At 39.4% G+C, this 1,153,433-nt stretch overlaps 9 protein-coding genes, 2 long non-coding RNA genes and 1 pseudogene across 30 annotated transcripts in view; 5 read left to right on the top strand and 7 right to left on the bottom strand.

Moving 5' to 3' along the window:
* Positions 1–11,234: 11,234 nt before the first annotated feature.
* Positions 11,235–420,535, bottom strand: DOCK4 (dedicator of cytokinesis 4). Of its 7 annotated transcripts, XM_041727818.1 has the most exons (53): positions 343,573–343,721; positions 331,992–332,056; positions 235,118–235,201; positions 232,849–232,889; positions 230,803–230,858; positions 226,212–226,308; positions 220,991–221,139; positions 215,731–215,815; positions 208,525–208,676; positions 191,555–191,636; positions 190,967–191,027; positions 186,864–186,996; positions 182,782–182,870; positions 166,384–166,509; positions 157,186–157,310; positions 156,209–156,371; positions 150,485–150,591; positions 139,793–139,949; positions 134,754–134,851; positions 134,562–134,645; positions 134,296–134,396; positions 132,122–132,203; positions 130,703–130,873; positions 126,330–126,522; positions 115,900–116,027; positions 113,467–113,601; positions 103,144–103,242; positions 92,098–92,192; positions 79,404–79,479; positions 77,529–77,629; positions 77,043–77,101; positions 71,919–72,067; positions 70,091–70,176; positions 65,097–65,192; positions 64,161–64,221; positions 59,854–59,947; positions 51,304–51,452; positions 49,495–49,581; positions 47,613–47,717; positions 42,025–42,166; positions 40,490–40,656; positions 37,543–37,629; positions 30,541–30,717; positions 29,524–29,607; positions 26,174–26,293; positions 25,720–25,841; positions 25,262–25,382; positions 23,930–24,011; positions 23,672–23,781; positions 21,931–22,003; positions 20,021–20,134; positions 16,964–17,025; positions 11,235–13,819 (listed from the first exon to the last, which is right to left on the bottom strand). In XM_041727818.1, the coding sequence occupies exons 6-53, from the start codon at positions 226,296–226,298 to the stop codon at positions 13,376–13,378; spliced, it is 5,670 nt and encodes a 1,889-aa protein (XP_041583752.1). In that variant the 5' UTR covers positions 226,299–226,308; positions 230,803–230,858; positions 232,849–232,889; positions 235,118–235,201; positions 331,992–332,056; positions 343,573–343,721; the 3' UTR covers positions 11,235–13,375. The 7 variants fall into 7 exon arrangements, with proteins under 7 accessions (XP_041583752.1, XP_041583749.1, XP_041583748.1 ...); XM_041727815.1 differs by lacking the exons at positions 331,992–332,056; positions 343,573–343,721 and adding an exon at positions 420,140–420,535 and having other exon boundaries at positions 25,316–25,382; XM_041727814.1 differs by lacking the exons at positions 331,992–332,056; positions 343,573–343,721 and adding an exon at positions 420,140–420,535 and having other exon boundaries at positions 11,235–13,816.
* Positions 420,536–420,688: 153 nt separating this feature from the next.
* On the top strand, positions 420,689–525,914 carry ZNF277 (zinc finger protein 277). Of its 2 annotated transcripts, none has more exons than XM_041727820.1 (12): positions 420,689–420,875; positions 476,856–477,057; positions 482,544–482,632; positions 482,909–482,991; positions 501,398–501,489; positions 504,622–504,732; positions 506,770–506,902; positions 514,475–514,542; positions 516,151–516,247; positions 518,235–518,277; positions 519,514–519,688; positions 521,221–525,914. In XM_041727820.1, the coding sequence occupies exons 1-12, from the start codon at positions 420,704–420,706 to the stop codon at positions 521,405–521,407; spliced, it is 1,452 nt and encodes a 483-aa protein (XP_041583754.1). In that variant the 5' UTR covers positions 420,689–420,703; the 3' UTR covers positions 521,408–525,914. The 2 variants fall into 2 exon arrangements, with proteins under 2 accessions (XP_041583754.1, XP_041583755.1); XM_041727821.1 differs by having other exon boundaries at positions 420,758–420,875; positions 476,860–477,057.
* Positions 525,915–543,561: 17,647 nt separating this feature from the next.
* Positions 543,562–571,849, bottom strand: LOC121474580 (catenin alpha-1-like). Its single transcript, XM_041727512.1, has 2 exons — positions 570,726–571,849; positions 543,562–543,762 (listed from the first exon to the last, which is right to left on the bottom strand). The coding sequence occupies exons 1-2, from the start codon at positions 571,785–571,787 to the stop codon at positions 543,562–543,564; spliced, it is 1,263 nt and encodes a 420-aa protein (XP_041583446.1). The 5' UTR covers positions 571,788–571,849.
* A 42,170-nt stretch (positions 571,850–614,019) lies between these two features.
* IFRD1 (interferon related developmental regulator 1) lies at positions 614,020–637,762 on the top strand. Its single transcript, XM_041728022.1, has 12 exons — positions 614,020–614,576; positions 619,271–619,375; positions 619,517–619,601; positions 620,282–620,406; positions 622,199–622,356; positions 625,852–625,902; positions 626,012–626,190; positions 626,276–626,384; positions 629,569–629,703; positions 633,966–634,094; positions 634,633–634,728; positions 637,047–637,762. The coding sequence occupies exons 1-12, from the start codon at positions 614,486–614,488 to the stop codon at positions 637,134–637,136; spliced, it is 1,353 nt and encodes a 450-aa protein (XP_041583956.1). The 5' UTR covers positions 614,020–614,485; the 3' UTR covers positions 637,137–637,762.
* Positions 637,763–641,182: 3,420 nt separating this feature from the next.
* LSMEM1 (leucine rich single-pass membrane protein 1) lies at positions 641,183–653,416 on the top strand. 7 transcript variants are annotated; one of them, XM_041728206.1, is made up of 5 exons: positions 641,183–642,209; positions 646,614–646,810; positions 648,504–648,629; positions 651,050–651,166; positions 651,916–653,416. In XM_041728206.1, exons 2-5 carry the CDS (start codon positions 646,695–646,697, stop codon positions 652,070–652,072), a joined length of 516 nt encoding a protein of 171 aa, XP_041584140.1. In that variant the 5' UTR covers positions 641,183–642,209; positions 646,614–646,694; the 3' UTR covers positions 652,073–653,416. The 7 variants fall into 7 exon arrangements, 5 of the variants coding, with proteins under 5 accessions (XP_041584140.1, XP_041584141.1, XP_041584137.1 ...); XR_005983610.1 differs by lacking the exon at positions 641,183–642,209 and adding an exon at positions 646,359–646,518 and having other exon boundaries at positions 646,614–646,745; XR_005983611.1 differs by lacking the exon at positions 641,183–642,209 and adding an exon at positions 646,359–646,518 and having other exon boundaries at positions 646,614–646,745; positions 652,816–652,941.
* Positions 642,120–642,912, bottom strand: LOC121475070. Its single transcript, XR_005983613.1, has 3 exons — positions 642,658–642,912; positions 642,407–642,510; positions 642,120–642,346 (listed from the first exon to the last, which is right to left on the bottom strand). It is a non-coding gene; the product is annotated as an uncharacterized LOC121475070 (long non-coding RNA).
* Positions 653,417–872,485: 219,069 nt separating the features above from the next.
* Positions 872,486–903,106, bottom strand: TMEM168 (transmembrane protein 168). Of its 2 annotated transcripts, none has more exons than XM_041727656.1 (5): positions 902,894–903,106; positions 897,030–898,283; positions 883,388–883,530; positions 881,047–881,321; positions 872,486–875,719 (listed from the first exon to the last, which is right to left on the bottom strand). In XM_041727656.1, exons 2-5 carry the CDS (start codon positions 898,155–898,157, stop codon positions 875,172–875,174), a joined length of 2,094 nt encoding a protein of 697 aa, XP_041583590.1. In that variant the 5' UTR covers positions 898,158–898,283; positions 902,894–903,106; the 3' UTR covers positions 872,486–875,171. The 2 variants fall into 2 exon arrangements, with proteins under 2 accessions (XP_041583590.1, XP_041583589.1); XM_041727655.1 differs by lacking the exon at positions 902,894–903,106 and adding an exon at positions 900,012–901,925.
* A 22,350-nt stretch (positions 903,107–925,456) lies between these two features.
* On the bottom strand, positions 925,457–1,013,293 carry BMT2 (base methyltransferase of 25S rRNA 2 homolog). Its single transcript, XM_041727783.1, has 5 exons — positions 1,012,606–1,013,293; positions 997,219–997,360; positions 980,427–980,597; positions 943,440–943,554; positions 925,457–928,671 (listed from the first exon to the last, which is right to left on the bottom strand). Exons 1-5 carry the CDS (start codon positions 1,013,273–1,013,275, stop codon positions 928,042–928,044), a joined length of 1,728 nt encoding a protein of 575 aa, XP_041583717.1. The 5' UTR covers positions 1,013,276–1,013,293; the 3' UTR covers positions 925,457–928,041.
* Positions 1,013,294–1,019,291: 5,998 nt separating this feature from the next.
* Positions 1,019,292–1,020,581, top strand: LOC121474704 (annotated as a pseudogene).
* Positions 1,020,582–1,053,511: 32,930 nt separating this feature from the next.
* LOC121474705 lies at positions 1,053,512–1,056,781 on the top strand. The gene is made up of 3 exons (XR_005983483.1): positions 1,053,512–1,053,565; positions 1,056,375–1,056,569; positions 1,056,652–1,056,781. It is a non-coding gene; the product is annotated as an uncharacterized LOC121474705 (long non-coding RNA).
* A 2,052-nt stretch (positions 1,056,782–1,058,833) lies between these two features.
* On the bottom strand, positions 1,058,834–1,130,517 carry GPR85 (G protein-coupled receptor 85). Of its 6 annotated transcripts, XR_005983403.1 has the most exons (8): positions 1,130,231–1,130,517; positions 1,129,084–1,129,693; positions 1,128,731–1,128,852; positions 1,126,095–1,127,578; positions 1,123,312–1,123,459; positions 1,077,193–1,077,363; positions 1,062,500–1,062,558; positions 1,058,834–1,058,879 (listed from the first exon to the last, which is right to left on the bottom strand). XR_005983403.1 is itself a non-coding variant. In XM_041727308.1 (4 exons), exon 4 carries the CDS (start codon positions 1,127,406–1,127,408, stop codon positions 1,126,296–1,126,298), a length of 1,113 nt encoding a protein of 370 aa, XP_041583242.1. In that variant the 5' UTR covers positions 1,127,409–1,127,578; positions 1,128,731–1,128,852; positions 1,129,084–1,129,693; positions 1,130,231–1,130,517; the 3' UTR covers positions 1,124,951–1,126,295. The 6 variants fall into 6 exon arrangements, 2 of the variants coding, with proteins under 2 accessions (XP_041583242.1, XP_041583243.1); XR_005983404.1 differs by lacking the exons at positions 1,058,834–1,058,879; positions 1,062,500–1,062,558; positions 1,077,193–1,077,363 and having other exon boundaries at positions 1,123,101–1,123,459; XR_005983405.1 differs by lacking the exons at positions 1,058,834–1,058,879; positions 1,062,500–1,062,558; positions 1,077,193–1,077,363; positions 1,123,312–1,123,459 and having other exon boundaries at positions 1,124,951–1,126,377; positions 1,127,489–1,127,578.
* A 21,549-nt stretch (positions 1,130,518–1,152,066) lies between these two features.
* SMIM30 (small integral membrane protein 30) overlaps positions 1,152,067–1,153,433 on the bottom strand; it is a 1,943-nt gene continuing 576 nt past the window's right edge. Inside the window, exon 3 of the mRNA XM_041727346.1 lies at positions 1,152,067–1,152,964. Coding sequence (XP_041583280.1) covers positions 1,152,736–1,152,915 — 180 coding nt within the window. The 5' untranslated portion in view covers positions 1,152,916–1,152,964 and the 3' untranslated portion in view covers positions 1,152,067–1,152,735. The remainder of the gene's footprint in view (positions 1,152,965–1,153,433) is intronic.

Below are 1,153,433 nucleotides of genomic sequence, written 5' to 3' on the forward strand. Positions count from 1 at the left end.
AGTTCTTACCGTGTCTTATTATTTATTTATCTGTTTGGCTATTGATTTATTTATAGAAATAATCATAGAAAAATAAAAAATATACATAAACAAACCCCCTCCAGAAAAACCAAATGTATAATCCCCCAGATTTAATCAATTCTAGCCTTTTGGCATATATCCTAGCATTTCTAAGTTTATATAGGAGGGTGTAATTATTTGATAACGAGTTTATGCTATATGTGCTATTTTACATCATAAAAATTTTGTTAGCAGTGATGTGAATATCTTTCTATGTTAATAAATAGGCCATGCATCAAACCTTTTAAAAGCTGTTGAGAGTTACAATGTATGGATATTTTAATTCATTCCCTGCTGTTAGCCATTCAGAATATTTTAAATTTTTCATTATTATAATCGATGTTGAAATGATTATGCATAAGTGTGCACATTTCTACTAGGGATAGTTTCTTGGAATAAGTATTTATTTTTCTTAAGATTTTATTTATTTTAGAGGGCGAGAGATTGTGCACGAGTCGGGGGAGGGGCAGAGGGAGAAGCAGACTCCCTGCTGGGCAGAGAGCCTGACACAGGGCTTGCTCCCAGGACCCTGAGATCACACCCTGAGCCCAAGGCAGATGCTCAACCAGCTGAGCCACCCAGGTGCCCTGTTACTCTCATGAATAAATAAATAAAATCTTAAAAAAAAAAACGTATTTATTTGACAGAGCAGGGGGAGGGGGACAGATGGAGAGAATCTTTCAAGCAGACTCCCCACTGAGCGAGGAGCCAATGAGGGGCTCCATCCCACAACCCATGAGGTCGTGACCTGAGCTGAAACCAAGTCGGATGCATAACTGACTGAGCCATCCAGGCGCCCCTGGAATAAGTTTTTAGAAGTATAGTTTCTGGGTCAAGAGGGGTGTTGATAGATCCTCTGCCCAATAGCAGAATCACCCTATGTTTAAATGCTTGTCCATTTCTCTTCCTTCCCATTAATCTGGAGCCTCCTTCAAGGTGGAAACATTGTCTTGTTAGTTTTTATGTCCCCAGGAGCACACTTGGAGTATTACCCCCTCATATCATAGTCAAGCATGTCAGAGATTCATGCCATTCAGCTGATTGCCCTTTTCTAAAAATAAGAAAACCCAAGACAGGGCTTCAGGATCATTAGCTCCAGATTAACTTAGTTTCAGCATCTTAAAGAAAATCAAGCTAACAGCATGACAAGCACAGTGTTTGAACCTATATGTTGAATGGGATATATAGCATATGAAGTCAGCATTTATGGGCTGTGCCGCTAATTTCATAATGAATCACTTATTCATGTCCACAATGGCTTTTCTTGTGATATTATTCACCAATTAATATATCATTCCTGGAAAACAGGGACAATTATTTTCTTTGTATGCTTATAAATTTGTGTTCTAAGTAGGCCCCAATTAAGTGTTTTTTAATCACCCAAATACATCTAGTCTTTTTTTTTTTTTGAAGATTTTATTTATTTATTCATGATAGACAGAGAGAGGCAGAGACACAGACAGAAGGAGAAGGAGGCTCCCAGCAAGGAGCCTGATGTGGGACTCGATCCTGGATCCTGGGATCGTGCCCTGAGTCAAAGGCAGATGCTCAACCGCTAAGCCACCCAGGCGTCCCTAAAAATATCTAGTCTCGATGATAAAACTACTAGGGGAAAGGGAAGGGACTTGTTCTACTAATGTTTTCAGCCCCTGACAAAGGGCCAGATAAGAAAAAATTAACCACCTCCGCATACTGCTTAGATACAGTTGAAGGTGGCTGTCTCTGCCCCATGTCACGTGTCACTCACGGGTGACAGTGAGCAGATCATCTTGGCTGAGGCAGCCAGTGGGCATTGCTAACAGTCAAGTCTGAAGCTAAAGACCATTTCAGCCTCTCAAGTAAATGTACTTTTGCTGTTGCCACCCAGGCCCCACCCTCCAACCCATCTCTTCCTTTCAGCCCTGTGTGTCTAATATTTTCTGTATCTAACTGGAGCAAATTGTCTGAATAACATACACCTTCTACCAGCTTAAAGAACGTAGGAATATTCTTTAATAACAGGAATATGGGAGAAAAGAAAAGGAGTCCCTGGGAGCAGTCACCCACTTAGCAGCTCGCTCTGGTAGTTTTGACTTGAATCCTATGGCAACTAAGCACTCAAGGTTCAAAATGTACCCCAGGCCTTTAGCCTAAAAAGTTTGAAATCACAGCTCAGCATGGTGGAGGGAGAGAGGAAGAAGAGTAAAACAGGTCAAAACTTACTAAATTATAAAAAATGATTATTAAGTAACTACATTCTTCTAACTGGTCCAGGCCAAGGTGAGAACTGAGCCTCTCATTCCTGTGGGACGGTTTGACTCTTGCATAGCAAAGTCTCAAAACTACTGTCTGTAATTGTGCCCTCTCATCTCCTCAGGACTCCTGGGTGGCCCCGGGCCCTACACCGTCACCCACACCATGCACCAGCTGGAGGTGGGGCTTCTCCTCTGCTTCTCAGCCTCCCAGGTTTAATGAAATGGGAGAAAGCGGGGCTGGGCTGCTGCCTTTTAATGGTGCAAGTTAAAGATACTGGGGATGACCCTGGCATCCAGGTTCACTAACTGTACAAAAACACAGAACACAGCAACACCCTAGAAGGATAAAGTGCCCCCTAAATTCGGACAGTAAGCCAACACAGATAGCTACATCCTCTTATTCTTGTTTCTCTTTTTGTGAAAAATGTGTGTAAACTTGCTAATTGGGAAATTCGGGCATTTGGGAAACTCAGTCTGTGCCTGCATGTTTCCCACTTTTCCCCAGCACATGCCTCAAAGCACTGTCTCTCTCTTTCTCTTTTTTAAAAAATATTTATTTACTTAGAGAGTGAGCGAGTGAGCATAAGCAGTGGGAGTGAGAGAGGGAGAAACAGGCTCCGGCCAAGATCCCAGGACCCTGAGATCATGACCTGAGCCAAAGGCAGTTAGTTGCTTAACTGACTGAGCCACCCAGGCGCCCCATCAAAGCTCCGTCTTGCTGTTTCCAGTCTGTTGTTCTGGGTCTCCTGCTCCTCTCCCCAAGCCCTTGGCCTCCTCTCCTAACACTCATCCTTTTCTTTCTCTGATTCTTCCTCCTGCCCCCCTCCCCCTTTGACCCCATGGAGCTGTGTGACTCCGTCGTGAGCCAACCCCTTTTTCTTACCTCTTGGCTCTGTTTCTCCAAACTCTGTTATGTTACATCCCCACAGGTCCTAATTATAGTCCATTCCCAGCATCCCCAGAGCTACTAAGGGAGGAAGCTGACTATGCCTTGGGGTGGAAGGATGTCCCCCCCTCTCCACCCCCATTCAGCTCTGAGAAGATGAGCAAAGTTCACCAGATCCATGCCTGAGGCTGCTCCTGCTTCTCCTCCCCGAAAATTTTCTCACTTCTAGAAAATAACTCTGAGTTGGTTGTTCCTTGGCCCTCTTATCTTTTTTGGTAAATTATGAGTAATTATTTTAAAAGTTGAAACATTAAAAATAAACACAAATCGTCATCCATAACTTCACTACTGAAAACAACTTTTATCAGTTTGGTGTGTTGCTTGAAAGTATGTGCTTTAAAAAAAGGTTCTGCTGGTGAGAATGTAAATTGGGGCAGCCACTGGAAAACAGTATGGAGCCTCCTCAAAAAAAAGGAAAAATAGGAATGCCATACAATCTGGTAATTCCATTACTGGGTATCTACTCAAAAATAGTAATTATGAAAAAAAAAAAAAATAGTAATTATGAAAAGATATATGCACCCCTGTGTTCACTGCTGCATTATTTATAACAGCCAAGATATGGAAGTAACCTAGATGTCCACCAAAGATGAATGGTTAAGAAGATGTGCTAGCTACACACCATGTACCATTAGCCATAAAAAGGAATGTGCTCTCACCATTTGTGACCATATGGATTGACTCAGAGGATATTCTATGTGAAATAAGTCAGACAGAGACACATGCCATCTGGTTTTACTTACATATGGGCTCTAAAAAAGCAAAAAAGAAACAAAATCCATAACTACGTAGAATAAATTGATGGTTGCCAGAGGAGAGGAGTGTGGGGCGGATGGGCAAGCAGGAGTGAAGGGGAAAGGAAGATATGGGCGTCTAGTTATGGAATGGATAAGTTGTGAAGATCAAAGGGACAGCATAGGGAATATAATCAACAGTATTGTGTTATATGGGAACGTGGTGGCTGAACTTGTGGTGACCACAGCACAACATATGCAGATACGGAGCCACTGTGTTGTATACCTGAAACGAAGGTAACATTGTCAACTGTTTCAATGTATTTTTAACTATATTTCAATTTAAGAAAAAAAAATCCTGTAATCATAGTGTGCATATAAAGTCTTTTTGCATTTCATGCACTATTAGGGTTTCCTCTTTATTACCAGACTTCAAAAATATTTTAAAAGGTAGTGTGTACCATTCCGTTGATTAGCTGTGTTCTATTTTATGTGACCATCTCTATACCAATATTTCTATGTCTTGATATTTTTGCCTGTTGCTTCTCCATATATGCATGTCCCATTTTGAAATATTTTTTTAGTATAGATTTCCAGTAATGAAGTTAAGGCTCAAAGGACACGACCATTTTTTAGACTCTTGATCCATATTAACAAATTGTATTTGAAAAGGTTATCCTAATTTAGTGCCACCAGCTGTATCAATGGATACAGCTTTTACCGATTCTTCTCAGAATTGAGCGCTATCATTTTATACATATAGCTAATTTCATCAGCAACAAATGTTACTTTATTTTTTTTTCTTGGATTAGTGTTTTTTTTAATTTCCCATGTTTGTTTACCCCTCATCTTTTATAAATTACCTATTTGCCTGTTACCATATTTTCTCCCTTCCTTTCTGATCTCTGTGCCTTTTTTTTTTTTTTTTAAGATTTTATTTATTTACCCATGAGAGATATATATAGAGAGGCAGAGACATAGGCAGAGGGAGAAGCAGGCTTCCTGTGGAGAGCCCAATGCAGGACTTGATCCCAGGACCCTGGGATCATGACCTGAGCCAAAGGCTGGCGCTCAACCACTGAGCCACCCAGGTGCCCTGATTCTCATGCCTCTTAACAGTGTCTTTGTTATTATTTTTAAAAATCTGCATGTATGAATTCTTTATAAAGATATTAACATTGTCAGACTTAGTGCAAATGGTTTTTTGTCTGTTCTTTTGTCTTAGCTGTATTTTTCTTTGACTTACTTGTTTTGAAATTTAACACTGTGAAGTCGGTCAACTTTTTGTATATCCTTGGGCTTAGAAAGTTGCCTTACCAAAAGGAATAAAAAAAATGAGAAAGAAAATGAAAGTTATCCTGCTGTCTGGGTTGGTATTCAGTTATCTCTATTCTGGGGTTTCAGACTCAGGCACTTTTTAGATCGCTGTGATAAATGGGGTCAAAGGTCACCACCAGATTCCCTCTCACTTCCTCAGGGTAAGGAAGGGTTTCTGATAAGGAAGAGTTCAGAGGAGGGAGGGAAGTAGTATGGGATCAGCTCCTGGATGGGGATCTTGATGCTGATGAGGAGACCATCTCTTCCTCTGGGTTGGGAATGAGGATTTGTGTAGGTTGTGGGTGTTGAGGCAAGAATTTGAACATGAGTAGAGGGACAATGAGTGTCACAGGAGATCCTCCTCCACCAAATTTCTTGGCTTAGGCCTGAAGCCTACATAACACTCACTGTGTATCTGCTGGTTTTTCCCCCGTGGAGGGAACTAACCTGGGACTCCTGGCTATTGCTGGCAAGCACGTTACACCCAGACCTATGTGTGCTTCTACCAGAATGAGAAGTCACGTACCTGACACAAAAGGAACCTGTAAACCGGTAAACCTTGCAGTGTCCTTTAGGAATCCTGTCTCAAAATTGTTGCTGTGAGGTGCCTGGTGCTGCTACTAAAGAACAAAGAGGATCTTGTGCTTTAAACCTGCTGCAAATGACTTGAGTGTGAAGTGAGCTTGTGTTCCTGCCAATCACTTCCACTCCTGGAGGACTTTCACCTGGGCCCAGAGACCCCCTCCCCTTCACTTCCGGCGACCTGCATCCCTATTCCTTTAGGTAGACACCTGGTGGTAAACCCCAGGCAGGCTTCTCAAAGAGTTTTAGCTCCTAATCAGCAATGTCATAGAAGAGAAGAAAAAAATAAGTCGGGGAACATGAAACCAGCATGATGGTATCTGAATGTTGTAGAATTCATTTTTTTTCAGTCTCTTAAAAATGTCTCACAGTCATATATGCATATAGTTCTACAAAGCCACTGTGAAAGGCGTCCCCGACAGTATTTCTGTCCCTAGCCATTTTTAATTCCCCAGAGACCAATATTTCCATTTTAAAAGTTATTTCTCAATGTTTGCCCTGATATCTCTAAGTAAAAAAGTATCTTAAGTTGCTATCTTTTGACGGTCTTTAAATTTTAAGCATTTTCTATTATGGGGATCAAGGGCAGGCTGCCTAAACTATGCTACCTGGCCTGTTGATTACCTTAAATAAAACTTATTTATAGACAGTCTGTGTGAGAAGGACAGTCAGACCCTCCTCTGTCCCCCGGAAAGCTGCAAATAAATCTCCTCTGTGAAAGGTCAAGAGACCTCCTTATCACCAAAGATAGCAAATTTAGAGCCAAGAAGGCGGTTTAAACAACCCTTGTTACTTTTTATTAATTTACTCCCCTAGTCCAAGTTCTGTTTAGAATTCCTTACCAACTGAAGCTCCCAAAGTTAAGTTTTCTTGGTCCTGAGGTCAATTCCTCACAGATTTGTCTCTTGGTCTAAAAGATGTAAAAGCTGCCTGCATTGGTTATTTCTTTTGGTCTCAGTTGCACAAATCCATGTAATAAAACTTCGGTTTATTTTCTCCTGTTAGTCTATCACATGTAAATTTAATTCTTAGCCCAGCTAGAAGAACCCTGGACCAAGGAAAAGTTCTTCCTGTCTTTCACTTGACATAGCTGGATAAACTTCCACTGGATATTGGCTCTGATGATTTCGTAGCTTTGAGATCGTGGGATATAGGATACAAAACCAGCAGAAAGTAAGATGACTTTTTTTTTTTTTTTTTTTTTTTAAGATTTTAGGTATATATTCATGAGAGACACACACACAGGCAGAGGGAGAAGCAGGCTCCCCACGGTGAACCCGATGTGGGACTCGATCCCAGGACCCCGGGACCACCCTGAACCGAAGGCAGACACTCAACCACTGAGCCAGCCAGGCACCCCGAAGGTAAGACTTCTTAAGTCAGCCTCCCCAGATCCCTGTCTTATAGGGTCAGATGGAGCAAGAGAGGTGAGATTTTTGTTCCTTCTAAATTTAGTAGATTAAGTACCAGAACTAATTCCTGGGGCTTAAGGACTCTTGGTAAAAATATGGTACTCTGGGGTTACTGATCCATTTCCTCCCAGAGATGGCCTTTGTTTCTCCTTGCCTGTCTTTTTGCCATTTGTCACTACAAAACAAAGCAAAATGAAACCCACCCTTGGGCAGAATGCAGGCATGGATCCTATAAGCTGACTGTTCAGACTGGCTTCCCAGATAGGGGAATTCAATGATTGTCAAACCACTGTGTACTTAGACAAGCTTTGTTGTGGGTTATTGTGCATGACGTCAAGGCTATTGCTATGGGACACGTTGAAAGCTAAAGCTACAGAGCTGGTGGGCATGGGGGACTGGGTGGGGGCACTTAGAAGTTGTTAGAGCACTCACCGCCTAACCCAGAGGCCCTCATGTTAGGATAAGTTGGTCACGGAATGGGTTATTTTGACACCAGGTCACCCGGAAACCTCAAAAAGTTCTGTGCAATGAAATACACTACAAAACATACCATCTCCAACCCTGTGGCACACCCCTTCTAGGTATTAGCGTGTTTCCAAGAGATCCAAGGCTGAGCTAAAACTGTTAATGTGCACAGTAAGAAAAATTGGATGAGATTTTTTCCTTTTGTCTTGTTCTGTCAAAGAGCTTGACTTTGGGACCAGTAAGGATACTCCACGTGGTCTTGACCATTCGGAGGGCGCACTTCCCTGGATGCACCTTGGGGGCCACATGGAATGGGGATCGGAGACAAGTAGTAATAAGCAGCACTCTTTGTCCAGCCCCGCCAGCCCTCAGGAATCTGTTAACCAAGGTCCTTTGTGGGCTAGGAGCTACTATCTCAACCTTTGTTGCTTGTTAGGACTGGCACGTCCCATTCCAGTAGAGCCTGCCTGGACGGGTCTCCCATTTGTGGAAGTCTGGTGATACCATATATTCTTATCACTTGTGCAACCACGGCCTTTACTCTCTCATACCACTTTTGGGAATAAACTTTTGGATAATAGAGAAAATGATTTTTTAATTCTTAGCCCAGCTAGAACAGAATCTTGGACTCAAGAAAATTTCTTCCTCTCCTTCACCACTGACATCCCTTTATAGAAGATGAGAATTTATTCTCCACACATACAATTCCTTCCTTACCCTCATCTTTCCAGTCTAATTACAATTTGGGATTAGATCAATATGTTTTACTTTTCTGTGGCTATGTAAATATTATATATAGCTGACCCCCACAGTGTACTATAATTACATTTACTTTTATACAATTTTTTTTTATTCTCTGGAGTTGACTTCATTTTTTTTTTTTTTTTTTCTACTTGAATAGCTTGCTAGAAACCCATCCCCTCCACCCCCTGACCCCTCCACTCCTCCACCCACATACAAAGTAAGAACTTATTCTTTGGTAACTTAGTTCAAACACAACAGACTTTTTATCAGCCTCATCTTCGTGGAGACAGTTGACTCAGCAGAATGTGGCATTTACCAGAGCTGTTCAGGTCGCCGTCCTCGCTTCCAGGTTTTTGAGTCCTTCACGGATTGTGAATGACAGGGGTAAACTCTGGATAAGTGAGGTTGTATTTGTGTTCAGAATGCTAAGGCTTTTCTAGTAAGGATCTTCCTAGCAATTTCTCCTCTGGGATAAAGTATTTTCAGTAGGTGCCATGTGAATATTAGCATTAGCTTGTTTCTTTTCTGTCTTCTTATCACTCCTTTTCATTTCCTTTGTAAAGACATCAATTTCCTTAGCACAAGATTCTGTAAAAGACTTATGAACATTTTCTCAAATTTTGGGTAAGGCAGCAATGTTTTCTTCCCACATAGCACAAAATACTGCATCAATATCCAATCACGGAAAGATATTGCTGGTGGCATTAAAATTGGTACAACACTTTTGGGAACAAATTTGCCAATACGCAAAAGAACTATAAAAATCCTCATTCCTCTGCCTCTGCAATTTCAGTGTACTTTGTAAGGAAATAACAATCCAAAACCTGGACAAAGCTGTATGTAAGAAGAGTCAAAGTGGTGGTGTTTGTAGGAGCCGGAGGTTAGAAACAATATAATGTCAATTAACAAGGGAATGGCTCAATGAATTATGGAATATATTACTTTGCCTTTACTTATGTTATATGCAAATACTATAAAATAATTTGTCTAGGTTTACTGTGACTATAACTATATAAAATGTATACATTGAGAACTGAAACTATCTCATACAGCTGTAGTCTACATGACTATGACTCCATATTCCAATGTTCATTAGCATCAAGCTTATGAGGACTCTCTTGGTGGGGCAAATAACTTTATTGTTCATAACAGGAACTTTTCAACCGATTCTATCAAATCAGCAACAGAAAGCATCAACTGACAGTTCCTATCCTAGCACTTTCTGAACCCCTAAACCCAAAATTCTCACCTTGTTATTTCCATCAAACCTGAACAATCCTATCATGATGTTTACCCAATCTTCAACAATGCCTGCTCACTGAAAGTCCCACCTTAAACAAAACTCCAAAATTCCAGTAAAATCTGATCTTGCCCTTCCCTCCCTGAAACCCAAAGAAAGCTCGACTGAGGTGTGTTGCTCTCCCCACTGGCAATGAGTCGGCCCTATATTAACTGGTTATGTTGGCGATTCTTGGGGAACCACACTCAACAATGTAGAAAAACTATGCAATAAATATATGTAGAAAAAATTAAAGGAATGTGTAAAAAGTAATAATAGGGGATTGGAATTTGGTCAATTTTTCAAGGCTTTTGTTATAGTATTCTTATGTAATGAGGGCAAGGCTTATTTCAATCAATAACTAAGAATTCATTTGGTACAGCCACGTTTTAATATGTAAAGATCAAATAAAGGCAAAGCTGTGCAACTTGTTATTCTCTTTGTTGTGTTTTGTGGAACAATCAATAACCATCCAGAGAGAAGACTACTTAGGTAGGAAGCAGAGCTATTCATATTGTAATTATGCTTGTAGAATCGAAATACTTACGGGCTCTGTTGTAATGAAAATGATCCAAAAATGCTCTAAAATCACTTAGTTAATGTTGAGAAACAATCAGGAGGACATGACTATGGCCTTTAAATGGGTTTTGGTATTTAATGGGATGGAGGCTTTAGACAATGGCTTGCTTAGCACTGAGTCACATAAATGTTGTAAACCTAACACAGAATAGATGCATCTCACAACATTAAACGCCAGGTTCTATTAACAGAAATCTTATAGTCGATGGGTTTTGCAGTGTTTGTCAAATAGGTTTTCCATCCTTTTATGAAAATCAGGAAGAAAAGCTGGCCCGTGGATAGAATTTGTCACAGCTGGCACCAGCAGCTATTCCTTTGCATGATTGGCAGTTACCTGTCTTGTGTCAAGTTTTCCAATGTAAACAAACCTGGATGGTTTTAGCTTTCTTTTGAGAGAAAGAGACAGAGTGAGCACAGAAGCAGCAACGGGGCAGGGAGTGTGTGTAGGGGGTGGGTGAGAAGGGGCTGAGGAAGGAGAGAGAATCCGTAGCAGGCTCCAGGCCCAGCACAGGCCAGCACGAGCCGGCAGGGAGCTAGATCTCAGAATGCTGAGCTGATGACCTGAGCTGAAACCAAGAGTTGGCACCCCATGCCTTGACTTTTGAAAATGGCTCTGGTTAGGTTAATTAACAGTCTCCCACCCAGCTAAATCTTGCTTCTCTACTGGTAGTGACCAATACCATTACTTTTTCAACTTTCTTTTCCTCTAAAGCATAAATAAGCTTTGTAGGCGGAAGAAGTACATCAACCAAGGCAAGACAACAACAAAACAGGATCTATCAACGAAGGAGTCTGATAATTTCGCTACGATATGACCAAGAGATACACACAGCTTTTGTTTTGGGCGAAGACACACTGAAAAGAGGAATAAAGACAGTTGTATTAAGATTAATCAGGTAATTTTATTAAATATTTACCATTCAGCAGCAACCAACATGAACATCTGAGCTAAGAGTCTTTTGAAATGTTCTGCTATATAGCTGCTTCAGAAATACACGCACGTGATAAATTGAACTGTTCATTGCCAAAAAACTTCTTTAAAAAATGGCTTCAAGAGCAGATAACACTGATTTATACAGTGCCCAAGCACTAGTCAACGATCTATTAAATTACAAAGGAAAAGGAAATCAAAGAAGCTTTGTTACCTTATGCATGTCAACTTATTTAAGTGGAAGGCTTTACTGCTTAAAGCAACAGGAATATGGAGCTTCCTATGTATGTGTGTGTGTAGATAGTTTTAAGAATGTGATTACAAACACAAAGTGTTATCATCAAAAGCAAAAGCTAGTTCCAGAAATTTCTGACTGCAAAACTTGCAAGATACAAAGCTAAAATTCGTATGTTCCTTTTCTCCATTATGAATACTTTCACTAAACATAAATATTTTAACATATATTAATCTTTCTGACATTCAAAATTGTAAAGTCAATAATGGCAGAATTATTGTTAAAAGCACGTATGTACAAATATTCTTTTCCATACATAAAGTATTTGGCATAATTATAACAATCATACTGCATCCACAACTGTTTGCTTTTATTTTTACTTTTTTTTTTACACATAATGGTATCTCTTATTAAAATTAACCAGTTATGTACAAAAATACTTGAACATTTATTATAGAAAACCTCTATAACCAGCCTCAACAGCATATACCTGCTGAATGGTTTCATTAAGAGAATATAAAAAAGTGGTCACTGCCTTCCAGGTAAGCTATCAACAAAAACAAACACGGTTAAACTAAAATGAGCTTCCCAACAAAAGAGGGAAAATATTTAACAGTATGATTTAAAATACAGTCATATTTATCGTCAATTGAGTGTTATAAACAGTCAGTAAAAGAAAAAGACATAGATACAAAATCCATTACTACATACAAGGTGCTTTTTTCACACTCCTGCAACTGGGGCCTTAGCATCCCTACCCAGCTCTGAGACGCTGTGCAGCAATACCCAAGCCAGAGGGGTCTGCGGCCATCTCCCCCTTCAACAAGAAGCGGGATCCGCTACGAAGGCAAGCTCCGCTCGGAGCCTGGGGAGTTGTGAAGACTTTTCCACTCGGTGCAGGACTGAAAGTTAATGCCCTTGCCTTCTGAAAGTCCTTTTGCCATTTAATCATGCTAATCTATTTTCTCCAAGGTTTTTTTCTTCATTTACGCTATTGATTTAATACTGTCCTGTATCGATTCCTGAATTCTCGTTAATGGGACACATTAATTTGTGCCTATTTAACACGTGAACATCTGCTCTTCTTCAATGACAAAGGCTGGGGAGGAAACTATCAAGTACGGAAGCACAAGATTCAAGTAAACATTTCTCCCGGGCTCCTCTGCTTAATCGAGCCGACTGCAACTCCCGACAGTCAACTGTACCTCGAGAAGAACTACAGTAGATGCCCTGGTGTCCGGGCCCTAAGGGATCCACCAAGCAATTCACAGAGCAGAGGCTTAAGAAAGCAGACAAGGGGTCGAATGTCAAAAGCAACCTCGAAGAGTTAGTTTTTGTTTCGAGAACAAAATCACCTGCAGGCCTCCTCCTTGCAACTGCTTAAGTGCATGGCCTAGCGAAGGCCGCCTGAACTGGGAACTCGGGGTGGGCACCCATGAGCCCACGAGAAGCCTCCCATTAGCAGGGCCACCGCGTTAGGCTGTGCCCGGCCTTTGCTTTCGCAGGGGACCAAGTGCAAGGTCACAAGGACACGACAACTGCACGCGCCCTGTGGTTCGGCGACGGCCTACTGGTGTGGACGTGCAACTGGATTATAAAAAGAAAAAAAAGTGTGTGTGTGTGTGTTGGGGGGGGGGTGAACATAAAAAGATCCAAGAGAAGTCTTTAACGCTCTTTACCACTTTCAGAGGGGAGACACCTAAGGAAAGTCAGCCCCAGGCCACGACCACCCGGCGTTTGAGATCAGTGACTTTTTTCTAATATTGTGCAACGTGTTAATAAGCAGGTTTTAATTCCGCCGGCTGAAGGAGCAAGGGGGAGGGTCCGGGGCGCCCGCCCGCAGCGCCCCCCCGCGGCTCACAGCTGGGACACCTTGCGGGGCAGCGGCCGCGGCCGGGGGCCGGGCTCGGTCCTGCGCGGCCCGTTCTCGGGGGGCCCGGGCCGCGGCGCCGGCGGCTTGGGGGGCAGCGCGGGCGGCTCGACCGTGGCCGCCACCGCCACCGCCACCGGGATGGACAGGCTGTGCGGCAGCGGCCCGGGCCGCCGCAGGGTCCGCTCGTACACGCTGTAGGGCGGCGGCGTCCGGCTCTCCCGGCGGCCCTGCTCCTCCGGGCCCGGCCCCGCCGCCTGCGCCGGCCCCTCGGGCGCCTGGTTCTCGAAGCCCGAGGTCTCCGACGTGCTGCACCGGCTCAGGGAGGAGATGCCGCTGCTGTAGCTGCCCGACAGCACCGGGGAGTGGGAGGTCAGGCCCGGGGACTGGTACTCCACCGGGGAGGGCGTGAACCCCTGCCCGGAGCCCTGCTGCGGGGAAGAGACGGGGTGGTGAGGGCGGGCGGGGTGGGAAGCCGCCCCCCCAGCCCCCTCCCCGGCCCCGACGGCGCCAGAGCTCCAGGGAGGCCCTCTGATGGGGTCCTCGGAGGAAGGAATGTGGGTGCAGAGGCGCCGCAGGTGCGCTGAGGGGGCGGCCGTCTGCAGGCCAAGGAGGGGGCCCCCCCGCGCCAAACCAGGGGGCAGCCACCCTGACTTTGGCCCCCGCAGCCTCCGGGGCCTGGAGGAGATGCGGCTCTGCTGTTCCGGGCCTGGCTAGGGCGGCCTGCGGCCAACACCCACACTCGGGTGAGACCGCGGCATCCCCAGCACGAAGCACTTGCCGCGCATTGTCCACCTCCCTGCCCACTTTCCTCCTCCCCATCCTCCGGGCAGAAAGAGGCTAAAAGTAAGCAGATGGAGAACTCAGAGATAATAGAATTAGTCCCAGGACTCGAAAGACATGGAACCGGCCAACACCAGAAAGCGCTGGCAGTGCCATTCTCCCCTTTCTGGCTCAGCAAGGGGGGGGGACTGGAGCCTGGAGCAGGGCGGGGGGGCTGGGTGGCAGAGGCACCAGAGGCCCGCCTTCCAGGTCTTTTGCTCCCCAGACCCCCGAGCTGAAGCAGCGGCACACCGGTAGCTCTCAGGCTCTGCTCTGAAATAGGACTTGTTTCATCCAGAGTGGTTTCTCAAGACCTGACTCAGTTGCTATTTTTTCTTTTTAAAGAGGAAGATTTCTCCTAAACCTCAGATTTTTGGCATTGGATAAATAACTATTAGTTTTAGCAACAATGGCTTGCTTTCTCGTAATGGAGATAATCTTTCGAAACTGAGCAGGAGCTTTTCCTTGGCGATGGGGCATGAATTCTTCAGGATACCATAGTCATCACGTGGGGTTCTACAAGCTTCCTTGGCTCATTTATGGTAGCTGTCCACCCCGCTGGCATCTGAATCTGCTACTTCCCTAACTGGTGTCCTATGGAAATGGGGGCCTAGGTGATCCTCTCTGAAAGGACGAATTTATACCAGGGAAATGCATAGTACTCAAGTCCTCCTTGACTGCATTCAAAGCGTAGGAGCACGTTAAAGTCTTACAATAAAGAAAATGAAAGGACTTTGCAGCCCAGGGTTGTCTAAACGTATCTGACCACAGACCAGTTTTTTTGTTTATCACATAATGGTACGTGATAAACGTTTATCAAAAACTAATGTTCTAAGCCAACTGCACCTTGGTCTCTCTTTTTAAACAAAATAATGCTGGGAGACACAAAGTCATTTAGCAGGAAGCTTAAAATTAAGTGTTGCCAATGAAGAGATCCAAATTCAATGCTGGTCACTGTTGATAGACGGCAAGCTTAAAATAAGGCAGGTAAGCTCTCCACCCCCCCCCCCCCAACAGGATGGACTCCATCATTTAATTGCTGAAAAAACTAAGTCAAGGCAACCAACTGCATTCTAGGCATAGCGAAACTCATAACCTGGTAGCAGTGTGCCCTCTAATGTAACGCAGGAGTCACAACAGAAACACTCCATTCATTTTCTCTCCAAACCCCATTTGTAAAGCTATGGCCGTGAGCTACACCTGGCCGGGAGACCAGCAGCAGCTCTGTGGAGAGAAAGTAGATGCTACCTTGCTAAACAGGACTGCTGGGTCACCACTTGAGTATTTTCATCCTTCAGTTCTTTTTTACAGAATCAATCTCTAAGACTTACCGTCTTATCACTACTCTGCAAAATCAAGTTGGAAAATGCAGATGTTAATTGCATAGCAATACGTGGGAGCTCCTCGCGGGTAAGGCTAAATGTAAGATGTGGAAACATCATGATGCTTCCTCTCCCATCACATCAACGTGATGGTCCGTGGCTTCCAGAGTGAAGGCAGTCACGTGCACTTTATGATTAACAGCTGCATTGCAGAATGACAAAAAAACCCCAGCAAATAATTTGCTCTCTCCAGCAAATTTCTGCATCAGAAATGTTGGCAATGCAAATGAAATCACACTTCTTTGCAATTTTCTCCATTTGGGGGCTTTTGTTTTCCAGATTCTCAGTTTCTATCAGCAACTATCCTTAGCAACACAGATGCACTGGATCACGACCTGCCCCTATGTGTTTTTAGAAGCTAATTTGCCTTTTTCTTTCACATTAGCTAGAAATACCTCCCTAATAAAAAGGACACAGAGCATGTACATCCTCAGTCACTCAGATCCAAAATCATTCTTTTAACACTCACTTCAACTTCATATTTGCCTCTGGTGCAGCAGCTCTGAACACCAATGTCTATTGGTATTGACAATCCTTGCAGCCAGTCTGATTCAATTTGGATAGAGACTAAATATTATTCTTTACCTTCATGAGGGATTTTGTATGTTTAGAGATGTTAAATAGCCTACATTTATATATCAATTTAAACATCTCACCTTTAAAGCTCTTCTTCAGTTTGTTTCCTAGAAATTTTTTATTCATTTTACTATCTTGTTTTTCACTGTCAAGTATATAACTCTAATGTAAATGAAAACCTTGGTATGAAATATTAAAGGAGAACAAGTTGGTTTTGACTTTGCCACAATGGGTGAGGCTGACAGAAGCAAAAAGAAACAGGGGACCATTTACTAGGCTTGATTACTGAGTTTTTCAATTCTTTTTCTTTTTCTTCTTTTTCTCTTTTTCTTTTCCTTTCCTTTCCTTTCCTTCTTCTCTTTCCTTTTTCTCCTTCCCTTCCCTTCCCTTCCCCTCCTTTCCCTCCCTCCCTCCCTTCCTCCCTCCCTTCCTTCCTTCCTTCCATGTCCCTGAAGCCAGTAAGACCAGACTGAAACATCCTAGGAAATACAGTGTATTTCCTAGGAAATATGTTTCCTAATTTAGTGTATACACAGACTCTAGCCTGTATATTCTCGTTTCCACCATTTGGGGAATGAGGCTAATAACCTGAACACAAATGACTCCATTTGTGGAGGCGGCCTCCTGAAAGGAAAGCCTAGTTTCTTCTTACCAATCTTCCTCCGTCCCTTCCCTAGATGTCCCTTGCCTGGTCTGTGCCTATGAAAGCAGCTCAGTGGTGTGCCAGGGATGAGTCTTAAGGAAAGAAGGAAGGTGGGGCCAGTGTCTGGCCTGAGTCTAAATATGAGACTATACCTTCAACGGAGACCTTCCAGCAGGTGAGGGGGACACAGATGTCGTATGTCTTGCTGGTGAAGCTGTGAACAGAGAGAGAGAAGTCCTTTCAATTGAGAAAACCCAGGAGGTTGACTCTCTGCAAATGCCCTTGTGTACAAACCCATACAGATGGTCCAGTGCCTAAAGCCCTCCTAGGCAAGGAAAGGTAAGGGAGAAACTAAATGACGCCCATCCAAAGCAGATTCCTCACTAAGGATGGCAGCTCCAAGACATGGGCCAATTAGCGAAAAGTCACCAGCACATACCTGATGCTATAAGCAGGGACAGGGGCTCCAACTGGGCCAATGTCCCATTTCTCAGTCCCGGTGCTTTTCCACTGCCTGACCCATTTCCAAAGGTGCTTTCATGTGTGAGGTGCCAGGGAGCAGTCTTTGGAAAAGAGCTGCTGACTGGTCTGAGCAGTAATGGGGAGACCCACACCACTGAGGCAGTCTAGCAGGGGTCTGTGAGAATAAATCTACACCCGCCTCCCCTTTCACAACCTAATCCTCCTGGAATAAAAATCCCTTGGTCAGGCCCAAACAAGAAGCAAGAAGTTTTCCATTTCTCCCCTGCAAGCTTATACTCAGGTCTTCCCTCTGTCCTGGCCGTGGGGTTGGGGTGGCGGTGGCAGCAGCAGCACTCAGTGGATTTCATCATCATGGCAAAGAAATGCTCTCTTTCTGTTTTTCTCTCTAGGTTTTCAAGCCTTGCACCTGGGATGCAGCAGGCGACGGCCCTGCTCTACGTGCTGGTAGGTCAGGCCCTGCCCCCTGAAACACAAGCACGTGCGTGGAAAGCTGCCGTGACACAGTCCACGCAGCCCGTGTGAGCCCCATTTCCCAATTCCACCTGCACAGGTTTCACTGAGTTCAGGCTTTGCTGCTCTAGCACGAGCTGCCATGCTCCCTGCTGCCCAAGTGAGGTTTGCGACTCTTAGGAAAACTAGAGCGAAGCTGAAGGAAATACAGACAGACAGACCTCCCAACAGTGACCACGAATGACGACATGAGGACAGACCAGGAGAGCAATCAGTGCAGAAGGGAGGGCAGCCCTGCCGGGTTAAACTGGGAGATGTAGGGTCACCTGCGTGCTCCCGGCACTAGAGCCCAGGGAGAGGGGCCCTTGACTGCTGTGGGGGGTATGCAGCCTCTGCCTTGAGCCCGAGGGGATGCCATCAGCACATGCCACCCTCAGACACCAGGGTCAGCTCTAGCCTGCCAGGTGGGCGTGTTGCTTACAGAAGAAAATCCCGTATGGGTGGAGAAACAGATCCTGACTGGGAACCGCAGTCCTGCCACGGCTATGTGTGGTGAAGTCAAGGTCCTCCTCCTCCTGACTCTGGCATTCCGCGACCCCACCGCGGTGGGCCCTTGTAGCCACAGCATGTCCACAGTGATGTTTCTCTAGAAAGGCATTCTCCCCCAGACACCTAATGGTCCCATCATTATTCTGGCCTCTAAGTCTGAATGGGCCTAGGATCTTAGCTACCATCAATAACACTGTTCCTCTGAAAATGCTTTTTGAGTTTCCAACATTAGTGATACGACCAGTTTAAACTGCAGACTCCTTGAACATATGTACAGCGTGAATAGATACAAATTACTTGGTTGATGAATCTTATTAACCATCTCGGGTGATGAATCTTATTCACCATCTTGGGTCACGGTGGCATTCTAGTGTGGATTATTGAGTAAGCCTAGTTATTTCTTGTTCTGTTGAAAAACCTCATGTGCTCTTCAAAACCTACTGGTGACTTTTAGCTTTGGCAAGTACCAAACACACTGGATAGCACATGGTTTGTTTTAAAAAGACAGAGAAAGTCAGTAAAAAATGAAAAAGATGAGATGCTAAAATATAGCGAATGAAGTATGAACGATCAACCCAGGAACATCTGTGAAGGACATGTCATATTTCCTCTTGCTTTAGGCCAGTTCTATTTGTAAAGCTTCAAAACTACTCTAGATGTGTGCAAATGTTGAAAAGACTCTCCTTATCACCAGGATAGGCAGAGTCAGCAGAGTAAGTTAAGGACTGTACCATGTCAAGGTTACCAAGGTCACCAAGCAAATGGCTTATTCGGTTGGAAAGCCCTGTTATTGCTATAAGCTCATCAAGAAAGTTTCTTCAGAATTTTCACTGGTTCCCAAAATCTAGAAAGGTTTGGTAAAATACCAATTCTACGGCCTTACCCCAGAAATGGTGAACTTCTGATTCAGTAGGTCTGACATTAGGCCTAAAAATTTGCTTCTTAAACCACCACCTGAGGGGATGAAGTACCCTGAATCAACCCCTTGAGAAATCTCACCTTTTTTTCTTTTTCTTAAAGATGTATTTAGTTTAGAAAGAGAGCGAGCATGCAAATGAGTGCGTGAGCAAGGGGTGGGGGAGGAGCACAGGGAGAGGGAAAGATCTTAAGCCGACTCCATGCTGAGCCCTATGTGATGGGGGGCTCGATCCCACGACCCTGAGATCATGATCTGAGCTGAAATGAAAAGTCAGATGCTTAACTGAGCCACCCAGGCACCCTGCGAAATTTCACTCACTCTTGAATACAGACCCCTCTATGCAAGGGACATCAATGGATGGGAGGTTGGATGCTCCCCACAAGCCTATCAGAGTTAGAGTTAATCAGTTCCTATGTTGGGGCAGTGTGAAACCCTGGCATCAGTCCTGAGTAAGAGTGAAGTGGCTGAGTTAGCAGAAATTGATAAGAATGAGGCAGTTCAAGCAAAGGATCCAGAAAAATACTAATGGCTTGGTGAGGTTAGGGGACCTCCTCAAATTCTGAGGATGAGGCCTAGCAGCAGAACATTCTACAAAATCGGTCTTTGGGGTTTGTAAGGAACGGAGCATGGTGTGACTTAGTGTAGTTAGAAGTTCAGGGAAGAGGGAAAACATTGTAAGTGGAGTGGGAGACTAAGGTTTTTACCTCAGAACCAAATGCCTACCTTTCTCTGAGGAATTCACGACAAGCTGGGGTAGTCATAAAAGTTATTTTATAAAAGTGATTGTTCAAATGCTTCAAATACCCACCAGTTTGTGTGGGTCTTGGAGGGACAGGGGGAGAGAGAATTTTCCCACTATCCGACATGTTCTTGGCTTCTTTCCCACTGTCCAGGCTCCAGCTGCTAGGAGTGGGATTCACAGCTGGAAGGGAATAACACAGCTAAAAACACACGGTCCACTTTGCCTTTTGAACACCTGAGATCTTAGAAGAAAGTCAAAATTATCCAGAATGAAAAAAAAACCCAACTGGATTAAAGAAAAAAGCAAAAACAAAAACAACCCAGGAAACCTCCTAAATACTAAATCTTTATTTAATTTTCTACCTCACAGTTATAACTGACATTTAACTGGACAATGTCATGTCTGTTTATTTCCCCTCAAGCAGTCAAACAGAACTACCACTCTTGACACCAGGCCGCGGGATCTTGTTGAGAATCACAAAGGCTGGATAACAGATGGAGGATGGAGTCACTAAAGTATTTTAAAACTTGGTTTTTAGTGGAAACTTCTGGACAACTGGTGCCCAACAAGGGGGAAGATTCTAGATTCTGCTGTTACACCCTACAAGAAAACAGTTTGGAACAGGCTAAATATTTCAACTACCTGGCAGGATTGCCCCGCCACACCACCCTGTTGACGAACTCTTTGGGAAAAGGACCCTCGTTCCTGAAATCAATGGATTACACTGATCTATGTCCTAAGAAAAATGATTTGGGATAGGGACAGTATCATTCCTTTTTTTGTAATTTGTCTGTTCCACGCTTCAGTAAGATGCAGAAATATGGAACAACCCTTGTTGGGAGCAAGGGCAAGACACACCAGATTATAAATAGCTGCTAGGAAATCAAGTTTACAGAAAAGCAAGTCTTAAGATTTCCAGTGGCTTGCTCCCTGTACAGACACTGCCATCTGATGGACACAGCTAGGATTTCAGCATTTTACTCTAAATTACCACATGGATTTAATGGATAGTGGAATCACCGGTCTTAAAATAATTTTCTCAGTCGTTTTAAATCGCCTTTGCGGTTTTCGTAGGTAGAAGGGCTGAGAAAAACACCAAGTTCTCCAGGCAAAGATTCATATTTGACTTGTTAACATGAAAGCAAAATTTGTGTCTTAAAGTCATTTTGGCCACCGTCTCACTAACTTCAGTCTCCCAAGGAAAAGTTTTAATGTCAATCTCTCTGTGGACTCAAATGACAATACAGTTTAGCTCTTAACGAGGACAATTAAAGTGCACTTTACGGGAACGTTTCATTAGTCACTCGATTCGTTGGCTTCCGAGACTGGCTGGGCTTTTTGAGGCCTGACCCTGAGGGAGGCGAATGGGGGACCTGCTGCGAGCCCCCACCTGCACCGTGGAGCAAGTCGCGCTGAGCCCGCTCTCCATCTTCTGCTGTGTTGCACAGACTGCTGCTAATTGGCTATTAAGGGCTATGCACGTGTTTGTCATGTTTTGTGCGACCTTGAGGCAGGGCACACTCCATTATGCACTGGATTGCAATTCTTAAATAGTACCTGAGTCACCACAAACAACAGATGAACTAGCAGAATGAGCTTCGTAAGGGAAACAAAGGGTGGGACCAGAGAATCCATCTGGGCAGGTGCTATTTTCACTGTGCTGAACAAGGAGCCTCACTGGCAGCTTTGCTGCGGGGACCACAGGAATCGCCTTGGTGACCTGACACCAAAAGCCAGCTCGCAGAGGAGTTCCTAATTTGCCTAGATTCTGCTGTTACACCCTACAAGAAAACAGTTTGGAAAGACTGTATCACGAGTGACCACCTTTCACGAATCCCCAAAAGGGCAAATGAGTCCCGATCATTACAGACTGGAGATCTGCCTTCCACACAGACACACGGTAGACTGGAGAGGATGAAGACAAAACAAAGCCGCACACCTCTCGGGACCGATGGAGGGGCTGGCTTTATACCCACCTTTCTCAGGTGCAGAAAGATTTGGGTCGCTGCGAGGCAAGGCTCCTTCTGCAATATGATTAAACAGCAGCCTCTGGAAAGCACAAGAGTCTATTTTCATGATGCAACATGCTGTCACAGTGAGACCTTCTAGAGAATGAGATGACTGTCTCATTACTGAAACTTTTTGCTCAAAATAATTTTTATATGGCATATGATGAGCCTAGGAACCAAGAATTCAATCATATTTAAGGGAAAAAAGGGGGAGAAGAGTCTCAAGTTTAAGAAGCTTGTATTAGACTTTAGGTGTAAATGGTAAATAGGTTTTCATAATAAGATGGACGGAAAACTGGTGAGTAGCAGTTAAGCTATGGTGCTCTTTATAAACAGGAATGTGAGACTGGCCGCAGGAAACGTAAATAAAAATTGAGAAATATTAGCTCAAGAAATCTCTAGTGGATGGGCACGTTTTCGATCCTAGGTTAAAAACATGAAATGGATAATATGCTACAATTTTTAACCCACGAAAATGCCGATTTTACGTGCTTCTACCTGACACATTAGAGGGAAAAGTGCAAGTCCTTAAAAGTAGAGGCACCATAGCAATGTGTATTACTGAGGTTTTGGCAACTACACACTGCTTCACATTTTACCAAAAGTGGACAAGGCGGAGGCTAATCAAGGAAGGTTTTCAGGGTCCCCCGCGCTGGCACCGCGCTCCTGGAGCAGACGGGAACAAAGGGTGAGATTCGCTTGCAACAGCAAGTGACAAAGGGAAGGAAAACTGGTGAGCTGGTTCGGCCAAACGCACTCAGAGAGAGTTTCTGCGAGACATCAGTGCTGTGCAGAGGAGGTATCCTGGGGCTTTCGGGAAGATTACACAATCAGCAAAGATAAACCAATCAAGCCACATCCCACTCGCTCTCATCCATTTCCAGATGCAGCTACCGACTTCTGCCAGGATGGTGTAGAAAAACAGAACAATTAGCCGGAACATACATAAGTATTGTTGTCCGCTCCTAAGTTATTCCCAGATCATCGGTAAACCTCAGGGCTACCCAAGAATCTTCGCCTCTGAGACCCCCCTTCAGAGCCCTCGAAGTGCGTAGGGGGGCAAAGCCCTGTCCTCACCTGGCGTGAGAGAGGCCACGTCAAAATCAAGTGGGAGCAGGAGCTGAGGGCCACGCTCCTTTGCTCTTGGGGGGGCGGGGTGCAGGGAAAGCCCAAGCACCCAACCGCTCTTCCCTCGGTGCATTGAAGAACGGCAGGGGTGACCAGGATTGTCCTTGCTCTCCTGGGTACCCCAGAAAAGAACCAACTGAGGCTCTCTCAGACTAGGGGGAGGCCAAGAGGAGAGGCTGCTGGACAAGTCCTGTTTCTGCTCAAGGGTCTTTTGCTAACATCGAGAGTCGCTCAAAATTTTTGCTACACACGCATGCAAACACACCCAGACACTCCAACGCATCCACCTAATTACCCCTTGTGATGGTTACATCAGGTCAAGGAGGGCAAAATCACTTCCCATTTTCCGCTCAGCTTTACTGCTCAGGCAACCACCCGTGTATCTGTATCGGAAACATGGCTCCAACAGAAATTGCGAACAACAGGCATGGGACAGAGAGGTTGGCTCTTCACTCAGCTTGCCTTGTCGTCTAACAGCCCATCTGGTTGCCTCTGGCAGGCACAGGGCTTCTCTGCAGAGGTATGTAAGCCATTCCAGACACTGGCTTGTTTCCTAGTATCTCCATCCCATAAGGACTACCTGAGAAGGTTCCACAGGTGTCGGATAGATGGCACTGCATGGCCTCTCTCGCGGGGACAGGCAAGAGTTTTCTCTGGAATGTTTGTGTTTGTCAGACAACAAAGGGGAAGCTGAGAAGAGAAGGAAAGGAAGGGTCAGCAGGGGGTGGTGCTGGACCTGCCTGCAGGGCTTGTGTGCTGTGGCAGCTGGCCAGGGATGAGGAACCTGAAGCCACAGCTCCGGGGGCGCCCCGGGTCAACCCCACAGCCCGGCACTGACCTCTGGCACTCGATGGGGCAGAGCTTGTCACGTTAGGCGAAGCGGAGTGAGTCGAACTCAAGCTTGAGGTAGATGGACTTGGCTGCAAATACATGGGAGCTGTTATCACCCACTGCTTAGAGGCCCCAGACAACACTGACATATTGAAAACAGCATCGCTGCTCTTTTCTTTGAAAAAGGCCAAAAAACCCAAACAGAACAGAACGAAACAAAAACGAAAAGAAAAAGGCCATTTAGAAATCTAGAAAAATCTCAGGGACCCCTGGGTGGCTCAGCGGTTGAGCATCTGCCTTCGACCCAGGGCGTGGTCCCGGGGTCCCGGGATCGAGTCCCACATTGGGCTCCCTGCAAGGAGCCTGCTTCTCCCTCTGTCTCTGCCTCTCTCTCTCTGTGTGTCTCATGAATAAATAAATAAATAAAATCTTAAAAAAAAAAAACCCTCAGACTGATAAGGAAGACTGTCTGGATTAATCAAGAATCCAAGATTTAAAAAACAAACAAAATACTCTAGGGAAAGAAAATACTCTGAGATTTTTGACTCCTGCCAAAGGATCGCACTCGCGTTAGTTTCGTGGACGTCCTGGGACTTAGGCCCAGGAGCAGTGCCCCCCCTGACTAAAGTACACTCGGGAGGGCCCCGGCCTGGGGCCCCGAAACAGCCGATGCTTCTCAAAGGTGGAACATGCACCTGCTCGTTTTCTCCAAAAATGTGCTCAAGGCATGAGTTTGGCAACATGTATTATGCCCCCTTTTCTAAGGGTAGTGGTGAGGGAAGTTTCAGCTTATTCTTACTAAATTATTATAAATGCTGTAGCAGCGGTGTCTAAGTAAAATTTTATGTTGCAGGAGTTACATGGACTCCTGTCCTTAAAAACTGCTTTTTTTTCCCTTCAATCAAAATCTTTTGATCAGGGAAAATTTCTGACTCGTAAGTAGGTAGAGGAATCTTAGAACGACCTCTCCACCTAGTACCGTGAAGCAAAAAGGCCACTTAGCAACGCTACGAGGCGGCTAGTGGGTGGGGACAGGCTCCACGCATCCTGAACCCAAGGAGCCAGTCCCAGGTGGGTTTCACAGCTAACCCTGCACGGCTGGCCCGGGTTTTCCCACTCTCGCTCACATCTCCTTGGAGTGGATGGGGCGGTTTGGGGAGACACGTCTCTGGAGACTGTGCGGGGACCCACAAGGCCATGAGAGCATTTAAAGGTGAGTCCTTAACTTAGCTCTTGCCCGCAGATCTGCCCGTTAGCACGGCAGAGTGAACAGAAACTCTCAGGATGGAGACAGAAAAGGAATACACACGAGCAGACGATTAAGAAGCCAGTCAAGTACCTGCATGTTAAAGACTTCATCAGAGCTTTCTGATTGCCCTGTAATATTGCTTACTTCAGCAGACGCTTGTGAGGACAGTGAGGAAGAGGAGTATCGGTTCACAGCTGGGTAACTTAATGGGCTGTTTTGGGGGGGAAAAGGAAAGGTCATTCACTCAGTCTCTGAATTGCACTCTATCCCCTGCTGGTGCGGTAGAGAACCGAAGGGGGAAAATATACACACACACGCACATCCCCTTTTGTTGTCTCCCGTTTGCCTCAACATAATCCAGAGTTGGAGTCTGTTTGTTTCTCAGCTGTTCTGTTTTACCAGTGGCAGATGTCTGCAGCTGCCTCGCGGGTTAATTATTTCATTAAGAAATCGCGTGTTTGACAAATTGTGCCATAAAGAATGAGAGAATCAGCCGAGATCATCTTGTGGGGCTGCCAAATTGTCAGATAATTCAGAATATGACTTACCTGCGTCTAGGAATTACCCTGGGGCCATCTGGGCTCAGAGAAGCAGGTGCAGAGTTTCTACACACGCGGGGGCTTCCGTTGGGAAAATGGACTGGGCTGGCTTGTATGCAGGCGGAGAACTCCTGGAGAGGGAGAAAAGGAAATGTTCTGTGGGCAAAACAAGTCGTGAGGTATTTGAGCCTACTGCTGTGCAGTCTTTACGTCGGGTTACAAAGGTGAGTTTCGGCATCCGTAAGTTTTCTCACCCTTTTCTGTTTTCATAAAAGTTGAAGGGGGCAGATAGAAGATGACGCAACTTCCATACTGGAGGACTCCCTGGTGGAATGGTGCAGTTTGGTAGGAAAACCAAAAGATGTCACTATTGGATGCTTCATGGTCCCTCTAACAAAGAGCAACCAGCATCGGGCAGCGGGCAGCAGGCAGACTGCCTCCTATGGATGCTTGGTGGACGTACCTGTATCCCTAAACTTGACTTCATCACAAAGAACTGGTCGACCAGCTTTTTGTGGAGGGGTCTCATATCTTGAGGCACAAACTTCTCGTGCACGGCCAGACCAAACTCCAAAATCTGTGCCTGGATAATAAGACAAGGAAAAAAAAAAACCCACATCAGTGAGTAACTCCAAGTGCCTGCAAAGGGGTCAAGCAGTGTACCATGCATTTGGCACATGTCCTCGTTTATCCTCTCAATCCCACAAGTAAGGAGTGGTCCTTCATTTACAGATGAGGACACAGAGGATCAGAAAGATCCCGCAGGTACTAAAAGACAAATGGGGATTCCAACTAAGGTCTGATTTTCCTACTGCCCTAAGCTTCCTTCCCATGTATTTTAGATCTGTGATAACAACCCTTGTAAGCAGTTACGTGGCGTTGGTCCCTTTCTGCACTTTCCAGGATTGGGCAGGAGCTGCTCTCTGTTAGTGGGTCAGGTGCTTCTCCCCAAGGGATCTCTTTTCTGGATGGCACCTCCTTTTCCATGATACTCTCTTTCTCTTCCATCAGATTCTGCTCTGCCCATCTATCCTCCCCTGGGTTTCTAAAATTTGTTGAGGAGGACATGGAGGTAAGATAGGAACAGGAGGGATGCCTAAGTGGCTCAGTGATTTAAATAAATTTTTTTTAAGATTTATTTATTTATTCAAAGAGAGAGAGAGAGAGAGAAAGGCAGAGACACAGGCAGAGGGAGAAGCAGGCTCCATGCAGGAAGCCCAACGCGGGACTCGATCCCGGGTCTCCAGGATCACACCCCAGGCTGCAGGAGGCGCCAAACCACTGCGCCACTGGGGCTACCCTGGCTCAGTGATTTAGCACCTCCCTTCGGCCCAGGGCATGGTCCTGGAGACCCAGGATCGAGTCCCACATTGAGCTCCCTGCATGGAGCCTGCTTCTCCCTCTGCCTGTGTCTCTGCCTCTCTCTCTGTGTCTCTCATGAATAGATAAATAAATTTTTAAAAATCTTAAAAATAGGAACAGGAATTCTGTAATAGTTGCTATGCTTTTTTGCTTTTTGTTTTTGTTAAAACTATTATTCTGATTCACTATTAAAATGCAATAAGGAGAAGCTCCCTTCTTTAAAAAAAAAAAAAAAAAAAAGAGCGAGAAAAGATTTCCTGCATTGAGGATCCAAAGGAGATGAACACAAACATTCAAGTTTCTTTTGTTCTTCAACTACTAATAGTGCTTAATTCCTTTGAGTATTAGCTGTCTTTTACATTTTAAAAAATGCCCCATCCTAAAGTGGTTAAAAGAACGAATTTCATGGACTGTGAGGAAAGCCCATCACAGCATCACCACAGTGGTTTTTCTCTTTACATTTTATGAAGATTCAAGATTGAAAGCTCAAGTCAAACAGGACTGAGCCTGGTGGGTTAGAGCATCCAGCACCCTCTGTACAGGGATGGGAGGGGCAGAAGCAGGACTAGACTGAAAAGAAGCCAAGACACAGAGAAGTCACACCGGGGAGCCCTGGGCCTCAGCTTTGTATGTGTATTTTGGATGTGGGCCATCCAAGACCAGGTGGTCTTGGGCCGGGGAGCATTCTGCAGCTGAGGCTAAAGGACCTGCGAGCCCAAGGTGTCTGTCGACGGCCACCACTCCCATCAGCTGGGACAACAAATCCTTTCTGGAAGAGCCACTGGGGCATCTCCGAGTCTCCTAGAAGTTTACCTGAACCAGCTCACAGAGGTCCAGAGGAGGATGGTGCCCTCGCTAGCCTAATCCCCAGTCCCCTACTACCACAGTAGTAAAGATGGCACGACCGGCCCAAGGTCACATGGCAGACGCTTGACTGCTTGACCTATGACAGAGATCTAAAGGTTCCTTGTGTCAAGGCTCTTGCCACAAGACCCTGTGAACATAACCAGGCAAGATATGGAGGAAACAAAGGTTTCCAATTTTATTTTTCTTGAGAGCCTCCTTGGCCCTTTTGATTTTAATTCTGGGGAAAGACTTCAGTCAGACACCAAGTCAGAGTCCTGCAGTGAGGCAAACCACTCGCAAGAGACTGTGCATGGGTTAAATACATGTGATTTTGAATATCAACAAAGGCCATAATCATTCCATAGAACTGAATAACCTAAGTTGCTCACTTCTAGTATCTATATCGCCCCCAGGGCCACATCGAGAACTTAACTTATTCTCTATTTCCTTGCAGGTCAACTTAAAGTAACTCTTTTCTCTTTTCCAGAAGCTGCATAACTGACCCTCTTCCAGCCATGGTCCCTGTCCATGGCCACTTCTTTCTCCCAAGTATTAAGTTCTGTGGGTTAAGCCTGCAGAGCATAAAATATGGATGAAAATCAGGTGCAGCCTCATCACTTTCTAACCCCAAAGGGCATGCCTTATTTGTTGATTAATTTGGTATTATCAAGTAGAAAGAGATGCCTTGGTCATATTTTATCATATGTATTCTATTTTTTATGGATCTAAAATGTCTTTATTTCCTATTCAACCCCAGCCTCTTAACCTCACATCTCCTACTTCAGAGGTTTTCAAACCATTTTCAGGCCAGGAGCTATCTGCAGGAACACAGCAGGCAAGAGATTACTCTAGTTCTTTGTACTTGCTGTAACTAAATAAATAAACCATGCTTCTCTGGAGAAGAAAATGATGAGCTTGTATCCAGTTTTGTCCATATCATATGAGCTATAGGCTTTTAGTCTTTGTTTTAAAGCAAAGTCTATTGATTGCCCCCTCACTGGAACATTTAAGTTAGAATCTCATTCCTTCACTTGTTCATTTATCTATTCATTTATTTTGAGCTGGCTTGATTTGAGCCCCAATTTTTTTTTTTTTTTTATGATAGTCACAGAGAGAGAGAGAGAGAGGCAGAGACACAGGCAGAGGGAGAAGCAGGCTCCAGGTACCAGGAGCCTGACGTGGGACTCGATCCCGGGTTTCCAGGATCGCGCCCTGGGCCAAAGGCAGGCGCTAAACTGCTGCGCCACCCAGGGATACCCGAGCCCAAAATTTTGAGGGAAAAGTTGGCATCAAGCCTACAGCAAGTCTTTAGGGAGACAAACTTCAAGCATTGTTCCAAGAGACTACGTGACGCGGTCTGTTGTAAGGGGCTTAGTTTACTCATAGTTTACTCATTGTTTACTCACAGTTTACTTATTGCTGATTCAAAGTGGAAAGTAAAAATAAAAATTAGCAAGCTGGAATACATTACAGATGAATCCCTAACCCCTGACTGATGGCTTCTCTTAGAACACAGACGTAGAAAGCCAAGTAGATGGTCTCTGGGTAACCATGCATAGCTAGGCAGGAAAGAGAGAAGGTGATTGGCTTCTGCCCCCACCTTACCTGCTCAAGCATCAGCTCTCTTAACCGTGCAATTTTCTCTCCATCTTCAGGGTGACTTAAGATATATTCTTTGACAAAAAATGCCTAGAGAGAGAGAAGGGATAGTCAGTTTACTTCAGGGAAGTTAAAAAGAAAGTACGAGCCACAAACCTGCTACTAAAGACCCAGTATCTTTAAAGAAGCATCAGTGTAAACCACATTTGTGGTGGCAGAAGGAATTACTCCTACTATGGACAGCTGGTCAGAAAGGGCCTATAAGGAAAGGATTGTTTAAGGGAGAGCAGAAATTATGTAAATAAGTGTCTTTGATATAGCAAGCAAGTAGCAAATCCAAATCAATAAGCTTTATATCATAAAATAAAGTGCTTGAAGAGTCAGTATGACTAAAACCGTGGCCTCACCTTCCAAGCTGTTGTGCTTTTCTGTTTAAAACCACAAGGGCAGATGAAAACTTAAAGAATCTTCTAAACAAGATCAGATTTTTCTATGCCCGGGAACCTCTTTGGTCAGGGAACTGGTTTTAGGTAGACATTTATTCAACAATCTTGATAACCTTTATTCACCCAAGAACACACACACACACACACACACACACACACACACACACACTTTTGTCCTCAAAATATCACATATAGGAAAATGGAGTAAGTGTGCATCACAAATGACTGCTCTACTTAACAAAGAACTCTGTATCAGTGGGAGCCCTATATTAGCATGTGGCAATTTGTACATATTTTGAAAAAAGACTTCTGAACCCCTAAGAAATCACACTTAAAAACTTTAAGATTTTATTTATTAGAGAGAGAGAAAGAGAGAGAGATAAGCAAAAGAGAGCACAAGCAGGGGGAAGAGGCAGTGGGAGAGGGAGAAGCAGGCTCCCCGCTGAGCAGGGAGCCCCACAGAGGGCTTGATTCCAGGACCCTGGGATCATGACCTGAGCAGAAGGCAGACACAACTCACTGGGCCACCCAGCTGCCCCCATTTAAAAACTTTCAAACAACAACACTGAATCCTCACCTCTTGATACCTGGAAACCCCACCATTCACCGCAGCATCTATAACTCCATTCAGGCACATGGTCAAGGGATTGATATTCTGCATCTGTCTTGTCTGACACTGACTAATCAGAGTCTTCAGCTGCTGATTTTTATTTTCCAATACTTCAATTGCATTCTCCAGAGGACTCATTTCTACCTGAGAAGCAAATGAGAATAAACCACATTTTGGATTTTGTGACATTCAAGAAGAAAATAGATTGTCCATGTTCTGAATGATCTGTGCTCCCCCGTGGCCCCCATCAATATCTCTACCGGGGGGGCCATACAGTAGAATAGACAACGATGTGGAAGACAAATGAACTGTGCATTCAGAGTCCTGGAAAGTGAAGGTGATTATACCGACTGGTTGAAATGAGGTTTGGGTAATCAGCAATCATCAATTATATATTAGTACTGCAACAAGCCATGTAATCCTTAAAAGAAAACTTGATCTCATGTCTATTTAAACTCATTTTTCTTTTCTTTCTTTTTTTTTTTTTTCATTTTTCTTTTCTTATGAAGGGTTAAGTATTCAGGGGCCCTGCATGTTATTATCACCTTTTTAGTTGCTTACTTAATGAAGAGCACCACAGGAGATACAAAGATGCATTTACAAATTCTCTGATGTCAAGGAGCTTTCAGCCCAGTTGGGAAGATGGGACATATGCCCATATGGACCCCATATGCATATATATCAGCACCATAAGGTGGCACAGGATGGTACTCAGTTGGGAGTTACAGAAAATAAGATAATCATATATGCTGCAGGATCTATTTGTTGAAGGAGAGCCAAACAGAATTATAATGACTTAAAAATTCTAGGTTATATGGACGACCTGACTGTGAAAATGATGAAAGTGTTCTTCAGATGTTAAACATTGTGGCCATTATTGTCATTGACATTCTTTTTGAAGTGAAGGTCTGCCAAGCTCTTAGCCGTAAAATAATTCAAGCTTACAATAAGCACATTTAAATATTGGTTTTTTCAGTTAAGGAAACAAATTAGGTTTTTAAAGGTCACTTACATCATCTTAAAACAACACTGAAAAGTACTAGAATAATTTGACTATGTCAAAATTAAGATTATACATTCTTCAAGAGACACTATAAAGAGAAGGAAAGATAAGCCAGAAAGGAGAAGATATTAATAACATATAATGCCATCAAAGAGCCTTTGTCCAGAATATATAAAGAACTCTTACAAACCAATAAGAAAAAAGCAAGTGACCCAATAAAAATTGGGCTAAAGACTTCTATAGGCACTTTACAAAGGAAGAAATCCAAATGGCCGATAAATATATGAAACGGTGTTGAACCTCACTTGATCAACAATGTGAAAAACAATACCACAGTAATACACTACTAAGCACCCACCAAATGGCAAAAATAAATAGGACAAGAGCAAACAAGGATGAGAAAGTACATGCTAGGCTCTCTCGATTTCGGCTGTTGGAAGTTCAAATTGTTTCAATCACTTTGTAAAACAATCTGGCATTATCCACTAAAGTTAAAGAGCTCTTTATTATACATTACGGTCCTACATGCAGTTCTCTGCAGGCATATATCTGAGAAAAAAGCGGAGTAGGAGATGTGTGTACATGTATGTGAAGAAACATACAAAAATGGTCATAAGTGTCTCAAAAATCTCTATGTTCCCTGATACAAGAATGCATGAACACACTGTGGTATGTTCACATAATGGGATAGGACACAGCAATGCAAAGGTCAGTCACAGGTAATACCATGGACTAACGTCACAAATAGTACTGAGTAACAGAACCAAATTATAATAGAATATACACACTATGACACTGTTAGATACAGTTCAAAATCAGGCAAAAGGAAACTGACTTGTTTTGGGGAAACAAACTTAGATGATCAACCAAGCAAGGGAATGGATACCACTTAAGTGAGGATAGCACTGACCTGTAAGGGAAAGGAAAGGGAGCGAGTTGCAACTGGAAAGAGTACATGGGAAGCTTCTGGGGTGCTCCTGGCAATGTTCTGTTTCTTGACTGAGTGCTGGTTAGTGGGTATTTATGACACTATTTATGACAATAAACCTTTGTCTTATAATCACAAAAGCTAAACTATAAAGGAAAAGTCTGAGGACTCTGATGGATGGAAAGTTAAAAAGTAAGACGTCTTAGGAAGTACAACAGTGGTTGCTAGGGGCCAGCGAGGGGGAAAAGAGGAAATGTTCAAAGGATTCAGAGTTTTAGTTTTGGGAGATGAAACTGGTCTGTTGCATAACAATGCCCACATAGTTAACACTGTTGTACCGTACACTTAAAAATAGTTAAGATGGAAAATTTTATATGTGTTTTGGCTGATGGAGAAAAAAAATCATGCTCATCTCTATAGATTCAAATACTGTTAATATGAATACTTTAAATAAAATACTTTAAATAAAATGCAACACAGACCAAAGATAAATAATAACTTCAGGAAATGTTTCCACAAATATTCCTAATAATTGATATTTCTCAAATACTGAAGAAAATCAGACATAGGATATAACCAGTGCATTCACAAAATAAAGAGAAACAAGTAAATAATATGAAAACGTATCATCTCCTCCAGTATCCAACAAATGCCAAAAAAAAAAAAAAAAAAAAAATCAACCCTAGTATGATCACTTTTGATCTGTTATTTGGAAAGATTTAAATAACACAACCTTGTTGTGCCCAGGGTTGGAGAGGATGCTGGGAAACTGGGTATTCCCAAGAACAGTTATTCCCGCCAGACAAGATATAAGTTGATAATATGCTGTTGTTGGTCCGTGAATCAAAGGTTAAACTATGGACTCTTTGATAGATCGTTTCACCCCCAAGGAAATTTTCCTAGGGAGATGGTCAAAGAAGTGTGCAAAGAATATTGTGTAAAAAATGTTCATCAAGGGATTGTTTTCTGCTAGCCCCCAGACTGTGATCTTTAAATACCGTTTACCACTACAAAGCAGCAGGAGTCATTGGAGAAATGGTTGCTTTAAGGTCTGGGGCAGAGCATGTATAACTGAGCATGGAGTACCTAAGTCATCCCAGTAAGCCAGGAAGGCAGCTGGGAGGAAGGCATTAAAGCAGCTGGCCTGTGACCCTTCACTCTCTTTAATGGAGGCATATCCTTGGGGAATAGAAAAGGCGGCAGGTGAGAGGGTCTTATCCCTTTGTCAATTGAACCTTCAAGTAAATAGATTAAGACTAATTACTAGGAGGAAGAGATGGTATCTGTGTCCTCAGCTAAAGAATTGCTTATACTAATAAAACCTAGAACTCTGCCTGAAGACATGATTTCCTACAGAATGTCCCAGGAAAGTTTTATAACTCTCTGCCGCATAAATGGAATATTTCACAATTTAAATGTGCCCCCTGCGTCAGAAATCCTGTGAGCCTCACTTAAAGACTCTATTTCAAATTATTACTGATGTGGGGAAGAAGGATCTAGAAGATAAGGCTTGAGGTCTCAGATGTCTCCGTGCTTCATCTGAGCCTCCTGATTGCCTTGAAGTTATTAAGCAAGCTTGCTGCTGATTCCCACATCTGATTTGACAATCCAGGCCTGTGTGTCAGCTCAGTAACGACTACTGGGTACTATCAGAGACTCAGAAGTCGATCTGAAGAGGCTCCCAAGGGCAAAATGGAACAACCTGAAAATTAATATCAGCAATAACTGCAACGGATTTAAAAAACTAAGCATGCTTAAATCCATGAATTACCAATGATATGAAAAACAAAACCAACCAAACAAGAACTTCTGTGGTCACTTTTATAGGCTGTTATCCTTCCCCTGCTGTACCTCAGGGTACTCGTATAGTTGATGAGAGAACGCTTCTCACTGCAGAAGTGTTCCAATGAATAAACAAAGAAGGAATGATAAGATACCACCGTTTTGTGACACCCAGTAGCTGGGGGCCATGATCATCAGTGGCTGCCAACTCGGCAACAAAAGAGAGACAACCAGAAGCATGTAACATCCCCTATGAAGTACTCTTGCAAAAGAAATAAAAATGAAAAATTCAAAATAACAGTATCTTATCAAACTCCTAAATCTAACTGCCAATTTACAAAAAAATATAGGGACAAAGAAACCCATTAAATTATCCCACTGGTTCAGTCTGCATATTGCAAGGAAAAAAAGCAATTCAAGGAGAACCTATAGATCAAAAGAGACTTTAGGAGACATTTCAACTAGCTGCAATGTATGGCCCTTATTTGGATCTGAACTGAAACAACAAACGACTATATGTTGGCAAATTGAATTTAAATGAAATATTAAAACATAATAAATAAAAAATAAGACTAAATAAATAAAATCTTTAAAAAAATAAAAAAGACAACAAATGACCAAAAAAAGACCCAAACAAAACTCATAAAATAAACAGACCCTTGGTGAAGTGTGAACACTGACTTGATATTTTATGTGAAGGAATTACTGTTAATTTTTTTTAGATGAGATGATGCATGATATTGTGGTGATATTTTTTTGTTAATATACATACTGGATTATTTATAGATGAAATGATAGGATGCCTGAGATTTACTTTACAATAACCCAGTATAAAACAGGTGCTGGTAAAACAATTATTGGCCTTTTGGATGGCTGTTTAAGTAAAATGATGGGCAAATCAGGTTCAATATATATTTTCTTTATTTTTGTATGATACAACTTAAATTTAAAAGGGACACTGGGTGCTCTGCACAGAGGTGATTGCAGGGGATTAAGGGAGAAGCACATGACCACTTAGGTAGGACACTACTGCAGAAACCAGACGCTAGATGGTGCTATTAGTGGGGGCTGGCGAAGAGTGGCCAATTTCCAAGAAAACAGTAGTTCAAAGGCATTGTTATCTTCAAAAAAATAGGATAATATATTCTGGGGTTATGACTTAGTGAGTAAAGGCCCACAGTCTCCTGTAACACCTCTGGTGCCAGATGTTTCACATTTCAGAAAATTTCAAATTTTAGAAATGTGATATATAGCTCGAAGCATATTACATAATCCTCAAGAAAGGCCTGGGAAGACTCTCTTTAACCAAACGCATTAATATTTCTGCAGTAAAACAGGAATATTTGTACTAAGTGAAATATAGATCATGAGTGGTCTTACGTCAGGTCAGGTTAGGCTTATTGCCAAACTGAGTTTTGGAGATGAGCTTATGAAAACATCTTTTGGTTTTGAGAATCTTTTAGGTTTTGACATTGTACATAAGGAATTTCAATTCAGGTTGGGGTACATGTATTTAGTACCTACTACATGCCCCTGATCTCGAGGACCTTATATGCCATGAACTGAAGCGGTAAACCAGCAACTTTAATAGAAGGTGGGGACATTCCAGGCAGTAGGAACAAGAGAAAGACATAAGGTTGTTATGAGTGGGCTGTGTTCAGAGAACAAAGTAGCCCAATTTAATTTGTTCTGTTTGACAGAATAAGATTATATATATTCTAATAAAGTAGGCAGCTGACGTTTGAAAGGTTGTGTTTTGTAACGCTTCTTTAATCATTATCAGCATGGTACTTTTTATGCCTATTTGTACGTGTGTGTGTGTGTGTGTGTGTGTGTGTGTGTGTGAGGGGGAGGGGGTTATATTTCAAAGGTTAGGACTATTGGTAAGGCCTCAGAGAATTTAACAGTCTGGGTAGTAAGTAGATGAAAAGGCTCTCTGAATCGTTAATGCAGGGCTAGATGACTAAGAACATTCTGTGGGTTGGGGCAATGCCATTCAGCAGGAAGCATAATAAGACCTTCTGACGCTGTTGAGCAGCCTCTCTTCCATGGAAGGCACCAGGGTATACTATGTGGGCAACCAGCTCTGGGCACCCTTGACTCACACCCTACAAGAAGACGAGTACACTGAGGCAGTCTACTGAACTGAGTTCCATTTGTTTCGGAAGCCACGTGGATTTTTCAGCACTGTGAAGGGAAGATGCCCCTAAATCCTGAGCTTCATCGACCATGATAAGCTGAGTGGTTTCAGTGCTTAGTGAAGTTTCAGGTTGGATAAGCCATTCTTGGAAGAGGATTTGGGCAGGAGCTACTTACTTACTCCCTGACAGAGTAGGCTTGTCATCTAAATAAGAAAGGGGTTAAATGATATTTTCACAATTGTCAGGTTTTCTATCAGCTAGAGGGCTACGGCAATCAAAGGGCTGGCTTCTTGTAGGATGTCCCAAGGGAGGGAGAAGGGCTGCGGCTTGGGTGCAGGGCTGCCATGAGGTGCTGCGAGCCTGAAGAGTGGCAGAGGCACCAGGGCAAGGTCTCACCCCGATATAGCTGCTGTTGGCTCCAGAACTGGGGCCCAGAGCTGGAGCATGTTTTACAGCCTGAAGGGTTCTGGGGTGCTGGTTTCCAGGTTCTAGAATGCCACCTGCTGGTCTCTAGCTGGTGTTCACCCGGGACTGCTCAGTGAGGCTAAGGCTAACCCTTCTACTGCCAACAGGAAGACAGGGTGCTGGGGCTCTGCGCCAGCCCCCCTGCAGCCCCTAAGGACACTGAGCCCCTAAGGACATGGATAGAATTGGCTTTTGAGTCAGGAAAATCTGGGCTCGAATCTATCCTTTTTTATTGTCTTGATGTGAGACCTCTGGCAAAGGCTTTTAACTTCCTGTTGAAACTTGCAAAAATAGGGGTAGGGATACATACCTCATAGTTTTGGTAGAATGAGTCAATAAGACAAGGTAGAGAACCTCTTCCCTCTGGCCTACAGGCATTCGAATTCCGGATCTTTTACTCAAGGATCCGAGTTGTTCCCATGCTGTAGTCAGTCCTTTTTGAGGAATGCCTCTCGCTGGCTGGACTGGGAGTACAGTAACGCTCCCCTTCAAGCCTTGGTCACACAGGGGTCAATACCATTAACATTCACTAACTTACTCTGTGCGCTTCCGGGGACTTGGAGTCAACAGCAGAAGCAATGAATCTATGGCGTGACTCCCGGTGAGCAACTGTGATGGGAAAGTACCTGAGAATAAGCTCTGATCCTTACCACTTCACGCTTTTCCACTTCAAACCAGCGGGAAATTCCAGGTAAACTCTGCACCAAGTACAGCGATGTTCTCTCCACCCAGAGACTCTACGGAATACAAAACAAATTAAGTCCCCAAGTGTCCCTTCTCTGTAGTTACTGAGCTATGACTAATGTGTGCCATTCAATTTGGTCAGGTTTGCTTATTTCTGTAGGCTTCTCTCTAGCATGTGGGCCATCCCTTGGCACTCGTGAAGCCATCACAGTAAGACACCACCGAGGCCGGGTTAATAGTTCCAATCTATGTTGTCAGACACTTTTTCCTGCGTGGACTACATGATCTACTTCAGACAGCAAGCTTGAGATATAACAAGAGGCCACTACGTTATTTCCTTTGCCTGTTCTTTCAAATTCCAATGTAAACCCCCACCACTCTTTAAGGTCTTGCCATTTTTTATCTAGAAAGGGTAAGAGTATCAGCCAGTCAACACAGGATCAGAATAACAACATCCTCACGGAGGAAAGGTCCATGAGGAATCATGTAGCTCCATCTTTCTCTTGTAAAGAGGAAGAAGCTAAGCATCAAGGAGGCAGTGCTGGGGGGTGACCTGCTCGGGGGTATGTTCTAGTTTCCTGTAGAAGCGGCACAGACCCTATCTCCTAGAACTTCTGATGTCCTCACTGGGCCACATTTTTTCATGCCCATTTCAAAGGCCATCATCCAAGAGGATCTGTATTTAAGGAGCTGAGGCTTCCCCTGGCCAGGAAGGGCATCCCCGTGACACGTGAAGCCACAGCTGCCTTGATGGGAGCCGCTGCAGGTGACAGATTTCTCTTTTGTCAACCACGTTTCTGTGTGCATGCCTCCTTTTTCTTACTTCAACAAAGTACATTCTCAAGAGGATGATAAATTTGACAAACTCCCTGAAACAGTGCCACTTATTCCAGAACAACAGAAAATGGAAGGATTTCTTCATGTTGGCCAAGATAGACTGAGACAAATAGGGCAGGGTCCCTGGGACGGTGGCCGGGAGGTCGGCGGGGAAGGGAAGGCTCAGGGCCAAGAGGAAGGAATGTTCAAGGTGCGAGGAGAGAGCAGGAGGCTGCAGGCACACGGCCGGTGGGGGGAGGACGGTGCTGCTCAGAGGAGGTGACGCGTGAGCGGGCTGCTGACGAGCGAGTAGGAGTTTGCCAGGCGGAGGGCGGGGAGGGAGGCAGTGGGAAGCAGCCCAGCACAGGCTCCATAGCAGGAGACGGGGGAGAGAAGTTCAATGTCGTGGGAGCCCACCAGGAGGGCAGGCGAGTGGGCTGTGGCACTGATGAGGCTTCTGGAAGGGCAGCTCGGAGCCAGATGCCAAGCGCTGCATGCACAGGCATGAGGAGCCAGATTTCTTATCATTTTTCTAGGGGGCCTGCCATCCCACTGACAATACTTAAAGTGATGGCCACGAGGAACTGCGGTGCAGAGAAGGTACTAGAAGGTGTGGGTGGTCGTGTTGGGTCTCCGGGTCGTTAGGATGTGACTTTGAGCAAGTCGACTGCCTGACTCCGGGGGGTCTCTCAGACCTGGCATTCAGTGAAAACACCTGCAGCCAAAACTACATCACAAACTAACGATCGCTAATTGGTTTTGTGGGACACACAGAAAAATGTAAGTATCCAAAAGGACTAGAAAATGATCGTGGGTTTTCTCAGTGACATCCCAGGACCGTCTCTTCCAACAGGTTCTTTGCCTTGATACGTAACCCGTCAGCCTCCTGGCACAGAGGACCGCTCGGTGTGAGGCCCATCGTGACACTGCGGCCCAACCTCACCTTCCCGTCGCGGTCACCGGGCCGGGCCCGATCCCGGAGCCAGTGCTGTGGGCACTGGGAACGGACACTTGGGCGGAGGCCACGAGGCAACTTAACATCACGCCGGCAATGCTAATCGTGTTAGGAGAACGTTTCCCAGCTTAAGTAGAGACTCTGTGATGAAAGAAGCTAAGCCAACTGGCCCACAGTAACGGGTTTGTTTTGTGTTCTGACTACCTGGGGCTCTATCTGGTCTCACTGTTATCAAGAAAAGAAGAGATTATAATGTCTCTGTGGCACCCCCCACCCAGGGGGGCTGTGACAGCCCGAGAGACAGCAAGGCGTATTGCAGCTGGTGGGAACAGACAGCTCACAGCTCAGGCAAGGGGTCTATGGGGCGCCTTCACTCTGTGTCTTCTCAGAAGTCCTAGTGACACCCTATCCTGACTAGAAAAAGCAGAGGATCACACGGAAATCTTCCACCGTACCAGCGGTCTACCTGGCTGTTCCCCGTCTCAGAAGCTCCTCTTCCCTGTCGGTCAGGCATTCGTTACTCACCGCTGACTACTGTCTCTGAGAATGAACACCCTGAGGTCCCCTCCACTCGTTCAGCATGAAGGAATGACAGGGCTGGGCTCAACCATGACATCTTTGAGATGGTCTGAGGACCACCAGCATTGTCACAAAGAAGCTGATCCCAGGCCTTCCTCTCAGACCTACTGAGGCAGGATTCCTGAGCTAAGAGGGCTGGTTACGAAAGCACCCCATGGCACTCAACTCATACAGCTGAGTTTGAGATCAACAAGACTAAATGATTTCTGGTCCCTTCTGGTTCTATCACTTGATTCCATTCTTTTTTTTTTTTTTTAAGATCTTATTTATTTATTTGACAGAGAGGAGGAGAGGGGGAGAGGGGGAGAGGGAGAGATGGAGAGACAGAGAGCGAGCAAGCTAGCAAGCACAAGCAGGGAGAGGGGCAGAGGGAGAAGCAGGGTCCCCACGGAGCAGGGAGCCTGACTCGGGGCCCCATCCCAGGGCTCTGGGATCATGACCTGAGCTGAAGGCAGGAACTTAACTGAGCCACCCAGATGCCCCTACTGGACTCTAAGTATTTATCCAGGGGCTTGTCCCAAGAAGCTCACAGGAAGCCGTATGTAATGAGAACTGCACGGTACCTTGAATTCATTCTCTTTATCTTTAGTGCCTTTGTGAAATGGTCTGTCATAGCGGAATTTCCAGATATGATTCACTTTATAGAAACTTTTGATGTTGTCCGGAACACCCTCTCTCTGCAGGACCTCCTGGCTCTCCGGAATAGGAGTCACGGCATATATCTGCAAATCTAGGATTAAAAAGTCAAGGAAGAAACCTGACTTGGCAAACGCCACAGAAACCTGGCTTGAGCTGCGCTGTGGCAGAGAGCAGAGGATGGGTAACAATCTGGTGCTTCCGTTGGGTCAAAGTCATTTAAAAAAATTTGCCAAGAAGGCGCCAAGAACTCAACTGACAACAAACCATTTCTCAAACTACAGGTCTTGCACTAGGTTTAGGGAGGTGATTCTAAGTACCTGATTAAAATAACTCATGAATTTATGTGTCACTGATTTTTTTTTTTCCTTTTTCCTCTTTTTGGTGTTTTGGTGGGGGTGGGTGGGAAGAGCTTAGATCTTAGGTACTCAGAATCGTATTAATCCTAATCCTCATTTAGGAGACACTCTTCTCTTTAGTCCATGCATGGCCCCTCTTAATTAATGTTTGTTTGTAAAATAATGTATAAATACCCATGCAACCGTGGCCAAAGACGGAAACCAGTTCTGACGGTGATTTATATTTACCTGTGTGATGCTCTGTGTCTCCAGCCTTCCCACACTTGGGGTATCACTCTCCCAAATCTTGTACTGATTAGCAGAGTGTTGTTGTAGATGATATTTTTAAAATTACATTAAAGGGTATCATATTTACTAGTATAGTTACCTTCTTCTCTTCTCATTCAAAGGATAGCAAAATCTTTTCCCTGATGTAAAGTCTTGCTTCTGTTGCATTTTATTTTCTACTTTGAAATGGTATCCATGATTATCAGTGGGAGCTTCTTGTCTCCTTAAAGATCGTAAGTTTTAGGAAGAGGCAGAAACATTCCCAAAGGGTGAATCCCGTTTGTCTCTAGGGCCTGGGTAATTTCAGTTGAGTTGTTCGTATTTTAGACCATGAGAGTGTCAATTACACAGCAATCATCAAAAGCTGTCCAAGATGCCATGGCTAAGAGTCCCCCAAAGATACTAAGGCACCTCCTTCCCTGCCCTTCCTTCCAGAATAAAAATAAAAAGGGAAAAGGGGCTGAATGGCATATGCCAGTACATATGATGCTATCATTTCCTCCAACCGAAGCGGTTTCCACAGGATATGTTGGAGGAAAGTTATTCTAAGGGAAATCACTAAAAGGAGCTTTAAAAGCAGGGCTGAGATAGAAAAGTTTTAATTGAAAGGAAAAAAAAAATCTTAACCAGAATCCTTAAGGGATTTCCTTTCATCTGACATTGTGATAATAACTAGAACAATGCTGTTTGGAAGGAACTAAGCTAAAAATCAAGATGAAGGGAAGGAGGGAGAGTAAGAACATGGCTATTGCAAAGGGGCCAGAGGCTAAACAACCCGGCACAAAAATGCTCTGCAGCTAATGGCCAATGGATCTAACCCGTCTAGGTGTGGATACACTGAGCTTCCGCCTGGAAGATGGTCTCGTCGGGCTGGTTGGCATGCTGCATGGCGATGGCGTGGGGGAACTCATTCAGCATTCTCTGTTGGAAGGCCTCCAGCCTTTCGTAGTCATGCCCTCGACACACAAACTCCTTATTCTGGAGGTGAAATAAAAAAAAAAAAGAAAAGAGAGCCATGTAATTGAGTGCATTAATTACAGAGAGAAGCCAAAAAGAGAGGACACTGGCAATGAGTGAACGTATGCCTCACCTCCACACACTATAACATAAAACCCCAAAAACAGTCTGAAAAATCTGCCCACATATGGAGAAGGCAGGGCAAGGATCGTGAGCTTCAGACCCGGATGCAGTGTGCCACTCTTAGTGTCAGGGTGTCGGGGACAAAGAGGCATCTGATTCTCAGAGCACCAAGATTCAAAACAAGGCAATCGTGTCCCCCTGAGCGCTAATGAGCACGTGCTAAAGTTTTTTTTTTCTTTCTTTCTTTTTTTTTTTAATAAGCTAGGTATCAGAGTTTAGGGGATACATTCTCAATATGGAAAAAAAGAAAGTAAATGCAATCTTCAAAAATGCATTTTGCTGCATCCTTTGCAACGGCCACAGAGATCAGCCTCAACTCCGGATCCCGGCGTGGAAAAAAGGAAGGCTGCGCCTGTTTGTGTTCCTGCTCTCAGCACGGCTGGCACAGGAAGCTTCTCTGCCATCACCAACTCAGCACGGCTTCCTGTAGCCAAGGGTCTTATTTACGGGCCCAAAGTGAGATTTAGGATTTTTAGGGACTTGCCAAATGGTGGACACTTTTTTTCTGTGTGTGTGTGTGTGTGTGTGTGTGTGTGTGTGTGTTTTGGTCTGTTCTGTTTTACAAGATGTATGAGTATTCTGTGGCCTGGGACTGTCTCTCATTCCAGAAAAATGAAGGTTATCCTAAAGTAGGCCTGAGAGCTGGGAAGGTGGGCAGGGTTTCTGGAAAGCCCCGCACTGGTCAGGTTAGGTAAGAAGGAACTTTGGAACCACTTTGATGGTTATCAAGTTCACTGTGGACAAGTCACTGACACTCTGCACATAACTTATTTAACCTACTAAGAGGTAGCTGGCTCCCGCGTGGCACCCACTGTAGAGCTGGGACCGAGGCTCAGGATCCCCAGGATCCCCACGCACTCTGTCCACCTGCTCCACATTCAAGCTCAGGGGTGGGCCCAAGGCCTGAGCTCGGGCTCTGCTGAACGCGGCCAGTACATCCAGGAAAAAACTCCTACTTGCTACCGAGACCACGAAAGGTGGTGTTGTGGGTGACATGCCCTGAAGATCTTCTCAGAGAAAGAGGGAGACGTTCGAGGTCTGGGAGAGCTTGCTAAGGCCCAATGTTCTCAGCATTTCTCCGCTTGATGAGGTTCCTCTGTTGCATAAAACTGCCCTAAGAAGAAATCAGAGCCACCACCGGAGGAATTCGAAACCCTGAGCAGGGCGGGGGGCTCAGGGCTGCGGCTGAGAAAAGGCAGTGGCAGGCAGAGGAGACAGCCGGGCCTGGGCTCCGGAAACTGGGCACGATCCTTTGGTGACACAGGCTAAGACAGACTACCTAGATGTCAGGCCCTCCAGACGATCCCATGTTTAATATTTTCTAGGTAAAAGAAGGTATACCTTCTGATGCTATGTGCTTTTTACTCAAAAGATAATAAACTTGCTTGATAAGACTATATATATATATATATATATATATATATATATTCCTGCATATTACAGAAGTCCTAAAATAAATATCTGAGTGCTCTAATAACTGCAATTTTGTGTATTACAGCAGTTTGTAAACTCAGGGGTTATTCTAAGCATATAATCAGTCAACAGTGTTAAGGCATTCTGAAATAAAAATGAATTTGGAGTCTGGTATTGGAGTTGTCAAGAAATAAAAAGGAGGGCAGCCCGGGTGGCTCAGTGGTTTAGTGCCACCTTCAGCCCAGGGTGTGATCCTGGAGACCCGGGATCGAGTCCCACGTCAGGCTCCCTGCATGGAGCCTGCTTCTCCCTCTGCCTGTGTCTCTGCCCCTTTCTTTATATCTCTCATGAATAAATAAATAAAATCTTAAAAAGAGAGAGAGAGAGAGAGAGAAAGAAAAGGGAATTAAGCATTGCCCCCATCAATCCATTTTTTTCATCACAGCTTTGAGATATAGTTCACGTACCACAAAATACACCCTTTTGAAGGTTTTTAGTATATCAACTATCACCACGGTCAAATGTGAGAACATTTTCGTTACCCTGAAGAGAAACTCGTACCCTCTAACAGTCACTCCGTTTCCCTTCCCATCCCCCCAGCCTCTGGCGACCACCCTCTACTTTCTGTTTCTATGGATTTGTCTCTTCTGACATTTCATATACATGGAATCATATAACATGTGGTCTTTTGTGACTGGCTTTTTCAATTAACATTATATGCTTAAAGTTCACCCACTATGTAGCATATTTCAGTACTTCATTCCTTTCCTACTGCTAAATATTCCACTGTGTGGATATACCATATGTTGATGTTGTTTATCCATTCACCAGTTGATGGATATCTGGGCTGCTTCCACTTTTTGGCAATAGTGAATAATGCTGCTATGAACATTCGCGTATAGGTCTTTGTGTAGACATATGTTTTCAATTCTCTTGAGTATATACCTAGGAATGGGACTGCTGGGTCACATTTGTTAATACTTAAAAAATTTTTTTATTATCTTTTTCTTTTGAAAAGGAAATCTATATCTATGGATTAAAGAAAAATCCCAAACAGTACAGGGCATACAATGAAAAGTAAATCTCTCTCCCATCCTTGACCTTGGTCATTCTTCCCCAACAAATCAGTCCTCAGAGGTATTCTGTGCCTAAAGAAATTGTCAATAAAGAAGCCATTTTTCATGAGGGTAAAAAAAAAATCTACTTAGATCATACACTTATATAAATATATTAATTTATTGCAGCTTGAAAAATTATCTTGAAATTGATCAATAAGGGAATTTTTAATGTTGATATTTGCTTGTTTTTAAATTGAAGGACAGACTAGAATCTGATTTCCTAAAAAGAAGTCCAGCCCTGTGATTCTGAAGGGTGTGGTGCCCCTTAGAAACCAATAGAGGGTGACCCTTCACTTTCACTTTGAAGAAAATGCTATTTATATCTAGGAAAGCTATTTTGAAAAGACTAATAACATAGGTTGATTTATTCTAATTGATTTTTTTAGAAGATTTTATTTATTTATTCATGAGAGACACAGAGAGAGGCAGAGACATAGGCAGAGAGAGAGGCAGGCTCCCTGTGAGAAACTCGATGCGGAACTTGATCCCAGGACCCCAGGATCATGACCTGAATCAAAGGCAGATAGATGCTCAACCACTGAGCCACCCAGGCATCCCTCTAATTGATTTTCTAACAATTTTTTTTTTATTAGCCAATTCTGTTTTCTAATTTGCTAAATTCCCTTTAAAATTGTGGCTCCTAAATTTCTGATTTTAAAAAAACTTTACACTTTTATCACGGTTTCATTTATTAGATAAGTGTCTAGAGTAGTTTATAGTGTACTTGCAGCTGAATTCAGAATTTGAGCAGGGCCACAATATGACTTTTGTGGGCTCCTTCCTCTATAAAAAAGCATTAAAAATCATACTGAGAGACTGATTTGTCATAGGGACAAATGAATACACGATAATCTACTGTATCAGATACAATTTAAAATATAACATTTTCTTCAACAAAAGAAAACTCACTTTTTTTCTTCTGATCTTTAAAAGAAATTAAAATACTTTGGTAGGTAATATTACAATTTTTATTTATTTTTTTTTCTTTCTTTTTTTTATTTATTTATGATAGTCACACACAGAGAGAGAGAGAGGCAGAGACACAGGCAGAGGGAGAAGCAGGCTCCATGCGCCGGGAGCCCGACGTGGGATTCAATCCCGGGTCTCCAGGATCGCGCCCTGGGCCAAAGGCAGGCGCCAAGCCGCTGCGCCACCCAGGGATCCCCAATATTACAATTTGTAAACGTTATACCCACTATATGTAATAGATTGATTAGTCCTGAGTATGCTGTGGAAGAAAAAGTAATCTTTTGCTTTGCTTCATTTTGAGCCAAGAGAGGAAGGGCATCAGCTGCACCAGAGTTATGTCTGTACCCTCCTGTGGGGTCTCCAGCCCTCTCTCTCTGTGTGCTAGATTGTTTCTCTTCTACTCACTACCTGGATCCTGGCCATGCATTCTTTGTGGGGGTTGCTGATGACTGGACGTACTAGTCCGGGCCTAGTATGTCCACTTTCAAAATTTAGTCTTCAAAGTCAGCAAGTGTTCTAAACCTGTCTCTATTTTTGATCCAGAATCAAGCTTTCCTCTGTCCTTAGGTCCACCTGCAGAATCAGCTTTGTGACCATGTCACACACCATGACCATCATGCAGATTCCTATTTATTTATTTATAAAAAGATTTTATTTATTTATTCATGAGAGACACATCTTACTTATACTAATATAAAAACAAGTAATGAAGGAGAAGTATCTGGAGTAATTTACAAATTGAGTGAATTCATGACAAACTTTAAATCTCAGCATACAAATACTTCAGTATCTGTGTCGCTCTGCATCTTGCTTTAACTGCCAGCACAATAAGAATAAATATAGGATGGGGATACTTGAAAGAGAAGGGAGAGCAGAAAGATTGGACTTCATTGTTTGTTTAATAATCATCAACTTATCTAACTTTTAGAATGAAAGTTTTATATGTATTTGCTTATATATTTACATATGAAGTTTATCTCTATACGTATATGCTTTTTTTTTAAATTTTTTTAAATTTTTATTTATTTATGATAGTCACAGAGAGAGAGAGAGGCAGAGACACAGGCAGAGGGAGAAGCAGGCTCCATGCACCGGGAGCCCGATGTGGGATTCGATCCCGGGTCTCCAGGATCGTGCCCTGGGCCAAAGGCAGGCGCCAAACCGATGCGCCACCCAGGGATCCCCGTATATGCTAAATATAGATGTAGATTCCAAAATATCCAAACGTCATAGGCAAAAATTCATTTTAGTCTTACATAGAGCAAACACTCAAATGACAGGTTGATTGAAATGACCATATGCTTTGGTGCCATGTAGACATTACACAAAATCTCCTTGTTGGGTTAAAAGGGAATCTGCAGGGGATCCCTGGGTGCCTCAGCAGTTTAGCGTCACATTTGGTCCAGAGTGTGATCCTGGAGTCCCGGGATCAAGTCCCACATCAGGCCCCCTTCATGGAGCCTGCTTCTCCCTCTGCCTGTGTCTCTGCCTTTCTCTCTCTCTCTCTCTCTCTTTCTCTGTGTCTCTATGAATAGATAAAATCTTTAAAAAAGAAAAAAAAAGAAATTTAGGAAGAAAAATCAAATAATTGTTTGATACCTTGGGAAATTATTCAAAACAAGGTATTCTAGATTTAGTATAATGTCTACAAACTAAAAAGTTAAATCTTATGACGTTATTGTCCTAAAAGGACAATAATGTCATTAGCATCTTAGTTTTCTTGACTGGGATATAGATATATATACTGAAGGTATAACAACAAGTTAAATAGTGCATTAACTTACTCTTAAGAAAAATGGAAATTTCTTCCCATAAAATCCAACTCTGAAGAACTCTGGTTCAAGGCGTTGCTGGTCCATGATTTTATCATACAAAGAGGCTTCCATCATCTGGAAAGCAAAGGAGATGTTCCAATAATTTTATCTCACCCTTCAGCTCTCCCTATTTATGGAAGAGGATATTTCTTTTCTATAAACGAGAACTTCATTGTAGTTTCCAGTTTGCAGAAAAGAAGGTTTCACTCCCTTTCTGTGCTTTAAGGTGGGGATCAGCAAACTGGTTCTGTAAATGTCAGAGAACAAAGAGTCTAGGCTTTGCAGGCCATTTGGTCCATGTCACTACTACTCAGTCCTGTGATGTCCACAGGCTCCGTTTGTTGACCCTGTTTTTAAAGGAACAATTTTACCACATGTTCTCACCAGAGAAAATAATTTCTATGCACAAAGTCTCTCAAAAAGATATTTTCTTCACAATTAAATAAAAATCAACAAAAATGAAAAGAAAAGGAAAGAATGATTAGAGACCGGATCTTTCTGGAAGATTCCAGTGCCAAAGGTACCACACCTGTGGATCTGGTTCTCCTTGGTCACAGTAATTCAGGACATTTGGAGGGTGCAACCTGCACAGGGATAAACCAAACCAAAGGAGACCCATAGTGCAAAGTGCTGTCTGGGCTGAAAGCCCTTAAGTGTGTCTCTGACAATGTTGGCATTATGAAGCACATAAAGCTGATGGTTTTCCATTCATGGTATTATCATCCCCAGGGTTTATAGAGAAAGACTAATATTGCACTTGAAAACTTCTCCCCCTCCCCCTGCCCCTAGTAACAGCACCCCAAAGAGCAGTTGGCGTGAAGTGTAATGCTTTGGGTTTATAAAAATCCGAGTGACTATGGTACCCAAGGGCTCTCCCGGGTAAACACTGTAACCTCACTTCTGTCACAGGGACAGTATGCCAAGAGAAGCACAGCAACGTTTTTATATAAAACTGCAGGGCCTGCCAGGGCCAGCATGATGGACTGAAGTTAAAACAAGGTTTTTTCTCTTTGGTTTTCATGTTAGGAGAAACCTCGATGAACCACTGGCATGAAATACTACGCCAGCAGTACAGGACCAGTTCCCGCAGGCTGGATGAGTTACTTGTGGGCATGGGATTTTATGAGCTGTTAAGGGTTGACGATATCATCTCTTAAACTGCTACCTCAGAATTAAAAGGCAGCATCATAATCTTCTTCCTACTTCAGAAACCCTGCAGAGCTTAAGTGTTATGAGATGACACAAAATGCTCATGGCTCTGAAGAGTAAGGACTCAGGGTGCAAGAGGGGCCCATTTGAACCTAGAAAGAAAAGAAGGGACAAAACATTTGGTTCAGGGATACAGAATATTGAACTCCTCGAAGCTCATGGGTACTAAGACCTTGGTTCAGGTTTAGCAAATAAAACATATTGCTGAAGCTAAAGGGATGACACCGACAGAATTTAGCCCCGAAATAGTTCCAAATGGGTCAGCTCGCCATGTCTACTGTTTTGCGGTGCAGATTACGAAACTAAGAATGGTATGCTGTTGCAGAGCTCTGCGTACAGGTGAGAAGCTCTTCAAACAGTGGGGAGATTTTTCTTCAATAAACCAAAAGAATTAATCGTGATTAGATTGTGTATTCCAGAGGTGATGTTTAGAAGAGATCCAAGGCTCACTTTTGCGTACTAACTAAAAGCATTTGCTATTTGTATAAATAGCTGAGCATGCTTCAGAGGCAAGACTTCTCTTTCAAAAGCCTTCTGCAAGACAGGTTGAGATGATCACAAAGTTAGTTTTTATGGAACGATACGGGAAAGTGAGTGAAAAAAGGATGCCTTAGGCTGATTAGCATGCACCCGGGTGCCTTACCCTCATTTTGCTCAGGTTTCTGTAGTCGTAATAACTCTCGTACTGCTCTGCAATCTTCCGGCACAAGATGATACCGTTCTCCCAACACTGTGGACAAATGAATGATATAAATGCTTACGATCCCACATCTACTTATTTCCACCCAGAGGTCAGGGTGGGACTGCTTTCAGATCATCAAGCCTTATTTCTTCATCTTTATAATCTACCTTTAATAGTGTCACTGCCACTTTAAGCTTGATCACAGCATGCAATCAGCATGTAAATTATTAAAAATCTTTAGGAAGCGAGAAAATATAATCCACTACAACAGGCATTAACATATGGTGCGGAAACATTTTCTGGTGTCATTTCAGAATCATCATCTTGAAATAACTACAGTTCCACAATGGCCAAGTACATGAATAAATAGGCCCTCGGTGCTAAGGAGGGAATTACCACTGACCCCTAAGGCCCAATTATCCACAGCTGGCATGTTGGATGCCTTGCTTGGCTCAATTGCACTTGTAAATTGTGAGGATCTAACCCAGCTGGTTGCTATCAGCAGAAATGCAAAAATTCTTTCGTCTAGCCCAAGTGTCAGCAAACTTTTTCTACAAAAGGCCAGACAGTAAATAACTCAGGCTTTGTGGCCATACAGTCTATGTCACAGCTACTCAACTCAGCCATTAAGGCACAAAAGCAGCCACAATGAATAAACTTGTCTGTGTTGCAATAAAACTATCATCTAGGGACACCAAAATGTGAATTTCATGAAATTTTCATCTGTCAGATATTCTTTTTCTTGGGGTATCTTTCAAACACTCAAAAATATAAAAGCAATTCTTGGAATGTGGGCGATACAGAAATGGATCGTGAGCCAGTTGATCCAAGGACCATGGTTTGTAACCCCCAATCTAGCAAAAAACCTTTGGAAGGGCCAAGGTAAGCAGATAGAGATTTAATGACAACTTATCCTAAAGATGGAAACTTTACCAATGGAGGATACAAAGGCATTTCCTTACCATTAATGTTAAAAATGATATGTCAGTGTATTTAGATAAATAATAAAGGAGGATTGCAAAGAGGCAATTCCCTTGCATCAAATTATGCAATTATGTTTTGTAAAAGAACGACAGCCACTGTTTGTATTTTAGTCTCCTGTTTAACCTTGGCATTTGGGGAGCTATATTTAAATCTAAGACAGGTATCATCAAAGCAGCCAAATGTTCAAATCAAATAAACAACTGTGGTTGGATTCATAAGTTTTCCTAAAGGGCACTGTAAGCTCTTAAAGAGGGAGATGGGTGGGGAGCAGGTGAAGTAATGGGCTGAATGGCATCATTAGCTCAGTGAGGTTTTTCCATACCCCATGGCATCTCTTAAGTATATGATGGGATGCCATAATATTCTTTAAACAAAGTGAGTTTCATTTATTTTGCCTTACAAAGAAAGTGGAATGGGGCAAAACACATGCAGATTTGGGGAGGTGGGTGAGGGTGGTAATGATTTTCCAGAAAATAAAATACCTGGTGTTAAAACCTCTGGACCAGTGTTTTTCAAAATATGGCCCCAAGTTTGCACACACTGGAATCTCCTGAAGTCCTTGTTAAAGTCACAAAATCCCCTGCTTATGCCAGACAGACCTAATCAGAATGTCTAGAGGTGGGACCTGGGAATTTTAACAGACTCTTAGGTGTTTTCAATGCACATTAAAACCTGAGGGTGCCTGGCTTGAGGAGGTGGGCATCAAAAAACTAAATGAAAGGACACATGCCACCCACACAACCACCTTGAGAGAGGCCATGGAGGGGGCGGAGTAGGGCTACGTACTTTGCCTCGGTCAAAATTCTGGATGATGGCAAGGTGTAGGTGCTCCTTTCGCTGCCATTCTGTTTGCATGGGGTAGGTCAGGAACTCCCGGAGGGGCCGATCAGACCATTCCAGCAGCTCATCGTACAACAGGAGAGTATATGCAGCCTCTGAAAGTTGAGTGGGAAGGCTGTGATCAAGACAGGATCCCAGGGACGCCTGGGTGGCTCAGCATTGAGCATCTGCCTTTGGCTCGGGGCATGATCCCGGAGTTGAGGGATCGAGTCCCATATTGGGCTCCCTGCATGGAGCCTGCTTCTCCCTCTGCCTGTTTCTCTGCCCCTCTCTCTCTCTCTCTCTCTGTCTCTCATGAATAAATAAATAAAATCTTAAAAAAAAAAAAAGACAGGATCCCAAACAGCATCCCCTCAAACGGGGCTGGTTTGGGATAAATTGGAAAAAAAAAAATTCGTTGAATTTCATGATAACGAAGAAAAAATGTTCAGAATATATGCAAGAGCAGACTAATGAGTGATAACTTCCCCCTGGAAGATGGAACTGTATATTTTATATTTTGGCTCCCTATATTAATTCTCTCCCTTACTTCTCTCTCTTTCTTGCTTTCTCTTCCCATTCCTCTTCCTTGCTTCTACAATGCTGCTGGGGTAATAAAAATGTTTAAGGATATATTGTTGGAGCTTGTTCAAAGAAATAGGGCAACATGCCTTTGATTGCTGGGGAAGTGCACTGGTAAATCCCTTGGGGTGAGACTATGGGCATCTTCCAAAGGACATACTAGGAAACGAAAAATGGTAATTAAATTCTTCTTGATAATAAAAGGCTGAAAAGTTTGAAAATGGTGTTCTGGGGCAGGGTTAGGGGATCGAGGCAGAATTTGGGAGGTGCAAAGAAGACAGAGAGGAGCTAAAGGTAGAGAAGAAAAAGAAAAAAATCTAGTAACAGGAGGGACTAGGAAGGGCAAAAGTGTTGGTAAGAAGTGTGTGTGTATATGTGTAAAGAGAGAGACAGGGATATAGAGGGAGGACTGTTGTGTGGTATGATGCTCAGTTGGCCCCACAAATCTCAGTAATGACGTGGTTGGGATTTCTTGGGAAAACATGTAAAGGGGTGATATTCTGTATACACACATGGAAATGGTGATCTGTAGGCCTAAGCACAGTTGGCAGGTAGTGCACTTAATTGCCATTCTGCAGGTCTCTCCCTGAATCTGGCCAAACAGATCAACAGGAACCAGAGTTCCATTGTCACTGATGAAGGACTATGATTATTTTTTTTCCTTTAATATTGTGACAGCCAAGTCATTTATTAAATTGAATAGACAAACCCTTATGTTATTAATCCATTACCATCCCTATATGTCTCTTAAATGACGTAATGGTTGGCGTCTGGGTGGTGCAGTCGGTTGGTTTACGCTTGGGTCATGATCTCAGGGTCATGAGATTGAGTCCCATGTTGGGCTCTGTGCTTGTCAGAGTCTGCTTGAGATTCTCTCTCCTTCTCCCTCTGCCCCTCCCACTCAAGCTCTCTCTCCCTCAAATAAATAAATCTTAAAAAACAAACAAACAAACAAACACATGTAATGGTAGCTTTGAACATAATACCAATAAATGGTCATACTTAATCTTCACTTATTTGCCTTAAGAGTAGCTACACATAAGGCTCTAAGGTAGCATGTTAAGTCCTACGTGATTTGGCCATCTCAGCATATAAAATGTAGCTGTAATAAGAAAGGTCTGGGTCCCTATCACTTTTTCCTTGCCTCTTCTGCACAGAAGTCCTGTGAAGCACAGGCTCTGGCTTTTCTTCTTCTTAATTACCTTTGGTGAGCTTAGTCTCCGGGCTTCAATAACTGCAAAAGCTTTCATAACCCACCAGCGGTCTCTTATTCCCCTCTGTTCAGTTTGCACACTGTTACCAGTATGATCTTTCAACCGCCAAGGATCATGTCGCTCCCCTGAATCAGGGGGATTCTCAGTAGCTCACAATAAATGTAGGCTTCCTAACATGACAGAGAAGGCTGGCCATGAACTGGTCCCTACCAACCTCTCTGCTCACATTTCCCTTTATCCCTCCACCCAGTACAGGTAAGAAGGAGCTCACCACTGTTTCTCCTAAGAAGCCTCCAGCCTCCATGGTTGGGGCCCCTGGATCCCATCATTGGCTTTTGCTGAATGGAACAAGATGTATCCTGACCTGGAAGCAGTTGTTGCAAGAGAGCTTCCCCAAGGGATGGAGGTACCTTCTGCTTTAATGGGCACTAGCCACAGTCTTTCCTGTGGAAGCTGAATGTGACATGGACAGAGAAGAGTATTGGCTAAGGGCTGTTGGTTACTTGGTGGATGCAGAAACAGAGCTGAATCGCCACAACATAGGTTGCCATGGAAGGCTGCTTTTGACAGGACAAGAATGATGATAATAATGACTGTCAGTTCTGCACTGTATCTGAATAGCTTTCTAGTTTTCGGTGAGACATCCTGAGATGATTTCCTGATCTCTAATTCCCCACATATCCTTATAATAAATGCCAAGCATCTAAGAAAGCTCTGTGTGTGTCTTTGTTCCTCTGTCTATACACTTTGCTCCTGCCACGTGAATAATCCATAGTTCCCTTCATTTACCACATGGGCTGACACCTGCAACCCCTCACAGACTGTTCCTTCAAACTCTTGCTGAATAACTCCTTTTTCTCTTAATACACAGCACAGGAATGATCACTTTTATCTCTCAAATTTCTTGTGTGTCTCCCCCAGGCCTGCGAATTCACAAAATATTCTTGCAATTAATTATTTCATAGAGAAAAGGATGAGAAAGACTAAGTTGAAGCATTCAGCTGCCCACAGGGAGTGAATGGAAGGGCAATGAAAGTCCAGTTCACAGAGCCAGAAAGTAGAATGGTGGGGGAAGAGAAAATGGGAAGTTACTGTTTCATGGGTATAGTTTTGGTTTGTGCAGATGATAAAGTTCCGGAGGGAGGAAGGTGATGGTCGCACAATAGTGGGAATGTACTTCATGCCACTGACATGTGACCTTAAAAACAGGTCAGATGGTAAATTCCATGTTACATAAATTTTACAATAAAAAAAAATTAAAAGTCGGGAGAGGGGCAATGAAAGGATTTTAGTCCCTAAAGTGCTTTCCAAATCATGCTTGCTCTGGGATGGTCCCAGGGCATGATAGAAGATGGGTGTGCCCCTGAAGATAAGCAGGTATTGACAAGCCATCAGAAGCTGACGAGTGACTGAATGGGGACATGGAAAAGTGTGAAATCAGTGACACTTGTTTCAGAATCTGATTCAAGAAAATGATGTCTTTCTGGGGAAAATGGTATGTGCAATGGAAGCAGTAGAAACTTTTCATGAGGGACACCTGGGTGGCTCAGCAGTTGAGCACTCCTTCAGCCCATGGTGTGATCTTGGAGTCCCTGGATCAAGTCCCACATTGGGCTCCTTGCAGGGAGCCTGCTTCTTTCTCTATGTCTCTGCCTCTCTGTGTCTTATTTATGAAGAAATAAATAAAATATTAAAAAAAAAGAAACTTTTCATGAAATCAAACATATATCCGTTTGAGGCATGACCGACACAGGAGACTACTGAGGCTGATTTTAAACACATTAGCAAACTGTAGACGCCTTATGGCAATACATCGGATATTTTTTCTTCTGCATCTCAAGAAGACAATAGCATGTACTGAAGAGGGAAGAACGAATCATATCCAAAATTTCCAGCAATCATTGAAAAAGTATTTATAATTTTGAACAAAAGGCATCACCACATAATTAAATATGGACCCTCTCACTCCATCATCTTGACAAATATACAGTGAGGACACCAATATGCAACAAGGAAGAACACAGGAGAAGACTGGAGATAAATTAGGAATGAAGAGTACTGTCACGGAAGGCTGCAAAGGGTTAAAGCCATTTAAACAGGATCCTATAAAGATAGAGAAGTTTTCCCATTAATTTCTCTTTCTCCAAGGACACACAAAAATGAGGACAGAGGAGTGATGAATAAAATGCTGCATGGGAGGAGAACTTATTTCTTATGACTTTGAGGGACATAAAAACTGCAAGTTCAGTAAACAAATTAAAGGAAAACAACCTGCCCATTGCTGAAATATAATCCGACAGATTTGGACTGTTTAAGAGAACCAAAATATGTCTATTACATAGCTGCAAGAACTTGTCCTAAGTTCCCTCCCTCATTTCTTTTTTAATGACCTTTAAAATTAGTCCACAAGGTGGTTTCTACAGCTCTAATAACTAAGCTCACCATTTCTGTCAAAATTTGGCTACTAACTACTATGAAAATGGTCAGTGAAACTCCCAGACAACATACCTCCAGAATCTTAGTCTATTTAATCAAAACCATCAGCGCATCTGTGTGAAGAGATACTGGGGCTTCCTTAGTGACTCAGGAATTATCAATATTGAAGGAGAAAAATCTCTGCAGGTGTTAAAATTTAACCAAGTAAATTTATTGGTGATGCATTTATTTAAATCTCACACTGCTGGGGCGCCTGGGTGGCTCAGTCGGTTATGTATACGAGGCTTGGTTTTTGCTTAGGTCATGATCTCAGGGTCCTGAGACTGAGCCTCATGCCAGCTCTGCTCTGGGTGTCAGGCCTGGAGCTTCTCCCTCTCCCTCTGCCCTTCCCTCACCTCCCCCACGCACATGTGTTCTCTCTCTCTCTTTCTCTCTCTCTAAAAGACAAAAACAAATCTCACACGGCTAGGCACTAAAAGGAGAAGACTAAGAAGAAAAAATTACGTCTTTAAAATTCACTCTTTAACTAGAGATATCTCAAAAAAAAAAAAAAACTAGAGATATCTCTATCTACCTACCTACACACACCCCTTATATAACTATTAAATACAATTTGATAACTACTTTCATGAAATCTGAAAAAAATGTAATGGTTAAAGAGTGGGAATCATCAACTCAGGGCATGGGCGAAGGGTGGGGGGCATGAGGTTGCTGTGGGAAATAAAAGGGAGAGAAATCCAGAAAAAGATGGTAAAGACACACGCCCTGAAGGATGAAGACAAGGCACGTAGTCCAAGTGGTAAGATGAGGCTGCACAGATGGGCAGGTGTTGGTTTTATGATGATGGACCCTGAATAAAGAGTTTAAACTTTTTTCTTTTTTTGTAGAAGATACCAACTAAAAACAGTTCTATCTAGAGAAGGGGCTGGTGAAATTGTCGAAAGGGGCCAGACAATAAAAAAAACTGATAATTAAAATGATCATGATTTACAGTCTAGCTTGCAGGTGATGTGATTGTTGTTGTAGCTACTCAGTTCTGCCTTTTGTGGCACAAAAGCCGCCATAGACAACATCTGCGGAAGTGAGTGTGGCTGAGTTCTAATAACACATTTTTTTAAAAAAGATTATTTATTTATTTGAGAGAGAAAGATAGAGAGCACATGCACACATACCTGAGAGTGAGCACAAGCAGGGGGAGGGACAAAGGGAGAGGGAGAAGCAGACTCCCTGCTGAGATGGGAGCCCCATGTGGGGCTCGATCACAGGACCCTGAGGATCACGGTCTGAGCCGAAGGCAGACAACCGACTGAGCCACCCAGGTGCCCCTCCAGTAACACTTCCTTTACAAGATCAGGTGGTTGGTCTGCAGGCTGCAGTCTCTGCCCCTCTGCTCTAGGGAAGAACTCTGGGGCTACTTAAGAAACAGTCCAGGCGTGAGACCACGAAGGCCACACAGAGGCCTGGGGGGGCGGGGGGTAGGGAAGCGGGGAAACAAAGAAAGGGAAATATTTTTGAGAGATTGTTAGGAAGGGAAATGAATAGAACACGGTGAATGATTAGGTTGCAGGAGGCTCAGAGATACCGAGGTCTCCACACTGAGTCAACGGAGATGCTGTTAATTGATACAGTGACACAGTAGCTGGAGGCATTATTTAAATTCTGGCCACACAAGCACCATTTCTGAAAGGATTGCTTTCTTTTAAAGCTGGAGGAAGGGCCACAATTCAGGAGTTCCTGGGAAGAACAGTGTGGCAGCAGACTCAGATTTATAGTTCCTACATCCAGCTAAAGCATTGTTTTCTGGTTACAATGTAGGGAGCATCTCATATCCTACCTTTCCCACTGATTGTAACTAAAAACCCTAGGCAGAAAATATAAAGCAACTCTTGGAGGATTCTGAAAAGTAAAAAAAAAGAAGGCAGGAAGAGTAAGAAAAACGATACTTAAAGAATGACCATAAAATAGTGAGCTCTCGGGGAGCCTGGGTGGCTCAGTGGTTGAGCATCTGCCTTTGGCTTGGTGCAGGGTCCTGGGATAGAGTCCCGTGTCAGGCTCCCCACAGGAAGTCTGCTTCTCCCTCTGCCTATGTCTCTGCCTCTTTCTCTGTGTCTCTCATGAATAAATAAATAAAATCTTAAAAAAAAAAAAAGTAGTGACTTCTCTTTTTTTTTTTTTTTCCTTTCCCATGTCCTGGCTTAGCCTTCCTGGTCTACTGGAACTACAAATGGAAATGGACAGAAAAGGCTCCAAGGAAAGCTCCTCTGGTGAGAGGACTGAGGAACTTCCTGGGCTGGGTGGAGTACTTTTGACCCTTCCAGCCTCTTCTGGGTCCCAGGAACACAGAGCAAACTTGTGGAGTGGACAGTGCAAACAATCACAATGGCAGCAGAGGCGTCCACGGGCTTTTCTTCTGTTCAGTGTTTGGCTCCCAGGAAGGGTGTATGGAGTGCATCATAATGTGTGTGTGTGTGTGTGGGGGGGGGGTGGAATCAAGCCTTGGCTTTGACCAATTTGGCTTTGATTAAGCTAGAGTGCTAGGTAAAGGAGCCCTTGGGAGATAGGAAAAATGAGGAAGATCACAGAGAGGAGGCACATGGAAAAAGCAATTTTTAAATTTGGTGTGCGATGTCATTCAAACATCTCATTCATTTTGGTTTTGGCATTTGATTTCCTTTTTTTTTAATTTAAAGATTTAATTTATTTATTCATGAGAGACACACAGAGAGAGAGGCAGAGTATAGGTAGAGGGAAAAGCAGGCTTCCTGCAGGGAGCCAAATGTGGGACTCGATCCCAGGACCCTAGGATCACAACCTGAGCCCAAGGCAGACGCTCAACAGCTGAGCCATCCAGGGGCCCCAAAAGTGAATGCTCTTGAATAGAAAGATATAAGCTCCCTGCAAAGAAAAGGAAGCTACAAAAAACCCCACAAAACAACAACAAACCAAACATACAAAAAACCAAAAGTGGAAAGGAAATTTTACAACTGAGTAATAAAGTAACAAAAATTAAAATTTCACTGGAAGGTCTCAGTAGCTGAATGGAAATGGCAGAGAAGAGACAGTGGATTTGCAAATGGATCAGCAGAAATTATCCTATTTGAACAAGAAAGAAAGAAGAAACATTGGGGAAAAGAAATTAATAAAGCCCCAAGAACTTATGGAACAATACCAAAAGGCCTAACATTCATGTCATCAGAGTCCCAAAAGACAAGGACTGGTACAGAAAACACATTTGAGGAAATAATGCCTGAAAACTTCCCAAATCTGGTGAAGGAAATAAGTCTGTAAATTCAAGAGACACCGTGACCTAAACAGGATAATCTTAAAGAAAGCCCATGTCCATGTACATCATAATCAAACTGCTGGAAACCAAAGATAAAGGCTTAAAAGCAACCAGAGAAACTTAGACATTAAACATAGGGACACAATTTAGATGATGCTGATGTCTTATTGGAAACCATGGAGGCCAGAAGACAGCAGAGCAACATTTTTCAAATACTGAAACAAAAGAACCATCCACCCAGAATTCAATATCCAGCAAATGTATCCTTCCGGGATAAAGGCAAAATGAAGACATTCTCAGATGAAGCAAAACAAAGAGAATTCTTCACTACTAGATCTAGTTTTTTGTTTTGTTTTTAAAGATTTTATTTATTTATTTAAGAAAGAGAGAGAGAGAATGAGAGGGAGAGAGAATCCAAAGTAGACTGCACTGAGCACAGAGCCCAGCACAAGGCTCGAACTCACAATTTTGAGATCATGACCTGACTGGAGACCAAGAGTCAGCCACTGAACTGACTGAGCCACCCAGGTGCCCCTCACCACTAGATCTACTTTAAAAGAAATATGAAGACAAGTTCTTTAGGTTGAATAAAAATGGTAACAAAGAGGAGCTGAGAACTTTCCTGAATGAAGAAAGAGCAATACAAACAGTAATATGGGGTTTTCAATGCATGCACATGTAATACATAGGACAATGACAACATAGCATTTAATTTGAAGTGCTACAATACCAACTGTAAGTGGACTCTGAAAAGTTAGATATGTATTTGGTAATTGCAAAAGCAACCTCTCAAAAAACAATGTCAAGTGGTATAGTGACAAAGCCAATACATTAAAATGGAGTATTCAGAAACATAGATCCAAGCAAAAATTTCAGTTTGGAAGTACAAATGCAATGGTTGAGGCCTCAGCTCTAAATGTAAAAACCCAGGGAGTGACATGTCTAATAAACCAGTGTCCAGCCCACTCTCCCCAGCCTGAGCCAAAAGACAGAAAGAATTACCTGTAAAGTTTTGGGCTTTGAGATGCAGATCATAGAGTTTGTGGATGTAGCGTATGTACATCTCTTCCTTGTTCAGTTCAGTTTTATAGAAGTTCTGTAAAAAAAAAAAATACAGGTATGGACCGTTTCTCAACAGTCAGGCCTGCAAACAGCTGCCTTTTACTCTGTAGAAGTTCCATGTCTGGAACCGCGAGAATGGATGCATTCCTCCATATAAGCGTCTTTTTTTTAAATAAATGTCTTTTTAAAAATTAAGTAAAGAGACCCAGTGATATACTTTTAATGCAATACTGTCTGTGTTAAACATTACCTAGCAACTACTGGATAAGCTGGTAATGCTTGGATAGTGTCACTACCAGTGACTCGCATTTCTTTTGTACACTATTTGTTAGTTTTTACTGCCTATTCAACTAAAAATGTTAAAAATATGTAACAGATTACTCTGCTTATTAAGCCTGACTACTGGTAGTCAAAGGATAGCTTAATTTCAAGTTTCAAACATATTTTGCTCTAAAGAAAAAAAAGTTTCTAAAATCTATGGGTAAGGATAAATAAAAATAAGGTAAAAGCATTTTTTTCTTCCTCTGAAGAATCCTGTAAAGAAGGGCAAATGAAAATGCTCTTTACTAGTAAGGCACTATTCTGAGTTTCTTGTGTTGGAGTTTCAGTTTTTCCAGCCAAAGGATTATTAACAAGAGATTTCAAACTATTTATAGAGGGGCATGCTTACTGAAAATATTTTTGTTTATTTAAAGAAAAAATATCTGGATCTTATTAAACTTCTCTAAAATGTTTTGAGAACATTCAACTCAACTCTGACCTACCTGGACACATTACGTGGTTATGTGTTATGAAAAATTCAACTCTGACCTACCTGGACACATTACATTGGCTTTTTAAAGGCATAAGCTATACACACCCACATGTACTCCTCCACAACATTGTGCAAAGTACCTCAGCCCTCACTGAACTTAGTAAACATAGAACAAAAATGTACATGACGTTAGGTTCTAGCAAAAAGCAAGATGTCATGAAGTTCTAAATGGGCATTTTTTGTTAGCAGATCATTGTACAATATGAAATCCCTGCTCAAGTCATCCAAACTACTATCACTGTTGTTGACTGATCTAGCAGGTATGGGGAAGAAAGGAAAATGAGTGGTGATATGGGGATAAATCTGTTGACCTCAAGGAGTGACAGGTTTTTTTTAAGGGAGAAAGACCAGGAATTCTAAAAATCTTTGAAACTGATTAGCTAGACAGGGCTCTGGTGATGAACCAAACTAGCCAACGTGGCTGCTTAAATTGTTCTTTGCTTCAAGCCTGAGGACTTTCTGTCAAATGTACTTTCTGTCCACTACCTAATAGGTGTCTATTCTTCAATAGGAGAAGTCTTATAACCTTGAGGCACTGACATTTAGTTGAATGCATTGTAAGAGTTTTTTTTCTCCCAATTTACACCATTATCCTCCCCCTTTTCTTCTTATTGCCTATAGATCTTGGCATTCTTTAAATATCTAAGCAAATAGTGCTAGTCACATCTCTCTTATTATAAGCAGAATCATTTTAATTAGCAAGAATTGTTGTACCGTAAACACAAGTCTAACAACCCCACAGCAGGCTTTTTACATTATTAAGGGATGATTTGCTCTAATAGCTCTCTGGTAAGAAGCAGCCTTTTTTTTTTTTTTTTTTTGAGAAAATAAGTGATCACTTTGTAAATGAATAATTCTCCTTAAAAAAAAAAAAAATAAATAAAAGAAGAAGAAGAAAAATTTCTCCAGTCAGCAGATGAGAATTCTTCACATATGTCTGGCAAAACTTGTGACACAAAGAACAAAACAATAATTACATTTCCTAGTATTAGTCATGTCAAACATTATGCATTTTTACCGATTTAACACTAGTATAACTTCAATCTTGTGAAGGATGCCAGAGCTCTCCTGAAGACTATCTGGAAATGGTCTTTCCAAAGAGTTAAGAAAAACCTCTAAGAGGAAGTGAGTAGCTGAAGAGAACCATATTACTACTAGAAAATATCAAGAACTTTCCATATGGACTAGAAGCTAAAAAGATTAGCTTCAAAGTTATGTATCTGGCACTTGGATAATAAGCCTTCTTGTGCTAGTTTGAAATTAGAACAGCTCTCACAATGTTAACATTTTCTGTGAAGATTGTTCTTAGCGCAAAGCCAACAGGATAAATTCTTTGTGTCAAGTGAATCCTGCTGGGGCTACTGATTTTTATTAGGTGTCTGGCTTATTCCTGCTGGGGGACTACACACATTTTGGGCAGAACATTCATTCCTTCATCCGAGGAAATGATCTCTTTTGTTACACCAGCTGAGGAAGTGAGCCTAGAGTCTTGCACGTACCTGTTTACCTGCACACAGAAAGCACTGTGGGAGAAGATGGAGACAAGAGAAGACGATTGTTCTGGAAAAAGGTAAAGGTTGTCCTTTGAGGTTATTTCTAAGACTTTGTGGCGGGCACTGAGAAAAGCTGGGGTTAAGGAGACAGATTAAGAAGACAGAGTTTACAGAGCACTTTGGCTCTTCTTCCCAAACACTGATACAGAGGCAGCTCGGGCTGAGGATCTCGAATGTGGTAGAAAGCTGGCAAGGGCAGGCAGGACACTGGGGAAACACACACAGGAGACTTAAAATTGGTAATGACTACGCTCAAGGTTAGAAATGAGAGCCCAGGGCAGCCTGGGTGGCTCAGCGGTTTAGCGCTGCCTTCAGCCCAGGGCCTGATCCTGGAGACCGGGGATCGAGTCCCACGTCGGGCTCCCTGCATGGAGCCTGCTTCTCCCTCTGCCTGTGTCTCGTCCTCTCTCTCTCTCTCTCCTCTCTGTGTTTCTCATGAATAAGATCTTAAAAAAAAAAAAAAAAAGAAAAGAAAAGAAATGGGAGCCCAGGGAGGAGGTGAGTGGGCTGGCCTCGTGAGTCTGGCCTGGTGGCCTGATGTCACTGTTGGGTCTGATGACAAAAATGATGGAAGAAAGGGCACAAGATGTGGCCTGAGAGAGGACTCTGGGGTCTCACAGTTTTTAGTGACTGGTATTGGAGGTGGAGATGTGGTGCCTGAATTCGAAATGAGGAACAAGCAGCAAGTGTGGTTAAGAAGGACACGGGCATGTACCCGGAGGGGAGCACGGCTCAGTGAGAAGGCGAGTGAGGGACATTGGTAAGGAGAAAGCAGAAGTCCTGTGCTTTGAAGAGGGGCTCTGAGGGGAATAAACAAGACGGGCTGAAAAGACTAAAGCCAGTGAGCTGGGATCAGAGAGAATGAGAGGGGGACAAAGGACACTTCCAGGGTGCCGGCCAAGAGAGAAGAGTGGGGCATGTGAGCGATCCCAACAACCACGGTCAAGATAAGACTGTCTGTACAGGCACTTAGAATAGCTGGTGAGGTTGCATCTCTTCTGCAACATAAGTACTCACAAATTTAGAACTGGAAGCAGTCACATAGTCTGTATTTCAAATCTGACTAAGGGAAATCATCAAAAGCATCAATAAACCCTATATTAAAATATATATATACAAAACAATGTCTCTATGGATGGTTATATTCTTTAGCTCTTTGGTGAGAAGTGAATCCTATCAACCATCCTATTTGATAATTAGTGATGAGACATTTCAATACAGTTCAGTTTTCCAGGAAAATTCTGGTGCAGCCTGTTTTCCTGACATCATTTTTAATTTTACTCTTAAAAAAAAAAAAAGTCCTGTTTGGGTGATCGATTATATGGTTATCTTAGTTATAATGCAAAACTTAACCATAGTGGTATCAGACACTTAGTTTGCCAACAAACTAGAGAGCGAAATTAGTGCGTTAAGCAGAAACTGTCATTTGTTCACAAAAGAAGAGATGACGAGTATTCATTAAAATGTAGACTGACTATAAGAAGAGGGACAGAAAAAAAAAAAGAGGAGGGACAGAAAGAAAGAAACTGTCTGCACAGAGGTAAAAAGATCTCTACCCGGGGACCCTGTGCCTTTTCCTAGGAAAGCCACCAAAGACTCGGGGATGGTGAAGCAGTGCCACAGGAGAAGAGGGGGCATCACTCTGATCTCACGGAGCCTCGGGGGATGCAGTGGGTGCATTCTACAGTGTTCGCAGCTGAGAGTTTTCTGGGATTTAATTCAACCTGAAGCTTCTTTTGAAAACACTTTCAAGCTCTTCTAAGAAACATCCAGATTAAAAAAAAAACACACACATTGTAAACTAAAAACAAGCAAAACAGTATTTCTGTGAAAAATCAAACATTAGGCTAAAAGGAAGAAAAGGGGAATAGTTTACTAACCAGAAGGCTAACTGTGCAGCCAATCTTTTTGCCATCTACCTCTCCCATTTTCATGCAGTCCCTAAAAACAAAAAGCAATCGTCAGAACTCAGAACTCCCTTCCTAGGGACAGTTTCTTCATTTAAGGCGGGGGTGGGGAGGTGGGGGAAGTACTGTTAGGGACCGAGGCAATTTGCAAGTAGTTGAGACAGAGGCTCTGGGGACCAGAGGAGCTGCCCCAGGCTATATGATCTCAGGTGAGACATTGCTGAGCCCTCGTTTCTGGGGCCCATTTTACTTGCATGTGGACTGCGCTCCCTGTCAATAGATGGGGGGGGGGGCCCTCTGGGAGAAGGAAGAGTGAAGATGTGTTCTTATACACCTTCTTCCAGAGGGGTGAGACATAGCTGGAAGCCTGGCCATCAACAACAAGAAGGAGGGATTCATTCTTAAAAGAAAAACACCACGCATTTAAATGGGACGAACTGCTTTAACAGTTGAGATAATTTAAAAATAAAAAATAAAAAATTCCCGTCTATGAAAGGTAACGGTGGTGTGCGCCACACAGCACCCCGTTTCATAAGAAAGCAGCATGACTGTACAATTTTCTGTCACAATGTCCTCACCTTAAAACCCACACGGATCGACTGGTTCTACTGGCTGAGTCTAAACACCAAAAAGGATTCCTTTACTAATGGGACTCTGAGAACCTTCTCAACTCACTCTAAGACTTTGAAAGAACCGTCAACCAAAACAAAGAGAGAAAAAGGGGGGGAAAATCAACAAAAAAACTCAAAGCCAGCCAGTTACAAGTCCATTATCCTACTGCACAAGGTTCTGCGATCTGATTATCAATCCTTTGCGTGATTAACTCCAGCGGAAAGTTGACTGCATTTGAACTTTGGGATTTTCTAGCTGGAGCACATCACACCTGGGAGATGGGGGGACTCTGCTTACCTGTAATCTAACAACCTCTCCATCAGACGAGTTACGGTGGCGATTAATGAAACGCCACTTTCCCTCCATGTTTCCCGCTCAATTTTCTTTAGTAGACTGGAAAAGAAAGAACCCAGGGCATTTTCAACATTTATTTTTATCAGTCACCATGACAACCATTTTACTTTCATCAGTACCTTAAATGCCTTAGCAACCACTGCAACATCTCACAAGTAGCACGATTTGCAAACAATGTCTTACCTAGGATAGGGACCAAATAGTGGAATTCTAATCCAGGAAGCATTGACAAAGCAAATTGATGTTCAGATTATCCAAGTCATAAAATACGAACACATGCATATGATCATTTTTTACAAAATATACAAGCACCCCCACAGCTCCAAGACATTTCCCCCTGGCTTCTCTCTTACACTCAAGAGGCTGGAGCCTACCCACAGCAAATAACACCACGAAAAGCAACAACAGGAGTACCTCGAAGTTTACTTTGAAATAAGATCTTGCTTTTATTCGCAGAAAAATGTTTTCCTACCTCTCGGTGGAATGCATCTTCATCCAGGCAATTTTACTGCAATGCAAGTGCTAGAGGAAAATCCTTGTACAGACGGTATGACGTTTGGCGTTCCTTCCCTTCCCTTCACATTTGCCCACTCAATACATATTGTACTATCTGTGCACTCACTCAACAGTTTCATTCATTTTGTCATTAATCATGGGGGATTGTCTATGTGGCTGTTACAGCAGATTGATGACGAGTACCGAACCACATCTCTCCTCCTACATCTCCCCTAATCTTAAGCCCCTTGGAGCAGAGGCACTTCGTAAACACAAAATCACAACAATCAGGATAATTAGGATCTGTTTGACTTTCACTCCTGCCTCTTGGCAAATTAAGCATGCGCTTGGCAAAGCCTTTAGGGACTGAACTTTCTCCGAAAGATAAAAGTAAGAGCACAGGCATGGCACTGGGAGGATCCTTCCCTACCCCTCCGCATTTAATGATCTTTTCTGTCTAAAATCTTGCGTCCCTTTCATCTCGGTCTCGGGGAATAGCGGAGAGAGAAAGCATTTCTCACGACTACAATCTAAGCCAATCATATATTGTGCTTAAAGGAAAAATAAACATTAAAGAAAAAAGCCATTCTGCCAAAGCTAGCTAGCTTCCTTCTTTCCTTCCTTTCTTCCCGTGGCTCTGCTCTCTCTCAGTTTCCCTCCCCACTTCTTGCTGTTGCCATTCCAATGTCCTGTGTCTTGTTTCCTCATCTGTTGCCCAAGCATCTCTGATCATTCCTTTCGTGGTTTCCTCTGACTTGCTTCCATGGATTAAGTGGGAGGAGAGAGGGAGCAGGGGAGGGAGAAGTATAGGAAGCGATGGGGCCTGCCCTGACTAATCATTCCCCAGGAAAGGTCCTTAGTTTGTTTAAATGTGTTTTATTTAAAAAACAAAACAAAACAAAACAAAAAAAAAAAAACAAACAAACCTCCGAACAGCACCTGTTTCAAGCTTAAATGCCAAACTGGTATTGAACCAAGTTCTCAAATGCAAATCTGCCTGCCAAAGCAATGCAGGATGATGGAGAAATTTCCCCAAGTGACAGCCCACACCTCATATACTTTACGGGCTGAAAAACAAAGAACTCAAGTTAAGTAATGATTCTAAAAATATATGGAGACTTCCTTTGTGGGCATGAATTTCATTAATTTGCACAGCTCCTGATGCAGTAAGAAATCAGAGCTAGAGAAGCCCTCCTGTAAGAAGGGGCACAGCTGTGCAGAGCCTCCTTAACCTCGACTAATCTCAGACCCTAAGAACAGGTCCAGAACCCTAGTCATTTGCTTTCACAGCCAGCCTGCTCTGTCAGGAAGCTTGTTCTCCCCATTTAACTGAGAAGGGGAGCCTATCAACAAGAAGAGAAGAGTCTTTCTAGAGATAACTTTGGTGAGATGGGTTTTTTTTTTTTTTTTTGAGATGGGGTATTTTTTTATTTGGTCTATAATCATGCCCATGGGCCCAGGCTGAGTACACAGGGAATGCATCCAGTAACAGTGAAGGGTGATTTCTGATTGCCAAGTTGATAGGCAATGGGCTTCCGTAACATGGGAGAGAGGGATACATTACACCACAGTTCTGTAGGATGACATAATGCTCAACAGGCTCTTACGCTGTGAAAGAATATTAACAGGGGGAGGTAGGATCTGACCCTAAGTTGGCTTCTCTCTACGTCATCGTGCCATGGCATTGAGGCCATCACTCCTACATAAAACACTCGTGTCTGTCCATGCTCTTCTTAATCCAAAGACAAGAGTTAGACATGTGTGTTGCATAGCCAATGCTGGGTCTCCAAACTAAAATTAAATGTGTGATTGCCAAAGAAAGAGCTTCAAGGGATGCCTGGGTGGCTCAGCAGTTCGGCCCAAGGCGTGATCCTGGAGTCCCAGGACCGAGTCCCGCATCGGGCTCCTTATGAGGAGCCTGCTTCTCCCTCTGCCTGTGTCTCTATATCTCTCTGTGTCTCTCATGAATAAATAAAATCTTAAAAAAATTTTTAAAAATAGCCTTGCAATAACTTGGAGTCTTATTTAATTACTTAGAGCAACACACGAGAAAGAAATGAGAGGGATGGTATCTCTTTCAGCAAGTGCCCTACTGGGTGCTCTGACAGCACAGTCACTGCAATGTCCCCTGTCCCAGAAGAAAAATTCATCCCTGACACAGGGAGGTGCTTGATAAATAAAACCAAATGAGTAAATCACGTAGAGTCAGGGGAGGCAGGATTTAATTCTGGTACTCTATTCAGGAGATATCACTCTGGTGTCTATGATCTACAATTTCAGCATTATCAAAAATAATAAATCCTGATTCAACTTATCTCCAAAAGATGTTTTCTGGGTCCATGAAGATAATATGGGGGGGGGGGCGGTGAGTGAGCTCTTAGGAAGGAAACTACTGCACACATTTCAAGTCTCCTTCTAAGGAGGCTACTTGGGCAATTGCTACATGTTCAGGAAGCAGGGAGCTCCTTTCAGCTTCTGAAGTTTTAGATATGAATTACAGAGAACAAATGAGAATCTGTACCATAATGGCATTTGTTCCTAATTCATAATGTGTGCGGTGACTCACTGTGCCTATACTAATTCATGGTGACTTCTATTGCCAAAGAAGCATTTCATTGTTTCCTGAAATATAGTTAGGTTTTCACTTTCTTTTCTGAGCCCAGGTAGTAATGATATTTAATCATCACTTTAGGTTTTGTTTAACCCCAATATGCTGATGAGAAAAGCATGAAAGAAAAATATTTATAGTAACATTTCTAATAATATGCTAAAAATCACAAAAGAAAAATAATCTTCATTGAATGAAATCAGGCACCTTAAAACAGTCTTAACTATAGAGGCTTAATACATTAATTATTGGTTTGATTCTAATGTCAAGGTACATCTTCTATTTCAAAGCCCCATTTATACACAAGCAATCCAAATTGCAAGCTATAGGCTTTTATTAAAGCAGATAAGAGGCACTATAAAATGATGTATTTATTAATCTTGCGAGTTTATTATAAATAATTAATCACAAATCTCAAGAGATTCATTTCACTGAGTGCTTGCTCATTTTATTTCTTTGTTCCAACCAAGGACTGGTAACTGAAATGAGAGCAGTTTTCAAAGGCAATTTATTACACTGGATGAGGTTTTAATCAGAGTTCTTGCTAAACTCCAGCTGTCATGAAACGCCGGCGCTTTGTACACTAGAATGAACAAGGGCTTGGTGAATAATTACTAAAAGTTCCAGTTTAATTACAGTATCAGAAGAAAATGGTTTTGTTCAGGATTCAGTACAAAGAATGTATTTTATCATCACCCACCACCATCCTAAGAAATCTGTATACCCTTTCTTGACTTTTCCTTTGAATATAATTTTCTTGAAGGGTTCAGGGATGATTCTGAATTAGGCAACTTGAAATCTATCAATCACTAATAATACTTCCTAAACCTGGATACTAATGTATCTACTTTTTAAAATTAAGGATCATAACACGAAGTATACAACTTTGCTTTTGGCTTATCAATCCTAAAGCATTAATAGTTTTACATGACACTTGGGCATAAATACATGGAAAGGTACATTCTGTAATAGAAAAATATATTGCTGAATGATTTTTGTATTTTGAAAGACTTGCAAACATTTTCCAAGCATCATAAGCTAGTCTTGCCTTCAAAAAGAAACACACTTTATCAATATACTAGAACTGAAGATGGTTAAGATCCACAGAAAACCACAGAGAAAACAAGTGTTAGACTTCAAATCCTAAAGTACTAAAACATTCTTACATGTCCTCACTGGCCATCTCACACAGTGCATGAAAATTTGGTATAAGCAATTCACCCTGGACTGTGATCACCTTCTATTGATAAGGACAACCTCAAAGCTCACTCCCAGCACTCTGTTATCATTCTGTCCTCCATCTAAATCCAAATCACAGAAACTACTAAAAATGACTTGCTTCTGTGATATTCTAATAAGAAACAGGTAGACAGTAAATGATAATGCTGAGTGAGCAATTAGTATTGATGTATCAAATCAAGCGCTGAAAGACAGATGCCAGCTAGGTTAGTTTCCCCACCAACAAATCAGCTAAGGACATCTTGCCTTGGAAAGCATTGCACACGGACATGATAATCACACCACTCCTCTCCACTCTTAACCCTACTTAAAACCATGATCTTGCAGCCCCGGTTTTAATGCTTTGGCTTGAAAAGAGAGAGATTTGTTACATAACACAAGTGACCTGACCTAATCAGAGATTAAAATAAGGAGACGTGTCTAATCATCAACATAATAAGATCCATTCGCCAGACTTAGGCAATTATCTTTTATTTCACACTACACAAAGACAAAGCACTCCTGTGAGACCCAGGCTGTCTTTGCAGCTCTCAGTCGCTCAGCACTGACACCAAATCCTCTGAATGGAACTGACTTACATACACATGCTACTCACATACTGTTGAAGAGCTCGCGGTATGTTTCATCACCTTTGCCTTCCGACATCAGGCTATCCAGTTTGTCAATGAGCTTGGCTTCCACCTGAAATATACCCAAATGTTACTCCCTTTCTTCCCCTTTACAAGTGGGATCTCTAGGCAAACCGAAACGCATTTATATCTGCAAGGGAAAAAAAAAAAACCCACAGTGAATTTTATGAAAGCAACATTATCATAAACTGTGGTTAATAGCAGACAGCCCCTTGGAATTCTAGGGGGCTAATTTAGATGGAGCAACATGACTTCAAACTCCCGGAGGGGTACCATTTGCTGCCACCAGAGACATCTATTTGTTGACTCAAACACAAATGCTTGCAGCCCAGCTTAAACACTTGGATTTTTTTTTAAGAGCTATAAAAACTGGCAAGTCCTACTTATTTATTTTTTTTAAAAAAATCACTTTATGTGTAAGAACGTTAGCAAAGAAACATACCCACAGACGTTAATTTAAATCTTTGATGTGTTTTGTATCTATTTTCTTTCTCAAAACAGTTCGAGGTTGCACTAAATCTTTGCTCAAGTTGAGAACTTGCCTTATCCATGTACAGATGGTAGATCCATAGAAATATTCTAAGTCAGCAATAAGCTACATGAGAGAGAAGGGACATATTTCCTGAAAAACTGTAGTCAAAACATTTATATCTTCAAGAATGTAAATCCTCTGGGCCTTGAATATCAGGAAAGCAGAAATAGCCCTTCATCTGTCTATTGGAGGCAGCAGAGACAGGAATGAGACACCCCCGCACGGCCAGAGAGAGGTAAACAAGTGCAGATTGGGAGGCATATTTGACTTTGTCAAAGGACGAAGCTCAATTCTTCCTTTGATTCAAATTCTATTAAGGGTAAGAAGACCAAAGGGAAGGAGTGCCCCACACCCAGGAACAGTTTTAAAAGAGCCTTCCGTTTACTTATTAGTTTTGTTTGTTTGTTTGTTTTACTTATTAGCTTTCTTGAAATGGGATATTGATACAGGTGAAATGCCATGCTTCCGACAGTAGGAGGGCTCTGTGTTGCGTTCAGCTTGCTCATACCGTTTATGATCATTTTTAAAATTTGAGAAAGGCTTCATTTGGAGAAGCATGAAGGGGGGGGGCAGATCCTTCACAGGTAAGTATGTACAGGTCACTGTAGTGAGTGTGTGAACAGAAAGAAGCTATTATCCTCAATTTGAGTGACCTGGTGTGGTGAAGGCAGCTGATTTCTTATGTGATCTGGTTTTGTAAAACAACAACAACAACAAAAATGTGTTCTTTCCAAAACTGGAGCAGAGCTATCAGAACCAATGTCATGAGAAATAATAGGCTCATTTGGAATCTCCTTTGCAAGAATTTCCACTGCTTTCCTGTTTAAATTATCCATGCTTCAAGCAAACAGCAATATAACATACTGGGCATCCAATGCTCAAAACAAAGCCATTCACCAAAAGGAATGATCAGACCACTGAAAGGTCCATGATGATAAGAAACATTAACCTTCTGATTCCTCCGTGTTGTATCTAACTGGGAACAGATCAAGTCTCTGCTGGCTCTTAAACAGAGACCTTGGAAATCACAGAATTTTTCAGCTGAAAGGGATTTGAAGGCTTCCCCAGAGACTTAGGGGGACATAAGACTGGAGAGGTGATCAAGGCCACAGGAATGGGAGAAGGCAGGCCGGGCTGGAATCTAAATCCCTTGACAGCTGGCTCAGTGCTCATTTCCCAACTCAGAGTTGAATCTCATAGCTCAGAGGTGCTCAAGGAGAACTGAAACTCTCCCAACTGCTCTGAGCAGCTCATCCACCTACCTGTTTAAAATTGCCGCTCCGCCTCTGCTCCCAATCCATCATATCATGAAAAATAGGAATCATGACATTCCGGAGATCTGGTTGGGGTATCAGGGTCACTTCTAGGAAAGGGCCAATCAAGGCAGGGATAAAATGAAGCTTGTGCTCTCCTAAATTGAATAACACATTTGTGTTTCAGTATATTTAACCATAGCAGGATCTCAGAAAATTAATATTATTAAATTTATTTTAAATGACTACCACCAGTATATTCAATTATAGTTGTCTCTCCAGGCAAGAAAGTATTTCCCTAAGCAGATATGTAAACAGTAAATTTCCATATGTTGATCAATGTTTCTCCATCATTTTTTATTGAAAAACTATAGATTTACTTTTTCACAGTTAAAAAAAAAAAAAAAGCTATAAGATACCAGGAAAAAAAATTACACCACAAATTAAAAATGACATTACACCAAAAATTAAATCTTCAAGAATTGGTTATATATGTACTATTATACAGTCACGAACATTCAAATTTTTATGTAGTCACTAAAAATGAGGCTTAGGAAGGATAATCAGGCAAAGCTTTTCAACATAATTAATTGAAAAAGCAAGGTACAATACAGTATGGACAGGTACCTCTTTCATTTAAAAAAAAAAAAAGCTATATATAATAGTCAAGAAGATCATATCGCCTAATGGTAACCACAAAGGTTATCTCTGGGTGGTAAGAGTACAGTCAATTTTTATATATGAAAAAAAGTGGTCCCTGGAACATATAATTTTTCTTATGTTTTTAAACATAATAAACACACAGCCTAAATAAAAAACTAAATGGTACTCTAAAAAAAGAATATAACAATTTTCTAAAAGATTACAGTATAATTAATAATAATGACCTCAAAATGGGGTATTACCAAAGTACACAATATATGGTACTGATACTTCTTTGAAAAGGAAGGTAGAGGGTAGGATGGACACTGACGATTTCATCTAGCAGATGAGTACTGTGTAAACCTGAAGAGACTCTCACCATAGGAAACTTAATCCCTTCCTGATCAGCAAAGCAAAATTCTTTTTTTAAATGTCATATCATGCTGCACCTTCGTCCTTGAATATGCGCATGTTATTATTTTTTAAAAGATTTTATTTATTTATTCATGAGAGACACACATAGGCAGAGGGAGAAGCAGGCTCCATGCAGGAAGCCCGATGTGGGACTCAATCCCGGGACTCTGGGATCACGCCCTGAGCCAAAGGCAGATGCTCAACCACTGAGCCATCCAGGCGTCCCAGCAAAGCAAAATTCTGAGCTATGTATGACAACAGCAAAATAAACTTTACTTAAATGATTTCTTTTTAAACTGAAGATTTAGTATACTTTCCCCAACTCTAATTGTCAGCCACATGGTCTTGTTTTGAAGTATTTAGGGCATCTGCTACTTGGGCTGCTGGAGTTTTATATTTATGGGCACAGAACAGCCTGTTAGGGAAGTATTGATTTTTCTACAGCAGTTACAAGACACTGTGTTTGCAAATGCAGAAAAAAGAGCCCACTTTATATTTAGTAAGAATGTTGGTTCAACTAAAAATAGCAAGAAAAAACTTAACCTTGGAAGCACAATGAATGCCAAAGATGGGACACAGTAGTCAAGACTAGCCTCTTTCTTCGTAGACTATTCTTGTTAGTAGTAGTGTACAATATTTTGGGGGAAACTTTATGCCTTCCCTATTTCCTTGACTGCAGTTTTAGTCCTTCCACTGGGATATGAAAACACTGAGGAATAACACATTTAAGAAAAGGTATTTACTTTTCACTACTTGGTCCTTACTCTTCAAAAGTAAATTATTTTATCAAATCTACAAGGAAATACCACTTCACACCCATTAGGATGGCTATTTTCAAACAAAAAAGAAAGGTGAGGGGTTCATGGGTAGCTCAGTCAGTTAAGCATTTGACTCTTGATTTTGGCTCAGGTCATGAATTCAGGGTTGTGGGATAGAGCCCCACATCAGACTCCGTGCTGGGTATGTAGCCTGCTTAAGATTCTCCTCTCTCTCTCTCCTTTTGCCTCCCAGCCTGCTCACACCTGTGCTGTCCAAAATAAAGAGAGAGAGAGAGAGAGAGAACAAATGTTGGCAAGGATGTGGAGACACTGGAACCCTTGTGGACTGTTAACAGGAATGTAAAATGGTACATCACTCTGGAATACAGTATGGCAGTTTCTCAAAAAATTAAACCTATAATTACTATACGATCCATTGCTCAAAGGTAAATCTGGGGGATATAATGATCAGACTTGAAAATCGTACAGCTTTGTGCTTAAAAGCAGACTAAATTATATGCGCCCTTTAGTCCTTGCTCTCAACAGAAGGGAAAAAACAACTTGTTTCTAGCATATGCAAGAGTTTCCACACTTCTAGGTAAGCACCGATGACCAAAATCTGATTAAAAAATACTGTTCAGTAAAATCTGTGTTTGTGTATTAGACTAACTGGGTAGTTTCAAGTGGCAAAAAATATATATATATATATTCAGTACTCTCAGTATTTCCTCTTTGCAATTTATTTTTTAAAAGTTAATGTTTTTTGGTATCTACTAAAAACTATTAAGGATCTTGATTTATGAAATCATAAATCCTACTTGCTTTACTAAAACATGATGATTAGTTTTTATCAAGATTTTTCTTATTCACACAAATTGGACAAAAAGTTTAAAATATGAGATTTAAAAACTAAGCTCTGTACTGGTATGGACCTTTTTTCTTATATCCCTCCAAATAAGTTGCACATAGCCAGTGCTTCATCAACTGTGATAAACTGAATTTATTGGCCTGATCTGTTAAGAAATGCACATCTATAATTATCTGAATAAATTCTTCTTTAGCATTCAAAACACTCAATGTGACATATTTACAGATAAACCAAATTATAATAGATATATTTTCATATTCCTAAGTAACAAGCTGACTTAAGGTCTATAAGGGGTGTTAAAATAGTACTTTGAATACTTAATTTTTCTTATCATTTTGTAAAAATATACGTTGGAAAAGAGCCTTCCACATTTCTGAACATTTTCCAATTCTAGTCGTTGTACAAAGGCAGTGACCTTTAGAATTCACCTTACGCTGTGGAAGTGTCAGAAAAGTCAGAACACAACTCTAGGGAAATACGAAGAGGATGAAATACCAAGAGGAAAAACCAAGGAACGAAGTGAAAATTTACACTCACCCTGCTTTGGAACTATGTCATGCTGGGAATTCGTAGCTGAGTATAATGAAACTTTTCTAACAGACTGCTAGAACTGAGCTAGAGCTAGTCTTTAGGGCTGGGAAAACAAAGAAAGGGGAAAGTATCTAAAACAGTGCTTTTCAATCTTTCGTCAAGAATCACCTGGAGAACCTGTTAAGACTCAGTTGTGTCCCACTCTTGGTGATTCTGTTTCAGCAGGTCCAGGCTAGAGCCAGGTAATTTGCATTTCTCACAAGCTCCCAGATGCTGCAGGCCCTACTGGAATTCCAGTGTTCTAAAGAGTACTGACATAATGCGTTACGGGGATCAATATGCTCCAGAGATTTTCCTCTAGATTTCTGAGGAAATTTTTGAGAAATCATTTCACATAAAAGCCAGAGAGGTAGAAATATTTTTGTTTTAAAAACCAAAGAGTTGGGAAAAGTTTATGAAGAATACAAAGACATCTTTAAGGAGACTAAAGGTGCTGGCTTTATTTAACAAGCCAAAGGTCATGCACAAGGTGCATAGCTATCCTGGCTTGAATAAAGATTTATGTGGAAATAATCATACGTGGCAAAGCCAATGTTTATCTAGGAAAGGAAACCCTCCATGTCTTCTAACATTTGTCATTTGAGTTCTGAGAAGAGTTTAATCAACCACAATGGCATTCCAATGCAGAATTCTTCGGAAAACATCTTGTTAAATTAATGCCAAATGCAATATGGACACAACAGGGCTTTGAAGAACAACACAAAGAATTAACAGAACATAAAGACTGAAAGGAATACTCTTTAAATAAGACAAACTGATGCTATTTTAGAGCTGAATCTAAAGATACATCATGGACTTCTTCTGGCTGGCCTTAGACAGAGTTGGAGGTTGCTTTCAAGATGCTCACTTTTTTTCCTGAAATTACCAGCAAGCACTGAACACCAGGCTCAATTATATATAACAAGGCTTCCTCAAACTGCTATGAATATTGCTATACATATATACAGATCGTGGTCAAAAATCACTCTGTAACATGAGTTGAAGTAAAACGATAATAGTTCTATTTTCATTTACAGAAAACGAATCCTGCCATTTCCAAGATGTGCTTGGATGAGCCCAAGAGAAAAGATACTTTTAGATCATTACGTATTCAATTCAAATAGGCCCATCACTTTAATGAATCACAAGAAGTTTACAGTGCAGTAATAGTAAATGAATACTATAAACTTGCATAGTTAGCATACAAAATTAAATAAGTTGGAATCTCCAGAAATAAACCCTATGCCAATGAGGTTGTAAAACAATTTATTTTCCAATTATTATTCTTTTCTATGCAACCAGGTCTGGGTCATCAATTTGCTGGAGTAGTATTCTCTATCTGCTGTGTCAGTATTCTCTATCTGCTGTATCTCTTAACAAAACTGAATTTAATAGTTTCTTAGCAATGGCAGAGGCTTTAAAATCCTTTGGCTACACTCTTTATGGTATAGGTCCATGGTGTCAAGTTTTTAAGAGTACTTTTGTGCAAGTCAATGTTTCATGAAGTTAATTTTAAATCTGTTATGATTCATAGACTCAATTCAGAGTTCTAGAAACTTTGAATAGTTACAATCTCAAATTCTGAAAGGTTAGCTCATTGCTAAAAATGTGTATTTTATTGGAGCAATGCTAGATTATAAAATTTATCATTCATTAATGATGAAACACACAAAAGTAAGGTGAGTTTTCAGACATCAATTTTAAAAATTAGTTATAACCATATTCAGTGCCAAAATATTGATTACTTTCTATGGATAACTTAATTGATTTAAACATTTGGTTTCAAATGCTGTCATTGGTAAATTGCCCTTCTTCAGTTATTCACTTAGGAATATAGTGATAAACTGTACAGTGGAGGCGGCTTCTCTTTCCATCACTTACCTAGGTTTTGCCACATGCTGAAAATTTCACAACCCATTGTCACACGCATATCACCATACCTGAAATAAAACAAAAAGCAAACCTGATACAAAACCTCCAACAAAGAAGTATCTGTGTCTCTTTAGGATGCAGCCTATCATTCTGAATTAAGGGACACTATGTTTGTAATTAAAGATGTTTACTGTAGATGTCTTGATGCTTCTAATGTAAATCCTTATATAAATCCTTTGATAAAACAGATCTATCCTCTAATTTATTTGCTTCTATAATGTATTGATTCCTGAAAGACTGAGGCAAAAAAAAAAAAAAAAAGGTAAGTTGAAAATTTCCAGAAAAGAATGCTTCTTGTCCTCTTGCTCATTGCTTCTCTATTGTCATTTCCAGTTATAGACATCTGATCTATGAATCATTTGAACTAAACACCACTTTAAAGGCACAACATTTGATTTGCCTCACGTTCCCACCCAATTATACCCTGGTACTTACTTTTCTAACACCTTTTTCTTTTTGGAAGGTGTGAACATCTCCAACTGCAGACATAACTGGTTTATAAAAATGACCGCAAGGTAAAAGTAGGAATCCCAAATCTAAAACAAGAACAAAATATCTAAATGCTATAGTGTTACAAAAATATTTACAGATTAAGTGACACGATATCTTGGATTTGCTTCAAAAGTGGTAAGTGGAGGAGGGTACAGTTGAAATAAGATTGGCTCTATGTGGATAATAGTCAAAGTTGGATATGGGTATGTGGGGGTTCATTACACCATTCGCTCTGCTTTTATATATGCTTGAAATTTGCTGTAACAAAGAAGTAAAGCAAATAAATACTGTCTATTTATATACTGCTTCAGTGCCACATCACAGGTTTCTTAAGCTCTTGGGTATATGTTAAATGTTTTGTTTCTCTTATAATAAGTCTTAGTATCTCCATGGAAGCTGAGGTATAAGCTGGGTTACTTTATTCCTGTGAGAATTCATTTTTGGAACTCCTTTTAATGGAGAATTAAAAAAAAAAAAGGCATACACTTCTCTGGATATGCTAATTGCTTTAAATTCAGACGGTGTATAAAAATTCCCTACCCAGACAAATCTTTTGAGACTAAGTTTTCTTATACTAAAAACAGCATCAGAAAGAGATCAGAATAAAATTCCCAGAAATAAATTTAACCAAAAACATGACATAATGGAAGGAAACTACTTCTTTACTGACACCAAGTAAAAATTAGAAATAATAAGGCAAACCATTGCAAAGAATTAATATCTTTTATATATAAAGAGCCTTTACAAACAAAAAAGAATATGCTTAGACTAAGCAAAATAATGAACAAAAGTCAAGAACAGATACTTCACAAAATATGAATTTTAATCATTTCAGGTTGATATATACGTAGGAAATAAAATACAATTGGTATAATCTTTAACTCAATAATTTCACTTATAAATATTTATCCAAAAAATAACTAAGGAGGTATGCCAAATTTTACTTTGCCAGAAGGCACATAGAAAGAGTAATTTAAAGAATAAAATAGCAGAAACAACTTGAATATTAGAAAACAGAGCTGTGATTATAAAATTTACATGTATTTATTATTATATGGCATGATAAAAAGACATATTATACAACCTTTAAATTCCATTGGTGTTTATTGTATTTGTGTTTGTTTGTTTTGTATTTTCGAGTTATCCAATAGGGATAATTTATTCAATGTTTAATATGAAAAATGTTATTTAAAAAGAATAATAAAGATGCCAAAAACATAAAACATCATTAAGAAGGGAAGCCAAAATAGGCACTGCCCATCTTTGTTTACCATTTAAAAAGTAGTACATCAAGAATTCTTGGGCATATCAAATTATATTATAGATGTATAGCGAGTTCTGCCTTAAAGAATTTTACCAACCTTTTATTTTGTTTCTTTTCATTAATTCATTCTAAAAATATGTGAAGATGGAAAAATAAAGGAACTGGAGCATTTGCTTTGTGAATATTTTCTTCACAAAACTCTACTTTAAAAAATGTCTTAAAAACTTATGTTGCAAGTTCCTTTTGCCACACATGAGGACCATACAGGAAAGAATGAAAATTTATAGTAACGACAAGGAATTACATACAGCCTCTTAAGCAATGATTTCTACTAGGTTGGTAAGCATGATTAGTTTTAACTTGTTCACAAATATAATGAAAACTCTTCAATATTATTTATCATGAAAACTAATATAGCCCAAGATTAAATTAGGGTAGGGAGACTACATGTGTTTTCCTATTATTAAGAGAAAGAAAAAATGTTGGGAAGTTTCCTTAAGTATAAGGTAAAAGATTTCAGCTCATGCAGGATAGTTATCCAGATGGACACTTACCTTATAATCAAAGTTTTCATTTAAGAAGTTCTTACGAAGTGCATCTGACAGGTATAGAACTGTTGTAATAATAACACTAATGATAAAAAAAAAAAAAAGAACATTTTACGTTGGAAACTGCATTAGTGAGAATCATTTATTTGATAAGAATAAAAAGCAATTAAGGTAAAAGATAACTTTTAGGGGGCACTTTGGTGGATCAGTTAGTTCAGCCTCCAACTCTTGGTTTCAGCTCATGATCTCAGAGTCATGTGAGATAAAGCCCCATGTCAGGCTCCACACTCAGGGTGGAGCCAGCTTGGGATTCTTTCCCTCTCCTTCTCCCTCCCTTCTACTCTGCAACCCTCCACCCCCACCCCAATCAATCGATAAGTTTTTTTAAAAAAGGAAAGAAAACCTTCAGGAAGCATGTAAAACAGTATTATGAATATCATGTGCTAACTTTTAAAATTTTTCTTTAAAGTAATCTCTACATCCAACTTGGGGCTTGAACTCATGACCTCATCCAGATCATGAGTCACATGCTCTACCAACTGAGCCAGCCAGGTGCTCCCAATGTGGAACAATATTAGATAATTCATATTTGAAATAGAAAAAAGGGACACCAGGGAAACAAACAAAAAACAAACAAAAAAATTAAAAATTTTAAAAAAGAAAGAAAAAGAAAAAGAAAATCAATCACTGAATTTGGGTTCTTTGTAAAATGATACCCAGATCTATAAATTCACATGACCCAGGCAGAAATATATTAATCTCTTGATGTTTTTACAATGCTTTTATTAATTTCTGAACAAATCAAAATGATGAATCCAAATATAATATTCCATATTTTATTAACATGGAAGAAAGCCACACTTCAAAAACAAAAGGAAGAAGAAACGGAGCCCAAAGATGAAATGGATAAAATGATAGAATATACTGAGTATTTATTAAAGGTCTTCTGTCTGGTCTCTCCTGTTTAAGGGATTAGGGGGCATGCAAGAGCTATGGAAGGCGGACTCCCTCTCTCCTAGTGACAGAGTGCCACTAAAGAAACAATTACAGACTGTGAAATTGTCTATAATGCAGCGCTAAACTGTGTGAAACTGCCAGTGGGTGTTAAGGCAATTCAGAGAATGGGGCATCTCAGGGCTGGAGAAATTAGGGAAAGCCTGACAAGGGGACATATGCAGCCATGTGTAGCTTGCTAGGGAGATTAAAAGATAAGGGTTTGGTGAGCATTCTTGATTAATTCTAGAGTTATGCAACTTGTTCAAAACCTGCTCCCTTTTTGCAGCTGTATGAGCTGACATTCAGAATTCAATGCATATCCAGTTGGTTCATTTAATATTACATACAGCATTACACTGAGGCAACATAGGCCATTCCCCCAAAATACTATAATATAAACTAATGGTATATATATGGTTGATACTCAAAACCTCCTCAGCCTTTGCTGAGATGCACGCCCAGTGGAGAGTTTGTGATGTGATGAGACTCCAGTTGTCACCACAGGATTTAGAATCGAGGGGTAGAGTTCTGTGGCCGCAAATAAAATGAAATGATACAGAACACTCCACCAACGTCATTCACACCTTCATTATCCTACTGGTAAAACCTGGATTAGAGGGATATTTACTAATTAGAAGAATATTTATAGTCTTTGAAGGACATAAAGGTTCATTATTGTTATCTGCTGGAAAACCCATTATTATAGCCTTCTCCTGGGATAGAAGAATATTAATGAGACTAAGGGGCTGGATGGTTGAATGAGAATAGCTCAAGGTAAAGAAAGGGAAAGAGAATCACCATTTTTCGGGCACCTACTCTACCATAAGCAAGCATGTATGTTTTATGTATGTCAATTATATCTCTCAATGAATCTTACTGGGAAAGTTAAGTATAAGCAAAGCCTATGAAAATGAAAAGCCCCTTTTTTGCAACGGGTTTGCCGCCAGAACACAGGTGTCGTGAAAACCACCACTAAACCTACACCAAAATGGGAAAGGAAAAGACTGACAACAACATCGTCATCATTGGACACGTAGATTCGGGCATGTCTACCGCTACTGGCCATCTGATCTACAAACGTGGTGGGATCGACAAAAGAACTATCGAAAAATTCAAGAAGGAGGCTGCTGAGATGGGAAAAGGCTCCTTCAAGTATGCCTGGGTCTTGGACAATCTGAAAGCTGAATGTGAACATGGTATCACCATTGATATCTCCCTGTGGAAATTCGAGACCAGCAAGTATTATGTGACCATCATTGATGCCCCAGGACACAGAGACTTTATCAAAAATATGATTATAGGCACGTCTCAGGCTGACTGTGCGGTCCTGATTGTTGCTGCTGGTGTTGGTGAACTGGAAGCAGGTATCTCCAAGGATGGGCAGACCCGTGAGCATGCCCTTCTGGCTTACACACTGGGTGTAAAACCACTAATTGTTGGTGTTAACAAAATGGATTCCACTGAACCACCTTCCAGCCAGAAGAGACATGAGGAAATCGTTAAGGAAGTCAGCATCTACATTAAGAAAATTGGCTATAACCCCGACACAGTAGCATTTGTGCCAATTTCTGGTTGGAATGGTGACAACATGCTGGAGCCAAGTGCTAACACGCCTTGGTTCAAGGGATGGAAAGTCACCCCTAAAGACGGGAATGCCAGTGGAACCACACTGCTTGAGGCTCTGGATTGCATCCTGCCACCAACTCGTCCAACTGATAAGCCCTTGTGTCGGTCCTCCAGGGAGTCTACAAAATTGGTGGTATTGGTACTGTCCCAGTGGGTCGAGTGGAGACCGGTGTTCTTAAGCCTGGCATGGTGGTCACCTTTGCTCCGGTCAATGTTACAACTGAAATAAAGTCTGGTGAAATGCACCATGAAGCTTTGAGTGAGGCTCTTCCTGAGGGCAATGTGGGCTTCAATGTCAAGAACGTATCTGTCAAAGATGTTTGTGGTGACAGTGTGGCTGATGACAGCAAAAATGGCCCACCCATGGAAGCAGCTGGCTTCACAGCTCAGGGGATTATCCTGAACCATCCTGGCCAGATCAGTGCTGGATATGCACCTGGGCATTGTCACACGGCTCACAGTGCTTGCAAGTTTACTGAGCTGAAGGAGAAGATAGATCATTGTTCTGAAAAAAAAGCTGGAAGATGGTCCCAAGTTCTTGAAATCTGGGGATGCTGCCATTGTTGATATGGTTCCTGGCAAACCTATGTGTGTTGAGAGCTTCTCTGACTATCCTCCTCTGGGCCATTTTGCTGTTCGTGACATGAGACAGACGGTTGCTGTGGGTGTCATCAAAGCAGTGGACAAGGAGGCAGCTGGAGCTGGCAAAGTCATCACGTCTGCCCAGAAAGCTCAGAAGGATAAGTGAATATTATCCCCAATACCTGCCCCCACCAGTCTTAATCAGTGCTGGAAACAGGTTTCAGAACTGTTTGTGTCCACTGGCCATTTAAGTTTAATAGTAAAAGACTGGTTAATGATAACAATGCATCGTAAAACCTTCAGAAGGAAAGGAGAATGTTTTGTGGACCATTTTTTTTTTTTTGTGCGTGTGTGGCAGTTTTATTAGTTTTTAAAATCAGTACTTTTTAATGGAAACAACTTGACCAAAAATCTGTCAGAATTTTGAGACCCATTAAAACAAAAATTTAATGAAAAAAAAAAAAAAGTCCTGTGTCCTGTGGTGTCTCCAGCCCCCTCAACAGCAGAAATCATCAGTGAATTTCCTATTAAAGAGATAAATCACCTGCGAATTACAGTATAAAGTGGCAATTTTCCATAGTGACTACCAAAATCAATGACGGTAACTGAAGAAATCATTAAAATTCCCAAAGTGGTTTATCTAAAACTTACATTAGGAAACTAAAACTTAATTATCAGAATATGAAATGCTATCAAGCAAAGAAGCAGTTCATCCTTAACATGTAGTTCTAAGCACATGTGGTTCTGCTTTGGTATTCAATGGAGAAATACAGTCAGTCCCACCATACCTGAGTTTTACATATAAAAACCACCTTCTGGCCCATAACTGTAGCATGAATTGTTGTTCAGAAACAAGAGCGTCCATGAGGCACCTGGGTGGCTCAGTCGGTTAAGCATCTGCCTTTGGCTCAGGTCATGATCCTGGAGTCATGGGCTCCCTACTCAGCGGAGAGCTTGCTTCTCCCTCCGCCCCTCACCCCACTCAGGCTCTCTCCTCCCCACTCCTCACAAATAAATTAAAACAAAAGAAAACAAAACAAAAGAATAGCATCCAGTGCTAGTGAAACTTGACATATTTGGGATTTAGACTATTGGGCCTAATATCCTGGAAAGCAGCCAACGAATCCAACCTTCCTGGTAAGAGGTTATTTCACAGCAAAGATGACCCATTTGTTAGTTATATGCTGAGTCCTAAACACACAAACAAAATTCACAGCTTCCTGAACTGTACTCACTGGTAAACAATGTGGAGCCTCTGTGGCCTTCTTGTCAACCAGTGAGTCTTAACCTGGCTGCTCCCTGGAATCACCCAGGAGCCTTTAAAATAGATACCTGGATCACACCCCTGGAGATCCTCATGACTGGACTGGGGTGCAACCTGGACATCAGGAGTGTTAAGGTGATTCCCCTGTGCACTCAGAGCTGAGAATGGCTGCTCTAGACAAAGCAGTGCTTCTCAAACAGTGGGTACCTGGTGATCTAGTTTAAAAGATTATGACTCGGTAGGCCTGAGCTGCTGCCATTTTTAACAAGCTAAGGGGATGCTCAAGCTGTTGATCCTTGGTCTACACTTTGAAGAGCTCTACACAGGCCTAAGCCAGAAAAACTTGCAGACGGAACACTGCTTCACATTCTCCTGACTTCTAGAATCATTATACGTAGGAGATCTTTCACGGGGCATGTAGTCCTTGTTCTAGACTGAACACCTCATCTTCTCACCAAGGCTGCTTCACTGTTAGGCACAAGAAGCACAGTGCATAGGACCTAAGATCTTTTGAGGAGCTTTGGGAAATACTGAGACCTGAAAAAATGCTGTGTGATCAAAAAATAAAACTGCAAAATAAAAACGAAAAAAAGGTTAATTACTTATGTCCACAGAATGCAACATTATTTTTTTCATCTATTGTCCAATTTCATACTTAGGCAACTCCTATAACATTAGGAAAAAGTATAGGTTACTATTTACACCTTCCAAAGAATTCCTAAATATACAAAAGTGCTGAGAAATCACAAGCAATTGGAGTTCACTGATTCACTCATAGGTCAATAATTTAAAAAGCAAAATGTAAAAATTGCTCTTTACTTTTTTTTTTCATGCAGTAAAATGTGGTATGTGGGTCTATTCAGTACGTTTGATACGTTGAGAGATAAGACCTCCAAAAATAAGACTTCTCAGAGCTAGAAAGACCTAAAATGAGTCTACTTCAAATGCTTTGCTTTTACGCTTCTAACATTCAGCCCAAGTCACAGAGGAAGCTCCCGGAGCTTTTTATGGTAACTCAGCACTGAGTCAGGAACCTGGCACACAGGTCTCCGAGCCAGTTAACGGCATTTAACATTATTGCTCCTTCACTGTAGTCAATACCTGTGGTGTTTAGGGATCTTTCTTTACTCCTCCAAAACCACGAGGCTCCTTTGGTTTTATTCTTTTACTCATGACTCAGTTTCTGAATATAAGGACATTTCAAATCTCAGCACTCCCAATTCAATAGCCAAGAACGGTTTGCAATCTGTTACTGCAAACGGTCAAGTTACCGATAGCTGCCGTAGAAGTGCAGGCACAGGATCACTTCTGACAACCTTCATCTATGGGCACAGCGTGATAAAACTCACACATAAAAGAGGAACTGGTGCACAGAAATCAAAGTTATTGCTTCAAGATTTTCAGATGCCACCTCATTCTGGCATTTAGAAAGTATTCTTTAAGCAATGCTCTCTCCCTGCTACAGAAATCTCGTCTATTAGAATTTGTTTGTTGTAAACTACTCCAGCCCGACAACGTGCTTACGCAAAAGCCCACCTCCACAGAATATACTTGGACTGGGAGATGCCCCTTTGTGGATACACTGGGTATCAACAAAGACCAACGTTTACACATTGAAAACCTAAGGACTTCTAATCATGGAGGACAACAACTTCCCTTCAACCTGGTGGGTTAATAGGAGCGGAAGAAATCAACACAAAGACACGTGGGGGAGAGGAGACTCCCAGAAGGCCATCAAGGGAACTGATCTAAGCTAGTGGCTCTCAAACATTAGAGTATGTGATGATCACCTGAAGGATTCACAAGACTTCAGGGCCTCACCACCACTTATGACCTGGTGAGTTCAAGATGGGGCCCAACCAGAGGATTCTAACACACATGATCATCCTGTCTGGTTTTGGGGACTGTGTCACAGATGGAAGAGAGGACAGCCAATGGCTGGACCTTGGAGAGGAGCAATGTTGAGGAGAGCTGGCCTTGTTAACTAACCATGGGTTCACCATGGACCTAGGCCACAGTAAGTCTTACTAAATGACGGTAGCCTCGCAACTATATTTAAACCTGTGATTTGTTAGACTTCCTTGCTGTACTAGGTACTTCTCAAATGAGAAGCTTGTAAAACACTATGCCTTTTTAAAAGCTTTTTTGAAGGAAGGGACTGAAGGTACTCCAAGGGGAGGGGACAGCATAAGCCAAAATAGGGAAGCAGGAAATGGAGTGATCTTGCTTGCGGTCAAGGAAGCATGCAGTGTGATGAGGAAGAGTGAACCAGGATTGAAATGGAGGGATTTTAACAACTCCCTTTACCTTCTCCACGGAGTGGTACTGGCAGAAAGTCACTCATGTGTCAACAGGCTCAGTTTTAGCCTCTCAGGCTCGAATCTTACGGAAGCCTTTTGTTCATGTATTCATTCTTCCTACCAGCTCCTCACAACTCACCAGGGATGGAGTATGAGGGAAATTCTTGTGCAAATATTTGCTGTCACTATTTAAGTTTGGCACATTTCATCGTAGCAATAGATAGTTTTGTGGTAAAAATCAGTATCTTATCTCTCCCCTGGACAGAATTGTTTAAGGATTATTAGACCCTAATAGAAAAACACTACCACCACCACCACCACAAAACAGTAGTGGTGTTGGTGGGTGCTCAACAGATTAGTTAGCTCTACCACCCAATTTTCCATCCTCACTATCACACACCCTGTCTTCCCTCCTGTTACCATGCCAACGCTTCTAGCTAAGGCCAAGCTTTCTTTGTGTACACAAGATCAGAGCTACTCTAAGTGTGGCAAGCTTCTTTCACTGAGAAAGTCTTACCACATTGGCAACGCCAACTAACCTAAACTGCACACCTCCATGGTTGGTTTAATTTCCAGTGCAAGCTGACTGTGGACAGGTAACAGGCAGTTCTCAACGGGCACACTGCGATACTGCATTTGAACCAACACCAGTGGCCCCCACAACATGCTCCTTCACTTATTCCTGTTTTCTTTAGTATCATCGGTATTTCTGTCTTTGCTGGGCCATTCCTACTTGTAAGCCCAAATACTCTATTATTCCATATTTTTAAAAGGGTCTTAGTCCCATAATTCTTTCCAGATGTAGCCCCATTTCTCTGCTCCCTTTCAAAGCAAAACTTCTAAAGAACTGTTTTCACTTTCTCAGTTCTTATCTGATCTTGAATTCACTCCAAGGCCTCCTCCTGCATCACTGCACTCAAACAGCACATGTCATGGTCATCAGTATCTATACCACTCTGCCCAACCCGGGGCAACCGTCTGTCTTCATCATCTCCAAGCTCCCAGCAGCTCCTGATACTGCTTCCTTCATGAAATACCTTCTTCACAGAACATTATACTCTGCTGGTTCTCATATTTAATCACGGTTGCTCCTTTTCTATCTCTTTTGCTGGATGTTTCTCCAGATCTTGACCTTTAAAATAGGAGCATGCTCTACAGCCCATTCCTAAGTACTTGTCTCTTTTTAATCTACACTCTCTTCCAGGTGCTTTTATTCAGTGCCATGGCTTCAATTATCATCCATATGCTGGTGATTCTCAAATGCACATCTCCAGCCCTAACCTCTTCCCTCGGCTCCATATAAACAGGTTTAGCTTCCTCTTCCATGTTTCCACTAGGATATCTAAGAGTACCTCAAACTTGCATTTCACCTAAGATTCTTCACCTTCCCTGCCCCCAGAGCTGCTCCTCTGAGTATTTCCCCACCACAGAGAATGGCACCACCATTCATCCTTCTGTTCAGGCCAAAATTCTAAAGGCCATCTTCCATCTTTTTCTCTGCCACCCACATCCAGTCATCTGCAAATTATGTCACCTTGATCTTCAAAATTGATCTTCTTTACCTTCACTGCCATCTACCTGCCCAAGCCATCAGCATCTCTTAGCTGGACTGTTGTATTAAGCTCCTAACTGGTCCTTCTTCATTGGTTTCATTTTTCTTTCCCTCCCTGCCTTCCTTCCTTTATAAGATTTTATTTATTTATTTGAGAGAGAGACAGCATGAGTGGCAGAGGAGCAGTGAGAGGGAGAAACAGGCTCCCCACTGAGCAGGGAGCCTCATGTGATGCTTAATCCCAGGACCCTAAGATCATGACCTGAGCCAAAGGCAGATACTTAACCAACTGAGCCACCCAGAGTGCTGCCTTCTTGGTTTCTCTTATGTTTCTCTACTTCCTAATATTTGGGCCCTGTCTCCCCTTTCTAACCTCATCATTACTGGTTCCTTCTCTCCTCCTGTTCCAGCCACACTAATAGTCTTTCAGTTTCTTGAATGTGCTGTATTCACTCTGACCACAGAGCCTTTGTGTAAGCTATTCCTGCTGATAAGAACATTCTTCCTTTGCTGTTTGCCTCTTAACTCCTGCTTTGGCTTTCAGCTCAAGTTTTACTTCCTAATGAAAGAGGCTTCCAATCCCAGTTCAGAACAAGTTCCTTTCAAAAACATATTCAAAGAACTATACTCTATCTTTATCTAGTACTAAATTATCTTTATCTATTACTTTAGGCAATGAAAACTATTTGGTGAATGGATGGGTCAGTAAATGAATGAATGACCTTCCCTATGAATTTTTGATTCCATAACCACCTATTTGCTACACTGATCTTATTTGAAAGCTAAATTAGTTGAGGGTAATAGTCAACTAAATAATTCAGGGTTTGGTGAGAAAAAGCACAAAACAAAATGTATGCTACGTTTGAAGCCAACATGCACATAAGATAAACAAAATGAGGGCCTGAAATTTCAACCAAAAGGCCAGAAGGTTTTACTTTCCTCAGTAAGCAAGGCTGTTATAAGATTTATCTCTGAAAATGTATAAAGCTGTGACTTTATTTTTGTTCTATATTTTGCAATGTGTATGGGAAGGGGGTGGAGAGAAGCTTGTCTCAAAGTGTCCTGTATTTTTGGTACTTAATTTTCATCTCCCTTATGTTCCTTCTTTCTCAAATTGAGCAGTTGTTCTCATCAGAAACATCTAACAAGAACTTAGCAGTGAGGACAATATAGCTTTGCACACAAGCAAGAGAGACACATGTCTTATCCTTGCACAATTTACGCTGGACACACTTACTATGTCACCTAATATTAGACATTCAGGTGGAAATAAATAAACACAAGACCATACTAATCACCAAATGTCTGGTCACAGCTTTTGGTAGGACTTCACATAAAGTAAAGAAGCTACAGGATTTGGGACATGGTTTATAGATGAAAGTTAAAGGCATTTAACTTACTTGAAAACATAGAAAGGACCAAAACATAAAAGAATACATATTTTGAAGGATGGGCTATTCAGCAGGGTTCAAGGTGACTTCTCAGCTAGTTACTATGATTTGACATGTATTAAGCACATAGTGGGTAATAAAAAATGGGAGTTTGGGTAAAAATGCCTCTTTGAGGGGCCCTGATCAAATATTTGTCTAAGAAAATTAGCACCATGGAAGAAAGGTGGTCAATTTCAGAGATGTAGATCTAGCTCCTGCAACTTGCTTCTACATAGTTTAGGAAAGTGATAATGTCTTCTTTCCAATGTATGCTCTTTAACATTTTTTTTTTTTTTTTTTTTTTTGCTCTTTAACATTTTTAAAAAGTATTTTATTCATTTATTTAAAAGAGAGAGTGAGTATGCACACAAGTGTGAGTAGGAGGAGAGGTAGAGGGAGAGAGAGAATCCCAAGCAGACTGTGCTGAGCACAGAGCTGACACAGGGCTTGAAGTCATGACCCTGTAGACCATGACCTGAGCCAAAGTCAAGAGTCAGATGCTCAACCAATTGAGCTACCCAGGTGCCCCTGCTCTTTAATGTATTTCAAATACCTTTAACATCTTTCAGAAAATTACTTTTCTACCAATATTATAGTGGCTAATTTTTTTTTTTATGTATAGAGCAGAAATAGTTGAAGGCTTATTTCTGGAATATATTACATTCATAAGGCAAGAAAAATCTCATATGGTTTCATAATATAAATGGGAAATGGCTAGGGTGGTTGAATGGGGAGAAAAGAGGGAAGCAGGACAGCAGAAAGCAGTGTCTGTTCCAACTTGGCCAGCGTTTTCTACCAGACTTGGAGTCCTCTCTACAAATTAGGTCGGACTTGCCATCACCCCTGGAAAAACAGTAACTATTTCTTATCAGCACCAACGTGAGTGGCAACAGTATGATGTTACTGCATTTAGCAAAGGCTGATGGCTTTTTGCTTGGATTTGCTTTGGGAATATCTTCTGTTTAAATGTTTTACACAGAGCTCATCTTTAACTCACGCTCCTGTTTGGTTAACACTGTAGATAAAAATCTCAAGCATCGTGTGTTTACTCAAAAGCAGGATCTATACTTCTGTTACCCATTTGTGTGACCATGAAGTCTTCATAAACGGAGTAGAGATTTTTAGATTGAGAGAGACGGTGTTTTAATATAAAAAAGCCACATTGTGGTCATGGTTTTCAGGAAGCTCAAGTAGAGCCAATGTGCATAAGGAACAAAATGTCACATTTATTTCTGGTTTGAATTTTTGCCATTGAGTATTATAATTCAAGTCAAAATATCCTTCTGCACACAGGGCAGGCATAATGACCAAATGATGATGTTGCATGATGGTGATGTCAGCAGCCTGGACCTCTTCCTGCCTGGCTCCCTAGACCACTTCATAGCCCTCCGCAGGTACCCAAAATGTTAGACCTTTGGTAACAAGGCCAGATTCATGACCAATAGCTCCCACTTAAATCTGTGGCATCTGGACATCCAGATGAAAAGATATTTGATTCTACTCACAGATATCAAACTAAATATGCTAAATTCTAAAGAGAGCTATTTCAGGAGTTTCAATTAGTCTTGAACATGGAAAAGCTGCTTCTGTACTTATGTAAAACATAATATGCCATATTATACTATTTGTTACTTCACAAGTTTTAACACATCGTTTTAACACCTCCACATCTATAAATGTATACTGCAGCAGAAGCCATATTAGGCATATCTTATCAAAATCCAACCCTATATGCCTGTGGCTCTTACCACCATCATCTCTGGCATCTGGGGAGGACAGATGGTGTCTTTGGTCTATGGATAGATACCTGGAGAATTCAACCTTTACCCTGAATATGAGGGTGTTCGGGGCTGGACAAGAGGAGGAAGGAGAAGCAGACAAATGGAGACTTGAAGGAAAGAATGCTTATGAAACAGAGTGAATTATAAGTGTGGAAGTAAACACCAGCCAGTTTCCTAAAGAACTTTACCTTCATTTTGTACCTTGAGATGACACAGACAGGAAGCGTGAGAGCAGATACAGCCATGACACTGTCCACTCTGGGAAGGCTCCTGCCATTGTAGCTGCCCCCCCCCCCCCTCAATCTCCTTTCCTGGCTCCTATTTCTCCAGTACTGATTTCAGAGCTTTTAGAGCTTTTATTATATTTTTTTTTCCTGGATATGCCTAATACAAGCTAATTTTACCAACTTCCAGAGCTTCAACTTTATGTCAGTATCTCCCCAAATGTCTTCTCTAGTTCTGAATTTTGCTGAGGGCATTATTTTCAGCTCTCTACTGGCCATATCACTTGGCTGTATAAAAGGAACTTCAATCTTCATGTATCCAACTCAGGGGTAATATCTTATTCCCAGGGCTGAGCACATGGTAGATGTGTAATGTACTCTGCTGAGTTAAACTGAATTGAGAAAGATTAGAAATGACTCAAGGGTCCAGCAACAGGGCTAGTTAAAGAAATGATGGTACATCGATGCAATAGAACATTTTATGACTCAAAAAGAAAAAAGAGAAACAGAAATGAACGAGGGACTTTCTATGTATTAATGTGGAAAGACTGCCAGGATTGTTAAGTGAAAGAGCAATGTGCTAAATAGTGTATATATTATGCCGTCTGTCAGGCTCTGCATTAAGACAATGCTGGAAGGTCATGCAAGAAACTAATAAAAGTGGTTACTACAGGCTGGGGGTAAGGGATAAACACAGTAGGTGGGAGGGGGATTTTTCAATATACACTCTTGTTACATTGTTTGATTTTTGAAATATTACATTAACATGTATCATCTGTTTAAAACAAATATAGTTTTTCTAAGTGAGAGAAGTTAATTCAGAGATAAAGAAAAAGAACCCCAGGATTTGAAGTTTCCAAACTTGAGATCAAACTAAAAAAATCGTCTCATACCTCCTCTCCTCCATACAATGAGCTGCAATTATCATCAACTTAAACGTCTTACTTGTTAGCCACCAAGCGCATAACAGTCCAGTCCTTTGGAAACATCTCTGGGCGTATCAATATTCGGAACACAGTAAATATCTGCAGCAGGAAATCCTTGGGTAGGGAGGAAAGAGACCAGTTTACTGAGTTATTGTAACTGTCAACACACACACACACACACACAGAGCACTGTTGTTACCTTTTCCAAAGCAACAACAGAGAAGAAAGCCAAGCTTTCAGGGTTCACCAGGAGCAGGAATCATCCCTCTTCCTCACTCTTACCATCCTCCGCCCCCAACTGGCTTGCTACCCTTCCCAAATGTTCTCTTTTCCTTTTCTTTCCTGTACACAGTGCAGGTGACATTTCATTTCTGTTCACAAGCGCTAAACATTTCGATTTCATAAATAAAGGGGAAGACTGGTAGTAGAAGATTAGCAGGCAAATATATTATCTTTTTTTATTACAGTGTCCTCAACATCAGAACTTTTCATATCGAGCGAACCCCATCAGCAGTCCTTCCCTTTAAGCAGGTGTCAAAATTTAGAAAGTTACGTTCATTAAAAAGCATTTTAAGCAGACACTCATGTTTCTTCGAGGGCATTCTGAAGATGCCGTATTAATGGTATGCATGCAGGTTTATAGAGTTTGAGTGTGCCAAGCAGAACACACTCAAACAGGACGTGTGCTACGCTGAGCCCAGTGATGAATGCTTAGTAGCTGTGCCGGTATCAAGGAATTCTTCACCGAGATGCCATGCCAGAGGGCAGTGGTATTTACTGAGATGTTATCTTTAAACTGATCACCTGGAGACACTCTTGACAAGAAGCTACTGTCAGACACAGAAATACCTCTTCTTAAAACACTGCAAGCAAATGACAGGGCCCCAAACACTGTAGCATATTGCACTTGAAGGGGACTCAAGGAGACAACATACTCTATGTACTGAATGACATAAAGCATGCCCAATCACAAGGAGATTGGCTTCAGTCTAGCTTTTCTTTAGATTTATTACCTAGAAAACTTAGACCTAGAAAGATATGTTGTTAACCTTAAGCAATGCTAGGAAAATACAGCTCTCTACCAATCTGGTTGAAGGCAACAGTATGATGTTGCTTAATTAAAACACACACACACACACACACACACACACACACACACACAAGAGTTTTACTTATGAACCCTAACAACACATTGTGTTAAACATGTAAGCTGCTTGAATATAAGATTATGGTTATCATTTGTATCATCAGAAGATAGAATCTGAAAACATAAGAAACATGTGGTAGCTGTGTGTGTGTGTGTGTGTGTGTGTGTGTGTGTATGGTTTTTTAACATTCTGTAACAGCTTTGATCAAGCCCATAAATATTTTGACATGAAATTATTTTAGCTTCTTCGGCATCAACATGCATTCGTTGATAGGTAGTATGTGCCATGTGGGAATATGACTGCTAGGTCATTTGCCTTTAAATGGCCAGACAGACAGATCCTTCTCCTGTAGGCAGAATCACAAGAGAAACAATTTCGCAAATGCATTCTACTGCAGGTCAGATAATTTGGTAAAAACACTTCACATTCTAGTCCTCTCTCAGGGAAAGTAGGTTATTAGCATGCTAAGACTGTGAGAAACCCTTTTGAATGCATTTCTTTTTTTCTTTTTATTTAAATTCAATTAATTAACATATAATGTACTATTGATTTCAGAGATGGAGGTCAGTGATGCACCAGTCTTCTATAAGGCCCCATGCTCATTACACCCCGTGCCCTCCTTAATGCCCATCACCCGGTTACCCCGTCCCCCGCCACCACCCCTCCAGTGACCCTCAGTTTGTTTCCTATGATTCAGAACTCTTAGAGTTTGTCTCCCTCTCTGACGTAATACATTTCTCAAACTTATTCCAAAAAGTTCTTCAGTGAATGTATATGAATATATATAATCCCTGCAAAAATGGATGTTTGCATTTACCTTTCAAAGAATTATATCCTATTTCAGTTTCCTATCTGGTTTGACTTGCTTAGAGAGATGTTATAAAAAAAAAAAGTCATGAAGTGGGGAGCCACTTCTCATAGTCTACACTTACTTAGGAATATTTTAATTTCTAAAATATTGAAACTTCATCCTTTCCCCTCAAAACTTTTTGAGAATTGGAAATTGGAGGTAGCCCCCTTAGCGATGGGGTATGTGTACGGTAGAGGGGGGGTGAGTAGGAGAGAGTGATGCCCATTGCACAGAGAAAAAAATGGGCTGAAGAACTGGTGACAGGAGATAGGACAATCTGCCTTCTGGGCAAGCAACTTTGGTTGTTCTTTTGTAGTGCTGGGGACAATGGGTACTATAGTCCAGGTGTAGGAGCTGGGGACAGACAATCTGTTTCTGTGCCATCTTTTTTTCTTATTCCCACTTACCTCACAAAATAAAAGGTATGGCATTGTGTGACATGTGCCAATGACTACTGATCACGTATTGACTTAAATCTTTACTTCCCCTAAGAAAACCTTTTAGTGTCTTAAATAGCTTTCTAGGATATCCGCACAAGCTCATCTACCTTTATAGAACCCAACACATTGTTGCAATCTTACAATGAAAGTGAAAAAAAACATTACACTGAAAATCAGAAAGTCTAAATTTTAATCCTGGCAATTTTAATCCTGCAATGAACTAGCTCAAAGGCCTTGGTAACTTAACCTCTTTGGAACAGACCTCTCATCCTTGGAACATGTGGGGGTTTTCAGGTCCCTGGTAATTAGAGGGGATTTTAAAGTTAATATGATCACTGATCTATTCATATACTAGACAAAAATTTTTCTTATTTCTCAGCTGGAGGCTGATGTTTCATCAGATGGTACTATAAACACTTTCTACTGTGGCACTCACACGTGATTTAGTTCAGCAAGGATTTACTGTCAGCTGCCATACAACAGGTTTCATTTCAAGTTCAGCTCTACATTTTAAAGCACTAGAATGCTCGGTTCTTCAACATCTCCCTGCCTCTCATCCCCAAATCCAATGTGGTTTCCTTGTCTGCCCCAAGTACTTGTCAGTTCTGATCATTTCACTGAATGTGTGCTTTTGCACATATGTATCAAATTATTTTGTACACATAGCCATAACTAACAGATCTTTCCCATAATTTAAAAAAAGAACATCGCTATAATAATATTCCTGTTTGGATAGCAAGAAATAAGTGTTTCATATGCCACTATTTTAAAATTGGTAGCCTGGGAGCAGTTTCTTTTTTTGTTTGTTTACTTCAAATAGCATAACATGGTAACTGCATTGCTGGTTTTATTCCAATCAGGGTTCAAAATAGAAAAAGGAACAGGGAGATGGTACTTTACAGAAGCACTTTTGCAGTGCAAGAGGTCCAAGTAAGAAAGTTCACGTGAAAACCAAAATGATAAAAAGTCCCATACTCAAATAGAAAAGAAAGCAAGAGCAATTTTTTTTTAATTTTACAAACCATCAGTGACATTTATTCATTCATAAATACTGAGTGCTCGGTTACGTACCAGGCACTGTGTTCGATGCTGGGGACACCTAGTGGGTAAGATACATTCTTTAATTTATTCATGCAAGAGTATTTATGGAGTGCCTGTGACACGCCATACCACAGTTAAGTTAAATATGATGCTTGCCCTCATGGAGCTTATAGTTTGGTGGGAGAGATAAATGTTAATCTAAAAACCACACAGAACTATATATGCACTACAAAAAAGGATAAGTCTGAGAACCAGGTATTCCACACAGAGGGAAGGGTACCAGCAAGCCTTAAAGGCAAGACACAACACAGGGTTGCAAGGACTGCACCATGGAGTGACAAGAAATGGGGATGAAAGAGAAATAAAAGGTAAACAAATCTCAGTCCTGCTTCACAGTATGGAATGCAGCAATTTATCCTGAGGGCAACGTAAGGCAGTGAGGGCTTTTAAGAAGACGAGTGAGAGAATTAAATTTATGTATTACACTCATTTCCTGACTATATTGAACAAAAAAATTGTTTTGTGTTTACACACAATACTGTGGTACCAGAAAAGCACAAGACAGAAATGAAGTTCATAAAACAAAACTAGTGAGACATGGGAGGAAGAATTCTGAGATGATAAAACATGAGGTAAGAACTCAGGAAAATAAAGCATCATGACGTGAGCAGATGGACCAAGGCACAGTCTCCTTACTTCAAAAGCAACGAACAGGGACAGAGCCTTCTAGGAACATATTTCCTTCACTTACGACTTTTGTCAAATACTATTTTAAAAACTTGCCACAAATTTCAAATGTGTAACACCCTTTGTATGGGGTTTGAATTCAATTAAAGGGTGTTAATAATCATTATCATGTTGAAATTCATATCCTTAAAGTTGAATGTTTAAGCACATTATGCAAAAATAACTCCCAAGTGGTCTTTAGTCTTCGAGAGCTATAGAACTATTTTTTAATAATAAAATGAAGACTATAAGTTGAGATAATTGTACAAAAAAAGATGGTTTGTGAGGCATGCAGATATTTATTAAGAGGGTTGTTTCATTCAACAGAAACACCGTTCTGGGCTGTGTGCTTAGGACACAAAGACATGGTCCCTCCTCTCAGAGAGCAGTCATCAAGGATCCAAGGAAACAACATTACAAGGCATTGTTGGGTGCTGTCACGGGGGTGGGGGTGGGGCACCGTATTCTGTGAACACTTCATAAGTAAAGTGATCCTTGAGCTGGATTTTATAGCAGGAGCTGAAATCAAGGAGGGATTAACAGGGGTGAAATTAAGCAATTCAAGGAGTAGTGGTAGAATGGGCATTTCAGGGAGACAAAAAAAATTATTCAGAAGAATTAAAAACTGTCTGTATGCTTGGTTAGGACTAGTAATTTTAAGTGGCTGTTGTGAAAGGGGTTTGGAAGAGAGTGGAAGGTAATGAGGACAGAAGGTAGACTGAGGACAGGGATGACCTGGCAGGGACTGGATCTTGTCCTCAGGGGTTTAAAGCTGGATTGTGACTTGATCAGACATGATTTTTCAAAGCTAGTGAGCCAGTATATGAGAGACAATGAGAGGTTACCCTAGTGCTTATACTTAACTTCCAGAACATGTACAATGTCATACTTCAAGCAGGATCCCCACAGTTCTTTATGAAAAGTCATAATCGACAAAGAACAGGAGACTCACTGCTCTCCATGTACAAGAAGTCCCATGGATATGGGCAAAACTTTAGCCCTCAGCAGAAGGTGGGTGTATAATAAAACATTACTGGCTACAGAAGGAGGAAAAAAAAACAACTCTAATTACTTGCTAGTCTTTGCTTTTGTTCATTTCTAAAATAATGCCATGCTCTACAGAAGGAAAGGGCTACACAATGCAGAGCACCAGCCCTCGGGTCCTTGCTCCTACACAGTTCTGCTGACATCGTGACTCACACCACTCATCACACAGAGCACCTGAGGACCCAGGAGGAGAAATGGTAATATGGTTCAAAATGCCAGAAGTCACTCCAACAATAACCCTGGAGATGTCCTAATTCTTCTAGCAGCAATGGAGACAAAACACTAATAATCTTAGTAGATACGAGAACTACACACTTCCAAAATTTGCTTTCATTTAGAAAACCACTGTGAAATGCAAGGCCACATCTTTCTTTGAATTGATAAGAAGAAAGAAAAAAGCAGTGATGCTAGGGCTAAAGAACATCAAAAATAATAATTTGAGTATCTCAACATAAAATTTGTCAGTATCAATGGAGGTTTAAAATGCATATATCCCATGACCCAATAGTTTGACTTCCAGGAATTCATTCTACAGCTCTAAGGGCAGAAGTCCATAGAGACAGGGGCATCATGATGTTCCCTGCAGTGTCCTTTCTATTGGCAAAATCAGAATCATCCTGTAGCTCAGCAAGAGGGGAATGCTTAAATTATCAGCATCCACATAGTGAAATTCAGAAGAATAAATGATACAGTGAGCTCTACAATATTCAGGACATATTATTGTGTGAAAAAGTGCAACTAATATGAAAAGTAGGATTCCATTAAAAATACATATGTGTGTATATATCATAAAAAACAGTCTATGAGGACACAACCTTATATATTAACAGTAGCTGCCTCTGGGAATTAGAATACACGTATGTGGAGGGGAGGGGGACATATACTTAATCACTTTTAAGCAGTAGGTTAAATGGGATTTTTAATGTCTAATCCCAGTATCAGTTATGATTTTCCATTAAATAGCACTTTAGTAAGCTGTACCTTTCCTTATGTATAGTTCCCTTATATATTATACATTCCATTTCTAACCTGAAGATAGTCACAAAAACCCCAAATAACCCTCCTTCCATTAATTTGGCTTTTTATCCCCCATTTCATGACCGGAACTGCCTTATTACTTTATACAGAGTTGACAAATGAAATTTCATGCAATTTGATAGCAAAGATTTTGGTTTAACAAACTTCATTAAAGTTTACAAAAAAGCTGAGTTTAGCTACCTAAGCAAAGAGCTCAGATGTTAATAGAATTCTAGGTCCTCTCAATTACTTCCTTGCAGGGGTGAAAGGAGTTTGGGTGAGATTAGCAGGAGTAAAATGAGGCACCGCAGGAAAAAAGTGTTTAAGCACTGCATCTGGCTCATGGCGGTGGGAGTGGGGGTAAGGAGATAGCCCATAACTGTCAGGGGGAACACCGTGTTTATATACGTCACGCTCATTTATAATTTAATGATTGAGATGCTCTTAATAACATCAAAGCATTGACAGAGATTGTTTTGTTAGTCTTGATATCCTTAATGTCTAGCCAGGGTGCTCAATAGATGTCTGCTGAATCAAATAATTGACACTTGTAATAAAATCATAATAGTGCCTACCTTTGGGGGTTCTTTTCAGGATTAAATGAGTTACTACAAATCAGCCTTTGAGAACAGTACCTTGCATGCACTAAGCATTTGCTGTAAGGGGTTCTCAGGTCCTTCCTCACAAGAGCAAAATCCCAAAGTAGCCTAAACATTTTGGTTTTATAATCAATTTGGCAGCAAAACCTGACCTGAGCTATATCGTTTTTATTTAATCCCACTTAGACTGAATATTTTTTGACTGCAGAAATATTAAGATGTTTGATTATAGCAGCTGTCCCAAATCCTACTGGAGGGGCTACATCATACTTGCTATGTGCACCATATTATGCTTCTGAAGTGTCAAAAGATTCTAATTTCTAAAAAACACATTATAATAATAAGGACTTTGCCTAAAGGACTGGGGCCAGGGTTACTATCTTTGAAAGATCTTGTAATATAGGTTTTAGCAGTATAAATAGAGGGTGTTTGGCTTTGAGGAAAAATGAGAACAAGAAAAATTGTCTGGGATGCCTTGGGTGGCTCAGTGGTTGAGCGTCTCCCTTCTGCTCGGGGCATGATCTGAGCCTGCTTCTCCCTCTGCTTGCATCTCTGCCTCTCTCTCTGTGTTTCTCATGAATAAATAAATCTTTAAAAAAAAAAAAAAAAAAGAAAAATTGATCTCTTAAAAGGTGATCTCTGAACTTTAAAAACACAGATTAAAACCAGATAATTAGCCTTTAGTAAAATAAGTGACCTTTAGCTTGCCTTCACCTCAGTTACCCCCCTTCCATTCTTCCTCGCAGTCAGGGCTACTTCTGTCCCCACCCCCGGCCTCCCCACCGCCGTCTCAGGGAGTCTCACTACCCTGAGTGCTTCTTCCTTACACCTCACCTTCACCTTATAATCTACTAGCTCTGATCAGCAACATTTAAACACGCTTCAGTCTCCTCCATCATAAATACTCCCATGACACCAAAGTTCTCCTTCCGTAAACACCTTATCTTCCTTTTCTTGAAACACGGTTTACATCTACTATCTCTTTTTCCCTTTTTCATTCCCCAGTTCATGACAGCTTGGCTTCTGTCCTCTGCACCGAAATTGCTCATCTAGTTCATCAACAACATTAAAGGACCCTTTTAGGATCTTAGTTCACCTCCTTGCAGTAGCAAGCAGTGTTCAACATTTCTTCCTTCTTAGTGCTTAAGATACTTTTTTTTTTTTTTTAAGAATTTTATTTATTTATTCATGAGAGACAAAGAGAGGGAGGCAGAGACACAGGCAGAGGGAGAAGCAGGCTCCCCATGGGGAGCCCGATGCGGGACTTGATCCCAGGACCTGGGGATCATGACCCGAGCCAAGGCAGACACTCAACCACTGAGCCACCCAGGTGCCCCAGTGCTTAGGATTCTATTTAGATTCCTTCAATTACATATTCTACACTCTCCTTGGACGTTCACATTTACTCTCATGATGTCGATTACTATTTATTGGCTGACAATTCCCAAATCTGCATCTGCAGCCCAGTTTTCTCCCCTGAACTTCAGACCCTATCTATTAAGACATCTCCATTTTGACGTCCCTCAGGTGACCAAACTCTAGCTGAAACTGGATTTATGTTCGTTCCCAAACCTGCACCCCCATACCTCCTGGGTTCCCCATGCAGTGAGCGGCACCAACATCTGGCCAGTTGTCAAAGAGTCTGGGAGTCATCTTCAACTCTTCTCTCCTTCACTTCTGTTATCAATTCTATCACCAGGACCTGCCAATTCAACTTCCTAAATGTCCCTCAAACTACCAATATGATCGATCACCTCACTTTCAGGTCATGGTTATCTCTAGCTCATACTAGTGCATCAGATCCTTTACAGGCTTCTGCCTCCTGTTTGACCTCAGTTAATTTATTTTCAAAGGTGCAACCAGACAGGTTTTTCTAAACTCAAATGTGATCATGGCTCTCCCTTTTTTCTTAAAATCCTCCAGCTTCCAAATGTCGTCAAAATAAAGTTCACAGACACTCTAAGTCTTGTGTCTTAAAACTCTGTTCCTCATACTCTATATTCAAACAATGAACAAATGTTTCTTGAGTGCCTACAATGTGGTAAGCATGTTCTGGGATCTGAGGATACAGCAATGCTTCACACAGCCAGGAGCTTATAATCTAGTGACTAGGGGCTGGGATTCACACAAACAAATAAACTAAAACATTCCAGATTTTGAATAACTATTAATAAAAGTGGTGCAGAGAGTATGCTTTGTTAGTATATTCTTTGTCATTTTAGTTGAGAGATCTGAATATCCTAGCCAAAGGCAGGTCCACTACACTCCTACTCTCCTATCTCTTAGCTCTCAGCTGAGATCACCCTTGGAAACTTTTCCTCATATTATGAATTTGGGTTGGCAGCAATTCGCAGATGCTCCAAAGCACCATGTGCTCACCCTGGGAGTTCACCACTTGTGGGGTTAATGCCTTCTACCTGTCTGATTTCTCCCCCTACAAGGACTGGACAATTTGTACCTGGCTGCATAATAAAACCAGTACTTGCCTGAATTTCTCAATCGATATTGCTTAAAGGATAGATTATTAATAGCATTCAATAATTTTCCCTGCCTGAAGGCCCAGTTAATTTTGAAGTGGGAAATTGTGAAAAGGTGTGTGGCTGACTGAAATGAGGAAAGGCCACATAAAACACTTTATTCATTACTCACTTCCATTTACTTTGTTATTAATGTGAATAATAAGGCATAAAATTCAATATCTGGATTAAATTAATTATGATTTTCAGTATGTTTCTCTGCATTTTTTTTATTCCCAGGCTCTGTAAAAATAAGTAGCTTTTCCTATATGAAATTTTGAAATATGAAGTCATAGTCTTCTTATGTAAAACCTAATAGTTCCTGGGGCACCTGGGTGGCTCAGTGATTGAGCATCTGCCTTTCGTGTAGGTCATGATCCTGGGGTCCTGGGATCGAGTCCCCACCATCAGGCTCCTCGCAGGTAGCCTGCTTCTCCCTCTATGTCTCTACCTCTCTATTTCTCTCATGAATAAATAAAATCTTAAAAAAAAACACCCCAAAACCTAATAATTCCTTAACTGTTTTACATATTTAACTTCTGAAGGAAGTTAATGACTGTATAATTATCCTCCTTTTTAACCACATGAATTTCTGTATGTAGAGTGAGCATCTTCTAAGGCCTTTTATCTGTTTTTAATTTTAAACTCAAGATTGAAAGTAAACATGAAAAATGTATTTTTAGGCATGGGTATATGCCAACTGACTTTCTGCTAGAGCAATTACATCTGCCCAAACCTGTTCTTTGTTTTGTGATTCAGCTTGTCAACTGCTCCAAGGTAAGTGAAAGATTCTTCTGAGGTCATACAACATCTTCCTGGCAGTTAAAAATCAAAGATAAGTGATTTCTGTGAGTGATCTATATTAAACAAATATACAAGTCTTTCCCTGAGGTGCTGTGAAGGCTTCTGGTCATACAAACGTTGCAGCACAACTGTTCCTACTGTCCTATAATTTAGCACCACCGGCGTGTAAGCACGCCGTCCATTACAAGGGTTTACATATAAAGGTGTCTGGGAAATTCAAGAGATGGAAGAGAAATCAAAGTAAATAAGAAGAGATGACAGGTCATTCCTCCAACTGAGGGCAATCAACTTCTAAGGTTTTAGTGAACACCACGAAGGAAATATTGATGTTCCCTAAATCTCAGCAAAGATTGAACTTTTATAAACCTGGCATCAATATTTTCTATTTAATGTCAGCCTGTCACACTAGCACAGCATATTGATTAGGCCGTAGCTGATAGAGAATATCAAATACAACTCTGCTCCCTGGTCAGAACGTTGTAGCCAGAACTCACTGTGGTTCTAGAGAGGGAGGAAATCAGCTAATATATTTACAGATTCTCCCTTCTATTAAGGCAATATTTCTAAGTCCACCTAACTAGAGTCAGTCTATTTGCTTTTGTCTCGTTAGGTCTGTGATTCTGTTTTAGTTTATTGGATTCTGCTGACAGGTATTTCAACTCCTATGTTCTTGTATAAAAGCAAAGTTAATTGCTTTGCTTGAGTCGTTGAAATCTTTAAGAGCCAAAATAGATAGACATGTGGATGAAGGTGAGAAAAAACAGCTTAGAATTTAACCGAAACAGGTAAGACAACTGTCAAGAAGCTCTCTTAACAATGATGAATGAGAACAAGGAAAGCTAGAAAGATATAGGAAATTTTAAAAAAAGTCACTTACCCTTAATTCTTCCTTTGTATTGAAACTATCAAGAAGTTGTTGATAATGTCTATCTGTCATTTGTCGTAATAGGGACAGGAGACAAGCAACAAACTCTCCCTAATTAAAAAAAAAAAAAGCATACTTTTTAGTAACAGTAAAAATGAACATCAGTAACTTACTCTGAACTGCCCTCATACAGAACATTAAAAAAAAAAAAAGTAGGATCTAAAGTCACTCTATGAAGTCTTTTAAATCAATTAACCATAATATAATAGTCAATATTTCTTCCTGTGATGAATGCCATTTACTTGTGTGTGTGTGTGTGTCTGTGTGTGTGTGTATATATATATATATATATATTTTTTTTTTTTTCGAATTAGGAGTAGATATTTTCCCTTGGGTGGAAGCTTCTCATTAGGAAAGTAACTTCACACACTTAACAGAGGTAAAGGCCATTGACGGGGCCTTTACTATGACTTCATTCATTCTGTTATTTGAAACTCATTATCAGTACTATGAGGGAAGGGGTATAATATTTATTTAAAGAAGATACATTGTAGGTTCAGTGGGCTAAAAGACTTGCCCAAAGTCACATCACTCAAAAGTGGAAGAGTTGAAGTTATCTCTATGTCTTTCTGACTCCAAAGCTCTTCCTGTAACCTCATGCTCCATTTTTGAATTCACATAATCTCCTCCAACTCATCTGAGTGCTGGTCTGCTGACTGGCAGGGTATAGAAAAGCCATATATTACAATGTTGGTTTCAAACTCCTTTTAAAAACAGTTTATTATGATCCTTTTCTGCTAGGGTGCTTTGTATTTGACTCCTAAAAAGTCCATTCTTAAGATTAATAATGAAAAAAAATAGCATCCATAGATTTGAAGATCTATAAAATTGCTATCACTTGCATTTCCCAAAGTACATCTAATTTAAAATATTTGTGTTCTGATGCAACCTCTTCTGCTCAGCGAAAAATGTATCTACTTTTAATGAGGACAATAACATTTAGAACAATATGAACACAACAAGAAGCAATCAGTGGTAACTGTAAATTTACAAAAAAGTACTTTAATTGGGGATTGATAGGGTGTTTTGTTTTGCATTTAAGTGGAAAGAGACTATAGACTTATGTGTAAAATCAGGGACTGAAAGCTCTTAGATTCGGGATTTTCCAACAGAGGCAGTTAAGTCAGGAAAGTCCCTAGCAGCTGCCAAGGAAGGGCTGGAGATACTACTTAATCACCATGTCAGGGTAACCAAAGATGCAGGCTGGCTTCTTGCAGGAGGATAAACATCTGTAATAGACAAGTATGACAAATGATTGTTCCTTCACACTTAATGGGCCAAATATTTAAGAAACTAACTAGTAAGGGCTAGTAGAAATCTAAGCTGAATACTTTGTTAATGAACAAAGAAACCCTTGGTACTTAACACAAGAAGTGGAAAATTTAAGGGCACAGTGAGTCATATTTTAGTGCATATGTGTGAGGAAACAATCCAAGGCTAGGAAAATAATGACTAAAAAGGACTGAGAGAACACCACCTGGTGCTCACACAGGACTGGGAATAGTACTTTATCTTATCGGCAAGACTGGAAAAACCTTGCCATTATTAGAGTATCAGAATACTAAAAAACATCTTCTCTCAGTAGCAGGGAAAAATTACACCTAGAACAAATGCTGCTCTGATCCTAAGAAAGCTCATATGCAAGATATATAACAATCAAATAGCTCCTAAGAAATTCAACCTCATTCCAGAGCAAAGTTCAAATATATTTCTAGGAATTAAAAAAAAATCCATTTTCCAATATAAAATTCACAATGTCTGACATTCAATAAAAAATTACAAGGCACACAAGCAGGAAAAAATAATGATGCAAATGAGGAGAAAAAAAGATCAATAAAAACAGGCCCAGAAATGACATAAGTAACAGAATTAGCAGTAAAAGGCATTAAAATAGCATTATTGCTGTAGTTTATATATTCAGGAAGCTATAAGCAAAGTTTGAAGATGTTAATTACAGACTTCAAAGACAGCAAAAAGACCCAAATTGAACTTTTAGAGATGAAGACTATAATGTGAGAGATGAAAATTTACTTAATAGGGCTAATGGCAGATTAGACCTCTGCAGAAGGAAAGATTACTGGACTTGAAGACAGTAGAAATTCTCCAAAAATTTTCTAAAAATGGAAATAAAAGAAAAAGTATCAGTGAACCACAGGACAACTTCAGGTAGCAGAATATATATGTAATTGGAGAGTTCAAAGAGGAGGAGGGCATAGAAAAAGCAATTGAAAAAATAGGAGAAAATTTCAGATTCTCAGAAAACTTAAATTTATGTATCAGAACATTTCAACAATCCTTAAGCACAAGAAACATGAAAAAAATACACAAAGTTACATTATAATAAACCAGAGATAAAGGACAACTTAAGGACAGCCAGTGGAAAAAAAACACATCACATAGGTACAAAGACAAGGATGAGATATTTATTAGAAATAATACAAGCTGGAAGACCATGGAGCAACATCTTTGGAGTACAGAAAGAACAAAAACCACTATCAATCAAGACTGCATTACCCAGCAAAAATTTTTCAAAAAGAAAGACAAAATACTTTTCAGACATTCCAAAGCTTAAACAATACACCACTTCTATTCAACATTATACTAGCCAGTGCAATAAAGAACAAATGATGAAAGGAATATACATTGGAAAGGAATAAAAAAATCTATTGTTATTCACAAACAACGTATTTGTGTACATAGAAAATGCTATCAAATCTATAATGAGCCACTAGAACTACTTAATTGAATTAGTAAATGTCTCAGAATACAAGATCAATGTACCAAAATCAATTTTACTTCTACATATGAGAAATGAGTCATTAGAAACGGGCATTTAAAATAACATAATTTATAATACCATTGAAACATGGAAGTACTTGGTGATATAAATGACAAAAGATCTGCACACTAAAAATCATAACATACTGATGAGAACAATTAAAGAAGACCTAGCTAAATAGAAAGAATACTATGTTCATGGATTGGGAGATTTAATATTGTTAAGATGTCAATTCTACTCAAATTGATATACAGATTCAGTGTAATCCCAATCAATATGACAGCAGGCCTTTTATAGGGTAGAAATGACAATCTGATTTTAAAATTCATATGGATATGCAAAGGACTTGAAATAGCAAAACACCATTCAAAAAAATAAAGTTGAAGGAACTTCAAGATTTACTATAAAGTTATGGTAGTCAGGATACTGTGTTACTGGTGTCAAAATGGGAAAAAACTGATTGATGATAGAACAGATTTGCCCAAACAAAAAAACAACCAAATGTTCACCAAAGGGTGAATGAATAGACAAATGGTAGTATATCCATATAATGAAACACTATTCAGCATTAAAAAAGAATGAACTATTGATATGCACAGCAGCAATGAAGAAACTCAGATAATTATACTGAGAGAAAGTGGTCAAAATGTCACCACCTCTCACCAAAAAAAACCCCCAAACTAACAGTAACTATGTACTGTAGGATTCTATTCACATACAATTCTAGAAAGGCAAACTTAAGGGTAGTAACAGAAAACAGGTCAGTGGTTGCCTGGGAATGATGTAGTATGGAGGATAAGAGGGAGAAGAGAGAGAGGGGGGCAAAAGGAAACTTTTGAGAGTGATGGATATGTTATTCATCTCGATTGTGATGATGGTATACAGGAATACATATGTCAAAACTTACCAAATTGTATACTTAAGAACATGTACAATTTTTTTTGAATGTCAACTACACTTTAATAAATTTAAGAAAGACATTATGACAACATTATCATTTATGAAATGGTACTATGTGTAAGTTACTATATTTTGATTATTATCAAACTCACTCCCTAACAGAGTTGGGTGGATACTATTAACTTCATTTTACAGTAAGATCTGTAAAGGTTATGGTATTTGTCCCAGGTCTCACAGTCAGAAAATGGCAAAGCTAGGATGTGAACCCAGCCATCTCTGGTTCTTCTATTACTGCTCAGACTGATTTGATTTACAGAGGAAATATACTTGAGCTTGAGGTTATATTTCAAATTTAAATAGGCATCTAAGAATCTATCAGGTGATAATCAATGTCTGATTTTTTAACCTCTCTCTTAAGTCTCAATTTAAAAATACAAATCCTACTTAGCAGAAACCTATTTAATTCCTCATCTGTTTTTCTACATCCTAACTACACTATCTCTAATATAGCTCCTAGATTAATATTCTTAAAATGTTTATTCCTAAAACATGCCATCCTGTGAATAGTGACATACCTTAAAGTTGGAAGAATTACATATTCCTACAATAATTTTAGTAATAAGAAAAAAATTATTCAAAAAACAAGAGCCTTTCATTAAGTCTTTACACTCAATGTACATAGGAACACTTCTTTGAATCCATGTTATTATCTATATTTGTTACATCTGGTATAGACTGCAAACAACTTATCCTGGTATCTCATCTTTGGCACATTTACAATGTGTTGTTAATCTGAACATCTACTCTGCAATGTCATTTTGTTTATTCACTTAATTTATTTAGGAACTCTAAGCATATGTCTATTGGCCATAGGAACATTTTCCTAGGTATATCTCCTAAGGCAAGGGAAACAAAAACAAAAATAAACTACTGGAACTATATAAAAATAAAAAGCTTTTGCACAGCAAAGGAAACCATTAACAGAACAAAAAGACAACCTACCTAATGGAAGAAAATATTTGCAAATGATATATCTGATAAGGCATTAATATCCAAAATATATAAGTAACTTAACACAACGCAACACCAAAAAAAATCAAACAATGTGATTTAAAAACAGGCAGAGAACCTGAATAAACATTTTTCCAAAGACAACATACAGATCGCCAACAAGTACACAAAAAGGTGCCCAACATCACTCATCAGCAGCAAAATGCAAATCAAAATCACAGAAGGTATCACTTCACACTTGTTTGAATGGCTAAAATCAAAAAGGCCAGAAACAACAAGTGTTGAAGAGGATGTCGGAAAAAAAAAAAAAAAAAAGAATCCTTGTGCACAGCTGGTGGGAATGTAAATTGGTACAGCCACTGTGGAAACAGCATGGAGTTTCCTCAAAAAATTAAAAACAGAAAATACCATATAATCCAATAATCCCACTACGAGGTATTTACCCAAAGAAAATGAAAACATTAACTTGAAAGAATATATGTATCCTTGTGTTTACTGAAGAATTATTTATAATTTACAATAGTCAAGACACATGTCCTACATGTCTATCAATGAACAAACAGATAAGGAAAAGGTGGTAAATATACATCATGGAATATTATGTAACCATAAAAAGGATGAGATCGTGCCATCTGAGACAACATGGATGGATCTAAGTGAAATAAGTCAGACTGAGAAAGAGAAATACTATATGATCCCTCTCACAAACAGAATCGTAAAAAAATAAACAAACATACAAAAAGCAGAATTAGACCTATAAATACAGAGAAGTGATGGTTGCCAGAGGGGATGGGAGTGAAAGGTTAAGCAAAATGGATGAAGGAGGGGGGAAACACAGACCTCCAGTTATGGTATGAGTAAATCACAGGAATAAAAGGCAAAGCGTAAGGAATACAGTCAGTGATACTATACAAACAATGCAATAGTACAGATGGTAGGTACACTTGGGGTGAACACAGCATAAGGCACAACCATGTCCAATCACTAAGTTCTACACCTCAAACTATACAACATTGTGTGTCAACTATATTCCAAAAAGATGTCCAATATTTTAACTAACATGTTTTCATCTATAATGTAATTTTTGTTTTTAAAATATTTTAAATGTCCAGGGGCACCTGGGTGGCTCAGTAGGTTGGGCATTTGTCTTTGGCTCAGGTCATGATCTTAGGATCTTGGGATAGAGCCTCACAGTGAGCTCCCTGCTCAGTGGGGAGTCTGCTTCTTCCTCTCCTTCTGCTGCTCCCCTGGCTTGTGCACTCACATGCGTGTGCGCTCTTTCCCCTTCTCTCTCAATTAAGTAAGTAAAATCTTTAAAAAATTTAAGTGTATGTATAAAAACCTAAGACTCAACAATTTGTTAAGAATAAATGAAAACCATTCGTGGCCAAGATTAGCTTTGTTTCAGTGTGGGAATTTACATATACATCGCCTTTAAAACAGTAGGTGTCTCCGTGGCTTGCATCCGTTTTATGTATACGTTGAGTATGGTGGGCATTTCTATCAATAATTGTGAATAACAAGAGTATTAGATGGCTACTGTGGCCCTCATGAAACCTTCTATTATACATATGCACTATTTTTTCCAGAAATTTCTTACAGAATTCTGCATCCCTTTCCCTCTTCTGACCACAAGCCCACAGTGCATGAAAAGTTTAGACAAGTGTATCTTTCTTAGACATGGTCTGTGTCGAGTTGAGTCACCTGCACTATAAATGGTGATTAACTAAATTATCTGCAAAGAAGGAAGCATTTATAAATTGTAAGGAATTCTGAAGTCCAATTAGTTGAGGGTGTGAGCAAATGGCCATATATGCTGCTTTTATTAAAACTGCTTCCACACATAATTAGATTTTTGAAAGGAACCGATTACAATGGTGTTTTTTTTCTTTCTAGCAAGAGAGAGCACTTCAAAGTTTAAAGAACAGTTGGTAAAGGAACAAAAAGTACAATCCTTTTAAATAGCAAAAATAAGGCTACTGTTATCTAGAATTATGATAGAGCGGAAGCCAGTCCTTCTGTCAGCTTTATGGGGGGGTAGGGGGCTAGCCATGGTACTTGCCAAAGAACTGGAACACTTCACCATGACACGCTGTGGGAACTGCTTTTACCCACAGTACGTCTACTTATTGTAGGCACTTTTTCTGCAAAGATTGAAAAGTGTTCAATGGAGGACTACCATCTAAATGTCTTGCAGCATAAAATCAAAGGAGCCAAATAATTCAAGTGCATGTTTCCTTTTTTTTTTTTTTTAAAGATTTCATTTATTCATTCATTCACACACACAGAGAGAGAAGAGAGAGAGGCAGAGACACAGGCAGAAGGAGAAGCAGGCTTCACGCAGAAAGCCCGACATGGGACTTGATCCCAGGTCTCTAGGATCATGACCTCGACTGAAGGTGGCGCTAAACCGCTGAGCCACCCGGGCTGCCCTCAATTGCATGTTTCCTAAGCAAATTTCAATCCGCATACCTTGAGAGAGTTTGGTTTTTCAGGGGAGGTACAACGTGGGTATGCTGGGGTAAGTTTCTTTCTGTGATTTTTCCTAAAATTTAGAACAATGGAAGAATAGTCTGCCTGCCCTATTCCCAACTTCATCTGCAAATCTGATTCACTGCCTTTAAGTCTTCTAATTTGCATTGATTATTACATTGGGAAGGCCTGAGGGCCATGCGTGCATATCCCAGAGAGGTCTGTCACCGACAAAACCTGCCTATGGATAGAAGCAGTCTGAAAAAGGGTTTTAGCTTCTGGCCTCAGGCAGTCTTTATCTGCAGCCAGGATTCACTCTGAGGTTTGCTGGGCCATTATAATTTAAAAACTATGTTAGAGCTGTATTGCCAGGAAGCAGTTAAAACACTGCCATCTAAACCATAATGAAGGAGAACTTTCTCCTGCTTTGGAGAAGATGGGATAGATATATTTTTACCTAATCCTCCTGCTCAGTACCACGTTTAAAACCTCGCTATTACATAGAGAACAAACAGAAAAGTCTGACGGTGGAGAAAAGACAGCAGTCTGGCCAGGGACCTTGTGATCTGAGGAAGGACATGGTACTGAGTTCTCTGTGTGTTCTTTCTGGTTTGGAGATGCCACACCTGGAGTTGAAGAAGCTGGCCACTCTGAAACACCAACAATTACAAACAACAAAAATCCCCAACACAAGTCTACTCTCTTTGGCCAATGGATCAGGCAAAGGGTGATTTAGTAAGACAAAACTTTCAGTCATAATGGCCCTACTCCAGTTGAACACCGCAAAAAACTTTGGCCTCATCCACACCGAGTGGGCAACTTAGACTTCCATGCTTACCAAGCTGTGCAGAGGTGCCCTCATATCTTCCTCAGAGAAAGCCAAATCAGGAACCAGTACTTTCAGGCTCAGTGGTCAGTGTTAGTGAAGACAGTATGGGGAACCGAACTTCTACCTCTGGCCATTAGGAGTTAGCACCCTCCCCCTTCCCCTACCAGTGGTATCACATAAAGCCAGCTAAAACAAGGTTTATATAAGATTCAGAGTCTCATAAGATAAAAATGTCCAGACTTCAATTAAAAATCACTTATTAGACCAAGAACCAGGAAGATCTCAAATTGAGTGAAAAAAGACAATATAAGTCAATACTGAGTAATAGAGTATTAGAATTATCTGGCACAGCTTATGCAAAAATTTGTTTGTTGACTCAAATGTAAAAAACAAAACTGTAAAAGTTTTAGGGAAAAAAACCTGGGAGATAAACTTTAGGATATAGGTCTAGACAAAAGAATTCTTAGACTTGACAGCAAAAGCATGATCCATTAAAGGAAATACTGATAAATTGGATTTCATCAATATTAAAAACCTTTAAAAAGACCTTGTTAATAATCTGGATGAATCTCCAGAGAATTATGCTGAGTTTAAAGAAAAAAAGCTTATTACAAAATGTTATATACTGCATGATTTCAGTTCTACAACATGCTTGAAATGACAAAATTATAAAAATGGAGAACAGATTTGTGATTGTTGGGGCTGAGGTGAAGGTGGAGATGGGAAGGAAGTGGGTTGGATTGTAAAAAGGCAACATGAAGGATCTTTGGGGTGATGGAAATATTCTGTGTCTTGACTGTATTAATGTCAATATCCTAGTTGTGATATCGTCCTATAGTTCTGTAAGATATTACCATTGTGGAAACTGGGTAAAAGCTCTGTAATATTTCTTACAACTCTAATAATTCTTACAACTGCAAGTGGCTACAATTACCACAAAACAAAAAGTTTAATTTAAAAAACATGAAAAGTAAAATAAAATCAACCCCCCAAAACCCCAAACTTCCAAATCCATAATGAACCCCAGGAGTCTTAAGCAACAATGACATGTTTTGAGCATTTACTTTGGATCAAGTAGTGTGCTAAATATGCAAAGCCAAATGTACATCCCACGATGTAGGTACCATTTTCCACATGAAACTGAAAAATCAATTGCTTGCTCCTCTCTTCTTTAAACGAGGCAGTACAGCTATTACACACATCAGGAAGCTTTTCATACTATCTTTAAATTAATTTGTTGAAAGAAAGGGTTTAATTTTGTTTCCCAAACTCAGAGCTTGGTTTCCTCAGGTAAATCTCAGCTCTGAAAGCAGAGAAAATAAAATTCAAAACAACGTGGCCATCCTGAAACAGGAGAACTTGGTAGGAGAGTCAGGGCAGACTCTTTATTTTTTTAGGTAAAAATAAAAATTATTTTCATCAGAGGCTAGGCAAACATTCTTAAGACAGAGGTTCTACTGTGGATGATTTATAGAAAGAATGGCAAACGCTGACATTTTTGTAAATATATGTGAAAGATATATAGCATCTACTGATTTTTGAAAGAACAGTCATTTCTGATATTTGAAAGAACATTCTTAATCAGATCTAAAAAAAAAAAAAGTCCCATTCTTGGTCAACTGAATGTGAACTTTAAATAGAATCCACCCATCCACCTATCCATCCATCCAACTCTCTCTACAGACAAACACACACACGTATATATACACATACATAAACTATCAGACACATTATTTCTTAGTATTTTCTAAATCACGTTATATTAGACTCATAAAACTATGGAGCTTGAAGGTTACTTAGAAATTACCACGTCAAACTTTCTCATTGCATGGCTGAGGAAACTGAGGCCTCCCTAAGTTAAGGTCCTTATTATTCACAGTGAAAAATCCAGAATTAGAATTCAAGGCCCTTGATTCCTGGTTCTCTATTTCACTATTCTCATTTTCTCGAGCAATTTGATGGCTAAAAAGAGAATGAAGAGTTATCAAGAGGACTGGGGACACAGAATCACACGTTAATTTAAATTGGGCAAAGTGAGAGCTAATAACAAATTCGGCTTCCTGAAATTAAACATATCTTAACCCAAGATCTTGTAACAAACAGTGCTTCTTATCTTCATTCCCTGGTAAAATGAAAGTAGCTTCATGTATATTTGAAACAGACATGGGTCACTCACCCAAGGTCACATTTCCCAGATTCCCATAGCAACCCACCCTCAAAGGGACACAAGCTTTTATAAGCACAACTATGCTCTGTTCCTATGCCATTTGCTTTATGATCTTACAGTGACATCCTGGAACTGGAGCCGCATGGCGGAGCCGGACGGCTGAGGTCGACTGGTGATCTCTAATATGGTTCTCAGCAGGATGTCCAGCAGGCTGGCCACTATCACATCTATTTCCTCCAACACAGATTTTTCCTTAAGAGAAAAAAAAAATAGAGTTCAAAAAATGGTAGCTTATGTATCAGTCTCTCTTTAACAGAAAAGGGAGGAAAAACCCATATTTCCAAATACAGAATCAAAAAGTCAGGGGATCTGCGAACTTGGATTGGGCCTCACCTATGTCACCTAAGTAAATGACCTTCTTTTCCAGAAAACAAAGGCACAGGGAAGTTCACAGCTCACTGTGAACTCACAGCTCACTCAAGAGTACCTAACGAGGCTGTGCAGTGGACACCTGACACGCAAATGAAAAGGTGAGGTGATGTCCTGGAAAGCACGCCAGGCTTACTCAGAGTAGCGGCTATGCACTGACACGGTGTGTGATGTGATCCAGTCAGTTTGCCTGAGTCTGATTCATCACTTGAAAGTCTCTCTTGGGCCCCAAAGTCCTTAATTCTTTTTTATCGTGCTTACATATACTCTTCTCATCACTTGAGTTACACAGGTCATTTTCCAGAGCTGTCTTATAAGTGCAGATGACTACTGCTATAAAAATGATTTTTAAAACATTCTCATGTAAGATGAGCAAACAGCATTCAGTGTTAGATGAACACCAAGAGCTCCAGACTAGACGTAAGACCAGTGGCCACGGGGGGCACAGCTCCTCTAAAGCAAAATTAGTACTTGTATCCAAGCCCCTAGGACTTGAGAGAGAAACCCAAATTGCTCTGCACTGACTGTATACGTAGTAGAGCTGGATTCTTATTACATCTGCAGAAGATAAAACTCTGTGTCCAAAGGCTCCCTACCAAGAAGACTGCCATTCCGAAAAGAACCAGCCAAACAAAAATAAAAACTTTTACAAAGTATGGGTTTGAAACAGCTTTTTAGCCAGGGATTTATGATAAACTGTCTTACACTTGCAAGATAACTACCAAGGGTTCCCTTCTACCTCCCAACCCCATGCCCCATCCCCAGGGCAGAGTTTCTGTTCTGAATTCCCTATCAGGTAGGTCCAAAAGTCGACTGTAACTTCCAAACTGACACAAACAGGAGAAATTAAAAAAAAAAAAATCTTTTCCACTACTGCTGATACTGGTTTTCAGTTTTCGGCAGCGAGCTATCTCACTTAACAGAATTACGGTTTGCAAAAACATTCACGCTAGGCATGCGATAGCTATTCTTTACTGAATTACACAGAAAAGTTTCAAAGCAAAACTAGCATTTCCTCCCATCGTCGCTCTTCTCGCCAGTCCAGGATCAACCTTGGGGGGCCTGGGATCATGGGGATGGGTAAAAGTCAGTCTTCCCTCCCCAGGCAGGTTTCTCTTAATTGCACTTTTTATACACAGATCTTCTGACCCTTTCCTCTCAAATGCCAACCTGTTCCCATAGTGTAGGGCCCTCTCACCACTAATTCCACTGGGGGTGAGTGGGAAGGGGAGGTCCCAGGCCAGCTCACCGCTGAGCCCTTCAGAAGGTGAAGGATCATAAGGATCATAAGGAAGAGTGACAAAGATGGGGAAACTATGTAGCATAGGTCTAGAAGGGAGGCAGAGAAATAAAGGTCCCTGCATTACTCTGCACACGCCGTCAAAGAGGACCATAATGCCAATTCACGGCTGCAACTGAGAGAACTAGAACAGGACATCCCTTCTATGGGAACTTCACATCAGCCCCGTGAGCCATGGACATGCACACTCTAAGAGTTGTCCCCATTTCTAAGTAAGCATGTGATTTTTTTTTTCTCTATTTGTCCTGTATCCTCTAATGCAACTATATTGCATCAAGAGTCAGGTACATCCATAGGAATTCCCAAATCCATAACAATTTAGTGATAACTGTTGAGGCTGAGTAATGACTGTAGTGAGAGATACCCTCAGTCTCCTGGAGCTTTCCTGTTTCTCCAACTTCTGCAGGGCAGGGTCCAACGGCCATGGCCAAGCTCAGAGCATCACCATGCAGCCTTCCACAGAATGAGCCCAAAAAGACTTCACTCTGCAGGCAGTAATTTATTCTTGCCACAGAGTATTCATCATATCAAGATTAAAGACACATGTAGGAGGCTTTGAGATTTCTAATTTTTCTCACTGGGTATTCAGTTCTTTCTCGCAATACAAGTTTAGGGAAGCCAGGTTATTTGGGGTTACAGCAATCTTACAAGGTTAAAAAAAAATTATTTCAGAGGAAAAAGAAAATGTCCGACCCAGCTGGAAGTAAAAGTTCAGAGTCTCAGAGGGTTACTCTTCAGTGTGGTTTCTCTGAAGACCTTAACATTTTTATTTCCAGAAGCCATTTGATGGGAACTACATACTATGACCTGTATTTACTTACTGAGCTATTTTTCTTGATGAGACAAAATACGTTGCTTAGGATACGTGCGCACATGATCAGGTCCTTCTGTTCTTGCAGGTGCATATGGAGGTGATGTAACACGACGGGCAGGAGAATGTACCTGGAATCTGGAGAGAGAAGCAACGTTAGTGTCACATCTGTGGAGCCCCACACCAACCTTGCACAAATCCTTATCTACTCTTTAATCTAATTGTAATTGTTAAATGATTAACACAGTTAAAAGGTACATGACTGATATTAAAAAGCAGTGGTTCCTTTCCCCAATCCATGATTCCTGCACTCAAGAGAGGCCTTTGATTCTTGTACTGAAATATTTTTTAAATTGTTTGCTTTACCTCCAAATATCTAAATGGTATGCTTACCCGGCCATTTTCTGATTTTTTCATTGAGATCAACTATTTACTGACTTCTTACTGTAGTAGTTGAAAATTTAGGTATTTTTTTTTTAACCTTCTTTTCTTCTCCCCAGTCTCACAAAAACAACCCCCCCTCAAAAAAAAAAAAAACTATCACAATTTCTGGCTAAATTAATGTTTTGTATTTGCTAACATTCTGATTTCCAGTGCTTTGCACATGACCATATTTTTGTTTTACTTTTGTTCATCTGTCTTTGGAAGCTTTTGGGAAATTGTTTCTGGTAATTCAAAATTTCCTAATTGTGTGCCTTGCGTTGTCCCTTGATATCTACAAATTTGTGTCCTTCAGCTCTGGAAACTTGCCTTGAAATACTTCTAGGATTGTTTTCTTCTCTCTAGATTTTTTGTTCTCTGGAATTCTGACTACATTTACATCATGAATGTCTTAAACTATCTCTCTTTTTAAGTACTTTATCATCCTTTTGTCCAGCTTCTTTATCTTCAAACTTTTCAATTTTTTAATTTATGCTCTCATATATTTAATCTCCAAGAATTCTTTCTTATTTGCAAGGCTAGTGTCACAGATGTGCCACCTGTGCTATCACACAGGTTCCTGTGCTCAGAAGGGCCCCACACTTGTTTTCATGCCCTGTGGCTCCTATCATGCAATTCCTAATAATTTTCAAAGAAGAGGCGCTGTATTTTCATTATGCAGCCATTCCTGTTTATTTCTCTGAGTGATATCCTTTTATAACATGTTTCATGGATCTTCTCTCTCTGGGTTAGTCAGAGACGATTTTGTGATATATTTTTTTTCTCCTTGAACTATCTTTTTCTTTCAAGTTCTCTTTTCTGTTTCTTCATTTTGGCCTCTGCTTGCACATTAAAGGTATTTCTACAGTATCTGGTGATTGTTGGTTGTCTTTACAAGTGAGCATTAAAATGCTAACTGGGGAACAAAACACAACAGTGTGCCTTGGCAAGCTTGCGAACTGGTGAAGCTTTACAGCAGGAAGAGTAGGTATCCAGATGTTTCATCAGGAGACCCCCAAATATCAGAATCCAAGATGCCTTTTCTTAGGCTGGCCAGTTCTCTACAGAGAAATCTGCCAATCTCCTCTCTGAGGAGCATGACACCATCATCTTTTAGTCATTTGAAATCAAGAAAGGAAGGGATAGGGGTCTCTCTGTTTAACTGTGAGGTCCCCTTTATGGTGCAGAGCCTAATTCTTGAATTTAGCACTGTCTGATTTCCTGAATCCAGGCATATCTCATTCACTTTCTTTAGGGAGTGAACTTTCCATTTTTGCCTGAATGAAAGGAGAGGACAGGGCAGGGTGCTAACTATTCCTTCTTAGGGCTTTTAAAAATCCAATTTCCATATTTCTAGCACGCTTAATCTGCAGATACCTGGTACTTTCTATTTTCCATAATTTTAAAAAAGTTTATCTTTTTTTTAGTAATCTCTACACTCAATGTGGGGCTTGAACTCACAACCTGAAGATCAAGAGTCACATGCTCTTCCAACTGAACCAGCCAGGTGCCCCTGGATAACTGGTATTTTCAATTCCTGATCCTTTCTGAAACCATCTTGAGCCATCTGCAGTTCTGAGAAGTAAACTAGTTTGTTCCTGGCTCTACTCCAACTCCACACACCTGTGTGTGTCAGCCTTCTCTTGTCTGCTGTCAGCTGCCACTCAACTTTGTAAAAACTGTTGATATTTACATGTTATCTCCTCTCCCATGCTCCTAAACTTGTGAGATTACAACATTAAAAAAAAAAAAAACTTTACCGACCAAAGATACAAAAATGCTTTTTACAACTTCAGTCAATCAATTCTAGCAATAGGTAAAATACATATTACTTCACGAGGAGATAAGGTTTATCTTAAAAGCAAGGTTGTTAAACATCTGAAAATCATACTTGTATACTTTCATCAGGGAAGAAAGATAAATAGAGCTGATTCTTGTTACTCATGCTAGGTAAGTTCGAACAAGTCACTGGGAACAATGAAACAGCAAATAATGAATCATTTCTCCTAGGAGAAATATACATACAAATATGATACATATCCCACATAGATAACACTGTTAAATCCTAAAAACAACTCATCCAGTTAGATTCTATTTTATTTAACAAAAGATAAAAAGACGTTCAGAAGTGGTAAGTGAGTTGTCTGAGGCCACTCTACTAAGAAGGGCCAAAGGTGGAACTCAAACTATCAAATGGCCCCAGAGCTGGAGCTTCTTGCACTGCACTGCACTGCCCCCTACTGCTCCATCCTCTAGTTATCCCTGTAAGAGAGTGGAAAGGAAGGCAGAGCATTGCCTTGTTTGATCTCAGCTGGGAGTGTCTGCATTCTGCTATTCAAATTTTTCACTGCTCTTTGCATGTCCATGAATGAATGTGAGAGTGTCACATGTATTGATTTTGAGCTTACAAATACATTTTAGTAACTGAACCCATAACTAGTGAGTTTTGACTTGACTGTACAAGTATCATTCCTTCATCAACGCAAAGTCTTATATTTATCCCGTTTGTCATTAAACTGGTATTTGAAATAATAAAGTAACTTATTCGGTATGTAGTTCAATATTCTGGAAAAGAAACAAGTAAGCATGCTTATTGTCCTGAGTGTTTGCTTTTCAATAGGATGTCATATGCACAAAACTATTATCTATTACGTGCCCATCATGGTCATATATTTGTGCATATGCCCACTTGCAAATGCCCTAGCCTCTTTCCTTGATCTGCTTGGAATTTTAAAAGATGTCAACTGTACAACAATTTAGATGAATTATTCTTGATTTATTAAAACCCATGTGTCTTATAAATAGTTGCATAAATTATAATTCAACTTGACCCACTCAAGAAAAAAAATGGATAGCTTAAATAACACTATACCTACTACAGAAACTGAACTTGTAGTTAAGAACCTTTTCACAAGAAAAATTCCAGGCACAGATGATTTCTGCAAATTCTGTAAAGCTTATGGAAGAAATCAAGTCTACAAAAATTCTCCCAGAAAATAGAATGAACAGAGAACACAACTAACTCTCTTTATGAGGCCAGCATTGATGCCAAAATTAGTCAAAGATATTATGAGACAAGAAAGCTATAGACTGCTATCTCTCATAAACACAGATGAAAAAAATCCTTATAAAATTTTAGAAAAATGAATCTAGTTTTATATATATATATACACATATATATGTCCATATATATATAAATACTATGATTGAATAGAATTTATCATGAAGGCAAGTTTCATATAACATTTGAAAGTCAATCCATCAATGTTAATTCACCATATTAACAGATGTAGAAAAAAATGTACAAAATTTAGCATCCATTCTTGATAAAAAAAAAACTATCAGGAAGCTAATAATGGAAGGTAATTTCCCAAATTGATAATGAGCATTAATGAAATGCCTACCTTTAGCTAATATTAATACTTAACAGTGAAAGATTGAATGCTTTCTTTTTAAGATCAAAATGAAGGCAAAGATGATCAACCAACAACTCAGTTCAACACTATAGTGGATTCCTAGCCAGTATAAGAAGATATTTCCATAGGTAAAAGAATATACGATTCAGAATCCTAACAAAAATCATAGGGAATGCAAAATATTCATACCTGGGAAAGTGCTATTAATCAGTGTTTACATGATTTCTCTTATTGGTTTACCAACACAAAGGGGTTTGGCCTCAAGTTTACTATTACAACAAACCACACAAGGTACAGGCCTTTCCTCACAAGGCAACACAGAACATTAAAATACAAACTTGTGAAGTAATTCATTGCAGGCTTCCTTTAAACCGTAAGTCTGACCAGGAAACTTAAGTAATCATTTAAAAATCAATCACTTGACAAAAAGAACCAAGAAAAAGAATCTACAAAATTAAATGACAGGAGTCACTGCCTAGTGATGATTAATTAGAAAGGAAGATAAAGCTTATCGGATGTGTTCCTGCAGCCAGCAGAATTTGATTTCTAAAAATTCAGTTTGCAACCAACTGTTAAGAGAATATCTACTGCAAAAAAAAGTGAGTAAGGTAGACAAATAATTCGTGTGTGGTGTGCATAAAAAGAAATATAGGACTACCTAAACTGCAGATTTGCTTTTTCTCCATTACTAGGGCAATGTCAGCCAATGCAAATGATACAGTCGGTGGGTAAATGCCAAACAAGCTGACTGGTTAAAATGCTAATTCTTACCTTTAAAAGGAAACACCTGGACTCATCAAGCAAGCTCCACCCCCACACCCCAAAAAAGAAGAAATCCACTTTGAACAGATACCAACTTTCCAAACATTTAACAATAGAATCAGTTATGCAGTTTCTGTCCTTGAAAGGGTCAGCACACTCATATTCCACATCTCAGGCAAAGCTTGCTGTATTATGTATCTCATTGAGTGTATAAAGGAGTGACTCTCATTTACTTTTTATTTTGTCTGTACACACTTGAGTGAATAAAGCCAGCTCCCATGAGTAATTCTCAATGGGTGTGGGGCTAGGAAGGAGGAGAAGCAGCTATGAAATGCTGCTAGATTTCCTGCTGAGGTTAATCTTGAAGAAAGTCAGAAACTGGTCTTTACCTCCTCTACTAACCAAGACTTAGATGAGGATCCTTGAAGTCAGCCTCTGTCCATAGAGGAATGAGGTCTGGGAGTCCTGTGGTGCCATGCAGGGTTGCCAGCCACTCTCTACAATGGGCGACGCAGGCTGGACACCAGCAGGGCCACCTCCGTAGCTGCTCCCAGGCAGCCTCAGGAGCGGGGGGATTATAAGGCAGGTGAGCAGAGCTGCAGGCTGCAGAGAAGCAGCAGCAGGGCAGAAAACCTGAAATCGGAGCTTGGTTGGGCCCTGGTGATCAAAGCCACCGGCACCTGAAATGCCAATGCCACAGACAGCAACAAAGCCAGCAAAGGAGCCTTTCACATGCTGGAGGACAGACAACACTCCGAATGGAAAGGACGGCTGACTATGCAGGGGCTCTATTCCCATGCAGACAATGTCAGGATCACAGAGGACAATGACAGGAGAGGCCGAAGGATGGCCTGGCTGTGGCTCAGAGAGCTCATATTAATCCCACCCTGGGTGCCTCCACCACGGGGCGCCTTCCTACAGCAAAATAGATGCTATGAACACTTGCTACATTTTTCCACTGAGCTTTGCTTCTGCTCTGGGCCTCCCACAGCCCAAGCTGTTCTGTTGTCGTATTTGTGCTCATCCTGAGCTCAAAATTCACTTTTCCAGTAAGATTTCTTTATACAGATCATGTATTTACTTATTGGTGCTCTATGCTGATCCTGAATGTATGACCCAGCAGTACACAGTATTCATTCAAGAAACCTCTACTGAACACCTACTATGCACCAGGCCCAGTTCTGGAAGCTGGAGAGATCACGGTCATCAGGATAGATAAAACCCCTGCCCTCTGAGGTTTTCCTTCTGGAGCGAGGGATGAAGACAGACTTTAAATGACTAAAACCCAATTCTTTATTCAGTTACAGACGTGTCAGGTCATCCAAGAAGCAAAACGCAAAGTGAGTATGAGAGAGAGAACTGAGCGAGCAGGGCAGAGAGGAGATGCTTGGGAAAGTGAGGGTTAAACTGAGCCCCCAGCAGGTGAATCGGGATCACCGGGGATGGGAGGGCGAGGAGCAGGAGAGCAGGGGTTCAAGCAGAGTGAAGCATAAAGACATGGGACCAGGCAGGTGGGCAGGGCAAGGTCACGGGGCCTGAAGACCAAGTCTGTTCTGTGTCCTCAAAACAGAGCACAAGCAGGGGATGCGAGCAAGGGAGCTGGGGGTGACATCACCTGGTGTGAGTTCCAGAAAGGATGGGAGAAAGGAGAGGGACGCAAGTATGGACTTGAGGGAGCGCAGGCAAGGCGGCAGTGTGGAAGGGCCCCGTGCGTGGCAGGCAGGCGGGGGGCCGGGGGTAGGGGAGGCAGATGTGAGATGCTGTGGAGGCCCCAGAGTAGTCCAAGAGAGGTGGGGATGAGGACAGAAGGGGGGTAGGTTTGCAAGGACAGCTCCGAACTTTCTAGGGTTTGGTGCTGCCATATACTGAGATGGGAGGAGCGGACCTGGAGGGAAAGGCTTTCAAGTGCTCCCCAGTAATGTGCTTGCTCACGCCAATCAGCATTGGAAAATTTGGAAAAAAGGTAAGAAAACTGCTTAAATTGGGCCTCGATGTTTGCATTTGTTTTCACACAGATCAAGCTCGGAGTAGCAACTGTCTGCACCATACTCTATGTTCTGAGAAATGGGAACTGGCAAGAACTAAGTACTTGATCTTTGACTGATTATGTGTCCAGCTGATGCCCTGTTGTGTCCTTATCTCTACTTTAACTTGTCCTAGTTTAGATTTATAATTTTAAATTGGGAAAGTGTCATTTGTACCATCCTCCTGGCTAAGATGTATATAGTCACATAAGTGCAGCACTCTGAGTCTCATTCCTTAAAACTTTCGATCCATAAATAAAACTCCTAGATTTCCAAGTGTTTTTTTTTTTTTTTCCTTTTTTTAACCTTCTTACATGCAGGTTATCCATCTGAGGGTAGACAGACTAATGGTCCTCCAAAGAAGTCCATGCCTTAATTCCTAGAACCAGTGAGTATGTAATGGCAAAATGGACTTTGCGTAAGTGACTAAGGGTCTTGAGATGATGAGATTATCTGGGATTATCTAGATCGGCCCAGTGTAAACATAGGGGTCCTTACAGGTGAAAGAGGAGAGACTGCTGAGTCAGAGAGAGAGAGCTGGCGATGCTCCACTGCAGGTTTTAAAGATGCAGGAGGCGGCCAGAGGCCAAGGAGTGCAGGTGTAAAAGGCAAGAAAACAGATCTCTCCTAGACCCTCCACAAAGAAATGCAGCTCTGCGGACTCCTTAATTTTAGTGGAGGGGGAAGCATTTTGAACTGCAGCGCTACTGAACTGTAAGAAACAAAATTTATGTTGTTTTAAGCCATTACACTTGTAGTGACTGTTACAGTACCAACAGAAAACTAGTACCCCCAAACTGTATCTGAACAGGGTCTGATTTCATCAAATTTTGGTGATGCCATTCAGTTCTCTAGGTTTATAGTTTCAAGGTATGTTTTAACCCATTCTCTATCATTCGGTTACAGTTACTTCTGGGGATACAAGATAAAACTGGGGCATCCAAATACCCTAAACCAAACCAAACCTTTCCTCTGTTTTAAGAAGTGTGTGTGTACATGCCCCCCCTTTTTTTCTTAATTACAGGCCAAAAACGTTAGACTTAAATTCTTTTACCTGTTGTTGGCGGTGGCCAACAACAGGAATTCCTTTTAATTCTTTGTATCCCTCTCCCCGACGCCCTTAGCTATAGTTTTATATTGTCCTTCTTCTTCTCCCTCTAGCTAGACAAAATCAGCCTAAGTTTGTGAGATGTAGGGATCTACATTCTCCTCTTAATCACAACCTAACACATCCTATCCTGTCCTTTGATACTATCTATGGAGCCTACTATTTGCACTGCACATCTTCCTTTCCTCTAACATCTCATATTTCAACTGGACAATACAGATAGGCTCCATCTATCATCTAAGTCCATAGTTTCCAACTTGGAATTTTGGAGTAGTTACTAGAAACACTCTCCAGGTTTCCCTAATGCTAGTGTTGGTGTTCAGGTAATTTAAGCAGAGCATAGTTGGCGACTTGGGAAGTTCTCAGGTAAATTTGCTGTTTTCTTTTCATGAAGACAACCTGTTTCCGATATGCCTTGCCATTTATATGTACGTTTCTGTTTTCTCCAATGGTGAATCACTCAACGTCAAGCCAAACCTCATCCTGGGGCAGTGATGGAGGTCTTTCCTTTTACTAGATCTGTATGCTTCTAGGTGTCCCATTGATCAGGAGCTGCTTCTGCTTCTCCAGAAGGTTATGTTTCTCCATAATCGTCCTCCATGGGGAACGTCGCACATAACACAAGAGGCAGGTTTCCCCTTCTCCTCCTCCTCCTCTGCAGCACAGTGACACAGTCACCAACCTCCCAACATGGCCTCTGAGCCTCTCCTCCACATCACCAGTAGAGACACTCCAACATCCACATTTCCTGGGTCTCTTGAGTCCATTCACCCCCACCTCAAGACATAATCTCACCACCTCCCACAAAGACCCAATTACTTTTCTCCTGGATTCAAACAACTTCTTCTCTTTGTGTCTCCTTAGTCCTGATTTCTGTACCACCAACTAAGCATCAGTAATCAGTAAGAACTGAGTCCACAGACAGAACACATTTCAGAGAGGCATATGATGAACACAATCCCTTCAGGTAATTTCTTTACCTTTGAGAACAATTTTCATGATCTACGTTGTTCTTTTGGTGTTAGACTTTAACAAAGAATTAACTGGCCAGTGAGGGAGAAATATGGCAGAAACAACCAATTCCTCTGAGATGAGGTGAACTTTTCTTGATTTGGTGAAAGCAAAATTGGTGTTCTAGTTACACCAGGTACCTGGCCTGGACCTCTACCCCCTACGCTTTGCACCTCTGTTCCTAACCCTGGGTCACTGCAGAAGAACCTCCATGTCTCTGAGGAGCAGAGTTTGAAAACCACTGCAAGAAACATCTTTACTCCAGGATGAGATGTTTTCCTGGGGAGAAATTAGAAGGTTTGAAATTTCTTTTATTCACTTAAGTATTATTTCAGGGAAAAAAAACAAAACAAAACAAAACAAACCATAAACAAAGTCTATCAACAGGAGGAAGAAAAAATTAACCATGATAGATTTGTTCAGAGTGGAACGCTATCCAATAATAATAAAAATAATAAAAGGACTAGAGCTGTATCTAGTAGCTTGGATAAATATAAAAGTATAATATTAGTCAAAAAGAAGCACTCTAGGGACGCCTGGGTGGCTCAGGGGTTGGGCGGCTGCCTTCGGCTCTCCTGCAAAGAGCCTGCTTCTCCCTCTGCCTATGTCTTTGCCTCTCTCCCTCTCTCTCTCTCTCTCTCTCTGTGTCTCTCATGAATAAATAAATAGATCTTTTTTTTTTTTTTTAAAAAAGGAGCACTCTATAGAATGTCATACAACATAATATCGTATAAAGACTAAATGGTGAAAGACATTTGAAAAGATGAAAAAAATATTTTTATAGATTTGTAATAAAGGCATAGAAAATAGAAACAGGTGTCTCTGACAGTGGGAATTTCTCTGAAATAAGTAAGTACACGCAGGAGGGTCTAAATATATCTCTAATGACAAATTTCTTAATAAAAGACCTAGAGCAAATATCTGGTATTGTTGAGATTTAATGATTTACTATCTTATAGTCTACTCTTGTCTGTATGTTTAAAAGGTTTTACAATAAAATACTGTAAAAAAAAAAAAGCTTTGCTACATTTGAAATGCTATTTCAAAAATATTATATACACATATGTATTCATGTGGAAAGATAATTTTCAATAGAGTCAATTTTTAAAAGTTTATTTGGTGACAGTGATAGAAACTTTTTAAAATAAACTTTAAAATGAGGCTGGTACTTTATTTCAGGAAAAACTAGAAGAAAACAAAAGGCAATGGGATTTAATAACAGATATTATGATAAAATCAACTTAGTAACTGGTCATTTGCTACTAGGATAAAATAAAAATGATAACACATCAAAACTTTCACTCAGTTTCAGAACATAAATCGATGGAAACATTTTAAGAACAAAACAAACAAGGATCAGGTCCCTGTAAACATTCTCTGAATGTAAATGTTAAATTTTATTGAACCAAAAAAATGAAATCTATAACAAGAAAATAAGCATGCCTGATATCACAACTAGTTTGTGATTAGAATCAATTTAATCATTAGGGTTTTCATTCTTTCTGGAAATAAAGCTTTAATAGCCATACCACTGTATTTGGCTACTAAATAAATTCATCCTACTATCCAAATACACAATGCTTCTGAGAAAAGAATTTTCTGTTTCCTCTTTCTCATTGCTTCTGCTGAACTATGACTACTGTAGGTAAGTAATGGCTTTCCAGAAACATTGTTTCTGGAAAGAGACTCATCACCCTACCTGGATTGGTGTAAAGCTGGCTTTCCACGGTTTTGCCGATGCACTGCAGTTTAACGGCCTGAAGGGAGTCATCTACGTGTACGATGGTCGGCAGACTGCCCAGGGTGTCCTGCACCAAGTTGGCCACTTCCCTGACATCAAAGAGCTTCAACAGTTCTGAGTACACAGCTGGAAAGGAGCTCAGAAACACAGCCTTAAAAGGAAGAAATGTAAATCAACTCCAATATGCACCCAGAGAAATCTGCTATAAAATGTCAATGAATTTAAGACTGTGACAAATAATTGTGAATGATTAAAAAAAATGAATGTAAAACATTTCTGGTGCCTAAAGCTAAAAGGCTGCAATTTTTTTAAAAGTGTAGCAAATTAGAACAGTATTTTTAAATGTGCCAGGGTGCAATATAATAAAACTGAGAATTTCTGGAAAATCACTGACATTAGCAAAATGATTGGCAAAAAAATCCCACAGAATCAGCAAAATGCAGCATGATCGAATGGAAAGAATGCTCAACCAAGACCTGGAATGCAGTCACTTATAGTTCATTTCTTTTTGGAGAAGGTTTCTGAAGAGCTCATATAAATCTCATTTACCTTTAAGAAACCAAACACACTGATTCCCAAAAGCACTGAAGTTATGGTTAAAGAAAGAAACGAGACAGAGACTCAGTAGACCTAGATTGTATATCCTACTAGCTTTGCTACTAATCAACTCTGTGACCTCAGGTCATTTTAGCCTCTTGGGTTTCAGCTTTATCACCGGTAAAATGAAAAGATTATTATAACTAACCTTTAGGTTGTTTTGAGATTTATTGTAACCCCAGAACTGTGTGTACTCAGAACAATATTCTTTATGTAAGTGAAGAAACCTGATAATCATTTTTTAAGGAAAAAAAAAAAAGACGCCAGTATTAAATCCTAAGGGGCACAAACTGGGCTGGGATTGTACATCAAAACAAACCTAGTCTTTTAAATTCCACAAAAGGAGGGCAATGGAAGGAAGCATCAACCAGCCTCAAGTCTATGAAGTGGGGGAAGGAGGCACATGTTTCTAATATGCTGATATTCAAGCACTAGCTGGCTTACCAATGAGACCTGACACCAGCAGAAAGTAGGTCGAGTGTACATGTGCTGATGATTCAAACGCAGACTCAAATTCAAATTCATGGGTTTTGGCATTTATCTATACAGCAGCAGCAAAAATATCTAGAAGAGCCAAGACCTGTTTTTGATGCCAGAACCATCAAAATGCTTCAGGTGCTACAACTGACAGCTATGCTCTCCTTGACTCTTAGACATTATAGATTTACTTGAATGCATTTAAAATTAATAACTTGGTATTCTCTGTTAAAGACGATATTTATATAACCTTCATTTCATCTGCAAAGAGCTGAGTCATACAGATGAAGTTAAAAAAAAAAAAACAATAAAATGAGCCCAGCTGATTACTGAAAAGGCAACTATGCTGATTTTCCTGAGGAATCTTTTCATTTATCCATTAATTCTTTACTTATAGCTCTTCAAAAAAGCATGTGAATGTGCCTGAAGTGGAGACACATGTATTAAAAAGGATAAAGGAACAAGCACCTTGTGATAAGGACAGAGAGACAGCTGAACCAAGCTATCTAAAGGATTTTCATTGCAAATAAAAAGAAAAGCCTACTTTGTTTTGACCTTCCCGATAACCAAGACAAATAGATAAAGGTAATTATTAGGAACTTGGGGCAGGGTCTTGGGCCTCAACTCCTTCTGACATTCCTCTTCTGCTCTGAGGGATCCAGGATAGGTATCTATCTGTGGAAGGGAAACCAAGAGCCACAGCTCCAAGAGCTGAGTGAACAGAACTGCCTGTTGGGGCAGGGATCCCAAAGACAGAGTCATGAGTGAGCTGGGCTTAGGGCATCCCGGTAGAACCACGGGGGCCAGATCTGTGGGGGCACTAGAAACGGATTCAATGTGAAGGTTTTCTGGGATGGTTACTCTGCCTCCAGAAGACAAAAATTGCCCTGAGTTGTAGCCTACAGGGAAAACCATGCAGAGGAGAGCAAGGGAACCAGGTTTTTGTCTTTAAGGCAATTTAACAGTAAAATTCAGACTAGTGGGTTTCCTTGGCTCTGGGTGTGATAGAATTCTAAGATGACTCCCAAGACTTTTTCCCCCTGGCGCTGTTCCTAGGACTTTGTTATATTACATGGCAAAAGCAACTTGGCAGGTATAATGAAGGTTACTAATGAGTTGATCTTAAAATATGCAGATTATTCACATGGGGCTGTCCTACTGACATGACCCTTCCAAGCAGAAGTTTTCTCTAGCTCATGGTGGGAGAACTGAGAGAGATCTGAAGCATGAGAAGGATCTGACCTACTGTTGCTGGCTTTGAGGATGGAGGGGCCACATACCGAGCAATGTGTATGGGCTCTAGAAGTGAGAAGGCCTCTCCCCTTTCCCAACGCCTCGCTGATAACCAGCAAGGAAATGGGAATCTCAGTCTTATGAACACAAGGAAACTGTTTCCTACCAAAGGCCTGGAAGATTCTGAAAGTGAATTCTTCCCCAGGACCTCCAAAGAAGCCATCAAGGCCAACACTTGGATTTTGGCTGTAGGAGATCCCAAGCAAAAAATCCACCCTACTCTCCTGATCTACAGAACTGTGAGCTAATAAATGGATGTTATATAAAGCCATTAAGCCCACGGTTATGTGTTAGGCAACAACAGAAAAAAATCACACACAGTGTCAATCAGATTAGTGACACCTTCCTTCTTAGAAAAGAGAGCTATGAAGGTGTGGGGTCAAGAGGGGACTTGGAATAAGCAAAGTGTAAAGTATTCCCCACTCTCCCAAAATACAGAGAGACTAGGAAGTCCTCTTTGCTTAATAAAGAAAACTAACCACTTCATCATTTTAGATGAAGTCTTTTAGGATCAAACTAAAAGAAAATCATCATATCACGTGGGCTCATATTCTCAGTTCAGGGCAACTACTGAGATGCAGTGGAAACATAACTTAAGGAAAAAGAATATTTCTCTAACGTTATAGAAGGGAAAAATAAAAACCTTTTGAGTCCCTAGGAAGGCAGGTCATTGAGAAACCATGACTTATGGTTACTCCTAAAAGTAAGAGAATATTTTTCAGATGTGAATTAGGTAAGTTTGTCCCTTTAACCAGTAAAGGTTTAAGATTAAAAAAGAAGTCTCAAATATAATAGCTTTTATAAAAGTAGTGAGTTACTGAGAACTTTTATTTAAAGGAATACATAAGTAGCTTGTTGGATTATCCTTTTCAAATATCAACTGCTGGAAGTAGGGTTTAGCTAGTGGGCAATGTGATTTTGAGGTATCTGGCAAGTTCCTTAAGTGCAGTGATTGCACTATTGGCAATAGAGCCCAAAATGTCATTTAAAGGGCCTGAGTTGTATCCTTGCCCAGATGTAAGATCCGTCCACTTGTGTAAAGAAGAGATTAGCAAGAATAGCCCCCAAAAGTGAGAAAAAGCACAGCGCTGCTATTGGAAGGTTGGTACATTTCTGCTGTTTTACCATTCTATGTAATGCCTTCCAAATGTCAAATGGCACTAAATTATGATGATACTCTAAGGGATCTAGTTTTGTCTTCTAATCTCCCATTTCTTTCCCCTAATTCTCGGTGATTATCAATCTCTACTCTCCAGGGGATGGCAGCAAAGAGGCTGCTTCTCCATCTGACAGGCTTTTAACCAAGTCATTAGAACTCAAAGTATATCAAAAGGATTAAGAAAATGTAGAGTAGATATTGAGACCAATTGCTCAGAACACTTCAAGGCCAACACTTCAAGCCACTTGGAAAGTGGCTAAATCCCGTTCTCAAACAGAACATGTGGAGCTACTTCAGGTAACGGCATGTGGCAACAGCCTCTCAGCACTGGTCATACAAGATCGGTCCCAGGACAACTAGGGTCAAGTTAAATAAAACAAAACAACATGCAGTTTAGCCAAGTCCAATATAATGAGTCTCAAGTTGACAGATTAAAATGCAGTGAAAGGGTTGGAGTAAACAACAGTAACAAGTCAGCTCCAGTGAACTTCCTTCCCCAAGGCTGATGGTGACAGCGTGTCTACTCATCGGCATGTGTTCTGGGAACTGAAATCCAGGCTGTTGCAGACCAAAAGTCTCCCCAAGAAGAGGGAGAACAGTTGGAGGAAAGGCAGCCTAACTTCTGCTCTGCTGGGGCTCAGAGACTAGGGCACCTTTTAAACGTCTGCAGAGTTGCTTACGTTACAAATATAAACTGGAGCTATGGATTTCTCATTGGCGAAAACATTCGCTTCTGCTGCTGTGTAAACACAAATAAACTGGACTCATTTTTTGCTCTACTGAGCGGAGACGAAAAAGACATTACCTGTGATTGAGATAACGCTCCTGACCCCTTGCTCTCTTGAGAAAGGAAGAAACGGACCGACATAAGGAGCTCCTGAATGCAGCAGCGAAATTCCTCTTCATTTTGTCCACCGGTAGCAAGGGAGAAGAGCCTTCGGGATTGCACTATATACTTAAAAATATATTCCTGTGCCTTGAAACAAAACATTTTAAAAGTTAGTCTCAAAAGAAACCAAAAGCATTTAACAATGACACGGCATAAAAACCATGGACAGCATTAGGTTGTTAAATTATTGACTTAAATGCTAAGACCCCATGAGATTTTCGAACAGTATTTACTTGTGGGCAAAGAGCCATTTTTTTCTCTGATGCTAGTGAGAGAAAAGGTATAGATAATTTGAAAATCCTTTGTAATTTTCAAGATATATGAACTTGAAATGCTTTTGATCCTCAGGTGGTTTTTAAAATTTAGTTAACAGAGAGATACGTCGGTTTCTCAAAAATTACTGTGTTTTGCTGGCAGGTACTCTTGCCACTTAGCATTTTACCTCCAATCAGCCCAAGGCGATAGATTTATAATCAGTAAAAGACTTGTTTTTAAAAATGTATACCTGTCAACTTCTATCTAGTGACCTCAAATAGAGCAGCATTCAACAATAGGACATCAGAGGACCCTTAGAGCAGCTAATGGACAATCCCTTTAAGAACCTGTGTTCTTGGGATGCCTGGGTGGCTCAGTGGGTGAGCATCTGTCTTTGGCTCAGGCTGTGACCTGGGGGTCCTAGGATGAAGTCCCGCATCGGGCTCCCCTCAGGGAGTCTGCTTCTTGCTCTGCCTGTGTGTTTGCCTCTCTCTGTGTGTCTCTCATGAATAAATAAAATCTTTAAAAAAAAAAAGAGCCTATGTTCTTTTATGAACATGTTTGCAAGTAAAGTGTTAACATCTCCATATACAACTGAACACAAAGGGTCCAGACACCTGGGCAGCATTAAGCCATGAGACCCAGCAAAACCTCAGGTCTCCTCACTGTGACTCCTGCTAAGCCACCCTATTCCCTTTCAAAATTAGGACAAATCGCCCTCAAATGGACTCTGTCAGGGTATTGGAAGCAAGAGCCAGGAAGTCCCAAGCTTAACTGCCTATGTGTGGTCTTCTGTCATGAAACCTTCCTCCTGCTAATCCTAGACTTCACTCCGAGTGTTCTGGAGCTCAGAGGTATAAGGATTCAGTCCCAAGCAGTTCCAGTGGGTGAGCCTGGCAAAGTTTCTTTCAAATTTCATCAGCTCTGGAGGAGCATAAACTGATTAAGAGCCTTGAATTGGAAAGCCAGTAATATATCATCCCCAATTACTGTCTGTGTAGAGGAAAGCAATTAGTTTAGGCAGCATCATGCAACAGCTCCATTAGACTATATTATCTGTTATTGACAGCACGTCATTACCTTCAACACCTCCTGGATGTGCTCTTGCCGTTCTGCTTCCGTGATCCTGTCCACGTACCACTTGAGAACTTTGATGAGATCTCTAAAATACAGGGGAAAATGTACAGAAGGTGGACTTGGTCGAGTTCTTAGGTAAAAGCCAACAAATCAAACGTTGTTATCACAAGGAGGCTTCTTTTCCCATGGGTTCTCACCATTTTCGAACTGCTTGATCTGATAATGTTAGGAATCTCTGCACATCAGCATCACTACCCCTTTTTGAAGATGCAGAGAGAAACACTTCCTCCCATTGAGATTCTCTTCAGTATGGATATATTCCATTGACTCTGCTGTTTTCTGGCAAAGCTTTCCAATGGGCAGACACAATTACCAGAGAAAAGGTCTCTGGCCAAGAAATCTGGAAGTCTGACCATCATGGTCAATCCTGGACAACTGCTAGTTGGGATTTCTTCCCCAGTGATCATGTAAATAGCCGGATGAAATATTCAGTTGGAGGCAAAAGGGAGTGTGGGGAAGGATAAGGGAACATCTCTCTACTTCAAGTCACATGCCTGTGGGTTTATCTAGCCAATTCTCTGACCTGTGGGAAGAAAAAGGCTTACCCTCAGAGCGCCTTAGTAAGAGAATTTCCAAAACAGCCAAGTTGGTTTTTTGTTTTGTTTTGTTTTGTTTTTTTTAAGGAACAAAAAGAGAATTTTAAAAAACCCAACAATAATTCTCAAGATTGCAGTCTTCCTACCTTTACCTTTGTTCAGTTCTTCGTTTCTGGGAAACAGAGCAATTTTTAAAAAATGCTCCTCTTTTCTCTCAGTCAGAAAAGAGCACATGGATGTTCTACTAGACAGGTGCTGCCAGGAATGTTATTTTGAAGATAAATGTCAGTGAGTCTCTGACCACCCATAGTCTGAGAAGATTCCATAGGCCTTACCTGTCTTATTAGGAATGATTATCCTGCTCTCCTGGCCAACATAAAGTGTTAGAAATTACGCCCTTCCTCTCTAGCTTCCACTGGTAATTTCAATCACAAATGGTGAGGTGCTACTAGGGCCCCAAATGTCAGGCCGAGTGGTACAGTGGGGCCAACGTCCCAAACGGTCCCTGATAGTACATTTCACCCTCTGTAAAAATCATGTTGACATACTGTTCACTTAAATGTTGGAGGCGTAAATCTTCACGTGCCTTGATAGGGAATACCCAAGGTAATAGGATCAGATGCTTCTTTGATTACTTATTATCTTTTATATAACACATGATGGGGAAAAACAGGCAAAAACATGATTCAATCTTTTTAAACACACTTCTGGGAAAAAGGCTCGTATGCACAGCCATAGTGCTTAAGGGATGAGGTACAAACGTGGGCAGAGTAGCAATGGCAGTGTTAGAATGGGGAGAAAGAACTTGGGGGGAACATTCCAGGGCTGTATTTAAGCAGGGCCAAAGCCCGGGAAGATATTATACATAGCACAGGAGAGAAGCTGTTGCCTTCTGGCAATTATCAACCAGGCTGCAGGGAGGCAGGTAGGAGCTACAGTTTGTCATTACTCATTTGCTTTAGCCTTGCCTGCAGAGTTTGAGCTCATCAGAAGGGATGAGCAGTTAAAACGGCAGCTCGTATCACAGGGTGGAATCCATGGCTGCACTGCTTGTGGCCAGGAATCCGGTCTTCACATTAATCAGCATGCACTAGGCACACAGTAGGTACTCAGTATACATGAACAGATAAATGTAGGTACTCAGTATACATGAACAGATAAATGAATGAATGAGTTAAAAAGGTATGATGACAAAGGCTGTTTTCCCTTCACCTCTTGTTCGTAAAGACTTCTAGAATCCCCAAGGAACGTGGTGGTTAAATGGGGTTCTTGGCAGCCAAACTGAAATAACCAGTTATTTCAGACCAAAGCGTATCACATGAAATAGAGACAAGAAGAAAACACTTTATATGTTAGGTTTTAGGAATAGAATTCAGAAAGTTTTTTTTTCTTTTAATCAAAGTAAGTTGCAGCCATTAAAAAAAGATGTGTGAGAAAGGAAGAGACTGACTCAAGAGACACTTCAGTTGCTGTGCTTCATTTCTTCCTACACTTTCTTTTAAATTTTCCTATATTGCTGGTTCTGCCTAGAAAAGCTCAAAAGGATCTGCTTCTGAACCAATTACAAGATAAAGGCCTTACCTGTATGCAAGTGCCCCAGCAAAGTGACTCTCAATGTAGGTGTCCATTACAGGTTTAAAATGATGGAATTTGCTATCTTGCAGCAAATTTATTATGTGAACCTAAAAAGAAAATTGAGCTTTATAAACTGAATGCAAATCAAGATTTTTTTTTTTTTTGGTTCTTTTTAAGTGACTCTTAAGCTATTAAGTGCACATTTCAGAAAGTCTTGGTCAAGATCAAGAGACAAAATTGTTAAGATATAATTAAAGTGAATTTAAACTCACCAACGAATCAAATACTTTAGACCCATATTTTTGGGAATTTTCATCTAAAATTCCAAATAAGGTATCCAGTGTATCTTGCAGAAACTGTCAGATAAAGAAGTAAATCAATAAAGAAAATATCACCTGTCCTTCCCCTCCAAATATTCTTTATTCCATGAATTTCTAAGAGAGGGATAACAAAATAGCATATACCTTTACTATCTCTGAGCCATCAATTTCTTTTAATTTAGAGAGACAGCCTGTGATCTTGTCTGGGTGGGTTCTCCATTTCAAGAGATCAAGCATATCACCTTTTCAAACAGAAAAGGAAGATTAATTGCCTTAGCAGAGAATAGTCCGTCATGTGAAAATATTTCACTGGTAAAAGCTAGGTTCTTACACGTGTTACCTACTCTTCCCAGTCCTCTAAGTTTCAAGTTCCCCCAGACCATGACTAGCTCTCTAGGATGGCATTTATTACACTGTATTCTAATTATTTCTCCCTTCCCAATGCTCTTGATTTACAAACTCCTACTCATCCTTCAGTTCCCAGAGTAGCTGTTGCTTCGTCCAGAAGTCTTTCCTGAAATCTCCAGACTGAGCCAACTGGCCCCGCCATGTGCTCTCATCCCAAGGTGGCAATGACCCCAACTATTTCAGTTGTTTACCGGTCTTTGCCCCTACTGGTTTGTAAATTCCAAGGGAAAACAAACAAACAAACAAACAAACAACACAACACAACACAACTGACATGCGGAGTCTGGCCCTATGGCATCCCAGCACAGGTAAAGAGCAGCACATAGGAGGCAGTTGATAAATATCTATGGAATCATTTTCTGCCTCCTCCTGTTAAAATGGGAGTTTCTTGAGGGTCAGGAAGCTGCTTTAGTCATGTTTGTGTCCCCAACACATAGCACTCTGCCTAGCAATCAATTCTACCTAGCAATGAAGGTCTTCTGGACAATGTGACCCAAACCAGGCAGGACTAGAAGGTCCCCTGCACAACGATGACAAGTCTAGTCAATTGTCGGGTCATCGAGTGAGCCCGTGGAGCTGAAGAGGGCCAGTTCTTGGACTCCACGGTCATCATCCATCCCAGATTCTGGGCAGGCGCAGGGCTGAGCTCTTCAAGTCCCTCCCTTTCCTAAACTGACAAGACATGGGCCTGAGTCTAACAGAGTCCTCTGAGAACCTCTTCACCTGGTGAGGGAAAAAAAACCCCTTCTCTCAGCTTTCCTGGGCATAATTTAGAAAGGCTCCTGAGCATGGTGTCCAGCTTCACAAGTCTCCTGAAGGAGCAGAGAGACAATGGTGTCTGGAAGCCAATGAAAGCAGTTCAGAACTGACAAGGCTTGTGTATGCAGGAAGCGCACAAGGCGAGGGAAGCTGGCAGGGCTGGCTTCCCAGGGCTCAGTGAGGCTGACAGTCTAGAACAGCCAAGAAAGAAGCCAGGAGGGATTTTCCAGCCTTAACAGGGAGAAGTTCGCTTGAAAGCACTCTTTCAGGAAAGACCCAAATGGGACTTGCTGAGACACAGAAAGACCAACATGGAAACAAAAACTAGAAGAAAACAAAAACAAGAAACCAAGGAAGAAGTAGCTGTGATGAAAAAAAATATATAAATAAATGATGTAGCAAAAAGAGATGAGAAAATGTATAACAATCTTCAGAGGAAAAAGAAGCAACATTCACCAAAGCCAGATTCAAGAGAAAAACTTCACAAAGGACTTAATAGTGAGAAATTTAGTATTAAATGGAAATATTGATCTACATCAAACAGGGATAAGAGGATGGTTCAGAATCAGGAAAATGAGAGAATTTTAAGAATAATGATTTTGAAAAAATTTTGTCATATTTCCATAGTGGAAAAAAATCGGAAAATGTTTACTATTCATGTCTCATTCAGACATCCTAGAGGTAGGATTGGAACCATTAAAAAAAAATCATCGGTTATATTTAGAATATCAGGTATTTCCACAAGTGGAGACGCGCCACAGCAGAAGTGGCTCTGCGTTCTCCCATCAGCTCCTGCCTTGCGCTTCCTTCCTAATTCCGACCCGGGCATCCTCCCTTCCAGTTACCCACTGCATGATCCCTGCCACTCCCTCTCGCTCCTTCTTGTGCCCCAGAGCCAGGCTGTTGCAGGGGCATCCAGGGCAAAGCTCGGCGTGAGGAGCGGAGTGTGTGTAGAGGAAGGAGGTGGCTCTGCAGGTCTCCGAGAGGCCTCCCCAGCGGCTGCAGTGGGAAACCAAGGCCAGCACTGTCCTAGCAGAGCCGGAGAAGAGATGACAGTGGTCCAGACAATCAGATCGGAATGGGGCTGTTGACCTTTCTTGTGAGCAGTCTGATGACTCTCTAGGCTGCTCGTAATGGGGGAAGCGGAAGACTAAAGCAGTGTGTTCATCTGGATGTAATTAATCATGTGTACAAAGTGCTCAGAATTAAGTCAAAACTGTCATCTCTTAGGTCTCTCTTTTAGCTGCCTGAAGATACATTAGTTGCAAATTAAGAGCTATGGCCCTATTGCTGAAAACTGTGATTTTTAAGTATTCCATTCAGCAAGCATTTTAGACTAGACAGTATGTTTGATCTACCAAGAGCTAGAAAATAGGTGGATGACATAATCCCTACTCTTTTTCTTCCTTTTCTTTTAAATCACACTCTCAGGAAGAGACTGAATGAACCGCCCATTATTTGGGGGAAAAGGGGACGTGCGGAAGTCAGCAACTGTACAACTAACTGGTAGGCTAAATTTAAGCACTGTTTTTTATTTTTAGACTTTTTAAAACTTATGTGTAACAGCCCTAGGAAGAAAACAAAGAAGTAAAAAATTTCTTCCCTGATCCCTACATTAAGAAGCTTAAAATATCTACTTGATCTGGCAATCACAGATGTTCGGCAGGGAGCTCTGGCCTTGGTATGCTATCCATGAACAAACTGGAATACGGAATATGTGCAGACAGACACACTTTCAGGATCCTGAAATGCAAATCTTCTATAAGAAATTGTTCCTAGAGACCATATCACTTACTAAATGCCCGGTTGTAATGGAAATGGGATTTGTGTATTTTCCAATTTGAGTAAAATGAATACAAAGCAATTTAATTCCAATTTGGAACTGGATTACTTCTGGTCAGAAATGTGTGTCTAGCATGTAAATTTCAGAAAGATCAACTAACTTCCTTCTTCCCATCTCTTTGAAACACAGTATTTATTTCCTGATTCATTTTGGGCTTTGTTACATGGACAAGGGTAATCAAAGTCAAATGATAATTAACCACTTATCAAGTGTCCAAAAATGAGCCAAGCATTGCCTTCCACACAGTGAGATGTTTAACATAATGATTTCTGAATAGGTTTATTTACCCGTATCTACTTGAAAATGTTCTCTGCTTTTACAAACCTAATTTTTAGGTTCTGGTTCAGTTTTATGTTCACAATTCTGTCTGACATCCTAAACCCGAGAACAAGAACAAATTAAGTCTGCAGGGCCAAATACTTTGACGGCAGATAAGCTACTGTTAGGATTATCTCGGTGGGTGGCAAAATGATGGCCCCACAGATGTCAATGTCTTCATCTCCGGTACCTGTGAATATGTTTACCTTTTATGAGAAAAGAGATTTCACAGATGTGATTAAGTTAAAGGTCTTAAAACAGGGGGATTATCCTGGAATATCTAGTGGGCCCCCTGTAAAGCACAAGGATCCTTAAGAGAGAGAAGATGGTCAGAGTCGTGAACATGTAAAGATGCTCTGCTCCTGGCTCTGAAGATGGAGGAGGGGCTGTGAGCCAAGGAATGCAGCTAGCAGCTATCAAAGGGAAGCAAAAGGATTCTCCCCCAGAGTTTCCAGGAGAAATGCTGTTCTGATGACACCTTGATTTTAGTCCAATGAAAAGGATTTCAGATTTCTGACCTCCAGAAACGCTCAAAGATATATTTTTGTTGTTTGAAGCCAATAATGAGTTTATAGTAATTATCACTACAGCAAGAGATAACTAATACAACCTGAAATTCCTCTACCAGAGTAATCGATCAGTTAAATGTGAACCTAGGTTCTATAGCAGACATACAACTAATCCGCGCAGAATAAATAGATTTTCTGTCTAAGGGAGTAAATAAATAGCAGGTTGATTTTCTTATCTTCAAAATCTCTGTAGGGTAGACTAGCACCATAAAAAAACATCTGCTGTTTGGTGAATGCTTTATAAACATTATAGAGATCTGTCAGTGAAGTTTTAATTTAAGGAAAACCATTAATCCCTGAATACAGATCAAGTCTTGAAGTTTCTTAACTTGGTGATGGCTACCTTCAACCAAATTTACTAAAAATACACAGCTGATTTTTAAAAAGATTTTCCCCAAAAATACTTTTGGAAGGGGAGAAACAAAAACTAATACAAATGTGAAAGTATCATTTGCCGAAGTCCTACATAAATATAACAGCGCCACAAGAGAAATCGAAAGGGATCTTAAAAGATCAATGTTATACTGTGACATTTTACTTCTTTTCTCGGGCCACGTTCTAGAGAGGAACCGTGTTTCCTCCTACAAATGCTGTTCTGTGACACAGAAGAAAGAGCTAAAAGCACTTACCAATGCTGAGGCCCAGGGACACTTTGTGAGATTCAATACCTTATTGCGAAGTGACTCTCCTCAACATCATGAGTCTGACTTACTAATACGGCACTCCGAATGCTAGCCAGAAGCCTTATATAGCAACCATGAAGAATTCAAAAATATTTAATTTCCTTCCTTCATTACAGATGATGTTTTCATGACAATTTTCCAAGGAAAAGAGCTTGTTTTATTAATCATAACTTGCTAAACAATCACTGACATAAAAAATATGGTAGAACAGAAAAGCAATATCCATCTAATTAAGCTAAAAACAGCCCCTTGTTCCAAAGCCTGCAATCAGCACTGTTTATGGCGCTATAAAACAAGAGAGATTAAGGTGGTGGTATCCTTTGTCTCTCTGTCTTCCTCTTTTTAAAAAGCAGCTGGGTTTTGATGCCTTGTGCACTTGGGTTTCCATACTGGGATAATTTTGAAGTCTTTAAATTACACGCATTAACAGACCATCGGGGCACAACGGTTTCTATTTTACTGGAGGTCACAAACAGAAGGACCAACAGTTTTTCTGGTGCAAAGTTCTCCAATATAACACTGGTGTTTGTTAAACATGCCTGCCAAAATTCTCACGAGTGCTTAAGTACAAGGGCTTTCGAATAAAACAGCATTAAACGTTACCATTCTGTGTGAGTTTTGTGGAACAGAGAAAAGATGTTATCCAAAAAGACTCCTTTGTGGCCTTCATGGCTTGGTGATTATTTCCAAGGAGGATGCCCTTGGAAAAGGGAAGTTTGAGGTAGCGGGTAGTATCCTGAAGATTTGTATTCTCTTCACACTGTTAAAAATATTAAAAATAAAATTAAAAAGGGAGAGATAAGAGACCTCATGAAAATTGTTAAGCATACTTTCCATTTCTGTTTATAAACTGGGAAACATTCCACACGGGATTACAAGTAGAATTTGGCTTTTAAGTAAAGTACACAAAAACAGAGAGATGGAATTAAGCATGGATTTTTGGGCTCAGACCAATTTGGGTTCAAATCCCAGTGGTGCTACTTCTCCCAGGAGTAACTCTATCACGTTATCTCACCTCTCGAGATCACCATTTCTAAATCTAAACCTCAGTGTGTTGTCGTAAGAATCAGGTTCCATAAAGCCTTTCACACAGAGCCTGATATACAGGAAGTACTCAAGAAATCATATTTGCAGTAACTACATTTAAAACAAATGCTTATTAAATTCTTCCAACATCTCATCTGAGGCTGCTATCGAACAGCTCCTAACTTTGAAAACTGGCAATTACAGGAAACTTTTTCAGGGTCATCTAAGAGTCCCACCATGTGAGAGAAATCTCTACTTCACAGAACATGCCAGTTAACAAATATAAGAGGGATTACAAATTTAGAAAATATAGTTTCATATCCCTAATGTAATTTTTTCTTTAGTCAAAGGTGGTCACTTAATGCTAAAATCAGCAAGAAATTTGTTGGATAAAGAACTGGACATTTGGCCATGGGGTTGGCTCGGTAGGTAGAGCATGCAACTCTTGATCTTGGGTCATGAGTTCAAGCCCCACATTGGGTGTAAAGCTTACCTGGAAACCCCACCCCCCCAAACTAGACATTCTTATGATGCCAATGTAGTATAACACACAGATTAATTTCCAGTGGCAAGAGGACAAATACAACTGCACACACATGGGGCAGGGGGGAATCAGGTTGCCGTTATACCGATGCACGATGGTACAAAGACAAATATCGCTGTCTGTAATGTATTCTTACTACAGATGTTGAACCTCAATCTACCACAAGTACAGATTCCACTTCCATTTCATAATAGATACAATGGACAGAACAACATGCTGAACAATACTACAGGGGAAGCAACTAGAAAAACCCCAAAGGCAGCATTTTCTGTAGGATGCCAGGCTTTGTCTCTTCGAGTCCAATGGAAAGAAAGAAAGAAAGAAAGAAAGAAAGAAAGAAAGAAAGAAAGAAAGAAAGAAAGAAAAGGATTGTTCTAGACTAACCAACACTTAAGGCAAATGTGACATATAGTCCCAGATTTGGATCAACCTACTGAAAAGGATTTTTTGAAATTTATACATTGACTTAAGTTCTAGATGAGATTGAAAAAATTCAGTGATTAGAAAATCATTTACCCCAAAGATACAGATGCAATGAAACGCCAGGACACCTGCACCCCGATGTTTCTAGCAGCAATGTCCACAATAGCCAAACTGTGGAAGGAGCCTCGGTGTCCATCGAAAGATGATGGATAAAGAAGATGTGGTCTATGTATACAATGGAATATTCCTCAGCCATTAGAAACGACAAACACCCACCATTTGCTTCAACGTGGATGGAGCTGGAGGGTATTATGCTGAGTGAAGTAAGTCAATCGGAGAAGGACAAACATTATATGGTCTCATTCATTTGGGGAATATAAATAATAGTGAAAGGGAATAGCGGGGAAGGGAGAAGAAATGGGTAGGAAATATCAGAAAGGGAGACAGAACATGGAAGACTCCTAACTCTGGGAAACAAACTAGGGGTAGTGGAAGGGGAGGAGGGTGGGGGGTGGGGGTGACTGGGTGGCAGGCACTGAGCGGGGCACTTGACGGGATGAGCACTGGGTGTTATTCTATATGTTGGCAAATTGAACACCAATAAAAAATAAATTTATTATTAAATTTTTTTTAAATGTATTAGTCTAAAAAATAAAAAGAAAGAAAATCATTAACTGAAAAAGTAGGTTTTAGGCCAGTATGATATAATGGCCTTATGTCCTTACTCATTTGTCTGAACCCACAGAATGTACTATACCTAGAGTGGATCTTAAGGTAAACTGTGGACTTTGGGTGATTATGATATGTCAATATAGGTTTTCCTTGGTTAAAAAAAAAAGTACCATTCTGGTAAGTGAGGTTGATAAGGGGAGAGGCTATGTATGTGGTTGGCATAGAGAAATTTACCTCCTCCTCTCAATGTTATTATAAACCTAAAACTGTTCTATGATATCATTTGTGTAAAAAATCCACATAGAAAAATATCTAAAAGCATATACACTAGAGGATTAATAGTTAACAGCACCCAGGTAATGAGGGTATTGTTTTTATTTTGAATTCTCTCTGTACTTCTTTATAATGATAAAAGTGATTTTAAACTACAATTCTAAAAAAAAAAAAAATAAAAAATAAAAAAAAAAAAAATAAAAAAATAAAAATAAAAAAAAAAATAAACTACAATTCTAAAAAAAAATATTTTCACAGATACAGAGTTCGTATAACTTAGGCTATTTTGAGTATAAATTTTAAAACTCACATGAGCTTTATTCCTTTAAATGTTTTCAAGACAAGCGTCTTGGTAACAGGCAGGAGTTTAAGCAGAGAATCTCTTTGGTATTCCAGAGTACTGTGTGTGATTCATAAAATATTTTTAAAATTTTAAATAATAAATTTTAGGAAAGACCTAACGAGTTCAGAGAGATGGAATCAGAATTCTACAAGATGTTCTTACTAGCACACCTGCCCAGTAACAGGAGTACCTATAAACACAATAAGCAGCCTCTATAATTCTCTTCTAACGTTACAACTCCAAATGCTTTCTTTTATTACTGGGAGATATTTCATGGAGACAGCAGAGCGTGTGAAACACACATATATGGTTTAGAGAATCATTACAAAGTAAATGCTTCAAATGCCTTCTTCAGAAAGAGCCCTTTGGCAAAGTAATTTCTGGAACCCTCGATTGCCATCCCTTCTCGTCTTGTTCTTGGTATCGGGGCTCGGAAGATAGCAAGCCAAAGCATGAGTCACAGCACCCCGTACTGCCCCGTACTTCCTGCCTGGGTCTGGTCTGTGGGGTCAGGAACATGCTCTGGTCTCCCAGCCCTCACCTGACTTGTGTTCCATCTATCTAACCGCCACTTCCTACTGTGACAAGCATGGGGGAACACAACGGACATACTGTCCAGCTATTGCCAAGTGTCCTCTTCAGGAGCTGGAGAGGCTCTAGCCTGCTGTGTTCCATCTACTCACAGAAATTGTGCCCCTACAGATATAGCTCTTATCCCCACCCCCCCCACCCCGCATAAAATAATTGCCTAGCTCATGAGCACTTCTGGCACCTTCTTAGAATTTCTTTTTTCTTTTTTTAAATTTTTATTTATTTATGATAGTCACACAGAGAGAGAGAGAGAGGCAGAGACCAGGTAGAGGGAGAAGCAGGCTCCATGCACCAGGAGCCCGATGTGGGATTCGATCCCGGGTCTCCAGGATCGCGCCCTGGGCCAAAGGCAGGCGCTAAACCGCTGCGCCACCCAGGGATCCCCTTCTTAGAATTTCTGCTTGATACGCTCATCTAGCTCTGCTGGTGGCCATGGACTGACGACTTCTGTGACTGAAGATAGGATGGCTGTTTCATGTATTTAGGGAGCCCTGTGAATAGAAGACTTGGTTGTCTTCTCTTGGGCCAATCACTGTGGCCAGATGAGTGCCACCAGCACTGGTTCACTTAACTTCTCCTTCAGCCCGGGCGGGGGGGGGGGGGGGGGGGGGGGGGCGGGTCAAGACCTCAGCATCTGAATTTGTCTGAGGCGTGATACCTTAACAATTCTTGCAGCTGAACACTATCACTCACAGTCAAGTACAAAGACAATAATTAACATAAATATTAAGACGTAAAAATCATTTCAAGATCTCCCGCCAACAACACTGGGTATGTGTGCATGAGCTTGCATGTGCTGGTAGGGAAAGGGCAGGTAGAGAAAATTCTACCCACCAATTCAGCAAAGAAAAGCACATGATCACTCTTTGGTCTCAATGAACCTTTTGATGAGAACATTTGCCAGGAGTTTGACACTGAATTTTTTTGTCCAGTAGGAGCCCAAGGAGATAATGCTAGGTATAGGGTTAGAGTTGGAGGTTTAGATCTATTTCTGAAGAACTTATGTGGCCTCAAGAAGTTGTACAGAACAATCTCATAGCATATCTTTTGTTGTTCTCTGAGGTTCTCAGCATGCATCCTTAACACATCATACAAACACTGGAGATTTTAAAAGCATCCAAGCAATCACCATTTATGATGGTTTACTACATGTCAAGCACTGCAAAGCACTTTATGTGCATTTTCTTATTCTCATAATCACCTTGCGAGGCAGGACACTGTAATCTGAGGAGCTATGTGATTTGCTCGATGTCACATTATCAGTGTCAAGAGTTGGGATTTGAACCAAAGTTTGTGTTCATAACTACTAGAGAACACTGCCTCCTTCAAATGTTGTTTTAACCAAGTTTTGAGTTTTGTTATAATGAATAAACATTTATTGATTTATAGGTAACATACTGAATGGTAGGTAAGGCTAAGAAAGACAAAAAAGTTCACTTTTCCAAAAAAAAAAAAAAAAAAAAAAAGTCTATTTGTGGGAGACACCCTGGGAGGCAGCTCAGAGTGGTCTGTGGAGCTGAAATGGATTTCTGTCAATCAAGCCTAGGAGCCCTACAGCGAGGCAGCTAGGCTCTATTCTGAAACCAGGCAGGGAGCAAGGAGGATCATGTGACATGAATGTAGTGGGGAGCAAGGCCAGGTAGGAGCAGATTAGGCATGAAACAGGAGCTCGGGAACTCAACAGGTGAGTCAGAGATAATATGTCAATTCATCAGAAGAAAGAGAATCTAATGAAGTAAAAAGTAGATGAGGAGCAGTGAAGATAGAAATGAGGTTCAAGAAGGCAGACCTACAAGGCAGGGGCAGGTATCAGCAAGAGCTGAAGCCGAGAAGGTTCTCCAGCCTTTCATGAGGAAATGTACCGTTCATTAGCAAAAGCCAGGCAGTGAGGAAGAGTCAGCATCAAATTCCTGGGGCACCCTCATCCAGGTGGGAGAAGGGAGGTTGTACTGGGGGCACAGATCCGAATCAGGACATAGAGTGGAGAAAACAACCAGAAGTGAACAACCCTAATCCCCCTACCCTTAGGCTAAGAGTCAATTAAGTCACAGAAATGAAGCTGGAAAAGCCTGGTGTGGCACTGCCTGCATGTTAACTGTAAATACTGGTATAAATGAGTCGTGGTTGAGTGTCTGCAAGCCTGTGAGTCTGAGACTGACCACCGCAGCTTCCCAGGAAGCTACAGCGCAGGCAGGCGAGAAGTGGCTTTGTCACCACAGTAAAATCCAGTTATACCACTAACCTAGATGAGCTGTTAAATACAAATCACTTGCATTTTGGGGACTCACACAACTGTTTGGGTTTGGGCATAAGGGCAACTTTTTTCATCAAATCTGGTGCAGGTGTGGAACAAGGCAACGAGGACATGTGAATAATAAGACACTGTCCTCCCCGTACACTTGTGACAGACACAGCTAATGTACTACCAGTGTGATGGCTATATGATGATAGACAGATGAGGGAACAGTGAACTGAGCCACTCTTTCTGGAAGAAACAAGGCAACATGATCGCAGCCTCATGAGGCTGCCACTAGATTACAGGAGCAAAACAATGTCATTGTCGCAGTAAAGGACAATTCTCTGTGTTTGCTCTGATAGGCTGGCATCTGTGCAAGCCATCTCAAAATGGAGTAAAGTTAATTTATTACAAATTAAAGAGGAAGGATTAAGAATGAGTCCTCTGCTTTACCACACTTGAGACTGAAATCAGACCTGACAGGAGAAATGTGCTCATAGAAGAACTAAGTGCAGGCTTTGCGAGGAGGCAGCGGTAGTCTCCATGAGCTTGGCTCACAGGCTATTCCCTCGCTCAGAGTTGAAACCACTTGGCACAGCAATGAGTGGTGCATCATACCCCAGGCCACTGTTTTGACCCACCGTCCTAGACAAGGGAAAGAGAGCTGTGATGGTCCGTCATGAGCAGTGTTCCAGAAATGTGGTATCTGGAGTAATATAAGCTACGTGACTGAGCATTAAGCATTTAAAATTTATGTAGAAATAAACTGGTATGGACATTCATAGTACATTAATGAACTTAAGGGGTCTATAATTTGCAAAAAATAAAGAATTAAGTTGAAAAAATACAATAAGTTAGACAATCCAGTTGGAACTGTATTTTACTGGTCAATCAAAAGCAGATTTAAACAGTTTGTGGTAGCAAAGTATCTTCTTTTGGGAACACTCTTAGTATGATTAGCCATCCTGGATGATATCAGAAATTTTAGAAATTTATTGAATTCCAAATTACCAGTCCTTTAATTTGGTATTCAGAATGTACCAGGGAAATAAACAGTCCCTGTCCCTCAGGGCATTACCCATCTGACCTCTGCACCCTTGACACCCATGCCAATGTTGTGATGAGGGCCCCTGGATTCCCGCCCTGCTGGGGAAGGGAAGCAGGGTCTATAGGAGCAGGTCTGCCTGACTTCAGTCAGAGAGAATAAGAGGCTCACCAAGCAGGCAATGGAGGAAAAGGCATATCATGTGGGAGACATGGTAGCTATAAAGGCCTTGGGCGAATAAAAGCACATAAGTGAGACTATGGGGCCATGGCAATGAAGTGCAATGTGGGGTCCTCGACTGGACTCCCCAAGAGAAAAATGACATTAGTGGGAAAACTCCTGAAATTCACCTGTTTTGTGTTAACAGTACTGCACATGGGTTAATTTAGTTTCAATAAATATGCTACGGTTGTGTAAAATGTTAACATAAGGAGAAGCTAGGGGAGGGGTATATGGGAATGTTCTATACTATTTTTTGCAATTCTTCTGCAAGTCTAAAATATTTTTTAAACCTTTTAAAATATTTTAAAAAAAAACCTTTCTTCATCTTCTCCCTTTTTAAAAAAATTTTTTTTAACAAAGCACAGGTATATTCAGACAACTACATGTAGCTTAGTAAGGCTGGAGCATGGGATCTTTCAGTACAAAAAAAAGGCTTGGAACTGCCCTAGGCCTCTCAATTAGGAAAAAACCCAAGAGAAAAGCTCAGTTTGGGACCTGCTGAGTTTGAAGTGTCCCTGGAGAAGGCAGCTGTAGATGGTCAGTGGGCTGGTAAAAGGCGTGGACTGGAAATCCAGTGCGGCCGTCTGCAGCAGAGATGTGGTGATGAGCTAACCCGCCGAAGTGGCTGAGATGGTTTTAGACTGGAGGAGTCACAAATGGTGGCCAAGGATGAAACCCATGAAAATACCCTCGTCATATAAGGTGTGGATAACAACAGAAGGGTCCTCAAAGGAGAAGGAGGACGAAACTCAGGAGAACACTGTTGAATAGAGGCAAGAATGTGGGATTTTCAGGAAGGGCCATCAATGGTGCAACACACTACAAGGAAATAAGGAGAGATTCTGAGAGTGGCCAGTGGCTTTAGCCACTTTGGGAAGACTGAAGATGTCCTGGTATAATTTGTGAGAGTGAAGGTGCTTCCTGGATGTCACATTAATAGCCTTCAGCACTAAGACCACGCCCGCAGATTATCTTAGCCTTTTTTTCTTTTCTCTGTTCATCGTGGCACATTTCTGCATTAAATATATTGACTTCTAATTTTTAAAATTTTATAGGTGTTTCATTCTTATTTTTTTTAAGATTTTTATCTCTTTATTCACGAGAGACATACCAAGAGAGGCAGAGACACCGGCGGATGGAGAAGCAGGTTCCTCGAGGGGAGCCCGATGTGGGACTCGATCCCGGGAAGCTGAAGGCAGACGCTCAACTGCTGAGCCTACCCAGGCACCCCAGGTGTTTCCTTTTTAATTTCTGTCACAGTGAGTAATAAACCAAAGGTAATGTGACGCAGGTTGGGCACTCGTGGCCTCCAGGGAAAAGTTCACCTGAGCCGGAGGGGCCAGTGGAATGCAAGGAAGCAGCCACAGTGGGGGAAGACCGGCTTTTCACGTAGACGGACGGTGCTGGGAAAGGAAGAACCAGTGTGCGGCCCTTTAAAAAGGTTTTTGTGGTTTTTGTTTTTCAGAAAAAGGCTCAAGCAGGTTGACGATCTGAGAAAACAAGGCCAGAAGAAAGGAAACAGACAGAGTTGCAGGAGGAAGAGCAGACAATGGGAAGAGCGAGGCCTCCAGGGAGTCAGGAGGGAGGGAGATCCTGAAGGAAGCAGGTGGAAGAATGAGGAGGGAAGGAGTCTGGTCCCATCGCCTGAGACAGGAAGCAGGAAGGAAGGGAAGGAGGCCGGGAGGTTCGCAGGTGGCAAAGGAGAGACCATGGGAAGCTCAGAGATTCCTGTCTGGTGGCTTCTGTTTTCTCTGCTAAGTAGGGAGGAAGTGGTGTGGGGAAGGCCCAATGGTAAAATCTGGTCAGTGGCCCCTGGGGGGCTGCGGGTGAACTGGGGACAGCCACCCTTCGCAAGCTGTGTGGCAACGTGTGAGTCTGTCATGTGTCTCTCAGCCTTGATTTAGATGGTTTTACCAATAAAGAGGTCTGAAATTCTATGTAGTCAAACTTCCACGGTTTTTTTAGTACCTGATTTCTAACACGTGAGCCAGTCTTAGAAAGACCCTCCTTACCTCGATAGTATAAAAATGTTCAGTCATATTTTTATAAGGCTCTTACAAGTTTTTTTTTTTTTTTTTTCTTTTTGACCTTTAATCTGGAACATGTTTTGGTCTAAGAAGCAAGATAGGAATCCAGTTCTTCCTTTTCCCCCAATACCCATCATGGTCATCTCAACACTACTTATTAAACAGGCTTTTTTTTTTTTTTTTTATTCAATGCTTTGAAATCTACTCTGCCTCCATTTTTTTTTTCTTTTTCTACTTCTTTTTTTTTTTAAATAGTAAATTCAAGGCTGCAATTATCCGCAGGCCGTGTGCCTTCCTGCCATGGCAGAAGAAGGATAATAAGCATTATCCTCATAATATGGTTTTATAATCATTACACTACAAGAGGCCTCAGGCTGAAACTGAACTTGTTGGCTCAGTACTATGAAAAAGAAAACCATGGCATCAATGAGACTAAAAACCAAAGTTGTTATATTTGGCGAGTATCCCACACCTCTTTAAATCAGCAATACTGAAAAACCCCAATCATAAGACAACACAGCTACTTAGGTTTCTTCTGTGGAACTAACACTTCCTGATGGGTCTCCTCAAAGTAAGTCTGCCCAAAATTAGACAATCTATAGGCTTCATCCTGAGCCTCCCTTGTGGTCGAGAAAGATTACTGGGAACACCTGCCTTTTCAATTGCTCAAGCTCAAATAAATAAATTTTCCTATGCTTTATGGATCAGAATTCTGAATACTCCATGAAAACTTGTACAAAGGCCTGAGCAGATCCACAGCTCTGCTTCTGAGAAAATTTTTGCCTTTGCCAAAGGACACAGGCCTCTGATATCAGAGTAGAATGGTTCCCTGTCTGGGAATCGATATCAGTTGAACTCCTAAATGCTTCTGTAGAGAAGCAAGCCCTGAGACCTGTCCTCCTGGCATTTTAAGTAGATGGATGTCTCTAAACACCAGCTATGAATCTTGGTATTTTTTAATATTTAGAGTCAACCTGGACTTGACTGGACACTTAGCACCTGACCTAAAACACTGTCTAACCCACAGGTGAGAAAGCCCACACCTGATGTGCCATATAAAAGTGATTCATTCTTCTATATATTATTAGGAAACGGGAGCTCAGTTTTAATTATCTGAGCCTTGCCTTTTCCGAGTCAAGATTTAATGCTACACAGAGGTAATAGCACAAACACTCATACAAAGTACCATATGTCCTTTGGGAAATTGTAGCTAAAGACATTGCCTGTCTCACGTAGGACACCTCTCACCCAACGGTAAGATAAACTGATCCTCTCGGATGTCTAGCACATTGAGCTCCTCTATTTGCTTTACTGATCACTTTAAGTTGTTTTTTCTTTGTATTTGAACACTGTAAGCATATTTAAGTCCTTTTTGAAGTAGAGAGAATATAAGTGTCAGAAATGGAAGGGACTTTACCTGTTTTGTTCACCACTACATTTCCAGTGCCTGACTTGTAGTGTGTGGTTGGTAAATACGTTGAACAAATAACCAGAAAATGAATGATTAAACGTGCACATAGCAGCAGAAATTACCAGGTGTGTTGTGCATCGACACTCATTTTATTAGCAATAATCCAAAGGTAAGGAAAGTTTTTGTTTGTATCTTCTTCATTCATTCCATAAATCTTTGCTGCACATGTACCGTGTGCCAGAACCCCTGACACAGCTGTCATGCTTAAGGGACACATTCATCTATTGGAATAAGCCAAGGGAGCATTAGATACAGAATACAGAGACAATCCTTTCAAAAAGACATAGTCCTTGCCAGCAATCTCCTAAAAGAGTGTTCTTTTCAGTCATTTTTTTCCTCTTTTCCAGAGTGATAATAAGATAACGAGTTAATAATTCAGTCCTGTTTATCACAGCCTGTTGCCAACATCTGACTGATGTTACCTTATGCACGATGAGCTCATGAGTGCCATCTGGAAGAGTCCTACCATCTTCCTGCATCAGGGGGACAAAGGAGAAACCAAACAATTTCTTCTCTCCTTTCTCCTTTGCTGTGAGAAAAGAGAAAAAGAATTACTTGCTTTTCAAAATCCTTGTCTACTCACCCGTGTTCAGATACACAGACTGCCAGCAAGCATGTTCATCAAGAAATACAACCTACGCTCACCAGCTCCCTCTCTATACAACGGAGAGCAGCCTTTATGATGAGACCTCTACAGTAGCCACGCTCCAACCCATATTCCTGCCCCGTAGCCTGCAAAGTACCCTGCTTGACGAATCTTCTTCATAGGACTATCTCAGAATATGTTTTAGAAAAACTTCTGGATTGCCTATTTTTTCTCTTTGCATCCTATCCTCCACCCCCGGCTGTAAGCACCATTGAGGGCAGGATTCTTCTATTTTATTTTATTCTAACTTTGGTATCTCAAAGAGTGCCAAGCACATAGTAGGTTCTCAATAAGTATATGTTAAATCAATGAGCAAGTGAATGAATGAACATGAAATTCAATCTTTTGCTTGCTCCTTGTGCAAAGGCAGTTTCCAGGCTCTGCCTTGCTCTGTAAAAGAACTTTCCCTATGTCCATGTGTGTGAAGACAGAGAGCGCTGTGGAAGCCACTTCCTTGAGCTCTTAGGCATGTGGATAAACGACATGAATTGCTATCTATAATTTAAGAATTGCTTATTAGAGAGAGCAATACTCTGTGAACTGGAAACGGAGCAATGAGGTTTTCAGATGCCTAATGAAGAATTACAATGGCTAGAAAGGTCAAGGATCATTGGCAATTATTTGCAGAGAAGGAAATTGAGATCACATGATATTAGGTAACCTGCTCTAGGTCTTCAGTACCATTCTGGTTCTTTCCACCAACCTTCCTTTCCTCCAAAAATGGAGAAAGCATTAAAAGAAACTGATTGGTTCAACTGGACTGTCTCTTTATATTTAGATATGTGGGAGGAGTTCCAAGCCTGCAGGCCGGACAGTTATTATTTCCCACGTAGGTGTGCAAGTGGAGCATTACACTTGATAGAAGAGTTCAGCTTTGGGATGCAGTAAGGCCTGAGCTAGAGGAGTCAGACATGGTGACCTTGAAGATCAGACAAGAGACTTGAGCAACACATCACTCCCTCACGATTGCTTCTGGCATTTAACCACAGAGAAGTGGGCTCCACATACAGAAGAGAAATTTTGGCTAGCTGGTTTTGGCCCCTAGCGTGAAGACATCCCTGAAAATGTGATTTTAGGAAATTATTTTCTTCTGAAGTCATTAATTTCAACCCCAGAGAGAAACTGGGAAAATATCCATGTTCTTTCAAGTTAAGCGAAAATCACAGTGAAGAGCTCTAGGATGTGACTTCTACATCAATGAGAGTGCTAGCTATGGAACTTATGATTTAGGAAAGAACACTTATTTAGAAGTAATTTGCTAAGTTTATCTGACTATCTTTTTGGTGTAGATTTGGTATTTAATTTGGAAGGGGAACAAGATTCCGTGAATGAATAACATTAGCAAAGGTAAAAAATAAAGCAATCGTTTCCCCAAATTTGTCTTTTGTTATAAAAGAAGAATAAACACCGAACAAAGTTTAAAGGGCACGGCCTTTTGTCCTGAGCTACTAGATCAGAATTAACAAGTTGAATGGACTATTATGCCTAATATGATCCCTTTTTACTAACGAAGACCCTACGTTCATGGATTCCACCTCTTGACTTTTCCATTCGTTCTTTCTAATATCTCAACTCCAACAACTTTGCCCTGGGACCTCAGAATTTACTGATGCCCTTCTCCGTGCCCCTCTGCTCTCACTTCCCATGTCTACTAGGCTCCATCATTCTAATCACTTCGAATCCCCTCAGCCCACTGCTATCCTCTATACTTCCTGCTATACTGCTGCGCTGGGCTGAAACCCAACTTGCACCTTAGTCTACATCTATGCCAGACTAATCTCACTTTAATTAACTCACATTAACCACAGATGGGCCCTGAGCTGGGCAAACCTTCCACATTTTCCTGACCAGCTCACCTTTTCACTTTTCTAGACAGGGGTTTCATGCTTCTCAGCCTCTAATACCTCAGCACTTTCCTCACTTTCAGCAGATGCAGAGAGGACTCCTCCATGCTCTGCCCATTAACGCTCCTGCATCGGCCCTCCTGCACTATTCCCGAACTCTCCACTTAACTGGGAGCACTGGCCCCATGCTTCCCGTCCTCAAGGGCACTGCTCCTACACTTGTCACCTCTTTCATCTACATCATCAGTTCTTCCTCTCTTCTGAATCATCTGCACCAAACATGTTTTAGAACTCCACCTAAGAAAAGAAAAAAATACCCTCCCATGACCTACCGTTCCATTATAGTTACTATCCCATTTCTCTGCTCTCTCATACTCTTTATAGCAAATTTTCTGGAAATCTTTGTCTGTATTTACTGCCTGCCCTTTCTCCTCCACCTCACTCTTGGACTCATTCGCACCAGATTTCATCACCACAAATCCACTAAAACTACTTGTCAGGTTCATTGACTTCCATGATGCCAAACTGGATGATCATCCCTCTGTCCTCCACTTATTTATCACTGGCACCTGACATATCAGATCAATCCCTTCTTGAAAATCTTTCTTCAATTAATCTCCTGGATTCTATTACTGGATACTCCTTCTACCTCACTGGCAATTCCTTCTTAATTTCCTAAATGGCTTCTTCTCATTCCCCCAAGACCTCAATGTGAAAATTACCCCAGAGATCCATTCTTCAGCATCCCTTTGCTATCTAAACTTACTGTTTAGGAATCACATCCAGCATCACGGTTTTGAAAATCACAGCTGCCCTGTAGTGGCTCACAAGAGTGGACAGTGTGCATCTGTCCCCAACTCCAAGTTGAGTGATGGTCATGTTTGTAGCTTCAATTTGCCCATGACAGGAGTATTCACTGATGGAATTCAGGGCTCCCTTCTGCCCCAGCCCACATGCTGGTTATTAAATATTTACAGCACACCACTGTTTGTCCTCCTTCTAAAGCTTAAGTCTCTAGCTTGAATCTCATTCAACTGTCTATTTGACATCTTGAATACCTAAGAGATCTCTCAGATTTCACATGCAATGTTTGGCTTTTGCTCTCTAAAAACACTTTTTTTTTTTAAAGATTTTATTTATTTATTCATGAGAGACAGAGACAGAGACAGAGGGGGTGGGGGTGGGGGCAGAGACACACAGGCAGAGGGAGAAGCAGGCTCCATGCAGGGAACCTGACATGGGACTCTATCTCCAGGATCAGGCCCTGGCCCAAAGGTGGCGCTCAACTGCTGAGCCACCTGGGCTGCCCCTAAAAACACTTCTCTTGTTGCCCTTCTCCACTTCATTAAATGATCACTTCGTTCTCAGGCCAAAATCTTGGGGGTCATCCTTGACTTTTCTCCTTCCTTCATAGCTAGTTTCTCAATAAATCTGTGAAAAAGAATTGATCTCCCAGCATTCTAAGGCAAATAATTTTAACGTCTTACTTGGAGGACTGCAGAAGCCTCTTGAATGGACTTTCTGTTCACACCTACAACCTACCATACAAAAGCACCATGCTCATCTTCAGTCTAAATTCTCCAATGGTGCTCCTCACACCAAACAAAGTCTCAAGTCTTCCCTCCGACTTACAAGACAATATGGGATCTGGCTCCCCTGCTACCTCTGTGGTGTCATCTCCAAACTCTCCCCAGCTGCTCACTCTGGCCTCCTTGATATTCCTTGAAAATACCAAACATGTTTCAACCTTAACTGTTTTGTATTTACTGTTCTCTCTGCCTGTAATATTCTTTCCCATGATATCCAAAGGCTCTTTCCCATGATATCCAAAGGCTTTATTTCTTTTAGCTTATTGTTGATACATCTCCTTATCAGAGAGCTTCTTTCTGACCACTCTTTGTAAAAGAGCAACACAGCAGCATCACTTTTCAGCACTTTACCCCAATTTAATCTTCTATACTGCACTTAACAGGACCTGATGTAGTATGTGTTTATTTGCTCAGATATGGTCTGTCTTCCCTTTAGAACGAAAGCTCTATGAGGAGGTATTCTCTTGTGTTCACTCATGTATCTCCAATGCCCAGGAAAGTGCTTGACACATAGCAGGTGTCCGGTGAACATGTGTTTCACGGATAAAAGATACTTCTTGAATAGATAGATATACAGAGAAATATTTGGGAGCTTTGTGATAATCATACTGATTATCCAGTTTATGGGATTATGGGGATTTCTTTTCTTCATGCTTGTGGTGTTTCTTCTGAATTTTAACACAAACAATGTGAACAATGTTTGAAATACAAGGACAAGAGGACAGAAATCTAATAGGTTTTTACTGAAACCTTTATTCCATTTTCCAAGTTCTGAGTTAAAATAAATTTCTCCAAATGCTCTTTCTCTCTTTTCTCTCATTTCATCTTTACTTTTCTCCTATCTTTTTCTTACCCTAAAGCTTAAAGCTCGTATTTGGCTCGACTGAGAATTTATAACAAAGACTGGGGAAGGAATGTTCTGACACCATTCCAAGGGCTTTACGTTTTCCCACTCTAAGTCCTTTCCATGACACTCCTCTGGGAATTTGGAAGAATGGTAGGACCTTGCTATTCATCTCCCTATATTGTGAAACATCCACGAAAGCATAATTACTGGGGCTCCCTGAGCCAATTCCAAAACATGCCATCATCCCTGCAACAGGCAGTCATCCCCTCTCTGAATCCTGTGAGAATTGCATAGCGCTCAGGTGAGGTCACCGCATATCTATTGGCAATGCCCCCATTCTTTCCAGACTACAGAGGAGTCTGCTGCTTCTCCAGTGATGTGATTCTTCTGTTCCTCTCGTTTGTTCCTGAAGCAAGATTCACCAGAACCTTCTCTAGTCACAGTGTACACTTCTGGTAGTGTCCAAGATACACGTCAGGGACACAGGGATACCAGAAGATGGGAGTGGGGGCTGGAGAGGGTGGTAGAGAGAGCAAAAGAATTAAAATAGAGATGTCAAGAGATGACAATTTTAGGGACAGTAATGCTCATATGGGCAAATCCTCTATCATCTCTACATCTTGGGTTTTTTTAGATCTGTGAAATGAAACAATGATTTCACGTCATATTTGAGGCATACTGGCATTACCTGTCATTTAAATACTGAGATTGCATTGTAATATGGAGATAAGCCACTCAGATATAAATCTGAGCCCATAAATCCTAGGAACTTCACAGGCCCAGAGAAGTCCTTCTGGGTTCCCCTAAGCTCTCTGAGAGCTGGATGAGCTCTTGGCTGGAGAGCAGCAGATAGGTCAGGACTGCCTTAGACCCCCTGAGCCAGACAAGTTTTTAATGCTGTGTCTCTCCCTTTCCATTCAATCTTTCTAGATTACGAAAATGATAAACTCACTTTTATGAAAATGATCAATTTAAGGCGAATCCTGTAGACTTCCACAGGTATTGTTTCCCTCCTTCTCCTTCCCGTATGTTTCCACAGAGGTTACTGGTTCTTCGAGAAGTAGCGAGCCCACTCACCTCTTAGGACTCCACTGGTCTTCATTCCTCCCTCTCCAAGGTCTCTGCTTTGTCACACTTTCCACAGATTGGCCCATATTAACACTACAGCTCAGTAGGCACCCTACCCCAACACGGCAAAGCCAACCCCAAGAAACACTTACTGGAACAATGTCGAAATTCAAAGCGGATGTGCGCGCCCCTGAATTTGTCCACAGGAATAGGAAGTTTCAGCAGTTCGGACCACCTGGGACTGTTGTTATGATAAAGCACAAAGGAGTGGTACTCACTAGCTGGCGGCTCTCCAGAGCCGAAGGAGATAAAATCCTAACAAAGGAAACAAGCAGGTTAAAGACAGCTTCATTTAGAGATGATCTGAAGAGCAGCAGAGCGGCTGCTTTGCTCTGCTTGCCTGCTCCCCAGACAGCACTTCCTCTAGAATGACCTCCCCGTCCCTGGCAGGGCTGGTTTGCACTTGCTCCCGCCTGCGGCTGCACCTGTTTAATGCCCAGACACAGCCCCCAGGGCCTGCTGCCTGAAGGTGGGCCTCCGGGACAAGTGCGAGACGGGCAATTGCGTGCCCAATCTGGAGTCCAACTGTGCGGCCCAGTCCTCAGCCTGCCACTGTCACAAGGCTGCTCTGTGCCTGGCTGCCAAGCTCTGAGACTCACGCAAAAAACACTTTTGGCATAAAGGAACCTGCTAGCACCACCCCAAATCAGTAACGCCCCACTGCTCATAACTCACTTTGATCAAAATGAAAATACACGGGGCTAAAGGTGGTAGTTTTTACCTTATTTGTGTTAACCCAGTCACCAAAGTGTTCATCTCCAAAACTATGACAGATGAAAGGGGGAGAATGGAATGACATTACAAATGCTATGTTTAAGGAAGAGCTGCCACGAGGAAAGTACTGCCACAGTTCATTAAACAATCCAACCGTAAAAGCCTTTTGTTTCTCTACCTTCTTTTCTGGAAGGTATTTCAACAATTAAAAAAAAGGAAAGAAAACTACACAGGGGTGGAGGAGAAAAATAAGATGAATAGGACTGCAAATCAGAAATTAACCGCTCACATGAAAGGTGAACCCAAAATGAGGACGTGGGATTGTTTTACCAGAAAATACCCAGTATTCACATACCTTTAAGATCTGGCCACTACTCTCCACAATGAACATGGTAACTTCCACATTTCTGGCCACGCTCTTCCCTCCTTTCTCAAATTCACCCCTTTCTATAGTGATGTATAAATCATTTCTCATTTCACCTAGGAAGATTAAAACCATGTTTATATATGTGTGTGTGTGTGTGTGTGTGTGTGTGTATGTATGTAAAACTAGGAAGTGTAATAAAGTACTCTATCAAGAAGGATCTTAGTTCATAAAATGTACTGTTATAGCATACATATAAAAGTAAAATATATTATATTTACACTTTAATATAAAGGTCCCCACACTCATTGCCAATATCCAAGAGAAGTAAAGGCCAGCCTCTGCTGGTCTGAATTTGCAATACTGAAAAATGTATAGCTAAGAGGTGAATACGGGGATTGAGTAGGAAGGTGTTGTCAAGTTTCATCATTTTTCAATATTTCCCTCATTTCATTTATGAGGTGTGATTACAAAATGACAGCCGAGCAGGGTGGCTCAAAGAAGCCAGTCTTAATACTTTATAGACACAACACTTAAGAGTAGAAGAAATACCCAAGTGGAATAAAATGACAGGACTGCAAAGGGTAGAGTTACAATTTAAATCTTTTTCAAAATTCATGGACAAAATGATCTCACTGCTAGAAGAATCCAGGTTAGTGCTTTATGAACAGATGTAGAATAAATCAGTTACCATCAAGCTATAAAAGAAGTAAGATTCAAACCGACATACTCTATGAACACATATACCATTTATTTTTTTCCTCCATTGGTTATTTATAAAACTTATGGCCCCAAGAAAAAGAGAAAGTTGATGCCAATGAGTAAACTAAGGCCAACAGGCTGAAAGTATGCTTTTACTCTATTAGAATTAAATTAAGGGTAAGTGGTGAGTGACGAGGGAAATGAGAAAGAAGTAAACAAACTGTTACCAGAACGTTTTTGAAGATGAATATTGGTGAGGTTGGCAGAGCTGAACTTACTTTTATTTAACATAGCTTTCAAACAGTAGAAGAATTATAAGCAAACTTTTTTCTAAAAAGAAACAACAACAACAATAACAAAAAAACCACCTCTCCACACACACACACACACACACAAAACAGATCACTAGAAAGAGTGATAACCATACCATATGGTTATCAATAAGTCCACAATTGGGAGATTTACAAAACTTCCTGACCAAAGTGTGTACAAGAAAGTACCCCAGCTTTTGAAACCATAGGGGAATACCAGTGTGACTGGTCATCTTCCTCCACTAAGATCAACTTTTGATGAGGGCATGACGTGCGAATGACCTGGGCTGACCAGGAAACAGATGGGCCATAAAAGAGACAAAATGAGTAAGTCCCAGAACAGATGAAATCGAAGCCACCCTTTACAAAGAGTATGTAAAAAATACTTTGGAAATAATGGATATAATGGTCTCTGGCTTACTCATTTCTAGTACTTTCTTACAAATCAATTTGAAAAGGCAATGAACTTGGAATTCCAAGAGAAAACCAATGTATTTCAACACATTTAAAATTATACCTGTATGCTTTTTGTTTTGTCTGAACCATCTCTCTTTTTTTTTTTAAGAAAACGATCCAGTAAATTTTTGTAAGTTTGCTTGGTTTTATTACTATATGTACTCATTCCTATACATAAACACATCCTTAATAGATGTGCATTTTAACAATTCCATTACAGAATGACGAGTACATTCAAAAACTCTGTCCTCTGAATCAGCCAATTTCAACAAAATCAAAATAGGCCTGGTATGCTGATGGTCCGCACACGTGCTATTTCAACAATATGTCTCGGAGGAAATTCTTGACAATAGTTTCCCCACTAACAGATTTGGCAGATAAAAAAGAAACAATCGGGGTAATTTAGAGCAAAAGATGTCTGTTAACAATAGCAAAATTCCTTTGCTTCTTGGAGTAGGTGACACATAATGAGTAGCTCTGCTTACAAACAGACTAAAACATACTGATTAAGGGGAAGTACAGCTACAGGCTACAGGGATTTTCACCTTAGGAATTTCTCCTAATGAGTAATTAGCTGGTCCAAACCCCATGGGGATTAATTGTCCTGCAAAAAGAAGAGTAAGTGTTTCTTGGGGAGGGGACTTTCACTCTCATCTGTCGGAAGGAATGGCAACTTGGACTTTAACGAAGGCAAATGGGGATGAGGGAGGTTTGCAAGGTGACCAGTTTTTCCCAGTCTGTAGTCTAGGTCCGAAGGAGGAACTGGGGTGGTGGGGAGAGGAATGTACTGCTGCTACTATGACATTCTTTCTCCGTGTAGTCATTCAGCAAAGATATTTTTAGCACCCACTACATGCCAGATATTATCCTGGGCCTTGTAGACCAGCAGTGAGCAAAGCAAAGCAAAAATCCTTTTCCCACAGAGTTTAGAGTCTAGTAATTGGGGGGGGGGGGGGGGGGAGGGATGTCTTTAATAAAGAAGTTAAATATACAGCACGTTGAATAATAATAGGAAATGCTGGGGATAAAAGTCAGACCAAGAAAGGGGCATAGGGAGTGCTGAATGGGGGCAGAGGGGGTGTTATATGAGAAAAGACCGTACTGAGAAGATGAGAGATCTGAGGAAGCTATGGTATATTTTGACAAAGGAGCAAGGCTGAAAACAGCATTAGTTCCCAAATTAAGCCATAAAGCCTGTTGCACTTATACCATAGTTGGATTCTTCGAACTCTTCTGAATTCAAAAGAGATTCTGGGTTCAAATAAGCCTAAGGAATATAGGGTCACGGGAAGATTGGAATAAAAGATCTAGACTCCAGTCTTCCTCTCTCTCTACTGTCTGTTGTGTGTGATATCAGTCTAGATAGGTTACTGTAAACCTCTGGGTCTCAAGTTATTAAAATGGGGGCAGAACAAAGACAGAGGTACGGGTAAGACAGGTGGTAGGAGGGACAAGACTACTTTGTTATGTCACGCTGAGTCTGTGACTTAGGAAATTCTGAAATATAGAATTCATAAACGAGAGGCCCTGATGCACAAGCTTTCCTTTTCTGGTCTTAAACGGTCACTATCCCTGCAACCCCTTCCTCCTTTGCAAGTCTTTTAGACTCGAGTAAGATTTCTTTGAAAAGAGAACACATGACAAGGAGAATATTTCTGCTGGATGACATTCTACATATGTCTCCCCAGGAATTCCGCAGCTTGCTATGTTCCAATACTGCAAGGTACCACATCTTGCCAAAATATGCAGCAGGATAAAGTTGAAACATGTGCTAATTAAAATCAATACACTTGAGGTCAGCTCTGGAGAAAACTAATAAGCCCAAACGGTGTTAAGAAAGCATCTTGGGTAATTAAGAGAGAAACCATAAAGTGAGTACGAAATGGAGTCATAGCACTAGTGTGAAAAGCTATTTTCCTGACAATGTTTATTAACACCTTGCACCTCTCTCTCATATTTAATACTCTGTAAATTTGATGTGCATAACACTTTTGTTCTGTTTAGCAGGCCCACTGCCTTTGCACACGTGAAGGCTTCTGAAAATATCACTGTAGACAGAAAAAATATAAGGTCACAACAATGGGAACAAAGTCAAAAGAGTTCAGCGATTGCAGTCAAATGGGGTCAATTTATGGCTTGACCTCCAGAGCCAAGAGGTTTCCATCAGTAGCTGAAAACCTTGATCTTTGATTCTGTGCTATGAACTCCTTGCAGAGTGCAAGCTCACCACATCAAGTAAACCACTGCACTCAGCTACGGGCTGACCAAGTGCCTTAATCTGTGCTGGATGTTTGTTAAGATTATGGAACTGGAAAAGAGAAGCTCCTGTCCTTTAGCTATAAACAAATCAACACGTGTCTAAGACTAACAACTTAGATTACACTAATGATGATGATGACAGTAGTAGACAGATGGTAGTTAGGTCTCTTCCAGGTGCTACAAAGAGAACAGTTCATTAAGTCCTCACAATGACATTCTAAGAAGGCCCTATTATTTCCATTTTATAGATTAAAAAAAGGATATGTAGAGATTAAGAAATATGTCTAACGTATTAAATTTTTTGTATGAAAATATCATTTTTTAGTATGAAAGTCATTTCTTTTAGTATGAAAAATGGAATTCAACAGGGTGAGAATAGCCATTGAATAAGCAAGTGCAATTCAGCTTTCTTCACCTTGAGCAAAGAAGGTATGACTCCTACTCTATCCTGCAATGGTCAGACCAGGCTTGAAGCACCGATTTCAGTTCTAGAGACTATCCTTACAGGACTGGCACAGACATGAACAATATCCTCCAGGCCATAAATAATACAGAACAAGGACTCAGAGCCTATCGGAGGAGGAACGAGGGTCCCAAGAGAGTTAAGTGAATTTAAACATGTTGAGGTTTCAAGCAGAAAAACTCAATGCAATGGGTAGAAGGTAGAGAGAACCTGGTCCAACATGACAGAGGTCATTCTGAAATATGATGTGTTCTTGGTCATTATTAATATTCAAGTTACATGCCAGAAAACCATTACCAGGAACCTGAGGAAGAAACTCATGCACTGGACACACAGCTGGGCTGCATGACCCTTCATGTGTGTGGCAGCCAGGATAATGACACCACCTGCACTCCCAAAAGATGTCCATGTCCTAATCCTGGGAACCTGTGAATATGTGACCTTACATGGCAAAAGGGACTTTGTAGCTGTGATTAATTAAGTTAAGGACCTTGAGATGGGAAGATTTGCATGGATTATCAGCATAGGTTCAATATAATTACAAGGGTCCTTATAGCAGGGAGAGGGAGAGGGAAGCAGGAGGGCCAGAGTCAGAGAAGGGGATGTGATGAGGGAAGAAGACACTGGAATGATGTGGGGCCATGAGCCATGAGCCAAGGAGTGTGGGCAGTCTCCAGAAGCTGGATGAGGCAAGGAACTCAATTCTCTCTTAGAGTCGTCAGAAAAAAATGCAGCCCTGATGACAGGGCTTGCTTTTAGCCTAGTAATACCTCTACAAATTTCTGATCCCCAGAACTGGAAGATAACATTTTTTTGTGGTGTTTTAAGCCACCCTGTCTGTAGTGATCTGTAACAGCAGCCATAAGAAACCAACACAATGTGCCATCCATATCCAAGATTCCATCACTTCATGAAAACTTCATGGGTGAGGGAAGGGACAGGGACAAGATCACAGGTAACTGGAAATCAAAGCAGAACACAGAAAGGGGAAATTTATGCATGGGTTGAAAATTCAACTTCAATTTCTTGCACAGAGTGTACTTCTGTGAAATCTATTAATTTTTTTGTATTTTTTTGTGTCCATTCTTATTTTTGTCTTGCTTTATTTTAGGAGAGTATTATGAGATATTGAGCTTTTTGGGGGTGTAGTTTTTACTTTTTTGCTTATGCCTATTAAGCAAACAATGGTAAATGCCACAATAGCATCCACGACAGGCTTGCCAGAACAGTGTTGTGTAAAGACAGGAGTAGGGATGGGCGGGGGCTCCCTGATGTCCATCACATTCTAGGACAAAGAACGGTCTTCTGGTAGGGCCAGCTGGGGAAAGTCCTACCCCCTTGTGTAATGGGGCCTGTAAGCTTCAATATTTTGGAGGAACCAGCCCCCCACTGCTTTATGGTTTGAGGCTGGAATCCCATCTCAGCATAACATGGGAGAGCCTTAGTCCTCACCTCTCTTGGATCACTGGGGTATTCACTGGTTGGAAGACCATATCTCCCTTCCCTAGCGTGATCATGGGGTTCAGGCCAAGTGGTTGCACATACATGGCATGGAGGCCCAGTGACATGCACTGAGAGGTGGTGGGGTTTGGTTAGATTTAGGATGTATCTTAAGGAAGATCAAATCATATCACAGTGGCTCCCACCTGCTTTCGCCAAAAGAAATCTCAGGTAATCCCATCTGCTGATATGTATGTGTCTGTCAGTGACTGGTAGAGAATAATAATATTTATATTTAAAAGAACAAAACTGCATATCTTCTTAAACACGAGACAAACATATGTACATTTTTCTTACCCCAGCCAGTAAATCATTATCTAGTCATCTTTGACCAAAGAGAAATTTGACTTATGTGAACTATCACCTAACAGTCAAAGAAGAAGGCAGCTTATTGAATGATGCTTGAAAAATAAACTTAAATAAATCTTGAGATCACTGTCAAAGCTACTTCCAAGGGCAGCCATTTGAAACACAGGCTCTGCTAATTGTTTTCAGCGTGAGCCTCTCCCCTCCAAATCTCAACCTCTCCTTCTTCCAACACTGCACAACTTTTACTTAATTCCTTTTAGGTTAGGAACTTCATAGACCTCGTATGAAAGACTGACTGTACCAGAAGGTATTAATTAGGGGTTCCCTAACAAAGAGTGACAGTTTCACCACTTGGTACATGGGAACAAGTCTCCAAGGGAAGAGGGCACAAATGGGGAAGAGAAAGTAGGGAGGCCATGATTAAAGCAAAGGTCATTTTGCCTAAAAAGAACCATAAACTCGGAATAAGAATGGACCTTCAGGGTGGGGAAGGGCTCCGTCTGACCTCTCTTGACATTCCTGACACATTAGTCAGCTTTGCTCAAAAATGTCTGCTGGATGGAAACTTCGTGCTTCCCGATATTCAGCAATGGCCCAGGTCCTGCTCTGTACAGTCTGCTAAGACACTTAGAGGCAGCCTGTCCAATACTGTAACCGCTGCCATGTGTGGCAACTGAGTACTTGAAATGTGACTTGGCTAGAAAGAGATGTGCTGTAAATGTACAACCCTCACCAGCATTCAGGGATGGAGGGTAAAAAAAGACAGTGTAAAATAACTCATTAAGAATTTTTTTGCAGGAATTACCTATTAGAAATGATAATATTTTGGATGCAGTGGGTTAAGTAAAATGTATTATTAACATTAATCCCAACTCTTTCTCCCCGCTTTTTTGAAAGCGGCTACTGGCAAAGTTAAAATTACATTTGTGGCTCTCATTACATTTCTTCTGCAGAGCACGGATTGAAATATTTTTGCTGCGCTCCCCGTCATGGGCTCAGAGAGCGGATCGGGGAACTTTTGGCAGAGCTATTCGGTTTGTAGGTAGCAGTGATGGAGCTTCAAAGGAAGTGACTTAGCCTCTTTGAAAATTACACACCCTGAGAAACAAAGTGCTGGGTGACCGACCCTTAACAACAGGGAAGGGTCATGGTAGCTCGAAAGCGCACAGCCGGATCACCTCCTCACACTAGGTGACATCTTAGACACGTGCCCCTGCCACCGCCAGACCAAGGGGAAGAGTTCCTGTTCCTGTGCCACTCCCCTTTCCATAAAGAGTCTGGCACTGAGCACAATCTATGGGCCTCGACGGGAGTGTCAAGACCACAGACTCCTCCTTCTGCAGAGAGGCAGCAGCTATGTTGAGGAACCTGTCCTGCTGGTCTGAGCGCGGCCTCACCTGTCCTGACCCCCATCAGCACACAAATCAACTCTGATGGATGAGTCTAGAAAGCCAGAAAATAGAGAGTCAGGCCAGCAGACTGTCACTGCAACCCCGGCAGCGGAAATGCTGTCCCCACCCATTTTCTCGTTGGAGAATTCAGCTCAAGTGCTCATGAGAGGGCCACCCTGAGAATCGACTGACAAGTCAACATTCTGAAAATGACCAAGGGAAAGCCAGCGCCATGTCTGCCCACGTAAAACAATCCCAGGGAGGTTCGAGGCTGCTTTCCCCTGTGGATGTAAACACACACGTCTTTCCCCTCTTTGTCTAACTTGGAAGATTAAGACGCTGCAGGAGAAAAAGGAGGGGAGAAAAAGCAGCAAGTGCTTTGAAATGATGTGCTGGCGTGCCCAGCACGGCAGACCTGGGCCTGCAGGCCGCGGCCGGGCAGCGCGACCGTGGCGGCCACCACGGGGCGCAAGGAGCCCCCTTCCACACAGAGCTCACTCCGCCATGAAAGCCAGACAAACGCGGCCTGAGCGCGGCACATCCCAGACAATTATTCAGCTGGTGAAGTGTCATGTTGCTTTATGTTTTTCCACTTCTCGGTGATACTGCCCAGAGACCAAGCTGAGGAATTCTTCCAGCAGCTGTCTGCATTCTGTTCGAAAATATGTTTTTTATATTAGATTTGCCCATCAATTTGCTTCCCAGTGGCATGAAGGTTTTTCTTTTTTTGTTACAGAGGAAATACCAGTTATTTATAGCAACTGAAGGAAATAATGAAGGGGGTGCGAGAGCCACCGAGTAACAGGCCACCAAGTAAACAGTTCTATAAACAGTCATTTTCAACGACAGTGGCATGAGATGCTCAGGCAGGGCAGGTCCCTAAGCCAGGTCAGGTCATCTCAGGAAATTTCCAGGCTCTCTCTCTCTCAGCCTTCCTTGCATAAACAGATTTGCATAAAGAGATCACGGGATGCTGCAACAGGGCGACGCTGGTCACTTGCTGCATCACGTTAGGTCTCTGTCCAGAGCAGTCTTACCATTCCTCTCTCAGCTGTGCCAGAGGCCTTGTCAGATGCAACTTCCCGCGCCTGCTTTCATACATGGGCCTTAAACGGAGATTTACACAATCTCGTTTCTAAAAATACTGTTAACAATTTGAGGGTATTTCATTTGGTCTCCTTTTTGTCTTGGTTGTAGAAGGTGGGATGTGGGGCACTGAGAAACTACTACTATGTGGCATTTACTTCAATAGTGTGACTCTCACTAACTGCCACCTTCTCCACTTAGAAACAGACACTTGTTTTCGAGTCCTTTTAGGTTGCTAAAAGAGATCTGGATAGATCTCAAACAGAACTAGGAAAGGTGCAGAAATACATATGGTATTTGCATATGGTTGCTTATTTACATATACATATTCTGGGTAGAAGAATCCTCCAAGAAGGGCCAACTGCTGCTCAATAATTACTCTTATCAAAACCTATAAGGATTTCCCCTAAGTGTCTTTGCTAACATTTTCCACCAAAGTGTAAAATATTTTCTGGATCCTACCCCAGTTCTCCATCATATCATGGTCATACAGAATATGCAGCACGGCCCTATAAGTTACTCACCCTAATATAATAAAAATGTAAAGATTAAAAAAAAAACTTTTGCTTATTTATTATCACATACCTCATTTTCTTCTTTAGCAATGGTCCATTTGAACTCTTCAAAACTGACCAATTTCAAAAATTTCTCAAGTGTCAAAAACAAACATAATACCCATGTGTCAACCTTTGGTCCATCCCACATCACTTACCAGGCATAATAATATTAGAAAAACCCAACTTCCTCGTTATAGACACTCCGTGAGAAAATACTGATGAGTATTCTCTTCTGATTTGCTCAATGTCTCCATGTAATAGCTGTAGGGAAACCGCTAAACCTAAAATAAATGAGAGATACCAGAGTAAAAAATAGGAGGACAGAAATAGCATGAATGGAAATCTGAACTTGTTTCAACAAGCCCACAACTATAATAGCATTGTTGTAAACGAAAGGTTACTATTCCGGCAAAATCAAAAGAATCTATAGAAATAATTTCTAGAGAACACTCTTCCAACATAAATATCTGAGTTTGGCTGTGTTTAAGGAGGTTCATAGTGACTGGAAAAAACTTGAGCAGGATACTAAGAAGAGGAAGTCTGGTTCCTAGCCCCTATACCCTCTTCTCCAGGCCCGTGCCAGACGGAAATATCCCTGCTGCAAGGACGCTCATGCCAGCAACTGTCAGTGGCTATCTGGCCCTAGAAGACACTGATCTCAAAGGATGAGTTCTGATTTCCTTTAACTCCATAAAACCTATGAGTAGTTACTAAATAAATATAAATATATATGGTATAATAAGTATCATAAAAAGATACATAAATATAAAGTCATATCATAATTCAAAGATTTTTAAGGATATTCATAGAGATTTTCTTAAAATTTAAGTAACAGGGGTGACTGGGTGGGTTAAGTATCTACTCTTGGTTTTGATTGTGATCTCAGGGTCATGATATCAAACTCCTATAGGGCTCTGTGATTGGCAAGGAGTCTGCTTGGGATTCTCTTGCTCATGCACACACACACACTCTCTCTCTCTCTCTCTCTCAAATCAATCAACCTTTAAAAACTCACGTAACAGAGGTGCTTATAACAAAACCAAGACTATATTATGTGCATTAGAAACTCATAGTGGCATTATTTTCTACCGAGAATTTAGCAGGATACAGGCTACTCTGACAAATAAAAGAATATTTAGTCAGGAAAGTAGTAAAACTGTCTTTCTTTTAACTGCAATTACAATGACATTACTACAGTAGGATACATAAAAGATGAATGAGATACATTTTTCTTATCTTTTTTCCCCCAACTCTCAGTTCTTCTGTAGGCAAGAACTACAGAAAGGAAATTAATGCCAACCTTGTGACTATGTTTGTATGTTTCTGAGATGCTACTTCTTTCTGCCTTTTTTTAAAAAAATATTTATTTATTTACTTATGATAAACATAGAGAGAGAGAGAGAGAGAGAGAGAGAGAGAGGCAGAGACACAGGAGGAGGGAGAAGCAGGCTCCATGCCAGGAGCCCGATGCGGGACTCGATCCCAGGACTCCAGGATCGCGCCCTGGGCCAAAGACAGGCGCCAAACTGCTGAGCCACCCAGGGATCCCCTTCTTTCTGCTTTTTGATTCCTTCTTGTTTTTCTTCTATTATCTTTAACAAGAAAGACCAAAAAAAAAAAAAGGAAAGAAAAACAGCAAAAAAGCCCCTTAGTGATAGAAAATGAACCCGATCAAAGGGGACTGATTTTTAAAGCTTCCAGTCATCATTGAACTGAACTCAATTTTTTTCCTGTTTATTTTATTATTTGTTTTTAATTTTAGGTAGTTGCAACAGTGCACTATTGATTTCTGTAGAATTCAGTGATTCATCACTTACATACAACACCCAGTGCGTATCACAAGTGCCCTCCTTGATACCCATCACCCATCTAGCCCATCCCCAGCCCACTTTCCTCCATCAGCCCTCAGTTTGTTCTCTATCATTAAGAATCTCTTATGGCTTGTCTCCTTCTCTCCTTTTTTCTCCCTTCCCCATATGTTCATCTGTTTTCTTTCTTAAACTCCACATGAGTGAGATTATATGGCATTTGTCTTTTTCTGACTTATTTCACTTAGCATAATGTAATCTAGCTCCATCCATGTCATTGCAAATGGCAAGATTTCATTCTCTTTGGTGGCTGAGGAGTGAATGTTGTGTATATGTATATACATATATTGTGTATATACACTATATATATATCTCACATCTTTTTTTTTCAAAGATTTTATTTATTTATTCATGAGAATACACAGAGAGGAGAGAGAGAAGCAGAGACACAGGCAGAGGGAGAAGCAGGCTCCATGCAGGGAGCCTGATGTGGGACTTAATCCCGGGTCTCCAGGATCACACCCTGGGCTGCAGGCAGCGCTAAACTGCTGAGCCACCGGGGCTGCCCTATCTCACATCTTCTTGTCCATTCATCAGTCAATGGACATTTGGGCTCTCTCCACAGTTTGGGTATTACTGATAATGCTGCTACAAACACTGGAAGGCATGCATCCCTTCAAATCTGTACTTCTGTATCCTTTGGGTAAGCACCTAGTATGAACTCAATTTTAAAATGCACTTGGATGGTAGAGTTAAGAGGATGATAAATCTGTACTCCAAAGACTATCTATATCATTACTTACCACATGCAAGTTATCATTCCCCTTTCATAACTTACAATAATACTACAATGCAATCTCCAACATGAACCATAAGAATGACAACAATCACACTGGGATAAAAAAGAAATGCAAAGCTTATTTAGCACACATCTACATTAGGATCTTCCTTTTGTTCTTCCTCAGGAGTATGAACAAACAACAACAAAAACAGTGTCTTGTTTGTTGGTTTTACTTGGTTTTCAATTAAGTGGTAAAAACATCAGGAAAATTTGTTTAAAAAGAAGCATTTGGTTCAGGGAGAAGACGGAGCCATTTCTGGGGTTCAAGTCTGACCTAGATGGGGCATACCTAAGGGGCAAAGCCAAAAAAAAATGACAGGTAGGACAGGACTGCATCATTATGTCCTCACACCTTCCAGTGTGTGGGCCTAATAGGACGTGTCAGAAAGCTGTTGTTAGAATAAGGTTGAATCTGGCAGGATTCAGGGACTTTAATTGAATGCTCATTCCATTTTACTTACCTATCTTTTATCTCCCTCCCTGCCCCCACTCCATTTGAGAAGGCAACAAAATGGAGGCACTTCTGTCCCTGAGACCCACGGGGAATGAAGGAGGGGAGTATAAGTGGTCTGGATGGTTTGACGGCGAAACAGTCAGTGCAGCTTTGGGATACTTTTATGTGGTGTGATTGGTTCCTTTTAAAACCCAGAGGCAGTGGATGAAGACAAAGTGTAGCATGTGTTATAATCCATCTGTCCCAGCAGCTATTTCTTCCTGACTCACGCTCTCCCACTATCCCTACCTCATTACTGGTGTTTCTGTTCTCTTCCCACTTCTGTCCTTTTGCCTTCAAAATACTCACCCACACCATCACCATCATCATTAACATCATCAGGAGCTGGTATCTGTAGAATAGCAGTGTGTGCCAGACACGGTACATAAGAACAGTCCCTCCTGCTGGGAAGAACACTATCCAAATCTGGGGGACCAGAAACAATGCTTTCAAATAGAGAATCAGATGGATTTAACAAAATCCTTGGGGTCCTACAATTTCTTTTTTTTTCTTTTTACAAGTGAAGGTCAATTCACTAGGACTTCTCATCAGTGTCTGATCAGACACTGGCGACATTACGTGCCATGTGTAAAGTAGGAAAAAACCGAACAGTAGTGTAAAGCAAAGACATCATGCTATTCAGGGTAGGGGCTGGAAGAAGGAAAAGTGACTAGAATTCTGGTTTTGCCCTATTGGAGCCAGAATTCATTTTAATCATCAGTGATTTTCTTTTTTTAATGTAAGCTGAATACCTAACAGAGGATAAGACAATGAAAAAAGAAAAGCATTCAGTCAGAGACGAAGCTTAAGAAAATCCAGGACAGACAAATGCTACATGTTACGGAAGGATATAGATGTAAACAAGAAAAGAAAAATACATCAATGTACTCTAAACAGTAAATGCCATAGAGATTAGAGAATGCAAAAGGATAGAGAGGATTCAATTAGGGAGTAACAGGAAGAACCAGCTAGTAGATAAGTGAAGGGAATGAAGAAGTGACAGGGGTAAATCAGACAAATACTATGGGTGGGTTGGGGGGAAGGAAAATACTGTATTTAGGAGTTGAATGCATCTTAAAATTTGGTTAGACAGTTCAGCAGTTTTCATTTTAGAGGTTTAGAAGATGCAGATTTAAGCCCTAGGTGTAATGATTTCATTTGTCTTGCCAAGTGACACCAATCTGGAGGAGAGGGGAAGGTACTGCCATATAGAGGTGACCCAATTTCTTCAAAATAAAGAGCTCACAGAGAGTCAAAAATTGGAAAGGCCAACAGAACTGAGGACTTCACCACAACTTACTTGGCTTTTCCTAAATCATTGACTCAGTTTTCATTAAAAAAAAAAAAAAAAGAAATTAAAAACAAAAAACCCCACAAGACTCAACATGCAACACTCAAGAGTGGGTGTACTTTCAATAAAACAAAGAAAGAACATGATATAATGTGAGTCCACAGGTACTCACCCGCAAGGAGCCATTGCAATACTACTTATTTTACAATCAAGGAAACTCCTGATCCTACTTTCATGGTGTCCCTTAATTACCATGACAAAAATCAGCAGGGTGGGTACAAGAGTCATCAGAAAAGCAAGAAATAATGTATTAAGATGAGGAAACTACTCATCACCACAAAGGAGAGACTCATCAAATACTCATTTCAATTATCCAAGGATTACCCCTATCCTTTCAGGAATGGTCATTTATGTGTCATAAATTTTGTTTGTTCACAGAGCAGTATTTTTATTTCTATTCTATTCCTTGTCAGTCCTTACCGTACCTTCTATCTCTGGGGCCGGGACTTCTAAAATGTTATGTGCCGTACACCTTAAATGAATGTAACACTATATTCCAACTATACTCAAATAAAAATTTTTTAATTAAATTTTAAGGAATAGAATTTTATTTGTACACTAGTTTAGTCCTGCCGCAATTCACACTGCCCATTTTGGGTGTGGCAATAACTTTCAGTTTGAGAGGAAGGTGAAAGGTGGGCTATAAGGATATTTTTGATAAGGTTCCTACTCCAAAGGAACTGATATTCTAATACTGAATACAAGACACACACACATAAATAAATGTAAAGCAGAATGGGTTACATGTATGATAAGGATATTGAAATAAAAAAATTACTGACTGAGGAAATTTTAAAGTTCAGGGTAGATTTTGGGGGGGAAAAACAAGAATTTATGACAACCAATAAGCTGAAGAACTAGGTTAGAATTTTAATTTCACAAAATAAATCAATAATGTTTTACAATCACTTTTTCCTGGTCCTTAATCTAAGTACCAAAAATGAAATTGCTAAGGGAGAACTGTCCCTTTTATTAAAAGATGCAATCATTAAACTGAACATTTTTATCTGCCTAGATGCTTAAGAGCCAATTATAATGATTTGATATCTAATTTTAAACAAAGGCATAGGCATTAATTAATCTAGAGTCTGTCACAAAATAACGTATTTTTCATGATGCAGCTACACTTACAGAGCAGTAGTACAGGAAAGAAAGGCTTCATATCTGATAAATCAAACATGGCTGACTATTTGTTAGCTCCAATTTCACAGGAATTGAAGTTAACTCACTCCATAAGATGGTTCTTTTCAAATTCATGAAATTCTGCACTTTTATATAAAAAAATGCCAAGCTCAGCATGACTTATAAGTAGCAGGCAAAATTAATTTTAGACTAGATCAGCCATTTTGCCACCATTGAACCAAATAACATGGAGCTGTGAGTGTACAGCAAAGCAAAAATAAAAAAAAATGACAAATACATTTGATAAATACATGTTGTGATTAAGTGTGCAAGTTAAGACCCTGCCAAATGTTAACTTCTCTGTGCTCTGTTTTCTACATCTATAAAATCAAGATAATAATGATACCAACTCCATAAAACACTTTGGGTGATATCTAGCACAACAGAGGTGTTCGACAATGTTGGCTGCTGTCACTACAACTACCACTGCCGCTACCATTATTATATAATATCATTGTTTTTTTTTTTTTTTTAAGATTTTATTTATTTATTCAAGAGAGACAGAGAGAGAGAAAGGCAGAGACAAAGGCAGAGGGAGAAGCAGGCTCCATGCAGGGAGCCTGATGTGAGATTTGATCCTGGGTCCCCAGGATTACACCCTGGGCTGAAGGCGGTACTAAACTGCTGAATCACTGGGGCTGCCCATTGTTTCTGTTCTTATTCCTCCCTACCATGAATATCAACAAATTATCTTCTATCAAAAAAATGTTCAACATCCTATGTGCCATATGCAAAGACTATTCCTTTCAATAGTCATGTGCACTTACCACTAGATTAAGCCAAGTTTTGCAAACCTCCTGTATATTTGAAAGATGAAATTCTATGGTGGCTTTGGAGGCAAATCTGTCTATCATGAGCAAGACTCAATTACTGGAGATTTGGCAAAGACAAACATGATAAATACAAGTAGGTCATATGCACAGATAGACACATGTGAAGATGGGGAAATTCCTAACAGCACAGGGGAAGCCAGGAAAATAAGTAGCAATCACAGAGGTCATAATTAATTACTGATGAGCACAGGTATGAAGGCAGGAAATGATGGAGGCCATGCTGACACAGTTACAACAGAGATGGGAAATAGTGTTTAAAAAGTTACATACTGGCATACAAGAAGTCTTTTCTTTTTGGTACATGAGATGTGGGGGAATGAGGGAAAATAAGGAATCATGAAAGACTCTTGGAGTGCTTGATCTGAGAAACTCTGTAGAAAAATGTGGCTGTACACTGAGTTGAGAAGATTAGTTAAGAAAGGAGAAGAAACAGCAATCTATATTGTCTTTTATAAATGCATAATTGACCTTGAGTGGTGTTATTTTTCATGGAGATTTGGATTATGGTCTGGGTCACTTGCTTTCAGCCTGAACAACTTTAGTATTTCCTGCAAAGCAGATTTGTTAGCAAAAAATTCTGTTTTTTTGTCTTGTCTTTATTTTTCCTAGAATTTTGAAAGATAGTTTTGCTGGATATAAGATTCTTGATTGACACTTTGGTGGGAATTTTTTGTTGTTGTTGTTGTCTTTAAAAAAAAAAAAAACAAAACAAAACCATTAAGCACTTTGAATATGTCATCACTGCCTTCTGACCTCCACTGTATAAGAAGTTAGGTAGCAACTTCCTTGAGGTTCTCCTGGGTATGAGGAGTAATTTTTCTCTTGCTACTTTCAAAAATTCTGTCATTGTCTTTTAGCATTTTTGCTACGATGTGTTAGGATGCAGATCTCTTCCCACTTATCATACTCAAAGTCACTGAGCAGCTTGGATGTACAGATTAATGTTTTCCATCAAATTTGGGAAGTTTTTCTGCTACTATGTCTCCAAATATTTTTCCTACTCCTTTCTTTCTCTCCATTCCTTCTGGTATTCCTATTTTGTATATGTTGGTGCACTTGATGGTATATTTTTCTGCAGTTTTTTTTTTCTTCATTCGTTTTTTAAAAAAACCTTTTTCCAAAGTCTCCAGTCTCAAGAAGTCCCACAGGCTTGTTTCTCCATTCTCTGTTTTAAATAAAGTCATTTCCTTTCAGGAGGGCTTCTTAATTTTCTCTCCTCATGAACTACCACTTCTCCTTGGGCCAAAGCTTTGATCCATTGCTCCAGAGTTGGAAGTGGGTACAGTGGTCTATTTTTTAGAGGGACACCCCTGCTTCATGGGCTAGGTACCAGGCTGAGATAGTAGTCTCTGGGTTTTCTTAAGTTGCCTCTCTTTGTGAGGCAGCTCCATCCAATGAGCAAGCTGGGACAAGGGCAACTGATGCCCAATATTCCTGGCTTGCTGTATCTCAGGTAGAGCCACTGTCCTATGACTAAGCATTGGGCAGAAGAAGGGAGACTCCTCCGTAACTCAAAGCTAAGGGTGATGAAAGGTACTGGGAGCCTTTAACTCTCAGCCAGATATGGTATCCCTTGACTGAGAGCTCAGAGAAGGAGTCTCATCTTCTTGGTCACATGTGCCTGGAGCAGAACATCCATCATGATGAGCAGAGGCAGGGGGGAAGGAGTAAATGGGTATTGGCACAAGTGTCACCAAATCTATTAAGATTTAGTATGACTCTTGAATAAGTTTCTCTCTATATGCTGTACGCTCTTAGAAAAATCTTCAGATTTTAATGTTTTTCAAATATTTAACAGTTATAGCTGTTTCAGTTTGGAATGCATCTATGCAGCTCCTCAGGCTGCTCTTCTGTAGCAAAACTCTAAAAAAACTAATTTTTAAAAAAGATTTATTTATTTGAGAGAGAGACATGCATAAGTGGGGGTGGGGGGGGTGCAGAGAGAGAATCTTCAAGTGGATTCCCTGCTGAGCACAAGCCTGAGGCAAAACCAAGAGTTGGACACTTAACTGACTGAGCCACCCAGCCATCACTAAAAACATTATTTCTTCACAGTATTTGCATACTAAAACATAATTGCTAGACTTCTAAACTTGGAAGTACAAAATCACTAACATAATGAGATAGCAGCAAAACTTGCAAAAGATGGTATTATGGTGCACCTAGGTAACTCAGTCAGTTGGACATCTGCCTTGGGCTCAGGTCATGATCTCAGGGTCCTGGGATCAAGACTCACATTGGGCTTTCTGTTCAGCAGGGAGTCCGCTTCTCCCTTTGTGCTTGTTCTCTTTCCTTTTTTTTTTTTACTTGTTCTCTTTCTTTTGCTTTTTCTCTGAAATAAATAAAATCTTTTAAAAAAAAATGGTATTATTAGATTCTTTCATAAAATTATCTTTAGTAAAGTCTGCTTATTTCTAAAATATTTAGGACCTCATTGTTATCAGAAGAAGAATGTTTACTTCTATTTATTCCTATGTGCTTGATTTACAAAAACCTATCAACAGAGTTTTGCTTTGAGTACTAGAATATTATATGTGGAGTCTATAAGGTAAGATAACTAACTTTTAGTATTATTATTTTTTTTTTTTGAGAGAGAGAGAGAACGAGCATGCGAGTGCAAGTGGGGCAGGAGCAGAGAGAGAGAGAGAGAGAAAGTCTTAAGCAGGCTTCACATCTAGCACAGTGCCTGACATGGGGCTTGATCTCACGACCCTGAGATTATGATTTGAGTCAAAATCAAGAGTCAGACACTCAATCGACTGATCCCCCCCCCCCAGGCATTCTTAAGATAACTGACTTTTAAAATAAATACACTAAAAGCATGTATCTAATGTGGGTCCAACTCAAAGCCAAAGAGAACTTTCAAGAGTAGATTCTGGCTGCATCAATAAAAACCTGGCAGGATTAAGGGAGTATTTACACAGAGAGGTCAGAGACAGGATCTCATAGTCTCTGGAGTAGAGGAGAGAAGGGAAGCCAAATGTCTAGCAGGAGTGCTGTCAAGTAAAACAGCACTGTTGGAAAATGAGTCAATGGAGCAAAAGTCAGAAGCACTAAAAAGACACTAGAGTGTCAAAATGAGTCAGATTAGATAAAGAAATAAAATGGGAGCCATGACAGTACTAGAAGCCCACTGAATTGTTAAGTACATGGTAGAGGGGCCTAGTTGCTTAAATCCTCTGCCCAGCAGGACCAGATTACCCAAAGGACAAGTGTCCTTTAACACTGTCATCTTGAAAATCCAGACACTATATTATTAATGTTGCCAATGCTCAAATTTGGGGATGTATCTCTTCTTTCAGATGTAGTTTTAAAGCCAACTTACATTTTAAAAAAAAAATTGAAGAAGAGAAAAAGAAAAGAAAGATAAAGTAAAAGAAAATCATTCTCCTTTCTTAATAGTCTAGTCACACCTCTGTTTTGACTTTCAACCAGTATTATTCAGTTTGTGAATAAACTGAAATAAAAATAAATAAATTTAACTCAGGAAGGTGTGATTTTGACACCGCTGAGGATAATCAAAGGGTCTGACTATAGGCTCACTTTCTGAAGATCATTTTCCTGAGATCTTTGAACAGGTAACCCTACTGATTGGGATGCTATGGTCTATCATGTAAAAGGTATGATAAATATGTGCAAATATTCTTGTAATTATAACTGCCAGTCCACAGATCTGCTATTTCAAAGTCTTAGAAAAAACTTTAAAGCTTTCTTTAAAGAAGTGGTTAGCCCATGGCTAAGGGTTATAGCCCAAATAAGACTGAAGTAATACATAACGAGTTATGGAACGTCAAACTAAAAAACAGAAGAGACATCTGCAATTGTTTATTTTCATTGAGTCGTAACCAGAAAAGAAATTTACTGACCAGAAATGAGGGATGGAGAGGGCATGCGCTGGCATGCAGTGGAAGCTGTAATTATAAGAGTGGATGAAACCATTCAGAGGAAATTCACATTTCCTTCTTAACAGAGGAGAATTTTCATCTTAAAATTTCCTTCCTTGTTATGATTTTGGATATCAACATTTCAATGGTGTACATGAGGGTTCTGTCGAGGTTCAAAAGGGTTTTGTTTGTTACAGGTATATAATAATCATCATTATTATTGATTTGTAATTTTTCCAAAACATGAAGCAGGTTGTAAGCCCCTGGATGAAAACGATTTTTTAAAAATGTACACAGAACATATCATATATGAGTATAATTTAACATCTGATTAGTTTATTCAAACACTTGCTTTTATAAAATGCAAAGTTTTTCTATATAGCAAATCTTCCAAACAGTTTTACTAGTGACTAAATTAGCAAAATATAAGTAATTTGGAGAATAAAATCAAGCTCTAATCACTACTTTTTTAGTTTATGATTTGTTTTTTGTATATTTCATGAAGCTATAAAAATACTTTATATATATAATACATATTTTGAACTCTTTTTTGTTCACTGTAATTAAAGGAGAATGGTTTAGATTAAAGGAAACTGAAAAGATATTACAACTGCATGTGATACAGCCTGGGTCTCTTTAATTATAAAGGACACTGAGAAAACTGTGGAAATACATGTATGTTAATTTCCTGATTTTTATCAATGTACTTTGGTTATGTTGTCATGTCTTGAGTAAGCAGAAGTATAGAGGAATCATGCCTGCATTTTGTTCTCAAACAGTTCTGGAGGGAAAAGTATTTGTGTTGTGTATGTATTATATGTATTGTACACACACGTTTAAACATTAGGAGCACTGAGCCAATCTTAAGAATTATACCAATTCAGTGATGCTAAATTATAAATTATAGGAGAAAGAGATTGAGTGAGTATGAAGTAGAGAAGGATACAGCAAATGAGGTAAAATGTTAACCTTTGAGAAACTAGGAATTCTTTGTACTACTCATGCAACTTTTCCGGAAGTAAATTTAGTTGAAACTAAAAATCTCTAAAAGAATAAAAGAGAGAGCATGGTTTAATAATTAGGTAATTTCTAAAGCGAGCAAAAAGGTCACATCCCACATTTCCAGCCAACAGATGGTGCCAATAAGTACCAGCTTCTTTTAACAATATTAGAAAGCAAAGTTTCTAAATGCCATGCCCAAAAATCAGGAGCATTGATACAATCCTCAAGAATTCTAGCAGTTCAATAACAATGAATTAAATAACCACACTGCTCTATAAAGGTAGGTTACTCAACCCCAAAATGCAATATAATGATCAAAACCCTCCTTTTACTTCAGCCAAAGAAAGAACACTGCTCACTTCCTGCATAGAGTTAAACTGTTCTTCCTGCACTCATGAGTTCCTCATCTAGGTAATTCCTCAATCTTTTGTGGGGGTTAAAATGCATAGTTGGCAGGAATGCAACTCATCTTGCTAAGGCAAAAAAGAAAAAAAAAAAAAAGTGCAGAAATTGACCTAATTAGTTGATATGATTTCTTCTAGCTGGAAACTACATGTGTAAACTGCAGGAAATAGGATTTCATAAATATACAGATAATATGAAAAGATTTTGAAGTTTCTCTCAGGACATACTGAACCAGAGCCAATGATTCTTACACAATTTACTTCAAGTCACAGAACTGAATTTGCTTCAGTAAATCACACTGGCTCAGTCTTAGTACACATTCCTAGCATTTCAATTGCTAATGCCTATTGGAGGTGACATTTATAATAACCATTTGCTCAACAAACCTAAACCAGGCTCATTTCATGAATATTTTTAGAATTTCAAATTCTTACAATATTACTTTTGGATTTTAAAATTCCCACAGAGCACAAAAATTTCAAATTATTCAGCCTAACTAAATCCAACCAGAGGATATGTTAATTCAATTATTTTTTTCTTCATCTTTAAAAGATAAATGGATCACTTGCAATTTTCTCCCAGCTTCTAAACTCAAAGATAGTGGTTAATGTGCCTTTGCAACATAAGTCTTAGTTAGGGGGTAAAAAAACCCAGTTAACTAGACAAATCCCTTTAACTATTTAACAGACAAGATTACAACTCCAAGAGATAGGAAGACATCAATGAAGCATAAAGGGCCTGGAAATTTGTTGGTAGAATTTGTTCCGAAAACTGATTTCAAAGTTCTTTTTTTTTTTTTTTCTTTTTTAGTATCAATGACCAAGGAATAGTGGGAGGAAAGCAGGAAAAAAACAATACTTTACTGAATGAACTCAATTTTCTTGAAGACATCTGACCACACTGCTTCCATTTAATCAACAATCCCGTGGTTCAAGGAGAAAACTATGTAAGTCAACAGATCTAATCACTGTGATAGTTTGAACATTAGGTATCCCAATTTCCAACTTCAATTTTGTGTACCCTTGTCTCCCCCACTTTTTGTTTCTAAGGATTTTAAGTAACCTCTACACCCAAAGTGGGGCTCGAACTCACAACCTCAAGAGTCACATGTTCTTCTAACTAAGCCAGCCAGGCACCCTGCTTCCCCCACTATTTTTAAGTAAGTCATTGAGGGTCTCCCTTTCAATAATAAAGCCAAACAACTCCTATTTCTCTTCTGTTCTTATAACTGTTTTCTACAAGAAGGAGAGTGATCCACCAAGACTAAAGGGTAGAAATTTCAGTGGAGAGACCAGAAGAGTGGAAGGCAGACAGATGTTGGCTGTGGGCAGCTGGCTGAGGCTCAGGCTTAAAAGGAGAAGAACGGAGAGGACTGGCCATTAGAACAGGAATAGATGGGGCTCTGCAGCCGAAGCCAAGTATAAAGCACATAAATCTGGCTGCCTCAGCATCAAAGTATCACAGTAGGCAACAAAATGGAGGAGGATGGATTCTGCTAAAGGCAAAACCTTTCATTCAGGGCTCTACAGTACAATGGTTCCTTTCACTCTTTCCAAAGATGCACAAATAGTTTTTCATTTCAGTATGATGGTTGTAAACAGAAAAGGGAACACTCAGGGAATATGGTGGTTTATATGTCACTAACTGGTAGTCTCACTCCGGAGCAAGGATAAATGGTCCGTAGGTCAATAAGATTGACAGATCACATGGAATAGAAGGGCATGTCTAAGCTCCAGGAACTACCAAGGAAATAAATTGTGCTGCCTTCCTTCAGAGTTAATCTGCATAATCACAAGGACAACAATTAAATTTCAAAGAAGGGAGGGATCTTAGCAATTAAATCAGCAGAGACAAGATGAAAGAAACAAAGTAGGAAGGCCCGTTCAATGATCTAACCTATCAATAATCCAACACACTTTGCAGATGCTTTCTCCCTGATAATCCTTAGAAGATGATATTATTATTATCCCAGTAAAACGGTAATTCAAATTTAGGACATCCTACTTCCTCAGGCAAAGTTCTTAGAGGCTATCTGTTGTTTGTTTGTTTTAAGATTTATTTATTTATTCCTGAGAGACACAGACAGAGAGAGAGGCAGAGACACAGGCAGAGGGAGGAGCAGGCTCCCTGCATGGAGCCCCACGTGGGACTTGATCTCGGACCCCGGGATCATGCCCTGAGCGGAAGGCAGACACTCAACTGCTGAGCCACCCAGGCATCCCAAGGCTATCCTCTCTTTAAGATGACTCTCATCTATAAGCAGAGAGAAAGGTGCAATTTGGCGTTACTGGAACTCTGACCTCACAGGATATAGAATCAGTGATGTTAGGAATCTATCTGGAGGCATAAATCAAAGCGCATCATTGAGAACTCCACCATGATTCAAGAGGCAACTGGGAATCACATCAGAGTCTGGACAACGATATGCGCAAACAATCCAAGAACAGAGGAATTTTGTTCTGCATGAAGCATAGTGGAAGAGGAAAGGCTTTGGAGTCAATAAGGAGTTGGGGAAAAAAATCTACTGGGGCAGGCCAACACACACTGCTTAGGCAAGAATACATCTGTGATGGTAGTGAGAGAAGGTAATCCATGGGAAAAAAAAAATCACAAGGTCAGGGATTTGTTTATTCATAGAGGAGGCAAATGCAGGCAAATTAGGAGTAGTAGGAATCCTGAAGAGGCATGGAAAGAACTGAAAAAAATTTTTTTTTATTTTTTTAAGATTTATTTATTTATTTATTTATTTGAGAGAGCGAGCGAGCGCTAGAGAGATCCTGTGCGAGTGTGAGCAAATGTGGAGAAGGAGGGCCAGAGAGATAGAGAATCTCAAGCCAATTTGCCGCTGAGTGAGAAGCCCAACGTGGGGCTTGATCTCATGACTCTGAGATCATGACCTGAGACAAAATCAAAGGTTGAATGCTTAACTGATTGAGCCACCCAGGCGTCCCTGAAAAAAATCTTTAAGTCCAGGGCAGCACTAATAGGTATACAATTGGAGCCACCAGTGAAATTAAAAATTTTCTAGTAGCCATGCTAAAAAGTAAAAGGAAACAAAATTAATTTTAGTGATGTATTTTAACCCATTATCTCCACAATGTTATCTTTTAACATGTAATCAATATAAAAGTTATTAATGGGATATTTTACATTTTTTTAAAGTACCATGTTTTCAAAACCCAGTACATATTTTATAATCACAGCACACCTCAATCCCAGTGCTGTAAGCCTTGTATCTAGTGCTCAAAAGCCACATGTAGATACTGCCCAATGAACTGGACAGCACAGGTTTAGAGGGTAATTAATGATAAAAAATAGTCAGTGGTATCATGAAACCCCAGAAGGTTTAGAACAAAACTAACCAGGATTTGCCTAGAAGTCTGCCAACGAATTTGGCATGATTAGTTTTTAAAAAGTGGTATCTTTGCCATCTTACCAGGCATACATTTAAAATAAATCATGTGGTCTGCACACAACTAGTGTTATAATTCTTTACCAGAAAAGGTGAAGACAAATACACATACCAGATTCTAAAGTATCTTATCATCACTTCACCTTGTATACTACTACTACCATCTCTTCCCGACCCTTTAGGGACTCTGCCTTCTACTGCTCCAAGTTTCTTTGTTTATTTAGCCGGTAGATGGAGGACTTTGTGTGAATTAGGTCAAACTCAAGTTACCTCCCCAACTCTTGGGAAAGGGAGGAGAGGGTGATCTCACCACTCATAACAACCTGAATGCTGCCACATGTGTGACCTGCTGATGCTTAGGACTCTCACTGAAGCAGAAAGTTTCTGTCTATGGTTACTTTTTCTTTGTGGGTCGGTGTGGCCTAATAAGATGTGTACGGGTCTGAAAAAAAGGTGGTTTGAGCTCAGATTCTTGTTCTAGATTACCAGGAAGGTTGGACAAGGGCATAAATATCTATACTCAAGTTACTTTGAAAACCAGTCTTAAAAAATAATGTATTGAGTTCTAATAGATGACTTAATGTCAAGTTTTTTCTTATGTCAATGAAACCACACAGCTACAGTCTGTTTTGCTTCAACTTGGATTTGAAGGGGGCTGGGGGGACAGGGAGCTAAAAATATTCACCTAGTTTTTGTCCACTGACCAAACGTAAAAATGTCACTACATATGCTGTATGATGCAGTATCTATGAAGTTTCCAGGTTAAAAATACGTACCACGTATCATATATAACTTGTAACGCTCTGTATTTCAGTTCCCCCTCTTACTACGCGTGCATACATTTTTCTGTACGTGAAACTGCAGTCAACACCATTTGTCTCCCTAGCCGATTTCAACACACGAACCTGTATGTTTGTTCTCCAGTACGTTGTTCTGCTCCCAGCTATAGGCAGGGAAGCATGTCTTTCTTGGACCTAACTTCCGTCCATCAACCCTATTCCACACCACAGTCAAGAACCCAAGCATATTTGTCATTTGGGTTTTAGTGACTGGTAACAACTCAGAGGCCTCACCACTTGGTATTACTGAACAAATCCACACACTCTGCCTTGTTTCAAACCAGAACAGAATACATTAAATAGAGCTACTTTAAATAGAGTTATAGCTATAAGCCCATCTTAGCACAGGGAGACGTACCAGATTGTTGACTGTACGTTTTTAAAGTTACAAAGTGAATGCAGAGAAAAACAAAGCATGGTTCATCTCCTTCTTACACAGATACATAAAATAAAAGGCCTGAAATGAAAAGCGGAGGGAGAGTCAGCCAGTCCCACACACTCACCTGCGTTGGAGCCTGTCAGATTGTAACGTGCATTCAGTTTTTTGATGATGTTCTCGTGGATTTGGTACCACTCACTCTCTGTGTTACACCTATGAAGACATTGACACTCGGTTAAGCTTCCATAATGGATGAGATCAAACAATGGCCTTAGTAGCACACCTGTTCTGTTTGGAATAACCATCAGAATGTACACCCTTAAATCTCCTTGGGAACTCCCCCAAACTGGTCAGTGATAGCATAATTGCCCCAGGATGAGCAGGATGCCCATATCTGGTAAATGCATGACCACCTACTTCATGTGAGGAGTGGCTGTGAGGAATGAACAATTTATGAGAGTCCCCCTCGCCTCAAAATCTCAGAGAACTAATGCACACAGTGGAAGGCAGTGCAGATGAAACGTGCTACTCCCTGGATCTGAACCCTCACCAATAACTAAATTACGTTCTTTGGGCAAGTTATTTACCCTCCTTGTGCCTTGATTTCCTCATTTGTGAAATGGGGTTAATATACTACAATTAAATAAGCTTGGGTTTAAGATGATTCTGGGCTTAGGATAACACCTGACATATAGTAAATGCTCCATGAATTAGTTCTCATTAGTGGGTCTCTGCCTACAACAACATGACCAAGTTGGGCTAGCATCAGAATGCAACAAAGCAAGCAAAATGCAACTGAGGTTAACACTACTTGAAAGAGGGTAATTACCCTTTGGACACCTGGGTGGCTCAGCGGTTGGATGGCTGCCTTCTGCTCAGGTTGTGATCCCGGGATCTGGGATCGAGTCCCGCATCGGGCTCCCTGTGAAGAGCCTGCCTCTCCCTCTGCCTATGTCTCTGCCTCTCTCTCTCTCTCTCTCTCCATGTGTGTCTCTCATGAATAAATAAATAAATAAATAAATCTTTTTTTAAAAAATTACCCTTGCACTGAAAAGTTAAGCAAAGCTCCCCAGCTTTTCCTCTACTGGTTAAAAGGCATCTTTCCATATTCTTACTCTCATAGCCATCTGTATCTTGCTCTTTTAGCTCTTGTCACTTGCTAGCTCATGTCATCTTTGTTTTACATGCTGTAGTTCACCCAGGAAACTTTTAAGGTTTCTTGAGGAATGGATCTAGGACATGTGTCCCCCTTGGGACTCTGAATACCAAGGGTGCTGAAAAATTAATGAGCTGCATCAATGAATGGATGGAAGTCCCTCTGACTGGCAACTCCTAATGGCCCCTAAATATTGAGGCTGGTTATCCTTCCTTACTGCCATGACTGCCTCAGTTAGCCGGGGACAGCCTCCCTCATCTGACTATGTAAATCACTACTTCTATTAGCCACAAATGCTCCTTTCCTAAGGGCCGTGAATATCAAGCTTCTATACATATCAGTCAAAGCATTCCACGGTAAGTTCCTTGTCTGTGGCTGAGAGTTCACAGTTCGATTACATATTTATTTCATCACCATAGGCTTTTCCAGATGTACATGATGGAGGGCATTTCTGAGCTACTCAACAGTAGGGCACCAAACAGAATACGGCATCTTGGAAGGCTGAGAAATTAAGATGAAATGAAACCATCCCACCATCCAGCTGCAGGATACCAAATTGCAATTTAGTATATTCGGCCTCTAGTTTTCTTATTTCAGCTCAGGCGGGGAAGGAAGAGACTTCCTATTAGTGAACGGACTCCCGGATTCATGCTTTTAACCTACAAAACTCTACGTAAAATCAAAGCTCAAAGGTGTGACTGAAATATCTTCCGGGCTCAGATGAGGTATTTGTTACTGTTCCATATTTGAGTCCCAGATGGGTGAGGGATTCAGTCATATTAACAAATAGAAATTTCTTCCAAATTGTTTCTAACAGGCACTTCCTTAAAATGTTTTACTAAAATCACACTTTCTGTTTCATCTACAGTGACTGTTTTGATTGGCTAGCATTCCTCCTGAAACACATTCATAATTTGCTGAACTGGCATTTTCAAGGGGATCTCTCTTCCAACAAGAATAATCGAAAGCCTTATTTGATGCTTATAAAAAAACAGATAGTGACAACCACAAAGAGAAATACAATTTATTTTTATGAGAGTGAGTGTCTCCCATAGGCAGAGCTGGAATTCATGGGTCTTTTCAGCAGGTTGCATAGCCAAGGGTGATGCATGCAACTGTTGGTCCTGTTTTCCCAGTGGCAAGATAAATATAGTGCTTGCTAGCCACACCTGGAAAGACTACTCTAAGAAAGGATGAGACTGGGTTTCTAAGGAATTCCAGTTTTCTTAAAAAGCAATGCTACACAACAGCATCATTATCACATCACTAGACAGTGGTGTCAAATAACACCTGAGAGCATGGGACCTGGTATGTGACAGCTTGCGTTCTGGAGTCAGATATTCCTGATTTCACATCTGGTTCCTGTTCTGATTAGCCAAGTGATTTTGGAGCATTATCCAGCCTCTCTGTCCCCTTACATGGAAACCAGAGGCAATAGCATCTGCTTTATGTGTATGTCATGAAGATAAAGTGACATGACACATGGAAAATGCCTAACAGTTCCTTGAACATAGTAAGCACATATTAAATAGGGGCCATTCTCGCCAGAATTATTTCAAATACATTATATTTTATGATCACCAGAATGTGGGAAGAGGATTGTCATGGAAATTGAGGTCTGCCACATGATAAAAAAGTCGTGAGTTTTCTACCCACTAGTTTCACCCAAAGTTTTCAAGTTTAATATCAAGGTCACAGATTTTATTCCTCTTAAAAGAGATAAAATTAAAAAAAAAAAAAAAGAGAGATAAAGTTTGTGGTCCTAAACCACAGGCTAAAGACAAATCTCTGTCAACTAATTAGCAAATGTGTGGCACAGGTCCTGGGGGCACTGGATGGAGAATTGGATAAATCCATGAAACCCTCCAGCAGTGGTCAAAAAGCAATTTGAAGTCTATGTCCTACAGGCTGCTTATATTAAGCCAACATAGGAAAACTATTGGCATCCATTGGGTATATCAGCTCCACAAACAGAAACGAAACTAGAGCACACTCACTCATGGAGGTGACCAGAAGTATGGTCCTCAAATCAGGAATGAGGAAAACCCATCCCACCCCCCTACCCAACTCCCTCACCCCAGGGTGGGGACACCACTGTATGTCAGCTCTCAATTTCCAAACCTGTGGAGAGATGCTCAGGGTGGAGTGATCTGAAGCCATATGCATTTAAAAAAATCACCTAATTTAAGATTTGGAATACATTAAGTGATTTTCTTAGTGGAGTGCTATGAGTTGAACTATGTGTCCCCTTAAAGAGAGAATCATGAAGTCCAAAACCTTAGTACCTCAGAATGTGACTTTATTTGGACACTGGGCCTTTACAGAAGTAATCAAGTTAAAATTAGGTCACTGAGGTGGGGCCCCAACCTAATATAACTATGCCCTTAAACAAGGGGAGATGTGGACACAGAGATGAAGGCAGGGGCTGGGTAGTGCATTTAAAGGTCACAGAACACCAAAGGCTGCCAACAACCACCAGAAAACCAGAAGAGAGGGACAGACTGTCCCTCCCAGCCCTCAGAAGCCTCAACCTAGCCATCACCCTGACCTAGGACTTGCAGCCTCCAGGACTGAGACAATCCACTTTTGCTGCTTCAGCCTCTCTCTTTGTGGGACTTTGCTGGGCAGACCTAGCCAACTAATATTATAGGAAATAGAAGGGAATTCCCCTACCTGGGCTTTTTGTTCCTAATTCTAATTAGGTTATGTTAAAAACTATTTCCATTTTCCAAGAACAAATGAACTCTCTGGAGGTAAAGACAGGTTAGGTTTTTAATTCAGAGAAGGTACTCTGTGAAGTAGATGGTCCACCCAACTGCTAGTCTGTTTATACTCTTGGGTTCTTAATTTCAGAACTCCTCTGATTGGTGAATGGTGGTTTGTGGGCTCACTTGTAGTTGAGTCTCCAGATTGAGTTTTGGGGGAGTGGCTCATAAACCCAATAGTTCCCTGCTCTTCCATCACCCTCCTTGGAGTAGCGTTCACCACGGAGGGTCCACATGGGCCTCTGCACCCGCCCCAGCCCCTGCCGTGGTGTGCGTGCTTCTTACATGTACACTTTCAGGATGAGGTCATCTTTTGTCTCGCCTGTCAGCAGGTCAGCAATGCTCAGAACTGCACAGCCAAAGGGTCGCCGGTACTGGACACTACAGGCATTCTTTTTCTCTCCTGCTCCCATTCGACCTGTTCAATTGAAAAGCAAACATGGCCCATGCATGGGGCCATTTGACTGGTGCCCCTTAAACAAATACAGAGGTCATAGTAAATGTAACTGGGCAAGTAAAAGGGCACAGATGTTACTTCAGTTCTTGATTCTCCTTTCTAAGCACCTAGCTGGGTGACCTTGGGCTTATAGATGAATCTCTGGGCTCCAGCTGTCACCAGTGAAACATGGAGACTGGAGCTGATCCCAGGTTTGGGAACCCTCTCCCAAGGATTCACCAAGGTAACCCAGAAGGTTCGACTTAAGAAATGCAAAAATGGTGACTGTTTCATTTTTCTATTTTTTAAAAATTTCCATATTTAAAGAACTATTTCAAACATTATACCTTTGAAAGGAAGCAGTTTGAGACTCCCTGAAAGTAGAACAAGTAAGCACAGACGATCAAATGAGCATGCATGCCCCTTTCCTGACCCAGGGCTCAGGCTGATTATAACTCAGTCAATGGCTGAAATCTCCTGGGATGCTTTTCACTCTCATATAGTTTCAACTTGTTATATATTTTTAAGTATTATTGAGATACTGTTGTAATTTATTATTATATTTACCAGTGGATTATTGTGAAGACAGGAAGCAGAAAGTATACTGAAGCTGAAATATAACAAGTTAATGTGAGGAAAAATAATGAAAAAAATATGCAAATCTGTTTCCAGATGCTTGGCAACAGATACGTAAATTGTTTTCCATCTGAGCAAAATTCTCCCATAGCACATCTAGAGGACTTCAGCACTTCCCCAATCCAATGTTAAACAGTGTAAAAATAAAAGGGGGTGGGGGAGGATGGCAATATCCAATTTGGCTTCCATTCATCAGTAATAAAGTAAAACTACCATGGCAATGCATCATTTTTAGGGAAATGCTTACAAACAGCATGAAAGTTTCTCATTTTATCAGCTAGAATCAAAACTAAAAAACATGCCAGTTGCTTTGTAGAGGTGCGAAATTCAAGGAAACATGTTTCATGACCTGATGCTGTAACGTGTGGCTAAATTTCAATCCATGTTTTAATATAAATTACACTGGCAAATCATATACTTTACATGTCATACTTGAATTTATCAACAAATCATACTTTTATTCACAAACCTGACAATCTTAAAACTCTAATGACTTATTAAATGGGAAAAAAATTCTAGGTCATCTCTGTTTTGAATACTATTACAGATTGGATTAGGATGAAGCATATTCTCCAATCTTTACAAATATCATGATTTATTTTTCCTTCTTGATCATTCCCTTGCAAATGCAAGACAACTAAGTGATTAGAAGATTTCTGAGTGGAGTATTTCAAAGTCCTTTAACATCACACAAGAAATTCAGTACTAAAAAACAAGAAAACCCTGAAACTCTCACCACGATTATTCCCATGGATTCTCCTAGCTCTAAATTCCTAGAAGTTTACGCAGGGCAAGGCTATCATCCCAATTTTTTGGCCCCTTTTGGTTAGAACTGCATGAAAGAAAACCCTGCAGGAGCCTGGGGAGGACAGCCAAGTACAGGGGATGCAGGAGGCCATCCTCACAACCAGAGGAGACTGCAGGGAGGTTTTGATCCCTCCCTCTAACTGCAGGTCAGCATCACTCCTGAGCCTCTGCAGCACTCAGGTCCTCAGACCTTCAATTTCAAGTTTTCTTTCCTGGCTCTGCAGGCATCACCTCTTTGAACACCAAAACTTTGGTCTAAGTCCTGTACTGAAAAGACTGTATGATGCCAGCCCTGGCGTTCCCAACTCTAGAATTAATAAAAGTTCACGGTTCTGGTCAGATTTCTAGGAAAATTCTCTAAGCAGAAAGGAAGGTAGGCGTGGGGAAGGTAAAAATATCTAGCTGTATTTAGTAAATAGTTTCAGCAACCAGCTAAAAGCCAAAAGGAGAAACACTGAGGTGGAAAAACCTTTAGCAGGATGGCTATGAGGATATGGAACTATTTATTTCTTTTTTTCTCCTCCTCTTCTAACCAATCAAAGATCCAGGCTTAGATTGTGGGGCAAGGTGCCACTGCTCCTGTTTTCTGCAATCGGTGAGGGTCAGCTTGCCCTTTTCTTACTAAAGCAACACTCCAGAAAAAGTAAGAAGTATCTGCCCCTGATAGACAAGAATCTTCCACTCCTTAATTTCATTGCAGCAGATGAAGTCTTGCCCTTTCTTAGCGTTTCTTACCTTCAATCTTATTTCTTGTCAGTCTCAAAATGTCAAACCAGTAAATGTGACCAACCATCAGGCAGTTTTGGCGGTAATCTCAGGGAAGGATTAATTTGACCAAAACTCGGTGGGTGGGTGGGCAGGGGGTACAGGTAATGTCTGATTCAACATTCATTAATGATCATAAAAATCTTAATAAAGAATGCAATCGCTAATCCAGGACCATGTATTTGAAAGGCAGCCCTATGACTGGTAACACGAAAGCAGCTTCCTCAGCAGTAGAGCCACCTGGGCCACAGGTGAGCAGGGCCCAGGGCCCCGCTGCCACATGGGCTACTACCACCAAAGACCTGCAACTACCTTTTAAAAAGTTCTGAAAGCAAAAGTAATATACTTTTTCTCTCGATACTATAGAAGATTATATTCAAATGCAACGTTTACAGGAAGGTATCCAAAGCCACATTTTACATTAACAATTGGCATTACAAATTTGAATTAAAAAAACACACACACAAAGAATTACTTGACGAACTGTACCCCTGCCATCCTGGGAACACAAAAGCTTCATCTCATAAATACACGGTAGCATGCATTCCAACCTTTTTAAGGATTCTTTCTGATTTTTTCCGCATATATACTCACTTATAAAAAGAAAACTAACACAAAAATGTTTAATTTTTTTTATTTCAACTGTCCCTCAAATAAAAAAAATAGCATAAAATGAAAACAGGTCCCCAGAACTGACTTTTATGAGAAAAATGTATAGAAAATCTATGTTAGGATAGTAACATGTTTTATAGTCTCTCGATGCACGGTGCACTTATCAGATGCATAAGATACAAGACTATAAAAATAAAGATCACTATGCAGGATTGCCTGGCAATATATTACTATCCTGCAGAAGCATTCCTAAGCAAATGATGCAGTACAGGTAGTGAAGAAGTGGGAAGCAGTTTCCAGTATTAGCTGGTTAGCTTTAATACAAAAACTGTGTAGGCTTTACCATTCCTCATTTTACCTAGTTCCTCTGCCATTAAATACCCGCTTTTGGAGGTATTTTATGGGTAAAAACAAGTGAACACATTCTGGCTCTGTTGTGCAAGCTTGGTGTAGAACACCCAAAGTGTGCTCTGCAAGATATTAATAAATGTTACTTTATATAAATGTTTCCATGGTCAGATCAAATTTGGAGAAAGCTAGGGCCAACCAAGTTAGAGAGGGATTTTAATATTTCCCGGTAGGACTTCTCAGACCCTTTAATGAGCTGATGATATTATAAAAGTGGAAAAAAATACATAGCATTCAGTGTTCCATAGCCCTTTAGTCTTTAGTTATAGCACTTTTTTTTTTTTTTAAGTTGTAGCACTTTTTGCAATAATGCTCTGTAGCACCCTGCACTTTGGAACACGTCAATTAGTATAAAATTTTCAAAAACTTGTAGGAAATCCAGATTCTAAAAGTAATTTATGCTGTTAACAGAAATTAGAATTTAAAAAGACAAATGCCAAATTTTGAATCAAATCTGTTTAGGGAGTCCAATAAAACAAAAAGAAGCACAACAGACTACCTCGTGACTTCTATGGAAAGAAAAATAGTCTATTTGTGATGCATGGGGAGGTTGGTGGTGGGTTTGGAGAGGCAAGGGAAAAATTTCCAAATGCGGTGTTTCTGGGATTCCAAACTGGCTTTCACTTCTTTCTGATCCAGATAGCAAAGAAATCACAACACAGAGACCTTTCAGCATTTCTTCCCCCTGCTGTGCTCCTATCACACTAACAAATGTTGAACTTACCAATTCGGATAATGTGCACAGTGATATAGATGTCTCTTCTTAGCTCGCTGCTACCCAGATCCTATGAAAAGAAAAAAAAGCAAAGAGAAAAAAAAAGCATGATTATTTTAAAACTCATAATTTATATAGAAGCATTAAAGGTCAAAGCACATTATTTCCACAAATAACAGAAGACAAAGATAATGTAGACACTCCTAATGGAATTTTGTAGCAGAGGTATATAATTCAAATCCTGTTCTAAAAATACCACTCCAATCAACTTAACACTCTAAGTCTACTGATGTCAAATAATACTTAAAAAAAAAAAACCCATTCTTATTTTAATCTCTCACTCACTGATTCTTTAAACATTTAGTACATTCTAAATACCATACGCTGTGCGGAGCGTAACAGGCTCTAACGTACACCAAAGGAAGAGAGGTGTGTCTATGAAGGGTAATATTCAGAGTTTGGGGCACTACCATATTTCGTGTGTTATTTACAAAGTTTAAGCAAAGTCACTGTGTTCTCTCACAATACTTCATTTCCTTAAATAATATAAAGTACAATTGGAAGAATTCGCCTGTAGATGAAACAAGATCCACCTACCACAAAGAGAGAGCAATGTCGTTCTGGTTTATCTGGGGCTTTGGGAAGTCCATTTCTATTCAGTCTCAAGAAAAATCTCTCACTACAAGAGAAAAAAAAGTTTCATTTTCTGAAAATTATTTAATATCTAAGGGCTTGTCACTCTTCTAGTTGTTCTTCATCTTAAGTTAGACTCGAAACATATTAGGTCCTTCATTTGATGTCAGAATTGCTTGTTAATTAGGACGATGCCCAAGACAATAAACATTTGCTTCACTTCTGACAATACTGGCAAATCAGCAACTACAAAAGCAGAAAACATAAATATACATGCAAGCGAAAATTTAATTTTTAAAAGAATAGGTTTCCATATCCGTGAAATCATTCTTATTATTCCAAAAAGTAGAAACAGGTGCTGTAAGGGAAAAAAAAAACACGATCTAACATCTTTTTTGTGTTTGTATCCAAGAATATTGTTTTTCAAGTTGTATGTCTTAGTAGTTAATTAACATCATACAAGGACACCATCCTGAGTGGCAATCATCTAATAGAAGGCTTAATATGTTATGCTCTAAAACATAAAGAGAAGGCCCAAGAAATGAATTTGCACTGGTCCACAAAGGAAAAGGAGACCTCAAACTCCCCACAGAACTTGCGTTTGAAAATACAGGGTCCCCAAATTTAATACAAACACAAATGCTATTGGTCAGTTACTAATTCAAATCAATAAATACTTGTGGATATCATTTAGACCCAAGGTAATGTTATCTCATTTATAGTCAAATAAATAAATAAAACAGGAAGACTATCAACCCCCCCCCCCCCAAAATGAATTTATCAGCAACCATGAGCTTCTAAATTTCAATATCCTGGTGCCTACAACAGTATCAAGTGGCTGCCTGCCTCGGGCAGAGAATACAGAGCCAACAATCCACAGAATGTGGTACTAGGGGGTATTAGCACACAGTGTGGCCTTGCTTGGAGTAGCTTCAGCCTGGGGACCGAGCGGAGAAAGGGACTGTAGGGCATTAGTGAGGCTCAGAACTACCAACCCCATGCTTATTCACCACCCAATCCTTGCCTTAAATAATGGCTCTATTGACTCCAATCTTCCTTCTCTCAAACAAGGGGAGAAATGAGAGCCATAACCACATCTCCAAGGAAGCATAAGGATACGGATTTATGGCTGTTTTGAACATTTTTATTCTCTTTTGTGATTTAAATCTAGATAGATCCTTGTAACAGATTCAACTACCTGACTTACCTTGTTCTTTTTTTTTTTTTTTTTCCTTCCATTATACCTATTCCTGACCTCTCATATGAGAAAGGGCAAACCAATGCACATTTCTGTGGGGTCATTTCCACACCTATTATCTATGGGGTTTTTTGGGTATTTTTCCATAGAGCGGTGGCTGATGAGGTCTGAATGAAGAGAATATAAATTGCTACAAGGATTCTCAAGTGAAGCTCAAGTTCCCACAATATACAATTCTGAAGAAGAGGTGGGAAATGACAACTCCAACTGAGGATGCAGAATTAAATTAATGATACCCAATCATTATTTCCTATAATGAAAGGAGAAGAACTGTAAGCTTTCTTCACCATGGAATATAATTCACTATTATTTCTAAATTAAGATATGCTAAAAGGGAATATATAAAAATAATCTTCAGATAAATGAATTAAATAATCATATTAAGTATTACTATTTTTCCAAGAATTTACCATTTGATGGCTAAGGACTTTACAGGGTTTAATTCATTTAATCTGGGCAGCCCAGGTGGCTCAGTGATTTAGCGCCGCCTTTGGTCCAGGGTGATCCTGGAGACCCGGGATAGAGTCCCTCGTCAGGCTCCCTGCATGGAGACTGCTTCTCCCTCTGCCTGTGCCTCTGCCTCCCTCTCTCTCTCTCTGGGTCTCTCATGAATGAATAAATAAAATCTTAAAAAAAAATAAAAAATAATAATTCATTTAATCCTCACTATGTCCTTATAAAGACAGTACTATTATGCCCATTTTATAGATGGGAAAACTGAGAAATAGTAAATAGTTTTACACCCAAGATCACAGACCTGGTGTGGCTGAGTAGTGGCTCCAACCCATGTGTTAATTCAAAACCTATGTGTTAATTACATGTGTAATTATGTTAACATGTGTTAACATGTATTACATGTGTTAACCCATGTGTTAATTCAAAAGCACTTCATTTGAATGCTGTATGGTAAATCTTTCCTCTGCTTTGTAGAAATAGAGAGCCAATATTTCCAGAGTACTGAGATAAGGGAAAAGTCATTTATTTGCTTGGGACAACCACTGATTCAGTCAAGCCTGATCCTAAGAGTACAGGGTCACTGTCCCCACACCCTTCCTGGCCTCCCAGAAATGAAAGAAGTAGAGATCTAGTTCAGCAGGTTTCAAACCAGTCCCTGGCTTAAAATAGTTCCTTGGTAGTTTGTTCAAGGAAACATATATAGAAAAATAAATTGGGGAATAAATTATTTTATTAAACAAATGCAGAGCTCCAAAATGATGTAAGAACTTGGCTTCAGTGAAACAAAACTCTTGAGATTTAAGACTGGTATTTGGTTTTGCTTCTTAGTCATCAAAGAACATTTATTGATTATATCTTAGCCCCAAACACAAGCAGTGTGACCACTTTCCCCTCTTCTGTATCACAGATGGCACATACTACTTTATGTTTTTATATTTTGTTGAGATGCACTTAGGTTGGAGGTTCCTCTTTACCCAACATAAGTGGTAAAACAAATTTCACTTTATCTTCTGACAGGCCAGTCTAAAATAATGAATGCCAATAAGATTACTATACAAAAGTCAACAAGGCATTCTAGATATTAAAACCTTAACTTTAATACTGATATGAAACACCACTCCATATTTGTAAGCTTCATCAATATTCTGGTAAAGCAATGTTTCCTAAAGTATTCTATTTCAGAAAGAGATTCCTTTCACTCTGTCACTATTTTAATTTCACCAGTCTAGACAGAATCCTGATTATGCAAGTATTATACTATATCATATCCTGTTTCAGAAAGAATATCAATATGTACTAAGCCAATGACATATCCCTGAGCTTAAGCATGCCTTAAGGGGGAGATAAAAATAGACCAACGATGGGTACTATGGAAAAATAACTCATGTGCAATTTTTTAAAAACCAGACTTCTATTCAAAGGAAAAAGAAAACCTCTGTTGCTAATTAAAAAAAAAAAAACAAAAAACAAAAAAACGAAAAACAAAAAAACCCCCTTTTTATTCATTTAGTGACAATTTATTTTACAAACTCAAATCAGGGTCTCTTCAGCTTTGGTGATACAGAACATATTTAACCAGCGAATGATTTCAGAGTAAACAAAAGACTTATAGCGACACATTTCAGAACTCTAAGTAGACAGGTGGCATCTCTCATTAGAAAACAAAACTAGTTTTTGTGAGTTTAAAAAGTGTCCTATGATAAGATGTAAATCCCTCAATTACATCCTTTACGTTTTTTCCCTCATCATAGCAGGTTTGTGTGTTTCTATTACATTGTGAGGAACTAGAGTACAGGGTGATCATTATTAACCTTGACTTCCCCAGCTGCTAGCCAATGACTCGGTACTTCCTCAGTGTTTAACTAAAGACTGAATACTCTTTTAGGAAAAAATACAACACAATCCAAATAATTGGGGAGCTTTATTTCCCTTCCTAACTTTCTCTCTCTTCTCCATAGTGTCCTTTACTTTATGGTGAGAAATGTAGGAAATTCTCCAAAGAGACATTTCAATCAATGGTGCCTCCCCACCAGATGTGAGGGCCACCTAATTAACTTCGTGGACCTCCCAGATTCTAGATCATGCTTTTAACCTTGTCCTCATGCGCATTTTATATCTTTATTATATTAAACATACAGTAATGGAAAAATCTACAGTGACATCATATATTTCCAAATAAGAATACTGCATCCTTCATCATCAAGGAATGAATAAGCAAATAGAAACACTTCCAGAAACACTGAGAAATGTGAATTGGTATTACCAGCAAGGAAAAAAAAAATTCCTCATTTGACTTCTCCATATACTGCCATGTTCTCCCAGAGGAAATTTCACTGCCAGAGAAATTTAGTGTCCACTTGAATTCTGCATGTGAGCCCTTATAAATCATTCTATATTATAAATCAACAAGGAAATATGTTCTTTGGAAATAAAGAATAAAAAAGCCATAATTATTTATTATCTATGACTTGCCTTTTTCTAACAAGGATGCAAGAAAACCAAGATAATGAAATAGAGTGTAAATAAGCATTTCCAGGATGGCCTCAGGGGAAAAACAGTACCAGTAAATACATACCCTGTGCTAGGCACCACAACTTACACTTCACATGGATTTTCTCACTTAATTGTCACAACTGCCCTATGTGGTAGGAACCACCTCTGTGTCCCTACTTTACATATGAGAAAGCTGAGGCTTGGAAATATTAGGTAAATCGGCCAAACCTGCATGATCAGCAAGGATGGAGCCAGGAAATGAATTATTCAGGGCTTGACTCCAGAATCTCAGCTCTTAACCACAACACTATTCTGTATTTAAAAGAACAGATTACCTTGAACATAGGAGAGCAAAACTAACCATGTCGTGTTAACTGAGGGTTTTTATTGTGAATATTTTCAATAAAATATAAAGTAATGAAAATGCATGAATCTGGAAAGAAATTAAGAAAGAAAGGCAGCCAGCAAGCTACAAACGTATCTGTGTTCAGTGTACATCTGTGAACCTGTTCAGCTGTACTACTATATTCTGAAATATTCAAAAAGATCTCTGACAACGAAGGGTGTATTTCCATAGCATAGTTTGATAGAAAAGTCCTTGCTAGTGATCAAATACTGTGGGGTGTGCAGCAGGGCCATGAAGCCCCCTGATGGCTTCTGTTCCCATTCTCAGCAGGGCAGGATGCTCCTGTCTTCCTGCCCCTCTATCATCTTCACTGAGAAGTAGCACCCTTTTGTAGGAAAGGCCCTGCCTAGGGTCTTGGAAGCCTGCAGTCCAGATGCAGAAGGGTGCTTCCAGCCTTCTGAGTAACCTCATCAAGTGGTTCTCCCGTAGGGTGTTCCTAAGATACTCAGTTGGCTTCAAAGAGCAATGCACCTAAAGTTAGGAATGGCCAATGCCAAGGAGACTTTTACATTTCTCTGTATGGATTCATGTTTACCTCCCTTCAGTTCCCATCTTGTAAGAAGCAAAACTGCCTGATGATTTCAGGTATGTGAAAATTGTACAGCCTGTACTTCGTACAAAAATATATGACTGGGGAATATCTTGGGTAGAAACGTGTGGTGTAAAAGATTAGTGGTCTAGTCTGATCAATCTACAAAAAATTACAAAAAATATTTCTAAAATCATTTGAACAGTTAAATCATTGAAATAAACGTATGGTCCCCAAGAGGAATAATAAAAAAAGAGAGAAAACATCTAGATGCTCATGTTCTGGTAAACTAATCGGAAAAAAAACTGAACTGTCCAGTTCTTTTACACTCATACTTTATGGAACCATTGGCCGAAAAAATACTCCATGTAGTGCCTTTGAAAATATAAAGTCACTTGTAAAGTTAAAGGATGACAATATCGACTCTACAATGAACAGAAGTGAGGTGAGATGTGCCAGGAGGCAAGGAGGCAGCCCTGGGAGCGAGAGAACAAAGGGAAGAGTGAGAAGAGGTGAGGGAATAGTTCAGCTGTGCTGACTCCAGAGCCTCTATCCAAAAGGCAAGAGAACGCAAACATACAGTGATTTCATGCTTCTATTTCACAGCTTCTGCCTTTTTTCAAATGCTTTCTGACTGATGAACAGTTTAAGACGCTGCCAACAGTCTGAGGGCGACCATTACTGTGTTCTTTTCTAGAACAAGTGGTGAAGGACAACTCAAAACAGGAAGACTCAAGAAACTTTCTAAATGTGGACTAATGCCCCCCATGATCTGGTGCTATGGCTGGTCAGGCAAGACTTCGGGGAGGTGGGTGGAAGGTGTGCTGGCCGCTGGATCAGGGGATTCATTGCTCAGGGTGGCAGAGAGGGAGATGAAAGGAATGCTCAGTAGGAAAAAAGACACTGCTGGCCTTCTCATCCAGGGGCTCCTAACCCAGGAGTGCATGACATGCTCTTGGGAGTCATATAAAACCCAGACCCTACCCTGGACTTCCTGACTTCCGAGGTCAGGATGGACTTAAAAGCTCCCTGCATGTTTAAAAGCCCAATCATGTTTAAAGATCACTGTTTTGACCCATATGTCCAAGCCCTAACAAGTCAGAATTGACTGCCGTCTGTTACGAGACTCATATATACCAGCAAGCAGGCAACACATGCCTGGTACCTTCAGGACAAAGACTCTTTTCTCAACCACAGGACCAGTAAGGGACAGAGTTTCTCCTTGGCAATAAAGAAAGCAACTCCTCAAACAAGACTTCCTCAATAAACCTATTAACGTGCTTTCTAAATTTAAAACTAAAGCAACACTAGGGTCATGAGCTTTTCTGATTACAGGGAAATGGAAAGAGAGTGATTGTCGGTATCAAGGTTTCTGAAGTTCACCTAAAGAGTACAGACTCTGAGTTTTCTTTTTTTTAATATTAATGTCCATGCCCACATTCACCTTAAGAATATTGGAGGGTGAGGGACTAAGCAACCAACTAATATGATGCCTTTGTCAGGACAGCAAAGGATTTTTAAGTTGAATGATACAAGGGGAGGTAAGTTTTTAAACTATAGTCAACTGCATTGCCGATTTTGAACATGAAACAGATTCTTTCTTACTACTTACGATGACTGGGAAGTGCTATTTCATGTTATTTTTCTTTTCAGAGAATAAAGTTACCTGAACTGAAACTCTTTCTAGAAAAGTATAACTCAATGAAAAAAGAAATTCCGTGCTTTGTAAAGTTATAAATAAGTGATATATACGGCACCTGCCATTTTACCTTACCTGTGCTATTCATCACTGATGAATTTTAAAAAGTGATCTCGGTTGACTGTTGATTTGAGAAAAACAGTAATGACTATAAGTTCAAAAGACCCAAGACCCCAGAAGTCCCAAGGTTGTATTCAAGTAAAATCCTTAGAAATAGTTATACCATTGGAGCAATCCGGGAAATACTCACTTGCATCTATCTCAAGAGAACTCATTAAGAATTTCACTAGAAAACAAGTTTCTCAGAGAAGTAACAAAAAGCTGGCAATGATAGGATCTGGTCAACAGATATAGGAACCACAAAATAAGAAGGCCTATATAGGCAGGATATCTTATGCTTATTCTTCTGGGAATTTACATAATTTGATCATTATAAATACTGTATCTCTGACATGCTGTGAGGGAGGAAACACTCTGGGTAATTATTCTGACCTTTCTAACAATGCCTTTTTGTTAGGAAAAGCACCTGTAAAAAAGAATCTTGAAAATAGAGCAAACCAGGGCTTAAATATTCTCTGGATTGAAGCATGCAGGTCCTTGCAAGGAAACTTTAAATGAAAACAGAATAAATAATAAAACTGGAAGTAAGTCAAGCCCTGCAAAACCACTAAGTACAACACATCTTTCATGCATTTATTACTTCAAAAAGATGTCCTATTTTTTTAAAAGACAATAAGCGAAAATCAAATTTCCTTTCTACAATTTACTGACAGATTCTTTGTATTCATTTGTATTCAGAGAAAAAACTATTTGTATTCATTTGTATTCAGAGAAAAAACTATTCTCTGAAAAGTTTAAAAACCGAAAGCTATCTAAATCATGATTAAATACTACTTATTAGCTAGATGACACATGCAGCTGGGCTTTTTAAAGGTCAAATGATCTTTTTTTCTTAACAAGACAGCTACAGAGTCTCTAAACTGATACACAAATGTTAAGGTGCATGAGAATAGGTACATTACTTTCCAGAGAGATTTACAGTTTCTGTAAGTTTGAGAAGGAGCTGAAGGCACTAAAAGGTTAGAAAGTGCAGTACTTTAGAGACACTGCAAATATTTTTGTGAAATGGAAACAGCATATTGGTTACAATACGAAGAGATGGTACAGAAACTGTATTTTAAAAATACTTCTCGACTTAAAGCTTAAGAGTATTAGAATCCAAGTTCTGGAAGAGCAGGATTTTTTTCTTCCCCTGTATTACTCACTGATGTGTCCCCACTGCCCAGATCAGTGGCTGGCTCTGGGGAGGACGGCAGGAACAGCTCAATGAATGAGCATCAGTGATTCAACAGCAACCGTGTGAAACCATGATCAATGGAAATAAAAAAGAAGACATAAAGCTCTGCCAAACGTGCAGTCAAAAATCTCTAAATAGAAATACTTAGGAAAAGACACTGTATTTGTCTCCACCATTTTTTATTCACATTTTTTAGCATGACAGATTTTGTAAATGATGCCCCCATAGGGACAGGTCTGATGCACACAGAGTAACAGGAAACGAGTCCATCGACGCTCTGGAAGCCCTCAACAGCTTGGCTTCTCCCTCTCACTGATAAGCCATCCCCGCTGGAATAGGATGACCACAAAAATGAAGACAGTAATGGCATGATCTTACAATGTTTTGCTTCAACAACCACAAAAGACTTGTAAGCTTCCTTTAGCCGCATCAATGCCCCACCCAGTGGGCACAAACAGATGATGAGAGGATAAAGTCTTATCTTCAGAACAGGAGCCAGTGAGGGCCAAACCATTCATAATTCCTTTGTCAGCGTTCAACAGTCTTACAACAGAAATGGCAGCGAATGCCGAAGAAGTCCTTGCGAGATGGGTTACTTTGTGTGGCTGTAGCTTCTTCATTGGGGAACTTAGGAAAATGAAATCTGAATTCCCTACAAGCAGCAAATGCAGCGCAGGGAAAGGGAGGCAAATGACCAGGTTCACCGTCTTCTAAAATACGGGAAGAGTGGGGCACTTGGGTGGCCTAGTCAGTTAAGCGTCTGCCTTCTGCTCAGGTCATGTTCTCGGGGTCCTAGGATTGAGCCACGGTTGGGCTCTCTGTTGAGTCTGCTTCTCCCTCCCCCTCCTGCCTTTCCCCTCCCTCTTGTCTCCCACTTCGCGCTTGCTCTCTTGTGCACACTCTCTCTTTCTTTCAAATGAATGAATAAAATTTTAAACACACACAAACACACACACACACAGGAAGAGGGGTAAAAGGGCCTTCTGGTCACATTCTAAAATATTATTACACTGTTTAAGTAGGAAGAAACAAGGGGCCAGAATAACTGGGAAGAGCTAAGAACAAGGAAGCCAGTACTGAATCCACTGACTCTATGAATAGTTTTGTTTTTTGTCACCTTGAATTTCCAGCCACTTATCATCACAATAATGTACTAATTTGCAATCTGAAAAATAACTGGAATTGTATGGCTTTTAAAATGCTACGGGGAGGGGAAAAGAGTGGATGGCTGGTACCCTGGGTATTCTCAGCACAAATGAAGTTATTTCTCGCTTCTTTTATTCTAATTTAGATCTTCCTCCTGGTCCATTTCTTAAAATGTCTCCTATTAAAGACATCACCACATCTCGAAAGCAATTATATGTTGTTGTTGTTTTTTTAATACATGACACTGAAGTGCGACCAAAGAGGAAGCAAACCACAAAATCTGATTAACTCCAAAGGGACAACAGTCCCAATTTTCACACACCTGCTGGAAGAATTAAAAGATGGTAAAGAAGAGGGGGAGTGGAAAGCAGTAGTGCCTTTAAACAGGAGGCCCCAGGGAAGGTCACTGCGGGTCACCGCTGCACAGACACCCACAGTGAGATGTGTGCCAACATGTCTAGACACAGCAGGAAATGCTCTGGGCCGTATGGAATAGTTGATATTGCCACAATCCAAGGAGGATCTCTGAACGCCTTCTTCATCTATTTTTGTTCTCAAGCAGAGTTGTGCCCCCTGCACGTATGGTCAGATTTTTTCTCTGCATTATTGCTGTGCTTTGGAGAGGTTACAATTTTGAGTGAGCTTCATCACAGAAAACTCTAAGAAGAGATCTCCGCCAGCTATCTTTCAACATTCACAAACCATAAATGCTCTTAATTTATGACAAAAATATAAATGCTGAACTTATGTGATCACACTCTAATAAGTTGTAAATGATGTATGAAATGAGAAATTCTAGCACAGTGCTCAGAGAATTAAAAAATCTTATCCACTCTCTTAACTGTGTTATGTACTACAATACATACGATGTACCGTAATACATACAATAAAAAAAATACATTTTTCCTGGTCTGGGCTGAATAACTATTCTGACAGCTGCCTTCTATGAGCCCTTGAAAAATGTTCCCAGTAACCGCATTTTTCAAAAACAAAACAAAACAGCACTTCTTTAATTTCCTTTAAAAAATGAAAAGGCTATTATTAGATCACCTCTGCCTCTGAAGAGACCTATCGGAAGCTTCAGTTGTAATTTCTTTGATTCTCCTCCCCATTATGCTATATTCCCAATCTTCTCATCCCTTTCCAACTCTGATATTTCAAATTCTAACTCCCATCACCTGCATCTGATCCCTACTTCCTGAGCACCACTGGCAAGAGCTGTGTAACTTGGGAGCCAGGATTCAGTACCCCTTTCAGATGTCCCTCTTGGGAAGTGCCTCACCACACGCAGCAATTCTATTATTCCTCACTACCTCACTTCCTATCACACTTGTGCTCAGCGTCCACTTCCCTTGTTCCTATAAATCACTTTCAGCCCCCCATTCCTTCCCTTGCTCTCCAATGACAGCAGATCTTGCTTCCCAGCCTTGACTATACATGATCGAGGCCACAAACCCCATCTCTCCATCTCAACATTTTCTGTCCATTTCACTGGCCTTACCTCCCTTCCTCCCCCTTTAGAAGCAGTGTCCTTCCTCTCAAAGTAGATTCCTTCACCTGAATCCTGGATCCCTTCTGCCATTTGCTCCAGGATTCATCTTTGAATCTCCAGTAGGGTCTCATACTGCTGGCACACAACAGATACTCCTATGTGCTTGTGTAATGAGTGAGCAAATGAACACGTGATTGGTTACAGGCCAACACGCCATTCACAGAACGGTTGCATTTCCTCACCTTCGAGAGGACAAACTTGTACTAATTCAGAGTTTCTGGGAAGTTGGCCCTAATTAAGGCATAGGATTTTGTTTGAGCCTATAATGTACTTCCTCTCACAGGATCTTTATTAATCTTCTAAGAACTGCTATTTTGTTGTACATCATACAAATCAGAGTTTATGCTTTAAAGGTAATATTGTAATGTCCACGTTATAAAATACTGATGTCCTAGACCTTAGGAAAACACTCCTTTTAGGCTTTGTCAAATACATTATCAAGAGTATCACTCAGTTTATATGAACCCAGGAACATTATTATAGGCAGAATGGAATCCAGACCATCCAAGCAACTAGCAACTAGACCAGACTCACAAACTAGTCTTCTTCAAAGAGACTGAAGAAAATGCCTGCCCTCGTTGCTTTTTTACCAACATGCACAAAACACGTGAAGCAGGCAATTCATTAACTATACATACTATATTGCTAAAAGTTAAATCAAGAGCCCATATACCTACAGGGAATATACAACCATTCAATTTTATCACACTAGCTTCACCTATCCCTTTTTTTCTATTTTGTTTTTCTTCTTGTTGAAGTATTTTAAAGAAAATCATATCCCTGATGCCATTCTGTTTACTAGTAAGCTTCTCTGAATCTTACCTAAATATAACAACATACACCTAAAAAAAAAAAAAGTCAAGAATAATTCCTTGTAAAATATAAGAATTCAAGACCAAATACTATGTATCATTTCTGGTTATGTTAAAGTATATTTCCTATTTTGGGTTTTTGAAAATCATAATCTTTATAGCTAACATTTACTGCCCAATTACCAGGGGTCAACCATTACACTACAAAGTATATCTATTATCTCATTTAATCCTCAAATAATCCCAAGAGGAAAGTGCTATTATCATCTTCAGTTAGCAGATAATTAACAGCCATAAGAAAAATGGATTAACTACCCAGGCTGATGCATCTACTAAACTAAAAAACCAAGATTTGAACCCAGACTATGACACCAGAGCCAGGCCACTTTTATACTATACAGTGGTGCCTACATTAGATATAGGAAGATACATGTCTTGAGGATGGAGATAAATTCAGACATACTTCATAGTTCTATATAAACTCATAAAAACCTGTACTCCACTAATAATATTTGCTACTTCTCTTTTTCTTAAATGACAGAATTAGAACAATACACTAGAAAAGAGGGTGATTGTGGGTAATATAAAATTTACATGGAAATGAGGCATTTCAAGAAAATGGAGAGTTTACATGTATGATGGGAGGAAACATAACATGACTTCAGGAAATAATGTGAATAAGGTACTGGAAGAAAGTAAATTTTATCTGAATTTAACTACTATGAAAAGACTTTTGGAATTTACAGAATAAGACTTTCAAGGAGTACTACCCTCCTGCTATTTTCTCAAATAAAAGCTCATGCCAGCAGCGTGCATGCATGAGCAGCCCTGTACTAAGCTAAGTACCCATTTGTGGCACTTAGGTCCTATTAAATATATTCTCTGATGAGAATGAAATACAGTAATAGATTAGTTGTGAAACAAATTTACAGCTTTAATTAATGAAGCCTTAGAATACATCAGTAAACAAAGTAATGAAAATTATAAGGGAGGTAGTCAACCAGTGAATGATGTCATTTTCATTGGCCCATATAATTTACAGTCTGTTGTAGATTAATTGACACATATCCACACAGGGAAGATATGAATGAGTACACACATGCAGATCTGTACAGCCTACAGAAAACAGAAACACTAGGAGTATTTCTGTTACCAAATTGTTCAACAACCAATTTTAAATGCAAGCCAAAGGAGACATTTGTAGCATATAATGTTACATAGCTTGATTTCTTTATATATGTATTTATTTATTTAGTTTAAATAAAACACACACACACACACACACACAGTTTAAAAAACCTCCTGATATTCCCAATCCTATAGCTCAGCTTATGCACATCCATACCCTTACTGTTGTCCCTTTCTCTGGTTCCTGGCTCATCTCTCTGCCTGCAGTCTCAAGTCCATTTCCTGAAGCCTCTGAAGGGACAATGATCCAGCCTTTGCTGGATTACAGCCTCTTTTGTTACTGGATCCTTCCTGTCAACAAGCTCCTTGTCTCTCCCAGTTTCTTAAAAACAACAACAACAAAAAAAAAACACAAACCCTCAGCAGATCCCCTACTCCATACTGGTGAGTAAAACTGGGTTGAGGAAGAAAACAGAACATGGTAAGTACTGAAGATGAAGAGAATAAGTGTAGAAAAGTGATGCAGAGTACTGATGAGTGCTGCAAGTGAAAATACCAGCCATATAACATACCAGCCATGTCACCTATTAATCGCTCTATGCCTCAGTTTCCCCATCCGTAAAAAATGGGAATGTTAATAGTGCCTACCTCATTGGGTTTTTGCAAGGGATAAATAAGTAAATATTTTTAAAAGAGCTTAGAACAATGCCTGGCACGTCATAAGCATCATATTAGTGCTTTGTTAAACAAATAGAATAGAAAAGAATAAAACAAAATTATAGATGATATCTAGGGAAATGGCTGCCTGACTTTTCCAGCTATACCCTTGTAAGACTAGGGAAATTATAAACTTTCAACCAGAGAGATGTTCTCTAAAATCACTTTACTCATATAAAACTTAATAGATCAAACTCATTTTTTTTTTTTTACTAATTATGCTTTATGGTGATAAATCATGTCAAGACTTTACAAAACTCCAATAAGTAAAAGTATGTTATATTTGCTGATAGTTGAGTCCAATGTAGCTTTATCTGCAGGGAGCTCTGGGCTGGTGCTGTTATACAAGTGGCCAAGGAAGGTAAGCTGGAAAAGTGCAGGGTAGGTGTATGTTAGCAAGATGGTGTCAGAGATTGAGTGGAAGTGGATCTAATCAATTATCTGGAATTCCAGATAAGGAATTTGTAAAATTATATGAGTCAACATGGAAAAAGTGAAGACTGGCTGGAGATGGATATTTGATCCTGAGGGAATACTAATTTCTTAGGTAGTAATTTCTTTGGATTCCCCTTTTTCAGGATATAGCCCACAATATTTACATTTGAAAATACGATGTTGGGGATTTGCTGTCAAATAATCTGGGGGCAAGGAGGAGGACAGGAAAGAGGTGTGGTTAAAACAAGATCCGGCCTGAGCTGATCATTGTTGAAGCTAGAGGCAGGTACATGGGGCTTCAGTGATATCCTTCTACTTTTCACACATCTGAAATTTTCTTAAAAAAAAAAAAAAGGTTGAAAAAAGAAATATAAGTTGATTTTAAAATATCCCTACAACTTACACTGTTGGGCCTAAGAAGAAGCACAACAATGTCTCAAAATCATATCTTACCTTTATAATACCCTTTCCTGAGAAGATGCAAATACTTCACACTCACGAGTTAGGGTGAGAGCAATGAGGGAAGCCAGACTTGTCAAAAGTTTCAAGATGAAGGAAAAGACAGATGGAAGTGAAGGGTTCAGGGCAGCAGTAGTCAACTTCAGAGATCAGAATCCAGTCCAGTTTCCAGATCTGTGCATCCTCTTCAAAAGGTAATGATGACACTGACTTGTGCTATCAATGGAATCGAAGCTACTCACAGCAAGGTTTTGAAAACCCCCCAAAGAATAAGCACGGTGCTGCCCAAGGCCTCAGAAAGTCAAGTAAATAAATCTGAGCCTGTCCCATCACCTAGTAAGCACATACTTTCACCCATATTCATTCTTTGGCTGATCACCTTTAAGGTGATTATGAATTTGGCTGCTGAGAGCCGATGGTCAAGCTCAGTGAGTAGAAGCAGTGAAGAGGATTTTGACTTGATTTCTTCTCGGCTTATATGTATCAGGGGGATTATTCAAGGGAGTGTGTGTGACAGAGGGGAGTGGAGGGGAGAGGAAGAGAAAAAAAAAGGGGGAGGGAGATGGAGGAGGCAGGCACATGTGGTAGCCTAACCATGTCAAAAAAGGTCCAGCTCCTGGTCTGAACTTTGGGGCCCCAAAAACATACTTTGGGGATCCCGCACCCAGGTTATTTTCCTACTCTCAACAAGTACATAGGAATAAAACAAGGGAGAAGTCTGTTGATCAAAACCTAAAAGGATGTTTTAGGAAAATTCAAAATGTTTATAACAAGACAAAACTAAGTACTATTAATCCTAAATTAATGCCCTCCTATAGTAATACAATGTGAACACTAGTGGCAAAGGGGAATCTATCGTCTTCAAAACCTTAATGGAAGAGGAATTGAGTCAAACAGTAGAAGCTCCTGGTTCTCATACATTTCCTATAGTTTGTTCAATATGTTAGAGACAACATATTACATAGACGATGTTATAAGGAATTTTTGGTCAACTACCTGGAAGCCAAGCTTTCTAAGACACACTTCAGTATGTTAGTAAGTATTACTAATCTTTCACATTTCCAAAGCAAGTGCTAAGCTGTAATTTGGATCTGTTCTTCAAGTCTTTGTTTTCTTCCCTTTTTAGCACTGCCAGCTTGTGAAGGGGGAAAAGTTTTCTAACTTACCGATCGTTTCCTCCTAAAGTATATAAAGCAGATTTTGAAACTATTATCATTGTTATTTACACATCCCATAAATTCTGTCCTTGCCACCCTAAAATTGCTACCCTTTAAATTCCATGGATTCAGTCCACTGTCAGGACTAGGAAAGTACTCTTACTAGCAGGTAATGATTAAGATATAAATTAACTCACCAAAGATTTTGTGGCTATAAATGCATTAAAAATAAACTTTACACATATTTTGTAGAAAAAGAATATATATCAAAGATTTTATTTATTTATTTGAGAGGGAGAGTGAGCAAAGGCGAGAACACAAGCTGGAAGGTGGGGGGAATGGGTAGAGACAGAGAGAAGCAGACTCCCCACTGAGCAGGGAGTCCCATTAGATACTGGGACTCCAGGATCATGATCTGGGCCAAAGACAGACACTTAACTGACTGAGCCTCCCAGGCACCTGGAAAAAAGCCCTTTTGATGAGGAGAGAAACACTCCAGAATTATTTTGTATTTATAAAACAATGTATTTGACTCAGAGTTGCTTCAAATTGTCAGCATATTCATTATTTAAATAAGCATCATTTTTAAAATGATATTTGATCATTTTAAAAACATTGTAGAGTTGGGTCATTATGCATGAATTGTGTGATACGATTTTAAGTTTAAATTTAAAATTTTTAACGTAAAAGGTTGTGTGCACTGTGTCCAACTTTAAAACAAATACAAAAGAAAAAACTTGAAACCTAAAGAAGTCTCAACAAGAGTGGAAGTTTTCGAATACCAAGCAAAACATCTACTACAGCTTTTTCCTAAATATTGAAAACTTGCCCTAAGAGAAGACTCTGAGAACTGAGAAAGGAAAAAAAAAGTGAAACTGTTTACCATTTCACAGCTCTGAAACTCTAATGAGGTTTCCAAATACTTACTCCCTTTGTGATTTTACCTGATGCAGACAGGATAAAAATAATGTAACTGTTTACTGAAGATTTGAAAAAATTAAACGTGTTTACCTTAATAAGCAAACTTTGGGCTTTAGAAATATTATGTCTTCCTTGCATTATCAATACAAAATAACTCAAATAGCAGACCTGATATCAATGCCATATTTTCATTTAGTATTAATTATTATGGTTCCACACCCCTGTTGAGTTTCTCAAAGCACTTCAGTACGCATCAGCCCATTCAACTTTCGTGGGAGCCTCCAGAGGGTAGGCTCCAGAGAGTAGGCTACCCTCCAGAGGGTAGGTAGAAATCCAGAGTTCTACAAATGAGAAAATTGCGGCTCACAGAGGAAAAGTATACAAGGTCATATATCCCAACGTTTGCCAATTACAAATGCTCACCATTCTGACACTAAGAAATTCAAATCATGTTTCCGTACGCCGTTACCTGATTGGTCGATTCTCTTTACTGTCAAAGAGTGAGAAGATGACCTCAAGCTCCTCCCCCAGGTTGGAACACATGAGGCTCTTCATCTGCACAAAAAGGTGGTGATTGCTGGCCTGCACAGGGGTATCCTTCTTCCGATGCCGGTGTTCCATCTGAGTAACACCCACCCCGCCCCCAACAAAAAAATGATCAGCATGAACTGAAGAAAACAATGTGATCCAAAAACTAATTAGCTATGGTATGATTATGATGTCCTGTGCTATCTTTTTTTTTTTTTTTCCTGTGGATTTGGCATCTGGTTGGATGTTACATTCCAAATATTCTTCCAACTTCTAAAAAAAGAAGCCATGAAGTTTGCAGACTATTAAGGAATCTTGCTTTAAGAATTTGGTATGTATGTATTTATTTATCCACTCATTCATTCAATTAGACAGGGAGAGGTGGGGGAGAGGGAGAACCCACACTCAGTGCAGAGCCCAACGTGGGGCTCAATCTCATGACCCTGAGATCATCATCTGGGTCAAAATCAAGAGTCAAGACACTTAACCAACTGAGCCACTCAGGAGCCCCAATAATTTGGTTTTGAATCATTAATGTTAAAATGATACCGGCTTAAAATGAGTAGATTCAGGCATCATGACGTTCAAAAGATCCTACTGTTCCCTTATCAACTCCCAGGGTGAGAACAAATTATTAGTCATCTTTAAAAAACCAGACTCAATGGTGTCTATCTGGTCATTTCATTGATGGTAGTTGAACAATGCAGCTATGATTTTATATTTTTCATAATTAAAAGTCTTTTTAAAGTATACTAAATTGTGAAATTGTGGCAATTTTCTGAGACGTGCTGTGGCAAGTGATATTCAATCACAAGAGCAAGAAAATGTTTCTAACTTGCCGTGGAGCTACAGGGAGGCAGACTGGGAAAGCCAGTGAGATAGATGGCTAAGGGGTGGAGCAGCATCTGTGCCCATCTTATGTCTGCCTAGTGTAGGTTACACTTGGGAGGCAGGATCAGAAGTGAGAATTAACAGAAGTCGGAGGAGGAAAAGAATCACCCATAGTTCCAGGGTAAAGAGTCAGGCAACACATAGTTGTTAAGTGTCTACTATGTGTCAAGCAGTGGAATGCACTGATGAGCAAAAAAAGAAATAGCCCCTACCTTCATGGGTCTTATCTACCAGGGGGAGCAAACATCAACAAAATCATCCCACATTCAGATAGGAAACTGCAACTGTGACAAATGGAGGGGAAGAACCAGATACTCATGAGGATCTGCAAGGAAGTGATCTGACTTGTGTTTGAGCGGTCAGAGCAGGCGTCCTGAGAAAGTGACACTTTGGCAGAGAGGCAAGGAGGGAGCAGAGCGATGAACCATCTAGGACAGCACTTCTCAAATTATGTGCAGGAAAAAAAACAAGTTGTTCTTCCTCCTAACCTACTATAGGCAGATATTTCCACGAAATACAATAAGAATGTCATGGTAATGTTAGAATGTTAGGAAGGTTCCTAAATCTTTACTCACCATTTTTGTACTTGGACCAGTAATAATCAGTTCATGGTCCAGCTAGTTCTTGGACCACCTTCAAGGAGAACTGGCTCAGGGTAAGAGCAGAGGGAAAACATATACAGAGGACTATGTATTCACCGAGTCAGTGCTAAGAACGTGGAGGTTTTTTCTTTCCTAACAAAGATTACTAATGACCACCTCTTTTGGATCACTTGACAATTAAAAAAACAAAAACAATAAAACAGCTCAGGTATTAATTCTACAGTAATAGGGTAATATCCTTCGCTTAGGATTAAGGTACATAACCTGTTTCTACATTAACCATCTTTTTAAGTTTCTTAGTTCAGCAATTGCTAACTGACCAACATTTGAAAGGGAAAAAAACATGATCTATATTTACAGGTGTAAATGCAACAGCTTGAAATTACCAGAATTTCACTTTTATCTTTTAATTTGCACTATTCAAAAAGTAAACGGTTAAAAAACATAATTAAGCAAATGCATCTGTAATCACTGTATCCTCAACAGGTACAATGGACATCTCTCCATGAAACTGAAGAGTAAGTACACTTTCTTGTAAAGTGCACCTCGGCATCGTGTTATGTGTTAGTCATAATTGCTAGAAAAAGCCTCCTGCAGAGAAATATTCTAACTATAGGGGAAAAAAAAAAAAACAAGTATAATTCTGTCTTGTTTTCTGAGAAGGTTGCTCTTTTTGTGCTTTTAAAGTTCTTTTTTACCAGAGGAAAAGCATCAGACATTTATAAAACTCTATCTCTTTAACTCACAAAGAAGCTTTTTATTTTCTGAAAATGCTAACTTATTTTCTGATATACTTAAAAGTTTAGGTTAACACAGCACAGAGTACTATGAAGAAATGAATAACTACCGAGGACCAGAGTGGGAAAAACAGGTATAAAAACCTTATTTAAATAAAGGACCTCAAGGAGGCATCTGGTCTTTACTTCAAACAGTACAAAGTTCCTAGCATCAGTCATGACATTTGCTAAAAACAGAGAGAAAAAAAAAAAATTAGCTCCTTTACTCATGCAAGGAATTCAATATATCTAGATCAGTGGTTCTCAACCTTGACTGCACTTTAGAATCACCAAGAGAGCTTTTAAAAAATACTTATGCCCAGGATCTATCCCAGAACAATTAAATTAGAATTTCTAGGGGGTGGGGGTCCAGACAGTGATAGTTTTAAAAGCTCCCCAGGTGATTCTAATGTGCAATGAGGGTGGAGAACTATGGATTGAGATCATATGCAAAGACATGCAAATCACAGCCAAATGAAAAATGCATTTTTGCATCTTCTGTGCAATTACTGCCTTGGAACCTTGATCTTTGCATGTATGCTTGGCCTAAGCCTGCCTGCTTCCACCCTGATTTTGCACATGTGATGCAGGTCATCACAAATGGCACTGATATCTCTCCTTCCTCACCCACCTCTCTTCCAGGTCTAGAAAAGATGTGGATGTAAGTAGATTAGGATGACTTGTTTATCTCTTGGTAACTCCCTACTATGGGGAACTGCTAAAAAGGTCTCTGTGAAGATATTATAACAAAAACAAAATTAAAGAGGCATGTTCATACCTCAAGGGCTATAACTTGGTAGTTATAAGAAAGAGACAAAAATCTATCTCGAAAATAAATTATGGTTACAAAGGAACTTACCAGATGCTCTAAATGTGCTTACAGTTTAACTAGACCTTTGAATAGGAAAAGAAACAGATTTATTCCAAAGATTTATTGGAAGGATGCAAATTTTTAATCTTCATATAATGTATATGTTACTGGGTGAACTATCCAAAGTTTTTCAACCTCAACACTACTGTTAATTTGGGCTGGATAGTTCTTTGTTGTGGGGGCTGTCCAACATTGTAAGATGTTTAGTAGCTTTCTCTGGCCTCCATGTATCACACCCAGTAGCACCTCTCCCCACCCCCACCCCTACCTCACCTCTAACTGTGACACGCAAAAATGTCTCCAGACATTGCCAAACGTCCCCTCCTCTCTGTTTGAGAGCCCCTGGTCCACCCACTAAAGATCACAAAGCAAGAAGTTAACATGATCTTATAAAACCAAGAAAGGCTCATAAAAAGATACTCTGTATGCACAGATAACCAGAGAATCTAGCTACGGCTCTCTTTATTTGTAGAAGGATTGAAATCTGGCCTTTGGCAGAAAACCAAATATTCCAAGTGGACATATGTTAACACTGTGAGGTTTAGCACGTTTTACTGCTTAGATGAACATAATTAGGTGAGAAAGACCTGTTAACAGGGCTATCAAAAACCTAAAGCAAGACTTTTTTTTTCTTCTAATGATGCAATATGGATTTAGCAAGGCACAAACACTTGTGTTTCAAATAGGACACAGAAAAGACATAGTAAAAAAAGACAAGTGGCAACAATCAAACATCTACTGGGGCATGCATAGCCATGGCCCTTGATCCCTAAGTGACAATAAACACCAAAACAACAACAAAAGCAACAAGGGGTTGGTGGGAGCGCCTGCAAACTCTCCCTGGCGAAGTCAATATAGTCAGTCACTTTTATGCTGCCCAGAGATTGTCCATCGTGCTGGTTAACATGCTGGACAATCTGATTATTGCTAGGCCATGCAATAATCCTGAAGCTTCCTTAAAGATAACATGTCCTTCTGAGGCTTGTAATAGTTTGGATTTTTCTTGGGCTATTATCTATGCTTTACAAAGAGTAAAATACAGCCACTACTGGGAGAAATTAAATTTTTATAGAAAATCACAAATGAAGACCTTGAGCTAGGATCTGAGCTATAAAAATGGAAAACATCTTGGACTGGCAGTCACTGCTCATCAGGGATAGTTTCTTGCACCACCAGCAGCTACTGCTCAACAGTCACAGACCAGATGAGACCCCAGAATTATATCAACACAGCCACCACTAACAAATTTGAATATTGAAAGACATAAAATCAATTTGCCATCCCATACACAACATTAAATGAAAAGAACAAAGACAAAATCACACACACAGAAAATTGTACTAAAAAAAGTAAAATGTATTTGTGTCAGACACTGTTAGTTGCTTATTAAATATAAGACATCCTTAGCTAAATATGGGGAATGTGACTATGTTCTGGCCAATGAAATATAATTGCAAATGTTGTGTGGAATTTCCAGCAAAGCTCCTTACAGTCGTTGAACTAAGAACCTTTCTCCTTCCTATTGCTGGAGAGCAGATGTAATGAGCTAGAGCTCTTGCAGTTGTATCAAACTTTGAAGTACCCTTGATGATGGAAGCCATGTACTATACAGCAGAAAAATAAGAGCCTGTATCACTTTTGGCACCATGAAACCACATGCAAGCCCAGGACTTCCTGCCTCTTGGCCTGCATATTGTGAGAGATAAATAAATTTCTTTTGTTTTCTTTTTTAAAGGTTTTATTTATTTATTCATGAGAGACACACACACAGAGAGAGGGGGGGGGGGCACAGATACAGGCAGAGGGAGAAAGCAGGCTCCATGCAGGGAGCCCGATGTGGGATTCAATCCAGGGGCCCCAGGATCACACCCTAGGCTGAAGGTGGTGCTAAACCGCTGAGCCACCCAGCTGCCCAAGAAAGAAATTTCTATCATGTCTAAGCTTCTACTATTTCATTGAACACAGCTGAATCTAATCTTAGATTAGATTTAATCTTATATACTAAGATTTAGTATATAAGGTATCAATTATTCTTGCCATCTTGCCTCTGTAGTAAGGAAGAAATAAAAGTGAGCAAGGAATGAAAATCAACTGAGTGTTTAGATGCTCTGCAAACATTAACTGTCAATGAAAGGTATTTTACATGCATTTTTTTTTTAAATTTTTTTTTTTATTTTATTTATGATAGTCACAGAGAGAGAGAGAGAGAGAGAGAGAGAGGCAGAGACACAGGCAGAGAGAGAAGCAGGCTCCATGCACCGGGAGCCTGACGTGGGATTCGATCCCGGGTCTCCAGGATCGCGCCCTGGGCCAAAGGCAGGCGCCAAACCGCTGCGCCACCCAGGGATCCCTTTACATGCATTTTTTATTTAATCTTCGTAACACAGTTAGAATTAGTTCCTTACTTAATAGAGGAACAAAATTGAAGCTCTGAGAGACCAAGCAATAAGCTCAAGACCAAAGATCTGATAAAAGGAAGAGACGGAATTCAAATTTAGTTTTTTGGATCTATACCCATGGTCTTTTCATAATACCATAGTAACCTCAAAACACTGAGTGATTGCTTATTAAGTGCAAAGCACTAAACAAGATTATCTGGGGCATGGCAGAGGAAGTATAAGACAGTGCCCACCCTGAAGAAATTTCCAGTTGGGTGGGATTTAAAAAGCAAGAGGCAAATTTGATGCTCAGTGAGTTAAATAAAGTAACTACAATGAAGATGTTCCATGAGAGGATGTGACTGGCAAATAAGTTATACAGATTTTATTTGTAATACAAGTGAAGAATTGCGGATAATTTTATCTCAAAATACTCGTTTCCTTCCTTCTCCTCTGCCTCCCTCCAACTCACCTTTAACTGTGTTTTTGCCATGTGCCAAATATTCTACTTAGCACTGATGCCACAAAGGTGTGCCACATGAAACATCACTCTCAAGAACCTCAATATGAAGGAAGTTATAAAAAGCAGAATGAATCCTAACTGACATAATATGGTGTAGATAAACTGAATAGATCAGCGACTAGGGAAAAAGCTGAAAGTGAGAGAATTACTTTCTAAAATCAGACATAAGCTCTGATGGGTTTACTGATGATTTTTTTCCCACATTTCTCAGACCCAGATAATCTCGGGTCAAGAATACCTCACTCTTCTATGAAGAATATTGTACACTTAGGAAGCTATCCAAAAGGGGCAGGATCCTCCAAAAAGAAGTCTAGTATTTACCACAGGCATTCTTCCTTTGAACATGACAGTAAGATGCATGGGAAACTGTATCAAAGTAAAATTACACTGGTGGAGCCCTTCCCAGCCACATTCTTTTTTGATTTGGGGTATTAACTAAGAACTTAGTTAATATTGAGAGATTAGGTAATTTTTAAACAAGTATTAAGAATACAAGGCAGATTGGACCAGATTTGGGGAAACCTAGATACCAAGCAAATAAATGAATCTTAACATGTAACTAGAAAAAAATCTGAAATTGTAGGTGATGGGCAATATGATCAAGTATTTTAGAATTATTAACAGACTTCAGCACTTTGGATGGATTAGGGTGTAGGATAGCAGTTGGAGGCAATAGAGGAGATGCTTTCAATGGTCTTTGCACATTGTAGTAATGGGGGCAGGGAGGGGGCAACATGTTGGGGAACAATAAATGGATATCACTGGTCACAGCACTGTCCTGAAACACGATAGATAAATATGTGTGATTTGTAGGCATTTCACTAACAAAATGTACAAAGACGTGCAAAAGAACTTAAAACTTCTTTGGATTTACTTCCTAGTATCTAAGACTAAAGAGCTCAGTAGAGCATATCAAAGAATTCTCAAACAGGTAGAGTGCCTCAGTTTTTTACTTAGGGCATGGTCACCTCAACTCTCAATTCTCTTCACTTGCTCCAAATTAAACCTGGGACATCCTGTTCTCACAAAATCAATCAAGTATTAAGAGCACCATGGAAACCACAAAATTAGCAGTGAGGTTGTGAGCCAAGGTTTCTTGTACCTACCAATCGGTAGAGCTCGGTAATGCTGATGTCCTCTGGGTCCACCATCGCATACTCTTTCCTAGGCACCAGATCCAGTCCCAGTTGTCTAGAAAACACATGACAAAAGATTGGGGTAAAAGTCACCTCTATAGAACATATCAAAAATCATTATTTTTATTATATCACTCCGAAATTACATATGTCGCACACCATGCTTCTTTCACTCCTATTTTTTGCCTCGTATTAACTGGTTACCACATTTGAAGTAGCCGATATAACTAGGCTGGACAATGGGCATAACTCGACAAACAGAAGATGATGAAGGAAGGGAAATCCGGGGGATGGGCAGGCACTGTGAATGGAGTGACTCTGCCACTGGAGGCCTGGTGCTGGGTGGTGGGGAGCCATCAGCACCTCAAGAACTATCACCATAGAAACCCCTCCAACTTGAACTGGGGGAGAACCAAGAGCGAGACCTAATTTTGTTCTAGAAATCAGAGTTGAGAAGAGGGAAGTTTGGCCTTTAGGATGCGACCTGGCATTAAAATTATATCCAGAGCTAAAACATTTCTTTTTTTAAAATATATTTTATTCATTTATTCATGAGAGACACACACAAAGAGAGAGAGAGAGGCAGAGACACAGGCAGAGGGAGAAGCAGGCTCCACGCAGGGAGCCCAACGTGGGACTCGATCCTGGGTCTCCAGGATCACGCCCTGGGCCAAAGGCAGGTGCTAAACCATACAGCCAGGGATCCTGAAATAATACATTTCTAATGTGAATCTCTGGCAACGTGTGTAGACCTCAGTCATAGAGTTCTGCAGTCACTCATTAGAAGAAACTCAGAAAAGGCAGATGACAGAAATTAAGGCACTGTAGTTTTAGACCTGGGGTGGCGAAATGGTTTAATCTCTTGTGTCAGCTTGACATGATTGACATGTGGCTCTGAGGTCATACAACCAGCCTCAGTGGGAAGCCATCTGGTGACTGATTTGCGAGGTCCTACCACAGAGGAAAGTGTAACTGCCAAGTTGCTTCTACTGACCTTGGTGACAACCTCCTCTCCAGGGTGCCCACTTGACTACATTGCTATCAATGTTGTATCACTCTATTCATCTCCTTAACCTTCCATGACTATCCCAAAAATGTCACAGTATCTGTGTGTAATACTACTGTCTCTCCCAGACTCCCCCTCAGTTACCCCATTCCAGGTATCCTGCAATTCTGTGGTGCGAATTTGTTCCGTGTCCTTTTCACATCATTTTCTAACATGGAAGCCTTCTGGCATGGCATTTCCAGTTATAAAGCCAGAGCTTCCTCACTTGTACTTTAAAAAAAAAAAATCCTGAAATTCTGTATCCTACTCAAAACTTCATTAGAGGTTTCATAAGTAGACCTTACTAATTCGGCCCTTACTTCAAGCCAGGCACTGACCCAGCCATTCTGAGGGATGGTTGTTCTTAAGAAGATCACATCTGGACCCTCTCAATGGCAGTAGTTGTTTTAGACATGGAAATGGTTTCTTAATTTTCTTTAGTTATGGTTCTCTTTGAGAAACTTAAAAATCACACTCCCCCGTTCTCTAATTTTTGTTGAACTTTCGAATCATAGACAGCACTGTGACCTGTTCTCAAAATACTCATGTTTCCCTGTTATGGACTGAACGTGCCCTCCCAAAATGTATATGTAGAAGCCCAATATGCCAACCCCATCATGGCTATATTTGAAGATAGGGTCTATATAGTAATACACATTACATGAGGTCATAAGGGTAGGGCCCTGATCCAACAGAACTGGTGTTCTTACAAGAATAGACCCCACAGATTTCTCAATGTCCATGCAAGCACAGAGAAAAGGTCATGTGAGGACACAGCAAGAAGGCAGCTGTCTGCAAGCTGGCAACAGTGTCCTCACCAAGGTCCATGGTACCTTGGTCATGGATGGACTTCTAGCCTCCAGAGCTGTGAGAAAATAAATGTGTCGTTCAAGCCACTCAGTCTATGGTATTTTGTTATGGCAGCCCTAGCAAATGAATACATCCCCCTTGGTACACCTCACCAGGGATTCTGATAGGATCTATTCCCCATTCTCTACTCCCTCCCAAGAGAGAGCCACTGCCCTACAATGTAAGACATCATTTGACACCAGGTCAGTATCGCTGAGGAAAGATGATCTAGCAAAGGAAAGAGGATATATAACCACATATGAATTCACCTCACATACCCTACCCACAGCTCCTTCTATGAGAAGCTGTCCTACCTATCCTCTTTGCCAGGAGGCATGAGGGAGAGCTGAGGCAGTCTAGTCATCTGACCATCTCGAGCCACACCTGCCTGGGCACCTGACCTAAGGATAAATAATCTATGGACTGGCCAGTAGCTTAGGAGTGACTGGTATAACATGCTCAGTCTAAACAGGAATAGTAGATTTTGGCTTTCAGTGAGATTCCTTTTTTGAGAATTTAGACCTAGAGATTCAGAGCATCAGCCATATGGCGCAAGGAAGAAAAGATACATGAAGGGCATCTGGTTGACATCACTGTAGAGTAAGCCAAGACCAACTCTAGCTGCACAGGTGCTGGAGCAGGTGTGAAGTCCAGAAACTTCACGAGCTTTGGGGCCCCAGGAACTTGTAACTTGCAAATCTCTTTCTCTCGTAAGGCTTTCATTGTTCAACTTCTGCTGGCTTCCTGGGTCCTAGCTATGTGAAGAGAGTCCCCTCTGTTTCTGTTTTGTTTTATTAATTCCTAGGTATATGGTTAGGATAACTCTCCCAGTGTTTGAGATTTCCTTAGCTCACAGAACAGGATCATGGCAGTGCTTTTCAAACCAAGAAGATAGGAGGCAAAGTGAGAAAGGAGAAAATGCGAAGAGAGCTCTCAGGATGCAGGAAACCAGAGCAGCGGGGTGGGGGTGGGGGGCAAGTTCTCTCTCATTTCAGGCACTGCACTGCTCTGGGACATCGGGAAAGAAGGATGAACAGATTCTCCATCCTGTAAGATCTTAGCAGGAAAAGTCAAAGGACAGTACAGGACTCTATGGGCAACAGAAACAGACACCATTATTTTAACTCTGTGTGACACCTCCAGGTGAGAATATTTCTTTTCATGGCTCTGTTGAGGAACAAAATGAATAACTCCTCCTCCTCTGCCCCCCGAGCTTCCCACATCCAGAGGGCTTCTCTTTATCACTCTTCAGCAGTTGTGATACACAACTCGAGACTGAACATTCTTAACTCCGTTTCATCCAGAGATCTACGTGCTAACAGATAATTTCGCAGGACAATCTGATCCAGTTTAATATGCGGGAGCATTATCTGAATTTGCTTTCCAGTTAGTACTATTCCGTAAGAAAAATGACGTTTTCTTATAGTCCGCGCACAATCTGTGTGCTACAAGCTGTTTTTAACTAAGTGGTCAAAGAAAAAAATGAGACCTCAGAAAATTCGTGAATTTGAGGATGAGCTATATAAACTATACTGTTCATTTTCACACATCAATGTTTTAACAACTTACCATAAATTAGCCACAGAACTGCCCAAAGTACAGGCCAGAACTTACATGAGTCAAAACTGAGTCATGATTCAGTCAGAATTAGTGTTTTTTCTCTCGGTCATCATCCTCCTTCCTACAACTGAAAAAGTAACTTCTTGCCTGCTCTATATTTCTAAGTTATTTTGGATAAGCGACTTCAACCAACTGCCTTCCTATTTACAAACTAGGCTTTAAGCAAGGACAAGCATAATGACTAAGAGCCAATATAATTCAGTGAAAACTCAAAGTTTTTTTCAAAATCAAAAAGAAACACATTCCTGTCTAGAATGGGTCCCTTTCAAAGGGCCTTGAGATCCACTCTCCTCGGCCTGCCTCATCTCACACAGCAAGACCGGAAGCTCTTGGGCAAGTGGCTGCCAAGTTCTTTTCCTCAGGAAATGCTATGTGTTTGGATTCATACTGTCCTGGAGCCAAGAGGGCCCATGGACCTCCTCTAGTTTAACATACTCCTTCCACAGGTCAAGAAGGCAAAGTCAAGAACAGCTCAGACATTCGTCTCACATCTTATAAAAGCAGCGTTCCTAGTCCAATGTCTTTTTGCCATTCCACACCTATGGTTGTTCTTTTTTAATTCCCTCCAGGAATCAATCTCGTAGATGTAAATAATTTAGGGCAACCATACTGGTTGGTCATCTTTAAAAGGATGAATGGCACATCTTACTCAACAAAATAGCGGAAGTAGTCTGCGTGAGCACGAGGCTTAAAATGTGTCAGGAGGTCCATGTGCTCATGTCTGTAGTATGTCACGTCTCAGCAGAATCAGAAGTGGCTTCTGATAGAGCTACTCCCTGTCATCAGAGGAAGCAGCACTCTAGCTTCAAATCGGTTTTTCCAGATTCAGTAAGAGGCGAATTTATCTGTGGTTTATGTCCTGCCATTTTCTCCTTTCCTGCCTGCTTTTCTTTTATTCCGTAGCCCTAAGATCCTCTGAAGGTCCAAATAGCAAATGGGGATTTGGGGAGAGAAAAGGAAGAGAGGATGTGACTTTGACATTGAGACACCTTTCAACGTCTTTCAACAAGCCTAGGATCACAGTCCAAGCTTTTCCTAATTTCTCACTCACATTTTAACATTCCTACTTGGTACAATATCAGCTTTGATCAGGGCTTTAAGTGATGAGATTTACTAAAGTGCTTTGCTCTTATTTTACATTAGTCATAGTTTTCTTTAAGAGTAAGTCTTGGTCTGCCTTTTACGGAGTTCTCCCAAGCAGCTCCTCCAAGGGGCCACTGCATACACACACAGGCGGAATCAGGGCAATCGTGAATGCCCCACTGGTGCACCTGTTTTAAGACTTTCAATAGGCAGTGTTAGCATTAGTATCTCCCTCCAGATTTCTCCGGTGACATATTACGACGCTACGGAAGGGGTATATATTAAAAGCAAATACACAGGCCAAACCTAAAGCCTATTTTTAAATAAGATCTATTTAGCAGAAGCCATATGTGGCTGATCCCTGTGAACACTCCCTACTCTGTGAGCACATGCACACCGTCTGCCCTCACGGGGCACTAGTGAACAAACAGCAACCTGGTGCCCTCGCCAGCTGGACAGGCTGCGGTTCTCAACTCCATGGGTGACAGTTTTCCCCTAAGTCCCCAAAAGGAAAAAAGAGCTGAAACAGCCCCCTAGGGGGTTTTCTGGAGACATTACCGTGCAGTGGCTCACACCTGTGCGCTGCCAGCAGAGATCCCCCCGCTTGCCCCCACTGCGGCGGACGGTACTCACTCATTGCCCCAGTCCAGGCGGGCCGTGATGTGGCGTTTCACGTCCTTCATCCGGTCGTGGGTCAGGTGGCCCACCAGCACCTGCCGCCGCAGATCCAGGATCTCATTCATGATGTGCCACAGCCGGTGGAAGAGATCGCCTTCGTTTCTCTGAGAGGTACACAAACGTGGCATCGCGGGTCAGTCTCCAGAGTGAATGGTGAGGAAACTAGGCGGGAAAGGGAAGGACAGGGACGCCCGGGTGGCTCAGCGGTTGAGCATCTGCCTTTGACTCAGGGCGTCATCCTGGAGTCCTGGGATCGAGTCCCGCATCGGGCTCCCTGCACGGGGCCTGCTTCTCCCTCTGCCTGTGTCTCTGCCTGTCTCTGTGTGTCTCTCACAAATAAATAAATAAAATCTTGAAAGAAAAAAAAAAGAGAAAGAAAGAAAGGGAAGGACAGTCGTGCCCACCCTCCATGTGCCCACCCTCCACGTGCCCGCCACTCCGCAGGCAGATCCTCTGTTCACAGGCCCCTCTCCCCTCGGACTCTGGGCTACACACCTGCTCTGCACGCTTTCACCCAGCTTCGCGACTCCGCTCTCCTGGCCAAGAGTCCAACTTCACCTCTCAGACCGCCCAGCGTCCTCACTTCGCCTCCACACCCGGTGCTCACCTTCCCTGCCTCCTTTCCCACTTCAAATCTTCCTTTCTTCAGCTCTATCCAAATTCTACTGTCCTTCAAGGTTCTGCCCGTATCCCACCTCGGTCAGGAATCTTCCCTGGTAACTCTCACCCATGTTCTTTTCTCCCTTCTCTGAACAGTGGCTGCATGCAACGAAGGCCACTTTAACAGAAAATACCGTTTTCTAATTATTTCTTGCATGTTGGTCTTAAGGCTCTCCGGTCTTTCCCACCATAGCTGGGTACGCCGGGGGCTCTCAACCTCATTCGCGGCTATTACCTGGTCCCTATTCAGACCTCTGCAAATAAACACTGTTTTTTTTCCTGACTGGTTAAACATTCATGTAGATTCAAGATACTCTCCTGAGAAATTCGTCCAGCAAGGGCGGCCTAATGTAAGGTAAATGGGTTAACTGGTTTCAGATCCTGGTTTTGCTACTTACTTGTTTTACAGGCTTTGGAACGAGCCTTGTCACCTGTGAAACAGACAGTACTACCTTCCTGTGAGGTTGTTTGGTGGATTGGAGATAAGGTTCGTGAAGAGAGCAGAACGACACAGTGACGAAGAGCACAGACTCGGGAGCCTGACTACCAGACCTGCTTTCCAACTTTGCCCCTAACTGGCTGAAAAACCTTTGGCAATGTATTAACTTCTTGGTGTGTATTTTCTTATCTGTATAATGGGTATTATAATAACTATCTGATGGGGTCACTGTCAAGACTGATGAGTTAACATACCAAAACTCTTGAGAATAACACCTGGCCTAGAATAAATACCACCCAAGTGTTGGCCATTACCAATACTGCTACTGTTGTGGGTTTCATCTAGAATAAGCCCTCTACAAATGTTGTGTCCTTACCAAAAGCTAGCCTATCTCTCTTACTCGGAGACATTGAGGGCAAAACCATTTCTCAATATCCACCTTTCATCTTTCTTAACCAGAAGTTATGCTTTTACTTTCTACTAAGATAGTAGTAGAGGACAGAGACAGTGTTATGAAAGGATTGAGATTATCATACACGTGAAGTCCTCTGCTGTGATAAACTACCAAAAGTAGCAAAAATCCTGTGTGATGGGTAAAGATGCTCTGTTGGAACACAATTTTTTTTATTTTAATTTTAAAAAGTTGTGACATGTCTTCTACTTTATCAAGACTTGGTGACTTGGAGTGTTTTAATGTATTGTGCAGGTGAGACAAATGTGCTGGCTAAACAGCAAAGCATTCTCCATGACACCACCCCTGAAATATAAATAATTGTGCTTCTCGACTCGTAAAGCACTCTATGGAGCTTCTTCGTCTCACTCTTTACTCATGTTATATGCTACCATACAAATCACACCAGGGGCATTGTGATGCAAGACTCTGGTAATTCGCCACTCGGTGTCTGTGCTCTCCACTTGGTGTCAACTCCCAACCATAGATGCTGGGTCGGCCTTGGGTAGCCCCAGCAGCTGGAGAATGAATAAATAGATACTTGATTTATAGGAGGTCATTCTGTAGATCTTGAGAGGTAGATCCTGTGTAAGTCATGTGAAACAATAAGGGAAGAAGATCAGGAAAAGCTTGAGGAAGTCAGTGGTCATTGGAAAGGTCCATGAGAGTCAAAGAAGTCCCATAAGGAGGATGTAAAATAAGTCAAGTCTCATGCAGCAAAAGGGAGAGCCAGCTCCATAGACCTGACTGTCACAGTGTGAAAGTCATCTGCCCTGCTCTTGGGAGAGGTGTTCTGCAGTCGTTCAGGACTTGCTTTTCTAATGATGTCACCTCTAGTACTTAGGTTGAAGAGAACGCTGACATGAAAAGGAAGCTGGATCCTTTATAAAAATGAAAACCAGCTGGTCAGCTTTCCCTTTAGGGGAGGGGAGGCAGGAACACTGACATCCTGCAGTCGTGACCAGCACACCTGCCCTACTAATGTGCAAGTTGTACGTCTCTCATCTGGTCTGACAGCAGGTCATAAAATGATGATTCATCAAAAACTGGATTTCAAACACTGGACACTTATGAAGACTATTTAGATAAAAAGTGCTCTTGATTTTAACATTAAATGAAAAGGGTAGGGTGCAATACCAAGCACTTAGAGTAAAGCCATATCTAAAAGTTCCTGCAATATATCGGAGCTGTAGCAAAAAGCCAATTGGATTTTAGTGTTTTAGAGAATGGGTAGGTTTTCATTTGCCTCAAATGAAAACAGTATAGGGTTTAGAGCAGCAGATCTACCTTCAGATGCAGGCCTTACCACTTAGCACGGGACCCTGAATACGTTATCTCTGCTAAGATTTGAGAATAAAAACACTCTGGCAGAGCCCCGAGAAGAAAGATATAAAATTTCATAAATAAATAAATAAATAAATAAATAAATAAATAAATAAATAAATAAATAAATAAGATATAAAATATCCAGCCAAAGGCCTGCGCAGAAGTACTTAGTAAAAGATGGCTGCTGTATTTCTCCTAAGCTTTTTGCGGTTATGTTACTGGTATTTTATTAACTGATAGTTGAAAGAACATTATTTAGGCTCTTCTCAATGATATTAAAAAGAGCAACTAGCATTTCTCAAAAAGTATTTACCATGAGCTTTTAAAATACAAGTTCTACTTATACAAAGTAGACCTCATAAATGGCTTACAATTTACAAGATCTTAGTATCCTCATCAAACATCTACCAGGGGAGAAGCCAGGCACCTTAAAAACTACTAGAAAAGAACATGCACCGACCTGAACCAGAACACTGGGCTTGGAACACCTGGATTAGGAAAAAAGAACCCAGAAGGTCCGACACAGCCAAGTCAGCCTCATTCTCAAGGTCGAAAATCTATTATTTCCAGGTCCAACTTCCTATCTGTCCCTAACATAACTGACTACCATGCCAGTCTCCAGGGGCAACTTTCAAATCATTCTCTCGGTGTGTCCATTACTCAGGACGTCAGGAAGTGGAAAAGTTACTCCTGGGGCTTACAGCACATAGATTTTCAAGCCAATCAAGTATGTCCCCAAAATAGATGCTCGCAACCTGAAAAGCAGGTAAAAATAGCTAGATAAGACAGACTCAAGAGGCAATTCAACTTTGTTCCCCACAAGCTGCCGCATAAAAGGCAAAGTGCTGGGGCTCTAGCTCAACTAATGGATGACACTTACACTGCCATTATTTTTATAACTCTTCTGTTGGGTATTTAAGATGCAATGATTTGAACGTTTCAAATAGCTTCATTCCCACGTTAATATTATGCACAATGTTATTTTAAGTGAAATAATAGTTGGATTTTATACTCGTTCTAATATAATTTTTTTTTCCCAAAAAATCTCAAGAGGAGATCTGCGTGCATTTCCTTTGTAGCCTCTCAGCTCAGACCCCTTGAGTTCCGTTATCTTGACTTTGCATTTACCTCATTCCAGCAAAGCTTAGACTGGCATTTAATCTAAGACTGCCCTGTGGATTTTAGGAGTGAGTCCTAAAGCCACCAGCGCCAGGAGGGCATGGTCAGAGAAATCCAACATCAAAAGGGGTTTTATTTTTAAGATTTTCTTGCCTCAATGAAATATCCTATTGCATTTTATATGTAAGAGACAATAAAAACTGTCATTCCGTGCCAATGTCCTTCGCTAATTTGGATTTTCTCTTTGACAAGCTGTTTCAAATCGTTTTGTCAGGCTAAGTACACCTTTGTATTTTGAACGCATCCCTTCAAATGATCAAGCTGTTCTATAAATGTCTTTGAAAATAAAAGGAGAAATAGTGTTCCTCATCCTCAAACCTTCACCACCCCCAAATTTGTGCTTATAAGAGATCCAAAGCACTAGATTCACATCAGAATCCCAGCCCTGCCATTTTCTGGCTGCATGGGCCAGAGCCAACACTTCACTCTCTGCCTCTTGCTCCTCATTTGTGAGCTGGGGATGATCACAGTTATCATTTCCTTAAGTGGTTGTAGAGATCGGAGGAGATGCTGCACATGGAGGACTTCCACAGGGTTTGCAACATAGTAAGCTCTTCATAAGTACAATTTGTTATAAAAAGTAAGTACATGAAAACATACTCCCCAAACATTGACCTGACCCCCTCCCATTTTGTTTGAGAAGCATTCCTTTCTCTTATATATTTAGAATATTCTTGTTCATTCTGCCTAAGGAGTCTATCATTTTCAGTATATCTGAATTACTTACAGAAAATTAATATAAAATACCACCAATACTCCAATTGTATGCAAATAAATTTCTCTCTCCTTGAAAATTAAAAATACTCAGAAAACCTGACACTAACTAGATCCATGTAAACCATTCTACTTGATGAGATGCCAGAAAAATCATCTTTTACATTCCTGCAGCTTGAAAAAGAACTTAGCCCATGCTTAGTAGACTCACAGATTGCATCAAGGCTATGTGTTATTAGGCTCTGTATGTGATTTCTAGAGCAGTGCTAATGCCTTAAAGTGAGTGCTCAACCATTGGTCGATGCTGACTCTTGCTCAAGTATTTCTTAAAACAATTCGCAATCCAAAAAATTACACCATTAAAAAGTTACCTACCAAAAAAATTACACCATTAAAAAGTTACCTACCACATACAGCTGCTTCCACATAGTTCCCCAGTCTCTTAATGTCGATGTCATTTCTGTTATAACGGAGTCTTCGGTGGGAATAACCATTTCAAATTGTCTGTGAAATTAAAAGAGAAAAAGTATATATGCAATTGTCATAGATAACAATTTTCTTTTCAATCCTCCGAAAGATAAAACTAGGAAAGGAAACTGCCTATTAGTTTGGGTTCTGCAGACAGTAACAAGGATCTGATTAGAGACCTGTGTGAGGCATGTTATGTGGGTCATGGCAGTACAACACCAAAAGGACCAGCCACTTTATCCACATCAATTTTGAGGAGTGTGGTGAGAAGCAACAAAATCAGAAGACTTCTGCTCCAGCCACAATGTGACCACTAAACAACAACTCATTTAAGTTCCCAAGCCCAAAAGCCTTCATGTAACATGAGGTCACTGAGCCCACATAAACTATGAAATAGCTTTTGCTTTTCAAGCACCATGACCATACGATTCAAAGGGAGTAACAGACTTGCTCAATGATCAGGATATTACGGCTGCAAAAGTCCAACCTAACCTAGTGTTATAAGTACCTAGACACCGAGGTACCAATTAAACACTTGCTTGATCTTATTAACACTTCATTTTTATTATTTGTAAATGGGACCATGAAAAACGATTAATATATTAGTAATGTCATCATGCGTCATTGAACTTCAAAGCTTTTGCTATCACAGACGTTCGGATATCCATTGCACAACGCTCCTCTCTATGATTAGGGTAATATATTTTTCCTGTTTCTTTTCTAAAAGTGAAACACTATACTGGGAAAACACTCATACCAGCATCTACTGGGGTACGTACAGTGGTCTGTTGTTGAGGAGATCCATGAAGCTATGGACGAAAAGAAAACCCAGAAGATTTTCTTTATCCCCTGCGTCTATCTCTGATGTACAACAACCTTTTCCCTCATCTCGAGTTTATTTTTTCAATTTTTTTCAGTTTGTGTGCAGGTTAAAATGCTTAAGTGGCTATTATTACTACAACTTCTCTTAAGAATGCTGCCAGCTATTTGATGGGGATTATTTTCTTAACATTTGAGTATGTATTTTTTTCAAGGACAACATCTAATATGTACAAGGTAACAGCATTTTAGACACTGAACCAGGTTGTCTAGATGATCAAGGGAAAATTACTTCTTAGCATGAGGCTAATAACTGCTCTGTAGCTCCTTTGTGATGTTATATCCAAAGGGTGTATAATTGTCTTTTATAAAGTCTTCTTGACAGCGAGTAAGAGAACGAAAAATCTTCACCAACAGAGCCTCATTTCCTCATTTCATACTGCTGCTAAAATACGTGCTCTGTGAATATTTCCCTTCTTTCTAGAGCTGAAACACAGCTGAAAATGTAAAAGTGGGATTCAAAATTAGAAATAAAAGTAAACAGTAGTATATGAACTGCGACATATACAGATCCTTACATCAAGTCTACGTGTGACATTTTCAAATGGTAGCGCCTTTATTTTGCTTTTGAAGCAGCTGTTGCAATTTAAATGATGAATATTTGGAGACAGAGATTATAAAATGATCAGATGTAAGGTCAAAAAGGGAATAATGAATTTCCAGAACAACTCGACAACCTACTTAACATTTAAAAAGTGGCATGACCTCAAGCAGCAATTAAACACTAGAGAAGCGGCCTCTTTGTTCATAAACCATCATTTAATTTAAGGACCCCCATCAGCCCAACATTGCTCTGAAGACCCAGGAATGAAGAAAAAGGCAATTCAGTCTGTGAGAAGTTGATTTGGTATTTGTTCACCAAAATGTAAATTTTTAAGAAGCTTTACAAAATCACCGTTTTCGGCAAGCCAGCTGTTTCCTCTTAATTACACCAAAACCAAAGTCGATGTTCAAATAGTTGTAAGTAGTGGCCCCTGAAATTACATTTTGTTTAGTTATTCTGATACACTTTGCAGCTACTTCATCCTTCCAAGATACACTTTGCAGCAGCCATCAGGCTGCTGATCTTAAAATAAGAGAGGTTAATGTCAAAATCCAAAGAAGTTCCTCTTTGGGAAAGCAATCATCTGGTAATGTGTGTTCTCAAATGTTTTCAGGCTCAAGATTTTCTTCCAGTTAATGGTCCTAGAATCTGGAGTCTCAATTAATTCCAATAACTTTTTTCTTGTTAAGAAAATAAATTTGTATTCTCCCCACAACGTTCTCCTGCTACTTAATGCTCATTATGCCCTGTGTCACATGAAGAACCCACAACCAAGTCTTAAACTTACACAACAAAATTCTGAGAACACTTTATTGTTACTTAAACTTCCTCAGGCTCAGGGAAGGGGGCCAGATCTGTAGTTTCTCCCTGGGACAAAAATAAATAAAAGAAGGCACTTGTTTTGATAATGCCCCACCCCAATCTGCTCTGAGGTAGGACTTCCATGGGGTAGAATGATGCTTGACATTATCTTTGCTAGCATTCTCTACTTCCCTTGGTCAGAGTGTATGGTGGGGGTCGATCATCCCTTTGCTCTGCATAGTTAAAGGGGTAGGGTTGGGCTTGGGGCATAGGCAGCAAAGAGAACTGACTGCATGGGTCAACCCAAGTGGACATTTTAAGGATCGGGGTAGAGAGCTTGGGGTTTCCATATTGCCCAGCCCGGATCACTAGAGCAGAAAGCTCAGAACAAAGAGTGAGCCTATGGCCCAAGCAACTGCTAGTTTCCTCTGGTTTGCTCGAGGGGAGCTAGACAGTGCAAAGTAAGCCTGGCGGGAGAACTCCAAGCTTGATTCATTTCTGGTGCAACATTCCCAAAGGACACACACTGATTAAAACAGTAGCAGCAGTGGTAATTATTCATATTAAAATTATCATGTTTTTAATCTACTATTTTAAATAATTACTACGGCCACTACTAATGATGGTAATATTGCTTCAAGCAGTATTGAATGACATACAGTATAAGATCTCCTAGAGATTTATCCATATAGGTAACTCTCAAGGTACTTATTCCACAGATGCTCACCCACCTGCAGAAGTTATTTCAATGAATTAAGATTAATACTTTACCTTTATAGACAGTGGATATAAGAATCATCCATTTAAATAGCATGCCTTGGAACTTCTTTAGTAAAATTCAAGTTTAAAGATCTCATTTACTATGATTTAAAATGTGCTTTAGGGGGATCCCTGAGTGGCTCAGCGGTTTAGCGCCTACCTTTGGCCCAGAGCATAATACTGGGTTCCCTGGATTGAGTCCCGCATCGGGCTCCCAGTGTGGAGCCTGCTTCTCCCTCTGCCTGTGTCTCTGCCTTTCTCTCCCCCTGTGTCTCTCATGAATAAATAAATAAAAATCTTTTTTAAAAAAAGTGCTTTAGAAAAAAAAAAAAGTGCTTTAGTAATTCAAATAAATTGTTTTTTTTATTTGAAGTAAAATATAATTTTTTAAAAAAGATTTTATGTATGTATGTATTTATTTATTTATTCATGAGAGACAGAGAGACAGAGAGAGAGAGGCAGAGACGCAGGCAGAGGGAGAAACAGGCTCCATGAAGGGAGCCCGACATGGGACTCGATCCCGGGTCTCCAGGATCACGCTCTGGGCCTAAGGCGGTGTTACACCACTGAGCCACCAGGGCTGCCCCAGATTTTATTTATTTATTCATGAGAGACACAGAGAAAGAGGCAGAGACACAGGCAGAGGGAGAAGCAGACTCTATGCAGGAAGTCTGATGTGGGACTCGATCCCAGAACTCTGGGATCATGCCCTAAACTGAAGGCAGACGCTCAACTGCTAAGCCACCCAGGCATCCCAAAATGTAATTTTTAAGGCTGAATCTGTATTCTTCCTTTTGTCATAAAATGACAATCATTCAGTGATCTAGTGCATATTCGTTGTGACACGGGCAGTGAATGTTTGGGTCCAAATCCATGGCCTACTTATAATGATCTGCTCATGACAACCATTAAAATAAGCAAGTTCTACTGTTTTATACTATGGTATTTTATTTGAATGATCTGTTATCCTGCAATGACTTTAAGTCCTTTTGGAAACAGACTGGAAAAACTTTAAAAATGTATAAGAAATCTTAGGTGATCAATGAGCTCAACCAAACCAAGTACAGAAATACCATTCCCTAAAATAGAAGAGTGGCTTTGTGAAGTGGTCACACAAGAATATGGTATTATCCCCAATTAGGAAAAAACAGTCAGGCTTGGCTGCTTATAATCAGTGGTAAATCTAGGAAATGCCTGGGGTTTGAGACATGACTCAGCACTCCATGGGTTGACTGCCATGCTTCTCTATATAGCAGGAAACCAAAAAGAACCAACCCCTTCTCCTTAAGATTAGGCTGATTCCATGATTTGTGGACAATGAAAGACCTCTGAGGCCCTAGATTCCCCTCTGGTCTAGCACACACAGATGCAGGGTATTACATTTTCTCCACCAACTGCCTTAGTGTAATCCACCTTTATCAAACCACACAGACAATAGCATGATCTCCTGTAGTTCATTTTCAAGACAATTACTAAGCCTTTCAATTTCTCGAATAAGCAATGGTTCTGTGAAAATCCCCTCACTATTAATAAAACTCATTTCTTACCCTTTGTTCTTCACACAGGCATTTTTCAAGTGAACGTAGCTGGAAGGAAAGATACCCTGCAGGAGAAAACATGAGGTTATGGTGCTAGGTGACTGATAAGGCGGGGGTGTTTTCACAAGTTATACGTATAAAACACAGTCATACAACCATACAGTACTGGGAACAGGGAAAAACAACATCTCTACCACACTGGATCCATTTCTCTTATTTTCTGCTATTCATTAGTTGACAAATTCAGGGATTCTCTAAAGTAAATATAATAAAAAAAATTAAATCTCACTTAGAAGTATTTTCTTTATAAAACAAAATTTCTAAATTTTCAGGAATTCTGCATAGAATAGAAAGCATGTTATACCAAATAAGAATTTTTTTTAGTATTGCATAGTTTCTTTAATATTGCATTAGTTTTTGTTTGTTTTGGTAGTTCGTTTTCTTCTAAAACACTCGTGTCTATTTTAAAATACACACTAAAAACAAAATACCACAATGAATTGGGAGACAATACATATACTATGTGTTAGGGGAAGAACTTTGATGAAAACATAGTAGCAATTAATCACCAGGCTGCATTGTGATGGAACAAAAATTAAACAAAAGACAGCATGCTAGCTCAAAGCTTTTTATTGTAGACAAAAGATAGGACTAGGAAATTGTTCCTTTGTTCTAAATGGGAAGTTGAAAGAAACAACATAAAAAAACATCAGCATCAATTTTATTGTCCATTAAATGACAATATCTTCTGAATGATTTCTGATGTATCATCACATGACAAATTCAATTAAATATTTAGGAAAGCAAATGTCATTTGAATATGTTATCACCATTGTGGATCCAAGGATAACATAAAATTTAATAAGCAAATTCTGTACAAACAACAGTAGTAAATAGATATACGTGTTAAAAATATTTTCTTCAAAATTTACACTAACTCAATATGGTAGGATTAACCAACAGAGTTAATTATAATTTTTAAAAAGTCAGAATTTGAGGTTAGAAGAGGGGCAGAAATAAGTCAAAATAAATTTTTTTCAAAATTATTCTAAATGAATAATTAAATACTGAAGCTACATTGGCATGTGCCTTGCAGATGTTCAAAAATAACTTTAAATGAGAGCTAAAGTATTTTAAAAAAATTAAATTTCTGTAGTCTTTTGTCCCTCAGCCTCTCCTTTAGAATGACCAAAAATAAATGAAATACAGTTATTAAACATAGCTAGGTGATCCAGAGAAAGGTATATTTAAGGAGAAAGGCAGGTAGAAGAACTTAGCTTACACTGTATTTTGAGAGTAAGAAATGATACATTTTCTTATCTACAATCCTAATAAAGCCAGAATTAAACCAAGAAATGAACATGACATGCAAGAGAGTATTATAGAACCTGGGAAGTGTGGATGAAAGTTGGAGAGATTAGAATAAAGTAGACAAACACAGAAAATAGTAAGGATTAGTGTCAAAGTCATAAAGTATACAAACGAAAGGTAAAATAAAAATCATACTACCTCCTTACTATAATTTCTGAGGATGTATATAAACATATAAAGGACAGTGAGTCTTAGTTTCTGTCTGGAATCGTAGGAACAGGGAGCTCTTTGTAACACGGCTTCCCCATGTTTCTCCTGCCCAAACCCAGAAGGGAATCTTACTAGGCTGCTGAAATAAACGTGTTTCTCCACATCACTCTTTTACAAATGATACCACAGAAAACTTAACACCTCTATTCAATTTTTCTTTTGGAATATCTATTTCCCCTGCTTGAATTTTAATTTCACTCTCTGCTAAACTAACACTTCAAAAAGATTTTGTTTATAATATAATGAGCTTATTAAGGTCTTCTCAGCACAAACTGCAAGAGCTACCTAGGATTATCATTTGAGTAGCATGTCTTAACGATAATCCAAGTTCAAAGGAATTCCCAAAATTATGAAAATCTGTATTGCCATTTGGCACTTTAAGAGTCCCAACTGTAATTTCAATTGTAAAATGAAATAAAATAACTTTTTAAAAAAAATCCCATAATTATGATTATGAGTAATATTTTTTATTACCTTGACATTTGGGTTTTTTAAGGCAAATCCTCTGTACCAGCCTGTGGAGAAATAATCATGGTCATTATTTTGATAAACCATTATAATATTTTAAAGAAAATAAATTATTACAAATCAATCTGTCCTTTACTGATGGAATTTTACCCTACCAGTAAATATTCTGTGTATGAATAAAATGGGGGTTGGATTGGGCTAGACTATAGCTCAAGTGACTAATAGTTTAAGCATTCTATTAAGAAACCATTTAAAAAATTGTAATGGAAATCTATATGAAAAATAGAAACATGCATAATGGAAGTACAGGGTTTGGAAAAGCATTGGGCTTAAATTCTGGCTTTGCTACTTATCAGATTATTTTATTTTGGGCAAGTTAATTGACATGAGCATGGTTTCTCCACGTTTTATAAAAGGCTACATTATGTCTCAGGGAAATTCAAGAATCTGCACAAGATTTAATAAGTTTCCAATTTCTCTTTGCCTGACTACAAGGCCCAGACCCTATCACCAAAGAATAGGGCTCAGCCAACAGTCATTGAGTGAATTTGCACATCCTTCAGCCCATCATCTAGGTTTAGGATCAGTCTGATAGCATAAGAAGAGGAAAATCAGGTATCACCTATCAAGGAAAGTGATGGGCACTCTTATCAGCAAAATGTCCTACCACCTGAGCTCACCTTAATGTTTATTCTGTGGAATGCCTATGGCTTAACCTCTAAGCAATTCTGAATCAAATTTTCAGCACTATCCTGAAAGAGGAACTTACCTTTTTATACCTTAAAACAAGTACAGGGTATATATATACATATATATATATATATGAAAATAAATGGTAAATATATACTCCCTCTAAATGTATTATTTTCAACTTACAGTTTCTTCAAGTATAGAACCATTTTGTTTATCGGTAAGAAGTTACCATGTAACAAATATTCTGTTGAATTGTTTTTTTTTTTTTTTGATTAATTGAATTTTTAAAACAAAATATTTGAACTTTATATTTCAATACTCTGTTCCTTTTCAATTTTTTAAAAAAGATATATTGTAAAATGTCATACCTAACAGCTTTAAAATCAGTCTGAAGAAAAGCAAAATGAATTGAACAGAAACTATCTCAGGATTTAAAAATCCCTTAAAGACACATCCAAGAAATATATCCATTCTTAAATAATTACTCTAACAGAAACCACAACTTTTTGAGAATTGCTAAAGTCTTAAAAGGAGGTCTCTGTTCAATTACATTGCAGGGGAAGGTTTTTATGTTACAAACCAGCTCCCAGTAGCCATGGAGCCCATTTTCATGCACCAATTCAAAACAGATTTTATATTTATCTGTATACAGGGTAAAAATAGACAAAATGCATCTGACAATAACATGAAAGACCTGATTATACTTTTAGAGATCTCATTTACAGGGCACAGAATAAATGTCCATGCACCATCACCATTTAATGCCAGGTTCTAAGTAATTTTAAGAGTTCTGTTTGGAGGAACACAGTTTAATGAATCTTGCTACGACAGAATGTTATCATATTATAAATCCTATTAAGCACAACATTTCAGGAGAAAAATGGATATTTAAAATGTGGTCATCTTAGCAACAATAAAAAAAGAGCAGTCATTTCAACTGGGATCTTTTTAAATATGAGAGCTTAAGCATGTCTTGTGGAACAGGACTGGAAACCTTTGAGAACATGCTAAGTATCTTGATTTAATGAGTTACATGCAGTATAAATTAATAATCATAAAGCCCTTACAATAGATTCCATTAACATTTCATATGCATTGAATAACTTTAGTTTAAGTTTGGGGGTGGCAGGGAAGAAGACAGCAGAACTACAGCAGAGTTGGCCTTGGCAGGAGTCTTCCCCAAGGCATCTGGTTACTTAACCTTGGAGAAGCCATTTCTGCTCTGGATCTGTTTCTTCCTGTCCCGGGGGACCTATTAGACCCCTGAGATCCTGAGAAAGTTTGGCACTGAGTCATGAATCCCCTCAAATACAGTAGCCTCAACTGCTTTATATGTTGGCATCTAGTGAATATAAGGAAATAATATCAGGAAAAATATATCAGCTTAAAAATAGCAAATGATGCTTTTCCATAAGCCAAATACTGAATCTGTAAGAAATAAGCTTTGTCAAAAATGGATCACTGTGACCACTGGAAAAATCCCAGAAATTAACAGAAGGACAGAATTTGCAAACTCTATGAACTGTCCAATGGTGACGAGGTTGGTTATACAACCTTGAACAATCAGCACTAGCCCACTTACCATCACACTTCTCCAGGATCTGAACTGTATCTCCAATTTCCAGTGACAGGCCATATGGGACAGTTCCTCGAAAACTGGCAATAACTGTAAGAAATGTTATAGAATATATGAAGATAATCATATCTGTTATAGCCAGTTATACTGCTTGCTATTAAATGTCACTGACTAGAAAAACGAATGCAAAGAGGAAGCATACTTTGAGAGCTAAAACCTGCTGTCATATTTAACTTTTATATGTTTTTGCAGAGTATCACTCAATAACCTATGTGACAATGTTATTTCCCGAAGAGCTCTGTGCCACTCTTGTATACTGCTATATTCACTGTGCATCCAGACCCCTTGCCCACAGTAGTTACTCAATAAAAGTGTTTGATAACAAATGAGGAATACATATCCTACTTGCTGTTCAGCTTCATCTACCTTCCTATTATGTTGCTTGTAGGAGATTTTTTTTCTCTTAGACTGTAAGCTCAAGAGAAGAGGCTGCATTTATTTGCTTACTAGTATGTCCCCAGGGCTTGGCCAAGTATGTGCCATAAAAGCGGTCATCCTGAGTAGTAATTAAGAGTAACATTTTATTTAGTCTTGACTAAGGTCCGCTCCTAGGATTAAATATACACCCACTCTGACAATTCCCACATGCCCCAACTCTCTCGGAATAGGGCACGTATGTCCAGGGGAGAGTAGGGTGTCACTACCTTACCTAGTGCCTTACCTAGTGGTTATGGACTGACTGGTTTCTGAAACATTTCACAGGGCTGGGCAGGGCGAGGATATTAAAGCCAGAAAGAAAGTGTGTATAGGTTAGTTATCTCCGGATACCTCAGAGAGTTACAGAGAGAATGAAGCACAGTGATTCTCCCCGGGAGAGTAATGCCTGAGTCAAAAAGGAGATGAGGATGGAGAAATAACAAAAATGCACCTCACTACATGAAAAAAAAGAAGAAACATCTCCCGCTCAATACAGTGCACTGTAATCAACTTTCCATTCACGTTTGAAAAATGATAGTAAAAGCTTTGACTGAGTGATTTTTAAAAGACCAAAATTTTGAAAGTGAATTCTGTAACTCTGTCTCACATAGTAAGATTCAGATACAACCCTAAACCCCCAAATAAATCATGGCTACTGTTGAGAACGTATTTTAAAAGCTTGAAGAAACACATGAATCTGTCAAAAATCAGGACATGCCGGTAAGTAATGGGCTTTTACAAGAGGTCTAAAGCCCTTTCATAATCTCAAAACAAAATTAACAGTAGAGATCAAAATGCAAGACAGAAAGCGTAACCCACAGTACATGAGATGGATGAAAATAACTGTAGAGTAACCAAGTTAGAACATTTTAGACAAGCATTAATCCGTGATGTCATTTTCCAACCTAAATACCCTATGACCTCATATTGACGTGCTAGGAGATGTTCACTCAAAAAATAATCTAGGGTCTGTATATCTTGACAGATTATCTTAACCAACTTTCAGAGACCTCTTCTTACAAGAGATCACAGCTGCACAGTCAACAGACTGATTAGAATTTAAAAGACTTCAGAGCAAGCCTGCACCCAGAATCGCCTTTCTACATTCATGAAGTTATCTAGACTCTTCACGACCCTAGTGGTTCCACGCTGCACCGCTTCAAGATTTGAGAGCACAGACTACCCAACACGGCTCTCTCTATAGGTCTTACCACTCACAAATGGCTTTGTAATTCCCAGACTGCATGTTCTCTCCCAGCCCCTTCTTGAACACAGTGATACCATCCATGGACTTCAATTCTTCCTCCCCCCTTCATGCTCCAGCCCACTCAACACAGCCTTCCATATGCTCTGAAACCACACTAATGAAGTCACTATCCCCTCACTGAGACCACGAGCATATCGCTTTCAGGAGTCCACCTTCGTTTGAACCTCATCTCTCACACTCCCCAGCCTTCCTCTGTAGACCTTCTCTTCTTAGCCCTCTCCTTAAATGTTGGTGTCACCTAGCATTCTATGCCCAAGATGCTGAAGCATAAAGGCTGAGGTGCAGGACAACAGCGTCATCATGAGACATGAAGGGAGAGCCCAGATTTTAGCAGTTATTAGCTGCGTGACTATAGTCAAGATACTTCTCAAAATCTGCATCACCTCATCAAGCAAATGGGGGTAACAGTAAAGGAACTGCAAAAGATACTGGAGGCTTAAGTAAGGTGCCTATTGGAAATAACTTACTACACTCAGGAACGTTCTAGTCATTTCATAAATACCTCAGTTATTTAAACTAGACTTTTCCTTTTCTATCCATATATATTCATTCTTCCTCTTTGGAAAGAGTTTCAAGACTTCTAGCATCACCTGTTGACAGATGGCTTGCCAAGTCCCTCTCCAGTTCTGATCTGTGCCCCTGAGAATCTGACACAGACTTGCCAGGTGTGTATCCCTGTTCAGATGTCTAAGAACTTAGCATACTTCCAGCTAAACCCATCATCTCCCCTCATTCTCTAACCAAATCTAAGATATTTTCTCTTCCAATTACCTAATCTGAAATGTTAGTCTAAAATTGTACTATTGGCAGTCCTGCTTTATCCTGCTATTACTAGGTGGATTTCTCTGTATCGCTCTACAGGGCCACTGGGAAGCCTTCTCGGATGTCTCCCTGGTTGTCCTTTCTCAACACAAGGTCCATGATGCCACCAGTTACCTTTGATTCTGTCGCATTTGGCCTAAGGTTTTGTGGGTTTTGTTGTTGTTTTCTGTGTGTGTTTTTCTGTTTCTGTATGTAGCTTCAGGAAGATTTTTATATTTCTTCCATTAGATTTCTATTTCTTTTGTACTAAAAGATGATTAAATAGATCGTGCAGTGCTGGACAAGAGCTTGATTAGGCTGTTTTCCCCTTATTTCATGCTGCCATTTAGTTCATACAATACTTAGGTGTCTCCAAACCAGATCCTCCTCCACTGTTCCCAGTCTTATCGAATGTTAGCACTGTCCATTGACTGGTAAGGTCAGGAACCCGGGGGTCATGAACTAGCCCTCTCATCCACATATCCAATCCAACACCAGGTCGCAATCATCTTATCTCTGAAACACCTCCCAGAGGCACCCTCTCTCAACACTTCCACTCCTGCCACTTCCCAAACTGACTGGCCCTCTCCTGTGGTCTCCTAATAGGTCCATGTTTAGATACTCAGGACCCTTTCCAATCCTTTTTTCACATGACAGTTAAAGAGGTCATTTCAAAATGCACATGTGATGATGTCATCCTCCTCCTAAATATATTAGAGCTCTGAGAATGACAAAGAGATCAGTACCACAGCCCATACGGTCCTGCCCTTCTCTCTGGTACCATCCTGTACTCCTTGACTCTGACTTTCTGTACTCCAGTTACAGAGACCTTCTGTCAATACTTTGGTTACTATATTCCCTCATATGCTGGACTTTGCACATGGCTGACCTCTTGCAAAGACTGTTCCTTTCACTCCTTACCAAGTTAGGCCATTTTCATCCTACAGATATGAGTTCAGGGGTCAGTCACTTCTAGGGCAGCCTTCCTTGATGCACGTTCACTCATCCCAACTACATGCACTCGTAGCAACAGACTACTGAACCACAATCCTTATTTGTGCAAATTTCCACAAATGTAAGGATTGTGCTGGTTTTAGCTTCCCATTGTATACCCAATTCAGTACCAACCTTGGTACTCAATCTGAGTTCAGTAAATAATCACTGAGGGAATGAATGAGGGTGTGGTCATTACTGCTAAACACTCTGATCTTAAACAAGAAGCTTCCTTATTATTGCAAATACTATTTTTAGAGGGTACTTAAAATTTCAAGAGCCAAATTATATTATCTGTCAAAACTCACGCTTTCATAGGAGTTGCTAAAAGTGGGATGACACTTTGTCTGGGTTTTATTTGTGTATCATCTCATTTCTTATCTAAGTAGTCTATATGGATGAATACTGATTTTACTCTTCAGCTACGTAATACTTGAAAACTAATAAGAGCATGCTAGTAAGTTCTTCAATCCCACTGGGCTTCAGGTGCCTCCTCTACAAAACAAAGGAGGTAGACAGGGTGCCCTGTGTTCAGCCATACCCCAAACTGCATCAAGATCTTTTTTGAAGGCCTCAGTGCCTTTATACACATTATTCCCTTTTTGGGGGTTACCTATGCCATCCCTTCTATGCGGGGAACTGCCAAGGAGTCTTCGTTTAAGTTCTAGCTCCAAGGTTAGCTCTTTTGATTTCCTGATGCTACCCTTTTTCCTTTCCTCATCCTTGCTTCAAGTGTAATCAATTACTCTCTCATCCGTGCTCCAAAGGGACTCTGACCACACCTTCAATAGGATAAGGCACCATATGGTATTCTACTACTTTATTCATCTCTGCCCACATGAACTATTTCTAATTCACCTTCAAGACTCAGTATATGAGTGTCTGAGTACATGAACAGAGAATGAACACACACATGGAATACATGAAGCCACTTAAAAATGGCATCCAGGTTTTAGAGATTCACAGAATGTTAGGGTCACCTCTTTTAGCCGAGAACACCGAGGGGCAAGCATTGAACTGCAGATCACATTAGGGTGTGAAGCTTTTTCAAGATATAGTTCAGGCATGATTTTGAACTTTACCCTCTAAAATGGCAAGCCACTTTCAATCTTTGACTTACACAAGTAACTCCACCTTGCAGTGTACTAAACTTGTCAATGGATGGATGAATGCTATATTATTTATGCTTCAGGTTATGAAAGAGAAAGGCAGTTCTGGGCAAAAAAGCAAAAGATTTGAAAAATGGATTGGCTCTTGTTTATTAGTGGTAGTGTGTGATATATCATAAAGTAAGCAAACTGGTTTAGCAAAGCAAAGATTCAGGAGATAACACAGGCATTCACAAAGCCTCAATTTGCATTTTCATCAAATGTACTACATGTTATTTTTAGATTCCATTGTGGATACAACTTTCTAACTAAATCCCTTTAAGATCCTTCAGGCATTTTTGCATAAAACACGTCTTTTTAACAAATAGTTGAAAATCTACTTTGTCCCCAGTTATTCTAATGAAGTTATATCTTTCTACAAAAGTCTTCAGCGTATACTTTCCAGGGGCGTCTTTCCCCTAATAATATTGGGGCCTACTGAACATGACCACACATGTCTTGATCCTTTTTGTTTTCTTATAAATTGAACAATTTTAGTATAGATAGATCACTGAGAATGAACTCTTCACAGAACCAAAAATGTAAAGGTCCAATACTATTGTTTCAGTCATAAACCTTGAGAGTATAATTTTAAACAGCATATATAAACTACTGTATGGTATTGTGTTCATCTCTGCTCACTTGCTATTATGTAAAAAAAAAATCATTTGGATTAACAAACATCATATAACCAAAGTTATAATCAATTCTTTAAAAATATATAGGTAAGGTCAACATGTTCAATGTAGAGCATAATCATCTTGAAAATCGTATCAATAGATATCTATTATCACTCATAATGTTATTACTTTATATGATAATCAGTTTAGTACCTATTGGCCATTTATTTAAAATTAATGGCTGTGAGAAACATCCTCATATAGACTCAAACATATCTTCTATGAAGAAGGTAAAAAGAAAGCAAAGTTGTTCTGTGAAGTAGGGACTCATACCTCAGTTTCAATGACACTATTTGTTTACACAAGCAACAAATTCACATTTTAAAACTTTTAAGCAGTACAGAGACACTCCATCATAGAGTTCTATGACTTTTAAAAGCAAAACTAGAAAACCAATGTTTAAAAAAACCTACTCTAAGTCAACCATGGAGCTCTACAGCGCAGACAATAACAAGTTGTGCAGCATCATTGTCAAAATAATATTTACGCAATTCTGTCCACTATAATTCAATTCAAGCCCTTGAATTTGAATTCAATTCAAAGGCTGCCCTTGCCCTTTATGGGCTGACAATCTAAGATGAATGGAACATACTGTAAAAAATAAATAAATAAAAATAATGAAAATGCTTTGTCTCTTGTGGCACAAAAGAAGGAAACTCATCTCTCAAAGTCAGAGTTTTGGCTTCATCTTTCTAATAATAGGATCTCCAACTCATGAACAGGTTGTGGTCTGAAAGGTCACTTGGGGGCTGACTACTTACAATACAAAACATGGTTCTATTGTTCTCTAATTCTGGGATTAGTCCACAGAATCCTATTTAATACAAAAATGAAACTGCTGTTTTGCTCCACAAAAAGCGTGTTATGACTGCACCAGAAACCAAATCAACATGTTGATGTGAGCAGTTGTAAAATCTTGAGGCATAGAAGGGACAGTTAGAAGACGATGATGAAGCAGGTGTTGACCACAGAGGCATGCTAAGAAAACTCTTCCTGAGAGCCCATTTAAAACTGGTTCTTGCCTGTGTCCACATTCATTTCACATTTCACATTGTTCAGCTCTGGCTGGTCATAGATGGATCTACATTTAGGTTTATCAGTTTTGAGTGCCATTGGTAGCTGGGGGAGCACAAATGGATAAGTGGAGAAAGAGGTAGCATTTCTGAAGGTCCTGAATAAGGACTGGAGGAAAGAGAAGAGGGAAATAAGCTTAATGAGGAAATCTTTCCTGGGGCTTTATTTCATGAAATGGTGAACTGTGGAAGAGAACAAGGGGTCACCTCCTTTGCACATGCACAAAATCCTCCTGTAGGCAAAGATACAATATGGTAGGGAAAACCAAGATACTAGTCTAATCAAAGATTCTTCTTTCTTTATAGCTGCCTGGAATAGGGCTTGAGGGCAGACAGAGGTCGCTTGAGGATTTCTGTTGGTATCATCACTAGTACAGGACAAAACTGTCTTTCTCCCAGGTCCTCTTCTCTCTTTTCCCTCCACAAGTTAGGAGCAAAGTGGTCTTTCCTAACCCCATGGGATTTCAGGCTGGCTATCAGTATGACAGCGGGACTGTGCAAGCAGATGGCTCAGAAAGACTCAAGAAAAAAAATTCAGATGAAATGTGGGTGGGGGGGGTGCCTGGGTGGCTCAGTGGGTCAATGTCTGTCTTCAGCTCAGGTCATGGTGCCAGGGTCCTGGGATGGACAGCGGGGAACCTGTTTCTCCCTCTCCCCACCCTGCTCATGCTCTCTCTCATTCTCTCACTCTCTCTTTCTAATAAATAAATAAATCTAAAAAAAAAAAAAGGAAGAAAGAAAGGAGGAAAGAAAGAAAGAAAAGAAAGGAAAGAAAGAGAAGAAAAGAAGAAAAAAGAAGAAAAGAAAGAAAAGAAAGAAAAGAAAGAAAAGAAAGAAAAGAAAGAAAAGAAAGAAAGAAAGAAAGAAAGAAAGAAAGAAAGAAATGTGGGACCAGAAAGAAAAATGAAAAGAAAAGAAGAATGTGGGGGGGGAGATGGAATGGTAGCTCCTGAATGTCGCTCTGATGCTGAAAATGAACTAAGAAAATGAAAGAAATGCTGTGCTCATTCTTCTCATCCTCTGTGACTTGCCAGGAGTTTGCGATCTGGCTCAGTCCTGGAGGTGGCCCATGCCCATGGGCCCCATACACCTTGCAGGCGCACCTGAGGGGCCCACGCGTAGGCTCGCTTACAAGCAGGGCTCCATTCGTTTACCATTCATCAGTCTTGAGACTCCCTTCTGGCCCAACTGACTGAAAAATCAAAAGCGTACCGAGTAAAATATATTCAGTTCTGACATGTCACACGAATCACCTGAAAATGTATTGCTGTCCTTGACTGTTACCAGGATAATTCTATCAGGAACTGCAGAACTTCATTCTGCTTGAACCACTGCCATTTGGACTCCAGGTAAACATCAAGTCTGTGGTGGCTGCTGCGACACCAAGCTTCCTCTTCAGAAATGCATGACTTATTCTCCCAGCTGCTGAGAGCATCAGGGCAGGTGGCCCTTGGCTGTCAGCCCCCTTCTGGAATTATCTCAGCTGAAGAGAGCTGCTTTCCCCAAGGTCATGCTTTCCTCCCAGGGTGGCTTGCATGTGGTGACAGACTGGGTGGGAGTAAGAGGGTCAGATCCTCCTGCTACCACTTGGTATAATTCTGAAGGGTCATTTTAGCTCAAGTGACCAAGGCTGTCACTGGCCCTGCCTCACAGGTCTTCTCCCTCTGCCCTGTCCTGCTTCCTTCCACTGCCCTCCCTGATAAACACCCAGCAAGCTCATCTCTAGCCCAGAGTCTGCTTTCTGGAGAGCCCAACCTGCTACCAGCATTAAAGCTTTAACCACTCAAAATTTATTTCTTGCAAAATTTGTTTCCAAGGGAGAAGGAAAGCAATCTTATTGCATGGCTACTTTGTGTTAAGGGTTTTGCTAAATTCTTTATGTATTATTTCTAATCTTCTATGATGTAAATGTTTCTATTCCCATTTTAGAGAGAGAGAAAATGAAGAGAAGAGAGGCAAACAAGGAAACAAATCAACGATATCAGGAGGGAATTATTCCACATTAAGATTCATCGGAAGATACTGTTGCCGTGGCAGTAAACGAACCACTTTTATTCTCCAGAGTCACAAACATATTCTTCACCTTGGTTTTAACGCTACAAAAGCAAAGGCATTTGCCTAAGTGGCTACAAGAATAACTGAAGGTCAAACAATAAAGCTCTGAACTAATTATTGCATCCGCCTATCTGTACTTTTAAAAACAACTTAATATGATAGAAAGGTTATGGTTTTGGCCAAGTGCCCGCCAAGAGGAGGGAAGAGACAGAGTTTAAACAATTATCTCAAAAGCATCCCAGCACTTAGGAAAGGGAGACAAAGTTGAAGAGAAAGAGGAGGCCTGGGGCTCAGCTCCACTGCTTATGAACCTGGGTCCTTCCATTTACTCTCCTGGGATGACATCACCTGCCTGGCCTTGCTCACAGACATGTCACGAGGATCACACAAATGTATGAGAATGGGATTTATGAGCCTACAAAATGGAAGGAAATATAGGATATATAGGATATTATATTTTTATCATCATTGCTAACCAGAAACTTGGTGTCTGGACCTGAGTCTGTCTCAGGCAAAAACACATTTACAACAGTAAGTCAAAAACTTTCTGTTATTACAGCTTCTTGGAAATCATTATTAACAAGTTAAACTTAGATTCAGGCTCAGCCATTCGAGAGAGGGGGGAGGAAAAGCTGATAAAACGGAAATCTTTGGCAACTGAGATTGATAAGGAACGTAAAAGAGTAAAGAGGCATCTTCCTAAAATGCAGAGACAGGACAGGAAGGCGATGCAGCTTCAAGTGTTCACTCCACCTCAAGAGGGTTTGTCTGAGGGAAAAGGGCATCAGGATCAAAAAAATCACAAGACAGCCTTCGTGTCACAGAGTGGAATGAAGTGACAGGAAACAGTCATTGCTTTGCCTGGATCCAAGTGAAGAATTGCCACTAAGAAGCAAAACACCATTTTCCAAGGAAACATTAAATCTACCACCAAATATTTGGTGTAGATAGATGATATATATAGGACGTATATATGCACATATATACACGTGTATATATATCGCATATTATATATGCATATCCATAATGTGCTTTTTTTTTTCCCAATGTGAGGCAGTTAATATGAAAATTATGCAATTTAGGAGAGTTTCTGAAACACAGGATTAAGTTTCCTGACATTTTTTTGGTTTTAGTTTTTTTGCTATAAGAGAAAAAAAAATCTGTTATGTCTTCCCGTGCCTTTCCTTCCCTCTGATTTCTCTCTCCAAGGACTAAACACTCAGTCACAAGACAGGGCAGGAGAAATGAAGGGCACACCTGAGCCCCAGCATCTGTGCCTTCTGCACCGCGGCGGAATGACCCCCAGGCCGCCCCCAAGCGGGGAGAGCCTGGCTTCCTCTCCTCTCCTCTAACCTTTTGTCCAAAGCAAACTATTATTCGGCCCTGTCCCATCTCTGGTCATTCATTTCCCCCTCACAGTGAAGCATGCATATTTCTAGTTTTGTTTCCACAGGCTTTTCTTTTTCCACTTTGAAGTTTGACTTCCATTCCCAATGTTGACTTCTCAAGAAATCTGCTGGTCTGTCACCTGCAACTTGCATAACTCCCATGCAAGAGAAGCAAACTCTACATTCCTATTTATTACCCTCCCTCCTGCTCTGAGAACTAAGCCAGTTTCCAATTTTGAACAAACACTAGTTCTAAGTGGTTTCGGCTGCTGAAAACCAGTCACAACTTCTTTAGAAAATAGGGAGCCAGTGAACAGTTCAATGGAGGAATAAAGCCAAGTCCAAAGGTTGTTGTTGTTGTTGTTGTTTTTTTTTTCCAAATCCGGTTCCTACACACTTGTGCAACCTTCCCTTTATAAACCATATTCAATGGTCACAATAGACCTCTCATGAGTCTGAGCAAATGCTTTTCACTCTACTTGGGATTCTGGATTCTTGTTGCCTTTCCCCACCAGGTGTTCTTCAAAAACACTTAAGCATCCTCTTCAAGGAAGGCTTACTCCCCCGCCCCCATACCCCTCCAGTTATACATCCTTCTGTTAACACTCATCCCCTCTAGTTTTGCAGCTCCTTTTCATTTCCAACACCCAGCACAATGTATGATACCCAACAGGTACTCAAAAAGTATCTGTTGAACATACAATGTAATGAAATCACCAAGGTGTACAATTCACTCACTGACTTATTCAGCCAATGGCCACCTTCTTGTATATGCCAGCTCCATGGTAGGCACTGGAAGCACAGTGAAGACAACACTTTGGCACCCACTTTGTTGAGCTCATAAATCACAAGAAGGAATGTTTCTTATACTTTTTGGTTCCTATGAAATACAGTTATTTTTCTATCCCCAGTAACTTTTTTTTTTAAGATTTTTATTTTTAAATAATCTCTACTCCCAATGTGGGGCTCAAACACACAGCCCCAAGAGTCACATGCTCCACTGACTGAGCCAGCCAGGTGCCCTTCCCCAGTGACTTTTAAAATTACACAAAACTGACACACTTACACAGTTCTGTTTCTTCTCATGTGGAAAAAAAGAGAATCCACCATCTAGTTTGTTAACTTCTCATTTTGAAATAATTTTAGATTTACAAGAAACATCAAAATTGATACATCCATCATTTCCCATCATCGAATATCAAGATCTTAAATACAACACGCTTACCAAAACCAGGATGTTAATGTTGATATAATACTATTAACTATTCAACAGATCAATATGTGAATTTCCCCAACTGTCCAAATGATGTGTTTTTTCTGGTTAAGGATCCAATCCAGAATTCCACATTACATTTCATGTTATATTCCATTAGTTTCCTCCCATATGACAGTATCTCAGCCTTTGTCTTTCATGACCTTGAGGCTTTTAAGAATACTTAATAATAAGTTATTTTGTACAATGCCTCTAAATTAGGTCTGATATTTCCTCATGATTCAATGTAGGATAGGCAAATTTGGCAAGGATACCAAGGAAGTGACCATATGCCCTGCCCAGTGTACCTTATCAGGAGGTATACAATGGCAATATGTATCACTGCTGGTGATGTTAACCTTGATCACTTGGTTAAGGCAGTTTTCCCACCATAGAGTTACTATTTTTTCCCTTGTAATTAACAAGTATCTTTGAAACTATGCAAATATACTGTTTTTCATCATATTTTATAGCATTCATTGATGATTCTTGCCTGCAACCTTAGCCATTTAACTCTGATGTTTTTTCATAGGGTTACCCAGACACAGATGAATTATCTTAATTGCAGTCAAAAAATACAATGGACCCTTTTTGAAGTGGGCACAATATCCTGAGTGTAGGCTTGATTTTTTATGCATAAGGCATAAAATTAACACCACTGCTACCAGAGGCAACCTTGAGATGATCTACTCATATTAAACAAAATAAAACCGTAACCTTCACTTGTTTCAGCAAGTGACAAAGAAACTATTTTTTGCTCAGTTTTCAGTATATCCCATGACCTCTTCAGGTCCATTTCCTTAACCAATGAATGTGTGTGTATATGCACATGTGTGTGTTTGGTCAAAAACAGTTTTTGAGTTGAGTTTCAACTCAACATTTTTAAGAAAAATTGGATGGATCCTGTCATTAACTGTAGCCATGTGCAGGTCTGAATCAAACTCTTGGGTCTTTATCATACTTACTGGTGCCTAATAAGGGAATCTTGGTAAAATTCTCTACTTTTATTTCACAGAAGGAATCTAGCCTTCTATGATGGCTAATTTGTCAACTTGACTGGGACTCCAGGTACTCAGATGAAACATTATTTCTGATTGTGTCTGTGAGGGTGTTTCTGGAAGAGATTAGCCTTTGATTTGGTGGGTTGAGTAAAACATATTGCTCTCCTTGAGGTGGGTGGGCATGATCCCACCCACTGAGGGCCTGAAAAGAACAAAGGTAGAAGGAAGAATTCCATCTCTGCCTGACTCCAGGCTGGAACATCAGTCTTCTCCTGCCCTCCGCGAGGACCTCTAGTTCTCAGAACTTTATCACCAGCTTGCATTGTGGGACCTCTCTGCCTCCATAATCACAAGAGCCAATTGCTTATAATAAGTCACATGTATGTAAAATATAATAAATCATATAGAATCCTACTGGTTCCATTTCTCTGGAGAACATTAATATACCTTCCTAATCATTTTGTGCCATAATACTTCTTTTTAGCCAAAGTCTTAGGTTTTACTGGTGTTTACATTGGCTACTATTATTTATTAATTCTTCACATGCTGTATTAGAACTGATTACTAAAATTTCACTTAAAATGAGACAATGACTTACAAACTACAGTGAATCTCTAATTTGCAGGTGACTTACATTTTATAAATTTGGTTATTTAGAATCAATAAGTAGAACCTCAAGCTACCACATAATAATAGCCTACTTAATCGATTAAGCAGCTTAAACAATAATTTCACATGCATTGAAAATTAGGGGATGAGAGAGACTTTTGTCAAGGATATACTTTGGGGGTGGTGGAGAGGTACTGGCCAATGTGGAGAGACAATGGGCTAACTCCTTCCTAATAGGATGCTTCTCATCCTGGTCTCCTGGAAAACCTCCATCCCAGAGAGGGCCACCATACCTCACCTTGCCACGACCTCGTAAGCCAACCACACTGCTCAATGCCCCCAATAGAAACTGCATAATTATGAAGACATCTTGCTCTTCTTCCTTTCTCCCCAGAGGAACATACTTACAATAAGAACACCTCTCTCTTTCAACTCCACTCCCATCCCAATACCCAGTGCGCACACAAGAGCCACCTGACCAGTGGAAGCTGAGAGAACACATGCCCATATAGTCTACGATCTAGTAGGTGCCCAACCCAGCCCAGATTTGCAAAGTGGTATGACCAGAAGAACCTTATAGGAACGATCACAGCATATATACAGGGTACTTGTAAACCTGGTATTCGTGTAGCTCATTTAATCCAAGAAATTCATCTAACCCTATTATTTCTACTTTATAAATTCTCTATGAAGCCTTTCTGTTCCCCCTCAATTACTATTTTTAAAATTAAAAGATATTAAAAAGAAATGCTGCCAGTTTATCTTTGAGATTTTAATGACAAGTTAAGGCAAACTCATGAAACTATAATGGCCAAATCAGGGAACCAGGATAAAAATGAACATTACCAATTCAGCACTTATCAATTATAAATGAACTTTTAAATCCTTCCTCAGGGTTTTTAGAGGGCACCAAGTTTCTCTGGGGATAGTGCCTCTTCCAATTTTATCAAGTAATGAAGCAACTGCTTCCCAAGCCTTTCTTCTCACTATGAATTTCAGCTATTGATCCCAGATGTTGTCTATAATAACTGAAATCTGGATTCTTTGTTAGCAAAATGTGGCACTTTTTAGAAGAAACTTCTTAAAACTCTGACACCCACCCCCCTCGGCCACATTCCTCCCACACAAGTATCTCTCTCTCTCTATCTCTCTCTTTTTTTAATAAAAATCAGAAATCACTGTGCTCAGCTGGGGTTAAAAGTCTTTGTAAATATTTATTCTTTCTCCTTATACAATGGAACTCGCCAAATAAACTAGCTAAGTTTCCAAAATATCTTCAAAAACAGACAACAGGTCTGGTGTTAGAGCCAAAACCAGTCATTTATTTCACAATATGTTAATTAGGAACAATCCATCTATTGCAATTCCTTGGTCTGAATGATAATTTTGCATTTGTTTTTATTTTCCTGAGTATTACCGGAGGTGACTCAGTCTGGTCATGAACTAAATCTGACAACGTGAATGCCCTTGGGGCTTACGTACAAAGTGACTGCCTTTAATATTCTAGCCAGTGCAGAGTAAAATAACAAGTGCCCAAATATAATAAGATTAGAAAAAGAGAAAAAAATTTCAAGCAACACAGAAAATTTGTTTTTTCAGAAGATAATCTCAAACAGCCCAAAATAACCTTAACACACAAAATTAAAATGACCACAGTGTGTGTTCTTCCACTGGCGTGTGGGAATTTAAAAATAATTCCACTTAACAAAATTAGAAGAATTAGGATCTCAAATTCCTAAGCAGCACTAGAATCAGTTACACATCCATGAAAAGTATATATGAGAAGATGGGTGTATTTCTTCTTTTATTAGCGACTACAATGAAAAGTATCTTGTTTCATAGCCTCTGGTGACAGCGGTCTGTTAGTTATCCCTTATAAAGCATTGGCGAATTACTAAAAGTTTCATTATTAATTATAAACATAGGTAAACAGAGTGAATTCTTAAAGAGCAACCTATATAAAAGAGTAATGTAGTTATTTCTAAAAACAAATGAACAGATCAAAAAGTAACTATAGGCTATCAAGACTCCATAAGCTCAAAAATTCTGAACTTACCAACTTGTAAAATTCAAATAAAAAAATGTAAATAATTACAAATGTCCCCATCATCTCCCCAAACTGTAGCTCTTATATAGCTAAGTGAAGTATCAGAGTAAAGGATTAGATACTTCTTGAAAGTTTTTTCAGTTACTAAGTTTGAAGGTCTTTTTGTGTCATTGTTTGTGTCTTTTTTTTTAACCCTTTCAATGAATCTGTAGTAGCAGATTTGCCTATTGGAGAATGCAACTTAAAAAAATTCTGCATTTTCCTCTGAGTTCTTAAAAACATGGGTGTCCAAGAAGGTCATTTGTTTGTCTGTTTGTTTACCTAGGAGATAAATGTAGAACTAAGCTATGCTATGCCAGGAAATTCCAATTTACAATTGGAGCTGCAGTTAAAAATACCAAACAGTACAGGGAAAAACTTTCCTATGCTGGGTTTGAAGCTATGTGACAGATATTTAAAAAGTCCTAAGTGCTTCTCAATCGTCTCCTCCCTACCAGCTGCCCCAATTCTGACAAACACAACAGGCAAAAGGGACATATTAACCAAGATCTCATCAAAACAGATGAGTTAAAATGTACCCACCCTTCCCTCCATCAAGCTATTATTTCCCTTTCTTTGCCTTAAGACTGAACCCTTTTCGGTTCATGATACATAAGTAGAAATAACAGATCATTCTGTCAGTTTCCCAAAGACAAGTGGGGTCCTACTAGATGTAAGATATGTCAAGCGACTCAATATGCATCAATCTCAAACTCCCAAGGTGAAAGAGTTCAGCTTCATACAATTCCCTCGACAAGGCAGCCCTTCTGCTTGTTTTTAACAACAACAAAAGAAACAAAAACCATCTCAGTTTGAATCCTTGATGCCCTTCATTTAGTCTGCAGCTTGCACCTAGTGGCCTTGAGAAAATGAATTTCTGAATTTACAATTGTCTTTGAAAATGAGTTGATGTCAATCATTTTTTGAAGTCTTTGGCTTAAATGATCAAACTTTTAGTATCCCAAACCCAAGGGCTGGGTAAGATCACAGGATTCAGAAGAGAGGCTGATAAGGATCTTGCATTCTATGCCAAAGAGCCACTTGTACTTCACAAGTAAAATTTTTAAAGGAAATGTAATAAATGAACAAAAGCTAGGCAACAGAGCCAGGGTGCTAGAATAAGGAAAAGCGGAGGGCGGTAGCTACTAATCACAACGGCCTGGCTTTTAGATGAATGTTATCTCCAGATTTAGGTCCTCAAGACTTGAGGATCTATAAAATAGTGTAGTTTCTTATAAGGAGTTAGAATCGGCTCCTGTAATCAAAAAGCACACAGCCCCACGGTCTTCTTCCACACACTCGAATACTGTCATGAGTAAGTTAGAACATCAGGTCATTTGGGGTAGGGAAGGTAGCCGGGTTGCGGGGGTCTGGGGGGGGGGGGTCTCTTGAATTTACAGGTCCACATTTGATTCTACAGCTGGACAGTACACTTACATATTATCCTCTGTATTTCTCATTCCCAGCGATTTCCTATACCCCTGAGCCCTCCTCCCACTGTGGGAGCTGCAAGGGAGCTGCATGGCAACTAACAAAGGAGGCGAACTCGATTTGTTTCCCAAATCAGCTTGCTCATTTCCCAGTCAATAGTTGTGAAAATTGGGGCACCCCTGGGTGGCTCAGTGGTTAAGTATATGCCTTTGGCTCCTGGGGTCCTAGGATCGAGTCTTGCATCAGGCTCCCTGCATGAAGCCTGCTTCTCCCTCTGCCTATGTCTCTACCTCTCTCTGTCTCTCTCATGAATAAATAAATAAAATCTTAAAAAAAAAAAAAAAAAAAAGGTTGTGAAAATCAAGGCTTTCATTAGCCAGAGGCTGGCTTTGCAAGGGCAAGCGTCTTCTAAACTCCAAAGGGTGTCCTTTAAATATCAAGGCTTAGAACCTGGAGGGCACAGAGTCATGCTCTAAGATATAGAACATGAAGTTGCAGAAGGCATTCCCACCACTGGAAGGAGAAAAGCTCTTCCAGGAGGAAGAAAGAGGCAAGCCACGGAGGGTGGCATACAAACCTAGAGCCTGTCTGGAATCCTACTGGGGTCAAGACCCATGAATGGAGAGAGAGGCTTAATGGAGATTCCCTGATGGAATTTGGAGATTTCAAAGCAAAGAATTCTGTGCTCACTGCTCCATGGTCCTCTGGGAGGGGAGGAAACGATTAAGCAGAGTACAAATGGCAGGCCGGTGTCGTTAATAAGTCGGGTCAGAATTAGCTAGCCTTCACGCCTTCCCTCAAGACAGCCTCTTCCCCTCGAGAGGCAGTAGAAGGCAGCTGAGAATACAGAATCGCATTCCTGCTGGACCTGCGGAGGCTGTGGGGTGGACAGCTCAGAGTCAGGCTGCATGGACTGTGAGCTGAATCTCAAAGGCTCAACACCACCAACTAGATCGAAGGTGGAGGCCAAGCAAGGATGGGAGATGGGCCCTTGACCATGTCCTGCACTTATCAGGAGACACACACCGGACTGGACATGGAAGACGAAAGGTGATGCCCAAAGCTACCATAAATATTTCTCCATTGTTTTGGTTCAGAAATCAGCCCTTTAGATTTGAGCATAAAAAAAAGAATCAATAAACTGATAGAATAAATATCATGAGCTTTAAAGCATGGACTTCAGCAAATCCATGTTGTTTGTTCAGAAAATTACTTGCTAGTTACGGGCCATGTTGTATATAGGTGAGGTGAGTCCCAGAGATAGAAAAGGTTATAAATATACCTGTCCTCTAAGGGCCTATACCTATATGAAGAAAAGGGCAGATACAAATGAAAAAATAAGGGAAAACATCAATCCTGTTTATCATTTGAGTAGCTCAAAAAAGGAAAGAAGTAGTGTGTGAATTTCACACATAGTTCTAGCACGTAGGCTGAATAAAAACTCCTTAGGCTTCCTGCAGTATAGGAGGAAGTCCAACGTCTTCCAACAGGCAAGTCAGGCTAATCCTCTCTGGGAGTCTGTCAGTTGAAGCATTTCGTATCATCCACAAAGGATCTCATCATTTCCATAAATGCACCCAAATCTACTCTGTAAGCTAATTTTCCCCCATCTGTTAACAGTTTCCTTAAAATCTATGCGTTTTCATTTACTTACTGCACAGAGTACGACTCTCAAATCATTTCTCTCTGTTGGACAGGACTGCACAAAACAACAGATCAAGACTTGCTTTTTATCAATCTTTATCAACTAATGTGTGTTTGATACATTTATATATATATATCAAACATATATATCAACATATATATATATCAAACATATATCAACATATATATATGTTGTTTATATATATATATATATATAAACATATATATATATAAACAACACAAAACTGTCTAAAGTACGAAAAGACCGTTGACCCCATCTCCAGCCACCTTCTTTCAATCCCACTCCCTGGAATTAACCGTTCATTGTCTCTTTCTCGCCTCTCTCCTCCCTCTCACAGAGTGTTTTTATTCATTACTGTTAAAACATTGTTTTATTGGGATCCCTGGGTGGCTCAGCGGTTTAGCGCCTGCCTTCATTCAGCCCAGGGCGTGATCCTGGAGGTCCCAGGGTCGAGTCCCATGTCGGGCTCCCTGCATGGAGCCTGCTTCTCCCTCTGCTTGTGTCTCTGCGTCTCTCTCTCTGTGTCTCTCATGAATAAATAAAATATTTTTAAAAACCAACAACAAACTTTGTTTTGTTTCTACAGACAAGACAATTCGGGCTCACCGTATACATAGTCCTCCACGGCCTGCTTTCCACTCAGCGACACAGCATCAGGGAAATTCCTGTCAACCGCTGGTGCCCGGGATGCACGGTGTGCAGTCCCAGAATTTACCGAAGCGACCTGTTACCAACGGGCATCCGGGCCATCTCTCATTTTTGGCTAATTCAGACCCAAGCTCTTTGTCATGGGGTTCCCTGCTCCCCCAGCCGAAGCAGGCCCGCTGGGCCCCCGCACCCACGGAAGGCGCAACCCAGAGGGCCCAAGGCTGCCCAAAGGCCCAGGACCGCTGTGTCTATAAAATATGCACCGATCATTTGTGCTCCTCAGCAGGGGGACAATCGAAGGGGTCCAGCGGGATGCACGGCACTTGGCACTGCCGCGCACGGTGAGCGCAGGTGCGGCAGGGACCCCGAGGCCTTGGGGCTGCCACCTGCACCTCTGCTCTGTCGCCGCAGGGCTCCCGGGGTAGCGGTGATGCTCTGCGAACCCCGCGCCCGCCCAGACCACAGGCCGGGGCTCCTCTGGGGCCTGAGCTGGGGGGCCACAAACGCCACCCTGGGGCACTCTCTGCGACACCCCGGACGGGGCCCGGGTACAGGCACCCTGGCTCCCGGAGAGGAAGACCACCCACACGGTGGTGGTACCCGGGACAGCTCCAATCCCAGGCGGCTGATGGCTGTCCAAGGGGCGGCTTCCTGCCCTTGCTGGGGACAATCGCCTGCACGGCCGCGGTGAGGGGGCCCAGCCCCACTTGCACCGGCAAGTCTCCTCCATCTGTCACTGGGGCACCAACAGTGGGTGCCCCGAGGGCTCGCAGAGGGCACCCTGGGCACCTGGAGCAAATCGAGGGCAGGCAGCACAGCGACGGCCACCGCCCCGGGCAAGCAGCTCAGCCGCGACACGCTCCCTGCCCAAAGGCTCTTCCCTCCACTTCTGCCCCCGTGACTTACCCGATGCGCGTTCCTTCTAAGCGCTAGAAACCAAAGTCTGCAGCCTGCTTCTATCCTGGGGGCCGGCGCCCGCAGAGCCCAGGCAGGCGCCCGCGTTCCCCGGGGGTCTGCCGCCCACTTCCATCCAAGTCGCATGGACACGCGATCAACCAGGCCAAGCAATGGGGCACCTACACCCCGACTCACGGAGACACAGCCGCCGCTTCCCGGGGGCCGAAACCTTAGTACGAAAGTACGACGTCAGACCCATCATCCCTCCTTCTGAATCAGGAAAGAGAGGTTCTGGGGTATTGCGCTTTCCATGAGGCTTCAAATCAGTCATGGGGGAGGGCTTTTTTTTTTTCCTTCTCCCTTAAACTTTGTTCCTGGAATCCAACCACTAGAATACTAATGAAAGAGGGCCAGGCATTTTGCACTGCACCCCCCAAGTGGTGGTAGGGCGGCACTTAGGCCACGTCATCTCGGCGACTCACACATCTGCAAGGAAAGTCCTCAATGGGCAGCCCTGGTGGCGCAGTGGTTTAGTGATGCCTGCAGCCTGGGGTGTGATCCTGGAGACCCGGGATCGAGTCCCATGTCGGGCTCCCTGCATGGAGCTTGCTTCTCCCTCTGCCTGTGTCTCTGTCTCTCTCTCTCTCTCTCTCTCTAAAATAAATAAAATCTTTCAAAAAAAAAAAAAAAAAGGAAAGTCCTCAACTTAACAACTCATACTATGTCTCTGAGGAATTAACAAATACTCAACGTCAGACTTAATCTACAGTAGAGCTCTCTTCACATCATTAAACAAATTAAATTTTGATATTTAATGCTGCTAACTGCTAGCCAGGAGACCTAGGGATACCAGTACTGAAGGGTGTCTCCTTCCCTTGCTTGGTCATATGCTGGTCAACAGCTTTCCTTCCTAAACTGCTTTGTTTATGCTCTTCAGAGGCAAGACAGTATTAATCCCATACACGTTGGTTAACCTCCACTTGCTTCTCCAAAAAGACTATGTATCTCTGAAAAGATATCACCGAGGACACAATGCTTATTATTTTCCAGTAAAATGGCTTCATAAAGATAATCAATTTGCTTTAAAACTTAATGAGTATGTAGTTCAGGTGTCACAAGAGGGCTTTTTCCACCTGCTGGGCTTCAATACCATCTAAATCCTGAGGATTCCCAAATGGATGTATCTAGTTGTGACTCCTCCCTTGAATTCCAGATCAGTACACTCAACTGTCTGCTTCATATCTGCATGAAACCCATCTCCCCATCTCCTTTTCCCACCCACCTTAGTCCCCAGTCTCAACCCTGCTCTACTCCTAGCCCTATGTCTTAGGAAAGTATATTATCCCTTCTAGCTCAGGTCTAAAACCCAAGAGTCACCCTTGCCTCTTTTCTCTTACATCCTTTAACCAACCCACCAACAAATTCTGTCGCCTACTGTAAAGTACATCTGGAGGCCCACCACCTCGTCCCCCTCCACTAACACGAGCCTAATCAAACCATCATCATCGCTAACCTGGATTATTGCAGGTATAGCCTCCCAAAGCTCCCCCTGCTTCCAAAACCTTGGCTTTCAGTTAATTCTCCACAGGGCAGCTGGAGTGATTCTTTTAAAACTTAGATCATATCATCTCTCACTCAAAATAACATAATTTCTCCTCTACTGTTTCTTGACAGGCATTGATTTGTTGTTTTTGTTTTTGTTTTTGTTTTTCACATGTTGGGTTCTCACGAACAGTGCAGCTATCAAGACCTGTTGTACTCAGCCGTGTATAATCTAAAATTAGCAAAGTGATACAAAATCTTTCACAAAATTAGCAAAGTGATACAACTTCTTCCTCATTATTTCATGCTACTAAATACATTTACAAAATAACCAAATTTCCAAGTTTAGAAACTTGGCTTGCATAACACAGCTGGTCATCGCGAAAGCACTAATCAAGAGAAATGTTCAAGACCCACCTAAAGCACTCAGTGACAGTAATGATAGTACAGATGTCTTCCAAATGCTGATATAAGCCAAATCCTCAGCGTTCACTCAGCAGCTCCCATATGCCAGCACCACACTGGGTGCTAGGGATTGGGTGATGGATAAAAAAGCCCTTTCCACCTTCTCCTCATTGAGCTTCCAGGTCAGCTCGATTCCCTGCCTGTGAAATCACTGACAGCTCAGAGACCCCCAGATGAGGACAAGCAGAGCTTGTCCTCACAGGCCCAGCTTCTGATCTGTACCATGGATGGTAGCAACACATGGTTTATTTGAGCTATTTTGGGTATTTCTTGGCCTTTTCGTCTTAAAGTGCTGAGGTATCAGACCAGCCAAGGAGAGGAAAACCTACTCCACACTATGACAAACTCCTCTTTCAGCCACCCTCACGTTCCCTCTGGCCTCAGCCCCTCGGATTCTCCCTGCATGCGGGTGTCAGCACAACATGCTGCCGACAGAGATGGGTCCCTTCCATGTAAAACCCTTCAGTGGCTACCCCCGTGACCGCTAAGATAGAGTCTGCATCTTTAGTGGCGTGACCCATACCTGCCTTATTTGGGGGTCTCCTCCTTCAACATCTTTTAATTGTATCAACACCACCAGAACCTGTAGTTCCTCTCACTCATAAGGCAGTTTCTTAGCTTCTACTGTCTCATGTGAGTCCGTCCACTGGGAGTAGCCTTCTGCTTCATTCCCTACTTGGTTTATTATAAATCACTTTAAATTCAACTAAGACTGTGTCACCTCCACCAGGCAGCCTTCAGGCCTAGTCCTGTGCACACAGCTATCTTCCCACCTACAAGGCTCAGTTAAGTGTCCTGGCTTGGTACCCCCATTAAGCCCAGAACAAACCCCTCTCACTATACTTACCCCTGTGTACATATAAGCATCAGTCTTCCCCACCAAACTTTAAGCTTCCAGAACTTTGCCTAACACACAGTACATTATCTAACACACAGGGGCTGCTTCATAAAGGTCCCATTACCACCTTTCCAACTGTCCCCTAGAACAAAGGTCAGAAAAAGATGCACCACTGGCCACATACAGCCTGCCACTTGTTTTTGTAAAGCCTATGAGGTAAGAATGGTTTTTTGTTGTTGTTGTTTTTTTTGTCTGTTTTAAAGATTTTATTTTTTTATTCATGAGAGACATAGAGAGAAAGGCAGAGACACAGGCAGAGGGAGAAGCAGGCTCCACACAGGGAGCCCTAAGTGGGACTCAATCCCAGGTATCCAGGATCATGCCCTGGGCCAAAAGCAGTGCTAAACCGCTGAGCCACCCAGGCTGCCCAAGAATGGTTTTTATATTTGTAAATGCTTAGAATAAAATCTAAAAAGAAAAGAGCAATAATTTGGGACTTGTGAAAATTTTATAAAGTTCAAATTTCAGCTTCCGTCAACTTTTATTGGACCTTCATGCTCATCCATGCTCACACTGGCTAAATGTGCTGGCACTACATACTATGGCAGAGTTAACTTGCTGCAACAGAGACTATAGGGCGCCCAGAACCTCCAATATTTACCATCTGGCCACTTACAGGTTTCCTGCCTCTACTCTTCAACCCAACTTCTTTGTCTATTACTATCCTAGTCCTTGCAAATCAGTAGCACTTTGAATTGATATACGAAATGCAACATAAGTTCAAATTAAAGAGAATCAAAAAGATCACAAGTGGCAAAAGAAGGAAGATGTGCTCCAACTGAAAACAGGGTTGCTCAGGATAGAGTTTTACGGCAGAAGGAGCTTAGCTTCACCACCTGAGGACAGAATGAGTTTGGATGAACTCATTTGCTACTCACTGGAACTTTATAATTTGGGGGCAACTGTTCAAAATAACAAATAAGATAATTTTTTAAAGACTTTATTCATTCATGAGACACACAGAGAGAGAGAGAGAGAGAGAGAGAGAGAGAGAGAGAGAGAGAGGCAGACACACAGGCAGAGAGAGAAGCAGGCTCCACACAGGGAGCCTGATGTGGGACTCAATCCCAGCACTCCAGGATCATGCCCTGGGCCGAAGGCAGGCGGCAAACCACCGAGCCACCCAAGGATCCCCTAAATAAGATAATTTAACCCACAAATATTCTGGAAAAATTTGATACTTTCATAGAGTTCTAAAGCGCCAGATCCTCAATACAGACAAAGTAACTTCGTACACAGGCAGGCTACCTTTCTTTACTTATGTCTTTATGGACTCTAATTTCTATTAACTAAAGAAAATAATTTATACCAAATTGATAAGCAAATAATAAACTAAGCTCATTCAGCTTTGGTATTTTTGTCAAAGCAGAAGACTATACACACTTTAAAAAAAACAGGACACTCATGTGCTAAACCAAAGGGCTTTGAGTTTGGGGGGCCATAGACACATAGCGCAGGAAGGGAGGGAAAAGAAGGGAAAAAAATACTCTTGATTTTTTTTTTAAAAATTTGACTTCCTTCACCACACACAAATCCCCTTCAATAGTCTTTCTTAAGCACCTGAGTGCCAGGCAGAAAGGCTAAGATACAAGGTGAGTAAATCTCAGCACTTCCTCCAAACTCACAGTCTAGGGAAGCGATGTACACTTGGGGTGCAGCCCAACAGTGACAATGCAGTTTGAGAAGAATGCTATAAAAGGTGTATACCGAGCGGTACAGAGAAGAGGCTTATCGACAGATCCGGGAGATGGAGGATAAATCCTCAATAGAGGCTTTAATAGAAGAAACACAATACCTGACTTGAGTTTTAACTAATGAAAAGGATTGTAGAGAGAAGGGGGGCGAAAAAAACAGCAGGCCATTTAGGGACCCGCAAGTAGGTGAGTCTCACTAGAGCCTAACATACAGATCCCACAGGGAAGAGAAGGCAGTGGAATTAGTCGATCAACTTTTTTAAAGATTAACTTGAAGAAGGCCCCACCAAAGGAGTAGGTTCCAAGTCCAAGATCTCCAAGGGCTGAGATGCTGGGACTCAGGACCTCACAGGTGGCAGCAAAAATAAGAAATGACCTCCAACATCTTCGCAGACCTCTATGAAGACACAACTTTCCCAAGAGCAAAAGCATTTCGTTGGCAGAGCAGAGGCTGAGAGCCTGCATCAAAAGGACCCGTCCGTATTTGTTTGAAAACTGCCACCCCCTGATCCCAGCACAGAACTACCTCATCTCACTGGCATGGTCTCAGCAGAAGTCACTGGCTAGATTGTAATTGCCCAATAATACCTTAAAAAGACCGACTTAACCTCTTCATTTAAAGAATCATCACATGGCTGAAATCAATGGGAGCAATTTCAACCCAGAAGAAAAGCTTTCTGAAAGAACCTAGATGAAGTGAAATGGAAACTCTGGAAAGAATGAACATCTCCGATCATCCTCTACACAGCAAGTCCCAGCAGTGCTCCGTTCTCCGGCACAAAAAGGCTCTAACTGCCTCACTGCCTTCCCTCAGTCCACTCCTCTCTCGGCACAGAGGACACACATGCCACACTGAATCATACTACCGCTCTGTCCTCCTTGTGTGCTGATTTTTTTTTCAGACTTCCAATTGTTTAAAAATAATAATGCTGGGGCTAAGATTTTTCAATCGAATATATCAAATGTGCATCAGACAGCCAAGCCAGCAGGGCTGATCCTACAATGCTACAATACAAGCAAGGTGCATTCGGAGCTTCCCCTCCTTTGTCTCTTGGCATCCAGCTCCTCCCAGCTGCCCTTGAAGAATCTGTCACTGAGCTGGGAGCACCCAGCTTGGAAATGTAGCTACTCATACCTGAGTTCTCTCCTATCACTGGGGCCCATGAGATCTGAAGAAAATCTGATAAGCTAATCATTATGAATGTGCAGGCACAGAAAGGCTGAATGGCCGGTCTCTGGGAGCATCATCATTTCAACGACAGGCTTTTGTGGGAAGAACAGACATCTATCCTCCCAGACTTCCCACCCCTGCACATCTGATTCATCAGGTGACCACAGGAGGATGAACAGCATTTTGGACGTCTCAAATTGCACAACACAAAACCACTTCTTTCACAGGGAGGCCTTGGATATGCATCTGTTTTGTAAAAATGAAAATCCGAAGCGGCCTCCAGGGGTAAACATAAATAGGAAAAAATTATTCATAAAACGTCATCATTCATTTTCAGCACAGGACCAGCACTTGGTATCTGCAACATCTTTTGCAAAGTCAAATCGACATTGGAGAACTGTCATTAACCCCTGAACTTCCTTGCTAACATGAAGGACAGAACTTACCACTTTCATTTGGATAATCTAAAATGTCAGCCAGCAGTCACTCCTGAACTCATGGAAATTCATTAGTTCCAACAGACAGCAGTGTTAATGAAGACAGTAATTGCGGTCACTGGGTGGTTTCTTTGCTTATGTTGACAGGAGATTCTATTATAAACCAATCTGATCCCCTTTAATCCTTGGAAGTACAAGGGTAAACTACTGATGCATCACAGAAAGTATTTTTAAGGAATATGGCCGAAACCAGTGTCATGATTCATTGTTTTTCTAGACATTCATGGTCATTAAATAGCTGTAATATTTCAAAAAAAGATCTGAATGTCTAAATCACTACAAATGTAGCTTTCCAGTTCAAAATGACTTGAAGAATTTGCTTCCATAATACAAGCAAAGCAGTTAAGAAGGAGACCACTACCTATTGGTGTCAAGAATTTTGCTACTGGCATGTCATGTATCTAACTCGAATGCTGGCTTCTGATTCATAAACACCAAAAAGGGGACCAGGACTTTGGTTTTGCAGAAAGTAGAAGAGATGCCCTTTTAAGCCCAAATTAGCCTTTGGGCATGAAACAGCAAGTTCCAAGTATTGATTTCCTAAGGAGAACACACAGCCTCACTGAGTGGGCTGCGACGCGAGCTCAGGTGGGGTCTGAACAGAGAACCATCAGATCTGAGACACACAAACCCAGCTGTACAAATACAATCCCTGTCTGAAGCCAACCCTACAGAATCCTGTGTTAATGCTGCCTCAATTAATGCAGCTAAAGAACGGATTCAGAGGGTCTGTAAAATCACACTGAAACTACAAACATCATGAAACACTCGCAAGGTGAACATTCTGCAGAGCGCTTTTATCTTTTCTAACCATTTCACTCAGGCCCCATACCTTGGAGGGAAAGGCCCCTCACATTTTATACGCCCTCTAGCCAGGCACTGAGGAAGGTCTAGCAGATTCTTCTCTCCAACTTCAGCCAGAGCTGATGAGAAAGAAGAGCTTTCATCTTTTTGGGACTTTGAGCTGTTAGAGATTTGAAAGGCTGGAGCCATACAGACAGAACTTGCTAGAAAAGAAACCTTCCCAGAGGGATGAAGAGAGCTCTGCTAGTACAATGAACTCCTGGAGCCAGCCGTGCTCCAGCAGCAGTAAATACCGCAGATTTCTCAAGTTAATGAACATTTTTAGCTAGTTTGAATTTGGGGGAACTGCCAAGAACAGTGTAAGAATAGCGACCATCTACTATGCAAATACCCAGAAAGGGATGCAACTGTAGGGCAAGGGTTGGAGCACTCTAAAGGAGAAGTTACTGGCTTATATTCTCTTGTGACTTGCAGTTCATCATGGTGAACTCATGCCTGTCTGTCCCCTTCAGTTAGTGTCACCAAATCAGAACAGAGCAGAGAGAGAAGAGCAGGAGCATTACACAAACAGCAGAGACATTACGCAACCATGGCCATGACCTACCAACAATTATGCCATAAAGTAAGAGACACCAGCAACCATGAAAGCCAAGCGAGGATGACCGTGGATGGAAGGATGCTGAAAAGCCTGGGCTGGTTCACCTCCAGTCTTACTTCAGGCTGCTATAACAAAGTGCCAAAGGCTGAGAGGCTTATAGACAACAAGATTTTACCTCTTGGAGTTCTGGAGGCTGGAAGTTTGAGATCAGGGTGCCAGCATGGTTAGGTTCTAGTGAGAGCTCTCTTCCAGGTTGCACACCATTGACTTGTCATTATACCCTCATGTGGCAGGAAGGCAGCCAGCTGTTCTCTGGACTCTTTTAAGAAGGGCCCTAGTCTCATTCATGAGGGCTGCACCCTCATGACCTGATTACCTCCAAAGTTCCCACCTCCAAATACCATCCCAATAAAAGTAGATTTCAATATCTGATTTTTGGGAGAACACAAATATTCCATCCAGAACAGATCCCTAGCCAGCAAGGGTAGCCTTCTCCCAATTCCCCACTGACCCAAGTCATCATGCATGCAGTCAACTGACTCCCTTTCTTGTCTGCGGATCTTCAGTGGAGCTGGAGCATCACCCTCTCATTTACTTAAAGTAGGATGCCAAAGGGTTTCTCTTTAGGAAAGCTTAATTCCACTCTAACTCTTCATGGTTCGTTCCCTCCCTCCCTGCCATCTTCCTTCCCACCTTCCCTCTCTCCCTGTGATCTGGCCTTCCTCATATGAGCTTTAATATTGTTAAAGATGGATGACATCTTCCTACAAACTTTTCAAAAAGCACACCCAGCGCAGTATTCATAACCTCCCATTGTGTGCACTGCTTGCGAACCCATAATCAAGCCAGAACCTCTTCCTTACGCCTCCCCCTCCCCCTCTCATCCTCTTGAGCTGTAACTCATGGGCGGACTTCTTTTCAAAGGGAATTTGCTATGTGCAGTTCATCATTTCAAGCTTCTTCAATTAATCTCATTGCTACAGGGCAATTTCTTGCTTCAGCCCAAGAACATTTTTGAAACTATTAGATTAACCCTTGAAAAATAGTCTTAGAAGGGAGATACTGACGAATCAGAATTCAGATGAGGTGAACATCTCATTAAAATGTCTCCTGCCAAAATGCCAAGAGATGCATGCAGTGTCCACTAGAAACTCAAATCAACCAAATCAAGTGGCATTCCTTCTTGAGAGTCACAACAAAAAGCATGTCTACCAAAAAAAGAAGGCAGTGGGTTTGCATGACAAGGCTGGCCATTATCTCCATAGGAACAAGACTGGAAAACACAAGTGTAAATGCTGAATTCACTGCAGTCTGCCGCACGAAATTCACCAGGATTTTTAATCTTGTCATAAGACCCTTAAGTAGGTCATAGCAAGCTTAAAAAAAAAAAAAAAATGACAGCAAGAAAAGTGTGATGGGTGACAATGTGTACAGTATTTTGCTATTCTGACCAAATCTTGACTGCATTAAAATTATGAAATATTTAGGAAGAGAGAGTATAAAAATACCTTCTCAAACAGAGAAACTAGAAATACTATACCACCTTCAGTCAAAATATTTGGTGACTGATTAGGCTTGAGGTACTGCTTCCCTTAAATTGGAAATCCTAAGGGAATGGCTATAAACATCGAATACAATTACGAAGTTATTTATGCAAGTAAGCTAACTAAATTTTTTAAAATAAACCTTTTACATATTACTACAGTGAGGTCTCACATGAAGGTTGTTCTTGGCTTCCATTCGGGGAGCTGCTCGCGTTACTTTTAAAAAAGAGTCTTTTGGTATTTTGGTATTCATTGCAAGGTGTCCAAATACTCAAGAAAGATGGGTCTTATTCTGAATTCCTCACTACATGATATTGTGTTGCAGTCCGATTCCTGTGTATTATGTGAACACCATATAAAACAGCAAGTCTGGAAGTGGCTGGAAGGTAGACTAAATTGTATTTCCAACCATACCTTTGTGAGCCCACATTGGTTACTTCTATTGTCTTATTCATGCCCCCAGGACCCCACTCTCTACTAAGATGAGGTGGGGGGGGGGGGCAATAGCCTTTTATTCACAGTTTCAAGTGAACATTTCAGTATTAACTGAATAATTTTCTCCAATATATTTTGTTTTCTATGAGGAGAAAACATTCTAATCTCCCAGAGAAAAAAAATCTTTTCTCATAATATCCCCAAAGGAAAGGAGAAGGGAAGTGTTATAGCACTCATTTATTCAGCTAACCAATGTAAATATAATAAAACTCAGTGGAATTGTTTCTAAGCACAGTTACTAAATGCATCTGTTTATTTCAGCAGTCATAAATTTGAGCAAACCATCCAATAAGACACAGAGGTATATTTTAAATTTTTTCCCAATTTGTATATTGCATTTATCCCTGGAAAGCTCAAGAGAAGGCAGATAATTCCGGAAAAAAATACAATATACAGACAGACAAATACAACAGAATTGGAAAATAAGCCAAACCTCTTTATCTTTCTAGACTAGAAAAAATGGGCTAAGAAAAGCAAATATAAAAATGATCATTTCTCTTATTATCTATCATTGAGGCTTAATGAAAAAGCACAAAACTTCAAATTTATAAATGGATATTTGAATAATCTCAATCCCATTCCTTAAGACAAAGCAAAGCCAAACAAACAAACAAAAAAGCACCCATGGGAGGGTAGAGGTAAATGCCTTTTATTCTGATGGCACTTGCTACAACCTGCTATTGCATTCAGCAATACTTTTCTAGGTGTGCCTAAAATTTCTTTTGGAAATTTACTTGAAATGCTTTCTCACCTTCATTCAAAATGTTAAAGCTGATCCTCTTTTAGGATGTATCCATCACAGCGTAGCATTGTTTTTCTGACCATATCAGCTAAGACAGGGCTTCTTTTTCTTGACTTTACAGGTTTTGACTGCTTGATCAGCTTGTGTGGACACAGGATTATTAAAGCAGCTCTGCAGAGGACAGGCACAAAGAGCTGACACTGGTTCCCAATGTTCACTGCCTCAAATAACACAGTCCTTGAAAATCTGAGCCACTACACACTTCACTGTTAGGGGATCATAATCATCTTTACACTTAAAAAAAAAAATTAAATCTTTAAAGAGAATGAGTAAGCTCAACATAAAATCCACATCAGCATTAATGTTTCACTGTTAAATATAGTGCTCAGCATGAAGCAATCCCTAGAAATAGAAGTTTCAATGATAGCATCTAAATGTATGAATCCTGCAATAAAAGAGCACAATTCAATTCATTGTGCTTTTGATTGGGTTTGGGTTCTGAGCTCCCTCTCAAACCTTTACTTTTTATTTAAAGAGCCTACTATTTTCACTTGCATACACATCTGGGGTAGGGGAAAGAGAGAGGAAGAGGGGGAGGAAGGAGAAGTTGATTCTCATATGTATCTGGGGGCAGAAAGGGAGAAAGAAGGAAGATATGAGGATACATCATGTGACCAACTGAGTTTTACAGGGACTGAGTAACAATAGAGGAATCAAACAGGATTACTAAAAGTACCTCCTCAAATGCCTAATGGGTCATTTTAAATATCTTTTTAAAGTGATTAAACAAGGGAAAGAAACTATGTGTGCCATCGTTTGGAATGTGACCCCTGAAAGAAACAGACTCTAGCACAGTTCTGAGTCCTGCCCCCCAAGTTATTCTGCCCAAGAGTAGTAATAAGGAAAAACAATGAGCTGACTACACCCTGAGCATTCTTACTTAAATGCTCTCAACTGGAGAGATCCAAATTGGAGATCCTAAAGAAAAAAAAAAAAAAAAAAAAAAAAAGCCTGACACTAGAATCCTGCATTTCTTCAGGTACCCCAGTCTTGCCGTACTCCAAGACATTAAACAAAATTAGGGTCAAGTTAAACTAGCTCTGGCTACATGGAATGGACACATATCTAGGGAATTCAAAAATACACAGAAAAGAGAATACCCCAATAGGGTGACCAGCCATCTCAGCATGGCTAGAACTAAGAGGGTTTCGTGGGATGTGGGATTTTGAATGCTAAATATAGGAAAGTTACAGACACATAAGGATGGTTAGTCACCCCAGGTCCAGATCCTCCAGCAAAGACTGTACTCTGCTCCAACTGACTTCTTCCCTTTCTCATGGCCCATGAGGCTGACAGCCAGCCCTCAAGTTGTACATAGGGATTTGAGAGACAATTTAATCCTGGATAAAGGAGGAACAGGATCAAGTGAATTGATCAGAACAAACAGATGTTGTGGAGAGTGGCCTCCATTATGCATGAGTGAGATGACATAAAGGTAATTTTAAAACTCTACTAAAACAAAAAATACAAGAAAAGGATCTCACTTGCAAATGGCAGATGTGGAACTAAGACTGTAAGAACATCACCTTAGAAACAGGACTTGCGGGATCCCTGGGTGGCGCAGCGGTTTGGCGCCTGCCTTTGGCCCAGAGCGCGATCCTGGAGACCCGGGATCGAATCCCATATCGGGCTCCCGGTGCATGGAGCCTGCTTCTCCCTCCGCCTGTGTCTCTGCCTCTCTCTCTCTCTGTGACTATCATAAATAAATAAAAATTAAAAATTTAAAAAAAAAAAAAAGAAACAGGACTTGCAGTGAGAGTTTCACATTCTATAAAAACTTCATACAACTATGAGGCCTATAAAGCAAGGACTCAAAAACTAGATGACAGGACAACAGGCTAAGATGAAAGGAAGAAAGTAGAAATAAGGAGATTCTTATAAAATAAAACAACATTAGGTAGCTAGTAAACAAATTAGAGCAAGGGGTAGAAGAGATAAAAATCTAAGGGCACAAGCAAAGGTCAGAGATAAATCTTGCTGCAAGCAGCAGGAAAAGATAAAACTAAGGGAAGAAGAGAGAAGGTGACACATAGAGAATCAAGATAATCAAACGTGAGGATGATTGTTGTTCTTGAAGTAACACATATACACACACACAGGAAAGAGAAAAGCAGTGTTCATATTTAAAAACCAGGCTACAAAGAAAAAGGAACCATCATGCATTGTTGGTGGGAATGCAAACTGGTGTGGCCACTGTAAAAAAAAAAAAAAAATTATGGAGTTTCCTCAAAAAAATAAAAACGGAATTACCATATAACCTAGTAATTCCACTAGTAGGGTATTTACCCAAAGAATATGAAAACACTAATTTGAAAAATTATATGCACCCCTATGTTTACTGCAGCATTACTTAAAATAACCAAATTTTGGAAGTAACCCAAGGGTCCACCTATAGATGAATGGATAAAGAAGATGTGGTCTATATACAGAAAGGCGTATTACTCAGTTCTAAAACAGAATGAAATCTTGCTCTACTCAACAGCATGGAAGGATCTAGAGGGTATAGTGCTAAGTAAAATGAAGTCAGAGAAAGACAAACCCATATGATTTCACTCACATATGGAATTTAAGTAACAAAACAAAGAGAAAAAGAGACCAAAAAAACAAAAAACAAAAAAACAAAAAACAAAAAAAACCCCACCCCAGACCCTTAGATACAGAGAATAAACTGGTGGTTACCAGAAGGGAGGCGGGTGGGGGATCGGTGAAACAGGCAAGGGGATCAAGAGTACACTTATTGTGATGAGCACTGAGTAATGTAGAGAATTGCTGAATCACTGTATTGTACACTTGAAACTCATATAGCACTGTATGTTAATTATATTGGAATTAAAAAAATTAAAACAAAACAAAACCAGAGAACAAAGCATTATAACACACCAAAAACTTTCCAAAATAAAGGATGGAACTAAAACTGCAGCTCAAAAGGGCTTCCCAGGCCAGGAACAATTTATACATAATACAAAAGAATTGAGACAATGTTTAAATTGTTGAACAGAAGAATAAAAAAATTTCCAGACATCAAATATAAAAAGCAAGCCATCTACTAGAGGGGGAAAGACCACAAAACTAGGTGGAGAAGATGACTACAGACATCTTCATAATAATGTTCAACGTCAGGAGATAGTGGGGCCGTGTGTTTAAAAACAGAAACATATGACCCAAGAATATCATATTATTAAATACAGTTAATTTGTGGTTCAAGTACAAAAGCAAAACAAAGGCATTTGCAAACATTTAAAAACTCAGGAAATAGATAATCCATGAGTATTCCTTTAGAATAAACAAACCAAAAAAAAAAAAAAAAAAACTACTTGACCATGAAATCTGGATAAACAAGAGATGAATCAAAATAAAAAATTCAGAAATGGAAAAACTGTGGCAAAAGAACCCATGGTGAACACAGAATCTATTTAAATATAGAACTAAGACTAAACAACTAGGGGATTATGATTGCAGATCAGAGTATGAATGCTATAAAACCTGAAAAAAGAAAAATGAATTCAAGGAACATAAGGGGCGGTGGGAGGAAGCACCAGTTTGTTCATTCTTCTCATTTTTTCACAGAAAGACAATCCATAATATGTAAGATGCTTACATTTAGTTTGCTTAAACAATTTTTAGGTTGAGGTATACTTATAATAAAGTGGACAGACCTTAAGTGTACAGTTTGATGGGTTTCGACAAATACATACACTCATAACCAATACCCCAGTGAAAATACAGAACACAGATGTTACCAGAGAACGTTTCCTTTCCAGTCTATCCTCCAATCATGTCACAGGCAACTACTGTTCTGATTTCCAACACCAAAGACAAATTGTACCTGCTCTTAAACATAATATAAATGGACTCATTTAATATATGTGCTTTTGTGTCTGCCGGCTTTGCTCAATGCAATGTTGTCTATGTTGTGCATCCTTTATAGCCTCTTCCTTTCTTTCTTTCTTTTTTTTTTTAGTCCCTTTCTTACTCATGGATACAATTCTATTTCATGGACATATCACATTATCACATTTTGTTTGTGGATATTGTTTCTAAGTACTTTTGAAATGCACATTCGTGCACACATCTTTTTGTAGGCATGAGATTTCATTTCTAGGGAGACTCAGTGGATTACTAGATCCTAAGATCTTAATTTTATAAGAAAAAATTTCTAGGGCCTCTATCATTTTACATTCTCACCCAGAGTGTATGAGATTTCCAGTTGTTCCATAACCTCATATAAACTTCGTGTTTTCAGTATTTTTCATTCCAGCCATTCTGAGGGTTGCATAGTGGTAGTATCATGATGACCCCAACCTCCTAATGGTTCTTAACTCTTTTCCTTACCTTAGAGGCATTATTCTAGATATTAATGTTTTAGGATGAAGAAACTTATTCAGAAATTCAAAAATCCCTCCAGTTTCATTTCATTAAATGTAATGCTTTAAATTCTAAAACAGCATGTACAACATGAAGCCACTGTTATAAAAGTATTCATACCAACCTATCTATCCACTCATTCGTCCTTCTAGTCATAAATTTAGCAAAATTAGCTTCAAAATTTAGTAAAATTAGCTTCTGCTAATACTCCACAGACGATAATATTTTATTTCTGGCAGGTATGATGATTTGGAGATGATTCGTAACTGTCTTCTTCGTGTTTTTCTGTATTTTGGGAATTTTATAAAATGAGTATGTCTTATATTTTTAAAAGTGTTATGAAGTCATTATTTGTTGCTTAGTGGAAATCACAAGCCACATAAATGCAAATAGAGAAAAATATGAAGGTGAGACCCCAAGTCCTTTTGAAAACTAGCTCTCTCTATTTCAGGGACTTATGACTCCTCAAAACTGTAGGGAGGAGCAACAGAAGGGGTTAGTGGTGATAAACACTAATGTCATCATGCCACACAACTGGATGAGAACTATAGATCAATATGTCAAGTGAGGCCAAGAACAAACAGCTTGGAGGTGGCAGTACTGTCACTCCAGTGCCACCACTGGCTGTGGAGTTTCAAGCGCACTCTGGACAGCTATACTTTATACTGTCATTGAGTGTGTATCCTGAAAACCACCACCAGTGGGACCATGTATCTCTTCCAGGTGACAAAGTAAAAAAAATGTAAGAACCGAGTTGAATCTGGATAATCCTCAATTAAGTCGAACCTTGTTTGGTTCTAGAACCAACTTCAATCCCCACTCCTGAGTTACCATCTCCAATGTTGTATGAAAATTAAAAGGCTCATGTCTATTTCAGTCAGTGGAAACTTTTTTTAAAAAGCCACAAAAGAGGCCAACTGGACCAATCAGACTACCATCTGGGCCTAAGAAACAGTGCCTCTCAACAAGTTCACCCTCACAGAGGTGTTCATGTCCACTTTGGGCTGCTCCTTCTCCTCTGAGAGGTGTTTAGTCTCTGCAAGACAAAGACTAAATAACAGGAAATGGGATTTAAACACGGGAAGCAGACAGAGAAACCAGTATTAACATTCTTATACCATAACATATTATATTGCTTCAGGCTCAGTGAATCTCCAAGATCCTCCAGAATCATCCATATTGAAACAAGCACTTCAAATGCATTCCACACTTAAGTCTAAGTGATATCAGAACTGTCCCCAATGCTTACATTATTATTTCAATGGAAAGATACTTGCTGATTACCTACAGTATGAGGAACCCTGTCACAATTCCTGCTGATATGACTGAATTATCAAGGCACTTACTGTGCTATGCAGAAAATTGAAGATTTTAAAGAGATTTTAAAGAGAATTTCATTTGGGAGCCTTAGAAAGGAATGAAGTCTAGTTTTAAACTGTTACTCATTCTTTTTCCTTAAGTAATTTCTTACTAAAAATCTTCTGGTTTTTATATATTATACCTACCTTTTAGTAACCCTGGAAAAAAGAGTGTAGAAAGCGAAACCTTGTCTTTCCAAACGATGTCCAGATTCCTAAAGAGCTAAAAACTTCCCCCTCGGGCTACCTCTATATCTAGACCTGTGGACTCTATTAGATGCACAGATGTCTCCTGTTTCCTTAGCACTGTGTTTTAAAACAATTATAATTTCAGCCAACATTTATGAATGAGGAGTTTTTCATAAATAAATTTAATTTCCAGCTTTTTTAAAAAAAATCAGAAAATCCTGTTACTCTGGATCCTTATTTCCCATGTTAACAACTTAGTTTGATTTACATAACAATTGACCCCTTTAGGTGAAAGACATAACCAATTGCCCCTATTATTTATTACCTGGCCCCTCCCACTCATGCCATGCACCAATCAGCATTTGAATTTTCAGCCCCCACTAACACAACAGGTATCTTCTATAACTACCTTATTCATACTGCTGCTTTCATTAATACAGTTAAGAGTGAGTTTGGCAAAATTTTAAACCATCTTGTATGGAGCCCAGTAGCTGAGAAAATACTCTCCTTATATGTATGCTGACCCAATTTAAAGTGAGGTCAAAATGTTTTACAGAGAAAATTTAATGAGATCAATATGAAATAACAATGTGTGAGTAGATGGAAATCCTCCAACAAGATTCTCAAGCAATACACTAAATTTCCAGTTTCTGTGCTATCAACTCTTATGATTAGAATTCGATGTAAAAAGGTCATCATATTTAAGTGACACAAATAGGGGAAATTATGTCACAGGTAGACTGTGTGCTTTTGTTTTTAAATGTTCTATAAGAGTTTGATTAAATAAATCGCGGTGCACCATACAAAGGAATACTAGCATTAGGAATGATGTGACACAAGGAAATTTAACCACGTAAGAAACTGATCAAGAAGTAACATTCAGTGAAAGAAGCATGTTCTAAAACAGTATGTCCAGTTATTATACATATACACATTAAGCATGTGCAATTATATATACGGGATTCTATAAATACCCATTTTAAAAGACAGAAAGTATATACAATGCTTAAAGTAGTTACCTCTGGGTAGTAGATTCAGAATTATTATTATTATTTTACATTTTAACATAACCAAATATTATTTTTTAGTATGACAATGATAACATAACCGGTTCAGCCTGAGATATAGCCCCAAGTTGAAACCATTGTTTGAGACACCGTATGAACTATTTCCCTTAGGTTTAACAAAACAACTGATGAACACTGCCGATAGAAATCCTTCCAGAGTGTCCAGCATCCATCTATTGTGACAGAAAGGCCACAGAATGCCCAATTATTATATAATTCTTTTCAGGAGAGGTGAGGTCCTGAGGTGTAGCTATCAAAGCAGATAAGAATATACAATTGTAGGAGTTAAAAAATGTATTTCCTCTGACTCAAGGAAATGGGAGAAGAGAAGAAAATGGGATCATAGTGTATTTCCATATTAGTCAACATTTTTCACCAATTCACTCAATTATAGCCTTGAGTGAATTTTAAGTATGAAATGTGGCACAACTCACTGTATATGAGGAGACAACACACAAATTTTAGACAAAAGGAGGGTCACTGACAAATCCACTGTTCAATGGATAAGTAATTTTAGGAACAAGGAATTTTAATTATTCCAAATCGCAACTACTGTGTTCCAATAGACCCGAACATAAAAACCCCATCTTCAGATTGCAGACCCAACACTGTTTCTACTCTATCATTCTGCTTCTTGTGTCATTTCACCACGGGTATAATACAGGACTCAAAAGACATTTTAGTTATGGTTCCTGTATTCCTATCAACTTTCACGTTGGCAAAGACACTTAGCATTTATGAGTTTCCTTTCCTTACCAATAAAATGAAGAACTAGATCTCCATGATTTCAATGACGCTCTAAGACCTAAAATTCTATGACTCAATGGCAAAGGGAAGACGTTTGCTTGGACCCCAGTCTGCCCCTCTTGGCACCACATAACTACTTCTAGCCCATTGGGTCAGGAGTGCCAGTCTGTGGGCTCACAGGGGAGCACGCTGCCAACATAAAAATTGTCCAGTTCCTAACAGAATGCAAGCAACCAGCTTCAAGGTGAAAAGGGCAATGTTCTCTAAAGATGTCTATCAATCATTTTAGTGCAACTCCACTCACTGGAATAGACATCACTGTAGTCCAGAGGAATCAATGACTAGGAGATGAACACTAAGACCCAGGCTCAGGTCTTATTTGCCTTAGGACAGGAAGATCATGCCAAAAAGTCTCTCAGGGCACCTGGGTGGCTCAGTGGTTGAGCATCTGCCTTTGGCTCAGGTGTGATCTCGGGGTCCTGGGATCAAGTCTTGCATCAGGCTCCCCACAGGGAGCCTCCTTCTCCCTCTGCCTATGTCTCTGCCTCTCTCCGTGTCTCTCATGAAAAAATAAAATAAAATTTTTTTAAAAGGCCTCTCTCTCTCTCAAATAAATAAATAGTTTTTTAAAAAATGTTAAAGAGGATACTGGACTACAGACAATGAGAAAGGATCAGAAAGTTATCAAACACTACTGACAAAACTCACATCCAAGACAGCAAAGATAAATAAAACCTGTTACATGGGAAAAGGGGGAGAAGATGATTTTGTGCTAAGTAAAATTCCATAAATACCACGTGACAAAAACTAGAGCAAACACACCAGGGCGGGGAAGAAAGGTATTCAGCTGATAATGCACAACCTATACAAAATAAAATTGCTGCTGTCCGGGGATCCCTGGGTGGCGCAGCGGTTTGGCGCCTGCCTTTGGCCCAGGGCGCGATCCTGGAGACCCGGGATCGAATCCCACGTCGGGCTCCCGGTGCATGGAGCCTGCTTCTCCCTCTGCCTGTGTCTCTGCCTCTCTCTCTATCTCTCTGTGACTATCATAAATAAATAAAAATTAAAAAAAAAAGAATAGCTACAATAAAAGTTTAAAAAAAAATTGCTGCTGTCCAACCACTTGCTATGTGAATGACCAATCATGTATGGACAATAATAGGTCTATTAACACACTTTACCTGACACTTGGCATGTCAGGCACAAGAAGGAAATACGCAGACATTATAATCTACCCATGAAGTACACAGTGACTTGTACATGTCTTGACCAAAACTGTGTCCTCAAATCTTCTTTACAATCAAAAAGATCCTAATCAATAATCTATCTCTCCGAAAAATTTAACAGTTTTACTAATAAATCATATTCAATTCTTATACCCTCAAGAAACTGCCAACGAATCCACTCTTAACCACAAAGGATGGGGTCTTAAAACCAGGAACTTACTTGTTTTGATCTGTACACACTGATGCATTGATAATGTAACAACACACCAATGAGAGGTTAAAATGTAGATAATCAAGACATTGCCTAAAATGTTAAAGGAAAGATTAAGTCCTCTATTTAAAAGGCATTCATAAAAGCCATCAATGGAGAAAATGAGGTGTCACAAAATCATGAATGTTTAATAAAAAGGCAGGCCATTCTCACAGAACATAGTCAATTTAAAGAACAAAATAATGCAAAGGAGCAGAGTTTGTTAGCAACCAATTACAAGCGCCAGTAGACCCAAATGTCAGGGAGAGAACAGACATCTCTGGACAGAAGGGATATGAGAATATTTGCTTCACCATGGCTTATACATGATATCTGAATAGCTCCCGATATCAAGCCAATTCTGGGTCCCCCAGACGTTCCAAGGAAAGTTCTAAAGCTTCCATTCTGAAATAAGAATCTTAGATGACATTTAGCAGGCTACATTATTTCGCATTTGAGGCAGGACACTCAGGTTAACACACAGACTTTGTGAAGCTCTTGCAACTAGTAAATTAGAAAAAGAATAAAAATTAATAATAATAATAATTGTTATTATTATTATTATTATTATTATTATTATTGGAGCTGCAGCTTTATTTGGATCCCACTACCTAAGTAACAGGTATTGTTTGAAGTGCTTGACATACATCCTGCCAATTTATCTTCTCAATTACTCTATAAGTATTATTATCAACCCCATTTACTGATAAGGAAATTGAAGCCCAGAAGAGCTAGGTTATTTATCCAAGGTCACTCAGTGATTAGAACCTAGGAAGTGTGTTCCAGAATCTGTGCTCCTTAACAGTGCCCATCACCACTGTTTACTACATGTGGCTTTTATGTTAGTGGGACTTCACCCCTTCTATTACTATAACTTCATGGATAGTAGACTGTGTGCTGGGTTAGAAACAGTAGATGATGAGCTAAGTGACATGGGTTTCACTAACAATCTGTGTGTCCCTGGACACTTCATTCTACTTTCCTAGGCTTCAGAGTCTTCATTTGCATAAAGTATGTTCTGTTTCATTATTTTTGTCTAGTCCTCAAAGTACATGAATTTGTTCCTCCTACTTTCATCATAATATGCCATAACAAATTTATCCTCTAGCCCAAACTTCTCCTCTCACTCTACACACATACATCCAAGTACCTAACTAATATCTCCACTTGTGTCTAGTATTTACCTCAAACATACCAGGTCCAAAATCAAATTCTTTCATTCTACTTAATCCCTCCAAATTGCCTGATCCCCATTCCTAATCACCCTATTAAACATGAGTCTCCTCTACCAGTTCAAGACCAAAAACATTACAGCCATTCTTGATTCTGATTCTCCTCTCTTTTCGCACTGTACATCCAATCCTTCGGCAAACCCAAGGATTGGTTCTTCGAAGTATCACCTGAATTGACCACTTTCACCACACTAGTACCCCATCCCTACCCAAGCTCTTCAGAATCTCATCTGGGCTGCTTTGACAGCTTTTAATCACCCCCACAATATCCCCAAAGTTTCTTCCCTGGGCAGCAACCAGTGGGTAACTTCCAATGCCAGGGTTCTTCAAGTCTCTCTTCTCTGCAGAATCCTCCAGGGTCTTGCCCTAAAGCTCACAAAGAACACTCCATCCTTCACATCATGCTAATTAAGTCCCCGCGATCTGGTTCCTCACCCCACGCCCATCTTCTCCCCACCTTGGGGAACTTACCTCTTGTCATTCTCCCCTTGCTCATTCCACCTGCCACTCCAGCCTCTCTCTGGTTCTTCAGATACACTCAAGCACACCCTCCTTTGCTAGTTTTCATACCTGCCTCTATCTAGAACATGCTTTCCTTAGACAGCTGTGTGATTTGTCTTCTCACTTCTTTCAGGTCTCTGCTCAAATGTCACCTTACAAACAAAGGCTTTCCTGACTTACTAGATAAAAATAGTCCCTTCCCACTGTCAAAATCTATCCCATTACCCTAATTTACCACATTTCCTAGACCGCCACCTCCTCACTGCCTCATTAAAATATTACTTCCATAAGAGTAGACAACAATTCACTGCTACAAATACACAGATAGGAATAGTATCTGACACACAGCAGATTCTCGGTAAACACTCACTAAACAAATAGACAAACCAGCAAATAATTATCACAATGTGTTACAATGATCATTTGATACCGAATGCTTGTCAACAGAGAACAAGGATTAAGTCTTTTTTTTTTAATCCACACACACACAAAATTTAGCCCTTACCTAAAAGATGATAATTGTTCAAGAATATTTATCTAACAAGAGCATTTTTTTTTACCCCAAAACATACTACTTTCCATAACAGGGTAAGAACTAGTAGATTCAAAAGTCATGCCTCTAAATCTGATAGGCTGGTGAAAGCATGCCATTTTGTTCAAGAGAGCACTGTTGACCAAAAAAGCCCTAACAGACATTGAAAGCACTGCCATAGCAAATGTTACTATTTAAAAGATGAGAGAATATAGGTCAATTGCCATTTGCCAAAAGTTAAAAAAAAAAAAGTATATTAAAATTCATGCCTTATAATGTGAAGTTCAGAAAAGTAATAGGATTTTTTCCTTAGAGTAAAAAGAAAGCAAGTTCCCTTTAAGCTACCATTTTTAAGTTTACATTCATGGCATATGGAACTACTGCTTAGGGAAATCATTGTTCAACACCCTGCCCCTTGAATAACAACTGCACTTAAAATAAACAGAAGAACTTGCCAACTAAAAACCTACATCTCATTTGAGCTTGTTTTTTGTGCTGGATATACTTGTTATTTGCTATATTCTGGGAACTTTAACAAGCAGTTGTTAAAAAAAAAAAAAAAAGCAATCCTAGGCCATTATGTTTTAAAATCTCTACAAGACAACCTAAAAGGTAATAATTACCCATATCCATGCAAATAATCATCATTTATTCAACTCTGGTATCAACAAAAAAAGACAGCATCCATCAGGGATCTTTGGGTACCAGTTAGCCTTTGTCCAAATCTGGGGCTGGCATCAGGAACCAAAGGTCTCATTTGTTCCACTTGAAACATTTAAGAAAATTCAGACAGCTGAAAAAAATGTAATTATACTCCTTCATAAAACATAAAGGCCAGTAATAAAAAAGTAAAAACCAAGATAAAGGGAAATAGTCTCCCAAAAAGCTGCCAAACTGAAAAAGAAGAAAAAAAAATCCTTCAGTGTAATATTTCTTCACCTAATATTTCTGATTCCAAGATGAACAAATAGGAAAAAGATTTAATCTTCTGCCTACAACACCGAAACACCAGATACAATATGCCTAACAGTAAAAATACACACACACACACACACACACACATACACATATACATACATATATATATATATGTAACAGTGGTTTTTCAAGCCAGTGGACATGGGGCACTGAATGACAGGATCCTTGAGAAAGAGATACACATGAGGTGAGTTCTATGACTGCCCCAGCTTAATGCCTTGGGAGCATACCCAGGCCAAGTAGCACTGAGGAAGAGTACAAATGGAGCCCAGCAGGCTCCCTGAGTTGAGGAAATAGAGTTGGAAACCTGGGGAGACCAAGGAAGATTTGAGTGGAAAATAGGATAGAAGAAAAGAGAGAATATTCAGGAGAATATTGATTCGTGCATGCATCTGAGGAAACTACCTAAGTCTAGGGAAAGAACTACCTTGAAGATTTGAAAGGAATAGTGTCTGGAACTCACAGAAGGCCTATTCCCAACAGCCAGATTAGAAAACCTCATAATTTACTGGGCATTAGGTAGAGAAGGGTTTTGCCTTAGTAGTGGGGCAAAAGTAGCCCCAGACTAACCACTACTCTGTCCTAAAGAAAATCTTAAAAGATCCAAAAGGATAAAATTAACTGTATCCCAGAATGAAGGTTAAGAATATTTATAGAAATGTCAAATATCCACCCAAAATGGTAAAAGCTATTAGAATGTGCAATGATAAATACCAGAAATGCAAATAATCAAGAAAATATGGCCCTTTATGTAAAGAAAAATCAGCCAATGAAAAGTGACTCAAAACTAACACAAATATTAGAATTAGCAAAGACACTGGAATAGTAGTATAACTGCATTCCATATGTTCCAAAATTAAGTAGAGACATTGAAAAGATATTAAAAAGACCAAAATAAAATTTCTAGAGATGAAAACTACCATGCATAAGGTCGAGTGAGGGGAAGAACCACTATGAGATTAATAGAAAAAAGGACTTGTGAATTTAAAGACAAAAATAGTAACTACCCAAAATGAAATAAACAGGAAAAAATTTTAATGAACACAGTATCAGTGATCTATGCAACCTCAAGATGCCCATCACATGTGTAACTGGAGTCTCCAAAAGAAGGGCAGAGGCAAAACATGCATTGAATAAGTAATGACAACAATTTTTGTAAATATGACAAGAACAGAAATCACAGATCCGATAAACTTAACTAAGCCCAAGCATAAGAAACATGAGAAAACTATACCACATGCACAGAGATTGCTTAAAATTAGTGATAGGACACATTAATGGCATAGTGAGAAAAATATACATTATATATATAGAGGAACAAAGATAAGAATGACAGATTTTGTGTCAGGAACAGTGTAAGTAAGAGGAAAGTAAGGCACTGAAAGAAAAACAGTCCATCAACCTTGAATTCTACAACCATAAGAATATTTCTCAAAGACAAAAGTTAAATACAGACTATTCAGACATACAAAAGCTGAAAAAATTTTTCACCAGCACACTAAGAAATATTAAAGGAAATAACTCAGGCACATGAAATGCATGGAGGGAAAAAAAGGAATAAAAAGCACCAGAAATGCTAATTACATGCTTAATTCTTTTAATTTGCTATAATTTAAGTCATTTTAACCGTAAGTTGACTGTTTCAACAAAAACAATAATAATGTACTTCACAGCTTAAAATGTATGTATGAATAAAATGTATGACAACAAGCATAAAATTCTGAAGGAAAGAAAGAAAAGTACACTATTTTAAGTTCTAATCTACATGTGAAGTTCTGTATCACTTGAAGGTAAACTGTAAGTTAAAGATGTGTGCTAAAAATTTAAAGTAACTGCGACGCCTGGGTGGCTCAGTGGTTGAGCATCTGCCTTTGGCTCTGGGCATGATCCTGGGGTCCTGAGATTAAATCCAGCATCAGGCTTCCCACAGGAAGTCTGCTTCTCCCTCTGCCTATGTCTGTGCCTCTCTCTGTGTCTCTCATAAGAAAATAAATAAAAATCTTTAAGAAACTCTAAAGTAAACATTAAATAAACAATAGAAGCCAACAGAAGTTGATAAGCCTATAGAAGAAAAAATATAACCATAAAAAATACTCAATCCAGGGGATCCCTGGGTGGCGCAGCGGTTTGGCGCCTGCCTTTGGCCCAGGGCGTGGTCCTGGAGACCCGGGATCGAGTTCTACGTCGGGCTCCTGGTGCATGGAGCCTGCTTCTCCCTCTGCCTGTGTCTCTGCCTCTCTCTCTCTCTGTGTGACTATCATAAATAATAAAAAAAATAAAAAAAAATACTCAATCCAAAAGAAAGAAAAAGAGGAAACACATAAATAGCAGATGGGGCAAATAGAACACACACATCAAGATAACAGATAAAATCTAAACATATAAATAATTACATTAAATGCAAATGGTCTAAACACCACAATTAAAAGGCAGGGATTGACAGATTTAAAAAAATGAAGACCCAGTTATATACTGCTACAAAAAAAGCAATTCAAATATAAAAGCACAGGTTAACTTCAACATGGCAACATTAACCAAAAGAAAGCTGGAGTAGCTGTACTAATATCAGACAAAGTAGATTTCAGAGCACAAAATATTAGCATGGATAAAGTCATTTCATACAGATAAAAGAGTCAATTCAATAGGAGGATATAACAACCCTAAATGTTGACATACCTAAAAACAGAGCTTTAAAATTAAATACAGTGAGATCAAGCCAGAGGTGCTAGAAAGAGTATGGTGTTTAGAGGCCTACAGACCTAAATCTCAATATTAGCCTAACCACTAATTTTGAAATCCAGGGTAAGAAAGGAAACCCCTCAGGGTTTCATATCTTGATCTATAGTATATGCATCCTCAAATCTATTTATTTGACGGGTGTAAGAGGACTTGTCTCGGGGCGCCTGGCTGGCTTAGATGGTGGAGCATGTGACTCTCAATCTTGGGGTCATGGGTTCAAGCCCCACATTGGGCAGAGCTTACTTTAAAAAAAGGACTTGCCTCAAGACTTCATGTAATGTCTGATAGAGAAGAAAAACTCAAAATTGGTTATTATTCTCTCCTTTTACTTGTGACTGTGTCTGTTTCAACATTCCTTCTAAAATGAGAGATCTGTCTTTATAATAAAATCTGGCATTTTCCTCCAGAATTTAAAGAGGTTTCTCCTAAAAGTATTTAGAATATTGGTCACTTTTAGACCAGCCTTGTTTTTGTTAAAATTTTTAAGGGGGGCCTCCAACTGAGATAAAAGGAAAGTTGACTGTGGTGGTAGCTCTGTTACCATTCAAAGCTAAGGTCAATGGGTCTATTCCCTGATTTTAAATGAACTGTACAGACCTCAGAACAATTCTAAACCTGGTATTTATTTTCCCCAATGCCTTTTTAGTATTCTGTTTAATCCATATGTTATACAGTCGACCCTTGAATAAAAGCGGTTTGAACTGTGTGAGTCCACTTACACATGGATTTATTTCCCATAAATGCAGTGTAGCACGGTAAATGTATCTTCTATTCCCTATGACATTCTTAATAACATCTTCTTTTCTCTAACCTTACTGTAAGAGGAAAGGATATAATACATATACAAAGTATGTGTTTATTGGCTATTTATGTTGTTGGTAAGATCAAAGTACGCTATTAGTTAAGTTTTGGGGGAGTCAAAAAAGTTATATGCATATTTTAGGCTGCATGGGGAGTGACTGCCCCAACCCCTGCATTGTCCAAGGGTCAACCGTATAATGTTACATTGGTCCAAAAAGAAATACTTTTGAGTATTGGACTCCATTCGGCCTTCCACGTTGTCAAATAGCTATTTATGTAGAAAATTAAAGGTAGTCTTTGATACGAATGACTTATAAAAGTATTCCTAATAATACCTTTTTTTCTTTTCTCATAACACTTTTTAAACAAAAGGCAAGAGTGGGAATTCATTAAAGAATTATTTTTAAAAAAACAACAACAGCAGACAGCTCCAGCTTTGAGCACATACTTCTTTCACAGTAAGGAAACTGGCCATCTCATCTGATTTTTCACTGACTTAAAAGTCTACATAAGATTTCATGTTGTCCGGGGCATCTGAGTAGCACAGTCAGATCGGTGTCCGGCTCTTGATTTTGGTTCAGGACATGATCTCATGGCTGTGGATTAGAGCCGTGCATCAGGCTCTGCTCTCAGTGTGGAGTCGGCTTGAGACTCTCTCTCCCTTTCCCTCTCTCACTCATGTGCGCGCTCTCTCTCTCTCTCTCTCTAATAAATAAATAAATAAAAATTTCAGGTTGTCACAACAAGTTCAGATTGCCAAATATTACTAAAATCCAAATTCTGAAGCTAGAACATCCATGGGCTGATTTTAATTTTTACTTTCAAAAGTAGTAATTCCCAATTACAGCATTATATAGATGAAAATGTATTGTGAAAATCCACCCTTTGCAAGATGGCCTATTGGGCTAAGAGTAAAGTACGGCCACTGACCACAGTTTAAAAAAGGGGGGGAGGATATGATTAGCTACACATCTATATATTTGTGCTGGATAATATTACTGTACTATATAATACTATGCTGACACAAAGAACAATGAGTGTACAATTTCAAAAGTAAAGTGTTATTTTTAAGGTTAAGGAAAGCAACAGAACAGCAGAAGTAGGGTGGGCAGGAGTTGTGAGCGAAGGTTTCGTGAATAAGGCTGGAATTGCTCCTGGCTTTCAGGGTGGAAGGTTCAAAACTCCAGAGAGGATGAGGTGGGACACTTCAGCAACAGGATTTATCCCTATGATGGAGGGCAAATTTAATGGCACCAGATTAAAAGAAGCCTTGAAGTTTCTGCAGACGCATTACATTTTTAAGACGGAAAAGTATCAATGACATTAAATTAGAGAGAGGATCTTTTTAAATGACCTCTTTTGTAGAGGAGAAGACGAGCCAGGAAGAGTGAAGAAGGAGTCAGAAGAATATGTAGGCTCGATACTTTCTGATGTTAATTTCTGAAATAAGATATCTGAAAATGACTGCAATCATTTTTTAGAGAAGCCATTAATAGGTCAGAAAAAGATCAGACAAAAGCATGGCATTTTCGAATAATGAAAAAAATTTAATTTGCACCTGGCTGCAAATATTTTTTTCAATAAAACTTGAGAGCATGAAGGAAAAGAACCTCAGGAGTTGTTCAAATGGTACATTATATGAGATGATTTGATATCGCTATAAAAATATTCAAGCACTTTTAAAAAGACCAAAAACAATGTTCTTCATCTTCCCAAGACTATTCTAAGACTTACCTTTTTTTTTTTAAGATATTATTTATTTATTTGACAGCAAGAGTAAGAGCACAAGTAGGCAGAGTGGCAGGAAGAGGAAGAGAGAGAAACAGGCTCCCCTGCTGAGCAGAGAGCCTGATGGTGGGCTTGATCCCAGGACCCTGGCATCATCACCTGAGCCAAAGGCAGACGCTTAACCAACTGAGCCATTCAGGTGCCCCAAGAAGACTTACTTTCAATTAAAATCTTAGAAAGTTCTAGCTAGACAGGTATCTTATATGTATATTTATAGATTTATAAGTACTAACTTATGAAATATAGACATATTTTAATATTTTAAGTGTATACATATGTATATATACATTTTAAGCTATCTTTTGCTATCCAAAGCTTAATATTCCTCTTAAAGAAAGCCCTATAAATACATGTTACATTCAGAAGAATTTTGAGGGATCCCTGGGTGGCGCAGCGGTTTGGCGCCTGCCTTTGACCCAGGGCGCGATCCTGGAGACCCGGGATCGAGTCCCACATCCGGCTCTCGGCGCATGGGGCCTGCTTCTTCCTCTGCCTGTGTCTCTGCCTCTCTCTCTCTGTGACTATCATAAATAAATAAAAATAAATCTTTAAAAAAAAAAAAGAATTTTGAACTTTCATTTAACATTCTTTCTTATTTTCTATTCCTACTTGCTTTTTGGGCATGTAATATATTACAGATACCCATGCTAGATTTCTTCGAAATCCATTATAAGGCTATCTTATTTCAGTGATGGATCACCAGACCTGTTTCCAACATACCAATTTACCATCTGTATTTCCACATTCTGTCTTGATGCCCTAGACCCAGCCTGGACCGTTATACAAAAAGCTTCACTGCTTCCCACTCACCGACTAGCAATAATAGTGGCTGCTTCCTCACAGAAGCAGCTGGGCTTATACACCCACCCCCTCCCACCATTCTCCTTTGATGTGTCCCTGAATTGATTTCACACTCCTCTCCAATATTATTATTAAGCTCTTAATTCTTCCCCTCAACAGTCTTATTTTACAGTTTTACAAACGAAGGCCCGATACAATTTGCATAATTTATACAACATATACAGTCTGTCCATTTTAGAATCAATTGACAGAACACAGCCATCTGATCCCAATTTCATGTTCTGCTTTCTATATCACCAAACTTACAGAGGTTTAGAAAAAAAACAAGTAAACAAGTAAAAGCCCAATTAAATGCTACAGTTCCCCATACCTTGTGTTTATTTCAATTATTATTATTATTTCAAAGGATTCATATATAATAAGACTCAATTTTCCTACCCATTCAAAGCCTAGAGCTTTTATTAGCTCTGATTCTTACTGACCAGCCATCACTGTGGAGAGGCAATGGCAGGCCATAAACCTTACTAATTATAGTACAAGATTTGGCCACATGCAAGACCCCAGGGTGCTATTTATATCCTTCTCAGATCAAGTTCAAAGGTTTGAAGTTCAAGGGAAGGACAAGCAAGGTGTCACAGTCAGACTCTACCACTGCAGACCGTATCACAAGACGAAACACAGGCAAGTAAAAACACCCTTGTCTGTCTCATTTTTATGACTTACTCTATGTGTATATCTTTAAACAGTTTTCTATAAGAAAAAGAAATCATTCCACTTATTTCATCCCCACTCCAAACCCCTATTTCTCAAAAGTCCAAGAAGTAACCCTGACCTTTCTCAGAGAAGAAAGTACCACTACCTAGTAACCCAAGGCATTATCCAGCTTAATTACAGTGTCACTAACATCATAATAATACCACACTCTTTGCAAACACTTGCCTATACTTACACTACACAATATGAACATTTGTTCTGACAGTTTATTTAGAATTTTGCTTGCTCTTCCACTCAATGGTATGCATACAATTACTAAATCTTGCAAAACCAGTAATGTCCATCAGAACCTGTGGGAGAAAGGTCCAAGGTAAAGGCACTGTCAGCCATATAGTAATCCTCACACCTTGAGTGATCATTTGGGCTGGAACTTGACGCAAGTACCTGGGGGGAGGAGTACTAATTGCAAATGAAAATGGGAGCTGGCCCTGGTTGCTGGATAGGGAAACAAATGTTCAGGAGGTCACCCTCTGAGCTTCTCCAGCATCCATCTCAAGGCTCTGATTCTCAGAAAACACTCCTTTGAAGAAATCACGGACTAATGAGCAAATTAACATATTGAGAATAGTGAGGTTCAGAAAATGAGTACCCCAATGTCTGAACCAGGTCACTTTCCAATTACAAAATGATGAGATCTATCATTATATATTTAAATAATGTGTCTCCATGACAAGTGACCCCAATTTCCAGAGAAAAGAACCCCCATTCTCTGGTAATCCTAGCATTAAAATCCTGACCCTGCTGCCAACACCACCACAGAAGCCATGAATTTATTAACTGACTTCCAAGTTAAAACTAGAGAACCCAGATGTTCCACTTTTGTAAACTAGCCTCCTGAAATGGGAATCACTGGCCAAAAAATTTTACAAAGTAGTAAGATACAACTAAATATTTTCGAGTTTTTGTGGGTAGAAAAAAGGTTTTCATATAAAATTGGACTTACCTGTCTCTCCTTCCAAAACCTTTTAAATAAGTCATTCACATTTTGAAATCACTTATTTTAAATGTATCGAGAACTTTTCTCCCCAAAATATTAATTTTTGAGTATTAATAAGATAGGCAATATTCTCAAAGCCCTTGTACTTATTCCAAAAGAGATTAAAGTACTTTAAGCTGTATGTATTAAGGGAAGTTAAAATAAGTATGACTTGTTTAATATAAACAGAAAATATAAATCAAGGAACTATGAAGCAAAAGAATATAAAAGGACAAAAGTACAAGAAAGCCAGGAGTGGGCCTGATGTCCCAAATGTATTCCATGCATTTCCATATACTGCGAAAGACCGAACAGATGGAACTTAACACTGTGTGTTTAGTACAAAGGATGGAACTGGCTCTAAGCTCTTCCTACAGAGAGGCAAAGAGGGAAAAATGATCATTGACAAGAATGTCAAGGTCCATAAGCTAAGAACCAAAGAGAGCAAAGGAGAAGCACAATGAGATGGTAAGATCTGAAAAAAAGTTTTCCTTCCTATCTTGAATCCAAGAGTGCTCTGCTAGCTATGGCTGGGGAGGCAGGAGGGCGGCAGGTGGGAAAGAAATAAGGCAGATGAGACTCCAGCTCTTGAACACTGCATCAACAGCAGCACTGGTTATCTTTACCAATTTATATAATTGGCCCTCTGTAATAAGTTATATTTTTTGTAATAAGTTATTTTTAAAAAGGGTTATGTGGCTTTATTTTAAGCAAATTGACAACCATTGAAAGAGTTAGGTCTACAAGATGAGCCACTGAGGTACACAGAACAGATTAGAATTTCTGTGTGCATGTGTGCATGCACATGTATATAAAATACATATATGTACTTTTTCTACCTTAAAAATAAATTAAGCCCTACTAATGTCTACTGTCCAAACTCTCCCTGGTACATTCTCTATGTCACATGGTATGGGAGCTGATGAGGCATCCAGAGAGCAGAGGGGAAACTCCCCACCCCCTACCCAGAGGGAAGGGCTCATTCGGTTCTTCACTTTTAGAGGTTGTGAAAGACAGCAATGCACCTGGGTCTGGCTAAGTGGATTTACAAACAAGATTATATCAGTTTAAGTGAATTTGCTTATAAAATGAGCAAATGGTTAAAAAGATTCTTTTTTTTTTTTTTTTTTTTTAAATTTTTTTTTTTTTTAATTTTTTATTTATTTATGATAGTCACAGAGAGAGAGAGAGAGGCAGAGACACAGGCGGAGGGAGAAGCAGGCTCCATGCACCGGGAGCCTGATGTGGGATTCGATCCCGGGTCTCCAGGATCGCGCCCTGGGCCAAAGGCAGGCGCCAAACCGCTGCGCCACCCAGGGATCCCGGTTAAAAAGATTCTTGAAATCAAAACACAGATTAAGGATAATGCTAATAACAGAAACACACGCACACAAAAAATGGTAAAAGTGATGCTTTTCATGGATTTACCTTAGTCAACCATATGTTACAGGTAAAAATTGAAGATTTAATTGGATCTGGAAATAAAAGGGCTACACAAATCATGCAACACAAGGCTGAAATAATCAAGAAAACTATTTGAAATATGTATTTTATACCCATTATTTCTTAAAAAGATTTTATTTATTAGAGCATGAGAGAGAGCACGATAGAGAGAGCACAAGAGGGGTGAAGGGACAGAGGGAGTGGGAGAAGCAGACTCCCCACTGAGCAGGAAGCTGAGTAGGCTCCATCCCTGGACTATGGTATCATGACCTGAAAGCAAGGCAGATGATTCACCAACAGAGCCACCCAGGTGCCCCTTATGCCCATTTTTTTTACCCATTATTTTTTAATAATGAATTATGACTGAACTAAAGTTTGTACATTAGATATCCTCTATTAAAATCAAATATTTTTTTAAAAACTTAATCCAAAACTTATTAAAATACATACTTTAAAAATGGGTGCAATATCATATACAAATTATAATAAAAGCAATGAGGCCAAAGATAATAAAGTACTTAGAAACCAACCTTCAAATGGCTGTACCACAAAGAAGCTAAGATTAAAAATAATGAATCATATTTAAACACACTGCTTTCATTAAAATTATGTATAATGTTATCTGATTAAAAGAGTTGTACAGTGTTAGTAAATATTAAATGACAAAGCTTATTTAACTTTCAGCTCTTCCTATAAGGATGTTTTTGTAAGTGCTTTAAATTATGCTTTAAAAGAGTATATACGACACGTATGCAATTTGTAGGTAAAAATACCTATTTTGGGAGTGCGGCTCATTCTTTCACCAACGGAGCTTTATCAACAGAGAAGATACTGTATGAACTATATAAAGTAGAAACATCTGGAAAACATCTGGATAGGTACTTGCAGAGAAAGACTCCCAGTAGCAGTAATAGCACTTTATCATTGCCCCCATACCCCTGTTTATATTCTTCTAGCTTCATCTCTATCATGGTAAATATATTTTTATGGGACGCCTGGGTGGCTCAGCGGTTGAGTGTCTGCCTTCGGCTCGGGGTGTGATCCTGGAGTCCCAGGATCAAGTCCCACATCGGGCTCCCTGTGAGGAGCCTGTCTCTCCCTCTGCCCATGTCTTTGCCTCTCTCTGTGTCTCTCATGAATAAATAAATAAAATCTTTTAAATAAATAAATAAAAATAAATAAATAAATAAATAAATTTTTATAATATGTCATTTAGGTAATTTTTATAAATAAATCATTATGGGCAGCCCAGGTGGCTCAGCGGTTTAGTGCTGCCTTCAGCCTAGGGCCTGATCCTGGAGACCTGGGATCGAGTCCCACATCGGGCTCCCTCCATGGAGCCTGCTTCTCTCTTTGCCTGTGTCTTTGCCTCTCTCTGTGTGTCTCTCATGAATAAATAAATAAAATCTTTAAAAAAATAAATAAAATAAAATAAATAATTAAAACCTCTGTTATAAGGAATAGCAAGTACTGTCTCCTCTATTCCATGAAGGCTCCAAATCAATAAGAAGTGATGACACGATCTAATATGCCTAAATTATTTTCATAATATGAATTACCCAAGCATAATCCACATTACATTTCATTGGTGACCTTTCATCTAAGCCACCCTACTTGATTAGAATCTCTATGTCTTCTCCGCCCTTTCAAATGCCTACCATCATGCATGGGGCTCACGCATGGGGCTTCCATAAACTAAATTTGTCACCTGCTCCCTGTTTCATTAACCCAATCATGAACACATTAAATATTGAGTCCCTTGAGTAAAGGCTTCGTGTAACCAATTCTCAGAGCTTCAGTCAGGCAAGAGCCTTGATTACACTTTTGTCTGCTGTCTTGCAGAGAACATGGTCAGATAATAAACAGGAAGACAATGAAGTAAGCTGGACAGAGGAAGGGGAGAGAAAAGGAAAGAAAGCCAAATCTGGGAGTGGGTTCCACGGTGTACACTGACAAAGGTCAAAGCCTACTACTTCCACTTCCTCTTCCCACATCTGCAAGGATCACATTCTCCTCTTAATAAGTAAATGCAGGGAGCGACAGCTCAGAGAGGAGGAAAAAGGCTCTTCTTAAGTCACAGTTTAAAAAAAAAAAAAAAAAAACCCTGAGGGAAACACTGATTTAAGTAAATGGCACTGGAAAGAGACAGGGCTTTCTGAATCTGATCTGGCCTATGTTTCATAAGACTCAAGAGAAAGACCTTGTTTCAACTGCTCAGGACTCTCAGAGTCACAATAATATTCTTACACACATGTAATAATTACCCACTCATAAAATTACACCACTGCATTTCAGAATTTTTCCAATTCAATGAATATAAAATCACCATAGCAGAACTTAGGAACCTATTCCCTTTCACCTATCAAACCAAGGTATAAGGATGACCCTCTATTTTCCTTCACTTTCATTTAACAGCAAAAAGTGACACACAATTATTTTCCCAACTCAGGAGGGAATATATCAAAGAGAATTCTAGATACACAATCCTGACTAACCAACCCCGTCTCCTCAAAGAAGTTTCTCCCCTAGATTTAATAGGGATGGTTGACTAAAGCAGTAATTTTTTGATTAATATAAAAATTAACATAAACATGGACACATCAAAAGAAAAAAAAAGATGAAAGCCACGGGACAGGGAGATTGATAAGAGGCTCTAGAAATGGGTGTATGGACACTTGCCAATGGCTCTAAAACCTTAAATCTTCCTTTTCAGATACTGGCATTTACTCCCCTCCCTCACCAGTCACTACTGCTGCTGTCAGAGTCTACGCCAAGTCATGATAGGAAGACGATATATGTAAGGGCCAACAAAAACTTTTTAAAGAAATTCTTAAGAGAAACCTTAGAAAATTTCCTCAATATAATGGAAAGAATTAAGATCATATCCAAGGTGGGGGCTAAACGGTTTGCCAGAGAGCTGATTTTATTTCTGTCTCCTTCAAAGAAGAATTACAGAGAGAATGAATGGATGAGCTTTCATCCCTCATTTTCACGCCATTTCAAGGTCAAAAGCACAATCTAACAGGAGAGGAATGGCCTGAGTTCATCATGCTGAGATGTACTGAGGTAACAGCGAACGACCCCTCAGGTCCCACTCTACCTCCTGTTCTCTTCCTGCCTGCCTTTATTTCACACAAATGAAAACTTTCCAATACAAAAGGGAACGGATGGAGTTGCAAACGACTCCCCTTCCCTCCCTGTATCTCCCCCCTTCATCTTCGGGGGTCTCTCCCACCAAGGGCTGATGATCACACGTGTGTGAACAAGCGTTTCCAGTAACTCCTGGGATGGACTCGAGGTGTGCCCTTGGGGGAGCAGCTGCACCCTGCCCTGACTGGCCTGCTCAATGCCCTCGACGACTGCAGAGGTGGTCACACGACCAGGCAGTTGCAGAAGGAAACCACGGAGACAGTCACGTCGGGAAGAGAATGAGAGCCACACTGGGAATGACTGTCCCCGAGAGCCAGGCTCTGCTTCAGGAAGTGGCTCAAGGCGGATGCCGGGGCATCAAACTCCAACCAGGCCTCCCCTCAGGGGGCCAGGCCCTGGGCCTGCTCCACAGCAGCCTGCCCGTCCCCTGCCTGCTACTACTACCCCACCCTCCTATCTGATACCAAACCAGGTTGGCACCAGCAAACTCTTCATAAACTCTCCGTGACCACTTGAGACAGTCTTGAAAATAAATACACCAAAGTTTTCCTTTAAAAATAATTATGATTCGCAGTAGCCTTTCCCGAAGTTCATTATGTGGAACAATATTCTAGGAACATGTTAATAATGTTCCACCCACACACAAAAGTGGTGTACATCATTTTCAAAATGTCAACAGGTTCTTCTGTTGGAGAACTTCCCAGTGTCTTTGTTATGTTAATCGTCCCTGGGAATCTCCCAGAGGGGAATAAAGTCATGGTAGAAATGTTGATTGAGGCCAGACCAGCCTCCTCTCATATTTTTTTTACATAGATTACTTAATCCTTAAAACAGGCATATGCAGTAACCAAAATTATACAGTAAAAAGATGAGGAAAGGGAGGATCAGAGACATCATGATAAGGCAGGTAGTAAGGAGCGGAGCAGGAATCTGAACCCAGATCTGGCTCCAAGGCACATATCTTTGTTTTTTTACTAATTGACTCACTCACCAAATAAATATCTACGGTAAGACACTCCCAATATGTACTCTGCCCTAATCATATTGGTAATCATGACCACCGTCTCTCCTCCCACTTTTTAATTTTAAAAATTTCGAAACTACACAAGTTGAAAGAAAAGTGCAATGAATATCCATGTCTCCTGCCCTGGAAATTCACTTTGTGTAACAGGAAGTTTCAAAAGGAGAGAAGCCCATAAAGGAAGCCATGAAACTGTGGGAAAAGCACTATAAACATTCACAAGACATTCTGAAGGAGCTTTTCTGCCTCCAGTAAAAACAAGGCTAATTCTTAAATCTTCTATTTTATTCCAAAGCAAAGACTGTTGTCAACATGTGTATATGTAGATAGTGCTTTATACGGCACTTCCTAATGAATATATTGTGATGACCCCGAGATGTGCTGATGCGTCCTTCTCTCTGCTCTATCTTCAGGGCCAAAACCAGGGATACCGTGGGTGATGCCTGAGGGTTGACTTCAAATAATTCTATTTGTAAACCCGTGCATACCGACACGTCTACAGTCTGTGATTTAGTTGTGCCCCTCCTGACTGTACAGTAGCTCTCCCTGCCTTGACATCACGTGTACACTCAGGTGTGGCTGTGACATCCACACACAGTTGACCTCCCACCCCCATCCAAAGGTAGAAAGTTGCGTCCAAAAACCTCTTAGTGCCCACCTAACAGACACAGAATCCCTCAGTTTAAAATAAACCACATTGGGCAGCCCGGGTGGCTCAGCGGTTTAGCGCTGTCTTCAGCCCAGGGTGTGATCCTGGAGACCCAGGATCGAGTCCCACGTTGGGCAAACTGCATGGAGGCTGCTTCTCCCTCTGCCTGTGTCTCTGCCTCTCTCTCTCTCTCTCTCTCTCTCTCTTTCTCTCCATGTCTCTCATGAATAAATAAAATCTTTAAAAAATAAAATACAATACAATACAATAAAATAAAATAAACCACATAGGGGAAGACATCTACAATACCTTCCACTGTGACCAAACAGGAGAGGGCCATCCTGAAGATTACAGCTAGGGTTCAAGATAAGCCCCAGGACAGAAGCCAGGGCATCTCGAATGCGGGGTGTGCACTTGCTACAGGCCAGCCTTTCTTCCGCAGCCTCCTGCCATCCCCCTACCTCACATAATGCAATCGAGTAATGGAAGGGTCTTTACTGATGGGGCTCTCATGATTTCTCCACGCTTCATCTCCTACTTTGTGTTCTGTGTATCTCACTCGTGCCCTCTCAAAGATGTAACAGACACTGAACACAGCCCCTGCTCATGTGTTACAATTTTGCCAGGATAGGACTGGAGATGTCAAATGTGAGCGTAACTTGGAAAAGTGGATTGTGGAGAACATCTGTCATAACTTCACGTGTGGGCACCCAAAATGTCATTCTTTCTTGGTCCTTTTTTTTTTTTTTTTTTAATGAAGAAGGGGCCATCTTTGACAGCTCCCCATACTGGGAGACCTCCCTTGCACCTTGAGCGCAGCCGTGAGACCAGGTCCCATCACTCAGATGTGAGTTTTGATTTGGAAATGATTTATGTGAGGGAACAAGACAGGCCCAGGACGTCCAGTTTGCTGGCACAGATGATACAGAGGTGTGAGTGCTGGGTGGGTCACAGCAGAGGCAATGTGGCTCTGGGGTTGGTGACAACAGCCAATCTCTTATCAGCCTAGTCCCGTGAGGTATTTCTAGAAAACGTTCATGGAAATTTCTCCTACGGCATCCTTTCAAGGAATGTTTGAAAAGGAATGTTTGAAAGGATGTTTCTACATCCTTTCAAGGAATCTATAAAACAGCTAAATCTCACTTTAACTAGCGAGGGTAGATTCTAATATCTGCATCAAAAAACTCTGGTAGATAGAGAATTCTCTGGAAAGGAAATATTTTGAAACTGTAAAAAGTCCCAGCCAGGAGAGCAAAAATTTCATAAGCCAGTTCCAAATCACTTCCCACCCCTCCAACTCTAGCAGAGGTTGCAGGAACACTAAGCCTGTCTCTCTTTTGTTTAGGGTATTTCAATTAAAAAATTGAGCTAATTAATTTACTAAAGTAATATACATGTCTCTCTTGGCCTGAATCGCAGTTGACAAATAGGTGCTTTGCTCTGTAAGACTGACTCCTATGACAAATGGGGGATTTTGTCAACTACATGAAGGTAGTTTGTATGGGCTGAACTATTGCCCCGCCCCAAATTCCTATGTTGAAGCCCTAATGTCTAATAGCTCAGAATGTGACTATATTTGAAGATGAGGCTTTTAAAGAGGGGATTCATTAAAATGAGGTGATTAGGGTATCCTAAGGAAAGGAAGCCTGGATACATACAAGAGACACCAAGGATGCACAAGTACAGTTAAGACCATACGAGGACACAGCTAGACGGTGGCCACCTGCAAGGAGAACCAACCCTGCTGAAAATTTGACCTTGGACTTCTGGCCTTCAGAAATGTGAGGCAGTAAATTTGTTATTTAAGCCCCCTGGTCTGTAATATTGGGCTATGGCAGCCGAAGCTAAGACGGAGGCACAGGAGACACTGACTAATGGGACATAAAATTCACAAAGTAGGTTCTGGCCACTCTACCAGTTGCCAGCACAGGTACGTGGGTACTAGTTACAACAACCTTGAACCCATCTCTGCACGCTCCCATCTTTCACTGCCTTGCAGACATACCACCCTTCAATTCCCGAAATATACCACGCTTTTGCTCACCTCAGGGTCTGCGTGTGGCATGCCTCAGCCTAGGGACTCTTGGCCACACTCTGCATGAGCGGCTCTTTCTTAGCTTGCAACTCCTGAGACCTTCTCTGAGAGGATGCATCCACTGACCATCGTATCTAAAATTGTTCTCTCTCGGTGTCTTACTTTCAGACGACTTACCATGATATAATGATTAAATTTTTGCGTGCTTGATATTTCACTGTCTTCCCTAGTAAGACACAAACAGCATAAAGGAGACTATCATGTCTACCCTGGTCATCACTGCATTCCCAAGCTCTCAAATTCCAGCACACTGAATGGTGGGGGGCTACCTGTAGAAACCTTCTAGGGAACTTCTTATTCCCAGGCTCTAGCCCGAAGATTCTGTTTCAATTGGCCCAGGATGGTAGCAGTTTAACCAGTTCCCCAGATACCCTCATCATGCACAGTGGCTTTGGAGCCAGATAATCTCCAAGGTGCACTGCAAAACTCATTTGTTTCCATATCTTTGTGTCATTATAACTGTTTTCCTTTCAAACTGTCATGTGAGGGGTTCCCTGGGTGGCTCAGCGGTTTAGCGCCTGCTTTGGGCCAGGGCGTGGTCCTGGAGTCCCCGGATCGAGTCCCGTTTCAGGCTCCTGGCATGCAGCCTGCTTCTCCCCCTGCCTGTGTCTCTGCCTCTCTCTCTCTCTTTCTCTATCATGAATATATAAATAAAAAAATCTTAAAAAAAAAAAAGACTATCATGTGAGCTCTTCCAAGATAAAACAAATACTGTTTGTGGAATTAGTAAGGAAGAGCCACTGCTATCACCATGTGATATGACACCAGGCATCCAAAAGGGGGTGTCTGACCAAGAAGCAAATAAAATAAAATAAGATAAAATAAAGATTTAAGGGAGTGCCATGGTGCTACCACATGATATAAAAACATCAGATGTCCAAAATGATAAAACATCAGATGCCAGGGGCAAAACAAACACACAGTGCTTCTCATACCTGAGAGTAAAAGCAAATGGCCCAAGATATGAACTCTGGTTATCCATAGGGTTGACCTTTCCTTTCAACTCTTTAAAAAATGTTACACAATGGGGCTCCTTTGTAATCAATGCTTAACAGGCAGCTTAACCATTAAATGTTAAGTGCCTGCCTTCCGCTCAGGTCAGGCTCAGGTCATGATCCCGGGGTCCTGGGATGGAGTCCCACATCAGGCTCCCTGTTCAGCGGGGAGCCTGCTTCTCCCTCTCCCTCCCGCTCCCCCTGCTTGTGCTTGCCTTCTCTCTGTCAAATAAAAAAATAATATCTTTAAATAAAATGTTACACAATGAGTATTATTAAATTTATAACCAGGAAAAAATAAACATGCAATTAAAAGAAAGGAAGAAGAAGATGCCTATTCCTGGAATCAAACCGGATACTGCCATGACACCAAACAAAACACACCGACAACCCTAATGTGGAGAATCTGGCCAGGAGGGCCGCAGAGGGAGGGCACCTTCCTGCCTGGCATTCTGAGTAGACAGGAGAGAGGGTGGGATTCCCAGGGGAGGTACTTCAGCTAAATCTTAAAGAATGGAAAATACCCTGAGTGAGAAAATCAAGTCTTTTGCATCCTCACCGGGTGCTAACCAGAGGGCTGCGGAGGAACGGCAAGTGTCAATGACGTGGTAAGGTCCTGGGGCCCTTGCCCGCTGTGGAGCAGCACTGCTTTCAGGAAACAGGCAGGGACAGGTTTCCCAACAGCTCTTCTAGAACTGACAGCCTTGACTTACTTCCAGTACCTATGGGGACAGGGGAAGGGGGAAGCTCCCCAGAGATGGGCGGACATATAAAACATGCCTTCAAAGGCCACCACGTGGACTCCTTGGGAACCCTCCCACCCCTGCCACATCCATGATGTGGAAAACCGCAGCAGGCACCCACCACATCTCTGGCTTGTCCGCTACCAGCAGTTTAACAATTAGCACTTTGGGGGAAAGATCTATAAGGACTTAGGCGACAGCACAACTGTGTCCAATCTCAGCCCATGAATCACTGCACTTAGATTTCATCTCAAAGCAGATACATGATCACGTATACACGGAGCCAAGAGAACCATCCACGTCCCACATGATAAGGGAAAGGAGAAATGAATGGAAGGACAATGTAATAAACTTTAGATCTCTGCTCCTGCACAGTACGTTGTTCCTGTTTAGCTGCTACTGGGGAGTCGGACAAGGAGAACTGAGCTGTTCGATTCACAAGGCAGTACTGCTACTTAATAAGAAGAGCGGGGATGTCAGTCCTGCAACCCCTCACGGTCAGCTTCTTCTACCATAAAACGGGAAGGGTGTCCTGTGTCCCTCAGTGGGTCCTGGGAATGATCACAGGATGTCAGATGACCTCGTAATGACCCTGGCAGTTTTTTCCCAGGTTGCTTGGGTTAGACAGGAAGGCAGGGCAGCACAGTGGCTAAGAGCACTGGCTTTGGGTATGAATTCCAGCTGCATTCCTTGTAGGTATATGAATGTGGGCAAGTTACTAACCTCTCTGAGCTTCAGTTTACTCATCTCTATGATAAAGGTAATAATACTTATCCCATAATTTTAACATGAGATGTTTTAAAAATAATTCATGTGAAGTGCCTGGCACAGTTTCAGATACATCATAAATACCTACTAATTACTGTTTAATTATTACCTCCATCTTAGGCGAGGAGAAGCCAGTAAGGCGACCTAGAAGAAAACCAGGCCTTCCCTGACAGAAACTTCCAGACATCCCCACAATGGCCTGAGGCAGACCCAACTTCCTAGAGAGTCTTATTCATCCCTGCAACCCTGGCATCTCCCACAGTGCCTTGCACTCTGGTTGAATAAATGGTCCCAAGACCCTTCTTGGGGATGCAGAGAGCCCTCTGATAGACGCAGGATCTCTATCTCTGGGTTACCCTCCAAGTGGTATAGCAGAGAATCACTTCTTTAATGACCTAACATGAGAGTACCCAAGTGAAACAGTTAAACACAAAAAGAGGAATGTTCGTAAATGATATCATCAGGGTGAGTTCCCAACTTCTATCTCTAATTCCACACTTACACAAAATGTGTCTCCTTCAAAGCAGTGACTATGCCTGACATTTAAAATGCATGCTCGAAAAAAATAAAGTAAAATGCACTCACAAGTACCTTGAATAACAGTGACCAGCTATTTTGAGCATCTAATGATTATCTGTTGCTTGACTGTCAGGCAATGAATGAAACCATGAGCCTTTGTCATCAAATGGATGATGGTTCCATGCTTTTCTTCTGACAAGAATGTGTTATCTTCAGCTATGCAGGCTAAACACTTCTATAATGTTCATACCTTTGCTCATCTTCTCCTTCAAGCACTCATTTGACCAATTACTAATTCCTGCCTTCAAGGGGCTCTCAGGAGGTCCTCAGGAGGACCAGCACCATGTCACTGGTAAAGGTTGGGCTTCACAGTGAAGAATAACTTATTTAAATATCAATTTTACCTCTTGTTGGAAGACTTTGAGATAACAGTTCAACTTCTCCAATTTTCTTATCTGTAAAATGGGGAAAATAGTATTTACCAGTCTCTTGACTAGGATGAGGGCCCTTGTAAACAGAAGCCAGAGAGCCAGCTAACTCTCCCTCACCTTACGAAGGCTACCCCTCTGTAAACCAGGAAGAGGCTCTTGCCAGAAACCCAACCATGCTGGCACCCTGATCTCAGACCTCCGACCTCTGGAAATAAATGTTTGTTGAGAAATAAATGTTGTTTGAGCCATCCATTCCGTGGTAATTGCCTATAGCCGCCTGGACTAAGACATTATTACTATTATTAATAGTGGTGGTTGATGTGCACTGACCTAACAAGAGTAGCCAATTCAGAAGGAGGAAATGGAAAACTCAGGAAAGAAACTACTTACTAGAAACAGGTAACAAGCATAGAAGGAAGGGAAGATAGCAAAGCAAAAATGGCATTTGCCAGCACGCCCCCTCCTCCCCCCCCCATTTTTTTTTTTACTATGAAGGTAGAAAGAGGATGTAGCTTAAGGCCTGCATTTCTTTGGATTTTTCTTTGAGTAACTATTACTGTTTACCTCACATAAACATATACTTATTATTGTAAAGCACTGGACAGAGGATGGTTCACTATACTGCATTTCCTTCAGCCAAACCAACAGTGCTTTGGGTTATTTGACAAAAAGAAAAAACAATTGGTTCTACAAAGCCATTTTGTCTTAGAAATGGTAACACCAGTTACGATGTGACTTTACCACAGCCCTCAACAGGACCCTCCTCCTAAAACATCTGGCAATTTTGATGGTTTCTGACACTGGCAATGAATGTGATTGCGCTTACACAATTTTTTCTACCGTCTTCAATGGGTATTATTTACTTCATCAGTATTACTTAGTTCCCATTTGTTTTTATTTTTTTGTCCAAAAGCAGTTTGAAGCACCTTCAGGTCAGGAATCTTCTACTTCTTGTATTTCTCTTGTATCTTCTGCAGCTCCTCCCTGGCGGAGCATACTTAAATGTCAGAAAAATCAATACATGTTGAGTGAAGGGGAAAAAAAAAAAAAAGAATTCCTTGGCATTATCATTAAAGATAGTTTGAAATTTAACTGCTCCTACAAGATTTAAATTATAACTCTTTATTATTCTAGCATCTGAGAGTAAAAACATTTTTTAAAAAGTTATAATTCTATTATTTATTTTTTAAAGATTATTTATTTGAGAGAGAGACAGAGTGGGTGGGAGGAGCAGAAGGAGTGAATCTCAGACTCCCCACTGAGCACAGAGCCTGACACAGGGCTCGATCCCATGATCCATGAGACCACGGCCTGATCCTGATCAAGAGTCAGGAGCTCAATCAACAGAGACACCAGGCACCCCAGTTCTATTATTTCTTTAACTGGAATGAACTCGGGTATGATTCTATCTCAAGAGGAATGTTATATGAATTGTAAAATATTATATTCTCAGAACGGTTTCAATCTTCTCAAAGGAATTCCAGTAATTCAAATTCTCTTAAATATTTGCTATACTTTGAATGTACTTTTATTCAGTTACCTGTTGAGTTCTTATCTTCACCCTGCATATCCCTGCCCATAGCACAGAAAACTACAAGCACATTAGGTAGAGGAAAATGCACCAGGAGCAGTAGGCAATACTGCCAAAAATAAAGCTAGCAGGGAGTTACTATCCAAATCCTGTCAAAAGAAGAGCAGAGCCTTACCTCCTAGTTTTTAAAAAGATTAGACTAATGAAATCCCAAATTACTCCTCTTTCTACAGTTTGAGAGGAATTTGCCTCTCAGAAGTTGAATGAAATACATACCCTTCATCCTGCTCAACTCCCTTTATTATAAACCAATACGAAAATTAATTCCTGAGTCATAACCTGCTACAATACCATAGTTACTAGGATTTGGAAATATCTTCTGTTTTCTTCCTCAAAGGCTCTAACAAAAGGGTTTTCCATTTTCATTTGCAAAACTCTAATACACCAGAATATTTTTTATGTACTCAGGAACTACAAAGAGCTCATAAATTTATTACCCCTTTAGAAATTCTCATGTGTAAAAAAACTAGCCATGACCAGATTATCAGCTTGAAAAATGATATAACAATAACAAGCCAGTCAACAAGCTGTTTTTATTTCATTGAATCTTTACCAACACCTACAAAAGACATTAAGCATAATATATAGGCCATTATACGTGCCCTTGCGATCCAGATCCCTTATCTGAAATCTTGGGGCCAGATACATAGTGTAATTCAGCATTTTTCCAAGCTTTAAAAAGGAAATTGGGTTAAATCTAACCTTCCCAGACAGATGACCATTTAGGATCAGTATTTCTGCAGCAACGCGTATGTGTATAAATATTTACATCAATAGGTTAGATTAGGTTTTACTATCAAGTGAGTTAGGACAATTTTTAGATTTTAGACATTTGGGGATTAGGGGAAGAAGATAAAGAAGATTCACTTTCAACATCAAAAAACTCATAGTAGGGGGAATCCCTGGGTGGCGCAGTGGTTTAGCACCTGCCTTTGGCCCAGGGCGCGATCCTGGAGACCCAGGATCGAATTCCACGTCAGGCTCCCGGTGCATGGAGCCTGCTTCTCCCTCTGCCTGTGTCTCTGTCTCTCTCTCTCTCTCTCTCTCTCTCTCTCTGTGACTATCATAAATAAATAAAAATTAAAAAAAAAAAAACCTCATAGTAGGGCACCTGGGTGGCTCAGTCAGTTAGGCATCTGCCTTTGGCTCAGATCATGACCCCAGGTTCCTGACTCAGCGGGGAGTCTGCTTCTCCCTGTGCCTGCCCTCCAGGCACCCTTGCCCATATGCACCCTCTCTTGCATGCATGCATAAATAAATAAATTCTAAAAAAAGGGGGAGGAGGAGGAGGAGGAGAGAAAAGCAGTATTTCATTAAAAAAAAAAAAGTGCAGGGCAGCCCGGGTGGCTCAGCGGTTTAGCGCTGCTTTCAGCCCAGGGCCTGATCCTGGGGACCCGTGATGGAGTCCCATGTCAGGCTCCCTGTGTGAGGCCTGCTTCTCCCTCTGCCTGTCTCTGCTGCTCTGTGTGTATGTGTGTGTGTGTGTGTATCTCTCATTAATAAATAAACAAAAGCTTTTTTTAAAAAGTGCATAGTAAACTCAAGGAAGTTATTTCATTATCCTTCTCAGTTAATAAGCCAGTACCAGCTGGCCTTGGTCCCTAGGGGCACACAGGGACCCGGTTCTGAACTCAGCAAGAGCAGCACACTCTCCTCAGTCTGTTTCAGTTCTGTGGTTTCTAAGTTTTCATAATCAAACCTCTGCCCTCAGAGGCTACCTTCCCGATACTTGAGTGGTCTCTTCTTGCCTTGTCAGCTTCCTTGGTAACCCCTCTATACCTAGTTAACAATTCTTTCTATTAAAGTATCACTGTTCAAATAACTAGTGTAGTTACTGACCCTGACTGGATTCTGGCTGAGGAACGATCCCACAACACGCTATCATCAATATGGGAACACATATCATGGAACAAAATATTTCAACAGCGGGGCCAAGGAAAGATAACTGAAGAGCTAAGAGCTGAATTAGAACCGTATATGACAAGAAAGAATTCACCCATTAGAAAAAGGGGAAAGGAACACTTTGGTAGAAAATGCAGAGCCTCCTCATGAAAATCATTTTTGCAGGGGAAGAAAAGGAGGCCAGGCTGGAAGGCAGGCTTTTTGCTGTTACTAAGAAATGGGTTTTTTTTTTTTTTTTTTTGTAAACAAAAGAGAGCTACTGAAGACTCCCATGCAGTTCCCAGCAATGGGTGGAACAGCACTGATGGTGGTGTAGTGGACAGCTTCTAGAGAAAGTACAGCATACCAGAGAACTTGGAGATCAGTAAGAAAGCTTAATGCTAAGACAAAGTATTTCCTTCAAAGATTTATATAATTTAACAGGAAATTCAGACACAGCTCACTAAATACTGTATAATTAAATATAACTAGTTCCCAAATTTGGCAGCAAACAAGGGAGTTTTATCCCACTCCCAAAAGTGGGATAACAACTTTAATTTCTGATGAGATTTTTATCATAAAGTACTTCTACACAGAGTCAACCACCCTCATGCATACACTATACAGAACCACAATGAAACTTGTGAGTGTGTAAAAGGCTAAACTTTGCCTTTATCTGAAGGGGGGAAAAAAAAGGAAAGTTCCCTAGAGAAATGAATAGCATACCAGGAATAAACTCTTCCAGTCCAAAGGAAGTACCCAAATAAATGCAGTGACTATGATTTCTTAACTTGATTTTCTTTGAACTCCTAGATAATATAATTATCACTTACTCATATCCGTGCATTATCTGTTATTTTATCTTCTCTTAAGCTAGATCATAAAATTACTTTGTCAAAGAGAAGTATCACATGGGACACTTTTCCTATATTTTTCTAGAATCTGTCATAGTGAATCAAAATTCCTAAAGTATTTCTTGATTTATATGCTAAAAATATAGTATTCTCAGATATTCATTTTTTCAGATATTCATCTTAAAAACTCTAACACATACTACATGAAACCGTTTTGTTAGAACAGTTCCCAGTAATTTGAGGTGAACAGTGGGATTTCTGTACTTTTATATCCCTTGGAAACAAGCATAACACCCTGTCCACAATCGGTAGATAATACATTATTTGTTGATTTGAGCTGACCAGGGAAGAGATCAGATGAAGATCTTTAAAATATTTTGAAATCAGATTCTTCATTATTTTAGTATCTGGACAATCAGAATTAACAAAAACAAATTGGATTTGGCAAAAAATAGTTTAAATTTTTGGAACCATTCTCATATTAAATAGGTTATTTAAAAAAAAAAAACATATGAGGAAAGCTTAGGACACCTTGGCACAATTCCACAGACTATTTGATGATCAAAGACATCTGGCTTTTTTGACTATTTACGGAATTCCACCCTAAGGCCCACTTGATATTTTCAAAATATGTTTTGCAATATTTGGACATTCTCCAGGTGGTTGGTTTAATTCACATTTCCCCAAACACTCATCTTATTGGAAAGCTTGATTATTATTATTCCTTTATGATTATAAATAAGCCCTAAAACCTAGGTAAAGTGTGTTCAGGGTTTCATATAACAAAGTAAGATTTTTAAAATTCATTTTTCATTTAAAATTGAAATGAAGCTTAGAACCAGTGGCTCAAGGAGTCGTTAAGTCTCATCTCTCTGTATAATAATATAGGTAAAAACTAAACATTACACAGAGTTTTATTTTTCAGGAATAAATACTACATTTAATTGTGAGATAACTAAATATACTATTTCTTAAAGGTGGGCAGGCACAAGTGTTATTTCCATAGCGTATAACAAACATAGTCTCATTTAGAAATTCTTTTCTCCAAGAGATCTGTTAAACATAAATGTCAAGGTGTCTATGGTAAGTAAAATAGTTAGACATGTTTGATTTTATTCACTGTGAAGCCAAAATGGGAAAAAGGGAAAGACACATCAATGGGACAGGGGAAGAACAAATGAATGCCAACCAATATCCAACAAGTAAGATTATTGTTGGTCAGTAGTCAGAAGTTCAAAACCCAAAAGCGATACGCTTTTCTGGTGAAAATGGCTTCTGAGATAAATCTTTCCTCCATCTCCAACACAGCCAATTACATAGTCAGTGAAGCTATCCAAAAAGGAAAAATGGTACAGAAGTTGCTAAATATCTTACTAGCAAAAAAATGCAACACATTTGGGATCCTTCAGAACATTAAGAATAAAAATGGGAGAGTATTTACATCTGCATGATGGGAAAAACAACTCCTAGGAAAGGAAACCAAATGAGAACTATTTTCATTTTATACTTCTGATACTATAAAAATAATTTAAAATATTTATAGACACTAATATATCTTTTAAAAAATATATGCTGTTTATAAAGCAGAATTATGAATCAGTTCTGCTCTGTGGTAAGAATGATGGACTAAGTATTTGGAAAAAAATCTTTCACTAATAAATCACGTATAAGTGTTCCGTAATGAATTGTGGGTACCATGTATTATATAATATCATGTTTTAAACCACGGTGTATGACAGATTGCCTTCAAAGAGCATCTATAATTTATTTATATGTGTGTGTATGTGTATTTCTTAACATGCTAGCTATTTGCAGCATCACAGCAACATTTTAGGCTGAATGTTGATATTGGAAAGCAGTGAGTAATACTTATAATTTTCTCCATAATACCTTTGGGAAATAAGAACTATAATCAGTAAACTTAATGTGTTAAAGGTAGCTTAAAAATGTCAAAGCAGTCTCAGAAAGAATAATAATAAACATTAATCACTTTGTGGTAGTTATTCATTAAATGTACAAGCCAAAGTGAGTGAAATTATGACTATTTATTGAACACATCTGCATAGTTAGCACCCTAATTATTGATAATGTCGATGAACACAGGAAATTATTCTCTACTAAATGGTACACTGATAGATGATCAACTCAGGATACATAAATATACTGGATTCTTCTTGAAACCTTAGGGCTATCAGGTATATGAATATAATTTTACCTCTCATCTAGTTTTAAGAGGTGATAGAAGATTCTTTCTTTATTAAAATCTATATCTGAGGTTCCCTAAAACAAACAAGAAGTGCCTTTTGTCTCCCATTCTGTCCCCAGCTATATCTAATACCATTAGAGCTGCATATTGTCTAATGTGAAATAGAAATGGTCTGTAATCCCCCAGGTAAATACTTTTTCCACTTGTTAACTCTCTGCTACTTTCATGATTACTAAGCAAACTATTAGGAGTCTTACTATTTGAGGAGGAACTTTACAGGTATAAGCAGGGCACAGAATGACCTGGTGATTTAGGGATAATATATCTCGTGAGGCAGGATCACTGTGAATGATCAAAGGAAGGTGATTTAAGAGCCTGTCAGGTTATAAGGAAGCAAAATGCTGTAACATAGTTCCAACCTTCTTCCCTAAGATAAGATGGTCAAAGAGCACACAACACATTGACATCACCCCATTCGTTGTATGCCCATTTAAGCCAAATACAAAGACAGGCAGAGGCTAGGAATGTCCAAGTAAGAACACACACAGGAGATACTCACATATTCATACATGCACTTTCCTGCAGAGTCTGGATCTCTATTCTAAATACAAATCATTACCACCACTATGATTTATTATATGACATGATACCAGGCAGGAAGAGGGAGGTAAAATGAAATAATTTCTAAAAATCAAATACAAGTGAATTCCTATACATTTGTTTAAAAAAAAAAAAAAACTGCACAGAAGCTGAAAAAGACCAGGCTTGCTTGCATTTTGTGTAGATAAGGAAACTAGAAGTTTTACTCAAAGAAAAGCTCAAGCAGACTCAACTGTGTTAGGTGAAAGATTGTTCACCACCAAGAAATAAAGTTATTAAAATAAAAATTCACATAATCCTTGGACCACTATTAGAACTATAGCACCCAGTAAAAAGGCCACTGAAAAATCCCAATGTACTCTACTTATAAATTATATTACACATAAAATGTACTTTTAAATTTTGACCATAATACATTCAAGGTCACTCACATACTGTAGCTAACCCAGAGCTGAACGAGGATAGAAAGGAGTCTAGACACATTGCCCTACAAGGAATCAAAGGGGTGGAAACTTTTAAGACTACAAAAGAGAAAATACTTCAAGAGTTGACAAAGAGATGTGTCCTTGGTTAAGCTAATTAGCTTCTCTGTGCTTTAGTTTTCTGATTGATAACAAGCAGAAATCAGAAAAATATCGGTCTCAAAATTTTGTTGTGATGATTAAGGAAAGTAAAACAAACTCTACAAGGGTGCCTGGCACATAACTGATCTCAGCAGGGGCTGGCTGTCCTTAGTAATACCGTTATTTTCTAGAGCCTCCAGAGGGCAGAATTAGGAGCCATGGGGAAGTGAAGGTAAAGGAAAACATATTCACTGAGTATTAACTATAAATCCTACTTTCCTCTCTCTAGGATTCTTTACCCTCACTTTAAATCTAACCTAGTTGACTTCAGATAGGTCAGTGTTTAAACTCCTGAGCTAAGTTATGCTTCCTTAGCTAATTAAGTTTCTATCAGAAGAGCTAATCTTAGACCAATACGCTTTTATACGCATTATTTTTTTTAAAAAAAAACATTCTTAACTGACCTAAATGTGGATCAATACACTTTCTTCAAAGTAGGATTTCCAGATTAAATACAGAATGCCTAGTGAAATACAGATTTCAGAAAAATAACAGAGATGTTTTTAGCGTAAGTAGGTCTCAAATATTGTATGGAACGGACTCACGTATAAATTTTTTTCGTTGTTTACCTGAAATTAAAATTTAACAGGGTGGCCTGTACTTTTTATTTGCCAAATCCAGCAACTCTACTTAAAAGGGTAAATGTCACAAACCTCAAAGGAACCGAAAATGCTTTTTTAAAACAAATTTTCTGTGGAGGCTTTTTCACCTAGGATGTTTTCTAGCACTGATAGGGAAATGTTGCATATTTGCCACTGTTTTGCCTAAACTACACTTTAGAAAATTTCTCTCCCTGACACACCGTTTAGTCATATCTCAGATTTCCTGTGTCAGTTTAAATTGCTCAAGAAGAGGTTACCATGAGCCACGTACTTGTGGCAACTTGCAGGGACATCACTTCCCACTTGGCTAAAAAGGAAGATGGACCTGATGGTAGACTTTTATTTTCACCTCTGTTAGGCACAGATAACACAGTTCTTCTGTGCCAGGAAGATTTACACAACTAATGCAACCAACCATTTGAGATGACCACTGTCAGAAAACACACGTGGTACCATCTTCTCAGGCTCCACAAGTATCCCCTCACCTCAGCGCTGGAAACTCATAACTGGATGCAGATAGTGAGATATTCTGAGGTCTCAGCATTTATATATTTATGTCATTAAAAACTTACCCTGTGTGACTTATGGGGTATAAGAAATGAGAAAGCAGATTTAAGTAACTGTTCTAGCTGGTGTTCAACAACATAAAAGAATTTTTATTTTTTTTAATAAAGATTTTATTTATTTCTTCATGAGAGAGAGAGAGAGAGAGAGGCAGAGACACAGGCAGAGGAAAAAGAAGGCTCCCTGCAGAGAGCTCAATGCGAGACTTGATCCCAGGACCCCAGGATCATGCCCTGAGCGGAAGGCAGACACTCAACCACTGAGCCACCCAGGCGTCCCTAAAAGAATTTTTAAAAGGACACAAATGACCACTGTGGTGTACTTCTGGAGGATCTGCCACTAACAAAAATGCCAAGACAGGAAGGGGCACGGTGGTGCCAGAAACAACAGCTCTGCAAGAACTGCATCAGGAGGAGGAGCCCCCAGCAGAGAGGAATGAAGTCCAGAGGACAAGGCAAGGAAGTAGTGAGGTTTGGAGGAGCTTCACAGAATGCGGGCAAGCTGCACTCCATGACTCAGTTTCCACATGACCACTGCTTCACAGGGTTGCAAGGAACAAACAAGACAATCCATGTGAAAATATTCTGCACACTATGAAATCTTTAGGAGATGCTCGTCATTGTGGTCATGAATCAGGATGGCCCACATCCAGGGCTCAGGGTGAGGGCAGAGGCCTCTAGGGAAGTCTGAGATGGAAAGTGGCCACAGCAGTATTTGTTAGGTAGGCAAATAAAGGACATGAAAGCAAGCCCCTCAAGTAGGACTCTTCTAGGCAGCCCCCAAGGGGGAAGTCATTTTATCCTGATGATCTGGGATTTATTTTTTTTTATCCTTTTCTTATTGTATCTATTTTATCAGCTACCCCAAATGTTTTGTAGACTGTAAAAGAAACAAATCTTTATAGCTCCATATCCTAACATAGGAAGCGCTCTTCACACAGCTGATGTTTAGGACATGTGTATTAAATAAGTAACTAATGGCTGTTTTCTTTAAGGGATCCAAAAGAAAGATGACAACTGAACTTGGGACTTGAGAATGAAAGGAGGGAAAATGATCTAAGGCACCCGGATCTAAAATGTCAAGACCAAAGGAGGCGGATCACAGAGGAATGGGGCATTTAGCATAGTGCTCATGAGTACAGGCTCCAAGGGAGACAGATGTGGCTTGGAGCCCTGCTCCCTCTCTTACCAGCCACATGACAAAATGGGCAAACCGCTGATCCTCCTTGGCCTCAGAATCCTCTGTCAAATGGATATCCTAACAACACTTACTGCAGAGAGTTGAGGGAACTAAATGAGATTATATATGGAGAGTTTGCAGGGGGTCTCTGACACGAAATAAACACTCAATAAATGGTAGTAGGAATAGCAATAATAGCAGTAATAATGAAATACTGAAACATGAAAAACTTCTTTTAAAAAACATATTTTATGACTAGAGGAAGAAGAAATCTAGGCTAACGGAACCATGCTTTCTTTGTAAGATCTCAAGGACATAATGTTTGGGTCACTTGGGTTGATCAGTCGGTTGAGTGTCCCACTCTTGATTTCAGCTCAGGTCTCACTCTCAGGATCTCAGGGTTGTGAGTTCAAGCCCCGCATTGGGCTCCACTCTGGGTGTGAAGTCTAATTAAATAATAATAATAATAATAATAATAATAATAATGTTTGATCCTGAAATTCTCATAAATTACAATAATATCAGTAGTAGATAAGAGTCATCACTACACCCTCATCTGTGGTCTGGAAGGTCAAGAACACTCCCAGTAGGGAGTTGATAATTCCACAGTAAAATCAAAGGGAAAGGAAGAATGGGTAGAAAGAAATAGGGGTGGTGGGCTCTGTGGTACGAAATCTACTTTCTTCTCCCCCTCGACTGGGAGATAATAGAACTGGAAAACTCTCAGTGGGCTGGCATTTCCCATTGAATCAAACATCACAACTGTAGTTTATTGCAAAATTTGTTTCTCTTCCTATAAGAAACTGGAAAATCTTACAGAAAATATACTGTTAAATGAAACACTTAACTAATGGAGATGGGGAGGCACTTAGGGATAGTGGCAACTCCATCTCTTTCCTGCTTGGATTACATTACATTTTTACTACATTGAAAGCTCTATATATTAAAGAGAGAGAGAGAGAGAGAGAGAGAGAGAAGGGAACGAAAAATACTAACCACCATATCACTTGCTGAGACACTTCATATCAAAAGCAACTGAAGATCAGCCGTGCCTTTTACGCATCTGGAAGTATGTAATTTCGTAAACATGGCAAAAATCCTACTCATGTGATTTAGTTAGAAATGAATTTGAATTAAGGAAATATCACTTATTGTGAAACATATTTAAATAAAAACCACTTTATTACTTTCAATTCATTATGGAAATTGTCAATTCAAAGTCCATTGGGCGTGCTTTGTGAATAGATTAAGCATACTTCAAATTAGCACTAATTATAATTAGCATTGATTATACCCAGTAAAATAAATGTTCTAATTTTTATAATGTACTATGTTTTAATAGGTTCATTACACTAATCTTTTTAATAAACCCTTTCTCCATCAACTGCACCAAGGTAAATTTCAATGAAGCTTAGGCAGAATGATTGCTAATTAGGAATTAGAATTTTATATTAATAAAATTTTAAAGTATTTGAAAATAATTTTATTTGATATGTGATACCACCACAGTTGCCTCAGGCTTTCACATCTATCATCTCCACTGGTTTCATTTACAAGCACCCAGAGATTAGGCAACTTGACCCTGAAGTTCTGTGAGTTGGTTGAAGATAAAAGATCAGAATCTGAAAATTCTAGAGTTACTAGTGTGGTACATGACCCAGTTACTATAACAAATTAAATTAACCTCTATTTCCTAGAATTTTACCTTTACATGCTGAGTTAACCCCTTACTCCCAGAAGTCAAATTCCTGGTAATACCAGTGATCCTTTTTGAGACAAATTGTGCAGAGAAAGGTAAAGAAAAAGGTTACCAAGTATCCAAAATAGCCATGAAAATGCTTCACTTCCCAGAAGGTGGCCTTAAATCCTCTTATAAGATTTATTTTTCCTTACCCAAACATGATTCTTGGCAACATCACCTAGAACTCTCCCAGCCATTTTGATCCCTGTGTCTTTTTCACACATCCCATCAGTCTTTGATCAGGTATGGATTTTTAACCTCTAATCTTGCTTATTGATTTCTGAAGGCTGTTTGACAGCGCTCTGTGAGCATCCTGATGGTTTGATTACATGCAAGCATTTCAAGGTTATGAGGGAGCCGTGAAGTATTTCTTTATATGTTACCGTGTTAGACCTCTTCAATTTGAGGAGAAAACATTGGAAGAAGGCTTTGTGGCAATATCTACATGGCAACTATCTACGTGGTAACTTCGAATGTCAAGATGAAGATACGAGAAATATTTTTTCATGGTATAGGATATGAGTAAGAGCGCTGGTGTGAAGACAGCCCAACTTCAAATCACTGCCTAACCACTTCCTAGTTCTACAGCTTTACCAAGTTACATTTTAGCTTTTTCATCCTCCAAAGTGCAGAGGGCAATAATACATACTACTTAGCTTACCACTTGAAGGGCTGATGGGGAAATGCCCATCACCAAGCCTGCCACACATGGCAAAGGTCTAGTTAGTGACAGAACAAAACGGTATCAAGTCACATCCCTGGAATTTGGCATTCCTTCTTACTCTGTGTAGATATAAAGGGGGGTTTTCTAAACAAAACAAAATTTAAAAAAAAAAATGAAGATTTTCTTTCTTTTCGTTATTTAGATCTTAAAATTTCCTGCATTGGTTAATTTGTGGGATGTGAAGAAAACATTTTCTCAACCCACAGCATCATGTGACTGTTTCTTATTGCTAGTCAGCAGTGTGAAACCTGATGAAAGTGTATTAACTCAGGGTCCAGTACAACTGTTCAGCAAAGCTAAGCAGACTTTATTTAAAGAAAGTGCTTGTTCTCTTTTTATGAACACACAATTCATAAGAACGATGTATCACACTGTTAAGTAGTGGCTTTGGGATATTTTCCATATAAATGAATTTTCCAGTGAAAGCTAATCTCTTCAAATGTTAAACTTCAAAATATTTTTATAGCTTGATAGAAATGTTACTAAAAGTGTAACTGCCTTAAGCAGAGACAATTTAAACGTCTCTAACTTTTTCTCTATGACTGCATCAGCCAGCTATTGCTATATAACAAACAGTTCCACTACTCAGCATCTTAAAACAATTTTTATTCATTTCCATTCTCCAGTAAGCTGATTGGCCAGCAGTGTTCAAGGCAATGTTGCCTGCCTGCCTGGTCTGGGTTTGGGTCCTCACTGTGGAGTAGATTTAGGTCCGTCCCACAAATATTTCTTCTGGGGCCCAATCTGCGGGGACAACAAGCCAAGGGAAGCTTTTCTGATGGTGACTGTGGAAATACAAGAGGGTTAGTTCAAGGGTACCTGTATCACATCTGATTTGATTTCACTGGTCAGTTACTGAGCCTAACATCAGTGGAACAGGGACCACCTGACCTATGTATCTTGAGTAGATCCACTGAAAGAGGGGAAGTCAAACATCATGTCCTTGTTGAAAGAAGGTAAAAGCGCATAGTGTCACCAGTGAGATATTTTTGCCAAAGGAGTAAAGGAACAAACAAGCCTGAATCTAACCACAGTTCTAGATGGGATATTGAATTTACAGGTTATAGAGGAATAAGTGAAAGGACAGTGTACACCATGAGAAAGCCAACAGCAATATGGCACATCTGAACATACAAATGAGCTCATTTTGGCAACAAGTCAATGGCATGAAGAGAAGAAAACAGCAGCAGGGGAGAAAAGGACAATAATAAATAAAAAGCCTAAGAGACCTAACAATCACTGCAAAATGTGTACTCTGTTTAGATCCTAAATTGGACCAGATGCAGGGAACATCTATAAAAACACTTCCTTAAAATCACCAAAAATATGGGCTGGCTGTTAATATTAACTTTTGAAATTACTGTTCGTTATGTTAGGTGTAATGATTAAAAGATAATCACTTTTTAAAACTAGTCCTCAGTTAAAAATGCATATTGAAGAATTTTGAGGTAAAATAACATCATACCTAGGATTTAACTTAAAATTCTTCAGAAATAGGGAAAAAGAGGATAGGATTGATAAAATGTGTATAATTCCTGAAGTTCAGAAAATACACACAGATATTTTAAACTACTTTTGTATACCTAGAAGTTCCAATTTCTATAATAAATGTGGGCAGAAAGTGAACTCAAGAAAAACTAAGGCACCACAGCTAACACTCTTTTAGGTATGGGGACTGTTAGTAATGCTTCAGTTAATGTTTACTTTGCCTGTCTCTTCTCTCTTTTCTTTTATTTTTGAAATTATAGTTCTGTATTAAATAAGTAAGTTTGAGGGAAGTTGTGCTTTCTGCAACTTGAGAATCAATGAGACAGAAAAAAAAATAGAACTGAGTGTACCAAAATTCATTCATTTAATAGTAGTTGAATCTCTACTTCTCTACTTCAGTCAAAACTCAAGGCTGTGCGGATGGAACAGTGTCAAAGACACAGGTCCCTCTTGTTGAAACAGTGGTTGCTAAAAATCTGGCAAATGTCAGCTTCCTCATTAGAATCAGAAATAAGGATGTGGTAACAGAAGCAGTTTCCCAAATCAACTTTGGCACATAAAGTGTCCATAAAACCCAGCTCCAAAGTCACATCTAACTGATCCTGATGGGCTTTATGCTGAGCCCAGGCCATCCTGCCCAAGCTCATTAAATGTTAACTGTGAAGCACAAACAGGAGAATTAAATAGTATTCAAAGATCAGAATGGGGTTTTGTCCCAGTTTGCATGGTCAATAGCACCAGGAAAAGAAAAGCAAAAGCACTAAAGGAGGATTGGAATACTCCACCACCACTCCCACTACCCCCGGTGGAAAAAACTCAGGAAAGGACACAATTTCAACAAGTTAAATAACAATGCATGCCAAACCGTTTGCACAAGGAAGAAGAGTTAGAAAAATAAAGAGGAAATCCTCAGGATTCTCAGTTCTACATTGCGTGAAGGCAGCTTACCACAGCAGGACGGTGATAAGTTTTTTCAACTTTTAGGTTCCAAGATACCAATTTAGATGATGTCAATTCTCAGTGCTGATCTTTTCAATGGCAAATTTCCACCCATTCAGCTTCCTACCTTGAAGGATAGTGCTAATACAGGCAGGAAACCTTGATGGTGAACATCACACATTCTGAACTGGCACGTTCAGATTCCCCTAGCTCTGCCAATGAGTTGCTCTATGACCTTAGGAAGATTCCTTAACCTTAGTGTCCTCATCTATAAAACAGGAATAATACTAGTATCTACCACTGAGAGTAACCGAGAGGATTAAACAAAGTAATGCATTTAAAGAGCTTAACATAAGAGACTCTTAACTCTAGAGAAGGGCTGGTGGAGGGGAGTTGGGTGGGGGACACGCTAGATGGGAGATGGGGATTAAAGAGGGCACTTGTGGGGGATCCCTGGGTGGCTCAGCGGTTTGGCACCTGCCTTTGGCCCAGGGCGCGATCCTGGAGTCCCGGGATCGAGTCCCGCGTCGGGCTCCCGGCATGGAGCCTGCTTCTCCCTCCTCCTGTGTCTCTGCCTCTCTCTCTCTCTCTCTCTCTCTCTTTCCATTATAAATAAATAAATAAATCTTAAAAAAAAATAAAAAAATAAAGAGGGCACTTGTTGGGATGAGCACTGGGCATTATATGGAAGTGATGAATCACTAAATTCTACTCCTGAAACCAATACTGTAACACTATAACACTATATGTTAACCTGAATTCAAATAAAATAAAAATAAGTAATAATAAAGAGCTGACAAGGATACTTGGTAAGTGCTCAAGAGTGCTTGTTATATGTTGTCAATGGGAAAAACACACCAGATTCTGAAGGCTTTCTTCAAAAAAAAAAAAAAAAAAAAGAATATGTAACATCTCAATTTTTATGTTGTTACATATTAAAAGGATCTATTTTGAGGATATATTAAGTTAAATGAAAGATTACCAGAATTAATTTCACCTTTTTTACTTTTATTACTTTGTAAATTTTATTTTTTTTTAAAGATTTATTTATTTATTTGTTTATGACAGAGAGAGAGAGAGAGAGGCAGAGACACAGGAGGAGGGAGAAGCAGGCTCCATGCCGGGAGCCCGATGTGGGACTCGGTCCGGGGACTCCAGGATCGCGCCCTGGGACAAAGGCAGGTGCTAAACCACTGAGCTACCCAGGGATCCCCAGTTTGTAACTTTTAAATGTGGCTACCAGAAAACTTAAAAGAACATGTATGACTGACAGTGGACAGGGCTGCTCTGGAAGGTTGATCTTTAGACTAGAGACCCATCATTTTTCCTCCTTTCCAGAGCTGATTAGATTTACTTGAGTTCAAGAACAGCTGTGCTACAGATGATCAATAAGGCAATCTGTACCCCACCCAGCGCTCCAGCCCTGTAGAAAGCAGAGGAGACTCCCAAGGGTATTTCTCAGGTCTTTCTTCACCTGGAGAAGAAGACTAGACCCACTTAAGCCCCCCATTCACAGCGTGTGTGCTACTGAGATTTGAAATGAACAGCTGTCCATAAATGACACCCAGAATCCTCCCTGTACCTGCTGAAAGCATCAAGAACTGAAAAGTAAGAGACCTATGAAGTCCATCTTACAAGCTTATTGTCTCTTCTGCAGTATCGTTGGCGCAACCCTATCAACCCGTCTCCCCCTTGACCGCATCCGCAAGCCACACGGCATTCCGTCCAGGTATGATGCTCTCACTGACTCCCCAAACACCCAGACATCCAGGTGAGCACTCCACAAGCAACCCGCTAAAGGCTCTGGTGTGTCCCGAACAGAGCCTAGGCCCACCCTCAGCTCTGCTAACACCACATCCTCACCAAGGCCGCTGTGCAGCAACTTTAATAAATGAAGACACCAGGGATCGCACCAACTATTTCTTGCCTGACACACTATATTCGCATCGTGCCTGGTCTTCGCCCTCCACGGAGTACTGGTGCCACACTGGTGCCACACTGGTCACGTAGGAGGAAATGAATGAACATTTACTGCCCACCGTGTGTGAAGCATTATTTTGGGGTTTTCACATTTTATTTCTTAATCCCCGCAACAAGCCCCTGAGATATTTTACACTTTCCAACAGATAAAGGTGTTGAAATCCAATTACGTGCCTACAAAACAGCTCTCTGCACATCTGACACGTGCTCGCTTTTGATGTCAAGGATCAGAGAACCGCAGCCAGAGGAGCGACGGCCTCTCTCTACCTGCCCGGGAAGAACTGGGCCCCGCTCGCCCCTGGACCTGCACCAGGGCTGTGCGCCCCAGCACCAAGCCTCTGCAAAACAACAGCTGGAAGCACTCGGGGTGAGAAACGGTTTCTCCAAAGGCTACGGCGCCGTGAGACAGCTGACGATGACCCTGCCTCGAACAGACCGTGATTTGCATTAAACTTCTCTGACTTTTCTTTTTTAACATGCCTGACAGGCAGCCCCAGATCAGAAAGCCATAATCACTATTCCAGTTTTGAAATTGCACTGTCCTCCTTCCCCAAGAAGACGGAACAAAATGCACAGACAGCAGGCTCCGGGCACCAATAAATTACAGGCCCGCACAGCTCAGGAGGCCGGAGGGGGCTGCTCTCTCCGGGGGCGTCTGGGAGAAGCTGGAACAGAATGCTAAACCACCTGCCGGCCTAGGCCCAGGAACCTGGTCCTGAGCAATCAAGCTCCAGTTTAATGACAAAGGGTTTACAGCCTCCCCCTTCCCCACGTTGGCACTATTACTGAAGATCAGGGCGCTTGTGGAGGTAACTGCAATAGAAGACAAAAGAAAGTAACCCAAGCGTGGGGAAGGGGTGTTGCTGCCTTCCTGAGTAGGCAGACAGTTTTACACCCACTTCCAAGGACATAGAGGGCACAATGTTACCCTGGAGTCGCTTCCAGGCCACCTGATCATGACTAAACATTGGTTCCTGTCACATGTGCTTTCTCTCAGTGCCTCCACCTCCACCTCCACCTCCACCTCCCCACAAGCCACTGTTCTTACTAACCCAGGAATGAATGCTCTCCAGGCAGCTAACCTGTTAAAAGTATCACTTAAGCTAGTCTACCACCATCATTAATCTTCACAGAAATAACCGACTACTTAATATTGCAGGTTAAGTGAAAAGTCATCAGACATTTCAAAAGAGGAAAAAAACATTATATTAATATTACCGCTTTGGCCTCCAGCGGCGACTGCCCTCCTGACTGATTGGTGTGCACCAATAATTCTAAGAAGCACGTCTGCTTTTCTTGTTTGAAACATCGTTGCAGTGGAGCTGGGAATTAGCAAAGATGTTGTTTCTTTTATTTGTTTTACTTTTATTTTTTTAAAGATTTTATTTATCCATTCATGAGAGACACAGAGAGATAGAGAGAGACACAGAGACACAGGCAGAGGGAGAAGCAGGCTCTATGCAGGGAGCCCGACGTGGGACTCGATCCCGGGTCTCCAGGATCACGTCCTGGGCTGAAGACGGTGCTAAACCGCTGAGCCACTGGGGCTGCCCAGATGTTGTCTCTTTTAAATGAGAAAAAGGGTATAAGCAAATCTACCTTTCTGTAAGGAAACTCTTCTGACTAGAATTTGTTATCTCAAAGACTAGTGCAAAAAATCCAGGGATTCTGATCCTAATATTTAAGGAACAGAAGGTCCGATACATACTTAATATGAAATTAGCTTTATAAAACTTGTCTTAAAAAAAATTAATAGCTTGCAGAAATATAAAGGAAAATAAAAGAAAAAACACAAAACTGTTTAAAATGGTTATTGTAGAAATTTTGTTCAGATTTCATTTTTATTTATTTGACAAAGAGAGAGAGGCGGAGAGCATGAGCAGGGTGGGGGGGGTGAAACAGAGGGTGAAGGAAGAAGCAGACTCCCCGCTGAGCAGGGAGCCCCATGCAGGACTCGATTCCAGGATCCCATAATCACGACCTAAGCCAAAGGCTGACACTTAGCCAACTGAGCCACCCAGGCACCTCAGTTATCGTTGGAATTTAAAAACTGTAAATTTAGTTTCTGTCTCACAAAAAATTACTGAGCCTAGATATTATAAAAGACTATTTCATTTACGTGAAGTAGATAGAAAAATACACTGAAATACCAGCAAGTGACTGGAAAATCTTTATATACATTATTTCTTTCAAAAGCATATCTTTCAATTAAAAAAATAATCCATTTACTCCCACTAAAATAGTATGCTCCTTACTTCAATAACACTGGTCTGTTATAGGTTAAATTAATAGTCATCACAAGGAGGAAAAAACGCAATATTCTCAGGTCAAAGCTCAAGAATGAACCACAGGGAATTTTCTTCTTTGACACAGTGACAAGTTTTATAGATGAAGGGAGATATGAGAAAGAAAACTACATTTCAGTAAAGTCCATTTCTCCTAAACTGTAGGTTTATCAAATGGAGATAATTTTAAGTCAAAACATCTTCCAAAGATTTTGAGTTTACATCTGGGGAATCTCCAGTCTTTATCAGTATTACAATTTAGAAAAGGACACTTTGCAAATTACACCAACTTACTTGTAGCTAGCGTGAAAGAAACATGATAAGCGCCTATTAAAATAAAATGTGTGGGCACCTGGGTGGCTTAGTGGTTGAGCATCTGCCTTTGGCTCAGGTCGTGATCCCAGGGTCCTGGGATTGAGTCTTGCTTCAGGCTCCCCACAGGGAGTCTGCTTCTCCCCCTGCCTATGTCTCTGCCTCTCTGTGTCTCTCATGAATAAATAAAATCTTTAAAAAAATAAAATGAAACCTGTACATAAGGATTTAAAAATGTGTATGATAGAAAATAGCAGAATCAGCAGCAAAGAAAGTTCGGAAACAAACTGAAAAATGGCCAGCTCTTAACAGTATATTCCAATGATCTTAATAGGAATTTTATTGTGAACTTTTCAGAGCAGAATAATTTGCAATCCTGAAAAAATAAAAAAACATCCCTCTGCTTACCATTGATCAGCCTCCCAAACATATAGGGCAGAAGGCAGAAGTTAGGCTCATTTTATACAGAACAAGGACCAGCTGGAGTCAAAAAAGGCAATGCAGTAAGTTGAGAGAATAATGCTGAATTATCTAGAAATGAACAATGACTTGCAGTTACTAAAGGAATATAAAAGGTTAGGAGGGAAGCAAAGGGGGGAAGGTAAGGGATTTCAACTGCTTTAAGAATGATTTTAAAGTAAATCTAAATTAAATATAAGGAGAAATGGTGAATAGAACACAAAAGGGAGTCAAACCCCAATATATACATTTACATATTTATTTATTTATTTCCTTATTTATCTGTTTTAGAGAGGGAGGTGTGGAGGGACACTGGGAGAGCGAGAGAGAAAACCTTAAGCAGCCTCCACACCCAGCACGGAGCCTGACTTGGGACTCAATCTCACAACCCCAAGATCATGACCTGAGCCAAAATAGGCGCTTAACCAACTGAGCCACCCAGGTGCTCCAAACCCCAACATTTTAATCTCTTATGAGACAGAATATGTATTTAAGTACCCAACACATTTCTTGAAATTATTTGGCTCCATGAATCCTATGAATAGAGAATTCAGCCAACTTTTCACAGAAGTCTTTTTTTCTCCTAATTGTTGCAGTGATAATTCCATCAACAAATGGCTTCATTCTTTCCAAAACATGCATAATAATTTGAAAAACTTTTATAAAGTTCGCTGAAGTAGAGAGGGACAAAATAAATGCAAGAAATTTTACAAAACAAAAGTATTTCACCAAATTCTCTTAAGAAAACTGAATAAACAAGTTTCATGAAACTTTAGGTGTATCCAGAAGTGAAAAAGCCTAGGTATAATTAGGTCTCTCTAAGCAAGTTCTACAGTGAAATAAAATTTTGTCTGTGTGTGTAATTTAGGGGGGACATTCTTTTACCCACCATGTGTCATGTACTAATTTTGTTCTCTCAACTGGTTATATGGCTCTAGAAATTGGGATCAGGTCTCACCTGCCTCTTTGTCACAACTCAAAGCATTGCTTTATTATATACAGTTGGGGTTCAATAAATGTTTATTCAGACACAAGGAATTCTAATGCTTTTGAATTCCACTCAGGAGTCAAGACAATGTTAAAAATCAGTGAGGTACTCCAGAATGAGTGAGATTTGGTGCCGGCCAAACCCAAAGACCAAGATGTAGCTGATTAGTCAAGTTCCCAGTGAAAAGATCAAGACAGACATCAGACATAAGCCAAGCCAGCACAGAGATGAGCAACTGGACATCCCAGCAGTGGATCACCAGGTACGCATCGAGGACTGCAAGAACAGAAAGTCAAGCTGGCATCACAACAGTTAAGTATATTTGTCTGTGTAAGAGACCCAACTGGTGGCCTTGTAGATAAGTAAGTAGTCTGTGTAAGAGAGGCAGAGCAGCAGGGTCTTAGGGACAGGATTCAGTCCTGGGGCATGGCGTGAGTGCCTGTCTATAGGAAGTAGGACACCAAAACAGAATAAATGAAATGCTTAAGAGATGGAGCACACTGAGGCAGGGCATGGGAATGGACCGAGGACCTGGGGACCACCACTGGAGCAAATTCTTATCCAAAGAGAAAGTGACTAGAACCTACCTAAGTGACCAATTCCAACCCAAACCAAAAGAACAATAGAAGAGTTCCAGCACTAAGTCACCAAACCATCAGATCAAGGATCCTTACACTTCCTTAGCTGGGGAAAGGACTGGTTCCAAACCCCGGGGGAAGGTCTGGACATACTGGAAGGCAAACTGGAAGGTTTAAAGAGCTCTAGGTAAAGGGATGAAGATTCAGGTTGTCCCGTGAGCCCTCTGTAGACTACACACTTATGTTCTGAACATTATTTTGACAGTGAAAAGCTTAGTCACGCATGCCTTTGCTGTTCTCATCAGTATTGTGTGTAGTCATCACACAGGTGGACGCAAGGACAGAACTTTTTCAAAAGTCCTGGGCCTGTTGACTCAAGGACAATCGGTACCACTAAGCTGAGAACAGCCTATTAATAACTTCCAGAGTCATCAGGCTAAGATGCAGGAGGAAACAGAGAATGTCAGAATGCCAGAGAAAGCCCGGTCCTAATACAGACTTTAGGGTACCAGAAGGTTGCCCACAGCAAGCAAAAATGCCTTAGGGGCAATGAAATATTGTTATGTAACAGGGCTTTAAATACTCCATACAAATGCCATGCTCTCTCAGGAAATATTTTCTCCTCTTCCACCCTGTGCATCAAATGTTTCCATGCTGCACAATTATTAGAAATGCCTTGAATGTGAGTTAATGTCAAAATTAAAAGGCATAAGCACTAAAAAAAAAAATAGATCATCTACATCCCTCTGCTCAAAACCTCTGAAAATAGTGAACTGCTCCAGAAATTTGCAAGTTTTTATTCTATACAATACATATATATAATTAAGTTATATATGTATATGAAAACATATATGTAATTTCCTCTAGTGGTGAATAATTTAATATACACATATGCATGCGTATGTCACACAATTTGAAATAAGATAAATACTAGCTCCAAATTAACACAGACTGAACTTTAAATAGACCAAGAAACACTTCACAACGCCATAAAAAAAGCGCATATTCAAATTTCTAAAACTTACTATCACCACTTACAGCCTAGAAGGGCTAATACATAACAGTCCACAGAAACAGCAGACACCAGCCCTGATAACCCGATCTGTAGTAGGATCCACCACACACATGCCTCTCTTTAACAGTAGTCCCTTATTCTCTTTAACAGGAAAAAAGTAGTTTATTGTGTTCCTTAACACAATTGATAGCTATGCACTGACTTGTTTGTTGACTCACTCAATGCCGCCTGAAGTACTTCACTGTTAAGTTCCATGAGGTCAAGAAAGGGGCTAGTTCTTTTCACCACTAAGCAACTATCACAGCACATGGTGGGCATTCATTAAAATCGATAGATTGATTGACTGAATTCACGAACAAACGCTGCTTTCTTTTAGGTTCATAGATCTTACATCAGTCAGAAGAACTTGCCTTTCAAATCAACCAAGGATGAAGTTGGCTCAGAAACCCCATAATATGTGGGTAAAAAGAAAGTCAAAGAGACAATTAAACAGACGACTGGCCAGATGGACACAGCAAAAGACAAAACTACTCCCCTTCACTCATACTTAGAAATGTCGCTGGTGGTATTTGAGTCAATTACTATATTACTACCGACATGAGGATAGGTACGATACGAAATTCAGAATCAATGAAAAAATAATGAACAGGTTTTATTTTCATGGAATTCTTGCACAAATTAAACACTGATAAATATTTGCAAAACAAGGACTCGCAAACAGTCTTTTATCCTTTTAATTCTAGGCTATTATAATTTTACAACCATATCTTTATTTTTAGACTCCACGAAATAGTTCAACAAAAATAAATTCTGGCAATGAAAATGAGCTGTGTTTCAAGCCTACATATGCCAAATATCATACCTCCTTCCAACTGTGAATAAGGAATATTATGCATGAAGCATTTCATATGTTTTGGTATAGTTGCAATTCAGGTATTAGTAACCATGTAAAGCAATTGTTAAAATTGGACATCTCCAAGGAAAAATTAGACATAATTCTACCCAAAGATAAGTTAGTTATTATCTAACTAGAGAGTGCTCTTTGATCTATCTTAAGATCTTGGGCACTCCCCTGATTGACATGCATTTGGATGCTGGGTTAATACAGTATACCAGGCTATCCATTCCCTTGGTGTGTTTATTTGTGTAAGATTTATTTATTTGAGAGAGAGGGAGCACGTCTGCAACTGCGAGCTGGGGAAAGAGCAGAGAGAGAGGGAGAGGCACAAAGAGACTCCCTGCTGAACCCAGAGCCCAAAAGAGGCTTGATCTCAGGACCCTGAAATCATGATCTGAGCCAATATCAAGAGTCAAGACACTCAACTGACTGAGCCAGCCACCCAGGCATCCCTATCCATTCCCTTTGAGAAGATACAAAGCAGCTATTCAAAGTCAATTTGTTATCCAACAGAGGCAAGTAGGCATGGAAGCTCCAATATTTTACATAAGCCTGAGAACACCCCCATCTTCTCCCACCAAGCCTGCCTGAAGAACTGCTTCTTTCTTAGGACTCATCTCAAAGGGGCCCACCTTTGCCCCCACCCACTGGGAAAGCCTTGCCACAAAAAAGCGGTAGCGATTCCCTCCTCTGGACTCCCACTCCACGTCCAGGATTGCATATATAAAAGCGCAACAGAATTACTTGTTTGCATCTATTTCTTCCCACTAGAATAGGAGCTTGGTAAGTTCAAGAACCCCACCACCTTTACTCCCATATCCCCCCGGCCCAGCACAAAGTAGACATTCAAATGTTTACCAAAGGCAAAGATGAGGTCAGAAATTGTGATTAGTGAAAGCTCCTGATTTCTTCCTCCATCTGTGTCTGTCTGTCTGTCTCTCTCTCTTCCACATGTTATCAGGGCTAAGGGAAGAAGCATTTAAAATAGACTCCACCCCTAAAGAATGGTTTATATTCCAAACTCTGATCTTTGAATTCAGACTTAAATAACCAAGTGAACAAAGCAATACTAACAAGTTTCTGCGGAATAGCCATTCATCTATTGTGAGAGTCTCCTAGGAACTGAGTCTGGGTGTGTTACAAAAAGACAGGGTGGAGTGACACACAGTGAGAAGATTTCCACTTTTGGCACCACTTCTAAGGATGAGAATTATAGTCAACAGCCCACCAAAAAATGTCATCTACTCAGAATTAACAAGCAATTTTATCACAGGCAGACAGTCCCTCAGTATAAATTCAATTCCACTAACCCAGTATAAGGTTTACTTTGCTATATATTTCATATGCTAGTTAAGAAACTCATCTATGACATAACCCTCAAAATGTCTTTTGAATCAGGATGATGGTGACCCTGCCTACGCCACAGCTCCAGTCCCCAGAGGGGTAAAATATGTGCTATAAAGGAGAGAAGCTTGATTTTTACACAGGGTTGCTTAGCATCAAGTGCTTTTATGTCAAAAGACAAATGGCACCAATAAAATAGCTTATTACAAAGGCTACCAATCAGCCCTAGAAAAGTCATGACCCAGTGCCAACTTCCCAAAGCAATTCTCTCAGTTGAATTTGATATTTATTGTTGTTATGATTTTTCACACAATGAAATCCCTCAGAATCCCCCTCTCTTGGTATTTTTTAACTCGAATGCTTCACTATCCAACCGTAACTTTTTTGCCTTTCCCACACTGGCAATTACCATCATTTTTTTCCTTTTGCCCCCAAATAGATCTGTAGTTCATTCCTGAACCTTCTACATTATATACCTGCTGAATGATTTTTTTTAAAGGTCTTTTTTGTCGAGCCCTTATATTTCACCCTTCCTTTAAATGCTGATGTTCTGAGGCCTTTACACACACACACACACACACACACACACACACACACACACACACAGTAGATCTCTCCCTTCTACTCCCAAACTCCTCACTCTGTGGTTTATGTATCTATCTCCCACTGCCAGGCTGAGGTTTTTGAGGACAGGAAACATCCTTGACCACAACACCTAATTGATAGCAGGTCTCAATAAATGTGAGACTAGTGACCAAGCAAATGAGGAACTGTTATGTGGGTGAGGAAGAAAAAGAAAGCTAGAAACACTGGGATTTCTGAAAGTAGGTGTAGTATGATGGTTAACAGAGAAAAGACTCCAGAGCAAATCACCAGGGTTCAAATCCCAGCCCTGCCATTTTGTAGTCGTGTAGCCCTTGGAAAGGTACCTACCTTACGATGTGTTACGATGTGTTATGAGGAATAACTAATAGACATCAAACACTTAGAAAGTGCCTCTTAATATTCTAGACACTTGGAGTATTGGAAATTAACATTTACACAGTGAACTGATCTAAGAATTCTGGTTACTCTAAACTAAATAAAATAATTCTTTTTCTTGAGTTTTCTTACTGAAAGGAAGCAAACCCACAGATGCCTTGACTTCTGCCTCTGGTAACGCTGACTTATATACGTGTCTGAGTTTACCTGTTACAACACAGAATTCATTTAAAGTATCTACAACATCAACTCAACTTAGATGGAACGCTTCCATTTATGAAACTTATAAATCATACCCACTTATAAATTTTTCCCACAATGTTTTAGGAAAATAGCATGTGATTAGGTTTTTTTTAATTGTTGGATCAAAACTCCCAAACATGGAGAACATGGAAGAATAAAGTGGAATTTTTCTGACAAGACTGTAGGCACAGAGAACCTGAAAGAAGAGTAGGAACGTGAGGCTAGAGAACTCATGACCACAAATTCCCAGCATTACATGCCTCCCTTTCTAGCCCCAGCCCAAGGCTCCTGGGAGCTTTGTGGGAAAGCCCAGACGACCACCCCCTGGCCTCAGCCGGAGGTCAGATTATTCACTCATGGCCCTTAAAACCAAAGTTTGAGTCTTAGGGTAAGGTAGACTGGTAAAAGATGACCTATAAAGGATTTTTTTTTTTTAAATGATAAACCTATGACTGCTCTTGCCTTAAGAACAGTCCTGAACAATCTCTCCCTTTTTCTGAGACCCAGGACCTAGTCCTACCTATCCCTCTGGCACACAGGGCCAACTCTCCAAGGACCGCCTGTCCAGCCTGTGCTTTATGCTGACAGGGAGAGGAAACTCAACCTCCTGCACCCTATGCTCTCCTCTCCTCTCCCTACTGAGGCCAGGTTGCAGGGCAGGCTCTGCAGGAAAATTCAGTCTGAATTTTTTCCCTAGAATTGTGGTCATTAGAGAACAGGGGTTAGGTAGGTTAATGCTCTCTCCTTCTTATAATGATACTTCCACAACAGATGTGTTATTGCTACTGTATGTTCTGGAATATGAATCATAGCATGCAGCAATTATTACTGAATTACTTTTAAGTACACCACTGAAAAAGAATGCCTCATTAACCAAGCCGTGCTCTCTCCATTCGAGAACAAATCATTAGAGTAGGGCACTCTAAGAAGAAATGGGGAAAAAATTCCCAACTCAGAACCTTTATAGCTTTTTTTTGCACATAATTGCAGGCCACGGCTTGTGAAATGTGGCTCACTGATTGCAAGGGAAGCACCCAAATTCAAAATTAACCTTGACTTGCTACCAAACTCTGAGAATCAGTCATCAGAAGAAATCTGCTTTCCCCCCTATATTGGACAGCATAATTTAGAATGGACAAGTACAAAATACCACTTCTTAGGAGAAAAATATCAAGTGACCTCCTGCGTTTTAAATTTCGGCTAAAAAATACAGAAAAAAATATTAAAAATGAGAAGGCAGATGTTTCAAAATGCTTATAATGTGGTGGGGGAGAACAGAGTAAAAAGTAAGTTTGGAACAAAATAAGGTAGCATATAATTAGCCCGATGCTAGATGGTGTGATATCAGTAATAAGCTGTACACAGGCTTATTTACTGAACCAGAGTGAGATCAGTAATGCTGGAGGTGGTAGGTTTAAGAATAACCATTAGGAATCAAGAAAGGGATTAAAGCATTGTGTAAACAATTCCTCAGAGGCTGGTGGAATAATCTTCTGGGATCATTAAAAAATGGGAAAATACTGGCCATTATCAGAAATGTGGAGACATTATTCTGTTATCATATCCAATGAGAAAAACTCCTAGTTCCTATCACCTTGGGTGGTGATCTGAAACATTTAGGTTAACTCAAAGGTGACAGTATCCTGTTACTTTTCTTTATTTGCTAGCTTTATTTCCAACCTTTGTCTAAATAAGTATAGAAAGCTACAATTAAGAATATAGCAATACGATCAGAAAAACAATTGAAAAACTAATGTGAAAATCTAAAACTCTAACATAAAACAGATTAAAAAAAAGTAGACACTAACCACGAGGGTATATAAGGACCTCTTTGTATTAATTTTTACAACTTCTTACAGTGCATAATTATCTTAAAATGTTTTTAAATCATCATGAGAGCAAAATCAAAATGCAAACATAACTACATGAGTTTAACTTGAGTAACCATGGCAAAGTTTAAAATTTGGTAGTGACCTTCCTTGAAGCAAAGGCATAAAGCCACCTAATTCTAAAAGAAATTTCTTATAAGCTTTATGGTTATAAGAAGGATGGGAAAACACATAATGGACAATGGACTCCACAGCAGATTCTGTTGGGCAGTTCCCAAATGCTACGGTTTGAATGTCTGCATCCATGCAGAATTCAAATATTGAATCTTAATCCCCAAGATGATGGTGTTAGGAAGTGATTAGGTCAAGAACAGAGCCCTAATGAATGAGATTAGGGCCCTTATAAGAGAGACCAGAGAAAATGCCTTCTCCTAACATGTGAGGAAACAGCAAGAAGAGAATTGTCTATGAACCAGAAAATGGGTGTCACCAGACACTGATTCTGCTAGCACCTTAGTCTTGGACTTCCCAGCCTCCAGAATTGTGAGCAATAAATGTCTGTTGTTTATAAACCACTCAGTTTCTGGTATTATGTTACGGCAGTCAGGTCAACTAAGACACGTATACAGTCTTCAGCAAGGGAAGAGAGCATAACATTCAGGTATGGCACTGGGAGGCACCCATGGAACCGAAAAGAACATGGTACCTCAAGGTGTAACTGGATACAAGTCCTTCAGGCACAGTGAATACCCCCCCTTTTTAGGCAGGCTTCAGATACAAGCGGTTTGCCAGAAAGGCTGAGGGTCCACTCTAAAACGCTCCCCGGGACTGATGTTCCCAACTGATGATGAGGCCAACCCTAAATACAAAAAGGTCAGACTAGCAGAGAGCAGAGCAGAGCCTGGAGTGTCAAGTTGAGATATTTAATCAGTTCCTTCCAAGCAAAGCACAGACACAGAGGTGGGGTGCCGAGGAGGCTGCAGGCCAAACAAGACATTTTCTTGGACATCAGCAGAGATTTTCCTCTGACATGAAGATATGTATTTGATCGAACTAGGAATCTGCTGCACGTTGGACGATGGCAGAAATGCTCTGAATCTCTTAAGTTTTCAAAACGTGAATAACCAGTGTCTTGGTCTAACCAGTGTTAACTTCAAAAACATTTCCAAGGAATATCTAATTCCCAGGAGGGTGGCTTCCTGATAAGGCCTTTGACGTCACTAGTCCCAGAGAACTGAATGAACTGGTGAGCTACACCCAAGCATCATTCAACATGTGCCAACCGAATGCAGAGAACGACTTCGCAAAGCAGTCAAGATGTGTGGATTTAAAAGGGAGATACATTAAGTTCATCTTGACTTCTCCTTTCACCTTGAGTTTTAAGAATGAGAGAGGATATATGCAAAATGAGTATTACTTAGGTCTGAAGGAAAAAGAAGAGTAACCTATTATTCTGGCAATGTTTTGTTTTATTAATGACTTGGCAGCATTTTGCCAAATCCATAAAGAAATCTTAAGTATCATGTTTTGGCCATAGATCATTCTCATAAAAACCTAATAACTACACAAATTTATGAAGAGTTTATTTAATTAAAATTAAATTCAACAGATATTTACTGATCATTTATTATGTATGAGGCTTTAAACTAACACCAGATAAGCCCATGTATACAAGGCTCTATCTTCACATACCTCACAATCAAATCAGGGAAAGGAAAGCGAGGGTACATAATATGCATAAATAGCCACTGTTCTGGATTGAATTGGCTTCCTCCTCTCCCCTCTCTTCCCCCCAAAATCAATATATTGAAGTCCTAAGCCCCCCAGTATCTTAATATATGACTGAACTGTATTTGGAGACAACCTTCAAAGAGGTTATTACAGTTAAATGAGGCCATATCCAATCTGATTGGTGTCCTTCTAAGAAAAGGAAGGGATGTCAAGGAGGTATGTGAGGCCATGAAAAAAAGTCACTAGTCAAAGAGAGAGGCCTCAGGAGAAACCAAACCCACTGACATCTTGATCTTGGACTGCCAGCCTCCAGAACTGTGAAAAAACAAATTTTCAGTAGTTTAAGGGACCCAGTCTATGGTATTTTGTTATAGTAGCCCTAAGAGACTAACACAGCCATTCTCTGGGGGAAGTAATGATACATATCATAAAAGGAAAGTTGTATTTTATTTAATCAAAGGAATCAAGAACACTTCATGGAAGAACCTAGAATGGATGGAATTCTAAAAAATGAAGGTGCAGAAGAGGGGAGAAATAAATCATTGCAGGAATGAGCCAAGATCTCAGGGTGGCAAGGAGTAGACAATCTGGCAAGCAGCCAGTTGCCCAGTTTGATGACGTCCTCATTTCCCGTAACCAAGGAAGTAAAAGCCATAGAGCAAGAGCTTTGAATGTCAGCATCAGGAATTTGTCCTGAATTTGGTAGAGGCAGGACTGCAAATAAAAGAGAAATCACCAATTATATGGTTTTTAAGTGCAACAGGAAGGACTATTTCAGAATATGGAGAAGAATCTTATACAGGGTAATGAAGTTAATAAAGTTTCTAAGCTTTTCTTTAAAAAAAAAAAACTCATACACACTAAAGTTCTAAGTATAATTTATTGTAAAATTCTAATATTATAATACGAACATTTAAGGGATTGCTGGCTTAGATATACAGATATTATTTCATGCAAGCTAATCCGAATTCTGAAGAGCTTGCAAAAATAAATGTCACACTCTAAAAAAGGAAACTATCCCAAATTCCAAATTCATATCCATTTCATAATGTTAGGTGTCACATCTAACACAGAAGTGATGCGTATCCTTCTAGGAAACTGAACAGAAAGTGATAGAAATAAACAAATCCCTATTAGAAGCCTCCTATGCCTCTAAACTTGGATGGTACAAGTCAGGGAGACCCCTCCTCTCCCTCTGAATTGAAATTTCTACCTTTGTTCATAAATGAAAATATTTTCCACCATTAATTACATTAGTTATTATTAGACCACTGAGGATACTGTTAGATCACTCTCTTGGTAACTAGGCATTTATTTAAACTCCTTTAATTTGCAGACCCCAGTGAAACTTAGATAATTAAAAGGGCATTTAAAACTTAAGTCAGTAAAAGAACACTGGCCAAAACCCTAACTTTCCACAGATATCAAAATAAACTAAAAACCCATTTCAGGGGCTGACCTTTAATTACATTCTTTCTATTTATTGCAGACAAATGTCAAAATGCCCACATGAATGCATTTCAATGCCAACAGGAATCCAACAATTGTTGAAGAAACCATAAAAATGGATGCTGTAATCCTGCCTCTGAGGAATGTAATATAGTAAAATACAGGGGATTTTAATTTGCAGTAAATAAAGCCAGACTCCTTATTTCTCAATGTTGCTAAGGAGCAGGGAGATAGATGTGACCAATCACTTTCAGTGTTTGGCCCAGTTTTAGTTATTGAAGGAGGAGAAAAGGAAAGAAAAAACATCCCAATTCTAATCCCATTTCAAAAGATGGACATGAGAAGAAAGTGCTTTGCCTCTCTTAAAGCGTTAATCTCCTTAAGAGCCATTTCTTGCCTTTAGGCCACATGGTGACATCCCATTGGCATGGCTGGGAGGCCAGGGTTTCCTCTGGGCAGCAGAATGGGCAGGATGATGCCCAAGAGCACTCCAGCAGTGCCTCTAAACATCCCTCCTCCTACTCCCATATCCCCAAGCAAACAAAACAATATAAAAAACAGGCATGAAAAAAAAAAAAAAAACAGGCGTGAGCAACAGGAGACCCTTTCTTGATTGCCATACAGACAAGATGAAAGTTCTCGGCTGATGAGGAGTCATTCCCCCAGTTAGGAATACAGAGGAGGCAACACTGAAGGGTAGACCGCTGACCAACTCATCTCTTGGCAACCCTGAATGAGACGCAGAGAAGGGAAAAAAAAAAAAAAAAAAAAAAAAAAAAAAAAAAATATATATATATATATATATATATATATATATATATATATATGACTTCTTTCAAAGAAAATGCTATAGATAGTGGAGCAATCCAACTCTCACATAAATGGTACCAGTTCTCATGATAAAAAAAACTCCTGGGCCACCTGCTCTCTCAAGGTAAAACTAGTGAACTAAAAATACGATTGTATTGATTTTTAGGGATATTGTGTCTCAGAAGAGAAGGTCTTCAGGTTTTAAGAAAGTTCAGGGATGCTGGTTATTGAACAAGTGCTACTTATTTGTGAGCAACCAGGGTGCACTTCTATATATAGCACTATTTTTTTTTTGTTGTTGAGCTGCAGTAAAATCACCTGTAAACACAGCATTGGATCCAAAAGCGAAGTCATCTGTGGATGCCCTCCCAGAGAAGCCAAAGGACTGCCAAACACGAATACGAGCCTCCAAGTCTCCCGATGCCAGTTTGTTTTATTAATATGCGGTAAAAAGAAAAGTAATCTATTAGCAGATAATTTCAATAAAGGTAAGAAAGACTTTAAATACTAAAGAGTCTTATTTTAAAACATTGTTAACACTTGCAGAGCTCAGTTAGGATTAGAATAAAAGCCTAAGGAAATGAGTATTTCGTACTGCTAGGTGCAAAGGCAGCATCTCCTATCTACGCATATTCCCTAGTTGGTGCACTGAGTCCCACCCCGTCCATCTCACAGCTTAGTCTTCAAAGACCTGATGAAATTATTACATGCCAAGATACTAAATTAAATAGGATAGGACACATTTATGTGCTATTACCCCTGTACTGGAGCCCTGACATTGAGCCTGTCTATGCCTGTCCACAGAGGAGGGTGTGGCAATCAGGATCTTCAGGTCACCCTCATTGACAGATGAGGCAGGGCAAAGGTCAAATCTCATAACCATGATGCATAGCAGGGGTGGGGGATTCATCCAGAAATCTCTCGGCCAAGAAGACTGAGGCCCAGTGGTTGGGGTGACCTCAGCCCTGCCTGCAATGCCTTCCTGATTGTAGCCTTCCAGATCTGGTATTCCCCACTGCCATCTCTCAAACACTCCGACTACGGACCCAGTGTCCACCACTCAGGGAAATCAGGCAGGTGGGCAGCTGGAGGCAGCGTGTGGCCCACATCCCACAGGGCCAGGGCAACTACCTCCCCATGGTGCAATGTGCAGACACGTCTGCCTGCATCTTCGCCATTCAGAATGCACCTGTACCTCAGCAGAGACTTCTCAGCTATGTCCCATCTATTCATCTCCTACCAGCTCCCCTAACCCTTTGGAAATCCTCAGGTCTTTACATAGCAGAGTACTGAATCTTCAGGGGAGCCTCATTGGAAAAGAGGTGTGGTCATTTCTGAGAAGCAGACTCAGCAGGTGATATCATCAAGGTAGAGCAAGAGTTGGCCTTTTCAGCTCATCATTTCTGGGGCACCTGCTCCTGCTATAGTTCAAGAGCTGGTTCTAGACAGAAAAGATGACACTAAGGGAGGGGTTGTGAGACTACTGGGGAAGGATGGAGCCACCTCAGCCTAGGCAGTAATGGCTTGAGGTATGAGCAATGGACGCGAAGACACTGCCTTCTGCGTGGAGGGGATAAGGGACTGACTGCCTTAGTTCCAGTTGCTTCTGTCTGCTTGTCCTTAGGACATTTGTGAGAGTCCTGGTCGCAGTGGTGTCTGTATCAGGCTTAGAAAAACATTTTCATTTTAATTTCACAAATTGGTTGAAAGTCACCAGTTTACATTTAGATCATTAACCATACACTGAACTACCACCTATGTGGGGCATGTATGCTCATCATTTGTCATCACTTTATTTTAATCCCAGTCAGTAATTTCTATTATACATATTTAGCCATCCTTTGCAATTTTTCATTGAATACTTTTAATGAGTCCTTACTCAGAAAACTTATCCCTCCACGACACTTGGGTTTTGGCTCTCAGAACTCATGTGATAGTGCCCTGGCCTGGACAGGCCCTGGTCCCACATATGGAAGAGTCAAGGGTAAGGTTCCTGTTCTGGACACAGTATGACCTGCCTGTCTCACCTGGGATCACTAGCTATTTTAATTGAGTACAATAGTTTCCCCCCCGCCACCCCGTTTTGCTTTCTGCAGTTTGTGTCTCCCGAGGTCAACCACCGTCCAGAGGCAGATGACCCTCCTCCTGACCGTACAAGGTCAACAGTCACCGAACACCATGCCACAGCACCTAATTCAGTCACCTCACTTCACTCATCTCCCCAGGTGGGCATTTTCTCAGCTCATCATGATGAGTCCAATAAGATATTTAGAGAGACAAAGAGCACATTTACATACTTTTATTGCAGTGTCTTTTTATCATTGTTCTCTTTTATCATCATTTACGACTGTTAAACTCTCCCTATGCCTAGTTTATAAATTAAACTTTACTATAGGTATCCATAGGAAAAACCATGGTATACAGAGGGTTCAATACTGCCCACTGTTTCAGTCACCCATGGGTGGGTGGGGGGGTAGTCTTGGAAGTATCCCCCCCCCCCCCCCCGCCATGGATAATGGGGAATGGCCATACAGGTATCCTCATTCATGAAAAGGAGAGATGAACAGTCTATGTAAGGCTCATGATTCTTTGCCATGGCCGTTGTATTTCAGCTCCAACCTGGGCGAAGACTTTTTTCCACATTCATCAAGAAGATTCTTCTCAGAGTAAACTGTGAGTAAGCAATATGGATTTTCCTAGATTTCAGGGGAAGAAGCGCCAGGGCGTTCCCACCCACAGAACCGAACCAAGCCCTGCAGGCCTCTCTTCCCTCAACTCTTTCCCTTCAGCTCCAGCTCCCAGAGAGCCTTCCCTTCAGCTCCGCAAGGCAGTGCTCTGAACCTCACTGGCTTCGGGGTCCCCTCACCTGCCAGTCAGGGAGACAGCTGATTCCAAACTCAGCAAACCACAGGTTTTCCAGGAGGAGGATCCCTGGAAGGCAGGAGGGGATGGGGGGGGGGGGGGTTATGCGAATGCATATTCAATAAAAAAACGAGCTTGCAAATCAACAGCAGCAACAAATTAGGTCAGAGGCTACCGTGAAAGGAGCCATTATTAGCGAATTCCCGAGGCAAAAGTGGGGCGTTGGCCAGTTCTAGCAGTTTAAAAACCAAAGAGATTTGTTCCTGAGTTCTCAAATACAAAGCCCAGTATCTGACCAGGAAGGAAAGTCTTAAGTGACCCCGGGGAACAGAGAGGGCGGCTGTGCAGAGTCCAGGCCTTCTGACAAGGGGTCAGCAGCCCAAGGTGGCTAACCTCTGGGCCATAAATGGTTTAAAAAATGAGACAAAAAAGGAAATGATGACTATTAAGGTAAGTGGAAGGGGGGGGGGGAGATCTTCGAAAACTGATTTCTCTAGATCTAACTCCATAAAAGTCTTCCCCAAACAGAAAAGCTTTGATAAGCGTAGCTTATTTCGAATACATTTGAGGGAGTATATCAGAAGTCAGCCAAAAGCAAAACATCCTTTTTCTCCCCCTCCCCACAACCAGTACCCCCACTTGACTTCCCTCTAGAACTACGACCCCGGGGAGGCGATGGCAGATGTGCGTGTGACACAGGTGAAGGGCACCAAGGGCACACTTACCACGATGAGCACCGAGCAATATACAGAATAGCGCAGCCACTATACCGCGCACCTAAAACTAACAGAACACTGTACGGTGACTACACGGGAATAAAAATTTAAAAATCCCCTGCAAACATAAAGACATACGTACACTTCTGCACACATGCTAGAAAAAACGCGGTACAGTCTATACAATGGAATACAATTCAGCCATAAGACGGAATGATGCACTGATTCGTGCTGCAACACGGATGAACCCTGAACACCTCAAATCAAGTAAATTAAGTGGAACACAAAAGACAACATACTGTAACTCTGAACACATTAGACTAAGTAAATGAAGTCAAGCACAAAACACAACACAGTGTATTCCACTTATATGAAATGCCCAGAACTGACAAATCTAGAGAAACAGAAAATAAATTACTACTTGCCTAGAGCTGGGGGTTTGGGAGGAGATGGGAAGGATTGCTAGTGGATATAGGGTTTTGGCAGGGGGTGATGAAAATGTTCTGAAATTGATTGTGTTGATGGTTGCAAAACTCTCAATAAACAAAAATGTACAAAAAAATGTACATTTTAAATAAGTGAATTGTATGGATGTGAATTTTATCTCAATAAAACTGTTCATTTAAAATAACATAACACAAAGTAGAATAAAAGTATTACTAGTATATATGTTCCTTGGGCTCAAAACATCTGTGGTTTTGGGGTTGTTGTTTTTTTTCATCTGACCATCCCCCCAAGTAGGGGGGATGGTCAGATGAAATGCTGAAAACCTAACCTACCTTACTGTGTTCCCCAGATGAGGGCACGAACATACCAGCCATCCTGGTCAAGCTCTCATGGCACAGTCACTCCCCATGACGAATACTGAAATATATTGGCTGACTTAGTAATGCATATCTTCCAAATGTTGATGCACTTCGTTACACAATATTTAAGTATCACAAAATCACATCCGAAAAGTTTTAAAGTATCAGTACACTAGTGAGTTGACAGTGACAGACACAAATTTTTCAAAATTCTCATTTTTTGCTAGAAAGGACAAATTTTATCATTGGCAATAACTGCTGTCAAATGCCTTGAAGTGACAGGCTCGTGTTGTTCATTTCCAAGAAAATGCCTGCCAAATATCCAAGTCTGAACGATTATGTCAATTAGTCTCCCATGAAAAAAATGGTGCTCCCTGAAAAATGCAGCTGGTTCATCTTGCAACCCAAACATTTGTGGAGGTGATCTCCCTCCAGACCACCCACATCCTCTAGCATGCAGCAGTGCTATCTGAGCACTTTTCATTTTGTCACAGAGAATATTAAAAAGATGTGAACCTGAGGGTTGAGATTTTTATTGCTTCATCAAGGGCACTCTTAAGTGAAACAGGTATTTTTTTCCTGCAGGTCCAAGAAGGTGAAAAAGAGGACTACAGCTTGTGCCGTGACCTTGATTTCAGCTAAGGCACCAGGTTTCCCAAGCATTGGTTTTGTACCATTAATACAAATGCTCAACCCAGCGAAAACCCCTAGTAGTAACATCTTGCCATTATTATAAAAATAGCTTTGTCTTTGCAGGCTCTCCCCCCAAAACAATCTAGGGAGACACCTAGGAGTCTGCAGACTCCACTCTGCAAACCTCTGGTTTAGATCATTAAAATTCATTCCTAATAGGACTCCCTATCTCCAGCAATCTACACAGCAGATAATTTTTATCTCAAAATGCTGCCAGATGCACTTAACCTAAAGAACAATTACAGATATCTATCCCTCCTGCCCCTATCAAAATCCTTGGAATGCTCCCCACTGGAGACAAAATTAACTGCAGATTCTTACACTGACATTAAAGATGCTCTGTGAGATTGCCAAATTGCTCACTCTGCCTGGCTCCTCCATCTCCTGCACTCACGCTTTGTCTGGTCAAAAAGAACATAGGTTCTCCCAGCTGGACATTCGCTTCTATAATTTCCTCTGCCCAGAACATACCTGTCAATATTTAATGATTCCTTAAACCTGTGGTTTTTATCCCTGGCTGCTAGTAAGAATCACCTGGGAATTTTGGGGGTTTTTTTTGTAAATACCTATTGTTAAGCCCTGCCTTCCAAAGATTTTGATTTAATTTGAACACGGCCAGGCCTGAGAACAGATGTTTTTAGAGCTTCCTAGGTGACACTTAGTTCACCTAGTTCACACATAGCTCTCCCCCGTGAAACCATCTTTTGTGCTAACTGCCTGGAGGAAAGCCTTTTTGGATTTCTCCAGAAGGGCAGGTACATTTCCCTCTCTGGACACTTGAAGCCTACTGTTCTCACCTCCTCCACCGTGCATTTCAATTCTGCTTTATAACCTGACTATTGTTCCATTTACCTCATCTCCCAACTGAGCGGCAACATCCTTTTTTTTGTTTTGTTTTAATACTTAATTAATTTATTTATTTGAGAGAGAGACAGCACGAGGAGAGAGCACAAAAAGGGGAGCAGCAGAGGAAGAGGGACAGACAGGACCCTGGGATCATGACCTGAGCTGAAGGCAGACACTTGATCTATAATCCATTGCGACAGCAAACTTCTGCACTTCTTCCTGGGTCCCCTATAGTACCAAGCACAGAACTTTTTCCAGAAAAACAAACCCAAAATATGAGGGGGGAAAGGAGGGATAAAATACATCTAACACAACTACACAAAGTTTACATTTTACCTCTTTTAAGGTGTACAATTCAGTAGCACAAAGCAGATTCACAATGTTGTTGCAACTGTCACCACTACCCAGTTTCAGAGCATTTTCATCACCCTGAGAACCCCATCCCCGTTAGCAGTCATTCCCTAAACAACTCCTAACCTGCTGTCTCTATGGATTATATGACATAAAAGCCTATTAAAACAGGCCACACAATTGATGGCTTCCCACAGCCCATCATTTCACAGTGACTCACAAGCTGCGACCCCCGAACCTACCTTCACAAGCAACTTCAGACAGTTTTCAAGTGAAAATGCCCTATTTATTCTGGTATTTATGGATTTCTTAACCACTTAACATGTGTAAAACCATGCTACCGTTTGTACTTGGTTCCCATCCTTTTATTTTTTTTATTTTTTTTTTTTTTGGTTCCCATCCTTTTATGAATGTGTCACTGAATGTATTTTTAAATGCTAGGTCCCTAACCCTGTTTTCTAAGTGCTGTGGTTTTCATTGTGCAATTTTGTGCAGCATGGTGATTTTTAGGAACACAGAAGTTGCATGATAACAGAACTGTCTATATATATGGCTTTTACTTCAAAATAGAACCCTAGGTCCAAGACCAGGCTTTCATGACCTGCTTCTTCTTTTGCTCTGACTCAATCCTGGACATCCAAAGACATCACTGCACTTATTAAAAGCCTCTCTCCACCAAACTACCTTCAGAATTTATCCTCACACCATATTAAGCAGGTACAGCCTCCTCCTCCACAGTCAGAAAAATCCGTGTTAAGATTTCCTGCACAAGACACTGAGCTATTATATAAAGAAACTCTTGTTGCCCTCCTCACATCACCCATTTTCCACACAAATCTCTGATCCGCTTGCAGGTCTCTTATTTACAAAAGAATGACAACAGAACCAAGATTGAAGGAATCGTTTCTCTCAAATTCCCTGGAGCTTACTTCCCCATAGCCAATTTTCCCCGTCTTAAATTTTAGAAAATTTATGGGGATTATTGAGCAATTTATTGCCACGTTTAACTAGACTTAATTGGACTGCTCCAAATGAAAATCATTCAGAGAGAGAGAGAGAGGCAAGACGGTGGTTAGAATAAACAAGTGAGATCTCAGAATAATTTGAGAAGAACATTTTGGCCTCTCAGCATTGCCAAATAAACCATCAAAATAAAATTGACACTTCATGTAAAAATAGAGTAACAATTATCCAATAGCTCTGTCACATGTAGAGAAATAACTGCTGAAACGCCTTCCTCTGAAGTCTGGCAGTTGGGCGGCCAGGAGGACTTTGCTCACTTCAGGAGGCCTTCCCACTTCCTCCCCGCCGTAATGCAGACTGAAGCGTAAGAGCATCTTCTCTTCTAACTCCTAGACCCCCGTCCAGGGCCTGGCCTCAGCCCCTGAACCACACAGGCCAAAAGTGGCGTAGCTGTCAGGATACTCCACCTCTGGAGCTGCTTCCCACACCGCTGCACCTGCCGTGTGCATGGGTCTGCAGGCCCAACTCCTTCAACGACTAGCCCCGAAGACGCACCCCATCCGCACTTCCCCCTCAACGCAGGTACGTCTTTCCCTGGAAGCTGAAATGCTCAGTGCCCACAAACAGCCCTCATGTATGTCCGCCTCCTCCGAAGGAGACTGCAAGTATGTGAAGAAGAAACAGCGACAGGGCCAGGCAAGTCCCTCCAGTTAGCTCCCTGTTTCCAACAATCGCTGGCAGGAAAAACCTCTTCAGACAACAGCCAGGGACTTATGTCATTCCCTTAAGGACCCGGGGCAGGAGAGGAGATAGGAATTCTGCTCCAAGACAAGACCAGGAAACTAGAGCAGGAAAACAAAACAAAACAAAACAAAACAAAAAACAAAGGGGGGGGGGTGTGGGATGGCAGAGGAAGAGGAATTCCATGAACTGCAGAATCCCAGAGGCTTTACTAGAATCCTCTCCCTAACCCCTCCTGAAGCCCAGAGGCTTAACCTCTGTCCTCCTCCCCACACTGCAGTAGATTACCACCAGCTCAAGCGCTAGGGGGGCCAGGGAGGGTAGAGATGCCCGGGGACAGGACGAAACTGAGGAGAGAGGAGTCCCCAGCCTTCCAAAATTAAAAAAATCAACACTGTCTCAAGATGTCAGAATGGCTTCATGATCCATAGCACTGAGGCACCAGACACATTGGAACATCTAGGCAACCTGCAGGCCAAGTCCCAGCCCCTGCACCCTACACCAGAAACACGGGGCCCTTTGATAAAGATGCAGTGCAGGGCAGTGACAAGTTCTGTATAGCTTCTGAAGGCAGGTAACCGGGGCTCAGATTCCAGCACCATCTCCTCTGCCTTGCTGTCAGGCAGTCACCGTAGAGAGGAAGCAGTGATGAATTAGCAGTGTTTAGGACCTACTGTGTGCTAGACACCATGCTATAGATTTCATATAGGTTATATCCTCATATTCAAACTGCAGGAGTAAATAACTTGTCCATCACATAATGCAGAAAACGGCAAAGCTGGGATTTGGACCTAGGTCCTCCTGACCCCAAATCTCATGCCTCCTACCTGCCTCAAATGGGATTTCTACATTAAATGCAGTATCTTCTGAATCTCTCAATAAAGAATCTCTGAATTCCAAGCAGTCTTCTCCTCATGCTGTGACCAGATTCGATGAATTTTCTCACATGTTCTGTTGAGCATAGTTTCCCTAGTGCCTCCAAGAAGGCCCACACCCATTCTCTACTGACAAAGGGTTTAGCATAGTCTCCTACAAATCCACAGAGAGAAAGTCTCTTCTCCTTTTTGTCCACAGCCACTAACCTCTTGGCAGGAGGTTCATTTTCTCCTTTGAATTTTCAAAAGTTTCCCTTCCAAGCTTCTCACCTCTCTAACTTCATCAACCTTGTCTAGGAACTCTTCCTCCACTTGAACATGAGGGAACAGAAAATACTCTTTGAAAACTTTTACCTCTGACAAATTAGACTCTATTTGCAAACAATCAGGAGAGAAAATAACTCCAGGCAGAAAGACTCACAGGCCAACATATAGGTATCTTAGGGTCTGTGGTCCCCTCCGTCTGGTTCCCCATTATTCTCCTATATGAGGAATGTGGTTCTGACCACACCCATCCACAGAAACTGCTCCCACAAAAGTCACTGATGACATTCCGGATGCCAAATGATAACTGAGGTCTTCGTGAACATAGACGAAGTTCCCTTCCATTTGAATCTAGAATATGGAAGTTCTCCACCACAATACTCTGTCAATTTCTCCACCCAGTTCGATTAGTATTTGATTTGCATTTATTCTTGAGCGCAAAAAAATCTTTAATTGAATTCTGCTTTGTCTGATATTAATAATGTCATACTTGCCTCTCACCATTGTTAAGAAATGTTAACCTGTCTTTTTTAGTTTTAGTTTTGGTGTGTCGTGTTTTTTTTAATTGTGGCAAAACCCAAAACGTAGAATGTACCATCTTAACACACATCTTCAAGTGTCTAGACTGTAGTTGTGAAGTATATTCACATGGTTGTGAAATAGATCCTGGGGACTTTTTTGTCTTGCAATTCAGAAACTCAGTATCCATTAAACAGCAGCTCCCTCTCCTCTCTTCCTCCCAACTCCTGGAAACCACCATTCTACTTTCTACTTCTATGAATTTGACTACTTTCGAAGTGCATCATTATGTTGCAAGACTATTTCTTATAAACAGCCTTTAGTTGGATTTGTTAAAACCCAATCCAGGGACACCTGAGTGAATCAGTGATTAAGCGTCTGCCTTCAGCCCAGGGCGTGATCCTGGCATCCTCGGATGAGTCCCACATCGGGCTCCCTGCATGGAGCCTGCTTTTCACTCTGCCTGTGTTTCTGCCTCTCTCTCTGTGTCTCTCATGAATAAATAAATAAAACCTTTAAATTAAAAACAAATAAAACAAAACCCAATCCAAGTTGGAACCCTGTAATGTTTAGTCCAAATGCATACACTGAGATGAGAGAGATGTATGCATTTACTTTTTATATTTTGTTTAATCCTTTTTCTGTGTTACTTGCTGTGTACTGTATCTTCCATTTCATTATAAAGACTAGGATATGTCTTTAAATTATCTTTGTCTTTAAGTTATCAAATACACAGTAAACCCTAAAAAGCAAGGTCACTTCCAATTCTGTCATATGCAGCAATAAAAAATTCAGCATCACAAAAGAATGACAGGAAGAGATGGTTGTCTTTGTAAAAAGTACCATCAACAAATCTTAACTTAACTCAAAGGCCTAGTTAACTAAACCGAGTTTCTATCAATCACTTCTTTCATTCGAGCAAATCATATCTGGAATTTTAGCTGCTATCAAGGTAAGTAACCTCTTGCCCCTGGAATACGGTAATTTTTACATTCTGGGTCCAGTACCAACTTGAACTATCTATTCACTATGTCCATCTGTTAGAATTCAAGGCATGAAAGTTAAATCTCCATTCACCCTTGCATCAGCTGTAATGAGGAAAGAAATCTACTTTAAAAACTAAAAAAATATGCTCCAAACCATAATAAGGAATTTTTCTAGAAGTAACAGAAGCTAGAAGGAATTTTTCTAGAAGTAACAGAAGCGCTATCCACACTTAGGTGGCACCCCCACTGCTCCATCCTTGTACTAATTATAATCAGGACTCTATTGTGAGAAAAAGGTATTAGCTTTCCAGATCATGGAGAAAACGCTTTAAGTGACATCATAAACCAACATTCTCTACAGCTTATTCTTATATGTAACACATCAGGTGAGTGAGAAATGGTTAACATGGACAAACTTTTTCATTTATACTTAAATAAAAAATAAGTGGACGAGTATTCTCCTTAGACCTCACAGCCACACTAAAGGATACTTCGTCAGCATAACCTCTCTTCTGGCCAAGGAACAAATCCCCGCCCTATTTTCCCTTCCCCCAGTATCAGAGGGAAAAGATCATGGCCTACAAACAGAGAAACAGTAACTGAAGAGCGGACTAGCGACTCATTTGGCCATGTGACTTGGAAAATCTCCTTTTCTCATTTATAAAATGGTGACAGTATCACCAATTACTTCATAAGACCATTTTATTTATTTATTTATTTTTAAATTGATCAATAGGCATTTTTTTTAAGATTTTATTTATTTATTCATGATAGTCACACAGAGAGAGAGACAGAGAGGCAGAGACACAGGCAGAGGGAGAAGCAGGCTCCATGCAGGGAGCCCGACGTGGGATTCGATCCCGGGTCTCCAGGATCGCGCCCTGGGCCAAAGGCAGGCACCAAACAGCTGAGCCACCCAGGGATCCCCATAAGACCATTTTAAAGATAAAATAATATTATCAACTGCTTAGCATAGTGTCTGGCCCATAAGAGCTACTCATTAAATACTGTTTAAAACAAATGAATGAACAGAAAAACATTTGTTCCATTTCCTTGTTTTTAATTCAAGGAACAAACCCACATTCATTAAAGTGATAAATTTACTGATACATCTCATATATCATTTAGTTTCATTTTTTTCATCACCTATAACCTTCTTAAACTTCTAAAACATAGGCTGTATTTGAATCTATTCGTGTACTGACAGTGATAAATAAACAGGCTGCAAAGAGATATTCATACCAAAAATGAAGCTGGTTTCACAAATATCACAACATCTTTTCACAGGGAAGCTTCATGTGTAAGCATGGCCCTAAAGCACTGGGTTAAACCGGGGCCTCACTGTGAAAACAACAAATCTGAAATTCCAAAGCTCCACCAAATTGGAAATTATAAACAATACTGAACTATATGTTTTGAAAGTTACATCCCTGATGAAGAGATGGGTGGGTTAACTCTCAGGTAACTGTAATATCTATTACTTTCATATCTTTATGATTTAAATTACAGTGTGTGGGGAAAAATCATAGGTTTCAGAGACAATGCTTCCCCCTCCCCCACAGGGTGACCCCAACCCTTCTCTATCGTGTCATTTAGAGTAATCATCTTGCCTCTCAAAAATCCAAACTAGTTATTTAAAACATAGTAAGGTCAGTCAGATTCTTTCTTTCTGAAATATGAGGTGATTTCGTATGTGGGGTTGCTTACATGGACTTCTAGACAAAGCTCAAAAGTACTTCTCAGTAGGTTGGCTCCCTATGAAGGCAGCAAACCCAAGAACTCCAGTTACCATCTGTACCATGCAGAGAACTGCATTTGAAAAAGCAACGGACACTAAAGAACAGGTACAGAATAATGGCTACAGCACTAGAGGCAAGACAGTTAAGACAAATTCCAGCTTCCTAAGATCTATTGATCTTCATCCAGTTAATTAACCTCTGTGAGCCTTGGTTTCCCTCATCTGAAAAGTGGGTATTATAAGCATACGTAGTCATGGCTCTGGTACAAAGCTCAAATGAGACATGCTTACCAAGTATGGCATTACACTTGATATGTTATCAATAAATGAGACATTAATCATGACTGTTCTTCTTATTAAAGAGTCAGCAATGGATTTTTTCTCTTTTGTAAAACTAGAGCTAATGAAGACATAAGGAATATTAATCAACATAAAAATTAACCAAAAGGGCATAATATTGAAATAGTCAGAGACAGAGGATCTCTGAGGATCTACCATAATCCAGGAAGTCAAGATATTATCCTACTCAGTGCCCTCAACAGCCAGTGTATTAGGTATTATCATCTGCAATTAAAGATGAAGCTGAAGCTCAGATAAATACCCACAGCTAAAATGGGGAAGTGTTGTGAGTTAAACACCATCTCCATCACCCCTAAGTCTATATATGCACATTAGATCAGAGTATCCCCCGTGGTGTCTGATACTAGCAAGTGTCCTACTAAATGTTTGCCAGTGAAAACACTGAAGAGAATCAACAAAAATAAATCAGTATTACATAACCTCTTGGTATGTGTGCAAGTGCCTTTGCAAAGAACGTCTACTACGGTTATGGCTTACTTATTTAGAAGATTCTGAATCCTGTACCTCAGATGACTCTGTGAGGGTTAAATTACTGTCATCTTAAAAATCAAGCCCTCTCATACAGTACGTGAAAATGTAAAATGCTATAGTCACTCTGGAAAGCACTTTGGCATTTTCTTATAAAACTAACCATGCACTTACTATATGACCTAATAACTGTACTCTCAGGCATTTATCCCAGAGAAATGAAAACTTATATGGACACCATTACCTGTATAGCAGCTTTAATCATTATAACCCCAGACTGGAAACAACCCAAATTGTTCTCCAGTGCAATGAATGGTTAAACAAACTGGTTTATATACTAGGGAACAACACTCAGCAATAAAAGAAATGAACTATTGATATAAGAACAACCTGAACAAATCTCAAAGCATTATGCTTGGGGGTGGGGGGAGCCCATCTCAAAGATTATATACGGTATGAGTCTACTTACAGAATATTCTCACAATGACAGGATTATAGAGATGGGGGACAGACAAGGAGTTAGAAGGAGCCAGAGACAGCCAGAGATGGGTGCACTTACAGCAGAGTAGCTCCAGGGGGATCCTCTGTGGTGACTGAATAGTTTGTATTCCGACGATGGTGGTGGTGGTGACATGAACCTATATACGTCGGATTAAACTGCATCAAACTATACACACACACACACACACACACACACACACACACACACACACACACAAGGGCACCTACATGCTGAACAAGGCATGTAGTCCAGTTAACAGTAATGTGCAGTATCAGTGTTGTAGTCCTGATGCTGTATCACAGCTAAATGAGCTATCACCTTTGGGGGAGCTAGGTGAAGTGCACATGGAACTCTTCATGTGTAAGGAACCTTCTGTGAGTCGATAATTTTAATTATTTTAAGATTAAAATAAAATATTTTTTAAGGTCCCTAGCAGCTTTTTTTAAAATATTTTATTTATTTATCCATGACAGACACAGAGAGATGCAGAGAGAGAGGCAGAGACACGAGCAGAGGGAGAAGCAGGCTCCATGCAGGGAGCCCGACGTGGGACTCGATCCCGGGTCTCCAGGATCAGGCCCTGAGCGGAAGGTGGCACTAAACCGCTGAGCCACCCGGGCTGCCCCCCTAGCAGCTTTTTAGCTCAACTGTATGTAGATACCTGCAAACAGCCTGGGCAACATTCTTCTTTTCTGAGGTTGTGATTTCCCCTAAAGCTCCTCAAACTAGCAGCAGATTGCAGACTCCTGTCACTTACCTCACAAAACAGCTCTCTATCACACCTTTCATAATGGAGGAAAAGGCAAATGCAAAGGTATAAATGTATTCACGGTCTCCGCCATTAAGTGAAGCCATTCCCTCAGTGTTGAGTCCCTGGGGATCCTGATCCAAATGAACAGGGCCTTGATTACATCTAGACTTGGAAGCACCTAACTCTGCCTGGAAAGGTCATGGGAGGCTTCCTCCAAGATGTGAAATTTGAGCAGTTTGAAGGTTGGGGAGGACGTCACCTGGCATGACTAGAAGGAAAGAGCATTCCAGGAAGCCACAGGCCTGGGACAGCACCCCAGGTTTAGAGAGCTGCCGGGAAGGGGGTGTGACAACAGTACAACACACCCGTGGGAAAGAAGCAGTCTTAAAGGTCCACAGGACCATACTACAGGTGCAAAGCCTTAAAGCTCAGGGACCCCCACCTGCCACACCCCACCATTGACAGGCAGTCTCAACACTTCTCTTCACGTTTTAAGAGACTTATGCAGTATTTCGCCTCCTCACATGGTTAATATAAATAAGGTATCATGGTTTGAACAATCCCCCGAATAATTATGATAATGCGATGCTTTGTCAGTGTGTCTTCTAAACAAGACAAGTGGGTTTCTTGAGCAGTAAAATTAAGCCAATGATGAACAATATCAAAATTACTAAGCCAAATTATACACAAAAGCTAAAGGAATTTCACATAACATACCCCAAGTCTGTTTTTATTCAATCTTGCCCTTTCTCAAAGCTGGTCTATACTCAAAATAAACTTAAGCCATGTTTTAAGTTAGTTGATTGTGGGGAAAAGTAAAATATACGGGAGGTGACTAAAAACACAGAGGTGTCCTACCAAAAGGAGCCAATAATTCTTGATTTAAATTTAACAGCTTTGTTCACTATGGCAGTAAAATATTAATGGCACTGCAAAGTTGAATTCGCATGAGCAGTAATTCACAATTTCTGGAACAGAGTCTTTATTTTATGTCAAGTCATTACATCAGTAAAAGTTACCAAAAATAAATCCATTTGACTTCCAGTATTTTAGACAATAAATAGAGCCATTTCTCCCCATGTCAAGTTAGCTTTGAAATACACAGACTTGTAACAGTGAAAACTCCCATGTTATCAAAGAAATGGCATGCCAAATCCCATAAATATGTCTTAAAACTAACAAATGTGCTTCTGCTTCTTGTACTTTTGAGCTGTCTTCTGTTCTTTGAATTAATCTAAAACTCTGAGTATGAATTATATGCCACGTGCAGAATAGAATCAGCTCTCCTTACAGCTCCTAAGATTGTTTTCAAATGTGCTGGACCCACAATTAATCAATGAGTCTACAGTGACCAAAGGATCAAGTACATGCAGTAATGTGATCTCCTGTCTAGCTGGAGAGGCAAGTAACTCTTGCAGGACGCAGGGATGCCAACTAATGGACAATCATCACGGTGAGTCATTCACCTCATGAGGTACGTAATTGTCCACAGCTTTCATAAGACAAAGAAGAAATCAAGAGCTTTCACATCTGATAAACCACGGGCCTTTTGTCAGTAATAACTGTCCTTACCTCTTTGTAGCCCCAGTCCCTAATACACTGCCTCTCAATAAATGTTTTTTGACTAAATGAATGAATAACAGAATGAATGCATGCCTGGTGCAATTCAAGAAACGGTTAAAACGTGACATATACATTATTTATCCATTCACTTTTTTGCTACAAACATTGATCAGTGCTTATAACGAACCAAGTATCATGCTAGCTAATGAGGAAGACACACAAAAATCCTATGTCACAAGGGACGTAACAAGAGATGTGATAGGAGAGAAAGACATGACCCAAGTGACCCAAGAGAGGATAAAGGGAAAAAAGCCAAGTATGGTCATAACAAACTGCATGCTTTCAAACTGATACACGGGTACGGGGGAAGGGGAAGGAGGAGATGCTTTTAAATTCCATCCCTGCTTAGAAAGCCACTGTCCTGCTGGGAGGCAGAAGACTAACTCAGACACAAGGGGCCTTCATATGCTTATCATCTATAGGCCTGAAAGCTTAAAAAATCTCCTTTCAGAAACATTTATTAATAATTGTATTGAGGGCAAAGATGAAAGGGATGTGGGAGCACAGGTTGGCAGTTCCCCAGACCATTAGGAAAACAGTGGACAGTCCTGGTGTGTAGTTTAGGAGTTTCACTTTGATAGGATCCCTGCACCCCATGTAAATTGGCCCCCCACTTCAGAACCTGAAGTCATTTTCTCTGTGGTTGTTATGTCTTAACGACAGGGATTCCTGAGGAGGTTGAAGCCACACAGTTTCAAAGGCACAGTTTTACTTGAAATTCGGTTCAACACCGTTAAAGAACAGATTGCCATCCCAAAAGGATTTCTAGCTATCACGAACAAAAGAATGGAACTTAACCAGGAAAAAGCTGGGGGGAAAACAGGACATGTGGTCATCCCAGCCTGGTGGCAGCTCCTACAAAGGATGCAATGCTAAAAATAGAATCAACAAACATTCACACGGAGATGGTATCTAGAAACAGCATGAAGATTGATGGCATCCCTCCCCTGAAAGGACCTTCAAGGAGGAAGCTACAGACCACAGGCACGCATACACACAGCAAGGCATGGGATTAATGGTTTAAAGGAAACATTTTTTTAAAAAAACGCCTTTAGTCTTGCTAATTCACCTACATTCAATGTCCTTGGTTACCAAGTAGGAGGTAGCATGGACCACATGGAGAGCAGTTAGTAAAAGATGAGCAGAATATTCTCTGGCCATAGGGAAGTTTATTCCTGGCTTCTGCTTGCCCTTCAGCACTGGCCCCATGGCCTGACAGACCCATTGTCTTTGCAGAATTCATTACTGGGAGGCCCCCATTAACCAGTCCTGATGGTCAGAAGTTCCAGCTTTCACTCCCGGGTTTCAACTGACAATGTGAAGTGAAATGGATGACTCCAGTTAGTATTCAGGTTCCTTAGAATTCAGAAGCCCAAATTCCAGAATCACCACCCACTCCTCAACTCCAGAATTATCTAAGTCTCTAATATTGGAGTCCAGAGACTTCCAGGTCTTCAGTCCACCAGAATGGTGCCACAGGCCCTAATTCTCCTTTCGAGAGCTGGAGGCGGACGAGGTGACAGGTGAGGGTGAGGTGGTCATGTGTCTACCCACCCAAGTCACTGAGTCTCTGGAATGCAGAAGCATGTCCAGGTATAATTCTTTTTAACTAGACTGAACCTGAAATGGAAACCAGGGCTGATTGAGGTGGAATTTATCTTGCCATTCCATAAATGTTCTTGTCGTGAGCCTTCTTAAACTTCCTCAAGCATATGAGCCACGCTTTCTTCTGTAATCTTATAATTAAGTCTTTAATAGTGCACCTCCTTGCCCAAATGAAAAAGAAACACGGTATAAAAAGGCTGCTGGGGGGCGCTTGGGTGGTACAGTCGGTTAAGTGGCCAAGCCTTGGAGTCAACTCAGGTCTTTTTTTTTTTTTTAATTTTTTTTTTTTTTTTTTATGATAGTCACACACACACACACAGAGAGAGAGAGAGAGAGACAGAGAGAGGCAGAGACACAGGCAGAGGGAGAAGCAGAGGGAGAAGCAGGCTCCATGCACCAGGAGCCCGACGTGGGACTCGATCCTGGGTGTCCAGGATCGCGCCCTGGGCCAAAGGCAGGCGCCAAACCGCTGCGCCACCCAGGGATCCCTCAACTCAGGTCTTGATCTCAAGGTTGTGAGATAGAGTCCTGTGTAGGGCTCTGTGCTCATTATGGAGTCTGCTTATGATTCTCTCTCTGCCCCTCCCATACCACATGCTCACCTGTTCGCACCCACTCTCTCTCAAATAAATAAATACATCTTTAAAAAAATAAAAAGGCTGCTTGGATGTGTGCTTACAAAGGACAAAGACTGCGTCTTTGGAAAATCATATACAGGCATGTGTTTATTACTTTGGACCAGAGTTTTTCAAACTGTGAGTTAATGTCTCATTAATGGTTCCTAAAATGGTTTATGAAATCAATTTTGTGAATGGAATAGAATAGGATGGAAAAGAAAATATCAGAATGTATCACATGTTTTCAGGTTCTTATTTGTTGAAATTTGTACCATAGTAGAGGCTAGGATTTGGCTTTCAAAATAAATTAAAAAAAAAAAAAAAGAAGAAAAAAGAACAAAACCTATTCTAATAATGTCAACTTAGAAAAATATAGATGCAGTATTCATACAACTCATATTACTTTGAATTCCTCATTACAGTGATTCAGAAACATTTTAATTAGACAAAGTCCCATACCCTTTACAGTTTAGTCTCAAGATAAACGATATTAATAGACTGAGTTGAACCTTTACTACAATAACAACATTCCTCCTCCCTTGGGCACAGAAGGCTTGCGGTGACACCAACAGCTTGCGGGAGGGGTAAACACACCTTTGAAAACTATTAAATTCCTAAATGCCTCAAGAAATCTATTCCAAAGACATCAGATGTGGACATGGCAGTTTGAACCAATGAACTGCAGAAACTGACCCAATGAACTATAGGAGTGTTTGCACTAATATTTCAAAATAACTTTAAAAAGTTACAATAGAAAATATATCTAAGAACAAAAAAAATAGATTTTAAAATAATTCTATCAAGATATGTTTCACAAAACCTTCATGTATATGATCCTATTTAATAAGAAAATGCCTGGCCTTTGATTCAATGAGGCAAACTCCATTTCTCAGGGTGGCAGTAATATGTCATGATATAAGAAACCTTTAGCTTCAGTAATTTTCTTAATCCGTATTCACTCTCGATTGCTATAAAATTTATTTCACCCTTAAAAGATATCACACAAATAAATTTTAAATACAAATACAATCTTTACTTAATCAATAAAGTCCTTTCTGTATAATTTACTCTTTATATATTCTTGGTCAATTTTAAGGGTCAATCAATTTTAAGACATAATTTGCTTTAACTAAGACATAACTATTCTGAGTGGGGCTCCTCAAATTGATTCTTTTACATTGCTAAATTAAAGTCTGTATTTTTTCAGGTAAATATGATCCAAGCTTATTGATAAATGGAGTAAACTTTAAGTCGTTTAAAAATAGTTAAAACCATGAAAGTAAATGCCTTTTTAGTATCTACTAAAGGTTTACCTTTCTCTCCTTTATGCTTTTGTCAAAACTAGGGCATTAAAATCTCAGTATCTCTCTCTCTCCTTCTCCCTCCCCCTTCTTCCCTGAAGAGTACCATATTTATAATATGTACTTGAAAAAAATTATTTTCTGAATGGAAAAATTACACAGGACACATTAAACTTCTTCCAATAGCCAATCACAGCCAAACTTACTTATTAAGTTTTACTCCCTAATACAAGTTTTTATTAGCTATATAATCTATCTCCTTCAATCAACAGAAAGCCATCAATCCGAGCCTTCAGTACTACACCCACTCAATTGACAGCTTGCTGCCTTGGTTAAGCTGCACACAGACTATTATACAAAGTATTACAGAACATCTAGATGTGAAATTCAACCATGAAAATCTTATTAAAAAAAAAAAAAAAGACCCAATAGCTTTCTCTCTCTCTTTTCCAAGGGTTACATTCAATTCTCAACATTTCTCCCACCAAAAAATTAAACTACTCCAAATTACCATCAAAATATAACAATGAAAAACTGAATTTTGTTGCTGTCCCAGGAATATCTGAAAGGACAACTGACAAGGCTAATGGGTATAGAAAATCATAAGAAACACAAACCATCCCAACCATCCTTGTCAATTCCCTTCCACATTCATCTGAATTCCAGACCACTTGCTCCGAGATAATTATTTAAATCTTCAGCCAAAAGGAGAAAAACCAACCATTAAGCAACAATGGAAAACTAATCAGATTTCTCTCTCCTGTCATCCCCACTGCCACAGGTTGAAAGGAGAATTCTTTGGACCAATTTCCAAAGATGTCACTATAAATTAAACATACTCTCCTATCTTTTTACCTCACTATGGTTTAGAACCCAAACCAAGAGCTTGCAAAATTTCAGATCTCTGAAGAAACTGAGAAAAAGGGGAAAAAAAGTTTTATTTTACGTCTGCTGTAAGCATTTAAAAAATTTTTTTTAAGTATAGAAACTATAAAGAACTAGCAACACACAAAAAGGCATTATCTCCTTTGTTTTTTTCTCTCTGTGGTTCATTTCTCATCTGCAGTCCTAGGCTGCCTTCTAAACCATTCACCCTAAAATCATGCCACAATTCCCACTCCCACATACAAGTACATTGCACTCAGGCAACACAGAATAATTTTTATTAGCTTAATCCAGACATTTATGAAAAGATAAGTCAGCTACAAAATTCAATAATTCATTCACTTAGTCATGAATGTATGTATGTAGCACCTGCTATGTGTCAAACTCTCTGAGGGAGGATTACGTGGCGAAGATTTGCCTCTGCCCTCAGAGCTTGTAATCAGGTGGAGGACAAAAGATCAGATACAAATAATTAGAGTTCGAGGTCAAATGCTGTAAATACCATCAGATGACATAAACAAAATACTTTAGGAGTCAAGAAGAGGCAAATTATCACTGGCTTATGTGATGATGCAAAGCTTTTTGGAGATCCAATTTAAATGGGGTCTTGAAGGATGAACAGGATTCTGAGAAGCAGAGATGAATGGATAATTTGAGAAATGAGAGGGCAGAGAGCACCGACATTTCCCAGAAGGCTAGTGTGTATGTGGACACTGTGCTATGAGTTTTCACTTATAGTGGCTCGTAATTCCTTTTCAATGAGGAAGCACAATGGGATTCGGCTGTAAGGTCTGGAGGGGAAACAGAACAGCAGAGAAGATGGGGTAGGAGCAAGTGTAGCATGTCTCCAATTCTGAGCCAGAAAGTCTGGACTCCATGAGAGAGAAAAGTAAAATAGACTATTACCAGCTAAGCTTCTGAATGACAGAAAAAAAAAAAAAGAAGAAGAGAAAAGAAAAGAAGGGTGGGTCCCACGCTGCTATGGATAATTGGCACAGAAAATTGCTAAGCGCATCTATTTTTTGTGACTGCTATGTGATACTCCTTACATTACATAAAATGTTAGGATTTGAAGAGTCCTACAAGGTCATTTATTTTACCTTCTACCTAATTGTGTGAATCCCTTTACATCATCCAGGAAAAATGTTCTGGCCAGTTTCAAGCAATTACATGAGGAGGAGCTTGACACTGAGCCACTGCTACATGGCAAGCCCTGTGACACAGGAGGTTACATTTCTCAGCTACTTTGAGAGGGTAGGAACCGTTTCCTAAAACTAAAGTCTTCCTACAGCTTGGTGCTTCAGTCCCCAACCTAGGAGAACACAGGACAACATTTTTCCACTTGAGAAACGCTTTCTTCACATTGTAACAACTATCAAATCAGAAGGAGTCTTACCATTAATTGTGTGTCATAATATTAATTGGCAGCAATTTTTCTTAGTGGCAAATAAAATAATGATGCATCCTAAAATCATGGGTTTCTCCAATGCAATAAAACACATCAGATAGTCGTGTCTTACACAGCCTTGGCCTAACCCCTCTTCACAAGCTAATCTCTTCTTTGACAAATGTCCTCCAAAGCAGAGGCGATGAGTATAGGCCCTGGACACGTGGGGTCCCATGGCAGTCCCTCATATGCTGGATGGTTGACTTTGACCTGAGTGATGCTCCTTTGTACTTCAATTCTTTCATTTGTAAAATGGAGCTAACAATACCTGCCTCCCGGGCTCTGTATGTGTGTGTTGCATGGAATAACACACGTCAAATCCTTTGCACAGTGTTTGGCACACAATCAACATTCAGTAGACTGTTGGCCATTATCACCAACGATGTCTAGACTAAATAATTCCCTCCCTACAATCATCCTCCATAGGACATGGTTTCGAAAACTTGCCCACTTCTGAATCCACTCCAATTTGTCAACATCCTCCTACAAAATCTTTTGTCCAGAAAGGAATAAGGTATGTTCTCAGTGGTTTGGCTTGAATATAATACAGGAGGACAATTATTGCCCTTACTCTTGACATTGAATATAGAGCAAGGGTGACTGTTTGGTAGAGCCGAAGTAGAATGATCAAGAAAGCATTTGCCCAAGAATTTTACAATTTATACATTCAGTTAACACATGTGGAAACCAAGTACGAACACCAGAACAACAGAATACCAGGGCGCCTGGGTGGCTCAATCAGTTGAGCTACTAACCCTTGGTTTCTGCTCAGGTCCTGATCTCAGGGTCATGAGACTGAGCCCTGCATCAGGCTCTGGGCTCAGCACAAAGTCTGCTTGAGATTCTCTCCCTCTCTTTCTGCCCCTCCCCGTTCTCTCTCTCTCTCATATAAATAAATAAAGTCTTTAAAAAAAGAGAATGAGGGGATGCTGGGTGGCTCAGCGGTTGAGCATCTGCCTTTGGCCCAGGGTGTGATCCTGGAGTCCCGGGATTGAGTCCCACATCGGGCTCCCTGCATGGAGCGTGCTTCTCCCTCTGCCTGTGTCTCTGCCTCTCTGTCTCTCATGAATAAATAAATTAAAAAATAAAAATAAAAACAGAGAATGACACAATACTGTACCAGAAGAGGGCATGACTAGTTCCTGACTTCAAACAGATTAGAAAAGCTCATCACATGCCCAGATTCTGAGAGGAGACACCACAGGACCCCTGTCCAGACCCAACCCCACCACAGTTACCCAGCTTTGCAAAAAGCTGGTGGCACCACCCACAGCAGCAGCTCCTGCAACCACCTGCAGCCACCCATGTTCCAAACCAGGGCTGCTGGGATTCGGGAAACAACCACTAATGACATGAAATCTGGCAACCTCTCAAATGACACAAGAACCCACCTCCCACCTGGTAAGTAGGAAGCCCAAAAGGAGTGATTCCTTTGAACAAAAAACATTATTAATTCCCAAAGCATGGCAGTCCGCCACGAGAAAAAAGGGTTTCTGGTTCCAATAACCAGTAATCCCAATAGCAGGCACTCTCACCAGTTTTTGCATAGAGGTTTCATCAAGATTATCATTTTTTAAATATAAAGAGCAATTTGTGGAAAAGACAGAGCTTAGGAAAAGGGCAATATCGACATCTAATTTTAAGATATAAGAGAATGGAATTCTCTTATTTAACCGAAACTGAGAGAGCTGAGAAAATATCAAATTAACAAATCCAGCAGCAGGCTGTACTTTCTGTAGCCAGGTGTGACAAAATAGTATGTGTTTTACGGACTAACAGTGATAATTAAAAGTTCCCCTGAAAAAATATATTAATAAAGTCAAGGTCACAGAATTAAGAGGACCAATAAGGAAGTACTGTTAGGACAGTGAGGTCACTAACTGAGGAGGAACAAGGAGATGGTGGAGCCTGGGGTTTGAAGAGAGCAAGACAGATGAGATCCTGACAAGAATGATTGATATGACAGGCCATGGGCGGTGCTGAACAGAGAGAAGATGTTAGGGAAAGAGCAGAGCCATCAAGGGACCACAAGAGGCTCCATCCAAACTGTGCCAAGACACAGTTTATGGAAAGTAAAATATATATATCCCTAGAATTTTAGTTATCACCCCACTCAAGCACCCTGTGGTTAACATGAGGGAAAAGAGGCCCAAGTCACTTGCCTTAAGGCTGTGAAGCGAAGGCACCCACTGAAGCAAGATTGGACACCACAGCTCCCAAGTCCAAATTCACTGCTCTTCCCTCCCAAATTCTTTCAACAAGTCCAAGAATAAACACTAACACAGCTGGAAATCTTTCAAGAAAAATCAAGGGTTGAGCTGCATGGTTCCACTGAAGGATAAAAGTAGGAGGTCAGTTAGACTAGCCAACCAGCCAATATCAGGCTCTATGCTGTCTCCTGGTACAAGAAACTCTGAAATGTAGACATGTTGGTGCCTCTACCCCCCTACCTCCCTCATCGGACACTGTCCCTCACTCTGATGCAGCAATGTTCAGACCACACCAGATCCCATGGACTCGTCCCCTACATGTGTGCTCAATGGTGTCATGGTATGTTCCACAGAGAACATAGTCTTTCAGATTAAACTCTGAGGCTGAGCTTCCAGGGTTTTTGTGTCCTTCCTTAAGATTAATTTCAGATTGGGGTGCCTCGGTGGCCCAGTTGGTGAAGCTTCTGCCTTCAGCTCAGGTCATGATCCCACGGTCCTGGGATCAAGCCCCCATTGAGCTCCCTGCTCAGCAGGTAATGTGCTTCTTCCTCTTTCTCTGCCTCTTTCCTTGCTCGCACATGCTCTCTCTCTCAAATAAATAAATAAATAAATAAATAAATAAATAAATAAGATTAATTTCAGATTTTTTAGCCAGTTTATGTTTTCGTGGAAATAAAACAAATATTTAGTATTTTAAGTTTGAATTCTGAAAAAACATGCAGAAATGGAATATTGAGGCTTTATTCCATGTCTCTGCTCCCCTACCAACAAAAATAAAAAAACTAAGCTCAAAATCATCTTACCTGATGCATTAAAAAAAAAGCAAACAAAACAGTGCAGAGACAAACACACATGGAAGGATTGTTTTTTGTCTTGCCTTTCAGCCTCTCTGTAGCAGCTCTGCACAAATCTCAGAGAAACAAAGAAGGCTTTGGGAGAATGCTTTTTAAGCCCTGTTGGCATCCTTCCAATGAACAAAGCCACAGGAGGCAAATGGTGGTGATATGCATTCAGAACCTGTATTAATACCTGACCTTGAGCAGAAGAAAGAGCACAAGCCTGTACACCTGGTTCGCAGGAGGCTCTACAGCTGGTGAAGAAATCTATCCTTCCCAAATGCCCTATCCCCCTCCTAATTCCCCTATGAGGCTACTCACGACTATTTCCAACCCTGAGCAGATCACCAGAGCTACCAAACCCAGCTTCCCTGTCACCCCCCACCCAACCCAAGTAAGCATCCTGCATCATCCATCACCAAGGTACTGCCTCACAGATCCCAGCCCAGACACAGCAGGTTTATTTGCAAAGCTCAGAAGTTCTCAGAGATTTCTATATTCAATTCCTTCAAAAATCCTAAATACCAGGATCCCTGGGTGGCGCAGCGGTTTGGCGCCTGCCTTTGGCCCAGGGCGCGATCCTGGAGACCCGGGATCCAATCCCACGTCGGGCTCCCGGTGCATGGAGCCTGCTTCTCCCTCTGCCTGTGTCTCTGCCTCTCTCTCTCTCTGTATGACTATCATAAATAAAAAATTTAAAAAAAATTTAAAAAAAGGGAAAAAAAATCCTAAATACTACCCCAATCCTCTAAGGAATGGGAAAAAGTCTATAGGGTCTATAGGTGATGCCACATATATAAGGGTGCTCAAAAAGACACAACCTGGGTTTGTTTCCTGTGCCAACTTGGCTAGGCTCTAGTACTCAGTTTCCTACCAACACTAGGCTAGATGTTGCTGTGACAGTGTCTTGTAAATGTGCTTAATATCTAATAAGCAGGTGACTTTAGGTTAAGACAATCATTCTTGATGATGTGGGAGGGCCTCATTCAATCAGTTGAAAGGCCTTCAAAGCAACACAGAAGTTTCTCGGAATAAGAAATTCTGCCTAGAGATTGTTCCATCAACTACTGCCCAAGGGTATCCATCCATCCATCCATCCATCCACGAATAGAATATATATAAAATCTCCTACCAGTTCTGTTCCTCTGGAAAGCTCTAAAGTTCTGACATAATCCAGTTCCCTATCTGCATCACTACAGACCTTTTAGAATCCAGGTTGCAAATTCCAATGCCAAGGGGTGGCCAGGCAGGTGACATCACTGGGCAGAGGAGCTGTTAGGCGACAGATGGTGCTGAACGGGCTGCCTCAGTGACCAGGAGACACAAGGGAGTGCTGGGAATTACACTCAACCAAGGACACTTCTAACCTAGAAGGGACAGTGTTGTTGCCAATGGGAGACCAGGGTCACTCTGTGTTCCGCTTGTTCAAGAGAAGCCGGTAATACGTGCTTTGTAAATGTAACCCTCACCCGATCCTTAAGTACAGGTAACTCATTCAAATGTAAGACTCCCAGTAATCCGATCCTATGAACATCAAATAGGTGGAGTTTGTGAGCCAGAGGGGAGAGAAGAGAACAGGCTCTACAGGCTCTACGTACATAACTCAGTCCTGAGAACACCCCCCTGGGCCCCCTCTGCAGATGACCCAACTGGAGGGGGCTAGCCAGGCAGCCGCGCAAGGCCGCACGGCTAGTAGGCGGGCTGCCAGGACACCTCTGCTTACCTCGTCTCGAGTCCTCAGACTGAAAAGCTTGAGGCTCTTCGTTTGCTTTTCTGCACATTATACGAGGCTTGTTAAGGCATCGTGGAAACTTCAGAAGTGGAGAAAATGTGACACAGAAAACTAACGGCAGGGCGAAGGCCTCACCCACGTAGAAGAGCCACTGAATCAAAAGCTGACTCCCTCCTTGACCTTGCAACCCTGCAGGTGCACTACTCTCTCTCAGGAGCACGAATCCTGGCTGGGCTTCTGCAGGATCATTATTTTCTAAGTTTAAAGTCGAACATTTTAGCCACTGAAAGAGTTTAGAAAATGATGCAGGGAACCACGGAGTGCCTGCCATTCCGTTTCAAAAATTACACGCCACAAGCACACCAGATAGCTCACACGCAGTCCTCGCCGCTCACAGAAGTAATCAGGAGCCTGAATTGTTTCTGTAATCCTTCACGTGCCAGTGCCACTGCTTCCACTAGCTTCTAGTACTACTCGGCATGCTTTCCCCCTGAGGTGAAGGGTGTCCTCAGGCATATACACCCTTCTACAACTGGGTTTCACTTCTTCAACATGCGCATCTGACATTTATTGATGTCTACTATTACGTGACATTCCCTCACACAAAAATTACACACGTTATATATCCATTTGCTTGAATTTACTTTGCATTATGCACAATGCAACAAAGCAATATTCTTAAAAGATTTTATTTGAGAGTGAAAGAGAAAGGGAGGGAGGGAAAGAGGGAGAGGGAAGGGGGGCAGAGAGAGAGAGAGCACAAGCGAGCACACAATCAGGGTGGGAGAGGGGGAGAGAGAGGGAGAAGCAGGCTCCCTCCTGAGCAGGGAGCCTGACAGAGCTCAACCCCATGACCCCAAGATCATGACCTGAGCTCAAGGCAGACGCTCAAACGACTAGGTGACCCCAAAGCAAATTCTTTTTTTTTTTTTCCCCAAAGCAAATTCTTACATAGGTCTTCTTGTGGACAAAGGTAAGGCTTTCTCTGAGGGTGGATAAGCAGGGGTGACAATTACATGGTTCTGCAAAATGTTAACATTTGGGCAAGTGGAATGAATGACAGATGTGAGAAGATTCTGTACAATTTTTGAAAATTTTCTGTAATTCTAAAATTAGTTCAAAATAAAAAGTTTTAAAGGAAAAAGAAGGACTCCTCCTTCGGGCCACTTAAAGCAATTCCAAGGGCTTCTGGGTGGCTCAGCTGGTTAAGTGTCTGATCTTGGTTTCCACTCAGGTCACGATCTCAGGGTTGTGAGATCAAGCCCAAGTCAGGCTACCTGCTAACCATGGAGCTTGCTTGGGATTCTTTCTCTCCCTCTACTCCTTCCCTCCCTTTATAAAAACAACAAAAAAACAAACAAACAAACCAATTTGCCCTAAGATTGCAAAGCTTTGGGCTAAATATCAGGCACAGATGAAGCCTCCACAGCCAGTGGCAACAGGAAGAGGCTCAGTCCTGAGCAACCAAACCCAGAAATTTCACAACACTGCCCTAAGAACACGGCTGTTTGGAGCACTTCAAACAGCTGAGCTTACATATGGTCAAGTATGGATAAGTAAAATCAAAGCAATTTTTTGAATATCTATAAACCAAGATTGGAAGGAGTTATTTAAATGGAAAAGACAGGAAAGATTCATCAGAGTCAAAAGTCTCTTAAGCTACAGCACCTCTATCCAGAACATCAAATGACTTGTCTTTTTCATTCGATCTAAATCGGATATGATATATGTACTTCATTCTGTGTATTTGGCGACACGTCTAAAAGTTTGAGACCCCCTAAACTATCAGGGGGGGAAACTCTGAGCGCAAACATCTCTTCTTTCCAACCAGTCAGATATCCTGCACTATTAGAAAATCATGTTTCTGTAAAAGCCCAGCAACTGAGACTGAGGAGAGCTGCATGGGCCAAACCCAAGCCCAGCCATCTCCTCTCGGAAGCCTGCCAGGACTAACCTCATCTGAACCACATCACTCATCTCCTCCTCTCTCCCTTTGGACTTCCACATTCCCTTTGGCCTCAATCACTTAGCACTTGTACATGTTGTGATTGGGATCATCTGTAAGCCCCTGTTATGTTTTCTCTTCCTACACGGGCTGCAAACTCCTCGAGGCATTATGTCAATCCGTCAACAGGGGCAATTGCTAGAATAGAGCACAAAGAAGCTGCAACGGAAATGGGGGATAAAGCATAGTTTCTAGTAAGGTCTCTGCAACCACAATCTAAAGATGTTACTATCTTTTGGGGGACTTGGTTTCTTTATCTTTCCTCAGTTTCTAAGACAGTTTCCTCCCATTGATTTCTGTGTGTAAATCACTCATACATTCCACCTCCCTCTACTGACAGTTTATTAAGTGCGATTTACATGAACCATGGGAGATATACTCTTTGCCAATAAGAAACATCTGATAATTTTATTGCAGATTTTGGTATCTTCCACAACACAAGCAGCCCACTATCAACCAAACACTACTTACTAAACGTTGGTTAAAGCGACAAACTGATAAAGCCAATAGCTGGGGAATAAAAGCCTCAGTGGATCCTTTATCTAAAGGGTGTTTTCTCTATCTAGCTCTTCAATCATGGCCCACGCTCAGGAACAGTTTGACATTTTAGCACCATATGGCTCAGCGAGGATCCAAAGGCCACAGCAGAACTTGCCAGGCCATTTGGCATTTCCTGCGTTTGCCCATGTGGATGGCACCAGGCCCCCAGCTCACAGCTGCAGCCTGAGTCAGGTCTAGGAAGACCAGGGTCTCTCCAGGATGCCAGGTCAACAAGGAGCCAGGGCAGTGGCCATGGAGCTTTGTGGTTCAGCATCATGTCGCCAAAATTAATAATCTAATGCTCATTTTACCAAATTTCTGGCACGGCTAAGAAAATACGCCAGTGGTTTTGCAACTGACTGTCCTTCCATCTGAGGTATCCTGTAATCACACCCTACACCAAGATGCCATACCTCTGAAATATGTTGCAGTAGGCTCACTCTCCTTGGGATGCCTGCAAACATCAAGGAACCTATCAGGACAGGGAAAGCACAAAGGTGTGAAAAGAAGGATCCCATCTCAAAATGACCTCCTTTTCCATAGGCCTGGATTTCATCATTAGAGATCTTTTTCCAACTGGGTTATGAAACATCTCTTGCTTGTTAAAACTTTTTAAAGTGCTACACTTTATAAGCTATACACTCAGAACTTCTCTTGTGCGTCAGTAAGGGCAGCTCCCTTTGTGATGGAACAAGATTTACACTGAGAAAAGGAGGAAAGCAGAAGGTACCAGGGCAGGGACTGGACACCATGGAGGGATAAAGGTAGCAGTACCAGAGAGAAGAGGGATCAAGCAGCAATAAAGCCCTACAGAAAGGAAAGGCAAGTGTGCATTTAAGACATTTGCCTACCCAAGTCGGTAATGAGGGCATTTTATAAACATAAGTATTTGGATTTAGGCTGTGATCACTGAACCACATCCCTAAGCAACACTCCGCTTTAACTGGCCATGTCTCATTACTCCAGGCCCTAAAACCTCTCTTAAACAACATGCACACACACACATACACATATGCACTAATAAATTCCCATACTAGACCTAAGATTGGTTTGGCTCACAATAAAACAGAGCCACACACAAGCATATGTTGTTCAAGAAAAGAGCCTTGGGGCTTGCAATAATGCAATGCTATCTATGCGGAGACACAATAGAAGTCCTCCCGGTTTATAGTCCCAAAACTGGCTATTCAGAGGATGAGCTATTCCAGACGGGCTTACCATTCCTCATTTAATAACATTAATCTATATAAAAACCTAACAGGGTCATTAAACAGGATTTTTATACTTCCTTCAGGCTCACCTAATTTCATCCTTTCTCTAGAAAGCTTTGCATTCCACTAGACACGCATACACTCTAGGGATGATTTTAGAACATGATTTGCATGGAAATGCTTATACTCATCTGACTTATCTCCTAAAATCAGAAGTCCAGGTCACAAGTTACAAGTCACCAAACTTAGTTAACTTGAAGAAAAAAACTAAAATGGTGCAGGGAGGGTATGAGATCAAGTACATAAAAATTAATTTATGATAAATATTCCATGTCATCTAACTTTTCTTAAACTGCATACTTTATGAGAATGTGCACGAATGTTTGTTTCCAATATAGAAAATGAGAGAAACAGACTGGAAGTTATAACATCCTAATAGGATAAAGTGTGCCTCCCACAGCCAGAAGCCCATGGAGCAAATCTGAAGATCCAACATCTAAAATCACTATGGGGCAGTGGTTAACAAATACCTATAACATAGATCGGTTTTTGTAGCAGAAACACAAGGTGACTTAACACATGGATTCAGCTTTGGGAAGCTTTGGGAAGCTTTGGGAAGTGGCTGGGTCTTACTTAAATGGTTTCCCACACTTTGTGAAATAAGCTTTTTTTTAAGGCTCATGTGGGAAGGAGTTTCAAAGCCTCCAGCCCAAGGCTACAGAGGTCTTGAGAGCTTGGTCATCATGCAAAGAGTTAGCCTGAGCTTTCCTTTATAAACTAGCAAAACTTGATCACCCCTGCTTCTTAGTCACTAACTTCGGGAATGCCAAATAACAGGCAGGAATTACAGCACGCCCTAAGTTGTTTTATTATCTGTGTGACAAAGAACTTTGATACAGAAAGAATATTTGACAACCAACGTTCTCAAGAGGCATATATATATATATACACACACATATACATATATATACCCTCATCCCATCTAATTTTTTAATTTATTTGTGGTTAAGGATTTGTGATAATTCAGTTAAGTTTAACATTATCTAAAATTTTAACATTTTCTCTAAAAAAAAGGATATGATAGGGAAACCAAAAATGCCAATAAAAATGATTTTCCAGATATTTGAGACTTTCTTAAAAGTTCCAAAGCATTTTATAAACATAACTACCGGGATCCCTGGGTGGCGCAGCGGTTTTGCGCCTGCCTTTGGCCCAGGGCGCAATCCTGGAGACCCGGGATCGAGTCCCACATCGGGCTCCCGGTGCATGGAGCCTGCTTCTCCCTCTGCCTATGTCTCTGCCTCTCTCTCTCTCTCACTGTGTGCCTATCATAAATAAATATAATAAATAAATATATATATATATATATATATAAACATAACTACCTAACAAATGGCATGTGACTAAGATATCCTATTTATTTATTAAAGCAGAATCTTTAGTAACATACTGGACAAGAATTTGTTATATTAGATCTAGTTATTAAAAGTATTTGAAAACAATGTAGTTCTTACCTAATAACGTTTATATATACTGTCTTGTTTCTAATTTAGATTACCCTCAATCTGAATTCAGTGCTGTCATTAGAAACATACATATGTAAGCAATAAATTGTTGGTTTTTCAGAGACTATAATCCACATAAACCCAATCATTCATTAAAATCTTCTTTTCCAAATGGTAAAACATGTTTCTGGGGTCTCAAGGCAATCCAAACCTAGGTTCTAGTATTACCAGAATAAACAGTTTTTTTTTTTTAATTCCCTAGAATTAGTGTTTTAGCATAGCTATTTACAGATATATCAGTGCATGCTTATGCACTTTGAATTCTTTAATGCATCTACTTTCCCTGTGATATTTCCCTTGTGGCTTAATAAAGATTCAACTGGATATTTTACCTAAAAATATTCTCTTTTGAATCAGTTTTTACCCTTTGCCCAACACTTCCAAATCCTCAAAGGTAGGCAATATCCCCTACAAGCCAACAGTTTGCTGACTTCCTTCTATTCGAGACAAAATCTGGACATACCACATCATAAAGATTCCGGCAACAACTTGAACTAAAATAAGGGAGTTATCTGGGAGGTAAGGAAGCCTACAGAAAGCCCTGAGTCACAAAAGCTCCATATTGAATTCAAGTAATTGAACACACGGGTGAAAAATCCATCCTTAACTACATAGGAACAGTTCCCAGGAGCAAAAGTAGATTTTGATAAGGAGAAGCTTCCATCAAGAGTAGGCTGGAAAGCCTCAATTTAATTACTTCTCCATCTCCTTATTATTCCACCCGATGTACTATTTCCCAACTCATTTCACAGCCTCTACAGGCTCTTCCCTCAGGCCTCATATTATCCCATCCACCGTCTCCCCCGCACCCCCCCCCCCAACCACCACCTGCCCCACTCCCAGGGCTCCATGTTCTCTGCTCTCTGTCTTGCTTTCACAGAGGCCAGCTTTCCAATAAACGGTCACTAGATTAACACCTTTCACTGGAAGTTTATGTAGACAGGAATCGTACTGATGAGCCAGAAAAGCTAAAGGGAGTCTCTTCCTTTAAGATGTATAAACAATACAGTCGAAGAATTTTGGTTGCCAGAGTCAAAAACATAGAAATAAGGTGCCAGCGACACAATAGATATTGAGCCTTTCAAAGTGCACATGTCAGCTCTCCAGTGCAGGCAAAGGGACATGGTGGAGAAGAAAACAGAGGAATGGCTGAGAATTGAAACTAATAGAGAGGCAAAGGACCGGAGTCCTTTTCTGTAAATTTTTTACTCCAGACCCCTACAGGCAACCTGGGGAAGCCCGTCAACCTCTTCTCAGAATAATGTTTTCAAAAGCATAAAAGACATAGGATTACAAAGGAACACAAATATATTGAAATACAGTCATCAAAATATTAAAAAGAAATTCTAATGTAATTGTATTTATACAGTGCTGCTTTATTAACACATTAACTCTAGTGGCATATTTCACGAGTGTTGTAATTTCAAAGGCTAAATATGAACCTGATAACTAAAGGAAATGCTAAATTTCAGCTAGGGATTAGCGAAAATGAGGATTTTTCCCCCCATTCAAGTTCAGAGACCTTGCAATTCTGTTCATGGGCTTCCAGGTTACAAATCTCTGCCACAGTTATTTTTCCCAGATTCTAAAATGGTTGAGGTTTCTTATAGGAATTACCTCTAAGTTCATGTCAATACAAATCCAATGCCAAATTCAAGTCAGTGATGATGGGACACACCACTACTGGACCCAAGGGGTAACTAACTCCTGTGTTTTGGGGATGTAAGGAAGCCTCTGCAGCCCTGAAGTCCAAATCCCTAGCGCTGAGGGGAAGGCTCTAGCCATGGAACGTGCAGCTCTTGCTTTCAATGGATAGGTAGAGAATTGCCTTCATTCCCAGACACTGATTTTATACTTCTCAAACAGAGTACAGATTCAGCACATTTATGTGGACCTATGAATCATCATGCTTCCTTGATGAAAGACAACCAAGTTCTTTTTTCGTTGCAACATTAATTAAACAAAGCTTTATTAGGGGAGGGGTGACATTAAACAGATCCACTGATTTTAAGATATGCATAATTTTCAGACATTATAGTGTGTACAGCAGAATGTCTCACAGAATTAGATAAAAAAATATGTGATTTCATGTTATTATGAGGATCTGAAATATTATGCTTAGGTTGAAGACCTCAATGAAATATATCAAGCTTCAAAATATTAGCCCCTAGATTTCATGCATTCATAGAATCCATCAGATCATTTATTTAACCAATGCTTACTTGTATTTTAGCCTTTTGCATAAACACACCAATCAGCTCAGCAGATAATCATTATTCATCAATTTATTTAACAAAAAATAATAATTATTATTTAACAAACATTTATATAGTGCCAGGCATCATTCTAAACACTTTTTAAATATGAACTCAGTTAACTTTTAAGACAAGCCTAGGAGATTGCTAATATTCTCGTTTTACAATGAGTCAACTGAGGCACACAAAGGCTGAATGGCTAGCTTGGGATTGCACAACCACTAAGCTGCAGAGCATGCTTCAACCCAAATAGTTTGGGCTGCAGGAGCCAGGTTCTCCACTGAGCAATCCTGCTTCATCTTGCTCTGTGCCTGCTTCTTTGAACACCACTTATTGAATTAATTTTTTTCAAAGTTTGAATAAGTGCTATTTGCTAATATATCTCTTTTTGGCATGTGGATATAGAGACTCTCCATGGAAATTTTTCATGCCAGTCAATAGGGACTTTGGACTCTGATCTATGGAATAAGAGATGGTACCAGGGGGATGCCTGGGTGGCTCAGTGGTTGAGGCGTGATTCTGGAGTCCCAGGACAGAGTCCCACACTGGGCTCCCTGCATGGAGCCTGCTTCTCCCTCTGCCTCTGTCTCTGCCTCTCTATGTGTCTCTCATGAATAAATAAATAAAATCCTTAAAAAAAAAAAAAAGGCCATTATCAGGCTCTACAAGAGAGTGTCAATGCCATCTCTTTGTCATGATGGATTCTTAGCCTCCCACTTGAATACACCACTATTTCTATGTTCAAGCATTGAGTCCACTGGCTGTCTTTGGCAACTGGGGCTTTCAGAGTACAGACTCAAAGCACATAACTTTTCTGTTGCCCCACCAACACAGGTCTGATAACCCCTCTGTATGTGAGAATATAGGGTCTTCTTAAAGACTCTGTAGAAAAAAAAAAATAAAACAAATTTAAAAGAAAGGGAGAGAACATTATAAAAAAAAAAATACACAATTGTATCCTTATTTTACAGAAGATAAAAGAAGCCGCTCAAAGAGAAAACCCACTATTCTACCGTGGACAAGAGAACAGAAGTTCACAGATGCTGTGAGAAGAAATTCAGCCCTCATGAGAAGATATTTTTCTCTAATATGTCTACACTCTGGACTCACTACATCTGGAGGAAGGATAAAAACCATTGGTGGAGGGGATCCCTGGGTGGCGCAGCGGTTTAGCGCCTGCCTTTGGCCCAGGGCATGATCCTGGAGACCCGGGATCAAATCCCACGTCGGGCTCCCAGTGCATGGAGCCTGCTTCTCCCTCTGCCTGTGTCTCTGCCTCTCTCTCTCTCTTCTCTCTCCTCTCTCTGTGTGTGACTATCATAAATAAATTTAAAAAAAAATTAAAAAAAAAAAAAAAAACCATTGGTGGAGAAAACACAATGAGCTTCCAGGCCAAGCCACAATGGGCAAGTGCGCAAAGGCTTCTGAGACACGCCCTAGGGCAGCCCCCAGAGGAGGCGGCTGGGCCTGGTTCAATTGCCACATGCTCAGCTGATGGGAAGGGTGGAGGACACACGACAGCTGCTGACACTTACTGAACATTTACCCTGGACCCAAACAAGGTGTGAAGTGCTTCACAGACAGTCTCTCAGGCTCACAAAAGCACTTTGTGTGTTATTATTGTCCAATGTGTTAGAAAAGAAAACGGGGACTCAGAAGTAAGTAACTTGTCTAAGATAACAGAACGAGTAGGAGCCAAAGTCTGGATTTGAACATAGGTCTTACTCCAAAGCTTTGAAATACTTCCCTGCCTGCGGAATTTCTCCTCCTAAGACCCTAACATTTCCTTTATAACAAAGCATTTCCCAAAAGGTCCATCGCAGATGACAAGTGCAGAGGTAAATACATATTGTTTTATTATAGTTGGCAGAAATATCGGGGGAGCAAATACCCAGTGATCGGGTAATTTATGGGTAAAGAGTCTCTACCAACTCAATTATTTTGGCTTCATGAATGAGTCCATCTCCACGGGTACCCAGTTCCAGACTTTCTTTGAGTCAGGTGGCTCTCAGCCTCCACCCCTCACCTGAGAGATAACCTTGCCTCATCTTGCTTTTCCAGCTTAGGTAGCACTGTGGATTGATTGTTTCCTTCAAAAACAGAAACAAAGCCCACCATTTCAACAGCAAGCCATCCCTGCTCCCCCTGCAAACCTCCGGACGTTGGACTTCTCAGCAGCCTAGCTGCCACTCACTGATCTTCCCTGAGCAGCTTTTCCAACATGTGCTCAGCTCACCTCTTGCCCAACACTCCTAGTTTCTGATTCAGCTCCAAGTCCTCTGCTCCGGCACTCCCCACAGCTCTCAGTACCACGGTGACCTCCCCAGGACTTTCAAAGGCCCTGTGTGTGTGACTACAGCCCTTTCCCAGGGCTCCCAAACATCCAGACACCATTTCTGAGTCACTTCCTTCTAAAACATTAGCAAGACCGACAGCATCTCCCCAACTTAACTACAAGGCACCACTTGGCTCCAGGAGGACTGGGATGCTGACAGACTCGGCAAGGTTCATTTGTGTCAGTCACACAAACCTCTTCAAGATTGGTCCTCCAGAGTTCTTGGGTGGGGTCACTGCTTCGTTATCTCCACTAAGCACAACACATCTAAAGGAAGTGACATTCAGCTCTGGGGAGAATAACTCAGGTCTATACACTCTTATTTACACCTGGGACCAGCTACTAGGACAGGTGATGCAATACCCTTCTTTGAAGCAGTTTTACAGCAGGAAAGGTGCACCCACAGCTAGGACAGGATAATGGCTAAAGCCTGGGGCTGTCGTACCTGACCCTGAGTTAGCTGCCCAGACTCAGAAGCTGGTAGCTCTCGCAACCACAGCTTGCTCACATATATGACACTCACAATCTCTACACAATATCTACCTTAGAAGACTGGAGGAGGTGAATACAATAATTCATGTTAGGTACTTATTTAAAATCCAGTAGATATTACTTAGTAGTAAAAAGGGGAATGACTCAACAGTGTACACACTACACCGCAACTGTCACCCAGGGTAAGAAAGCTGCATAAGGATCCACTTGATTTTCAGTTCCATGGAAAGGCAGGCACATTTGAGATTCAGATGGACACCCCTGTGTCTGGAGCTCATCATCAATATGCATCTCTGAGTCATTCACTGTAGTGGAGCATCCTTTCCCAAATCCCATTTTCACGCTGAGGTTAAATCTAGCGAACATGAAGTTGTGTTATTGTGAGTCACTGAATGCTTTTCTTACAAAGAGCTTGGTTGTTTTTGTTTTTATCCAATGAATGTCTTTCTTCAATGAGGGAAGTTCAGCAAGAAGCAGAGAGATAAAGGACAAAAAGTATAATTTAATATGAAGGTTTCTGTGACCCAACAACCTACACAAATCTGTTATTGAAAAGGAACCTGTGTCTGGCTACAGATACAGCCTGATGGGCAGAAACAGCAGTCACACACAACTACAGAAGGAAGAATCACCTATCTTTAACTACAGCAGCAAACTGCTGCTAATTTCTTAGAAAATGAACTCCAGCTGATTCAAGCTAAAATGCAGTTACTAGATGCCTCGTTGCATCTGAGAAAAACTAAAATCCATTAAAAGACATACAAAAGAATAATAAATGCTATTTTCTCAAATACTCTATTTATATAAAGGCACATGCTCAACTTTAATTTAAAAAAAAAAAGCTCAAGAAGAAATAACTCTTCCATTTACTATGTTAGTAACAAGCTCAGAAAATGGACAATAAGACCATTCCATGACACAAGATTAGCATTTAACAAACTTGTATAAATATAAGCAATAAACAGTTTCAGCACAGCTGGCTTCTAAAGATTTCAATATTAACAAACAGACTTAATATTCTTGATTTACTACAGATTTTCCCATCAAATGAAATAGTCATGGTGATGATAATTGGCCCCACATGCCACACGGCATGCCTCCTAAAGACACAGCTCTGTAGTGTGATGGGGTGCAAGTCACAGATTCCAACAGGAAGGCCATGTGTGCAGCATTTCTTAGCTTGCAGTAATGAGAAGGTTCTGTTTCCTCAATGCAACTAAAAATAAAGAAAAGGGGTATATGCCCTCCTAATGACCCTGTCACAGATTTTAAATCACACACACAAAAAAACTCATCCATTACTCAAAACATACCAAAGATGACTGACTCTGAGGAGTACTTCCACAGTTTACAGCCACCAAGCTAAAGGACGTGTCTCTAGTCCTTGAGTAAAACAGGAAAACATCAACATTTATTCAAACTAAGATCCTGGGCACCTGGGCGGCTCAGTGGTCGAGCATCTGCCTTTGGTTCAGGGTGTGATACTGGGGTACTGGGATCGAGTCCCACATCCAGCTCCCCACAGAGAGCCTGCTTCTCCCTCCGCCTGTCTTTCTGCCTCTCTCATGAATAAGCAAATAAAAAGCTAAAAAACAACAACAACAACAAAAAAGATCCTATGAGGGTTTATGATGTCTATGATGTCATAAGATTTTAAGCATATTTCTGTGTTTAACCATTTCAAAAACATGACTCAAATAGGATCAGGAATCATACAAGATACCAATATGAATTTCAATAGTAATTTAGAAACCACAGAATTTGGAATGACAGATAGGAAATATTTATCTTATAGTCTTTATACCTCAACATTATTTTACAATGAATTGTATTTACCTTTGCAGAATGGAGCATAATAAATTCTTATGCCTTTGTAACTACCACCATGTACTGACTTGCTGAGTTTTTAAGGAATTCTCTTTTCAACAAAAGAAAACCAGTGTGAATCAATAAAATGAGATCATTTTAAAACTGCATTTAATCAAAAGAAATGAAATATAAAAGCCACAGTGCTTTTTAAAAAAGCAAAACTTTGGCAAATAAAGCAGACACCATGAAATTTAGCTCCGCTTCCACCAGTTGCTAAATTTTGATTTATTTTAGCTTTCAGGTTAAAGTTCCTAAGAAGGGAGGAAGCTCCTACACTAAGAAGTCAGAAATAAAGTTTTAACACATATGTTATTTGGAATTTATGTTTTTAAAAAACGAGTTAGCGGTTCCCAGCTTACCAACTGAAGTTGTTGGCTGTGAAAAATTTAGCTCTAAGTCAGTTTTTGAAAGCATCTTCAGATCCTAGCACATATGTTTCTCTATCAGCTAAGCCATTTTATGGGTTAATTTAGTTTGGTGGACCATTCCGGGAACCAGCTCACTATTTACAACATTATCCCAACTGCAAAGTTAATTGCCAGTTCCAACATAGAATGTGGAATGTGTGCGAAGGACACATTGTCCTAGCAAAACAAAGAGATAACCCTCCAATTCCTACCAACCCCAGTTATTGAACCAGGAAGCAATGTGTGCAAGGCAGCACATGAGGTCCTTTGAAGGACTGTAAGCAACAGCGTGTCAGTGGTATTGGCACCCAGGCCAAAAACCACCAGTAACAAACATTAATCATTGTGATGGAGAGGACAAACCCGTCAAAATAATCTATTGATGGCACAGTTTTTTTTATTATTATTAATTATTATTATTATTATTATTATTATTATTATTATTTTAGGTAAAAAGAATAAGGAACCTTTACTTAGGTCAGGTAAGGGACACCATGCCTAAAGAAAGTATAGGTTGGAGAATATAGGTTAGTGTCAACAACCACGAAGCAAGAGTCTGCTGCCCTTCTAGTGAGGGGTGATATCTCCAATACCGCTTGGATATTGTTTGCACAACTCTTTTGTCTTCACACTTGCTTCTGAAATACAGACTTATACGAAACCCTACAATGATGTTCTACATTTGTCACAACGTCCTTCCAGACTTAACGAGTAGAAGTGTTAGATAACTTCCCCCTTTCATGAATAAAGATAGCAGCTGATACACAGAGTATTGTCTACTATATATCAAGACAACTGTTCTCTGGTAAAGAAGTGCTAAGACGGAGACTGGTATTTATTCCTCCACGAGATAAAGACTCTCTCATCTCCCAGGAATATTGGCTCAGGGTGAACGAGTTCATAAAGGGAAGACAGCCCATGCATGGCACCAGGAATCCTCCTCGTCAAACAGAGTATTTTTCATCGTGTCAATCATATCACTACTGACCCTCTATTAAGAACAAGATCCTTCACTATCAGTGTGTGTCAGGGACACAGAACAGCAGCAGAGAGCGGACTTGGGAGAGCTAAGCCTCGGGCAATACCTTGCTGTGGCTCAGATTCCACTAAAGGTTCAGACAAGAGGGGACCCAGGAGGCGATGCCTGCTCACATGTGCACAGCACTGGTTGTTTCCTAAGCACTACCACGTAGACGATTTCATTTGAGTTGCCAATGTCTCTGACAAACAAGGCAGGTAATATTATTCCAATTTATTGATGAAGGAGTGGATAAGGAAAGTGACAAAGCTCAGAGAGGTTACACAGCTTTTTAGAGATCCACAGTAAAGCCCTTTTTCCCATTACAACGCTGCCTCACTTCGCAAAATGACCTCTTTTGTCCTACTTCTAAATGCCGTAATAATAAAATATGCAGACAGTTAAGTTAAAACTCCTTTTATGTATTCCCTTCCCCAAAAAAGTCCTTTAAAAAGCCTATTCTCTGTGTCAAAAAAAAAAATTACCTACAGATTACTAAGAATTTTCATTTTAATGTGTTCAAAAATTCACCACAGTACATCCTGAATTTCAATTTTCACTAATTCTTCCTCATTTTGGTTTATCCTTCCCCCAACTGAATTAAGACTCTCTGTTGAGAAAATATTAATTGAATTTAAAATAATAATTTGTACCTGACAGATCGACAGTTTGGAACTTATGCAAAGAAACAGAAATCACTACCCTTCTCACAGTCTAACCTATTTTCTTTAAAAATGTCTTTTAGGTAATATTCCATCAACTAGTATTATGGTTAAGATGCAATCCCCAACCAATGGGTTATGCAAGGCTTCTTTAACTTTTCAGTCAGGAGGCCCCAGACTGTGGACAGTGTAGATTCCAGAGTTCAGAAAGATGAGAGTGTAAGTGGCTAAGAGCAAATATATGTCAAGTCCCAAAGAAGTATTTATACATTAGTGATTCTGTTAAGACAGTGGAAAGAAGCCAGTAAGGACTTTCTCAGATGCAGCCTCCAGACCAGTATGGTCCAACAGAACTTTGTGATGGCAATGCTCTGTATCTGCACTATCCAATGTGGTAACCCCAAGCAACATGGGACTATCAAGCACGTGGAATGTGGTAGTGTGGAAGAGAAACTGAATTTTATTTTATTTATGTTTATTTTGATTTAAATGCAAAGAACCAAATGTAGACATCCCAGCTCTAGAGTAATGGCATCACTCCATACAAAAATCTTAGCCCAGTTTTTTGTTCATGGAGCTCATGGATCCCAAGGCACCTATAGGTAACAGAAAGAACACAGGCTTTGGAGGCTAACAGACCAGGGTCTCTTACAAGCTGCACAACCTTGAAAGGTAACTTTATTGAGTCTCAGCATCTTCATCTCTATAATGGGGATCTCAATGCTTTCTTGGGATGGTTGGGAAGAAAGGGGTTTCCCTCTCACTGTGTCCAGCACATAACCTAGAAAACATTAGTCTATCTCCTTTCCATCCCAATCCAAAAGAATTTACACTTGGGACTTACCAGGCAATTATGAGATACTTCATCAATAATCTATAAAAATGTCTGAGTTTCTTAGAACTGAGGTAATGAAGAAAAAAGAAAATTACACCTGAGCTTACATTTTAACTTGGTAAAAATTTTATGTAAAGAATTATGAACTGTATGCATTTTTTAATATTTGGTTAATTATAACTACACTTTATTAATGAGCCGGAAAGCTAAAGCATGTTCCTCTCTTATCTCACAAAGCATGACATTCTATAGCAGAAACTATAAAAACCATTTAAAATTATTTAAATGTTACTTTATATGATGTCGTTTTCACAAGTAGCAGATACGGAGACTCTGTATTACTATGTAGGGGAAGAATTACTTAGCAGTGTTCTACTTCTCAATAAATGTTTGACTGTAAAATAGATAGAAATAATTATAGAGAAAAAAATGATGGTTACCAGAGGGCAGGTGGGGGGTGCATTTAATAGGTGATGGGGATTAAGGTGTGCACTTGTTGGGATGAGCACCAAGTGATATACAGAAGTGTTGAACCACTATATTGTACACCTGAAATTAGTATTACACTGTATGTTAACTGGAATTAAAATAAAAACTTAGGGCACCAGTGTGGCTCAGTTAGTTAAGCATCCAACTCTGGGGCTCAGGTCATGATCTCAGGATCATGAGATCAAGGCCCAAGACGACAGGCTCACACTTAGCACAGAGTCTGCTTGACATTTGCTCTCTTTCCTTTTCCCTCTCCCCCTCCTCTGCCCCTCTCCTTGTTGGTGCTCTCTCTAAAATAAATAAATCTTGGGATCCCTGGGTGGCTCAGCTTTTTGGCACCTGCCTTTGGCCCAGGGCATGATCCTGGGGTCCCAGGATCAAGTCCTGAGTCGGGCTCCCTGCATGGAGCCTGCTTCTCCCTCTGCCTGTGTCTCTGCCTCTCTCTTCCTCTCTCTGTGTGTCTCATGAGTAAATTAAAAAAAGAAAAAAATCTTGAAAAGAAATAAATCTTTAAGATAAAAACTTTAAAAAGATAAAACAGAGTTCAAGAATAATTACTGACATCCTTAATTACATACTCAGCTAGAGAGATAATTTAAAGACTATTCACAAACACACAATTTGAGATAGTCAATGAAGTTTTATTTATAAAGAAAGCAAATGGACTTAACATTCCATTACAGTGGAATTACATAAGTAAGCAAAGGTGCATTCATTCAATGGAATTTCATGTAGAGGTTAAAACATGGATTAAGGGGATCCCTGGGTGGCTCAGCGGTTTGGCGCCTGCCTTTGGCCCAGGGCACGATCCTGGAGTCCCGGGATCAAGTCCCGCGTTAGGCTCCCAGCATGGAGCCCGCTTCTCCCTCCTCCTGTGTCTCTGCCTCTCTCTCTCTCTATGATAAATAAATAAATAAATCTTAAAAAAGAATAAAATAAAACATGGATTAAGAATTTATAGTGAGGGGTGCGCCTGGGTGGTTCAGTCAGTTGAGAATCTGACTCCTGAGTTCAGCACAGGTTGTGATCTGTGTCCTGAGATCCAGCCCTGTGTCCGGCTCCACACTCAGTGGGAGTCTGCTTGAGATTCTCTCTCCTTCTCCCTCTGCCCCTCCCCCCACTCACAAGCACATGCACTTTCCCTCAAATAAAACAAATCTTAAAAAAAAAATTTATAGTGAGCGATTTTCACTAGGAGATAGAGCAATATATAAATTTTTCCCCTCATACTTTTCTCCCATCTCCCTAGATTTTGATAATGACTATGTGTGACTTTTATACTGGGAGGTTGGGCACAAATGTTTTTAAAGTTATTCACTGTGGTTGAGCCCCAGTCATCTATATTTCCCATCATTTGAGACAAGAGCCCAAACCACAATACCTCAAATGTGTTTTGGCCCCCAGCAGCCTGGCAACCAGACAAGGAGAGTAATTACAGAGTGCCCATCCCACACCATCCTTGTGGCAGCCACTGGAGACATCTCCTCCCTGCCCCGAATGAAGGCATACTCGGTTCTCTACCAGCTGTTGGCTTGCTCTCCAGAGGTATGAACATTTTAAAGCTGAACAAGCAGCCTCCCGGGGCAACTACACACCAAAGTAATCTGCTTGCAAGGTCTTCATTGGGTAGCAAAGATTTTTAAAATATGAAGTTTGTGGTCAAATAATTTTTGGAATGCTCACTTTGGCAGCATACAAATGATTTTTGGAATGATTATTTAAAGGAAAAAACACTACAACAGCTCAGAGAACAGAGCCACTAACTAGTGCTGCCTGGGATGCTAAAGAACACCTGGCTATAGAACTTAAGTGTGACTAGAAGCTCTCCAAGCAAGGAAGAAAGGGAGGGATGTTCCAGGTAGGGGAACAGTCAACACAAAGGTGAAGATGACATGGTACAGTCAAAGGACTGTGCAATCATTTCTGCTGAGGCTAAAGTACAGCAAGGAGATCTTTAAAATGCAGACAAGGTCTGGACTAGACCACGAAAACTTCTTGCAAGCCATTCTAAAGACTATGGACTTGATCCCACGTGACCGATGACAAGTTACATGATTCATACCTAAGAATGATTCCTTTGGCTACAGTGGGGAGGATCCGTTGGGGGAGTGGTAAGCCTGTTGAGGCAGGACACTCGGATTGTGATTTCAATTGCTGAAGAAGGAAACGAGTCTTGAGCTAAATTAATAATACTGAGGATACAGAAGAAAGGGAAGATGTGAGAAGTACTTCAACAATTGAATCCAGAGGATATGATAAATTGGTGGATTATAGAGAGAAGGAAGAGAAAGGACAACAGGATTCCTAACTGATCTTTTCTGTGCCATAGACCATTTGTGCAGTCTGTTGAGGCCCAGAAATGTTTCTCAAAACGTTAAGTGCATAAAATAACAGAATTAAAAGGGGACTATTGACACCGACATACAGTTCTCCCCATGAAAGCCTTTAGCCTTTATCAGAGTCACTAGGGAGGGCTTGTTAAAACTCATTGTTGGGTCCCACCCTCAAATGCCCAGATGATGCTGATGAAGCTGGTCTCAGGAACACAGTCAGGAAGCACTGGTCCAGGGTGATGCCCAAGTTTCTAGCTAGAACCCTGAGTAGACTTGGTACTATTGACAGATTTGCTTACCTCTCTATCCTAGTGCCTATTATAGCTTAGTACGTAGTATGAATTCAGTACATGCTTTGTGGACAAATGAAGTAGGAATACGCCCACAGTAATGAGTTTAGAACTTAATATGCTTGGATAAATTATACCTTTATTTGTTTTTGTTATGCTTTTTTGGTAATCTTTGGAACTCCCAAAGACAACGGATTACACCGTTTTGATCTAATTTACAAGTTTTTGTAAGATTCACCAGCTCTTCGGGTGACCCATTCTATTCCCCTATATGAATAAATATGTACAGCATGCATTTACATTTCAAAATAATACTTGCACAATCTGTTAAAATGCTGAATCCTATTTTTTCTTATATAAGAAATCTATTAAGGCAAACAGTGTCAAATCCTGAAAATTTCTAAGGAACTGTCACTTTTCATAAATTCAGCAAAGTCCAAAGGTTTGCTTGCCCAATAAAAGCCTCTAAGGAATCTTTTGAAATAAATGGCTGAAAACTATTTTTAATTAGCATCTCAATGGTTTATTTAAAAAAGACTGTTTCTCTAGCTCCTGACAGTGCTTTAAAAATCATGTTTCCATGACTGGTTTGTTCTCATTTACTAGAACTATGGTGTAAGGTTTACACTTAAGGTAAGATTCAGCCCAGCTTTATTTATGTTACTACAAATCAACTAAAAGAATCTCAGTTCTGAATTCAGTATGTGTTGGTAAAGTGGCCTGATCCGTGCTGGATGCTATGGAGGATGCTACAGAAGCCAGAGAGAAAGTCAGCCACGATTTAGCTCTGTGAGTATAACCAAGTCCCTTTGATATTGTACCTGTCGGTGTATCACCACAAATGTGCCCACCTCAGAAGCACGTTATCATCTCTTAGAATGAAGCTCCAGGATCTTTCCGAGTCTACACCACTCTACAGATCACATAACCCACTACCCTCCCATCACATGACTGGGACTGTCCTTTTTCCTTCCCCCCTCTCTCTCATATTAACATTTCTTACCATCACCCCCACCCAGGTGCTTTCCAGGTAGACCTCTGCAGCAGCCTCTCAATCCTTCTCCCCATACCCAGGAGCTCCTGGCTGTATTCCCACCACACACCTTTATCACTTTGGTCCCTCTGTCAAACCTGTTCTTGGCCCAACCAAGATCCTTGGTCTAGCACCAAGGTCTTCCATCATTTGATCTCAACCACAGCTTCTGACCTATTTCCTTTTTGCTTCTCTCAACAAATTTCTCCATTCAAATTATCCTACATAAAAAATTTTTTTTTTTTTTTAATTATTCTACTTTCCTCAAAACATGGCCGGTAACTCCTTATTTCTCTCGCTCTGTTATCACCCTGACAATGATGTCCTGTATCTGTCAAAGACTTACCCATATGCTGAAATCCAGCACCTTTCTGCCCTAGAAGCCTTCCTTATCCCACTAAAGAATCCTCCTTTCCCACTTTTCTGCAAAATAAACTGTCACATATTTTATATAATAGTGCCCAACTTCTCCTCTTGGCCTGATTGAAAGCTTCTACCTAACAAGAGCTGTGCCTCACTTTACTGTCATCCACTGGTCCATGACAGACCACTTTCACTCAGAGCAATCGCCCCACAAATATTTGACTCCAGGAGCCCATCTCGGTGCCTCAGTTCATCTGCAAATATAGGTTCCTGCTGTACCTCTCCCAAAGGGCTTTTATGAATATCAAACGAGATAATAAAATATTTGTTTTGAAAACACTCCACAGAAGGAATTGGTGGGATAATATAATTGGGGAGGCAAATGTATACTCACACAGTACCAGAGAACCAAACGAGACAGCGCCGTCTCTAGCTCTCAGCGCGTTAGAACGTCACAGGAGTGCAGACAGCAAGCACCACTCCGGGCTCCTCAAGATTACTGTGGAAAGTTCCCTCTGGAGGAAAGAATTCGAGGCAAGTCCTGAGGGAGGTGTTGGGTCAATGTGTGTAAACGGAAAAGGGGCAGCGAGGACAAAGGAGGCCTACCAGCCCGTCCAGACTCTCTGAAAACTATCTTAACCTCCTAGTAAATCATCAAGAATCTGAACATGGTAGCCAGAGGTTACTTAGAAATCTTCCGAAAGGCATTGGGTGGTCTCCCTCAACAGGCACCATCCCGTCCCCAGCCACAGGTCAGTGGCCAAGCAGGAAAGAAACCAGAATGTTGCTTCAGCAGGAACCAACAATAAAGTTATTAGACTTTGGCTTTCTGTACATTTATCTTTCTAAACGAATGGCTTGTACTTGGCTATGGCCTCTAGGAAAGAACCTATCACTGCATTCATCAGTTTACATTTCACAACTCTTTCCCGAGAATGCAGCTTGGCAAACATTTTCACACACAACATGGGCTCCGAGTTCTGAAGGCCGGACCCAAGGCCCACCATCAGGATCGCCACTGTGATCCAGCATTTCCTGTACTCTGATACAGGCATGTAACTAATATTTGAGGGTGGACAGACTTAACAACAAAAGTGAGTCATATGATTTTAATAATTAAAAACTGGCCTTGAAAGCTCACATGGACAGAAAAGGCCTATCAGCGGCCCACTTCCCATTGTTCCCTTTCCTGTTATGATGTCTACCTGCTGACAGCTACTCTTCAAATAAACCCCATACGCAAATACCTCTAGAGTATTGAACATATTTATTACAACCCATATAAATCCAATACATAAGAAAAGGTTGGGAAGAGACTTCTGTGAACTAGTGAATTTGCTGGGCTGGTTGAGAAAACTGAATGGGACACATGCCTATCGTGGAATCCAATTCTTCCCCTGCGTCACATACCCTAGTACCGAACAGCACAGAACAATCTGGCTAAGCACCCAGTAACAGGAAGGAAAGCTAAATACATCTTTCACGTCTAGCATGGAAAAATCTAATGGAAGGCTCTATTTCCCATAAATTCTAATTAGACTAGAAAGGGTTATCAGAGGATTGTGCTTTGATCTCATGATCTGTCTTTATCATAGTACCAACCTGTGAAACACAAAAGCAACTTATTAATTCTGCACTTGAATTTCAGGCCGCAAAGCCTTTTAGGGTAAAACAAATTGCAGTTCATGCTGACTGTCTAGAGAGATTGGGCTAATTTACGTGATATAAGGGATGCTTTATTTATGGACGAAGGTAGGCTAAGCTCTCCTGGGCATAACAACTTGAGCTCTGGAACAATCTCTCTGGACCACTTAAGCAATATCAATAGTTCACTTATGACATTTACACATCTTGGTTAATGCGGCATAACAAAACTAGAGGACCTTTATGCCAAGAATTTCTTTCCACTGTGACTGTAAGTAAACGATGACAAAAAGCCTTCATCATGGGCATCCTAACTAAAGAGTCTTCTGAACTCACAGTTGCTGCTCCCCATCCACACTGGTTTCAACTTTCCTCTCAAGATTTGGAAGGCAGAAATGGAGTACGTCATTTACTACTATGGCGGTTAAAAAGCTGATGAAAAAAAAGTGCCCATTTCCATTACAGAATCAGTATTACAAATTTGATTTAAAAAAAAAAAGATAGTGCAAGTAGTTTTTTTTTTTTTTACATGCACAATTTTTATTTTGCACATTTCCAAAGAGAGCAAGTAACTCCAAATAATGTGAAACCTCATTTATCTGGCATGGAGAGAGCAGAGCTCTGGAGGAGTGGTTTCCTGAATAACAAACACTCTGCCATTCATTTCCCTGGAGTGGAAGTCTCTCTCCTGCCAACACTCCTTCTCTAGAAAACTTCCCCTCCTCCACTCTGCGTACTCTGGCGGGGCTCATGTAACTCAGCCCCTTTGCCTGAGGGGGAGCATGTGACCAGATGGGACCAATCACACCCAGTGTCCCCCTGGACACAGTGGTAAATCCATAAGCAAGCATGGAACCCAAGCAGGACCTGCATCCCTTCACTTAGGTTTGCAGACAGACCCTGGGAGGAAGAGGGTCTCTTCTCTCCTTTGTCCAAAAGACCCAACCATGTAGACTGGGAGCAAAAGCAACAGAGTCCTAAGAAATTCCGTATAATCTCCCGAGTACTGCTTTGCCCCCAAGCCAGCCATACCTTTGAACCACTGCTTAGTTTTTATTACTGGCAACTAAAAGAATTCTGATTCATACAATGGACAAATTTCATCTGATTTAAAATTTTCCCAAGGTTAAAGGAAACCTTCCCAAAACAAACTGAATGCTTCTACCTTAGTCATTTTTTTTTTAAGCCATAGTAAACACAATTTAACCTTTTCTTATTGATCCAGCCACTTACATGGTAACATGTGATGTTCTCAAGCACTATTGAATTATCCAGGGATACTTAACTCTTCACTAAAGAGGTCAATACTGCTTTGTAACAGATTTCTGTGTTTATTATATTGTAAGCAACATAACACCTTCTGAGTGTGTTGGGGCCAAATGTGAATTTGTCCTCCCTTGTAGCTGCTACTGATACATCCTACAGCAGGTGGACTATTTTTTCTAAACGAACAAACAAAAAAACATTTGCTAAACGGAAACAAATTAAGACATGCCAGGCAAGTTGCTGTGCATGACTAATCACCCCAGGTCCTTTGTCTCACAGGAACAGAGCTTCAATCAAATTACAATACAAAGAAACAAAAAGATGAGGGGAGAGTGAACAGGAAGTGCATGCTACATATATGCAGACACCCTGGCATGGCCAGTCCCCAACCTCTCCTCTGTTACTCTGCACAACATGCCCCACTCTCACTGCCGCCTGGCCCATGGCACCCCTTGCAGCACGCATCCTCTAACCGATACCCACCTCTCTGGTTTGTAAACTGCCTTTCTCACAACCAATTGGCTTATTTTCTCAACTTCCCAAGCATAACTTCCTGGAAGGGGGATTTGACCGAGCTCTTCTTCCTAGACTGGCCCCCATCATGTCAGTGTCAACCAGTGTCAGTCTCTGGGTTGGATGTCCACTCCTGGCACAATTAGCCGTAGCCAAAGAGAAGTTCCTTTTATTTATTTGATATTTAATCATTTATTTTAATCATTTAAAATTTACATAGAGCTTAATAGAGGCAAGGCACTCCCCTAAGTGCTTTACAAATATTCATTAACTTAATACTCATAATAAACAAATGAGGTAGGTACAATTACACCCCCTTACACAAATGAGGAAACTGAGGCATACAGAAGGAAATAATTGCCACAAGGTCCTTAGCGGGTAAGGGCATATGACCTTAAGTTGTCTCAAGCCACAATTTATACTCTTAACCACTATGCCAAGGAAAAATTCATCATCAGTTAAAGGGACTGGGCAAGCACACATTCTTAGTATACATTTATCCATTCATTTCAATTTTCTGAGCATCTGTTAAATATCAGACACTTTCTATTCTCTGAAGAGAGAGCAACGAACACACAAAGACCCTGTCTTGAAAGAGTCTGCATTATTTTTATTTTATTATTTATTTGAGAGAGAGAGAGCACACACGTGTGAATATGCGCAGTAGGGAGAGTCAGGGGGAGAGGGATAGAGACTTGTAAGCCGACTCCATGCTGAGTGCAGAGGGGCTCAATCTCATGGCCCTGAGATCAGGACCTGAGCAGAGACCATGAGTCAGCGGCCTAACCAACTGCACCATCCCCGTGCCCCAGGAGGAGTTTATATTCTGATCACATTAATATTATCCTGCATGTTTTTACTGGTTATAAAGGACTTAGTGTTTTTTAAATATATGTGGGGTTTTTTTGGTTTTACAGTCTACATATAGCCATATTAACAATTTTATTATTGTTTTACAGTCTATCTATAGTCATATTAATAAGGTATGGACTTGGTAGACTTTCTGAAAATGGAATAAATAAAAATTGTAGTTGTTGTTCTCTAACCTGTCTGGATTACTCATTCACCCTGTGCCATGAACTATACTAAATGTGCACTACTTCATTCATACAAATATACTCCAGGCCTATATGCTCTATCTAAAAAGCAAACAAATTGGATATCCATCTCACTTAAACAGACTTAGAACTGCCCAGAGAGCCTTGACTCAGGCTGTATATTTACGATTTTTATTTACGATTTAGTAAATAATTTTTTAAGTAAATTTTTACGATTTTTACAATTAAGTAAATGCTTTCCAGAGCATTAAGTGTGCCAGGCATTGTGCTAAATGCATTACATGCTTTACTTCATGCACTCCTAATAGCCGTCCTGAGGAGGTATGATTAGTCCTTCATAGACATGCGAAAGGTAAGGCTTAAACACCTGCCAAGTGGCAAAGCCAGAATATAAACTAAGGTCTATAACCCATTCGGGGGACATGTCGCTCATTGGTGATAAGTATGTTCTTAAAATCTCATGCAACAGGGAACTATCTATTAAGGAGTACGAAAATCTTTAAGTACTAACATCAGCAGCAACTCTAATTAATACCAGCATTAAGCAGAGTATTAACTTGGCTTTCCATCTATGACTACCAACAAAAACTGTCCACTACATGTGTCTAAAGTGGATTTCTCTCCCTGGGTTATAATCAGCTCCAATATGAGAACTACTACTCTATTACCTCAAAATTAAAATATCAAGTGCATTTCTTAACATGACATAAGGAAAAGCAAAACCTTTGTATCTTTCTCTAAGAAAATGAATTAAGCATAAGGTTGAGTTCTGTTAGAAGTACTTTGGAAAGCATTCAAAAAACACCAAGATGACCAACCAAACCTAAGACTTAAACATCCTCTTCACCTTCTCCACTCTGTTCCAAGCACTGGATTGTCTTGCGACCCCTCCCCCTGAAGTAAGGGCCACCTTCTGGGACCTGGGGCATGGTCACAACCTACAGCGTCACTACCGCTATGGAGGAGTAAATCAACGGGCCACTCTTCCTCACCATTTCTGTCATATCTTTTCTCTCTTTCCAAGAGGAATATCACATGCTGGGCTGCTGTTTCTTTTTTAATATCATGTCCATAAGTGGCAAAGACAAGTGAGAACCCTTTAAACACCACTGCCCACTACACAATCCGAACCAGGTATCTCAGAAAATGAAAAGGCATATTGGAAGCATGAGATGATCTAGCTAATAGAACTACTCCATTAAAGAGAAAAAACAAACACTGCCAAGAGTAAGTGTTTTGTTCTCCTACGCAATCACTGAGGGAGACCTTCACAATTCACTTTGGCCATACCTTGCCACTGAGATGCCGTCAGAGCCTACAGTATATTTCAAATCAAAACCCTTAAGGGTGAAAAAAAAAAAAAAAACCCTTAAGAGTGGATTTGACTTTAAATTCAAATCACAATTCCCTCAAGATAATGAGGTATGCCAACCCAGCTACAACCCCTTAAAGTAACAAAATTTTATAGGTGCTATAAGGCTGTAACAAATTCCAATTTTCAATTCTGGCAGGATTACTGAAAAACAGATTAAATATTTAAAGTAACTTCTCTTAGGTCATACTAGTTACTTAGAAGAATAAATTCTAATAATTATATTTGTTTTAAAATCTAACAGGTGAAATGGTTTAAATGTTCCAGGTTCCCCCTAATACACCTCCCCAGTAGTTCTCAACTACAAAAGAACTTGTTTGTGTACAAGATTTCCTTCAGCCTAATGGCCTATAGCTGGACCAAAGTCCCAAGATCTCAGCTAAGAGCTGCTATTCTTCAGGGAACAAAACCAGGAACCTGGATCATTCATCCTCCTCCCCTTTCCAAGGTCTTCCAAGGAATTTTTTGCAAATGATGTTGATGCCAGAAGAACCACCTCCATTTGCAAGTGAAACAGAACAACAGAAGCAGGTGGTCAAGGAGTTAAACTGGCCAAGCCCCTGGCCAGTGGCCACATGACCCGCATTCAGTCTAGGCCAAGGTTGCCAATAACTGCCCAGTGCACAGCTGTCCAGGAGCCAGTCCTACCTTTTCTTGTAAAGTCAAGTCTTGTGAAAGACAACAAAAGGCATGGCCAATACAGTAAAATACTCACTTGATTACAGAAGTTGCTAATGCTGTAACAAACATTAGGAAATCAGCCTATTCATTTGAAAGGCTCATGGCAAAAGAAAGAACCCAGCGAAGACAGGTTAAGTCTGGTGAGATGGGTCATATATATTCAAGGAATTTACCTTAGAATATCAATCATCAAAACTGTCCTATGTCACTCTTACAGTTCATTTTAACACCTCTGGCTTTTTTACTATTTCCTCAATTACTGGTTCAAATTCAACCTGACTCAACTTAAGAAATTTGATTAACAATGCTGGGCCTTGATTGTTTCTTCAGGGAAAAAAAAGGTACTGCACTACATAATCTCTAAGATCTTTTTAAGCTTCTTAATTTCATCACTATAAAATTAAAACTCCTTGGCTTTCTCCTAGGACAGTAAATATCTCAACAGCCCTTTCCTCACCCTTCATACATCTCAGAATTGTCCTACACTTTGACATCTGTTAACTTGGATTCATAATATAGTCATGATTATGATTCACTTAAATCCAAAGTAGAAAACTGTATGACTTTTGAATCATTGACTCCACCACACATCACATTTTCGGGCAGAAAAATGCTATTATTCATGAGTACTTAAAAATACTCTGTTTGGAATAAAAGTTACCTGGTACTTTCAAGTAAAATATCAAGTACTGATCAAGTTTAAATGTCTTGAGGGGATCCCCGGGTGGCTCAGTGGTTTAATGCCTGCCTTTGGCCCAGGGTATGATCCTGGAGTCCCGGGAACGAGTCCCGGGATCGAGTCCCGGGAACGAGTCCCAGGATCGAGTCCCACATTGGGCTCCCGGCATGGAGCCTGCTTCTCCCTCTGCCTCTCTCTCTCTCTCTCTCATTCTTTCTGTCTCTCATGAACAAATAAATAAAATATAAATAAATAAATAAATAAATAAATAAATAAATAAATAAATAATAAAATGTCTTTACATCTCAGATCCTCATTCTGGTATCTGCTTTCACCTGGATATATTGTTTGGAGCTGTAGAAATCAAAGTCTCTGGAGAAAGTGATTCTTCATTTTGGGCAAAATGCCAGCATACACACAAAAATTTTCTTTAGGAACATAGTTAAGCAACACAAGAAATTAGGCAAGGTAAGTGCTGACCATAGCTGATGTTGTAAATCACTGAGGGGGAAAATCGGGTTCATCTGTCATCCCCAGTTTAGGTCAGAAGTCCATGAAAAATTGCAAGTTAAGCATGGCAACCCTAAGGAAAAAAAAATTCAGCACGCTGGTGGTCCTTTTAAGGACGATACACATTGATCTGTTTTATCGCTATTGCTCTGAAGCTCTAGTTTTCCAAGCAAAATCAGCAGTTAACAAAGCTAAAAGGATGACATTTTATAAACTAAAATTAAAATACCACTTAGAACAAGATCATTGAAGTCTCTGAAAGACTAAATGGAGAATTCTACAAAGCAGGTATTTGCTTTCATAATGGAAGCACTTTGGGGGAAGTGAGGGGATTATAAATTAGTCTGTGCTTGACTCCATGAAGAAAATTTTGAAACCCATTTTGCTGATAGCTAAGCAATATAGAATTAGTCACACGAGCCTCAATTACGCATTTGTGGATGAGCCATGCCTTTCTCTTGCAGCCTTTGATAAGAATTATGGCCTCTGTTGGAAAGTACAAATTAAGACTGAGAGAAACAGAAACTTTTATTTTTCAGCTGCAAAAATGGTCAGAGCTGACAAGACAGGAGGGAGACAAATCACTTCTGTGATTCACCAGCCAGAATTCAGGGCACTGGCCAGTGCAGCACAGGGTGCAAACTCACCTACAGTAGGCACCCCACAGAAGTATATTAATCTGAATAGGTAAACAGCTCAGGAAGATATCACACACTCCATTTGTACTTTTTTTCTGAAGCAGAGCTCCCTAGCGTTCTCAGGCAGCTGACTTATACACAACCACTCTAAGTTCAATTATCATAATCTTCATTCCCACAAGCAAAGCAGACACAGCAAATTACAAGGAGGCAAGGGGCTACAAAGCAGCAAAGAAAATTATAAGTGATGATGTGACAACAAAATAGAGGAAAAAAGTATAAAAGGCAAGGAAAACATTCAAAAACCATATATACTTAGGTTTATTGTAGGAGTAAGCTATACTTAACTCAATAGCTCCAAACACATCATTACATTCCACAACAAGAATTGCTTTCATAATGATGACCTTGATTATTTACACAAAAGGTCAAGCTATATTCAGAATACTCTAAGAGGGAGAGGATATTTAACACCTTTTACGGATATTTTCTTAAGAAATATTTTCAACTGGATGCTAAAAGGGAAACCCCAGGCATCCAGAATGCCTGAAAAAGTGCTCACGTAATCGAAGAGATTTTTAAAGCTAAATGCTCCCTGTGAATAATTATCAAGATACTGAGATACATAGAAATATTGTCAGCTACTGCCTCAGAAGATAGTATACACTCAGAAGCAAGACCATATGTGCTTAAAAGAGTGTTTTTCTAGCACAATGATCTAATCAGACACTGTACCTTGCAACCACTGCCAGACATTTAAAATGTGATTGATCAATGTGAAAAATCTCTACAGTCACAGTACACAGACGCACACACGCATGCACACGCGCGTACACACACACACAGGCTAAACTGACATGAACATACATCAGACCCACTTCCACTAAACACCCACAACTTACACTCCAGAGCATGGTAAATATTCTCAATCCTAAATATTAGAAAAAGCTTCACAAGTAGTCCTGACCCTCCTTTGTAGCAGGTATTTGAGGATGATCACGCTTCAATGGTGCATGCTTCTGCATTTTTTTATCACATTGACAAGGCTGAATGGCTCCCTTCTGATATTTTCCCCTTAAACAGAAAAATAATTAACCTATTTCCCATAAAGAAATAACTAATGAATACAATTACAATCTGCTTCCCAGAACAAACTAGCTTTTGAAAAGAAAAACTATGAAAATGATAGTAATAATAAAAAAAAAATCTGACAATGTCTTACCTTATTTCACTAAATATAATCCACATAAATAAGTTAATTTTTCCTTCTTTTATATCTAAATCTAATGCTTTTTCTTTTATCTTTAATATTTGATCCATGGGGGATCCCTGGGTGGTGCAGCGGTTTGGCGCCTGCCTTTGGCCTGGGGCGCGATCCTGGAGACCCGGGATCGAATCCCACGTCAGGCTCCCGGTGCGTGGAGCCTGCTTCTCCCTCCGCCTGTGTCTCTGCCTCTCTCTCTCTGTGACTATCATAAATAAATAAAAATTAAAAAAAAAATATTTGATCCATGGGAAATTACATAATGTTAAATAACATAAGTTAGAAAGCGTAATAATGTAATGGAATGTTGAATCAACCACACAATCCAGTCGCTAGAGCTTTCCCAAAAACCTGCATCCAACTAGGTACTTGCCTTCCCTTATCCCATGCCCCTACCCTCCCAAGGGGATATCTTCACACCCTCATGGAAATGTTCTCCGTATTATTATAGTTGGAAAACATATCCCCAAATATATCAAATGACTCTTCTGCAGCCTTATTAGTTTGCTAGAGCTGCCAAAACAAAATACCATAGAGTGGGTGGTTCAAACAACAGAAATTAATTTTCTCACAGTTCTGAGGGCTACAAGTCTAAGATCAAGGTGTTTGTAGTATTAGTTTCTTCTGAGGTCTCTCCTTAACTTGCAGACAGTTGCCTTCTTCCTATGTCTTTCACATGGGTGTCCTTCTTTGACTCATATCCCTGGTGTTTCTGTGTGTCCAAATTTCTTCTTATAAGGACACCAGTCAGATAGGATTAGGGCTCCCCTAAAGGCCTCATTTTTTTTTTAATTTAAATTTTAGGTAGTTAACATACAGTGCAATATTGGTTTCAGGAGAATTCAGTGATTCATCACTTACAATACCCAGTGCTCATCACAAGTGCTCTTCTTAATACCCATCACCCATCTAGCCCACCCCCCACCCACATCCCTCCCTCCATCAGCCCTCAGTTTGTTCTCTATCATTAAGAGTCTCTTACAGCTTCTTTCCCTCTCTCCTAAAGGCCGCAGGTTAACTTAACCACCTCTTTAAAAGCTCTGTCTCCAAATGCAGTCCCATTCTAAGAAATGGAGGAGTAGGCCTTCAACATAAATTTCGAGCCCATAACACTGTCCAAATGAAACTTAAAGCAAATATTCCAGTAAGTTTCCAGGGCTGTGAGTGTTGGGATTCTTTACAGCAATTTAAAGAAAACGTCCTCCCTCTTGGCCACACAGGAAATGTCCACAAAAAAAAAAAAAAAGACAGAAACAGAAACACTCCTAGAAAAAGAAATGCCAGAGCTTTTATCTCTTCTTTGTGAACTCCCTTCAATATGCCAGGCTCTCTCTTAGGTCCTGCACTAACTATGTCTCTGTAAGAAGTTTTCCCGAATTTCTAGGAGAGCTCATCCTCTATCTCTAGTGAAAGGTGAACAATTAGAAGCACCTGATTTCAGATGAAGGCCAGGTATTCCTCATTTCCTCTGTATGGAAAAAAATGACTTTTAGATACTGCCAGCATTAGAAACAGAGGTAACAATCAGGGCAATTGCTCCTCTAAAGCTAGACTACACTAATTGCCTAAAATTACAGTAATTCACATTTTCAAGTGTTTATCTTGTGTAACAGAGATAAATCGATTAGCTTGCAATCTATCATTAAGCAGAAAAACTATATTATATGGTAAATATTATATGATCCTGTTATTAAAAAGAAGGCATCAAATACATTTTAAAAACGTAAAGACACAAAGGAAGCACTGTAAAGAACAATAGCAGGTTACTTCTGGTTTTGGCATTACAGATAAGATTTTGGTCCTTCTTGACATTTTTTCCCCACATTTTCAGCCATGGAGTGTTAAATCTTATTTCCTGCTATACAGAAGCACAGGTAAAACTGATGGCCCTATTGTCCCCAAGGACCCTTATAGATAGACCTTAACCCAAAAGACACAGTCTCAGATAGGAACAAAACCTGGGAACCAGAGAGAAGCTTAATTACCTCCACTGAGCCCTTCGTGACAACCAGTCTGATCACACAGACATTTATCATTTCACTGATACCAAAGACATCTGGCATGTCAACAGCTCAAAGGCCAACCAATGATTACCCAGAATCCAATGTAATCCCCCCAACATTCTATACATTTGCCTGATTAATTTAGTGTCAGGTTTTACAGGCATCCTGTCCAAACACCAGGGAGGAAAACAAACCGCTAAAAAAGCATGATCTCCCTCGTGTGCTGGGTGAGAAAGAAACCGCAAAAGGGATGGTGCCTCCCCAGCCCCCAATTTCTAATTACTTTTCCATGTTTCAACACAACTGCTTCAACTCAAGGGAAGGAGGGAAATGTCACTTCCGGACAATAGACCTCGTTGTATTAGATTATTTTCCATTGTCTCTTTCTAAAGACTTAGTGGCCAGGCAGCTGTTTTGCAGGCAGCAGGTCCTCTTATCCCGGTTCCCGAAGGAATCATTTCCTAAAGAGATTAATAACGGGGCAAAACAGAAGTGGCTTTGAAGCCTGCACTGCTTTTTCAAAGGCAGTCACAGTTAGTTCAAAAGGGTTCCACTGGGATCTCGTGTGGCTTTCCAAATAGTTATTAGTTGGGCAATATTTAGGAATCACCTGCTCCCAAAGGCTCCCGCACACTCGCAACACACCCCGAGGACGCGCTGGACACCCCAGCAGGTGCGGGCCCGGCCAAGCCCCATGGCAAGACACTGTTCATGGCAATCCCGAGGGCCAACTGGCCCCCAGGAGAGCCTACGTCAAACAAGGCACCAAAGTCAGAGTATCGACTGGCCACAGGGACCCTGGGCCCCGGCAGGTGTCCCACAGCATGCCAGCAAGAGGATCCCCCTCCTCCTCACCCAGCACCCAGGCTCCCTCGGTTCTCCCCCTACCCTGCACCCTGCCCAGGCACGCCAGGTGTGGCCTGAACCACGGCCAGAACCACGCCAGGTGCCAGCTCCCACCCTGAGCAGCTGAAGTCAACTTTTCAGTTGGCTTTGGGAGTCTGTGGGGTCCTATCAGACATTAGTACACCATCTGACATGACTCTTGCTCTCTGAAAACTGTCCACACAAGAACACATAATCTGGAAAAGACGGCTGTGATCCTTGAAACACAACGCCTTTCCCAGTTCGAGCTTTTCTCCCCCGATGGCTTTAACGAGTCAGCAGCTCGTCCAACTCACTGCTCAATTCAATGATGAGCTGCCGGCCTTCCATCACAGAAATGCATGTGAGTGCCACGCTGCACAGGATCACAGGCTGATTTTCACCTTCGGCAAAAGGACCCCAAAAGGACCCCAAAACCCTCACTAGCACACCAGATTATTCTCACTCTCACACATACATGCACACGCCCCCCCCCCATATACATACCTCCATTTCTATGAAAGAAATCATGATTATAGGGAATAAAGGCAGACTTTTAAATAATAAATTCTTATTACTATTTTAATTAAAAGTTCTCACCACCTTAGGATAGAAGATGCTCCTCCCAACGCTTTTCTTCATGTGGTCCCAAAAGCCTCCAGAGCCCTCCTGATTTTAGGGTCTGTCCTTTCCATGTTGTATTCCCAGAAGAATGGTACTTGTTTCTAGATGATGCTTTTTCTCCATGTTTTCCCTAGTGTTTTTGCTTGCATGCCTACTAAAAGACTTACAACTATGCTTCCCTTTATACATGTTTAAGTTGACATCCAAAATTTTTCATCTCAAGTTTAAACAGTTACAGAGGATCTAATTGCCCAGGTATCATATAATTTGAAAACTAAATTGTAACATAATTCTCTAAAGTGAATTCAACTAAATCAAAACATCAGAACTATTTGCTACCTATCATTATTCATTAAAAAAAAAACTGAAGAAGCTCTTGAGAAACAGAAATATTACACTGTTCTTTATTCTCTCTGATTTTGTAGTTCCATCCCAGTTCCCCCGCAGAATTTTCTTTCAGTGTAAAATATTCTTATGCTTGAAGTTTTATTAACCATCCTATGTATAGCTTTGTAAATTAAGTATACATAGATATGCATAATTCACAGAAGATGTTAAATGTTACAGGTGTGTAAATATGGTCACAGAAAAGTTGAAAATTTTACATATAAATTACTTTATGGTCACAGGGTCTTTGTAGATTTATGAAAACATAAATGTGAATATTTTTTTTAGTTTCCTGTGACCCTAATTTTTTTTCATCTGGATTTATAATATTAGTCATGTACAAATGATAAAATCACATACTACATATTTCATAAGTGATTATTAAAAATAAAAATTAGGGGCAGCCCCAGTGACGCAGCAGTTTAGCGCCGTCTGCAGCCCAGGGTGTGATCCTGGACACCCGGGATCAAGTCCCACGTCGGGCTCCCTGCATGGAGCCTGCTTCTCCCTCTGCCTGTGTCTCTGCCTGTCTCTCTCTCTCTCTCTCTGAATGAATAAATAAATAAATCTTTAAAAAAAATAAAAAATAAAAATAAAATTAGTTGCTTCAGAAATGCACCACTTAGGGACTGACGAACTTTTTCCAATTAAATTACACATCTGTAAATGAATATTGCTAAAATGAGACTTCTTCATCAATTTTATTCGTATGTGCCCCTCCCCCTTTGTTAATCTAAAGGCTCAGAAAACTTGTTCACACAAATAACTACATGGAAATTTAAATGTCTTGTAATGATGTTCCTCAATAGTTTGAATTCCTTCTGGAACATATGCCAGGAACAATCACAGGGTGATCTATCATCAAAATTATTTTTAATGATCAACTGACAACTCAATTAAGTCCTCTTTCAATTTGTAGAAGATAAAGAATTGGACGCCACCTGAATTGCCAAAGTATTTGTTATCCTGTCATTAAAGTCATTAATTTTCATCAACACCAACACCACTATTTCAATCATCCCTTTGTTTGGGTTCCAGGAGTTTTTCCAGCTCAGGGTCTGACGAGCACCCTAGTAAGATTAGGAATGCATGGGAGACAAGACTGGCCTTACTGCCAGTGGGAAAAGACCTTCAGGGGAAAACATAGGTAGGAAAGGAAACGATATGTAGTAAAGAAAAAATATATATGAAATTGAAATCTGGAAATTGATTGCCTGAAATCCACCGAGCCCCCTCACCTGCTCATTAGTAGCCTATGGGTCTGTGAGCAAGTCTAAAGATCTCCCCTTGACCCCAGGGTGTTCTACTTGGCCCTGGCTCCAAAGACAAGGCAAGGCTGGCAGCTTTGTTCTTCCTTCCTGCAGTAGTAATGCAGCTGTCTGCGTGACCTCTCCTTTTTACCTTCCCATTATTAATAATGATACAAAATTCTTTTTCTTAAGGTTTATTTATTTTTATTTTAGAGAGAGAGCACACATTTTATTTTAGAGGAAGGTGCAGAGAGAGAGCACACTCCCCTCTGAGTGGGGAGTCCACCCTGGGGCTCGATCCCTAGACCCTGAGATCTGAGCTGAAATCAAGTCAGTTGCTTAACCAACTGCACTACCCAGGTGCCCTCGATACAAAAGTCTTAATGGCTCAATTTGTTGGTACTGAAAAAATATGTTGGGGGGGGGGAATTCTCATACATACAATGCCCTTATTTGGCTTTTTCAGAATCAAAACAGAAAAACCTGTATTTTGCGCAAACCTGCCAATTACTGTATTTTAATTACAGCAATTTTTACCCCCCAGAGTCTTCTAACCACTAAGTCCTGCTCGGTAACAATGTGGAATGTGGAAACTGACTCATTATAGTAAGCTGTCTCCTGAGTACCTACTTCTTTTAACCAAGTGCATTTGCTCCGAAGTACTGAATTCGGCGAGGAGATTGCACATAAAATAAAAACAAGTTCAGTGGTTACTGTTTGTATTTGTTTTTAATGAAAGCACTGCACAGATGTCGATTGTCTAGGTGTGAGCAGCCTCATAATAAGATCTTGGGTAAGGTCGTCCTTTTGTAACCTGAGTTGCCCTAGGTTACGGGGATAGTGAAGTGGGGTGAGGATTGGGAAGAAAAATAATTCTCCTGCCAAGCAACTTCCAATTCCAGTCATCCCTGTCCGACAATTCAGCTCCAGGCCAAGTCGTTAGGCAGAGACACTGGGAATCTACGCTGCCCCTGCAAAGCTGCGCCCGTTGTGCTGCTGCAGACGTCAGGACACAATCAGCATAGCCTGAGGACTTGCAGAGTTTCTGTTCAGGGATCAGAGAGCCCTGGACCCAAAGTCTGATACCACCCCTTACCATAGCTGTGTGACCTTGGGCAGGTAATCGTTCCAAACCTCACACAGCTCCTCTAAAACATAGGGATGATAATAATAGCATCTACCTCACAAGGTTATTGGGAGAAGCAGACAACGTAATAATGCATTTAAAAGCACTTACCTTGGTGCCTGACAAATAGACTATTCACTTAATAGTAGCTATTGTTGTTAAATAAAATATCCTCTCATACCTCTGTAAACCAATTTCTTTGGAAGTCAATTCACAGATGGTACGTCATATGCAATAGGGGGATATTGATTTTTTTTTTCCCCACAGAAATCTGAAATGAGCCCTTTTATGAAGGTAAAAAAAAAAAAAGTCACCTTTTGGGGAAATCTGGATCTCTATGGACATGGCATTAGGTTTGCATTACGGAAATGCTGTGCTTCCTGCTAGGGAGACACCACGTCCAGTCTCTTGGGCATGAATGGCCATCGGTGGTCACCCGTTTAGCGAGCTGTGTGCAGGCACGCCCACGTGGGGACACACGCTGGGACACTCCTCCTGGGACTGCACGGCCACAGCAGAAGGCTGCAGGGCTGCAGGCAGTCCAACAAACGGTTTCAAGTACCCGGCATCAAGATCAGAAAACTCCCCAAATGCCTAATGACACCAGCAGCACTCTCATTCCCTGGGACCTCTGTGAAGGCTGCTTCTGGCCTCATTTCCCTTCCTCACAGTCGGGGACGTGACGGACATGACAAGGCGCTACCGCGGCGGCTGGAAGGTGGGGGTCCTCTGCACGGCCTACCTGCTGCAGGCCCCGCTCACCTGCGCACCTGCGAGCTGAGGCCTACGCCCCGCCTTTGTCCCGCTTAACCTGGAACGTCTGAAGTCATCCCACAATTTAAGTGAGTCAAGAGCTTTCTCAAAAGCGAATGGAGGAGGGAAGGTGCTGCAGGGGAGGCCAGAGAGTGGGTCCCCCCTTCGTGTCCAGAGGCTCCTGGGTGAACCCCCAGGTGCGCAGCCGGGCCAGCCTCTCGGGACGAAGCCACATCCCTCCTCCAGCTGACCCAGGCGCCGCCAGAGCTACAGCGGGAAGGACACAGCTCATCACATGGGGGGCATGGCTTTGGTGCGCTTTTAAGGGATCCTAAACATTGATTTTTCACTCCGCCGTCCATGTCCATCCACGCTCCCCTCCAACCGCCCCTTTCCTCCTCAGTTGCGAACCACACGCGAGTCCACACGTATGTTCACACTGTGCAGGCGGCGCAGGCCGCGGCATCCGAGGCTGCGGTGAACAGCTCACCCTGTAACCGACCCCGGCCCCCGGGCCCCCGGGCCCCCAGGCCCCATCCATCAGAAACGTTACTGAAACATGCAGCACCGTCAGACATAAAATGAACCCATGATGATAAAAAGAATCAACATTTTAAAAACCTCTGTTGGGAGTTTAGCCAAGTCCTCAAGAGTTAAGAAATGCCCAGTGGGGCACCTGGGTGGCTCTGTCGGTTAAGTGTCTGCCTTCCACTCAGGTCATGATCTCGGGGTCCTGGGATCGAGCCCCATATCGGGATCCTTGCTCACCGGGGAGTCTGCTTCTCTCTCCCTCTGCCCCTCCTCCCCTCATGTGCCCACGCTCTTGCGCTCTCTCTCTCTCTCTCTCTCTCAATACATAAATAAAAAGATCTTAGGGAAAAAAAAAAAAAAAGAAATGGTCAAAAAGTTGAGATCCTTACTTAGGAATACAAAGAGGGGATCCCTGGGTGGCGCTGCGGTTTGGCGCCTGCCTTTGGCCCAGGGTGCGATCCTGGAGACCTGGGATCGAATCCCACATCGGGCTCCCGATGCATGGAGCCTGCTTCTCCCTCTGCCTGTGTCTCTGCCTCTCTCTCTCTCTCTCTGTGACTATCATAAATAAAAAAAACTTTAAAAAAAAAAAAAAAAAGGAATACAAAGAGACATGAAAGTGACCACAGAGAAACACGGCTTAGTGAAGTCTCTAGGAACCTTGCCTTATAGGTATCAAGTAACACAGTGGTAGTGTATCATTACCTGTTAGGGAGCTGCAGGAAAATGCCCCACACAAGGAGTTGGTTTTTTTAAACCAACACACACACACACACACACACACACACACACACACACACACACACACCCAGAGGTGAATTAAAGAAACTCAGCACACAAAATATCCCTTCAACGAATATGCAAGTGCCTCAAAAGGAAGTTTTTCTAGAATCACAACACGATTCTAACTGACACATAAAGTCACCTCAAAACCCTTTCTTCCACACTCCACAAAAACCTAACTTAATTAGAAATATGGAAATAAAACTGGCAGTTCTACAGTCAAGATTTAGGAGATTAGAATAGCTTTGTTGAAAGCCCTCAAAATCAGACGCGTGCCAGGGAAACAGGCACCTGAACTGTGTGATGAATACTGAATGTACACTAGCATCACTTTAGTAAAAGCATAAACACTTTCCATTTAGACTCTATTGTGCAAACTTCTGGCCTGTCAGTAAGCTGACAAGTTGTCAATTCAGTTTGAAAAAGAGTGGGAGGGGGGGCCACATCAGCTCCTTGTTCTGTAGTAATAAGTCCGAAAAGCTAAAAGAGAACATGACTAGACAACAAAATTCCAAAATAAAAACCCAAAACTTGACCGACTCAAAGTCAACCACTGAACAACTTAAGTACCATTCACCCATAGCTCATCATGCAGACAACTAACCATACGGAAAAAAACGATGTCCGCTGAGCCCAGGGTTGAGCAGCAGCAGAATACAGCAAGGACCTCAATCCAGACCTCCCTGGAGGCTGCAAAACCTCCTGGGGAACCCTGCCCCTCAAATGGCCCAACCAGCATTCAAAGGACCAGAGGCCTCAGGAAAACGGAGGCACAGCATCCCCCAACACACAACATCCTCCTTCCTTTGGCAAACAGCCTTGGACTCCACACAACACAATCTGAGATCAGCTAGGGAGATTAGATGGAAAATTCTGCTCCCCCAGGCTTGAAAGTAAGTGTGAGTTGATCCTGTGGAGCCCAAGCACCCAGAAGTGGAATCTGTGTGCACGCAGCTCAAAACACTGGCTTTTCCTGAGAAAACTCAAAGAACAGCACCGACGATAAAAGCACAAGCTCCAGAGTCACTTATGGAGTTGTCTCAGTTCCATGATGACAGCACGAGCTTACTGGCAGCTGGTAAGAGGCACTGTCCCAACGATGGCATCCTTCTTTGGAGCCGCTGGGGACCCCGCAGAGCCGCCCAGCACTTCATGGCTACGCACTGCTTCACCACGTCAGGAGGAGGGGTGTATAGTGGGCTGGCCTACGTATTAGAGGACACTAAGTCCAGACTCCCAAATCAGTAAGTGCCTGCCGCTCTAGGAAGCCCCCCAGGCTTGATGACATGGGGCAGGCTGTTTTCCTGAAGTTGATAAAAATGCTTCATAGTAACTGCATTATTAAAGAAAAAGAAGAGAAGACATCTCTTAGTAAAGCAGGGAGTATATGCATAACTTGCACACAACTCTTCTTGGGCAAATGAATCCTAGCGAAGCTGGATGAGCTAAAGGTAACGAACTGTAAATGCTATTGATTTCCCTCACCTGGTGTACTGACATCACTTAACAAACTAATACAATATTCGAGATACTATCCAATGCTGGCGAAGGACTGGGGAAACAAAGACATTAGTAGGAGCACAAAATCATACATATTTGTGGGGAGATCATTTGTCAAGATCTATAAAAAGCTTACTGTGCACCCCTTTTTATTTTTTTCTAAAGATTTTATTTATTTATTTATTTATTTATTTATTTATTCATGAGAGACACAGGGAGGCAGAGACATAGGCAGAGGGAGAAGGCAGCTGCCTGCAGGGAACCCAATGCAGTACTTGATCCCAGAACCCCAGGTCACGCCCTGAGCCAAAAGCAGATGTTCAACTGCTTAGCCACCCAGGTGTCCCTTTTTTTAAAAAAAAAAAAAAGCTTTTATTTATTTATTCATGAAAGACACAGAGAGAGAGAGGCAGAGACATAGGCAGAGGGAGAAGCAGGCTCCCTGCAGGGAGCCCGATGCTGGACTTAATCCCAGGACCCTGGATCACGCCCTGAGTTGAAGGCAGATACTCAACCACTGAGCCACCCAGGTGCCCCACATGCACCCCTTTTGACCCAGCAATTCTACTTCCAGGAATATACTGTACAGAAATATTCACATGTGTGATTACATGATTGCACATATTTGCCTATAATAAACAGAAATATCTTTGAGGTGGCATTGTTTAGAATAGCATGATATTGAAAACCACAAAGAGAGGTGTTTAAATAAATCATGATACATTCCTACTGTGTAACAGATTCAACTATTTAAAAAAAAGGTAATTATTCACAGTAGTCAAGATATGGAAACAACCTGAACATCTACCAAGCAATGGACAGATAAAGAAAATGCGGTACGGAATATTATCCAGCCTTAATAAAGAAGCAAATCCTGCCGTCTGTGACAACATGAATGGACTTAGATGATACTATGCTAAGTAAAATAAGCCAGACACAGAAGGACAAATACTGCAAGATTTTACTTACACGTCAAATCTAAAATAGTCAAACACACAGAGCAGAGAACAGAATGGTTTTTGCCAGGGGCTAAATAAAGGGTGACAGGAAGCAGTATCACAGGATTGACATGGATGGACAACAGATGTATTTGTTTCTCACTGGTATAAAGGAAAAAAAAATTATGCCCGTGTACTGCTTTCTGTGTTAACAGGTCCACAGTGGACACTGGCCACGTGTACCCAAGTGGCTCACAATGAACTGACAGAGGGCTGCCCCAGGGATGAAAACTTCAGGATAAGCGCCAGGAACCTCAATTGCCATCAGATCACTAATTTTTTGCACCTTTTGAATTTTATACTATATGCTATCAAGCAGATGTAAAAACGTCCGTTCTGAAGCCATGACACCAGCTTCAAATACTAATACTACAACCTTGCCCTGCATGATCTCAGACACGCCTCTGAGAGGCACTTGATCTCTGCACCTCACTTTTTTGGGCTGAAAAATGGTACAAAATAGTACCTATTCCCATAGAATTGTCATGATACACGTAAAGGGCTTAGAGCAATGAAGAGACATGGCGAGCTTCAAGTTTAAGTATTATGGTTGTTATTATCATACATAATTTTGAAAATAAATAATTTTGAAAATGTAATGGTTTTTAAAAGACAGCTAAATTCATAATATACTTCTATGGAAAAATATAATGTTCAAAAAAGTTGTAAAACTTAAAATACTATGAACGTATTTTTAAGATTCATTTATTTATCTTAGAAAGAAAGAGTGCAGGAGTGTGAGCAGCAGGAAGGGCAGAGGGAGAGGACCAGACTCCCTGCTGGGTGTAGAGCCTGCTGTGGGGCTCTATCCCACAACCCTGAGATCATGACCTGAGCCCAAATCAAAAGTCAGAAGTTTAACCAAGCCCCCCAGACACCCCCAAATGATCACATTTTTAAAAAGACGCACAGCAACAGAATAGGAAAGAATCAAAGAGGCTCTCCTCCAAAGCATCAGCAATGATAATTTTTTTTAAAGCAATGATAAACTTCTAAAGTTTTTTTTTTTTTTAATTTATGATAGTCACACAGAGAGAGAGAGAGGCAGAGACACAGGCAGAGGGAGAAGCAGGCTCCATGCACCGGGAGCCTGATGTGGGATTCGATCCCGGGTCTCCAGGATCGCGCCCTGGGCCAAAGGCAGGCGCTAAACCACTGAGCCACCCAGGGATCCCCTAAAGTTCTTTTTTAGCAATGATAAACTTCTAAAGAGGAGAGTGGGGGAAGGTGAAGAGAAAGTTCAGCTTCATACTCTATACTCTTCTATGCTGTGAACTTTTAATCACAAACATGTGCAAACTGTATGGGTGAGAGACAAAATCCAGCGCTCACAGAGCACCAAAGCTTTGTTTCGCTAAGGAAACTAGAGGGCCAGGTAAAGTAATGAATAACACCCCTTTCATCCCCTGGAATGAGAGAGGAAGCAGGTCAAACCAATGTCAGCTTTCCTAGCAACCAACCCCACACGGAGCGACACAGCTGGAAGTGTACACATCCCGCTCACTACCAAAGCAAAACCTCTAAGACTTAGAACAGCAGACACAGAACACAATGAGAACACAATGGTGCCCTCTGACGTTGTGCAACATGGTGGCCACTGGTCTACACAATGCTCCCGTTCAAATGAGCAGAAGGCACAGCTCAGGTCCCAGCACAGCTGGCTGGGTACAGCGGAGCTCTGGCAGGCTCCCAGCCACCACTTGCTCTCTTTGTGCAGTACACAAACCACATCACTGTACACGGGGCCCAGCTAACACTCCAATACTGAGTTAAAGTCACAAGCACGCAGGCCTCCCACACCATGACTAACCTCGCAAATCAGAAGGCAGATTCTCTGCAGGGACAGACACCCTTGGGAAGGAGGGACTGAGCCAGGCCAGCCAAATACCTTCTCTCCAAGTAACCAGCCAGTTGCCAATCAAGGGAGGCAAGCGGCAGAAGCAGCAGAGGAAGGGCAGGCTCTCTCTTTGATGGAGCCCCTCCACTTGGGAACAAGAGGAGAATTAAGTATTTCCTCTTAAAAAAAGATGCTATCAACTAAGGTATTCTCTAGAATTGAGGCAGAATGGCAACAAAACATGGAAACCAGAAAGGGTGAAAGAAATTCCAAACAAAAGATATTCACAGAAAAGGGATTCCAGACGCTACTGATGGCCCACAAACTGTGAGGCCTTGGCTTTCATGCCTTAATTGAAAATCGCAAGCATGCTTCCCAAATTGTTACGTCATGGGATTTTTGTCTACTAGGGTTTCCAAGAGACAACACCGTAGGCATGTGGGATGGAGGCATCTTTCCTTCTGGAGGCCATGTAGCATTTCCAGGTAGGTCCAATGAATGCCACTAGGGCTTCCCAGTCACTCTATTAATGAAGAACAATATATTTCCAACACTCCTCAGAGTGAGGGGTGAAGAGTTCACCTAGGCTGAGAGCCACAGATCTAAAATGGAATAAGGTCATACATCAGCTACATATAGGGGTATTCTGGTAGTAATTTTCCAGGAGTAATCTAGTGCAGCTCCCCAGCCTTTCCACACACCCCTACCCTTAGGCTTACTTGCCTCTACCTACACTTTTTTTTTTTTTTGAGAGTTTATTTATTCATGAGGGACACAGAGAGAGGCAGAGACATAGGTAGAGGGAGAAGCAGGCTCCCTGAAGGGAGCATGATACAGGTCCTGATCCCAGGACCCCAGGATTACGCCCTGAGCCAAAGGCAGATGCTCAACTACTGAAACACCTAGGGGCCCCTATTTACACTTCCCTTATCCAAGAAAGTCCTTCTCCAATTCTCCCACCTACCTAACTTCTACAATCACTTCACAACTCTTTCCAAACAGCATTCCAAACACTCTTGCCTGCGCAGATATAAGGAGACCTCCCAGTGGGCCCCCTGCCTTCCCAAGGACCACAGTCCATGATCCCTCCTGTCTTCTCCATGCAGATTTGAGCTCCGTGGAATTCACTGTTCACCTCGGCACCCACAGCACACTGCTCTGCCTAACACACGTACCTAACACATACTTAATGGAGGAGTGAATTTCTAAGCTTTCTGAGATCCAAAAACCCCACCTTCCCCAATGTTGACCCATCCCCTAGCACAGCGCCTGGCACAAAGAAGTAACTCATAAATCAGAGAATACTGCACAGATAACAGGTGCATGAGTGACCATCGCTTGCTAAGAACATCTGGCCAGGGTCAAGTCTTCCCAAGGCCTCCCCTCCGTCCCCCTGCATGATCAGTGGGCACTTGACATGGACAGTGCACAAGAGTCTCCACCTCACTGTCACACAGGAGTGTTACAAAGTAATCATCTGACTTGAGGTTTAATAAAGCATATACTCCCCAAAGTATCTTTCATTTTTATTCTTTTTTTTTTTCCCCTTTCTGAGCAAAAGGTATAAGCTACTCTCCATGTTTTGGCTACTTTCAGTGAGTATGGCACTGAGTCAACTCATCAACGTGCAATTCTCTGGAGATCAGCTGGTGACTCCCTGGCAGTGGAGCCCACCCTGCTCCTGTTGTCATATGCCTTGGACAATGGCTTCCAGAAGAGTGAGCCAGGTCTTTCCCAAAGAGCTCTGTAAGCCTTTCTGCTCCTTCACAAACATCTGCGTGACCCCCATAATTCCTCATGAGGCTTGCAGCAGGTCTCGGGAGAAGGACTTATGCATGGTATCAGGACCAATTACTCCAACTAGAGCTGATTGCCATCTTGAACTTAAGGGTCATCCATAGTAATTCCTCATGCCTGTAAAGCCCTTTATAATCTCCATGGCTTCACAAGAATGATCTCACCTGATCATGATAATTACATTGTGAATAAGCAAGATAGGTATTATTATCCCTGTTTACAGGGCAAGAAACTACAGCTTTAGCACCTTTCCCACACTTGGAAAATGTTTAAATAAAACTGACATGGGCCATACAAATGATAAGGAAACCAGTAGTACTGAACTACAGGGTAACCAACACACACAGCACCGAAGACGTGAAGGCAGAGTGTGGTCTGGGGAACACAGCAACAGAACACGGGCTGGCACACTGATACGCTCATCCAAATGTGGTAGCCACCCATCAGGATCTCGTTTGGTCCACTGCTCACACGTGTACATGCACAAAGCATGTGGTAAATGGTCAAAGTTCTGCAACGGGGAAAATATGTATACAAAGAACAAAGTGACATAGTCCTTCAAACAAAGAGCAGAACTGGGCTGTCTTGGCCCTTCACATTTTATCTGTGCTCCGCTGGTCGCTTCATTCCCTGTGCCTCAACTGTGTCATCATTAAAATGGGAACAATCTCCTCCTATCTGCTTCTGAGACGATGAGAGGATCAAACAGGCCCAGTGAGACAGCACTGCCAATTAAAAAAAGCCCCAAATCAATGGAATAGGGTATTATTATTCTACACACAGGAAAGGTATAATTTAAGCACTCAAGTCATTTTCTATCAGACCTGATGACTTCATAGGGGAGTTGGAACATGGGTCATCCTCAGGGAGCTATCTGGGCCAAAGCCACTTGAAATAAAAGACACAGTCTGAACACAATACTTAATTTATGGGAAGTTGTTATCATCACATCTCTCTGGTATTGCCATAGAGCTCTCCCTCCACCCCATCCAAAGACATGGCAGGTCTCTACTGTTGTGCGTTGTTTTCATAACCCGCCTTTCCAACTTTTTTTTTTTTTTTTAGATTTTACTTATTTATTCATGAGAGAGAGAGAGAGAGAGAGGCAGAGACACAGGCAGAGGGAGAAACAGGCTCCATGCAGGGAGCCAATGTGGAACTCAATCCAGGGACTCCAGGATTACACCCTGGGCCAAAGACAGGCGCTAAACTGCTGAGCCACCCAGGGATCCCCCGCCTTTCACACATTATGAATGCACTGTCCTACACTGCCTTTTCTAAGTGGAATCTAGCCTTTTCTACATCACTTGATGAGGTGAGGACTACCACAAGGTGAGAAAGTACTTGCCATCACTGGCTGCAGCTGAGGGAAGGGGTCACTTTGGTAGATGTGTCCATCCCCAGCTGCACACTTAGGGATGCTCCAACACCAGGCTCCTGGAAGCAGTCCCTCTCAGCTGGGTCTCAGTCCAAACTCACTTCTGATGAGCCCTGGGGCAGTGATGGGCTGGGCTGGAGAACCTCTGGGACATCATGCTTATTCTCAATAAAGAACAGAGGATCAAGGGCCCAACCCAATGTGAAGGTTTCAAAATCAAAGGCTGTCCAACCAGTAGCCTTGGCTCTGTGTCAGTTAACACCTTACACTCATCCATCCTAGTGGAGTTGCCTGGTTTCAAAAGAAGTAACATGTGCTGCTATTATAACCATGGATTTTGTCAACAGCTTAACTTTAGGGCAATCGACACCCCAAGTCCCATACTACCACCACCAACCCAAGCCAAAACAAATGGGCAAGAAAGACATGCTGGGGGAGACACCATGACACAGTGGTGAAGGCACTGGGCTTTGTAATGTAAAACAAAAGGACAAAAAAATCAGAGCTATCTTGGGCAGGTTCTGTAACATTTCTGTGCCTCAGTTTCTCATTTGTAAAATTGGGATGAAATAGTATCATGCAGCTGTTCTATTAGCACAGAACAAAATGTATACACCACCCTGGCATGGGACCTGACACATAAGTTTCAGTACACGTTTACTATTATGCTATATGAGGTGCTGCCTATAATAGTCTATATCATCACAAAATATGGTTGCATTAACCATCTGACATCAAATTAACATTAGTACTGAGGCAGAAATATAAATACAAGAATCTTCTCATTGTGCTTAATGAGACATCCACAGAAAAACTGCAGGATTTGGACCTAGTGTTCACCAAATATGGCACAAAAGTTTTCCCTTTTGGAAATACTAAAAACACAAAAAAATGCCACTACCCCCTTAAGAGTACTGCAAAAACTGCATGGCAACAGAATTTTAGAGACCTACAGAAGATGTGGCTTATTAGAGCAACAAAGGTCACTCAGCAAAAATGCCACGGCTATCAAAAATACCCCACAAAAACAGATATTAAGAGGAATCAGATTTTTGTACACATTCATGTATTTATTTGAGAGAAGGGGGAGGGTGAGAGAGAGAGAGAGGGGGGAGGGGGGAAAAGAGAGAGAGAGCGAGCGAGCGAGCGAGCACATGCACACACACACACACACAAGCAGGGTGGAGAGGGGCAGAGGGAGAGAATCCCGAGCAGACTCCATAGAACCTGAAGCAGGCCTCAATCCCATGACCCCAAGATCACGACCTGAGCCAAAGCCAAGAGTCAGACCTCTAACCGATGGAGCCATCCAAAAGCCTATTTTTGTTTGTTTTGTTGTTGTTATTATTGTTTTAGGAGAAAAAAAGCAGTTAATAATGATGGGGGGGCATTAAATATTTTTAAAAGCCAATCATGACGGACACCTGGATGGCTCAGCAGTTGAGCATCTGCCTCAGTCTCAGGGCGTGATCCTAGGACCTGGGATCAAGTCCCACATCGGGCTCCCTGCATGGAGCCTGCTTCTCCCTCTGCCTGTGTCTCTGCCTCTCTCTCTCTCAATCTCTCTCTCTGTATCTCTCATGAATAAATAAATAAAATCTTTAAAAAAACCAATCATGAGACAGACTAGCATTTGGCAGTTGCCCTTTTCTTTTAAATCCTGCTTAAAATGTGCAAATGCCCAAATAAATTTTAAGTATGCCAAAATACTACGAAATTACAAAACTCAATACTAAAATAATTCATGTGTTACAACCATAATTACTTCTATAGTTAGAGAATTATTACCCTCCTGAGAAAATTCTGGCAAACTGCTTAAACCATTTCCCTTCTGAGTAAATCTAGGAGGCACAAAATGAAAATTCAGAGTTCAGTCACTTTGCTGTCCCCATACCTAAAAAGACTTTATCTCCATCAATTACTTACATGCAAATAATTTCAAATGTCTATGCAATGATATAATTCCATAGCTTTGAGGTCTTCCTTCTACCTCCACCCCATTGTCACACCCATTTCTGTGGAATAAAAACGAAGGAAAGCTTTCTTCCTGTTTTGTGCCCTCTGCTTTTTTGCAACTCTTTGTCTGATCTATTCCAGACAACTACAGCCAGAAAGGAAACGGGAAGGAGAGTAGGGAAAGGAGGGTTTGGTTTTATTCTCAGAAGCCACCATTTCTCAGGTGGAAAATAAGGATGTCATGCCATGATGACATTTTGCCTTGTGTCACCATGATTAATAGTCCTAATTTTTTCCAATTAGGGACGTAATCTCAAACAGTCAGTGGAATCTGACCACTCTTGCACACTGCGGTCTCTGAGTGCTATAATTTGGATGTGAAATGAGATCTAAGATGATTCTTTTCTTTTTGACGGTGAAGTGTAATATATTTCCATCCCTGAGCTCTTTTTTCACAACTGAAAAAGAAAAAACGCTTTCCAGAAACAAATTACTTCCAAATCTGACACACACACACACACACACACACACACACACACACCCCAAACCAACCAATTTGTTTTCTTTAAATTGGTACAATGTGACTCGCAAATAGACAATGGGGTTTGGTTTATTCATTTGAATAAGTTAATAACCCTGGCCAATGCCTATTAGGGATAGAAAGACATAGGGGAATAGAGTGGAATAGAGTGGCCTAATGTGATATTTATCAAACACTTACCAAAATTCACAGAACCAAATTCCACAGGGAATTGCCCACAAGGTTTGAGATAACACATAAAGCTGCAAATACAGTAAACTGCCTGGCACAAGAGACCACCACAAAGAGTTAAGTGTGTCACATGCTTCACATTCAGCTACCTAAACACAAACGGAAACATTTCAGGTACAGAATATTCCAGTCAGTTCCACTGACACCTAGTCCGGGTGCCCAAGGAAATCTCTGACTTACAATGGGGTTCTAGAATTTCAAGGAGCCCCGGAAATCAGTTCATCCAACTCTCATTTTACAGAAAGGCCCTAAGAAGTCCCTAAGAGATAAATACATTCATACAGTTCATACAGTTATTATAGGGGGGGATGAAATTAGAACCCTCACTAAAGCCTAGGGGTTCTCTCATAAGATCAACTCCCATTAACCCTTTGAATTCGGTTCTTTATAGTATGATGGTATCAAACAAATGCTTTTCTCAGGCACGAAAGCTTTACTGCATCATTATAAATGGTGCAAACTGGACCATATGAACAAAAGCAGTGGTTTGTACCCCCCCAGGCCAGACTTCCCCACAGCCAATGAAAACAGCAAGGTGGCGCCTCATCAACAGAATTCGGACAGTGACTGCAAAGACTGCTCTAAGAGAGATTCAGTTGTGACACTTTAGCCTTGTTCCAAGTCATTCTGCCAAGTGAGTGGTTTTCAAACTTGGATTTTCACAGTCAGGTTTTCTTATTTCTATTTATCTATTTATTTTTAATGAACTCTTGGATAGAACCCCAACATATCAAGCCAATAAAAACAGCATTTTATCTTAATAAATTTGTTTATATTTTCAAAATTCTATCTGCTCAATATCAAGGCAGTCATTAAGGACAAGGACTGGGGCTCCTGCTAGCTCTTAGCATACTACTGTGTACTGCAAATCAGAGAAAGTGAGCATCCCTCCTTCTAGAGACAACGTTCCCAAACCAGCCACGTCGTGCAGAGCACAACCTGCAGTGCCACACACGAGGCACGACAGATGGCCTCTAATAAAATGTTCTCACGAATAAGCTGTTCTCATGAAAAAAAAAAAAAATAGAAGCTGGGACACCTGGGTGGCTCAGTCAGTCAAGAGACAGACTCTTGATTTCAGCTCAGGTCATGTTCTCAGGGTTGTGAGGTGGAATCTGCATAGGCTCTGAGCTCAGAGGGGAGTCTGCTTCTTTCCTTCTCCCTCCACCCCTCCCCTTGTGTGGGCTCTCGCTCTCTCTCTCTAAAAATAAATAAATCTTTGTTTAAAAAAATGAGAAGCTAAAAAAAAATTTAAAAAAAATAAAATAAATGAGAAACTATGAATGACGAGTGTAGTCTCTCTCTCCAGCATGTCATAGATCTGTTATTTTTTTGCTTTCAGTGGAGTGACGATGCTGTTTCTCACCAAAGGCTAAGTGCACACTTGGTAGCAGTTTTGTGTCTTTGTCTTTGATAACAGCCGTGCAATCTTAGGAAACTCTTATCCTGAAAGAGCAGCAGTATGAAACTTGTGTTGCAAAGCTGAATTACTGGCAAGTTGGAAAAGCACCCACAGCTTGCAGGAAGCACTACAAATGCATAAGATACAGACTCTTACCTATAGAGAATGAACCGGTGGTTACCAGAGGGAAGGTGTTGGGGGGCTGTTGGGGAAAATAGGCGATGGGGACTAAGGAGTGCCCCTGCAGTGATGACCACACCTACAGGGTGACACGCACAGAAATGCTGAAACACGAATGGCACACCTGAAACTAACATTATGCTGTATGTTAGTCAATTGGGATTAAAATTTAAAAACTTAAAAAAAAATGTCTAAGATACAGTGTTAGCCAGAAGATTTTCTACAATTGCTTATTACGTGATGGCCAGACCATGTGACAAACAGATGTGCTGGAGCATCTTCTGGCATGTGAATGGAGTCCGACAGCCACATGCTGCTGTGGAGATGTCACTGAACAGGCTCTTAAAAACTGAGACCTACTCACACTGACTCAAATACAATGTGCTTTATTTCTCACAGTATAAATTATGCAGTAAATGTTACACTAAGAGCAGAGAATACAAGAGAAAAAAAATCCAGTCCTGTCACCACAGAGGTTAGTGGTTAGCCGTAGATCTCGTCATGCAGAAGCACTCACACCTTTCTTATTTTATTTTCTATGTGGATTTTTTAATGCCAATTTTATATGGTCACAAAACAAACAGAACCCTGCTGTATGTTTCAGAATTTGTGTAGGTAGTTTCATATGCTCTTGACAAATGCTGTCACTTCTCTGACAAATATCTGTCTTCCTCTGGACCAACACTTTAGCATGTTGGGGGCATTCCCCAGTCTGGTTGCTTCATCCTCTCAGAGGCTGGTTTATGCATTCTGGCAACCCCTGATTCATAAACCTAAGGCAACGCCCCAGCCTTAGAGATCTCCTCCCTCATCCAAGGAACCCATTCACTTCGACCTGAACGTCCGTGCCCCTCCCCAATTTGTATGTTGAAATCCCGATGCCCAGTGAGATGGTATTAGGAGGTGGGGTGTTTTGGGAGGTGCTGAAGTCATGGGGGTAAAGCCTCATGAATGAGATTAATGCTTGTATAAAAGAGACCCCAGGGCAGCCAGGGTGGCTCAGCAGTTTAGCACCACCTTCGGCCCAGGGCATGATCCTGGAGACCTGGGATCGAGTCCCACGTTGGGCTCCCTGCATGGAGCCGGCTTCTCCCTCTGCCTTTGTCTCTGCCTCTCTCTCTCTCTCTCTCTCTGTGTATATGTGTGTGTGTGTGTGTGTGTGTGTGTGTGTGTGTGTGTCGTGAATGGATGGGTAAAATCTTAAAAAAAAAAAAAAGAGAGAGAGAGAGAGAGAGAGAGAGAGAGAGACCCCAGAGAGCTCCACAGGTCTTCTGCCATATGAGGTCACAGCAAGAAGTCCACAATCCAGAAGAGTGTCTCACCAAACCTAACCATGCTGGCACCCTGTTTTTTTTTTTTTTTAAGATTTTATTTATTTATTCATGAGAGACACACACTGAGAGAGAGAGAGAGAGGCAGAGACACAGGCAGAGGGAGAAGTAGGCTCCATGCAGGGAGCCCTATGTGGGACTCAATCCCAGGACTCCAGGATCACGCCCTGGGCTGAAGGCAGGAGCAAACCCTCTGAGCAACCCAGGGATCCCCATGGCACCCTGTTCTTGAGATCCCAGCCTCCAGAGCTGCAAGACATGAGTTTCTGTGGATTATAAAGCCACCTCATCTGTGGCGTTTTGTTATACCGGCCTGCACATGGACTAAGACACCATTAACTCACTGATTCGCCACTTACTGAGCCCACTAAACGTCAGCTCTTTATCATCCAGGGAAATCAGAGCTGAACAGCACAGCATCTCTGGCTTCAAAGGCTTCACAGGCATACAGAAATGGCAGACAGTTTCAAAGGGCAGCAGAGAGGGTCTTGAGAGAAGCAGCTGCGGGCACAGATGTGCAATGATGGGCAAGTGTCTTCATTTCTGTAAGAAGTCAGAAATGGAAACTCTCAGAGAGAAGACACCACAGTTAGGTTTTCAAAGTAGAGAAGGGGAAACAGGGTGGTCAAGCAAGGCAGACCTCCAGCAAGCAGAGACCTAGAGTCTGAGACACTGTTCGTGGTTCCCCAGGATGGAGCCCAGCGTGTGGGAGAAAGAGCCACCCGACACTAGACTGGATTGCACACAGGTGCCAGTTTACGAAGGGCCTTGTGAGCCATGAATTGACTGTGGACTCTACCCTAAGTGCAAAGAAAACACCACAGGTATTGTTTCTCCAGATGAACCACACCAAACAAAAATCTGCTTTACAAAAGAGATCGCTTACAGTTTAATGCAGAGCATGTTCGAGAGAAAAGAAGAGACTACAAGTAGGAGACAAATTAAGAGGCTACCGCAGTAATTCAAACAAGGGGTATCTCCAGCACACCAAGGTTGCTGAAGGCCCTAGCTCAGTGGCTCTGCACAGTGAGGCTGCCCCGAGCACAGATAGGAGTGAGACGCCTGGGTCCATGCAAAGCCAGGGCTTCCAGCATCAGAGCTAGAGCTTCACAAATTAGGGCTTCCCTGGTTCCTAAAATCAATGCTGACACTCCCACCTTTCTACCTCTCCTCCTTCCAGTCTCCCAGACACAAACCCCTGGTCACTGAGAACTTGAGATTTTTACTCCAGGGCTCCTCCTTGTTCCTGGTCAGGCTTGGCTAAGGTCCACTCTCATGCATGGATACATACTTCTGTTCCCTTCTGGTCACAGAGCATGGTCTCATCCTTGCCTCTCACCCCCCTCCCTCTTCCCCACACCCTTCTGGCACCATCTTCAACTCCTGATCCCTCCAGTGACCCCCTGGGCACCACTGTGCTCTATCACAACCCCCACCCACAGGCAGGCAGCACACAGTGGGGCTGGCCACCACCACCAGAGACTAATGTTGGAGCAAAAAGACAGTGTGAGTACAGGCTTCCCCTGCTGTCCGAAAGTAGGGCGTTCCTATGAAAACCTTCATAAGCAGAACTAGCAGAAGACAAAGAAGCAATGGCCATTAATTTACATGGAACAATTTGTGAGCATTCCCAGACTCAAAAAATAACCTCTCTCAGGCTTTTCTGATACATTAGGACACATCTTGCTAAAGGATGCATGAAATAAGTGGAGATAAAGCACAGAAGCTCACAGACACAGTTCAGAGCTACGGTGGCTTGATGCTGAATTCCCGGGGGAAGTGCTTGGTGGCACCACTCTTGCAGCCAGGGGGTGGGCACTGCCGCCCTAACAGCTCTCTGCAAAACAAATGCTAAGGGCAATTTTCACTTTTTGCCTTTTTTTTCATAAAAGCAACAATCCTCTTTGGATTTCTTTCAGGTGGCAAAAACAAGTACTACTAATACAGGTCTGTCATAAAAGGGAAGTGGTGTAAGGTGAACTTTGGCAAAGCAAAGGATACCTGTACTTAACTGCACACACTTCTGGATTAATACCAGCAGTTATTTAAAAAGTAAAGAGGGCAGCCCAGGTGGCTCAGGGGTTTAGCGCTGCCTTCGGTCCAGGGCATGATCCTGGAGACCTGGGATAGAGTCCCACATCGGGCTCCCTGTATAGAACCTGCTTCTCCCTCTCTCTCTCTCTCTCTCTCTCTCTCTCTCTCTCTCTGCCTCTCATGAATAAATAACTAAAATCTTAAAAAAAAAAAAAAAAAAGTAAAGAATGATGACCAATTTCTTCACCACCGTCCATGGAACCCCAAAGCCTGGGGCTAGGCCTCCAGACCCGGGCTTACGTGCACAGAGGAATGTGGCAGGTGTCACAACAGGCCTACAGCTTTGGGCTTGGACAATGTGTCCAAATCTCAGCTCCGCCACTTACAGCTGGGTCACCTGGAACAAACCACTCACCTCTCTCGATTTGCCATTAGGCTTTAGTGTGTCCGCATGGACCAATCACACAGGCACAGACACACAAGCATTCATCTTAAAGTTAGTTTCTTCTCTGCTCACCTACTCTAAGTTTTCTGTAATTTAAACTACTATGGTTTTTATTTATCGCTCCAAAATTCTCTTGAAGGGAGAGTAAGAAATACTGAATCCATCTTTCTTCCTCTGTCCAATTTTAGAAGGAAACTACCAAAGGAAAAAAAAAAAAGGCAAATCATTTTCTAAGGTATTTGATGTTGGTGAGGTGATAGGAATGCGCTGCGGGATGGGGGGGGGGGGGATGTGGTGGGTGGAACATGGAAAATGCTTAGTAGGAAGAGGAAAAAGGTTTTCCAGCTATTTAAAGTACAACACCGCTCAGGTGTTTATATTGGACAATCCTAGCAGCTGGTGACTCACTTCTATGCAGAGTATCTTAAAATGAAACTTCTATTCTTTTGTACAAGTTCTCAGTTTTCCAGGATATGAGACACTCCCTCCTCAGGGTTGTTTCCTCAGGCTCACAAGTGAATAATATCACCATCCCAAGTCCTTATCTTCATTTTAAAGCTTGAGGGGAAATAACTGTCTTAACCTTCACACTGATTTCTGTTTATGCACTGCCTTACTGAATTTTTAAAAAATAGATAACTACCTTGAATAAATGTATAAATTAAAGGAGATAAAAAAAAATAGGATACGTGGCTCGCTTTCTCACTTGTTCATGGATCCAGATCTGTATCTCCTTGTACGCCCCACCAAGCTAGCATATTGTCTTATACGTAGTAGGCATACTCAATAAATAATCATCCAATGTAAGATTTTCCATTAATGTGTCACAGGAAATGCCTGTATAGTCACCACTGAGGAAAACAAAATGCGTAGCAAGTAAATTCTTAGAGGGATGTGCTACCAGCCATCAGGAAAAACATATTTAAGGATAGAGAATGGGAGGACAAAAAATTTCCCCAAATATTGCTTTATTCTTCTCAGAGACCTGGCATTCAACACTCAGGCCTTTCAAAAACAAAGGACACCGAAGTGATGTCGCCAACCAAATTGCCATATGATAAAACTGCATCTACCCGTTTTAAACGCTAACCTCAATGTCAAAACTATCACTTCAGGCTCTTTATAAATAATTGTAGCGGGAAGACTTAAAGCACCTCAAGACCCTACTTCTCTGGATAGCTTTCTAGCTGGAGGCTTTGCAGGCACCGGAAGTGATTTGATGCCTTAAAACAATGTGAGCAACTTTGCAAAAATGCCATTATTCAAACATGCATATGCCTGGAGAGGATAATCACCATCAGGCTGACTCAACTGAGTCTGTGCTTCCGAGTGTGGACCAGGGGAGTGAGATCTCAGCCACGGCAAGGATCTACACTGATTGCATCTATCACGCTGAGGTCCAGGATTCAGCTTCTATTTATTTTGTCCCTCTTCCCAGTACCCAAAACTGTTCAAATCCATCCTGTTAGCTTGGGCTGCCATCAGAACACCACAGGTGGTTTAAGTGACAGGGATTTATTTTCACACTGTTCTGGAGGCTTAGCAGTCCAAGAACAGGGGCAGGCGGGATTGGTTTCTGGTTAGAGACCTCTTCCTGGCTTGGGGATGGCTGTGTCTCACTGTGGCCTCACATGGCCCCCTCAGGTACACGTGTGTGCAGACAGCGAGCAAACTCTCTAGGGTTTCTCAAGGGAACACTAATCCTATCCAATCAGGGCCCCACTCTTGGGGCCTCATTTAGTCTTTCTTACCTCCTTACTCCAGATACAGCCATGCTGGGGGGAGGAGCTTCCATACACGAATTTGGGTGCATGGGTGGGGACATAAACATTCAGTCCCTAACGTCCACCAACATGCAATTATTCCTCTGATTGCCAACTCAAATCTGCCAGTTGTGGACTCTCTGTGTCGACGAATTTCTGTCGCATAAATTATCCCAGGGCCCACTGCCTCACAGGACTGAGATCACAGAACAAGGGCAAGTGGGCAGTGACACCAACATCCGTTCTCTAAATGAATACGTCATGGAGAGAACAGCATTTTTATCTTCGGTGAATTCCTCTGAAGCTCTTTTTCAAAGAAGGATTAGGGCTCTTTTTCAAAGGCTTCTACCTCAAGGCCATCTGAAAGCAGATTCACTGTGGCTGAGGAAGAACCAACAGGGCAGCAACATCACAGGTAATCAAGACGGGGAAAGGCACTTTGAAACTCTGGAACAGAGTACTTCCTGGACATAAATGACAAGTACATTCAGGCATTCCAGACTCAACTTCCACCAGTCTCACCTCTAATCCTGAGAGGAAACTCTATACAGGAAATAATGGTCAGCTTATAAAAGACTGTAGATTGTTATTTCTGATTATAACAGAAATTCATGTTAATTTTGTAAATTATTAAAAGTACAAAGTCAAAACAAACAATGCCACTTCTCAACTGAAACAACTGGTTACAGCAACACAGCAACATGTGCTTTTGTATCCCAGTTCTTCACTTCTCTTAAGCACTTTCCCATTTCAACACTCATCATTGTATTTCTAACATAATTTATACCAAATGTTCCCCCTTCTAACATGGGGCCAGGACTGAAAATATCTGGTTGTCTGAATCAATTTCTATAAATTACAGCTGGGAGTATTACAGTGAAATGTAGAGTGCAATTAATACACATATAATTCTCCTTTAAAAAGGCAAATTGAAGAAACAGCACACTTTTACTATGTGTGTAATTTTGTAGGAATATTCCTATCTTTTTTTTCAGTGTTTATTACCCAGATTTCTAGAGAAAAATCTCAGCAATTTCTTCTACCTTCATTCTTTCTAAAACTACCAATTCGTGTTTGGATTTTCCTGTTTCTTTGAGAGCCCAGGTAACCTCTTACACCTGCTAGCAAAGAAGCTCCACTACCAACAGACTGTTGAACCAATTTTGGACACCTCAGGAAAATGACCAACAGGCTCGCTCTCCTCTCCCCAGGACCCAGATGAGAGCTATTTTTAGTTGCCTCACATACAACCATGCCCATGTTACCGAACGTGTTCACCTATGGTCACCAGTGACAGACAAGATATTTTATTTTGGAGAAAAGAAAAAGACATAGAACCCAATCTCTACATTTCTTTTTTTTTTTTTTCCTCAATCTTCACAACCAATCTCTACATTTCTGCTTAAAGATATCAAGGAGATATTTTTAGGTTACTGTCCAATTAATACTCTTCTAAAAAATAAACAAATTGCTTGGTTTACGAAAATGGTTCACAACTTGAGGGAGGAATGGTTATTCAATTCACCAAGGGGAAGACTTGCTAATGTCATAAACCAAAGAATCACCACCAACCTCCCTCCTGCCAAGCTTCTCTTTCTGGCACACTTACCCAGGACATGAATTGAGGTGGATAATACACATATGTACTGGCAATTTCCAACAGCCTCCCCATACAAATGTCATGCTTTCCCTTCTTCCTCCCCAGCTGAGAAGCAGTCATGTTTTAGTTTATTACTAAGTGACAGATGCCTGTTTCCAGATTTAGTTGCTTTCCTCCTTCCGTAGGGACACAAATGTGATCAGTGACTGAGGCAGCCTGGTTATCGAACCTCCCTGCAGTGCTTTGAACATGGCTGAAAATGAAAGTATGTGTTGAGTCCTCCTTACAGGCCTTCCTTGGAAATCTGGTGGATGTGCACAACTCTGAGTCAAGTTCCCAGCTATAAGCCATCATGTTCCATGTGCCATGGTTTTTGGCAATTCAGATGAGATCATCTTTTATCCCACTGCCTCTTTCTCTGTCACCAAGAGACTGCAGGCAAAACTACAATATCCATCATGCTTTGTTACTGCAGCATTTCAAGGGCACCCATGAAATCACTTTTCTTATGAAGACCACAGAGCACTTCTCAAAGACAGAGGGGCATTTTTCATAGACTCCTTGCTACCCACCCACCCCCTTCCCATCCCAGTTGTTTCTGGAAGTGGTTATCCCTCAATGGAAATACAAAGATGGGGTGGAACGAGAAGGACCAGAGATGCCTCGGGCAGTAAAGGAAACACTCCACGTTCCAAGTATTGACCTGACATCTAAGCTGGAGACATGGGGAGAGATAGTGGTCTTCCTGCCCAGGTCACTGATGCTGCTCTGCTTAAGGAAAGAAAGCAGGGAGAAACCACCAATTGGTTTTCTTAATCCAATTCCATCTGCCTGAGGGAAATTACTCCCAAGTCTTGGCAATAGGCCTTCTGTCAGACTTTATTTTTAATATTATCAATGTTTGCCTCTTTATGTGCATTTCTTGATATTTCAGTGGGAAGTTACAACAGGCTACATTAGGGGAAGAGAGCCCAATGCCATCTTAAGCTGGAATCCCTTACTTCAAATGACATGTTTTTCAGAAGTGCAGTGGTATAACTTTAAGAGTTCTAAATTTGACCTTGTGGTTCCTAAGCGGTATTATATATTTACCCCCACACACACACAGACACACACAATCTGTATGTATTAATATATTGCTTTGGATATCTGAGCATTTTCCCATTTTTGGATATGTAAATACACTTATATGCTGTTTGAGGGATGTATAAATCTTGTTTATCGAAATATTTGTTCATTCTGTTTTTCAACATCCTGTTGGTGAAATCCCACAAACATGCATAATCTGGCATGAGATATTTGCTTGAGAGAGAACTGTCACAGAAATAGAGGTAACTGATGCCTTAGCCAGACAAGGCACTAACGGGAAGCAAGAAAAGACCATAAAATTTAGTTTACTACCAAGTCTGCCTAGACAGGTAATATTTCTTCCTTTAGAGTACCCTGCACCCATATTAATAAAGTGCTCCAAGATGACTGCTCTTTGGAAATTTAGGACCTGTCACCTTAAAATTTAGAATGAACAAGCAGACTACGTAATCAAAGTCAATACAATGAATAAAGTCTTATCTAGGTCAACCACTTCAATAAACCACTTACATAAACCTAAAAACTCTGTAACTATACTCTTTACTTCAGAGCCTCCCTCCTTTGCTTCAGGCTGACTACCTACCAGCTACTGCCGCCTGAACATTTGATAGGTATGGAAAACTGTAGGTGGCCAAAAGAAACTCTTAATCTTACACCATAAACCTGCCCTGCCTACATGTTTACCATGCCTACATGTTTACCCATTGCCTATGTTTACCCATTGTTGCAGCCAGAAACCAGGGAGACATCCTAAACTTCTTCCTTTCCCAACTCCCCACATCCAATTATCAAGCCCCGTTGTTTCCCATTTTCTAACCATCTCAGATCCATCTGGTTTTTCACCTTGCAAAGACTGCTAAACTGGTTCCAGTACTACTCTCTCAAGTCATCTACTGCAATAATCTCTCTTTCTCATTTTTAAGCCAGTTTCCTCCTCCAGTAGCAGCAATAATATGTGTGCTTTAAAGTTTCATACTGCTCATATTTCCAACAAAAGTTTTTAAGAAAGAATGTGCTGATAATTTCCATATTGTAACAAAAGAATTATTCTCATCTACGCATTAACTGCATCTTCTCTATATGCTGTACCATCTACAGTTCCAGGCATAGTTGACTGGTGGCTCAGGTGGTTAAGAGGCTGACTCTTGATTTCTGCTCCAGTTGTGATCTCAGAGAGTGGGATTGAACCCCATGTTAGACTCTGCACTGAGCATGGAGCCTGCTTAAGATTCTCTCCCTCTCTCTCTTAAAAAAAATAAAAACAAAACAAATTAAGGCATTAAGGTGCCTTAAAAAAAACACAAAAACAAGTTATACAATCTGCCTTGTTCTTCTAATAATCAGCAAGCAATATGAGAAAAGGCAGAAAATAATGATAGGTGGTAATCCTAAAACTGACAATACTGCTCAGTAGATTTATTATAGTTATTCTTGTTATAGTGGTCAGAAATCATTCTCAAAGGAAATTACGTAGAAAACATCCAAAATCAGTCACTAAGTAGTCCATATCGGTCTTTGTCAAGAAGATCCTAGTTGGAAGACACACATGAACTTGAAGAGACAACTTATACAATGCATGTGATGGCTTTGGATAGTTGTTTCATCTTTAACAAGAAATAGTACATTAATAAGGCAGATTTTGACAACACTAAAGGAAAAAAAGCATGGTTACTAAATTCTAAGTCAAAAATAAGCACAAATATCTGATTGTTAAAAAACAAAACAAAACCAATGTCATAAATGAACCTGACTAGAAACCCAACAAGAGTTGAGTTCCAGCCCTTCCTATATTATGAATGTAGTATCTAGAGAAGTGTTTTTCAAACTGTGGGTCAGGATGCATTGCATTAAGGAGTCATCAAGTTAGCAATGAGCTTTGCTTTTTTTTTTTTTTTAATTTAATAAAGAATAGAATATCACACAGAGCAAATATCGTTATACTCTATGCGTGGGCTGGTGCTGATGGTATTTGTGTATATACATCAAAAGACAAAAGTAAATGTATTTCCTATTATGAATGATATTATGGATTAATAGGATAAATTTATTTTCTATTCAATGTTCTTCCTAAACAAGATTAACAGCCACTGACATAGAGTAAGTCACTTAATCTCTATGAAGTTCCTTCCATATCCCTTAAATGGAACTTATTGTTCCATTTCAGAGAGTATACCAAAATAAAATAACTTCACAATGTTTTTTCCAACTATAAAACATGTATCAATATGTTATGGTTACAGCATCTTGGTTGGATTTCCTTAGAGTATAATGTTTCCCTGTCATATATGCTCACAGCATAAAATCACTATGCTAGAAATTTTGACATCCTGAATCAAAGATAATTCTGAAAATACAGTCTCCTAAGAGTAGAGCTGGAGACAGGAAAGCCTAAAGCTTCTCACAATTTGTATAATCTCCTTCACAGTGCCTATCGTACTGCCTCTGGGGTGGGGAGGGGAGGAACTAAAGAGGAAAGGCAGCATAGCATCTCTGTGTTTCTAGGGCCTCGTGAAAGAATCCTCACTTAGTAGAACGGCCAAAAGAGGGAAACATGTTTATAGGCTATTCCCACAGGAGGCCAGCTCAAGAACATCAGCTGCCATCCTGCTGTCTGCACAGCCCTTCACTGGTACTTCGCCTAGAGAAGTACTGGTACTTCATCCTCTTTGCTTCCATTTAAAGTGTACAATCGGTGCCAGGCTCTAAATGCCACAATTTCAGGCAGCACATCATTATTTATCTATACATGTTATCTGGACACATCATGGTACCACAAATAGGAAACATTTTAAGACACTAGTAGCTAAGAAACTGACAGCAGCTAAGAGGACAGGTACGCTCGCTCGTAACACTCCCACACAAGCAAGCTACCATTAAAGCACACTTTTTTAAAGGAAAAGATATCCTAAAGATCCTGTATAACAAGAGAAGGTACCTCTTCCCCTAAAATAGAGGGGAGCTTTAGTAGGAATGGGATTCCTACTTGAATGAGTTCAGACCACTTCAAGAGAAATGCAGGACAGGAATAGTTTTGAGGACTCAGTGATACAAGTACTAAATACTTCATTTTTAAAATGACAGTTGTAACCTTCAGATCAGCTTGTTCTGAGTTTTATTTCTTGTCAGGCTCATGAATTTTTTGCACTTATCAATCCAGCACATAATCTTCCTCCAAGCTTAACCAGGCTCACACATGTTAAACATCTGGCTGGGGTTGAGAGGTGCAGTTTGCAGCTCAGTAAGACACGCTGGCTCACCTGGGAAACTGGTGCATAAATGGATACTGAACAAATAAATACAGAAATGTATCTGCAATGGTCATAAAGTAACTTTCTCTGTGATGAATCCCCAACCCTCCATGGGAGGGGAAGGGAGGTATGGCTGATGAGAGCACGCAGGAACCAGAGTGATCATAAGGAAATTTGTGAGGAGGCTATCAAGAAAGCTTTGGTCATTGCCCATGGAGTTCCTACTAGAGAGAGAGTATCAAACAGATTGAAAAATGAACTCTCACCTGGGTTCTGGCAGTCTGCCAGCTCACTTTTGCTTACCTTTGATCTTAGTTAAAAACCATATGGGATGTGTCACAACAAAAGTCTCTTCTTATAACAATCTCTACACCATGGAGATATTTTTCTAACCAAAGGACACATTTGTTTGGAAGAGCTCTCAAGAATTTATACTGGGAAGGACCTTGGATGCCATTTGTCTAAAAGACTGGTACTCGGAAAGGCTAAGTGAATTACCTAAGGTCACACAGCTAGCAGCTATGTCTAGCCTAGGACCAAGAGCTAACCAGAATTTCCCAAGATAAAATATGTCTATCATTGTGCCTACTAATATATTTTTAAAGAGACAAGGTCCCCTATCCCTCAGGACTACAGCTTTATCACTATGCGTTCTAATTCTCTAGAACCAGAACTCTTAGGGTTATAAGTATCCATTGTTTTTAAGACCATCCATCAATTGGACGGAGAGTGCCCACATGTCAGATTTGAAAAGGTATTTCTATCTCTGATACATCTTAGTACAGGTATGAAATTTAAGTAAGTTTATCCATATTAACAATATTGTTTCAAATTGAAACGTTTATATACACACATATATATAAATAAAAACACATAATCATCTCATGTATAATCGATGGTGGGTAAGAAGTATCATTGGAAAAATATACAATTTGCACTAAAACTTGTTATTCCAAGTTACAAAGACTAATTTATGTCGAAGAATGAGGAAGTGAATTACTACTACACCCGATAACAACCAAACATTTTTGCCCATAAAGTATCTCTTCTTCAGTATTTATGAAAACTAGACGCGAAAAGCACATGTACTAACCAAGGTTAAAAAAAAAAAAAAAAAAAAAAAACAACTTGCAAGTATAGACAGCTACAAATAGTGCTCTCCATGGTGAGAAATGAAGTCCACACTTAAGTATCCTAGCAAAATTTTCACCACACAGACACACACACAAATGCACACGCCTAACAGATGGATTCTAAAAAATAACTAAGCATTCCATAAGCCAAATGCTCAAAAATTAATAATAAAAGATTAACATCCCTGTATGTGTGATATTGTATAAATGAGCAGACCCTTCTGTCCTCATCTCAACCTCCTTTTCCCAATGCTGTACTCACCCTTCCACCTCCCTCTACTCTGCAACCAGATCATAACCACCCAAAAGCAAGGTGTCTGCTGCAGCCCAAAACACTTGACAGATAATATCCGGTTTGCCATTCCAGGAAATCCCAGAGTGTGTTTTAAGCCTCTGCCCAAGGCTTATAAAGAAAGGCGAGAGAAAAACTAATCAATACCAGCACCCAGCTGTGACCTGGCACGTAAAGGAATCAAGAAAATAAATCCCATCCATAATCTGTATAATTTAACACTTGGAAGAAAGCAACATCTGGGATCGACTCCAAGCGGGACAGTGTTGCTGGATGGATCTGTGCCTCTTGCACTGAGTGTTAAACCCAGTGAGTGACCGACCGGGGGCGGGGGGGACGCTCCAGTTCCTCACCATTTCAGCAAAGGCAATATAGTTTCCTAGTAAGGGTTAATCTGCTCCAAAAGGAGGTTGAGGGGATGGTATCAGGAGGAAAATAATAACCACCAACATCTACTCTTTGCCAGGATAGTGCCTGGCAAAGCCACACACACACACACACACACACACACACTTTAAACAGAGGGAAAGCTGGAACCCCTTCCCAAAGGTGGATCTAGGGCAAACTATTGTCTTGCAGAACGGTGACAATCAGAATGAAAGCTAATGAAAATATGGGAATGACTGGTTCCTCATACAGTCCTTTCAGGGGACTCCAAAGTCCTATCCCCATGCGAAGTTAAAAAAAAAAAAAAAAGAAAAGAAAAGAAAAAAAGAAAATCCCCTATGACTCTGATTCCCTGGAAAGCCTTTCCAGATTTTTTAAATAACAGGCAAATTAATTTAGACCATAAGCAGATACCTATACATTGTCTAAATCACTAGCTCTGGACCCAATTTTTTTTTCCTTTCTTTTTAAAAAGTACACCAGTCAGCAGGACCTGGCATCATAGGAAATAAAGATCGTTGGTAAAATCCAAAATGCTTTCGCCCTGTTAAACCTTCCGAGGGGTTATAATTGCATTTGGCCGCTGCAGGCTTGTAGAAGAGCCTGGCTTCTTAATAGCCACAACCCTAAAAGGAGTTAACTGTCAAGGGGGGGGTGGGGGGAACCCAGCTGAAATCAAACAACAAAAACGGGAACTGTGATCAGCCTGAACGGGAGGAGGGAAAGGAAGGGAGACTCCTGTATTCATCAGTCAACATTAATGTCCTTTGTTGTTCACCTTTGCACAGAACAGCGAGCGCTACCCCGCTCCGCGGCCCTGGCCCCGAGGACCCCGGCTTCCCGAGCTCCCCTCCGCATCCCCACCCCACAGCTGTCCTCCGCCGGCCCCCAGCGCGCTCACCCCGGGCCGGGAGTGAAAACGCTGCTGAGATGCTCGTTCCCCTGCAAAGCCCAAAGGGGCGCGGATGCTGAAATGCACCGAGCCCCCCAGCGCCTCGACCCGCGCACCCCCGCAGCCCGGGATGGGAGGGGGGAGGAAGCTGGGCTCAGGCTCGGGGGCGAGGACCGAGCCACATTCCGCGCTCCGGGAGCGCCGGAGAGCGCCGGGGGCAAGGCTGTGCGCCCCCCTTCTGCTTGGGGGTGTCCGCTCCGCTCCCTCTCCCGCCCGCCCCGGGGAATCGGCGCAGCCCCCTGCCCCTCTCCGGGGAAGAGGCGAAGGAGGGACAGGGGGGCGCCGTTCGCCTCCTCTTCCAACTTGACTCACGCGCGCCCCGTCGCCGCTCCAAACTCCGCAGCGGGAGGGCTGGCCGCGCGCCTCCCCGGCCGTCCCGGCGCTCCCGGCGCTCCCGAGCCCCCCGCGCACGCCCCTCCGCCCGGAGCGAGCTCGCCACAGCCCCAAGCCCGCAGCGCGATGCCACCACCCGGGCGTTCGCAGCCCCGCGCAGCGACAGGGGCGCAGGGGCAAGGACGCGAAATGCGCACCCGCTCGGGCCAGCGCGGGATAAAGTTCGCCCCGCCGAGACTCACCCACGCCGTATTTCTCGTGCTCCGTAGGTATCCACATGGCTGACGGGCGCTCCGGGGTCTTCGGGCTTTGTAATCCCCGCGCCTGCCCCGGCTCGCAACAATGCACCGCTCGCGAGTAGCGGCTGCAACGCCGGAGCCCGGCGGCCCCGCGCGAGAGCTGCGGGCGCTGGGCAAGGTCTGCGCTGGGAGCTCCCGAGCCCGGCGTTGACGCCGCGCGGCTGAGGCTGCGCCGCCCGCCGCTCTCCCCGGCGGCGGCTGCTCACAGTCCTCCGACGCGCTCCCGGGGACCCGGCGGCGCAGTCATTGTTCTGATTCACTGAACTAAGCTACACGCCAGGATACTCTCCGGCGCACCCCCCGCTTCCCCCCGCCCGCCAGCGCCTCTTCCAGCCCTCCCCGTCCCGGAGCCCCCCGCTGCACGCTGGGAATTGTAGTTCTGCGCCTCTCCATCCCGGAAGGGGGCGTGGCGCTGGCGGCCGGGGGCGGGGACAAGGCTGCGCTCTCCGCGTCCTATTGGTCCAGGACGCGACGGGGAGGCGTGGACGTCGAGGAAACCCCGCGTTGATGGGGAGTTCGCCTCCAGGCGCGTTCCCATTGGTTGCGAGGCCTCCGGGCGCTGCCCGCCCTTTTCTCCGCGGCGGCGTAATGGCTGCTCCCGAGACCCGGGGGGCTGCTGCCCGAGGGGAGGAGGACTGTGAGGGCAACCGTGGCGAAGCCGGGGGTGTCAGTTATGAGGGTGAGTACGGCGCCTCCGAAGCGCAAGTGGCTGGTCCCGCTTTCTCTCCCAGCAGGCGTGCGGCTGACCGGCCGGCTCTGAGGCCCCCGGGGCGCGAGGGGGCCCCGGGCCGGGCCCAGCCCGACGGGAGGCGGGAGCAGAGGGGCCGTGGGATGGGACCGGGACACTCCGCAGCCGGGGAGGCTCCCTGAGCGTCTGCCTTCGGCTCGGAGCTCCCGGCTTCGCGCCCGCTGCCCGGCGGGCGTGTGTCGGGTCACGCTGGCGCAGGTGTGGTGGCCGCTCCGGGATTCGCGGCGCGCCCCTCGCGGTTCCCCGGCGCCGCCCCGCCCCCCCCCCCCCGGGGGCCTCGGCAGAGGTAGGTCTTCCCTGGGTGCCCGAGGGTTCCCAGCTGCAGGCCGGGCGCTCCCCTGCACTCCGCGCATCCGCTCGGTGGGAGCTGCAGCGGCCTCCGAGGGGACTGTGCGGCGCGCAGAGCCCCGGGGCGATCGCCTGCGCTCGGGCTGAGTCCTCAGGCACTGCCCGCAGAGCGGGTGGAGGATTGAAGGCGGTTCTGAAAATCGCCACCACGACCTTAGCTCTACTTTTAAATTGCCTTCTGATCCGCCGGAGGGAGCGGAAAGCAAACTTTGGAAGCCGCCAGCGGATTGTCTTGAGGATCCCTCGAGGCCCTTGTTCTTTTTCCCTTTGGTGCACCCGTCCTTGCCCGCCTCCCTTTGGTCTTTTTTTTTTTTAAGATTTTATTTATTATTTATTCATGATAGACAGAGAGAGAGAGAGAGAGAGGCAGAGACACAGGTGGAGGGAGAAGCAGGCTCCATGCAGGGAGCCCGACGTGGGACTCGATCCCGGGACTCCAGGATCACACCCTGGGCCAAAGGCAGGCGCCAAACCGCTAAGCCACCCAGGGATCCCCTCTTTTTGGTCTTTTGATGTGTCTAATCTAGCCCAAGTTGTCTTTTTTTCTCTTGGACATGGTTTGGGGCTTTAAGGTTCTCTGCCCTTGTTTGAGATTTTTTTGGGGGGGTGGGGGTGGGGGGATGGCTTTTTTGTTTTCACAATTAAATTGACATTTAGTCTTGGGTTTTTCATCTCAGCAGCAGCCCAGAGATAAACTGCAGTTTATGTTGGGCTGCCCATCAGTGGAACTACCTACTTTTGAAATTATTTTAATATCTGTACCATTGGTAGGCTCTCGAATTTATTTTTTTTTAAGATTTTATTTATTTATTCATGATACAGAGAGAGAGGCAGAGACACAGGAGGAGGGAGAAGCAGGCTCCATGCAGGGAGCCCGACGTGGGACTCAATCCTGGGACTCCAGGATCGCGCCCTGGGCCAAAGGCAGGTGCTGAACTCCTGAGCCACCCAGGGATCCCCGGGCTCTCAACTTTTTTTTTTTTTTTTTTAAGATTTTATTTATTTTTTTCATGAGAAACACAGAGGGAGAGGCAGAGACACAGGCAGAGGGAGAAGCAGGCTCCACAGAAGCAGGCTTCATACAGGGAGCCTGATGTGGGACTCCATCCTGGGACTCTAGGATCACACGCTGAGCCAAAGACAGATGCTTAACCACTGAGCCACCCAGGCATCCCCGGCTCTCAACTTTAAATAGTTGTAACCACGCCCTAAGCAGTTCATTTAGGGGGTGGGGGGCTCTTACCTGATGGTAAGATACTTACTAAGGTTTTCCAGATTCTCAGAGTTCCAGAGGGCTGCCTTTTTAACATTTAGAGATGAAATCTTTGACGGGTTTATCTCACAGAGTAACTCATAAAAAAGAAAATTGGGAACTCCTTTCCAAAACGTTGTGGAACTTTTAAATATCTTTAGTTACTATAAAAGTTTTCTTTTCTTTTTTTTATGTAAGTTTTCATTATGAATATTTGAAGCCAGTGGGTATAAGTTAAATGAAAGTTCCTCCACACAGTTTACTCCCACAATAACAACAGTTAAAAGCTCATTGTGTGTTCTTTCTCACGTATTCCTACATGATCACACATCTGTATTGTTTTGATTTTGAAAAATAAAAAAGGACCATTTTCGGGATGCCCTAGTGGCTCAGCAGTTGAGCATCTGCCTTCAGCTCAGGGCGTGATCCTGGAGACCCAGGATTGGGTCCCACATCAGGCTCCCCGCATAGAGCCTGCTTCTCCCTCTGCCTGTGTCTCTGCTTCTCTCTCTCTCCTCTCTCTCTCTCTCTCTCTCTGTGTGTCTCTCATGGATAAATAAATAAAATCTTAAAAAAAAAAAAAAAAAAGACCATTCTACGTAAGCTGGAAGATCCACAACCTCCTTTTCCCAATGATCTATTATATACACTCTTCCGTGTTCGTATGTTTGTTGCTTCATTTTTTTAAAGGACTGTGCCAATTTTTTTCCATAATATGAATGTGCCATATTCACCATTCCTCTGTTAATGAAAGTGCAGTGTGGCTTAGTGAGCAACTTTATATACATATCCTTCCCCTTTTTGTGTGTATTTCTTGAGGAATTGCTGGGTCAAAGGTAACACAAGTTTGAAATTTCAATAGATGTCAGATGTTCCCTTTGAAAGATGACAGCACACAGTCCTATCAGTAATATAGGAGTGTCCTTTTCCCATGTGCTTACTTACTGCAAGGAAATCATTAATCAAGGACCCATGTTTAAGTGACTATTGGATTAAATTGAATAACTGCTATAAAGCTTAATTTTATGTTCCAATTTGTTTTCAACAAAAGTACTGAGCAGCAGGGAATTTGAAGTATCTGTAACCAAAAAAATTCCTCACCCTGGCTTACAGCTGACAAGTGTTCTTACTAATTTGTGGCAGTCATTTGGAGAGCTAATGGTTGAATTTTATGTCATTCTTAGAAGGGAAGGTTGTCATTAAAAATCCCCTTAATAAATTTTGTATCATTCTATAATTTTATCCAGATTCTTTTCTTTTTTCTTTTTTTTTTTTCAAAAAAAGATTTTATTTATTTATTCATGAGACACAGAGAGAGAGAGGCAAAGACCTAGGCAGAGGGAGAAGCAGGCTCCTTGCAGGGAGCCCGATGTGAGACTCCATCCCCAGACCGAGATAAAGCCCTGAGCCAAAGGCAGAAGCTCAACCGCTGAGCCGCTCAGCATCCCTATCCAGATTCTTTTCAAAGCCTGCAGAGTATGATACAAATTTTGGGTGGAAATAATGATACTAAAAGTATATTCATATTTTTTTGTTAAGCGGTTATTCAGGCCCTCAGGAATGCCTTTCTCTATAAAATCATTTATTTCTTGAAAACTCTCTTTTTTTAAGAGGTTTCACTCTAGGTCTAATTAAAATATCAACCTGTGTGCTTAATATCCCGGGACTGAAGATTTCTACTACAATGTCACTGAGTGGTGTGCAGGCAAGTACAGCACCTTACCTGAGATCTATGCTTCCAGACTTCCTCAGGCTCCATCCTTCTCCAGAAAAGTTCCTGATCTTGCACAACACTGCTTTGCATGCATGTGAACTATAACTGGGATTTCATATTATCCTCTGAAATTAAGAACAGATAGTAAATAGACTCAATTTCTCATACTTGGGATGTATTATTTGTATTTTTTCTTTTGCTGTTTTTAGTTAGAGGCAGTAAGATAACACCTATAGTTTATTAACTGACAGTATTACTTACAGGAAATTCTTCTGATGAAAGTGATTTTTTTTTTTTCTGACAGAATTAACCTTTGTATCCGTATTGTAGTATTCTGACAGAGTTCACTTTTTTCCCTGCAAATGGTTGGTCAGTAGATGATAATTATAGGAATGCTACTTTGGATTTATAGTGTACTTCCTCTGGAGACCTTATTAACTAATTTGTGATGTCTCTAGAAAGACTGGGAGTAGCAGGTGGTGTCAACTCATTCTTATGTTTCCTATTTCAATAAATAGCAACACGTCTTAGCTAGAAACCTAGGAAGCATCCTTGATTTCTATCTTGACTTCACGTCCTGAATCTGATCAGTTACTAAGTCTTATTTTTCTGTGCCTGAAATAATCTTTTGAATTTGTTCTTCTCTTCATCTCTTTAGCCACTATTCTATTTCTAACCCTCACCGTTGCTGAGAATTACCTGTGTCCCCCATCCTCCAAACTGTGTTCTTGGGGGCCAAAACTTTGACATGTTTGGTTTTGTCTGTCCAACCCTGTCTTGGCACTTTGTCAGTGTTTAATCATTGTTTAACTAGAAATGAATTCTAGCCTGGGTGATTGCAAAATCTTCCTAGTGATCTCTCTGACTCTTGATTTTTCTCTCCTTTAGTCCATATTCCAAAATGCAGATGTGTTCATTGGTCCTCACTTCAAATTTTCAGTGTGATTTCTGATGCTTGTATAATGAGGTCTAAATTCTCCACATGGCTCTAAGGATTCAAATCTGCTTTTCCAGCCTCATCTTCAGTCATCCTGCTTTCCTTCCCATATCTCCATTATCACACTTGCCATATAAAACCGTAGTTATTTATTGGCAACTTTGTCTACCCCAGTAGACTGTGAACTTCTTGAGGGCAAGAGTTGTCTTATTTTACTTTTATACATCCAGTGCTGATCATGAAGTAAACACTCCAACCGTTCAATGGTTAGAATCTGTTTGAAATTTATTCAAAGTACTGAAATGGCTGCTACTTTACACTAGAAATTGAAACCAAATAAAAAACTGAATGTTTCATGCTTGCGAAAGTTATACACACCAACTAGAAAATGCAGATTATGTCATGAAGATGATGTTCTGTCACAGGTAATCATAGTTAACATTTTCACATAGTCTTTTTTAAGTTAGTGTTGTATAGATAATGAATGATTAAAAAAAAAAAAAATTCCCAGGACACCTGGGTGGCTCAGTGGTTGAACATCTCCCTTTGGCTCAGGGTGTGATCCCGGAGTCCCAGGATCAAGTCCCACATTGGGCTTCCTGCATGGGGCCTGCTTTTCCCTCTGCCTATGTTTCTGCCTCTGTGTCTCTCATGAATAAATGAATAAAATCTTAAAAAAAAAAAATTCCCATCGGTCCTTAATAACCTTGAACCCATAACTGAATGAGTTGGTGCATTAGAAATTAAAATCAGTGCATAGGAATTGAAATCAGTGTTCCATCATCTGCCTGGCAGTTACCTGGTTTTCCACAGGTTGTCATCTTATTTCCAGTGTTGATGCTTAAGTCCAGCCTCATACATTTGACATGACAGTGGAAAGAGAACTAGACCCTATCTTGGAAAAACTGTATTTGAATTTCAATTCCAATGTTTAGTAGTTGTGTACAGCTTTATTGCACGTGCTGTTGCATTTATGAAAATATGAATATAATACCTACTTTGCAGAGCTGCTACGATTATTTCATTCAGTTATATATCTATGACAGCATAGCATTTATTTACTGGTACCATCTTGGAATTCAATAAATGTTAGTTCTCAGTATAAAGGTATGCCTAAATGAACTATAAAACTGCCTATTGTCTGATTTTCTATTTATTTAGGAAGCAGTCTAAATTGTTTATTGTGTTATAACCAAGGAGAGGCTTAGGAATGTGTTATCTTCATACCCATTCTCACCCCTACTCAGTGCTGCCCCCTCATCCCCAGCTCACCACACATATACCCACATTCAGAGTCAGCAAGAAGCTCAGATAATCTTGCACACTGGGATGGCCTTCCAAGGTACAGGCTAGAGGATGTCATGGAAGAAAAAGAATTATAGAGACCTTGTCTTTCGGGTTTGGTGTAAAACTCTGAAGAGGTCCCCTTCAGAGGATCCTTTATTTTCCTATGAAAAATAGGTGGAAACTGGCTTGTAGGATATTAAGAAGAAATGTTATAAAAGAGGATATAATAATAATGGTGGTGCTGTAGAACAGTAACTGTGCTAAGTATGGTTTCAGATGCTGTCATAGGTCTTAGGCCATTTCATCCTCACAACATCCCTGAAGTGGATACTCGTATTATCCTTTTTTCATATATAAGTGAGGAAACTTGTGCAAGAGTGGCTTGCACAAGTTCACACAGTAATGGAAAAAGACCTTTTATCCTATTTACTATTATAGTGTTGCTTATAGAAACTAAATTCCATTGGATAAGGTCAGAAACAGACTTTCCTTAAACATAAATATGTTCCAAAGCTAATGTTACTGTAGAAAGGCCGTGTGGTTACTTACCACGTATAGGCAAGTTAATTAACTTCTGACCCTCAGTTTCTCATCAGTAAAATGGATAATAATCAAATCTGTTTTGCTGGACTGTTGAAATGAGAACTGAGATGATAGATATAGTAGCCTGGTCTTCAATAAATGGTGACTTATTGTGGACACAGGTGTGGGCTCATCTTTAGCTCGTGTGCCAGAGGTGATGCACGTCATAATTTTGAGTATTACGACCTTAAAGTGTCTTTCCATTTCATGTCCAGGTTCCTGTTGAGAGATTACTTGGAGTATCAGACACAGAATTTACATACACTTTTCATTGTGTTGACAAAGACCTTCCATTCATGCAAAAGAACAGTGCTACCTCCGTAACACATACTCCTATACTTCCCATCTTGAAAAATTGAAGATAATGTTGACCAGGTTCCTACTTTCTTCTAAACCTAAATCCATGAGCAAATAGAAACAAAGTAGTATACCGCCATCCCCAGGGATTGAATCTTTAAATGTTTCTGTTAGCTGTTCTTGAAGAACTTTGCCACAGAATTAGGGTTCAGTTTTGCTACAATTTAATAAACTCATCAGACTCTGAATAGATTGGCCTTTCATTGACAGCATCTTAAAGAATTGCCATCTCTTGCTGAAACAAGTGTGTTCTTACTGACCTCATTGACTCAAATGTGCATGGGGCAGCATTTTCCAAAAGTGGTGATGGATTTGACTGATCAGTCTTCTGCCTCTCTTTACATCTCAGCCAATACCCTTTGTGACCAGTGTCATTTATTTGTAAGATAGCCAACTGTAGTTGAATGCTATATTTAGCTCTGGGGACCAAGTAAAGTTTCTAGAACTAAACAGGACTTGAACCTTTGCCTCATTTGGTGAGGGGTTGTCAACAATTGACATCATATTTTAAGTGATGTAAGTCAATGTGGGATACATTGAGTAAAATGTGGAAGGAAAAACTGGTTTGAAAGTCTGAAATACTGGACTCTGATCTTGAATTTGCTGCTTTGTAGCAGTGTGAACTTGGGAAATATTATTTAACCTCTTAGTCCACATTTCATCATGAAAATGCTGCAGTTAACTGCATATCTTATTGGGAGATTGAGTGAAGCAGTGAATACAAGGATGAATGATGCTGCTGATGGAGGTGTCTCACATGAGACTGTGACAGGTCTTTGGAATACAAAAAAATGGATTCAAAAGTAACTGTCAGATACAACCTATGTGACCTCAAGTCATTTGACCTCATCATTATTACTGCTACTAAAAAAGTCAGTATGACTTTTAACTGATTGCAGACTAATCAACATTAGAATTTGAGTCAAGGATTTATGTAAACCCTTGGATTTATGTAAACCCTTTAGTGTTAGGGACTGTCACATGTACCTTGGAATCACTTCATCTTCTACAGTGCCATGCTATGGTGGGATTTGGTGTGGTTGAGTGGTGACTGTGGATTGGCCCCATGCTGGGTCCTACATGGGGCACAAATGAGGAAGAACCCCTGGCTTTATCTGTGGGAACATTTCAATGTAGTTGGTGGGGCTCTACAGTCATATTTTATCAGATTTAATTGGAGAGTCCTTTCTGTTTCCATATCACAGTGTGGGAAGAAGTGGATACATTTGAATCTGCAGTTTGTATGCATTGACTGAGGAGCTGAAAGCTTTTAAATGTGCTTATTTATAAAAGAAAGGAAATTCATGTTCCGGCCTCTGGTTTCTCTAACACTGTCCTCATTTCATGCTATTTCTTCACTGAAAGATGCATCCTCCCCCAAGTAATTAGAGGCCCTGCCTTATAAAAAAAAAAAAAATTTTTTTTTAGTGTTTTTATCCAAAAAAGAGATTTGTTTTTTAAGAGAAGGACCTCAGAATTGTAATTGTGGTTATTTAACACAATCTTCTGTTATGTAACAAGCTGCTATTCACCAGTAATAGCCAATTAAAAAATAAAATATCTTGTACTACTAATTGTAATTATCATTATAAAGCAATTAATAACAGGAACTGTTGTTGAACAGTAACATAACAGCAATCAAGCTATCTTTGTTAAAGCAATCTTATACCTAATTTCCACAAATGGAGGAGGGGAAGAGTAGGAAAAGTAGGTGAAAAAGAGCCCGAAAGCCTATTGGAATATTTTACAAACCAGTTCGCAAATGATTTTTGAAAGTTTTATTTATAAATATGCACACGCATAAAGAAAAGCAATGCTAATAACTCACTAAGACTTAGAGGTTTTTTCCTAGCAGCAGTGATCACAGATAGTAGTGTTCCATAAAGAGCTCACTGGACAAAGATCCAGAGACCTGAGTTTTAATCCTATTTCTGCTTCTGACTCTCTGACTTTAGAGAAGTTATTTGCCCTCATGGTTAAGATTTCCTGGTTTGTAAGTGAGGTAATTCATTTATATTAGCATCCTCTCAGCTGCATTTTTCAAATATCAATAAAAAGAAGATAGGTTTACAGCTAGGGAACCCAGTTATGCATATCCTAGAATCTATGTAAAAAATCAAGTATCTCTGGGAATTCCCTTAAGAACTCATTGCACATGTGAGTGTAATTAGGTGTATCAAGGTAGAAATTTTGTGGAGAACCACTGCAATAGTTGACTTCTCCAGTCTCAAATTCCGAGAGAGTGTAGCTAGATCAGTAGGGCATATCACATCTCATTGTATCCCCCTCTCCTTTCCATTCTTTAAATAAACAGTGTGAATCTGAAGGAGCTTTTAAGAGAACTGAGACTTAGTTCAAAATTTTTATTAAGCATTGCAATATACAAGCTTCTGTATTCTAAATGCTATAGAACACAAAGATCAAAGATATCAAGGTAGGTCTTGCCATCAAGTATCTTAGAGCCTAAAAGGGAAGATAGGAGAAGTACATAAATAACTATATTACAAGGTAGAAAATGTTAAGGACCATCAGAGTGATCAAGATGGAGTTGAATAAGAAAGAGATTAAGACCAGCAGGTGTTGCTCTGCCTTGAAGTGGAATAAGATTTAGACATGCAGAAATAAGGAAAAGCACTTATTACATGCCTAAGCAAAGGGAAGGAACAATAGAAAAACTAAGGGCATATACGGAAGATAAAGTCAGTTCATTTTGCCTGGAGAAAAAAGGTAAATGGAAGCAATAAAAACAAGTTTGAAGAGGTAAGTTGAAGCTATATCATTTACTCTCAAATGTTAGACCCCATCTCTGCAGACTTAGAGGAAGAGAATGACAAGATCAAAGTTTAATCAGGTAGCAGTGTACCAAAGAACAAAGGATGAATCAGGAAGCATGAGTATTTACCAAAGCAAGAGATAATGAAGACCCACACTAGAATTTAATAATATGCCTTTGTTAATGAAGTCAGAGATAGTTCAATCCTGTAAACAAATTCCTGAGATTAGAAAAATAATGCTGGGACACAGCAGGTAGCATATGAAGATTCTCCCTTTGATAGGTTGAGCTTCTTCTTAGGCCCTTTCATGACGAAGGCCCAGAGACAGCAGGCAGAGAATGCCACAAAGCTGATAAAACAGCCATCAAATGGAGCACCTGGATAGCTCAGTTGGTTGAGTGTCTATCTTTGGCTCAGGTCATGGTCCTGGGATCATCCCCACGTCAGGCTCCCTGTTCAGTGGGGAGCCTGCTTCTCCCTCTCCTCTCTGCTTGTGTTCTCTCTCACTCTCTCTCAAAATCTTTTTTTTTTTTAAAACGTATCAATTAAGTCTAAACAGGTCTAGAACCATGCTCAGTTCCAAATATAAGGAAAGATGGGGACTTTCAGCCAAGGAGCAAGCTGGGGGCAAGGGTTCGGAAGTTCCTAAGAGGAAATCTGGCTGAACAGACTTGACAAGGTTCTTGCTAAAGGCAGGCCAGGGTGAGATATCAGGTGACAAGATACCACCTGGAGGGCAGTAGAGGATGAGGAATCTCATCAAAAACAGAGAAGGGGAGAGTCTCTCTGAATTGACTTACCAGGATTCTTGCAAAAACTGGGCTGGTGAGGCCTAATCAAAAGGATTCAGAGGACCCTACAGGAAACCAAAGTTTGGTCAAGAAGAGAATTTTTGTCAGTAGCAAGAACACAATCACAAATAAACTGGTCTATAGGAATAGGTCTTAAACCATTAAAAGACCTAAAAGAAACAAGAGCAACATGGATTCTTGGTGAGACGTTGAACGGACAGCTTACGGAATCAGGGCAATGGTTTGAGGACTCAGTTACTAGAAAAGGTATACAAGCTGAGGCTTGGTTCTAAGACATCAGTCACATGCCCAGTGACTAGCATCCTGGACCCAGATGGAGATGAGGAAAAGCCTGGGTTGACATAGAGCCACTGGTTTAGGTGGTCCCCTGCTGGAGCAGAGCCAAATTGCTGGTAGGTCTGGGGACCCCTGCCATGCTGATTGGCAGTATTGGCAAAGGCCTAGCTCCAGGCAATTCATTACAGTTGCCCATATGGCCACTGAACTCCTGACCCTGAGCTCATTAATCCTGAATAATCAGCCAGTTGTAATATAATTCTCAAGTATAAGGTAATAACACCCTTTCTTTCACATGACCCCTGGACTCCATGGAATTTGATGCCTCAGAGAAAGATTCCTGTTCTTGATCTTTTTCCTTGTGAAACATCTTAGAGTTTATTGACAGAATAGATTATGATGTTAATAATTTCCCCCCTGTTAATGTGATATTTTAAGGTATCAGTAGTTATTGTTGTTTCTATAGAGTATAATCCTGTTTTCCATTTATTATATGAAACTCCAAGTACATCCAACCATATGAATTTACACATTCTTAGAGCCTAAATGAATTAAACTTTTAAGTAATGGACTGAGAAAAAATTCATTTCCTGCTGTCATGCTTTTGAAAGATATTCATAGAAATTGTGTTCTCATTGTTTTCATTCATCTATGTGATCGAAGTAGGTAGGGCTAATGTAAATTTAGTATGCTGTTTATGTTTTTAGGGACAGTATTTCAGGACTCCATAGAATCATGAAACAAAAGTATTATAATACCTTCTTACACAAAGGATTTCATGATCAAATAATTTGCAATGACTGTGTTAAACTTTTAGTTTCTTTAGGACTTTACTATGCTCATTTTTGTAACCAAGAGATAGATATTATACTGCAGTTTCCCAAATGCTTGACCATAGTATCTTTTTCTCAACCAGCGCACATTAACATTTCATGGGATGCTAGTGTTCTATGGAATTTCATTTGGGAAATGCTAGTCAAGGTCATCTTCCTCTTAGGCAGGTATTTATTAGAAGCTTAGACATCCCAAAGAGTTTGACTTTTACTTCAAGCACTTAGTGGGGGGAAAATAAGCATAGAGTAGTAGGCACAGGGTAGAAACAAAAAGCATAACTATTTGTTCTGCCTCAGGGAGATCTAACACCCTGTAAAGAGCATTTCCCCCCTGTTATATCCAGAACACCAGTGTTCTTTCATGGTAATAATGAAATAAATACTTGTATAAACAAAACCTAGCCCTGGAGCACAATATGAGAACTCTTCAAATCAGTGTCTTTTGTTTCTTTATTTTAGTATCCCTTTCTTAGTACATTTGAATTAAGATCTGAATATTGAACAATAAGAAAGCAAAGTGCTCCTAAGTAACCAATTTCTGACCTACTGTTCCAAGGCACTCAAGCCCGTGCTTCTTATTAAGTCAGGTAACCATAGCTATTTAATGCATTATTTAAGGTTATAAAAATTTAATTCATGTTCCTCTATCAACTTTCATTGACTTGAAGAATGTAGGTTGGTTGCAATTTTTTTTTAATTGCCTGTACATGGCATCATTGTCAGAAATGTCAGAGTTTCTGAATTACTGTTTATTAATGAAATGATGAATCCAGGCAATTCTTTGATGTAAAATCCACAACTAGTATGATGTAGAGGAATTTTTTAGTGAAAGGTTTTTTAAAACAGCTTAGAAATGATTCACTGGACCATTGTTATTCACTTCTAGTTAGCGGTATTCAGAGCCAACTGGCAAATCTCCATTTCTTCAGGATTCTCACTTAAAATGTGATTTCAGAGTAAACCAATTTAGGCAAGCAGTGTATAAGTGAAAGAACTGGATTGTTCTCTTTATATTGTCACCTTTTTCTAAAGTTTCATGTTTGTTGGTATCCCTTGTGATAATACATTACTCAGATTCTGAATTCATCTTATATATGGATAGTTACCAAAAGTGATTGTCATATTATTAATATTAGTTGATCTTTGGACCCTACTGTGAAAGTCAAACATACTTGTAAAAATTCAAACATGTTTTCATGTACTTATGAGCATTTTTAAAGTTATAACCTGCATAAGTTATACTTTATAAATATTATAACCCTCATTAAAAATGTAGACCTCCTCCCTTTTTCTTTGTCATATTTAGAATCTTAGCTTAAATGTCACTTCTTACATGAAGCCACTCTTGAACCATAAACTGAATTAGCTACATACTTCTTTGTAGCTTTAATCATATAGTTATCTAGGAGAATCCCATTTGTTACCTGCTTGTAAAGAGAGAAATTTATACTCAGTTCAACTGTTATATACTATATGAGCTTCCAAAGGCTGCCTGTAACAAATTACCACAGACCAGTGACTTAGAACAAGAGAAAGTTATCCTGTCTCAGTTCTGAAGGCCAGAAGGCTGAAATCAGGATGTCAGCAGGATCACATTCCCTTTGAAGCCTCTAAAGGAGAATCTGGTAGCATCAGGCATTCCTTGGTTTATGGCATCGTAACACCAATTTCTTCTTCTGTCTCATATAGAAAGCCCTCTTCCCTATGTCTCTTTGTCAGTCATTGCATTTAGAGCCCACCCTAATCCAGGATCATCTCAAGCTATTTACATTAATTATATCTGCAGGGACCCTTATTCTACATAAGATCACATTGAGGTTCCAGGTGAATCACTCTCTCAAGTCACCATTCAATCCACTATACATACTGAAGATATTCCCTTTTTTCCAGATTGCCTTGTCTTCTTTCTGACCTAGTCAAGGAGTACGTGCACAGGCGAGTGCTTGTTTTTATGTAAGTTGAGAAAGGGAAGGGTCCTTTCTCTCTCTCTCTCTCTCTCTCTCTCTCTCTCTCTCAAGCACTCTGTAGCACGTGGTACATGCTATTTGACTTTATGGACATTGGGACTTTACATTGACCTTATTCTCATGAATATTAAACTCTTTATAGAAAGTCACTGGCAAGGATTCGGAAAGAGCTTATTAAAAATCTTTAGTCTTTTTATGCTGGGGCTTTTCCATCACTGTTATTTTTACTTTCCTCGTCTTTTATTGTTTTAGGTACTCAGATTGTGCATAATATATGCACAATCCTTTTGCTTATGGACTGTCAGCTCTTGTTCTTTGTACTTACAGCCTCTGAAATTTGGTCTTTTCCTGAGATCAAGAGCATGGTATAGTGAAAAGAACACTAAACTTATAGACAATAATCCAGTTCATATTTTAGTTATATGACTTTAAATAAATTATACTCCCTAAAAAAAAAAAAATTATACTCCCTAAACTTCTATTTCACATAATAATGATAGAAATAATAATCTTTCTTACCTGGCAGTTTAATAATGAGGTTTTTAGGAGATGACTTTATAAAATGTAAAGGGTTATATAAATAAATCAGAAGTACATTAATATCATGCTTGAAATGACCATTTTTGAATTTACTGATCAGTGCCTTTCTACCCTGACTATCCTTTCTATCTTGAGTATGACTGGGCCCTTCCCCCTTTAAACTGTCAATCACTTATCAGTTAATATAAATACTTGTAGACTCAAAACATAAATAAATAAATACATACATACATACATACATACATACATAAATGTAGAATATTTGAGCTGGGCATGACATTAGAGTAAGTCATATTGGAATATATTTTAAAAGGCCATGATATAGTTTCTGTCTTGCTTGTACTCTGAATGGAGAAGAGACACACATACGGGTAACTAGGTTAAGCTCCCATAAGTGGATACCGGAATGGATAGAGAAGAAAATTGCTTGAAAGGGATGATCATAGTTGCCTTCGTGGAAAAAGTAAGAGAAACCAGGGGGCTAGGAAAGATTCCTGCAGGCATGTGGATGGATAGAGTACCTGAGGCTCAGGGGGAGGGGAAGAGCCAGGTGTCATGCAGCCAGTGGCATTTCAGAGACTGCTTAAAGCTTCAGAGTAAAGAAAGAAGTAGTGAGAGATAAAATGGAATAAAAGACTATATCTGATAACTGTCTTAGAAGAACCAAGAAGCTCTTCAGTGCTCAGGCCCTTACTTACAAGGATGTAGATATTTCACGATTTGGATCTTTGTTCTCCTTCAGGCCAAATGGTCTCCAAAAGCAGTAGTAGAATCTCCCTAATTAAAAATAAGAGGGGCAGCCCAGGTGGCTCAGTGGTTTAGTGCCTGCCTTCAGCCCAGGGTGTGATCCTGGAGTCCTGGGATCAAGTCCCATGTCGGGCTCCCTGCATGGAGCCTGCTTCTTCCTCTGCCTGTGTCTCTGCCTCTCTCTCTGTGTCTCTCATGAATAAATAAATACAATCTTTAAAAAATAAATAAATAAGTAAAAATAAGAGAGCTCACAATTTGCCTTACAAATCAAAAAGAACACATTTGATTTTCTTAGGCTCTGAGTTTTATCGAGCATTTATTGATCACTACTTATGTGCTAGGCCCTGAAAAACATAAAAAAAAGAACAAGACAAAGTTCCTACCCTAAAGGAGACACTTAAGTAGCAGAAGATAATAATGCAGAAGTGCAGTAAAAGAATCACACTGAAGCAATGAGATAACTCTGTCATATGTGCTTCTAACCCATCAGGGAGGTTTGGGTAGGCTTCTCCAAGAGGTGATACATAGTCAAGGTCTTTGCCAGGTGAGGTAGGCCTCCTTGATAGAGGAAACTGCATGAGGAAAGGCTTGAAGATGCCCTACAAGTACATATTATCATAGTCTAAAAATGATGTAGTAGAGACAAAGCTGGGAGGTAAGACTGAAAAGAGGCAAGAGCTGTACTAAAAAGGAGTTTGAAAAAAACAAAAACAAAAAAAAAGGAGTTTGGGGCAGCCCAGGTGGCTCAGTGGTTTAGTGCCGCCTCCAGCCCAGGGCATGATCCTGGAGACCTGGGATCGAGTCCCACATCGGGCTCCCTGATGGAGCCTGCTTCTTCCTCTGTCTGTGTCTCTGCCTCTCTCTCTCTGTGTCTCTCATGAATGAATAAATAAAATCTTTAAAATAAATAAAAAGAAGTTTATGGGCCTAGCAAAAGAATTTAGATTATCTCCTACATGATGGAGAGTGTTTTAGGTGAGTGAATAAAATGAATCAGATTTCCTGAATAGGAACAACCTCATGGCAGTCCTGATGTGAAGATGCATGTACAGAGGCAGGACAAGTAGTTCAGAGGCTCTTGTTAATAGAGCATGTTCCTTAGGCAGTTCAAACTGGATGTCAAGGTAAATAAGTCTTTCTAAAATGTGCCTTACATTTTAGAGTAGTGAGAGTATCATACCACCTTCCAGCTCAAAAGCCAGCTATGATTTCTCTATGCCTATAGGAAAAAGCCCAAAATGAAAATATATCCCATTCAAGACTCCTCATTGCCTGTCACCACTAATTTAATCTGCTACTTTACCACAGAGATAGCTGAGTGTTTTCTTTTTCTCCCTTACAGGTGTAGCCACTCCTCAGTTGTGAGATAAGTATTAGGAGAATAATTAAGAGGCCAGATGGAGGAGTAAGCCTATCCATTGAGAGCTCACTTTGTCATGTGGAAATACACTTTCAAATTTTATTTTTTAGATGAAAGTAATTTTTAAGTTATGTTTCTTCCTAATTATTTCTAAGAAATCTTTTTTTCCTAAGAAAAGTTGATATCTTTTCCACAATTAACAGTGGCCATGTACCCCTACATTTCTATATTTTTGTTTTGATCCATGGCAGATTTTACCAGATACTTGTAATTTAGCTCCAGATTTTGTATGAGTCTTCCAAGAATTTTCAAACAAGACCTTATATCATTTGTGAGGGATGGTGATTGTGTACATTTAAATATTTTTGTGTGCATGTATGTGAGTGCAATAAAAATTTTGATTTGTAAACATTTTTAAATGATGTGTTCATTGGAGCAAAGATAGGTCTGATTAACCAGAAAGGTGAAATGCTGATTTGTTGCCATATTTTTTCTCTTAATGAAAACTTAGATAATATCTACTACCAAATCTTTCATTCTGGTTTAACACAACTAATATAAGTCTAAGGTCATCCTTACCCAGTATTCAGAGTTATTGAATTTTCCAGTAGGGTACTTCTTTTTAATGATAAACTGCATTTTTTTGTGAGGAGCTCAGTTACCTCTGAAGTCTCTGATGACTGCCATCTGGTTCTTTTTTTTTTTTTTTTTTTTTTTTAAGATTTATTTATTTATTTATGTGAGAGAGAGAGAGAGGCAGAGACACAGGAGGAGGGAGAAGCAGGCTCCATGCCGGGAGCCCGACGTGGGACTCGAGCCTGGGACTCCAGGATTGCGCCCTGGGCCAAAGGCAGGCGCTAAACCACTGAGCCACCCAGGGATCCCCCTGCCATCTGGTTCTAATGAAGGATCACAGTTTTCCAAATTGCTTTTGGTTCCTTTCATCTCCCTGTTCTCCTATCTTTTTTCTATTTTCATAATTTATTATTGTAACATTACTTCCTTGCCTATGAATGTTTTTACTGCTTTTTCTTTAACATGAATGACATCTCAATTATATTTGAAAGTAAGCAAACATGCCATCACAGTACTATTTTAGATCATGTATTGGGATCAAGACAACCATAGAACTTCCCTCATTCAAAGAAATCTTTCATTTGATCAATGTATAGCTTATTTTATGTATTCCTCCCTAATATCAAGTATATTTGCTTGACATAGGTATTTTGGGGGAAGAAATCTTGTCTTTTATGATGGTAGTTTCCACTTCATTAGGAAAGAAAATTACTATCAATTTAAAGTATTCTGTTTTCTCCTCTTAGCTCCCTTGGTGAAAACAACAGCAGTATCCAGGGACTGCCACCTCCGTTTCAAAAGGAGCTCCCCCCCACCCCCGGCCCCCAGCCTTAGCTACAATGATTTCAAAGCCTTTATCCCATAAGGGACATATATTAAAGACTGAACAGATGATTTTTAAAGTGAATAAAGAGATCTAGGGTATTAAGATACTATTGGGAGTCAAGATAATTGGGATTAAAGTCTCAGGGGGAAGACAGACAACATGAATTGCAACCACAAGGAACAAGGTATCAACTAGACAAAAGAAGAAACCTTGTGAAATCAAATAAGGTGTATCCATTTGGAGATTAGAAGAAAGTAATCTGAAATAGTTTGTGGATTAGCACTTAATTCATGTAGGATAATGCTTTGAATATGCCTCTTCCTATTTTGAGTTGATTTTCCTACTTGGAATTAATTTCAAAGCCAGATTACAAATAAAGTACTGAGTATTGAGGCCACTTCTGAGGTTACTGGGAGTGCAGTCATGTATGTGTCCACAAACAATAGCACACCTAGTGTTTGATGACAATCTAGGTATTATAAGGGATGAGCAAGAGTCAGAGCTATTCTCTGGGATGATATTCCCTCAAGATCTCCGGAGTCCTGACTCTGAATAGCAATTGTGTATCAAATGTTATGTGCAGTGTCCATATCAAGAAATTAGTGATGCAGTTTTTATCTCATTAACTTTACCGCACTGAAGTCTTATGTGTTGTCACTGGTACACCTTATAATCTTCAGAGTAGTGACTCATCATTCTAAAAGCCTAAAGGTACTTGAAAAATCCACTTCCATTATCTCTGCATATTTTGAGAAGATTTATCATCTTTGGACCATTCTAACCGTAACTCATATTCTCTCTGCCAAAAATATCTTTTTCCTGCCTGTCTACCTTACAACTCCTACTCATTCCTTAAGACTTAAGTTTACGTATCATCTTCACCTTTTCTGTGGAATGTTCTTGCTGACTCTTTGCCAGTACTAAAAAGGTAACCCAGCATTTCCATTATCAATTTCTGATGACAGGTCCCATTTGGGGATTGTAGCTGTGATACACTTTGCTCTTTCACACACACACACACACACACACAAGTTTTTAAGTTGTTTTTTTGTTTTTTTGTTTTTTTAGTTTTTAATTCCAGTTAACATACAATGTGATATTAGGTTCAGGTGTACTAGTGACTAAACACTTCCATACATCCCTCATGAGGACAAGTGCACTCTTTAATCCCCTTTACCTATTTCACCCATCTCCCTACTCACCTCCCTTCTGTTAACCATCAGTTTGTTTTCTGTAAGAATCTACTGGTTTCTCTCGCTCTTTTTCCCTTTGTTCATTTGTTAGATATGAATGAAATCATATAGAATTTGTCTTTCTCTGATTTACTTAGCATTATACTCAGTCCATACGATTGGCAAATGGAAAGCTTTCATTATTTTTTTTTATGGCTGAATAATACTGCAGTGTGTGTGTGTACATCTTCTTTATCCATTCATCAATCAGTGGACACTTGGGCTGCTTCCATAATTTGGATATTGTAAATAATGCTGCAGTAAACTTAAGGGAGCATGTGTCCCTTTGAACTAGTGTTTTTGAATTCTTTGGGCAAATACCCAGTAATGTGATTGCTGGCTCATAGGATAGCTATATTTTTAACTTTTGAGGAACCTCCATACCCTTTTCCAAAGTGGATGCACCAGTTTGCATTCCCACCACAGTGCATGAGGCTTCCTTTTTCTCCTTGCCAACACCTCTTGTTTCTTGCGTTATTGATTTTGCTTTGCTCTTATATTTTATATTCAGATGCTTAGTAAGAGATATCAGAGTTACTCCTGACTTGACACCTGCCATTTGGATGGGATTAGACATCTGTCTGCTGTATGTCCAGGGCTGAAACCAAGGCACCTCTGGTTCCGTCTTCTTTTTTTCCTTCCTGCCTCTTAGCTAGTGGAGGCTTACTGTCTTTGAAGAGCCAATAGCTATACCAGCTCCCCTCCACAGTCTTCACCATATCTTTTAGCAAGTCATATTTTCTAGAGCATTGTTAATGCTTGACTTCATTTTATCTCCTTGGCTACATTTAGGAGATGAGCAAATTACAAAGTAAAAGTCATAAGTTACACTATTAGTTTTTAGTAAGCAGCACTGTTATCGGATCCCTTATTGTATCCACTTACCCTTAGTGCATTATCATTATACCACACCCAAAATCCTTTCGTGCTGTCATTTTAAATATCTCTGCTTTGAAATAATAGCATTTTTTGAGGATTTTATCTATTTATTTGAGAGGAAAGAATGATAGAGAAACAGCACAAGCAGGGGGAGGAGAGGGAGAGGCAGACTCCCCATTGAGCCCAGAGCGCAATGTGGGGGCTCAATCCTAAAACCCTGGGATCATGACCTGAGCCAAAGGCAGATGCTTAACTGACTGAGCCACCCAGGTGCCCCAAATGAATAGCATTTTTGGTTAATTTTTGTATATGATATAAGGAAGTAGTCCAGCTCTGACCTTCAGTTGTTGTAGCATCATTTGATGAAAAAAACCATCATTTCCCCAACTGAATTGTCTGGGCATCCTTGTGAGAAGTCTATTGACCGTAAGTGTGAGGGTTTATTTCTATACTCTGGATTCTATTCCAGTGATCTATATTGATTTTTTTCTATGCCTGTACCACCCTGTCTTAATTACCATAGTTTTTTAAGGAAGTTTTAAATCAATTAAGTGTGAGATCTTCAACCTTGCTTTTCTGTTAAAAATCTTTTTAACTTACCTGCTGATTTTTCCAGCATCAGTGTACATCAAAAGAAAGACACATCAGTAGTAACTCTTTGTTTTAGCATATAAACAATCTCTTGAAATCTTTTCTTAATGGGCTATTTTTAGGTACTGCTCTTTGGTTATACTAGACCTGTTTTGGGGGTGGGGCTTTAGTTTTTTTCTAGTGTTCAGTGATTGAGTCACTCTCTCCGTTCTTGATAGCCTTTAAAAATTTGGGCTCAGTAATCTTTTCCTTATGTAGTTGAAGATGTACATAAAGTATAGGTGAGAAAAAGAGTTTCCTGATGAGTCAGTATTAATGAAGCTTACATGGTATACAATTGGCAGTAAGTTTTAGAATGAAAAGCTAACTATGATAAATACCCTAAATTTTGTTGACCCTAGAAATTCTACATAATCTTTCACTAACAGTCATCCATATTTCATATTAGAAATTAAGCACAATCTAGTATTTTTAATTAGAATCCAAAAGGCAATTTTAGAAACACATGTCAAAGTGTCTCTCTGTGCAAATAAGATATATTTCCTATGACAGTGAGGTATTAAACCTGATTTAAATGTATAGATTTTTATATTTCTTACTATTTCACCCATACTTCTTGTAGCAAGCATTGTTCCTTCTAGGTTCTCAGTTTATGCAACCTGTTGAGATTCGAAGTAGGTTCTTTCTGTTGTAATTTTAGATCATACTATACCTCTTTTCAGCATGTTGGGCCCATTGATCTTCTGGGTACCAGTGACTTCAACTTCTTTAGAATTAAAACAGAAAAACTCTAGAAATGAATGTATATTTACAGAGATAGAATAGAAAAAGAAAAGAAGCATATTCCCTAAACAGATGTTTTGGTGTTTAATACCATATATGTATTACGTATACATAATTGTATGGTATACAATATACATATATGTATATGGGTTTGTTTGTTTTAATTACCTCTTTCTAATAAAGATACCCAACAATCTATTTATGATGTCACTTGGTGGCCCCGTTTTATTAAAGTATCTAGATTAGGGGCACCTGGCTGACTCAGTTGGTAGAGCACACATGCAGCTTTTGATCTTGGTCGGGGTCATAAGTTTGAGCCCCATGTTGGGTGTAGAGATTACTTTAAAAAATAAAATATTTTAAAAATTAAAAAGTAAAGTATCTAGATTAGAATTTATGGTCATGTGATTAGTTGATATGTTTTCTAAAGTGTTGATCAACATTTTCTATTTGTAATCTTGATACATACATTAAATGTATGTTTATAATTTAGTATTTTAAAGCCTCCCTCATTATATGCAATTAATTATTTTGTGATTAGAAAAGAATTTCAAAATGCAATTATAAACACTTTTCACAAATGAAATATAATGTACTCTGTCTACTGTTACCTAGGAAAAGTAGCATAAATCCTGTTACTGTATTTCTACTTTGAATGCCTAGTTACCATCACAGAAGAGCTCAAATTATATGTCTTTTGAATAAATGCTTTTATTTACAATGCCCAAAACTATTTTTTTCCACACTCTTCATTTTTAGCCTTCCCTTCAAAAAATTATTCCTCTTTCTCACTTTCTGATGTATTAGTGACCACTCTTTCCCCAGTCATTTTGGTTCCTGATTCAAGTCTTTATTTCTTTTCAGTTGCCCCTTCACCCCTACTCCAAGACACTGATAGTAGTAGACCTGTACATTGTTTTGGGATCCACAGGCTATGAAGGGCAGTGTAGCTACATAAAGGTTAGAGAGAATGCTAGCTGAAGCTCCGACTACCTTCTCTCTTATTAGGGTTCTCACACAGGTTGAAAGCAGAAGAAAGAGAAATGGAAGGAAAAGCAGACAGAGGGAAGGAAGATTCTGGGTTTGCTCTTCTATCCTTACAGACTTCAGAAGTCAGGCAAAGTTGTTTTTCTCCTAGAAACACTAAGGGTATATACATATAATGTATCTTTTTGCAAGAAAAGAGTTTGGGGCTTCTATTTCTGTACTGGACACATGAACAATATTACCATGCTACTCTACTCTTGTCACTCACCCTTTTAAGGAAATGCGTAAAGAACAGCAGGGTCTTATGGTGACAAAGGCACTTTATTCTCAGTTTAGTATTCCACTTGTGGCCTTGTCTTTTGTCTTCTCTTCAATTGCAATTACAATAAACTAGCCTCTTGCATCTCAAATGCAGTTGTAATTCCAAGGAAATAGCTATATCAATGAATGTTTCATTAGCTGTATATTTCTTAATAATGAGATAAGAAAAAAATAAAAAATAGGTCTTTGCAATGCATGTAGTTTAGTAAAATGAACCAAATCCTGTATTTGTGCGTCAGTATAGAAAAAGTTATGTAAACCCAAAAGACATGAATGGGATTGAGAAATTAGCAATGACGTCACAAAACTGGGTCATTCTCACAAATTAACTGCAAATTTCAATGGCCTGATTTGAGTGTCGTTGGAAAGGCCTCTATTCCTCAAAAATCTGTCCTGTAAGTTTGCTGCTGATTTTAAAAAATCTTATCTTTATCAATCCATTATTTTGCACTATACACTACCTTCTATCAAGAGCTATGTTTTGGGTTTTTTTTTTAATGTGAGATATTATTCACAGGCAGCACATTGTGTCAGTCACCTCAGAATTTGTCACATCAGTGTGATTTTTACCAGATCATTTGCCAAATGGATTTTAAAATGAATCAATCAACAGAATGCACTGCTTTCCTTGGCTCTAAGCTGAGCACAATGGGGAAAAGACAGGTAAGCTACTTTTAAGGAGCTTTGAGAATTTGAGACAAAACATGTAAAACAAAAGTATCAGTAACAGTATTTGTTAAGTGGCAAAAAGATTTAGTATATTAGAAGTATTTCTCACTATTGTTTTTAAGCGATAAAACTATTTTCCGGATTATCTTATGCAAAATCCCAACGTATAAAACATATAAAAGTCAAGCCTCTTTGACTGGGAGCCATCTGCTCTGGCTGTCCTATCATCCCTAGTGGGGTTCTTTGAGATTTGTGGCATCTCAGATTACAGTTAAAAATACTTAAAATTAGGACATAAACATGGGGTCTGCCAGGGACAGAAAAACTCCGAGTAGGGATTCCTTCCAAGTTGATGCAAAAAAGGACATAGACAGTGTGAGGGATAGTAAGAAAGTAAGTTGGATAAGTGGATGGATGGGGCATCCAGGTGGCTCATTGGGTTTTGTGTCCACCTCTTGGTTTCTGCTCAGGTAGCGATCTCTTGGGTCCCAGGATTGAACCCCATAACTGGCTCCACATTGGGCAGGGAGTCTGCTTGAAGATTCTCTCCCTCTGCCTTTCCCCCTACTCATGCATGCATGCACATGTGCTCTCTCAAGTCTTTTTTTTAAAAAAACACCTCATTTAAAAAAGTGATAGACATTAAGTATAACCTAGAAAAACAGGCAGAAAAGTTGAGATATGTTGAGAAAGAAAATAGGGAGACACCAGGGTTTTAATTTTAGGAACTGATGTGATAAAAGACTTGAAGAATGGAGACTGGTAGCAGGTGCAAGATGGTTTAGATGGAGAATTGATGTTTATTTCAGATTCTTCCTTTCTCTCTGGCTCTTGCTAGTTTTTTGTTTTTTTGTTTTTTTGAGATTGATAGCCGGCCATCCACCTACCTTCTCCCTTTCTCAGTCCCTGGGACTGTGTATCATACCTGCCTGAGCCTTCCATCTCCATATTGTGTAGAACTGGATCCAAGTGAGCAAAATGCTCCTTTTTGCATAGCCACTAGCCTCAGGGCCATCATGCCTAACTGTACTTGATAAAAGCCCCTAATGCCATTTCCTTCTCCTCCTTTTTAAAAGATTTTGTTTTAAATAATAATAATAATAGATTTTGATTTTGCTTCTCTCCCTGAATTGCAGAGGAAGTATTCATCTACCAAAGATGGAACGATCTATATGTGGCTTTATCTCATTGTTAAAGAATTTATACCTTAATTTATGTAGATGCCAGAAATAGGCAGTATAACTTAGTTTTATTTTCTCAGAAATGTTCTTGTTTTTATTGTTTTAATTCATTAATTCCTTGCTTTTCATTTTCCTGTGTACTGATGATTCCTCTCCAGTTGGTCCCCATAGCAACACTGGATCATGCTAATGAAACTGCAACATCTAAGCTCTCCCACAGAGCATCTCTGTTAAAATAGCCATGAAACACAGTTGCATTTATTATTTTCTTTCCTTGAAAGGAATTGATACTTTGGAATCTTTCCCATGATCAAGACTTAACCTCCTAACTGTCTGACTAGAATTGCAATCTAATTTAGAGAAGCTTTTTTTTGAAGGGTGCTAAACCATAATTGGAATACCACCTTTTCCTTGCATTCACACCCCCCTTATTGGTGTATGACAGTGGTTCTCAAAATGTGGTTGCCCAGCTGCATCAGCATCACCTGGGAACTTGTTAGAACTACAAATTCACACACCACACCCCAGACCTAAAGAATCAGCAGCTTGTGATGGAGCTCAGCACTCTGTTTTGACAAGTCCTCCAGGTGATTCAGATGTACACTAAAGTTTGAGAACCACTGGTGTACAGGGTGAACAGTACTGTAGTAGGCAACATCACACCCAGTTTGTGATGGATTTTGCCAACATGATTAGAAATATTAGCTGAATTCCAATTTGTGTTAAGATAAAATACAGCAGTGGAGAGTGACTGATGTCAGCCAATGAAAAGAAATATTTCCTATTCCTTATTTATCCATTACTAACTAGCGTGAAGAAAGCTAAGTAGTTGCCATTTAATTATGAAAACAGGTAATGACTCAGACTATAAAAGCATGTGGGGTATTTTTTTCCCCTGGGTTTTTTTTTTTTTTTTTTTTTGGTTGTTATTGTTTCTTATGTTTTGATGTGTGGATGAAGACCTGTATCCCCCTTTTTGAAAGGAGTATTTTTTTTTTAATTTTTTTTTTTTTTTAATTTTTATTTATTTATGATAGGCACACAGTGAGAGAGAGAGAGAGGCAGAGACACAGGCAGAGGGAGAAGCAGGCTCCATGCACCGGGAGCCCGATGTGGGATTCGATCCCGGGTCTCCAGGATCGCGCCCTGGGCCAAAGGCAGGCGCTAAACCACTGCGCCACCCAGGGATCCCGAAAGGAGTATTTTAAAGAGTGCTTTTTCTTCTTGTAGTAATCCATCCTTTATATACCATAATGCATCCAATGCCGGCAGTAAAAGCAAGAATCTTTTAGAGGCCATAATGAAAAATAGGAAGTAGATGTAATAGAGAATTGCAAAAAGGACAAGTTTACTTTGTCATGTGAAGTTGTAAGAGATAGGTAGGCCCCTGAAATTCAGAGATCCAGGCAGAAATTTGAGCTGGAGCAGCAGAGTGAAAGTTAAGGTCTTTAAAGTTTCTGGTTACTGCATAAAGGGAACTATCTGTATACCAGAACCTAAGGCATTGCATGTGTTGATAGGTCCAATTGGAAAGCCAGGCCATCAGACAAAGTAAAAAAACAAAAACAGCCAAACAGCATTCAAAAATCAAGATAAGTAAAATTCGTCTGGTCAGGAATCCAGAAGTCTCTCAGTCCAAGGAAACAATAGCAGCAGAGTGATTCTTATCACTCACCTGATAAGCACCTGGCTTTTGCTCTGTTGATCATCACTGCCCTAATTCAGACCCTCCTGTATTCCACCAGAACCATTGTTACTGCTTCCTTATTGCGGTCAGACCTCTGAATATTAGTAATATTCATAGTTCCATGATTATGCTGTCTCTGCCCTTATGCCATGTTTCTCCTTGAAGTGTTCGTGGTCTCCCTGCTGTTTCCTACTAGGTTTGTTTCTACCATATAGTACTCATATTTGCCCTTTCTGTCTTAATTCAGGTAACTTCTGGACTTTGATTGGCAGATGTAAATGCTCTCCATATCCTGGATTTACCTTATACCTTGCACATATCATTATTTATAACAAAGGCCATTATTGCTTGTGTTTCTACCTGTGCTTTGGGAGCAGGATCCATGTCTTCATCTCTAGTCTTTTCTTCTAGTTTAGTGCCTAGTATACTGTAGATTTTCAATAAATATTTTGGAATGAAGGTAGATTTTTACATGTTATAGGCATGACAAACAAATTATGGATTTTCTTTCTGAAACCTGATTTGAAATTTTTTTGTTCTGTTCTCTCTGCTCTAGTAACTTCAACTATTGCTGTAACTCAAAATTATCTCTTTAACGTCTTACATGCAGAAATAACAAATCCTTTAAATGAGTTACCATATACCAGGGATTGGGAAAAAGGAAGAATATATCTCTACCCTTGAGGAAGGATGTGTTAGCCATTTAAGAATATCTCGAGGGAACTCCATTAATGAAGTCTTAAGCTAGGGGATAGGATAGAGTGTTTTTGTGCTTGTTTATGATAATTACTATAATTCTTGGACCAAATTGTCAGACCTTATAAAAAAAATCTTCCTTTGAATTTCCACACTCATCCAAAATTCAAAGTACTGGGGAAATGTGATTAGAATTGGGAAATTTTTTTTTAAAATTTTACATTCGTTCTATGGGGTGATGGATTATAATAAGCTTTAATTTATCTGGTAACATCTCAGAAAACAATACAATGTTTTGTATAAGGAGTTTACCAGGTTTCTGAAGATTATTATATTGGGCAGTTATTTTTCAAAGGGATTACATAAGTCCCTGACTACAAACATCTGATCTTGATGACTATCGATATAACATATATTTTTATCTACTAATTATTCCTAAATTGCTTTATTTATTTTTTGTTTTCATAGTATTCCTTTGCTTCAAATAGTATTCCCTCTGATGCCCATGTTACTTTGCAATTCTTTTTGTACTTTTTGAGATTCTTTTATTCTTTCTTTCCTGATATTAACCATCTGTATTAATGAGATAATAAACTAGGCTTATTGTTAATGAATTGATTCATTCAACTGCTGGATTTAATTAGAAAAACATTTAACATGCCATATGTTAATCAGATATTCTGATTTTGTTTCATTATCTCCAAATATAATAAAATAAAATGAATTTTTTTATATTTTTGCATGAATTAAACTAAAGCAAGTTTTGTTACTCTACCATGTATTATAAAAGGCTAACTAAAGAGTTTTGTCTTCATTGTATTCCATATTTCAGAAGGAAAATCAGTTTTCTTCTTTGAACACTCACCTAACTCTAATTGGCACAAGAATAAAGTCTAAGAATAAAGATTATCATGACCCTCAAATAAATAGAAAGGAAACTAAGCCACAGATCTATCTCCAAAGACTTTTTTTTTTTTTTAGTACTTTGGTAGGGGATGCATTTTCTGAATTAAGCAACCACTGGAAAAGTTACTTAAGAACTTTTATTCCAGAGACACTATTCAGTGAGTTTGTTTTTTTGCTTTTCATGTTTTTGCCTATAGTGTCCAAAGGGACTTTTACTTAAAGAGGAAAGAGAGAACAAGGCAAGGTTTTAGGAGAAATTTTAATGTTCAGAGCTTTTCTTTTTTAAGATTTTATTTATTTATTCATGAGAGACACAGGGATAGAGAGAGAGAGGCAGAGACACAGGCAGAGGGAGAAGCAGGCTCCATGCAGGGAGCCCGACGTGGGACTCAATCCCCGGTCTCCAGGATCACACCTTGGACTAAAGGTGGCGCTAAACCGCTGAGCCACTGGGCCTGCCCAATGTTCAGAGCTTTTATTAGAGAAATTGGCAGAGAAAGATTTAAGTGTACTGGCACAAGCACAGAATTAACGGCTCAAACTGAGCAGTTGTCACTTTGGACCTTCGGCCTCTAGTATGCCCCTCCAATTCATTTAATCGTTCTTTTATTGTTGGATATCAGGTCATTTCTATTTTTTTTTCCTATCATTAAATTAACATAAAGATGTTCTTGAATAAACCAACTCAGTCTTGCATATAGGCCAGTTATTTCTGGGAAGGGATCACCATTAGTTACCAGATAAACTTTAATATTCATATTATATTTCAGAGTATAAAGAATGCATCAGTTTTCAAAACTAGGGCCGTAAGAGAATGAAATCAGGAAGTTAGGTAGAGAGCAAAGCTGATGGAACCAGAAAGTTGTGCCTGCTGTGGTGTCTGTTGTATCTTCTCTGACTTCTGCAGTGAGCACTTACATCAGAGAGTGGTTGCATTTTTCTCATCTGAGGTTCACTTCTTATAAATTTGGAATATTTTTTTCTTTTAGTCTTAATTCTTTCAGCATTTGGTGGAATTGTTCATGTCGGTCATATCCACTCACAAGACTGTGTGTGAGAAAGAGATTAGAGTTTATGATGATAGGCCACTGTCACCCCTAAGAATGGTCTTTAAGTAGAATTTGACTCAGTGGTTCTCCTGCTTATAGTTTGCTTAGAAAGCTTGGGAAGATACCAGCCACCAAAAAATTTCATGCATTAAGTAGCTTTGGAATTAAAGATGTCTTTTGGGCACTGCATTAGTCTTTGAATTTCCTACTGGGCTTTCCCTATGCTAGAGGCTATCTAATGTCTGTTTCAACCAGGTGCTTGGTGATTAAAATGAAGCTTCAGCCCTGACATCTTCCTTCAAAACTAGCAATAATATACCTGAAGACCAATTGTGTTCCATTTCATCATTTGTAAAGTCTGTTTTACCAACCAGCCAACAGTTTGGTGTTCTGCCTATAAAAAATGAGAAAATGCAAAATAAATTTGCTAAATCCCAACAAGAGCTAAATGGATGGCATTTGGATATGCCTAGCTACATCTACTTTCTGTTTTTTTATTTTCAAATAAAGAAAAGTGATTGCTTCATTTGGGCTCATATTGATAACCATTTCTTTTTCTGTGAGAAAAGAATAACTTGTGTTGCAAATGGAAGCAAAACCTCATTTTTTAGTAGTAATCTTTCTCATTTGTTTTTATGCTTCTTTTCTGAATATTACCACATGTAATATTGGTCTGGCTCTTACATTCTTTTAACCTTTGTGTTCTCTTTAGAATTGTGTCTGTTTTCATGAGTTTCTTCATAATCTTCTCTGCATTAAAAGACACCAGTGCTCATTTGTGTAAGCTTTTTGAATATCAAAGCCTCCACTCAAAGATCTTATGTCATTCTGCTTGCTTTTACTTGAATGTTCTGTAGTAGAAAACTCTTTTAAAGCAAGGTGACCTGAACTATCCTTTGTTCAAATTAAAGTTAGTTACTTTGTTTTTAAATAACATCCTTTGACTTATACCAAGGCAATAAACATCTTAGAATTCTATTTAGTTTTTTAAGCACTGTGCTAAAAGTTTAGTCTTGTCTTTATTCTTCTGTTCAGTGTCTTGTAGCATATGAGTACCAAGGGTATACTCATTTTCTGTAGAATTTGATGTTGCCTAACTCATTACTTTATATTTCTCTACAATGAGTTCTGTACACTGCTCTCAGCCTGCTTGCATTTAATAGTTCTCCTCCTTTCTACAATCTGCCCTTCTAGTTTTGCAGGCTCAGTAGAGTTCATTTCCCTTTATGTTCTGTTTTCCAAATTACTAAGACATTTTAAAAAGCAATAAAATAAAAAAAGATTATTATTGAGCCATGTGTATAGACTGCTTGCCCATATTTATGGATCTTAAAATGGCCAAGATGCTGGCCAAGAATTTTTAGCTTTATATTAAAGCTCAGAAAAAAAGCCAAAGGGAGAGCATCATGGGGGGGATTGTCATTACCAAGAGAACTTGGACTTTCAGTTCCCATGGTAAAAGTAATTTTTAGTTTCAGGGGGTTTTTTTTAGAGATTATCGGTCTTAACTTTTTATTTATGAAAAATATACTGCACATGATTTATTTTCTATATTAATAACCTTGAGAGCTGATAAGTTAATTATATCAGTAAAGGTAGTTTAATGACAGGAAAAATTTGTTCCATAGGATTATCTCTGAAATGTTTTGTAAACAATATAGAAGATATGTTTTCTAAGATATATTTTGTCTTATTAATACAAAAATATGTTGTTTATAATTAGAAACTCTTTGCAGCTTGGCATTTAAGAGATTATTATGTTGTTGTTTTTAAGATTTTATTTATTTATTCATGAGAGACACAGAGAGAGAGAGAGAGAGAGAGAAAGAGAGAGGCAGAGACACAGGAGGAGGGAGAAGCAGGCTCCATGCAAGGGAGCCCGACATGGGACTCGATCCTGGGTCTCCAGGATCAGGCCCTGGGCTGAAGGCGGCACTAAACCACTGAGCCACCCGGGCTGCCCCGAGATTATTATGTTTTAAATGTGTTTCAGTTTTTAAAACTGGATACTTTGGGGTTATAAAAGTTGGTAGATAATACTGCTTAACTTTATAAGGACTTAACACATTCACAGTGTCCATAGGAGAATAAAATTAGGTATAATAATAAATTACCATATACTGTCTTTTTAAAAATATTTTATTTATTTATTTGAGAGAGAGAGCTTTAGCGTATGAGCCTGGTGGAGGGGCAGAGGGAGAAGGAGAAGCAAGCTCCCCGCTGAACAGGGCGTCTAAGGCAGGACTCCATCCCAGGACCCCAGGATCATGACCCGAGCCGAAGGTAGACACTTAACTGACTGAGCCACCCAGGCGCCCCCCACATACTGTCTTTAAATAATATTTCAAAGGTTAAGAAAAGGAAGGGGAAATCAGGGCCTCCATATAAACCATCATAATCCAAATATTAAGATATTTGTTTGAGGTGAGTTTAATGACTTAAAAAAAAGATTAGGGTCTGGAGTCAGACTGCCTGGATTCCAATCCTCTTGACTCTTACTGGATGTATAACCCTCTGTAACCGTCCTCTAGTCAAGGAAGAATTCACTCACTACTCAGTATCTGAAACAAAAAGCTAGATTGACTGTTGCTGGACAGTGGAGACCTGTACTTGCAAAAAACATAAGACCTTCTGAACAAAGCAGGCTGCTGATTATTTTGGGTTTGGGGAACTGTAGAAGTTGGAACAGCAGGGCCCTAGAAGCAAGTGTGTGGGGATTGGTAGAGCTTTAGCTGGGGCAATTTAGTTACTGAATGAAGCTATTGCCACTATTGGTTGTCACTGACGTATTGAGATGAGTTATAAACTGTTTATGATTTGAGGCACCTGGGTTCCTCAGTTGGTTAAGCATGTAACTCCTTGTATCATCTCAGGTCATGATCATGGGGTCATGAAATAGAGCCCCAGATCTGGCTTGGCACTCAGTGGGGAGTCTGCTTAAGATTCTCTCTCCCTCTGCCCCTCCCTTTGTGCGTGAGTGTGCTCTCCTAATCTCTCTCTCAAATAAATATAAATCTTTTTTAAAAACGTTTTTATTATTCTCTCACTACTTAATAAAAAAGCTACCTTTCTCGTAGGAAGTTTCTGATAATTAAAATGTATATAAATTTCCTAGCATAATGCTAAGAAACAAACTATCATCTTCATCAATTTGGCCTTGAAAAGAATAAAACCCCTCATATAAAAGCCCCAGATTCCACAGCATTTTCATCAACACTGGGGCTGTGTTGCACCTCAAATTTGTCTCATTCTTTGGCGTTATTTAGTACATGTCATTAGTTTTCACTTGGGTGTATGCCTAACGCACAGCTCCACAATGTCAGCATTTTATGTACTGTTCATCTCACTTTTAAAGAGACACCATTCACTTCCTAGACAAGTGGGCTTTTTGTGGATTTGGTTTGGTTTTTAAGCTTTTATGAGCGTCAGAGATACCTTTAAGAACCTAGTAAAAGCTGTGAACTCTTTCCCCTGAGGAATATATATGTGCATATACACATTTTTGTATTCTTTTTGTTTGTTTGTTTGTTTGTTTCTTGGGTTCTCGAACTCCATAAAGGTTAAGGCCCTGCTCTTCAGAACTATATCAGATAGTTCTCAGGGCGCCTGGCTGGCTCAGTTGGCAGAGCATGCAATTCTTAATCTCAGGGTCATGAGTCAAACCCCATTTCGAGTGTGGAGCCTACTTAAAAAAAAAAAAAAAAAAAGGTGATTCTCTGTCAGATTCTCACCTCCAAGTTTCAGTTGCAGGACATTAGGTAATAGCAATTTTAAAAAGCCCTTTATGGTAGAAAACATAAAGCATATCTTGGAGTTTGAGGGTAACTGGATTAGACAGGAAGGTGCCACATCCTAGAATCTACAGTGACCCTTTCTAGGCAGTAGTTCAGGCTGGGGCAGTAGGTTCTGAAGATCAGTATATGTAAGCACCACTGGGAATGCTGCTCTGGGCCTTACCACAGAATTTGATTAATTAGGTCTGGCACTCGGTGACTGTGGTCCTAATCCCTCTAGGAGGAAGCCTGAATTACTTTGCTAAGTCCCAACTTGGTTATGACACAGCAAGTTCTCTCTGACCAGTTACCTGCCTTCCTCCAGCCCAGTTTTGGCATCTTTACCCCTTGCACCTATGGATCTTGTGAAACAACCTAAGAATTTTTCTAGATCTTACGGTATTAGATCTCTAGGTTAGTGGTTCTTAACCTGGAGGGTTTATTAAAATGCAGACTTCTAGACTGCACTCCCAGAGATCCTCATTTAGTTGGTACTGGACTGGGGCCCAGTAATTTGCATTTCTAAGGAGTTTCTAGGTTATACTGATATTGCTGGTGTGAGGGTCACACTATGAGAACCACAGTGCTCTAGTCACAGATACATCATTGGTCCCCCAGGCTCACTTACTGCTGGTACAAACATTAGATTGTTTATACCAGTTACTCAAACCTGTAACTTAATTTGTGTTAGGTAATTATTTATAGTGAGTCTAGGTCAGATGAAAGGGGTCATTGCTCTTGGTTATTGTCTAATAATAAAAGTATTACAGAAATGTCTTCAGGCTTGAGAGAGTGGGACAAGGGCAAAAAGTTTAAATAAATTATTCAATAAGATTTAAAAACAGAAATAAAAAAACCCTGATCTTAGTAAAATGCTGACTGTTTCCTCTGGTCCCTAGCCTACCTCTGGTTAAAAGAAACTTTTGAACAGAGGCTGTGTCCCTACCCAAGAATAGGTCACACTTGTAATAGGGCCTACTCGAGTTATGGATATAAAGAGCTCCTGCAGCTGAAGAGGTGGTGGCATATTGAGTGGAGAATATGCGTGTATCAAGAAAATATATTTTGGATTTTTAATAAAAATATATGTTGAGGGATCCTTGGGTGGCGCAGCAGTATCCTCTTCCATTGTAAATTACTGCTTTAGAACACAGCAGAAATGACAGCTGGTAGTGAGATTCAAAGTGAGCACCTTTCTACATTGCATAGGTTCCCTTGACCACTACCATGTCCTCTTAATATATTCTTAGGTATATTGGATATATTGAATATAATTACTCTCCCATTAGCTTATTTTATATAACCCAAGTAACTTATTTTGCTTTTTACATTTTATTTAGTGGCTGTCATACAATATCAATGATCATTGTTCAGTGGAGTGTTAAGATTTGCTAACATTTGATTAGCTTTGCTGGCTATTTTTCTATTTGTTTTTTGTTTTCCTTGTGCCTGCATCTAAAAGTCCTCTTCATTTTTCCCTTGCCTGTTTTTCCATTCTTCTTTTTAATGTACTCCTCTTTGCTAGCTGACTGGAAGAGGACTAGGAGTTTTGAGGCATCATATCTAAGAGGCTGAGAGGCAGTTTTCTCTCCTGTTGACATTTCCTCATTCCACAAGGGGATCTGAGCCCATTGCACGTTCAAAAATAGCCGTGGTGGGAGCTCCCCCCCCAACAGAGATCCTCCCCAAGATTTCTCTAGATGTTCCCACAGATGATTGAAATTCTCAAGCAACAGGAACTCAGTCTCTCCTCTCATAAGCAGAGCTAAGCATTTTTTATTAACTCTGGCCCAGTGTAAGACCCAAGTTGAGTGGTTTTGAGTGCCATTTCTGGAAAGTCAAAGGTACTGTTTGACAATTTGACATGAAGGCAAATTTATATGTTCCTTAGGGTTTACAGTGTGTGACCTTTCCTTTCTGGTTTTTTGTGGGGTTTTTTTAAGATCTTTTTTTTTTTTTTTTTTTTTTTTTTTAAGTAATCTTGACATCCAGTCTGAGGCTTGAACTCAAAATCCCAAAAGTTGCATGCTCAGGGCACCGGGATGGCTCAGTTGGTTAAGCAACCAACTCTTGATTTCGGCTCAGGTCATGATCTCAGGGTTGTGAGATTGAGCCGCACATCAGACTCCATGCTCTGAGTGCAGTCTGCTTGAGATTCTTTCTTTCTCTCCCTCTACCCTTCCTTGTGTTCACACTCATACGCGCTCTCTCTCAAATAAATAAATAAATAAGGTCTTTAAAAAAAAGTTGCATACTCTACCGACTGACAAATAGGAGCCTCTCCTCCTCCTCTGAACGTTATCTTTTTTTTTTTAATAAAATCATTTGGTGAACAGTAGAAATTTGGAATGATTTTATAATGGGAGAAGTACAAAGATGGTTTATAGATCATTGTTTCCAAATGTGTTTTTGTGTACCCAAAATTCAAATCCAAAGTCAGAAGATTTTCTGGAGTCGTGTATTCTTATATCAAAGTAAAACACACCAAAACTTTGGATGGATTGCTGTTGTTTTGTCGGTACATATAATCTCTCCTTGACTTGTTTATTTTGAATTACTCTCAACTTTTTAAAGATAATTACTGTATGTCTGTTTTACGTGGTTTATATAAACACCTGATTAGATTTCATTGAGTACCACTGAATAACTTCAGATATGCAGTCACTTAAGCATTTTGTTTTAATGTAAATTTTTTGAGTTTCTTCACTTTGAAAACTACATTTCTTTGATGTCAATGTTTTCTTCCATGAGTCAGTACCCCAGATCTTACAGACTGGGACTATTGAGTAATACTTTATTATCTTTCTCCATTTAATATTTTTATCTCTCTGTATGGCAATTTTATATTTGGATATTTTTAGAATAGATCCATTCCAGTAAAATTGGTTATGAAGCAGTTTGAGTTTAAAAAAAAAAAAAAAGAAAGACACTATTTCCTCATTGTTTTGCAGAATAAAACTGGAACTGCATTGGGGAAGGACAAAGCCTCCTTGTTGACTTGGTTATAACATGGTGCCAAAACAGTTAAAATAGCCAGTCATTTCGCATAATGAGCATTGGCCTATATAAGAAGGCTCGTAAAGCTTTACTAGGGATGCAAGTGAAGTAGGAAAAAGCTGTTAGGTTTTCTTATCTTTAAAGTGGAGTTTTGATTCTAGGCTCTTATTAGTAACCTATGATATGCTATCCTGGAATCAATTTTTCAGTATTTAGAATACCCTGATTCCCAAGCCCTACTTCTTTTATTAAGGTCTTGTAAAAGTCTAAAAGCTGAATTGTATTGACTTAGCCAGTAGATGCCTTAGTCTGTCCCAATGTATTGTGCCCTAAAAATACTTTGCTATATACAAATAATAGAGGTGCTTCTGTCCTAGTAACCTTAGATTTATTCCTGAAAAACTTTGCATTCCACAAAATCAAACAGTAAAAACAGATCTCATGTGGGTAGTAGAGTTAAGGACAGATCACTCAAAACCAGTAGAACTTTGTAACCCGAGCAGTCCTAATAAAAAAAACTAGCAAAGTTAAGTCTCTACTGGATTTACATTCAGAGTCACAGTCCAGTTGATTCTTTGCATCCTTGAACTCAGGAATTCATGCTGCCTCCTTCAGAATGTGACATTTGCTCCTAATGAAGATATGTTTCATCAGAATTAAACAACTGACTCAGTGTGTAGACCTCTACTAATCACGTGTTTTGTTATTAAGACTTTATGTTTTTAGAGCAGTTTTAGGTTTACAATACAATTCAGAAGGAAGTACGGAAGTTTCCCATATTCCCCCCTGCCCTTCACATGAATAGTCTCTCCCATTATTAACATCACTCACCAGAATGGTAAATTTTTTTAAATAAGGATAAACCTACATTGACATTATAATAATCACCTGAAGTCCGTAGTTTATGCATTCTAAGGGTTTGGGCAAATACAGAATGGCATAAATCCATCATTAACTTACAAAGTGTCTTCAGTGCCCTAAAAATCCTCTGTGCTCTGGCTAATCATCTGTCCCCACTCCTAGTAGCCATTGATCTTTATTTATATGGTCTCTGTTGTTTTTACCTTTTCCAGAACATCATATAGTTGGAATCATACTGTATATAGCCTTTTCAAATGGACTTCTTCCACTTAGTAATACGCATTTAGGATTCCTATCTGTCTTATTATGGCTTGATAGCTCCTTTTAGCACTGAATAATATTCCATTATGTGGATATACCAGTTTATCCATTTACCTACTGAAGAACATCTTAGTTTCCAAGTTTGGGCAGTTAGGGATAAATCTGCTATAAATATCTGTTCCCAGGTTTTTGTGTAGACATAAGCTTTCAGTTCCTTTGGATAAATACCAGGGAGCAAGGTTGCTGGATCAAATGGTAAGAATGTGTTTAGTTTTATGAGAAACCACCAAGCTGTCTTCCAAAGTGGCTGCACCATTTTGCATTCTCAGAAACAGTGAGTAAGAGTTCCTGTTGCTCCACATCCCCACCAACATTTGGTGTCAGTGTTCGGGATTTTGGCCATTATTACAAGTGTGTAGTAGTATCTTATTTTAATTTACATTTACCTCAACATATGTGGAACATTTTTTTAATATGCTTACTTGCCATCTGTATATCTTCTTTGGGGATGTGTGTTAAGATTACTGACCTATTTTTTTTAATCAGGTTTGTTTTCCTTTTGTTGAATTTAAGAGTTCTTTGTATATTTTAAGTAGTCCTTGATTATCGAGTGTGTCTTTGGCGAGTCTTTTCTCCCAGTCTGTGACTTATCTTCTGACGTTCTTGATATTGTCTTGCAGAGCAGAAATTTTTAATTCTAACAAACTTCAGCTTATCAATTGTTTCTTTCATGGTGCATGTCTTTGATTTTTAGATAGTACCTAAAAAGGCGTTACCATGCTCAGGTCATCAAGGTTTTCTCCTTTGTTATCTTTTAAGAGTTTTACAGTTCCATGTTTTACAACTAGTGCTATGCTATATTTTGAGTTAATCTGTGAAGGATGAAAGGTCTGTGTCTAGATTCACTTTTCTGCATGTGGATGTTCACTTGTTCCAGCATCATTTATTGAAGAGACTCTCTTTGATAATCAGGTGTTTTTTAAACACAGGAAGAAATGCCTTTGCACCTTCCTCATCAGCATCCTCAGCTTCCTTGAGTAGCTTAACAAAGTGGAAAGGGTGGGAGTTTTTTTGGTTTTTAAAGATTTTCTTTTTTAGGTAATCTCTACACCTACTCTGGGGCTCAAACTCACAACCCCAGGATCAAGAGTTGCATGCTTCACTGACTAAGCCAGCCAGGTACCTCAGGGATAGCAATTTTTGATAGAATTTTCAGGAGTTTTGTTAAAGATCTTTCTATATTGCTTAGACTTTCTTTAATAATGTCCTGATTGAGGGATCCCTGGGTGGCGCAGCAGTTTGGCGCCTGCCTTTGGCCTAGGGCGTGATCCTGGAGACCCAGGATCGAATCCCACATCAGGCTCCCGGTGCATGGAGCCTGCTTCTCCCTCTGCCTATGTCTCTGCCTCTCTCTCTCTCTCTCTCTCTCTCTCTCTCTGACTATCATAAATAAATAAAAATTAAAAAAATAATAATAATGTCCTGATTGATTTAAATCATTCTTTTACTGGAAAAAAAAATACAGTATAACTTCTCTGTTATGCTGACATTATTCTTTAGTTTATCAAATATGTATGAGCCAACTCACATTAAAGAAACATATTGTATCAATAAAGCCTTTAATTTTATTACATTTCATAAATAAAGTCATTTTTTAAGTGAGCCTACTATCTATAAAATATAGTTTTGTCTATCAAAATAATGCCTTCTAAAACCTATAAGAAAGACGTGTTTCCTGAAACCAGAAACGATTTTTTACTCTTCCTCCCTAAAATGTCTAGTTTTTTATACTGACACTAAGTTATAAAGTCATAGAATTGATTCATATTAAGCTTTCCTTAGAACAGTAGTTTGTGGCTTCATATAAAACGTGTCTTAGTTACCATAGAGTTAATTACATTAGAATCTCTGTGTAAAAAACATCATATTTCAAAAAGTTCCCTGGTTAATTCATAATATGCTATCAGATTTGAGAATTACTGCCTGAAAATAAAATAACTAAAGGTATTCAGTTTCCATTTGGACATTCCAATGAAGCCCATGCTAGTTAGATTAACTGGTAGCAGAATTCAGAGTTTGATGCTGGGTGAGTAATTTGCAACATGTACCATTTATGTTAACTGCCTTCCACCTTATTTTAGAGATAGGAGATTTATTATATCACTTTTCGGATTAATTTTTGAAATTGTGACATAAAACATTAACATAATATCTGAAATGCTAGGACTAAATTCTGTTGTGTGTTTGATTGTCCAGCATCATTTTTTTCCCCACATGGTTTTGTGTTGGAAGTCAAGTGATTTTTGTGATGTTGCCACATATTTGTAGATTATGTTGTATCATGGAGATGGGAATTGTACTAAATTTCACTGAAGATACAAAGAGAGGTTGTCATTCGACAAATGACAGTTATATGTTTTTAAATGTCCTGCAAACATGACTGAATTTCAGGTGTTTTGCAGAAGTTTTGAATGCTACTCATAACTATATCTTTATCAAAGAAGCCTAAATCCTGGAAGGTCCAAGTAACTTGCAAGGATTTGTAAAATGCCTCAAAGTAACGCCAAACAGTATCCAAGCAGCTAGCATGTGACTGGAACTGAGTAAATGAATTCAGTGCTTCAGAATCTCACTTGCTGGGTACAGGCTACTTTACCATTATGCTTTGTTCTTTTCTCTCCTCTGGTGCTTGACTTTCTTAGTTGTATGAGATGTGTCTTTGAGCATGACCAGCCTCCCTACTGGAGAGGATGTGGCTTCCTTGAGGGCAGGATCCCTCTTATTTTTCTTCATTTATTCCTCAGTACAGTCTTTTAAGCCTGTAAGTGGCCTGGAAGAGAGAATTACTTTCTAGGGAAACATGTTTGTAAAATGAAATGATACAATGAATTTTTCATATTCAAATCCTGTAGAGCCTTGTGATTACAGAGGTGCTTCATTGCTGAGAAGGCTGTTATAAAGAGGTCTTTACTATGTTGACAATTATAATCCATCAGATAGAATCTCAGCTGGTTTAACCAGTGCTGAATAATCTAGAAAATACTATCACTGCCAAGGCCTGCTGTATTAATAATAGGTTTCCTTCTAAAGAAGTTAGACAAAATTAGTAATTGATAATTTTAACATCTCACCCAAAAATCAAAAAACAGTTCACATGTTATCTTAATTTCAGAATCGGTTGTGGTATTTACTATTTACGAGAGCAGAATTGCTTGTCCAGAGAGCAGAAAACGTATTCAATGACTTTTTTCCACATGAAAAATTCATTCAGCATTGATACTAATTTGAACTTTATTCTGAATGATTAATATATTTGGGACATAAACTGAAGAGTGAACTGCATTTATAGAGTTGTCAAAGAACATTTTCCAGTCAGTGGAAACACAAAAAACTATTTTTTTTTCAAGGAACTAATTGATATCTAATATATACATGCATATATATCTCAAATCTGTACATACAAAATATGTATGTGTAGTATTTCTCATATCATGTCTAACATCTATCTCAGCATATACTTCAAATGCATAGGAAGTCAAATGTTCTAAAATAAGTGTTTAAATCAGTGGTTATATGATACTTTTAAAAAGTCTTTGTTTATTAATGTGTTTTTCTGTTCCTAAAACATTATTCTTAACCTGTTTCATAAAAACAAACTATTTATTATATTTAAAAATACTATGTTGATGAATTAAGATATCAAACACTGAAATAAAAAGATGACATAAAGATGACATAGCTCTTTAATTTTCTAAATAGCGATAACTATCTTCATCTTACAACTCAGAAATTTGTGGTTCTATCAAAAACACTAATTGTACTTAATAAGAAATATCAGACAGGTGATTTAGAATTTTCAAGTTGCTACCCATTTCATTAAAATATTGACTAGAATACTAATTCCAAAGTAATTACCTGTCAAATCAAATCAATTAAAGTAGGTTAAACCCAACCCCTGATGCACTGTGTAACTTCTACTGGGTACCACTTATTAGAGACAGTTTGTTGTTATTATTGCTGTGAGTCAGGCCAATAAACCAGTCAGTTCTTTCTGAGTTAGAATCTACCCTTCTGTCTTTCCCATGTTTCCCGCCATAGATTTCATTATATAAAACCACTCACCAATTCACTTTGTTTCCTCATTCCTGCCAAAAGGTCTTTTGACAAAGTCTGTTGTTACGTTGCCCCTCCTGTCAGGATCACCAGCATTGTTTGCAATAGGTTATTCTGGCTAATTAAATTTACCATTAAATGAGATCAGAATTTTATTGACTCTTTTGTTTATTTCCACATTTGTATTCCCAAATCCCTGATGTCTGACCCCTGACTACTATCTTCTGCTGGTGGAAGAGGATAAAATTGAGGACTTTGTTCCCATTTGTTTCCATTATTTCTTAGAATGAAATATATATATATATATATCACCTTGAATTCCACTTAAAAGTCCCAGCATCACTGGTCCTATCAAATAAGAACTTTTAGAAGCTTTACATTTAAGTACGCTGAAATACCTTTGACACTGTACAGTAGAAGTAGTAGAGGGTGTGAAAAAATATTTAAAGTAATCATGTAACAAAGTGTAGTCATTTATCCTCCATTCCAAATCCTTTTGGATTTTAAATCTCTCATTGGCAGTAAACATTAGAGTGAAATTATTTCCAGAGAACTGAATATACTTAACCATGGAGGCATATTTTTAACAGTAGTAGTCTTGTCTGATTTAAATCTACAAATTAATCATTTATCATATTAATAAGGAAAGCTTTATTTTTATCCATTTATATTATCTTCCTAGGATTTATTTCCCCCTAAAATACCATGAATTTATAATATTTCCAACAGCTGCTGCTGTTTGGAAACGTTTCAAGTAATAAGTAATATTATTGTTACTACTGCACTAGTAAATGAGATGCTACTAACTCCTCTTAAGGGAACAGGTAAGAAGGTATCATGTATAATCCATAAACATATGTAATCTATAGCCAAGAAATGAAACCAGTATACCTTTTAGTTTCCCAGTTTTGCACCAAAGTTGCCTAAGAGGAAACTGTTTTACTATTATTTCAAGTTTTTATTTAAACTCCAGCTAGTTAAATTTATTTAAATTCCAGTTAAATTTCCTCCTGAGAGTTTAATCACGTTTTCACTATTAGGCAGTTTTGAAAGTAAGAAATGCAGCATGGAAGGGAGGCAGCAGTCAAAATTTCTCTGTTTTCATAATATAATAAGGAAAAGGAGCTTAATCGGTATTATCTCATTAGCCATAGCATGGGTGGAAATCAAACTATTTCTCCATCCTCTAGTCTACTATATGGTTTGCTCCTAAGCTTGCTTTTTTAGTAGCTCCTAAGCTAATTGAGAGTTTTCCAGACAACTAGATCATTTTGTAGATCTACAAATAACCACCTTCCAAACCATCCTTGGGGAATTTAGTAAGATGAACAGTGCTTTGGAGATGTATAAGAAAGCAATTTCTGACTATTTCTAGAAATATTGGACATGGTAATAGCTCCAGCATTACAATAGGATGGTTGTCATCCAACCACGTGTCGTCATCCTGTCTTTTTCTGACTCATCTTTGCTGTTGATTGTGCTTGCATACCAACTGACCAGACCTGCTTAACAAGAGGTAATTAGGTGATAGAAGCGCCTGGGTGGCTCAGTGGGGTAAGTGTCTGCCTTTGGCTCAAGTTGTGATCTCAGGGTCCTAGGATCCAGCACCACATCAGGCTCCCTACTCACTGGAGAGACTGCTACTCCCTCTCCTGCAGCCCCTCTCCCCTGCTCATGTGCTCTCTCCTTCTCTCTCTCTCTCAAATAAATAAAATCTTAAAAATATAAAAATTTAAAAAAAGAATTAGGTGATAGAATATGCTGTAGAGCTTAACACCTAAAAGTTTTTCTTTATAGAATGGGAATGTAAAAAAATTCTTTGGGGAGCAAGAGAGTTGTTAGTCCTGATTCTATGTGAAAAATTTTGCCTTTACCATTGACAAGATGCAATAATCTGATCCTATTAGAGACTTTCTGGAATATATATCCACATAGATAAAGAATCCCACGATAGTAAGTTCCTGTATTTATATAAAAGATAACATTGGGCACCTGAGTGGCTCAGTGGTTGAGCATCTGCCTTTAGTTCAGGTTGTGAACCCCTGTTCCTGGGATGAGTCCCGCATCAGGCTTCCTGCAGGGATCCTGCTTCTCCCTCTGGCTACGTTTCTGCCTCTCCCTGTGTGTCTATCATGAATAAATAAATAAAAACTTAAAAGCAAAAAAAAGATAACACTAGTCCAGATAACAGTAGTCCAGAGGGTTAATTTTAATGGCAGAGATTTTAGGCACCATGATAACCAGTTTAAAAAAAAATAGTTTTGGGCAGCCCGGGTGGCTCAGCGGTTTAGTGCCTTCAGCCCAGGCATGATCCTGGAGACCTGGGATCAAGTCCCACATCGGGCTCCCTGTGTGGAGCCTGCTTCTCCCTCTGCCTCTCTCTCTCTCTCTCTCTCTCTCTCTCATAAATAAATAAAATCTTTAAAATGTATATATAGTTTTGCCAGAGGATTTGTCTGTAGTCTCTACATTATACCCTATATAATTATGTCTGTCTTTGTGTTTAGGATCTCCTCCCTATGCTCTGGCTGCAAAGTGAGATAATTTAAATCCTTACTACAGAACAGTGATTAATTTAGTTATTTGACTGCTTGAAATCCCAACATGAGGATACTTCACATATTCATCATAATTAAAAAATGTTAGACTAAACGTTTAAACTTTTTGGGGTCCTCAGAATTTTTTAAGAATTTATTAAATCAAATGACCTTCTTACCAGAAAAACTCACATACATACAATTTGGAATACAGTTCCACATTGAACTCCATAGACCTGAGGTTGTGAATCACCTATGGACCCAACATTCAGAACTTCAGCACTAATTAGATCTGCCCTGTCTGATATGACAGCCAATAATCACTTATAGCTATTTAAATTAAAATTAGACACAGTTAAAGTTCCCCAGTCTCACCATCCACATTTTCAATGCTCAGGAGCAACATGTGGCTAATGGCTACCATATTGGACAGAGCAGATATAAAATATTTCCTTCATTTCAGAAGGTTGTGTTGGATAGCACTGGATTAGATGTTTCTAAAAGTATTCTACTTAAGAATCTTACCATTATGTATATATATATATGTGTTTGTGTAGAAATGCATGATTTGACAGCCTAAAACATACATGTTGTAAGAAAAATTGGTTGCCTTTAGGCACAAAATATAAATCTTTTCCTGAAACATAAATATGTCTTAAAGTAAGGCATCTAGCTAACCTCAGCTGGGCCTTCAGGACTTTTCTACTTTGATTTTTTTTTTTATCTTGTTGTATCTAAATTGCGTTTTCCATAGTAGTAGTTCTAAATTCTTCTACTTTTCCTTAAGCTCTTGCTTTTCAGTATGGTTGGAGACTTCATTTGTTCAGAAAACTGTAGCTATCATTCCTCAACTGCCCTTATCTCTGTATTAAAAATCTCATTGAGTTTTTTTTATCATCATGTGCTACAGAAATAGCAAGGTGATGAAGAGAATGCAAAAGCCTCTGAATTTCAACAATATAATCAGAACCTAAGAGTAAATAGTTACAGAATGACATAATGCTTTCGAAGCATGGACTCTGTTCTCATACAATTTGATCATTTAGGTCTATGTTAGGGCCATAGAATGTGTATTTTGAATTAATCCACAGGAACTTCTAATATACCTCAATGTAGATAATACCCATCCTTGAACTTACAGCCATACTCATAATTATCAGTACTAACAGTAGGAGCTAACCTTTGCTGAGCCTTTGTTTCCATCATCCATGTGCTTTATATTAATTTCCTCAATGAACCCTCATAACAACTCTATCAGTGATCATTATGATCAATCCATTTTATCGTGTGGAAACAGGCTACAAGAGGTCGACTAACTTGCCCAGGACTGGTTAGGAGTTAATGGAACCAGATGTACAGTATTTGTAAATATGTGTACATTGTTGAACAGCAGATCTCTAGAACTTTTTTACCTTGCATGATTGAAACTATACTCAACAAGTACTCCCCCATTTTCCCATACCCCAGCCCCTGACAAACATCATTGTACCTTCTGCTTGTATGAGTTCAACTACTTTAGGTACTTCATATAAGGGGAATCATACAGTATTTGTCCTTTTGTGACTGGCTTACATTTTAAGTCTTCAGCCCATTTGGGGAAGATTTTTGTGTGTGCTCTAAGGAAAAAGAAATGATTTCTTTCTTTTGCATGTGAATATCCAGTTTACACAACAGTGATGTTCTTTAACAAATGAAACTGTCCTTTCCCATTGTGTAGTCTTAGCATCTTTGTCAAAGATCATTTGACAATATAGGTGTGGGTTTATTTCTAGGCTCTCTTGTTTTGTTCTCTGATCTCTCTGTATCTGTCTTTGTGCCATTACAGTCCGTTTTGTTTACTGTAGCTTTGTAATATGTTTTGACTTGAGGAAGCCTGCAGCTTTGTTCCTCTTTATTCCTCAAGATTGTTTTGGTTTTTCAGAGTCCTTTGTGCTTCTATATGAATTTTAGGAAATTTAGGATTGTATCTATTTCTGCAGAAATCCCATTGGGATTTTGATAGAGATTACATGGAATTTGTAGATTGTTTTGGATAATGTGGACATCTTAACATTTTAAGTCTTCCAATTCATGAACACAGGCTGTCTTCCCAACTATTTGTATCTCAGTTTCTTTTATCACTGGTTTATAGTTTTCAGTGTACAAGTCTTTTGCCTTTTTGGTTAGATTTATTCCTAAGTATTTCACTCTTTTTTTTCTTTTTAAGATTTTGTTTGTAAGTTATCTATACACCTAACGTGAAGCTTGAATTCACCACCTCAAGATCTAAGAGTCACATGCTCTACTGCCTGAGCCAGCTACGTACCCTGTATTTTACTCTTTGTGATGCTTTTTTAAATGGAATCATTTCCTTTTCAGAAGATACATTGTTAGTGTATAGAAACAAACTGATTTTTTTAATATTTTTTAAATTTTTATTTATTTATGATAGTCACCGAGAGAGAGAGAGAGAGAGAGAGGCAGAGACATAGGCAGAGGGAGAAGCAGGCTCCATGCACTGGGGGTCCGATGTGGGACTCGATCCTGGGTCTCCAGGATCGCGCCCTGGGCCAAAGGCAGGCGCCACACCGCTGCGCCACCCAGGGATCCTTTGCCTGTTGATTTTGTAACCTGCAACTTGCCTGCATTTATTAGTTATAAAGTGTCTTGTATGTGTGTAATCTACCATATTCTAGACATAAATCATGTCATCCTCAGTTTTACATTTTTTATGATTTGGACACCTTTTATTTCTTTTTTCCTGCCTAAATTCTCTTGTTAGAACTTGCAGTATTCTGTTGAATAGAAGTGGCAAGAATAAGCATCCTTGTCTTATTCCTGATTTTAGAGGGAAAGCTTTCAGTGTTTCACAGTTGAATATGACTTTTCATATATAGCGTTTACTATGTTGGGGAAGTGTTCTTTTCCTAGTTTGTTGAGTGTTTTTATCATGAAAGGATGTTGAATTTGTCAGATCCTTTTTCTGCATCTATTGAGATGATCATATGATTTTTATCTTTCATTCTGCTAATGTGATGTATCAGATTGATTTTTTTTTTTTTCTGAACCATCCTTCCATCCCAGAAATAAATCCCACTTGATTCTGGTGTATGATCATAATGTGCCATTGAATTTGGCTAGTAATTTGTTGAGGATTTTTGCTTGTGTATTCATTGGGGATATTGGCTGGTAGTTTTCTGGTAATGTCTTTCTTTGGTTTTGGTATCAGGATAAACCTGGCCTCATAAAATGAGTTTGGGAGTATTCATTCCTCTGATGTTTTGGAGTTTGAGAGGGATTAGCACTAAATCTTTAAATGTTTGGTAGATTTCTTCTGTAAGATCATCTGTTCCTGGGCTTTTGCTTTGTTCAGAGTTTTTTATTACTGATTTAGTCTCTTTATAGGTCTATTCAGATTTTCTGTTTCTTCACAATTCAGTTTTGGCAGGTTGTATGTTTCTAGGAAATTACCCATTTCATCTAAGTCATCCAATTTGTTGGCATATAATTATTCATAGTAGTTTCTTATGATCCTTGTATTTCTGTGGTGTCAGTTATAATTTCCCCCTTTCATACCTGATTTTGAGTCTTTTCTCTTTTTTCGTAGTCTAACTGTAGGTTTATCAATTTTTTTTATCTTTCCAAAAGACCAACTCTTAATTTTATTGATTTTTTGCTATTCTGTATTTCAGTCTGTCCTAATCTTTATTATTTCCTTCCTTATGTTAACTTTAAGCTTAGTTTGTTCTTCTTTGAGTAGTTCCTTGATTTAGAGTTAGATTGTCTATGAAATCTTTTTTTTTTAAGATTTTATGTATTTATTCATGAGAGACACACAGAAAGAGGCAGAGACATAGTCAGAGGGAGAAGCAGGGAGCAGGGAGAAGCTCCCTGCAGGAGCCCAATGCAGGATCCAGTTCCAGGACCCTGGGATCACGCCCTGAGCCGAAGGCAGATGCTCAACCACTGAGCCACCCAGGCATCCCAAGATCTTTCTTCTTTTTTTTTTTTTTTTTTAATTTTCTTTTTCAAGATTTTAGTTATTCATGAGAGAGACACAGAGAGAGAGAGAGGCAGAGGGAGAAGTAGGCTCGATGCAGGGAACCCAATGCAGGACTCAATCCCGGGACCCCAGAATCAAGACCTGAGCCACCCAGGCGTCCCGATCTTTCTTCTTTTTAGCATAAGCACTTACCACACTATAAGCTTCCCTATTATGTTTTTTGTTGCATCCCCTAAGTTTGTTGTGTTTTCATTTTGTTAGGACTTATTTTGTGACCTAATATGTTATGTTACTTCCTTAATTAAAGACCTTCTGAATCTACTTGCAACTTCCAAATTAAATATAAATCTTTGAGCTAGCATTAAGAGCCATCATGGAACCCCACTATCCTTGCAGCCTTTTCTTACTTAGACTCTAGCACCAATTGGACTATTTTAACTTTTTAACTGCCTGTGTATATACTTGCTGGAATTCTTTACCATTTCAAGAATCCTCTATGAAGATTTTGCTTTATTTCTCCTGATTTATGTTCTTTCTTCCCTTCCTATCCCTTAACTCTTGATTTATATGATGAACTTTTCATATATTGACTAGTATTATAATTACTTGTACAGTTGTCTCATATTTTCCTCTAGCAACTTCTTCAGGATAGGGATTTTACATTAATAATTGTTGCAGCTCTGATAGTGTCTAGCATATACTTTTGGCATAGTAAGCACTTGAGTTTAAAATGGTAAATTTAATAGAAAATTTTCATCTTAAATGTCAAGACTTATTTTTTTCTCTTAATTTCATCTTTCACAATCACATTGAGAAACTCATAAGATAACTTTCAAAAATTTTTCAGTGTGGGATGCCCAGGTAGCTCAGCAGTTGAGCATCTGCATTCAGCTCAGAGCATGAAGCTAGTCCTGGGATTGAGTCCCACATCGAGTCCCTGCTTGGAGCCTGCTTCTCCCTCTATGTCTCTGCCCCTCTGTGTCTCTCATGAATAAATAAATAAAATCTTTAAAAAAAATTTTCAGTGTTAGGGCACCTGGGTGGCTTAGTCAGTTAAGCATCCAACTCTTGATTTCTGTTCAGTATATGATCTCAGGATTGTGAGAACAAGCTCCATGTTGGGCCCTGTGCTGTGTGGAGCCTGCCTGAGATTCTCCCTCTCCTGCTCCCCCCCTCCTCCTCCCCTGCATGCAAGCACGAGTGTGCTTTTGTGTGCTCTCTCTCTCTCTCTTTAAAAATAAATTTTAATGTTAAAGAAAATTGGGGGTAAATGAATGCATTCATAGTCTCTGATTGTTTTTCTTTTTGTGTTTTCTTTCAAGCCCTGTACTTGTATGTGGGGGTTTTTTTTTGTTTTTTTGTTTTCTTGTTTTTAGGTTTTGTTTATTTATTTGGTAGAGAGACAGAAAGGGGCACCTGGGTGGCTTAGTCAGTTAAGCATCTGCCTTCGGCTCAGGTCATGATCCCAGAGTCCTGGGATGGAGCAGTACATTGGACTCCCCAGCTCAGTGGGGAGTCTACTTCTCCCTCCCCTTCTCCCTCTACCCCCTGCCTCACTTATGCTCACTCTCTCACTTGCTTTTTTTCTCTTTCAGATAAATAAATTTAAAAAATCTTTTAAGAGAAAGAGTGAGAAAGCACAAGTCAGGGGAGGGACAGAGGAAAGTTAGTTAAACATAGATGTTAAACATCTGACTTCAGATGCTTAACTGACTGAGCCACCAAGCACCCCTGCCATATATTAAAGAACTGATTTTGATTTGCATGACACTTAGGTTGTATCTATTACTTTGCTTTATAGGGGATGTTGTAATAAAATTTTCATAGCTTTTCACTTGTGTTAAATTCATTCCTTAAATTTCTAAGCACACGTTTATTAGGTTTAAGGGTTGAATGTGTTTATAACTGTATTTCCACACCAAAGGCCGTGGCAAACCTGCCATCTATAGTTGAGTGTACTAATTCAGCACAGCCTCATCAGCAGTATAGTGTCAAGAATGTATAAAAACGCCCACTTAAGCTTATTTCCTCCTTGCCCATATTCCCCTCTCATAGTAGTTGTACAGTAAATCAATCCTTTTAATATTAGGCCTCAGTAATTTACAAAATGAATTATTAGCCCAAAAGTAGTTAAATAAGGGCCTTACAGTCTTACTCTGAGCTTTAGAGATAGATTGTGGTTAAAAAGACCAGACCCAGTCTTCTCCATTTTTTTTCAAATGCATCTATATGGGGCACACACTTAAAAATTAAGGAACTAACAAAAAGAGAAAAATTAAGGAACTAACTTATTCAGGAAGTAGAAGATTTTTTTTTTTTTTTTAAGTTAAGAGAGAAGTACCCTTAACTTAGAAAGAAAGTTACCTTCCTGGAGTTTAACTTTCACAATAAAACGAAGACATAATAAATGAGATTGAGTTGGCATTGGAGTCTTATGGAAAAGGATGATGTTTACTGAATTAAAAGCTTAGAGAATAAGCCTGAAAATATCATCCAGTCTTGATAAAATACTAAAACAAGCTATCATCAAATAAATGACACTAATGTAAATAAAGAACATACATAAAGGAAATGTTTGCTTTGGAAATTAGGAGTTTGTTTACACATTTTCTAAGTTAAAACTACAAAAATAAACAAAAATACCCTGCCCATCTTTATATTCCAAATTTTATGATTATCAATTAGATTATCAGAGTGTGATAGGAATAGCAACTAAACTTATTTGATCTGGGTTCACTATATCACCAAATTACTGCTTTTTTTTTTTTTTTTTCAAAGTTTTAGCAGTGTGATGGTAGTTTGCAAAGCAAAGTGTGGGTACTTAAAGGGGAACTTATGGGTCACGTGTTCTGCAGTTCCTCATGAAGGAATACTGAAAAACTTTTCATCAATTATTTGTTGATATGGGCTTTTATTTTCTCATTTGACTTAAGGGGGACAGAAACTTCAGAAGCTGCTTATTTTTCCTTCAAAGCACCAGCAGCTTTTATCTACTTGGCAGGAATGATACACGGTAAAGTCTAGGGTTGTCATTTTAGCACATCGAGGTATTATGAATTCATGACTGGTTTTGTTCCTAGATAGAACCTTACTACTAAAACATGATTGTGGATGAGCAGACTGACATCTTCTGGGAACTCTGACATGCAGAATTTCAGGCCTTTTTACCTCCTAGACCTATTCTGTTAATTCATGTCCTTCAAGAAGCACACACCAAGATGAGATTTGAAGTGTAAGAGATTTTGAGGGGAAGATACCAGAGGAGGGGAAAAGGAGAGAGTGCTGGAGGAGGTACCAATGTAGGTCTGACCCCTGTGAAGGAGAGAGGGAAGGAAGGGTGGTGGAGTAGAATGTCAGACTATAGCACAGTTGTAAGCAAGTTTCTGACAAGCTGATGGGAATCCTCCAGCCAATGTCACAAGTCAGTGAAATTCCATGGCTCACTGGAACAAGGCTGATTTCCTATTTCTGCTGCCTCTAATCATTTACTGAGAGCAGCCTATGGAAGCTTGGCTTCAGTGCAAGTAGGATTTCAGAGCACAGCACCTGAGACTATCTTTCAATTATGCTCCTAGCAGCAGGAGATTAGATTGGCATGTTTCCCTGGCCACCAGACCTCCTGATTCAGGATCTGCATTTTAACAAAGCCTCCAGGTGAATTATAAGCACATTAAAACTTTGGGAAGCATGACTCTAGAATAATAATTTGGCCCTTTGGGATCTTACCCAGAGTCAATAAAATTGTTCACAATCCGTATAGGATCTCCTCAAAAATTCGGCTCTCTTGGGATGGTATTTTTTTACAGTTCATTGGAACAGAGTTGCTGTTCAAAGTGAGAACTAGAGCAGATAATTTGTTGTTGTTAATTTATAACAAATGTGTGAAGCAGATTTGGGGCCAAAGCAGACTTTCCAAGATGCTTTGCCTCTTTGCTGAAAGAAGCTAGATATAGTTTATTTCCTCTTGCCTTTTTGAGTTCAAGGTCCCTTTAGCAAAGAATTCTGTATTTTTTTATTTATTTATTTTTTACCATGTGGTAAGTTGTAGCTATGATTCTTATGGTGGCAGCTAGAAATAAACAATCTGTTAGACATTATCTTACTGAGTTATCTCTACTGACCCAGTGCTTAATATTTGAGAAGCTCTCTCCATAGGACAGAATACAGTGCCAGGTAAGCTTCATCACAGGCCCTGTTCCTTGTTTACAGACTTCCATGTGTTCAAGATACCCATACTCTCATGTATAATCAAAATGTCCACAGTCGTGTGGAATCATCCTTTGAACCATTGATCCCAAGACTTCAGTCTAGGGACAACTGCTTGGTAAAGTCTATAATGAAGTCTTGAAATCATTACTTTTAAAAAGCCCTCCAAGTGATGAAATGCAAACAGATTTGGAAACCACTGCTCTAAAGTAAAATACATCCTTGAGATGCATGCCTTTCCCATAAAAACATCCTCTGATGGAGTGGTATAATTTACTCTGCATTCCAAATGCCACTTGTCTCTGTCTACTGGACAGTATGCATGAAAAATTTTAAAAGAAGTTAGAAATTCCTAATTAAACATAACATACTTCTATTATTCTCAATAATACTTTTTTATCTTAGAATTTAGTGTAATTTTTACATCATTCTTTATTATCAGTGGGCTCATTATACCAAGGCCCATAGACCTAAAGATCTAGATATAATTATTCTGGACTACTCTCATTCTGGGTTAGAGAAAGTTCCCCTAAAGATAGACAGCCACAGGTGTTTCCTGAAATAAGGCTTAACTGGAACCTGAGTTAAAGGTACAACTCCAGTTTTGAGTATCTCTGATCTTATTCATTCTTTTAGACAATTATAAAATACCATCTACGTTTCAAGCACTCTATAGCCTACACCAGAGATAGGAAAATAAGATTTAGTCCTTGACCTTGAGGAGTTCCGATACTACCCTAGAGACATTACTACAACAGATATATTTGCTATTATTGGACATGCAGAGATGGAGTGAGTCAAGCCTTCAAGAGGAGTGGGTGGAAGGGTGCTGGAAACCAAGAAAATAACACTAACGCATCACATGAGACTAGTCACTGCTGCCCTTGTCCAGCAGCCATGCCAGGAATATCTAACTTTGAAGCAGATCATCTGCACTCTTCTAAAGCTTAACTCATTGTCCATTCCTCCAGAACAAAAAACCTGCTTTTCTGCATACATTCCTAGATTGGTGACTGGTACCCCTCATTTATACTGCCTCCCCAGCCAGAAACTGAAGGTATCCTAGTCGTCGTCTTCACTTCCTGTGGCCAGCCAGTAATCAGGGAACTATCAATTCAATCTCTGCAGCTTCTCCTCTGTCTGTCACCTCTAAGTGCTACTAACATTCCTGTCTTCATCCTGGACGCTGCAGTAGTCTCCCAACTGGCCAATCTCATCATCTTGAGACCTGCCTCTTTCTAATCTACTCTCCCTATATCAGTTCAAATATAGGAGTGGCTCTACTGACTGCCTCAGTGTTATGTATAGGGTAAGAGTGCTAAGGCTTAAGCCAGACTGTTTGGATTCAGATCCTGGCTCCACCACTTACTAGCTGTCTAGAGCAAGGCATTTAGCCTCTCAGTGTCTTGGTTTCCTCAACTGTCAAGTAGTGAAGGAAATGGAATCTCTGTCCGAGGGTTATTGTGAGGGTTGATTGGATTAATACTATACATATAAAGTTAATACTGAACACATATATAAAGTGCTTAACAGTGTCTAGCACAAAATGAACCCACAGTGGTGGTGACAACCATGGTGCAGTAACCTAGTGTACATACCAGGTAAATAAAGACAACCAGGACTCATCTGGCCATCCAGGAATTAAAAGTCTGAAGTGGGGAAAGAAAAAAAATAGGTAAATTACTTCTTTTGATCAATGCTGTTGTAAATTTGAGCGTGATGCTAAACGATTAAGGAGTCAGAGAGAACACTAAAATCTTGTCCAAAATGTTCTATTAACATTTCTATTTTTCTTGGAGTGCCTGGGTGGCTCATTTGGTTGAGCATCCAAGTCTTGGTGTTGGCTCAGGTCATAACCTCAGGGTCGTGATATCAAGCCCCAAGTGGGGCTCCACTTTCAGCATGGAGTCTGCTTAAAGTTTCTCTCTCCCTCTCTGACCCTCCTCCCTGTACACACACTCGCTGTCTCCCTCTCTCAAATAAATATCTTCAAAAAAATTTTTTCTGGATTACATAGTACCTTGAGTTCCCAAAACAACTTAGTACCCCCTAAACCACAAGTTCCTCATACATGAAATTTGTATATTTATGATTTTGTTCCTGTATGCCTTTACCATAACCATAAGAGTTTGGTTCTAGTGTGTGTGAACTTTAAGTTTCATTCTCTTAGGAATAATTTGAAGAAAGAGAACTGTGCATTGAACATACAAAAAGGAGGAGAAATGAACCACAGAATATTAGAGAGTTTGTAGTGAAACCCCAGAAAAGCATACCGACAATGACAGAGATAAACTGTACCCAGTGGCTCTTGGAGGATGTGGACTACCGAGGTTTTTTTGGTGAAAGTAGTACCAGGGAGACTTCAGGACTCTGTAATCAGGGCAGATTACACAGAAATTAAGTGTGGCTTGTAAATACATAGGAATTCAAAATAGCACCGAATCGACACATTAAAGAAAAACACATTTGGGGAAATACCTTTTGGAACTGGAGGCAGAATAATGTAGTATTTGAACTTAGGCTTAACTTACTTATTTAGGCCCCTTGATTTAACTTTCCTAAGTCTCAGCAGTCTCATCTGGAAGACTTTCTCTTAGTAATAGTACTAACTGAGAAAGGTAGCTATGATTGAGCAAGTGCCTTGAAGCCCTTTGCTGGTGATTTACAAATATCAAATACCTAGTAATGTTTGTTCTTGCTATTGGTGATGGCTAATACTGTTGTTTTCTGAAGTCAGGCAAAATGAATTCATACATACATCATTCAGATTTGGGGAGAAGAGTGTAGGACAGTACCTGTTATTTTCTAGATGGCAGGCAATGTTTACCAAAGGTACCTTTATTTAGAATATATGTTGTCTTTTGTTCTAGTAAATGTAAAATATAGATTCATAAGAGTATTGCCTCTCTTCCCCCATCCTATTTTTAACATGAGGGTTTAATTTCCCACAGAATTTTTTCTTAAGATTTTATTTATTTACTCATGAGAGATACAGAGAGAGGGCAGAGACCCAGGCAGAGGGAGAAGCAGGCTCTATGCAGGGAGCCCGAAGTGGGACTCAATCCTGGGACCTTGGGATCACACCCTGAGCCAAAGGCAGATGCTCAACCACTGAACTACCCAGGCATCTCGAATTTCCCACAGAATTTAACCTACAAGTGAAAAACTATAGAACTCCTTGGTTCCATTGTATAATTTAATGAATGTAAAAGTTGATAACACATCACTTTTGTTAATAGTGCTTCTAGAAGTATTGTATTTTAAATAAGCTTGTATTTTAAATATTCTCTCCCTTGCCATATATACTCTATCTCACCTTTTCTGGTATTAAATAATTTTATGGAACTAAGATAAAAGTTTAATTCAGCATACTTTAATATGAGCAGAGTATTATGAGTGATGTACTAGAGGACATGTCCTTTGGGACACTTTCTCACTCCAGCTCAGTTACATGACTCTCCTGTCCCCATGTTCCCACAAACGCTATACATTCTATCTCTCTTTATCCTTTCAATTTATTTGTGCTGTCAAGCAGGTTGCAGGCACCTTAGCCTTGATAATAAGGCTATGCAACATTAAGCAGAAAAAACTAGCATTCAGTAGCTACTCAGCTGGTTTTTGTGGAGTGAATGAATGCTTATCCAGTGTTGAGGCCATGGTCAGCAGCACCCCAGTGACTGATTCCATGAACTAGGCAATTAAGAAGGTCTTTAGAAATGAGGTAAGGTAAGATTAAAACAAGAAATAAAGTTAGTAGGAAGCTAATTCCAAAGACTTTTCTGCGGAATACCTGTCTTTTTTTTTTTTTTTTTTTTTAGATTTATTTATTTTATTTTAGAGAATGAAAAAGAGAGAAAGGAGGGGAGGGACTGGAGGTATAGGGAGAGGTAGTCTTAAGCTGACTCCACACTGAGCCCAGATTGAGATTTGGGACTTGACCTTACGACCTTGAGATCATGACCCTGACTGAGATCTGGACCTGTGCTGACACCAAAAGGTGAACACTTAACCTACTGCACTACCCAGACACCCCAGAATAGCTGTCTTTCTTTATGAAGAAGATTCCCTATCCTTCCTCAGATACTACATGTTTTACCATAGTTGCCTACTTACTAACTACTCAGTAGCTTGCATAAGGTGACAGGTCTAGCCTTCTCCCCTGAAAAACTAAAGAGGGCTCCTGACACAACTGGGTATGGTTTGAAACCTGGATTCAGACCTATAGACCTTATACAGCTCAACTCTTATAGATACCATAGGTGATGTTAGGAAAATGAAAGTTTAGGCAGGAAAAATGTTTACCATGTATGTCTAATAATCGAACATTCATCTCTTTTTCACAAGGACTTGAATTATGGTACATAATTGTGTAACAAGCAAATGGTAGACATAAATCAACATTAAAAATTGCCACCTGAAGAAAAAAAAAAAATTGCCACCTGGGCCACCCAGCACATGCTGTGTCAACCCAGTGTGAGAGCTATCTTCCTTGCACATGACAAATAATCAGAAGCAGGAAAAGAGTTTGCAGGTGCAACAGGAAGCAGCTTAAAACACTGGTGTGGTATCATCTGGAGCCTCAGTATATACCATTTACTTCCCATAGTGTGATGACTATCAACCATAGGTCACAATCAGGCCATAGAACCTTAACCCCAGCATGTTGCAGCCATCCCCCTACAAGTACCCCCGGAATTGCTGCCATTGGCCAATGTCCAAGAATGCTTGAACAGCTGCTCTGACAAATGGGTTTCCCCCATTCAAGCCGGCAAATGGGGAGTATGAGCAGCTTTGCAACACTCCCTGCCTCTAGGTTGCAGAATCTATTTAAAATGATAATAAAGTATCCTGCTCTCTGACACTTTATTTTTCATTTTGGAAATAAGTAAATATCATTAGAATCCTTTTAATGCAGGAGATGAGAAATGATCCTAAAGAGTTGATTTCAGCTTTTCCTTTTGCTTTTTTTTTCCCTCCCCGCTTTTGCTTTTGCTTTTTCTCTCTCCCAGACAGTAAGGATTGTATCCTGGAGCCGCTTTCCCTGCCAGAAAGTCCAGGTGGCACCACCGCTTTAGAAGGTTCTCCATCTGTGCCTTGTATTTTCTGTGAAGAACATTTTCCTATGGATGAACAAGACAAACTTCTGAAGCACATGATTATTGAACATAAGATGGTCATAGCTGATGTCAAGTTGGTTGCTGATTTCCAAAGGTAAATTTTGTTTTTTACCATAAATGAATTAAATCCAGTATTCCATAAAGGAAAGGCATAACTTATATTTGTTTATAAATAAAATTATTCCTATGCAAATAGGAAAACTCATATTCTTTTTCAAGCATTGTTGGGAATGGAGATCTTTAGTTGGAGCTGGTCAAGCCAGAAGGGTATTGTCCAAAGAATTCTCAGTTTAAGTGCTGTGATGAGATTGAGAATCAGAGGGGGAGAAAAAGTCATTCAAAAACCAAAGGGGTATAAGAGTAGACAGTTGTTGAGGTCAGTGTATGAGTTACTAAGAGGAAGAAGATGAGGAGGATGAAGAGCAGATAGATAGAGGCGAGTGGTTGCAGAACTGCCAACAGTGGGCATGTGTGAAATGTAGGAACTTCACCTACATAGCCAGGACTCAGAGTGAGCTAAACTCCAGTTTATGAGCACCTGACTTAGAATATCCACACCAATCCTTATTACCAGTTGTAATATAAGCAATTATTTATTTTTTTCCAATTTCTAATTGCTGGAACTGATTGTTCAACAGAAATGCCTCTTTTTTCCAGTGTAATATCTTCTTCCCTTTTTTTAATTTAAATTCAATTAGCCAACAAAGAAATGCCTTTTCATAAGCAGATGGAGTGAAGTAGTTATGTTCATGTTGTTGTTAGTTGACACTTGGAAGCATTTTCCATACCCACAATAGCATGGTAATTATCTGGCTTTGTATAGTTACCGAAAGCTCGCGTTTTGGTGTATCTGGCCAGGACCCATTTTGCAATATTCTGCTCTGATTTCCCTACAAAATATTTCAGTAGCCCAGATGTTATGGTATCTCTGCATCTAAACTCTGTGTCTGCCAGACCACATCATTCCTAGCACGCAACATCTTTTTTATGATGGGTCTTGTAGAGCAACAAGCTATATTACTAAAAGCGGACTGTGAAACCAGGCAGGTGTTGAATGCAGGCTTGGTGACTTCCTGACCATGTGACTTGTAACAAATTACTTAAACCACTTTAAGGAGCAGTTTCCTCATCAGTAAAAGAGGATAACAGCAACTCAAGTAAGATTGTTGAGTATTATGTAAAACAGGATATGTGTAGCACCAGCCAGTGCCTGGGACATCTTTTATTTTTATTTTTATTTTTATTTTTATTTTTATTTTTATTTTTATTTTTATTTTTTATGAGACATCTTTTAAATCCACCAGATGGTAGACAAAAATTTTATTATATTTTGATTACAAAAGATATATTTGAAATCATAGTTTTCTATAACTGAGTTTTCTATAGAGGTATTTATGCTGGTCTGGAAACCTAGTTATCATTTGTAAACTATAACTTTGGAGAAAATTTAATTTAGGATCCTAAATACTCTAAACTTCAAGAATGAGGGTTTTCTTTTTTAAGTTGTAATAGCCAGAATGCCTACAGGAGTAATATTAGCTATTCTCTAACTCTTCATGTTCCTCTCAACTGCCTAGCACTGATACAGAATGTCTCTGGTGCTTTCTGTATTATTATGGCCCCTTAAATCCACTCAGCATTGCAATTTTTGAGTAGATTTTAGTGTCGCCTGATTAAGCAGAGATAGAGCACAACAGTAAAGGACAGTTATATGAGTGATACATGCCACTAGCTGGTAGAATAAACTAATTATTACATAATTGCAGAGGAAGCACTTAATATTTCTCATTCTCATTCCTTGGTCTTTATTTTCAGTTAAAGTATTTATGCCTGTGTGTGTGTGTGTGGATGTGTGTGTTTGGAAAGTATTCTGGGAGCTTCCTCATGTATGATTTCTAGTTATATGTAGTCAGGTCTGTTGGTTTTGTTTTAGATACTTTTTAGGCTAGAGATCTTCAAATTCTTATCAAGTAACCATTGACAGGACTATCAAATGAGATATTCTTTTATAAGTTGTATCACTCAGCTTTTCTTTGATGTAAATATCTTCTTTATTTTCTTTTATTCTGCTTAGTCATGTAAATGCAAATTCTCCCTCGGGAATTGGAGAAAAATATGATCTACTAGTGATAATTGAGTAACATTGAGATTTTCTTTCTCCTAAAATCTGTGAGGAGTATTTAGAGTTTGTATTTTCCCTTTGTGCTTATGTATGATAGCTAAGTAGCTATATTTTTACAAATCTGTCTTTTGTATGATTGATATTAATCCCATCTGCATGTGGGCAAGAAAATCAAATTATTTACTAGGTCTCAGACTTAGGAGTCAATCATTAAATGTTGGAATCGATCACCCTCTAAATGTAGTTATGCAATAAAATGGGTGCTTTAATTTAAAAGAGAAAGAACATAGCTGATATATATAAGTGCTTTCTAAATAAAGTGTGTGGTTAACATGTACTTTAAATTTGGAAAACTAAATTTTCCTTGTCAACTGTCCTCCCAATAAGCTTTACTCTGGTGGTTCATTCAAATTGACCAAGAATGTATGTGAATAAACTCTTGCTTTTAAATGCTTTTTGATATATCCAGTCTCTTTTAGATAATATCTGTCTACTATTTAGGGAAACTAAAAATTCCTCTCTCAAACAATACAAACATTGACTGTGAGAGTTAAGTTTAAATCTTCTCAACGTTTTATGACTTTTTCTTCAGAAAAATTGTGGGAGTGGGTGTATGTGTATATATTTACATGGATATGTGGATGGATAGATAGATAGATAGATAGATAGATAGATAGATAGATAGATATTTACATGGATATGTGGATAGACAGATAGATGTATGTATGTATACATATATAACTTCTCAGAGAGGAATTGTTTCTTCTGAGTACAGTAAGTAATAAAGATGATAAATAATAGATGAGATAGACTTACTTTGTGCTTTACTGGAAAAATTGTGCTGTAAATTTTCATATAAATATATTTAACATTTTCTTTATTGGAAAAAAGCTAACAGTAAAACTTTCTCAGACAGAATAAAACAAAAATACAAATCTTTCCTTCGAGCCATTTAACATAGTATTTATACTGAACCATTTCTAGCTTTATTCAGTAAATAATTTTTTTCCAGAAGATAAATGCTAACTCCTTAATTCTTGCCCCTTTCTATATTAAATTCCACTCATTCAGTGCTACTTAATTAACAGCCATATCTCAAATCTTTATACCTCTGTCAGTAAGGACACCAATTACAGTGAGGGACTGAGCAGGCAAGATTACTAGAAGGATTTTTTTGGGAGACAATTCTGTGAAACATTAAAATTCTTTCAAAAGAAAAAAGTATTTGCTGATGACCTAATAACTACTCTTACAGCTTTTTAGCAAAGTACGAGATGCCTTGATAACTATCCTCCAAATAAAGAATTCATACTGGCATGTCATTTCTTGGCTACCTTTAAATATTGAGTGACTGCAGTTGTAGCTTCAAATAAGCCAGAGAAGTAAGAAAACATGAAAAAAATGGTCCCTTAACATTGAATAGCCCCCACATGGTCTTCAGTAGAGTGGTAATCAGGAGTGAGGAAACTCTCCATTGTATATTGTAGGAGTAGCCATGATGAAACTCCCTGTCAAACTTGACTGTCCTGGTTTTTGTTTAAGTCTGTTATCTCAGCATCCAGTTTTGCTGTATGAATTTGATTAGTCATGAAAATAGATGGCTGTGTAGTACAGTTTGGAAGAACAATCCAATTTCTATTCCTGACATTTCTAATAGAGGTTCTCCTGTGTTCCTTCATCCCTTGCACCACTTTGCAGTAGAAAATATACTGAAGGGAGAATAAGAAAAGTAGCTGGGAATGTCATTTTTGTTTTATTAAGTCTTCTCTTGCCTTTTACTTCTCCCCTTTTCTCTCTCCCCTGGTCTGGGAATAAGTAATGGAGAATGGAAATGGAGAATAAGAGTACCTCTGTAAGATACTGAGAACTGGATGGTGCTGTCACTGCCCTAGGTGACCAAAGAATAATATTTCTGCCCTTTATAGATACTTTTCTTCTTTTTGTGCACATTAATGGATCTGACATGCACTTGCCTCCTGTATCTGACACTTCCAATATGGAAGCCAACAAGCTAGCCATAGTGTCAATATTTATGGTTTGAGGCTAAGCTGGATGCAGCCTCAGATCATCATTTTCAGATCTCTTAAGATAAGGTCTTGCACTGTCCTATAAGAAAAGAGTTCTCCCCTCACATAATCATCCAGGTCAACAGTGTGGTTGTACATGAGAAGAAAGAACTAAAACATGATTTTATTTTCATTCATTATTCCTTTACTTCTTTTCCTTATATGTTCTATATTCGGTGTTGTCATATTTATATTTTTAATTGTCACAGTTCTCTTTCTCTCAAACCTCTCCCAGCACATAATTTTTTTTTTTTCAAATACATGAATGCTCTTTCTGTAGAGCACCATGGGGTTGGGACATTAATGTTCAGACAAAGGGGGAGAAATATAAAAAGGAGACAAAATAGTGCGAGTTGAGGGCTACTTAGAGAAACTTACAGGAATCTTTAAATGCTCTTCTATCTCTTAAAACCATTTCTTATTAACCTACTATGTACAGAACATTGCTAGTTGCTATATCAAACCATTTAAAATTCCAAACTTTTACAATCTATCACTAAATCTATTTCAGTAAGTTCCATCCCTTTCAGGGATTTTTCTTTTTCTGTTGTAAGTTTTTTGGTTGTTTTTTATCAACCATATAGCTTGATAAACTGTCAGCTATGGAGTCAGCCTTTCCATGTTCCTTCTCCCCATGAAAGAGGCTACCTTCTCTTCTTGGTACCATTTGATAAATGAGATGCAGTTGCCAATGTAAATCGCGTTAGATAAATGGGAAGATGAACAGGTTGTTAAACCGTTTCATCTTGCTCCTTCTTTTCCTCAGACAGTGCAGGTCTGGGTGTTACGCTTTGCTTTAAAATTTACCCAGGGTGCTTCTTCTAACTCTGCTTATTGGGTACAAGAATTGTAAGCTTGGCCATTTTTCCAAAAATCTGCCTGTTTCAGATACAGTGTGCACATGCAAAATTTTTCTATCTTGTCTTATAGGTATTTAATTTAGGCTAACCTCTCATTGCATTATTTTTTTTTGCCTTCAGTTCTTTTTATGTATAAGATAACCACCCAACTTTCAATTTCTTAGAAATGTGTGATAAAGCCTATTTAATCATTGTTGCATTTTAAATTCACATAAACTTAAATGTGATTTCTAAAATCTTCATTATCACATAAAAATAATTCATTTTAACTTTCCCATATGTCTATTTATTGAATTTGGGGGTAGTAAAGTTTAATCACGTCCATGCCTTTACAGAGTAATTTCATTTCATTAAATATTTATTTCATATTTCTAAATGCGCTACTGCCTTTCCATTTGTAAGTTTTCTAGCAGTTATCAGTCAACATTTGATTTATTGTTTTGGGATAATTAAATGGTCTTATAAAACCCTGTCACTCTACAGTAAGTAGTATATTGTCTTCTTACCATCCTTTCTGTTTGATTATTCTAAGGTACATTTTATATTGGAGGAAAAGGTTCACTGAACAGCCCATTACAGATTTTTGTAGTGTGATAAGAATCAATTCCACAGCTCCCCTTGGTAAGTATACATCTTAGCTACCATCTTTTCCCTACAATCCAAAAATTCAAAGGAATAATCGTACTTTCTTAAATTAGAATTCTCTCACTTTCATGATAGCTAAAATTAAATTGCCCTGTTTATGTTGCCTAACTTCAATAAAGCTAAAATAGTACTGTATACCAGAAGAGACATCCTAATGGACATACATATATGTATGTTTTTTAAAGGAATAAATTCTTCTGTAAAAAAAATGATAAATATCATTTCTCCTTTATTTTCCTAATCTCTCAACAGAAGAACAAGACAATTACTTTTTGTTATGTGATGTTTTACCAGAAGATAGACTACTTAGAGAAGAACTTCAGAAACAGAGACTGGTAAGAATGGTTTTAGATGATAAACAATGTTGGAAATATATGCAAAATCATTTTTGTTATTCTTTTTTGTTTGTTTTCACTTTTTAATCTGTAAACTTTCAAACATACACAAAAGAGATAATACATAAAAATCTTAAAACAGAAGGAAAGTATACACTTGATTGAAGATTAAAGCGTTTCATGTTAAAAATGCAGTGAGAATTTTTGGCTTTGTTTTGCTTCCTGGATTATCTCTAAAATAACAACAGAGCTTACACATTTAGTGTAATTTTAGCTGCCTGGCACATGCTAGGGTTCAGCAGTCGTGGAAAAATGCCCTCAGCTAAAATTGAGTTGAATTAATTAACTTTTTTTTTTTTCTCCTCTTCACTGGAATGTGCTATGCACTAGCACTTCTTTTATTCCCCTTTATGAATTAAGCATATGGTTTGATCATAGTAGCCTTTCTCACTTTCAACTTTAACCATAGCAAGCTAATTTGAAAATCTCAGCATTTTTGGTCTTTAAAAAAGGTAACAACATATACAAGTGTGAAAATTTTTATTTTCCTAAGTTGAACAGAAATTGGTTCATTTTTTTTAAAGTATGCAGTTTTCCATTATTTGTGATTTAGCCTCAACAATTACTTGAAAATAACTTGTTCCTCCTTTGGTGATTACCTGTAAGTGTTCCTTGTGTCTTTGGATTTGGCTAGTGTTATGACAGAGAGCTATGATTTCAGTGTTTCTGCTAAATCCTCAAGACATCTAAGAAAATAAATTCTATCATAGTCATAGGATTTAAGAAAAAGTCTCCTGAAGCACATTATATTCTGTAAACATCCGCTATGATTATTTCTCATATAGGAAGAAACGATATGGTTGGATTTTGATTTATATGTCAAAAAAAGTATACTTTTACTGTGGCAACAAACCCAGTAAGTAAACAGGACTTCTTAAGTCTTTCTTCTTTCCCTATTGTAATGTCTTAAGAAATCTGCAAACAAGGATGAATTTGTTTACTTGTACTTACTCATAATTTTTTATTGCTTTGAGTTTTTTCTCAGTTACAGTGGCTTAATCAAGAATGATCAAACTGAACTATTCCTGGTACCTCACAAGAATTTCTTTATATCAAACTATTGTTTCAGCCATTGCTAGTGCTCTGTACACAAAATCTACTATGTATCTGCAGATAGATTCAGTTCCTAGAAATAATAGATGTATAAAATTTAGGTGACCTTTTAAGATTCTGACACCAGTTTCAACATGTTTTTCCCCCCAAGCCACTAAGCAATTCTCCAGCACCAGCTGGGTGTCCTACAATTCAACTCAATTCTAATGCTATCTGCCCAGAGATATTATCAGATTCCACAGATTGAGGGCTCAGTCCCACAAAACTGTCCACCACTTTAAATGACAATTTCAAGTCCAGGTTGTTACCTCTGCTTCTGACCCACTGACGATAAATCAGAGGTTTCCATGATCCCCTTGCCCTGACCTTAGGTTTGATTAATTTGCCAAGCAAATTCCTCTAGGAAACCAGTTTACTGTCTACATTACCAGTTTATTTACAGAGGATATCCAAGAATATGTGTAAATAGCCAGATGAAGAGATACATGCATGGGATGAGATCTCAAGCAAAGGAGCTTCTGTCCCTACAGAGTTTGGGGCCCAGTAAGACAGCACATGGACCCTTTCTGATTCATCAGCCTGGAAGCTCTCCAAACCTTGTCTTAGTGGGTTTTTTGTGGAGGCTTCATTACTTACACATGACTGATTAATTCATTGGCCTTTGATGATTGAACTCAATCTCCATCCTCTCTCTCCTCCTAGACAGGAAGGAGGGCTGCTGAAAATGCTTACCCTCTCATCACATGGTTGGCTCCACTGGCAGCCGTCCCTCATCCTTCGGTTACTTGTGTGCTTTCCAAAAGTCAACTCATTAACATTCAAAAAAATACTTTTCTATAGCTCTGGACACTTAGGACTTTAGGAGCTATGTACAAGGACAAAGACCAAATATGTGTTTCTTATTAAATTACATCACACCTTCTTACCAACTTTATAGTCTGACTAAGTGATAGTGTTAGGGCAGCTAAACAAAGTGTGAAATTACACTCAGTTCATATATACATATATATTTGTTGAATTCCTGCTTAACTAGATAATCATACAAAGGAAAAAAATGCAAGGCATGGTTCATGTCATAAAAGAGCATAAAGTCTAGAGAAAAAAGGCAAATATGTTCTTATCTCAGTACTGGCAATGATAGAATATCTTGTAGGGCTTATGAAGATTAAGTAGATACTGCATATAATATACTTAGAACAGTATCTGCCACATAGAAAGCACTCAATAAATATTACAGACAAATAACAATAATAATAATACTAGGTCTTAAACTATGAACTGGGTTTGGGCAATTGGAGAGTTGTGGAAATGGGAGGAAAAATGCATGCGGACCTAAGTAAGTATTCAAGATGTCAGGAAAGTTTATTAAATCCAATCTAACTAAGGTAGAAAGATTTGTGGAGGAGGAGTATGAGATGGATTTAATGATATGAGATGGAGCTGAGTTGTAGAAATCCTTCAGTGCCAAAAATATTGACTTGGTAGTGAAGACCCATTGATGTCTCATCATTGTCTATGGGAGTGAAGAGGAGAAAAGATGATAAGTTCAGCTATGTAAAAATCCACTTAAAGCTGACAAACTCGGGACGCCTGGGTGGCTCAGCAGTTGAGCATCTGCCTTTGGCTCAGGTCATGATCCTGGAGTCCCAGGTTCGAGTCCCACATCAGCCTCCCTGCATGGAGCCTCCTTCTCCTTCTGCCTATGTCTCTGCCTCTCTCTCTCTGTGTGTGTCTCTCATGAATAAATAAAATCTTTAAAATGAAAAAAAAACTGACAAACTGGCAAAGAGCAGACCAACATGGAGATATGGAAAGAAGCTGACAGTTACTAAGTGCCAGCCATATGCCATGCCTTGCCTTAGGTCCTTGCATTATGTCAACCACATGCAGTAGCTATTAAACGCTGTTCTATTCATGAGGGAACTGTGTCATAGAAAGACTAATTTTCCCAGGACCACATAGTGAACAAGAAGCAGAGATGGGACTTTAAACCAAATGTGCTTGATGTGTGCCTTTTTAAGGAGTGCCATGCCAGTCTAGTAGTAATTTATTCTGCTTCCCATACACCTTCCTCTTATTCTAGACTCTGGGAACAGCTCTGTCATGGATGCTCATAGTCTGACAGGTCTGTGTAAGTAGGGAAGGGATTCAGGCTAGGATTGGAGTTAAGGGAAAGCAGAGGAGATTTACAATAGGCTACCTCTGGGAATCATGGCTAGAGAATCATTAAGAAAAGATTTGCCAAGTAGCAGAAAGCTGGGTTGAATTTACAGTTAGCCATTTCATCACAATTTTGTGCTCTATAGTTATGGAAGCATGAAGATAGTGTGGGTGATCTTCCTTTGGAAGTTTGGGACGATGACAGAGTAGCTCTCTTTTATGTATAATGAGCTCTACATATCAGGAACAGGCATTTCCAAAAAGAAGTCCCTATGATCAAATGGAACAACTTTGAGCAAAAGTAGTAATACACCTTTTTTCTTCCATTAAGGACGAGAACTTTTTCAGCCCCTTTTAAGAATATGAATTGCTATGCCATTCCAGAAAGGTGCTTTGTGTAGGTTGTCATGTATTGGAACTCTTGAAGAGATTTTATGCCCTTGGTCCTTATTCGCCTTCTAAGAACTCCTTCCAAGAATCATACACACAGAGGGTTAAATCACTCATTCTGCCACAGCTTGGTAGTTTTTTCTTTGTTATTGGTTGTATTTTATCAAACGGTTTCTCTTCATTCATCAGAGTTTAAATCTAGCTTCTGGAAAATGTAATTTAAACCAATTAAGTTGCGGCAAGATGGAGTAACTGGGTGACGGGCACTAAGGAGGGCTCTTGATGGGATGAGCATTGGGTGTTATACTATATGTTGGCAAATTGAATTTAAATTAAAAAAATTTAATTGATTAAAATTAAAGGAAACCTTTTAAAAAATAAATAAACCAATTAAGTTGCTTTATGGTACTAGATATGTAATGTAATCTATATTTAATTGAACTGGTTTAATGTCAATAGGATCTCAACTCAAGTCCATGAGGGAAGCACCCTCAAACTGGAGTACTAGTGTGACATTTGCTCTCCTGATTTGCATTAATGGTAACTTGCATATGGATTATATTCTTTGATATTTACTCTTGTTTGGAATTCTCAATAAAGCATTTATTTTAAATGCCTTTATATGCTTTGAGTTCAAATTGACTTTGTCATTTCTTTGAGGGCAGGAATTTTGTCTTATATTTAAATGTTCTTCAGTAGTACTCAATATATCACTAAGTTCTTTTTGGTATTTTTCCCCTAACTCCATTTTTATTTTTAATTCCTTTGTGACTAGCTGAACGTATATAGAGTTTAAATCATTCACTTGAGGTTACCAAAGCAGTCTTAAGGCTAGAACCATATTTCTTTTTCCATTTTCTTCTAGACCTCACTGATTCCTTGTGACATTTCTGAGATTTGTGTGTGTTCCCAGTTTTCTTTTTGAAAAGCTTGATTCCTATTTAACACTTCTTTGAATTTTTTTATTTGTACTCAGAAGGGAACTACAAAATTAGGAAAGATTCTTGAGAGTTTAATAGCTTGTATACCTTCCTTTCTCTAACTTTGTTCTTTAGAAATGTTCCCTTGGACGCCTGGGTGACTCAGTCAGTTACGAACCCAACCCGATTTTGACTCAGGTCATGATCTCAGGGTTGTGAGATCAAGTGTCGCATCAGGCTCCACACTCAGCATGGTGTCTGCATAGGATTCTCTCTCTTTCCCTCTGCCCCTTCCCCCACTCACACTCTAAAGAAAGAAAAAGGTCTTTTTAAAAATAAATAAAATGTTCTCTTGATCTCATCATTCTACTTCAGTATCCTCCAAAGGATACCCTTTACCCTCTTCTCTCTCCAGTGAGTATATAGAAGTTTCTCAGGGTCATTCCCTCCTCTAGGCTGTGCACTCCCATAACTACTATTACAGTCCTGATAGCTCAGATACTGGTGCTGGTGCAGAGTAGGTGGTCAGAATAAATACCTATTGATGGAGTTCATCTACAACTTTCATGCTGGCTCACCTCTAAACCCCAGTTTTAACTTCCCTTAGGTTAAACTTCTCCATATGGTTTTCCAGTCAACACTTTAAGTTGAATGTGCCTATGACATATTCCTTTCTCTGCTGAAATTTGTGATCTGCCTATGTTCCTATGTAATGAATGGTACCACCATTCTCCTAGTCTTTCAATTTGGAAATTTCTAGGATCATCTCTAACTCCTGTCAGTTCCACTTCTAAGTCCTGACTTAGATACCCTTCTTTGTAATCCTGATGCCTTTTTCTTACCTTACCTATGGACTCACCTCTCCGGTCTGTTGACATTGCCTCCAGAATTTTAATGTTAATATGTTAATATAACTTAACATTTTAATATTAAAATATATAACAGATCATTTTATTGCTAAGCCTGCATTTCCAGTGTTATGTATCTTTCAATTACCCAGTGTCCAGCTTATTCATTTATTGAATAAATATTTGTCTTGCATCAGATAGTGTTTTAAATGCTTTTAGTCTAGCAGTGGATGAAATAGGCCACAGTCCCTTGCAGGCCCTTGTAGAGAACACACTCTAATGAAAACACTACTTGTCTCACATTTACTTGAGTGTATTAGGTACATACTGGACTCTGCTTCATCAACCAGGAATGCTAGCCCCACCAATCCACCTATATAAACGCCCCCCCCCCAAGATATTGCTTAAATGTCACATTTTCCACAAAAGCTTCCCAGATGCCATCTATGAGAATTAATAACCTCTTCTGAGCTCTCTTAATGTACTATTTTATTTGGCTTTTCAATTATAGTTAGTTGCTTAAAAATCTGTCTTCCTTACTGTGATAGATGCCTGTTAAGGTTGGGAATATCCTGTTTACTTTGTATCTTCTCTGAGCCTTGGTCATAAAGGTTTAACTTAAAGTTAATCCTCAAGTATTGGTGAGGTATTTCTATAAAACTGCATAGTCAGATCTCCCTGATTTTTAGGAGAGATACAAAATTGTGAGACAGACATCTTTAATCACTGGGTTATACCTTAGCATTAAGAAGCACTAGTTTTTCAGTTGCGCTATAGAAGAAGATGATGCATTTGTAAGCTCTCAATAGCAAGATGTAACTTTTAATGAAATTGGGATAAGGGGAAACATCCATTTAACTACATGGAAGTTTCTCTTTTTTTTTTTTTTTTTGTAATCATTCTTATGTCACCTTGAGCAGTTATTCATGACAACTACAAATATAACAATTAAAAAAAATTTTTTTTAATCTAAAGATGTTTGATTTTGTGCACCTCGACGGTTCAGTCTGTTAAGTGTCTACCTTCAGCTTAGGTCAGGATCCCACAGTCCTGGCATCAAAACCCGCATCACATCAGGCTCCCTGCTCAGCAGGGAAACTGCTTCTGTCTGCCCCTTGGCCCCTCTCCCGCAAGCCTTCCCCCTGCTCACGCACACTCTTTCTTTCTCTGTTCTCAAGTAAACAAAATCTTTTCTAAAAATAAAACTAAAAATGTTTGATGTTAATGCTACTTTATATATCCCACCTCCTCCCACAATAGCACAACAAAATGAAATTCTGTATCTCCCAATAAGATTTTGTTTCCTCATGCCACTTTTCTTCATAGATCTTAGAAGTTTTTAGAAAAGGATTAAGTTATTTTCTATTGATGTCTTCAAAGTAAAAGGTCAGTTTGCATTTATACCTTTCTGGCATGATTCCTACCCTTGTAGCGCACACCCTCTAATTGCAACTAGAATAACTTTTCCAAACATAATGTGATATCTCCATAGATCTGTAGCATTATATCAAGTTAGCTAAAATGACCACTGAGCGATTTTAGCCTTCAGATTAATAATGTTTCCATTTAGGAAAGAAATATAAACTCAGTCTGAAACTATACTAAACTGAATCCTAAAGTTTACCACTTTGAACACCTTTAACAGAATTAAATTTTTTTTTAAACACATTGGCTCTATGAGGCCAGTAAGGCAATATCATTATTTCTGTTTAGATGGAAAAAACAAAGTCAAAGTTGTTGGGAGAAATGTTCAAAGCCACAGTTATATAATGTATAAAATAGGAAGGAAAGCAACGCAGACTCCTACTATTTCCCAAACCCCATGTGCCATTCTTTTTCCAATTGTACCATGATCTTTTATTCAATTAGATCTTAACTTCTATAAGCAAAAGTGACATTTTCTAAATTGACATTTGTTGCAATGAATAAAAACGAATGAGTGGGACTTAGATGCATATGTAAATAAATAATAGTGTTTTGTTTCTGTTGCTAAGATTTTTTTTTTAAGAAAATCTAATTTCCTACTTTGTTATCCTAAGTCAGTGGTAAATAGTAGATTCTTATTTCTTTGGGCTTAAGCTTCTTACATTTTCTTTTAAAACCTAAATAGTGTGTTTTCAGAGTTTTCCCTATCTTTAAAGAAATATAGGGGTATATCTGACCTTGAATTTATCTAAGAAAATGCTTCCACAGGCAAGGTTATACTATACTGATCCATGCCATGCCATAGCTCTCTCTCCTTTTAGTGGAAGAGGGGAACATTTTGCAGTCTCCTGTAGTCACCTTTCTATTTTTAAAATCCTCCTCTTCTTGCCTCAGCTAGAATCCCTCATATCTTCAGTACAATTTGAAATTAGGCTTTTCTAATTTTCATGTGTTTAACTCTTGCAATTTTTTTTCTTCTGTACTTCTTTTTTTTTTTTTTTAATTGTAATGGTCTGTTCCATGTTAATGGTTACCTTTATGTAATCTTTTTCTCTACTAGTTAATTCTTTTAGATGTTCTGTCTCTCCTGTCAATTCCCTTCTCTTCAGGAGCCACCGCAGTACAACTCCAACTGGAAGAAAAATACTGTCTTTCTATCCTGTGTAGCAAGCAGATGGTTGTTGCTGTTATCATTGCTGTTTCAGAAAGGGTGGGAGGTGCTGATGTCTTTCAAGAAGGTGGAATATTAGTCACATCAAACCTCGTGGATTTGTGGGAGTATATCATAAACCAGTTAAGAAATTTCTCTCTGGCTTTTTTGTTTTACTGTCTTGCTTTAGTCATTGACATATCTTTTTTCATTTATTTATTAAGATCCTTGATATTATTGTCAAAGTTAACTTTTTATCAGCTCTCATAAAATGCAGGTTTTATTTTAAGAAACAGTATATGTCATTGATAATCCATGCTTTAAAACAGTTATTCCTGCCTCTACATGAAGAGGTGTGTTTTTAAGTATAGTGAATGTATTATACAGGCGCCTTACTAACATGAATTCAAAATGCTCATGTCCTCAGATTCTGGCAGACATATTTGTCTTTTCTGGGGCTACCTAGCATTTTTTGACACTTAAAAAGGAATCCTTTAGGGAGAATACATACCTTTTTACTTGACCCCTGCTCAAGAGGGTTTCTAAAATATTTAAGTAAGTTGCAGGCAAATTCTGTTCTGAACATGGTTGAAACTACATCAATATCTTTACACAAAATTAATTCATTTCCATTTTACTTTGTTAATCAAACTTGTTTTCCATTCCTGAAGTTGGTGGAAGCTTACTGAGCTTTATGTACTTTAATTTCCTCATATTGAGTTTTTACCTTAAAGGATGTGATAGAAAAATAAGCCTTCACCATAACTCTGAGATCAAAATGAAAATACCATGCTTACTATAAGAAGATATGAGAAATGGCAGAAAGAACAGAGAGGATGGTGTTATTTTTTTTTTATCCTTCCTGATTCTGAAACAATTTAAACACCATTTCAATAGTTTATATAATGTTCACTCATTCAGTTCATATAACCCTAGTATATCAAATTTTCCAATACTTTCAAATTTATTTAGAATAAAAATCCAGACCCCTAACCAAGATCCCAAAGGTTCTGTTACCTGTTTCTCTCCCCCTCTCTGGTCACCATATCCAGCCACATAGCCACATCTCTATCTCTCTATCTCTTAGACACACCAGGTTCTTTCCACCATTACTTGTTGTTTACATTTGCACTTGCTATTGACTCTACTTGGAACACTATTCTCCAAAATCTCTTGGCTTTTCTGAAGAATGAGGGAAGAGTTTTTGGAGAAGCTGATATCTGGGGTAAGCCTCTAGAATGGAGCTACAGACAGATGAATGCTTTGGAAATTCTTTTGGAAGATAAAGACATTCAGAGTCTTTCAACCGACTGAAGTGACTTAGGAAGAATTGGTTTCTGTAAACCAATTCACGTTAGCTATGAGCTGCAAGATAGACACTCAAAACTAAATATTGACTGATTAATTTACCAAGAACCTTTTTTTCTCAGGGAGTATGAAGGATTTAAACCTATTCTTAATTCCAGATTATGACCAAAGAGAAGGCATAGATCACAGTGCCCCCTATAATACCAAACCTTCAGTTAACCTTTGGGAAATTTTTGCTGAGTAAATGGCATTTGTTTTAGCCAACTGGAGTGTCCCAAGTCACCTGTTTTCACCAAAAAACAATATAAAACCTTCTCTATGTTAATTTTAATTCATTTAACTTCTTTGAGGGGAGTAGGGATGTGGAGAACAGGAAGTAGATAGCAAACAGACTTCCATGGTTTCTTTTTTATCACCAGAGATAACTGAGGCACCATTCTCCATGCCTTGATGTCAGTTTCTCAAAGGAATGCCAGCCCAGAATCTCCAGTGCTGTACTTAGAAGCTGCAAATGTTCACACTCTTAAAGAGAAAAGGCTGATCAGTGTTCCATATGCATTAGGGGGCTTTGCCATTTGGTATGCAGTCTGGGTTCTGGTATTGTAACTAAGTCACTTCAAAAGAAAGCTAGTACTTTGTGACTCATTTATAACAACAATACAGACCTTTTTCTGGTCTGACAAATGTAATTTTTAATATTTGTTACTTTTCTTTTAAACCTCCATTTTGTTGATGATCTCCTGTTTCATTTTTTGCCCTGAACTTATATTGATGGCTGAAAACCTACGAATATCTAAATTCTCAACCATTCCAGGTTTGATTTTTCTGCAAAGTTTTAACTCCTCTAAAATTCCTAAATACTCATGTTAAAAATCATCCCTTTTTTGAAGGGATGACCTTTTGTAACCCATCATATAAGTAAAGAAATGTGCTGATCCGGGGACATACAAGGGAATAGAATGACCAAGGGACGGTGCTGCAGGTCTCTTTGTCTACTTTCTCTCCCTGCTATCCTCCCATCAAGTTGTGGCAAACCTTCATTTCCATAAATTTTATTTTTTTTAATATTTAAATCCCTTAACTCCAAAATACATCCCTATAACTTGCTTGAATCTAAGAAGAATGCATTGTAGAACTTGCTGGACAAACTACAGGTTAGGGTCTCCTGGACCTGTCTTCATACCCAGCTCTCCTACTACTGAACGCTGTTGTACAGTCAGAAATAACTCAGGAATGATACTTATTTCTCAGCGTTCCTGCCCTCTCCCCTGGCAGCAATAAACCTCTGCTTTCTGGTAAGGCAAGGCTTGGGGCCTTCCCCCAGCAGCTTCTGGCTTTTGCTCTGAATGCTAAAGAATGGTCCTGGGAAGCATCGTGCCTGCTCACCGTTGATAGGCTGTCATTCATATTTCTTTCCCCTACATCCAATCTTCCTCCTGAGAACTTAGAGGAAACCCATGGAGAAGAGCTGAACCGTTTTGTGGCCAGGGTTCCCAGGGACTTAACCTTTAAAAACTCTGTGAAACTTCAGTTATTTTCTTCTACTTGCCTTTTCCTCACATGTTCTGTCAAAATGGGAAATGATTTGTGTGTCCCTGTCTCTCCTGAGGGAGGTTCATTGCTTTTTGGAATTCAGTTTGTCTGGTTGCCTTGTGACTTCAGATTTCTTCTTTTCCTTTAAAAATAATAACAGCTCTGTTGAGATATAATTCACGTAAATACAATTCACCTTTTTAAAGTATACAATTCAGGGGTGCCTGGCTGGCTCAGTTGGTACAGCATGTGGTTGGTAGGGGTCATGAATTTGAGCTCCATATTGGGTATAGAGATTCTTTAAAAAAAAATTAAATGGGGCACCTGGGTACCTCAGTCAGTTTATGTGTCAGACTATTTTGTCTTGAGTCATGATCTCAGCATTGAGGGATCGAGCCCTGCCTTGGGCTCAGTGCTCAGCAGGGAGTCTACTTGAGATTCTCTCCTCTAACTCCCTCTGCCCCTCACCCCCTTTCCCCCATGCTCATGCATATCCTCTCTCTCTCTCTCTCTGTCTAAAATAGTAAGTAAATCTAAAAAAAGAAAAAAAATTTGATAATAAATTAATTAAAAATAAATACAGTGTACAATTTCATGGTTGCAAGTATATAGATTTTTGGATTCAAAGTAAGGAATGATTTTCTTTTTCTTTTCTTTTTTGATTTTCCAGCTTTTTTTCATTGTAAAGATATTCTCTGTGACTTTCTTTTTTAAGATTTTATTTTTAGGGGATCCCTGGGTGGCGCAGTGGTTTAGCGCCTGCCTTTGACCCAGGGCGCGATCCTGGAGACCCGGGATCGAATCCCACGTCTGGCTCCCGGTGCATGGGGCCTGCTTCTCCCTCTGCCTGTGTCTCTGCCTCTCTCTCTCTCTCTCTCTGACTATCATAAATAAATAAAAATTAAAAAAAGAAAAGATTTTATTTTTAAGTAATTTCCACACCCAACGTGGAACTCAGACTCACAACCCCAAGATCAAGAATTGCATGCTCTACCTACTAAGCCAATCAGGCACACCTCTGGCTTTCTTTATCCTAAGCAGGGTAGCAGAGCAGAACTCCTCCTCCTCCCTCTGTTTTATTTTAATTAATATCTTAGTGATTAAGTGCCACTTTTGGTTAAAGTAGATGCTTTTCCATTCACAGAGTTCAAAAAGACACATGTATTTGTCTATTGAATGACAGACATAGCTCCAGGAGACAATTGACTCAACTAACTAGTTATCATAAATAAATTCTAAAACCTATTCTTATTTGGTACCCAATCTTGATCTTTTAACCAAGTTGTTAGTGATAAATATATCGATAAATTGTAGTATTTAGTTACCTTAGTATATATTTTGCCTTTGTCTTTGGAGGAGATGCTAGCAAATTATGTCCCTCATTGCCAGGTGTTATTTGGATAATATTCTGACAATCCTCCACCCACTCATCCCATCAGGGCTAGACAATTGGTGACACCTTACTTAAAATTTAATCCATGCTAAAAATTATGACCATGGTAAACAAAATACAACTTTAGAGACCAGTAGTGGTGTCAGAAGGATGGAGTGGGGATTAAAAGTTATTTTTTAGGGGATTTTTTTGTCTAGTTTGTGGCTATTCTCTTGAGTCATTTTGAGAAATAATAAAATGACTTGCCATGCAAGATCCAGTCCATGTTTAGGATTATGCAATTTCTATGAGAATATCAGCCCACGTATTTCCTCATTACCTCCTAAGACCTGTGGCTCTACATCCAAGTGAGAGCTAGAAAAGCAGCATTCCAGGTGTTTTACTGGAAATACAAAGTCCAAATTATTACCAACCAATATTTATAAAAACCACATTTGGGAAAACTTTTTGAGTTCAATAGTTTTTCTAGATAGTCTTAAACTTTCAGCCTCCAATCAGGAAGAGGCAGGCATCTGTACCCTCACCCAGCAACCCTCACCCAACCCATCTGCACTTCACTGAGTTTGGAATGTACTTTGGCATGAGAGTGAACTTGTTTTGAGGATCGTTATGAGAACAGTCCATGTTGTTTAGTCTATTCCAATATATTGGAATATATTGTCCATTATATCACATGATATACCTATTGTCAATGACTTCTAGCTCCCCAGAGCTAAGCTAGACTTCAAAAGCACAGTGCCCCACACAAGACTGTCCTTACTTTAACACCAGCCACAAGTGAGGAGACCTTCAGGCCACCTTCATTTGTGACCAGCTGGCTACAAATTCGGGGGTTCCCACTACCCCACAGCCTCAGAACTCAGGAAACCACTGTACTTAGGATTATAGTTTTGTTATAAAAATAGATACATATCAGAATTAACAAGAGAGATACATAGGGAGAGGCCTGGCAAAGTCCTAAACACAGTTTCCATAGTCTCTAGGGACCTGTTGCCCTCCTAGCACATCAATATGTGACAATACAGAGTACTGCCAACTAGGAAAGCTGACCTGAGCTTTGGTGTCCAGCTTAATGATTGATTGAATCATTATTCAATCATTCAATCAATGATAGCTGAATTCAGCTACCAGTTCTTTCTGAGGTGAGACTGATGTGGCTCAAAGCCCTAACTCACTGACCACGTGGTTGGACTTTCTGGCATGGCAGCCTCCATCCTGAGTTATCTCAGCATTAGCTATCAGGTGCTGTCAAAGGGCTCACCCTGAATAACAAGGACACTAGCCACTCGAGAAATGCCAGGGGTTTAGAGGTTACCTCCCAGGAATAAGGACAAAGCCATCACAAACCCCTGTCTGATCTGTTTCCCTTATCTAGGAAAGCTGATAGCCAAATTTGGGGTCCATCTTTATGTTTGAATTTGTGTGTGTGTACTTATTCATTCATAGTTCTTATTTTTATTTTTTTAATTTTCAGTTTATGTGTCCATCCTACCTAATACTTTCTTTTACTCTCATTTTTATGCTGCATTGTTTTATAGCTGCCTGAAATACTTACTGAGCCAAGGAGGAGGTGTAAATGAAGTAATACCAAAAACCTCAGAGAAAGTCGGGAGCAGGAGGATAGGAGATCCTGTTGTCTGCCTTTGGAGGCTTTGGGCCACCACTCTGACTTTAGTAGGGACATACTTTGTGTTCTCTATTGAAGGAGCTCAGCTGGGCTTCTAAACCAAGAATGCCTAACAGGTTCTGCGGTGCTGCTGCATGTGATGTCAGATTGGGAAGGAACCTTAGGAGTGTGTTTTTTGTGCTCATAGTCACTCATACAACCATTCAATCCAGAAACTGTTGTGCATCTGTTATGTTAGTATCTATAGAATGCTTTTAGTATCTATAATTAATAACATCAGCTTTAAGTTTTACTTCCTGATGGTAACACAAGCTGTCTCCATTGGATATATCATTCTAAGCATCCGTTTCTGCTTTCCTGTATACCACTACTTAACTAAATTGAGATTTTTCTAAATTGCTTTTTCCTAAATTGCTGATTTTTATAACTTTCAGCCTAACTCACATTTCCATTTTCTACCTATATATGTCAATCCCCTATGACTATTGAGTGCCATCTGCTCTATCTGCTGTTTCATTAATGTTTCCTCTGCCTTCGGCTTATGAATAAAGATGAAAGACTCTGCACTGACCCTTTTGCTGCCATTCTTGACATTTTAAACCAATTAGACAAAAAAATACAGCTTGTTATTATGACTCCTTGCCTAATACATAAGCTGATCTTGTATTCTTATAACTGTGGTTTTTATCCATGCCTATTTTGTAATGAAAATTCTATCGGATTTCATCAGATAAGTTTGAGAATTTCAAACATATAACATCTGTGACTTTCTCTTCATCCCTCTATTCTATAAATCCGTGAATAAAAACTAGTATGCCTACCCAGCATGGGATTTTTTTTTTTTTTTTTTTAGAAAAATAAAACCACAAAGCTGGTGGGCTTTGATTTATACATCTTTGTGTTGCTTTCTATGATTGTCTGTTAATATCATATTTTTTTGTTTGAGAGTAAGTTAAAAATGTATGCTTGAACTAATCAGATATCAAGCTTAACAAAAGAAAAAGGAAAGAAAAGAAAAACGATTTTTCTTGATTGACTTCTGCTTTCTATTTATTTCATTTATATAAGACTTCTCTTATTTTAAAATTATCAAGCCTAGGAAGAGCAGAGAATCCGAATAAATCTAGTCCTTGTGTTCATTTTTCCCGGAAGAGCAGAGAATCCGAATAAAACTAGTCCTTGTGTTCATTTTTCCCGGTTATGAAATTCTTCCCAGATTTGTTAATATTAAAATGAGAAAAGTTTTATGCAAATGAAATAAACAGAGAAAGAAAGAAAGCAGAGGTGGAGCAACAAATGGCTTAAGTTGCTCCCCTTGGAGGAAGATCTAGAACGAAGTTTAGAAAGAGTTTGTGTTGTAGACAAAAGGCAGATCTTAATGGAATGAACTTGGGTAGAAATTAGAGTTGTTTGGGGCCTGCAAGATCAGGAATGATGGGGGACACTCCAGAGTTTTTGTCTCTCTTATTGTGGTTGTCGATTGTGCAGGTAAACTAGCTGAGAGTGCACAGTACCCTGCCATCACCATATGAGAGAGACCCCAGAACAAAACAGCCTGGTTTTAGTTAACTTGCCATTAAAGTGATTTTGCTTGTTGTCCTGTCTATCCCATGCTGCCTCAAGTATACCAAAGTGTAAATTAGGCTCTCCTAAGAAGAATTTATATCATTTCTAATGTTTACATTGCACATTTTGCAATATAGGGTCAGTTGATTAAATTTGGCCAAAGAAAACCTTAGATGGCTTAGTATCACTCTGGTTTAGATTCACAATTGTGTTTGCGCTGAGCCAAAACCAAGGAGATTAAGGTGAGTAAGATTTTTCTTTAGCCAAATGGATTAGATCATCACAAGCTTGAGAAATGTGAGCCAGAATGGTGACTCTTAATAAGCACTGAGTCTTGTGGACTGAAAACAGGAGCAGGCCGAGAAAGTACATGCTCCGTCTTGCTGTACCAATAGAGATAGGATTCTTTATCAAGAGCTTTGTTGGCTGGGTTTTTGTTTTTGCTAACAAAGTTGTTGATGCAGAGCTCTGAAATGTGTTGTTTTGTTTATTTTGTCAAACTGTGCATGTTTATAAAAGTTCAGTTTCCTTTAACAACACACCCCTTTTCTTTGACTTCTGTCCTTTTCAGTTTTGACATAAGGTTCACTTAAATTCAAAAAGCAATAATTAAGATGGTCTGATAAATCCACCGTAGCCCTTTTATTTCTCTAGCTTTTTATCTATCCACTTGCTACCAGCATAAAGCTTTGGCCTTCATAAATTTAAAAGTTCTTCTATTTCTTTTATATTTGCTGTATGCCTAAAGTGTTGAGCAAGGTCTTTTCATTCTCCATATCAGAACTCCCAACATATTCCAGTGCTATAACCTCTGGAATCTCTACTAAGCTTTACAGCCCTTGGAAATTCCTCCAGCAGGACTCATAGAGTCCTTCTTTGTACATGTACAGCTCAGTATTTAGACAAAGATCCAAAGAATCCCAGTACAGGTCTCTTGAGCTCCCTCTCTTCAGCTCTCTTCTCTCTAGTACCTTGTCTCACAAAGTGTACTCACTATAGTATCCTGAACTCCAGGCTTTTTTCCCCCTCTATCCAATGAGGTATCTACACCTCATTTGGGTTTCACTTCCCTATGTTGCAATTTGAAAAATACTACCCAGCAGAAAACTAGCAGTGTATTATTTTCTTCTTTCATGGTTCACAACCCTGAACTGTCTATTATCCAATGTCTGAAAACATAAAAATATATGAAGCAAGTTATTTTATGGTAGTTTTCAGGGGAAGGGGAAGTGTGATCTCCATTATTCCATCATGGTTGAAACCAGTTCATTGAATTGATTTTTTTCATGGCAACCTTAATTTTGGTTCTTCAAGTGGATTAGTATTTCTAGATGTTTGGTGATACATTTCCGGAAATGCCACATAGAATTTATTACACTTCTAGGTATTATTTCATTTTATGCTATTCTATAAATATTCACAGAAAACAGCAATAAACTTTATAAAATTCCTATTTTGAGCTCCATGTATACGAGAAGCTAGAGAATAGAATGCCTATTATAAGAACAGCATACTTTCTTTTAACTTCAAAGAATTTTCAAATCCCTTCAGAAGACAAGGCAGACAAACAGTTAACAAATATGATGGTAATAAACCGTGGAAATTGGCATTGGCTGGATAACAATGATATCCAACATGTAATGACCCATGCACAATTTGAACTCTTTACATAAATTACCTGAGTTAATCCTATAAACATTTCTGTGAGATAATATTTCCATTCTCCTCTAAAAAGTGAAAAAACTGATGGGGTGCCTAGGTGGCTCCATCGGTTAAGTGTCTGTCTGCACAAGTCATGATCCCAGAGTCTCAGGACTGAGCCCCCAGCTGGGCTCTCTGCTTAACTAAGAGTCTGCTCCCCCTCCCCTCCACCCCATGTGTGCTCTCTCTCTCTCTGTCTCAAATAAATAAAAAATTTTTAATAAAAAAACTGATGATTAAAAATTATAAATAAAATATTGAGTAGCACTGAGGGCCAGAGTTCAAATCCAGGTCTAGTGTTTCAGAGCCAGAGCTTGTAACTCTTTTTTGTTGTTGTTTTTTAAGATTTTATGTATTTATTCATGAGAGAGGCAGAGGGAGAAGCAAACTCCCCACAAGGACCTGGATGTGGGACTCAATCCCAGGACCCTGGCATCACGCCCTGAGCTGAAGGCAGACACTCAACCACTGAGCCACTCAGGCGCCCCTCGTAACTCTTTTACAGTAGTCTGGAAATGGCTGCATGATAAAAATGCAAATCTTAAGTTACAGGTTAAGATTTGCAACAGGCAGAAAGCAAAGAGAAATAAAATGACGTCAAAAAAAGATTATATGTAGAACCACCCTGATTGGAGCAGGTGTTACCAAAGCGTATTTAAAATTATTTACGTTGAAGAATGATAAGATAATTGTGTAGGAAAGCAGTGTTCGGAAAAGTTTGTCTGGGAGTACAAAGAAGGATGGATGTGAGGAAAAAGGGACTGAGATCAAGGAGACCCTCTAAGAGACTTATTTATAGTAATCCAGTGACTGATTAAAAACTGGACTCAGGGTGATTGCATGGGTAATGGTGGAGAGAAGTCAAAAGATGGTTCAAGTGAAAATTTTATCAGGACTTGATTACAAACTAAACTGAGAAGTTACTAAAAGGGGCAAATCAAAAAGCCCAGCACATTTTTGTTTGAGGAAGAGGCTGAGGATGGGAGTTAGCTGACAAAATCAGGAGGAAAACCAGGATAGGGAAGGGTGCTGAAACCCAGCTGACTGAGTTTTCTGCATAGCTCTCCAAATGGATTGTCTGTCAGCATTTTACAGTGTAGACTTGGAGTTTTGATTCAAGGACAGACATGGAGAAATTTGAAATGTTGTCAGTATTCATATATTCTCCCTTGTGCTTCTTCCCCAGATTCCTCCCATCCAGACTGTAATATTTTCCATTAGCTAACTGTACATTTATTAAGATAATATCAAATATCTGTTTCTACTTTACAGAAAGAAATTCTGGAACAACAGCAGCAAGAAAGAAATGATAACAGTTTTCATGGTATTTGTATGTTTTGCAATGAAGAATTTTTCGGGAACAGGTTTGCCTTTATTCCTGTCTTCAAATATTATTTTCACCTGAAAACTCATCAAAATGTTCATAATGGTTATTTAAATTAAGTTATGTGGATTAGCTCAAGATCCTTTCATGTATCAGCAGTAATTTTTTTTTAATATGCCTCACATCAAAGATGGACTACAGTTCCTCTAAACAGAATGAGGAAAAAATTTCTTATTTTCTTCTTTCATTGTTTTACCAACTTTTATTTAATTTCTAGTTAGTTTACAGTGTAATATTAGTTTCAGGTGTAGAATTTAGTGATTTATCACTCACATGAAACTCTCCAATACCCAGTGCTCATCATTATAAGTGCCCTTCTTAATCCTTGTCACCTATTTAAACCATGTCCCCCACTGCCACTCCTCTCCAGTAACCATCAGTGTGTTCTATGTATATAAGAGTCTGTTTCTTGGTTTGCCTCTTTCTTTAAATGCCAAGAATAAATTTGTGTTTAATGTCATAGGACTTTTGCAGTTGACTGGTAGGCAAGACCACGTCCAACAAACTACCACAGACACACCCTTCTATATTGTTAACTCTAAACCTTTAGAAGTTTTTGATGTTTCACTTTTGAATATTAAAAATGATAAAGCTCTAAAAAGAAAAAAACCAAAAACAAAAACTAGGGTATTGATAATTCTTTACCATTCCCAACTGGGTCCTAAACCAGCTGGCAGATTATGATTCAGTTCTAACACTAATTGCCCAGAGTTAGCATTAGGCTCTGCAGATTAAAGGGTATCATCCCCAGCAAAACTGCCTCCATTTTAGATACCAGCCACAAGTTCACTTGACCAACTGGCTAAAAATTCACAGATTCTCACCAATAACTTGCATAGTTCAATAATTTACAGAATGACTCACAAAAATCAAGAAAGTAGTATGACTGCAGTTTTGTTATAAAGGAACAGCCAAGTGAAGAAATTGGGAACAGCCAAATGAAGAGATACACAGGGCAAGTTCTGGGAGGGTCCTGAACTCAGAGCTTCTAAGCCCTTTCCCCCGAGGAATCAGGACACGTCACCCACCCAGCACATCAAGGTATTCACCAACGAAGAATCATCACTGAGCTTTAATGTCCAGAATTTTTAATAAGACTTTATGACATAAGCATGATTGATTCAGTCATTGAACTTAATTTCCAGACCCCTCCTCTCTCTGGAGGTCAGGCTGGTCAAAATCTCTACCTTCTAATCATGTGGTTAGTCTTTCTGTTGACCAGCACCCCCCCCCCCCCCCCCCATTGTAAAGCTAACTAAGGGCCTTCAGTGAGTTGCCTTGTCAGCATAACAAAGTTAATCCTATCGCAGAGAAATTCCAAGGATTTTAGAAGCTCTGTGCCAGGAACCAAGGACAAAGACCAGACAGATTTCTCATTACACAGCATTTAATATTACAAATGTACATCACTTAAATACAAGTTATAAAGTTGTAACCCCTAGGAACTGGCAACATAAAGTGGACAATCAGAAAAGTGTCATTTTTCTGCCCACTTCAAAAAAGGCAGTCTACTGTATTAAAAACAAAAAACCTACCATAGTAACTGATACTGTTATCTGAAAAACAATAAGAAGAGGGTAGCTACAGATACAGTATTAATTTGAATTTAGAAAAATGGTTTGGTGGCAACACAATGTTTAAAACACTGATTCTTCTGTAGGGCAATTGGCATAGAGAAAAATCTGTACCAAACGCACTGTGAAATACTTGGTTTATTCAGAGTTATCAGCAATAAATAAGTGGCTAGCCCAAAGAGCATATTAACTATGTGATTAATAAATATGACTCCTACATAGTCAAAAAAACATCAACATTTTCATAGAGATGGTTGCTTCATTTTATTTTCTAAAAGAAAAAAATAATAACCCTAAAAAACAGTGATTTGAGGGCCAGCTGAGTGTCTAAGTAAGCTAGATAAAGTGTGTAATGTGTCACTGTGTCAGTGGTTTCTGTACCAGTAAGTTCCCCAAAACTGTCATCTTTATTTTATGAACTAAAATAATAAAGAGGGTGCCTGGCTCGCTAAGCCAGAAGAACATGCCACTCTTGATCTTGGGCTCCTGAGTTGAAGGCCCATGTTGGGTGTAGAGAATGAAAGAATGGATGAATGAATGAATGAATGAATGAATGAATACACACAGAAACATACTAACTTCAGGAGCACCTGGGTGGCTCATTCGGTTAAGCATCTGCCTTCAGCTCAGGTCATGATCTCAGGGTCCTGGGATCAAGCCCGTAGGCTCTCTACTCAGCGGGACATCTTTCTCCCTCTGCTTCTGCCTCTCCCCCCTTCTCATATGCACTCTTTCACTCATCCTCAAATAAATGGATAAAGTCTTAAATAAATAGATGTTAAAAAGTAATAAATAAAAATAAAGTTGTGATAAAGACCCAATCAAATAATATATTTTACACACAGACATTTTGCTAGGTAAAACTTAGATAAATTAAAATTTTCCTTTGGGAATAAACTAATCAACAGGCTGCCATAGGTGTATTCAGGTTATGGTACTTGGATGTACTTAGATGTGTTAATTGTGGGTTCCAGGTCTCAGATAGTGAGCTGATTAAATGTCTGTGATCCCAGGACATGCAGTGCAGGGCATATTTCCCTTTGGCAGTTGTCCCTTCCTCCTCACCAGGATGAATTGGAAAAGTAGGCAAAGCACAGTTTATTTAACAGTTTAATTCATTTATAATGAATCATCTATAGATGAATGAATTCATCTATAGAGTATGTTCCTGTCCACTAGCAGATAATGGAATGCACTTAACCCACCTTAAAGAACTGTTGTGATTGTGTGTATACTTAAGTACTTGATAATGAACCAGTCTTTTATAGCCCAAATGTGTGTTTTAGTGTTTAACCTTTGCATGTACTTTTGATTAGTGTTATTATTATAAAAATGCTATTCCAAGAGCACCTCAGTCAGCTGGGTGTCTGCCTCAGCTCAGGTCATGATCCCAGCGTCCTGCTTCTCCCAATCCTGCTCCCCCTGCTTGTGCTCTCTTTCTGTCAAATAAATAAAATCTTTTTAAAAAATGCTATTCCTGACCTGATTTGTTACTAGATGGTTCGTAAATAATATAAATTGCTCACATTTGTTCCTAGATCTGTTCTTTTAAACCACATGGCCAGAGAACATGCTTTCAACATTGGATTGCCAGACAACATTGTAAACTGCAATGAATTTCTATGGACATTACAGAAAAAGCTGGACAAGTAAGTTTTTTTCCATGAAACACAACCTGAAGCGATTTTAATTTTGGACTCTGTTGGGAATTTTTTTTAATTGTCTGTTTTGAACTTCTTAAGATTAATCTAGCAGAAGTAATTTATAAAATTACTTCTCTCCATCTGTCCTGGAAATAGAACAGGGGCATCTGGATGGCTCAGTCAGTTAAGAATCCAACTTTTGATTTTAGCTCAGGTTACAATCTCAGGATCAAGTCTGCTTGAGATTCTCTCTCTCCCTCTGCCCCTCTCCCCTCCTCATGCATGCTCATGGGCATGTGCTTTCTCCCTCGCGCTCTCTCTCTCTCTCTCTCTCTCTCAAATAAATAAATCTTTTTTAAAAAGAAATATAGCATTACTAATTCTCTTGAATTTTCATGTGTGTCCTTCCTCAGTAGTAGCTCCCCATTTCTTAATTTTGTATTGGTATATCATTTGCTTTTCAGTATAATTTTTAACATATTTAATAAATATATTGTCAAAATGTTGGCATTATTCAGCTTTATGTGAGACATTATGTACTCTGTGCATTCTTTTACCTTTTAGTATTTATTCACATTTATATATCATAACATTCCATTTTTCCTAAGGTCATATTGGGGTGACTATGGGTATCTAGAGCTTAGCTTGTAAAAATAAAGAAGGAAATTCTCTAGGTCACAAAAATGGCTTTCAAAAATCTATCCACTTTTCTCTCTAGGAGAGGGACCAATATTTTTTCTCTCAAAACCTAGGAGTTCTTTTGTTTGTTTGTTTTTGTTTATTTCTTTTTAAAGATTTTATTTAGAGAGAGAGAATGTATGAGTAAGGGGATGAGCAGAGAGGTAGGGAGAGTGAGAATATCAAGCAGACTCCTTGGTAAGCATGGAGCCTGACATGGGGCTTAATCCTACCACCCCAAGATCATGACCAGAGCCAAAATCAAGAGTCTGTCGCCTAACAAACTGAGCCACCCAGGTGCCTATATTTATTTTTTTTTTTCTTTTCTTTTTTTTTTTTAATGAAATCTCAGCTCACAATATTGGGAACAATAACATTACAAAAGAAATATTAAATGACATAGATCACTTATTAAAAGTTCTGAGTTCAAATTCTGGTATCAACACTACATTAAAACAAGTCCTTTCACGCTTATTAAATGATACTTCATTTATAAAGTAACAGTTGTACTTTCTATCAAGATTAGCATAATCTTTTTTTAGCATAATCTTTTTTTAGCATAATCTTTTTTTAATGCCATAAATTACTTGCGTAAAAGAATATAGTTATTTCTGTGACACAAGAAATAGTTAAAAGCATGTTTAGTAGTGATGACAAAAGAATTTGAAATTGAAACAACTGATTTCACTCATTTGAGAGTTTTCATGTAGAAGGAGCTTAGATATAATCTGTGTGACTCCAAAAAGTGGAACTCTAATGACTGATAGGGAGAAGTGATAGGCAGAATCTGCTGTCAGACTTAGGTTAGGAAAGACATTTTGTTAGTAATATGTTCGTTTTCGCTAGAAAATGAATGTCACCAGAGCAGACCAGTAACTTGACCAAGTCTCACAGGCAGTATGTACTGGAACTAGGCATTAAACCCTGCAAATTAGTCACAGGATATACCAAACCATGGACTAATTTGTTGCACTCAATGGAGGCAGCCACTGCTAGTTACCATAATTGAAGAACATACCTACATTTTCATTTTTAGAAGAGATAATTCTATTAGAAAACAAAATAACTTTTGGGTATTACCTATCTCTGTCACAGCATGAAGTAAGTACATAGCCAAGTTGGCCAATGTAGCCAACTACAAAATAAACCAAGCAAAATAAATAAATAAGCAAACAAACAAACCAAGCTTGCATCCCACAAAACTGAATGAATGAAGTAAGACAGATTCTGACAAGGATGTCGTATTCTGCTTGAAGATTCTGTGTGACCTAAAATAAATAATCTTAAGACTTAAAAATTAAGGACTTCTGCAGCAACTGTCCAAGAGACTTGTGTATTTTGTCAGAGTTTGTGTATTTGTTTTAGCTTGCAGTGCTTATACTGTGAGAAGACCTTCAGGGACAAAAATACACTTAAAGACCATATGAGGAAAAAACAGCATCGGAGAATTAATCCTAAGAACAGAGAATATGACCGATTTTATGTCATCAATTATTTGGTAAGGCTTCCTCTTCACAATTTAAAATTTGATTGAATTTCCATAGACAAAAATCTTTCTAAGGGCTATCTAATATTTAAACAAGCAATTAGTATAAAGGTCAAAATGTAATCAAGGAACACTTCTGAGCAATGATTAGCTTCAGAATGGTTAGTTTACAGAACATAACTTGATTTGATTTGTCTTTGATTTGCCAGATGTTTACACAGTAAAAATGTCATTTCTCTAGAATTCATAGTGATCTGGACCAAGAAAAATAATAACAAATTGAAAGTATTTGGATATCTATACACTCCCTCCCATTTGTTCTATTACCTTGAGTCCATAGACATCTATATTCCAGTAAAAAAAAAAAACATCTTTTGACCTCCAGATATGCTAGGTATTCTATGCTAGATAACTCTTCAAAAACCAATCTCTTCATAGGGCACCTGGGTGGCTCATTTGGTTGGACATTTGACTCTTGATTGCTGCTGGGGTCATGATCACAGTGTTGTGAGATCAAGCCAGGCTCACGCCCTGGGTATGGAACCTCCTTAAGAGTCTCTCCCTCTCCTTCTGCCCCTCCCACTCCCCTTTAAAAAAAAAAAATTCTCTTCATTCCTCCCTCTCTCCCCATTTAAAAAAATAATAATAATAACTTATTATCCTTGGCCAGCTTACCTTTGGTGGAAAATTTAGGGAAAACAAGGCATTTCACTAGGCAGAAGGACATTGATTTGTTTGGCTAATAGAATGTTATAATGGTGTTACCATGTCAAGGGTTTTAAATACATTGAAAGCCTTCCTTGCCCAGAAACTTCAATACCATTTGCTGACCTTTTTGGTTAAGAAGATTTCCAGTTGGAGGCAAGTATCACTGGGGGGGCATCTAGAAATGTAAGAGGGGAAGGAGTATCTAGGTGTCAGTCCGTTAAGTATCTGCCTTTGGTTCAGGTCGTGACCAAGGTGCTGGGATTGAGCTCCATGCTTAGTGGGGAGCCTGCTTCTCCCTCTCCCTGCTCATGCTCTCTCTCTCAAATAAATTTTTAAAACCTTTAAAAAGAAAAGTAATTTAAGAGAGTATTTTGTCTGACACAGTGACTGGAAGTGCTATGGGTCCTGTGCTACTGCTGAATTTGGGGTGTACATAACAAAGGTGAGAATCCACTCGTGTAAAGAAAAGGATTAAGTAACTCTCCACTGGAATTAGTAGAAAAAGTGTTGCTTCTGACACTTTTCTTAAGCAAATGGAAACTATTTTTTTCCTCTCAATAGGAATGAATTAGAATCCAAACTCATGGCCACAGAAGACATAACCATTTTATCTATTGGACAGAAACAAGCATATCCAGAAATATGTTGGAAATCTCAGCTTTGGGGTAGAATTTTTGTCTGTTCTAACTAATCCTTTTAGCGTTAAAATGAAATTCCCCTTGAGAACCAAGTTTGACATGTGTTTAAAGATTGACTCTAAGAAGTCGCCATGATCTGCTACAAATGTTTTACAACCAGCTAAAGGCAAAGGCACTCTTGGAATCCTTCAATCTTCTCTTGAAATCACTCAGTCATTAATTCCTAGAACAAATGCCGCTTCAGGGCCCAGCCAAATCCAGTGGGGAGTGGACTTCAGTGTTAGCTCTAAGAAATATCAGCTACTGCAGAAAGCTGTGGAAGCAATTTGATAGTACTTCCTTCTGGGGATCTTTTAAAATAATATTCAAGAGCTTGGGACAAGCAGAACATTATATATATAGCTGGAGGTATTTACCTTTAGAGGAGACTTCAGAGGGACTGTTCACTCAAATTCTGCTGGTACTTTTAGAAAATTATGACACTTTATTCTCTGGGCATCAAGTAGTATGTCTGTCAAAACTGAAATTATCTGCAAGGACCAGCTGTCTCTAGATGAGTGTGCTAGATTTTACTACCCACTGAGTGCCCAGATATGATGTGGCATGAATCATAGCTTAAGAGAAGTGTTTCAAGAGAATATAAGGACTTTAACAATATATAAAATGAAAACTAAATCATTTTAGGAGAATATTAATAGAAGTAACTTTTTCTTTTAACTGGCAGCATTTGAGTAGTTGCTAAGTGTCAGGCACTGTCTTGGGTATTTTCTTTAAGTCATTTACTCTTAACCATACCCATATGTCACAAGTTTTATCATTATCCCCATTTTATAGATTTGGGAACGAGGCACAAATCTTTTCCCAGAGTCACATAGTTAGAGCAAGGTACTTAACGTCTCCATGTATCAATTTCCTTCAGTTTTTCCTCGGTTGAAATAAGGTACCTACCTTAGTTTTTTAGTTGGTTTTTGGTCAAGTAATAGTGATGAATTCATAATGATCTATTCACCACCTCCTGCCTGTTCTCTTTTGTACCAGACTAGAAAGTGAGTCAAGGTCAAAGTAAAGCCAACTTTAATAAGCTCATCAAGGGCTCTGACCCACAACTTTAACCTTCTTAGTCCTGTATGCTTTCCCACTGAGGTAATAGCACACAAGAAGAAGAATGAATTAAAAAACAAAACCTAAAATGTATTATGATTAATCTTAGCATTTTGGAAATGATGTAAACTTACCTTAGAAAAGAATTAAAGAAGCTAATAAAGTCTCTAAAGATGTTGAATTGTCCTCACATAGAGAAGTGCTTACCATAAGTATCAACCTTAATACCATCCTGAGTATTGTAGATAAAAGGTATAATAATACGTGGAATGAGTATATAAAAGACTGTTCCAAATACTAGTATGTGTAGTTAGAGGAAAATTTGAGATTGCTTAGCATTATTTTAGTTTTCGTTTAGACCCCACTAATGAAAATACTTATTATTTCACAAAAATATTTAATATGAAGAATAAATTCTAAAAGTTTACTTAAGCAATGAATAATGACATTGCTTTAGTTTTAAAAAGGGGGGGGAAAAACATGGAGAGACACTCACTGTGTATCCCTCTGAGGGAACAAGTGACATGAGCAATGAATGTGGGCCAGAGAAAAGAACTGTTAATACTAGCTGTCAGGCTCTGCACATCCATTTCTCACGTCCTCTTCCCTGCTTCACTTTCATTGGCTTCATACATTCTACACACATTTAAGTGCCCTCCATTACTAGATGCTGGTGGAATAGAAAGAAAAATACTACAGACCAGGTGATTAATTTAAGTCACTACTCCGAGAGTTTAGGGGTTGGTATGAGAGAGGGACATGTAAGCACATAATTCAGCATCTTGGAATAGGTGCACCTCAGAGTGCACAGAGTTAATGCTTGGACCTCTCAAGTAGCAGATACGTGCCCACAGAGTTCCTCACATCCACTTGGAACGGAATCTCCAGGCCAGCAGTGATGGCAGCATCCAGGATATTCCTGGCAAGATGCACTCTCATAGTCATCAAAGGTGGGAGAGCTAAGGGACAGAAGCTGTTTTTGACCCTTCTCTGAGCTCGGCAAATTGACAGATTCCTTTTTCTTCCTTAGGTGAGATAATTTCTGTATTTAATAATTAATATGTTTAATAATTTTAGAATAGTAACAGACTTGTAAATACATAAAAAGTCACTATGCATACTCTAGATTACCTACTACGGATTCTTAGAGTTTTCTCACAAACAAAAGGAGTCCGGGGATAGTGGAGATGGTCAGGGGGACAATTTCCCAGGCAGTTTCACATTCAGATGCCCCTGCCTCAGAGGGCAACACACCATGTGCATGGTGACTGAGCTACCTATTCCTAAGGTGTTCATGTTTCAAGCCCTGAGTTTTCCCTAAAGGAAACTATTTTTGCAGTGATGTTACCATTTTTTATTTATATTTTTTATTCTTAAGATATACAAAGCCATTGGTAACAAAAGTAAGCTCTTCACCTGTTTTTCATAGCTTTAGTATAGTTCTTTCTACTGAAATTATTTATATTTAAAACACTTTTTAAAAAGAAAATTTTATTTATTTATTTGAAAAAGAATGGAGTCAAGTGGGCGGCGCAGGGAGGGGCAGAGAGAGAGAGAGAGAGAAACAGGCTCCCTGCTGAGAGAGAGAGAGAAACAGGCTCCCTGCTGAGCAGGGAACCTGACACCAACACTGGGGCTCTATCCCAGGACCCTGAGATCATGACCTGAGCCATCCAAGTACCTCCATTTAAAACATTTCTCAACGTACTAGAATTTAAATAAAAACTTGAAAAAATTTTAAAAACACTTTTCTTTCTCTGTTTATAATGGATTTTTTTGTATAAGTACTTATAAGTGTATGTGTTGGAGTGGTGGAGATGCTAGGTGAAGGAGATTTCTTTTTTTTATATGTTTTTCTTGTCTGCCCTCTCATTGATCATAAACCATCTGATGCAGGGGGTTGAGGGGGTGTGCTGAACATCTTTACTGACATGCTTTCCAAACTTTGTTTTTCTTGAAATCTTTGCTTTCCTAACATGATTCATTAGCAGGCACAGCATCTTAATTAGAGAGTTCTGTGCGTTGGGTTTTTTTTTTTTTTTTTTCCTTTTTGGGTCTTGTTCCTATAATAAATCATATATATATGACTATACAAGCAGAGCATTCTAGGAAAGTCTGAGCCATGTCACATGCAAATCACTTGTTTCTTAATACACTAGTGATCAGCAAGTTCCATTTTCCTCTCAAGTGGTAAACGACTAGTGCTCTTGCCTAGGAAAATCCCTACATGTTATAATGAATACTTAGAATACTCAAAATAATGATTTGGATTTGGAAGTTTGATACTGAAAGATATTTTAAGTCTCTTTGCCCAAAATATCTATCGATAAGCAACATTTGTCCATATATTGAAAATGGTAATACCACTGATGGCCCTTCTTTGAATAATATCTCGCAGCAATGACTTTAAAGTACAAGTCCAGAGAGACCAAGTAATCCATGAAAGATTTAATTCATCACCAAAAATTCCAACTAACGGATCCTGTTGGCATTGTTGAAGCCATTCTTGGTGTCCATAATGAGGTCCAGACACTTCATGGCAACTTTGAAAAGTACATTATAGAGTCCAAATTAACTGTCTCTAATGACATTATGGTAAATCTCTGCATGTCTGAGTTTATGCATCATTTAGCTGATAGATAATGACAGCTTCAAAACCTCTCATTAAGTTGATGAATGATAGATTTTCTTTTTTCCCTAAATCATAATGGACCTCGTAGTTCTTTGTTTTTTTGTTAAGTGAATACCTTTTTTTTTAAGGGAAAAAAATGTTCAAAACTGAGTAAATTTTTTCTTTTAAGATTTTATTTATTTATTCATGAGAGACACAGAGACATAGGCAGAGGGAGACACAGGCTTTCCACATGGAGCCTGATGCGGGACTCGATCCCAAGACCCCAGGATCACAACCTGAGCCAAGGGCGGATGCTCAACCACTAAGCCACCCAGGTGCCCCAAGAGTAAATTTTAGTTATTTTTTCAAAAGAGAAATATCAAACAAGGATATCTATATTTATAGCAGGTCAGGTTGCGCCTGACTGTAACCATAGGTTAGCTGCTTGGAAAGGTGTGCATTTTTGTTCATACATCCTTCTTTAGTGTAATGTCTGCTTTTGCATGGCACAGTGGGGAAATCAGATGGAGAAAAAAGAAAAGAAAGATGAACAAATGATTCAAGAATAGAAAAGATAGATGATTAGGCCAAAAGAAATCATTCCTGCTCATTACTCCATAAAGTTTTGCTAAAAGTATAACTAAATTTGCCAGACAAAGCCCTGAGTAGGTGAAATTGTAAGAGAAGAAAAGGGACTGAAGTAGATATTTGAGTACTTACTATTGCCTGGTGCCACATACTTTATATACAGGCATACCTTGTTTTATTGCGCTTCACTTTATTGTGCTTCGCAAGCATACATTTTTACAAATTGAATGATTGTGGCAATCCTATGTTGAGCAAATCTATCAGTGCCATTTTTGCAACAGCATTTGCTCACATTGTGTCTCTGAGTCACATTTTGGTAATTCCCGCAATACTTAATTAAGGCATATACATTATTTTTTTGGACATAATGCTTGTGCACATAATAACACTGCAGTGTAATGTAAACATGACTTTTATATGCACTAGGAAACCAAAATATTCATTTGACTTTCCTTACAGTGGTAGTCTGTAACCAAACCTGCAATATCTCTGAGGTATGCCTATACATTAGCTAATTTATTTAATCACCTTACAAAAACCTTTTGAGACCGGATCTAAATTGGCATTGAATTTTTAGATTTTTTCAGTTACAGTTCAGTTTAAACAATACTTTCTAGTACTTACTATATATGCTTGGCTCTGGAAATGTAACAATGAACAAAGTCCATGTCCTCAGGGACATTCTGGTGGAGAAAATAAACAGCAAGTAAGAAAACAAATAGATATACAGAATTGATTTCAGGAAATGATTGATGTTTTTAAAAAAAAATCACAGGGGAATAAAAAGTAACTGGGAGGAGAGATGTTGTTTTAGACAGAATAGTTAGAAGAAGAGATGGTAACATTTAAGCAGATGCCCCAAGGACTGAGCCACGTAGTTATATGAGAGAGCAATGTCGAGGCAGATGATGCAACAAGTCCAGAAGTAGCCAGGTAGAGGGGAGATTGCTGCGTTTAAGGGATAGCAAAGACACTGATGTGTCTGGAGCAAACTGAGCCAGAGAAAAAGTGGTGAGACATAAGGGATGGAAAAAGAGCCAAGGCAGAACGTACAGATCTTACAGGCCATGATAAGGCTTCTGAATTTTGTTCAAGTGTGGTAAGAAGCCATGGGACTTTTGGACAGCCCGGGTGGCTCAGTGGTTTAGCGCCACCCTTCAGCCCAGAATGTGATCCTGGAGACCCGGGATCGAGTCCCACATCAGGCTCCCTGCATGGAGCCTGCTTCTCCCTCTGCCTGTGTCTGCCTCTTTCTCTCTCTCTGTGTGTCTCTCATGAACGAATAAATAAAATCTTAAAAAGAAAAAAGGAAAAAAAAAAGAAGCCATGGGAAGGTTTATACAAACAGGGAAGTGTCCTTTAGAAAGATCACTGTGGCTGCTGTGTGATACAGGGAACCTCAAGGAGAAACAGTCAGCTAAGTGGCTGTTTTAGGATCCCCATCAAGAGATTCTAATGTGCATCCAGGGTTGAGATTTAAGAGAAAGGAATTTGAAAGAATATTGCTGCTTCTCCAAAAAGAAAAACATATTAAAAACATTTTAGGGGATCCCTGGGTGGCTCAGCGGTTTAGCATCTGCCTTCGGCTCAGGGTGTGATCCTGGAGTCCCAGGATCGAGTCCCACGTCGGGCTCCCTGCATGGAGCTTACTTCTCCCTCTGTCTGTGTCCCTGCCTCTCTCTCTCTCTCTGTCTCTCATCAATAAATAAATAATCTAAAAAAAAAAAAAAAAAATTTTAGGATACATCCTTCCTTGTCACTGAAATAACTTAATAAATCCTACTTGTATTGATTTAAAACCAGTGAGTGTATGTGTTTTTGAGTGGGTTTATTATGGTGGCTTTTTTTTTTTTTTAAGTCTATGCCTATTTTCTCTCCTTTCTCCTCTTCCTCTTGCTCCTTCCATCTCTAATTTTTCTGTTCTTCCCACAAAAGGAACTTGGAAAATCGTGGGAGGAAGTTCAATTGGAAGATGATCGGGAGTTGCTAGACCATCAGGAAGAGTAAGACTTCTTATAACTGCTAATTAATTGCTGTGTTTTAAGAGGAGGAAAACATTTCTTTAGTTGGGTTTAAAATTATTATTCTGGAGAGAGAGTAGAAACGAAGAAAACTTTGTCTCTGAGCCATGCATCTTTCCATGTAATAGTGCAAAAGCTTGAATTCAAAGTAACTTTGACATAAAAATCACTAAAGCAATTGTTATTCCAACTAAATACGGTTTTGTCATTAAAACAGTTAATTGAGGGGTGCCTCGGTGGCTCAGTTGGTCGAGCATCTGACTCTTGGTCTTGGCTTAGGTCTTGATCTTAGGATCAGGAGATCAAGCCCTATGTCAAGGTCTGCTTAGTGTAGAGTCTGCTTGTCCCTCTCCCTCTTCTCTTTCTCTCAAATAAATAAAATCTTTAAAACTGAATGAATAAAAATTTTTTTTAATTTAGGATCCTGGAGTCCTAGGTGGGTCAGACAGTTAGGCATCTGCCTTTGGCTCAGATCATGATCCTGGGGTCCTGGGATTGAGCCCCATGTCGGGCTCCCTGCTGAGTAGGGCATCTGCTTATTTCCCTCTCTCAGTCCCTCCCATGCCCTCTCCCTCACTTATGCTGCCTCTCACTTTCTCGTGCTCTCTTTCAAATTAATCTTTTTTAAAATAAAATAATTTTTAAACTGTTAATTAAAAACACAGATAAAATATAATTCAGAGAAAAATACATTCCATTGGTGTTTTGCTCACCAATGGTACCCAGACCTTGAAGTGATACGACTTTTGGCTTCTCCACACTGCTTGTCATTGAAATAGAGAATATAACGGAATTCAAGTTAACCTTGTTCCATGTGCATCCCATTGACCTAGTTAAAACATTCGCAGCTTCTTTCCTTGGAATTACAAGCTTGAGAAGTGTTCTTTTCAACTAAAAGGATTCCCTGCTATTCATTCTCTTTTCCTTCAAAGCTGTTTAGCCTTTTTTCCTCTCTTGGGATTTCAATTTTCCAGGCTTAGGAATGACAAGAAGTTGGCAGTGTCTCAAAAATAAATGCAGGGTGTGGGGGGTAGGCAGGATTAGTAACATGAGTTCTGTATGTTTTTTGACTTCTCTGTCTACCACCAGATTTAACACTTGCCCATTTAAAATGATCAGTATTTCTCACATGAAGGATGAACGGTTTGCCTTTTTAAAACACACCATTTGTCATGCAGAGAGAGACACACTCCCAGCATTGCACCTCACAGCATGCGTACTTAGTGGTTGTGGCTAATGAGAGACAGCATCGCATCTACTGATATGCCTCCTTTGCAAATTAAACCTAGTTGTCTCAGAAAAGCATTATACTGATTCTGTAGTGAAATAGTTGCTCAGAAGAGAAGCAAATAGAAGAAAATGGAGCAGCACCTGTTCGCTATTTATATTAATTTCATGGTGCTGCTTTGAATTTCAAAAGCTATATCAAGGAGTCATAATATGATGTGACAGTCTTTACAAAAATGTCAGAGTTGAAAGAGATTGGCAGGGTTTCCCGGGGAGGAGGAAGTAATACCAAGTGACTGTGTAGTACACCCTTTTAATGAGGGGAATCTCCCTATTTGCTGTTTTTTTTTTTTTTTAACACAGTGATTGGTCTGATTGGGAAGAACACCCTGACTCTGCTGTCTGCCTATTTTGTGAAAAGCAAGCAGAAACGATTGAGAAATTATGTGTCCACATGGAGGTGAGATACTTTTATTCATTTGAATTTTGTTTTGTTCTGACAGGGGAAAGCTGATCATGATTGTAATCTTACAGCATATATATGAAATTTCTGTCACTATCCTATTCCTAAAAGTGTTGTAAGCAGAGTGCCTGGGTGGCTTAGGCAGTTAAGCATCCAATTCTTGGTTTTAGCTCCTGTCACGGTCTCAGATTTATGAGATAGAGCCCCAAGTTGGGCTCCTTGCTCAGTGTGGAATCTGCTTGAAAGATTCTCTCCCTCGGACCCTCCCCCTGCGCTCACTCCCTCCCTCACTTTCTCTGTCAAATAAATAAATGAATAAATTTTTTTGTTTCTTCTAAGTGCTATAAGCAAAGCAGAAGAGACAGGTCAGAACCATCAAGAAGAACCAGAACTCAGGGCAATTTAGTACATTGCCCTGGATGGGTGTGAACTGTTAGGGTGGGATTTCACAGACCACTGGTGCCTCCTACCTCTGAGATGTTCATGAGATAATTTTAGCTTAGAATGTGGGACCTATAACCATGATTAATAGTACTCAAGATATGGACAGGTTCTGAGTCTTTTTCCACTGCTTTCTGTGCTGGTGAATGAAGAAAGCAAGAAGGGAGAAACTTCCATTTACAAAGCCCTTGATGGAAATGGAATAGTAGAGCATGGGGGGAGGGGAGGGGAGTGGGCAGAGAGAGTACAGAGTATGGCTGTGCAAGCTCCTTCAGTCACAAGGATTTGGAGGGACGATATTCGAGGGCATTTCCAATTTGTGTGTTCCCTTCTGTGGATGCCATTTTTATGTTATAATGAAGCTTGAAACAAAATCTTCTTTTTACCCCAATATATCTGAAAGATGACACATTACCAATATCTCTGATCCTCAGCTGGACAGTGGAGGTGGAAAGGGGGAACATCTAATGAGTCTTGACAGTATCGCAGCCTGAGGGTTGAGGGGTGATTTGAATATAAAGAATATTATACTGGATGATTCTAATATGCTGTCCCTACCCTCCCCCAGCCATCTCTGCCAACCGTCATATAGACTGTCCTCTTTCACCCACCTTCTCCCCACTCTCATTCAGAAACACTGTTCCTAGTTCCATGAAATAAAAAAACTAGAAGGTGTTTAAAAGGCCATGAGCATTTACCCCTCCAAAAGCAGTTTTTTTTTCTAAAACAGGTTGCTAGTAGTATGTGGGTATAGTTACCAGTATTTAAATTTAGTTCATAATATCCTAATATCTTTGAATTGAAAGGAGTCTTAGTACCCCCTACCCTGTGTAGGAATTCCCTTTGCAACGTCCTTGACCTGTGTCCTCGGCCTCTACTCAGTCGCTTTCAATCATGAACTATCATGGAATTCCTAATTATCCTGCCTCTGATGTTACACTAATGCCTTCATAGGGAGTTGGATGGTCTTTATTCTCTGTAAGCTTTTAAGTTCAAACATTTACCCAGTTGGACGATTACAGGAGTAGAGCAGAATAAGTCTGCATTGTAAAAATCAAAAGAAATGTAATTTATGATAAGATATCAGTGAGGAGAAATTTGCATTAAACCGTATATTTGACAGCATAAAATGAAAAGCAGATTTGTAAAATTACCTATGTGCTTGTGTAGCAAAGGACCTATATCCATAATTCTAGTCCAGGCGCACAGTATAGTAAGTAGGGCCACATCTTACTAGAGACTGAGGACACTTTTGTCAGACTGCAGAATGCATACACAGTAAATTGTGAAAACTGTAGATACAAACTGTGAATAATTAAAATGTTTTAACTGATTGGCATGACTTGTTTGGACTGTGCTTTAAAAAGTAGTTGGATGTGGTGGGGGGAAGTAGTTATATTTCGAATACTTCAAAAGCAGAACATGATGAACTGAGACGAGTTTCAACAGTGTTCAAACTCCTATGAATAAGCCGTCTGTTTATAACTTCAGCCTGAAAGATTAAATAATTTATATGCTCACAGATATTCATTCCTTTTTTTAGGATGCTCACGAGTTTGATCTCCTCAAAATAAAGTCAGAACTTGGTGAGTTTGATTCAGAAGTTGTTTTCCATGATGTGGCATTTTTATACACCATCCTGTAAGCGATGCCTGTGTTCGGTGTCGTGATGGGAGGGTGCACAGCCAAAATGTGTCTCTCCACAGATGGTCTCAATGGGACCGCCTGAAGCGGTGATTCACAACCATTTTGAACTGTAATATTCAAGTATGGTTTTTTATTTCATATGGTCTTTCTTCTTTCCTACATATATGAATGCTTCAAATAAAATACAAGCTACCGGTTAGTATCCATCATAAATAAAGTGGAAGGGGCTAATGGAAAGACCATGGATTTTGATGTCAGACTAGAGTTCATATTCCAGCTCCAGCACTTACTGGCTGTGTGACATAAGGCCTCAGGTCAACAGAATGTGACAAGGAGTAGATAATGTATATAAAACACCTACTGTACTGCTTGGCAGTGTAGCTGGATTATTTATTTATCACAGATGTACCCAGTTGCATCATTCTCAGTATCACTATGATGGAAAGATTAGGGGCATGAAGATGTAAATTACTGACTCGCTAATGGATCAAAGACAGTAGAAAGCCTACTTCCCATTCCTCAGCTCACTGACTGCTTTCCTAGACTCTGGTATGTGTTACTTTTCTTTGCTCTTCTTACTGACATGTATGTACGTTAAATGCTGGTTCTACCCACCCACTGGCTATTCAACCTTGGGCAGTTTCCTAATACGTGGCTATGATAATACTACCTATGTGGTAGAGTTCTGCAAAAGCTAAGCGTATTAATATATGGAAACTGATTAGAACAGTGCCTAGCACATAAGCCCTATAAAAGTATTGGCTGTTATAGTTTGGTATCTATTATTATGCTTGTAATCAGACTGTCTCTTCACGTTGGTTAATAAAGAGAAGTGACTCAGGCACTTGGGTGGTTCAGTTGGTTAATTGTCTGCCTTTGGCTCAGATCATGATTTCAGGGTCCTGGGATTGAGCCCTGCCTTGGGCTCCACACTCAGTGTAGACTCTGCTTGTCCATCTTCTGCCCCTCTCCCTGCTCATGTGTCTCTCTCTCTCTCTCTTTCTCTCTTTACCCCCTCTTTCAAATAAATAAAATCTTTTTTAAAAGAGAAAGAGAAGTGGCTCCTTTAAAAAATCATAACAAAAAAAAATAACAAAAAATAAAAAATAAAAAATCATAACAGTGCAAAAATGAGTCTGACTGATTCTAAAGATTGTATAAACTCTTGTTTTCAGGATTAAATTTCTACCAGCAAGTGAAACTGGTCAATTTCATTCGGAGACAAATTCACCAATGTAGATGTTATGGCTGCCATGTGAAATTCAAATCCAAAGCAGAGTTAAGGACTCATATGGAAGAAGCTAAACATACATCACTGCTTCCTGAAAGAAAGACCTGGGATCAACCAGAGTGAGTGCTACTCAACCACACATATACTTCTTTACTCCATATCCCTATTTGTTCCTTTATTCAATTTCTCCAAACTTAAATAAAAGAGAAATATGTGTTTATTTAATAAAAAGCAAAAATCTTAGAAAACTTTTTTTTTTAAGATTTTACTTATTTATTCATGAGAGACAGAGGCGGGGGAGGGGGGGGGGGCGGTGCAGAGACACAGCCAGAGGGAGAAGCAGGCTCCATGCAGGGAGCCCGATGTGGGACTCAATCCCGGGACTCCAGGATTGCGCCCGGGGCCAAAGGCAGGTGCTAAACCGCTGAGCCACCCAGGAATCCCAAAAACCTTATTTTTAAAGGAATCCCCTTTTGGGATCCCTGGGTAGCCCAGCGGTTTAGCGCCACCTTCAGCCCAGGGTGTGATCCTGGAGATCCGGGATCGAGTCCCACATCGGGCTCCCTGCATGGAGCCTGCTTCTCCCTCTGCCTGTGTCTCTGCCTCTCTCTCTGTCTCTCATGAATAAATAAATAAAATCTTTAAATAAAAAAAAAAAAGGAATCCCCCTTTTATATGTGTCACTAACTCTCAGATTTTGTGGCATGAAGATAAAGATGAGGTATAGATTTTTTTTCATTATAGTTTATAAACATTTTTCTATATCAATACATATCAGTTGCATTATTTTTAATGATTGCCAAATATGCCATTCAGTAGATATACCCTAATTTGCTAGATACTGAGGTTTGTTTCTTGCATTTTACTCTTATAAATAGTAATACAATGAGTATCCCTATGCCTATCTTATTGCACACTTACCCAATTTTTCATTTAAATAAACTCCTAGAAATAAAATTACTATGTCAAAGCACGACTATTAGAGCTTTTGGTATATATTTTGCATCTTAGCATTTTATAAATGTTAGGCAGTTGGTCCACTGATCCGTACCTACACAGAAATAAGAAAAATTACTTTGTAGCTATATTGGAACAATAAATATAGCCTATAAAAAGTATGATACACTCTGTGTTTTATCAGGAAAAAGAAATCCTACAGTGGGGATGTGTTCTTCAAAGGGCATCGAGCCTAATCTATAATAGTACTTAAACAATTTTGTTAAAGATTTGTATTCATTTATTCATGAGAGACACACAGAGAGAGAGGCAGAGACACAGGCAGAGGGAGAAGCAGGCTCCTTGCAGGGAGCCTGAAGTGGGACTCAATCCTGGGACTCGAGTATCACGCCCTGAGCCAAAGGCTTAACCACTGAGCCACCCAGGCATTCCCAGATTGTGAGTTTTATGGGTACATCAAGTACAGGCTGAATGGGCAGCTAGCAAGGATGCTAGTGAGATTGACGTCAGCCAATAAAGGTTAAAGTAAAAGTAATTCCAAAGTTGACACCCATACCACCTTTGCAAAATGCTGTTGGAATTGTGGGCAAGGAAACTTAGCGGAATTAGAGTAATGTGTATGTTCAACTGCCTAGAAACTTTTCTGGATATTTTATATAGTTTGATTATTCACTGTATCTGTGGTTGTTTTCAGGTATTATTTTCCAACCTATGAAAACGACACTCTACTGTGTACACTGTCTGATAGTGAAAGTGACCTGACGGCTCAGGAACATAATGGAAATATTACCATCATCAGTGAAGATACATCTAAACTGCATGCTTTGAAACAAAGCAGTATTTTGAACCAGTTGCTACTACATGAGGGCTTGAAAAACTAGAAGAAAATACCACAGAAGCAACTTTTCATGTTTTTCTCTTATGAGACAAACTCAGAAAAATAGTTTAAATTTGGACATCAGCAAAGGGTTAGTCCTTGGTGACAAATTTTTTAAAAAATACTTTTCAAAAAATAACCTGAGGACTTTTTGTATTTTTGGCTGTAAAGCTCTACTATATGATCATTATAAGTGAACTCATTTCATTATACTTGATTGATTATCTGTAATAAGAAGGACCTGCAGGGTACCTGGCTTGCTCAAGTGGTTGAGCATGTGACTCTCAATCTCCAGGTATGAGCTCAAACCCCATGTTGGGTGAAGAGATTATCCCCCCTCAAAAAAAAGTTTTTAAATAAGGAAGACATACAAATCACAAAGAAATGAAATGTTCAAATTATTTATAAAGTTAATTTCCACCAGTAATTTCAATTTCCTCTCCCACACTCTTTCTTCATCCAGCAAGTCACAAAATTTGACTATTTGTGTAAACTGTAGAAGTAGTGACCAAAAGAAAGGAAAAATGGTCAAAGACCTGGAGAATGTACAAATTGGAAACTATTTCAGAAAAGTCAAGATCTGACTCTATTATTATTACTGCTTCCTGCCTAATGTAACCAAACTCCCTATAACTGGACATCGAGCCTCTTCTGCAATGCATATATCACTAACAGATCAATGCCATTTTAAAAAAACAAATACATACCATTATGACATCTAACAAAATTAACAATAACTTCTTAATATCTTATGTTTTCAGTTTTCCCTAGTTGTCTCAAAAATGTCCTTTTGAGTATTATCGGTTATAGGAAAAATATTGTATGTTTCCTGATTAGATGCACTGAGGAAGAGAAAGCATCATGCTTGAGGAATTCTTCAAAAAATGCATAATGTAAATATAACAAAGAGATAGTAGTCAAACCCAAGTTGAGGGACAGTCTATAAAATAATCAGCCTTTATTCTTTAAAAGTCCAGTTCATGAAAAACAAAGACTGAAATACTATTCCAGATTAAAGAAAACTTTAGAGATACGACTACATGTTATACTGGATTGGATTCTGGACCAAGAAAAAAAATTTTTTTTTCCTGTAAAAGATCTAGTGGGACAAATGGTACACTTTTAATAAGGTCTGTAGCTAATGTTAATTGGTATTAATTTCCATATTTTGATAATTTTACTGTGGTTATATATGAGAATGTCCTTGTCTTTAGTTAATACACAGTGAAAATTAGGGGTAAAGAGCATTTTAGCTGCAACTTACTCTCAAAAAAAACAATGTGAATATGTAGAGAGAAAATGCTAAAGTGAATGTAGTATATTGTTAACGTTTGGTTAGGTGAAGGTTATATAGCAATTCTTGGTACTACGGCAACTTTTCTGTAAGTCTTAAATGCTTTTACAGTTGGTTTGTTTAAATCAGGTCCCAGGTGAGATCCATATATATTGCATTTGGTTGGCATGGTTCTTAAGGGTCTTTTAATCTATACAGTTCATGTTCCGTTCCTTTTGAAATGGCACTTTTTTGTTAAAGAAACTGAGCCATTTCTCTCCCTTTCTGAATTTGGATGATCATATGTTCTTTGTATCATTTAACGTGTTCCTCTATCACCCATTTTCCCTGCAGACTGGTAGATTTAAGAAATTCCAGTAAATTTGTGTTCAAACAATTTTTTTTGCAAGAATAATCTATAAGTACTGTTGTTGTTGCATCATATCAGGCATATAATACCCCATGTGCCAGTTTTAGAGATTTTAGAGCTAATAGTCCATTCAGGTATCAGTCCACGCACCATTACAAAGTTCTCCATCGGTCTTTTATCTAACTAGTTTAGTGTTCATTGTGATTGTTATCTATTATTTTTTTAGTGTCTTCAAAATGATGATATTTTAATTCTCTCATTTCTTTTACAGTCAGTCTTTACACAGCATGTGTACTGTAGAGAACTGTAGTTTGAAGTTCTAGTTTTCAACTGTTGATACCAACCTATGTAGCCAATACCCAAAGACTAATCTTGAAGTCATATGGCCTGTCAAGAGTCCCAAGAGTAATCTCCCACCATGTGATCCAAAATTTACTGGATTTGTGAATTTAATAGGCTCTGACCAAGGCTTTAGATTTCTAAGCCTCCAGGTTTGCAGATATCCACACCAGTCTTTTATTAAAAAACCAAGCAGTGAAGGAGCACCTGGGTAGCTCAGTCAGTTGAACATCCACCTCTTGGTTTTGGCTCAGGTCAGGATCTCAGAGTCGTGAGATTGAGCCCCACTGTAGGCTCTGCTCTCAGCAGGGAGTCTGCTTAGGACTCTCTCCCTCTGCCCCTTTCCCACTCTAAAAAAAATAAATCTTAAAAAAGAGAGAGAGATAGAAAAAAGCAAAGACATAGAAGCCTTACTATAATGGAAAATGCCTAAGTTAAAGATACAATTGTGTTAAATTATTCTAAAAGATTAAGAAGGTAGTTTGTCCTAAACCTAGAACCTTGTGTGTCTAGGAATCAGATTTGTTCAGGAAATCAGGGAATGTTTAGAGTATTTCTAGAATGTACTTCAGTTTTAGAACAGAAACAATGAAGGAATGAGAACAAAATTAAGAATAATTAAGCTTGTGAAGGAGAAAGATTTTTTTGGAGATAAAGTTGAGATCTTAGAGAACAGATCAGATGGATATAAGAGGAAAAATGAAATTGAAGGACAGATAAAAGGGAAAAGATGATGTACTTAGGTTTAACTCATGTAAGAGGTTATTTTTAAAATGAGTAGATGTTTTGGAGGTTTGGTTTTTTTTTTTTTTTTTTTTTTAGCTTGGTCCCAAAAAAATCAAACAAGAATAGAAGCAAAATTTCAGCCAACTGTGCTGACTCTCAGAGGGAGCAAGAATATAGACCACTACTGGAAAGTACTCTCTTAGAGCTACACAGAGAATAGAGACTACTTGCCAAAAACTATTGGGAAGTCCTCATTAAAGGCTGGGACACCGATGCCAAGTGTACCCCAAAAGCTGGACAGTTCAAAAGAGGAGGATCAGTCAGATGGAAATACTCTACTCAAGGGATTATTAAATGGTGGAGGTTCCATCTCATCTCTGGTGATAAGGTTGTTTGTTCCCTTCCTGATATGGAAAGTAGGGGATGTTGAGAGGAGGGGGGAGATACCTTCATAAGGGAAATTTAGGATCTTGTTTTCAGGTAGATAGGATACCACAAAGAGGTCATCCTATGCCTACTTTTTCTCAGTTGCCTTCGGCTCAAAATAATCCTTATGCCAGAGTGGCAAAGATTAGGGCGTCATATTCTGATCTCCTACAGTCCCATATTTCACCCTGAGAGAAATAACAGTTGATTCTCCCCACAGAAATGGTTAAAGCATGTTGCCAGTGCTAACCTCTTGGGGGAGACTCCTCCCAATCGAGTTTAAGTTTACTTGAGCATCCTGGTGAAGCTGAAATCAGGATACCACTGAGTCTCTGTTATGGAAGGTGCAGTGTTCTGGGAACATCATTTTATCTTGGTAATTACTTAAAGATCTTGGTATTGATTTGTTTTCTTCTGTTTAAGTATGTTGGTGTTAAGAATTTTGATGATACTCTTTTAAAACTGAGGTATACCAGGGGCACCTGGGTGTGGTGCATTCGGTTAAACGTCCAACTCATAGTTTCCACTCAAGTCGTGATCTCGGGGTTGTGAGATCAAACCCCAAGTCAGGCTTTACGCTTAGCACAGAGACTGCTTGAGATTCTCTCTCTCCCTTACTCCTCTGCCCCTCCCTCAGTTTTCACTCTCTCTCTAAAATAAATAAATCTTCTCAAAAAATCCTTTAAAAAGTGAGGTATGCCAGAAATTTGGTGTATAATTTAACTTTTGAGATTCTGATAAAAGCCACACCAGTGGTTCTCGTGAGACCCTGTCCAGGTTGCTGAAAGAACCACAGTGCTATCCAAGGCATGAAGAACCCATCTAATTCAGATCAAGCACAATCAGAAGGATGAGTTTAACCCAAGCATATAAGAGAATCTAATCTTTTAACTTTTTCTCCCTGGGAAATTCACAATGATAGAGGGGTCATATTTAAATCAGGGGACATCAATATTTGACTTTTTTTCTATGAAAGTATCTTTACATCGTCATAATCTCTTTTCAGAGCCTCTGATAGACTGACCAAACAACATAGTTAGACATGATTAGGACTGCAGAGTGAAATGGGAAACTTTCAGCTGGGATTCAGCGTGGCCCTGGAATTATTTCATTCACTGAATTACCTTGTGAGGGCAATAGCTATTCTCTTTCAACCATTCGGATGGGAAGAGTAGGGGGATATGCTCATGGTGGGAGCAGCACTGTCAGGATAGATTCCTGGTCTTCTACCAAGGAGAAGATCACACTCTTGGTTGGCCTTGAGCTTAATGGTTAAGCCCAATGAGCTACGAGAACAAAAACCCTGGGAGTATTGGAAAGGGGAAACCCCTTTCCCTAGCATCATGTTTCCATAATAAAAGGAATTCTTAACAATAACTTGCGTGGTTTCTTTCTGCTCTCCTGTTACTGCTATGAACAAGGAGAATGAATTTTGACTGGAACAGGAACTAGACATCTATGACTCAACCCCTTCCTTCCCGCACCCCTTTGTCTCTTTTGGATCTGTCTACAGAGAGAGCACATCCTGTTCTCCTCCTCCATTCTGCAAACTTTAGAGTGGCAGGCTCTGCCTCTGAAGTTGGAGGCCCGTGGTTACCCACCACTGTCTGTGACTGGATAAACCTGCCTGACTTTGGGGTTCATCATTAGTGCTCACAACTGTATGCCATGCTCTCCAACGGCATCTTTATTAGCAGTAAAGGTTATATTTCCTGTCTGCTTGACTCATGTATCACCTGTCCCCCTAAAAGGTACACAGTCTCAGGGGATGGTAGGTATAATCAGGATTAGTAGGAAACCACTTCTTGGAGAGTTACGGGAAATACTCTTAAGCCCTGCTGGTCAGGAGACAAAACAGACTTAGTTCCAATCCAGGACTAAGGCTGGGCAATAAAGCCAGAGAATTCTAGGTTATCATTGGTGAGCTAGCTGCACGTATACTTTTTGAAAGACCATTAGAACTAGGGTCTTAGGTTGAGTTCCACGAAAAGTGGACCTGAAGGGCAGCCCTGGTGACTCAGCGGTTTAGCACCGCCTTCAGCCCAGGGTGTGATCCTGGAGACCCCGGATTGAGTCCCACATCAGGCTCCCTGCATGGAGCCTGCTTCTCCCTCTGCCTGTGTCTGTCTGTGCCAATCTCTCTCTCTCTCTCTCTCTCTCTCTCATGAATAAATAAAATCTTCAAAAAAAAATGGACCTGAAGATAACTTGAGTGCAGATCATTTATTTCACAGGTAAACTCAGAAAATGTAAAAAATGAAAAGTGTGTATTAATGAAGAATTACTGCTGTGGGAATTGAACCTCAACCTTTCTGAGGACTTGTAGGGGATTGCATAGCACACATAGTGTGGCCCTCCACCCACCTCTGCCACCAAAGGGCAAAAAAAAGGGGATATTCATCCACCAACCCCCAACGGTCATGGATCTAGGACTGTTCCCACGGCATAAATTGCCTGGCACTCCCAGCCTGCCTTGCACAGATCTAGTGCCTTTACACAGACTGAGGAAGCAGTAGTGCAAAAGGACACTAACAGTAACTGCTACAACTATAGATGGTGTGTGACCATAAAAGAAATGTTTTATGTAGAATTTAGCAAGCCTCACGACTTTTCCTTGTATCATCTGACCTGCCCCGCAAAACAGTGTTATGAGCTATCTAGTCAGGAATTTTTATCCTCATTAAGAGTAAAGAAATGATAAGAAAACTGAGAAAGAGATGGGGACTTGTCCAAAAGAAAAAAGCCCCACCAAGTATTTTGTATTTTAATGACAAAATAATATATGGGAATTTAAAATGAAATAAAGCCAAGTCCAGAACTTCTTTACAGAATGGAGGAATAGCAATTCTTTTTGAAAGGACAGACTTAAACTTGAATCAGAACAAGACTAGATCGCGATCCCTGGGTGGCACAGCGGTTTAGCGCCTGCCTTTGGCCCAGGGCGCGATCCTGGAGACCCGGGATCAAGTCCCACGTCGGTCTCCCGGTGCATGGAGCCTGCTTCTCCCTCTGCCTATGTCTCTGCCTCTCTCTCTCACTGTGTGCCTATCATAAATAAATAAAAAAATATATATAAAAAAGAACAAGACTAGATCCTTTAAAATGTAAGTGCTTTGCTGACTTCATATGCAGAATTAACACACCAGTCCCCTTCCATCAAGGGCATCAAACTGCAGCTATTGTTTACCTGGTCTGCAAAAAATAGCCACCCTACATCCTTGAAGTTTAATTCAGCTCTTTCAGTAAGCTTTAGATGATGGATAGCTAGAGGATTAAACCAGGAGCTGCAGTTGAACTCTTATGCCTCATAATTGATACTTTGAAAAGCTAAAACATGTTCACTTCCTGATGATAGCAATTTGCAAGATTGAATGACATTGCAAGCATATTAATTCAAACTGAAAACATTCAGCTAAGTTAATATTAATTTCACAGTGTTGTAAGATTCAAGTAAAGCTGAGTTCTTGTGGGCTTATAAAATTAGGCTACAGAAAACAGGATTTTTTGAAGATAATTTCAGTCAGTTGACTTGGATACAGGGTGAGCAGTAAATCAACCTAATGAAATCATAGGCTTTCATTTTGGTGTTTTCGTCACTTGGAAAACAGTAGAAAAGCAAAAGAATATACTGTGGTAAATTGTAAAAACTAAAAAAGAAAAATTGAAAGACATCCAAAACCAAAAATTCTTAATCTCTTACTCTCGCAAAAGGCAACTCATTCCAACACCTCCATCATTGTCTACAAAGATAATATCCAAAGCCTGTCACTTGAGACTTCTTAGCATCTGGACACAACTACCTCCTCCATCATCCAATCCATCACTAGGTCCAGTCAATTCTATCCCCCAAATGCATCTCCATCTGTACCACCATCACCCTGGACTGAACCACTGCAACAGTCTAGTAGTTAACCTTCCTCCTTCCTTCCTGTCTCCTCCAGTCTGCCCTCATAGCAGCTAGAGTGATTTTTAACAATGCTTCCATGGTACAATGAATTTTGGAGTTACTTGCCCAGCATCCACTTCCCTTTTCTTTCTTAATTGTTTCCAAATTGTATTGGGAGGACCACTCCACCCTAAGTATCCGCATGCCATTTGGGATTGACCCCAGCCCTAGCGTCAGGAAGGAGGGAATCCTGACTGGAGTTAGAGCTTCACTGCAGGTATTGAGGTGTGTAGAGATATGCCCACTGTGACTGGTCCAGGCTGATCGAAACCCAGTGAAGGTGAGGGATTCTGTTAATTGGCTTACAGAAGCTAGACTCTCCCTCTCCTTGCGAAAAAAGAAACAGGTACCCTGGTTGCGGCCCAAACCATCTTGCCATCTTGGGAGAAAGTAGGCCAAGACAAGATGGCAAGATGAGGAATGGCAAATTAAAATGAAACCACAGCCCTCACCTCAAGACCATCCTCCTCTGGACTTTTCAGGTATTCAGGTCAATAAATTCCCTCTATTGCTTAAACTGTTTAAGCTGGGTTTTCTATTACATACAGTGAAAGTGTCTGAGCTTATACACATGGAATCAAGTGTAAACTTCTTACGTCACACCCAAAGCCCTCATGATTTGGACCTGGCCACTCTCCTGCATGCCCACCACACTTCAGGCAACCAGGCCTCCTCCAATAGACAACACTTCTTCCCACCTCAGCGTTTTTGCACATGTTCTGTCTGTATATTCTTGTGTGGACTCTTTACATGACTGTTCTTGTTATCCAGGCCTCAGCTTCACCCTCACATGCTGGTCCCTTCCACTTCAGAGTCCTATGCTATCTTGGTGACTGCCAGTGCAGTTTCACTTTCAGCAACCCCATGAGAAAAGGACTGGGGGAAGGTCAGGCTATGAGTTGGAAATAGTCTTGGTGCCACAAGCCAACATGCACTTGGTCTCTCCCCACTCTTGCCTCTGAGGAGAAAATTATAAATGTATGGGGGCATCATCATATTTTTCTGGGGTTAGGATGGAGAATTTTATTCCCAAGAATGCCAAGAGGCTGCTTGCCATGAGACAAAAGCTGGACTGCACCTCACTGCTGGCTCTGTGGGATCTAGAAGGCCTTCTGCTGGAAGCTGGTGCAATAGCACATGAGAAGGTAAGAGACCCAGAGGGCAGCAAGTCAGAAGACTGGAGAGAGATTGCAGGGCTCAGAGAGAGGACAGGCTCTTCAGCACTGGAGGGAGGGTGAAGAGAACTTTGAAGATATATTCACGGACAGCAACACATGGTGTACTGGTGTCTTCCCTAAAAATGTTCCTGGGGAAACAGAAAATTGGGTTCCCAGGGAAAAGGGGAAATGGAGAGTTACTGTTAGGTGGTTACAGAGTTTCTGTTTAGATAACGACAAAGTTCTAGAAATAGATAATGGTGATAATTGCACAATATAGTGAATTTTTTTGAAGGGGTCTTGGGGAAGAGCAGAGGAAGAGAGAATCCTAAGCAGGCTTCATGCCTGGTGCAGAGCCCCATGTGGGGCTTGATCTCACCACCCCAAGATTATGACCTGAGCCGAAATCAAGAGTCAAACTTAACCAACTGAGCCACCCAGCCATCCCCAACATTGTAAATTTAATTAATGCCACTGAATTATTTATTTTAAAATGTTCATGATGCCTGGATGGCTCAGCAGTTAAGCTCTGCTTTTGGCTCAGGGCATGATCCTAGAGTTCAGGAATCGAGTCCCACATTAGGCTTCCTGAGGGGACCTGCTTCTCCCTCTGACTATGTCTCTGCCTCTCTGTCTTTCATGAATAAATAAATATTTTTATTTTATCTTTTTAATATTTTATTCATTAATTCATGAGAGACACAGAGACAGAGAGAGAGGCAGAGACACAGGCAGAGCGAGAAGCAGGTTCCATGCAGGGAGCCCAACGTGGGACTTGATCCCTTGTCTCCAGGATCACGCCCTGGCCTGAAGGTGGCACTAAACCGCTGAGCCACCCGGGCTGCCCATGAATAAATAAATATATTTTTTTTTTAAATTAAATGTTCAAAATGATCAATTTTGTGTTATGTATATTTTATCACAATAAGAAAAATATTTTAAAAATAAGCTGAGGGGATCCCTGGGTGGCTCAGCAGTTTAGTGCCTGCCTTCAGCCCAGGGTGTGATCCTGGAATCCCCAGTTCGAGTCCCATGTCAGGCTCCCTGTGTGGAGCCTGCTTCTCCCTCTGTCTGTGTCTCTGCCTCTCTCTCTCTCTCTCATGAATAAATTTAAAAAATCTTTAAAAAAATAAGCTGAAAATGAGCAAAGGTCTTGAACATTTTTCCAAAGAAGGTCAATAGGCACATGAAAAGATGCTCAACATCACCATTCATTAGGGAAATGCAAATTAAAACCACAGTGAGATACCACCTCATAATGCCAATATATCACCTATTAGAATGCCATCATCAAAAAGATAAGAGATAACATACTAGTATGGATGTGGAGGGGAAAAAAAGCCTTGTGCACTGTTGGGACTATAAATTGGTACAACTGCTATGGAAAACAGGATGGAGGATCCGTAAAAAATGAAAAAGAGGGTCACCTGGGTGGCTCAGTCAGTGGAACATGTAACTCTTGATCTCAGGATTGTAAGCTCGAGCCCCATATTAAATACAGAGATTACTTAAAAATAAGATCTCTAAGGAACACCAGGGTGGCTCAGTTGGTTAGGTGTTCAAACTCATGCTTTTGGCTCAGGTCATAATCTTGAGGTCAAGGAATTGAGCCCCGTGTTGGGCTCCACACTCAGTGGGGGGTCTGCTTGAGATTCTCTCTCCCTCTTCCTCTGCCCCTACCCCTGCTCGTGCTCTCTCATAAATAAATAAAATATTTTTTTTAGATTTTATTTTATTAAAGATTTATTTATTTGAGAGAGTGAGAAACACAGAAACAGTGCATGAGTGGGGGGGTGGGGCGGTGAAGTGCAGAGGGAGAAGCAGACTCTCTGCTGGGCAGGGACCCTGATGCAGGGCTCAATCCCAGGACTCTGGATCATGACTTGAGCTGAAAACAACCACTTAACTGACTGAACCACCCAGGCACCCCTAAAATAAAATAAAATCCTTAAAAAATAAAAAGAGACCTACCCTATGATCCAGCAATTCCACTTCTGGGAATATATCCAAAGGAAATAAAAACACTAAATTGAAAATGTATCTGCACTCCCATGTTCATAGCCTCATTATTTACAATATCCAAGACATGGAAACAACCTAAGTGTCCAGCAATGGATGAATGAATAAAGAAGTTATGGTGTATATAAATACATACATACAATGGAATATCATTGAGCCATAAATGCGCTTAGAGGAAGTCCTACTATTTGCACCAACATGGATGGACCTTGAAGGCATTATGCTAAGTGGAATAAGTCAGACAGAGAAAGACAAACACTGTATGATATCACTTACAGGTGGAATCTAAAACTCATAAAGAGATCAGACTTGTGGTTACCAGAGGCATAGTCTTAAGTTGGAGGGAGGTAGTCAAAAGATACAAACTTCCAGTTATAAAATAAATAGAGTTGTACAACACAATGACTATAGTTAGCACTGCTGCATGATATATAGGCAGTTAAGAGAGTAAATCCTAAGAGTTCTCACACAAGGAGAATTTTTCTTTCCTTTTATTTTTAGTATATTTATATGAAATGATGGGTGCTAGTTGAACTTATTGTGGTAATAATTTCACAAAACATAAATTTAAAAAGAAATATTAATTTTTTAATTATATAAATATTTATATAAATATTAATTTTGTTTTTAATTATATAAATATTTATTTAAATATAAAGTTTATAAATATAAAATACACCATAATGCTGTATGCCTTAAAATTATACAGTGATGTATGTCAACTGTTTCTCAGTAAAACTGGGAAAAGCATTTAAAAAATAAACTATATAAAGCAGGAACTAGAGTAGGCCAAGCAAACCAAGAAGGAGATCGCATCAATCTTTATCAGGAGCTGATGAAAACTTGAACTAGGGCAACAAAATCAGGAAAAATTTGGAAGTAGAATGGTCAGGACCAAATGCCTATTATTTTGGACCTGCTGAATTTGAGGCATGTGGTGGACACTCCAACTCCCTCCTTCAGGATTGAGGCCCTCATTTCCCCATAGCTGGCCTGGGTATAGATTGATAATGGCCCACAGCTTTATCCCTATATGGGCATTGCCCTTGGGCAAATGGAGCTTCATTGTGCAGTGTGTCATGGAAAGTTGAGAAGAAATGGTGACCAGAATGAGGGAGTGATGGACAGAGAAGGCAATCTGAGAGTTTCTGTTGGATTTGGCAACAGAGAGGTCTTTGGTGACTTTGGTAGGAATTTATTCAGAGGGACAAAGTCTGGATTGCAGGGAGATGGAGGCTACATTGGAGGCAATGAGAAGGGGCTAGGGCTGAGTCTTGAAGGAACGGTAGGAAGTAGGCCCCCGGAAGACCACCTGCCAGACAAGGAATAGGTATGAGCCAGGTAACCCAATCTGGGGAAATCACCTCATCTAAATGGAGATAGAGGAAGTTGGAGTGGGTGACTGGAAAGTAAGTAGTGCCAGCCATAGCTGTCTAAGTTGTAGGCTATGGAGTTTGAGCAGAATCAACCAAGCTGCCTCTACACATATGCCCTAGTTCCACTGGGTTTGGGAAGCTGCCCCCTAGTGGGAACTAGGCCTTCTCTCCCCTGACCGCTGACACCAGTTGGATGTTTTGAGTGGTCCCTTGGACTCCATGTTTATGAATGCAGATGTAATACATTTTCTGCAGTGAATTCCATTAAGCTAGTTTAATTCCTTGATCAGTTTCTTATTCTTTCTTGTAAATTTGTCTCTAATATTTTTTACTTTTATTTTACTTATTTTCAAAGAACTCAATTCTGTTTTGTGTAGATTGGGAGGTATTTATTTTATTTTTTTAAGATTGTATTTATTTATTTATTCATGAGAGAAACACAGAGAGAGAGGCAGAGACACAAGCAGAGGGAGAAGCAGGCTCCATGCAGGGAGCCTGATATGGGACTTGATCCCGGGTCCCCAGGATCGAGCCCTGGGCTGAAGGTGGCGCTAAACCGCTGAGCCACCTGGGCTGCCGGAAAGTATTTAATACATCCATCAAATTGTATCCATTATAACTTCTGCCATTGTAATTTTTCTTTTGTGAACATTGTTTTTGTCAAATCCAGTTTCCCTAGATAAATATCTACAGATATAAATTTTATGAAGACAACTTGATCTTTTTTTATTCTCTAACAAATTGTAGAGTGTGAAATTTTCACCATTATCAGTTCTTTTTTGAGGCAATTATTCCTTCTAATAAAATTCATTATGATTAGGAAAAATAATTCCTCTGTAAAAACCTATTGTCAAAAAACAAAAAACAAAAAACTATTGTAAAAGCTTCTGGAGTTGGATCTGTGTTCTTTTCGAATGTGCCCCAAAAAGGCAGGACTCAAGACAACCTTGTTGTAGGCCAGTTACAAATGGAGAAACACAAACTTCATAGTGAAATTTAGTGCATTTTACCAAGGACATTCTGAGGCACTAATGAGAGAGTCTTTCTTTTCTTTTTTTTTTTTTTCCTCATCATGTCCCTACTTCGTAATGAATGAATGGTTTCAGGTCTGGAAAGAATCTAGCTTAATAACATATAAGATAATTTTCCTTTTTGCACATTATTCTTTTCCTTAGAAAGTGACAACATGGTGATTTTAAATCTCCCTTGAAACCAATGACGATATTAATAATTTTATTTATTTATTTGTTTGTTTGTTTGTTTGTTTGTTTAGGGAAAGAGGCAGGGGATGGACAGAGAGCGAGAGAGACTCTTAAGCGGGGCTCAAAGTGAGGCTGCATATCATGACTCTAAGGTCATGACCCTGAGAATGTGACTTGAGCCGAAATCAAAAGGGGGAGGCTTAACCAACTGAGCCACAGTAGCGCCCCAGTTAATCACGTTTTTTAAATACCTTCATTAGTCAAGGTCTTTCTTTCAGCAGCATTTCATTACCTCAGCCATGGAAAGGTTGTTATTAAGACCAACTCTCAGGACACCTGGGTGGCTCAGCAGTTGAGCATCTGCCTTTGGCCCAGGGCGTGATCCCAGAGTCCCAGGATTGAGTCCCACATTGGGCTCCCTGCATGGAGCCTGCTTCTCCCTCTGCTTCTGTCTCTGCCTCTCTCTCTCTCTCTCTCTCTCTCTCTCTAAAAGGAAAGACAAAAACAAACAACAACAACAAAAAAAAAACTCTCACCATGGTTCATCAATAAGCAGATTTACAATTAGGTGAACCCTGTAAAATTCCTTTATTTCTAGCATTTGGGACCTGAGAAATGGCAAAGTCATACGGATCAAGCTAATACGATTGGTTTTAAAAGTTAATGTTGGAGGTAAAAATTATCCGGCAGCATACAACATACCAAGATGAAAACTGTCTCCATGTTAGGATAGAATAAGAAATCCTTGTCAGATCTACTGTCAGTCAGTAGACAGTCAGTAGACAGTCAGTCTGTCTTGGTAGTAATCTGACATCAAAGCCTAAAATGTCCACCAAGTCCATGTTTAATACAAATGAGGTGGGCAAGGCAGAGACACTGCAGTGACTGGAGACGTCCACCGGCACATCCTCCCCACCAGGGACTCACTGCTGGGATCCTGCTCATTTTCTGCTGCCAGTTATGACATCACAAACTCAGGCCCAGGTGTCAAATCTACTGTTTTCAGAAGAAGTCAGAAATCTGTATTTTTTATGTGAAATTTCCTGATTTATAATTGTTGTCTGATGGCTCATTCCTGTTTATGACTTCTTGATATAGATGGCATGATAAAATAGGATAACAAATTCATCATTGCATTGACTATAGACCAGTGTTCTCAAAAGAGAGATAGAAGGCATGCACTTGAGATACTTAAAAATTTTTATTTGTGTCTACTTATGGTATACATAATACACTAGAACCACAATACCTACATATTAAATCATAAAGAGTAATTTACAAAGAATGTATATAATTTGGAGAAAGAATGAGAATATCCTGAGAAAATATCTTTTAAAACATCTTACAGATAAAGGTATAGAATCAAAAAAATTTCCGGGAACCTCTGATGGAAACTATACCTCAAGAGTATGTCAGTAAGCCACAGTTCTCAAACTTGGATGGACTGAAAAATCTGGTTTCGGATGCCTATCCCTAGACCTCATACACCATAGTTTCTGATGCATTAGGTCTAGGGTGGGAATGAGAAATCTACCTTTCTAACAAGTGCCCTAAGTGATGTTGGGTCAAAAACCCATGAACCAGACTTCAACACAGACATATTGTTAGGAGTAGAGGCTCTTGAGTCAAAAGGTCCTGGTTTCAAATCTTGGCCCACATTTATCAGCCACTGGACTTTGAGAAAGTTAACTTTAACTTCTGAAAGTCACAAATTTCTCATGTGTAATATGGGAATAATACAAATGGGGCTACCTAAGAAGTTTGTAAAACAATATTCAGCACGAAGGAGAGGTTAAATAAATATTAACTATTTTGTTATGATTGATTTATTTTCAAACTCTGTGGGAGGGATCTGAAGTGTTTCAGGGCAAGGTGAGCTGTCACCCTATTTCTTTTGTCATCCATCTTACAAAAAGCCTTTGTCTGAGCAGGACTCCTCCCTTTTATCATGACCTCCTTTGTCTGTTCTTTCTCAAATTCTTTTCCTCTTCAAAGGTGCCCTTGATGTTCTTTTTAACTTGACTTCATCTCCATAAAACATTCACAGACATGGGCGCTCATCATACTAATCTCTCTACTTATGAATATGTTTGAAATTTTCCTTTAAAAAAAAGTCTTCTAAGGTCTTTGTTCGCACGAACTGCTCCAAATGTTGCCCTCCCTAAGGTTACCTCTGACCAATGGCGCATGAAATTTACACCTGGACAGTGAATTTTAGACACCTTCTCTTGAACTCTCCTCACTGGAGAGCTGCTGTCAACACGAGTATGTACAAGGTCTGAGCCTTATTCATGATCCCAGCATGGCCTTTTCCATGAAGAACACCAACCATCCTAGCACGTATAACGTCAGTCTGTCAGAGCTGTCAGGGAGGTTGTTTCCAGGTGGACTGCCATCTCATTGCTGGGATGGATGATCCAGTTGGCTAGGCCCTGTCCTGGGTTCTGGGGCCTGATCCCCAACTCCAACCAAGGTACTCCACAGATAAATGCAGATGATCCTAGGAATAAGGTAAAACTAATTTAGCTAGCTAACCTGGTTTTCTCACCCATTGTGTACCTGTAGGCAAGTTACTGAACATCTTTGTGCCTCCACTTTATTATGTGTATTTGGGAAATAATAATAGTATCTATCTCACAGGGTATCATACAAAATAAATGGGAATATATTATTAAAGTGTATAACATAGTTTCCACAATGCAACCCCTGTCAAAAAAATTTTTTTTCAAAAACAGAAAAAAAAAATCTTACCTAAAATTCACATGGAATTTCAAGGCCCCTAAGTAGCCAAAACAATCTTGGAAAAGAAGAACAAAGTTGGGAGATCTCATACTTTTTTTTTTTTTTTATAAATCTATTTCTGGATTTTTCTTTTTTTAATTTTAAATTTATTTATTTATTTATTTATTTATTTATTTATTTATTTATTTATAAGAGACACAGAGAGAGACAGAGAGAGAGAGAGAGGCAGAGACACAGACAGAAGGAGAAGCAGGCTCCATGCAGGAAGCCTGATATGGGACTCGATCCTGGGTCTCCAGGATCACACCCTGGGCCAAAGGCAGGCACTAAACCACTGAGCCACCCAGGGATCCCCGATCTCATACTTCTTAATCTCAAAAACATATCATAAAGCTATAGGAATCAAAGCAGCATGGTACTGGAATACAGACTTCTAGACCAATGGTATGGAATAGAGAGCTCAGAAATAACAGTTTCTAGCATGTAGGATGCACTCAATAAGTGTGCCGCCATCATCATCATCATCATCATCATCATCATCTTCATCACTAAGCTGGATTACTTTTCCCAGCCCACTTCTCCATATATTGCATACTAATGTCAGCCATTTAGTTCAGGTGCATTTCTTTACTTCTTTACCAACTTTGAGTTTTGCAAGTGTTGACTGAGTACAAGGAGAAATGTGATTTAGGCAGGGATTAATTGAGGAAGGGCAGATTCCAATCTTATTGGGCCCCAAGGATTCAACCTGACCAAATCTTTTCTACTTTCCAAGGTTTTAAATAGAAATGAAAAGACTTATTGTTGTCCCATCATTGGGAGTTGGTGGGTGGGCAGTGGTCAGCAAGTCTATAGGCAAAGGCATAGCTCACACAAAGCCAATTATGGACCCCTAGGGGCTGTTGCTCAGAAGTACAGAGTCTTCAGAGCATGGGAGGCCATACGGGGCTTGTGATCTTGAATGCCGCACTGCTGGGTGAATCTTTGATATCTCACTGCACAGAGAACAGAACAGTCAAATGAACAGTATATAGGGGAACTTTATTGTTCAGGTGATTTCAGACCCAACCTGAGGTCAAGGAATAAAATGTTGGGCTGACAGCTCAGAGGTCAAGGCCTGAGCATGCATTTTCCACAATTGCTTCTGGAGTTTCAGAGGAGCTTAATGAGAGCCAACAAAATTTCTGAGTGTTTATTGGTAACTATGCCAGAAAGCTGGGTTGACGTTATCACATGGCAACATCATTTGATGTCCTAGGTGGAAACAGTTTGCTTTTTTTCTCCTCTTAAATAATAGCTACAATTGAAATATGATAAATGGTAATGACCAATTCGAGTTTCATTTCATGTGTTAGGGTCTGAAAGTGTTAGTCCCAGCTTGCCACATTCAGACCAGTGTGAAAGTCTACTGCTGATTTTTATTTAAAAGTCTATGTCTGGAAAATGGTCTATTTCAGTCTTCCTTTTTTTTTTTTTTAAAGATTTTATTTATTTATTCATGAGAGACACAGGCAGAGGGAGAAGCAGGCTCCATGCAGGGAGCCCGACGTGGGACTCGATCCCGGGTCTCCAGGATCAGGCCTTGGGGTGAAGGCGGCGCTAAACCGCTGAGCCACCTGGGCTGCCCTCAGTCTTCCTTTTTACCAGGAGATAATTATAAATTCATCAACCTGCAAGAAGGTATAACTCTTACAAACACAGTTAAGGGATCCCTGGGTGGCGCAGCGGTTTGGCGCCTGCCTTTGGCCCAGGGCGCGATCCTGGAGACCCGGGATCGAATCCCACATCAGGCTCCCGGTGCATGGAGCCTGCTTCTCCCTCTGCCTGTGTCTCTGCCTCTCTCTCTCTCTCTGTGACTATCATAAATAAATAAAAATTAAAAAAAAATTAAAAAAAAAACAACACAGTTAAGAAGGGCATGTCAGCCATTCCTCTCCATGATGTGTGCTCTTACTGCTGTTATGTAGCAGATAGATTCTATTGGAGTCCCCTTCTTTTCTCGCTTAACCACACCCAGAGCAGTTGGTGGTGACTCCCAGACTTCCAGCCCATAACAGGGAGCTGTCAGGTCATGAGTGCCTGAATCCTTGGTGTCTGCAGTGCCATTCTATGGACCTTGGGGCAACCTGAACCTTCCAGAGAATTAACACAATAGGGAGACTTTTCTGTTTTCCCAGGAATCAGGCCATGATTTGGGCCATGATGAAAACCAGAAGAACACTTGCGTGCCTTACCACTACCATCCTCCAGAGTCAGGGGATGATATGTAATTAGGTAAACAGGCATTAAATACCGATATGCACAGTTCTGGACTTCAGTGAATACCAGTCCTGGATGTCTTAGAGAACAACATGACAGACCAGGGGCTGGGGCTATGCTACAGTCTCAGTTACGGGTTAGAAACCTGGGGTCCCTGAACTCTTCCCGCAGGGATCCATAGCTAAAATCCGAGGAGTCTCTGAACACAAATGGGAAAAAAAAAATGACATCTTTATTTTCACCAACCTTAAACTGAAAAGTGTTTCCTTCCACTATGAATGTAGGCAAGACATCACTGTAGAGGCATCAGTGCTTTTGATTATAGGAACCACAAATGTATTCATGTCGCATTCGCTGTTGTAGACATCTCAAAATATCATCTATACTCATTAGTACTCCAAAATTCAACAGTTACTGGGCTCACCACTGGATCTTGTTGAATGCAATAATAAAGATGCACATATATTACTGTAGCTTAAATAATTTCTAGTGTTTTTAGTTGACTGTATCTAACATGTTTGGTTTCCCTTGTATTTAATTTTCTTTTTCGAAAAGCATTACTCTGAACCAGTGTCCATAGTCTTTGCTAGGTGGCAAAGGGTGGCCATGACACACACCCAAAAAGCTTGGGGGAGGGGGAAGCCCTGCTCTAAAAGACATCACCACTACACTACTGATGGGACCTTTTCTCTCAAAGACTGGGTATAACTTTAGAATCCTACTCAACATAGTGCATCCAGTAGCCACCAGCAATCAACTAGGATGACACCTATTTACCACCTCTGGTCAATAAGAAGGAACTGATATAATGCCAGGCATCTCCTGGCCCCCACAAGGTTCAAGTTGATTTAGAGAGTAGGACCTAGCCCCGGATTACATCTGCCCTGGATAGTTCTGCCCATGGGGAAGACTTTAGCTGAGTGTTTGCAGCCAAGCCCCAGGCATCTATGGAGCTCCGAAGCAAGACAGTCTCTGGAAGAAATGATCAGTAGCTCAAAGATTTTTTTGATCATAACACCTGTGTTGTTTAGGAAGCCACCATGTGTCGTCCGTGTGTTCCCTGTAAAGCAGCTACCAGTACAGCAGTGTGCATTGGTACAATATTAAAAGCTCCTGGAGCTCCTGGGTGGCTCAGGTGGGTAAGTGTCTCCCTTCAGCTCAGGTCATGATCCTAGGGTTCTAGGGTAGAGCCCCATGTCCAGCTCCCTGCTCATCGGGGAGTCTGCTGCTCCTCCCTGCACCACACATTCTCTCTCTTTCAACCTCTCTCTCAAATTAATAAATAAAATCTTAAAAAAAGAAAGCTCCTTTCCAACTGGTAAATAGACAGTGGCTCAAGCTCCCTGAATGCCCTTTTACCACTCCAGCCACATCAGGCCTAGGGAGCCCTGGTCAGCACTAGAGGGAAATAGCCTTATAACTGGCTAAGGCTCTGGCATGCCTGAGGCTGTCCTATATGTCCCCCATCCTCTCTCTACCTCTCACCATCAATGATGCTATGAGTACGTTCAGACACCAGTCCCTCTGGGAGCAGGATTGTTGTCCTGTAAGGAAATATGTCTAGTGCATACCTGGCAACCCCAAGGCTGCTGTGTCCTGCTGCCTACTGCCAGGAATCACTTTTACTTGGCTTCTTTGGGTCCATAGTGTACAATAATGGTTGAAATATTTTGACTATTCCCCTTGTCACAGCCACTCTACCTGCCCCTAAATATCTGCCACTTTCACCAAGCAGGAGTTTGCACTTACTGAAATGGTTGTGTAAGGGATCCCAGTATCACTTCTCCATATTTTCCTTGTTTACCACTGGATGAGTTGGAATTCACAAGGAAAGGCAGTGTTGCACTGGAGGGGAGGCGGCTTCTAGGCACTTCGGCTGTGTCACATCAGCTATTATTCTTTGAGCCAAACCTATTCACTGGGGCTCAACCACTGTAGTCCTTGGAGGGCTAAGGCCATGGCATCTTTGTTCCATCTGAGTGCACCTCTACTACTACCTCTAACAACTGCCCATCACTAACATCTAGGTTTGGATCTCTGAGTGAAATTGGCCACATAGCAGCTCTCCACCCCAAGAGGGGGCAGGGATAGGGCTTTTTTTTTTTTGTCCCCAACCCACAGCCCTCATATATGTAGATAGCTTCATTATTGCTTTAAAGTTTGGTATGAAAATTAACAGAAAATTTGGGAAATTTGATCCAAGAATGTCCCACCCAAACATTTTCTTCACAGTCTGGTATATTATTTCAGACCCTAAATGGTGAAAAATGCCTTTTGAACATCATTCAACAACAAAGTGTGTGCTGATTTCTGTGGTGTGCTGCTGAGCTGTTGCTAATGGCACCGCAGTTGTGTGCCAGCTGGGAGCGGCTTTCCTTCTCTTCCAGTGGGCTGGGCACTTGCAGTCAAAATAGCTGAGTGGATTTTTTTTCTCTACCACTTCCAAGCTGCATGCCTTGGGGAGCCACTTAGGCTTTCCAAGCCTCAGCTATTTATCTAAAACGAAGCTGGTGTGGGGTTTAAAGGAATGTAAAAGGCCCAGCCCAATGGCTAGCATGTAATAAGAACTCAGTCATTTGTTATTTTTGTTGTTTTAATGCTCTTTGGTATTTCAGTGAGCCAAGAGGCTGCACGCAGGCAAAGCAATGGCGCATTTGGAAGGATGTAGGGAAGGCTCAACCTTATTATTACATAATTGTTGCCGGAAATTCTCCATTAGAGAAACATTCTTTGGATAATCACTTTTTATTTTAAAGATTTTATTTATTTATTCATGAGGGACACACACACAGAGAGAGAGAGAGAAAGTGAGAGAGAGAGAGAGAGAAGCAGACTCATCCTTGGACCCGGGGTCACGCCCTGGGCCAAAGGTGGTGCTAAACCACTGAGCCACCTGGGCTGCCCAGATAATCACATTTTTTGCTAGATAATCACTTTTTAAAAACGCAAATACCTCTCCGGGTATACTTTATTAAACTATTAGCATTAATTTACATTGATAGGATATGTGGGATTGGCCCAAAAATATAGCATGTCCTAAGCGTTCCCTCCCCTGGGGATTGACAGTAAAGGGAGAAGCAGAAAAAGAAACAAGAGAGAGAGCGCGAGCTGGAGAGGTGGGGGTGGAGACTGGGGCCCACTTTGCGCTGCGGGGCCTGAGCCCTGAGAGCGCGCTTTCGGTAAGCTCTAAAAAGAGAAAACTGGAAGCGGATAATATTTAGGGGAAAAAAAGCTGATGGGAGAAGGAAAAAAAAAAAAAGGGAGGGGGAAAAAGTCTAAACAATTCCGGCCGTGCTTGACACAGTCCTTGTCTCAGGTTGGTTCTGCAGGAGCAGACGCCGCGAAGATGGAGCTTGGGTTGCCCTGGTCCTCCTAGGGGCGCACACCTGGAGAGGCAGGTGAGCGGAAGTGGGGGCGGGCCGGCCCCCGCCTAGGCCAATCACATGAGGAGCCCTGGGCTGACCCCGCCCCTTCCGGCCTGCGACCCAAGGCCACGCCTCCCCGCGCGTGCGGGCTGGGCCCGTCCATCTTCCCCTCGCGCGGAGGCTCCTTTCCGACCCGGTTGGCGGCGCAGTTGTCTGGGGCTCCAGGGCCTCGCTTCCTGAGGGAGACTTGAGGAGAGCGGCGAGCGGAGCACGACCCTGCCCTGTCTTCCTGCCTCCTGAGTTCCCGTCAGGCCCCGCCTCACCCGGGAAGCCCGAGGTTCTGGGCACGAGGCCGTCACCGCGGGGGGTGGGGCGGGAAGGCGCCAGGAGGGCGGCGCCCTCGTCCTCCGTCCCCACGGCGGGACCCTGAGGGCCGCAGGCAGTTGCCCCCGCGATGTGGTAAGTTGTCTCCTCCCGCCGGTTCCTGGGCTCGGGGAGCGGAGGACGGACGGCCGCCTGCTCTGTTGCCGGCCGCCTGGACGCCGGGTCTCGCGGGCCCGCGGAGCCTCCATCCGCGTTGCTTGGTCCATCCGTTCCTGCTCGTGGAGACGCCGCGGAAGGCCCTGCGGCCTGCGAACTCAGCCGCATTCCAGGGGGTGGACGCCGTCCTCCCAGGGGCAAGGCCTTGGCAAACCCTCCCGGGCCAGCAGCTGCTTCTGAGGAGCCGCCGTGCGGGGCTCACGGGCCGAACCTGCTGCTCCGCCGCTGTGACGTGGCCCCTGGTCTGCTGCGGTGCCTGTGCGACCTCACACCAGGGGACACAGCACCCTCGGAGCCCTTGACGGTGTGGCCCCGAGCTCCGCTGCGGTGCCCTGTGCGACCTCACACCAGCGGACACAACACTCTCTGAGCCCTTGACGGTGTGGCCCCGTGCTCCGCTGCGGTGCCCTGTGCGACCTCACACCAGCGGACACAACACTCTCCGAGCCCTTGACGGTGTGGCCCCGAGCTCCGCTGCGGTGCCCTGTGCGACCTCACACCAGCAGACACAACACTCTCTGAGCCCTTGACGGTGTGGCCCCGTGCTCCACTGCGGTGCCCTGTGCGACCTCACACCAGCAGACACAACACTCTCCGAGCCCTTGGTGTGGCCCGGGACCTGCAGGTGGGAAGGGCAAGCCTGTCCTCAGAATATGCGGCTTTCCCAGGATCCAAGCAGGATCCAGGCAGCCCAGTTGAGGTTAATTTGTTGCCAAATTACCTAGTCAGTCTCTTTGGGGGCGTGGCGCCATACCCGAGGCTCAGCGCTGGCGTCTGTTGCTGGACCTTCAGCAATGCCATTCGTGGACCTTATACCTCTTCTCTTTACATTCGAATTGAATCACCGGTAGCAAAATCAGTTTGCTAAGTGAGAGTCCATGAATACCATGCTCCTGGCCCAGGTATTGCCCCTATCTTTTCCACTGTGACCAGATGCCAGCCCTCTCATAGCTGATGGCAAAGGGTGGCAGGCACCAACTGACGTGGTTCTGTTACCTGCTTGATTGCTCATTACCTTGTCTCTGATAGACACTGTCTGGTGGATGCCAACATAGGGTACACAGACCTTCATACTTTGTGTCCTTGCCCATATGTCTGACTACATGCTCTTTGCTAGACCTCTTTGTCCCCCATCTCCTGATATTTTTCCTTCCATGCCCCTGACCAAAGGCTGGCCCTTTTAATGCCACCTGTGAATCCATAAGTATTCTAACCTTAAGCCATTTCTCTTACTACACAAAATGAATAACCAGGTGTACCTACAGGAAGAATATTCCCTTGCCACTGTCTTGCAAGGCCACCCCCGAGTGAGGCTGAAAGGCAGCTGCTCTCTATTTTCAGGTTGCCCGCACATACTGACGTGATCCATCCATAAATCAAGCTTAAGCTTTCTCCTCCATCTTCAGTTAGTCATACAGAATCACCCATGCAGCCGTAAAGTGGGAGCTGAGGAAGGGAAGCTGGTGCAATAGTAGTGGGTACGTTGGGGTCTGGTCTCCCTTCTCATGCAGCTTGCTTATGCCCTCTGATCCTGTTCATGCTCAGTCTGGACACCACTTTGATTTTGTTGGGCCAGTCCAACACTGTGTCTTTTTTTTTTTTTTAAAGATTTTTTTATTTATTCATGAGAGACACAGAGAAAGAGGCAGAGACATAGGCAGAGGGAGAAGCAGACTCCTCACAGGGAGCCTGACGCAGGACTCAGTCCCTGGACCTGGGATCACACTCCGAGATGAAGGCAGATGCTCAACTGCTGAGCCTCTCAGGCATCCCCCAACACTGTGTCTTAATGGGGCTTCGGATGGGCAGCTCTAGAAGCTGGTCCCTTGGTGTCCTATGTCAGGCACTCTGTCTCTACCAGTGCCCAGGAGCATGCCAGGAGTTTTTTCCCCAGAAGACATGGCCTTGCTCCCAAGTCTTAGGGACCTATGTTATGATTCTTTCAATGGGGCTTGTCACATACTTCACACATCGTATTTTCCTTCCATTGGTAACACCAGCGGATCCACTGAGTCATATAACTCAAACAGGAGGGCTGCTTGCATTGGAGTCTGGACTTGCTGCAGATCCCTTCCCTGTCTTACAGCTCTCAAATCCAGCCCCTATTCACCCCACTCCATATTTAGGTCATAAAAGTATTGCTAACGGTATAAGATGATGCCTCCAGAACCCAGAGACACCTACATGGCATTGGGCATCCTTCTTCATTATAGTTGGTGAAAGATGTAATAGCTTGTCTTTCTCTTTGGAGGGGATGTCCAGCATGTCTCTGACCATACTTTTTTTTTTTTTTAGGACCATACATTTTTTTAAAGAATTATAGTTCTTGTACAGTTTTTTTTTAAAGGATTTTATTTATTCATTCATGAGAGACACAGAGAGAGAGAGGCAGAGACACAGGCAGAGGGAGAAGCAGGCATCATACAGAGAGCCTGACATGGGACTCGATCCAGGGTCTCCAGGATCACGCCCTAGGCTGCAGGCGGCGCCAAACTGCTGCGCCACTGGGACTACCCTAGTTCTTGTATAGTTAACACGTAATGTTATATTAGTTTCAGTGCATGATATAGTGATTCAACAATTCTGTATATTACTCAGTGCTCATCAAGGTAAGTGTACTGTTAATCCTCTTCACCTATTTTACCCACCCCCCCATCCCCTCCCCTCTGGTAATCATCTGTTCTCTGTAGTTAAGAGTCTGTTTTGTGGTTTGTCTTTCTTTTCCTTTGTTTTGTTTCTTAAATTCCACATGTGAGTGGTGAACTCATATGGTATTTGACTTTCTCTGATTTATTTTGCGTAACATTATACTCTCTAGTTCCATAGTGTCATTGCAAATGGCAAGATTTCATTCCTTTTTTATGGCTGAGTAATAATCCACCCTGTGTATGTGTGTATACATATGTGCACACATACCAAATCCTCTTTATACATTCATCTATGGATGGACACAGGCTGCTTCCATAATTTGGCTCTTGTAAATAATGCCTCAGTAAACATAGGGGTGTATATCCTTTCAAATTAGGGTTTGTGTATTCTTTGGGTAAATGCCCACTAGAGTGACTACTAGAACATGTTAGTTCTATTTTTATTTTTTATTTTTATATTTAATTTTTTAAAAATTTTATTCATTCAAGAGAGAGAGAGGCAGGGAAACACAGGCAGAGGGAGAAGCAGACTCCATGCAGGGATCCTGGAGTGGGACTCGATCCCAGGACTCCAGGATCACACGTTGGGCCAAAGGCAGGCGCTAAACCGCTGAGCCACCCAGGGATCCCCTATTTTTAATTTTCTGAACAATCTCCATACTGTTTTCCACAGTGGCTGCACCAGTTTGTATTCCCACCAACAGTGCACCAGGGTTCCTTTTTCTCCACATCCTTGATAACACATGTTGTTCCTTGTGTTTTTTACGCAGGTGTGAGGTGATATCTCACTGTGGTTTTGATTTGCTTTTTCCTGATGATGAGTAAGTAATACTGAGCATCCTTTCATGTGTCTGTTGGCCATCTGGATATATTCTTTAGAGAAATGTCTGTTGATGTCTTCTGCTCATTTTTAAATTGGATTGTTTGGGTTTTGGGTGTTGAGTTGTATATTCTTTATATCTTTTGAGTACTAACCCCTTATTGGATATGTCATTTGCAAATATCTTCTCCCATTCAGTAGCTTGCCTTTTAGTTTTGTTGATCACTTATGTGCAGAAGCTTTTTATTTTGAAGTAGTCCCAATAGTTTATTTTTACTTTCATTTCCCTTGCCTCAGGAAACATATCTAGAAAAATGTTATTATGGCCAATGTCAGAGAAATGACTACCTGTGTTCTCTTCTAGGATTCTTACAGTTTCAGGTATCACATTTAGATACTTAGCCCATTTTGAATTTATTTTTGTGTATGGTGTGAAAAAGTGGTCCAGTGTCATTCTTTTGCATGTAGCTGTCCCCAAATAATTATTGAAGAGACTCTTACCCATTACTTATTCTTGCATCCTTTGTTGAAGATTGACTGTATAGTCATGGTTTGTTTCTGGGCTCTCTATTATGTTCCATTGACCTGTGTGTCTATTTTTGTTCCATTACCATATGGTTTTGATTACTACACCTTGATAGTGTAACTTGATATCTGGAATTGTGGTTTCTCTAGCTTTTTTCTTTTTATTTTTTATTTATTTATTTATTTTTTAATTTTTTTTTTTTTTATGATAGTCACAGAGAGAGAGAGAGAGAGGCAGAGACACAGGCAGAGGGAGAAGCAGGCTCCATGCACCGGGAGCCTGATGTGGGATTCGATCCCGGGTCTCCAGGATCGCGCCCTGGGCCAAAGGCAGGCGCCAAACCGCTGCGCCACCCAGGGATCCCTAGCTTTTTTCTTTTTAGATTGCTTTGGCTGCTCAAGGTCTTTTGTGGTTCCATACAAAATTTAGGATGGTTTGTTCTGGTTCTGTGAAAAATGCTGTTGATATTTTGATAGGGATTGCATTAAATCTGTAGATTGTGGGGCACCTGACTGGCTCAGTGGATGAGCATCTGCCTTTGGCTCAGGTTGTGATCCCCAGGTCCTGGGATAGAGTCCCACATCAGGCTCCTGCAGGGAGCCTGCTTCTCTCTCTGCCTATGTCTCTGCCTCTCTGTGTGTTTCTCATGAATAAATAAAGTCTTTAAAAAATATATGTAGGTTGCTTTTGGAGTAGTATGGACATTTTAACAATGTTTGTTTTTACAGTCTGTTATCATGGGATATCTTTCTATTTGTTTGTATTGACTTCAGGTTCTTTCATCAGTATTTTATAATTTTCAGAGAACAGGTCTTTCACCTCTTTGGTTAAGTTTATCCCCTAGGTATTTTATTTTCTTTGGTTCAATTGTAAATGGGATTGTTTTCTTAATTTCTCTTTCTGCTGATTCCTCATTAGTATATACAAATGCAATGGATTTCTGTACATTGAGTTTGTATTCTGCAACCATACTGAATTCATAGTAGGTTTTTGGTGGTCTTTACGGTTTTCTATATATAGTATGACATCATCTGGGAACAGTGCATGTTCTTCCTCCTTACCAATTTGGATGCCTGTTATTTCTTTTTCTTGTCTGATTGCTGTTGCTAGAACTTCCAGTACTATGTTGAACAGAAGTGGTGAGTGTAGACATCCTTGTCTTGCTCCTGATCTTGGGGAAAAGCTCTCATTTTTCCACATTGAATATGATGTTAGCTCTGGGTTTTTAATTTTATTATTTTTAAAAAATATTTATTTATTAGCGAGAGAAAGCACATGTGCGAGTGGAGGGAAAAGTAGAGGGAGAGAATCTCCAAGCATACTCATTGCTGAGTGTGAAGCTTGACACAGGGCTTGAGCCCATGACCCACGAGATCATGGCCTGAGCCTAAACCAAGAGTTGGAGGCTCAATCAGCTGAGCCACCCAAGCACTGCAGCTGCGGGTTTTTAATATATGGTTTTTACTATGTTGAGGTATGTTCCCTCTGAACCTTCTTTGCTGAAGGTTTTTACCATGAGTGGATGTGGTACTTTGTCACATGATTTTTCTGCATCTATTGAAATGGTCATATGATTTTTATCATTTCTCTTATTGATATGATGTATCATGTGGATGGATTTGTTAATATCAACCCACTCAGACATCCCAGCAGTAAATCCCTGACCAGAGCTATCCCTGAAAGGTATTGCCAATTAAGAGAAGGTAGTACATTTTCTATCATTTTTTAGGTTTGGATTTCTAAGATTTCTTTTTGAATATTTGGAATTTCTTTTAGGTAAACAGTGGTAATTTGAGCAAACTGTTCCAGAGAGGTTAACGGTATCTGAGAGATATTTGTGACTGTGGTATTGGCAGTCCAACTTTCCATGGATATGAAGCAACTTTGCTATCTACTGTGGCTAAGGATTGTGCAGCTCCCTAACACCACAGCTGCATGAGCTAATCCACCCACCTTCCTACCAACCTACTTATCCATCCATCCATCCATCCATCCAGTTAACATTTACTAGTACCTATTGTCTGTTAGACTCTGTGTAATTGGTGGATACACAATGGAAAACACAATAGTCACCATCCTTATCTGTAAGCTTATGGTATATTGGTGAGGAAATCAAATAAAAAGTCCTTTACAACACTGTGAATCTCATGCTATCAGAAGTAGCGTAGGATTATGAATGAATAGAGGTCTACCCTGATAATTAATCCAAACAGTGCGCACTTCATCCAATCCTTTTTCTATATAGATGGCCTTCCTCAGTTTTCTTTCTTCCTCTTGCTCCCAAATAACCATTTTCTCTTACTCAGTTAACTTTAAGATGAGTAATAAATGAGGGAGTAACAGGAATATAAAATTCTTACTCTATATAAAGCATTTTACTAAAGTACTCTTGGGATATTATAATTTTATATCAGATCCTTGCTGCTGTATTATAAATAAATGACCATACTGTCAAGATCACAGTCACATGAATGTTCTAGAAACATTGTAGCAAGAAGCTCAAATTCATTGAAATAATTGGATTAATTACCTTCTCTTCTGAGACTTGAGATTTTTCTTTCCCTAGTAACTCTCTTTAGACAAGTTTTATTGCATAGCCCTAAGCATCTGTCTCCATTTGTCTTAGATGGCTGGTTTGGGTTTTCCTGTGTGGTTTTAGCAGTTCTGGAAACTTGTTTGCCATTATTCCTTCAGTTCTGTTAAAATTTGAGGTCCTTTGAAAGACAAATGGTTTGTTGCTGCCTGCATTATACTGACCACATCCTCACCCTTGTCAGTGTACTTCAGAGTTCCTTTATTACCATATCATCAATCTCTGTAATAATGACTGAGTTTTTAAGGATTATAGGTGCATTTATATATATATATATATATATATATATATATATTTTTTTTTTTTAACTTATGTAGCCTCGTAATTTAAAAGAAACCTGATGGGGCGACTAGGTGACTCAGTGGGTTAAGCATCTGCCTTCAGCTCAGGTCATGATCTTGGAGTCCTGGGATCAAGCCCCATGTTGGGCTCCAAGCTTAGCAAGGAGTCTGCTTTGCCCTCTGCCACTCTCCCTGTTCATGCTCCCTTTCTCTCTCTCAAATAAATAAATCAAATCTTTAGAAAAAAATTAAAAAATAAAAGAAACCTGGTATTCATACTTCAAGAAGATGTGGGTAATTTCTAAGATTTTGAGTCCTTTGAAGTAGGATATTGCAGGAAATATAATGTCTTAACATTAAAAAAAATTAGAAATGAGAAGAATTTAAGAAATATGTAGATCTAGATATTGCTTTGAGAGATGAAAGAAGGGCGATTGAGTGCTATTGATTTATAGGAGAAATTTAAATATTATATAATCATTTCTGCAATAAAGACTTCATTATAACATTTGAACATGAGATCAAATATCATAGTTTGTTTCCAACCTAAGTATTGCTTTAAAAGGTTTTTGAATATTCCATTTGTTTGTGCATGAGCAGAGTGGTATCTTCAAATTCAAACTAATTAAGGGAAAAACACCTAAAAATTTTACTCAAGAAAGATTTCGAATTTGTTATTACTGTCAGTAGCACTCAAATTATGTCAAAATCTTGACTATAACTACATAATGTGTTTATATTGAAATGAAGACAAGAAAAAGATGTGCAGAATAAATATAAAATACATTGTGAGGGTGCCTGGGTGGCTCACTAGGTTAAGTGTCTAACTCTTGGTTTCAGCTCAGGTCACAATCTTAGAGTCATGAGATCAAGCCCCATGTAGGGTTCCATGCTTAGTGGGGAATCTGCTTGAGATTCTCTCCCTTTCCCTTTGCCCTTCCCCTCTTCTCTTTCTCTCTCTCCCTCTCTCCCCTGCCAAAATAGTAACTGGTATATACTTATATACTTGTAAAGCAGCTTACAAATAATACAAGCGGTGGTACACATATCTGACAGAATTTTCATGTAACCTCATGATACAATAAAGTGAAATATGACCTCTCTTTCGGTCATATTTTAACTTTTTATTTATGAGCCCAAATCATAATTTTTCTGGGCTATAGAACCTTCTGGGTTACTAAGGTGGTTTAGGGGTTGTCTATGTCCCACGTGCCCAAATCTAGCTGCAGGCTAGAACCAAGTCATTTATGTTAATACTAGTATCTCTGATAGATGGACTCCAGGGTTATGCCAGCAGGGGCAGCTCACCCCAATTTCCCTAATTGTAACAGGTTTTAATTCAGGCAATAATCAGAATTGAGCCCTCTTAGCACCTAATCTCTTAAAGGAGAACTCTATTCTTAGGGGTGCAGTAAGTCAGAATGAAAGACCTTAAATAGCCACCCACTCCTTTATGCCCAGATCTGAGAATAGGGTATTTTTCCTGGATGACTCTGCTGTAGTCCAGGAGGGGAGGGTGGGGGGTTCTTCTGTGTAGAAACAGCAGGTGGTATGGCAGATGCTCTGCCTCCCACCTGTCTTTGGGGCCAAACAGAGGAGTCCCTTGACATAGTCGCAGGAAGGGCATGAAGACCTGGGTCAGGTTTGACATGGCTTTTCTCAAGTAGTGTAGAGGCCCCTTCCAGTGACTCATCAGCTTTCCTGGTATGATGTGGTATATGTGACATTGTTATAATTATGAGATCTTTTTCTCTATTTCAGAAGAGGAACATGTTCTGAGATTGATTAAATCCTGTATCTGGTTGACTGTAAGGGATTCAAAAAGGATAGCCCTTTTATGTCTCTCTTCACTTTTTTTTAAACATTTTATTTGATAGAGAATGCACACATGCACAAGCAGGTGGGAGGAGTAGAGGGAGAGGGAGAAACAGACTCCCCACTGAGCTGGGAGTCCAATGTGGGAATTGACCCCAGGATCCCAGGATTATGACCTGAACCAAAGGCAGGCACTTAACCAACTGGATACCCTCTGTTCATTTTTTTTTAAAAACACATGATTTCTGATTTGTATATGTGCTTAGCAAATTCTCCAATCTTTCTCCTTCTTTATTGATTGAAGACCCGTGGTACACAATGCATGAGGTTATACTGTTGGTCAAAGGACCTTTGGAACATTTTTGTCCTTAACTGTAGTCATTTGATACAAGCCCTGTGGACATAGGTTTGCCAGAAATGGGCCATTTACATGATACATGACATTTCAAGGATGGATTTGCTAACATTTCACTAAGAGTGCTCAATTTGTGCTTAAAGCTAAGAAAAGAAGTTTAGTAATTCCAATTATCAATGAAAATGAATAAAATATAGCAGAACAGGTTATTGTACATTAATATGAATATGAGCTATGAGACATATCTGGAGAAGAGAACATTTTTAAGATTACTTTGTTCTGGGACTTGATACTGAAATTTTAGATTCCCTGTCTTCTCTTATTCTCTTTCTTTCCCCCACCCTTCTTTCTCTGTTACAAAGTTTGTTGCTAACGGACATTGTATTGCTGTTTTAATCAAGTAGGGGAATGTTTGGTTTGTTTGCTAGTTTATTTGCCTGGTATTACAAGTCCATTCAAATATATATTGATGTGGGGGGATCCCTGGGTGGCTCAGCGGTTTGGCGCCTGCCTTTGGCCCAGGCGTGGTCCTGGAGTCCCAGGATCGAGTCCCACGTCGGGCTCCCGGCATGGAGCCTGCTTCTCCCTCTGCCTGTGTCTCTGCCTCTCTCTCTCTCTCTCTCTCTCTCTGTCTATCATGAACAAATAAATAAATAAATCTAAAAAAAAAACCAAACTTATATTGATGTGATATTTTCTAAAGTGTTCTTAAGCTATGATATATGTGAATTTTCTTTATGGAGTCACACTTAAGGATGCATTGTTACTTAACATTATTATACCTGTTGTTATAATCCACTAGTGACATGTGATATTTTTCTTTTATTATTATTATATAAAACATAACAGAGGTACCTGGGTGGCTCAGTCAGTTAAGTGTCAGCCTTTGGCTCAGGTCGTGATCTCAGCATCCTGGACTGGGATCCAGTCCTGCATGGGACTACTTGACTGGGAGCCTGCTTCTCCCTCTGCCACTCCCCCTGCTTGTGCTTTCTCTCTCTCAAATAAATAAAATCTTAAAAAAAAATAACCAAAATTATAATTAAAGCAGTTGAACAGTACATAAAATATAGAATGTAATAATCTCAGATATTGCTGATTATAATTCAATATAATGAACTATTTTTAAATTATTCATTGATATTTATTTGCACTAAAGGGAAGCTTATTTTGAGGTTTTTGGCTATCTGCCTAGACGATTTAGTGTAGGTAATGGCAAAATTACAAGACATAGCTGAATTCTATAGTAATATATATGTATACACACACACACACACACACATATACATTTCATTTCTTTTTGCAGATTTCCTACATGAATGAGGAAAGTTTACTTTACCAGTTAAAACTTGTTAGTGAAACTACTCATTTGGGTAGGGAAATCATGAAGTATATATAATGCCCTGAGGTTTAATAAGCAGTTTCTGGAAAGTTGCAAGGCTGTTGTTGGGTAGCTATTACTATGAGGTTGTTATTATTTGATTAGCTCATTACAAAGGAGTCTTTCTCTGAGTTTTAGCCATGGATCACTGTCTGCATTTGAGAGTTTTCTCTCCTTAGTTGCAGGAGTAACCCAGCCATTCACTGTGGAGGATCGACCCAGGGATATTGCCATCTTAGGTTTGTAGGAAACATCACAAGTTTGCTCAATCCCTTTAAAAAGGCTGGTTAAAAGTGAATTTCCACAGCCTATTTAGGGAAAAGAGAAAAATTTTCTTGTTGATAATCCCAGAAACAACTCTTGAATATCAAGAAGTGTATTCCATTTTTGAAGAGTTAGAAACCTGGTTAAAAAGTCACTTTTGGTGACATATCTCCGTCATTAGGAACAATCCTTCTCTTAGTATATTTTGCCTCAGGTCCAGCCCTACATGTACCTGGAGTGCCAAGGGAGGAGGAACACCTAGAAGATTGAAAGAAGCATAAAAAACGATGCAGCCTAGGTGGCTGGACCCTGAAGATTCATAGGGATTTTTAAAAATAGTATTTATTCTGAATTGTTTTAATTATATAAAGAAACAATAGAATATTTGAAAAATATAGAGAAGAACAAAGAAGATTTAAATTTAAGAATTTAAATCCTTTAGTAATTCTTTATAAATAATACTGTGATAAACATCTTTGTGCATAAATTTTGTGTGTGTCTCTATTTTCTCAGATAAATTCTGAGAGCTGAAATTGTTCACTTTAAGCCCTCTGAAACTTACTAACTCAATTGCCCCCCCAAAGAAGTCAGACTGATTTATCTTCGTATCTACAATGTTTGAATCCCAAAGCTCCTGCATCCTCAGACAGACATAGGGAGACAATAGTGTTGTCCATCTTGAGGGTCACGTGAAGGCTACATTCAGGTTACAATGCCACTGCTACTCCAGGATCATAGGAAGCAGCTATTTGGGAATTGTTAACAGTCAAAACTATGTCACACAAAAGTTCTTTCTTCGTTTTGCTATCAATCTCTGGGATTCTTTTTTGTTCTTATTGGTGGTATTAGTTTTACTTAATTTTACCAAAACTTAATATTATTAAAGCCTCGATCAAAACCTTATCAATTCCCACTGGGATGAATATTAAAATACAGATGGGGCACCTTGGTAACTCAGTAGGTTAGGTGTCTGACTTTTGATTTCAGCTCAGGTCATAATTTCAAGAGTTGTGAGATCAAGCCCCATGTCGGGCTCATGCACTGGGTGTTGAATCTGCTTAAAATGGCCTCTCTCTCTGCTTCCCCCCCACACACACACACTTTAAAAAAATACAGATAATAACAAGTGTTGGTATGGATGTGGAAAAAAATGGAACCCTCATACTTTGCTGATTAGAATGTAAAATGGTGCAGCTACTTTACAAAACAGCTTAGCAGTTCCTCAAAAAATTGAACATAGAGTTCCCATGTGACCCAGTAAATCCACTCCTAGGTATATACCCCAGAGAACTGAGAATTGAAAACGCATGTCCATGCAAAAATTTGTGCACAAATGTTCATAGCAGCATTATTCATAATAGCCAAAAAGTGGAAACAACACAAATGTATGCATCAATTGATGTATGGTTAAAGTGTGGTGTGTCCATAGAATATCTGGTATTACTTGCCACTAAGAAAGAATGAAGCACTGACACATGCTATGACATGGGTGAACCTTGAGCACATTATGCTAAGTGAAAGAAGTCAGTCACAAAAAGCTCCACATGGTATGATTCCTTTATATGCTCAGAATAGGTAAATCTATAGTTAGAAAGTAGATTAGTGGTTTCTAGGGGATGGAAGGAAGGGAAAATAAGGCATGACTGCTAGTGGATACGGGATTTCATTTTAGGATGATGAAAATGTTCTGCAATTAGATAGTGATTGATAATGGTTGCATAACTCAGACTATACTAAAAAGCCTTATTCAACAGAATAAAACAACCACAGAGAGACATGCATGGGAATGTTTATAGCATCCACAATAGCCCCAAACTAAAACCCAAATGTCTATCATCTAGAGAATGTTTAAATAAAATATGATATACCCATACAATGAAATACTATTCAATGACATATTGAAATAAAGTACTGACAGGTGCTACAACATGTATTAGGATGAACTTCAAAAACATAATGCTAAGTGAAAGAAGTAGGAGCAAGAATCACATGCTGTATGATCCTATTTAAAGAAAATATCCAGAAAAGGAAAATTTATAGGCATAGAAATAAGATCTGTGATTGCCTAGGGCAGTGGGGATTAAATGTATGTGGGCACTGGGGAGCTTTATGAGATAATGAAAACTAACGTCCTAAAGCTGGGTTTTGGTGATGACTACACAACTACAGATTTATCAAAAATCATCAACATAAATGTATAATGGGTGAATTTTATGGTATATAAATTAGATCTCAATAAAGCTGTTAAAAAGAAAAACTTGACCAGTAGAATTGGCTATAAATTCCATTTGACATTCCCCAAATTCCTTGCTGTAAGGATGAACATTTTCTACATGCCAAAGGGTATGAGTGGAAGAGGAGTTGCAAAGATGTTTTGAGGAATAGTAGCATCAGATTTCTACTCAAGAAACTGATTTGAAAAGAACAAACCTCACTTAGATGTAGCAGTGCCAGTGTGCTCCTCAAAGCACAGGCTCCTTAAGTACCAGTAAGACTTCAGAGAGTGCTAGAGACTGAATGTTTTGTCATCCTCCCTCCACCTCTTAATTCATATGTTGAAACCTAAACCCCAATGTGATGTTATTAGGAGATGGGGGTCTTTGGGGTGTGATTAGGTCATGAGGGTGGAGCCTTCACAAATAGGATTAGTGCCCTTGTAAAAGAGACCCTGGAGAGATCCCTGGTCCCTTCCACCATGTGAGGACGCAGTGAAAAGGTGACCATTCATGAACCACCAGACACCACATCTGTCAGAGTCTTGGTTTTGGATTTCCCAGGCTCCAGAATTGTGAGAAATGTTTGAGTTGTTTATAAACCACCCAGTTTATGATATTTTGTTATTGTAGCCCAAACAGACTAAGGGAATAATTTAATCTCTCTACCTCAACTTGGTCACATGTAATATAGTGATAATAACACAGCCCTGATTACATATCCAGATTTTTGTAAAGGTCACATAATGTGTGGATAGTGCCTTGGAAAGCAGCAACCCTTATGTAAATATCTGGGCTTTTTAATCATGGGTCTATGTAAATTACTTGGAAACACAGTGGCTGTCACACTTGCTGAGAGGTCAGAACACTATTTCCTCCTGTGTCTAGCTAATTCCTTCTCTTCAAGTCTCAGCTTCAATGTTACTTCTATAGGAAAGCTTTCCTGACCTCTCTCACAATGTTTCTAAACTTTTCTGAACATACCGTACCTACTTCTACCATTGCAGTTAAGAAAAAAAAAAAGATTTTATTTATTTATTCATAAGAGACAGAAAGAGGCAGAGACACAGGCAGGGGGAGAAACAGGCTCCCTGCAGGAAGCCTGAGGCAGGACTTGATCCCAGGACCCCAGGATCACAAACTGAGCCAAAAGCAGATACCCAACCACTGATCCACCCAGGTGCCCCTTTTGTAGTTTTTATATGTATTGTAAATACTTGCTTACTGATCTGATTTTCAGATCCTTAAAGACAAGGATAACTATGTCTGTGTTGCTCACCATTTGTGTCCTTAGCACTTGTCAAAATGTCTAGCACATAGTAGATGTGCTCAATAGGTATCTGTTGAATGAATAATTGGGTGAATGCCTGGAAGTCATGATGCTCTTTTAGAACAACACAAATATGGATATATTCAACACCATGATACCAGAGAGGAACAAGTTTATTATCAGGCCATGTGTACCATACTTACACAAAAATGTCAAAAACATACACACAAGCACTTGTGCCCATGGAGGGAACCTGAGTTGATGAATAATGTATGAATGATTATTTGTGTCAATGACCAAACATTTTTGTGCATATTTTCCTATCATTCTTCTTTTTATTCTATTCAGACCCATTGCTCCTGCAGTTTTCTTTTATTCTTCTATCACCAACTTTTCTCTTTTTTTTTCAAAGATTTTATTTATTTATTAGACACACACACACACACACACACACACACACACACACACACACAGGCAGAGACACAGGCAGAAGGAGAAGCAGGCTCCATACAGGGAGCCTGACGTGGGACTTTGATCCCAGGTCTCCAGGATCACACCCTGGGCGGAAGGCAGTGCTAAGCCACCTGGGCTGTCCTCTCTTTTAGATCACACTCATCAGTACACAAACAGGCTGTGCTACCCCTGTTCTTAAAAAATAACAACAAAAACCCTTAAATTTTAAAAGCTCTTTGACCCCACATCTCCCTCTGACCGCTGTCCCATTTCTCTGCCTCTTTTTTCTTAAACTCGAAAGATTGGTCTGCGCTCCCCAGTTCCAGTTCTACTCTCCTTTCCTGAACTCCTAAGAAAGGATTTTGCTCCCCTCATGTACCAAAACTTGTCTTTTTGAGATCAACAAGCACTAGTATGCTGCTTATTCAATGGCCAACTCCTAGTCTTCCTTTTATTTGACCCATTAGCAGCATTTAACCCATTTGACAGAGTTGATCGCTCCTTCCTTCTTGAAACTATTATTCTTCACTGGGCTTCAAAGACATTGCACTTTCCTGGCTTCCCTTCTTCCCTTCTAGTGGTTTCTTTTTTTTTTTTTTTCTTTCCTGGTTCTTTCTAGTCTTGATCTCCAAATGCTGGAGGGCTCTTGGCTTAGTCCACAGACCTGTGTTCACCATCTACATTCACTCCTTTGGTTGGTCTCATGCAGGCTCATGACTTGAAATACCATCCGTGGACCATCTATGCCCAGCTTAGACCTCACACCTCAACTCTAGATTCAAAGAGCCCAGTGTCTACTGGACATACCCACCTGGATGAGGTTGCTAGAGCTCTTAAAATGTTCAAACCTAATCTGGCTCTTTGTTAACTCTCTGACCTATTTCCTCTGACTCCTGGGTGTCCACTCACTCTGTTCTATGCTTTTCTAAACACATTAGGCATACTTCCACTTCAGAACCTTTGTAATTGCTTTTCCCTTTTCTTGGAACACTGTTCCTATAAAGCTACATGGCTTGCTTCCTCTCCTTTGGGAATTTGTTCCAAGATCCTGTTTTTACTAAGGCTTCCCCTGACTACTCTTTTAAAAATAACAGATCACTCTACCTCAAGCCCTTCCCACCTTCTCTTCTTATCTTATTTTTCCAGATAGCCCTTAATCACCATCTCAATATTATTTATTTGCTGATTTGTTACTTGTCTTCCCTCCCTAGCTTGTAAATACCACAAGAGCAGGGATTTTTAAAATCACTCTTATTTGCTGTTAATCCCTAAGGTCTAGCTAGAATAGTGCCTGGTACATAATAGGCATTCAATAAATATTGTTTGAATAAATAAATCTTAAAGTGTTTAGAAATGTAAAATTTCCTTTAGGACTTAGGGTCATCCAATTTGGGTAGTCTTTCCTCATTAACCCTTTCTTCCATTCTCATTGGAGCTGAGTTTTATGCTTTCTCTTCTACTGCTGTTTCTTGCATGTACTCTTATAATTGGACTCTTCACACTGAATTTTAATTTGTTTATGTGGAGGCTGAGAAAAATTAAGGCCATTCCACCTCAAGTTTAGCATTAGCACAAGTACAGCCATCTTAGGCCCCTCTGAATAAGAACTGAACTTTACGGGAAAAACTGCAGAATGTCCTCCGCAGGGAATCCCGTATCAGAAAGACAACAGAGCCCACACCCATGGCAGAAAGCCCCATATTAGAATGAGAACAGAGCTCAATGCCCTTGAAAGCTCCATATCAGAATGTAAACAGAACTTGAGAAAATCCTCCACCCATTCTGAAAATCCCCTAGACCAGCCCATTAAAAAACCCAGCTGTAACCCACTTCCGGGGTCCAAGTCCCTGCTCTGCTTTGTCGGGTATACTTGGACCCAAGCTCCAGCTTGCAAATAAACCCTCGTGCACTTGCATCGGTGTTGGCTCCTTGGTGGTTTCTTGGATTCGCAATCTTGGACACAACAATTTATAAACATGTCTGCCTTCCTTTCTACACTTTAGGGCAGTAGCTGTATCTCATCTATTTCTAAATCCCCACCACCTTGGATAGTGTCTGGAACTGGTTAGACGCCAGTTAAATGTCAGTTAGAATGAATTGCCCACACATAGAAGAGTAGATGCAGACATAGAGCATGGGACATTTGATTCAAAGCGTGATTGAGTTTGTTGTTCTACTATGTACGGTTAATGTTACCCTCCTTTTCTCTCAGCTTACTGAATCATGGGATCAGAGTACTTCCACTTGGCATGTGAATTACAAGTAACTAGCTGTCTCCTCCACCTTCTGCTCCCTCTACACAGTAAAATCTCCCTGCATCCCACTTTCTGGAGTTAAGAACAGAGGCATACTCCTCCCCACTCTTCTTTGCCTGCCTCCTTCTCTGCCTGCAGCACCCCTCCCTCCATCTGGGGCTACTGACAGGACTGCCTCATCCTGGTCCCACCTCTCTTCTTCATTCCTGAGTGTAGGATCCTCCAGGCTCTGCTCTGAGCGCCTTTCTTGTTTCATATACTCTTTCTTGATGATCTTATCTAGTCCTTCACTTCCACCTATGAAAATACCATCAAACCTATGATTTTAGAGAGAATTTAGGACTATTTTGTATTAAGCACCTTCTAGACAACCTAAAATTTGGCCTCACAAACTTTGCATTTGCAAGCTATCTGCACAATTTCCACCTTATCAGACTATTGCCTTTATAATGTAATGTTGCTTAAAAACCAACATGCCAAGATGCCTGGGTGGCTCAGTGGTTGAGCATCTGCCTTCAGCTCAGGGCGTGATCCGAGTCCCGGGATCAAGTCCTGCTTGGGCTCCTTTCATGAAGCCTGCTTCTCCTCTCTCTGCTTATGTCTCTGCCTCCCTGTGTGTCTTTCATGAATAAATAAATGAAATCTTAAAGCAAACAAACAAAAACAACCAACATGCCTTTTTTCTTTACTTAGCCAAAGAAATAATGTCAATGAAATCAAGGCTTTCTTGTGCAATATATATATATATATTATATATTATATATAATTATATATATATTATATATAATTATATATATATTATATATATATATAATATATATATATATATATGGCTTTCTTGTGCAATATATATCAGTATATATATACTTATATATTTATACTTAGTAAATATATAAATATATACATATATATGTATATATATTGGTAAAACACATGAAAATAAATAGAAAACATTAAAATGAGGTTTCCGTGTGGACCACCTAAAATCCTGCAGTGTATGTGTACCATGCTTTGAGGACTTGGATTTAACACAGCATTTTCACTTTGCACGGGACGAAGTTGAAAATCAAAGAGACTTAGCAACACAACTTAGGCCACAATTTGAATTGGCAGTGAGCCTTGACTCCATCCTTGACCCTGAGACCTTTAGCCCTCTACCCTCTCCAGGACCAGAGACTAGTTTTCCCAACTCCCTGCTCTCATATCTCCTTAGATAATCCCAGCAGCATATTAGATTTGGCCCTAAACAGAACTCCTTTTTCCCCCATCTCAAAAGCTGTTCTCCTCTTGGCTTTCATTATCACTACCCAGACTCCAAGCATCTGCTTGATTCTTCCACTCCTATATCCAACTGCTGAGACTGTCAGTTTTACTCCCTCATTATCTGGCCTGTCAATGGCAAAGCTGTCCTGTAAAACTCAATGGCAGCCAGCTTTCTCACCTCTGAGCTCTCTTAGTACTTTGTATGCTTCAGTTTGTGGCATTTATTAGATACTACCTCTCCTATTCATTTTATCTGTAAATTTATCTACAAACTTTTCTTTTTTGAGGAAGCATTTAATTATTATTGAATCTCCAGTGTCTTACACATGTATACAGTGCTCTGTGTAAATGAATGTTTGAATGAATGACTGAATCAGTCAATCAATCAATCAGTCGATGAATGGATAGATGAGTTAACTACAATTAAGGCAAGGTAAAAGCAGAATAGGGAATTATGATTTTAAAGTAATCATTTTGTTAATATTTCAGTAGTAAACTTTTAGAAAACAACTTACATGTAAGTTTTCTGGATGTTCTATGAACTTAAAGGTAGTGTTAGTATAGAGTCAGTCGAACTTGGCTCCAGGTATGAAATATGAGATATTTCTAACTCAACGCTACCTGTAAAAATCCCAACTTGTTATTGATCACATGTGACTTATAAAAAAAAGTATAATCTGTTAGTCAAACAATTAACCTATTTGAAGTATAAACAGAAGGATAATTAATAAATATGTTAATTACTTTTTCAGGGCATAGTGCCAGCAGTCAGCTTTTAACTCAAGCATGTATACTGTCTTGGTAGTAGAAGTATAAATCTGTAATACTGTTGTTATGACACAGTATTTACAAGTTACTAAATTGGGAAACTCTAGAATTATGTCCTTAAATATTTTTTTGTCTTATACTAACTAGAATGCCATATTCTTGTTTCTTTGGCCAGTGATTTCCTTACCGCCTTATATCATTCAAAATCAGCTTTAAATCTCATTTCAATATGTCATCTCCCTTGGTTCCTGAGGAGTAACCTAAGCATTTTCATTGAACCACTGCCACAGGTGGCTGTGATTCAGGGGGTTCCCACGCCACACTTTGTGTAACTCTCTACAAGACTAGAAGTGTTTTAAGAATGAAAGTCTTAAAAGTTAATTAAAAAAAAAAAAAAAAAAAAGAATGAAAGTCTTGAGTGCCTGGGTGGCTCAGTCAGTTGAGTGTTTGCCTTTGGCACAGATCACGATCCCAGAATCCAGGTATTGAGCGTCTCATCAGGCTCCCTGCTTGGTGGGGAGTCTGCTTTTCCCTCCTTCTTACCCTGATCATGCTCTCTCTTTCTCAGATAAATAAAATCTTAAAAAAAAAGGGGGGGGGGAATGAAAGTCTTCATTCATTTGTATTTGTTAGACCTTAATGGACTATATGCTATGCAGAGACACATAATGGAGATGCAGTCTGTTAGTCAAACAACCTGTTTGAAATATAAGTAAGACAGTATAAGCAATAATCTACGGATACACATTGAATGAATGACCTCAGCCACTGTGTATGTGTCACTGGAACACCCATCCCAAACCCAAACCTTAGTTTTGTTTTTAAGTACAGTTCTGTAATAGCTGCTTTCTTGCTATTTGCCTTGGTATGTAGTATTAAAGCATTTTTACTATTATTTCAGCATCAATACAGTATAATTTATTTTTTAAGATAATGTTTACTTACTTTGTAAAATTCAATTACAAAGATAATAAGTACTTATAGTAGAAGACATGGAGACCATAGACCCAAAGAGGAAAATACAAATCACCTCTAATCCCTCCTCTGATTACGTTATACCCATTGCTAACATTTAGGCCCATGCTATGATTGAATTATATGTAACTGTACTTTACATTTTTTAATTAACAGAATTATCTTTTAATACCTCTCTCTGGAGGAGATATGTAAAGATAGAGAACAGTTTCAGACATTTTGTAAGTCATAAAGAGTGATGACCTGTTTGAGGAGCAAAGTACTTTCTTAGTTAGCTTTCTAATTAAACATTTTTACTTTATTCATTAAAGCTGTTGTTCAAGCAGCAGAAACTAATTATCACTAAGTTGACCGAAAAGAAGCTTTACTGGAAAAATATAAGGGTCTCATGAGATTGAAGAGAGGCTAAAGAACAGAGTTTATAATAGAGAGGGATCTAGCAGTCTCAGCCTGGCCTGCCTTCCTTGCTTGTACCTTTGTTCTCAAGAATCAAAGAACTGGGAGAGAATGAATTTTGTTTTGTTTTGCTGAATTTGGGTTACATAAAAGTAGCTGGACTTGGCAATAGACTAAGTATGGATGGATAGGGGAAGAGAGGGACCAAGAATAATTTCCAGTTTCTGGCTTGCATAAATACATTGGTAATGATGCCATTTCCTAAGATTGGAATAATGAAAGATGACCAGTTGGCTAAATCTTGGGAGGGGTTGCATGAATGGTTTCATCTGAGGCATGCTGAATTTCAGGTGCCTTGAGACATCAAAAGATGTTAAGTAGGTAACTGGATATATGGGTTGTTCCCCACATTTTCTGTCTGCCCTTCCAGATCACCTCTCCACCCTGCTTGCAATCCTATGGGGCTGACCTGCATCAATGAAGCGCCTGGCTTCAGATCACATTAGTTCAATGGGGGTGCACTAGCAGGATATCAAAGGAGGAAAAGGAGTGAGTTGGGTCTTTGTTTTCCTGGCTTCTTCCCTGCCAAGTTGCTGTGGAAAGGCTGCAGCTCTGAACCAAAGGTCACAGCTCTTGTCAGACACCTCCCCATCCAAGCCTCGTCTCTTGAAGGTCTGGCTGCATTCTTGCTTGTTCCAGAACACTGTGCTACCTCTTTTAATTTCCCTATACCCTGTCTACCCACCCAAATTGTGCCAGTCTGAGTGTATCACTCATTTCTGACTGATTCATGCAAACAATTCAAGGGGCAGGCTAAGGCTAGAGATGTATTTTGTGACCCTCTGTTTATAGATATAGCAGAAGCTGGTGTGGATGATAAATTCCTTTGTGGGAGAGCAGTCAAGAAATCGAGAGGACTTAGGACTGAGCTTTAAAACACTCTGCCTTGCTTCTCACTGAAACAGGACTGTGAGAAGGACCTGATGAAAGGAGACTTGGATGCATTAAAGAGAGAATGACCATCCACGACAGCCTCACACAGCAACAGAGGGGCAGTTCAATAAAAGGAAATCAGAATGATATTAAAATGAGAGAATGGATGTTAGGTGGCTGGACCTAACACACACACCTACATAACTTTATTAAAATGGAGTACAAATATTCCTGCTTTGTCATCAATAATAATTCTGCTGTGGATGACAGAAAATCCAAAATGGTAGTAATGTAAAAAAGATATCCATTTATTTCTCTGTCATGTAAATGAAGTTTGGAAATAGTTCAGAGCTGATGTAGACATCAGTCACAGTGTCAGGGTTCAAGGCCTCCTCGATATTGTTGCTCTGCCATCCTTGTCATACAAGTTCCATCTCATGGTTCAGGATGGATACTTGTGTTCCATTCATCTTGTCTGCATTTAAGCCAGCAAGACTCTCCTCAGATAGTGCACATAATACTAATCCTTATAGGGATCCCTGGGTGGCGCAGCGGTTTGGCGCCTGTCTTTGGCCCAGGGCGCGATCCTGGAGACCCGGGATCGAGTCCCACGTCGGGCTCCCGGTGCATGGAGCCTGCTTCTCCCTCTGCCTGTGTCTCTGCCTCTCTCTCTCTCTCTCTCTGTGTGACTACCATAAATAAATAAAAAATTAAAAAAAAAAAAACTAATCCTTATATACTGGCTACGACTTAGACAAATGACCATATCTACTGGTGAATTACCAAGAAATATCTGTTTCCAATGGCTGTTTAAAATCAGAAGTTCGGGGCAGCCCGGGTGGCTCAGCAGTTTAGCCCCTGCCTTCAGCCCAGGGCGTGATCCTGGAGACCCGGGATCGAGTCCCATGTCGGGCTCCCTGCATGGAACCTGCTTCTTCCTCTGCCTGTGTCTCTGTCTCTCTGTCTCTCGCTCTCTCTCTGTGGGTCTCTCATGAATAAATAAATAAAATCTTTAAAAAATATATAAAATCAGAAGTTCTAATATAAAGGAAATGGGGGGAATGGAAATTGGAACACCACTAGTGGTCTTTGCTAAACATGTTATTTTGTTATGTTTTCTTTTTCATTCACCTATTTCCTTTTTTCAACTAGTTTTGATGACTCCTTGCCAGCCATAGCTATATTGTAATATCCTTCCATGTACACGGTGTCTCATAATCCAAAGCACCCATGAAAAATATCATATAACATCAAGGATTTAACACATGGCTAGCACAACTTAGGAAGATTCCGTAAACAAACTCTTCTGGTCCACAAATATTATAATATTAGAGTGAAAAGAACCTGTAGAGAACTTCCAGCCCAGGAAATGGAGCAACAAAAGATCAAGGCACGTATTTCAGGAAAGTGCAGCCTATCTACCAAAACCTGCCTCTTGTAGCTTGTTGTGACTTTCTGTGATTTCAAAATACTAAAGAATCTTTGATTCATGGGCACATTGACACCCTGCTTTAGGCAGATGTGAATGTGCACATGTTACCCCTGGCTACACATCAATTTCTAGACAGGAATAAACTACCCATTGCTTCTTTTTCTAGGAGGCATATGATGCTGTGGTGAATGGGGCCATAAATTTCTGCAGGAGATGAAAATTCCACAGTAGGCAGTCATTACCATGTCATTGGACTGCCTTTTCCCATAACAAATATGGTCAATTTTGTTTATGGGCTTGTAAGGAAGGTAGTTGTTGGCTCAAAGAATTTGGCTCATTAACCTAGAGTAAACCTGCCCCCCCCCAAAAAAAACAATGCCTTAAACAATGTAGAATAGAAAAAAAATCCAAAGTCCAGCGAAGGGTAGGTTGAGAAGGCAGTAAGGTAGTAGGATTTTTCTTATCATTATAGATCTATTTACTTTTTATGCAAGCATAAGGAACCAGCAGTTACTCTGTGTCAAATTGTTTTTGAATTCTAGAATTATCAAACCCTGTCCTAAATATATAGCAAAGAATAAGCATGGTAAAAAGGGCTTGTGATAAAACATTTAGTACATAAGATTTTTGGTGAGAAACAAATGTAACTGTAAATGATGAATAATACAAGCTTTAACCTTTAAACCAATGCTATTTTAATCATCATTTTCTTTATCTTATGTCTCCAGCATGGACATTATTTAGCCAGTAAGAGCTATATATATTAGTCTGATATAATTATTAGGTCCCAGAGAGCCTTAGGTTGTTAGTCTCAAAGGTGCTATCTTAGCCAGATGGCCAAAAGGTTTTGTGGAGCTCTGTTCAGTGGGAGAACTAGTGAGTCACATAATTTTACCCATTTGTGTGGGTAGAAAGTTGTTTAACTTGAACATAGCACCAGCAATTAAAGATATCTCTCTGGAACACTTTTAAAAGAACCTAATAATTCTCTAAGATTATAAAATGAACCAAGTGTTACTTTGGTTCCTGGCAAACTCTGTTCTCTATATCCTACTGCTTATTGGTGACAATAGTTGAATATGTTATGGTGCCAAATTACTAATTTATTAGATTTTGAATCTTCATGTAAAAGCCTGCTACATGTTGACTTGTTTACTGACCCATGAAAATACTATGGTACACAAAGTAGGAAGTAGGATTATTTTCCCCTATATTATCTAAAAAGGATCTTCAGGGCAGCCGGGTGGCTCAGTGGTTTAGCACCGCCTTCAGCCCAGGGTATGATCCTGGAGACCTGGGATCGAGTCCCACGTCGGGCTCCCAGCATGGAGCCTGCTTCTCCCTCTGCCTGTGTCTCTGCCCACCGCCCCCCCCCCCCCATGTGTCTCTCATGAATAAATAAATAAAATCTTAAAAAAAAAAATAAAAAGGATCTTCAGAGTTTCTTTTTAAGATTTATTTATTTATTTATTCATGATCCAGCCACTTCTCTCACAGACTGTTGTCAGGGACCTGGTCTATCCTGAGTGTAGGACTTAGATCTTGTCTGGCTTTTTTTTCTTGGCCTCTTCAGTTTTCCTAAAGCACAAGTCCATGTAGAATCCTGTCACCTCTCCACACCAGTTCCAAATGATCTAGGGCTCTCCCACTGCCTCAGGCAGACCTTCACTGTACCTGAGCTTTTGACTTCTGCCACTGCAGCTGCCTTAGGAACACCAGGGCTGGGGGACGGCATGGGGAGCCGGTTCCATTTCTCCTTTTCCTGGTTGGACTCGCTCAACCACGTTCTTCTGTTGGCAGATCTGCTTCCAGGTTGATTTTTAAGAACCATCACTTTCACATTGCTAATTTTAAGGCTCAAAGTTTGTGCTAATTTGTTATGTAGCAATAGAAAATTATCCACGAATTAACCAGCAGTTGGTTAAGCATCTGACTCTTGGTTTTGGCTCAGGTTATGATCTCAGGGTCATGAGACTGAGCCCTGCAATGGGCTTCCCACTCGGCATAGAGTCTGCTTAAGACTCTCTCTCCCTGGATGCCTGGGTGGCTCAACGGTTGAGCATCTCCCTTCAGCTCAGGACGTGATCCCAGGATCCGGGATCGAGTCCCACATCGGGCTCCCCATGCCTGTGTCTCTGCCTCTCTCTCTCTCTCTCTCTCTCTCTCTCTCTCTCTATCTATCTCTGTCTCTCATGAATAAGATCTTAAAAAAAAAAACATAAGTATCTTATTTAAATAAATCTTTAAAAAAAAAAGGACTCTCTCTCCCTCTACCACTCCCATGAAGCAGAGAGAAAAAAGGCTAACGAAGCATTGATGATTGTGAGCAATATCAAGTATTCTAATACATGCGTAATTGAAGTCCTAGGAGAAAGGGAAAGGGCATATTTAAATATATAATGGCCAAAGTGTGTATAATATTTAGGCCAATTATGTAATATATGATAAATGAAATTCTCACCATGAAAATTTACTTTCTCTTCAATACTTTAAAAAAACTGAGAGTTGTGTAAATTAGTTTGCTATTTAATTTACTGAAAGGGAAGTTACTAGATGAAACATATAGAACCTATAAAAAACAGTATGTATATTTTACAGGCTCAGTGCCTAAAATATTGATCATAAAACTTGACCCAACCTAAGCATTTCAATATTAGCTACTATGTAAAAGCAAAATAATTTATTAAAATCAAGACAATTTGGCAGACAATCATTTCAAAAATATAAAACTCCAATGCCATTGTTGTAGGAAGCCTCTACAATAATACCTAATGATCTCCACTATCTGATGTTCATGCCCGTGGGTACTCCCCACTAGTGCTCTGGAACAGAATTACTGACTCACTTCTAATGAATAAAATATGGCAGGAGTGACATCATGTTACTTTTGAGATTATAAGAAGACTGCCTTCTGTTTTAGATTCTCTCTTTCTCTCTCTCATCACTAACGATGGAAAGCCAGTTGCTATGTTTTGAGGCAACCCTGTGGAAAAATCCAACTGGCAAGTGATTGAATCCTGCCGACAACCACAAGTATGGCCTGTGGAGTGGATCTCAGCTTTACCACCAGTCAAGCTGTTGGATGAGACTACAACCCTAGGTAAGAGCTTGATTGCAACCTCCTAAGAGACCTGGAACCAGAGGCACCCAATTAAGCTGCAGTCAGATTCCTGACACACAGGAATTCTTTCAAGTCTCTGTGGGTTGGAAAAATTTGTCATACAGAGTAGGTAACTAATACAATACAGTTTAATTATTCAGTAGTTTGATCCTTTTCATTAAGAAATTCTGAAGATCCAGGGATCCCTGCGTGGCTCAGCAGTTTGGCACCTGCCTTTGGCCCAGGGCGTGATCCTGTTAGGATTTAGGTCTTCCATTTCTCTCCTCATAATGGTCATGTTTCTCTAACCTTCTTGAATATTTATAATAACTCTTTCAATATCTTTGCTAACTCATCATATTTTTCTTTTCTTATTTTTTAAGTCAAAATGTCTCCTGATTATAGATAATATTTCCTGCTTTCTTTTGCATACATGGTAATTTATGATTGGATGCTAGACATTGTGAACTTCATATTTTTGAGTGTTTGGTTTTGTTGTATTCCTTAAAATTGTGTTGGATTTTGTCCCAGCACATAGTTAAGTTACTTGGAACCAGTTGGATCCTTTTCACTTTTGTCTTTAAGCACTCTCTGTCAGGTAAAATCTAGAGTCACCTTTAGTTAGGAGATAGTTTAGCCCTACTACTAAGGTGGCCCACTTTTGAGGATTCTACACAATGCCCCATGTATTATGAAATCTTTCCACTCAGGCTGATAGAAAACAAACCATTCCCAGTTCTACATGACCTCTGGGAATTGTCAGGACTTCTCATGTCCCATGTTTCTTTTCCTGACCTTGTGTAGTTTCCTTTCAGCACTCAAAGAATAATAGTCAACCAGAAATACTCAAGAGCAAGCTTCTGAAGATCCTCAGAGCTTTTTCCTTCTCTTTTAGCAGCTCCCTCTCTTCTGGTAATTTGTCTTGAATATTTTTCCTGCCTTATCCAATATTTCTTTTTTGTTTCTTTAATTCCACAGATGAGTGAAATCATGTGACATTTGTCTTTCTCTGATTGACTTATTTCACTTAGCATTATACTCTCTAGCTCCATCTGTGTTATTGCAAATGGCAAGATTTCATTCCTTTTTGTGGCTGAATAATATTCTATTGTATATCTATACCACCTCTTATTTATCCATACATCTATCAGTGAACACTTGGACACTTCTATATCATGGCTATTGTAAATAATGCTGCAAAATATGATCTATTCTGGAGAATGTTCCCTATGCACTTGAAAAGAATGTGTATTCTATTTTAGGATGGAATATTCTCAATATATCTGTTAGTCCAATGTGTCATTCAAAGCCACTCTTTCCTTGTTGAATTTTTTTTTTATTTTTAAATTTTTTTATTAGTTCAATTTGCCAACATATAGTATAACACCCGTCAAGTGCCCCCCTCAGTGCCCGTCACCCAGTCACCCCAACCCCCCCCACCTCCCTTTCCACTACCCCTTGTTCATTTCCCACAGTTAGGTCTCTCAAGAAAGAATATTTTAAGTAGACTCCACACCCATCCAATCCAGGCACCCCAGTTCCTGTCTTTTACAAGCTTAAACATAGTTGTAAAATTATAAGAATAAAGAAAATATAATTGAGTAACAATTCAAGGAAGTCAAAACTTAGATACAAAACTTCAAACAGGGGATCCCTGGGTGGCGCAGCGGTTTGGCGCCTGCCTTTGGCCCAGGGCGCGATCCTGGAGACCCGGGATCGAATCCCACGTCGGGCTCCCGGTGCATGGAGCCTGCTTCTCCCTCTGCCTGTGTCTCTGCCTCTGCCTCTCTCTCTCTCTGTGTCCATCATAAAAAAAAAAAAAAAAGAGAAGCAGAGCCTACATTGCCCATGTATTCTGAGAGCAGGTCCTGCAGGGCCTGACGGACAGCATTACACTCTGCCACAATTCTCTCACGCCGGTCATCACGTGTGCAAGATGAGTCAGCCATCAGGGCGGCCCCACTAATGATACTTTCTAGACGTTCCTCCAGGGAAGGTCTAAAGCGCTCCTCGCTGAAGCTCAAGGGGTCCACAATGATTTGTTTATCAAAATTATTGAGCGCATATGCCAGTTCTCCTCCTCCTCCACCCTGGTGCTGGGAAGCATCATCTGATGCAGTGGCTTGGGCTGCATTGGAAATGCCTGTGACCGCTTGCTGCAGCTGCTTATATATCAGGTCTCTGTTAGCCTTATAGGCTGCAACATCAGGGTGCTGTAGGCACGCCTGGGATGCAGAATAGAGGATTGGAACGTTTTTCTGCAAGATTCCTCTGGCTGCAGCCATCTGATCACGATGGCCCACATCTTTCAGTTCCTGTTGTCTTTTGGCTGCCATAATGTTCAGCTTATCCACTTCAGGTTTTAGGGCTTTATACTGTATTCCTAAGTCTTGTTCAGTGCCAGCATTCCTCAGTTTCAAGATACCTTCTTCCACAACTTTCAGCTGAACAAGTAATTTGTAGACATCTGCCATGTCAGCCAAAATAAGCAGCCGGGTAACAGCAGAGAGCAAAGCTCGAGCTGCCCGAACCATGTTGCCACGCTTCACAGAAGAACAGGGATCATCTGCAAACTCTCCGGCTGCAGTCTTCATCAAATCACCTTGTTTTCGAACATCTTCTACAGCAGCCACAAGCTCTTCCTTGAGAAACTGACTCTCCTTTGCAATTTTATCCCCCTTCTCCAAAAAATTCTCAGTTGCTTGTTCAACGGATGCAGCCAAAACATGGGCCTTCTTAGAACGGCCTCTCTTCTTATTTGAGGGCCCCTTACTATTGGTGTTTACCAGAGTTGTGACCTGTGTAACAAGAGGCTCCAACAGTCTTTCAACTGCCAGAGTTCGGATCTCTAGACTTTTGGGGTCCCATTTGAAGTTTATGTTGCCTGTGTGGACAGAAGTCATTTCTGTGGCGAGGGGGGGCGAGCGCAGGAAGGTTCCCGAGGCCCGGAGCCGACGGCCGCCGCTTTGTCCTCCTTGTTGAATTCTTATTTAGATTATCTGTCCATTGATGTAAATGGGGTGTTAAAGTCCCCTACTATATTGTATTACTATCGATTATTTCCTATATATTTGTGATTAGCAGCTTTATGTATTTGCATACTCCCATGTTGAGTGCACAAATCTAAACAATGGTTATATCTTCTTGGCTTGTTCTCTTTATTATTATACAGTGTCCTTCTTTGCCTCCTGTTACAGTCTTTGTTTTAAAGTCCATTTTGTTAGATAGAAGTATCACATCCTGGCTTTCTTTTTACTTCCATTTTCATGATAAATGCTTTTCCAGGGGATCCCTGGGTGGCGCAGCAGTTTGGCGCCTGCCTTTGGCCCAGGGCACGGTCCTGGAGACTCGGGATTGAATCCCACATCAGGCTCCCGGTGCATGGAGCCTGCTTCTCCCTCTGCCTGTGTCTCTGCTTCTCTCTCTGTCTCTCATGAATAAATAAATAAAAATCTTTAAAATAAAAAAAAATAAGGGGGTTGGGTGCAGGAGAGCACTGAGGTGGGGTGTGTAGTGTTTGCTAGGTTTGTACAGGTCTGCTATGGGAGGTGGCCAGATTGGAGGGGGCAGTTCTCCAGAAGTGTGCAGGGTTGGGGATGCTGTTAGCAAGCTAGGGGGGGAATGGTCATGCTGTGCTGATTTGTGTATCTAGGCAGGGGGGTGAGAGGTGGAGATGGCACCTGCCACCCCCCTTTGTTCTTAGAGAAGTCTCCCAAAGATCCCTGCCTCTGCAGCAGAGGCCCTAAGATTAGCAAACAAATCGCCTTCCCATACACTCCAGGTGTCTTTCAAATTACCACTTCTGTGCTATATCTCAGCAGGGCTGTTTCTTGTGCTATTTCTTTGAGAGCAGTTACTCAGTTTTCCATCACTCTCCAGGTTTCCTAGAGCCAAGCCCACTGATTTTTAAAGTTTCAGATGTTAAGCCCCACTTATTGTAAGAACTCTAGAAGTTAAGCCCCTCTGGTTTACAAAGTCCAATGTTATGGGGAATTGTCAGCATGGTGCAGGTCCTCTGTGCCTGGGGTACTGGAGTGGAGTCTGATCCTTTCCCCTCCCTGAACCTGCAGGGTCCCTTTCTCCTGTGGCCATGCCTTTGGGTCAGTTTGGCTCCTGACTGCATCTCTTTCCCACCTACTCTCCTTGATGTGGTCTCTTCTCTATATTTTGCTGCAGAGAATCATTTCTGCCAGTCTTTGGGTTGTTTTCTGGGTTATTTACAGTGATGTTGGTGTTATCTAGGTGTATCTGTGGGACAAGGTGAGCCTAGGATCCTCCTACTATGCCCTCTTTCCCAGAAGTCTGGATACCCATTTTAAAGTGTCAGCACCTAGATCTTTGGATCCAGGCAACATGGTTTCTTTTCCTTTTCCAACTGGCTTTTGGCACCAGTATTTCACAGACACAGAAAACATATAAGGTTCTCTGTCACTGTGATCCAGAGCTTGGCTCTCATCTAGTACAACCTATGACATTATGCCTCTATCCTCAGGGCTAATACTGTTCAGGACGTAGCAAAATATTTATCCACATCTTTTGCCCAAAGTACTTTTAAACAATAGGCATTGGGATCTGAATTCCCTGAACGTCTGTGTGTTTTTACCACTATAGACATTGGAGATGGACACTGCCTTATTGTGAGAATTTGAGTAGCGGAAATGTTTAGTGAAGAAAAGACAAATTAATTAACTTTAGCATGCCTGCTCTTAGGTAACTTGAATGTAATAGATTCTTGCACAACAGAATATCATTTTTCAGTAGTGCAAATGTCCATGTTCTTGCTTCTCCTCATGTTTCAATCTGTGTTTCCAGAGCATTGTGTCCACAAAAACTGCAAATGGTGGCCAAGAAATAGTTTGCAATATTAATTCATATTATTTTAAATATTGTATATACGTGGGCCTAGATGTAACATGAATAGAATGCAATACCAACTCTATAGGCTGTCAACTAAATGGATACTAAATGCTAAAAAGTTGTGCCAGTTTTGGTTTTTCAGGAAGCAGATGCCAAGACAAAGTCAGAAGTACAAGGGATTTATTTGGGGAAATATCTGTTAAAGAGAAAAGGGAGCAGGAAGGAATGGGTCAGGAAAGTCTTCAGACCACAATGTACATCTGACACCCAGGAAGGCAGAGAGGAAAGTAAGTAAGTTTGGGAAGGAGGATACCCTGACTGTAGTACAGTTCTGAGGCAGTGTGGCCCATGGTGGGGATCTCTAGGGTAAAGATTGTAGGTAGAGGAGTCCTGGATTGAGCAGAAATGGCTAACAAATGGAAAACAAATGGCATTTGTTTTCAAATGAGAAAAGTCTCAGCAGCATCTAGCTGAGAGCCCCCATGAGATTGGTATAGCCTCAGCCTGCACACTGAGGTAGATCCTGAAGGTATGGCTAGAAGCCATTGATGACTGCACACTTCATGGCCATTTCTCTCTCTCTCTCTCTCTCTCTCTCTCTCTCTCTCTCTCTCTCTCTTTTTAAAGATTTTATTTATTTACTCATGAGGGACACAGAGAGAAAGGCAGAGACACAGGCAGAGGGAGAAGCGCTCCTTGCAAGGACCCCGATGTGGGACTCCATCCCAGGACCCTGGGGTCACAACCTGAGCTAAAGGCAGACTTTCAACCACTGAGCCACCCAGATGCCCCCCATTTTTCTCTTTCAAGTGAATTCTGAATGACTTACCTCTATGGCTGGCAAAAATTGTAAATCATTTTATTTTTATAGAAAACGTAGTGAGATTTAATATTTCCAAAAAATAACTTAAATATCACTAATCATGCTACAACATGGATGAAATTTGAGGATATTATGCTAAGTGGAATAAGCCAGGCACAAAAAAAAACAAATACTGCATGATTTCACTTATATAAAGATCTAACTAAAGTAGTCAAACTCTTAGAAACAGAAAGTAGAATGGTAGTTGCTAGAGGCAGAGAGGGAAGACAAAAGAAGTTATTCAATGGGTATAGGAGTACATATAGTTTCAGTTTTGCATGATGAGAAAGTTCTAGAGATCTGTTTACAAGCCACATATAGTTAACAGTATTGTCCAGTATACCTAAAAATGGTTAAGATGGTAAGTTTCATGAGTTTTTTACCACAAAAAAATAGCTTTTATTTTTATTTTTGTTGTATTTTGTTTTATTTTATTTTATTTTTAAAAGTAGGATCCACACCCAATGTGGGACTTGGACTCACGACCCTGAGTTCAAGACCTGAGATCAAGAGTTGGACATTGCACCTACTGAGCCAACCAGGCGCCCCAATAGTAGTTTTTTTTTTTAAGATTTTATTTATTTATTAATGAGAGAGAGAGAGAGAGGCAGAGACATAGGCAGAGGGAGAAGCAGGCTCCATGCAGGGAGCCCGACCTGGGACTTGATCCCAGGTCTCCAGGATCACGCCCTAGGCTGAAAGTAGCACTAAGTGAGCCACCCGGGCTGCCCCCAATAATAGTTTTTAAGAGTCATTTGTTATAATTACTATTTTGCCTTTTCATTTTAATATAACATTTTGAAACATGAATTAAAATTAAGTGTTTTCTTTTTTAATTGAGATACAATAGACATGAGTGTCAGATATAGAACAATGATTCTATATTTGTATTGTGAATTGATTACCACAGTAAGTTTAGTTAATATCCATCAGCACACGTATTCACAAAAACTTATTTTTTGTGATGAGAACTTTTAAGATCAACCCTCTCAGCGACTTTCAAATATACAGTAGAGCATTGTTAACTGTAGTCACCATGCTGTGCATTCCATTCCATGACTTAACCTATAACTGGAAGTTTGTGCCTTTGTTTCACCTTATCCATTTCTCCCACCACACCCCCCACCTCATGCCTCTAGTAACCCCCCTTCTATTCTCTGTTTCTGTGAATTCAGTTTTGTTTTATTTTGTTTTAGATTCCACACATTAGTGAGATCATGGTATTTGTCTTTCTGTGACTTATTTTAGCTAGCGTAATACCCTCTAGTTCTACCCATGTAGTCACGAGTGGCAAGTTTTCTTTTCCTCTGTGGCTGAAGACCACATTTTCTTTATCTACTCATCCTTTGATAGGTACTTGGGTTGCTCCTATGTCTTGGCTATGGTAAATAACGCTGCTGTAAAAATGGGGGTGCATATGTCTTTTTGAGTCAATGTTTTCATTTTCTTCAGATAACTACCCAGAAGTGGAAACGCTGGATCATATGGTAGTTCTATTTTAATTTTTGAGGAACCTTCATACTGTTTTCCATGCAGGCTGCACCAATTCATGTTCCCACCAACAGTGCACAAGAGTTCCCTTTTCTCCACGTCCTCCCCAACATTTTTACTCTAGCCCTAGGCGCCACAAACATTGAAATCTGCTGAGCTTCCATTTCTTTCAGACATAACCCTCTCTGCCCTAAGTATAGCAATCAGACACTAACAGCCTGTTTTTTTGTTTTGTTTGGTTTTGTTTGGTTTTTGTATGTCCAGTCTGTTGTTTCAGAAATCTGAGTCTTAACTGTAACTTGTCCCAAATGGTTTAAAACAAGAACCCCTGCCTCTGGCACATGCTGGGTCATGTAGACAGAGGAAGGGGTAAAATGGGAGGAACGAGGTCTCAGAGGGAGAGAGCAAGGAGACTGCTATAGTATTTTAGGTTAATGTTACCAAGAGTGAAACCAGCAGTGAAGAGTGGGTATTATAAGGCAGGAAAGGAATATCATCTTTATAGGAAACCGAACAGTGATGTTAATTACAGCCCATAACTAACATAACTGTACTTTTCGTTTGTCTTAAAAAAAAAATCACATAACTGACCCATTCTTAAGATAGACTTTCAGCTGTTTTAAGATGTCAAACACAACAGTGTATATTCAGAAATATTAACTAGAAACTTTCAATTCATTCTCAAGATTTTCATTAAATCAGACCCACCTAGTGTTAAGCTGTTTTCAAAAGGCCAAAGGCTGGACGGGAGGTGTGCAGAAATTTTGGATATGTGGAGAAATTTTGGAACTGCACCTATCAGAGGAAACTGGTTGTGTCCAGAAAGTGCTATTATTGGGAGCATTGAATTATTGTGTTATTATGTGAATGAATACAGAAGAACAGGCCCAGCTGGGCAGTATCCAGGTGGCAGTACTTCCAAGCTGTTTGGCTTTGGAATAGTCACTTAACCTCTCTGTGCTTTGGGCTCCTCATTGATAGCAAGGAGAGATAATGATCTAGTGGTCTGCCCTATTGGCAGTTTTGCTTTCTGTGGTTTCATTGACTTGCAGTCAGTTGTGGTCCAGAAGCAGATGATTCTTTTTCTGATGAATCATCAGAAGATCAGTAGCAGCCTCACTCTTACAATACCTACGTTATTCACCTTACTTTGTCTATCAGGTAAGCATTTTATCATCTCATATTATTACAAGAAGACGGGTGAGTACAGTACAATAAGATATTGGGGGGGAGACTACATCCACATAACTGTTATTAAGTCTATTGTTATAATGGTTCTACTTCATTTGTTGTTATTGTTAAACTGTTACTGTGCCTAATTTATAAATTCAGTTTTATCACAGATAAAAACATTGTGTATCTCAGGTTCAGTACTATCTCTGGTTTTAGGCATCCACTGACAGTCTTGGAATATATTTCCCATGGATAAGAGGGAACTTCTAGTACTTCTTTTTTTTTTTTTTTTTTTAAATCTTTATTCATTTATGATAATCACAGAGAGAGAGAGAGGGGCAGAGACACAGGCAGAGGGAGAAGCAGGCTCCATGCACCGCGAGCCCGACGTGGGATTCGATCCCGGGTCTCCAGGACCGCGCCCTGGGCCAAAGGCAGGCGCCAAACCGCTGCGCCACCCAGGGGTCCCTAGTACTTCTTACCTTACTAGACTACTGTGATGATTAAATGAGATTAGGCATATGAATAAAGTACTAGAACAGGGCTTGGCACATACCACACCTTTATTAAATATTATTCATAATTATTGTTCCTTATCCATGTGTTTTTGGCCCCCTCCATGAATTGATTATACGTCTATGCTACCTGCTGCCTTGCAAAATGTATTCATTAGGAGCATGTTGAGTGGACCAGTTTAAACTCATCACCACCACAAATAAAAATAAAACTACTCAAAGATCCTATGATAATGGCAGTGCATCCACTGGTATCCTTGTACCAAAAGACTAGTATTAGATTAGAGTGGATAGTCCATTTTTAAATCCCTACCATAAATCTACCATTAAGGTTTCAAAACGATTCTTTGAAAGGGCCTAAAAGCAGTTTATTTTTCATGCTGCTCTTAAAGTATACTATAGACTCTATGAAAAAGGAGGAGAGGAAGTAGGAGGGAAGAGTTCTTAGGTGAATGTGAGATTTAGGATCTTGCTTGCCAAAGAGTTTTAGTCTTGTTTTTACACATTTCAAAATTGTGTCCCACAGGTTTCAATGATGACATCCAAAGTTGGTTGAGTGGCTGATGAGAAAAGCATATGGCTCTGTCTGGCACTTCAAGGCTTCTGCTCTGCTACTATCTGCTCTTCACCCCCAACTGTTCACTACTATTCACTGCTCACCCCAAGAGCCATGGGGCCAGAAACCCCCATATCTCTTTGCAATTCCAAATTGGTGATATCAACAAGAATATGGGAATCTGAGGGCCTTGAAAATACCTTGAAATTATTATATGGAATTCTATTTGAATTCTACTACACTGAGTTCTATTGATTTTTTTTTCTTTGATTCTGACCAACCTCACTATGTGTGAGAACCCTCTCATTGCCCTCCCAGGAGCCAGCTCTGAAGATTTTTCTTCCTTGAAAGGTAGACATAGGAAAACAAGGCCTACAATATCCAATTTCATTCATTGCCTGCTTCTCAACCTTGAGTTCCAATTCCATGTGTGAAGAATAAATCTCTTCTTGTCGCTGGATGTTTCAAGGGAGAGGGAGCTCCCAGCAGGGAATGGCCTTGCTTGTTAGACCTTAAGATGACCCTCTCCCCTAAAAGATAGCTAGGAGTTGTTTTGACACAATGATTCAAAAGACAAAACCAGCCACCCTCTCGCGCCTCACGAAGTGGCAGGTGTGCCATCTAGAGGCACACAGAGTGACTACTACCACGATGCCAGTCACAGCTCTTGAAATGGGCTCCTTAAGTCTCTTTAGACTCAACATCCCAGCTTCCTTCCACTTGCTTGTTTTTTAGGGCTCCAAATCTCCTTCCTCTCCTGTTTAAAATTCTTCTATTACTTTTGGGCCACTTCCCTCTGAAAGGGAGGCCCCTGGAATGAAATATTTGACTCCAGATGTGGCATGACAGGGCCAGGTACATAAGTGATAACTAGTCAAGGAGATTATTTTTCCTAGCTTCTGGAAAAAACCTTGACTATACTCAAAACTTCAGTCTACTCTTAGGATGGTCAAGGTATCCAAGGTGTCATTTTAATCTTTTTTGCTTTGAAGTTTTGAGGAGAATCTTATGTCACCTTACTCTTACCCTCTGACTTTATTTAAAAGACTTCTTTATCTCGTCTAAAACCCTGCCTCAGGGATCCCTGGGTGGCGCAGCGGTTTGGCTCCTGCCTTTGGCCCAGGGCGCGATACTGGAGACCCGGGATCGAATCCCACATCAGGCTCCCAGTGCATGGAGCCTGCTTCTCCCTCTGCCTGTGTCTCTGCCTCTCTCTCTCTCTCTGTATGGCTATCATAAATAAATAATAAAAAAAAAAAATTTAAAAAATCTAAAACCCTGCCTCAGAATCCAAAGCCTCCCTAGGCTGCATACAAACTTATGAGAGTCAGCAGACATTTTTTTTTTTTCATCTCTTGGCTCTGGATGGTCAAACTTATGTAGCCACTTTACAAAATGAGCTTTCCTCAACACATCATGTTGGATTTTCTTTTCTGGCTCTGTGGACATCTTGGGCAAATGACATCCATTTCTGGTCTTTCAGTTATCTGAAGAGTCTTGTCTTCAGGTATTAAAAACTACTATCTTGACTAAGTCAGGAATGTAAATGTCAGTTTGGAAACCAGGCACCCCTTGTCCACAGCTGGTATGAGGGCCACCCTTCTCTTCCTGGGTGCTGGCAGCTTTAGCCTTTTAGAGGAACATGGGCACCAGTTTTTCTGTGGGGGACATGTGTCACATTTTCTCACTTTGGTTTCACAGGAAGCTCTTCCCTGACCGCTCTCTCCCCACCACAACATTTCATGGTGTGCTGGCTGCTGCTTCAGCGAACTCCCCTACCATCTGGCTCCTTGACAGGAATTCCCCACTGAGCTGCACTCTTCATAGTTGTGTAATTTTCCGCATGTATGTCAAACTTCAAAAAAATTTATTTAAACATTTGACAGTTAATCTTGCATTGACAGGCACACTTCATCTTTGCTTCGTAGTTGTGTGGCTGTAACCTCTGACAAGTTTAGGAGTCCATGTGTGCACGTAGGGAGCTTCTTTATCTCCACCGGGACCCAACACAGGGTTTCCTTAAAGCGGAGGTGAGCACCCTCATGTGACCTGGGGGTTCATTTGCCATCACCATTAGCCAAAAGAAGGAGGCACCCGCTGTGGACCCTAAGGGGTCTAACAGAGGAGTTAGAGGTTTTCATGGGCTGCAAGCTGCCTGGGAAAGCACTCCAACAGCTAAGGCACTTGTAATTTGATCATGAGAATAGTAGGGTATTTGTTCCTTTGTTGTGTAACTTCAGACTTGATGAACAGGTTTTTATAAGCTGAGATATATATATACACTGTTTTTGCTGAAATTAAGAAGAGCCAGTTGGACTGCAGAGTAAGCTAGGTGCCTGAAGGGCATCCATCCCTTCAAATAGAAATGTATATATACATTTTTGCTTGTCGCTTAAATGCTATACTTAGGATGGTGACAAGTGCCTTAGACCTTTTGCATCTTGCCTCTCCTTAATCACTCCCTCAAAGAATGTGTCTTACCTCGTAGAAACAAAAACTTCCCCTTTGGGAGATGATTCTGTATTTCTAGGTAATTCTAGCAATTGTTCTGTAAACCCTAGAGCCCACCCCGGCTATTCTGGGTACCCGTGGTGGGACCTTGCTTTGGTTGAAAAGCTCTGCCTTAACCTCGAGCAACTCTTTTTCTCTTATTGGATGACCTTGAAAAGCACGCCACTTCCTTGCTGTCTCTGGATGTTTTCTTTTTAAAGCGAGAAAGACTGTTAGAGAAGGTGACCTTCTGATTCAGCTCTTCATGCTTTAACATGAGGCAGAACAGCTGTGTTCTGTGGAGTAAGCAACTTTCCCAAACAGTGGCCCTTATTCATCATTAAGGTTTTCACAGGGAGGTAAAAATTACCACTTAAAGTTAAAAATAGGTTAACCAAATTTGCAGACCACTCATTTTAGTGTATTGTGTTACTGTGCAGTCCAAAAAGTAGAAAGACACGGTATAAGGCTTATAGAAGAAAATATGAGAATTTGCTCATAGGTTGAAGATTTTCTGATGACTTACAAAACAGATTTCACTCACCGGGGAAATCTTTATCTTGTAATCCTGGAGGCATCTTTTTCTTAAAAAAAAAAAAAAAATCCAGAGCTATTTTATGCACAATAGTTTTGACACTTTATCAGCATGCAATTAAAATCCCTTTGTCTAAGGTTCTGGCTCTAACTTCTTAAACAGGCAGAAGCTCAGAGTGAACTATGTTCTACGTTTCGAAAGAAGAAGTGAATTTGGCAACTGGTACAGTTGCGCCCGCAGGAGGGCGTGAGCAGTGCAGTGCTGCACTCTGTTGGGCAGCTGTGGAAACATATAGTATGCATATTGTTGGTCTGCCAAGAGAATCGTCCCCAAGAAATGTCTCCAGTCACTTCCCTGGGAATAACCTGGCTGTTGATTCAACATAAAGACTCTTCTTTTAACAGAAGAGCAAGAGAAACACAACAGGCTAAGCAACAGAATAGAAAATTAAATGTTAAAACTCTTTTGGTGGGTGGTGTCTGTATGCCCCAGCCCCCACCCCCAATATCCTGTTGGAGCCCGAACCCCCAATGTGCCGGTATTTAGAGTGGGGTCTTTGGGAAGTAATTAGGGCATGAGGGTGTAGTCCTTGTGAATGGGATTAGTGCCCTTATAAAAGAAATGCTTTTTTCCCCCTACATCTATTGAGATGATCATAGGATTTTCATTCTAAATTCTGTTAAATGTGGTGTCTAGCATTTATTGATTTGTGTAGGTTCAGCCATCATTGCATCCTAGGGATAAATCCTCCTTTTTTGTGTTGTGTGATCCTTTTTATTAGGCTGTTGAATTTGGTTTGCTATTATTTTTTTGAGGATTTTTGCATTTGGCTGGCACATTGATCTTGGATTTCCTGGCATCCATAACTGTTAAGAAATAAATGTAAACTAGTTCTGGCCAATGAAATATAAGAGCAAGTAGTCTGGGGGAAAGATTTTTCCCTTTAATAAGAGCAAAATCTGCTGGAAAAGAAAGTTACACCTGTCTACTCATCTGTCCCTGCTCAAGGAGCTGTTACGTGAGACTGTGCTGCCTAGAACCTGGCAGATAACTTGTGAGCATCAGGTGTTAAATCTGTGGATGAAACTACTGACCTGATGACCACCCCTGGAAGAGCCGAGCTCAAAGCTTCTTGTTCCTTATGGCTTAAGCTTCTGTGGTTGAATATTCTGTTACTTAAAGCTGAATGCTTTTCAGCCGCTGCAGATGGTTTAAAGTTAGGGTAGGAGGTAATGCTTCTTCACACCATTGCCTGGAGAAGTGTTAGAATGGGCCATCTTGCCTTCTATTAATTCCTTTAGTTAGTGCTTTGATTACTCAGTGACCTAGGAGCCCTAATGATTACAGTTCAGTAAGGCTTGATATGTGTAAAAGCAGACTTCTAACCTGAATGAAGCTGGGCTCTAAAAGTGTGGTTTGGGGGTGCCTGGCTGGCTCAGTTGGTGGAGTGTGAAACTCCTGATCTCGAGGTTGTGAATTTGAACCCCACGTCAGGTGTAGAGGTTACTTAAAAGTAGTATCCTTACAAAAATAAAAATTAAAAAATAAAATCTTTACAAAAATAAAAAAGTGTTTTGAATGGCCATCAAAATCTTCTACTCAGCAGATAAATTTTCTTATATCCTGCTTTCAGATCTACAATTCTATTGGTAAAGATTATTTTTCTCAGAGTCTTTAAGAGTTCTTTCTTAAATTACATATTTTTCTTGAGCAGAGGCTAGCATCCTATAGCCTTACCAGCTCACGTATCAACTGAGATGGAGGAGTATAAGATGGGGACAAAATAAACAGAAATCTTAGAATCTGTGAATCAGTAGGGATCTTTGACATCACTTAACCTCACACCTTTATCCTGTAGATGAAAAATACTGCAGAGTGCAGAGTCAGTGGTTTATCCTCCTAGTGTCCACCCTCCAGCCAGAACCCTGGTTCTCAGACTTCCAACTCAGGGAATTTGATACTCGGTTACCACACCTAAGGTAAGTGTTTTAACAGTATGCCTGGAGAAACCTTGTTGCAGTTTGTCTCTCTGGGTCTGAAGTCTGTGGGCTTGAAGCTTTATTTGAATAGTAAATGTACTTTTTGCAATTGCAGGGGTGAACAGCAGGAAAGGAAGAACGGACCCCGGAAACTGACTGGAGGGAACACATGGCCACTGGCCTCGGGATTTTGTTGAGGTCTAAGCCTGCTTTTGCCCTCTGTCTGTTGGAAAGGGCATTTCCTTCTCTCCCTCTCCCCACCTCCATTCTTACTGACCTGTAGGCTAAATGCATAATCATCTTTAATCAACAACCCATTTAACATATTGACACTTGTTAGCTCATTTAACAAATGTCACTGCATTCTGTATTTACAGTAGCATCCCATTCTTTAAAGAAATCCATTTTTTAGATTTGTAAAATTAATCACGGCTATGCATGTTTATTAACGTTTCAGAGACTTTATTTCTGTGAGATTTTCAAATAAAAGTATTTCTTAAAATTTAGGTTAAATTATTTAGACACATTCCCATATTTTTGTCAGGCATTTAAGGCTCTATAAAGAAATACATCATTTAAGCCATTTAAATAAATTCTGACTTTTTATAAAACAAGAATTTGTTACAGTGTCAACGGTAATTAGTCACTGCCTTGGAAATGCTGTTTTTAAATATGATCTTTCAAAAGAATCACACCTGTGATGTTTTTGTTGTTTAGTTTTGCAAAGACACCTATAGAGTCCTTCTATTCCAAACATTTCTCGGATCATAAATCTTGGAATGGTTTCTGTGTTCTTTTGCCCTCTGCTGGCTAAATTGAGACCTTCCTAAAAAACACATCAATCAGATAATCTTAAGGTCACCAATGTACCAATGGTCCTCTGTCCTGCTCATCTTTAGGTCTATGTGGCAAGCCTTCTTGACAATCTTTATGCCAGAGATAAGAATCTAGCTTTAACTGCTGCTTTTTTATCAAGATATCCATGACCTAATGGCTCCACCTATGAGATCTGTCCATTCTCCAGCATCTTTTGTATTTATCCATGGCATCCTATGATCAGGACCTTATTATATACTATCCTATTTCTGGGTTGTCTGTACTGCATAATTTAGTAGATATATCAGTGTGTAAATATAAACAAGCTCTATCCTGTCTTGTTTACTAATTGCTTGGTATTTATCTTATTTTCTCAGAGGGACTCTCAATTCTCTAGGCCTTCAACCCCGTCAAGTGGATTCAAAAGAAGCCTCAGGCATGGCAGCTAAGCCCTCACACATCCTCTAGACTTGAATAGGAATGATGAGGGAGCCTTCATTCTTGCTGTGAACCTGGCATGCCCAGGCCTCCTCCAGTCTGCAGTGGTCATGATGGAGCACACACATATGGGGAAGGTCCACCCTTCCCTTGTGGGCCCCGTGGAGGAGAGTGAAGCAGCTCATGGTCTTAGACCTGTATTCTGCTACTCATCTCTGGTGGTGAGGCCAGGCTGATATTTAGGTTCTACTAGCAGCAAGACCCCACTGCTCTTTTTCTCTTCCACATAATTCTCACAAGTCTGAGCTTCTGGACTGGGCTCAGGAGTGAAGGCTGCCCTTGGATTTCTACTGTCCCACTTACATCTAAATGGAAAAGTGTTCTCCCTCCCTCTTTATTAATCTGTTGGGAGTTTTTTGGTTTTGTTTTTTTTTTCCCTAGAGGGAGAGTGTGTGAAAGATTTGAATCTGGGTGGCTGGTGTTTTTATCCCAAAGGAAAACCGCAGAAGCTCTCTTCTGATTTTTCGGGTTTTGTTGATTTTATTTCTCAAGGAGATAGAAAACAAATCAGCTGAACAAGGTTGGGGGGGGGAGGATATGGGGAAGGGAGAGGATGTGAATCGCTGTTGGGGGGTGGGGACCTGGATGCTGAAAGGGCAATGTGACTGGCTAGGAGCAAGAAGGTACCGCTTGTGGTCTGTGGTAATACATTTAAAGTAAGACCAGTCAGCATGACCATGGGCTTTTCTCCAACCATGGTCAGCTGCATCCTGTTGCGGTTTTACCAAATGGATGCAAAGAAATGTGCAAGACAGATAGGAGGACAACTTGAAAACACTCAGTGAAACACAAATAGAGGTGAACAAATAAGAAGACATCCTACCTTTTTGGGTTAGGCAATATAGCATCAAGAAGATGCCAGTTCTCTCCAAGTTGATAAATACAATTATTGTGACCACATTAAAAATGCCCCCCCCACCCCCGGAGTCAGAAAAGTTTCCAAAGTACTTTCCTGAAAAAGAGGCACAATGGACAAAAGATATGAACAGGTGGTTAAAATTTTAAAAAAACATTTTTTTAAGGGGATGGCCTCTATCTCAAAAGCTACTCCATCTTATATTAAGAGGAAAATGAATTTAAAAAATATTTTAGGGCAGCCCCGGTGGCTTAGCGGTTTAGCGGCACCGTTAGCCCAAGGCGTGATCCTGGAGACCCGGGATCGAGTCCCATGTCAGGCTCCCTGCATGGAGCCTGCTTCTCCCTCTGCCTCTCTCTCTCTCTCTCTCTCTCTCTCTGTCTCTCTTTCTCTCTCTAATGAATAAATAAAATCTTCTTTAGAAAAAGTATTTATTTATTTATTTTTTTTTTATGATAGCCACAGAGAGAGAGAGAGAGAGGGGCAGAGACACAGGCAGAGGGAGAAGCAGGCTCCATGCACCAGGAGCCCGACGTGGGATTCGATCCCGGGTCTCCAGGATTGCGCCCTGGGCCAAAGGCAGGCACCAAACCGCTGCGCCACCCAGGGATCCCTTAAAATATTTCTACTCACTGGTGGTAGCTACTACACTTGCAGTGAGCATAGCATAATGTCAAATCACTACATTGTACACTTGAAACTAATACAGCATTGTCAATTATACTAAAAAAATATATAACCGCTCATCTGACTAGCAAAACTCAAAATGTTGGCTAATACCCTCTGTTGGTGAGGCTGCAGAGAAACAGTTGCTGTCATAATTGTTGGGAGTGCAAAATGGTTAAGCCTCTATAAAGAATAATCTGGAACTAACTAATAAAGCTACATTTGTTTCACCAGTGGACAGCAATTCTACTTTTAAGATTCTCTAGAAATTTGAAACACTGTGTGCAGGGAGTTATTCATTATGACATTATTATTATTATTTTTTTTTAATTTATGATAGTCACAGAGAGAGAGAGAGAGGCAGAGACACAGGCAGAGGGAGAAGCAGGCTCCATGCACCGGGAGCCCGACGTGGGATTCGATCCAGGGTCTTCCGGATCGCGCCCTGGGCCAAAGGCAGGCGCCAAACCGCTGCGCCACCCAGGGATCCCTAATTATGACATTATTTATAATAGCAAACAATTAAAAACATATTCAGCAATTGGGGACTTGTTAAATAAAGCAAAAGAGAAAATACAATAGCTGTTAAAAAAATAAAAAGAAACAGCTCTCTAGAAACAAGATTCAGAACAAAAGATTAGTGAAAGACATATATAGAATACTGTCTTTTGTGTAATAAAGGAGGAGAAATATGAATGTTTGCTTATTTCTGCCAAAACCAAGGCCTTGGAATGTTAAGTAAAAAATTAGTAAAAATCACCTTCTAGAAGGAGCAGGATAAAGGACTGAAGAGATGGATGATAGTGGGGAAGACACTTCTTTAAGTACAGTGTAAAGTATAAACATTTTACAAATTAAAAAATAAAATGAAATTAAAAAGTAAAATAAAAGCAAACCCTCATACTGGAAATAAGTGAATTTAAAATGAATAGTAGTGGTGCCTGGGTGGCTCAGTCAGTTAAGCATCTGCCTTGGACTCAGGTCATGATCCCCCCGGGGGTCCTGGACTCCCGGTTCTAATCAGGCTCCCTGGTCAGCGGGGAGTGTGCTGCTCCCTCTCCCTTTGCCCCTCCCTTCACTTGTGTTTGTGCACATGCACGCTGTCTTGCTCACTCTCCTTCAAATAAATAAAATCTAAATGAATGAATGAATGAATGAATGAACAGTAGATTGAGCAACCCCATGCATCTTTTAACCCATCACTTATGAGCTTCCCCGGTAAAGCCTGCACTTCATACCAAATTGTGGGACTCTGTGGAATTTGCACAACTTGTCTCAATTATGTTTATTGACTGTCGTCCAGCTTTTCCCACTCAACAACCAGCTCTATAGGGTAGGGATCTTTAATTGTTTTGTTTACTGCCATATCTGGTCTATACAGTGGCGCATAGTAGGTGCTATACAAATGCAATAAATATTTGTTGACTGGATGAAACTCTTTGTGGGCAGGGAAGCCATTTATTGTATGTATGTATTTTAATGCCCCAAACCTTGTGCAAGCAGGGCTAGCATAGGGATTGCTTAATATATATGGTTATCTGAGCCCAAAGGTTTTTAGCAGAACTACAACTACATTTCTGTCCTCGCTGTCATTTATTCATGTCTGGGCAATAGCTATATTGCTAGAGCTGCTATAACTTTGCAGCTGGACATCCCTGGAAACCAAGACATTGCCCAGGTTCATGCTGCATTGAACGTGGCCTAAACTGTCTAAGATTTACTCTTTCTTTTTTGGTACACCCCAAGCTGAGTGGCTTTGTAGTTGATTCAGAGCCTATCTCTCTGTTTCTTTCTACTCAGCTTACAATGACAGTGATATTTTGGATTCATGGAGAAATCACTCCCTCTTTGAAAATGTCTATATACAAATGAGATTTCTTTCAGTAGGTCTGGTGTAATAATAAACTGGATCGATCCAACTCTCACTAAGAACAGCACCAACCTTCCCACATTCTTCTCTGGAAGTTTCCTTCTCTCCATAAAATTCACAAAAAGGCCTCAGCTGGGAATCCATTTCATAAACCGTTTTGCCCTGGGAGAGACGAGGATTTGAATCCTCACTCTGACAAGTTATTAAGTCACCTTTCTAGGGCTCAGTTTCTACAATTTCAGCAACATCTGGCTTTTGGAGCTGTTGGAAACACCAGCAAATGTGTATGTCATCCCCCTTACACAGCCCGGGTTCTCTGCTGAAGTTTGCTAGTAATAAAAATAGGCTTCCTATTCTTACTAAAAATTGTAGGAAAAAGAGACTGGAAGGAAATAGATCAAAACATGGAGTTGGGATGCCCGAGTGGCTCAGCAGTTGAGCATCTGCCTTTGGCTCGGTGTGATCATGGGATCTGGGATGGAGTCCCATATTGGGCTCCTTGCATGGAGCCTGCTTCCCCCTTGGCCTATATCTCTGCCTCTCTCTGTGTCTCTCATGAATAAATAAATAAAATCTTAAAAAAGAAAAAAACATGGACAGTTATGGCCATGGGGTGGTGAGATTTTTGTCCTTTTTATCTTGGTGATTTAAACTTTCCTGGATTCTCCACATCTTATAAAGCCATTAGACAAGAGTTTTATAATCAGAAAACATCAATAAAAGTAATTTGTATAATTCTTAATAAAATTATCAGTTCTCCTTTCATGATTCTGTCCAGTTTCCCAATAATAAGTCTTTTTTTTTCAAAGATTTTTTTTAAATATTTATTTTAAATTATTTATGATAGACACAGAGAGAGAGAGAGGCAGAGGCACAGGTAGAGGGAGAAGCAAGCTCCATGCTGGGACCCCAACGCGGGACTCGATCCTGGGACTCCAGGATCGCGCCCTGGGCCAAAGGCAGGCGTGAAACCGCTGAGCCACCCAGGGATCCCCTCCCAATAATAATTCACAACAAAAATCAAACTAAAACAAATTATGTGTCCGATCATTTCATTTACAACCAGGAGATTACAAGCACACGGACCTAGGGCCTGAAAAAAATTTTTAGGTTCTGCAAACAAATATGAATAAGAATGAAAACTGAGGACTTGATCTTTAGCACAGATATTGAAGTCAGAACTTTTAGGACCTGCTGAGCAGATGGCAAGTCTTTTATAGTGTTGGCCAAGAAGAACCATCTCAAGATGAGGCTCAACAGAGTGCCCCGTGTGAAGCAGAGAGAGCCGAGGTGGGGCGCATATTTCCTATCAAGCTAGGCACCCTCTCTCTGCAGGGAAGGCATCTTCAATGGCCCTCTGGGGAGCCAGGCATAGAGCAGTGAGGCAGTAAGCATCACCCATGCTACAGCCACCCTTGGTGATCCGTGTGGATTGGTGAAGATGCCACAGCAGGGTTGTACGCGCCCTGCGGTGGAAGGGCTACATCTGCACCGCCTGATGGGGGGAGGGGACAGGGGCGGTTATCAGAGATTGAAACCCAAGGGGGAAGGAAGTGGTACAGTTGGTGGTTAGTGCTCTTCAGACCTGCCAGCCTCGCCCACCGCCTGTCAGTCGCAGGGACTGTGATCAGGGTTGCAGGAGAAGTGGGGATAGAGGAGGCATTTGTGACCGCTCAGTCCTCATGCATCAGACTTCTAACTACTCCTTCTAACCACTTGGTGTTTCACCACTGAGAAAATAGGAAGTGAGGACTTAGAAGGGAACATGGGGGCTGGGAGCAGTAGACTCAAGACTTCCAAGGGCAAGTATTTTTGCCAATACAGGTTATTCAGTAAGCAAAGATGCTGAAAAGCATTTCTCATGTGTTTTTTTTTTTTTTTAATAGTGTTGTTGACCAGCTCTATAACTCAAGACATCTGCAATCTGTTGCAGGGCTCTGAAGCCTGAAAATCAGACCAAACCATTCATCTCACTGGCCTACAGCATAGAGCAAAGGTCAATTAGCTACCAAAATTGATACTTATTACAGGGAGAATTTATAACAGAGAATAGATGGCAAGCCATCTTTAAAATTCTGGCAGCACCCTTAAATTGCATAGATAAGATCAGGAAATTAATAAAGTAGTTGCATTCTGGAAAACATATCTAATTTTTTTCTTCTGCTTCACTTTCATCCATGTCCACTGTGAGCAGGTTTTTAATTTTCTTCCTCCTCCCTCTCATTTAACTCTTTTAGAAGAAAAACTTGAGCGGTGTTTTCAGGAAGAAAGCACCTTTTTCTGTTCAGGGCATTCCCCTGAGTCACAGGTGGAAATTCCCAGTTATCAGTAGGAGGACCTGCCCATTTGGCTGCAGCTCAAGAACTGAGGTCAGGAGGCTCCTGCCCAGAGAAGGAAAATAACCAGTTGGATCAGTGGGCGAGAGGTGAGAGCGTAAATAGGGCTCAGACAAAGAAGAGGTCAACTGCAAGTGGGTCAGGAGATCAGAGTGGGCCCAGTAGGCCCTGGAAGGCTCTGCTGGGAGCCGTGCCAGAGAGGATTTCGTCCCCAACACCCTCCAGCCTCCTGCCCCGCCCAGGTGTGGGAGGGGGTGGTAGGATGACTCAGCATTTCCTATCATTGCTAATAAGGCCAACTCCAGAGGCCCTAGCAAGGCTGACTACTGTTAAAACCAGACTGGTCTCCTTCTGGCTTCTGGTTCATTCTAGGTCTACATAGCAATAGGGTGTTCCAGAAGGGATCTGTAAGTCATCCCAGTATTTTATGCTCTTTCATTACTTTTTTTTAAATTGGGCCAACAGCCTGAGCTGGTCAGGCTTTGGGCTGATACCAGCTACTTTATCTGGGTGCATTGTCACATAATAACAAGTAACATTTTTCAGTGATTGTCGGGTCCTGAAAGAATGGGAACTTTACACAGACATCCCCTTTAATTCTCAGAAGCAAGCCGCGAGGTAGGTGTTATATCCATCTGCATCAGCGGATGAGAACTGAGGCTCAGAGATGTCAATGAAATTGCTCAGGACTGAGAATTTAACTCATGCCTTTCACTTATGAGCCCATGTACCCTCTAAACCTGTACTCTCTGATGAAGTTTTGGAATATAGGTAAGGTTTGGTGGGGTGAGGTCCAGAGCCGAGACCAAGAAAGAATTTTTTTTTTTTAAGAATTTTTGAGATGTCTTTGGTGCAAAATGGTGGTTTTCTTAAAGCACAGGGACGGAACCGTGGGCAGGAAGAACTACTGCCCCAGGCCTGTGAGGGGTGGCTGATTTTTTTTTTTTTAAGATTTTATTTATTTATTCATGAGAGACACAGGCAGGGGGAGAAGCAGGCTCTATGCAGGGAGCCAGATGTGGAACTCCATCCGGGGACTCCAGGATCACACCCTGAGCCAAAGGCAGGTGATAGATGCTCAAAACCGCTGAACCACCCAGGCTCCCAGGGATGGCTGATTGGGAGGGGTTTGAGGTTAGCTGTACTGTAAGGAATTTTGGAAGCAAGGTTTCCAGGACCTTGAGGGAAATAGCTATTGTTGGGAAAAGGTTACTTATTACCGCCTAATAAAACCAGAGTCATGAGATCCTTCAGATGTATATCGGTGGGCCGTGTGCTTGGGGGATGATTGCCAACATGTATCTTGGAGGGTAAAGATAAAGAAGATTTCTAAAGGAATTTTTCTATGTTAAAGTGTACTCACAGGATCCAGGGGGTCGGGCTAAGATAGGAAAGTATGAACATCGAGGCAGTTGAGTCTATAGAGGAATGTCCTTTGGCTGTTTCAAGGACTCGTCAGCGTGCTGCCCCAGGCTCGTGCTTTGTCCTCAGCTAGCCCTGTGTTTCCCCATCTCTCTCTTCAGCCCAGCAGAGATTAGAAATGGCCTATTGAGTTTAAATGAAAGTCAGAAGGTGATCATACGCAGGAGAATGTGGAGAAAATTAAAAGCAAACAGAGGGCCAAGAATGTGATGAGCAACACATCACATTCTGTGATGAAGAACAGGAGAGAAGCATGTGCTCCTGCTGGAAAATGGAGGTGATAAAACCACTGGCTCTTTATGATCACCCAAGGCCCTACCTAGAGGCTTGTTTACCTATTAACATCTCTTCAAGATGGACATGGTTTGTTGACTCCGTCTTCTGTGTATGAGTTCTGCGAATGTATTATCTAGATTTGTATTCTTCAGGCCACCAGAGGATAAGTGTATATTCAGTGTGACAGTGTGTCCCATGTGTCATACTGTTTCCTCCCAGAAATTTTCACTATTCAGGTAACTTGGTAGCACAGCAAATACTGGACTTTGTCTCCAGGAGGTTATTTTTGAAATGTACGTGTTGTCCTCCAAGTCAGAGTCCATGAAGGCCAAGATTTTACTTGTCCACCTGGGAATGTAGAAGGTAATCTTTGTGTATTGAATTAAGAGCATATAGCTAAATGGATTAGAGGGGAGCAGGAGATAGAGTGTCCCTTGAAGGCTTTGTTGAGACTCTTGTTAGGTGATTCATTGACTTTGCAAAGTAGAAAATGGGACTGGGTAACAGGTAGTATTTTGGGGGAACGTGGCTGGGTAGGATAAAGGGCAGGAAAATGTGGGGCTTGGAACTCTGTGGTGGGAGACCTGGTGGGTAGGGTCAACTTTCCCTCTACCTTCCTTCCACTTGAGTATCAGTGTCTCCAGACTGGCCTGTCCTCTGGCCCTCAGCTCCAGGAGAGCAGTCCCTCTGACCCAACAAGGCTTCCATCTCCAGCCTGAGGCTGTCTCCAGCTTGATCCTTATCTCCACTGCTACCTTCAAACAAGCATGTGTAGTCTTCCTCCAAGAAAGATGGAACAAAAACAAAACAAATCTGGTTCAAGTCTGTAGTTCTTGATGGTCATCAGACTATTTCTCTTCTTCCATTTACTGTTAAACTCGAATAAATAGTCTGTACTTTTAATCTTCATTTGTCCAATACCCAGTAACGATAGTTCCTTGAAATCTGGCTTTTGCTTCTACTGCTTTACTGAAACATTCTCTTTCCCTCTCTCTTGTAGAAAACCAACAGAACAGAACACTTTCCGTCTGACCACTAGTCATCCCTGGTATTCCTTTCTTCTTTTTTCCTTTTATGGATAAAACTCTCCTGAGTTTCAGCTGGTCATATTCATGCCCAACTAGAGTCTACATTTCCCAATATCCCTTGCAGCTGGGTATGGCTGTTTGGCCGGGAACTGGGGGCAACTTGCTGCTTCTGTCCTGTTTTCCCTGCTGACTAGAAGCAGCCTTGGAAATTGGCGGTCGAGAGGCAGGGCAGGCATGTTGAGGATAGCAGTGCTGCTCCACTGGCTCTGGACTGATCACCTTTGGGTCTTTACATGAGAGAGAAATAAACTACTGGTTTTTAATAATTTTATTTTGGGGTCTCTCTGTTTAAGCAGCTTAGCATGTGCCCTAATAAACATTTTTTTAAAGATTTTATTTATTCATAAGAGATACAGAAAAAGAAGCAGAGACATAGGCAGAGGTAGAAGCAGGCTCCCTTGTGGGAGCCTGATGCGGGACTTGATCCCCGAACCCCAGGATCATGACCTGAGCCAAAGGCAGACACTCAACTACTGAGCCACCCAGATGCCCCATAAACATTTCTTATTTGAAAAGTTGTAGGGGCAGCCCAGGTGGCTCAGCGGTTTAGTGCCTGCCTTCGACCCAGGGCCTGATCCTGGAGACTGGGGACCGAGTCCCGTGTCGGGCTCCCTGCATGGAGCCTGCTTCTCCCTCTGCCTGTGTCTCTGCCTCTCTCTCTCTCTGTGTCTCTCATGAATAAATAAATAAAATCTTTAAAAAATAAATAAATAAAAAGTAGTATGCATTCACTGTAGAAACTATAACTTCATGATAAATAGAAGATGACACAATTCCTGTTAATCCTTCTACTTTTCTGACTACTTATTCTCAGTAGCCTATGCTTAGTTGCCTTCTTTTCTTTCTCTGACTTACAATAATGGGCATAGCCCAGAACTAAGTTCTCTACTCTTTTGTCTCTCTGTACTTTGACACAGAGAATGACTCATATGGTGATTGATTCAGTCATTAATTTATTCATTCAAAAATAATCTAGTGAGGATGGACATTCTGCTAAGTGCTAGGGATACAAAATGAGTCAGACATGACCCCTACCCCAGAGTTAATGACAGGCTGGAGAGGTGAGGAAAAGGGAGATAGATACAAGTCTTAACACAGTGTGCTGCTTACCTGGAGGGAGGTAGAAGGGAGGAAGATGAGGAGAAAGGGAGACTCTGAGCTAAGAGGTCAGCCAGGCACCAAAAGCCTGGATGTGAAAACCTGTAAGGTTTTTGCAGGAAAATACAAGCAGTTTGTTGTTGATACCGTAAAAAGTTAAGTGCTGAGGGTGGAGAGGTACAATGGACCAGGTCATGGAGGCCTGCTTGTCATGCTAAGGAGGCTTAGAGCTTTCTCCTAACTGGGGCTTTGATGAAGGGTGCTCCATAGATTGTGAAATTGTAGATTTACCTTCTGGATAGACAGAGTGTTCTAGGTACAAGGTCATGGATTTCTGGGAGGTAAACAGGAGTGGGAACAGGGAACCTGTTAGGAAGCTATTTGCAGTAGAGTAGGGAAGAGATGCAGATGGCTAGATCCATGGTGTCGGCATTAAGAATGAAGAAAGAGGGGCACGTGGGTGGCTCAATAGGTTAAGTGTCAGACTCTTGATTTCAGCTCAGGTCATGATCTCAGTTCAGGGTCGTGAGATTGAGCCCCACCTTAGGTTCTGTGCTTGGTGTGGAGCCTGCTTAAGATTCTCTCCCTCCCTCCCTCTCTGCTCTAACCCCACCTCCCTCCTCTTTCACTCTCTTTCTCTTAGAAAAAAGAGAATGAAGACAGAAATGGATTTGAGAAATAATTAGGGGGGGAAATGGGCATGACTTGGTGAAAGGAGGAAAGAAGTAGAAGAATCAAAGACAATTTCTGGGTTTCTAGCTAGGGTGGTCGGACAGATGGGGCAACAGTGTGAGCGGCTTTAAGCTATCACTTGCCCATAAGGTAGCTTATTGTGAAGGTAAGAAAGCTTAACCTTCACACCTCCTTCCTCGTATGGGTCCATTCAAAGGCTCTGGGTGTGGCACCAGCAGTTTTGTAGTCTTAAATATATATTCTTTTTCTTAAAGACAACCTACACCCTCTTTAAGCTGATAATAGCTTCAGACACACAGAACCTGAACCCAACCTTGCCCATCCTCTTTCCATTCATTCTTCTGATTACTAGATTAATATTCCTATAAAAACCATGGACGACATGTCAGTCCTCTCCTTGGAAGCTGTTGTTACCGTGTTAGTGGCGATTTTACTGGAACACTGCCTTTTACCTCTTTCTAAAATTGCCTCCCAACAAATGTTTATGATTTGAGAAAAATAACTTTGACCTGTCTGCCAAAGAGCAAGGACATCAATTACAAATGTCCTTGAAGATCCATCTAATCCATCCACTGAAAGTTGCAATTACTCTGCTGCACTTTCTTATTACCACTCTTCTTTCTTTTTCTTTTCCTTTTTTTTTTTTTTTTTGGTTCTTTCTTACTTGCTTTGTTTTTATACCAGTTGTGACTTTTCTATGTTCCTTGCTATTCAGACTTGGCCATTCAGCAGCAGCTGGTGTTTGGAATGTCTCATACCTATAGAAAGTTTCTTTGCTAAAGCCAACATCACTTTGCACTTTGGCCGTGGTGTATGTACTTCTATCATTTGATTTTGCTTTAATATTCTGTTTTTGATAGTGTTGAATCAAAAGTGATGTGCACTCTAGAATGTTCATCCGGGCTATAAACCTTTGAGCATTAGTTACTCAATAGTTCCAATATCTGGAATATAATGTGCTGTCATCTGCAGTCGCAGAGCTATCCCGGACCATTCTCTCATCTGGAAGAAGAGTTGTGCTGGTTGTTGTTTGCCGTGTTACCCCCGATCAGTTATTTCTGAGGGTTTTTCTGCTATCAAGCAGTCACTACTCCATGTGTGAAATATCTAATTTCACTTCCTAAGCATTTTCCCCATAATTGTCCCTTCTGCTTCAACAAATTCTCACTCAGACGCACTAAAACGGAACTCATAATAATCAGTGTATTATTTTAGCAGTCTCAGTAAACGAGACAGTCTCACCATGTTCTTTTTCACCATGTTCTTTTCTCTTTAGCAGTAAGGCACACCTAGCAGTTTTCTATAAAAGAACATACTGTATGGCCTCATGTCACAAAAATTTCAGCTTGGTTAAATTTTAACAGACAGTCCTTCACTTTTTCTTACAAGATGACTTATTATGGAGAAAATTTGTTACATAAAAGAAGTAAAAACAGGATGTTATTATTAGGAGAGATTGTGAGCAGCGGAACCCAGTGCTGACCTTTTATACTGGATCTTTGTCCTCTTCCTTTTTCTCAGCTTCTTCCTACTTCTTCAGTCTCTCCCTCTCTTTGTCACGTGTTGACAGATCCAGGTCAGAGGTGTAGGGGGCTTGACAGCACCCGCAGAGGCCCAAGGACTTCTCTTGGATAAACAGATTTAGATTTGCCTGCCATGATCCCACAGGAGTCATGAACCAAGGAAAGCAAAAAATGATAATACTAAGAAATGTGGGACAAATGCAACGTGGGGCAGGAGGAGGACTTGGGAGTCTGATTCTTGTTCAGTAAAACACTGTCTTCTAAACCATGAGTTCTTTCCTGTGGGAACAAGCCTTCTGATCTTCCCGGTGCTTTGAGGGATTCGGGCAGAGGTGAGTGTAAGTGGTGGCAGGAGAGCAGAAGGGCAAGGCCAAGAGCAGCCCAGGGAGGGGGTGATGACCCAGGGAGCCACAACCTGCGGAGAGTGGAGCTGCTGCCTGGCTCCGTGCTCCGTGCTGCTCTCTGCGGGCGGATGGACAGACGGTGGCCAGCGCAGATGTGCAGAGCCAGTGAGCCGTCTTGAAGGATTCTCAGAAGCACCTGGAAGGAGAACCTGATGTAAGAAAAATGCTCTTCTTGTCACACATAACGAGAGCTTTAGCTTTGATCCTTGTTACCCGTGGAAGACTGGACTAGTCATAACATCTGGCCTACCCAGAACAGACACCGGTGAGCACACGTCAATCAGCCCCCACCTCCTTTCCACATACACACTCCCTCCCCATTGGTGTTCATATGACTTCTATCTCTTCCATTTGGAGTTGCCCAAGTGAAAAGGGGAAGACTGGAAGGTATTTTATATAAACAGAGCAAAGAAGATCTCAGTCACTCGCCACCTGTTTGTAGCTTAATATCCCCAGAAGTGGCCCTGGGCACTAGTGTAATCTGGTGTCCGAAATAGAGGGTTCTCCCAGCATCCTCTCTCATATAAGGCAGCATCATATTCCTCAGCTAATTAATACAGATTAATTAGCCCCCCCAAAGGCCAATGGGGGTGAAAGGGCCATTCATCAGAGCTCCTTCAGCTCCGTGTTCTACAAATTAATCCTTGATATGGCTGGACCTTGTTAGATTGATTTATTATTTCTTACTTTTCTTTTCCCCTCCCTCCCACCTTCTCCCTGCACTCCCTTCTTTTGCTTTTGCATTTTTGGTCCTAAAAAATTTTCTGTTCATTATTTTTCAGGCAGGGTTGCTGCCACTCTCTGTATCTTGTGTTACCTATTGTGGTCAGAAATCTGCATTTATCATTAAAAGCTTAGAGGTGACACAGGAGGCTGGCGGGGAGCTTCAGGATGGGTCTCGGGGTTACTGCTTAGAACTTTTTGCCAGGAAAGTCTTGTATGAAGACCTGTAACATTGTTTTAACTCTGTGTCCTATTACATTTTGAATTAAGGATCTCAATGTAAAGACGTGTGACAACAAAATTCAAATTGGTAATTCAGCATGACAGTCCTGAATTTTTTCGTCCTCTTTGATCAACAGTACTCTAGTATGGCTTATGGACTTTACTTCCCCATCTGTGTTGGAGGAGAGGAATAACACATAGCAGCAGGGACTTTTTTAGGTGAGATCACTGAGAAGCCAAGTGACAGATGAGGTGCAATCATTTATCTTTAGTCTCATGGTTAGAATTTATCCTCCCTCCACCCATTCTTCATGTCTGCACAGCCCTGCTTCCCATGGTGTTGTAATTATGGGAGGATAGTATCCAGGGCAGTAGGAACTCCCTTGTCCTGACCTCCAGAGTCATGGTTCCTATACTCTCTGTGTTTGTAGCAAAGATCATAGGCACTACCTCCCTCTGTCTAAATGAGTGGGAGCAGAAAGCTCAGTTATGAGAGTAGTATTTGCAATAAAGAGGAAAAGGGACTATCAAGTGTCCTGTATGTTCACTGTGATCTTTTTGAATCTACTTTACATGGAAACCTGAGTTGTCTAGGCCATCAAATTCTTGGAAAGTAAACACTTCATGTTCGCCCCTGACATCAATGTACTTATTCATAAATATGTTACCCATTTTGTCCTTTGCATCCTACGTGCTCAATATTTACTAAGCAAATAAGTGACTCTTGTTGCCTATAATCATGTTGTGTTGGAGGTATACACATAATTTTATAGTAGAATGTGTTAGTCATCGGGCCAGTCATTTAGCCACGTCCTCTCATGCCTTTTCCAGTAATTACATGATAAATACACAGGCATGAATGCCCATAGCAGTCTTTGTATCCTTTTTTTGTTTTGTTTTGTTTTGTATCTATTTGTTTTCAAAATCAAAAATCAGTTATTGGTGCCTCCTATGTACCAGGCACTGTAACTGTGATTGGCATTTTATATACATTCTTTGTAATTCTCACAATAGCGTTGTAAGGGATTATCTTCATTTTTTATTCATTCACTGGTCCATTCAAAAATAGCCAGGCTCTGTGTTAGATGCGAAGGACAAACAGTGAACGAGACAGACAGCATCCTACCTTCATGGTTCTTAAAAGCTGAAGCTTACAGAAGGAACGGGTAGTTAGGGGACACAATAAGTGACCAAGCCTGGATATGAGTCTGCTTGTTTCCAGAACCCTGAAAAATAGTGACAATCAGTTACAAAGAACCTCTAAGTGCCAGTCCTTTATAACTGAACTCATTTTTAAACCTTCAGACCACTCCCATGTGTTAAGGGTTATCTCCATTTTACAAGTGAGGGAATGGGGCTCTGGGAGGCTAAATAACTTGCTCCTGATCATAGAACCAGTAGACAGCAGGACTAAGACCTGGATGCAGGTCGGCCTGTCTCCAGAGACCATTTTGCTTCCATGTGACCATGACAAAGGTCACGGGCCCTGCCCTGTAGGAGCTTACAGGCAAGACAAGCAAAATATAATTACAGTGCAAAGCACAACAGCATAAGGCCAACAAGAAGAGTATAAACAAAATGCTCTAAGGTTGAGAGGGAATTATTTTAGTCTAAGGAGTCCTTGAAAACAGAGGACAAGAAAAAATGCTCTATTTGATAGATCTATAGGGTGTCTGTCATTGTTCAAGTAGAAAATGACCTATTATTCTAAGTGAAGTATAAAAATAGAATTCAGAATTATTTCACTTCCTTGTTTTTGCTTTTCAAATGTATTCATTATATAAAATATATTGAGTGGCTGACTGTGTAGAGCACTGTAAGGAACCTCAATTTCAGAGATGTTGAATTGTTTAAAAATGTGGATCTTGGAATCAAATACAATTCTCTTTTTAAGATTTATTTATTCATTCTATATATATTCATTGAATATATTTATTCAATGAATATATATATATATATATAGAGAGAGAGAGAGAGAGAGAGACAGACAGAGAGACAGAGAGACAGAGAGACAGAGAAGCAGGCTCCTCTCAGGGAGCCTGATGTGGGACTTGATCCCGGATTCTGGGATCAGGCCCTGAGCTGAAGGCAGAAGATCAACTGAGCCACCCAGGCGTCCCTACAATTCTTTTTTTTTTTTTTTTTTTTTTAAGTAAGAGTGTATACTGTATTTGTTTGAAGTATTTTCTATAGAAAAAGTATGGAAGAGTCCTAGGATATTTTCACTTGCATTGGCACCCAAATGGGGCTGCTATTTAGAAGTTGTATCGTTTGTGTGCTGTACACAGGTACCCAGCTGGGGGGGGGGGTGCAAAAGGGTTGAAATCTAATCACATTTCCCATGCTGAGCAGTGCTGCCTATTGGAGGACTGCCTCCCTCTCACCAAGGGGAAAGGCAACTTGATGAGTTTTAAAATTTTGGAGAAGTTAGAAAAGATTCTCTAGGGGCTAGCAGTGACCCTGGGTCCTACAGCAAGAATGCTGATAACAGCACTGCAGCAGCTGGGGTTGAAGTGTCCTTGTTATTTTGAAGTTGAGGGATACTTGATATACAGTAGTCTATTAGTTTCAGGTGTACAACATAGTGATTTGATATTTTTATAAATTATAAAATAATCACCTCGACAGGTCTAGTTACTCTCTGTGACCATACAAAGTTATTGTGATATCATTGACCATATTCCCTATGCTGTACATTATCATCCCAATGACTTATTTATTTTATAACTGGAAGTTTGTACCTCTTAATCCCCTTCACATATTTCCCCCTCCCTCCTCCCCCTCCCTTTCCCCTCTGGCAATCACCAGTTTGTTCCCTGTACCTCTAAGTCTCTTTTCTGTTTGTTCATTTGTTTCTTAGATTCCACATATAAGTGAAATCATATGGTATTTGTCTGAGTTACTTTATTTGCACAATATCTTCTAGATCCATCCATGTTGGTGCAAATGACAAGGTTTCATTATTTTTCATTGTGGAGTAATATTGGAATATTATGTATAATGTATATAAACACACACACATATATATACACACACTCACATAGCACATCTTTTTTAAAAAGATTTTATTGATTTATTCATGAGAGACACACAGAGAGAGAGAGAGAGAGAGAGAGGCAGAGACACAGGCAGAGGGAGAAGCAGGCTCCATGCGGGAAGCCTAGTGTGGGACTCGATCCCAGGACTCCCTCAGATTAGTATACCCATAGTATTATACAGAATGATTCAAAAAGAATCAAACACTTAACAAACAGAAACATGTGTTCAAAACCTAGTACATTCCCTATGGCTGGACACTTAAAAGGTCGCCCACAGTTTAATACATATGTGATCGTGTATTACCTGGTCACGGAGTAGTCCACTTTGGAAGTGTTCAATACTTTTTGAATCACCCTGTATCATTTTATCAACTTCCTCTGACAGGTTTTAAGCGCCAACCTGGCGGTCCTAGCTTTGGGTGTTATTGTGCTATGGATACATATTTATTATAGCTCACTTTGCAAGTTAACTTTTATAGGTTGGATTAACGATGAACAGAGTAATTCTTTATTGAATGACAGTAATTATACTTTATTATTTTTATTTTTTAATTTTTATTTATTTATGATAGTCACACACACGGAGAGAGAGAGGCAGAGACACAGGCAGAGGGAGAAGCAGGCTCTATGCACCGGGAGCCCGATGTGGGATTCGATCTCGGGTCTCCAGGATCGCGCCCTGGGCCAAAGGCAGGCGCTAAACCGCTGCGCCACCCAGGGATCCCCTAATTTTACTTTAGATTTGCATGAGTGATGATGCCATTAGCTCCCTACTGCAATACTCAAAATCAGGTTGAAAATATAACTTCCCCAGATCTGAAGCATCTCTTAAAGGTTAAGAATGGTCATAGCGACCACTTAATTATAAGCTCTTCTACTGTCAGAGAAAGTGAAGTTTCCCGGGACAATAAGTCATTGTTTAAGCACAGAGAGCCTCTAAATGGTTCCCTCATTAGACCAGCCAGTGTGCAACTGTAAAACATGCATTTTGACAATGTGGTTTTCATCATTAGCCAGAGGCTATCTTCCAATTCACAGATTGTCTCGTGAAACTGTCATGTTAAGTATTTATTTTTCTGGCCAAATGTCACCTTTAAGAAATACTATTTCATTAGAGAGTTTTCTGAGAGGAGACTGGCTTTTTCTTCTTCTTTTTTCTTTTCTTTTTTTTTTTTTTTTAAGATTTACTTATTTTAGGGGGAGAGAGAGAGCGTGCGAGAGAGCATGCAAGTAGGAGGAAGGGCAGAGGGAGAGGGAGAGAGAGAATCCCAAGCAGACTCCATGCTGAGTGAGGAGACTGATTTGCAACTTGATCTCATGATCCTAAGGTCATAACCTGAGCTTAAACCAAGATCTGGGGCTTAACTGACTGATCCACACAGGTACCCCTGACTTGGGATTTTACCATAATCTAGAGGAAATCTGCTGCAGGTAGAGGGAGTGGGGAATCACTAGTTCACTAGTTGAAATGCCACATAATCTGACTACAACTATATACATGAGCTCTATCAGCCAGTATAAATTAAAGCTGATTTTAACAGCAGTGTATTTATCTGCTCAGTTTAGATAATAGCTCTTTGTAAAATTTTCTCTTATTAGTAAGAACATTCGTATGTTAGTATAGCATTAATTTGGAAATGTTTTATCCATTTTACTCTGTTGATATTTTTCTTCTTGAAGGCATCAAATAACATTGACTGATTATAAACCACATTTCCTTAATTTTTTCCTTTTTAAAACATGCAAATATTTGTTCAAAGAAGACATGTTTTAACCATGAGTGAAAGCTGAGTATAAGTAATTCAGTATGAAATCACCAGGGCACATGGCAAGCATTTTGCTTTACTATCTAGAGCAACAGGCATGAAAGTGTTTGCAGGCAGGATTTATATGTGAGGGATATTCAACTATCAATGGTTCAACAGGTGGCAGTTTTCCTTACCTAACACATAGATGATCCGTAATATTGGCTGACATTTTGTTTGCCTGACAAATATTTGCTGAGTGCTTCCCCTGTGCCAATCATGGAGTTGGGTGGCTGGGATACACAGATCAATAAGGCAGGGCCTCTGTGTGTGGCATCCTGGATAATCAGTCGTTCATGAAAGAGGCAAAAGTTTCTCTGGGAGCACAGAAGAGGGAGGGATGGGCTCTAGCTGCGAGGGAGCCAGGGAGCTGTGAAATCTGGAAATGCAGATACATTATTTCATCCTGTAAGGTAACATAATACCAACAAAATTACTATGTATTTGCCTGTGTTTCTGGAGTTGGTGGCCAGCTAGAAGATGGTCAAGAAAGACCTTATAGGAAAAGATACTTGATTTGGGTCTTGAATGTCAAAAGAAATTCACCAGGTTTGGAGAAAGGGCCTGGGAAGACATTCCCAGTTGAAGGAGATGTTTGTTTGGGGAACTACTACTGATCTTGCTTAGCTGGAAGGTAGACGATGAAGCAGGATGGATGTGTAGAAGCCAGGTATCCGAAATTTTGTAAACCACGTTGAAATGTGTGGATTCTATACTACAGGCGATCAGGAGCCAATAAAGGGTTATGAGCCAGGCACTAACATGGTCATTCAATCAAAAAGTGTTCGTATAGTGCCTACCACATTTCAGACCAGTGCTAGATGCTGAGCTACAAAAATTAGATGCAAGTATCTCAAAGCCTGGTAAAGAAAAATATAGAGAAGTCGGTACAATAGAACTCATAGATTTTTCTGTGATCATAATCATATTATTACGTTTATCGAGTATTTACTGCATGTCTGGCGTGTGCTAAGTGCTAACATGCATTGTCTTATTTAATTCTCCCAATAATCCTAAAAGTGCTATTGATTAATGCCATCTTATAGAAGAGGAAAGCGAAGTACAGAGATTCAGTGACTTGCATCTGGTAAAGGGTGAGCCAGGGTTCAAATCCTAAACAGTCTGACTCCAGAAAATGCACTTTTTACCACATCAGAGGGGACGATCCATTCTGCAGGGACAGAAGTAGGGTTTGGAAAGTCTACATGGAGACAGTGATGAAATTTGCCTTAAGGAGGATCACTCTTAACTAGGAATGGCAAAGAGGGAGAAAGAAAAGGATACTAGGGGGAAAAGTCCACAAAACACTCACATACACTAATGGAGTGAAGGAAGGGAAATTCTCCAAATAGTTTTAACAGGGTGTCCTTGGACAGACTTCTGCGGAGGCGGCATGAAGTGGGCAGTGGCACTATGTTGGTACATTCTATGTACAAAACAGCAGATGACAGGAGTGAGGATTTCAAAGACATTTTCTTTCTTGGAACATATGGAACTTTTTAAGGGTTGTAGGGGAATAGTTGAAGGATTATTTTTATTCAACTCACTTTTAAATACATATAAGAATGTTAGAGATTGCCAAATGCTACCGTCATTTTAAAGAGATTCTTAGATGTAACAGCATCAGTTGGGATCCTTTCAGCCCCAAGTCACAGAAATCTCCGGTTAAAACAGACTTAAGTAATAAGTGCTTTTATTATCTCACATAATGAGTGGTCTAGAGGTGGTAGGTGATGCTACTTGGTAATTGAGTGTCTCAGGAATCTCATCCAGTTTCTGTAAACCTTCTCTCTTGCAGTTCCTGGCATATTAGCTTTATTTGCCATCAGTGGTCTCAAATGACAATATACACAGAGAAAGACCATCTCTTTTTGGTCTTGGTCTCGGTCTCCTGGGAAGGAGAAGTCTTCCTGCCAAACCCCTCAAATCTTAAACACCATTGGTTAGAATTATATTGTGTATCCAGGACTATACCAACCATTTGTAGGAGGAATCAGTCATGGGATCATTCATGACCCAGTGCCTGGAGCTGGGACTAGATCCACCCTTCCCTGAGGCACATGCCACTCAAAGGGGGTTGGAAATCTGGACAAAATTGGAGTTTTGTAAAGGAGGAGGGAGGGTTGGATAGATTTGGAGTAGGCATCTGCTTCAGATTAACTACTACAAAAGCCTTTCTTAAGTGGAATGGAAAAATAGTTGTTAAATGTATCTTATTAAAATTTTCAGTCTTGGGATCCCTGGGTGGCGCAGCGGTTTGGCGCCTGCCTTTGGCCCAGGGCGCGATCCCGGAGACCCAGGATCGAATCCCACGTCAGGCTCCCGGTGCATGGAGCCTGCTTCTCCCTCTGCCTGTGTCTCTGCCTCTCTCTCGCTCTCTGTGTGACTATCATAAATAAATAAAAAAAAATTAAAAAAAAAAAAATTTTCAGTCTTTTAGCAATGTGTCCAATAGCCAATTTTCTCTTATTTTTAATAAAATAATTATAATTTTAAAAGTACCTAATATAAATATTTCAGTGTGATGAGCCTGGTATGGTTAGTTCAGTTTGGTTTAGGTTTTCAAACTAGCTCTTCAGAATTCTTTTGGCTGGGATGGTTCACAGTAAATATCACTGATGATGAATGAAATTTGGCAGTTCAACTCATTCTTCATAATTTAGAAAAATGCTAAAATGCTAACATGCCTCCAAAGTGTTGGGAGAATCTGTTCCTACTTCCTACTGCCTTTCATCTGAGAGTAGAGGATAGGCTCTGCAAGTCCCATTTGCAACTGCCTGAACAGTTTCCTGGGTCTCCAAGAAACATTAGATTCAAGGAAACAGGGGAGTGCCAAGAAGAAACTATTAGTTACTCCGGCTTACAAGAAATAGAAACAGACTAGACCTAACTTGAGTCTAAAGAAAGGGTTTATTTTAAAAGTTCAGGGATGATCCTGGGACCCAAATTCAGCTGAGTCTCAGGAAGTTCTGCTATCTGAAAGTAGAAGCCCTTCAGGAGCCTGGCAGTTTATCTCTTGTTCCTGCTTCTCTCTACAGTACTGTTTGGTTCTTTTCTCTCTACAAACTGACTTTCTTGTTTTTTCATACCTGTGGTGGGCAGTTGAGAGCTAATTTATATTCTTTGATATCATATCCCCTCTACTCAAAAGACTAGTTCAGACTCTGACCGAGTCTCTACATTCTAACTCTGAATTCCCAGTGGAGAGAATCTAATTTACAAATGAGGAAGCTGTGGCTTAGATTAAGTATCTTGCACAAGATCACCCAGCTGGTAAGTGTAGATAAGGCCTTTTGACCCTAGGTCTGTCTTGATCTAAAGCCTGGTGACCTTCCAGCAAAATATGTGGCCACAGTTGGATTCTCAGAAGCAAAGCTGGATGCCTTGTTGACTCAGTCTAGTCTTGTCCTGTTGGTAAGCCTGATCTGGGGGCTTGGTGCAGCTCTTCGTCTTACCCCTTTATCAGCTCCTCACCAAAAGACCTTCCCTTGCTGACTGACATCTACAATTCCATCTTGAGGAGAGTCATTTTTTCCTTTGGCTTAACACATGGACTATCTCATCATTACAGAATACCTGACAGATTGTGAAGACTATATAATGATCTAATTTTTTTTTGACAATCCAGTGACCTAATAGGCAGGGTTATTTACAGCCAGTTAGACATAAGGAAGGACGTTCCCAGGAGCAAAGTGCTTCGCTCCAGAAGAGAGGACTGACCTCCCTGGGGATGGGGGTGGGGGTGGGGTGGGAGGGTGGGGAGGGGGTGCCTGTGGACTAGTTGCTTGGGGGTAGATGAAGGCTCTCATTGGTCATATCCCTGAGGAATGTAAAAGCATCACTTCTACAGGGCTATGAGGGCAGGACAGCCACAGGCCACTTGGCACTGAACTCTTGATAGACTGGGGACTTCATGAGGGCACTGTTCTCACCCATCTCTTTGTTCTCAGGTTCTAGCATAATGTTTTGCACAGAGCAGCCACTTGATGATGGATGTTTGTTGAAGGAATATGGGACTTCTTAAAATGATAACTATCTGGTATTGGAATGATCTGCCTTGAAATTTGTGTGATTCTTAGTACTGGCAGGGTTTAAGAAAGATGGATAAATATCTGCTTCCTAATATTAAAGACTAACATTTATTGAATGTTTACTATGTGTTGGGCCCTGGGCTCAGTGCTCTGCATAGTATTATTTCATGTATCCTCATGAAACACAAGTCAACGCAATAGGTTCTTTTATTCTTCTCACTGAAACCAAGGCATGGAGAAGTGAAGTGATTTGCTCAAGAATCCATTGCAAGCAGTGTGACCAGGATTTGAATCCTGGTAGACTGAGTTAGAGATCAGGATCTCGGTCGTGTTGCCCCAGCGTTTCCTAGATGAGACAGGAGTTTGAAGTAGATGACCTCAAGTCTATTTTATTTTATTTTATTATTTTATTTTATTTTATTTTATTTTATTTAATTTTATTTAATTTTATTTATTTAATTTTATTTATTTTATACTTTATTTTATTTTATTTTTATGTATTTTTTCATGAGAGACACAGAGAGAAAGATAGACAGAGACATAGGCAGAGGGAGAAGCAGGCTCCTCACAGGGAGCCTAATGTGGGACTTGATCCCTGGACCTCGGGATCACGCCCTGAGCTGAAGGCAGACGCTCAACTGCTGAGCCACCCAGGCGTCCCCTCAAGTCTTTCTTGACTTTAAGATTCTCTGGTTGTTTGACCAGAAGATTGGTGCTGCTACAGAGAAAGTGGGGAAGTAGAACTGGCTGTAGGGTTTTAGGAAAGAGAGGTCAGTAGAGAACAGATTGATTTTGATTATATTTGGTATGAAGTATCAGAGGATATCCAAATGAAATAGTCCAATGATAGCTCTCTCTTCAAAGAAAAGAAAATCCATATGTATGCCGTTTTCATGAAAAGCCCGTTCATTACAACACGTGATGAGCATTACTGTCTGGCTGCATATATTATGTATGGCTCACAGCCCTCTTCTAACATACCTAATACTGTATTATTGATACTACCACAACTTTGTGAGATAAGCAACATTCTCTTTTTAGAAGACAATTGACAACCCTATTTTTTTTTTCAGAAATTTCATTAGAGAAAGTGTATGTAACTTCAAAATCGATGACCACAAAGAAATGTCTCCTACATAACAAAAAGTGAAAAGGCAAACAAAATATATCTGAAGCCTTAGGAGTTTTAACTAACTTTGCTGCCGTATCCCTTCTTAAAACAAATAAACAGAGACTTCATATTTAGCATGTTGTATTATCACCTTCCCTGGCAATGAAACAAAACTTGCAAACAGGTTAAGAAAACAACATACAGGGAGGCCTGGGTGGCTCAACGGTTGAGTGTCTGCCTTTGGCTCAGGGCCTGATCCCAGTCTGGGGATCCAGTCCTGCATCAGGCTCCCTGTGAGGAGCCTGCTTCTCCCTCTGCCTATGTTGCTGCCTCTCTCTGTGTCTCTCATGAATAAATACGTAAAAAATCTTAAAAAAAAAAAAACAAGAAAGCAAAATACATTAAACATGAGTGATAATCCGTTTAAACGTTATTTGATTGAATAACATTGCTATTTGATAATATAATTCTGCTATAGCCTTTGGAATATCAGAAAACTCTAAATCTGCCAAATAATCAAACGAGCAGTCAACAACAGTAGGGGTCAAGGGACAGTAAAAAGTGGGGGAACAGGGCAAGATTCTGCCCACATGGGCCCTCCTAGCAGGACTACGCTCATAACCCATGACTCCTGGGAAGGAGCACTCAGGGTCCCATGTGGCTGAGGTCAGCCAAGGACAACCTTGGGATCAGACGGGCCTGGGCTTTAATCACAGATGAACTATTTACTAATGGTATAACCGTGGGAAAGTGGCTAATCCTCTCTGAGCCCAGTTCTTCATCCACAAAATGTTAAAACTAATCTGTCCTGTGTATGGTCACTATAAGAAGTGTATGAGATGTATAAGATGAACCTAGAATTAAGTGTTCTTATCACACACACACAAACACACACAAGTTGTGTAGAAGGAAATTTTTTAAGATGATGGGTATGTTTATGGCATTGATTGCGGTGATGGTTCCACTGGTATATATTTATTTCTAAACTCATCAGGTTGTATCCATCAAGTATAGCTTTTTGTATGTCAATCATACTGCAATAAAGTAGTAACAAAGAGAGCCCTACAACAGTGCCAGCAGCAGAGTGGACTTCCGGTAATGGTTAAGTGTCATCTTCTCCCTCAACCTGAGTTTCAGTCTTTAAGAAAACTGCTCAGAAGAAATTCTGAGTTTTACAAAATTCTGAGTTTGCAGTTTTACAGGAGAAATTCACTCCCTCACTGAATTAAACACTTACTAGGGCCACTTACCAGGGCCACTGTGTACAGATGGACAGGTTGTTGCCTGATGAAGGGGGAAAGGGGGCTTGAATTCCAGCTTATTATCACCCATTAAACTGGGTGCCCTTGCCTGTCTTTCTAATTTGCACAAGAGTACTACATGTATTTTTTTTTTTTTAAGATTTTACTTATTCATGAGAGACACAGAGAGAGAAGCAGAGACACAGGCAGAGGGAGAAGCTGGCTCCCTGCAAGGAGCCTGATATAGGACTCCATCCCCAGACCCGGGATCACGCCCAGAGCCGAAGGCAGACACTCAACCGCTGAGCCACCCAGGCATCCCAAGAGTGCTACATGTAAAGCTCAGGTGCTTGTAAACTTTGGTGTCTGATTCAGTAATGATGATCTTGGACTTTGCCCACTCTGTCTGATGGGAAGTGGTCATCAGGAATTACAATATGTATAACTAATGCTATTCTAGGGAAGGCACTATAGGATTGTAGAAGAAAGATATTTAACCCTGATGCTATGGGGGCGGGAGGCCCAGGATTGGTGACTTAAAGGATGAGGGGAGATTGTGGAGAAGGATGTTCCAGGCAGAGGAGTGACATTCAGTTATTTGCCCATTTATTCATTTGGCAAACATGAATATCTACTATGTGCCAATACTGAAGATACAGCAGTGACTAAAACGAAATCTCTTTTCTAATAATTCTGACATTGTAGTAGGGCCAAGAGAAAACAATGATTGAACCTGAGAAACAGGTGGTGAGATGTGCTTTAGGAGAATAACATACATGGGGGGGGGGTGGTAAGTGGGGTGAGAGGACCACATCAGGATGGAGAGTAAGGGTGGGGCCTCCTAAGGGAGGCGTCACTTAAGCTGAGATCTGAATGGCAATTGTGGAAGCTCAAGGGTGAGGGAGGGCTGGTACAGAAGTCTAAGGGGTAGGGAATGAACTTGTATTCTGAGGTGGCAAAGAAGACACTTAGGCAAAGTGTAGTGGGTGAGAAGTCAGGCGGGAGAAGTAGCGAGGCACCAGGCCTGTATGAGGCCTGGTGAGCACGATGAGCTCCGAGACCTGCCAGGAGTTCCATATGGTCAAAGGGAAGGGACTGTGTTGTTAGGTGATGAGAGGTGGGTTGGAAGAGACAGGCAGCAACGAGGTTATGATAAGTCTTAGCTGGATCTGGGAGACATTTAATTTTGCTTAATACTATGCAAGGAATCCCAAGGAAGCCATGACTAAAGTCATTCAAAGGCAAGCTTTTATGTTTGTTTATGCCTTCAAAGGAGGTTTGAATGCCAAGTCTTATTTGTGTTAATTGTTCTTGAACCATATTTCTCAATATACTGACCCCATGAGCAGCTTAGAACTCTTCTCAGATAGGTGTGCCCACAAATTCAGATTAATGTACCATTTATTTTTGTAACAATGAGTATATTTACTGTGATAGTGATATCTGAGTAGGTTGTTATTTCATAGGAGGAGGACACATCTTTCTACTACTCAGAGTTGAGAGGCAGCACATAATGTCAAGTTGGTAGCAAACATGTGATATTTATTAGATCATGGGAAAACTTTGTCTCAGAGTACAAGAAGCAGACACTGCTAGCTGCCCACCCCACATCCATGATCTCCCCTTTTTTCTTTTTTTTCTTTTTAAAAAAAATTTTAACTTATTTATGATAGTCACACAGAGAGAGAGAGAGAGAGAGGCAGAGGCAGAGACATAGGCAGAGGGAGAAGCAGGCTCCATGCACCGGGAGCCTGACGTGGGAATCGATCCTGGGTCTCCAGGATCGCGCCCTGGGCCAAAGGCAGGCGCCAAACCGCTGCACCACCCAGGGATCCCCCCTTTGTTCTTATTAACAGAACCTCAGATTTGACTGTCAGTAAGCCCAGCTGAAAATACTTATCTCCTAGACTCCCCCTGCCCCTTTTTTAAAGATTTTATTTATTTATTTATTTAATTTATTTATTTATTTATGAGAGAGAGAGGCAGAGACATAGGCAGAGGGAGAAGCAGGCTCCATGCAGGAAGCCCAACGTGGGGGACTCGATCCGGGGTCTCCAGGATCCCGCCCTGGGCTGAAGGCGGTGTTAAATCGCTGAGCCACTGGGGCTGCCCCTAGACTCCCCTTTGGCCAAAGATCATCGTGTGACAAAAGTCTGGCTAGTGAGATCTAGGCAGAAGTCCCTGGAAAAGGTATTCTTTCCTGGGTAAAAAAAGGCAAATTCTGGCTAGGAAGAGGCCCTTGTGTCCTGTTCCCCTTTCCTCCTGCTATTTGTAGTCATTTGGTGACTCAATGTTGTTGGGAGTCTGTAATTTCTCTAAATATGTTGTAAAGCCAATGTGTGGAATTAAGGTCCACTGTCTTGTGAGAACTGTGCATCTTTCTGGCACTTAATCTGAGGTAACTACAGGCATAAAAATATAATATAAAATATATATTAAGAAAAAAAAATAAAAAATATATATATATATATATTAAGATGAATTTATCAAAAATACGTCTCAGAGTTCATAATTTGAAACTTATCTTCTGTGTATGTAATGTTTTTCCCTTTTTTTTACACTAGAAAAATATAGTCAACAATTATTTCCTAGAAGTTCATTTAACATAGACTGGCTATAATTACAAAGATAACACTTCTTTGTATGCCATGAAGAATAGAGATGATGAAAACAAGGTTCTTGTTCTTGGGGAGCTGGCAGTTTTATTAGATGACGCATGTGTTCATAAATAAACGTAAAACAAGTACGTATGTCATGTGGTAGGCCATGGCTGGGCCTGCCCAAGAAAAGCCTCTAAGTGGACATGAACATGGATGCAAATAAAAGGAACGTGCCCCAGAGGCAGGCAAGGCACAGATCAAAGCCTGGAACCTGGACATCCAGCCTGGGAAATGGGCTCAGACTGTAGTAAAACTATTGCCTTCTGTGTAGCGTTAGTTATTTCTGGATGATGGAGAGCCTGGTGTTATAAAAGGTATGGAGTTCTGTGCTCCTCCAACCTGGGGTCACCTCACTCAATGCGGGCCAAGGTCACTAGACTTCAGATGTGTAGTCGTCTGGAGCGCTGATGGAAGGAGCTCAGTGGGAGCCGTGTCCATCAACCTGTATCCTTATTTGGTTTACATGCTCTGTGCAGTTTACTTGCTGCTTCAGGATTCAACAGAGTAAAAGTTACCCCAAAATATGGCCCCTTGAAGAACATCTTTGAATAACCTGTGGGGCCTGTAGGGATATAATAAGTGGCGATAGAATGTTACAAAGAGCCCTAAGAGTTGTCAGGAGGAAGAAACAATTCTGGTTAAGTATTTATGAAGGAGGTGGCATTTGAGCTAGATCTTGAAAGGTGGGATAAAGTGTTAAGATGAAGGTGAGAGTCAGGGCATTACAAGAACATGGAACTATGTGAGCGATAAAATGGAGGAGGAGAGCAGAGCTGTGTCCTGGGAATGACAAGCAGTCAGTGCAGTGTGGCTGAAGATTGGGATGTGTTTGGGGAAGCAGGGAGAGGTGGAGCTGGACAGGGAGCCCAGGCCGGGCTAAGACGGTTGGCATCGAACACAGTGGTAATGGAACCAACGAATGTTTTTGAGCAACTATTAAATTAGTGAATTAGTAATATAGGGGAGCCATAAATAAGCCTGGCAGCATTATCATGTGTGAAACCTTGGTGAAAAAACTGGAAGGTCCCTTAGAGTGCCCAGGTATGAACTGAGGCCATGTGTGAGGAGAACAGGACATGAATTTGAGTTTTATTGTAAAATTGATTGTTCTGGGGGGCATTGGAGAGAGAGTGGAACCATGTATGAAGTTGAGTTTTTGAATTTGGACATATGGGGAGAACAGTAGTACTGTGGAGGCACGAAGGGCAGACAGGAAGAGGGAAACAGGTGTCCTTTTAACGATATTGAAGTGCAGGTGGCCCATTCCCGTGGAAATGTGCTGCAGGAGACTGAGAACAAGAGAAGGAGCGAGGAAAGAGGTGGAGTAGGGGATGACTCCCCCACACTGGGGTGAGGCCATTGAGTTGGGGCTGTCCTAAGCCTAAGACACGACACTAATAACAGGTCCTAAATACACAACAAATGTAACGAGGAAGACCTATCTAGGTAGCACCTGGGAAAATACAGACCTGTCTAGGAGCACCTCGGAAAATGCGAACCAGGGGATCCCTGGGTGGCTCAGTGGTTTGGCACCTGCCTTCCACCCAGAGCCTGATCCTGGAGTCTCCGGATCGAGTCCCACATCAGGCTCCCTGCATGGAGCCTGCTTCTCCCTCTGCCTGTGTCTCTGCCTCTCTCTCTCTCATAAATAAATAAAATCTTTAAAAAAAAAAAAAGAAAAGAAAATGCAGAGCCGTCTAGGAGCACCTCGGAAAATGCAGAACACCGTGATGTTGGTATTTATAGTTCATGTTTGTTTTACCAGCTGTTAAATTCTCAGAAACCACCTCTTATCCCCGGTTGACCTCTTGGCAGGCCGACTTGTCAAAGGGCTCACTCTTGTGCAGAATTTGTGACTCACGTGACACCGAATAGCCAGATCTTTCTAGTTCCTAATAGGAGAAATACCCACACTACACTACTAACTAGACTAAAGCACAGCCTTTTTTGGGGGGGTAGGGGGCACACGGGGGCGGGGTAGAATCGCACAGCTCGATTACAGACATTGGTGACCGCTAACCTAATTAAACAGCTAAAACCTCGGAGGTGTTCCCGAGGCGGGCGTATGGGGGCGCCCGGCGGCGGCTGCACGGAAGCCGGCGGAGGTTAAGCAGGAGGCCAGCCGCGCCCCAGAGATGAGCTAAGCGGGTGGCGTGGCTCCCAGCTGGAAGCTGGCCGTCGTCACCAGGCATACTCGCTCCATTGCTCATCGCCGGGAACAACTCAGGCTATTCCGAGGCGGGGCCGCTGGGAAGTACGGGAGAGGTCACGAGTCGGGAGGCAGGAGGGAGCAGGAGCGTCCCCACCAAGGCGTACTACATTTCCCAGAGGCCAGTGCGGCAGCGAAGACTTGCTCCCTGGGCCCCGCTGGCAGATTTGCGACATGGGATTGGTAGTCAGCGTCCCTCGGCCGCCGGAGGCGGGCCTCTGGTGGGGAGATCTATAGGGATTGGCTGGTCGGCGTTCGAGTCCCGCCCACATATGGTGACGACAGGCGGCGGTCTTGCTACTTAAGGCGTCGTGGCCCACACCGCCCCGCCTTAGCTCCCGCGCTAGAGAGAAACATGTATCGTTTCCGATCACAGCTCTTCACGGGGATTTCTGCTGCTGCCACCGCCCACTCGTACCCCCGCCGCTTCTCGCCTCTGTTGTTAGCCGAAGACTCGCCTCTTAGCCGCCCGCCGCACAGACGCACGAGTAAAAAGTGCAGCTCCATCGGCTGATCCTCGCTACGTTCCGAGTTTAGGCGGCACCGGGCGTCCCACGATGCCGAAGAATAAGAAGCGGAACGCTCCCCACCGCGGTGGCAGTGGCGGCAGCGGCTCAGGGGCAGCTGCAGCGACGGCGGCGACAGCAGGTAAAGGGGTGTCCCCGCCGCCGGCATCCCGGGGGCCGGCCGGGCCAGCTATCTTCGGGCACCGTGGGATTTGTAGTTCCGTCCGTCTGGACGTAAGCGTCGGCCGGCCGCCTCTGCCTGGCTGGCGAACTACAATTCCCAGAGTGCCCTGGGGGGCGGTACCTCGCGCGATTTGGATCTGGCGTGCGAACCGAAGTCTTAGGCGCCGGCCTTGGGGGCGGGGGTGGAGGGGGGAGCGGGGCGAGTAGGTCCTGGGGCCTGAGAGTGGGTTGGGGTCCGGGGTGACGGAGTGCTGAGCGGCGGGGGCACGGTTTTCCCGAGGGCGCTAGCTCCTCGGAGCCCCCCTCTCCCCCCACGGAGGGTGGGGCCGAGCTAGGGTTTGCGGCTTGGCTGTCAGGGGGCGCCTGCGGCCCCCCGACCCCAGCCTGGGGTTCGACCCTGCCGAGGGTTCGGCGGGTTCGGCGGGGCTCCTGCGTCAGAGGCCCGGCCTCGCGCGGTGCGGCGGGGGACGCGGGGGACGCAGAGGCGCGGTGGCATCGTGGCATCCCGGTGCGCTGCCTCCTGGGGAGCCCGCGAGGCCACCTGGCGGCGGGGCGGGGCGGGGCGGGGCCGCAGTCCCAGCCCCGGCTCTGCTGCTGCCTCTAACCGGCACCTGCAGAGATCCCGCGCCCCCGACCCCACCCCCCGCAGCCCGCGGCCCGGCGACCTCCTCCCCCTCCTCCTCCTTTGTGCTGTTCTCCCGTAGGTTCTGCGCCCTGAGGCCCGGACGGGCGAGGTGTTGAGGAGCTCAGGTTGCAATTGTGGCCCCAAGTGTAGATTGTGTGTGTGTGTGTGTGTGTGTGTGTGTGTGGTCACTGCGAAGGTGAAGCTGTTCCCGGATGGGTAGGTGCTTCGATGAACTAGTGATTCTCTCCTGCTAACTCTAGGCTTAAGGAGAAGGGACTTCGAAGCGGAAAGTCCTAGGAGGCACGACCGAACTCAAATCGAGTGTTCAACCGGGTGAAATCATCCCATTTAGTAATTTTTTTTTTTTTTTTTTGGTTGAGATTTTTGCAGTTAAGCATTGGAATATTCTCAGATGTGGTCCCATGGGAGCTACTGCTGGCCGTGAGGTGTTTGTCAACACAGTCGCTAATCCGACCCTCCGAGTCATAGGCCTTCGTTCATTAGTAAACAGTCCAGTTTTTTGTTAAATATCCCTGGAAAGTGGCATTTCAAACGCTTTCCTTGGGGGATCCCTGGGTGGCTCAGCGGTTTGGCGCCCGCCTTCAGCCCAGGACCTTATCCTGGAGTCCCGGGATTGAGTCCCACGTCGGGCTCCCTGCATGGAGCCTGCTTCTCCCTCTGCCTGTGCCTCTGCCTCTCTCTCTCTCTCTCATGAATAAATAAAATCTTAAAAAAATAAATAAATAAAACGCTTTCCTTTAGGATTTATAGTAGCACGAGCACTTGTGTTCCTGCATTAAACATTGGCAATAGGAATGGGTTTGGGTTACCTACCATACTTGAAGTTTCTCCCTTTTCTTCATGTCGCTCCTTGATTGTATGCCCGCGGTACTCATGAAATTCGTTCGTGATCAAGACGTAAAATACAAAATTTGCTTGTTGCAGCATCTCATTGCTGTGTGTGAATAGGGAATACCTCTGTTCTTTTCTGTATTTCAGCTTTTCCTTCTTCGTTTTATTTTCCTTTTAAGTTTTACCTCTTGGTGGTGGAACAAACAATGATGAAACAGCAAGCCAAAGTCACGTTAAAAATTGTAACTGTGTTATTAGTGGCTTCCTCCATTTGCAAACAAACCTTTATTCCGTCTGAAGCTCCCAAGTTTCCTTCCTTCCTGGTACTAACAGAATAACCTCAGGTGGTAGTGGGGGTTGCCTTTCAAAATGTACTTCCAGGCTCTTTCCTTATCTCCCATCAGCCTTATTGCTGTTGCTTTTTTTTTTTTTTTTTTAAATATTTTCAGTGGAAAAGGTGAATTTAAACAATTTAGCATATCTAAACAAATAGAAAAGAATTCAATTAGTTTATAAAACTGTACAGGCTTTGGATATCTTTCGAAATTTAATTTGTTATCCGTGCTTCCCTCTGGTAAGTGGAGTATGCAGTGCGGTTTATTTTTTAAAATCTGAATTTGGGGGTATCCCTGGGTGGCTCGGCAGTTTGGCGCCTCCCAGGGCACGATTCTGGGGTCCCGGGATCGAGTCCCGCATCGGGCTCCCTGAATGGAGCCTGCTTCTCTGCCTGTGTCTCTGCCTCTCTCTCTCCCTCCCTCTCCCTCTGTCTCCCTCTCTCTCTCTCTCTCTGTGTGTCTATCATAAATCAATAAATAAATAATCTTTTAAAATAAATCTGAATTTGGTTCCAAGTGGCTGTATTATTCAATAAATGAATAAATGAGAAGAGATGGAAAGTTGTCACAAACTTGTGCTTTTCTAGTTGCTTACTTTGTTGGTATTTTTAAATATCTAGAAGAGTTGGGATTCAAATGAGATTTTAACATGTACAATCAAAAGATAACCAACTTTCCTTTCACTTTAGTTGATTTTCCATTTAATTCTCTTTTAAGTTAGTGAAAGGTTCTAGAAAGCTGATAAAATTGACAAGTATGCATACTTCCCATTGCACTTAATTTAAAGAAAGCATCTTTTATGAAAGAACCAAACCTTGTTAGTTAAGTAAACCTAAGAAATAAGGACTTCATGTGTCTAGAGTGCCACCTAATTAATATTACTTGAGATGGCAAGGTGGGTGACTTTGATCTAGGTATCAGGCATTCATATAGGGTCTTCTTGAGTTTTTGGCTGTTGAACTTTTCTTTCTCTGGAGTCTTGGAAACTGAAACGGAGAGAAAGGAGCTGAGTAGGAGCTCAGTATAGGAATACTCTTCTTGGCAGTTTAGAGGCAGACTGAATATGAAAAAAAATGAGTTGACTTGTGACTAGGTATTAGTAGTAGTAAACAGATGACTCTGAACTATCCCCATGACTTCAAATCATGAAGACAATGAAGATAGACCCAGAAATAGAGTATGATATCATAGGTCTTGGGTTGTTTATTCCTGCACTAAGCACTCTGATTAATACATTATGGTATCCTGGCTTCTTTATGCTTTCCTGCCTTGATTGGCAAAGTAACTCCTTTGGGATACCAAACAAATTTGAAGGCTGCTTGGCACCTTCTGTTGATTTAAAAATCAGCCAATTCTCTCTCTTGATTTTTAAAAAACTCTAAAAACCCCTAAACTTAGCAAGCTTAAACTTAGAGGATTAAAAAAATTTTTTAAAGGTAATTAAGTGCCATGAATTTTTTGAATATAGGCACCTAGTGATATTTGATGCAATCTTTGACTTTACTGATAAGGAAACTTGGGCTCAGAGGTGAATCAGGTGACCCAAAGTCACTTCGGGGGCAGAATTTGGAACTTACTTTAACTCCATGCTCAATGTAATTCATGACTGAGCATTACTTCTGTTAATATTAAATCCCCACAAGACAAAACATTACTATGGATTTATTTATTTTTAATTAATTTGAGGAAAGATTCTAGTTTTAAAAAATTTTATTTTGGGGCACTTGAGTGGCTCAGTCAGTGGAGCATACGATTCTTGGTCTTAGCGTTGTGAGTTCAAGCTCCAAGTTGGGTATAGAGATAAATCTTTTTTTTTTAATATCTTATTTTTTAGTAACGGCCCTGATGTTTTTTTTTTTTTTAATTTTCTTATTTATTTATGACAGTCACAGAGAGAGAGAGAGAGAGGCAGAGACACAGGCAGAGGGAGAAGCAGGCTCCATGCACCGGGAGCCCAACGTGGGATTCGATCCCGGGTCTCCAGGATCGCGCCCTGGGCCAAAGGCAGGCGCCAAACTGCTGCGCCACCCAGGGATCCCTCCCTGATGTTTTTAAACTGTTGGATTTGTTAACCTTTCTTTTAAAGATGAATTATCTAACAGGCTTTTATACTATATTAAAAACCAAAATTTCTATTTTACTCCTCCTCCCCTTTTAAAAAAATACTTATTTATTTGAGAGTGAGCCTACACACGTGCAAGCGAGCAAGGGGAGGGGCAGAGAGAGAGAGAGAGAATCTCAAGCTGCAGACTGTGAGCTGAGTCCAGAGCCCTACATGGGGCTTGATCCAGAGCACGTCCTGAGCTGAAATGAAGAGTTAGATGCTTAATCAACTGAGCCACCCATTGCCCCCTCCTTTTTTTCCTCTCTTAATTCAAGTTATCTTTAAAACTACTGTCTCTTAATGTCTTAGTTCTTCACACATGGTGCGTAACTTAAAAATTAACCCATTTGCCATGTTTGTGTTTGCTAAGCTCACTCTCCTTGAAAAATAAACTTTTCTTATTCTCTAATTTCACACTCTATTTCTGGATCTATTTTTGTAGTTTTCATGATTTGAAGTCATGTTTTGGAGATACTTTTTTCAACCATAATACCAGTTTTTGATACATTTCTGAAGTTGATGTATATTTATATTGTAAACAGTTGTTGGCCTGAAAAACAGGTGAATTGACTTATTTAAGAATATTTATGTTTTTTTGTAGCATAATAATCTCTTTTCTTAAATAAGGTTGGGTTTTTAGTACTGGGTTTCTGCTAAGTAAATTTAAAAATTCTCAAGTTAAATATTTGAGTATATGGCAATACAGTTAATTACTTCCACTTTCTTTTACCTAATAGGTGGCCAACATCGAAACGTTCAACCTTTTAGTGATGAGGATGCATCGATTGAGACAATGAGCCATTGCAGTGGTTACAGCGATCCTTCCAGTTTTGCTGAAGATGGTATGAGTTTTAAATTTGAATTGACAACTTTAGATAAAAGGATGTTTTAGGTAGAAGAATTTTTAGAGTTAAGGCACACTATCACTGTTCCCTGCTTGTTTTCTACTTAAATTATAATGGTTAGTTTATATTATTCCTTAGGACCAGAAGTCCTTGATGAGGAAGGAACTCAAGAAGACTTAGAGTATAAATTGAAGGGATTCATTGACTTGACCCTGGATAAAAGGTAGGAGATACTGGAAATTCTGTTCATTCTGTGTGATTCTGATCAGCCACTATGTATATTATGTGCAGTTTCCTGATTTAACAATATGTTTTTCTAAGCTTGATTTATTTACTTTGGATGTTTTAATGTTTCTTATTCCTTTGGACTTTTAATGTGGGTAGGAACATGCTACTAGAAATTAGATCGACTCAAGTTAGTCATTGTTCTAGCATAATAGCATTAAACTATATATGATTACAGTTGAAATAGATTTGTTGGATTCAAAGTTCTTCTTCAGCTAGAACAGGTAAACTTTGCTTTAAGCCTCTTTTCTGTTCATTTTGTAGCAGACAGAAAAAAGAGCAAAGCTAAATTTTCATATTTCACAGTAGTTCTAGAGCTGACTTATGATAACTAAAAAGCCCCGAAGATTCACACATGAACTCTAGACTTTTGAAGCATCAAAAAAAGTGAGCTTACTTAAATATGTCATATAGAACATGTCTTTTATGTCTTTTGTGTAATAAGATGAATTATGGATAAAAATTAAATTAAAGAAAAATGGTTAGAGCTTGATGACAGCGATAGAGGGAAAAAAAATCTACAAATCTATGAAGAGAAATTGAGGGAAATAGTGCAGTTTTTACAAGTCATTGTCTTATGGTACACTCCAAATGGATCTTCTGTTTTGTTTTAAATAGTGCGAAGACCAGGCAAGCAGCTCTTGAAGGCATTAAAAATGCACTCGCTTCGAAAATGCTTTCTGAATTGATTCTGGAACGAAGAATGACTTTGACAGACAGCATTGAGCGCTGCCTGAAGAAAGGTAACCTTTTTGAGTCAGAGGCACCAAACTAAAAAGGGATTTGCCACCTGCTTTGCAGTAATGCTTATGAAGGGAAATGGAAGACTGGCTCACTCTTTCAACTTTAGACTTGTCAAGGAATAGACAAGGAATAGACAGTTAGCATATGCCATGCTAATTCAAATTAAAAATGAGACTTGTGAGAAGTGTTGTTTTTGTTTATGTAATAAACAGCTTGAAACTTGAATTGTGGTGGATTGCCATCCTTTTTTGTATTGGAAGAGGTGATCACCATTCTCATATATAAGAAAGTCTTGAAAACCTGTGTCAGATTTTCACAAAACTTATTATTAAAGCCATTCTACTTCATTCTCCTGAAATTTAAAAAGTATTATAATCACATAGCTTATTTTCCCTTGCAGTTACTGAAAACATCAATTATACCTGTGAATGACATCATTTTTCAGGATATCCCTTAGAATATTTGAATTCTAGAATTCTGTGCTAGAAATTCTAGAATTCATATTGTTGTGATCATAGAACTTTTAAGAATGAAGAGAGACCTGAAAGGTTAAGTCTGGTATTACTGGACTTCATTCAGCTTTAGGAACCACCAAAATTAAAAAGACCTAGAGATGCCATGCCAGCATAATTATTTTGCCAAGTAAGAATATTGTGAGAATAATGACCTTCTGTCATTAGGTCTTTATTAACAAAATATTTCTAGCGCCAGAAATGTGGGAAGCACACGTGCTCTTTTAAATTGAATGAGCTTACTAGGTTATGTCCTTGTTTTTCTTATTTTACTTCAGCTGAAAGCTTTGTCATGAATGGGTATTTGGAAACCTTACATCTATTCCATCTCTCTCATTGTACAGAATAAAGGCCTAGGAAACGGGAGATTGGTCTAAGGTTATATAACTTCTTGTGGTATAGTTGATAGCAGAGCCAACTTTTTTGAGATAGTACAAAGGCTTTGATAGAGTTGTTTACATTGGAACTATTTCCTATAATGGTAGCTGGATTAGATGACCTTTAAAAACTATATTCCGATCTGTTTATTTTATAAATTTTTAATTTGTCAGGTATTCATTCGGTGTCTGCAGTTTCTGTATGGTCTTAATCCTTTATTTTTAACTTTATTGTTATTTTTTAAAGCTTCTAATTATTTATTTGTGAGAGAAAGCATACACATGCAAGTGAGAGGGGAGAGAGGAACCCAGGGCTGGATCTCACAACCCTGAGGTCATGACTGAGCCAAAATAAGGGTTGGATGCTTAACCGTCAGAGCCACCCAGGTGCTCCAAGAATCATTTATTTTTAATTCCTTGTTTGTTTATTTCAAAAAAAAAAAAAAAAATTGGAGGAGGGGAAGCCCTGAAGGCTTAGTTTACTTCATAGGCTGCATACATCTGAAATGCTTGAGCAATTAATTCAGGGACTACCTGAGCACTGTTCTGTGAGTACATGAAAGATTTGGAAGGTCAAAGCAGCTTGGAACACGTTATTTTGCTGATTTGTTACACTACTCCCTAAAGAGCAGTGTTAATCTTCATTTTACTGCTGAAGAAATATGTTTTGAGAATAAGAATTGTAAGTCATTTGGCTAATAAGTGGTAATCTAGGATTTGAGTCAGGTCTGTTTCCAGAGTTTGAGCTCACTATATTTGCAGCTCATGTCAAAGTTTAGAACATATTATGGGATTTTATAAATGATAGATGATAGTTTGGAATTGTACAAATTAGGGAAATTGCTCTTTTAATAAGTCTTCTCAAAATAATTTTTCATGGTTGCACCTTTGCTTTCTTATAGGTAAGAGTGATGAGCAGCGTGCAGCTGCAGCATTAGCATCTGTTCTTTGTATTCAATTGGGCCCTGGAATTGAAAGTGAAGAGGTTTTAAAAACTCTTGGACCAATCCTAAAGAAAATAATTTGTGATGGAACAGCTAGTATCCAGGCTAGGCAAACTGTAAGTATATAATTTTTTAAATTTCTAAACCTAGAAACCCAGATACTCAAATGAATGATCTAGGAAAGTTACATTTTTTTAAAATAGATTTTTTTTAAAGATTTTATTTATTTATTCATGAGAGATACAGAGAGAGAGAGAGAGAGGCAGAGACACAGGCAAGAGGGAGAAGCAGGCTCCATGCAGGGAGCCTGATGTGGGACTCGATCCCAGGACTCCAGGATCATGCCCTGAGCCGAAGGCAGGGGCTAAACCGCTGAGCCACCCAGGGATCCCAGAGTGAGCAGACTTAATATGACAGTTGTTTCCTTAAATTTTTTGAGATGCCACAGACCATCCCAGATAGGGCAAATTTCTATGTCTTTGCAATCAAAGGGCATACTCTGATAGGAAATACTATCTTGAGTTATTTAGGATGATTGAAGAATAATTTTGGTAGGAACTTAAATGATCTAGACAGTGTTTATTGGGTGGTTATTTTTTATTCTAAGAAATGTAATAGGTATTTAAAAAAAAATTGGCTGCTGTGGCCTATAAGTCCTTATGAAAAAGCTGAATGCTTTATTTCCATGGGTGGATTTGGGTATTAGATGTAGGAATCTGTAACTTGTGAGATACTCATCTAGTCATGTCATGGGATTTGAAAAACCTTTCATTCTCTAATTTGATATTTATCACCCATAACTTTAGATTGCGGGGTTTGTTTTTGGTGTGCTTTTGTGATTGTTACAAACATCCTTCTGGGTTTAGAAAGTGGATTTGGATCTTAATGGATCTTAAGAATCTTTATCTTAAGAATTTAATCTTAGTAGATTTGAATCTTAAGCTGCTTTCCTAAGAAGAAACCAGTTCAGGTTTAAAACTTTTTTAATACTGACTTTTCACATTAGCCTTCTCTTTAGTATTACTTAAAGTAAATGGTGTTGATCTTTGTGTCTGATAAACCCTGAAACCTTAGTGGGCTTAATAAGTTTCTTTCTTGATCATATCACTGTGTAAGTGGGCAGAGTCCGTGGGCGCCCATTCTCGGCCCTACCTTTAGGTCCTCTGTATGGCAGCTAGGATGGCTAATGGCTAGGTGGGGAAAGAAAGAAGGCAGATAGATGCTCAGGCCAGGACACATCACTTAGTGGCCCGTTGCTTGGTTTACCGACTATATAGAGGCTGGGGATAGTTAACCTGTTTCGCCATAGGCAAAGAAATAGGATTTTGGTAACTTCATAGGAATCTCTGCCCTCTAGCAGTTAGTAATCCCCAAATAGCTAATTAAACTTTTGCTCTTTACATTTTTATCCGCTCTTTTTGGATTTTCATGCAACTTTTGAATCATGTGGGATGGTAGAGGTATTTTAAAATGCTCGACAGAAAACACTTGGGTAGATATTTGTAGTGAGCCGTTAATTTTTGTTGCATGTGTGTTTGTTGTCTTTTTTTAAAAATACATTTGATGCTTGCTGTGAATTAAAAAAAATACTTGACAGTCCTCATTAGCAGAAGGAATATAGGCAGTTCTAATTGTTAAGCTACCTTTTTTTTTTCACTTAGAGGCATCAAAAGAAGAGATGTGGTTTTGCCTCTGCTGCTTGCATAGAACAAGGGTTTACAGATTGAAAGTTTTGAAAGTTGCCTTTACTGAGAATAATACCTAGACTACTTTTTAATTTTAGCTATGTTTAGTTTTTTTTAAGATTTATTTATTTATTTGTTTGTTTATTTATTTATTTATTTATGATAGACACACACAGAGAGAGAGAGAGAGAGAGGCAGAGACACAGGCAGAAGGAGAAGCAGGCTCCACGCCGAGAGCCCGATGCGGGACTCGATCCCGGGACTCCAGGACCACGCCCTGGGCCAAAGGCAGGCACCAAACTGCCGCGCCACCCAGGGATCCCCGCTATGTTTAGTTTTTACCAGGATGTAATAAGAAAATAAAATTGTGATCCCAAGCAGATTAGTGCTGCAAATGTCCTCATGATACCAGGCACTTGGGCATGTGAATGGTGACTTTAAAGACTTAATGCTTTAGTGGCACTCAGAACAGCACGAGAAAATTTAAAGTGAAGACGGAAATAGAGAATAAAAACTCACAAATTTTAAATTGTTTTCATATGATTTATTTGTTGAGAGCGGTGTTCTGAAAATTAATGGTTCTTTTTTATGTTGTAAGCAGATTGCATATAAATTTTGCTTTTTTTTTTTTAATTTGTATTCTGAGCTCCATTTTATTTGGTAACTTATACCTTGGTATGGTAGTCCTCTAGTGTAATCACTTGTTGAGCCCCCTCTTTCCCCTAACAAAAGGCAATTATAAGATTCCTGACCATTTTTCAACATATTCGGAAAAAGGTGAAATCTGAATTAATGAGATCCCTGTTTAGGTGGCAAGTTTGAGGACCTTTATTTGTTTATCTTTAAGATTTTATTTAACACAGAGAGAGAACCAGAGACTACAAGCCAGAGGGAAAGCAGAGTGGGAGAAAGAAACAGACTCCCCGCTGAGCAGAGAGCACAAGGTGGGGCTTGACCTCAGAACCCTGGGATCATGACCTGAGCCACAGGCAGATGCTTAACTGAGCCACCCAGGTGCCCCAAGGACAATTATTTAAATTTTGGGAGATTTCTTCTCCAGGTGTGCTTATTTCTTGGAAAATGATTTTTTTTAGAAGTTTTCATAATAGGGTCTATGTAAAAACAGATGAATGTAAATAGTTTTCAGTGCTTAAAAACCTATAACAAACACTGTGTTTTTAAGGTTTTTAATAGAGTAGGCTTCTCTATCTCCAATGTGCAAACTTCATCTCTGTCTTTAAATTGGAGTTGGAAGTTTGGAAAGGGTCTGTTGGGTTAATGAAGGAAGACCTAGGAGAAATTGAATAACTTTCCTAAGGTCATACTCTCAGTTTGGTAGCAGAGTTTGGCTGAAACCCATTCCCCCCCCCCCCTTTTTTTTTTAAGATTTTATTTATTCATGAGAGACACACAGAGAGAGAGGGGCAGAGACACAGGCAGAGGGAGAAGCAGGCTCCATGCAGGGAGCCCGACATGGGACTCGATCCCGGGTCTCCAGGATCACACCCTGAGCTGAAGGTGGCACTAAACCGCTCAGCCACCCGGGCTGCCCCATTTCCCCCTAACTCTTGATCCTATGTTCTTTCTCTCTTTTTATTCATTTTTTAAAAAGATTTTATTTATTTGAGAGCGAGAGAGAGCATGAGTGGGCGTGGTGTGCAGAGGGAGGGGCAGAAGCAGACTCTACCGAGCAGGAAGTCCAACACGGGACTTCATCCCAGGACCGTGGGACCATGACCTGAGCTGAAGGCAGATGCTTAACTGACTGAGCCATCCAGGCACCCCTCTCTCTTTTCATTCTATATTTGGGACCAGTGTAGTCAGTAGTTGAGAAAACTTCCACATTGAATTCTAAAAGCAAGAAGATGCAGAAATAATAAGAAAATTATAAATATTAATGTCTGTATTTACTTTTTTTTTTTTTAGTGTGCAACTTGCTTTGGTGTTTGCTGTTTTATTGCTACAGAAGACATTACTGTAAGTAGAAAACCTTGACTCTACATATTTGCACATTTCAAATTTAAGGTGGTTACCTTATTTCATGTTCCTTATTTTTATTTTTTTATTTCATGTTCTTTTACATTAGGAGCTGTATTCAACATTGGAATGTTTGGAAAATGTCTTCACCAAGTCCTATCTAAAAGAGAAAGACACTAATGTTATTTGCAACACCCCTAATACAGGTCTTCATATCAGCTCGCTTCTTGCGTGGACATTATTATTGACCATATGCCCAATCAATGAAGTGAAGAAAAAGCTCGAGATGTACGCACTCTTGGTTTCATATTTTATAAAAACAAAATTTATTGGCATAATTCGTTGTGTTCACACAGTAATGACTGTTTTTTAGGCATTTCCATAAACTTCCAAGCCTCCTCTCTTCTGATGATGTCAACATGAGAATAGCTGCTGGTGAATCTTTGGCACTTATGTTTGAATTGGCCAGAGGGATGGAGAGTGTAAGTATCTGATGCATAGAGGAAAAAGATTGTGTCGCAGGGACCATTATTCTATCTTTATCTTCATAATTAAGAATTTGATGATAACCTTGGAGTATGGCCACCTTGAGAATCAAGTGATTGCCCTGCCTCTTGGCAGTGATGATACAATAATTTTTTTTTTTTTAAGATTTTATTTATTTATTCAGGAGAGACACAGAGAGAGAAAGAGAGAGGCAGAGACATAGGCAGAGGGAGAAGCAGACTCCATCCATACAGGGAGTGCCTTGTGGGACTTGATCCTAGGACCCCAGAATCATGCCCTGGGCCGAAGGCAGCCGCTAAACTGTTGAGCCACGCTGGCGTCCCTGATACAATAATTTTAAGAGCATATACCGGTAGGGGTTGGTAGAGCAACATTTGATTATAGTTAGTTAATTACGCTCTTGCTATCTAGAGAACTCAAGTTTAGGGACACTGTTACTCATGGAGAGAGTTGTTTACTGCAGTCTGTATGGATCTGCTGGGATTTCTCAGACACAGGGCACATTAAGGTGATTGAGGCATGGATGCTTTATAATAAATGTCAAACAAATGGATGAGATACTAAATTGACATGAGTTTGAGATCCGACGAGTTTAGTCGCTGTTGTTTAACTTCTCTGAGCCAAAGCTAGGAGCAAACATGGCCCTTTGGACTAGGATGTGTGCTTTGCAGTCCCCCCCACTGTCTGTCCATGGATGTTTGTTACATCCATTTGGCTCTCAGAGGTATTTGAGTTTGTAATGGGTGATCAGCTTTACCAGTTTGCCTGGCTCTGTTCCAGGGTTAGCACTGAGTTCTGTGTTCCAGGAAACCTTTCATCTTAGGCTAACGGGGGACATTTGGTCACCCCATTTCACGTCCCCTGTTTTGAACCTTGGGTTACTTATTAGCTACATTTTAGTGGAGGAACAAAGACTATATTTCTGGAACGAAACCTTCTCTGGAGTGAAAGATGTCATTTAACAGTTAATAATTCCATTCAAGTCCTGTTTAGGAATATCTGAGAAACGTCTTTTTTAGGCTTCCCCCAGCCTCTCGCCTTTTCTTTGAAGGATAGCAGGTAGGAATGGAAAGAAGTTATTAATGCTTTCAGTAGCAAATGAATCTGCTTATTTGAGAAATTGGACTAAAGTTTAGCAATCAATCTAATTTTATTGAGCTAGTTAATGGCTCCTTAACCTCAAGGCATAGAAGCCAGATGTCCCAATTTTTTAATCTTCTGTTTTTCTACTGGCTAGAAATGGTAATTTCTTCTCTTTTTCCTTTGAAGTGTATCTTAAAAGTAAAGTGATAGTGCAGTTTAAATGATACATGTTGAATTTTTTAAAAATTTCATAAACATACATTTATTATTGCCCATGTATTGTACATTCTCTGGGTTTAATAAATCATATAAGATAGCTAGGAGAACTCTGATCAAATTAAACATGTTTGGATAAGTCCTTGTCTAAGGACAAAAATGAATGGATTACAAAACAGAACCTAGTGTTTTGTTTGCTATTTTTGTTAAGCTTTTTCAAAGGAGCCAGTGTGTGGTGGTGGTGGTGGGAGTAGTTATAGGGTGTTCAAAAAATTAATTAAACCAAGTGTTCATGTATATATAGGCTCATTTAAATTAGGGTTTTGGTAGCAAATTCATAGCATTGAAATATTCAGAGCCTTTTGCTAACATAGTTTTAAGTGGATATGAGGAATTAGGAGTTGTTTGTGAGAGCTCTCTAGTTCATTATGCATATTTGTTCTGTAACCAAACTCTGCGTCACTCTCCCAAGTTCAAATCTCTTTTTCCACCCTTACTAGTTGGATGATGTTGAGCAACTTCTCTATGCCTCAGTATCAGTATATTTAAGATGGAGAATAAAATAGTAACTACCTCATGGGGTTGTTGAGAACATAGGATAGATACAGTGTAAGCGGTAGCTATTATTGTAACACATTAAAGTGAGGATTATGTCCCCCTCTTTGGCAGTCATCTTTTAGTAGTGGCCTTTTAGGAGCTCTCTAAGATAATCTGTAATAAGATAGACTATTTACCGGGCAGAGTTAACAGACTATTTACCAGGCAGCCACATAACATACTGACTCAGGAAAATATACCAAAATATAGTATAGACAGACCTTCCCCAATTCCTTTTTTATCCCCCACCTAACCTGCGACAGGGGAGGTGCTGCAGGAAGGAGGCCGACCGCACACACCCTTGTGTGTTAATGATTACGCTATTTTCTTTTTATTATTGCTAAGAGTTAAGGTGTGTGTCTCCGAGAGCCCGGTTTTCATTTGTCCCTGGGTGAATAGTTTTACTGTAGAGTTATCCTAAACTCCAATAAATTGGCTTTTGGTTGCTATTTTATGGACTATTTTTTATGTTTTACATTTTCTTTTTAATGCCCAAAAAGGTTATGGAGAAATTTCCCTACAGTACTTAACATTTATTTTTCCAAGTTAGTGCTGTATTGAACTCAGTGATTCAGACTGTAAAACTAGATTGAGTTTTACTGATTGCAGGGGTCATTTACAGTGGGATTTTTCAACTGTGCATGTTGATATATTATTGGGCTGGATAATTTTTTGTTGGAGGGAGTCAAACCAAGGTAGTAGCAAATAGTAATATATTTCGTGGCTTCTCTTCAAAGGGGATTAAAATATTTTCTCTTAGCTTGAGTAATTTAATTACTTGAGTTGTGCACTTGATTTAAAGATTTTTTAGAAATGAGGGTGCTTTAGGCATTACTGATAGCTTGTACTTTTAGAATAAGAATATTTGGAATCCTGGGGATGTGTGCTTTGGGGACTGAAGAGTGCCAAAGAATAGAAGCTGTTATGGTATTTGTGGTATCTTCACTGAACTTTGAAATCTCAGAAATGTCTTGGATATGGTAGGAGCACAATAAGCATTTGTTGAATGTGTCTGGATATACTTGGGAGGGGAATGTTAATTGTTTAGTGGGAGTATATCATCTTGTAGTCAGCATTTCTGGATTAAAATTTTTGCATGATATTATAAATGCGTTAATGTGTGCCTGTATGCCAAGATCTCTAAAGAGCTCAGAGATAACGTGGTGCTTTTACCCCTGCTAGGTATTCTTTGTTAGCTAGGAAAGGTTGGGGGTGGAAAAGAACCCAAATAACGAACTAAACAAAATTGTTTTTCCTGACCAGGACTTTTTTTATGAAGACATGGAGTCTTTGACTCAGATGCTTAGGGCTTTGGCTACAGATGGAAACAAGCACCGTGCCAAAGTGGACAAGAGAAAGCAGCGGTCAGTGTTCAGAGACATCCTGAGGGCAGTGGAGGTAGGTCTCTTAATGCTCTCTCTAATGGCTACTCCTTTTTTTTTTTTTTTTTTTTTTTTTTTAAAGTAGACTCCATGCCCACTATGAGGCTTGTACTCATCATGACCTTGAGATCAAGAGTCATTATGCTTCACCAACTGAGCCAGCTAGGCGCCTGCTACTCATTTTGAAATGAGATTGTTTTAGGCCAACCTGGACAATTGGGTCATTTTTTTTTTTTTTTTTTAATTTTACCTTTCATCAGAATAATTTTCTCATTTTAAACCTGGAGTAGGTTTTTAACACAGACATAAAGACAGCTTTTTTTTTTTTTTTTTTTAAAGATTTTATTTATTTATTCACGAGAGACTCAGAGGCAGAGACACAGGCAGAGGGAGAAGCAGGCTCCATGCAGGGAGCCCGATGTGGGACTCGATCCTGGATCTCAGGATCATGCCCTGAGCCAAAGGCAGACGCTCAGTGCTGAGCCACCCAGGTGTCCCAACAACTTTTTTGTTTTTTTAAACTAAGGAAAATTTAATTCTGACACATAAAGGTACTTTTTTTTTTAATGTTAAAAAATAAGATTCATAGTTTACAAAAGTGTATTTCAGGTGGTTGTACTTGCTATCATTTAAGCTGTGGTACTTAGCACATACATACTAAGTACAGTGCTTTTTATGGATGGTAAATTATTGTCTACCCCTCAGAACTTTTAAGGAAAGACATTTGTATTCTCCCTAGGAAGCCTAGGTGCTAAAAACTGAAATAACAAAGCAGCGTTTATTTTTTTTAATATTCTTTTTTTTTTTTTTTTAGATTTTATTTATTCATGAGAGACACAGAGAGAGGGGTAGAGACATAGGCAGAGGAAGAAGCAGGCTTCTTGCAGGAAGCCCAATGTGGGACTCAATCCCAGGACCTCAGGATCACTACCTGAGCCAAAAGCAGATGCTTAATCACTGAGCCACTCAGGGATCCCAAACCCAGTGTTTAAATAAGGGTTTAAAATCATCTGATGCTTGAGAACCTTGTACAGTGTTCTAACCTGTTTCTATCTGCCTGGCAAAGAAATTGATTTAGAAACCTTCAGGTATTTGAACAGAATGCATGGTTAAAAGGAACTGTAGGATAAGGGCAGTTTTACTCTGGAGAATATCAAATTTTTTGTTTGTTTTGTTGGCCAGGTAAGAAATATTTCTTGGATATAAAGAATAAATATCTGGGGTTCTTGCTGTATCTGATAGAGCAGTTCATTTAAGAATGTCACCAAAGAGTCATTAACTTGACGTGTATATGAAAATTTAGAATGGGAATTTAAAATAAAGATGCTAAGGCTTCATTCAGGTGCAGTTTTGAAATGTTGCAGTGATTCTCATACATAGCCTGCTTAAGAACTACTTTCTTCTAAAGCCTGGGGTATAAAATAGTTTAGAGATCTTCTGGGATCTAAACATTTTGGTTAACTCTAACTCTCATTTCATTACAGTAATATTGTATATTTACTCTGGTTTTTATAATGTAAAAAACAAAACAAAATCCCCAAACTTGAGCAGACATCTATATTAACAATTGATCCCTTTGGTTTTAAAATTTTAGTGTGGCTGTATCCCCAAATTAAGCTGTTTTCTTGAATAATTACAAACTACGCCTCTCTGGAATGTTGCCTCTAAAGAGAAGATAATGGTGTGTTGTGGGTTTTCTGGATTAGACCTGACGTCACATTTTCTGTCTGGATGCATCCTCTCTGGATAATAGATTTTTTTTAAGAGTCAAAACAGGATGTGAGCTGATCCTGTGACAAACCCCTCAGCCTAAGCCACCCACAGCACACGGCACTGATTTTTCGTAGAAAGACACATACCAGATCTCCGTGTCCACCAGCTCTAACAGGTCTCTGTGTGCCTGTCGCTCTTGCCCAGCACCACTCAGTGAAAGCGTTTTCTTGGCCTTGTGATTCTGACCTGTGGTGCTCTCCCTCCCAGGCCTTATGCACCCTCTCCTCTCCATCTCGGGATTTCTGCTTCTCCCCTTCCATTTGACTGGCTTCCCTGTGCTCTGCCTCAGTGCACCTGCCAATGAAAGGTCTGTCCTCACAGCCTTGCTGAGTGTTCTTGTTTCTTTGCTTAGAGGAGAATTTTCCCTTTTAGGTGTAGTTATTGGTGCTTTTATCATTTCTTTTCCTCCAGAAATCTTTCTTTAAGCTCATGTATTTCTTAAATCAGCAAGCAATATGTTAGGTCCCTTGACATTCAGTTTTCTTATTTCATTTCCATTATAATACTTAAGCAACAGAATTGTGTTTTTAAGGAAAAACAGACTAAAGACATAGTTAAAGATCAGTAAGTAGCATAGCTGGAATTTGAACCTACCGTGCTGTCTTTCAACTGGGTCAGTGCTGCTGATAGGGCAAGGGACAAAGAATCAAAGTGTCAGTGGGCTTTGTCAGGTAGGTCATTGGTAATGACCTTTGTAAGTGCAGCTTCAGCAGAGTGATGGCAGAAAAGCATGATTGAAGGGAATTGAAGAGTGAATGGAAGTGAAGAAATGGGAGATGGTCTTTTTTTCTTTTTTTTTAAGATTTTATTTATTTATTATTGAGAGAGAGGCAGGCAGGCAGAGGGAGAAGCGGGCTCCATGCAGGGAGCCCGACGTGGGACTCAATCCCGGGTCTCTAGGATCACACCCCGGGCTGAAGGTGGCGCTAAACCACTGAGCCACCCCGGCTGCCCGGGAGATGGTCTTTTGAAAAATGGATTGTAATTGAAAGGGGAAGAGAGTTGATCAGTGGACTGGGGGGAGGGTTTGTTATTTTGTCTTGTTGAAGATGCTGGATCAGTTTATGGGAGAAGGAACCCATGGAGAAGGGAGCATTTGAAAATATAAACGAAAGATTGAGAGTGTGATGTAAACAGTATGATCTGCCTTGAACTGGAGAGGTTTAGGAGAGGAGTGGGTAAGGGTGCGGATGAGTTAGGAGGGAGTTCTTTCCTGGTGTGTTAGTATTTTCTGAAATACGGACGGCTGAAATAGTAGAACCCTTGTGGGTTTCTTTGAACTGTTGTGACAGACCAGGCAGTGTCTGAGGCTCACAGGTTTATCTCACACATCTAACAACTGTGGTACAGGCAGGGAAAGCCCCACCTGACAAGCAGGGGAATAGACCCAAAGCAGTTAAATTACTTACCAAATTGACAAGCCGGCAAGTTGTTAAGTCTAGAGTTCACGTTCTTTTCTCCCATATTACATGCCGTGTCTGCCGACAAAGAAAGGAGCTAGATAGATGTGGGGAAAGCAGTTGGTGTGCTCAGGTTCCATCTCCTTTCTCCCGTCCCTGTGGTGATCCACTGTTCGCTACCTGCTTTCTCTTCCATAGTCCTCATTCATCAAACAATGGAGCGGCCAGGTCTTTTTCATCCCAGGTTCTGCCCCTATTCTGGGTGACTCCTCTGTGTTTTGAAAAACCCTATTCTGTATTTGGTACAATGATCTTTACATTTTCTCTATTTCCATTCACTTGATTCCCTCTCAGAAATTATCTTCTGGCAAAATTTTTCCATCTCTAAAGTCTTAAACTCAGTTCCCTCTCCTTTTCTCCCTCCCTCCCTCCTTATTGTTAGAGAGTGAAAGCACGAATGAGCACAAGCAGAATGTGAGAGGGAGAGGGAGAAGCAGACTTCCCAGCCCATGCGGGGCTTGATCCCAGGACCCCAGGATCATCACCTGAGCTGAAGGCAGACGCTTAACCGACTGAGCCACCCAGGGATGCCCCCTCTCATTTTCTTAGTCAGCCTGCTCTTAGACCCTTGGAGTCGTCTAGTTGGTGGTCCTTTATTTTTTGGTTGGTGTCTTAACCCCATTTGTCTTCTCTTGATCCCTGCTTCCCCTCAGTACCATCGCTGGCATGTGGGGACATCTTGTCTTCTGACTTGTCTTGCAACCTCCTCCTCCTCCCTCCCCATCTCACCCCCCATTGGCAGATCAGTACAGATATCTGATTTTTTTCCTTCAAGTTTATTTATCAAGTGCTCTTGAAATTTAAAGACATTCACAACAATGTGGTTTTGCCAGTATTATTTATCTGAACTCAGTTGTGCCAAGTCTATGACAACTTGGCAAGTTTTAGTACTTTCTAGTCTATTCACATCTCAGGGATGGAGGTATCAGGTTTAAATCATCTTTTCTTACCTCAGCATGTAAATGTGTCTATTTAGAAATTATATTTATGTATCTCTTCAAGCCATCTTAATTCCTCTTAAAATTTTGGTTCTTTTGTTGGCTAGGAACGGGATTTTCCAACAGAAACTGTTAAATTTGGTCCTGAACGAATGTATATTGATTGCTGGGTCAAAAAACACACCTATGACACCTTTAAGGAAGTTCTTGGATCAGGGATGCAGTATCATTTGCAGGTGAGAGAGTGACTTCTCTGTGTGTTTGCTTTTAAATTAGGGAGCACTTGACGGGATAAGCACGGGGTGTTATGCTATATGTTGGCAAATCGAACTCTGATAAAAAAATATACAAAAAAAATGAGAGCAGTTTTAAATGTAGTTCTCTTAATGGGCTTTTGAAGTTAGTTGGTTGTGCAGAATGCTTTCAGCAGGATACAGACTACAATCTATTATTTATTTATTTATTTATTTATTTTTAAAGATTTTATTCATGAGAGACATTTTTTTAAAAGTAGAGTTGAGTAAATATGAAACTGTTCTTTTTGTATTGTATAAATCGGGTGGAGCATCTATAAATTTAGTAGAGCACTGTTGCTTTCCTCATAACTTTGTTGAATTTGAGGCATCAGAAACAATTTAGTCTTAGAATCAAAGTAAGTGACCTGAGTGCTTATTTATAAACTCCACATAACTTCCGTTAATCAGATTTCACTGTGTAATAAAAAAAGAGCTGGTATTTAATAATGTGCCTTATTTTCTTTCTGTTTTACCGAAGTCCAATGAATTCCTTCGTAATGTATTTGAGCTTGGACCCCCGGTGATGCTTGATGCTGCAACACTTAAAACAATGAAGATCTCTCGTTTTGAAAGGGTAGGTTTTGTTTTTGTTCTCCTCAAAACTAAATGCATCGAAGAAAAGCAGAGCCAAAGCTTTGATTCTCCCGGGTGTGTGTGTGTGTGTGTGGGTGGGGTGATAGGTATTTAGTGGAGTCTGGGCTTACAGTGCTTCATGCTGTATCAGATACAGAACAGCGGTATTAAAATTGTAGAAACTTTACTGCGTCTAGAGTATGGAGGGGTGGTAATGAATAATTTTATCCATAATCCCATTAACGTAGAAATTCTCTCCCTTTCTTGTTCTTGTTTCTTGTTAGCCTTTTATATTTAAGAATAAGTCCATAGTGCTTTTATATCTGACAACTAAACCTACTTAATAAGTACCAGATTCATTTTGCAAGTTAAGGAAACATGTGCTCAGAGAATTTGTAACATTCCTCAAAATTTCCCTTAACATTTCAATATTCTTAATTATATTTTTATGTTTTTACCGAGGTGAAATTCGTGTAACATGAACCATTTTAAAGTGTACAATTCAGAGCATTAAATACACTCAACAATGTTTTGCAACTGTCTGTCTAGTTTCAAAATATTTTCATCGCCAGGAAAGGAAACCTAAACCCTTTAAGCATTCACTTCCCATTCTCTCTCCCACTTCCCCCCCAGCTGCTGTCAGCCGCTAGTGTGCTTTCTGTCTCTGCATTTACCTATTTTGGATATTTCTTTTTTTTTTTTTTTTTTTTTTTTTTTAAATTGACTTTTTTTTTTTTTTTTAATTTTTTTTTTTTTTTTTATTTATGATAGTCACAGAGAGAGAGAGAGAGAGGCAGAGACACAGGCGGAGGGAGAAGCAGGCTCCATGCACCGGGAGCCTGACGTGGGATTCGATCCCGGTTCTCCAGGATCGCGCCCTGGGCCAAAGGCAGGCGCCAAACCGCTGCGCCACCCAGGGATCCCTATTTTGGATATTTCTTATGAATAGACTCATGTATCGTGTGACCTATTGTTGGCTTTTTTCATTGCGCGTAAGGTTGCCAAGGGTCATCCATGTTCTAGCGCACACCAGTACTTCAGTCCTTTTTGTGGCTGAATGAAACCCCATTGTGTGGCTGACACCACATGATTATCCAGTCATCCATCCATTGATGGACATTTAGCTTGTGTCCAGTTTTGGGCCATTGTGAATAGTGCTGCTAGGAACATTTGCGTACACGTTTTTGTTAGAACCGCTGTCCTCAGTTCTTCTAGGTTTATACCTAGGAGCAGAGTTGCGGGGTCATATGGTAGTTCTGTGTTTAACTTTTTAAGGAACTGTTTTCTATAGGGACTGATTTTGCATTGCGACCAGCAGTATATGAGTATTCCAATTTCTATGTCCTTATCAGCACTTGTATTGTGCCTTTTTTGTTTTTGTTTTAAATTATAGCCATATTAGTGGGTGTGAAGTGCAACATTTTTGTATATATATGTACATATATATATAATTTTTTAATATATACATATAAAACTTTTTTAAAGAATTTGCTTGTTTGAAAGAGTGAGCTCAGGAGCGTGTGAGTTGGGGGAAGGGCAGAGGCAGAGACTCCCAAGCGGACTCCACCCTGAGCAAGAAGCCCAATGCCAGGCTCGATCTCATAATCCTGAGCCAAAACCAAGAGTAGGAGCTTCACTGACTGTGCCACCCGGGTGCTCCTGAAGTGCTTAATTAGATTTATAGACTTTTTATAGTTAATCATTTTCATGGCCATGTAATTGATTGTTGGGTATTTTAATATTAGTATCTTTACATACTATTTCTCTTTTGAATTTTTTCTCTTCACATGGGGATATAGGGCTGGATTACTACTTTTTGATATGTACTGCCAAATTACCTTCTAAAGTTATTCTATCATTTTGAATTGTTTCTAGTAATGAACAAAGGCACATAGCAATTACACACATTCTTGACAGCATTGAATTTTAGGATTTAAAAAATTTGTTTAATTGGCATGGAGATGGAAGCTTATTGCTTTTTTCCATATTCTTTTAATTAATTGGATATTTTGTTCACTTTGGTTCATGATTTGTTTTTTCTTTGATCAGATGAAATGTTGATGCATTTTTTTTAACTTTTTGTTGGAATTTTCTTGGTATTTTACATATTTGATTAATATTTTTTCTTAATACAGAATAGCTATCATCTATTATGTGTTTTCCCCCTTGTTCTTTTTGCGTATGTGTTTTATAAACATTTAAAAAATTGATAAAGTTGAGTTAGCTCATTTCTTTCCTGTGATTTTTGTTCATCCTTTTCTTTATCAGGATACCTTAAGGTTTAGTGATCCACATGTGTTTTCCTTTCCTCCATTTCAGCACCTGTATAACTCTGCAGCCTTCAAAGCTCGAACAAAAGCTCGAAGCAAATGTCGAGATAAGAGAGCAGATGTTGGAGAATTCTTCTAGATTTTCAGCACTTAAAGACCACTTTCTAATATATTTTTTTTTAATTTCTAATGTATTTAAACTAGAGACAGTTTATATCTTGGGTCAACATAGATAGCTTTTGTAGCAGGGGTTATATTATAATTTAATGTACAATATTGCAAATGGTGAGTTCTGATTATTAAATATTCTCTGTAAATCATTAAACATCAATAAAGTGTAATGTTTGGGCCTTTTCTATTTATGAGAGAACAAAAATACAGTATTTCACAATGAGGAAAACTATTACTCAAGGCTAAATTTCTTGATTGTGGTTGTCCAAAAATATTGATTATAGTGGTGTAAATATACGAGGCATTTAACTTAAGATGTTAGGCAAGTTCTGAATACAGTTATGGGAGCTAGTTCTTCTGGAAAAGCTGCTATATTTTAATTTTTAAATGGAACCTAATTTAATTTTGTCACTGGGATCAACAGAATTACACCACGAGACCTTACAGCTGCACTTCAAGGTCATTCAGTCCAGCTATTGGGAGTTCATGAAGAATTAGCATACGCCAGAAAGGCTGCTAACCTTGACCTCTAAGGGTACTAACACATTTTATCTGCTATATTCTTGTATTTTGAAATAAAGATTTTTCACATAAGAAGTGCTTCTTTTCTAATAGAAACAGTTACGAGTTTCAAGTAGAGTTCACAGTGACCAATCTAGATAGGGAGGGAGACAAAACTTGCTTTGTATATTTGGATGCATAAGAATAAATGAAAAAAATGTAGCCATGTCACCGGGAGTAGTACTGTAGAATAATAGTGTAGTATATCATTGGGATTCTAGTTACTGATTTCTTTGGTATTAGTGTAGAAAACAGTAATAAGAGGGCGGGTGAAGCATGTACACTGTAGAGAAGAACCCAAGTCAGTGAAGGTGCTTCCCAAACTAGCGTTCTTCCTCTTTCTCCTCCTCAACACCTCCTGGGAAGTCTGATGTGACCCCTCCCTGCACGCGTGGTGGCCTGTGGAGTCGCTCTTGCCTCTGGGAGTCTGCATCCCATCCCTCAGCTCCGGTGCCGTTGAAGACCACTTTGGAATCCAGAACTTGAGTCCGCGTGCTTTCACCTCCTTGTACTCCCAGGTAGCTTAGAACCTTGGAAAAGAGATTGCAAGGAATGTTTTTCCCCCGTAAATCTTCAGTTGCCTGTATGTATATACTTTTAAATAGTGAGTTATTAAAGTGATCTATGTACATAGCTCAGTGGTGCTGCGAGGATGGTAAGGGAAAACACTCCTTGCTCTGTCCTTTTCCATTTCTCAGGGGACATTTCAGACTTGAGGTTTCTGCTAGTGCTTTGGCTTCAGACTTCTAAGTAATAGTCTTATGCTGTTTATTTATTAATTTACTGTGTTTAGGCGTCTGACAGCTTCCCATTTGATACATGAAGATTTCTGCCTTTTTACTTTTTTCTCATTCTCCAGTATTTTTGCATTAAATTGGCATCATTGCATTAGAGTGACCAAATTTCTATGTTCCTTCATGAACTAGTTTACTGTGTTTCCATTTCCATTCTCAACATTTGGTCTTGGTTTTACATACACATCACCACTGCTTCCAAAACAGCCCCAAATATGTAAAACTTAAAATTATTTTCAACTGGTCAAAGCTCAACCGCATACTTAGTTGTTTCAGTCTAAACTAATTGGTCTCATTCATGTATACAGCTGTTTCCTGAGACTTCATCCTGTGATTTGTTTTCCTCTCATGTTGGGAGTCCGCGTTTCCTGGACCCTCTGTCTTTGTTACTAGATAATTTGCTAAAGTGGAACACTTCCTTCAATAACTCCGGCGATGGGTACATGGGAGGTCAGTTACTTCTAAGAGTACTACATGTCTGAAAGGTAGCATGGCTTGGTATTTAAATTTTAGCTAGATCATCAAATTAAGAATTTCGAAGGCATTGCTCTATTCTAATTAAAGCATTGTGATGTGTAATTTTTATTCCTGATTTGGTTTTTTGTTAGGGGCTCTTTAGTGTTCTAAAATTCTGTGATACTGTGCTTTGGTGGCCCCCGGCAACCCGGAAAGTATTTGTAAGTTCTTAACCCTGCCCTGCACTGTCCTCCTCACTGCCCTCGCCAGAAAAACCCAACTGAATGCACACACGTTTTGTGTGTGAACCCCATGACCTACTAGAGCTGCTGGGTTGAGCCTCTGGCCTTACTTTTCATTCATTAATTTTTCTTTCTGGATTTCTAGAACACAGTTTTCCAATCTTCATGAAATTACCTTCCTGTATTTAGCTCCTTACCTGTTTCCTCGAATTCTAGAGCCTGCCAAGATTCTGCACCTCCCCCATCAGTGATGGGCCTCTGGAGGTCTGCTAAGGCAGATTAACAACCACTAGCTCTTCCGTATTCAGCACATTTGTTGAAATCTTGTTCAGCATGGTTTCTTTCAATTTTCATTCTTGTAGTATTGTAATTTTTATTCCTATTCTGCCTTTTTACTGGGGTTTTAGGAGGAAGAAGAGAGAAATGAGTTAATCTGCATATTAAATTTATAGATGAGTACATTTTTAAAATAAATTTATTTTTTATTGGTGTTCAATTTGCCAACATATAGAATAACACCCAGTGCTCATCCCATCAAGTGCCCCCCTCAGTGTCCATCACCCAGTCATCCCCACCCCCGCCCACCTCCCTTTCTATAGATGGGTACGTCTTCATGAAATTTATTTATGGGTGATTGCTCAACAAGGATTACTGGGGATTCAGTGTATAAAAATGTTTGAGTTTTCTTGAAAGTAGTAAAATGGTGTATGATAGGCCAGCTTATTCCTTGATTCTTTGTTATTCCTGCTGGTTTAAAGGAATTTTAAATGGTCCCTGCCTACTAAGTTCTTTATTTTGAGGCTCAAGCTTTAATTTTGGAGCATCCAGTGTTCCATGATTCAAGTCTTTAATGGCATTGACTGAATTTCCTGGGGGTTGAATCCAGATAAAATATTGAAATAAAAATTAAATACTTTTTTTTTTTTTTTTAAGATTTTATTTATTTATTCATGAGAGCAAGAGAGAGAGAGGAAAAGACACAGGCAGAGGGGGAAGCAGGCTCCATGCAAGGAGCCTGTCATGGGACTCGATCCCAGGACTCCAGGATCATGCCCTGGGCCGAAGGCAGATGCTCAACCGCTGAGCCACCCAGGGATCCCCAAAATTAAATACTTAAAAATGCCCCAGACTAAACAATTCAGGTGAGAATACCTATTTTCTTCTTGTGACTCTGAACTCTTCTTGATGTGGTCTTTCAGGTATGTAATAGATAAAATGAGGTATGTTATCTTGCTTTGTTGTTAAGTGGTTCTCCAGAACTGGAGACAATTGGTCATAAGCCATAAAAACTTTCATCCCTTTCACTAGCTTAAAATAATGGTTTTATTCAGATTTGTGGTGTAAGGATTGCTTAGGCTCCATCTTCTTTATCCCTGAAGGGGAAATGATACTTCACAGGCTTGTAAGGTTATAGGAGAGAGAAAAGCACAGTAAATGCTCAAAATGAGGCTATCCTATTTCTTCAAAGGTTCGATGGTTTAAGATAGATCAGATAATTGGAAGATTATGTCAAAAACAGGTTCATAACAGCAAACACATTCTCATTTTTCAAGGAATTTGGCATAGTTGTTTTTTTTTTTTTTTTAAGATTATTTATTCATGACAGACACAGGGAGAGAGAGCGAGAGAGGCAGAGACACAGGCAGAGGGAGAAGCAGGCTTCCTGCCGGGACTTGATCCCGAGTCTCTAGGATCACGCCCTGGGGCTGAAGGCGGCGCTAAACCGCCCAGGCTGCCCTTGGCATAGCTTTTTAATGTATAATATACCTCTGAGAAGACAGAGGTTACATTGTTTTCCTCCATGAACTGGCCTGCTGGTACAGATGAAGCTTAAGAAAATGGCATTCCTTTCCTCTAAAAATACAGTGAGGTCTCTACTGAATATAAATGTAGATTTATTTATTCATGAGAGACACGGAGAGACAGAGACACAGGCCGAGGGAGAGGCAGGCTCCCTCTGGGGATCCCGAGGTGGGACTCGATCCCAGGACCCCAGAATCATGCCCTGAGCCAAACGCAGATGCTCAACCCCTGAGCCACCCAGGCATCCCCTGAATATAAAAGTAAAGGGAGTTGGGTGAAGCAAACATTTTCTCATTGACGTGCAAAATGTTTCAAGGATGAATAACGTCCGTCTAGACGTAGCAAGGGAAGGAGGGACCAGACAGGACTGCACGTCCGCTGCCTACCTCGCCCTCAGTGTCCTGCTGGGGCAGTCGGTCCCTGTGGCCTGCAGATGGGACTGGGGATGGCAGGTCTCACTGTAGCTTCTTTTCGTGTACACCAGAGGGCAGAAGCTCCTTGGCATGTGTGTGAGGGAACCACGCAGGAGAAAGCCTGACGTTCCTGAGAAACGTGCATAAAAACTCAGAAGGAATCAAGCTTCTGGGTAGAAAGGGCCGTGGATGACATGCGCTCTCAGGCCATCCGACCTCCCACTCAGCGCTGTTTGGTAGCTGCTGGAAGCCCCAGGGGGGCTCTGACCCGCCACCACCCTGGTTTGTCACCACCCTATCCTGCCCTTGTTGGCTGCGGCCCTCTGGGCGGGCCGGGGTCCTGGGCGAGCTGGCCTCTGCGGGTCAGTGCCCGGGCGCCTAGGGTGGCGCAAGTGCTGGCAACGGGTCAGCTTCCACAGTCACAGCGGCCAAATAAGGACATTAACTTCGGCCCAGTAAGAACCTTCTCGGTTACCAGTTGAATCAAGGCAAAGTGGCTTCTTTTGAAAGCATAGTTTCAGTAATATCTTCACGAGAAACCTTAAGACATTTTGAAAAAAATTAGTTTTTGGAACCTGACGTTGCTTGGCTAGACGAACCCTAAATATAGACCAGCATCGTGCTGGGGTTCCGGGGCCTGCGGGAGCACCCGTGCGCTGAAGGAAGGCAAAGGACCACCGAGTTTGCAAAAAGTTTTATTACAGTTGCTTCTGAACAGGTTTTTTTTTTTTTCTTTTTTCCTGGTAATCTAGCAGGCAAAGCTCACACTTTTGTAAGTAATCTGCATGCTATTACTCTCCCCACACTGAATTATATGATTCTTGAGGCTGGGATGTTTTTCTGTTGCATGCGCTCTGTGCTTTTAACTTTTGATAGAAGTGATTTAGACTTGATTTAAAAAATTAATTCCTGAATGTGAAGAGGCACCGACTCTGAAATGGAATTAAGGAACAAATTACCATGACTCACTCAATAAAGCTCCCTATTAGCTTTGAATTAAGCCCTATTATAACAATTCTGATCCCGGGGCAAGCAGTACCCGTGTGCTATTTCTGTGCTTTGATTCCGAGCACCTATGGGAAAAAAAATAAAGAGCAAAGCAATTTTCCATAGACAACTATTTTGTCAGAATATTTATTTGTAGGTAGTGAAAGGATTCTCAAATGATAAGAATCAGCTGTGAGGGTTGATCTAAGCTGGAGGAAAACGGACTTACTTACATGTTGTGGGGCAAAGGTCTGAGAAAGGGCTCCATCGACTGGCCGCTGCTCTGGTCGGTCTTAATGGGATCTGCACAGCAGCGTGAGGGAGGAGGGCTGAGCTAGTGTGATGCAGAATTTAGTGACTGTGGCCTCTCCGGCCCGCTGGTTGCTGCCCTTATACGGAGAGATAGCAACAACTGGAAGTCAACAGCATGGGCCCCGGTTTCAGGGCCATGCGATCCTATATCCGCTTTCTCACAGGGTCATTGGCAAGCCCTTGGGGGCCACGAACCATAGCCAGCCAACTGCATTTTCCTTACTAGTTCCTTATTGTCCTCTTGCATGTTTAGTTAATTTAAAAATACATGAAAGTGGCATCCATTTATTTTTGTGACTTCACCCTGAAGAAGAAATTCACTTTCAGGGCACTTCCTAGCTTATTCTAAGTTCCTGCCTTAGTGCTTTGGGGTTTGATGTTGTGCTGAGTCACCTTTGTAGTCACTAGTAGCAAGGCTCATAATTTGGAGATTTAATCAGCTGCCCTGCTCTTAGGTTAGCTCACCGCGGCCAGGATTTTCTGGTTGGTCCTCCACTTTGTAAACGTCGATCGAGCTTCAGTATGAGATCTGAGCAATCGGAATTCCGTTCCTAAAGGGGAAGCTAAGGCCTAAGGACGTTATGTCAGAGATCCAAAAATGAACCACACGTCAGTCACCAGGCCCAAAATAGAAGCTGTGGCTGGAGTGATGATCCTGTGATGTGACACACACACAACCTTTAGCCCTCATAAAATATTAGTATTTGGGATAGTAAAGTATAAGAGATGATAAAATGCAAAACATTTCTAAAAGAATAGAGATCTGTGACCGGGGCTCAGCCATTCCGGTTTCATCTATGAGAGGATAAGATCGGATTGATCTCCAAGGCTCCTTTATTTTACATGCTGCTGCTGCTGCTGCTTTTTAAAGAAATGATCATGTCATTCCCTTAGGAATGCTCCATGAGGTATATTTGGAATTCAGTAATATCAATATCTAAGGTGCTTCAGTAGCAGCTGATCTAAGATACCCAGAGAATTCTATTTTTTTTTGTTAATTAAAATTTCAAGATAACTGAACCACCTTGTTTAGTTTTTAGCTTTGAGAAAACGTTTAATTAGACCATGACATTTTTTAAAATAAATATTTATTTATTTATGATAGTCACAGAGAGAGAGAGAGAGAGAGGCAGAGACATAGGCAGAGGGAGAAGCAGGCTCCATGCACTGGGAGCCCAACGTGGGACTCGATCCCGGGTCCCCAGGATTGCGCCCTGGGCCAAAGGCAGGCGCCAAACCGCTGCACCACCCAGGGATCCCAGACCATTACATTTTTAAAAAAGATTTATCTGTTCATTTCAGAGATAGAGAGAGCGAGCATGTGTGATGGGAGGAGCAGAGGGAGAGGGAGAGCATCCCAAGCAGACTCCCTGCTGAGCTTGGAGCTGGGACGTGGGGCTTGACCCCACAACCCTGAGATCATGAGCCGAGATCAAGAGGCAGGTGCAGCTGACTGAGCCACCTAACACCCCAGGCCATTTTGAACCCACTGTCTTCCTTAGGGCTTCGGGAGCATATTTTTTCCCAAGTACTAGTGGGTTTCAGGTATCACTGGGACATTCTTGGTTTTAATATTTTAGACTGCGATGTAGTCTACTTAGTAAACGGCTGATTCTTTTATCCGATCTTCTACAAGTGTTCACACCTTTCTTTTTTTCTGAATTTGGTTTCTCCTACTTTTCTTCATTCTGTAACTGCTATTAAAGGAGAATTTTTAAATGCTTATGGGAAGTAGCGTGTGGCTTTATATCAGCAGGCAAAGAATTTACGGACTTTACCAGAGTCCAGGTGGATAGCACATGGGGGTTTTTTACACTCAGTTTTATTTCTTTATTTCTCAGTGTATTTATTATTAACTCCTCAAATTCTTTTGGAAATGGTGAGCTTCAAATCTTGAATGAAATATTTTAGTTGCTCCGACTTCACAAAAGTCACTGGCTTATACGTTTGACATTGGGCATTTGAAGAATAGGATTGGTGCCCACCCTAAGGAGTTTGCAGGCAGTTGGGAAAGTCAAAGATGTGGCAATAAATGCTGGAAAACTGTAGAAGTGTTCTGATGGGAGAATGCACCGCATCGAGCAAAGGCACAAAGGAAAAGCAGGTTGATTCTTAGAGGACGTGAGGTTTGATGGGAGCCTTGAAAGACGGCTAGGGAGGGATGTGGAGAAGAAAGGAGGACACGGCGACCTCTGAAGCAAGAGGCCCGCTCGCAGCCCTGCAACTAACTGTACCATCTGGGCCTTTCACCAGCCGAGCTTCGATTTCCTCCCTCGTGGGAAGGAGGGGGACCAGACCAGAGCGTGTCTCTACTCCCTTTCACATCAAGGCCCTGAATCACCAGTAGACTCATTTTAGGCAGAGAGGTAACTGTGACAGAGACGGCTTTGACAGTAATTTGAATTTGTCTTCCTAGAGCCCTTTATTTCATGTACTTAAAAGGCCACAAGGTCTCTGTTGTCCTGGAGAGACCTCTTAAAATAGACCTTTGGAACCATTCAGGCTTTTCAGGGTTGCTTGAAGTTGTGCTTCAAGAAAATAGTACCTTAAATGTAAGCCTCACTTTTTTTTTTTTTTTAAAGATTTTATTTATTTGAGAGACAGAGAATGAGCAAGAGAGAGAGCACAAGCGGGGTGAGGGGCGGAGGGAGAAGCAGGCTCCCCATTCCGCAGGGAGCCTGATGCAGGGGTGAAACCCAGGAATCCGGGATCACTAAGGCAGACTTAACCCACTGACCCACTCAGGTGCCCTGTTAGCCTCACTTTTAAAATTCTGCATTATATAAGTGACCTCGATCTAAGGAAACTCAGGAGGAAGAGACCTCAGATGTCCCAGAGTCTAGCCTCCAACCCGCCGTATGGTTCCTGTCTGTAGCCCCTGAGCTTGCAAAGATTTTGTCTGGAGGACTGAGCCAGCATCTCCTGGCTAAAGGATACATTTAGGGTAGAGACTCTTTTGCCATTTTGAGGGAGAATATAACAATTGCAGTTTTGCACAGTCGATTGAGCGCCCAACTCCTGATTTCAGCTCAGGCCGTGATCTCAGGGTTGTGGGATCAAGCCCTGAGTCAGGCTCCTGTCAGTGTGGCGTCTGCTTGAGATTCTCTCTCTCCTCTCTCTGCCCCTCCCCCCTGCTATCTCTGTCTCAAAAAACCCCAAAAACAAACCACATAGAATCTTTGAAAGAAAATTGAAGTTTTGTTTTAAAGCCTCATGCAATTAAGATGGTTCATGGTGCTGTTCTCTTCCTCCCTCGGAATCTTTGGGCCACAGGCCGACTGGCTTAGTCTTATCTTTCTGTGCCTTTATACCTAGTTTTCTTGGGGGAAGAATTTGAGGCATCTCAGCAGAACATACACGCTGTCATAAAGAAAGCTGTGTAGGGCAGCCCGGGTGGCTCACTTAGTGCCACTTTCAGCCCAGGGCGTGATCCTGGAGACCCAGGATCGAGTCCCACGTCGGGCTCCCTGCATGGAGCCTGCTTCTCCCTCTGTGTGTGTCTCTGCCTCTCTCTCTCTGTCTGTGTGTCTCTCATGAATTAAAAAAAAAAAAAAAAGGCTATGTAAAAGCGAATTACAAAATGAAAAGCAGGCCCAGGGGAAGCAGGGAGAGCTGAGAAATCCGAGGAGGCGGGGAAGGGAGGATGTTCAGAGAAGTGAGACATCAAGGGCTCAGCTTGGGCCGCTCACTGGAGCTGAGCCGCCAAAAAGAACAGGCCCCAAGGGGTCCCCACAGGCTCTGGGCCCCTGGACGACCCAACTTTTCCGGGCCTTCAGCTGGGGGTAAGGCATGTGGCTGCGGCCTCCCGCAGCCTGTGACTCCTGTGACGTGGGGCTCCCGGGCCCAGCCTTCCACCTCATGGCAGGTTTTCTTCCAGGAACGATGACTCACTGCTCCCCGGATGCCGGCTCTCGGGGTTCGCCTGAGGGGAGGAAGCTGTACGTCGTGGACTCCATAAATGACCTACACAAGCTCAGCCTCTGTCCGGCCGGGTCACAGCCCCTGTTCCGTATGTGTGCCCTCCCAGCTTGCTGGCCCTCTGGCTTCCAGGCCACCTGCAGACGGTCGCTGCTGGTGTGGACCTGGGTTGGGGGGAGGATGGTGGGGGGACCGGGGTGCGGGGTAGGAACAGCTTAGGAGGGAAGTGCTAGTTATTATTAGGCAGTTTTTGGTTTTGTTCTCTTAGTCTTTGACAGGCTTATGGGCTTCCTTGGCCCCTAAGCAAGATTTGGGATCTGTCTTCAAGGGTGCTGAGAAGTCCTGGGGCGCTCTCCCCCGGCCAGGCGTGGGGGCTCCCAGAGGCTGCTCATCCCTCTCGGCTGCTGCCGGACCTCCCGGGGACCACAGCCAGGCCCCCCGGGTGCCCATTTCCCTGGACAGCTCTCGCTCATTCATAGCGGATTGCGGAGCAAATGCCGCACACGTTCATCCCGCTTTTACAAAGTCCTGAAAATGTTGTTGGGCTAAGAAGTCCCCTTCGTCTCCTACTTCCACGTTGCAAATGGCCCCAGTTAAAGGGTGAACACGGGAAGGGGAAAAGCAAAACTCTACTAAATACTAAGCCCCATTTTTCCAGCTTCAACTCTGACATTCAAACACAGGCCCTAATTTTCCACTGGCCGCCTGTTCCGTCCCCGCCCCAAATTCACATCTATTCTTCCCTTTCTAAATCCTCCCGGGGTCTCACTGTGTGCTTCATTTTGGTGTGTTCAGGTTCTCACTTGCTTTCACTGCCGCCAGTCTCATAGACAGGTACTGGGGGCCAGCTAGGGCCGTCGCTTCCATGAGGGAGCACGGTGGTGGCAGGGGCACGGGGGCTGTGCTCCGCAGCCCAGGACAAGGCCACCCACCGGGCTAGGCTGATGCTGCGGGAGAGGACACACGGGGCGGCAGCAGCCTGCGTTACCCTCAGTTTCTCGATGCCAGTTAATTTACCTAGGGTGTCACTGGGCACACAGGCCTCACGGCGTGATGGCCAGACGCAGGCATTTCAGGCTGCGGGGACCCCAGCTGTGTTCCGGGGTGCAGGCTGATTCCAGGGCACCGCATGGGAAGAACCCTGTTTGGGGAGCAGGGCCCTCCCAAGGAAGCTCTAAGGAGCCCGAATACCTTGGGCCGTTTTACTGTTTAAATGGACAGAGGCTCCCCTATGGCTCCTCCATAGCTTCCCCGATGGCTCCCCGATGGCTCCCCGATGGCTCCCTGATGGTTCCCCTGATGGCTCCCTGATGGCTCCCCAATGGCTCCCCGATGGTTCCCTGATGGCTCCCCCATGGTTCCCCCAGTGGCTCCCCTGATGGTTCCCCTGATGGCTCCCCAATGGCTCCCCGATGGCTCCCCCGGTGGCTCCCCTATCGCTCCCCCATGGCTCCCCCATGGCTCCCGGGATGGCTCCCTGGATGGATCCCCTGATGGCCCCTCGATGGCTCCCCGATGGCTCCCTGTGCAAGGAGCCCGCCAGGTGACACCTTCTACTCAGGAGATGGCCCCAGGCGGCTGTTTCCCTCCGGGGTCACTTCGGAGGAAGGGCGGAGGCCTCCAGGACTCTGACCCCTGATGGCACCTAGGGGACCCCCCCAAGCCCGCGCTCCCTCCTTCAGGGTTACCAGCACCTGGGACCACCGCAGGAGGCTGCGTAGCCCCTGCGTTTTGAACCCCGGCGGGGGGAGGCGACCCCAACCCCGGCCCGGCCTGTCCTGAAGCAGGTGGTCCCGGGCGGCTGCGCTCCGGCTCCGGCTCTCGTCACTGTCCCTCTGCTCCCTGACAGCCCCCCAGGAGGAGCTCCCGGACACCCGCGACCCGGGACACGGCGGTCGGGGCCTGCTCCTGATGGGGCTGGTGACGGTGCTGATCGCCAGCCTGGCGCTGGTCTCCTTCGTGATTTTTCTAACAGGTAAGGCCGCGCACCTGTTCTCATTGCCTGCGCGCTGCTGGCCGGGCCCTGGCTGTGTCCTGCGGCGGCGGGTGACGCGGGGCTGCCCGCTGGGGGGGGCAGGTCACAGGCACCGGGACACGCGGGCACCGGGACACACGGGCACGTCACGGTCACACCGGGCCACGCCCGCAGCGCCGCAGGTCCCCGGAGCCGTGGGCGAGCGCGTCCGGGCCTGACCGCCTGGGGGGGGGGGGGTGCAGGGTTCCCGGATCCCACCTCCGCCCCGCAGGGCAGGGCTGCTGGGGGCACGTGCGGCCGCAGCCCGGGGCGGTTTTCCCAGGTCCCGGGGATCACCTGCAGGGTCCCGGGTGCAGCGCGGGGGGATGAGCCCACTGGCTTCGCGGTCCACACCTGCGGCTCCGCGGGGGGACGAGCCCACTGGCTTCGCGGTCCACACCTGCGGCTCCGCGGGGGGACGAGCCCACTGGCTTCGCGGTCCACACCTGCGGCTCCGCGGGGGGACGAGCCCACTGGCTTCGCGGTCCACACCTGCGGCTCCGCGGGGGGACGAGCCCACTGGCTTCGCGGTCCACACCTGCGGCTCCGCGGGGGGACGAGCCCACTGGCTTCGCGGTCCACACCTGCGGCTCCGCGGGGGGACGAGCCCACTGGCTTCGCGGTCCACACCTGCGGCTCCGCGGGGGGACGAGCCCACTGGCTTCGCGGTCCACACCTGCGGCTCCGCGGGGGGACGAGCCCACTGGCTTCGCGGTCCACACCTGCGGCTCCGCGGGGGGACGAGCCCACTGGCTTCCCGGTCCACACCTGCGGCTCCGCGGGGGGACGAGCCCACTGGCTTCGCGGTCCACACCTGCGGCTCCGCGGGGGGACGAGCCCACTGGCTTCGCGGTCCACACCTGCGGCTCCGCGGCGGGGCCCCCAGCGTGACCCGGGCTGGCGCACACGCCCTCGGCCGCCGACCCCTCGGGCCCCTGCACTGGCCTCCGCCCCTGCAGCCGCGGCCCCGCGAGCCCCTCCGGGTCCGCATCCCTGGGGCGCAGCGTGGGCGGGAGTGTCGCCCCCTCCTTCCCCAGGCCCGGTAGCCCCGAAACTCTTAAGCGGGGCGCGGAGCCTGGTCTGGGGAACGCCCGCAATCTAGACTCACTCAGGATTAATCCTGCGGTAGTGGCGGTGATGGGGGTGATGGGGGGGGACAGGCGGGCAGAGGGCGTGACCTTCTTTAAAAAAGAGAGAGAGAGAGAGAGAGAGCGAGCATGAGCGGAGGGGGGTGTAGGGCAGAGGGAGGGGAGGAGCAGCCTCCGCAGGGCGCAGGGGCTTGCGCGGGGCTCGACCCCAGGACCCCAGGACCCCAGGACCCCAGGATCACGCCTTGAGCTGAGGGCAATCGCTTAACCCACTGAGCCCCCGGGCGCCCCAGGTGCGACTGTTCTAGAGCTTCAGACCCCTTTTCTTCCCCAAGGCCCTCCTTCCAGCTGGAAGGTCTTTACGCAGCTGGGGGCAAGGACGTCCCGGGTTGGGGCTCCCGGGGCCCGCCCCGCCCTCTGGCACTTAGAAGCCGCAGTGGCAACCCTCCTCCCGCTAAGGGCGCCCTTGCATGTGCAGCTGCATGTGGCTTGTTCCTGAACCTTCGGGGCCAGAAAGGTCCCATGGGGAGTGCTCTTCTGAAATGTTATACCAGCAAAAATGCTCCACAGACCATTCTGTTCACTGAGTTCCACTACTGGGAAACGTTGGGAATGCCCCCCCGACAGGAGAGCCCCCCCAAAAGAACTCCTCTCTTCTGCGGGATCATAGGTAGGATAAGGATGATGACAAATGCTAGATTTTGGGTGCTCACTGTTGCACACACTGTGCTAAGCACGTGATGTCTGTTTGCTCACACTCTCTCGACTCTGTGGTGTAGGATCTACGATTATTCCGGTTTTACAGATGCTGAGGCTTCGATTCATGACGGTGCCCGAGGTCCACAGCTACTAAGTCCCCAAAGACACTCCTGCCTGACCTCACAGAGCATGCACCTTAGCACCGTCATTATAAATAGGATTTATTTTATATTTGCTGCTGGTGTTTTATATTGAGGGTAAAGTTATATTAGGAAACAGGAAGACATGAATAGAGAAGAATGTCTTTATGGGGCGGTTGCTCTGTGCCAGACACATAAGTACATTATCTTAAATCTTTACCTCTTGGGCAGCCACGGTGGCTTAGGGGTTTAGCGCCGCCTGCACCCCGGGGTGTGTTCCTGGAGACCCTGGATCGAGTCCCACATTGGGCTCCCTGCATGGAGCCTGCTTCTCCCTCTGCCTGGGTCTCTGCCTCTCTCTCTCTCTCTGCATCTCTATGAATAAATAAATAAAATCTTAAAAAAAAAATCTTTACCTCTTAAGATAGTATTTAATGTTTCTATTTCACCGAAGCGAGCCTAAGGCCCAGAGAGCCTACCCCTCCGTGTTTACCGTGCAAATCAGAGCAGCCCTGAGATCCAAGCCCTCATCTGTCCGGCTCCAGAGCTCCCCTGGCCTCAGGTGCTTAAGGTGAAGCAATAAACGAAGGACCTCGTGTGGTTTTCAGACAAAACTTAACCTAAGACCAGAGTCGGCACAGGCATCTGGAAGTGGCCTTGGCCTGTGCTCATCTTTAACATGGAAATCTTTTTGCTCTCATTGGGATTTAGTGCAGATTTGTAGCCTTTTCACTGAAGTGAAAGAACCTGTATTCTTTATAACTCTGGGCTTTTTACATGAGAGAGAGAGACAACTTCTTTTATACTGACTACTTTCTTATCAGAGCATGGGGCCTTATGTTTTTGTCATAATCTCTGTCCTATAAAGAAGTAATAGACAGCAAGGGTGGATGACTATGGAGGCCTCAGGTCACGGTTTCTAGTGGCCAAGCCGTGTATTCTAGAGACTACTTAGGGGCATGGGATGTTACCAAGTGTTGCCTGAAGAGAAAGAGGATTCTCTTGTCAAAAGCATTTGAGAATTGCTGAGTCAGATAATGCTCAAAGTTTTTTTTTTTTTTTTTTAATATTGTAATTTTTTTTTTTACTTCTGAGTTTCCAAGAGACAAGTCAGTATATAATTTTTCTCTGAAATTTTTGCACATGCAACTTTTTTTTGGGGGGGTGTTTTAATTTGGAATTAAATTAAAATTTAAGTGGAATCCACTTAAGCCAACATGGCTGCTGCTTCCTTCTCTGACTAATGTTCTAGAAGGTTCCCAAGAGGGGAAAGGATATCATATGTTAGGAATTTACTTCAGTTTCACATTTTTTTCCCAGAGGCAAGTGGTATTTCCGCCTTGCTCTGCAGCAAGTCTCAATTAAGATCCTTCCTTCATGTCTTGGGCCATCCTTTATCCAGCATAAGTTTTCAGACGTGAGGAAGAAGCAGCTTCTGAGCAATAGTTTGTCCCGAGCCTGGAAGGGGAAGCGCTGATGTTTAGTTTACCTTCCCACATTAGTTTATCCACTAAGCTTCATGGCACGTTACCAATATCATTAGCTCCTGAAAGATACCTTGGAAGAAACTTGCCTAAAATGGAAATCAAGAAGCTCAAATATTAAGTGTGGATTTTGTGCTGCGTTTTCTGGAAATTTTAACTCTGATAAGCAGACCTCGGGGCGTTCTGTTCCATAGCTGACTGTGTTGCCAGGAGTTCTGTTTATTTTGAAAATATTGTCTCTGCTCTTAGGATGGTCCGAGGGGAGTTATTACATATTCATTTATGGGCTGGTAATTCATAGCCAGCAGAGCCTATGTCAAAATAGGCTGAAACCCAGAAAACCTCATTTCCCGATGAGGAGCCAAAATCCTTTTGAGATGAAGTCTCTAAAAAAGACAATGTAACAGCCCCTTCTCTGACATGCTCATAATGAGGCACGCTGGAGGTTTCCTCTGGTTGCTCACAGTGATGTTTCTCAGCCAAAATGTGTGCAGAGCTTCCAAAGGTAGTCTAAGCTGGCTCCAATAAATTGGAAAAATAATCCATTTGGTAGAGAACTGTAGTCTTCAGCAGTTTCTCTCCCGGGCTTCTGGGCTGCGTGGGATTATCGGAGCAGGGGACTTGCCAAGAGGGCCTTTCAGCATTCAGCTGAGCACCAACACAAGGCACTAACGAGTCCCGATGGAACAGTCTGGAAACCAATGTAACACAGTCTGTTTTCTATTTTGAAGTTCAGACTGGAAACAAGATGGATGATGTGTCAAGAAGACTAACAGCCGAGGGAAAGGACATAGACGAGCTTAAGAAAATCAACAGCATGATTGTAAAGCTACTCAATCAACTGGACGCTGAGCAAAACTAAAGAACTGAGCATCTAAGAGCCGCTGCTAACACCTGAGCTTTGCACTTTTTCTGGGTGTGCGTGGGGTTCTGACCTGGGCACGTGCATTTCTGCAGGACACCAAAACATCTGGTCCGTGACCCCCGCCCTGGGGCCAACTTTCTGCTCTAGGGAGGGGAGCAGCTCCTAGGCAAAGGGGCTGGGGACAGCAGCCTTTAGAAAAGGGCTCGTTTTCTGGAAGGGTCCTCCCGCCCCTTTGGGGTTAGGGGTGGCTGGCGTGGCGGGGAACCAGCAGCGAGCAAGAGAATTCGCCTCTGTACCTACAACTTCTCTTACAAGAGGAGCTTTGTCAGCAGAGTAAGTTCACTGGGCCGGGGAGGTCCGTGGCACCCCGTGCAGCTTTATGACTTCCTGGGGGCGCCTCATGAAGTCAGCGAATGATTTGTAGTCAAGAGAACCAGGTGATAATTCTTTGCAATAAAAGATGTTCTGCTCAGGTGATTAAACTTTGACTCTTATTTCCCCAGGGGCAGGGGATGGCTGGACATCAGAGCTAGTGGCCTTCTGGTATTTGCTAGTAGTATTTCTATGTGTATGGGGGGAGGGGGTGGGGGGTGGTGAAAAGCGAGAGCCTAATTTATTCAACCAATGTTTATTGAGCTCTTCCTTTGTGCAAACCATCTACTTTTCTTTTTTTTAATAATAAATTTTTTATTGGTGTTCAATTTGCCAACATACAGAATAACACCCAATGCTCATCCCGTCAAGTGCCCCCCTCAGTGCCCGCCAGCCAGTCACCCCCACCCTCCGCCCTCCTCCCCTTCCACCACCCCTAGTTCGTTTCCCACAGTTAGGAGTCTTTATGTTCTGTCTCCCTTTCTGATATTTCCTACCCATTTCTTCTCCCTTCCCCTCTATTCCCTTTCACTATTATTTATATTCCCCAAATGAATGAGACCATATAATGTTTGTCCTTCTCTGATTAACTCATTTCACTCAGCATAATATCCTCCAGTTCCATCCACGTCGAAGCAAATGGTGGGTATTTGTCATTTCTAATGGCTGAGGAATATTCCATTGTATACATAGGCCACATCTTCTTTATTCATTCATCTGTCAATGGACACCGAGGCCCCTCCCACAGTTTGGCTATTGTGGACTTTGCTGCTAGAAACATCGGGGTGCAGGTGTCCTGGCGTTTCATTGCATCTGCATCTTTGGGGTAAATCCCCAGCAGTGCAATTGCTGGGTCGTAGGGCAGGTCTATTTTTAACTCTTTGAGGAACCTCCACACAGTTTTCCAGAGTGGCTGCACCAGTTCACATTCCCACCAACAGTGCAAGAGGGTTCACCATCTACTTTTCTTAGAAGAGTTTACATTTATTTGGGGAACCAAGGAAATGGTTTGGTTATATATAAATTACATAAACTTTGTTGGCGTCCTTTCTCATGAAAAAAATCCTTCAGTGTTCTGAGGATTCCTTTGGAAGAAATCTGATAGGTTTGTGGTCTTTACTGAACTACAGTTGGAAATTGTATATTTGGAATATTTGCAACCTGCCCTGTTTTAGCCCCAAAGGTAAGATACACAGTTTATAAGACAGGGTGTGACATAAATGAGCTTAAAAAGCATATGAGTCTTAGAAAACCTTTTACTTAATACAAATATATCGTGCAAGTTGACTGAAGAATGCATTGTGATTCAGTCATTTGGGGTTGATCAAACACCTGCTATTAACTATTAAACACATACATGCGCACTTATGTTTTATGACACTAGTTGATGAAATAAATCACAAGACATTTTACTTACCCATTTTTGCCCTCAAAATCATTTGTCCCATATACTCACTTAGTTAAAATTGATAGATATCATATAGAGTATTTTAATAATCTAAAATTTGTGTTTACTGGAAAATTCTTATTGAAACTGTTGACACGTTGTGGCAAAATAATTTTATCTGGAGGGAGGGAGGGAGACAGAGAGAAAGAGAGAGAGAGAGTCCCAAGCAGACTCTCCACTGAGCAGGGAGGCGGACACAGGGCTCAATCCCAGGGCCCTGAGATCACGACCTGAGCTGGAATCAAGAGTTGGACGCCCACCCAACTAAGCCACACAGGCGCCCCTTTGCTTTCATTTTAAACAGCTTTCTTGAGCTATCAACATATAAAAATTGTATATATTTAGGGTATAGAACTTGGTGTTTTGATGTATGTATATATTGTTGAATGAGCACCACAATGAAGCTAATTAACATATGTATCGCCTCTGTGGTTACTGTTTGTGTTTGGGGGGCGTGGGGGTGAGAATATTTAAGATCTATCCTCAACTCATTTCAGGCATACAGGACAGTATTGTTAACTGTCGTCACCGTGCTGGACATAAGGTCTTGAGAGAGGATTCGTCTTGTGTTACTGGAACTTTGTACCCTTTGCCCACACAGCGGTCAAATAGGGTCATTGAGACGCGGGCTGGGGAACTCAAACCTCCTGGTTCAGATCCTGCTGCCACTATTTACTGTGAGTTTTGGAAAATTAACTTCCGGTTGTTTATCAGCACAACCGCATAATTATAAAATCTATTTTTTAGTATTGCTGGGAGGCCTAAAAGAGATGATAAACCACGGAGCACTATCAGAAACAAAGTAAGTACTAGTTGTTCCAGTAATTATTATTGTTAAACGCAGCAAGTGTGGGATGGTGGAAATAACCAACTACATTTAAACCTCTGCATTAAATCTTTGGGACTTAAAAAAAAAATAAAAAATAAAAAATAAATCTTTGGGACTTAAAGCCAAAATACCTTTTCTGCTGCAGTGTTCAGGATCACAGCATCCTGAGCTCATCTGGCCTTGGATGATAGGGTGAGAGCCTTTTTTTAGCAAAAAATTTACTGTGCTGTAGGAGGTGATCAATAAATGTAGGAGGATTTTATTGTTTCCCAAATAGTCTAGTCTGAAGACCATCAGGATCCCCACTTGCCTACTCTGAGATGGAGCCAGGAATCTGTGTGTCTGTCCTGCGCTAAGGGCTTGACCACAAGGTTCTAGGGGGAGGCAGGAGCTAGCAAAGGAGGAGAAAAAGAAAGAGACAGCCGGCCTGAGACATGTCCTGATAGGAAAAGAATGTTTTGCATCATGCTTTGGACCCTGTGTGTGTTCACAAGAGGCTGAGAGTTTTTTTTTTCCCCCCTGGCAATGGGCACCACTGTGTTGGAAGGATTCCACACACCTTCTGCCTCCCTCCCCCACTCCCAGGCCAGGTACTTTCTAGTCCCCCTTCCCTGAGCCCCTCCGATTGTGCTGCTCTGGCAACCACCTGCAGGTGAGCATGGCCGAGCCCTTGCCACCACACTTGTTGACACCTGGCTCACTCCTCCAGAAAGGACCTGGGCCATCTGCCCGATGCCCTGCGAGTGGACGTGGACACCAATCTCCAAAGGCCAGCTTCTGGGTAAGAACAAAGCAACCCTGCAGGGGTAAAAATAACACAAAGCCATTGTTTGCTTTACTAAGGACAGCCCGTGGCAAAGGGCAGCGTCCTGCTGTGCATGTCCTGGGGAGTCACCCAAGGGTCTTAGGAAATGCAGCTCAAACCATTGTGTTCTAACCCATTTTTATTGCTTCGAAAGATAATTTCAGCGGAAATGAGATTTCTCTGAGTCAGGGTGTATAAAATGACTTTATCCCAGCTTAACCATAATGACCCCACTGGGGTCAGCCCAGGAGGAGGGAAGCTGGTAATCTAGCCCCTTTGTAAAGGAGTTTGCCCACAAGCAGCTGCGAAATGGAGGAAGGGCCACGAGCTATCGCTCCGTGGGGGGCAGGAAGTGTATTTTTTTTTTAGAGGAAAAAATGAAAATATTCTTATTGGAACCTCTGTGCCCCTTTATTCTTACTTGGTGAGGACAAACGCTTCTCAGTAAACATTTTTATGGGGAAAACATTACTGAAATGTAATCCTACTCTTTACGAAGGCGAAAAGGGTTATTTTTATTTTTTTAATTTAAGATTTTATTTATTTATTCATGAGAGAGGAGGAGAGAGACAGAGGGAGAAGCAGGCTCCCTGCAGGGAGGAACTCCATCCTGGGTCCCAGGACCAGGCCCTGAGCTGAAGGCAGACTCAGGCACTGAGCCACCCAAGGGTTTTTATTTTTTATTTTTAAAAGATTTTATTTATTTATTCATGAGAGACACAGAGAGAGAGAGAGGCAGAGACACAGGCAGAGGGACAAGCAGGCTCCCTGCAGGGAGCCCGACATGGGACTCCATCTCGAGTCTCCAGGATCAGGCCCTGGGCTGAAGGTGGTGCTAAACTGCTGAGCCAGCCAGGTGTCCCCCAGGGGGTTTTAAAGACAGGTTGAAAAAGCAAGTGGGAAGCGAGCAGGGTGCCGTATCCAGTGGTGGGGGCCGGGCTGGGCTTCCCGGAGCCCACGCTGCAGGGACCCGAGAGGAGGCTGTGGGGTGGTCCCTTCTCCTTCTCCCCCCAGGCTTCTGATCTAGGTGCTATGGTAGGTTGGTGACAGATGATTTTCCAACCTGGGGAAGTTACATGGGACATGCATTACCTTTGGTTGGGGATGGGGGGCATTTTGATCATCATGTAGGTTTTATGAGAACAACTGATGAACTACATCCACGTCAAGTGCTTATAATGGTTGTACTTCCAGCAGCTGATGATAATAGGCTGTCTTACGGTCTTACTCCGAGAGGCTCTGATATTTAAGGTTTTTAAAGAGAAATGTTATTCTTTGAACCAGAAGATTTGGTTAACATCCCCATATTTCTTGTTTTAAATTATAACTAGCCAGAGAAAACACACAGAAGCATCTAATGTGCTGCTAAATACCTGGCTCTGTGCTGGTTTCTTTATATAATTTTTTTTAAATCACAAGAAGAGAACGTGTTAGATTTCTTTAAAAAAATGGGTCAGATGATTACTTGAGGCTGAAAAGTAAATTTAAAAAATGTTTTCTTGTTTTCAGTTTGCTTCTATGGAACAAGTGAATTGTAATCACTGGAAACGGGGGTGGAGGGGGGAAGAAGGTTTGTACAAGTAAGACATAAGAACCCAGTATGAAGAAAAAAAATTAAAAAAAAAAAAAAAAAGAACCCAGTATGATCTATAACCACAGACAGATGGCAGGTCCCAGCGTGCCCACAGGGGGTCGCCTGGGAGGCTGAAGGAAAACCCTGATTCCAGATCCTACTCTCAGAGATTCTGATCTAGCAGGCAGGGGTTGGAGACTCATGTGGTTTTTATTTTTTTTAAGATTTTATTTATTCATGAGAGACACAGGCAGAGGGAGAAGAAGGCTCCATGCAGGGAGCCCCATGTGGGACTCGATCCCAGGACCCCAGGATCACGCCCTGAGCCGAAGGCAGACGCTCAACCGCTGAGCCACCCAGGTGTCCTGGGACTCATGTTTTTAAAAGGTTGCTGTAATGATTCGGGTCCTCACCTTGGGTGGGTCGCTGCTAGGTCACACTGTGTAAACAGAGTCACTTCTCATTTCCACTGCTTGTTTTTGCTTCTCGGTGCTGAGGACTGAATTCATCATTTGCCTCCCTTCACGGTCCATGACTGTCACTGGCTTCAGCTGACGTTGAATATTTTGGCTTTGATTATATATATATACATATATACATATATATATGTATATATATATATATATATATATTTTTTTTTTTGGTCCCATCACCTGTGTAGAGTTGACCTGCGGGTTTACTGGAAATGTGAGACACACAAACCTGAACAGGCAGGTAGACCGTCCAACAGTCTGTCTTTTCACATACATTGGAAAGTGGTGCCTTTGACCTTGATCTAAAGACACAAATGACTCAGATTTTAGGTTTTTGCTTGAGATAGGCGGTGCTGCCCAGGGAGTGGCCTGGCTGCAGGTGAGAATGACCCACCTTTGCCCCATCCCTGCAGGTTATGTCAGAATCCACCTTGTCTTCATTTCGAATGAGAACGTCCTGTCTTTCATATAGTCAGTGAAGACATTTTATAGGTCCTTTGATGGAATATTGATGTTCCCTAGGGATTAAAAATAATGTTGAGGAATGGTCAGGTGCCCCACCTCTTTGATCCAACAGTTATAAGTGACCTAGAAACAACTCTATGGAGGTGGTGGGACAAAAAAACACAACCCGGTTGAAAACTGGTCTTACGTGTAGTTGAATTTTCTGTCTTTGCAAGAGTTCATCTGGACAAAGCTTGAGTTGCCCCTGAATTTCCTTCACCATCTAGAAGAAATCAAATGGGGCCTGTAGGAAGTCACATGATTGGTCAGAAGGAAATTCGAGGAAGCTGTTACCTTTATTTCAGGTCTTATTTTTTCCCTTCAGAGTCGGTCTTGCCAATAAAATACTAAGGGTTTTTCTGTAGACCTTTGCTTTCAGGTGGGGAGCGTGGGGAGGAGGGCGTGAGGGGAATGAGGGCAGAGGAGCAGAGAGCCCGTGGGCAAGGCTGTGGCATTTGCCATCTTCCCAGATAGAGGAAGACGTGGCTACTCTGCGCCTCCCCAGAGGGATGAGGAAGCCATGGGCTGTGGGAAAGGAAGTCATGATCCTAACTTTTTCTTGTTTTTGGCTTCCTCTGACTCTCATGTCCCTTTTTAAATTTCGAAACCTGATGCATTATTCATGCATGAATCCTCAAAGACACAGATTGTAACAGGCTTGTTCCATCAGGAATATTCTTCCTGAAAGTGGAGTGCTGCTGCCACAGAGCATTTATTGTCTGGTGAACAAAGCAAGTAAGCCAAACAATTGAAAAACCAGTTAATAATTTAATTGTGGTTTCTCACGTGCCCGAAGGGCCCGATTTCCCAGGCCCTAGAGTCATTTTAAATATTGCCACCAACGAATTCTAATTCTTTTCCACATCCTTCCTCGCCCAAGCTTCTTTAATATTGATGAGTTGGGGTCGGCTTCGGAATTACACTTAAGGGCTCAGAAACAGTTTCTTGAGGACTCAGGACAAAACCAAAACAAACCAGGAGGGAAAACACATCAGGTAGCCTTTGAGGTACGACCTAGGACCTATTTTTAAACCTTCATTCATCCGGATGACAGAAAACCCAGGTTCTTTCCATAGTATTTGTAGAAGTCACAGAGGAATCTTCCATAATCATCACCTCCATCAATTTGATGCAACCTATTCCTCCTTTGTGCCTAGGACTTGATTTGACCCCGATTTTGCCTTGTCATTGTGTGCCCGTGGTGGACCCTTTGCTTGGCTCTCTCATCCGGGCTTCCTCAGGGTATATAGTACGCTGCTCAGTTAGGTGAATTTGTGTGATTGAATGAAGCCAGGAAGTCTTTCCAGTTTGCCTGCGTTGCCTCTGATGGCAATTAGGACAAAGTGTGGCTCACCAATAGGAGAGGAGGGACACCTGGTGGCAGTTGGTTATTTCAGAGGAAGGAGGTCACTTTGAAAGGAAGAAAGGAGGCAAGAGCGAGAACAGAGTGTGTGATCTCCATGGGAGAGTGAATGGTTGTTTCAGACTTGGGACAGCTGAGGGCTTATGTCTGGAGAAAGGCCACTAGGCTAGGGGGCCGCCCCCATAGGGGCGAGGACTGTGTGCTCTGGTGTTGAAGGGGCTACCTCCGAATCTGGTTCTGTGGCTCACCAGCTGTGTGACCTTGGCTGGGCTCCATGGCTTGTCCTAGTGTTGATCATCTTACCTGTAAAATGGGGATGATTCTACCTAATAAGGTTGCTGTAATAGTTGAACAAAATGATGCCCCTGGGACTTGGTGAGCACTTAATTACGGGGAGCGGTGTTATTTTTCTTGTTCAGAGCAAAATGGTGAGAGTGGGGTTTGATGCCAAGGAGCAGTTTTCTGCTGGCTCTGGTGAGAGGCTCATAGTTTTCTTGGATTATGGGATGATCTGCAGAAGGGTCCTCTTTGATCCCACTTTTAGGTGACCTTGTTTCAGGTCTGTTGGGAAGTATCTCCCCATGAAGCAGAGGAATTTATCAAGCTTCTCAAGCGTCTTTCCACCACCTAGACGTGCCACCCTCATGGAGCTTCTCCTTAAGTGGGGAGATGAGATCACCACACAAGGGCAGAACAAGAAAGAAGGCATAACCCCAATGTTAGGCCCAGAGAATAAGAGCTCCGGGTTCAGGGAGGGAAGGCATGTCCCCGAGCAGACCGTGGGCGGACCAGCTGTCCTGCAGGAGCCTTCTGTCCCCAGCAAACTGGGATTGTCAGTCACCCTACCTTCGGAGACAATACTGGGACCATCAGGAGGGTTTCTCTCAGGGTCCGTCTTCTTGCTCTACAGACCTGCCTACAACCGCACCCCAACTGTGGCTTTTCCCCAAGACCCAGGTCAAGGGCGCCGCCTTCTATCCTGGATCTCAGTCTCTTTTCCTAACTTGGGGCCATGCTCTCCAGTCACTCTGTCCTTTTGCACAGCTCCTTCTCTTGTGGTGGATACCCGGGGAAGTCTCCCCGAGCCTCTGAAATCCTTCTCCTGCTATCTCCTCTAGCCTCTGTCTTTTCTTGCTGTCCTTCCTATGTGTGTTCCCAAGACGGTGGGCTACCCCCGTTGTCTCTTAGGGTTGGACCCCCTTGTCTAGTCCTCACTGCCTGCTGCAAACGGGCATTCAGCTCTGCCTGTCTTTGGAAACTGTCCTTGTTGAGGTCATAAAACGTGTGACCTCATTGCTAGACCCAATGCTCATTTCCCAAAGTTTTTCTTAGTGGACTTTTTTGTTGGATTTGACATTGCTGATGCTTCCTTCCATGCACCTCTTCACTCTCTTGACCTCTGGGTGAGCACCCTCCGGGGTTTCCTTCTGTACTCCTGGGCTTTCCATTCTATTTCCTGCCGGGGCCCCTCTTGCTCTTCCTCCCTCCTCATTGTTGTCATTCCCTGGGGCTTTGCCCACTGTTCTGTCTCCACATACTATTCCTGGATTAGTTTATCTTATGTCTTTAAATGCCACTTATATATAGATGACTTCCGTATCTGTTTTTTCAATCCAGATCTTTCTACTGTGCTTCAGATATGGAACGAATTGCCTGTTTAATGTCTGGGCTTGGATAAACAGAACACGTTTAATATGACTGGACCATAACTGCCACGAAGGTAGAAACTACGCTCTGTTCATCCTTGAATCTTCAGCACCTGTCAGCCCTTGGCCAGAGGGGGACTTTTTGCATGCATGAATAAAAGGCTGTAAAGAAAATTTTTTTTTTTAAAAAAATGGCTGTAGCTGTTAGAATGTATTACATACGTGTGTATTGCCTACAACTGCTTGCTTATTAATACTATTTTGGGATAAGAAATCTCGAATTCTCTTAGGCCTTGTAGGTCTGCTCTACTTTTTGCTAAGGTAGCTTTTACTCACCAAAGACAGATTGTGGATTCTGCAAAGAGACTGTGGATTTAATCTGGAAAGATTAGAGGGGTCGCTTGACCAGAGAAAGACTTTATTAACATGTGGTGACCCTTGTGGGGGAACCCATTGTTCTGTGGGCTCTTATGATGCAGCTCATGCTGTCAAGGCACATTCTCATTAACCTTGTGCTTATCATCGTCCTGGGGAAGGAAGACTGGGGAAAGTCAGTCGGCAGGTGTGACAGAAAGAGGGGGCGAGTCTCGCAGATAAAGGAGGTGGATGGATGGTCCTTGTTCTTGCTTTACTCTCTCTCTAGGTTGATCTGTTATCTTAGGTGGTGGTGGTGGGGGAGACATTTTGTGAATAGTGGTAAAATTCTTTACAGTCTTGGGTTTATTGCAGGATCAGCTATCTAATTTATGGGGTCCAGTGTAAAATGAAATTGCAGGCCCTTTGTAAATGATTAATTCCAAGATGAAGATAGGAGAGCATTAGACCGAGCACGGGGTCCTGTGCTGCTGCATGTGTTGATTGCTTATGAAACTGCCCTGTTTTGGGGACTGTAACTTGTGTCCGAGACAAGAAAGTCTTTGTGTTGCTGGCATTTTATTCAGTATTCAGCTCAATTTCTGACTCATGAAGTTTAGAGAAAGAGCTGGCCGGCAAGTCCTTTCTCCTTCATAAAGCTGGGTTGTGTTCCCTGTACTTCACATCAGTTATTTGTTTGCCCCAAACCCCAAAAGTCTTTCATTATAGATTTTTCCAGGTTTGATTCTTTTGTCCTCCTGTTCTCATCCTGCTCTCTTCCTGTTAGGATTTGTGCCCTGTTTTTATGACTAAATTTCATCCATGCATCCTTCTTTGCTTTTCCTGTCTTTTAACCAGATTTCCATCTTTAATTAATTTAGATTGTCCTAAAAAAATCTGCTCTTCTGTGATCACTTTTAGTTTTCCTTGGATTCTTTCCAATTTTCATTTGTTCCTCAGCAAATAAAGTACTTAAAATGGAGTGTGGTGTTTGAGGAGCCATGGATGTGTAGGCAGCACTTGGCTGCCTTATCTTAGGAAACCTAGCTTATCCGTGGATGGTTCACCAGCCCCCATCCATTGTTATGGTCCAAATTATATCCTCACTCTTTTCTCATAATTGGCTCCTGTTATACAATATATTTGGCATTTCCTCTTTTTAATCTTTTCCTACATCTGTTCAGTATCAGTTTCTTAGGTAGAGTTGCACTTCCAAGTTTTTTTAGTTAGCACTCACCTTTAGTTGAATCTGAATTGATTTTGTGTCTATTTCTTGGCATTCTTTGGCTATATCAACTTATTCTTTGGTCCTAATGGTTGTGTTAAGGGAAGGAGGCCCACTCATATTAGGGCAGATCAGAGATTTATTTGGTTTAGAATTCTGCCTTTGGGCGATCAAGGATCTTTTAATGGGCGAATATGGTGGTTCTCCATAGCTCCTCTGAATGATTACGAATTAAAAACATATTGTGGGGACGCCTGGGTGGCTCAGTGGTTGAGCACCTGCCTTAGGCTCAGGTCGTGATCCCGGGTCTGGGGATTGAGTCCCACATGGGGCTCCCTGCAAGGAGCCTACTTGTCTCTCTGCCTATGTCTCAGCCTCTCCCTGTGTGTCTGTCATGAATAAATAAATAAAATCTTAAAAAGTATATTGTGGATCTGTATAGCCTATGATATTACCTAAATTCTTTGTAACTACTTATTTATATGGTCTATTTATTTTCATTTTTTACTTCCCAATTTCCCCTGCCAGTCTCTCCCCTCTTTCAGAGCTGTAAGATGTCCTCTGCCATTAGCTCTCTTTGTCCCTTTTTAAGGAAGTGATGTGTTGTTCATGGGAGGGTACTCATATTGGATACTTCCACATGGACTGCCTTGAGTTTTTTTTTTTTTTCCCCAAGATGAGGAGAATCGTTACCCCCCAGTGAAGAGATTTAAAGATACAGGAGGTGAAACTATAGTTTTAGTTTTGTTGTCATTGTTGTCATTTCTATGAAACCTCATGAGTTCTACTTGTTCAATGTATCAGATACTGTCACATAGGCAAAAAGAATTTTCTGGAAAGATATTAGCTAATATGCTGACATCCAAGGAAAAGTCAAACATTAAGCCTTAGGAAATGGGAGAGGGATTTCTGCTTCTAATCAAGCAGAGTAACAAGGACTGGATTCACCATACTCCTGTCCCCCAAGATATACCCAGCTAGGGTTTCAAGATGATGGACTCAGGCATTGGAGGACCATTATCTCTATAGTTTGGAAGCAAATAAGGTAAGTCCTACCATAGTCCCTGTTTACTGCCTTGAATTATATTCAATATGTTTAAAAAGCTAGAGAAAAGGGAAATATAAAAAAGACTGAAATTAAGCATCTAGATGAAAACTACAAGGCATGAGATGAAAAATATACTGGATGCACTTACAGCAGATTAGACATTGCAGAAGACTTTTTCAGGGAATTCGATGGCGTGGTGGTAGAAATTGAAGTAAAGATAAGCCAACAGAAGTAAACAGAACTATTTTACAGAATAGAGTTCCTCAGTGAGCTGTAGGACAACTCCAAGCAGTCTAAGATTTGTATGGTTGAAGAACTCAAGGAACAGAAAGAAAATATTTGAATAAATGCCCCCAATTTTCCAAATATGATGGGAGCTAAAAATCTCCAGGTCCAATAAGCTCCATGAAACCAAACCATAGAAACATGAAGAAAGCATATTGTAATCAAATAGCTCAAAGCCAGTAAGAAAGAGAAAATCTTAAAAGCAGCCAGAGGGCAGCCTGGGTGGCTCAGCGGTTTGGTGCTGCCTTCAGCCCAGGGTGTGATCCTGGAGACCCAGGATCGAGTCCCACATCAGGCTCCCTGCATGGAGCCTGCTTCTCCCTCTGCCTGTGTCTCTGCCTCTCTCTCTCTCTCTCTCTCTCTCTCTGTGTCTCTCATGAATAAATAAATAAAATCTTAAAAAAAAAATGCAGCCAGAGAAAAGGGTATGTTAAATAGAGAGGTATGGTGATAAGGATGACAGGTTTTTCATGGAAAACAGTATAAACAATATAAAATGAGAATATAGTAAAACAATTATCTTTAAGCTACCAAAATTAAAATAACTACAACTGTCAGCCCAGAGTTCTGTACCCAGCAGAAATAGCTTTTAAAAACAAGAGAAAAGAGACTTTTTTTTTTTCAGACCTACAAAAGCTTAAAGAATTAACCACCAACAGATCCACACACTCCATGAAACGCTAAAGTTCCTTTTCCAGAAGGAAGTGAGAGGACCTAGAAATGAGAAAGAACAGATGAAACAAGGGCATTTTCTCAGTCTGACTCTCTGGGACTCTGTGGTCCCCTTGTCTCTGTTTCATTCTTCTTTCTTTGCAGATCAATCTTTGCTTTACTGTTCAAAAACTTCATGATAACCCATAAGCTTATATGTCCTCAGTTCCAGAAATGATCTGGCTCTCTTTGAACCCCATCCCAAGTTCCTAGGAGAATCCGTGGCTCAGTTTTTACCAGGTGGTTATTTCTGGGCCCTTCACATATGGCTGAATTGGAGTGGCCATCCTGTATGAACAGGGTAGTTCTCAGAGAAAAGGTTTGTTATGAGCTGGACATATACTCTAGGAGGTGACAAATCAAGCCTCCAGACTGCATCCTTCTCCAACCCTCCATTGAACTCATTCTGGAGATATATCAATCTGGATTAATCCTAATGTTTATTGAGAAATGGGGATGCTAAGGAGTTATCAATATGGATATTCAATGACCAAATCTGATGGAATAAAGTGAAAAGGAAGAGTTAACATTAGTTTGGGCACAGACTTGTCAGAACATGAATTCTGAATGTTGGGGGGGAATTGGTACTGGGGACTAAGAGTGTGGTGTAAAAATGGGAGCTGAAGAAAGTAGAGGATATCTCTGACCTCACCTCCTCACTAAGACAAGAGAATCCAGAAAATATTAAGGCTCCATTTAAAAGCACAGAGAGGGAGTTTGTTGACAGGAGACAGCCAGCATTTTCCTTGACTGAGGAGATAGGAGGAAAGGGATGACATACATGCAGATGCAGGGCACTCAGTCAGGGTAGGGAATTGAGGCAGTTAATTTCTAGAGTGTGAAATATGAAAGCTGAAGGTGGTCTAGGGAAGTGGGACACTGTTGCATGGTGCAGGAATCCCGAAATGAATGAATCAAAGGACAAAAAGATGTGCAGGCCACTGGATCCTCAAGTAGAAGAGCAGGTAAGGCATCACACATGTAAGGTAGGACCTTGGACTTCTGGAAGTATGATTTCTGTGTCCCTATTGGCAGGTTTGTTTTTTTTTTTTCTTTGCTGACTGAGGCCAGTGATGGGATGATCTAAAACCAAGATTCCCCTGGAAGGAGGAGGAAAATCTTATTTTTCTTTCAGTGTCACTTCGTGCAGATTTAGTACTAGAATGGACTGAAGTCTCCTGGGAAAATTAACCATTTTCTTCCCTCTCTTCTCCTCCCCTTCGCTTCTCTTCTGCCTTGGTCAGATCCTTGGTCCATAATCTCTACATCAATCTCTGTGCCTTCAAAACTACTGCATGTGATGGCATAGTCAAAGTAAATAAAGCATTGGAAAATCCTCATCTATGAATACACATAGAATTGTCTTGTCACTGCGAAATGTAGCCTCAGAATTTACTGAGTGGGATCCTGCTTCACAGTCTTGAGGGAAAAGACCTGGTTCTTTTTCGATTTGAGTGACTCCCACAGACTGATGTGGCTTTACCATGCTTGACACATCCAAGAGATTAAAGCTGTGCCTGATGTTACCCACTTGTGCATATATCTTGATGGTGTCCATACTAAATGAATACAAAAATGAAAAAAAAAAAAAGTCCTAACAATGGATCTCTGCAAGTCCCAGTAGCTATTGCTTGTCTCAGAAATGGAAGCATTGCTGAAGCCTCTGAGGCCCAAATTTACAGCATCTTTCATTGATTAAAGTGTTTGAACAGTTCATTCCTTTAAAGCAATGTTTTCAGAGTGACCTACATAGGTAGCTAATGGCTAGCAGCTAATGTATTCTAAATTCTAGAAAGGATTCAGAGCGAAGGATGGAGAGTTTTTCCACTAGGTGGTAGAATTTTGCCATGGTCCTAAGTCTCAAACTACGGGGAGGAGGGAGAGTAACTTAATTAAGAAGAGTTGAATTAAGATAGGAAGTGAGTGTAATAATAACACTACACATTGATCGAATAGATTTCTTTTCTTGGTCCAAACACAGAAAATTACTCCTAATGCTCTTCTTGCCGTGGGTCCAAAATAAAGCATCAGAGATTCTAAATTTCCAGAACAAAACTGGTCATTTTAAAAAACACCCTTAGAGGGAAACTAGTTGTAGCTTATACCCTTTTATACCTGTAGAATTTTCTACCAATGTGCATGCCTTACATACTCAAAAAACCAGTTGCCTTTTGACTCCCTTTCGGCTTGAGGGAAGAGAAAAGACATGGCTCTTTCTCCCCTTGAGTGACTCATGTAGATGAAGGTGGATGTGGATTTTTAAAGAACCATCTTGGACCTCTGCGAGACCCCAGTCCTCCCTGATTATACTACCTTTCAGCGAGTATGCTGCTCTAGCATTTGTCAGAATTGGTTATTTTATTAACACCTTCCTTCTCCTATTAATGCTTTGAGAAAGAAAGCCCAGAGAATGGAAGAGAGAAAAATGTCAAAAGATACAATTATTTACTGTCAAAATAGTTTTTTAAAATTGAATTTCTAGTTTTCTTTCTAAGGAAATCTTCCTCCTAGTACCTAGCCTCCCTCGCCTGCTTCATTTACGTGCTGTGGTGTTGGCAGGTCATCATCTCACTCACATACCACCAAACACGCTTGGAATCCATTATTCCCACTTGTAATTAGGAAGTAAGATTAGATAATATTCCTTGTGGGTTTTTTTTTTTTTTTTTTTGCAGGTTTTTACTTGGCCAAGGAATTCACATGTTTTCATTTCCATCGGGTTTTTCTGAATAAAATCCTGGCTTCCTAGCCACACTTTACTTTTTCTTTATCTAGGGAGTAAATCTTTCCGATTCCGTCATCATCCCCCAGTGTGACCCCCTGGTCCTTTTCCCTAGATCTTTTGAGCACCATAAAGGCCTCTGCTGAAATACGATTCAGCTCAATAGATGTGGGTCAAGATCTATGATTAATAATTAATTTCCAGCCTTAGATAAAGGTCAGCTAGACATTGTTTCTCTCCCAGTCCCTTTGTGGCCTAAACTCACAGTATAATTTGCCAGCCAGCATCCTAGCTCTGACCCTTTAGCCTTTCTGCTATCTGGGTCTTTCTTCCAGCTCAGGGCTTGCCTTCTGTTCATGAAAAATTCACACACTGAAGCTGTTTTTTTTTTTTTTTTTTAAGATTATTTATTCATAGACACAGAGAGAGAGAGGCAGAGACACAGGCAGAGGGAGAAGCAGGCTCCATGCAGGGAGCCCAATGTGGGACTCGATCCCGGGTCCCCAGGATCACACCCCAGGCTGCAGGTGGTGCCAAACTGCTGCGCCACCAGGGCTGCCCTGAAGCTGGTCTTGAGTGGATTTGGCTGAGGCTCTTGTCGGCCCTCGCTGACCTGAAGTGCTTTCCTTCATGCAAGAAGATGATACATCTGATTCACTGGGTATATGTTCTGGACTGTTTTTTTCCTGTTGTGTGATGCTTTTGGCCATTGTCTAGTGCCCTTGTGGCAGCTACCTTATTGGAGATTTGTTGGTCAGTAATTAAGATTCCCTATTTTTTACTAGGCATTGTGCTGAGGAGATATAGACACGCAGAGGTAAATGTGGTCTCTGACTTCACAGACTAAATGCCTAGTGTGGGGTAGAGATGAGCAAGCTGGCAATGACGATTCAGTATAAAAAGATGATCTCTCGAATGAAAAAAAGTGTAAGATGCCGTGGCAGTCCAGAGGATGGAAGACTGAGCCAGACCTGTGTGGCCAGAAATGTGTATCAGTCAGTGGTGCTGGGCAACAAATTGGCCCAAAACTTAGTGGCATAATACCACCATCTTATTACACTCATAGAATTTTTTGTGGATCAGGAATTTGGGAAGGACAGAGTGGAATCATTTCTCTTCTGTTCCACAATGTCTGGGACCTCAGTCAATAAGACTTGAGTGGCTGGGATAACTTGATGGCTGGAATCATTGGCGGCATCTTCATGCACACCTTTGGCACCAGGCAGAGGCTATGAACTGGGGTACGAACCCATGGCTTCTCACTGTGGTCTGGGCTTCCTCACAACATGACAGCCTTGGAATAGTCGGACCCTTATGTGGTCAGCTCAGGGGTCCAAAGATCATGTGGGCTAAAAGACAGTATTGTGGCCACCTTTGGAAAATCCTTCCTAACCCGATTCCCACCTAATGCTGCATAAATCACCCTGGTAGATTATCTGCTTTGGCTGAGGGTCCCCAGGTAAACAAAGACGTTCTTAACAGGAAGGACCACTGAAGGGCCTAGAGATCAGTTTTCGGGAGCCAAGGGCAAAGGCCAGACTGCCCTTTGCACAAGGTTAATACTTTACTAAGCAGTAGGATTAATGGATGGAAAGTAAAAAGTAACTTGGTGGTTTCAGTGCAGGTGATTGGGAGGACAGAGGTGCTGTTTTCGGAAACAAAGCCAAGCAGCAGACCTGGTTGGGACATAAGGAGGACGGGAAGAAAGGAGACGTTCTTGAGTTTAGCTTTTGAGTTTGAGATGATGGCTCCTTATCCAAGAATAGTGACTGACTTCACGGTGGCACTGGCAGGAGCAGTGCTGCATCACTAGAATGGGAAGTGGAGGCCAAGGGCAAGTGTGGGAAGAACCTGGAGGGAGGGATAGAGAGAGAGAGAGAGAGAGAGAGAGAGAGAGAGAGAGAGAGAATATAAAGGAATGAATATATGAGGACTTCAGGGCACCAGGAACCACCACTTTCTCTGCCAGGCAAGTCTCAGATTAGGAAAATGACCTCCGAACAGCCCCCCTGCCAGGCACTTTGGGGAATCGCTCTTTTTATAACCGCCTTCAGTCACAAACCTGTCACTTTGGGCCATTCCGTCACACTGTAAATTTTTAGCTACCCCATGGATGTGAATTATTTTTTTTTAACAAAAATACACAGCACCTTTGAGGTTTATTTCTGTTAGGGTATTTTGCCCCCATTTCAATTTTTAATTTCCAAAGTCCCAGAATTATCTGCCAGATAATTCAGAGCACACGAGAGATCTCAGACTGGCTGCTTTTGGTAACTTCCAAATGTTCATTTTCCTAGTACACCCATAACACTTTCTGTTTGTGATATCCCTTACTTAACTCTGGTCTAAATTTGCCTTTGATTTTTCTTTGTAAAGACGCTTTGGGGATTAACAGCGCACAAATGCCTCCCCTGGGTATGCTTCTGCTTTCGGTGTTTTCTCCACTAAGTGAACTTTCCCAAGACCCCTGGGCCTTCTTGTCTACATAGTCATTGAATTGCCATTGCCTTTGCCCAGAGCCTTCCTGATGATGGCAGCCAAATCGCAAGCTGGTATGTAAATGGGACTCTGCAAAGCTCTAAGCAGATGTTCCTGGAGGCTGGAAAACAAACGTGTCCAAGCTCTCAGGGAGGTAACAGGCTGGGCTGAGGCATGAGACGGGGGACTTCTCCTCCCCTTACCTCTGAGCCAGAGGAAGCAATGCATCACATTTTTCATTCTCCTGAAAGATTGCAAATCCCTCCTGTTGTTGACTCCCCTCTTTGCACAGATGGGCTGGCTGAGCGCCTCTTGGATTGTAGAAGGGGGATGAGCCTCCTAAATACCCCATTTCTCAGAACGCCCCATACCCTTGGCAGAGCCTTCATTCAGCAGGGGGAGAAGCCTATCGAAGAAGGGTCTTCAAGAGTCAGTCTCTCACTCTTCCTTCAGGTAAGTGGCCACTGATAACGTCCTCCCTGTGCTCTGCCGGGTGCCACTACCTTCACATCCCCCCTCAGCCCTTCTCCCAGAATTACCTGAGTGGAAATTTAACTAAGAGGCCTCAACATAGAGAACAGATGGGTAACTGTGTATGTGTGTCACAAGGCCGGGGCTAGAACAGAGGTATAGCTGTGTCTGGCATATGGAATGACAGCCTTTCCCCTCATGCATCTATTTGCCTCCACGTGTATAACAAGGTGTCCTATAGGCTGCTTTCTCTGAGCCTTTTTCTTTTCTTTCTTCTTCCTTCTTTTTTCTCCTTTGGAGAAATTGACGGCTGTATTCATAATGGAATCACCTGGGACCAGCTCTTTCATTGAAGATTCAGGTGGAGTGGGTCCTCTTAGTTCATTAAGTTAGTTTAGCTGGCCCCTGCTCTGGGCAAAGGGGTGAGGGGAGTTTTTGTCTGACTTGGAAGGGCCAACCTCTCCCTTGGTGTGTAAAATCTGGGGACAAGATAGATCAGTTTGCATAAGAAGCCGTGGGAGTGTACACCCACCTCTTCTTCTGAAGATTCAGGGCTTTGCGTTAGGAAAAATGCAGCCTTTTGAGCGAGCCTACGTGGTCCTAATCAAGGCCCACAGCCTGTAACATTGGGGCTTGTGAGGCTCAGCAGCTGTTTCCCAGAGAGATGCCACCCTTATCCTGTATCCTCGACAGAGAGCCTCTGAGCGGCCTACACACCTGGAGGAATGAGGTCAGCAGGATGGTGGTGAGGCCCTGCAGGGCCATGGGGAAGGTGGCGCAGCAGAGGCTGGAGTCTAGGCACAGCTCCAACTGATCTGTGAGAACGTGTGGGATAATTTTTTTGGAGTCCTCCTGAGCGGTTGTAGAGGATCTTCATGGGACTGGAATAGAGAGGACGCCATAGAGTCAACAAACATTGGCTTGAAATATCAACAGAACATCTGCATGGCTGAAGGGATGACCCACCTTCTTGGCTTGTCTTCTCACCACTGCATTGCCTCATTCCTTTCAGAATCCCCATGTACTCAGCTAGGTTTCCTGGTGCCTTAATCTGGTTGGGCCATCATAACAAAATACCATAGGCTAGGTGACTTAAGCAACAGAAATTTATTTTCTCACAACTTAGGAGGCTAGCACTTCTAGATCAAGGTGCCAGCGTGGCTGGTTCTTTTTTTTTTTTTTTTAAGAGTTTATTTATTTATTCATGAGAGACAGGGAGAGAGATAGAGACATAGGCAGAGGGAGAAGCAGGCTCCTTGCAGGGAGCCCGATGTGGGACTCGATCCCTGGACCCCAGGATCACACCCTGAGCTGAAGGCAGATGCTCAACTGCTGAGCCACCCAGGTGTCCTGCATGGTTGGGTTCGAGTGAGGACTCTCTTCCTGACTTGTGCATGGCCACCTTTTCACCGTGGCCTCACATAGAGGAGAGAGGAAGCAAGCTCCTCGTCTCTACTTATAAGGGCACTAATCCCATTGTGAACGTACTACTCTCATGACCTCATCTAATCCTAATTACCTCTCAAAGACCCCCATCTCCAAATACCATCACATTGGGGATTAGGGCTTCAAATATAAACTTTGGTGGGGCAGGGGACATAATTCAGTCTGTAGCACATGGGTTGCTCTGAAATCCTCCGCTCATATCTCAGTCTTCCTAGAAAGGGGAAACTGCACTTCTTCTTCCTTTTAAATCTATGAACGTAGGTATATATTTGTGCTTATTTTTTGATAGTGAAATGAAAGCATCCACAAACAACGCTAAGTCCTCATTTTTACCAGTAACTGAACTTGGATTAGATTTTGTGATCTAATTGGCTTGATGTCATCTATAAGTTAGGCAAGAATATCATACTTTACATGGACGTTAAGTGAAGAAAAATGACATGAAGAGCATGAAATCTGAAAATAGTGGATCTTACCTTTTCACATTCATGGCTGGGGGAGAGGACCTACGGTATTCCCACTCGAGCAGCAGGCTCTGTGTGAAGGCATTTATGCGTGTATGTACGTGCATAGTCTTAAGTTCTTGTTTAAATTCCAGTTAACATATAGTGTAAATCAGTCTCACGAGTCAGAATTTAGTGATTCATCACTAACTTAACACCCAGTGCTCCTCATCACAAGTACCCTCCTTAATCCCCATCACCCATCTAGCCCATCCCCCACCCATCTCCCTTCATCGGCCCTCAGTATGTTCTCTGTAGTTTAGAGTCTGTTTTATGGTTTGCCTCTCTCTTCCCCCCTCATCTCCATCGGTTTCATTTCTTAAATTCCACATATGAATGAAATCATATGGTATTTGTCTTTCTCTGACTTAGTTTGCTTAACATAATACAGTCTAGCTCCATCCATGGCATTGCAAATGGCAAGATTCCATTCTTTTTTTTTTTTTTTATGGCCAAGTACTATCTACCATATCTTCCTTACCCATTCATCAGTGGATGGATGTTTGAGCTCTTTCTATAATTTGGCTCATGTTGATAATGCTGCTATAAACATTGAAGTGCGTGTTTCCTTTTCAATCAGTATGTTTGGATAAATACCTAGTAGTGCAGTTGTGGGTCTTAGGTTAGTTCTATTTTTAACTTTTTGAGGAACCTCCATCCTCTTTTCCACAGTGGCCGCACCAGTTTGCATTCCCACCAACAGTGCAAGAGGGTTCCCCTTTCTCCACATTCTTACCAATACCTGTTGTTGTTTGTGTTGTTAATTTTAGCCATCCTGACAGGTGTGAGGTGATATCTCATAGTTTTGATTTGTATTTCCCTGATGATGAGTGACGTTGAGCATCTCTTCACGTGGTGCCATTTTCCTAAGGAGAGCATCTGATCTTTCTCTGAGACTCATTCTTCTGAGCATTCGTTTACATCTTCCTTGACTTGGCTCTTCCAAGTCAGTCTTTCAGTCTCTTCCTTATGGCACATACCCATAGGCCTTGCATCCTCCCTTGACACAGGGGCTGTGTCACAATTATGAAGAATAAGGAGTCTGACTCTGCCCTGCTGCTGTCCTCTTCACACCTCAGGGAGAGAAGAGTACCTTCAGGCCTTATGTCAGCCTCCTGCTAAGGTGGGAGTTGGGGAGGCAGCCCCAGGCTACAGGGTTTGGAGGCTGCCTCCCCACAGCCGGGAAAACACTGCTAACCATCCCTACTATTGGGTCAGAGTTTTTACACTAGAAGCAATGGTGATAATCAAAATATTAAGTGACCCATAACACAGGACAGATGCTGGTCCTAAGAAGACAGATACTGCCATATAGTTGAAAATTGCCTCAATGTTATTTCTAGTTGCAAGAGCTAGGACTCTAACTCCAAGTGAATTAAATCAAAAAGGGCTCCTGCAACCCTTGGTAGCATCGGATAGAGATGCTATGTGCATATGGCTTGAAGCTTGACTGGATCCAGGGGCTCAAATGACATTGCTAGGGCTTTGTGCAAGTCTGTCAGTCTCTCCCCTCTACCTTTCCTCTGGCCCCCTCCTGCACACTGACTCTCAGTGTGGTGAAGGAGAGAGTTAATGAAAGTCCCATAGAAACATCGTTTCTGTTTAGCAACACCAGTGGCCAAAGGCACCTCTCTGTTGCCATGTCCGTAGGTCACCATAGGGAAGGGCTCTGATTGGTCCATCTGAGATCATGTGCCTTTTCCTTGCCTAATCACTGTCACCAGAGGGATGAGGTCAATTTTGTTGTTTTCTGCATGTGGTTTTGCTTGATTGCATCATGAAACTCATACGGAACAGAAAAAAGAATAGTTCCCCGAAAGAAATAGAAAAGTACTGGCAGGGAAAAACCAGATTCATCCACTACCTTTACTTGTTAATTGATAGCAAGATGTCAGGTGAAGAGTAGAAGAACTTCTCTCCCCACAAACGCGTGCACCGCTGCACTCGATGCGGCCTGCAGCTTGGATGCTGTTTCTGTAACAGGTGGGCGGAAATCCCAAAAGGCTGATTCCTGGGGAGTAGCAGGGTGGAGGGAAGGGGGTTGGCCTGTGGGACTTGGCTTTCCTTTTGTGCATTTGCAGATGAATTATTGGGTGCTCAGCCTCTGTCTTTGTTCTGGGAGCACCTAGTAGACACTCGTGCAGGGTGGGGGAGGTGACGGGGCCCAGGGCACCTCCGAGCAGCTTTGTCTCCTGAACGGTTACCCACGCAGGCCTCCCGGTCTTGCCCAGGCTGCCTTCCTGTGCAGGGTGTGGAGACAGAGCTCTTCCTGGTTCAATGAAGAGAGGTTGGATTAAACTGACTCATTCTATTTTTCAAAGGTTTATTTTTATCAGCAGTGGGTGGATTGAGGTTAGAAGGTAGCTGATGATGTTTAGGTGTGAGTGGGAACCTGCCTCCTATTTCCATTCACTATAATTGGATGTGGATGGGTTTTTGAGGAGCAGGTGGGATGAGAGGGGTTGCTTAGGGATGGGAGGGCCCACGGCGGGAGGTTGCTGCAGGCCAGCAGCTAGAGAACAGGAAAGAGTCACAGCTGGAGGTGGGCAGGCGGGCAAGGGCACCTTGGGGGGGGGGCGGGAAGGCTGCAGGGGCAACAGATGGGTGCAGGGAGGGGGGAGCTGGGGAGACCCCTGCAGGGGAAGGAGCTGAGGACACCTGTGAGGCTTGTGGATCAGCCAGGAAATGCGCATCACAGCGCCCAGGAGCCAAGAGATCAGGGATGGGAGGTCGGGTGTCGCCTGCACTTGGTGAATTTGGATTTGCGGCCAAGGCGCGTTGGCTGGGGGCCTGGCGTGGGCCGGGCTGTGCAGGTGACCCTGTTTTCTAGGCGGAGGAACAGGTGCACAGAGCCGCGCTCTGGGCCACGGTGGCTGCATCCTGGCGCCCGGGGACTCATCCCCTTCCACCTGCCAGCTGCGCCCTGCGGGTGACCTGGGCTGGAGGTGTCAGCAGGGCGGGGTGGGGGGACCCGTCGGAGGCCGCCCCACAGCACCTGCAGCGCTCCGCGTCCACCACACCTGCCTGGGCCCGTGTCTGTCTCTTCGCTTGGTGTGCTTGGGGGAAAGACACCAGCCCTATTGGATTAGGGACCCACCCTGCCCCAGGTGACCGTGTCCTAACCCATTACACCTGCAACGCCCTGTGTCAGAACAAGGTCCCATTCTGGGGCGCTGCGCATTAGAACTTGAATCTGGGGCGCGGACCCCGGGGCGGGGGGGGCACGCCCGGCGGCAGCCTCGCAGCCCGTTCCCACCTCCTGCGGGGCGCCTGGCCGGGCCCAGCTGGGTCGCCCCAGGGGCAGGTGCTCACCTCCTGCCACTGGAGGCCGCACCTTCGTCATCACTCCCCGGAGCCCCTGCGGTCCTCTGCCAGGAGCCTCCTGGCCTCCCTCTGCGGCCGATTGTTTAATAAATGCCCTAATGCCCTAGTCCTGACTGCACACACGGCGCGATCATCTCCCCCCTCCTCTCCATGGACTCAAAGATGCGTCTCCACCTCCACCTCTGTCCCTGCTGAGCCCCCAGGTCACTAGGATGCCTGCCTGGGGCTGTCACCGCCCCTGAGGATGACATCCTCAGCATCCTCGCTCCCTCTCAGAGTGACTGGGGGGCTGAGGCTTAGCTGGGCTAATCTCCTGGCTGGTTTCTAGGCAGCCGCATACTTGGCAGGGAGCTGTGATTTGAAGGCGGGTGTTAACTCCCCAGAAAAGCAGGACCCCTTGTCGTGCCCCCCTCTTGCGGGCCTGGAAGTCTGCAGAGGACACACACAGTCACATCCCCCCGGACTGTATGATGTTCCAATCAGCAGCCAGCGTGATGAAATCCAATTAATGTGTTAGGCTGTTGTGATTCTAAAAATATTTTACATCCCCCCCCCCACCCCACCCAGGGGCTGAGGAAATTGGAGGAATCAAGGTATTATAGCGAACCCGTAATTTGCCGGAAGGTTCTTCAATCATTTTGGAGGTGGAGGATTTGTTCTTGAGAAAACAAAAATAGATCACCTCTCCAAAATGAGGCTGTCCCTGAGATCATTCCGAGGATTCTTTATTCAGACGCTAGGCCTTTTGCGCAAGTCTAATGATCCCTCGGTTCGGATACATATGAATTATTAAGGTCAGTTAATTAACACATTTTTCTTCTGCTGAAGTAATTAGATGAATAGAGTTCTTGCCCTCTTTTTTTGGCTTTCCTGGCAGTTGCTCAGGGCTGAATTGAGGCAGTAAACATATTGCCACCCAGATGCCAAGCAGAGAAGTAATTTCTCGGTCTCCATCAGATTTCTGGAGTGTCACCCTGCAACCGTAGGGCGCTTTCACTTGGGGACTAGTGGGAGGGCGGGGGGAGCTCAGGGGGAGGGACGAGAACCAGTGCTAAGCCTTCGTCTAAAGCTGCCCGGACGCATCTTCTAGATAACCGATGCTCGTTTGTCACTCTGCCTCATTTGAGGTTTTACATCTTTTGCCGAGTCTCGGTGTCATTTATGTAAAGGTTATCCGAAGTGAATAGTCACCAGAGCTGTTTGTATTAATATTCCAAGGCCATTTCCTCTCGGCCCCCAGTGTGAACACAGATTTTACAGTCGCCAGAAATTAGAATTTGGTATGTTTGAAGTGATTTTTCTGTAATTTGCGTTTCCTGATTTTCTAGGTCAGTGGTTCCCAAGATTGCCTTTGTCGCAGAATCATCTGGAAGCATAATGAAGTGCAGATTCTCAGCCTTCCCCTCGCTTCTATGGTCTCAGAATGTCTTGGGATGGGGCCTGGAAATCTGGATTTAGAAAATCTCCCAGGGTGAGTCCGATGCTCAGTCAAGGTTTGGGGACCCTGATGCCTGGTAACGACAAGGGAAATGCCAGCGCACAGCGTCCCTCCCCTTCCTCGCTCACAGGCAATCTGCGAACGTTGTGCACACGCTGGGCTTGATCTCCAGCCCCTCGAGGCTCTTGCAAATCAGCCCAGGCAAACACACCAAATGGGACCGGTGGCTTGGGGTCGCGGGTCCTGATCTGCGTGGCCTGATGTTTGCGTCTCCAGGGCTCTGCTGACCAGAGCCCTACGTTTTATAGAAATGTCCTGCTGCAAGAAAGCCTGGCTGGCGAGGAGGCCTCTAGAACAGAAGGATAGAGACATAGGTCCCCACTGTGAGGTGCTCTATTCAGAGTCCCAAGGAAATTTGAGAGCCTGTGTCGTGGAAGGATGATGATGGTGACGGTGATGGTGATTCAGCAAAACTCCAACTCAGGCAAGGGAGCAGAAGGGAGGGTTGGGGAAGAGGAGGCAGGAGCTGTGCTGTCTTGAAGGTGGGGCAGGTGGCCCAGCAGTGCTACCTGTGGTCCAGAAAGGCTTCCTCGCTCACCACGGCCTTGCTGAGGCTTCATGTGTTCCCCCCGCCCCCCATCTTTCACCCTGCATGATTACTTTAGCTAATTTTAATAATATTTGCCCTAAAAAATATTGTGGCTACGGGGAAGGTCTACGCTGGTGTGATTTTACCCAATTCCCACCTTCCAGAGTGGCTCTGCGGACAGGTCTTTGCAGGGCCAGTCTATAGCACCCCTCTTAGGAACTTGGGGACTCTGCATGAAGACTGGCTTGGATCCCCAAGAACAACAGTCAAACAGGCTTTATGACTGGTGGTAGGGCTGACAGCCGGCAAAGACGAGAGTTCAAGATCAGGAGCCGGAGTGAAGATGATGCCTCTAGCTTTGGTGCTTTTTGAGATAGCAGAGTTGAGGCACCTGGCCTGAGTAACTGGGATATTGGGTCACGTCTGGTGTCATTTTGAAGGAATATCAGATAGGAAGTGCTTTACATGCATTGCTTTTTAATTCTTACAGACACTCTGAAGCAAATATTATCATGAGGGGCACAACCCCTATGTGCAATTCTGAAATCCCCCAGAGCTTTGAAAACCTCCAGGTTTTCATAACTCATTTGAATATAAAACTGACATGACCTGAAAACTTGAACTTATGTGAGACCGTTTATAGTTTCAATTTATCCCGCCGAATGTGAATATTCATATGTTGTGCCGCAGAAATACATTTTTCTGTAGAAATATTAATGGACTCGATTGTAGGAGACTGTGTCAGACCTTGCTGGGTGTAGTGCGTAATACGTGGTATGGACAGCGCGTTGCTGTTCTGCAATCCAGAAAGTCTGAATTCTGGGGACACATCCGACCCCACTCTGAGTTTTGTGATAGGGATTTTCATTTTGTTTCTCCACTTCTCTAGAAACATGGAAGCTTAAGGGGGTTAAGTAATTTGCTTGGTGTCACAAAGCTGCTAAGTTGGGGACTATGGTTCCAATATAGGTCGATTTGGAGCTTTTCTGCTAAAAGTTGCTATTTCTTCCTTAGTTTTGAATCATGTCCCCAGAAGCTCCACTTTTTGTTATCTTGGTTTGTATGGCAGGCCCCAGGAAGAGGGGTGTGTGTGTGTGTGTGTGTCTACCGAGGTGTGTGTCTATGTGTGTATGGGGGTGGGTGTGAGTGTGAGTGTAGGGAGTAGAGTCAGTCTTCCTGCCTGGCTGCCCTCCCTCTTTCTACCCTCCACTCTGTAAACACTTGGCATTTGTCCTAAAACACAATTCTGATCATTACACTCATCTGCTTAAAATCTCCCGGGGCTGCCAGAGGGTCAAGTCCAAGGGTGGGATATAAACTCCTCTCTGAACTGGCTCTCCCCTGACTTGAGTAGCACGGAGTGCTTACGGCTGTGGACTCGGGAGCTGGACCAGAGGTTAAAACTCCCTCTCTGCTGCTCCGTGCTGGAGCATGACCTTGACCTCTCTGCCTCAGTTTTTTTTTTTTTTCCTTCTGCAAAATAAGGGCACTAGTCGTCTCCTTCCTGGGGTTGTAGCGAGGAGTGAATGAGTTAATGCCACGTCAGCTCTTCAGAGAAGTACACACAGCACTCAGGTGAGGTCAGCTCTTATTAGTAGGGTTTCTCTAGTGGTTTTTTGCTGGCTGCTGAGACTCCTTCTTTTCCCTGCCCGACCCCATCCTTGGACTGTCTTCCCAAAATAGGGAAGCCTATCATAACCGTCTTGACCTTGATCATGTTTTTGCCTTGGCCTTTGCCCCACTGCCTGACTGCCAGCAACTGTTTATCTTTGGCAATTCAAGGGTCATCTTCCCCTTGAAGGCTTTCCCAATGCGCCCTGCTGCCCCGTCCTTTAGGCCTCCATGGTGCTACATTTGTACTTCTGTCACGGCCACCTTCTTGGTTTGCTGATCATTCTGTTTCCCTGAATTGGAAGGCCCTCGAGAATAAGTCCTGCAAGTGTCTGTGTCTCCTCTCTGGCAGAGAATCTAAGTCATATAATCAATGTGTGTGAGTAGCTTCTGTGGAAATAATTCTTTCCAATTTGGGTGGGAATTTCTGCTATAGACGCTATTTACAAGCAACAGAATTCACTCTTGATAATTTGAGCTCCGAAGCAATTTATTAAAGGATATTAAGTAACTCACAGGACTTCCAAGAAGCCAGAGGATGGGACGTGGATGTTTTAAAGCCAAGAGTAAGATGGAGGTTATTATCAGTGGGTTGTTCCAGGGGGGGCCCCCCTGCCATGGTGAGCCACATGGTTAGCAAGGATCTCCCTTGCTGACGGTGAGCATGGGGCACTGCCTGCAGATCACTGCCACTGCAGCCTCTGAAAGCTGACCTTCTCTATTGTCACCCTCCCCCATCCTTGCAGCATGTTGTCATGCAGTGCCTGGCCATTGCCTTCCAATTGAACAGCTTTCTCCCCTGAGTGAGCCTGATTGGTGGATCTTTGGTTACATGACTGCATGTAGCCTGCAATGGAGTCTGGAAGTGGAAGAGAAAGTGAGTTCAGGAAGTGGGGGAGGGATACCAAGCACAGAAGGGGATTTCCAAGGTGCGGAGTGGCCAGGGTGTCTCGTGTGATGAGGTTGGCCGTGGTGGCAAGGCTGTATCAGTAGCAGTGGGGGTGGTGCAGGAGTGGAGTGCACGGGGTTTCCCGGACAGAAGGTGAAGAACTTTTATAGACCAGGAGTAGGAGACTCCTAAGACTCGATGCAGAAAAATGAGAGGGACTTTTCGAGCTTAGAAAAGTCAGACCATTGACTTTCTTCCATGTGCTTGTCATTATCCACTCTCAACCTTCCCTGTGAAGACAGGTGTTGTCTGGAGAACTGAGGATCACACTGAAGCATCACAGTGGCTCTCCTTTCTACACTGTTGACTGCAAGGTGTTCATGGAGGAAGGAATTTTTGTCTAAACCAGGCGGTTCAACCGATGTTCTTTATCTGCACTGCCCACTAGCCACATGTGGACAGCACTTGAGGTGTGGCTGATGGGACTCAGGCACTGCATTTTTAATTTATTCAATGTTAATTTAACTGTAAATAGCCACATATAGCTAGTGGCTGACTTACTGGATAGCAGGATAGTGCAGGTCTAGATAATGTGACCTGTTGAAGAATGTAAAAAAAATTCACTTTTTTATGTGTGAAATATACATATAATATATATGTTATTTATATAATATATATATAACCACACATTGCTTCTTTCCAACTAAAGCCTTTATTTTATTGATAGAAACATTGGGGTGACTGGATGGCTCAATGGTAAGCCTCGGACTCTTGATTTCAGCTCAGGTCATGATCTCAGGGGTGTGAGATCCAGCCCGACATCTGGCTCCACGCTGTACATGGAGTCTGCTTAAGATATTCTCGCTTCCTCTCTCTCTCCCCTTCTCTTTTTCTCTTTCTCTCCCTCTCTTAAAAAAAGGAGAAATATTTGGTGGCTTGTTGATTTAGTGACAAACATGTACATAGTAAAATATTGGATTTAATCTTTAATCGTAATTCCTCACTTTAGGGTTTGTTAAACTAAGAATCTAAAAACTAGAGTTTGCAATAACACTATTATTTTCCAAAAAAGCTGCTGACTGCATAGGTCTGAGTGGGGCTGAGAATTTACATTTCTAACCGGTTCTCAGGTGATGGTCATGCTGCTCACCTGGGGACTGCATTTGAGAATCCTTGACTTAGGAAATGCTCTGTTAAATAAAGTGAAACCGAGCTTTTCATTGTAGGACATCTCTGAATCTTTCATCTGCAAATAGTAGTCTGGTGTTCTGAAGTTCCCGGGGGGAGCCATGTGTGTCACATTCTCCCACCTTGATCTGATCCGAAAACCCTTCTTCTGCAGGGTATCCCAAGGACTAAAGCTGGAGAGACACAATTCTATGAAATTCTGTTGAGTTAAACATAAAGCTCAGTTTCTCACTCTTTGATTTCCTGTATCCAGCCACAAAATTGGAGTTCCCCTGGGCTCCATTCCGACATGCTTTTTTTACATCTCACCTCAGAGGAGAGCTCATCGAGGGCCATGACTTTAAATGCTGAGGACACCCAGTTTGACATGCCTACCCAGTCTCTCCTCCGAACACACGGTGTATCCATCCCCTGCCTACCTAGCATTTCTATCTCAAATAGAACATGGCCCGAACTGAACTTCTGTTGGCAGCTCTCCACTGACCCGATCTGATTCCTCAACTTGGTTTCCCCTTCTTAGTAAAGCGCATTGCCCTTCGCTGCCTTGATTGTCTTCAAATCCATCAGCAAGATCCGTCATTTCTGATCGAAGTAGGTACGTATGAGAGTATATGTGTGTACACTTGATACACATGAGCTCAGCCACAAGACACATGTGTACGTGGTGTGTACGTATGCCCACATTCATGGATAGGTCTTTTTCTTATTGATAATGCCACATGCTAGTTCAAGATATGACTCATCTCTGATTATATCATCACGCTCTTTTAAAATGGGATGACTCCCGTTTCTCTAGGCTGTGCCATCCTGGAGGTTACGATGGTGTCATAATGTAAGAGAAAAAAAGATATTTCTCTAGCTCTGCTCCCATCTATGATTGTGGAAACTCATGCAATTCTCAGATCTTTGCAGCTAGTTCAGGAAGACCCTGAGATGCTTTGCATGTGTTTGGGAGCTAGCCCTCCGTGTCAGCTTGCCGACTCTTCCTTCCCCCGCTGTGGCAGTGTCACCTGTCACCCAGAGAGGGACTCAGATGCATATCATTCTCTCCTACCTCTCCTCTATTTTAGAAAGAGGTGGGTCCAACTTCATGCCCGGGCTGCTGTATGTCTCCTCTAATGAGCTCCACATTCCTCTGAAGTGGGATATGAAGGGATACTGAACTCTTCTCTATTCTGTTATACAGGCTGTCAGAGTTCCTTTTTAACTTTTTGCAGAGTACTGCTTTTTTATGTTCTGTTCCTAACTGAAAATTTAGCGAAATAGATCTTTCATTTTTCATTTCTTTTATTTCAGGCTCTTCTACTGGAACTCAGGCAAACAAGCGTCCCTAAATCTCCTTTTCTTTCCCACACCAACCCGGTGTTCTTGGATCAAGTTTGTGTAACTTTATTCTCTTCTCTTTTAGGAAGACTTTTAGAAGGTGGCTGCTAGTGTCTCATACAAACAGAACTGTGGGAGGTCTGCGCCTGGTGACCTTCCTTGTTTTCTTCAAACTGGGATATACTGAACCTCTCGCTTACTATGTATCCTGCCCCCCACACTGACATAAATGTTCCCGTCTGTGAGTGTGTGTGTGTGTGTGTGTATTATGTAAATGATAGGTCTAAGCCTCTCCATTTTATTTGCACCACATCATGAAGTCCAGAAGTGGATATTCTGTAGGCTTTTCTTTTTGTCCTCTTCCTTTTGGAGTGTCCTGAATTGTTCTTAGTTACCTTCAGAAACCATGTATGAGAGTCGGAGATAGAGATTTTATCCTTTGAACCAGGTTGGTTGGAAATCTAAAGATCATTAAGCCCCTGAGTCTACTTCCTCAAGCTTTATGGACTGTGCTCACATTAAGAGAAAGATCCAAATTGCAATCTGAGCTTCAGAGGAGAGCCTCACAGAAGAGCAGAATGCTCTATTTGTCTTGCTCTGTCCACCCCTCAGTTATGCTCTTTCCACCAGAGCCAACCTTCTTGCAGCTTGCAGGGCACTTGGGGGCTGTAGAGGCCACCGGGAGTTGGGTAGGTGGAGTGGGGATTTAAGCACAGTTTAGCATGAGTGCTGCCTTGATTGCTCATCAGAAAACCATGTGGACAGATGGTGGGTCTTTTTAGTTTTTCACTTATTAGCAGTTTGTTATGTAGCATAATCCTACTTCCTACTTAGGCAACTTGATACACTTAGGGCTATGTAATTTAAAAGATCAATAAACAAAGAATGAAGGAGTTGTGAATTTAGTGTGTGGTGTGTATCTTGTCAAACTCAAAACAGCATGCAACATGGTTTTAAAACATACATTCAAAGGGAGAGCGTGTCTATGGTTGTATCATAGTCCTGAATAAATAATTGAGAGATTCACTTGTCCAGGCCCTATGCCAGTTTAGCCCCAAATCATTCAGGTCAATGGATGGATCCAATTTTCACCTGACACTTTTTCAACAATTAAAATCTTACAGTAGAAAGATAGAAACATCTTCCCCTGTATGTCTGTTGAAAGGGAGAGTCTAGGAAGAGTCTTAAACCTTAGGAGGGAGGGGGAAAGAGTGGGATTTGTGAAACCAAAACAGTGATTCCTGATTTTTTTCCTGAGGCTTCTGAAGGCCTGCTGTAGACAGAGGACCAAATGTGTCAACAATAGCTTTAATCTCCCCTCTAGAACAGTGGCTTCTGAACCTGACTGCACAATTGAATCACTGGGGGAGCCTATTAAAAATAGAGATTCTTAGTCCAGTTTGGAATATTAGATTCAGTAGGTCTACGAGTGAGGAACTAACCCACCTTCAGAGCAGATAGCAGCCTCTTGATTTGCTTTGCTTCTGGGATTTTTGCCGAGGAAGAAAAAAAAAAAAAACACAAGCTAAAGACCAGGTGTTCCAAGTTTTCATTAAAACCTAACCTCACCGAAGAGCTGCTTCTACAGGGTGACTCTGGTCCCAATATGATTTCTTATAAAGTATTTGGAATAGCATTTTATTTCTTCTCAATTTTCTTGCAACTCTCTCTTTAAATTAGATTCTTTGGGCAAATTTTTATTGCCTGCCTGGTGAATTTTTGGTCAGGCACTAGGTATCTCCCAAATGCCCTCATTATCATTAGTGACTATTATTAATTTATTGCTTCCAATAGAATCATCCTTTTTTTTAAAAAAAATATTTTATTTATTTATTCATGAGAGACACACAGAGAGAGGCAGAGACAGAGGCAGAGGGAGAAGCAGGCTCCTTATGGGGAGCGTAATGTGGGACTTGATCCCAGGACCCCGGGATCATGACCTGAGCCAAAAGCAGATGCTCAACCACTGAACCACCCAGGTACCCCACAATAGAATCATTCAAAAAGCATTGCTTTTTGGCATGCATCTTGCATTGCTTTCAGAGCTATATCATTTATTCAAAGGTCTATTCATCCAGTTTGCCTGTGATTTATTATCTGGTGTTATTTGTACAATTTAGATAATCAGTACATAGTGAGTTTACTAATCATAGTATTCAAAATATATGTATATGTGGATGTTTGCTTGTATTTATATAAGTAGGTAAAATAATCAGCCATTTCTTCCCTAGAAGTGACATATAAAGGAAAAACGTAATCAGTTGTTTAAATATTAGATGCAAATGAAGTTTTGTGCATTATTATAAACATTTCTCTGTGTTTGAATGCTCAAAATCTGAAAATTCTCATATGGCTCCTCAAAAAGTGATGGAAAGAACAGAATCCTTTAAGGCACAAAACAACTTAGAACCTTATAATTTATTTTCTTGCTACCATGAAGCTAATTTGAATAATCAATTTTTTTTTATAGTGTAATAACTCTGATTTAAAATTCATCATTCAAGTAAAGGACCAACATCACTTATGTACTCACTAAATTTGAAATGGTTGTGATTCGGTCTCAACTTCACCTTTCTACCCTGGTCCCTTTTCTTCATTAAGAGACAACTCTTTATCTTTTGCCAGGCTCAGATCCATGCCTCATGGCCACTGGCATGGAATGGCTGGTAGCAGCCAATGCTTCTGGATTCACAGAAGTGAATTTCATTTCACAGTGTTGAAATTATTTGCTATCCTTTCCATTTCACACTTGATTTCCTTGTTAACCATTGATCAAATTCCACCCAAATCCTGTGATTAATAGCATTTAAACATCTCTACTTGCTCTCTATCTTTCCCTTTTAAGGAACATTGCTGTTTTCTATTTTTTTTCTTCAAAGTTAAGTTTCCTCTGAAATTCAGAACTTTTTTGCAGGAGACAATTTTTCTCACAGGAAACAGTTTTTACCTTCAGGCAGTTCTTGCTGTAGGGAGCACTTTGTACATAAAATAGAAGTAGACTCTTTTGGGTGTCTGCTCAGCCCGCAATAACCATTCCACCCCCCACTTTCATCTGAGAACTGTCACCTGATCCACAGGGGTAACCCCCTCCACCCCCCTCCACTGCAGCCCGGTTTATGCTAATAGCCTTGACTAGCCTCTCTAGTCATGGGGGGCAGGGAAGGGACAGTTGACCCAAACTGAATCTACTGTAGTCTCTTTCCTCAGAAAGAAAATTTGGGATTCAGGCACAGAGAGGCTTGGTGAGTGACTATAATTGCCACATGTGTCAGTTAACTCTGAAACAATAATGCTGCAAAACAATCACAAATCCTGGTCCTATGACCTTCCGAGTTTCTTTATGTCTATGTTTGGCTGATTTAACCTTGGCCCAACTGAAGCCTTCCATCCTCATCTCAGAACCAGTGGCCTAGGCTGGGCATGTACTTATGCTGCTCTGATCTGAATGTTTGTGTTCCTGACTGCATTTGTATGTTGACATTCTAATCCCCCAGGAGATGGTATTAGGAGATATGGCCTGTGAAAGGTAAGTAGGTCATGCGGGTGAGGAACAAAGTAAGCACAAAGAATCACAAAGAAGGGATGGAAAGTCCTGATGATCTTCCTATTCCTGGTTCCAGGTCCTTTTTGAGTCTTGACTGCATTTCTGTCCTTGGTTTCTATGCAAGATCTCTGAATACTTTTACTCAATCTATTCTCTGTGTGGATACTGATTGTAAAGTGGAGAGGTGGTCAAGTGGAACTAGCTAAATCACAGAACCAGTGCAAGCTCATCTGAGCCACAGCTCTAAGTGTGGCCAGGTAAGCAGGTGAGTAGAGGATGCTTCTGCCAAAGACATTTCAAAAATTATGAACAGATCAAGGGCATAGGCAGCTTCTCACTTCTCAAGAAGCAAGATCAGTCGGAGGAAGCCCTGGATGGTCCCTTAAAAGATGGCTTTTGGAGAATCTTCAAACATTGGGAAGCTTTACACTCTTTGCAGAAAGCCTTTAAACTTCCCTTGGGTACCTTTCCTCAGTAGGAAAGTAAATAGAATGCCAAGCTTTATTGGTCAAGTAGATAGAGTAGAAAACCCTATTCTAATGTTGACAAGTTACACATGATTGATGATCTCCAAATTTGAATCTCCAATCAGTTCCAGCTTCACTTTAAGCTCCAGATTTGGATACCATCTGCCTTTTGACATCTCTATTTAGAAGTCTAATGGGCATCTCAAACTTAAAATGTCCTAGGTGAAATTGCTGACCACCCTCTTTCCCTTCAAAACACTTGTTCCTGTCCTCATCTTCCTCCACTACAACGGATGGTACTGCCAGGCACCCCTCCATCAAACTTCTAATAAAATTCACATTTATTTTGGCTTGCTCCTTCATATCATTCAGGTTTTTGTTTAGTTATTAGCACTCAGAGAGGTCTTATCTGCTCATCCTCTGTAAAATAACTGACCTGCTTTGCCCACCCCTGGTCCCTGCTAATTTCCTTAACTTTTGTTTTTCCTCATAGCCCTTACTAGTTAAAGTTATATATTTACTTTTTTAAAAAAAGATTTTATTTGAGAGAGAGACAGAGACAGAGAGAATATGCATGAGCAGGGAGAGGGGCAGAGGGAGAAGCAGACTCCTGGCCGAACAGGGAGCCTGATGTGGGGCTCAAGCCCAGGACCCCAGGATCATGACCTGAGCTGAAGGTAGATAACCAACCAACTGAGCACCCAGGTGCCCCTATATTTACTATTTTTTATAGTCTCTGTATCCCATGAGAATGTAAAATCCATGAATACAGTGACTCTGCCATTTATGTTGCTATATTCTCAGTTTCTAGAACAGAGCCTGGCCCAAAGTAGGTGCTGAATAAAAATATTTTCTGAATGAATGATTAAATGAATCCTGAAGTATGAGATATTCAGGGCCACTATGCTGCACGACTTCATTGGACTATGTTTATTCCATAGCCACACATGGCAGTTCTGAAATTTGCAAAGGACAAACCTATATAGTAGATATTTTATGGACAGATTGTTTTCTAAAATTATTTCTGCCCATTCCTTCTGGAAGTTTGCAGGATCAAATGGGAACTTTAATTGGCCAGGTAGCAAGAAGCTGTGTACGTGAGCATCTTTTCTGTTTCTTATAAGATGGAATAAAGGCACCCTTATATATTTTCCTCCGATTGCAACCTTCTGTTTTCACTCCGGCTATGTTGGGTTAATTTGCACATAAGAGCTTTTGGTCATTCTGTGAACATAGAGGATAGAAGCAAGATTTTTATATATCTGAGAATTGTTCTATTCAATTAACCCTAAGTATTTTGTCTCACTCAGAGTAGAAGAAAGGTGGATTCCCATAGCAGCTTTTTAAGACAGAAAGAAAATCCTGAATTGTGGCATCAGGATAGCATGATGATGAATTTCTGGGTCCCTTAGGGGACCCACTCAGTTGTAAAAGGTTTACACATGTTAGGTTAATATACCACAGCCTGCTGCTTGCCCTTATTTTCTTCCTTCATAATACAGCTAAATGAGGTTACTAAGAGGATTATTTTTACCTTAATTCCCAGTTCAATTGCTCTTATTCCTTTAGGCACCTTACCTGGCCAGAGGGGAAGAGGCCAACCGTCACTGATATCCAGAGAGAGAGCTGTTCTTGACAGCTCCAGACCACCCACAGGGATCTTCCCCAGGCTCATGAGCAGCTTACTGGAAGTGGTCAAGTCCCCCTGCACAGCCCAGCAAAAGTCAATGACATCGTCACACACCAAATGTTTCTTCTTTCCTCATCTCTCCATCTCAGCCTCCTGATGGCAGCTCAGTGTCCTTGCATATTCTCATTCTAGACCCTTCATTTCTCCAAAGCAATTTCCTCTTTATTTTCACTTCTGTTGTTCTGGTCTAGAAGCTCCCTTTTTCTTGTGTGGAATATGTGGCCTAATTGAACAGAGTAGAAGTTTGTGGACTTTCCCAGTATCATCTCCTTCCATTTGGGTTCTCTGTTCAGTATCCTAGCCAGATTGTCATGGACTTGCCTGTTAAGCAATTCTTGTTTGATACAAGATCCAAAACCCAACTGTTCCAGCTATGATGCTGACTTGGCTGGCCAAGGTGTTCTTAATTTAATCTTTACCTGGGATTTAGGTGGGAATTTTTGTTTTTAAGATTAAGCAGAGGCAGCAGCACGTTCTGTTTGAGAGGTTTTATGCAAATTTACTCCTCAAATGTTCAAGCCCAGTTGAAATAGACCTTTTCTTTTTTCTTTCTTTCTTTCTTTCTTTCTTTCTTCTTTATTTCTTTTTCTTTTTTTCTTTCTTTTTCTTTCTTTCTTTTCCTTCCTTCCTTCCTTTTTTCCTGCCTGCCTCTCTTCCTTCCTTCCAACAATTACTGTACTCTTTGTGTTATATCTTTTTCCTCTTCTGTTCTCAAAAATATCCTGGCAACTCATATGCAGTTGGATATCCTAACAAGGGAGTGTCCAGTCTCTTTCATTTCTGAAGAGATACTAAACTTTTATCAAAAACAATAGTGAACATTGTAGGAGCCAGTTAAGTCAACAAATTGTCAAATATACTGAAGCTTCACCATGAGACACACTTTGGAAGCTGTGTTATAGAATTATGTATTCATTAAAATAGGGTGTAGTGACTTCTTTTTTCTTGAGAATTAAAATCTGTGGCTCAGGATCCAAGACTGATTTTTGTCTTAAAAATTTCAAGCTTTATGAGACTGGGTTATGGTGATAACTCTCTGGCATCCTTATCGGGCTTTAGAAAGTCACTTACACTGATGGTAGGGCTAATATGTGTAACAAGAGGACAATGACTCCTCTATAGCTTCTAAAAAGACCAGAGATGAACTAAAGATTATAGGGTTTTATTTTAACAGTTTGTTTTATTGAAGAGATTTTAGCACTGGCTTTTTCAGACAAGATATCATTTAAAAAAAAAAGAATTTATATATTCGACAGAGATGGGGAGAGTGAGCATGAAAGAGAGAGAGAGAGAGAGAGAGAGAGAGAGAGAACCATTTAGGGAAGAGGGAGAGGGAGAAGCAGGCTCCCTGTGGGGAGTCCAATGTGGGACTCGATCCAGGACCCCGGGATCATAACCTGAGCCAAAGGCAGATGCCCAACCAACCGAGCCCCCCGGGTTCCCAGGATTTCATTTTTATAAAGCATTTTTCTTTGCAGTTTTTCTAAATTTCCCCCATAGGGCTATTTACATTGCTAGACATATTATTTTGGGAGTTTTTGCTATTATTTTTACTTAGATTGGCTGCCTAGCCTGTCCCAAAATCAAGAGATAGTTGAGTTTTCCAATATTTTCCTCTGGATATAGGCCTTGATAAAAATTAATGTGGGGAAGGACAAAAGATTCATGACATTTTGAGTTGGCCTAATAGGCATATCTCTAAGCATCGGTTTTAAATTCAAGCAATGTGCTTCATAGATATCCCCGCCCTCTTCGGTTCAGGGGTAGCATGAGGCTTAGGGAAGCCTATTGTACATTTCTAATTTTTTTTTTTTAAATACAGAGAATGCTTATATTTGATAAGGCTGCATCCACATGACTACATCAAAATGTTCCTTCAAGTCAAAACCACAGCTGCGAATTGACCCTGCTCTGATATCCTGCTTTTGAAACCACTCCAGTTGAGACACTCACATTTAAAAAGTATAGAATACATGGGGCACCTGGGTGGCACGGTCGGTTCAGGTCCGACTCTTGATTTTGGATCAGGTGGTGATCTCAGGGTTGTGAGATGGAGCCCCTGCTTGGGATTCTCTCTCTCCCTCTCCCTCTGTCTCCCCCACCCCCAGCTCCTGTTCTCTCTCTAAAATAAGTAAATGAATCTTTAAAAATATAGAACACACAACAGATACAGAGCAGAATGTAAGTGATGTCAACTTCAAAAACAGAAAAGCAAAATGGTAGCTGCTGATAGACAGGAGTGGGAAGGGGGAAATGAGGTGGAAGTTAGGGCAGAGGTGTTAATATTTTCACTTTACAAACTGTGGAGTCAAGAGATGGCAATTTAATTATTTAACATTACAAAGGCAAGCAATAGATGAGGTAAAGGTAATTATTTAAACATAAAAGATGAGGAGGCAGGAGGAGGAGAAGGTGGGCAATGGTGTGCACTGAATCCTTACTGCTTGGGGCAGAAAATCCACAGATTCACAGGGTCTAAAGTTGAGAAGTCAAGAAAGAGGAGTGTAGGGACATTCTTTAAAGATATTGAGGTAGTAAGTGGAATGACTTAAACTGGAAATGGTTTCAAGTGGTGTTCTCTGTGGAACAGGACTGGAAGTCAGAAAGGGTTGGGTGAGGGATGTTGGCTTTTCAGGAGAAGTTTTGGGCCTATTATTTATACGATAGATACATAAATTCACTTTAATTTTTAAATCAGAAAGTATTTTGGTACAAGTCTTAAGATCTAAAAGTTATTTATTTATTTTTTTTTTCAGAAAGGGAAAAGGGCCAGAGTCTTCTGTAGCATAAACTGTTGCTTAGTGCCGACAAAAGAAATCTCTAAGAGCTGCTGTGGAAGCCACAGGAGTGTGACAGCTAATTAGGGAGTGGGGAAGGCCTTGGCAGCAGGACTGTCATTTTGCCTATATATATAGAGAGAGAGAGAAAGAGAGAGAGAGAAATGTGTGGGGTAGATGAGGATTACTCTCCTGTCCACCCAGGGCCGCCTGTACAGAGGGCTCATTCCAGAGCCTTCTTTCCCGTTCGCCTCCCACCAAATTATACCCGCCTCATCCAGCCCCCTCAGGCCCCGTGTGCTGTCTACAGTTTTAGCTCTAATCAGCGGAGGTAACCTGCCTGAGTAGGATAGTGGTGGCTACATTCTTGTTAGGAGAGAGCGAGTTCCAGGGCTTTCCTCCCATCTTGCTGCTGCCCTGGAAGCGGCTGCCTGTACCTTGCTTTGTGGAGCTCGGGCTTGCTGGCTCTCTGGCCACACATCCACTGACCCTTCTACCTGAGGCCCTCCCTCGTCAGTCTGCTTTGCTGGGGGGGTGCCGCAGGCCTCGGTCTGAGGGTGTCCTCTCCTTCCATCCATAGCCTCATTCACGTCTGGAACAAGATTGCCTGATTTATATGTATGTCCAGGCTCTATACTTAGTTGCCTACTTCATCTCACCATTCAGCACCTCAAATTTAACTTCTCTCCAACTGGACCCTGCATCTGTTCCCTTAAAACTGTGCCTTTGAATGAGTAAATGAATGAATTGTGGTCTTCTGCAGATGGTGCTGCAATCAAGAGAACTGGATCTAATGGTGAAAGTTGCAGGCAAAAATCAGGCCTTTCCGTGACGTGGGGTAGTCTGTATCTTATATAAAACTCTGGTTCATTGAAGCAAATCTCTCTCTCTCATACACTTGCCAGAGGAAAAAAGTATAATTCCTCTGTGGCCTCCTCTCCCCCTTCCCCAAGAAGGAGAGATCCTTGGGGAATGAGGGAGTGAGGGGGTGTAAATCGTCTTTGTGCGTCTTAGAAAGCAGGGGTGGGCTATGCAAGGAGGTGGTGAAGAAAGAGAACCCACCCTGGAGATAAACTGAGACAGACTTTTGTGTGGAGGACACGGAAGAGTTGAAGTAGGCGGTAGCGTCCCGTCGACCTGCTTGTCAGATGGAGAAGAGAAAATGGAAGGTTTACAGATCTGTCTGAAGAAAACAGCTGGGCCCCTGTGGGAGGACAGTTGCCACCTTGCGAGGTGACAGGGCCTTAGAAAGGTCATGGAGAGGACTGGCCATGAAGTACTTGGCCCTGTGGATAGTGCTGAAGGTTTCCTTGGCCAAGGTCGGCAAGGAGGAGGTGGAGTTACTGTTGAAACTAGTTCCTTCCCATGGTGGGGGGCACTACCCACATGGACTGAGAATCAGATCTCCTTCCGATTTTTCTAGATCTTGTGAGACCAAGGGTTTTGTATGATCCAAAGAGAGAAGATGATATCCTTGAAAATCCATAAATATATTTTTTAAAGATTTTATTTATTTATTCATGAGAGACACACACAGAGAGAGGCAGAGACACAGGCAGAGGGAGAAGCAGGCCCCATGCAGGGAGCCCAATGTGGGACTCGATCCTGGGACTCCGGGGTCATGCCCTGGGCCAAAGGCAGGCGCTCAACCGCTGAGCCACCCGGGGATCCCCCGAAAATCCATAAATATTTAATGTCTTTTCAGTCTTGTTGAGAGCAGAGGAGATCAAATGAGATCGATTTAGAAATATATCTTTTGGAGAACTGGGAGGGAATTCCTATCTGGGATATTTGTGATAGCATTAAATCACCCCTGACCACTGTATTCTCTGTGTTTCCAGATTGACCCAGGGTTTATTTCTAATCACTGGCACAAGAACCAAGGACTCATTCAGGCAAATACAAATTGGCCATGAAAACAACACCTTCAAAAACACTTTGGTGGCACTCTAAAAAGAGTTCTAAATCATGTTTATTAAAAGCAAATATTATCTTTTAAATATTTGTCCTAAGCAAATTCATGGGTTTTGTCTGGGAAGCCAGCATAGTGGGGAGAAAAAAACAAAACAAAAGAAAACACAAAACAATAAAAAAAAAACCCAAAAAAGTTCTTCATTTGTTTGTTTGAAACTGGGAAAATTTGTTGCAAAGCATTTCAGGCATTATTATATCTACCATCTGTTGATGGTCTCTTCTGCTGAGTCACCGTGACACCTGTCTGAGAACCATGGCACCCATGTGAGGGGTGGGGCGAGGGAGACAAAGTTTCCAAGAACTCTGCACTAGCACTCCTGGACTGTAGTGACAGGAGATCTAGAGTGGACTTTTAACTCTGTTTGCAAGAAGAACCTGAAATACTCTGGACGAGTTGCATGTCCCACGTTACCAGACCTAGAAATCTAATAAAGCAAATTCTCAGTCTAAGAGCTTTTAGCACAATGTCCTTGCTGGCACCCACCGTTGTTGTTTGGGGCCCAGCATTAGCCCAGAGAACCTAGCACAACAGCCGCAGACTGAGACTGAGCCTGAGCCTGTAGCCCAGGTCATTTGTGGGAGAAAAGTGTTGGAATCCGGGCTGGATAAAAATAATATGAAAATCACTCTGTCGGTTAAACATTTGTCAGATTATATTACATCTATTTTTGGTCGGAGCTCTTTAGTAAAGTAGGGTAGAGACAGCAAAGAGCGTGCCAGAGGGACTAAGATCAAAAGATGGAAAGCACAGCAAGTCCTCATTAGCCGGAGACCCAGGTCCTTATTTCTGTGTAAAATATACAAAGTCGAGGTACCTCATGGACTTTCTGTTTCTCTTTGGGGCAACTTTGGCCGTATTGACGTAGCAATCAGAATAATTGCTGCTTCAGAAAGTTGGATTTATTAAAAATTGTAAAGAAAACCACCATGCTTTTACATGTCTATCCCTCTTCGCTTTAATATTTCAGGGAGTAGTAGTACAGGTGTGGTGAAAGCCCCCTTTGCAATTTTACTCACTTTTTAAAACTCTTTCCCAAAGCTAACCCCATTATCTTGCAATGTGTGTGTGTCTTCCTGCCTAAATTACTATTATTAAACAATCTTTTATCGTAAAGTACAGTTGACATACAGTGTTGTATTAGTTTTGGGTGTTTAGCATAGCGATCTGACAGTCCTGTACAGTACAGTATGCCACACTGACCACGCTAAATGTGGTCACCATCTGTTACCACACCATGGCCTTGCAGGGCTTTGGACTCGATCCCCCACGCCATTCTTTCCATCCTCGTGACTGACTTACTTTATAACTGGAAGTTTGTACCTCTTAACCTCCCTCTCATTCCTTTTTTGTGGCCGAATAATATCCCACTGTATAATTTTACCTCGTCTTCTTTGTCCACTCATCTACCTAAGGTTGCTTTCCTATCTTGACTTTTGTAAATAATGCTACCATAAACATAGAGGTGGATATATTTTTTTTGGAATTAGCATTTTTGTTTTCTTTGGGTAAATACCTAGAAGGGAAATGACTGGATCAGATGGTATTTCTGTTTTTAGTTTTTTGAGGGACTTCCGTACTGTTTTCCAGTGACTTCACCAATTTACACTCCCACCAACAGTGCATGAGGGTTCCCTTTTTCTCCACATCCTTGTTAACATTTATTTCTTATCTTTTTTTTAATTTTTTATTTTTATTTCTTATCTTTTTGATACTAGGCACTCTGACTGATGTGAAGTGGTATCTCATTGTGGTTTTGATTTGCATTTCCCCGATAATTAGTGATGTTGAGCATCTTCTTCATTTGTCTTTTGGCCATCCCTATATCTTCTTTGAAAAAATGTTCAGATCCTCTGCTCATTTCTAATCAGATTTTTCGTTTTGTTGAGTTGTAAAAATTTTTTATGTATTTTGGATATTAAGCTCTTAATTGGGTGTATTATTTGCAAATATCCTCTCCCATTCAGTAGGTTGCCTTTTTGTTTTGTTGATGGTTTCCTTAGCTGTGCAAAAGTTATTTTGATGTAGTCCTACCTGTTTAATTTTGCATTTGTTTCTCTTGCATGAAGAGACATATCGAGAAAAATGTTGCTAAGGCCAATGTCCAAGAGATTACTGCCTATGTTTCTTTAAGGAGTTTTATGGTTTCAGGTCTCACATTTAGATATTTAATCCATTTTGAACTTATTTTTGTGTATGATGTAAGAAAGTCCAGTTTCATCCTTTTGTATGTAGCTGTCCAGTGTTTTCAGCACCATTTATTGAAAATTGTTTTTCCCCCATTGTATATTCTTGCTTCCATGGTCATAGATTAATTGACCATATAATCATGCGTTTATTTCTGGGCTCTCTATCCTGTTTCATTAATCTGTGTCTGTTTTTGCACAAGTACTATGTTGCTTTGATTACTATAGCTTTGTAGTATTGTTTGAAATCAGGGAGTGTGATACCTCCGGGTTCTTCTTTTTCAAGATTGCTTTGGCTGTTCAAGGTCTTTTGTGGTGCCATACAAATTTTAGGATTATTTGTGAAAACAATGCTGTGAAAAATGCTGTTTGTACCTTAATAGAAATACAATTATGAAAATTTTACTAATATTACTTCTTTCCAATCCATGACCATGGAATATCTTTCCATATATTTGTATTGTCTTCCATTTTTTTTGCATCGGTGTTTTATAGTTTTCAGAGTATATGTCCTTCACCTCCTTTGTTAAATTTATTCCTAGGTATTTTACTTGTCTTTTGTGTAATTGTAAATGGGATTGTTTCCTTAATTTCTCTTTCTGCTACTTTGTTGTTAGTGTATAGAAACAACAGATTTCCACATATTAATTTTGTATTGTGCAACTTTACTGAATTCGTTTATTAGTTCTAATAGTTTTTTGGTGGGGTCTTTAGAGTTTTCTATGTATAGTATCATGTATTCTGCAAATAGTAACAATTTTACATTTCCTTCCAATTCGGATGCCTTTTATTTCTTTTTATTTTCTGATTGCTATGTCTAGAACCTCCAGGGCTATGTTAACTAAAAATGTTCCTGCCTAAATGATTTCTAAGGTGTATGCTGTATTTATGAACATTAAAATTTTTGTTTTCTATATTTGTAAACTTTAAATAAATGGTGTTATAACACACATGTCCTACATATTATTTAACTCAATAGCAACTCCTTATTAGCAGCTTTACTGAGATAATTCATATACCATACAATTCACCTAGTGGACGTGTACAATGTAATGCTTTTTTTTTTTTTCTAAAATCACAGATAAATGCAGCCGTCACAATTTTTAGAACATTTTCATCATCTAGAAAAGAAGACCTGTGCCCATTAGCTATCATCACCCTATCTTTCCCCTTTTGTCTCACCTTCAATCCTAAGCAACCACTAATGTACTTTATATTTCTTAGATTTCCCTATTATGCACATTTTATAGGAATAGAATCATATACTACATGGTCTTTTGTGACTTATTTCTCTTACTTAGTTTAATGCTTTCAAGGTCCCTCAATTTTGTAGCATGTGTCAGTATTTCATTCCTTTTTAAGGCCATATACAATTGATTTGTATGGATATACTAGAGTTTGTTATCCATTCATTCATTGATGGACATTTGGGTTGTTTCCACCTTTTAACTATTAAAAATAATGCTGTCATAAACATTCATGAACACATTTTTGTGTGGACATATGTTTTCATTTCGCATGGGTATATATACCTAGGAATAGAATGCTGGGTGGTATGGTAACTCCACTTTTAATTTGAGGAAGTGGGCAGCTGGGGTGGCTCAGTGGTTTAGCGCCACCTTCAGCCCAGGGCATGATCCTGGAGACCCGGGATCGAGTCCCACATCAGGCTTCCTGCATGGAGCCTGCTTCTCCATCTGCCTGTGTCTCTGCCTTTCTCTCTCTCTCTGTGTCTCTCATGAATAAATAAATAAAATCTTAAAAAAAAAAAAGATAGGGTAATTTGAGGAAGTGCCAGACTCTTTCCAAAGTGGCTGTATCATTTTACATTTCTGTCAGTAATGTGTAAGACCTCTCATTTCTCCACATCCTCTCCAACATTTGTTATTATCAGACTTTTATGTTAGCCATCCTAGCGGGTGTCTCATTGTGGTTTTGACATGCATTTCCCTGATGACCAGTGATGTTGAGAGTCTTCTTACATGTTTATTGGCTATTTTAATGTCTTCCTTGGAGAGATATCTGTTCAGATCCTTTGCCTACTTTTAAATTGGCTATTTGCCTTCTTGTTATTAAACTGTAAGGGTTATTGATGTATTTGGGATATAAGTTCCTTATGAAATATGAGTTGTAAACATTTTCTTTAATTCTCTGGTTTGTCTTTTTACTTTATTCCTGGTATCCCTTTAGAGCCTATTTTAAATTTTGATGAAGTGCAGTTTGTTTATTCTTTTTTTCCCCTCATGCTTTTGGTATCTTGAATAAGAATCTATTGCATAATTCAAGGTCATGATTTATCTCTGCGTTTTCCTAAGAATCTATGGTCTCATATTTATGTCTTTGATTCATATTGAATTAATTTTTGTATTTGGTGTGAGGTAGGGGTTGACTTCATTCTTTTCTTTTTTTAAAAAAATATTTTATTTATTCATTCATGAGAATACACAGAGAGGAGAGAGAGAGAGAGAGAGAGAGAGAGAGAGAGAGAGAGAGAGAGGCAGAGACACAGGCAGAGGGAGAAGCAGGCTCCATGCAGGGAGCCTGATGTGGGACTCGATCCCAGGTGTCCAGGATCACGCCCTGGGCCAAAAGTGGCACTAAACCGCTGAGCCACCCAGGCTGCCCAGTTGACTTCATTCTTATGCATGTGGCTACCCAGTTGTTTCAGCATAATTTGTTGAGAAGACCATTTTTTTTCCCACCAAAGGTCTTGGCATCCTTGCCAAAAATCATTTGACCATAGGTATATGGGTTTATTTGTGGACTCTCAATTCTATGCCATTGATCTATATGTCTGTCTTTGTGCCAGTACCACACTGTCTTGATTACCATTGCTTTGTAGTAAGTTTTGAAGTTGAGAAGTGTGATTCTACTTAGTTCTTCTTTTCAATATTGTTTTGGCTATTCTGAGTCCCTTGCGATTCCATACACATTTAAAGATCAGCATGTCACTTTCTGCAAAGAGATCAGTTGGGATTCTGGTAAGTATTGAATCCATATGTTAACTTGGGAGTATTGCCATCTTAGCCATGTTAAGTCTTCCAGTTCATGAACTTGGGATGTTTTCTGTTTATTTAGATCTTCCTTGATTTCTTACAACAACATTTTATAGTTTTCAGATTATAAATTTTACACTCCTTTTGTTAAGCTTATTCCTTGGTATCTTTTTGTTGCTATTGTAAATTAAATTTCGTTAATTTAGTTTTTAGATTTTTCATTGTAAGTATATGAAACAATTGATTTTTGTGTATTGATATTGTATCCTGCAGTCCTGCTGAATTTGTTTATTGGTCCTACTTGATTTTAGTGGATTCCTTAGGATTTCCTGTACACAAGATCATGCTATTTATGAATAGAGATAGTTTTACTTCTTTATTTCCAATCTGGATGACTTCTCTCTCTCTCTCTCTCTCTCTCTCTCTCTCTCATCCTCCTTCCTTCTCTGTCCCTCCCTGCCTGCCTGGCTACCTAATTTCCTGCAGTGGAACCTGCATTACAATGTTGAATAGAAGTAGCAAGAGTGCACATCTTGTTCCTGATTTTTAAAAAATATTTTATGTATTTATTCATGAGAGACACACAAAGAAAGAGAGAAAGAGGCAGAAACACAGAGGGAGAAGCAGGCTCCATGCAGGGAGCCTGAGGTGGGACTCAATCCCGGGTCTCCAGGATCACACCCTGGGCTGAAGGCGGCACTAAACCCCTGAGCCACCCCAGTTGCCCCTTGTTCCTGATTTTAGAGAAGCATCAAATCAATTACAATTAAGTATAATGTTAGCTGTGGGTTTTTTGCGGGTTGAAAAAGTTCCCTTTTATTCTTGGTTTGTTGAATATTTATTATGAAGAGCCAATGGTATGCTACTGAGTTTTCATCGTACATCTGTTCATTAGTTCTAGTTCATTCATCTAACTGTTATATAGTTTTCAGTATAAATATACCATAATTTATAAATTTAAATTTCTCTCTCTCCCATTTTTCTTATTACAAATTATACTGCAGTCAACATGCTTGCACATGTCTCCAGATCCATGTGATCTACGGTATCTCAAGCATTTGGTCCTAATAGATTGTTGGATTTTAGGAGGAATTCAAATTGTTCTAAAAGGTTTTGGCAATTTATACTCCCACTTGTTTATGAGAGTTTCTTATTCCCATATCTGTCCTCAAGTTTATGATTGTCATTTTATTAAATTTTTGTTAATTTGATGTGTTTAAAATATATCTCATTTTAAATTTATATTTTCATGTGTTTGTTGATGAGATTTCATCTGTGATTTGCCCATTCCCATTAATTTTTGCTTGTTTTTCTTTTATTTTTTTAAGTTTTTATTTAAATTCCAGTTAACATACAGTGTAAATTTCAGACGTATAATTTAGTAATTCAGCACTTAACATACAACACCCAGTGTTCGTCACAGCAAGTACACTCCTTAATCCCCATCACCTATTTAACCCATTCCCTTCCCACCTCCTTTCTGGTAACCATCACTTTGTTCTCCATAGTTAAAAGTCTGTCTCTTGGTTCCCCCCCCCCCCTTTTACCCCTCTGCTCATTCGTTTTGTTTCTTTTTTGTTTTTTCCGTTTTGTTTCTTAAATTCCACATATGAGTGACATCGTATGGTATTTTTCTTTGACTGCCTGACTTAGTTTAGCATAATTCTCTCTAGCTCTATCCATGTTGTTGCAAATGGCAAGATTTCATTCTTCCTTATGCCCGAGTAACATTCCATTGTATATATGTACCACATTGTCTTTATCCATTCATCAGTAGCTGGACAGTTGCCTGTTTTCATAATTTGGCTACTGTAGATAATGCTGCTATAAACATTGGGGTGCATGTATCCTTTTGAATTAGTATGTTTTTATTTTTTGGATAAATATCTAGTAGTGCAATCACTAGATCATATAGTTGTTCTGTTTTTCACTTTTTGAGGAACCTTCTGTTTTCCAGAGTGGCTGCACCAGTTTGCATTCCCACCAACAATGCAGGAGGGCTCCCTTTTCTCCATATTCTCAACAACGTCTCTTTTTTTCTTGTGTTATTGATTTCAGCCATTCTGGCAGGTGTGAAGTGATATCTCATTGTAGTTTTGTTTTGTATTTCCCTGATGATCAGTGATGTTGGGCATCTTTTCATGTGTTTGGTGGCCATCTGTATATCTTCTTTGGAAAAATACCTGTTCATGTCTCCTGCCCATAACAATCCATTCATAGTAAAAATCCTCAACAAAGTAGGTTGAGAAGAACATACCTCAACATAGTAAAGGCTATATATGCGAAATCCACAGGTGATATCATCCTCAATGGGGAAACACTGAGAGCTTTTCCCCTATGGTCAGGAATGAGACAGGGATGTCCACTTTCACCATTGTTGTTTAACATAGAATGGCAAGTCCTAGCCACAACAATCAGACAACAAATAGAAATAAAAGCATCTTCTGCTTATTTTTCTAGTGGGTTTCCTCTTAATTTGTAGGGGTTCTTTATATAGCCTGGATATTAATCTTTTTCTGACTTTCCACAGTACAAATATCTTTTCTCACTTTGTGGCTTATCTCTCTATTGTATAAAAGTTTTAAATTTAAATGATGCCCCATTCACCAGTTAGTTTCTTTGTAGTTTGTACTTTTAATCCTGTTTAAGAAATCCTTCCCTATCCTAAGACCACAAACATACTTTCCATTTATTGTTCTGAAATTTAAAACTTCTGCTGTTAAATTGAGTGCTTTAATCCTTCTGGAATTTATCTTTTGTGTATTGTGGGAGTAGGGATCTATTTTTCCTCATATAAAAGTACCATTTATTGACTAGTCCATTTTTCCCCCTTCCTGATTTGTAATACTATGTCCTTCATCTATTATATTTTTGGATGTGTTAATCTGTTTCCAATCTTTCTATTATTTTTAATTTTTTATTTACTGTATTGGTGATTCCTTTAATCTCTAGAGTGTGAGTAGATACATATGGTATAAATATGTGTGTGTATGCCTGTGTGTGTGTAAAATACAATTTAAAAGAGAAAGTGAGAAACTATATCTGGTAGGGCAAGTCCTCCCTTGTTACATTCTAAATTTTTTTGGCTTTTCTTGATCTTTAAGTTTTTAAAGTGGATATTATAGTGAGCTGGTCAAATCCTGTGAGAAGTCTTGCTGGATTTGCATTGAGCATACATATTTATTTGGAGAGAATTGACATCTCATACGTGTGTTGATTTTGCATCCAGGCACCTTTCTGACTCTATTTCTGATAATTTGTCTCTAGGATCTCTTGGATTTCAATGTGGAAACCATATTTTCTCCAAAATGTGACAACTTTGTTTCTCCATATTATATTTTTAACTTCATACAACTTTTTTTTTAGAATTCTTGCATCAATTATGACTTTCAGTATACCTTGAACAGTACCGGGAATAATGGAAATTGTTCTTTTGGTTTTTACTTCAATGAAAATGTTTCCAAAGCTTCATCCTTTGCTGTTAGTTTTTGATAGAGTACTTAGAATCAAAGCTGTTCCAGAGCAGTGATTCTTATCTTGGATCCACTTTGGACTCCCCTAGGAAGCTTTCTAAAAAAAACTGATGCCTAGTTCCTACCCCTAGAAATTCTGATCTAATTGGTTTTGGATTCAGCTTGGGCATTGGGACTTTAAAACCTCTCCTGATGCTTCTAATGTGCAACTCTGACTAAGTTAAGAACTGCTATTCTTGATTAATGCCTACATATATTGGTCAAGAGTCTCTTAGTGATGGGTAACAGAGACATATGAATAAATAGCTTGAAACAAATAAAGAGGAGGATGTTTATAAGCTTATAAAATCATGGCAGTTGCAGAGCTAGGAATAACTGGATCCAGAACTAAGGCTCTCTGGATCCTCTTTCTTTCCATTGCCTGTCTGTACTCTTGTTGCCAGGGGCAATTATTCTCTACTACAGCAGTGGGTTGTCTCCAGAGAACAGTAGAGAGCCCTGAATCCATCTTGTAATAGCCCCAGTGACAAGGGCATCTCTTTTGTACTAACTCTAGCCAGACAGATTCCCAAGAAAGGCTCTGATTGCTTGACTTGGGTACCTGCCCTTTTCTGCACCAGTCCCTATGGCCCACATACAGGCAAGTGATTGCAGCCAAGTCTTGTTGGGCAAGCTGAGACAGTAATTTATTTAACATTTAGACTTTGGTTAACTTTAACTTTCTTGAATGCAGCCCTAAATCTGACAGTATAGGAAAGTCTCTAAGAAAGGATGAAAATAGAATTCATAGGAGAGATGTGAAACCATTCTTAAATATTGTGTTAAATTATGTTACTCATTTAATAAAATTGATAATTTGGTTTTCCCTGGCAAGTTGCCTAGGTTTTAGAAAAAAAGACAGCAGGATCAGGGAGGGATTACTGCTGATGCTGATATACTGAAAGTGGTCATTTGTAACAAGGGAGGAGAGAGGTAAATCATCTGGTAAAAGCTCAGCAACCTGGCTTATTTAGTTATAGGAGGAAACAATACTTGACAGAACCCGCAGCAAGAAATACCTATCAAAAATAACTATAAAGAGTTCTAGAGGAATGCAGAGGAAGAGAAATCAAAAGATTTTAGAATCAGACACAACTAGATATAAATTTTAGCTAAAATACGTATTTGTTTTTGGATAATTTAACCTTCCTAAATCTTAGTGTCTTTATCTGTGAAATGGATAGAAGAATGCCTACTGTATAGGATCATTGAAGAAGTTAAGTGTTATACATTTGGCACATAGTGCAATAAATGCATAGTAATGTACAGTAAGTACACAATAAATGTTACTACTCATCCTTTCCATCTTTTACCATCATAAATAATGATAACAATGATCTTGAGTTTACATGTAAGATTGCATTTTGTCCAGTATATTGTCTGTTGGGAAGGTAGGAAAATTTTAGGGATATTTATATACAAATGGCTAAAATTAAAGGTTTAGTTCCTACGGTAATAAACTTTATCTAGAAAATTCACTTGTACATATAAGGTATTACTCAACTACTGCAATGTAGAGGGGATTGAGAGTGTCAACTTTATATTTCCAACATGTAACTATAATCTGAAATTTACTTGTTAATAGGTTGAATTGTCAACCTTGTATGATTCCATGATTTCTAAATCTTTTCCCACTGACGCGAGTGAAGAATGGGATAAACTCTTTGAAGAAGCCATGGAACTCCTGGCTGACCTGAGCTAGAAATGCAAATGAAGACTTTTCTGTCCTGGACCATCATCATCATCATCATGGAGGCCTGTGGGTGGTTTCAGGTGTCCCCAGAGGTTGCCCATGGATACTTAGACCCGAGGTCCAAGAGAAGACCTCAAACCTCTACATTTCCAGACAAAACTTCTCTTGGATTATCTGATGGGGGGAGGAACACCTGATAAGGCTCTTCTCTCTCAAAGGCTTCCCTCTTTATCTGTGTTACTGTCCCCTCCTGGTTTCCCTGTAAGTTCTCTGGTCTTTATTCTTACTCTTTTCTACATTCTACATGTTTCTCTTAGTTCTTTCATTCTCATCTACTCTGAAGATGTCAGTCACCATTTATGTGTGGCCACTCTTAAATTTATATTTCTAAAAAAAATTAAAAAGTATTTATATTTTTAGACCTCAACCCCTCTCCCAACCAGTTTTTTAAAAAGATTTTTTTATTTATTAATTAGAATAAATGAACAAGAGGGGCAAGGGGGGGGAGAGAATCTCAAGCAGACTCTGTGCTGAGTGTGGAGTCCCATGTGAGGCTCAAATTCACAGCCTAAGATCATGACCTGAGCTGAAATCAAAAGCCGGTTACTCAGACAACTGTACCCCACCCAGGCACCCTGACCAGTTTTCACATATGCCACACATGCATTTTTCTAGCAGGCTGCTTCCCCAGGTCCCTCTAACTCAGCATCTTTTTCATCTTTCTCTCCTCTCATTTACACCTGTTTATCCTATTTTTTTCAGCCCAGTGTAAGGCATGTCTTTTTACCAGGCATGCAATCCAGAAACATATAAGCCATCCCTATCTCACTGCTCCCATCTAATACTTCTCCTCCTTCTACTAATTGCTGCTGCTGCTGCTGCTGCTGCTGCTGCTAATAATAATAATAATAATAATAATAGAAGCTGCTCTTTCTGGGAATCCTACTAAGCCAGAATTATTAGTAATAAAGAGCTAGCATTCACTGTTTCCTGAGTTTTGCTTTCAGTCTCTTTACTTTAACTGCCAGTCAGTTCTCAGGCCTCACTGATTTTACCTGGTTGTTATATTTTAGATCTTTCTTCTTAATGTGTAATGTATTTGGCCTGTTCTTTCTATCCAACTCTTACTGACTTAATCATATCCTCCAAATGGTCTCTCTGCTCCATCTTGCCTTCTTTCAGTCCTTAATATGCTGCAGTGAGATCTGAACCCCTTTCTGAGACTGACCACAAACCAAATATGCCTTTGGCATTTACCCCTCTGTGTTACACAACTCCTTTATACCACCCTCAGAACAGATGTCTCCTCTTTTCTCTTAGAGCCTGAGTGTGATAAACATTTTAATTCATTTTAAGCAACTGAAACAGTAGCTAATCAGGTGTTCTTTCAGTGCTTAGTGTCAATATATTTAGTATTCATAGAAGATTCGTTTCAGCTTTCCTCAGCAGCTTGCCATGTTCCTCCCAGCTACAGCTCTCATTGATGGAGATGAGTGCTGCAGGGCAAGGGACTTAGATGAAAAATGCTCTCATAATCTCTATCAACACAGGAGTTGAGATGCTACATGTACATGGGAGGTAGGACTTACTAGAGAGCCACAGGAGAGCTTTAGAAGAACTGGTGCTAATACAAATAGGCTGATTTTCAAGTAGAGAAGAATGCTACACTCTAGAATCTTCCCCTTGGAGCTATCATGGTTAATTAAGAACGGGTTAAGGGTCATAAGATACTCTGTACCCAATAATAAACTATGCTGGTTGGCAAATCAAGGTACACAACAGGCTTCTTTCTTTAAAAAGAATTAAGATGAATAAACAGAAAAGTTTGTTGGAATTCATTAACTTGCTACAATGTGGAACAACTTTTAAAGAGATTAAAAAAAACCATTGCATGCTATGAATTATTTTCTAGAGGATTTATGGAATACACAGGATTTTAGAAACCAAACTTCTTGAGGAAGTAATACACAATCATAGGATGCAAACTTCAAAAAGTGAAAAAGAGCAGACTTTAAAAATAAAGTTACTTCTACAGAAGGTAAAGCTGTTAATAGTTTTTTTGTGTTTCCAGAAATAATATATCATAGAATAAAATTTGAGTAAAAATTTTATCAAAATAAGCTTCTCCATCTTCTCAATAACAAATGTATTGTCTCCTATATAGTAGGTATTCTTTATTTTTTAAAAATATTTTATTTATTTACTCATGAGAGACACAGAGAGAGAGAAAGAGAGGCAGAGGCAAAACGAGGCTCCACACAGGAAGCCTGATGTGGGACTTGATCCCGGGTCTCCAAGATCACGCCCTGTGCTGAAGGCGGTGCTAAACTGCTGAGCCAACCGGGCTGTCCAGTAGGTAGTCTTTAAATCCATAAGCATATAGTAGGTATTCTTCTGTTTCTGAAGAATGTTTTGGATAATTTTATGAAAATATTTTCTAAGTTAAAATTACCCTTGGCTCACCACATAAAAACAGAAACAAGATGAAATTAAGCAATGATAAAGGGGAAAAGAGGTATATCTCATCTGAATTGCTTCATTGCAAGACCACAGTTAACATTATAGTCAATAGTGAAAAGTTGAAAGCTTCCTTGATAAGGTCAGGAACACAACAAGGATGTCTAATCTCACCATTTCCGTTCAACATGTACTAGAAGTTCTAGCCAGAGCAATTAGGCAAGAAAAAAAAAGCATACAAATCAGAGAGGAAGAAGTAGATTATCTTGTTTTGCAGATAATATGATTTTTTATAGAGAAAATCCTAAAGACTCACCAAAACAGAACTTACAAATGAATTCAGTAAAGTTTTGATTTTGCAGGATATAAAATCAACATATAAAAATCAATTGTGTTTCTATATTAACAGTTAACTATCTCAAAAAGAAAGAAAACAATCCCATTTAAAATAGCAACAAAAATAATATAATGTGTAGGAATACATTTAGCCATGGAGGTAAGAGATCTGTACATTGAAAATTATAAGTCATAGATGAAAGAAATTGAAGAAAACAAATAAATGGAAAATTGTGCTATGTTCTTGAATTGGAAGAATTAATACTGTTAAAATGTCCATACTACCTAAAGCCATCTATAGATTCCATACAATATCTATCAAAATTCCAATGGCATTTTTCACAGAAATAGAATAAGCAATCCTAAAATTTGTCTGGAACTACCAAAGACTCCAAATAGCCATAGCAATCCTGAGAAAGATCAAAGTGGGAGGCATCACACTTCCTGATTTCAAACATTATTAGAGAGTCATAGGAATCAAAACAGCATGGTACTGTCATTTTTCATAAAAACCAACACATAGACCTAAAAATAAACTCTACATATATGGTCAACTAATATTTGATAAGGAAGCCAAGAATACTCAGTGGGGAAAGGAATCTCTATAATGGTGCTGGGAAAACTTGATATTCACATGCCAAAAAATGAAACTGGACCCCCATCTTATACCACTCCCCAAAATTCACTCAAAATGGATTAAAATCCTAAATGTGAGATCCCAAACTGTAAAACTACTGGAAGAAAAGCATAAGGAAAAATTTCCTTGTCACTGGTTTTGGCATTGCTTTTTGGATATGACACTACAAGTATAAGCAACAACAGCACAAATAAACAAGTGGGATTATATAAAACTAAAATTTTTTTTCATAGCAAAGGAAACATTCAGAAAAATGAAATGACAACCTATGGAATGGGAGGAAACATTTTCACACCATGTACCTGGTAAGGGGTTAATGTCCAAAATATATAAACAACCTCTAAAACTCAGTAGCAACAAAACTGAACAATCTGTTTAAAAAATGGACAGAAGAACTGAAAAGACATTATTCCAAAAAAGGACATACAGATGGCCAACAGATACTGAAAAGATGCTCAACATCACTATTCATTAAGAAAATGCAAACCTAAACCCTAAGGAGATATCACCTCCCACCTGTTAGAATGGCTATCATAAAAAAGATAAGAGATATCAAGGGTTGGTAAGAATGTAAAGAGTACCCTCACACACTGTTGGTGAGAATGTAAATTGGTACAGGCACCATGGAAAACAGCATGAAGGCTCTACAAAAAAATTAAAAATAGAACTACCATATGATCTAGCAATTCCACTTCTGAGTAGATATCCGAAGGAAATAAAATCAATATCCTAAAAAGATATATGCACCCTCAGGTTCACTGCAGCATTATTTACAATAGCCAAGACATGGAACCATCCTAAGTGTCCACTGATGGATGAAAAGATAAAATGCTATGTACACACACACATTAAATATTATTCAGCCATGAGAAGAAGGAAATCCTGACTTCTGTGGCAACATGGATGAAGGACATTATGCTAAGTGAAATAAATTGGTCAAAGACAGACAACTGCCATAGCATATCACTTACACGTGGAATCGAAAAAAGCCAAATTCAAAGAACTAGAATGGTGGTTGGGAGAAAGGTTAGGGAAGTAGGAGAAAGGGGGAGATGTTTCTCAAAGGGTATAAACTTCCAGCTATGAGATAAATAGATTTTGAGGATCTAATATACAGCATGGTAACTATAATTTGATATTGTATTATATAGTGAAAGGGAATATAAAGGAAGGGAAAAGAAATGTTGGGAAATATCAAGAAGGGAGACAGAACATAAAGACTCCTAACTCGGGGAAACGAACTAGGGGTGGTGGAAGGGGAGGAGGGCGGGTGTTGGAGAGGAATGGGTGATGGGCACTGAGGTGGACACTTGACGGGATGAGCACTGGGTGTTTTTCTGTATGTTGGTAAATTGAACACCAATAAAAATTAATTAAAAAAAAAGATATTGTATTATATACTTGAAAGTTAGGAGAGTATATATTAAATGATATCACTACAAAAAAGATTATTGTGTGAGATGATGGATGTGTTAAATAGCCGTATTGTGGTAATTATTTTGCAATCTGTACGTGTATCAGATCAGTATATTGTACCCCTTAAACTTACATATGTTATATGACAGTAATATCTCAGTAAAACTGGAAAAAATACCTGAGGTGAATCGGACTTTAGCGTAAAAAACAAAACTAAAAAAGTCGTAGAAGAAAATATGAGAGGAAACATCCTGGGTATAGGGTGTGTATCACTGTATTTTTTGTAAAGATTTTTATTTATTTATTCATAACACAGAGACAGAGACAGAGACAGAGGTAGAGGGAGAAGCAGGCTCCATGCAGGGAGCCCGATAAGGGACTCGATCCCAGGACTCTGGGATCATGCTCTGAGCTAAAGGCAGATGCTCAACTGCTGAGCCGCCCAGGCATCCCTCACTGTGTATTCACAGCATCTTCACTGTAGACTCTTGTACTTTATGAATGTTGTACTAGGTACATGTATTACATAGACAAATATTTTTTAATAATGAAATAATTAAATAAGGATATTGTCTCTACCTGAATATTCACGTCTAGTTTGTACACCAAAAGCTGAGTATTAATTCATTTCTTTCAAGCTTCATTTCTGCTGTGACAACACAAACCTGTAGCAGTTTGTTTGTTCTTTGTCCTTACTGCTCTCTGGTGAAATGGGAGAGAGGCTGCAGGGCAAGAGAAAATTCTAGAAGTGAGAAATAAAACACATCAGATAATATTTCAAAATGTTTATTTGGATTCCTTTCTCTGCTCACTAACTCATCTTTCACTGAGGATATTTCTATGCTTTAAATCTAGTATTTCAAGAGAATGACTACAACTTTGGGGTTTCCTGATCAGCAAATAACTTCTAAATTACTAATCTGAGTAATTTACAAATATAAGAACCTTGGTAGAGACTGTTTTGTTTACTTTGTTGTTCCCATTTCAGACTGTAGCTGACTGTTATTATAGTGCATGCATCACTAACACGAGTAGATAATATTCAACAATTTGAACCCTGGAAAGTTACTAGAGCTTAAAGCAGAAAGGATCTCCAATCTTTATTCTAGATTGGTTAATTATTACTTTAAAATTTTAAGGAGTTTACTTTTGTTCATAACACAGCGGTGAAGTGGTCCCACAAATTCCAAGCAGATAATTATAAAAGCTTGTTAAATAATTTGAAAAAAATTACAGTTTATGGAAAATGTCCAAAGCAGTTGAAAGCCAGAGGAGAGTTTAATCTCTGATGATGAACCTGACAGGGGAAGAACTATAAAATTTTTCTAAAGCCCAGGATGCAACGGAGGAAAACTACAAGACAGTACTGAGAGAAACTTTAGAATTTAGGATTTAAATAAATGGAGAGATATGCTTGTTCCTGGATTGGCAGATGCAGGATAATTAAGATAACAATGAACTCCAAACTCCTTTTTGATTTTTTACAAATGTGCTAATATAATTAAATGGAGGGAAGAAAATGTTTTTTCAACAAATACTGAGGCTATTGGATATCCATATGCAAAACAGTAACTTCCTTCCTTACCTCACACTATAAAAATTTTTAACAAAAATTAGATGATAGGCCTTAAGCGTAAAGAGCTAAAGGTATAAAGCTTTGATAGTATAGGAAATATTTATAATATTTCATTAGCCAAAGATTGCTAAGGCAAGATGCAAAAAGCATGAAGAGAAAAATTGTTAAATTGGAATTCATTACAATTAAACCTACACCTATTGGATAAGTCCTTTATTTTTTCTCCTTCTCTTCCTGGCTACATTAACAGTTGAGTGACAAACTAAACGTTTCTTTGCCAGTTAGTTAGTGTAATGCTAGGCTTTGTCAGTAGAGGGCACTGGAGCAACATTGCAGGATGATAACAGTAGGAACTTTTGGGGGCGATGGAAATGCCATGCACTGTCTAATATGGTAGCTACTTGTCACATGAAGTTATTTAAATTAAGATTAATTAAAATGAAAGGTACTAATTCTGTTCACTCAGTCTTTAAGTCACATTTTAATGGCTTCCATATTGGTCAGGGCAGATAGAGAACAATTCCATCATGGCCAATAGTTCTACTGGACAGCACTGCTCTAAATCTTGATTCTGTTGAAGGGTACAGGACTGCGTACATTTGTCAAAAGTCATAAAATTGTATACTCAAAGTTAGTAGTTTTGTTATATGTAAATTACACTTCAATAAAAATTTAGCAAAGTGCTATTACTTTTTGATTTAAAAGATGTTAATGAACTAGTCTAAGGTTTTATCCCTGAAATTGCACCATTAAATAAAAGAAAAATCTCGTGAACATCAATATTGCCCTCTCCTTTTTTTCTATTCTTATTTATCTTTCTGTGCTATAGTGTTTATAGTCTTGTGTGTGACGTTAGTATGAATTTCCATTTTTTTAAAACCAGGCTTTTCACCTCTTATCTAGCTTTAGAAAATTAAAAATGCATCCTTTGAAGATTTAAACAATTTTGTTACCATTTTTAAAATGCTTTTCATGAAGCTTCATATCCTAAGAGAACTGCCAAGCATTTAAAAGTGTTTTCTAAGGTGGTTTAAACAGTTATTAAAAAATAATCTTGAATCATTCTGTTGTGCATCTGAAGCTAATATAAGGCTGTATGTCAATTATCTTCAACAATATATACATTTTAAAAATTAGTTGATGTGTGAAAGAAAGTCTACCTATCTAGTTCAATTCCTAGATGCTAGATGATTGCCTTTCCTAGAAAAATGATTAGCTTTTGAATGAGGAAAACCATGGAAGTTAAACCATGGTGGGGGCAAGAAGCAGGTAGAGACCATGCCTATTTTATTCCAGAATTGCCATCTTGAGCTCTTGACTAGTACCTCATACTCAGTAAATTTCTGTTAAATGACTGACTGAGTGAATGAGTTCATGTATTGGGGGAAGTCTGTAATTGGTTTTGGATTTTGAAACACAGTGTAAATCACCAGTAAAGAAGAGGACTAGGGAAATACATAGCTTTAATTTATTTTTTACTGAGATATGTCTCCAAGTTTTTTTTTGATTGAGTACCCAGGCCAATTTCTTAATTTCAAACTGAATTTGCTATAGCATAAAGCCAGCTGGACAACATATTCTAGGCATTTTACATGAGCAAATATTGAGCTTCTGTGTGCCATTTGGTTTCAGCATTTGAAACAGATGATTTGAACCACAACCTTGGGGACGTCTATCCAGCTACCTCCAAACTGCTTTCCTTTGATGTCCTCCAGACACTGCAACATCAGTGTGCTCAAATCCAAGTACTTCATCTGTCCCTAACTCCCCTCTTCTGGTCTTTTTGCATCTTGGTAACAAGAACAATTTTAGCCCCTCACCCCAGCCAGAAACCAGGGAATTGCTAGATTCTTCCAATTTTTCTTTCTCATCATCTTTTTTTTTTTTTTTTAAGATTTTATTTATTTATTCTTGAGAGACAGAGAGAGAAAGAGAGAGGCAGAGACCCAGGCAGAGGGAGGAGTAGGCTCCATGCAGGGAGCCTGACGTGGACTCGATCCTGGGTCTCCAGGATCATGCCCTGGGCAGAAGGCAGGCACTCAATTGCTGAGTCACCAGGGCTGCCCTCTTTCTCATCTTCTAGAGGCAATCAGTTGCCTAACCTTTGGGAATTACTAATGCATTTTAAACTGAATTGCCTCTGGTCATGTCCAGAAGTATCATGGGATTGAGGATGGGTGGGTATGAAGGCTGGATGAACAGACTGGAACTTGGTAAATAGGGAAGCATTGGCTCCTTTGGGACATATTCTCAAAAAGTAGCCCTTGTTTTTTTTTTTCCACAATAATTGTTATTATTAGGATAAAAATTCTTAAAGGAAACAACATGAAGTCAAGACTCTGGTATAATGGAGAAAGTAGTTGGAGCAATGACTATTTTTATTTATCTTTCCAAAGCAGCCAATGACAGAGACACAGATTCATTCTCTGTTAGAATTCTTTATCTCTACTCCTACTTTTTATTTCAATTCTTTTCCCATCTTGATAACAGAGTCATCCTTCTGAAACTAAAATTTTTATTCTCTACTTAAAAACTTTTACCACTTGACATCCAGTAGAATGGCTAGGATAAAAAATACTGATAATGAAAGGTATTAATGAAGAATGAAAAGGTTGAAACCCAGACACACCGCCAGTGGGATTATAAAATGATGCATCCACTTTGGGAAATATGCTATCAGCTCCTTGAATGATTAAATGTAGAGTTGCCATATGATCCAGCAATTCCATGCCTAGGTGGATGCTCAAGAGAAATGAAAACATATGTCCGCAAAGGAACTTGTACAGAAATGTTTATGGCAGCATTATTCATAATAGCTAAAAGATGGAAACAACCCAAATATCCAGGAATGGATGACTGGATAAGCAAAATGTGGTTTATCCACATAATAGAATGTTATTTGGGCATAAAAATTAATGGGATACTGATATGTGCTACAACGTGGACGGACCTTGAAAACATTATGCTAAATGAAAGAAGCCAGGCACAAATGACCACATATGATATGATTCTATTTCCTATAAAGTATCCAGAATAAGCAAATTTATAGAGATAGAAAGCAGACTAACAGTTGCTTAGGGCTTTTGGAGGACATAAGGTTATGGGGAGTGATAGCTACAGAGTATAGTTTCTTTCTGGGGTGATGAAAATGTTCTAACATAGTGGTGATAATTGCAAATATCTATAAACACGGTAAAACCCAATGGATTGTAACTTTAAATGGATGAATCATACTGTATTTGAATTATATATCAATAAAGGTGTTTATTTATTTATTTATTTATTTTTATTTATTTATTTTATTTTATTTTATTTATTTATTTATTTTTATTTATGATAGTCATACAGAGAGAGAGAGAGAGAGGCAGAGACACAGGCAGAGGGAGAAGCAGGCTCCATGCACCGGGAGCCTGACGTGGGATTCGATCCCGGGTCTCCAGGATCGCGCCCTGGGCCAAAGGCAGGCGCCAAACCGCTGCGCCACCCAGGGATCCCCTATTTTTATTTTTTTTAATAAAGGTGTTTAAATAAAAATAAAAACCCTTCAGTGATCTACTCAATAAAGCTCAAACAAATTTCACCCCATTCTGTACTTTCTGCAGGTCTGGCTTCATTACTGGCTCAGTGTAATCAGTCTTGACTTGATGTTTCATTCACATGTTGTCCTTGGATATTCCAGACTGCTCGGTGGGTCCAATGAACTCTTGCTTATGCTGCTTCCTTTGCCCGGAATGTCTTTCCCAACAGTCCCTTCCTTTCAGGATCTGCCAGGCAAACACATACTTATCTTCCAAGTCTGTTCATTGGTCACCTCCATTTTGAAACCTTTACCCAAACTCCCCAGGCTGAATTGGCCACTCTCTCTTTCTCACTCTGATTCTACACCTTGTATGAACTTTTAATCACAGCCTCTCTGCTGCTTGTTTGCTTACATGTTTCTCTTTCCATTTTTAGACTCTGAGCTTTTCAGTGGCAGGGATGTCACTGTGTTCTTTTTCTCCTTCTTCCTTGACTCTGTGGAGTTGCACACACCTGCTAGCCCTTACCTACCTACCACGTACTGAAATCGAAGCTTAGGACGGAGACCAGACGGTCCTATCTTGGTTTTACTCACACCCTGACCCTATTGCCTTGTGGTCCTATGTCTCTTTCTAGATTATCTTTCCAAATGCTGAACCTGAATCTTGAACTCTGACCCATGCCACCAAACTTTTGGCACACTGCCTGACCCCTGCTGGGCTTGTGTCTCTGGAAGTTGCAGCCTCTGTATGGGACTGTGAACCTTGCCAGGTCTTTCTGGTTTACCTAGATAGCCTACACTCTCTCTCTGCTTCATTCTAAGGTTGATGGAATCAGGAACTCTAAAGCTGTGCCATGCCCAAGCTGTCCTAGTCTTAGCTCCTGGTTCTGCCCTTCCTGATCAGCCTTATCCCGTGTTAGCTTTGTCTTGGCATGGTTTCCTCTAGTCCTAATTCACTCTCTCCTGTCAGCACAGTTTTCTCTGACCCTTTCTCGTTCTCTGCATGCCCAAAGCTTTCTGTGCATACACCAGGTATGTATAGTTGCTCCTAACAGATTACCGTAATCACTGTCTATCTGATTGTCTCTCTTTCCCACCAGACATCCAGGCTAGAGCTGGTCAACACTTCTTTTTTCTCCTTTGACCCATGATAGTTGAATTCCATTTGTTGACACACTTCCATGGGTTTATCCACATGATGGGCCACAGCAAAGACAATATAGGATGTGGAATATCTGCAGTTTGTGAATCGTAACTCTATCCCTTTCATTCCTGCTCAGGAATGCACATGCTGATGCCAGTAAGTGAATACAAAGTTATAAGGACAACTGAATCCATTCTAATCTTTTAAAGTAAATACTTTGCCAACTTCAACACTTCATTATTAATAGCAGATTACTTATGCTAGACTTCCAAGGGGGCTGCACTACACCAGTGTGTTCCAAGGGCCTCTGTTTAGGATTTGGAATCCCTGAGAGCAGGAACTTTACAGTTGTATCTGTAAATCCAGTGTCTTGCATACTTTCTGACAATAGCAGGTGCTGAGTATGTGTTTAATTAGTGACTGATTGATAAACTATAAGATGAAATTTATCTTATTATTTTTTAAAGATGAAGTTAAATTTTTAAAAAAAGATTTTAGTTATTAGAGAACGTGATAGATGAGGGGCAGGGGGAGAGAGAGTAGCTGACTCCTCCCTGAGCAGGGAAACTGATGTGAGGCTTGATTTCCAGGATCCCAGGATCCCAGGATCATGACCTGAGGGGAAGACACATAACTAACAGAGCCATTCAGGCCCCCCAAGATGAAATTAATTTTTAAAAAATTCCCTGTGTTTGCATAAAAACAAAGAGGACTGCAGGTGACCATTTCCAGCTGTCTACTTGCAGCTCCTAAGACCAAATTTCTTTAGAATTGGGTATTCCTTCAAAGTCAGGCCATGATAGAAATTACTGTTCAGAAGAAGTAATATACGAAGTTGGTCCACTCCTGGATTGTTACTTTTGCACACTGGTGAGTGGTTTTATTTTTTCTTTAAAGATTTTATTTATTTATTCATGAGAGACACACAGAGAGAGGCAGAGACACAGGCAGAGGGAGAAGCAGGCTTCTTACAGGGAGCCTGATGCAAGACTCAGTCCTAGGACCCCGGGATCACAACCTGAGCCAAAGACAGGCGCTCAACCACTGAGCCCACTCAGGTGCTCCTGGTGAGTGGTTTCTATTATGTTATTGTGGATATCTTCTGAGTATCCATATGGAACCCGCCAGGTGAATCCACAAATCCATATCATAGTCTTTTAGTCAAATGTTTACAGAACAGTACTTTTATGGTGTTACTTCATGGAGCCCACAATTGTAAGTAGCACAGTGGAAATAGTTTCTTTCTTAGAGAACATGATTCTGATACAGTGCTCACTATCTGACATATGACTTTAGCCTGGTCAACTCTGCTTTGCTGATCCTTTAAAATGGGAATGAATGAATAATTTCTAATCTCCTCATTGGCTTTAAAATTCTGGATTCTAACAAGTAGAAGAATTTAGAAAGGATGTGGACAGAATGTCTTCTTATTAAACAAGAATAGGATATTATAAAGGTTGGTCAAAATCTTCATGTACCCTCCCAAGGAGGAAAGCTTGGTGCCTCAGTCCCCACATCATAGGAGATAGTGGGCTTCTTTGCCAATCCCTATATGAAATGGGTACCTGGTCTGAGGTGGAGAAACAAGGATTCCACGTTTGCTGCATGGCTGGTACATATGGATTTTGTTTTGGGGTAGTTCTATAACCAGGTCCAGGCATGATACTTTAGGGCAGTATAGTGGAATTTGGATTAGATTGTAGTGTAGACAGAGCAGTCCTTTTGGCATTTGGAATCCATGAGCCTGTAAGCATCCTCACCAGTCTGTATGATTTGTGAGAGGCACACTGCCTAACTTGCAAAACTGATATGATGGGATCCAGAGCCCAATGGAAACATTAGCCTTTGAGGAGCAGAATGACACATTTTCCATTGTAGGGGGAGGAAAGATGGAGAAACAAGCATTGACACAGGTAGGTTTTATATATGGAGATGAGGATCTGAGGGAGTTCCTATATAATGATATCTTGTTTTTTAGGAAATAGAGGTCAATATCATCAACTGAGAGTACAAAGGGAAGGATATATAGAAGGTTTGGGTCAGGGAAGGAAGTTTGAAACAATTGTCTTAGAGAGAGGGAAAGTGAGCTTACTAGGGAAACATAGTAGACATCCCAGGAAGTGTTATGTACCCATTTGAGATTTGTATTCATGAATTTAAATGATTTTCCCTAACATCATTCAAGAAACAGGAAAAATGGGTATTCAGGTTCAACCAGGATTTTGTAAGTATAGTACACTTGAAGGAGAGAGCGTCAAGGGATTGATAGTGTTAATGGACCATAGCATCTAAGGTTGGAAAAAAGGCAATTGAAGATAGGAGATGGGTATTCCAACAAAAGATAAAATCTTTATCAAGATTTAAAATGGTAGCAGTGGAAGAGGTTGTTAATAGAATAAGGAAACTCAAAGAAATAAAGATAGTGGCCAGAAATGGGATGTTTGAAATGGAGATTATGATAGAGATGATTCCCACCATGTGGTATGGGAATGGCTGGCTGAGGTGGTACGAAAGGAAAAATCCCTGTTGTAGAGGCAGTTAGGAAATTAAATGAGACACTGAGATGTATGATAGGTCATCCATGGAGATGTTATCATCACTAAGAATGAGACAAAAGTAAGAGTGATAGTAAAGATTCTGATCTAGGATCCAGGATTGCATCTTGTCCAAAAAGGAGGGGAATAGCTTGGAGTTAAGATGATAGCATTGAGGAGGTAGAGTGGTTAGTATGGCTGGCTGGCATGAGCCTGAAAGCAATAGAAGGAAGGGAGAAATGATTTGAAGTTGCAGTGGAAAGCACAGAGGACGATCTACCCTCTAACTCTTTTCTACAGTGGGCAGGTGAGAGAAGAACAGCCTCTACTCAAGAAGATTTCCAGGGAAGCAAGACTCTCGGATGATGGCCTGGTTTTGTTTAAGGCAAAGAGGAGAAGGGTATGTTCAGAGAAGATGTTGAGGGTGCAGTGTTCACTGCTTAGGAATTTTAGAGAATTCAAGAGGAAGATGTGGAAGGGAAGGTGGTGATGAGTGCTGGGTCACATCCAAGGATGTCCTTGGAAAGCTGGGAAAAGTAATGACTATGGAAGAGCATCAGGCTTCTAAAAGGAGAGGGATAGGATCATGAATATAAGGTCTCCACCATGAGAGGGCCAAGAGAGTCTCGAAACACTTACCTTAGTGACGAGATATCTTGGGAGCCTCATATTCTAAGCGTTAGAATTGTGAAGGCTTTTAGGTAAGAAGAGGTGTAAAGCAAGCCTCTAGGGCACGCACTTAATTTCAAGTTATAATTAGGAACTTCTGGATCCAGTAGATTTGTTCTTTAAATAAACTGATAAAAATATTTAGAGCTCAGAAAAGAAGGCTTTGGCATTTGGAGACTATCTGAGGATGCACATCAACTGGTTGAAAAGTGAAAAAATCATGTCTTTTCTCCCCATCATAAGTTCTTCACGTGGTCCAGTTTTTGTGGAGAGAGAGACTGTACCTTTTGTTAAATTCTCAAAGTGGTCTTTGACGCCAAAAGATTTCCAATCACTGGTCTATATGATCAATCAAATATTGGGCGAGTTTCTTTCTTTTTTTTTTCTGAATTGATTGAAAGTAGACTGGATACCAAGTCTTTTATCATCACTTTGACACAACCTTAATCTTTAGTTTACATAATTGACTTCTCTGTGAACTCTTCTAACAATATAATGAGAAATACTATACAGTACAACCTTAGTAATTTCCCATAGTTACTAAGAGAGTTTTTGCAAGTGTATTGCACTTCATAAATCAGTGAGTAAATAAATAAAGAGACATGGTAAACAGACAAGGGCATGTTGTCCCTGAGAATATACTTGACTGTGTAATTAAAAAAAAAGCCCCTATAAACTACTCGGAATGTACGGTAATGGTTTGAACAGTACTCTACACAAAAACAAACACCTCATTAACAGACTTCATTGGAATTGGTGATAATTCTGACCTGCAGAATGGAGAGGGGGGATAACTGCATTTTAAAAAATGTGTTTGATATGAATATTAATCATGTAAACAAAGAAAATGGGTAGCGCACTGGGATGAAGTCCCTTAGTCCAATAAGCTATTTTCAAAGGCTTATTTGTAAACCATGTTTAGAGTATTTGAATAGAACCAATGAATATGTTAATGACAAATGATTAATTATTTACTGAAGAACTTGTGAACATTTCCTCAGACCCACAGCCCTGTTTCACTCCCCTGCCAGTTAGCAGTGTGACTATAGGTCTGTACACTATGAACCCCAAACTTGCTCTCCCTCCAGTTTGTGTGGATTTATTAAATGGAACCAAATTTTAAGTTTTTCTTTCCTTTAAAATCAATAAACATAAAAATAGTTTGGGGCTCTATTAAAAGAGATTATTTTGAAACAGATATTCAGGCCTATGAGTTATCAAAATCAATAGTTTCCTTTGACTTGTGATAATTTCAGATGATTTGAAATGATTAAATGATAGTTGGATAAATTGAAGTTTTTAATTTGGGATTCATTTTCCCATTCTTAGAACAAATGAAGGTAAATCGACATATAATGTTATGAGTTAAAATGACAAAATTTAAAATACAAATATGAAACTATGATATAAATTGAGCTGGATTATAAATCTCAGGATGGGAGGGCCCATATCTGTGATTTATCCTCATTACCTAGCAGAGGGCCTGGCTCATTGTGAGTGTTCAACAAATATTTTTGCTAATGAGTGAATTAAATATAAGTGAATTACAACATATTTTTGATGAATAGAAAACATTGACACTTTGGAGAGACATTGTATTATAAGTCATTTTCTGTGGCTTAAACTGATTAAAGATATTTAAATTAACTTGGTGTATAGAATTAAGAGCTTTTCAACTGGTATACATTTCTGACTCAGCTGTATATGGTCAGCAAACATTTCCTTACTTACATATGCATGTAGAACTACCAAATGGTCAAACAAATCATGGTGCACCAACTAGATTTTGTATCCAAAAAAACTTATGTAAGAGAGAAATAATCTATTTCAAGTTTATTTCAAGGAAGAATAGGGGGGAAGTCCATTTAGGTTATACTTACTAGAAGTGAAAATCTTAAATATATGTTTTCTTATTTGGGTTAATTAGGTCTGCAATTTGGAACCACAGGCAACTGCTTGAAGAACAAGTTTTCTTATAGAATTAATAGATACAGGCAGAATTTATAGCTTGTCATCTTACCCAGTGCTGGTAGCGTCTCTATTCCCATTACTTAATGTCCTCGTTTGTATGGATTACATTAACAAAAATGTGTTTGGAAAGTGTACACAATAGGTGTTTAATAAATATTAAGTAAACAGATGAAAAAATAACAATAGACAATTTAAAAATATATTTTATTTTTAAGTAATCTCTGCACCCAACCTGGGATTTGTACCCACAACCCTGAGATAAAGCGTCACACGTTCTACAGACTGAGTCCACCAGGAAGCATGATAAAAATTATTTTTTTGCATTATTTCTATACTTGAATGTTCTGGTTCATTCATTTAGCAAATATTTATTGAGCAAATATTCTATGCTGGGCACTATCCCAGGACTGAGACCCAGTTCCTATGCTCGTGGTACTGATATCATAGAGTACTGGAGCTAGCCTGGTAGAGTACTTGGTGCTAGGCAGGGTTCTAACATTTCACACACATATTAACTATTGAATCTTCACAAGAGCTATATTCAGTAAGTGCTTTTATTATCCATCCTCATTTCACTGATAAGGAATCTGAGACTCAAATTGGTTAAGAAACTTGCCCGTAGTCACACAATTAACAAGAGTTGATGATTTCAAACCTAGGCGGTACAGCTTCAGAGCTGTCTCTGTAACATGTTCATGATTATGGGGGAAATGAAATAGGACTGAGGTTTGGCAATGGGGCTCTAAATGAGCAGCTACTTTACTAACGGGGTAAAAGTTTTATAGTAATTTAATGCCCATTGTCAGTCAAAGATCATTTCACACATATTGCTTGGATATTTGAGTGACTTCTACTAGAATATTGGGTGAAAGATTTGGTATTAGAAGGCAAGATTCTTGGACAAAATTTTCTCTTTATAGACCACTATGATAATTCTTCCTGTCATGAGTATAAATATTTTAAACAAGAAGTATGATATATCTCGTTGATATATTTTCCCCCCACATTTTAATTCTAAAGATGTGAAAGAGAAAAGGTCCTAATAAAGAGTCAATAGAGGGATATAATGCCACCTTAGACATTCCTGAGGGGTAATAGTGGGAGAATAGGCTTTCAGATCTCATAATTACAAAGGAGTTCCATTAAATCCATTTACTTTAATACTGAGAAGTCTGCTTTTGGTCATTTTTTCGCACTCTGACCTGAACCCGAGATTGCTTGTTCTTATAGTCTATAAATACAGTTTCAGTGCTGTAGTAAGGCACTGGCACTATGACTAGAGGAAGGAAGGGAAGAGCTGGACTATTTGGCTGATGTCTAGGCAGCCAATCTGAACAGATTAGGAGACAAGAGAGGACTGATGCTAGTCTGAAAAGTAGACTGAAGCCTAAAAGACTTAAAAAGAGACATGGAAAAGAGAATAAAGAAAGGTGCTGAAGAATATATTAGGATTATAAGGTTGTGAGCTAATGTCACTGGGTTGAAAGGAGCGCTAGCATCCTCAGATAGGCTTTTCCAGCTCTAACAAGCCAGAAGACTCCCTGGGGAGCAATCTGCTGCTGAGGCAGGAAGCTTGATGTCCAGTTTGCGTCCTCACTCATCAGGCTGGCACAGGCTGGCCTCTCTCATTCTACAAGCAGTTGGGACTGAGCTGGCAACCAGGGGCAGGAGGGCTCAAAGATGACTTGCCTGAGCCCAGACCAGAAGATATTTTTCATTAGTGTTTGGAATAGAAATCAAAGTCCTTATGATTATACATTATGTAGCCTTCAGAAGATTGTCAGGTGTGTGACCTTTAAAGTATGAGTCCTTCCTCATGCATGCTTTTTCATGATTGTGCATATTGATGAGAACAAATGAAACTTTAAATCTCCTTCTTTTATTGTCTGTAAAGGCAGCAGAAATGACAGCAATAAAAAAAGTCCTGGTTTCTATTACAGGATCAATGACCAGTCCTTTCATATCCAAGGTAGTTCATGTGACAATAAGCAATGGTCTGCAGTACCATTATCACTTAGAGGCCAGCCAGCAATTTTGTTACAGAATCTTCTGAGACAGCTTGTAATTTGGCTGTTTAATTAAACCTCACCAGCCCAGATTGCAGAGGGAAAGTACTGGGAATTGCCCACTGAACTGTCACTCTAAAACTGTGTTCTACTATGGATTTGGTGTCAGAAATCACAACAATATTTAATGCCGGATAATTGGCATAAAAATGATCTTGAAGGGCAGCTTGCATACTTGGGAAGTTAAATTAAAATTGATGTGCTTATTTGTGTCTCAAACTGTCAAATCAGTACATGCACCTTTTGCTTTTCCAGCACTGCTACATCTTTGGGCACTTGGCCGCAATCACTAGTTAACTCTGTGCCTATTAGCCACAGAATGGATTTGATTCCATTGCTTTCTTTCCTTCTTTTTTTTTTTTTTTAAATGTTACTGAGAATAATGAGAATGATGTTAATGGCAAATTACCAAAATGAGACTGTAAAAGGTTAAATGTTTAGGTAAATATTTTCTTGGCTTAATTCATCTGTCCAGGGAGTTTAGGACAATGTAAAGTAGCTCATAATGGCAGTGGCTACCATTATTGAGTGTTTACTCTGTGCTGGGTACGAGACTCAAACTCTACTATTCCCTCACTTAAAACTTCGAGCCTCTCAATAGAGGACCGCTTCATAGATGAGGAAATATGCCAAGTCCCATAGCCAGTTAATGGGGGCTCTGTGATTGCAGCGCAGGTCTGCCTAACTCTGGAGCCCATGTTGCAAAGTATGATTATGTCATAATGCTCTCTGCCACAAACTATGCCCTTTTCTGCCAAAAATCAAATTCTTTTCCTAAGAGTCTAAATTTGGAAGAAGCTTTTTTTCTATTGACTTTTACCCAGAGGAAAAGTATTTATTCTAGAGCAACATACAAAAAAAAAAAAAAAAAGTTAGAGATCAATATAAAACATTTAATTCAGGTACTTTTACTTAAGAACAGTCATAAAACTTAATATAGTTTTACAACAGTTCACGTTATTATTTTTGTTTCACTTCTACACTGGCTAGATGAGAGAGAGAAGGTGAGGGAAAGTGGAAATGGGCAGGAGACATGAAAAGGAAGCACTGGGAAGTTGAGGGAAAGGAAGATTGATGGGAATGAGGAGAGGGAGGCATGGAAACAATTCCTAGAAACAGTGGGGAGGGGTCCTGGGAAGGCTCTTGTACCATGTTTGGTCATTGCTTCTGGGAACTTTCTCCCATGTCTCTCTTTTAATCCAGGTCTTTCTCTTAACATAGTCAATTTCTTCCATCCATTGACTTTATCTTCTTTGCTCTCAAAAATACACAGCTCTCTTTTAACATGAAAAGCCTTCCCGTGGTCTTAAGCCCTTTTTATCACTGATTGAACTAGTGATTGACTTGATGTATGAGGTCTGGGCATCCACTTGCCAGGCATTAGCTTCTAGGCTCTAGGGGTGCAGAGTAACACAAGATAGAATTCCTTCCTTTTCATAAGTAAACTTTCGGAACGATTGAAAATTCATCATGAGCTAATCATGAGTCAGTAGATGTCGAAGCTCATATTTTGTTATGATCATTGAAATGAGAATAAAAAGCTGCCAAACCAGCTTATGGTGTCCTATTGATAAATCCGTCACCACAGTGATCATTTTCCTCCTTTTCACCCACTTCTTTTTGTGGGCTTTGATTACTATCTTCATTTCCTTTCTGCCCACTTATTATGATAGTTTGGTACACACCTGTCCCCTGCTAAGCTGTACCCTTGAATGTCACTAATTACTTCTTTTTTGAGAAATCATGTTTCTTTTACTCTCACACTTCCTCTTCTTTCTATTGTACATATTGTATTTATATATTGGACAGTCTCCTTCACCATTTCACCCAACCCTCAAATTATTTCTTTTTAGAACTATAGCTCAAATATTCATTTCATTCTAGAGCAGCTTTATGTCAAACTTGGTTAGGACATAAGTATCTTGAACTTGTGAGCTTGGCTTGCAAATTTAGGGTAAGCCACTCAATGGGAAATTGAGGTTCTGTTTATGCTAAGCCATATCTTCAGGTCACAAATTTCATTCTTTTACATCTGGAATATACCTTCCAGTGATAAAAGGAGATAGTGTCTTTGTTGTTTAGGGGGAATTATTTTATTTTTGATGCACATAGATATGAAGGAGATGTATTGTAAACCTAATTTTTTGATATTAAGTGACTTAAACCCTTTGGTTGTCTGGGTATAAGGTGAATGTGTGTGTGTGTGTGTGTGTGTGTGTGTGTGTGTGTGTGTGTGTGTGTAGAGGGGACCTAACTTTGATAGAAGTAACATAAGTTGAATTCTAACTGTCCAATCTACCTTCTCTTACTCTTAGAGGGAAGATCACCCATACTCCCTGGATTTTACCAAAAGAATCTTTCTTTAATAACAGTGTCCTCATCATAATGGCATAAAGTATCTGCTTAAATATTACTCATGTATTTCTGAACTCTATTTTGTGTAAAGTCACCATGGAGTTACTTATTTTGGGAATTGAGTGTTCTATGAAATTGGCTATCAACTTCATTATAGAGATACTTTCTTTTCCCCTCCTCTGTTTAGAATGACAAAACTTACCTGTTTAAAAAAATTATTATTCTGCATGTTTTGCTTACTGACATAGTAAGAGATTTGGGTTATGTCCATATGAAGAAGAACTGAATGGTTGAGAAGAGGGAAAACAGTTACTATGGTCATGAATCTATCTATATGACACCATAAAACTGGTTTGGCTGACTTCTATTCTTAATTGATTCAATTATTATTATAAAATATGGTCTTAGATATCTACAAGCTCATGATTAATTTCTGATTCATAACCTTGCCTTTTCTGACAATTTGCCTTTAGAAATTTTCTAATAGGATTGAAAACTTGAAAAATGAGTATTAGATAATTTGAAGAACCTGGAGCCCAGATGAAGGAAATAGAGCCAATTTATATAATAAGACTAATTCATTCTACTTTAAAAGACCATACAATATTTGGGCTCTAGAATTTTTTTAAAGTTTTATTTATTTTATTTTATTTTAAAGATTTTATTTATTTATTAATGAGAGACACACACACACACACAGAGAAAGAGGGGCAGAGACACAGGCAGAGGGAGAAGCAGCTCTCCATGCAGGGAGCCTGATGTGGGACTCGATCCCCAGTCTCTAGGATCAGGCCCTGGGCTGAAGGTGGTGCTACGCTGCTGAGTCACCCAGGCTGCCCATATTTATTTATTTTAAATAAACTCTACACCCAATATGGAGCTTGAACTTGTGACCTTGAGATCAAGAATCACATGCTCTTCCCATTGAGCCAGCCAGGTACTCCGGGCTCTTGGATTCTTAAGGATATTATATTATAAGAATATTATATATCTCAAAAAAAGAATATTATATATCTCAATTATAATTGTGTATTTTATTATTCCAGTAGAGTGGGTGTGGTTTCAGTTTTAATAGTCATGGAGAAAGAATGAGAAAAGAGCACATGTGAACTATAATTTCTACGTAACTGTTAATAATAACAGCAGTTATTGTTTTAATTACCTCTGAAAGTCAGGCTAACTCTCCATTGTCAATAAGAGAAGCGGGCAGTCCATGGCAGGTTATATCAGTCAGGATCCAGGCAGGAAATAAATGGCTCACTTAAAAGAGTAATGGAGAAGAGTTTAACAAAAGGACTGTTTACAAAGTTGTAGGCAAGGTCAAAGTGAGGCAGCAAGGAATGAAACACTACAGGACTAGCAATAGCAGGAAGCCACTATCATCCTAAGCCTGAAATAGCAAGACGAGAGCAATTACCAGAACCCCAGAGAGAGAAAACAGCTGTAAGAGAGTCTGACAAGTGTTGTGGCTTTTGGCAAAGGGAAAGAGTTAAACCATGGCCAAGGAAATAGATACCTAGTCTTTCCTCTCTGTCATTTTGATACTCTACTAGTGCCTTCCATTGGCTGAACCGAACTGGAAGTTCGGAACTGGAAGATAATACAGCCCAATGATGCAATTCATATAAGTTAGCCACCAGCATAGAGAGCAAGAAAGAGAAGTTTGGAGGGTGAATTTGCTCTGGAAAAGCAAGGGAAATATTTCCAGCTTAAGGGCTAAGTTTGATCTATTGCCTACCTCAATTCACTTGGGGTCTTCTCTTTTATTGGTCTAGATATTAGCATCACTCCTTTTCTTGAATGACACCAATTACTTCCTTCTTGCTATACCTAATGTTCGTTTACTCTCACACTTTTTCTTTAACTTATACACATTGGATAATCTCCCCTTTATTTTTCCCATTCCAAATTATGTATTTCTAGAACTATAGCTCAAGTCTCCATTCTAGTCCAGAAGAGCATTATTTTGAACTAGATGACTTCCTAAATTTAGAATAAGCCACATGAAGGGAATTGAGGTTCCATTTGGTGCTTCCCCACCCCCACCCAAGACTATGTAAAACTTAGATTGCTTTCTTTTTTTGGACTTCTGAAGTCCACGGATACTGTGGTTAGAAGCATGACAATATTGGCAGTATGCCAAGGTACACAATCACTGTCTTTATAGATCAATTATCTTCTGTGACAACATCTCCTGAAAACTGTTAGGCAAATGGGAAAAGGAAAAGAAAAAAGTCTTATATCTTTTTGAATTTACACAGAAACTGCTATATTAGGAAGTGTTGAGCTGTTAGAAGACTTGAGTGTCTTTAAAACATACCTTGTAATAGTATCCAACCTTACTATCTTTGTCTTGATGTGAATAGAATCTGTTGGATAATGGCTCCAGGCAAGTTTACCAACATGCTTTGCCAAGATGATATAACTTTTAAGGAGGGATAATTTGGCCACTTTTTCTCCAATCTCATTTTTCACTATTCCCTCTAACACCCATTGTGCATGTCCACACACCCAGACATCTATCCCTAGATAAGCTCTACTCCACCATACTAAGCTTCCTTTTTAACTCTAGATTTTGCGTTTGATGTTCATCCTGCCAACAACACTTTCTCTGCTTCTTATATTTTCTCCATCCCCAACATATTTTCATTATGTTGTATTATATTTGATTATTAATGACATTAGACTATCATTAGGCTGAGAGCAGGAGATATTTCTGACTTGTCATTGAATCTCCAGGATGGTGCCTGGCATATAACTTTTCATTATCTGTTAGAATAAATGAATGAAGGAAATAGCAATGGGAAAATTTTGTTCACCAATGTTTATCCTAAAGTTAGTTCTGCTTAGGATAATCTCATTTCTAAGTGGGAAAGAAAATTGAAAAGTGTCTCAGTAATTCACAAATACAAGTTCACTACCTGACTAAGCAGCTGAGCAATAGACAGTATATTGCATCATGAGGGTCACAGACTTGTTAGACAATTGTGAGGAAGCTGGCAGCTACTATAGTGCTTCTCAGATTAGATGCCCACCAGAATGCCTTCAGATTATTTGTCACAATTACCCAAGTTAGACTGTCTGCATCCCAGACCTTCTGAGTCAGCACCTCTGGGGGTGGTACTGAGAGTCTGTGTTTTATTAACTGCTCCCATCATCCTCCAGGTGCTGGTTCTGGCATTTAGTTAGGCAGGCATATACTTTTCTTGACCCCTGAAAGGTTTTCAAGTTCCCTAAGGATCTGTGATCTTGTCATGGTCATGAGTCATCAACAACCTTAAGTTTGTAAATGATATTTGTAAATATTCACGGTTTTATGTTTTAATTTTTTATGACTTGTAGGCTTTCCCCTGGGGAGATGTTTAATTTTCTTTTGCTGTTTTGTATTGCAGGGTCTTATTCACTTGATTAATTTTTAATTGGAGAATCATGCTGAGCTATTTCCAGACTATGAGTGGAAGCAACTCTGTACTGCTTTTCCAGTAGAATTCTGATTAATGCACTTTCTTTGTGGTCCCTGGACCACAATTTCCTTGCCCCCCAATTATGTTTATTCTCCTGAGAGAAAGGCAGAAAGTTGGGGAAAGGTAAACACAGTTGAGCACGGTTGAGATGTGCTGTGTGACAGTGTTAAAACCTACTTTTGCATGCCTGTAGGTATGAATTTACTTGCATGTTTCTGTGGCATCGTGCAATGTAGTTCTGCCTCTTTGTTTTCACAATCACTTGCTTTTATTAGAAAATTGTTTGCTCTAAAATTAAGCATTTAATCTCATCAGACACCTCCGCTAAAACTTCCTAATATGCATCCTACTCTAGAAAATGATTGTTAGAGTCATTTTAGTTAGCTCGTTCTGCCGATTCTTCTACTTAGGCTTGTTATTGAAGCCAAGTGAGTCATTTTCCTATAACAGCTCTTTGTGGTCAACAGACCTCTCCTGACAGTCACCTGGTGGCCTTGCTGTTTCTCCTGGTGAGCCAGATTTGGAGTCTTTCTACAAAGCTGCCTGAAAATATTAGATACAATAGAAGCACGGCATGTAAAGTCCCAGAAGGATAGTACATTGGTTATCGCTTGCAGCGTAACAAATTACCACAAAGTTAGTGGCTTAAATGATACCCATTTATTAGAAGAGTTGGGTAGGTCAGAAATATGGCAGGGGATCCTGTGGGTTCTCTCTTGGGCTCTAACAAGGCAGAAATCAAGGCACTGGCCAATGGGAGACGGGGAACTCTAATCTTGAGGCTCTGGGGAAGAATCTACTTCCAAACTCATTTAAGTTGTTGGCAGAAGGCAATTCCTCCCAGTTATGAGACTCAGGTTGCCATTTCTTTGCTGGATGCTGGCTGGGAGTCTGTCTTGGCTCTTAGAAGCTACTCTCTGGTCCTTGCATGCAGCGCCTACTGGTCCTTCTGCAAAGCCAGCAGTAGCGCGTCAAATTGTTTTTCAGGCTCACATCTCTGAGACTTCACTCTACTACCAGCCAGAGAAAATCACACAAGCTTTTACAGGGCTTGTATGATTAGGTCAGGCCTACCCATATATCCTCTGCCTCTAAAGGTCAATAGATTTGGAGCTTTACATCTTAAAAATCCCTTTATAACAGTACTGGGATTAGCGTTTGATTGAATAGTTAGGGGACAGGAATCTTGGGAGTCTACCTGAGAATTCTGCTTAAAACCTATCATTATTTAAGATGATAATAAAATGGTTATATTTATAAATATATTCAATCTATATCATATATGCAATTTAGATTAGTCAACTTTAATTGGCTGATAATATGGCTATCTTTGGCAAAGATATTAGTTGTGGCAGGATATCATTTGTGCATTATATGAAAACCAGAAATCAGACTATGAGGATATATGATCTTTTACTGAATTTAAAGGTGAACCTCCTTTTGAGTTTTGCACAAAATAGTTCACCTCTACAGGTAGGACGTTTAGGTCTTCCAAATGCTCATTCTAATGCTGTAATCTACTAGACATTTCCCAGTAGTTTCCTGGTAGACCTGAGAGCCCATTATTTCCTATCTGTTGCCTGATTTCAAGTATTCATTTATTGACCATAATAGCTAATACAAAACTCCTGTCATGCTCAGTTTGTGTTGTGTTTAAACCACCAACATTTAGGAAAACTACCTTTCCTGGCCGATTCAATAGGCCAGCTAGCATATTATATCAAAATACTTAAAATTCTTACTAAATATGTACCTTTTTTTCCTTTTTCTTCAGTTTTTTGGAGTGGCAAATAAATGAAATCTGTTTTGGATAGTGTACTTAAAATCAGTGAGAGAAAACAGTGTTTACAATGAATAGGATCATAAGAATTGGGTCAAAGATTAGCGTGTATGGTTGAACTATGAATTTGCACATCGACATTAGGACCAAGAACAAAAGCTATAGCAAGATGTGTATAGAGGAAAGAAGACTCAGGAGAAGGATGAGACCAGGAAAGTGCCAGGGGGTGATGGATAAAAATAACCAAAGGCTGGAATGAGATAAGTTGTCCAAATCTATGTCTAGGCACATCCTGAAGCCCGAGTGTGAAGTAAGGCAGTGAGTCAAACTAGAAGGAATACAGAAATCAAAAGAACACAGATAATAGAGATCAGTGGTTCCTAATTTCTAATAAAACCCAATTGTTCTCCTTCCAAACACACACACACACACACACACACACACACACACACACACATAAAACTACACATGCAATTTTGAATTTAATTCTGGACTACATAGGGATTGTGTCTCTGTATAGATGTTCAGATCCACAGACACCCAACCCAGGTTCTGGAATTTAGATACAAACCCAGAATTGAGACATGGTCTGAAACCTCCTGCAAAACCATATTGGAGCAACGACCAGCAGGCACCAAGGTCCTTGATTCTGAAATTACCCACTGCTTTCACCAAGAACCTCCTTATACATTCTGGTCACTTAGTAACCAGTTTTATGGTGTGACCCCTGCGAGGTCTAGAAGGAATGAGGTGAAAGAGGGTGAACTTGGGTGTGTAAGATAGAAAGAAGTGTGAGCCCTAATACCAAGATTATATTCTCAAGTGTTCTGATGGATACTTAAACCGGAACTACCTTTTATTTTTTCTCTTTAAAGATTCGTGTTCTCCTTACACATTTCTAGCAACTTTATGGTACAATTCTTAAATCTGTGCATCTGAGAAAATTGTTAAAAGGATTTTTAAACTGGACGTTCACAGAAGCTTATTTAGTTTATATTCCTGAGTATTTAAATAATTAAGAAGGAGCCTCAAGAAATTGTCAGATGAAATAGGTGCCTAATAATTGATGAAATACAAATGACTTTCCACTGGAAAGACAGAGCAACAGTAGATTTAGCCTCCAAGGCAAGATAGTCAAGAGAAAGCATTTAAATACATATCGTTAAGTTTTGTCTAGGATTACTTGTCAAAAAGTCACTAAAAGTTAGGGTTTTAAGATGACACTTTCTTCTCTCCCCTTTATCAAATATGTAGCTGGAAAAACTATGTGGGTTGAGAAGTTCATTGATTATAAGCATCTACTTGGCATCCAGAAGGGCCTAAGCATTCTCTACATAGAGTGTTCCCCAGAGGGGACTATCCTGGTCTATCTGCATGTTGCATCCACAACAAGGGATTCAGTGTGTCACTTTTTCTCCCTATCACCCTCAGTGGTTTATAGTTAGTTTCAGAAGGGAATAGTTTGAGGGAATTTTAGGCTACTAAGCACGTCACTACTGTCGTAACTGGAGTTGTGTCTGTGTTCTGAGTTCAGGTCCATTTAGTTAGGAGACATTGCTAGTAACTATGGACATCCCAAATGCTTGGGACTCCTTCTTAGGAAGGGGATTCATGTACAGGGACTAATCGAAGGAAGGGGCCCTGGAAATCTATAGTAAACAAATAGGTTTGGAAAAATCTATAGTAAACAAATGTGTTTGGAAAAATCCAACCACTCTTCTAGTGAGTAATCGTTTGTATTGAACATGAGTTAATTGAGCATAAGTGGTAAATGTCATTCATAAATCATTTAATATTCCATGGTTAGTCTTTCTCTGTGTGTCAGAATGCACACGTTTATAATCTTAAACCACATGCGTCTACAGAATGCAGTGTTCTTAGCTGCAATATTTCTTTGATGGTTATAACTCTATGAAGTAGGCAGCAAAGTTGTTAGCATTCTTAGCTTTAAAAGATGTATAAGTGAAGCACACAGGGATAAAATACCTTGCCCAAATTTACACACATTATAAATGGCAGACCTAGGACTTGAACCTTGTCTCCTCATTCTTGCATATCTGTAGATGTGCTTCTGCTCCACCATCCGAAGGAAAGGTATTCTGTGATTTGTTTTTCGAGAGGCAATGATAAAATCGTGCTTTACAGTGGTTCCTTTAGAAACCCCAGCAGCAACACTCATGTCAGGAATGAGTGTCGCAGCCTGGGCTACTCACGTTGGGCTTTTCTTCAAGATGCAATTAACTGTTATATTTTTACGATCAAAACACGTTTTGTTCAACTTTAGTAGATAAATGCAAACCAACTCCAACAAAACACCCGAGACAGTGTCTGGCACTTGGTAGACACATAAAAATTTTTGTTGAATTAACTGTTCTTAGCATTATATTTATGACTGAAACTTTTATAGGATGAGTTTGGTCAGAAGAATTTATTCATTTATTCATTAATTCAACAAATATATATCAAGTACCTTCTGCCCTTGGCACTGCTCTGGGCTCTAGGGATTAAGGGGTGAGAGAACAAGGTCCCTGCTTTCATGAAGTTTATAGTCTAGTATGGAGAGACAGATATTTAACAAATCAGAAAATGTCATGTATGATGAGTGATGCAAAGAAAATGTAAACAAGGGCAGCCTGGGTGGCTCAGCAGTTTAGTGCCTGCCTTCAGTCCAGGCCCTGATCCTGGAGACCTGGGATCGAGTCCCACATAGGGCTCCCTGCATGGAGTCTGCTTATCCCTTTGCCTGTGTCTCTGCCTCTCTCTCTCTCTGTGTCTGTCATGAATAAAAAAAATCTTAAAAAAAAAAAAGAAAGAAAATGTAAACAAAGTGATAAAATGGCTGAGCTGTGGTGTGGATAGGTATTTCAGAAAATCTTCTCTGAGGAGGTAATATGCATGGTGAGATTTGAATAATACACAGGTGCCTGCTGGGCAAGGATCCAGGTGATGAGCTTTCCAGGAGACGATTCTTGGAAGTTAATAAGCTAGGCATGTTTGAGAGACCAGACAAAAGGCCTGTGAAGTTGGAGTGTCTGCATCAAGGGCACAAGGAGAATATGATGAGGGTAGAGACAGAGCCTTAGGGACCATGACAGAATTTGAAATTTATTGTAATTATCCTCAGAAATTGCAGGAGGATTTGAAGCAGGGTAGTCATAAAATCTGATTCATAGTTGAGTCAGACTCTTGTCTAATGAGTGGGCTGTAGGGAACAAGGGAAGAAATGGGGTCCAGGTGAGAGATGTTGGTGGGGGGTGGGTAGAGAGAGTATCCGTGGAAGTGTTGAGAAGTGGCTGGGTTTGACATGCATATCTTGGAAGTAGGATTTGGTTGCTATGATGGGCTGAGGTGGGAGCAGGGAAAGGCACTGATCCAGGATGATTCTAGGATGTAGTCTTGAGCAACAGGTGAATGGTAGTGCCAGCTTGTGGGGATGAAGATTTGTGTTGTGTGGGTGAGGATGGAGAATCAAGAATTGCTGCCCAAGAGCACGTTTGCTACCAAAAAACTCTGCTTGTAAAGGAAAAAGATGAGAGAGGAACGGATGGAACTAGGATGTGAGAAATTTGGGCTTTCTTTGATTATTCCCTACTGTGGTATTAAGTCCAGGAGAGTATATTCATAACTCTTTTTTCTCTTTCTTCACTTAATGAGTGGCAAGATTAAATACTCGAAAATGCAGTGCACAGTAGCCTCCCCCAAGTGTCTTGAGCTCCTTGGATTTCAGTGTTATACAAGTGTAAATGGTTCCCCCAAAGGTCAGGCAGTTTATCTCCTTGAGAGTGATTTATGTTAGCAGCCCTGGTTGTTTATCTCTTCAGCAGCTCTGCTGCCAAGAATAGAAAGAAAATCCTGAGACATCTTATTCTTCATTAGGCGGCAGGGAAAGTGGTTTAAAGCTGCTGTCCAAGTTATTAATTAACCACTTAACTCAGTTCTATAATAAAATATAAGGAATTCTTTCTTCTCATCTTAAAGGAATGTTGAAGAAAACAAAATATGTAAACTAAACAGTGTGAGCAGCATAGGTTACTGAAAAAAATAGCACTTGTCTCCTTGCTGTGCTTCAGCCTTTAAAAATAATTCAGGGCTTTGAGCATCCATTAGTATTTGGTTATAATTTAATCAACCTTTTCATTCACTGGGTAAAATAAGCTGTCACCAGGGGACGATTCTTGGGTGCCAGTAAACGACTTCTCTGATTCCACCAAGGACTCTAGATGGTCTTTAGATTGGCATTAATAACAGGAGTAATGAGTGAAGTTAGCCAGAATGATTATCTCTCATAGGGTGATGCGATTTTTTTTTCTCTGCACATATTTGACACTCAAAGATTGCCAAGCATTTTTAAAACCCTAAACTTGTGAGACTTTTAACAGCTGAGAATTTGAGGTATTGAAGGGGTGGAGGGTTTATCTAATGGCACGCCAGAATTAGACTCCGAAGAATCTAAGTCTATAGTAGATGAAAAGGTGGAAATGTATTTCCAGTGACTAATGCCCTCACCTTCTTTGTCTGTATTATTTCCCACCCAGGGGGACCAGGGCACTACTGGATACACTTCCTAGAGCTTTGGTTTCAGTGGAAAAGGTTATTATTGATGAATTCATGATTGAATCAGATTGGTGACAATTTAAAGTGTGTTCCTCCAGGGAGGATTTGAATTTTTAAGAATAGTCAGAGAAATGCTTTACTGAAGGAGGGGAGAAAGCTAGTCTCTAATAGTGGACTTTTAGTCATGCGATCTCTGGCTGGACACATGTTTGAGGCCAGGAGCATCTTCCTGTCATAACAAATCAAAGATTGCCCACTCTGTCACTGTGAAGACGGGTCCTGATGTGGCTTCCGTTGATTCTCTGAAGCCCAAGAAGCAATAGAGACAAAAATATCCATCCCACCACTCGTAGATCTGTTTTCTTATAAATAAAAGTGAATAAAATAAAAATAGGGTATTCTTACTCATGCACTCTCTATTAAATATTATTTACATAAATGTATTTGAGAAAAATAGCAAAACGTTTCTTAAATTCTCCTTTCTGCTACGCTTCCTCCTTTCTGCTAGTACGTAAACAAGAGATAGCTGGTTAAATTAAAGACATTAACTGGCCGCTTACCTTAGTATAGTGGTTCTCAAACTTGATTGTGCAATGGGCATCAGAATCAGGTGAACGGTTTATTAAAACACTGATTGCTGGACCCCTCCGTGGAGTTTCTGATTCAGTAGGTCTAGAGAGAGTAGGGACTGAGAACTGGCATTGCTAACAAGGTCCTAGGTGATGTGGATGCTCCTAGTCTGAGGACCACATTTTGCAATCTACTGAGTTAACCTGTACTCTCATCTGACTCCCCTCACTTGCGTCTCTGTAGGAATAATGAAGAGTGGACATAACAGTGACCAGTACTTTTCACTTCGAACCAGAGGAACTTAAGTCTTAAAACTTAATTGCTATATTACTCTCCCCCTTAATTTTATCCAGAACATCTATTTCACATGACTTAACTTTTTAAGGGCTAAGAATTGTCTATACTTAGACAACCCCTCCAACTTGTAATAACAGTTCCAGAGACCTCTCACGGTTCAACCAGATGCATCTCTGTCTTCTCACCGACTCAGTCTCTCTAGGATGCTGGAAATTTGTGTTGTCTATCATTTGGTTTAAAAATCAAGACACAAACTGGGGTTCTTCCCTGGGTTGACAAAGATCAAATTACCCAGTGGTCTGATTTCCATCAGCTGCACTGTGATAGAATGGAGTTCTTCAGGTACTATTTCAAATGTCACCTTTTCATGAAACGCTCCTTCTCTCAAGCAAGAGTGAGCTGCCCTGGCATGGTCTACACCACACTTAGCTCGCATGCTGGTGTTTCTCACAGGGAATTACAATATATTCTAACACAAGTTTTTTCCCTCAGTAGACTATGAGCTGTTCAAGAAGGATGAACTTTTTTTTTTGTAACTTCCACGCCAATTATAATGTCAAACATGTAATAGACACTAAATGTTGCTAAATGAATAAAATTTTTTAAAAAATATTTTATTTATTTGAAAGAGAGAGAAAGCATGAGCGGTGGGGGTGGAGGGACAGGGTGAAGGGGGGCAAAGGAGACAAGCAGACTCCCCCCTGAGCAGGGAGCCCGGTGTGGGGCTCCATCCCAGGACCCCAAGATCATGACCTGGGCCAAAGGTTGACACTTAACCCACTGAGCCACCCAGGTGCCCCAGTGAATGAGATTTTAAAATGTTATTGTTGGACAAACATTGATAAATAGCAGAAGATGATAATCTAATTTTATCAATAATGGTGCCCCATTTCCCTTCTGGAATAAATGATAAATTAAATGATAACAGATACAATTTGTTAATCTTGTGGCTGTTGTGAGGTATAAAGGACATTTGGTGAACTGATTTCGATTATTAAAAAGGTGACTTTTGTTATAATACTAACATATTTATTGCAAGCAGTCTGGAAAACACAGCAAGGAAGATATTTTAAAAATCACGCCTGGGTTTATACCTAAATTCCATAACAAAAGTGTATGGAGTTAAAGCAAAGTTTCTGTTTTAACTATCACATCCATCCTTTCCTAAGACATAACCATGTTAACAATCTGGCTTACCAATTTCACACAGATGAGGTACTATTTAACATGTTGTTCTTACTTGACTTTTCATTTAATATCCTATATTTTGATCACTCTGGGTACCGATATCATAAATTTGTACTTCATTCATCTGTGTATGTCATATTTTTGCATAGTTTGGCTTCGTAAGGAAAGGAAACCAACAGGTTAGAGAAATCTCCATTTTCCCAGATCTACTTCTTCCTCCCATCCAGGGTGTTAGACCTGGAGCCATCTGCTCCCATCCAAAAAGTCATAAACTTACCTCCTCCAAATATGGAAACATTCCAGGCTTGTAAGCTCAGACATGCTTGTCTTATCCTTCCCCTGGAGACATTTATTTATATTCCTAGCATCCTTTCCCTTTTGTTCCCAGGGACAATTTATTTATATTTGGGAACAGAGGTCTCTTACCTCTCAGGGGAGAAGCCAGGGAGCAGCTGTTCCTCTTCTGTATAAACTCCCAGGTTTATGTTTATGGAGTTCCCCGTCTGTAGTACAGACCCTTTTATAGGCGGGGTGACATCTATCCAGCTCTCATTCTCTCGTCCTAGAAAGGGGAAGACTTGGGACAAAGGGGAAATACTAGTTATTATGAGTAATAATCCGTCCCTTCCCCAGAAATTTTGTGACTATTTTTAAAGATACTATGAATAAGTATAGATGTTAAAAACTAATCATTTATTCCATAGAATAGCTATACCTAAACTACTTAACACTTTTTCCTTTTCAAAGCATTTAGGTTGTCTATCTTTTCCATAATCACAAATAATGCTTCATTAAACAAATTTCTGTAAGTCTGATTCTGAGGAGGGAAAACATTCTGTTGAATGGCATGTGCATTTAAAATTTTGTCAATATTAGGGGATCCCTGGGTGGCTCAGTGGTTTGGCGCCTGCCTTTGGCCCAGGGCGTGATCCTCGAGTCCTGGGATTGAGTCCCATGTCAGGCTCCTGGCATGGAGCCTGCTTCTCCCTCCTCCTGTGTCTCTGCCTCTCTCTCTCTCTCTCTCTCTCTCATAAATAAATACATACATACATACGTGAATCTTTAAAATAAAATAAAATAAAATTTGGTCAATACTAAATGGCCCTCCAAAAAGGCAACACTGACTTATAATTCCATGAACTATGTATATTACCACTTAAAATTTTTTTTCCTGCTAATCGGATAAAAATAATACTACCTTGTTTTTATATGCATTTCACTCTTTACTGGTTTGGTTAAGAATCTTTTCATATATTTATTGTTCATATATATATTTCTTTTTCTGTTCATTGTTTCCTCTGATGTTTTGTTCATATTTATACTCTGTTGTTTTTCTTAGTGATTCGGAGATCATATATTAGGAGCACTGGTGTTTATCTGTCCTATATACTGCAAATATTTCCCCCCCAGTATGTTTCTTTTTGTTGTCATTGTTATTGATTTTACTTTGTTTTGGCTCCTTTTGTCACATCAGAATTATAAACTTTATGTAGTACATCTATCAATCTTTTCCTAGCCTTCTTACTGTGAGTTTTCCATTTTTCTTATTGTGAAAGGAATCACAGATTGACCCCCGTGGTGAAATTCCAGCTCCCCTGTAGAATGACTTACTTCATCCTGAAGGCTGGGGAGTAGAAAGGCTAGAGTGTAGAAAGACTACATTTCACAAAATCCATCTGAGCTTGAGTTCTACATGTGAACTAGCCTCTGGGAGAGAAGCCCCTTCTCCCCAAGATTTAGAAGGTGCCAGTGAGAGGGTCCATGTCTTTGCTTGTCTAGCTCCTTCCACAGGTGAGCATGATGGAAAGGGTATTTGGTTTTCAGAGATAGCAGAAGAAGTCTCCAATTCCTGCTCTTACTTTCATGGATGTCAAGAAACAGGTAGATGGGGGCTCCATTTAGCTGGAATGGAAGGGCTGATGGAGGTGAAGTGGTCTTAAAGTTAGGTGATTCTTCAACTTTCTGATCATGGAATTTTCTGAGCAGAGCAGGGTGATTTTTTAGGTGGGCCAGATCTACAATGATGTTCTGGAAATTCTTTTTAAAAATTCTACTTACATCTTGTTCTTCCAATCCCTTCTAATAATTTTATAAATCATTAGGTTCTGTGTGTTTTCTGCTTAAGCCAGGTAGAATAATTTCTGTTATGTTTGGTTAAATCCTGATTCATATACTTTGCAATACTTCCTTAAGGTTACATACCCATTCTCTTATATTTTCTCTCTTTTAAAAAATAAAATATTTTTAAATTAGTCTCTCCACTCATTGTGGGGCTTGAAAATTCACAAACCTGGGATCAAGAGTCACATGCTCTATTAACTCAGCCAGCTGGGCATCTTGCTTATATTTTCTTCTAATACTTTTATAGTTATGGTTTTTCATTTAAGTTGGAACCACATCAGGAATTTATTTTTGTTTTTGGTATTAAAGATACAATACATAGTGTTAGTACCAATAAAATTCTTTGAACAGTCCATTCTTTCCCGTGAATCTTAAATGTTAACATTTTTCTTAGATCATATCCCACCTTTACAGAAACAGGAAACTGTTTAAGCTCTTTATTCTTTATTATTTGAAATATTTATTATTTTGATGAATATGACATTGTTTTTATTATTGAAGCTCTCCAACGTATGCTTTGAAATGATCAAGTTGGATCAAGTTCCCCATTGTAATCTTAAGTTTTCATCATTTCCATAGGTAGTTTTTAATATTTACATTTGTATTTGAACTTAAGAATTATCTTTTTCATGCTCCATAAAAATTTGGGAGGAATTTTATTTAGAACTGCATCAAAATTATAGAGTAATTTGAAGAGAATTGACATTTTTATTGGTAACAATTATACCTTCTGTAAATTAACTCATTTAATTCTCATAAGAACTTAATTAAGTAGACACTATTTTCATTTCTATCTTACAAAGGGGAAAGAAGACACGGAGGTTAAATAACTTACCCTACTTTATAAAACTAGAAAAATAGTATATCCAGAAACGTAGTATGTCATTCCCTTTATGCGGTGCTCAATATCTCCTTTAAGAAGTTCTATAAATTTTTTCTCATAGGCTTGACATATTTTTTATGATGTTTATTCCACATATAATAGGTTTTGTTGGGATCCCTGGGTGGCGCAGCGGTTTGGTGCCTTCCTTTGGCCCAGGGTGCGATCCTGGAGACCCGGGATCGAATCCCACGTCCGGCTCCCGGTGCATGGAGCCTGCTTCTCCTCCCTCTGCCTGTGTCTCTCTGCCTCTCTCTCTCTCTCTGTGACTATCATAAATAAAATAAAATAAAATTCTTTAAAAAAAAAAAGGTTTTGTTGCTAGTGTGAGTGAATATTTTTCTCATTATTTTGTGGATTGGTTAATTGCCAGCATGCAGGAATGCAAGTCACTTTCGTATGTTGATCTAATATCTAGCCATCTGATAAAATTCTCTTATTAGTTTTCATAGTCTTAAAAATATTTCATAAATGCTGTATGTTCACTGTGATAACTGATAATCCAAATCCAGAACATCACACATGGGTGTGTACACGCACACAGATGTATGTGTGCACACATAAACCACACACGTGGGCACAATATGCTGCAGAGCCTTTGGAGCTCTCAGCGGACACCCAGGGTTTTAGCCCTGCTGGTTCAGCTTCTACAAGCTTTGACATCTATCCCTGTGACAATAGGATCCCTGCCCACTTGGAACCGCATCATTCCCTACCCTAATCATCCCCACCCTCATTCCCCAAATCATCACCTCTCTAAAAACTGCAGTGTTTTCCTTATTTGAGTTTTCAGTAGAGCCATTCAGGCCTTTCAAATTCCACACGTCAAAAGCCTTTTCTGTCTTTAACTTGGATAGTCTAGTTTAAATGCTCTCGGTTAACCAGATCTCCCAAAAGTAGAGCCTGATTATGCTCAGGGCAGCCAGTACTTGAGTGCTAACTTCTCCTTTACTAGCCAGGAGACACAAAAGCTCCATCTCAGATCCAGGAAAGGAAAACCTGGGCCATGGCTTGGCTGGCTATCTTCTTGAAAAGAGGTAAAACTATCTTTTATCCCTCACTTATGTGTTTAAAGAAGTAGGAACAAAACTCACATAAATTTCTTGCAGAACACCCTTTCTTTTTTTTTCTTAAGATTTTATTTCTTTATTTGACAGAGAGAGAAAGCACAGCAGGGGGAGCAGCAGAGGGAGAGGGAGAAGCAGGCTCTCTGCTGAGCAGGGAGCCCCATGTGGAGCTGAATCCCAGAACTCTGAGATCATCTGTGTCTCTCATGAATAAGTAAATAAAATCTTAAAAAAAAAAAAAAAAAAGAAAGAAAGAAAGAAAGAAAGAAAGAAAGAAAGAAAGAAAGAAAGAAAAAAGGCTATTTGGGGCAGTCTTTACTCAATTTGGTGTTATGCTGGCCTTATAGAACAAGTATGGGAATTTTATGTCTATTCTATGCCCTGAACAATTTAAATAAAACAAGGGGGGGAGATCTTCCCTTTAAAAAGGTTATGTAGAACTCACTCATAAAATGGTGAGTTTTTAAAAGAGTAGATTTTTAAAAATTTACTGATGCCTTATTTATTTATTTATTTATTTATTTATTTATTTATTTATTCTTTTAAATATTTTATTTATCTATTCATGAAAGACAGAGAGAGAGACAGAGAGATAGAGAGGCAGAGGGAGAAGCAGGCTCCATGCAGGGAGCCCGACATGGGACTCGATTCTGGGTCTCCAGGATCATGCCCTGGGCTGAAGGCGGCGCTAAACCACTGAGCCACCCAGGGATCCCCAGATGCCTTTTTTATTTTATTTTATTTTTTTTATTTTTTATTTATTTTTTATTTTTTAACATTTTTTTTAATCTTTATTTATTTATGATAGTCACAGAGAGAGAGAGAGAGGCAGAGACACAGGCAGAGGGAGAAGCAGGCTCCATGCACCGGGAGCCCGATGTGGGATTCGATCCCGGGTCTCCAGGATCGCGCCCTGGGCCAAAGGCAGGCGCCAAACCGCTGCGCCACCCAGGGATCCCCAGATGCCTTTTTTAAAGAGTAGATTTTTAAAAATTATGTTTTCAGTTTTTTCTATGGCTATGTATTCAGTTTTACATCTTCTTTGATATTATTTGATAATCTATATATCCCAAACAATTTGTTTTTCTAAAATTTTAAATTTATTGATATGCGTCAGATACAAGACTTCGGATTTTGTAGGTAATTATCTGTATCTTTGGTTATGTATTAATTCTTATTTCTTGTGTTAGTTCTTTCTCTCCCTCTCTATCATCAGAATTACCAGGGGCTTGTGTATTTTATTGGGCTTTTCAAAGAACTAATTTTATTTTAATTAATCTAGCTGCCTTTTGGGGGCTATTTTCTATTTAATCTAGTTCTGTTTTATCTTTTTAAATTTCTTCCTAATTTTTTTGTTTGGTTTGGTTGTTTTTCTCTCATCATGAGGTGAAAGTTTAATTCATTTATTTTCTGTCTGTCTTGTTTTCTAATAAATGCACTTAGAATGTACATTTCTGCTGAGTATTGCTTTGGCTGCATGCCATAGATGGGATGTGTGGAACTCTGCTGTTCATTTTGTCAGTAATTTAGGGTTTTTGCTTTAACCCAAGAATTACTTAGATAAATGGTTTCAAATGTCTCAAAATGCCTTTATTTTACTCTCATGTCTTTTTTTTTTCTTTCCTTTTATTTTATTTTTTTTTCTTTCCTTTTAAATAGATGAATTCAATTGTGCTCTCAATGTCACAGACAGGTCTTAAGTATCATTTTCCATAGCTCGGCAGCTCCCAGATGTTATTAATCTGCCTGTTGAACTGTTCCTTTGTCAGAGACAGATAACATCCAAAGCCTTTCTGATTTCCTTGTTTTTAACTATCATGGCTTTTTAAATTGAAGCAGCTGAATTCGACACAAGTTTAGGATTGTTTCCCTCAAGAATGAACTCCTCTTTCTCACCTTGAAATACTGAACAAGTAAGTAAGGCCTGGTCTTCTCCAAACCTTGCAGATATGTATTTTACCCAAGCAGTTTCTAATTTCAAGGAGAGACCACAACGTTGGTTGAATCACAACGTTGTTGGAGAAGGAAGCATACGCAGACCTCATTCTGTCATGAAAGACCAGTGTTGGGGCCTGGGATGTCTGTACGTAACGACAGTGGGAACTACACGTAGCAACTTCCTTTTTACTGCCCCACTGTTTGTCAACCAGGGCCTTATTCTTCCTCTTTTCCAGGAGACTGAGTTCCACCCTGATATGATGGAAATCTCTCTATGACCCTTCTAAATAAATGTGCATTGCTTCAGGTTAACTAAGCTCTATGCTGTTGGAGTTAAAGATAAACAAAATACAATCCCTAAAAGAAAACAAAACAAAATACCAGCCGACTATCATTCTTTCATCTTTCAAAACAGGGAAGACTCAGACACTTCCATGGCTCCTTTGTAGCTTCCTAATGGACAGAAAGAATAGGGAGCCAAGGATCTCCACAGGCTAAGCTTTCTCTAGAATCCTCAGCTACTGGTCTGCTTTCTTCCTGCTGGTCCCTGGTGTGCCTTAGGTTCACCTCTCCGCTTGAAGACTGACCAGAGCCACACACCCTCCAAGCCCGGGGGCCACCTGGCTGGAAAGTAGTGTGGCAGTTGGATTGGAGGTGAGGGCCAGTGAACAGGAGAGCAGAGACCAGTTCAAACCACCACCTTCCTCTCCCAGACTTTTGGTTTTTATCAGTCTTATGAACATAAAATGAGATTTCATTGCATTAATTCAACCTTCTCTAATAACTAAGAAGGTTAAGTACCTATTTTTTTTTAAGATTTTATTTTATTTTTTCATGAGAGACACAGAGAGAGAGCAAGCGAGAGAGAGGCAGAGAGACACAGGCAGAGGGAGAAGAAGGCTCCTCATGGGGAGCCTGATGTGGGACTCAATCCCAGAACCCCAGGATCAAACCCTGACCTGGGGCAGATGCTCAACAACTGAGCCACCCAGGCGTCCCCTCAAGTGTACCTTTTTGTAGGTTTCATTTTTGCCTTCCTTCCCTGGACCCTCTTTCCTTCCTTCCTTGATCTCTTTTCTTTGAAATCAATTGAACTTGCTTTTTTTCTTTTTCTTTCTTTCTTTCTTTCTTTTTTTTTTTTTTTAAAGATTTTGTTTATTTATTCACGAGAGACACAAAGACAGAGGCAGAGACATAGGCAGAGGGAGAAGCAGGCTTCCTGAAGGGAGCCCGATGTGGGACTCGATACTAAGACCCTGGGATCACACCCTGAGCCAAAGGCAGATGCTCAACCACTGAGCCACTCAAGGTTAAGCATCTTTTTATGTGACCATTCAAACTCTCTCTTTTGTAAATTGCTACTATTATATTCCTTCCCGTTTTCCTATTATTTATTTTTTCTAATTTGTAGAAATATATATACTTACATATATATTTTATAATGTCCAATTTTATATTATATATAAAATTTTATATAATTTTTATACATTGTATAATATCAATTTATACATTTTCCAGACACTAACCCTGTGTTGTTAAATGCATCACTACACTCAGTGGTATCTTCTCTTCATTTTGCAGTGTCTTCTGTATAAAAGATTTTATTGTTAATCTAAGACGCTTGTTTTTTTCCTTTTAAAGAAGGAAATAAAATTGACGGAGGATGCCTTGTCTTCCCCACTGCCTCCAGTTCCTAAGAAAATGTGGAAAGGGAAAAATTGATGATTCGCTTCTCTGACTATGATCATAAATAATCGGCAATGTTAATAGGAAAAAACCCAGGCTGTTTTAACATTTTTATACTAGAGCTTTAAAAAGCTGCTTAAATGTCAATTTGTGCTAAATGACAGGCTTTAAAGAAGGCCCACAAAATGAACTGTCAGGGTCATAAATCCTAAGAAAAAAACCCAAACCTTAGGTCACATGAATGTCTGCCAGCACCGTGTAATTCTCACTTGAACCACGTTTTAGTTGACAGGAGTAATCTGTAAATGCCGAAACCTTCTTATTTACAGGACAGGGTGGCTGAGTCATCTTGATATTCAAAGCAGAGGGTTTAAGTGTGTTGTGGATCATCTTAATGCTGTAATATTAATGGGGAAGACACATATATAGAAGGAACAGAGTTGAAAGCAGTGGGTTTAAAACATTACTACTCACTTTTATCTGTTATGAAAGGAAGGTCTCTGGCTACCATGGTAACTGCTTTTACTTGTGAACTCATATCACATACAGACACAGGGTAGACTAGAAATAATAAAGATGGCAACTTTTGCTTTTCAAAACCAAAAGTGAACCATCTCCTACCAAAAAAAAAAAAAAGTGTTTTTGTGATTATATATCTAATGGCCTCAATCCTCACCCAAACTTCATATTTAACTCTTTTTTTTTTTCATATTTAACTCTTGATAAGAGGTTACACTTGTTTCTAGTTGACTTAATTCTGGAGAACTGGCTTATGATATTCTTAACAATTTAGTGGCTTTTGGCATTTTTTATATCTGTGCATGGCATAGGGAAAACAAACTCAAAATAATCAACTCCTAAACTAATAAGCAATTTATTTCTCTGGTCTTTCAAAGGTAACCTCCTACAAGCTTCTGCCCTCTTCCCAGCCCTCTAGGGCAAGCTGAGTCTCTCATCTTGAAATGGACCCCTGTCATAGGGTCAGTCTTTTATTGGCTCCATTGTTGGGGGAGCCTGAAGACCAGATGCACCTAGGGGAGGGCAGCTATCCCCTGTCTTGTTTCTGGTAGCTGACCTGGCACCCAGTTCTGTATGACCTTGATCCTACTCCCATCTTCTAACTTAATTCAGGCCTTCTTCAACTACGACATCTTGACCTGTGACTTGGATCCCGGGCAGTGCTACTCAGTCTCAGTGGTTGACCAGATGGTTCTCATTTCCAGCCCTGTCATCACCTCCCAGGCAGCCTATTTTAGATGGTGATAGACAACTTTAAATCCTTATAAAGATGTTCTTCTCTCATGTGTTGCTGGGAATGGCGAGCAAGTGCCACTTTCTACTCCTTCCTTGTTCCCTACTCCTTCCTCCTTCTCCCTCAGGTCAGCTGTCCTCAGCTCCTTCCATGCAAGGAGCTCTTTTCCCTCGGGCAGTCTAGCTCTGCGGGCCTCAGCCTTTAAATAAATAAATTTCACATTCTACCCCCAGGATGAGAGAAATCCCAGCAAGACTGGGTAGGGTGGGGGTGGGGCACCCCAAGCAGGGTCCAATATATGGTGAGTTTGTTGTCATGATTGTTGCTGTTACTCTTGTTAGGTTTTTCAGTTTACGCAGAAACAGCTGGTGTTTCCTATTCCAAATATACCTGGGTTTCCAGGATCACAACAGTTAGTACGTGTTAAATTCTCTCTAAAGGCTTTACATGCGATACCTCCATTTATCTTCGCAGCTGCCCTATGATACATGGACTGTGATGATTTGCATCCCCATTTTAAAGATAAAGACACTGAAGTCTAGAGATGTTAAGTACTTGCCAAGGTTAAAAAGGAGGTGACGCCCCTGTCAGAAGAGTCCAGAGGCCTTGTTCTTATTCCCAGAACAATGCTTTGCAGGTGTGTCCTGGAACCATTCTGCTCTTCCAGCTAAATCTGGCCCCATGTCAGACTCTTCCTTCCCTAAGGGGGATTCCCTTTCAAGGGCCCACCTGGATTCTCTCGGCTCCCCTCATTCTTACCCTGGTGTATCAGATGAGTCTTTGAAATCTGTACATATGAATTTGATTTATGGTTCCAGATTTTTTTTTCCCCCAAGAGGTTCTCTAGCACCTACTTAAGTCAGAGGATGGAAACAAGTATTTAGTTGTTAAGTGGTTCCAAGTTCTGGTTGTAGTCTAATCAGAACCTCCACTACATGTAGGAATCATGATCCGGAAATGCAGATGCTTATCTCTCCCTCCCTCCCTCCCTCCCTCCCTCCCTTCCTTCCTTCCTTCCTTCCTTCCTTCCTTCCTTCCTTCCTTCTTTCCTTCCTTCCTTCCTTCCCAGAAGCTCTATATTTCCTCCTGCTCCCTAGGTCTACAATGCAGGAAAGTTACTACTGGTGAGCAGTTACACATGGATTGCATTTTTAGGGTGTAAATATAGATTCGGTTTACTGAAAGTATGAGCAAGCCACCTTTATATTCAAATCAATATATCTATGCTTTCATCTTTTTCCTTGCTGAGCTGATATTCAGGAGGAGTGAGTAGGTATGACCATATTGGTTGTTTGCAGCCAGCCTCTGTTATGATTAGTTGATGCTGAACTGGTTGTAAAATATTTTGAATATCCCTTTTGTGTGTGTGTGTGTGTGTTTGTGTGCACACACACGTGTGTATATTCACAGAATCTATCTCTATTAAAACAACAAATCCATAAACTCGAGGCATACTGCTTTTAAAACTGCAGTACTGTGGTTATAAGGTATGTTAATTCCTGGCATTTAAATTCTTCTAAAATATCTTTGTAAACTTTGGATCATATAAGAGAAATAGAGGACATACTTCCTGTACTTAGGATATTTTCTCTAGTTTGGCAGAGAACTATATTTATTTAAGTTTCTAAAATAAAAACATAAATACATACAAAACCATCACATCAAAAACCTTCACAAGTGGTTGCCAAGTGCAAGGTAATATAGTGTCAACCTGTATCAAAATCGTTGCCTTCTTCTGCCTTCAAGATAGTACTAGATGTTGGTTATTTGTTGAGTGCCAAAGGATTTTCAAATACCATTTCATATGGGTTGAATTGTACCTTCACAGAAATAGGTCAAAATCCTAATCCCTAGTGGCTCAAAATGTGACTTTATTTGAAAGTAGGGTAGTTGCAAATAGAATTAGTTGGGATGAAACCATACTAGAGTAGAGTGGGCCCTGAATCCAGTGTTAAGGCTTCTCCAGGCAGAGCTGAGGAACACAGGGAGAAGAGGGTCATGTGATGATAGAGGCAGAGATTGGAATGATGCATTTACAAACTAAGGAACACAAGAATTACCAGCAAACACCAGAACCTTGAAGAGTCAAGGAAGGATATTCCCCTACAGGTTTTAGAGAGGATATAATCTGACTCCCATGTCAATTTTGGAGTTCTAGCCTCTAGAACTGTGAGACGATAAATTTCTGTTGTTTTGAACCACTCAAATTGTGGCATTTTGTAATGGCAGCCCCTGGAAACTAACACACCACCTCATTTAACCCTCTCAATAAACATATGACTTAGGTAATATTATTACCCCCATTAGAGAGACTAGAAAATGGAACAACTTGCTGAAAATTACATAGCTAGTAAAAGAACAAGAGTAGAGGCAGGATTTGAAGCAAGACTGTTAAATAACTATTGTCCTTAAGTACCACCCTCAATGTCTCCCACAGATGCAGGGGTCCTCATTCTTTCCTACTGGCAGTTACCAAAAGGTCATCAACTAGCCTGCACCTGCTAACTAGATGGAGCTGTTCATGCAATCCTATCCAAGTGCAGCATTGCAGTATATTATCCCAACCTCCCAGCTCAAGCAATGGACTTTCAGGGTAACTGGTTTCTATCTAATATTCCATGAAAGTTCATTTTTTCCCATTAATAACTACCCGAGATATTTTAGAATAATTTGTAGAAATAAAAATTTTGAAGAAAAAGTCCTCATGTAATTGTGTTATTTCTAGAGGCAAATAAACTTTAGTTTATTATACATAATATATGTAGTCAGTTCTGTGTTTTAGAAAACTTTTCTGGCTTCCTGATGTACCCAAACACAATCTGACACATCCTCAGTAAGCTAGCAGAACCTCCAACTATCTCCCTGAGGAGTATGGCTTCCTGACACTGTCCTTCCCTCAGACCCACCATTTCTAAAGTTTTCCTACTTCTGTAAAATCCTATGTTCTCATCTTGAGCTCTCCAATTCTTAGACATACTTCAAGGCTCAGGGGCCATTTCCTTCATTCAGCCTTCTCCAATCTTCTTAGCCCCAGGGCTTAGCCTGCCTTGATGCTTCTAGTGGGTGAAATTATGTATCCTCCTAAAACATGTCTAAGTCCTAAACCTGATAACTCTGAATGTGACCTTGTCTGAAAATAGGGTTTTATAGATATAATTAAGGACCTTGAGTTGAGATTATCTTAAATTTAGGGTAGACCCTAAACCCAATGACGTATGTTCTTATAAAAGACAGAAAAGGAGATGACCCAGAGATACGCAGATACATGGGAAAGACGCAAGGATGAAAGGGCCAAGTGAACACAATGGCAGAGATTAGAGGGTAGTCACAAGCCAAAGAATACCAAGGTAAGTCCATTAGTAGAAGCTAGAAGAGAGTCATGGAACAGATTCTCCCCCAGAACCTCTGGAAGAATCCAACCTGCCATCACCTCGATTTCAGATTCTGTCCTCCAGACCTCTGGGAGACTAAAATTCTGTTGTTTTGAGACACGAAATTTGTGGGAATTTGTTACCAATTTGTCATTATGCTAGTTAAACTAGTCATGTTAGTAAGAGACCAGGGCACTAATTTATTTCTGGTACCTAAATTACTTTGGTGATATAGCACCTGCTGTTTACAAACCATTTATTAGCATTTGTGAATTATAATTTAATATGAAAGCAGCCCAAGTTGTATATTGATCTTGACTGGAAGTAATGGCCATGTTATTTTCCCTTGTTAATGCTGCAACAGGGAGCAGACATAAATACTACGCAGTTTCTTCATTCTAAGTAAGATTATTTTAAACTTAAATAACTGAGTAGATGGAATAATGTATTTTTTATAGACCTTGAAGTCTTGAACTTGAGATATTTTAAAATAGAAAAGCTGAGATGGACATTATTCCCACATTAAAATTTCTTTTTAGCTTTTTAACTACAAAGCAGTATATGAGAAGATTCTTGTTGGATATGGAAACAGTATAGGTAATAAGTGAAAAAGTGAAAGTTTCCTTTTATGAATATGTGTTAAGTATTATGGATACATAGCCTCATCTGTTATAGATTATTAAATATTTTCTGCTCATTTGTCCTTGATTTCCCCTTCTTAAAACTTTCTTCACGGTATCTTTTACCCTATAGAAGGTTTACATTTCAATGTAGTCCAGTTTTTCACCCTTTTTAATTTTAGTTTCTGGGGTTTGTGTCTTGCTTGGCAAGACCCTTACCATCTCAAGATTTTAAAATTTTTCTCCTTCTTTCAAAGCCTTTTTTGCTTAGATAATTAATTTTATGTTAGGTAGAGAAAAGAAATTTAGTTCTCCATCATATTTAGTGGAGTTCCATCATTTCCACACAGATATTAAGCATCAGTTTCATCAAATATTCTATTGCTATATATCTGAAGAGCAATTTCTGGACTTTTTGGTCTGTTTCATTGATTTGCTTTTGTATATTTCAGTGCAAATTCAACTCTGTTTTTATTATCAAGGCTCCATAGTATGTTTGAATAGGTGTTTCAAACATTTTCAATATTATTGGGTATTTTTTCTTCCACATGAATTTTAGAATCAGCTTGCTAAGTTATATATACAACAAATATCCATTGGGATTTTGAATGAAGTTATATTAAATTAACAGACTAATTTGAAGAAACAATCCAAGAACAAGGTGGGCTTCTGTATTTATTTGAATATAATTTTATATCCTTTAAGTAAGCTTTGTAGTTTTTCTCATACACATTTTAAACATGTGTGTTCCTATATATTTTACATTTCTTTTGCTATTACAAATGACAATTTTTCTACTATATTAAAAATTGATTACCACTAGTATATCACAATGTTGTAGAATGTTTTATAGATCCATTTTATTTTTACCTATGTTACTAAACCCCCTAAAAAAAATCTAATAGTTTTTCAATGGGTTTCTCTTGACTTTCTATGTAAACAATCATATTTCCTTGCAAAGAATGACAGTTTGATTACTTTTCTATTATTTATCTCACATATTTTGTTGTCTAATTGTGCTGGGCAGGATCTCATGTTCATGACTGAATAGTCCTGGTGAGGGTGGACATCTATATCTTGTTTGTGACATCAATGGAAATACTTTCAATGTGTTCACATTGAGTTTGATGTTTGCTCTTTGTTTCTGGTAGATATTTTTATAAATTAAGAAAATGTCCTCCTATTTCTACCGTTTTTTTTTTCCTATTTCTACCTTGACAAGATTTTGTGTTGTATTGTTTTTAATCAATAAGAGATGAGCTTCATCCAACGGCGTTGGGTTGTATAATGTACAGCTCTTCTTTTTTAATCTGTTTATGTAGTGAATCACATCAATTGATTTGTTAGCATTAAGTTATCTTTGCATTACTGGGATAAAGTCTACTTTGTCAACATATTAGTGTGTGGTTTTAGTTACAAGCAAGAAAAACAACTCATGCTAAGTTATGGAGAAAAACAAGTTATTAAAAGCTATCAAGGAACTCTTGGAATCCCTGGCGAGTCAAAAGAATCAGGCTTATATGCTATGTGGTCCAGAACAAAATCTCACATTATTTTGTGGAACTGGTCCAGCAAAGACACACTATAGAAACTACTGAACACTGACATCCTAATTTTTATCACCTAAGTTGCACAGCAGACACACCCTTTGGTTCTACCATTTTTGTACTTGAATGTAGCCTCTACTGCCCAACAAATGAATTCTGAGCAGTTCCTGCTTCTTTGTCAGTTGCTTTCAACCAAAGTCTGCAGGGGTAGTATCTGATGCGCAAAGCTTAGGTCACATACCTCTTTAACTTCAGGGGAAACTGGGAGTGAAAATATGTGGTAAGAGTAACATCTTTGATGGGAGATTAGGAATTCCCTAAACAATAAAAAGGTTTTCAGATACTCAGTAGCACAGAAGGATGTCTAGTGTCCCTGATGGTTCTGATGTATTATTTAAAAAATAAGCTGCTGGATTCAGTTAGATAATATTTTATTTAAAATGTTATGATTATATATTAAAATGAAGTTATCTATAGTATTCTCTTTTTGTGCTGTCCTTGTTTATTTATTTATTTATTTTTATTTTTTAGATTTTATTTATTTATTCATGAGAGACACAGGGAGAGAAGCATAGACAGGCAGAAGGAGAAGCAGGCTCCCTGCAAGGAGCCCGATGTGGCACTCTATCTTAGGCTGGGATCACACCCTGAGCCAAAGGCAGATGCTCAACTGTTGAGCCACCCAGGCATCCCTATTTATTTTCGATATAAAGTTAGGCTATTATTATAAAATGATGTGAGAATATTTGCACACTTTCTATGCTCTGAAAGACTTTACATAGTAACTACCTGCCCTTTATAGCTTTAGTAATACCTATAAAATCATCTGGGACTGGATCCTCTTTTTAGGTTAGAGTTTTGACAGCTGGGGCAGCCTGGGTGGCTCAGTGGTTTAGCACCTGCTTTCGGCCCAGGGCGTGATCCTGGAGTCATGGGATCAAGTCCCACATCGGGCTTCCTGCATGGAGCCTGCTTCTCCCTCTGCCTGTGTCTCTGCCTCTCTCTCTCTGTGTCTCTCATGAATAAATAAATAAATAAAACTAAAAAAAAAAAAAAAGAACTTTGACAACTCTTGCAATTATTTTTACAATTATTGCTATATTCATGCTTTTTTCTTCTATTTGGTTCAATTCGATGCTATCTATTAAATATATAATATATAATTGATATTATTTCATCTATATTTTCAAATTAATTGGTATTAGAAAGTTTAGCATTCTTTTATAGTTTAAATAGTATTGAGGCACCTGGGTGGCTCATTCAGTGAAGTATCCAGCTCTTGATTTTGGCCCAGGTCATAATCTCAGGGTCTTGAGATTGAGCCCTGTGTTGGGCTCCATGCACAACGAGGAAACTGCTTGAGGTTCTCTCCATCTCCCTCTGCCCTTCCATTTGCCCTCACACTCTTTCTCTCTCCCTCTAAAATAAATAAATAAATCTTAAAAAACAGTGTCTTCTGTAGATATATCTTTTTCTTCATTATGAATGGCGTTTATTTTTCCTCTTTCATTCTTAGTAAAAGATTAAAGCTGTTATCTATTTTATGGGACTTCTTTTCTTTCTCCAGGGGTATTTTATTATTGTTTTTATACCTACTTGATCCAAACAATTAACTTACTTACTTTGTCTTTTTTTCTTAAAATTATAAATTATATCAAGCAAACAGGAAAATGTAGAGAAGGATATAATTATATTCTCAACACAACTTGGACAAATCCTAATATTTTGCCAAGTTTGCTTCAGATAATTTAAAAAATAAAATATTTCAGATATTAAGTCCCTCACGTATTCCTCCCCGGGAATAACTACTGCCGTCATTGTAGTAGAAATGCTTTTCTATTTATTACATTTGTATGTGCTCACAAGTGACACAGAGTTTATGTGTTTTTAAACCTCATATAATCGGATCCTACTTTATATGTCCTTTTGCAAATTCCTTTGTGTTTGCTGAACACATTATGCTTAAGATTTATTTGTGAAAATACATATAGCTTCAGTTTATAAATTTTAGCTATTCTATAACTTCTTTTGATGAATGAGTCACAATTTATTTATACAGCATCATGCTGATGAATCTGGGGGAACAAAAGCTTTATCCAGGATATTACTGAAAGGAATAGAAGACTGATGGTGGTAAAAGATTTATTTTAGACTTCAGACATTGCTACAAGAGTATAGCCAGAGCCTCACTTGGCATCTTGTTTGAAAATTATCACCTTTCTCATTTCTTTGTCAAAAGTGGTAAACTATGTTTATTCAGAATTATTTTTGTAGGACTCAGATAGAAACCACTTAGATAATGTAGTTAAAGTTTATTTTTCATTCAGTGGTCACAAATTTTTGTAAAGCCTGTTTTCCCCTCTAACTTAAAATTAGGAAAAGATAAATAATTGCAAAAAAAGTTGGATTTTCTGAGGTTAGAAATAACTTAAAGTAATACTGGTAAGTCTGCTCAACTTTTGTACTTTCAGAATATGATGAATACTGGATTTTCTTTTACCTACTTTCTCAAATTCCTGCCTCCCTGTCGACCGCCCCCACCATCTGTTACATTCTACCTTAACTCTGTAACTGAATATGGTACAGAACTAAAATATTGAATGGCTAGATGTTCTCTGTTCTAAATTTTAATGCAGAATATTTCTATTTCCTCTTTAATACAAAAATCGCTTTTTGATGGATTTTTATTCAGGTCAAAAGTCTCAGTTTAAAAATGCATGGTTGAGGGTGGGGGAGGGAAGTGGTCCTCATGTGATTTAAGGCTTTTGAAACTACAATAAAGCCCTTGAAATTGGTACTTTACATATTGTTTCACAAAAACCTCATTCTATAGGATTGACTTAAGCTAGATGGTTTGTCTACATCACAGCATCAAATCTTTCATTTAAAATATCTGCTGTAGCTCCAGGTCAAAAATGTATATATATACATATATATGTATGTACATGTCTAATACATACAAATTATATATACATATATGTATATATATTAATTAATTTTAAGATCTTAAAACACCTCTCTATCCTTTGGCATTTTGAATTCAAGAAATATCTATGTGATTATTAAGAACGGATTGTCTTTTTTTTTTTTTTTTACTTTAGGCCTGTTATTACAGAGGTAAAAAATAAAGTGCCAAATATATGTTGCTAAAGCTGTGTAAGACTAAGAAAAAAATGATTGATTCATAGAGAGTAAGAAGAGCTATGATATTTTGAGATGTATTACCAGAATATATTTTATTTTATTTTATTTTTTTTTATAATTTTTTTTTAATTTTATTTATGATAGTCATACAGAGAGAAAGAGAGAGGCAGAGACACAGGCGGAGGGAGAAGCAGGCTCCATGCGCCGGGAGCCTGATGTGGGATTCGATCCCGGGTCTCCAGGATCGCGCCCTGGGCCAAAGGCAGGCGCCAAACCGCTGCGCCACCCAGGGATCCCCCAGAATATATTTTAAATTTGAAAACAAAACTTAAAAGAAAAAAGCTCCAAGGAAGAGTATCAAAGAATTTGAAGCAAATCTCTGCCATTCATAAACGTTCCTCAGTGGAGGTGCCAATGGTGAGGAGTGGGAGAAGGTGGGTTTCTCCTTACCATGTAGCATTTTGGCAGCAGGGCAAGACCTGAGAAAACTCATGAAAACAGTCTGAAGTTCCTACTCACTTCTCTGTGACTTAAATCATAGTGTTAAAGTAAACTTCTGAAACATCTTTAGGCATTCACCATTTATTTATTTAGTCAAGAAAAATATATTAAGTACTTATTCTATATTAAGTAGTGTGCTACTTTCTGGGTGTTTTGGTAAATTGAATAGATGCAGTTACTGCCCACAAAGGGACTTTGTGTGTAGGGCATTAATTTGTTTGGGTCTACTAGAAGTTTTGTTTTTTAACCTGTTCTTTCTGGATTGGAGGGTTTGTTTTTTTTTTACCATTTTACCTCTCATTAAAGATCTGAAACATGTCATTTGTCATCTACTTAATGGACAAAAATGTTCTCTGTCATTTGTGTCCTTTCAGAGAGGGACACAGTGAGCATGACCTCATTAATAGCAGTAGGTTAGAGCCAGCTAGGAAGTTCTAGCATGTGGGTTATTCTTGCCCCCTGCTACCAGAAAGACACTGGAGTACGGATGCATGTTGGGGTGCTGAGACTCTCATCTAGTAGATAAAATATAGCCCCTAATAACAATAGCAAATACTTGCATAGCATTTAAAATGTTCCATGTTGTGTAACATCATTCTTGTATTAACTTGTTTACACCACACCCCCATGAGGTAGATACTGGAGTTTACCTTCTTATCTTAATTCAGAAACTAAACAGATTCAAATAACATGGGATGTCTCTTATTACCACCATTTTAGAGAGAAGGAAACTGAAGCATGCAAAGGTTAATGGCTTGCCCAAAGTCACATGATTGAAGAACTCGTCATTCAAATTCACACAGTCTGGTTGTAGAATCTGTGCTTTTAACTACTGTACCGTACAGCCTCTACTTCTCTCCTTTTCCAAATCCATCTATCAAAATAAAACTTCAAACACCAATGTAGATCTGAACATTTTTACTAGCAAGTGACTAAATCCAAGATAGTCTTCTATGGGTTAAAGGAGGGCCTAATTATAGTGCTAGCTGCAGAGAGAGCATCTGTGTGGGAATGGCAACCAGGCAGGACTGACATTCTTGAAGGTCCTTCTGTCAGAGCACATTCTGTGTATTTCTGTCAATACATTTAGCCATATTCTATTAAAAGTATTTGCTCATGTGTCCTTATGTCCTGTCAGAGAGAACCCTAACTTATATAGTCCTGTGATACACATGAAGTCCCATGCTTTTTTTTCATCATGGTCCCCTCCTATCTGATTTGGATGTGTCCCTTGAGAATGACCCTTTCCTCCCTCCAGAAGCTTATGTGAAATCCCAGCTTATGAACATAAAACTTCTTGAAATCCTAAGACAACAGTTGTGTTGATTTTTCCCCATTTGTTTTCATGTTGACATGATATCTCTATATTACGGAGAGACGGAGAATCTTGAGAAGAGTTTTGTAGCATGGTAGAGACTGACTTAGCTACCTCAATATATACATTATCCCCTTGTTGCTTGGTAGTAAAGCTCCCAATTTAAAGCTGAGTACGTGGCTGTCTAAAATCAAGACTGAATTCCCCAGCCTCTCTCGCAGTTAGATATGGCCATATGACTGGGTCCTAGTCACTGAGATGTAAGTGGAAATATTATTATGCGCAGCCTCAGGAAGTTTCCTCAAAGAGGATTATGTCCTTCTTCATGCTTCTTCCTTTCTGTTGACCAGAATGCAAAAAGATAGTTGAAGCTTAAGTAGCCACCTTGGATCTATGTCTTGAGTATGATAAATCAGTAGGACAGGAGAAAACTAGCGATCATGAAACAATCGTTCAGCTCTGAATAGATAGAGATAGAGACAGAGATTTATTTATTTACCTCCAGGCTTTATGAGAGAATAAAATTCTAACAAGTTTAAGTCATTATTATTTTAAATTTTTATTTCTCATAGCTAAACCTAATAGCTAATTTCTCACAGCTAAACCTAATACAGATATATATCTTGGGGGCAGTACCTGCTCTCATTCCGCTTTCCCACCAACCACCATTACATCTCCTTATGGAACTTCAATAGACTTTTCACCACAGTCCACTTATCCTGCCTCCAAGATCTCAGAATGGATAGGCCCTGGAATTGGCTGATGTCTTAGGAAGCACAAGGGGATTTTGAATAGCATAGTAAGGTTTTCTAAGTATTAAGGATTTGTTATTGTTGTCCTGTGATTGTTGGATAGTCTATTTAGAGACAGTGGGGATAAGGAGGTATGGGGCCTTTGTGACTTCTTTGCCTTTTGGGTTATATTTCCTTTGTGATAATAGGTTGTGTGAACTGGTATCCTGAGAATAAAATGATGACCATGCTTCGTCCTTTAGTTATATTGAGTGTTCGGGTTCCTGATGACTTGCTTGCTTAGCTAGGTGGCCTGAGTTCTGACTCCACAGTATTGTCTAGCTTTTTGATCCTAGATTTTTAAAAAATATTTTATTTATTTGAGAGAGAGAGAGAGAGAGCGAGTGAGTGCATGATCTGGCTGTGGAGCAGAAGGCAGAAGAGAAGCAGACTCCTCCACCCACTGAGCAGGGAGCCTGACATCAGGCTCAATCCCTGGGATCTTGACCTGAGCTGAAGGCAGACGCTTAACCAACTGAAGAACCCAGGTGCCCATCATCCTGATTTCTTATTTCTTCCTTTATCTGGTTTCTTCTACAGCAAAGTCCTTAACCTGGAATTCATGTATCCTTAAGGCATTGGCTGGAGGTGAGGGGAGCCTGTGAAATCTTCACGCATTATATATTCTGTGGTTATGTGCATGGATATGTTTCTTTCTTTTTTCTTTTTTTTCCAAGTGGAAACCTACATTTCATTAAATTCTCAAAGGGATTTCTAACTGTGAAAGGCTAAAGATTTTCCATTTGTTAAATGAAAGCATGGGACTTATTATTGACATCATAGAGCCTTTTTGTTACTGAATTACTTTTTAAAATTTAGAAAAATATTGAAATACAATTGACATACAACATTATGTTGGTTTCAGATGCACAACATAATAATTTGATATTTGTATATATTGAAAAATGATCACCATAAGTCTACTTAATATCCATTACTATATTGGGACGCCTGGTGACTCAGTGATTGAGCATCTGTCTGCCTTCGGCTTGGGGTATGATTCTGGAGTCCCGGGATCAAGTCCCACATCGGGCTCCCTGCGTGGAGCCTGTTTCTCCCTCTGCCTGTGTCTCTGCCCCTCTCTCTATCTGTCATGAATAAATAAAAAAAAATATTTTAAAAAACCCCATTACTATATATGGTTATAATTATTTTTCTTATGAGAACTTTTAAGATCTAGTCTCTTAGAAACTTTCAAATATATAATCTAGTATCATTAATTGTAGCCTCCATGTTTTATATTACATCTCCAGGAATTATTTACTGTATAAATGGAAGTTTGTACCTTTTGGCCATCTTCACAAGCCCCTCCCCAGTGCCTCTGACAAGCAACAATCTGCTTTCTTTATCTATATGAGTTCAGTCTTTTTGGTTTGGCTTGGTTTTTGTGTTGTTTTAGATTCCACATATAAGTGAGATCAGATAATACTTGTTTTGCTCTGACCTATTTTTCTTAGCATAATGCCTTCAAGGTCCATTTATGTTTTTGCAAATGGCAAGATTTTCTTTTTTTAATGCATGAATAATATTCCATTTTATATATATACCACATCTTCTGTATTCATTCATGCATTGAGGGACGCTTATTGTAAATAGCAATACTTGGACACTTGGCTATTATAAATAATGCTGCATCAAACATGGAATTATGTGAATTTTTCAAGGTAGTGTTTTCATTTCTTTTGGAATTCCAGAGTGGATTTGGTGGATCATGTGGTAGTTCAAGTTTTAATTTTTTGAGGAAACTCCAAGCTGTTTTTCTTTTCTTTTCTTTTTTTTAAGGATTTTATTTATTTATTCATGAGAGAGAGAGAGAGAGAGAGAGAGAGGCAGAGACACAGGCAGAGGGAGAAGCAGGCTCCATGCAGGGAGCCTAACATGGGACTCAATCCTGGGTCTCCAGGATCCCACCCTGGGCTGAAGGTGGCGCTAAATCGCTGAGCCACTGGGTCTGCCCCCAAGCTGTTTTTCATAGTAGCTTTGCCAATTACGTTCCCACTAACAGTACATGAATGTTTCCTTTTCTGCACATCCTTGCCAACACCTGTTATCTCTTGTCTTTTTCATAAGAGCCATTCTTACAGGTGTGAGGTCATCTCTTTATCATTTTCATTGGCATTTCCCTGATGATGTTTTTGAGCACCTTTTCTTGGAACCTGTTGGCCATCTGTATGTCTTCTTTGGGAAAATGTCTTTTTAGATCATCTGCCCATTTTTAAATTGGATTGTTTGTTTGAATTATGTGAATTATCTATATTTTGAATATTAACCTCATATCAGGCATATGATTTGCAAATATTCTCTTCCATTTAGTGAGTGGTCTTTTCGTTTTATTGATGATATTCTTTGCTGTGGAGAAGCTTTTTAGTTTGATGTAGTACCACTTATTTATTTTCACTTTTGTTGCCTTTGCTTTTGGCTTAAAATTCAGAAAAGACCAATGTCAAGGAGCCTTCTACCTATGTTTTCTTCTCGGAGTTCTCTGGTTTCAGGTGTTACATGCAAGTCTTTAATCCATTTTGAATTAATTTGTGTGTACAGTGAAAGAAAGTGGTGCAGTTTCATTCTTTTGTATGCACCTGACCAGGTTTCCAAGCACCATTTATTGCAGAGACTGTCCTTTCCCCATTGTGTATTTTTGGCTCCTTTGTCATGAATTTTTTTTAAAGATTTTATTTATTTATTTATTTATTTATTTATTTATTTATTTATTTATTTATTTATGAGAGACACACACAGAGACAGAGACACAAGCAGAGGGAGAAGCAGGCTCCATGCAGGGAGCCCAACGTGGGACTCGATCATGCTCTGGGCTCAAGGCGGTGCTAAACTGCTGAGCCACCCGGGCTGTCCATCCTTTGTCATAAATTAAGTGACCACATATGCATGGGTTTATTTCTGGGTTTTCTGTTCTGTTTCATTGATCTATGTGTCAGTTTTTAATGCCAATATTATACTGTATTGATTATTATAGCTTTGCAATATAGTTTGAAATCAGAAAATGTAATGCCTCCAGTTTTATTCTTCTTTCTTGAGATTGCTTTGACCTAGTGACTTCTGTAACTGTCATTTCTCTTATTTTTACTGTATAAAACTCAACTACAATTTGTGGCCCATCTCTAGTTTACCTATAATTGTATCTTATTTTTCACATCCAGCTTTGTACACAGCTCACTTTTAATCTCTTGTATGTATATTAAGCAAGCTGCCTTAAATTCTTCTTTTGAAAAATATATGATAAAAATATACAATGATAACTTATTTGAAGAATTATCATTAGTTTCTTGTGAAAGACTCTTACGTTGTGCTAAGGGTTGTACTAGCCATGTATGCCCAACATTAAACATACTTTCCCTATCCTGAGTCCAAAACAATTGTGACTCAGGATGGTATCAATCTAAATATATCTGTGGTCGACCTAGTGGGTGGAGAATTGTGAAGTTTAGGATTGAGGGAAATGGCAGAAAAGAATTGGAGAGAAAGCCTGGGAAGATGACATAGATTTTGAAGGAGAAAGGGATTATTTCTTCTCCAACAAAAGATAAAAAAGGATAGAAGTAAAGATAAAGACATTTTAATATAGATACAGGGTGAAAAATAATATACAAATGACAGCTCAGTGTGTTCAGTAAAGAAAGTATAGGGGAGATTTTAAGCTATCTGCATGACAAAGGGAGGGACAGGGGGTCCGGGTTATTCTGAAAGTAACAGTCCCATTGGGGTAAGAGGAGTCAATGAAGGAGTAACGAAAATAAGTAGGGAAAGAAGGTCACTTCAACAGTTCAACAAACTTCTTTTTTTTTTTTTTTAATTTTTTTAAAATTTATTTATGATAGTCACAGAGAGAGAGAGAGAGAGGCAGAGACACAGGCGGAGGGAGAAGCAGGCTCCATGCACCGGGAGCCTGATGTGGGATTCGATCCCGGGTCTCCAGGATCGCGCCCTGGGCCTAAGGCAGGCGCAAAACCGCTGCGCCACCCAGGGATCCCAACAGTTCAACAAACTTCTATGACCATTACCCCTTTCTACAATACTGTGCAGGCACAGGATCAGAGAACATACAATCCCTTTCCTTGGAGTTGTCACACTAATTAGGAAAGCCACCAGCAGGGCCCGGTTGAAAGGAGATGAAAGCGAAATGTTAGCATCATCACATGATGATCTTCAGTGATGTTAGCTGGATGTGGCAGGAGAGAAAGTAGAGTTGAGGGTGGTGATGATTCAGGTTTACTAACAGCCTCATAGAAATATTCAAGGCAACACTGGTCTTGGTGAACATGATGTTGGTGAACATGATGTCCAGATGGGGAAAGGAGATATGTAGAGTAAGGGGAAAGCCCTGCTCCTGTGGGGAGAGGTGGCATAAGCACCAGGAAAGGTGCCACCTTTAAAGCAACCATAAAGTGGGAGATCATTCAAGTGATAAGAGGTCTCACAGTTAAGCCCTGATGGTGGGTCGTGGAGACAGGGTAGAGGGACAAGCATGAGCAAAAAGTGCTGTAAAGATGTAATAAGGGCTTACACATGTCATAATATGTCAAACAAAAAGAAGTATACAGGAGTTGTGGAGAGTTTTTATCCCCACAAATATGAGAGATACCAAGACACATAAGGTCCAGCTCACCTATGAAAGTCTAAGTACAGGAATTCTGATTCTAAAATCACCTCCACTTATATTGGTTTATCTTTCTGAGACACTTAATTGCTTCTGAGTGGCCTTGCTATGAAGATTTATGACCTTTTCTTAGCTCTTCTTTTATTTGGCCTGTTACCTGCCTCAGGTAAGACTTTAGCAATAATAAGGTAAGAGTCGATACAAATGAGAAGGCTATATGAAATGACACAACAGTTGCTCTTGGTAATGGTACATTGTAGGTGCTCAAGAATGTTTTGAATGAATGAATCGTTGTTTCTTTATGAGTGACCCCTGGAAAATAGAGTAGAATTTGGAGAATTCCAGGATTCCCTTTCTATTTCATACTAAATTTCTCATCTCCGTATTGAAGTAGAATCTCAGATTATTTCCAAGAAAAGGGATTTAGAGATTATCTGCTTTGCCCCCTCATTTTACAAAATGATTTTGAGACCTTGAATCCAGGTCCTCTGATTTCCAGTACACCACACAATTTTTATTTCCATTGTCATTTTTCTCTACCTGTTTTAATGAAGGTACAAATAATGTCCATTTTGTAGAGTTTAATTGTGAACCTTAAATGTGTTTATCCAGGTAAAGAGCTTTTAAGGAGTACTTGACAAAGAGCTTTTAAGGAGTGCTCAAGAAACATTAACTATTATTATCGTCATTACAATTATTGCCTCTTCTTTAGTTTATTCCTTTCAGTAATTTTTCCTTTCAGTTCAGAATGAGGATGATTCAGTTGAGAATCAGGATGAGCCCAGAAAAAAAAAAAAAACCCATGAAATTGTTTATCTTTACAACTCCAGGTACTCATGCAGTGATAGCATCTTGATAGGATTAAGAATGGAAAGGAAGAGGGGAGCCTGGGTGGCTTGGTTAAGCATTGACTCTTTTTTTTTTTTTAATTTTTAAAAAAGATTTTACTTATTTATTCATGAGAGACAGAGAGAGAGAGGCAGAGACACAGGCAGAGGGAGAAGCAGGCTCCATATAGGGAGCCCGATGTGGGACTCGATCCTGGGACTCGATCCTGGGACTCGATCCTGGGACTCGATCCTGGGACTCCAGGATCACGCCCTGGGCTGAAGGCAGGTGCTAAACCCCTGAGCCACCCAGGAATCCCCAAGCATTGACTCTTGATTTCGACTCAGGTCATGATTTCAGAGTTGTGAGATCAAGCTCCTGTGTTTGGGGACACAGCTCCTGCGCTCAGTGGAGAGTCTGCTTAAGGTTTTCTCTTTCTCCCTCTGCCTCTGCCCCTCTCCTCCATCCCCCCTTCATGCCTCCACTTTCTCCCTAAAACAACAAAAAAAAAAACCAAAAATTTAAAAAGGGAAGGGAAGGATGGGATGAGGAATAAGAGATAACATCAGGAAGATGAAAACATTGATGGTATGAAGGTGAGAAGAAGGAGAAAGAGTCATTGATGGCACCAGGGGATTAGGTTCAGTCGTTTAGAAAGTTTTGGTGACATTAATAGAAATGTGAATGCGGGGAAAGGAAGCTGGTTTGGGAATGAAGCCTGTTAAAATGATTTGAGAAATGGTTACTTTGAAGTGACAGTAAGGCCTCCAAGTGGAAATAATCTAGTAGACGGACAAGCAGAAATATGAAACCAGGAGAAAGCTTGACTGAATAAACATTGAGGGATCCTCCACAAAAGTGTGTTGGCTGAAGTTCTGTGGATAGATTACTATTCCCTTCCTTTATCTCACAGGTGTGCTCTGGGCATGGGGATGATAAGCGCTGTGTGTTAGTGGAAGACAAAGGCAACACCTTCTCTCGCCTACTTTTTTTTTTTTCACTCTTCTCCCCACTTTGCTCTCACTTGATATATATTTTTCCTGTTCCTGAACACGTAAGAAATTTCACGAGTTCAGTGAAATATGTTTTTTTTAAAAGCTAGATAATTAGTAAGAAGACTCAGACAGAGGAAAAAAGCTTAGAAAAAAGTAATTTGGAATAGTGACGATATTATGTTCCACAATGATCCCCGGGTGAGGTGCCTGACAGTGGAGAATAGAGGAAGACATTGATGCGGATTCCAGTTTGGAACATCCTGAGAAACTTCACTTTTTTGTACCTGCTTGTTCTCACCTGCTGGAATGGCATGACATCCAGCATGGCATCATCTTCTAGGAGGTCCAGTTCTGGCCTTTCTCCTTAATTCCTTAATTAATCCAATAATGCTGGGCTTATTCAATCCAAAGGAAGTTTAATCCGTCTTTTATATCAAGTCAGGAGCATCTGCAGTCCCTGTCAGTTCCTTCTAAAATGTATTTTTTTAAACCTGATTAAAAACTATTTTGTTCTGGGATGCCTGGGTGGCACAGTTGGTAAAAGCACTTGACTCTAGGTTTCAGTTCAAGTCATGTCAGGGTCATGAGATCAAACTCTAAGTTGAGCTCCATGCTCATCATGGAGTCTGCTTGAGATTCACTCCCTCTCCCTCTGCCCCTCTCCTTTTCTCTCTCTTGCTCTCTCTTTACCTCTCTCTCTCTCTCGTTCTCAAAATAAATAAATTAATAAATCTTTTAAAAAACTCTGTTTTGTTCCCATGGGCCATTGCCACTAATTCTACAAGTTGTCCTATTTGCAATCTCCGCTAGAACTTTGTGAATATATCTGCAAATAAATGTAGTCCCCTGTTTTGCTTATTTGCTATCTATCTGCTTAATTTTAGGAACTGAAGATGATTATGTGATCACTAGCTTTCTGGACTGTAAAAATCAAACATCGTGTAGTTCTCCAAACGAAAATGGAAGCTGTTCTCATGTTAATGAGGAGGTTGGAATATGTGTCTTGCGTTTTAGAAAAAAAGCAAAGCAACCAGCCATAAAGAAATAGAAAATTAGGAAGACAGAACAATCAACACCCTTGTCTTATTTAAAAATAAAATCTGTTCTCTCTTCTCTTTTCTTTTATAGTGACACATTTATTTATTGACAATTTTCTTTTAAAGATTTTATTTATTTATTCATGAGAGACACACAGAGAGAGAGGCAGAGACACAGGCAGAGGGAGAAGCAGACTCCATGCAGGGAGCCCAATGTGGGACTCATCCTGGGATCACGCCCTGAGCCAAAGGCAGACGCTCAACCACTGAGCCACCCAGGTGCCTTGATTTATTGACAGATTGCACAAAAGTTTATAAAGGAATTACAGTGAGAGCCAACATTTTTTTTTTCATCCAGACAGATCAGAGAATGCAGAGGAAGAACACAAAATAAGACCTATTCTTTCAGGATTGGGGTGGAAATTTGGAGGAGCATGAAGTGTGAGAGGAAAAGATCTGAAGGGGCATCTGTAGTGTGTGTGTGCGTGCGTGTGTGTGTGTGTGTGTGTGTGTGTAAATTGTGGAAAGGGAAGATGGAGTAGAGGTTACTATATTTTACTGCATATTGTGAATGGAGCCTTCCCTCCATGTTTTGTAGATTTGGGTGAAATCTTAATTTCCTTTAAACGATTATTGTTGGCTCAAAATCTCTGATCATAACAAGTTAGTGTTTGTATCATTACCTGTGATTTCTTTCCTTGACTGTAGAAGCCAAGTATACATACTATCTTGGCCTTGGTAAAATAAGAAAGTGAGTCTTTGAGCCTGGGACTCCCTGCCATAGCCCCTGGAGCCTCGGATGCCCATGCTCTCTGCAGCAACCCTAGTCTTCTGCTTGCAGGGCTGCAGCCCGGCCAGGCTGTCCTCCCCAAGTACCTTAGCCACCAAGATCCACTGATTGCACTATACAGCTTCCCTCTGAAACTGCTCTCTTGGCTTTTCAGGAAAAACCCACATGAGTGAACAATTCTAATTTGGGTACAATAGACTGCCTACCCATGCAGAAGTATTTGCATTTTAAATAGGAAGCGTAGTGCTAGTAGGTGAATTTCAAACTGTGTAACTAAAGTGAAGAATTTCAGGCAAATATGGGTTTACCAGTCAGGGCTCTGGGCGGAAACAAATGAGACATTCAAAGAGGTTCCCAAAGGTAGGAACAGGCAAGGTCATCAGACAGCTGGGGCAGCCACCAGGGAAAGCAATGTGGGGAAGAAGTCTTTCATTGACAAGCCTCGCCTGAAGGGGAGGAGAGAGTTAGCAAGGGAAAAAATTAGCAAGTGAACAATACAGCTTTGTCTTTTATTATTAATAGAATGGGGGCAGCAGTGAGGCGTGCAATGGAAATATTGGTATGGTTGTGCTTCAAGGAAAGAGTTTTTGTTTGCCTGCTTGTATTAGAATTCAGGTCACACATGCAGGACCCACCTGTGGGGTCTAAGTGGCCTGATGGGCCCTGTCCCCCACACTGGGTCCTGCCCCTCCCCAAGAGAGCTGATCCCTTTGTGATGCTGAGGTGAGTGTCCAGGAGGGCCTGTGACAACCACTCCCTCTCCCCCCCCATTCTCAGTCTCTACCTGCCACCTGCCCTGGGCAGAAGTCCCTGTCAGATGTTCCTGTCATCAGGCTTGGGACGGTGAGCAAGGCAGTCCCCATGCCACCAGCAGCCAGACATGGTCTCCGTGGAGCTCCTGACTGAGGTAACCACACAGATCTGGGCTGTGGTGTTAAGGCCTGCCGCAGCCCCTCCCGGTTATATGAGGGATGTGGGCTGGGCCAGCTCTGCAATTCATCTTCCCACAAAACCCTCCCTGCCCTGTGGATCATGAAGATTATAGCCCTAGACCCTGTTTCCAACATCCTGTGTGCTTTAGAAGGTACGTTGAAAACATATAAAATGTACTGTTCATGCCTCTCACTCCTGTAAATGTATCATTTTCTATTTCCCTACTTGTCTCCCACCCCCATCACCACCCCTCAAATGTCCAGGGATGGTTGCACTAGTTTTCCACATGGCCTCCCAGCCTCAGCCTTGTTCTCAAATTCATTCTTCATTGTCCCAGCAGAGAGAGAGAGAGAGAGAGAGAGAGAGTGTGTGTGTGTGTGTATGTGTGTGAGAGAGAGCAAGAAAAGAGAAGAGAAGAGAAAAGAAGAGAAGATAAGAGAAGAGAAAGAAAGAAGAGAAGAGAAGAGAAGAGAAGAGAAGAGAAGAGAAGAGAAGAGAAGAGAAGAGAGGGCTGGGGGAGGGGATTCTATGGCTTATCTATTTTGCTGAGGGCAGGGATCTGAATTTTATATGCTTAAATTCATGTGTTGTTGACTGGTATGACTCAGAGAGGACTTCTGAGTATATGATGTACTTACAGTCTCTGGGAAATGAGTGCCAGAGAGTCCCATGAGCCTTGCTTTTGCTTTGGCAAGCCAGTGTTCATTAAGAACCTAGCCTCTGAGTCAGCAGAGCTAGTAAGTTAGAAAGAATGGGTCACTATTCCTGTGGCCATGTTGTAAACTGGATGGAGTTGCAGGTAGTACACTGCTCAACCCCATCCCCACCCCCCAAAACAAATGAACAGAAACAACAACAAGCAATGGCGAAAACAGCCTGGCAAAAGGACAATAATTAACACTTCTAGTACGTACTCGATATGACATAGGTAGTATTTACCACTTGTGTGAAGAAACTGAGGCCCCTGAGGATTAAAGAAACTTCCTGGGATCATGGGGGTTATAAGGGATGATGTCGGGGTTCAAATCCAAGCAGAATTCTTTACCCACTCTCCAGAGAAGGCAACTAGAAACAAATGTGTATATTAAAGGTATAAATTTGACACAACATACAGTGACTGGTTCAAGTTCAAAGCAGACCAAGCCAACCACCTTGATTGAATAAAGGTGGGAGATCCCATAATTTCTACACAGAGTCATGTTGACTTTTTTTTTTTTCATGTTGACTTTTTAAGTGGAATATTAGGGAGCTGGAGAGAGCAACAGGACCCACGGGTAATATCCAGAGCAAGAACCAATTTTAAAACATAGTCTGTGTTGAAAAAGTCCTTTCAGTCTATAGTAAAAAGGAGTCAGTCAAAAATATAAACACAAGAGACTGCAATCTCCTTTAAGAAAAATAATCATATGTACTAATACCAGGAAGATGTCAATGGGAATAAACCCTGATCTAATCACATTATGATTAGACAGTGAAGCCAGAAGGCTTTGAACTTATTTAAGGTATATTCAGGGTTTGATGTCTTATTCTCAGGGTAACCAGAAAATAGAGTAGATATCAGTAAATTTACATGTGAATTTATACTGATTGATTGGCAAAAAAATATGTTAGGCTTTGCTTGCACATTCACCAAGCAGTGTTAAAAACATTTAACAAGATGATTGTGAAGTTCCAAGCTAAATTTGGAAACCTCGCTATTGCTTTTCCGGCTCCCTGAGCAGCCTCCTGGTAGTGTCTGTGGGGGGTAAGAGTCTGCAGGGGGCTGAGCTAACCAGCTGAGCAGTCTTGGGACCTTCACACAGCAGAGGAAGCAGACATCGGAAATTATGCTTATTAGAAACAGACTGTGAAAACAGATGATCATATTTTGATTTCAGTTTAATTCAGCAAGTTGATTGGGTATTTAGGACGTTTGCGACATAGTCCCAGTTTAAACACTACTCTGCATTTGGGAGTCTCCTGGGCTCCTTTATGTGGGGACACCATGTATGCTTCATAATGTGAATTATTTCACACAGTTGCCTGAGATGATGGGATGATGTTTTCATCAACCAGGTTGACAAAGACCAGAGAGTTGGTGAGGGGGTAGGAAAGTTGGAATGATCTTTCTGGAAAGCTGTCAGTCTGCATCAAGAGGCTTTAATGACTCTTTAACTTAAAAATTTCACTTCTGGTGTTTTTTTCTTGTTTTTTTTTTTTTTTTTTTTACAGGAAATAAATAGAGGTATGCCTAGAGATTGGGTTAGAAGTGTATTTATTGCAGGCCGCCCCCCCTCTTTTGTTGCTCTCCTGTCACAGCTGACCACAAGGTTGGAATTCCTCACTCTTCCCAATCTTCTCTTTCCCAAGTCCCCTTCATCTTGTCCATAGTTTCAGTTAACCTTCTCTTTATAGAAAACTGCAGACCTTCTTTTTCTCTCACAGAGCAGACAACTGACTAATTGACATGTCTACTTGGATATCATGAAGGCATTTCAAATTCAGGAGGCCCAAATGGAGCTCGTGTTTTTCTACCTGGCCCTCTTCCAGTTTCCCTATGGGGAAATCATGTTATTCCTGTACTAAAGAGATTTTAGTGGCTTTTCGTTGCTCTTAAAATAAGGCTGTGCCATGTAATTATAAGGGTGAAGATAAAATTCTAAAAATTAATATGACCAAGCCATTAGACTCCCTTTTGCCTTCCAATTTTAGGTTGTTGAATATTACAGTGAATATTACAATATTACAGTGCTGGACATTCTAAACCAAGCAGAAATCCAAGACATCTGCCCCTCATGTTCCTTTAGCTCAACTGGTAATTTCTGACTTAATTGCCAAAGAGTCTTCTTATGGGTAGTAGTAAGGTGAACTTTGAAAATAGAATTGAATTTCTGGAATGAAAAGTACAAAGTATATATTGTGATATTCATTATTGAGGGTTTTTAAAAGTTATTTTTACCCTAAGAAATATTCTGTTAAGGATACAAAGTAAGTTTTTGTTTGTGGTTCAGAAAAACCAGTAAGACTGGATCAGAAGCAGATGTGTTATTCATAACTCTCCTTAAATGATTTATGCAGCATCCTTCTGTTGGACTTACCTTTGCAAAGCATAGAACTGAAGAGAAATCAAAACAGTAGACAGAAAACCCAAATCTATCCACTCGGTTCTGGGAGTGTTACAACCCAGTGAGGCTAATAAGCATATAAACTTTGTGGTGTCGACAGCACCAGTTCTCTGGAGCAGTACGTCTCACCAGGGGTTGTACATTAGACTCTCCTGGGGCGCTCAGAAAAGTTTGGATATCCTGGCTGTACATCAGAATCTCTGGGGCTGTGACCCAGGATGAGTATTTTTTAAAGCTCCCCAGGCAATTTCATTGAACAGTGAGGTTGGAGAATTAAGTATGAATGTATCACCTTCTTAATGAATTTCATTCTTTGAATCCCCGAGAAAAGCCTTTTAAAGAGGAGTCTGAATTTAAAACAAATGCAAATTTTAATGTGGGGATCACAGAAGCAGATTTGGAGTTCTTTTAATACTGTTTCACTGACACTGACTTCTACCTCTGAAACCAATAATATGTTAATTAATTGAATTTAAATGAAAACAATTTTTAAAAACTTAAAAAATAGTAATATTCATACTTTGGACCAAAGAAAGTCTAGATTGTGAACATTTAAAAATTAAAATTTACAATGTTAAAATGAACTCATCCTGCAAAAATAAAAGCTCTGAGTAAAATTTCAAAATTATTATTATTATTATTTTTGAAGATTTTATTTATTCGCGAGAGACACACAGAGAGAGGTAGAGACATAGGCAGAGACATAGGCTCCTTCCCCACAGAAGGAGCCTGATGTGGAACTCGATCCCAGGACTCCAGGATCACGTCCTGAGCAGAAGGCAGATGTTCAACCACTGAGCCACCCAGGCGTCCCTAAAATTTCAAAATTATTCTAAAAAAAACCCCCCAAAACCAAAAAACGATTTCACTGACTGAGAAGGAAGTTAGGGACCAAGATGGTGTGACTTTTAGGCAAGAAAGCAGTGTGTGAAAAGATTCTTAAATCATTGAGGTTTTTCAAAACTCAATTTCTTAAATTGGGGAAAAGAAACATCTGAACAGACAAACTTGTTTCGTGGCAGTCTCTGGAAACATGCTCATCAGCATGCCTTGTAACCCAAGTGTGAAAAGAAGTCTCATCAAGGCCTGTTGTATTTTCTATGCTGGCACTACCAGTGTTGATTTTAGAAGGGCTCACCTTTTTTTTTTTTTTTTTTTTTTTGATTCCAGATGATTTTCATTCATTCACATGTGCAGATCAGAATTGCTCTGATTAACTTATTTTCTTCCTCTTGAAGATACTGAAGAGGTACAACTAAAGCTACGCCAAGTGCTTGAATGTGCACTTGGAGAACTGTCTCTGTGTGTCTTCTATGATGATACCCTGCATCTTGCCAACCAGCACTTGGCTTAGCATCTTAGTGGCACTCCTCCTCCTCAGAAAGCCACCCCACTCGTTCAGAGCTCAATAGCAAAGATGGGGTTTTCATGTTTCTGAGGTACGACTGGTATTCAAAAGCTCATTGGAACAAGCCAAAGCAAAGCAGAAAATCAGTGCCAAGGCATTTTCCAGTTAAGGCTCTTCCCCCATCCTCCTTTTTTTTTTTTAATAAATTAATTTTTATTGGTGTTCAATTTACCAACATACAGAATAACACCCAGTGCTCATCCGGTCAAGTGTCCCCCTCAGTGCCCGTCACCCATTCACCCCCACCCCCCACCCTCCTCCCCTTTCACCACCCCTAGTTCGTTTCCCACAATTAGGAGTCTTTATGTTCTGTCTCCCTTCCTGATATTTCCCAACATTTCTTCTCCCTTCCTTTATATTCCCTTTCACTATTATTTATATTCCCCAAATGAATGAGAACATACACTGTTTGTCCCTCTCCGATTGACTTACTGCACTCAGCATAATACCCTCCAGTTCCATCCACATTGAAGCAAATGGTGGGTATTTGTCGTTTCTAATGGCTGAGGAATATTCCATTGTATACATAGACCACATCTTCTTCATCCATTCATCTTTTGATTTCCCCCATCCTCCTTACCCTCTTAACATCACCTAACCATTTTAACAAATCATCTTCTAAACTATTACCTATTAAAGATTATTAACTGGAGATTTTGAATTCCCCATTTTTATTAATCACCATAAATTTTGTTGATCTTACTGTTTTTTAGAGACAACAGACCCATCCAAATTTATTAAGCAGCACATATTTAGAGGATTTTTTAAAAACTGAGCTGAAGTTGTAGTTTCAATCAGTGAGATTCAATATGCTTTGTAAATAATTGGTTTCCATAAATATTGTTCCAAGTATGTTGGTGGCAGTGATATCTGATGGAGAGCTTATAAAACAATAAAAATGACAGTGTCATGCTTAAATAGAAAAGATTATTTGCCAAGATTATTCTGGGCAATATTACCAAAATGATCGTGGGCCTGACCACCATTTGTATAAATACTGACACTCGTGGAAACTCTGCTTGTTGAATTGCCCGTCGGATTTCGAGTTGGCCTTCTGCCTCTAACAATGATAAGGGATATTTTTTGGAGCTCCTGGTTGCTTTTCATGATACCTAAAAAGACTAAGCTGTCACTCAGACATCCTTACTATTTTTTTTTTTTAATGTCTTGGCTATAAATTAATCATGAATTTTCCTAACCATTTTCCGAATCAGTTTAGATTTTGAGCTTACGCTACGGGTTCAGTGTGGGAAATGAAAATGGACAGATGCTACCTTCTTTAAATGTTAGCATTTTTCTCAGGATTTATATGACTTCTAAACACATAATCCATGATTTAATAAATTACTGTAAAATTTTTTATTTTTATCGAAGTAATATTTGGATATAGTGTTTAAGTCAAACGCTACTATAAGATTTTTAAGGAACAAAGAGTAGCCCTCAGATACAACTTCATCCCAACCAGGGTTCCTGTTCTGAGTCTTTCAGTTCAATGGTTTTCTCCTAGCATTTACCTCTATTTCTCAATAACATGCATATAGTCCTATTTTTTTATGTTTCTGCTGTAGACACTGCATATTGGCTTTCCACTCTGGAAGATGATATCTTACTCTCCCAAATCATCTCTCTCAGAGACTATCTCACACGTACACATGCATATACACGCACACTGCCAGCAGCGTGCACTCTGCACATACTTGCCCTTTCTCCATCTTCCCAAGGTAATTATTGCACAAGATTTTGGTTAAGTCCGTATTTAGTATTTATATCATTAGGACACAGTTATTATTCACAGATGTCCCACACATAGTGTATGATTATTACATTTCCTTTTTTGTATAGTTTGTTGTTTTTCCTGGCATTAATATACTTTGGTTTTTTGTTTGCTTGGTTAGCTATTTTTTACTGAACACTTAGCAAATGGCAGACATTGTGCCAAATACTTTATAATACAGTGACACTTTATCTCTTGCACTTCTCCTATGAGATAGGTATTCATACCATCTCCATTTTACAAATGAGTCAAAGAGAGGGTGAATAACTTGCCCAAGTCAAGTTATTCAGTTTTGAGGCTAGATGCTTGAGATAAGAGGGGTGTTATTAGTGAACATGAAAGATCTGGAGAAATTATCTAGCTTGAATTTTTCTTGGCAAATGGAGAAGAAGGAAATGAAATTTTGAACATATTAGAATGATGTACCTCAGGATATAAAAAGATCTGCTCTCTGGACAATTAGACATATGTGATTGGGGTAGAAACTTGCACTGTGGATATGGATTGGGGAATCTTTAACATAAAAAAGATAGGCTAATGGGTTAGAAAGTATGGAAGTACATATACAGAAAGAAGACCAGAGAAAATGGAGTTGAACCTTATGGTAAATACCTAGTTAAAAATGGGAGAAAAGAAGAAAACGTTAAAATCAGAAATAATCATAAAGGTGGGAGTAGAATCAGAGTAAAGCTAAGACCCCAGCTAGGAGACACTTACCAAAAGATGAGCACAAAATAAAGATGGTTAAGGCTTTCAAAGAAATAGAGGAGAGAGATGAATGAAAAAAAAAAAAAAAGATTTAGGAAGTAGGGGGTGATTAGTGACCTGCAAGAACTATTATAAATATTAAGTATAAACAGTGTAGATGATGCTACTCTTTATTTTGTGTTAAATTTTATTTTGTTTCTGCAATGTTATCATTTGTTTGTTTGGAGTAGACACAAAGAGTGAACTGGTGCTTCTCTAAGTGCTTCCAGGTCAGGCTGCCAAAATCTTGCCCAGGGATTAGGTGCCAGCAAAGATCGGAGAACCACAGAATGTCAGCAATGAGAAGGACCTTAGGAGTTCATCTTGGTTCATTTCATGTTGGGGGGTGGGTAGTGGGAGGGAAATTGAGGCACAGAGTATTTGAGTGACTCCCATCAGAGAAGTTCCCGGAGTTGGGCCTGGAGATCTGAGCTGGATCTAGATCCCCCCTCTTTCTGATGTGTCTTGATGTGGCTTTGGAACAACAGATGGAGTCAGCTAAAAGCCTGACACTCTCTTTTGACTTCCATATATCTAGCTTGCACCAGCGCCACATTATGGAGGGAGACCGTAGATCCAATGAAGAATTTTTTTATTTTTATTTTTTTTCTTATTTTTTATCCTCCATTGTTGAATCAGAACACTGAGCTGTGCCTGGTTTGTTGGGTTCAGTGCTTTGGATGCCTTGGTGCCTCTTTTAGATCTAATAAGAGCATATTTAGGATTAGTAGTGTCGGAAAGAAATACATGTTCCTTCTGGAAATGTATATCTATTTAAAGACTTTAAAATTGTGACACATACCTTGTAGCACTGAAAGATATTGAAAGTAACAGTGGTTGAGATTTTAAGAATAAATTTTCAGATGTTTGTGTGGTTTAGCACATCCCCAAAGAGACCGGCTACTGGAGCCAGCCTTGTGACTTTTCCAACTGTGCTGCTCCCACAGGAAGTGTGTGCCACTGTTTCAAGAAGGAATTGTAAGCTAGTTTGTGATATAAAAGAATGTGACTGCAATTTCAAACTACTAACCTCCTAGACCAGTGAGAGCTTGAGGCTGCACCGGGCAGGGATCCCTAGAAGTGTGACCATTGCTTTGTGAGCTTGCTTCAGCTTTGTGTATCTTTGGACTGGTCTTTTCTCAGTGGCATTGGAGAGATAGAAGCAACTAAAAACTGACTTCCTGGATGGCATTAGATAAGGGGTAGAAAGAATAATCTGTTTCATTTTATTTTATTTTTAAAGATTTTATTTATTTATTCATGAGAGACACAGAGACACAGGCAGAGGGAGAAGCAGGCTCCATGCAGGGAGACTGACGTGGGACTCGATCCCTGGTCTCCAGAATCACACCCTCGGCCAAAGGCAGGCGCTAAACCGCTGAGCCACCCAGGGATCCCGAATAATCTGTTTTATGATTTGAATTGAGCTTGGAGGTTGCTACCTGAAAAAAACAAAATGCAACAAAACCAACCCAAAAAACCTTCAGTACTTTGATACCATTTTTATCTTTCTGGTCTATGCGAGACATTTTCGTTTGGCAGTAGCTCTCTCAAACCTGAATCTGCACAAGAAAGCCAGAGAGCAATTAAATGCTGTAAAAATTGCCTCTGTCCCAAAGGTAAGCCTGGGGAGCTATTGCTTAGAATTCTCAAAAATGTGCAAATTGTAGGACTATAACGTGCTGGCTTTATCATGGTGCATTTATTTGAAGGTGACTGACAGCCAGTTTGTTTGCAGCAGCAATACATGACACCATGGAAAATACATGAAATTTTCTAGGCCAGGAACACAACACATTGCTTGATTCACATCAGGCGGTACCATAAACCATTTTTCTGAATATTTTGTGCTGCCTCATTTTTTTTTTTTTTAAGTAAATATTTTCACCTTGTAGAGGGCATATGTACTGTGTGGAGAATTTGGAACATGAAGAAAGGCACAAATCCTACCAACTGTAGCATCTGCATTTCCTAAAGTGTCAGTGTCACTCTCAAAGATGTAAATGAGAGACTCTTGTTAAGAACAGAATTTTCCTTTTTTTTTCTTTTGTTTTATATCAAATATGTGTCTAATACCACATGCTTAGGGAAAAATGAACTCTTCTGACTGTTTTACTTACATTGATATTATTATTGTTACTACTACTAAATTCTCTCCCTGAACACTTTGCATCAGACGAAGAGCTAAGCTCTGTATATGAATAGTCCCCCTGGGTCTACACAAGAAACCCAGGAGGCTGGCACCATCCCCAGTAATGCCACACAGATGGGTTAGTGGAAGCACAGAGTGATCTATAACATTCCCTGGCCCACAGAGCTTGTAGTGAGGGACTAGGATTCAAACTCACTGCTCTCATGGTGAGACTACCTCACTCTACTACTGCAAACTCACTACCTCATGGTGAAAGAAGTGGAGGGAGGAGCTAATTGAGTTGCTCCATTGCCTATGGCACTGTGTTTTGCTCACTTCCCTTACAGATCCCGGGCAGTCCTCCCACCTCACAAAGTAGGTAATGTTATGGTCTTTTGTAAATGTGGAAACTAAGGTTTAGGGGATTAGATGCTTCAGTAGAAGTCCTACAGCTGAGAAGTGGTGGCGCTAAGAAGTGACCCAGCTTTCTGTTTCCAAAGCTGTCATTGCTAGCCAGCCAGACAAGAGAACTATGTTTATGCTTCTTTTTTCCCACATGGATTCATAAGATAAAAATTGTTGCCTCTTGGGCAGCCCGGGTGGCTCAGTGGTTTAGCGCCTGACTTCAGCCTAGGGCCTGATCCTGGAGTCCTGGGATCGAGTCCCACATCGGGCTCCCTGCATGGAGCCTGCTTCACCCTCTGCCTGTGTCTCTGCCTCATTCTCTCTCTCTCTGTCTCTCATGAATAAATAAATAAAAATCTTTAAAAAAAAATTGTTGCCTCGTTTAGATTTGTACAGAATAATACACAAAATGGACTTGAAGGCCCTTTCGCCTCATAGATTCACGCCAACTCAGACTTTGATGTCCAGCTTGGAGAATGCCACCAGATGCACCATCAGACCCAAAGATTCTACTGAATGCACGATCTGATGTCTTGATATCTTAAGGTGTAATCTCAATTTTAAATAAATTGTGAATAGATTTGATGCTCCAGCCAAAAATGGCATTTTTAAACTGAATAGGAGAAATTTAAGCATGTTGCTGAAGTTTTTCCCCATTTACTGATTAAATAACAAATGAAAAATAAATACATTTGGCATATTATGTAGAATGTATTTTTGTCTGTTAAATAGTTTTTTTAAAGAAATTATAGATAGTAGAGGGAAGTGATAGGAGATACCTGGGTTAAGAGTAGTATTACAGTTCATTCAAGAGATAACTAGTGAGCATACTTTTCTAGGTGCTGAAGAATCAGCAGTAAGAACAGCAAAATCCCTGCTCTGAGATAAATTTCTGGTGGCAAAACACAGACAGTAAGCATGAGACAAGTTGATAAGTAGTAAAATGGTGTGCTGTGTGATGGAGAACAATGAAGGAGGATAATGGAATGTAGGAGAGATTATTGTTTAAATAGGGAAGTCAGCAAAAAAAAGAGAAGTCCGAGATCTCCCTTGTAAAATGGAAGCTATAATTTTTTGCCTTATAGTGATGATGTAAGAATATGGGATAAAGTATTCAAAGCTCCCTGTGCTGAGCATAGAGGAAGCTATTGTGTATTTTATAGAGGAGAAACAGATGTGTATTAATGAGGTCAGATCCACTCAGTTAGTTCTAACTGGCAAAGCTAGGATTTGAACTTAGGTTTTCCGACTCTAAAATCTGTGATCTTCCCCTTCCATCTTGCAGTTGTGCTGTTTCCCAGGGGTGCTGATCACTCTCGGACAGACACTGAAGATAGTATTTGCCTGCAACCGAAAATAAATGCTTATTTTTTGTTTTCATAAATTTTTCTGTGTGATGCATTTGTTTTGAAAGTATATTTAGTGTAATTTTGTATGTTTATTTAAATGTGTTTTAAAAGTTATAATCTCTAAGGACGTGGATTGATCTAGATTAATGTGTAACTGATGTTATAGCTCCTTTTACAGCCTCTCGGGTTTTCACATTGTTTTCAAGAACTGAGTGCGGTTACAGGAAACACATTTGAAATGATGGCATAAGTCAGCCCTAAAGGAGTAGGAAAAGTCCTGGGAGTAGTCTTGTAGATTCCTGTAAAGATAAGAGTGGTGATTTAAAATAAAGAACTAATTGTGCTAATGCTATTATGGTATTAAATATATTGTTAGATTTGTCCTGAGTAATTTTTGTATTTGGCAATTCATTAAATCGCTCTGAAAAATTGCAACATCCAAGGAAATGACAGAGAAAAGTGCTTTATTATATATAATCAGAACTCAAGACGAAATATGAAGAGTACATTCAGTTATAAGGAAAAAAACAAGACCCCAGTATAATTGGCAAGCATATAAATAAAATGACATCAAAGTAGGACTAGAAGTAAAAATGTCTGTGGTCGCTAGTAATCATAAAATGCAAATTAAAAGGCAAAATAAGTTGTTTTCACTCAGTTGAGTTAAATAAAATCATTGAGAAGATATAATGAAATGGTATTTTTATACTACGCAAGTGGGGAGATAAATAATGCAAACACTCTTGAAGAACAATGAGGCAATATAAATCAAGAGCCATAAAAAGAGCAAGCCAATTTATTGAATTTATCTTACAAAACTAAGCTAAAAGAAGGGGAAAACCTTGTTGAGGAAGATGTTCATTGCAGTATTACCTATAATGGCAAAAATATTGGAAGAAAAAATAGCTAACAATATCATACTAGGTAAACGAGAGTAGATCTATTTGTTAGAAGCTTGTGTGACTAGTAGAAATGATAACGAACCTCACACAGCAACACAGAAATGCCTCAGATTGAATGTTAAGAGAAAATATGAAATAGAATGTAGGCTGTTATTAGGAATCATATACAGTTATGTAGGGAAAACCAAAAGAGAACATATAAAATAGGTCATAACTTATTTAAGGATAGTGAGATTCCATACTTCCTTCTCTATTTTTCAAATGTTTTGCAGTGTTGTTATAATGCTTTATTAATAAAATTTTAAATTCATAATGTATAAATGGTATTCTTCACTTATTTCCAGAATGACTGTTAGCATTGGCTGTAAATATGAAACTTTTTTCCACAACACCATATTCTTAAGAATGGCATATTCTTATGCAGTATGTGGTAACATGCATGATTACCCTCTGAATTGGGTGGTATTTTCATCCTGTTTCCTCTACAAAATTAAGTTTCCACAAGAGACCTCATGGTCACTGTACGTAAGCAGTAATGAACAAAAAGCCATTATTCTGAAGTGTCAAGTGCTTCCTATGCTAAGATGTTTTATTTATTTATTTATTTATTTATTTTTTTTATTTTTTTTTTAAGATGTTTTTATACATTTATAAATCACAAACAATCAGCTTGATTTAGGTACTGGGATCTTAGAAATACGTGCGATGTCTTCATATGCCCAGAAGACACTTCAACCCAGAGATTCAAACACAGAACTATTTATGAGGAAGATCATGGATGTGGTTTTTTTTTTTTTTTTTTTGGTTTTTGTTGTTGTTGTTTTGTTTGTTTGTTTACCAGTTAGGAAAACCATGCTATGGGTCTCAGAAGAGCAATGCTTGCACCCCTTGGAAAATGAAGATCACTTTGTTTCTATCTTTTACCTCCTAGGTCCCCCAAGACCTAACTTGGAGAGAAATCCACTTCTGTGGGTTAGGCAGAGAATGGTGTAAATAGCTTGAGTATAGACGCCGAAGTTATATTCAATTTATACAAGATTCCACATCCCTAGCCCTTTCTCGTCAAGTCTGGATCTCTTTCTCTATTCCCTCCCTTGATTCACAGTTCCATCTTTCAGGAATTTACCTAAGAGAAATACTTCAGTTATTTCAGATTTCCCTCTCCTTCATCCAGGGACTGTCACCTGTCAGCTAAACTTCTAAAATGCTTCTTGAGTTGATTTCCTCTTTATATCTACATCTGGACTACTGTATTAGCTTTTGATGGTTTTCTACCAGAGTTATCTTTCCCAAATGGTATTTAAAATTGTTTCAGAGGTGCCTAGGTGGCTCAGTTGGTTAAGCGTCCAACTCTTGATCTCAGCTCAGGTCTTGATCTCAGTGTCGTGAGTTCAAGCCCCACATTGGGCTCCATGCTGGGCATGCAGCCTACTTAAAAAAATATTTTTACTTTCATATAAAAAACAATTTTTGGTTGCTCCTTACTGCCTGTAGGAGAAGATCCAGATTTCTTTTAAATTGAAAATTAAAAGCTGGTAATTGGTCATCTACCTTTAATTCTCCTAGCTTTCTTTTTTAACTTTCCCTTTATGTTCTTCACATCTGATTCAGACACAGCAAACTATTTTAATTTCCTCAGTCTAGAAGGTCTGTGCTTGAATATCTTTTCTATAGCATATTATAGACATTTGGGGGATCCCTGGGTGGTGCAGCGGTTTGGCGCCTGCCTTTGGCCCAGGGTGCGATCCTGGAGACCTGGGATCGAGTCCCACGTCGGGCTCCCGGTGCATGGAGCCTGCTTCTCCCTCTGCCTGTGTCTCTGCCTCTCTCTCTCTCTCTCTCTCTCTCTCTCTGTGACTATCATAAATAAATTAAAAAAAGAGAGAGAGACATTTGGCCATTATCTGCTTATACCTGTCTCCCTCACTAGATTGTCAGTCACTCAGGACAGAGACCATGTCTTGTTCATCACTGTATACCAAACAAATAACAGAATTTAATTAAAGGAACATAGGTTCTGTGTTATCTTTCCTGTAGCCTCCCATAGATAGCTTTCCATAGCAGATGGGCCAAAGTTATAATTTCTGCTAAGATCCCAAGATAGAAAGAATCTGTGTAGGTAGAGTGGAACCCAATATTTGGACAGGCAGCTGAGTTGAAGGCAGAACTGACTTCCACTCTTGAGTATTAAAGAGCTTAACCAACACATGCGTGCACCAACAGTTAGAAGTGGACCAAAACAGTCCAGTAAGAGGAAACAAAGTGAAAGAAACAGACTCAGAGATGAGGGCTTTCTAATAGCCTCATTTAGTGGAAAAATAGGATATGAGGGAGCAATAGAGAAAAGGATCATTGACATTTGGAAAACAGTGAAAGATCTGAGGTGTCTGATCCCTGTCTCCTGGTGTTCACATGTAATCCTTTCCTCTTAAATGGATAGAAACTGTGATTTGATTTTAACAGATAGAACATGGCACAGGTGATTAGATGTCAGTCTCACGATTCCATTACATTCTATAATACTCTGTCTTGCTAGCAGATTCATTCCCTCTCTTACCTTGGTGGTTCTGAAGAAATAAGTGCCATGAATTTTATAGCCACACAGAACATGTGAGCAGGGAAGAAAATCCCTCCCTAGTTGAGCCTCCAAAAAAGAATGCCACCTGGTAGGTAGTGAGGATTAAGGTGCGCATCAGTGCAGGATTAAGGTGTGCATCAGTGCGCTTGCCATGATGAGCACTGGGTGATTAAAATAAAAACTTAAAAAAAAAAAAAAAAAAGCATGTTATCCTCATCAGCACTTTGAAAACAGCCTTGTGAGATTCTAAGCAGAGGACCCAAGTCATGTCTACCCATTGGCCCACAAAAACTACAAGATAATAAGTGCATGTTGTTTTAAACCACTAAGTTTGTGGTGATTTGGTATGCAACAATGGCAAACAAACACAGACTTTAGCATCTGGAACTGGGATACTGCTGTAGCAAACACCTAAAAATGTAGGAGGGGCTTGGAAACCAAACAATAGGTGGAATCTATGGAAATTTTAAGTGTCCTGCTAGAGAAGGCCTGATTTGCCTTCAACAGGTTGGTAGAAGAAACCAGGGCTTCAAGGACCCAGTCAGAGGATCCAGAAGGAAGTGAGGAACATGTTACTAAAGAATGGAGGACAAGGAATCCTCGTTATGTAATAGCACAAAGTTAGAAAGATTGTTTCTGGCAGTGATGTGGAAAGCAGAACCATAGCTAAAGATATTTCCAAGCCAAGTTTTGAAAGCTCTTACAGAAAAATATGAGAGAAGAAAGAGAGAGATTGTAGAAAGAACTATTAAAGAGCAGGGAACCCAGGACCTGATGATTTTGAAATCTCTCTGCAGATGATGACATGCTAGAATTAAAGCAATGTGACCTAGAGAAAAAGCTGAGGACGTGACTGTACCACCTTTTGTTTAATCCTGGAAAGATCAAAAGGTGAGAATATTCCATCATACAAAGTCTTTTCAAGAGATGAAGGGTTTCCTCCCAATCAAACCACAGGACTCTAGGAAGCTTTAGTTTGTTGTTCTTTAGGCATCTCAATCAGAGCCAAAGAGAAAAAAAAAAGATTATCTTGAAAAGATCAGTGGGTGTGGCTTTCAACTCATGGAATGAGTCCCATTGAAATCCATGGGAGACACACAAAAGTTTTGAGAAAATTATTTCAGCAGAAACACCTCCATTTTGCGTGGGAAGAGAGTACAAAATGAAAGAAGGCAGTTGGACTCCCAACATTCTCCTGTCGGCAAGCAGGCGGATAAAACTACTTGGTTGTAAATATTTGCTATCATTTATGAGAAAGGAAAGATGTTTCAAAGGGCAGAACCAAGATCCCAGATGACTGGGCTGAGAGCCTGGAGAATTACTGAAACTTAATAAAGAAACTCTCAATTTTTGTCTGGCTAGATTGATTTTTGAGCTGCTACAGGCTGGTAACACTTTTTGCCTTCCATTTCCCCCCTTTATGAACTGGAATGTCCATAGCTGTTTTCCCACACCTATCCCACCATTGTGTGGTGGGTCTGTTGGGACAGATAACTTTAGTTTCCCGGATCTGCAGATGGAGAAGAATTGTCTCTCAGGAGCTGCACTGAATAGATTATATCCAGAACCCGTCTTAGATGTTGACTTTGAACTTTGGTGCTTTAATGCACTGAGACTCTTGGGAATCTTATGAAGAGAAAATCTATGTTGCATATGGAAGAGATGTGAATCCTAATGGCCAGAGGGTAAACTATGGCAAACAAACTCTAAGGTGGTCCTCACGGTCCCCACTTCCTAGTGTCATTACCTTTTCTTGCAGGACCTATGACTTGATTCTAACCAATAGAATATGGTAAGGATAATGGGATGTCCTATGATGATCATGTTATACTAGATCCTGTCTGGCCAGTAGACTTTATCTCTCTCTTTACTTGCTGTTTTTAAACAAGACATGGAATCCCGTAGCTGCAAGGAAGTGAATGCTTCCATCAACCACATGAGTGGGGAAATGGATCTTTCCCTAGTTGAACCTCCAGATGAGAGCCCAGCTCTGGCCAGGGGCTTTGTGTTGCAGTAATTAGTTACCCAGCAACAGATGCCTAGTATGTTAGCATAGGAGGCAAAAGCTCTTGATAAACTCCACTTTCATCCCCGGGGTATAAAAACAGTTAAAGTATTAAGTTTTGATGGGGGAAACAACTACATTTTATCTTACTAAGCTTTGTCAAAACCTTCTCAAGCATTTTCTTAGTTTTCTATTCAAAAAAGTAAAGAATTATTAAAGCCAGTTTTCCACTCAGACTAATCTTCTACTTTCTTCTCCAGCCTTCTATATCTACCCATCTTTGTTTCCAATACAAGCTATGTCCAAAGCCAGCTCTGGGGGTCTAGTTTCAGGTGGTGAGCCCTTAACTGCCATCAATTGCTTTTAGATTACTCCAGTGACCCATTTTCAGTTTAACAATCTTTTTGCACTTCATAAATGTGTGAGAATTTCAGCATGTCCTGTAGTGACGTTCAGTGAATTGTAACCATTTATGAACGTATTATGTAAATGAACATTAATCAGAATATTGAATCCATTTATTATCCATTTTGTTCTTGACAATAAAATGTAAAGAGAGACTATGGAAAAATATATACTCTTGACATTCTCTATATTGATTTAAGACGGGTGAGAGAAGCAAAGCTATTTCTTTGGACATTCTGAATGCTATAGTTTGGTGAATTTGAAAAGTAAAATAAATGACTAATAATTGTGTACTCTTCCTATGATTCTTTTCCTTATCATCTCTGCTTGCTATTTTTTTTAGATATTGTAATTCTTCCTATTTTTATGTCTATCTTGCCATGGTATATCTTCTTGACTAGTTTTTAAGTCAGTGGGAATTGTGCACGTTGGATCATAAGAGCAAAATTGAGGAAGACTTAAGCTCTAAATTGCTGTAATTAATAATATTATACTATAGCTGATTTACTGCTATACATCGACATCATAAACTATGCTTCTGAAAACTTCACTTTCAGAGGCACCTGGGTGGCTCAGGAGTTGAGCGTCTGCCTTTGGCTCAGGTTGTGATCCCTGGGTCCTCGGATGAGCCCCACATCGGGTTCCCCGCAGGGAGCCTGCTTCTCCCTTTGCCTGTGTCTCTGCCTCTCTGTGCCTCTCATGAATAAATTTTTTAAAAATCTTGAAAAACTTCACTTTCAGTGAAATAGACTGGTGAAGTGTTACATGAATATTATTAACAATTTATCACCAAATGATATATACAGTTTTCTAAAAAGATAAGCAGAGCTAATGAGTATAATGAATGTAAATGCACGGAAAAGATGACTATGAAGCTTGAGATGACTCTATAGCTTGAAAAGCCTGAAAGATACTTGTTTCAATTCTCTCATTTTGCAGGTGAGGAAACTGAGATCCAGGGAATTGATTGAAGTTATATGGGCTCAAGGTATATGAGATTGTAAAAGACCCCAATACTGAGAGGCATCGTTCGCATGATCTAACTTAGATCATGTGCATGGTGCTCCTGAGTTTCCAGTGCACAAGCTACATGACTGCAAATTAGTACAAATGTGTTAGTTAATGCAACTCATGGGACCAAAATGCAGATCTTTGAGATCCTGGGCTGGGGCTCTTTCAACTATGCTAGCCTGCTTTATATCTTTTTCGCTTGTTTTGACTCTGCTTTCTAAAACGCCTAACGATTAACCACTTTTTTCATGACTTTTATGTTTTCCAGAATGTGTACTGTGTTAGGGCTCTCATGTGGAATTCATACAAAGAAATCAAAAGAGCCCTTTATGGTTTGAACTATGGCCTCAGGTTAAATCCTTCCCACATTTGTACCTTCATATTCAGAGGTGCCATCGTCAAGTCTATTATAAATGAAAATGAAGAGTTTGATGAGCATGAAGATCATGAAAAGGTAAATGTAATTTTCAAAAAGCTTTTGACATTATGAATCTTAAATTAATATATGTTCCTTCTGTTAGCTAAAATTTTAACCTTAATATGAAGTGTGGAGTGAGAACACTAAGTTACTAATTATAAATCTGGGGGGAGAAATTTAGAAATCATGGCCTCATGATAACATAAAAAGCCTGGACAAAAATGATAAAACAGAAGACCTGAGTACATGACTGACGTAAAGCTGTGTCACATAAACTCTCACTAACATGCTTTTTCAATGTTAAGTATCTCTGAAAGAAGATCTTTAAATCTTTGCAGATTTTAGATATCTTTGGAAAATGTCTGAACGAAACGCTTAGTTTTATACCTGGTACATCAGTGTCACACTGATGGCACTTGGTCATTAATTAAACATGAGATGAACTGCAAATAATCCTTCTGTTTTTGCCAGGAACCCACTTTGCAGGGTATGAAGCTGCCTTTTGGTATTGTGATACATGCAACTCCCGATCAATCTGATGCAATCTTGTGGGATTCTTTTTGAGCTCAATTAAAACAAACTTAGAAATCTTAGATTTCTCGACCTTTAGTTTCAGTCCAATTTATTGCCACATAGTTCTTGCATCTGTGTTTTTGGGTAGGAAGGCAAACTTCATCTGATCTTTGCCACAGATCTTTACACAGGATTTCTCAATCTCAGCACTACTGACATTTTGAACCAGTTAATTCTTTTTTTTTTTTTTTCCAGGTTTATGAAGATATAATTGACTTTGTGTAAGTTAAAGGTATACAATGTAATGATTCGATATATGTATATGTTGGAAAATGATTACCACATTAAGGTTAGTTGGCACATCTATCACCTCACAGAGTTGCAATTTTTTTGTGGGTGTGTAAGAGCTTAAAAAATCTTTTCTCCTACCAACTTTCAAATATAGAGTATTATTAACTATAGTCACCATGCTACACAATGCATCTCTAGAGCTAATTCATCTTATAACTAGAAGTTTGTACCTCTTGACCAGGTTCAATCATTTCCCCCACACCCACCAATGGCAACCACCAATTGGTTTTCTGTCTCTGTAAGTTCGGGTTTTGTAGATTCCACATATAAATAAGATTATACAATATTTATCTTTCTCTGTCTGTCTTATTTTAGTTATTACAATGCTGTCAGGGTTCATTTATATCACAAATTGCAGAATTTTCTTCTTTTTTATGGCTGAATAATATTCCTCTCTGTGTATTTTTTATTTTTTTGAGAGAGAGAGAGAGAGTTCACGTGACAGCAGGAGGTAGGGAGAGGCAGAGAGAGAGGAAAAAAAGAGAATATTAAGCAGGCTTCATGCCCAGCACAGAGCTGAACATGGGGCTCAATCCCATGACCCTCAGATCATGACCTGAGCTGAAATCAAGAGTCAGACACTTAACTGACTGAGCCAACCAGGTGTCCTCTGTATTTTTTTCTTTATCCATTTATCTGTTAATAGACATTTAGGTTATTTCCATGTCTTGACTATTATAAATAATGCTGCAGTGAACAAGGGGTCGCTTATATCTCTTCAAGATAGTGATTAGATTTTGTTTGGATATATACCCAGTAGTGGGTTTGCTGGATCATATGGTAGTTCAAGTTTTAATTTTTTGAGGAACTTCCATACTATTTTCCATTCTGGCTGTACTAGTTTACATTCCTACCAGCAGTGCACGGGGTTCCCTTTCCTTCACATCCTCAGCAGTCCTTGATATCTCCTGTCTTTTTTATTTTAGCCGTTCTAACAGGTGTGAGGTGATACCTCCCTGTGGTTTTGATTTGCATTTTTTTATGATTAGTGGTGTTGAGCACCTTTCCAAGTACCTGTTGGCCATTAAAATTTCCTTTCCTTCCTTTGGTCCTTTGCCTATTTTTTAAAATTAATGAATTGATTTATTTAGGGAGCACACAAATGGAGGGAGGGGCAGAGGGAGAAGGAGAGAGAGAGAGCCTCAAGCAGACTCCACCAAGCACAGAGTGTAACTGGGGGTTTGATCTCACAACTCTGAGATTATGACCTAAGCTGAAACCAAGAGTTGGACGCTCAGCCAACTGAGCTACCCAGGAGCCCCCTTGCCCAGTTTTGATCAGATGAAGTTGATGATGGTGGTGGTGGTAATTTTGCTATTGAGTTGTATGAATTACTTTTGGATGTTAACCCCTTATCAGATACGTGGTGTTCAGATATTTTCTCCATTCCTTAGGTTGCTTTTTCATTTTGTTGATTGTTTTGCTGTGTAGAAGCTTTTGAGTTTGATATAGTCCCCTTGTTTATTTTTGCTTTGTTGCTTGTGCTTCGTGTGTCATATTTATAAAATCATTGCCAAGACCAATGTCAAGGAACTTTTTCACTATGTTTCTTTGTAAGCGTTTTGTGGTTTCAAGTCTTGGTTGAGTCTGTACCATGTGGGGCTGTCCTGTCCATTGAAGGATGTTTAGCAACATCCCTGGACTCTACTCAGTGGATACCAGTAGTTCCCTCTCAGTTATAAGAACCGAAAGTGCCTCTAGAAATAGCCAACTATTCCCAGGAGGGGAGGGGGGGGGCACTAAGCTGTAACCAGTTGAGAATAATTGCTTTATTCCTTTGGACTCATGTAAGGTTTTTGAAAAAGGATATGAGCAAAAACATCTTCTGTTGTTTGGGATTTGCTGACATTGTTAAACTTCCAAGTCAAGCCCCAGACTTATAGATACTCTATCCTTTTACCTCTTGCAAACAGCCAGTCCTTACCTGATCTCATCTCTCTTGTAATAACTTGCCAAAAAGTGGCAAGGAGCTGCAAATGCATAGTGACATTCTGGCTTTTTTTTTTTTTTTTCAGGTGCTTCCATTAGAGCTGTTGGCATGATAGGCATATGATTTATCTTCCAAATTATCACAGGAGACCCTGTTACCAAAAGTTTTGCTGTGGCATAGCAAGAGTCACCAGATTTTTAGTGTCCTTTATTCTTGTCATCACACTGCTAAATCAATAGGATATTTTAGGCTTTTATTATGGCAACACTCCACTTCTGAGTATTAGTCTCAGTTAAGGGTTTGAATGACAAGAATAAAAAAAGATTTTGAATGGAAGAAACAGCTAATGGAAAGATGCAAGAGTAGGAACATGTTTTGTGCATTTGAGGAAACAAAATAAAGCCAGTATGAATGGAATTTAGTGGGAAAAGGGTGGGACAATCTAAGAATGAGGTCATAGAGCTAGGCAGGGCCCAGGCTTGTAGAGCTTTCTAGCTAGTGTAAGAATTAAGGTTTTGTTCTAGGAGCAAGGGGAAGCCATTGGAATATGTTAAGCAGAGAAAGAGAAAAAGTTGGGTCATTCTGGGTACCGTGGGTGAAATGGAATGCAGGGAAATGAGCAGGAAGTCTTCTAAGAAGTTGCATGAGGTACAACAGTTGCTTGGATATGAACTATAGTCAAAGAGATGGAAGAAAATGGATGGGTAAAGGAAGTTCTAAAGATAAAGCTGGAAGGACTTCTTGATAAATTGAATATTGGGTGTAATTAAAAAGAGAAATCAAGGATAATTCCTGGATTTTGGCTTCAGTACCTGGGGGAATCGTGGTTTAACTTGTTCAACTAGAAAGGACTCAATGATAAAAAGAAGAGTTCTATTTTTTTTTTTTTTGTCAAATTAAGTTTGAGATGCCATTAGTCAGTCATGTGGTTATATTAAGTGGCCTATTTGCTACGTGATTCAAAATTTCCTGGAAGATATAAGGAACAGAAGTTTTGACTTGAGAGTCACAAGCACTTGAGGTTATTGAAAGCCATGGTCCCTAAGAGAGGTCATTGATGGAGAGTGGAGAAGAGGAGGGAGCTCAGCATAGGCTCTGGAGCTTAGTAACATTTAGCATTTAAGGATAGTAAGTAGAAAAGAGAGGAAACTGACAAGGGACAGAGAGAAGGGTAGAAAGGCCCAGAGAGATTGGGTGTCAGGGATGAGAAGTGAATCTTACTTCCGCTGATTTCCAGTCCTCTTGATGGTAGCAGTTTGGTCCAAGAGGTATAAGCAGGTAGTTAATACAAGAGGATTCATGTTCTTTAAAGAGACTCAAATCCAAACAGGAAGATATAATACATTTTTGCAACTTACTTTCTTAATGGTAACATCTTAAAGATCTTTCCATATTAACACACACACATTGACCTTTTCCATGACTTCATAGTATTTGAAATTTATCTTCAAAGTCTAAGCAACTCTCCATTTTTGGATATCTTATAAAAGGATGCTCTTTCCTCCTCTTTCATTCTCTCACTCTCTCTCTCTCTCTCTCTCTCTCACACACACACACACACACACACTAATAGTAAAGAATAAGAAGAATAAGAAATCCTTCCAACATGAAACATTCCAATTTGAAATAATGACTACTTGGAGCATCAGATTTGACCTTAACTTTGAGATTTAATAATTGCTCGAATGGAGAGTTATGGAATCGTAGCCACAATGTTCTCAACCACTAGAAGAGAGAAATGTGGAAAAACAAGAGAACATGTTCCCTTGTATGGATTTCATGCACTCAAAAGTAATAGAATTAAATGAATATCCTCTGACAATGCAGTGGAATGGAGAGTTATTAAAACTATCCAATCATAACCCCTGATTGCTGGAATCCTTGCTTCAATTAACAAAGCAGCTTACTTTGCTTTTATTGAGTTATAAATAGAAAAATTCAACCTGTTGCCATCTGAAAATGTTAGTAACCAAGGGTGTAAAAAATTTCTTCTATATATTTCTGAACAATTATGTTTCTTACTGCAATGAAGCAATGAGCCTGATAAAAAGACTAATCGCTGAATGCTTCTATTACCATCAAATTATTCAGATTCATTTGTTAGATTGCTTGTAATTGTAAAACAGCGTTTTGAACCACAGAAATAGACTTTGTATAATAATAAGTATGCAATTAGTTGCCATAAACAAACTTAAAACAGTAACAACTTTTGAGATAAAAATGTCTCACTTGTGTTCAGTAAATGATCATTGCATTTAGGCATCATTAATGAGGTGCTAGCAATTCACATTAATACAGTTGAGATGTCATCTTTTTTCTTTAATAGGTTTATAGAATATGCCCAACTGATAAGCATTTTGTGGATGTTACAGACTTCAACAATCCTGAAATGCCTGATTTCTATGACAAGTAAGTACTGTAACAGATGAGAATTTAAGCTACCTAAAAAAAATTTCACTGTTTTTTTTTTTTAAAATTTCACTGTTATACTGAAATAGGCTTAATTAATTTTTTTTCCCCAAGCTGTTAGTATAAACACGCGCCCACACCAAGATCTAAAGGCCTGGGAGGGAAGGAGACTCAGGCCTGGGCACCTATATCCACACTGTGTGCTTTTAACCTGAAATTTTGTTCCAAACCCACTCAGAAGTCACGCTACAACTTGGGGTTTATATTTTTTCCTGGAAGAGCTTTTTTTTCTTATCTGATATACAGGCTCCATGGCCTCAGGCTTTCCCTTACTCTCATTTTTCTCCCATCTGGTCAGGCCTGTATGTACTGTCAAGATCATTATCCTTAAAACATTTTTCCTTCCACCCTCTTTGCCTTTCTTCTGCTGGTAGAAATTTTTAAAGAACAGATTCTGTGTGATTCTTTCAGCCTGGGCTTAGTCTCTCTTCACTGATATTAGGGAATAAGGATTCATCTTCGGGTATTTTTATTTTTATCAGGGATTATCATACTAACTACCTGGTCCCTCAAAGCAGGGTTAATTGTTTGTTTGTTTCTCAGAATTTTGTCTGTTTTCTTCAGCAATTTATTTCTTCTGTCCTATTTTTTTTCGAGAGGCTATACAGCATATTGATTGATTCCTGGCATTAAAAAAAAAATGTTCCAAATTGTTCTGGTTTAAAATAATATTTCTCAAAATGTGGGGCCTGAGTTTAGGATCCTTTCCTATTGTCAATGCTGACGGTTTGTTTGTTGTTATTCTTTTCATCTGGTTTGGAGGATGAGCTTTTTTTTTTTTTTTTTTTTTTTTTTTGGAGGATGGGCTTCTTAAATTCTGCCCAGACTACCAATTGTCTGGGACATAAGCCCCCAAGGTCCGGATCTTGTTTTATAATCCACAATCTGCTTAGTTCAAGATTATTTTGGAATAAAGAATGACTCACAATAGCTTTAGGGGTATACTGAATGACAGTTTATATCAGGTATCCTCTGACTCTGGAAACTATATTCAGTTGAGTGGTGTGGACCTACTAGACTTAAAGCATACGGCTGTGTATGTACGTTTCCATCACAACTGTCAGCTCCTTACCCAGGTGGATAGTCCTTCCTTCCAGTTTGTAGTCTCTCTTGCCTCTCCTGCTCCCCACAAGAAGCTTACCTCCAGACATCTGCAAATCTCACTGGGCACTGAGAATTACAGGGGATGAAGTGGATTTTAGACACTTGGTCTGATTCAAATGAATGCTATATGCTAAGTATTAAGTACTTATATATAGTTCTTCTCTAGAAGATATAGAAGAGGTCTTATAATATAAATATATTTATTTATATTCTGTAATATATTTATTATATATTTATATATAAATTATAGAAATATATTTTTATATAAGTATAAAGATTATATGAATATAAAATAATTTTTCTCAACATGAACAGTTATGCATGCGTTGATGAAACAAAGAGGTACCTTGCCTGCCCGCTGTATGCCTGGCCTTGAGTACCAAATACAGTCATGACTGGGATAATCCCTGCCCTCAGAGGGTTTATGATCTAGTGAGAGAAGAAAGTAAATACAGATTATATACATTTGCACTTGGTTTCAAGGATTGAATGAAAACAATTCAAATCCTGCAGGATCCAGTCATTATTGATAATAGAGATGAAAGTTGAGAGAAGTCTTTACATTTTATTCCCCGGCAGACTGGAGGAATAGATTGGTGATTGTTTTTTTTAAAGCAAAATGCTTTTGAAATTTTGCCTGAAATTCAAATAAAAATTTTGCATAACATTTCTGGGCTTTAAAGAGAAAAAAAAAATATTTGGCAACCTAAGGTATCTTTACTTAAGATAGATAGGAATCTTTTCGTGTTCCCTGAGTACTTACGCTTAAAGTACACTTCAAGTCAAGGATTCACACCAACTATTCAAATGCAAAACTCTCATTGAATCCCACAGCTTTCTCTTCTGCTTTAAGCTACTAGTTTATTTTCCCCTTGCTCTTTGAAAATCAATGCTGTATGCAAATTGCTAGGTATCCTTGCTAAGGTGTAGGCATAAATGGTACCATCTGGTATTATTAAAATGCATTCTTACCTAAATAGCTGTACCATGGAAGAAAGTTAACCGCTATCTTATTTACTAAACCAGGAAAACCTGCTGTGTTTATTTTAACCCAGTATCTTTTCATGACTGTATTTCCAAAGTTTTGTTAAGATTTTTTTCAAGAGAAAATTAAAATTCTGTGGGTTTTTTTTTTCCCCTCAGTAAACCTGAGTTCTCCTTTACGAAGATCTATTTCTCATACGTTCTTGAAAAAGCTAAGCAAATCCATGTATGTATCTTTTAACTTTGTGGAATAAAAAATAAAAAGGATAGGAATGCCAAGATTTGAGCATCTTTTAGATTTTCTTCTCTATTTTTCTATTGATCCCAACTATCTTAAAGCAGATTTCTTTCACAGTTCCAAGGAAATGTCTATAGCAATGCCATGTTCTCATTCTAGATGACAAAATAAGATGGATGGCTTCACAATTTCTTTTACAAAACAAAACTCTTACTATTAAGCCTCATTTATAGCATTAAATGTGTGACTGATATCATTCATAAGCTTGGAGAATTTGAAACTAATTGAAACTGCATGGAAAGAAACAATATTTGAATAGTACCTAGATCAAAAAATAAAAAGTATACATTTTCCAAAAAAAGTTTTTTTTCAACTTATACATTTAAAATAAGAGATAGACAAATATGTACTGCATTCCTTTCTGCCCTTCCTTAGACCTAAATTCTATGATCACTAACTGACCTTTTCTAACAAAATGAAGAATCTGCCTCAGGCTTCACTAGCGGCAAGAGCAATGACTAGACTTGGCAGTAGAATATGCAGTGGCCTTGAAAATACAGACAGCCCTGGCTGAAATTCTGCCTCAGACTTCATCTTCTTCATCTTTCAGAGCCTCCTCATATTGATGTGGGAAAGAACTTGGGTTAGTTCCATGAACCTTGACCAAAAACTCTAGGACTTTCATCTTGGTGGTTTCACTGTGGGCTCTTGGGCCCCAGAGAAATTCAAATTGTGTAGGAGCATTGTGGAACCTGAGTAATCACTCCAGGTACATTTCCTTTATGAAATCTTGCATGATGAGCTCACTGGGCTCCCCAAAGACAACGGTGCTTACTCCCAGGATCCATCCCCATCCAATTCAGAGCTTCCTAGATTTCCTTTTCAGTGACACCATCACCCTTCACAGAGATCATACCCAAGATAAGTATCAGGATGCTGGTCTCAGGCACACCCTTTTCACCCATCAAATGTGAGGCCCAATTTGATGAAGAGGTCATAATAGTAGGTGGTGAATCTACTTCCTTCACATCAAGGCCAAAGTTCACTTCCATGTGCTCAGACTCTCAGGAGGATCTCAGTGAAGTGGTCCTTCAACAGATCTGCCTTCGTTATTGATTCATTCATTTGATACCAGAGCAGCATGAAACTGACCGATGAATCTACTTACTCTCTTATCTATGGGCACATTCTTGGGGTCTGGCCCAGACTATAAAGTGCTATTTTAGTTCTTCTTGGCTATTGGATCCCATACCTATGTGCTTGATGAGGTGGCTATGGTGACATTGGAAGATGAATGGAAACTCTTGAGGATTCTGAGGAATACTAGTTATCAGGAGCCTCCCTTCAGCTTGCTAGGCTTTAGAGGATGAGAGGAAAGACAGATCTCCTCCAGAGGTTTGGATACCCGTGTATCTCCCAGGCTTAGGGTCTCTCATTTCAGGTTTGAAGAGGTAGATCATGTAAGCACTGAGGACTCTTCTGAGGTAGAGGCATGATGTCTCTTGTGGATGGCAGTGAGCAGGAATGCGGACCAGAAAGTGGGCAATGAGGAGTCACTGCCAAATGTCAGTAATGAAGCAGGGAAATGATCCACCTCATACATTGCTGGTAGTAATTTAAAATGGTACAGCAACTCTGCTTTTTTTTATTAATAGTCATATCCCAGAAGAAAATGTCTTCTTGAGACTGAGTCAGTATAGCTTGAATTTCTGAAATCTGATGGATATGGATTTTCTTGGGGATAGCGAAATATCCTAGAAGGCTCAGTTCTGTCGCATATAACATAAACTTGGGCTTCTTTAGTTTTGAGGCATTCAAGAGCATAAAAGATAGATCACTAGTTTATCATAAAAGGATATAACTCAAGAACAGCCAGGTGGAAGAGATGTATAGGGGAAGGTAGGGGGAAAGTACACGGAACTTCCACATCCTCCCCAGGTGTGCCACTCTCCCAAATCCCCACATGTTCACCAACCTGGAAGCTCTGCATTATTGTTTTTTAAAGCAAGCAGCTTTCATTCCATTTGCATATAGCACTTTCTATGAGAAACAAGGGACTTATGCATCCTTAAGTTATTCTTTGTTCTTGGTAGCCTGAAAGAAAGCAGCATGGTTGAGGTGTATAGGTCGGACAGGGCACAGTGTGATGTGATCCTGGACAGACAGACAGGGACCAGACCATATCGAGGTCTTGTGGAATTGGGGATTTTATTACAAGAGCAGTAGGAGGTCACTGAAAAGATTTAAGCAAGGGGCTGGTGTGGAGAAAGGTAGTCAGGGTAAGGTGACATGCCCCCAAGTCCCTAGATTCCTTGTGAGTTTAGCCTCCATAAATATTCTAACCTATTTTTTTCCTTTACACATTGCCCATGTTAAAAAACAAAAACAAACCTAGTGAAATTAAAGACCTGTTCGGCTTTATCCAACAATTCATGACTCAGACAACATCCCATCTAACAAATAGAAGTGTGCCTCCAGGAGTCTACAAAATGGAAGGTGTTTATAGGCAGAAATGAGGTGGGATAAGGAAGTTATTAGCAAAGAAAAGAAAGGCTTGTTTCAGACAAGGTCACCTTCCCTTAGGGGAAAGGGCAGGAGGTCTTATCCTGCAGATTGTCTCCCAAGTGCTAATCAGGAAATTCCACACTGATTGGTTTCAGATTCCACTCCTGGGACAGGCTGAAACTGCAGTTAGGTTAGGTTTTAAGTTGGTGGCGCTTAGCAAGTGACTCCATTTCGGGTCTGTTGTTTCTGCTTAGCAATAATCAAACCTATTTTTATTTTCAAATAAATGATAATGACTCCGAGTATATAAATAAGTCTTGAGGCCAAAAAGTTATTGCTATTGAGAAAAGAGAGAAATTTATTATTTTTCTAATGAAAATTTCTACCATACTACTTATTGCCTTGATCAGTCTGAGATTTTGCTCCTTTTCAGATGACAAATTGTATTAGTTTAGTGCCTACTCTGTGAAACACTAATTTGTTTTTTCATCTTTAAACTACTTTTATTCTCAAGGAGTGCCCCCCAATCTCTTTCATGTTAAGACAATCCAAACCCTTAGTAATTTTTTTTTTTTTTAATTTTAAAATTTTACCTCCTTTCAGCCTTTATATGTCTGGATCAGAGAGGCCAGTTTCTTTGAGGATATTATACTGCAAGTCCATTTCTTTGAAGATCCTTGGTCAGATCTTCAAAGAAATAGAAGCCCATAGCCAAATACTTACTTGCTCACCCTTCTCTGTCTCAGGTCTGTCTTAATTTATCTTTACTACTTTGTAGCTTAAGGTCCAGATAGAAAGGGAAGTAAATTATCTGCAAGTGTTCTACATGTGCACAGGTGTATCAGTTAGAAATTGTTGATTGCAAGCAACAGACTAATAAAACATGAACCCTATTAGAAGAATTTGCTCACTGGGTTTCAGGAGGAACAACAATCAGGGCTATTCCAGGATCTCTGTAGCAGTCTTAGGAGGGTGCTCTGGAGACATTTTGCTTCATGTATTTGAGAGACGAACACATTAATGTATTGTGGCAATGGCTTCATCTTAATATTGTAATTTAAAGGACCAAAAAAAAAAAAAATCAAAAGCCAAATAAAAAAAAGAAGAATCTAACACACAGAAATGAACCTACTACTCATTTATGGAAGGTAACTTGATTATGTATTGATAGCTAAAGAAAATGATCCTGTCCTCTGACCGGTAATCTTAACCTTATAACAACAACAACAACAAAAATGTTTGTGTTAGTTATTAAGTTTACATTTTGGGGAAACTTTCAAAATGCATTTAACTTTGACTTTCATTTGGAGAATACTTTCATAAATTATGATTCTGTGGAATTGAAAATTTAATCACTATTTCACAGTATTTCCTGGATAGCTTTGTGACCATGGGATTTAACAATCCCAGTCAAATTTGTGACTTAGAGTTGTAGCGATCCCTCCCAAAGGGTACCATTCCTAAAGATGTACAGTCTGAGTCAGTGACTGAGGCAGAAAACCTAAATTCACAAAGGGCTGCGTTAAAGCCAGTTCCCTGAATCTGAGACTCACAAACATACCTCTGCCTTCAGCTAAGTGCACTTAAACCTTGGAATTTGAATCAAACTTAGCACAAGTCTTATGAAGTGAAAGGTCAGCTATTTAATGGCATAGTTTTAATTAAATGATAATGGCTCTTTGTGTTATATTAAAAGAAAGTAAGCAAGTTCCAAAATGGAGGACTGAATAACTAATTCTAATGAGGAAATCAGACTTAGGAACACAGACAGCTAAGTTCTTATTAATTACTTTTTTTAATGAAAATTTATTTTGTTCCATTTGCCTCTGCACTAACTGTTATAATGGAGTGTATTTCCTATATTTATATTAAGTTTTTAATTATAGTAGGTGTTGCTGAGTCATCTTACCCAGAATGTGGAAAATAGAACAGGAATACCAAAGACGTATTGCTATTGGAACTTAAGATAACTGTATTGATCATTAAAACTCACTTTTCAATATCCAGTATTTTAGAAACAAATTTGGAAGTTAGATATCATGTTAATTCAGAGTCAAAATTATTTTTCCTTCAATATTGACCCATTTCTATCTCAGAACTGAAAATGGTTTTTGTTTTTCTAGACAGGGTTATAAATGTTCATTATTTAGTTTATGGTTACTATGGTTAATTTACATCATAGGAACCGGAGTGATTTTGTGAAGATTCTTGTGAAAGTGAAAATAAAGATTGAGTAATTAACAAATTTAATGTACATGGAAATAGGCTGATGCACTGTGTATATTTGGGGGAGCTGGTGCTGGTACTGCTTGACTCTTTTCAGCGTTGATCTGACTGCCTCCCTTTGCTTCTCACTTTTGCCTTATATAAAAACTTGAAACCTGCCTTTTAGGCAAATTACCCTTTTGAAAATGTTCTGAGAAATCCAATGATTTTCTAATTGCTAGTGCCAGTGATTTTTAATATATTTTTAACGGAAGCTTAAAATAACACGTTGAAAAATGCACAGATGATAAAACTGTACATCTCAATGAACCCTGTCTTCTAAAGGCAACACTATTCTTCCCTTTATGGTTTAGCTTTGCCTGAGTTTTGACCTTTATGTAAACACAATCATACAGTTCTCTCTTCCTGACTTCTTTGTTCCAGTGTGTTTTGAAGGTTCTTCTATATTGTTAGATGGAGGTATTTATTTTCATTTCCGTAGAGTGTTCTATCATAGAATGTGTCGTACTTTATCCATTTTCCTGGGGATTTGAGTTATAGCCAGGCTTAGCCATTTTGAATGCTTCTATGGACACTTTTGTGCACATATTTCTTTTGAGTTATATATTTAGGAGTGGATTGCTCTGTCATAGAATGAATATTCCAACTTTTATAAGACATGCCAAAAATTGTCTCAAAATTTTTTGCCTTCATCAGGGATGTGTATAGATTTTTTTCATTATACAAACATGTTTTTCTGAGGTGAATTGAAGTATTTTGGTAGGTGATTAGTAGTGTCTCATAGCATTTTTTGTTTGCATTTCCTTGATTACTGATGAAATTTGTCACTTTTCAACAAGTCTGTTGTTTGGATTTCCTTTTGTGCAGTACTGGCTCAGGGCTCTTGCTCATTTATTTATTTGTTTTAATGCATTGTTGTTTTTTTCTTATTGATTTGTAGTTATATGTATACACTACACATATCTCCTCCCAGTCTGTGGCTTGACTTTTTACTGCCTTAACTGTGCCTTTTGATGAACATACATTTTTTAATTTCAATATAATCAAATTTGTCAATTTTCTCTTTCACCGTTAGTGTTACCAGTGAGAGAGTCTGCCTTCTGTGAATGGAGGTCTCAGTTCTTGGATTGTCGGTGAAAAGATTTGTGTGAAGATCTGCAATCAAATAAAGACAGCCAGAAGGAAAGTAGCAAGGACAAAGCAGGTTATTGAAGTGAAAGTATACTCTTCAGGTGGGAAAGAGCACAGGTTTCCGAGGTGGAACCAGCCTCTAGGTTGTTTTGGGATTGGATGTTTTGGGATCTTTCTGAGCTGGGAGGAGCTGGGAGGTACACTGGGGTGGTCTCTAACGGAGGCTGCTTCCACTCATTGTCAACCCTTGATGCAGTTGGTACTGGAACCGTCATGGCCACCCTTCTCAATGGGGGTGGGCTTGTGCCCCAATGCACATGTATTATAATGAGTCTAAGGGTTACCCTGGAGCATTGGTGGAAGAGGAAAGCACATGCTACGCGTCTGTGGCTCTTGGTCTGTCAGTCCCGAGTTCTTGGAAGTTACAGCGTGGGGATATTGTGCTCCTGGGGTTCTAATGTGTAGAGCCTATTTATCACCAGCCTTGCCTCCAACTTAGGTCTCTATGGTTCCCTTCAAGAACTTGGAATTCTGCCTGGGGTGCTTCTTCCACGGCTCACAGCTAGCTTCTACCTAACATTAGTACTTCTTACATTCAGTTGAAGAAGTCATTTTCTATCCTGAAGGCATGAAAGTATTTCCTATACCATCTTCTAAATGTTTTATTGATTTACCTTTTAAAGATCACTTGGGCATTGTAGAATTAGAGAGCAAGTCAAACAAGGCTTGTAGGAGTGTTATCGAGGAAAAGTGGAGATATTAAGTTCGATATAAATGGCTCCAAGTCAAGAACTCAAGCAGTTTTTACTGAAAAAAAAAAAAAATTACATAGTCTTAGGTTCAAAGGAGGGGAGGTATAAATAGCCTTTTTTGGGGGACAATGATGGTTGTTCATCCTGGGGTCAGTGGGCTTTGTGATTTGCCACTAACCGGGTTGCAGTATTCCTGAGTGCACTAAAAGAATGAATTGCTTTGGGATGTGAGGGATGCAAGCCCAGCTTCCCTGAAGACCATCAGGGGAAACAGCATACCTCATTCAGAGGAAGGGCTTTGAAATCCTTCCTTGTAGGAACAGTAGTACATTTCAGCTAAGAGATGTTTGGAGAAAATCATAGTGCTGTTTTTTCATAGTTGGATTTTTATCTGAATTCTAGTGTGTTTGTCACTGAACAGAAAATAAAACATGAGCCATTTAACTGAAAGAAAAAAGTATGAAGGTAATCAGCTTCATAATTACTTAAATGGAATCTACTCTACAATTGTTCTTTTTTTTTTTTTTTAAATAACTCCTATTTTACAATTCCCAATTAGCAGTATTTTCATGGAATAGCTAGCAAATGAAATAAAACTATATATAGATATGGAGACAAATATACTGGTTAAATTAGCTTCCAAACAAAGTGGTTGCAATACTCTCAGTTGAAGACATTATTAATGATGAGAGTAGTCGGGATTTCTGGAAAGGGGCAAGACTTGAATTGAGTCATGAATGACTTTGACTTTTAGTCATTTGAAAGGTACTGAGTGAGGGAATCCCAGAATGTGAATGGCATGAGCTGGGCTAGATCCTTGATGGGTTGGAGATGGCAGGAAAGTTTTCGAATTTAAGCGAGGCGTGATTTGGAGGGCGTTGAGAACGAGGCAGAGGTGTGTGAATTTGATGTGTTTGGAAATGTGGGAAATTGTTGGAGAAATTAAAGAGTGATGAAAACAATGCCTCAGAAAGGCTAGCTGTGCAGTAGTGATTCTGTGGGGGGCAGGCCAGCTGAGGGGCTATGTGGTAGGTGAAACGGGCAGGTGCTTTCAAAACACAAGAGCCTAACTGTGCTCCCTACTGCTCTACCATCTAGCCTCTCCGAGCCTCTTTTTGTCTTGTGTTAGTCAGTAATCATTTCCTGGCAAGCGATGGAATCTCAATCTAGGTTTAAAAAACAAAATCTGTTGGACAAGTACTGGATTGACTGCCAAAGCTGAGGGATTGCAGAACAGCCAAGCCTTGGGAAAACGTGAACTGAGGGTGGGACTCAAGAAATGGAACTCGAGATTTCTCTTTTCCTCTCTGGGGAAGATTAGGGTGCAGGGTAGCTTTTGCTAGGGAGTAGCCACTGGAGGTGGCTGCCCGCTACCGTGGGCTCACTCACCTCTTCCTTGTTTCTTTACCAAAGAGAAAAGGACTCTTTCCTTGGCTAGAGATCTTAAATCCTGAGAGAAGAATTTATGACCTACCTTCTGACCTTAGGCAGGTTCCCTAACCTCTCTGTACCTCTATCACCTCATCTGATAAATGAGAAAAATACTGGTTCCTATGTCGTAGGGTTGTTATAAAGGATGAAATGCCTTAAGATGTTACAACTTTTGGAAGAGTTGTTGGCACGAAGCTGTAGTGGCACTGGTGTGGTGGTACCATCGCTCTTGGGCAGCCCTGGACCATCCCTGTGGCTGGGAGTGTGTGGTTTCATGGTTGACCATGTTTAGCCTGGGAGGAGGGGGAAGGGCTCTATCATCTATATCTATCATCTATATCACAAAAATGGATGGGGAAGGCGCAATGCCCCAAAAGATGATGAGGGGAAGACAAGGGGAGTCAGGCAGACAAAAATAATAGCTTTTCTCCATTTCTCATTTGTAAAAGCTTTAAGATTGTGTTGCAGTGCTACTGTGAAAATTAATAAAAATGTATGTAAAGTGCCTGTCACATGGCAGGCCTATAAGATGTATTAGTTTTATATAATCAACACAGGAATAAAATCAAGGCCTGGGCTAGATACCAGTAAGGGGGATTAATGAAATGAACATTTGGAAGGTAAACCAGATGGGCTCAGTTTGTGGATTGTATCAATGGTGGACAAGGGGCTATCACTTCAGCTGTTTTGCCTTTTGGCAAAACAAACAAACAAACAAAACTCCTTGTTGTGCCTTATGACAAGGAGAAGTTACATACATAGAAGTTCACATTAAAAATATGAGTTTTATTAGTTCCTCCCTTGGTTGGGAGAGTTCCTCAGAGGGCGGGAAGTATATCTGGGTGCTATTCAGCCCATGCTATTAGAGACGAAGGTCTCAGCATCCTGCAGGTCCTCTAGGACCCTAGGTTATGCTCCCTTCAATCAGAAAGAGTGACCTCTTCAGTCAACAGTTCCCAGCAGAGAAAGCAGTGTGTGTGGCTGGCCAGAAAGATATTCTAATCCAACAGGTTTGTGGAAGAGGAGTCTCCCTTTTTATGAAGCTAACAAGGTACTGTGGTTCTTACCAGTGCTACCAGATGATCCATTCATATACTCTTTTCTCCTTGCTAACATTCACGTTATTCAAAATCCAAACCAACATTTAGATCATCATATTGCATTGTTCATAATTTGGGGTCTATAGGCTTCCACTAATTAAATTACTACTGTAGGGCTCATTCTTTAAAAAAAAAAAAAAAATCCATTATTTGGTGAATTGAATAGGTAAATCCAGTATGAGAGATGATTCCAGACCTTCCCCCAGGCTCAGAAATGAAAGAGAGGCATGAGTCAGGGATAATTCCAGGTGTTAAAGCTTTAGCAAAGAGGTGGGAAAATGTTTTCATTTCAAAATCTTTGGAATGTACAGGTAAACAAGCACTCAAAGATCTTTGCGTATATGATGTCCTAAAAAAGAGCTACACAGGGATCCCTGGGTGGCTCAGCGGTTTGGCGCCTGCCTTTGGCCCGGGGCGCGATCCTGGAAAACCGGGATCGAATCCCACATCGGGCTCCTGGTGCATGGAGCCTGCTTCTCTCCCTCTGCCTATTTCTCTGCCTCTCTCTCTGTGACTATAATAAATAAATAAATAAATTAAAAAAAAAAAAAAGAGCTACACATTCCAGCAAAACTTAGCATTGTGACATTGCTCTGAAAAAATTTTGTGAAAGGAGTTGTGTAAAGATTTGATTGACACAGATGATCCCTGCAGGAAAGAAAAAGCCTAGGAAGGGAAAGAGGAAGAGAAAATGGAACTTTTGATTTATCCTACCAGAGAATAGCAGACCAGAGGGGTTTAAAAGAGAGGAGGTCGGGAACAAAACAGGGAAGGTAAAATGCAGGGGTAGAAAGAGCCTGCAGAGAACTTTGTAAAACAGGAGATTCGGAGATATCTTTGCCTCCAGACAATACTCTCCAACGTGTGGAAAAGTGTTAGAGGGGTCCTTATTTCAGAGTGGTTTATTTGGCCTCCTGTTAGATGCTTATGGCATTCACTGACCAGTTTCTTTACTATCTTAATCATTCCTGGGTCTGCCATATGTATGCACACCCCCTACCCCAAAACACACCTGTATCTATATGTATAAATGTTATAATTCTGTTAGAGAAGAAGAAAGCAGTGCTGGTCACGGCCATTTGTGGTGTGTGTCTATGGAGGATGTCCCTCAGTTACTCCGATATGTTGCATGTTAACTTTATTATTAATGTATCAGTTCACTTTGCACTTTGAGTCTTCTAAATTAGCTAATTGTATTGATGAAATGAATTCATAATCACCAGTCACCATCCTAATTAATTCCTAGCAGCAGAAGCAGTAGCAGTAACAACTTTCTGCCTCTCCAGTATCTTACAGTGTGCAAAGTGCTCTCACAGATTTATCTTATTTGATGAATGAGCTTGCGAGGCCTGTCGCATACATTCAATCAGCCTTTTAAGGAGACAAAGAGGCCTATTTAAGTGAGGGCATCTTTTCTCACAACCACAGAGAGTGACCTCTGTTCCAACGCCTATTTAAATAAAAAATTCATATAGACACGAAGAGACCAAAATGTCATCCAAAATGACAGTGGTCTACCCACTGGGCAGTGGTCTGTGCTGAAGTCATGCAAGCTCCACTGTTGCGTAAGATTGGTTGGAAGGATTTCTATGAAATTGGAGGGGCCAGTTCATTTCTGCTTGAATAATGTCGAACATACTGAACACTTAGTCCTTTTTTGTGATTATTTTATGGCTGATAACTACTTCTAAAATAGTTTTTGGTCTAATGTTTCTCTCAGTTTGGCTGAGGGTTAATTGACATAAATGACATATTTACTATGTCTGTTTTGAGGAGCTTTGACTTACATGTACACTGTGAAACCCGTCACCACAACTGAGATAGTAAATATAACCATCACCCCCAAAAGCTTTCACAATGCCGCTTTGTAATTCACGTCCCAAGCCCCCACTTCCAGACAACCACTAATGTGCTCTTTGTCACTACAGATTAGTTTGCATTTTCTAGAGTTTTATTAAATAGAATAATACAATAGGCACTCTTTCTTTGGGTGGGAGGGTCTGGGTTCTTGCAGTCAGCATAACTGATTTACCATCTATGTAGATATTAATGTAGATAAATACTTCTTTCCTTTTTATTGCTGAGTTCTATTCCATTGGATGGCTAGTCTCTGATTTGTTTGGTCATTCACCTATTAATGGACATTCTTTTTTTTTTTTTTTTCCCCTTCAAACTTTGGGCTCTTGCAAATCTGCTACGAACATTTATGTACCAATCTGTGTATGGCTATGTTATTGCCATTATCTTGGGTAAATGCTTAGGAGTGGGATGGCTGGATCATATGGTAAGTGTATGTTTAACTACTTAAGAAACTGCCAAACTGTTTTCTGAAATGGAAATCAAGCTGATTGTTTACAAAACAAACCTTTCTTCCACATGAACTTGCACTTGCACTCTTTAGAGCAGTTGATTCCCCAAGTGGGGGTGTGTGGGGCGTTACTGTTTAAACTAGTTAATGAAAATTCGTCTTGATGGAGTTAATACATGTTTTAGAATTCCTGATTGACAAACTAATGTTTGCTCCAATAGAATTTTTTCAAGCTATTTAGCCCTGATATGCCAAATATAATCCCATTATCCATTTGAGGGATCCATTTCACTGCCTGGGCTATAGCACAAATATGTCAGTCACTTGTCCTGCTTCTTCCTTTGTTCATATTGAAATTAACATATAGAACATACAGAGAATTGAATATAAATGTATAGGTATTTGTACCCAGCCCTCCTCTTCTATTTTATAAGAATTTTTTCCTTTAATGTGAATGGCATGGGGCAGTCATTTCTGCTTTAACATGGTAATGGCTGTCATCCCCATTCCACACATGGACCCAGCAACCTCACCCCTTCCCACTTTACTAGAGATTTGAGAGCCTCCTAATCACCTTTTGCTTTGAGTTCCTGCTTGTACCAAGCTCTTGAGCTCTGTATCTTGCCTCCTACAGTTGGCTTCTGCCCCACACCAACACAAATATGGACTAGCCTGCTTTTCTGCATTCCCACAAAGTAATACAAGAGCAAGTCTCTTGCAGTTAGCAGAGTAGTATTGCAGGTTTGGGGACATGGAGGAGCAAAGGATTGTATCACATCCCAGCAAACAAAAGACAAGAGTAGTCCTTCTCAAACCTGATGTATATACATGGATCACTTGGAGATCATGTTGAAATACAGATTCTGAGCCAGTGTGTCTGGGGTGGGGCCTCAGTCTGTTTTTTTATTTTTATTTTTATTTTTTTTAAGGAGGCTCCACACCCAGCATGGGGCCAAATGGGACTTGAACTCAGGACCCTAAGATCAAGACTTGAGCTGAGATCAAGAGTCAGACACTTAACTGACTGAGCCACCCAGGTGCCCCTGAAATTCTGCATTTCTATCAAGCTTCCAAGTGCTGCAGCAGCTGCTGCTTGTATACAAATCATGCATTTAGAACCTCTGGTATGGCATAATCTAACTCTGCTTATCTTATGTTTATTCTCTGCTATTTTGGCATTAGGAACATAGGGAAGACCTCAGGCATCCTGCTAGCATTAAGAAAAAAAAAATGTTTTATACATGTATGAGAAAAGAAACTATTTTACTCCATAGAGTTCTGAGTTAGGTTAAAAAAAGAAAAAGTAGTCTATTTTCCTCATGTTCTACTGGTAACCTACCCATCATAGCTCTAGTCCTATTTAACTAGAGTTTAAAACCAATATGCATGATAATGAGTAGTCTCCAAATAATATAATAGAATTGACCCTGATAGAATCAGGAACTCACCCATAGTAAGCTCGGAGGGGTTGATATTGCCAACGTTATCTAACCATAATCCCACTGAGGCAGGAATAACCTGAAAGTAAAAAGCTCTAGGTTAGTGTAATGGTTAAGGAGAGGGGCTGGAGCCAGAGTGCCTGGCTTAGAATCTTAGCTGCACTGATTACTAGCCCAGTGGCCTTGAGAGCAACTGCATACAGCAGTGGTGGGTGTATAATGGTGCCCACTGGAGTTGGGTGGTATACAATCTGGATGGCCATATATATATAGCCCTGCACCTTGGGCACCTCTTGAAATTATTCTCTTTTTCATTATTTGTAAATGGAGGTAATAACTACCTGCTTCATAGTAGCAGGGCAAGTTTTAAACGACTTCATAGTTACAAAGTGTTGAGAACAGAGGTTAGCATATGGTAAACATTCAGTAAATGCCATGTTGTCATTAATTTTCTCTACAAAAGGGTAGTAGGGATTTCTGCAAAACACAAGAATTTTTTTGTGGCTTTTGAAAGAACTAAGGAGTCAGAAATTGAGGAGATTACGGAGAAAAAATATTCGAGATGTACCCTTATTATTAGTACAATTCTATTAAGAGTTAATAAAACAAAATACTAGACAATTAATATTTTTGACTCCAAAAATCCAGCTTCAAGCCTCTTATGCCCAAACGAGAGACAGACTGTTTGCCTAGGAAGAAATTGGGTCAGGATCAAGAACAGTAGAAGCAGCTAAAGGAGAGAGATGTGGGAAGGTTTTCATTCAACATTATTCAACAAGTATTTATTGAACACAAAGGATAGGTGCCAGGGATACAGTGAGGGATGAGATTACAAGGTCTTGCCCTCTGAAACTTATTTATCGTTTAGGCAGAAAGCAGACAAGAAAACAAGCAATTACAGTATGATAAGTGCTGTAACAGGAAGGACAGGGTGATTTGAGGTCAAGCATTTTCTGTTTCAGCCTAGGATTTGCTGTTTTTCTGAAAATTTTGAGCAGATATGTTTAAAACCATTTTAATGGAAACAAGTGAAAGGGAGGTAAATACCTTCCTCTTAAGGTTTTCCATGCGTCATGCTCCTCTCTGGCCATCTCTGGGGGAGCATGTGACTGCCTGCCCAGACCTGCCCTGCATACTCACAATCCTTGGTGTTCCTTTACAGGCCACATGCCAAGGAACAGGTTGGGATAAGGGCATATGTGATAATTTCCTATTGTGATGAAAGATGGTTTGGGATAACTTGGTGATGATCCTGTCAAAGTAATAGACTCTTTGTTCCCTATCAGTGAGATCTCAGAGAAGACAGGGAGATGACCAGAGGTTCCTGAGGAAACATGGTCATGTTCTCTTGAAGAAACTTTGTGCTCTTGTTCCTTCACTCTTGGACCTCTTTCCTTTTTTTGCTCCAGAACTCAGATCGAGTATCTCTGGCACAAGAAGGGATACCCTCTGACCTGCCTCTCTCTCCTCTGGCTCCACGTCCCAGTTGTGAGCAGGCTGTTACCTCCCTGCTTGATTCATATCAGACTCATTTCATTTCGAAAAGCCTTCACAGCACTATGACTTAGACCTTGCCCACAGATTCTCTCAAGTGTTGACCAGTGCATCAGTCCTACAAAGAACATTTTCTGTAGCTTTTAAGGAACCACTACCAGAACTATCTCTATTACAGGCATATCCTGAAGATGTTGTGGGTTTGGTTCCAGACCACCGCAATGAAGCAAATATTGCCGTAAAGTGGGTTGAATGAAATTTTTGGTTTCCCAGTGCATCTGAAAGTTTTGTTTACACTATACTGTAATCTGTTCAGTGTGCAGTAACATCGTGTCTGAAAAAATGTACAAGCCTTAATTTAAAAATACTTTATTGCTAAAAAATACTAACCATCTGAGCTTTGAGTAGGTCATAATCTTTTTACTGGTGGAGAGTCTTGCCTCAGTGTTGATGGCCACTGACTCATCAGGGTGGTGGTTGCTGAAGGTTGGGGTGGCTGTAGCAATTTCTTAAAATAAGACAACATGAAGTTCGCCTCATTGACTGACTCTTAAATGAGTGATTCCTCTACAGGTTGCAATGCCATTTTGACAGCATTTTACCCACAGTAGAACTCCTTTCAAAATTGGGATCTCCTCAAATCCTGCTGCTGCTTTGTCAACTAAGTTCACGTACTATTCTAAATCCTTTGTTGTCACTTCAACAGTCTTCAAAGCATCTTTACCAGGAGTAGATTCCGTCTCAAGAGACCACTTTCTTTGCTCATCCATAAGAAGCAACTCCTCATCCCTTAAAGTGTTATCATGAGATTATGGCAAGTTAGTCATATCCTCAGGCTCTACTTCTCATTCTGGTTCCCTTGCTATTTCCACCATTTCTGCAGTCAGAACACACACACAACATTTATCAGTTAAGTTTGCCGTCTTATAGGGACACTGTTTGTGGCACCCCAAAACAATTATAATAGTACTATCAAAGATCAGTGATCACAGGTCACCATAACAAATACAATCGTAATGAAAAAGTTTGAAATACCAGAATTACCAAAATGTGACACAGAGACACGAAGTAACCAAATGCTGTTGGAAAAATGGTGCTGATAGACTGGCCTGACGGAGGGTTGCCACAAACCTTCAAATGCAGTATCTGTAAGAAAACACAATATCTGAGAAGAGCAATAAAGTGGAATGCAATAGAATGGGTATGCCTCTACATTATTTGGGAGAGATCAGTGTGATTTCTTCCGGAATTTACTGCCAGGCAGGTGATGGAGTCTAGAAGGAGTATATAGATAGTCACAGCTGTGAAGCCACCTGCTTCAGCTGCAAGGAAGCGCAGAGCTAAATTTAGTACTCAGGCAGAGGATTATATCACCCTCACTTTCCTTTTTTTTCTATTAATTTAGATCTCTGTCTTAATTTAACTTCCTTCTGTATATATGTATGTGCCTTTTCTCTAAGAAGACTGGATTCCATGATGAAAGTAGGAAAGTTGTAAATTATGCATGTATTTTTGAAATAGTAATATATTTGATAATGTCTCTATCATTTTTCAAGTCATCCAGGCCCAAATCTTACAGTCCTCTTCTCCCCTCCCTTCATTCCCTAAAGCTATGTCGCATCAATTTTTTTTTCTCTAGCAAATCCTTAGAGCCGCTTTTACTCTCCATCACTATCACCCCCACTGAGGTTCAGGCTCTAATTATGTGATGCTTAGATGATTCCAGCATCCTCCTATTACACTCTGCAGTGTGTCCCCTTAAATCTGGCCTCAGTATCCACATTCATTAAGTGCTACTTTCATCGTGCCACTCCCATGCTCACAAACTTCCAATGATTCTCAATTTCTTTGCTAAGTTTTGTTTTCATTGCCAGGTCCTTGGCCATCATTGCATGCTTGTCTGACCTTTCTTCCTTTAACCTCTATTATCCAAACTCCATTCTTGTCTAGCTTGTTTCTTCACCACCTGGTGCCTGTCTCCAAACTTTGGTTCGTACATCTGTCACCAAGGATGCTTTCCTTCTCTCTCCTCCTCAGAGATGCTTTTTCCCTTTTTTTTTAAAAGTATTATCTTAACCAAGTGGCATCAGAGTTTCTCTGAGGGAGAGAACTATCTTTGTTTAGAGAACATGTAAGAACAAAACTTTGATAAGCTGGTTGGGTGAAAAATGGGACCTTGCGGACATGGGTCAGTAGAGGCTAAGGCAGAAAAATACGTGATGCCTCTGCAGTAGAAATGGAATGGGAAGGCGAGAGAGCAGAGGAGAGTAAGGGGGGCCAGAGAAGTTTGATTTTCTTTTTCTTTTTTTAAAAAATATTTTATTTAAATGCGATTTGCCAACATATAGTACAACACCTGGAGCTCATCCCATCAAGTGTCCTCCTTAGTGCCCATCACCCAGTCACCTCATTCCCTCCGTCCTCTACTTCTGCAACCCTTTGTTTGTTTCCCAGAGTTAGGAGTCTCTCATGGATTGTCTTCCTCTCTAATTTTTCCCCGCTCAGTTTCCCTCCTTTCCCTTATAGTCCCTTTCACCATTTCTTATATTCCACATATGAGTGAGACCATATGATGACTGTCCTTCTCCGATTGATTTACTTCACTCAGCATAATACCTTCCAGTTCCATCCACGTTGAAGCAAATGGAAAGTGTTCATCCATTCGGATGGCTGAGTAATATTCCATTGTATATATTCCACATCTTCTTTATCCATCCATTTGTCAAAGGATATCTTGGCTCCTTCCACAGTTTGGCTATTTGTGGACATTGCTACTAAGAATATTGGGGTGCAGATGTCCTGTTGTTTCACTACATCTGTATCTTTGGGGTAAATACCCAGTAGTGCAATTGCTGGGTCGTAGGATAGCTCTATTTTTCACTTCTTGAGGAAACTCCACACTGTTTTCCAGAGTGGCTGCACCAGTTTGCATTCCCACCAACAGTGCAAGAGGGTTCCCCCTTCTCCACATCCTCTCCAATATATTTTTTAAAGATTTTATTTATTTATTCATGAGAGCGAGAAAGAGAGAGGCAGAGACATGGGCAGAGGGAGAAGCAGGCTCCATGCAGGCATCCTGATGTGGGACTCGATCCTGGGTCTCCTGGATCACACCCTGGGCTGAAGGCGGTGCTAAACCACTGAGCCACCAGGGTGCCCTAGCCTTTCCAACATTTGCTGTTTCTTGCCTCGTTAATTTTCCCCATTCTCACTGATGTGAGGTGGTATCTCATTGTGGTTTTGATTTGTATTTCCCTGATGGCAAGGGATGCGGAGCATTTTCTCATGTGCTTGTTGGCCATGTCTGTGTCTTCTTTGGTGAAATGTCTGTTTATGTCTTCTGCCCATTTCATGATCGGATTGTTTGTTTCTTGGGTGTTGAGTTTAATAAGTTCTTTATAGATCTTGGATACTAGCCCTTGATCTGATATGTCATTTGCAAATATCTTCTCCCATTCTGTAGGTTGTCTTTTAGTTTTGTTGACTGTTTCTTTTGCTGTGCAGAAGCTTTCGATCCTGATTAAGTCCCAATAGTTCATTTTTGCTTTTGTTTCCCTTGCCTTCATAGATGTATCTTGCAAGAAGTTGCTGTGGCTAAGTTCAAAAAGGTTGTTGCCTATGTTCTCCTTTAGAATTTTGATGGATTCTTTTCTCACATTTAGATCTTTCATCCATTTTGTGTTTATCTTTGTGTGTAAGAGAATGGTTCAGTTTCATTCTGCATGTGGCTGTTCAATTTTCCCAGCACCATTTATTGAAGAGACTCTTTTTCTTTTCCCCCCAGTGGATATCCTTTCCGGCTTTGTTGAAAATGGGTTGACCATAGAGTTGAGGGTCCATTTCTGGGTTCTCTATTCTGTTGCATTCATCTATGTGTCTGTTGTTATACCAGTACCATATGGTCCTGATGATCACAGCTTTGTTATACAGGGAAGTTTGATTTTCTTTTTCTTTTTTTAAATTTATTTATTTATTCATAGAGAGAGGCAGAGACATAAGCAGAGGGAGAAGCAGGCTCCCTATAGGGAGCCCGATGCAGGACTGGATCACAGGACTCTGGGATCATACCCTGAGCCAAACACAGACACTCAACTGCTGAGCCACCCAGGTGTCCCAGAAGTTTGATTTTCAATTTCTTTGCTGTAATGGAAGAGCTCTGTCTTCCATTTTCCCCAGCCTACACTTTGATTTGCTCTCTACACACAAGCCTAGTATGAGGGTTTCCTGATAGAAACCACAGAGAGGACTTGTTTCACATTTGATTCAATAGAGAATAGAATATCTGTTTTCTCTTGAGCTGGATTTTAAGCTCTTTGAAGGCAGAAGTTACAATATATTCTCCTTCAGAATTCCCCACAGGGCCAAGCCCAAAGCTGAGCAGTCACATACTCAACTTAGCAATGATGAAACTTGCCCTCACGTAGACATGATGAGCAATTCTCAGGTACATTTACAACTGGCATGGTGGATAACATACCTATGTGTAAGAGTAAAAGCAAATGGTTGTAAAACTTGTTTTTTTAGGAAGTGAGTGAAAACATTCTCATTTATAGCAGAGGTTGGCAAACTTCTACAAAGGGCCAGATAAAAACATTTTTGGCTTTGTTGGCAATAATGTCTTTGTCATAACTACTCAAGTTTGCCCTACTTATGTAAAAGCAGCCATACCCAGCAGGTAAACAAATGGCCATGGATGTGTTTCAATAAAACTTTACGGGCACTGAAATTTGAATTCCATGAACATTTCATGTCTCATGAAATATCCCTCTTCTTTTGATACTTTACAACAACTTAAAAATGTGAAAACCATTCTTCGTTGGTGGACTGTACAAAAACAGGTAGTGGACTGGTCTTGGTGGGTAAGCCCTAATTTAGAGAATCTATGTTGCTTGCTTATGTACTTTATGAAGTAAGCTCTTATTTTTAAAATATCTACATTCCACTCTGGGAATTCCATGCATAATTTTGTTTGAAAATAACGTTGTCCTGCTTTATAAAAAGTTTGAGAACTCGTGGTAATGATTTTAGATCACCATCAAATGGCTTTATTTCCCTTGAGCCATTAACAAAAGTATGAAGTGTGCATCAGTGCTGGCAATTTATAAATGACTCAAAGACATGGGTCGGGAGAGAACACATATAGGATGTGAATACCCAGGCATTTGTATATTAGAGGGCTAAATCACAGAGACTGGGTGTTTTTCCAAATCTCTAGAACAGTTGGAGGCTGTTTCAATTAACTACTTAAATGTATGCCCATTTGCATCTTTGCCAGTGTTGGAGTACTTAAAATGTGTCTATATTAAATTTGTGCAACATTCCTGAGCTTGGTATCTGGTGGCTTTAGGAATATTATGTAAGTTTTTAAGCCAAAATTCAAAAGAATACTTTGGCTTCAGACTGAGAATAATGCAAGGTTGTTGTTTTCTTACAGAAATTCCTAAAGTTAGAGCTTGACTTGCCTAGGGAAGAAATTCATAATTCAGTAGACCCTGTTACTTTTCCTGAAACCCAGAAAAGCTTGAGTTTAACTCAAGTACTTACACCTACCAAACTTTTATTTTGCATTTCTTCCACTGAGGGTCATTTAGCTCTAAAACTCACTAACCATTTTCATAAGGATATCACAATATTCTGCAGGGATGATTGTAAACAGTAAAAAAAAAAAAAACAAACCTCATTCTGATAATACATTTTACATTGATTATACTCCTGACTCACCATGGTTACAACATATTCTGTTCTAAATTTGTCCATAAGGCCTAGAGAAAAACTGAAGACAGAAAAAGATAATGATACCAGGAAAATGAAAATGCACTTCAGTAAACCCCTGGAAAAGAGGCATAGGTATTATCACAACAAATGAATGCAGATGTACTGGGTCCCTCAGTAGAACTAAATATGACACGATTCCTAACCTGATTGCCTCCTGGTGTATATCAATATGATTTCCCTTCTTATTGCTGTAGTGAATTGTATTTGGAAAAGATAACAATTTCATCTAGTTTAATGGTTTTTCTTTCTATTGTGAGTAACATTTAATCTTTTTGTGTTAAATAAAAAATGAGTGCAGTTCATAGCACATTTAAGTTAACCAAAACAGTGAAGAAAACTTGAGAAGGAAAGGAAACAGTTACATTTATCTTATTAAAATTATCTTTCTTTTAGATTCTCATGGTCATCCCTAGACATCTCTCACACTATCACAGTGGTAAAACTATCAGAAAGATGTACTTAATCTTCTAGCAGTACACATTCAGATCCAGGTATGTATGTGCAAAGTTGAGAATAAAAATTAGAAAAGCTGTGTTTAAAAAAAAAAAGAAGAAAAAAAAGCTGAGTTTGACTTTCAAGCCATTAGAACCAATACCGACGAAAGAAGGAATCGTAGTTTTTCATCTAGAAGTAAAGCTACCAGAAGGACAGGCAAAAATAAGAGACAAGTTTGGGCCCCTACTGTGTGTATAGGTGATGGATAATTAGTGTCGGTTCAGTTTTGAAAATCCCATCAAACTGCTTTGTAAATAAGTAAAATTATGAAATGGTTTGTTGACTTTTTCACTTTTTTTTCTTTTTTCCACTTTTTTTTCAAGCAGTTTTATGTTACTTAGCTACAACCTGTGGAACAAGTAATTGGGAGTGTAAGGTTATGAATGATCATAAATCATGGACAGAGAGAGAGAGAGAAAAGGAGGAAGAAAGTGTCTGATGTTGGCCCCTGGGAATGGTAGGATGATCTTTTCCCCTCAATGTCTAGTTTTCAAGATTCCAGTGACTCTAAAATTCACTCAGTTGAAGAGGATGAAAATCAATTTTCAATTTACAAGCTTGTCATGCATGTTCCCAAGCAGCTTGGGGGATTGTTTATTTGTTTGTACTTATGTTTTCAGTCAACGCTAGAATTAATTTTAATTGTACACAGTTTTATTTAAGAGGTCTTATTTTTTTTTAAGTTGTAAATATTAAAGCCACAGTGAGAAGCTTTTGATTACTTTCTTCCCAATCTCTACCCAGTGCCCTAAGTGAGCTATGTGGGGAAAATAAATGCTTTTAGGGGTTAAAAATTATTTTAGAAAATTTTTTTTAGTTATTTCTCTATTCGGTCATAGTCAAAGACAGAGGTCAACAAATTGTGACCCATGGGGCAGATTCAGTCAGCCACCTGTTTTTGTAAGGTTCATGAGCTAAGAACGCTTTTTTATTTTTAAATGGATGAAAATCATCAAAAGAAGAATAATATTATCCCAACATTTTGTACTTGAAAATAATATGAAATTCAAATTTCCATGTTCATAGTAAAGTTTATTGGCACACAGTCATGCTAAATTCATTAACAAATTGTCTGAGGCTGCTTTTGCACCATAACAGCGAGTTAAGTGGTTGAGACAGAGACTTGATGTCCACAGAGCTTAAAATATTTACTATCTGGCTCCATAGAAAAGGTTTGCCAACCTCTACTCTAGCAAAGTCCTGTCCACAAACTGTGCATATAATTCAAAGAGAGGACAAAGAAAAGAAAAAGCCCAACTATTGACTGATAGCAACAAAGATAAATTGGTTACTGAGCAAGTCTGTTTTACTGATCTGTAAATGCCCAAGAGATTGGAATTTGGTGAAGGGAATTAGAATGAAAGAGATGAGGCTTTATAGTGTTTAGACTCTACCTGTTTTTGTTCTTGGATATAATGAGATAGGAACTGGTTTTAATTTGATCTGTGGAGTTTCACCCTTTTTTACTGGAACTCATACTGGCTCATAAGCAACTACAATTGTAAGTGAGACTATTTTATAACTTGTAAAGAATGATATAACTCAAGAATTAGAATATGTTTTTAATATACCTATCCATAAAGAACATCTAATGAGTGGTCTCAATCTTTTTTGATTGTATGCCGTCAGCAACAATATGGAATGTGACTTCCATTCTTTTGTTAGAAACATTTTTATTGAGATACAATTCATACACCATAATTTATCCACTTAATATGTATAATTCAATAGTTTTTAGTAGGTTCACAGGTATTTGCAATCCCCAACACAGTCCATTTTAAGACATTTTTATCACTCTATAAAGAAATCCTATGTCCCTTAATTATCCCATTTTCCCATTTCTCCTAGCCTGATAAAACTTCTAATACATTTTCTGGTATAGATTTACCTCCTCTGGGCTTTTCTAATAAATGGGATCATATAATATGGGTTTTTTTTGTGACTAACTTCTTTCACCCAGCATATCGTCTTCAAGATTCATCCATGCTGTAGCATGTATCAGTACATCATTCCTTTCATGGCTGAATAATATTCCATTGTATTAATATACCACATTTTATTTATCTGCTCAAGCTGATGGACATTTGCATTGTTTCCACCTTTTGGCTTTTATGAATAATGCTGCCATAAACATTTGTGTATAAGGTTTTTTGTGGACATATGTTATCATTTCTTCTTGACATATACTTTGTAGTAGAATTGCTGGGTTAAATGGTAATTTTGTGTATGACTGTTTAAGGACATACTGAAATGTTTTCCAAACTGACACACCATCTTAGATTCCCATTAGCAGCATATAACTGTTCAGCTTCTCCACATTCTCACCAGCACTTGCTATTATCTGGCTTTTTAATTAACCTTCTTAATGGGTATGAAGTGGTATCTTATGTGGTTTTGTATGTGCTTATCATATGACTAATGATATTTAACATCTTTTCATGTGCTTATTGGCCATCTCTACATTTTCTTTGGAGAAATCTATGTTCAGACCCTTTGTTCATAACTCCTTTTAAATTGGTTAAAATGGGTGTTAGTCCATTCTATAAATAAATAAATTATGACTATATAGGTGAAGTCCAGCTTATCAATTTTTTTCATAGATTGCGTCCTTGGTCCTGTATCTAAAAGTCATCACCATATTTCAAAGTCATCTAAGTTTTCCTCTATTTTATCTTCTAGGAATTTTATAGTTTTGCATTTTGCATTTGGATCTATAATCCATTTTGAGTTAATCTTTGTGAAGAATATAAGGTCTGTGTCCAAATTCACTTTTGGGGTCATCACTTTTTCCAGCACCATTTATTGAAATCACTGTCTTGGCTTCACTGTACTGCCTTTGCTCCCTTGCCAAAGAACAGTTGAGTACATTTATGGGAGGTCTGCTTATAGGCTCTGTAGTCTATGCCATTGATCTGTCTATTCTTTTGTCAATACCACACTGTCTTGATTACTGTAGCTTTAGAGTAAGTCTTGAAGTTGGATAACCTCAGTCCTTCAGCTTTGCTCTTCTTCAATATTTTATTGGCTTTTCTAGATCTTTTCCCTTTCTATATGAGCTTTAGAATTACTTTGTTGATGTCTGTTAAAAGAAATTTGCTAGGATTTTAATTGTGATTGCACTGAAAGTATAGATCAAGTTCAGAAGAACTGACAACTTGACAATATTGAGTGTTCCTGTCCATGAACATGGAATATCTCTCCAGTTATATAGTTCTTTGTTTTAATTCATTAGAGTCAAAGTTTTCATCACATAGGTCATATATTATATTTTGTTAGATTTATACTTAAGTATTTCATCTTGAGGGGGTGCTAATGTAAATCATAATGTGTTTTTAATTTCACATTCTACTTTTTTATTTTTGGTATATAGAAAAGCAGTTGACTTTTGTATATCCATCTTGTATCCTGCAACCTTGGTATAATTGCTTACTGATTTGGGAGCTTTTTGATGAATTCTTTAGGATTTTATGCATAAATGATTATATTATTTGAGAAAAAAAGCATTTTCATGTCTTCTTTCCAAATCCGTTTGCTTTTTATTTCCTTTGGTTGCCTTATTGCATTAGCAAGGACTTCCAGTATGATGTTGGAAAGGTAGACCTTTCAACCAGATCTTGCCTTAAACCTTATTTTAGTGGGAAAGCTTCTAGTTTCTCACCATCAAGTATGATGTCAGCTGTAGGTTTTTTTGTAGATAATCTTTATGAAGTTGAGGTGATGGATTGCATTAATTGATTTTCAATTATTAAATCAGCCTTGCATGCTGGGATAGATTCCACTTGGTAATGATATATAATTTTTCTCACATCTTTTAGCTTCAATTTTGCTAATATTTTGTTGAGGAATTTTGTCTGTGTTTATGAGAGATATTGGTATGTAGGTTTCTTTTTTTATATATAGTGAATTTTTCATTTCAGTTATTGTAGTTTATAACTGCAATATCTCCATTTGGTGTTTTTAAAAATAATTTTTAATCTTTCTATTGGTATTCTCTTTTTGATGCAACATTATTATCATACCTTTCTTTAAAGAAATTTTTAAATTTCTTTTTTTTTTATTTTTTTATTTTTTTATTTATTTATTTATTTATTTATTATTATTTTTTTTTAAATTTCTTTTTTTAAAAAAAATTATTATTGAAGTATAGTTGACCTACAATGTTGTATTAGTTTCAGGTGTACAACATAGTGATTTGACAATTCTATACATTATTCAGTGTTCATCACCTTCCTTCACTTCAGTAATCATGATATCCTTGAGATTTGAAACATATTTATAATGACTACCCTGAAGTTTTTGTTAATTCCAACATCAGGTTGGTCTCAAATGCAGTTTATGTCATATGCATTTTTTAAGATAATGATTGTATTTTTTTAGTTGTTAGAAACTAGATGTTTTAGAAAATATATTGTAGAAACTCTGGGTACTGCTCCCCCTCCCCAACACTAGGGCTTGTTATTGTTATTTGTTTATTTGTTTAGCGGCTGGCTGGATTTTTTTTTTTTTTTTTTTTTAGTGAAGTCCATTTCCTCCCACAGTATGAAATCTCTGATGTTACTCCACTGAGGGCGGGGGGAGGTGGGGTGGGAGGTAGGGAGGTGGGCATGGGAGGTGTGTGTAGCCTTGAGTAGGCCATAGTTAATCCTGGGTTTTGGCAGAACTCTCTTAGATTATCTTCTTCCTGACCATACCCATCTCCTAATTACCAGTACTGTTGACTGGTTGCTTTAAGTTTCCAATATGCCCTGGTCATAAACTGTATTATAATCTGATCCAATAAAATTCAGGCTCCTTTGAAGGGATATTCCAGATGTGAATGCTGAGATTTCTACTGAGCCTAGGGTGCTCCTCCCAGATGTCTCATCCCAGCTATCTGTTTTCTCTGACAAAACTATGTGATATATGGTTTAGCTTTTATCTCCAGTGAATCTGTCAACCTCTTCCTAGTTGCCTTTCCTCCACAATCTTCACTGGTTTTGAAAGGATGCTTAGGCTTGCTTTAACTTCTCTATAATCTGTTACAAATGAAGTCAGTTACTTTAGGAAGAGATTTGGAGCTCTTTTACATCCTGATTCCCACTCTGAGCAAAATCTCTTGAGTCAGAGCTTGAGTTATGGATAAAATAATGTTGCTTTTCTATCAGAGTGGTATCTTCACTATAGGAGTTGATTGCTAGTGGAGGGGATGGCAATAGCTTCAAGTCTTCTCAGCTTGCCTCTCTTGGCTGGGAAGACCTGATTTATAAACTACCAATGGAGTCATGGCAAGGATGATCTTGGCCCTAGTATTCCTAGCATGTTGCGCCCAAGATAGAGCCTGTATCCTACCAATGAGTAATGGGTAGAAGAAGGGAACTCCACTTCTTAGTTGTACTCATCTGGAATTTAGCTTCAGTAATAAGGAACTGGGAGCAGGATGAGGAATATTGGCATCTTTCTTCCCCTGGGATGATAGCCCTCTAGCCAGGATGTGGTGGAGAGGTAACCATGTACCAGTCTAGAGAGTAGTTTTTGTCTCATTGAGCTGTAAGAGGATAAGAAAGAAGCAGGTATTAGTTCATATTTCATAAACTCTGTTTTTTTAGCATGGGTAGTGGATTTTGAATAAATGTTTATTTATTTTAATGGTGAAAGGGCATATAAGGGAAGGGAGAAGAAATGTGTGGGAAATATCAGAAAGGGAGACAGAACATAAAGACTCCTAACTCTGGGAAATGAACTAGGGGTGGTGGAAGGGGATGAGGGCGGGGGGTGGGGGTGAATGGGTGACGGGCACTGAGGGGGACACTTGACGGGATGAGCACTGGGTGTTATTCTGTATGTTGGTAAATTGAACACCAATAAAAATTAATTTATTAAAAAAATGTTTATTTGCTATATGCCCTTAGTACCATTTCCCCTGACTTAAATTTGATTTTAAGATACTTTTCACCAGGATGCCTGAGCAGTGTAGTTGGTTGAGTGACTGACTCTTAGTTTCGGCTTAGGTTGTGATCTCTTAGGGTCTTGAGATCAAGTCGCACCTCCTGCTCTGCACTCAGAGTGGAGTCTGCTTGAGATTTCCCTCTGCCCCTCCCACTCATTCTCTCTCTCTCTCAAATGAATAAATAAATCTTAAAAATAATAATGATTTTCACCTATTTCACCAGGGAGTGGGTCTGTGGAGCTTTTGCTTCTCACAGTGTCTTGCCAGAAGTGGAATTTGATTTTAATTAATTGAATATCACACACATGTGCTTTACTAATGCATTATGTACATCATAAATAATTTACTAGAATATAAATTTTTGAATGATTAAGTCATTTCAAATAAAGTATTTTTAAGAGATACTTTATATTGTACAAAATATGGCTCTTATCAAAATATTATATCATTATATTGTAAATGATTACAATTATACTAATATTTTTAGTGAGAATAGTGTGACTGAGCTGCTTCCTTATTTTTAAAGTCTTGGATCTATTTCAATGTATTTGGTAGTTGCTTTTAATAATTCTCTAGCTGGAAAAACACCTAACAAAGAACTGCAGATCTAAATGGAAGAAGCACATCATTGGATGTACTTACTAAATCACTTCCAATTCTATTCAACAAGGAGCCAAAGGCTTTTGTTGAAATTTGACTAGTAAATTTCCATCTTCTGTTATGCCCATCAGTTGCTTTTGTAAATGAAATTAGATAGTTTTGCATTTTTATACATTTTTAAAAGGGAGTTCAAAAGCCAACAAAATTCTCTATTTGAAAGATTTTAAAACAAATTATAAAGCTCTGTTTCTAATTTTTTAAAGTGTTCAGATATAACAATTTGTCAGTGATAAATTACATTGTTTTGCCACAAAGAATGCATAGCATGGGAAATAGTTTGAAAATACTGTTTGGGGCAGCCCCACTGGCTCAGCAGTTTATCACTGCCTTCAGCCCAGGGCCTGATCCTGGAGACCCAGGATGGAGTCTCACGTCGGGTTCCCTGCATGGAGCCTGCTTCTCCTCTGCCTGTGTCTCTGCCTCTCTCTCTCTCTCTCTCTCTGTGTGTCTCTCATGAATAAATAAAATCTTAAAAAAAAAAAAAGAAAATACTGTTTGTATAACACAATTTATTTTGAAATATTTTCCTTCAAAAAAAAAATCAGGTGTTCTCTGTGTTTCTCTCTCTCTCTCTCTCTTTTAATCTTTAAAAAACAGATTAGTTGTGTTCATGTGTTTGAAAACATTGGATGGCTGGCATATACTTCACAGCCCCTTGTCATCACAGAAGTGGTCAGCAAGTTTGTCTCTGTAAAAGAGAAAAATCTGGCAGCTTTCTTAAGCATGAGGTAATCAGTGAACCTCTGGTTAAGATTTTAAAATTCACCATCAGCTGCTCGTCTCTTTACAAAATATTGGTAGGATACTTTATTTCAATGTCTTGTTTTTACATGAGTAATTACATAGCTATATGCTTTAGTACTATGCTCACTAGTAACTTTACTACTTTGCTGCAGTACTTTGCTTGCTATATTGACCTAGAATCATTTTTTAAAAACAGTTCCAGTTAAGGTAGCAGTTCTAACTACCATAGTTTTCCTGTAAACCATTTTTTTCAGACTAGGAAGTGATTTACTGTTAAGACTATATCTTCTCTGATGCATCTTTTCTTTATTGACTCACAAACCAGGAGCTCTGTGTGTTGTAGAATTTAGAGACTTATCCATAACAATTGTAGGGGTACAATATTTCAAATATTATTCTTTTCTTTCCTTCCTTCCTTCCTTCCTTCCTTCCTTCCTGTCAAATCTAATTTCATCATCATTGTTTTTACTTTGCAGTATAGCTACCAAGGGTTTATACTAGGAATAGCATATCAGGTCTGCCATTTTCTTACTGTTTGCCTGTATTTACATTATTAGGTCTGTCTTTATTCCCTGTTTTCTTTGCAGACATCTTTTTAAGCTGTTTATTTATTTTGTGAGGTTTATTTCATTATAATTATAGAATATAGTCTATAAACTCCCTTTCCCAGTGCAGGTAGCTATAATACATCGCATCACACTGAAAGCTAATGAGGATGAACATTGTGTTTACAACCCATTACCCTTCCCTGCATTATAGGATCCTTATCCTCCTTTAAGACATTCTCCTGTCATATGGACAGACCCATGTGTGGAAGGAATAAGGGCACCACTGTCTTTCTAAATATTGAATAAAGCCTAATTTATTATTTTTAGGAAAAAATATAAAGAGAAGTCCTGATTTTTTTCTGTTTCCCAAAAGATTTTCCTATGCATCTCTTGAGCATTCACCTATCTTTGGAGGCTTAGGGAAAAAAACCCCTCACAACCCAGCAGTTATTTTTAAAATGTGAATATTCTAAAAGCCAATGAGATCTAGCAGTTTCTATTTACAGAAGGATTTGCTAACTCATCAAAGGAGTTATATTTTACTGACTTTATATGGCACTTAACTATGCACCAAGCACTATTTTAAGCAGTTTATACATATTATCTCATTTAATCCTTATAACAATCCTGTGAAGTAAGCATAACTACTTACTTAGGGAGCTGAGGCCCTGGAGCTGGGAATCTGTTTGGTTCTTATCCAGTACACTCAGCTATCTCTGCCTATTGAACAGTTATTAGAAAAGTATAACCCAAGTCTGGAATGCAAATGGTAAATCACAGTCCAAACTTCCTCCTCACTCTCACTCCCACCAATTCCAAGGTCAGAAGTCTATTCACGCTTCATTCTAGGTAGCAAGTCCCCCATAGAATGTTGTTTTCCCAAAATAAGTTTCTAGATAATAGTTTGGGAAAACAAGTGGAATTAGAATATTCTTTTATTCTTTTAGAATAAACTCTGCTCTTAGGAAAACCAGGATTCAAGAGACAAAAATTTATTGTAGATTAAAAAAAAAAAAAAAAAAGAGGCCCTGTGAACATAGGTGGTAATTAGAAAAACAGAAAAGAAAGAAAACAAGGATGCTTTGGAAGGAAAACAGAATGGGCTGACCACAGTTCCTATATATTTGGGGGTGGGAGGAGAATATGAAGGATAGCAAAATGACAAGACAAAGCTTGAAAGGTCTGCCAACAAAATTAGGGGAATGAGAAGGAGGTGAAGTTTTTAAACTTCATTTCATTTTTAAAACTTTTTGTGATTTCTAAAGCCTCTTTATTATGAGAAGCAAATACTAAAATAAATATAATTATGTGCATGACCCCCTGTGTGACCATGACCAACTTCCACTCATGGTTAGTCTTATTTCATCTGTATAACCATACTCCCTTTCCTGGAAGAGGTTTTAAAAGAAAAAGTTCATACAACACGTAAGTTCATCCATAAATATTTTAGTATACATCTTAAAAAGATAAACCTTTTTAAAAAATAATTTCAATAACATCATCACACCTAAGCAAATCTAGCAATAATTCCATTATATCATAAAATACCCACTGTTCAAATTTCCATGATTGTACCATAATTTTTTTTTCCAATTTGTTTGCATCAGATTCAATATAAGAACAAGGTTGATGTGTGTTTTAAGTCTCTTTAATATATAGGTTTCTGTTACATTTCTCTCTTGCTTTTTTAAAAATTGCAATTTATTTGTTTAAAAAGGGGTGAGTCTTGGGGAAACGAATGATTTGGTGTCACTCACATTGTGTTGAAGGTGCCAGTTAAACATCCAGGTGGAGCTGCATAGGAAACAGCTGGCAGTGAGGGTCAGGTGTTTAGGTCAAAGCAAATTATATTGACTTGGTAAATATTTAAGCAAAGGTTTATATTGGAGCCATAGGAGCAGATGAGATCTCATATTGAGAGGCCACAGTACAAGAGGGCTGGATGAAGAACTGAGCTGTAAAAGTAAGAACACATGGGGCCAGGACAAACCAAGGGAGGAAAATGCTTCAGGAAAATGTTGCCAACAGTGCCAGTCTCTGTACAGGACTGAGGAAGATAACTGACAAATGAATTCTAGTATATGGTTATCCCGGGAGCTCTGGCAGTGAAGAGGAGGATTGGAAGACAGTTTGGGGAATTGTATTTTGTTTTACTTTAAAAATACTGGAACTCTGAATTTGTTTTGATAAGCCCAGAAGAAATAGTAGGGAAGGAGAGACTTGTGGTTTCTCCCTGGTGAGGGAGAGACAGTGGAGATAGGAAAGAATCATGGATGTAAAAGATTTTGAAGGTTATGATTGACCATAGAAGCAAGGATACATGTAGAGGAGTTGGCACTGGGAAGGTGGAAGGGAGACAGGATGAATAAAAGTCCAAAGAAACTTGAAGTGCAGAGAAAGGGAAGTTGAGGGAGCCAACACAGAGGGGACTTTGTCTCCTGAGACTGAGAGAATCTAGGAAAGTGAGGGTAAAATTTGGGACATGAAGAAAAGTAACTAGCCTTTATTTCTGCTAACATGGTTCTCTTCTCCTAATGTTATAATACCAGCCTGAAAGTTGAAGAAGTGGGGAGTTAGGGACTGCCAAATTGATGTCATGTCAGCCTTAGAGTTAATCCTGAAGTTTGTGCAAGCTTTCTGGCTCTTGTAAAATTTCTACCCTCCAATAAATGATCTTCTTGACTCTGGAAAAAAAATTCTTTTTAAAGATTTTATTTATTTATTCATGAGAGACAGAGAGAGAAGGCAGAGACATAGGTAGAGGGAGAAGCAGGCTCCTCTCAGGGAGCCAGATGAAGGACTTGATCCTGGAACTCCAGTATCACGCCCTGAGCCAAAGGCAGGTGCTCAACCGCTGAGCCACCCAGCTATCCCAGATAGGATTTTGCATCCTATCTCTGGAAAATTTTAAAACATGGAGCAGATTTCACTGTTTGAACACCCTCTACCAAAGAGGAAAAACCTACTATTACAAGATAAATTGTGTCCTCCCCAAATTCCTGACACGTAGTACCTCAGAATGTGATTATATTTGGAGATAGGGCCATTAAAGAGGAAAGTAAGGTAACATGAGATCATATGATGGGGCTCTAATCCAATATGACAGATGTCCTTGCAGGAAGAGGGGATTGGGACATATAGACACAGAGGGAAGACCAGAGGAAGGCACAGGAGAAGACAGTTATCCACAAGCCGAGGAGAGGACTTCAGAAGAAACCGACCCTTCCAACACATTGATTTTGGATTTCTAATCATCACAGTTGTGAGAAAGTAAATCTGTGTCATTTAAGTCACCCAATCCGTGATGCTTTGTTATGGTATCCTTGGCTGCCATACATGTACCCTCTTGTGAAAGCCATTTGCATCCTTCAGACATCAGAATATGATTCCCTACAGCAGTGGCCACAACTGTAGGAGTAAAGACAGTCATCGCCTCAGGTATCACTCCAGTGGAGAGCACAGAACCGACGCTTCAGGCAAAGTAAGTGCACTCTCTGAGGTCATCACAGTCTCTGGAGAAATCATCAGAGCACAGTATCCTCCTGGACAGTGTGCATTTAATAAAGGCTGATGCAATGTGGAAAAAATATTAAAGGAAATTGATGTGCTGTTAAAAAGTAAAAATGGAATTTGGAGAGCCAATAAATAAAAAGCCGTTTAACAGTGCTTTTTATTAAACTTGCCAAATTTTCATTAGACTCTTTTAAATTTACTAGATATTATCATCCATCACAGAGCATTGCTTATCTCTCACATGCAACATCTAGCCATATCAATTTTATTTTCCTCCATTGTAATGCTAATTATTAAGGTTCACAGCACCCACCTCCACCCAATCTCCTTATTCTCCTCAGACTACATTTTCTTTTTAAAAGATCGTTTGATAAGGAATTGAAACAAGGTAGGGGAAAGCTTCTAGAGAATTGCACAGGACAAACATGTTGATATAGTGGAGATGGGGAATTATGTACATTTATTATTTTTGTGGTTATCTTAGATGGAGTTCTTTTTCTTTAATCAGAAAAAGAAATTTGCCAAGCTGCATGGGCAGGAATTGGGATTAGTCAAACAGAAAATCTTGATTCTGTTACCTTTTGTTGTTTGTCTTAAATTAAATCTGTCTTCTGGTCAGTAGACACATTCCAGTGAGGATTGATAACAAGATTGCTGTAGGACCTTTAGGGCTCCCATTGGGCATAAAGTCCAATGTTCATGTGCATGACTAATTGATTTTGGTGGCTGCCCATTACCCTAAGAGGGAGCAAAGACCTCTTGGTCAGATAAAGCTTTGATAAAGATCTGTGCCTCAAGCATTTCTTGTCTGCTGCAATGCACCACCCAGATGAGTTCTTAACATTCTTAACATCTCTAGGCCGTACCAACTTCAGGTTACACAAATATTGATATTCTTTTGTTTTCTTTTACAAGACTCGTAGGGATACTATTAACAAGAAACAAATAGGAATTCCTAATCCTTGAGTAGACATGAAATGAATAGGCTAAGTCATGGGAAAAGTGTGTAGGCAATTTGGTATAAAGGAGACCAGGCTTCTTAATCTAGCCAGAGCAATTTCCTATAGAATCATTAGAAGTATGAATAAACGCTACCTCCTCATATCCCTCAATCTGACAGTCTGGGTAATTCTATTTAGCCTGTTTCTGATAGTTGTGGGAGAGAGCAAGGCATACTGCTGAAATGGGTGTGCCATGATTTACCTTCTGGGTGTGGGACTTGTTTAAGCAGAAAAATTGGTAGTAAAACAGTAAAGCTAACTGGGGGATTGCTTGGCCTTGCTGATACTAGAGGGATAGTTCCTATTTTAGCCTGTGGGAAGGTTACCACTTAGCAGCTTCCACCCACCATCCAAAAACCAAAAACAGAGTCCCACAGCCAGAAGACACACTGCTCACAATGGTAAGCGGGGAAAGGGCAGTGTTCCAACTGCAGCTGCCCATTGGGCCACCCTAAAGTTTGCCAAGTAACTCTCTTTCATTCCTTGGGTCTTTTGAGTGTGCACTTGAAGCTTTCTTAAAACTAACCCTATAGCCGCAGGAATCTTTTCTTTGGGGCTTGTTTTGGACTATCATTTCCTATTTTTTCCTCAGAGATATGACCCTGTCTACTTTTTATTTTTCAGGTGTTTCTCAAAAGTTCTGATTCTTCATATTGTTTTCTAGTGTTAATAATTTATTATTTTTAGAAACACATTTCTTTCCTGGAAGTTGGAAGGAATCAGGAAACTTGCTGTCTTGATCCAACTAAAGATGAAAAGTTACTTTTAAAAGGAAATCATGGTTTGTAGGAAGAAAATTCAACTATTTACACTGGGCGTTAAACTATCATCTTGCCAAGGAGTGCTAGATAGTTAAATAAATACATAAATATTTTGAAAAGCTATTTTTCTATAAAACCATATACCAAGGTCATAAAGACCATAGCTAATAAAACCTTGAGATTCATTTTCAAATCATATTATCCTAAAGAGGCTACTTTATTTATATAAAATTAAAATTATTTTATGTTAAAGCAAAAGCAAAATTTATAAGACAGATGAAGACAATATCACATTTACCAAACAAATGCTTAAATAAATACTCTGACATTTTTCTGTTTTCTAGTTAGATGTTCCATGTTATGTTACAACTTGTTCCCCTATTCTTACACAATGTTGAAGATTTTTAGCTAATAATCACTCTAGAATTCCAGAAGTAATCAGTTATTTATTGTTTTTTTTTTTTTTTTAAGATTTTATTTATCCATCCGAGACACAGATAGAGAGAGGCAGAGACAGAGGCAGAGAGGCAGAGGGAGAAACAGGCTCCCTGCTGGGAGTCCGATGCAGGACTTGATCCCAGGACCCCAGGATCATGACCTGAGCCAAAGGCAGATGCTCAACCACTGAGCCACCCAGGTGCCCCACAAGTTATTTATTGTTAAACATACACATACGTATATCCATTGGATTCTATTTATCCTACTTCAGAATTTAGAATTAAAGTAGTATTAAGTACTTTGAGTACCGCAATGATATTGCTGGGGCATAGGAAGAGGAATTAGTGTAGAGTTTTCTTCCTCTTGATCAGGAAAGCACCTAGAGAACAGAGTAGACTCCCACGTAAGGACCAAAAAGCACAGGATCCTGGGAAGAGCATGACCTCAGAGAGCTGGACCCTCTGTAGAAGGAGAAACATTAATCCTGCATGAACATACCATGTCTTCCTGACTCTCTTCCTGAGGTTAAGTAGTTGCTGAATGGGTGAGCCAAACCTACACAGCACTTGATAAATTTGGATGTAGAAAGACCAGGGACACCTGGGTGGCTCAATAGTTGAGCATCTGCCTTTGGCTCAGGTTATGATCCCAGGGTCCTGGGATCAAGTCCTGCATCAGGCTCCCAGCAGTGAGCTTGTTTCTCCCTCTGCCTATGTCTCTGCCTCTCTCATGAATAAATAAATAAAATCTTAAAAAAAAAAAAAAAAAAAGGAAGACCAAGTTGCAGAGAGGTTATCACCAATATCTTAGCAGAGAACTGGCTCCTTGTCTACTCCATAATAATTATCAGCCCACAGAGGTAGAGATCTCTTTGCCTGTCACCATTCACTTAATGTATCCTCAAATCAGACCTGAGCTCAGTCAGTCAATAAGGAGAAATAACATCAAAGGGAATCTAGTATCCAGAAATAAAAATTGGGCCAAAAAAGCCAAGCACTTAGTGAAAAAGAGCTGTTAGATAAGACAGATTAAAAACCTGAGTTATAAAATATCATTATGACTTGAGGGGATTCAAGTGAAGACCATAAAACACTCCTTTAATTTTATAAACGGTAACAAAACATAATTCTTTAATTAAGTGATTCAGTAAATAAAATGAAGTTGATTTGAATTAGTGACCTGGAACATCTAGTAGAAGAATTATCTTGCATCAGTTTCCTAGGGCTGCTGTAACAAATTACAATAAATCTAGAGCTTAAAACAACAGATATGTATTCTCTTACAGTTTTGGAGACTTAGAAATCTAAAAAGTCAACAGGGCCATGCTTCCACTGAAGTGTCTGGGGGAGAATCCTTAAGTCTCTTCTTAGCTTCCGGTGGTTGCTGCTAGTCTTTGACATTCCTTGTGTTGGCAGCTGCATCACTCCAATCTCTGTCTCCATCATTATATGACTTCTACTTTGTGTCTCTGAGTCTCCAAATTTTTCTCTCCCAATAACAATACCAGTCATTAGATTTAGGCCCCATGTCCTTTTCACTCTTTACATCTACAAAAACCCCATTCCCAAATAAATTCACATTTCATATGTCCTGAGGATTAAGACAGCAATATATCTTTTAGGGGACACAATTTGACCCACAATATATCTCAAAGTACAAATAAAAATATAATGAGATGTAAATCATTAGAGAAAAGGAAATAGAAATATATAGTATCTCCAGGAAAGTAAACCTGGAAATAGTAGCAGCTTCAACTGAAAGGTAATTCTGTAAATGAAGATAAGGCTCTGATGATAGCTAAAGAGGAAGACAATGTCCTTGAGCTAAAGATCTAAATGTTTAGGTTAAATATTCATCACATTCCTGGCCAGATTGATGAGAATACATATAATTAGACATATCATAGGAAGTTTTTGAGTTCTAAGGATAAATAGAAAATATTCAAAACTTTCTTGTTTCTGTATTTACATTCACATTTGCCACCCAATGAGTTAAAAGATTATGCTTACACTGGGGTGTTAAATTATTATAAAAAAATTATTAGGCTTTGATTCATTGTTTAAAATACCAACAAAAGGGGCACCTGGCTGCCTTCAGCTCGGGTCATGATTATGGAGCCCCGCACGGAGCCATACATGGGGCTCCCTGCTCAGTGGGGAGTCTGCTTCTTTCTCTGCCCCTCCCTCTCTGCCACTCTCATGTTCTCTCTCTCAAAGTAAATAAATAAAATCTTTTTAAAAAATAAAATGAAATACCAACAAAACACATACAGAATCATATTTTAGTTACTGAAGGGAAGAATTCACAATCTGAAATTGTACATTGGTAAACAAACTTTGCAATATAAAAAAGATATGATATAGAAAAATTTTGTACACCTCGTAGTTCTCATAGATTCTCTAGAGAGCACTTTTTAAAGAAGGTTTGTTTGTTTATTCATCTATTATAGATAGCATGGTGTGGGGGAGGGACAGGGGGGAGAGAATTTTCAAGTTGACTCCATGTGGAGTGCAGAGCCATGTGGGGTTCGATCCCATAACCATGACATCACAACCTGAGCCAAACCCAAGACTTAGTTATTCAACTAACTGAGCCGTTGAGGCACCTCTGGAGAGCACAAAGACAACACAAAGAATTCCAGGACTATCTTCTTTATCTAATAGTAAGACTGTCTTCTTTATCTTAATAGTGAGACTTCCACGAATCACTGATAACAAAATCATCCACTATCTCTTTCAGGTAAAAAATAATAAAAAGATTTTCTTGATTAAAAATAGAATAAACATACAAACAATCCCCTCTATCGGCAATACGTATACCAAGAACTGTGAGCTTCACTTCTTTCTCTGTCAACCCTCCTTATTGATTGCTTTATTCTTTATTAAACAAGACTTGAAAATTATGAAATTGTTTCAACTTAGCATTTTCCTCCACCTTGCATTAATATATCAGGATATAATTCATTTTCTTAATTCCTTTAATGCTAAACATTATGTAAAGTCTTACAAAACCACTGATTAGCCTTAATCACCTCCACTCTACTCAGAATTTTTCTAAACTCAGTTTTCTCTCTCCTTTTCACCATCCACATTATTTTTGGAATTCTTAAAATGTTTGGAATATCTTTACAAGTATCACTCTGTAACATAAAACTTTTTCTTTTTCTTTTTTTCTTTTTTTTTTTTTAGCATAAAACTTTTTCCTCATTATTCCCTCCTCCCTCAAACCTGGGACAGACTGTTGTGTTTGAGCCTGTGTTTGCCAAAGGTTCTTCGATTATAAGGATAATTTAAGACAAGCAATTTATTTAGAATGCTCTAAATAATTTTAAAACTAACATTAGATTTTTATAAGGGTGTGATGATCTAATATCAAAGGACAAAGGAACCATAAAAGTGCCTAACTGGAATGAAATAGACCCATGAGTTCCTTAAATTTGTTTGTTTGTTCATGATTACAGAGGTAGTAATATATGATCATTGTAAAAAAATGTGGAAAATTCAAGAAAGAATAAGAAGACAATAGAAATTATTGTAACGTCTGTACCCAGATGTAACAACATTTTGATTAAATTTTGTTTTAAAATAGACTCTAAGCTGCCATAGACTTCCAGAAGACAATCAAAATAAATGTCTTTGTCTTTTTTTTCCGTTTGGAGAATTCAAAGAGCAGTACTCATCAAAGGAGAAAAGAATAAGCAGGAAGAGGAAAAATTAAAGGCTTAATGGCTACCATGTATTAGTATGCCAAAAGAGAGCCATTCACACGCTTTTTCTGCAACAATGTATTTTTTTAGAAAACAGTTAAATTTGTTTGTTACTTCCATTTGGCAAATTATATTACACCAACCATCTATTGTAAATATTGTGTTCTATATCAGTGTTTGACATTTTTGGTTAAAAAATTAAGCTGTGGTGGTTTAAATATGTCTGATTCATGGATTCTGCATGTATCTTCATTTTTCTTTATTTTGTCTCAGTCTATGCATTATTTCAGTGCTTTAATCAAACATCTTCATGTGTGTTTGCAATGTTATTAAACAAGACAATGAGTGTCAAGATCCATTAGTTTCCCTGTGCTATGAGTTTTATGAAACATCTTGTCTCCAGGTCAAGCTTTTCTCATCTATTTACTCTATCTTGGTGTGTTTAGTATCTATCTTTGGAGCTTTTCTAACACATATACATACCTTTGAAGGATGTTGTACATTCCTATTCAACCTTCTCTTCTTCCAGCTACTCTTCTTCATATACTCTTTCCTTGAAATCCAACTTTTATAAATGAATAATTCTTATTTCCTTCAGGAGCGCCCAAAGTTTTACCTTTTCCTGTCTCCTTCAGGCTTTACTTGAAAATAAAATAGTATTCAAGACAAAAGAAAGTTTTTGACAAATTGTCCCACTACTGGCACTCCAAGATTTTATAATAGGTAAATATTTAAAGACTTACAAAGTCAGGTCAGGGATTGACCTTCTACGCTGATTCCTTATGTGCAAATTTCTGTCATTCTTGTTTTCTTTATCTTATTTCTTCATTATAACTTATCTTTATCACCCTTAAGTATAATTCACTGACTTAAGCTTGAACAGAAGAAAAGTTATCCTGCCTATTTTATAACAACATCATATTTAAAACTTTTCTATAACATAGTTATACATTTCATTTTCAGAAAATATTAGCAAGATCACATTTTCAATGTAAAAGACAAATCAAAGCTTGATAATTGAGAAATAAATTAAATCCATAAAAAATGAAATGGCTTTTATTTAAATTAACTGTAGCGTCTAGAAATACCACTTGAAAACAGACAACAACCTGATATTATATAATAGGTAGCTTGGAGAAAAAAATGATTTTATTTTATTTATTTATTTATTTTAAAGATTTTATTTATTTATTCATGACAGACACAGAAAGAGAGGCAGGGACATAGGAAGAGGGAGAATCAGGCTTCATGTAGGGAGCCCGATGTGGGACTCGATCCTAGGACTCCAGGATCACACCCTGACCGAAAGCAGACGCACACAACCTCTGAGCCACTGTGAGGCATCCTGAAAAAATGATTTTAAACAAAATATTTACGGCTTAGCTGTCTCAGCTAAGTATATTTTAAAAATAAATGGATAGATATAAGACTAGTTATACATGATTCTTCTAAAATATATTTTGAAAAAATAAATTGATCACTTTATCATGTAATATTAATATATTTTAATGATGAAATTAATTGATTGATTGATTATAATGCCCAGAAACATATATCTAAAATAGAGGAAGCAGTTTTTTAAAATCCCTAAAAAGGATCTCCTCAAAACTTAAAAGATTTCAAAATGTGGCATTAGCCTATTAGTTTCTAACATTAAAATATATGTATCAGTAGAACATTGAAACCTAACAATTTTTCTAAATCTGAATATTATAAAATCTGTATATGCCTTGATTTACCTTGGAACTAGTTTATTGGTTACATGATAGGTAAGATGAATTTCAAGCCAGAAATCTTGGCTCAGTCTTTCAACATGTATTATATTGACAAATGGAGAATCAGCCATTATTGAATAATATGTTTCTCAAAAGATATTAAGCCTAATTCTTGAATCTTTTGAATTTAAGAGATTCCACTAAAACTTTTAATTTGCTTGAGGACACTCCTATCTAGTTAATGCTTCCCAAACACTCTCAAATTAATTTTCCTCCTTCCCCCTCTTTTCCTCCTTCCCTGAAATCATTGATGGACACATTAATTCATTATTGATTTCTTGTTGATTGCATCCAAAGGCCAGGATCCATGCTAGATATTGGGAATGGAAAATTGAATAAGGAACATTTCTGCTTCTAACTATTACAGAGTAATTGACACTAGATTAGTTTTCATGCTGTAAGAAATCAAATAACTGCACAAAGTACATGACACCATTGTTTTCAGTTATTGGACAATGAACAGCATAAGATTGTGAACCCTGAAAAGAAAATTCATCAGATAATATCCCATAATCACCCTGGCTCTTTGCCTGGCAAAGATTAATCAACTATGGCACAATGAGATAAAGTCCAAGCAGAGCATGGAAGTCCTGCTTGGAAGAGATTCAAAATGGGGAAGATATAGTCACTGCAATGTGTGGGATAGGAAATGAGGAGGGAGCAGTGTGGGGGAGGACATAGAAGTTTATATGTTCTAAACATGCATGAGATGAGACTACACAGGGAGTATTTGCAGTAAGATAGGGATTTAAACAAAGATTCTCAAGGTTGAACAATTTGGAGGCACATTATAGTTCTAGTCCAGAAAGAATGTTAACACTCCAGGCATCCAGATGAGGCAGCAGAAAGCCATGTCTTAAGAGCAAGACCCATGCTTTTAGAAAAAGTCTATTCTAGAGCTATCCTAATAAAACTGAAAACCAACAACCTTAAAGTCTGTATCTAATGAAATCGTCTTTCAAATGTGAAAGAGGAATAAAGACTTTATTGGACAGACAGAAATTGAGGAAATTTGTTGCCTGTGGACTTGCCTTGCAAATGGTAAAAAGAAGTTCCTCAGAAAGAAGGATAATAATAAGGACAAAACATTAGGCCTACATAAAGAAAAGGAGAATGCTAGGGAAGGAATAAATGAAGGTAAAATAAAATCTTTTTTATTTTTCTTAACTCATCTAACAGAACAGTTTGTTCAAAATAATAGTAGCAACAATATATTTGATGACTATAGCATATGAATAAGTGATGCAAATGGCAGTAATATTAGACAGGAGGGATTAGGAATACTCTGTTATAAAGTACCCACACTATCCATGAAGCCATATGCTATTATTTGAAAGTGGACCTTGGATTGGATTAGTTGAAAATGTTTATTGAAAAAAAAAAAGAAAGAAAGAAAGAAAAAGAAAATGAATATTGTAAACTCTAGGGTAACCACTAAAAAAATTAAGAAGTCTTACTGATAGGCTAAAAGAGAAGAGAAAGGGTAATCGTATAACATGAACAGTTAAAAGCAGAGACCAGAGAAGGAAAAAAAGAAAGAAGAGGAAGAAGAAAGGGCAGGAGGAGGAGGAAGAAGAAGAAAAGAAAGAAGAGAAAGAATAAGAACAACAGCAGCAACAATAAGTGCAATGAATAGAAAACAGTTACAAAAATGATCAATATTAATCTATCAGTAATCCCTTATATGTGAATGGTCTGAGTACATCAATTAAAAGGCAGAAACTGTCAGAGTGGATACAGAAACAAGACTGACTATATGTTGTCTACAAGAAACCACTTTAAATAAAAAGATAATTTAAAGTAAAGCAATGGAGAAAGATACACCACAGTTAACATCCATCAGAAGAAAGCTACAGTGGTTATATGAATCTCAGACAAAGCGGACTTCAGAGCAAAGGCAATTATCAGGGATAAAGAGCATCATTACATAATGATCAAAAGGGGTCAATTCTTTAAGAACACATAACAATCCTTACTGTCTACTTGCCTAGTAACAGAACATCAAAATTTGAAGCAAAAATTGATAGAACTGCAGGGAGAAATAGACAAATCTATTATAGTTGGAAATGTCAACACCCCTCTATCAGTAGTTGACAGTTCCAGCAGGCAAAAAATCGGTGAAAATGTAATTAAACAGTCCATCAATCAGTATATCTAGTGGACATACATAGGATACTTCATCCAACAACAAACAGCAGGACAAACAAACATTCTTTTCAAGGTCACATGGAACATTTACCTAGATTGACAATATTTTGGTGAGCCAAATAAAACACACCTCAACAAATTTGAAAGAAGAAAATCAAACAAAGTAAGCTCTTAGACTACAATGAAATTAAAAGTAGAAATTAAATCCTCAGAAAGAACTGGAAAATCCCAAAATATTTGGAGATTAAACAACAGACTTCTAACCATGGCTAAAAGAAGGCTCGAGAGAAATTTTAAAAATACTTAGAATAAAAATGAAAATACAACCTATCAAAATTTGTGGGATGCCGTGAAAGCAATAATTAGGGTGAATTTTATAGCACTGAATGAACTGCAGACAAGAAAGATCAATAATCAACAATTTAAGCTTCCACCTCAGGAAACTAGAGGAAGAAAAGTAATATAAACCTAAAGCAACCAGAAGAAACAATAAACATTGCAGCATAAATCAATGACATTGAAAACAAAAAATTAATAGAAAAAAATCAATAAAACCAAAGCTGGTTCTTGGAAAAGATCAATAAAATTGATAAAACTCTATTTAGCTGACAAGGAAAAAAAGAGAAGACACAAATTATTAATACCAGAAATGAAAGAGAGGCTATCACTGCTTACCCCATAGACATGAAAAGGTTGTGTTTCTCTGGTGGAACCTTGAATGACACAGGTCCATAGATGTAAATTCATAGATGTATGCCAAATACAAGATATGAAAAAATACTCATCAAAATCAATAAAATGTTTGAGTTTGAGGAAGAACCTGGGATAGAGTTTGAATGTGGAAGTGGGTTTTGGTCTTATTAACTAACAAGAGAAGATACTCATATATTTCTTGTACACTTAAACACTTTTCAAAGTAAAAGAACAATTGAAAGTCTGGATTACTAGAAAGTCTGGATTATTACCTACTCCACACTACACAAGCCAAAGGGGAAGTGTGCAAAACAAAGGTGAAAAGAAAAGCTTTCTGTCATTTCTGATCACATTATACACTTTTGGTAAGTGCTTGCAATACGCCAGCAAAGGTAGTGGGGCTAAAAAAAAAAAAAAAAAAAAAAAGAGAGAGAGAGGGACAAAATGGTGTCTACTCTTCTGTGAGGGAGATGTCCTCATCAGTACCATGTTTTGTGCATCTACTCTTATCCCTAAGAGTCAACATTTATCGAGCACTAACCAAATGCCAGGTACAGTTCCACCTGTTGGCTGTGTTTTACCTGTATTTTCCAGTCAGCTTTCAGAACAACCACACTCATGTAGGCATTGTTTTTATTATGTTTTATTTTTTTTTTAAGATTTAATTTATTTATTCCTGAGAGACACACACACACAGAGAGGCAGAGACACAGGCAGAGGGAGAAGCAGGCTCCATGCTGGGAGCCTGATGTGGGACTGGATCCCAGATCTCCAGGACCACACCCTGGGCTGAAGGCGGCGCTAAACTCTGAGCCACTTGGGCTGCCCTATTATCTCTGTTTTAAAAGTAAGAGCCTAAGCACAGGCAGGTAGGGACTTGCTTCAGGCCATCCAGCTAGAGGCTGGGAACCCAAACAAGCAGCCGGATCACAAAGCCTGACTTCTTAACCACAAAGCTTTGCTACCAGTACTGCCTTGTGGTCCTATTTGATCCTCATCAAAACTGGGCTAAGCGTCACCCACTATTATTTACAGATGGGGAGACTGCAGCCTGAAGAGGTCGTGGAATTGGTATGGGTCACGCTGATAGACGGCAGAACCAGCTCTTTTTCCAGGATTCTTCTATATGAGGCTGTAGAAATAGATAATTGTAATAAAATGTCGTAGAGGCTTGGATAACAAACACCTGCTGGCTACTGGGCCTCTTTGTCTTCTGTCCCTTAGTCCTCCCTCCCCTTGCTCCTCCTTTTCTTATTTCTTGGCATAGATTTCCTCCTCCAACTCTTGATGGCTTCCTTCTCTGTCAGCCTTTCTCTCCCTCCTCTGTCTGCCTGCCTCTCTTACCTCACCCTTTCCAAATGCTCCCAAACTCCCAAGTTAAAAAACAAAACTCTTTAGTCCTCAGTCGAGGGAAGGGAAGGAGAGGAAGTGCTTATGCTCTTGTTTAAAGTCAGGTTTTTGACTGTTGATCAATTATTGCCTGAAAAGTTAACAGTGTTGTCTTCCTGTCCACATCTCACAGTTAATATGATTGCAGTGGTTTTGCATATGCATCTGTGTATCCTTCTACACAGCATATACAAGTGTTGATGGAATATTCCTTTTATTGGTAAAAGTTGCCAGCTGGTGCCTGGGTGCTTATACTGCCTATGGCTCTTGAATCACATGCTGAAACTTCATAATGAAACCCGAAAATCACAGAAGCATAAACACAGCTGCTTATGCCTATAAAGTAAGTGGTTTACAAGGGAAAGCATAATCAGTAGAATCTAGTGTTTAGTCAATTACATTAACAGCAGACAAATAGAAATCATATGTATTTGACAGGAGGCCATTTTAAGAAACTGTATATTTGTATGTTGCAAGCATAATGAGACATCTTAAATGTCATCCATTATTCATGAATTTGAATAAAATAAAAGGGCTTTCCCCTAAAGACAGAATATTAAGATTCTGTTAAAAATGTGAGGGTTTTGATTTTAGGAGCTCATTTTATTTCTTAAATTGGTTCAAAAGTGTTTTTTTTTTTTTTAAGTGATTACAACCAAAGAGATTTAATATCTCTTAAATATGCCAAAGATACCATGTCAGAAAACCTGTACGTTTGGGGATATCCAAGAGTGTAAAAAATACAATCTCTATCAGAACTTGAACTGGGTTGGGGGAGGGCCATAGAGAATAATTGGACCCAGCAGAGTGTGGCAGGTGATTCGGGAAGTTACCTTGATTGATGATAAAAGGTACTCAGTCAAGACAGGGAAACTTGTAGCAGTAAAGGTCAGAGATCAAGCCAGAAAGCTTGAAAGAGTTGAGTTCTGGCCCTTGGGATTGGAACACACACGAGAGATATCACTGATAAAATGAAAAAGGAATCTGAAAGACCCGTGTGCCAGGACAAGAATGCATGGCTTTGGCTATTGGATTTGGGACTCAAAGCATGGGACTGGTACAAGGACCATTTCCAGGACGTCCAGACATAAGGTAGTGTAGTCATTTTATTTCTTAAATTCTACTGATTAGGTGCTGTTTTGAGAGCCTGGAGTGGGGCTGAGTCTTCAAGTTCCAGGAATTGTGTGTTCATTGTAAGGTCTGTGCAGAATGGGGGAATACAAGTTCCAAATGATATTTTACTAATCTGGTATAATTACAGTGGTGATAAATCAATAAAGTTCCAGTGAGAACAACCAGTTGTTATGAATTTCACAAAGCATTTCTCAAAGGGTTTCTAAATTTTAATTATTATGGGACTGGGAGTCCTTAAAGTCTCTGTTAATAAATAATAGGTAATAAATGGATAAGATACATAGGTTGTGTAATTAGAAGAGATCCCCAAAAGACTGCATGAATCAATTGCATCAGAATCACCCGGTGGTGCTTTAAGAGCAGCTTCCCTGGCCCTTAGGCTGTCTATGAAGTCGGCATCTGAGAATAGAGCCTAGGAATCTGATTTTCTTCAAACTCCCCTTTAGAACCTTGTCAAATTTATTCCACAGAGAGCGTTTCAAGTCCTGCAAAGAATTTAAGAATTTTTAGTTTTTGTTATCTCAAATAGTTGAAGCATCCTGCCCTGTCCTCTTTAATGGTATCTTATATTTACATGGACAAATACAGTTCCTTGTTATACTGGGACACATAGTTTTAGCTCAGTGCCCCCCAGAATTATCATGAATTCCAATTTCATAAGTCTAAAATTGATGACTTTTAATTCCAGAAAACCGTCCCTCTCAAATCCTCCTTTCCTCTGCAGTTTATGGTCCCCCCGTGGGGTACATCTTCTCTTGAAGACCGTGTGCTTAGAACAATCCCAACTGTATCTTTGCGTACTTCATTCCTTACTATCTTCCCTGTCATGCTGAAGGGAGTTTTGTCTGGTGTAGTAGAGATGTGAGAAGACTTGATCCAGGTCACCAGTCAGATTATTGCCCCCTCCCCCCCGGGGTATAGATGAAGACAGAGGTGCAGAAGACTTGGCCACCTAAGGAGGCTTCTTGCCACCAAACCTCTTAGCAGGTCTCTCTGCCTAGCAGAGGATGGTTTCCGAGTATGCTCATGGTCCCTAGCAGTTATTCCAGACTTGTGGAGAGGAATCGGGACTGGAATCCTGGTTTTGCCTCCGGAACTAGCCTGCTATGTGGCCTTACCTAAAGAGCATCATTTCTCTGGGTTCTAGTTGCTTGTAGTAGTAAAGAGCTAGGGTTCAAATGCTGACTCCACTTCTATAGATATAATTTGCGGCAAGTTATTTAGCACCTAGTGTCTCAGTCTCCTCATTTATAAAGCAGAGATGGTCAAAGGACCCATCTCAGAGAGTTGTGGCACTTTACTCAGATTGCCTATTCTTAATACAGTGGCACAAAGTTAGATTTTCTATAAACGTTAGCTATTGTATTTACAAAGAAGTGGGATAATAGAAGTGAGAAACACTTTGAAATGGTTTAAAGTGCATGTGTAGACAAGAAGGTAAGTGAGAAAGATGATATAGTATTAGCTATCTTAACACTGTGCATCAAAGTAGTAGCTTAAAAACGGACCTACCCCAAATTAATTATATTATCTTCCAGTTTCTGAAAGTAAGTTTTTTGCCTTAGGATCCCAGCTACCAGGAGCTTGGCTAACCCAAAGAGGGAGCTGAGCTGTTAGGTTTTGGTGTAGCCAGTAAAACATCAGGACAAGATGGAAGTAACTGAAGCCTTCAATCACTTATGGCCATACTATAAGAGGCTAAAACCAGAGGAGGTGAAGGCTGCCCCCAGTTCCATTTTGCCCCATGGAACAATATGCCTGTTATGGGGGAAGAAGAGGTAGAAATAAGAGCTAGGGGTGGAGCATGGGGTACTTGGTCTGAGAGGGGGAAAAAGTGTCTTCAGGGTCCTCCCCCAATGAAGAGGCCTCCACAGAGTCCCCTTACCTGAAGGTTGCCTGAGCTGGAATTGCTAATATACATGAGAGCCTGGCTGACCAGAGGAGCTTGAGTCCTTGACTGAAGCTCCCTTCAGAAACATTAACCTATTGGCTGTGCACCAAATTGAGTTTGCAGAGGGCAGCGTTTCCCCATGAGGCCTGCCAGGTAAAGACCTTGTAATTGCCTGTGGTCAGGCCTGAAAAATCACACAGAGGTTTTGCATCAGGAGCTGGACTCCTCAGCCAGCCCAGATGGGATCAGCTGTGGGGGCAGTGCCAGGCTGCATGGACAGGGCAGGCTCAGGAGCAGGCAGCTGAAGCAAGGACCTATAGCCCAGTTAGATAAAAGCTAGAGGGGAAATGGAGGGCAGGATCAAATGGATCAGATCAAACAGACATGTGTAGACGTAGGAGGCAAACAAAGTGAGCAAATATCCGAGGGCCAAGAGTAATTCCAGCATCTAGAATCCAGGCCCAAGAGTCGCTCAGTGTGAGGTGCTGGGACCAGCTGTGTGTCACCTGAGAAACTTATAAACACTCTAGACCCCCCACCCTCAGTTTCTCACTAGTTTTAACATAAAACCAGGACCTTTAAAAAACATTTTTAGCAAGTTCCCTTGTGATCTTAATGCATACAACAATTTGAGTACCACTATGAAGAGGTCAGCCATGAGGAGGAGAGACTGGGCAACCACAGGGTCAGGCCATAGGCACTGAATGAACACTGTGCCCTCTCCCCTAGGCCTGTTCCCCTTTTTCAGATGGGAATATTCTGTCTTTGGTTAGATCTAGCCTAGAAATATATACACACAAGGTAGTTGGGAGTGGCTTTAAAAAATTTAAGACGTTAGGGGCACCTGGATGGTTCAGTTGGTTAAGTGTCTGACTTCAGCTCAGGTCATGATCCTGGATGAGCTCTGAATTGAGTGGGGCTTTAAGATCAGCAGGGAGTCTGCTTCTTCTTCCCCTTCCCCAACTTGTGCTCTTTCTCTCAAGTAAGTATATAAGATCTTTTTTAAAAAAATGCAAGACTTGGTAACAAAGAACAGGTGTGGCTCTTAAGAGTGGTCCTTAGTAATTGCACCAGGCCAAGCACCAAGGCTGGTCTTCACCTTCTCTGTGGCATGGATTTTCCACCGTAGGTGGAAAATGAAAACTTGGATTGACCTGTGAACTAGAAGGGCTGCTTTTCACACATGATCTGCACCCTTTGTGGCAGGTTGATGAGAACTATAGAGCTTGACTTGATTTATCCACTTCAACCTCTTAGGAATATTTCAGATTTCACTGAAGTCACAATGATGCTAAAGAAAAGACTGTGTTGTATTTATAAAAAAGCCATCTGGACTTCAGTGGTCCTCTGAGGTAGAGTTCATTGTTTGAGTGGTGAGTGATTATGGTCACCAGTCATGATCCAGTGAATGAGCAGTTAATAAAGTGTGCAAATCCTAATGACCAGTACCTGAGCAAGAGGGGGGAATCAGAACTGAAAAAGTCACAGCTTTCGTTCTTGGTAACATGCTAGAGTACCATGAGCATTTGATATTTGTGTCTTCCATCCCTACTGGCCACAATCAACAGTCCAGAAAATTCTGGAAAGAGCATTCACCAAAATCTAAAGGTCTTTAGGATCTTAAAAAGCCCAATGGCATAGCCTTAAGAAATGTGGATGAGACTTGTGTTCATCTACTGATTGTTTTCTGACCAGATCAAATGTTACACAGAGGTCCACTTTAGTGAAGAGAAAGGTTTCATACTAAAGAAAGAGTGGGGATCCATTTCTAGCATTAATATGGGTCAGCTATTCTGATAAACCATTTTGCCGAAATACACATAAGTCCTAAATAACAAATATACTTTTAAAAATGGCTGAGTTTGCAAGGAAGAGTCCCAAGAACTAAAAGAAAAAAACTGTGAGTTGAAATCAGGGTGGCAAGTGAACACAGAAGCCCGACTATCTTGGAACAAAGACTGATGGTGGGAATCTGGAGTACCGGGTTTTATAATTGTTAAGGAAATGAAAGGGTAAGACCTGTGGCCGTGAAAATGAAAGAAATAGAACTTGAAATGTATATATAAAGTCATAACCTATTGAAAGGGCTATGTGATCTCCACAGAATTGTGTGTGAGAGAAATATCCGACACTCAGCAGAGAGCAGCTAAGAGGAAATCTGCCTGGGTTGTAGCACTGGGCTGAAAACAACATTATCATCTCATCTGAGAGTTTTTAACCTTATCCATTTGTGACTTTGGGGTTTTAATTTATATTCTGCATTGAATTTATACTACCCACAAGCAGGAAAATCCCAAACTGGAAAATAAGGTAGTCCTGGATTGAAAGTATTCCCTGGTCCCTGACATAAGCAAATAATAATCCTAGAGAAAGCATCTCTTACTTGAGGCCTTCAGGATTCCAATATATTTGATTAAAGCAAATAAAAATTCCCAGTGAAAAATTGCCAGACATAAGAAAACAAGCTCTAATGAGTGAAAGCCAGCAAACATGACAAACAATAGGTCTAGATCATAAGGAATTCAGAAAAGGGAATTATCTAATGTTGACTATAAAAAAGCTATTTTAAAAAATGAATGAAAAATGCAAAAATGAAATATTAGCAAATGGAATCCAATACCACACTAAAAGGCTAATATATCATGACCACATGAGATTTATTCTAGGAATGTTGGTTTAATATTAGGAAATTTAGTAATATCCTAATACCTTATTAATAGTTGGAGATGGACATACACTTTTTAAATAGCCTTATTGCGATATAATTAACCTACAATAAATAGTACATATTTAAACTGGATAATTTGGTAGGTTTTGGCACATATGCACCCCTATGAAACCAGCACTGAGGTCAAAACAATAAGCACCACCTTCAAAAGTTTCCTTGTGCCACTTTGTGATCCTTTCTTTTTCCTTTTTGTGACCTCTCTACAACTTAGTGTGACAACTTTCTGTGCCATAGATTAGTTTGCATTTTCTAGAATTTTATGTAAGTGGAATCATACAGTATATACTTTTATTTTGTCTGGCTTCCACTCTGCATAATTTTATCAAGCTTCATCCATGTTGGTGCATGTATCAGTAATTCATTTCTTTTTTTTTTTTTTTAGTAATTCATTTCTTTTTATTGCTGAATGTTCCAATAGTTGGCTCACTTGAAAAAAAATCACTGGTAGGTTCTCTCCCCTTGAATAAGCCCTAGAAATTTTGCAGCTGAAGAACAATGGAAGAGAGGAAAAGACCTCTACTTGCTTCTTGAGATTTAGCTCAACAGCCATAGGTCTGTGTGGATTCACATCAATAATCCTTAAGTTTGGATCATCCCATGGGAGTGAGTAAAGCTCTTATTGGAAGTGGGCCTGTGAATCTAACTTTAGTTTGTGACTGCAGGGAGGCAGAAAACCAGCCAGTGTGCTGGGCTCCCAGGTGTTTGCACTAATGTGCACGTTGGGGAGTTGAGCCACAATGTGAGGCTTTTCTTTTGATCTGTTTGGAAAACTCAGTCAATTCACTCCACCCAGGGTTGGGTCCCTCTTTATCATGGGAGCCCAGAAAGAAAATAACTCAGCTCTTCAATGAAGATTATATTTCATGGGGAGAGAGAAAACTGCTTTGAAATTGGTAATAATTAATTACTGCCCACTAGTATGCCCATTATTCCTTGGATTTTTTTATACAAAATGTTCGGGGAGCGGGGGGAGGAAATCCAGGACAGGAAGCAAGAGAAAAGTTCAAGAGGACTTCTAACTCATCAAAGATACAGAAATCTGTGGGTCCATGGCAATTTCCTCAACTGTCTTTCATGCAAGGGTGAAGGCAGCAACAGATGGAACTGTAGAGACCGGAGGGTAAGACCAGAGAAACTGCCACAGGGTCTGAATAAAGAGTATGGAATCAAGGGATAGAATAGTTCAGAGGTGAAGTCCAGTGGTCACCCTGACCTGATAGTCCAGGAAGCATTGAGAGAGGCCTAGAAAACCCTGGCTGAGGGTCAGGAGGACAAACTTGGAGTGGAAGTAGAGAATAATCATCAGGGGTGGGAAAGGAGACTGAGATCTAGTGTATGACCATGTTAGGAAAGGTAAGAATGACTGATAATGGAAAAAGTAAATAAGAAATTTTCAGACTTGAAAGATGTATTATTAGCAGGGGCACCTGAGTGGCTCAGTGGTTGAGCCTTTGGCTCAGGTCATGATCCTGGGGGTCTTGGGATCAAGTTCCCACATCAAGCTCCCCAAGAGGAGTCTGCTTCTCCCTCTGCCTATATCCCTGCCTCTCTCATGAATAAATAAATATAATTTTTTTTTAAAAAAAGGAAAAAGATGTATTAGCAAGGGTGTTTGCCATCTCTGGTCTTGGAACATACTCCCTTCTAACCCACACTCAAACTGTTCTCAAGCAGGCTGTCACAGAGGCAAAAGGAAAGAGTTGTGGAAGAATGTAGTGACAGAAGGGAAGCTGACTTGAAGGGCATACTCAGCATTCCTGACAAAGCAATTGTATGCCTAAACAAATTTTTTGAATTTCTAGTCCCTTCTAGTCCCTTAAAAATAATTTGTATATACAGAATTTCTGTTTAGTAGCCAATGTAACCTATTGTAAAATAATACTTGTACTTCCCACATTGCTGTCATCCCCACCTCGCGGGATCTCAAATGCAGCTAAACATGAACCACATTTGCAAGTGGTCACAGCAGCGGCAGCAGCCAATGCTCCTCTGGCTTGCTTTGTGTCAAAGGCTGTTCTGAATCCTTCCCAAACATTAATTTATTTAATTCTCACAGCAGTCTTACGAGGCAAGCATCATTATTCCCATTGTATAGGCTAGCCTGTTTGCATTTCACTGGGCTAACAATGCATTCATTAGACCAACATTATTTTTTGCTAAGATCATGTAATAAGTATGTTAATAATATTTGGGAGAGATGCCTGGGGGCCTCAGCGTTTGAGCATCTGCCTTCGGCTCAGGGCATGATCCTCCGGTTCTGGGAACGAGTCCCACATCGGGCTCCCTGCAGGGAGCCTGCTTCTCCCTCTGCCTGTGTCTCTGCCTCTCTCTCTGTGTCTCTCATGAATAAATGAATAAAATCTTTTTTAAAAAAATACTATTTGGGAAAATTTAAAATCTGTTCAACTAATGATATAAAATCAGTTATGCTAATAATCACATTTATTCAATGACCTTTATTTACTAGAGATTTTTAGGCAGTCATGTACTGATAAGAGGGTCTCAAGCAGAGTGTAGCTGTAATCTCTATCTTTGGAAAAGAAATAATTTTTCATGATTATGAAAGAAATGTTTAGTCATTACAGACACAGCAAAAGGTTCTATGGGTTTTTTTTTTTTTTTCTTTACTGTAACTCTCAGTGACTTCTGATTTTTCCATTTTTGGTGACAATTTATATTGACTACCTAAGACAGTTTACATTCTAACAAGCACATTGTCCTAGAAAATAACATTGAGACATGGATAGAATAAGCACATTACATTTTAAATTAATTGTCATAGAAGATAAATAATTCTTGGGGTGTCCAACTCTTGATTTTGGCTCAGGATCAAGGTCATGAGATCAAGCCCTGCATCAGGCTCTGCTCTATGTGTGGAGCCTGCTTAAGATATTCTCTCTCCCTCTGCCCCTCCTCATGTGCTCTCTCTGTCTCTTAAAAAAAAAAAAAAAAGTAATTCTAAAAATGAAACTGGTTCTAAACTGGTTTTGACCAGTTTGGTTTTTAGAAGTTTTGCATCTTTAAAAATGGTCATGCTATGAGAAGATACAATTTTTAAAAATTTTTATTAAGGACAAATTACATGTAAAATGTATACATTCAAACTCATTTGATCAGTACAAGGATGCTGAGGACGCCCATGTTCATGTAAAAAGAAAATACAAAATGTCTAAAAGCAGTGTTTTCTTCCCCCACAATAAAGTTAACTAATATGTCAAGTGTATGTAGGAGATGGCCAAACTTCTTTCTGCTCTGGATGCATTGAGAAGAGGGAGAAATAGGAGAGTGGATTTTTTCCAGAAGCAGAAGGAAGGACTTTGTCATGAAGACAGGTGGAGAAAACAGCTGACTTAATAAAGGACCTAGACGCACCTTTCTGGCTAAAAGTATATCCTATCGGCCTAATGGGACCTGACAGGATGAGAAAAGCATTAAATCTCCGTCTTCCATGACAACTCGGCAATACAGCCAGGTTGCACTTTAGACTTTAACCATTTTCCTAATTTCTTCCTTCCCACTTCTCCTGAAAGGATGGGGAGAGAGGAATAATAACACAGGACAAAGGGTTGAGGATTCCGGTAGGACATGGCCAAGCGGAATGCACGTGGGAGACCCTGGGACCTAAACACTGTCAGGACCCCTTTTGAGCGTGGACTACACAGGATCTCATTCATCTCAATGTGATGAGAATGATCACGAAGTGCTTTGGCAAGCAAGTCAGCGGGACGCCAGGCCTTGATCTTCCTTTTCCACCCTCCAGCCTTCTCCAGTAGAGTTTGGCATCTCCTGAGAGCATCTCTTCTGTTGACTCCCACATTTTAAATTCCAACCCAAACCTCTCTTCTGAGCTACAAATCTATATAATTAATCTGCCTATTCAACATCTCCATTTGAATATCTCTTGAGACATCGGTCTGCAGTAGTGAACAAAATAGGCAAAAACCCTGTCTTTGTGGAATTCATTTTCTAGCCCATCCTCAGTATGTCCCAAACTGAAGCCATATGCCCGAAATCTACCCAAGCCGGTCAGTTGCTCTGGCTAAAAACCACATCTTACTGTGGACGCCTGGGCGGCTGAGTGGTTGAGTGTCTGTCTTCTGCTCAGGTCATAATCCCAGGGTCCTGGGATCGAACCCTGCATCGGGCTCTGCCTATCTCTGCCTGCCTCTCCCTCTGCCTATCTCCCTGCCTTCTCTCTGTGTCTCTCATGAATAAATAAATAAATCCTTAAAAACTACATCTTACTAGCTTTACCTCTAAGGTATTTTTCTTCTTTGGCGCCAGCACATGGATCCAAGAAATCCGTCATTTCTCTCCTGAGCATCTGCAAAAGCTCCTAACTGGCCTCCCTTCATCTACTTATATTCTCCACCCTAAGCTAGAATGGTTACTTTATTTCATTTTCTAAGAGGGATCCTTTTATTTTTTTTTTAATTTTTTTTAAATTTTTATTTATTTATGATAGTCACAGAGAGAGAGAGAGAGAGGCAGAGACACAGGCAGAGGGAGAAGCAGGCTCCATGCACTGGGAGCCCGATGTGGGATTCGATCCCGGGTCTCCAGGATCGCGCCCTGGGCCAAAGGCAGGCGCCAAACCGCTGCGCCACCCAGGGATCCCTTTTTAAATTTTTTTTAAATTTTTATTTATTTATGATTAAGAGGGATCCTTTTATTTATTTATTTATTTATTTATTTATTTATTTTATTTTTTTTTGAGGAGAGGGATCCTTTTAAACTGCACATCTGCTCATGATGTGTGTAGGGGGGTGGATCATGACATTCCCCTGCTTAAAATTTTTTCAAATGCAAATTTGAATGACCTGGCTCCTGTTCTCCCCAGCTTTTGCCTCTTGACTCTGAGTTACAGCACAGTGATTTTTCAGTGCATTCTTACCTATGCCAACGTTTTTTTTTTTTTTGCCACTTGAGTGATATTCATCATGTCCCATTCTCACTCCACTCATTTTCAGATCTCAGGATGAACACCATTTGTTCTAGTCTCTAAGTCCTGCCATATCACCATAAGACCCCTTATGTATATATTCCTAGTACTTTTTTCCTTTATGGTTGCTAACAATGGAATTACTTACTTAGGTGATGATCTGCTTACTGTCTGTCTCCACCATTAGACTGTAAATGCCATCCGAGCAAGAACTGTACCCATCTTTCTCACCACAGACTTGCAGAGAGATCATAGTGGAAATAGTGGCCACTCAGTAAGTATGTATTGTACTTGTTAAATATAAGGAAAAGTTCTAACTCCCTCAATTAAGCCACAATTACAACACATCAATGAGAAATAAAAATTCACCATGAAGGGGGTGATTATGGAAAAGGAAGGAGTACTAGTGGGCTAATTAGAGAAAAATAATGTAAATAAAACCTTTACTGTCAAGGTGAAAACAGTGTATTAATACAAATGTTAAAGGGGGAAATTAATGTTGCTACGGAATGAGAGTGATAGGAATAAAGAAAAAACATAGTAGCAGTTCCAACCTGGAAAGATTGATAGTGGAAATGTCACTATGGATGGGAAGAGATCTTTCTATAAAAGGATCCTGCAAACCTCCCATCCTACACTAAATGTCTTGGAAGCTGTGATCTCCCTACACTCAGATATTTAGATGTAGTTGAATAGAGTTGTGTAGAGAATAGCAGGAAATGGTAAACTGGAATGAGTGAGAAGCTATGCAGCTGGTAAACAGAGAAAGAAGAAAATACTAATAGTCTTCATGAAGGTTGACTCCCATGATGACTTTTAACATATGCTTTAGAAGAGATAAATACTACACTGAAAAGCCTCAAGGTTGGGAATGGCCTAGTGCATGTAGAACATAAACATCTTCACATATAACTCCTTTAGATTTCATATTTCAAAAGAATGGACTGGGCCAAAATTACTTGCTGTGCAATAATGATTTCATAAGGAGAACGTGTTGTCTCAGGGTTTAGAACCTTCTACATTATTCAGAAACCTTCTGAAACTTTTATTTTTCAACCTCAAATGATAAAGTTTATCTTGTTTTGGGAAGAGAAGGTGCATCTGTATTTCTGAGAGCTTGTTCTGTAATAAAAGTAAACCAAGATAAACAGGTTTACATATTGGGAACATGCAGACTATGTTTGCCACATTTTAATTTAAAAATGCGAAGTTAAACATTCTGAATATGCTCCATGTCAAATATTACATCAATATATCAAGTGCTACTGATACTGGGCTCTTAGGTCAATGTTCAAAATACTTATGAAATCTTCATTTGCATTTATTAATAAGTTGCTTTTCTTTCAAAGACACTTCATAATATTACACTGTCACCTTTTCTTGTTAGTTAAGCTATGAGAAGAGGGTCTGCATAGAATTCTAGTTTCCTATTCCTGTAAAAGACCTAAGCTTGAATAAAAATGTATCTTCCTTTTCTTTGTTACGTGGTCAGTGTTAACAATACACAGAACTACTTTTTGAAAGATAATTCTTAGTCACTCTGAAAAAGTTTGGCAGTTTCTGTAAGAACCGAATATGCAACTGCCATCCAATCCAGCGGTTATGCTCTTGTGCATTTATCTCAGAGAAATAAAAACTTCTCATATAAAAACTTATAAATGAATTTCTAAATAGCTTTATTCATCATAGCCCCAAACTAGGAAATAACCAAATATTCTTCATTAAGTGAGTGGTTAAACAAACTGGTACGTTTATACCATGGAATACCACTCAGAAATAAAAAGAATGGCTTATTGAGAGGTACGTAAAAACTTGAATTCATCATTGGGGAATTACACTTATTGAAAAAATGCCAATCCCAAGAGGCTGTGTACTATGTATATGATTCCATTATATAACACTTTTGAAATCATCAGATTATAAAAGCGGAGGACACATCAGTGGTGGTTGGGGAGCAGACAGGAGATGGGGGAAGGGAGAGGGGCAGGGAATTCAGTAGCAAAGGAGTGGAGTGTGGTATCAAAAGGCAATATAGGGATCCTTGTCTTGATGAAAATACACTGTATCTTTGTTTATCCATTCACTAGCCACTGGACATTTGGATTATTTCCAGTCTTTGGCGACTGTGGATAAGATTGCTATGCATATTCATGTACGAGTCTTTGTATGGATCTAAGGTTTCAATTTCTTGGATGGGTATCTTGGGGCAAAATTGCTAGATAATTGTAAATTACCTATAGCAATAGTTGTGTTTAACTTTTGAAGTCATTGCCGAAATGTTTTCCAAAAATGCGTCATTTTACATTCCCACCAGCGATCTAAGAGCATTCCAGATTTTTTTTTATACTTGCTAACACCTGAATTGCTGTATGAGTTCTAGCAATTTTGGGGTGAAATCTTTTGGGTTCTCCATATTCAGTATCATGTCATCTGCCAAGAGTGAGAGTTTGACTTCTTCGCCAATTTGAATACCTTTTATTTCTTTTTTACTGTCTGATTGCTGAGGCTGGGACTTCTAGTACTATGTTGAATAACAGTGGTGAGAGTGGACATCCCTGTCCACTGACCTTAGGGGAAAAGCCCTCAGTGTTTTCCCATTGAGAATGATATTCTCTTTGGGCCTTTCATTGATAGCTTTTATGATATTGAGGCATGTTCCCTCTATCCCTACACTCTGAAGAGTTTTAATCGGGAAAGGATGCTATATTTTGTCAAATACTTTTTTCTGTATCAATTGGGAGGATCATACAGCTCTTGTCTTTTCTTTTATTAATGAGATCTATCACGTTGATTGATTTCTGAATGCTGAACCACCCTTGCATCTCAGGGATAAATCCCACTTGGTTATGGTGAATAATTCTTTTAATGTGCTGTTGGATCCTATTGGCTAGTATCTTGGTGAGTATTTTGACATCCGTATTCATCAGGGATATTGGCCTGTAACTGCCCTTTTTGATGGGGTCTTTGGTTATGAGATCAAGATATGCTGGCCTCAGAGAACAAGTTTGGAAGGGTTTTTTTTTTTCCATTTCTATCTTTTCAAACAGCTTCAGTAGAATAGGTTTTATTTCTTTTTAAATGTGTGGTGGAATTCTCCTGGGAAGCCATCTGGCCCCGGACTCTTGTTTCTGGGAGGTTTTTGCTGACTCCTTCAATTTACTTTCTAGTTATTGGTCTGTTCAGGTTTTCTCTTTCTTCCTGTTTCAGTTTTGGTAATTTATAGGTTTCCAGGAATGCATGCATTTGTTTCAGATTGCCTAATTTGTTAGCATATAGTTGCTCATAATATTTTCTTAAAATTCTTGTATTTCCTTGGTGTTGGTTGTGATCGCTCCTCTTTCATTCATGATTTTATTAATTTGAATTTTTCCTCTTTTCTTTCTTAATAAGTCTGGCTCTAGGGGTTTATCTACCTTATTAATTCTTTCAAAGAACCAGCTCCTAGTTTCATTGATCTGTTCTGCTGTTCTTCTGGTCTTCATTTTGTTGAGTTATGCTCTAATATTTATTATTTCTCTTCTCCAGCTTGGCTTAGGCCTTATTTGCTATTCTTTCTCCAGCTGCTTTAGCTGTAAGGTTACCTTGTGTATTTGTGATTTCCCTAATTTTTTGAGGGAGGCTTGTATAAACTCTAATTTATCTGATATGAGGATTGCTACCCCAGCTTTCTTTTGAGGACCATTTGAATGGTAAATGGTTCTCCACCCCTTCACTTTCAGTCTGGAAGTGTCCTTAGGTTTAAAATGAGTCTCTGGTAGACAACATATAGATGGGTCTTGCTTTATTATCCAGTCCGATACCCTGCGTCTTTTGATGGGATCATTTAGCCAATTCACGTTCAGAGTAACTATTGAAAGATATGAATTTAGTGTCATCGTAATACCTAATCAGTCCCTGTTTCTGTGGACTGTTTCTTTGGGCTTCCTCTTCCTTTCATAGGGTCCCCCTTAATATTTCTTAGAGAGCCAGTTTGGTGATCACATATTCTTTCAGTTTCTGCCTATCTTGGAAGCTCTTTATCTCTCCTTCTATTCTGAATGACAGGTGTCTATGGAGGGGGTCTGCTGTTAATCTGATATTTCTCCTCCTATACGTTAAGAATCTTTTGTCCTGATCTCCTTTCGGGATTTTCTCTTTATCACTGAAATTTGTAAGCTTCACTATTATATGTTGGAGCATCTCCTTGTGGACCCTTAGTTGTTTTTCTATTTCTCAGCTTCCTTCTTTTCCATCAACTTGTTTTCTATGTCACTCTTCTGCCTCATTTACCCTAGCTGTTAGAGCATCCAGTTTAGACTGCATCTCAGAGTATTTTTACAGTCTGATTATATCTCATTTCTGCACTATGAGGTTCTCTAGAGTCTTTCAAGTTTTTTTTCAAGTCCAATTAGTAACTTTATAATTGTGATTCTGAATTCTGTCTCCAACATCTTACTTAAATCCTTTTCCATTAGATCTGTGGCAGAGAGTATTACCTCTGGTTCTTTCTTTTGTGGTGAATTCTTCCTTCTAGTCATTTTGTCCAGTGCAAAATGGCTGTATGAGTGAGCAGAGTCAAAAATATCAACCATGACCCAAGCAAAATACACACTAGGCCATTATGAAGAGAGCAGGGGCCAAAAAATAGAAGAAAAAAGACCAAGAAAAAGGAAAAGCAAGTTAAAAAAAGAGAGGGAAACAACAACAAAAAAAGGGGAAGGGACATGAGTGGGGAAGAGAGAATATAATCTCACAGAGTGGACCAAAATAGTGATCCCCTTGGTTCTGAGTCTGTTTTGGTCTGTATGTTAGAAGGTACTAAATTCTAAAATTAGGGACGCCTGGGTGGCTCAGTGGTTGAGCGTCTGCCTTTGGCTCAGGGCATGATCCCAGAGTCCCAGGATGGAGTCCCACATCGGGCTCCATGCATGAAGCCTGCTTCTCTCCCTGCCTATGTCTCTCCCTCTCTCTGTGTCTCTCATGAATAAATAAATAAAATCTTTAAAAAATAATTAAATTCCAAAATTAAAAGAGAAACAAAACATATATATATACAGAAATAAAATTGAATATGGTGAAAGGAAGTAAAAAATGAAGAATATATCTATAACCTGCTGCTGTAAAATGTGAAAGTTAAGAAAAATAAACTTAAAAATGAAGAATTGATAAAATATTACAGTTAATACAGGGAGAAAAGAAAGAATATTGGAATATTTTAACCTGAAAGATAAATGAATCATAGGAAAAATAACCTCGAGTTCTAGATACTATTTTCCCTCAGTCCTGGAGCTTTCCAGTACTGTTTGGTCAGTAACCTTGCTCTTCCCCTGTTCTTCCAGCTGGTCTTCTGGGGAAGAAGCCTGCTGCGCTGATTCTCAGGTGTCTGTGTGTAGGCAGAGATGCCCCGCCCCTTGCCAGGTGGCTGGGCTCAATGTAAGCTGTTTGCTTACAAACAGCTTACTCAGTGTGTGACATGTTTGCTTACAAAAGCTTACTCAGTGTGTAACATGTTTGTTCCCTGGAGGCTGCTCCTCTTTTGAGGGTAAAAGGGGAAAAAAATTGGCTGCACACAGATCTCCAGCCCCAGAGCCAAGAGAGCCCAGTGTGTGCCAAACTGCACACTCCTACAGTGCCCACCCACTCAGATCCTGTCTGGGGGCAGGTGAGGGGACACTGATTTGTGCAATTTGCAGGGCCCCAGTGGGGAGACTGGCTTGGCACGCATCCACTCTGCCCTTCCTAGAGAAAGGGGAGGGTTGCCCTGCTTCTGTCCATTGCAAGGCCCTGGAACAGAGTGGTCACCTGGTGGAGTCTGCACCCGCTCAGTTCTCTCAGACAAAAGCGGAGTATTGCTGCCTTCCAGTCCTTTGCAGGGACCCAGCTCAGAGAGCAGTAACCCCATCCAGTCCTGGTTCATGGTTTATGGCACAAGCTGAGCTTTCTCCTGGGCTCACTGACCCAAATCCATTCCTCACTCCAAAGCTTGGGAACTCTGCTGGCTCAGGCATCCCTGTACTTTCCGTGTCTCTGGGAATATTGAGACCTCACTGTCTCTCCTTCGGTTCTGCCCCATTTTACCACTGAGCACCTTTCAGGCAGGGAAGTCTCTCACAAGAGCTTCTAAAGATCCCTATTTTGAGTTCCAGGGCCAAATCTCCTTCCTGCAGTGGGGCTACAAAGGCTCTCTCCCCTCCACCATTTATCTTCCCATATATCCCCTCCCTTTCTCTTCTCTGCACTCCTACCTTGCAAAAAGTGGTCATTTTTCTATTTGTAGAGTTCCAGCCATTCTTTCTTTGTATCTCAAGTTGAATTCATAGGTGTTCAGGATGGTTTGATAGTTATCTAGCTAAATTAGGGGACTAGATGAAACCAGGGCTCCTACCCTTCTCCACCTGGCCTCCTCCAACCTGTTTTTCTCCATTCTTAAGAAATCTTTAGTGTTGGTATCGAGGTACAATTAGCCTTTCCTGCCCATTACTGCTTTTCTTCTGTTTGTTCTGGGTTTAATTTGCTCTTTGTTTCTCTTAAGGAAGAAATTTACATGATTTGACACTTCTTTTCAAATATTGGTGTTTAGAGCTATATAATTCTTACTGTCTTGACTTCATCCTATACATTTTGAAGTATGCTTTTTTTCATTCTGGGTTAAAAAGCTTTCTACTTTGCCTTGAGCTTTCTTCTTAGTCTCATAGGTTGTTTAGAAATATGCTATTTGGGATCCCTGGGTGGCGCAGCGGTTTGGCGCCTGCCTTTGACCCAGGGCACGATCCTGGAGACCCGGGATCGAATCCCATGTCGGGCTCCTGGTGCATGGAGCCTGCTTCTCCCTCTGCCTGTGTCTCTGCCTCCCTCTCTCTCTCTCTGTGTGACTATCATAAATAAATAAAAAAAATTATAAAAAAAAAAGAAATATGCTATTTAATTTCCAAGTATTTGGAAATTTCCCATTTGTGCTATTGATTTGTAATTGTATTTATTGAGGTCAGAGGATATACTTTGATTGTTTATGGTTTGCCATATGGTCTGTCCTAGAAAATGTTCCATGTGTACTTGAAGTGACTCTGTATTTCTCTATTGGGTGGAAGATGCATGTTTATATGCATCTTAACTTATTATAATCTATACCAGGTTAAATGGATTGATAGTGGGACACCTGAATGGCTCAGTAGTTAAGTGTCTGCCTTTGGCTCAGGTTGTGATCCTGTGGTCCTGGGATCGAGTCCTGCATCACACTCCCCCAGAAGGAGCCTGCTTCTCCCTCTGCCTGTGTCTCTGCCTTTCTGTCTGTGCCTCTCCTGAAAAAATAAATAAAATCTTTAAAAAAAAATTAGATAAGTAAATGGATTGATAGTGTTGTTCAGTTTTTCCATTTGATTTTTATGTCTATTGGTTCAATCCATTACTGAAATTGGAGCATTGACTACTCTAATTATAGCTGTTTATATGTCCTTTGAGTTTTGTCAGTTTTTATTTCTTTTGATTTGAGGCTCTTTTGTTAGGCTATTATAAATTAAAAATAGCTTTATTTTCATAATATATAGATTTATTACTATAAAATATATTTGTCTTTAGTAAGAATTCTTAAAGTTCATTTTGTCTTAATGTAGCCACTCCAATCATATTAATATCCTTTTATTTTCAACTATTTTTGTCTTGCAATATGTATTGTATCTCTTATAGAGAGCATATAATAGGATAGTGCTTTTTAAATTCAGCCTGACAATTTCTGCCTTTTGATTAGAATGTAATCAGTTATGTAACTATTGATTTTGTTGGAAATATGTCTGCTTTTCACTATCTGCCTCCTAGATGTTTCATGTATTTCTTCTCTATATGTTCTGCCTTTATGGCCTTCTGTGGCAAATATGTAGTATATCATTTAAATTCCTTTGCTAATTTTTTAAAGTATACTTATGGGGTTATTTTCTTAGTGGTTGTGTTAAAGATTATATATGTCATTATATAATATGTCATAATCAATGTCAGGTTAAGACTTAATTCTGGTAAAATAAGGTAATTCTGCTCCAATACACCTTTTTTCCTTTCTTCTTTGTACTATTATTGTCATATAGAGCACTTCAACTTAGTGTTCTAATTACTGCTTTATATAATCTCATGTCTCTTACAGTAATTAAAAGAAGAAAAGAAAGAATATTATACTTTTTTTTTTGGTAGTTACCCACATATTTACTACTTCTGGTGCCCTTGGTCTCTTTTTGTAGATTCAGGTTACCATCCTGAGTCACTCCTATCAGTATAAAGGGTTTTCTTTAGTATTTCTTTTTAGGCAGATCTAAGTTCTATCACACTTTGCTGGATATAGAATTCTTGACTGGTAATTTTTTTATCCAGTGCTTTGAATGTGTTTCTCTACTGTCTTCTTCCCTCCACTGTTAAGCAATCCTAAGCAAATTTGGCTCCTACTTTATTTTTGAACTCAAAACCCAAGTCCTTTCTAGCTTACAATTCTGGCCTTTATATCATCCTATTTTGGGCTTTCTTGGCCTGCGTTTCCAGTTATCCCTGAAAACTCCTGACCCCAGGCAATTATACCTTCCCATTACACCTAGAATAATCTCTGGAAGAAAATAACTTTGTTACTTGTTCATAAAAGCAATGCTATTACCATGGCTTGCCAGGAAATCTTCATGAGAAAATAAAATCATTGACTCTTGACGTAATTACCTCTTTCTTTATAGAACTAGCCATCTTTCTACCAATCTTTTAAATGCTGGGGTTTTAAACACCCTGATACCAAATTATTAAAGAAACTAGGCCTCTGGTTAGGTTTAGTTTTTAAGCTGCCAGGACCACTGTTTTCATTTTATTTACTAAGCTATCAAATATAAAAATTAGCCCTGGAGTGTGGGGCTTTCTGACACATATGTGATTCATGCAGTCATGGGTTTAAAACAGCTTATTTATACATTCAAAGAATGCAAACTACAATCTTTACATTAAGAATTTTACCAAAAATTAAAAAGGGAATGAAACTGTTCTATGTGCTTTCTTGTCAAAATAAACATTATATTTAACAAAAATTGGATATCGTGGGAACATCTTTTTAATAGCTCAGGAAAAGTATGTGTCAGGAGACAGCAGTCACACTAGCCATTTAATAGAAAATAACCCAAAGAATTATCCATTAGCTATGAAGTTAATTACCCGACAAAAATGCAAAAAAGAGAAAATAAGGAAATCAACTACAGGAAGCTGCTTCCACCTCTAGGACTGGGTACACAACGGGAAAATATAGGTATATTAAAACTTAAAAGTTTGGTGAAGAGGCCACATGGAGCATAAACTCAGATTTCTAAAGAGAGGCCTCCAGGCAACTGGTCCTGGGTATCTCTGAGGATGACCAGCGGTTATAGGAAGTGTCCTTAAGGTTGTGCAAGTGTATGTTGTGGAAAGGAACTGGCTTCTTGAGGTGCCGAAGTGTTCCTGGGTTGATGCTCCCAGGAGCAGGAAGCACACTGAAAGCAAGTAGTTACTTCTCCTTCCACCTAACTCTATCGCTCTATCACCTCCCAATGCAAATACACAAACCCACACCCCTCGACCCTCACACATTACTGCCACCACCACACACACGTACCACAGTCACATACAACATATATACACGTATTACCAAACATAAAAACACGACCATATACACACACCACATATACACATCACCACACCCACATACATCACCACATACACATCACCACATATTCACACCACATGTACACAAACACCACATACACACACTACTACAAACAGACACACCCACACACTGCAGTTGGCTGAGCTTAATAGGGAGCCAGCTGGCAAAGCAGAAATGTGGCTCGCAAAGTCCACATTCTGACATCAAGTAACACAGTAGGAAAAGTATATTTGGTGCTGAGGAACAAAAACTTAGCAACTGGGATGCCTGGGTATCTCAGTGGTTAAGTACCGCCTTCAGCTCAGGGTGTGATCCTGGAGTCCTGGGATCGAGTCCCACATCGGGCTTCCTGCATGGAGCCTGCTTCTCCCTCTGTCTGTGTCTCTGCCTCTCTCTCTCTTTCTCTCTCATAAATAAATAAAAATCTTTAAAAACAAAAAACTTAGCAACTCACATATTCATTTAGTTTTCAACAAAATCTTTCCCCTACCTATCCAGTGTCTTTGTTTCCTATGTATCTGAGATCAGGAGGATGTCCAATATGAAATAATCAAATGTTATTGTGGTTTATGTTTTCCTACAATTTAACAAAGGTTAAATCAAAGTTGACTTGGATTTTCTATTTGGAGGGATTAGTAAGACCAAAGGGAAGTGATTCCTTTACGTTTCCATCATGGACCTAATTTTATTGTTGACCACCTCAAATATGTTGGAGATCCATGGAGTATAAATTGTAAATAAATAAAACTAAGCTGTGCCAACTAATAAAGGAGATTCCCAACAATTCCCTAAGTGTGTAACCTGGAGAGGGGGATGCAATTTTAATGGTGGATATTTCAAGTGAGAGAGCAGGAGATGATGATAGAAGAAAGAAAAGACAGTTTGAGGGGCACCTGGGTGGTTCAGTGGTTAAGTGTCTGCCTTCGGCTCAGGGCATGATCCTGGGGTCCTGGGATCGAGTCCCGCATCGGGTTCCCTGTGGGTAGCTGCTTCTCCCTCTGCCTGTCTCTGTCTCATGAAGAAATAAATAAAATCTTTAAAAAAAAAAAAAGTGCTGTTTGAGCAAACAGACACAGCATTTCTTCAATCTCACCTGCATTTCTCATTCACCTGAAGGCCAACAGCCTAAACAAGTACCAATTTCTGGATGGAAAAGCCACTTTGGAGAAGAAAATGACCAAGAACGTACATATCTAAAATAATAGAGCTGGGCACCTGTGTGGTTCAGTGGTTGAGCATCTGCCTTTGACTCAGGGCATGATCCCAGGGTTCTGGGAGGGAGTCTTGCATCATGCTCCCCCGCAAGGAGCCTGCTTCTCCCTCTGCCTGTGTCTCTGCCACTCTCTGTGTGTCTCATGAATGAATGAATGAATGAATGAATGAATAAATAAATAAATAAATAAATAAATAAAATCTTAAAAAAAAAGTAATAGAGCTTAGATTTCCTTGAATTAAAAGCAAGATGGAAATAATTTTACTCTGAAAACCTTCAGAATACTGTTGAATTCTCTTTGGTACGTTCAAAGGAGTCTTTAATTACTCTTTTACCTTTAACCAAGATTTTAAAAACAGCGTCTTTGTCAATTTAGGTGTGAAAGAATCTTTAAAATTGCTGCAAAAATATATGCTGATACATCTTGTTATGCGATGGTACTTAACATAAAACAGTATGTTTTATGCTTAGGAAAGCTTGTTACTTATCTGCTTTCAAGCATAGAGCCCTCCTCCCAGTCATAAAGAAGTAGGTCTATACATTCCTAAGGACCTTGAAACTCTTGTTAGATTGAAGAATTTTGAAGAATTACTGAAATACAGGCTATACTCCATATTTTACAAGAATGGTGTTTTTTTGTTTTGTTTTGTTTTTAAGAATGGTGATTTTTCAACATAATATCTTGCCGAAGGGAAGAAGAGACTGGTAGGGGTTATTTAAAACTTTTCCTAGGTAACTTTGATATCTGCCCGCCCCCCACACACCAGGTTTACAACCAGCGGAAGGAAGAACATGGAGGTGGAGAATTGGAATGTCAGAACAGATGTTACCCTGCACAGAAAGATTTTCCATCTGATGATATTTGTGATTATTTTATTGTTTTGCAATACAGACTGTTTTAAATAACAATAGCCAGGGCACTAACAACCACCACTGCCACCACCAAACAAACAAACATTGATAACTGGGGATTAAAATGGCCCATCAAGGCAGGCAGCTCAGTGTGACTGGAATCTGTCACAGGGAATATTGGATTGCACAAAACAATAGGAATGAGGACCAAATTTAATTAGACAAGGACTAGTCATGATGAGACAAGGCCAGGGGACATGGAGGTCAGAGCTTGTGGAGATTAGAGCGGGTATAAGAGACAGTAGGCCTGCTAGGGGCAGAGAGCTGACCAGGGCGGGGGCCCTTCTCTGGGGACAGGGCCCTGGATACAGGCTCTTGTTTCTAATTCTTCTGTAATACAGCTAAAAACTTCATCCTGCCAGGTCACCAGCCCAGCTGAGGGCTTTTCCTTTTCCTGATTGTGCTCCTACAGTTTCAGATTCCCTTGACTTGCAAAAGCAGTCAGTGAACCAACCCAATTTCCACATTATCTGAACATTATTATTCCATATTTCTCCTGTATTATCTAGGTTAGAAAAACTTACTTATCAGAATAACTTTATGTTGTTATCTATGGTCTCAAGTTTTGTTTTTTATTTTAATTTTATTTTTAAGTAAACTCTACTCCCAACATAAGGCTCAGGCTCATGAGCCTGAGGTCGAGTCCTATGCTCTACTGACTGAGCCAGCCAGGGGCCCCTGGCGGTCTTAAGTTTTTAAGGTAAAACTTTTCATGAGAAAATCTATAAAAGGGAGGTAGGGATATATTAAACCCTTGGCATTTTTAGAACATCTGTGGTATCTTCTGCCCTCGTTTGCAAAATGTCCATGTCATGTGTCAATTTATTTATTTATTTTTAAGATTTTATTATTATTTGAGATAGAGAATGAGCAGGGGTGGGTCAGAGGCACAGAGGGGGAGGGAGGAGCAAACTCCCTGCTGAGCAGGGAGCCTGACTCCAGGCTCCATCTGGAGAGAGTAAGGAACCTGACTTGGGGCTCCATCCGGGGACCCTGAGATCATGACCTGGGCTGAAGGCAGATGCTTAACCCACTGAGCCACCCAGGCACCCCTCCTGTGAAGATAATCCACTGTAATCCATAGGGTTGTTGCGGGAATTAAATGAGATGATAGAATCCTGAGCAAGAATTTACACGTCAGAGGCTGAAAGTCTATAGGGTATTCTTTTAGGGAGGAATCCAGTGAAAGTCCACTAATCCAGTTAATGATCGACTCCATTTTGAACATTCTTCAAGGTTCCTATGTATACTAGAATTTCACCACATATTCTTCTCTGCCTTGAAAGAAAACATTTTGAACACTTCAACTGAAGAGAGACAGCTTAGACCAGGACGACAGAAACAGGCTTCAGAGCAGGACCACCCAGGTTAGATCTTGCTTTTTCCTGCTGAGTGACATAGGCAGGTTAGACTACTTCCCTGCCTCATTTTCTCATCTCTAAAATATCAATAATGATAGTACCTCCTTCATAGGATTGTTGAAAGGATGAAATGGGTTAATATGTCATGGCTTTCAACAGAGGTTGGCTGTTGGTCAATATTAGCTATTCTCTAGTGGTAAATTAAAAAATGTCTCTCAAATCAATCTGGCTTCTGGAAATTTATTTTTTAACTTAGTTCCAGTAACAGCAAAGCTAGTCTTAACAATTTTGCACACCCCCACCATTGAGAGCAAACTCGCATAACCCTGTTTATTTTTTTTATTTTATTTATTTATTTTTATAACCCTGTTTAAAACCTTATTTTCTACTTAGTTTTTTTTTTTAAGTCAGTTTTTAAAAAATATTCCAAGGAACTCTACTAAGCTCAATGAATTGTTTGCTATGTCTGTGGAATTGGCATCTCCAGAATCCAATTTGAAAATTAATATATTTGGCTCATTTTGATCTGCTTTGTTTTGATGTACAACAGTTTCCAAATCTGTTATCTTTTTAAAAATATTTTATTTATTCATTTTAGAGAGAGAGAGATGTAGAGTGGAAGAGAAAGAGAAGGAGGGAGAGAGAGCATGAGCCAAGGGGAGAGGCAGAGGTAAGAGAAGCAGACTCCCCACTGAACAGGGAGCCCGATGTGGGGCTTGATCTCAGGACCCAGAGATCACGACCTGAGCTGAAGGAAGATGCTTAATCATCTGAGCAACCCAGGCAGCCCCTAAATCTGTTATTTTTCTATCAATAACAAATACCTAGTGATGCAGACGGCCTGACTGCAGAATTGTCAGAAAAGTTGGCTGAAAAATGCCATGGAAATACACTCAAAGAAAGCAATGGTATCTTCATTTTCCAAAAGTATTTTCACGACATGTTGCCAATTTTTAAGGTCACCTCAAATCAAGTAGCAATTATAGCTGCCACAAATAATTAGTAATTTGTATCACAAAACAACACTGGCTCATCAGCTCTGTTTCTTTCTGAATTATTATTTGCAATGCTTTATATAGATAATATAGTGAGAATTACAATGTAACTAGTTCATCTTATAAAGCTTAATTTAAAATGTATATAAAGAATGGTAGAAGCTCATAAATGATGAACGTAGGCATTAAAAATCAATTGCTGATAGAACTTGGGCATAAAATTAATGAGGCAGTTCATGTTTTCTGGTAATTTTTCTTCTATTGCATGGGATTTTCCATTAGAAACAAGAGTTTAAGGGATGGTGTGTCATCCATTTATTTTTTCTAGTGACAGTTTTTCTTCTCCAACTTGTTCTCTTATAATAGTCTTGGGACAAGCTATCATCACTTCAGCATTTATATTGTATATTAAAATACAGTGAACAGACCAGTATAGAAGACATTAGGAATTAAGCAGTAAAAAACATGAAGAAAATAAAATGAATGGACCTGGAAATAAGTGACCTGCAGGAAAACCATCAAACTCTTCCTTTTTTTATTTTCATTTTTATTTTTTTATCATTTGGGCAACAAAGTTCTCATTTTGTGGTAGATAATACATTCCTCATTTCTGAAAGAGTATGAAAATAGATTGAATACTTTTAAAAAGCAATATAGTTGGACGATAACTGTGCTGTATAAAGAATCATAGCCAACATCAGTTTCTTCCTGGGAAGTCATTAAAAGAGAATTGATTAGCAGGTTTGATATTCTTTGGCATAAATTAGATTTTATTTTGGACAAATCTTGGCTGGAAATGAATTTGCAAATTAAAATGTCTCCTAATGTAATTACATTGTCTTCTAGTATAAATCATTTCAGAAATGAAAACTCTAGTTTTAACAAGAAATGAATGCATATTCTTAGCAGAATTAAATGGAGATCCAAATAGAAACTGAAATGCATATGCATTGTGGACCACAAAATGGAAAAATATAGGATGCATAGCATCTCCAAAATGCTTTGAATATGAGTAGCTGCACACAGGACTATAGGCTAAGTTTGGTGCATTTGTTTTAAGAATCTATGTATTTGTAACTTGAGAAATCTCAGGAATTTGAATTTTTAAAAGTGGGATTTGTTGCAAAACTTTTGTCCATCTGTTTCTTCTAGGCAATTAACTTAGGATATATTTAAATAACATGACTAATGTGTGTTTACTAAATGGTGGAAATTATGTCCTAGTGGGATGTGTGTTGAGGTTGGGATGAATCTGAACTGGTGTGAATCCTGTTTCTCATTTACTATCCGAGTAACCTTAGGTAAGCCTCATCTTCAAAATAGGGATAAGAAAAAACTTACCTTGCAGGTTCATGGTGACAGGATAGAAGAGAGTGACTTGCTGGTGCTCTAGGTTCCTGAAATATTCAAGAAGTAGTGGTTTTTAAACTTTAGGGATCTTATTAAAAAGGATGTCTTAGGACAAGGCAAACTGTTTGACTAAATCAATTACTCTCTTTTCTGTCATACTCCCATGTACTATCCATAAAGGTCTTAAAACAGTAAATGTGGGTTTAAATATACCTTATTTCTATGAGTCATGCCTTTTGTATGTTCTGTTTTTCTCCCTTTCTTGCTTTTGAAGTCATTGGGTTTTTTAAATTCCATTTTTTCCCTCTATCAGTCTGAAAATGTTCCCTTATTTTATGGGAATAAATTTATGCCATTTTTTTACCCTAGAAATTACAAGTTGGTATTTTAGCCCTACTCCAGGAAAATATGACCAAATATGCTCCTAATTGCTTATGCTCTTTATCTTCATTTTCTCTGTATTTTACACCCAAGACATTATTATTTAACATAGTTTGTATTCATTTAAGTTCACCCATATGTATGTGTGTGTGTGTGTGTGTGTGTGTGTGTGTGTGTGTCTGTCTTTCTTTGGAATTCTTCGCTTTTACAGTCCGTCTTCTAACTGATGTCCTTTTCCTTCTGCCCAAAAAATACCTTTCCTTCCTTCCTGCAGATCTGCTGGTAGTAAATTAAGCTTTTGCCTGTAATATTGTTACTACATCTTCATTCCTGAAGGATATTTTTGCTGGGTATAGATGTTGGTCATTATTTTCTCTCAGCATATTGGTTATATAACGATTTTGTCCTTTGATTTTTCTCATTGCTGTTACTGAAACAAAGCTGTTAGTATACATTCTGATTCTTTGAAGCTCCTTCTCTTTTCTTTTTCTCTCTTTTTAAATCTAACTGCTTTAGATTTCTCTTTGTTTTTTTCTACAATCTCATTATGAAAGTCTGGATATAGATTTTTCAAAATTTCAATTTGATCAGGATCCATCACTAAAATAATTCCTTTTCTCATCAGAGCTAAAGTTATAAGATCATTCCCAGTTAGAAACCCCCATCTGCAAAAACCTAGTTTTAACCACAATTTTCTACAATCTTAACACCCACTACACACAAAGAAAACAATTTCTTGACTTATAAAATAAAGGAACATTAGAAACTTTTAAATTTATTTTCTACCTCTCTTCTGAATGACAGAACGTGAATATTACACTTATTATTTTCTTTGGCTTTCCACACCTACAGGTGGGAGGTTAAAAATGAAGGGTAAGTGACTGCTCAAGGATGCAAGAAAAGCAATCGAAAGGTTTTATTGAACTCTTTTTGACTACGAAAATCCTGTTGGGTCTGAAAAACATTTTTAAATCTAGTGTAGCAAGTGTGACCAGCCAAAATGTTGTCAAGTATGACCCAGTGTTAAATGGTTGAATCCATGCATTATCCAGAAAGGCCAGATGAAAAGACCTGACATAGGGTACTTCAAGTCCTTCAGAGACACTACAAAGCAATCATGGATTTTGTTGAAATTCTTACCTGGAAATCTTTTATCTCAGCCAGAACCAAACTGTTATCCCTCAGCCTATGACAGGAATGTCTAATTTTTAAATGCCAAAAGAAATGCAGATGTAGCTCCTGGTAAATAGTCCTAGTCACAAGGGGCTAAAGTAACTGTATACAAGGGGAAGAATCATTTCCTAAAGTCAGCCCAGGAGTTCTGTTGAAACATTGTCTTCTTTCAAGACATAGGGAGAATGGTTCCATGTGAGGAGGGTCTGTGTTCTTTTATTTTGGACATTGTATCCTTCATGGCTCTGTAATCCTCCATAAGAGGGACCCTCAGGACCCTGGATTGAAAAATGGCTTCAAGTTTCTTATATATCCTATATATCCTTGGAGAAACCTCTGTGATTTTGGTATCTAAAATATGCCTTTACCATATATATTAATTGACAAATTCGTTCCAGATATCATTTGACATGATATATATATAGTATATATATATATATATATGATATATATAGTATAGTTAAAAGTGAATTTCTATATTTGGTGTTTGGAAAGTGTAAATAATCTTGCCTCCATGCTGGTTCTACTTTAGCATTTGCTTAAAGTACCAGCAAAGTAGGGGTATAAAAACAAAGTAATTTGAAGAAGCTTGATATTTAATAAAAATATTTTTAAATTTCCCTTGCAATTTTGAACCATTATTTACTGAGTAGTTTGTTACTTTACAGTATTTGGGGATTTCTTTGGATGCTTTTATGATTGATTTTAATTTATTTTTGTTATGGTCATAGCATATATTTTGAGGGCAGTCATTGAATTTTAATGAGACTTGTTTTTTGACCCAGCATATGGTCTTGGTGAAAATTCTGGGTGCACTCAAAAAGAATATATACTCTGCAATTATTGAGTACAATGTTCTGAAAATACCATTTAAGTAAGTTAGTTAAAAGTGTTATTCAGGGGCACCTGGTTGGCTCATTTGAACTTTTATTTTTTTTTTTTTATTTATTTATTTATGATAGTCACAGAGAGAGAGAGAGAGAGGCAGAGACACAAGCAGGGTCCATGCACCAGGAGCCCGACGTGGGATTCGATCCCGGGCCTCCAGGATCGCGCCCTGGGCCAAAGGCAGGCGCCAAACCACTGCGCCACCCAGGGATCCCGACTGCACCACCCAGGGATCCCTGGTTGGCTCATTTGGTTAAACGTCCAACTCTTGGTTTTGGCTCAGGTCATGATCCCAGGGTTGTGAGATTCACTCCCTTGTTGGGCTCCATGCTCAGTTCAGAGATTTTTATCCCCTTCCTCCTGCTCCTCCCTCTCTCTCATGTGTACGTGTCCTCTCTCTCTCTAAATAATAAATACTTTAAAAGTGTTGTCAAATCTTCCATAATCTTACTGATTTTCATCTAGTTATTCTAGCAATTACTGAAAGACCAGTGTTTAAATCTCCACATACGATTATAGATCTTTTTCCTTTGTTTCTGTCAATTTATGCTTCATGTGTTGTTTTGTTTTTTTGTATTTTTTTTAAAGGTTTATTTATTTATTCAGAGAGAGAGAGAGAGAGGCAGAGACAGGCAGAGGGAGAAGCAGGCTCCATGCAGGAAGCCCGACGCGGGACTCGATCCCGAGGCCCCAGGACCACACCCTGGGCTACAGGTGGGGCTAAACCACTGTGCCACCGGGGCTGCCCTTTTTTTTTTGTATTTTGAAGCTCTATTATTTGCATGCACATTTAAACCCTTTGGATAGGTAGGTCTTTTTATCAGTTTGAAATATCTCTATTTCTGAAAATGCTCTTTGTTTTCAAATTTGCATTGTCTGATACTAACATAATCACACCAGCTCTCTTATGATTAATATTTGCATCTTTTCCCTCATCTTTTTCCTTTAAAATGATTAGTGTCTTTATATTTAACATCTATTTCTTATAAACAGCCATGTTGTTGGATCTTGTTTTTCATCTAGTCAATTGGCTCTCTATCAGGAGTGATGTTGTTCCCCAGGGCACATTTAGAACTATCTAGAGACAATTTTGGTTCTTATAACTAAAGGGAAAGGGGTGATGCTACTGGGTAGAAGCTAGAGATGCTGTCTAACATGCTGTAATGCACAGGACAGTTTTCTACAACAAAGAGTTATGTGGTCTAAAATGACAATAGAGCTGAGGTTGTGAAAGTGATTTAGTTTGACAATCTCTGACTTTTAATTGAAGCAATTAGTCCATTTACATTTAATATAATTACCAATAAGGTTAACTTTAATTTTGGTATCTTGGTATTTGTTTTCTATTGTCCTATTGGTTCTTTGTTTCTTTTTTCTCTTTTCCTATTTTACTTTTTTTAAAGATTTTATTTATTCATGAGAAACACAGAGGCAGAGAAATAGGCAGAGGGAGAAACAGGCTCTCTTGGGGTGGGGGGGAGTCCAATGTGGGACTCAATCCCGGGACTCTGGGATCATGCCCTGAGCTGAAGGCAGATACTCAATCCCTGAGCCACCCAGAAGTCCCTCCTTTCCTACTGTCTTTTGAATTAAAAAAAAAAAAATCAATTTTTTAAGCTTTCTATCTCCTCAATTTATTATTCCTCTTTGTTGTAATATATCTTGTTCTTCAAAGTTTTAATGTAAACATGTATTTATATCAGTATGGACACATAGTCTCCTATTTTACTCCGTGGGCTATAGTCTGCTACTATCATTATATATTCAAATTGTCTCCACTCTGGCCATTGGGAGTTGTTTTTAGCTGGTGTTTGTGCCTTTAAACTGTTACCGCATATTCTTTGAGCACTGACTGCTTTCTAGAACTAACAGATATTCCAGGCTTATCTTGTTCTTTTGCTTCTCCAACAAGAGTTACAAGAAGTAATCAGGTATTTCTCCAAAGAACATTGGTTTCTTTTAGTGGAGAATAATATTCAGAAGTCACAATATATGATATAGATGTATTCATTGCTCTTGGGGCACTGCTAATCTCGAGCTCTCTTACAGGCAAAACTAAGTATTATATGTATAAAACACACACACATAAATGTTTAAATATATTTACATCTCTATTAATTTCTCTATTAACCACTTCCTCTTCCAACCCGACATCTTAGAGGTCATTCTAGTTCTCTCCATTTCATATTTGCAATTGCCCTTTGAAAGAAAAATATGCTCCTATCATCCTTAATGTATTTTTATATTTGATAAATCTCTCCTGTGTAACCAATCTCCTGTTACCCTCTCCCCCCCCATCCCTAGTGTTCCCTTCTTAGCACATGCCAGATCATCCCCTTTTTTGTTGTTCTGGCACATTATGACATCCCATGCCATGGATTAACCACCCCACCATGATTGCCATCCAGGGATTTTTTTTTTCTAATATAGTTATCAGTCCTAGAATATCTATTTGGTTCTGAAATTTCCTCTTTGCCTATTGTATTTGTCCTTTCCTGTAAATTCCTCAACACATTTTAGTTTTTAAAAACATTCTTGTCTGCTAGTAGCCTACAACTGTCAGTTGCCTGCATACTCTTTTTTAAAAAAATCTTTTGTTTTTTTAAATTTATTCCAATAAATTGAACATATAGTGTTGTATTAGTTTCAAGTGTACTATATCGTGGTTCAACAATTCTACACATTACTCAGTGTTCATCATGATGAATGTACTCTTATTTTTTTTTTTTAATTTTTATTTATTTATGATAGGCACACAGTGAGAGAGAGAGGCAGAGACACAGGCAGAGGGAGAAGCAGGCTCCATGCACCGGAAGCCCGACGTGGGATTCGATCCTGGATCTCCAGGATCGCGCCCTGGGCCAAAGGCAGGCGCCAAACCGCTGCGCCACCCAGGGATCCCGATGAATGTACTCTTAATCCCCTTCACCTATTTCACCCATTCCCCACCCACCTACTCTTGTAACCATCTGTTCTCTGTAGTTAAGAGTGTTTTTGTGTCTCTTCTTTTTTTTGTTCATTTGTTGTTTCTTAATCTCACGTGAATGAAATACTGTGGTATTTGTCTTTTTTGACTTATTTCACTTAGCATTATACCTTCTAGACCCATCCATGTTGTTGCAAATGACAAGATTTTATTCCTTTTATAGCTGAGTAATATTCTATCGTGTGTGTGTGTGTGTATACACACATCATCTACTTTATCCAATCGCCTATTGACAGGCATTTGGGCTGCTTCCATAATTTGGCTATTATAAATAATACTGCAATAAACATAGGGGTGCATATATCTTTTCAAAGTAGTGTTTTCATATTCTTTGGGTAAATATCCAGTAGTGGAATTAAAGATCATATAGTACTATTTTTAATTTTCTGAGGAACCTCCATATTGTTTTCCACAGTTCCTGCGTCAGTTTGCATTCCCACCAACAGTGCATGAGTGTTCCTCCGCCCCCCCCCATCCTCTCCAACATTTATTGTTTCTTGTGTTTCTTATTTTAGCCATTCTGACAGGAATGAGGTGGTATCTCATTGTGGTTTTGATCTGCAATTTCCTTGATGAGTGAGTGATGTTGAGCATCTTTTCATGTGTCTGTTGGCTATCTGTACATCCTCTTTGGAGAAATGTCTGTTCATGTCTTCTGCTCATTTTAAATTAGATTATTTATGGTTTTGGTATTGAGTTGTGTAAGTTCTTTATATGTTTTGGACACTAACCCTTTATTGGATACGTCAGTTGCAAATCTCTTCTCCCATTCAGTAGGTTGTCTTTTTTGCTTTGTTGATAATTTATTTTGCTGTGCAGAAACTTTTTATTTTGATGTAGTCTCAATAGTCTATTTTTTCTTTTGTTTCCCTGCCTTAGGAGATATATCTAGCAAATTGTTCTTATGGCCCACATCAGAGAAATGACTACCTGTGCTCTTTTCTAGGATTTTTATAGTTTTATGTCTTACATTGAGGTTTTTAATCCATTTTGAGTTTATTTTTGTATATGGTGAAAGAGTGTGGTCCAGTTTTCCCAACAGGATTTGTTGAAGAGATTGTCCTTTTCCCATTGCATATTCTTTCCTGCTTTGTTGAAGACTAATTGACCATATAATTGTGGGTTTATTTCTGGGCTCTCTATTCTGCTCCATTGATTTATGTGTGTACTTTTGTGCCACTACCATACTGTTTTGATTACTACAGCTTTATAGCATGTCTTAATATCTGGGATTGTGATATTTCCAGTTTTGTTCTTCTTTTTAAAGATTGCTTTGACTATTTAAGGTCTTCTGTGGCACCATACAAATTTTAGGATCATTTATTCTAATCTAGTTGTGAAAAATGCTATTGGTATTTGGATAGGAATTTCAGTGAATCTATGGATTCCTTTGGGTAGTATAGACATAAACAATATTTGTTATCCCAATTAATGAGCATGGAGTATCTTTCCATTTATTTTTTGTCATCTTCAATTTCTTTCATCGGTGTTTTATAGTTGTCAGAAAGGTCTTTCACCTCTTTGGTTAAGTGTATTCCTAGGTATTCTTTTTGGTGCAATTATAAATGAGACTGTTTTCTTAATTTCTCTTTCTGCTACTTCAGTATTTGTGTATAGAAATGAAATGGATTTCTGTATTTCTGTATATTGATTTTGTATCCTGTGGCCTTATTGAATTCACTTATCTGTTCTAGGAGTGTTTTGGTGGAGTCTATATAGTATCATGCCATCTGCAAATATTAAGTTTTACTTTTTCCTTACCAATTTGGATGCTTTTCCTTCTTTTTCTTGTCTGATTGCTGTGGCTTAGACTTCCTTTTGACTACTTACTCTTGCTAATGGGTCTGATTCCTCCCTTCTTTGTGTCTTATGTACAATGCAGAACGCATTTTTAAAAATTATAACAATGGAGAGTAAAGTGTACATTTGAGTCTGTTGAGGGAGTGCATGCCTTTCATTCTCTGGTAATTAGGGTGAGGAACTTATCCTTCAGAATTCTCCACAGGTTGAGTTGAGCTAGAGGTGGGCTGCAGCTTTAATTAGACTGAGTTCACCTTCAGTTAGCCCAGTCCCTAATCTCCCATGCTACATCTGTCAAGACTGAGCATCTTTTTTTTTTTTTAAGGTTTTATTTATTCATGAGAGACAGAGACAGAGAGAGAGAGAGAGAGAGGGAGAAGCAGGCTCCATGCAGGGAGCCCGATGTGGGACTCAATCCTGGGACCCCAGGATCATGCCCTGGGCCGAAGGCAGGTGCCAAACCGCTGAGCCACCCAGGATCCCCAAGACTGAGCATCTTGATTATTTTAGTGTTTGAATTGGAATAAGAGTTGTTTTAGATAGTTTGGATCCAAATGTGGCAATTAAGTGTGATGCATAAGGCTATATAAATTCTGTCTCTAAGCCCTGCTCCACTACCAGTTTCTTGGCAAAATTCCAGGGCAAGGGGGCATGCTTGTTGGGTCAAGCTTTTAATGACCTTTCAGACCCATCTCGCCAGCCCACAATATTGTCAAAACTTCAGCCAATTTCTTTTTTCCTGCACAATCTTCTCACCTATGGCAGTTGCACTTCTAAGTCACCAGCACCCAGTCAGGCATTTGCCCCAGGTATAGAAGCTGCTCCAGTCTTAGTTACTTATGAACTCCTCTCTCTTTGGGATAGACATTGTCATTTTATTGTTATTGATGAATTAGTTGCTTTATGTATAAAGGAAGATAGGAATCCAAAGGGTAGGTGTTAGAGAAAAAGAGCAGTACAGAAGAGAAATTGGTGAGAATGGATATTAATGTAAGTGGATATGGATTACAAATTAAAATCCTCATTCCATTTTCCCTACCAGTACCTACTTGTGTAGAAATCATTATATGTTAAGGACTCCGAAGAACCTAGCAATGTCTATTATAAAACTGTATTATGATGGCATAGGTGTAAAACTCCATATAGACAGAAACAAACTTATTTGCTTTCAGAAAATTCATTGCTATTTCTATTTCTAAGTCAGAACACAAAGGATTTCTTAAAAAAAAAAAAAACCTCCATATATAGTGTGTCAATAACATTCAATATTATACCCAAAGAATCTTCGATGTCCTGGGGTGGGAAGGATAGAACAAATGACCTGCTACAAAAATAAAACTGCTTTGAAGTCTTCTGACTTACACTAAAAGCTAATGTAAGTCCTACCTACCAATATTTTTTTTTTTTTAAGATTTTATTTATTTATTCATGAGAGACCCAGAGAGAGAGGCAGAGACACAGACAGAGGGAGAAGCAGGCTCCTTGCAGGGAGCCCGATGTGGGACTCGTTCCTGGAACCAGGATCACGCCCTGAACCAAAGGCTCAACTGCTGAGCCACCCAGGCATCCCACTTTGGTATGTTTTAACATAAAAATGCTTTTACTTTACATGGAGTAAACATTGCTGGTCTATATCTAGGAAGATACACCATGTTCCTCTCTTATCCTTGGCACACTACTAAAAATCTTCAATTTGTGATAGATTGATATTTTGTAGGGACAGAAATGTAGTAACAATCTACTAAAATTGTCTATTCTAATTTAATACCTATAAAATGCTGTGAGGTCATTACACAAGATGACTGGTCAATTTTATTTTTTAATCAAAATGGTTTTTATGTATTAATATTTAAAAATTTACTGATTAACCTACAGATTTTAGTTTTGAATCAGCTTTGGTCTAAGTAAGAATAACAGCAACAGTACTTTCTAATACACATAAATGTAAATTACTGTCAACAAAACAGTTGCTCAAGGTAATTACTACTTAAATGTCATTTTTCATACTAGTCAATAGGGAAGATACCCCAAACGTGAGATACTTGTAGTTGCCCTAGCTTGTTCTGTGAACCTGTTTATGTTGATAGGCCAATTTTTTGACTTTATAGTCTAGTTGTCACTGATGAGCATAGTAGCTATCTTCTTTGTTCATCAGACTTCTTTTAATAATTTCCATTTGTGAAAAGTCTCCAATTTGTCTAAATGTTTCTAAAGGGAAATCAATGAAAAGACTCAGTCTTTATCATATCAATGTCCTGATGAAAATGAATTCAACAAAAAGCTTTTTTGTGACATGAGCTATGTTTTAATTCAAACCTGAGGTTTTCCTTCTTTAATCTTGACATTTACTACTTTTAAAAAATGTGAAATGTTTGGGGCACCTGCCTGGCTCAGTTAGTAGAGAGCACAGTATTCTTGATCTTGGCGTTGTGAGTTTGAGCCCCATATTGGGCATGGGAGTTAGTAAGAAAAATATATTTTTAAAAATGTGACATGTTTTCCTTTGGTGATTCTGTAATAGTCCTTAATATTAACTGACTGAAGATCTTGAAAAAATATCGTTAAAATTATAAAGAAAATGAAGTGATTTGCAATCAAGTTATTCCAATTTCTCCTCAGGATTCTAAATTCAATGTCAAAAATATTCTTTTAATACCTCATCATGAGGAAGGCACTCTTCTGGGTAATTATATACCAGAAATATCAACATGTGTAAGCTTCTGCCTGAAAAGGGAGGAAGATCTAGTATGTTTCCAAAAAGAGGAGAGATGTTCAAAAAAGTACTGACTCCTTTGAGCCATTCACTATGAAATATACCTAACAGAATTCTTAAAAATAAACCACTTTCTTCTGGCATACATAATGTTAGCTATCCCTTATGGAAAGGTAATGTACAACATTACTTTGAAGGAGTCTAAGCTCTAAATGGGAAAGAACACATATAAAAAGGCAGTACTCAAAACATCATATATATTTAGACCAAAATTTACAAAATGTACAGTTACAAATAGATTCTAATGAAGATTTTACTTTAAAAAAATCTACCCAGTAATGCATTAAATATAAATGCATTTTAATTAGCAATGCAATTTTTAATACACTTATGAAAACACTGGTCATAAAAATGGTCTTCTGTACAATTTTGTATTTATTAAGAGCAAGATAGAAAGCTACGCAAGGATAAATCCAAATATCCCCAGGAAGAAGAGTTTAGTCAGAAGAAACTAAAAAATTTTTAATGAAATAATAGCATAACTGAAAAATTATAGGAAGAGAACTTGGTTCTCTTAATTAAAGAACTTGGTTCTTTAATTCATCACATAAGAGTATATACTTTTTTAAAAGACATTTTTTAGGGGGTGGTGCTTTTGTGGTTTCCTCAAGGCATCATGTAAGAAACAAATTAAGTCAACATTTTGTTGAAAAACATCTCCATGTCAACTATTGAAGCTATTTAGTGGACTGGTAAAGTTTTGCCCTAAAGTAATTCCTATTACTCCCAGTAAGTCCTTGGTAAACATATGGTATATAAAATGAAAGCCGTAAGAAAATTGTCCTAATTAATGGTCAGATCGAGTTTTTAATCTCTAAGTTAGAGTAACCAATTAAAGTGGCAACTTTAATTTAGGATGCCACCTCTTAACTGTCCTTTTATAGTTTCTGGTTTGGGGAGGAGAATTCATTGCAGTGGATATTCTGTAACTTTGTGGTTAATAAATCGGCTTGAGTCACAGTTTTAGCTCAGAACTTTTTTGGTCATAGAAAATGTGTACCGAAATAACAGCCCTGTGGCTGTAAAGTCAGCTACCTTTTGAATCTGATGATTAGTACCATCTTAATATTACTTTATAAAGAATGCAGAATATACCTTTATATTTGGCTTTCTCAGAGTAAAGACACATGCTTTAATTAAAGCTAATTCGCTCAATATTGGCTCGGAATTTTAAAAGATTTTACTTAATGCTAATTTAACTTTTTTGTAGCTATTAGCTCATAATTTTAACACCTGACTTTTCTCCTATACTAACTCTGAATAATAATGAAACATTATGCTATTTCATCTGGAAAATGTTGATATAAATATGTAACCAAATAGTGGAAAATTTCAAATCAACCTACCAACTCTAATACATGGGCATTTTTTATGACTACCACTTTTAATATATATTAAAATTATTCAGTAACTAAAGTTTTTTGCACATTACATGAAAAATTAATTTTTAAAATTTTATTCAAAACATTAGGAAAATCATATTCAAAACACAGACCGTAACAGCGCTGCATAGATAGTGGTATACGAGTTCCCTGACACTAAGTGACTTCTACCTAACAAAAACTTCAGTTTTCAAGTCACCAGGTAGAAAATGGTAGAGGTGTTACTTCCTCTCTGAGGCTGGAAAAATGGCTTCAATGGTGAGAAGTCACACTTTAAACTACAAAGATTAGATTATCCCCTAACTTAATTCTATTCCCCTCCTGTTACTTCTCTGATATGAACATGTAGAATGTAAGGATTACTGGAAGGGAACAGGAGGTAAATTACCTCTTAGGGGATACCCAGATCAGTGCCTGCTTTAATCAGACAAAACACTGAATTAAGTTTTAAAAATTACAACCACACCATTATGCATAACAAAAACTGCCAATATGAGTACTTTTTTACATAATACATTACATGTATACAAGAAAAAAAATGACCTGTTTCCAATCCCTTGACCTTCAATAGAAAAAAATGGCATCACTAATGAGAGAGCTGAAAGATAATTTTCATGGCAGAGCATTAATTCCCAAGATCAAAATCATTTCTGAATAGTGAAAATAGCCTAAATCAACGAGAAATTGCCATTTTTTTTTTTAAAGTTTACTTTTTGAAAGGGAAGACAATTTGTAGCTGGAAACACTGTTCATTAAAAGTTACCCTGAGAAAGACTTAAAATTGCCAGTGCTTTCAGAGCCCCTCCTCCGCCCCCAACAATGCAGGAAGGAGCCCTCTGTAGGCTTCTAGCTTCTTACAGTTACCTAAGGGAAGAATGTTTTGATCTCAACAGTCACTTGGGCTTTTCTGCTACACTGGTAACAGGCCACAGTGAAGACATCAGGAGACTATAAGCAAATTTTTGCATTCATTTCAGGCTTCTCCCTTTATCCTTTCTAAAGAAAGAATTTGTCATTCTTCAAATGGTCTTGGACTCAAACCTACTGTTCACAAAGAAAATCCTTTGTAAGCAAACTGGAAATTTTCTTATAATAGTAAACAAACTGTCTGGTCTACATTCTCTAATCATGCCTAGAAAATAAGGCATTAGTAATTCTTCATCGGCCACTGCAGAGCACAGACAAGTGTTTTCTTTCTAATCTGAGGCATAGGCAAACATTCTTCAAAGTGCATTGTTATTTTTAACATCTCTTATGCATTTACACAGCATCAGCATTTATGACTCCTTACATACTTGTAGGATAAAACGCTTATTCCCAACATCTTACAATACACCATAATTACTTGAGAAAAGACAAAGCGAGAGCGGCTACAGAAGTAGCAAGAGATTTTTCCCAAATAAAAAAAACAATATACAAAAAATGGCAAGTTAGTGATAACTGGTAGTATGAACTCTCAGTAACATTCCACCTTGGGTTCCAAATTACGATTTGACAAGTTTGAAGCCTTGTCCTGTGTCCAGCACAGTGGGAAGAAACCAACTCATTTTTAATCTTTTCAAACACCTAAAGCAAGTTTTGCAGATCCAAAAGAGGTTCAGACCACACAGCCAATTTGCCAAATGCACCAGTGGATATGTAATACGAGGAAAGTGTAACATCCAGTGCTTGGCCACGTCGCTGCCTGTTGGCAAATGCAGAGTGTAGTCGCTCCAGCGCTTTGACACACCGTACACAGCTTTCACAGCGCGGCCCTTTTCAGTCCAGCAGATGTTATTGCTGGGGTTGCAGTTATACTCCACCCAGTCTTTTGTAAAGTCACCCAGCTGTGGTGGGTCAGCTTCTTCAATATCTATGGTCTTTGTCATCTCTGCTCCTTGTACCGCAACGTACTGATCATTGATTTTTCTCACTTCTTTCACCCACGGGACTGAATTCTCACTGTCTAATACGATAATGAGGCGAGAACAGAAGGAGGCATTCTTTTCTCTCCACCACTCTAAAAGTGTGTCAAGGCGCAGTATGTCTCCACCTGTGAACAAAAGAAGACTCAATAGGGTAATAATTTCTGAAGCCTCCTCTTAAGTATATTTTCTTTAAGTTCCTGGAATTAAATATATGTAGGACAAAAAAATAGATGGAACATTCCTTTCAGAGAATTTTTAAAAACAGACTCTCAATTTCAGATTAAAAAAAAATCCTTATTACAGTAAAAAAGGAATATGTTACAATAAATTAAGAAAGTTGTCTCATGAAGTTTAGTTTTAAAAAATTAAGATTTAGTGAAAAAAATGAAATCCTACTATTCTGCATCAGGAGCAGCAAATTATGGCTTATGGGCCAATCCAGCCTGCCATCTGTGTTTGTACGGCCTGAGAGCTAAGAATTTATTTACATTTTTACATGGTTAAAAATCCAAAGAACAAAAGTTTGTGACATGTGAAAATACAGGAAACTTAAATTGTATACTATTATTTTCATAAATAACATTCATTTACATTCTGTCTGTGGCTGCTTTTGTTCTATGGTGCCTAAGCTGAGCAGTTACTATTGGGTCTTTATGGCTACTAAGCCAAAAATATCTGGCCCTTTACAGAAAAAAGTTTGTTGGTCCTTGATAATCACTGATCAATTAATGTTACCTTGCCTCATATGTAGGTACCTACCAAAAGAAAAAGAAACACTCTTCCTACCTGTGCCAATAATAAATTTAGAATGGCTATTTAAATCTGTTTTATTAACTGAAAAACAACACAGGACTAAAAAAATACATACCCAGAAAGGTCTAAAGCAAATGTGTCTTAAAGCTGGTAGGTTTTACATCTAGTTCATTAGACAAAGGTCTTCTTGTATTAATTTTGATTTTTAAATATATTACACTAAAATACTATCCTGACTAATTTTTGTCATCCTCTTAAATTTTGGGCCCCAGCAATTGCCATCCTTATTCAACCTACTCCTGGCTCTGTTTCAATGGTACATTAATATTCATACAATCATTCCAATTCTAGGGAATTTATCCTGAGGAAAGGGCAAAAATGGGGACAAAAATTACATATAAAGATCTTCTTCCCACTGTTACGTGTAAAATCTGAAACAACTCGGAGGAATGGAAATAAACTATGAGGGAGAATTGTAATAAAATGGTATTGGGACACCTGGGTGGCTCAGTGGTTGAGTGTCTGCCTTTGGCTCAGGTTGTAATCCCGGGGTCCTGCATCAGGCTCCCACAGGGAGCCTGCTTCTCTCTGCCTCTGTCTCTGCCTCTCTGTGTGTCTCTCATGAATAAATAAAATCTTTAAAATAAATCTTAAAGGGATCCCTGGGTGGTGCAGTGGTTTGGCGCCTGCCTTTGGCCCAGGGCGCGATCCTGGAGACCCGGGATCGAATCCCACATCGGGCTCCCGGTGCATGGAGCCTGCTTCTCCCTCCGCCTGTGTCTCTGCCTCTCTCTCTCTCTCTCTCTGTGACTATCATAAATAAATAAAAATTAAAAAAAAAATCTTAAAATAATAGAACGGTATTTATAAAGAAATTTTGATGATGAGAAAATGTCTATGATACTAGGAGAGAAAGTATGACATGGAAGTGTATCTATAAAAACAATAGTTATTGCTGGGTGTTTGGATTTCAGTAATTTTTTTTATACTTTGCTATATTTTCTACCATTTTTACATTGAGCATATGGTACTTATATGATTAGGAAAAAGTCTTAACATGGTACAGTTTACTGGCACAAGCTCCAACAACCTCAGATACACATCTCTACCTAGAGCAACCATTGTCTTATCAAAATGACAACACTGGGGAGAGAGAGACAGGGACAGACAGAGGGAGGGAGGGAATTTTTTAGTATTTACATTCAATTAGTAATATGACCTCTGAAGCCAGGGCATAACACATTCTTTACGAACAATTAATATTCTTTTATTCAGCAGTCTACTACTATACTCAGACTCTTGACAATGAAAAAGTTGTTCTTAAAGTCATCATTTCAGAGGCACTATTTCAATACATGGTGTCCATATATTACTAATGTGTTGCTTCACAAAGAGCTCCAGAAGGTATCTTTTATTATATGGTAAAACGTTAACTTTTCATTATTGCCAGTTCTTTCAATTTCTCTAGAGATCAGAGAATGACACAAGATTACAAGAGCAATTATACAAATTCCATCTGCCACAAAACAACATCATTGTCTAACTTGCCTTCTACAACTATTTCAACAAATATTCTAAAAGCACATTCTACACTACCTCTATGTGCTCTTTACATATCAATAAGAGCATTTAAGCCTTTCAACTATTTCTCTTCCCCTGTTTTGTTTTGCTCTGCTTTCTCCTATGAATAGGTCCTATGTTGCATCTGGCTTTTGGCCAAGATGCAAAGCACTTAACATTTATCTCAGCTAACAGCCATCTGATGCAGTTAAAGTAATTGAGACTGCTTTTTAAAGGCTCTGTTTATCTGTGATAAACTGATTCACATATTATCTACCTTTTTGTCATTTCTTTCATCATTATCATAATTATTTTTTACTCTCAGAGGTAAAAATACCAGGGTCCATATTATGAAGCCTCATAAATGTAAGGAGTCTACATCGTCTAACAAATATTGTCAGTAAAGATATATAAAGGCAGATACAGAATTCTCTTTCTCACAGTGGTATTTAGTATTTAGTTCTGGACCCACTCTTAACTTGCTAACTCAGGTAAAATCCAGTTATCATGTTTCCTATTTTACAGGTGTTTAGAAAGATGTAATTTTCATAGCTTACAGCTCTTTGTCACACGGGCTGAAATGGATTAAAGCATTTTCCTCCAAGCAGGAGGAAAATTTTTAGTTCTATTTTTTAGTACTATCTGCCTTTCAGGGCTATGGCACCCCCATAGCCCAGGGCTATGTCTCTGTCAGTCAGGAACTGACTTCAGTTCCTGAGGAAGGCTCAGCCTCTACACCTGGTCCAACCTGGTTACCTTCAAGTGGGCTTGGTGCCTCAAGCTGAGAGAGTATACAGGATGAAGCTACCCTTCTTGGAGAAGGCAGGGCCATGTCAAGCAATGCTTTCTCCACTGTGTTCTACTTTTTATTGTAAAAAAAAGTAAAAAAATGTCTAACACCAAGAAAGTTATACATACAAGAATAAATCTTCCTGGCTAAGAGAGGAGTTGTATAACGGTGTTAACTTATTGGTGACATATTAAAAAAAAAAATTCTATAAAGATACCATTCCAGAATGTAATTGCTAGATATCTATCTAAAATATAGCCACACTTTAGAATATTTAAGTCTTCATAAATTATTGCTAACTCAGTGAGTGAAAATTTAAGAACACTGATATATATGTTATTTGTGTTGGTGTCTATTATTTTTCCTAGGAAAAGAAAAAGCTGATATAAATAGCAGTAAACTATACATCTAGAATTTATTTCCAATGCCATCTTTTAAAAGATGCTTGAAATCTTAAAAGATTTAGGAGGAAAAATACATATGTTCTGAAAAAAATTTATATTAATCTTTCATGTAAAAATACAACAAGCTTACTTTTTAAATCACTTTCTTAAAATACTTACAAATAACCAAGGATATATGCATGACCACCAAAATTATATCTTTTATCCCTTTTGATTTGGAGACAGTTCATTATTATAAGCATTGCAGTAAGTTTTCAATAATCAATCCTAGGTTTTAGGTCTGAAATTCTATTTCTGTAAAGATTTTTGAATTGACGACAACTTTTTCTTCTGTGTTCTAAGGTCAAGTACACAGAATACTATACTTTATCTAGAATTAAAATAGCCATAAAGGTTAAAAAGTTGTTTTCTACATTGGGTTACAGGTTAAGTAAAAGATTTCCCAAACTATATTCAAGTAATTTTGATGTTGACTACATTCTTCTACAGTATTTTAGAAAATGGGTGAACCATGCTACCAAAAATATCTACTAAAACAGAGTATGTGATTTTCTCTATCTTAATGGTTTTTGCCTTTGGCAGCACAAGGGGGAAAAATACTTCAAGGGGTTAGGCAGGTCTGGATTTGAATCATGGTTCCATCACTTACCAAATGTATGGCCACAGAGATGTAACAACTTGGAAGTTTTCATTTTATTCTTTAAAAAATGAAGAGATGAGAGAGGTCATAGTACTTACCTCAAAATATTTCAAGTGAAGATTAAATTTAATGTATATAAAGTGCCAAGCATCATAACTGCTTCAAATATGCCCCATAAATGTTTGTCTTTACTTCTAGACAGCCAATAAGTTATTCAATAATTATTTGCAAAATCAAAAATTACAACAGTATTTTTTGATAAAACCCTCATTACAAATCTAGCATGAAATTAGTGAGACCATGATGGTTAAGATCATCTCTACTTGGAGTTCCAGTGTTGAGGGAGGTCTCTCTGTCCTTCCATAATACTTCTGTTGATATTTGTCCTTGATCTGAATATCTATTTCTACTTATGTCAATTCTATTATTTCTGTGTGTTCTCGGTATAAAACATCTACAATATTTAAGGAAAAAAGAGGATAGAATTAAGTTCCAGAAGAACTATTTCTAACATAAAATAAGAAAAAAATCCCCCCCCCCCCCCATGATTCATTCAATGATTTCATCCATCTATCCATTACTTAAGGATCCCTACTAGGGATAGCCAGGCTCTATTCTAGGTGCTAAGCAAGTAATTCATAAAGCTCATGACTTACATATACATAGTTTCTAATCTAGTTGGGAAGCTCAACAAATTTACATATAAAATAGATCTCAATCTCTCTCATGACAGGGAGATTTAATATTACCCCCTCATTTTACAGAGGAGAGAATTGCTATAGAGAAGTTAGGTAATTTGTCAAAAATAAAACTTGTGACAAAACCAGGACCAGAACCAAGGTCTCCTGATCTAAGCGCTAGTCCCACCATTCACATCACTTGCTGTTCAAAATTTTGGTGAACTGTCTAACATAAATAAAACTGCATATGTACAAACTACTGAAATGCATATGTACAAACACTGAAATCAGCATCCATAACATTTAAAGACTTAGAAGTATAGGTCAAATTAATCAGCTTCCAAAAAATGGAATTTTAATAATTCTGAAAACACATTAAGCAGATTTTTTTCTTCCAGTCAATATAGGACATAATTCTCATAATAATCTCTTTAGAGATTACTAATATTATGCTAAACAAGTATGCTAGAGAAAAGAAAAATAAAACAGAGTCACATGTATACTTAGTAAACTGTGAAGTAGAAAATTTGAGAATTTTTGGAAATTAATGTTTCAGTGTGAAGGGTTTAGATTTCCATGAATAGGTCTATCTTAGTAATAGTGAAATTGCCAGAGGTGCATTTACCTGCAAGAGCCCACTCTCCTGTGCCATGGGTATGCCCACTGTAATACAAAACATATGTATCATGTCTAGGTCCATCCACAGTCCGAAGTTCAAGGAAAGCTTTCAGTTTGGAATGCAGAGTATCAAAAGACAGTCCACTTGTGGAATAGTCACATCCATAGGTCTCAATCATATGATATGCAAAAAATCTTTGGATAGCATTGAGCATGCCAGTAGACCTCAAATTTAACTCCTGTACGTGTTCTGGTGGAAGAAGTGTTGGCTGACCATCAGGACTGAAGAACAAAAAAATGATTTTTGTGTTAAAAGAGTGTTCATTCTATGTCACAGTCTTACCCTTCACTTATAATTATCTAAGAATCATTAACAGTTGCTGATAACTAAATGGCAGAATTTTTTTAAAAATCCTTTTTTCAAAAGTGCTAAGAATTAAGCTTGAACATCAGAGCCTAATTTCTAAAAGTTTTACTTCTAACCAATAAAATAATTACCAAACTGAAAGCTGGGAAAATATCTCCAAATGTAGATAATACTATTTTTGGTTCTGTATTCATAGTTTTACCAAATGTAAGATATGGAATAAGACTTTCTAAAAGCAAGATCATACATATCTTACCCTGTGTTTCAGGAACACCAAGGTGTAGGAACTATAATGAAAGAACTGTTTTCCTTGACAAAATTTTAACAAAATATGGAAGCAATGTGTTTTATATTTCTATATTGAAAAAGCTTTATAAAGTTCAAGTTCTACTAACATAAGTAACATAAATGACAGAAGAAACTACATTGTAAATGGCATTTTGAAGCAATTTTTAAAATTTAGGCCTACTCCCTTATACTACAGAACACTAACCAGAGACAGATCTGATCCTAGAACAAATGTAAAATGGTAACCTAGTAAAGATGATTAAATCACATCTTAAAACTAGCAGAATCAAAATACCAATATTGAGGGAGGAAAAATATGATCACTCCTTTTCAGAAAAAGAATTTTCAGAAAAGGAATGTCTTTCAGTAGTCTTGAAAACGTCATATTTTGCTTCATATATTACCAGTATTATTCTATTACCAGTTTTCATTACAAAAATAAGGCATTTTGTTCTCCATTTGTAACATTTAGCAGTCACAAACAGTAAAATAAACAATGCATTAACAAAAATTATAACAGAATAAATATCTGTGCAAATTACTATTTCCACATATTTTCTCACCTGAACTATCACATCTTACTTTATGGGACCCTCTTAAATCTATTTCTTTTACTTCTCATATGAATTTGCCACTTTTTATAAAGCCTTTACCATGGAGGAAAATATTTAATACAAATAGTCCATTTTTGGTTTTTATGTTAAATATTTGAAATAAAACTTTTTTTATTTCAAGTCTTCCTCCTCCCCCATCTTGAAAACCACCACAGAAAATATGAATATTTGGTAATCAAAATTTATTAATAGCAAAGAACTATTTTTTTTTTTTTTTGTATTTCAAAGTACTATTAAAAATTTTTATTGTGGCAGTATTTACAGATTCAAAAAGACCTGCCACACATTTAGGGGCGAAATTATTTTGGAATAAAACTACAATGAAACAAATAATGCTTAACTTCATTCCCAACTTTGTAAATTTCTGGTATTTGTATGACATTTTCCAATGGGCACTGTTTTTACATTCATATTCTCATTAGCTCTTCATGATGTTCCTCTGAGATGGAAAGAATAGGTATTATTTGCATTTTGGGGGGAGGAGGTGGGGCAAGAGGGGAGGGAGAGAATCTTAGGCAGGCTCCATGCCCAGCACAGAGCCTTCTCTGTGGGGGCTCCTTCTTACCACTCTGAGACCATGACTTGAGCTAAAATACAAAGTTGGACACCTAACCAACTGAGCCACCCAGACACCTCCTATTGCTTGCATTTTAGATAAGGACACTGAAGTTCAGAGAAGTTAAGATTTGCCTAGTGTAATAAAAAACCAGAATTAGGACTCTCGGGTCCAGAATACGTTTCTATTACATTTTGCCATGTTGTTTCACAGGACATTTTCATAAACAAGATAACCTTTAGACCTTTCCTTAGAACTGTCATGCATATTTTCTGATTTTTAGCTAAGTACAAGCTAATCACATTTATCAAAATATTTAAATTGAATCCTCAAGATTCTATCACTACACAGCATAAATAAAAGTCTTTCAACATTTGGGGTAAAGGAAAAAAATTGCAAGGGCATCATATCTTGAAAATATTATACTTTTGAAAAAATGAGCTATCACACTTAATATTCAAATTCATATAAATATTAGGAAAATGTTCAAGTAGTTACTGCTAATTATACTAAATTACTGTACCTGCAGAAGTTGGTGGGAATCACAATAGCATATCCAACAGACGTTCCTCCTAAACAGCTACCCAATTCATGGAAGAGCCCATGAGCCATAGATTCCAAAGGTAAAACTATCAGAAACATGCTCAAGAAGATTCCATTTGTTGGCTAAAAGAAATTCAAAACAGCGTATTTATACAGTGTGTGGCACTGCACTTATGTGTGTGCATTTGTATATATATTTACATACAGGCACATTTAAAGTTTTTGCCCAAAAATGACAAAAAAACCCCAATAACCTAAAAACAATTACAAGTTGAAGCAGAAAAGTATAGAAGGGTAAACAATGAAACCTAAATTAATCTTGAAGCTTCTTATAGTTGTGGCAAAACAAATACAGCACATAATTTTTTTTATTTTGTCAGGTAACATCCCACCCAAATTAAAATAAAAAACAAAAGCAGAACCCTCGTGCTATGACAGAAAAAGCCAGAAAACAAATCCTTTCCTGTTCAAACCTACATAGTCTAAATCACTTTTCAAATACCATACTCGTTACTTTATCTGAAAGTTACCTTAGAAAGGGCTCATTTTTTTTCCTGTGAAAAGTCCAAAATTAGAGAGTAAAATATTAAACTTCTAATGAAGTTTTCCTTTGAAAAGCCCTAGACTCTGTAAATTCAAAGTTGAAAAAAAAATAGTGGGCATTTTATATATGTTCTATATACATAAAGGGCACAAAGTGTCCTAAAAGTAAAAGAGAAAAGGGGAAGCTAAAAGAAATAGTTAAAAAGGAGATAAGATTGGGTAGTAATTGCAACTGAAAAAAATAATAAAAAATAAAGGATCTAAATAAGCGGAAAGCAAATGAAAGGCTACTAGTCACTCAGTCCTGACAGCATTCCACGTTCTGTGTTGCTACTGCATATACTATATGGTTATGTGCTTCTATACATGAACATGCATTTTTCTAATGCTAAGAGATGGATGATTCCTTCAGAATTTTAATAAAAAATAGGTGATTTCCATAATGGAAAAATAGATAAAATGCTCTATTTTGGGTACACTATTATCAACTGCACAAAATACAGTACATGTTCAGTTTAGAAACAATAGAAAATACAAATAAGGAGATAAGTGATTAAATCATTACAAGTACTGTCCTCCACACACGTTGTTTGAAATATTCTAGACTTCACACAACACGTATATTCGTTTTGTTTTTTACCAATGTAGGATAATATTCTATACACTAATATATTGTAAGCCTACGAATATACTAATATGTAAAGAACAAATGGCATTCCTATCATTAAAATCCCTAAAATTTTCATTAGCTGATTCCCTATTTCTAGATTCCATTTAAATTTTCATTTTAATAAAACCAGAATAAGTATTGAGTTCCCTAATTTTTTAAAAAATTTATTCATGAGAGACAGACACAGGCAGAGGGAGAAGCAGGCTCCATGCAGGGAGCCTGACGTGGGACTCGATCCTAGGATTCCAAGATCACGCCCTGGGCCAAAGGCAGGTGCTAAACCCCTGAGCCACCCAGGGATCTCCCAAGTTCTCTATTATTTTAAAGCCCTTTGATAGTTTCAGTTTCATCTTTGGTGAAGTGTTAAATATTTTGCTCATTTTTCCATGGGGCTGCCTTTTTATTATTAATATACAGCTTTGTTTTGCTCTCAGTATATTTAAGGCTTCTGTGGGTTGTATGACAAATGCCTTTCCTCTTCCCTTAATGCTGTTGATTGCTTAGCATTTTTTTTTTAAAGATTCTATTCTTTTGAGAAAGTGTGTACATGTACAGAGGGAGGGGCAGAGGGGGATGGACAAGCAGACTCCACACACAACACAACTGGACGCTTGATCTCACAACCCTGAGATCCTGACCTGAGCCAAATCCAACTCTGACACGCAACCAACTGAGGAACCCCAGTGCCCCTTGCTTAGCATGTATTTGGTTGTAAGGTCATTTTATGTAAGTTAAATCTTCCTCTACCCAAGTCAGGAAGATTATTTTACATTACCCTTGAAAGGCTTTATTGTTTTGACCTTCACATTTTTAGGACTATAATCCAAATACAATTGATTTTTGTTTATGGTCCAATTCCATTTTATTTGTATACTCAATTACCAATCACCGAAAATCTAAACCATTCAACATTACTCTACAGTGCCGCCTTTGTAATAAATCAAGTGTTATAGGACTTGTTTTTGTCAGTTTGTCCTTTCAAATATTTCCTTTGGTCTTCATTTCCTCATTACTTTTGGGACTCTGATGAAAATAGAGATCTTCTCACTATATCCTCTTTGAGTCTTCTGTATTTTCCCTACTTTTCTTTTGTGTTCCTTCTTGCATAGCTTCTTCTGAAATCTTCCAATTCACTAATGCTCACTTCAGCTTTATCTGTTAATCTTGCACACTGAATTAATTTCGGGTATTTTATGATTCTAAAGCTTGTTCTTTTTCAAATCTGCCTTGTCACTATTTTATGGTTTCCAACTTCCTACCATGATGTACTAACTTTGCTTTTATTTTTTTCAACTTGTTAAATTACCTTTGATAATTCCAGTATCTCAAGACTTTCTGGTCACCTCTTGTCTGTTGGTCCTGCTGCTTATTACTCTTGATACCATGTACCTAGCTACACTCATGAGCTGAACACTGTATGCAAAAATACACATGTGTATGTATATGTGTGCATGCACACATGCGCATGTGTGTATAGTTACATGGTTCTATGACTAATTTCAGGCCTAGAATAACGATAACTTTCTCCAAGATTTTTGTTTCTTCTAGGAGCTCGAGCTGGGGGAATTACAACTAGGTATCTTAATCCAGGTTTGACCACTTAACCCAGGTCAGATCTCTAACAGGACACAAGATCAGGATGCAAAATCATGACAGTGCTGTAATGTACACAGTTCCACCCTTTTCTTTCAGGGTGTCATCTTAAAATGGGAGTTAATTTACCAGAGATATCTCCCACCTCTGAAGTTCTGGGCTTTGATTTCTGCTCCTCTTGATGGCACTAGAAATGCAGTTCAGCTTTAAACTAATATGTCCACAAGGCACAGTGTTAAGTATTACTGTCCCAGGAAGTATGATATGTATTTTCATTTATTCAAGTCTGTCTTCAAAACCTTTAGTGGAGTTTTGTATTTCTTTGTAAAACTGTCTTTTAACCTTCTCTTTTCTCTTTAACTGTCTTTAAACCTTTTTCTTATGTTTGTTTTCTATGAATGAAATGATTTCCATTACATCTTCTGATTATGGACTTCCAGGATACTGACTTTTGTATATTTACATGTTATTATTTGCCACCTAAATGGTATTAAAAATACATATTCCCACTATTCACCATTTATTTCTTATGCTACCTATGTCATACAATTCCATGAAAATTTACAGTTTCTATACTGGCTATGTTAATGATAACTTCAAAATCAAATTTTTATGACAGCATACAACGTTAAAGATGCAGCCTAATTCTCACAACTGTTACTACAGCATTTTCAATTGATTTTCCAGTTAACTCTTATGTTTGCCAGGTAAATCCTCCTACCTACAAATACTAATAATTTCATTACTTTCTCTTTTCTATACTTTCTATTTTACGCGTTGCTCCAGGATAACAAAAAGTCTTTTAGGGGTTTAATTGATCAAAGCAATACTTCTACATTATGTCAGCCATTCACATAAAAGAATTACTAAAGAATGTGACCACCATGACAACTTTATTATTTCTACCTTTAATTAGTACTTTTCTGATCAAGATGGCAATATAAGAAACTAAAAAATTGGGATGCCTGGGTGGGTCAGCAGTTAAGCATCTGTCTTCAGCCCAGGGCGTGATCCTGGGGTTCTGGAATCGAATCCCACATTGGGCTCCCTGCATGGAGCCTGCTTCTCTCTCTGCCTATGTCTCTGCCTCTTTCTCTCTGTCTCTCTCATGAATAAAAAAAATGAAAAAAACTAAAAAATTCACTATGCTATAATTTATAGCAAAGGTCACAAAAGCCTTCAGGGGCCAGAAAAGTGTTATGTGAAGCAGGATTCTAAAGGAAAGTGCATTACTGCCTAAAGGCATATTCTTAAGGCATTTTTAAAAACGTATTGAAATATAATTGACATACAATATTATATTAGTTTCAGGTGCACAACATAGTACTGTAACAATTCCATACATTACTCACTGGTCACCACCATAAGTGTAGTCACCATCTGTCACCATACAACATTATCACAGTATTATTTATATTCCATACGCTATATTTTCATCTGTGACATATTTTATAACTAGAAGTCTTTACCTCCTAATCCCCTTCATCTGTTTTGCTCATCATCCCATCCGTGTCCCCAGTGACAAGTACCAGTTTGTTCTCTATTTAAGAGTCTGTTTTGTTTAGATTCCACATATAAGTGAAATCATGCAGTATTTGTCTCTGTCTCACTTATTAAAGGCACATATTTTTTAAAAATGTTCTGGCTAAATAAAGCTGGTCTACTCAATCTTACAAGCATGTATATTCACTTATTTTGCTATACAGACATAGGATTTTAAAAAATGGAATTACAGAAAAATAGCACCATCTTAAGAAAAATTTAAAAAGGCCCTGCACGTTATTCTTAAAATCAGGATAGTTTCTAGAAGCAAGAATGAGAGGTTCAGGTTTGTAAACAGCCTTTCTGTACTGAGTTACTAGGAAATTTCGTGATATAGATACATAAAGAGAATTCATAAGCAAGGAATTTGATATTGTACAGTGGGGAACTAAATTTTGACATGTAAATTGTAATAGAATGCTGTACCATGAAAAAGTGTTTAAACAAAATGAAAAATAATCAAATCATTTTCCTTTATTTAAGACTATTATCTTGCTAGCTCCTCATCTTTCTAATTTCCTACAGCCAAAGGAATGGAAGTTCCCGTTTCTGAAAGGTGGCCCAGAAATATTTAAAATTACCCTTACTATCAAATTATGTCAAGGGTACTGACTTAGCCTTTGCATGTATACATATATCCATGTGTATACAATACCAGTGGTTATTACTGACCTCTTTACTACCTTAAAGGATTTTATAAACCTACTAAGATTTTTATTGTGAAATTAAAATATTATCAGTTTTACCATTAGGAAAAAAGGATTGCACAGTTTATAATTTAGCAATGAACTACATTAATGATAAACTTCAATTGCAAATCACTTTGTACATGACTCAAGTAGGAAGCCTTATTAACTAATTTAAAATTCCAATTAAAATGTTAACTGATAGTGATGTTATTCAATACTCTCATGTCAGTTATACAACACAGATGATAATATTTAAAAGGACTAAGGCAGATATTCAGAGGTTTACTGACAACAATTCATATACAACAGATGATCTGTTATAATCTCAGTTGATAATTTCATGTTGTCATTAATTTTTAAAAGTCAAATTTAACAGAAAAAACATTAAATATTTGTATTAGGTAATTTTGAGTAAGCAAGTTTAAAAAACAGTTTTAAATACACTATTAAGATAACACACACAAAAGCGAGCACTTTGGCAACACAAAAACTTAGTAATCTTAACTGAACGGATGGTAAATATGTCCGGGGGAGAAAAAATAAATTTAGAATGTTTTTATCCACTTGCCACTTTCAGAAAGCTTCAATTTTACTAGCATGCAAACAGTTATAGCTGTAAAAGTTATCTGTGACTTCGGTGCGTCCTTGTATTTTAACTTTACTTAATCAAAACTATTACATATAGGTACTTTTCTTCCTTCATTTCTCCAAATCACTCAAAGCACTTACAATCTATAGGACATGATGCAAATTTCAAAGCAGACAGAATCTGAATATACTAGCAGACCAATAAGCAACTGTAAGCAATATCCTTTTCTAGAATAGTTACTAGCTATTCTTTGCTCAGCTGGGCTTTCAAGTCATGGTCAAAACATTCAACACGTTCCTATCATAAAAGTTCTCAGGTAACAGGAACAAAATCTCTACGCAATATACAATGCTGGAATTTCATTTTTAAAAATCTGGCATTTACATAAGGGATAAAATTATTGTTTAGAAGTATTTTTGTATGAGTCATCTTAAGTAAAGCAGATTTGGGGAACAGTACACGTGAAAATCTAAAGAAAATGAAGTCCAGCTAAAAAAACAATATATAATATGTATATTACAAAGCAATATATAAATGGAAATATTATGTTCTTTGATATGAGAAACCCATATTTAAGAAACAATGGGCAACCTCCAAAAATCTGCTCAGTAGAGGAAATTTTAAGAACATTAGGAAAGCTACCTCACAGTTTTAAAGTCAAATGACTGTTTATACAGAGGCAATAGGGTCCAGTGCAAAAGACTTAAGCTTTGGAGTTAGACTTTGGTTCTATCCTAGCTCAGCCATTTACCATCATCTGTGTGTACATGGGCAAATTAACCTTTTGAGTCACAACCTATAAAAGAGGACTACAATTTATTTTGTGAGCTTGTAGTATAGATTAGAAATATGTGAAATATGGCTAGTACAATAAATGGTAGCTGTATTTTGCAGTGAAGCATTTTTAAATTGAAATGAAGTCATTATGAGGAAGACAAAAGAAAGCTAAATGACTTACTGTGTAGGAGATACTGATGTAGAGTTAAAGATCTAGTAAATGCATTAGGAATCTCTTTTCTTCTTTTGAGTAATCTCAGAATACAGATAGCAAAAACAGACATTTTTTTTAGATGACAATCCTGATAAAGGTGAAACAGTGGTGGCATGGGAATCAAACTCAGGAAGTCTACCGAATTCTACTTTTCCCGTTGGCAGAATAAGGAGGTTACATTAAATAATCTCTATGCTCATTTCCAACTCTAAAAATATGTGGAACTAAGTAAAGTGGTTAAGAGCTGTGAAGGCAGATTGCCTGGATTCATACCAGCTCTATAGCTTTGAGCAAGTTTCCTTCTCTCTCATGCATGTTTCTTATCTATGAAATGGGAATAATAATGGTACCTATCTCAGAGTGTCATAAGGATTAAGTAAACACACAAAGTACACAGAACAGTGTATAGCACATAGACAATAGTAAATAGTAAATCTTACGGAAAAAAATTTTCTATGGTCATTAAAATTTTTTAAAGCTTAGAACATCATCTGGGGAAAAGAAGAAAAACCTTGTTACTCCAAGAAAAACAAAATTAGAACCTTTGTTGGTCTTTTGGAGGAAAAGAAAAAGTACTCCTGTTTCATAGTGTTCTGGCAGAAATGATAAAAAAAATCAAATTAAAAGAATGCCTTCAAGCTAAAAAGAATTAGTGCCCCCCCCCATCTAGACTAAAACAGCTCAAAACTTTAGAAAGAGAAATGAAACAAAAAAAAATTATGAAACATGTGCACTTCTAGTTTTGGCAGCAGATTTGAAAACTCCCTGCTCCCCATGCCAAGTGAAGTAATATGGCTGATCCTCCCATCTTGCTAGAAATGAAACTGCTACATCTGTGGATTTCATCCCTTCATTGGATGTGAGGCTGATCTTGTTCCATCTGTCACACCCAGTGATTGCCACTGCTTCCTTTATAGAGAAATCAACTGTGATTATGGGTTTTCTGGTTTTGGTTAAAAGTATTCTACAAAAAGTTGCATCATACTCCCATGGAATCTGCAAATGACAATGATTGGCAAGGAAAGGTATATTAAACCTCATATGAATGATATCAGAGAGAATCAAACATAAGAGTGAGCCATGGGGGTATCTGGATGCTTTTCTCCCCTTTTATTCTTATATGAATTATCAATTATCACAATTTCTGAAAAGCCTATAAGGTAAGCAATAATACTAGCACAAAATGTGGTACTGTATAAGTCTGTCTTATTGACTTATTTAAAAAAAAGGATAAAAGAGGAAAGCAAATAGTACACTGAATGAACATAATACAAACTGCAGGAAACATCAGCTGTAATGTTCCATTTTAAAGTTAGAATGAGATTATGAATAGAACACAACAGAAGTCAATGGTAAATTCCAGATTTTTAATGGAAATGACTTAGAATGATACTATTGACTCATTTTGAGAATGTTATTAAACTCAGTAAAACTAAGGAAAAATAAAGCTATCCCTGTGAGAGTAGCTAAGATTCTATTTAAATGAAGTCAAAGATTTCCTAGGCAGGATATCAAAAGATTCATAAAAAAAAATTGATAAAATGGACTGTGGCAAAACTTAGAACTGCTCTTCAGAAAACATGGTAAGAGAAATGATAAGCCACACTGGGAGAAGATATTTCCAAGTCATATATCTGATAAAGGACTTACATCTAGAATATATAAAGAATCCTCAGAACTATTAAGAAAACAAGCAATGCACATTTTTAAAAATTGCCAAGAGATCTGAATAGGTACTTCACCACAGAAGACCTACTGTAGCAAGTAAGCAAAAGAAAAGCTACTTAACATCAAATGAATTACAGCCAGACACCTATTAGAATGGTTAAAAAACAGATAATACCAAGTACTAGTTATTATGTGGAGCAAATGAACTCCTATACACTGCTGGTGAGAATGCAAAATGGTGCAACCACTTTGAAAACAGTTTGGTAGTTTCTTAAAAGTTAAAAATGATTCATGTTTATCACATGACCCAGCAATCCCACACCAACTAAAATAAAAAACTACCTTAACAAAAAACCCTGTCTATAAATGTTTCTAGCAACTTATAATTACCAAAAACTAATTTCAACATCCCTCAATTGAGAAATGAGTAAACTGTGAGATACCCATACAATGGAATACTGCTATGCAATATAAACAAAAAAACATACACACAACATAGATGAATCTATACGAATTATGCTAAGTAAAAGAAGCCAGATTCCAACAGCTATATACTGTATGATTTCATGTATAGGACATTCTCTGTGAAAGAAGAGTCTAGGGACAAAAACAGATCAGTGGTTGCCGCCACTGAGGACTGAGAAAGGCATGACTTACAAAGGAGCAGAAGGGAACTCTGGGTGGTAAAGGAACTGCTCTATATTCTGATTGTGGTAATGGTGGCCACACAACTATTTGTATTTGTCAAAACTGCAGAATTATATACAAAAAAGGGTAAATAAAAAATTTTGTATATTACTAGGTAAAACTAACAAAACCAAAATTAATATGTGAGTAAGTAGCTAAGCCCTTTTTTGGAAATTAAGGTCCAAGCTACAATTGTATTCCACAAGGCAGATTAACCTTATGCTTTTGTTTGTTTGGTTTTACTCTAAGTAGTAAAATAACAGTACATTTAGCTCCTTAAAAATATACTTTAAAAAAATAAGCCTACTATAAAATGTTTTGTTAATTCCAAATTCCTGCTAGGTCATTAACTCAATGAAATCCATCATCCTACATTCCCAACTGCTCCCTTTATTCCAACTTTTTTTTTTTTTTTTTTTTAGCATTTTTAGGCTGTCCATGTCAGAACAGTATTCAACTCTATTTCATCAATTTATTTCTAATTTAACTTTTAAGATTTTATTTATTCATGAGAGACACAGAGAGAGAGGGGGGCAGAGACTTTGGCAGAGAGAAAGAAAAGCAGGCTCCATGGAGGGAACCCCATGTGGGACTCAATCCATGGACTCTAGGATCATACCCTGGGCTGATGGCAGGTGCTCAACTGCTGAGCCACCCAGGCGTCCTCATCAACTTATTTCAAGTTCTCTTCATATTCTCCTCAACAAGATATTAGGGAAAAAATTGCTGTTCTAAGTGTAAGACTAGCACTTTAGTCAAGCTATACTTGATTTAAAGCTAGCTCTACTCTCACTGATCCTAATTTTTTTTTTTTTCCTGCCACACAGGGTCTGTGCCAATCCCCCCTCCCAATCAGTGGAACTAATTTTCCAGTGTAAATCCATTAAAGGAAATTTTAATGAGACAATGGAAAATATGTTTGCATTTGAGCATTATGCTCACAAGAATGTGAAAATATGGGTTTAGAATATATTGTTAAAAAGCTAATCAGTATATCATTTTGAAATGTTAAAAATTGTTCAATTTCTACAGAACAAGATCTAATTAAAAGAATCTGAGATAGGACTTAGGATTTACTTGGATTAACAATGATGTTATACCAAGAATGGTCCTGAGCTTATTTATAAAACTCTTAATTTATTGACTTTCACTATATAATTTTCTGATGCTTCAATCAGTGAAAAGGGTGGGATCTTCTATAAATCCAGTGGAGTGTTTCCTAAATTATGTTTCACACAGAGGTTAATAGGTGTGGTGGTGGGGGAACTGGTTAATGAGGCATAATGAGGGGTATAGGCAAGGACTTCATAGTAAGTAAGTTTGGAAATGTTTCTCTCTTTGAACACTTTTTCTTTGAGTATACTCATTAACATCTCACAGAATACTCGGCAGAGCATAGTTTGAGAAATGTTTAAAAAGAAGATTAAGTCTTAAATTTAATTGCATCAAAGACACAATGCCTACATCATAGGCAGCAGTTACCAAATAGCAACTTATCAGGGAATGCGGACAAAACTCTGGTAGATGCATGTTAGTCTTAAATAGCTTAATTAATACCTTGTTACTCAATGGGTATACTTTTGACCAGGAGTTTCTGTATCACCTTAAATTGTTCAAGCTTTCTCCCAAAATAAATTTCAGTCTTCAAAATTTAACATCCCCACATGATTTCAATGCATGTTAAAGGTTGAGAAGCATTGGCTTACAACAGGAGTTGGCAAACTTTCTGTAAAGAGCCAGAGAGTTCATATTTTAGGTCTTGTAAGCCATAAGGTCTCTTCTGTACTACTCAACTAGGCTATTTATTATATTGAGAAAAAGGTCTATATATTAAGGTATAGTAATTAAAGATATACTTGGATATATTTCAAAATATACTTGGAAGAGAAGCCCAAATACATGAAACAAGAAAATGTCACTTTAACAATTTATAATGAAAATTTTTAATATTCCTCTCTGTCCTGATGGAAATCGACAGATAATCAGCAAGGATATAGATTTAGGAAGAAAACCACCAGCTTAATCTAGCTGCTATTAACCAGTAACAACAGACTGATCATTCTTTTCAAGTGAACATGGGTATATTCTCCAGAATAAAATGCATGTCGGGCCACAAAGCAAGTCTTAATAAAAGACTAAAACCATACTAACTATGTTCTCCAATCACATGTAAGTAAATTAGAAATCAGTAACAAAGAAATGTGAGAAATCCCTCAAACGTCCAGTTATCAGACAACCAACTTTTAAATAACCCAAAGGTCGAAAAGAAACTTCAAGGGAAATTTGAAAATATCTTACAGCATAGTACTAGTATAAGGTCAGACATATAGATCAAAGGAACAAAAAAGAGAGCTCAGAAACAAAGCCTTATATTCCACTGATTTTGGACAAAAGTGTCAAGGAAATTCAACAGGGAAAAGGATTGTCTTTTCCTGAACAGTTAGCTGTATTTTAAAACAATTAGATCCTTACATCATACCATTGACAAAAATTATTTCAAAATAGATCTTACACCTAATTATTAAAGCTAAAATAAAACCACTAGAAGAAAATTACTATAGGAGAAAATCTTTGTGATCTAGGATTGAGCAAAGACTTTTTAGATAGGATATTAAAAACACAGTACTTAAAGAAAAAGTTGATAAGTTGGTCTTCGTGAAATTAAAGACCTGTGCTCTTCAAAATGTGTCACTAAGATGGGATCCCTGGGTGGCTCAGCAGTTAAGCGTCTGCCTTCGGCTCAGGGAGTGATCCTGGAGTCCCGGGATCGAGTCCCACATCGGGCTCCCTGCATGGAGCCTGCTTCTCCCTCTCTGCCTGTGTCTACCTCTCTCTTCTCTGTGTCTCTCATGAATAAAAAAAATCTTAAAAAAAAAAAAAAAAAGGGTCACTAAGAAAAAAAGATAAGTCACAGACTAGGAAAAAACATTGTCCAGTCATCTGATAAGACTTATAACCATAATATAAGAACCCTTAAAATTCAATCACAAGAAGAGAAATAACTCAGTTTAACAATGGGCAAAATATTTGAATAGATATTTCAAAAATAAAGATAAATGAACGACTAATACACACATTAAATGATACTCCGCATCATTAGTCATTAGAGACATACAAATTAAAACCACAATGAGCTAGCACTCCGTACTTAAATTGAGAGGCATTCTCAAGTAGACCAAGTTAAATAAAATAAAATAAATAAATAAATGTGGAATGGAAGGACAGAATCTGGAAATTGATTCTCTTAAAATTATTTTTGCTGACCTATTCTTTGGAAAGCTTCTGTGTACCTCCAGTGGGGTACATACCAGAGTTGAAGTCACTGGTGTAAGAAAACAAGAAAGATATGGTGGCTTAGAAAGTAACTGGTTGACAGGATCTGATGGTCTGAATAAGTGTCAAGCATGAATGAGGCTGAGGAGTGTGCCTGGGGAGTGGCTACAGCCGGAAAAGTAGCTGACCAGAGAAAGGTGAGGGAAAGAAGCACAATTTTTTTTTAAGAGTTTCTGACATCATCTTCTTATCATCATCATCATCATCATCATCATCATGATTCTGATAGTCCCCAGCACTGGCAAGGAAAGTGAGGAAGACAGCCTCAGGTTAACACCCACAATGTTTTTATCACTTAGTTGACTCCTACACAGGCTCCCTGCCCTAGCCCACACTGACAAAAAGGTACCATGCCCAGGCAAGTCTCTCTACATCTCCCTTCAAACACATCTAGAAATCACTCTGTAGCAAGTAATTGGAACAAGGCAGAAAATTGCACCAAGCATAGATGACCTTCCTTTTTCCCCTACATCCTAATCTGACGTACTCAAATTACAACATTTCTCACACTGTAATAATTGTTTACAAGCCTGCCTCTTTCCCAGCCCAACAGATTGTGACTTAAGACCGACATTTCTTATTCATCTTGAGATCTTCAGCAGCCAGTAGAATACCTGACATATACCGCAATCAATAAATGTTCAAAAAATGGAAGACTAAGCTTAATATAAACTCCAACCGTGCAATTTAAATATCTTTGTCTACAAAAGACCTTTTTAAATGTCTTCAACATTTCATGGGCAGCAAATGTATTATAAAACCCATTTTTTTCTTTCTTAGGAGGAGAGCCCACTAATCTGTAATTAATTAAGAACCTGATTCGTTATCTAATCACCTTTTACATAAATGGGAAGGGGCTATATAAAAAAAAATGTGTTGTAGTGAAAAGACTAGTGGATTAGATAGAAGCTAGGTAACCTGTTAAGGCTAGTACCAGAGATTCTGGATGTGTCTTCTTGGGCTTTCACGTTCCTCCTAGGTGAGATGAGAGGATTAGCGTGCAATCTCAAAGCACCCTTCAAATGTTAATATTCTAAGGATCTTTAATCTCAGTGTTTAAGGAACAATTAGAAAGCAGAAGGCATGTCACTTGCTGAGTATTCCTAACATTTTGGTACCTCTTTGGTAGAGATCAAACTAAATTATACTGTCAATATTCATTCAGTACTTCAATTCCATGAACAAAAATAAGCACCAAAAAACAATCTCCTTTTGAAATCAGGAACTTGACTTTTCGATTCTGATCATTTAACCCTTGAAGGAAGCATTTAATCACACATCACAGGCACTGACATCATAAACAAACTATATGCTTACCTGCCAGGAAACTGCTCCTAAAATCGCTGTTGCAAGAAGACTAAAAAAAACTAACTGCTCTGAAATTAAGCAAAAGTGACGCATCCCTTTGGATGCCATGATTCTATCAAGGCTATTGTTATCTACCCTGTGGGTGAAATATACTTTATGGCAGTCATTTAATTTGGTATGGAATCCCCAAAGAGTTAACAAAAAAATAATATGGCAAATCATCCAGAAAATTCCAAAAATGGAAAAGCCTGGTATTACAAAATACCAGAGGTGAGTGTCTCTAAGTTTAAATGCTGAAAGAATAAAAAAGGTAAGCTCAATCATTCCTGTGAAAACTACTGAAAGTCTTCTGCATATCCTTCCACGGTACAAAAAGGGTTTCCACCTTTCAGTGACTGAAAGTCCACTAAAATAAATGTCAAGGAAAGGGTCAGTTATCAGGCAAATAAAAAAACATGCAAAAGCAACTGGATTTTTTGGAGTTTCCAATGAGGAGAAAAACAGCAAGACTGCAAAAATAACTAAGTTGGGAATAGCTAAGAAAGACTTCATTCTCAGGTCAATAATCAGCATGGCCAAAGCAACAACAAGTAAAATGACACTCAGCGACTTCTCCACCAACATAGTTGTGCTGGCAATAGCAAATCCAACAAGTTCCAGAAATTCAACTGTGGTTAGTAAAGTGGGTCGATGACGGACATACCCAGAAATTCTCTCCACCAGAGCACATAATATCCTTAATACTATGGAAGTTAGAAGCAAATATTTGGTTGATTCTTCTTTCACGTCATTTTTAAAGGATGAATTGTCAAGAAAACACAGGAGGCCAAGCAAGAATCCAAACCAAAGATTTGAGAGACTTAAACTTGCTGCTTCCATTGAAAAATAGTAATAGAGTATGCTGGCAATTCCAAGAACAAAAAGACCAAGGATAAAAATTACCAAAATTAAGGAATTTGCGGTTTTTTCCCATCTTACATAGAGACCTAAGCATATAGCAACCAATAAATTGATTCTGGCTAAATAGCCAAGATAACGCACTGAAGAATGCATATTCACTTCTCTGTTGACTTCTTCCAGTCTCGTCATTGCTAAATACAGACAATGACTAAAGCAGTAACGCAGTGATTTACACATGTAATCTGGCAATTTGGGCTTTCTCCCCACGGCACAAAAATTAACTGCTTGTTTTTCATCCAGCAAATCCAATGTATCCGTAACTCCTATTTCAGCATTTCCTCTGGTGGAATTATTTATAGTGCTCTAAAAAGAAGAAAAAAATATGTCAGTGTTAGTTTTATATAATTTACCTTTTATATTTATCTTCTTTGTACAAAATAATAAGAAAGTTTCTTCTGAAACTCTGTTTTAAATTTGACTTGCATGTCTCTTAATGGTAACTGTCTCTGGTTTAAAAACTCAGTTTATCCTAACAAAAATGACAGTGCCTTCTACTTAACATATGCTAAGATAGTATGATTAAATAACCAAAAACAGTGAAACTGATTTTCCAAAGACTAGAAGCCTTTCTTACTTTAAGGGCTGGTGTTTCAACTACATGCGAATATGAGATCTTGAACCTAGCTTAGATTGTAGTACATGGATTCGGCACAATCGAAGCAACTCCGCAGATAAACTGAATGATGAAAACCTACCTCTGATTTGAAAAGCACTAGTATCCAGGAATAGTGACCATTCTTACCTGCCTAAAATCCTCTGCATCTTTTTACAAGGCAGCTCTAACAAGATAGAAAATTGTAGTCTTCACATTGTTTCTAACCCACTTACCAGAAGTAAAGTTTAATTTTATTAAAGTTAGTCCCTAAAGTTGACGCGTAATTTTCCCTGTACGTTTATCTCTACTAAATTACTTGGGTTATCAAACCTCCTTTTAGATCCAGATACCATCTCTATAGCAAACCAATTCCTGAACTTTCTAATCAAAATTGTGAAGTTAGAATGCTAACCAGTATTTATTGTAAATTAAGAACTTCATACTTTTTAAAAGTTAACAACTATTTGTTAAAGGATCCAGATAATTATCTTAATCTTTGCTCCCACAAATTGTACTTAAAACATGACAGTGGTCAAAAAAATGCTTTATCTATCAGATAATTCTTCAAATTTTCTGGTATACTGTTTCAGAAGAACTGATCCATTCAACAGCTCATGGTTACACTAAATGTCCATGGATAACTCAACCAGATAAAAATTCAAAAAATGACTTGTGATCAGCTTATTTATACTTTAACAGGACACTAAAAGACAGACCTGACAGAAACATGATAACCTGGAATTAACACCTAATGACCCACTTGGCTGGGGAACAACGCCACTGAATGACAGACAGCCTTCTGTTTCTTTGCTCAACACTGTCAGTCTTTGTAACTATTCAACCCCTCTTCCTTGTCCTCAAATCTCACTTCCCATTCCCTGCATTCTCACTAGATGACTGCAACCAGGTGTCAGAAGAGAACCTCCTTAAGTCTCCAACACCACAGACCCACTCTACCCAGCATCTCCCGATACACCTAAGGCTAAATCTTTAGCCATACTGATTAGCTTTTCCCCTCTAACTCTTCCAGAACTCCACAATCTCCTCGTTCTTCAAACTCCCACTCTTCCCTTATCCATTAGCACTTAAACATCTGCAGAGCTCTTTTTAAAAACAATACCCCCCCAAAATCCCAGAAACAAAAGCAATCTTCACTCAATCCAGTCTTCTCTTCCAAGTTCAACCTTCTGTCCTCTTGACAGCTTTGACCACCTCACTTCTCACACCACTAAACGACAGTTCCCACCAAACAACAAACTGCTCTGGCAAATTCTAAAATGATGGATAAGCTCCTAAAACCAATGTGTACTTTTCACTTATTATCCTGCACTTCTTCAAACAACCTTTGACATCGTTGACTCCTCTCAACTTCTGAAACCTGCCCTTCCTTTAGCTTTCAAAGACCAACCTGCAGATTTTCTTCCTAACTCACTGACCTCTCCTTCTTGGTCTTCTTGCAGACTCTCGATTCTCAATCCATCCTTCGGATGTTCAATCACAGGTCGAGGCTTTCCTCTTGCTATACACCTTCCATGAGCAATCTCGTCTATTTCCAGGTCTTCAATTATTCTCTCTTCCCCTCCTGACATAACATATGTTAATCTACCTGATGCAAATAAAGCACCAGCTCTGTTCACTCTTAGAGCTAAAACCTTGGGGGATCCCTGCGTGGCTCAGTGGTTTGGCGCCTGCCTTTGGCCCAGGGCGCGATCCTGGAGTCCGGGGATCAGGTCCCGCGTCCGTCTCCCGGCATGGAGCCTGCTTCTCCCTCTGCCTGTGTGTCTCTGCCTCTCTCTCTCTATCATGAATAAATAAATTGTTAAAAAATATATTAAAACCTTGGAAAAAAGGGAAGCTTGTAAATAATATCCATAACATCCTTATCATAGAATATATGCAACCCCACTGTCAAAAATCAACATAATTGAATATTCTTAAACGGCCAATATACAAGTCTTTCCACATTGTAAACCTCTTCAAAGGAGAAACTGGCTGAATCAGAGAGTAAGACCACACAGCATCCCAATGTTTTCAACTGGTCTGCCGTTACTTGATTCAATGAGAAGTTACTTATGAGACAGATAAAAAATGGAGCACAGAAGAGCTATTTGCATAACGGAACTTCCAGAGTCTGTTTTATAAAACCCCATATACTACTCTAACTCTCCTCTTCTCCACCACCTATATGTAATCTCCACCGAGTCCTGTCCACTCTTCTTGGACACATCTGAGATGTTTCTTTTTTCCAGCCCCAAAGTCAAAATCCCAATCCCGGCCGCCATCATCTCATGCTTGAATGTCTCCCTGCATCGAGTGGTCGAGCCTGGCCTTCTCCAACAAGTGTCCCTTTTAGAATAAAAAAATTGTTAGGGGGATCCCTGGGTGGTTCAGTGGTTTAGCGCCTGCCTTTGGCCCAGGGCGTGACCCTGGAGTTCTGGGATCCATCAAGTCCCACGTCCGGCTCCCAGCATGGAGCCTGCTTCTCCCTCCTCCTGTGTGTCTTTGCCTCTCTCTCTCTATGTCTATCATAAATAAATAAATCTTAAAAAAAAATTGTTAGGTCACTGTTATGCAAAACCCTCCAACGGTTTCCCATCATCTTAAGCAACAGAGTCGAGAGTCCTTATAAAACTATTCAATTGGAGGTGAACAACTTTCCTGCCTCCTTTCTCTTCCTCTTGGGACTTTGTATTCCACTTTCAGCTCTGAATTGCATGACCGCTGTCCCCTCGCAGGTGCCCTCCTTCCCTCCTCCCGGGCTCCATCCCAGTCCTTACACCTGCCTCACTCCTGCTTTTCAGGTCTCCCTCAAATCAATTTCTTAGTGAGGCTGCCCCTGACCCGTTTATACGGTCCCTGCACTGCTGCTAGAATAGCGAAATGCTGGTGGTCATCTGTCCGATGTCTGCAGTCCCTCCCTACTAGATTCACAAAGTCTCACAGTTTGTCTTTAACACCATGTACGTGTATCTTGGCAGAAAATTTGGCACCGGGCCGCCCGGGTGGCTCAGCGGTCTGGCGCCTGCCTTTGGCACGGGGCGTGACCCTGGAGACCCTGGAGACCCGGGATGGAGTCCCGATAGAGTCCCGAGTTGGGCTCCCGGCAGGGAGCCTGCTTCTCCCTCTGCCTGTGTGTCTCATGAATAAATAAAAATCTTAAAAAAAAACTGGCACCGAGTGGGTGTTCAACAAGCACCTATGAGAGGAATATAGACTAATGAAGAAATAATTATGTTTAACGCCGATGCCAGGTACTGGTCACAGAGGCGCGGGGGCTCCCCTCAGCCCCCCTCAGCTCCCCTCAGCCTCCCTCAGCTCCCCTCACGCCCCCTCAGCTCCCCTCAGCCCTCCCTCAGCTCCCCTCAGCCCTCCCTCAGCTCCCCCCAGACCCCCTCAGCTCCCCTCAGCCCCCTCAGCCCCCTCAGCCCTCCCTCAGCTCCCCTCAGCCCCCCCTCAGCTCCCCCCAGGCCCCCTCAGCTCCCCTCAGCTCCCCTCAGCCCTCCCTCAGCTCCCCTCAGCCCTCCCTCAGCTTCCCCTCAGCCCCCTCAGCTCCCTCAGCTCCCCTCAGCCCCCCCCCAGCCCTCCCTCAGCTCCCCTCAGCCCCCCTCAGCTCCCCTCAAGCCCCCTCAGCTCCCCTCAGGCCCTCAGCTCCCCTCAGCCCTCCCTCAACTCCCCTCAGCCCTCCCTCAACTCCCCTCAGCCCCCCTCAGCCCTCCCTCAGCCCCCCTCAGCCCTCCCTCAGCTCCCTCAGCTCCCCTCAGCCCCCCTCAGCCCTCCCTCAGCTCCCCTCAGCCCTCCCTCAGCTCCCTCAGCTCCCCTCAGCCCCCCTCAGCCCTCCCTCAGCTCCCCTCAGCTCCCCCATCTCCCCCATCTCCCCTCAGCCCCCTCAGCCTCCCCTCAGCCCCCCCTCAGCCCCGCAGCCGGCGCTCCCGTGTCCTGCCCCGGGTCCTGCTCGCCGACGCGCTGCACCCTGGGCCCGGGCTCCGGCCGCAGCTGCCTCTGTCCCGTCTGCGGGAAGAAGCCTCAAAAGCGAAAAGGCCCAAACCGAGCACCGAGGTCGGGGGAGGTCGGGGGTTTCGGGGCTTCGGCTCTAGGAATCACGTTAACTCCCGGGCCCGCGACGGGGAGTCAAGGGCCCCGAGCACCCGGGCTCTCGGTCCTGCCCCCGCCGCCCGGAGGCTCGCGGCCACCTCGGCCCCCCCCCCCGCCCCACTGGCGCTCCCAGGGACGCGCAGCAGCCTCGGCCCCACAGCCCGCGGGGCGGAGCCCGGGCGCTGCCGGGCGGGGGCCGCCCCCCGCGTCCCCGCCGACCCCCTACCTGACTCGGCCGCCGCCGCCCGTGCGCGCCCAACCCCCGGAGCCGGCGCTGGGGCGCGGGGGGTACGGGAGGGCGCGGGGGGGGCGCGGGGGCCCGGCCTGCGGCTCGCGGCGGGAGGCGGCGCGGCGGGGGGGCGAGGGCCGCACGCACTAACGCAGGCCGGCCTCGGGGGAAACTTTCCGGGGGCCCGGCCCGGGCGCGGCCGCCATGTTGCCGCCGCCGGATCGCGCCGGTACGGAACGCCGCCGGGGTCACGGCGCGCCGCGCTTCCTCCGAGCCCCGCCCCCCTCCCCCCGGGCGGCCGGACCTGGGACCCGCGGCGGGCGGGGGACTCGAGGCCTCCGGGACGCCGCCGCCGCCGCCGCCGCCGCCGCCGCCGCCCTGGGCAGCGCCCGCAGGACGGGCCGCACGGGGGCCCGGAGACCCCCCAGCCCGGCCGCCGCCCCGGCCCCGCGGGCCCGCCTGCCCAGCCGTCTCGCCCCGGCTCTCCCTAGATCACCGCCCGGGGCTTGAACCTCCCACAGCACGGGGGTCCCAGCTCTTCCTGCTCCAGGCCCCCCGGCCCGTACACCGGCCCCCCAAGCCTTTACACCATCCCCCCAGCCCGTATACCGCCCCCCGGCCCGTACACCGGCTCCCCCATCCCGTACACCATCCCCCCATCCCGTACACCATCACCCCATCCCGTACACCATCCCCCCTATCCCGTACACCATCCCCCCATCCCGTACACCATCCCCCCCATCCCGTACACCATCCCCCCTATCCTGTACACCACCCCCCATCCCGTACACCATCCCCCCTATCCTGTACACCATCACCCCCATCCCGTACACCATCCCCCCCCATCCCGTACACCATCCCCCCCCATCCCGTACACCATCCCCCCATCCCGTACACCATCCCCCCCATCCCGTACACCATCCCCCCCATCCCGTACACCATCCCCCCTATCCTGTACACCATCCCCCATCCCGTACACCATCCCCCCTATCCCGTACACCATCCCCCCTATCCTGTACACCATCACCCCATCCCGTACACCATCCCCCCCCATCCCGTACACCATCCCCCCATCCCGTACACCATCCCCCCATCCCGTACACCAGCCCCCCATCCCGTACACCAGCCCCCCCATCCCGTACACCAGCCCCCCTATCCTGTACACCATCCCCCATCCCGTACACCATCCCCCCTATCCCGTACACCATCCCCCCTATCCTGTACACCATCCCCCCTATCCTGTACACCATCCTCCCATCCCGTACACCATCCCCCCATCCCGTACACCATCCCCCCATCCCGTACACCATCCCCCCCATCCCGTACACCATCCCCCCATCCCGTACACCATCCCCCCCATCCCGTACACCATCCCCCCTATCCTGTACACCACCCCCCATCCCGTACACCATCCCCCCTATCCTGTACACCATCACCCCCATCCCGTACACCATCCCCCCCCATCCCGTACACCATCCCCCCATCCCGTACACCATCCCCCCATCCCGTACACCATCCCCCCCATCCCGTACACCATCCCCCCCATCCCGTACACCATCCCCCCTATCCTGTACACCATCCCCCATCCCGTACACCATCCCCCCTATCCCGTACACCATCCCCCCTATCCCGTACACCATCACCCCATCCCGTACACCATCCCCCCCCATCCCGTACACCATCCCCCCATCCCGTACACCATCCCCCCATCCCGTACACCATCCCCCCCATCCCGTACACCATCCCCCCTATCCTGTACACCATCCCCCATCCCGTACACCATCCCCCCTATCCCGTACACCATCCCCCCTATCCTGTACACCATCACCCCCATCCGGTACACCATCCTCCCATCCCGTACACCATCCCCCCCCATCCCGTACACCATCCCCCCATCCCGTACACCATCCTCCTATCCCGTACACCATCCCCCCCCAGCCCCTACACCATCCCCCCCTATCCTGTACACCATCCCCTCTATCCCATACACCATACCCCCATCCCGTACACCATCCCCCCAGCCCGTACACCATCCCCCCTATCCTGTACACCATCACCCCCATCCCGTACACCATCCTCCTATCCCGTACACCATCCCCCCCCAGCCCGTACACCATCCCCGCCTATCCTGTACACCATCCCCTCTATCCCATACACCATCCCCCCATCCCGTACACCATCCCCCCATCCCGTACACCATCCCCCCATCCCGTACACCATACCCCCTATCCTGTACACCATCACCCCCATCCCGTACTCCATCCCCCCTATCCCGTACACCATCACCCCATCCCGTACACCATTACACCATCCCTCCCAGGCCGTACACCATCCCCCCAGGCCGTACACCATCCCCCCTATCCTGTACACCGTCCCCCCATCCCGTACACCATTACACCATCCCCCCTATCCCGTACACCATCCTCCCATCCCGTACACCATCCCCCTTATCCCGTACACCATCCCCCCTATCCTGTACACCATACCCCCATCCCGTATACCATCCTCCCATCCCGTACCCCATCCCCCCTATCCCGTACACCATCCCCCCTATCCCGTACACCATCACCCCCATCCCGTACACCATCCTCCCATCCCGTACACCATCCCCCCCATCCTGTACACCATCCCCTCTATCCCGTACACCATACCCCCATCCCGTACACCATCCCCCCAGCCCGTACACCATCCCCCCTATCCCGTACACCATCCCCCCATCCCGTACACCATCCCCCCATCCCGTACACCATCCCCCCAGCCCGTACACCATCCCCCCTATCCCGTACACCATCCCCCCAGCCCGTACACCATCCCCCCATCCCGTACACCATCCCCCCTATCCTGTACACCATCCCCCCCATCCCGTACACCATCACCCCATCCCGTACACCATTACACCATCCCCCCCATCCCGTACACCATCCCCCCTATCCCGTACACTATCCTTCCTATCCCGTACACTATCCCCCCATCCCGTACACTATCCTTCCTATCCCGTACACCATCCCCCCATCCCGTACACCATTCCCCCTATCCCGTACACTATCCTTCCTATCCCGTACACCATTCCCCCTATCCGGTACACCATCCCCCCATCCCGTACACTATCCTTCCTATCCCGTACACCATCCCCCCATCCCGTACACTATCCTTCCTATCCCGTACACCATCCCCCCATCCCTTACACTATCCTTCCTATCCCGTACACCATCACCCCCATCCCGTACACCATCCCCCCATCCCGTACACCATACCGCCGTCCGGTACACCATAACCCCCCTGGCCTGTACACTGGCCCCGCATCCCTTACACCGCCGCCCCATCCCGTACATCCCCCCCATCCTGTACACCATCCCCCCGCCTGTATACCGCCCCCCAGGTGGTACACTGGCCCCCCTATCCTATACACCATACCCCTCCAGCCCGTACACTGCCCCCACAATCCTTACACCTGCCCCCCCATCTCGTAACACCCCTGCCCCAGCAGTACACCGGCTCCCCCACCGGCTCCCCCACCGGCTCCCCCAGCCGGTGCACTGACCCCCCATCTCGTACACCGCCCCCGCATCCCTTACCCCGCCCCCCCAGCCGGTACACCTCCTCCCCAGCCCTTACACCATCCCCCCAGCCGGTACACCTGCCGGCCGTCACCAGCCTTTCTTCCTAAGGGTCCTTCAGACGCCAGGCCCTGATGCTCATTTATACTCTGAACTCACTGAGTGAACCTAAGGGGATGTTGCTTAGGGACCACGATTCACAACAGCTGTGGAGTCCAGTGTTTGGAGTTTGGCTCCTCTTAATATGTGCGATTATGTTCCTCTGTCAAAAAAAAAACAAAACAAAAAAAAAAACAAAAAAAACTTTCCTTGCAAAGATACTGTGAATGTTCGTCGAAACAACAGGCCTTCAAAAAGTGTGAATTCCTCTCCAAGAAGCCTTCCCTGCCAGCCTGCCTTCTATCCTTCCCATCCTTTTCTGCTCCTTGTAGGTCTCAGGTCACTTAATCTCCCTCTGAACCCCAGTTTCATTGTGTGTTAACGGGATACTAGTAACATCCACCTTACAGAGTTGTTGCAGGGATCAAATGAGATGATGTATGTAAAAAAAAAATAGCTTAAAACATCTAAAACCCTTAGATGTTTTATCCTCTTTAGGATAAGGCTCAAAATCCTTCAACAGATATGGACCAGTTCTGTAGCCTGGCCTTTTTTTTTTTTTTACCTCCAGCTTGACCTCCACAACACCTCCAAATTGTCTGCACCCCAGCCTGCTTTCACATCCTCATATGCCAGGACATGTCCAGTTTTGCTCACCATTAAATCGGCCTGGTGTAGTGCACGATATAGGGTTGGCACTTAAACATTAAACAAAGAGTACACAATAGGCCTTCAACAATCATGAGTTCTCTCCCATTTATTTTCTGTTCGTACCACCTATACTTTTCCTATCTCCGCTGATAGAATGTGAATTTCTTCATTTTCACGTAATAGACGCTGGGGATTAGAGTGGGCAGCAGATCAGTAGCGATGAAGCACTCTTAGACTCCCATCCCTCCTATGTAAATAAAAAGTGTGAGTGTCTGTCCAGATTCCTGTCTTAACTCGAAATGCAGTTACTAGCCAACTCCCAAATCTGTAACTCTGGCTCTCTGGGGAACACGTGTCACATGTTTCTACTTGAATACATTGCCACCACTTCTCATCCAGCTTACCCTTTCCTGGATGTATATAGATGTGTACGTGTATATGTCTACATACATATATTTGTTTGTTTTGCATGCCTACCCTCTGAATCACCATTCTGTGTTTGCAGAATTCCCCACCTTAGGAGTCTACTGGCTGAATCTGAAATGCCACATACTGGTTCTACCAATCATGTACACCAGCCGGGAGCTCTTGACTCAGAACAGCAAACGCAGAAAGCCGTGTGCTTCCTGGGCAACTGCAGGAATATTGCTAGGTCGGCTCCTGGGGCAACAGTGAGGGGGGTTCTAGGGGTGAGCATCCAGCATCCAGGACTAGTGGCGTCAGTGACTCAAGGCGCCTGTGCATTCCTATAGCCACCCTAGAGCCCCCTCCCATGGGTCCAGTGGTCTGTTGTTACCGGTTGTAGTCTCTGACCATGCAGGTCTAATGCTCCCTTTCCAGCCATCCTCTGAGCTACTCCGTGTCCTCTCATAAATTTCTTTTCTGCTTAAACCACAGCTGTTTCCTCTTCCTTAGCACTATGGCTCCTCATTAAAACAGTGCTTTTTCATCTTCCTCAAACATGATCCACAGCCTGGTGACCTTGAAACTCTCTTTGATGCTTGTTATCTTGTCGGTATACTTTAGAATACTTCAGTGAGACGTGTATGTGTTTGAGCCTTAACTTTAATCTGCACACTCCAGGGTGGATAATTAGCATTTGAAAGACTAATCAGGAATCTTCACTACAGAGATGGATGCACAAGTGCTTCCAGTATCACGGTTAATCTGCACTAGAGGTATGTTAATTAACATAAAAGATTATAAATAATTTTTCATTGTGGAGATAACAGGTGTTGGAGATATGTGGCTGGTTAGAATAGTGTACAGGCACTTTTTTTTTTGGCATTTCTGTTCTTGCCTACATGTAGTACGTGTAAGCATCTTCTGAATATGGCACACCGACAGCCTTTAGAATGGCTCCCTGAATCTAGAACTCTGTTTAGTACTTTGGCACAAGATATTTTTTGTGTGTAGTATTTTGTTTTTTTTTGTTTTTTTTTTTTTGCGCCTGCTTGTTGATGATGGTCTATGTAGTTGCATGAAGCCTGCAGACTTGCTTTTACTGGAGGACACCACCTAATAGTGAAGGAAGAGAGGGTAGCCCTCATCAAGCTTTAGTTGTTGAAGGCTGCCAGTATTTACTGTAAGAACCCGACAGTTGTGAAGGCCAAGAGTTCGTTTTCATTCACTACGTGTCTTGCATTTATCCTTTCTTTTCAAATTCCATTGTCACTACCCTCGCCCCTGAATTACTTCAGTAACTTCTGTGGTTTGTCATCCTGATGTCAGCCTCAGCCCCATCTCATCCATCACACTGACTGATACTCTCGGAGCACTGTTCTGGGTCACTTCTTAGATTAAAACCAATGACTTCTACAGGCTACAGAATAAAGGCCTAACCCCCCCACTCGGGCACCTGAGGCCCTCCAGGGATGAACTAAACCTCCCTTTGCCTGGTACTATTTATCCTGAAATTAGAAGTGTTAGGGTCAGGGCACCTGGGGCTCAGATGGTTAAGCAGCTGCCTTCGGTTCAGATCATGGTCTCAGGGTCCTGGGATCGAGCCCCACACCAGGGCCCCCTGCTCAGCGGGAAGTCTGCTTCTCCCTCTCCCTCCGCCCTTCACCCCTGCTCGTGTGCACTCTCTCTCTCTCTCTCAAATAAAGAAATACAATCTTAAAAAAATAAGTATTAGGGTCAATTTTTGCCATCTGGCACATCCTCAGCTGAACACCTGGACATAAAACAGCCACCTGGGAAGCCTCTCCGTGACAGGAGGTTTCAAGCAACAGATCCGGATGGCAGTGTAATGATCCTAATAGCAGACATAGCCATTCGTGGACACATAGTTCCATGCAGGCAAGGTCTATGCTCCAGGCCAAAACTTTCACCCAGAGGAATTAGTTCAGACTAGGAACACCTGTGGAAAAAAGCATTTAAAAAAATCAAGAGAAGGAGGGAAGGCAGCACCCGTGGCAGGAGAGATGGATCATTTCTATTTCGGGCCTCTGTGGCGCAGAGTCGTGGAGGAGTCCTACAATATTTCTTCCTATCTCCTCTCCCATTTACCCTCCTACGTCTTTCAAATGTTCGATCCTGTTCCAGAGCTGAACCAACTCGGGTTCTCCGTCCGTGATCTGCTGGGTCTACTCCCTTGTTAGGTCTGTGTAATACTCGGAGATTACAAGGTGCTTTCACCCATGTCCTCTCATTCACTCTCTACGAAACCAGATGATGTCAATATCATCATCATTTTATGGGTAAAATAACCAAGGTCCAGAGAAACTACTGTCTCGAGCAGTGACCTCAGTCTTTTGGCTTCAAGTTCTAGGTCACCAAGCGCGGTTTTCTAAATACCATTTCTCTCTGCGGGGGAACACAGGTATTTCTGCCTCATTGGTGCTATAAATAGTAAGCAGCAAAGGGTTACAGTGTTCAGTCCCAGCATGCTCCTTAGAATCATCTCGAAGATTTTTAACCTACCCCTGTGCTCAGACCAGATCAATTAAATCAGTCTCCTCTGGAGTGAGTTCCAGGTAGATGGTGTGTTTTCTTAAAGACCCTTCCTTCCCCTGGTCTTGCCTCCCTCCCCAGGGATTCTAATGTAAAGCAAGGGTTGAGAACCACTGGGTTTGTTTTTTTTTTTTAAGATTTTATTTATTTATTCATGAAAAACACAGAGAGGAGAGACAGAGAGACAGAGACACAGGCAGAGGGAGAAGCAGGCTCCATGCAGGGAGCCCAACGTGGGACTCAATCCTGGGACCCCAGGATCATACCCTGGGCCGAAGTCGGCGCTAAACTGCTGAGCCCCCTGGGCTGCCTGAGAACCACTGGGTTATTATCTCCCTCAGTGCAGTGGTTCTACAAGTGTGGTCCCCACACCAGATGTATCAGCACCATCTGGGAACTAGTTAGAAATACAAATTATCAGGCCCCACCCCCAGATCTACTGAATCAGAAACTCTAAGGGTAGAGCCCAGATTTTAGGATTAGGTACTACAGGTATGTGTATCAAAAAGCTCAACAACCGGGGCTTAATACCACTTTATTTCTCACAAAAAAGTCTAGAGGTAGGTGTTCTAGAGCAGATGTGGTGCTTCTTGGTGTTAAAGATCCTGATTCCTTCTCTCTTGTTTTCCTTCCACTCAGAACATGGCTTCCTCAGAGCAATGTGGCTGCTTAATTTCTAGCTCTCATTCCTGAATTCCAATCAAGAGAAAGGAAGAAGTATAAGAGGCAAATGTACTCCCGTCACCTTTACTTTAAGGACACTTCTTGGAAGTTACATGAAACCCTCCAGCTTCTATCATTTTGACCAGTATTTAGTGTTCATAGAATCAGGGGAAAGTTTCAGGGTAGCTATATGCCCATCTGAAAACCAGAGTTCTTGGGGTGCCTGGGTAGCTCAGTTGGTTAAGCGTCTGCCTTCTGCTCAGGTCATGGTCTCAGGGTCATGGTAAGGGCTCTGCAATGACCCCTCGGGCTCTGGGCTAAGCATTCAATGGGGAGTCTGCTCATCCCTCTCCCTCTGCCCCGCCCTCCACCATTCATGCTCATGTGCTCTCCCTCTCTCAAATAAATAAATAAAAAAAATCTAAAAAAATTTTTTTTTTAGTCAAGAGTTCTCTTTCTGAGAAAGGGGGAAGAAGAAAGGGGATCCCTGGGTGGCGCAGCGGTTTAGTGCCTGCCTTTGGCCCAGGGCGCCATCCTGGAGACCTGGGATCGAATCCCACGTCAGGCTCCCAGTGCATGGAGCCTGCTTCTCCCTCTGCCTGTGTCTCTGCCTCTCTCTCTCTCTCTCTCTCTCTGTGCGACTATCATAATAAAAAAAAAAAAAGATTTAAAAAAAAAAAAAAGAAGGAAGAAGAAATAATGGGGAGAAACAAGCCATGTTTGCCAGTTTACACTTTTTCCTTATATCCCTAATTCTCAAGTCAGAAAATAGATGTCATTATTGTTTGAGCCACTTTTGACTTGCCATTGACTATTGCCATTATCTCATTAGCACTTACTCTGTATTAATGATGGCAAATATTGCAACATATAGCTCAGCCATGATTTAGTTAACCTTTTCCTTAATTTGGAGAGTTTAGGATGTTTTTGATTTTTGTTATCAAATTCTACAACTTTGGCCCATTGCACTTGTGATATGTTACATTTCTGATCATCTTTTTGGAATAGATTTCTAGATAGGTAAAAGAATATGAATATTTTTAAGGTCATTAATTTGTACTGCTGATTTTCTTGTCGGAAAGAAACCATTCTGTGGGCCCGGTTGTCTCTAAGGCAACAGAGAGCTTTGTTTTAAACATTTTTTATTTTTTGCTAATATTTCTTTAACATTTTGAGAATAATGTTTTTTCATTGCATAGATTCTTGCAATCTAAAGATGAAAAGCCTGGTGCCAACCTGAGTCCCATTCCATTGTAGTAATATGCCTTTTCTCTCTCTTAGCTTTTTGAAAACTGTCTTTATCCTAAATCTTCCGAAATTTCATATGTGGAAGTTTAAGAAAACCCTATATTTTCATTTAGCAATCCTTTTTTATTGAAAGATTCTAATCATTCTTAAATTCTGGAAAAATATTAGCATTATTTTTTCCAGCATTTCCTTTCTCCTGTTTTCTCTATTTCTTATTTGGAACTCCAATTTCTAAGATATGTTGGAACTTTATCTGATCTTCATGTTTCTTCCATATTTTTTACCTCTTTATTTCCTTGTGCTCTTTTCTGGAAGAATTCTTCAGTTTAATCTTACAGCCAGTAATTTATTTCTTAGGCCATTAAACTTTTTTTTTCCTAGGCTTTTACTTTCTTTTTTTTTTCTTTTTCCTTCCTTCCTTCCTTCCTTCCTTCCTTCCTTCCTTCCTTCCTTCCTTCCCCCTTGAAATATCTGCTATCCTTAATGATCTCTGTTGTTTTATGGCATTTTCCTCCTTTGAGGATACTAAGCATGTATGTTTTAACTTGTATTCTGAATGCTTATTTTACTCCATTTCGTCAGCTTCCAGGTTCTTCCATTTGTTGGATTTGTCATCTTTCATGGTGTTGACTTTCTTTAGGTATTGGTGGAGGGGTGGTGTGGAGAATTAGAGAGGAAGACAAACCATGAGAGACTCAACTCTGGGAAACAAACTGAGGGTTGCAGAAGGGGAGGTGGGTGGATGGATGTGATGACTGAGTGACAGACACTAAGGAGGGCACGGGATGTGATGAGCACTGGGTGTTATACTATATGTTGGCAAATTGAATTTAAATTTTTAAAAAATTTAAGGAGCTTCTCCCTTTGTCACGTGGGCTTTCCGGCTGTGGTCCCTGAGTCTTCCCATTTTAGTCTTTTAGACTGAAAAAGTGTTCCTTGCTCTCTGTTCTTAAAGAGGCTTCACAGTTCTCTGGGGACTTACCTTCCAATTTTCAGTGCAGCTGTATTTATATTAAGTGATTTAAAACATATTCTCTATTATTTCTCTGGAGTCAGTATAGGAAGGAGCTATTATTGCATATGCTGATTTTGCCTTCCTGAATTTTGTTTTCTATTTTCTGAGTCTCACTTTATAGAACATATATTTTTTAAAATTTGGCCATTGCACTAAATTTTTTAATATTAAGCACTTTTTTCTAAAAATAATGATCACTTCCTTGCTTTCCATTTGTTTTCCCTATTTTTAAATCCAGATTTAAAACATTGTTTAATAATTTTTGTTTAAAGTAAGTGGTGAAAGCAGGTCTTGGCATGTTCCTGACATTAATTGAAACACTTCTAGTATTTTCATCGTTAAATATAATCTTGATGGTTAGTTAATTTAAAGGAAGTATTTAAAGAATATATTTTTTCGGGAACCCTGGGTGGCGCAGCGGTTTGGCGCCTGCCTTTGGCCCAGGGCGCGATCCTGGAGACCCGGGATCCAATCCCACGTCGGGCTCCCGGTGCATGGAGCCTGCTTCTCCCTCTGCCTGTGTCTCTGCCTCTCCCTCTCTCTCTGTGACTATCATAAATAAATAAAAATTTAAAAAAAATAAATAAATAAAGAATACATTTTTTTCAATCTTATTTAACTAAGAAAATTTTCATTGTGTGTTTTGTTTCAGATATTGGTTTTGAATTCAAATTCTTTTTAAGATCTTTTGAGATGTTCACATGGTTTCCTTCATTGATGCACGGATAGGTTTACCTCTCATACTAACCACTACTATTGATCTATCCATGTGATTCTGGAACAAATCCTCATTGGTCTTTCAGTGAACTGTTAAATGCAGTATCCAAGATTTTATATTTGCTATTGATATGTTTTTAAGTGAGGGAGCATAGGTTTTATTTTCTAGTATTATCTCTTTTAGGTTTTGGTGTAAGTGGTATATCTGTTCTATTGAACAAACTGGGTAGCTTTCCTCTTTTTTCTACTCTATGCAACAGATTATTTGGTATGGAAATCAGCTTTTCTTTAAGTTTGAGGGAACTAAATCCTAAAGCATGTGGATCTAAAGGTGTCATTTTGAGAGGTAATTCTTTGTTACTATAACATATTCTATGCTCACTGGTTTTACAGATTTTTATTCCTGGTTGAGTTTATTTTAGTAATGGATATGTTTTCAGAATATTGATCCTTTAATCAAGATTTTCTAATTTGGTAGTTTAAAAAGTATCCCATATCACTTCATATATTTAATTTATAAATTTAATTTTTGAGAATTTATTTGATATCTTTTTTCTGTTCCCCCACATACTTTCCCAAAATATCTTGTCCAAAGTGTTGTACTGGTTTATTGCCCAATACAACTTACAACAATAAGTCCCATTAATTCACAAGTTTGCCGTGAGAATTAAATGAGTTAATATATGTCAAGTATTTGGAACACTGCCCAACACAGAGTAGGTTCTCAGTTGCTAAGCCATTTTCCTTTTTATACAGATCAATAGAGCCTCTCAGGGCTTCATTTAGTTTTCCCCTTCTCTCATTTTTCAGATCAGCTGCTTGATTAATACCCTGAGCTCAAGACGGATCAGAAACCTTGTTATGAAGCAGGAGGAAGGGAGAAGGCTACAAATACTCAAAATATAATATCCTTTCTTTTATCTTTATCATATATAATTATAAAAATAAAGACAAAACAATCATGTTTGACTTTTATAAGTAAAGAAATTTAGCTCAGCTTTGCCTTTCTCTGCCGGTGATTACTTGTCCACATATCCTAGGAATATTATAGTTTTCTTTGAAATGTGTAACAATTTTTATGAAAGTTGTTTATGCTTTATTTCTGCGGGTTACTACAGTTTCAGTGTTCACTACCTCTCCTTTCATACTATAACCCAAATTATATCTGGCTCAGTGGCCCCCAAACTGTAAGGGAACTATTTAAATACACAAACTTTGAGATGCCACATAAAACCTGCTGAATAAGAAGTTGTCGGGTTGCTGCCTCCATCCTGGTATTCTTTAACTTAATGTCCTCATTCCCAGATGATTTTGAATAACTGCTATGTTTGGGCACCACTTTTCCTGCCAATAGAAAAATGAAACTAAAATTTCAAGACCAGGGAGGATAGTGGTGGAGAGGTGGTGGCGTGCTTGACCAAGATCCCTTCTCCCTTAGTTGGGACACCCAGTGTTCTACTTCTCATCCTACGTCTCTAATTGTTCTTTCTTTGAATTGTCTGAAACACTGGTCTAGTACCTCCTGAGTAGATTTTTCTCTAAAGTCCATTTTGGTCTTCTTTTCCTTTCTCTGCACCCTCAGCTAGACCTTGATGTCAATTTGGGCTGCCCTGCAGCCACCCCCAAGCCTATCCCCAAGCTCTCCTGAAATCTGGCCATGTGTTTTACTTCCCTAAATGCAGAACCTCCCAGAGCGAACTCCTCCTCTCTCCTCACCCCTCCCTCATGTATTTATTCTCTACTCATAGCCCTGGCTCCAGCTGCCTCTGCCCTCTCTGTCCCTACGTCTCATTTCTTTTGCAAAGGACTATAGCGTCCAGCTTCTACTTAGTGCATCCTAGTATCCAGCAATCTTCCTAGGATATTATTTATTACATGATTCTTAGGCTTGAAATCTTTGTTACTTTGCACTCATTTTGTAAAGTCAAAATTTTTAGCCTGATAAGCAAGATTCTCCAAAAATACTGCCCTAACTATGAAACTTTTAATTCCTAATAATTTCTCTTCAGGGGCCTAAATTCTATGAAATGGAAAGATTCCCTAATTCAAAGCCCTTATTTCCCCTTGTGTGTTCATATCTCACTCCTCTACCTAGAATACTTCTGCCTCAGCTTTACTTGTTCTAATCTTAGCTTTTCCTTCAAGGCTCATTTTGAATTCTAGGAACATTCCCTGATTGCCCCAATGCTATTTTCTTCCTTTGATTTCTCCTAGATTTTACCTGTTAGGTGACTGAAGTCACCTCACTTTTTTTTTTTTTTTTTTTGTATTTTCCTTTCCTTGTTGTTGTTATAATTGCTCTAAAATGTACAAACTTAGGGGCACCTGGATGGCTTAGTCGGTTGAGCAACTGACTCTTGGTTTGGGCTCAGGTGGTGATCTCAGGGTGATGAGTTTGCTCCTGGCATCAGACTCTGCTCAGTTTGGAGTCGGCTTGAGAGTCTCTCTCTTCCCCTCCCTCTGCCCGTCCTGCTCTTGCTCTTCCTCTCTCTCTCTCTCTCTCTCTCTCTCTCTCAAATAAATAAACCTTAACATGCACAAACTATACTAATTTACACGGTGCAGGCCACTTAAACTATATTGAGTCATATAGTTTACAAGTTCCCCTTCAGCGCTTTGCCAAAGCCATTCGAGCCTGCAGGATAATAGTAAATAGTATTACTCTTTAATAAACTGTCTCCTTCTAAGTCAGGATTTCTCCAGATGCGGGCCATAGACTAAGTACAGTCAGGTGGGAGCTCGTTAAAGCTGAAGGTATCTGCACAAGAGCCCAGGCTTCTGGAATCACCATCTCATGGCAGTGTCACCTAGGAAGCTGCCCTTTGGTCATTCTTAATCATACTAAGTTTTGTGAATCATTGATTTTATCCTCTTACCATGTGTCAGTAGGTGTTCTTATACAAATGTATAATTTTGCTTTTTTTTGGTTATGTTTCTTCTGTTATTCATCTTGATTTTTTTTGTTTTTAGCAATTATCTTGGAGACGTTTGCAAGATAGGACACAAAGATCCCTGTGGGGTTTGGCTTTAATTTATTGGGATGCCTGGGTGGCTTAATGGTTGAGTGTTCCCCACAGGGAGCCTGCTTCTCCCTCTGCCTGTGTCTCTGTCTTTCTCTGTGCCTCTCATGAATAAATAATAAAATCTTTTTTAAAAAGGATTTTATTTATTTATTTGGGAGAGAGAGAGGCAGAGAAAGAGAGCACAAGCAGGGCGGAAGAGGGGCAGAGGGAGAAGCAGGCTCCCAGGGAGCCTGAGGCAGGACTCCATCCTAGGCCCTGGGATCATGACCTGAGCCAAAGGCAGATGCTTAATTGACTGAGCCGCCCAAGTGCTCGAGTTGTATGTTTTTATACCAAAATTTCTGGTCCCTTTTCTCTTTCATATGAAATTTTTTCAGCTTATAAAATCAATACAAAAATCTTATTTGGAAATTGAGATTGCAGTGGATTATTGATTGATTGGGGGGAGATTTGACATTTTCCAAATCTTGATGTCTCCCCAAATCACAGACTTTTCTGAAATTTAGTCTTCCTGACAGGGAGTTGGCAGGGTCTGTAGCTATTTAGTCTTATATTTGATAAAGTTTTAGTATGTTCTTCATATAGGTCTCGATTTTTTTTTTTTAATGTTTGGGTTATTGCTAGTACTTGTCATAGTTTTTTGTGCTGTTAGTTTTGCAACCACAAATGGGATTTTTTTCGTGGTATTAGCTAATTGGTCCTTGATCCTTGATGATGTATAGGAAAGCTAACCTACCAAACTTTGGTATTAAGTCTAGCAGTTTTTTGGTCATTTCTCTTATACTTTTTAGTCAGTGATCTGTATAGATAATGAGCTTTATCTCTCCCTTTCCAGTGTTATACCTCATTTATTTATCTCCTTTTACTACATTAAGTCTGTACATTGAACAGTCACAGTGCAACTGGGCATCGTTTTTTTTTTTTCCTCCTTAATGAAAGGCTTCCAGTGTTTCTTCATTATGAAGTTTTCTATAGGTTTCTGATAGATTCTTTTGTCATGTTAGGAAGGTTTTCTATTAACCTAAGAGCTTATTAAGCCTAAGAGATTTTGGGTTTAATAAATTCCTTTTTCAGCATCCAGATGATCATAGGGTTTTTCTCTTTAATTGATGGATAGAGTGATTTACATTATTCCTTGCTTGAATTGATTCTTGGAAGAAAAAGAGCTCTCTTTGATATTACTGAATTGTGTCAATATATGACTTTTAATTGTTTTTTTTCCTCAGTATTTTATTTACTAGTTTTGCACTCATAGTTGTAGCTGATGTGGCCTGTGAAACTGGCAGAATAATGGCCTTCCAAAGATTTCCCATTTCATGAAACCTGTGAAGAGACAACTGCATGTGATGAAAGGAACTTTGCACACGTGCTTTAGGTTAAAGACCTTCTGATAGGGTGATTGTCCTGGATTATTCTCATTGGCCCAATCTAATCAGGAGTCCTTAAAAGGGGAAAACTTTTTCCAGCTGCAGTTAGAAAGACGCAGAGAGAGGTATGCTGAGGACAGTAGGAGGTTTGGAGCTATGACGTGAGCAGGACTTGGCCTGACATTGCTGGTTCTAAAGATGCAAGGAGAGAGAGCTGTGAGCCGAAGAATTCAGGTAGTTTGCAGCTGGAAATGGCAAGAAAATGGATTGATTCTTCCTTGGAGCCTCCAGAAGGAACACAACACCTTCACTTTAATCCAGTGAGAACATGTCAGACTTCTGACCTACAAAAGTGTGAGATAATGTATTTTCTTTTTAAGCCAGTAAGTTTGTGGCAATTTGTTATAACAGCAATAGAAAATTAGTACAACTTGTAATTTTATCTGTGTGCTCTCTAAATTTGACTCAATTATAGCTCAAAATACTCTTTTTCTTTTTGAATTCTTTTCAATGCTTTAGAAGAGATTTTAGGGAAAAAACCCCACAGAAGTTCAATAAAACTCATCTGTAATAGTGTGAGTTTTTAAAAAAATATTTAAAAATATTTATTTGAATAAAAAAAAATATTTGGGAGAGTGAACACGTGGAGAGGGGTGGAGGGAGAGAATCCTCCAGCACTCTCGGCTGAGCTCAGAGCCTGATGCAGGGCTCCATGTCCCTACCCATGAGGATAATGAGCTGAAATCAAGAGTTGGATGCTTAACTGACTGAGCCACCCAGGCACCCCTCTCCTGCCTTTTTAAAGGAGAAAATATTTGACTTCCTTTTCAGTTTCTTTGTGACATGCCTTTTCCTTGTATTAAGAATTTCATGTATACGTTTTTGTCTTTCTTACTAGATGGAAGCTTCTTGAAGGTGTAATCTGACTTATCTCTGTATCAGAACTCAACATGTAAAAGAATGCCTAGCACAGTGAAATGCAAACACTAAACCTATGCATATTTTATTCAATTTTATGCCCGTTGTTTATGAAATTATGTTCAAATACATATGCTCTTTCAGACAGCCAGATTGATGAGGCAACTTAGACAATGTGGTGAATGAGCATAAGCTTTGAAGTCAGACCCAAGTTACTTAGTGGCTAAGCCACTTTTCTAACTCTAACTTTAGACAATTGCTTAACATTTCAAAGACTTTCCTTACTAGTACCATAATGATGATAGTACTTTGGAGGCTTGCTGAGATCATGAAAATGAGGTATTGTTTGTAGAGCACTTAGCATATCTAACACATAATAGTTGCTTAATAAATGATACTTGTTATTATGAATATTGAAAGGACTTTATTTAGAACTGAATGGTATTTTTCAAAAATGTGTCTTTTCTGTTGCTCCTGTAATTTTCTAGGCTATTATGTATTTTCTAGGCTATTATTACTAAGTCTTCAATCTGTTCTTCTGTTCAAGGCCTCTGTAATGTCATACTTTAGTTGGTGGATTCAGACAAATATTCCCATGGATGGGCTTCTATTCGTAACTTGGAATGTAATAAAAGCAATAGTGGGTGTGCTTTTGTGGAGCTAGAGAAGTCAGTCCTTTAGAAACTGAACTATGTTTCAAGAGTTTTCTTCCCACTTAAAGATGAAATAACCCTAATCTCTTCCTACTCTTAAATAAATCGGTTACATTTATTCCTGTTAGGGAAGGTGATGAAAAGCCATGACCCCCAATTGACCTACGAGCTGGATCTGGTGGGTTGGAGGCTCCTCACACCCTCCCTGTCCTTGAAATGTGGATTCTGCTTGTCTTCTCCACTCCCACAGGCTGCTCCGAGAACACCTGAACAATACGCATGACTGAATCCAGTTAGGGTCTTTTTGTGAGCTTTAATGATTTTCATGAGCAGGTGTGGAGATCCATTCGCCTTGTTGCTGCCCAAGATGAGCCTTGTGTAATAAGTTCCCTTTGCTTATTAAAACTGTCACCGAGCAGTCCAGGTGGCTCAGTGGTTGAGCGCCTTCAGCCCAGAGTGTGGTCCTGGAGACCTGAGATTGAGTCCCATATTGGGCTCCCTGCATGGAGTCTGCTTCTCCCTCTGCCTGTTCCCCCCCCCCCCCCCACTTCTGTGTGTGTGTGTGTGTGTGTCTCTCATGAATAAATAAATAAATCTTAAAAACAAAACTATCACCTACCAGGCTGGGGTGGTCTTTTTCTTTGGTCCCTCCCTGCCCTTCACATCCAGGCCCTGTTTCAGATTTCATCTAGGAAGCTCTTGAGAGGGTTGTGAACCAACAGCTACTTCATATTAACTGCTGTCCTTTATATTTATGGAAACTCTTTCATGATTAATAGTTGAATCAAACCTACTGAGGAAGTGGTTACCCATCTTTCTGAATTCATCTTCTAGAGACAAGATGATCTTGGGTTGAGGTTTGTTTTGTAGTTTCCATTGAAATCTTACAGGGTAGGTTGTAGTGGATTGGGTATCCTCTATGTCATTTTCTGGGAATTCATGGGGAGAAAATTGAAGATGAGAAAATCAAATGCTATTTAACTTAGTAAGATTCTAAGGAGTGGGTATCAGATTTTGAATTGGTGGTGGATGGCGGAGATGAAATGGTCAATGTTCATGGGAGACACAGAATAGTTAGGACTAAGAAAAGAGGAATAAGGTTATTAATGGCTATTTGCTAAAATAGCATAATACACAGTTTCTATCATGTGACAAGATTGTGTTATTTGCTTTACAGAAACTTGGTAAACTTATCAGTAATCCTGTAAATGAATTTTGTGGATTAAGAAGCAGGTTCTATGAAGAAATTTGCTCCAAATCTCAGTGTTGAGTGGTAGAAACCTATCTGCAAAGTGGTTGGCATAATGTATCCCTTCCATGAATTAAGAAGCTGCTGGAGCACCACCTCTCTTGTGGAACTGGTCAATTGGCTCAATCTTCCTTAGATGCAGTAAAGCTAATGATTATGTACAAACTTCCATTCTTTCATTGCCATTGAGAGGGAGGAAGGGATTGGATAGCATTGACAGAGACATGGTAAGAAAGTATGATCTGAGAATAAGAACAAATGTAAATGGTAGGAGTAAATAGAAGGGAGAAAAATTTTATGGCTCCAAGTCCGTTAGTATTGATCTAAGTGACATTTTCTACAAACCAATTCAGACTTTTCTTAAGTATAAATTGACCTATATCCTAATTTTGAGAATATATTAATAGCAAAACTGAACCACTGCACAAAATTCATAAACTAAGATCAGCCATGGCCCTTTGTCACCTCCATTGCATTTTAAAAGGTAAGATGAATTTATAATAAAATTTATAATAAATACATATAAATTTATAAATATTTATTGATCACCTGCTTTGTTGCAAAACACTTGGCTAAGCTGAAGATACAGAATAGATGAGGGCCTTGCCTCTACATATAGACAAGGAAAAAGATAATTAGTTATGCAGACTTCACAGCGATGTGAAGAGACTACTTGATTATGTGGACTGGGAAGCACCCCTAGGAGGTGACATTTAAGCTAGCAACTGAATAACAAAAAATGAACTACTCCTACAAATCCAATATAAGAGGAAGAAATTCTGGGCCTGGTTGGTGTGAAGGTGAGCACAGGCTTGTTCCCCTCCTTCTCTCCCAGGACTTTATCATAGGGGTTAAGGAGAGAGCATGCTGGAGGTTGACTTGGAGAGGTGGGAAGGGGCAACATTATTGATGTTTGCACTTGCATGATGAAGAGGGATATTCATATTTGAGTAAATGGCCTCTAAATTGGTTATGGACATAATGCCAAGAGGCCACATGAACAGGTTCTGTTGCTTTGTACCACCAAACGCTGCAGTGCACTATGCTAGCCTGCAATTTTAAAGTTTTTGTTGTGGGATCCCTGGGTGGCCCAGCAGTTTAGTGCCTGCCTTTGGCCCAGGGCGCGATCCTGGAGACCCGGGATCGAGTCCCACGTCGGGTTCCCGGTGCATGGAGCCTGCTTCTCCCTCTGCCTGTGTCTCTGCCTCTCTCTCTCTCTCTCTGTGACTATCATAAATAAATAAAAATAAGTTTTTGTTGCTTCATATTAAAGCTAATGCATTTATTACATTGTCAGTCCTGAAAAGCACCTAGTACCTAGTCCAATGTAATCATGTAGTAATTAGGTCTCACCTTATAAGTATTGAAATAAATAGTGAAAGAAAACTTTGCTTTTAATCCTTGCCACAAACTGTATCCCCAACTTCAACTATCTATTTCACAAGTAATCCTCATGGTTATTTAGGGACCATAAGGCCTAGTTGATCAGTGAAAATTCATCATTACTCAAAAACTCCAAATGTATTTCTTAAGCAATACTGTGTATAATCTAAAATGACCTGTTTTATAAGAGATTGTACAAGAGCAAGATTTGTACTTGCTCCCTTCTGAATTTCATGCTTCACACTCTTTGGGAACTGAAATTAATCTATTGAAGTAGTATTATCCACCTGTATTTATCTACAATACTATGACCACACCAATGATGTTAAAAATGGTGTTGCTTGATCACATTCGAGGACTTGAGGGAGAAAAACATTCGTTCATTTCATTAAAAAGGACTTGTTTTGTCTTTTTGAAGTATAAAATTGGTATTAGCAGTTTTTGTATGTGTCTAGTCACAAGAGTAAAGAGCTGATTTATGACTTCCTAACTCCCATGACTCCTCATTCCAACTGGCACCATTCTCCATGCCACCAGGGTCCCCTCTATCTTGGTAATACTTCTGGTTACACAAGCTCCAAACGATCACATTTCCTCTTGATAAAATTGTTTTCCTATTTAAAATTCCCAGGTCCTTACTGTTTCTCCAGTAGTCTCTTTGGGACCTTAATCTGTGCTAATGCTTCAGTGAGTTTAGAAAACAAAGCTCTATTTTTATAGTCAAGCCATAGCCTTTCTTTCAGGGCTGTTTCCTCAAGCATTTCATCTTGCAGGCAGGCTCTAGGAATTAGGTCTGCCTACCTCTCTTCTTTCCAGCAGTCACCCATCTACCTTTTTTCCAGGGAATGCTTCATCCATCCTTGGCTTTGGGAAACCTGTTAGTTCTTGGATTCCTAGTGAAAAAGCCTATGTCAATTAAGAGGCTGCCTTTGTTTTTATCTTTTCTATGTTGTACCAGTGTCTGCAAACTCTCTCATCCAAACACAGATGTGTTGCGGAACAGGAGTTTGAAGAACTAAATTAATACTGACCATGTTTGTATCCTTTCTTTGGGGGTACAAGGTGATAGGCATAGCTAAAATGTGGCTTTGGTTAGCTGTAAAAAATATCTGTAGGTGTGGGGAACAAATATAAAGAGCTTAAATGTGAACTCTACAATAGCTTCATATAGAATATCTCTGTGCCTACAAATAATTTTCTTCTGGATATGTTTCCCCCATGCCAGCTCAAAGAACTATAGAATGTTTTAAGGACATCACTGAATGATTAACTTGGTTGTGACTGCCTTTGGTAGGTAAGACATACATGCAATAAACATACGCAAGTATATTCTCCTGGCTTTTGTCCCTTAAAGAACTGCAAATAGACCTGAGTTTAGGAAAACTATTGGCATTCTTTTATCTTTTGAGCAATGCTCTCTACCATTTTTATGATTTATGTGGGCATTCTAATCCAATAATACTAAAAATTTGTTTTACAGCCTTTTAATTACTTATGACAAATTTAAGAAACAATTCTGCAGTCAATATCTATGACCCAATTCTTTGGATTTTCCTTTAACTTAAAAAACACAGAAATAGGTACCATCTTGCTACTACTGATGGACCCAATATTAGAAATTATCCAAATCTATGATGTAAAATACTTGTCAATATTTCTGATAACTAAAAACACTGACCTTAATCATGTTTCATATTGCAAAAAGCAGAATAGCTTTCTATTCCTATTTTCTCTTGACCAAAGGTGTTATGGTTAGAAAAACTCAAAGTAAGTTGAATACACTGATGCTGACCAAAAGTTACTGCTCAGTGGTACCAGATGTAGCAAGATTCTTGGTTGAAAAATGCATACTTAAATTTAGGATGATAAAACATTGAAATCTAAGTTTTAGATAGTCTTTCCAATTGTTGAAGTATGAATTTCTGTAATAAGAGAAATAGGGTTTAGAAAACCCAATACTTCCCTCCTTTTATAATAGAAGTCCTTAATGAAATTAACTATTGTAGCTTCTTTGCTTACTGAGTATTGTGTAATACAGTCCACCACTAATAATCTTGAGGGACTTTTTTTTGGCAGTGGATCATGGCCATGAAATTTTTGTGAACCATCATGAAGATGACTGCAATTAGGGTTTTTGGGTAAAAATCAAATGTTTATAATACATTCTTTGTAGTAAACACGTTTTTTTTTTTTTTTTTTTTTTTTAAGTAAGAAAAATTTGTCTTTCACCTTTGCTATTACCTGCCAATTTGTAACACCAAAAAGGAACCAACTGTTAGTGTGTGGACTCTTGGAAGATCACTATTTTAGCTAGCACTGTGCTAAGAAAAATGTGGGGAAAATGGAGCAACAGCCTGATGACCCTTTCCTACTTACCTTGTACAATCGGAATTGGTTTGTAGCTTGCACTCTTGTAGAGATGAATAATACATCCCTCTTACCTACAGTGTGTTTGTGATTTGTTAAGCAGCTGTGTTTAAAACTTTTCTGCATTGTTTCATTTTTGGTAAACATATTAAGGGACTTGAGCAGGGGCAGAGGTGTAAGGATCAGTAGGCAGTCATTCCTAGAGAGCGATGTTAATTATGTAGGATGCTTGTCTTCTCCATTAGATCAGCAGCTCCATGAAAGAGGGGACTGTGACCACATCCCTAATGTTTCCCCAGCATACTGGGTAGAATTCAAACACTCATTCAGTGGATAGAGAACTGTTTGACATCATGAGGAAGCCATCTGCTGCCACAAAGTAACTAATACACTTAATGATCTCTGACAGACCTAACTTTCAAGGAAAGTAGACTTGCAATGAACTAGAATTTATGCTGGCTGTTGTCCTGGCTCTTTGATAAACAGCATGACAATACATAACAATATGGCAGTCATTTGAGCTCTCTGTATCTTGGTGAATGAATTTCTGAAATTAAGGACTTTGAGTAGGTGGACCCAGCTTGAAAATTCTGGATGCCATTCAAATTCTAAACTGCTTCCCAGTTTTGAAATCACTTAACAAAAGTCAAAGAGCACAGAACTTTCAGGTTATAAGTAATAGACAATGATTATTAGAAAATTTAAAATTTTTAATAAATGTGCTTTGTTCACAAAATGTGAAAAAATACAACAAACACAAACATACATTTTCAGGTATGCCATCTCCCACCGTTTGGCAACTACGATATAAACCATTTTGGATCTAGTCATGATCCTGAAGAATCTAACCGAATATCATTTAGTTTGAAACTCCAAATATTTTGGAGAATCCTGTTATGAGACAGGAGATGCCTTAAAATTTACTTATATCCAAATGAAATCACTCTCAAGAGTACCCACACAGTATTAAAAGGCTCTGTTAACTTCTCTTGTCATTACATATATAATCTGGCACCAAGCCACAAGGACTGCTTATATTTTAACACTTAAATGTTAAATTGGCTTTGGTGGAATATGTATTAGTTTAAATCCTGTACCAACCTAATTTGAAGCTGAATTTACAGTAACAAATGATATTTATAAATCCAAACAAATTTATACTAAGTGGGAGTAGGTTTTATAAAGAGACTTTTCTTTTAAGTACTACTTAAAATAAATCATGCACACTTTGGAGCATAAGCAGAATCAACATCTGTAAACAATCAGAAGAATTTATAGCACCAACATTTTAGCTGTAACACAAAGGCTGACTCCAAGGTCATACTTACACCAGCCTCTCAAAAGCGCAGTTTTCATTTACTTTCAAAGCATTTTAATTAGATATATTGTTTGCCTTTAAGATTCTATTCAGCCAAATCAAAGGAAATGGGCAGTATGGTAAAAGAGGTACTACGAAAATACAGTTTTGTGTTACCTGAACACAGTGGGGGATTCCCCCCCCTTCTTTTGGGGAAGATACAAGATATGACCTGTAGTACTTAACTGGAAAGAGAAGTCAATTCTAATTATTAAGGACTCAGGCTATTGAAAGTAAATGAAACATTTCAAATTACTTTTGGCATAGTTGAGCAACCAATATTTATTGCATTCATTCAACTGACTTTTCAGGTTAATTACAATCCTGTTACTTTCATTAATTTAGAATGTGAAATTTAATTTGAAGTATCAGGTATATATATCCAAACACTGATATCTTAAAGGGAAGTTTTGTCTTTCTAAATAAAGTTTGACATTCAAAGTTAACTACAGCAACTCACAATAAGCACAAAAACATCAGTTTTACCAGAGTAAAGAAGTGCAGTTTATGAAATTTAGGATCAACTATTGAAAATGCAAGTTTCCTTTAAAAACACCCACACACACACCCCCCCCACACACACACACACGCACACACACAACATTAACCATGAATTCTGAAACTGTGATATTTCAGTGCAAAAACCTCAGTATGAGGTAATTTTAATGTAATAACCACTTGAAAAAAAATCCACACAGTGGCACTCTTAAAAATGACAGTTTACATGACAATTGCTGGCTGACAAGACAATGTGGACCAAATGTTCTTAGCTATTTAAACTAATCTTGTCTTGTTTGGACTTATTTTTCTTCTTAATCATTTGCTTCTGATTCAGAAACACAAAGTTATTTATCAATGTGGAAAGGGAAAATTCCCACAGCCAACTAACGGTTTATATATTGAAAGAAAATTTCCTGCTAGAATTTTCATAGAAATTAGAATATCGAAAGGTCAAAACCATTTTATGAGATTGCTAGCAGAGGGTTAATTTAAAATGTTTCTATATAATTCCAGACTTGTAGTGCAGCACACCTCCTTAATGGAAAGGTGAGGACCCTAACAAGGTTGGTCTAGACAGAACATAAACTCTAACAAGTGCAAACCCTTTCACAAAGGTGTTTCAGGTCAGGATTGAGTATTGTTCCTTGCTTAAATAGAAAATTTTGTAAATGAAAACTAAATTTAAAAAAGGTAAGAGTGAACTCTCACAGTTAAATATACTTAACACCAAGGCCTAAATCAATATGAAAGATACGAACATTCTACTTTGGCAATGATGTTGATTATACTGTACTAATGAAATTAGAATACATACTTGGGGGAAATCTTTCCCCAAATGTCTGATGCTGCCAAATGAGCAAAAAAGAAAACAAATTATCAATTCCAAAATGTTGATGAAATGCTGGATCATCAGACAAAACTGCAGAAAATGGCTTTCTGTAACAGATAACAATTTAGCTAGAAAAGAGAGTAAGTGCATCACAAAACAACTAAACCAATCTATCTCTGTGTCACATTTAACTTGTGAGTCATCAAAGTGCAAGCTACAGCTTTCTACATATCTTTCTCATTGCAATGGTTTAAAAGTCAACACTGAAAGATTAAAAGAAAATACATAGCAAGTTATGCTTCACTTTTCACAATAGCACTAAAGAAAAAAGGTACCTTTCTATGATATCTTAGTGCTAAATGCTAAAGTAACAGTGGTTTCTGCTATGACAGGAGTCACTCTGCATGAAACTTTAAGCTTTCTATATAAGAATAAATTTTAAAATCCAGAAGTAGAAAAAAATAGCAAACTCTGTAAACCTTTGCATTTCTTCTATGCAAACCAGGTTTAAGTACTGAGTTCATGTTAGTATTTCTGATTAGTGTAAGCAATTAGTTTAGGAGTCTGGACTGAAAGGGCCTTTTACTTTGATATTAACTTAAAAGTAATATAGGATCTTCTAGCTCATAGAAAGGAATAGAGCTGGCTTGACTTTCTCCAGAATCTGAGTCGTATGGAGCATCAGGGAGCTCTGTGAAACCATATGCTAGTTGTTCATCTTCTATATCTGATCGAACGTAGCACGAAGGATTAGAATATTCCTCCTCTTCTATACTGTTGAAATCTTGAGGAATATATAACATCCCTGGGTAGTTCCTACTAACCAAGTCACTTGTGGTTTTTAGGGAGGTTTTTCTAAATGCCATCAAATGCATATGTGAAAATTTTGAATACTTGAAACGTTTAAAGCCCAGGGATTCTATAGCAATCTTCCAGCTTTTCATCATCATAGCATGACGGTTCTGATGGGAGGAATCAGGTGTGATGATAAGCAATAAACCATTTAACACTAACAGTTCATGGGCTTTCTTGCAGCAAATCCACCGTTGGTAAGGCGATGGAAAATAAGAAAGGAGGAGAGAGAAAACCACCACATGGAAAAGTTCTCCAGGAAGAGAATCGATAGGGTTTTTCAGCTGCTTCAAAAAGGCATCTATAGCATCCTGCGCAAGCTGGAGTGGCTGCTGAAGCTGCAAGTTCAGGAAGTCACATTTATATACACTCTGCAGAAAGGGAAAAACAAGGCCTATTAAGAATTTGAGGACTGACTTCCAATCCTATTACACAAATTTTACACCAAACTATGTCACAGCATTTCTACATTACCCAAGCTTCAATTTTGAATCTTTGCCTTCTACATTATTCCACTTGCACATACATTCAAACTAAACTTATTAAACACTCAAGAGTAATTAATCAACCCCAGAGAATTTCTACTCATCATTAAAAAAAATTTTTTTTAAATAAAATATTTCTAACAATTTGAAGTTTAATTTGGGCAAGAATTTACAAGAAAGATTTATCTAAACTTAGTCCTATTTACATTCACTTCAACATTTACAGTTAACAAAGACAGGCCAGTATAAAAACTTTAAACAAGAAATACCATAAAATAAAGATGAATCAAAGAGGGTAATGAAAGGGGCATTATAAATTTGTAAAAGCACAGCACCAAACTTTTTAAGATCATGAAAAATGTCTTTAAACCATTAACTTGAATCCTCTTAATGATTTTAATGTTATATTCAATTTAAAAGTTAATACTTATTTAAAGTATATGTGAAAGTTAACTTAGATGACCATGGGAAATACCACAACAAATGAACACACAGCATTGCATAATTTGCTGAATATTACAACTCCATGGAAATGATCCAGAATAAAACAGTTCAAGATTAGATAAAAATTAGTTGCCCTTTTCATATAATAGTTATTAATTAATAAAGATATGGGCTAATACCTTATTCGGTCTTTTTAGAAAGATTTTATTTATTTATTCATGAGAGACCACAGAGAGAGGCAGAGAGAAAAGCAGGCTGCATGCAGGGAGCCTGATGTGGGACTCGATCCTGATGCTCAACCACTGAGTCACCCAGGCATCAAAAGTTTTAGTTCTTTCCAATCTTGATGACTATTACTGCTTTTTTTCTGGCTCTATTGCAATGGCTAAAACTTACAAGGAATGCTGAATAGAAGTGGTGAGAGGATATACTCTTGTTCTAGTAGGGAAAACATTTTTAAGTATATTGTTAGCTGTAAGTTTTTCATTATAGCCTTTACCAGGTTGAAGAAATTGAGCTCACTTCCTTCCGAGTGTTTTCACTCAGGGAAAGAATATTCGTATTCTTTTTTGAATATTCGGATTTTTATCAAGACTTTTTCCTACGCTTATTGAGAGATTATCCTTTTCAATGTGCTACTAACATGAAAAAATTGTTTTCTGAAATTAAACCAATCTTATAAACCAAACGTGGCCATTATGTGTCATTAACCGTTTTGAGATCCTGCATTCAGTATGCTAAAATTTTGTATAGAACACTTGTATTTTCATTCATTTTTATGAACAAATACTCCATTAGATATGCACACATCACATCTTTATCCATTCATTCATCAACGGACACATGGTTGTTTCCAAACCTTGGCTACTATAAACAATGTGATGAATATAGGGGTATATATCTTCTTTTCAAATTAGTGTTTTCATTTTTTTGAATAAATACCCAGATGAAGAATTGATGGATTAAACAGTAGTTTCATTTTTAATTTTTTGAGAAAACCTGTTTTTCATAATGGCTGCACTAAATTTATATTCCCACCTACGGTGCACAAGTGTTCCTTTTCTCCACATCCTCAGCAATACTTGCTACTTCTTGTCTTTGATAACTGCCATTTTGACTGGTATAAGGTGATACCTTACTGTGGTTCGTATTGCATTTCCCTGATAATTGTGGTTGCCTGTTTTCATGTACCTCTCTGACCATCTGTATGTTGTCTTTGAAAAAATGTCTATTCATATCTTCTGCCCAGTTTTTAATTAGACTGTTTTTCTGCTACTGAATTGTGAATTTTAAAGCATATTTTAGATAGAAGTCCCTTACCGCATGTAAAATCACTTGCAGATACTTTCTCCAAATTGGTAGGTTGCCTTTTCATGCTGTTACTGGTTTTCTTTGCACAAGGTTTTTAGTTTGATGTAGTCTCACTTGTTTATTTTTGCTTTTGTTGCCTTTGGTTTTGGTAGATTTAACAAATCATCACTATGACTGATATCAAGGTGCTTATGCCCTATGTTTTCTCATGGGAGTTTTATGGCTTCTGGTCTATATTCAAGTCTTTAATCCATTTTCAGTTTTTGTATGTAGTGGGGTCCAGTTTCATTCCTTTGCATGGGATGTCCAATTTTCTGAGCATCATTTATTGAGGAGACTATCCTTTTCCCATTGTATATTCTCTGCTCCTTTGTAAATTAACTGACCATATATGCAAGGGTCTATTTCAAAGCTCTCTATTCTATTTGTTCTATGTGTAGGTTTAAATACCAGTATTATAATGTTTTAATTACTACAGCTTTTTAATATAGTTTTAAATGAGGGAGTGTGATGCCTCCAGCTTTATTCTTTCCCCAAATTGCTTTACTATTTGGGGAGTCTTTTATGATACTGATTAAGTTTTAGGCCTGTTCTATTTCTGTGAAAAACGACACTGCAATTGTGACAGGGATTACACTGATCTGTGTATTGGTTTGAGTAGTATGGATAATTAACAATATTAATACTTATAATCTGTGCTCATAGATTCCATCCTGCCATTTATTTATATCTTCAGTTTCTTTTATTAACGTCTTGTAGTTTTCAATATACAGGTCTTCACCTCCTTGGTTAGATTTATTCCTCAATATTCTTTTTGACACAATTGTAAATGGAATTGTTTTCTTAATTTCTCTGATACTATTAGTGTACAGAAATATAATGGATTTTTGTATTAAATTTTTTTTTATCTTGCTACTTTACTGCATTTCTTTATTCTAACAGTTTCCTGATTTGAATCTTTGGGATTTTTTTTTTTTTTTATAGTTAAAATATTATCCTGCAAATAGGGACAGTTTTACTTCCTTCTTTTCAGTTTGGATGCTAATTTTCTTTTCTTGCTTAATTGGCCTGGCAGTACTTATCTAGTACTGAATAAAAGTGGAAATAGTGGGTATCCTTGTCTTGTTCCCGATTTTAGTGGAAAAACTTAAAAGCTTTTCATAGTTGAATAATGATGTTAGTTTTGGGCTTGTCATATATAGCTTTTCTGCTATGTTGAGGTATGTTCCATCCATAACCACTTTGAGAATTTCTATCATAAATAAAAAAACAAATTCTATTTATTAAATGCTTTTTCCACATCTATCAAGATACAATTTTTATCCTTTATTTTGTTAATATGGTATATAATATATTGATTTTGTGGATGTTAAACTATCCTTGCATTCCTGGAATAAAGATCAATCATGGTATATGATTCTTTTAATGTACTACTATAATTTCCTTATATTTTATTGGGGATTTTCATATATTATGGATACTGTCCTGTAATTTTCTTTTCTTATGGCATTCTTGTCTGGTTTTGTTATCAGGGTAAGGCTGGCTTTATAATACGAGTTTGGAATGGTTTCCTCCTCTTCCTATATTTTTCTGGAAGAGTTTGAGGAGGATTTATGTTTGTTAGGAAGGTTTATTTTTTTTTAGCATAAATTTAAAAAAAAATTTAAAATCAATTAACATATAGCGATAACATAACTACCAATTATTAGTTTCAGAGGTAGAGTTTAGTGATTCATAAGTTGCACAGAATATCCAGTGCTCTTTAGATCAAGTGTCCTCCTAATGCCCACATTCAGTTACACCATCCTCAAACCCAGCTCCCCTCCAGCAACCCTAAGTTTATTTCCCATAGTTTAGAGTCTGTTAGGGTTTGTCTCCCTCTCTGATTTCATCTTATTTTATTTTTCCTTCCCTTACCTCATTGTCATCTCTTTTGTTTCTTAAGTTCCACATGTGAGTCAAATCATATACTTTTCTTTCTCTTATTTTGCTTAGCATAACACCTTCTAGTTCCATCCACATTATTGTAAATGGCAAGATTTCATTCTCTTTGATGGCTAGGTGGTAATCCATTACATATGTACCCTGTATCTTCTTTACCCATTTATCTGTTGATGGACACCTGTGATCTTTCTACAGTTTCCACAATGTCTAGTGTAGACATTGCTGCTATAAACTTTGGGGTGCATGTGCCCCTTCAAATCACTATGTTCGTATCCTTTGGGTAAATATCTAATAGAGCAATTGCTGGGTCCTAGAGTAGCTCTATTTTTAACTTTTTGAGGAACCTTCATACTGTTTTCCAGAGTGGCTGCACCAGTTTGCATTCCCACCAACAGTGTAAGAGGGGTTCCCCTTTCTTGGCAACATTGCCAACATCTGTTGTTTCCTGATTTCTTAATTTTAGCCACTCTGACTGGTGTGAGGTGGTTATCTCCCTGTGGTTTTAATTTCTATTTCCTGGGTGATGAATGATGTTGAACATTCTTTTCATGTGTCTGTTGGCCATTTTATGTCTTTGGAGAAATTTCTGTTTATGTTTTCTGCTCATTTCCTGACTGGATTATTTGTTTTTTTTGGGTTTTGAATTTGATAAATTCTTTACAGATTCTGGATACTAGCCCTTTATCTGATTAAGAGATTTGCAAATATCTTCTCCCATTCTGTAGGTTGTCTTCTAGTTCTGTTAAATATTTCCTTTGGTGTGCAAAAGCTTTTTATCTTGATCAAGTTCAAATAGTTCATTTTTGCTTTTGTTTCCCTTGCCTTTGAAGATGTGCCTAGCGAGAAGTTGCTGTGGCTGAAGTCAAAGAGGTTGCTGCCTGTGTTCTCTAGGATTTTGATGGATTCCTGTCTTACATTTAGGTCTTTAATGTTGGAAGGGTTTGGATTACTTATTTAATCCACTTACTATTAACCAGTCTGTTTAGATTTTCTATTTTATCTTTTTTTTTTTTTTTTTAAGATTTTATTTATTTATTTGACAGAGAACGAGCAAGCAAGAGAGCACAAGCAGGAGAAGCGCCAGGCAGAGGGACATGGAGAAGTAGGCCTCCTGTAGAACAGGGAGCCCAAGGTGCGGCTTGATCCCAGGACTCTGGGATCATGACCTGAGCCAAAGGTACACTCTTAACTGATTTGAGCAACTTAGGTGCCTTTTTTTTATCTTAATTCAGTCTTAGTAGGTTGTATGTTTCTAGCAATTTATTAATTTCTTCTAGGTTGTTCAATTTGTTAGCATATAATTATTTATTGTAGTCTCTTATGATCCTTTGTATTTCTGTGGTAGCAGTTGTAACATCTCCTGTTTCATACTGGATTTTATTTATTTGAATCCTTTTCTTAGTGAGTATAGCTAAAGGTTTGTCAATTTTGTGTATCTTTTCTAAAAAACCAGCTTTTAGTTTCATTAATCTTTTCTATTTTTCTTTCTATTCTATATTTCATTTATGTCTTCTCTGATCTTTATTTTCTTCCTTCTATCTTTGGATATTTTTTTGAACTTAGATCCTTGAGGTATACAGTTAGGTTGTTTGAAACTTTTTTTGTTTCTTGATGTAGGCATTTCTGGATGAACTTCTCTCATAGAATTGGTTTTCCTGCATCCTGTAAATTTTGGTGTGTTCCATTTCTATTTTCATTTGTCTCAAATTATTTTTTGATTTCTCTTTTGATTTCTTCTTTGAGCCACTGGTTGTTTGATAGCTTGTTTCATCTCCACAGATGTATAAATTTTCTAGTTTTGTGTAATGAATATCTCCCTTCATACCACTGTGGTTGGTAAAAGCTGGTTGATATGATTTTAATCTTCTTAAATATAAATATTTCTCAGACAAAGGATTTGTCTTGGAAAATGCGCATTTTCACTTGAGAAAAAGGTGCATTCTGCTGTTTTGGATGAAGTGTTCTGCAAGTATCTATTAAGTCTGTCGGGTCTAATGTGTCATTTAAGGCCATTGGGCTATCAGTTGATATAAGTGGGGATACTAAAGTCCCCATTACTATTGTATTGCTATTTATTTCTTCCTTTTGATCTAAATATATATTTGCTTTATATACATACAGATGCTCTTATGTTGAATGCATATTTACAAATGCTGTATTTTTCTCATTGGATTGGCCCATTTATCATCCCTTATTAAAATCTTTGTTTTAAGTCTGTTTTGTGGGACGCCTGGATGACTCAGTGGTTGAGCGTCTGTCTTCGGCTCAGGACTTTTCATGTCTGTTGGCTATCGATAATTGTTAGCGATAACAAGCATAGTCTCATGTCAGGCTCCTTGCATGGAGCCTGCTTCTCTGCCTTCTGTCTGTGTCTTTGCCTCTCTCTCTGTCTCACATGAATAAACAAAATCTTTAAACAAAAAATAAAGTCTGTTTTGTCTGATAAAAGTATATCTACTCCAGCTTTCCTTTGGATTTCATTTACATAGAATATCTTTTTCCAACTCTTCATTTTTCAGCTGCATTTATCCCCTTACATCTAAAGTGAGTCTTACAGGTAGCCTATAGAGGGGTCTTGTTTCTTTTATCCATTCAATCTGTCCTTTTCTTGGAGAAATTAATGCACTTATATATTTAAAGTAATTATTGGCAGGTATGTGCTTATTTCCATTGTGATAATTATTTTCTGGCTCTTTCTGTAGTTCCACTTTGTTTTCTCTTGTTCTCTTTTTTTGTGGTTTGATGACTTTCTTAGTGGTATGCTTATATCCCTTTCTCTTTATATTTTGTGTATTTAGTATAAATTTTTGCTTTGTGGTCACTCTGAGGCTTACATATAACAACTCAGGTCTCTAACACTATTTTAAGTTGTTCACATTGTAAAGCTTATTACCCATCATGTTTTACGTTTTTCATGTGACATTTTCTCTTAATCTTGTGTGCCCTTTAACCATTATAATTACACTTATTTTTACTACTTTTGTCTTTAAATCTTCATACTTACTTTATAGGTGGTTAATCCACTCTATTTACCATATATTAACCTTTCCAGTGAGATTTATTCTTTTGTATTTTTTCTTAATACTAATTAGTGCCCTTTTATTTTCAGCTTAAGTAAGTTCTTTTAAAATGTCTCCTAAGATCAGTTAAGTGGTGATGAACTCCTTTAGCTTTTGCTTGTCTGGAAACTCTCTCTTTTGAAAATCACACCTTAGAAATTTACTGTTGATTTTAGATAAGCAACACATAACCAAATTTCCTCAATAATGCCCCAAATGATTTCTTGCCATGATAAGTATACTCTTTAATCCCTGTTATCTCTTGTATCTTGTCTCTCTTTTTTCCCCCCTTTGCTCATTTGTTTTGTTTACATTCCAGTATAAGATGATACACTATTTGTCTTTCTCTGACTAACCTATTTCACTTTGCACTATACTCTCTAGCTTCAAATAAACAATCTTTAAAACATATATATATATATATATACTCTCTAGCTTCATCCATGTTGCTACAGATGGAAAGATTTGAGTTCCTTTTTATGGATGAATAAGATTTCTTTCTCTCTCTCTTAAGTAGGCTCCATGCCCAGTGTGGAGCTCAACATGGGGCTTGAACTCAAGACCTGAGCTGAGGCTTAACCGACTGTGCTACCCAGGCACACCTTAAGTAATAATTCATTATGTGTTTGTGTATACACACACACAATGAATAATACGTATACATATCTCACTTATATGGATAGAATAGTCTAGAAATAAACCCACAATTATATGGTTAACTAATCTTTAACAGAGGAGTATATATATATATATATATATATATATATATATATATATATATCTCACTTATTCATCTATTGATAGACATTTTAGCTGCTTTCACAGTTTAACTATTGTAAATAATTCTGCTATAAACGTAGGGGTGTATATATCTGCGTGAATTAGTGGTTGTGTATTTTTTGGGTAACAACCCAGTTAGTGTGAATGCTGTATTGTAGGACAGTTCTATTTTTAACTTTTTTTTTAAACTTTTTTTAAAGCTTTATTTTATTTATTTATTCATTATAGACAGAGAGAGATGGAGAGAGAGAGAGAGACAGAGACATAGGAAGAGGGAGAAGCAGGTTCCATGCCGGGAGCCCGACGTGGGACTCGATCCCGGGACTCCAGGATTGCACCCTGGGCCAAAGGCAGGTACTAAACCACTGAGCCACCCAGGATCCCCTATTTTTAATTTTTTTGAGAAGCATCCATTCTTTCATGGTGACTGCACCAGTCTGCATTCCCATCTGCATGAGGGTTCCTTTTACTCCATCCACATTCTTGCCAAACCTTGTTTCTTTTGTTTTTGACTTTTGCCATTCTGACAGGTGTGAGATGATATCCCATAGTAGTTTTAATTTGCATTCTCCTGATGATGAGTGATGTTGATCATCTTTTCATGTCTGTTGGCTATCGATAATGTCTTTTTTGGAGAAATGTCTATTCATGTCTTCTGCCCATTTTTAAACAAGATTATTTGTAGTTTTGGTGTTGAGCTGTATAAGTTCTTTATATATTTTGGATACTAACCCTTTAACAGATATCAGTTGCAAATACCTTCTCCCATTCAGTAGGTTGTCTTTTTGTTTTGTTGATCATTTCTTTTGCTGTGTAGAAACTCTTTATTTTGACGTAGTCTCAACAGTTTATTTTTTGCTTTACTTCTCCTTGCCTTAGGAGACCTACCTAGAAAAATTTTAATGGTTCATGTCAAAGAAATGAATGCTTGTGTTCTTTGCTAGGGTTTTTATGGTTTCAGGTCTCACATTTAGGTCTTTCATCTATTTTGAGTTTATTTTTGTGCATGGTGTGACAGGATGGTCTAGTTTCATTCTTTTGGATGTACCTGTCCAGTTTTCCTAATACCATTTGTTGAGGAAGCTGTCTTTTCCCCACTGTACATTTATTCTTTGTCAAAGATTAATTGACCATATAATCATGGGTTTATTTCTAGGTTTTCTATTCTGTTGATACATGTGTCTGTATTTATGCCAGTACTCTGATTACCACAGCTTTGTGTTATCACTTTGAAATCTGGAATTGTGATACCTCCAGTTTTATTTTTCAAGAATGCTTTGGCTATTCAGGGTCTTTTGTGGTTGCACACAAATTTTAGGACTGTTCTAGTTCTGTAAAAATTGGAATTTTGACAGGGATTATATTCAATCTGTAGATTGCTTTGGATATAGTACAGACATTTTAATTATATTTGTTTTCCAATCCATGAGCATAGAATGTCCTTCCATTTCTTTGTGTCATCTTCCACTTGTGAAAGACTTTGTCAGGTAGGGTATTCTTGGATGGCAGTATTTTTTTTTCTTTCAGCCTTTTGAACATAAAATGCCAATTCTTCTGGCCTGCAAAGTTTCTGCCGAAAAATGTGCTTATACATCTATGTGAGGTCATTTGTTTGTAGTAAGTTGTTTTCCTCTTGCTGCTATTCTTTTGATTTTTCATTTTTGCTGTTCTGTTTGAGTTCCACTGCCTTGTCTTCAAGCTGACTGATGCTTCTGCTTCTAGTCTCATGCTGAATGCCTCTACTCTATTTTTCAGTTATTCTATTCTTCATCTCAGTGACTTCTACTTGGTATCTTTCTCATATGTTCCATCTCTTTGTTGAAGTTCTCACTGTGTTAATCCATTCTTCTTTCCAGTTTGGTGAGCAAGATCTTTGAATTCTTTAATAAGTAAATTACTTCTCTATTTCATTAATTTTTTCCCAAGTTTTATCTTTTTTCCCCCATTTGGAACATATTCTTCTTTTCATTTTACCTGATTCTCTGTATCGGTTTCTATATTGCAGATGACACCACAGCCTCTTCCAGTCTTGAAGGAGTGGCCTTGTGTAGAAGACGAAACTTGTTATACAACTCTGTCTCAGTGCTTGGGTGTCTTTCAAACTTTTATGCTTGTCTAAGCAGCCTATTACATTTTTAATAGCTGCCAGTAGCTGAGGATGTGCCATGACCTGTCATTGTCCTGGAGGGGATGATTTCAGCACCTAGATTTAGGCTGACTAGAAGCCAGACCTTCAGGCATCAGTTTTTAAAAGTATGCAAATATATATAGTCCTGTGAAACCACACATGTAAGCCCCTGCTGGCCATTAGAGCCAGGCAATCTGGAGGTATCCCCTGTGTGGCAAAGAGATCAGGGCTCCAGATGAGCGTAATAGGTCTTTTCTGGGTGACAGTAGCAAGGTGGAACAAGGCAGATGGAGAAAGATGGCATCCTCAGCCTAATATTCCTTGAAGAGGAGCTTTGTATGCTCCTAAATGTGTGCCAAATCTGAAAGAGGTCCTTCCCTCAGGCCAAAGCCCAGACTGAGCAAAGAGGCCTCCTTCACAGAAAGACTGGGGAGCGGTGCCTCATTCTGCTTTCTGTGCAGTGCCCTGGGGGTGGTAGCCTACTAGTCTGTCAAGAACTACCTTTCCAAGTGCCACAGTCCCATGGGACCCAGAAATGCTAGTCTTCTACCTACCGTTACCCCAGCCACAAGAGCCAGGTGATCAAAGGCTGTTCCCTGGAAGGCAGCTGCAAAAACTGGGGCATCAGACGCATGTATAGCTCCCCTCCAGGAGACACTGGCACTTGAGAGCATAGCAGAGAGTGAGCTCAAAGATAGGATCCTCTCCTACAAAAGAATTCTCTGGAAAGGATTATAGTCAGCCCCAAGATATGTATTTAGTTAGCAGCCTGCCATCACAATGATTAGTTAATAATCTTCCTTCACAGGAAGACTGAGCTCCTAGGTCTGATGCCTCTTGCTGTGGCCTAGGGGGCATACCTGTTAAGGAAATTTCCTCATTGATTACAGTTCTGTGGGACCCATAAGTGTAAGCCTTACTAGCCACCAGAGCCAGGCAATGCAGTGATATATTCTGGCAGCAGTTGCAAAAACTGAGGTGCCAGATGGGATATGAGCTCCTTTCTGGGTGACAATATTACAGTGCCACAGAACAAGGAACACATGCCTCTTGGCCTCTGTAGCCAGGAGATGAAGAGTGCAGCCTATTTAATGTAATTATTGATTTAAACACTTAGGTTTAAATCTATACTCCTATTTTGTCTCATCTCTTCATTATAACTTTTGTCCTCTTTCTCCCATCTTTTGTATTCAATGATTTTATGAGTTTTACCTTACTGCCCCCTTATTAGCCCTCTTTATTTCAGTAGTTGCTTTAATGTGTATATCTTTAACTGATAATCTACCTTCAAATATTTTACCACTTCATATATAAAACCCTTAAAATAGTATATATTTCCACTTCTCTCATTGTCTTTTTTTTTTAACATATAAATGACACTCCATATCATTCTTATTTAAATGGATATATTAGTTTGCTAAGACTGCTATAACAGAATACTGCAAATCGAGTGGCTTCAACAGAAATGTACTTTGTCACAGTTCTGGAGTACAGAAGTCTGAGATCAAGGTGTCTGCAGAATTGTTTGTTCTGAGGGCTGTGAAGGAAAATCTGTTCATGCCTTTCTTCTAGTTACTGGTTGTTTGTTGGCAATCTTCATATTCTTTATTTGTAGAACCACCACCCCTCTGCTTTCACATGACATTCTGTGTGTTAGGTTTCTAAGCCAGAATTTCTTTTTATAAGAATACTACAATCAAACTGAATTAGGGCCCACCCTAATGACCTTATTTTAACTTAATTATCTCTGTAAAGACCCTATCTCCAAATAAATTAACATACTGGAGGTTAGGACTCCAACATATCTTTGCAAGGAGGAACAGGACAGAATTCAACCCATAATAATTGTCGGTTATCTTTCAGAGAGTTTAAATAATAAAAAAATTACATTTTTTACAACTACATAGTTCTCACTTCCTATATTCTTCATCATTTTGTGTAGATCTGTATTTCCACCCGGTTGAAGTATTTCTTCCTTAACATTTCTTGTAACGTAAATTGGCTGATGTTAAATCCTTGAAGCTTTTGAATGTCTGAAAAAAAAATCTTTGTCTTTGTTTTTTTTTTTTTTTTTTTTTTTTTTTGCCAGATAATCAAGTTCTTTTTTTTTTTTTTTTTTTAATTAACTTTTATTGGTGTTTAATTTACCAACATACAGAAAAACACCCAGTGCTCATCCCGTCAAGTGTCCACCTCAGTGCCCGTCACAATGGAATATTACTCAGCAATTAGAAACGACAAATACCCACCATTTGCTTCAACGTGGATGGAACTGGAGGGTATTATGCTGAGTGAAATAAGTCAATCGGAGAAGGACAAACAGTGTCTTTATTTTTGAAAGACAATTTTGCTGTGTATGGAATTCCTGGTGACAAATTATCTTTGAGTATTTTACCTTTTTTTAAAAAAATCTGTCTGCTTTTAAGACTTTCCCTTTATCATTGTTTTGATTTTTGTGTGTGTGTGTTGGGGGTAAATGATGATTACCATGTCCCTTGGTGTAATTTTGTTTCTTGTGTTTATGGATTTCTTAAGCTTCTTGGATCTGTGTACTTATAGATAGCTTTGATCAAATTGGAAAATTTTAGGCCATTATTTCTTAAATCTCTCTGCCTTGTGGGAGAGACTCCAATTATGCTTGTATTTGGCCACTTGATATTATTATTATTTGAGAGAGACAGAACAAGAACGAGTAGGGGAGTAGGGTAGCAGGGGCAGAGGGAGAGGAACATGGGACTTGATCTGAGGACCAAAGGCAGAAACTTAAATGACTGAGCCACCCAGGCACCCCGGCCACTTGATATTATCTCATTGCTCACTGATGTTCTTCCAACTCAAATTCTTCTGGTGTTTAGTTTTGAGTAGTTTCTATTGTCACGTCTTCAATTTAACTTTTCTTATGTTCTGTATCTCTATAAACTTTTTGTACTTAAACAATACTGTCATACTGTGCCTATATTAATGTCCTTGTTTCCTAATTTTAACATCATTAAAACATTTAACATCATTTAACATCAACATTTTATATCAGTTCAGGGTTAATTTTTGTTGATTATGGCCAGTTATTTTTTTATTGGATGTCCAATATGGTGGATTTTTACCCTATTGGGTGCTGGATGGCATTGTATTGCTATGAATATTCTTGAGCTTTGTTCTGGGATGTAGTTATATTACCTGAGACACTTTGATCTTTTTGGGTCTTCTAAGATTTATTAGGTGGGACTGGACCACTGTTCAGTCTAAGGCTAATTATTTTCCAGTACTTAGATAAGACTCATGTATACTCTACTTAACGCACTGTGATTAGTTTTAGGTTTCCAGTATGGTTGATGGGAACAGGTACCATATATAACCCTGAATCCTTTTGAGTGTAGTTTGAGTCACATGTAGCTTTCTCACACATGTCATGTACTGTTCAGTATTCAGTTGAGTACATAAGGAGGACTCTTCACCTTCAGAACTCTGAAGTTTTCCCTCTGTGCAGCTCTCATATAATCAGTATTCTGTTCTCAGAATCCTAGCTGCCTTGTGCCCTTCAGGACTCTAAGCTCTGTCTCCACAACTAAGGGAAGCCGCTGGGCTTTGCCTGGGATTCTTTCTGTGTCATGTCCTAGAAGTTGTCTAATGGCCAAATGCTGGTGCAAGAGTAGGGCTCAACTCATTTGTTTTCAGTGATCATTGTTCTTTACTACCTGATATCCCATGTTTTGTAAATTATTACATTTTGTCCACTCTTTGTGGTTTTAGGTAGGGGAAAGAGCAAACTGGTTTTTGTTACTCCATTTTGGCTGGAAGTAAAAGTCTCTTTGTTTTAAAATTAGTTACAGTATTCTGAAACTGTAGAAGTCTGATTCTACTCCTGAACTTAAATCATTTGGAAGGCAAAAGAACTGCTATATTTAAGAGTTTAAAGCTTAAAGTTATGGTTCTCTATATAAACAAATTTAACATTTATTTGAGCCCAAAGTTTAGAGCAAATAGTTTTCATGTTTCAGCACTCCCTAAAGGACCTCCCTAATGTGTCTTGAGGAAAGAAGAAAATCCATGTACTAAAGCCAAATGCATTTTAAAAGTATAGGTCCTGATGGTACAGGAATTCTTTGCAGTGATAAGCTAAGAACAGATGTTTTAACATAAAGCAAACATTTGTCCACTTTTTCAGAAGTAGAGATAATATAATAGGTTGTTAGCATTTTTTAAATCAAAATTCAAAAGATTCATATGAAAGTTGAATCTCCATGAAGGAATTTTTTTAGTAATAATGGCAAACATTTCTTTAGTACTCACTATGTAATAGGTACTCTGCTAGGTGTTTTAAATACTTAACTAGACATTAATGGTCATTACTAACCCCATCACACAGATAAGAGAACAGGCTCAGAGATGCAACCTCAGGATGAAAGTAAGATTCTATTCTTTTATTCAAGATGTATTTAATGAGTACTTCATGTGCTAGGCACTCTTCTAGGTGCTAGGACTATAGCAGGAGAGTGAAAAATTTATACTGTAACACATATTCTAACATTAAAAATGCAATTTGTAAAAATTTTTGGTGCCTACTACTTTAAGAAAAAAAATTTTAAGTACAAATAACTGGGATTTAATAAAGTTTTAACTGTCTCAAAAACCCTTGCTCTTGACATTCCATAATGGCTCTACATCATAGTACACTTCAGAAAAGGATACCTCAAACAAAAAGCCCAAACCTTACAGCTATCTGGAAATCTTTGCAATCTACTAAAGTCTCTTGATTACAACAATGGATAAACAGGGAACAAAATAAATAAAACCAGTATTATTTTGACCAGTACCATACTTGTCAAGTAAATGATCAAAAATTTTCAAGGAACATACATTTGCTTTTGAACAGAAATTTTTTACCAACTTTTCTTAGAAAACAAAAACACTTGTTTTTTCAGGATTGTAAAGACAATGCTTTTCCTTTATTAAGATCTTTAAGTTTCAAAACAAAACAGAACTATGCATACCTCTACAGCAGGTACGATGTCTATGCCAACAGTTAGAAATTCTTCAAACTTCAGAAATGGGTTAAAGCAGCTGCCAACATCAAGTAATCTGATCTTTCCTGAGGTCTGTAGCAACCTAAAAATAGATGATTTTCAGTTTGCCTTTTATAGGATAAAGAATATAAGAAAAAAATTCAAATTTATTATATAATTCATAAATTTAAAAATTACTGAGGGCCCTAAAGACCTTTCATAAATGTGGGTTATAAGTACCAATAATACCATATCTGAACTTAAAACTGAATAATGAAAAAACATTAATTCATTTAACATGCTACGGCAGGCTTTTTAAAAAAGGTAAATTATACTTTTTATTTATTTATTTTTTCTTTTTAAAAAAGGTAAATTATACTTTTTAAAGGAAAAATTTAGGGCAGCCCAGGTGGCTTAGCGGTTTAGTGCCGCCTTCAGCCCAGGGCCTGATCCTGGAGACCCGGGATCGAGTCCCATGTCAGGCTCCCTGAATGGAGCCTGCTTCTCCCTCTGCCTCTCTCTCTCTTGAGTCTTTCATGGATAAATAAATAAAATCTTAAAAAAAAAAAAAAAAGGAAAAATCTAGATTAGCAAGATAAAAAAAAGTGAGGCATTGTTTTACATTTTTTCAAATGTCTTTAATGCCTGGCTTAATAGAAGACAGATGAATTCTCACAAGGGCTTTTGTGTTCAGGCTGTTGTAACACCATATGCCATGTAGTTTGGAAAACTCCACTCTACACTCAATGAAAGAAACAGTAAATAAAGACAAATGACATCTTAGCATTATTAAAAATAATTTTTCACCCACAGAGATCCTGGAAGGGTCTCAAATCCCCAGACCACACTTTGGAAACTGTCCTTATAGATAAAAGAATGCATTCACAAATCAAATTTCATTAGTCAATCTAACAGTGTCCTTGGACTTCACTTTAATTTGCCCCAGTAATTTAATGGGAACAAAGAAAACATCATAAAGAGAATAGTATTTTTAAAGTTACGAAAAATTATGTCCAAGAATTTTCCTCACATTCAAAAGTAGTCATTTCTGGTTTTATCTTCTTTTTTCTATTATTGTATAATCAATCTATATAGCAGCAAGGATAACAGTGGATTTTATTGGGCTCAAGCCTGTAGTCCTAGTGATCAGACAGTAAAGGAATAATAAAATTAAACTTCAGATATATTCCATTACCATCAATAAGATAATTTCCTTTAAGACATTTGAGAACAAATTGTAAAAATAAAGGAAAGAAAATACAGGAGAATAATTGGGTAAATACAAAATCTTGGCTCTTTGAAGTATAAGGGGCAGAAGAAGCTATCCAGCTTCTCTTCCTTATACCGTGACTACCACTTTCCTTTCGATCTACTGGGAGATGTTAAACTATAGACAGAAGGTTAATCTCCTGAAAAAGGCACTATAAGTCAAAATAACAAAGTTTATTTTTTTCAGAAAAGGAACGCAGTAAATAGGGGTTACATTTTTTACGAAGAGCATGATGTCCTAACATTTTAGAGATCTGATTATAAATGATATAGGACCCATTTGATAGAATATATGGCAGGGTATAATATGAAAAAAAAAACCAATATGAACTGATTAAGAACTCATGTGAAGAAGAGCTATGAGGGTATAAGGAAATAACTCGAGGGCCTTCACTCTCTATATTTGTAAAAAGACTCAATACCTCTGATAATGACGTCCAGATGAAGGTCAGTTCTTACAAGGAATAGGTAACAATTCTGCCAGTGAAAAGAGCAGCTCCAAGAGGTAATTTCCAGTACTGCAGTCGTTCAGGAAGCAGATTAATATGTATAGTTTGGGTAATGGATATGTAAAAAAAAAAAAAAAAATCTATAAAGTTGATTTAAGTTTGGTGATACCTGAAGTATCACAATACACTAGGTTCCAGGGAAGAAAGATGCCAGCAAAACTTATGTGGCACAGGTTCCAAGCTGCTAAACGGAGCAAGATTCAGTAGACAGGGGCCATAGAAATGCCTGGCTTTTAGCTGATATTTGCTGCTGAATTAATACAAGTTTGAATACCCACATCATAACCAATTAGAATAAATGAAAATGAAAATCTGTAACAATAAGAACATTATATACACTATATAATTATATACACTATATAACTCTAGCCTCAAGTAAAGATTACAGGGACTAAGAATAAGAGTTCTAAAATCAGAGAGAATAGGATCAAAACCTGATTCTGTCCTTTACCTTTGTAAGATGGGGACAATTATGGTATCCACACTTAAGAGTTGTTTCCAAGATTAAATGAGATAATGCATTTATAATGCTTGACCAGTATCTGCTATATGGCAAGTGCTCAAAAGTGGTAAATACTGTTAGCTATTAATGTTTATAGATGGAATTTTTTTGTGATTTATCCAGTAATGATTTTCCTGAACATAGTAATAGCAGAATTTGCCTCATATTAAATTTTATACTAGTAGATTCTGGTAAACTGGCTAGCACATTTCTGATAGAAAATCTAATTTACAAGAAGCACTTTTTAAGAGACTATCTGGATGGAGTATTCTAAATCATTCGAGTCAATTCAACATTATGATACAATAACCAATAACTGTATCATGGATTTATTCCCAGTATGTACTTAAGTCCATTTTAAATTCTTTGGTTCAGCTCCTTACTCTTTTTATTTGCATCAAAGTAATTACCACCCAGGTCAAGAAATAAATATCACCTACACCCTGAAAACATGACCCTCCCTGATGACATTCTTCATCCTTTTGTGTAATGGTAGCCACTATTCTAATTTTCATGGTTATCATTCTCTTCATTTCCTTTTATAGTTTTACTACCTATGACCACATGCCTAAACAATACAGTTTTAGACTCTGCTTTGTGATTCTTCTTTCATTTAATGCTGTTTGTAAGAGTCATCTGTGATTCTACAGTTATTTCACATTCATTGCTGTATAGTAGTAAATTCATACACTATACCCCATCGGGATTTTTGACTAGAATGGCACTATGTGTAAAGATCGTTTTGGGAGATTTCTCAGCTTTACCATACTGAGTCTTCTAATCCATGGGCATAGCATAGTTCTCCCTCTACTTAGCTATTTTTTTAATTGTCTCCCATATCTTTTGTTGGATTTGTATTTTTTGGTATCTCATTTTTTTGATGGTTTTATTGTTTTCCCCTTATGGATAAATGTTATTTTTTTTAAAAAATCATGGTTCATTGCTAGTTACATAAAGGAAATCCATACTGTGACACAGTAATTAAAAATGTTAAACACTATAGATAAAGAGAAAAGGAGCAAGAAAGAAGCAAAAAGTTATATACAAGGGAAACTCCATAAGGTAATCAGCTGATTTTTTTCAGCAGAAACTTTGCAAGCTAGACAGGAGATAGCATGATAGATTCAAAGAACTGAAAGGAAAAAACCTACTGCCAAGAATACTCTATCCAGCAAAATTATCATTCAGAATTGAAGGACACAGTTTCTCAAACAAAAGTTAAAGGAGTTTATTACCACTAAACCAGCCTTATAAGAAATGTTAAAGGAACTTCAAGTGGAAAAGAAAAGGCCTTAAGTAGAAGAAAATTATCAATAAAAAGATGTAAAATATGACAACATATATAACACAGAGGAAGATGGTAAAAAAGTTCTTTTAAAATGTGTTCAAACTTAAGTGACTATCAAGACTGTTATATACTTAGGATGCTTTATATAAACCCCATGGTAAGCACAAACCCAAAACCTATAATAGATTAAAGAGAAAATCAAGCATAATACTACAGAAAGTCTTCAATCACAAAGAGAGCAAGAAGGAAGAGAGAACTTATAAAATACAGGAAAATATTAACAAAAATGACAAGAAGCACACACCGATCAATAATTACTTTAAATGTAAATGGTCTAAATGCACCAATTGAAAGATGAAGGACAGCAGAATGGATAAGGAGACTTATTTCATACTTACATACAGACTGAAAATGAAAGGATGAAAGATACTCCATGCAAATGGAAGCGGGGCGTGGGGGGAATAAAGGTCAGGTGATAATACTTGTATCACACAAAGTAGATCTTCAAACAGAGACTAACACAACACAAGGGCAATACATAATGATAAAGAGGCAATCCAACAAGAGGATATGTAATTGTCAATATGCACTCTCAACACTGGAGCACCTAAAGCAAGTATCTGAGAGTAACACAACAACATAAGGACTTTAACACCCTATCTACATCAATGGATAGAACACCCATATACACAGAACATTTAATCCCAAAAGCAGAATACATGTTCTTTTTAAGTGCACAGGAAACCTCCAGGGCTGATCACACGGTAGTCCACAAAACAAATCTCAAATTTAAGGTTGAAATCATATAGTGTATCTTTTCTGACGATGACTATATTAAACTAGAAAGCAATCATAAGGAAAACACTGGAAAAAACACAAGTGGAAATTAAACAATATGCTAATGAGTTGCCAATGAGTTGATAAATCAAAGGTACATGGAGAAAAATGGAAACAAAACCACAATGGTCCATATAAGGTCTACCACAAACAACAAAAATCTCAATCTAACCTAAACCTAAAGAAACTAGAAAAAGAAGAACAAAGGTCAACGTTTATAGAAGAAAGGAAATAATAAAGATTTGAACAGAAACAAATGAAAGACCCAACAAAGGAAAACATCAATAAAACCAAGAGGTGGTTCTTTGAAAAGAGAAACAAGCTCTGGCTTGTCTGGCTAAAGGTTTGTCAATTTTATCAAGGAGAAAAGAGGATTCAAATAAATAAAATCAGAAATGAGATAGAAGTGACAAGAGATTTTAAGATAATATTATAAAAAATTATATACCAAAAATTGGACAACCTAGAAAAAAATGGATAAATTCCTAGAAATATACAATCTTCCCAAACTAATTAAGACACAGAAAGCTGAACACATTGAATTTCATTACAAAAAAAAAAAAACAAAACAAAAAACCCAGCTATTAAAAAAAAAAAAAACTCCCAACAAACAATAATTCAGGACTAGATGGATTCACATGAGAATTCTACCAACATTTAAGTAAAAGTTAATACCTGTTCCCTTCAAACTATTCCAAAAACTTGACTAGGAAGAAAGATTCCTAAATTGATTCTACAAGGCCAACATTAGCCTGATATCAAAACCAGACAGAGACACTACAACAATGGAAAACTATATGCCAACATCCCTGATAAACATAGATGAAAATATCCTCAACAAAGTATTTTTTTTTATTTGCACCTCAACAAAGTATTAGCAAACAGTTGTATTCAACAATCCATTAAAAGGATCAGTCACCATAATCAAGTGGGAAGTATTTCAGTGATGGAAGGATGCTCCAATATTTGCAAATCAACATAATAAAACACATCAACAAAAAGGATAAAAATCTTAAGAGATGCAGGAAAAATGCCTGGAAAAGCTCAACATCTGTTTGTGATAAAAACTTTTTGTCAGTTTAGAAGGAAAAAAACCTCAATATAATAAAGGCCATATATGAAAATCCCACAACATCATACTCAATAGTGGAAAAGCTTTCAGTTTTAAGATCAGGAAGGAGGCCAAGGATGTCCACTCTCACCACTTTTATTCAACATAGTAATGAAAATCCCAAGTACTGAAATCACATGAGAAAAAGAAAAAGCCATCTACATTGGTAAGGAAGATGTATAAAACTCTCATCATTTGCAGATGACATGAGAGTATAAATAAAAACTACTAGAATAAGTGAATTCAGTAAAGTTTCATGATACAAAATTAATACACAGAAATTGGTTGTGTTTCTATACACTAATAACAAAGTAGCAGAAAAGAAGTTAATAATCCTTTTTACCATCACACCCATAAGTATAAAATACCTAATAAACTTAACCAAGGAGGAGAAAGACCTGAACTCTGGAAATTATAAAACATTGCTGAAAGAAACTGACGACAACACTGACTAATGGAAAGATATTCCATGGCCATGAAAGAATACTGCTGTTCTGCTAATACTGCTAAAGAAAACATCCATACTGTCCTAAGCAACCGATAGCTTCGATGTAATCCCTGTCAAAATACATTTTTTACAGAACTAGAACAAATAATATTAAAATTTGTATGGAACCACAAAAGACCCGGATGAATCTTGAGAAAGAAGAAAAAACTGAAGGTATTACAATCCCAGATTTCATAATAAACTACGAAGCCATACTAATCAAAATAGTATGGTACTGGCACAAAATCAGACACATAGATCAGTAGAAAAGAGTTCAGAAATCAATGCAAACTGAAACGGTCAATTAATCTACAACAAAGAAGGCAAAAAATATACAACAGAAAGAAGACCATCTCTTCAATAAATGGGAAAACTAGACAGCTACGTGCAAAATAATAGAACTAGACAACTTTCTTATTACATGATACACACCAAAAAACTCAAAACTGATTATGATTTCATGTCTCACATTTAGATCTTTAAAATTCCCGAAAGAAAACATGGGTAGTAATTTCTTTGACATGGGTCCTAGCAACATTTTTGCAGTTCTGTTTCCTCAGGCATATTAACTCAGCACTAAGAAAACCCAAATAATCCAATTAAAAAATGGGCAGAGGACCTGAGTAGACATTTTTCCAAAGATGACACACAGATGGCCAACCATACACATACATGAAACATGTTCAACATCACTAATTTGGGAAATGCAAATCAAAACACAGTGAGCTAATTAACTTACATTTGCCAGAATGGCTAGAATCAAAAAGACAAGAAATGACAAGTGTTGGCAAGGATGTAGAGAAGAAGGAACCCTTGTGCACTGCTGATGGGAATGCAAACTGGTGTAGCCACTATGGAAAACAGTACGGAAATATTCAAAAAATTAAAAATACCATATGACCCAGTAATTCCACTGCTGAGTATTTACCCAAAGGAAATGAAAACATTGGTTTGAAAAGATAATATGCACCCCTATGTTTACCATAGCATTATTTACAATAGCCAATATATGAAAGCAATCTGTGTCCACTGGCAGATGAATGGATAAGATGTGGTGTCTGTCTCTAAGTGAGAGAGTATTAGCCATAAAATAGATTGAAGTCTTGCCAATTATGACAACATGGATTAACCTGGAGGATATTGTGCTAAGTGAAATAAGTCAGTCAGAGAAAGAAAAATTTCATTTACACGTGAAATCTAAAGAGCAAATGAATCAACAAACAAAAGAGACCCATAAATACAAAAAACAAACTGATGGTTGCCAGAGGAGGAGGGGGCCATAAAATGTGTGAAGCAGCAGTGAGAGATACAGGCTACCAGTTATGGAACGAGTAAGTCCTAGGGATAAAAGGTATAGCGTAGGGAATATACAATCAGTGGTACTGTGATTGCATGGTATGGTGCCAGATGGTAGGCATACTTGTGGTAAGCATAGCCTAAGGTTATAGAGTTGTCAAATCACTGTGTTGTCCATCTGAAACTAATTAATTGTGTGTCAACTATATATCAGTTAAAAAAAATAGTGGATATACTCATTTGACTCCTATTTGTTCCATAAATTTTTATTAAACATTTTTATAAAAGATACAGGTATTGTTGAAATAAACATTTCTTTGCAGTTTTGGGGTATACTTTCTATATTTAGCCATCAGAGCAAGTTTTTAAATCATGTTCAAATACTCTATAGTCTGCTTTTTAATGCTTGCGCTCTCAGTTCTTGTTAAGTCATCCATTTGTTTTTAAGGAAGAAAGATCTCTGTAAATTGATTTGAAAGGATATTATTTTCATTTTTGCAAAAAAAAAAAAACCCCTCAGGATAGAAAACCAGAATTAGTAAAACCTCAGAGGATTTGGAAACAAGGTTCATTTTTAAGGAAGGGATGGGACATCTAAATACACTTTCCTTTGTACCTCTACTTTGTAGTTCAGACCTTTTAAAGTCTGTAATGTTTTACCTATTCAAAAAATAAAATTAGATCATAGGGATAAAAACCAAAACAAAAAGAAGGGAAAGTAAGGCATCTAGCTAGCTATGCATCAAGTAACAGGAAGAAAAAAAAATTAGTGGCTTTTGCACATAGCTTTCTGACTATGATAATTTAAATAGGAAATATTTTAAGAACAAAAAAATAAGAAATCCTGAATTTTACTTAGTATGTTGCTGTAGTACTGACTGGTACAGTAAAAAAGGAAGTTGTTCTTTAGAGAAGAATGAGAACTTATAAATGTTTAAGCTAGTAAGATATTGAAAAATTACCATTTTCTAACAACTACAGTACAACAACCTTGATGTAGGCAAAATCATTAATGGATGCTAAAGGCACTGGTGGAAATTATTAAGGAATAGGAAATGCACTCAGTCTTCATGTATAACCCCACAGAATACAGAAACCTTTATCATGAAGAAAGCTGGTAAATACCACTTTAGTCAAATGATCAAATTTAACATCACTGAGAATGGGACAAATGGACATGTGCCCTGTTACTGAGAACACAGTATCATCTGTGTAGTATGCCTATCAAATATGTTTATCACAAATCCCTATACCAAGGGAATTTCTAGATTAATGAAACCTAAGAGATAATTCAATTAAAAATAGTATGTAATCTTTGGTACTCGGATCAAACCACCAATCTATAGTTACAAATATTATTACAACAATCTGGAAAATTTGGATATGAACTCTTTTACATAACTATACCAGTGTTAATTCCTGAGTGATGATAATTGTATTGTGGCTGTGTAGGCAAATGTCATTGATCTCTGGTGATACTTCAACCCTAAATACTTGAGCATGTAACTCAAATGAGTTCAGAAACAAACAAGAGGGTAAACGTATCTACAAACATAGACATGAAACAAATATAGCAAAATATTAACTATTAATGAGTCTTAGGTAATGAATATAAAGGCATTAGCTATAGTACTCAAAATTTTCCTTAGAAGTTTGAAATTTATCAAACTGTAATAATGGGAAAAATCTCTCTAAAATGATTGTAGATTTATCTGTCAATTTTTGTTATAGTTTAAAAAAATTAAAGCTACAATATTAGGCACACACAAACATTGTTGTATTTTCCTATAACATCATACCTTCTATCATTTTGAAAAAAATCTTTATCTCTAGAAATATTTATTCTAAAGTCTTATGCTTTAGATTATGTCTCTCAGCAGTATAAACTGGGTTTTTAAATCTAGTCTGATAATCTTTTAACCAGAGTATTTAGGTCATTTAAAAAAATTATTTATTTGAGAGAGACAATGCAAACATGGGGGTGGGAGGAGTGAGAGACAAACTCAAGCAGACTCTTCACTGAGCCCGGGGCCTCACGCACAGGGGCTCAATCTCAAAGCCCCGAGGTCACGACCTGAGCTGAAACCAAAAGTCGGATGCTTTAACAGACTGAGCCACGCAATTGCCCCTAGATCATTTACTTTTGATGTGATTTACTGTCATATGTTGATATATCTATTGTCTTACTTTACACTTTTCATCTGTTCTACTGTTCTGTTTCTTTTCTCCTATTCCTTAGAATCACTTTGGGAGCTTTAAAATCACTCAGATATCCTGATTTAATTGGTGTAGGATGACATCCAGGCATTAGGATTTTTAACAATTCCCCAAGTGGATGTATTATATAGCTAAGGTTAAGAACTGGTTTTGGATTTTTCCTTTAAAAATTTCACAACTATATATATTTTTTCATTTTGCTGATTTGAAAATCGTAGTTTCTATTCTTTTAGGAAAATGCATATTTAACTACTGAATAAATATAGCCTTCTCTTAGACCATACAAAGGCTTCAGGAATTTAAATCCGTTACACACAACTAATGTTAATTTTTCTGTGTATTCTATTTATATATGTTTAGACTTACCAACATGTTGACCAGTTTTTTGGTTCTTCATTCCTTCTTTCACCTCAGGCTTTCTATCTAGGATCATTTTCCTTCTGCTTGAAATACACCTTTAGATTTCTTTTAGTAAGGGTTTGCTTTCCCATTCTTTCCTCTCCTTCTGCAAGTCTGATAAGAAGTTAGACTTTCTCATCATTTTATCTTTTTTGTCTTTAACCATTTTAATTCTATATTTTAATATTGTCTGTACATGACATTATGGATAATTTCACTCAATCTGTCTCACCCAATTTAATAATTCCCTCTTGATGTTCTACACTGAGTTATTACTTCTAGAAGTTCTGTTTTTAAATTTTGGCTTTGCAAATGGTCAACAAGTCTTTAACGTTTCCAGTTCCTATAGAAATTGTCAAGCAATTCTCTTTTCTTAAGAGAGGAGGAAAAAAGGAATTCTAAGCAGGCTCCATGTCCACGTAGAGAGCCTGATGTGGGGCTTGATCTCACAACCACCCTAAAATCATTACCTGAGTGGAGATCAAGAGTTAGCTGCTTATCTGACAAAGCCACCCAGGTGCCCCTCTCTTCTAGTTTATTTTATAAATTTTTTTTAAATAAATTCTAGTATCTGAGGCCTTTCTAGATAGATCTTTTCTTGCTATCTACTGGCTTTACATTATATTGCACTTTGTTTCCCTACATGCTTAATTACTTTGAGCTGTTTACTTTTCTTACACGTGAAGATTTTTGAGCAGAAGTATTTATTTTTGCTTCTGGTAGGCAACCAGGAATACCACTAGTGTAGGACCACTTTCAACTAAATAAATTCAGAGTTTTTTTTTTTTTGGACAAACTTGGTGATATAAATTTGGACTATGAGTGTGCTTGGGATGTCCTGTAGTTTCAACTTGTCAAAGTCTGTCATGCTCTGTGTGAATGGGGTAGATTTACTCTGGTTCATTCTTAAACTGAGAAAGCAGCTCTTTGGAGCTTCAATTCTAACAGTGGATTATGAAAACCAGAGTTCAATTTTGCCAGTTTGGACAAATGCTCCCAGGACAAAGGCAGCTTTGAGCTATGCTTTCTGTTCTGGGTTTCTGCCAGAATTTGCATTTTGGTCTTATTAGTTCTTTGAAGTTTTTAAGACGATTTATCCAACATGTGAAAAAATTACTTTCAGGTTTGGGGGATTAATTACAATATCTAGGTAGCTATACTCCAGCTTAACTTTTAAAGTAGAATATAAGAACAGACAAAATTAACTTAGTATAAATGGTTGGCATAAAATCAGTTTGTGAGAGCCAATAGTTATAAAAAGATATTTAAACGGACACAACTAATATTTCATTATTGTTAACGGACATGAAAGTACTGTCATATGTGAAAACATCAGGTGTGCTAAGGGCAAAAGGAGGCTGTGAATAATCTATTATTAAATGACTAAAGTTTCTTCAAAAAAGGCTAGAGAGCCAAGTGATCTTAACTGACAGACTTATATGTTATTATATACAATACATATAACATAGCAACTTTAGAATCAATTGTTCATTAAATAATTTAAAAATTAAAAACTACAGGGGCGTCTGGGTGGCTCAGCCTGTTAAGTGTCTGCCTTAAGCTCAGGTCACGATCCCTAGGATCATGCGGGCTCCCTGTTTGGTGGAGAGTCTGCTTCTCCCTCTGTCTTTGCCACTCCCTGTTACATAAGTATCTTAAAAAAAATTTTTTTAAACCTACAGTAAAGTACTAATTATAACACAAGTTCTAAGGAACTCCCTGGAAATGCATGCTCATTGTTACTAAATAAAGTTTTTAAACAAGTATTAACTTGACTGCAAAAAATATTTATGACATTATGTTGAATTCCAGTGACTATTCAAATAATCCAATTTTTGGATGAATATGAGTTCTGAAAGGAAGAACCTAATATCATACTATCACGTGTGTGGCTTCCTCCTCTCAGAGATTCTTAAATATTTTTTGGATCATAAACCCCTTCAGCAATCTGGTGAAGTCTATGGATCCTCTTCCAAAATAATGCTTTAAATAAATAAACTGAAATACAAAGGAATATACTGAAATTATCTACTGAAATGTTTACTGAAATACTTAAAAATTGATGCAGTAACATGTGTTTCTTTAGTAAAATTAAATGAGGATGTAGCAATGAATCTAATAACTATAGTAATCTTAAAGTTGTGATGAGAATAAATAAGTGAAAAAACCAGAGATAGATTTTGCTGACTATAATAAGAGAAGAAAACTGCTATATTTTAATTAGAAGTGACTGACTTTTTTTTTTTTTTTTTCTCATTCAAGTCCATGGACTCTTCTGAATTCTATTTATGGACTGCCAATAATGGATTAAGTGCAAAATAAACTAAGCCTGGACAGGTCATTTTACTTAGATGAAAGCTGTCCAATTGAAAGAAAATTATTTTGAAGGAATGGAGTACTTCCTTTCTAGAAAACCCATGGTGATTATGAGCTAAATTCATAACTCCTAACAATTATACAGGAATTCTCAGTAGGTATTGTTTATATTAATCTCAACCTGTGGCTTCACATTACTCTTTATACATTTTATTTACCTCATTCACAGCATTTTTCATATTGTAAAAACTATCTGTTATATTGTTTTTGTAAAGCACTATCCTTTTTGGATTATGGGCATTCTAGAAATTTACTGCAAACAAAATAGTTAAAATACCAAAAACAGATAAATGATTAAGTTTTGCAATTTCCCTTTAAATCACTACTTATAATTTTACCACAAAATATTTTAATATTAATACTACATAGAGCTATCCTGTTCTAAGAATTACCCTTAAAAAAAAAAAAACAAACAAAATAGTTAAAATACCAAAAACAGATAAATGATTAAGTTTTGCAATTTCCCTTTAAATCACTACTTATAATTTTACCACAAAATATTTTCCATATTAATACTACATAGAGCTATCCTGTTCTAAGAATTACCCTTAAAAAAAAAAAAAAGAATTACCCTTAATAAATTCTTATGGGATCACTTATCACATGGTCCAAAATAAATCAATCTTGTAAGTACTATTTTCACATTGAGATAATTTCTACTGATAAAAAAATTTTCTGTATTTGAAGTACCAATACTCCAAAATTCAAAAACAAATAATTACCACTAGTTTTGAAAATTTTTCATAGTATAAATTTGCTTGCAGGAAGAGCCCCTTTTATTTGCAAGTTAAATGATGGTTAAGTATCTGGAATTTGAAACATTGGCCTAAACAAAGAAAGAAAAAATATCACTTAACAAAAGAAACACTTAACAGGATTTGATTAAAAAAAATTTTTTTTCCCTGTATTGTACCAACTGAACCACTCTCCCTCACTGTAGCTGAAGGATCTGGAAATTTCAGTATCTTGGCATCCAAACCATATTTCAGAGAACCTTTTACTCACAGAATATAAAAAACAAAAGTTTGTATTAAAAAGCCATAATTATATGTAAATTGTATATAATGAAGATATTTAATACTAGTTTAGAAGTCATTTGAAAATAATTATCTAAACAGATTTCAAATTTTTTACCAAAAAAATTCAAGGACCTTTAGTATCATTTAAAAAATAGCTTTAAATGTATAGATGTGTAGAATATGACAAATATTTAATGAATACCGATTGTAACTATCTGCTTCTGGTTAGAAGTGTGAGAGAACAAGTTGAATAGGAGTACTGACACCCAAGGAATTGAGTACAATGAGGAAGACACCATGCAAATATATAACATGAATACAATGCAATGACTGCATTCTAGAGGAGTATACAAAATGTTACAGGGAGTAAAAGAACACTGGTGGAAAACACATAGATGACCAACAGATATATGCAAAGACGTTCAACATCACTTAATAGGAAAATGCGAATCAAAAATACAAGAAGATATCACCTCACACCTATCAGAATGGCTAAAATGAAAAACACAAAGAAATAAGTATTCGAGAGGATGTGGAGAAAGAACCCTTGTCACTGTTCGTGGGAATGCAAACAGTCACTGTAGAAAGTAGTATGGAGGTTCCCAAAAAATTAAAAAGCAGAACTACCATTTAATCTAGTAATTCCATTACCAGGTATTTACCCAAAGAATATAACACTAACTTATAAAAAGACATATGCACCCCTATGTTTAATGCAGCATTATTTACAATAGCTGAGATATGAAAGCAACCCCAGTGTCCATAATAGATGAACGGATAAAGATGTGCTATATATAGAACATGGTATTAGGTATAAAAAAAGGATGACATCTTGCCACCTGTGACAATATGGACGAATCTAGAGTATAAGCAAATAAGTCAGAGAAAGACAACTGTATCATTTCACTCATTTTAAGAAACAGCAAATAATAGTCTGTTGGTTTCTCTTTTTTCATTGTTTAACTATAAAGAACAAGCTGATGGTTGCCTTCTGAAGGGAAGTGGATGAGAAGATGGATGGATAGGTGAAGGAAATTAAGAATACACATCATGATGAGCATTGAGTAATATACAGAATTGCTAAATTACTATATTATACACCTGAAACTAAAATAATACTGTATGTTAACTATACTTGAATTAAAAAAGAACAGTATCAGAAGTCTGATACAATAAAAAAGGTTCTGCAGACAGATAATAAAATTCCATCTTTACTCATGCTTTACTAACTAGTGACCTTAGATTTTTTTAAGATTTTATTTATTCATGAGAGACACCGAGAGAGACAGAGACACAGGCAGAGGAAGAAGCAGGCTTCATGCAGGGAGCCCGATGTGGAACTCGATCCCGGGTCTCCAGGATCATGCCATGGGCTGAAGATGGTGCTGAACTGCTGAACCACCCAGGCTGCCCATGACCTTAGACATTTTAGTTATTATTTGGCATTTCAGTTTCCTCATCAATAAAATAAAAGGCTGGAATAGATGACCTACAAAGGTCATTCTAAATTTTCGATCAGTTCTTGAGAGAATAAAATACCACTCCTTTGCCTGATTCAAACTTGTCTATATGAACTTCTAACTGGAAATAATTAAATTAACAAAAATTAAGACTTCTTAGAAAAAAATTACAACCTAGTATATTTTATTTAAGGGCTAAATTTTATAAACATCTATCAGATTACATATCTCATAGCAGCAAAGCTCTAAGGGGCTCCTTTTTCAATATGTTATATACAGAATATAAACTTGCGTAACTATGGCACTGTTAGATCCAAATATAATAACCAAAGGTTGCCTCTGTTTCAACATGGAGACAGAACAGAAAGGGACACTGTCACTGTGGAGGGAGGGGCCTCTATGCTCTCTACCAGGGTTCTTTATCTTTTCAAGTAGCAGACTCCTTTGAGTATCTGATGAAATCTATGGCTCTCTCCACCCTCTACAAACAATGTAAAGACACACACATCACATTTTGATATAATTCAGGGTGGTTCATGGGGCACATGGGTGGTACAGTGGTTGAATGTTTGCCTTTGGCTCAAGTTGTGATCCTGGGGTCCTGGGATTGAGTCCTGCATCAGGCTCCCTAAAGGGAGCCTGCTTCTCCTTCTGCCTATCTCTGCCTCGCTCTGTGTCTCATGAATAAATAACTCTGAAAAAAAAAATTCAAGATGGTTCACAGACTCCACTTGAATCATCTGAGTTTCTGTGCACAGGCAGTGATAATGAAGACAAGGGTTTATAGAATCATTATCTTAATCCGCTATAATTTAGCTGCAAGAACAGAAAACCATTAAACTAGCTTAAGCAAAATGATTTTTTTTAAATATGAAAAGATATATCTTGTGGAATTCAATTTTAAGAAGTACAGGTGGTCTTTATGAGAACAGAAAAGTTACTAGGAAGGTATTCTTCTGTCTCCTTCCCTTCTATTTTTTTTTTTTAAGATTTTATTTATTTATTCATGAGAGACAGAGGCAGATACATAGGCAGAGAGAGAAGCAGGCTCCATGCAGGGAGCCCGATGTAGAATTCGATCCTGGGACTCTGGGATCACGCCCTGAGCCAAAGGCAGGTGCTCAACCGCTGAGCCACCCAGGCATCCCTGTCTCCTTCCCTTCTAGAAAGCTGCCTCAGTTGCCTACAAAATAATTTCTGGACTCCAATGACTAAAGTAGACCAAGTCCTGTATCCCTAGATCATATTATTAAAATGTAATTAGTTCTTACTTCAGGTTAGAATACTTAGCATTTACATACAGCCAGAATTACAAACTAGGAATATTAAGTAATATTTGTGATCCCATCTCTAAATTCACATTTTAGCATTGTTAGGATAAGCTCTTTAAATTCCCTTCCAAGACAACTAGTTACCCTCAGATAGCTCTTCTCAGGTTACACTTTCCATGCTCTTCCCATAGCAATTTAATGACCTATCACAGCCATATAATTTTCTACTAAAACATCTCTACAAAAATTAACACCAAATTCAACCACAATAGACAATTTACCAAAATTAAGAATGTTCAAAAGGAATGTGGTGTAGGTATGGTAATATCATTAAATAGTTTTAATACATTTTGTGGTATATGACAGTAATGTAGAAATATGCTTATGTTTTCTGGAGAGTACTCTGGGGGTATTTGAACACATTTTAAAGAATGTACACTATATATAAAGCCATTTTTCCACATGCAAAATTTGAGGAAAGATTGGGTAATTAAAAAAATATTTTTTATCATACCTTATAGAAACAAAACAAAAAGGAATGGCTGAATTTATTAATGCTGATAAGGCAAATATGTGGAAAAATTAGCTCATTCTAATAAGAAAAATCTATGTAACAGGTCAAAAAGTTATTAGGAAGCAAATGACTTACTGAAGCACAACTTTTTCAACAAATAAAGTACTATTAGACTGACTTTTATTTTTAGCACGTCTACATTACCTCTCCTCATTTACATTCAGTCAGGTGATAAAACACATTGATTGGAAAACCAAATCTGGCAGGGCTCCTGGATGGCTCAGTTTGCTAAGCATCCAACTCTTGGTTTTGCCTCAGGATATGATCTTGTGGTTGTGAGATGAGCCTACCTTGGGCTCCACACTGAGTGTGGAGTCTGCTTCAGATTCTCTCTCCCTTCCCCTCTGCTCCTCCCCCCACTTGCTCACACTATCTCTGAAATAAATGAAAAAATAAAATATTAAAAAAAAACACAACAAAATTTGGCTAAAAAACTGATCTTTCATGCTTCCTTAAAGCCTCTTTGAAATTCCCCAGTAAATTTTCATTTTTTGGTTGGTTATACAGGGAATCTTAAAATTTCATTATTTGAAAACATTTTTAAAACTCAAGAATTCAGTCTTCATTTGATAGCTCCTCATTCTTTACACAATAAAAGTGTTAAGGAAAATTCTTATAAGCAGAAATGTAAAGCCTGTTCAAATAACTTTCCATTTAGATTTCCTATGTTGTTTTTTTACTTAATATTGTCTTTGATCTCTTTTCTAAAAACAGTTATGACTGTATTTCTTTACTCTTTTCCCCTCAATTCCCACCCTGCTTGGTTAAGTAGTTTAATAAGGAAATAACAGGATTTTATTTCCTACATAATTTTCTCTCTGGCATGCTGCCAGTGTCAACAACAGCATCTTAAACTTCTCAAGACATATTAAGAGGGAGATACATACTCTGTACAATTTTTTACTCATTAGAAAAGAGAACTTGGCCATTTTTACCCAAGTGTGTAGTTTACCTTTTTTTTTTTTTAAGTGCTTTCTACAGAGCTGCAGGTATTTTCTAGAGTCCAATCGAGGGCCAACAAAGGTAGACACGTGAGATACTGGGAGGCTACAACTTCTATATCCTTTGAGCAGATGATAAAATGTTTCTTCTTAAGAAAAGTTTCTATAGTTAAAATGGTCAAATCAATGCTGTAGGCCTTATTACCCCTGCTGGTCTGAAGTAGAGGAAAGGGAAAAATAGATTTCTATCTCATATCTTTTTGAGGGAAAAATACAAGATGAAAATGTATTTTTAGAGTCAATGTATAAATAGCACTATTCACTCTTTGAATCCACAAGTCAAATATATATGAGAAAGTTTTCTAAAGACAACGTTTAGAGTTTCTAGATGACAAGTAGGTAAAAATTATAGCTACCGTGCATCACATAAGAATAGTTAATTCCAGGCAGCCCGGGTGGCTCAGCGGTTTAGCACCACCTTCAGCCCAGGGCCTGATCCTGGAGACCCGGGATCGAGTCCTGTGTCGGGCTCCCTGCATGGAGCCTGCTTCTCCCTCTGCCTGTGTTTTTGCCTCTTTCTTTCTCTCCGTCATTCTCTGTCTCTCATGAATAAAATCTTAAAAAAAAAAAAAAAGTCTCTGAATTCTTAAAAAAAAAAAAATCATTAATTCCAACAGTCCTTTGCTTCAATCATTTCTTCAAGAAACAGCAGAAAAAAAAAAAACTTAAAATAGATGACTTCTGACTCTGATCAGAACATCATTTATTTAGCAACATATTCTTATCACTTAGCACAAAGAATGTATTAGAAGGAGATTAAGTGTGGTGAGTTATGGTTGCTTATGATCTAAATAATCTGCACTAAGTAGATGAAGTCAAGCTTTATCAAGGAAAGAGAAACTAAGTGTTGTTGGCTACCAAAGTAGATTTCATGAGATAGTCTTATAAAATGCACCTTTGTCAATATTTTAGTGAGTATAGGAAATATATTCTCTTTTTAAAGAACTCTGGGCACTTAATCATAAAATAACTCTATAATAAAAAAAAAAACTCAATTTAATTTTTTTAGTTCAATGTTTTCCAAAATTTATTCTGATGACATGTTCCCTTTTCAATTATGTATTATCTATTTTACAGAATTTCTCTGGATAACTTTGGAGATTGGAAATAAGAAAATAGAATTTTCAAGAGAATGGCATGAAGATCTAGTTTCTAAGCAAAACATCTGAAAAAAAAAAAAACTGAACAGATAACCAAGAAACTCCATATACAGAGATCAGAGAAGGGTATAAAGAATTAAGTGAAAAGATCTCAGCCATGCCTTCACAGGAATGCCAAAATTCCTGCTCTTACTTCCTCTGTGTTGCTATCATGGTGATCATCAAATCATAACAATGGCCACTACTTACCAGTGAAGTTCTTATGAGTAGGTATATTTACATATATATGGGAAAATGATATAAAGAGATGAGGTAAATGCTAAAAGTAACTAAAAGCCGATAATATTAGCCCACACTAGCAATCCAAAAGAAATACAAATATATATCTAAAGTTGCAGCCTGCAAAAATTATAAAAATATTTTGTATTGGGGTATCTGTGTGGCTCAGTGGTTGAGTGTCTGCCTTTGGCTCAGGTCATGATCTTGGGGTCCTGGGATCCAGTCCCACATGAGGCCCCCTGCGGGGAGCCTACTTCTCCTTCTGCCTATGTCTCCGACTCTGTGTCTCTCATGAATAAATAAAATCTTAAAAAAAATACTTTGTACTTACTGAAGTCAAAGTAAAGTTTATATACATGATTGTCACACTAATGATAATGGAAAATGATAAAATTCCTGAACCGTGCTGGTCTCTATGGTGTCTTTGTGATTTACAGAAAAAGTAACCTTCCTTCAAATAAAAAAATATTAAGATAGTATATTACTGCACAAATTAAACAATCGATGGAACAGCTTAGCCTGGCTCTGCCCAGAGAGGCTTTCTAGAGCCCAAGAGAAGTAACCAGGCTGTGCAAATATGTGCAAACACACAGCCCACACCCTGAAGTGCACACACTGCTAGTGACCTATTGTAACCTCTATGGTACCTCCAGTAAGATGAGCTTGTCAGTGTCAGAGGAGGAGGTGCACAAACACTGGGCCTTTAGACAGCTAGCAGATACAGGGGTAACCCCTGGGATGCCTGGTATGGATGGGATAAAACAGGCAATGTTATGAGTCTGTAGGTACTATTTTATGAATGATAGTGTTTTGGTGCTCCAAGCTAAGACCGGAGGTAACAATACCACCACCACCCTTATTTAATTTAGTCATTAGTAGCATATATGCCAGCCATGTCAATGGCTCCCTCCCAGGATGTGATGTGTTTTATAGTGCATAACCTGAATATTACTTGTAGCAACCTTTTATAACTTTTTGTAAAACGTAAAACAAAATGGAAATATTTAGCAAGAACGCTGAAATATTCCTATCTTTTAACTTGCACTATTATCACTATAAATTTTAAGGAAAATACTATCTTGACAGAAGATATCAAACATGAATTTGATGAATTAAAATACATCTGTTAAATACTAGGACCACAGCAGACACCTATGTTTACCCAGTGAGTGAAAACAGAATATACATATATATATATATATATATATATATGAAAACAGAATACACATATGTGTGTATATATGTGTGTACATATATATAGAAGTACACATATATACTTTGAGAACACCAATGTAAAAACATACACACATATGAAAGGTAATAGTAATTTTGAGATGGTAAAATCATTCAAGAATGTTTTTTAAATGTTTACAGCAACTTTTTAAGTTTGAAGTTCCCATTCTTAAAAATTTAAATATCCCAACTGTAATACTTATATTAATTTGTTTAAAAATCTCAGTTACAGCAAAGATAAATTTTTCATGACATAACAATTATGAATTTCAAATTAATGAGGTTTTATTATGTCAGAGATTTACTTCTGAAAGCTCATATACTTAATGAAACATTTCGTATTTTCTTTGAATGTTAACAATTAAGGTTATTTGTAAAGGTTACTCACTACAATGCTTCTAAAATAGAGAAAATATAAAAATTATCTGTCAGCATAGAAAGCCAACATTGGAACCTCTATCTGTGATTTTTATTTCTATAAGAAATTAAGCTTTACTGGTACATGAAATGATACATTCTGTGATGGTTATTTTTATGTGTTATCTTGACTAGGGGACAGTAACCCAGTATTCGGTCAAATACCAGTCTAGATGTCACTGTGAAGGTATTTTTAAAGATAAGATTAATGTTTAAATTGGCAGATTGAGTAAAGCAAATTACCCTTTATACTGTAAATTGAAGGCCTTAATAGAAAGAGACAGAGGTTATCTGAGGAAGAGGAAAGTATGCCTCTAGATTGCCTGCAGACTCAAGATGCAACATCACCCCTTGCCTGGGTCTCCAGCCTCCTAGCCTACCTGGCAGATTTTGGATTTGCCATGCCCCACAATCATGGCAGCCAATTCCTTAAAATAAATTGTGTCTCTTTTTATATATACTCACACAGTCTGTTCCTCTGGAGAACTCTAATACACAGCCCCAAAGAGGCTCTGTGTTTAGTAATCAAGCTTCCTATTGTTGTGTAGGGTTACTTGAGGGATGAGAAGGAGTTCCAAAACGTGGAGAAATGACAGTGACATATCTCTACTATTTGGTCGCTAGCAGTGGAGCATCACATACTGATTCCTTGCTCCTAGGTAAGTGAATAGACAGACTGAATTACTAGTTTTAAGCTAAGTCTTATGAAAGAGTAGCTTATTAAGATTCCTGGCAAAGAAACTAAAGACTGAAGATAATGGAAAAATGCAAATACAAGGGAATTACAAAAAAATCCCAAAAGATCTGACATTTCTATTCCTAGTAAAAAAAAGCTTTTTAGTTGGGGATCCCTGAGTGGCTCAGTGGTTTAGTGGCTGCCTTCAGCCCAGGGCGTGATTCTGGAGTCCTGGGATCGAGTCCCATATCAGGCTTCCTTCCTGGAGCCTGCTTCTCCCTCTGCCTGTGTCTCTGCCTCTCTCTCTCTCTCTCTCTCTCTGTGTATCTCTCATGGATAAATAAATAAAATCTTTTTTTTTTTTAATTTTTATTTATTTATTTATTTATTTATTTATTTATTTATTTATGATAGTCACAGAGAGAGAGAGAGAGAGAGAGAGAGAGAGAGAGGCAGAGACACAGGCAGAGGGAGAAGCAGGCTCCACGCACCGGGAGCCTGATGTGGGATTCGATCCCGGGTCTCCAGGATCGCGCCCTGGGCCAAAGGCAGGCGCCAAACCGCTGCGCCACCCAGGGATCCCTAAATAAAATCTTAAAAAAAAAAAAAACCAAACTTTTTTAGCTATACTAAAGCAAAAAATGACTGATCAGATCTGGCAAAAGTTGGAAAAATTCAAAATTATAATGTTAACTGAAATGCAGATTTATATTCACTAATGACCCTGGCTAAGTGATTGTCTTAATATATCAGTTAACATCACAGGGAAGCTATTATAATTAATAAGGTATTTCTAAATGCTGTTTATTTTGACTATTTCATATTATTTACGACAAGCAACTTATTGACAACCTGCACTTCAGTACTTTTTAACAACTCACAACTTTGATTCTTTAAAGGGGAGGAGCTAGTGTTTGAGTGAGAATGTATTTCTATGCAACAGGAATCTTTTTTAAAAAAAGATTTTTTATTTGAATGAAAGAGAGAGAGAGAGAGAGAGAGAGACTCTCAAGCAGACTCCCCACTGAGCATGAAGCCCAACGCAGGGCTTGAGGCCACAACCCTTGAGGCCACAAACCTGAGACAAAATCAAGAGTAGGACACTTGACTGGCTGAGCCACCCAAGTATCCTTGTAATGAGTTGTTACAGATCTAGCTGTCTTTTTATTTATTTTATTTTTATTTTTTTAGCTGTCTTTTTAGAAATGACTTAGTGAACACTATCTTTTCTTGACAATAGGGTCATTCATCACGATCATTAATAATTTTTATAGATGTGTAAGACTGTCCCTACAATAAATATGCCTGTTTCTGGAGTTTTTTTACTTGGTCTTCTCTCTATCGTATTTTGTTATAATCTATTTGACCCTTCTATCTTATTTAAGGTCTCTAAGCTGTTATGCTTTGAAAAATTCTCCCCTTCCCTTTTTGTTTCTTCCTCTTCACTGTTGTGTACGAGGCCCTAGTTCCCTGGCAATTACCTGAACTTATCTTTATCCAAAATGTTTAAATACAAGTTGGCTGAAACTGGATATACTGTCTTACATTAGCAAGGATAAGAAGTCAAGTGGAACAGAGACACTAGATTACCAATGTTTTCTGAAGATATAAAGTCCTCCTCCAACCCCCTTTTTAAAACCTCAGTCTACTTCTAACATTTTAATTCTTTTTCTTCTTCTTGGGATCATCTATAATCTGATGCCTTTATGGATCCATCCTACTCTAAAATATTTTGGGCCAACATTATTTTAATGATATATAGAACTGAAAAGATATTCCAGGGATAAAAAGAAAACAAAGGAAACAGAGTACTCTTGACCTCAGAGTAACAAGGGGGTTAGAGTTGCCAACCCCCTGCAAATTGAAAATCCACACACAACTTTGGATTCCCCCAAAACTTAACTACTAATAGCCTACTGATGACTAGAAGCCTTACTGAGAACATAGTTAAGTAACATGTATTTTGTATATGTATTATACACTATATTCTTACAATAAAGTAAGCTTTAGGAAAGAAAACATAATTAAGAAAATCATAAGAAAGAGCAAATATATTTATAGTACTGAATTTATAAAAGAAATCTGCATGTAAGTGGACCGATGCAGTTCAAACTCATGTTGTTCAGTGGTGAGCCACTGTACTCTTAATTCTCCATTTCTAACCTTCATTACCATTTCAATTACGTCATCTTTACATTCTAAAGTTAGAGTTAAATTAATCATGAGATTGGTACTATTGGAGATTTTGCTTAAAACTAATTCTACAGTCCCTTCTAACAGAGAATTCATTCATTTACTGATTTACTAGGTTCCCTTATATGTAAGACTACTGTGCTAGGCCCCAGAATTATAGCAGAGAATAAAATAGTTGCAACATCTGTGCTCATGGAGTTTTACACACTAACACAATGTTTTGCAAAATTACAGTGGTGAGGAAGATTATGATGCCCCTTGGGCCAGTAACTAAACAACTTACTGCTCTTAGAATTCTCCAACACTTTCTTAAATTCTCAACTTCTATTCAGGCCTTAAGAAAACCTGGCCTTCAGACACAGGTTCTCTTGTGACTTTATGATAGACTGGATCAGTTTACTTGAATTCCGTGAATTCTGTCAAACTATATACTTTCTCAGGTTTTCAAATTTGCTTCTACTTTTGAGAACATGTATTCAACCTAGAGTTAATCTATAATAGTAAATATCTTGGGAGAAATAGGCTTTTCCTCTTAAATGGCTCTTAAAGCAAATAAACATTGCCTAAAGATCTAGCGATTGAATGAGATAGACAATGTCATTCTGAAATACTTTACTATTCTGTATTTGCATTTACAGCTTAAAAGTTCTGTGCTTTGACCTCTCCCACTGCTGCTTTAGATAAAAATTAAGCATGTAACAATATTTCTTTTAAATCTAAAAACTAATTCTTTGAAAAACTTAGGTGGGAAAGAATCCAAGGTTCTTTGACAACTTACATATTTCAAAGAAGGCTTCCACCTAAAGTTTACATTTTATCTCTTAAGTTCTTAAGGCCATGCTCTTAATTTTAAAACATTCTCCAGAAGTAAAGCAATAACCCTCAAACATACAATCTTAGATTATTCAACAGTTTCCATATTTTTCTTTTATTTATTCACATATATACTGTGTATTTACTTATGTGCCAGGTATTAGTTGGATGTCAACGATAGTGATAAACAAACCAAAGTTATAATCCTTAAATTTACACAGAATATAATTTAGGTAATTGCTATATAATTAGAATGTATTATGAATTATTTTCCCATGTCTTTCTACAAGTGCAGCTGAACTGAAGAATGGGAAACACACCCAGCAAAATAAATACATAGTACTATATGAAGAATATCACTTCAAAAAAAATCAGAAATAAAATGATTTGAGAAATGAACTATCCATATCCTCCTCCATGCAGTTACCTAGTATGATGAATTTGGCTACTGTCAATATACTGGAAAAATGTTATTAAATTTGGTGCAGGGAAACCATTTCAGAATTCTGTGCAACATTGTGGTTAATCTAAAAAAGCCAGCTCTGACTTTGGCAGATCCACACATAGGTTAGTCTCCCCGGGCCAAGTGAAGCCAAAGAATGGAGAAACCCAGAGAAGGAAGGGAATGAGATCCAGGGGTCAGCCGCCTGTGACTACAACAGCTGCTGCCTGGTGAAACAGAAGAGGTAAGAGAAACTCTTGCCACAAGAGGTAAGAGAACTTGAGGCTGAAACTCAAGAAGAAGGCTCTTAGCTGATTACAGAATTTCAGCTCCTATTGTATCTCTTTAAATAACAGCTTCCCCATAAACTTCATGGTAGAAGTTTTAGAAAGCCAAAAGACACTTACCCTATTCTTTCTTCGAGGCCTCAAACAATAGATCCTGTCCAGGCATGAGGACTAGATCTCAGAAGAGTTTTAAAATTCCTTTCTTTGTTTTACAATTAACAGCAACCTTCAAATTTATCCATACTTTTCCTCCTCCAAACCAGGGCTTTCAAACAATGTTACAATTCTACTTCCTCAAAAGAATGCGGTTTGTAAGCAAAATACAAGACTGTTAAATAACACCAGATGTAGATATTTAAAAACTGAGGTTCATGATTTTCCCCTATATTTGCCATTGTCATTTAAACACAATTTATTGCACTGTCCAGTATTTCATGCAAATAATGGAGAAATTAAAATGCCAGTGACAAGGAACTAAGTTTTTGGTCTTAGCACAACTGAGACAAAGATCAAATTCATTAAGCCTGCTTAATGCAGTGAATTTTTAACTTCTCCATTTTATACCCACTGGATATATAATTGAGAAGCTAAAATTAAACTGTTTATTTGATTTCATAATTATTAAAGAACACATATAACATACTGGAAATCTATTGTCACTAATTCTGTTTAAAGCATGAGGTATAAATAAGAATTTTATTTTTTAAGGAAATGGGAATAACAGACTTTTTATAACCCTCCAACCTTTACATGAATTCATTTGACTTTTAAACATTTTTCAGGAATTCTTCACGTATAAAAAAAATTACCTGTACACAAAGAGGTATAATAATATGTCTACAGGCATAATGCCACTTAGTACACTAGAGTCTAGGTAAAATTAATCTGCTCCACATCTTTTTCTTTGCTACTGAAATATGATTTGCATGTACCAAAAAATTTTTAATTAATACTCCTAAATGGATAAATTATAAAATAAAGCATGATTCTCAAAAGCACAAGATCTTTTTCCTTCACTAAGAAATTTGTTTAAATTAAAATACAAACAAGTCTATTAGTTTGACTACTGAATACTGTTAATATTTAAAAGCAAAACATGGGAAATAATAGCTTTGCTCTAGGTACATCTTACACTTACAAACTACTGCATTTACTATTAAGCAACCAAGAGTAACATACAGAAACATGGAGCTTAAGAATTAAATGTAAACTAAGCCACCTAGTACTTTTACATATTTATCTCTCAGAATTATCCTATGTTTTTTTTTTAAATTACATTTATTTATCTATTTTCCATGTTACCTAGCACAGAGAGCTAGAAATATAGTAGCACTCAGCAAATACATTTTGAGTAATGTAAAATACTCCTGCCTTGGTGTTCTGATTGCTGAGGCGAGGTGATGCCTCACTCTACTGGTCGCCAGCATCTCTGCCTTTCAATCACAGATTTTCAGACTGAATGCCTGTTTCAATTTCAATAGTCTCTATCCTTCCTGTTTGCTTGCTTTCTAAGTCATGAAAAAAAATTACCCAGTTCTTACTGATTGGGAGAAGTGAAGTTATCAGCTAAATCATGATGTCTATTTTGTCTATTCTCTAAATCTACTTCTTACTATATATTTCTAACTGAGCTATGGTTATATTATCAGTTCTTTATTTCATAGATAGGATCACCATATATAGTCCAAACTTGGACACTTATGAAAATAAAAGGAAACTCTATTAACAAGCATAAACCAGTACTGTACAAGACAAACCAGGGCATACGGTCACCCTATTTATAGGCAGTGTAACAAAATAAAAATTATAATACAAATTGATGGTCAAGCATTCCACCAGTTTAAATTTGTCCTTTCCCCTTTAATAACTGATTCTTCATTGTCTGGGTTAGACGTGTCTATGTTCAGTACGTGCTAGTATGAAATTTATCTAGATTTATCTAAGATCTGAAAATCGGTATTATACGCATGGCATCACTAGTAAAAATCTGCATAGGACTATCCTTAGTCATGACAGTTACCATAGCAATATTTTGACACTTTCATATTCAAATGCTGTGATAAGGAGTTACATTTATCAAAATGCAAGTAATTTAAGAAAAAAATGGCAAAAAAGTAGCATCACTCTCCAATACCCTATATAAAATTAGTAAATGTTTTCTGAGGTTCAATACCAAGAAACCAAGTTATCCCAATTGACTAGGCAGGATAGTACGAACTAATGGAAAAATCCATTCTCTGAGTGTAATCAGTAATTTCAAGAAGTTAAAGAAAAAAAAAAAAAATGGACCAGAAAGACTTATCTACAAGTGACGGGAAATAAGAGCAGAGCTTTTAGGTAAAGTAGGTCTTTTGAAGAAGTACTAAATAGGAGATTTTTTATTAAGAAAGTGATCCTTCTAAGGATAAGAAGGAGGTGATGATTAAAGTTGTAGCACTAAAAATATGTTTTATTATTCAACCCACCCAACTCTCTCCCCTCCATACACACATCTTCTCTTCCTTGGCTTTAGCCAAGCGCTGCTCACTTTTTCCATTCCCCAGTTGTGTTAATGCTGTTGTATTTGCATTAAAAATAAATTCAGGGGGCACTGGGTGGTTCAGTAGTTGACTGTCTGCCTCTGGCTCAGATTGTGATCCTGGGGTCCTGGGATCGAGTTCTGCATCAGGCTCCCTACAGGGAGTCTGCTTCTTCTTTGGCCTGTGTCTCTCCCTCTCTCTCTGTGTCTCTAATGAATAAATAAAATCTTAAAAAAAATAAAAAAATAAATACATAAATTGTTACATTTTTATTTCAGTGATTCAAGATAATAAAAAATTTACCCTATAGACTAAAATGTACAAAATAAAGTATGTGTTGTAGTCACTTGGGTAGAACTGATCTTAATTGCCCTCAAGGCTTCCTATCTTAACCTTTCTATGCCCTTTCATACTTCTCTTAGAGTACCGTTACTCTATAAACTTCCAATGAAAGATCCTCTTAATCTGTATCCTACTGATGAATATCCTTTGAACTCTTAGGTTCACTGTAGCTTAATTTTCATCCCTGTTATATGTGAGCATTCCCTTAAGTTCCATAATGAACGTTTTCTCTCTCCTCTTTTTATTCTACCATTTTTCTCCAGACTGATTTTGGTGATATTCTGTATTCCAGATAGTATCACGTCATTCCACCAATCAAAAAAATTCCCCAAGGCAGAGGAGACTTCTGTATCTATTTCCTGATTTTTGAATTCCTTTCTTACCTTCAGACTCACATTTTCAACAATAAGCAAGACAGTCATAATCAACATATGCCTGTTGAATTCATTAATTTAAGGAGTACTTCTTGGGAACCTAATATGTGTTGAAACCACACTAGGAGTTGAGTTACCCAAAGCACGTGAATATTATCTTCACAGAGAGAGAAACCATGAACAGAATCAGGAAAATACAATGTGTTAGAGCAAGGGTTTTTTTAAAGTTTTAGTCTCAGAATACCTTTGTACTATTAAAAATTACTGAAGACCCCAAATAACTTTATGTTTATGTGCGTTATATTTATTGATATTAACTATATTAGAAATTATAGCTGAGGGGCAACTGGCTGGCTCAGTTGGTTAAGTTCCTGACTCTTAGTTTCAGCTAAGGTCATAATCTCATGGGTGGTAAGAGTGAGCTTAGCTGGGAGTCTGTTTGAGGGATCTCTCCCTTGCCTCTCCCCCAAATCACAAACACACATATGTTCTTTCTCTCTAAAATAAATAAATAAATCTTTAAAAAAAGAAGTTATAGTTGAAAATTTTTAAATTTACTCAAAAATAACAATTATATATACATTTTTAAAAAAAGAATCTATTTTCCAAAATAGAAAGTTTAATGAAAAGAGTCATTTTCCTTTTCTCCACCCCCCCCCCTTTTTTATTTTGCAAATTTCTGATGTTTCGCTAAATGGAAATAGCTGGGTAATCATCATGACATCATGGCTTCATTTTAGTATGCAGCAGAAGCACTTTTTGTTTACTTTTCATCACATGGCATGTTAAAAAAACAATTGCTCAGGAGTTCAGCTTAATTTATATCTTTCACTACTTCATCAATGACAGTCTTAAGTGAAACTGTCCTTTTGTGAAAATTTTGAGCTTATGGTAAAGAATACAATGACTATTAATATATTTTGGTGCCATGCTTTGATTTGTGCTAAGATGCTAGCAACTTTACCTACCATTGCTTTTGAACTATCAGTACAAATGACCACACAGTAAAAAAAGCAAATATCTTAACATTACCATGGAAATAGTTTGAATTCACAGCTCTTCCCAAAGGGCCTCAGAGACTCCTAGAGATCCACAGACTACACTTTGAGATCTGCTGTGTTAGAGAAGTATGTGCCTTGTTAATGATACCAAGTAAGCCTAGGAGTAAAGGAAGTTCTTCCTGAGAAAGGTGAATGTTTAAGATTGTGTGTAAAGATAAACAGCAAATTTTCAGGTGACAGGTGTGAGTGATGAGTTGTGAGAGAATGTTCTAGGCAGAAGGAATAACACCAGGCAGGAGCCGGAACTTTACATGGATAAAAGGGAGATCAATCTTATTGAGTTGTACAGTTAAAAAGAAAAAGTACTGAGAAATGAAAGAGACAAAAGTCAATCATGAAGGATTTTTTATGTTAGCAGTTTGGATTTAGTCTCAAAGGAAAAGGGAAATCATTGAAAAACTTTAAATAAGAGAATATTATCAGGTTTTATTTCTGAAAAAATTCTCAGGTTGTACTGTAAAGAATGGATTAGAGAAAAACTGGAAGTAGGAGACTGTGCAATAGCCCTTGCAGGAGATAAGACTAGAGATAAAAGATTGAAGCAATATTCAGAACTTAGAACTGATAGTAAGACTTGTGACTAAACTCGATATGGCAAGTTAGATAGGGGAGGGAGTCAAGAATAAATCTTCAAGTTTCTGGCTTGGGCATATAGATAACATTTAATGAAACAGGGAACACTGAAAGAGGAGCAGATTTAGGTGCTTCATAGAGCAGGAAAGGGGAGAAAATTAGCTCAGTCATGATATCTCACAGGCATAAATACAGAGATGTCTAGCATGCAACTAGGTATCTGGACTTCAAGTAAGAGAGCTGAACTGGAGATACACAGATTTGCAATCACTGGCACACATGTGTTAACCAAAGCTATAAGAGTAAATTAAGCTGTCCTGGGATGATACGCTAAGTGTGAAGAGTAGAGAGCCCCAGGGCCAGCATTTAAGAGACAGGCTGAGAAAGGGAATGTATTGCTATTAGGAAAACACGTAAATGGGCTGATAAAAGGACACATTCTTATAGCACATGAATTATGATGAAGACAGTTTTTAAAGACAAAATTGCAGCTGTAAGAAGTATATGGAAGAAGTTGATTGTTAAGAACCACCAAATTACTATTAAGACTCATGAGATAATATATAATGATAGCACATCCTTCTGACACTCTCACACAATTAATAACATTCATTGATATTTGTTTCAGAAGAGTTTTAGGTAATTCATAAGAAAATAGTAATTTGCTAGTTAAACAAAAAATACAACTCTGTTTCCTAACTTATCTTTCTGTTCCCATGATCCCATGGAAGTCTCATTAACTTTATATATTTTTATTAGATCAAATTAGATTCAATTCCAGTTACTAAAATAATAAACCATCTGGTTTAGATGCTAAATGTTTACTAGTTGAGAACATCGTACACAGAACTACATTAAGAATCTTATAAACTTAGATTTATAAGCAATTTTCTTTGCTGTATGTTTTACTCAGGAAGCACATTTACTTTAAGAATCTCTCGAGACAATTTTGTTTGGTAGAAAACATTTTGTAGTCATCATTTTCCTTTATATACAGTCAGGTTACAGAATTCTAGATCACAGTATTGTCATGATGATTTGCCAATTGAGCTGTTATCCAAATTATGTTTTGAACTTATATAAATAATCTTCACTACTTTCATTCTCAACATCTAGTACTTTGCATCATTATCTGAAAACTCAGAGCTCTGGGGTTTTTACATATAGTTCTTCCCATTATTTTTATAGCTATAAGCCTATATAGTATTATTTTATTTTTATAAAGGAGGCTTAGGAATGTTAGATATTTCTCCAAGGTTATTCTCTAAGCCAGTGCTAAAACTGGGAAAGGAATTATCTTTCTAACTTTTTAGAAAGGAGCAACTGATGCATGGATTATTTGTAGTCAGCTTATTCATAATTTTCAATATACATATTTTATTTTATTTTTAATTTTTCTTAAGATTTTATGAGAGACAGAGAGAGAGAGAGAGAGGCAAAGACACAGGCAGAGGGAGAAGCAGGCTCCCTGTGGGGAGCCCGATGCAGGACTTGATTCCAGGATCCTGGGATCACGACCTAAGCTGAAGGCAGATGCTCAACCACTGAGCCACCCAGGTGTCCCTTCGATACATATCTTTTAAACCAAGAAAATCTATGGAGGAAAACTTTATAATGTGGAATTGGTAATATACCTTGTTTCTGTAGAAACAGCTTTAAAACATTATAATATACATGACATTAAATGGGACCTAATATTTTGATATTACTAGAACTCCAAATCTGGTATATATAATTATAATTTATTAACATTTCAGTAAGATAAATGAAGAATTTTAGTTTCAGGTTCAAATTTGTATTTGTATATATACTTTAATATGTAATACATTTCAAAGTAAAAGCAAAAATCATTGAAAACCATAACTGAAACACTTAAAATTTTTTATTTATATACTGAATTATGTTCAAAAGACATTTAACTTCTTCCTTTACCACTGTAACACCTTTTATTTACAAGAATAAGCTTCAATATTAAAAAGCCCAAGAAAATAAAATAAATGAACAGTAAAATTAAATAGAAACTAAACTAACTAAAACTTAAGGAAAAAAAGAATAGTAAAATGGTGTTCAAAATCACTATTTAATTGTTATAAACTAAACTCCCCAAATTGGCATTAATATGTCTAATTGGGTTTTCTTTAGTGTTATTTTCCCTCCATCACAAACTTTATATAGCCAATATCTTACATTCTAAGGCAGAAAGGAGATACGGCCTATAAGTAAGATTCCAGGTTTAACAGAGACCATCCCATTAATAGTCTTTACAGTCTTGCCTTTCACTCAGTGCCACCACCTCTTCTTCCTTCCTCCTTTTCTCTACCAGTTAACCAAGTCTCAAGTAGATAATCATAAACACATGATTCTGCTGCTTTAAAAACATCCTATCTTCCTTTCTTTCATCTGTCCTTCCACCCATAAAGCATGTTAAGTCCCTACCCCAAGAACTATAAATATGAAGATCCTTAGCACTGAAAAGAGCTCATACAATAATAAATTCTTCAGATCCCGATACTCGAGTGAGTAAATGACATAAACAGTAATTCTAAAAAAAGGAAATAAAGAAATGATCCTATTGCCTGCGCTAGCCTTAGCTGCTAAGATACTTAAGAGTCAAACTGTGGTCCTATTTACAGCAAGAGTAATGGACATAAGTGGCAGATGAGTTTCATCTCTTAATACTGACTAATTGGTAATGGCTTTTTAGGTGCTGTGTAAAAAAGACCCTAAAGCCAAGTACAGGATTTGCAGGAAAGATCCAATTACCTTCATTTATCATGAATTTTGGAAAGTATAATGACAGCATGTATGCCGTGTTTCAATGCCATGTCAAGTACTAGAACTTCATAGAATGAATTTTATTTTCCTGATTTAATATGATTTTCCTTTATTTTATAAATTTACTCTTCCTTATGTATTTATTAGAAGTGCCTATTAACCCAGGATGCCATTTTATTCCAACACATTAATAAGGAGTAAAAAAGAAAGAAAGAAAGAAAGGAAAGAAAGAAAGAAAGAAAAGAAAAGAAAAGAAAAGAAAAGAAAAGAAAAAAGAAAAGAAAGAAAAATAGTGCTCATGAGTCTTGACAAAGTGGACACTCATGTTGCTACGAGTAATGGATTTAGTATCATATTTTCTGGAAAGTCATTCAGTAATACGTACAAGTGCCTTGAGTCACTCAAAGTCTTAAACTCAGAAATCTACTTCCGGAAATCCATCCCAAGAACACAAAAATTTAAGCACAAAGAGATGCTTAATTCAGAGATGAAACAACTGTGAGAAAAAAAAGTACCCAAATGTCCAATAATGTATACAAAGCAAGATCCTTTCCACTATATTATCTTTCAAAAAGAGGGCATTACATTTGAGTCCTTACAAAGTCTGCATTATTGAGCCCTCTCAACTTCTTTGACCAATAAAGTACTACTTGAGAAAAACAGCCCAAAAATGACTTCACACAATGTAGCTTAGATGTTCACTTGTTGAAAGGCAGATGATGAACCTGACCAAAAAGAGGGTGGGGAGCAAAAAATTTAGTACAGATTTGGTAATTAGATACAGAAGTACAGTTTTATAGTTTTAATTGGTAGATGTTTTCTTATAAAGATCATATTAAAAAGAAACATCGTGAGACAACTAGATGAATTCTCCAGTTTCTCACCTTAGATTTGTTTCCATCACAAGCAACTAAAGCATAACTTAACCCCCAAATACAGATAATAATACAGTCATTATCTAATCATGTTTACATAGTCAGGAACACATCAATTTTACTTTAGAATAGGTAATGGGAAGACCGGTTCAGTATCTTAAACTACATTCTGTTGGCCTCACAGCACAAATTAGAATTGATTCTATCTTCTGGAATAGACTGCAGAACTGGTCTCAGTTTTTCCCTTAAATGTTCAGTAGATTTCACCAGTGAAACCAACTCCGCCTTCTCTTTGTGTTTTGGAAAGCCATTCATTATTGATTAGACTTCTTTAATACATATTCTGATTATCTATTTCTCCTTGTGTGAGTTTTGGTAGATTATGTCTTTCAAGGAATTGGTCCATTTCATCTAAGTGGCATAGAGTTATTCATTACATTCCTATGGTAAATAAATAAATAAATAAATAAATAAATAAATAAATAAATAAAATCTTTAAAAAACAAACAAACAAAACAAACAAAAACCTAAACCAGAAACAGTAATTTCTTGACTCTGGCAGGGTAGAGTTGGCAAATCCACTCCTTAAGAAACAACTACAAAACCAGACACAATCATCAAAAACAACCATTTTGGAACTCAAACAAAGGCAAACAAGTTGAGAAGTGTTTATTCATGAAAACAAGCTGATTCTAGGTTCAGAGCAGTGAGGATCTATGGTGTTTTTGCCTAAAGCCACTCATCACCCCCACCACTTGCTCAGTTAGTATGGAAGTTCCTCAAGGACAGGGTTGGCTATGAAAAGCAGCATCTTCGCTGCTGGAAGGGGCTAACTTGATTGGGACTAAAGAGTAAAAAACCCACAAAGAGCATTGTCAGTAAAAGGAGAAAATAGAGAAAGTCAGCAGCTATGCTAGTCTGAGGTTGTAGCTTTGGTTGGGCTGAGCTGCAGACTGGATAACTAGTAAGAAATTTAACAAGAAAAATCCTGGAAGTGAGAAAGGCTACTTAAGGTCTCCACATAGCCTTTACTGATCAGGAGCCTAAGTGAACATGCAAAGGAGATCAAAGCGGGTCTGGGAAAAAGTAATTGGTCAGGCAGACTTGAAAACTACCTAAGTGTTAAAAGCACTCCCCAATCAACACACCCACTGGCAGAGGGTGGAAGCCTATCTGGCTTGAGATATTTGAGTACTACAACCTGCGCTATCATTGACCACTAAGATGTGCAGATGAACTCTAGGAAACAAGTCTAAAAAATAAAAATAACAATACAATACAAACTGCAAGGAAGGCAGATCCCACAGATTAAGCCTAAGCAAATTATTAAAAAACCATCACCACCATCCTCCTTGGGGGAAAATCCAAAATGTGAGTTTCTACAATATAATGTCAAAAATACATTGGGTGGCTTTTAACAACAACAACAAAAAAATGTAAGACAAAGAAAGATAGGAAAGTATGGTCCATACTCAAGAAAAACAGCAGTAAATAAAAAATGGTTCTTAGTGAGCTCAAATTTTGGATTTAACAAAGACTTCAGAGTAGCTATTATAAAAATGTTCCAAGAATTAAAAGAAAACATGTTCAGAGAATTAAGGGAAAGTCTAATGACAATGACTGAAGAAATATGGTAATCTGAATAAAATAGAGACCATAAAAAAGAACCATATAGAAATTCTAGGGTTACTATTTCCCATATGTACCTTTGATAGCAGCATACCTATATATTTTTTTACACTGTCATCATTTAAAAAATATTCAAGAATATTCATTATACCTGAGATACAGGCTGTTCAGTAAGTCACTATGTTTTGTAAGCTCTGTAGTAACTTTTGATAAAAGGTAAAGAGAGATGCCTTATTCTTTCCTACTGAACTAATCAAAAATATGTGAATTAATTTTTAAATGAAATTGCTTACAACTGACTAGATATTATTTTCAACATGGTGTAAAAGAGTAACCAGAGGTAATTCTATGTTTGATACCTACAAATTTAAATTGTTAAGAGGCTAATCAATTGTATTTTCATGGTTAGCTCTTAGTGTCTATCAAGAATGTTTTTTGAATTATTCAAGTTTAGCATTTTCAAGAGATTAAGAAAGTTTTACTTGATATTACAAATCTATTCCGGTATAAGTTATATAGAGAATTTTAACACTACCAATAAACTAGATTATAATACTTTTTCTACATATATATATATATATATATATATGTATATGTATATATGTATATATGTAGAAAAAATATATATTTTATGCCCCTCCTCACCATCACCCCAGAGCCAATGTTATTGTTGGGTGTTTGTTGCTCTTTTTTTTTTTTTTTTTTTTCCTTTGGGGGAGTTTATTTCCCAGTCAGAAAAGGAGAAGCCTAACCCTTTAGGCTCTGGAACATCCTAGGCCCAGGCCTAACAAGGGAGGCGAGGGGAGGGAGGCACAGGGGAGGGCTCCGACTGTGTGGCTTGGTCCCACAGCTGTCCTGGCTGGGTCCAGGGACAGCCTGCCGGGGATGGTGGCACTGAACCTAGGGGCAGAGGTGGCAGGCCAGGGGGCCCAGAGGACGGCACATGTATATTTTTTCTACATATCTATATATTTATATATATATAGATATATGTAAAATACAATGAAATACTATTCATCCATAAAAAAGAATGAAATCCTGCCATTTGTTATAACAAGGATGGACCTCGAGGCCATTATGCTAAGTGAAATGGGAATATAAGTGAAAAGAGGATGTAAAGTACAACATAGTATGATGACTATAGTTAACAACACTATAGTAGGCAGAATTTCATATCAACAATAAAATAATAGGAATTGGTTCTATTAATAATCCATTATTCCTTGTGATTATTTTTTTTTAATTTTTTTTTAATTTTTTTTTTTTTTTTTATGATAGTCACAGAGAGAGAGAGAGGCAGAGACACAGGCAGAGGGAGAAGCAGGCTCCATGGGATTCGATCCCGGGTCTCCAGGATCACGCCCTGGGCCAAAGGCAGGTGCCAAACCGCTGCACCACCCAGGGATCCACCTGGGTGGATTTTTTAGTTAGCAGATACCACCTTTAAATTAAACACAGTTTAAAATGGGTTTTGCTATTTTGATTCTTTGTATTCCCCTAAGAGTAATTATTACAACACTTAAGAAACTATTCTTTCTCATTTTTCCTGAACACAATGTTATAGAACCATTAGTTTTCCAGATATCCCTTAAAATTTTATGCTAGTTTTCTACCTAATAATATTACAAATGTGCTTTTTTTTCAGCCTAATCTATTATCAGGGGAACAAGCAAATGGCCCACTACTTGTGGTAAATCATTATACTACTTTACATTATTAATACAGCTATCCAAAATAACATTAATAATTGAAGTAGAGAAAGTGTACTTACTCAGTTATAAATTCAGGGTTTGTAAAGCTGAGGTTGGTTAAATGACCTTCAAGTTTAGAAGACTCATGTGAATTTAAGGCTGGAGTGGTCTTAGTGGCGAGTACAGCTCTTTTTTCATCTTTTTCAAGTGCTTTTCTCTTCCCACCATTTTGGAAATATTCTCTGCATACACTACAAGGCAAAATGAAATTATATTTTAAAACACTAGGTATAAATATAAAATAAAGTGGAAAAGCATTAGCCTTTGTTAAAACGGGAAACTTTCAATTATAAATTCTTCCTTTGAAAATATCACAGAGGTAAGTTTGAGCACTCTGTAGCACTTTTAACTACCATACAACAAAGCATAATATAGATTATATTTAATAAATAAAAGTATGTTGGAACGCCTGGGTGGCACAGCTGGTTCAGCATCTGACTCTTGGTTTCAGCTTCAGGTGGTGATCTCAGGGTCATAAGATCGGCCCCGCATCAGGCTCAGTGCTCAGCACAGAGTTGGCTTCAGATTCTCTCTCCCTCTTCCTCTGTCCCTCTCACTTGTGTGCCATCTCTTTAAAAAATGTTTTTAAAAAGTATGTTTCCAGGGGTACAGATATGCCTATATGTTTTGCTGAACTGTATTCTTAACTAAAACAAAGTTCTTCCAGAAAAGCTGAGATAACTCTGCTATTCAATCACAGCATATGAAAAGAACAGTCATTACAGTTAATTCTCAGCCAGCTTTGCTCGTAGTAGACAGATCTCCCAATAGCCGCTTCCTAGATCCCTGCTGGTTTATGAAAACAAAGTTAGGCTGTCAACATATTAAGAATCATTAATTTTCTTATTTCTCTGAGAAAAGGGAATAAAAATCTAGTTCAAGTAAAAATGGTACTATATCATACAGGTAAACACAGACAACAGAAGTTTGAACATAATAGTGGTTTTTATAACACCTGGAAATTATTCTTATCCATCAAGAGATCATTCCTGCTTCTCCCAATTCTTGCACTACTAATATGAAGATTTTTTGAAGATGTATCATTCTAAGCTCATATAGTTTAGAACTTATCAGGTTGCTATCCAGAATCAGAAACTGATGACTGATATAACCTTATAATTTTCTTCATACCTAATATAATTTTAGAGTGAATACAGTAGGGTACCATTCCTGGGTATGTAATAGGACAACAAACATGAATCTCAGGATCTCTCAAGTATTTATTAGCTATTGAAGCCAGGAATCTTAAGGTAAAAAAAAGACTAATAAGACCTAGCTCTGGCCCTTGAGCTTACACTGTGATAAGAGATACACAGGTGAAAACAACCAATATTATTGTCAAAGCTTTTCTTTTTAGATTCTGTTTTTAAAAAATATTTTATTTATTTATTCGAGAGAGAGAGAAAGAGAGAGAGAGAGAGAGAGAGAGAAAGGGAGGCACAGATCCAGGCAGAGGGAGAAAGCAGGTTCCATGCAGGGAGCCTGACATGGGACTCGATCCTGGGTCTCCAGGATCACACCGTAGGCTGAAGGCAGCACTAAACCACTGAGCCACCTGGGCTGCCCTTCTCTTTAGATTCTTAAAACACATTATTAGTATATAGAGCTCATACTCTGAACAAAGCTAGACTATTTATCTCCATACACACTGGTGAATTTTCAGAAACATGGCAAGAAAAATAAGAATTGAAGAATTAACTTAAAAAACTGGTTTCTACAAGTATAACTGTGGTCTAAGGGAACAATGCCCATATCACCTCACACTTACAGGATGCTATTCATTTAACTTCAGTTTTTCTTAGTAATGACTATTAGGGAAAAAAAAGACTTCCTTAATTTTTCCTATATAGATTTAGCTTTAAATCTCATACATAGGAGTTGAAACGCATTCCTCATAAATCAAATATTTATTAAGCAGTAAGAATAGAAAGCCTCCATGTGCCAGGCACATCTGTAATTGAAGAAATGATTGCTGCCCTCAAGGAGCTGAGATTAGTAAAGGAGACAATTACACAACTATAAAGAAAATAAAATTGATAAAGATAAAATATAATTGATAACCCAATCAGTAATATATGCTGACTTTAGAAATATAAGTAGGAATAAATCAGGCAAGGAAGAATGTTAGTTTGGGAGGTAAGTGCTGCCCTGACAGAAAGAACAGCATGAATGAAGGCACAGAAAATAAAAGCAGCATGGATCCTGCAGAGATGGACGTCTATTCAAGATATGTGAAATGTAAAGTGCCGAGCAATGGATGGATGGACTCACAAGTAAAAAGGCCCTGAGGCCAACACAAATATAGCGCGGAAACGTAACCTGGTGACAATGGAGTGATAAGCAAGCTTCAGATCCAGCAGGACTCAAAGGGTAATTTAGAGATATTGTCTTTAGAAATCTAATCTAATGACAGAAAGTGATTTAGTGATTTCCTGGGGGTGGCACTAACTGCAAAAGTATACAAAGGAGCTTTTTAAAGTGATGGAAATACTCTGTATCTTGACAGTGGTGGTAGTTAAAGAAGTGTAAGCAATTGTCCATATCCACTGAATTGCACACTAGAATGGGTGCATTTTATTGTATATAAATTAAACCTCAGTGAGGTCAATAAAAAATGTAGACTTTACAATGTTGGAATGAATACTAAAAATAATGCCTCTACAATATGTAACATTTCACTAAGGCATGAAACATAAGAATCAAGAGCTTGCTTAGCTTTCTATTAGTAGCACCATATACAATAGCTGATATTCAATAATTTTTTTAAAAATTTTTATTTATTTATGATAGGCACACAGTGAGAGAGAGAGAGGCAGAGACATAGGCAGAGGGAGAAGCAGGCTTCATGCACCAGGAGCCCGATGTGGGATTCGATCCCGGGTCTCCAGGATCGCGCCCTAGGCCAAAGGCAGGCGCCAAACCGCTGCGCCACCCAGGGATCCCTCAAGAATTTTTGAATTACAAAAATTGCAATTTTATATGATTCAACATCATAATTACCTAGAAACTTGGCAGCAAAATACTTAAAGGACTAGAATTCCAGATTCTCATAAAATAGCAGTCATTTAAATTCTAATCCTTCTGCATACCGTCCAAAGACAGTATATAGAATATATAGATCTTTCAATATATAGATCTTTCAATGGAGCAAATAAAAACACATATAGTTCATGCCTATGGCATAACTAGGAATCAGAATAGCACTTCATTTAACATGTAATTGGAAAATAAAAATCAGAGGCCAATTGAATTGGTGTTGGAGCCCCTCAAAGCACAGTCTGACGAGTCTATAAAAAGAGGGGGTCTTACAACTGCCAAAAACCAGATTAACACCAGCTAAGATATACTACCCGAGAGAGGGATCTAACTCTGAGTGGGGAAATTTTAAGAAAAGATTTGGGACACTGTGAATCACAGCATTAGCCACTGGAAGGTCAAAAGGACATATACACAGACATATACAAAAGAATCTGTTACCAAAAAGGAGAGCCTTGAAAAGATTCCTTCTCTGGGAGAAAAGAGGCACTTTGAAAAAAGGAGGTATCTTTGGAGGTTTGGTGACAAAGGAAAAAAATGAAGCAATTAAGGATAATAAGCCCACTGACATGTTATGATCTACACATTAAAAAATTGTAAGTCAGACCAAAAGAGGACGATATTTATTAAAGGAACTATACTTTTGTTATTTGTAGCAATCAAGCATGGTTCTTTGGAATTAAAGAACAAAGTAACTCACCCAAACCCCTACCTACCCATCTACAGACACTCCAACATAATAAACAAATACAAAGACACTCAATGAACCTGGAAACCAAACAAGGTTCTATTAGAAGGGAAGGAAAAATAATCAGAACTTTTCAGCAAATGAAAATTCTCAAAAAGAGAACCAAAAACAGCCATAAAAGAGAAAAAAAAAACCTGTCACATTTCATTATTAATTACATATAATTGAGGAAGCAACTGCAGATATGAACATTTCAAATTTGAAATAAAAACTGAGAACAAAAAGGAATAAACAATGGAGAGATAGAAGATGCAATATTGTCATGAGGTTGGTTCTTCCCAAATTTATCTACAGATGCATTACAATCCCAATTAAAAATCACAGCAAATTATTTTGGGGATACCAACAAACTAATTTTAAAGTTTATATGGAGAGGCAAAAGACCCAGAATAGTCAATACAATATTGAAGAACAAAGTTGGAGAACTGACCACTATCTGACTTCCTATAACCTACTATAAATTTATAGTGATCAGAAATGTGTGGTGTTGGTGAAAGAATGGGCAACTAGACCCATGGAACAAAACAGTATAGCAACCAACCCTATATTCAATTGATTTTTAATATATTCAATTGATTTTTAATAAAAGAGCAAAGACAATACAATGGGGTAAAGAGAGTCTTTTCATCAAATGGTGCTGGGATGGTAACTACATACTAAAAATGATCCTAAACACAGATATTACACCCTTCACAACAATTAACTCAAAATGGATCACAGTAAAACACAAAACTCTAAAACTTTTAAAGGGTTTTATAAATTTCCTAGAAGAAAATCTAGGTGACCTTGGGTTTGGCAATGACTCTTCTGATACAACACCAAAGTCAAGATTCATGAAAAAAAGAATTGAGAAGCTAGACTCCATTAATATTAAAAACTGCTATGTGAGAGGGAATGAGAAGACAAGCCACAGACTGGGAGAAAATACTTGCAAAAGACATAGCTGATAAAGGACTGTTATCTGAAATATACAGAGAACTCTTAAAACTTAACAATAAGAAAACAAACGACTCAGTTTAAAAACAAGCAAAAATACTGACTCACCAAATAAGATACAGAGATAGCATATAAGCATATGAAAAGATGCTCCAGGTCATATGTCATAAGGGAAATGCAAATTAAAATAGCAATATACTACTACACACTAATAGCATAGCCAAAATCCTGAACATCAAAACCACCAACTGTTGGTAAAGATGTGGGGCAACAAGAACTCTCAATCATTGCTAATGGGAAAAAGAGATAAAGTTGCTTTGGAAGACAGTGTAGCAGTTTCCTACAAAAAGTAAACACACTTTTACCATACAATCCTGCAATCACACTCCTTGATATTTGCCCCCCAAAATAAAAACTCACTTCTACACAAAAACCTGCATATGAATGTTTACAGCATTTTATTCATAATTGCCAAAACTTGGAAGCAATCAACATGTCCTTTTGCAAGTGAATAAAGAACTTGTGGTATATCAAGACAATGGATTATTACTTGGTGCTAAAAAGAAATGAACTATTGAGCCATGAAAAGACATCAAGGAACCTTAAGTGCATATTAAGTGAAAGATGTTAATCTGAAAAGGTTATATACTGTGATTCCAACTGGATGACATTCTAGAAAAGGTAGAACTATGGAAAGAGTAAAAACGTCCATGATTGTCAAGGGTATGGGGAAAAGACAGAATGTGCAGATAAAGCAGAGAGGATTTTTAGGGAAATGAAACTATTCTGTGTGATACTATAATAATGGATACTTGTCATTATACATTTGTCAAAATCCACAGAATATAGAACAGCAAAAGCAAACCCTAATGTAAACAAACTATGGACTTTGGATGATAGTAATGTGTCAATGTAGTTCATCAATTACAAACGTATCACTCTTGGTGGATGTTGCCAGTGGAGGATACTGTGCATGTGTGTGGCCAGGGTGTATATGGGCATTGTACTTTCTGCTCAGTATTGCTGTGAACCTAAAACCACACTAAAAAAATAAAGTCTACTTGAAAGGGAAAAAAAACCCAGTTCAGAATAGATACCATGTGCCTTCTGATGTAATACACTAAGAACACAGTATCACCTATGTAATATTCCTGCTAATATGCTTCATTTCAATCTAATTACAAATAAACCATGCAAATACAAATTGAGAGTCTATAAAACTTTGTAAAATTTCCATGTCATAAAAGATAAAAGAGAGAGAGAGAGAATTCCACATATGAGTGAAATCATGATATATATCTTTTCTGACTTACTTTAACTACAGAGAACAAACAGGGTTGCTGGAGGGGAGGTGGGCAGGGGGATGGGCTAAATGGGTGATGGGTGGGGTGCCCAGGTAGCTCAGTCAGTTAAGCATCTGACTTCTGCTCAGGTCATAATTTCAGGGTCCTGGAATCAAGCCCCATGTCAACTGCCCACTCAGCAGGAAGTCTACTTCAGGATTCTCTCTCTCCCTCTGCTCCTCCCTCAGCATGCTCTCACAGTCTAAAATAAATAAATTTTTATGGGATGCCTAGGTATCCCAGTTGGTTAAGTGTCTGCCTTAGGCTCAGGTCATAATCTCAAGATCAAGCCTCACATTGGGCTCTCTGCTCAGTGGGGAGCCTGTTTCTTCCTCTGCCTCTGTGTGTGCTCTCTCTCTCTCTTTCTCTCAAATAAATAGATAAAATCTTTTAAAAAATTAAATAAATAAATAAATCTTAAAAACCTATTCTTTAAAAAATAAAATAAATGAGAGATGGGTATTAGGAGGGCACTTGTGACAAGCACTGGGTGTTAAATTTAGGTGATAAATCACTAAATTCTATTTCTGCAACTAATATTATACTAAATGTTAACTAACTAGAATTTACATAAAACTTGAAACAAAAAAGAAAGAGAGAAGAGAGAGTTAGAAAATTTGCTCAACTAAGTGTAATGATACACCCTGAAGTATTCAGGAATGAAAGTCTTATGATTTCTGCAACTGACTCCCATACAATTCAGCAGAAAGTGAAGGGAAAAGAAGGGGGAGGGGCTGCAGAGAAAATGGAAAGAAGATACAAAATTAGACTAAAATAATTTTTTTTCAGAAGCTGAAGGAAAGAAAGTGTGAGTCAAGAATTTTTATCTGGCCAAGCTGTGGATTTTGTAACAAAGCTATAGAAAAACAGCTTTGGGTACGTCAGAACTCAGGGAACATCACAGTTGGAAGCATTTACTTCTGGAAGATGAACTTCATCCATGAGATGATTGAGAAAGGCTGGTGAAGAGATTGGTAATGAATAAAAAGGGAAACTTTTTAATACTGAAGGCCACAATTTCCAAAGAAGATGTAACAGTTACGAATATTTGTGTGCCATTTATCAGAGCAGCCATATTCATAAAGCAGAAACTCCATGAGGTGCATGAAGAAACAGACATAACTAACAATAGAGAACTTTAGTATATAACTCAATCAAGTGAATAAATACTAGGCAAAATTAGAGAAGCTGGAGGGAGTAGAATAAAATTTATCTTATCTAGGTAACAAACTTTGCTTTCTAATAGAGTATAGCTTCTTTTCAAACGCACATGGAATATTCACAAGAATTACCAATATGCGTGTATTATGTCATGAAGAAAATCACAGCAAGAGCCACAGAAAAAATTACAGATGAAATCATCCAGTCACAATGCAATAAAAGTAGAACAAAATGAAACAAAAAATCTTTCACCTATAAATTTAAATCCATTAATATAACTCACTATATTTACAAATTTAAAGAGGAAACTCATATTCATTTCCATAGATGCTGAAAGGACACTCAACAAAATTCAACACCTATTCCTAATAAAAACACTCAGTAGGGGAGCCCGGGTGGCTCAGCAGTTTAGCGCCACCTTCAGCCCAGGGCATGATCCTGGAGACCTGGGATCAAGTCCCACGTCAGGCTCCCTGCATGGAGCCTGCTTCTCCCTCTGCCTGTGTCTCTGCCTCTCTATGTGTCTCTCATGAATAAATAAATAAAATCTTAAAAAAAAACACTCAGTAAAATAAGAATTGGTGAATATTACCTAATAGTAGAATTATACATATACATTAGCCTCAAAGCCAGCAATATTTTAAGTGGGCACACACCACACACACATTATTGCTAAGTGAAAAAAGGCACAGCCATGTAACAGACAAGAGAAAAAGTATTAGTCAAAAGAATTGGAGAGAAAAAAATAAAACTCTGTATATATTCATAGATGAGTTTACCTGGACAACCCAAAAGAATCAATCAGAAACCAATACTAACAGTACAAGAATTCACTAAAACAAGATGTAAAACATAGAAAAATCAGAAGCCCCTCTCTATATACAATATACCTATATTACACACACATATATTAGTAACCTGTCTGAATATATAAAGGAAGATCACATGTACAACAGTAACAAAAATATAAAATACCTAGGAATAAATATAACATGAAATACACATAACCAGTGTTCAGAAAACCTTACAATACTTTTGAACAACTCAAAAGCAGACTGGGAACAAATGGAAAGATCTATACCTTTTTCATGGACATGATGATTCAACATTACAAAGATGTCAGTTTTCTCCAGTTATTAAAAAACTTAATGTAAATCCAATAAAAACACAAACTTTTACAGATTTAATTAGACCAGCTGGTTCTAAAATACTTATGGGGAAAAAAAAAAAGAACAGCTAAGAAAACCCTGAGAAAAGAGCAGGTGGTGGGGTAGGGGGAAGATGTTATAGAATAACATGACAGAGACAATGAAACAAAAAGTCCTAAAACAGAACCAACTATAGCATATAGTTGGCCAACCTGGCATAATGTCATGTCAAATCACTGCAGAAAAGGGAGATTTTTTCATAAATAATATTGGGGGAAATGGATAATTACTTGGGAGGGAAAGTTCAATCTATCCTTCCCAACACACACCAGAATGAATTCCAAACAGGTCAGAGAGCTAAACGTAAAAAAAAATGATATCATCCAAGTACTAGAAGAAAACTAATGAGTAAATGAGTGAATTACTGTTAAGAATTCTTATAGTCTGGCAGTCAGGAGAGCTTTTCTAAAGACAACTGAAATCTGGAATCAATAAAAGAGGTATATATCTGATTACATAAAAACAAAGTCTTCTACATGGCAAAACAAAATCCTGCATGGCAAAGACATAAACAAAGAAAAAGGGCATATATCTGTAAATCATATAAAAAACTATGAAAAAATCAAGATAAAAGAAACCAAAAACCAATGGGGAAAAAAAAGTCAAAATATGAACACATAACTCACCAAAAAAGGGCAAATCATTTTTAAATATATGAAAACATACTAACCTCACTCACAAGAGAAAACAAAACCACAGATACCAGTTCCCACATATCGAACTGGCAAAACTTTATAAGGTAGGTGAGATTGTGAAGAAACAGATATTATTGTTTTTTGCTGGTGGAATTGTAAAATATTTTAACCTTATCTAAGGTTATCTACGATGATTTGACAATATCTAACAAAATCACATATATATTTACTCTTTTACCCTGCAAGTCCATATACAGTATTCTACAAATACACAATGCCAAAAATTTAAAATGAATATGCACCAGGTTATCTCCATTATAGTACTATTTGTAAAAGGAAAAACTTGTAAATACCTTATTAGAATGAGGAAGATATCTATATACTTGTGATTGGTTAATTTATGTTGTCAACTTGACTGGGCGAAAGGGGTACCTGGATATCTGGCCAAACATGATGAGTGTTTCTGTGAGGATGTTTCTGAATGAGATTAACATTTAAATTAGTAAACTGAGTAAAGCAGACTGTCCTTCACAATGAGGGTGGGCCTCATCCAATCACTTGAAGGTCTGTGTAGAACCAAAGACTGACCCTCCCCAGAGTATGAAAGACTCCTCCTGCCTGACTGCCTTTGAATGGGGACACTGAATTTTTCCTGCCTTCAGAGTCAAACTGAGACATCAGCACTTCCTAGGCCTCAAGCCTACCAGCTTTAGGACTGGAACTACACCACTGATTCCCCTGGGTCCCCAGCATGTCAACTCATTCTGCAGATCTTGGGACTTGTCAACCTCCATAAGCATGGGAGCCAACTCTCTGGAGAAAACTGACCAATACGATACCAAATAGTGATCTCCAAGACATACTATTAAGTAAAAAAGAAAAGAGTATATAACATGTCCCACTTGAACATAGACAAGAACAGGTGGATATATGTGTGTATGTGGATATGGTTAATTCTGAAAAACAAAACAAAACAGGATAAAACAAGAAACAAATGAAGAAAATGGATGGGAGCCTTTTCTGAATACAACTTTTTATAAAGTCTTGATTTCTGAACCATGTAAATATTTTATAACATTTACATTCCCACAAATTAAAATAGGGGGGGAAAACCCAATAAAATGAAAGTGAACACAACCCTATATAAAAGAACTATTTCAAGTAATTTTTAAAAAGTTGTCTTGATCCTTAGTGGAATATGTTCCAAAGACAAAAGAAGTTCAAAGAAATTTTAAATTTCACCCAGTTTACTGTGAGAAGTAAAAATGGCATTGTAATTTTCCAATCATTTTATGTGAACTGTAGAACAAAGCAAGTATATTAATGTTATTCAGAACTAAGTCCTTCAGCAGCACATCTAGTACCCAGATCTTAATTTAATTTCTAAATGATATTTCCCACTAAAAGAACTCTGTGAAGAAACAGTTTGATTCTAAGTCTTGGACAGCAAAAGTAAAGGCTCATTTTGTACTAGATAGTAAGAAATTGCTCATAGGCCATGTCAGAACACAGAAGCTAGCTTTGAAGGGGCTCCCCCAGCTATCTATAGAATAATTTGAACATCCTCTCCTCCCCTCAAAAAAAAAAAATAATAAAGACTGGTGGAAAGACTGAATAAATAACAATGCAGGAGGCTACAGTGATATCCCCCCAATTTTTAAAACCTCAAAACCAAAAAACTTACTTGTCACAATTGGAACTAATACACCAATTTCTTAATTGTGAAAATTGCTAAACAGAAAGAATTAGGTATATGTATATATTTATTTTTACCCAGCCTTTCTGGTGAACATGTAATCATTCCCTGTTCATAAGGAAAAGCTTTTATTTATAGAAGCTAGCAAGCACAAAGAAATGATACAATTTGACAAATCATTTTGCGACCCCAAATTAAACAGTGTATTTAATAAACAGAAGTAAACTTGTTAGCTAAAAGACTGTCAGGAGACAGGACTGATCCACAGGCCAAAATGTCACTCTACACATTCCTTGCTAATTGCAAAGGGAAAACATAAGTTTATAATGGGAGGATCACCTTAACCAAATGGCAAAATTTAGTATCTCTACTGGTAGAATAACCTGATGATAAGAACCTGCTAATTTAAGCAATAAGAAGTGTGCAGGTTCACCTCACAGATATTTTGGTAAAAATAACGTTAACCGAATCGACACTTTAGATCCCAATTTTAAATTATAAGAAATAAAGTAGACTGAAAAAGTAGTTAAATGGCTCCATGAGAAAAAAATCAAATAAATCTAAAATAGAAAACACAAAGTTAGTTTTGGTTTAGGATACAGACAAATAAAACAGGCCCCTGGTTATGCTGTTAATAGGGGAAAAAGGACTATACAATCGAAAAACAGTGTTTTAAAAAGAAATCAAGAGAGCTGATGATACAAAAGGTCTAAAGGAACTAAAGAAAGGCCTAGATGAGAAGAGATCACAGGCACTTTGTACATTTGTTGAGAAGGTACATGGGCAGCAAAAGATCAAGTCCTCCATAGTAGAGGCGTTTTGTTTGATTAAAGAGAAACAGGCAGAGCATTCAGTGGTTGCTTAGAATGGTGTGACAGACTGGAATCTTTAAGAAACCCAAACGTAGAGATGTTCTCCTTGTTCCATTACTGCATCCCTCCCGCCTCCTATAGGTCCTGATTTTGAAATATGAAAAAGGCAGTAGGGGCAGCACTAGAGGCTCAGAATGGGACTAAAAAGCAGAGAAATTCTTTGCACTTTTCTAAGGTCCCAGAGTCTTGCTTGACTGTAATATACATAAAACAGGACTCACCCTCAAAGCAGTTGAAGCCAGAGGTGAAATCAAACTATGTAATAGAGTTTCAACTCAGCTTAACCCGACGGATCAAAGTGTCAGCCTCTCATCCTAGCAGACTGCTAGGGCGGGGCGGGGGGAGTTATGCCCTCTCTAGGGAAAACTAGTATTTATGCCAGTCTCTTCTAAACACAGTGCTAGTGTGTGTATACATTTTTTAAAAAAAATTATCAGACATACAATGAAGCAAGAAAAAACTGATCAATAATCAAAAGAAAAAACAGCCAAAAGAAACAGATCTAGATAAAACATATATTGGAATAAACAGACAAGGACTTTAAAATAATTATAATTTTAATTCAGAAAAAGATTAACTCAATAGAACTTCAACAGAAAAATTAAATCTCTAAAGATGAGCCAAATAATTATTATACAAAAATTGAGAAAAATGATTATCTTGAAAATATCTCTTGGTAACTGTTAGAACAAAAAGCTAAGAAGAAAAATCAGTAAGGATATACAGATTCTTTGAACAGTACTATTAACCATCTTGAAACCAAGAACCACAAAATACAGAATGTGGGATATTTTACAGCTAAACTGACATTTCTCTAAAAACTCAATGTTATGGAAAACAAAAATGAGAACCTAAAGAAATGTAACCACCAAATGCTATGCATAAGTCCTGATTGGATTTAGAAAAAGAAATTACAAGGACATTTTGAGAACAATAAAAAAAACCCCTGAATTTTTGAACTAAATATTTTAGGAAATGGGAAAATTGCTGTTAATTATAACGTGTTGATGGTACTGTGGTTATGCAGAAGAATGTCCTTATTCTTAGGAGATGTGTGGGGATGAAATGTCATGTTATCTCCAATTTACTTGCAAATGGTTCAGGAAACAATGTGTTTCTCTATGTGTACAAAGAGAAAAAGCAAATTCCTTTACTAAATATACAACTATACCTTTGTATTGTGTTTTGTTTCTAGTTTTTAGTGTTTCATACTATAAATCAAATTTTATTTTATTTTATTTTTTGAAGGAAAACATGTAGAATTCTTCAAGCTAAACAGCCAATAAAATCTTAGGAAAGTAATGTCAGGCAGGTTTATCTCACATACCAAATTCCTATAAAGTTTTTTTTTTTTTAAGTTTTAAGTATAACTGGAAAAAAATTTTGTCAAACCCTTTTTATTTATTTATTTTTAAAGATTTTATTTACTGGGGATCCTTGGGTGGCTCGGTGGTTTAGTGCCTGCCTTTGGCCCTGAGCATCTGATCCTGGAGTCCTGGGATCGAGTCCCACGTCGGGCTCCCTGCATGGAGCCTGCTTCTCCCTCTGCCTGTGTCTCTGCCTCTCTCTCTCTCTCAGGGCGAGGGAGAAGCATGCTCCATGCAGGGAGCCCGACGTGGGACTGGATCCTCAGACTCCAGGATCACACCCTGGGCCAAAGGCAGGCGCTCAAGCTTAACCGCTGAGCCACCCAGGCTTTTCTGTCAAACCCTTTTTAAAGCCCACTTTAGCTTTCAAATTACCATTGCTTTCCTAGAATTATCAACAAAGAAAGGAATTATATAAAATACAAGTTAAAATTATAGATAAATCAAGTTTCAAAATTCAATATTGTTTTGAAGCCTTTTCCCTCAAGCTAGTTTTAAGTTTAAAGACATTATAAAACTCCTCATGGATTATTTCCCATAGTAAAATTAGTTTATGATATTTTGCCACTGTTCTTTTTTAGCAGTTTGACCTAAATTCTGATGAATGTTCCTTTTCAGCAGTTTGACCTAAAAATGACCTCTTTCAGAATGCATGTAGATATGTTAACTATTGATAAAATCCACAAATCTAAGAAAAAAGAAAGACGAGTGAAGTGTGAAGTAGATTCATTATTCAAGGAAGGTATAAGCAAATGCTCCTACGAGAATGCTACCTATCAAAGTCCATTTAAGAAAAAAAAGTCTGAGAGCTTGCCTGGTGTATTTGAATATTAATTTTATTTTATTTTATTTATTTATTTATTTTTAAGATTTTATTTATTTATTCATGAGAGACAGAGAAAGAGAGAGAGGTAGAGACACAGGCAGAGGGAGAAGCAGGCTCCATGCAGGGAGCCTGACGTGGGATTCGATCCTGGGTCTCCAGGATCACACCCGGGGCTACAGGCGGTGCCAAACCACTGCCCCACCGGGGCTGCCCTGAATATTAATTTTAAAGCAGTACTGCTCAAAGCCAAGAATGATGGTCTTAAATAGTGATGGTGCTGATTTCCTGACTGGATTACATTATCACTCCATGTATAAGGCAAATATTTTGTTTAGTAGTATATCTCATTTTGTGTTTCTTAGCTTGAGAGACAAAAGGTACATTTTGTATAAGTCAGATTTATACAACCATTTCCTTTCCAGAACCAAACAAAAAACACCAAACATTTTAATTTTAAGCATTCTATTTCCTACTATTCTGGCTTGTTCTCCAGCTCCACAATTCTTGGGGTACACAATTCATGGGTGATAAATACCACCTTTTCACTCTCCCTCCACCAACTCATATTTTCAACTCTGTACTTACATATCATTATAACAATACACACACCATCATTTCCCTCTTTCCTCAGGAGTCATTATACTTTGAGCATTAATCTTATGATACTAATGTTCTATCTACTTTCTCACTCACCAAGAAAACTGTTTCCCTATAACTCTGTACATCAATTATTACATTAGCTTCCTAACTGGTTTCCTTACTTACACCCTCCCCTTCCTACAGCAATTAAGTCTTAAGAATTTTGACACATTATAAAAAGTTAACAAAATCCTGCTAATCTTCTTAAAATATCCAATGATTCATTCACACAAAATAAAAGCCAATGTCTTTACAATGGTTTACAAGACCCTACACAATCTAGCCATTCATTATCCTTTTTTTTTGTTTTTTTAAAGATTTTATTTATTTATTCATGAGACACACAGAGAGAGAGGCAGAGGCACAGGCAGAGGGAGAAGCAGGCTCCCTTTGGGGAGCCTCATGCGGGACCTGGATCCCGGGATCCCAGGATTATGCCCTGAGCCAAAGGCAGACGCTCAATCACTGAGCAACCCAGGCGTCCCACTGTTCATTATTTTCTACTACTCTTCTTCCCCTCACGTTTTGCTCTAGCCACAATGGTCTCCTTACTGTTTCAGAAACATGCCAGCATAGTCCTACCTCAAAACCTTTGGACTTATAAGGCTTGTTCTCTCACTTCTTTCATGTTTTTTGCACATCTCACTTCAGTGAGGCCTACCCTGTCTACCCTACTTAAAATAGTTTTATTTTTGCTTGCTTCATTTTTCTCATGGCACCTACTATTATCGGATTTAGCATGTTATTTATGTATTGTTCCTTGCCTCTAAATTCTACTATCATGTAATAAACTATAAGAGAGCAAAGATTTTGTTCAGCTGATTATGGTACTCCCAGTGCCTATGATGTGACTAGTATACAGTAGACAATCATTAAAAATTATTTATTAAATGAATAAGTAAAATAACTAAATTAAATACAATCTTCCCCCTGGATTATTTGTTGAATGAGTGAAATATGCACTACCACATAGCTTTTAAATGAGATTAAAACAGAAATTTTAGATTAAAATAACTGCAATGAAATGTAAACCAGAAGTTATCATAAATTTATTGTCCACACAGAAAGCTAATACTTTGTTTTCTGGGAATTCATTATTATTATTATTTTATTTATTTACTTTTTAGAGCGAGAGAAAAAAAAGAGAGAGAGAGAGAAAACAGAGATAAAGGGCAGAGGGAGAAAAGAAGAGAGAATCCTAAGCAGGTTCCATGTCCAGGGTAGAGCCCCCGGGGCCCTATCTCACAACCCTGAGATCATGACCTGAGCCAAAACCAAGAATCTAAGGGACTGAGCCACCCAACCACCCCTGAGAATTCATTTTTAAATTCAGTCAATATACATATTCATTCTTCTAATTTTACAACCTTGAGAGAACTGACCAGCAGTATTTCATTTTCTAATATTTTAAATATTAGAAATATACTATGAGAAAATAAACATTATCCAAAGTAAATTTAAGTGATGGAATGCTCTGAATTACACATCCAAAATTCAGGATTTTAACACGTTTAATGTTTTCAAATTTTAAATTATAAAGTATTCACTTTTATTTGAATCCAAATATGGATAATTATGAAAACAAATTTCTATACCATAACTTATTTATGAAGAGTCAAGTGTTAAAAATTCATATTTTAGGGACACCTGGGTGGCTCAGCAGTTGAGCATCAGCCTTCGGCTCCGGGTGTGATCCTGAGTCCTGTACTGGACTCCCAGAGAGAAGCCTGCTTTCCCTCTGCCTATGTCTCTGCCTCTTTCTCTATGTCTCACAAATAAGTAAATAAAATATTTTTTAAAATAAAAATAAAAAATAAATACTCATATTTTAAATGTATTGGTGTTTAAGTATATGAAATGCATTTAAAGCTATACTTTTATTTTAATACTTTTAAAAAGTCGAAACAAAATTTAAAGTTAGGCCAAAGAAAAACATTTCGATTAAAAAGAAATGAATAGGGGATCCCTGAGTGGCTCAGCGTTTAGCACCTGCCTTTGGCCCAGGGCCTGATCCTGGAGTCCCAGGATGGAGTCCCGCATCAGGCTCCCTGCATGGAGCCTGCTTCTCCCTCTGCCTGTGTCTCTGCTTCTCTCTCTCTCTCTCTCTCTCTCTCTCTCTCTGTGTCTCTCATGAATAAATAAATAAAAATCTTAAAAAGAAAAAGGAATGAATAATATAAACCTAGGGAAAGTGAGTCAAGGGGGAAGAGTTATTTAACACACATTATCTGTTTTAAAACAGTTCTGTTTTGGTACAGTGAATAACACAAAGAAAGCATACTTGGATTTAAGAGTCTAAACAATACATTAGAAATAAAAATATATTAGTTTATAAAAATACTCACCTACAACACCATTCAATACGACCTTCGCCCTCACAAGTTTTTGCCCAATGGTTATCTGCCAAATTTTTCATTGCAACAGCGTATTCACAAAGTGTTTCCTCATCCTCACAATGTTCTCGCCAGATCTTATCAAAATCTCCCACTAAAAACAAGGGAAAAAAATGAATTAACTTCACTTAAAAATGTCTCAGGCTTTTAAAAGTTTTTTTCTGCATAATCTGAAATTACTTAAAAATGAGAAAAGCAAAATCATGAAACCAAATTTCATGAGGTTTAAATTTTGTAACTTTAAAACCTTCTTCATGCAAATGGATTATTTTAACTATGGCGATCTGATAATCAGATAAATTTCACCATTTTAAACAGATGGATTTGTGAAGCTGAATGAAACTAATAAGCATAAACAGATATGAGTTATCAGTTTATAAACCAAAAACACACAGGTAGGGGACCATTATGGCTGGGCATAATGCTTGAAAGCATTAATTATCCTGCTACCCTAGGGCAATGTGACCTTGAAGCACAGAGTAAAGTTACTTAAGCCTGCTTCTTGCCTGTTATTTTCTTGGATCTCTACATACTTAACAGTTTCCTATATTAAAAAGGGGTTGATAGGTGAGATGGAAACATAAATTAGTAAGCAATTTAAATATATTTACTCACTCTGATGTGCTCCTGATATACTGTACTTTAAAAAATTATAATCCTAGGGTAAAAATGTTGCTAGAGAAATTACTTTGGAAGCCTCTCCAAAGTTTTAAGACTTTATAAAATGTTCTGAATAAAAGCTGAAAGCTGACTATATTATCTGGCCACCACCTTTTAAAAACATTAAATCAGTCACCATTTTTAATATGAAATCTGAAACAGCAATGTGAGTTCTCATAAAGAATGGAATGAGAATGCTACGGTCAAGTAAATGACATTAACATAATTTTAAGGGTAAGAGGATAAACAAAAATTATCAAGGTAGCTTCACTCAAAGTCCTTAGACATAAGATTTAGGTTTTCTTGCCTCATGTTCAAATGTAGGCAAGTTGTTTCATGACAGAATAAACTTAAAGACATAAATAAAACAGCCAAATTTGAAGATGATAAAGTTATACTCAAATTCTCTTCCCAGGTGAGGATATTAAGATTCTAGTATTTAAGAGGTGTTTTTTTTTTTAACACAGAAAAAGAATTATAACAAGTTCAAATATATCAAGACTTACTCAAAATTTGAAAAATTTTATTATTATAAGCACAGAGTCCAACAAGGACTGAGTTGACTAGCCCTTTAGTTTGACTAAATTAAGAAACAATAATAAAGGTACATACATGCCCTCACACATTTTGTTAAAATGAGTATATATCAAAGTCTCAACCTTGACCTGAATACCTAAGCTATAAACCCAAAAGGGATGAAGGGTTCTCTTTGGGGGGTTTATATATTTACAAAACAATACTTTCATTAAGTAGTAACAGAGCTCTCAATCTGTTATACAGTGGATTAGCAATAACTGTCCACTAAAGCAAGCAGGCAAACATATTTCCTAAATTCTCAAAAACTCCTTATATTTAGCAACATCTTTCAGATGTAGTTATTTAACAACTCTAAATAGAACTACAAGAAGTCTTTAAAAAAATATTTGATTAATAATACATTAATAAACCTATGATGGTTCCTAACACTCTTCGTGACCATATTCATCAGACTTGATATCAAATGGTTCAAGGTATAGTAGCATTCTAAAGATGCTTTATTTATCGTTTATTAAGATGGATGTCTTCAATTCTGAAAGGCCTTTTGTTCGAACATGCAAGTTTCACTGTCCTATTAATATACATATTATAAATAAACATATAAAATTACTACTTTGTTGGTAATAAGAATCACTCGAATAAAAAGTTGTATGGTCAAATATATTTGGTAAAAGTTATGTTTAACATATTTAAACAGATTTTCTTTCCGTAAGACTTTTTAGTTTAGATTCTACAGAAGATAAAACATAAGACAAAGACCTGGGTACAAGTGGTTTATCTGGGAAAGAATCTTAGGATACAGAAGTGGGGGAGTGGGGAGAATGAGCCAAGGCGGGGAAAAAATGATAATAGAAAGGTGCATTATTGAGTTTAGCACTATGGGCAAGAGCATATGAATGCCTCTGGGATTGTGTACCTAAAAGACAGGAGGCTGGGGCATTTTATGCATCAGCTATGATCCCAATTAACCGAGAATTGCTGAGAACTGTTGAGAACCTGTACTACTAGTTTGCACTTAGACAATGAATAAGGGGAACATCCCTAGCAGGCTACAGCAGTGTTGAAGAAAGGCAGAGAGCAGGAAAGAAAGCAGTACTCATCTGAAGTGCAACTTTGTTAGGTCTGCATACCTCTGAGCTCACAGTGTCCACAGCAGCGAAGACCAAGGGTAAGTTATGTGGGGCACCAAAAGCATCTAATACAACTCTATGTCACTGTATACTGTGAAATTCAATCTATTCTAGAATTATTTTATTAGCTATGAGATGCATGAGATGCAAAGACAAATGCATATACAGAAACCTACTGCTTTTAAGAAGACCTCTAGTATTTCACATTCAATAAAATTTTTTATGCATACTATCAATTTCTTGTAGAGTTTTGAAGCTTACTATCTGCTCCACTGAAGTTTTGAGGAAGGATTCAAATTTTGTCTGTAAGCCTCTTCAACTCAAATGGTTTGAAGAAAACTTCCAACTTAATATCTTCACTCACATTTAAGCCTCCAAACTCTCTCCAAGTATGCTGATACTGAAATGATGTGTGATTAGTAAAGTGTAGTACACTTATATATAATCGGACTAAACAATACGATTGTATATATTTTTCATTCTTTCAATGGATTTGCTGGGGAAAAAAAAAACCCTCTATGTCAAATGCTACCCAAAATAACAAAGTTAATGAGCTAGCACAGGCAATCAAAGAAAGGGAAGAAGATATGTAATAAAATGTGGATGCTCTAATGAACATGCTATGTTCCCCATGTCTATGTAAGGCATCGTGGACCCAGAACATTTAAATTATATACAAGAACGTATCAAACCCTGTCTGCTAAGAATACCCTATGTTAAATGGTAGTTACAAAGTTGAATAAAAAACATAGTTAACCTCCAGTTATGAGAAAATTCCACTTTTCATAACACTCTTGAAAGCTTGTTATTTTTTAAATAAAGTTATTAAACAAAAATAGAAAGGGAAAATTCAGATTTTTTCCCCATAACAGTACGTTATTTGTTTTAACAGTATTCAAAATAATGGTATTTATCACGTAAGTAAAACATTTTCTTTTTTTTTTTTTAAGGGCTTTTATTTATTTATTCATGAAGGACACAGAGAAAGGCAGAGACGTAGGCAGAGGGAGAAGCAGGCTCCAGGCAGGGAGCCTGATGTGGGACTCGATCCTGAGACCGCGGATCACGCCCTGAGCCAGGGGCAGGTGCTCAACTGCTGAGCCACCCAGGCATCCCAAGCAAAATATTTTCAAAATAATTTTTATGATTTGTTTCTAAACGCCAAAACCAGTTAAGGTTGACCAGTGCCCAGTGTATATATATATATATAACCAAAAACTTCTGCTAACTTGGTCAAAATGCATACACAAAAAATGCTAAAACTTGATTCTAGGACAGCCCTGGTGGCTCAGCAGTTTGGCGCCTGCCTTCAGCCCAGGGTGGGATCCTGGAGACCCAGGATTGAGTCCCATGTCAGGCTCCCTGCATGGAGTCTGCTTCTCCCTCTGCCTGTGTCTCTGCCTCTCTCTCTCTTTTTTTAAAGATTTTATTTATTTATTCATGATAGACATAGAGAGAGAGAAGCAGAGACACAGGCAGAGGGAGAAGCAGGCTCCATGCACCGGGAGCCTGATGTGGGATTCGATCCCGGGTCTCCAGGATCGCGCCCTGGGCCAAAGGCAGGCGCCAAACCACTGCGCCACCCAGGGATCCCTGCCTCTCTCTCTCTATTGTCTCTCATGCATAAATAAATAAAATCTTTAAAAAAAATACCTTGATTCTAATAATTTTACTTATCATTTAGTAATCAAGTCAACTAACATTTAAAAGACTGTCTTATTGAAAATAATACTTTTTCATTACCAAACAGCAAATCAGGAACTAAGAACTTCCTGAGGTCCACATCAAAGATTTAAGTCAACAGAACCAGAAATCCTTAAGTATTCAAGCTCAATCAATCAGAGCTCTCAATAAATTAGTAATTATTCCTATAACGATTTTACAAGGACTCAAAATCATTGTGATTTATATCTATTTTCTTACTTCTTACAGACAGCCTCTAAAAGTACGATTGTATCTTTAAAAAAAGAGAGAAAGAAACAAAGAGGAGGAAGAGAGAGAAGGAGAGGTCAGTCTCCAATAAATATATACATTTCATTTTGCCCAAAAACAGAGAATTAAAAAATTATTTTTAAAAAGCACAGTTGAAAATATATATGCCCTCTAGCCTAACTTGAAATTAATAGTTAATAAACATTTCATGATCAAACTAAAATAACATAGAGAAGAAATAAGCAATCATTTGTTCAAATACATAGTTTTAAAGAGGAACTTAAAGCTCTGCTTAGCCTAAAAGATAAAGTCATCAATTTGCCATTTAAGATTCTAGAACAAAGTTCACATTAACATGCCCTCTATTTATTATATGCATCTTATATTTAAATTTTTAAAACACTAATTAAAAACTAATTAATAATTTAAAACACAACTGATACCAATTTACATTGTCAAACCAAGTTCAATAACAGAAATCAATGAACCAAGTTATTTTGAAGATTGGTCCTAATATCAAGACATCATAATTATTGACTAAATTCACCTCCGCAAATATTATATGTTACAACTAAAAGAAAAAAAATATGGGCGTGACCCTGGGGTCCATGGATTGAGTCCTGCATCAGGCTCCCTGTGGGGAGCCTGCTTCTTCCTCTGCCTATGTCTCTGCCTCTCTGTGTCTCTCATGAATAAATAAATAAAATAAAATCATAAAAAAAAGAACTACTACTTCCTATGAAAATACAGTAATAACTAAGAAAAAATTAATAGTGCATTAATTCATTAATTCAAAAGACAATTCCATGGAATCTAAAACAAAACCAAAACCCAAACACAAGCTCATAGATACAGAAAGCAGATTCATGGTTGCTACAAGTATGGGGTGGGGTATGGGAGAAATGGGTGAAGGGGGTCAAAAGATACAAATTTCCAGTTATAAAGTCATGAGGATGTAAGGGAAAAAAAAAGTTCCATTTTTAATAATTTTGTGATTAGTTTAAGATATTACTTTGAGTGCAACTGTCTTTGTAACAACCAAGTATAATGGAGTTAAGGAGTTATTCATTGTTGCTTTTACTAAATAACCTCAAGAACAGGTCTACACTCAAGTGAACCAATGGAATCCATGAAGTTGATACTATTCTTCCTTTTTGAATTAACCTCTCTCCTGCCATTTCTTATAAGCAAATTTCTTTCCTTCAAACTAAAACTGAATTCACATATTCAAAAGAATTTATCTACTTCTTACTTGATAATCTTCTAATTCCCTACTATATGCATCTGCAATCCTTACATTGTCACTTATTTATATATATTGTCATATTATTATGTCACTATTATATATATTGTCATTTTATTACCATATAATGGTAATTTTCCCATTAGAAAATATAAATTGAAAGGCAAAGACTATTTTGATTTATAACTTGTATAAGCTATAGGAATTAGTCATGATGCCCCATTAATGGGGGAGAAAATGTTTAAATTTTTGCCATGCTCTAAAAAGACCAGGAACATCAAAATTACAAATTAAATTAGGTGCCAGAGTAAAATTCAAATTATAGTTGACAACTATCAATGGATAATAGTGATGAAAAAGAAGTAAAATTTGAATACTTCAAAATAGTGTTCTCAAAATTATACTAGAAGCTTAGAAAAACAATAGATCCAATGTTAATTTTCTGGAAAGTTTCTGCTATTTTATACTGATGTATGTATTTTACTTTGTTACTGTCAAAAGAAAAACTTGCAACTGGAAGTGCAGTCATATCCATTAAGTTCTTTGATAACAGTACATATACCTAAATAAAAATTTGAAAAAAACAAAATTCAAATGGCATTTTCTTCTGAAAGAGAAAAAAACCCAATAGTACTTCTATCTTTTAGGAAAAGCTATAGACTTAAGGATAAATTATTGGTAACAATACTAAATAATGAGCTACTTTATGTGGGGGAAAAAAAGATAGATGATGCTAAAGTGCATGCACTTTTACATGCCAGGGCCATTTGATGTTTACAAGTATGTCAGAAATAATAGGGGCAGCCCCGGTGGCCCAGTGGTTTAGTGCCTGCCTTTGGCCCAGGGTGTGATCCTGAGGCCCCAGGATCGAGTCCCACATCAGGCTCCCTGCATGGAGCCTGCTTCTCCCTCTGCCTGTGTCTCTGCTTCTCTCTCTCTCTCTCTCTTCCCCCTCCACTCCATGTCTCTCATGAATAAATAAATAAAATCTTTAAAAAATAAAGAAAGAAATAATAATATTTTCTCTAACTTTCACTCTAAAAAGAAATAAAGCACAGAAGATAAGAAATTTTGTTAAATGTAAATCTGAGGCTAATTTAAGGTAAGAATAGTATGTCATTATTCTTAGTGGTTTACTCCTGTGAGCCATAATACCAAAGATTAACCCTGAACTATTTGGTTCTTACATGGTATAATACAAAAGAAATCACATGATTCCACATACACAAAACTCTAAAAAAAGAAGACAAACTTAGAGTGAGAAGAGCTCAGTGGACATGAAGAGAGAGAGAGAGAGAAAGAGAGACACACACACACCTGACTACAAAGGACTTTGAGAAAATTTGGGAAACAAGAGAAATGTTCTATACCTTGAATGTAGTAATGCTTCATGGGTGTATACATTTGTCAAACCCACTAAATTATACACTTTAAATAGGTTCAGTTTATTGTACATAAATTGTACCTAAATAAATTTCACTTAAAAAATTATGTGCCATGAGTACAGTAAAAGTTATGAAATTTTAAAAAATTGTATTTCATTAAATTTGAGGGTCATCAACTTCTCTAATAAAAACCAATTTGCTTTGAGTATCACAAACAAATCCTGACTGGTAGAAATTCAGAACTAAAAATTTAAGTTTTACTTAGGAATATTACCAAATATGGGCAGTAAGATACATTACTATAGATGACCAGGTTACCAAATTCACATTCCAAGAACCTTTAAAGATCATTTCCTCTAATATGAGGTAAAGAGATAAACCCATGACCAAGTGGAAACAAGTTCAACAGCCATTTTATGGCATTAAAGCAAGGTGTTCAAGACCAGACTGTCTCACAAATATGGTTAAACCAGCCTTCTCAGAATTCCTGAGCACTCAATATAGTGACACACCTAAAGGGGAAAATAAAAACATCCAAGGTGTATGGAGTCAAAGCAGCTCCTGAGATTCAAACACAGGAACACCTGAAAACCTGCATCTTAGATCCAACATGCCATGAATAGAGATTTCCCTGAAGAGGGGAAAAATAACAATATTGCAATGTACTAAGGTCAGACCTTTCTTATAAAAACAGAAATACAAGAAGCAAAGGTGGGGCGGGGGGGGGGGGGACGACAAAAAACTGTTACAGCCATCCCAATACTGAAGAAGACAGAAACTACAGAATTTCTAGGTAGAAATTCTAGGAACCAATCTTCAACATCATAGCCCTTAAATACACCCAGGTAGTTCAGCTAATTTAGATACCTCTATTATTTCTCAAACCATGTATTTAACAAGTTTAATGCTTCCTATGTTGCAAATACTGTTTTAAATACTTCACAAATATTAACTCCTTTAATTCTAATACCAACCCGAGGAGGCAGATATTTTACTGAATGGATAAGGAAACTGAAGTACAGAGAGATTAAGTAAACTTCTCAAGGGTACACATCAAACCTAGCAGTCAAGTGCCAAAGTCCATGCATGCTTCTACCCACCATACTACCCTGCCTCTCTTTACAAGTTTTTAATTTATGAACTTTCACAGATATGAACAAAGCTTTGCATCAGAGCAAAGTACACTGACTCTACTTGCCACAAACAAATGGTCTTTTGTCAGTCAAATGCAGTTATTTAGTCTCTGCAACTGCATTAATTGTTAGATTTCTGGCAATGGTTTCAACTCTGGCTGCACACTGGAATTACCCAGAAGTTTCATTTAACTGATCAAAAGTGGGAACTGGTTATTTATTTTAATGCTCCCCAGATGAAGCCACTGTGCAACAATGACTCAAAACCACAGGTCTACTGTATGATTGTAAACTCAAATGCCTATTGAAATAATTTACAGATCAGTGAGGCTTGGGGCAACCTGAAGAGTCAAATTTAATTAAAAAACAAAAAGCTGCATGGATGAAACTCAGCATTTACAAACAAAGTTTAGCCCATAGTAATCTTGTGTTTGTAGCACTCTCTTTTTATAAATGTATTTATGATAAAAATAGTTAATTCAAAATGTGAAACTCTTTGAATATATCCTATACATGAGATGGCAAGAATTAAGAAAAGAATCAACAGTGTCAACAACTGTTAATTCCTTATGAAACAACTTTACTGATATGTGTACAATCAGAGAGATCACTCAGTATAAACAAAGGACTTATGAACTACCTTCTGAGAATTAATTTTTGTGGGATATTCAACAGAGCAATTTCTGTATAAATGAGAAAATGGAATACTCAGATGCCCCTCTAAAGGCATGGTGACTAGCCATGTATTCTAAAATAACCCTTACAACGGGCATCAATATACCTACACTCAAAGCACAATAAATTAGTACAGTTTATATCAGTGGTTCTCAGATGTTTGGCTTTGCAACTAGTACAAATTTCACCCCCAAAATTCAGGAGATTGATATTGAAGCTGTAAAATTTTTATCTGCAAAGTTAAAGGATATAAATATAAGTAAATACACACACAATATTATCATCTTCTAATACCAACACACAGAGACACACAATACAATATCCTTATTAGTTCTCATCTTTCTATGGACAAAACTTTATTATTATTTTTTAATCATTGTCTAACACTGGTATATAGGAACAAATGGTAGGGAAAGAGTAGCAGATAAGAAAGAAAGAAATGAATTCACGGTATACAGTAAAATAAGGCAAGTTAATCCAACAAACATGTATTAAATGTTAAGGACAAGACATTTTACAATATCTATATTCTCCACTATTTACAGTTTTACTTATAGAAAAACAGTATGATGTTTATATTAATAATTTGAACAACTTTTAAAAGAATAAAATTAATCTACTAAATTTAAAAAGAGGTGACCATAAATGCTTTACAAAAAATTGTATCCAAAATTTACAGTTTAAGAATATGAATGAATATAAAAAGATTAAACTCAACTATCTGGAAGTATCTGTGTTAGCTTCTTTCTTTTCGTGTGTGTCTTTATTTACACGGCATGGTTCTACATACTTGGGATACAAAAACAAAAAGCAGTGTGTCCTACTCAAAGAACTATATTTAGTGGGAAAGACTGGTAAATGAACTGGTTAGTGACAAATATAATAAAGGCTAGCACAACTGTGTAGGAGCATAAGGTAGAAAGAGGAGCACTTATGCAAAATTGGACACAACTGGTGTCTTCCAAGGATCTGTACTCAGTTATAATGTATAACTCATTCCTTCATTGGGCATTCATTCATCCTCGAACTTCAACTTCCACAGACAGGGCTTCCAATCCAAAGGATGTATTCCAAACGAAACCATTACACTATCCCTAAGACAATCCAACCTGTTTACTCTATTCTCCTTGCCCCCATCCCAACATACACACATTTCCAAAATGGATAAAAAATGGGCACGTTTATTTTTTCCCAAACAGAAAACCTTGACACCATCTCTGACTCTTCCCCTTTACTCACTGAAACAACACACTCTCACCTTCAAAACTTTGATACATCTTTCTCTATTTTCATGATCACTGTTGTTATTTATGCTATTATTACCTCTACATCAGATCAGTAGAAGAGTCTTCTAGTTGGATCTCCTTTCTTCCAGGTTCCTTCCTACTCTAACCTATAGTACTTTATTTAGCTCAGAGTTCTTTAACTCCTCTGCCCATTATAAACCTATATAGACATCTGTATTATTTGAGGTAAGAAGTTCCACAGATGATACTAATGTGGAATCAAGGCTAAGATTCACTGCATTTGTTATTGTTTTTTTCCTCCCACAAAACAATCAAAAGGAACTACTTAATTTTTAGTGTACCTTTTGAAATGTAAAAACAAAACAAAACAAAACCCTAAAAAGATACCTTACTACAAAGATAGCTAAAAATAAAAAAAAATCAAACATACTACATACCTCTCACTGAAATGACTGCTTAGTAGTCAATGTTCTCTTTTTGTGTTACTAATTATTAAACTCTTCATTTTTTCTACCTACTTGAATGGCAATTTCAACTCTCCTTGCGCAAAGTTAACAAGCCCTTCTGTGAACAGTCTTCACCTTACTTATTTTGCTGACTGAACAAAGATTCTATCACAAACACTTTCTGATTCTATATCAGAATGAGCGTGACTTAACACAGAAGGAGAAAAAAATAGGAAATCTCCATGAAAAAGTCTGCTATCCTAGTTTTAAAAACAATTTCAAAACTTTGTTTCAGGAAAAACACGAACATTATATTCATTCTTCCATTTTTAGGCCTTTTGTTGTTAGTTTAAAATTATTTCTAATTCAAGAGTTTTTCCCTCCTTGCCAATTCTCTTGTTTGAGGTGTTAAAGAACAATCACAAATGTATTTTTCAGCCTATCCTAAACTGTTATTCTAGCTCACCCTTAGTCTCAAACTATAAAGAATTTCAGTAATCAATAAGAATTAAACATCTCAACTAGACTACTCAGTTGTTGCCTTTTATTATGCTGCTCACAACTATTTATCTTTGAAACACAATTTTTTCTGGATTTAGTCTACAGAACCAACCAATCCTGTGTTCTTTCCTGCTTCAGTATCAGTAATGTGTCTTAACTACTTTTATAATATCATCATTGCTACAACTAACATTGATTTTAATATAGGAAACTATAATAAAAATCACCCATAATACCATAACCTTGAGACTATCACTGTTAACAGGTTATTATGTATTTTTACTTTTTTCTGATTCACTTATAAGTTGCATGGGTTTGCATGACAAACTGTTTTAACTTGTTTTGGCATATAGAATAAGTAAATTCAGAGTGAATAAACTAATAAAATTTGCTAAAGACATTTGCAGATGGGTTAAAAAAATCAAAACTAAATGGAAAGAAATCACACTTTTATTTCTAACAACTGCAGCCTTTACATTTTCTCGGTATTTTTACATGAATATGTTTGGAAAAAGAGATGCCAAGCATAATAATAATCACTATAGGAACAGGATTATGTGACTAGGGTTATGGGAAAAAAACAAAGACAACTGAAAATACACATGGCTCTACTTCAGTTCTCAATTAGATATGTACTCATCAGGCAGATATGACTAAACAATGAAGTCCCTGTTTGGAACACAAAACTAGCTGTTTCTCATTAAAAAGCTGTCTACAACTCATGATACATTTAAAATATTTCTGGTTTACATGGAGGGGTTATTTTTAAAATTCTGTATAGCAAAGACAAAAGACACCTATATCGGCAAGCTTGTTTCCATTTATATAAATTCAATCTAAAAGACAGTTCCTTAGCTACAAATGCTGACACCACAAACACCTCTTCTCACCACTGCCAGACATTTCCCTACCATTTCCTCTTGGTAACTATTTAAGATATCAGCACAGCTTAGAACACTGACCATCATATCTCCAATTCTCACTTTACACAAATTGTCTAAGTGGTGACAGAGGACAGGCAGTAAATGGGAGTAGAGAGGGGGAAAAAGTAATAAAAGAGTGCACTAAATCCACCTGCAGTCTTTATCATTCTATCTACCACCCCCTAAACCCAAGCTTGCTAATCCCTGTCAACAAGCTTAGTTGGGACAAATGAATTGGGAAGAATGGAAAGAAATCTTTTTCTACCACAGTAGGAAAATCTCAGTTTCATTGTTATTCCTGCTTCATTTTCAATTCCAGTACAGATATAAGGAAGGGAGAACTACATTATCTACCCCATACTGGTTATCCAGTGCTCAGTCCTGTCCTTACGATCCGGTGAATGTTTTACCTCCTTCTTCATTCTACCTCAACTTCCTTCTTTTCCTGCCATCTCTCCCCAAAAAACCCCATACCTCATGTAGTCTCTACTCAGCTAATCCTACCTCTCCAACGGATTCCTCCAGCCTTACCAATTTACATCTTTTTGCCTAACACACATTCTAGAGCTACTTCCTGCCTCCCATTTTCCCTCCTATTCTACCAACATGTGGAGTCACCATTAGGTGTGCAACTGGGGAAGAAAAAACTATTATTCCCATAAAATATGTACACTGCTAATGATGAACTATCCAAGTTTCAAGCAACTTGTTTTAATATTTTTGAGATTTGACACACTGATGTGTAAAAGGAAGGAACTAGTTTAAATCACCATTGCAGGGCAGCCCCGGTGGCGCAGCGGTTTAGCGCCGCCTGCAGCCGGGGGTGTGATCCCGGAGACCGAGGATCGATCGAGTCCTACCTCAGGCTGCCTGCATGGAGCCTGCTTCTCCCTCTGCCTGTGTCTCTACCTCTCTCTCCCTGAATAAATAAATTAATCTTAAAAAGAAAAAAAATCACCATTCCAAAACTGGCTGATAAATTTCCAGGCCCCAGTGAAAAGGATTCTGAAACTTGCATCCGAGGTGGAAGACAGGAATTTTTTAAATGGCACCCCAGGTGAGTGATAAATGCTATACAGTTCCTTCTAATCTAACATTCCAAGATTATAAACTGGAATTCTCACCGCATTTTCTGATAGGAATATTGTTACAAAAGGTGTGTAGTTTCCACCATTGTTGGTATTACAATTACTGACCAAACAGGCTTCTGTAACCTGATCTAGCACCTAAGCACCATGTATGTTATTATTTTATAACCACAGGTGACTTGCAAATGAACTTATAAATTATATGTTTGTAGATTGTGGACCACCAGTATTATAACAATACTAAAACTTCAAAGGAAAACACTTTTTCCTTTGAGGAAAAATTGTTTCCTTGGGATTATGTGCATAGTTAGACTTTTCTACAGATGGCCTTTTCACAGATTTGTACCCAGTCACACCTAAGATTTCACATACATGTCAGAAATAAAAGTAGGAAGGGCATACTCTTTGGATCTCTTACTTTGCTAGTTCACTGATGGGGCTTTGTGTATCAGTGGAATAAAGCCTAGAGAAATCTAGATCATTGATGGAATTCAGGGCATTAAAATGCCTAAAGAACAGTCTCACTCAAATGGTTACAGACTGCCGGGACTTCACCTTCCCAGAAGCACACTGGATCATTTATGAACCACATATATCTATTCTAGCTCTGGTAACTTCCAACTACCGATTCTCATTATAAACAAAAGTTGCCTTGGTTAATATTCAAGTTTAAAGACCTGTTTCAACATGTGGGAACTAATCAAGTATAAACAGCATTCGAAGACATGATGACACATTATTAGCGGTTGGTTTAGGTGCAACTTATTCATTTCTGAATCAATAATGATATTGTCATAAGGTAAAAATGGAAATATGGGCTAGTCAGTTTCTTTTTCTTTAAAAAGACATACTTGCTTTTAGAGTCGTACAAAATAGCATGATAAACTTAAGGAAATTGTGTCCATTTATTTCTTCATTTCTCCAGTGGATTCCTCCAATCTACAGTGAATGCCATTATGTAAGCGTATTCTCTGAATATCAGGAATGATGCAATGGTTGCCATGACAACTACTCATTTTATTGAATAAATTGTGTGTGGAGGGGTTAGAGCATTCTTTAAAAAAAAAAAAAAAACAAATTTTAACATCGTACCTACGCCTCACGAGTCTCTATTGTCACCTACTAAACAATAACGACAGGCCATCTTTGAGGAGGACTATTCAAGCAGCTACGTAGATCTGAAAGCTAAGCTGGAGTCGCCAAAGGGAGGGAAAACTTTGAATTCAAGTTCGAAAAAATGAAACACATCAGCCGCATTCACGGGAACAAAAGACGCTTCTTTTTAATCTTCTAGAATAATTGAAAAAGTGTCGAGTAAAGCGAAAGTAACATGCAGTGGCACGGCGCTTGTCACAATTTTGCTTCTAACCCCGAATTTAACGAGGTATGAAGCTAACCCTAGAAGGCTGCGGTCTTTTCAGTGTGCGATTAAGTTAAAGTGAGCGCAAGCGGGAGGTGACCTCCCCCGCCGCCCGCCCCCCCCCCCCCCGCGTTTCGATGCACGGAAGAAATCTCTCCCGAGCGTGTGGGGAAAAAACAACAACAACAAAAACAAAGCAAAAAACTGGTCATTTTCATGTGGTCAGTGCAGTCTTCTACAACAGCTCCGTCAAGAAGCCTGGTATTTAAAAACACCACGGATGGCCGCAGATCCAACTAGCAACGCTCCCGCGGCGGCAGCAGCAGAGGCTACTTAAGATCTTCCACGGGATAAGGTTCCCGGCGACGGCATCCGCGTCCTCAGGAGCTGACCACTCAGGGCTATAGCAAGGGGATTTCGAGAACCTGCCCCACAGCGCTTCCCCGGCGAGACGCGCGCGGAGGTGAGGCTGGAGGCAGGGCGGGCGGGGGGCGCCCCTCCCCCTCGAGCAAGGTGAAGTCCGGTCGGCGCGGCGGCCCGCAGACTCGGCAGCCCCGGGCCTCCGAGGGGTCAGTCGGGGGCGGCACGTCACGCAGGCTGGTCAGCGCGAGGCGGCGAGCGGCAACTCAGGCTTCCTCCGCATCCGGCGCTCCCCAGCGGGTTCTACCTGCCTCCGCCGTTTACCTTCGCCTCTGCGGGGAGGGCGCGTGCGCGCGCGCGTGCGGGTGTGTGAGCGTGTGTGAGTGTGTGTGTGTGAGCGTGTGTGTGTGTGGTGACAACACGCCCGGCCCCCCGACGGGCCCAGGGGACTGACCCCGAGGGGCGGGGACTCCGTCCCTCGGCGGCCCCGGAACTCTCCGGGAGGGCCCTCCGCGACCCGGGGGCGGGCGGAGCGCGCCCGACGCCGACCGAGGGCTGGACCGAGGAGGGGGCGTCCGGGCCCGGGAGAGCGGCACTGGCAGGGGCTGACGTGCAGCTCCTTCAGGTTGTAATGGTGGCCCCTTGGGGGAGGGGAGAGGTGACAGGGGGCTGGGGGCGACGACGCCTCCCCTCCCCCCTCGCTCGAGCTCGCTGTTTACCTTCCCGGTACTTCTTGCGGAGCCGCCGGTGGACGCTCTTCACCACCCCGGAGAGCTTCTCCTGCTCCAGCTTCCGCTCCTGCTCCCGAGGCGGCGGGGTGCTCGGGGGCCCAGCCCCAGGCCTGCGAGCACCGCCTCGGCCGCCGGCCTCCGGCTCCATGTCGCCGCCGCCGCCGCCGCCGCCGCCGCCCCTCGGGCCCCCGCAGACGCCTGCCTGACGGAGGAGGTGGGGAAGGAGGAGGCAGCAGCAGCGGAGGCAGCAGCCGGGGGAGGCCGGGGGAGCCGAAGCGTCGGCCTCGGAGGCGGCCCCTCGCCCAGGCGCCCGAGCCGATTGGCGGACGGTGGAGGGCTGGGCGGAAACGGAAAGGGCTGAGGGCCAATGGTCGGGGAGCGCCGGCGGTGCGCCCGGGTGTTTGGGCCGGCGAGCAGCTGGAGGGGGCGGGGCTTGCGGGCCCGGGAGCGCGGCGGGGGGAGCGCGGGGCCCGGACGCTCGCGTCTGTCTGCTCCCCGCCCGGCTCCCCGCTCCCGGCTCCCCGCTCCCCGCTCCCGGCTCCGTGCGCAGGCGCCGAGAGCCCCCCGCGCTTGCGCCGCGGAGTTTGCTCCGTGAGGCTCGCGGCTCCTGCCCGCCCGCCCGCCTGGCGTCTCCCGGCCGTGCGGTCCGCAGAGACATCAGCGTTCTAGCGCGGAGCGGCTCGGAGCCTGCGCCCGGAGCCCCGCCGAGGAGCCCCGCCGAACTTTGTCACGTAGAGGTTCTCTGCGGCTGCGCAGCGCGGGGAAGCGCTTTGGAGCTGAGGCGACTGCACCGACGGGAGTTTTACGCTCCGAGGGACCCGAGCGGAGATGCTCTCGTTGGCGCCCAGGAGAGGTCGGCCTGCGGAGCGTGGACTTCGTGCACGGGATGCACGGCTGCACAGGCTGCTCGGGCTGCACGGGCTGCACGGCTGCACAGGCTGCTCGGGATGCACGGGCTACACGGCTGCACCGGCTGCTCGGGCTGCACGGCTGCTCGGGCTGCACGGGATGCACGGGATGCACGGCTGCACGGGCTTCACAGGCTGCTCGGGCTGCACGGGCTGCACGGGCCGGCAGTGCCTGCAGCGCCAGAGCTGCGCAGAGGACTCAGGAAGTGGGGAAAGCCGAGGGCCACGGAAGGAGGTGACGGCGGAGGGGCTAGGAGAGACGGAGAGCCCACAACGCATGCCCTCGAGAACTGTCGCGGTGGCCCGGGGAGCGTGCCCCGATTGAATTTGCATCAGGACCGAGTGCTTTTAACCTCGGCTTGAGGGTGTTCTCCTTTAATTTGGTGGGTCCGTCCATGTGGAGGGTCGCCTGCGTGGGCTTGGCAGCTCACACCTGCGGCCCCTCCTCGCCCTCCTCTTTGGAAATTGCTGGGGAGTGTGGCGTGGCTGCTGATTCCGTCCTTGCTCCCCGGAGATGCGTGCGCGGGCCGTGTTAGTTCCTGCGGTTGGTACCGAGGCGGCTGCCCGAGGCCGAGAGCTCCTGGAGGGTCGGGTAGGGTTGCAGAGTACCCTGGAACCGCGTGATGCTGTTTGTAAATCGTTGCAAAAACTTTTTGACCTATGACCTTACGAATATAAATAAAGCTTGCGTTGTGCGACGTTTATATGCCACCTTCTGAATAATGAAGACCCTGAAGAGCAGAGCATTGTGCACACTCTCCAATACACAGGAAGAACAGGACAGGGGAAATGAGGGAGAAGGTGCATGGAATATAAGGATGGAAGATGCAATCCTACCCGCACTGTGAAGAGGCAGGTCAAATACAGATAAACCTCAAAAGAACTAGTTATAATGAAATGACACACATAGGCCTAATAAGTTGAGGCTAGGGTAGTCTTATTTGGTTTTGTTTTGTTTTTTTGTTTTTTCATTTGGAAAGAAAGAGAAGCTTTAAATGACACATTTGTTTTGGCTCTTTCCATATTTTACTATATATGGGAGGTGAAAAGAGTTGCAAATGTTTGGAAGTCACAACCACTTAAAAGAGAGCATTCAGGGATCCCTGGGTGGCGCAGCGGTTTAGCGCCTGCCTTTGGCTCCAGGGCGTGATCCTGGAGACCCGGGATCGAATCCCACGTCGGCTCCCGGTGCATGGAGCCTGCTTCTCCCTCTGTCTCTGCCTCTCTCTCTCTCTCTCTCTCTCTCTCTCTCTCTCTCTCTGATGACTATCATAAATAAATAAAAATTAAAAAAAAAGAGGGCATTCAATTTCATTTGTACTGTACTAAAAAAAGAAACTCCCTGCTACTACTAGCAAATGAATTTTAAGGTCCTTTTTGAAAAGTTAAACGCGCATCCCGAAGGAAATTGGGGAAATACAGAAGGGAGTAAAAATTGCTGAGAGAAGATCTTAAGTGTTCTCATCACAAAGAAGAAATAAATGATACACTTGTGGTGGGATGGAGTGGTAGCTAATTTGATAGTGGTAATCATTTTGCATTTTATAAAAGTATCAAGTCAAGATGTCCTGCACCTTATACTTTCACAATGTTATTTGTCAGTTATTTATCAGTGAAGCTGGGGGGGCGGGGAGGAGAAGTCAGCTGGAAACCAATCACTGGGAGATAACAACTTAACATTTTTTCCCCTTTGCTTGTATATCTTTATTTCAAATGGGATATTTTTGATGGATATAAGGTAATCTGTTATATGAATAGCCTGTCACTTTAGTAACCAATTCCCAACTATAGTATATTTATGTTGTTTCCAGTTTTTCTGTGTTCCAAATAATGCTGTGATGAACACCCTTGTATACAAACGTTTGTCTATATGGGACGCCTGGGTGGCTCAGTGGTTGAACATATGCCTTTGGCTCAGCTGGGGATTCTGGGGTTCTGGGATTGAGTCCCACATCAGGCTCCCCACAGGGAGCCTGCTTCTCCCTCTGCCTGTGTCTCATGAATAAATAAAATCTTAAAAAAAAACTATATTAAAAAATAAATGTCTATTATATATTTCACTACACTAAATTTCTAAAAGTCAAATTTTTCTTAATCAAAAGGTCAAATTTTTAACTAAAAAAGTTTCAAGGTTTTCAATGTATATTGTATTGTCAAATTGCCTTTTCTGAAAGGTGGTAGCACTTTATGTCACCTCCAGCAGTATATATGAATGTCTATTTCACTGGACCCTTATCAAATATAAGTGTTACAATTGACAAAATCATTAATGAGATTTTTAAAAGGTCTTTGTTTTTAAGAAACATTCTGCTGTTTTTTAACTAGCTATTCTGGTTGGTATAATATTAACATTGAATATTAATATAACGGCAAATAAAAGGAACTTATTCAATACTCTAGTTGTCATTTTTCAGGCAAATCAAAGATGTATTTTACATTGTTTTTTGGTTTCATACTTTCTTGAGAAGCAATTTGAGAAAGGAATTGGAAACTGGATTTTATTCTAAAGTTGCATGAATTCAAATAGGGCAAAGGCCAATATGACCAATACTGACTTTTCTTAGGAGGACTATGGCAATTGGCCATAGACCACAGTTTAAAAGGAAGTTTATAGCCTTCCTCTGGTGTGATTAATAACATTGGAAAAAGCTTTCCCTCTGTTAAGGTAGCAGAAGAATGGTAATGAGATTTTCCATTTAAGTAAGACATTTGCCCTAATTGCTGCTAAGAGTGGTTCTCTGCAGGAAGTATGTTTGGTGCCATATTCAACAAGCATATCCTACATGCAGGAAAATATCAACATCTTCCCCCACCCCATGTGATGACAGGATTTCATTTACTGTAAATTTCTTTTTTTTATATAAATTTTTTTATAATTTTTATTTATTTATGATAGTCACAGAGAGAGAGGGAGAGTGAGAGAGGCAGAGACACAGGCAGAGGGAGAGGCAGGCTCCATGCACCGGGAGCCCGACATGGGATTCGATCCCGGCTCCCCAAGATCACGCCCTGGGCCAAAGGCAGGCGCCAAACCGCTGCGCCACCCAGGGATCCCTAAATTTCTTATTTTTTAAAAAATTCTCTATTATTTTAAATGGCTATTGGAAAAAGAGATGTTGGAAGAAAACAATATTCACTGAGCAGGATAAACCAGTCTGGGAGGAAGAGGCATTTTTCTAATGACCGAACTAAACCCCTGATAACTAAATTTCTCATCCTCATTCTTTGCCTCACCTGACCAACTTTTAAACTCTTCCCCATGCACATTTGGTGTGTCATAGTAAGCTTCTCCGTCAAGGAATCACTCAGTATAGGAAAAATGTCTTGGCAAGAAAAATACCTGTCTTCTTTGTTTGTAGTTATATTCATTTTAAGGGAAACAAATTCCCACAGACTGTAAGAGTCAACATGTAAAATTAAATGCATTCTAAGAGTTCAAAAAAATATTCATTGGTGATGAAAAGTAAAATTTAAAAATCTGTATCAAAATTTGGGTGATGAGGGGATCCCTGGGTGGCTCAGTGGTTTGGTGCCTGCCTTTGGCCCAGGGCACGATCCTGGAGTCCCGGGATCGAGTCCCACGTCGGGCTCCTGGCATGGAGCCTGCTTCTCCCTCCTCCTGTGTCTCTGCCTCTCTCTCTCTCCCCCTATGTCTATCATAAATAAATAATAAATAATAAATAAATAAATAAATAAATCTTTAAAAAAAATTTGGGTGATGGCACTAAGTTAGTGAATAGAAAGATTCAGGGTACACTTTGTGTAAATGGAACACACTTTCCAAACACACTTTCTAAACACACTTTCCAAACACACTTTTCATTATGTGTTGAGTATTCCTGTAGATAGGAGAAGACTACACAGTAGAAATTGGGGTTCTTTAAATGATCTAAAGCATTAATCATTTATTTTCCATTATGTTATTTATTCTTCTTTGACCCTCTTTAGTATCAAAATCTTAAAAAAAATAGATTCTATTCTTCTAGTTCTCATTTTAACTGAATTTCTAAAAATTCTATTTCTAAATAGCCAGGAACCAAAGATTTGGCCAGCTTGGAATATATCTCTATCTTCAGTAACAAAAAGGTACATCAAGTCTTTTTGTACTGTTGATATGCACCATTATGTATTTTATAAATGTAAATTTAACATTAATACTTCTCTTAATTAAACTAATAGTGGAGAACTAGCAAGAAATATTTTCAGTGATGTATTTCATTCAGTATGGTGAACTGATTACAAACTTTAAAATTCCTTCTATTTATTGAAAATAGAATTATTTTCTTAAAGAATTTATTAGTACTACCCAATGTCTCCCCTGCAGTTCTTACCATATCTGCCAACATACAAGTCTTTAAAACAGCACAGATTACCTCTCTTTTCAGAGTTATATGCAGAATTGTGTTTAAAACTAGTATTAACTACAGCAAGTGAAAACCATTAATTAGTACCTAACTCCCAATGCAATGATAAAATTCACAATATTTTTGTAATATACTAATTAATGAAATGCATTTAATTTTCACAACAGGACTAATGTAGGAAGATATCTACATAGAACAAGGGGAGTAAACTTCCAGGTGATAAATGATGTTCTTACAATGGAGCCTGGTACTAAGAGAATTTCTGCGTCCTAATTTCAGCTTTCTGTTAACCACTAGAGCATCAATCACTTGATTCCTCTAAGTTTTATTTTTCTTTCTTCATATGTTAAATGAAGAAGTTAGATTTGACTAGTGTTTTTCAGTATTTTTTTACCATGATACACAGTAAGAAATACATTTTTTAAACTAATACATTTTACTTATCTTTTTTTTAAAGATTTTATTTATTTATGAATGAGAGAGACACACACAGAGAGAGACAGAGACAGAGAGAGAGAGTGGCAGAGGGAGAAGCAGGCTCCAGGGAGCCCGCCATGGGACTCGATCCTGGGTCTCCAGGATCGGGCCCTGGGCTAGAGGCGGTGCTAAACCGCTGAGCCACCCAGGCTGCCCACTCATTTATCTTTAAAGACATTCAAATGGCCAACAGATACGTGAAAAGGTGCTCAGCATCATTAATCATCAGAAAAATGAAAATCAAAGCCATAATATTATTAAAAGATATTAGGTGGCCCCCAATCTCCAGAAAGACCAAAGAGGCAGGGTTGGAGACCACCCAACTTGGATCAACACCTAAGTCAGACCCAGTGATTATGCTCTCTGGCCAAACCCCACTGACTCTTGCCCCTTTGCTTACAGGGCAAATGTTGGACATTGAATGAGGGAACTTCAGTCACTGTAATAATAAAAGACCCACGCCTCCACAGCCTCCCTCAACAGACTAAAGGATTCCCTATAGCATCTGCCTCATTGTTTTGCACTTTTCTAAACAGACGGTTCACTCCAGAGAATATAGTTACCAGAGTCAAAGTCTCTTATCTGAGCCTGCATTCATACTGGAGGAAATCTCCCAGATGTAAAAATGATGTTCAAAGGGAGCTGAGTAGCCTCTATATGGCAAGGTGCATCTCACAAAGTGTTCCGAAAATTAAAGTGAGTCACAGAATTATAGTGGAGAATTATAGTGGTTTGGAGGCTGAAAGGGATCTTTTAAATTAGTAGTGTTTTCCAAATTTTAGGCCAATAATAGCGGGCCATAAAATCAATGTGGTATACTCCATAGTTTTCAAAACATTTAAGAATAGAATTGAAAATACCACCATGGTCCTGGCCTGAGCCTGAGCCCTGGCCTCCCAAGTCGCCCTCTGGCTCTCAGAGCAGCATGAGCTCCACCACCCACTCCCCTTCTCTTCCAACTACGGGTCCCCGGGCTCCGTGCAGTCCCAGCCACCGGGTCCGGCCCATCAGTAGCACGGCCAGCATCTATGCAGGCATGGGGGGCTCGGGCTCCCGGACCTCCATATCCTGCTCCACCAGCTTCCCGGGCGGCTGGAGGTCCGGGGCCCCGGCCACGGGGATGGCCGGGGGTCTGGCGGGCATAGGGGGCATCCAGGGCAAGAAGGAGACCATGCAAGACCTGAGTGACTGCCTGGCCTCCTACCTGGAGAGGGTGAGGAGCCTGGAGGCTGATAATCAGAGACTGGAGATGAAAATCTGGGAACACCTGGAGAAGAAGGGCCCCCCAGGTCAGAGACTGGGGGCATGACTTCAAGATCACCGAGGACCTGAGGGCTCAGATCTTTGCAAGTGCTGTGGACAATGCCTGCATCGTTCTGCAGATTGGCAATGCCCGGCTTGCTGCTGACGACTTCCGAGTCAAGTATGAGATGGAGCTGGCCATGCGCCAGTCTGTGGAGAGTGACATCCATGGGCTCCGCAAGGTTACTGATGACACCAACGTCACTCGGCTGCAGCTAGAGACAGAGATCGAGGCTCTCAAGGAGGAGCTGCTCTTCATGAAGAAGAACCACGAGGAGCAAGTAAAGGGCCTACAAAACCAAATCGCCAACTCTGGGTTGACGGTGGAGTTGGATGCCCCCAAATCTCAGGACCTCAGCAAGATCAGGGCAGATATCCGGACCCAGATGACGAGCTGGCTCAGAAGAACTGGAAGGAGCTGGACAAGTACTGGTCCCAGCAGATCAAGGAGAGCACCACAGAGGTCACCACGGAGACCTCTGAGATCGGAGAAGCTGAGATGACCTTCATGGAGTTGAGATGCACCACCCAGTCCTTGAAGATCAACCTGGACTCCATGAGAAACCTGAAGTCCTGCTTGGAGAACAGCCTGAGGGAAGTCAAGGCCTGCTATGCGATGCAGATGGGAGCAGCTCAACGGGATCCTGCTGCACCTGGAGTCAGAGCTGTCCCAGACCCGGGCAGAGGGGCAGTGCCAGGCCCAGGAGTATGAGGCCCTGCTGAATGTCAAGGTCAAGCTGGAGGCTGAGATTGCCACTGACTGTTGCCTGTTGGAAGACGGGAAGGACTTCAGTCTTACTGACACCCTGGACAACAGCAACTCCTTGCAGACCATCCAGAAGACCACCACCCGCAATTCGTGGACAGCAAGGTGGTGTCTGAGACCAACGACACAAAAATTCTGAGGCATTGAGGCAGCAAAACAGGGTACCTTTGAGGAGCAGGAGGCCAATAAAAGGTTCAGAGGTCAAAAGAAAAAAAAATACCACCATGTATAATTGCACTAAGTGAAGATAAGTATTGTCTGGTGGAACTTTTGTCCTAATTATATACAAGTGTCTATATTTACATATGTAAATATATATGTATGTAAATAGTATATGTTTAAGTGTTCTGAGCCCCAGTGCAAAATGTAAAGATAAACAAGTAGTTCAATGAAACAGGAGACAACATTCAGGAATAGACCCACACATGTATAGACAACTTATTTTTTCACAAAGTTGTAAAGACATTTATTTTTTTTAATTTTTATTTATTTATGATAGTCACGGAGAGAGAGAGGCAGAGACACAGGCGGAGGGAGAAGCAGGCTCCATGCACCGGGAGCCTGATGTGGGATTCGATCCCGGGTCTCCAGGATCGCGCCCTGGGCCAAACCCTGGGCCAAAGGCAGGCGCCAAACCGCTGCGCCACCCAGGGATCCCTGTAAAGACATTAAGTGGAGAAAGGATAGTCTTTTCAACAAATGATGCTGGAACATTTATATGCAAAGAAAAAAAAAGAAAAGAAAAAGAACTTCAGCCCATGTCTTATGCCATATATGAAAATTAACTCAAAATGGAACACAGACCTAAATATAAAACTTAAAACTATTAAAATTCTGGAAGAAAACCTTTATGACCTTGGATTAGGCACACATTTTTTAGAGATGACATAAAGTATAACCCATAATAGGAAAAATTAATAACTTGGACTTCACAAAAATTAAAATTGCCTGCTCTTTAAAAGACACTGCTCAGTGAATCGAAAGACAAGCCACTGAGTGGAAGAAAATATTTGAAATCATATGTCTCATAGGGGCTTGTATCCAGAACATACAAAGAACTCTCAAAACTGAATAATAAGAAAACAACTTCCTCCTTCACCAAAGGGGAACAAAATACGAAACAATTTCCTAAATATGATGTACAGATAGCAAGAAGCACATGAAAAAGTGCTTACTGTTATTAATCATCAGGAAAACACAAATTAAAAGCACATGAAATATCACTACACACCTATTTGAGTGTCTAAATTAAAAAGACCAGCCATACCAAGTTCTGGCTGGAACACAGAGGTAGGGGAAGTCTCACACAGTGCAGGTGCAAATGTTAAATGGTACAATCACTTTGGAAAATAGTTTGGCGGTCTCTTAAAAAGTTAAACGTACACCTACCATATGATGCAGCCATGCCACTCCTAAGTATTTACACAAGAGTACTGAAAATGTATATGTGTATGATAAAAATAATTTTTTAAGATTTCTTTATTTATTCATGATAGAGAGAGAGAGAGAGAAGCAGAGGCACAGGCAGAGGGAGAAGCAGGCTCCATGCTGGGAGCCCAATGCAGGACTCGATTCCAGGTCTCCAGGACAGTGCCCTGGGCCGAAGGCAGGCGCTAAACCGCTGAGCCACCCAGGGATCCCCAATAAAAATAATTTTTGACTATTAGTCTCTTACCAACACTTAGAACTCTAAAATAGAAAATGATTGACAAAGTTTTAAATTCTTAATGCATTCTGATTCCAAATAGTTGATAGTTATAGGAACTGAAAACATTGCTTAGATTTTTGTGCTGAATTAAAATATGTACTACTTAATTTTAGAAGAATTTGTATTTTAAAGAAAATCTCTCATTGAGGTTTCATACCAGTTGAAGAGAACTAGTGATAGACTAGTTGAGAAATATATATTTTTGTTTTATTCTCTGGTTCACTTTTTATGTTTGAAGATAAGCATCCATTGAAGAAAGGCTTTTGCTAGTTATTTAGACATATTTGTCTGCCTAGTTGATTTTAGTCTATAATAAACTGGCACATGAGACAGTAGTTAATTTTTATCAGTTGAAAAAAGGACTACCTGGGGTGCCTGGCTGGCTCAGTCGGTAGAACATGTGACTCGTGATTTCAGAATTAGAGATCAATTAGAGTTCAAGTCCCACGAATGTAAAGATTACTCAAAAATAAAATCTTAAAAACAAAAATGAACAAAAAACTATTACATAAGTGACATGGTACTTTTAAGTAGAAAATTAAGAAGGAAAAATTGTGAGCTAAGTAACTTGAAGGAATGTAGCTTAAATGGGATACTATGGGTTCCTATATGGTGATTTTATACCTTTTTTTCCCTTTCTTCTTTATTACATACTCACTCTTACCCCCCATCCTTTTCATTCTGGCACTTGTATCTTAAAGATAAAGATATTCCCATCTTACTTTGTTAAAAGATAAATAACATTAAAAGGGACCCTTTAGACATTTTTTAAAAAATAAATTAACCAATCATGATATGACATGGGTTTTAAGGATCATCACTTATGGTCGAGTGGAAGAGAAGACAAAGTTGAAAATATGAATAAGTGAAGCAAGAAGTCCTCACAGATAAACTTTGCTTATGTCACACTTTTAACCCATTTGAAGAACAAAGGCAGTTATTCACACCAAAATTTTGTGATTTACAACAATATCAATCGTTTATTTACTCAAATTTCTGAAATTGAGGTAGGGCTCAGTAATGGTATCAGGTGGGTAACTCAACCAATCTTAGATGACCATTTCCAAGATGACCTCACTCACATCTGGCGTGGTGGTGCCTGCTATATCAGTTGAGAGCTCGGAGCAAATGGCCTCAGCTCTCTACCTGACCTCTCCACATGGGCTGCATGAGTTGGGCTTCTTACAGCATGGTATGTTCACTTACAGCATGGGAATTCACTAACTTCCCCCAGAGCACAAGACACTCAGGCCTTTTTGTGGCCAGACTGGCCTAACAAATCTGAAGCAAGTCTCCCTCTCCTTTGGGTTATCAAATTGTCTACTCTACATCTAATACCTTCCCCAGGCCATTTGGCTAACTCCCCGCTTAGATTTCCTCCATGATCCGGCACGAGGAGCACTTCTTGAAACCTTTTTAATTATCCCATATTGATACAGTAGCTCTTTCCTTTCGAAATCTGATTAGCTCTTAGTATCTGTATACTCATTCCTCCCTGAAAATGTGCTATTTTATATTATCACTTACTTTCCTATAGATGGCACGTCCTATCTCAACCGATCATATGGTTCTCAAGGACACAAACAAAGGCCTGTATTTTGTCAGTGCCCACGATTTAGGATGTGCTAAAGAAATGTTGATAGGGAAGATAGTTGCACACTAACATTTTAGTTAGGCATTTTAGTTCTTTTTTAGAAGGTATTATTCCATTTGAAGTGATGTAGGTCTTAAACTTACATAGATGCTTTTAAAAGTGTATTTGAGAAGAGTTTACCTATAGCACCAAAGAATTTAAATTACTCATTAGGTATAATGAACTCATCATTTATTTTATTACATTTTTTAATCTTTTTTGTTTTGTTTTGTTTTCACTTCATATCTCTTGGTCTTTTCTCACTGATCCAAATAAGTAAAGGCTTTTTAGGACATTCAGTATCAGTGAGGTAAGTCTAGAAGATGGAAAGATAAAACTAGTTAGCATGGAAATAATGAGTATAAATGTTTATAAACCTAATTGTCTTCAACTGGAAAGAGAACTAGAGAAACTTTAATAGTATTCTTTTCTGAACCACATTAGCTCTATCACCACAGCTAGAGCTGTGATCAACACATGAACTCATTTTGTACTTTACTGCTCTGTATGTTTGCTGCTATAGTGAGTCGGAGAGTAATAAATGTACCATTGCAAGGGGAGAGGAAAACTGGTGCAAACAGAAACTTGAAATGGAATCTGTGAAACAGTGAATTTAATCCAAAAAAATGTCTCCACTTACAGACGTGTCAGCATCTTCAAAAGTAGTTTCTTTTCAGGACACTGCGGTGATTTCAGTTTGAAGAAGTTTCTGAACTTTTAACTTAAGGTAATGAGCCAGTTAATAGGAGCCTGGGTTTTGTGTAGGAAGCAATTACCCCAATAGATAGGAAACTTGAGAAAATGAACAAAGCGTTAATGAGATTGGCAAAAAAGGTCATGTATCTGAGAGCTGAGATGGAGTAAAAAGGGATGATGGTGGGAGAAATCACCAAAGACAATGCCATGAAAACCAATGAAAATAAAGATGAGATATTAAATCATTGGATCTACCTCTCTAAAAGGCTACAGAATTAACTTACCTAAAAATAAGGTGATCTCTAGATATCTTTTTTTTAATTTTTTTTATTTATGATAAATAAATAGAGAGGCACACAGAGAGAGAGAGAGGCAGAGACACAGGCAGAGGGAGAAGCAGGCTCCATGCACCCGGAGCCTGACTGGGATTCGATCCCGGGTCTCCAGGATCATGCCCTGGGCCAAAGGCAGGCACCAAACCGCTGTGCCACCCCAGGATCCTGATTCCTAGATATCTTAAAGTCCATGGTTCAATGGGAGCTTTGTCAATAATTTAATTTTAATTTAATTTTAGTCCAAACCCACACTGTGACAAAATAAGTTTTAACAGCATAAGTCATTTTATACTGATATATGCACTAGTTTATATACAACTTTTGGAAAGAACAGGTCATAAGTACTGCTTCTACTTCCTCTTGTCTCAGTGGCTTCTCAATCCACTGCAATCAGGCTTCCACCCCCACCACTCTGCTGAAATTGCTCTGAGAAGGTCAGCAATGATGTGATTGTCAGGTACACTAGCCTCTTTTCAGCTCTCAGCCTAATTTTCCTCCCAGCATAATTTGCTATTGATGATCTTTTCCTTCCCTGTAAAGTTCTTTCTTGACTTCTAAGCTGTGCTTGTTGCTTATTCTTCTGTATGGCTCTGACTGCTCTTCATTTTTTTTTCTTCATTCTGTCTCTGCTCCTGGAGTTTTCCAAGGGAGTTACTAACTTTTATCACTTTTTTAAAAAAATATTTTATTTATTTATTCATGAGAGACACAGAGAGAGAGAGAGAGGCAGAGACACAGGCAGAGGGAGAAGCAGGCTCCATGCAGCGAGCCTGACGTGGGGTAATACCCGGTCTCCAGGTTCACACCCTGGGCTGAAGGGGTGCTAAACCGCTGAGCCACCCGGGCTGCCCTCTTTTCTCACTTTAAGTGATCTTCCCGAATGATCATATGCAATCCTCAAGTCCTAACTATTACCTATGTTCTTCTCAAATATTGATTTCTCAACTCTTTCTTGAGCTTTCAATCTGTCATAGAATTTACAGTAACTCCTCATGCTCAGTATCAGCCCCTCAAACTTTTTTGTTTGTTTCTTTTCCTGTTTTCCATGTCTCCATTATCAGCAATCCTACTCACCCTATTGCCCGAGCTAGAAATCTTGGAATAATCTTTTTGTTCTCATTCCTCACTGCCTTTGTTTAAATCTTGTCCATTCAACCCCTGAAACGTGTCTGGTATCTGTCTATACTTTTCCATTACTACTGTACTGCTGTCCCAATCCAGGCTCTGATTATTTTTTACATGCAATTTTTCTTAGTAGTTTCCTAACTGGACTTACCTCTCTGACTCTGATTAGTCTCTATTCCCTATGTATTCTTTATATTGCTGCTGCTGGAGTTACTTTTTAAATGATGAATTTCATTATATACTTCCATGTTAAAAAAAATATCTTTTCTTGTGTCTTCATGGTTTGAGAGCTTCCTGATTAACTTCTAAAAAAGTTATCTTTTATGAGTTTGAATGCTGATCCACAGAAATGGATCTGTGTGATAAGAAAATTTTTTGTTTTTCTGAGTTTTTGAAACTTCTGAAAAACAAATTTTGTTTTTCTGAGTGGCTGCGTCGGCATTTTACAGAATGACAATCCTCCTCACACTCAGAGTCTGGGCATTTAAATAAGATCTAAGTTTAGGATTAGTACTGCAAGTTCTTGCTTTATTTTTCCTGGGTATCCATTTAGAGGAAAGTCCCCCAAAAGTTAGTGACCTTCGCCCCAACCACCTTGTAAGTGATTGGTGTTTGCTACCCTGCTGTCTACCTCTTTCTCCCTCATGACCTGGAACAGAGGACTTCCCTTCTCCCAGTCATGGCAGCCCCAATACCATCCCTACCCTGCCTATCCTGTTTCCAGAATTCGTAAAAACAAAAACAAAAACAAAACAATCTTGTGACTTCACTCCTTTTGTGTGGGTGTATTGAAACTGTGCCTTCAATCAAAACAACCCCAGGTTTGGTACTTTCTCGAAGCAGGAGTTTGGATGCTAAGGAAACTACCTGCCAACACTGTGTGGGTAGTTTGTGCTTCCTCATTCAGCAGGTCATAGACTCCATATTCTAACTTTAACACACCAGCTTTGGCTTCTCAACATCGCCTTTGGAAACCATGCTCATTCCAGATGACTCCCCACGCTCCAGTCATATTTGATTGAAACAGGAGATGACACCTGAACTGAGGCAGTCACTCTTCCTTCTATAAAAAGTATACTTATGAGCTATGGGGTCACAATTTTTTTAATAAATGGAGAAGAAGTAAAAAGGTTGAGAAATCTATTTTACATTTAGCAAAAGGAATAATCTTATATGTATAAATTCTATCATGCCATGATGCAGATGAAAATCATTTAATAGATTTATATTGCACTTAGAAGAATAAAATACAAACGTTATACCATACTAGGCTGTGAATTTAATACCTCTTATTAAATTTTTCCTATTTTTTCCACTTTCAGCTTGTTCTAATTTCTATTCATGCTCCAGCCATTGGATTCTTTCGGGCCCTTGAACAAATTTTTTTTCTAAGTCTGAGTATTTTGAACATGTTATCTCCTCTCCTAGAAACCTTTTATGCACTTTGCATTTTTGCCTTCTCACCATTAAAATCTTAACACAAATATTTCCTCCCCAAAGAGGCATTTTATGACCATTCAATTCAAAATAGTGCCGTCCATCTGACCAAAATTCTTTATCACACCATTATAATCATTTCCTTTATACTATTTATCACAAATTATTTCTTTATCATCTTTCTCTTTGACTAGACAATAAGCTCCTTGAGGACAGGTATCACATTTGCCATGTTTGCTGCTACATAACCTGGCACACAGTAAAAGTTTAATGGATGGATATTGAATTAGGGACTAAGTTAATGAATGTTAACGTGCTAGACTTTCTCTTCACCACTAATCTTTAATAGCCTGGGAGCTTTTCAAATGCAGGACCATGTTTCATTAACATTTATATACCTTACTCTGAGCACAATTCCTGGCTCGGCTCGTAGAAAGTGCTTGATAAATAATTAATAATTTTCAGCTAAAATTAATACAAATCATCAAACATTTTTTGTGAAGTAAGTGCTTTGCACTCCTATGCTGTGCATCATCTAGAGGAATCCTGTCATTATGTACACGAGGTCAAAATTATTCTTTGACTTGTAATAACTAATTTGTCACTCATTCATTTATCAAATTTTGAGAGCCTATTATGTGCCAGGCACTTTTATAAGCTCTGGGGATATAAGAATGAACAAAGTAGAAAAAACAAAACCCCTGAAATTGAACTGAAGTTCATATTTCATTGAGAATAATACCTCAAATATTTTGCTTTAATTAGTGAGGCTTAAGGCTTAGTACACGGTATTTAAAAATCTGCCTAGCTGATTCCAATGTTATAGCTAGGGTTGAGGACCATTGTTTTAGGATGAAACAATCCTTTATTTCTTTTTTTTAACCATGCATCTCTGGTGACAACTTTTCCTATTAGGGCATGTTAGTTCTTAATGCATAACTACAGTATTTGCTTTTTAACTTACAAGATTTTATGATAAATGAATATGCAATAAAATATGCATAAAATGCCAAGTTATAGGGATTTATTCTACCTCGCTAGGCACAGAATCCATTCCAAAGGAGTGGACAAATTTGAATTCTCTTCCACTTAGTATGTAAATTTGAGTCTTGAAGGCAAAAAAGAATTTTAACAAGGAACAGAAAATATCTTTGGTAGTTTCCCTTTCCTAAGTAAACACTATTTTGTAAGATTGGAAAATTTCTTGTTCCTTTTTTTTAATTTGTATTCTCATTGCTTTCTATATTTGGTATTTTATATTTGATTGCATGGAGAACTATATATAGTGATCAATTTTCATGGAGAATAAATATATGCAATAGGTCCATATTCTCTGATGGAGTTGAGAAATTTAAATTTTATAAGAGATCCGTGGATACTTTCTGATACCATTTTTTTTAAAATTTTTTATTTATTTATGATAGGCACACAGTGAGAGAGAGAGAGAGGCAGAGACACAGGCAGGGGGAGAAGCAGGCTCCATGCACCAGGAGCCCGACGTGGGATTCGATCCCGGGTCTCCAGGATCGCGCCCTGGGCCAAAGGCAGGCGCTAAACCGCTGCGCCACCCAGGGATCCCCATTTTTATTGACATAAAATATACTTACAATCTGGTGAGGTACAACAGATGAATACAGTCATGTAAGCCTTCATTCGCATAAGATAGGGAACATTTTTATCACTCTAGAAATGTAGAAATGCCCCTTCTAGTTGGTCTCCACTTAGCCATATGTAATTGATTGGAGCACTATAGTGATATTTGCCTGTTCTGAAGCTTCGTAGAAAAGGAATCACGCAGGGACGCCTGGGTGGCTTAGTGGTTGAGCGTCTGCCTTTGGCTCAGGGCATGATCCTGGGGTCCTGGGATCGAGTCCTGAATCAGGCTCCCTGCCTGCTTCTCCCTCTGCCTATCCCTCTGCCTTTCTCTCTGTATTTCTCATGAATAAATAAATAAAATTTAAAAAATGAAAGGAATCACACAGTACCAGCTCCTTTGTGCCTGGCTTCTTTCAGATGACATAATATCTTTCACATTTATTCATGTTATGCAATAGTATATTATTTTCCTATTATCGAATAGTATTCTATTGTATAAATATTGTAATTAGTTTATTCACCTAATGATGGTCATTTGAGTTGTCTCTGCTACTAACATTTGTTTTCAAGTATTTGTGTTTACGTTTTAATTTCTTTTGAATAAATACCTAGGAATGGAAATGGTAGGCCATAAGATAGCTATACATTTTACTTTATAAAAAACTGCCAAAACTTTTTCTCCAAAGTGGTTGCATCATTTTATACTCCTACTGGCAATATCTGAAAGTTCCAGTTGCTTTATATCCCAGTCAACAATTGGTATTATCATCTTCTAAATTTTAGCTATTTCTAAGAATGTGAAACAGTATTTCATTGTGTTTGAAATTTGCATTTTCCTGATTACTAATGAAGTTGAGCTCAGCTGGGTTAAGCGATTGACTTTTGATTTCTGTGCAGGTCATGATCTCAGGGTAGTGAGATTGATTAGTCAGCAGGGAGTCTGCTCAGCAGGGACTCTGCTTGGGATTCTCTTTCTCCCTCTCCCTTTATCCCTGCCCTCCCTGCCCCTGTGTTCTCTGTCTCTCTATAATCAATCACTCAATCTTTAAAAACTTTTTAAAAATAATTAAAATTTTCATTTGGTTCTTTTATGTAGAATCATTTCTTTGATGAGATTCGTCCATTGTTTACTTGTTGTAATTATCTTTTCCTTAAGTCATGAACATCTTCATAATTATTTCTTTTAAGTCCTTGTCTGCTCGTTTTAACATCTAGGTCAATTGGGGATCTCTTTCTATTGAGTCTTTTTTCTTTTGACTAGGGATTATACTCCTTTGTTTTTTGGCATGTTCTTTATGACTGAACACTGGATATTGCAAATGATGCCTCATAAAGACTCTTGAGTTCATTTTAGTTCTCAGAGAAGTGTTCATTTTTGTGTGACCAGGCAATTTAGTTACTGACTGATCACCATGAACTTTTGGAAGCTTGGTTTTTCTACTTTGTTAGGGAAAGTTTTGTCTATAATCTGAGGGATTTGTTTTGCCTTTAGTCTTAGAATATACAATTTGTTCCTAGAAAGTAGTCTTCTTATCAACAATCATGATTGTTCTGGGATTTCAATGGAAAGCTTGAGGTGTTTAAAAAGTAGTTCACTTTGACTTGACTCAAACTCCAAAGTCCATTTTTCAGGAGGCAGTCAAGAGCTGGATTCTTTGCTCACTTTTCCCCACTTTTTTCATTTAACCTTCTACCTGTTGCTTTTTCCTGGTCTCCTTGTATCTGTCCTAAACATATGCAATTTGGGGGCTACCTAGGGGTTTGAAGGTAGTTTGTATCAAGACTTTGGGGCTTGTCCCTCTAGCCTTTTCTTTTCTGCATTTATCCTCTAAATTTTCAGTTACTTTGAAAGCCCCAAATTCTGCCTTCTGATACTTAAGGAATTAAGACTATGGTTTTCTCTTTATGTTCTAATTGCTTCATATCCTCAGGGGAGGAAATGTAAAAATGTGAATCTCATCAAGATTCCTTCTTTCAAGTGTTGAATTCTTCTGTAGTTCCTGTTTGTATTTCATCACTATACCTTGCCTTCAATTAGTGTGTGTGTGTGTGTATTTTCAGAATTTGTAATGAATATAAGATATTTAGTCTGATACTAGCTAGTCTGATATTACAGTACTGTTACCATTATTGTAAGGACAAATTTCCCTAAAAATGCTATCTTTTTATAATCCCTCTTCATGAAATAACAAGAATTATGGAAAGCATGGTCCTAGTAAAGGGAACTGAGACTATTTAAAGAAAGGAGTAGCCAAATTCTCATTCCAACATAAATCTGCCAACAAAGTTATCTTATAATGTCCCTGTATTGTCTTTCCTGAAGATAAAGGATAAAATCATAAGATTTTTGATCAGAAGGAACATTATGCAGAGATGTTCCTTCTGATTAAGAAGAAACTTGTGATTGTCACAGTTAATGAACATCTTATGCCAATTATTTCTAACGTGGCCTAAAGCAGAGAAACAAATATTTTGAGAGATTTCCAATGGCTATCCAGTGCTACAGATTGAATTGTATCCCCACAAAATTCTTATATTAAACCCCTAGCCCCCAATGTGACAGTTGAAGATAGGGCCTTTAAGAAGGTAATTAATGTTAAATGAGATTGTAAGGGTGGGGCCTTAATCCAGTAGGACTGGTGTCCTTACAAGAAGAGCAAGAGACACCAGAGCTCTTTGTCTTGTCTCACTCTCTCTGTCTCTCAATCTCTGCACACCCACACAGAGGAAAGACCTTGTGAGGACACATAGAGAATGTGGTTCTCTGAAAGCCAAGAACAGAGCTCATACCAGAAACTGAATTTGCCAGCACCTTGATCACGGACTTCTTCTGTGAGAATATTAATTTTTGTTGTTTAAAGCCATCCCATCTTTGATATCCTTTTATGGCAGCTTGAGCAATCTAAAACATCAAGATTAAAATCTTGACTGTTCATTATTCAATTTTTGATGCTAATTACTAAGGTTTATAACTAATAGGTATTTAGAACCCTTGACCAGAGAATACTATTTTTTTCCTTAAATTTTCTCTTCCTTTCCTTCTTTATATTTTGAGATAATTCATATTTACAAATTCAATTTACAAGTAGGATCTGATTTTTAAGATTTCTTGAATGATTCAGAAATTCTCAAGAAACATGGAAAACCTGATAGTGCAAAGCAGTATCTCAGTCACTGTATTTCAAAATGTGCCATCAAGCTAACTTTGGCTTCATATGATATCAAATGCACCACTCAAGTTTCTCTTCAAAGTAGGCATCACTGAACTCCAAACATTAAACAGAGTAAGGAATCTTTCACTATCATTCCTGTGTTTACTTTTGACAAGGGGGGATGTTTTTAGTTTTTCCAGTTTATTTCACATAACTACATTGCTAATGTTGTTAAGCAAATAAACAAGCCAAAAAAAAAAAAAAACACCAACAAAATAAAACAAGAAACCTCATCTTATTACTAAAATCTATAACCCAACACTATAATAGATTTTATAGAATTCTATAATAGCAATGTATATTATTGTACTTACTCAGGGCTTTATTATTTGGTGTAGAATAATGCTGACTTATTGTCCGTTTTTAACTCAGTTTTAGCCACACGAAGGAAATAGTTCTAAATCTAAGGGTGGCATTTAAATGTATTAAACAATTGCAACTTCAGAGAATGGTTACCTTATTTTATTCTAAATATTTTAAATATTAAATATTCTAAATATTTTCTATTAGAAAATATTTAAAATTCTAAATATTTTCTAGTAAGTTAATTGGGTTACTACAATGTCCATCATATCACATGTGTTGTAATTTTATAATTAAAGAGACTATGGCTCCATTCTTCTGTAGACCTGCCACCATAGCGGAAAAATCTCATAACTAGACCTTTATAGCCTATAGAAAATGATGTTTATTGAAAACCTGAGTTTACATATGCTGGATGAAAGGGAAGATGCATTTGCTGGCTGACAAGTTGATAGGCTACATTATTATCTGATGATACTACTATGGAATGTGATAAATGGGTACTTAAATCTTCTATAATTAGCTTTTAGATTATATACTTTAGTATCCCTATTTTATAGATGAGGAAAGGTTCATTGAAACTGATTGTAGAGATTCTCCAAAGAAGTGAAAAAACACATTTAAAAAAAATTTTTTTTTAAGATTTTTTTTCCTTTTTTTAAAGGTTTTATTTATTTATTCATGAGATGCAGAGAGGGAGGCAAAAACACAGGCAGAAGGAGAAGCAGGCTCCTCACAGGGAGCCCGATGTGGGACTCAATCCCAAGACCCCGGGACCACACCCTGAATCAAAGGCAGACACTCAACCGCTGAGCCACCCAGGTGTTCCGAAAAACCACATTTTAAATGATCTTTTATTCCCTTATATCTCCATTCAGTGGTAAACATGCCTCTTTGATGCTCATTTCTCTAAGTGTATCATGTCCCACGTGTATAGAAACTCAGAAAAAGTCCTTTGTTTGCAAATGTAAATGTTTATTTCTGGTACTTGAATTTAAAAAAAAAACTATGCTATGAGAGTAAGAAATGAGAACTAAGAACGAGACATGGGATTGCATTGACAGTGCAGATTGGATAGAAGAAATACCTTGAGTTTTAGAGTGGCATACTAAAAAGCTCAATACAAAAACATATGGTCAAAAAAACCAAGAAAATACCAAGCTAAATCTTCCAAAATTTAATCATCAACATTCAATAATATTTAGACATTCCTAAGTTATTTTATATCTTAACTGACTAAGTTATTTTGCACCTTGCATGGCTCTAACAGATGTTAGGTTTCATACATAATTTGGTAGATATAAAACATCTGCATTTGCCGGGTGGCATACATCATATTATCACCATACTTTCTGATGCTGTGGAGTCAGCTATTCATTCGGATGCAGTACTAGTCAGGTTCTCTGGCAGTTACCAGGAAGTACTGAAAATACTGAACTGAAAAATTATCTTGGTTTTGGGACAGAAGAATCCACTTTACAGTCTCATTTATTTATGGATCTATCTGTACTTCGATGATTCGGGTAAAGTTGAAAAAAAGGATAGGGAAGGAAGTCAACAGTTTCAGCAGTAGGAGCAAAATTATTATTCAGAGAATGACATGTGAAAAGGATGCTTCGAGTGTAGTTCCAATAGTTTATTTTTGCTTTTGTTCCCCTGCCTAAGGGGACATATCCATAAAGATGCAGCTAAAGCTGAGATCTGAGTTTACTGCCTTTTTTCTCTTAGGAGTTTCATAGCTTCAGATCTCACATATAGGTCTTTTATCCATTTTGAGTTTATTTTGTATACGATGTAAGAAAGTGGTCCAGTTTCATTCTTCTGCATGTGGCTGTCCAGTTTTACCAATGTCATTTGTTGAAGAGACTGTCTTTTTTTCATTGCACATTCTTTCCTGTTTTGTTGAAGATTAATTGACCATATATCTGTGGGCTAATTTCTGGGCCTTTTAAATTCTGTTCCATTGACTTATGTGTCTATTTTTGTGCCAGTACCATACGGTTTTGATTGTTATAGCTTTGCAATATATTAGAATCTGGGATTGTGTTGGCTCCATGATAGTAAGTGAAATAGGTCAGACAGAGAAAGACAAATATTGTAAGATTTCACTTATATATGGAATCTAAAAAATAAAACAACAAAAAACCAGACTTTTTTTTTTTAAACTTTTTATTTTATTTTATTTATTTATGATAGGCACACAGTGAGAGAGAGAGAGAGAGAGGCAGAGACACAGGCAGAGGGAGAAGCAGGCTCCATGCACCGGGAGCCCGACGTGGGATTCGATCCCGGGTCTCCAGGATCGCGCCCTGGGCCAAAGGCAGGCGCTAAACCACTGCGCCACCCAGGGATCCCAAAAAACCAGACTTTTAACTACAGAGAAGAAACTGATGGTTGCCAGAAAAAGGTGGGTGGAGGGATGTGCAAAGTAAGTGAAGGACATTAAAAGGTACAAAATTCTAGTTCTAAAACAAGTAAGTCACAGAGATGAGAAGTATAGCATGGGAAATTTAGTCAATAATATTGTAATAACATTGTATGGTGACATGGTGACTATATCTATTGTGGTGAGCATGGAGTAGTGCATAGAATTATTGAGGTACTCTGTTGTACACCTAAAACTAACAGAACATTTTATGTCAACTATACTTCAATAACTAAAAAAAATAAAAAAAGAAAGAAAAAAAGACAAAGATAATTCGGGAATGGCTCAATCAAAGCTAGATCTTTAGGGTTCCTAATGTTATATGATGATTTCACAGATATAAAAGACAAGTAAGAAACTGTAATCTGGGAATATGAAAGAGAAAGTACAAAAGAGATAGAATTTTTGTTGTTAATGTCAAAGAGTTAATTTTTCTCTTCCTATAGGTCTAAACAATGGAGCTTGAAATTTCCATCCAGATTTTTTTTTAAAGGAATTCTGATTTTATTTATTTTTTAAAATTTTTATTTATTTATGATAGTCACACACACACACAGAGAGAGAGAGAGAGAGAGAGAGAGAGAGAGGCAGAGACATAGGCAGAGGGAGAAGCAGGCTCCATGCACCGGGAGCCCAACGTGGGATTCGATCCTGGGTCTCCAGGATCGTGCCCTGGGCCAAAGGCAGGCGCTAAAACGCTGCGCCACCCAGGGTTCCCTCCATCCAGATTTTATTTCAAATTTACCATACTTTGCCACAGAAATGTTAGCTTTTCCAGACTGTTTCAGGAAAAACTTTAATGAATCAGACAATTGACTGCAGAAGTGTGTAGTGTCCTTGGGGAGAAATGGCCCAAGGAAGTCAGGAAGTCTGGATTCTGGATTCAACTTTGACACCAGCTTGCTGGGTAACTGAGCAACTTGCTAAATTTTTCTGAAAAATAGTTTACCTCCAAAAATAGGATATTGAACCAGATGTGTCTGAGGTCTTTAGCAGATTTTCTGTTTCTAACAATTGTTAGGCCTCTGTTTTCACGGATATCCTGTGATCTGAGAGCATGGTGTACAATTCATGGCAAGATGTGAACTATTTCTAGATGAAAAGAATTAAATTTGGTTGGTGATTTTCCTGTAACCAAAGATTTAATTCACAGTGTAGAAGGTGGCTTCTTTTTGAGGATCAAAGAATATGATATGCATGTTTTGAGTTAAAGTTTTGTTAAAAGACATAAAGAAAGATCATATGAGATTGAAAAATTCTAAATATTTTTAAAATGTATAATATTAGAGTGATACCAAGACTGAAATAATCCATCAAGTACATAGAAGATTCAGATTTGCAGAGAGGGGGCTGGGTACTTAAATTTATGTGAACTATTCTTTTTTTTTAAAGTTTATTTATTTTAGAGAAAGAAAATGCACTTGCAAGCTGGGGGAGGGGTAGAGGGCGAGGGGGAGAGAGAATCTCAAGCAGACTCCCTGCTGAGCACAGAGCCCTGTGTGAGGCTTGATACCACGACTCTGAGATCGTGACCTGAGCAGAAACCAAGAGGTGCATGCTCAACCAACTGAGCCACCCAAGTGCCCCTTATGTGAACTCTTCCTGAGATTACATTGGACTTTAAGTAAAAACATCTTTTTAAATAGATCTAGAGGGGATGAAATTTCAGGAGCTGGTTAACAAATGATAGGTGGACTAGATGTCTTAAATTTTTGTAGAGAAAATTAAAAAGTGACACACCCAAAAGTAAAACTGACAAGAAGGTAATCTTGTCCAAATGGGCAACCATTATTTCGGATAATACAGGTAGGCTGACATTGCTAAATTTGCACAATTAGAATGAAAATATAGGAACTTACATTATAGAGGAGTCAATTTTGACTGAATTCAGACTATTTTGCAGTTATCAGAATGTGTCAGAGCTTTTAGCATATGTCCATATGATAATACCCCTCACAAAGAAGAGGCTCCTTGGGTGGAAAATTGAGAATATAATAGTGATCTCAGATGACACAGGAAGGTTGGGGTAGACAACTCTGTAAATTTGCTAAAGAATTTTAAAGACCATGTCAATGTCATGACTAGATTGTACATTTAAAATTCTACGTCTGTATTTCTGGGATCCAGGTATGACAATTGGGAGGCAGGATATGATGCTGACACTATTTCCAAGTTTTCACCTTCTCAAAGCTCCCACACTTCTCACCCCATTATAAATTTTTGCGAATTGATATAAGGTAATTTAATCACTTATAATGATTTGTTTTTTGAGTAGATACATGGCGTGACCTCCAGTAAGAGTTAAGTGAGGGCTATCGGTCTTCTCCATAATTTCACCATGAGGGGATATGTTACAATGAAAGCAAAACCAAATTTGCCACATATGTGAACATAACACAGCAGTATTTATTGGGAAAAGGTCATACAATTGTTCTTTAAATTGTATCATTTTCAGCACTCTGCCAGAACCTTGCGTATAAGCTTCAGTGAGGATGAACGTAACTATATTTTAATGCCAAGTATAGCTAACCTTTTAGTTAACAGTCAGGTGACAAAATCTTTCATTAGGCAGCCAAAAATTTATTCAGAATCCTAAACCAAGGCTTCATTCTAAAAGGTAGAAGATACCGAGTTGCCTAAATACTAGGCTATTCATTCAAAAGTGGGAACATCTATACAGTATGTACATCTTGAACACCATTCATTTCGCCAGTGGAAAGTCACTTCTAAGATCTAACAAGGCCTCTGGTAGTTGACTGGAAATAAAGATACTTGAAAGGCTGGTGTAACAGCGTCTGGATTATATGCATTGACTAGAGCTACTCAAAGTACCAAACATCCCATAAAGTATAGGTTTCTGATTAGGATACTTTGAATGATAATTACCTGCTTGGAGAGTAAAATTAAACTGAAACTTATATATCTGACTATCTACAGTGGAGTATCCTAGTGTAAATTACAGGCAATATTGAACAATTTCTTCAAAATGTTTAAATAATAATTCTGATTTTGTTTTTAATATAGATAAATAAAATAATGAAAATAAATACTGGCCTGTAATTCCATCACCAAGAAAATATGTTGACATGTTAAATAAATACTTGGATGATAGAAAAATCCATGCTGTAGAGAAAGATACAAACTGGAAGGTGAAAGCCTCAGTTTCCCATTTCCCTTCAAACATCTTCACTCACAACCCCAGTTTTGTTTTTTTTTTTTTCGTGGGGTTTTTTGGGTCATACTCCAGAGTAGGCACCATTTTCCTGCTTTCTTTTGGAAAAAATTATTCTTCTGTCTCTGTCACAAAATGATCCTCTCGTGTTTATTGATTTATATAGTTCCTTATAAATTAAGGAAATTAATTCTTTTTTACATGCTACACAAATTTTTGTTTGCATTCTTTGACTTTGCTTATGTTTATAATTTTAGTTTTCACCATACACAAGGTTTTCCACATTGATTTGAAACACGACTCTAATGTAAAGGAAATCTCTTTACCGATGTCTATCACTTTTTTTTTTTTGGAGATATAATTGACATATAACCATATGTAAGGTTAGGGTGTACAAGGTGTTCATTTGATACATATATATATTGCAATATGATTACCGCCTTAGCATTAGCTAACACTTCTACCCTGTTACATAATTGTGCTAGATTTCTTTTCTCTTCCATTGATCTATTTCTTCTCAAGTTTCAAACTAATTAGGGAAGCTATCCTGTGTCTTAAGAGTTAGTAGGGCTAGCCCCTTTCATTTTTTCCTTTTAGAATTTGCTTAACTTGTCTATGTATGTTTAGTTTTCCAGATGATCTTTAGCATAATTTTTTCCAGTTGAAAAAATAAATTCTTTTGGTGTTTGGTCATTGCATTTAACTTATTAATTTACAGGAGAAATGGAACATTTACATTATATTCTTTTTAGGCAATGCATGTGTGTATTATAATTTCTTTGAATCTTTTTATATATTCTCCAGTATTGTTTTAAAGCCTTAGGCATATAGGTTCTGCATATTTACTATAAATTTATAGTTAGACATTTTCTTTTTATTGTTTTTATTAATAGGATAGTTTCTTCCCATATAATTTCTATCTGCTTATTACTTGAATATTAAAAAGCTATGTATTTTTAATGTTAGGTATGTAATCTATGAGCTTATGGATTTTTTCATTATTTCTAATAGTTTTCCCTTATCCTTAACATCTCCCCCCTCCCACACACACACATGCATGTGTGCATCCTAATGGGAAATAGTCAAGGTATGGACATATATATTATTTATTTAATTTCCACAAAATTCAGTGCCAAAGGGTAAGTATCTTGTGAAAGTTTATTTCTACCTCAAGCAGAATGGATGGACCAGATATGTATATGTTATTTAGGCAATGACTGTACTGGACAAAAGAGAGAAAGAATTGTGGCTACTTACAGCATTGTTACTGTGGTTGAGCTCTGTCAGATAGATTTAGGATTTATAACTGATTGAAACACTGCAATTTTGTGAACAGTTTGGGGAAATGGTAACAGGTTAACCACCCTTTCAGACTTTCTGACATATTACTCTAAGATTAAAGCCTAATAACAACTTAATTGGGTCATTAGCCTTATCCTAGGTTTTTGATTGAGCCTTTTATAAAAAACCTTTTTGCTTCTATCATGGTCTAAAAGGAAAAACATTGAGCAGAAACTTTGCACAACCAGCTCATAACTGAAAACAGGGCAGACACAACTCTGTCCGTCTCTATCGAATAGGCCTATAATGGGGAGCAGCAATTTTCAGACCTGAAGTGACTAAGCCTAGAGTAGAGACTGTTGTGTTAGCAGTGGCTCCCAGAAAGCCTCGTGTGGAAGTAGGGACAAGGAAGTAATCACGAGTCCCTGGATAACCAGGAAGTGGAGCTTTGTCAGGACCATTCCCCACCAGAATATAGGAATAAACATCTTCTTCAATGTTTTCTCACAGGATTTTTATGAGATGTTGTAGCTTATTTCCATCTCAAATGTTTGCTTCCCATTCTTCAGACTTGACCTAACCTAAGATAGAAAATGGTTTCAGATCAGTTTCAGATAGTTATAAAATCTTAATTTCCTTAATTTATAAAGAACTATAGATCAATAAGAACGAGAGGATCATTTTGTGGCAGAGACAGAAGAATAATTTTTTCCAAAAGAGAGCCGGAAAATGGCGCCTACTCTGGAGTATGACAAAAAAAAAAAAAAGAAAGAAAGAAAGAAAGAAACTAAAAGGATGACTTTTTTCAGGGGTAAGCTTTTTCGATTTTCTCCCCACTTTGTCAAACTCATCCTATGTATCTGCGGGTAGTTTAAAGGACTGGTACTTAATATTTGTGACTGCAAAATAATTTCAGAAATAATTTCTCCTGGCCTAGACCAACAGGCTCTTTATGTTTAAAATGTTTACAGACATGAATGAAATAAGAGAAACTCATGTTAGGAATAGTATACTAAACCAAAAAAAGAAAACAACTTCCTTAAGAATTAGCATGAATGTGCAAGTACACTATTCAAATATGGGGAAAAAATAGCTTGTCTCTATTGTAAAAGTGAAGAAGGAAAATGAACTTTGCATGATATTCTTCCTTAAATTCTGATATAGAGAAACTTATTTTTAAATAAGTTGCCTGCTTTAGAGTAGTTTGCCATTAATTAGGTATTAGATAAATTAATTTAGAAAGTCATTTGGAAAATATGAGTATAGACAGAGTTTTTAATATTATAAACTCATGTTTATGATCATTAAAATGGGAACTCTGGAAATTTCTTCTTGTTCATTTATTGTCTTGTCCACAGAGTATAAAACAGTGCTTAGAATGGCACATGGCCCATAATAGACATTTAGACACAAATGAATCACCAATATTTGGGAAAACATACATAAGTACGATTTTTATCTGTATGAACTTGAGCCTAATTCAGAACAAGGTAGCATTTAATTTGTAGATATTTTGCATAATTAAACTCCAAGATCCTATCATCAATTGTGCTCTTTTTTTTTTCAATTGTGCTCTTTAAAGCAAGTTCATTCTAACTACTTTAACTATTCTTTTATTTAAAAATGAAAACATTAATATATTAACTGCATTAATCCAATGTAGTCATTTTATAATATATTTATTTCCTTATTGGCTAAGTATTCACAGAATGCTTTCAGAATTTAAAGAGTAAAAGACAAAGGTGAAAGTAATGGCTGATACGTTCATGCCTTCTACTCTTTGCCATACATGATTCTATATATATATATATATATATATATATATATATATATATATATATATATATATATATATTAGAGAGAGAGAGAGAAAGAGGTTCCATGCAGGGAGCCTGATGTGGGACTTGATCCCAGGTCTCCAGGATCACACCCTGGGTGGAAGGCGGCACTAAACCGCTAAGCCACCGGGGCTGCCCACCATACATGGTTCTAAGCATTTACCTGTGTTGACTCCAGTCTTCTGTTATGGGCTGCAATGTGTCCATTTAAAACTATGGACACTTCACAATTTTCTTTGCAGCTATGAATGCCCTCGTATTCTAGTTCTAGCTAGTGAGATGTAATCAGAAGTCATTAGATAAGGAATCCAGGAAGGCACAGACTCAGTGGACAGGGACTGAAAGTAAAGCAGCCCTCTTAAATTTGTGAGTAAGGAACCTCATGCTAAGGGTCATAAGAAATAAGGCACTATGTGGGATTGCCAACTTGCACAAGAAAAATTAACTCCTTTATAAATCACAGTTGTTGTATTTCTATTATACACATCTGAACTCTAAATCTTTAACTGATTCAGGTGGTCACAGAAATATTTTCCAATTACCAATTCATTCATTCTTTAATTCCACAAATATTTTTTGTAGACTTATTGGGTACCAGATACAGTTTTAGGTGGTTGGAAAATATGATTGTATAAAACAAAGATATCTTCTCCCAACGAACTTATACTATAGTTATGGGGACAAACTATAAATAATAAATATAATAAACACATTAATTATTTGGTTTATTAAAAGATGATACATGCTAAGAGAAAAGGAAGGTAGAGCAGTATAAGCAACATCATTAATGGCAGGGAGAAGGCAAAGTTGCCATTTTAAGCAGGGTCCTCATGTAGCCTGATTGAATAAATGATACTGGACATAGATTTGAAGGAATTACAAGACCATGGCAGGTGGGCAGCACAGGCTATGTGGAGGCCCTAAGTGATGGAATGGCTGGTGTGTTTGAGAACAGCAAGGTGGAGTGAGCTGGAGAGAGAGGTCAGGGAGGTAACATGGGAGGTAAAGTGGAAAGTAGACCACAAAGGTCCTTGCTGCCACTGTGAGGACTTTGGCTTTTACTCTGAGTGAAATGGAGAAGTGCTGTGGGTTTTGAGCAGAGAAGAGCAGGCAAATGTTTTAAAATGATCTCTGTGGCTTCTGTGTTGAGAAAGCATAGCATAGAAAGGACAGAAACAGAGAAGTTTGGAGGCAATTATAATTCATGATGTAAGAATCCATGATGGCCTAGATCAGTGCTAGCACCACCGTGGGTGCAGGGGAGGAGTGAGAGGTGGTCAGATTCTGATATATTTTGAAGGCAGAGTCACCAAGATTCTCTGAAGATTGTAACGTGGTTATGGGACAATAAGATGAGCAAGGATGATTCCAAGGGAAATGATACAGAGACTTTTAGGATAACTTATTTTAGGGGATCACTGGGTGGCTCAGCGGGTTAGTGCCTGCCTTCGGCCCAGGGAGTGATCCTGGAGTCCCGGGATCCAGTCCTACACCGGGCTCCCTGCATGGAGCCTGTGCTCTGCCTCTCTCTCTCTCTGTGTCTATCAAGAATAAATAAATAAAATCTTTTAAAAAAATACAATAACTTATCTTTAATAGCTCTCATAGCTAAGATATTATCTGGAGCCCCAGAAAACAGCATCTTCATGATACATGAGAAAATCCCAAGGGTTAGAAAGCCCAAGCCGAACAAATAAACCCTGGAAGACTCCTCAGTTAATGATGGCTGGATGTCCTTCAGGGTTGTTGAACAAACTACCTGATTTGGCATTGTTAAGTTTTGCAAATATCTTTCCCTTCAGCAAGAATGGAATTGATTGTGGGTAATGGTCATGAGAGATGCCTTAAAGACCTTATTTTTGACAATTGCAGTGTTGGCGGAGACTTCTAACATTTGGTGTGTAGAGACACAATGAGTGTAATCCACTGAGAACAAGAGGCAGTACTGAAGGCTAGAGTAAGATGATCTCAGAACTGGGACAAATGGCATGGAATTCTAAGAGCTGAATTACTAAAACCTTTACACAATTGATTAAATTAGCAAATCTATGGGTATTTTATTGGACCAAGTTAGAATTGGTCTAGAAACATATTTAAATGGGATTAAATGTGGAAGGAGCTGGAGCCTAATGAATGATATGAACACGTATCTGAAGACAGATTGGTTTACAGAAGAGGGAATATCTGAAGGGACCTGGAGAATAGGAGCAAGAGTCTGTATGTGTTTACTCACACTCTGCATACTCTCATCTGAACATCTGCACAGTTTTATAATTGTTTGTGTTGGAGAATGGCTTCTCACTACCTTGAGGAATAGAAACTAATTTATTTATTTTAAAGATTTTATTTATTTATTTGACAGAGAGAGAGAGACAGAGCTCAAGCAGGGGGAGCAGCAGAGGGAGAGGGAGAAGCAGACTCCCTGCTGAGCAGGGAGCCCATTGAGGGACTCAATCCCAGGACCCCAGGATTATGACCTGAGCCCAAGGCAGACGCCTAACCGACTGAGCCACCCAGGTGCCCCTAGGAACCAATTTAGAACCTAGTTTAGAACTAGAATCGTCTCCTTTTCGGTTTCTGGACCCAGTCCCAATGTTGTGGGGGGAGAGGGGGGAGGTTCCCTACACCAGCAAGCAATATTCAGGACACAGCTGGGCGTCCTACAGTTCAACTTAACTCTGACACTAGAACCAGATCCCACAGGTTAAGGGCTCACTCCTATCCAGCCCCTTACTTCAGAGGCCAGTCAACAGCTCACATTGTGACCTGTGCTTCTGACTAACTGGCTACAAACTGGAGGTTCCAACAAAACCCCTCCGAATCAGGATGCCCATCACAAGCCCAGGTAATTTATTACTTGTACTTCTGACCCAATGGCTATAGACGAGAGGTTCCCACAACCCCTTACTTGGTTTCTATGAATTTGCTAGAGCAGCTCACAAAACTCAGAGAAACATTTTACTTACTAGATCATAGGGGTAAAGTGTGGGGAAAAGGCACAGAGCTTCTCTGCCCTCTCCCGGCTCTCTCCTCTCCATGAATCTCCACGTTTTCACCAACCCGGAGGCTCTATAAGCCCCATCCTTTTGGGTTTTTATGAAGACTTCATTACATAGGCATGCCTGATGAAATCATTGGGCATTAGTGCCTGAACTTGATCTCCAGCTCCTCTCCCTTCCTCAAAAGTACAGGGACTGAAAGCACCACCCTCTAATCATGTGGCTGGCTTCCCTTGCAACCAGCCCTCAGCCTTAGGTTACCCTTTAAGGGCTTTCCACCTCATTAACGTAACAAAAGACATCTGTAGGGTTCTCATCACTTAGCAAACTCCCCGGGTTTTAGGAGCTCTGTTCCAGAAATGGGGACAAAGACCAAGTATATGTTTCTTATTACAAATCACAATATCACACCTTTCTAGCCCACTCACAAGTTTTAGCCAAAATAAAGGCTGTACTCAGTGCCTTTGAAAAAGAAAAAGATACCTGTACGTGTGAATATTGCCGACATGCAAGATTTCATAGACTCTTGTTTCTCAACCCTGCCTCTAAAATAGTGTTAAACTGAGTGTGTTCTTCCTCAGGATAGCCTAGCCTGGTGATGGATGGGTATTAATCACCCCAATGAGTTATTCTCTAATTTTTTAATTTTAATTCATTAGTTAGCATATCCTCTAATTTTCTGAATCATATTCTTATCTGTTTATTCTTGCTTTTGTGGAGAATATCTTGTGAAATCCATCCACAACTATTTACAGTTTAGCCAAACCATATGGTGCCTTGGACACAAATTCTTAATTAGCAGAACCAATTTCTTCCAAGATTTTTTACCTTACCTTTGAAATGGGGAAAGTACCTTCATGAAAAAAAATATTTTGTATTGTACAACTGCTTTCCTCCTATTTCAGAGAAAGACATATTTTGCTTCCTTTCTAGGTGTTGTAGCTCTAACCTGTGTTCCTAATTTCAGTACTACTGGTTCGATTTATTTTTTTCATTAAGTGCCTTGTGCCATTTATCTTGTACAAGCTACCTTGCCCTTAAGGATCTCACACTCTACAAGTGTTTAAAAAGAAGTGTGCCAAGACCTAGGGGATTACAGATAGTGCAATGAGTGATTCAAATCTGGTTGTTAATGATGGCTTCATACGGGACCTTTGAGCTAGTTCTAAAATATGATTATGAATCTGCCAAATGTGAAAAGAAATCCAAAGAACATTTCAGGCGAGTAAATATAATACTGGGCAGGGAAAGGTTAGCAGTAAATGAGGCTGCAGACATGATATTTTTCCCCTATTATGACATAACTAGAGTATTTTTCCTGATAAATACAAAAAAAACCATCAAAATAAAAACATTTTAAACAAAAATGTAGAAGAGTGTATTAAATTTACTTAGTATTTTTAGAATATTTAATTTTAGTATTAGGTGAAGTTCATTTTTAATAATTGGAAGTGTCTTGTAAGCTGGTATTTTATTATACCTGTTTCTGAACATGCAACATTATTTGTTTTATCAAAAATGTAATATAATCATATCAGTAAGAAATGTGATGACATTTCTGAATACTGTAATTTGTTTTCTAGGAACGCTGAATTAGGAAAATGTTGTAGTACATTAAATCTGTGCTTCTAAGCAACTGTGAGGATGGTTTAGTTGGTATAGAAAAAGAAACAATCTTATACATCTGTTTAAATTATGTTATACTCTGTTCCACAAGGCAAAGGGCACGGTTGTTGTTGTTGTTGTTGTTTAAATAACAACCACAAAACAAGTAGATTTATAGGTGAGCTAAGGTCTGCTATACCCACTACCAGGGGAAAATGCAATGTGAGCCAAAGTGTACAGTACAGATATGGATTTCAACCAGCCCTGGCTTCAAAAAGGTAGAAGGGGGGGCATAAAAAAGAAACATGGTGAGAAGAGGAAGTTTTTCTGCTGACTTGAAAAATGCTGTCACATGGAAGTTATACTGGGAAATGTAGGACACATTCAACCTGGTCTCTTTCTGTCAAATTCTGTAAGGAAAGAAAAGTTAGAACTCTGCAGCAAAGGGAGTTAAACCTCTGGGAAATTACCTCACTAGCTAAGTCAAAGGTGAGTTGAGATTGTAAGTAATTATTAAAATGAAAAAGGGTGCAGGGGCGCCTGAGTGGGGCAACTGGTCAACTGTCTGATTCTTGGTTTCAGCTCACGCTGGGATCTCAGGGTGGTGGGGCTGAGGCCCCAGGCCAGTGGGGAATCTGCTTGAGATTCTCTCTTGTACATGTACATGTGTAGTTCCCCTTCGCACTCTCTCTCTGTAAAATAAATAAGTCATGTTTAAAATAATAAATAAAGGTGTAATAAAATTTTAACTCTGACGGTTGAAAAACTCTGGGCTTCCAAAACTTGGGAAAAGAATGTTCCATTGAAATCAGTAGAGAACAGGAAAATTGGATTAATATTCATGATTGTTTCAAATTAATGAAGATGCTTTCAAATTATGCCCAAGTATTTGTAGTCCTTTAAAGTTTAATCTAAATGATCTAATCTTTCAAATAGATTGTTCTTCACTTTCTTATTTGTTCTAAGTTTTGTAATCTTTAAGATATATGACTATTTATTTTGATATTGATATTGATTTACTATGATATACTAAAATATGATTGCATTTTATTTTGCGTATTTGAATTCTGGTGGGGTCGAACACGTTTTTCAGCCAGTATTTTATGTGACCTGTTGATTCAATCACCTTCGCTCTCATCTATTGTGGTTCTGATGTCTTTTCTTACTAATTTGATGAACATACTTGGAGGAATGTTGAAACATTGCTATTTTTACTTCTGAAATATAGTATTCTCTCTTTTTTAAAGATTTTATTTATTTATTCAGGACAGACATACAGAGAGAGGCGACTGAGGCAGAAGGAGAGAAGTGGGCTCCCTGTGGGAAGCCTGATGTGGGATTGGATCTTGAGGCTCTGGGATCATGCCCTGAGCCAACAACAGATGCTCAACTACTGAGCCACCCAGGCGTCCCATGAAATATAATATCCTAATATGAGTAAATGGTTCATAAAAATATCTTTTCATCACAAAGTAATTGCCTATTGAAAGTTAGACTGCTGGGATCTCGGGGCTAGCAGTGGTGCTCCCACTCATTGGCTAGCTAATTACGGGAATTTCAGGTATGTAACTTAGAGGAAATAATCCTCAGAGGGCTTTCCTTGCAACTGAAGATCTGCATAGTAGCACCCAAGTGATAGCTTGAGAAATCAATTAACTTAAAAAAATTAATGATCTCTGTGTATAATAAGCTAAAATAAGAGTGTTAGACTCCTCAGGAAAATTATTCTACAGATGGAATTTCTAAGGATAGTGCTTAGGGTCAAAGGCATGAGACACTGGGCTTCACATCTTGCTAAAAGTTCATGTCAAGTCCTGCTACAAAAAGAGCTTTGTAAATAATAATATTTAATATTTACATTGAACCAGATTTTCCCCTCTGCTTGAAAATACCAAATCAGTAATTCTTGAAGGCTGAATCACATTTTTACCAAAGAGAGAAAAAGTGAGACACTGAGGAACATTTCAGAGGCTGTATAAGCACACCTTTCCATCTCACTGATGAGATCTATCATCTTAGAAGTTTCTATTTCTTTATTTGTCACACTGCCGTGGAGGCAGCTCACAGCAGATACATTTAACAAATGTTAAGGTACACCAGGTTCAGGATTGCTTCTGACACCAAGCGCATAGATAGAACTTTACTGTTTCCAAATACAGACTGATCCTTAGCCAAGAAACTCTGTAATTCTAGATAGAGCATCCTGACTTGTAATGAGGACTCAGTTAAGTTTCCATGGACTAACTCGTTTGGAAGGCAGAAGGATTTGTGTTAAATGTTTGATTGCAGGGAATTGGTGCAGTGAATGGTTATTTTGGCCTTTCTCTAGCATTCTCTTTCTTAGGCAGAAGATATAATCCTTCCAGCCAGGTACAGGGATGACTCAGAACATTCCATAGTGATTTATACCTCTATTAATATTTTGACTTTTGCAATAAAAGCATGTGCCTCTCTTGGTTGTAGAATTTCTTATTTTACTGTTTCTGGGAGAAAATCAGAGAGTTTTGCAACCTGTGACTGTCTCTCAAGCCCCATTCCATGCCTAGAACAGTCCTTGCAAAGAGTAATCAGTGACCCTCTAAGCCACTTCAACTGTATACTTTATAACACTTGTTTCATGCCTCCTGAAGAATCCAGCCATGGAGAAAATTCTAGCTCACTATGTGTCTACCTCTAGACGCTACTGTCTAGAAGATTCAAACCGAAGCTTTTTCCCATTCTATTACCTAACTTATGTTACAAAAAGAAGAAAAAAAATCCTTTAACTTATTTTACATAGTCAACTATTCAACTTTTTAATTTGCTGGGTACTTTTCTTTTCTTTTTTTTTAAAATTTTTTAAAAATTTTTCTTTATTTATGATAGTCACAGAGAGAGAGAGAGAGAGAGAGGCAGAGACATAGGCAGAGGGAGAAGGAGGCTCCACGCACCGGGAGCCCGACGTGGGATTCGATCCCGGGTCTCCAGGATCGCACCCTGGGCCAAAGGCAAGCGCCAAACCGCTGTGCCACCCAGGGATCCCTATATTGTCCTTCGACCAAGTTATGTATTTCCCTGCATTTTTTGGAACCAAGATAAACCTAAGTTTCAGGTAGCTTAGCTACCACACATAAGTCAGAGTTCAGAATAAATGAGACACTGAAAAGGATTCAAGAGATGATGGTTATTCTGGTCATTGAGTCGGGGCAAACTGCTATCATTCGAAAAGAAGCAGAAGAGAATAATTTAGGAGACAATGATTTCCTTTATGCTTTATGACCAGCAGGTTAAAGCTCAACTGGCTTTTTAACATAACGGGGTGCCAAGGATCCTTGTTAATAATGCACCACTGAAAAACGTTTACCCAAGGTATAAAGAGCTGATAAAACTTGATTTATGTCTACCTGCCAAACATCAGGGTTTCAAGGTCTTTAAGCACTTTGTGTGCAGCAGGGAGTTGTATTCATGACTTGAAAAGGTGACTGTCAACGGGATCCAGTGGTATGGGAATCTGACATACAATGTGGAGATAAAATTGGATGAGCTGGATAACTTTTTGAAATGAATATCAGGACAGGAAAAATTATATTCTTGATCAATATGAAATAATGCCAATATTGTGCCCAGGGGGATTTCCTTGCTATATGTTAGCAATTGTTCTGGAAAACAGCTTAAATATTTTCACGCTGATACCCCCCACTATGAGATGTGTATGGTGTGTGTGTGTATGTGTGTGTGTGTGTGTGTGTGTGTGTTTAAATCAGAATCTAATTTCCATCTCCTAGGGGCTTTTAAAGGCTGTCTCCATAGTAATAGCCAATGAGAGGAGAGGATTTCACAGGTTTCCTTCTCAGTATATGTAGCATAGTCATCTCTTTTTATGTCCTTCAGTTTGTTCCCTGTACGCCATTACTGGCTGCCTCCATGGCAACAGCCAATGAGCTCTTGCACATACATCACTGCACCCTCTGTGTGTGCTCCTCTGTGTGTGCCCTCGTACACTCAGTGGTATCATAAAGCATCTGAGAGCCACGCATGTCCAGTCAGTTGGTGCTGTGTGCCTGGCAACCTCCTCTTCTTTCCATACCCTAGGGATAGCACCAATCACGATTATCTTATAAACTGCACCTGTGTGAGTTGTCCATCTGCATCTGGTACACTCTGATCTTCTCTGATCTAGGTCCCATGGATACAAGGTGTTATAGTATATTTAGAGATGGAAGCTTATTGGCCGCATAGCTGTGGGAGAGCCCTAACCAGTAAAATATCAAGGCTTGATGAGAACTAAGTCAAGCAATGTCTTAACATAAAAGGAGACATTCTGTTCACACATTTTAGTATTTCATGTTATTTCTTAGTAGGATTTAAATCCACTTAGCTTTAAATTTTTACTGTCTTGTGAATAATGACTGTTCTGATTTCTCTGCATGTGGTAGTCTATTATTCCTTAGAGATACAAGGAACCATTAAATTTGCCCTCAAGAATCTTGATTACTTTGGCAAACAATCATTTGCTATATGCACCTTGATGAGATAAATGCCTAAGAGAAGACATTGATGGTGATCCTAAGTAATATACAGACCCATTGATTAACTGACCTATGAAAAAAACCTGAAGAAAAAAAAAATCCTGGCCATGAATGCAGGTGACTGAAAGTCTATATTCTTTGTATTTTTTTTATAAGAAAGGAAAACAAAATGAGAAAAAATTTGATGTAAAGTCTATTTGCATGAAAGTAAAATAAAGGTTATTAGTAGCATAATAATATGCTATTATCGAACAATTACTGCTATTCCTCAACACATGTATTTGGGAAATGTATGGCTGAAAGATATTATTCTTTGGAATTGGTCTAAGTTATTCATGAATAAATAATTTGATAGCTGCAACAAATTGAAGACTGATTACTAAAGTTTCTTATCATATTGATACTTTAACTTGGCCTGATAAATTTGACTTAGACCAAATGGCATTAATGATAAAAGTTTCCCAATTCAAAATATTTAGCTCAGAGTAAAGTTCTGAACCAAAGGATAGAATGAACCTATACTATTATTAATCATTTTCTCACTTATTTTAATTGCTTTCATAGAGAAAGTATTTATTCATTCTCCACAAACTCAGTAATGAACTGCATAAACTGCAAATGTACTCATTTGGTACGCTGGGCCTTGGGGCCTCATAAATATAATTCTATTATCAAATATCTCAAAGGAAAGACCCTTTATAAATAATAGCAATGCAGAGAGCCTGGGTGGCTCAGTTGGTTAAGCATCTGAACTCTTGATTTCGGCTCAGATCATGATCTTAGGTTCCTGGAAGTGAGTCCTGAGGTCTCTGCACTCAGTATGGAATCTGCTTGAGATTCTCTCTCTCCTTCTCCCTCTTCACCCTCTCCACTTGCTTTCACACTCTCTATCAAAAAAGCAAAACAAACAAACAAATAAAAACCAAAAACAAAACCAATGCCACTCATTCAAAGTGGGAAAATATTAAATATTTTTGAACTTTCCAAAACTTCAATGACAGATTAAAAGAATTGCAAAATGTGAAAGTGGAAAAATTTAAAGTCTAAAATATTACATTTATAAATTTAAGTTAGGATAGGCAAAAAATTAAAAAGAACAGAATGTTGATGAATAGCTCACAAACATAAAGGCATTATATACATTTAAAACATTAATATGCAATTAAACTAAAGAAAAACTACTCCAGTATTTAGATATTTTGTTATTTTGCTTACATTTGACTTTTAGATTTTATTGAGATATTTTAACTAAAATTCACTCAAATATATCACATTTGTACTTGCCATTTCAAACTCTAAAAGCATCATTTAATTCAAGTCAATTTGAAGTTTAGGAGCGTAGTTTAAACTATTTGAACTTGACTATATCCAGCTATTATCATCATGTTATTTTTTTTTAAATTAACAACAAACATTGCAATTATATATAATGTGTTTTTAAACTGGTGATCAATTGGCAGTAGGACTCCCTGCAATGATACACTTCCAAAGACAATATTCTCTTGAGGGATAGGGACATACTGAATTGGTGTCACCCTTTGTAAGGAAAAACAGATACTTGCTCTTCACTGATTGGGTCCTGCCCTGGAGTCCTTCTAGGTGAGATACACGGGTTCAGGATTGAGTAGACCCCCCGGAGATCAAAGAGCCTGAAACATAGTTATATGAACATCATAAGACTTCTTAAATTCCATAATTTTCCCATGCATTTTGGTTTTGTCATCCACTTAAACCAGAAGTCTTGTGTGTTTGTGTTTGGAGACAGCAAGAAAGCTAGATGCTGCAGAGATTATTCTTTGCTAGAGCAATAGTATGATTGCATCTGAAGTTGTTATTAAGCCATACTTGGGAATCCAACTTGTTTGGAAAATTTCTGATGCTTTTAAAAAGCACCTTCATATTCCTACAGCTACAGAGCTCTACTTCAGTAACTCCTCACATGCCTCTGTATTTTCCTCTTTAATTGCACTCACCTCCTGCTGCAGAATTCAATGACCAGCCATGGAACATTTGCAATCGTTCTTTGTTTTTCTCTGTTTGCCAAGTGCCATTTCACAAATTGTCCAATATCTGCTTCTTTGACCCACTCTGCCTTACCCGCCGGTGTGAGGTTCTAGCTCATTTATCTGTAGGATATTCAACTTTCAGGTAAAATGAGTGACTTTTTCTAGTGTTAAACATTATTCTTTTCTCATTAAAATAGACATAAATAAGTAAATCTTTTCTCGTTGCAGTTTTTAATCATGTATCTTCATGTATTTCTATTTCCCCTAACTGAGGTTGAACCAAAAGTTATGCAAGATCAGAAATATTTTAAAATTTATACCCTCGCTATAGTTATGCAAACAAGTAAAAAGTCATTTCCAGCACTAAAATTCACATTGTCAGCAGGGAATGAAGTTTCTGTTCCTTTTTTTCCCTCCAGTGTTCACACTGACAACCAAATCTCATTGACTCCTAAGTAAATTATAACTTTTATGCATTATTATGGAATCATTATTATTGAGAAACCTTCATATTCCTCCATTTACAGGCTGAAATATCCTCAAAGGATCAAGGTCCTCAAAGGATCAAGAAAGTAAAGACAGCTCCTTTCTACCTTCAGTCACAACGCCATGTAAGCCATGGTGTAAGAGCTCCCAACAAGCCACAAAAGTGAACTTGATCCTTCCAATATTAATGGCCAAGTTTATTGATGGTTTCCTATACATTAGACAATGTCCTAAGCACTTGATGTACACCCACTCAATTTATCCAACTCTATAAAGCAGGTTCTTATGATCCTAACCTTATAAATGAGGACCCTGAGATGTACAGAGGTGATGTAACTTATCCTCAGTCACATGAGGGAGAGGAACAGCTGGGGTTTCAACCTGGACATTCTGGCTGTGGGTTAACTGTTACTCTACAACTCCTGTGATCTCCAGATGTTTTTATCTTAGTGCACCTGGAGACTCAAGTTACCATCTCTCACCTCCCAAGAGGTGAGGTACAAATGGGCAGCGAAATTTCCGAATAATAGAGTTTATTAAACTATAGAATAAAAATTGAGGTTAGGATAAGAAAGACTGCAAGAGAAATCAGTGCGGGCCCAAGCTGCATATGCTCTGTTTTTGCTAGATTCTTTGGATGTCATTTTCATAAAAAAAAAAAAAAACTCTTGCCCGCAAGGATTCTTTAACTCTTTTTGCTTGTGTTCTTTTGAGGCGTTGAAACTGAGAAAGAAAGAGGTGAAGGAGCTGGGAAATCATGAGTCAGGTAAGTGTAAATCGGTGATTAAAGACTGTTTAATGATTTTTGAAATGTTTTTAAAAGCTAGGGCCCCAGTGCTTTCAGTAATTATTCCCTAAGATACATGGCATTGAACTGACCTCTCTGAAAAAGACTCAGTTTATATACGATCTTACTAATCTTCACCATCCTCCTTCAAAGAATTGGAAGTCCTCAACTGAGAAAACATTCTGGAAAACCAAGAAGCTCTGCTAATAAATGTCACTCTTTCTTTTAGCTCCCTTTACCAACTATTTTTGATGGCACGTAGAGTGGGTTCTCTATCACTGGCGTTTCTTGAATTTTGTAACCATGTTTTTAGAGGGCACAGCCGTCTCTGCTACTGGCAGGCTCGCTGTGTCTTTAGGATGCCCAGAAGCCTGGTCTCTGAAGCCCTGCGTCTGTTTGGGGCCTGAGTCCTGAAAGCTCCAAAACCCACAGGGAGGCGTGATATGAGTCTCCGGCAGAGGCGATGTGACTCAGGCCAGGCTGGAGAGAGGACCTGGCGGGAACTTGTACATAAGGACAAGTATGTACATACTTGAATGCAAAGTCCTTTCTTGGAAACAAAAGATCTATGTATTGTAAAAGTGCATGCTAATGACAACAGAAAAGAGAAAAGTAGATTGTCACCACTCTATCGAAACAACTTTCTTTTATTTTGTCATAACTGGGATCCCTGGGTGGCGCAGCGGTTTGGCGCCTGCCTTTGGCCCAGGGCGCGATCCTGGAGACCTGGGATCGAATCCCATGTCGGGCTCCCGGTGCATGGAGCCTGCTTCTCCCTCTGCCTGTGTCTCTGCCTCTCTCTCTCTCTGTGTGACTATCATAAATAAATAAAAATTAAAAAAAAATTTTTTATTTTGTCATAAGCATATATACTTTTACACATGTAAGTGGAGTCCTGAGGAGAAGGCTTTGTTTTACGTTAGACTTTCCTTACTCAACCCTGTAATTTATCTGCAAAAAGGGGGGCTAACTCCAATTATAAGGAGTGGATATTTTCTGGAGGATTTAGTAGAGAATTGGGAAGGGGACTCAGAGTGCAGAGGACACAGCAGAGACTTGATAACATTCCCTGTTAGATGGCTCAATACTCTCCAGCCTCAGTGCCTCTCTCTCCTGCCCAGAGTCTCTCCTCTCTTCCAGTCCCCCATCCAACCCCTGGTGCTCCCTTCACCTTTCAATTCAGCTCTTCGCCTCGGTTCTCATTTCCATCATGGCAAAAGAACCAGCCCTCTATTACTGGTCAGGTGTGCCCCTCTGAGGTGTAACTCCCTCCTCCCCAATGCAGATTCTGACTGGCAAGCTTCAATAAGCTGTTTTGCAAACCTTATCCTTGGCAGTAGACAAACGATGGAGTGTTCAGGCTGTGGAAAGTGATGGGGAGTCCCTGGAGGTAGAGGGATGGAGGAAGGAGCTTTGACCCAAATTTATTTAGGGCATTGCTCATTGTTATTTAGTATTTGAAGTAAAAAAAAAAAAAAAAGGAAAGAGAGGAAAGAGGAGAAGCTGTTGAAAGGAACAGAAGGGGTTTATTGTTTCTCACTGGGTGCTTGTCTAAGCAGCCCTAGACATTTGGTATCGACCAAATTTGTATTGGTATCGACCACCATCTTCCTTTAAGACTTCTGGGGTTCTTTGGTGGTCCCCAGACTTCCACACTCTCTGCTGGACCAAGTCTTCCATTCAACATCCAGGCCTCCCATTGCTGATACACTTACAAACCATATGCCTTCGCTCCACTCAGCAAGGCTAACTTCAGCTGGCCGTTTTGAGGATGCAAAATCAAGTCATTTACCAATAGGAATAAGGTATCCACAAATGGCCCAGGAGATCGCACTTCACTCTTTCAAGAGGTTATTTGTGCTTTAAAGAAAGATGTAAAGGAAAAGGTCATCTTTTTGGTAGAATTCTATGGAGGGTGAAAACTGAAGTGCAAAAAACCCAACCAAACCAGGGAGTCTTGGGGGGGCGGGGGGGATGTGGGACAATACTTAAGCAAGAAGCTCCGTTTGGGAATCTGGATTCAAGGTTTGTTTATAGTTTTCACAACTTCTTCCCTTACTCCGAATGCACGGGTTGTCTACAAAAACCCACCTACCTGCACTCCTCCTCTTCCACACCCTCTGATAGGCCACCTGACAGTAGTCCTGAGACTTTTCTGTGGGCATGGCAGTGTGTCCAACTGAAGGGAGACAGGGGAGCAGTGGCATTTGGGGGTCGTTAGTAAGGAAGTGATGTTTCTCTAAGTCAGAAATTGCTTGAACTGACAAGCTGCATTATTTGACATCTGGCCAAAAGTTTTAACAATTGATTTTTAAATTATTGAAGTGATTTATAAGCATTATAACCAATTAAAAGTATTCGAGCAGAAAATACATGATATAAAATTGATCATTCTAATCCCTCCCCAGCTCTAATTCCATCCAGTGGCGGCAACCACTGTTAGAAATTTGAGGTATTTCTTTTCATACTTTTATCCATGCTCAGCTAATTCTGTCTCTGCCTAGTCCTGGTATTTAGCTTTTCTAGCATTCTCTTGGGCTATCTTGTGCAAAAAAGGTAGGTCAGATTTACATCTGGGCTATGGCACATAATGTTTAATAAAAGACAAGGTGCAGTAAAGGATAAAGTTTTCCATAATATTATTTTAGAGTCCGGGACTGAACATCCAGTACTTTGTAGACATATGCTGGTTTATGATCATCTACACACTTTTTTCTTGAAAATATGGCTATGCTTAGACTACTCATTTTTATGTTCCTATTTTGTTCTTTTGTCATTTTCGCCTTAGGTGTCGGTTCCTGTCCTTATTCTTTGCATTCTGTTCATTTGGGGATACATTTGAAATGGAGAAGTGGAATATCAGTTGGAGCCCAAGACCTAAAACAAACAAAACCCCTCTCGACTTCAGATAATTTCCTATTCCTTGATGAATGATGAACACTTCTTTTTCTTCATCTATAAATGAGGATACGTTTTTGAACAGGTTTGCTCTTTGGTATTCTTTTTAAAATAATCTTGTATATCTTAAAATGCTGACTGTCTTCTTTCTGTTTTCTTCTCTCCAGATGGACTAATTCAGGCAATTTTCATGTCAGTTTACCATCATCTCTAGTAATTGTTCATTTGATTCAAACGCTTCCAGATAAAGACTGTTTTTTGAATGTGGAATTTGCTTGAGAACAGAGGTCAGCTTTTGTTTTTACTTACACCACACTTTTCAGGTACTCTCCATTTGAAAAACAAATTTACCTGAATTAGATTGATTGCACAACTGCTCTACGCTTCAGATACTATTTTAAAAATCTAGGACTGGCAAAACCAATGACAATCAGTTACAGGAGTAGAATATTTAGTGGTAATGTTGGAAAATAACTGCATGCTCTAGGAGTGTTAGCATACTTTAAACTTGATGCGAGTCAGCCATGAAATGCTGTTATCAAAAGAGAGAACGCATAAATGAGGCAATTACCTATGCAAATTTTGCAACAATATGCCGAATTTATTATCATTCTATTTAAAGGATTAACTAAACAGTAGAATATAAAAACGGAGAAATTAAAGTCTGTTCAAATACAGCACTATATTTTAAACCCAGAGACATATGAATAGTGTAGATGCAGAAGCCTGAAGAACCAGACCTGTGTGGGGAGAAAGGCAACATTAAATGTGAAAACAATTTTTATCACAAATCCTAATGACTGGTGTAAATTCTTGACCGCGCTCTCAACTCTACATTAGCATCCATGCCTCAAAAGCAATGCACTCTTTACTGCTTGCCTTCCTTTCTCCCAGGACATTTTTCCCATAGATTCAAAGGGGTAAAGGATATGTGCTTCTCTCCGAGCTATTTCTACCAATCTCATTCTGCTTTAGAATTAGTATTGATCTTTCCCACATATGAGAGTTAGGCTTGCTTTCGCCCTAATGATCAGTGTAGTCCTAAATTTCTTCTTTCTGTGTCTTTATGGCCATTTTATTTATTTATTTTTTTACAGATTTTATTTACTTATTCCACAGAGAGAGAGAGAGAGAGAGAGAGAGCATGGGAAAGCAGAAGCAGGGAGAAGCAGGCTCCCCGCTGAGGAGGGAACCCGACATAGGACTCCATCCCAGGACCCTGAAATCATGATCTGAGCCACAGACAGATGTTTAACAGACTGAGCCACCCAGGCTCCCCCATTTATGGGCACTTTATTGAAAGGCTGCTTGTAGGGCTGCCAAGGAAATGCTGGAAGAACTCATGTCAGAAGCCTGGACGTGGCATGGACCAAGGACATAGTTACTAAATGAACAACTGCAGGAGCAAAGTTTAAAGAGCAAGGATGCCTTTTTGCATAGCAGGGAGGGCCAAGAATCACGTGACATGATTTGACTGGCCCTGGGAAGACTGTCTGGTCCCTTCACTCGGCAGATACATATAGCGCCTGAGAGTCTCACCTTGGGTTGATGAAGGTGAGGTATTGAATCCTGTTCTAAAATGGAAATGATTCTGGAGGTGAGTCCTAATTAACAATGACAACCTAGTGTAAACCAGTAGGGCAGTTTAGCCAGTTTGTCATCAGCCTGAGAGATGTAGTACAGAAACAGGCTTTGATTTCTGGAGCAAGGGCTGAAAGGAAGAAGTGGGAGAGGTTCAGAACCTGGAGTTTGTATTCAGAATATGTGGAGCAGTGAGGAGAGGGCAGGCCCACATGGTGGACATCCTTTCCCAAAATGGGGCCAACACTGAGAAAGTGCAAGTAGCTGTGGGGATGGTGGGGGGTAGGGGGTGGCGACCTGAAGAGAAATGTAACCTGGCTGTAAAGGAAAGAGAACCAGCCCCATTTACCACTGCGATTTTTTCTTTATGACCAGAAAGGCCAAAAAAGGAAAAGGAAAAAAAAAAGGGCAGAAAAACTACTTTTAACTGGTTGCGTGTTGAATTCTCCAGAGAATGGCTGAACTGTCACAGTAGTTGCTTTTGGGGCCTTGAAAAAAAGCCACTTCCTTACCTTGGTTTTTGTATTCGGGAGTCTTTGACTCTAGATTTTGGGGGAAAGGAAAGGGGTTGTAAGAAGCCAAGGGAGGAGGTGAGGGAGGACACTGGGGCACATAATCTCTCAGCACACCAGTGGGGCCTGCTTCTTACAATTGATCTCCTTGTCCTCTCAGCGGCTTGCAGGGCTGGGGACAGTGCTGTGCAATCCCTCAGCCTGGTAGGAGAAAGGATGAGTAGAGAAAGAGCCCTGCCCTCCTACTGGGACATGTTCTCTCTTCATAGAAATACTCCACTCATTGCCGTAGCCAGTGTGGTCTGGGAGGCAATCGAAATGGAAGAAGGTTTTGAATATTTCTGATGCTGCCATAGATTTTCCATATAAATGAACTGTACATAAATACAAACTATAGACCTATAGTTATATTAAACTTTATTATTATACTTTTTGGGGGTATTAGAACACTGAGAGATAATAATACATAGCAAATTGATACGGAATCCTTTCTTTCAAGAGGGCAAATTTTATAAAGCAAGTGATTTCAATTTTATTTTTAGTTGTGACAAAATACACATAACATAAAATTTATCTCAATTTTTCTCTTTCAATTTAGAGACTTTATTTTTTAGAGGAATTTTAGATTCACAGCAAAACTGGGAGGAAGGTACAGAGATATCCCATATACCTCTCCCCCTTCCCATTATCCCACCCCAGAGGGGTACATTCATTAGAATTGATGAACCACATCATTATCACCAAAAGTTCACATTAGGGTTCACCCTTGGTGTTGTACATATAATGCCACTTATAATGCCACATTTCTGCCATTATAATCACACAGAATAGTTTCATTGCCCTAAAAAGTTCTCTGTGTTTCACCTATTCATCCCTCCCTCCCTCTAGCCACTGACAACCAGTGATCTTTTTTACTCTCTCCATAGTTTTGTCTTTTCAGAATGTCATATAGTTAGGATCAAATAATATATATGGCCTTTTTAGATTGGCTTCTCTCACTGAGTAATAGGTATTTAAGATTCCTCTGTGTCTTTTTATGGCTTGATAGCTCACTTCTTTTTAATGTGGGATAATGTTCCATTGACTGGATATACCACAGCTTAGGACAGCTTGGTTGGTTTGGGGTTTGGGCAGTTGTGAATAAAGTTTCTATAAACATCTGTGTACAGGTTTTGGTGTAGATATTAGTTTTTTATTCCTTTGGGTAATACCAAAGAGACTGATTGCCAGATCGTGTGGTAAGAGTATGTGTTTTATTTTTGTAGGAAACTACCAGTCTCCCAGGGTGGCTGTACTATTTTGCATTCCCGCCAGCAATGAATGAGAGTTCCTGCTGCTCAACATCCTCACCAGCATTTGGTGTTGTCGGTGTTTTGGATTTTGGCCATTCCAAGAGGTGTGCAATGATAGCTCATTGTTTTAATTTCTTACCTATTTTTTAGGTGTACAACTTAGTAGCGTTAAGTTTATCCACATTGTTGTGCAACCAATCTCCAGAACTTTTTCATCTTCCAAAACTGAAATTCTAGATCCATTAAACAGCAACCGGCCAACTCTCCCTCCATCTTGGACCTGGCAACAATTCATTCTACTTGCTGTTTCCATGAGTTTGATTGTTCTTGATATCTCATCTGAATGAAATCGTACTGTTTTTGTGATTTTTGTGACTGGCTTATTTCACCTACCATAATGTCCTCAAGATCTACCTATGTGTAACAGTTGTCCAAATTTACTTTCTATTAAAGACTGAATAATATTCCATCGTATGTATATATCACATTGTGTTTATCCATTCATCTATCAGTGAATGACTATTTAATAATTGTGAATAATGCTATTATGAATATGGCTGTACAAATATCTCTTCAAGATGCTGTTTTTAATTATTTTGGGAATATATACAGATGTGGAATTACTGAATCATATGGTAGTTCTATTTCTAAGTTTTTGAGAAACCACCATACTCTTTTTCATATGTTTGCACCGTTTTACATTCCCACCAATAGTGCACAAGGGTTTCGATTTTTCCACAGCCTCACTAAAACTCGTTTTTTTTTTTGGTGGTTGTTTTTATTTTTTTTTGGCTTTTTTGTGTATGCTTTTTGTTTTGTTTTGTTTTTGATTGCATCCATAGCAACTGACTTTTTAAAGGTCACTTTCACCAAGCTGTCATCTTTCCTTTCTGCGTGCGGAAATTACAGTTCAAAGGAGAAGTGACTATCTTTAATTGTAGCTAAAGGACTGAAACCCAGGTTTTCTGAAAATAAAACAAAACAAAACAAAACCCCAAAAGCCTGATAATCCAGGTTCTTTGTGTGATAGCAGGTTTTCTCAACACACGAGACCAAACTACTGGAAACAGCAATCAAGAGTATCTTAAAGTAAAAGAGATGAGGCATTAGAAGCATAAAGGAGGTTTCTATTTTTTACTGTTATGTCTGGACTTGCAAGGATAAGAATCTGTTGGTAATAATACTGTCAAAAGGAGGAAATTAGTTTTTTTAAAAATTAGCTGTGGGAATGGTAATGCTTGACCTTCATTAATATGCACACATTAGCATTATCTGATTTACATAGGTGTTAACCCAGGTGTTTGGAAGAGCATCCAGGAGAATAACCTCTGATCATTACAAAACTGAAGACGTATCTTCTGTCCTTCTCTGAGGATTTTCAAATAAACAGTAATTATAATGGCACCAATTTAGGAATGGCTGATTACATGATTTCAGCAAAACTGTCATTATCTGTGAATATTTCATGAAATGCAGAAATGTGGTATTTTTTCATATTTTTATGAAGAAACTCTTTGAGAAAAAAGCAATCAAGAGCTACGTTTCTTATATAATACCCAGGTCAGGCAAATACTACTTCTGGAGCATGGAATTATACCTACAGATTCAGATATCATGATTAATCTTCCTGGCTTTCTGTTATGCGTACAGTGTAGCAGGAACCGCTGAATGCTTATGTGGTGACACACTTGCCCTTTTACATTAGGGAGGGAAGTAAGATGCTGTGATGATATAAGTGCAGCGCAGTGCTCTGCGTTGTTCAATATCCTGCAGTTTCTTTGTGCTCTTCCTGCTTGGTATGCAAGTTGCTTCTAAGCATCCTGAAAAACCACTGATCGTGGAGAACTTTAAAGTAACACTGGGCACTGTGACAGCATTGTGCTGACAAAACAGCAACAGAGCCCAGTGAGAGTCATGTTCAGGCCACTCTTGTGCCTCTTCGTAATATTACTTCAATTTTATGGATGACAGATGTGAAGAAGAGAGAAGTCAGAAGAAGACAATGCCAAACTAACCTGGAAATGATTGGCTAATCAATGGATTCATTTATACCAACAATATCTACTAAGTACCTAATACGTGCCAGGCATAATATTGGAGGCGCACGGAGTGATAAAAGACAAAAAGACCAAAAAAAAAAAAAAAAGACAAAAAGGCATCATTCATGTTCTTCAAGGACCTTAAAAATAATCTCTATGATACAATGGTTGTCAAATATCAGAATCATGTGTAGGGCTTGTTCAAACACAGGTTGCTGGATGCCAGGCCTACACTTCCTGATGCAGTAGGTATGGGCTGGGGTGTGGTGTCGGGGGTGGGGAGATGGGGCAAAGATTTGCATATTCTGAAACATTCCCAGATGATGTTGATGCTACTGGTCCTGGGACCACACTTTGAAAACCACCATTATAATGGAACTTTTATAGCAGCAAAAGGAGAACCTAAGTCTTAGAAATCTTAATTTGTAAAACCATTCTTTGCTTATATGTGATAAAAATATTGAAGTTTTAGGTAGTCAGCTGAGACTGCACAATTAACATAGGCTTTAAAAGAGAACTTCAAAGGAATAGAATAATTATGCTTCTGACCTATATATGTATTTTAAATAGAAATGAAGAAATGGGACTTACATGAAACCGCTTTGAAGACTATGAATGATATTTAGTGTAGTATCAACAAAAAGAAATACCTGTAAAGAAAATGAGACATAAGTAAAAATATTTGGGGGGGAAAAAGTACTTCAAATTAAATTATATATACATGAAAAATATCCAAAAGCTCATAGCCAGATAAAGGTATACAAATATTAGAGAACTAATAAAAGAAGAATAAAAAGCCATAAGCGTTATTCTGTTACATTAAAAATGATAAAACAGAGGACAAAATCATTGATATGGACTTTGATATGATGCAATAGCAGTTGTATTTGATTTTAAGGAAACGATCTAGTTTCCCATGGACTGGCTCCTCGATGGCATCTTTTCAGTTGTTTACTGCTAAAACCAATTTAATGATGAGTGAGTAATGATGAATACATTTCTGTAGGTAACTGTAGATACACATAGTGCAAAGTACAAGCAATGACTTGCAGTGATCAAGGAAGATTCTAGTGTAATAAAATGAGCAGGAGGGATGCCTGGGTGCCTCAGTGGTTGAGCACCTGCCTTCTGCCCGTGGCCTGATCCTGGAGTCCCGGGCTCGAGTCCCACATCGGGCTCCCTGCATAGAGCCTGCTTCTCCCTCTGCCTGTGTCTCTGCCTCTCTCTCTCTCTCTCTCTCTCTCTCTCTCTCTCTGTGTCTTTCATGAATAAATAAATAAAATCTTAAAAAAATAAAAATAAAATGAACTGGAGTGGCTAAAAGTAAGCAAATGGGAATTCACGTTGGAATTATGTGACATCCTTTTTCTGATGACCTCAAAAAACATTGACAATGAAAACTCATTGAGGAGCACCTAAGTGGCTCAGTCGGTTACACTCTTGGCTTTGGCTTTTGACTCTTGATTTTGGCTCAGGTCATGCTTTCAGGATCCTAGGATTGGGTCCCTTGTCAGGTTCTGTGCTCAGTGCCGAGCTGGCTTATCCCTCTGCCTCTGTTTCCCCCCCCCCTACTCTCTCTCTCATAAATTATTTTTTAAAAAAGAGAAAATACATACTTATTGATCTGTACTCACAATGCCATGGAGAAGGAAAAGCTGTACTTATGTTGCTGTATGTTTAAGATAGGAAGAAAGAAGCATGGAGATTGCATGATGTTCCCAAGGCTTGATAGTAGAGGAGGAAGTTAGGATCAGTTTGTCTTGTTTGACTTGTTTGTTTTAAGTTTTAGTTTAGCTTTTTTTTTAAAAGCTAGATTTTATTATTTATTTATTTGAGACACAGCATGAGGGAGAAGCAGACTCCTCACTGAGTAGCGAGCCCCCCACAGGGCTCAATCCCAGGACCCTGAGTTCATGACCTGAGCGGAAGGCAGACGCTTAACCAACTGAGCAACCCAGGTATCCCATTAGTTTAGCTTTAAATACCATCTAATGCTGTTTTCTTTATGTAGGATTTCTAGGAGCCTTTGTTTGGGAAGGAATTTCCAGGGTTTTAAATTGGTTAATTTTTACATAGTTGAGTAGGTACTGCAGACAGCTGCTCTTGGTGTGATCCAACTTTCCCACAACACAGTCATCATTATCTTTCTTAGCAGCAGCCTAGAACACTAATCTTCTTTTCTATTTTACCAGATATTGCTCCGTCAATAGAGTCAATATTGCAGATGGTGATATGCGTTGGTTCTGGAATCAAGCTGTCATGGTTCAAATCTCAACTCTGCCACTTACTGTTTGTGGCCTTAAAAATTACTTAACCCTTCCAAGTGTAGGTTTTCTCATCTGTAACATGAAACTGTGCAGGAGCTGGGCCTGAAATGATAGGCAGGTCAAGGAACTAGAATAAAGCCATTCTGGAACCAAGCCAATTTGTAAAATGCAAAGGAGGAAGAATCTCTTATAGGTTTTGTTTGGTTGTGAAAAGTGACAGGAGAGCTGGTCAGTCATAGGTCAATTCATAGTCATCTAAAGCTTGGGACATATTTGGTTAAGCTATTTTGTCACTTGGGAGGCTTCTCCAGACTGAGGATTCCCTGGTCTGAGAGGAACATCTATTTGTTTGGGCTGCAAGTTTCTCAAATAGGCCTTGATCCTAATGTAATCTAATAGGATATTTCAATAGGTTCTAGAGCTACTTGAGGTACTTTGAGATTTGGGCTCATGTCCCTGTAGCTCTTTGGAATTAAGTGTCCATCTACTGGCAGTGACTAATCCAGCCACTTTAACCATCTAGTGGAAAACAAAGTCGTACTCGTCTTGGGGTAGAGGATACATGTCAAACTCTAATAAGCAGACAGAAGCCAATTGTCTTTCATTAAGAACTGGGCTTGTAATGCAGGTGGTGTGAATGACAGAATAAGGGAATCTGGAGGAAATTTTCTGTGTATTTTTATATTGAAGAAAAAAGATAAGATGTTAGTCTATAAACTAAAAAAAAAATCCTTATTTTATTTCCTAATGAACAACATCTAGGTTAGAATCTGCATATGATTGTGCTAATTCTTAGGATGCACAAAAAAATAAACTAAAGTCTTTTTGAGGGGTTAATTTTTTTCCAACAAAGTCATACAATAGCACAGTAGGGCATCCTTCATTTCTCACTTTGCTTTTGTAGCATGCTCATAGTTATGTTTGCAAAATATTCAAGGGCTTCTTCAGGGCCTTTTCTGAGGGACTTACTTAGTCATCAGATCTTTATTTATCAATAGCTTAGCTGTTTTCTGATGTTTTATGGGCTTCATGAAAGCCTGTACCTTTTGTAAGGTTTTCTGTTTCATTGATAATTATAGCACGCTATATATTTTTTTATATTTTATTTTATTTTATTTTATTTTTTTAATTTTTTTATTTTATTTATGATAGTCACAGAGAGAGAGAGAGAGAGAGAGAGAGAGGCAGAGACACAGGCAGAGGGAGAAGCAGGCTCCATGCACCGGGAGCCCGATGTGGGATTCGATCCCGGGTCTCCAGGATTGCGCCCTGGGCCAAAGACAGGCGCCAAACCGCTGCGCCACCCAGGGATCCCTATTTTTTTATATTTTAAAGATTTGTTTATTTTAGAGAGAGAAGGAGAGTGTGAGTGCAGTGAGGGGCAAAGTGAGAGGGAGAATATCAAGCAGACTCCTCGCTGAGTGCAGAGCCCAATTTGGCACTCCATCTCACCACCCTGAGATCATGACCCATTGGGAAATCAAGAGTCAGTCGCTTAACAGACTAAGCCACCCAGGTGCCCTAATATGTCATAATTTATTATTATTATATTTCTTAATATTTTATTTAAATTCAATTTCCAAACATACAGTATAATGTTCAGTGCTCATCCTATCAAGTGCCCTCCATGTCATGATTTTTAAAGAAAATGGCAAAGATATGAAAATATTGCAAAAGATAAAGCTAACATAAAGCAGAAAGGGATTTTTGAACAAATTTTCCAAAAAATTTTTTTCAAATTTTCAAAATTTTAAACAAAATTTATATGTGATAGTTTCCTATTAAATATTTTTGTGTAATAATATTTTTGCTTGTCTGTGAATCTTATAAGTTTGAGAACTTGAATAATAAATATATGGATGATAAAGATGGCCTGTATAATTTTGTTGTCTACACAGATAGGGCAGCAGTCTTGTGGCTTTGTCCTTCCTGATGTGTTACCGCCAATAGAAACACCCATATTACTTTGATATTGGCTCTATTTCCAAGGATTAGGATTAAAAGAATTGATTATTCTCTTCCCAAATAAAATGTTCCTAAGTAAAGGATGCCTATATTCATAGAGTAGTTTCCCAAGTTGTAATTATTTGACACATATCATAGAGTTGATAATCTGCACAAAGTGAGGACACCCAACTACATGAATCCTTAAAATGGCAAATCTGTTCAGTGGTTGCCTTACTATGGTGGACAACAGATTTCTTCCTCTGGCATCATGAATCTGGGACACTTGGTAGGGCAAACTCCACTTAGATTTATCTCTATATGTTGTTCCCTCTCTGGCAAGAAAATCAGAAGGAACTTTTTATAAATGTAGACTTCGGTGGCTCCTGTAGAGGCTGGGTTCTGGATGTCTAAGCAGAAGTCCTGACTTTGGTTGCCCTCCATGTGGATACATTGGTGGATAAAGTCACCTCTGAACAGCCTTATGCATTATTCTTAGAACATGCCCACTGGGGAGGTTTCTTTCTAATTTAAGCTTTCAGTCCATTGGCAGAATGAATTTTGCTAGTGTGTCCTCTTTTGAACAATTGCATTAGCTTAGTGTCAAATTTCTTGAAGTGGACTCTCCTAAAGCATATAGTTGGAGAACTTGCAAAGTAATGTTGTTGCAAAGTGCAACAAGAACAGGGATTCTCAACATCAGCACAATTCACATTTTACACTTGGTAATTCTTTGGGTAATTTTTGAGAGAAACTGTCCTCTGCAATGTAGGATGTATAGCAGCAACCCTGGCCCTGGCCACTATTCCCTAAATGCCTATAGTATGCCTTTAGTCATGACAATCAAAGATGTCTCCAGATGTTGCCAAATACCCCATTAGGAGGAAAAATATCTCCTAGCTGAGACCCAATCAGCCCATATCGGGAAACCTATTGACTGTATCTTTTAAACCAACCACCTCTCATCACTTCCATTTTCTTTGTTCGAATCAACATTATTTCTTGCCTGGATTACTGCAATAACTTCCTAATTAGACCCCTATAGTCTGTCCCACCTTATACTCTTTCCTTTTCAGTGTCTTCTCAATACAGCATCCAGAATGATCCTTTCAAAACATACCAGTTCATGGCACTCGTCTGCTCACAATCCTTAAATGACTTCCCATTTCTCTTAGACTAAAATGGCCTACCAGGTAGGTTCAAGGCAATGACATGCCAGGATCCATGTGATACATCACTATCATCACTATCATACATCACTATCACTATCACTGAACCAGGGATCTGCACAGGGGCCAGACATATGGGCAGCCAATTCCTCCTGACAAAGCTATAAAACCTTCCAGAAGTCCTTTCTGAAGTTGTCTTTGGAGCCATTTTAGTCAGACAAGAATGTCACCCCTACTCCTTATAGTCAGGTACTTTTTCTCCTAAATGGTCTCCCAGTCTGCTCATTAACCTATTTACCAGACAATGGATGACAATGATCTCTATCAAAAAAGAAAGATCCACCCCTAAAGGATGGAGATTTACTACCACTGAGTTGAGTAAAACAAAGCAGCCAGTTCCAAAGGCAAATCCACAAGAGGAGTTCCAATTTTTTTTTTTTTTTTTAATAGTAAGATTGGGGCTGCCCTGGTGGCTCAGCAGTTTAGCACTACCATCAGCCCAGGGCATGATCCTGGAGACCGGGGATCAAGTCCCACATCGGGCTCCCTGCATGGAGCCTGCTTCTCCCTCTGCCTGTGTCTCTGCTTCTCTCTCTCTCTCTCTCTCTGTGTCTCTCATGAATGAATAAATAAATACATAAAATAAAATAAATAAAATGGCAAGATTGGTGGAATAAAAGTAAAAACTCCTAAGGCAGTCATATGGAAGGAGATAATATTCATTTAGATTTTTAAGTTTGAAGTGTTCATTAATATAATCTTTTCTATAATATTCAAAAGTAAGGGGATCCCTGGGTGGCTCAGCGGTTTAGAGCCTGCCTTCATGCCCAGGGCATGATCCAGGAGTCCCAGGATAGAGTCCCTTATCGGGCTCCCTGCATGGAGCCTGCTTCTTCCTCTGCCTCTCTCTCTCTCTCTGTGTCTCTTGTGAATAAATAAATAAATAAATAAATAAATAAATAAATAAATACTTCTTAGAATAGTTTAGTAATTCGGTATTTTAAAATAATATTTTGTAAAATTCTAAGAATGTGCTCTAGAAATATGAAAGGCTAGACACAAAATCAACAATAAGATAGATAAATTAGGAGATGGAGAATTATAATTCCAAAAGCACCAAAAGGTGTTTTTCCCCCAGATCAACACCAAGTAAGATCCTGGGAGAACAGCAAAAATAAAAGACAATTAAAGGTGGCATTGTTACCAAAGAATCCCTCACTCTGATAAACAAAAAAGGTCAGCAATCTGGTAGAGCACAGAAATAGTGATTGTCCCTTTTACTATACAACCAAGGCGATCACACTTGGCTTTGCTAGTCTACTTTCAGTCTCTCCAAGTGGGAAACTGGGTAATTTTCAGCCAGGAAAAAAGGAGCATAAATTCTTTAAAGAATTATGTAAAAATTGACAGAAAATGATAAAATGGTAAAAATGTTTGTTTGGTAAGTTCTAAATGGGAATGCACATAGGAAAATATTCCACAGCTGCCTGTAATGGGCTGAGGTTGAACAAAAGCAGAGATGAAAGTGGAACATCACGGAGAAGATTTTGATGATAAATGATAATGTCCTGTTGCACAACAAGAGCCCCATAACACAAGGGAATTTGAAGGTAAACTGGGAATACTCAGAGAGGTTCTCAGACGTACAATCCTTTTCCAGTGAAAGTGAGATCATTCCTTGGGTTTTTTCTTCCTGACACATTACAAACGCCTCATTTTTCAAGGGTTTGATGAAACATCATTAGGTGTTTCTTCTTTTACAGTCTGCTTTTTGGCCATCACATTTCTCTCGGGAGAGAAGATGATAATCTGACAGACATGTTAGCTCATACACCCTGAACTTTAATCTCCTGCTGAAGATTAAGTCTACTTTTTTTCTGTAGGCTTTTGACTTGGGATAACCTTTTGCCTGCCATGGAACACTGCCATTTTTCATAGACAGTTGCAAAAGTAAACTTCCTCTGGTAATATTCTTAAAACTTGATTATTAAACACAATGATGCAATCTACTGGGAGGCATGGCCCATAAAGACATTTGTTAAATGCATTCATTAATAAAACACATTTTCCCACACTAGAGACTCCCTAAGTGGTGGTTATGGTCTCCAGCTAGCCTGCCAAGTTTATTTAATTCACAATGCAGTTGAAACGGAATGTTCCATAAATCAGATACATTATGGGTTAATAGGGCCTTTGGGGAGCCTGAGATTGGAGGCAGTGAGAGGAATAGTCAGGGAATCTGACTGCCATTACAAATTATTTCTAAGGCAATTGATTTCCAAGTCAGGGCTCAAGATGCAAAGACAGCAACTATAATGTCCTAGGAAATTGAGAGATTGGGACAGGAAAGAAAGGAAGGATAGGACATGGAATTTTCTTCTTCTCAGGCCATGAGCGTCAATGGAAACTCACCCAAACTCAACTCTCACCAAACTACCCAGTATGAAGGGGCCTTGTCTTCCTTGGCACCAGAAAAGTCATCAGGAAAGGATTCTTTCTCTGTGCCTCCGAACTCTTTCCCCAGAAATCACTGCTTACAATTGTTGAAAGGCAATGCTCCATGAGTCTCTTTGCTCTTGCAAAGCAAAGCACTGACTGTCGTTTGTTTTCAACCAACTTTTCAAGAATGTTTGCAATGAGAAGATGGGAGATGGACATATTGTCTCCTTCCAGTGGAAAGGGTGAAGTTGCTTACAGCCTTGGAACATAGAAATTGTACCTTTGTCTGGAGCAATGGGCGGGTGCTTTTACTGTCCATTATAAAAGATTTGAATTCCCTAGGTTTAGGATTCCTCTCTTCTCATGCAATCCTGTAGGAATTGGGGCTCTAGGTATCAGTGCAGACGCTGATACCCCCTGGCTATTGCTATTGCTCTGAGTAACAAATTGTCCTTTGTTTCTGATCCAGGAGACTCGTGTCTTCTACCAGTAACCATGAAACTGTGGCAGGCTAACTTGTTAACTTGCAAGTAGCTGGTGTGTTAGCTTGTGGTAGACTAACTTATTAGCTTACTGCTTTTTAATAAAACAGCACATTTTGATTATGATTCTGATGTATGTATACTTCAAAATCCAAAAAAACTATTAAGTATATCACCTATTTCTTTACAGATAAAACTGTTCGTGTATATAGCAAAACGATTAACACAACAAACAGTCTGTTTTGTGAAAAGAAAGAAATGATTGGTAAAAAGAGGTTTGGGAATTAACTGTGGATGTTAATTTTTATGCTATTCAAAATTATACTTTCAATGTAATACTCAGTTTTATATACCCAGTCCTACAGTTTCAGGTGCTGTGTATTGTTTTTTTCCTTTATCTAGGTATTTGGAGGGAAAAAAATAGAAAAAATAAACTTGCTCAATGGTCCAAAGGACGAACACAACCAAAGTTTCCTTTTCTACCTTCAAATATTTTGAATTTGCTGTGTTATTGGGGAGCTTATTGTTCTTGAAGTCACCTAATGTTTATGGCAGAGGATGGCTTGGTCTTGACTAACATGCCTTTAAGAGTAAAACACAAAAATAAGACCCACATAATTTTAAGGGTTAAATGCAAACACAGGTCCCACATTTTATGCCTTTAAAAATATTAACTTTAAATGTTGATTTAGTTTATCATGGATTTTTTTTTCTCAGTCCACATTTATTCCTTCACTCTTCTTACTTCATAGTTTAGATAAAGCTCTCTCAATTGTTAAAACAGCTTCTGAAGATCTACCAGCTTCTGGAATAGACAAACAGTTATAGAAAATGCCGCTGCTTGTCTTGCTTTTTAGTGACTTAATTATTATTGTATTTTTAGGGCTTTGCACAGAGCAGGATAGCAGTGAATAGTGGTTAAACACAAGAGTTGAATATAAGTGTATCACTGTTCTTTAAGACTACCCTAGCAGGGGCAGCCCGGGTGGCTCAGTGGTTTAGCGCGCCTTCAGCCTAGGGCGTGATCCTGGAGTCCTGGGATTGAGTCCCACATCGGGCTTTCTGCATGGAGCCTACTTCTCCCTCTGCCTGTGGCTCTGCCTCTCTCTGTGTGTCTCTCATGATTAAATAAATAAAATCTTTTTTTTTAAAAGACTACCCTAGCACTAAGATTAGAATTTTATCCAGATAATTTCAATCAAACAGCAGAGTAGCATTTGCCCTTTTCTTTTATAAATATAGATAAAGAGCTATCTTGCCAAAAAGCCATTCTTTAACTAATTAATAACCTTGAAAAATCCAGATTGTAGTGGGAAATATATGCATATTGGGATCTTTAAAAGACTGGATAATTGGAATTGTCAGGATAATAATCACTTCATTTCAGAAGGTCTTCAGAAAAAATCTGTTGAGACTGATTTGATACAAAGGGATAATAGAAAATAAGTTGAAAAATCATTTAAAATGTTTGTCTTTGCTCAAGCTTTGAAGCTCAAGTTTGGTTCTGCAAATTAAATACCCACATGCATGATTATTTAACTGTGGGATAAAACAAACTCTTAAACATTTGATAATAATAAAAAGTTGGTGGAAAATATTTAGCTTCCAAGGAAGTCTTAAGTCTTATTCCTGCATCATCTCATTTGATAATACAACTATTATTATCCCTCTTTTATGGGTGAGGCAGCTAAGGCTTATAATAAATTAAGTCACTTGCCCCAGGTTACATACTAGTGAGTAATAGAATTTTAATTCACGACTGTGAACTTTTACAATCAGAAAATGAGAGCATTTTTCAATGAAAATGAAAATTCTGTTATTTTTAAGAATACTGTCTGGTGCTTGATAATTATCTCAGTAAACAAATCTGATGAAGAGATTTACATCTCTCCTGTTTCATCCAGTTCAACCTGGGACTCTGCATAGAAAAGAAAAGGAAACAAATTATGCATATGCCAAGAATAGCTTGTTAGAAAACCATTAAGTTTTAACTATCAAGATTTAACCACTGAGGGTATTAGGTTAAAGCTATCACTTAAGAAAATTACAAAATGTCTCCCTTGGGAGGAAATTAACTCAATTCTATGACACTAAGACTACAAACTCTACAACTAGATGATACACACTTTGGTGGCACTAATCAATTAAACCTCATAATCCTGCTGATTTTGAGTGCCAGTGTTCCCAGAGGCCACATGAACAGACACCTGTAACCTTCAGTGGCAGATGTGCTAGTAGGTCTTTATCCTGAGCAGCTGTGAGCCTGCTGCTGGTCCCTATTAGCTGCTCGGGCAGTGTGAGTGGCAGCAGTTTCTGGATTACCAATGTTTGAGCAACCTAAATTTCCAGTGTTGGTCAGGAGATAAAGCATTTGTTTTTGATTCTGCACTCCCTTTCTCCCCAGCAGTTCTGCAAAGCAGGCAATCTCTCCAAACCATTATTACTTTACTCAGCCAATCAAACCTAAGGGTGGCCTTGAATGTTATGAAAGAAGGTAACTGTTTCTGTGGTGTGATTTATAAGACCCCCAGTAGAGGACCTTGTTACACCTTACCCCACTCTTTCACTCCCTATCCAATTGCAAGATATTGATCTATTATCTTGGTGTGCCTAGAAAATCTCATCTTATCTCATAAAGGATTTAAGAGATTTAAATGATTTTAGGGGGGGGGCATAATTTTCATGACATTTGAACTTCTGCACACTTTTAATTTTTCTTGTTTTTACAATTCCCTGTTAAACAACACCAACCTCTCTTCTCTCTGCTATCTAGGTTCTTTGTTCTAGAGGGGATGTCTGACTTTGTTTTAGCTTATGCTCTTGCCTTAGCCAAGTGAGACCACTACCAAAGGCACTCAGCTTTGAATTCTCAGTCTTATGCCAACCACTTAACCAGCATCCCTTCCAGAGACCTTGTCCAAGTTCTGACTTGTTACTATGTTTATTCAGGTCTCAAAATTGAGTACTCGTTCACAACCAAACTGCCCCAGCTTCATAGGTAATAATCATCAAACCTCCCAAGGTCTAACAGTCTTAGCCTTAGCCTATCCATACCAGAAGGCAGTTCTGTTTAGGTGTGCACCCATTGTTATTCCATCTGAAAGGCACTGCCAAGGGAAATTGTAATAGTACAGCCATTGCCTCAAACTCACTCAGATGGGATTGAAAACTGTATATTCAACTCTGATCACTTTAATTGTGATAGTTTTCATCAGAGGAACTGTTTTATTCAAACAAAATTTCACCTAGAACCTCAGTATTGATTGATGTATTCACAACTATTGAGCACATTCATCCATCATATAGGTCTAGCCCAAAGCCTACGAACCATCCCTGATTTCTCTCCTTCCCTCACTGCACATATCTAGTTTACCAGCAAGGTGTGTCAATTCCACCTCTAGTGTATTCTCCATTTCTTCTACTTGTCTCTATCTACACCTGATCCAAGACACTGCTGTCTTCTGTATCTGCTGGGGTAAACCTTCCTGCTGCTTCTGCTCTTGCTCTTCTATAATCTATTCTGCACATAGGAGGCAAAGCAAAATGCTTTAGTATGATCTATACTGCTCTGTATAATCTGCCCCCTGCTTTCTATTCCCATCTAACCCCACTCCTGTCATTCAGAACCCCCCAGATATGGTGGAATTCTTTATATCCCTTTACGTCAAAAATTTTCCAGCCTTAGGTCCTTCACACTCTCTGTTTGCTCTGCTGGAGTGCTCAGCCACCATGTCTTCTCATGGCTGCCTCCAGCATTTCATTCCCACCTCAACTCAGTGTTACTTCCTTAGAGAGGTGTTTCCTGGTCAGGCGATTTCAATGAACTTGCCCACTCTCAGTCATTCTTTATCACATTTTCCTGTTTTCTTCAAAGCATTGGTCACCTTCTGCAATATCATTATTTTACTTGTTTATTGTCTGTCTTCCTAGCTCCCCCCTATAATGTGAACTCTTCACAACTGTGTCCCTTAAAATAGTTGGCACAGAGTTGGTACTGAATGGCTATATGTTTAATAGACAGTGGGGGACAAAGCATAGTCCCTGAGTTCACAGAACTTTCAGTTAGACCAAAAAAAAAAAAAAAAGTAAATAGTGAATGAATGCAAATTGGAGTGAATGCCATGAAATAGTAGATGCTTTGTGGTTCAGGAAGGCAGCTTGAAGAAAGTGAGCTAAATGGAATTAGCCATGTGGATATTTGAGGGAAGAGTATCTGAGAAAGAGGGAAGAGGCAACATGAAAGCCTTAAACGCTTTTTTGAAGCATGTCTGGGCTGTTTGGGGCTAGAATGCAACGAGCCAGAGGAGAAAGTAATAAGAGATGACATGAGGCAGGTGGTGGGTTACAGTATCAGGGCTCTCTCATTGAGTATAACTCCTAATAATTTAGGCATTAAAGTGTACAGTCCTCTGAAAAAGGCAGTACACCTGGCGAGTAGTTCAGACTTCATGGAAAGTTCATTTGTTCCACTGAGGTTGATATGGTATCATACTGTTCTGGTGTACCCAATCACAATATGCATAAAAATCCCAGAAAACAATGAAAAATTATGAAGAACAATCATATTTTAATCATACTGGGCCTCCTAGAATGATTATTATTTACTCTCAACAATTAGGTAATTAAACTGTTTGAATTTAGATCAAAATGATGGGCTCAGTTTGATTCTAATACTTGAGTCCCAAGTAATCTGATTGTTTTTGGCAGCTTGTAGGCAGAGTGTTCACATTCCAGAGAAATATTTTGTTTAAGTTTTCAGAAACACTTCTAACCTTCTGGGAGAAGCAGTCCACTTCTTAAAGTAAACTTCTAATTAAATGTAAACTTTTTGATATATAAAATTCTCACATAGCTCAAGAGCATGATTAGTATACAGAACTTAGGTAAATTTATGATTTATTATCAAGTACAGATACAGGGAAAACCTTGGTACTTAACCTCATGTTGTTTGTAGTTTGATGGCTAGAGAAGGAACACACATGAAAAAGGAAATATTGTAGTAACCATATATCAGTACCAAAAAAGACTATTTCTATAATGTTCTACCTATCTTCCTACTACTATAATTTTCTAGTCACATCTTAGCTCTCATCTGTGGTTTGGAAAAATCATATTCCTGATCCAGGGGAATTTAAGAGGTAGTTGGCTGGTAGCAATGGGACTCAGGGTCAGTCCATCAGTGAGGTCGGTCAAACTTTGAACTCAGACCCTTATTCCGATAGATGGATCTGCCTTTTGCCTTGGGACTGACCAATCTCTCCTTGCATCCTGGTTATCTGCTCTGTCAGCCTCATGCCTCATTTCCAAAGTTAAGGAGATCACAGTCATCCCCAAACCAAAGCTGGATACTTGCTTCCTGTGTCAATCTGCCTGAGGCCACCTGCCCAAGATCTTCCCACAAGGTATCTGGCACCAGAATACCTGTGATGTAAGCCCAATTCTTAGGTTGAGAGGTGATGTTATTATAATACTAAAATATAATCAGCAGATACTTTTGCTAATTTCCAGGAGACAGAATGTGGGAAAGAGGGTCACTTGTCTCATTGCAGAGTTTTGATTTCTTTTTTTACCATATGCATATAGTATTTTAAAATTAATCTAAAATAAAAGAAAATTGAAATAGCAACAACTTAAAAAACCAAAAATATGGTATTTTTCCAGCAAAGAAATGTCTGAATATTACCTCAAATGAAGTACCTGATTCCAAGATCCCCAAGACAGCAATTCACACAGAGGAAGCAAGGTAAGCTAACCCTTGATTGCAAACTGAGGTTTTCACGTTATACTTGCATATCCAGTGAGCTAGACACTGGGAGGGTGGACTCTACGATTACCTACAGCTTCAGTGTGGTTTGTGAGTCAATGTGAGAGCAAGAAATGTGAGAGAAGAATGTATAAGAGACTGGAAATTTGCCCCAAAGCCCACGTGTGATTTGAGGAGAGGAAAAGATTTCTAGGCCTGTCTTCTTAGCTGCATGGATACAGAGAGAAGACTGTGGCCCTGCCTTACTTTTCCAGTGCTTTGGAAGGAAAAGAACCTCAAAGAACTATTTTTACATCTGTATAATCTTTCAGTCCTTTTTAATACTCTACCCTGTGGTACTCTGTAGTCTGAGATAGAATGCAACCCACCCTTAGGAGAGGGGATAAGGAAGGAAAAGGGATTTTTAACTTCCTTTCTAGGAGGTAAAGTGATTGGATAGATGAGTCCATGATGGAGAAGAAACAGATGTTGAAGAAGATAGGATAATAGGAGGTGAGGGTGTTTAGGTAATGTCAGGTAGATTGTGGAGAGACAGGAAGTCATGAGGAAGAGATTGGACTTTTTACTTTTAGTTTCTTTATTCATTCAATAAAATTTCCTAGGTCCCACATGATGCCAGGCCCAGTTGGTGCTGAGGTGACAATGATGAACAATGTAATCCTTTGCACTCGAGCAGTCTATATTCTCTAGGGGGAAATAAAGTAGTAAAGAGGCAATTAAAATAACATATTAGTGCCATGTCTGGAGCAGATGGAACTGTGCCAGGAAGACATATAACCTACTTCTGGGAGGCTAGAGAAAGGAGGGGACATTTGAGAATTAGTACTAAGGAGCTCAGCCAGCAGAGTAGCAAAAGGCACTTAGCCAAAGGACCATCATGCAGAAAGATCAGGAGATAAGCATGGCAAATTAGAAGACCGGATTACCTTCAGTTTGTGTGCAGTGTGACCAGGGAAACAGTGAGTAATGAGACTGGAAAGATCTTAAGAGCTAAATTGCCAAAGGCCTCGTATGTATTATGTTAAAGAGTTTAAAATTTGTCCCAAGAGCAGTGGAGGCCACTGGCTGGCTTTAAGTAGAGAAGTGACATGATCAGTTTAACACTTTTAGAGTCACCGCTGTCTGGTATGGAGGATGGGCTGGAAGAAGGCAAGAGTAAGGGCGCAGAGATCAGTTAGGAAGAAACCGGTAATCTAGGCAGGAGACAATGGCTACTTACTTGCAGTAAAATCATGCTATGGCAGATGTATTTGGACTCTTCTGTTGCATCTCCAGATCCCCTCTCTACCTTTCTGGCTGCTACACAGGCCCTTGGGAATGCTGCCCCACATGAGTTACATGACTTTGTCTTCCAGCTCCCAGTTAGATGTAGCCCTTTCAAAGGAGAGGCCTGTAGGTGATCAGAGGAGAGAAAAGGGTGAGGTCGAGGTACTGACTCCCCCAACACCCAGATTCTTCCCAGTTTGGCCACTGCAGTCCACCGGTGCCCCATCTATATAGCTCTCCTCTCTGGGTCTGGCAACCACTCACTCTTCTTGCTGCTTCTGGCTGGGTACTAGGCTCCCAAAGCATGGCATTACTCTTATGGCTCCCTTCAGCCCTGCACAAGCCTTTGTAAATAGTCTCATTATTGAACTCTCCTCAGATTACATGACTTGAATGTACGACCCGTTTCCTGCTGGGGCTCTGACTGATGAGCAAGCAGAGAGTGAGAGTAAATCAATATAGGAAACTGTAAAATGGTTATATTGAAAGGATCCTGTGTGAGACAGAGTATAGGAGAGGGAGCAGTTGCTGATGAAAATTCCTATAGATCATACATTTGACAGATGTTTCAAAGAGAGAGGCAAGGCAAGAAGGCTTGTTGAAGAAATGTGGTGTCAGGAAGAGAAGGAGTCACAAGTGCTCCTGCCACTGAATATATGGAAAAGATGGAAGTCACCCCTGACAATGTTCTTCCTCATATTTTTGGCCAGAAGACTGGCTGTCAGTTTTGGGTAGTTGCAGAAGGCTGTATTACTGTGAAGGCGTTTTATAGTTTTCAATAATTTGCCTGTATTGCTTTGAAAAGCCTAGAATTCTATTTTGGCCCATTCTTTCCTCCTTTCCCCCAGTAATAGAAACCCAGAAATACTTTCCAATGACTTCTTGCAAGTTCACCAAGGGGAATATCTGCACAGAGAGCGGGTCGGGCAAACTCTTGTTACTGGCTGACAGTTTGGCTTGAATTGGGTGGAAGGCAAAGCAGGCCAAGTAGCTTTCTCTGCTTTTTCTCTTCTATATTCATACTTGAATCTTGGATTGTACTTTTCTGATGGAAAAAAGTAAGTCAGTGCTAAGGGAAAGAGCAATGATAAGAGCTTGAGGAGGTGATGGGGTCATAGGGCAACCTTGGCCCCTCTTACTTTAGCTGCACTGGCAGGCGTCCAAAGGCAATATGAGATTCTCAAGAAATGGAATCCCAGACGACAGACGGACCCTACACCCAGCACTATGGCGCATGATGGTGCTTTTACCCCTGACCAATCTAGATTAGCATTTTCACTAGTAGGAAAGATACTAGTAGCGATGCAAAGTGTCTATATAAATAAGATTCGCAACAAAATCCTTAAACATGTACACCTGTGCCTATGTATATGTATGATTAATTCAATCACAAAGCTAATAACACTCCACAAAGCAACAGTAAAGAGATGAGGACAAATAACCTATTTTAACTCCTCAGTCAAAACTGTTAAAACAGACGTGCGCATAAACATCATTTAAGTCACGATCAATTTTTCATGTTGTATAGGCCAATTATTTTGTTAACAAGTGCAAGAAGCTTTTATCAGGAGATATAAAAGTGCATTATTACCCTTCTTGTCTTACAGTAAATGTAAAAGATTCTTAAGATATTTTCTCAAGATATTTTCTTTCTTGAGAGGAAAAATTTTGTTGCCCCTAAATCCATGTTATCCCTTAGCTCAAAAAGAAGCATTGTCGTATTGACTTGAGCGACAGAAATAGAGGCAAGTTTGATTGGAAAGGGGGATTCTCTGGTATTCCAGGGCCGCATTCGAGGTGGCATGATAGACGTCAAGATACAGTGTGCACATATAAGAAAGGAGCTTCATTTCTTCAGTGTGTGCATTTGCTTAACCATCACTTGGAACATGGGCTCGTGGAGGCCGTTCCTTGTGTGAGCTTGGTCTGATGGGAACCTCACATCTCTACCTCAGCCAAGGCTATCGCTGTACATTTCAAACAAAAATCAGATAAAAGGCTCAGATTACTAGCTAGTGTCTTACTAAATGTCAGACATAGTGCTAGGTCTTTAAATACATTGTCTTATTTGATCCATAGCAACAAGTTCACAGCATCATTCCATTTTGTAGGTATGAAAACCACATCTCACAGAGGTTACATAACCTGGCTTAGGGTACCCATGCACCAACTGGTAAAATTCAAATTCATCTCTGGGTGACTGTACATTTCATATGGATGGAGCCCTGAGGGTATTTTCTGGGTGTAGATATTTAAGTTTACTTAGATTAACCTTATATTTTACATGAATGGACTGTGTTTAGAGGATTTGAGATTGAATTTGGGGGGTTTGTTTTCTTTAATTATTTTAGAATTTTTATATTCTGGTTTGATTGTTAAGAGCCTGCACAAACTATTTGATACCATCTTCTAGACTGAGTTTTGACAAAGAGATTCAATCTAGGTATTGATAGAACCAATAACTTTGATTGAATCCCATCATTATAGTGGGTATATCAGATTGTGGAGAGCATCAGCATTAGGTAGAAAATAAAACTTCAGATGAGAAAGAAACAATTGACTATATGAAAAGAAATGTAAACTTGTATATTTCTTGAAAAAAATTAACATTCCATGCTACATTTGCCACCAGAGGGAGTCATATGAATACCATAACATATGACAAAGGCAAAGGAAAAATCTTTAAATGTTTTCTTCCAGCTCCATTGATATTTCAACTAGTATTCAGAATTTGGCAGAACTGGTATAGCTATGGGAAAGAGCTTACACATTTCACTATAGGATTGAAAACAGAAGAAACATCTTGCTTAAATTAGTCATGCAGGGTGAAAGATAAACCACAAAACAAACTAATAGACAGATTCCAGATTTCAGCAACAGGGGCCTAACGTTAAAAAATCAAGCTGTGATCTCTTTTGTTCCAAGAACCACTTTCTGCTATTACCAAAACATTGTTCTAAAAAGAAAAATCCCTGGAATCAACAATTTCATTGATGTTTCATTAACCACATTTCATTTATCATTATATTGCTTGTGCCAAGATGACTGTGCTTTCTATTGTCAGTAAATAAAATAAAAGTGCACTGAAAAGAAACTCCATAGGTAGAAAAACTCAGTATCTAAAGGCAATTTTATGTACCTCAGCTCTCTGATACCTAGGCCAAGATTTTCTCGGTTGGGGAAAAGATGGATTGTTTAGTAATTGGTCGGTTTGTAATCCAATTTATTTTATGCCTAAATTTAGATCAGTCAACAGTGTTCACTGAAACCTACTGTGTACACAGCTCTAAATTGTCTATTAAAATCAAGATTCAGTGATGATTAATATTACAAAGATGAATTCTGAAGTGATGTTTAATGCCTTGATATAGATCAATAGTTCTCAAAATGTGGTCTCTGGATCAACACTACCACAACTGTCTAGGAACTTGTTCAAAATACAAATTCTCCAGTCTCAGTCCAGATCCATTGATTCAAAAAGTATAGAGGTAGGGGCTCAGCACTCTGTTTGGACAAGCCCTTAGGGGTAATTCTGTTGTACACTTAAAGTCAAGAACCACTGATAGAGATCTATTATGTATTTTCTTGAAACCAAGTCTAGCAGCTTACACAGATTGGAACATGTGCTTTCTGTGTTCTGTTATATAGTTACTGCCTTATCCATAAACTAAATTTAAATACAAAAATTGAATGATTATGGGAAAATCACAACTTTTTGTAATACCAAATAGTCATAGATTAAAGTAATTAATTAAAAGATAAACACGTTATTAGAAAAGCATGAGTAAACGATGTGTGCTTTCCATCTTGTGGCAGAGGAATTTGCTTTTTTCTCTCTCTCCACAAGTATTGTTTTTGCCTAAAGATCACAACGTACTGATTTTTCCATTTATACTTTTGAGATTAAATGATAGTTTAGGAACTTGGAAAGAAGATGGTCTAAAAACACAAATTTTGCAAGGGTAAAGTAAGATTTGCCCAGAAAACTTAGAAACAAGGTTCATATCACAAGATGACTTGAACTTTGTGTTTCATGTGCTTTTTTCTTGTCTGAAATTTTTTATGAGATGAATGAATTACTATGCAACAATATGCAATTTTTTTATGCAATAAAAAATATTTTTATTAGAAAAGTTTTCAAATCAATCTCAAAAGTCCAGTTGAAGAAAGTAACTTGAACATGACAAAATAAGCCTGGTTTTTACTTTGGTTTACATAATAAGTACCAAATTGCTGGTGTGATTATTTTTGTATCATAATAAAAACAGTGGCTATTTCAGATACAGTCAAGCACAATGCAATCAATTAGATTATAAGTGGATGGTCTAATCAATTCTTTGTGATTGATCTACATGAATGTAACTGGTTCCACTGAATTGGTCTTAAAGATTGACCTGGATCATTTTGTTACAATATATATAGGGCATAAAATAGTAAGCACACCAAGAAAATACAATTGCAAAGATTTATTTGATGCTCATCCAATTAGATGGGCACATCAGACTAATCTCCCTCTAGTTATTTGCTTTCCTTATGTACAAAGAATACTGTCAAGATGAATTCTTTCTCCTGGTTGTGAGGAAAAGTAAGGTTATATACACATTTGCTGATGATTGGACAGATAGATAAATGCCTGAATTTTCTGACCCTTTTGTAGAAAGTATTGAGAGTTATTCATTTTTCTTCCTGCTCTTGAAATGGCCAGATTCACATAATAGAAGGCAAAGTATTGACCTGGCAACTATCTATCTATTGTAAAACTTCTGAAATCTGGAAAGTTGCAGAATGAGGTCACAATAAACTTTCCAGAACTCCTCTTAGGGCTCAGAATTATAAACTGCTGATTAGTCTTTTGAGATTATTCTCATGATTGTGGATGGTCATTGGTTGGAGTTATGTGAAGTGCGTATTTTTAGGGTAATGCAGTTCCCCAGAGAGAAATCATGGGCTTCCATTGTGGAATTTAACCTAAATATTGTTCTGGCTTAAAACTTATCCTAAGTTTTAAAAAAACATTCAGATTGGAAACTCAGAATTTTTACAATAATGCTTAAAAGAAAGAATGTGCAAGAGAGTTTTGTAAACAATATAGACATATAAATTATCATAATTCATATGAACTATGATTGTTTTCAATGTGTTTCAAAAACCCTATATTTATATTGATTTTTTAAACACTTGAGAAAAAGGATTAGTTTCGAAACTCCTTGATAGTTATCTAAAGGAGCCAGTATATTCTGAAGATGGTGACCATGGGTTTTTGAGTCAGGTTTGAATTGGAATCTCTACCTTGTTTAGTCTGTGTGGCCTTGGCCAAACATTTTTAACTTTTTTTGTCTCCTGTTCCCATTGCTTCCTCCATAAAATGGGAATAATAATAGTTCATCCTTCATGGAGGGGTTATATGTGATGATGCAGGACAAAAATACAGCTACCTTTTCATTAAGTATGAGGAGGTATCTTTTGTGATTTCCCAAAATGTGAAGAACTAGACAAAGTTAAGTTTTTGACTTTTGACTATATAAATAATGTCTGACAGCATCCCTCTTGAAACTTGAACACAAATTATTTTTATTAATCTTTCACTTTATTTAGTGTTATTGCTTAGTGGTAAGTGTGTTCTAATTCTAGGACAAGAAAGCCATCTCAGATGAAGAGGTTCCCATCCTGATGACTACAATTATGTAGACTTTTGAAAATCCCAAGAATACTTTTGCATTTGTCATTCTAATTTCCAGTTAAAATGTTTGTGAATCAATAAGAGAAAGTTCAGGAAATGGAGAGAGCATCTTGGTTTTTCTTCAATAGTACCTATACTGATTGAAATTTGGCATATTCTTTATGTTTTAGTTTTAAGAAAGATTGTTTTGTGGCTGCTAAATGAATGTTGTTGAAATTAATATAAACATGAACTTTATTTTGTCTTCAAAACTAAGAGATGTTTAAGGAAGATGTGATAATTGGTAAAACTGTGGGGCACTAAGCCATCACTGGGAGTGATTTAAGGGCCACAGAGCTAGGCAATCACCTGACACAGCTCGCTTAAGGAAAGAATATTAAGCAGCTGGAAGCGGTACTATGATGTGGTTTTTTTCCCCCTCTCTTAACAAGAAAAGAAAGCAAGGAACAGAATAGAGGATTATCCCTTCATATAGTTTAAAAGGCAAAAACTTTTAATTCCTCATTACTAAAAAGATATCTTTCAATATAAGAAAATCCTTGCAAAATGGGAAGGGTAGATGTATTATGATAAGAATATCGCCTTAATTCTCTATTTCATTATTTTAAGTAGTATTTATCTCTCCATAAGATCCTATTTTTGCTGTGCTGTGAAATTAGCTCAGATTCAAATATCATAAAAACGTTAACTATCCAAGGGAAAATAAAGCAATTCTTAAAATTTATTTTGGACAGATGGTGTTGCAAGGTGGGGGTGAGGCTAATGTGTTAAACATTTTTGTTATAAACATCTTTCACAATATTTGAAAAACCAGTTTATTCTAAAGTTTTGTATTACTCTTATTTCCAATTTGGTTTTCACTGTACTTTTGCTTGATTAGAAGAAAAAAAGGACTATAAATGAGATAGATGTTAATGATTTATGAAACCCCTGGTATCAAAGGCTAAGGCTACCATCCCACTGCCCTCAAGCTTCACATACATTGAATTAGGAGGTCTTTAATGGTGAGTCATTGAATTTCCTGACTTTCTCCTGTGGTTTTAAGGCTTTTGTTTTCAAGACTAATATTCAGACTAACCGTTCAGCCTACAATCACAGGTTGGAGTAACCTAACATGCCCTTAACGACTTTAGAACCACACTCTAACCAGTGAAGCAACTTGCTCATTTTTTAAATGTTCATTTGGTAGCCATTATTTACCAACTCTCCAAGCATTTATTACATCCTTTTATCTATCTGCTTCTCATTTCCTTTAAAAAATGATTTTGTCTTTATAATCTAATTTCTCAAAAAAGTATAATTTTTCAGTGATAGATTTAAGTTTCAGTGTAGTCTGCTATTTATTTATAAATGTAAACAAGGAGTTCTATTGTTAATACAATGATTGGAAATAAAAATAGTGTTATTATTATTTTCAATAATACAACTCCCAACTGGTACAGAGGCTTTTTCTACCCATTATGTTTCAAAAAGTTTTTCACCAATTCTAGTTTCTGCTGTTGTTTGGGAGAAATTACTGTAGTTTTGCTTGTATATTTGGCCAATATTAAGATAATTATTACATCAGATTTTAAAACAATTTTACACATATAAACACATATATTATTATTATCGTTGTATATCCATTGCTACTCCTCCTTGTGAGTTGGTGCATGTACGCCTGTGTGGACAAACAGAACCAATGATACAAATTTATATTGAAAAATAGATTATCTTGTATAGTCCAGGAAAACTTTTTTGTTGTTCTTCTTAGCCTGGTATTAAAGAACATAAATGCAACCATCTTGAAAACAGTACCTGAAATATTTCAAATTTTATAATGCCATTTTGTCAATCCTTCTTACTCTAAAGAAATTTGAAATTAACATTGATTACAGATGGTGATGTGCTAGTAAATGTTCAATAACCAGCTCTCTTGGGAAAAAAGCCTTGAGTAGTTTTGCTGATTTCCAGGATGTAAATACTTTCACCTAGGCTGCTATCAACTACCAGCTTGACATCACCTAATGCTGAGTGTGAAGAGATGCACATAATTTTTTTTTCAAACCAGTGTGACCCAGCTCCAGGCTCCCCATGATTGTACTTTCGTTTATAATCCCATTTATAAATATAGTCACTTGACCTAATAAAAGCTGAAATTTTAAGATCGTTTTAAATGAAGTTTTAAAAAAGCCCCAATAAATTCTGTTACATGTTAAATTTATATATATATATATATATATGTATTTTTTTCTTTTTAAGAGGAGTAAGACCAGAAAATGAACTGAGTACTTCAAATAGATGATTGTTGCGGGAAACTGTGCTAGAACAAATCCCAGGCATCAGAAATAGTGCCAGGTAGTCAGAGACATAAATTACTCCAAATCTTTTTTCATCTGGAGAGCAATCCCTCCAGGTTAACATTGGTTTTATTGCTGCTATTTCTAATATTTGCTATCTATAACAATGATGAGTAGAAAACAGCCCTCTACTGTGAATTTCATGATTTTGAAAACATAAAGCTTTATTTTGTTCATAGAAAGGGTACTGTAGAGTAGTGCTCCCCAAACTACAGTTCACAAATTGGTGTGGATCTGAGAATTGTGCGTAACTGTTTTGTGATAAGAAAAGTGCAGAAATTGAACTAAAGGTTTAGGAGCTTTTGTAGCAATTTGACGTTGCTGGGACATACAAGTTCACTACCCACAGACTTACAAGACAGGGCTGTACTTGCTGAACAGGGAATAGGCCAGTTTGGGCTTTAAAGGTTTTTTCAGAGGGTAATTTGTTAGCTCTGGCTATGATGAAGGATTGAAGATGAATTTTGAAAGTATATCAATTGTCTCATTGTGTATAAAAGTTAAAAATAAGGTAAATATCCCTGAAGAAGCCAAGCATGCTCTCCCTTCGGGAACTTGATGTTCTCCCCTCTGCTCACATTCCGACCAAGCGTTCAGCCTACAGTCTGAACCCACTAGCTACCCTCTGCCAAATCTTTCCACAGCTGGCTCTTCCTCATCTTTTGAGATTTCAATCAATACCACAGTCCAGACGGTCTCTTCCCTTATTTCAGTGACTCATCATGTGGCCTTCTTTTACATCTTTGTGGCTCATACCACTATTTGAAATTATCTTGGTTATTTGTTTACTTACTTATTGTCTCCTTTCCTTTCTGCTAGGAGGCAAGCTTCATGAAAATGGGAACCTTGTATTTCTTGTTTGTGTCTGTATTCTTAAAGCCAGTATTCTGGGTAAGATCTTAACATACAACAGGTTCTCAATAAATACCAATTTATTGAGTGAGTGAGTGTGAGTGTGGGGAGAACTATTTCACTTATACTGGCAACACGGAGCCACTTGAATTGGCAATGATGAGACCAGGAGGAGATGTCTCACCAAAGATGAATAAGCCAATAGAGGCCCTTCTATCGCTACTAAAAGTGTTCACCTACAGAAATGAGATCTGTCTCTCAACAGATAGATAAACTCCACTTCCAATGCCATACTTAATCACCTCCCCAAATCTTCTGAGATCTCATTCAATGAGTTCACTAATCCACTTTTCTTTGGAGAAGTTCAGTGCATTTCATGCAGCCCATCTGAAAAAATAAAGTATTTGTCATAGAACACAAGTTTTTAAGCAGGCATCCATCAATGCTGTGAAATCACATGCAAACTTAATATGTCCTTTTTTTATAAAAAAAAGGAAAATATCATAGCTATCATCAGATTCTAGGTAGATCCATAATTCCTAAAAGTTTAAGAATTTCTTTTACATGAACTTCAGAAAACTTAAGCAGGAAAGGCTCAGAAATAACATACAGTCTGTGATATTTTGGCAGCACTTTATAATACACACAAAGAAGAATGTAGAAATTTTAAAAAATACTAATTTCTATGCAACTATTTTTGGATATGTCTAGAATGAAATTCTCCATTATGCCTGTAAGAAGATTGATAAAGAAAGTTAAGTGGCAGCTTCTCTGAAGATAAGGTGTATTCTGCGATTAGTTATTTAAATAAAACAACCTAATTGATGAAGCTCACTGCATTGATTTCAGATAACTCAAGAGATATCAATAAAAATCATATGGGATTATTTTCTTGATAGGTGAAATTTTCCCCTGTTAAGTGTTCTAAGAGCTCTTATCATGACTAATGGCTGAAATCTGTCCCACTTGATTTTTAGTCTACTTTGATTCTGATCAAAGGGTTTATTTGAACTTTGTTTTTTGTTTGTTTGTTTGTTTGTTTTTAAAAAGGCCCCGAATCACTGACGTGATTTATCACTGCATGTCCACTATTTAATTTCCAGTTTAGGATGCATTAAATAGATTTAGATGTAGACTTCATGTAATTTATTTTATGAACAGAGGTGTTTTACCTTATGTCATTTAGACATACTCAGTTTTAATCTATTTTAGATTATTGAAAATATCACATATGCCAATTTATGTCATCTCATTTTAATCTTTATAATGAAGAATAATGAAAGTGTCACTTTGAGGGACGCCTGGGTGGCTCAGCGGTTGAGTGTTTGCCCTTTGCCCTCAGCTTAGGGCAAGATCCTGGAGTCTGGGAATCGAGTCCCACATCGGGCTCCCTGCATGGAACCTGCTTCTCCCTCTGTCTGTGTCTTTGCCTCTCTCTCTCTCTCTCTGCGTGTGTATCTCATGAATAAATAAATAAAATCTTTTTTTTCTTTTTAAAGAAAGTGTCACTTTGAAAAATCTATTTTCAGTGTATAATATTTTGCAACTACAATTGCTAGATGTTACTAGACTGGCTGTTATTGCCTTCAACATTATATTGTTAGATGGATGAATATACAAGCATATATTTTTCTATTTTAGTATGTTGAAACACATATAATACACACATATATCCTCTATGATATTTTTTTCACAAGATACTTACCTAAGTTGTTGAGGTCACTCTGAACACATAGTTGATAATATTATGTGAGTCATGTGATAAATGTGAAATATTTTAGAATTTCATAGCTTTGCTCTTTTAATTTTCAAGTGTTTTATGGAAGCCTTCTAGCATTCTAGTGTGGATTCATAGTTCATGTAAGACCAATATGTTAAGAACTCATAGGAAAAGTTTAGGAATTCCTGTCTGATTTTGATACTCAATGTATCAGAATGAAAAGATTAAAATGTAATTAGAACAATTCTGATATCTTTTTCTTAGTCATGGCATTAGCAAGTTTTATATTCATTCTTTCCAGGATATATTATGTAAAATCTAAGATGTATCTTCTCCAAAAATATAAGAAAATCTTTGAACATTCCTGAGGCTACTCTAATTTCTTCCATGTTTTTCTTAAAATGAAGCAATTGAGAGACCTACTAGAAAAAGTCATTACATGCCTTGCTGGCACAAAAATGTCTTCCATTATGTCAAGCACTTATTATCTTGTGAATCATAACAAAAAACAGTTACTATAAAGAGGTGTTTCTGACCACTGCTGCCCTATTTTTTGGTGTTGGGGCTGGGCCTATGCATAAAATATCAGATGGTATTGAAGTAGTGGCTGCTTTCTGATCAGCAAGAGTATCATCTACAGAATGGAGCATAACTCATAAGCTGATAATGAGATCTACTCTTTTTCTATGGGTCCTAAAGTTCCACAGTTAATTCTATTGCCACAATATTACAATTTGTACTGTTTGAACAAATTGTATGGTTTGAATCTTCTTGGGGTCTATATGCTTTCCCTTAAAATATGTTTTTTTGATTGTAAAAATATCCTACAAGAAACAAGATTTATTTTTATTATCAGAAAAAAAATCACCAATTAAGATTATTTGTTTTTAAAAATTGTTTTTATATAGAGGATACCATAGTCCAGTGTTAAATAATGGGGCAGGTTAATTGCCAGCTTTGATTCAGATTGTCTGGATTTGTAATGTAGCTCTGACCCTACCTAGTCAAGTAATGTGAAAGATTATATAGTCTCTCTTTGCTTCAGGTTTCAAGTGAAAAACAGAAATAATAATCCGTACCCAGAGGATTATTATGATGATTAATCGAATTATTACATAATAAACAATTTAGTCCTGGTACATGGCATGTACTTGATAAATGTAAGTTATTAAATGGACATTATAACAAATGTAGTTCATATAGGAGCTTTTTACAAGAACATAGTTTTTGTGTTCAAAACTAGTTTGCTAGTTTTTATTTTTGATAGGTTGAATTGAAACAGATATTGAAAAGACTTTTAAAAGGCTGCCAATTGTAATGTACATAATTCTTCAGTTTTTGCCTAGGAAGTGACCAAGAAGTCTTGATGAAGAATCTATTTTGATTTTTTTATTGAGATGTATTTGACAATGAAAATTGTATATATTTAAGGTATACGATTTGGTTATTTGTTATCCATCCACACTGTAAAATTATCACTACAATCAAGATAACTAACACATCCAGGACCACCTAGGTGGCTCAATTAGTTAAGTGTCTGACTCTTGATTTCAGCTCAGATCATGATCTTAAGGTTGTGAGATCAGCCCCTCCACTCAATGGGGAGTCTGCTTAAGATTTTTTCTGTCCCTTTCCCTCTGCCCATCCCTAAAAAAAGATAATTAACAGATCCATAATTCAGATAGTTACCATTTTATTTCTTTTTTAAAGGTGAGAACACTTAAAATCTGCCTTCTTAGTAAATTTCAAGTATACAATAATTATCATTAACTATAGTTACATTGTTGTGCGTTCTATCTCCAGAATTTATTCATCTTACTAACTAAAACTTTGTATCCCCTGACGAACACTTTCCATTTTTCCCTTCCCGTTCCCTTTCCCTGGTAACCACCATTCTACTATTTCCATGGTATTGACTATGTTAGATCCCACATACAAGTGAGATCATGCAGTATATGCATCTGGATTATTTCCCTTAGCATAATAACCTCTAGGTTCATCCATGTTGTTGCATGGCAGGATTTCCTTCTTTTTAAGGTGTAGTAATATTCCATTATATGCATATATTACATTTCATGCACTGATAGACATTTAGGTTGTTACCATATCTTGGCTATTGTTAATAACGTTGAAATGAGCATGAGAGTGCGGATATTTCACCTGGCTAGGATTGCTAGATCAAAAGTAAGTACTACTATTTTTAGTTTGGGGGAAACTTCCATACCATTCTTCATAATGGTTCTTCCAAATTACATTCCCACCAACAGCTTACAAGGGTTTTCTGTTCTCATCCTTGCCCATGCTTGTTATCTTTTGTTTTTCTCTTAATGACCATTCTAACACCTATGAAGTGACATCTCATTGTAGTTTTGATCTGCATTTTCTTGATGATTAGTAATGTTGAGCACCTTGTCATACACCTGTGGGGCATTTGTATGTCTTTTTTTTTTTTTTTTTTGAGAAGTCTATTTAGACTCTTAGCCCATTTTTTAATTGGATTATTTGTTTTTTTGTTGTTGAGTTGTATGGATCCATAGGTTGCCTTTTCACTCTATTGTTTCCTTTGCTGTGAAGAAATTTTTTATTTATTGGTTGGTTGGTTGCTTGCTTTTCTTCTTTAGCTAGGACAGAAGAAAAGATGATTTATTGTATACATGTTACATTTAGCCACAACTGACAACAGAACTAGCCCAGAATGTCATAGGCCAACAGTAAAGACCATAAAGAACTATTTTGATATGAACAAGGTGGGTCTCTCAGAGGTGGTTATGGTGATCATTTGGGGATAGATGTTCAAGATGTATCGAGAGAAATTCTACAGAGTAGCATACAGTCCAACAATTTCTACCTGTGTCCTGGACCTTCAGCTTTCTATATTTCTGCTCCTGGGGCTTGCATGGGTGCACAAGCTAATGGTTTACTTGGACCTCTGCCTCAGCTTTCTTTTGCACTTCAACTTTCCCATTCTCTTCTTCCTCTACTTGATTCTCATGGCATGGACATTTCTAAGAAGATAGAGCTAAGGTTGAGAGCCATAGAAAATTTTTAGTTTGTAGTTACTATTGCTTTTGCTGCCTGTGCTTTGGATATCATATCCAAATATCATTGCCCAGAATAATGCCAAGAAGCTTTTCCTCTATGTTTACTTCTAGTAGATTTACAGTTTTAGGTTTTATGTTTTTGTTAAATTTTGCAATAATTTTTAAATATGGTGTGAGATAGGGTTCAATTTTATTCTTCTGTATGTGGCTACCAATTTACCCAACACTATTTATTGAAGGGACTATCCATTCCCCATTTTGTGTTCTTGGCATTCTTGTTAAGGATTAGTTGACTATAGATGTATGGATTTATTTCTTGGCTCTCTATGAATTCATTTTTATTTTGCAGAGCTATTTCAGGGCAAGAGATTTTTGCGTATGGGAGAATTTTTCTTAAAATAAATTAATTCTGCTCCTCCTACTACAAAAAGTAATAGTTTGTGTTAATAAACTTCAACACACAGATTTACAGTCACTTTTTTTTCTATTCACAAGTCAGACCTTACTTGAGTTGAGTTCATTGACTATGGGGAGAGACGCTCTCCTGTAACATTTTTATCTCATAAGCAGCAGGCAAATGGTGAGGCTCAAAAAAACTCGCAAATGACAAAAGTGTCCTTAAGCTGATTTTTCTGGGGGGAAACTAACTTCTCAAACTTTCCATATTTTTCATTACTAAGCATGCTCTGTAGAGTTGTTTCATTCATTGAGAGTGTTTATGAATGAATTTCTGCCTATATCTACACATTGCTCTATTTTAAAAAAATGCATAAGGGAGGACGTGCTAAATTTTCTCTGACTGATAAACCCACCCAAGGAATGTTTTTTGATCCTTATACTTGCTATGAGGAGGAATATTATGTTTGCTGGGCACGTTTTTGTAACTTTTGAAGTCACTATAGTAACATTAGGCAGCAACTGGGGCTGGAGCTAGCTTATAACACTTACTGGGTTTTCTTTTTTGCCTAGACCTATCTACAGTTTCACGCAAAGCAAATATATATGGAACACTTAGTATGTGCCAAGCATGGTGCTAGATACTGGCAACATAAAAATAAGTAAGACATGATCTTCTCCAAAAAAGAAATAGTTTAAGACAGACTTGAACAGAGAAGTTACAATACAATATAGTAAAATCTGTGATAGAAATAGAAATAAATAGCTAGCTGTGCATTCGCAGTGGAGGGCATCCCGTAGGAATTTGACAACAGAAATGAAGAATAAGGACACTGGAGACAGAGGAACAGCATGTGCAGACACATAGACCTTTTCAGGATACTGTCTTCTGGGATGTATAAGGGTGGCTGGAAATAGGACAGCAGTAATTCAATGAAACAAATTATATGGATTTTTGTCTAAAGATGTCCAAGTCAGCCACTGAGCAAGTGGAGAAGCAAAAGCTTTTAACCAGAAAGGATCAGATTTCATAAAGAAAAATTTGACAGAAGTTCTGGAAACAGGGGGTGGGCAACATCTAAAATTCTATCTGTAATTTTAGAAAACTATGATTGCTGCCTTCATTGTTGAAAAAACAAACTCTAGCTCCCCAACCTCCCATCCTTTTAGAGATATTTATTTTAAGGGGCGGGAGGGGGAAATACACCAACTTAAAGCTGGAAGAGGCCCTAGGAGATGTGTCTGGTTTACTTGCTTTGTGGCGCACATGAGGAAACAGATTTAGGCAAGAGTTGGCCCAAGAGCCAGGGCTGTAACTTGATCTGCAGTGCTTTCTGCCTCACCAGTCTAGTTTGTTCTGGTTTGTGAGAGCAGATCAAATTGGGAATGCTGCTCAGTTCACCTGCATTATGTGTACAACAGAAAATTTCATTAGGACAAATGGATAGTTAAATGAATTCTGATATTCCTGGAGGGAAAGAATGGAATAAAGTTTTATTTGATTTGGACTTGATTTATTTTCTCTACACCATCTTCAGCATGAAAGTGATTTGTTTGACAATGGATTCACATTGTAAAATCCAACTTTACACACAGACATAGCACTTAGAAACATACTGTATATATTAATATACATAGACTTGCAACTATTAGTCATCTGCTCTGTTTTACATGAATATGAGAATCATTTTTCTTTCCTATATTCTCTTTACAGACTAAGCCTATTATAAAATACCCAATCCCCAAGCTACTCATTCAGAATCTTGCAATATATTATAAATATTTTGAACAGTTACACTGAATAGAAAAAATAATGTGGCAAAAATTTAATCTGCATTAGTTAACAAATGTGGCTAATCTCCAAGGTGTCTATTCTCAATATTAAAGAATTTTTAGCATTTTCCCAGAAAATCTATTTTTGAAGTTATCTATTTTAGCAATCTAATAAAGTTGGCCCTTTTTACACTATTTAATTTGAGCTTTATAGATTTGCTGCTAGAGAAAGCAGCTAGGGAATTCATATTGCTTTAGCCAAGGAAATGATCTCCAGAGGAAGAGTTTTATCTTCTAATTCAAAGAAGGATATATTTCTAATATAAAAATTTATCCCCAACATATCCCCAACATAAAACATTGCAAATAACCTTGGAGATGATTAAATTTCATTTGGCTCTTTGTTGCAAACATATGTGGTAGGGCCATTTTAAGTATGGAAAAAAGTTCATTAAAATGAGTCTCTTACTTAAAATTATGTAACCTCTAAGGGCTTCTTCATGGAAAACAATGAGGTGACCTGCTGACAAGAAATTGAACTGGACTTAGCATGGGAACTGTGATCATTTCAGTCCTTGAGCCAATAAATGCAGATCCCTTCACACTTGCCTGGCTTTTATAATCAGATCAAATATCCTTCAGTTTGGATTTAATGCCTTGAACTGTTCACGCACACAGATGGAATAGAGGTTTCAGACGGTCGTTAGATAATTTCATTATTGTAGATGATTAAAGTGTATATTTCTGAGCCACTGTAATTTCTCTGAGGGCTAGAATTATCTAGATTGGTGTTTATTTTGCTACATCCTAGTTCGTCTTGTGAGCCTACATAGTGTGAATCATGCTGAAGTAAAGGCTACTACTCTCCAGACATACACTGTATGATACAGGCAAAACTTGGGTCATGCTGAAATCCAGCATGTCGTATTCCAGAAATAACTTGTCTGGTTAATTTTCAGAATGGATTCCTGGAAGTGAAGTGTATGTTCATCCACTCCTTAATTTATTCAACAAATATGTATTTGTTAAGCTCTGAGTATTTGTTTGGCAGGATTCTAAATGCTGGGGTACAGGAATGAGCAAAACAGTTGAAAGTCTTTATCAAAAAGAAACTTTTTGTTATAGTGAGGGGAAATAGACCATAAGCGAATGAATATATAAAATGGCAGGTGGTGAAAAGCGCTCTGAAGAAAAATAGAGCCGGGTGAAGGACATGGAGGCTGGGGGGTGGTGTGTGTGCTATGCTATGTGGGATGATCAGAGATTTCTGATAAGGAAACAATATAAGCAGAGGCCTGAAGGAAATGAATTAGGTCTAAGCAGAGATTTGGGCATAGTGATTACCAGGCAAAGAGAATTGCAAGATCAATGGCTGGCCTGATTATGTAGTATTATTTCCACTTTCATGGAAAAAAAAGACTGGGATAAAGAATAGTAACCATGGCAGAGAACTGGTGGTGGGTTGTGCTGGGATTTGAACCTTGGTCTGCAGAAATATGTGTAGAATGTGTGCAGAAGATTTAGCTATATCTGGGGAAGGAATATTCTAAGTAAAGCCAAGGCTCTTAGGAGAGCATGTCTTTCCTGTGTTGCAAGAACAGCAAAGAAGTCAATGAGGCAGGAACCACAGGGATCTAGAAGCCCTGCAGGTGGCAAGGGGTGGGAGTGGAGAGGCGAGCAGATCGTGTAGAGCCTTATAGGCTATTATAAGGGCTTTGGATCCTATTCTAAGTGAGGATTTAAGAAGAATAATATGATTTTACTTATGTTTTCCGAAGATACTCTAGCTGTCACAGCTAGAGTAACTCTAGCTAAGAATTTTCTAGTATTCTCTACCTGAGAATATCTTGAAAAGGTGGCAAGGGTGCTAGTAGGGAAATAACTAATAAGCCATTGCAATAGTCCAGATTAGAGGATGATTACTGTGGCTTGTTCCAAGGTAGTGGTGGAGAAAGGGATGAGAAGTATTTGTGGAATACTCCTTGAGGAAGAGCCGTCAAAATTTGCTGGCATATGACAGCAGATATTATAATGAGGTTCTGGTAGAAATATCATGATAATTATATAGTCAAAGCAAGAATGTTTTGAATTGGTTCACTGCGAATAAAGCCCACATTCAAAATCTGCATTTCTTTAACTTGAATGCTTCCAGCAGCTTCCTGTTAGTACCATTTTCTATTTGACCTAAATAATGCTGCCTAGAAATTACTCACGGAGCCTTCATTTATACCAAGAAGGCATGATCAACTTCTTAGACTCCTGCAAGATATATTTATGGAACATTGTATATCAGTTTTCGTTGCAGCAAACTCTACTGTGTTTTGTTATTTTTAGATAATGAAGTCATCTCAAGCCCTATTATCCACAAGACAGAATCTGGTCTTTTGGTGACATTTTAACTAACTCAAGCATTTATACTCACAATAAAGACATAGTGTGTTATTATTAAGGATGGGGTAGGTGACCCTGCCAATTTAAGAAAGACAAAAATAGCAATTGGGAAAATATGCAAATGAGAGTTCGTACCTAAGATACCTGAAAGAAACTTGTTTTGAATTATTAAATTATGTATTATTTCACTGGGCCATTTGTTTCCTATGTTCTATTTCTCTTAAGTCAAAGTTATTGCATCATGTTAGGCAGAGTAAAAAAAAAATCTCTTCAGCATTTTTTCATTTATAGTGATATATACATTAGCTTATTAATTAAAGGACATGAATTATATGCATGTATTTCAAATCCTGTACCTTATGAAGTTAAAACAGCAAAGACTGCTACATCTTCATGTAGCCTCAAAGTGGCAGGTAATCTAGTCTCTTGTGGTTATGTTTAGAAATAATGAGACATTTGGATGGAGCTACTTGGCAGTGTCAGGCTTAAAAAATAGATAAATTTGGATTGAATATTAAGATTTGTGATCTTTAAGTGGATAGCTGCTTGAAGTCATGGAATAGATGGGACCTCCTGGGAATGTGTGTAGGACAAAATAGTGCCTAGCACAAAACGTCAGTGATACTACTGTGTAACGAGCAGGTGAAAGTAAAGGAACCATTCAAAGCAGCTGAGTAGTAAGTGAGGCCAAAGAATAAGGAATGAGATCCATGTAGACACATTGGAGAAAATGTTAGGAAGCATGGAGTTATCAGTGTTAAATATTATGAGGGAACAGAAAAGACAAGGGCTGGAAATAATATATTGGATTTAGTAACCAGATCTTACTAAGAATAGTTTCAGTGGTGTGCTAAGGATTTAGTGAATTGAAGAAAAAGTTGGTGAGAAATGAAATCAGAATATAGACAACTCTTTCTATGGAGAAGGAGAGAAATACTATGTGATAAACTGGAAGAAGTAAGGGCATGAATATTACCAGCTAAAAGCTGGGATCCCATGGAGAGGGAAGGGTGGAGAAGAGGAGACTAGTTGTTAGAGCAAGGTCCTATGCAGAGATGTCATGGAGGGCATTGAGAAGAGAGTTTTTGTAGGAGAAGCCTTATTCCTGTCAATACAAAAGTAGAAAAAACAGGATGTGTGGGGTGGAGGTAGATTTTCAGGAAGTCTGGAGAGTGGAGAGTGGGGAGAGAAGAAGCCTGGGGAGAGAAGAAGCCAGTGCTGCATTTGTATCTATGATGCAAATAAAGAAATTTCTATTTATTCGAAACTAATTGATCAAATTTTGTTTTCCTCATCCCCAGCCCCAAACTGGATACCTACAGTGTATTTGGGAAGATTTTGTCATGTGATTTTAGTTATGTGTTCTTAGCATGTGATAATGTAGTCAGGAAACTGGTGGAATGGAAATATCAACATGATTATCCTGCATATTTTCATAAAAGGAAAACTAGTAGGCAAGCATATCCAAAACAGCTTTTTAAATTTAATTTTGAAAAATTTATTGTAGTGACAATTAAGTTTGCTTGGGGAAAGAACACTAATATTGAACCAACTATAGAGTTTATGTTCTGGCAGAGTGAGTCAGAATAATTTTTGTTTCACGGAGGAACCATTTGAGAGATAGAGGACATATCTCAGACTTTTCCAGACAACTCAAGGCCTGAAGTCAAACTAGATTCATTTCCTTTCCCCCATCTGAAGTGTCCCAATGTGTAAGACAGAGTCATTATTTAGGTAAAAGACTGTGATGCTTTTCACAGGTTAAAATTTCAGTAGCTAAATTGTTTTATTAAGTGATGTCTAGCTTCTATTTTGTTATCAATTTATTGTGTAGAGATGAACTGCCATGTAAACCGTGCTTCTGAATGTTTTGGATGTAAAAGCAGAAAGAGCAATAGAGACAATAGAGTTAAAGTTCCTTTAACTTTCCACTTTCTTCTCTTTTAGTGAAAAGGAACATATAGCTAAATTGCACTGTTAAAAGAAGAAGAAAGAAGAAAGAAAGAAAGAAAGAAAAAAGAAAGAAAGAAAGAAAGAAAGAAAGAAGAAGAAAGAAAGAAAGAAGAAAGAAAAGAAAGAAAGAAAAAAGAAAGAAAGAAAGAGTACTGTATGTAGGCCAAATAGGATTATCTTCTTAATGATGCTAATGTGAATTACTTTTAATAGGATTTAATCTCATGGGGCTTAGAGTAATAGAGAAAGAATCATCTCAGCTATATATAAGGATTCCAAATAAAATATTAGCATTCTATAGGTAAAGCATTTACTGGATATGATTAAAACTCATCATTCAAAATTGGAAATTATATTCCCATTAATATTTAATTTCTTTATATCAATTTATCTTTTTCTTTAGAAAGGGTAGGGAGTGTTGGCTAAAATGTTTATACATGGCACCATCCTATGCAGCATGATACATTGGAGAACACTTTTTATGAATCATTTTCCAATGAGGGTCCTGAAAATGGATGAAAGATTCATTGGATATTAGTATAAGAACATAGAATATGATGAAGATGGCATTTCAAAACATCAAAAAAGATAATTTAAGAAATGATATTGTAACAGTTGGACTATTTGAGAAAAAATAATATCAAGAACTTCCAGATAAACTAAACATTATATATTTATATGCACACATATAAATATGTATATATGTACATATATAATTACTACTAAAAGTGCAGAACAATATCTACATAATCTTGGAGGTGGAGAAGACCTTTCTAAGCATGATTATCACATCAGAAATCATAAAGAGAAAGACCTGAATATTTGACCCTGTAAACTAAAAGCTTCTGCTACCAAATACCATAAAAAATTGAATACAAATATCATAATGAGAAAGAATAGTTGCATTATTTATGGGAGATTTAGTATTGCTAGTACATAAAGGACTTTTTAAAAAAATCAGCCTTCCCCTTAGAAAACAACCGTCACAGAAAATTGGGCAAATACCATGAAAAAGCAAGTCATGAAAAAGGAAGTACAAATTGTCGAGAAACAAGACATCATTACTCACCCTTCAAACAACAAATATTTGAAATAACTAATGATAGCAAGTGCCATCAAAGTGAGGGGAACCAGGCACCTTTCCACAGCACTGGTGGTATTAGATGGTGGACACCTTCAGGTCCTCCTTTAATGAAGCAATTACTGATCCAGTTGCTGGGGCCATCTTACCTACGGGGATCCAGGAAGAAAGTCTCATCTAGAGACACATCCTTTCCTTGGGTGGCCCCTATCCAGTGATTGATCAGGGTGGAGGCCTAAATCCCTAGTCCTCTCAGCCTAACTCACAGTAAGTCTGAAGAGCCATTCTAGCTCTAGTGGGCAACTGTTTTTCTTGTTTTGTTTTGAGGGCAAACTGAATGTGGGGGGAAAAGGCTTAAATATGGCTTGTCTTTTGATTAAAAAATTGCATTTCTAAAAAAATAGTTGTGTGTAAGAAAAGATGTATTTCTAAGAATGGCATTGCAGCACAATTGATGGCAAAAATAGTTTTGAACCATACAGTTATCATGAGGCTATGAAAAATAATATTGTGGGAAAATGTTTAATAAAATAGAAAAACATTGATGATATAATATGTAAAAGTAACAGATTTCTAAGGTGTGTATTCAGCATCATCTCTTTTTTCCCCCAAAGTATTTATCAATGCATACAAAAAAGATAAAAAAGAATTATAATAAAACATTATTATTGGTTTTCTCTGAGAAATAAGATTATAAAGTTTAATGTTTTCTTTGCATTCTCTTAGTTTTCTAAATTTTTAGCAATAATTATAAAATTCTTATAAATTTAGAGAAAAAATTCATGTATATTGAATTGTTTATTTTTAACCCCTTCACTAACTCTTAAGACCTGCCACGGAAACTACTTTGATTCTGATTTATTTTGTTCCAGTAGCAGAGGACTCAATAGAAACACGCTTCTCTTTGGCAGCCAGTTGGCAACTATTTCCAGTGGGACATCCTGCTCCCCTATTCTGTGTATCTTGCATGTGATTGTTTTTTTGCAACAACATGACACTCTAGAATCTTCCCACAGAGTTTAACAAGCTCAGGCTGACTGCTATTTAGAACCTGTCAAAGGCTAGTGGATATGGGCTTTATTTGAGAGATAGTCAAAAGACCAGTTAACTAAACATTTCTTCTAGGACAGTGGTTTTTGAAAAGTCCTCTGGGGAGGTTTACCCAAACCTTGGAGCTAGCCAGATAGAGATAGGGCAGGGGAGTGAAGTACAAGGGATAACGTAAAGGTAGGGTCCCAGGCCTCCCCTCTTTCTTCTTCAACCAAAGCAGCTAAAACTTTGATCTGTCTTCTGTGTCTGGCTTCTGAGTTAGGTATAGTTGGAGCAGAGTTATCTTTGGTCTGAAATACTTTGAATGACAGTGTTGTGCGGTCTTTCAGGTCTATCCCTTAGATCACTCAAAAGTATTTGGACTGCATTGGCTTAGCTACCCTTAGAAAGGTCTTCAGTGACTTACAATCTAATATCCAGTTTATTTAAGGGATGAAATAACGAAATAGTGAATGAAAAACATTTTCACATTTTTCAGAAAAACTTTGGAAGAGTCTTTTATGTTATTATTCAATCTCCCTTTTATATAAGAAGGCATGTAGAAAATTTTTCCTAGAACTTGGGATAAGAAGGACTTTTTTCCTCTAGTGCAATTGACATGAGATTTTTAATCAAGGAGAGCTAGACAACAAATTGAGTTTCCATTTATGCATTGCCAAAGGGATGCTCTGAGTCAAATTCACTGCTCAATTTTTAATGGTAATTATGTTATTTTTCAACCACTGTTCTGCAAATATCTTTCTTTTCCATGATTCAGTCTCTCTTATTTCCATATTTAAAGACCCTATATACCTATTGTCTACTTTTACTATAATCTATCCTAAAGCTTTTTGACAAATAAATGAAGTAAGTATACATTCTGAATGATATTTTAAAATGTCAGAGAATCTTGCAAGCACTTTATCAAATATGACTTATTTGTTAATTATTTGAATGAAAATATTGCTATTGGCCTTGGGTTGAAGCTGCTCCACTTTACAAATTAGATCAGTACTTCTCCCTCCCCATGCTTCCATCACCACAGATTAGTGTTCTTGCGTTACAAAGGTCCTATATGCCTCCAGAGCACATGGACTGCTCACTCTAGACTAGATATTTCCCTTAAACACTTGCTTTTCTCCTCACTGCGGGGAAAGTGATTCTTGGTGCATAGAGTGAAATTACAGCAGAATCCTGATATGTAGAAATGTTTTCCTAAGATTCAAAATTGCATTGCACACACACAAAAAGCAAGTGTGTGTGTGTGTGTGTGTGTGTGTGTGTGTGTGTGTTATGTGTATAAATATTAAATCTCTGTCTTTAGGGGACATTAATTTTTGAAATTCACTGTCTATCCAATTTGAAGTATAGGATGTTTCCATAGGAAATAAATGATTCAATTACAGAAAAAGGCATTTTATTAGTCAAAAATCTAACCAGACAAGAATTACATGAATCTGCTAAGAGATTATTTTTCTCTAAGTAGTGGAGCAAAGCCTTGTTTTTATCTTCTTTTAGCTGTTGGTGAACATTGTCTCTGTGTTCTTTTTAGGATTATTGGGCAGCCTATCTGGTTTTAAACCCACTTAGCTACTAAGATTTGGGAAAAGAGATTTTCTCTCCCATTTTGGTCCTCTAATGTGGAATTGCGATATTTTTGAGGTTGTGTGAAAATCTGCATTTGGCTATTTGAGTGGGATCTTTGGTTCTTAGTGGGGGAGTGGTGATGATGCCAAAGGGTCTTTCTTCCTTACAGCCCATCCCCTGCAGGAACCAAGGGCCTAGAGATGATGAGAGATGTAGGAAAAATAAATTTATAAAGAATGTTATGGGGCAGCCCAGGTGGCTCAGTGGTTTAGTGCCACCTTCAGCCCAGGGCCTGATCCTGGAGACCTGGGATCGAGTCCCACGTCAGGCTCTCTGCATGGAGTCTGCTTCTCCCTCTGCCTGTGTTTCTGCCTCTCTCTCTCTGTGTGTGTATGTCTCTCATGAATAAATGAATAAATAAAATCTTTTTTTTTAAAAGAAGAATGTTATGAAATAGATATGCTATTATCTTCCCTCTGTTACCAGATCTAGTTAAACAATTTGGAGTAAATATTGTTTACTATTTGGTTCTTCTACCTTAGTCTTTATTTACTCACTCAATAAATATTTGTGGAATACCTGTTAGGACTGGGGGTACAGTGGCAAGCAAGACATCATCCTTCCTCTGGTGAAGTTTAGAATCTAGTGCAGAGAGGCAGGAATTAAACAATTTTCATAAATACAAATGCAAGCTGAAACTAATAATTTGAAGGAAAAGTTCAAGAAACCTTACTTAAATTGAGGGCAAGGCTTGTAGTGGGAAGTCAGCCCAGACCTAAAGATGAGTAGCGTTAGCCAGGTGAGAAGTAGAATATTCTAGCCTCATTTTTCGTTGACTTAATCTCTTTCTCTAAATGCTAAATTGCAAATGTAATTAATGGGAACCTTTCTAATTATCACATAGATAACAGAATGAGGAATCATTTAAGAAGTGAAAATAAAAAAATCAAAGTAAAATCTTTCATGTCATCCTCCATGTGTATTTTCAACAGTTTCATATGTCAGGACATTTTATATAAAATTTTCACTTTAGTCTTTTTATTATTTTTTGGAACACTAAAGGGCAAGCTTCCTTATTAAATTCTTAGATCCTTTTGAGGGATTCCTTGGAAAACCAAAGGCATAAAAGGTGAGTATTCTTCTAGATGGCTAAAAACCTTGGCTTTTGAATGTTGTCAGCTTTTCCTAAAGGATTATTAGGATTAGACCTATCTAGAACTGATTTCTGGTCTCCCAGGGCTATCTTTTATTCTATTTCTGAGAAATATCTTCAATGAAGGACCATTTGTCTTCAATAACTTTTAGATCTTGACATGTTTTAATTGTGGTTCATCAACCTTGTATTGATTGTCTTGTGGCCTGAGGCTGAACTCCTTCCAGCTTTGCAGAGAAAACATGATGGGAATTCAGGATGGGATGGTAATGCTTGTCTAGTGGATTATCATATCACAAATTTGCCATTCTTTGCATTATTCCCACTTCTAAACTTGCACTTGAATGACTTGTATCCAGTCATTTCAGCAGACAGTTATATGCACACAGGTTGTGTTTATGAATATATGAATGTCTAAGCATCCAGATAGAAAGCAAGTACTTCAGTCAATTATCCAAAGGCTGTGTGCATGAGGCCAAACATGCAGAAGCTTGCCTTTACCTGCTTTCTCCCCACTTCTAGACACTGTGAGAAGACATCAAAACCAAGTTTAGCTCCTTAGGAGACTGGATCTCACAACTCTGATTCTACCAACATTTTGCTAAGTCCACCATTATGGGTTGAATTATATTCCCTCAAAATTTATATGCTGAACTCCTAATTTCCCAATATCTCAGAATATGAGCTTATTTGGAAATAGAGTCATTATACATGTAACCAGTAGGGATAAGGTCATGCTGGAGTAGTAGTGTAAGCCTGTAAGCCCTTATTCCAATACAATGGTGTATTTATAAAATGGGAAAATTTGGACACACACACACGGGGAACACCATATGAAGACAAAAGCAGTTATGAAGGTGACATTTAAGGCTAAGGAATACCGAAGATTGCCAATAAATGACCAGAAGCTAGGTGACAAGTATGGAACAGATGCCCCCTCATAGCCCTCAGAAGGGTCCAACCATACACCTTGATCTTGACCTTCTAGCTTCCAAAACTGCAAGCCAATAAATTTCTGTTGGTTAAGCCACTCAGTTTGGGGTACTTTGTTACATCAGCCCTGGCAAACTGATACACTCACATTTTGGTTGGTCCACTGGGACTGGTTGAGTCTCCAAGCCACTTAATTAAGAAAATTTTGCCTACACTGCAGCTCTGTGCTTGGGTCTTCTGGCTTCCTTCATGTCTATGACACTCAGTGCCTCTTCCCCACTCTGTCTTTTATGGAATACATACTTATTCCAGTTTAGCTCCTCTCTTGCCCATCTACTCTATCACTTCCCCTCATCATCCTCTACTAGTTTCTTTCACCACACCTTCAAAAAAAATCCTTCCATATTTTTTTTTTACTATTTCTTCTGCTTTTTAAACTTTCAAATAAGAATTGGCAATTAACTATTGGCATAAACATACTTTGATATCCATCACCAGGAAATAATGTTCTGTGGCCAAAATCTTGTCTCTGATTCTTCCTCTGATGGCCAACAACCATTTTTTTCTCCTTCCTCATGCATGCTCTTTCTGCTTCCCCTTTTTGTGATCCCCAAGTCCTGGACTTCTCATTCTTCTGCAAGGCCACTGATCCTGTGCATTTATTTTGCCTTCAGTATTTCCTGTGACATCCTAAAATTCTTTGCAGTCTTGACTTTCTGACAGATCCATCATCAACCATAAGCTACTCATATTGCTCATTTTTCTGTTCCAATTTCGTTGGATGAAATGACAAAATCATGCTGTTGGGTCCAACATCTATTCATGCTATCTAATTTCAGCTGGACCGACACTATTGCATATCCAGGATAGCATTTTCATTGCAATTATTCTGTTCTCCTCTCTAATCAAATTCACCTCAGGTAAATCATCTTGCTTTCCACTTTGTTGGGGTTCAGCCTCTATGACTTAGTGGCCCCAGTACCTGAAAATGGAACTCATTAAAAAAAAATGGAACTCACTGCATTCCTTCTACAAATAATTTCACTCTTTATATTCCTCATAATTGTCTATGCAGGCAGTCAGTGCAAGTCTCCCAATGTCAACCCAAATTTACTTTCCTGGGAATATTTTCCATTTATATCTTGGGTTATAGTTCAAGTAGAATATATGGCATTTCCCAAATAGGCTTTAAAATATCCCAACTTCATGCCTCTGCTGATATTTCATGCTTCTGAGTGCTGCTATGTTTCATTCTCCATCTTGTCTCTATCAAATAATTTCCATCTTTCAAGAGCCAACTGAAAGGCTGCCTCTCCATCAAGCCATTTCTTATCACCTAGCTAGTAATAATCTTTTCCCCTCTTAAGACATTCCACAAATATTATGGTAACTACTTTATTATTTTAATATATACATTCACTTTTTCTATATTAATAGATTCTAAGCTTCTTTAGGGCAGGTATGCAATCTTACTAATCGTTCAATCTCCCGTGTTGCCTACATTTAATAGATGTAAAAGAAATAGCATTACTATTTTTTTAAACAACCATTGAATAATCATAACCAGATAACTAGCTGTGTGTCTAATTTATTTACCCCAATATTTGAAGATATTTCAACATAGAAATTTCAGCATAGAAACCTCACCTTTTTGAGATGATAAAATAGTTTTCTAAAACCAAACTAAACCAAATCAAAACAAAAGGAGAATAAAAATACTAGGGAATCTAATACATGAAGTTCAATTTTTTTATAAGCGGTGTGCTTTAGTCTTTCTTACTGTGAAGTATTTCCTAATTCAAAGGAACATTGTGAGGGTAAATGAGAAAACAGGTCTGTTTTTTTCTCTGTATGTAGGTGAATAAAGGTGTGCAGAGCTGCCAAAAGCATCCTTTTAGTGTGTATGTCTGTGATAAATTTTGTAGATTTACTTTGAATACTATTTATTGTTTCCCAGAGGATTTTCAGTGTAGGTACTTTTTGCCTTTATCCTGTTTACAGCAAGCCACACTAACATAATTCTGAGAAATGCAAATACAAAACCAAGAGGTTAAATCCTGGACTTCTCTATTCTGTAACCTCAAAAAGGCAACAATGCATAAAATGCTGTCATTTGGGAACACAAAAAGAGATTCATGCCAAACATTCTGTTCTACTATTTTTTAAACACAGCAATAGCCACTGTATCTAGTGCTTTAGCACATTAATTAGACACATTTTTTTTTCCTGAGGTTATGCCTAGGAATTGCTAGTGTAGGTTTTCCCCCATTTAATCTTAGTTCTCCTCCTGTCTTCTAATCCTTCTGTTTATAACTTCTCTCCTATTCTTGCTGTCTAGGCGAGTTGACAGATGGAACTAGAAGACCTGTGAACAAATTTGTTTGGATTTTAACACTTAACATTTAATTTTTTTATAATCTTGTGGACTTGATAACACATATTGTTATTGGCGAATACAGCATGTGCTTTAGATTAGATAAACCTAAATTTGAATTCCAGTTCTATCATTTATCCCTGGTGACCTTTTTTAAAAAAATATTTTATTTATTTATTCATGAGAGACACAGAGATTGAGAGAGAGAGAGAAACAGAGGGAGAAGCAGGCCCCACGCAGGGAGCCCAATGTGGTATTCAATCCTCCGTCTCCAGGATCACACCCTGGGCCAAAGGCGGCGCCAAACCGCTGAGCCACAGGGGCTGTCCTGTCCCTGGCGACCTTAAGCAAATTGCTTGATCTCTTTCAGCCTCAATTTCCTTATCTTTTAAAAAGAGATCATACCATTTACTTTGCAGAGTGGTTGGGAGTTTTAAGTGAATTAGTGTATGTAATGTACATAGCACAATGCCTGACACATATGTGCATAATAAATTGTAGTTATTAACCTGTTTTTATTTAGGGAGACATATGATAATGTTCATTTAAATACAAGTTTCATTGGCTCTAAATTCTTCTTTTTTTTTTTTTGAAATGCTAACAATTCATAACTGTGAATCAAGTTTACCCCCATGACTCCTCCACCATTTCACCCCCCAACTTACTTTTGGAAAGTAGTTGCCCTAAGAAGATGGGAGATGATCTCCAGAGTTTGATGAACTGCTGTGCAGAAAGCAGAGCAGGGGAGGAGACTGTATCTTCCGCGTCATTCTTATGTAATTTGCCCACATTTCACTGTCTTTTCTGTCTTCTATTTCCCCAGGGTATTACTGCTGAGAAGAAACTTTCTTAAGTGCCAGGCAAGGAACAATGTCTGCTGTGAAGGATACCAAAGGACCCTTCTGGGCAAAGGATATCTTCTTTCACACCAAAGTCTTGATTCTACTCAGGATTGGACATCGTCATGGACTTCTCTTCTTGGAAAAAAAACTACTTAGGGCTCTCTTGAGAAAAACCTTCTTAGGTACCCTAACCTGTTTTTCCAGATCATTGATATTATGACATTTTCAAGAAAAGATTACCTTTTTCCATTTGATGGAAACAAAATTTATACAGGACAACTCACCTTCAACTTACATAAGAGACACTACAGAATTTTGCACAAATTATAAGCATTAATAGCTTTAGTGTTTTTTTTTTAATTTTTACTTTTCAGAAAAATGTCAAAAAAAAAGAGCCCAAATGAATATTTGACAATGTTTTAAAAATAAACAGAAATTTTAATTTTCATGTGGTAATGGTTATAGAAACATTTTACCAGCTCATTAGGTTAGTTATACACACTCAGGGTACTATTTTTATTGGGATGAATATGCAGTGTTCTCCAGTTTCTTTATTGCCTTTATAATTATTCAGGTTCCTGAGACTATGTAGACAGCCACAGTCACTTTTTATTTGAAAAAGTTAATTGGCCATTATTTTATAAATTCAGTAGTTTATAAAGCATTTAATTTTGTTTTGTTTTTGAATGCATATTTATTTCATTTTCTAACAGAGTCATTTATTATGACATTAGATTTCAAATGACTAGTCATTAAAAAAAAGAACTAAGCACTGGTAGGATTGTCCTATTTTCCCTCCAAAATTAGGTTGCCATTTCTGTAATGTGTTTTGAAGAGCATACGGCAAAATTAATTGTATGGAATTTGTGGTTTGCTTATTGGAATTAAACTGGTTACAACAAAACCTGCTGATTCCATTCATGCTGAGCCTATGAACGAAAAGTATAAAATTTGTTTTAGATAAGAGTCAGTGAATTTAGTCCCCATGAATGATGCCAGGTTGGCAACTTTTGAATGGTGCCAGATGGACATGGGAGATTTTATTTTTTTTATTTTAATGAACAGAATAGAGAAGCAGGTGCTACAGGACTACTCTCAGGGTGCCGTGGGGAATTTGGCTTCTATTTCCATTCTAGCATTATTCCTTGTTTGGAAACAGCCTAAAACTAGGGATCAAAGGAGGGAGGTGAATGGTCAGCAGTTGGGAATTCCTGTGATATGAATTACGATCATAACTACTACAGTGGCATAGCTAGACTTGCAATTAGGATTTCAGTACACCAACATTTAACATATTAGAGCTGTTAGACTCATTAGCTTAGCATCACTGTATCTCAGAATAGAGAGGGGTCATAGCAATGTCCTATCCCCAAACTGTATTTTACAGATGAGACAAAAAGGCCTACAGAAGGGAGGAGATTTGCCCAAAGTTACATAGCTAGGTAGCATATACCCACACCCTAACTCCTGATTCCTGACTCCTAATCTATCACACTTGCCATCATGCTATTTTGCCAAACTCTTAACCAATATCATCTGCTGACTTTTCCCCCTACAGAATGAACTTGTGAAACAGACAAACAACAAACAAACAAGGGAAATAGCTGCTTATTGGTACTTTTACATCAAGATACCTCTTCCACATCTGGTAGATTTTCCCCATGAGTTTTTTTCTTTTCTTTTTTTTTTTAAGATTTTATTTATTTATTCTTGAGAGACAGAGACACTGGAAAAGGGAGAAGCAGGCTCCATGTAGGGAGCCCAATGCAGGACTCTATCCCGGGACCCCAGGATATACAGCCTGGGCGGAAGGCAGCGCTAAACCGCTGAGCCACCGGAGATGCCCTGCCCATGAGTTTCTATACAGACTTTCTTATTTGGCAATTAGCATATTAGAAAGGAAAAATATTTGCAGCCTAATTTAAATCTTCTAATTAACAGTCATTATTATTTTTAATATAATCCGATTGCACTACAAACATTAGAGAAAACAATGAAGACAAACCCAGGAGAGAGAAAACCTATCACAACCACTACGCTGCTGATTTCTTCTAAATCATTGTGGATATTTTCTTGGAGTTAAAAAAAAAAAAAAAAGATCATTCCCCAGTCTCTTTATCTGGATTGTTTGGTATATGACTGTGTCCACATAACCTAAAAGATATGCTCTTCATTAAATGATTATAGCAGTGAAAATTCTGTTTCATCACAACACTACAGAAAGATGAATGAAGTTATAGGATATAAACTTCACAGAAAGAGAAACATGTATAAATGTGGAAATGTGTCTTCGTTTATAGCCAGAGCTTTTGCTAATCAAACTTTAGCTGGTTAAGATGATTTTATACTGCTTTCTCCACATCCTTCCTTTTCCCTTTTACTATTTCTATTAGCAGCCACTCATTCTTGGCTTGATATCTAGCCATCAACTCTGCTGGCCTGGAGCCATTTGGTCCTCTGGGAAGGCTCTGTCCAGATTGCCTGGCACTCCTGTTCCCTTCATAGACCTCTCCCTGTAGTCCATTCACCCCCCTGACCCCTTCTGACTGGCCCCTACTCATATCAGTTATATCCAGCACTGCAGGAAGGATTCAAGCCCTTTCTCTTCTAGCTCAGAACTGAGAGACTCTACTGCAATTCATCCTTGTTAATCATGTGGCCCTAACCCAGGACCCCTGTTTTGGTAAAGATTTTTGAAAGAGGGGTAACAATGCAGAGCATAAGCATTTGGGCTTTGGAGACAAGCAGACCTAGATTTAAAATCCAGCTCCCACTCTTATTACCTGACTGACATTAGGCAAGTATTTTTCTTTTAATTTTTAAAAAGATTTTATTCATTTATTCATGAGAGGTACAGGCAGAGGGAGGAGCAGACTCCTGGAAGGGAGCCCGACCGATGTGGGACTCCATCCCAGGACCCCAGGATCATGATCTGAGCCAAAGGCAGATGCTCAACCACTGAGCCACCCAGGAGCCCCAGGCAAGTACTTTTTTAAGTCTCAGTGTCTAACTCTTAGAGTTGTAGGAAGGTCTACATGAGATAATTAATACAATTGACCTGGTAGAGAGTAAGCATCAAATATGGTGTTTATTCTGATGCAAGGCAAGAGAGCTGGAGAATAAGAGCTTGGGCTTGGGAGACAAGCAGATATATACTTGAATCTTAATACTATCCATCACTAGCGAGTTATTTTCTTCTCAGAGTCAAAATTTTCTCATCTGCAAGATGGAATGAATAGTAGGGCTTACTCCAAAGAAGTTTTAGTGAGATAATAGCTCTAAATCACCTGGCATTGTATGTTATATCTGGAAAGAGGATACAAGAAAACAGTTCAAGCTGTACTATGTTGCTTCCCATGACTTCTTTACTGTCAAGCCAGTTTTTCCATTGGGAAATTGTGTTACTGTCTTGTGGGCCTCCCAGAAGCTGAGTGTATTATCCAGAATATTGGAGGGAATCTGCACTCATCCATCTATCCATTTATTTATTCATTCATTCAACAAATACCTATTATTAACTATTGTCACCCTTTCTTTCACCTCTGTGTTGGACTTCTTCCCAGAACTGACAACTAGATCTAACCCCAAAGTCTCCCATTTCTTACTGGGCAGGCTCAATTTGAAGTCACCAGCAATGTTCAGTCTGCACTATCCTGCTATGGTTATTGGAGCCATATCCCATGGCCACTGACCCCTCTCTCCACTCCGAGCTTGTCCTCTTACTTGCATCTGATTGACGCTACTTTTAATTCAGAACTTTTTGCTTTTAAACAAATGCTCAACCCTTTCCTCCTCCTGAAACTTACTTCTCCTTTATTTCCTTTTTTCACATTCAGGTTCCCATGCCATCCAAAAGGATGATGAATTAATTTGATAAGCTATTCTGAACTGATGGGGGAAAATTTATCCAACCAGTAGAATATCCAACCAATATTCTGTGGATCTATCATATGCCAGGCACTGTAGTAGCTTCTGTGGAAGTTAGTGGTGAGTTAGATGCAATAGTTGTCTTTATAAATCTTATAGTCAAGAGGAGAAGATGGGGAAATACATAGACAAAATACTGTGTGCTAAAAATTTCCACAGCAAAGGAAGCACATAGGATTCATACTTAATCTAGACTTGAGGGGTCAGGGATGTCTTGTTGGTAGGAGAAATGTCTTAACCAAGAAAGAGGGGTGGTTGGGAGTCAGTGATCTAGGCCAAAGCAATTAGAAAAGCTCTGGTAAAGAGAAGGCATGACTTGCTCATGGTAACAGCGAACATTTGGCATGGCTGGAGAATGGAGTGTAAATAGGGCTTGAAAGTAGATTAGGTGAAAGAACTATGCAGGGCCCAGATTAAAAGTAGCTTTATAAGATACATCGAGGAATTTAGGCTTTATCCAAAGCATTAGGGAGCCATTCAAGGGTTTTTAATAGGGCAGACACATTCTCAAGTTTGGTTTTAGAAAGCTCATTTTGGCTGAAGTGCAGAAAATAGTCTGGAAATTCTAGAAAGGGTCCATATAGTTAGAAAGCTTCTGCTGTGACTCATGTGAGCAATGAGATTGCTTGAGCCAGAGAGATGGAGGAGATAGACTTTGATGCATCCATTTATTTATTCATTCAACAAATACATATTGACCCTGTGCCAGGCACTATGCCGAGTTTAGGGGGTTAAAAGGTGGATGGAATAGACTAGAGGGCACCAGGCTCTCATGGGCGATTCTGACTGGTTGTAATAGGGACTAGAGTTGAGCACTAAAGTCCCACAGGGCAAGTGTCTAGCTGAGACTCAGAGGAGTCATCTTAAAGGCAAGTAAAATAAGTAAAAGGCAAACTCGTATCTGAATCCAGTTATTCCAAAAATATTTATTATATATTTTATGTGTGCCCAAAATGCTTCTTGGCATAGAGGATATAGCAGTAAAAAAAGACAAATTCTTCAGGTCATGGGGCTTATATTTTAGTACAAAGCTTCCTTTCTAGTCTTCTGATTCATGAGTAGGAAGCTAGAACAGGGGATGGAGATAGAGAAATTTTATGAGATCAATTGATAATCAAAGGTGAGAAAGATAAATAAAGCAGGATTATTATAGAGAATTCAGGAGAAAGAGCAAGTCTGGGTAAGAAATGAGAAGCTCAGTTTTGTACATGTTGAGTCTGAGGTACCTGAGAGATTTGATTTGATTGATTTTAAGCTGCAAGTCCCATATAAAGCTGCAATTATTTCTAAGTTATCTAAACTCTCTTGAGCTTTCATTGTTCATTGTTAGTTTCTGCCACTATTGGTTACTAAAACCGTAAATAAAATACTAACTGGCTCCCACCACCCAAGTCCCCATGGGATCTGAATCTGGATGTGTCACATGTCCCATCCATCGGATATGTTATTTCAGTCATTCTCTACCTATCTCCTTAAAAGCATCAAAGTGACATGATTTATTATCTTTCTTCCTAGTATAAAGAATATTTCCTCCTCAGTCACTTTATAGCTTGTATAACTTTCAGAATATGTATGTAATTTATATATATATATATATATATATATATATATATATATGTATATATATATATTCCTTTCTAGGGGTGCCTGGGTGGCTCTGTCGGTTAAGCATCTGACTCTTGATTTCAGCTCAGGTCATGATCTCAGGGTGATGAAATTGAGCCTGGGGTCTGGCTCTACACTCAGTGTGGAGCCTGCTTGAGATTCTCTTTCTCCCTCTCCCTCTGTTCCTACCCACCACTCATACACACTCTCTCTAAAAAAAATAAAATAAAATAAAAATAAAGTTCCTTTCTATACATGGAAGGCTTTATATGTGTAATGTGCATCCTTTACATTTAGAATCGCCATAACTTCTTTTCTACAATTCAGGTACTAGTCATGGAAATAGGATTTATTGTTATTATATGGCTCCACTTTTCTTTAATCTAGTGGAAGGAAATAATGCGGTGTATGTGAATTAAATTTCATCATGACAGTCTTAGTAGAATAAAAAAGCATAGTTGAAACAGTGAAGAAAACTGGTCAAGAGTCAGACCAGAAAGAGCTTGTCTTAAAGTTGTTTTTATTTATTTTTTATTGTTTTTTCAGAAGATGTTTTAAGAGTGATGAAACTGAGGTCCAGTTTCAATAGGCTAGTGGCAGCATCCGAATTAGAATTCATGTCTTCTGATCTATAGAACTGCACTTTTTGTCATATTTTAAAAGACCTATTCTGATTATTTCTAAAATATACCAATCTAGTCAATTTAAAAGTAAAAAGTATAAATAATAAACATACATTTTTTGGCCACATAGTATCTATGAATAGGTTAACTAACATTTTTGCCCCATAGAGATTTTTGTTCTATGTTAATAGGCAAACCAGTGACTTACTGTCAATTGATAACATACAGAAACTGGAAGACATAAATACTCTCAGGGAAGGCTTTCAGGATGACCAACAAAACCCTTCCTGCTCCCCTGAAATGTCACTCTATCCAGACTTTGTAATTCGTTTTATTTCAGTGAAACAATGTGATGTGCTATAATAAGAATTCAATCTGTTGTGGTATTATTGCCTGCGAATATTCATCAGACTCATAAGCTTAGACACGATTAGGTCTGTCTTCAGAGCCTTTCAGACTCCCTTTTCCTATTAACTTGTCCCTGATGTGGTATTTACTCTTTAGAAATGCCTTTTTATTTCATAGACTTAAAATAGCTGTTTGTATTATTCATCCCACGGTGCCATTTATTTCGTCAGCAGGAATCACGACCTTTGTTTTGTGGTTTTTCTTCTATTACTTTGATGGGTGCATGAGACTGAGTCTTTGGGCTCCTGAGGGCAATGTGGGGTGAGAAGCCTTGGTCTTGTGGCCCCTCATTTTCCCTTCTGGGGGCATCTACTCACAAATGAATTTATTAAAATCCCTTATACTACAATAACCTGGAAAATCTTAATTTTATGGCATACCCCTTACAGTGAGGAAGCACCTACAATTTTAAATCTGTACAATGATGATGAGGAAACAGAAAATTGCATTTTTCATTTGCCATCTTTTAAAGTGAATGCAGTGTAACTGTATCTGAATTTCTCAGAAATAATGCTCACTAGTAGTTTTCAAATAATATAGAAATTTAAAGTGAAAGCAATACAAATTTAGAAGCATGCAATTTTTTTTAAAGCACAATCAATAGAGAAATGTCGGAATTGGTCATAGTCATTCAAAACAGTCATTTGAATCTCTTGACCCAAAAAGCATTGCTTATTACTGCTGATGTGTTTGGCATTGATGTGATGGAGTCAGGCTAATATTAGCCTTTAGCCCTTTTATGAAAGGATGGCAGGTGAATTGTGGAATGGAGAGGTCGAGCTAGTCCTAGAGAAATAACAGCTGTTGATAAATTTTTTCTGCTTTCCAAAGAGGCTAGTTTCTCCCTCATCTTACTCCCACTGCAGTGTTGGCTTGTTCAAGTTTCAAAATGAAAACTCACTTGACTGCCGAGTAGGACCAAAGCCACCAGTGGATCAACTCTCAGCCTTCCCAGCCCATTGTGCTATAATACCATTCTCAGTGAATTCATTCCAGCCACAGGTCTGTTCTTCTCCTAGGCTTGTCCAGCACTGCCCATATTTATGGAAAAGGTGGCTTTGGGGTAGATATTTCAAAGGCAAAAAAAGAAACCCATGCTGTCCTCCATTTTGTGGCAGCTGTCCTTGCAACTTAAAAACCAATGCTAATCAGATCAATAATAATTCGTTTCTTTCCTACTAAGTATAGAATATACCAAAATCACACATTCATGATAGATGAATACTCTTGCTATATTGCTGAAACTTGACTTTTACCAGGAAGCCTGGGGAGCTGGCCAGCAAAATGACTTCACTGAATCACTGCCCAGAAATCATATACCCCCCTGTTGGGAACTGCTATAAGCTCAGAAGTTAATGGTCTCCTTCCCCCAGCAGTGCCTGTTATCTATGAAATGCCATTTTATGATAGAACTGATCTTTTGCTGAAGTTAAGGTACCTAGAATTCAATGCTTTCTAGTAGGATGGGAGCATTTGCTTTCCTGATTTGGGAAATAAGCTGCTTCAGGTATGAATCTGTGGGATGGTTTCATTTTCTTTAATCATTAACATTTAAAAGTAAGGGTGAAAACATTAGTTATGGCAATACTTTTTAAGTTGGTAAAATTCTTTCTGGAGTTGACATAATCAATTTTCCAGATTAGCAAAACATGTATAAAAACTACATATTTATTAAAAAGTGGTCTATATGAAACAGATACTGTGTTTTATTCACTATTATATCTTTGTACTGAATATGTACAGTGGAACATAGTAGGTGGTGCATAAGTATTTGTTAATGAATGAGTAAATGAATGAGTTCTCTTGAAAACTGACTTATATAATTAAAACGTTCTTTTTTATGATCCCTTCTTAAGAAATAAACTACAAGCCACGTTTGGTTAGCTGAAAAGAGAAAGACATAACTTTAAGTCATTCTGAGTTAGTAAAATAAGGGGTTATAATTATTTGTCTCTGATTTTTAGAATTATTTAACTCTCAAAAGAACTTTTAAACTAAAGGTTTCAGTTTCTTTTTAAAGTATGAGCTGTAGAAATGGGTTATGTAGGCATATGCCCAACTTTTCTTTTTCCTAAATAATTGTAAACCAAAAATTTTGTCATTCAGTTTTATTTATCACTGATAAATACCCAGAGCATTAATTTCTCTGAGAAACTAATGATATTTAAAGGCTCTCTTACTCCCATGTCCAACTGACACATAAATTGTCCTCATTTATTTTGACTTAAAATAACTATGATCATGATAGCAATAATTTAACAAAATAGGTGCCCTCATACACCACATTCAACAACATTTCTGTTATTGTTAAGAGCCTATTATACATTTGAAATGAACAAAATTATCCTAAAGTATACTTGAATATACATTAAACATTCAGTTGCTATTAGGAGGTTAACATTCTTAGCACATAAAAAATAGAAATAAAATTATGGGGTTATATTCTTAGTGGTATTTCAGAAAGATTTATAATCACTGCATTTGAATCATCTGATAAAAATTAGGTTACTCTAGGATATTTTACAAATTTATTTTAATTATTGAGGAAGTGTACCAATATTAAAACAATATTTATTTGTACTTGATAAACCTAACTCTTGTTTTTGATCCTATTCTGAGTGATGTAAAATGCATTAGATTAGTGTATTTAAAAAAAATTCACTACACTTTAACTAATTTCCAAATGATGATGTTTTTAAAGTTGTGATGAGTTATCTATCAGATTCTAATTTAAGTCCTTACTGAAGCATAGATTAAGAGATATCCTTGATTAATACAATATGCTCCACTGTAAATATTGTCATGTGAAGAATATTCCAAAACAAAAATGTCTTCAAAAATTTTCAGATATAGGGACACCTGGGTGGCTCAGTTGGTTAAGTGTCTGCCTTTAGCTTGGATCAAGATCCCAGGGTCCTGGGATGGAACACCCCCTCCTCTGCGTAAGGCTACCTACTTAGCAGGGAGTCTGCTTCTCCCTGTTGCTCTCCCTCTGTGCAACACCCCCAACTCCTGTGCATATGCACCCATGCTTTCTCTCAAATAAATAAAATCTTTAAAAATATGTGCAGACATAGGTTCAATATTGCTTAGCATGTTTATATTAAAATTGTGAAGCTATACAAATAAAACATTACATAGCCTTTCTGGTCATATGGCCAATTGTGTGAAACTGATCACAAGGAAGACAAGTAAGAAAGTGTGAATAGATCAAATTTCATCACCACTAAAGACAACTTTAAAGTTCATTGACTTTTAGAAGATTAGTAGTATATTATTTGTTTACAAAGGAAAGGGCAAGATGGTCTAGATTTTGATTATAGATTCTCTCTCTCTCTTCCTATTTTGGAAATAACATTTGAATTAACATTTCAACTTGGACCAGGACAAAGAGATTTCTAATAAAAAAATTTCTAAAATTAATATTTTTGCTCTTCTATTTTTTATGTAAATAATATTTCTACTTTTTAAGCATTTTATTTTTGCATATTAGTAATATAGGATTCTTTGTAGGGGTAGAAAATAGGTAGATCACAAAGCCCATGAGCTTACAATCTTACTAGAGAAATCTGAAGTGGTCAGAGAACACTGTTATCTCAAGTAAAACCACACAGAGATTAAATATAATTGAGATATGCAGAGAATTGAGAAATTAATATGGGTCAGAGTGATCAAAGGTGAAACTTGAGTGGACCTATGGATTGACTTGGATAACCTGCATTGGAAGTATGTGCCTGTATATTGGGAAAGGTATCTGTGTGTATTTATGTGGCATTGATAAGGAATAGAAAAATGGAAAAGAATGAGAAAAATATGGATAGGTGAGAACATTGCTGTATCATGAAAGGTCTTCATAAAGACCTTTGAATTTGATCTTATGTACACAATAGAGAGACACTGCAGGCTCTTAAACAGTGAGGCCAATTTCTAGACCACTTAAAATATTAGCCCCATTCTTTCTTCCTATTACATTCAAACTTTTTAAACCTTCCTACTAATGAAATTTCTTTCTGGTATCACTTGTTTCCATCACGGAAACCACCTTACCATTCCCTCACATTTCTTTATGTGGCTTCCCTTTGGTCATTACATACATGTGTCCTGCTACATCTTGGTTTCTGCTACTAATGAAGAAATGTATTTAGTTGTTTTCTGCCTACAGAAACATCTAAGGAGGAAGTTAAGTCTGTGATTTCCTTTATATTTCTTCTCTCTACATTATAATGAACACTCTATGTTTGATCATTATTATCAATAAAAATATAGCTTTAGTTGGCTGAAAATAGAATAGTTCTTAGTTGAATATTATGAAGATGCTTTATCATGTACATACAATTTAAGTTTGTCTTAAAATTACAACAGAAAGCAAATAATTTTCAGCAAAACTCAGTATACAAGAAAATGTCTTTCTCTCTCATTTTTTCTTCTTGAAAATGACATTATCTCATGTCCATGATGAAAATACAAAGCACTAGAGCTCTGGCACTGTAGAAAATGCTCAAGACCTTCCAGGCATAACAAATAATAACACCACTGAGAAGAACACAGGTTCTTTCTGCATCAGGGAACTGAGTGGCATCATATCTAAAAGCACTGATGCAATAATTGTATAGAATTCCCAATGCACTGTGAGTGTATCAGGGCCACGTAGACACAGGAACATTTGTTTCCTTGAACTGTAAATTCTAGGATGCATGAATATTTTCCCCACATCACCTACCAAACTCTTTATCAGTAGCTAAAAATTTACTACCATATTAAGGATATTATTTTTTCTAGTTCATGCTCTTAAAAGTCAACAAGCCACCAGACTCAAAATATATTTTAAAAGGGTGTTTTATGGTAACTAGTTTTATTGCTGCAAATCAGAAATTGTAAATAAAAAATGCACCATTAATTATAGCCATTTAAATCTAAGCATAGGGTGTGATTAACAATAATAGGAAAACACTTTTGTACTGGGTGGAATTTAAAAACCAATGTCTTCATGCTCATAAGGCATAACAAAAACAACTCTAAAAAGAAAACTAGATTTGTGTTCATTTTGCAAGTCTTTAAAACCTCAGCCAAACCAGATTCAATAACAAGATTTATTAAGCACCCAGTACAACTCCTTGTACACAGTAGGTGCTTCTTAAATACCTATTCAAAGATGGATCATTCTATAATTGCCAACTGTGGAGATACTAAAATATCTTCCAAAATTTTATGTTTCATATATTTGCTACAGGAACTTGAAATAAATTCGGTGCCCTCTAAAAAAAAAAAATCCATGAATTATTTATAATTGAGAATAGAACATAAAAAGGAATAATAGGGCACAAATATCTATAATTTGATCATTTGAAATGGAAGTGGAGCATCAAGTATGTCTTATTAAAATTAAAAGTGCTATTACGAAGTTAGCACATGAATAAAGCAAGAGCCCAGTGAAAAAGTACTTTAATATGCTATAGATATTCTCTAGTGTTGATGTCAACAAGCTGGGATCAGGTTGGGTCCACACTGCTTAGGTAAGATCCTAGTTAGTTGAAATATTGTACACAGGAAGTGGCTCTCAGTGGACCAGTGTCAGCCGTGGGGGAGCTATGTTTGTTAGAAATAACCATGTCATTAATGTCCTTAGGGCATCAGCGACCCAGATGGACAAACCATAGATTTTTCCAAGCTGGAGAAATTTTAGAGATCAACCCCTTCATTATACAGTTGAGGGAACTAAGAGGTCAAGTGAATTGACAGCAGCCTGTAGCTGGTCAGCAGGTTGGCTCCTGACACCCAGGCTGGCACCTTTTTTTCATGCTACACAGGATAATTAAATAAAAACTGTGTTTACTGAGACTGCAAACACCACCAAACTGGAGTGGGGGGATGACAGCAGCTGTCGCTTTAGTAGATGAAATCACTTTGGTACAATCACTGGTAAAGAAAGAGGTCAGATAAAAAGACTAGAGCTCACTTGGGATGAATGTGGGGGAGGGGGAGGGGTTCAAATGGGCAAAGCAACAGCTTTAAAAAAATGCAGTGAAGGATAGTCAGGTGTGTAAACCACTGAGTATGAGTCTATAGTTAGAGAAGTGTGAGGACCATGTGGATGCATGAATGCCAGGCAAACAGGATTTATGAGGAACTCCTGCCATTGTAGAGTTATGAATGCAGAGGCTACAGAAGCCTCTGGAGGGATTGCAGAGTAGGGAAATAAATGTCCATAGTTGGAAAATGGCTGGGAATGGTGATCCTGAAAGGCGGATCTTTAAAGGGAGATTTGACAGGAAGCCTCCACGAAAGGCTCTTGCTCAGCTCAGTGAACAATCAGTTCAATTGTCCACTAGAAAACCTCCCCTTATGTAGACTGGGATAAAACCGATTTAGGACTGAAGAATATGAGCCAGATCTAGGAGAAATTCTCCACGCAGCATGAATTGTGTAGCCCACTTTGAAAATTTGAGTGACGCAATTTGAGCAATGTCCTTCTAAAGAGTAGATGGATTTTCCTATTTTCGCAATAATATGACCTTCTCTGAAAGCAGGCGACTGCTGTTCTTGGCTGCCTTTAAATTCTTGGTGGGTAAGTGGGGAGAAGGGCAAGGTAAAACTACAGCCTGAGGCTGCAGCTCTGTGTCCCTGTCACTTCAGCTCCCGTTGGTCAATCTCTAACTTTCCCAGTTATTGTGTGAAAATCAACAGCAGCAGCAGCAGCAGCAATAGCCAAACCTTTATTGAATGCTCGCTCAGGCCTGGGTACCACGCTAAGTGCTTTGCATCCGTGTTTGCTTATTATTAATCTATGTAAGTTGCTCAACTTCTCTGGGCTTCAGTTTCTTTGTTTGTAAAGTACAGATAATAATAGCATCTACTCATTGTGATAACCAAATGAGTTAATATATGAAAAGCGTTTAGAACAAACTTTGGCACCTAATAAGTACTTAATAATGGTTAATATTATTTTAGCCATTGTTTTAAAGATTTTATACTTAAGTAATCTCTATACCCAATGGGAGGCTTGAACTCACAACTCTGAGATCAAGAGTCTCGCTCTCCACCGATTGAGCCAGACGGGCACCCCTGTTTTATATACTTTATTATACTATCTCATTTAATCTTTAAGCAATTCTTATAAAGTGATAGTTGCTACTACTTACCACCCTCACCCCTGCCACGGCAGATAAACAAATTGAGACTCAAAGTGTCTAATGAACTTGTTCAAAATCATAAAGCTAGTAAAGGGCAGAAAAAGGACTTAAACTTTCAAGTCTTGTGCTTTTTAACCTCTGCACCACATTGGCCCTCCCCTTGCAGAGTCCTGAGCTCCAGCCACACAACATGAAACTTCTCTAATGGGTGAATTCCTACGTGGAACACATCAGGAGCTTTAGATTCTCTTTGACTTTTGCTCATCTTATTATTTCCTCTGTCTGAGATGGCTTTCCCAACTTTGTCAGGCGGATGAAATTAAAATGATCCTTCAAGACTGAGTTCAGTTGCCACCTTTTCTGTCTCACCTTCCTTCTGCCATCTTCACAGAGTTAATTGCTTGTCGGTGTTTCTTTAACGCTAATCTCTCACAGCACTTATCACATTGTCTCATAATTTGTTTGTATCTCTGCTGCTAGATGGTGAACTATGAGAGAGCCACTAAAAAGTAAAATTTATTTAACATGCCAGACTCTCTCCTAAGGGCTTCACAATAACCCCAGGAAGTTTGTACTATCATCTCCTTTTTCTTGATGAAGCCTAGAAAAGTTAAGTAACTTGCCCAAGATCATACATGCAATAGGCATACAATAAACGATTGTTGAATTGAATTATGTCTAACGAAAATGCTTACTAAAAATTACCCAAATTCCTCTTTACTCTGGAGAAAATGAATTCTCTCGATTCAATCTGCCACCACTCCCGCCCATGAATGAGAAGTACACAGACCCTTCATCTAGTCAGATTTTTGCTTTCTTAAAGTTGTGAAAAGAAACGATTAACTTTAGCTAGTTGAAACTTGACCGTCAATTCAGCTTTAAGGTTTTTTAATCTTATAATAACCTTTTCCAAGTATTATAATAACTTACTTCCTCATCCCATGATCTTGAATACCCATATACGTTAAACGTTATTTTATTATCTATTCAAAACCCCATAAAGCAAGAGGTGCATTACAATATGTTTTGATATTTGTGTAAAGAATCTATTGTTTTCCAAACACACAGAGGGAAAAAAGAGGGACTGCCCTCTGCCTCGAAGCCAAGCTTGAAAACCTTTGTCATTTCGAGGATGATGTCGTCCAGTGGCACCAGAAGGAAAGAGGGGCTGGTTGTGAATGTCAAGCGTGAATAATTCCAAACCCCAAACCACCTATGGCTCCTTGAGGGCTTTTTCTACACTCAGAGGTAAACACATTCTCTTTGCTTTCTTCTAGAGCTTTTATAGGACTCCAGCCCTTGTATAACTGTCTGATCTGGTGGGAGGAAAACTGGCTTTAAAAGCCTTTTAATCCTAAGGGTTTGAGCAACTAATGGACATCACCCCTTTGGCAAAAGATGATATAAAAGCTCCATCTCCATTTTAAAAACCAGGTCTTATTTATATAATCCTTTTATAAAGTTAAAGCCTCTTGGTCTTAATATATTTTTTAGAACTCGTTATGTTGCAGTATAAGACAAACAGTTGGCCAAAAAAAACCCCAAATCTTCCCTCTGTTGCTCAAGTTCTCAATAACCCTTTAACTTATTTGTTTGACTAATGGCAAAAAATAATCCGGTCGTCTACAAATGATATCTTCATTTTAACCACTATTTAGACTAATTATGAGCATATGCCTAAAAATGAAGCAATTCTATCATTTTAATATGGTGTAAAAAAGAGTCTCTGAGGGAATTGGGGAAGTCACAGAATACTAGCATGCGCAGATTTGAGACCAACAATAAAAAAAAAGTCAGCAATAAACAAGTATCCTAGTAGACCCTTCAATTTCCATTCAAAACATTTAGAAGAGAATATTAACAAACATGAAAATGATGTATTTTTACATAGGAAAACAAACTCACAAGGTTTTGGAATTGTAAATAACCCACAATTCTGGCAACCATCTACTTTAATTAACGTGTTTAACCAGTATTTGAAACATTAACATTTATCATCTTATTTTCTTTCTTTTCTTTTTAATATGGAATTAATATAAACTGGTTTTTGTTTGGATAACAATGTGGAGTAAAATCTTAAAAAATGGAACAAAGCAAACTTATCTAATGGTGAATACACAGAAGTGAAGTTTGGGTTGTTTACAAACCGTCCTACAGTAACCCCCGTTGCAACACAACTCACTATTATTACATGGCTCAGCTGAAAAGAAATATGTCTCTATAACTGTAAAGATGTTTAATCCTATTTGCAATAGAAATACATTTTGGAGGCTAAACTTTTCAGATTATGGGGTTGGGGAGTTTCACAGTATCTACAACAAGGGGCATTGTCAACTTTGCAGTGGCGTGCTTTAGCAATAAAAGATATGTACCCTGTTCTGCAGATTATTCCCTCCCAGCTTTGCTTGAGCACCATGGGAGAGACCGAGGAGCTGGCTTCTTAGTGCCTTCTTTGATGACACTTTACCCAGGCATTCTCATGCTACCTTATAAGGTGCGTGTATGTAAGGAAAGACACCTCCATGTTTCTTGAAGGAACTGAATTATCTCTCCTGTGGAACTGGACATTGAGGACATGGTGGGGGGGTCACTTTAACACTCAAATTTCACTGTTATTTTGTGTATAGCATTCACAACATGGGAACCCGGGTTCCCAAATGTAACATGGTGATTCATCTAAATGAAGTGCGAGCAGAACAGCATGTTCCTTCTGAATTGAGGCAATATGATATATAAAAGATGCCGAGGGGTACTGGGAAAAGATGAGGGAAGGCACCGAAGGAAAAATGAAGAACAGTCCATTTATGGCCATTAATACCAAGTCCATCTTAGAAATGCTTACTATCTCAACACTTGTAACTCGTTGCTACTACATATTTAATTGTCGTACCCACCAGACTAAGAAATCTTCGTGAGAGACTGCTCTGTCTTGTTTTCCACTCTGCTCCCAGCACGAAACCTGGCACCCAATATATATTTGTTTAATGAATAAATAAATAAACATTCAGGTAGCAGTCATGAAAGTAGAGGTAAATGGACAAGTGGCTATAGCCACGTGTTAGCAATAACAAATCAGCTATCCTCTGAAAAATGCTGGTGCTGAAATCCAACCAGCTAATACTTGAAGAAGGTGATTCAGTCGGTAGGTTATCTTACACATATTTTTTCTAATTACTATGGTTAATTTTAGGTTATTTATATGGGGCCTCTGTGGGAAACCAGGCAAGTTACTCACCTCCTTTGGCCTCAGTTAATATCTGCATAGGATTCCACAGTGACAGACTGAATGCCTACGTCCAGCCAGGCATCTCACAGAGAAATCCACTGTGCACCAAAGGAACCAGATGAGGTAGTATAGACACATCCATGCAAACATATCACCACTATTAAGGAAAACAATTTAAAGACTGTTCAGCTCAGACGTAATTAGTCCAGGAGGGACACATTATTATCGGTAATGGGTCTTTCTCACAGGGATGTTGGACTCACCAGTGGGGATATTTTCAGGGGTTGAAAATTAGTAACACTTTCAAGTTGAATTAGTTACCATTTTTAAATACTGAATTTTGGAATGGGTGCCAAAATAGATAATGTGATTGGGTCATTAAGACACGGAAGCAGACTTTTATATGATTGCTACCATTACTCATTGACTTACAAATGGCATCGATTAACTGGAGATGTATCTCACCCACTGTTTGCCTCTTGACCTGAAATGCCAAGTTAGTTGAAAATAGGCTTAAATAAAAGTCACTACAGTTCTGCATTACTGATCACTTACCAAAGCTGTTGGAATCTGTTATTCCAAATAGCTAGGTGGAGTCAGGCAATCTCACCTGGCTCCTGCTCTTGACTCAAGTCTCCACCTTTATGCCTCAGTTTTCTGGTCTATGTTGTAGACATTGATCATACTTGATCTCCCTGGCTGCAAGACAATTGCTGAATGTTTCACTGACTGCTGGTGATATCTGAACCTCTAAGCAAAGTTCTCTATAATCATTGTAATTATGCCTCTCTTATAAATTTTTTTGAGTTGGAAACATAATGTTATCAGAATATCTTTTGATAACATTTCCATTATTGCATTTTGGATAATGATTTTAGTACCAACAAAGGGCCTTTATTGCTAGATTCAACTCCTATTGTACATTAAACTTTGTCTCAGATCCAATCAACTTTGGTATAAAGTAAAATGAGGTCAAACACAGTGCTCACTAAATCATGGCTTGAGCTGTCCTTATATGAGCAAAACTGAATAGTTGCATATATCATTGACACATTCCAGTGATTTATTTTTCCTTATTTATATTTATATTGATATTCTCTTTACAGAAGTACTGTAGCAATAAAGAATTCTGTTCCATTAGATTCCTAATCTTATTTTTCAAGTACCAAACCAAACAAAACAGAACAAAAACAAAAAACAAATGGAAACAATGAAAAACAAAGACAATAACTTTTCTGGTTCTTCATAATGTTATTAATCATTTCTCTTAGATGTTATATAGTTAGAACCCAAAATTTCTGCTATGCTCCAAAATAAAATGTGATATTAATATTAAAATTCCTAACCAATCAACTAAGTAGGTATAAAAATCTCTAAACATTACTGGCTTGTAAGAATAAATGGATAATTATGATAAGCTACCAAATAATGCTTTTGTAGATAGTATTATTTGTCAGTTTATCAGCTTTAATCTCCCTATCATTCGTGCATGTCCAGTTCCAAAATATAGTAGCTACAAAACTCAGAAAGTAAAACCACAATAAGGCTAGTCTTCCTAGTTTGTGCTTGCCTCCCAGGTCAAAAGAAATTGTTAATTGCCAAAAATGTAAAATTTATTCCAAGAAAAGTAACAGGCTACACGGGTAAATTTTGGCAAATGCAACTTTATATTGAAATTCACACATCTGTATCTTAAAGAATGAGACTCACAGACTCTAATGTATTTCTAAAATACCAGAAATCATATTATAAGCTTTCACAAGTTAAAACTGAAATAATTTAAACGACCAATACACTGAATGTGCAGAAAGTATAAACAAGACTGTGCCTTCGGTAGAATAAATGCTTCACAAATTGTGCAGGATGTCATACTAAGGCTGTGGTCTCCCTTTGACAGCTGATTTAAAATATAAACATATCAACTGCCTGCTTCTTAGAACACACTAGAATGGGTAGCACACCTCAGATGAAAATCTCATTATCCCGGTGATGTGCACCTTAATTTTCAAATCATGTGAGGAAAAAGGAAAAAGAATATTAAATGATCGTCCATGCACTTCCAGATGCATGACCATGACCAGTTACTAATTCGATTTCCCTTGACTATTTGCTCCAATGCTAAATAAGATGAAAGATACTAGATAACCCTTTAAGGCAACATGTGTTTATTCTGCATTATTAGAACTGCTCAATTATGACCAGTTGGTACCATTAATGTTGCCTCCCAGACCAATATCTAGCATTTGTAAAATATAAATGAATTGGAAAAACTTTATACCAAATCAACAAAAACCACATAATACAGTTCAATGCTAGCAATTTCACTAGTAGGTAAGGAAAGTGGTATTTAGAAATAGTAATGTATTAATACAAAAAAAAAAAAAGAGAGAGTAAACCCTAATTGGAACCAATATACTGCTTTGGAATGCTCCCCAAAACTTACAAGGCGAATTTTTAAAAGTGTGATAATCCAATAATTCATGGCACGTCTTTAGTGGATTACAGTACTTTAAGTCCCCAAATATTTTAGTCTTTGCAAAACAATAATAGTATGAAATGTTTTAAAGTCTTCAAACTTCTAAAATTAGTTTTTATCAACACATTTACCTCATGTCAACTTAATTTATTAAGATGTCCAATGCTAATTGTTTTTTTGATGGTTTTTTTTTTCATAAGTAGTGATATACACAGCATTTAGCACTGATACTTAGCACCTGCTACTTTCATTATCTAGTTTTCAACCACATAAAGAAACTTAGGGCAGTGGTTCAAGTCCTTTCTTAATTACAAACCTTCGCCGGCAGTCAGCAGGATCACTCTGAGATTTAAAATAGGATTATAGGTGAACTATTGCAAAGACTGCAGAATGTTGCCCAAATCCTTATAACCGCTGATCCCATTCTTGATTTTCTTCTCAAGATATGGCTACAGGCCACGATTGCTTAGCAGAGAAGGTTAGTGTTTCACAAGGCTAAAGATTTCCAGATGCTCCTTCATATAACACAGTAAGGTTCCCTTGGTAACCTGGATTTTCTGCAGTAAAGGAGGGTTGTGCTGAAACAGCGCCTCAGCTCCCTGTTGGAGAAAATGCAGACAAAAGGATTGATTCCTGCTTGGGCAAAACTCATCCAGACAGCGGCTGTTAGAAATCCCCCTGGTACTACAGGCCCTCTTGCAAAAACTCTCCAATAACAGGCCACCAGGTATGGGCCCCACAAGGTTAGGAAGAGAAAAGTCATTATATAGAACATTCTGCTGATTCTTTTCTCCATTTTGAACTCATCTAGGACCAAGAGCCTTCTTCTGCCCGTGGTGTTTGCATTTTGCCTGATGCCCAGCAAGGTGGGTGGTGTGGGACCCCTTCCAAATCCTGCGAGCCAATTGGCGGCTGCCTGGCCACTGGCTCCAGGGCCATGAAAAGTCCAGTTCTGGCTGACTGCTGCTACAAACTGGACTGGCTTCATTTTCCTTCGGTCGTGGACAAAAAATATCAGCTTGAGGTAGACAAGCTGTGTGGCTAGGAGGATGAGAGCAAGGAGCAGCATAAATCCTAAGGAATCATTAGCCCTGAAGGAGCGGTGTTGGAAGGTACATTGATCTTCCTCCCTAATGAATGAGTAAGTGCCCACATCTAAAACTGGGGGGAATGCCATGGCCACAGACAGAGTCCACACCATGCAGATGACAGCCAGACACGTCCAAAAGGTCAGCCTCTTTGTATAGAAGCGGTGATGGGCGATAGCTAAGTATCTGGTGACGCTGATGCAGAAGAGCATGAAAGCAGTGTGGAAACAGGACAAAACCCCCAGAAAGGCAATCACTTTGCAAGTCAGAGTCCCATAAGTCCAGGTAGAGCCATTTTTGACAGAGTTGAATACAAATGGGAAACAAATTGCAGATCTGAGGATATCTGAACAGCAAAGATCCAACAGGAAGTAGTAAGGTGCTCTATGCAAGGTCTTATCTTTCACTAGCAAAATGGAGATCAGAAGGTTGCCCACCACGCTGACTCCTATTATGAAACCCAAGGAAGTCAGTTTCAGAAAGGCTGTTAGAGGAGAAAGATTTTGCAAAATGTTGTCAGCTGCATGGCTATAGTTCGCCATAGATGGATGGAGGATAAAGATACAGCCTCAGTCAAGTCTCATGATCTAGATATAAGAACAAGGAAAAGATAGATCCATACATTTTACTGAAAATGTAATCCACAAAGAGAATTGATGCGATCTGCAGTCATGCTTCCTCTTTTCTTCCATTTGATTTGCCATCAGAATATCTGGAAAAAAAATGAGCTATCAGTTCTTGAGTTAACAAGTAATGATGTCAGGCAGTGCTAACATAAAGCTGTTCATTTGTGGGGAAGCAAATAAAGTTCTAATTTTCAATAATATTATTTGCTTTAGTTACGTCTTTTTTGTGTGAGATTTCAGAAAATTGGCTGGTTTAGTTTTCTGAACTAGATGAATTGAAAAAGGATCCCTATTCTGGAGAACATAAATTTGTTTGGGTACCTTTAGGACAGAAGGAATAAAATGTTCCACACTCATAAAATATGCCAGGTCCAGGAATTAATCACTAATGTTACAATGGAATCTACAAGATTGCTAATAGGAGACAGAGATGACTACCCACATTTATTGGAGTTCTGTTAGTATTTGTCAGTGTTTTACAGGCAGCTTTGCTGCTGCTGCTGCTGCTATGGATCCAAAGAGCCCTTGCAAAATATGTCTTTTAACTCAAGTGCCACTATTCATGCTGCATATCATAAGAGGAGTATTTGTTGATTCATCTTAAAGCATAATTTCAACATTAGACTTTGCAATGAAAAGGAACTTATCCAGCATTTGATGTGATTTAATCTTTTGTCTTGCCCTCCCCACCCTCCCCCGCCCGCGCTCCCCCCCCCCATTCTTTGGTAAATCTTTTCTCTTTTAAACCCACATGATTATTAAAAAAATGGTTAATGTAAATATTGGCCAGGGAAACACACCCAGAGGAATAATGAATGCACTTCCATTTGTAAACCTTGGCTGCCTGGATTCAAATGAATCTAACATGAACCTGTATTTCTTGGGCAATTAAGCCTTTCCTATTTACACTGATCATCTTTGTTGCAAATCGCAAGTGGCTTCGTTTTAAAACAAAATGCACACTGTCTCTTGGGTGCCCGAGAGCCACACCAGGAAAATCGGCTTCCTCTGTTATTCCCAGGAAGCATGTTTCCTCTGCCACTTCTCACTAGCCCGGAATATGCTGATGGAGGAAGCCCATGCAAAACTGCGTTCGATGATTTTAATTTCCCCACCGGTACATCCCCGGGTAAATACCGATCACATCATGCAACATTACGAAACCTGAAATCCGCCACCCCTGGATTTATAATGTGGGGCGGAGGAGGGGGAGGGGGAGAGAGCCATGCATTACATACGCGAAGATGGGGAGAGAGAGATTGCTTCTGTGCTGCAAGGGGGAACAGTTCCCGGCGATTCGCAGCAGCCTGCTATGCCTCAGTCTTGCAACGCTTTGCAGAAATGGAGCTCTCAAGAAGCCCTAGCGAAGATGCATTGTCTGAATGCACTTCCATTATGCAGTTTTATTGTGCAAAAAAAAAAAAAAAAAAAAAAAAAAGCCACCAAAAAAAAAAAAACACACACAACCAAAAAAAAAAAAAAAAAAAAACCTCAGGGAGGGCTCGGTGCCGGGGAAGGAACCTGCAGTTTCATCAACCCTGTGCGCCCCCTCCCCCCCCCCCCAAACTTAACCGAGAGTATATCCTCCTACCTGTTGGTGCTGGATATCCCGACAGACTAGAGCTGCTTCTTTCTATAAATTGCTGATTTTTTTTTTTGCCTTAGTGCCTTGACTGAGCATCCAGGCAGGGCTCGGCGGCGCCTGCGCGCTGGAGCCTCCTTGAGCTCCCGCCGCGTCCTCCCCTGTCGCAGCGGCACCGTCTCCCCCAGTAACGCAGGGGCCGCGGCGGCGGCGGCGGCGGCGGCGGCGGCGGCGGCGGCGGCGGCGGCGGGACCCGCTTCAGCCTCGGCGGGGCCGGCGGGAGCTCGGCGCGTGTCCGGAGCTGACTGCGTTGATTGCACGTCCCGTCCTGTCCAACCGGCACAATTAGGCTTTTGTCCCCTTGCGGCTGCTTCTGAACTTTTGCCTCCGCACGTTAGAAGCGGGGGCTTGCAGCGGCAGGCTCAGGACCTCAGGCCCCTCCTCGCTCCCTTAGGGCCGCGCCCGGAGGGGCCCGGGGGTCGGGGGCGCTCGCCCCCCCTCTTCGCCCTCCCCGAGCATCTCCTTCCGTCCTCGTCTAGGGTGGTCCGGCGCCTTGGAAGCTTGTTTTAGATTTCCTCTTGAGCGATTTCCCCAGCTGACCTTTGCATTTGCAGGTTAGCTGGGAGGGGGGGGGGGGGGGGATATATATTTTTTAAAAAATAAATAAATAAATAAGAAAAAAAGAAATAAAAGACAGAGAAAGAAATTAAATATATAGTTTTAAAAAGCGCAGTCAAGAAAAAAAAAATCTTTGTCAATGGGGAAGGAGGGAGAAAGCAGGTTAGGGCAGCCCTGTCTTTGTTAGGCAGCTTCGATTCGCAAATGCACGCAGCCGTGTGTCAAGTGGGGAGAAGCTAAGTTCAGGGGACAACTGCAAAAGGACTCACATCCATTTTACCCTAACGAATATGACTATAGGATCAGGCTGACAGCAGTTTCAAATGACTATTCCTCGCGTTCCACCCCACCGAGCAACAGCCTTTTCTTTTTCCCTTTTTGCAAGTACAGCTGACCAGCACATTGGAAATGTCAAGGCAGGGGTGTGTGTGTGTGTGTGTGTGTGTGTGTGTGTGTGTGTGTGTTTCCTTTCCCTCCCCCTTTGTTTTTACGGAAGAAAAAAAAAATACTAGGAATATAACGAATTCATAAAACTTACACCCATCCAAAAGGTCCGATGATATCACAAGACACCCCAGAGCCTGACAACTGGGTGCTTAGGGATGCCTCTGGAATCATGCATTTCCTTATTTTACCATTTCCGAAGAGTTTTGTTTGTGGGGATGGCAAAAAGATTTTCAACAACTCCCCACGTCCAAAAAACAAAAAAAACAAAAACAAAAAACAAAAAAACGAGCAGACGTGCTTTCTTTAATTCCCAGTGTAAAACGTCTGCTTCTCCTCTTGCATGCTTATGGCTTTATAATAATCTGTTAATGAAACAGAAAAAATAAAGATCTTCTCTACAGTAATAATTTGATCTCCAGACAGCAGTAAAATACCTCATTGCTGGGTGGTGAGATTGTGACATTCGGGGGAACTCAAGCCAATCAGCATACAGATAATATGGGTTAATTTACATATTGTATTTCTATTGGACACACAGAGGTAAAGCTTTCTCCGTTTAAAGCTTAAAAATGAATACTTCACTGTCATGGTGTCACAGTCATTACACAAAGCCCTATGTTGGTAACACTGAAATGATGTTCCGTTTTCCTGATTTGTTTTGGGATGTCCTAAACCAATTTAAAGAAATAAATAATCATTTGTTTAAAAAAAAAAAAAAGAATACATATAAAGCACCTAACTTTTACATTCCCTTAACCCAGAAAAATCCATCCTACAGCAATACTGGAAGTAACTTGAGGGCATTTCCATTCAAGTGAAACATTCCACTTTTTTGCAAAACAAATATATTCGGAACACCTCAAAACTGTAGGATGGCTTGCAAATTCTAAGTGAAATGTCAAGTTCGTTTTTTTTTGTGCAACTACAAATCAATTCAGTTTGTTCTATTTTCCTTCCCAATTAGGGTCTCAATGTACTTTGCAAAGAGTTATTATTTCCTGAAATTTTACAGTTAAAAAAATCTATAGAAAAAGAGATTTAAATAAGTTTACTGAAGATTCATGATTGGCCAGATCTTAGGTTGTATGGATTAGGGAAATGCTATTTAAAAGTAAATTAAAAGGGTGACTGCACTGCCAGGCCATGAGGCAATAATTTACTCTTCCAAAAGGTATAGGGCCAAGATCCAAGGGTTTAACTATCCTCATACTTTAAGATGCGGGCATTGATTCCTTAAAAATAAGAGAGGGAATGTGTGTCTCTGCAATATTCTTTCATATCTACATCCTTGGGTTATTGTATTGGAGCTGTTACTTCCTTTGCAACTGAGTGCAGTTACATTCACTAGTTCTTCAGTTTTTCCAGCTGTTAGATGAGAATGTCATTTTCTTGCCTCACAAGGGGGCTCAAGAAATTAATGAGATACTTTCCGTTCAGTTCATTAACTCCCCTGGAGAAAACATTGAAGTCTGCATCTTCAGTCAACAGGAATTTTAAAAATATATTTAATAGCTGCCAAAGATTTCCTATCATCTGTAAGTTCTCAAATGTAAAGGTATTGCTTCAGATGGTTCAGATTTTAACCTTATGTAATCTTAACTAATTTCTTTTTGATTCCTTATATCATCAAATCTAGAAAAATTAGTTGTAAGGTTAAGACTAAGGGACAAAGCAAACAACAGCAAAATACTATATTCCCTCGGTTTGAAGGAGCCCAAAGGTTTTCAAGTTCTTGGCATATTACATTAACTCTTGATCAGTGGATTAGGAAGACTGATGTAATTTGCTTAATTTGGTTCTTATAATAAATATATACAATTTTATTTAAAGCAGCAATTATCTTCTTTTCAAAATTAATCAGACAGACACATCAGATTTTTGCCAAGTGATGCGCATCTCATGATGGGCAAATGCAGTATTTTTGTTCTATGCATTGTTTATGTAAAAATGTGTGTGTCAGGAAGTAAACAATCCTTGGCAAATGCAGAGAAAGAAAGGCTAGGATGAAAAACATTCTAAGAAAAGATTTTTTAATCATTCATTTAAAGTGCTGTCTCTCCCACTTCAAGCTTTTCTTTAAAACTTTAAAAAACATATATCTTGGATGCTCTTAATTCTTAACAAAATCTCAAATTATGTGTGAAAAAGAGACTTTTCATAAATGTTCTGGAAATTATTTTGATAAAAAAGCTCCCATTTCCCAGGGACTAACATGGAAAACTTTTCTTTTTCTTTTTTATTTATTTAAAGATTTTATTTATTCATTCATTCATGAGAGACACAGAGAGAGAGGCAGAGACACAGGCAGAGGGAGAAGCAGGCTCTATGCAGCGAGCCCAGTGTGGGACTGGATCCCGGGTCTCCAGGATCAGGCCCTGAGCAGAAGGCAGATGCTCAACTGCTGAGCCACCCAGGTGTCCCGTGGAAACATTTACTAAGAACTTATTTTTAAAAATTCAGTAACATGGAACAAGCGACCAATAGAAAGGGATATTATACATTTATTTTCATTTTTTAAAGAAGATTTATTTATTTATTTTTTAATTATTTATGATAGTCACACACACACACACACACACACACAGAGGCAGAGACGTAGGCAAAGGGAGAAGCAGGCTCCATGCACCAGGGAGCCTGATGTGGGACTCGATCCCGGGTCTCCAGGATCGCACCCTGGGCCAAAGGCAGGCGCCAAACCGCTGCGCCACCCAGGGATCCCAAAGAAGATCTACTTATTCATGAGAGACATAGAAAGAGAAGCAGAGACACAGGCAGAGGGAGATGCAGGCTCCTTGCAGGGAGCCCGACGTGGGATTCGATCCTGGGTCTCCAGGATCAGCCCTGGGCCCAAGGCAGATGCTCAACCGCTGAGCCACCCAGGTGTCCCTATTTTCGATTTTTAAAAATATTTCATTGATTTATTTGAAAGAGAGAGAGAGAAAGAGAAAGAGAGAGAAGGGGGGGCGGGGAGGAGCAGAGGGAGAAGGAGATACAGACTCACCGCTGTGTAGAGAGTGATGCTGGGCTCCAGCCCAGGACCCCAGGATCATGACCTGAGCTGAAGGCAGACGCTTACCCCATTCAGCCACTCAGGCGCCTCTATGCATTTATTTTTGATAATGGTACTCACCTCCTAGTTTGTGGCAAAAAGTCATCTTTTTCACAATGACATCTAAGTAATTGAGAGTTTCTAGGGCTTTCTGCTCCACCTGCTTGAGGAGCAACACAGGGAAAGAATACTCTCGACCCCAAAACTGCCACTGGGTTCAAAAAATTGTGCCTTGAGAGTTAGGAACCACCATAATTGAGACCACCTCAAATAGTGAGATTTTTTCAGAATTTTAATGAGTTTTTTAAAAGATTAAGAATATGGTATATTCCTTTCCAAAATGCTAAAAGGTTCATTCGTTAGATTTTTCTCTCTGTCACACATCAGGCTTCAAAGTGTTAATATAATTCATTTTTAATTTTAAGGCTAACATCTCTAAGATCTCCTCTCTCAATTTAAGATCCAGGCTTTTAAAAATTTAGTGATTTACTGTCTCTGACCTTTATGTTGACAATTTCCCTCTCTCTGAAAACTTGTTCCTTTATTGAATTCATTTAACAAATATTTGTTGAGGTTCTACTCTGTAGGAGTCATTGTGCTGGATCTTGCAAGAAATGAAAAATCAAGAGATAGGACCAGTGTGCCAGCAGTTGCATCAATGTAGGGAAAGCCTAAAATGGGTAGAAGTGGAGGGGATGGGATGAACAGAAACAAAGGGGTGGATCTGATTGTTAAGAGGAACTACAAACTGTATGTTTTTAATCAAGTGATTAAAAAAAGGGAAGCCAAGGAGATTGAAGAGTTACAATTGACTCTAAGGTTTGGAGTTTGGGTAACTGGGAAGCATAAGACATCATTAACTGGGACAGCAGAAGTTATAAAGAGAGGGTTGGTTTGATAAGTAAGCTTCTGAGTTAATTTTAGACATATTGAATGTGAAATGCTGGTGGAACATTCCAGTATTGATGTATATGCTGCTGGAAGTGAAGAGCCCAAGTTTAGGAAGTACCCATAGATGACTGTAGAGCTAAGATGAGTGTTGAGTGACATTGCCAAGGGAGAGATTGTTGGGGGAGAAGGAGATTGAGGTTAAGTAAATTAAAAAAAAAATACCCATTCTGCTCCCTCTGGGCAAACTGAAAAAGGGAATGCCTGTATTTAAGAGATAGAAAGGAACATGGGAGAACCAGAAATAGAACACACTGAAAAGAAAGAGGACCACCAGTGTCACAGACTGTAAGGAAGGAAAGAATTTCAAGGAGGCAGTGGTCAAGTGTAGGTTGTATCTAGGAAGTTTAAAAGGAAGAGAAGTGAGAAGCTATCATTGGATCTGGTGTTGAGGAAATTAGCAACCTTTGACAGAACAGTTTCAGAAGATCAAGTCAGACAAGGATTAATAAGTGAGGGGCACAGGCATAGAGGTTTATGAAGTCAGGCTAAGAAACTATTTTGCTATTAATGACAGCACGGTCCAGATGATAAAGGTTTTAGTGGATTCCCTTGATGTTCTAAGAACAAAGTGGTAATTATTTAAGGAAATATAGCATGCCTTCTTCTTCTGGAAGTCTTTAAGCCTCTTCTTCTATTGCACATTATTTAAATGTGATCCTGCGAATGAGGACAGCAAATGTAAGTTTCCCTACTAATAATGTCTAGTAAAACTTTAGAGCTTTTTTCAAAAGCATTTGTCTGTTAAAATATTTGTCTGTTAAAATTATCTCATTCCCCTTTGTCTTTTTTTTTTTTTTAAATGGAGTCAGTCTCGACCATGAAAAAAAAAGCAGTGACCCATGGCTTGAGAGTGGGTGGCGTATGTGTGTGTGTGTGTGTGTGTGCGCACGTGCGTGATTGCATGGGTATATGCATGGGGAAGAAGTGGGAAGGGAAAGTAAGTGTTGGTAAAATAATGAAGGAACGGGAAGTTTAATTTAATAATCAGGTTAATGGAGAGTCCTACATATTATACGTGGATTGTAAATTTTTACGAAATAAAAATGCAATATAATTTTTAAAACTCAGGACATATAAGGCATTTTTTTCTTTGATTATTCAGAGGTTACATCAATCTTACAGTGCATTAAGGCCATTATTATAAACACCAGTTATATGATCATATAAGCAGATTATGGTTATTTAAGATTTGGTGGTGTTTAGCTTTTTGACAAATGAGAGAATGTTAACTTAAATTCTAATTTAAGAGCTTCCTCTATTAATTGTCTGGTCCTGCATTCTGATTTTCTGATTTTTTTCATTTGTCTTAATTTTGAAAAACTTTATAATTTTCTCTGTATGGAATAAGACCTCTCTAAAACAAAGACATAACAAAATTCCCATAGCTCATAAATAAGGTTATATAACTTATTGGACATTTGATAAAAAATATGAGTGTGTTATTATCTGCCTGATTTTACATAAAAAAGGATTTTGAGTAAGTCCTGGAGCAATGTTATTTCATTCAACTAACAAATTCTTAGTCTCAACTGGAATATGAACTGTATGGGAATACAAGTATGGTCCTATTTTGCCCTGTTCTTCCCTGGTGCCCAAACAGAACCTGGCACACAGAGGGCACGCCACCCATTCTTGTTGAATGTGTGATTATGAACCTGCTACATCAAGAGTACTATGCCAGGCACTGTGAGGAGAACATAAAAGCAAAAGAAGTAAAAAACAATGACACAGGCTCCAACTGAATTATGTTTTTCTTAATTTAATAAGGTTGGGATAATTATTTGTACTATGGGCAGAAAGTTTTCTTGGCCAAGGATTTACTCTGGATTTGGGGGAATTTTGTGTACTTCTTAGCTTTACTATGTTAGAATTTACATGATTCCTTGTTTGCCTTACTATTTAGTAATTTCAAACCATTTTCTAGTAACTGAATGTCTCTCATGTAGATTCTAAACCAAGAGCAGATTTTTTTTTTATGCTTTGAACCCCTAACCTGGTACTCAAATATGTAATGAGACATCTGCAGCTTTTATTTGGCTTAGGACTTATGATAACGAATTTTTAATAGCCTAAGGGGTGGTATATTCCAAAAACAAAAATCAAAACTGATTTATCAATACAGAAATAAAATGCTCAGTAATATAACATTTGAAATGATGAATACCCTCTACTCTAGTTTTGCCTATGGATTATTCAAAATTGTCTATAGGAGAAACAGGAAAGGAGTTGAAATAGAAATTGGCCATTAGCTATTTGGAAAAAGACTTCACAGGGATGATGTTACTCTTCAGCAAAAATCAGGATTATCTTTCTTGTTTTTTCTTTGTCTTCTTCTCAGAAGATACTTCTGTCCCTTCTTTACGAGGCATAAATAAGAGCTAAATATAAGAGGTTCTTATGTAAAATAGTGCTGATTCATCTTACTAATTGAATACAATTAAAAAGATACCAGCCAAATCACTCTTTAAGTCCTTTTAGTTTGAACAAAGGCCAGAACTGATGATAGAGTTCATAATCTCTGGAACAAGGGGAGCAAAGAACAATGCTTCCAGCAACTTGAAACAGGGTGGTCGCTCATTCTCAGAAGGCAGTGATGTCTACAGCTGGGTTTATACAAGTTCACCACTTAGAAGAATTTGGTCAAGATTGCCTTTCTCCTTTATCTGATCTAGAATTATGGCGTTATGTATTGGCATTTGGTATGTGAATTATAGCAGTTGTTTTCTGGCTTGGCTATTGTTAAGGATCATTAATCATTTCCATGGGGTATAAGGAATACTGTTGTATGCATGCATTGTGGCAAATGTGAGTCTTGTTTATAAAGATTCCAAATACAGAGTGTCTTAAATCTACAAACTCTATAATTTATACTTCTAGCTGTTACCCATCGTCTCTTGGAATGTCATGGTGCTGCATGGAGATGGGCAGGTGAACAAGCTTAAGAGGTAGATATGGAAGTGGCCCAATGCAGAGCTCCAATATTTGAAATATATTTTGGCTATGGGTTTCATATCACTTAGTTCTAATTAAAACTGTAGAATAGAGGTGTGATTCTAGCATTTTCAGAACTCGTTGCTAGTTGTTTGGGCAAGCAGCTGTCTAGGTAAGCTGGAGGGATATATACCAGTGAAAAGCCTCCAACTAAATAATTTGTCTTCCTGTGATAATTCTTAATACTGAAATTTCTGTCAGTATTAGTGTAGTGTCTCTTCTCGTCACTATGGGGTTGTGGTGTGCAGGTCTAGGACTATTGTCATTTTGTTCTGCTTTTATTAAACCCTGGGCTCCTTTTAAGCTCCGGGTTTTTTACTAGCAGATTTCTTCCAAGGGAATCATGAGGTTCTTGCATTTCTTGCATAGTAAATCTGATCAGTAAATTAAAAACAACTCTATCATAAAAAATTTAAAATTCTCTAGCAATTAGGTATTTACTCATTCGGGTATGTCTTATATGTAGGTCCAAGAGTATTTACTGCTTAGCATTATATAAAACTCTTTCACATACATTGGTTCTTCTGCATCTAGAAATTTTTAAGTTTCTTGAGCTAGAGATGAAAACTCAATCGGTCTGTAGACTCCCAGCCCAGGAAATGTTTCCACTGCACCATGCAGCCTTTCCAAAATTCAGCCTCTGTTAAGCCAAGTCAGCACATGTTTAATCTGCTCCCCACTTACAACCTAAACAGTTCTAAAATTTAACTTTAAAAGGCTCTTATCAAAAATACACGCAAAATTTGAACTTTTAACTTGGGGGGATGGCTTCAAGATTTTCACTTTTCAGAAAAGATCAGTTAAGGATCTTTTTTTTTTTTCATTCATGCACTGTTAATTCTCATAAATTCTAATGGGAATTAAGCACAGAAATCCCTGGCACTCAGTTGAAAGACTAGGAATCATGTGGAGACAGCACTTTTGTATATAGCCTACTTGTAATCCCCTCTATAAATGGTTTGTTTTTGTGCCATCTGGCATTGAATAGGTGAGATTCTTGCTGGGGTTTCATAATGAGTCTTATTACTACAGAAGATCATGCATACACTGAAATTTAGTAAAGAGATGGACTGAATTTTTGATCCTACTCGCAAAATAAGTTCAAAAGTGTGTTTTAGTAAAAAGCCAAAAGAGCTCAGAATCGATGCATACCAACATAACCATCTAACTTGTATATATGCATGTGTTCCATATTTAACTTGCTCTCTCAATAATTTTGATACTGCATAGCCTCATGGAAGCAAGATTTCTGTCTATGTTGATTATGTCCCTGATACCTGGAATAATGCCTGGCACATAATAGTCACTTAGTAACTATTAGTGAAATACATGAATAAATGTTCATTGAAAAAAAATTATCCTAAGAATTAAGTATTTTTTTCTTTTACATCTATTATTCCAAAATAACATATAAATCTCCAAATATGCATGGTATTTTGAAAAGAAATTAAAGAACAGTCCTTTCCTTATCCTCAGGAGTTATATCATATATTGTAGCTGAAATATTTTCTTACAATATGTTTAAATACTTCTAAAGTACAATATGTTCTGGAAAGCCCCAAGTCAACATAAAAACTATGCAGTATCAAAATTATTGAGAGAACAAGTTAAATATCCCAGTATATGTATATAAACATGACTTTGAAAATAAGGTTGGTATCAATCCTACACTCTTCTGATGTTTTACTAAAAGGTCATTCTCAGCATGGTATGTAATAGGATACAAAAATATGTACAGGAGACCAACTTACTGATAATTTAGGATGACGGAATATGAATGCTGAACTCATATTTCCCCTGGAGGACTGAAACTTTGTAATGACCATCAGGGTTGCATAAATTTAATGACTTTTAGAGCTGACCAGTTACTAGCATTTACTTAGTTTTTATGATTTATAAATTCATTTTATTTTATTTTTTTAAGATTATTTATTTATTTATTCGTGACAGACACACATACAGAGAGAGGCAGGGACACAGGCAGAGAGAAAGGCTCCCTGCAAGGAGCCTGATGCCGGGACTCTATCCCAGGACCCCAGGATCACACCCTGAGCTAAAGGCAGATGCTCAACTGCTGAGCCACCCAGGTGTCTCTTTAAATTCATTTTAAATCCCTTTAAATTCATTTTAAACACATTATTAGACTGTATTCTAACTTTATCCTATGAAGTATCCATCCATCTTTTAGTGTACTAAAATAAAAAAAACAAGTTTTGAAAGATGACTAATTAGTAGTTATACGGGTTATAATGTGACAGTTGCTCTTTGCATTTATTAACTTATTTGGTTTTCACAAAACCTCATAAGGTCGGTTGCATGATTCATTTTACTGATGAAAAAACTTGAGGCACAGAGAGAGCTAATTAACTTGCCCAAGTTCAATGGAAAAGTTGGGATTTGTGCTTAAGTGACTTACCTCAAGGAGGGTAAAACCAGAAACTTGATTTCATATTTTCTTGTTACCAGGTCTTATGCACCCTCAGTATACCACAGTGCCTTTAGAGTCTAAACCAGTCTTTTCATATATATTTAACGTGAGCCACATATGTAATTTAAAATTTTCTAGTAGCCAAAATATTAAAGTAAAAAGAAACAAGTAAAACTAATTTTAATACTGTATTTTATTTAAACTAATATATCCAACTAATACATAATGTAAATCAACATATAATCAATACAAAAGTATTAAGGAGATATTTTGTATATTTTTTCTCACTAAGTCTTTGAAATCCAGTGTGTATTTTGCAATACCTACAGGCATGTCAATTCAGACTAGCCACGCGTTCAGTACTCAAACCAGGCCTGAGCCATTAGGCCTAAAGCCTTTCTGCAGAGATAAGAATAATAAGTCTAGAGAGGTGAATTCTCATACTCAAAGTTAATCAGGTGCATAAACGTCAAGGTGGTGAGCAGACTTGAAGAGAAAAATCAATCGCCAAGACCTGAAGCCTGGATGTGGTCTCTGCAGCTTGTGTGTGAAGTGAGGCTCTGTGGCCGTCTGCCGGCTGGGTTTGCTCAGCGGCTGGTTTCCAGACCTCAATCACAGAGCCCACTTACTGCATTTCACCTCCTGCACCTTGACAGCCAAACCAGTAGGTTTCACGCTCCAGGGGAACATATGTTAAATGCCATTTGTTTATTTGTTTACTGCTGCAAATGGGCATGAAACAGAAAGGAAAAGCCAAAAAGTTCAAATCTCCCAAATCTCCATGGACAAGGAGCCCAGAAACTTCCTCTGTCTGTTATAGATGAAATACAGGTAGGCTGGAAAGCATGTCATCATGATGTGCTTCAGTTTGGGAAGCAGGCTGGGATCCTAAGGACTTCAGAGAGTGTTGTCTTCCAGATGTTCCCCTACTTTACCTCAGATGCTGTGGACTCACAGAAGCTTACTATATTATCCTATTGACTGTTGGGAAACTCAGAATAATGCCTATATTTTTACCGTAAATTCATTCAAATTCTTCAGCTTACCAGTGCCAGAATTGATCTAAAAATACATGTAAGTAGGAGCTTAAATGAGGAATTTTTTAAATACTATCTTACTAATTAAATTACCAGATTCCATAGGATTTGAATTTTAGAGTTGAGGATCTTAAAACATCACCTAACAGTTTTTTTTTTTTCAAACTTAGTTTTCTTAAGGTAATGTGACAAGTTTTTTTCGGATAAGATCATACTTGAAATTCACATATGAAACAGATAATGGTGAAGCTGCTATGGGAAAAGTGGGATTGGAGGCAGGAGCCATACTCTACTGGTCTTTTATTGTTTGATTTGGCAACTGCCAAGGCAGCTTTGTAGAGCCTAGGGGTCTAATTAACACAGATGAGAAGCACTGATTTAGTTCATACCCCCACTCCCATTTTTTTCCTCTTTGACAGGCTGGTGAAAGCTAGAGACTTGCAATTCTAAAATACTTGAATTTATGAAAAATAAGTCCCGGCACGAGTACTAGAGTGATAGAACAGTCAATAGAAAGAACTGTGATGAGAAGGAACCAAGGTAGGTCAAAATTATTGCCTGGTTATTAGAATAGTACAAATTCAAACTTGGCTGGCAAGTGGATTGATGGTCACACGCACACACATGCACGCATACACTCACAGATGCATGCATGCATGCACATGCACACACACAGAGAAATCAGACAAGGCATTCAGTTTTGACACGAAGATAAGTTTAATTTTAGCAAATGAACATGAAGTGACAGCCATTCACATGGCATCATTTATAAGTGCTAGTCCGTCTTGAATTGGAATGTGAAAAATCAGGGCCAGCCATATGGGAGTTGTCTGCTTGTAATGGAAAACCTGGGGCCACACGGGCGAGTGGAAGTAGAGTGGAAACAGAGGGATTCTCTAAGAAAGAGTACGAAGAGAAGGCCAACATCTGAGACTTGGAGAATGGATGAACAGTAAGGTATCAGAAGAACAAGAGAAAACAGTTAAGGAGATAGTAAAGGAATAGAGAGGTAGGAGGAAAATAATCTAACTCTTCTCAGCTACTCCCCTGCAGCTCTCTTGACAAAACAATCAGCTTCTCTTCCTAAAACCAATGTGATGGCTCCTAATTAGACCAGTTATGCATCTTTCTTTTTTTGCTTTTATTAAAAATAAAGACATAAATGAAAATTCATTTTATCCATACAATTATTCATTGTAGTAGGTCTTTAAAATGACTATGGATTCCCTTAAATAGAATAATTTCCTTCCTCCCTTTCTTCCTTTCTGCTTTCTTTTATTTTTTTAAATATTTTATTTATTTGAGAGAGAGAGAGGGGTGAGGAAGAGTGTGAGAGGGAGGAGGGGCAGAGAGAGAGAGAGAGGGAGAGAATTTCAAGCAGATTCTGGCACCAAGCAGAGCCCCACATGGGGTTCAATTTCATGATCATGACCTGAGCTGAAACCAAGAGACACATGGCCAGCCAACTGCACCGCTCAGGTGGCTTTTCTATTTTTTTGAGTCTTGTCATTTGAGCACACTGAGGGGAACCTCTTCTTTGGAGTAGGAGTGCCACTCACTTAAAAAAACCACTATAGCAGGGTGCCTGGGTGGCTCAGTGGTTGAGCATCTGCCTTCAGTTCAGGGCATGATCCTGGAGTCCTGGGATTGAGTCCTATATTGGGCTGCCCATGGGGAGTCTGCTTCTCCCTCTGTCTCTTTCTGTGTCTCTCATGAATCAGTAAATAAAACCTTAAAAAAAAAAAGAGTATAGTAACCATTTTATGCCAATATTATATAGAAAAGTAAAATATACAAATTTGCAACAGCCACCATAGTATAAAATCATACAGTGCTCTTCCCTTGCCTTAATTTTATATTTTTATGGTAATGCTACTAATTAAATTTTATTTTGATTCTATTTGCTTTTTGTTGGGCTATCAAAGTAGATTATATTTTTTCCGATCAAATCCTTTGTCATTTAAACCATTTGGGTTATTTTGTGGACAGAGTCCTTGAGTCAACCGACAAATATGTATTGAATGCCTCTTGTGTCAATAAGATTTATCTTGGGTGTTTAAGAATAATGAAAAATAAAAAGACAAGTTTTCTGCTTTTAAGACTGTTGCTATTAGGTTGACATGATTAATTTAATGGACTATAGGGCAAAATTAAACATTGTTGGTTTTTTATAAATATTTATTTATTTATTTGAGAGAGAGAGCATGAGTGGGAGGGACAGGGGAAGAGAGAGAGACAATCACAAGCAGACTCCACACTGAGCACAGAGTTAGACACAGGGCTGGATTCCACAACCCTGAGATCATGGCCTGAGCCAAAACCAAGAGTTGGACCAACCAACTGTACCACCCAGATGCCCCCCATTAAACATTGTTGTGAGCAGAGCCAAACCTTGGTCACACAGTTTAACTGTCTGTATATTGCGGGGGGGTGGGGGGGGGGTGGGCATTCACACCCTTGGGCTCTCCCTAGGAAATTCTATCCATCATCCTCTTCCTAGTCCCAATCTCAAGAGTCTAATCCCAATCTGGAGTTCCATTTGGAGGTTCTCGTTTTTAGTTTAACGTGCAGACCCCCGGTTATATTAGCATTCAATAGAGGAAGACTTCAAGACTTAGAAGAGGCACCATTAGCAGTAGACTTACAGATATCACAAAAATCCTGAAGAGTGTATAGCACATAGGCATTTTGGTTTTGGGTGTCTCCTGCTGGTTTTCCTTAAATCATGTCATCTCTCAAGGACCTACTTCCGTCTTTTTCCAAGACTGGCCCCACTTCTGGGTAACTTCCCTGACAAGGCCTTCTTTTACCTTGCACATCCTTTGTCAAAGAGGAACTCTTGTTCAAAGTGCCTGTCAGTGGAATAGGTGTATTAGGTAGACCATTTCTACTCATTTGTATTTTTCTTTATGGATTGAGAAAATAAGGCCCATATCAACTTGTAAGTGATTTGCCCAGTGCCCCATTACCTGTTTGCTTACGCTGTAGCCAGAGCTAGGGTCCTTATCTCTTTGACTCTTCATTCAGTATTTTTTCACTATATCACACAGCCTTTCTGAGCTGTATTTCCATAAACTTCTTCATAAACTTCGGTCATGTAGCAAAAGCACTGAGGAAAATGATTAAAATAATATTTCTTGATAGCTATCATTATTACTGACCACTAACAATAATAAATGTAGGAATCATTGGATAACTAGTGGTTACTTCAATTATGAAAACCATAAGAATAATTTTGAAAATGAATACTCAAGAACATATGATGATCTTTATTTTCACATTTATAGACTATCATAAAATTGCACAGTGACTCTGGGCCTTTTACTTAAATGTTATCCAAAAAAAACCCCCTGGAAAACAAAATGGTATGTATGCCCTATTCTATCTAGTTTTATTAAACTTATGCATGGGGAAAGTGACATGGAAAAGTGAAAGTAGTTTTACTGAGGACAGGTAAGGTATAGGTCATTTTTTTACTATGCTATATCATTATCCATGTTTATTTCATAATTTCCATAGTCAAAAAATAGTATATTACACAGTGTAATAACCAGTTAATTTGTTTATAAGTTGCAGAAAACATTTTTTTGGTTACTTTGAAGTCACTTGTCATTCATTTATCAAACTGTGTAACCACTTGTCCACATAACTTGACCTCTCCAAACCTTAGTGTCTTCCTCTATAGAATGTGAGACCACAGAGCTCTCATACAGTTTGAGAATTAGCTCACTACATGGTTGTTCTCTCTGTTTTTGGTCACCTACCTTAGTCACACACAGGACTTAGCTTAGATTTACTTCTGGTTCATTTCCCAAACCAAAAGTTCAATGATGAAGTCTTCCCTTCATTGGGGGTATTTGAAGGAGTAAGTCATAGGACAAAGATGAGTACCGAATATGCTTTAAATAATGGCAGCATCAAAAAAATTTAAGTCTACATTTTCCTAAGAGAATTATTTTTTAGATGCCCACATATTTAGATGAATGAGTGAGTATGAAAAAATGACCTTTATTGCTTCTTTGTGCATCAGTCATACCTGGGTACTGAATTGATTTACTCTTCAGAAGTGGAAGTCATAGGATTGAGTGAAAGATCCAGCAGGACAGCAGGGTGGAATCATGAAGTGGGTACCTGATAGTACACTCACTGTGACTAAGGATGAGAAGTGGAATCCTATTTGGGGCTCTTTATTTGGGAGTTATCTTTGGAAATGGACGCATGGCTCCAGGTATCATTTCTCTTTTCCTAAATTTTTTTTTCCTGATAAAACTTTCTCACTTTGAATGAAATGTAGACTTTGACATCATCTGTCATTTAGTATTTAGGAACTGAATTCAACACAAAAATAAACCACAATCTTGATTTTAAGATTAAGATACAGGTGATGGGTTAGAGGTGGATGGAAGAGAAGGGGTAGTGGAGGGGGGTGGTGTAAAAGGGATAATAAGTATCTAAATAACCACAAAACAAGGATTCATGAAATACATTATTATAGGTATAAACAATGTACTGTGGATCCTGGAGGATGGATATTATTAACTTCTTTTAGGAAAGGCTTCTTGGAGGAGGCCAAGCAAATGAAAGCAAATGAAAGCATGCATAGCCCCTTTATAAAGCAAATGAAAGATGAGCATGGAAGTATGGCAAGGCATTTGATTTTGGTAATTCAGTTGAGTCTGGTGTTGAATATGAGAATGAGAATGAGATCAGGAGAAGATCATCCCGTGTTTCAAAATGGTGGATAATTTCTAAACAAAACATTAAATATGCATATATGATTCAAGATTTTTATAAATAGTGTATGTAATAAATCAGCTAATGAGATTACATGTTAATACTTATTAAAATTGTGTTCTATAATTATTTAGATGTCCAAGAAAACGGTAAAATCTTGCATTGAATCTCAGACCTACCTGTGTAAAACCTGAAAGGTTGGTGGTAGAGCTGTACTGAGGACAGGAAGGGCACATACAGGCTCAGTGAGAGGATGCTAGGAGCCACTGTGTATGCTGGGCTGGGGCGTCCCTTTGCTATATTGACTTTGTATCTCATATTCATTCTATAAAAGATTGAGTGAGCAGTAATTTCTATACGCCAGGCATGGTGCTAGAAGCCAGGAATACAATAGTGAATTAGTAATTCAGTCCCTGTCCTCACAGAGTTTAGAAGCCTGAGAAGAGGCTGAGTTTGGTTGAGACAAAAATAAGCAGAGATTCAAATCCAAAGTGATATGTGCCTGATAGGAGATGTAAAGACTGCTGGGCGAGCACACAGTAGAATATGTATTTCAGACAGGAAGGATCAGGGAAGACATTCTAAAGAAGTGTTGTTCAAGCCTCAGAAGGTGAACTTGAGGAAACTATAGACAGAGGAAGGAACATATAGATCTAGAAAGCAGGGGAAGTAGGGAAAATGACAGAGACCGAGGAAACATACACAGTGTTTTCTAGGAAGCGAAAAAACAGTATGGCTGAAAGCTAGAGTGTAAGGTAGGTTGAGGGTCAGAGACATAGAAGACACTGGAGAAAGAGGTCCTGGTTGTGCTGAGGAGAGATCACAGAGGGTTAAAAATGGGAGGTCAGAAGACCAGGGTGCTGCTGTGGATCTCATCCACATGGTGGTGGTCTGAACTTGGGGTAGGAGCCATGAGGATGGAGGCAAGTGGGTGAATCCTAGGCACAACTTGAAGGTGGATTCCCTAAGACCTAGATGTGGCCTGGAGGCGGATTATGAGGGAGAGGAAGGGGCTATGCATGCTCTCAACTGTCTGTCTTGGCCACTGGGAAGATGGTGTCTGTTAGCTCAGTCCCATCGGTAGTGCCAGAAAAGACTGAGCACACGAAACTGCAAGGTTGCTCGTTTCTGGATACTGCCGGGCCGACATCAATTAGCATGTGGGCTATTTGCTGTGAGTGGGAGTGGCAGGGCTACGGTTTGTTTTTATTCTTCCTTTTTGAGACAATCCCTAATCATACTCGTTCAGTACAGAAAATGAGCTGCCCCCGCTTCGCTCAATTGAAATCCAAAAATGTACCAAATGACTAGACTACGGTTTTCAGTGAGGAGTTCGAAGAGGAAATCAGCTCCTCAGGCTGCCGAATGAAAATGGGTAATTACAATATTTTTAACACATTAGACTTTATTAGTTTTGAAATTAGTAAAGCTCCTTTTGTGGAACCAAAAAATTCTATCACTAGGAAACCTTTTAGAGATTACTAACAAATAATTTTACAGATGAAGAAATTGTGTAGGTTAACTTATTGACTCAAGGACAATTGCCTGGTATTTTTTTTTCTCTCTAAATTGCAGTGATGATATCTTAAAAAATGTTGATTAAATAAGAGAAAGTGGGCGTATGTCATCACAGGACCCATAAAATTGTTTCATGTTGCTATCTCAGGGGTCTGGTAATTTTTGTGGTAAAATGAAAGAGCTGTTCTGACAAATCATCTGAAATAGAATATGGTATAGTTTATGTTCTTGGTGATCATGCCTGCTTTTAAATTCTTTTGTTAAGTGATTTATGCACATTTATCCAGAGCATAATTATCTTGATTAATATTGAGAAATATGGTATTTATAATCCCTATGTGTAACAAAGTGCTACATGATTAGCCCTTTAAAAATAATTAACCCTCTTGTATATAAAATTTCATAATTTCATTTCAGATTATCAAGTGCCAACTAATATTTTCAAAATTCTAATCACCCATATATAATGGATTCAGTGGAAATATGTTAGAGGGTTATTATAGCTCTGATATTACAAATCAATGGAAAATTAAACCACATTTTAGTATTTTGCAGCAACCACATTTTTCTGGTCTTCTGCCTTTTGCATTTAGTTGTTAGATGTTTGTTAGATGTCTATTAATTAATCACATAGATTATTTAGAAAAATGGAGTTATTAAAGATTAGAAAAAATTTAAATATGCTATTCTATACACATATTTATTGATTTGGCTCTGTTTTCACCTAAGAATAAAAATTCCGTCTGGGATTAATAAGTCTAAATAAGGGCTCCCTCTCCACTCCCTACCACAGGAAACACTGAACACATTTTATGTTGCTTATATCTTCATGACTTTTAAGGAGATGAGATTTGTCAGGATACTTTTCCTAGTAGAATATAGACCCAATCCACTATTTTTCTGAACACTCAGAACCAAATTCCTTGCATCTCCTTAAATGACTAAGCAGTTACTGCTAAGCTTTTGTGTCAATTAGTAAAGACCCATGGTCAACACATTAGGAATTACTAAAACAGAATCAATCCTTTTCTTTCTTCCCCTTCAACATTTGGGGAAGCTCTAGGGAAGCCAAATTTTCTTTTAATCATGATGACTTTGAGTTTCATCAGTTTGTAAGCCTATAATGGTAGAAGAAAAATTATGGTAACGAAAATAGTCATGGAAAAACGTCAGAATTAAAATATAGTGACTGTTTAATATTGGATTTATGTAATATATAAATACAAAATTGATACTTATCAATTGGACACGTCTAGAAAAATAGCTCCAAATACCAGTAATGACCTTAAGCATGCCAAGCCTTTCACACTTATTTCATGTGTTCCTCATCTATCTATGAAGTAGGTACTGTTATTATTCCCATTTAACAGATAGTGAGACAGAAATTTAAAAGAGGTGACTCGCCCAAGATCAAATTTTAAGTGGTGGAAACTGGCTGTGTATGTTGGTTGGATTTCAGAGGTTAGATTCTTCACCCTTATTGTGGGTACTACCAAAGAACGTATTTGAAACTCTGGGAGATGGTTTGTACAGAGAATTCTCCCTTCATTATGTGCTTCAGGCTGTATAGATAGCTTCATCATCTTTCCTATATTCAAAGTTGGAAATGGCATTTGACAAGCTTCTGCGGAGCTTAGAAAGTCTAAGAGGGCAAAAGTGCATATGATGTTTAGCTTTTGAGATTTTCTGGGCCTAGCTGGTTCCTTTACAGCAGGTCCATTTGGCATCCCATCAGTCTTTCAGGAAGCTGCCCTTAGTCTTGTTGCTGAGACAAAATATTGATATAGCTCACTTTTTTCAAACTTCATTTGCACTCCTGCATTCTTGTTAGTCATACTCCTTAAGTGGGCTTACTGAGTAAAGACAGAAATATGATGATTGGGTGAAGAGGGGACGACAGATGTGCATCATATGATAAAGGTCTGTTAAATGAAATATCTTCAATCAATCGTTTACCTGGCATTTTCTTTCTCCAGAAAATTCACTAAATATGCAGAGGAGACGTTTGATTCTAGGAAGATGGGAACAGGACATCCTTTTTATTTCTTCCCCTAAATACAGCTAAAAACCCTGGACAATGTATAAAATAAACGTGAAAATAGGACATCCTTTTTATTTCTTCCCCTAAATACAGCTAAAAACCCTGGACAATGTATAAAATAAACGTGAGATACTGAAAGGAAGGGCACCTGGGTGGTTCAGTTGGTTGGGTGTCTGACTCTTGGTTTCAGCTCAGGTCATGGTCTTAGGGTTGTGAAATGAGCCCAGTGTTGGGCTCTGCACTCAGTGTCGAGTCTGCTTCAGATTCTTTCCCCCTCTGCCTCTCCCTGCACTTGCTCATATGTGCTCTCTCAAATAGAGAGAAATTGGATTCTGAAACATAGAAAGAAGGCCGACCAGCTAGGAATCTCAGGTCCAGAAGACATAGTGGTGAATTCTCTGAATTTTCTTTTTCCTCCTAAATCTCTGACTAGGTACTAGGTACTCTGAAGGTGGCAACCCAGAAATGCCAGTGGGCTCAGATGTGGCCATGGGCCAGTGGAGACCATGTAGAAAGTTTGAACCCTACCTTTAGGGTCATTGGAGGGCATGTGGGGAGCAGTATGAGGTGTCCCTGGACATCTACCCCTATCTGGCAGTAAGGAGACTACAATCTCCCTTGCCCTGAGGCAGCATTGTCAGAGGCCTGCTAAAATACAACCATTAAGGATGACCCAGGCTTTAATATAGTACTCAAAATGTCCAGGTATTAATGGAAATCACTCATCATTCCAAGGAAGATCTCAACTTGAATGAGACAAGATAATCAACAGATGCCGATACTGAAATGACATAAATGTTAGAACTATGACAAGGGTTTTGAAGCAGCCACATAAAAGTTCAATGAACAATTACAAACACGCTAGACAAGGGAAAAAATATCAAGTCTCACCAATGAAATAGAAGCTACAAAGAAAATCAAATGGAAAAATTTAGAACTTAACAATGCATGGGCATAATCAGTGAACCTGAGAATAGGACAACTAGAAATTACCCAGTGTGAACAACAGAGAAAAAAGACTGAAAAGAAAAAAAGCCTTAAGGACAAGTTAAGACTGCAACAAAAGATCTAACTGGGTCACTGGAGTCACAGAAGGAAAGGAGAAAGTGGATGGGGCTGAAAGAGTAGTTGAAAAAATAATGGTTGAAAATTACCTAAATTTGGGAAATGACATAAACCTATAGGTCCAAAAAGATAAGCAAACCCCAAACAGGACCCAAACATATTCATGCCAAGACACATCATATCAACCTTTTGAAAATTAATAAGAGAAAAATCTTGAAAGCAACCAGAAAGAAGTGATACAGGAAACACACTGATTTTGGATGTCAGAGGAATGGGTGGGTTACTAGACCTTCTTGCTGATTTTAACTAGTAGTGTTCTGCCTTTGTAACTGAATTTAACTGAGCTAGCATGCACAGAGCATTTAGTAGACATCTATAAAGTATGCTGGCCCTTGGGGGATACGTGTCCATCTCATTCTTCCTATAACTGCTCCACAGCAGGTGTTATCTATCAGAGCAAATCCAGAAATCTGAAAGAATCTAAAAAAAAAAAAAAACCCAAAACCAAAAAAAGGACAGAAATTTTTAATCTGGATTTCTGGACGGGCTTCAGTTCTGTGAACTACTTGAAATTAATCTAAAAATGCAAGCATGTTTTCATCAGACTCTCAAAGGAGCTAGTAGACCTTAAAAGGTTAAGAGCCACTGTAAGTTTCTGTTCTTTTCAGGCTAAAACCACATAATCCAGCCTGTGTAGAAAAGAAGCTAAAAATAGAGAAGGCATTCCTCATCCTATCTGTCAAAATTTCTGAATGCTACCTCATGATAATTTTCTACTTTTAAGGGCAAAACAAGAAAATAGTTTTCTTTCTAGGTACCTCTGGAAATACATTGTTCATTAAAGAATGTTTGCTTGTAGTCTTATTTTGATCATTTAAAAAATAGTACCTGAAGGTGACAAAATGACCAATGCACCATGACTTAAAATGTACTTTTTGACTTCTCTTAATGCCAGTGGAAAAAGTTCAGATGTACAAGGAAGCAGCAGCAGCCTCTCTATACCAGAATCAATGGGCTGGTTCATGAGATAAGACCAACCATTCCACAATCTGCATTCCTATTTCCATCTTTAAAAAAAAAAAACGTTGGGGATCTGTGGGTGGCTCAGGGGTTTAGTGCCTGCCTTCGGCCCAGGGAGCGATCCTGGAGTCCTGGGATTGAGTCCCGCATCGGGATCCCTACATGGAGCCTGCTTCTCCCTCTGCCTGTCTCTGCCTCTCTGTGTCTCTCATGAATAAATAAAATCCTGAAATAAAATGAAAAAAAAAAAAAGCATGTAAAATTAAGTTCTATTAATTACACAATGTGTAACTGCCAATTTATCTGAACAAAAAATGTTAGTGCATTCTCCTGTGAAAAAATAAAACAGCTACGACAAAAACAGATCCACGCAGTTTCTGCCTGAATAGCATGGCTGTCTCTCACTCCTACCCTCTACCCAATTTCCCATGCAAGCCAAGTGAGCTCAACCTGCAGGATGCCACTATAAAGAGGGTTTCAGGTTGCTGCTGCTTGTTTTCTTTTTTAAATTTGATTCATTGATTAGGTTTTTTGGTCCATATGGAGTATGCCAATTTTGCTTTTTCTATTTGTAATTTTTGGATCCCCTTCTGATCTTTATTTGCAGTGAGCCTAACTTTCCTGGGTCAGATTGGAGATTTCATAATGTTGCTGCTTGTTTTCTAATCAAAATTAAGACTCTCAATGTTACCTGGAAAGCTAGATTGGATAATGCATGGTTTCAGTAAAAAACTTGATTACTTGCTTCCAGTAGGACCCTCATGTAGTTTGATCCAATTGGTCTGGATGAAGTCTGAGATTCTAACAAGAAGCCAGGTGGTAATGCTAGTTTGAGGACATTTTGAGTATTAAGGTCAGAGAGGGTACGTCTCATCTGGTTAGTGTAAAAATCAGTACAGGCCATTAACTTTTCCTTCTGTATCTGTGGATTCTCTACCGGGGGCTTCTCCTACCTTGATCCTGTCCATTTCTCATTTATCACTGATAGTGTTCCTATAAGCTAGTGTGATCACTTACGGTAAGGCATTCCACCACTTAGCTGACATAAAAGTCTATACAAAGATATAAACACAAATGAACATCACACATTAACTTAAAACATAATGGGTTTATATTTAACACAGTACTTCTCATGATGGAAATGTTACTCAGTTAATATAAAGCTTTTTTTTACACTAAATCTCGTCTCCATTTCAATGTCAATATAACTTTTTTACATTAAATATTTTCTCCATTTCAACATTAGATACATTGAATACATTTTTCTTACTTCTCCCCCCAAGAAATAAAAATTTTAATCTCTGACTGACTGTATTTAATATCTAAATACAATATTAATTTGGGAGATAACAAAACGAAAAATTAATAAAAATATGGAGAAAAGACTCCTCAGTGATGGAGGAGGCACGGGCAATTTCCTAGGATTCTGGGTAAGGGTTTCCTGCTTCCTGTTTCACTTTGAAAACTCTGAAACTATGAAATAATATGAAAATTTCAGTCATCTGACTTCTTTGACCCTTTTTCTAACTAGCACATATGAATTTTAGACTGCTTTTTACAGTGTATTATTTGTTGTGATGAACCCCCCCCCCCCCCCCCCCCCCCACTGAACAGGTATCAATTTATTCCCACTTACAGGGAGATAATTAAGAATGTGAAAATACTCTATTTCGTGGGATCTTCTAGACACTAAAGCTCAGTTTTTAACCTTAATAACACAAAGGTTTTCCCGGCAAGGTCTGATTCAGAAGGCCCATCAAAATCACATCTGTCCATTCCTCTTTCGTGCATAGACGCCCAAACAGGCACAAATGCCTGTAATGCTGAGAGCCACACCTAATAGGAGAGCGATTGCATCTCCAGCTTCTACTGCTTCAACCACCGGCAGCACCAAAAGCAGTGAAATGACGACCAAGAACAACTGTGTTGAAACTGAGGTCATGATGTTGGGATCTTCCAGGTTATCTCCGGATCTTGAGGGCTGAAGGTTTCTAGAAATCAGACAAGGAAACAAAAAAAGGAATCGTTAGAAATTCCCACCTTTCCAGAGGACAGTAAAAATCCATCAGTAGCAATCCACACACCTTTTCAATGTAAATTTCAGACCCCTCTCCTCATTTTATGGTAGGGAAACAAAAAAAAAAAAAAAAAAAAAAAAAAAAAAAAGGGGAAGTCGACAAAAGGCATTTAAAGAATGGCCTTTTGGGGCTAATCTCCCCTTTTCATGCCTCCAGCAATTTTCCCACACGCTATCGTGCCAACGTCGTGAATCGGCTAAGCAAACTGAACGGAATGAAGAACAAAGAGAAAACACACCAGGCACTCGGAAACTTAAAACATCCTAGAAGTTAAGTAAAAAAAAAAAAAAAAAAAAAAAAAAAAATTACATTTTCTTAGCATTTCTGTCATCCGGGCGATGCAGACCGGTCTGGCAAAAACTCATGCAACGCAGAAGTCCGT

Source organism: Vulpes lagopus, chromosome 13 (genome assembly GCF_018345385.1).
Source record: "Vulpes lagopus strain Blue_001 chromosome 13, ASM1834538v1, whole genome shotgun sequence".
In the NCBI taxonomy this organism is placed as follows: Eukaryota; Metazoa; Chordata; class Mammalia; order Carnivora; family Canidae; genus Vulpes; species Vulpes lagopus.

What these genes read in the sequence shown, in the direction of transcription:
- DOCK4 (XM_041727813.1), bottom strand. Translation starts at nt 420,176, where the DNA reads ATGTGGATACCTACGGAGCACGAGAAATACGGCGTGG. An exon ending in GAAACCTGAGCAAAATGAGG is followed by an intron (nt 47,718 to 49,494) that starts GTAAGGCACCCG and finishes TTTGCTTTCCAG; the next exon opens with ATGATGGAAGCCTCTTTGTA. An exon ending in TGCCCCATCGAGTGCCAGAG is followed by an intron (nt 23,782 to 23,929) that starts GTCAGTGCCGGG and finishes TTCTCTTCTCAG; the next exon opens with CTTCCCCTTTGTTGTCTGAC.
- ZNF277 (XM_041727820.1), top strand. Translation starts at nt 420,704, where the DNA reads ATGGGGAGTTCGCCTCCAGGCGCGTTCCCATTGGTTGCGAGGCCTCCG. An exon ending in AACTTCAGAAACAGAGACTG is followed by an intron (nt 482,992 to 501,397) that starts GTAAGAATGGTT and finishes TCTACTTTACAG; the next exon opens with AAAGAAATTCTGGAACAACA. An exon ending in CAAAATAAAGTCAGAACTTG is followed by an intron (nt 518,278 to 519,513) that starts GTGAGTTTGATT and finishes TCTTGTTTTCAG; the next exon opens with GATTAAATTTCTACCAGCAA.
- LOC121474580 (XM_041727512.1), bottom strand. Translation starts at nt 571,787, where the DNA reads ATGACTTCTGTCCACACAGGCAACATAAACTTCAAATGGGACCCCAAA. An exon ending in TCTCAGAATACATGGGCAAT is followed by an intron (nt 543,763 to 570,725) that starts GTAGGCTCTGCT and finishes TCCCACCTGCAG; the next exon opens with GTCCCGGGCCACACCAAGGG.
- IFRD1 (XM_041728022.1), top strand. Translation starts at nt 614,486, where the DNA reads ATGCCGAAGAATAAGAAGCGGAACGCTCCCCACCGCGGTGGCAGTGGC. An exon ending in TTCCAGTTTTGCTGAAGATG is followed by an intron (nt 619,376 to 619,516) that starts GTATGAGTTTTA and finishes ATTATTCCTTAG; the next exon opens with GACCAGAAGTCCTTGATGAG. An exon ending in GTATCCAGGCTAGGCAAACT is followed by an intron (nt 622,357 to 625,851) that starts GTAAGTATATAA and finishes TTTTTTTTTTAG; the next exon opens with TGTGCAACTTGCTTTGGTGT.
- LSMEM1 (XM_041728203.1), top strand. Translation starts at nt 646,380, where the DNA reads ATGTTCAGAGAAGTGAGACATCAAGGGCTCAGCTTGGGCCGCTCACTG. An exon ending in CGGGTCACAGCCCCTGTTCC is followed by an intron (nt 646,746 to 648,503) that starts GTATGTGTGCCC and finishes GCTCCCTGACAG; the next exon opens with CCCCCCAGGAGGAGCTCCCG. An exon ending in CTTCGTGATTTTTCTAACAG is followed by an intron (nt 648,630 to 650,561) that starts GTAAGGCCGCGC and finishes CCGGTTTTACAG; the next exon opens with ATGCTGAGGCTTCGATTCAT.
- TMEM168 (XM_041727655.1), bottom strand. Translation starts at nt 900,164, where the DNA reads ATGTCAGGAGGGGAAGAGAGAATAATTGAAGACCTGGAAATAGACGAG. An exon ending in ATTCCCACCAACTTCTGCAG is followed by an intron (nt 881,322 to 883,387) that starts GTACAGTAATTT and finishes TTTGTTCTTCAG; the next exon opens with TCCTGATGGTCAGCCAACAC. An exon ending in AGGAGAGTGGGCTCTTGCAG is followed by an intron (nt 875,720 to 881,046) that starts GTAAATGCACCT and finishes TTTTGTTCACAG; the next exon opens with GTGGAGACATACTGCGCCTT.
- BMT2 (XM_041727783.1), bottom strand. Translation starts at nt 1,013,275, where the DNA reads ATGTCTCTGCGGACCGCACGGCCGGGAGACGCCAGGCGGGCGGGCGGG. An exon ending in CGTATTGAATGGTGTTGTAG is followed by an intron (nt 980,598 to 997,218) that starts GTGAGTATTTTT and finishes TTTGCCTTGTAG; the next exon opens with TGTATGCAGAGAATATTTCC. An exon ending in AACCCTGAATTTATAACTGA is followed by an intron (nt 943,555 to 980,426) that starts GTAAGTACACTT and finishes ATCTATTTTTAG; the next exon opens with GTTGCTACAGACCTCAGGAA.
- GPR85 (XM_041727309.1), bottom strand. Translation starts at nt 1,127,408, where the DNA reads ATGGCGAACTATAGCCATGCAGCTGACAACATTTTGCAAAATCTTTCT.